This window comes from Canis lupus, chromosome 10 (genome assembly GCF_048164855.1).
Source record: "Canis lupus baileyi chromosome 10, mCanLup2.hap1, whole genome shotgun sequence".
Lineage (NCBI taxonomy): Eukaryota > Metazoa > Chordata > Mammalia > Carnivora > Canidae > Canis > Canis lupus.
In genome coordinates, this window is record NC_132847.1 from 66,562,617 (window position 1) to 67,546,678 (window position 984,062).

Genomic DNA, 984,062 nt, shown 5'->3' on the forward strand with positions numbered 1-984,062 from the left:
TTGAGCCTCTTAATTACTCACAGTTGAGTTTAATCCTATAAACTACCAGGAGCAAATAGGAGGTGACGATGGAGAGATGGTGAGTATGGGCAATGTTTTCAAGAGCCTTGACTATGAAGGGAAAGAATAAAGATAGGATGGTAGCTGAAGAGGGACATAGGTTGAGGGAGGATTTTGTGACCTCCAAATTCACACTAGATTCTCTGTGAATGGAGACCTGGAGATGACCCAGGTTTTCTTTCCACAAAACAGCCCTGTGAATCTTTACTAAGATTGACTTTGTGGTTCACTTTCCTTCCAGAGGGAAAGGAGGAGCAATGCATTCCCCAGAACAGGTTGCAGCCATCTCCTTCCAGCCCCTTGATCGTGCAGAGCTCTTTCCCATCTAGATTCACCAAGCAAGCTGGGGCTGCATATCAGGGCCCATCTCTCTCAGGCCAGTCTCTTCAGGGGTCCTTCCCTGAACACCTTACCATAGCAGGTCCACTTCCCCTTTATCCTCCATTGGAGTATTTTTTTAAACTGCCTTATTAAGATATAATACACATACCATAAAATTCACCCAGAATGTACAATTTAGTGCTTTTTTTAGTATCTCGTGAATTTGTGTAATCATCATCACAACTTGATTTTTAATGATTTTTAAAAGATTTTATTTATTTATTCATGACACACACACACACAAACACAGAGAGAGTCAGAGACCCAGGCAGAGGGAGAAGCAGGCTCCATACAGGGAGCCTGATGTGGGACTCGATCCGGGGTCTCCAGGATCACGCCATGGGCTGAAGGCGGCGCTAAACCGCTGAGCCACCCGGGCTGCCCACAACTTGATTTTAAAACCTTCATCTTGGTATTTTATTACTTAATTTTTAGGGCAATATTTTCAGCCTGGGGTGATGTCTATTCTTCTCTTTCTCTGTGCTTTGTCTTTCTGCTTTATCCCGCAAGCTGCACTAGGGCAGGGACTGTGAAGACCATGGTTAAGGCTGCATCCTCAGCACCCTGCGGACCCCCCTCACAGAGGGACCCGGCCTCAAGGCGCAGTGGAAGCCTGCAGCCTGTCCCGTCTATCCTTCATTGCAGCAGGTGCAGGGCACCTGGATGGGAGCCAGGTTTCCACTTGGGAAACCGTTAGGAATAGGGATTCCTCAGAGGCGGTATAAGGAGAGAAATACATGCTCTAGGGCGGCTTGTAACTCTGGGGTGGGGCTATGGTAATTTGGGAAACCATATCCAGTGTATCTATTGTTTTCAAAGAACGAACGAGGGAGAGGATCACTGGATAATACCTTCCTGGTGGGCAGGTCACGCAGGAGATGGAGAGATAAGAAGGGCCTGGGGTCGCCCAGGATAGGAAGCTATATGTTGGCAAATTGAACAGCAATAAAAAAATAATAAATGTATTTAAAAAAAAAGACAGAAAAAAAAAAAAAAAGGAAGCGCCGCCTGAACGCGCCGCTGCGCTGCTAGAGTTTTCCTTGGGAAACTCGGGCGGTTGCCCGCTGGGCTGGCACCGCGGCGTGCCCGACCCACGCAGCCCGGCCCGCGGGGGGCAGGTTCTTTTGCAACTTCCCAGCGCCCAGAGGAGAGCTGCAGGCTTGCGGATGACTCACGCGCTTCCCGAGCCCTCGGGGCCGTGCCCCCCCCCTTCCCGCCCCCCGCGCCCGTCCCCGGGGAGCCGCCGCGGGCGCACCTGCCGCCCCGGGCGCCCGGGGCACTGCGCGCAGGTGCCCGCGCGCTCCCTCCCGAAGCCTGCCAGCGGGGCGGCGGGTCCAGCGCCCAGCGAGCCGCGTTATCCAATTGCCTCCCGTCTTACTCGCAGGCGGGGAGCCGCGAGAGCCCGAGCGTTCACTTTGAACCCTCGAGGGGAGGCGGGGGTGCGGGCGCGGAGGGGAGAGGCTTGCGGCTCGGGCTCCACCTCGCGCGCGGCTCCGGCTCCGGCTCCGGCCCCGGCTCCGGCCCCGGCCCCGGCCCCGGCAGAGCGAGCAGCGCCCGAGCCCCGAGCCCCGAGCCCCGCAGCAGCGCCGCGATGGAGTGAGTATCCCCGCGCCGCGCCGCCCGCCGGGTTGCCATGACGACCGCGGAGGCAGGCCGCGCCCGCCGGGGTCCCGGTCCGGGATGGGTGTCGGGTGTCTCGTGGCAGCCCCGCGGCTCTCTAGCAGCCGCCGCCGCGGGGGGCAGGAGCCCGGGGCGCCGCTCGCTCGGCCCGCAGGGCCTCGGGAGGGGCCGCCGAGGGGGGAGGCACGTCCCGGGCGCCCCCACCCCTGCCCCGGCTGCCGCTTCCCCGGGAGTCGGCTGCGAGGGCCATTCCTTGCGATCCTAACCCTGCCAGCAGGACTGCAGCTAAAAAAAGGGGGGGGGGGGGGTCACTGCGGATGGGAAGCAAATGTGGTTGGGTGTGAAGCGTGTAATGGCAGGATGATGAGTTGGTGGGTAATAGGACCAGAGCTGCAATGCCCTGGCTACTAGAAACCATCGGACGACCCCCCCGCCCCCCCCCCCCATGATTGATTTGTTCCTGGGGTAATTGACAAACGAGAAAGAAAGGTGGGAGCAGCAGCCCGCGCGGGGTGGGTTACAACGTTTGGCCCCGTGGGCACGGCACGGGAGGGTTGGGCAGCAGAGGGCAGGGAGCAAGAGGGGCGTTAACCAGAAGGACACAATAAAGGGCCTGGGCTGTGGGTTCGAACTGGGGTTTCTTCCTCGTCAGTCTGTGCGTGCCTGCATTGCTTTCTGGTCACTCTCCCAGGCTGCTGCCGCAGCAGGGCCACCCTGACAGGCGACAGGCTCCGGGGAAGGGTCGGTTCTGAAGCCAGCTCTCAGATGCTGCTCCCTTGGTCAGCTTCTCCGCCTCCTGCTCTCTTCCCACGGATACTCCCTGACACTGGGGCTGTAGGAAATCATATTTCAGCCTGGAGATAACGTCCAGTGTTCAGGTATCAGGACCTTCATGCCAAACCCAACAAACCCTAGATGCAGCTTTTATCCCTCTGCGTATCTGATCGTGCAGATGCAATTTAATTCTCACCAACAAGGCTGCTAAAGCAGGGGTAGGAGATGGTGTGGGGTTTTAGGAGCGAGGAGTTGCACATTTCAGCCCCTGCCTTGGCTGGGACCAGTGCTACTGATTTCCTATGCCAGTAATTTAATGTCTCTGAGCCTCAGTTTCCCCGTGTATACAATGGAGACAAGGATGTTCCTGACTTACTTTTTAAGCATCCTTAAGAGGATCAGATAATGTTTCTGTCTCTTCTAAGGGGCTTTGTAAAGTGTAAGGTGTATACAAATGTAAGGAGTTAATGATTAAGTCTCTGGAAAATCAGTTTGCTGGGCTTGAGTCCCTGTGCACTTTGCTGAATGACGTCAGTCTCTCTGGGCCTCATTTCTGGAAGCAGGAATAATAGTGATTTCAGGCAATTTTTGTGAAGATTAAACAGATTGATACATATAATGGTCTTAGAGCCTGGCACAAAGGAAGCTCAATAAATATCATCTCTTATCTATAAATATTATCTGTTGTCTACTATTATTATTACTGTGGTCTCCAGCCTACTCCATTGACATTTTGTGAGGTCTCAGGTTGGCACCAAGCTGTTTTTTTCCCCTCCAGACAATTTATAAAGAAGCTTAATGCCCCAAGGGCAGCTGAGAGTAACACAATTCTCAAGATACCATTGTAGATTTGGAGAAGCAACCAAAAGATAGAACAGACCTGGGTACACAGAGCAGAAGCTGGACAACTTGGCCTTTAGCATGTTCTATTCTTATTTATTTAGTTTTTTATTTGATAGAGAGAGCAAGCCTGAGTGGTAGGGATGGGCAGAGGGAGAAGCAGACTCCCTGCTGAGCAGGGAGCCCCATGTGGGGCTCGATCCCAGGACCCTGAAATCATGACCTGAGCTGGAGGCAGACACTTCACCGACCGAGCCACCCAGGGGCCCCTGGCATGTTCTATTCTTATTGCCGTTGCTGTTTGTTTAGACATGGAGACTGTCCTTAATAAGAGAATGAATGTAGATCTAGTCATCGCACTGGGGGAGGTTAAGGGGTACCCTGGCCGTTTGCCAGGGCAGCAACTTCCATCTTTACCCTTCCATGTTAGTACATGAATGTATTGTGTATCTTCCAGACTCCCAACTTGAGTGCTCAGTAACTGTGGAACAACATAAAGAATTTGTCACTTCCCTTCCTTGGACCCTCCCTCATTTCCTCTCCCTCCTCCAGCTAAGTTTTTGTTCCCGGGGTGCTCACCTCCCGCACCCTTCCTCTCCTGCAGGATCCACATAGGTGCCACAACCAGCCCCCTTCTCTCCTGATCAACCTGGCCCTGGCTTTCCTGCTCCCCTGTGACATTCCAAAGTCCTTCTCCCCTTCCAGTTAACCTCCTGCATTTCCAACTGTCTATCTGTTCTCAGTCCCACTTTCTTTGCTTCATTAACATAATCAACTTTTAAACTCTTTTTCTCTCCTTTCAGAATACCACCTTTTCCTGTCTTGGGTCTAACAAAATTTCTCAGCACCTATTCTTCTCCTCATCCTAAGCTCTCTCAAAATCTCATCTTAAATAGAACAGGCTGCTTTAAATATCAGTGAGATAGGGGCTCAATTCTTCTTTCTTATGGGGTTCAGCTTATGTTTATGAAAAAGAATTAAACGGGGAATAAAATTTCACTTCCTTCTTTTATTTTTTCATTTAGCTAACAAATCCTTGTTGAGATTAGCATTGGTCAACAAAGCAGTCACGATTCTTCATCATCTGAAGTTCGTAGTCGAATGAAAAGGTAGATGTTAAAGCAGTAAACACAAATGAATATATAAATAAAGGTGCAATAAATGCCATGGAGGGAAATGCACAGAGAAAATAACAGGAAGGGGATATAAGTTAGATTAGAGTGTCAGCAAAGCCTCCCTGGGGAACTGATATCTGATGTGAGATCTAGAGGATGAGAAGGAGTTGGCTAGGTGAGGAGTAGAGGGAAGAAGCCGTCTGGGCTGAGACAACAGCACGTGCTAAGGCCCTGGCCCAGGAGAAGTCCTTGGAAGGTTGGAAAAACTGAAAGAAGGGTGGTATGGCTGGAGCTTTGGCAGTGAGAGGAAGGTGGTTTAGAGACGTGGCTAAGTGCTATGGGGAGCCACCAAAGAGCTTTATGAATGGGCGTGATGATAATTATTTGTCTTTTGAAACTTTGAGGCTTAAAAGTTCAAGAAGCTAATATAAACTTTTCCTCTGAAGGTATGTAAAATAGACGGCATAGAAAATGTGCCATAGCATATCAGATAGAGGGCTAGTATCCAAAATCTGTAAAGAACTTATCGAAGTCAACACACCCAAAATAATCCAGTTACAAAAGGGGCAGAAGACAGGAACAGACGTTTCTCCAAAGAGGACATACAGACGGCAAACAGACACATGAAAAAATGCTCAGCATCACTCATCATCAGGGAAATACAAATCAAAACAATAATGAGATACCGCCTTACACCTGTCAGAATGGCTAAAATTAGTAACTCAGGAAATAACAGATGTTGGTAAAGACAGAGGAAGGGAAACCCTCCTGCACTGTTGATGGGAATGCAAACTGGTGCAGCCACTCTGGAAAACAGTGTGCAGGCTCCTCAAAAAGTTAAAAATAGAACTATTTTATTCTATGACTGAGCAATTGTACTAGTAGGTATTTAGCCAAAGGATACAAAGATGCTGATTTGAAGGAGGGCATGCACCCCAATGTTTATAGCAGCATTATCAACAATAGCCAAATTATGGAAGGAGCCCAGATGGCCCTCGACTGATGAATGGATAAAGAAGATTGTGTATATATCACATTATATTATTATATTATTCCATCATATAGATGCAATGGAATATTACTCAGCCACCAAAATGAATGAAGTCTTGCCATTTGCAACAACATGAATGGAACTAGAAGGTTATGCTGAGTGAAATAAGTCAGTCAGAAAAAGACAAATACCATATGATTTCACTCATATGTAGAATTTAAGAAGTAAAACAGATGAACAAGGGGAAGGGAAGGAAACAAGATAAAAACAGAAGGAGGCAAATCATAAGATACTCTTAACAATAAAGAACAAACTGAGGGTTGATGGAGGGAGGGGGATGGAGGATGGGTTATAGGTGGGGACTGGCATTAAGGGTGCTTTTGTGATGAGCACTGGGTGTTATATGTAAGTGATGAATCACTAGGTTCTACTCCTGAAACCAATACTACACTAATGTTAACTAACTTGAATTCAAATAAAAACTTGGAAGAAAAAAAAAAAAAAGAAAATACGTGTCATAGCCAGGCATCAGAATCCTGCAAATATCTGCTACAGGAGAAGCGGATTATCAATTTAAAAAGCCAGACAGTGTGTGATAATCTAGTACCTGATAGTTTTGAATAAGCCAAGGTTGTTAATTTTAAATCAAATATGGTGAAAATAAAAATATAAACATTTATTCATGAGTATTATTGCTTTTAATAAAACAAGGGCATCTCCGTTGAAATAGGAAAAAAAAAAATACATATAGCCAGCAGAGTTCTAACTGATTGTACCTGGCTGCCCTCCTTGTTGGGTTGAGTGTGATCAATGTTATATGTGGGAACAAACTTTAGTATGTGTGGTTATTAATTTGATACGACACCTATTGGTTTTGCTGGATACTTCTCTAGAACACCGTCTTCAAAACTGTGGGAGCTGAAAGGCACAGAGGACGTAACGTGGGAGCTCTTTAAATTGTTGCCCTCTCTGCCTGCACTGGGCCTCTGACAACATAGATGGCAGCCTCAGAACTGATGTGATGGGACTCAGAAATGACATTTCCCATCGCTTGTCAGGTGCCTGCTTTTTATTTATTTTTATTTATTTTTTATTTTTTTTTTTAGATGCCTGCTTTCACATAGACTTAGCCACAGGCCAAGCCACAGGAGATCACAGAGCATCTCAGCTAAAGATTGTTCTTTCACATAAACAAATCTAGTCTCATGAAGAGATAAGTGTGTGAGGGATATTGAGTCATAGCTGATTTCTGATTTTTAATATATGCCTCATTCATACATTCACCCATTTATTCAGCAAACATTTACTGAATATTTCCTATGTGCCAAGCACTGTGATAGGTACTGGGGATAAATGGTGACCGGATACTGTCTTCAAGGAATTTCCTGTTTAGTCTAAATGTGACTATGGGTGCTATATGACCTTGAACCCTTTTTGTTGGCTAAGTCTGTCCTCCTATTACACAAAGTGTGCCATTTCACGTGCTCAGCACATCGTAGACATTGAATAAACGTGTTAAAAAATGTGTGAAGGCTTTTAAAAGTTAATTTTATGATGGAAGCAGTGTATGCTTTTTACAACAGTTCAAATGTTTTGGGGTTTAGTTTAGGAAGTGAACCTCCCCCTTTCCCTATGCTTTCCCCCAAGGCTTAGTCCTTAGAGCATTACCACGAACAGTTTGGAGGTATCCTTCCAGATATTTTCCATGCAAACAAAAGAGAGTTGGAAACACATATAAGTTTAAATACTTCTTTTATATAAATGAAATCATACCACATACATTATTCTGTAGCTTGCTTTTTCCTCTTAATGTATGGTGCATAATTTTATATATCAATATGTATACATCTATCACATATGCTTTTTTAAAAAGATTTTATTTATTTATTCATGAGAGACACAGAAAGAGAGAGAGAGGCAGAGGGAGAAGCAGGCTCCATGCAGGGAGCCTGATGTGGGACTCGATCCCGGGACTCCAGGATCACGCCCTGGGCCGAATGCAGGCTCTAAACCACTGAGCCACCCAGGTGTCCCTCACATGTGCTTTTATTAGCTGATTAGCATTTACTTTTGGAATATAGTTCATCAGTCCTCTTTGATAAAGATTTAGGTTTGTTACCACTTTTTTTTTTGCTATTATATGCAATGTTGCAATGAACATCTTTGTACATCCTGCAGCTGAATCTGTATACTACTTTCCAGAAATGGAATTGCTGAGTGAGTGAATATGCATATTATGAATTTCTCTATATACTGTCAAAGTGCGTCCAAAAATGTTCTATCACTTTACATTGCAATCCGTAATTTTGAGTCCCTGTTTCTTCAACTCCTTGACGACCCTCACCACCTCTGAGTATATATACTCAAGCATATATTTATATCTGAGTAATACATTTATATTTGACTCATCTAACTTAATGTAACTACTCAGTGGTCACAGTCTGTGCTTTTCCTCACTGGACTGAGGGCCTCCAGGCTACTTTTCATTTTTTCAGAGAGCACTATGGAGCTATAAAATATAAATAGGAAGCTTGAGTCCAAAAGAGAATGAAAATTATTTACAAAGGGAAAACTTAAAATGCCTAATTTACTTTAAAAAGTGATCAAGTAATATTTGTAGAGTTTGTCAAATTTCAATTTCATTGGTTGGTTTCTTACTCCTATAATTGAGGAAATGAGAGTATATCACTCAGCCCTCCATTTACTATTTGTTGCAGTTACATTGTTCATTTTACATTTTCAAAGTTTTTAACATTGGCAATTTTGATTTGTAACCATAATTCTCACAGTTCACTCAATCAACTGAGCACCCCTTATGCACTGGGCACCATTCTAAGTGCTGAGAATACCGCAGTGAACAAAACTGAAAAAGATCCTCCCATCACAGAGCTTTCATTTCATAGAGGAGACCCAATGTGTATATACATTAATGTCAGGAAGTGTTATGTGTTAAGACTAAAAATAAAACATATTAGGAGACTGGAGGGTGATGATGGAGGGTTATTTTTGATGGAGGAGTCAGGAGACAGGTTTCTGAGTGGGAGCGTTTGAACAGAGTCTTGAACAAGTGAGTAGGTGAGCCTCAGAAGGAAGAGCAGTTGCAAAGGTCCTGAGGCAGCACCATGCTTTGTGGGCTTAGTGTTAGTCTTGGATCTGGATGGAGCCAAGATCACCAGCCCCTTCCTCACTGGCATCCTCTTTCCTGAGCATTAAGTGTTTAGTTGGAAAGTACTGTTTTCAAACAGGGCCCAAGGGCATTATATTCTGAATGCCTTTCTGTTGCTTCTATGAACAAATAAATCGACTGTAAAATTATACATTCCTGTACCCCCCCCATAATTCTATAAGACATTGTTCCGCTGTGTTGTGGCATGAACTGTTGCTCTGAAAAAGAGTGAGGCTAGCCTGATTATTTACTCTTTGTAACTGGCTTGCAATGCAAGCCCTCCCACTCTTGCAATTTTTTTTTTTTACCTTGGTGCTGAAAAAATTATTTTTAAACATGAGAGTTTAATAACTTTTTGTGATATTCCTCACTGCAAGTCACTGGTCAGTTTTTTTTTTTTTTGTCACTGGTCAGTTTTGATATATCTCACTGCAAGTCGCTGGTCAGTTTTTTCTGGAAAATGATACATTCCCTTGATCTAAAGATTTATATTTTCCTTTTTTTTTGGTAAAGACATTTTCTTTATGGCTTTCAATTAAACAATATACTTGTTCTCTTATTTATGACTTATTATTCTCTTATTATGTTTTATGTATTATACATAATAGATGTATGTGTCATATCCATATCTATGTCAAATTGATAACTCCATAACTAACCATAGTTATCCATAACTATCTCAAATTGATTGTTTTTTTCCCTGATTTTTCCTGTGAGTTTTTGTTACATTTTAAAGTCAATCCTCTAGGCAACTGACTGGTTCTTAGCAATATTTGTTTAGTTCTTACTCATTCTAATGTAGATTTCATTTCTATAATGGTTTTATTGTCATCTTCAATTTGTTTTCTGACTCCTCCAGCTCATTTTGCACATTTTAGAAAGGTTTCATATTTTCTTTAATTTCTTTGCATGGAGAATTTATCTGAAAATTTCATTTACTTGTATTATTTCTTTTGAAATATACTTACTTGCCTTTTGCATGTAAATCTTTCCTCTCTTTTTAAAAAATAATAATTAAGCATATAGAATCTATGCATGTTGAAAGTTTTGCACTTATTACTCCTCATTTAGAACTCCAAACAGGTGTTCTATCCAAGCATTCTGTTTGCCCAAGAATAAGGGGGAGACAGTGTTTGGGGAAGATCGTGACTTTATTATTTTTTTTAATTTTTTAAAAAAGACTTTATTTATTTCTTCATGAGAGACACAGAGAGAGAGAGAGGGAGAGACACAGGCAGAGGGAGAAGCAGGCTCCATGCAGGGAGCCCGATGTGGGACTCGATCCCAGGTCTCCAGGATCACGCCCTGGGCTGATGGCAGCGCTAAACCACTGAGCCACCTGGGCTGCCCAAGATTGTGACTTTAGATGCGATCTTTGTCTCATAAATATTTCTTTTTTTTTAAAAATTTTTATTTATTTATGATAGTCACAGAGAGAGAGAGAGAGGCAGAGACACAGGCAGAGGGAGAAGCAGGCTCCATGCACCGGGAGCCCGACGTGGGATTCGATCCCGGGTCTTCGGGATCGCGCCCTGGGCCAAAGGCAGGCGCCAAACCGCTGCACCACCCAGGGATCCCTCATAAATATTTCTTACAACTCTATAATATCTTCTCTAAAAATGCCTTGTAGTATGTGAGCAGGTCACTGAGATAGATCACATATTCCAGCTCTGTGTGTGTGTGTGTGTGTGTGTGTGTGTGCATGTGTCTCAGAGCAGAGGGGCAGACAGATATTTGGTGCTCATTTGTCGCTATGTGGTCAGCTCTGTTTAGCATCTACAAACAGAGGGGAGGGGGCAAGTCATCTACAAAGGTGATTGTTACTTTCCTTCTTTTCTACTCTAACCTCCAGACTATGGCTAGACTGTGGTAGATTATGACTACCCTCTATGTGTTCAGACGAGTCCTCTACATTAAGTTTTAAAATTTTAGACTTTCACTGATAAGAGATAGAGATAGAGATAGAGATAAATAGATAGATAGAGAAAGAGAGAGAGAGAGAGAGAGATATTTCACAGAGTAGTAGCTCCATTGGAGTCATTTCTGCGCCATGCTGGTATGGAACCAGGTGCTCCACACAGATGTTTCCCATGTCTTTCATGACTTGTTCATGCCACTCCTCACCATCCCAGCGTTGGGCCTCTGTGAGCTCTCTCTTTACTTATAGAGAATTTTTTGAAAGCCAACTGGAATCTCTAGAGGTAGAGATCACCTTTTAGGATTGTCCACTGTTTTAACACAATTTTTACTCCTTAGGGATGGTGATTCTTAGAATCTGTAATTTAGAAATCTTAACTCTCCTAGTTTCATAGAAGATAAATTTTGTCCAACTTTTCTTTCATCTCAGCAGGTTTCAGGGAGATAGAAAATTTGCCTTTACCCTGTCTCTGAGTGAAAGAATCAGCCAATCTTGCATCCCCATGAAAATATTAGGAACTAGCAAATGTCATCATTATTGGAAAATTTGTTGTTATCATAGATCCTTTCTTCAATCAGTTCTCAGCAGTGTTAGGACAGAATAAGTTTGTGAATAATATTGTAAATACTTTGCAGTAGAAGAATTTTTTTTTAAAAAGATTTTATTTCTTCATTTGAGACAGATACAGGGAGAGAGAAAGCACATGAGCAAGGGGAGAGGCAGAGAGAAAAGGAGAAGCAGACTCTTTGCTGAGCTGGGAGCACTATGGGGCTCAGTCCTAGGACCAGGAGATCCTGACCTGAGCTGAAGGCAGATGCTTAACCATCTGAGCCACCCAGGTGCCCCTGCAGTAGAAGAATTTTGAAGGAGGTGTGCATAGCAGGTATTTTCTGTCCACCCTTCAAATCCATTCTCTACTTCTGCGTACTGCCCCATGAGGCTGACTTCTGTGGACTGCATCAGTTAGGCTCTTTTGTCCTTTGGTTTCCTATTGGGTTGGATCAATGCAAGACACCAGCAGGAGACCTAAGGGTGGAAAGAAGAGTGAGGTCAGCGTATATGCTTTATGGTCTCCCTTCCAGTAGGGTAGGGCATTGGCTCTGGCTACTTTCCTCATGTGAAGGCTACACCTCCTGCCTGCAGCCCTTTCCTGCTTCTGTTCTCTACTAATTCTGGTAACCATTCTCTCCCCTTCTTCCTTCAGGGCTTGGTGAGACTGTGGCTGATCTCCCTACTTGGTTTGCCCCTGGCATGTTTCACCATTCCTGTTGGTTTCCCTGAACTCTGCCCGTGGTTTTGTAAAGCAGACCCATTATTAAGCTCATTTCAATTATCCAGGTTAAGCATGCCTTCTATTTCTAGCTGGGATTCCAGCTCACAGAGTGTGCAAAGGATAGAAGTGTTTGAAGGTTTAAAAAAAATACTTCATATTACTGGGTTGAAACTTGGCAACTTTCTGTTTTGTTTACACATTTTGGTCATTGGAGGTCAAGGCTCCAAAATATGAAGAAGCTATTTGATAATCGTTATGAGTTGACTCTTGAACTTCAGAAAGAGAAGTTCTTTTTTTTTTTAAGAATAAATTTTTTATTGGTGTTCAATTTGCCAACATACAGAATAACACCCAGTGCTCATCCCGTCAAGTGCCCCCCTCAGTGCCCATCACCCAGTCACCCCCACCCCCCACCCTCCTACCCTTCCACTACCCCTAGTTCGTTTCCCAGAGTTAGGAGTCTTCATGTTCTGTCTCCCTTTCTGATATTTCCTACCCATTTCTTCTCCCTTCCCTTCTATTCCCTTTCACCATTGTTTATATTCCCCAAATGAATGAGACCATATACCTTGGTGTCCATTGAAAGATGAATGGATAAAGAAGATGTGGTTTATGTAACAATGGAATATTCCTCAGCCATTAGAAATGACAAATACCCACCATTTGCTTCAACGTGGATGGAACGGGAGGGTATTGTGCTGAATGAAATAAGTCAATCAGAGAAGGACAGAAGGAGAAGTTCTAATGCCGCAAGTTACTGAGGTGATTGTTTGCTTGCTGTTGAATGTCATTTTTCTTATAACAAAAATTCCCCCAACTTGACTCCTCAGAGGGAACACCAATCTCAGTTATGAGGTGACTTAATTAGAATTGTATTTAAGAGGGGTGCTGGGGTGGCTTAGTTGGTTAAGCACCTGCTTTTGGTTCAGGTCATGATCCCAGGGTCCTGGGATTGAGCCCCTCGTTGGGCTCCCAGCTCAGTGGGGAGCCTGCTGCTTCCTCTCCCTCTGCTGCTCCCTCTATCTGTTCTCTCTCTGTCAGATAAATAAATAACTAAATAAAATCTTAAAAAAAGAATTTTATTTAAGGAAATGAAATTTTATTTGTTCTCATAATAGAAAAATTGTTTTCATGAATAGAACTTCATAGTATCTGACCTACTATTTAAAGAAGTGTTAACTTATCAGTTGTATCTAAATGAATACTTCCAAATTACCGTCAAATCAATAAAATCTGTCCCATCTTATTTAATCTTCTTCACAGCACAAAAGCATAAAATATAGTCTAATCAAAAGGTGTGCTTTACAAGTTCTGAATAGATGGGATCTAAATTAAATATATTTTACTCCATGTATTTTCATATAGCATTTCATGCTTAGAAAGTGAGTTTAGGGGTGCATAGGAAGCTCAGTTGGTTAGGTGTCTGACTCTTGATTTTGGGTCAGGTCATGATCTCAGAGTCATGGGATCAAGTCCCATGTTGGGCTCCATGCTTAGCATGCGTCTGCTTGAGATTATTCCTCTCCCTCTCCCACTCCCCATGCACACACACACTCTGTCTCAAATAAATAAAATCTTTTTTTAAAAAAGAAAGATATTTAGATATACATTATCTTATCCTTCTTTAAGTATTTCTATTTCTCTGTCAATTATCTTCATTTATTCATTCATTTCACTCATAATTATTAAGTACCTATTATGTGCTAGGTACCTGTGATACAAAAATGAATATGCCAGCCCCTGCCTTCATGGAGACCACGATCTAATGAGGAACAGACATAAGTGGCCAAGTTATTATAATAAAGTATGCTAAGTGTTGTGCTGGGGAAAGTTTTGGTGGGATACTGTCTGAAGCTATGACATAGCAAGGGGACAGGAGCCTAAATGAATTGAAAGAGCTCAGATGTTCTCTGAGGTCAAAATCCAAGCCTAATTCTTAGCCCTTGAAATTAATTTAGCATAAAACATTTTGTTTTTAATGTCTGGACTAGTCATCTTACAACTTCTTAAGTCACTTTCCAAAATACTAGTCAAGCCAACTCCACTGTTAAAACTAGTTTAAATAGTCAACAGTCTTCAAATGTTTGTTTGTGCTATCGAACCTATGGCTCATGCTACCTCCATGACCAAGCATGTTACAATCAGTACCATGGTGAATGCCTGCCCCCTTGAGGAATGAGAGACTCAGTTGTCCAGATGACAATGCAAAGTGAGATCACTGATAGAGACAAAACAAAGGACAAAATGCAAACAGAACAAACACAAACACTTAAAGACTTACAGGTCTCTGCTACACATTTTTAAGGCACAGTACTTGATTTGTGTTTGCCATCTTTGTTGAAATCATATTAAAGGCCTCTAACTTTTGAAAGTCATCAAGATCTCCTACATTGTACAGATTAACCAGGGAAGCACTAAGGACGTTGACCTAGAAATGACTGGAAGTTCTCCCTCCTTCTAATGCTTTCCTTATCTTCTTGTCTCCAAAGAGGGAGGTGCCCAGCATTTAAAGTTACTGACGCCATAATAAAGTCTCATTTCCTGAGACACTCACACTGTAATGTGCGTATGAATCACCTGGAAATAGTGTGAAAAGGCAAATCCCAAATCTGTAAGGATGGGGTAGGGTTAGTGATTCTACATTCCCAGCAAGCTTCTAGAAGAAGAGGCTGTTCTTGCTGCTGGTCTGTAGACCACACTTTGAGTAGCAACGTTCACAGAGCAAAGACACAGTGTAGGGCTGTACATAATGCAAGAAGTAAGGGCCTCATTCTTTTACACTTCCTCCCTCAAAACAGAACTGGAGTTCAGTAATCTCTGTGTGAAACTGGCCAATCTAACAGAGCAAAACCAGGCTCTTCATTTTAGTTGGCATAACATGACGACAGTTCCATGGGAATAGGTAAAGTCTTTATTTTTTGGAAAATCAGAATGGATAAGGGGTTGTGAAAAAAGTGTTATGAGGTAAAAAAAAAAAAAGAGTAATGTTTATCTTTTAAAATATGAATTTGAAAATTTTTGTGGTCATAAATAATTTAAAATCCAAAAATATTTTTCTTTGGCCAATTCCTTAATATTAAAAAAAATAACTAGTGAATCTAATTATCTGTAGCCTCAAGAGTCTGCTAATCAGTAATATCTTGGTATAAATGTCAAGTTATGATTCTATAAATATATTCCTGTGATTATGAACATGATATATTAGGACTAAGTAGCTTGTGGTATTACATTTTTTGAGCAAGACTGACAAACTTAGGGTTCTTGAAAGCCAGGGAAGAGCAACCTATTTCATGAAGGATAATTCAAACATGTTATTAAGTTGTATTTTCATTAATGGAAGACGGGAAATATCTCCCTAACTCTTTCCTTGTTATGGGAGCTAAATACTATAAGGACAATACATATTGGAGAGCTAAACTGTACAGAACAAAGTTCTGTCAAGGATTCTTGGTTGCTTAATAAAATGATGGCTCTCCAAGCCTAATTACATTTTCAGGAATTAAAGCACAGTTCTTAAGGGCTCTCAATACATCCTCCTTTAGCCTGTGTCAGCCACACAATTTGCCTGCCTGTTAGTTTTACCCCAGGTCTTGAAATTAGGAGCGTTTTTTTTTTTTTATATCAGGGTGGTGGGCGTATGATGTTAGTACAAGAAAAGTAAGAGCATCATGCCCTGGAGAAACAAAGATTAGGTTGTGTGCATGTGTGTGTGTGTGTGTGTGTGTGTGTATGGAACTCTACTTTTCAAGACCACCTTTTTTTTTTTAAAAGATAGATAGATAGATAGACAGATAGATTATTTATTTATTTATTTATTTATTTATTTATTTATTTATTTATGAGAGAGAGAGAAAGAGAGAGAGAATGAGCGAGAATGAGCAGAGGGAGGGCTAGGAGACAGGAAGACCTGAACTGAGATCATGACCTGAATTGAAATCAAGAGTGAGATGCTTAACAGACTGAGGCACCCGGGTGCCCCAAGACCTCGTTCTAAAATGTCTTTCTTCCAATATATCTGTGTCTTATTTTGATACTTTCACTCTTCTCCCATTCATCCTTACCTTGGGAATTTTAAAAGGATTTCTAAGACCAGAATCCCGAGGTTGATGGAAAAGCTTTGGCCCTTGTCACCCACTGTCCAGATTTGCCTGCTTGGGGTCTAAGCTGGCATCTTGCACCCCCATTGCCGCAGAAGCCAGGGCTGGCTGCTGGTGCGGATTCTGAGCTCTGGCATGGGTGGGTAGGGGGTGTTGGTGATGGAGGAATGAGGAGTTGGGGACAAAAGGGTGACAGAGGGCAGCAGGAAGGGGCACAGACAGCTGTGAACGCAAAAACCTATAGGGCAAAAGCTGGTGAAATCTGCCTGAGACCCTTAGTGGCTGTTGGTTTCTTCAGTGGGGAGAGCTGCTGAGTTCATCTGAGGAGCAGATCACTGGAACTATGGTCATTCCTCTCTGTGGCTGATAGTGGTAGCTCCTGCTTTTCTTCCTTGTTCCCAGCTGGCTCTGTGTATCTCAGCCTTACCAGTTTCTGGATGGGGTAAAAACCCAAGGGGGTCCTGAATATAGCGTCCTGAAAGGCTAGGAAAGCTGGCTGTTCACCCGGTTCTCTCCTTCTCAGGGAAGGGCCCTCCTTCTAGCTGGAGAGTTCCCGCTTGGCACTGAGCAGTGTCAGCCAGCAGGACAGGATGCTGTAGGTAAAATGAAGCTGTTCTTCCTTCCCTGTTTGTGGGGTTATCTTTGTTCCACTGTGTTACTTAAGTTTCTTAAGTAGGCTTCTGATCTCTCTCTGAGCTATTTTTGTTCTAATTGCTGATCTCTGTTGGGGGACAGAGGCTGGGGTATCCTATACCACCACCTTTGCGACATCACCCTGGAACCTAACAGGAACTGTGTTCCACTTGCAACAGGCCTGTCTGTGTCTCATCATGTCTTAAGCCAATATCCTTATATTTTTGCTTTCCAGGGGTACTAAGATGCAGATTCCATGTGAGCATCAACAGCTGGGGACCTATTTTGAGACTCTCAAAGCTTTGGTTGTCACTGTTTTAACCCATAGAAAAAGAGAGATCTGTAGGGTGGAAACACATAAACCTGAGATCAGAGGTAATACTATTACCTAAAATCTGCCTGTTACTGGAGTGGAAGCTTAGGCTTGCAGTTGATGGAGAAAACTGACCCACACTTAGACGATTAGCTTATAAATAGGTCTACATTTAGGGAGGGTAAAAGATTTGGCCTTTCCACCAGCAGGTTAGCTTCAGGCTTTTAATAGATGCTCTTGATCAAAAATGGGATGTTCCAAAAAAAAAAAAAAAAAAAAGGGATGTTCCTTTCTTCCTCTCCTGTGCTGACAGTTGTTTTTGTTTTTTAAATAAACAGCCATTTCATTTGTCAAATATTTTTTTTCTAGATCTAATGAGATAATCACATGGATTCCCTCTGCTAATATTTTGTGGAGGTTTTTGCATCTACATTCATGAAACATTGCCTCTAATTTTCTTTTCTTGTGATGCCATTATCAGGTTTTGGTGTCAGTGTCATGCTGACATCATAAAACTTTAGGAAGGATGTATTCCTTGCCTGTTTTTCTGGATGAGTACACATAGAAATAGTATTATTCCTTAAATATTTGATAGAATTCACTAGTGAAACTGGGCTGAATTTTTCTTGATTAGAGGGTTTGTAATTACAAATCCATTTGTTTAATAGATAAAGGAACACAGATTTAATTTTTTTTTAAGATTTAAATTTTTGTGTGCGTTGTTTTCAGGAAGTCGCATTTCCAAGGAATTTGTTCATATCACCTAAGTTGTTGTATCTATTGATAAAATCTTCTGCTGTTATCTTTGTAATGTGCCCAGGAATCAATTGTGATGTCCTTGATATCATTCCTGATATTTATTATTAGTGTTTTCCCTCTTTTTCTCTTGGTCAGTTTTGTTTTTATTTTTTAAAAAGTTTTATTTATTTCTGTGAGAGAGAGGGAGATAGAGAGAATCCTAAGCAGACTCCCCATTCAAGGGGGAGCCTGATGCAGGGCTTGAAGTCAGGACCCTGAGATCATGACCTGAGCTGAAACCAAGAGTTGGACGTTCAACCAATTGAGCGACCCAGGTGTCCCTTGATTAATTTTAATATAGATTTGTCAATTTTGTTAATCTTTTCAAAGGACAAACTTTTGGTTTAATGGGTTCTTTATCATTTACTTTACATTTCATTGATTTCCATTTCTTGGAAATCAATTCTTTTCCTTTTTATTTCTTGTATTCTAAGTACCTTGGGTTTATTTCATTATTTTCCTAGCATCTTCATATGAAAACTTAGGTCATTAAAAAGATCTCCTGTACTAATATTAATATTTCAAGTTATAAATTTCCATCTAAGCACTTTAGCAGCATATTTTGATTTGTTGTATTTTCCTTTGTCTTAAATATTTTTTTATTATTATTAAGTAATCTCTATACCCCATGGGAGGCTCAAACTTACAATCTCTGGATCAAGAGTCATGCTCTGGGGATCCCTGGGTGGCTCAGCAGTTTAGTGCCTGCCTTTGGCCCAGGGCGCGATCCTGGGGTCCCAGGATTGAGTCCCGCATTGGGCTCCCGACATGGAGCCTGCTTCTCCCTCCTCCTGTGTCTCTGCCTCTCTCTTTCTATGTCTATCATGAATAAGTAAATAAATAAATCTTAAAAAAAAAAAAAAAAAGAGTCATGCTCCACCAACTGAGCCAGCCAGGGGCCCCTGTTGTATTTTCATTATCATTTAGTTTGATTTTTTTTTCTAATTTCTCTGTAATTCCTTTTTTGACTCATGAAATACCATCTATTATCATATTCCTTCAGCCTGAAGAAATTCTTTCCACTTGTTTCTATATAACTAACATGCTTATGATGGTGACAAATTCTTCTGTTTTTTTAATAATAAATTTATTTTTTATTGGTGTTCAATTTGCCAACATACAGAATAACACCCAGTGCTCATCCCATCAAGTGCCCCCCTCAGTGCCCGTCACCCATTCACCCCCACCCAATTCTCCTGGTTTTTGTAATTTACCTTCATTTTGAAGAATATTTTTGCTGAATATAGAATTTTAGGTTGATGGGTTTTTTTTTCTTTTAGTACTTTAAAGATGTCTTTCTGTTGTTTTTCACTTTCAATATTTTTGAGTAACATAATTTTTATTTTTGTTCCTCTATGTGTAATATGTCTTTTATCCTTTGGTTGTTCTTAGGATTTTCTCATTTTCTTTGGTTTTCAGCAGTTTGACTATAGTGTGCCTGATGTAATTTTCTTGTAATATTTCCTACTTGGGGTTCTCAGCATGTATTTTTTCAAATACTTTTCTCACTCCCTTCTCTATCCTTCTCTTTTGGAACTCCAATTAGTCACATAGTGGAGTGCTTAATGCTATCCCACAGGTCATTGAGACTCTGCTCATGTTTTTGCACTTTCTAAATTTAAATATTTTTTATTTTAAGATAGTTTTAGATTTATATAAAAGTTGCAAAGATAGTTCCGAGTTCACATTTATGCCCCTTATGTTATTATGTTGTTTATATCTTACATAACTAGTGTACATTTGTCACAACTAAGAAACCAACATTGATATATTATTATCTAAACTTGTTAGAGATTTTTTAAAAAAGATTTTATTTATTTATTCATGAGAGACAAAGAGAGAGAGAGAGAGAGGGAGAGTCAGGGACACAGGCAGAGGGAAAAGCGGGCTCCCTATGGGGAGCCTGATGTGGAACTAGATCCTAGGACCCTGGGATCATGCCCTGAGCCAAAGGCAGATGCTCAACCACTGACCCCCCTAGGTGCCCCTAAACTTGATAGAGATTTGATAAAGATTTCAATAGTTGTTCCCTAATGTTCTTTTTCTTCCCCAAGATCCCATCTAGAACACCACAGTATAGTCATCATACCTCCTTAGCTTCCATCTCCAGATATGTGGCAGTTTCTTGGACTTTCCTTTTTTTTTTTTACCTTGACAATTTTGAGGAGTGCTGGTCAAAGTCAGTTTGGGTTTACCTGATGTTTTCTGTTTTCTCATAGAGTGGGGTTATGGTTTTTTGGAGGGAGACCACAGAGATGAAGTATTAGTCTCATCACACCATTTCAAGAGTACATACATTCAACATGATTTATCACTGTTGATTTTAACCTTGATCACATGACCAAGGTCATGTTTGCCAAGTTTCTTTTTTGGGGACTTTTCCCCCTTTTATGGGGAGGAGGAGTTAGGCCCCACCTCCTTGAGAGGGGGGTATCTAGATAATTTATTTGGAATTATTCTGTAGGAAGATATATTTTTCTCCACCATTTATTTATTTAGTAATTCATATATGTATATATATGTGTATACATATGTATATATATAAGCATGGATTCATAGACATTTATATTATACTTTAGATCATTATTTTCCAGTACTACATTATTTATTTTGTTCAGATGTTTCTATTTTTGTCACTAGGATCTTGGGTTGACCATGATGTGCCTAGAGTAGTTTTCCTTATGTTTCTCCTGCAGAGTTTTGGGCTCTCTGCATATAAACTTTTTTTACTCCATTATTTATCTTCTCTTGGTAGGATCCCAATTATTCATATATTAGAGTGTTTGATATTGTCTCATAGGTCGAGGCAGGCTGATTTTTTAAAACTATTTTCTTTGTATCATGCTTCTTTTTTTAAAAAATTTTATTTTTTATTGGTGTTCAATTTACCAACATACAGAATAACCCCCAGTGCCTGTCACCCATTCACTCCCACCCCCCGCCCTCCTCCCCTTCTACCACCCTTAGTTTGTTTCCCAGAGTTAGCAGTCTTTACGTTCTTTCTCCCTTTCTGATATTTCCCACACATTTCTTCTCCCTTCCCTTATATTCCCTTTCACTATTATTTATATTCCCCACATGAATGAGAACATATAATGTTTGTCCTTCTCTGACTGACTTACTTCACTCAGCATAATACCCTCCAGTTCCATCCACGTTGAAGCAAATGGTGGGTATTTGTCATTTCTAATAGCTGAGTAAGCTTCTGTTTTAATAATTTTTCTTGGGCAGCCCAGGTGGCTCAGCAGTTTAGCGCCACCTTCAGCCCAGGGCCTGATCCTGGAGACCCAGGATTGAGTCCCACGTCAGGCTCCCTGCATGGAACCTGCTTCTCCCTCTGCCTGTGTCTTTGCCTCTCTCTCTGTCTGTGTCTCTCATGGATGGATAAATAAATAAATTAAAAAAAAATAAATAAAAACAATTTTTCTTAACCCATCTTTACATTCAGTAATTTTTTTCTTCTGCATTGTACAGTTTGCTGTTGATCTCATCCAGTAAATATTTTATTTCAGATATTTTAGTGTTCAGTTCCAGGATTTCTTTTTTTTAAGATTTTATTTATTTATTCATGAGGGACACAGAGAGAAAGAAAGGCAGAGACACAGGCAGAGGGAGAAGCAGGCTCCATGCAGGCAGCCTGATGTGGGACTCGATCCGGGTCTCCAGAATCACACCCTGGGCTGAAGGCAGTGCTAAACTGCTGAGCCACCTGGGCTGCCCAGGATTTCTTTTTGATTCTTTGTTTTCTCTGTGAATTTTTTAAATCTTTTTTTCTTTATTTGTTATATCTACATTTTCCTGCAGGTTTTTTTTTTTTACATACTTAACATAGTTATTTTAAAAGTATGCGTTAATTCCAATATTTGGGTCTTCTGTGGGTCTGTTTCAGTTAACTATTTCTCTCTTTGTGACTGGGTCACATTGTCCTTTAATATGTCCAGGAATTTGTTACTATATAATGTACCTTAGAGGTAATATAGAGATTCTGGATTCAGTTATACTCTTAAATAGTGTTATACTACCATGTAATTAAATTACTGTTGTGCTCCCTTAACTTTGTGGAGGTTTGATTTTATGTTTTATTAGGGAGTTCTAGTCTACTGTTGTCTTTAGATTTAGGATGCCCTTGCTTCTAATGTTTGACCCTTCTGGGGTTTTATTTTATTTTTTTTTATTTTTATTTTTTAAATTTTTATTTATTTATGATAGTCACAGAGAGAGAGAGAGAGAGAGGCAGAGACACAGGCAGAGGGAGAAGCAGGCTCCATGCCGGGAGCCCGACGTGGGATTCGATCCCGGGTCTGCAGGATCACGCCCTGGGCCAAAGGCAGGCACCAAACCGCTGCGCCACCCAGGGATCCCCCTTCTGGGGTTTTAATGGGAAGTTTAAGATGTTTAACAAATTTCTTTATATAGACAATTGGTGAGAACATATTTCAATAGATTGTGGGGGTATCTTATGGGAAAATCTTGCCATATAGACTACCTCTTTCTCCCTCTTGGCTCTGAGCCTGGCCTTTTCTTTGTCTTAATCATATATTAAAAATACTTATGAAAATATGAATAAACAAAAAATTATCTGAATTCCTACATCTTAAAAATCAACTATTTTTTTACCCAAAATAGAAGAATTAATATATTTAAATTTAGTGGATGAAGGTAAGCCCAATATGCTTTTGAGTACTTTATATTTTATTTGTAATATTTCTAAGCATTTCAGGCTTGTCATCTAATAAAGGACACCAAGAGAAAACAAAAAAGACATCAAGATACTTGATTTTTCTTTTGAAAAAGAAAATATATTGATATGCTCAAGGCTCATCCAGTAATCTAATCTTGTCAAAAGCTCTAAGTAAGCAAAGAGTTCCCATACTTTGGTTGGCCATAGTTGGCTTCTATGTTTGTCATCATTTTTTAAATCTCTTCTCCTTTTTACTACATATTAACAGAATATTTCATCATTTTGTTAGCTGAATTCTGTCTATAATTTCAGTCACGGATTTGTTCACTTTTAACAATTCAAACATCCTGGGGATAGTTCAACTTTCACATTCCAGTCATCACTGTTCTCATTATAAAATATAAGAACAAAAGTTTTCATACCTCTTTGATGGGAATATTTTGCCATTAAACTACTTAGTCAGTGTTTCCTCCTTTTCACTCTTATCTGGACACAAGTTGGTGTTTTACGTGCCTCTTCTCCAGTTGTGCTTTTCCACTCTTACCTATGTCTTATCTCCCTAAGGTGAATCTCTTTACTTTTACCATGCCTACAATTTTTTTGGAACGATGATGAAGGACTCCCCCTCAAGTGGTATCTGCCTATTAACTCATGAGGCAGCCTCCCATACAAAGTTTCTGACTAAAATATCCAGAAAAGACTAAAAAGACAAAATTGGTCAACCCTCAAAATTAAGGCAAATGATCTATTGTCAACCTGTGGAAGGAATTTCCACTAATTATACAGTCAATGGAATTGGGAAGAGGACAGAAGTCAGTGTCCTAGCCATGCTTTGCCTCAGGTAAGGGAGTAGACTCATATACCCAAAAGAAGGTTGAGAAAGCCCACACGCCACCATTTTGGATGATCAACTGTTCTAGTCTGAAAGTCAGGTAGCTTTACCTCTATTCATTTCAAGACAAATTCTGTGACCACTGTGCCAAGAAAACAGAGAAGGAAACAGACATTATTGTTGGTCTACTGTAATTTTGGAGTATAGATAATGATAGAACTCATTATATCAGGACAAGGAGATGATAATTGGATGGGTGTCAGTATCTTCATTAAGCTAGGAAATAGAGGAGGGAAGAACAGATTTAGATGAAAGATGAGGAGTTTAGTTGTATTCATGCTGAGTTTGAGGCTCCTGTGATGTTTTATTGTAATCATTAAGATTTGAGGTACTCTTAGATTTTTTTAAATTTATGATCATTAAGACTCTTCAAATAGATTCAAGGGAATAACGGGTAGGAACTTGTCCCAGTGACTAGAGTTTAAACCAGAAGTAATGTGGATTTGGAAAACATATAGTAGTTGAAGTCAGGATATAGATAAGAGAAAAGGGCCCTAGATAAATCCCCAAGGGGGACCAGCATTCTAAGTATTGGCAAAGGTAAAGGAATGAGCAAAGTTAGGGAGACACAGAAGGAGAGATAGAAAGATGTCAGGAGAGGGTGGTGTCTCAGAATCTTAAGGAGTCAAGTGCTTCAAGAAAGAGATAATAGTGAAAAGGAAAATAAGGGAAGGGAGAAGAAATGTGTGGGAAATATCAGAAAGGGAGACAGAACGTAAAGACTGCTAACTCTGGGAAACGAACTAGGGGTGGTAGAAGGGGAGGAGGGCGGGGGGTGGGAGTGAATGGGTGACGGGCACTGGGTGTTATTCTGTATGTTAGTAAATTGAACACCAATAAAAAAAAATAAATAAATAAAGTATAAAAAAAAATAAAGGCAAAAAAAAAAAAAAAAAAGAAAGAGAGAATGGTTCACAGTGTCAAATGCTTCTGTTTAGGTAAGTAACTAAATAAGTATGTAAGCCAAATGTATGTATTGGGTAAGATTAAGTAAGATGAATGCTGAGAAGTGATGCTGACATTGGGTACCAGTTATCCATTGGTTATAACTGACGAAGATGTTCCATAGGAGTGATGGAGTGGAAGTGAGATTCCCATGTGTCCAGTGAATGACAGGGCAAGTGAGGGCCACAGAAGTCTTATAGAAGGGCATCTGGCTGGCTCAGTCAGAAGAACGTGCAACTTTTGATCTCTGGGTCATGAGTTCAAGCCCCATGTTGGGTGTTGGGTGTGGAGATTGCTTAAATAAATAAAACTTAAAGTCTTGTAGAAATTTGACTTTGAAAGTAATGATATTAGGCAGTAGCTAGAAGGCTATGTAAATTTAAGGGAAGACTCTTTTGTTCATGGGGAACGACTTCAATGCATTTATATTCTTAAGGAAAGGAAGCAGCTGAGATAGATGTGGGAGATGAAGGAACAGATAAATTTATTGGAAACCACCTACTGTGTGCTCCACAAGACCTCAATTAGATCCCTTAGTTCTTAACTAAAATTACGTTGTTGTAGAGGTCTTTGCTACCTGAAGTGCCCTAACTACAGCATGCGATTACTAACAATAACATTAACAGAAAAACCTAACAGAGATAGTTTCATTCTAAAAAGGCTTTGAAGGGCGCCAGGGTGGCTCAGTTGGTTGAGCATCTGACTCTTGATTTCTACTCAAGTCATGATCTCAAGGTGGTAGGATTGAATTCTTCTGGGGCCTCGTGCCCAGAGGGGAATCTACTTCTGTCTTTCCACTCCTCTGTCCTTCCCCCACTCCTGGATGCTCTTTCTCTCCAATCAATCAATCAATCTATCTATCTATCTTTAAAAAAATAAAAAGGCTTTGAGATGGCCTATTTTAATAAATATTACTCATTTATTGTTTGTTATTTTAGTACTCCAATTGGGTAAAAATAAATGGGTGATAAAATCGAGACAGAAGGGAAATTAGGTTTGGAAATACAGAATAAAACTGAGCAAGATTAGTACACAGCAAATGTACATCACATTGCTCTGTTCAGTTGCTGAAGGTTGGCTGCAAATTTGTCTCTAAGCTTGCCAATGTTTAGAACAAAGAGGGAAAAAATTGGCTATAAGATTCAAAGCAGCTAAATGAAAGAAACTACCTATCTATCTATTTATTTTTAAAGATTTTATTTATCTATTCATGGGAGAAACTAAGAAAGGCAGAGACGTAGGCAGAGGGAGAAGCAGGCTCCCTGTAGGGAGCCTGACACAGGACTCAATCCCGGGACCCCGGGATCATGCCATGAGCCAAAGAGGCAGATGCTCAACCGCTGAGCCACCCAGGTGGCCCAAAACAACCTATTTACTAAAGAGAAAAAGGTTTTCCTAGTACTGAGGCTTGAGAGAGATTGCTCTCACGGATGCTCTCTAATCCCATGATAAATACACAAGATTTCATAGGAATTTCTTTGCAATACTCCTCACTGGAAATGGAGGACAAAACAACTATGTGCATCACTTTTACAGAATGCAGCATTATTAAGGGGCATGTAATAAACACTAAATATTTAAGATTCTGACTGCTTTCATAGGTCCTGTTATGTACACTGCAATAGTTCCTCAACTCACATCTGTCCAGGGTTGCACTCTTAATTTTCATTCCCTAAAAACCTCTCAAAGGAACAGGATCCACATTTCATTTCAGAGTGGATGAAAAATTATCTGTTTCAGTTCCCTTTTCCATTGTTTACGGTGCTTTACAGTCAGTCTAAGAGAAGCAAAGCACTTGGTACTAGAAGCTGATAATGTTGGGTTTCATTTATAATCATTAAGATTTTCAAATAAACGCCATTTCTCAGGGCACATACTTATCTAGGAGAGATAATCTATGGGTCTTACCAGTGTCCAGCAGTGACAAGGTATAGACAGAGGAAATTAAAGTTCTAGGAAGAGGAAATCATTGCTGGCCCACATGTGATAGTGGCTTTCTTTTCTGGCTAGAGGTAAGCCAAAATTTAATTATACTGCTGATGGTTTGGCTTGATAAGTGTAACAAATGCTAAGTCATAGGTGGCTGGGAATCAATACTTTTTTTTTTTCACTGAGTAATAACATGTGTGCTTTGAAATAGTTTATCTAAGCGTAAGAGTTAACATGTACAGCTTTTTGAGGTGACAACTCAGAGAAATGCAATATGGCAAAGACAGATTTGAGTTTAGGGCTTTAGAGCTGCCCCGGTAGATCTGATTACAGAAGCCCCTCTTCACCCTGGAGCATCATTTTAGAAATCTCTGTGCTGTCTAAGTGCTGTGTCTCTGAAACAAGGCCTCTATAGGCCTGAAACGACATTAGCTCTCTCTTGTGCTCCTTCCCGTGAGCGTTCCAGATTACATATTGCTAAGTTATGGCTGTGAAGGGTTCACTATCAAGAGCTCTAGCTTAAATGGAAATGCTTTCATTTTGTAGCAGTACCAGCTTAGAGGGAACTTTTCTCAAAAACAGCTGTTCTAGAAAAGAGAAGAGCAAAGATATTACATTTAAGGACTAATGGTATGGGAATGGGAACAGCGTATAGAACAAGAAGCCACATGAAGAGGTTGGGTCTGGTTCCTTAACCAGCCAGATGACCTGTTCTTTTCCATTTCATGGGTATAGACCTTGTCCTTCACCAAGCAGAAGTGAATTACCACTTACTTCTTGGGAAAGAAGCCCATGTCCCTTGTCACTGAGTTTTGCCTTTGGAAACTCTGACTTATTATATGATCTCTGGAAGGCAGTTGAAGTTCTGGGCTTCATGTGCCACTTGAGTATGATCTAAACTAATTATATTTGGCTTTTTCATACCCCAGTGGGAGATGCAGAGAAACCCCAAAGCACAGAATTCTAAAGCTCAAAGGTTATCTGGCTTAGCCTCGTCTCCAGGAGTGTGAGTTCAGAGGTTAGCATTCTCCATCACAATTGGACCTACATTAAAAAAAAAAAATGCACCCCTCTAAAGGGCAAAGAAGCTCCTTTGGTTGATTGTTACAGTGTTTCCTTAGTCTTAGGCAACCAGATACTCTTCTTATAAGAAATATTGCTCCTGGAGGTGGCAGTACTATATTATGGATATCATCTAATTTTGCTTGACAGGATGCTTCATTTACTATCCGTGTGACTTGATAAAGTCACCTTGGTCATTCTGAACAGTTCATTTGTAAAATGGAATAATAATTTTCTCTCTCTAGATTCGTGCAAGAAAAGTTTTTCCCCCCCAGCTCTTACATGCTATTGTCATTTTATATTTCATTATGTTTGCACTGGGGACTAACTAATTTTCATTGATGACTCACATTTGCCTCATGGTCCACCAGGATTCCCAGTTGCTTCTGGCTATACCTAGACCTGTGAGTCTTTCCTCCTGTCTGGGATGTGTATGATTTGGTTTTCATCCAAATGGCAGATTATGTTTAAACTCCCTTCTCTGTTAATGAATCCCAGGCGCATGTGCACGCACACACACACACATACACACACACATACAGAGGCTCAGATTCAGTGTGGATGGGTCCACTTTCTCTCATGGGTGATCAGAGCAGGACAGTCACATGAGAGTGCACAGACCTATGCTTTCCCTCCTGCTGCCAACATATGGCTGGAAACACTGTCCCACAGCAAGTTGAGTGGCCATGTGCCACTAAGCCTCAAAGCTCAGCCCTGGCTTTGGACATTATCTCAGAGAAAGAACTCGTGAAGAATAATCACTATCAGAACATAAATCAAGAGTCCTTGGGGATCCCTGGGTGGCGCAGTGGTTTGGCGCCTGCCTTTGGCCCAGGGCGTGATCCTGGAGACCCGGGATTGAATCCCACATCGGGCTCCTGGTGCATGGAGCCTGCTTCTCCCTCTGCCTATGTCTCTGCCTCTCTCTCTCTCACTGTGTGCCTATCATAAATAAATAAAATAAATTAAAAAAAAAAAGAGTCCTTCAACTTTCTTGTGTGCTAGGATCTCTTTGGCAGTATGGTGAAGCCTATGGATTCCTTAAAAGAATCCTATAAAATATGTTGAAATATAGTCATTAAAATATTTTGAAAAATAAATGTGTGGCATAGTAAGGCATGTACTTTTTACTTATGCATTAAATACCAAACCTAAGAGCAAATCAAGTAAGTAATTTCAAAGTTATAATGAGTAAAACAGTTATACCCACATACCTGCAACAACAAGAATATAATCTGGAAACACCTGTGATTTCTGTTGGTGACAAAGTCACAGGAACTGCTAATCCTACTGTGGTTGGTTAGTTACATTTGTAATGGAAAGAAATACTAAATTTCAGTTAGAGGTTAGTGAAAATACGTATGTAATTTTTTTCCTATACCGGTTTATGGATCCCCTGAATTACATCCCAGGTGAAGGACCTCAGTTTAGACAATAACGAAAACAGAAGAAAAGAGAAGTATACGAAAATGGAAAGCTTTCCTTTTCAATGCAGTTATGTGAATGTTAACTACGTCTCAAACCACTGACAATAAATGTTTTTGTTTGGTGGTTAGCAAGGCTTTTTGTGTACTATCATCTCCCAATAAATATCTGTTGAAGAAACTAACAAAACATTGCCTTGCATTTATCCATCTACTTGTCTTTTTTTCTCTCATGGAATATGAACACTTCGAGTTTGTTGAATTAAAAAAACTGATATGATATAATGTAATATGACATAATATAACATAATGTACATCAGATTCAGAACATCTTCAAAATACCATCTGCTTAGCTTTGTAATATCCTATCAGATAGGAAAGAGAGAGCTCTTACTAAGTCTCTGCCAGAATTTACTCAATAGCACCTATATTTATTGAGTCTTTATTCTCTGTCAGGGATATAATGTCATTTAATCCTTACAGTAAGCTTACCTGTTTATATCCCCCGTGGTCAACCATGCAATTCAAGTATCGCTGAGAGTTAATGTATAGTAAGCCGTGGCGGGCATTGCACTAAGAACAGCAGCATGATGGGGATGTAGGGATGGTTCTTGCCTACAAATAGCTTATAATCCAGGACGGTGGAAAGAATGTATATGCCTCACCATGAAACAAGATAAAAGCAGACTGAGGGACTGCCATGGCCAGAGGCACTGGGACAGGATGGAATGTTTTCTTCTGGGAATGGTGGGTAGACTTTTCAGAGGAAAAGGGAATAGCAGGAAAGGTGAGTTGAGGTTTAGGTTGCAGAGCTAGGTGTGTCGACCGACTCTGGAGTTCAAGAATACCACTGCTGCCCTCAAACTACACGCCAATTCTCTGTCTTATTCAGGCCACTGTACACTGTGTTATAATGATTCTGTAGGAGCCTCTCAGAATGCATATTGCATCTTGAGTTTTTTTCAGATTAGGGTTAATCAACACTCCTCTCTATATCCCCAGTGAAAGCATTGCTCAAAGAATTCAGGTAACTCTGGCTTTTTGACAGGAAAAGAGCATCTAAATGCCATCTGTCACCAACCTTAACAATGCTAGTCTGAAGCACGGCTCTGTTCTCAGACTCTGGTTAAACATCATTGTAGTGGTTCATAGTTTTTCCAAACCAAAAATTTAAGAGGATTAATAACACATAGTGATTTGATCTGATTTGATTTTCTTGGGCTAGTCAAGGCAATTAGAGCGCCATCATCCATGACATGCCTCTGTTTATCCTAATGAGAAGCACCCTGATTTATAACGAAAGCTGGCAGTTTAATGTAGCTCAAAACATAATTTGTAAACTCTAGTGACCAGAGTGTTAGCTAACAGAATGGTACAAATGGAACCATTTCTCAGAAAATGTGCTGTTTTGATGTTTCTGGATCACGTTGCCTTGCTCACTTAGGAAAAATATTGCTTTGTGTACAGTTCAGTAGATAATCAAACAGTTGCATCTTCTACTGAAAATATGTTTCTCATATAATCATCTGTTTAAGTACATCTTTGGCCTTTGAATGTGCAGAATCATGGAACAATTGAACAGAAGAGGCTTAAAATGCTCTAGTCCAATTACCTTATTTTGTAAATAAAGACTCCCAAGCCCAGAGAGAGAGAGAGAGAGAGAGAGAGAGAGAAAAGACTTGCCTAAGATCATTTGACTCCATAGTAGCAGACCTCAGGTAGGACCCAGCCAATGCATTTGTCCCTGCCTTGAGGCTGCTCCTCTGTGTCGGTAGTTTTTAGGGTACTTGATCCTTTATTTGTTTGGTGTACTTTATGCTGCATGAGAACATTTTTTTTTGTCTCTGTCAGTTTTCTGGAGCCTCCTAAGTACCATTGCATATTATACACTGAATAGATAAGTGTTGTCATTGGTGAAGCATCCTCCTCTCTTCTCTGACTTCTTGAATTTATTTCTGAACTTTTTTTCCTGTAGTAGTTTGAATAGTGATATTCCAAAAAGATCCACCCATGTTCTAAGACCAGAACCTACAAATGGGACCTTATTTGGAACAAACATTCTTTGCAGATGTAATCAAGTTAAAGATATTAAGATGGAATCATCCTGGATTTAGGGTGGGCCCCAAGACCAATGCCAGGTGTCCTTATAAGAGAAGGGACAGAGGGAGATCTGAGACACAGAGACAGGGTGGAAGGCCATGTGAAGACGGAGGCAGGGATTGGAGGGAGTACTGCAGATAGAAGTTAAGGAACAAGGAGCGTGCCAAGGATCACCGGCAGCCACCAGAATCCAGAAGAGAGGCATGGAATGGATCCTCCCTCAGGATCTTCAAAAAGAACCAAAGTAGTTGCCAGTAAATTTTTATGGAATGAATGAAAGGCAAATAAATGTTTACTTCTAAAGAAGTGCATAATAGTCCAGTTCATCAGACTGCCAAGAAATTAGGCACTGCAGGGGAGATAAAAGGTAGAAACTCTCAAGGGAGAGTGAAATTTCATTTTAGCATTTGTGACACCACACATAGCCTTCTGTAATGACTGGTTATGTGAGTTTGAGACTCTTGATGCTATCATCATCTCTGAAGGACTCCATAGTTCTTCTGTACCTCCCAGCATCAGTGAGTTAAGGGATTCATGTCTCTTCTTCAGGGTGTGTTAAGTGCTGAGAATCATATTCCCATTAGAGGGGAAAAGATGCACCAAATGAGTTCAGTGGACAACTCTGGGCCCCTTAATCCTTCTTATCCTCAATTTTTCATCTGTAAAATGGACAAAAATAACACCTCCCTCAAAACCTTGTTGAGGTCACAGTGTGATATAGGTGGTGACATATCTCTTTAACTGGACACAATAAATAGTGTGAGTTATGAACAAATTGAGAAATGAGATGAAAGAATCAATAGATGGAAAACAAAAATATCATCTTAGTGACTACTAGTAAAGGCTAAGGTGGAGTCCATAGCTAGCGTGGACTTGAGGCTGCTAAATCCTTGCATAGGGCAGACTTACCCTTCCAGTCTCAGGCTACACTGGACCCTGCCATGGGGACAAATCCTGTCTCTGGAGGAGCTGAGCAAATCCATATGCTTGTTCCCTATAGACTGGCCTGTTTCTGAGAGAAAGAGGCAGTGTTTTGCACGTCAAATCCCAGCCACCATATTCACTACTCAACTGAGTGACTCCCAAGGGGAGAGTGAGTGAGAGGTGAAATGAAGCCAAGAGTGTCATGGAAATAGACCTTCTTCCATGTGGGCATGAGCAACAGGAATGGGGAGTAGCTTTCTGTTTTCTTAACCTACTAAGCCTGTGCTCAGCCATGGAGTGGCCTTCCCCCTAGGGAGTGGCATCCATGGGGCCTCAGGGCACTTCCGTTTTCATCCTTGTGAGACTATTCTCCATACCTACCATCCTCTGCTCACTGGCATGTCATCCTGCCTTGGCTTATGCCCATGATGATATCTTTAATTTAGTTCATAATCTAGAAATATGTAGTATTTGGCAAAAGATCTTAAAAGAAAACAACTGTAGATAAACTATATCTTGATAATTATGAAGTTAGGAGAATAATTTTTTTCTGGATGTTGGCTAAAAGAAGGAGGTCTGAAATTTTCTCTCTCTTGCATATTCTTCCAGAGGCCCATCTGATCTCTGCTCTAAATTTATGTCTCTCAAAGAATCCAGTTGACTTTAAAACTCTTCATAATTTTGGCTGGTCTTCTCTTTTCCTTTAGTCGTTATAGCTTAATGCTGCACAATTAGGAGGAATACATCATGTTCGCAATTTGTAGTAGATATGCAACTAAACTGTTCTCATATATAGGTTTAGGGTTTTGCCCTCAAACTGAATTCAAAGATAAAATTAACACAGACTATGTAGAGACCTTGGATACAATGTTCTAAATAATTAAATGCATATCTGCTCTGTAAATAGAACTTAGAAGTGTGTAAATTACAAAGATTCTCTTCCGTCCAGGGCAAGCAACACACATAGGAACTGGTTTCAAAGGTACGATCATGTCCTACACAATTATGAGAATAAAACAAGATCTAAGTTTCACATGTTATAAACTCTGCAATACGAGATCTTCCTGTCTGTGATCGTTCTCCTGACTTCAGCATGGGCACACTGGCCACTTCTCCAAATGAATAATGAATGTGTATGTTTCCGAACAAACGCTGTAAAAATGGCCTTTAAGTGCCTTCAGGAGGGCCCTGGAAAATCTTGAAAGTGGAAGAGGAGGGAAGTTGAAGGGGGGAGTGGAAGAATTTGCTGTTGGCGTAAAATCAGAGGAGTTTAAAATATGACCACAATATAAAATATACAAAGGTTCTCCAAAGCACTCATATTTTTTAGATGTATGGATGCTGCATTACTTTGAATTTACACACACACACACACACACACACACACACACACAGAGGCACTAGTCTTCATATGTTCCGCAGCTACCTGTAATCTGCCAGACTGCAAGGTGAGATTGGGGGGGGGGGGGGGAATATGAGGAGTAGAAACTCCTCCCCATCTTTCCTTGATTTCCTTTCCTCTTTGAATAATTTAGATTTACCTACCATAGAGTCTCATGGATCCTGGGAGATGGAAGGAATCTAACTTAGAAAGGATGTAGTCTGATCTCCCACTACATTTTGGAATTTTCTCCCTATCATCCCAAATTCTGGTCTTCCTCCTTCTACTTGAAGAGACCTAGGGTTGCAGAGCTCTGAAAGTATGAGGGACTCATGTTCTTCGCACACAGTGCTGGCCATTAGAAAACTCTTGGATCTGAGTTGACCTTCCTTTCCCTGTAATGTCCATCCTTTGATTTCATTCAGTCTCTTGGAACCAAAAGGAATAAATGTAGTTCTCTGCTTTCCTCTTATGACACTCCAGATGTTGGAAGAAACCTCTCAGATCACAATATACTTATTTTCCCCCTAACTTATATCCAAGTCTTGCCCATCTCAAGAAATGACATTTTAAGGAGGAATTAATGTCTCAGCAAGATTGAGTCTTCCAATCCCTAAAGATGGCATATCTCTCCATTTATGTTGCTCGTCTTTAATTTCTCTCAGCAATACTTTATCATTTTCTCACATTTTGCATATGTTTGTTAAATTTATCTTTAAGTAGTTCATAAATTTTTAAGATTGAGATTACAATTCACATAAAATCTACCCCTTTAAACTGTATAATTTGATGACTTAATATATTCACTAAGTTGTGCAAAAACTACCATTTCGTAGTTTTTAAATGGTATTTTAAAATTTTTTTCCATTTAAAATTTTTTTTATTTTTATAAATTTATTTTTTATTGGTGTTCAATTTGCCAACATATAGAATAACACCCAGTGCTCATCCCGTCAAGAGCCCACCTCAGTGCCCGCCACCCAGTCACCCCCACCCCCACCCACCTCCCCTTCCACCACCCCTAGTTCGTTTCCCAGAGTTAGGAGTCTTTGATTTTAAATTTCAATTTCCAATTATTTATATGTAGTGTATATAATTATTACTATATAGATATACAATTGATTTTTGTGTTTTGACTTTGTATCTTGAGACCTTGCTAAACTCATTTTTAGTTCTAATAGTTTTTAATTCTATAAGATTTTCTTTTTTTAAGATTTTATTTATTTATTCATTCATCAGAGACACAGAGACACAGGTAGAGGGAGAAGCAGGCTCCATGCAGGGAGCCTTATGTGGGACTCAATCCCGTGACTCCAGGATCACAACCTGAGCCAAAGGCAGACACTCAACCTCTGAGCCACCCAGGCATCCCTCTATAAGATTTTCTACATAAGCAATCATGGCATCTTTGAAAGGACAGTTTCGATTCTTCTTATGTCTACTCTTTATTTCTTTACTTTGCATTATTACTAAACTTCTCATAAACTGGTGAATAGCAGTGTTGAGAACAGACATCCTTGCCTTGTTCCTAGTTTTGGAAGGAAGCATTCTTCTTTTGCCATTAGGTTTAATACAGCTATAGGTTTTTATTTTTATTTATTTATTTATTTATTTATTTTTTATTTTTATTTTTTTTAAATATTTTATTTATTGATTCATAGACACAGAGAGAAAGAGGCAGAGACACAGGCAGAGAGAGGGAGAAGCAGGCTCCATGCAGGGAGCCCGATGTGGGACTCGATCCCAGGTCCCCAGGATCACACCCCAGGCTGCAGGCGGCGCCAAATTGCTGTGCCACCGGGGCTGCCCACAGCTATAGGTTTTTAATAGACGCTCTTTATTAAATTACAGAGTTTCCTTCAATATTGTATTTACTGAGAATTATTTTAATGAATGGGTGTTGAATTTTGTGAAATGGTTTTTCTTCCTCTATTACGATTATCACATGGTTTTCTGTGTAGAATATATTCTTATTAATTACATTGCTTAGCTAATTTTAAAATGTTAAACTTTGTCCTTCTGGGATGAACTCCTTTCAGTCATGATGTATTATCCTTTTTCTATATTAGTAAATTTAATTTGCTAAACATTTTTAAAGGCATTTCACATCCAGTGCACAATGGGTATTGGTCTGTGTTTCCTTTTAAAACAATGTCATAGGATCATTTATTTTTAATAGTACAGTTGGCCTCATAAAATGAGCTTGAAAGTATTCCTTCTTTTTCTATTTTCTGGGAGATTTGTATAGAATCGGTATTAAATTCCCTTAAATATTTAGTAGAATTTATCCAGAGAAGCCATCTGAGTTTATTATTTTCTTTGTGGGAATGTTTTCAATTATGGATTCAAATTATTTAATAGCTATAGGGCTATGCAGATTAGTTATTTTTTCCTTGAGTGAGTTTTAATGTTTTATGCCTTTCAAATGATTTGTTCAGTTCATCTGAGTTGTCAAATTGATTGCCATGAGCTTTTACAAGTATTCCCTAATTTTCTAATGTTTATAAGACCTCTGAAAAATTTCCCCTTTTATTAATAATATTGGTGATTTGTTTCTATTCTTTTTTCTGATCTACCAAGTGTTTTTTAAAAAAGTCTTATTTATTTATTTTTAGAAAGAGAGAGAGAATGAGTGAGAGAGTGAGGGGAGGGACAGATGGAGAGGGAGACAGAGAATCCTCAACCAGGCTCCCCCTGAGGATGGGGCCTGACATGAGGCTCAATCCCAGGGCCCTGAGATCATGACCTGAGCCGAAATCAAGAACTGGCTCTTCAAATGACTGAGCCACCCAGGTGCTCCTTGATCTAGCAAGTGTTTTATCAATTTTACTGATTTTTTCAAAGACCTATTATTGATTTACTTTTTCTAGTTTTTATTTCACTGGTTTCTGATCTTTGTTAATTCCTTTCTTCTACTTACTTTAGGTTCCATTAATTTTTTCTAGTCCTCAAGGAGAAGCTTAGAACATTGATTTTTAAACTTACTATTTCTAATATTATGTTCCATAAATTCTGTTTAACCACTGCTTTCACTCCCCTTTGCTAATTTTGATATGTTATGCTTTCATTTTCATTCAGTTTTGAATATTTTCTCATTTTCTTTGTGATTACTTTTTGGACTTACAGGATATTTAGAAATGTATTGCTCAGTTTTCAAGTATTTAGGGACTTCTTAAGACATTCTTTTAATGTTGATTTTGAATTTAATTTCCATTAGAATCAAATTTCAGTCCTTAAATTTACTGAGACGTGTTTTATGGACCAGAATGTAATGTTTTTTTGTTTTTGTTTTTGTTTTTTTCAGAATGTAATGTTTTGGTGAATGTTTCATGTGCGTTTGAAAACAACATGTATCTGAATCCATTCAGGTGGTTATAACAGAACACCACAGACTACATGCCTTATAAACAAGAGAAATTTATTTTTCACAGTTCAGGGGGCTGATGTCCAAGAATCAGGGTCCTGGTATGGTTGGGTTCTGCTGAGAACTCTCTTCCAGGTTGCAGACTTCTGACTTCTTTCAGTGTCTTTATATGGTAAAAGGAGTAAGGGAGCTCTCAGACCTCTTGTAAGAGGTCACTAATCTCATTCATAAGGGCTCTGCCCTCTTGACCTAATCACCTCCCAAAGGACCCACCTCTTAATACCATCTCTTTGGTAGTTAGGATTTAAACATATGCATTGGGGAGGGGATACATTTAATTTATAGCAGTCACTATTGGGTAGTATGTCTTATAGATGTCAGGTCAAGGTGATTGATAGTATGTTCAAGTGTTCTATATTTTTATTGATTCCTCTTTGTTATCCTATCAATGAGAGGACCATTGAAATCACCAATATAACTTGAATTTGTCTCTCTCTCCTCTTATTTCTCTAAGTTTTGGGTTAACGTATTTTGAAGCTCTATTATTTGGTGTAAACACATTTGATATTGTTATGTCTTATGCCGAATTTGCTCCCTTTATCCTTGCGAAATGCCCCTTTTTCTCTCTAATTATAGTCCTTGTTGTGAGTTCTGCTTTGTCTGATATTAATTAATATAGCCATTCCCATTTTCTTTATGTTAATTTCCAATAACATCATTTCTATTTATTTTTCTTTTAACCTGTCTCTAAACTAGTTTTTTCCTTGAGAAAAACAGCACAAAATTGGTTCTAACTTCTTCTTTTTTAAGATAATGAGATTGTCTCTGCCTTTATTTTTAAGATTTTATTTATTTATTCACGAGAGACACAAAGAGAGAGGCAGAGACACAGGCAGAGGGAGAAGTAGGCTCCCGAGAGGAGCCTGAACAGGACTCAATCCCAGGATCCTGGGATCACACCCTGAGCCGAAGGCAGATGCTCAACCACTGAGTCACTCAGGCGTCCCCAGTATCTGCTTTTTAAATGGGGTATTTAGATTTTTAGTGTTTAAGGTAGTTATCTATATGGTTTGGTGTCAATCTACTGTCTTGATACTTTTTTTTTTGATACTTGTTTTTTACTTGATCCATATGTTTTACTTAATTTTTCCTGTTTTCTTGCCTTCTTTTGGATTAACTAATATTTTTATGATTCTATTTTATTTTCTGTATTGGCTCTACATTTTGCTTTAATTTTTGTTTGTGTGTATAGTTACTCTAGTATTTGTAACATTTATTTTTAACTTATCACATTCTACTTTCAAATATTGTAACATTCTACAAGGTATATAACACCTTTGGGCACTGTACTACCATTTCTCCTTCCCAATCTTTGTACTGTTTTCGTTCATTTTACTTCTGTTTGTAGTGTAAATGCCATAATACATTGTTATTATTTTTTCTAAATAGGTAATGGTTTTTAAAGAGATTATTAAAATGAGAAAAAATATATTTATCCACATTTCCCATTTTTCTTTTTAAAAAAAAATTTATTGGAGTTCAATTTGCCAACACCCAGTGCTCATCCCGCCAAGTGCCCCCCTCAGTGCCCATCACCCAATCACCCCAACCCCCTACCCACCTCTCTTTTTCCTACCCCTTGTTCATTTCCCAGAGTTAGGTGTCTCTCATGTTCTGTCACCCTCACTGATATTTTCACTCATTTTCTCTCCTTTCCCTTTATTCCCTTTCACTAATTTTTATATTCCCCAAATGAATGAGACCATATAATGTTTGTCCTTTTCCAGCATTTCCCATTTCTGTCATTCTTCATTGCTCTGTGTAGATCAAAATATGTTTTTAAAAAATTTTTTTTACTTAATTTGCCAACATATAGTATAACACCCAGTGCTCATCTCATCATGTGCTCTCTTTAATGCCCATTACCCATTACCCCACTCCCCACCAACTTCCCCTTCTGCAACTCTTTGTTTGTTTCTCAGAGTTAGGAGTCTCTCATGGTTTGTCTTCCTCTTTAATTTTTCCCCACTCAGTCTCCCTTATGGTCCCTTTCACTATTTCTTATATTCCACATCTGAGTGAAACTATATTATAATTGTCTTTCTCTGATTGACTTATTACACCAGTGAGAATGGCTAAAATTAACAAGCAGGAAACAACAAATGTTGGCGGGGATGTGGAGAAAGGAGAACCCTCTTGCACTGTTGGTGGGAATGAAAGCTGGTGTAGCCACTCTGGAAAACAGTGTAGAGGTTCCTAAGAAGTTAAAAATAGAGCTACCCTATGACCCAGCAATTGCACTACTGGGTATTTACTGCAAAGATAAAGATGTAGTGAAATGATGGGACACCTGTACCACAACGTTCATAGCAGCAATGTCCACAATAGCCAAATTGTGGAAGGAACCACGATGTCCTTTGATGGATGAATGGATAAAGAAGATTTGGTATATATATATATATATGCACACACACACACACACACACACACACACAATGGAATATTAGTCATCAGAAAGGATGAATACCTACCATTTACATTGACATGGATGCAATTGGAGGATATTACGCTGAATAAAATAAGTCAATCCGAATATCATTCTAATGTATATTCTTTCTGCCCTAAGAACTTCTGTTAGCATTTCTTGTAGTGTAGGTCTGCTGGCAAGAATTCTCTTAGCTTTTGTTTGTCTGAAAAGCATTTTGCTTTCATATTTGGAAGATATATTCAACATTAATGAATTCTAGGTTGATTTTTTTCTTTTAGTACTTTAAAGATTGAATTTAATTGTCCTCTTCCTTCATAGTTTCTGATGAAATGTCAGTCATACTTTGAATATTTCTATGTAATATATCTTCTTTCTATGGCTACTTTGAAGATTTTCTCTTTATTATTCATTTTTAACAACTTAATTATGATGTGCTGTAGTCTGGTTTTCTTTATGTTTATTCTGCTTGGGTTTCATTGAACTTTGTGAATCTGTAGGATTGTAGTTTTAATCAAATTTGATAAATATCTGGTCTTTATTCTTCAAATAAATTTTCTTCCCATATTCTTGCTCTTCTGTTTTTGGGATTCCAATTACATATGTGGTATCTCATATATCACTGAGGCGCTGTTCATCTTTTTCCCGGACTTTTTCTTTCTAAGCTTTATTTTGGATAGTTTTTATTATTACATATTCAAGTTTACTATTTTTTAAAAGTTTTATTTATTTTAGACTGAGAGAGGGGGGCGGTGAGAATCCTCAAGCAGACTCCCCACTGAGCATGGAGCCTGACATGGGGCTTGATACTGAGACCCTAATATCTGAGCTGAAAATCATGAGGTGGATGCTCAACTGACTGAACTACCCAGGCACTCCAAGTTCACTATTTTTTTTTTTTAGAGTGTCTATCTACTCTTCAACTTATAACAGTTAATTTTTTCATTTTAACTATTATTTTTTTTTAATCTCTAGAAATTCCATTAGGGTCTTTTGTATATTATCCATTCTCTCTCTAGCATAGTCAAGCTATCCTCTACCCTCTTGAGAGCATAGAGCATATTTAAAATAGCTGTTTTAAGTTCTTTGTCTCCTAATTGCATGATCTATGACTTTCCTAGATTGGGTTTTATTGGTTGATAGTTTTCCTAGTTACAGGCTATATGTTCCTATATCTTTGTATGCCTAGTAATTTTTGACTGGGTACCAAATGTTGCACAGTTTTTATTGTGGGTTCCTGGATTTGGTATTCATTTAAATAATGTTGACAATTAAGTTATGTGAAATCAGTTGGTATTTCATGCCAAGCCTCATTTGGAGCCTTGATTTTAAGATTTGTAAGGATATGTCTAGAACAACATTTTGTATGGGCTAATTCGGCCCACTACTAATGCAATACTTTCTAAGTATTCTACCCAAAGGCCCATGTATATAAGGTCTTTCTACTATGTCTGATGGGAACGGACTGTTCAACAACCTTGTGTGATTTCCAGGAATCATTCTTCATGTTCCTTTCTGCTGATTCTTTTCTTCACTTTAGATAATTTTCTCTTTAGAAGGCCATATCAGTATTCAGCCAAAGAGTGAAGGTAACCCCTCTTCAGATCTCTGGTGCTCACTCTTTATGCAGTTCTCTTATTTTGGTATTCTTTTCAGCAAATTATACCTATTTTCTTCTTCTGGATCTCTGAACTCAGTGAGACCTCCAAGCTCTGTTTGAGTTCTGTCTCCAGTCAGTAGGAGTTAATCTTATTTGTTATCCTTCTCTAAGAGAATACAGTCCTGTTATCCAATATGTGAAAACCATTGTTTCATATATATTTCTGATTTCCTAGTTGTTTAAAGTAGAAGAGCAAATCTGGTCTCTATCATTCCATCTTAAACGGAAGTAAAAGTCACTTTTCAATATTTAAACTTTAATGTTTTATCATCACATGAAACTTTCTTCCCGTTTCTTATCCTAATTCAGTTTGGCTGCTGCTGTCTTCCTCATCGTATAAGGAAATGCTATTTGAGGGGTGAAATCCTGCATTTTATCAATCACAAATTCACAAGCTCCATTTTAATAAGATATACTTGTTTCAAAAGTTTTAATTCATAATCTGAGAAACATAACTATAACATCTCAATGATGATTAGACTTTTTTTGCTGAACATTCTCTTCTCTTTTCTTGGCACCATTTAAATTTTATCCAAGAGCAAGTAGATTGGACTTCTTACTGCTCCTTGTATCACTCCAGCTTTGTTTCCTTCACTAACTCCAGCTGTAGTGGCCTTTCTGTTACTCAGACATACCAATGTTTTTCATGAGTTAGGACCTTTGCATATGCTGTTTCCTCTGCCAGTCTCATGATATTTGTTTGACACCTTCATATTATTTAAGCTTCAGGACAAATATCACTTCTTCCAAGAGCCTTCCAAGATTACCTTGTAATCTAAAGTATCTTACTGGGCAGCTTGGTGGTGGCTCAGTTGGTTAAACATCTGACTCTTGACTCTTGATTTCGGCTCAGGTCATGATTTCACGGTTGTGAGTTTGAGAACCCTTCACCATCAGGCTCCATGCTGGGTGTGGAGCCTGCCTGAAATTCTCTCCTTCTCTTAAAATAAATCTTATTTACCCCTTATCATTCCATTCTGCTTTTTGTCACAATTTCCTTTATTTCTTCCATGACATTTACCTTTATAGGATGTTTTGTCATAGATTTTGTTATTTTGCTTACTTTCTAGTCCCTCACTCTTCCTATCTACTTCATACCTGGAATGTATGTTCCATGAGAGCAGGAGTTAGGCTCCCTTGTTCACTCCAGTATTCCCACCTCCTGATGCTTATCAGACATTCAGTTATTGGATGAATGAATGATTAAACAAATATATGAATTCCTGTAACTTTCTTTAAAACACCAAGAGAATGTATATACCAGAAGTTTTACACAGGCTAGACCATGGTGCTCAGATGAATACTTTAAAACATTTTATTTTTAGAGGGGACACCTGGGTGGCTTAGTGGTTGAGCATCTGCCTTTGGCTTAGGGCATGAGCCTGGGGTTGACTCCCACATCGGGCTCCCTGTGAGGAGCCTGCTTCTCCCTCTGCCTATGTCTCTGCCTCTCTCTCTGTGTCTTTCATGAATAAATAAGTAAAGTCTTTAAAAACATTTTACTTTTGGTTAGAATAAAGAATGTAAAAACTTCTGTCATGTACATAGTTTCCTGGAAAAAATTAGCCTCAAATAAAAATAATTTTTATGTGTCATCCACAATTTTTCCTTAAATTACTTTTAAATGATTTTCTTATGTGTCATACACAATTACTTTTTAAATTCAGAATTCAGGAAAATTCCCATCTATTTTATTTTTAGAATTAAAAAGGAGAAACACAGACACCAACCAGATAGAAAATATAATGGAAAAAGATCCCATATGCAACAGCAAGATCAAAAATAAAATATTAATAAACATAACAAAAATGTTTAAGATATATAGGAAGAAATCTTAAAAACATGATTAAGAGATATAAAAGTTGAAGTGAATAAATGCCTTCTCTTGGAAAAAAATACTCAATACTATTAGACACCCACTTTCTCTAAAAGTGTGGTGTTCAGGTAAGAGGGAATACCATCTAAAAATTCTTTTATTTTTTTACATATACAATGGACTATTACTCAGCCATTAAAAAGAATGAAATCATGCCATTTGTAATGACATAGATGAAGCTAGAGAGTATTATGCTGGGCAAAATAAGAGAAAGACAAATACCATATGACTTCACTCATATGTAGAATTTAAGAAACAAGCAAACATCGGGGGGAAACAACAACAACAACAACAACAACAACAAAAAAACATAGAAAAAAACCCATAGAGGCAAACCAGAAAAATAGGCTCTTAACTATAGAGAACAAACTTATGGTTACCAGAGGGGAGGTGGGTGGAGGGATGGGTTAAATAGGTAGGTGATGGGGATTAAGGGGGGTACTTGATGTGAGGAGTACTGGGTATTGTATGGAAGTGTTGAATCACTAAATCTACACCTGAAATGAGTATTACATTGTATTTTATCTAACTGGAATTTAAATAAAAGCTACTAAAAAAGGAAAAAAATATTTTAAGAAGTTGGATTCCTACTTTACTTCTTATACCACTGCAGGTTTCAGGTAGATCAAATGTTTGAATGTAAACAAACCAACCAACCCATAAACATAAGTAAAAAATAGCACCAGAGAATTTTTTTACAATCTTGGGGTCTTTGGAAGCATGATGCAAAATTGAAATGTTATTAAAAAGGATGATACACTTGATTATTAAATTATTCTAAATTTTCTAATCAAAATACCACAAGCAAAGTCAAAAGTCACTTTGGAAAAACTACATATATATTATTTTTTCACAAGGGTTACTGTAATTAATTATTTTTAGAAGATTTTTTTTATTTATTCATGAGACACACAGAGAGGCAGAGACATAGGCAGAAGGAGAAGCAGGCTTCCTACAGGGAGCCTGATGAGGGACTTGATCCCCGGACCTGGGATCACGCCCTGAGCAGAAGGCAGACGCTCAACTGCTGAGCCACCCAGGCATCCCTGCAATTATTTTAAATAGCACTAATGACTCAGTAAGAAAAAGACCAACAGCCAAATAGAAAAATGGGCCTAAAGAGTTCATTAAAAAATGGGTTGCCTGGCTGGCTTGGTCGGTAGAGCATGCAACTCTTGATCTTGGGGTTGTAGATTGGAGCCCCATATTGGGTGTAGAGATTACTTAAAAACAAAATCTTTTTAAAAAGTTTACTAAAAAAGAAATAACTCTGTAACATATTAAAAGATGTTAAAAAATTCTCATAGTAAGAGAGACGTGAATTAAAATTGGCAACAAGATGCCATTTTCTACTTATCAGATTGACAAAGACTAAAAAATTAGTAACATTTTTAAACTGGAGAACAACGTGGCAAAATCTACCAGAATTTTAAGTGCTTATAGCTTTTGACCCAGTTATTCCACTTCTAGCCATTCAGTACAGAGGCATGAGTACATATACAGAGGCATGAACCTACAAGGATACCAGCATTGCTTGTACTTGCAAAATTGGAAAGGACCTAATGTCCATTGAAGTGCTCTACCTGGATCCCTTTTCCTGGGCTAGAACATCCATCTCTAGCCACGTAGATGTTGGCTAGAGTGGTTTACAGGTGCACCCTTCTCCAGAGACTTATTCTCAACTGAAACGGATCCTTCTTGCTTGGAATTGGCTGGAAGGTTACCCATGGATGTAGCCAAAGCCAATGTCTGGGCAAAAGCTCAATGCCCTTTCCCGAGCTCCCCATGGGATCAGGCTGATGTTAGACATGACTAAAGCCACATCTATATTTAGCTTCCTCCCTAGCTCTATCTTTTCTCCCTGGCTTTTGTATAGGTTTCTTTTGAAATCACTTCTCAAGAAATCACTTGTGCAAGAATCTCCATTTTGGGCTCTGCTTCTGGAGAATCTGATCTAAGAGATCCACTAAGAGGAGATTGGTCAAATAAATATAGTATTCCATATAATGGAGTAGTACCTAGACATTAAAAAAGGAGAGGCAACAGCTCTCTACATACTGATATGGAATGATCCCCAGAATAGAGTGCAAAAAGCAAATTGCAAATAAATATGTATAATATACAACCATTTATGTTAGGATAGGCAAATTACAAATACGTTTGAGTGTGCATACAATATCCTTGTAAGTATAGCCAAGAAATGATTAATAGTGTTTGCTTTGATGCCAAGGGGAGCCTAACTGGGGTATGTGAGATAGGAGGGAAGAAGAGTACACTTGGTATTGTATGCTGTTCTATCTTTTTAACATCCCACTATGTAAATAAATTACTTGGTAAGTTATGTCAACAATGTTTAAAGCAAAAACCATTAGTACTATTAAAAAATTCAGGTTAGGGAGGATATTAGTTATCAGAAGTTTTTTCTCTTGCCCTCAGGAATAGATCACATTTAAAAAAATTAGCATGGCAGTACTCTAAATGGAAACATATGTTTTTGAAGTCCTTAGTGCTTAAAAATCATCTAATTATCTATATCTTAAGGATTCTTTCTGTAATTTTCTTAATTTACACAGTAAACACTTTCCTTGTAGGTAGTGCCATGGCAACTTCCAACTGGCCCTTTCCAAATTATCACAAATTGGCAAGTGTCTTCATTTAAATGAGTGTGCTTTTTCTGAACTTGAACTTAATTGCCATTCATTTTGCTGCATTAATTATGATAGATTTCCTGCCTCCTTTATGCCTGTGGCCACACAGACATCAGACCGTTATTAGTTATACTTGGCCTTTGGTTGCAAATTATACACACATATCTGCTGTGAATTGCCCATTATGTTAAAGATCAAACATGCTGGATTTGGGGCTTAAACATAGGAAGTAATGTCAATGCACAGTCCTAAAATCTGAAGCTGCACATTATCTCTGCCTCATAAAACAGAGGTCATGACTATATTAAAAACCTTTCTGCAACTGAAATGTGATAAAACATATCTCATATCTCTCTCCCTGTACATCCCAAGACCACAATGTACTAAAACCTGGCCTTCGCTCTTCAACTGCATGAGTGCTGCTTTTGGAGGCAAGCAAACTATTTTCCAGAGTGTTTCCCCCTACGATCTCCCCCTCCCCACCTCTCACCCCTGCCACATCTGTATACCCCCTCAGAGATGGCACAGGAGACACAGGGCAGGAAAGCTGGTGCAAATGCATCTTGTTGGGGTGGCCATCTGTTCTTCCATTCACTTACTAAACATTTAATGAACCCTTATTATGCGCTATGCTCTGTGCTAGAGGTCTGGGCATGCAGTGGTAAATATGGTACAGCCTCATGGTGTTTGTAGATTTACTCTGAGGCAAGACAGTAAGCAAATAAGAGTAAGACAAAAAGCAAATACCCTCTTAATGTGCATGGAAGAAAGGGAGAAATGTGTGTGTGTGTAAATTTTAACACTATATGCATTTATAGTATCTATATACATATGTATTTATTATATGACTATCATAAAATTTTATAGTTCTGTGCAGTAGTAGAAACAGTATAAGCAAAAATGAAAGGTTGAAGATAACAGCTTGATTGTGGCATATAGGGCAGAAAATAGGGTGGGTTGCTCCTAACAATAACAGAAAGACAAACAGCCCAATAGAAAAATGGGCAAAAGACATGAACAGACAATTCACAAAAAATGATCCCAGTAAATCAATAGGATGTAACTTTTGCCCATTAAACTATCAAAATGTTTTGGTTGTAGGGCCTCATGAGGTAAGAACGCGGTTGGAAAGACTCTCCTACACAGCCGTTAGTGGTGCAAATTGGTGTCTCTTTTTAGGTACCTCTCTGCTGGACAATTAGACTGTGTAAATCAAGAGCCTGAAACCAGTTTATGCCTCTTGACTCTGTAACACCACTTTTCAGAATATTATCTTGAGGGAATAATCAGGGATGTAAATAAAGATTTTTGTACAAGGATGTTTATTGTAGCATTATTTGTAATCATGAAAAATTACAAATAATCTATTCCAAAATTAGATGTTTAAATTTATCAAGGAAATTATAGAGGGGAATATTATTCTACCAGTAAAATTTATATATTTCAGAGAATAAAGATATGAGAGCTTCAGATCTATTATTAAGTAATGAAAGCAGGAAAGCACAGTAAGAACTCTAATAGGTTAATGTGCGCATAGAAAGGAATGTCATTTATAGGTAATGGAATAAGGAGTGATTTTTATTTCTATTTTAATTTTTCTTTGTATTTACCAATTTCAACTGTGAGCAAGGATTACTTTGATAAAATATCTAAAGATTATATCGAATAAGAAGGAAGAGATATTAATACTACCCAACTCATTTAGCACCTAACCCAGATATTTATGGCCAAGTGTATTTTTTTTCCTTTGGTGCAACTTTATTGAGATATATAATTCATAAATGACTGTTTGTTCAATCCCTTTAAAGATTCCTGATGTCCTTTTGCATACAACTGTCTCAGAAACTCTCAGAATTCCTTCAAGATATAACTTCATGTTCACAACTATACTTCCAGTGTCTTATTGGAAAGTATGAGCTGTATCTGATAATTTACTCTAGAAGTTCTCATCCTCCTTAAATATGTATTTAAACACTTTTCCTGGATGTCTCTATCACACCTGGAGTTCTTTAGAGACAAAAAGGAAGGAAAATCTGGAAAGCAGATGTATTATTTCCCTATTCTCTTTTTGCTCCACAGTCCCATATTATATTTCAAAATTGTGCAATTTAACACCAGATAAAGTGAACCTTTCATTGGAAAATCAATAGCTGGCACAAATGTAGTAGGTCAATAATATGACTGGAATTGTAAAAAGCACAAAGTATGGTATATTACGTAAGGTAGACATGGAAATTCAGACTGAAATGCAACTTTTTATATCTGGGAAAGAGGGAATGCTTATAAGAAGATTTTGCATTAAGAATTAAATTTTATGAGATACTATAAGATTGGGATATAAAAATTGTAATTGGAGACAACAGAAAAACCTACAACATTTTATGGCTATCAGATAAATTCTTGGGCAGGCATACTAATAGCACTTTAAAAATAATTTCTTAAAAAATTTTTTCACTCGGCTGAATTTAGAAATTCACGTGTACATATATTAATAACTTTTAGTTTTCTTTTGCAGTGTTACAGGTATTCAGACCAGTACGCCTAGTAAAAATTATTCAGCATTATATAACTTATCATAAAAATATTTTTCAGGCTTCATCTGTTAGGAGCAGTTTTGGTTAGGGGTTTGTTTGTGTTGTGACTAAAGAGAGGGATTTTTCTTATTAGCCAAGTTTTCAATATATAAAATGATAGAATATTCTCATTTATTTTAAAAATTGTATTGCATACTCAATATATTTTGGCAGTATGTTTTTTCTGATAATTTTGTCCTGGAAATGTCTTCAAAATGGTATTTTTTAGTGGCAAAATTTTGGGAAAAGTTCACAGATACATACTTATTTCAAAATAGATCTTTGATCTTTGTTCTATATCAGAAAACTAGAAATTGAATGAGTCCTCTTTGGAATTTTGTGATTAAGAATCCTTGAGAATAATTTACTTATTTGTTCAAATAAGAACTAAAACATTACCTAAAAAAAAAAAAAAAAAAAAAAAAGGGAGGATAGTGTTCATCTGAAAGTCTAGGCAGCATGTTTGTGTTTCATGGAACAAAAATGTTAGATATATGAGCTTAATATTAAAAATTGATTAAAAAAACAAAAAACAAAAATGATTGAGACAAAAAAAAAGAGAAAAAAAATGATTGAGAGTAATAGACAATAGAGATCTTTCCTAGCAGTGAAGAGTTAAAAATATTCTTTACCTGGCTCATAGCTTGAAAATATTTTAGTTAATTAATCTATGGAGAACATTAATTTTACTACACAACCTTTGCATTCTAGAACACTTATATTCTTTTATTTCCTAAAATTTTATTAGTCTGCTCTTAGTTTTTATGCCTATGTCTGGGGGAAAGTCAATCTCAGTGTGTTTTGGGGCCACTCTTCAGTCCTCTTGAATGAGGGTCATACAAAAATTCAGGGGTCTTATGTAGTCTTACGTAGGGTCTTCCTCACTGGGGAAGGACCTCCTTACTTGTTTTTGGTCCTCATTGGTCACTTCTGAAAAGCTCCTTGGGCAGTCCTTATGTGTTGGATGTCTCCTTGGGGAGCCTTTCATTCTTGAGATAGTGGTGAGTGGCCATTTCTGAGAGAATAGATAGATGGTTTCCTGGCTCTGGGAGCCTGAGGTGGAGCATAGGCAGAAAAAGCAAGTGCTCAGGGACTGAAAGAAGAATAGATGTTCTTTCAAGGGAAGAGTCTTAGGGAGAGAATCACCATTTGGACAAGATGGCTGGTGCTCAGATGTGGAAGTTCTAGACCACGACTGTGAAGCCCTCAGATCCATGCTTCTTCCAAACTTCCCCACTTTTTAGCCCATAAAGCAATAGCTAAGCCAGCCCCTGGCTCAAAAGAACCCCCCTATGCACGATGTGTAAATGATTGAAATCAGATGAGTCATGATTGTGAATTACTTCATATAAATATGTAAATTATTGACGTGTTCCGATTAAATGGAGAAATGTAGCAAAGTGTGGTCCTTGGTACCTCAGTGCAGGAAGAAAAAATTTCAAAGAGAGGACACTGCAGAATGGGGATTCTGGTAGAATTTGCCCTCATAGAATTTAAAGGGATAGATATCCAATGGGTAGCCCCTGGCTCTGTTTCGGGGCTGCCCTTTCCATTGCTCAGACCTCTGACCCCGGGGTCTCCTTTCATACTTGTAACAATCTCCAAACCCATCTCTGCCACTGTCCACACTCCCCATTCAGGCCATTCTGCCCCAGAGATGCTGAGACAACATATAATCACGAAGACCTAGCTTCCCATGAGCTGCCATTCACATCGGCTTGGCTCTTACCAGTGCTTGACGAGTCTTCTCTTCCTTTCTCCTTGGCCCATCTCCAGGAGGGCTCCCCTTAGCTCCCCAGTTGTACCTGCTGAGAGTCCGAATAGAACAGTGAGTGTGTGAATATGTGGGTATGGGCATCAATAGCTCTGTACTCACCAGCGGTAGGACCTTCATCAAATTTCACTGCACCTGGAAAACAAAGATGATAGTAAATAGAACTTAACTTCTGAGCACTTGTGAGCCTAGAAAGATAGTATGTGGAAAGCACTAAGAGCCTGAGAACAGGGCTCTGTGAATGTCATCTGTGATGATGGGTAATCTCTCCTCAACTGAATGAACCACCTTTTTCTTCCTTTACTTGGAAAAGGAAGCACCCTCTGCATATTCTCCTTCAGTTATTCAATATTACTTTCTGCATATCATTCTGTCTTCATCACCTTTCCCCAAAATGTACTTGTGAACCCACATTCTTAGATGCCGTTATCAAGGGCCCCGGTTCCTTGATCCCACAATTGTCCCCCACCTTCTCTGTGATGTCCTTTGGACTCCAGGCAAACCTGGCTACTCTCAAGCATGCTTCCTGAAATGCTGCCTTCCCTTGGGTGACCTTGTACCATCCCCTACCCCGTTGCTGGCCTTCTCTTCTTCCCGGGTCATATTTCATGGTTCGGTTCTCAAGATTTTCATCTTTACTTTTGCACCCATTCACTCTGAGAGCTTCCACAAGATATCATGTGGACAAATCATTGCTAAATGTCGCATATTCTGAGAAGAGACAACAGCAGTTGGGGTCAGGTACCTCCCCATGATGTACTGAGGGATGCAGAACTGCCCAGTTAACTAAAGTCATACTTGTCCTTTTCTGAAAATACCATGGTGGTCAAGAGCACTGAAAGGTTTTTGGAGCCAGACTACCTAGATTTGAATCCTGGCTCCACCACTGACAAACTTTATAAGCCTTTAGCTGAATTATTTAACCTCTTTCTGCATCTGGTTTCTTATCTGTAAAATAAGGATAATAATAGTACCTACTGCTACTCCATTGGATTGAATCCACTATTAAGAACAATGACAGTATCCTTATAATTCCCTGATCTTTCTGCTTCACTCCCAGTCCCAGTGGGGGAGGAGTGGAGGAATGAAGGGGCACACCATGTTTCTCTCTGCACCTAAGACCTCTCCAGAGAGGAGTTGAACTGTGCAGGAAACAAGGAAAGGGAGGAGATGAGATTTAAATACACTTGAGAACAAAATGTTTAACTAGATTGAACTTTTAATGACTTTTCAGAAAATGTCTGGAAAGCCATGGAATTATAAAGCCAGGATGTAATTAATAATCAAGAAAAAGTATATTGCAAATTTCAAGGAAAACTAAGCTGATTCCATATTTTTACTCCTCCAACTTGATTCCTCAGTGATGTTGATGATGATGGCTAACAGCATCAGGATAATTTTCTTGGATATCTATGGCAAAATATCAAGCTTAAAAATCCATTTAATACTTCATACCCACTAGGATGGCTGTAATAAAAAATACAGACAATAACTAGTATTCTTCACAAGGATGTGAAGAATCTAGAATTCTTATGTTGGTTGGAATGTAAAATGGTGCAACCACTTGGGAAAACAGCCTGGCAGTTCCTCAAACTGTTACACGTGGAGTTACCATTTGACTCAGCAGTTTTCCTCCTAAGTATCTACCCATGGGAAATGAAAATATATGTACACACAAAAAGTTGTACACTAATGCTTATAGCAGAATTATTCATGATAGCTAAAAAGTAGAAACAACCCAAATGTCCTTCAACTAATTATCAGATAAATAAAATGTGATATCCATAAAATGGAATATTATGCAGCCATAAGAAGAATGATGTGCTGATACATGTTTCCATGTGGATGAACCTCAAAAACATTGAAAGTGAAAGAAGCAAGTCACAAAAGCTTACATATTGTGTGGTTCAACTTATATAAAATGTCCAGTACACAGAAAACTGGAGAGACAGAAATCAGTGGTTTCCTAGAGCTAATAGAGGGAGTGACTGTTAATGAGTATGACATTTCCTTTTGGAGTGATGAATTCTAAATTTAGATTATTGTGATGGTTGCTCAACTCTATATATGATAAAAAAATTATATACTTCAACTTTGTGGCATATAAATTGTATCTTAATAAATCTGTAAAAAATCAGTTTATTTTCTCCAGCTGTTGAAAATAGAGCCACAATTTCTCTTGCCTTGGGCTTCGTACTTTAGAATAAACAACCTTTACCTTCTCTCTCCACCTGGCCTCACTTACCAGTCAGTTATACTAACAGATGTTTGTCATTTTTCTGGTGTCCTAGCATTTAAGTTTATATCCAAGTTCATGAGTTTTGGCAGGTGCATCAGCCACCTCTCATTATAGGAATGGAAAACAACAGATAGTTTCTTGCCAAAGGTCGGAGATACCCAACCTAGGCTTGGCCAAGCTGCCTCAGACTTGGGAGTTAGGCATTAGGGATAGATTCAAAGACACAGGGACAGTAGGCAGTGCATCCTGATGGGGGTGAGAGCAGTGGCAACAGCCAGCTGTGTTTCCAGGGATCATGTCTGTGTCTAATGCCGGGCAGTGGAAGCAGTCCAAACGATGGTCACTGTGCTCAGCAACAGAGGTGATCTCACTGGATGGATTCTTGGCTTGATTTTGGCTATGTTTGGGAGATGCTTTGTCTTCTGGTCCTTCCTGTTTTCCAAGTCTGGTTCCCCCAACGTTTTAGCAATTCTGTGAGCAGATTAATATCCTTCCCATCAATTTTTTTCTTCTATGATCAGTTTCTCTGCTTACAACCTAGGAACCCTGCTTGATGTAATCAGTGAAACAGGATGATTTTCTTTTTATTTTCTTTTATTTTAAAAAAGATTTTATTTATTTGATAGAGCACACAATCAATGGAAGCTGCAGACAGGGAGGGAAAAGCAGGCTCCGCATCAAGCAGGACCCTGGGATCATGACCTGAGCTGAGGTGGGCACTTAACCAACTAAGCCACCTAGGTACCCCCGGCAGGATGATTTTCATCCCCTAGGTTCTCTGAGATTCATCCTTTTGACTATAGGCACTGATTTATTCAGTGATTACTTTGTGCCATCCATTACCTCACTTATTCCTCATAATAACTTAGTGACATAGATACTATTCGTCTTTCTTGCACAAATGAGGAAACAAGGTCATTGGGATGAATACTTGTGGATTTAAACTGAGGCCAGACCTAGTGACCTTCCCTTTAGATCTTTGTGACCACTTCTCCATTTTCACTGTGGCCACATCTCACCCACCATCCACTGAATGAAGGCTCTACTACTCTTCCTCCATCTGTTCTCTTCTTTCTTTAAATTGTTGTGGGCATCATTGCTAAATTTCTTCATAAAAGTATTGATTCCTCTGTACAAGAGTCTATATCTACTCCTGATTGTCTTGATGCTAGGACCCCAGAAAGGTATTTATTACTCACATCTGACACCTCCTTCCTCTCTGGCTATATCTCTCAGTAATTCTAAATAAGCCCATCATATGCCACAAGGGCAGGCCCCATTTTTTCTTAGTCTGGCTCAATTTACTGCAGACAGTAGGCCCTCAATAAATCTCCTTAATCTGGAGACAGATTAAAGACAAAATATTGAACTCACTCCTCCATCATAAGCCCCAAATTCCATGGCAGTGATGATTTGGGGAACAATAAAATAGGCATCAACCATTATATGACAAAATCTATTGGAATGTGATATTCTTGGCAGGAAATCATGTCAGAGTGGAAAATAATCGCTAAATATAAATACTGTAAAGACATGTGTACCATCAAGACTTTATTATTAGAGTCCCGGAGATTTTTATTTAGAAGCTCAAGAACTTGCAAGGCTATACAATTCCTGGAATGGAATTTAGGTTTGCTCTCTGAAATCAATCCAGTCAAGCCTTTTCACACACGAGCATTCTTAGAAAGTCTTTGAACGTCTATTCTTACTCATTTACACTGGTGGCAAGAAGTCCAAAAATAAAATCATCATGGGGCTCTCTGCATGCTTCCTGCTTTAGTTGCACTGGAAATCTTCCAAGGAAAGCTCATGCACTTTGTGAGTCTCCTTTGCCTCTCCCACAATCAGCATTGGGTAGTTGAAGCCTAGACTCAGAGGAAGGTCTGGGATGGTATTTGGGTTCTGTACCCAATTCGTGTGTGTGTGTGTGTGTGTGTGTGTGTGTGTGTGTGGTGGGGGGTTCCCTCACACCAATAAGAAATTACTGGATACCAACAAAGGGCTCGGTCCTACAAGACCCTCCCACTCCCAGATACTAGTCACAAGCCCGGCTTATGATCTGGGCTTCCCTTCAACTGGCTATAGGTTGGAAGTTCCAAGACCTCTTGTTTGTATTTCAGATTCCAGCTGTGAGTGCAGATCATTACCTGTACTTCTGATTGACTGACTATAAATCAAAAGTTCCTAAGACCCCCCTCTCCTTCCCTGTGTTTGAATAACTTGCTAGAGTGGCTCTCAGAACTCAGAGAAACATGTTACTTATGACATTACTGGTTTATTATATGAGGATTCACCTTAGGAATAGCTAGAAGAACAGAAACTTCCATGCCCTCTATAGATGCACCACTCTCCCCTAAATTCCATGTGTTCACCAGATTGGAAGCTCTCTGAACCCCATCATTTTGGTTTTTTATGGAGGCTTTGTTACCTGGACACAGTTGATTAAATCATTGTCTCTTGGCAACTGAACTCAAACTCTAGCCTCCCTCCCCAGGTTGGGTGGAACTGAAGTTCAACCTTCTAATCATGTGGTTGGTTTTCCTGGCAATCAGCTCCCATCCTTAGATTACTTAAGGGTTTTTCAAAAGTTACTGCATTAGGATAACAAAGACACTTTTATTGTGTATCACAGGAGATCCCAAAGGTTTTAGGAGCTCTGTGCCAGAAATGAGGACAAACCAAATATATATTTCTTATTATATACCACAATATCAGAGATGCTATGAAGCAAATGAATTAAAGAGGCTGAGCAAGATAATGCAGAGGACTGGCTCTCACCTACCAAGGGTGGACTTGGGAAGCAGGGGTACAGGGGAGGGTTGGTCAAGAGGGACAGGACCATTCATAGTGGACATTGAACCTGCCTCCAGTCTTATACTGCTCCTCTCCCTCCAACAGGGCAACTGGGGCCTCAAACAGATCCTGACCTAAGATGAATTGAAGGGTCTATTGCCCACATTTTGGGGCACTACAGCATGGCCTTTTTTTAAAATTTATTTTTTATTGGTGTTCAATTTACCAACATACATAATAACCCCCAGTGCCCATCACCCATTCACTCCCACCCCCCGCCCTCCTCCCCTACTACCACCCCTAGTTCGTTTCCCAGAGTTAGCAGTCTTTACGTTCTGTCTCCCTTTCTGATATTTCCCACACATTTCTTCTCCCTTCCCTTATATTCCCTTTCACTATTATTTATATTCCCCAAATGAATGAGAACATATAATGTTTGTCCTTCTCTGATTGACTTACTTCACTCAGCATAATACCCTCCAGTTCCATCCACGTTGAAGCAAATGGTGGGTATTTGTCATTTCTAAAGGCTGAGGAATATTCCATTGTATACATAAACCACATCTTCTTTATCCACTCATCTTTCGATGGACACCGAGGCTCCTTCCACAGTTGGGCTATTGTGGACATTGCTGCTAGAAACATCGGGATGCAGGTGTCCCGGTGTTTCACTGCATCTGTATCTTTGGGGTAAATCCCCAACAGTGCAATTGCTGGGTCGTAGGGCAGGTCTATTTTTAACTCTTTGAGGAACCTCCACGCATTTTCCAGAGTGGCTGCACCAGTTCACATTCCCACCAACAGTGTAAGAGGGTTCCCTTTTCTCCGCATCCTCTCCAACATTTGTGGTTTCCTGCCTTGTTAATTTTCCCCATTCTCACTGGTGTGAGGTGGTATCTCATTGTGGTTTTGATTTGTATTTCCCTGATGGCAAGTGATGCAGAGCATTTTCTCATATGCATGTTGGCCATGTCTATGTCTTCCTCTGTGAGATTTCTGTTCATGTCTTTTGCCCATTTCATGATTGGATTGTTTGTTTCTTTGATGTTGAGTTTAATAAGTTCTTTATAGATCTTGGAAACTAGCCCTTTATCTGATACGTCATTTGCAAATATCTTCTCCCATTCTGTAGGTTGTCTTCTAGTTTTGTTGACTGTATCCTTTGCTGTGCAAAAGCTTCTTATCTTGAGGAAGTCCCAATAGTTCATTTTTGCTTTTGTTTCTTTTGCCTTTGTGGATGTATCTTGCAAGAAGTTACTGTGGCCGAGTTCTAAAAGGGTGTTGCCTGTGTTCTCCTCTAGGATTTTGATGGAATCTTGTCTCACATTTAGATCTTTCATCCATTTTGAGTTTATCTTTGTGTATGGTGAAAGGGAGTGGTCTAGTTTCATTCTTCTGCATGTGGATGTCCAATTTTCCCAGCACCATTTATTGAAGAGACTGTCTTTCTTCCAATGGATAGTCTTTCCTCCTTTATCAAATATTAGTTGACCATAAAGTTCAGGGTCCACTTCTGGGTTCTCTATTCTGTTCCATTGATCTATGTGTCTGTTTTTGTGCCAGTACCACACTGTCTTGATGACCACAGCTTTGTAGTACAACCTGAAATCTGGCATTGTGATGCCCCCAGATATGGTTTTCTTTTTTATGGCTATTCGGGGTCTTTTCTGATTCCACACAAATCTTAAATTAATTTGTTCTAACTCTCTGAAGAAAGTCCATGGTATTTTGATAGGGATTGCATTAAACGTGTATATTGCCCTGGGTAACACTGACATTTTCACAATATTAATTCTGCCAATCCATGAGCATGGAATATTTTTCCATCTCTTTGTGTCTTCCTCAATTTCTTTCAGAAGTGTTCTATAGTTTTGAGGGTATAGATCCTTTACATCTTTGGTTAGGTTTATTCCTAGGTATCTTATGCTTTTGGGTGCAATTGTAAATGGGATTGACTCCTTAATTTCTCTTTCTTCAGTCTCATTGTTAGTGTATAGAAATGCCACTGATTTCTGGGCATTGATTTTGTATCCTGCCACGCTACCGAATTGCTGTATGAGCTCTAGCAATCTTGGGGTGGAGACTTTTGGGTTTTCTATGTAGAGTATCATGTCATCGGCAAAGAGGGAGAGTTTGACTTCTTCTTTGCCAATTTGAATGCCTTTAATGTCTTTTTGTTGTCTGATTGCTGAGGCTAGGACTTCCAGTACTATGTTGAATAGCAGTGGTGAGAGTGGACATCCCTGTCTTGTTCCTGATCTTAGGGGAAAGGCTCCCAGTGCTTCCCCATTGAGAATGATATTTGCTGTGGGCTTTTTGTAGATGGCTTTCAAGATGTTGAGGAATGTTCCCTCTATCCCTACACTCTGAAGAGTTTTGATCAGAAATGGATGCTGTATTTTGTTAAATGCTTTCTCTGCATCTAATGAGAGGATCATATGGTTCTTGGTTTTTCTCTTGCTGATATGATGAATCACATTGATTGTTTTACGGGTGTTGAACCAGCCTTGTGTCCCGGGGATAAATCCTACTTGGTCATGGTGAATAATTTTCTTAATGTATTGTTGGATCCTATTGGCCAGTATCTTGTTGAGAATTTTTGCATCCATGTTCATCAGGGATATTGGTCTGTAATTCTCCTTTTTGGTGGGGTCTTTGTCTGGTTTTGGAATTAAGGTGATGCTGGCCTCATAGAACGAATTTGGAAGTACTCCATCTCTTTCTATCTTTCCAAACAGCTTTAGGAGAATAGGTATGGTTTCTTCTTTAAACGTTTGATAGAATTCCCCTGGGAAGCCATCTGGCCCTGGACTCTTGTGTCTTGGGAGGTTTTTGATGACTGCTTCAATTTCCTCCCTGGTTATTGGCCTGTTCAGGTTTTCTATTTCTTCCTGTTCCAGTTTTGGTAGTTTGTGGCTTTCCAGGAAAGTGTCCATTTCTTCTAGATTGCCTAATTTATTGGCGTATAGCTGTTCATAATATGTTTTTAAAATCGTTTGTATTTCCTTGGTGTTGGTAGTGATCTCTCCTTTCTCATTCATGATTTTATTAATTTGAGTCTTCTCTCTCTTCTTTTTAATAAGGCTGGCTAATGGTTTATCTATCTTATTAATTCTTTCAAAGAACCAACTCCTGGTTCTATTGATCTGTTCCACAGTTCTTCTGGTCTCGATTTCATTGAGTTCTGCTCGAATCCATATTAACTCTCTTCTTCTGCTGGGTGTAGGATCTATTTGCTGTTTTTTCTCTAGCTCCTTTATGTGTAAGGTTAGCTTCTGTATTTGAGTTCTTTCCAGTTTTTGAATGGATGCTTGTATTGCGATGTATTTCCCCCTTAGGACTGCTTTTGCTGCATCCCAAAGATTTTGAACGGTTGTATCTTCATTCTCATTAGTTTCCATGAATCTTTTTAATTCTTCCTTAATTTCCTGGTTGACCCTTTCATCTTTTAGCAGGGTGGTCCTTAACCTCCACGTGTTTGAGGTCCTTCCAAACTTCTTGTTGTGATTTAGTTCTAATTTCAAGGCATTATGGTCTGAGAATATGCAGGGGACAATCCCAATCTTTTGGTATCGGTTCAGACCCGATTTGTGACCCAGTATGTGGTCTATTCTGGAGAAAGTTCCATGTGCACTTGAGAAGAATGTGTATTCAGTTAAGTTTGGATGTAAAGTTCTGTAGATATCTGTGAAATCCATCTGGTCCAGTGTATCATTGAAAGCTCTCGTTTCTTTGGAGATGTTGTGCTTAGAAGATCTATCGAGTATAGAAAGAGCTAGATTGAAGTCACCAAGTATAAGTGTATTATTATCTAAGTATTTCTTCACTTTGGTTAATAATTGATTTATATATTTGGCAGCTCCCACATTCGGGGCATATATATTGAGGATTGTTAAGTCCTCTTGTTGGATAGATCCTTTAAGTATGATATAGTGTCCCTCTTCATCTCTCACTACAGTCTTCGGGGTAAATTTTAGTTTATCTGATATAAGGATGGCTACCCCTGCTTTCTTTTGAGGACCATTCGAATGGTAAATGGTTCTCCAACCTTTTATTTTCAGGCTGTAGGTGTCCTTCTGTCTAAAATGAGTCTCTTGGGATCCCTGGGTGGCGCAGCGGTTTGGCGCCTGCCTTTGGCCCAGGGCGCGATCCTGGAGACCCGGGATCGAATCCCACGTCGGGCTCCCAGTGCATGGAGCCTGCTTCTCCCTCTGCCTGCGTCTCTGCCTCTCTCTCTCTCTCTCCTCTCTGTGCATTCTCATAAATAAATAAAATCTTTAAAAAAAATAAAATGAGTCTCTTGTAGACAGCAAATAGATGGGTCCTGCTTTTTTATCCAGTCTGAAACCCTGTGCCTTTTGATGGGGTCATTAAGCCCATTCACATTCAGAGTTACTATTGACAGATATGAGTTTAGTGTCATCATGATATCTATTCAGTCCTTGTTTTTGTGGATTGTTCCACTGAACTTCTTCTTAAAGGGGAATTTTAAGAGTCCCCCTTAAAATTTCTTGCAGAGCTGGTTTGGAGGTCACATATTCTTTTAGTTGCTGCCTGTCTTGGAAGCTCTTTATCTCTCCTGCCATTTTGAATGAGAGCCTTGCTGGATAAAGTATTCTTGGTTGCATGTTCTTCTCATTTAAGACCCTGAATATATCCTGCCAGCCCTTTCTGGCCTGCCAGGTCTCTGTGGAGAGGTCTGCTGTTACCCTAATAATCCTCCCCATAAGTGTCAGGGATTTCTTGTCTCTTGCTGCTTTAAGGATCTTCTCTTTATCTTTGGAATTTGCAAGCTTCACTATTAAATGTCGAGGTGTTGAACGGTTTTTATTGATTTTAGGGGGGGGATCTATTTCCTGGCTGAATGCCTGTTTCCCTTCCCAGATTAGGAAAGTTTTCAGCTAGAATTTGTTCAAATACATATTCTGGCCCTCTGGCCCTTTCGGTGCCCTCGGGAACACCAATTAAACGTAGGTTTTTCTTCCTCAGGCTGTCGTTTATTTCCCTTAATCTATATTCATGGTCTTTTAATTCTTTGTCTCTTTTTTCCTCAGTTTCCCTCTTTGCTATCAACTTGTCTTCTATGTCACTCACTCGTTCTTCCACCTCATTAACCCTCGTCATTAGGACTTCTAGTTTGGATTGCATTTCATTCAATTGATTTTTAATTTCTGCCTGATTAGCTCTAAATTCTGCAGTCATGAAGTCTCTTGAGTCCTTTATGCTTTTTTCTAGAGCCACCAGTAGCTGTATAATAGTGCTTCTGAATTGGCTTTCTGACATTGAATTGTAATCCAGATTTTGTAACTCTGTGGGAGAGAGGACTGTTTCTGATTCTTTCTTTTGAGGTGAGGTTTTCCTTCTAGTCATTTTGCTCAGTGCAGAGTGGCCAAAAGCAAGTTGTATTGGGAAAAGGAGAAAAAGAGAGGAGAGAAAGAAGGAAAGAAAAGAGAAAGAGAAAAAAAAAAGGAAGAAAAAAAGAAAAAAAAAGAAGAAAAAGAGAAAAAGAAAGAAAGGAAAAAAGGGTGGGGGAAGGAAACAAATCAAAAGGCAAAACAAAACAACAACAAAAAAAAAAAAAAAAAAGAAAAAAAGAACCAAGGGGGAATATCTTCTGATTCTGTGTACTTTAAGTCCCTTGGCTTCCCCTGGAAATTGTCCGTCTAGCTGGTCTTCTAGGGGAGGGGCCTGTTGTGCTGATTTTCAGGTGTGAGCACTTGGGGGAGCTGCTCTGCCCCCTGCCTGGTGCAGGGCTCAGTGGGGGTTGTTTACCCCGTGAGGCCCCAGGAGGAACAACCGCAGTGGCGGGGCCAGCTCTGCAGCCCTGGAGTCAACTCCCGCAGTAGCTCCAGAGCTCTCCGTCTGCAGGGCCTGGAGGCTCTGGGGCGGGGCCGCTGATCTGCTCAGCTCGGGGCAGGAGCGTCCTCGCTGTCCTGGGCCCTCCCGGCCTCTGCCTGTCCCGGGGGGAGGCCGGATCCTGGGCTGTGTCCCGGCACCCTGTGCTCCGGGGCCTGCGCTGTTGGATTCGGGCTCCCGCCCCGCAGCCCCCTCTGCGGAGCCACCCCCGAGCCTCTCTGAGCTGCTCCCGCCCCGCAGCCCCCTCCGCGGAGCCACCCCCGAGCCCCCCCCCAGCTGCTCCGGGTCCCGCCGTGCGCGCTGCAGCCCTTAGGGAGCTCGGCTCACTCTCCCGGGGCGCAGGTGCCTGTTAGTGTCCCCGGGAGCCCGAGGGCATCCCCGCCCTCCTGGGTCCTGCTCCAACTCCCCACGAGCCCCTTTCTGCCCGGGAAGGTCGGTGCAGCTCCTGCGTCTCCGGGACGGGGCTCTCCTGTCCTGGGGACACTCGCCCCGGCCTCAGCCCGGCTCCTCGCGGGGCCCCTCCCCCTTGGAGGCCTTTTGTTTCTTTATTTCTTTTTCCCGGTCTTCCTACCTTGATAGAAGTGCGAACTCTTCTCACTGTGGCATTCCAGGTGTTCTCTCTTTAAATCTCAGGCCAAATTCATAGATTTTCAGGATAATTTGAAGGTTTTCTAGGTAATTTGGTGGAGACAGGTGATTTGGAGACCCTACTCTTCCACCATCTTGCCCCTCCTCGGGCACTACAGCATGGCCTTTTTATTGCCGGGTCTGTCCCTAAATTTGGGCTCTGAATGTGAAACTCTATGAGAATATCCGGCCACATCCCACTGTAAGGCCCATCCTAGCATCTGGATGACTGACAGCTGCCCCTTCTCTCCTCCAGCCTCCCATACCCCCTCCCAAAATGGCCATCACTCCATTCTTGCTGCTATGAGCTTTGAGCCTAGTGAGTGACTCTCCTGGATGCTACTTGCTCACCTGGACCACTGCTTGCTGTTAAGGCCATAGGTAGTTTTTCATTAGTGCTATCCTTCACAGTCTCTTTCCAGGTAGAGCCTGTGCTCTCAGGGCCTATCTTCCCACCATGAAACCTGGTAGGCAGACCTAATTCCAGACCTGACCACATGCTGAATTCACCAGGCTCTTTCTCAGAGAGGTAGCATGAGCTGAGTAGGCTGTCAGAGGCCAGCCATGGGTTAAGGTATGATAATCTTGCAGAGAAAGAATGGGTTAAAATCCTAAACAGATGGACAGCAGAAATCAGGGAACACACTGAGGGGACCAAGGTATCCATTAGCCCATAGATGTCTTTGTGCTAAATATAAAAATCACATCCCTTTTGGGTGGAACAATTAGAAAAAGCTGCTTTTCTTCCAGGTGGATACAACCTAAAGTGGATTGATGTGGCTCCCAGAAAGGTACATACAAGTCCTAACCCCTAATACCTGTGAATGTGACTTTATTTGGAATAAGGATCTTGATAATATAAGTAAGCACCCGAAATGAAATCATTCTGGATTACTGAGGTGGGCCCTAATTCTAATGACAAATGTCCTTATAAGAAGAAGAGAAGCACAGGGTGACACAAGGAGAAGGCCATATGATGATGAAGCAGAGATTGAAGCTACACAGCCACAAGCCAAGGAATGCCAAGGATTGCCAGCAACCACTGTAAGCCAGGAGAGAGGCACGAGGGGATTCTCCCCTAGGACTTCCAGAAGGAACCAACACTGCTGATACTCTGATTTCAGACTTCTGGCCTCCAGAACCATGAAAGAATAAATTTCTGTTATGTTAAGTCTCTTGGTTTGCGGCAATTTGTTGCAGGAGGCCTAGGAAACGAATGCATAACTCTGGGAAGAGGACATGGCTTTGTGGGCGGAATGCAGGCAGGCTCTGAGCCCCTTTCAGCCCCTCAGCTGGATTTCTTTGAGCATGGCACAGGCACAGACTGTACAGCCATTCACCAAAGCTCTGATGGAGACTGAAGAGCCAGAGCCCAAATCCACAAGAATTAAAGGGAGTCAGCACACGGCAGTGGTAAAGGAACGAATTCTGGAAGCAGATAGGAGTCTGCTGTCACAAGTTAATATGACTTTGAGTTTCATTTGCTCATCTGCAGATGGGTATGCGGCAAGAGCATTGTTGATTACTTGCTGGGAATTATTATTCCTCTGGTTTCACTGACTGGATGTTAGGACTGGATGACAGGGTGCAGTACTTGGTGTCCCATCCTTCCTCAATAGATATTTATTTCCATTCATCGTCCCCCCTTGGGTAACAGGTGTCAGCGCTGCAGGCGAAGAAGACTCCTTGGATCTGTGCTACATACAGCTTTGCTTCAGCTCAGGAGTGTTGGGGGCCTCTTGACATGGCAGTCAGTGGCATCTGCCCTTGGCTCCTTGGGCCTGCTGGAGAGGACAGAGAAGGGAGAAAACAGGAATTAAGGTGGAAAAGTACTGTTTCCCTGACATGGTCACAGTGGGAAATCTATTCTGCGCCTTTATTTTGTATGTAATGCTATGAACATGCAAAACTGATTTAAGACAAGCTCATCAAACATAAGCATTTAAAATATTTTAAATTTTTTTTTAGAATTTATTTACTTGAGAGAGAGAGAGAGAGAGAGAGAGAGAATCTCCAGCAGTCTCCCTGCTAAGTGCCAAGACCAACATACATGGCTTAGTCTCACAACCCTGAGATCATGACCTGAGCCTAAATCAAGAGTTGGATGCGTAACTGACTGAGCCAGCCCAGGTGCCTCTGAATACAAACACTTGAATCACCATTTTTATCTCAATAAGTGTTCAAGTGGGAAAAGGGTTCTTTATTCCAGTATGACCACGATTGGATGTTGTTGCCTTTATCAGGCAAAAGGGGAAGACTTCATTTTCATTAAAAAAAAAAAAGTTTAGTGGGTTTTAGCCTTGGGTTAGAGGAGAATGGATTGACACTTTTCTATCAAGTGGAATCTGTTTGGCTGTTCTGAAGCGTAGGGACATTCCATATCTTCTGAATCTGAACAGAAGAGTTTGTTGAAATACAATATTAATATGCACTAGTAGGAGGATTTGGATGGTTTGTAAAACCCCTGTGGGTCATGCATGAGTAAGCATTACTGAAAAGTCTAATCAGGGCCCTTAGTGAGGTGGCATTTGGTTATCTAGTGGCTAGGGTCTTGCAGTTCTTTCAGAGCAAGACATAGCAAAATCGTGGCTTTTCTTATCTTTATGTATTTATTTATTAATGAAGACATAGCAAATGAGTGGGATTTATTGAGCTATCCCTGTGGTAAGTGCCTGTCCTTGCACGGGTGAGCAATTCACATAAAACATTTCTAAAGGGCTCAGTTCTGCTTTCTGAACTGACTGATGCATATGCATTGGAACTATTAACTTGTTCATCCAATGAAGCAGGGGTAATATAAGAATTTCGATGTTTGTATGCCCCTTCTCAGCATTTCCAGGGACTCTCAGGCAGAAATTCATTTCTTAAAGGGTAGTTCAATAAAGATGCTAAAGGATTAGCTAAAACATTATCCATATGTTGTCCCAGAGTCTGTGCCAGTATCTACTGACAAAAGAGAAGATTAATCTTAGAGTCTTTTGCTAAACAGCAAGCTGATGCCCTAGTCACAGGTAAGCACACTCCATCACAGGGAGGCTGTTTTATCTCCATCCAAGGTGGTATCGATAGACTTACGGAATAAGTTTTCCTGGTCTCCAGAAGCTTGTCAGCCTTCCAGTGACATGTTTTTTCAAATAATCCAGCTAGTCGGGTCCATCTGGAAACAGTTGTTTTGATGCTTTATGTCTTTCATGTGACCCCTAATAAAGGCTACAGAAAAGAATATGGTTTGCAGAAAGATTGAGGTATCCCAAAGTAGTATTTAATGCCCTGCCGACATTCAAACAAATCAGCACCTTCTTGGAAGTTTATGTGTTAGCACAAGGAACCACAGAGGCTTGGGCTTATGGAATGTTTGCCCCAGAGGGGCTTAGAGCTCCTGAGCCCACCTTCCACTTGGTGATGGTGAGACATACCCTCTGTGGCTTTCCCTCTAGGTGGTCTCCGGCTGTGGTCTCTGTACACTTTGGTAAAGGTGGTAAAGGATGCGCCCCACTTCCTAAGGCAGCCTATTTCTACTGCTAGGCCATAATAGCACAAGGCAAATTCTTCTGTTGAGCTGAAATATGCTTATGTAACATTTGGTCCTAGTTCTGCTTTCTAAAGCAACAAAGACTAAATCCCTTTCTCCATAATGGACTGCACGGTCTGGAAAAATGGATAGAGATATTGGATTTGGCCCTGCTTCATCGCTTAACTAGCTGGGCAGTTTAGAATCCCTCAGAACCTTTGCTTCCTGATCTCTTCGAGGAAGCACAGAATCCCAATCACATGGGCTGTTGTGGAGTTTGGACCAAATAATATATTTTACCCGCTCATCACAATGCCTAGCATATCATGGGCGTTTATTGAATGTTCCCTTTTTCCTTCTACTTCTCAGCTCTTTAAACACTTGAAGGCAGCACATCTGTTTCCCTTTGCTCTTCTCTTTTCGCAGCCACTAAACTGCAGATCAAAGAGATGGAGTTGAAGGTAGGGGCTGGGAAATCTTTAAATCAGTGTTTCCTGAAATGTTGGCATTGACAGGTGGTGAGAAGGATTTTTTTCAGATAGCACATGGATGAACATTTTGCAATTTAAATTTAAATCTAAGTGATATATTTCAGTTTCCTTCTATTATGGCAGGTGATACTGTTTTCCTTTGTATGATAGTGATATAAAGTTTGTCTTTTTTTTTTTAAGTTTGTCTTAAACATAGGTGTATTTAAGAATAAAAGGTGAATCAAGTACCCAAAAAAGCTCCGATTGTCTTTAAAACCAAATGAATTTCCAAACAGATAAACATCTAGTTCAGAATCTCCTTAGCTAGCCAGTTAGAAAAGGCTACATACCGTATGAATCCAGTTCTCTGTTATGCTAGAAAAGGCAAAACTGTAAAGACAATAAGATGGAACACAGGGTTTGTTGGGTACCGAAACTACTCTGTGTGATGCTACAATGACAGGTGCAGGTCATTGTATGTTTGTCAAAACCCATAGGATGGGTAAGACAAAGAATGAATCCTAACTCAAGCCCTGGACTTTAGTTAGTAATAGTGTATCTATCTATATTGGCTCATCAATTGTTAAAAATGTACTACACTAATGTAAGATGCTAATAACAGGAAACTGGGGGATGGTTGAGTGAGGGAATGTATGGAAATTGTACTTTCTGCTCAGTTTTTTCTGAAAGCCTAAAACTGCTCAAAAGAAAGTCTATTAATTAAAAAAAATCTCATTAACTAGGCAAATTACCAGTCTGTTTATTCACTACCAAATCTCTATTTGCCTGGGGATATTTCAAGTCAAAAGCCAAATTAGTCCCACTGCCCCCCCCCCAACCCCCCAAATGTTACTGTTACCACCAATTGCTAATCTGTGAGGTCCTCAGGCTCATCTCACTGGATAGTGTGTTCCTATTACTCCTTAATTTACCACATTAAATTTATTACTAAATTCTGCCTACTAATTCCCCAACTCCACATCCTCTTACTCTGTCTGGAGTCTCAGATCTATTTGGCTTCTTCAGCTATTTCCATGCAGTAGAAGCTCTCATCATTCCAAACCTGGGCTACCCTCAGAGCCTCCTGGGTGGTCTGCTTATTTTTAATTTCTCCCACATTCTAAGATCACCCACTAACATCTATTAAAATACTGTGCTAATGTCAGTTTCATCCTATTTCTCCTCTGCTTGAGAATTTTTAAGTTTCTCTTTCCAAGCATCCGAATGAATGGAATGGTCAAAGATAGAGATATCACGTGTGCCCACCAGGTGAGGACAGGGAGCTGGATGACGATCAGCCACTAACTGATCCGACAAGGATAGTTAAATATCCACTCATCACAGTGCCTAGCATGTCATGGGCGTTTATTGAATGTTCATTGCGTTGTATTATTGAATGTTCATGAATATTTATTGAGCACCTCTAGTAGATGCTGGGGTGCATGCCCAGGTGGAGGCTCCTGTTTTTCCAGCCAGTGCTGGGAGTGTTGGCAGCTGGAAGCTATCAGATGAATCCTTGTCTAGGAATTGCTCTCACCTGAAGACAGCCACATCCCAGGGCAGCCCATACCCAGTGTCTGGTGGATGATGGTGTATAACACCCTCCCTCTTTGCCCTGATGGAGGGCATTTCAAAAGGGCCATCGGAGTACTAGAGCTCCCCATTGATTGGCTGCTGTGCAGTGACTGCAGTGCAGCTAGGCTCCTCTCCACTGCCCTACCACTCTTGCTCTCCCTGCACACCATCCAGTAAGCTTCCTGCACTCAAATCTCCATCTTGGCATCTATGACAGCATCCAAGGTCAACTGGACTCTAAGTCTGTACTGTTCCACTGATGTACACTCTTGAAAAAAATAAAGGATTAAAAGTAACTGACATTTTTGGAGTAACTTCTGGGTTTCAGGTGCTGTATAGGATATTTTATTTATGTGAGTCCTAATCTTTACATCAACCTCATGACATAGGCCTGCTTTCCAGATGAGAATATTAAGAATTAAGGGATTTAGAAGTGTGCAGTTGTGTTCCACTCAAAAAGATCTTTGGACTTAGGGAAATTCCAGTGAGTGGTGGTAAGGAGGCAAGAAGATAACTTAGAACACAAGTGGCTTGGCACTGAATTATCATTTGCTTCCCCTTGCACAGGGCCAAGTTTGGTGACAGGAGATGGAGACTGAGTGGGAATGGGCAGTTTTCCCATAAAACCGGCTCATGGCTACTCTACTCCCACGCCTACAGCCTCACTCACTCTCTTTCTACACATGAGCCTTCCATTTCCAGCCAGCTACTCTGCTTTCCATCCCTTTCACTAAATGTAACCCAGCCCAGCCTCTGACTTTTCTGTTTTCTTCAGAAATGCCCATTCATCAGCCCATCCCCATCATATCCATTTCAGTTTTGTTAAAAATGGATGTCCTTTAGAAAGGCTTTCCTAATGCTATCTCTGGATAAAGAATTCATCTTGCCATGGTACTTAAACCCTCAGCATAGTTACAGCTGTTCTACTCATATTTTAAGTCATACCCTTCCTTAGCATAGAGTTCATAAAGCTTTTGGGATGAGGCTGAAGACTGAGTTGGGGTGGGGGCTCTAATCTCCCTTCTATTCTGAATCAGTTGAGAAAAGGCACAAGAAGCAAAATGTAATCCCGAATTTGTTATGCTAAAATTCAGAGTTTGTGGATCCTGGCTGAGAAGAGGCAGTTCTGGACCATGGGGCCTCATACAGGTATGGTTATCATAGGGAATAGGAGTGAAGCCAGAGCCCAGGCCCTGTTTGAGTTCTAGCAGGTCCAAAAGAGAGCAAGAGGACAAGACCAGCTCAGTCTCAGCAGGCGGACAGAGAAGCTCAAGCAGCGAGGAGGGGATGGGATTTTAAATATTCCTTCAAGCTATATGTTCATGGAGAAACTAGAGGAAGACCTCTCTCTGCTATGGACATATGGAGGAGTGGGGCACAGTGCCCTCCCATCCCCTCTGGAGCAGATGTGGGTTCTGAGGAGAATTTAAGTTCCTAGAGGGCAACATATCTCTTCTTCCACTTTTTCTGTGCCATTGCCCAGAAGATGAGAAGTATCTTGAGCAGGACACCACTGTGTCACTTGTCTGCTAATGCTTCTTAGAGTAATAGACCCCCACAACGCTGATTTTAACCAGCTTTGTTAAGCAGATGTACTCTTCTCTATTTATTACCACGTCTATGGTGCCCATGTGATTTCTATGTGTTTTTCAGATGCCATTGGGCCTGGATTTTTCTGCCAGGTTGACTGGAATGTCTAGAACATTTTATCATCTGCAGCTGGGAAATCACTGAACTGTCTGAGTGTTTTCCTATGTGAGCAATTGTTGTGTCAGCCAAGGCACAAGTAAGATTTTAAATAGGCCCAAACTGTTCCATGATGTAATTTAGGAGTGAGAATTGTGTAAAAAGGGAAAGGAAAGGTTTTTATTGTGATAGCTCTGCTTGTCAGCGTTCTCTCCCCTCTATGTCACTCACATCATTCCCAAGAAAGTCTTAATATGTCTTCTTATGTTTATAATATTATTCAGGATCAAAAGCAGAAACTCATGATTTCTGTTAGCTGTATGGTACCTACTGAACATATAAATTCTATGTCAAGACCCAATGAGAATAGCTTGGTTATCTGCTGTCTGAATCCCATTCATTGGACTGGCATAGGGAATGTTAGGTAACATATAGGATGCCCAGTTACATCTGAATTACAGATGAACAACAGATATCTTTTTAGTATAAGTATGTCCTAAAAATTGTGTGGGACATACTTATACTAAACATTCTGTCATTCATCTGAAATTCAATTATAAAGGAATTCTGTATTTTACTTGCTAAATCTGGCAACAGGGACCTGGGAAGCCTCCTTCCTCCCTCCATGGAGAAAATTAGGTCATGAGTAAAGCCTTTAGGCAGGGCAAGGGGGAAGGAGCCTATTTTTCGTGGTAGCCAAGAAGGTAAAAATAATTCACATTGCCCCATCAAAAGCTGTTCTACCTTTGAAAAACAGAAAAAATTGGGGAAGGTAGACATACATAACCAATGGCCTAGGAATGAGACAGATGGCCCCATATGTGTACATCTGGAAGATCAGTTGGCCAATGTAGACACAGGTTTAGCCATTGGTTGTGTTGGCATCATAACCATTTGCTGGGAAAGGGAAGAAGGATGAGGTTACGGGGAGTCAGCATGGCAGAGCTGGCTTGGCTGAAGGACTGGATGTCTGGTTGTCAAATATCCAGTATTTAGTTACAGGACAAATTTGGCCTTGGTTTGGGCTGGTAATAAGATCCAATGAGATCCAATGTGGCAGTCCAATCATAAGAGAAAGTCCTGGTTCCTGAAGAGAGAGAGGATTGGTGAGACTTGGGGTAATAGGTCTCTTGATCCAGTGGGGAACCAGAAAACATGGCATAAAATGGTGGTGGCTAGGGAAGAGGGTGTTAATGAAGATGGCAGCTTGAGAGTTTGGACTCCTGGGCTTCTTCCCAACACTGTAATGACCTTGCCTGGGTAACCTGTTTGATTCCAGGTCTAGCCCAGGAGTGGAACTGAAGCAGCTCATGTCCTGTCTGTGTGGTCAGGCTGGCCAGGGTCCATGTGCTCAGCCCATGAGGCCCAGAGAAGAGCCAAGATCTGAGTAGCTCAGGAGAGACCAGGGTAACAGCCATCGAGTGGCCTCATCTGTTCCAGGAATGTGTGTGGGATAGAGAACAGTGATGTACCAGACACCATTTGAAGAAACAGCAGAAACAGTAGGGAATGCACAACTATCTGAAACAGGAAAGTACAGGCTCCGAAGGCAGGTGAGTCATCACACAAAGATAGCACTAGAAGCCAGAAAGGTCTTCTTTGTTTGAAAAACAGAAACAATTATAAAAAGATGGGAATACGCTTTAGTAGGTTGTGTATGATCTCTGGCTAGGCTCCCACGCTCATCAGGAGCTGTCCTAAAAAGGTTTTCACTGGGGGAGGCTTGCAGTATGAGCAGCCTGAGCCCTCAGGAGAGAAGCACAAGTTTCCATTAGGTCTGACGTCTCCATTGATTAACTGCATCGAATGCCTTGTGCGAAGACAGAGAAATAAACTCAGGTGGGCTGGGGGCACCAAAGCTAACAAGACAGAGAGTTTGGGGGAAGTGAATGAGAGATTAAAAGAAGGAAAGCAAAGGAGATAAAAGGAAAGTCATGGAAAGAGAGAGACCATACAGACATGTAGGTGCTCTCGACCCTTAGTTTCTCTGATTTGTGCATCTTGACCCAACATTCAAGACTAGTCTCTGCTAGGTATTATTATCTCATTTTAAATTTAAGTTAGTTTTAAGTTTCTAATTATTTTTTATTTGAGTGTAGCTGATACTTGATGTTACATTAGTTTCCCATGTACAACTTAGCCTTTTGAGACGTTTATACGTTTTGCTGTGTTCATCACAAGTTTAGCTACATCTGTCCCATTACTTCACTCTTGCAGTACCATTGACTGTATTCTTTATGCTGTGCCTTTTTTTACCCCTGTGACTTACTCATTCCATAATTGGAGGCCCGTATCTCCTACTCCCCTATACCTATTTTTGCCCAACCCCCCAGCCTTCTCCCCTCTGGCAACCATCAGTTTGTTCTCTGTATTTATAGGTCTGATTCTGCTTTTTGTTTTGATGCAGAAATGTTTGTAATGCCATTACCAGCTTCTATGGGGCATTCCTAACTCATGTTGCTTTCTACTGAGTTGATTTATATTAAACCGTTGAAAAGTTCACTGTCTGGATGTAGATGCTGTTGACCCTGAATATTTCTTAGTGTAACTTTGACATGTACTTACTTCCAAGTGCCTGAGTTTTCAGGAACTGAGAAATGTTCTCCTAAGACCATATGTTCCTTCTCCCCAGAAGCCTGAGCTTTCCTACCCTAGGTGGGATCCCTGGGTGGTCTCTGTACAAAGGGTATTTCCTCTCACTTACTTGATTTTTGTATTAACCAGATCTTTACTTACACCCTTAAATGTAAAATAAACTATTTCAAAATGATTTTTTTTTTTTTGCACTTCTAGGGTTGAAATAAGCAGAAATGCATAGGTCTGGCGAGGAAAAAAAAATACGAATTGGGGTAAAATAAAAACATTCATTTTCCAAATTCAAAACCAAACTCTGGAATTTAATCATCCCATAAAAACAAATCATTTGAAAATTACTTAATTCATCACCAATTCAGTCTGGAAATCAGATATCATGGAACAAAGACAATAAAGCTCTGTTAGTACTGAAAGGCCAAAGCATGTTTTGTTAGAGTGTTAAGTGTTTAGGATAAGATAATCACTGTATATTCGCTCTAAAGAAAAGTTTAGTTTTCAGGAAAGTCTCCAGTGGGTCAATAAGGCGTAATGTTGGGAGCAGGAGCACACAGGACCGGGAAACTTCTAGATTCTCAGTATAATCCAAAATAAGTAACTTCACCTCAGACCTTGATGTCTTTGCCTATAAATGAGAGACAATTAGAGATAGTGCTGTGGTTGGAATGTTTGTCTACCCTAAATTCATAGGTTGAAAACCTATCCCTAAGGGAATGGTATTAGAAGTCACGGCCTTTGGGAGGACATTAGGTTATGCGGGCAGAGGCTTGATGAATGGGATTATAAAGGCAGCCAGAGAAAGCTTCCTTGTCCCTTCAGCCATGTGAAGTTGCAAAGGAAGACAGCTACCTATGAGAAAGTGGGCTCTCACCAGACACTGAATCGCCTTAATCTTGGGCATCTCCACCTCCAGAACTGTGAGCAATAAACTTCTTCTGTTGATAAACTACCCATTCTATAGCATTTTTTTAGAGCAGTCCAAACAGACTAAGAGGCCTTCCTTCTAAATTCTAGACTCCACAACAACATCCATCAAATTCCCTAAATGCTAAGGCTTTTATGTATTATCTGATGATTCACCTGGCATTTAGGATCTTGCTGTGGATGAGGTCCCAACACAAAGTGCTAGCTATGGTGTTGATGAAATGTGTGAGAATTAATGAGATTTTGAGGACTGAAGGCAAGATCAATGCTTTTGAACCCTCTAGATATGGCACCCATAGAAAACGGGTTAACAGCTGAGGATGCTTAAGCCTATGGCACCTGGCCTGTAGTGCGATTAGCTTGGAGTTAGCAAAAGGTATAGGGCTCCTTAGGAGCCATTTACAAAGTAATTTAATGTCATTTCATAAGTGAAAAATATAAGATACATTGATATCCACGTGTGGATATGATTTATGTTATGTAATGACATACACAAATACAGGCAAGGACACATGCACACAGTGGATTTGTTCATTGCATTTACTCAATTCGCAGTAAATGTATTTTTTCTTTCAATCAATGTTTATGGAATACCTACTATGTGGCTGGAATTATTCTAGCCACTGGGGATACAGGATACAATCGTGAGCAAAATAGGTCAAGTCCCTTACCTAGTGGAGTTTTATTGTGGCGTGTGTACACACACAAACACACACCCTACACCACACTAAATACTTTAGAGCCTGCTTCCCAAGATGTAGAGCAAAATGTAGACAGGCTTGTGCTTTTACTGGGTCAAGATCCTTTATCCTCCTAAAGAATTGCCTGTCATCACCCCCCACATATTGCTTTGGCCCTGTTAAATTTGTCTTTTTTTTTTTTTTCACTTAAAAGGTTAACTGAATGGTTGAATTATGGGATTCTAGCCAAAATATGCTTCCCTTAAAGGAGTTCCCAGCTAATCAGTAAGCTGAGCTGGTTTGGCATCTGTCTTACATTACCAAGGAGCTGGGCATCTGCAGGCTGAGCTCATACTGGGGAGGCATCAACAGGACCTTGATCTGCCTTCACACTGTCATTGCCAAATGACAGGAGAGCAGCATAGGGCATGGTTCAACTATGAGGTGGCAGGTTCTGAGGACAAAGCTTGCAGGGATAATTTTTTATTGGAAATTCTTTCATTTCAATCCTTTGTCCAATATTCTAACTGCAGGTTGTCTTCCAACTCTAAAAAGTGAAGGCAAATCTATATTTTTTACCTTATCATTTCTCCCAGAGTATTATTATTATTATTATTATTATTATCATCATCATCATCATCACCATTATTGTATTTGTTGTTAAGTTTTTCTCAGATAATTAGGAGATCAGAGATTTCCTACATTTTGGGACCATTTCCTACATTTTGTTCTGGGCCCCATTAGTTGATAAACCAACTCTACCTCTTGAATTTTCTGTTTCTATTAATGGCACCATCTGATGATGTTTCTAATCTCTTTGGTTTTTTAAAGTAATTTCCCATCCAGGAAGTTTTTCTTCCCAGGTGTTCTTTCTCCATTGTCTGGTTGAGACCTATTTGAAAGCCTATAGTATTGGAGATGGGAAGGAGATGATCTTTATGGGTGAGAAAATACTCAATTAAGCCCAAAATGTTGGTTGTCTCAGCCATTTTCATTAATAGTCTTGGAGTAACCCTAAACTTCATTTTCTTTCATAATCTATTGTATCTAATTAGTTATAAATAAAGTCAGTTTCTTAAAATACTATCTGTATATGCATTCTTTGGCCAGAACTTTCAATGAATCCCTATCATGGTTGGAATCCAAATGCATTCACCTATCCTTTGACCCAGTGATGAACACTTTTAGGAATTTATCTTACAAATACAGTCACACCAATGCAAATTGACCTACTTGCAAAATTACTTATAGCATTATATGTAGTAGTAAAAGATAGGAAATGATTAAATGTCATTTAATCAGGGACAGATTAGATAAATTATGATTCATACATACAGTGGGTTACCATTCAGGTAGAAAAAAAAGGAAATTCTTTGCAAACAGATGATTAATGATCTATAAACTATACTGTAAAATGATAAAGCTAAAATGTAAAAGAAGGATATACATGCACACATATACACACGCACATATTTTCTTCCGTATGCACTGTATCCCTGGAAGCACACCTAAGAAACATCAATTGCCTGTGGAATGGGGAATGGGGGACAGGAGATAGTCAAACTGCCAGGTGCCAATTCTGGTTCCACACAACCCACATCATCTGGGACCTCAGTGAAAAAAGTAGTGTGCCACTTCCATGTGTTGCTTCTCTCAAGTTAGCCTTTCCTCACTTTTTGGATTCACTGAGTCATGGTGACATTTGTAATGACAACATCCTTTCCACCTCTCTCTCCTTCAAGTCATCAGGTTCTGACTTAAAGGACGCAAATGAGGTATAATAGCAAAACTTGTGCTGTAAGGGGGTTGCCCCACCAGTCTAAATACCTGCCCACTGCAGCTCTGGGAGTGAAGTTACTTGTCCTTAGAAATAAATGCCAGCACCAGAGCCCTCCTGACCAGAAGCCAATGCCACCTTTCTTCTTTCCTGGAATGATGTACATGTGGAGGGCTGCCTCTCTTGTGGGGTGGGGTTCCTTAGTCCCCAGAAAGGAATCCTTGTCCTCTCCAATGCTAGCTCTCTGAAGCCTCTAGGTGAGATGTTGCTCAGAAGGTCTGAAAGTGTATTTATGGTTTGGTGTCCTTTCAAAACCTGCCTTGATCCTTAAATGAGTCCTCTTTCCAGCTAATGCTATCCCGTAAATGTATCCTATGAAATGTTCGTTGGCAGGTGTTCAGTCTTCATTTTGCACAAATTTCATAAGATCTGGGTCCAGAGGCCTTTCCTAGTGCAGAAATTTTGTGCTCTTCACATGTGACTTTGCCAGGAAAATGGTAAAACTCTATCTACATACTTTTTCAGTCCACCGAAACAGTACCAGATACAATGTGATATCGGAATCATAATAATATAGTGATAGCTAACAAGTATTTAACTATGTACTCTGTCCCATGCATTGGTCCAAGCACTCAATTTGCATTGTAACCCTTATAATCCTCAGAGTAGCTCTATGTAGTAACTACTATTAGCATTTCTATTTTAGAGATACAACAGCTGAGACCCACACAGGTCAAGTCATTTGCCCAAGATCACACAGGTACTAAGTGGAGAAGCTGGGATTTGAACCTATGTAATCTGTCCCAAGCCCTTAAACACTTTACACTCTATACCAAGTGTTCCTTGCAAGCTATTATGATGCATTGATCTTCATGGAATGGCTTTTTGGCCCTCATCAAAGATTTTCCTCTTTAGGGCCGCTCACTTTCAACCTGACTTAATGTCCTGGATCTCACTCACATAGCTAACAAATGAAAATACAAGGTTTTTGTTTTTTTTAAGATTTATTTTTATTTATTTATTTATTTATTTATTTATTTATTTATTTATTTATTATAGAATGAGAGACAGAGAGAGAGAGAGAGGCAGAGACACAGGAGGAGGGAGAAGCAGGCTCCATGTTGGGAGCCCAACATGGGACTCGATCCCGGAACTCCAGGATCACGCCCTGGGCCAAAGGCAGGCGCCAAACTACTGAGCCACCCAGGGATCCCCGAAAATACAAGGGTTTGGAACCGGGCAGTCTGGATCTCAAGGCCAGGCATCTGATCATTATGCTAGCTAGACTGCCTGTCTGGGGTGAGACTGGTATGGTGGACACTTGATTACAAGTGAGGCCCATACTACAATGTTGAGCTTAAGCGAACTAGGTTGTTCATGGAGCACAACATTGCTGAGAACTTTGATGTCAGAAAGGCTTGCTTTACCTCCTTCCCGCCGAAAGCTCACACTTCAGAGAGATCCATACAGACCCCAGCAGCCTTCATAAGGAGGAGCAGTTTGGTCAGAGCAGGGACTATGATTCTTTCATGTAATTTTGTTGATGCTCCTTGTCCTACGACTTCATCCCTACAAAACATGACCTGGTCAGTGACTTCAGACTGGACCTATCCATAGCACCCCCTTTCTTAAATGTGAATGGAGGGGTCTTATCCTTGATCCTAGGCCCTTTTGTGGGGTGGAAAGAGCTAACAGAAGTTTCAAGCTCTTTCAATGTTCACCTACAGGTCCATCTCCCCCCAGGCAACTGTGCCTACTCACTCAGCCTTGGTGATCTCCATTGAATTCCTGTAAATCTAGTTGTGACTGGCCAAAGCCGACCTGTGTGGCCACTTAACGTGAGACATGGGGGATTGTGCTGTGCCCCCAACCAACTCAATACATTTATGCCTTCAACAAATTTATTGAACATTACCTGATACCATGTCACCAGGTAGTAAAAAGAAGATCAGGACCCCTTCTTACCCTAAGGAAGTTATGGACCAATAGATGACAATTGCACTGCAGTGAAAAAATCAGCCCTGAAGTCAGTGGGCCATGGAAAGTAGACCTCCAAACTCTTCAAGGGGGAATCATGGAAGTTGCCAAGAGTAGACCAAACTTGATATGACTCATGAAGCTATAAAAGGAGCTTTCAGGATGGCAAGTAGAAAAAGAGCAAGGGAAGGAAAGAGGTATCTAACAGGAAGGCATGTAGAATTGCAACTTATTCAGTACAGCTGAAGTACTCAGCACCTGCAAAGAAGGAGAGGAGATGGGATGGATGGACCCACAGGGATGAGCTAATACAAAGCACAAATTCCTTCTGAATGTAGGCTTCTTAGTGGCAGGGATTTTTGTCTGCTTAGTGATGTACCACTGGTGCTCCACAGCACCTAACATGGAGGAGTTGCTCAACACGTGTTTGTTGTGTATGAAAGAAATGAATGTGTGTCAAATCCCAAAATGTGAACTTTGTCCTGGAGGACTGAGGCTGTCCTGGAGGATTTTAGTCTCATGAGTGACATGATTAGACATTCATTTTGGATAAACAAATAAAAGGGCTCAAAACAAAGGCTGGATACAAAACAGACATATAAACACCAACCATTTATACATATCAATGTAATTGCTAGTAATAAAATAATAGCAATAAAAACTTAAAATACCAAGTAAGAATGTGCATGATGTACGGTAAGAAACCTGTAAAGCTTGACAGAGAAGTAAAAAAAAAGAAGATTTGACTAAATAAAGAGAAACACCATGTTCCTGGGCAGGAAGGCTCATATTGTAAAGATGTCATGCTTCCCTTAAAATAATATATAAATTTAATAGAGTTTCAGTTAAAAATCTCAGTGGGATTTTGCGGTACTTGACAAATAGCTTTTCAAATTCGTCTGTATGTATAAATGAATGAGGACAGCCAAGAAAAGTTTGAAACACCAAGAAAATGAGAAGGGAGCTTGCATAACCAGATCAAACAACACTATATAAGTCCATGGTAATTAAAACACTGTGGTGCTGGAGCAAGAACACACGGAAGCATGGATCACATAGAGTATCCAGAAACAGGCTCATGTGTGTATACGGAGTTAGCATATAATGAGAGCTCGCATATCCTGAGTACTTACTATGTGCTTGGCACTTCTAAACATTTTGTATTACTCATTTAATCCTCACAAAAACTCTGTGGAGGATGTCCTATTGTTATCTCCATGTTAGAAATAAAGCACATGGAGATTATTCTACATGCAAGCTAGTGGGTGCTATTCAGGCTTTCAAACTCAAAAGCCTTCATTTTCTTTTTTTAAAGATTTTATTTATTTATTCATGAGAGACACAGAGAAAGAAAGAGAGAGGCAGAGATACAGGAGAGGAAGACGCAGGTTCCATGCAGGGAGCCCGACATGGGACTAGATCCAGGGTCTCCAGGATCACGACCTGGGCCGAAGGCAGACGCTTTAACCTCTGAGCCACCCAGGCATCCCAAAGCCTTCATTTTCAATCGCAATGAAATGGTCTTTCTGCAGGTGAAAACCAGATAAATTAAAAAATATATATATATAAGAGATTGACAAATTTGACTATGTAAACATTCAAACAATAAATGGAAAAAAATAATGTTAAAAGAAAAATGAAAACTAAGAAAATATTTGCAGAACATAAGAGAGCAAAGGATTACTATCCTTATATTTATAATTAATTTATATAATATAATTAATATATAATTATATAGATCAGGATATGTAATAACATGTAATTCTATAATAGTAACTATATATAATCATATTAATGTACAATATATGCATAATTATTATATTAATATACAATATATGCAAATCAATAAAATACAAAAATCTAAATAGAAGAAGTAAGGAATCAATATGAACAGGCCAGTTCATTAAAGAAGAAATACAGATGACAAATAAACATATCAGATGCTCAATTTCAATATCAAAGAAATGAAAATTAAAATGAAGTTTTTTTTCTATCAGAATGGCAAAGAGTAAGAGGGTTTATAAATGCCTAAGGTTCCCTAGAACATGTTGGTGGGAACAGTGCGATGCCAAACAATATTGCCTCAGAGCCTGAGGTAAAAGAAAAATCATTAATACTGATCCTGCCTTGATTTAAAATTCTGTTATTTTGTTCATCATGGACTTCTGTGCATTCATTTTGATTTTTAAATTATTGCACTAAAATATTATTTGTCTTAATTACTGAGTTTTTAAATGCCTCCTTAAATATTGAGCCCAAGGTAAAGTACCTTATTCATCTTGTCCCGGTCCCAGCCCTAAATGGAAAAATAAATTATTACCACCTTTGAGAATAACTTAAAAATGTAAATCAACCTGTTAGATGTGGTTAGCCATTAATTCAGCAATACTTTCTCTAGGAATTTTACCAAAATGTATGACTGGACAAGTGCATAGCAATATATGTACAAGGATGCTTATTGTAGCACAATTCAGAAGAAAAAACTATAAATAATCTAACTGATCATCAGTAGAGGGGTGGTTAAATAAAATATGGTGTATTTGCGCAATGGACTATTATGTAAGCATTAAAAATGATGGCATAGGGGTGCCTGCGTGGCTCAGTTGGTTGAGCGACCGACTCTTGGTTTCAGTTCAGGTCATGGTCTTAGGGTCATGGGATCAAGCCCCATGTTGGGCTCCATGCTCAGCATGGCATCTGCTTGAGATTCTCTGCCCTTCCTTCTCCTTCTGCTCATCCCCCACTTGTACACACACACACACTCTCTCTCTAAAATAAATTAATAAATATTTTAAAAAAATGATAACATAGAGGTGTGCATAAAGGAAAAGATCCATATTGTATTAAAGAGTAAATCTAAAAAGCAAGAACTATATATGTACGATAATCCCAATTATAGAACACACACCCAACGCTGAAAAAGTCTCAAAAAAGTAATGTCTTTATTGGAGTCATATGAGAATGTAGCCAAAGGAAATATTACACTTCCAAAAATCTCACTTATTATAGCAGCTACTCTAAAACTCTTGACTGCCTCTCAAAATTCTTTTTGCTAACTCACCTCCCCATAATTCTCTGACATAGTCTATTTTCCCCATGGTAGTAGATAGTGCCTTATATGCCAGCAATTAATCTACCACGTTCTCTGGGCTCCCAGGTCTTCAGTTCTGTCGCTGTACCTGTCCTCCAGGAGCCCTATGCTTGTAGCGCATTAGCCCTCTTCCCCAGAAGGCAGGTGTAATAGAGGTTTGCTTCCATTTGGGAAACTCCTCAACTTATGAATTTGCTCCCCTCTGTAGAAGCCCAATTCTTGCTATTCCAGTCTTCCTTGCAGGTTGAGTACAGACATGTGACCTGGGTTTACTCACAGTGAACTGTCCTTGTCCCAGACTTGGAATCAGAAGCCAGGAATACCAAGCATCAGGCACTATGCAGTAGCCAATCTGGTGATGGTGGCAGCAGATCCATCCCTGTCCACAAGCAGCCATGGCAGGACCATGGTGGCACCCAGTGCCCAGTGTCTGGAATCAGCTGGACAGGCCACTTTCCTGAGTCCAGCAGTGAGGCTGTGGTGTCTCCTCCAGACACGCTCTGCAGTATGACTGTGCTTTGGTTCTGACCATGGAGTCTCCAAGCCTAGTTTTACGGCCTTCCAGAGACTTTGTGAGTGACCTAACATCCTTTCATAAGGATATCTTTTCTGCTTGAATTAGCATTGTTTGCAACTAAGAATCCTGATTCATACATACTTATTTTTGGTGCTGCTACATATACATTTTGTGGAGGAATCTGATTTCAGCATTTATTATTATACACCTTTAGGTACCCTCCCCCCCCCGCCAAAAAAAAATAATCACACAAGCTTATAGGTCAGGCCAAATAAGGTCTTGGGCAGCTTTATTCATCTAGAGCTGTGTAGTCCAATGTGGTAGCTACCAGGCACATGTGGCTAGTTAGATTTAATTAAAAGTAAATAAAATGAAAAATTCAGCTTCTCAGTAACACTACCACATTTCAAGTGTTCAGTAGCCATGTATGTCTCTTAGGTGTTGGGTTTTTTTTTTCCATAGTTTTTTATTGACACTTTTTCAGTGTTACATCGGGAAAGGTATTGAGGGTGTAGAAAGGAAAGCCATGCATACAAAGGAACGCAGCATCACTTTAGATCTCAGGAAACAGTGGGCATCTGATGGGTCTTTGGGGAAATCGGAAAAGAGGAAATCCAATAAAGAGAAAGACCAACTTAGAGACAAAAGAGAGACTAAGAAATGTAACATCTTCCTGGAACCATAATAGAGAGGCTAAATAAGCTAGGTCTTCATTCTTTTTCAGGGACTATACAGTCTCTGGGAAAAGAGAGGTGGGAAAAATGAATTCTTCAGAGAATTACTAGTTCACATAATTAATGAGTAGAATTAGAGAGCCATTGACAAATGTGAGGAAATAGCTGTGTTTAGGTTTTGGCAGGTGGGCAGGGAGTGGCAATAATAAATATAGGGCTGGGGGATCCCTGGGTGGCGCAGCGGTATGGCGCCTGCCTTTGGCCCAGGGCGCGATCCTGGAGACCTGGGATCGAATCCCACATCGGGCTCCCGATGCCTGGAGCCTGCTTCTCCCTCTGCCTGTGTCTCTGCCTCTCTCTCTCTCTCTCTCTGTGTGTGACTATCATAAATAAATAAAAATTTAAAAAAAAAAATAAATAAATATAGGGCTGCCATTTATTGAATCACAGCTATTATGTGCCAGAGACCACGCTATACCCTTTACAGAGTGATTCCTAAGCATTGCAGCAACCCCATAAGGTAGGTATCATTATTATTGTTATCATCATCATTAGCATTCCAGTCTTGTAGAGGAGGACACTGGACTACAGGTTAAGAAGCTTATCCTGGGGAGATCTCTGGGTGGCTCAGCGGTTTAGTGCCTGCCTTTGGCCCAGGGTGCGATCCTGGAGTCCCAGGCTCAAGTCCCACAGCGGGCTCCCTGCATGGAGCCTGCTTCTCCCTCCTCCTGTGTCTCTGCCTCTCTCTCTCAGTCTCTATGTCTATCATAAATAAATAAATAAATCTTAAAAAAAAAAAAAAAAAGAAACTTGTCCTGGGACGCCTGGGTTGTTCAGTGGTTGAGCAACTGCCTTTGGCCTAGAGCGTGATCCTGGAATCCCAGGATCAAGTCCAACATCGGGCTCCCTGTGTGGAGCCTGCTTCTCCCTCTGCCTGTGTCTCTGCCTCTCTGTGTGTGTGTGTGTCTCATGAATAAATAAATAAAATATTTTTAAAAAAGAAGCTTGTCCTGTCCCGGCAAGTGGCAGAGTTGGGAAAAGGACCGAAGCCTGCCAGGCTCTGGAGCCAAAGTGAGTTACACATCCCTACTTTTCCACGCTGCAAATTTCCAAGAGGGGTCAGGTGAGGGTGACTTGGGAGTTTACAAATTCCCAGTGAAGGTTAAAGAACAATAAGGAGATTCAGATCTGAGCAAGATAACTTCTAAATTTCACAGAATTATTGGATCTTGCTCTTAGAATTTCCAGGGAATGGAGAGAAAGTGGGAAAGAACCAGTGAAATGGTGGGAGGTAATTTTGATTGGGGGATTTCTTTGTGGAAGGGAAGAGGCAGGCCCTGCGGTGGATACTAGACAGCAATCCGGTAGTTGGGGTGGACCTGGGGCCTGACGTCACCGACCATGCCAAGAAGCTGGGCCAGGACACGTTCACAGTTTCTCTGCTGGGAGCTCTGCATGCCCTGCACCTGGCATCTGGTAGCCTGTTCCACTGAAGCCAATAGGTTCCCCTGGGAGCCCATGGCCACCTGTTGCTTGCTCTAGAACTCCTGCTCTCGTTCTCTGTGGTACAGCTCCACCTCCATCCGTGCCTCCTCCTTTGCCTGCTTCAGACACCGGGCCTTCCTCTTTCTGGCATCTGCCACCTTCTCGGCTTGCAGGAGCTGCTGGATACCCTGGGACTGACTGGCCATTTCTGTGGTTATGGCTGATGCTGTTTCCGATGCTATCGAGGTACCAGATGGCTCCCCCACCCCCACCACACACGCACCCTCCCTAGTTCTCCCCTTTCACCAGCTCCTTGCTGCAGTCATCCACTACCCCTGGGTCTTCGTCTCTTAGGTATTGAGCAGTGAGATTTAGAACATTTCCATGACCACAATCTAGAAGGTTCTTGAGATTTCACCTGTCCACCTCACTGAACCATCACAGAGAGTAAAAGACCACATTGGAGTATATTCATTGCAGCACAGACATTTAATGTTCACAGATGAGTAATCTTGCTAACCAGAGAGGATATGTTTTATTTTCAATATTTAAATTATTCTTGTTTGCTTGCTCTGTGTCTTCCAACCTCCCTTTTCCCTCTCTCTTTCTTTGCCAAACCCATGCTGGTCAATGTGTTCAAGTTATTTGGGCATATGTCATGAGTTTCTGTGAAAGTATTTGACCTGTCAACTTCACAGGGTTGTTATGAGTGTAAGAATATAATTCAGTAGGGGCTTTCATGTTTATGACTGGTATGGAATGAGCCCTGAGATGAGATGATCCTATGATTTGAATCATTTGACTTTGAGCAAATCACTCAACTTTTCCTGGGTTCCAGTTTCCTCACTAGTCAACTGAAGAAGTCAAATGAGATCATTTTTTATTTTTATTTTTTAAAAACTCTTCCTTTTTTTAAAGATTTTATTTATTTATTCATCAGAGACACACAGAGAGAGGCAGAGACACAGGCAGAGGGAGAAGCAGGCTTCCTGTGGGGAAGCTGATGGGTGACTTTGATCACAACCTGAACCAAAGGCAGATGCTCAACCATTGAGCCACCCAGGCGTCCTGAGATCATTTAGGGTCTCTTCCATTACCAACATTCAGAGATTCTCTCATCCCATGTGTAATCCGGAGACTTTATTTATTTTCTCTTCAAGGGAGCTGAGAATAGAGTTCTGGGGGCTGGTGGGCAATGGTCACGGAGGGAGAAGTGATATGGGGATGAGCCTTTATTCAAGATCTGATGTGCAGGTGCCCATTTTACAGGTGTTGAAGCTTAGGATGTGAAAGGCAAAATAACAAAGGGAGGGTTCAAAGCACAACCTCTTCCTCAAATTACCCAATTGTTGCATCTTTACTGCCCTGTAGTTAATGTTTAAACATTCAAAATTGAACACCAATAAAAAATAAATTTAAAAAAATGTTTAAACATTCAGAAGCAACTTGCAAATATGTTTGAAATCTGCACTTTCTCTTTGGGTGATCCAGCTTCATGCTTGGCAACTCCTTTCTTGCTCTGGGAACACAGTCTTCCCCCCAAAAAACACCGTGTGTTCTTTTAAAAAATTCAAGCACATATTTTCAAGTTACCCTTTTGGGTCAGCCACCTGGCCTATCCCAGCGAAAGACTACTTGAGTCCCTGACAGGGTTTCCTATTCAGGAATTCAAATGCACAGAGTATCAACCTGTGTCTAGTGAATCTCCTGCTCCCACAACTTTTATTACCAGATTCAAATGGTAGGCCAAAGCTTCCTGAGAAGCAAGGGTATTATTCTACGTGAGAGAGTATTAAGCTCTGACGGATTTGGTAGTTGAGAATGTCTTTTTTAGCACTCTCTCATAGGAAAAACGGATGTTCTCACTGTTAATAGGGAACTGTATTATGATAACAGCAACATTTATTGTCATTAAGCATTTTCCGTGTAGGAAGTATTTTATGGACATCCTCATTTTCCAAATGTGGACACAGGCACAGAGAGGTGTAGTGACTTGCCCTGCCTTAGTGTTCACCGTTAATCCATGGCTTTGAGAGGATTTGAAACTTAGAGCTGTCACAACCATCTTGCTACCACATGTAGATGGAAAATGATCACAGCACACAGAAGGAAGAGGTGGGAGGAACTGACAACAGTCTTGTCCCAGTGGCAGCAATTGGGCCCTAAAGTCAGCTGTGCCCGAGGCAAATCTACCTCTGCACTTGAAGTTGTGAGTGGCCAACATTTGGGGGGTCAGTTTTTCTTTCACCTTCAAGAATCCTACTCGATAGAGACTTGTTTTAATTAATGCCACCAATGCAAAGATACATAAACTTAGTGAAAGGGTACGTTTAAATTCAGGAATATGTAGAAAAATAATTCAATGATTTTTTTTTTCCCTGGCTAAGATGAAGACCTGTGAGAGGTGGCTCATGGGTCAGGCTCATCCCCCCCTTCCTCATCCTGGAACCTAAGCCCTGAACTGTAGTGGAGAAATAATTTAATGTGGCATTTTGCTGAAACGTCCTGTAGATATTTTAGGTATTTGCACAGGGAATTTTTTGACCTTTGAATAATATATGTGCTGAGAAAGGTCTTGGGATATTTTAACATGTTGAACTGAGATAGGCCTAAAGGGGTTTATTTTGGTCTCTGTTGGCTGCTACTTTTTTTCAAATCCTATTGGAATTTTTTAGTTTCTATGAGGACGCATTCAGGATTTTTTTTTTTTTTTTACTGCAACAAATTTCATGCTATTGGATTGTCCTTGTATCAAAGGTGACAGGCAGCCAGTTGATAAACATTCCAGAAGCAGGTTCCATTAATGCTCTAGGTGCATTAATGCTGACCTGAGGTGGCCACTTGGACCTCTAGTAGGCACCTCCAACCTAATGTGTCCCAAATTGGGTGCTGGGCACTTAGAATGGACACATGCCTTTCCAACATTTCAAACATGAGTCTAATTCTTTGAAAACATAAGTACAGGTGATCATAAATGTGTATAGAGCAGTATCATTACAGGCATCTTGAAGTCTCATCTCTTCCACAGCTGGTTTTTGATTAAGGAGATGAATATGATAAAACCTACTGCATCAGCCCTTTAGTGGAGGAGACAGTGATTCTGCTTTCAGGGCCGAATGAGAGACCTCAGCTTAAAGCTGGGGATCAGTTCAGAGTGGCTATTTAGCCAAAAACTTGAGACAGATTTATCCAGAATGCAAGTCCCCTGGCTGGAGCTTGGCATCTCTGGAAGACCTGTTAACCTTTCTGTGCAGTTGGGTGACCAGAAAATACATTTCTGTTAGAAAAAAAAAAAGAAAGAAAATACATTTCTGTCCCCTAAGACCTTTTGTTTCCTAAAAAGACAAACTTGCATGGTGGAAGTTTGTAGGTGAGAATGCTATGACTTTGTCTTAAATTATATTAAGCCTGATTTTCTTCCAAAAATAAAAGCATGTGAGCTCTCCTTGTCTTGCTCACTGCTGAGTTCCTAGAGCCTGTCACAGTGTTTGCATACAGCAGGTATCCAATAATTGTCTCTCGAATGAAGAAATGCACTAAAGTGGTGAGTAAATGCCTTAAGGAGACAGAAGCCACCTGGCCCAGGAGATTTTGGAGCTGAGTAGCAAAGGATAAGTGGGGGGTCTTGGTGAAAGAAGGGAGCATGGATGGGGGAAAGGAATCACAATAAAAGGAAACAGTCTGCTCAAAGGAATGGAGGCGTCGACTTCAAGGACCTAATAATTCATAGCAGGAATCCATGAGTAAAATCTTGCAAAAGGTAATAAATGACAAACTTTCACAAAGTGCAAATAAAACCCCAATTCATAAATGCCCTGCTGTGGACATTGGCCAGAAGTTGGACTTTAGACACAACATACGCATTATATTAGGCCAATTACCTTTGTGAGGTGATGAACCATTTCTGGAAGTTGGCAGGTTCCTCCCTGCTGGTTTTATAAGGCTATTGCATAATGTCGACCTATTCTAGAATGTTGCCTGGGGCTGCCTCACCAGGAGTACTCATGAATCAAAGACTGGTCAGGAAAATACACTAACCTTCTGTGTTTGATAAAGTGGGAAATTCTTCTACAGTTGGTCTTTGGCAAACTGCCAAATTTTTGCCAATAATGTTCTTCTGAGACTATGAACCTGGCTTAAGAACTCCAAGACAACTTTTAGAAATAACTGTATCTTTAAACACATTCATCGTCTTTGCAGAAGTTAGTGTATACATACAGAGTCCTTCTGGAAGAGTGATCACCCTTTCTCTCCCCGTAGGATGCTCCACAAAAGATAAAGGGGGGTTCAGTCATATCCAAAGATCAGGGCGCTGGGCCTGCTAGATTATATACCCTACCCTTGTGAGGCTGGGGAAGTCGGCGATCTTTCTAACCAACCCCATATCCTGAATAGTTCTCATTTACCAATGGGGGGAAAGAGTGTAACATCCTTGATGCAAACCATCTGGTGCCAATTTAGATTGCTATTCCTGAGGTGCTTGCCTACGATTTCCGGTTAGGGACCATCAAATGCTAACCAACCTTTCTGGAATATGAATTTTTATTAGGTACTGCAGATGTTAACTAACCACATGCAGAGTGCACATGAAAGTTAACATATATGCATATACATACAGACACACACTGTCTGGGCTGAACTATTTTAAAGTAATTATAGAGGAATCGGTACCTTAATTCCTGATTTTTTTTTCCCTTAATGGTCCCATCTGTGCCTCTATTGCCAATGAATAATGGAGTCAGTAAGGCTGCATGAACAAATCAGCTTATATTGGACATGTTTCCTCTCTTTTCTGCGTCAGATGATGGTGTTCTCAAACATCTTGGAGTAGCTTAGTTTTCAGCAAAGGTAACCTTTATCTTTTCCTTTCCACTTTCTCCCTCTCCCAGAAATAAAGGGAAAAAATGATTCATGGCCCTAATACCCTAATTTCCCTTTTGTTGTATTCACTAGAAAGAATAGTGGACTGAATTTTTAAATTAAAGTAAAATGATAAATTAGGATATTCTTACCTTTGCATTATTAGACTATCTAATTATCCTTCATCACAATGGGCCTCAGGTGTCAGTTCTGTTAAGTTTAATTTATTACCAATGGTAATTAAATCTTAGAGATTGTATCGTACAAGGTTTAATCATGTCATACTGTTACATGTATTCTGAAGAGAGTTAAAGTTGGAGTTAACACCTGGGCTGCATCACATATGCACATTTACAGGTACAACATGCATCAGGAGAGAAGAGAGAGTAAGACCCCTGTCTTGTTTTGGCCTGAGGTGCCAAGGTGCGAGGTGACCTTGGGTTTGATTCTTGTTCCAGCTATAGGGCTGGATGGGGACTGCAGATGGTGCCACAAAGGACATCTTGGGCAGATGGCCAACCAGGTCTGTGCCTTGGGAAGCCCAACACCTTAGTGCCTTCAGCAGGACTCATTTGGCACAAAGCACAATGAGACGGGAAGATCCCTATGAGACTAGACTTCCTCAAGGCAAGTTCAAGCTACCTGCTTCATTGTGTGTGGGACTGGACGCTATGCAAGGATCAATGACAGTGAAAGACTACACATAAGAGCAATGATCCTTCCATATGCTCTTTGCCCTGTGTTTTCCCCAAAACTCTTGAGTACGTTGCTTTAGAAGGCAGGCAGGGTAGGATGGTGTGATGGAAACAGCACCAGCTTTAGAATCAAGCTAGGAAGCTCAGTGTGTGACCCCTCAGTGTGTGAGCAGCTCAGCCCTACAGTATCCTCACCATGTCCTCACATGTTCATTGTATATAATAACAGCTTTGTGACAAGATCTATATGATGACTAAGGAGACACCCCTTAAGAAAAAATTAGATTTTACTTATAATTGATTGCTGTCATCTAAGAGGAGGAGGTGGATGATAGTCATTAGAAGACTTTTTGTTTGCTTATTAGATTGATGGATTGTGGGATTGCAAGTTTGGAAGAGTTAGGATGGAGCTAAATTGCTTTCACTCATTCCTTCGACACCTGGTCAGTTGGGATGTGAGTGAATAGGGGAGACAAATACCCGGATAGTACCGTTTACCTTTTAGTTAAGGGAGGTAGATAATATGCAAATAGTCAAAAAGAAAAACAATATAATGTTTGCAATGATGAGTGTGCTAGGCAGAAAAAGCCAGGGAAAGGGGTAGAGATAGGATAGCGGGGTGGGGGCAGGGAGGTGTCCATCTAGACAGGCTGCTCAGAAGACACCTCTCTCTGGGTCATTGGAGCAAACCATGCAAAACTCATGATTAAAGAGTGTTTTGGGCAGAGGTCACTGAAGTGCAAAGACCCTGCCGCTGGGATGAGCCAAGTATGTTTGCTCAATTTTCCAGGGAGTTCAACAGACCAGGAGCGAGTAGAATGAGGGATTCGTGGTAGGAGGAGAGGGCTGAGGGGTGGGCAGGGTCCAGTTATGTGGGGACGTTTGGACAAGAGGTTTGGCTTTTATCCTGAGTGGGGTGGGAACTACTTGAAGGGTTTTAAAGAGAATGCTCTGGATGATGCTGCATTAAAAAAGGGTGGGGGAGGGATTTAGAAGGAATTGGAAGCTGAGACACAGGAGTAGAGTGATTTAGGTGCATCTTGGAAGAGGATCGAGGGGAAACATACCCCCATTGCCTTGGCTAGAGAAGGACCTTGAGGAGAAGAGAAATGGCCAAGGTACATTTCATTAGGTTGTTCAGAGGGTGGTGTGTGATGGAAACTCTTACTTCCTCTCTCCTAGAGAAGCTTCTCTCCTAGAGAAGCTTCAGGAAATTCTTCCCTGGTCAACAGTGCTTTAGGGTGAGTGGAGCCTGTATGGTGAGTGTGAGATGCTGTCTGACTTGATGGCAAAGCAGGGTGAGAACAGAGTGTGACACATGTGTAAACACCCTAGCACATGCAAAGCAGAAATTCATTACGTATGCCTTCCTTTCCCCATCCCTCATCCTTCGTCCTTGCTTTGCTTTCATTTAGTGTCTAAGGTCGTCTCCTCATTTGTGGAATGACATTGAACCAGCCTGAGTGCGTCCTTTTCAAGGATAACAGTTTATAGTCCTATGATTCTCTTATGCCCCATAGAAGAAAACTCACTCTATGTAAATTTGTCCTTAATTTTAATCATGGCATCTCACATAATCATTTGGGGATCAATCTGGAAATCATCAGGGGATTCCTCTTTCTTTTAACTGCTCCCCCAGATAGTGATTGTGTAACCACACAGAGGAAAGATTTTTGCTTTTGATGCTGCAGGGGGTGGAAAGTTGCTGCCATCTGCCACGTAGCCAGCACCATAATTTCTTTTGCACCACAAAAGAAGGCTTGGAGGAGACTAGAGGATGGTTCTGGGTAGCCCCGACGTATATCCAGTGGTGAGTGCACCATTGCCTAGGGGAGACACAGCCACATTTGAGTAGTCCCCTTAAAGAACAGCTAAAACAGATTCTAGATGATTTAACCTTGACTTAATGAAAGCCCAAGGGAAAGACCATAATTACAACCTACTTCTCTTTTTCTTGGCAGAGTCTAGAGTCCATTTTGTTTTCCTTTCACTTAAGGTACCCCTCCTACTCAATTATCTGCTTTTTAGATAGCGGCTTTAAATGTTTTAAGAATCTTACAGTTATTTTTCCTCTCGTCTATATCCTGGGGAATCAATCTGGACTGCCACAAGCAATACATCATAACTGGCACCTTGCAGCTGGTCAAAGGAGAATAAATCACTAAATTGAATATTTAACCTAACAGGACTGTGCTAATAGACAGCCATTAGGCACATGTGTCTATTTAAATTTAAATTAATTACAGTTAAATAATGTTAAAATGTAGTTCCTCAGTCATATTAGACACATCTCAAATGCTCAATAGCCACATGTGGCTAGCATAGATATAGAGTATTTCCCTCAGTGTGAGCAATTCTTTTTTTTTTTTTTTAGATTTATTTATTTATTTGGGAGGAGGGCAGAGCAGAGGGAGAGAGAAATTCCAAGAAGACTCTCCACTGAGCTCAGAGCCTGACACGGGGCTTGGTCTCATGACCTTGAGATCAGGACCTGAGCTGAAACCAAGTAGGACATTTTAGCTGATTGTGCCACAGGCACCCCTCATTGCAGGCAATTTTATTGGACATCCTCGTCGAGGAGTTTTAAGGGCTTGAAGTCAAAAGAAGAGTTCTTTAGAATGGATAAAGAGGCAAGAGGTTCTTGTCAAACAGCTTGCATGACATTTTAATTTCATACCCTTTAGCCACTGACATCTTTAGCAATGGATCTGTGTGCTGGAACCAACTGATTACCCCAGGGGAAGAAAAGTGAAGCTAAGTTTCCTACAATTTCCAAAGTGTTGGTGTTCCCAAGAGCTTAGGTTATTTTGCAAAGTGGCCAAGAGTACTTTCAGCGGATGGAAAGAGAACCCATCTACTGTAATCACAAGGACCTACTGCAGTGAACTCAGCCATTCTCATCCCTGGAGAAATAGATGGAAGCCTTCCTGACAAACATATTTACATTGGTCACTTGAAGTAGAGAGCAAAGCAGATTTCCAAGTGTGAGACTCTGGTGGGCCAAGCTGTTTTTCAAAGAATATAGAGGAATAATGGCAATTCTGTTTCTCAAATACTATGTTGATCAAGATGAGGCAAATCAGAACTTTACCTTGTTCTCCAAGCATAGTTGAGAGAGTATGTTCTTGCCAGCTCTCTGTGCTCTTCTCTTGACTCGGGCAAGTGATTCTGGCTATTGCCCTGGACACTAGATCCACAGGCTTTTTCCTGGAGTTCCTTTGTGGCTCATGCTGATCCTGCTTTCTGGCAATTCAAACTTAGGTGCAGCTTGGGCTTACCATCATTTCTGATGTCTTAGTGCTGCAAGGAAGAAACATTGTGCATATGTGCCTACTTGCATACTTAGCACGGTGGCCGAAGATTATTGGAAGCTGTCGGTCCAAGGGCTTCCTGCGTCTGTTGACTTCAATTAAAAGGCAGCTTCATGAGACAAAACCCCACCTCAAATCATGTCCTGCAGGGAGCCATGAGGCCTGAGTCCAAGGATTTCTATTTTTAAAGCTGTAGAATTGGGCACAGAAAGGTTCAGTAAAACGCCTGTAGTCACACAGCAAGTTAAGTAGAATAAACGAATGATTTTTTTAAACTCAAATTTCTGTTGCATGATTTAGAACTTTGTTCCCTTCATTCTGTTCTACCCTTTATAAAGATGGTTTGTGTGCCCAGGGGAAAAGGGAAGATGGTGTAGATACTGATTTTCACTTAATAGCTTTTCCTTGGAATGTTTATTAGTTTCATTCAAAGCGTCAGTGGCAAGTTGGCCTTCATGCACCTTGTCATCGTGCTGACAGTGAGAAGAAGAGAAGCAGGACAAAGACTCATTTTTTCCCTGACCTTCTGGACAACAACTTGGGTTAGCCTTCTGTTTGTGTGCAACAGGCTTCAGAGGACAGGCCATCTCTCTGGCTCTCAGATGTTAAGGAATGGGGCCAAATGTGAAGAAGAAAGCCAAGTAGGCGTTTCTCCCATGGTGGTTATCTTTAGTCTATGGTGAGATCATTTCCCACTGTGAGAAAGTTGCCTGTTCAAGGGCTATGGGCCAAATTCGCACTGGTTTATGGAATCTGGAAAATCACCAGTCATCCCAGCTTCGAGGATCAGACTTCTTCAAGGCATAAGCAGGGTTAAAAATCCCTGTGTTTTTACCTTGCCTTTGTCTATGTGGAAAATAAGTCCCAGGGGCCTGGTCTTTTGAGCGGAAAATGGTTATAAACATATATATTTGTGAACACATGTATAAACACACTCTGCAGAAGCAGTCTCTTTTTTTCTATAGTGACTATGAACATGAGAGCAATTGATACTTTAGGTTTAAATTGAATGAGTTGATAATGCATTAGAAGACATGTTCAAACAGTGGTCTAGACATTATAGGACTTCTTTAACAGTCCCCACAGCCAAACACTAGTCCAAGTGAAGTGAGTTACCTTTTCTTCAATTTTAGTGGAAGGCAGTGACACGCAGCCACATTCACTTCATAAATGAAAGGATTTGACCGCCATTTTCTGAAGGCTGGGTTAAGCATCTTTCCCCTTTGACCACATCTAAAATGTTGGTATGAAAGCGCAACCCTTGTGCAGTTAGCAGAAAAGAATGAAGTAGCCTTAAAGAACTGAAGAGCTGCCCAGTTTGGCCATATCATTTGCATACCAAGCCCAGCCATTCTAATCTTTAACATCACTGTGGGAGAACTAGAAAGCATTTGAAAATTGATTAGGAAGGAAGACAACATAGCCAAAGATTCTTTTTTTAATCTCCGGAGACATGGTTTGGGAAGGTCTTTGCCCGGAAACATTCTTTCTCACCCTAAATCCTAAGAGAAGCAAGAGGAAGGCTAGGGATCACTGTTCTGAACTGAAGACATCAAAGGGGGCCTGGGAACCGTCTGATCAGAGTGGCTTACGGAGATGTGGTGGAAAAGGCAGAAGGCCCAGGGGTCAGTATGACCAACATACAGGACCAACAGCTCGGGTAGCCTGAGGGCCCATCACAACTAGAAAGGAGTGACCTGTATCTTTGTCCTATGACAGCACAGCTAGGACTCACTGACTCCATGACCATGTGGCCAAGGGTGAGGTCTGGCTTGATTATGCAGAGAAGAGTCATTGATTGACTCTGCCAAGCGTGCATCTGAAGAGAGGCAGAGGTAAATGAAATGTTAGAGACAGCAGGAGCAGCAGTCACTGTAAACGGAAATGAAGCATGCCAGGGGTCCTGCCAGGACAAAAAGAAGTAAGCCAGACACATAAGAATGAAAGGTCAAAGGAAAACAGGACCAGGGCTAGAACTGGGGCTTTGCTAATTTTAGCTAGATACACTTACTGACCTCATAGTAAGAGGAATTGATGATCCAACAAGAATAATAACTAGTTAAGAATAATAGCTAGTTAACCCACACTGTAATTAGTACATTTTGACCCTACATTGTTTAGCAAATCTATAAGTAGTTTACCCACAGGGTTCCAAAGCACATGCTTTCAAAGAACCAAATTAAAGAACCCCATTCAGACATTATTACTAATCTGATAATGGATGGTCTTGATCCAGTTTTAAGGTTTTATTCTAGGTTTTCTTGAAGCCTTTGGAACCAAAAATTTCTGGGACCAGGTAGATGGATACCAACTTGCCTAATGAGGCATTAGTGCCTAGGAATGGAAAATCTTGTTTGTGTCTTCGAGATGGCAGGAGACATGGACCGTCATTATATAGTCGGCCTTTAATCCGAAGGACACTACTGCTGCTACTGCTGTCTCTATATAGTTTCTGATGTTAGTATTGCCAAAAAGAATACTTATTCATTAAGCCCCAGCTATATGCAATCGACTGTATTTGCCACACATTTCTTTACATAATAATCTTGTGTTTTGCTCATAGCATATCTGGGAGGTAGAACTTCTGTGTCCATTTTATTTTATTTAAAAAAGATTTTATTTATTTATTTGAGAGAGAGAGAGATAATGAGAGAGACCATGAGCAGGGGCAGGGGAAAGGGAGAGGTGCAGGGCTCGGTCCCAGCACCCTGAGATCATGACCTGAGCCAAAGGTAGATGTTTAATTGACTGAGCTACCCAGGTGCCCATTATTACCCGCCCCCCTTTTTAAAAAAAGATTTTATTTATTTGTTCATGAGACACACACACACAGAGGCAGAGACACAGGCAAAGGGAGAAGCAGGCTCCATGCAGGGAGCCCGACGTGGTACTCGATCCTGGGTCTCCAGGATCACACCCTGGGCTGAAAGCAGTGCTAAACCATTGAGCCACCTGGGCTGCCCCATTTCCATTTTAAGGATAAGGATATGGTGGGGCAAGTTGTTAAGTAGGATCTTCCTCCCATTTTCTCACAATTGCCCCTAGAGCCTGTTGCTGAGAACTTACATTTTGGAGAAACAACAGCTGCCATCGAGGACTTGCTGACGTGTGCGCCATTCTTGAGGAATGACCAGAAATAAAAGACATAGAGCTAGGAAAAGAAGAATAAAACTGTCTTGCTTCACAGAATAATGGTTGTTTATATAGAAAATCAAGAAATCTACAAAAAAGTAACTCAGTGAATTTAACAAGGTCTCAAGATAAAAGGTCAGTGTATAAACATCCTTTTCTATTATACTAGCATTGAACAATTGGAAAAGGACTTTTAAAAAATGTTCCACTTATAAAAATGGAATTCCTGGAAAGTATTAGGATCTGACTGATTTCCTTAAGGGAGTCAGCTATCTAGGCAAGTGAACAGAGAACAGTTGCTAGGAAAATAAAGCGCTCTACACTTTATTACCTCTGAAGAGTTGACATGACTTAAACAAACCTTTACGCAGACCCAGAGTGATTAACTTTCCCCACACCACACAGCGAAGTCTGTGAACGGGGACGTGTGTTCTGGCTTCACTGACTGAAAAATTTATTGTTTTTTTTCCCCCCCACAACACCCCTGTTCTCTCCATGTGTGCTGGGAATGGTGGGAGACTGTATGTGCTCTCCATTCCAAGTGCCCAAAGGTTCAAACATTCTTCTCGAACTCCTAGCATTTCCATTTGGTATTAGGTTGGCTTTCAAAGTGCCATACTATAATAATATTATCTCATATTCACATAAATGTATTTTTCTAAGCTTTCCCATATATTTGACTCTCAAAATAACTTGTAGGTAAAGAAAGGCTGAAACGATCTGTTTTATAGATGATATATAGATAGGCTCAGAGGGCTTTTGTCTCCACCAATGTCATATTGCTTATAGGTTCAGAGCTAGAAATGGAACAAAAATCTGCTTTGAAAATATCTGTTCATAAAGAGCACCAGACTTGGCCGACATGGACAGATTTCATTAATTCAAATAGTCAGATTGTTGACTTAGACTGTGTCTGAGCATTGGGATCTACTTAAGGAAATGCAGGGTGTTACATCTGTTTACTTATGTCAATGATCCAATAAGATGGCGAAAGGGAAGCTAGGCCTCATGTTTTAGAGAATGCCATCCGTTGTACAAAGAAATAGCAAACTCATTTGTAATAAACCTATTTTTTAAAAATGTAGATGTCACAATTGAAGTCTTTACTCATAAAAAGTTGAACTCTTCCTCATCTATGGATATAAGAGATCGCAAATTCAAAAATTTTCAGAGTTGGAAAGTGATCATAGTAATCTTCCGGTTGAACCCCCTCTTTTGTAATTGAAGGAGATGAAGTGCCAAGATTTTAGCTGATTGCTTATGGTCACACCACTAATTAATGATGGAATTGGTCCTTGAATCCAGAACCAGATTCTAGTCTAGTCCTGTGGCAATACACCTCAAGTGTGGGAACAGTTTCCTCTGTTTTTAGTTTGTATTGGACAATTTTAATAATAACTTTCAGGTCTCTGGTCTTGAATGGTTGTGATTTTGGAATGCAAATGATGGCAGCTCAGAAACCCTATGCCTGACCCTCTGGAGGGCCATGAGAGAGGACTGTAGAACATGGTCACTCCCAGGTGCTGGTCCATCCCCAGAACACAAAGGCCAGTCTCACATATCACTTTGCTCTATGACTTCTCATCTTAAAGGGCTTCTCAAGGCTGGCCACACAGGCCCTTGAAAATATTGTGGAGTTCTTTGAAGTAAGTTGTTTATTTTTCCCGAAACACATCTGCTAGTCATCTTGTTTGTGTGTTAAAATGCAAGTGTTTTGGCTGGTGGTTAGAAAGAGAAGTCTAATCAAAAATAAGTATACCAATCTACTATGATATTTTTCATCAGATGTACCATCACCTTCTGTTCATTCATTCAAAGTATTTAATGGGTATTTACTGCATGCCAGAAACTGTTCTGCTTACTTGGGATATAGCAGTGAGCAAAACGAAGTCCTTTGCTATCAAAAAGCTTTAATTCTAGGAGAAAGGGACAGGCAATAAGCAAAGGTATAATTAGTTTTTTTATATGTCAGATGCTGATGAGTTCTATGACAAAGAGGCAAGGGTAAAGGAGGATAGGGAGTGTGGTATAGATGGTGGTAGCAATTGTGATTTTTCTATAGGATGGTTTATTTTTTTTTTAATTTTTATTTATTTATGATAGTCACACAGAGAGAGAGAGAAGCAGAGACATAGGCAGAGGGAGAAGCAGGCTCCATGCACCGGGAGCCCGACGTGGGATTCGATCCCGGGTCTCCAGGATCATGCCCCGGGCCAAAGGCAGGCGCTAAACCGCTGCGCCACCCAGGGATCCCTATAGGATGGTTTAGATGCCTAAGGCTAAGTAGCATTTGTGCAGAGACCTGATGGAGGTAGAGAAATAAGCTGTGTAGCTACCTGGGAGAAGAACTTTCCAGGCAGAAGCAACAGTAAGGCATGGTCTCTGCATTAGGAGACCACTTGGTACGTTCAAGCAACAGCAAAAAGGCCTGCCTAGATGGAGTGGAGTGAATTAGGTGGACAGTGATGGGTGCTGAGATCAGGGATGTAGCCGGGCCACACAGGCCTCATAAAACAATTTAAGGGATCTTTCCCCCCTTTTATTTTTATTTTCTTTTAAAGACTTTATTTATTTATTCATGAGAGAGAGAGAGAGAGAGAGAGGCAGAAACACAGGCAGAGGGAGAAGCAGGCTCCACACAGGGAGCCCAATGCGGGACTTGATCCTGGGACTCCAGGATCACGCTCTGAGCTAAAGGCAGATGCTTAACTGCTGAGCAAAATGGGAAAGCTGCTAGTGTCCCATTTTCTCCCCCTTTTAAAAGAAGTTTTAAAAATTGAGAATATATAATTTACATATAATAAAATGTCCAGGTCTCAAGTACGTGTATTGAAGGGTTTTGGCAATTACATACACTCTGTAATCACCACTCAAAACCAGATAGATACAGAACATTTCTATCACCTCAGAAAGTTCCCTTGTGACATTTTCTTTTCTTTCCTTTTTTAAGATTTTATTTATTTATTCATGAGAGACACAGAGAGAAAGGTAGAGACATAGGCAGAGGGAGAAGCAGTCTCCTCCCTGGGAGCCTGATGTGGGACTCGATCCTGGGACTCCAGCATCACAATATGAGCCAAAAGCAGATGCTCAACCACTGAGCTACTTGGAGGCCCTCCCTTGTGACATTTTGCAGTCAACTCCCCACCCAGCCCAGAGGCAACCAGGGTTCTGACTTTTATCACTATTCTTGAACTTCATCAAAAAGGAATTATACAGCATGCATGCTTTTGAGTCTGGTTTCTTTTACTCAATGTGATGTTTTGGAGACGTCCCCACGTAGCTGCCTGTATCAGTCGTTCATTGCCTACTAGTATTCCACTCTATACGCATGTCTTAGTTTATCTGTTGTCCTGTTGGCAGGCATTTAGGATGTTGCTTGTTTTTGTCTATTTTGAATACAGTTGCCAACCAATATTCTTTTTTCTTTTTTAGTACCTTCTAACCACCTCCACCCATTTCCCCTGTCCTTTACCCCCCACTTCTGGCAACCATCAGTATGTTCTTTATTTTTGAGTTTGGCCGTGAACAAGTCTTTTTGTGGATATATGTTTTTCTGTCTCTTGGGTACATATGTAGGAGTGGAACTGCTGGGTCATAGGGTGTATATGTTTAACTTTATATAAAACTGTCAGTTTTCTCAAGTGATGCTGTCATTTTACACTCCTACTAGCAATGTCTACGAATTCCAGTTTTTCTACATGGTCACCAACATTTGGTTTGTCTAGTATGTTTGTTTTGTTCTAATCATTCTGGTAGTTGGAAATGCTCCTCATTGTGGTTATAATCTGCATTTATCCGCCAACTACCGATAATGAGCACATTATCATTATGAAAGCTTTTTTTTGGCACCTTCTTATCCATTTTTTAATGAAGTTTCTGATCATGAGTTTTGCCTAGTCTTTTAAAATTGGGTTGTCTTTTTATTGTTGTTTGTAGGCATTAAAAACTGTATATTCTGATAAGAGCCCTTTAATCTATCTACCTACTTATCAATCTATTATTATTATTATTATTTTTAAAGATTTTGTTTATTTATTCATGACACACACACACAGGCAGAGACACAGGCAGAGGGGGAAGCAGGTTCCATGCAGGGAGCCCAATATGGGACTCGATCCTGGGACTCCAGGATCAAGCCCTGAGCCGAAGGCAGATGCTCAACCACTGAGCCACCCAGGCATCCCTCAATCTATTATTTATACAAGTCTGAAGCTTGCTTATTTAATTTTTAAAAGATTTATTTATTTGAATGACAGAGAAAAAGAATGCACATGAATAGGGGAGGGGCAGAGGGAGAAGGAAGGCTCCATTGATTGAAGAGCCCAAGGCAGGGCTAAATCTCAAGACCCTGAGATCATGACCTGAGCCAAAATTAAGAGTCAGACGTCTAAACAACTGGGTGGCTCATCCAGGTGCCCTATTGCCTATTTGTTTTCTTAATGGTACCTTTTCATTGGCAGAGATTTTTAATTAGATCATATCTGATTTACTATTTTTTTTCTTTTATGGTTAGCACTTTTTGTGTCTTGTATAAGAGATATCATTTCTCCTCCAAAGTCATGGAAGTATTTTCTTCTAGGAGTGTTATGGTTTTATCTTTTAGGTTTACTTGTAAAATCTGTCTCAAATTAATTTTTGTGTACACAGTAAGGTGGGAGGAAGATGCAGATACCCAGTTCCAGCATAGTTTGTTAAAATGCTTTATTTTCCCATTAAATTGTCTTGGCAGAAGGAGTTTGTTTTTTATTCCAAGTGAGAAGAAAGCTGCTGGAGAGTTTGAAGAGCTCTCTGAAGGCAATTAACATTTTCTACCTTGCATAGTAGTTGTTTATGTGCATATCTTAAAACACATGGGCATATATTTTGAGACAGGCTCTATACCTTGCTTGGATTTTCATCTCCAACTTTAGCACCCAACATATTGATTGGTACATCATAGGTACTGAATGAATCAATCAGTGAATTCCAACAAATGACAAAGTTAGCTTTTTGTTTCTTGTTTAGTACATGGGTACACCCATTTGTGCTCTATATGGTTCCCACACAGACTGTGACCATTTCCATTTAGGTTAGTTAGTCTCCGATTTACAGGGCATTTATAATGTGTACACAGGATTATATATATTTCTTTGATCCATACTGCATAAGCATATGCTGGCCCCTCACATGGTTAACGTAGCTTCTATCTTTGTTCTTGTTTTTACTTGTCACATTTGGGTAGAGAAGATTAAAAGGCATGTGTGGACAGCAGAGGCCTGGCATCTGGATTGTACTCTTGTTGCAGCTTTTCCCACTCACTCCTAAAGTGCCCAGAAAGACTCAGATACAAGAAGGAACACTTACCACAGCCCTGAACAGTATGGTTGTCAAGTTGCCTATTGCCAAGACCTAGGAGTAGTCTCCCTGAGGGAAGAGCAGATGTGGACAGAGTGGAGAAAGGCCTTTTATCCCCTCTTAGATTCTTCCTTTTGAAGGAAAAGGAAACCATTGGTCTATTCCAACCAGAAAACTGAGTACCCCTTCTCTTACTTCTGAGAGGCTGCTTCCTTTTAAGACAGCCACAAGGCTGTTGCCTATTCACCCTTCCTTCTTTATCCACCAACCTCAATAACTCCCCCAAACCAACAGGATGGAAAAAGGAGAGAGACCTTCCCCGTCCCCTGCCCCCTCTCAAAGCATTTGTAATTCTTCATTGCATCCTTATGGAAATGCAATTCCATAAGTTCAACACTCAGGTGGGTCCCAGAAGTAAGATTTATGGCAGAAGAAATCTATATGCCAGAGTTGTAGTTTCTCATGTATATTGAGTCAAAGTCTCAAAGAATCAGACAGTGAGGGTAAGAGATGCCCTCTCAGGGGAGCTGCACTAGGATCTGGAATTTGGGTAGAAGCTGTACATCCACGTGTCCTCCAGCTGATGACCTCACCATAGAAATGAAGGGTGGGTATTGACAACGCCAACTTCATGCCATGTATGACTGTTGACACTAAATCCAAGGGGGAACTCACCTCGTTTAAATAATCATACTGGAAAAAAAAACAATACAGAAGACTACTTGGAGCCAGTAGAAAGAATTGCTGCAGACCCCTGAAACAGGAGAATCAATCTTAAGAATTTAGCAGAAAATGAGATCTCTGAAAATTGTCTATTGTAGGAACCAGAAGAAAATTTCAAAAAAGGTACAGGATTCAAAACATCTTTTGAGATTTAAACCTTTCTTAAGGCAAGGAAGACGTTCTATCTTGCATTATATTATGGTTGTTTATGATGTGCATTTGTCTCTCTCTCTCCCTATACGTATTCACACTTACTTTGAGAGCAGGGGACATAACATGCTTTAGAACAGCACTCAGGACATTATAGATTCTAAGTGAATAGTGAATGAATTACAGGAGGTGACAAAATATGCTCTTTGTTTCTTGTTTAGTGTATGGATGTACTCATCTGTCTATGTTCTATATGGCCATTAAAAAATAGAAATAGAAAATCCCAAGATCATAGGGATAGGGAGGAATGAGATGAAAATGAAAACAAGAGATGCATTAAACATACCCGAAAGCTAAAATCTTATGAGCAGAATGGAAATCCTTATTGGAGGTAGTAAATAACTGAACTGAGCCAGTGGAGGACTGAACATATTACTGAAGAAGATAAATTAGAAATCTCCCATGGAATGCAGAGGAAAAGGGAAAGATGGGCAATGGGCAGGAAAGATATTGTTAGATAGGGAGGGCAGGGAATGGAATTCCAACCCAGAAATAATAGGTTTTTGGTTTTGTTGTTTTAGTTTGGTTTCAGTTATAGAATTTAGTGATTCATCATGTGCATATAACACCCAGTGCTCATCACAAGTTCCTTCCTTAATACCCATAACCCCACCAGCCCATACCCTGCCCACCTCCCCTCTAGCAGCCCTCATTTTGTTCTCTGTAGTTAAGAATCTCTTGGAGCATCTGAGTGGCTCAGTCAGTTAAGCATCTAACTTTTGATTTTGGCTCAGGTCATGGTCCTAGGGTAATGAGATTGAGGCCTGTGTCAGGTTCCACACTGAGCATGGAGCCTGCTTAAGATTCTCTCTCTCCCTCTCCCTGACCTCTCCCACCCCTCAGCTTATGTGTTTCCTATCTCTCTAAAAAAAAAAGTCTCTTATGGTTTGCCTCCCTCTTTTTTTTTCCTCTTCCCTTATGTTCATCTGCTTTGTTTCTTAAATTCCATGTTTGAATGAAATTATATGGGATTTGTTTTTCTCTGACTTATTTTGCTTAGCATGATATGCTCTAGCTCCATCCATGTCATTGCAAATGGTAAGATTTCATTCTTTTTAATGGCTGAATAATATTCCATTATATTTATGAAAAATATACATATGGAATATATATGGAATATATTCCAATACTTTATAATACTTTATAATATTCCATTATATATATGGAAAATATACATATGGAATATATTCCAATACTTTATAATGGAATATATATATATATATATATTCACACATACACACATACGTACTACATCTTTTACATCTTCTTTATCCATCCCTCAGCTGATAGACATTTGGACTCTTTCCATAGTTTGGCTATTGTTGATACTGTTGCTATAAACATGGGCCTGCATGTAACCAGTAATTTTGTATCCTTTGGATCAACACCTAGTAGTGCAATGGCTGGGCCATAGGTTAGCTCTATTTTTAACTTTAAAAAAAAAATAACCTCCATACTATTTTCCAGGGTGACTGCACCAGTTTGCATTCCCACCAACAATATAAGAGAGTTCCCCTTTCTCCACAGCCTTGTCAACATCTTTTGTTTCCTCTGTTAATAATTTTAGCCATTCTGACAGGTGTAAGGTGGTGTCTCACTATGGTTTTGATTTGTTATTTCCCTGATGATGAGCGATGTTGAGTATTTTTTCATGTCGCTGTTAGCTGTCTGTATGTCTTCTTTGGAAATATGTCTGTTCGTGTCTTGTGCCTGTTTCTTAACTAGATTATTTGTTTTCTGGGTGTTGAGTTTGATAAGTTCTATATAGATTTTGGGTACTAACCCTTTATCAGATATGTCATTTGCAAATATCTTCTCCGATTCCATAAGTTGTCTTTTAGTTCTGTTGATTATTACCTTGCTGTACAGAAGCTTTTTATCTTGATGAAGTCCCAAACATTCATTTTTGCTTTTGTTTCCTTTACTTCCAGAGATGTTCTAGTAAGAAGTTGCTACAGCCAAGGTCAGAGAGGTGGCTGCCTGTGTTCTCTTCTAGGATTTTGATGATTTCCTGTCTCACATTTAGATCTTTCATCCATTTTGAATTTGCTTTTATGGTGTAAGAAAGTGGTCCAGTTTCATTCTTTTGCATGTAGCCATCCAGTTTTCCCAGTATCACTTGTTGAAGAGACTATCTTTTTTCACATTGCATATTCTTTCCTGCTTTGTTGAAGATGAATTGACTACATAGTTGTGGGTCCATTTCTGGGTTTTCTATTCTGTTCCATTGATCTAGGTGTCTGTTTTGGTGCCAGCACCATACTATCTTGATGACTACAGCTTTGTAATATAGTTTGAAGTCCAGAATTGTGATACCTCAAGCTTTGCTTTTCTTTTTCAAGATTGCTTTGGCTATTTGGGGTCTTTTGTGGTTGCATACAAATTTTAAGATTATTTGTTCTAGCTCTGTGAAAAATTTTGGTGATATTTTGATAGGGATTGCATTAAATTACACATTTTGTAATGTACTGCTTTGGGTAGTATAGACATTTTAACAATATTTGAAGAGACTCATAACCACCAAAGGAATTGAATCAGTAATCAAAAATCTCCCAACAACCTGAAGTCCAGGACCAGATAGCCTCCTAGGGGAATTCTACCAAAAGAAGAGTTAATATATATTCTTCCCAAAGTGTTCCAAAAAATATAAATGGAAGGAAAACTTCCAAACTCATTCTACAAGGCCAGCATTACCTTGATTCCAAAACCAGACAAAGATCTCACTAAAAAAGGAGAATTTTTTTTTAAAGATGTTTTTTTTTTTAATTTTTTTTATTTATTTATTTGTGATAGTCACAGAGAGAGAGAGAGAGAGAGGCAGAGACACAGGCAGAGGGAGAAGCAGGCTCCATGCACCGGGAGCCCGACGTGGGATTCGATCCCGGGTCTCCAGGATCGCGCCCTGGACCAAAGGCAGGTGCCAAACCGCTGCACCACCCAGGGATCCCCTAAAAAAGGAGAATTATAGGCCACTATCCCTGATGAACATGGATGCAAAAATTTTCAACAAGATACTAGCCAGTTGAATCCAACAGTACATTAAAAGAATTATTCACCACAGTTAAGTGGGATTTATTCCTGGGCTGCAAGGGGTGGTTCAATATTTGGAAATCAGTTGACATGATATACCACATTAAAAAAGAAAGGATAAGAACCATATGATCCCCTTAATAGCTGCAGAAAAAGTATTTGATGAAATACAGTATCCATTCTTGATAAAAACTCTCAACATCATAGAGGATATATATATATATATATGAAAGACCCACAACAAATATCTTCCTGGATGGGGAAAAATTGAGAGCTTTTCCTCTATAGTCAGGAACAATACAGAGATATCCACTCTCACCACTGTTATTTAACAGCACTGGGAGTCCTAGCCTCAGCAATGACACAACAAAAAGAAATAAAAGGCATCCCAATTGGCAAGGAAGAAGTCAAACTTTCACTATTCGTAGATGACATGATACTCTATGTGGAAATCTAAAAGACTCCATCAAAAAGTTACTAGAACTGATATACAAATTCAGCAAAGTTGCAGGATATAAAATCAATGTACAGAAATCTACTGCATTTCTATATACCAATAATGAAGCAGCAGAAAGAAAAATCAAGGAATCGATCCCATGTACAATTGCACCAAAAACCGTAAGATACCTAGGAATAAACCTAACCAAAAAGGTAAAATATCTGTACCCTAAAAACTATAGAACACTTACGAAAGGCATTGAAGAGGAACCAAGAGATGGAAAAACATTCCATCCTCATGGATTAGAAAAATAATAGATATTTTTGAGTTATTAAGAATAACTGGAACAAGAAGATTATATGGGCTTTGAAAAACAAATTTTCTGGGCTGAAATCAAGAATGTGGTTGTCACACTTTAGGCAAAATGAATGACCGTATTTCTGGGTCAAAAGGATAAAGAAAAATATCTTGCCAATTTCTGCTGACATTGTCTAGCTTCATGGCCTGGGGCAATTTTTCTGAGCCTCAGTTTCTTCAATTTTAAAAGAGAAGATTGGCAGAGAGTCACTAGGCCCCTGCCATACTTGGTTACCTTATGATTTCATAAATGTTTTGAGAGTTAGAAGGTCTAAACCAGTGACTGACAACTTCAACATCACGTTTGAGAAAAGCCAAGCAACTGATTTTGGTGTTTGTAGGGTCCCCCCCCACCACCACCACCCAACAAGGCTTACTTCCCTTAACATTTGCTCCAGTGTGTTTACTGGGATTCCAGGAATAAGCAGCCTGGATGCTCTCATTGGAATGTCAGGACCTCACAGTCTCCAGCTAACATTGACTTCTTACTCTAGTCCTCTCTTCCAGGAGAGGCAAAAGCTAAAGCACTTTCTCCCTGAGCTCCCTTTAAGATCCGTGTGCCCTCACGACCAATCATTTTTGTTTGTTTGTTTTTTGTATATTTTTTCATTGGAGTTTAATTTGCCAACATATAGCATAACACCCAGTGTTCATCCCGTCAAGTGCCCTCTTCAGTGTCCGTCACCCAGTCACCCCAACCCCCCACCCACTTCCCCTTCCATTACCCCTTGTTCATTTCCCAGAGTTAGGAGTCTCTCCTGTTCTGTCTCCCTCACTGATATTTCCCACTCATTTTCTCTCCTCTCCCCTTTATTCCCTTTCACTATTTTTTATATTCCCCAAATGAATGAGACCATATAATGTTTGTCCTTCTCCGATTGACTTATTTCACTCAGCATAATAGCCTCCAGTTCCATCCACATTGAAGCAAATAGTAGGTATTGTCATTTCTAATGGCTGAGGAATATTCCATTGTATACATAGACCACAGCTTCTTTATCCATTCATCAGATGCAGTGAAACGCTGGGACACCTGCACCCCAATGTTTATACCACCTATCATTTTTGGATGCCACAGCCCTTCTTCTCAGCTTAGGCACCAAGTGACTTTTCTGATAGCTTAATCAGCATTGAAATCAAATCTCACGGGGGCAAGCAGATTTCCTTCTGGATCATATTCAGATCCTCAACTTATTAGCTGTTAGGAACTGCCTTTCACAAAATAGCAGGATGACAGACCTAAATCATTTAGCCCACCACCATTACCAGCTACAGGCATGAGCTCCGTTAAAAAATGGGGCGCGTTGTTCAAAGTTCTTACTACCTCTGTGGCTTGACTTGGCTGCAGGGAATGCTACCTCGCCTCTTTCCTCCCTGATCTCTGGAGTCAACTCTAATGGACGTGTGTGCGTGTGCGTGTGTGTGTGTGTGTGTTTGCAGACATGCTTACACTCAGCCCCAAGAAGGGATGGACATGAACTACGCCACTCAGAATATACACTCACACTCTCTCCTGTCTTATTAAATCCACCCCCCCAAGTTATTCAAAATGTTACTCAGCTGCCATATTTTTAGCAACAATAAAAATGAGCAGAAATAATCAATTCTCTGAACAATAAACACATGTAGAAAAAGTGGCAGACAGTGAAGGCCGCTGGGAGATGTTTCAAAGGCAACTTTCCTACACACGAGCATGTGGAGGTGCGTTGCCAGGACTGCTTGGCTTCCACATTTGATTTACACAATAGTCTGGGTTGCCCCAGTTGTGACCACGCAGCTTGGCTCTGGGCTTTATACATTCAGACCTCAGAATACAGTTTATTTGTGTTATGACTCCATCCAAAACGTTCCAGGGAAGCCAACTCCCCTCACCCCATTAAAGGTATATTACGTAATTTTACTAGCCTGTGGAGCTTGGCATTCAGAGGTAACAATATGTGCTTTGTTCCTGCACAAGTTTGCCATGAAGTGTGCTGCAGCCTTTGCCAGGGGTGTGTGGCTCTTTCCCAAGAGGGTTCACAGCCCTGAGGAGCACTTCAGACTGCTTAGCGGCCTGCTTGAGCCTTGCCTTTTATGGTGTTTTCCTTCTGCACCAGGGAATGACAACCACTTAGAGTGTCAGCCAGCGAGAAACAGATGACAGCAAAAAATCCACTCTGCTCTTAGCTCCAGGATGTCCTATCTGCCTTGAACTACTGGTCTTTGAGCCCACTTTCTGATAATGAATTTGGGAATGCCAGTGGGTTTGGAGGGCAACGGGAGTCACTTACAACAGCTCACCAGATGATTCTATTTTAGGAAGCGCAGAAGAATGTCTTCCTTCCCACCCCCACCCCGGTAAGTTAGTTAACAAGCAGAGGGCAAAAGAAGCCCCACCACAAAATGGAAAAAATGGGGGAAAAACAAAAAGCTACAAAGTAGGTACTTGATCACGTATGCTAATATTTAATCATTTTAATTCCATCTTTAGGTCAGAGTTACCAGAAATAAGCTTATTATCAGTCATTATTAATTAATAATTATTAAAACCCTATCAAAGGGTCCCTGTATCATAGAGTCTACTGGCTAACCCAGTAGAATAGAAGCATCAACGATATTCCCTGGGGGTTGAAGGGAGGATGGTGTGGATGTGGTGCAGGCACTGTTACAAGTATTTTATTTTTTTAAATAGTAAATTTATTTTTTATTGGTGTTCAATTTGCCAACATACAGAATAACACCCAGTGCTCATCCCGTCAAGTGCCCACCTCAGTGCCCGCCACCCAGTCACCAAGTATGTTAAATCTGGTATCTCCCTTAATCATCACAACAGCCCTATGAGGTAGGACTGTTATTTTCTTCATCTTGCAGATGAGGAAACCAAGGCACAGACAGGTTGAGAAATGTGCCCAAAGTCACAATCTAGTTGGACTGGAACATATTTACAAAGTGGTGGGAAATCTGACCAGAAGCTTATACTAACACCGTATTATGGAGGGCTTTGAATGCCGATGTGGATGCACCATAATTACTACTACTACTACTACTGCTGCAAAAAGCCAATATTTTCATGGTTTTTAAATTGTTTATGGCATCTGGACTAAATACATAAGAGTCTAGGTCTGTACTTTCCAGGTACCTAAAAAGGGCACCACTCAGTTCTTTTTCCCCTGGTCTTACAAGTGGTTCATGTCAAGCCACCACACGACTTTCCAGTTAGTCTCTGGTATTGGATCTTTCCTTAAAAATGCCTTCTTAAATTGATACTTTACTCTAGAAATGTTTTTTAAAAATATATTCTATTCCGTTTCTAAGTGATGACTAACAAATATGCCTGGGTAATGATGGCTGGGACTTTGTGCAGAATTTGATATAAAATCCTACACAGTCATGCAAAATCATAAAAAGAACCAAAGAAACAGTTCTTCTTGCTAGTCACTTGCACGTCACAAAGCAACATTTCTGAGTAGAAGGTGTAATAAAACATAATTTTACTAAACGTTGCCTATCTGGTAGGCATTAACAAATAGTGAGTCAGGAGGTATGATTCTTCCCATTTCTAAAATACTAAGGACTCCATAATTTTAAAGACCACAAAATGGATCCAGCAGAAGTTATTCTTCTGACCAGTTTCACTAAAATACTTACCAGCTCAAACTGTTTTTTATGGTGTTTAGAAGGCCATTTTCTTAATTATACAATTTATTCTAGGGCACTTACTTGATTAATCACTTGGAGTGAAGTAGGGTTGTGTTTTTTTCACTCTAATGGAATGACCAAGCAGATGAAGGAGGAAGAATATGAGCCATGGCATAGATGCCCGGCCCATGTACTCTTTCCACTTGGACCTGGTGAATTGGGCTGCCCTTCTGCCCTTGGGGGCACGTCAACTGCCCAGGTCCTTATTCCCAGTGGGGTGCTAGCGTCTAGAGGTAACCAGGTACTCTAGGAAGAGGAATAAGAAAAGTTGGGGTAAAGCGGCTACAAAATGGCAATCCCAGTTGACTTTTGCTTTTTTCTACCTCAAATAACATGTGATCTTTATTCCATTGAATTAGAAACAGAGTCATGATGTTTCATAGTTAGATGACTGACTTCATGTACTGTCATGTGTCGTGTTCACTACAGTTACACATTTATGCTTGGACTTGGGAGTTACAGTTTGACGTTGGGGTGGGATGTATTTCTCCTTAGGGCTCCCAGGACCACTGGGCCATCTGCTTTAAGCAAGAGGTGATAGGAGCAGCTCTTGTATTTCCATCTCCATCCCCCTGGGCTGTCCATTAGCCTTTGCAGAAGTTAGCCTGACAGGTCAGGATGCCCTTCAGAAGCATCCAGGCCTTTCACGGTATGTACCAGGGCATCTCCACATTTCTCCAACAGATTGTTGAAATTGGTCATGTGCCCTGCCATATTAGAACCACTTACCTAGGGCAGCCCGGGTGGCTCAGTGGTTTAGTGCCACCTTCAGCCCAGGGTGTGACCCTGGAGACCCGGGATTGAGTCCCACATCAGGCTCCCTGTGAAGAGCCTGCTTCTCCCTCTGCTTGTGTCTCTGCCTCTCTTTCTCTCTGCGTCTCTCATGAATAAATAAATAAAATCTTAAAAAAAAAAAAAAAAAAAGAACCACTTACCTAGGCTTGGGAAAACCCCTAGTGCTAAAAATCACTGAACTAGGAATCAAGAGATCTGGTTCTTATCCAGACTGCCAATAGCCTACTCTGAGACAAGTCTTTTTCATTTCTGGGGCTACCTGAGCATAATAAGATTTTATGAGCTTTATGATAATTTTCAGGTAGGGAAATGTGAATTTTCTAATAAGTACAAGTGGGTTTTCACAGGTTGGAAAAAGATCTATGAATGTTTCCTAGGAACTGGGAGTTTTCAGAACTTGCAATTTCACAAAAATATTTTCATTATAAAAGTTAAGATATTTTTATATCTCTTGTAGAAGGATTCAGGACCATTTTGCTGTTGTCTAACAACACCATTTTGCTGTTTACTGTGATCTCCACCTTCTGCATTTGGCTGACATTTTCTGAATGCTAATTCCATGCATGGCACCAGGGCTGAGCACTGCAATTAGGATCTGGTAATTCAGAGACAAAAAATTCCTGCCCCTGCTCTCAAGTTGCTTATAGGCAACCTATTTCCTTTTGGATGTTCAGCACCCTTGGCTAATGTCAAAGATATCTCTGTTGGAGATGATGGGCTTTACATCCTAGCTGTCCTTTGACATCCAGAGCCTAAACAGCTTCCAGACTGGTAGATATCATCGACATGGCTTTATTGCTCCCATGAGTGATGAAAATTGTGCCCTTTAGCCTACATGAGTGCAGTAACAATGATTTCAGTATGGCCAGTATTGCCAGACCTCATGATTTATCAAGAAGAAGCCAGAAATCAAGATTGTAGGTAAACCCCTAGAGAGCTATACCTAGCAATAGACAGGGAGCCAAAGAAGCTGCATGAAATAAGAAATGCCAAGGAAAGTTCTCTCACTTCCCTTCCTTGAGACAAAGACTACTAAGGAGGATGCTCCCTAACACTGGCATGTTTGGTTCCTTTTAAAGAAGGAAAAAAAGCAAATAGACATAAAAATGTAATGTTCACATAATTCTGCAAAAGTAGTACAAGGTAAAGAAAATAGAAGAAGGAAGAGGAGAAAGAGAAGGAGGAGGAGAAGAAAGAAGGAAGGAAAAAAGAAAAAAAGAAAAGAAAGAAATGTCTATATACAAAATATAATATTTTCTATTATTATTTCTATTACCATAGAGGAAAGAAAAATCATGAAATAACAAGTAAGGTACCTAAATTAGAAAGGCCAAAGGTGACCCATCAGTGGAGACAAAACTTATTTCATCCGCAGAGTTGGCTTAGGGTGTGTGTGTGTGTGTGTGTGTGTGTGTGTGTGTGTGTATGTGTGTCTAGGACCTGGGCTAGATAAAGGTTTGTGGTTGGAACTGAGATGTGTGTCTTTTCTAAGGGTGATTAACAATTGGATTCTACTCTGATCCAGCCAATCATTGCCATGTAGAAAATTTTTAAATGTTGGCAACCAATTTAAGGCATTCTTTTTAAAGATCTAGTGTGGCCCAAACAAAATATGCCTGTATCACTAATTTACAACCTCTTTTCTAGAGCATCTTTCATAACTTTATGTATTATATTCATGTCCAGAAGTAGCAAGTGTAGTTGGAGACAAGTTTCTTTCTGTTGAAGAAACTCCAGACAGAAACCAGAGCAGACACGCTCCTGCACCCCCACTGCACCCGTACCCTGGCTTCCTGTGCAAACTGTACAGTCTGCTTCATGTGCTCTGTTCATGTGAGTCTTTCAAAATATACCTTCACCCAGCTGGGCAATTCTGGATTTGCACAGGCAATTCAAGTTCCATTTGCTCTCAAATGTTTTCCATCCAGAAAAGGTCCAAACGGAAGGGGAACTACAGTTGAATTGGGCATATGCAAGGATATCTTCAATTCTGAATCTTTCCTAAATATCCATGGTTTAAAAAAAAAAGTTTAGTAATAAATTATTCAAATGTACATTCATTCTTGAAACATTTTAAGGATGTTTACATTGAAACCAGATGCCTCCCCCCCCCCAGACAGCCCCCATTTCTGTTGATTTTACAGCTCTACTGCTCACTTCAGTTTTCTCAGTAGGGTCTTTGTTTCACTCACGAGTAGAAAGAATGTTTCTTTTGTTTGCTTTTCTTGCCATCCCTGTGGCCAGCCTCTGGAGGGAACTCCCGCCATGCTGTGATTTGGCTTCCATCCCTTTCATTTCACTCCTGAAAGTCACATGCACACGTGGCGGTAAATCTTTTCTGATACCCCACGTGCTTTGGGCTTTTCCTACATCCCCTCTCCTTGGTGTGGTTGGAATTTTGCAGCAGTTGGAGCTGCAAAATAAAGAAGTTGAGTCAGTTTGGGAAACCTATCTCATCGAGCAAGGGCAAAGCTAGGATTTCTAGGGAATTTCTGGTCCTTCAAAAATGTCATCCGAACCCAAAGTTTTTATTTCAAATCTGAGCTGAATCCATAAGCAAGCACAGAGCTTGAAGGCTCATATTTGTTAAAATGCCTGCAGCTATTGGCCTGTGGGAGGATGGGGAGAAGAGCTATTTCTAAGGATGCCCTTGTTCTTTGTTGATGGGTTGGAACCCAAAGGGAGAAACATCTAAGTCTAAGAGAATGTAAATGGCAAAAAGGTAACTAAACCAAACTTTCTCACATACTTTTATTTGGCCTAGCTCATCCATTCACTTATCCATTTGTTTTTTTTTTTTTTTTTTTTTTTTTTTTTTTTTTTTTTTATTGGTGTTCAATTTACTAACATACAGAATAACACCCAGTGCCCGTCACCCATTCACTCCCACCCCCCGCCCTCCTCCCCTTCTACCACCCCTAGTTCATTTCCCAGAGTTAGCAGTCTTTACGTTCTGTCTCCCTTTCTGATATTTCCCACACATTTCTTCTCCCTTCCCTTATTTTCCCTTTCACTATTATTTATATTCCCCAAATGAATGAGAACATATAATGTTTGTCCTTCTCCGACTGACTTACTTCACTCAGCATAATACCCTCCAGTTCCATCCACGTTGAAGCAAATGGTGGGTATTTGTCATTTCTAATAGCTGAGTAATATTCCATTGTATACATAAACCACATCTTCTTTATCCATTCATCTTTCGTTGGACACCGAGGCTCCTTCCACAGTTTGGCTATAGTGGCCATTGCTGCTAGAAACATCGGGGTGCAGGTGTCCCGGCGTTTCGTTGCATTTGTATCTTTGGGGTAAATCCCCAACAGTGCAATTGCTGGGTCGTAGGGCAGGTATATTTTTAACTGTTTGAGGAACCTCCACACAGTTTTCCAGAGTGGCTGCACCAGTTCACATTCCCACCAACAGTGTAAGAGGGTTCCCTTTTCTCCGCATCCTCTCCAACATTTGTTGTTTCCTGCCTTGTTAATTTTCCCCATTCTCACTGGTGTGAGGTGGTATCTCATTGTAGTTTTGATTTGTATTTCCCTGATGGCAAGTGATGCAGAGCATTTTCTCATATGCATGTTGGCCATGTCTATGTCTTCCTCTGTGAGATTTCTGTTCATGTCTTTTGCCCATTTCATGATTGGATTGTTTGTTTCTTTGGTGTTGAGTTTAATAAGTTCTTTATAGATCTTGGAAACTAGCCCTTTATCTGATATGTCATTTGCAAATATCTTCTCCCATTCTGTAGGTTGTCTTTGAGTTTTGTTGACTGTATCCTTTGCTGTGCAAAAGCTTCTTATCTTGATGAAGTCCCAATAGTTCATTTTTGCTTTTGTTTCTTTTGCCTTTGTGGATGTATCTTGCAAGAAGTTACTATGGCCGAGTTCAAAAAGGGTGTTGCCTGTGTTCTTCTCTAGGATTTTGATGGAATCTTGTCTCACATTTAGATCTTTCATCCATTTTGAGTTTATCTTTGTGTATGGTGAAAGAGAGTGGTCTAGTTTCATTCTTCTGCATGTGGATGTCCAATTTTCCCAGCACCATTTATTGAAGAGACTGTCTTTCTTCCAATGGATAGTCTTTCCTCCTTTATCGAATATTAGTTGCCCATAAAGTTCAGGGTCCACTTCTGGATTCTCTATTCTGTTCCACTGATCTATGTGTCTGTTTTTGTGCCAGTACCACACTGTCTTGATGACCACAGCTTTGTAGTACAACCTGAAATCTGGCATTGTGATGCCCCCAGATATGGTTTTCTTTTTTAAAATTCCCCTGGCTATTCGGGGTCTTTTCTGATTCCACACAAATCTTAAAATAATTTGTTCTAACTCTCTGAAGAAAGTCCATGGTATTTTGATAGGGATTGCATTAAACGTGTATATTGCCCTGGGTAACATTGACATTTTCACAATATTAATTCTGCCAATCCATGAGCATGGAATATTTTTCCATCTCTTTGTGTCTTCCTCAATTTCTTTCAGAAGTGTTCTATAGTTTTGAGGGTATAGATCCTTTACATCTTTGGTTAGGTTTATTCCTAGGTATCTTATGCTTTTGGGTGTAATTGTAAATGGGATTGACTCCTTAATTTCTCTTTCTTCAGTCTCATTGTTAGTGTATAGAAATGCCACTGACTTCTGGGCATTGATTTTGTATCCTGCCACGCTACCGAATTGCTGTATGAGTTCTAGCAATCTTGGGGTGGAGACTTTTGGGTTTTCTATGTAGAGTATCATGTCATCGGCGAAGAGAGAGAGTTTGACTTCTTCTTTGCCAATTTGAATGCCTTTAATGTCTTTTTGTTGTCTGATTGCTGAGGCTAGGACTTCCAGTACTATGTTGAATAGCAGTGGTGAGAGTGGACATCCCTGTCTTGTTCCTGATCTTAGGGGAAAGGCTCCCAGTGCTTCCCCATTGAGAATGATATTTGCTGTGGGCTTTTCATAGATGGCTTTTAAGATGTCGAGGAATGTTCCCTCTATCCCTACACTCTGAAGAGTTTTAATCAGGAATGGATGCTGTATTTTGTCAAATGCTTTCTCTGCATCCAATGAGAGGATCATATGGTTCTTGGTTTTTCTCTTGCTGATATGATGAATCACATTGATTGTTTTACGGGTGTTGAACCAGCCTTGTGTCCCAGGGATAAATCCTACTTGGTCATGGTGAATAATTTTCTTAATGTACTGTTGGATCCTATTGGCCAGTATCTTGTTGAGAATTTTTGCATCCATGTTCATCAGGGATATTGGTCTGTAATTCTCCTTTTTGGCGGGGTCTTTGTCTGGCTTTGGAATTAAGGTGATGCTGGCTTCATAGAACGAATTTGGAAGTACTCCATCTCTTTCTATCTTTCCAAACAGCTTTAGGAGAATAGGTATGATTTCTTCTTTAAACGTTTGATAAAATTCTCCTGGGAAGCCATCTGGCCCTGGACTCTTGTGTCTTGGGAGGTTTTTGATGACTGCTTCAATTTCCTCCCTGGTTATTGGCCTGTTCAGGTTTTCTATTTCTTCCTGTTCCAGTTTTGGTAGTTTGTGGCTTTCCAGGAATGCGTCCATTTCTTCTAGATTGCCTAATTTATTGGCATATAGCTGTTCATAATATGTTTTTAAAATCGTTTGTATTTCCTTGGTGTTGGTAGTGATCTCTCCTTTCTCATTCATGATTTTATTAATTTGAGTCTTCTCTCTCTTCTTTTTAATAAGGCTGGCTAATGGTTTATCTATCTTATTAATTCTTTCAAAGAACCAACTCCTGGTTCTGTTGATCTGTTCCACAGTTCTTCTGGTCTCGATTTCGTTGAGTTCTGCTCGAATCTTTATTAACTCCCTTCTTCTCTTGGGTGTAGGATCTATTTGCTGTTTTTTCTCTAGCTCCTTTATGTGTAAGGTTAGCTTTTGTATTTGAGTTCTTTCCAGTTTTTGAATGGATGCTTGTATTGCGATGTATTTCCCCCTTAGGACTGCTTTTGCTGCATCCCAAAGATTTTGAACGGTTGTATCTTCATTCTCATTAGTTTCCATGAATCTTTTTAATTCTTCCTTAATTTCCTGGTTGACCCTTTTATCTTTTAGCAGGATGGTCCTTAACCTCCATGTGTTTGAGGTCCTTCCAAACTTCTTGTTGTGATTTAGTTCTAATTTCAAGGCATTATGGTCCGAGAATATGCAGGGGACAATCCCAATCTTTTGGTATCGGTTCAGACCCGATTTGTGACCCAATATGTGGTCTATTCTGGAGAAAGTTCCATGTGCGCTTGAGAAGAATGTGTATTCAGTTGAGTTTGGATGTAAAGTTCTGTAGATATCTGTGAAATCTATCTGGTCCAGTGTATCATTTAAAGCTCTCGTTTCTTTGGAGATGTTTTGCTTAGAAGACCTATCGAGTATAGAAAGAGCTAGATTGAAGTCACCAAGTATAAGTGTATTATTATCTAAGTATTTCTTCACTTTGGTTAATAATTGATTGATATATTTGGCAGCTCCCACATTCGGAGCATATATATTGAGGATTGTTAAGTCCTCTTGTTGAATAGATCCTTTAAGTATGATATAGTGTCCCTCTTCATCTCTCACTACAGTCTTTGGGGTAAATTTTAGTTTATCTGATATAAGGATGGCTACCCCTGCTTTCTTTTGAGGACCATTCGAATGGTAAATGGTTCTCCAACCTTTTATTTTCAGGCTGTAGGTGTCCTTCTGTCTAAAATGAGTCTCTTGTAGACAGCAAATAGATGGGTCCTGCTTTTTTATCCAGTCTGAAACCCTGCGCCTTTTGATGGGGTCATTAAGCCCGTTCACGTTCAGAGTTACTATTGACAGATATGAGTTTAGTGTCATCATGATATCTATTCAGTCTTTGTTTTTGTGGACTGTTCCACTGAACTTCTTCTTAAAGGGGAATTTTAAGAGGCCCCCTTAAAATTTCTTGCAGAGCTGGTTTGGAGGTCACATATTCTTTTAGTTGCTGCCTGTCTTGGAAGCTCTTTATCTCTCCTTCCATTTTGAATGAGAGCCTTGCTGGATAAAGTATTCTTGGTTGCATGTTCTTCTCATTTAGGACCCTGAATATATCCTGCCAGCCCTTTCTGGCCTGCCAGGTCTCTGTGGAGAGGTCTGCTGTTACCCTAATACTCCTCCCCATAAAAGTCAGGGATTTCTTGTCTCTTGCTGCTTTAAGGATCTTCTCCTTATCTTTGGAATTTGCAAGCTTCACAATTAAATGTCGAGGTGTTGAACGGTTTTTATTGATTTTATGGGGGGATCTCTCTATTTCCTGGATCTGGATGCCTGTTTCCCTTCCCAGATTAGGAAAGTTTTCAGCTAGAATTTGTTCAAATACATATTCTGGCCCTCTGTCCCTTTCGGCGCCCTCGGGAACCCCAATTAAACGTAGGTTTTTCTTCCTCAGGCTGTCGTTTATTTCCCTTAATCTATCTTCATGGTCTTTTAATTGTTTGTCTCTTTTTTCCTCAGTTTCCCTCTTTGCTATCAACTTGTCTTCTAGGTCACTCACTCGTTCCTCCACCTCGTTAACCCTCGTCGTTAGGACTTCTAGTTTGGATTGCATCTCATTCAATTGATTTTTAATTTCTGCCTGATTAGCTCTAAATTCTGCAGTCATGAAGTCTCTTGAGTCCTTTATACTTTTTTCTAGAGCCACCAGTAGCTGTATAATAGTGCTTCTGAATTGGCTTTCTGACATTGAATTGTAATCCAGATTTTGTAACTCTGTGGGAGAGAGGACTGTTTCTGATTCTTTCTTTTGAGGTGAGGTTTTCCTTCTAGTCATTTTGCTCAGTGCAGAGTGGCCAAAAGCAAGTTGTATTGGGAAAAAGAGAAAAAGAGAGGAGAGAAAGAAGGAAAGAAAAGAGAAAGAGAAAAAAAAAGGGAAGAAAAAGAAAAAAAAAACGAAAGAAAAAAAAAAAAGAAGAAAAAGAGAAAGAAAAAGAAAGGAGAAAAAAAAGGGGGTGGGGGAAGGAAACAAATCAAAAAGCAAAACAAAACAAAAACAAAAACAAAAACAAACAAACAAAAAAAGAACCACCGGGGAGTATCTTCTGATTCTGTGTACTTTAAGTCCCTTGGCTTCTCCTGGAGGTTGTCAGTCTAGCTGGTGTTCTGGGGGAGGGGCCTGTTGTGCTGATTTTCAGGTGTTAGCAGTTGGGGGAGCTGCTGTGCCCCTGCCTGGTGCAGGGCTCGGTGGGGGTTGTTTACCCCGTGAGGCCGCAGGAGGAACAGCCCCAGTGGCGGGGCAGCTCTGGAAACCTGGATTCAGCCCCCGCAGGAACTCCGGAGCTCTCCGTCTGCAGGGCCTGGAGGCTCCGGGGCGGGGCCGCTGATCTGCTCAGCTGGGGCAGGGGCGTCCTTGCTGTCCTGGGCCCTCCCGGCCTCTGCCTGTCCCGGGGGAGGCGGGATCCTGGGCTGTGTCCCGGCGCCCTGTGCTCCGGAGCCTGCGCTGTTGGATTCGCGCTCCCGGGCCGCGCAGCCCCCTCCGCGGAGCCGCCGCCCGAGCCCCTCCGAGCTGCTCCTGGAACCGCGCAGCCCCCTCCGCACGGAGCCTCTTCCTCTGCCCGAGCCCCTCCGAGCTGCTCCCGGGGCCGCGCAGCCCCCTCCGCGGAGCCTCCGCCCGAGCCCCTCCAGCTGCTCCGGGTCCCGCCGGGTCCCGCCGGGTCCCGCCGTGCGCGCTGCAGCCCTTAGGGAGCTCGGCGCACTCTCCTGGGTGCGCAGTTGCTGTTACTGTCCCCGGGAGCCCGAGGGCATCCCTGCCCTCCTGGGTCCTGCTCCAACTCCCCGCGAGCCCCTTTCCCCCGGGAAGGTCGGTGCAGCTCCTGCGTCTCCGGGACGGGGCTCTCCTGTCCTGGGGACACTCGCCCCGGCCTCAGCCCGGCTCCTCGCGGGGCCCCTCCCCCTTGGAGGCCTTTGTTTCTTTATTTCTTTTTCCCCGTCTTCCTACCTTGATAGAAGCGCGAACTCTTCTCACTGTTGCATTCCAGCTGGTCTCTCTTTAAATCTCAGGCCGAATTCATAGATTTTCAGGATAATTTGAAGGTTTTCTAGGTAGTTTGGTGGAGACAGGTGATTTGGGGACCCTACTCTCCCGCCATCTTGCTCCTCCCCACTTATCCATTTGTTAAAGAAACATTTATTTACACCTGTCACATACTTCCAGGCTCTATGCTGGGTACCGTGAGACAGCAGCATACATCTTCTGGTGCGGGTGACTGGAGGATCCAGAAAATTGTTCATGTGGCAAAAAATGTGGAGGGAAACACATAGGTTAATGGGAGACCAAAGAAAGGCATTCGGTGTGGACTGGATAAAATAAAGGTAGAGTGAGAGAAAACTTCTGGAAAGAGGTCTTATTCAAAGTCACCATGGGTGGTAATTACCTGGACCAGGTGTCTCAAACTTCCATGTGCGTAATAATTACCTGGGGATCTTGTTATACTAGAGATGTTCATTCTGGATGTCTGGGGTAGAGCCTGAGATTCTGGATTTCTAAGGAGCTCCCTTCCTTGACCACTTGATCCAAAATAGCATCCAGCCCTCACCTCCACTGCTCCCTGTCCCCTTATCTTGCATCCTTTTCTGTAAAGCCCTTATGAATATCTGATAGTAAATATTTATTTATGTATTATATATGGGGAGACTCCATTTAAAAAAAGGAAGGGACTTTTCTGTGGTCGTAAAATGTAGGAGTAGAGTGAATAGTAGGTCCCAGATTTCTCTTTTGGCCCTTGGTTTATCTATTTTGATTTTAATTATTTTAAAATTTTATTTATTTTTGAGTGGGTAGTTTATTCACATGGCTAAAATTCAAGAGGTGTATAGATTAATACCCTAAAAGTCTTCCACCCCTCCACTTCTCTGAAGTTTCCAATAGACAAGTCTTTTATGGTTGCCTGCTTATCATTTCCAGAGATAGTTCAGGTATATCTAAGCAAATATTCATATATATTCTCCAACACCACCCCCCTCCCCTTCTTTAACCTAAATGTTAACAGACGGTCCACTATTCCCATTTTGACTTTTTGTTTCTAATGTATCTTGGTGATGGCTCCTTATCATATATGAAGAGCTTTCTTATTCTCTTTTACACTAGAAGAGTATCCTATTGTTTGATGTACAAAAGCTCAACCCTACTGAGGCAAATTTATTTGCCATTCTCCAGTGAGTAACATGGCATATGTGTCATTTGGCGTATGGGTGATCAGTAGGGTAAAATTCATGGAAGTGGGATTCCCGAGTCAAGTCATTGTACATTTGTAGTTTTAATAGACGTTGCTAAGTGTACTTCATAAAGCTTGACCCAGAAGCAGTGGATTGTTCTACATTGCTGTTAAGAAACTCAGTAACTGTGGCCAGGATGATGAGTTTGAAACGGTACAGTTTTAATTTTTTTTATTTTTCGTTTTTATTTTTTGTGAAAACCATAGTCAACTTCTTTATTTCTCTGAACACTTATATGTTTTGATGTACGTAAATATATGTTCACAAGGATTTGAATTTCAAATAGGAAGATGTCATAGCTAGACACTAGTGGTAATGAGAAGCTGTTGTTTTATATGTATAACTGTGTTCATTGTGCTTTAAAATTATTACTAAGAAATAGGTTGGTGGGATGAGCACTGGGTGTTATGCTAAATGTTGGCAAATTGAACTCCAATAAAAAAAATTTTTTAAAAGGTGCAGTTTAAAAAAATATATTTTATTTATTTATTTGAGAGAGAGAGAAAGCACATGTGGGGGTAAGGGAGAGGGAGAAGCAGACTTCCCACTGGTCAGGGAGCCTGACACAGGGCTTGATCCCAGGACCCTGAGATCATCACCTGAGCTGAGGGCAGATACTTAACTGACTGAGCCACCCAGCTGCCCCTAAACAGTGCAGTTTTAATTTGCCTTTCTCTTCATATGAGTGAGTTTAAGCATCTTTTCATATGTTCCAAGGTGCTATTTGTATTTTCTATTCTATGAACAGTTCATTCATTTCCTTTGTTCTTTTGTTTTGTTTTGTTTTAGATTTTATTTATTTATTAGAGAGAGAAAGAGACTGAGACTTAGCTGACTGGGCCATCCAGACATCTCTTTTTTTTTTTTTTAACTGGATGAATGATCTTATGTCTCACTGATTCATAGAAACATATATTAAGAAAAGTTACCAAAAAAAAAAAAAAAAGAAAAAAGAAAAGTTACCAATTTGCTAATTATATTCAGACCGAACATTGAAATCTTGTACACTGAAATGTATTTCCATACCTTTAAGAACCCCTGTATTTTCTCTCCTGAACTGTCTTTTTATAGTTTCCCTCCCTTTTTCTTTTGGATTATTCTTCTTCTTCTTCTTGATTTGTAGAGCCACTTATGAGTTATAGAACCCGGGTTTTGGATCCCATTCCAATGTCTTACCCTTGGCCATGCTGTCTCCTCTAATAATATTGTACTTTTCTTCATATCATACAATGGAAGAACATTTTATAAATGGACATGTAAAAACCAATTTCCTAAATATTACAAACTCAGAAAACAGCCTCAAAACTATGATTGTTTTTTTAAGGGGAAAATAATGTGAGTCACTTAATCGCTGGCAAATGCTTCACAACGTAAGAACTTTCAGAACAGAAAATGAACCAGACCTATAATAAATCTTGCAAGCAATTTATAAACAGAAGCTACAGTCTAAGATATTGATCATACTTGGTAGAGAAGGGAAAAAAGTGATTAACTGCAGTCTTCAGACTCTGTTTAAATGTAACTTCTTCCATGAAGTATATCTTGGTGTCCCTGGATGGATGTTCCTCTTGCCTCTGAATTCCCAGAGAGCTTTGTACCTCTCTTAGAAGATTATCAGGTCTGTTTTTGTTACAGTTAGTTTCTTTATTTTATTTTATTTTATTTTATTTTTTTACAGTTAGTTTCATACAAGAGTCTTCCCAAGGGCACCACTAATTTCCTGTACTGCTTATAGATTTTTTTTTTCTTAAAGAAAACCTGGAAGTTCCCAAGTCACAATCTTCATGTTTAAGGTTGGGTTTATTGAAGCATAATTTACGTACAATAAAATCCACTCATTTTGAGTGTACAGTTCAGTGAGTGCTGACATACAGGTGTGTAATCACCTCCAAAATCAAGCTACAGAACATTTCCATCACTGCAAAGTATTCCCTTGGGTCCCTTCCCCATCAGTTCCCTCTCTCCACTTGCAGCCCCTATCACTCACTGATCTGATGTTTTCCCTATAGTTTTGTCCTCTCCACAATGTCATATAAGAGGAATCATAAATTCTGCAGCTTTTTGGGTTTGGCTATTTTTACACTAAGCCACAGTACTTTGCAATTAAACACAGAGGGAACAATTTCCCCATTGCTTTGTGGAATTCAAGCTAAGTAGGCTTGCTCGGCAAAATTATGTGAGTGGTTAGACAGTGGTCACAAGGAGGGAGTGAAGAGGAAGTGGGAGAGAGACAGAACAGAAATTGAGACAGAGACAGAAAAAAAGTTTAGTATTTGTTATAATCTTTATTGTTTAGAAACTGTGGCTTTGTGTAGAGCACTTCCAGCATGCCCAGTGTTCTGTGTAATCAGCATGACAAACTTACAAGTTGTTATCATTCCCATTCTGCAGATGAAGACATTGAGGTTCAGATTGTTTATGTGGTTTGTCCCCCAGAAGAATCTTAGTGACTGAAGTGCTGGGATTGAACTGAGCTCTGATTTGAAAGACTTTATTTTGTGGATTTCTCCAGGCTCCTTTTTCTCTGAAGTCTAGTAAAGGAGGGGTAAAAAGAAGACCTATAAGCTCTGGATGGAATAGTTTTCTTTGTCTCACCCAGAAACTCACTCACTGTAAGCCCAGAAACTAGCACTCTGCCTATTACATAGTAGGTGCTCATTAAATACTGTTAAATGAACCAATAAAAGAGGAATCTATCTTTCTAATCCTTCTAATGTAAATACACTGAATTATTTTCCCTAGCAGCTCACTGGGAGTTTTTCAAGTGTCACATTTAAAAAAAATTTTGTTTAAAGTTTGCTTTTCTATTTGAAGCAAAGTGCAAATTATCTCTCAATCTCTGATTTTGTGTCGGGGTACATTATCTCAGCATGTGCATTGATGGAGTGTGAGCAAGTTCCAACTATCTATCCCCTTTTGGGTTGTCTGTCATTTGAGTAAAGGTTTATATTCATTAAAGACCACTCCAGAAGCAATATTCAGTTAATCGTTGTTTGCTATGTTCTATTTCTAGACCATAAGGAATAAAAGTCAACGTTAGGTAAGACAAACTTAATATAAAGACCTAGAAACAATTTAAATAAATGTTTAATGCCTTAGATATATTCAAATACAAAATAGGCTATACATAAAATAGTATCGTAATTAAAGGGAAATCTAATCTTTTTTTTTTTTTTGGGGGGGGGGGAATCTAATCTTAAGGTATTTTAAGTTACTGGCAAACCAATAGGGTACATGGCAAATTTCTTCCCAAATAAGATTATTGCTTTTCTACAAACAATCAGGATGCCTGAAAGCAGATGAATATGTCAGGAATGTTGACAATATCACTTTGTGGAATGTTGGGAAATGATGTCTGAGGACAAAAATGAACAATGTAAAACATAGCATTTTATCCTATAAACCTGTGTACTTCCCAAAGAGGTTTCCAAACATTTCAGAGAAGTTTCGATCCTTCGAATTTCTCATTCTCTCTTTACATGATTATATCTCCAAAATGGTTCCTCTTTTGGTGATGAACTTTGATCAGTGGAAGTATAGTGACACCTGGATTATAGGTCTAAGTATCTATTTTTTTAAATTTAAAACATTTGTCTATTTGGTATCCTGGGCCTTCCAATGAAATTTTATTCCAGAGTATAGTAAAAGGCTATTTTATTATTTTTAAAGAGATTTTATTTATTTATTTGAGAGAGAGAGAGAATGTGACAAAGGGGAGGGGTGGAGGGAGAGAGTCTTCAAGCGGACTCCCTGTTGAGCGCAGAGCCTGATCCGGGGCTTGATCTAGCCTCTGAGCTAGAATCAAGAGTTGGATGCCAAACTGAATCAGCCTTTCCAGTAAAAGTCTATTTTAATGCTAGTCCTGTAGAATGATACTAATACCCACCTTTAAATTTACTGATTGAGGGATCCCTGGGTGGCGCAGTGGTTTGGCGCCTGCCTTTGGCCCAGGGCGCGATCCTGAAGACCCGGGATCGAATCCCACGTCGGGCTCCCTGTGCATGGAGCCTGCTTCTCCCTCTGCCTGTGTCTCTGCCTCTCTCTCTCTCTCTCTCTCTCTCCCTCTGTGTGTGACTATCATAAATAAATAAAAAATTAAAAAAAAATAAATAAATTTACTGATTGAGGGACGCCTTGGTGGCTCAGCAGTTAAGCATCTGCCTTCAGCCCAGGGTGAGGTCCTGGGGTCTGGGATCAAGTCTCGCATGAGCTCCCTGCCGGGAGCCTGCTTCTCTCTCTGCCTATGTCTCTGTCTCTCTCTCTGTGTCTCTCATGAAAAAATAAATAAAATCTTAAAAAAATAAATTTACTGATCGATTATGCCCACTGGCAGATATTCCATCCCGACCCACAGAAGGAATTGTAGGGGCTGGCCATTTCTTGAAATAGCAATGTACACCTCTATATGGCAATAACACAGCAGACTCTGTGCTTCATCATTGCAACCCAAACTAATCTAGCTCACTCACTGTAGACCAGGGGGAAAAAAAAACCCTAAATTATTACAAAGAAGCAAAAAAAAAAAAAAGTACTTTTGAATGCTTTTTGGGTCATTTCTTAAGCTCAGAGAATGAGAAATTTTACAAAGGGAAATAGGAAAACAACACAAAGGAAATGACTTTTTGCCTTGGAAGACATGATTTTCCTGCCAACCCTTCACATGGATGTCATTCCTTCTCATTCTGCAGGGGGATGGGGACAGGGGAAGAAAGGGACAGGGATGCTGAGAGCAGAAACCAGAATAAACATTGGGATTCTAGGGTCAGAAGAAGTGCCAGGAGAGAGCTCAGAGCTGTAAGGACATGCAACCAGACGGGGTGCTTGGGTGGCTCAGTTGGTTGAATGTCTGACTCTTGGTTTCAGCTCAGGTCATGATCTCATGGGTCATGGGATCGAGCCCCATGTCAGGCTCCTTGCTCAGCAGGGAGTCTGCTTGAAGAGTCTCTCCCTCTGCCACTCCCCACTTCAAATATATGATAGATAGATAGATAGAAGAACATGCAGCCAGAGCCAAGAGAAAGAAGAAGGCACAGAGACCACTGTCCAGGAAGTCAAAGAGTAGGGCCACTTGGAGGACATATTTGAGGAGAGCCAAGGAGGACTCCTTGGGAAGCAGGTGCAGGGGTAGAGAGGTGGAGTGGTTAGCACGCCCTGTTTCCAGGCAGTGTGGCATGGAAAATAGAGGCTGATGTCAACTCAGAGGATGGAGGCACCCCAGCACCTGAAATCCAGAAGGCTCAATTCCTCCTGCCCACCTTCCAGAGGCCCGGTGAATTGCCAGGTTCTAGTAATCCTCCTCACCTGCTCAAGTCTGCTCCTTCCTCCCCATCTCTCCCACATTAGGCCAGGGGCCTGAGGCCAAGGCTCTCCTCCCAGAATGCCTGTGTGTGGAGCCCTGCACTGCCCCCTACTGGTTTTGTAACCCTGGGTAAAGTACTTCTGAGGCCTGTTTTCTCATCCCATAGATGGGAATGATAGTACTAGGACCTACCTCCTGGAGTTGTGGGGTGTGCTAAGTGAGCTAGCACCATGAAGCACTCACACCATACCTGGCATGCGGTGAGGAGTCCATGTTAGCTACTGTGTCAGTTTCCCAGGACTAACCTAACAAATTACTCCAAACTGGTAGTAAAACATGACAACATAGTCTCTAGTCTCTCTCTCTTGGTTCTCAAGGTCAGAAGTCTGGGCAGGGTTGCTTCCTTCTGGAAGCTCTGAGGGAGGATCGGTGCCATGCTTCTCTTCAGTGTTCAGTGGCTGCCAAAATCTGGGGTGTTCTTTGGCCTATAGCTGCATAGCTCCCACTTCTGCCTCTGTCTTCTCTCCTCTGGGTCTGTGCTGTGTGTTCCAAATCTCCCCTTACTTTCTCTTATAAAGACATCAGTCATTGGGTTTAGGGCCCACCCCAAATCCAAGATGCTCTCATAGGAAGGTCCTTAACTTAACTACATGTGCAAAGACCCACTTTCCAGAAAGATAACAAAGCTAGGACTTGGACGTATCTTCTCAGGACTGTTCAATTACTACAGTCATTGTAATTCTTATTTTCCTTTCAGAAGCTTACCATCTTTCTTCAGGACTCTGAAAATAGTCTCCCTGCTTACCGTCCTCACACAACAATCCATTCTCGATAAAGAGCCCCAGTGATCTTTCCACAGTAACTTCCCTGCTTATACCCTTCAGTGGTCCCACCACCTGCAGGAGAACATGTGACCTGCTGAGCAAAGCTATGACCTGGTATCTGCCTCAGCCCAGCAGTGCCCTCTCCCACGTGCCTCCACCTTGCACATCCTTCTCCAAAACAGGAAGCACCTCCATGCTTCCTGGCCTTGCCCAGCCTCTTTCCTCTCCTTATGTACCCTTCCCCTCCCTATTGAGGATTTATGCAAACTTTGTAGTTCAGTTCTTGTTTCACCTCCTCTAAGAAACCTTCATGGGAACCACCACCACCTCCTGCCCCAGCATTCTCCCCCACTCCCAGGTATTGGCTTTCTCCTCTTTACCCTCAATGCATCTTTGACTTACCCCTAACACCAAACTTTATTCATTGTTCTTTATTTTTTTAATTTTTTTATTCATTGTTCTTTAAAGGCCTGTTAAGGTTTTTGTTGCTCTTTGAGAGTTGTGCCCTACTCAACTCTACATTGCAATGCCAGTGCAGTAAAGGAAGGCATTGAGTAGAGGGTGGATGGATGGATAGACAGATTGATGGATAGATGGGTAGACGAATGGTTGAATGGATGGATGGATGGATGGATGGACGGACAAATGGCTGCCTGGCTGGCTGGATGAATAATAACTGAGACAAGGAAAACTGAGTCATGGATTATGTGGAAACACAGGGAAAAACCTGAACTAAAACTGAGGCCACCTGCAATTAGATGATCTGATCTGTTATTAGAGGAGGGAATGGCTAGTTATGACTTCTATCTGTGTAGTATAAATTATCAACAACTATGTATATAAACAGTCCTTTTCATGATACCCAAGGTAACTGCTGTGAAAACTCATTTTAGCTCCCCAGAGTACTCTGATTCTTCTCAATTTTCAAGGTCCTAAATTAAAGAAACCACTATGAGACTAGATAAAATGTGGTTCTCGCATATTATACTTTCATATGAAAAAGATTGACTGGTGCATAAGCTTAAAATACAGATCCCTAGGCCCCACCCTCGGAGATTGTGATAAAGTCAGCATGGGACAGGCTCGGTGATTTGTGAAGAGGTTAAAAGTGCAAATTCTGTCTCTGCCAAATCCTCTCTGTATGATCTTAGATAGTTTCTTAAGTCTTCATCTCTGAAGTAGGGAAAATATAGTACCTTTTCCTAGGACTGTAGTGAATGAATACAGTGATAAGAAGAGTCTGAGATATGGAAGTGCTAAGGCTCCTTGCAATCATTATTGTCCTTGTCACTGTCATCATCATCATCATCAAGGAGATTTTAGATCAGTGGTTCTTAATCCTAGCTGCACAATAAAATCACCTCAGAAATTTGAAAACAGATCTAGGCAGAGTTGTTCTGGAGTGGGTGTCAGGGAGGGGTATTATTTTAAAGCATCCCGAGTCTACTGCACTGTCATGGTTGAGACCCAGCAGGCCCTAGACTGACGCTTCTCCAACTTGAACATGTACACAAATCACCAAGGGATCTTACAGAAAGGCAGATTTTTTAAAAAAAGATTTTATTTTATTTATTCATGAAAGGCACAGAGAGAGAGAGAGAGAGAGAGAGGCAGAGACACAGGCAGAGGGAGAAGCAGGCTCCATGTAGGGAGCCTGATGTGGGACTCGATCCCGGGTCTCCAGGATCATGCTCTGGGCTGAAGGCAGTGCTAAACCCCTGGGCCACCGGGGCTGCCCCCCAAAAAGGCAAATTTTGATTCAGTAGGTTTCAGGCTAGCTGAGAATCTGCATTTTAACCATGACGCCGATGTTGGTGTCCACAGACCCCACTTGTGAGGACCAGCCCTGAGCCCAAGAAGACACAGCGCACAGCTGGGTCAAGGGTTCGATGTCAACACAGGGAGTGACTGTGATGGAGGCCACGTGGTTCCTGGTTCCACCCAGGCCTGGCCCATGCCTAGTGCCACACTCTGTCTGGAGGCTCCCCCCGCATGTTCCCCGCCCCCATTTGTCACTAACCCAGCCAAACCCTGGGAGGAGATGCAGGCAGTCTCTCTCACTTCTCCGATAAGATATGTCAAATGAACATTCATTACTGTCCCAGGAGTCCTTTCAGGAGGCATTTAAGGAAATGCCACACACTTAGCACTTAGCTCTTCAGATTTCAGAGCTCGGGGTCATCGTTTTACCCATAAAAGGGCCATTTATGTGTGTGTCTAAACTGCCGAGCCGAGTGAGAATAGTATTATTGCCTCTGTTTTTGGCACAAGTGACTCGAGGGTTTTCCAAACACCATTAAATGCCAAAGTCCCTGGCCCTTGGTTCCAGGTGTGGTGACTCAAGGGTCTACTGTCAAACTGGGCAGGGGAGAAGGAGGAAGGTGAAAATCAGAGCCCACTGACAGGCAGGGGATGTTAATGCTCCAAGACTTGTGTTGGCATCCGGCAGACTCATTGTGGTTTCTTCAAAGCAGCCCCATCCAAGTTTTAAGTTGTCGGGGAGGCCCTCACTGCCTGAGTATATGGCATATGACAGGACTCACAGCATCATGAAATCACCCTGAAGGCGAAGCTCGGAGCATCTTCACTAACCACGCATGAACCTACTGTTACATCATCTTTTTGTTGCATGTTGATTAGGCAAAATTATGAGCCACTTAAATACCTGATTACAAAGACTCTTGCTGTTTACGTGGCAAACCAGTCCTTTAGATTTTCATTTCATATTTTATGATTCCTAAGATCTAGAGTCGATACTAATTATGTCTTTGTAGAAGGCATGCATTATTTATCACCCTCATCACTAGAAGAGTAAAAGTCAACACACACCTTTCTGTGTGCCCCATAAGGTAGATATTATTAGCCTCAAGTTACTCAGTTGAGGCACAGGGAAGGTAAGTGCCTTGCCAGGGGTCCCCCATCTAATAAATATGGAGCTGGTATTTGAGCCGAATATCCTATCCTGCCAACGCTCTTAACCACTGCTCTGGACTCCTTACCAGAATGCTTAGTACCTGCCAGGGGCTGTGCCAAGGGCTCCACATGGACTGTCTCCTTTTGCCCTCAAGACACCTGAATGGGCTAGGCACTGTTACTTTCATGTTGCAGTGGAGGGATCTGATCTTGGAGAAATGATATCATTGGGTTTGAACCCAAGGGGTCATGTCCCCTGTCCTCAGTCCCCTGTCACTAACTGGAGTGAAGGGAAGGTTCCCTGGGTCTGACCCTGTGATGGTTCCATCAGTGCCCACCCATGTTCATTCTGTCCCATAAGGTACCACAGTCACAGGTTCCAGGCTCAGCACATAGACGTCTTTGGAGGCCATTATTCTGTCTACCACTGTTACCTTCCATCTTCTCTCTTGTAAACCTCCAGCTGGTCTCCTGCTCACATCTTCTTGCATCCCTCCTCCCTCCCTGATGGCAGCCAGAGCGATCATTTAAAATATAAACACACCCCTTCACACCCCGTCTGAACCCTCCCAAGGCTATGCTGGCCTCTTTTCCCACAACTGTCACCTCGTTTCTTCTGCCCTTGCCACACTGGTCCCCTTGCTGCCACTCCAAGATGCTGAGCAAAGTCATGTCACAGCACAGAGGCTTTCCATTTGCTGTTCCCTCAGCCTGGGACACTCTTCCCTCAGTATTTGCATGGCTCTGTCACTCGCTCCATTCAGGTTTCTCTGATTGAATGTCACTTCTTCATCCCCATACCACGCTCTCCCCTTAGTGTGGTTAGTTTCCTTCAGAACACTTCTGAAGTTATGTTGTAGATTTTCCTGCCTTTAAAGTCTCTCTCCCCTGCCTGGAATGGAAGTGTGAAAAGGTTGCCTTGTTCTCTGCAGATCCCCAGAACCTGGGACAATGCTTGGTGAGAAGTGCATGCTCAATACAAGGAAGGAAGGAAGGAAGGAAGAGGAAGGAAGGAAGGATGAAGGAAGGAAGGAGAGAAGGAATAAGGAAGGAAGGAAGGAAGGAAGGAAGGAAGGAAGGAAGGAAGGAAGGAAGGAGAGAAGGAATAAGGAAGGAAGGAGAGAAGGAATAAGGAAGGAAGGAAGGAAGGAGAGAAGGAAGGAGAGAAGGAAGGAAGGAAGGAGAGAAGGAAGGAAGGAGGAAGGAAAGGAGGAAGGAAGGAGAGAAGGAAGGAGAGAAGGAACAAGGAAGGAAGGAAGGAAGGAAGGAGAGAAGGAAGGAAGAAGGAAGGAACAAGGAAGGAAGGGAGAAGGAAGGAAGGAGAGAAGGAAAAGGAAGGAATGAAGGAAGGGAAGAAGAAAGGAAGGAAGGAAAGAAGGAAGGAGGAAGGAGAGAAGGAAGGAAAGAAGAGGAAGGAAGGAGAGAAGGAACAAGGAAGAAAGGGAGAAGGAAGAAGGAAGGAAGGAAAGAAAGAAGGCAGGCAGGCAGGCAAGGGAGGGAGGGGTAGAAAAATAAAGAAAGGCGCGGTGGAAGAAATTTGCTTAGTTGACTGCCCTTTTTATGGTTGTTATCTGACATCTTACCCCTTTCAGAGGATGATATTCCAAGGATCTCAAAAGGAAAGAAATCACTTTTACCTCTTTCAATTGCATCTTATTTATAATACAGTTAAATCCTCCCAACACCGCAATAGCCCCACGCAGGTGTAAGCTTCCAACAGCACAAGCTTATTACCTGATATTATTACTATTTGCCACCTAAAGGCTGTGTGACTGGAGGCAGCTCTCTGTGTCTTAGTGTCCTTGTCTGTAAAGTGGGTATAGTAATAGTGCAGCCCTAGTAGGGCTGTTATGAGGATTGCATCGATTTATGTTTGCAAAACACTTAGAAGGGATCCGGGGACAGAATAAGCATCGTGTAAATGTTTATTAAATTTCAAAGAAAACCAGACTTTTACCCTTCAGTTCAAACTATTCTCTCCAGTACTCAATTCTAAACCTTTATTTTACTTAGAAAGACATTTGGAAACTTTCAGCTTTTCACTTAAATCAATTTGTTTCTGCTTTCTTATAACTCAGGAAAATAGTGGTTTATACTCGGGTTAGAGTAAAATGACAAAAGTGTATCTTCGCCCATTTTTTTTTCCCCCCAACAGTGGTCATAGTCTTACCAAATAAAGGTTTCCTCTACAGACCAGGGCTGTCACAGTGTTTTTTTAAATGATGGGGGATCCCTGGGTGGCGCAGCAGTTTGGCGCCTGCCTTTGGCCCAGGGCGCAATCCTGGAGACCCGGGATCGAATCCCACATCGGGCTCCCGGTGCATGGAGCCTGTTTCTCTCTCTGCCTGTGTCTCTGCCTCTCTCTCTCTCTCTCTGTGACTATCATAAATAAATAAAAATTTAAAAAAAATAAAAAAAAATAAAAAAATAAAATAAATGATGGGACTATGAAGTTTAGGCCCTCACTTGTTCAGAGGGCAAACCTCAGGCTGCTCTGAAGTCATCCTAAAAGACAGTATCATTTGCTTGGCTTTCCAGGGTGCTGGGGTTTGAAATCTGACACTCATTTGTTGCTTGCCTCACCACCTTGGAAAGGCTGCTTCCCCCTTATTAAGGAAAAGGCCGCTCCATTTGTTTTGGCTCCATCCAACCTAACAGTGTCTTTAATTCAGCGATGGACTGTTTTCCTTGGAAGTTGGAGAACCCAGTGGTTTTGGTTCAAGCTTGAATTCTTGCTGGAAGTTCCAAACTGGAAGTCAAATGACTTCACTCAGCAGTGGTGGCGGCAGGAAAGTGGAGCCAGCCTTGGAAAGTGGATTTTGAATATTGCAAGTTATCCCTAATGGTGCCTAATGAGGTGGAACCTAATGCTATTTGAGGAGTGATGTGGACAAATCATTTTATTATTCTTTTCAGACGCAGGGTCCTGATACCTATTTTTGTTTTGTTTTTATCGTTTCTACCTAGGATAGAAAGCAGTTTCAAGCTAATTGTGGGAGGCAAGAATAGATTGAAAGGTTACCTACTCTATGCAGGTGCGAGATAGATCTTTTCTGGGGAGAACAAGTGAAGAGCTCTCTAGGCCTAAAGGCTGGGTAGGCATTGGTCAGAGAAAGCTGTGGATTAGGAAAGAGACAGTACAGGTAGCTCAGGTGTGGGGAGGGGGCTCGCTGGCCCCCTTTTCTCTGCCAAGAGCTGTGAGTTGGAACAAAGGAAGGCGGCTACTAAAGGTAGCTTGGGCAGCTGTGGTCCGGGTCAGGGGGATGGGGAAGCTGAGCAGAGTTACCAGACCTTTGTCACTCTTGTGTTAATAACCCGGGTGAGCTTCCTGGATCTTGGAGATAAATCTGCTTTCTCAATTTTTCTGATATTCTAGGTTCCAGAGAAGAGATTTTTTTTTTTTTTTAAAACCAGATGTCCATTGGTACTTCTCAAAGTATCCATGGAAGAATTGAAAAGTTTTCCCAAAGCTCAGAAATTGTTTACAAAATGTTGTACGCACATAACATTTCCCTGAGAAGACAGTTCGTGGCTCCTACCAGATTCCCAAAAGGATTCTCTGATCTGCCCTCCTGTAGAACCTAGAATCATTGTTCAAGGTGGTAACATAAATCACTTTAGAACACTCTGCACTTCCATCTCCTTCAGTCTCTCATGATATGCGCAGAATTTGGCAAAGCCAAAATGTCACAAAAAAGTTTGCCCAGCATCAAAAGACCTTGGCTAGCAAACTCTAGTGTCTAGAGCATTCACAAGCTGCTCCAGTCCGAAGGGCCATATAGGCATACCTGGCATCTTAGACGGCTGTGAGCTGCTATAACAAGTTACCATATATAGGGTGCTTAGACAACAAACGGTTTTTCCTGATGGTTCTGGAGGCTGAAGTCCAAGAACAGGGTGCAGATAGATTGGGTTCCTAGTGAGGAACCTCTCCTTGGTTTACTCTCTTCTCGCTGTGTCCTCAAACGGTGGAAAGAGGAAAGCTAACTCTCTAGTGTCTCCTCTTCTAAGGGCACTAATCCCATCATGAGGCCTCCACTGTCATGGCCTTATTACTTCCCAAAGGCTCCATTTCCTTCACAATGGAGATTAGGGTTTCCACATCTGAATTTTGGGAGGACACACAGTGTCTGCAGTCCACAGTGCCTGGTGCCAGGCCAGACAAGCAACTCAGGAGCCTTCACTCAAACACAGGCACACCTATGGAAAACACATCCAGAGTGATACAGATATCAATGAATAAATAAGATTATGCTCATAATAATAAAAGAGTTTTCACTGACCACCTACAGTATGCCAGGAGCTTAGGATATATTACCTCATTTGATTGTCACAATAATCTCATAAAGTGGATTATAGTATCTTTCCCATTCTATAGATAAAGTAACATAAGCTCAAACATGTCAAATAAATTTCTCAAGGTCATTATGTGGTAAAATTGGGATTTAAGACCGGGTTTGTCCAACCCATGCTTCCTCTCAACTTAAGTCGCTTTGTTACATCCAAGCAACCATCATGGTGGCCTGAGCGATGCTGATTAAGCTACAGTCTCTTTCAGGGTCTGACTTCATGATTTTATTTTTTATTTATTTATTTATTTTTTTCTAAAGTGAACTGAAAGAGTGACAAGTCAAGCAATCAATGTGTACATCACACTATGTTAGGAATTGGGAGGGATAACCAGTTTTCCTTCCCAAAGGGACCGCCAGGCATACCCTGAGGGGCTGGGATTTCTGGAACTCTGTGGAGCTCACAAGAGGACAGTTAGAAAAGTGAGGGGGAGGCTACATTCCAGACATAGCATATGGTATGAGAAAGCACCAAATTTGGAGTGGGACAAACAGATGAAGAAGGTGTCAAGTTCTCTGGGGAGGAGTAGAGGGTAGGAGAGGCTATACACAGGGTAAAGCTTTGACAAGATGCTGGGGTGACTTAGCTGAGTCTCAAATAAAGGAGACCCATCCCAGAATCGGAGGAGTCTCCCCTCCCCCATCCTAACAAAGAGAAGTTTCCACAGATGAACGGGACCGAGTCCCAGATGGAAGCTGATTGCCTGCCCTATAGGGAAATCTTCACTTCTAGCAGAGAACTCTCTAGTCATAGGAAAACCTATCTCAATTGCAATGACTCGTCCACTTGCAACGCATGGCCTAGCAAGGGCTTGACTTAGGTAAGGAATTAGAGGACTAGAGGTAGCGGTTGAGTGGCAAGGAGAGAAATCATAAAGGACAGACAAGAGGCTGCTGAGTCCCAGCAGGGGCAAAACAATCTTATATCAGTTATGGGTGCACAGCTCTTAATGCCACACAGCTCACGAATGCAACATCCTCCCCCTCCTCTAACCCCCACCCCAAGAAAGCTGTCCCAGGAAAGTCAAATAACTAGAATGACACCACAATGGAAGGCAAGCTCAACTTTGCATGAGAAGTGGCCCTGCAGCCTCCCCGCTACTTTTCCTGGGGGGCGGGGGGGGGGTGAGGTACAGACACTGGGGAGGCCTGGAGAGCTGCTGAGTGTCCACTCCCTGAAGGGCTGGGCCAGAACTGGAAGCTCCTGGGAGTCAGAGAGCTGCTTTTCTCTGACATACAAGTTCTGAAGTCTTGTTGGTGCTCACACCCTTCTCAGCAATGAAGGGCGCATCTGCTCTAATGAAAACATGTCCCTTTGTCAAGTCACTAGGGACTCCATCCTTGGAGCCTCCAGAGGGGCGATCTTCCCTCTGCTGGAGCTCCCCCAGTGCTCCTGGCTCCCAGTCAGGCAGACGCCTCTGTGTCGGCTCTTTTACCACCTCCACCCCCCCCAAGTATGCCTTCCCCTCTAGTGGGATAAATTTAGCTCTGAATGAATGCAGAAAGGAGAACACATTCGTGTAAACACAGATCAAGTAGCTTTCAAATATGGGCTTGACACATACACAATTGGCACAGGAGATCCACGTTTTTATGTTTCCTTCATTCTGGCTTCTCTCTGCTTTTTTTTCCATCCTATCCTCAGAGCCCTGCACCCTTTTCTGAGTTTGGTTAAACTAAGTAAATATGTAGATCAGAAGGTGGGGCTGTTTGTCTTCAGACGGGAGAAAGCAGAAATCACCTGAGTGTTTGAGGAACATCTAGAAGTCAATGAGAGCCCTAGGTGTTGGTGGTCATTTTCATTTATGGATCAGATTGTCTTAGGGGCCCAGCAGAAACTCGGAAGCCTCTTTTGTCTTATGTCCTAGCAGAGTCTTTTCTCCCAATGGGCTGAGACTGTGGGCGCTACAGAGTGCTGTGCAGACCTGCAGACATTTCCCCGCTGACCATTCTGTCCTTACGTCCATAACTTTGAAGTCAGCCATCTCAATGTTGACCTTCATGCTTCCAGAGCATTCATAGTTCTCAGAAACCTTTCTCATTCCTGAGCTCCTTTAATCCTCACAAGCACCTTGTGAGGTAGTTAGCTATCTCTGTTCCCAGTTTACAAACAGAAAGCCTCAGCTCAGAGCAGTTAAGTGACTTGTTTGAGGTTTACATGGTAAGTGGCAAAGTTAGGATTAGGACCTAAGTTGACACTTGGTCTTATGCTCTTTCCACTCTACCTCGAGCTGCTCTTGGGGAAGGTAGTGTGTCCAGGAGGCCCCATCTGGTAGAGTTATGTTTAGGGAACATTTGCTAGTGTCTGGTGGCCAAGGGCTGGGCACATGGGATTAAGACCCCAGACATTCCAAAGGGGGTCGGGAGGGCTCAGCATCCAAAGATGGTAGGAGCTGAAGCAGAGCTTTCCCAATTTCATTACCCATTCTCCAACCAGGAGGGCACACAGGACTGAGAGGCCATTGTCCCTTCACTGCCAACCCCACAGGACATCTCTCTCTCCTGTCAGCAGTGCTGACTTGCAGAATGTGTACGGCATTATCGAATCATGGCTAACAATGAAAGTGTCGATGGCCACACTGCAAACAGGGATTCCACGCTGACAGGGCACATCGTGGTCATTGTACTAAGGCAAACTAGACTGGCCCCTAAGCTCCCTGAGAAGCCAATGACCCAATTGTGTCTACTGGCATTACATAACCAGGCTGGCCTCCCCAAAGACTTTGTCACTTTGTAGCTAATTCATACCCATACCTAGAATCACCTCCGCCAAGGAGCATATTTAATACGTAGGTATGTAGCTCTCTAAACATTCCAAAATCAAGCATGCTTTCCATCTTTTCCTAGAACGTCATCCACCTCTTCTTAAGAATCCCTTCTCATTCCTTCTTATATATAATTATTAAATTGACTCACTCCAAAAGATAAGACTGTAGGTGTCGAAGAATCATTAAAAAAGAGAGTCTGGTGATGAAATTTCTAGACAATAAATGACCCAGAGCAGGATCCTCCCTTTTAAAAGATGAGAAAGAAGAAGTAGCTACTAATGTGAGGAATTTTAAGAATAATGATAGTTCATTCTCTCCCTCTGAAAACAAAACAAAACAAAACAAAAACAAAAACACCTACATAAAAGGGTGGATAAAATCAAGTCACTCACTTGGTATGCTTTATGACATTTTTAGTGAAGCAACAATTAGAACCTTCCATTTCTGGAGCAGCTACTGTGGCCACTCGTGAGCATTTTATACTTGATATCCTGATTTCTCACAATATCCCCATAAGATTAGAGTTATTCTCCCCCATTTAAAGATGAGGAACGTGTGGACCAAACGTGGTACAGTTGGTGAGTCTCAGGGCTGGGAGTCACTCTTGTCCATAGAGCTCATGCCTTTTATGTGTGTCACGCCCGCCTACCACCTCCTAATCACACTTCCCGAAATTTTTATCAGTAACAAGATTATTATGAACCGACATGTGCATATCAAGCAAAGCAAATGTAAAGTGATCCCCAATAACCCCGCTCTAATGCCCGTATACTCTCCCCATACACCCCCATTTCCCCTCACGACGCACATCATCAGTCGCTGACGTTGCCAAAGCCAACTAAGAGAAAAGGAAGCCATCAAACTGAAATGCTAATAGTCGTTTCTGGATAGATTTCCAGCTGCTCCTTTTGAATCTACTATGTAGAGAGCCTAGTTAAGAGATGCCTTAAGTGACATCCAGCCTAATCTTAGCTGGTCCTGTTTACTAACTTCTCTTTTTTGCCCCATGGAGACTCTCTAGATGGATCTTTCATTTGAATCCTCTAGGGAAACACAGCGCATACTTGAAATCCCATCAACTTTCCCAAATTGTTCACAACCAAAGGAGCCAAAAGCTTCCAACCACTGTTCCCCTCCTTTTGATTCTGTGCAGAGCCATCACATATGTTTTGAATGACCACTTATTCTAAAAGACCCTAAAAGGCAAAACAGAGCTCCTACGAATACAAACATTTTGGAGGCCCCAGGCATTCCTTTTAAAATTACTTTTGTCAAGAGAAAGCTTCAAGTTACTCTGAAATTTCACACTCCGAGACTGCTGCTTAACAAGACTTTTCACTCAAGGGGTCTTGGCAAGTCATTTCCCTCTCAGTTTACAGAGCTCCTGTTGCCCCCACAGGGGAGTGGGCTATGGTCATCTGTGGTTCCCCAAAGACTCATGCTCTAGAATAGACTCTGAATCTTTTATTAATAAAACGTCTATTTTGCAAATCCAGCATTTGGTATTCTCTCCATGTAATGCTTTGCAATGCAGCATCCATCCGAAAAACCATTAAACAGCGCGGGTAGTGCTTATACAACACAATTTAATGTCCCAGCAAGAACTAGGGGTTTGTTACACACATTATGCACCATTGTAATGGATCTTTCTAGATTTTAAATGTGTGGAGGGCAAAAAGTCACCAATATTAGCACTAGACTATGAATTCTTTGTACTACCAAGCCATAGCCTAAAGTCTAGCGATGGATAGCTACACAATAAAAGTTTATGAAAGAAATGGCATAATTTGTGTTACATATGTCTGTGTTTGTAATGGATTCAATAATTTTCAAATGCTAAAATTTAGAGATTTGAAGGGAGGAGTGCTGGAAGAGAAGAAAATGTTTTACCTCTGCTGTGGCCAAGCATCACCCATTCATTTCACAAGCCTTCCTGTTTCCTTAGTGTTCTTGGTCACAAGCAACAGAAAGATTCTAGTTGATAGGAGCGGAGAAGGCATGAATTGAAGGTGTATTCACAGAAGAGCTGAGAGGCTAGAGAAGGAGGCTTGGACCATGGGCAGGACCAAAGGTGAGCTGCCAGCCTGAAAGAATTTTCAGATGCCGTGTCTTCAAGATCCTTGGCAGGTGCTCATGCCTGACTGAGCCCAGATTGCACACCATATTGTAGCTTCTAGGGAATCTGGGGAAGCAAGTGTCTGGCATTTCCCAGCTTCTACGGTAAGAGGTGGCTCTGTCACTATGGCTTGTAAAATGGGAATTCCCCAGAGATGGAAAGGGGCTCACAAATTAGGCAACCGAAAAATATGAAAGAAACTGCTCCACTTCCACCTGGACAAAACCCCCAGCATTCTGAATCTCTTCTTCCCTTTGACTTTTTGCCATATCTGCCTTGACAGTCCTCAACACTGACTAAACCCACAACCCCTGTGTATCATGGGTCTCAGGTGGTTAAAAACCACTGAGGAAGTACACACAATTGGTCATGAGTCTTTTGTCTACTCCTAGTAAACGCAGTACAATGGTTTTAACCCCGTCCATAACCCCTACCTCACCCCATAGGAATTTGTTTCTGTACATGTTCAGGGAAATGTACTCCAGGCAATTTTGATGCAGACTTCTGGGTGGGAACCATGTCTTAATTTTTGCAATTTTCCACAGCCTCTCTACAAACCATTTCTGTTTTTCTGAAGTCCTTCACCCCCACCCCATTAGTCTCAACCAATGATCCCTAAATGGGAAAACAAACCTACCTGATGTACACTCACTCAACTTTTCTGTCCTTCAACTCAAAATTTCTTCTAATCTCTACCCATTCCATCCTCCTGCCCTGCTTAATTTCTCCTTCTTTCCAAGGCTAAATTGGCTACCAGTCCATGGTCTAATCTGAGACTTAATACTTATCTCCCCTTTGACTGTGTCTTTGGCCTCACTTCCCTGATGCCAAAATTCTCTTCATTCCGGAAACATTTCAAGTCTTATCTGACCTAACGACTCTTCAGTTTGATCCTGCTTCCCATAAACCACCTTCCCATTCCACCAACCATCTTCGTCTTTTGCATCCAAAGGAGTGGTCTATACTCATGAAGGCTTTCCCTCCACCTTTCATTCATTCTCAACTCCCTGTAATCACTTCCAGCCTGACTTTACACACACACACACACACACACACACACACACACACGGGTCTCCCAATGCCACTCTAGCTTCCTGACTGCTCAAGCCAATGACCACTTCTTAGTCTGCATCCTTCTTGATCTCTCAGAAGCATCTGACCCTTTCGAAAACCCCTTTCCTCCTATTGTGGCTTTTGATACAATCATCCCTCCTGATATTTCCTTCTATTTCTCAGCTGACACTTTCTCAGACTCCTTTGCTGGGCTTTCTCCTCTTCTTGCTCTTTTTTTTTTTTTCTCACTCTGGCCATTCTCATGTCTTTAGCTATCATCTCAAAATAGATGACGCTCAAAAATGTGTCCGCAATCCTGATTCCTCTTTCCTGCGATTCAGAGTTTTCCAACTGCTCATTTCCAATGGGTGCCCAGGTTCTTCTCCCACCCCTTCTTATGACTCCTTTGAAAAACTTTTTGTGTGTGTGTGTGGTAAAATATACATGGCATAAAATTTACCATTTACACAACTTTTAAGTGTACAGCTTGGTGACATTAAGTCCATTTACATTGTTGTGCTCCTCTATTCCTTTTTAATGTCTATATAGCTGTGGCAGGGGAAGGCCATTTCCTGTTCATTACTTTTAATTACAGGGGCCTGCCCTACCTCTCTCTCAGTGGCCGAGCCTGGTGCTGAGGGGTGGAAGAGCATGGGCTCTGGAAGAGTCTGCTCTGAGTTTAAATCTCAGCTTTATGACTCTGGCTGAGGCTCTCAACCTCATGGGTCTCACTTTTCCCATCATGTTATTCTCTCCTGTTTTTGGGTACACAGTCACTCCGCTGAAGCAAGAACAGCTTGGTTTATTTGTGAGCAAACACCCTGGTAAGAACTTGACCTGTGGAAACTGGTGCCGGAAGTGAGGAGAAAATGGAGTGTGTGAAGAAAGGGATAGATCTTGGCCAGAAAGTAGGAGTTCTGGATGTACTGGAGTGGGATGTCCAATCTGGCATTGGCTTGGATTTATGACACAAATAGCTCCACCCACACCCCTCTTATGAAAAGGAAGAGAAAACAATCAATCAGGTTTTGGTGACTACTTCGGGCTTTGGGCAGAGTAGTAATTGCTCATCAAGTGACAGGTAAAACCTCTGTGAGAGTTAAAAAGGCAATTTAGTCGAATTGCAAGAATTTGCCCAGGAAAGAGGTGATTTGGGGGAAATCTGGTGTGCATACCTTTTAAAATGCCTTTCGAGTCCTGCGTTTATAGAATTATCAAGGGTCTGAAGGGGTTAGGTTGTTATCGCGGCATTTTATGGAGCCGAGTTTCCTTGCGAGGAGTTCCAGCAAGTCCCCGCTGAAGGGTCAGAGGTCTCTTGTTCGCATTTAGCATCTATTTCCTCTTGGGCTGGGTCTTCCCCGCTCGCTCCCACATGCAGCCCAGCCCGGCGCCGCTCACGGAAGATGCACTTCGGTTGCCCTGAAAGAACAGGTGGAGCGTTTTGGTGCCCAGGCCTGTAGGGAAGACTCGGGGTTGGAGGGGGGGGGGGCACGGGATGGGGATAGGGACAGATGGCCCTTTGCCAAGCACCCTTCTACGTTATAGCTCGTTCCATTTCTCAGGTGGGGAGACTGAGGTCAGAGTGGGTAGGCGCGTGGCCTGCGAGTCCCTGCTGGCCTGCGCGGAGGCTCCAAGGGCGCGCCCCCGGAGCGGGTGCCCCGCGAGGAGCCCTGCGCTGCCCCCCGAGGCCGGCGCGCGAGGCCGCCCTTCCCCGCCGGTGCCCCCCGGTGCCCGCCCGCCGCGCGCTCCCCGCCGGGGTGGGGGTGGGGGTGGGGGTGGGGGCGGGGGCGGCGGCCGCGGGTCCCCCCAGCCCGGGGGCGGAGCGAGGCGCCGAGACGTCAGGGCGGAGGAGCGGCGCGGGGCGGGCGCGCCCTCCCGGCGGCCGCCCGCGGCCCACGTCCCCGCCTGGCGCGGCCGCCGCGGCCCGGAGCTGCAGTCGGCGCGGGGCGCGCGGGGGCCCGAGCTGAGCCCGCGAGCCGGCCGTGCGCGCAGGTCCTCCCGCCTCCCGCAGCGAGCGGCCCCCCGGGCGGCCCCCCCACCCCAGCCCCCCACCCCACCCCGGGGCCCGTCCGTCTCCCTGGCTGACCACAGCGTGTGTTTTGTTTTTCTTTCTTTTCCACCCCCGTCCCCGGGTGCCTTTCTCCAGGATGGCAGAGGCGGAGTTGCACAAGGAAAGGCTGCAAGCCATAGCAGTAAGTCCGCTTCCAATTTTATTTGCTTGCTCTATTGTCTGGGAGGGCAGGGGACCCCGGGGGGTTTCGGGGCCCTCGACGTTCCAGCGCAAGCAGCCGCAGGGCGTGCATGGGTCCCTGCGGGCGCCGAGGTCGCCGAGGCTCAGCTGCGCTGCTTTTCCTTACGCGACAGGCTGTGGGTGGAAGCCCCCGGGGCGCGCTTTGGGCTGCGGACTTGGGCGTGAAGACCGGCTTGGAAAGAAGATGCTTGCTACTGGGCTTTGGGAAAAGACCAGACGCGTGGGGGTGGGGGGCGATTCCGGGGCGATCGTCCCCCCGCGGTCCGGGCTGCCCTGGCTGCACCCTGGCTGCACCCACGGGAGGGAGCAGGGGCTGCCACCCTTCCTGCGGAAGCTGCCCGTCCCCTAAGTGGGGACCCAGCTTTCCCGCGCCGTCCACCCTGCTCCCTGAAGCCCGGGGTCTTCATTTCCCCCTGTTGCATTGGGGGTTTGGCACGAGCCTTCACCCCGGAGGGGCCCCGGGCACTTCTTCCACCCGCCGGGCCCTGGGCGCACCTAATATTCCAACAGAGCATCCCTCTCCCCGGGCTGGACGATCTGAAACCTGTTTGCCGCGTACAGAGGAGCAGCCGGGTTTGGCAAAGTTCACGCGCACTTGGAGAAAAGTGTACCCTTGTGCATCTCGGGTAAAAGAGAGAACTTTCTGGGCCTCTGTAGGTTTGAGCAATCTTGCCACAGTGTTGCCAATGATCTACAGATGTGGTATTTTTACTGGAGCCACCGCAGCTGGATTATATATTTCCTTTGCAGATGAGGGAATGATTACTGCTGCTGTATGAAATAATAACAATTAAAAGAGAAGGTCTGTTAACATATTGGCATAAAAGAATCTCCAGACGTTCTTCTACCTAAGCACTCTTTTTTTTTTTTTTTTTTTTAATGGTCCAGGAGTTCTCTGGAAACACATATAAATTTGTCGGAGGAGTAGTGTGTCATGTTTTGGAAGCAAAGCCTATTAAAGTGTTTTCAGAATCCTTTGGACAGATTCTTCATAGGGAAAGTGCATACAGGCCCTTCTCTTTAAAAGAAGCATTTGGTATGGTTCCCGTGGCACCGAGACCCTCTTTATCAATGTCTTCAAATTTTAAATGTCTTGGGAACTTGACCACTGAAGTGAGAGGGACATTTGTTGGCAGTGTTGAAATGCTATGGTTTTTGGTTTTTTGTTTTTTTGCCTGTTGGGCAATCTTTGAACTTGGTACTTCAGAACTCAGGAAGGCTGTTTTTTTTTTTTTTTTTTTCCCCGATTTTTTTTGTCTTTTCCCTTCCTCTCTGTGAATGTGTATTTTGATGGTTAATGACGTGGTTTATGGTTTCTAAAGCTAGTGGCAAGGAGTGTGGCCAGTGTGTCATGAACTTGGTAAGAATGGAGATATTCAGTTCTTGGTGCCATGTAGCTGGTGGGTGTTTTATATAAACTGAAGAATAGGCTGCTTTAAGCGTCTGTAAGTGGCTATTCCAGAGAACGTTCAGTTGCTGCCATAGACTGTGTGAAGGTTTCCAACAGTTGTCACATTTTCTGCCTTTGCGTGAGCAGCTTTCAGTGGACGCCTGAGGGACAGCTGAGGCTTATGAAAGGACTTGTTCTCTGAATGGGGAGCCAGTAGCAGCTAACAGTAGGGCCACCCCTTTCCAGATGGGCTTCGGTAATCTCAGCAGGGGCCAAGTGGACTTTCCAGAAAGATCAAGCCAGCCTTTTGGAATTCTCTTGTGTGATAAGCCTAAACACAAATACCTGTGCCTATTCAGTTGTGGAATTGAATTTGCCCTGGACCTGGGAAGATGCTGATGATTCTCATGACATATCAGCCTCAATTAATAGATATGCTGTTATTGGTTTGGATACACTAACATTGAAATGACTCGTGTGTGTGTGTGTGTGTGTGTGTGTGTGTGAGAGAGAGAGAGACAGAGAGAGAGAGGGGTGGGGGGAGAGAGAGAAAGATTTAAGAAAATGGGAGAGGGCAGAGGGTCTTGTGACCATATCAGTAAATAGTTCTATGCTATCTATGCTTTGGCCTAGTGCACACTCTCCAAATTTGGCAAACTCTGCCTCTCTCTGCCATCTTCCTAGAGTTGTCAGGGGACCTGCAGGGGCCCCCAAGCCTCCTTCCAGAGCCTAGCACTCCTGAAGTCTGGAAATGTGAAAGAGGAGGAGAACAAGGCCTTACCTCTTCACCAGCTTGGGCTCCTCTCCAAAAGAGCAGATAGAGGAGGATCCTAGTCTGTGGGGTCATGGGCAGTTTTAGTCTGGACCACTGTTCTTTCATCTGTGTAATGAGCTCATGCATTCTACCCCTGGGCTCCTTGTAAGGTTTAGCTATGATACAGGTGAAGTACATGGCATGTGGTCATCATTAGATGGTATTGAGGGACAGTCCCCAAGCCCCCAATTTCTGTCTACAGCACTGCCTTGCCCAGTGAGGCTCAGAGACACACCTCTGAAGCATAAAGAGTCTGAACAGCCTTTAAAATGTTTCCCTTTAATTCTAACTAAAGGCCAGGGCTGTGTCTGGCATTTGTTCCTCTAGCGGCTTCATACATGGGTGCAGAGTTGTCACCTGAGGGTTCATCTATTCATTCAACATGTGCTTAGAGCCTTCTAGGAAGGTACTATCAACATCCCTAAGTTTCAGCCATCAGAGGAAAGATGTTACCTTCTACATACTTAGGTCCTGAAAGGACAGATGTCCTGTGACCCATCTGTCACATGGTCATCTGGGATTTCTTTTTTTTTTTTTTTTTTTACCCTCAAGGGAATGAAATATTCAGAAACCCTGGTACCTTAATTGAATCTTCCATTTGAACCCAGACACTGATCAATGAGAAAAGATGGATCTCATCCTACCTCTTGCCCAAAGAAGAGCAAGTCCATCTTTGACAACTTTCTCTACTCCCAGGCACTCCTTCCTCCTGTAGGGATACTCCCCAATTGGTAATTTGAGGAGATAGCAAAATGCCTCTGTAGCAGAATGAAGGTGGATAATAATTCCAGGGTATAATAATGCAATTGCCATTTATTGAACATTATCTATTCCGCAAGGCACTGTGTGATCTGCTTTTATTATTATTTTTTTAACCTTCAGTTGTTGATAGTCTGAAGGAGAAACACACATAAACAACTACTGTTCAGTGCCAGGAGTACTTATGCAAATGAACACTCAGGTGGCACAGGTTAACCAACCTCATGGAGTTGTGGAACCTTCCCCAGAGGGGAGACATCGGAGCAAGTCCTGAAGACTGGGTAAAATCAAATATAACATAATAACCTTCCCAATTAGTAGAAGGTATTTATTGATTTATTTATCGTTAGTTTGATTATTATTTATTTGGAACAGTTAGTATGAGAAAGGAAAAGCCAAAAGCATGAAGAAGTTCAGTCAACAACTAAAGGCACAAAGTCGGCAAAAGGACCAAAGTGCATTTTAACACACATTATGTCATTGAACAGTAATAAAGTGATGAGGTAGGAACTACTCTGTTATTTATATGTTATAGATGAAGAGCCCAATATTAAAAGAGAGTATCAAAGACAGGGTTTGAATCCACACTTCAGGGCCCTGGAACCCCTCTATTGACTACTGCCCTGAACTGCTACCCCCAAGATGAGCACAGCCTCTGAGCACACTGTGCAGGACGTTCCAACAGCCTCAGGGTGAGCCAACAAGGGAGAAGCATACTGATGCAGTTGCTCTGGGAGGGCCCAGACCAACGAGGAGGCCCACATGCTTTGGAGAGTCTTCCAAGCTGGCTTTCAGCACGTGGAAATATCTGGCGTATGTTCTAAGTGAATGAGTAACAACACTCCCTTGGGAAAGAAGCTACCGTGTGTCAATGGAAATCAAATTTGGGAGAGGATGTTGTTATGTCTGTACATCCGAGAGGAAGGAGTCTTCCTTGGGCATGTGGGAAGATAACTCCATGTTGCAGAGGTCATCTTGGGCAAACACCTCCAGAGTCATGTGGGCAAGGCCTCAGGCCTGTACCGGGGATCAATATGAGCATGCTCACATGTGCTACAAATATGAAAGGTCAACCCCACCTGATTTTTAGATAATTTTGTCATGGATAACAATGGATAACAATCCACTCTGTGGATTAATAAAAATGATCTTTTTTGCATCTGTATATCAGTTTACAATTTATAGACACCTGTGGTTGTTACCTTCATTTTGAGCTCTGTGGGGCAGGTCTTGTTATCTTCACTTTAAAGTTGATGATAGAGACATCCAAGCTCACATAATGAGATGTGAAAGAGTTGTCTTAAGTCCAGTCTCTCCCGATCCCTTGTGTTCGTGGCATTTCTTGCTTGGAGGGGGTACCCTGATAAGGGTGGGAGCTGCCACACGCATCCTTTCAAGCTAGAGTCCTGGGGTCAGGAGGAGAGGGATGGATTCATGGGTATGTGAGCCTGGATGGGCCTCCATGAATGAAATCTGTCCTTTTGGGGATCTCACTTTGGGTTCCTCTTCCTCTTGACACTCTCACACAGATCCCATTCTCTGTCCTGAGAAGGTCTGGATATAGGTGGGTGGCTTAGGCTGCCTCTGCCCTTCACTTGCTGAGAAACACTTCTGGCGTTTCCTTGGATTCATGTCTCAATGCCTCTTCTTGCCTAGAGATGACAAGGCTCGAATGCCAGAGTTAGAGTATGGGACCAGGGGCCGGGGGGCTGGTCAGCCTGCCTTTGATCCAGGCCACTTAGGTGGGTCTGCGTAGCCTGGGCAAAAGTCCTTGCTGCGATTTACATGTGATCCAGTCCAGTCCAGCTTCCCAAGTCAGGTACCCCTCCAGGATTTAGAGACCCAAACCCCAAACCCTACAGTAAAAAAAACAAAAACAAACCCTGATTCTTGTAGGGACCATTCCTATGCATGTCCCTTGTAAACCTGTCTCAGTGGCAGGTAACTGGCAAAGGAATGAAGAATCGAAGATCCTGAGTACTCGTTGCTATCTTCCTCCATCTCAGAGATGTGAGTGATATCCTGCTTCTAGAATTTCCTGTTAAGGCCCAACTGATGGTTTGCTCAGGATATTGGTGCTGAGGAAATGTTCACCGCGGCCAAATCTGCAGGGCCACCCAGGAGATAGGTGCCACCCAGGTCTCATTGCTCAAGGGTCATTGCCAGGTCCGAGAGTGCTGAGGTAGGCCTTACGCAAACACATGCAAGGGTCAAACACCCCTTTGGTCACTTATTTGGACCTCTGAGTATTTCAAGCTTTGGCCTCTTGGGACAAAGAGCAGCTGCTCTGGCAAGGACCCTGAGAAATAATAGCAGTGCTCATTAAGAAGTCATCGTTAAAAAAGCCAAACAGGGGGGCTTTGGGGGTATGATTTGTCATTATTTAAGGGAAACCAGGGCTCAGCACTGGTGCTTCTACATTCCTTTGGGGCTGCTCAACACTTTTGGGACCCCTGCTATTGGTCCTCTGAACTTACCCGCATTTCATCCCTGATCTCTTTGGGAATGTTGTTCAACTCGCTTGACAATAATCATTATGTGGTGTGACATTGACGGAGACAGCAAATGGGCACTGATGCACGGAGACAGTGGTCCCCAGGGCTGGTAGTGCCTCACACGATCTGGCCAGTTTCAAGGAAGTCTTCTGGTGTCCGGAAGCTGTGACTCAAGTCCTGGCTATTCTCTTCTTATCCGTATGACCTCACTGTCCCTCGTTTTCCTCATCAGTAAGATGGGGATAATGATAATACCCGCCTCATGGAATTGTTGTGAAAGTTATTTGAGAAATTTCATGGGACATTCTCAGAGCAAGGACTCAGAAAGCACTCGAAGTTCTCTAGTTATAAGTGAGTCGACGAAGCATAACTCATGGATCTTTAAACAGAAAATGGACACAAAGAATGGAAGATGAATTCTATTAACTCGAATCATTTTTGCCAAACTGGGAAATTTCAGATGAATATAGTAGCTACTGAGCATTTCCTGTGCAGGAAGATACTAACAATAACAGTGAAAAGGATTGTTTATAGTGGAGAGGAGTTACAAATTTAAAGACTCCAGGGCCGGTGTTAACACCGGGGAGTGACGCAGGCTGGGGGGCAGCAGTGGGGATCTGGAGAGCAGACACGACTCCTCAGTTGGGATAGAGTGAATTTATACCATGTGAGAATGTGAGTTCTGTGTTGTCACATCCACTCATTTTCAAGAGAAGTAAGAAATCTGCTTTTTAAAAATGTGAGACTCCCACTTAACAAAGAACTAGTTTCAAAACTTATAAAAAATTTATGGACACAACATTCCTTTGGGTCAACAGGTCAACCTTTTGTGACCTCCAGATGTAGGTAGAGCTTTGAACTTTATGATGTGTTTTTCCTATGCATGGACTCATTTGGGCTTTGTAAGGATACTGTGAAGTGCTCTTTCCAGCACCCCCTAGGTGTTTTAAAACGTTATAAAATCAGGGTGTATTTTCACCAGGGCTTTGTGAGTTTGGTGTCCAAATGTTTGGGTTGTTGGAAAAATAGTGCGCATTTGCTGTATCTTTTGATATTAAGTGAATTCTTTGTAATCACTGACATTATTGTAACCCAGAACATTCACATCTTGGTGGATGATTGCTCTCCCAAATTTAACAGAAAAATTTTAAACAGTACCTTGAGGTGGGAAATTCCTGTTCTAGAAGAATCTTTAGGAACAAGGTATATAATTCTGAGCCTCTCACATAAACCACTCAGGGTGCTTATATGATTTTATTTTATTACCAGCCTCACATAATAAACAATGTAGGGAGATCCAGCTGGACTAAGGACTTCTAGTAATAGCGGCAGCTGCCTTTGGGCCAGGTAAAATACAGAACGGCGATTCTCAAACTTTAATGCATTAGGAACCCCCGAGAGCTCCTTAAAACACAGGTTGCTGGACCTCACTCCCGGTGTTTGATTTTGTAGGTCTGGGGTGGGGCCTGAGAACTTGCATTTCTAACAAGTTCCCAGGAGATGTTGTACCCCGCTGCAGCTGCTATTCTGGGGAACACAAGTGAAGAACCCCTGGAAAAGGGGTAGAAGATTAATGGTAAAGGAAGATGGTGGCTTAGGTCTTGACCAGTACCACATGCCCACTGTGACATGTCCAAGAGTTTGTGAGGTGTGGATATCTTAAGAGGCCAAGCATGCATTCATGAAATATAAGAAATAGTGAAAGGGACTATAAGGGAAAGGAGGGGAACTGAGTGGGGAAAAATTAGAGAGGAAGACAAACCATGAGAGACCCCTAACTCTGGGAAACAAACAAAGGGTTGCAGAAGGGGAGGCAGGTGGGGAGATGGGGTAACTGGGTGACAGGCACTAAGGACGGCACTTGATGGGATGAGCACTGGGTGTTATACTGTATGTTGGCAAATTGAATTTTTTATTTTTTTATTTTTTGGCAAATTGAATTTAAATTTTAAAATTTTTAATAAGAGGCAAAGTAGAATAAAAATTTTTTAAAAAGAGAAGAGAGTGTCAAAGTAGAGTCTTAATCAAACAAAGCTCAGTTTGAATGTGATGTAGTGTGTCCCTCTCACATCAAGTGGCTGGCTGATCGAGAAGAGGTCTTTGGGTAGTTGTTTTAATTGATTTAAATAGAGTGAAATTTCTGTCTGTTGGTCACTTGAAGAAACCTGTTTGAAGGGTACGCATGGGATTGGCTGATTACAACTATAGGCCACAAAATCACGTAGGGGGCACGTCAGTGAAACAAAAAGTCATGCTGTAGGGTAGATATCCAACCATATAGTGGGAGGCCCTTGAGAGGTGCATGGTACCTATTAGGGCCCTGTAGATGGAGAGGTCCCATAGCAGATCAGGTGATCAAGCCTGGTGATAGCCCCTCCAGCCCTCACGCCTGATTCTTGGTGCAGCTGCTTCTCACGTGGGAAGCCCTCAGAGGATGCCAGGATGATCCGCAGTTGAGACTCACTTACTCAGTGATGGCTAATGATTCTCCTAAGCCAGTCTGTGTGCACACCGGTGTAGCATATCAAAGAGGAGTTTATTCTTGCAAAGATGCCATATAAGCTTCCCTCAGGCTCACTTGCAGCATCCATTGTCTGAACCAACCCTTCATGCGCAGAAGGATTCAGCCTCACTCAGACTCTTCTCTGTCCGGAAACACAACACACAGAGACCCCACTGCCCAGGACGAGGCCCAAGAGAGCATGGCCGGATTGGGGGTGATGGCCGCCCAGCACAGGATGCTTTGCAGAGGAATGTTCGCCCATGAGTGCTGTGGCTTTGCGAGAATACCGCACAGCTGAGACCTATTTCTGACAGGAAATGCCAGCAGAAGCAGGGGTTAGTGTGGGGTGCCATTGTTGGAGCTACATGTGCCCTTGGTTAATTCTGATGTCAGTCTTTTTCACTAGTTTCTTGTTGGATTAAAATCTTCAAAAGGAGATTATTATATTCATGAGAGAGAGAGAGAGATAAAGACAACCTATAGCTTATTTACATTATGCTTGCACCTACATAAAAAATGCTTTGGGGTTAGTCCTTGACCCTAGTATCAATGCTTCTGTTGCATCACATGAGCTTAGCCAGAAGATGGGAATAGGGAAGCTGGTACCTTTCCCTGGAATAAGATGGAAGAGGAAAGAGAAGCCATAAGTGTCCCCAAGATAAAAGGCCTAGTTGTAGTTGAAAAGGCTGTGGGCCAGACCTCAGGGCACATCTTCTTGCTCATCATTCCCCCACCCTGCAGGCTACCAGGCTCTTAAAAGTCTGTGCACTACCAAATGTCTTCAGGGCATTTGTAAAAACCTGCCCTTACTTTTTTTGCTGAATTATACTGGTTTACTTACTATTCTAGGTGGGTGGGATTCCCCCCTCCCCTTCTAAATTATAACCAGTCATCTGAGTATTCACTTTATTTTTAAATTCAGAGCTGAAACTTAAAACTTTGAGGGTTATAAAAAAATGTTATTCTTAAGAGAAAAACATATGCTTGAAAAATTAACCCCTTTGCTGGTAAGCAGGGGATCTTCTTTCTCTGAGTTTGAGCAAAAATGGCAACAACTTAGAGGCCAGTGAATACCACACAGGGCTCCAGGATTGGAGCAGCTCTGATAGTATGCATGTCCCGTATGTGACGTGAGAGAGAGGCTGGGATCTGGGAGAGGTGCCTCTTGGTGGAGAGGCATAGAGCCTTCTCTGGGGCTCCTGGGTTGGTCTCAAACACTGAGTTTCTATGGCCTGATTTTTCAGCTTGGGCTGATAATACCTGCCACCTCTAACGGGGTGGAAATGGTTCAAAAGTTTCCTTGTTCCAGTGGGACTGTGTGGCATATAAGATCTGAAAAGCATAAAAGAGTAGAGCAGTTCCTCAAGAAATTAAAAATAGAACTGCCATGTGGTCCAGCAGTGCAGCTCTTGGGTATAGATCCAGAGGAAATAAAGTCACTACTTTGAGGAGGTATCTGTACCTCTATATTCATTGCAGTGTTATTTATGATGGCCAAGATATAGAAACACTTGTGTCCATTGTCGGATGAATGGATGAAGAAAGCGGATGTATAATAATGGCATATTATTCAGCCTTTAAAAAGAAGGAAGGTCTGCCATCTGTGAGATAAGCCAGATGCAAAAAGATGAATACTGTGTGATCTCACTTATATGTGAAATCTAAAAAAAAAAAAAAAAAAAAGAAGTCAAACTTATAGTAATACAGAGTGGAATGGCTTTTACTAGGGGCTAGCTAGGAGGTGGGGGCCAAGGGAGAATATATATATATTTTAAAGATTCTGTTTATTTATTCATCAGAGACATAGAGAGGCAGAGACACAGGCAGAGGGAGAAGCTCCCTGTGGGGAGCCCGATGCGGGACTCAATCCCGGGACCCCAGGATTATGACCTGAGCCAAAGGCGGATGTTCAACCCCTGAGCCACCCAGGTGCCCCTCAAAGGGAGGATATTAATCAAGGGTCCAAGTTTAAGTTAGAAGATGAGTAAGTCAGAAGACCTAATGTATGACGTGATGACTACAGTTAATAATAAAGTGTTATCCACTGGAAATTTGCTAAGAGAGTAGATCTCATGTGTTACCATCACACACACACACACAAATGGCAACTGTGTGAGGTGATGGATATCTTAATTATGTTGATCGTGATAATCATTTCACAGTGTATATCAAAACATCATGTTGCATGCTGTAAATATATACAATTCTTACTTGTCAATCATACTTCACTAACGCTGGAAAAAAAACTATCAGTTAAAAAAAAATCTGAAGGGACGCCTGGGTGGCTCAGTGGTTGAGTGTCTGCCTTTGGCCCAGGATGTGATCCTGAGGTCAGGGATCGAGTCCCGCATCGGGCTCCCTGCGTGGATCCTGCTTCTCCCTCGGCCTGTGTCTCTGCCTCTCTCTCTCTCTGTGTCTCTGTGTCTCTCATGAATAAATAAATAAGATCTTTAAAAATAAATAAATAAAATGAAAATAATCTGAAAAGCTTGCAGCTAACATGAGTGACCCTGAAAGGAAATACTGCTTATCCAGGTGAGCAAAAACACCCTGTGGAAGAGTGAGGAGCCCATCCTCGGAGGGCCCCGTTTTTCCTTACCAGGTGCCGTACAGGCAGCCTCATTCATGAACAGTAAAGTCTGAGCATATGTGTTCAACACGTCATGCTGTTCATCAAGTAAAAGTCACAATGGAAGCTGAAGGATATTGAATCCTTGATGGTAAGTCTGATGGGGATGAGTCAAAAGGCAGGGCAGGGCCCGGAGGCTAGGATATACCCTCTAATGCCACCAACCACTAGAATAAGGCTGGTAGCCTGGTCATCCCCATCCTTATTCACCCTGGAGTGAGAATGATAGATACCTGGTAAGTATTGGAGCTGAGAGGGGAGAAGGAAGAGAAGGTACTCACTCTGCCAGCACAGAGGAGACGAGGTGAAGGGGAAGGTAATTTCAGTTGCTCAGCGATGCTCTCCCCCCACCTTCCACCATCATCTCTGTCGGGACACATCAGCTGCTACTGCCTCTGGATGATTCCAGCTCTCTGTCTGCCCTAAGCCTGGGTCCACAGAGAAAAGCTGGAAGTAGACTGGCTTAGCATTGGAGGAGCAGGTGTGGAGCATCTCCCCTGTAGGGAGACAGGGCACCCCAGAGCTCTAAAAACAAGTGAAATACAGTAACTTTATCCAATTGCTTTTTTTAGGGGGAGAGAGGATCTCCCAGGTCCCGAGGGCTTCCCTTGTGCCAGACACCCTGCGGAATGCCTGGTGTAAAACAACCCAGATGTGTACGGGCGCCAGGTTGGCACGATGGCTCAGCTCTTGGGATTGTGGTGACCCAGGGAGGGCGGGCTCCTCGGGGACAGGTGGCACTCAACCCTAGTTGATTGGTACTTTGTGGGAACACACGCCCGGGATCTTCTGCTTTTTCAAGAGAACCTGGAAATCCAGCTTTTGAAGGAAGTCTGTTGATGTTTAAGTGTTCACAACAATTTAAACACTGTGTGGGCCAAACCAAACATAATGAGATTTTAACACAGTGTGGGCTGGATTCGTTTCCCATTCCAATCGCTCCCCCCACCCCACTCAGGCCCCGCCACCACGAGCCCCCACCCTGGGCCACCAGCCTTCCACTTCTGACTTTCACAGCATATTTTATTTAATTGTCAGGAGTATGAGGAGGTGACGGGGTGGTAGTGTTATGGCTTGGAGCTAAGTGAGATGTAGATATGTTTAGGCATGTTGGGCAGATTGGTGGGTGGGCCTGTCAGGAACCCTTCGAGGGCCTTCTGGGATGGGGACCCTGTAAGAGAACCGTAGTCTCGGGTTAGGGTCAGGACTGCTACTTAAATTAATTCCTTATGCAGCTTACTGGATGAACTCATGAATTCTCTGTAAGACGTAACAGCTGAAACCCCTCTTTAAAAGAAAATTAACAGAGCAAATGTGACCTTTTTGATGTATGCTTCTCTGAACTTGTTTTTTTGGTGGGAGGAGGGAGAGGCAGAGGGAGAGGATAGAGAGAATCTTAAGCAGGCTCCACACCCAGTGCGGAGCCTGATCTCATGACCCTGAGAGATCTTGACCTGAGCAGAAATCAAGATTCAGATGTTTGATGGACTGAGCCGCCCCGGTGCCCCTACTTCTCTGATTTTTAACACATGTGTAGATTTGTGTAGCCACCAACACAATCAGGATACAGCCAGTTCTATCAGCCCCCAGAACTCCCCCAAGAAGCGCTGGCTTTAAACTCCTTCAAACAGCAGCATGTAAGTAATTCTGCTTGACACTCATCTTGCACCCCGACTTTAACCAGAAGAGGAAACTGGGGTTCCCAGTCTTTGGGGGAGGTGACCCTTTCATAACAAGCACCCCCTCCTAGATCTATAACAAATTCTAATTTTTCCCCAATAATTACCTTCTGCTCCAGGCTGGCTCCTTTTTTCCCTTCCCCCCTATCAGGGTTATCACATTTAGCAACTCAAAATTCAGGATACCCAGTTATTGAGCGGGACACACTTTTATACAAAAAGTTACTTGTTTATCTGAAAATCAGATTAAAGTGAACATCCTGTATTATATCTGACAAGCCCATCACCTTCACATACATGTTGCATTCACCACCGATTTCAGAATCCTCTTTTTTTTTCTAGGGCCATGTTTCACTCTTCCATTGTGAGTGTGAAGGTACTCACTAGTTTTAAATAGTAATATGTTTTTTTGTGGGGAGGTAGGGAACGTATTGGAAGGATAAGAGTGTGTCATCAAGACATTAACGTGTTTTCAAGAAATCCACCTGACCTATCTTTTCTGGAGAAGAAGAAATGGCCTAATGTGTGTTGGAAGGAGAACAACTGAATTTCAGAAATTGGTACATTGCCCAGGCCCCCTCCACCCCCCCGCCCTTGGCCCCAACCTTTGAATAATATCAAACTGCAAAGTCTAAACAAGAAGCTCGCTCACACTGAGTTTAAAAATACCACTGGAATGCGAGCCTTCAGCAAGCCATATATCTTATACTGCATTGAGCAAGATGGGGCCTTGTGGTGTGTTGTGAATGAGTCACGCAGTGGCCACAACCAGATGATTCCCAGCCTAGGTATTTTGGTTGAGAGCGCTGTGATGGTTGATTTATTTGTGTTGTTTGTTTGTTTGTTTTTTTCATTTATCAGTTTTACTAGTGTGATTTCAGAATCACAGTGAGACAGGAAGGAAAAATCAATTTTATGTAGCAGCTACAGAATTAAGAACAAATGGAAATTCCAATTTTCTGTCTAGGCCAAGGGTCAGCAAACAATAGCCCACAGGCCAGATCTGGCCTGCAGCCTGTGCTTATAGGGCCTGTGCGCTTTATGTGGTTGTCACATGTATAAAAAAGGGGAAACCGTCTTTTAAGGAATATTTCATGACCTGTGAAAAATATACAAAGTTCAGATTTCGATGTGCAGACATAAAGTTTTATCAGAACACGGCCATTCCCATTCGTTTTTGTGTCGTCTAGGGCTAACCTCATGTTACAACAGCACATGGTCTTGTGCTAACGGAGACCAGGTGGTCTGCGAAGCCTGAAGTATTTATTATCTGACCCCATCTAGAAAGATTTCGGTCTCCTGCTCCAGACAGCGTATCGTCTATGGTTGTGTCTGCCATTAAGGCTCTAGGTATCTTTTACCTTAAAGAAGTCACTGCTGTCTTACTGCTGGCAGTCCAGAACGATAAAGCATCTCAGACACGCTTGTACTGTTTCCTGGGCTGCCACAATGACAGGCTTATATTTGCTCAAGAGCTCACATGCGAGTTTTGCTACCATAGAATTTTCTTGTTATATCCTTGCTCTCTAAGCCAAGTGCATGTTGTTTCCTTTTGAAAGCCAGAAAACCTGATCTCTTAGAGGTAATGGTTTGGCCCATCTAAAAATAAATCACTACATTTAAAACCATTTTTTTTTCAAGTGACGGGGACAGAGCGGGTAGAGCAAAAACATTGGTGATTCTCCAGGTCATTTTTCTTTCTCCTTAGAAATTGCCAGAAGCCTCATTCTGCTCTCTCTGAGGATTTTAAGGGTAAAGTGTCAGAATGAGAGTCAGAGAACACACCTGCCACATTCCCTGAGTCCAAGCAGGAAGCCAGTGAACGGTGGCTTCTGACCAGCTGCTCTGTCATTTGTTAGCACTTTGTGGAGGGTTACCTTCTGGAACCCGGAGGCTCTCCGCCTTCAGTGCACGTGGAGTGACTGTCAGTTAAAGCTGACGATGGGCTATAGTAGCAGAACCCACACTGGCCTCCCTGAAGGAGGAGGCATGTTTCCTTTCTGCTCCCTTCCCTTTCTTGTTCGGAAAGGCCAGCTGCTCCCATGAAAGCTGGTGGGTGCACCCCAGCCCTGCGCTCTCCTGTGGCCCTGGGACAGCTGGCAGGGGCATGCATTCCACATGTGGGATGCTCCTTGATCACCTGGCTTCATTGGCCAGGGGGGCTTACGTTCCTAGTTCCACAGAACTGTAACAATTAGAGAGGCAGTTCTTAACAGGCTAACGTCCCCAGGGCACGACGCAGATAGGAGATTGAAACACATCCCCAGTTGTGGGGTAAAAAAAAAAAAAAAACCCATTTACTTGTCTGGAGCTTCAGCCTGAGGGCCAGACTTCAGGTTCACCACACATGTAGAAGCTCCAGAAGTAGTCTCAGAGAACGAAGGTGGGGGGATGCCGTCTTTGTGCTGTCCCTTGGCCTCATTACAGCTCAGTGGTACTTCTCAAGAAGGAGCTTATACACTCATCTGAAGCCCTGATTTTTGCAACTGTCACCTAGGGCATATCTCCAGAACCTGGTCCGAAGGCCAGCAAGGATTACAGTTGGGGTTCCACGGGGCTGTATAAATTTGCATGCTTTATTTATTTATTTTTTGCATGCTTTATTTTATAAAGTTTTTTTTAATTTGGTTATTTGAGAGAGGGGCAGGGGAGAGAGAGCAAGAGAGAGGGACAGAGAGAGAGAGAGAAGCAGATTCCCTGCTGAGCAGGGAGCCCAATGCAGGGCTCTACCCCAGGACCCTGGGATCATGACCTGAGCCTAAGCCAGACGCTTAACCAGCTGAGCCACCCAGGTGCCCCTATTTGCGTACTTTAAAAGCTGCTGCCTGAGGGTGCTGATTGAAATCCCTCCCTTTGGGAACACTGACAGGTCTTGACATAACATTAACAACCAGGACCTATCAAGAGTAAATCAGGCTGCTGAGACAATCACAATATATTACAAGGATCATACACCATCATCAAATGAGATTTATTCCAGGGATACTAGGATGGTTCAACATTCATAAATCCATCAACTTGATATATCACATTAATAAAAATGAGGGATAAGGATTATATGATCATCTCATTAGATGTTTAAAAAGCATTTGACAAAATTCAACATCAATTTATGATAAAAATTCCCAACAAAGTGAGTGTAGAGGGAATGTACCTCAACCTAATAAAAGGCCATATATGACAAGCCCACAGCTGATGATGTGAATGATGAAACATTGAGTTTTCAATGATGAAAGGCCGAAAACATTTCCCTAAAATCAGGAGCAAGACAGGGATGTCCACCCTTGCCACTTTCATTCAACATATTATTGGAGGTTTTACCCAGAGCAATTAGGCAAGAAAAAGAAATGAAAGGCATCCAAATTGGAAAGGAAGAAGTAAAGCTATCATTATTTGTGGATGACCTGATTTTATATATAGAAAGCCTAGCCTAAAGACCTCACCAAAAAACTGTTAGAACTAATAAAAGATTTCAGTAATGTTAAGGGTACAAAATCAACATACAAAAATCTGTTGGATTTCTATACAGTAACAATGAACTATCAGCAAGAGAAGTTTATAAAACAATACCATTTGCAATTGCATCAAAAAGAATAAAATACCTAGAAATAAAATTTAACCAAAGAAGTGAAAGCTTTATACTGAAAGCTAAAAGACATTGATAAAAGAAATTGAAGAAGACACAAATAAATAGAAAGAAACATCATGCCAGTGCATTGAAAGAATTAATATTGTTAACTATTCATCACTCATCTAGCCCATCTCCCTACAGCAACCCTCAGTTTATTCTCAATCGTTAAAAGAGCCTGTTATGGATTGTTTCCCTCTTTCCCTTTTTTTCTTTTCCCTCTCTCCCCCTATGATCCTCTGTTTTGTTTCTTAAATTCCTCATATGAGTGAGATCAAATGATAATTATCTTTCTCTGATGGACTTATTTCGCTTAGCATAATACCCTCTAGTTGCATCTACATCACTGCAAATGGCAAGATTTCATTCTTTTTTTTTTTATTGGAGTTCAATTTGCCAACATATAGCATATCACCCAGTGAAGTTTCATTCCTTTTGATGGCCGAGTAATATCTTCTTTATCCATCTATCATGGGATAGACATTTGGGCTTTCTCCATAGGGCTATTGTTGAAAATACTACTATAAACATCAGGGTGCATGTAACCCTTCGAAACTGTATTTTGTATACCTAGTAGTGCAATTGCTGGATCATAGGATAGTTCTATTTTCAACTCTTTGAGGAACCTCCATAATGTTTTCCAGAGTGGCTGCACCAGCTTGCATTCCCATCAACAATGTAAGAGGGTTCCCCTTTCTTCACATCCTCACCAACACCTATTGTTTCTTGTGATGTTAATTTTAGCCATTCTGACAGGTGTGAGATGGTATCTCATTGTGGTTTTGATTTGTATTTCCCTGATGATGAGTAAGGTTGAACCCCTTTTCATGTGTCTGAAAATCCATCTGCATTTTTGGAAAAGAGGACAGTCTCCTTAATATACGGTGTTAGAACTGAACGGTCATATGCAAAAAAATGAAAACAGATCACTATCTTACACCATACACAAAAATTAACTCAAAAAATAAGACCTGAAACCATAAAACTCCTAGAAAAAAACATAGGAGGTAAGCTCCTTGATATTGATCTTGGTGATGATTTTTTGGATCTGATTCCAAAAGCAAAGAGAACAAAAGCAAAATCAACAAGTGGGACTCCATCAGACTAAAAAGGCTTCTGCACAGCAAAGAAACTATCAGCAACATGAAAAGACTACCTACTAAATGGGAGAAAATATCTGCCAATCATTTATCCAATAAAGGGTTACTATCCAAAATATATAAAGAATTCATGCAGCTCAACAGCAAAGAAAACCCCACAGATAATCCAAATAAAAAGTGGGAAGAAGATCTCAACAGACAGTTTTCCAGAGAAGACATACAGATGGCCAAAAGGCACATGAAAAGATCACTAACATCAACATCATGAATCATCAGGTAACTGCTAATCAAAACCACAATGATATATCACCTATGCCTGTTAGAATGGCTGTTATCAAAAAGCAAGAAATAACAAATGGTGAGGATGTGGAGAAAAGGGGGCTCTCATGCACTGTTGGTGCAAATATGAATTTGTGCAGCCACTATAAAAGCAATATGGAGGTTCCTCAAAAAATTAAAAATAGAACCCCACCATATGATCCAGCAATCCTACTTCTAGGTTTTTATCTGAAACACTAATTCAAAAAGATATACGCACCTCCATGATCATTTCAGCACTATATGTAATAGCCAAGATCTAGAAACAACCTAAGCGTCCATTGATGGATGAATGGATAAAGTTGTGGTGTCTGCACAATGGAATACTACTCAGCCATAAAAAAATGAGATCTTGCCACTTGTGACAACATAGGTGATCTTGAGGGTATAATATTAAGTCAAATAACACAGAGAAAGACAAATATCGTATAATGTTACTTGTATGTAGAATCTAAAAAATAAATGAACAAACGGAACAAAACACAGAGTGGTGGTTACTGGGGAGAGGTGGTTGGGTAGTGGGTGAAAGGGATGAAGGAGGTCAAGGGATACAAACTTCTAGCTATGAAGTAAGCAAGTCATGGGATGGATTGTGCAGCATGGTAACTGCAGTCAGTGATATTGTGGTGAATATTTGAAAGTTGCCAAGAGAGTAAATCTTAAAAGTTCTCATCATGAGAAATTTTTTAAAAAACTTTTACAATGCTAGATGGTAATTAGACTTATTGTGGTGATCACTTCACAGTGTATACAATTATTGAATCATTACATTGTGCACCTGAAATGAATATAAAATTGTATGTCAGTTACACCTCAATTAAAGAGGAAAGCCACAAGTTTGACTCTTGTCTGCCTGGAAATTTCCAAAGGGACTTTGGTGCCTTAGTAAATATTTTCAGATTGCCCAAGGTTTTGTAAGATAACAGAGCCATAATTGTGAAATCAGGTTTAAAAAAAACCCAATTAGTATAGTTCTTGGGCTGCCCTAGTGAACGTGCGGTAGTGAGCAGCGGTGTGGGCACACATGGTTGCTGACTCTACAGATGGATGCCTTTTGCCCTGGACCCTGAAATAAACTCCTGACCCTGAAATTCTCTTTCTGGGCAACTTATGGAGAAGCTGCTTAGAGAATAGGATGCCAGTCATATAGTGCAGAGTATTTCAACTGTGGCACTATTGACATTTTGGACCAGATAATTCTCTGTAATATGGGACTGTCCCATGTATTATAAGATGTTTAGCGGTATCCTTGATCTCTGATAGATGCCAATGGCACCCCCCCTCCATTCCGTATCATGACAATCAAATATGTCTCCAGACATTTCCAAGTGTTCTCTGGGAGACAAAATAAAGTCTTTGAGAGCCACTGATAACGGTATAACATAAGGGTTACATGACCAAATGCACTTTCCATATTTTTGACATTAGAGATTGATTGCTTTAAGCCTTTGCTTTTATCCTTAAGGATTCTTTTTTTTTTTTTTTTTTTTTAAGCCTTGAAGGCTTCTTTGTTTTCTAGAACTTCCCAAGAAAATACAAGTTTTTCAAGAAGGGTAAAGCCTCAAGCCTGGAATGGCAAGTGGTTTTCGTCTCTTGTGTCCACTCTGACTGATGGGTAGTAGCCATCCGTAGTACTGTCTTGGGAAGATCTCTGAGGCTGAATTGGGGTTTGGGGTAAAGAATAAACACCATGATAGATTAGAGTTGTCTTTCACATGTAAGAGACGAGGGATCTGTGTGTAAGGAGCCTTGTTACTTAACATCTCTGTAGAGATTCATTAGTCAGGTCTTTCTCCTGGAACAGCACCCACATATGGTCACTGTGGCGTTGTGTATTTGTTAGGGCAAGTGCCGGAAAGGTGTCTTCAGAGGTGTCCTGTCTAGATCCTGCAGAGCTGTCTAGTAGAGGTGCTCAAGTTGGTTTGATGAGAATAAGCGACGGGAAGCAAAACAAGAGGCGCACAATGTATGACTTCCCATCTCTCTGCCCCACTTGATTATAAGCTTCTGGAGGACAAGAACTGTGCTCTTTTCATCATTATCTGTTTGCCGCCTTCCATGGTACATTTTGCATTGTGTCAAAACCTGTGTAGTGACTTTAAGCAGGGATCTTAACCTCTTTTATATCTTGTGCCCCTTTGCAGTCTCATGGACTCAGTTCAGAATAAAGCCTAAAGGCACAAAATATAACACATGGTATTAAAAAGAAAACCTCTTGAACTGAAATACAGTTGGAAAAATATTTAGAAAATTGCAGTAGGAAACAGATGTGCTACTTGGTTATTACATTAAATAAAATCCAGTGGCAGTTCTAATACATAGTCCAATCTCAAATTATTGATGAGCATAAGTGAGTGGTATTTTGAGTTATCTCAAACAGCTATAATGTAAGATGAGTATAACTGATTTCTACTCATGACAAAGTCATGGGTACCAATGGCATTCCTGAGGCCGTGCTTACGTTCATAACTAAAGATGATGCTAAATTTCAGCTGGAGGTTAGTGAGAATAACCTTTAACTGGACATCCTGGTTTCTGACTTATCCCTAGATTCCCTGCATTCTTTCCTAACCAGGGCCCTGCTTTAAAGAAGGCTTCCTCCATTCTCTTGCCTGGCATTTCCCCTGCCACTTTCTTGGGCACTCTTCCCTTGCAGATTTCTCCAGGTTCTGTCTTCCACACTCCTTTCCACCTGAACTCTGCTAGCCGGGTTGTTCTTTGGTTCTTAACTTTCTCACTGAGCTTAGCCAGGGAAGGGAAGATTTTAGCCCCAGCTCATGGTTCCCCTGAGCTCAAGAGGAGAGAGACAAGTGGACACGTCATAGATGCCCAATGAATGCTCGTTGAGTTGAAAAGGTTGCTTTGCCAACTTCACCCTTTTTATCTGGTGCTGCTATTGGATCCTCGGGGTGTGTTGGAGATCAGTCCACTCCTGATGGCTCCCCTTTGCGTGGAGAGCATCCAGTATTTCCAGTTAGAGCATAAGCTTTCAGCCTGTTTGCCTGGCTCCTGGAGGTCTGCAGAGTAAGATTGTGAAATTTGAAATTATCCTCTTAGGAAGAGAGAGGGCCACACACCCATTGGGACTTCAGAAGCAGCAGTGAAGAGTGGGAGCAGTAGGACCCTTGACCAGTGAGGAGCCCATCACATGCACTCTGCAGAAGCCATCTGCATCCCTATGGCACACCTTGCTCTGGACCAGCCCGGTTTGGGGGTGGGGGAGGACGTGTACACAAACCAGGCAGCCTGGGGATTGGTGGTTGCTTCATGAGAATTTCATAAGAAAAACAAACAGAAATGGGCCGTCTATAACTTAGTTCCCTATGATATCAAGGTCACAAGGTTCCAAAAGATACTGTGTGAGATTAGCACCTGCGGTTTTCACCCAATGAATACATCTACCCAAATTGGACTCTTGTGGCTTCCCTGGCTCTTTTCCCCCCCTAGATTGTTATTGTTATAAAGGATCTGCAGTAGTTTTCTAGGGCTGTCATAACAGTGCCACAGAAGTGGGCAGAAATGTATTGACTCACAGTTCTGGAGGCTGGAAGTCTGAGATGAAAGCGTCAGCAGGATTGGTTTCTTGTGAGGGCTGCGAGGGAAGGGTGTTCTCTGGGCCTCTCTCCTTGACTTAGGCATCTTCTCTGTGTCTCTTCACATTATCTATGTGTATCTGGCTCAATGTCCAATTTTTCTCTTTTTATAAGAGAAGAGAATCCATCTCCTATTGGATTGGGGCCCAACCTAATGACGTAATTTTAACCTGATTAGCTCTGTAAAGACGCTATCTCCAAATCAGGTAATGTTCTTAGGAAATGAACATTAGGGATTCAATGTATCTTCTTTGGAGGGGGGGGCATATTTCAACCCATAACAGTCCTTGCGTGTCGTCAGATGGTACCTGCATCTCACCCTGATCATCGTTTGCATCTTACTCTGCTTCTGGCTATAGTGCTAGAAATTGTTTGAGAAGGAAGTGGCCCAGGAGCCCATAAGTAGTTGTTCCCATTTGCCGTTAATGCCTCAAATCTCTGCCCTTTTTTCACACTCATGACTTCCTTTTAGCACCCACTGCCCTTAGCATCCTACAACCTTCTCTCTCCAGTCAAAGCCTTGTATCTGGAAAGGTCCAGAAGGGCATTTCACACTAAGGTGAGATGAAGAAAAACTGAAACGTTCTCTCCCTCTGAAAGCCAGTTAAAAACAGGGCAAAGCTGTAAACGACATCACAGGAGCTCAGGATGTCGACTGAGCCTCCATTAATGCTCTGACCCACCATTAGTGCTGTCTCTGTTTTGTCTGGGACCCTGAGTTGTCCCCCTGACTCACCATCAAAAATGAACAAAACATTCCTGGTGGGTTCGTGGCTATTCAGTTAGAGAATTCTTTCATTTCCATTATCTTGTTTCGGCTCCAATGAACCAGGCAAGTATTATTTTCTGGATTTTATTTCAGAGAAAACAGCTCAGCTAAGGAATCGGTCCACATTCGTCCAGGACAACATCATCTGCATCTCTATGCCAGCTCTCTTTCCGCAAACTCCAGCATCTCTGCCCAGTCCCCTTGCATTTCTCCTCTGGGTTTCCACAGTGCAGTCCATGCAGCCTGAGTCCTAGTCTCACTGATTCCCTTGCTCTGCTCCAGGAGCCAATCCTGGCCCTTCCTGCTATCGCAGGAGGGTAAAAAGTAGCCTACCCCTGGTCGGGATGGCCAAGGTGAGAGCATTCTTTGTCCCAGGTTTAGGCCAGAAGAGCAGCATGGGCAAAGGCACAAAGCTTGTGATGGTGCAGAGCAGCATCAGGAAACCACATGGTGTTGGGTATCATGGAGCATCCCAAGAAATGAGGCTAGAATGGCAGGAGGTGCTGGGTTCTGGGGGTGCCAGCAGGGGGCCAAACTTGCCCCACACGTGGTGGGAGCCACTGAAGACCCGTGGTCTATCAGAGAATGGTCTGGTGGCAGAGGGGAGGCAAGATGAGGCAGGGAGCTGCTATGGGTCCCTGAGCACCCCACTCAGGGCCCCATCACTGCCAAAGCTGGTACATTCCTGAAGGGTTCTGAGGTGGCCTCTCCTGCCGTTCCATGCAGAGGTCACCTTTAGCTTTTATCATCGCTTAAATCATTCTCTTTATACTAAAATCCAGAAGCAGAAGCTTAACCAACTTCAGCTGAAAGCCTTAGAACCCATGGAAGCCAATTTGGAGCCTGAATGTTGGAGGTTATTTCTGGACATTGTGACATCCTGTTCAACTTTCAGAGGAGCCTGGGTATAAAGGGGTGACTCAGTCTGTGAGCTTATTTTTAGGGAAAGCTGAGAATTCGGTGTGGAGCCACTCGGAGTCTGCATTGCCTGCCTATGCAGTGTGTGCTATTGGTGAAGAGATTTCTGGGCAGAAATGCTGTATTTATCATCAACTGCATGTTACCCAGCACCTCCTACACACCAGCGCAAGGTTTATTGATTTGAGAGGAGGGTGGGAATCCAATATAAACAAACCTTTAAATCAGGGGAGCATATTTCGGGGCATTTACATTTGAGAGCTGACTTTAGAGCTAGAGAACAAATGTCATAAGAGTTCCTGTTTATTGGGTTTTTCATAGGTACTACGCATTATGCTAAGTGCTTTGCAAAGCGCAAGAGGAACTTTGATTGTCTGTTATTAGAGGTATTGTATTGTCATCACTGTTTAATAGTGAGGAGATGTTGACTTAAAGAAGTCAAAAGCTAGCTTAGGGCCAGGGAACTGAGTCTAGATTTGACCTGAGGCCTGATGCAAAGTTCATGCAAATGACCACTCAAGTTTTGGCCAATAAGTAGCCCACGTGCTGCCACTTGTTGGTGTAGGACTCGCTGATTGATCATAGAATTATTTCCTGCTCAGCTCAGATTTGGCTCGGATTTTCCACACAGTGCTCTAGATAGTTCCTATGACCAACTGACCAGCATTAGTACTTGAGATAAAGCCCGTCTGTCATCTTGTTTTTCTCTTTGTATTTGCTCAAAATAAAATCTTTAAGTCTGGAGACTTTTTTTGTTGTTGATTTCTACAGATCTATTTATAATCTTTTATTTCCTAAATACTTGCAAGCAATAGAGCATTTAACATCATTTCCTCTTCAGTCAGTGGAGACTCTGTATTCTTTAATAGGGGAATCCAACTGCCTTGGAGGGAAGAATGATGTTTTTAGGACCCAAAGCCTTGATATGGACAATCGGCTTATGTATTGGTGTCTGCAGTGATGAGTGGAAGATGGAGAATGAACTATAGGAACTCAGGCCATTTGTAGCAGTAAATCTTTCAAGTAGCCCTGTCTGATTAATTATGGCAGGATGGTAAAGTGGGGTGGGGGGATGTGGCATAAAAGCTAAGAAAGCAAGATAATGGGGCAGATTCTGGGGGAACACGCTCTGCTTCAGTTGCTGTGAAAAACATCAGCTCAGCACGCAAGCCTGTTGTCCTAAAAGTATAGCAACAGTTGGGGCTGGAAGTCCCAATGGGAGAAAAGAGCCCCTGAAAAGCAAACTCAGACAAAAGGAAGGGGAAGGCAATCTTCAGCTTGGTGGCAAAGGAAGAAACTGAGGACCCAGCCATGTAGCCGGAGGAGATACAATCCACCCAAGAGGAAGTCCATGATCAAGATGTAAAACTGGAACATTAAGAAATAATAATAGAAACATATTGCGTAGGCAGTACATGGAGGCTAGCATGATTTATTTAAGATTCCAGACAATTGAGCTAAAAAAAGCAGGGTTCAATAGTTGAAATGGATGGAAGGTAGTACATCATATGGATCACCAATACAGGGTACAGTTAAAAAAAAAAAAGAAGAAGAAGAACCTTTTTGCTATGCTTAAAAAAAAAAAGAAAAAAAGAAAAAGCATCCCCCTCTCCCCCCAACTCAAGAAGCAATGGAAGCCTGTCAGCAATGGGCAGGATCTCAGTCGTAGGCTGGGGTTTAGGGTCAGGCCTCCTGGCACTGGGAATGGGATGGGTAAGAGTATATCAAGGCTCACTCTGAAATCAAAACTGGGATGTAGGTCAGGGCAGAGCTAGAACTGACACAAGTGTTGCCCAGCCTGGGTCCCCCTTGTTGAACAGCAACCCTCCTCTTGCTAATTTCATCTTGTTGAGCGTTTCTTCTGGGTGTGGGTATTATTCGAGCTCAGAGACCCTCTGGATCATCTGGGTCCAAGCCAGAAAAAGGGCTACCTTGCAGATGATTTTACCTTACCTCTTAAAATGCTGGTGATTTGCCAAGCAGGAATCAGAGACCTGATGGCTTCCCAAAGCCCTGTTCCTAAACACGTCTCATCTGGTCTCTCCAGTTTTCTCTTGCGCTCAGAAGCTTGATGGGGGGGGGGGGGCTGCTGAAGGAACCACGGTGTGTCTGTGGGCATGGGAAGGATGCAGAGGCACGAAGACAGCTTAGCATCAGCATGAGGGGGTACCCACCACAGGCCCAGTTCCCCATCCCTCACCCTGCTTCTCCCTCCAGTAGTAGTAGACATGGTGGGAGAGGAGATGGAGAATGGAGACAGTGGCTTGGAATTCTTAGGGTCTGCATTTAATTGGTTATGTGCTCCTTGGGAGTCCAAACAATGGCCTTAAGTTTACTCCTTGGAGCTTGGAAGCCCTGTGGCTGTGTCCCAGACTGGGCCCATAGAGTCCAAAAAAAAATCTAAGGCTGTCATCTAACTGTCTGGCCACCCCTGAAGCCCTACCTTTTCCCAGGCAGCTTCAGAGAAAGACAACTCCTAGCCTGGTTCTGACAGCTGACTTGGATGGCTGAGTTGTGACAGTACTGTTGCCAAAACCACTTGGATTGTTTCCCCAGGGGGGCTTAAGGAAGCAGCCAAGTGTCCTGCTTCACCCCGAGTTAAGCAGAAATCCTCACCTGCCTGGATATTGTTAGGTCTGTGTCACCTCATCATTGGAGCACATACATTTTTCAACCTCCTGCAGTTTATTTCATGAAACGGAGCACGGCATCAAAGAAATAAGATAGTCAGCATGACATCACAGCAGGTCAGAAATAGTATCATCTACATATTTTGATTATATTTTAAAATTCAGTTTACACACAATTAGAGTTCAGTTAATTAACTCCAAGCCATAATATCAGTCTGGGTTTGAATGGATCTGCATTTCAATAGCTTCTTCTTCCAAAATAATATTTATATGCCCAATAGCAGCCTATCATTCTAACACTGAAATCATGCAACTTGGTTGTTTTCTCCTCATTTTTCAACAATCATTATTATTTTTGCAGTAGTAATGAAATCAAGCAGTTATCATTGGACTTTTTTGTAGATGAGGTTAATTTGTCAGTTTCCTGCCAGTCTTCTGATACTTGCACCACACATTTTCCTGGTTAGCTGACAAATCAGAATGCTAATGATGACCGAGCAGAGAGGACTGGCAAAGTTTACTTCTGTGGGTTTTACCCAACTCATGATTGGTTGTTTTTTTTTTTTTTTTCTTTAGGTTTTCCAAGACAGAGGACTTAAAAATTTTTTTAGTAATTTTTTTCATTCAAAAACAAAATGTGAAATGTACAAAAAAGTGAGAAGAATGGAATAATTTAAAAGTGTTCAGCATGGGGCCTGACACACAATAAATCTTTTAATATTTTAAAAGAAAAAAAGTGTGTGTAATTTCAACACCAAACAAATTTGGGGGATTTTCTTTGCATAGATTGTATATGGTTATAATTATGCTCCATATAAACGTTACTTGGAACTTTTCCATTTAATGTTTTCATGAACATTTCCTCATGCTGTTGTAAACTCTTTATAAATACAATTTAAATTGGTTACATGATTGTTTGTTAGGAGTACATTTGGCTGTGAGTACCAGAAAATCCAAGAAACAATAATTTAAGGAGATTTTAGTTTTGTGAATGAAGAAATTGGGACAATTTGAGGCTCCTGGGACAAGAGAACTGCTCAGTGGGGACACAAGGAGCTTTTGATTCACTGCCCTTCTTGGAGAAGGCTGCCATGAGCCAGGTATGGGGTCTTCCTAGAGGAAACACGAAATTATGCCTCCTGCACACTGAGTCACATGATTGCTCTAGCTCAAGAAAAGCCTGGGAAGGTAGGTAAACTGATAATTCTCCAGCTTCCATGGTGGAGGAATGTGGATTTCTTAGAAAAAAAGTGGCCAAAATTACTATGTTAAAGGGCAGTTGATTTTTGTGTTTTCAGAATTTCATCTGGATTGCCTCCCTGGCAAGTGGCAGGATTTAGAAGCCTGTGCTCCATTTACAACCATCTAATTTGATCTAGAAGCACAAATATATAACCAATCATGAAAGTAGCGTCAAAACTCAAACCGGTGGATATTGGTTTCAGGGAGGCAGCTATTAATACAAGGAAAAATCCCTCAACATCTAGAGCTGGTCCAGTTTGGAACTGATTACTTCATGGGATGATGAGCAGCAACCTGTGCCAAGATGTAGAGACTGAACAGATACTTGGTATGTAGACAGGAGAGGTAACTTATGCATCTGGTGAAGTGGGCTAGGGAACCTCTAACATCTGTACATCTCCATGTTTTAAAATTAGGGGATGTTTGCTAAAATACTTTCCCAATCACCTAGGATATTGGCTGTGTGGTAGAGCCTTGCTCCAATGTTGGTTCAGATCAAAATATAGTTGCCTGAAATAGAGTAATTGCCTGAGGTGACAGGATTTGCCTTTCAGGCTTCAGTGCTGTAGGAGAGCTCTGCCCCGGGCTTGGGCCAATCATTACCTGATCCATAAACCAGCCTCATTCAAAGTTTTTTTTCTTTTTTAAAACGATTTTATTCATCTATTCATGAGAGACACAGAAAGAGGCAGAGACATAGGCAGGGAGAGAAGCAGGCTCCCTGCAGGGATCCTGATGTGGGACTCGATCCCAGAATCCTGAAATCATGAATTGAGCTAAAAGCAGATGTTCCACCACTGAGCCACCTAGGTACCCCCTCATTCAAAGTTAGACATCTTTTCCCTCATCGCCTGTTACCATGACTCTATTATTTTCCTCAACGCCATGGCTTTCCTCTTCACTGCCAACAAAAGTTACATGTTTCTTTCTTTTTTTTTTTTTAAGAATTTATTTATTAATTCATGAGAGGCACAGAGTGAGAGGCAGAGACACAGGCAGAGGGAGAAGCAGGCTCCATGCAGAGAGCTCGATGTAGGACTCGATCCCGGGACCCCAGGATCACGCCCTGAGCCCTGAGTCAAAGGCAGACGCTCAACTGCTGAGCCACCCAGGCATCCCAAAAGTTACATGTTTCTCATGTGGACTCTATCTCTGATGTTACTCAATTATGAAAATAAGGAGAAATTAAAAAAAAAACAACACTGTTCTTTGATTTATTTGCAAGAGTGGTTTTACTAAAATAGGAAGTTTTGCTGATTAAACTTGTGTGAACAATTTAAAGCTATGAGATTAGGTGCAATCAATAAACAAGGGAGTCTGAGTTTAGGCAACTCAGTAAACAAATATCTTTTGAACATCTAGGTGGTAGACACATTAGTGGGGGCTGAGGATGTTAGAGTAAATACAACACAGTTTCTGCCCACATGGAGCTTGCATTCTGTGGGGCATGGGGGTGGGAGGGACAATTTACAAATAGAAGAGTGAATATATACTGTGTTGGTTTGCAGTATGGGAGCCAGGGAGTGCTGAGGAGGGGAGACCTTCAGAGGCTGGTCAGGGAAAGCCTTACTAATAAGACCATGTTTGACACAAAGCAAAGGAGTGAGCCTTGTGGGTGTCTGGGGAGGAGTATTCTCCTGTAAACAGGCTATCAAGACCATTGGCCCTGAGTTGAGAACCTGTTTGGTGTGTCAAGAAGCAACTGGAAAGCCAGTGTGATAAAGGTACAGTGGTAACAGATGTGACCAAAGAGATGGTGGCCAGGTCTAGATTATGAAGGTATCTAAGATATCAGGATAAAGACTTGGGCTTTGACTTTAAGTGAGATGAGAATCCATTGAAGGATTTGGAGCACCATCTGACTTTTTTTTTTAAATGGATTACTCTAGCTGCTATGACAAAAGCAACTTAGGAGGAGGGTAAGCGTGGAGGCAGGGAGACCAGTTGGGAGAATATGATAGTAATTCAGAAGACAGATGAAACCTATCTTGGGGTAACAGTGGAGGTGGCAAATGATGGGTATATTTAAATGGTACAGCTTAAGGGGTTTTCTCATTGAGTAGAAGTGGAATGTGAGAGAAAGAAAGAAGTCAAGGATGCTCCAAGAGTTTTTGGCTTATGCAACTAGTAGGATGGAGTTTCACTTTAATGAGTGGAGACAGCTATGGAAAGGCCTGTTTTAGAGAGAAAATAGGAGTTCAGTCTTAGAAATGTTAAATTAGAGATGCCTGTTTTATACCCGAGTGGAAATATTGAGTGGGCAGTTAGATGAATGAGTCTGAAGTTCTAAAGAGAGGTCTGGGCTGATGACATAAAGATGGGAATCATCAACAGCTGCATGGCATTTCAAGCCAGAAGGTTGATATCACCAAGGGGGTAAAAGTAGATAGAGAAGAGGTTTGAGGATGGCACTCTGGGTTGTTGCTGGGGATGTCGAGGAACCAGCAAATGAAACTAAGAAAGAATGGTGGGTGAATTAGGAAGAGAACAAAGAGAAACGGTGACCTGAATTGAAGGAAGTATTTCTAGAAAGAGGAAGCGATCATCTTTGTCAACTGTTGCCAAGAAATTTGAGGCTTGAGGATGGTTGGGTTTTAGTGAGTAAGACAAGAGGCAGTAGCAAGAGAGTTGACTCTTTCAAGGAGTTTGGCTGTAAGGAAAAAGAGAAAGGGAGGTGTAGATGAAGGAGAATGTGGCCTCAAAGGAGCCTTCTTCTAGGGATACTAGAAGGGCTTCTGAGAATGGTCCAGAGACTGGGAAAAGTTGGTGAGGCAGGAGAGAGAAGAGACAGTTGCTGAAGACCGTTCTTGAGTTGGGGAGTGAGGACGCCATCCAGAGCACAAATGAAGGATCGTCCTCATACCAGAGTGATGGCACAGCCTCTGGGACTCTGGGCAGGCTGGAACCTGTGGTAGTAGGGTATGGATGAGCCCTTTTGGCTGCTTCTGTTTTCTCAGTGAAATGGGAAGCAAAGTCATCCACTGGTAATGAGAAAGGGGGGAAGAAATATTGCAAGTTTAAGGAGATAAAAGGTGTAATATAATCTTCTGGGACAGTTCAAGAGCAATTAGTCTAGGGAAATGTTTGATTTCTGGATACCTCCGAGGCTTTTCTGTCATATGAGGTCATGAATTGAAAGAAAAACCAAACCACATTGTCATATGTTTTTCTCCAGCATTTTCAACTGAATATGTCGAAGTACAAATACACAAAGTGTTGGGTTTCATCTGAGTTGGTCTTTTCAGAAAAATGTGATTATAGTTATCGATAGTGCTATCTAAAAACTGGCCAAAGAGGGACGTGAAAGCCTGTGGTGGGTAAAGAAGCAGTGGAAGATTGATAGGATTAAAACAGTATAAAAAGATATATACTATAATATACTATATTATGCTTTAATAAACTGGATTCCTTTTTATAAACTCATATTTCCAATGCATGATGGAGAGTTACTGTATTTAAAAAAATCTGTAGTAAATTTTTATATATGAAACATCCTGTATAATAGTAAAAAAAAATTATCTGTCAGCGTTGCTGCTTATATTGCAATTTCTCAAAGCAAGTTATGGTATACCTGGGAGAAACTGGTTGTAAGGCACCATGGATAAGTCCTGATGCAGTTGGCTGACTGGGAAGGATCTGTGTGGAGGCAACATGTGAACTGAGGGTCATTGGCCCAGCCTCCAGGGCTGGGTTTGAAGATGCAGCTGGTGCCGCACCAGCCAAAGGAGCAACAGTTTTGGTCATAGTAATAACCTGGTGATCAGTGGAGTGTCTGGTCAGAGTAATAGAGACAGCTAGTAAGGAGAGGACAGCCGGCCTCCTAGAGCTAGGATCTGTCCAATCCAGGACAAGAGAACTGGTAAGAATGGAGGACAGTGGGCAATGGGGAATGGGGAATCTGAGAAAAAAGCAGGGTAGTAGGGCCGAGTACCAGACAAAATGGAATCCAAGAGACAGCAGAGGTAGCCCAAGAGAAAGGGGAGAACCTGCTATGGGCCTCTTAGCTTCAGACACTCTCCGCACCATGGCCTGTGTGGGCTCGGGCATTGGAGAGGACTGAGCCCAAGGGTGGGGGCACTGACAGATCCAGCTGTGGAATCTGGGAAAGGCAGGGGCAGAGGAAGCCAGGAGGGGCTGATGAGGACCAGCTGCTCTCTTCCCCCAGAGCAGATGGGAAGCCAAAATACCAGCACACCATTTATATCATCCATGGCAAAGTCCACATTTATTTCCTCCATGGTCCCATTGTCCATATTTAGCATAAATCAGAACAGCATAAAGGGAAACTACAGGCCCTTTTCTAAAGAATAAAGCCTCACTGGCTTTATTCTTGCCCAGGGCAGCTATGTTGGTGGGTCAGTGTTGTGAGGTGGGTGACTCTACAGGGCATAAGCCCTGATTCAAACCCAGCAGCGTCACAGCCTTGGCGCAAGAGCTTCCCATTTTTGAGTCTCCTCATCCTTGATAAGGAAATGACAAGACCTGTTCTCTCAGTAGCACCAGATACCAGACCTGGAAGGGCTCGCAGAGGTGCCTTGGAAGGCACAGCTGGGAGGCTTCCGAGGTATGGGATATAGCAGCCCCGGCCTTGCGAAATGAAGTGAGGTCAGCACAGACTAAGCAGACCAAATCAAATCTTTGATGGTTGAGTGATTTTTTAAAATGATTGCAGGTCTGCACAATTTAACAGGACTACCCATAGTGGCTGAAAACATTTTTCAGAGCAGATCAGATAAAGCCAAGTTAGAAATTGGTCGTCGCTGTAAATCAAGTGGTACGCTATCAATGACCCAGATTTCCCCAGAAGTTTTCCCACAGGAAGCAAAAGAAAAACCACTGTGTGGCTGCCGAGTCTTGATTTGTCAGGAGCAAAGAGATCGACACAACATTAAAAGATGGCTCTTCTCTCAGCTTGCCCTAATGAATTGGGGTCCCCTTAATTCAGAAGCCAGTGAGATGTGTAAATCACTCCTATAGAATAAATGGTCAGATTTCAACCCCAGTTGGCAGCAATCTATAACGGCTCCTGGTTGCATTGTTCTCCTGTTAGCTTAGCTCACAGAATGCTTGGGTCATTGCTGAAGCCACTGCTTTTCAATGCCTCACACTGTGAGGTCAGTATTTTTCCCATTTTCTGCACAACCCCCCTCACCCACCCCAGGCCCAGGAGGGTAGGGATGAGAAATGGTATAAAAAGAGGACTTGTTATGGACTCTGAGCTGAAAGGTCTAGAGAGCTGGTCCTGAAGCAGAGATGTGGATGGGTGCTCTCATTTGCCCTATAGGAAACAGGGCCAATCACAGTGGTCTAGTCCCAGGAATCCTGGAAGAACTGGGAGCCAAACACTTCTCATCTGTACTGTGTCAGGTCTACAAAGCAACGTAACAAGCTACACCCTGCACCTGGGATCCTCCTTGATCCACCTGGTTCCCCACCTGCTACTATATCAACCTTATCACTCCCATGTTCTGAACCCTTGGGCCTACAGCCTACTTTGACCCACCTTTGGCCCTTTGGGTTTGTGTGACTACCCTGATTGGGCTGACCCACTCCCTGGCTCACATACCCTGAGGTGTAGGACGAATTTAGGGGGTCCTTGGTGATACCGCAGAGCTCCCAGTTCCACATTAGGACATAGTGGGTGAGCATAGTCAACACAAAAATAAGCACCCAGCACACACTTGTACCTCCACCTGAAATCTGCATGATTCCGTTGCACTGCTATGCTGTATGCACATGAAGTGTAAATACGTATGTCCTTAAATGTACTCTTGCCATACAAGTGTCAGTGATGGAGTTCTCAAGTGAAGAAAAATCTAGAAACACTAAAGTACAGGCCTGGAAACCCTATGTGAGTGATTGTGGGAGGTTTCTAAGCCTCTGGATGCCAAATTTGAAGAACTTTGTAATAGCCAGATGTAAAGATGCAATATTTGGTCCTAAGAAGAAGTGAGCTTCCTGTCACTGGAAGAATTCATTCATTCTCATCATTTACTCATCTGCAGAGTACATGTTGGTAGCCACTGGGTGCTGGGAATTCAAGGACGGCCCAGTGGAGTAGATGGACCGTGAGTATTCTGAAAGAGAGCAGCATGGTCACAAACTAGGAAGTGTCAGGGCTAGATTTGAACACACGTCTATATGACATTAAGACTTGTCTATCAGCCACTAAACTACATGATTTCCCAAGCATTTCCCTGTAACTAAGGGGAAGGTTTTGAGCTAGGATTGATGAGAAATGATGGGAAGATGGACAAGTTTTTACGAGGTAAAGTGTTTGGATTTTATCCTGTGGGTAATGGGAAGACTCTCAGGGAGTGATCGCATTGCGTGTGCTCTTCTGAAGGAGAATTCCACTGTAGTACCAAAAGTAATTTGACTTGGGAGAGAGGGGGGCTGGGCAGAAAGACCACTGAGAGTGATTTCACTGGTCTGGTAATGAAGTACTGATATCCTGAAGTAGGAGAGTAGCTGTGGAGGGGGTGAAGAAGGCTGGACGTGATAGTTATGAGGTTGAATTGACGGATCTTGGAATGACTAAGGTGGGAGAGGTATGGAGAAAGACAGGTGCTAGACAGGTGTTTAGCCCAGATAAGTGGATGGGCTGTTGGTATTCATCGGGGTCGGGAAGGTATTTGCGGGGAAAGCGATGAGTTTAGTTTGGATGTGCTAAGATTATGTCGCCTTTGGGAAATGCATGTGAGATACCTGGTAGGACATACGGGCCGAGAACTCAGGAAGGAGATCTTGTGTGGGGATTTTAAAGATCTGCAGATAATCGTAACTGTAGCTGAAGGAGTGATTGAGGCTATCCGGGCGGAGAATGTGGTACATGAAGTCAACCTGATGACTCACGTTTAAGGGATGAGGAAGGCCAGTGAGGTAGGCAGGGAATCAGGGCAGGTGGGAGGGGGGCGGGGAGGATGAAAGAGAAAGATTTCAAGAAGGAGGGAGTGATGCACAACACTGAAGGTTGACAGGTAGTAATGTGATCTCTGGAAATAACGTAATGGAAGGAACCCAAGTGGAGGGTCACTGGTGGCCCTGCAAGAATGGAAACGCTGGTTAGACTGGTGGGGTGTGGAGCTGCATGGGGAGGAAGTGAATGAGAGGAATATTGAATGAAGCCTTTCTCTCCCCAAATGGTGTGATTGTGGGGAAATAAAGAAAAGAAGTGAATGTTCGGTGGGTGAGGGCAATCAAGATTATACGGGTAGCTGTTTTAAATGAGAGGAAGCCGAAATTCTGAGGGGCAAGAGCAAGTTGACAATAGGGAAACAGAGGGAACACTGCAGATGAGTGGAAGGAAAATTGATGGCACGCACTCTCTGAGAGATCATGAAGTGATGGAATTCAAGGTACTAGTGATTAGCTTTTTGTGTACAAGCAGAAAAGAAACCCAAAACCAAAAATAAAAATCCCATATGGAGTTCCTACATGAGCTAAGCATAGGCTTGTGCTGGAGAGGAAGTATCTTCTGCGGGCACCAGAGAACTGACAAAGAACAGGTACAAAGATTCTAGACAGTGTGGAGAGCCCACCTGAGGCAGCAGACCTCAGATTGGGGGTAGCGTCCTCTTGCCCGGTGTTAATGATCTTCTCCAGCACACTGTGGCACCCTACTGGGTTTTTAGTCTTGGGAAATCAGGATGAACGCCTAACTTGACTTGGGATTTTTCTGGGTGGGTCTAGATCAAGGTTAGCGGAGAGGAGATCGTCAAGGAACTGTGGGGTGACTCATGCACGCAAACACTGAGGTCACCCAGCATGATGGTGGGATTTGATACGGATACTGGGAGCCAAGAAGTGAAGTCATCATCAGTAGAAATGAGGAGGTGCCTAGAAGAGCAGTTGGTGACAGAGATGATAAGGTGATAGGGTAGACCAAGGGAATGAGGGAGACTTTTTCCAAGAGGTCAGAGGAGTCACAGTCTGGAAGCAACATTAAGAAGTAAAAAAATTGCCAAACCCACTTCCTGATCCTGATACAGTCTGTTTTTTTTTTTTTTAAAGCCCTATTTTAAAAACTCTTCTGTACTGTTCACTGAATCTGACAACCACCAGTTTGCCTGGAGGTGCTATCAATATCTTAGAAAAAAAATGCTGTAGGAAGTAGCCTATTCTTAGCTTTTTTCAACCAGATTTACTCACCTCTACTGAATTTTCCAAATCAGTGAGTCCATTTTTAAGGAATAAATCTTAGGCGCAAGAAATGGTAGGAGTTCAATGATATGCACCATCACACTAATCTTTTCATCAAACTAATCTTACAGATCTCTGGTTAAAATTTAGACAGCAGTGGATACTTAAACCTGAAAACATTCCAGTTGGCACTTTTGTGGCCTCTTGACTGACACTTGGGCACAGTTGCTGGCCTCTTGGTCTGATCTGAGGCCAATTTTGAACTAGGAATACCCCATGCGCACTCATGATGTCCTGTTATCTTTAACACACGCCTGGCATCTGAACCTGCCTGTTAGGCTAAGAATCATCCGACCAGAGAAATGTAAATAGCTGTGAATCACAGAGGTGGCAAATTTCCTGTAAAAAAAAAAAAAAATCCTTCTAGACCTCTATAATTAAAGAGTTCATAGACCTATTACTCAGATTTTTTTTTTTAAATCTGAAAAACTAAAGCAAAAAAACCCAAACCCACTGGGGTTTGTGGATGTGGATGATATAGGCTTGTGTACATTTGCAGTGGCAATTGGTACAGATGTTGAAAATTGGGACCTGGAAGCAAAAAGTTGGTCACCTCCAAGCCCATAGGGGTGCTCAGAACTCCTTAACACGTCATAGTGGTGACCACTGAAAGTTTTGTGACTTGACTTACAGCGAGGAAGGTAGCACAGCTGTAAACCAGCTGTATTTCATTTATGCTTGGACACAGGGCCCTTTTGTCTGTTCCAAATGTTCTTGGCCCCCTCCCTCAATCTCATGGAGTTTGGTTGTTAGTGGAAAAGTAGTTGTTGAAATATAGGTTCACTCTTGCTGAGCCTGCCACTCACCAGGACTTCTGGGGGGGACCTCTGGGTATTGGATTTAAGACAGCGAATCTTGCTTGTGATATGTGCCAAGGTAGGGGAATCATTCAGCGGGCTGACCATGTGTTCATCTGTGACTTCATTCATAGAAAAGCCTGGATTGCTGAGGTTAAGGGCTGGCTTCCCAGTTGCCTGGGATCACAAAAGGATGTAGCGCCGCCTGGTGGAGGTGATTTATTAGCATGTGTTCTGCCTCTCCTTTTTTTAGGAAATTTTTTAATTAGCAAGATGTTAGCAAATATGTTAGTGAAGGCATTTATCAAATGCGGGTAGCCGTAAAACAAAAAGATACAGATAAGCCATCAAAAAATTTTAATTGCACAATGTTTTAATGGCGAAAATAACGACTTTGAACCACAGCACCTTACAACCACAGGGGCTGTGGGGTTCATGATATAGAAACTAAAAGTTGTGGTTATGTGGTTATTTTTTTTTTTAAATATATTTTTTAAAGCTTTATTTATTTATTTATGATAGACAGAGAGAGAGAGAGAGAGAGAGAGAGGCAGAGACACAGGAGGGAGAAGCAGGCTCCATGCCGAGAGCCCGACGTGGGACTCGATCCCGGGACTCCAGCATCGTGCCCTGGGCCAAAGGCAGGCGCCAAACCTATGTGGTTATTTTTGAATGAAAGGAGAGGGGTTGAGATCGGGATGGAACTCATGGAGAGGCTTCTGGAAGAGGGTGACAAGTTCCATTGATTTTTAACCGGGTGGCGGTTATAAGGGTGTTTGTCTCATAAGAACTCATGTAGCTCAGTAATGATTTTATGATCTTTTCTGGGTCTGTATTTAATTTTTTTAAAACAAGTAAAAAATATATGGGAAATTTTGACCAATGCACCACTACCTAAATTTATAGCCCTTTTTAAGAGAAACCTCAAAAATGCTACGGGTTGTATGGTTTTGACACTATTTCATCATACTTTCAAAATAAAGCGTAGGTACTGACAAATACCTGCACCGACAGGTTTGGGGGCATCATTCAAACTTAGTAAGTTGTCTGCCTCAGTAGACGTATTGTGCTTTTTACTAGACTGTGTACTTTTGTCCTGTTGTGTGTTTGAATCTGAGCTTTCTTCTTCTCTGTGGCACAGATGTTCCTTGTCTCAGCTCCTCAAAGAAGTCCAAATTCAGTAATGACCTTAGAACATCTGGTTGCCATGGAAATGGCCATTTGGGTTATAAATTCATTTTTGTAACCGGTCAGAGAGAGAAACTAAGAATTACTTAGGAAGGCATGAGCCGGTTAGAAAAATCCTTCATAGAGCCCCAAATTCAGAAAAATTACATTTTGTTTCATAAGTGAGCTGTGAACAGGTGCATGAGTAATGCTGAAATATTTGACTGCTTCCTCTAATGGGGAAAACTCTTACCGAGCATTTTACAAGGAGGAATTATTTCCGAGTGATAGAAGTGATGGCAAATCAACATTGGGTTGTAATATCAAATCGAACACAGTTTAATTCTGAGTTATTCAGTCGTAACTAAATTTCTTCAAGACATAATGCATTTAAAATTTTACCTTAAAGAAAATCTCAGAAAAAAAAGCTTTCATGGGATCCAGATGAGGAATGAGAAAAAGGCAATGAAGTTGAAAGGCTCAAATTGATTCCAGAAGCACTTTGCCAAGTTTCTGTAATTTCTCATTAGCTATTTGGAGGTGGGGGGTAGTGATAGCTTGGGAAAAGCAAGGATTCTTATCTAGGTTCTCAGGGTAGGAAGGGAGATTTTGATTGGTCAGCCTGGTCTCTATTCACGTCTTCTATCTTATCCTGGACAGATCTGTCCCCCATAAGGGAAGAGGACACAATGATAGCACATGTTCCAGGGGCAGCTCCTTCTAGACCCATCATAGAACGCCACCCACCTCCTAGTGGTTTGGATACACACACCCATCAGCAAACACTGAGTTATATGCATGTGTGTGTTCTGCATATTAAGCTGTGTGTTCCTTTTCTCATTCTTCATAGCACTGCTCATACAGAGGTTAGCCGCTGAGTTGGAATATACCGCCCTTATTCATTTGGCATTGTGAGACCACTCAATATCAAAAAAAATCAGCTTTTAAAAAAATTATAATCAAAACGAGAGCACCCCAATAAACATGAACTAGAAAGGTTTTTTTTTAGCATTGTTTGTAATAAAAAATTGGGCACAAGTCAACCAAAGACAAGGGAAATGGTTAAATATGATATGTTCACAGTATGGAACATTATTATGCAGCAGTCTAAACTGTAAAGTCCATCTGTATGTACTGATGTGAAGAAAAGTGTGTAGACATGCACATGCCTTATGTAAATCAAGAAAGGGCCAGGAATTTTAGAGAAGGTAGAGGAAAGGGGCTTTGGTCTTTCCTCTATTGTTAGGATTTTAAAAATATCAAAATGGTGTTCATATGTTACTAGTGTTAATAAAAAAAATTGTCAGCCAGATTTAAACATCTTTGGAATTGACTTTTTATAAGTTATCCTACACCATCTGGGGGTAAATATACCAAGGCAGTTGAAATTGCGACGGTAACTTGGATTCTCATTGGCCCTTTTAATCTAGACTTTTTCAAAGGAGGACTTAGGGGGAAGATCCCCTCATGTGTGTCTGCCTGGGGTACTCTAGAGGTGGATGGATGTTGTAGCCTCAGTCCAGCCTGTTGGTTGATGGCTTACAGCTCGGTCCCATCCCCTCCTACCCACTGTTAGCTCAAGCCCCCTGGATAAGGAAGTGGAATCATTAAGGACCAACCCACCTCAGTGTTTCCTGGAACCGTAAAAGCAGATGCTGACCTACTCTAACATTTCTTACTCAAGATACCACCAGCCCCAGATGAGCCCAACTCATCAAAGACATTGGGCCGATGTGAGCTGCTCCTTTGTCATTTGAATTCTGGCTTATGAGCAGATCTTTTGCCTGAGATTTAGGAAACCTCAAAAGTCTCTTTCAGTTGTCATCTTGGAAGGATCCATGGAGTGACTAGAGAAGGTGGATCCAATCTTTTTCTTTGAACAGCTGTTTGGACAGTGTATACCAGTGCCTTTGTAGACCTGGTTTTCACTGCTGAAGTATTCTCTCCAGGGGCCCATGGAAGCCACCTGCACATTTCAGTTAGAACAGCACGCTGGAGCTCATTTACTTGTTTGCTGCCTGACGATTGTCCTGGCTGGGCTCTCATGTACCCCCAGGAACTCCTAGCTGTAACACAGCATCCTGATTTTAGCCAGAGAAGTCAGTTCTATGTCCATCACCTCAACTTCAAATCATTTCTTAAAGTGTTCTCCTGTCACCGCACCAGGCACGGATTACCACTCCCAACTCCTGTCCCCACCAGTGAAGGTGGTCACCTTGTGAGCTGCCAGGTGGGACCAGGCACAGCCCAAAGCAAGGCCACCAGACATCTCAGTTGGTAGAGTAGGTGCTGAATAGTATCCCTCGAATGGTTGAATGGACAGACATTCATATAACCTGGGTAAGTCAATGGCCTCCCTTCCCCACCAAAGACCCTTTGTAACTGAGCTCCTGGGATCCACCTCCTTTAGAAACCCCTCAGAGGTTATTGTGTATCCTTCCGTTCACGTAGTCGTGACTGATTAAACAAAGACTGATTAAGGACGTACTCTGTGCCAGATACTACGCTTAGTGGTGGGGATATAGCGGTGAGAAATGCCATCATGGACTTCACAATCTAATGAAAAATATATTCTGGGATGACTGTAGGGTGTTGCATAACCCCAATGAATTGGTCACGATGTTCTCCTGTGTTCACTGATTAGCAAAGGACTGTGGGCACCTGCCCAAGGCCTCCAGCCCTGCTTTATCTTCATCTCCTCCCTGGATATGGCTCCTCCTAAGAGGGAGCCCATTCTCTTAAGTACCTTTGTAAACCGATCTTCTTGTGTCAAAAAATAAAAATGACTCGGATTCCATTGCTTATAATAGGCATTTGGACCAAAGGCATTTTGTTGTTTTTAAATGAAAAAATAGTTTTTCATAAGTTACTGTTTTTTCTCCTACACTGGATGCCCTTCTCTTATTCGTCCCCTGCCCATTGCAGCTAATCAGATTTGAAGGGTAAAATAACACCAGACTCATCATCAAATGTTTCATGAGAAATACATTACTTAGAAGCCTGGGGTTCTAAGAAATAGAGACCAGATTGAGCTTGCTCAAGGGTAAAGGGGTGGGGGTTGTTATTATAGAGATGCAGGGGTATCTCACAGAATCAGAAACAGATATATGCCTGGGCCTAAGGAGAATATTAAATCTGGAAGGCAGAACGTCACTGGAATCCTTTCTCTGTATTTTCTCATCTCATCTTCTTCATCTATCCATCTCCTGCCCTTCTCTCTTTCCCCTCCTCTTCTTCCTCTCTCTCGCTCTCTCAGTATCTCTCTCTACCTAGCTTCCTCGCCTTTGTGATGCATACAGTCAATCAAATATGATGGCCTCACAGTTTCTAAGTTCATATGTTATAGGCCCAGCCACACCACAGAGACTCCCTTCAAATCAGGTGTGGTCAGGGGTCAGAGTCCCAGTGTTTCAATATGGCTCCTGGAAGTCACTCTTCTGGATGTGGGTTAGCTTCTAGAGAAGGGGGACACATATGCCCAAAGGCATCTAGTATGCCTGGGTCTGCACACATAGACACACTTATAGCCCGTGTGCCAAAATCCCTTTCATGATTGCTATACATTTAACTGGAGATGGTCGGATGGGCTCTGCCCTGAACCTATGTGAGAGGATGTAGTTCTGACTGAAGCTGTAGGATTCACAGGGTTCTTGTGCGGTTCTAGGAACAGCCCTAGGTTCTAGTCACGGATCCACCATGAAATAACTCAAGAATCTTGGACAAGTCCTTTTCTTGGCTGAACCTTCAGAGAATTAGAACCAGCCTTTACTGAGTACCTACCTAATGGTGTGCTGAGCACTTAATGCTTGTCATCTCCTTTAAACCTCACTCCAGTCTTCCAAGGTCAGTAGTGTCACCAGCATTTTACAGATTTTAAAAAACCTTGAAATTCAGAGATTTTGGAGGGATTTGAATTGGATCACTTATTTAAAACCCAACGGGCCCGGATGTGTATTCTCCTAGGCATCTACAATGGTTTGTTTCATGAATCATTTTGTCACGGCAACTTACTCTCCAAATTAATGAGATACATTGCATTCATTCCAGTTTTCCTAATGTGATAGGCCATAATGCTTTCTATCCCTATTCCTTGAATTTTTATGCCAGGTATGGGGTGGCCACGTGTATCTCTTCAGGATTCATCCAGGCACGAAATTCCTTGCATCAGCACACTATTGTACAGCCTGCTTCTGTTTTACTCATCAACTCTCAGTCAATGATTTATTGACAGCTCAAACAAGTGGCTCATTCATGTGAGTTCGTGATTTGTGAGTGATAGCACACTTCCCTGCCTAGTGTCTACCTCATTTCAAGTGGGTTCTGTAATATAAAAGTGATAGATATACAAATAACTCTACCTATTGTACAACTGTACCATCAGCCGGAGATTTTTATTTGACGTTTACCATTATTTCCCGAAATAGGAATTTGTTTCATAAAGAAGATGAGTTCACACAGAGAAATTACACCTTGGGTTTTCTTTTTCCTTTCTTTCTTTTTTCTTAAAAAATGTTTTATTTATTTATTCATGAGAAAAACACAGAGAGAGGCAGAGACACAGGCAGAGGAAGAAGCAGGATCCCTGTGGGGAGCCTGATGAGGGACTCAGTCCCAGGACCCTGGGATCATGACCTGAGCCAAAAGCAGATGCTCAGCCACTGAGCCACCCAGGTGCCCCAACCTTGGGTTTTCTTAAGAAATGGTGAGTGTTGTGACATTGGGTTCATGGGTTCACATTTTCTGATCCTGTGGAAAGAATAATACCAGTACATGAATCTAATAATGGAAGGGGGTAAAGTGAGTCTTCGGGAACCGACCTAAAACAAGTTCAATTTATTGTTATCAGAAAATGAATCTCAAAAGAGTCCTCCTGGAAGGTGGTGATGTGGCAATGTGGTGTACAGGTTTTTCTCTGAATGGACTCTTTTATTCCAATTTGTCAGAAGAGATGGAAGAAATATGATTTGTTTTATAATGCTTTAGTTATTGACTTCATAGGAGTTCGCTTTCTGCTGCAGCTCTTGTTCACAGCCACTAACAAGTGTCCAGAGGAGATATTGCTTAATTATATAAATAATTTTTTTAAGAAAGTGAAAACTCCCTATGGTTAAACTTATACAGGTAGGCTCTGTTCTCTCCCTGGATGCCCACCTCACTTCTCCATTGGATTGGGGAGCACATACCGTGTTGCACCACCCTCTCCTATGAAGCTCTATGCCATCCTTTCTCCTCTCCTTTGTATTGCATAATACAAGGTGTGTCTTATTATATCCATAGCGCTTAGTGCATCTGTTGTCTTCTCATCTGCTTTCCTCTATTAGTGAGCACCTTGAGAACTAGGAGTGTGACCTGTTTATCTTGGTTTCCCCAGCACCTTGCCAAAGAGCACAGCATGTTATAGGCTCCTGTGGCAAATGCAATTCGAAGCATCATGGGACTGCCCTGCTCACTGTGGATGGAGGACTCAGAGGTTTCTGAGTTCTCTGCCTGCCACAAAATTCTGGGCTGAAAAAAATATGAAGTGTTCCTTTCTACACACAAAAAAAGTCTTCCATTTCACAATCTCAGGACTGAGACAACCATCTTTGCTGGACAATCAGGTCCACTTATAAAAATCAATCCATCAGTCAATTAGTATTTTTTATGAAAAGAGTCAATACAAAATAAACCTTGATTTATAATTTGATCATGCAAACATTTGACGAGCTCAGTTAGACAAACAAAAAACTGAAAAAGACAAAATCGAAAGGAGAAAGAATGACCTATTTGAATTGTGTGAATGATTCTTCATGAGCATATATTCCGGTGGGTATGGAGTGGGAGACTGATGAATTTACTGAAATCCCTACTGGCTTCTGTTTATGATTTAGTGTTTAAATATTTGGATATATTTTTCATGCCTTCATGGCCCCTAGACATAAGCCAGATATCTTTATTTGGTGGTCAAACAGGCAGCCCGGGTGGCTCAGTGGTTTAGCGCCGCCTTCAGCCCAGGGTGTGATCCTGGAGACCTGGGATCGAGTCCTTTGTCGGGCTCCCTGCATGGAACCTGCTTCTCCCTCTGCCTGTGTCTCTGCCTCTCTCTCTCTCTCTCTCTCTGATGAATAAATAAATAACATCTTTAAAAAAAAAAAAAGATTTTATCTGGTGGTCAAGCCATGCCCTGGTTCACAGGAGAAAGAAAGAGGTGACTGTTGGACTCCAAGCAAGGCACTGTGCTGGAGGCATTATAAACATTTTAAGGGATTTAATGGGCAATTTGGGTGATAGATGATTTTCACCTTATACACTGACTGGAAACTGAATGTGACTTTCTTGGAGAGGCAAAATTTGTTGTGCAGATAGACTTCAGGATTGGCGGGCTTAGTGAACCCATCACGTAGATCAGTGGAGCTGAAGGGAAGGTTGGGGAGGGTCTGGTTAGCCCACCAACCCAAGGGCTTGTGCTGATGCTTGATCAACAAAACACATCGGAGCCTTGGATTCTGACCTTGGTCTGGCTGCCAGCTGGGGTTGAATAAAGCCTTTTCATGCCTGCCTTCCCTACCTCAGTTAATGGGGTGGGGTGGGAGTGGGTGGGTGGGGGAAGGATCAGAGGTGAGAACTGCTAAGGAAAAAGAGGAACAGCAGAAGCCAGGCAATGGCTCCATTCACTGAGGAGAAGAGAGTGTATATATTTAATTTTAACTGAAAAGGCCCAGCCAGTAGTTTTAAAGCTGGGTTGGAATAACAGAATGGCCTTGTGGGAGAGGAAGAGAGAAGAGGATGCTTGGTTTTAGTGTCTTCTCTGCATTGTGTGTTGTATTTAATACTTGTGACAGTCTTAAGTGGAAAGGACAGTTCTCTTCGTTTTACCCACGATACATCTGAAGCTCATGGGCTGTGGAAGGCCACACAGTCAGCATGATGGAGTCTAAATCAGAACCCAGGCCTGTCTATTCAGAGTCTACAGTCTTCTCACTGTAGACTCTTAAAATTGGCAAAAGTTGAAGGCCAGAGGGAGACTCCTGCATGCTACCCCAGATGCAGTCAGAACATCAGGTTAGGGGTTGTGTGTCAGGAGAATGGGAAGATTGTGAGTCTTTGGGTCCCCAGAGCCTTGGAAGAAAAAACCTGCCATTGGGATTAGGAAGCGTTCAGTCGGAGGTGAGGTGTTTAGTAGGAGTTTCCAATGAACCCTCTTCTTTCTCGTGGAGAGCTGTTTTTAGTTGTTTATAATTGATGCCACCTAGCATTTCTTGATAATAGTTGGAAAATATTGAGGTTTGCAGTGCTTAAAATAGTCAGTCCATTTTCTCTGATGAGCCAACTCTCTAAGTCAGTATAGAATTCTATCTTTTTGATTGCTGAACCAGTCTTCTTTTGCCTTGGTAGAGAAAATGACCTAAAAACTCCTTGTTTTGGGTGACTTGAACTGTCAATTAAATTTTAAAAGCCAATTATTTCTAAGCAGTAGAGCCTTACGAATTCCAGAGTTGCAGACTGGAAGCCAACCAACCATCCAAAGTGTAAAGATTTCCTTTTTGGGGGAATACTCAGATTCTTTCCATTTTATTCCAACTCCAGTGCCCCACCTCCATTCACAGACATAGACACAAGGGAAAGTTCATTCATTGGCAAGGTTGAGCAGGTAAGGATTCAGCACATGAAGAAGCAAGATCCTGAGCTTTCATGGGGGGAAGTGCAGAGCATGCTTGTGGAGGGTGGTTTTGGCTGCATGAAAGGTTCTGGAAGAGCTCCAGGCTCGAGGTTTGGCAAGTCTCACTGGCTGAGTTCGAATCCCACCCAGTTCAGTTACTTGCTAATATGTAAATGTGGCCAATTACTTAATGTTTCTAAGACTTGGCTTTACTCTCTGTGAAATAGGATTATGGTAGCCATACTCACTTCATAAGGATGCTGTGTTGCAAGGAGCAAATGAATGGTCCATGTGAATAGGGTAGCACAGTGCAGGGCTCACATTTGATGCTCAATTGATGTCAGTTATTAGCTCTTTGGAGCTTTCTTACTTCAGTCTCAGAGGTACATTAATCCTTCTTTCCTGCCAAATGGTAATCTGCCATTTTCAAAAGAAATGCTCAATTTTAAGTTAAGAAAAATGTACCTAGAAATCCAATTTCTGATTTCATTTCTATGCCTTAACAGAAAAGCCCAAATACCTTAAAAGAGTTCCACGAGGGGCACCTGGGTGGCTCAGTGGCTGAGCGTCTGCCTTCCGCTTGGGTTGTGATCCCAGGATCCTGGAATTGAGTCCCGCGTCAGGCTCCCCGCAGAGAGCCCACTTTCCCTCTGCCTATGTCTCTGTGTCTCTCATGAATAAATAAATAAAATCTTTTAAAAAAAGAGCTCTGAGAAATACGGATTTCTGATCTAGAAAATTCTTTATCAGTAGCAGTGAAGAGCTTTTGCAAGCCCCAGAGTTCCCTTATGCCAACAAAACCATTCCCCAGTCACAGATAGTCTGACATAGTTTCATTGTAGTTCTCAAATGGGCAGAGCTTGTTTAAAATGCGTGTATCTGAGCCCCACCCCTAGAGAAGCTGATGGGAGCCTGGGCTAACTCTGATGAGGCAGTTAGTGAGACAGCACTTTGAGATATCCTGCCCTAGGCCTTTGGGTTCCTCGCATTCCCACAGCACCCATCTCCCCGGGGCAGGTGCCCTTTGGTCTTTCTCATGGTGGAGGAAGGTGAACCACTCTACTAAAGACAAACTGTCTCACCTTTTAAAATTGACTTCTCATCCATGTACTGAGCACCTACTGGGTGCTAGTCACCATGATGGGCCTGGAGTTGACAAAGATGAATTTAGCATGCCATGTGCTGACGTGGAGCTCACAGGCCAGCTGAGGACCCCCAGAAAAGGCCTTCCATGTATAACGAAGGTGCTCACAAAGGATCGTGAAATCAGAGCTGGACCAGACCACCCTGGCCCCCTAGGGCCAGCACATAGGTCCCAGGTTCTGGTCTATGGGCTCACCTAGTATGAAGACTCCCTTGAGCATCAAGGGATGTTTCAAGCATGACTCATTCAGGAAATTCTTGGTATACATGGCAGGACAATTATTCATTGTGTGGGACTGCGCAACACACCAGAGGATATTTAGCATCTCTATCCTCCCAACACTAAATGACAGCTGTGCCCCACCCTGTCATCATGACAGTCTGGGAAGGAAGTGCTACCATGCATTTCTAAACATCCCCTGGTGGGATGATACTGCCCCAGGTTGAGGACCTCCCTCCAGTTTAGCTCCTTCTCCCTCTGTCTCTAGCTTTGTCCCTCCTTAAGTGACCACCTCCCTCCAGGGCCATACTTTCTTGGGGCTGAGCTTGAAGTTGATATGTTTTAAAATGCAAATAAGTTAACATAATGTCAACCAAGGGGAAAGAAGAGTCATTTTATAGCAGAGAGAAGCCAGTTGGGATTAAGAAGTTCCTTAATCACCTGTGATTTTTTTTCTATAAAGAAAAATCATCTTACTTCTTTCCAATGATGTGCAGATGAGAGTCTTAGAGTTGTCTCAATCAGTAAATATAATTTATAATCATATAAATAATAATCAGCATTTCTCAGGATGTCCAGTTGTACAGAGTCTGAGGCCGACCGTTAGTTGATGTGAGGAGCGGGGCCAGGGGATGGGCCTTGGAGAAAGGAGGGGCCAGCCTGAAGCCCTGACTTGTGGGGTGTCTCCTTTCTGCCTGAGATCACCACATTTGGAAATCAAGCCAAGGTGACAGCTTTTGTCCACTGCGTGTCACCATGTGCCAGGCACTGTGTTGAGCATGGAGAAGGACCTCTTAAATCCTCATAACAGCCAAAGCTTTTGCATCTTACAATTGGGGAAACTGAGGCTTAGCAGCCAAAGTTGGACAGCTGGGAAGGATCGAACTGAGATTCATTTTAGGCTGTTCAGATCCAGATCCAGGACTCTGAACCACGGTACCATCCATCCACCTTCTCACCCATCTTTTGCTAAATTCGCCTTTTATTATTACTTACAGATTTAGTCTCCTTCCCCCCAATCTCAAATTCTTCAAAGAGGAGCAGCACTTTTCATATAAGCTCTTTGTTCTTATACGGGGGAGGGAGGGTTTGTTCACTTAGTTGCTGTTGCTGTTTCATTTAACCTTTTTTTTATTTGTGAGATCTGAGACCATACAAATCCTAGAAGAGACTGCAGGCATTAATTTCCCTGACATGGGAGGGGTCTCCACTTAGATGGCTCAGCTGTCACAATGCCATGGTGCTGGCTTCTCTGACTGCTCAGATTTGGGCCATGGAAGCTGGCATTTAATTTTAACAGCCTGATAGATGAGAAGAGGCAGCGAGACATGCTGGCAGGGGAGGAAGGACAGGGAAGGGTGACATAAAAGGAAGGCTGGAGCTGGCATGGAGAGACCTGAATTTAAACCCCACTTTAAAATTTACCCACTGGATGACATCATGCATGCTCAAATTCTCTGGGTCCATTTCCTGTTCACATGTGAAGCAGGGATAGCATTATCTACTTACCTATTGGGCTGTTGTGATAATTCAGAGCAAGGAGACAGTGAGATCCAAAGAGGACAAATGCCCCCCCGCCCCGCCCAGGGGTGAACAAGATAATCCTTAGGAGTGGTGTGAGAAAATTTGAGCATTTCTTTCTTTTTCTTTTTTTTAAGATTTTATTTATTCATGAGACACACAACACAGAGAGAGACACAGGCAGAGGGAGAAGCAGGCTCCCTGCGGGGAGCCCAATGTAGGACTCGATCCCAGGACCCTGGGATCATGACCTGAGCCAAAGGCAGATGCTCAACCACTGAGCCATCCAGGCCTCCCAAATTTGAGCATTTCTATTTATTTTTTTTTTAGTAAGAAATTAAGCTGCACTGATATTCAATATAAGGATTGATGCTGATACCCACAGCATGCTGTGTGTTCTCGGCATGTCCTGAAAGGAAAGAGGGGAGTTCCAGAACCAGAAGGGGGTGGGCAGCTCTGTCCTCATTCAGCACATTGTGTTGTCTTGCAGTTCATCTCCGCAGGTGACGTGGGCTCACAGAGTTCATGATCCATTTTAAACTGCACCAAATTGGAGATGTGACTTACAAAAAGTTTTTGCACAGACAGTATGAATTAAAAGCTGATACTAATAATATCCATATAGACAGAGCTAACACTTCTCCTTCCGGATGGAATTTTTTTTGTCAGCTTCAGCTAGATGTTGAAAACAAAGACAGGCTAATCATATCTGATAAGAAGTTGGCCCCAAGAAATTAAAAGTTATCAAGACTCTTTGAAATAAAGGTTTATATCTACTCTCATTAACAGTTCTCTTACTTGTTCATTGATTTAACATGTTGCTTATTTCATCTACAAATTATCCATTTTAAAAGCCCACTTTGTGCAGTCTATAATGTGTGCATTAGTTCAGTGGTACACATATATATTATGTTATATAATAATATAATATAATATATTATATTATTTGTATACATGCAGATGGTATGAACTGAAAATATTTTATGGATAAATGCGTGTGAACAAAATTGAAGGCCAGGGGCATCTGGGTGGCTCAGTTGGGTAAGCATCTGCTTTTGGCTCAGGTCATGATCCCGGGGTCTTAGGATAGAGCCCCACATCGGGCTCTTTGCTCAATGGGGGTCTGCTTCTCCCTTTCCCTAGGCCTGCCGTTCCACCTGCTTGTGTTTTCTCTCTCTCTCTCTCTGTCAAATAAATAAATAAAATCTTAAAAGAAAATCGAAAGCTGCTGTGTGTAATATATGTGCAGGGCCTGGCATAAATGTTAATTTCCATCCTCTTCCCCCCTGGCATAGAGTCTGTAATACTGAAATGGGCCTTCCTGATTTCTGGAAGACGGTGCATCTAAAGCTAACAGCTGTGCTCCCCGAGGCCTGGCCCCATCCCAGCTGCTCATGCTGAGCCAGGATGAGGCCAGCTGGCTGCCTAACGGTGGTCCTCCTCTGTCACCACTGCACATTTGTCACAACTCTGGCATTTAACCACCAGACACAGCCAAGAGGACAAACTAAGATTCAGTCCTGTAGTTCTTGTCTGCAGCAATCACTCCCAGTTTTCTGGATGGTCAGACACAAAAACTATACTTTTTCATATTTGGGGTCTACTCCTCAAACTAGCTTCGAACCATTCATTTCTTGGTAAATCTGCACTCGGGATGCAATTGCTCTTCCAGGTGATAAGAGCAGATTGTAGTAGCTCACATTTGCTGAGCGGGGAGTATGGCTACCCTTTGGCTTCACACTCTTCCAGAATGATTTAATTGTCACGACAGCCACATGATGAAGCTCTGCTGCTAGCTCCATTTTACGCATACAACTCAGAGAGAGGTTTAGTAATTTTACTAAAGGAAAGTAAGCTAAAGGTGGAAGTGAGGGTCTTAGAGTCTCATTGCTCCAAGAGTCATTTTCTGGTTGCAAAATCCGTTTTGTTAGGAACAGAGGGGATGTACCTCCTATACCCTCAGGTAGAAATGCCCTAAACGCAATGTGGTATCCTGGATTGGATTCTGAAGTGGAGAGAAAGGGCATCGATCTAAAAAAATAAAAATAAATTTTAAAAAAAGGTAAATCCCAAGAGTCCATAGTTAATTAATAGCTCTATGTTCCTGTGGACTTGGTTTTGACAATGGGACCGTGTCGTGCAAGATGTTGGCATTCTGGGAAGCTGGGTAGGTAACGCTTATAGGTGGACTTTCTGTACTTCTCTCCATAACATTTTTATCAACCTAAAATGACCCTAAAACTGAAATTGCAGGGGCAGCCCGGGTGGCTCAGCAGTTTGGCACCACCTTCGGCCCAGAGGGTGATTCTGGGGAACTGGGGTCGAGTCCCACGTCAGATTCCCTGCATGGAGTCTGCTTCTCTCTCTGCCCCCCGCCTCTCTCTCTGTGTCTCTCATGAATAAATAGATAAAAATCTTAAAAAAAAAAAAACTGAAATTGCATGTAAAAATGGAAGCGCCAAGTTCCCATGTGTATGTTTGTGGACACGCATGGCTTGCATGTGTGCATGTGGATGGTTGTGCGTGTGCTAAGCTCTTGCAACCCACTCTGCACGTTCCTGTGCAGCCGCTGCTGTGCCCGTGGGCTACGTGACTCAAGCTGCAGGGCTTTCCCACCCAGCTGGGAACTACAAGGGGCCCAGCCAGAGGGAAGCCTGCAGAATGCACACATGACATGCCCTGTTGCTGTCGTGTCACACCTCACCTTTGCCGTAGAAACCCTGCTTCGTGGGTGCTAGTCTTGTCCCCTGGTGTAAATGTCAGGAAGGGGTGTGTGTATATGCTGGTAGGAGGTCATCATGAAGTCAGTCATGAAGATGGACTCAAGTAGGGCTCAGAATGACCAATTTGTATCTTAAACGCTGGTCCCAGGTAGGGCCATTTGCAGTGACCTTTTTGGGGGCAAGTGCATTGGAGGATTCCTCTGCTTTATCTTTCCCTCCAACTCCCAAAAGGAAACTAAGGGCCCCGGGCAATTCTGATCCAACAGGCAAGCCGAGGAGCGGCTGGCCATGGACTTTTGCTTTGTTTCTGAACATGTGTTGATGCCGAGAGAATGTTCTGATTGTCATTCAGCCAATGGCTGTCTCTTGGGCCGCATCGTAAAGCTGGAATGAAGACGGTGCACAATTTAGGCGGGAGCAGTCGCTTCCCCAGATGGCTAGGGGGCCACCATCAAAAGTGCTTGACTTGCTAGAAATTGCTCGATTAACTAGATTCAGGGCTTTTCAGGGTTTCTGGGTTAGACTGTGTTCATTTCGTACTGCTGCTGAGCGTAATTGCTAGAGGCCCCCGGTGAGCAGAGGAGATGGGTATTCAGGCTTTCCTGGGTGACTCTGAGCACGCAGGCCTGGGAGAGGAGGAAAACCCACTCATCTGCATGCTTTCCATGATGAGGTGGAAATACTGGGTGCTGAGAGCCCGGTAGGCTGAGCCCTCACTGGAAACGGAGGGTGCCGGCTGTATGTGTATTTATCCTCTACTACGAGCCAGACACCATTCTAGGCATTGAGAATATAGTGCAGGACAATCAGAAGGTTCAGCCTGGATTGGGTGGATCAGGGTGGTGACTTTGGAGTTGAGATCTGCAGGATGAGGAAGAGGCAGGAGGAGGAAGTGACAGCCCTGATGGGACAGCAGGTGTGTTCTCTCCTGCAGCTCTGGGACCCTTCCCAGAAACCGACAGGGGTAGAGGAGCAGAGGAGGAGTTTGGGGTGGGAGGGCCAGGTCCGTGGGCTCAGGCAGCAGGAGAAGCTCAAGGCACCCAGATAGCAGACACCTGTCTCTAGAGGTAGTGAAGGAAGGGGCAGACTGGAATCAAGGCTGCCATGCAGATCAATCTAAAAAGCCCCCTGGGGGGTGGGCAGCCACCCTGGCCAGGGTTCAGCATCCTATGAGAAGTCTCTGGCCATTGTGGTTCTTTCTTGCTCGAGTCCCCCTCAGCCCCACACGGGCCATTTCTGGCCAAGCTTTGCAATGCAGAATGCAGGCCTTAGGAGGGAGAAGGCCCAAAGCCCAACTCTCCTTATTACTGAAGCCTTGCCTTTGGGGAAGACACAGTGAGGGATCAGGACAGACCTGGGTGCAGATGCCAGTGCCACCCCTCCTCCCTCCCTGTCTGCCCTGGGCACTCTACCCGTTGGCCTCAGTTCCTTCCTCTCCAGAGTAGGGACGATGTAACCTTCTTGGTATTGTGAGACTTAAAATAACATCTGACAGTTCCAGGTGCAGGGACTCAGTGAGAATCCCCTCCCTCCGTCCTCCCTTGCTCCCTCCTTCCCTCTGGCAGCAAGGAAAAGACTTGTGAGACGTGATGATTTTCCTTTAATTGTGACTTATCTACGTGCATCCCCCCCCCCCACCACCACCCAGCAGCACCACTGCTTTCAACACTCCCACAGCTTGTTGCTCAGACTGCAGTCTCCTAGCGCTGTGTCCATAGCAGAGCTCAGGGGTGGTAGTCAGTTCTTGATGTGGTGTAGCCAGGGTCTGTAGACTCCAGCCTGTGGGCCAAATGGAGTACACCGACGTCCATTCGTTTATGTATCGCCTGTAGCTGTACAAGGGCAGAGCTGAGTAGTTGTGGCACAGACTGTGAAGCCAAAGATATTTACTATGTGGCTTTCTACAGAGCAAGTTTGCCAGCGCTTGTGCTGGAAGATAGAGGTCATAGGATATAGGCCCCAATATGGACTCCTTAAAAAGAGAGGGAGGGTGAGATAGGAGAGAGAGAGAAATCTCACTCAGAAGATTTCAGTCTTTTATTTCCTAACAAATGCAATGCTCAATATTAGGTATAACCTATGGGCACTTCCAGCCCCCTGCTTGAAGGCAGGAATCTTCCAAAGATCAAATGCATGGGCCCGAAGCCCCAGGATCCTGGGCTGGTGTTAGTTAATAACTTTGTGGAGAGGTAGACATCTCAAAATGAGCCTAAGCATAAAGCATCCAGCTGGGGATTTGCAGGTAGATACCTCTTCTCTGTTAAGAAATTACTATGTGGTGTCACTTAATATAATCTTGTTTGTTTCTTGGATAACCTGTGTGTGTGTGTAAGTTGGCATTCCCATGTCAAGAAACACGTAATAACACGGGGGCCATTTACGAAGTTTGTGCTTTCCCGTCTTGTCCGATCATTGTCCTTTTCATTCAATGAGACCTTTATCAAATGTCAGCATGAGCTCTTCAGTCTTCCCCCCCATCAGGAATGTGCCTTAACTAAATGCTAAGTTCATGGGAAGTGCTAGAACAAAGGAGAAGTGCTCATTATGTGTAGGGTACCCAGGGAGGCTGAGCCAGTTCAGAGACACCCGTGGGTCTCATGGGCCCTCAGTCGTATGGATTCCCTCTCCTCTTCTCAGGTTGTCATCAGCCTCCAGAGGAGACCAAATAGGGAATCCCATGAGGCTTTGGAGATGCCTGTGGGATCTACTGCCTGCAACTCAAACCTGGCAGAGAACCTACTCAGCTCACCTTTATTTCTTTCCCTCAGTACTCACCAGATGTTATGGGTGGAAACTGCATAGAAGGAATCCATTCTCAGGGATGATCTTTTTCCTAACTATGGTCTTTCTCAATTTTGAAATGTAGTGTAGCATCGAGGCATTTAAATAAATTTTCAAGGCACAAAACTTGTTTACTTTTGATCAAACCTGCATTTGAGATGTTTTCTGTGTTTCTATTTTGAACCCCATCCCCCCGACCTCGTCTGACTTGGTTTATCACCATGTTGTGGGGTACAAAATTGTAATCTAAATGAATTCTAGGAGCCTCACAGGAGGGCTCGAGAGCCCAGACAGTGAGGATGATAAATACTAAAAAGAAGGAGTGTTGACTCTTGAGAGACAGGTGCTCAGTATAAGCTCTACAGCCCTTGTGTCAAAAACCTACTGACCTGTGGCCGAAACCCAGATTTTGAAGAGCGAAGAAAGTAAGGACTTAATTGCAAAAATAGGCAAGTGACTGACCCAGTGCTGAATCCTCAGCAAAATTTAACCAAATAGCTTATTTTGGACTGATGAAAAGGAAGCTCAAACGAGCCAAAGCAGAAGGAACTGCTTCTGAGTCATGGGATTGCCATATGCCCTGCAGTGACTTTCCACCTTTGCTAACATTAAAACTACCTGGGAGCATTCACAGCTTCCAGTGCCTGAACCAATAAGACCAAAGTCTTGGGAGGTGGGGCCTGGGCTTGGTACTTTGTAATGTTCTTCAGATAATCTTAATGGTCATCTCGGGTTGCACACTGTGGGGAGAATTAAGGTCAAGGCGTGGAGGCATCCAGCTAGTTTATGCATGTTCAGAACTGGATGAGACTGGAAGCCAGACGTTGGAAAGAATGAGGTCAGGGCACCACTTACATGGTATTAATAGCCAGACATCTTGAGTCTTGCCCCAAATTGTAGCCAAACTCTGGAGGGTTTTCTGGAGAGAGGTCATGGGGGATAAAGCCAAAGAAAAGCAAAGTCCCATATTTTTTTTTCCATTTATTTATTTATTTTATTTAAATTCAATTTGTCAACATATAGTATAACACCAGGTGCTCATCACATCATATGCCCTCTTTAATGCCCATCACCCAGTTACCCCATCCCCTCGCCCCTCCCCTTCAGCAGCCCTCAGTTTGTTTCCAATGATTAAAAGTCTCTCATTATTTGTCTTCCTCTCTGATTTTTCCCCATTCAGTTTCCCCCTCCTTCCCTTGTGGTCACTTTCACTATTTCTTATATTCCACATAGGAGTGAGACCATGTAATTCTCTTTCTCTGATTGACTTATTTCACTCAGCATAATACCCTCCAGTTCCATCCACATTGATGTAAATGGCAGATATTCATCCTTTCTGATGACTGAGTAATATTCCATTGTGTTTTTATATATATATATATAATATATAATATATAATATATAATATATATACACACTGTATCTTCTTTTATCCGTGTAAAGTCCCATTTGATTCTGAGGCAGACTTGGCACAGATTCCCCACCCACCTCCCTGGCCTCCATGCCACAGCCAATCTCTGGTTAAAGCCAGTGTGGCCAGAGTGGGAAGTGAGCAGGAAAAAGAGACAAGATGAGGTGCAGGAGAGAGGTAGTCAATGCATCATGGGTGCGTTTGCTTTGATTTTATCCCAAATGAAAAAGGAAGTCATTGGATGGTTTATAAGATGCATCGTATTTAACTAATCACTAGCTGTTTAATTTATTATTTTTTTTGTGTTGCATCTATCTCTAGGTTGAATATGCTTTCCAAAAATCTTTGAGCCTATCAAAGATAATTTTCTCTGCATAAATTCTGTATGATAAATGCAATCAATACCTTTGTAATGACCTTCCAGAAAGACCATTCTTATTTGTAATTCTGACCGAGATTAAAGAGAGGGTCTCTTTCTTCACACCCTCTCCAACACAGAACACATGATATTTTAAAATACCCTGTGGGTGTGTAGGAAGGAAGAGAGTACATTTCATAGGTGGCAAATGGCATCCCAGTGCTTAATTTGCATTTCTTTGGTTACTGATAATGTTGAGCATTTCCCCTATATTTTGTTCTTTTTCTGTATTTCAGTGTTCATAGCTTTATTTACAGATCATATAGTTTTGTAAGAACCCTTTATTTACTAACAGTCTTAGCCGTTTGACATATATATTGAAAATATTTTGTCCCAGATGGGCACTTGCCTTTGAGTTGTATGTTTCGTTGGTACTATAAAAACCACATTTTTAAGTTTTATGTAATGAGGTTATATAATGAAGGTTCATACTTTGTGGTTTCTCTCTATGCTTTATGTTTTTAAAGTCTTTTCCCTAAAATCAGATAATGACTGTATTTTCTTATGTTTTCATTTTTTATATTGCTGAAGTCCATCTAGGAATTATTTTAGTAGATGGAAAATTTTGTACTTTTAAACCATGGAGGATGGCAACCACAGCAGAAGAAGTAAACCTTCTTTCATTATAAATAAGTGGGCACAATCCAGCTGTATGATAATTCTGACATTAACAGTGCAAGGAAGAGGGGTATAAACCTGAGTCCTTCTAGAAAACCAATGGAGCCGTGATAGACTTCTGTTCATCAAGTAGAAAAACATCACTTTATTTAAACCTGAAAAGTGCCCTTTTAGGCCCCCAAACACAGAATAATAGTCTGTGATAAATATAGATGACACAAGGATGTTTTAAGAACAGCTTGCAGTTTATTCACAAAGTGGTAGATACTTTCTCTCATTTAAACTCCCCCTGGGTCACTACAGATATAGCTAACAAAGGGGGAAACTGTCAAAAACCCTTGTTAGGTGCTTAAGTCTTATTTTCAACTCAGATTTATGCCATTTAAAACACAGAGAAAATGGTTTGGAGAGGGCAGTTTGGCCTTATTAAAATGTTAAATCCTCATATGTTTTGACTTGGCAGCCTTCCTGCTAGAGATTTACCCTGTGGACACAGCCACAAAAATACATCTAAGATGTATGTAGAAAAAGATTCATTACAGTCCTGTTTATTATAGCAAATAAAATACTGGGAACCCACCTAAATAATCTATCAGCAGCTGACCAGTGATATAAAGAAAATATAAGCAGAAGTTACAAAGAATGAGGTGGGACCCCCCTGTGCCGAGGTAGAAAAACCTCTAAGATACATCACTAAGAAAAAAGGAAGGTTTCAGGAAGTATATTTTGTAATTCCTTTTATATAAAGAATAAGAGATCTCTATGGATAATAGGCTGGCATACTTGTGGGGTTATTTCCCCTGGTAGGATACATATAAAACGTGAAGGATACCCTCAATTAATGGGGGTGGGGTGTAGGGAGACTCAGCTATTCATTTACTTCTTTGTGTATTGTTTGAATTTTCTCACTATGCACACTTATTTGATATTTACCATGTTTTTATTTTTTTAAGATTTTCTTTATTTATTAGAGAGAGAGAGAGCGCGCGAGGGAAAGCGACAGAGATAGCAAGAGAGAACACGAGCAGAGAAGAGAGGGAGAAGCATGCTCCCAGGGAGCCCAGTGCGGGGCTTGATCCCACGACCTCAAGATCATGACCTGAGCTGGAGGCAGACCCTTACCCTACTGAGCCACCTGGGCACCCCATATTATGTTTTTATTTATTTATTTATTTATTTATTTATTTATTTATTTACTTACTTACTTATCTATTTATTTTTTCATATTATGTTTTTAAATGCTGTATTTATCTGGGCTATTTATATTTCCTCCTTCTGTAGCTTTTCTCGGGGATATAGGTAGATGTAGATATAGGAACAGATACAGGTAGATGGTCACCAGATAGTGACATCTAACGAAACAAACAACATAATTGGCGAGAGTCAGAAAAGGTGTGTACGTCTCTGTGGGGAGTGATGCTTGTCTCTCCAAGTAGGCTTCCTTTGTTGTCAGAATGCCCCACATTGCATCCACGTTCTATTTTTGTGCATGCTATTTTATCTCGTATTTCCAACAACCACAACTCTGTTTGGTGGCATCCCAGCCCCGCTACTCATCCATGGGCTGCTGCTCCGAGACCTGCAAGCAGCCAGGGGGGTAACTGCTTCCTGGGAGGTCTGTGCAGGGTCCGCTCCTGCTCCTGGCTGAGGGACATTTCCTGCAGGCCTTGCGCTTCTTCCCACGATAGGACTGTCAATTTAGTGCATGCCTCTGCCCCTTACTCTTCCTGTCATCTAATTTTAGAGAGATATATTCTAGTACCTAGAAGCCCCAGATTTAGAGAGTGTCTCCGCTCATGAGCCTGACATGGTAAATTGAGAGCTTTCCCAGCTGCAGCCCCATTTTGCAACCATCCTTCTCAGATGAAAAGTTCAAATGGGGGAGACTTATTTTGCATTTGCCCTCCTGATGAAATCGTTCAATCCCCTGGAAGTGTCTGCGGCAGGAATTGAGAGAAATGAATAATATACTGGCTCACGGGGGGATTGCTGCAGGTTCCAATCCAGCCTCGACCGATTTCTGTTTGGAATTGGGAAGTGCTCACAGATTTTGTAAAAGGTCTCCTGTCTGGGGGGTTTGGGGTGGCGGTAGAAAGACTTGACATCAGAATGTTTTGCATCCTCAACATCTCCTATGTTCTGGAAGGTTTTGGCACATGGGCGTGAAGGTGTGTTCTGTGTGTGTTGTGTGGAGCTCTCTCAGAGCTAAGCAAATGTTAGTAGCCAAAACACATCTCTGTTCACAATAATGTGCTCAGGAGTCAGATGATCTGGGCTTCAGCCCCTGCTTGGCTACTTCCCAGCCCATGTTTACCCACTCATGCTCAGTTTTGACTATTGTTGTCCATAAAAAGGGGATAGTAAAGGAACCTACTTGAAAATGTCCTAGGGGCGCTTGGGTGGCTCAGTTGGTGAAGTGTCTGCCTTCAGCTCAGGTCATGATCCCAGGGTCTTGGAATCAAGCCCAGTGTCGTGCTCCCTGCTCAGAGAGGAGCCTGCTTCTCCCTCTCCCTCTGCCTCTCTGCCTGCTTGTACACACACTCTGCCTCTCAAATAAATAAATAAATAAAATCTTAAAAAAAGAAAGAAAGTGTTCTGAGGATTAAATGAAAAACTGGAGGGATCCTGGCACATAGCAAGTTAAGTCAACAAACTTAATTACCATTATTATTATTGTTTTTGTTGTTGGTATTTTTCCCACCACCACCGTCGTTATTCTTAGGTTCAGCCAGTACAGATCTGAATTTCGGTTCCATGAGTAGTTTGCAGTTGGCTAGAGAGAACCCTAAGTCAAAAACTTCATACCAGGTGCAAAGGAAGCACTTTTCCCTATGGAGTTCCCGTACTGTGTCGGGAAATGTGCTTCTATTTTTTGTTGTATTTCATGTAGCCCCATAAGACATTTATATTTCCATTTTTCATCCTGGGTTCAAATTCTGACACGAGCCATCTGAGCTCATCTCTGTATCTCCCTGCACCTCAGTTTTCTCCTCTGTAAAATGCAGATGATGATCATACCTCATGCACTGGGTGGTTGTGAAGGTTAAAAGTGTTAATATTTACCAATCAGAACAGTGCCGGGCACACAGTAAGCACCATGCAATGTTTGCTGGTATGACTTTAGAGCTGGGGAAAGGCACGCGACCGTCTAGAATGTAAAGCCATTGTTCTCCTTAGTGTCACGGATTCTTCGAGATGGAGGAAGCTCACAGTGAAGTTGGTCTAACCTGCTTATTTCACATGTGGGGAATCCAAAGCCCAGAAACAACAGACTCATCTAAGTCACCCGGGGGCCAGCAGTGGAACCTCTACCCAAAGCTGGGTCTCCCGACTCCTAGTTCAGTGCCCATGTGGCTTCATGGTGGGGAAGAAAGCAATACTTTGAGACTGATGATATGGAGATTACATTCTGTGGATGAATTTAGTTATGTTATTTCTGGCATTTGGGACTTTCTCAGAGCTCTCTACCATTCCATCTGTATAGAAAGTGCTCGATTTTTTTCTTCACAGTGGACTTATCTATATGATACCGTAAAACAGATCTTAACTTTTCATCAGAGCTGTGTCAGACCACTCTCCTTTTTGGTTCCCAGAAAAGGACACTAAAGGGAAGCATGCCTCGCAAGGAATTTGATGTTATGACCATTAAAGCAAAACTATAGCTACGTGGTTCAATAATTATTTAAAGGGTAACACTGAGGGCAGATCTTAAAAATAGACTTAAGACCTAATCCATATGGACTATAAAGTATCTACCAAAGACCTTAGACTAAAACTTTGCTGTGTCGTGCATTGGGTTTGTCACTAAGAGGCTAGCTATCGGAACTGTTCAATTTTGCATTTAAGCTCTGTATAATGTTTGTTAAGATTTTAGGTGTGAAAGTATCCTTTCGAAAACCCATAGTGAAAAATAAAACCCCATAGTGAAGTTTGAACTAATCAGTGGCTTCTTTCTTGTTTAAAATTCTTTTTCTTAACCATCATTTCTGTTACAAGCAAAACAAAGTTGGCAGTTCCTTCTGTTACCAGTAGATGGCAAGTTCAAGGCCTAGTAATCAGTTGGATAAAAGATAGTTACCTAAATGGAAATGCTGGTCCAAACTAAGCCATGGGGGATGAATAGAACTGTAGAATCAAAAAAATTGTTGGGTGAATGGGTGCATGGCTGGGCAGAGCAGTGTGATTATGGAAAATGTAGTTTACTTGTCCTTTTGACCGAGCCTCTTGAACTGATGCCAGATTCTGCTCCTTAGATTTGTGGGATCAGAAAATCACATAACAACTTCGCCTTCCATACACTCATCAACCTAAATCCAAATGCCATGTTATTCATTTTACAGCGGATGGACATTGCAAGGGGCTTAACAAGTATTGCCTCTCCATTTAGCTAACTTGGGGAAGCTGAATGTAAGCAGAATCGTGATTGGTGACCTTCAAGTCAGAGCCAGGAGAGAGAGTTTTGATACCTGGTGGCATTGAGATCGGATAACGGATCTCTCGTACGGATGTGTCTGCTGAGCAAACCCAACATTCAAGTTAGCTGGACAGGCAGTTGGGCAGAGATGAGTGGGTACCTCCTCGATTGTTTTATACATGATCCCTCAGGTATCTCAGTTATCAGACCGACCACCCTGCTTCTCTTTCCTCAGGTATATAAGTAACACTGGTTCCACAGCAGCGTTAAACAGGTAATTATAATTCAACCACAACTGAGATGACATTCTGATTCCTTAATAGAAAAAGCTCACAGGGCCTCCATTTGCAAGTTGATTTTCATAATTTAATTCTCACAATTACCTTACTACTTAGCGTAACCCATATGAAAGCTGGCACCCTGGCGATTCCATTTCAGCTAGAAGGCACCAAGAAGCACAGTCTGAAGAAAAGTCCAGTATTCTTACTGGGATCTTTGGGAATACAAAGAGGATTCATTTTATAAGCCACAATAAAATACTGCAAGATGCTCTCCTCCTGATTTTCTAGTCTTAATATCTCAGCTCCTTTTCTTTTTAAATGGGTGAACTTCAAGCTGTCCCTAAGCCATCTCAGTTTTTTTTTCTTCATTCCTTCTCTCCTCTCTGATTTCCCCCCTATCAGCTATCTACCCTGTTTCCTTTCCAAGTGCAAACTATTTAAAACAGTCCAGGTCAGCAGTTCAGCCTTCTGCCCCTTTCTCTGAGTCTGCACTGCAAAGCCTATGAAGCAGCTGGCCCAAAGTCACTGAAAGGCCTCTGTGAGCTCAGGGGAGGAACACCCAATTCCCTTTGGCTCACAGTGAGAGGCATCAAAGCAAACTTCTCTTTACCTAGCAATAGCTGGAGGAAAGGCTGCAACATTTACATTTTAACATATTTTCTTTTTTTTTAACCTTCTCATCTAAATTCCGGCATCTCTTGAAGGCAGTAGTGCTCTGAGTAAGTAGGTCTTCTGGTTCCTTCCCACAGATGCATGCTGGGGCTCTAAGTATCTGCTCAAGTCAACGTGGGCCTCAGGGGAGGACAGGAAACTCCCTGTCTCTGCTCCTTACTGCCCTCCCTGCTCAGCCTCTTTCCCTCTCTCACTGTTTCTCAGACTCATCTGGGATACCTCCCCAGCCACCACCACTGTGCCTTGGTAGCAGCCCGTGCTGATGAGGGAAGAGAGGGCCTGCCTCTAGCTGCACCAGGGTGCACATAGACTTCCTAATGACTTCCTATTATACTTACCAACCACCTTTGAGTAGAATGTGCTCCATTCCATGGGTGCTCCTTACTCTGCAGAGCCTGCAGTTTCATAATGTTGCAATACTTCCAGAAAATACTTGCCAGGAAAATATACAATTTACATAAAGACAATGAAAGGGACTTGCTAGGCCTCCCAGATAGTAGAGGGATCTGGAAAACTTCCTAATGGATTGAGATCACTTCATTCCAGATGTCTCTTGAGTCACATTCCCCTTGAATGGTTTGCTACTGTCAGCTCATTATACTTTTCCTGGAATTTCCCTTACCCCAGCTTTTCTCCTCAGAATGAGCTTTCCATGATTCCTTCTCAGAGCTAGCCTTTCCAAGTCTTTTTTTATATGCATGGCAATAATGGTCTATTCCATATGGGCTAATGTCTCCAACAGAAAGATACTTCTGGTTCTGTTGACTGATTGCTAATGTGTTTTCAATGATATATTTTACTGCCATTGAAATTATAATGCCTTTGAGGGAGGGATTTCTACAAACAGAAAATGACCAAAAGGGAGCAAGTATCTCAGTCAGGTAGATGTATCTATTACATGTCTTCATAATGCAGTGCTCTAGGCTTTGGAGATGCATCAGCCAAGATTTCTTTTAAGATTTATTTATTTATTTATTTGAGAGAGGAAGAAAGAGAGAGAGAGACGGGGGGAGAGAGAGAGTGGGGGCGGGGAGGAACAGAGGGAGAATCTCAGGCAGACTTCCCGCTGGATGTGGAGCCCAGTGCAGGGCTCAGTCTCTATCTCAAGACCCTTGAGATCATGACCTGAACTAAAATCATGAGTCGGACACTCAACCAGCTGAGCCATCCAGGTACCCCTGCATCAGCCAAGATTTTTGTCCTCAAAAAGCACATAGTTTGGTAAAAGGAGATGATATGTAAATAGTTAAATGTATAAGTGCTAAAGTGATCAAGGTACTAAAGCAGAAAGACCCACAGCCTGTAGAGGGAGCAGAGAAAGAGGGAGTGATTAATTCTATTTGGAGGGAACAGAAAAGACTTCTGTACTTGTCATTATTCTTTGAGTTGCAAGTGACAAAATACTAAATATTCTAAACAAAGATTTCATAAGAAAGCTGTATATATCTCACTGCTCTACTAGAAATTATTTTGAATTTTCAGGTAATTAAAACATAAAATACATGGAAAAATTTTAAAAGAAGCACCACTCAAACCAGCTTAAGCAAAAGGGAGTATATATAACTTAAAAAGGCCAGGGATGGAGGATCCCTGGGTGGCTCAGCGGTTGAGCATCTGCCTCTGGCTCAGGGTGTGATCCTGGAGTCCTGGGATCGAGTCCCACATCAGGCTCCCTGCTTGGAGCCTGCTTCTCCCTCTGCCTGTGTTTCTGCCTCTCTCTCTCTCTCTTTTCTCATGAATAAATAAATAAGAATCTTAAAAAAAAAAAAAAAAGAAGAAGAAGGCAGCCAGGGATGGTTCTGGCTTTGGTGTAACTAGGCCTGGGACTCATTGGTGTCATTAGGATCCTTCTTTCTCTGTCTTTCAGCTCTGCTTCTCTCTGAATGTTTGACCTTTCTCCAACATGGATGCATGTCTTCCACGTGGCTTGGGAAAATTGCCACTCAGATGTACATCATTCCAGCTTAACCTTAGTGGGGAGGAGTTTTCTCTCCCAGTATTCATGTATATATCCCTAGAAATATTTCTTATTGGTCCTACTTGGGTCATTTAGCCAACCATTGGCCAAATTGCTATTGCAATGACATAAAGTAGTATGATTAGCTCAGCTTGTGTCACACACACAAGTCCTTGTAGCAGGGATGAGCCTGGCTACATAGATTAGCCTTTGACTGCCAAATCCACCAGCTCCATTTATAGTGAAGGTAGGTCAATTTTCTGAGGGAAAGAAGACTGAGCAGATGGTTACTCTAGTTTCATTGATACTTAAGCCGTATTGTCAAAGAGGAATTCTTAATTTAAGAAAAGATTTTATCTATCTATCTATCTATCTATCTATCTATCTATCTATCTATCTATCTATCTATTGAGCTCGAGCAGGGGGAAGGGCAGGGGGAGAGAGAGAAAGAGAATCTCAAGCAGACTCCTCATTGAGTTTGGGCCCAATGCAGGGCTTGATCCCATGACCCTGAGATCATGACCTGAGCTGAAATCAGGATTCAGACACTTAACCAACTGTACTACCCAGGTGCCCCAGTACTTTTTTTGTCAGATGAAGCAGTGAGGGAGAACTTTCTATTTGCCATTGCAGGCAATGGGATTTGAAGCAAGGGATGGAGATACACTTCCATTCTAGAGTATCACTCTGGCAGCCATGCAGAGGGGGACTTGCTCAAGAGCCAAGACGCAGAGACAGGGAGACTAGTGAGGGCACCCCTGCAGTAATCCAGATGGAAATTGAGTGTAACAGTTAAGTGCTGTAGAGTGCTGAAGATACTCTTGTAGAATATTCTACATGTGCAGGTGGGGAGATAAAGGAGGGAGTATTAAGGTAGTAATAAAGGTTGTATTAGGGAAGCAGAAGATGTAGACAATGACAAGCAGAATCAACAGGAATTGGCCTTTCAAGAATGTGAAGTGTCTAGAATAACTGCAATTTCTGACTTGAGTAGTGTCATTTGCTGAGATGAAGAACACAGAAAGAACAGATGTGAGGCTAGGGGAGGAGGGATGGCTGAGATGATGCAGGCAAGTGCTAAGTTTGAAGGAATGGGTATGAACTGTTGGTGGCTGAATATGGGAATCTGGAATTCAGAAGAGAGATCTAGGCTGAAAATACAGATGGGGAAGCTATCAACATAGAGTTATATGGTCGATGAGATGAAAGGGAATCATGTAGTCTAAACGTCTGGAGTGGGAAGAGAGTTAGTGGTTTTGCCTTGATCAAAGGAAGGGGAAGTCTGGAAAGCAGCACGCTAGCAGGTGAGGAGCACAGCTCACACCTCAGCAGCCCAAGCAGGCGATACCAGGAACCAGGAACCAGAACTTGCCAGATGTTGACTCATAATTGATTTTATACAGAGGCTGACTGCACATCTTACCTCTTTTGTCAGGTTAGTGGTGACTTCAGGACCTAACTCCCATCACTGTGGAAGGGGACTCAACTAATCAAAGAATCTTGTAACAGCCATGGATGTACAAGGGGGTCCTTGTGACGGGGCCAAGCCTGAGTCTTCAGTAGACAAAACACAGATGTGAACATGCTGATGCTGGTGCCTGGTTGTCTATATTAACACTATTTGGTTTTGAGTTTTAACCTAATAAGGAGTTTCCTCAGGGAAAATATGAATACAGCACATGTGGGAAAGTACTGGTTTCCCATTACTGCCCATTCCCGCACCAGTATGCTTTGGTCTGTGTGGCTAAAAGCCAAGACACTGCCTTGCCTACCCCCCTAAATCCTATTAGTCCTGAGTCTCATCAGTTCTGGTTCTTATATTTGTCCTTTTCTTTCCATTCTGATTGGAGCAGCTCTAAGCTAGGGTGGGCTTGTTAGTTTATCTGTCTCCATCACACTGCAGCATCCTCTTAAGACACTTCATGATCTTTTCATCCAGAAGTCAGCAAACTAAGACTACAGGCTAAATCTGGCCTACCACCTCTGTTTATAAATGAAGGTTCATTAGAACACAGCCACAGTTGGGGTGTCTGGGTGTCTCAGTTGCCTGGGCATCTGCCTTCAGCTTGGATTGTGGTCCTAGGGTCCTGGGATCAAGCCCCACACTGAGCTGATTGCTCAGTGAAGAGGCTACTTCTCCCATCCCCCACTTGTGTGCTCTCTCTCTCTCTATCTCTGTCTCTCAAATAAATAATGAAATCTAAAAAAAAAGAACACAGACTAACTGATTCATTTATATTTTATCTAAAGCCATTTTTGCATGGCAATGACAGCTTTCAGTAGTTGCAACAGAGATCGTATGTTCTATAAAACCTAAAATATTTACTGTCTGGATCTTCATAGAAAAAACATCCTGACTCCTATTAATCTATCCTGTATACCAGTGCCAGATTAATATTCCTAAAATGCCATTTTACCACATCACTCTCTTGCTTAGAACCCTGCAATATTCCATTGCCTATAGAATAAAATCCAAACTTCTTGGCCTGGCATTCAGGGTCCTCGATAGTCTCATCCTAGCCAATCTTTTGAATCATTGATTTCTATTCCAAAGAGCAAGCCCTACACTTCAGTTGAATTTCCCTCCTCATTGTCCCTGGAATGTGCAGTAAGTTTCTACCCTTGTTCACACAATTCCTTTTCCTGGAATGTGCTGCTCATTAATTTATATCTGTCTAATTCCAACCCATTCTTTTTTTTAAGATTTTATTTATTTATTCATGAGAGTCACAGAAAGAGAGAGAGAGAGGCAGAGATACAGGCAGAGGGAGAAGCAGGCTCCCTGCGGGGAGCCCGATGCAGGACTCTATCCTGGGACCCCTGGAATCGTACCCTGAGCCAAAGGTAGATGCTCAACCACTAAGCCACTTAGGTGCCCCAGTTCCTACCCATTCTTAATGAACCAACTTAAAACCTGCATCTTTCATGATCATGTCTGTTCACAGTGACCACCAATGAATCTACTCCTTGGGCATTTAAGGTTCACTGCCTGTACCATCGGTAATATTTTTTCTATTTGAGGCATAGTTCATTCGTATCATGGCGGGCAAATCTGAAGTGAGGCTTTTCTATATGAACAAAGACCCAGAGGTGGGAAAACCCAGGTTTGCAAAATGACCAGGCATGTAATTAGAACACTGGCTTAGTGCATTGAGGTTTCTTTAACAAAATACCATAGACTGAGTGCATTATATACACCAGGAGTTTGCTTCCCACAATTCTGAAAGTTGGGAAGCCCAAGATCAAGGCACTGGCAAATTCAGTGTCTGGTGGGGGCCTGCTTCCTCGTTCGGAGACAACTGTCTTTTCACTGCGTCCTTACATGACAGAAGGAGCAAAAGAATACTCTGAGATTTCTCATATAAGGGCACTAATCCCATTCAGCCAGGGCTCCATGTAATCACCTCCCAAAGGTCCCCACCTCCTAATTACCATCCCTTTGGGGATTGGGTTTCAATGTATGAATTTTGGGGGAGGACACCAGTGTTCCATCTATAGCAAACACGTAGCACTCAGTTAACATGTATGAAAGCACCATGTCATCTGCATCTTGTGTCTGTGACACACTAGATGGGTTCTGGATTTAAATGTGGACACCTATATGTCTTGATAGCCAGTGGGAGTGAACGTTAAAGTCCAGTAAGCCTACTCTTGAGGAGCCCCAGGATATAGAGATAGTGGCTGGTTCCCGAGGTCCTTGCTTTATCATGTGGCACCTCTGAGGGACTGGATAAGTGGGCTCTTATCATTAGGCCTCATTTTCCATCCACTGTCATATATTATATGTTCTTAGATGTACTCTGGGAGCATCCATAATGCACCACTGATTGGAGTTGTTTGGTAACTGGTAGGTCCTCGGGCCTCCCTTTGGCAGGGAGGTTATGTCCTTGACTCGGATATTGTGTCTCCTAATGTCTGGAGATTATAAACTAACATTTCTTAACAGTCTGGGCATCACACAGAAGAACTTGGTTATAACCCAAATCATTGCTACGTTGGCTTGAATAGCAGTGGTGCCGGCACATCCCCAGACACGGCAACTCCGTAAAATAAAGGCTTCTGTTAATACAGAGCACCCCAGCCAGCCTTCCACATTATTGTCCTCTCCAGGATTTGGCTGTCGTTTTGTAGCATGCCACTATGTCTGTCTAGCAAGTTTCTCCCTGCATATGTGAATAAAGGAAAATAATCCAGGGCAGTAAATGTCCCAGCAGACCTCCCCACTGTGCACTTTGGAAATTAAACATGGAACAAGCAAGCTATCATTAAAGGCAGGCCTTTCTGTTCTTAAATCAATCCCATTTATAGGATGTCTATTGTCTGCATCTGAGAAGTATGGAGAAGGAAAGCATTAAGTGTGCACTCCAGGGGAAAGGTTATGATCCCAATAGGGGGGATTTACGTCCCTTTAGAGCCAGTGTCTAGGCATTACCTAGAAGTAAGCATGTGGCAATAAGTATAATAACAAATAACATTTATTGAGCGTGTACTACGTGCCAGGCCATTGTTCCGAGTCCTTTACATGATCATCTCATTTAATCCATGCCCCAAGCATCTGGTCTAGGTACAAATTATGATCTCTTTGTGTGAGAGTCTAGACCCAGGGAGGTATAAGAACTTGCCAGGGGTCACACAGGTAGCAAACGGCAGAGCTGGGAGTCGGATGCGGGCGGACCAACTTCAGATTTCAGGTTTAACATAACCTCAGTGAGCCCCGCCCACATGCACTGCTCCCCCCTCCAGCCCCCCCAGACTCGTTTCAGCAAAGACCACCCATCGCATTTGCATTGTTTGTGATGTCCAACGGGATGATTTGTCCTACGAGATTGGGAATTGTGTTAGATCCTTTGCATCTGTGATTTTGATGAAAGAAAGCTAACCCTCCTCGAATCCCCATGGTTTCATTCTGTCGTATTTGCAGTTTATAACAACCTCATCTTTTCGATTGAGACATTTTGATTCTTTGTCTCCAAATTAGCACTGCATAGAACATGACTCTGTGAGTGTGTGCATGTGTGAGTGTGTGTGTGTGTGTGTGTGGAAACCGCCTTTTCTTCTGGATGAAATTGCTGCAGCCCGGCTGACGGAGGAGACTCTCCCACTCGCCGAGCCCACAGCAGGCAGGTGGGGAGAAAGCCGCTGGAGGCGGAGGGGCAGGTGACACTGCGTGTGTGCCCAGCATCTCTGGAAGTGTGTCTCCAGATGTGTGCTGCTGCTGCTGCTTCCGGCCTTAAGATTCTGGGAGCCAACACCCACCTACTCTTACAGCCTCTCTCTCTTTATTTTCAAGGAAAAAAGAAAGAGGCAGACTGAAATAGAAGGCAAGCGGCAAGAGCTCGACGAGCAGATACTCCTGCTGCAGCATTGCAAGGTAAGTGGCTGATCCCAGGAACCTGTTCCAGCATTAGACATGCAGGTCACACTCCGGAGAGCGGGGCCGAGCCCGCCCTGGCGTGAAGGCACTGCCGCCGACTGCACGAGCCCTTTCTCGTTCCATCAGGAAAGCCACCTCTTGGCTTCTCTTGTGCATTTTTCAAATTCAGGGCATTGTTACAGCATTCCAGTTTCTGCGAGCATGATGCGATTATAGTGTGCATGGGGACGGGTTTGGGGGCTGGTGTGTGCATGTGAAATGTGGTGGTTATATATAGAAATCGGATGAGAATTTCCACATGGTGGGTGAGGCAGTGTTCCGGGGCTGCCTCTCCAGCGCAGGAGGTGCCGTGTGTGTGTGTGTGTGTGTTTGTTCCGAGGTTCCAAGGGACACATTGGACATCGTGTTCTTTTAGAGATTAAAAACCTTAATATTTTCTTTCTGAGATGGAGAAGAGGGAGGTGAAAGCGCCGTGCTCTGATCCAAAGAGCAACAACCCTGTGTGTTTCCGATGATTCATTCGTTTTATTCCTACTTGCACGATTTTGGAAGTGTTCTGTCTCCGAACGAGCAGTTGGTCAAAAGATGGCATTGAAATGATCTGATTTAGTTGAGTCTCCATTGCACACACACACACACACACACACACACACACAGAGAAAGAGAGAGAGAGAGAGAGAGAGAGAGAGAGATGTTTATTTATTTATTTTTCTTTGAAACATAAGCACTTAAGCATCATAATTGATTACAGCCCACGAGAAAGCTCTGTCACTGTCACCAGGACTCCACAGGCTACAGAATGTTGCTTTCTGCAGGCTTGCAGAATATTGTGAACACATTCCAGTGGCCATCTGGGAGTTGCTGCATGCCTTCTACTGCTCTGGGCTTTTTTAGGAAAACCTTCTCCTGCTCACCTCAAGTTGCTGTGACATTCATGTACAGATTTGCATTGCTCAGAGGGCTGGTTGGGAAGGTGGGGCTGACTTTCAGGGTGATGCTAGGTGTGGATAATATAGATTCTTTTAAACAAGATGAGTCTTTATGATTGTATTTCCCTTTCTTCTCTGGAAGATGGGATTGTGCTAACTGAATCGTTAGGAGCAGAATTATCAGCAAGTTGGTTTCAAACAGCAGCATGACCTAAATCTGCTTAGCATATTTATCAGTTTACTATCAACTTTAACCAGAGAAATGTGTTTGAAAGGAAGAAAAGCAGCATGGTAATGAGAATATTGCCCATTTATCTTTGCTCTTGTAAATCCATTAAGAGCTTACAGTATATCCCATATGCTATTATTCCCTCCTTACAACATTTCCGAGGAAGCATTGAGACCTAAAGTTACTATTTTCTTCCTACAGAGAGAGGGACTTAAAAACACTTAATAGAACCAAGTGAATTTTTCAAGGTCAATCTGGACAAAGCTGGGACTCTGGCTCCGAGTACAGTCAACTCCTTACAAGAGACCAAAATGTACTAAAACCTCAGTGAATTCTCAGTTAAAGGTGGCTTTTTTTTTTTTTTTATGAAGAGGACTGAAAAAATGAGAGGCTTTTTGACTAGAGAGCCCCACTCCTCTTTAAAATTAACGTAGTTCTTTGCTTTTGCATTCCTTGCAAAACATATATGTCAGAAGATTAAATTTCTTTTGTCCCATTTCTTACCCTGGGCCAAATAAGATACCCAGGACTCTCATTCGTTGCTGATTTCCAGCACAATATCCATCCATGTATCCATCCATTAATGGATCTATCCATCCATGTATCCATCCATCCATCCAATTAACAGAAATAGCAATAAAAAGGACTTAGTATTATTGCATATGGAAACAGTGAGACTCCTTCAGAGACTTGGAAACAAGGGAATCAGATAGTTCTTTATGGTTATCCTGGTAAAATTCGCTATCTCAGGGAACATCCAGCACTTTCACCTAAGTAATCTTCCTATAACCTGCAGAGAAAGGACTGGAAGTGATGGTAATTTAAGAAGTGGAGACCAGTGGATTGTAATTTTCTCTCTTTGGGGAAAGCCCAGGTAGACAGAACGAGGGTGGATCGCTAGCCTTGAACAATGAAAACAAAACCAAAAAAACCTCAGAGGCCCCAAAGGTGGTTTATCTGGTACTTTTCCAGAGAAAGACTCCACCTCTGGCAGATACCAAGTTTCTATGCTCTGGTGAGGTGGGGTCTGAGGTCAGGTGAGGAGTGTCATCAGGTCCCACCTCTGCTCAGGTGAAACTTCTTTCATGAATCTTTGCCTCTCTTTGTTCTGAGTCCATTATTCCTAAAAAAACAACTGAGTTATTTTGGTGGTGCCTGACTGAGAGGCATGATCATTCAAGCACCAGAAAAGAATATGTTCTACTTTCAATCAGTTAGCTGTTGACTGAACTTGAATAGCGTGAGTCATCTTCCCTGTGATCATTCAGTTTTGAGCTTGGCAGCCTCACCCCTGGATGGTAGTAAATTCATTGAGGTTATAGTACCTCTGTGAACCTCTTGGTAGGGACTCAGCCAGTTTTCTCCTGGCAGCATGGCAGCCTTGTCATCCCCTTGTCCATCCTTGATAATCATCATTTTTTTGAGGGCCTAATATGTGCCAGGTACTTTAAATACATCCCCTCAATAACGGCCACAAGGTAAATATTATTTTCCCTGTCTCTCCGTGAGGAAACAAACTCATGAGGTCAAGTGATTTGCCCAAGAACATAGAGACTCTAAGTGAGGGAGCCTTGGTTGAACCCTAGGGCTTGTCTGCCTTTAAAACCAAGTCTTCTCCAGCTCACTGTTTTCTTCAAGTGAAAATTTCCATTTTGAGTAATTTGTTTAGAGAGATGCCAATTACCATCATCATTGTCTGTTTACTCGAGTTGTGCTTTCATGGACTCCTGAAAATTTAGACCATGTGGAAGCATAATTGATTATTGGTAGTCCCTTGAAGTAGAAAATATTAAGAAATATGTCAACAGTTAATATTTATTTCACTAATTTATAAAACCGGAGATGCTGCTCAAAAAAATAATATATGCTTAGTGCAAAGTTAAATGGAAAGGCACAAGAATTAGATTTTGTAGTTATGAAGATATAATTCTCACTGTCATAAGTGTCTATGGACACTTATTCTCATGCAGTGAGATATGAATTATTTAGATAAATTTATGGTCTCTTGTCAAAGCAAATGAATAGAATGCAAGACAACAGTTTTGTTGCTTCTTCTTCTTCTCCTTCTCCTTCTCCTTCTTCTTCTTCTTTTTAAAGGATATTATTTATTTACTGGAGAGAGAGAGAGCCCAAGCGGGAGGGAGAAGCAGACTCCCACCTGGCAGGGAGCCCAATGCAAGGCTTGATCCCAGGACCCTGGAATCATGACTTGAGCCAAAGGCAGACACTCAACCACTGAGCCACCCAGGTGCCCCAATACTTATTTAATATTCTTGGTAATTGTGATGTGGAGGGCTATGCAGTGAGCTATACCACATAATAAAAATATTGTTACTTTATAGATGGATAATAAACAAATTCTGCAATGCAATGAAAGGCCCAAGTATGAGATCTTGAAAGAGCTGCTACACTCCAGTGACTAGGAAACCTCCAAGTACTTTGAAGTCCTCGCCCAATTAATCTCAGATTTCCTTTTACAGGATTCTTAGCTATATTTAGTACCTAATATTTATGATGTAAGAATTTCCAAGAAGTGCTCACATATGAGACCAGTAAACAATTTTAATGGTGAATTATTTTTGCTGATTGTAAAAGGAAGGAATGCACAATCATTGCAAAAGCAAATTTTAAAGTACACGAAAATATAAAAGAAAAAAATATCAACTGTGTACTTGTCACCCAGATGAAGCTCACACGGAGGTATATCCTTCTATGCTTTTTCTCTAGTGTATTTTTATGGATTAAGCTGTGTGACTCTTGTTCACAGACCTTATCAACTGGTGAGTAAAATGAAATGGTATTAACATTCAGGTCCAAAATATATTCATCTTTACCTCTTTTTTTGATTTTAGTTATATGGGCTATTTTAAATTCTCATAAAAGGGCCACCTGGGTGGCTCAGTTGGTCTAGCATCTGCCTTCGGCTCAGGTCATGATCCCAGTGTCCTGGGATCAAGCCCCATGTCACGGTCCCTGCTCAACAGGGAACCTGCTTCTGCCTCTCACTCCCTCTGCCCCCGCTCATGCATGCTCTTTCTCTCTCTCAAAGAAATAAATAAAATCTAAAATAAATAAATTCTCATACAAAGCGTTGCAATATTTGTGACACTACATCTAACTTTCTTTTGCTTTATGGCTTCTGACTTTGTTATGGTTCTTGCAAAGAACATCTCACACACTTACCTATGAGGTTTCCCGTCCTTCAGTAATCTTAACGCATCTATAATTTATTTTTCTATATAAAATAAGATAGGAATGACTTTGCTTTTTACTGATGGTGAGCCAGTTGCCTCAATGTGATTTATTGATGAAATCATCTTTTTCCTCACTGACTTAAATGTCTTCTTTATCATATACATAGTTTTCCCTTATACTTGAGTTCACCATTTGCGGATTCTTCTTATGCCATGAATCTGCCACTCCTGTGCCAATACCATCCTCATTTAGTCCCTCTAGCTATTTAATATATAATATGTATTAATAATCTGTCATAAGGCAAGAGCCATCATTTTTCCTCTACTGAAAGATTGTCTTGGCTTTTTATTCCATGGAAACAATTATTTATTTTTATTGTTTTTATTATGTGACTTGTGATAATGTGAGTTTACAAAATAAATCAAGTATTATAGTATACAAGACAGACTATATTTAATATTCCCTTTGCGCTCTTGGTTGAATTACCAGAGATTTGTCTATTTTATTGGTCAGTCCAAGGCCCTAGCAAGAATAGGCATGCAGTATGTATTGCCGCATAAATCCCTTTGGAACTGTCACATTTATAAAGGTTTGTATGACCGAGTCAGCACTGTCAGAATCAAATTGCTAATATCATATCTTCAATACATAGGCTGCCTTTGAATGATTTATTCATGAGCAGGGAACCCTGACTAGAGTTTTTTTCTAATCCAAGCTATAAAAACTGTCATTATATTTTAAAAACCACAGCCTTTTCTTTCAAGAAGATTGAATGGGAAAAAAAAATCAAAGACTGAATTGTGACCCTGTGAGATATTTATTGTCAACCCACCAAGGTCATTTGCTATATAGCCTGAAGGTACCAGAGGTCTTGCTGCAAACATGTTACAGTGTCTCTCACTATTGTGAACCTTTAGCACTGATTTTAGACTTCCCTTGGTTATTAGTATGTGTGAAAGGCCAATTTCAAATTATAAAATATTGAATAGACAGGCAGGGTACACAGTGTGAAGGAACTTTTACATCTCCCCCTTTTCCCCATCATGTCCCCACTGGCCCTGTAAACAGAGCTTGAGTAGAAGTTACAACTTGGTTTCTTCTATCAGAAGTTTGGGGTTGGCTTCTTTGTGGACTGAAATCATGTAACAAAACTCAACACCAAACCAAGATCTTACCAGGAGTGGGTGGGGAGGAAGGGAAGTATCCCAGGGAAGGAGAAGAACAGGGATAACACAGATGATCAAGAACACAACACAGCTACTGCCACACGTTGTAAGCCATTTTCTAGTAAAAGGCTGAATTTCCCCGATTCCCGACATCATCCACCAACACAGCCAGTGTGGCTTGAGCCAGATTACAGGAGGAAAATGCAAACTCACAGGTACATATTTTCATACTCTTAGAACGAGGAAGCTTTATGTAATTATTACATCAAAGCCAGAAATATAAAGTAAAAAGGTTGGTGGATATGACTTTATAAAAATTACAAACAAAAAAATTTGGAGACTGACTAGTCCCAACTTATCTCCCACTGCCCATTCCTCACCACCGACCACCACACAGACAGTCCTCATTGCTTACCTGGATCACCTTGAGAAGTTGTCTAACATCAGGTACCTTACCTGTAGATTTAAAAAGTTTGCATAATCATGTTGCCCCTTTAAATATTTACAATTTTATTTGTCAGTTGTACCTCAGTGAAGCTGGGAGAAACATTTTGCTTGGATGATCTCTAATAATAGTCTAAGATGAATAATCTAAGATTAATAGCCTGAGATTTTATATTTGCTAAAATACAGTGCTTGTGCATGGTTTTTCAATAATTTATTCATTCAACAGGTTCTTATTATCACCAACTATAAGCTTGCATGTCAGCCATTGTGGACGTGTAAAGGTAGAGCACCTGGCTGTGGGAACCCAGGGATGAGTGGGAGAGGAGCCCACTGTCAGAGAAGCTGGAGAGGAGTTATCCGAGTTGGGGGGTAGGTCAGCGGTGCCTGACTGTTTTACAAATCCTATCTGAGAAAAAGAGGGTTCTTGGGGATCTTAGCCAGAGTGCACCATTTGGCTTTAAATCTCAGAGCCACGCCTTACTAAATGGGTGCCCCTGGGTTAATTACTTAACATTAGCACTTATCATGTGGGATTTTGGTGAATGTTTAGTGAATTTATATATAAGGCACTTAAAAGAGCAAGAGCTGTAAGAATTATCATCAGCATCACACCATCATCATTCAATACCGTGGCTTCAAATATCATTTATGTACCAATGACCCCCAAATTGGTGTCTTCAGCCCTGATGGCCCCTGAACTCCAGGCTCTTGTATTCAGCTGTTTTCCTGACATGTCCACTTAGATGGGTGTCACTTCCACACACACATGCCCACGCTTCTATTCAGGGCGTGAATAGAAGTTTTGGTTTTCTGCTCTTCTAGTGCTTGTTCTTCCTCTATTCCTTCCAATTTCCAGGTGTTGAGACCACCATCCACCCTTTTGCTCAAATCAAATATCTATGTCATCTTTAATCCCACCCTTTCCCTCATCTCCCAGATCTAAGCTATCAGCAAGTCACATTGACTCTACCTCTAAAATGCACCTCACACCTTCCATTTCTTCTGCTGCTCCTCTGTTTTAAGCTAACATTTTCTCTCCCCTGATTGTGTAAGAGGATCCAACCACTCATACTTTGTAATTCTGTCCCTGCCAATCTGTTCTCTTCCTATGGTGCTTAGTACAAATGCCACACTCCTTAGCAAGTCTGCAGGACCCTGCCTAATCTGGCCCCTGCCGTCCTCTCCATCTCCAACTTATGCTAGCCTCTTCCCCACCCCCACTCACTGTAGTCCAGCCACTTGTCATTCTGTCTGGTTCACAAACACGCTAAACCCTGCCCCACATCTGGGCTATTACACTTGCCAGCCTCTCCCACCTGAAATTCCCTGCCTCGGATCTCAGATCTCAGCTTTTCCCACCTCAAATGTCTTCTGCGGGTCCCTGTTTGAAATACTGTCCTGCCTACCTCCTGCCATGGGTGTATCGCAGTCTGAAATGATCTTGCATCCTTGTTTATTGGGACAAAAGCTCAGTGATACTGGGGACTTGCCTGTCTTCCAGAGCAGTGTCCTCAGGGCCTGGCAGTGTGTCTGGAGCATAGGGAATGGATGGGGACACCACTGCTCCTGAGATGGGGATGCAGGAGGAGAGACAGGTTTGTGTGAGGATGATGAGCTTCTTGTCGGATCAGTGTTTGGCTAGCCAGTGGGAAAGCTTACGCATCTCCAGGCATTTGGATAGTCACAGGTTCTCATGCGGGGCTAGTCACATTGTGGTCCGTGGATCAGCAGCATCATTGACAGTGTCAATGTGGGAGCTTATTACCATTCAGATTCCTAGGCCCTATCAACATCTCTAGGGGTTCGGGTGGGAATCTGTGCTTTAGGAAGCTTTCCTGGTAAACCTTATGCCTACGGTCATGTGAAGGGCCTTGTTCTCCTTTTGTTTTCCAAAGCTGGACCGACCTTAGAGCAAGAGCCAGATGAACCTGAGGGTCTCCATCCTACTCTTCAGGAGCCCCTGCCATGGCTCTCTTTACCCACTGCCAGCTCTCTGCTCCTCCCTTGTCTTGACTCTTCAGAGTTGCATCCAATGGACAAATGTGAAGTTTGATATTTTGATAGTTAATACCTGTAAGCTATGATGCTTTTTTTTTTTTTTTTGCTATATGTTGTTTGCACATAAAAAATGAAAGGTTGGGCAGCCCGGCTGGCTCAGCAGTTTAGTGCCACCTTCAGCCCAGGACCCAATCCTGGAGACCAGGGATCGAGTCCCAGGTCGGGCTCTCTGCATGGAGCCTGCTTCTCCCTCTGCCTGTGTCCGTCTGTTTGTCTGTCTGTCTCTCTCTCTTTCTGTGTCTCTCATGGATAAATAAATAAAATCTTTAAAAAAAAAAAGGTTTTATTTTTAGTTTTCACTTCTGCTGTGCCTTGCCTGTCACTTGTTTCTGGAACACTCAGGCAGCCAATAAGGGCCAGAACAGTATAGGGAAACAGGTGCTTTTGATGGGCATGTGTGATCAGAATGAGCAAGTGCATTATATTACAAGGCCCTGACACAGCTGACCCTCAGAGACAACAGGAGGGGATCTGGGGTAGGGATTTGGTGGTAAATGTATTTGAATTGGCGTGTTGCCCTAGCAGAATTACTTTCAGCCAAGTGAAAAAAAAATCAACTTTCCTTTTCTGTTTTTGTGATGTACAAACGCTTTAGCGAATGTCTTGTTTTGTTAGTCTCTCTTCTTGGCTCCAGCTGTTGGGGATGTTTTGGCGACATCACTGCCTTATCCAGAGAAGAGACAGATCCAAGGGCACATGTACTTTCGGTGTTCATGGTCACCAGGCTGCTTTTGTCAGAAGTGCTGATGGATGGCTAGGGCTAAATCAGCCAGAAATGAGGGGCTAGACCCTTTCCTTGGTGGTAGGAAGCACAGTGGGAAGAAGAACTGAGACCACATTTCCAGGAGCAGCCACGGTGTCATGTTTCAAGAAGCCCCAGCTGCAGAGCATCCCTGCTGGGGCAGAGAAAGCTCGGTCTGTGCCATGGTGCCATGGCTGCCTTTCCAGAAGGGTCCACACACCAAGACCGAGGTAGCCAGTAGATCTGTCTCCCAAAATCCTAATAGGGTTTTTACCCTCTCTGGGTTGAACTAGGGGAGTATCAAACATTTCAGCTCAGGGAGCACTGTGGAAGTGTGACACACACCCTCTCCCGAGTAATTAGAGTGACAGAAAGTCAGGATTTTCCAGTTCACCCATTTATTCATCCATTCCCTGATACTGGGCTAGGTGCAGCAATGAAATCCAAAGGCGAATGAAGAACAGTCCCAGCCTTTGAGGAGCTGGGGGTGTTGAGGAGGAGAGACACAGAAAGAAAGAATTGGAGAACAGTGTGAAATACTCCAGAGCGTACTGGAGTATGTTCTCTGCTAGATGACACAGGGCAGAGAGCCTGTGGATCCTGCCACCGGGAGAGGGGAAGGCTTCCAGGTGACATTTTACCTGCACTTTCTCAGATGAAGGGAGGAAAGGCCAGGGGAACAGTTCCATTTCTCTGGAACTAAGTGTGGGTTCGGCACTTTTAGCCTATGAACTCATTCAGTTCTCAGGACAAGCCTGGACGGGGCTCTGTCGTCATGTCCATTTTACAGATGAGAAAAGTGAGGCATGGTGAGGTCCATGAGACTGTCTGAGGTCACACAGCTAGTAAGTGGAAGACTGATTCCAGAACTCAGGCTGTTAACCACAGCTTGACCCAGCCTCTCACTCTCTGTGAGCGTGATGTCTGCGGAATTTTGAGCGGAGAACAGTGGTTTCAGATTTTTTTCCTGGTAGCCCACTTAGGAAGAGAAACCAATTTAACTTTGCAGTGGAGAGAAGCATCTCTGGGACAGAGCTTTGGAGAATGTCGTAGTTTGCTAGGGCTGCTGTAACAAATACAGTGGCTTACACAACAGATATTGTGTTCTCATCATTCTGGAGGCTAGATGTCCGACATCAAGGTGGCAGTAGGGTTATCTTCTTCTGGTCCTCTCTCCTTGGATTGGAGATGGCTGTCTTCCTCTGGTGTCGTTACATGGTTTTCTTTCTGTGCATGTCTGTGTCCTGAGCTCCACTTCTTCTAAGGACACCAGTTATGCTGGGTTAGAGCCCATCCCAATAACTTCATTTAACCTTAAAAGACCCTATTTCCAAACACAGGCACATTTATGGGGTTAGGACTTCAGCATATGAATTGATGGGGGATGAGGGCCATAATTTAGCCCATAAGGAAGAGCAACCAATGTAAACAAATTGTACCATGAGCTTTTACACATGATTTTATATTATTAAACAATGCTCTAGAGATTTTTATTTTTTTTAAAGATTTTATTTATTCATGAGAGACACACACACACACAGAGAGAGAGAGAGAGAGAGAGAGAGAGAGAGAGAGGCAGGGACACAGGCAGAGGGAGAAGCAGGCTCCATGCAGGAAGCCCCATGTAGGACTCGATCCTGGATCTCCAGGATCAGGCCCTGGGTCCAAGGCAGGCACTAAACCGCTGAGCCATCCAGGGATCCCCTGCTCTAGAGATTTTTAAAATACTTTTTTTTTTACACTATCCATAGTGGTAGTTGTAAATACACTCACAGGCACCATGTTACCAATGATGTATAGCTGTTTAAGTCTATTGGGGTGAGGGTAGTTCCTGCCTACAATCACGTTAGCATAGAGTCAGGAATAACTTACAAATGAACAGACTCACATCTTTGATTAATGGAAAGCCACAGGTCAAGTGCTATAAATACGCTTCTCTATGCACTGGTAAGAGTAACCAGAGTAACCAAACAGACATCCACCAGTGAGTTATAATTAAAAACCAAGAATAACACCAGTGAGAACCATGGCTACCTGGACACCACCCTGATGTGTTGCTAACAAAAAGCCTGTTCAGAAGTGTAGGAATTCCAGCCATTGGGACTTGCTGCTGTACATCCAGCAGGGGCTTCATAGTCCTGTGTGGCCGCTGGATTTCTCTGTTGGGATGGTGAATCAGAACCGTTAATGAATTCTAACTTACTATAACTAAATGTAATTTTAGTAACTCATTTTATAGCTTCATAATAAGTAGCTCTTATTTCCTAATCTCAAGAAAAATGGTAGCCTCTCGAATTGTCTGTTGCTTATAAGAGCTACAGAAAGGAAACTGAAGTGAGTGTGAATTCTGTGTCCACAATGTCAGACAGATTCCACTCTCTCATTTCTGTAAATTGTGTTTAATTGCATAACCTGGCTCTTAGCCATTATAAAGGCTCCCTTTCCTTTGCCTTGCTCAGCCTGTCTGATGAGGTCAAACCAGATTCTGATCTAAGTGAGGCCGGCAGCCAGCAAACCCAGTGCTTACTCCATGCTTACTCTATGTTGACTGGCTTTATAGCCCTATGGGACCAGGCTGAAACTGGCCACATGCCCTGCTTCTGGCCGACTCGGTGATGCATCCTTATGTACTCCATTCCCATGACCCCCAACCTGCCCAGGGTATGCTCAGCTGTGATGCTCAGGGTCAGGCCTCTGCAAATATCCAATAGCCACCGTCTGCCATCTAGGGACTACGTAATGGAAATCCAAATTAAAAAAAAAAAAAAAAAATCCCCTCCCACGCCTTCCTTGCCTGGCTCTTTGTTTTAGAGAGTTTCAGCAGGCCTTCTTTCATGCTGTTTTGATTTCCCTTGTCAAAGCAGTAATCACTCCCTCCAAGCTATTGACCTGAAACTCAAAACCTCTTTATTTTGGGGTGCCTGGGTGACTCAGTCAGTTAAGCGTCCAACTCTTGATCTCAGCTCAGGTCTTGATCTTAGGGTCGAGAGTTCAAGCCCCATGTTGGGCTCCATGCCTAGTGTGGAGCCCACTAAAAAGGAAAAAAAAAACCCCACCTTTTTATTTCACTCCACAATATATTAGTACAGTGGCGCAAATGGGGTGCATGATTTTATTTTATTTTATTTTATTTTATTTTATTTTATTTTATTTTATTTTATTTTATTTTATTATTTTATTATTTTTTAAGATTTTATTTATTTATTTATTCATGAGAGACACAGAGAAAGAGAGAGAGAGAGAGAGGCAGAGACACAGGCAGAGGGAGAAGCAGGCTCCATGTAGGGAGCCCGACGTAGGACTCGATCCTGGGTCTCCAGGATTAGGCCCTGGGCTGAAGGCAGGCGCTAAACCACTGAGCCACCTGGGCTGCCTGATACATGATTTTACTACCATTTGGAGACCACTGCTGAGGATGGTTGGGAATTATTAAAAAGCTTCTAAGAAGCATAACATAATTTTTATAAAGCATTTTAAGATAGACTCGATAGTGCGTGATCTTAAGGAATTATATAATGGAATTGTACTTGCACAGCAAAATGCCCTCTATGTTTTATTTTATTTTAATTTAATTTAATTTAATTTAATTTTATTTTATTTTATTTTATTTTATTTTATTTATTTATTTATTTTTTGCCCTCTATGTTTTAGAGATTCATACTGAAATAGTTATGGGTGAAATGTCATGATGTTTGTTATTTCTTAAAAATACTTTTTAAAGATTTTATTTATTTATTTATTAGAGACACACACACAGAGGGAGGCAGAAACACAGGCAGAGGGAGAAGCAGGCTCCATGCAGGGAGCCCGATGTGGAACTCGATCCCGGGTCTCCAGGATCACACCCCGGGCTGAAGGCAGGCGCTAAACCGCTGAGCCACCCGGGCTGCCCATGTTTGTTATTTCTTTTAAAATGCGCTGGTGAAAAAATATGGGAAAATGTGGCAGACTGTATCATTGTGAAGCTAGATGGCCTACACTGGCATTCATTATATTGCTTCTTCTGTTGTCCTGTATGTATTCAACAGCTTTTTATAGTAGAAAATGCAGAAATAAACCCCTCTGGTGGCTCTCTAGGAGCTGGGCCCGAGGGAAGTCAGGAGCCAAGTTAGTGAGGAGGCGAAGGTAACAATCCAGGTGGACACTGATGAGGGGCGGAGCTCATGCTGTGGACTGAAGGGTATCATCTAGTATGTTCTCTTCCCTCATTCCCACAGTCCAAAGTGCTCCGGGAAAAATGGCTGCTGCAGGGTATCCCGGCTGGAACTGCCGAAGAGGAGGAAGCCAGGAGGCGGCAGTCTGAGGAGGATGAGTTCAGAGTCAAACAACTGGAAGATAACATTCAGAGGTAGGTGGTTCCCAGCGCCCCCCACCCTGACCCCCATCCCCTGCTGGGGTCTTACAGTGCAAGTGACCACTGCTGTCCTCTAGGGGACCCTTCTCGGTGCTGACCCCTTTGCCCAGAGCTTGGGATTTGTCTTCCTAAACAGAGTATGTTGATATCCTTTATAGACTTTTCCAGAGAACCCCGAGTTATTACTCTGAGTACGAATTATTGTACTGGACTGACCTTCGGTAGAGTGATGTTCTCCTGGAGCAGGGAGCTGTTGGAAGCAGCTTGCCCCTTCGCTGAACGCCCACCTTTTGAGTTCTTCCACCAGCGTTTGTCTTTCTCCTCCTACCAGTCAGGCTGTTGGCTGTCCTTGCTGCTACAGTGGGTCTGTTGCCTCCATTTGATCAAATCTGAAGTGGGGAAACTGTAGCCGGGGGTCTTAGAATCATAGAAGGGCTGAATGAGGAGGGCACCACCGTGAGTTATGTGCCTGCGCTCTAGAAACTTGCTTTGTAGTGTCTGTTTGGCCGGCTCAGAGGGTGAGTTGGGTTCCTTTATGGTTTTCCCCCAGGTTCTGAACGTTTCCATCTGGGAGACAAGTGACCTGCCCGTGGCCAGGTCATTTAGGAGCAAAAATATAGGTTTGCACTTGCAAACTGTCATCGTCCCAGGTCCCAAGTCCCAGGACACCTAGCCAGAGATCTGGGATGAGGGTGGAAGGTGGTGATCAGAGATGCCTTAGAACCAAATCTCCTGCTCCGCCCCATTCCACCAAACCCTGTCTCAAATGTCAGCCTCATGAGCCTCATCTCTTTCTCCTGAGGTGCGAGCTCTTTTAGAATATAAAGGGTAAGAGCTACCTCACTACCAGCCTTCAGACCCAGGCGTGAATGAGGACTGTGTGAGTCCCTGGGGACTCCAGTAGTGTCACCAGAGAGAAAAACGAATTGGCCGTGAGCCCTGAAGGCCTGAGTCCCTATTTGCTTAGACCCTAATGTCCCTTAAAGAGTTCTCAAGAGCAGCTTAGCTAAGTTTTGCTTGTGGGGGAAACTAGCTAAGAAAAAGTTTGTATGTGATGTGCATCTGTGCATCTGTGCATAGACATACACATATACATGTATGTGAATATACACATACATGTGTATATGCACACACACACTTTTTTTTTAGCACGCAGTGGGTAAAAGCTAAACTATTACCAGCCCCTTTGGATAGATAGATCTCTATATATCATTAGAAGAAGAAAATCTTAGTCCTGGAAATAATAGCATCAAGCTCGTGAGGACAAGAACTTCTAGAAAGTGGGAAAGGTCTTCCCATCAGAAGCCCAGAAGGTAGAAAGGGAAGGGGTCAGGATGAAGTCATGAGTCCTGAGCCTCTAGATTCCTCTCCTCCCAAGTGGCTCAGCTGACCGCGTCTTAGACAAGATGAGGGGGCCAAGGATTATTGAAAATGTTGACCGTAAGTGGAGGAGGAAAAGGCCACTGGGAGAAGTGGTTTCATAGGAAGTCTCCAAGGGGGCAAGTCCCTGGTGCTTTTGGCTGTAGTGACGGTTGATATCATACAGCAGCATCACTTTGTCTTTACTCTTGTTAAAAGGTCCATCATTTTCTGGTCTCTTTCTTACTAGTTTTACATGATCATGACAGACAGATCTGGTGCAAAGCAGAAAGCTCCACAACTATTTGTTGGATGAAAAATTGGGGAGGGGTATACCACATATCAGGGGAGCTCTGCCGGGCAGAGGAAGCCTGGAAGATTATTCTCCAGGCTAACCTGGCAAAAATCCTAGGAGCCAAGTGGCTTGAGCACAGTGTTCACTACTTTGGATGGGAAGGGAGGCAGTGTATAGATGGGCAGGAAATGTTGTTTCAAGTCATTTTTTCAAACCCTGAATATTTTTTCTCACTGAGCCTCACACGTTCATTCATTTCATCCCATGGGTGTTATAGGTGGAAGACAGCAAGGATTTAGAAAATAGGATCAAATTAGTTCTCTGACCTCTTCTATTCTCCTTCTTCTTTTTTAAAATGACATTAGAAAACATTATCTTTCCACCAAATGGGCAGTTTTGCTTTGGCTTGTGTACACGTTTACCATTACTCTGGCCTCACGGTGGTAACCCTTACCTGTGGGATGAACCATCACATGGAGAGGCAATCTTAAATCATGGACAGTTTTGACTACATTGACCATGGGAATGAGGTAGAAGAGTTAGGGCTACTTTATTGTTCATGTGGGCGTCACCATATTCAGAAAAATAAGGAAAATCTCTTTTTATCTTTTGAGTCAACAGAATAAAGAGGTCACTGATGTATGCAGGCCAACCTCTTGGATCCCACTAAAGAGACAGATAGCCAAGCCAGGAGGAAAGAAATCCTAGCAGCTTAAAAGGGTACGGATGCGGGTGATTGGGTCTAGATTCGGAGGGCGTTTCCTTCTGCCACAATCATGGTCCTGCTGGACATTGGCCATTTGCTGGGGGATGAACTATGTTCCCTGGAGCTGCTTTTCTGTAGGAGCAGGGCTGCTGGTGGGCATCATTTCCTCCCCAGGGCCCCCAGAGGGAGAGGTTTCTTCCTATCCCAGAATTCAGTTTCTACTTCTCCTCATTTTACTCACAGCTCCTCTGCTGGACCGGTTAGCATCTTTAGGTTCCAGTGCCAAGGGAAGAAGGGAGCTGCCCTTCCTCTTCCCTTAAAGGACTCTGAGCCACCTAAGCCGCTTTCCTTAGGCATGGTTTGGTTCTCTCTCACAGTCCTACAGCTTGAACACGCCCTACAGGCTCCTTGGAAGCACGGGCCTCCTGCAGTCTTACAAGCTATGTGGACGGGCCTTCCCGGCTCTGCTCACTTTAGCTGAGCTCAGCCAAGTGACTCCAAGGCATAGATAGGTTGGACGAGTCTGAGCTTCCTTCCCCCTGCACTAATGAGCTAACCATGACTGTTTCCTTTTATGGCCATGGCAGGGGAGCAAGAAGACTGAGCAGAGACAGAACTGCCCAGAAGGCATTGGCCATAGCAAGCCAGCCCCCCCCCTCCAAACCAAGGCGGGGAGACAGACAGTCAAGCTTTATTTGAGGGAACCTTGGAATTGTGTGGCAAAGGGCACAGATTCAGGGAAGGGTAAGAATGGGTCTAATAATTCACACTTCCAGAAGTGTGAAATTCCATTGAAAACTGCAAGCAGTCTACGGCCATACCACCCTGAACGCGCCCGATCTCGTCTGATCTCGGAAGCTAAGCAGGGTCGGGCCTGGTTAGTACTTGGATGGGAAAACTGCAAGCAATAGAGAAAGTCTAGAAAAACGAATTCACGAGGAGGAAGATGACCTAACACAACTTGGGGTTTCAGGAGGACAGAGAGAAGAGAATGAGAGGAAACTGGAGTGACTTTGAGATCAAAATCAGAATCTGATCTTCCTGTGGTTAGGAATCCCGGAAATTGGCTACAGATCAAATGCAGAAGAACCACAAAATAAAGGAATTCTAAAAGGTGACTTGCTTTGTTTGAAGCAGAATATCAATCTTTAGATCTTTAGATTTGGGTCCACTAATCTAAGTCACTCCTGTGCAGTAAATTAGATTCCCCTAAAGAGAGATGCATGGGGCGCACGGGTGGCTCAGTTGCTGAAGCATCCGTCTCTTGATTTCAGCCCGGGTCATGATCACAGGGTCCTGAGATCGAGCCCTGTGTCGGGCTCTGCACATAGTGTGGATCCTGCTTAAGATCCTCTCTCCCTCTCCTTCTGTCCCACCCCTCCCTCCTCTCTCTCTCTCTCTCTCTCTAAAAAAAATCTAAAAAATAAAAAAGAAGAGAGAGCAATGCAAACTGTTTTCAAACCATAAAGTATATGAGTACAGTTGTGCCCTGAAGGTATTACAGCCCTTGCTGGTGAACCAAGAGTAGCTTGAAAAACCTGCAGGAACAGTAGAGAATAGAAATCAAAAAGCAGGGAGGATGCATACAAGGAAAGATTAAGGGAAATCTGTGTCATTTCTTTTCTTTTCTTTTTTTTTTTCTGTGTCATTTCATTTGGAAAAAGAAAAGGTATTAGCAGCCTAACTCGGAACTTCAGTGTCTGTAGGATTTAGGCCATGTCTTAATTCTTTGTGTCTGGGCCATTCTGAATATAATAAAGACTTCACATAAAGCATGAGACTTTGCACTTAAACATGTTTCTTTCCCTAGATATCTTCGGGAAGAAAGAACATAAGCATCTTTCCATTTCTGAGTCTAAAATTCTTTAATAGTGCCAGTAGTCCTACAGTAAGTTCCAGGTTTACAGACATGTTGTTGTTGTTGTTGTTTTTTAACCAAAGTGTTATTTGTAAATTGGTTGGTTGTTTGGAACTAAGAATGTTGTCTCTCTTCCAAGACTGTTATATGTGGTGCTTGGATTTTGAGGGCAGCCCATAAAGAGGGAGGGAAGAGGACAGAGGGAGGGAGGAAGGGAGAGAGGAATGAATGAACTAGACTATTAAGTGCTGGGCATTAGAATCACTGGGGAAGCTTAAAATATATATATATATATATATATATATATATATATATATATATATATATATTTATTCCCAGGACTTATTCCAGGAAATTTGGATTCAGTGACCCAGGTGAGAAGCCCTGGAATTTATGGTTTTTTTAAAGAGTGCTCCAGATAATCTGTGCAAATCACAGTCAGGTTCAAAAAAGATTGCTGTAAATGGGAAAAAGAATAGCCCACAAATAGAAAGTAATTAAGAGCACTATAGCACTGCAGTGATTCTATCTGGAAGAAAAGAGGGAAAGGACTGGTCACTGCAGTGGAAAAACAGATGGTCGTTCTTTTGTACAACTTTTCCCTGGGCAGTGTCAGGAGAGCCCAGCCTATTGATTATATTCTTGGCTCTCTAGAAACCAAAAGTAAAAGGGGCTAAATATGGTCAGAATTGTTGAAAGCAAAATCTGTACAAAGATTTCCTTCTTTTAAAAAAAAAATTTCAAATGTCGCAGCTTCTTTCTGTTTATTTCCTATTGGAGTGCTGTACTGAGAAAGCTCAAAGGATTTTTTTTCTGGCTTGGGCCCATTGTCAACCGCTGTCAATGTTGTCACTGTGTGCAGTGGGTCGCAGGGACCACGTGTGGGCCTCGCATTTATACTCTTGGAGACTTCTGGCAATAAGGCCCACCCTAGCCTTGTGTATTTCACATCTGCTCCAGTCAACAAGTCTTGCTGCTTGCCCTCTGATTTTCCCACTTAATGATTCTCTAATTTCATCAGATTTTATTCACATGTTGGAAACAGCACTCTAGTGCTCGCTTCGGCAGCACATATGCTAGAAGTGGAATGATACAGAGAAGATTAGCATGGCCCCTGCACAAGGATGACACACAAATTCATCATGCTCTGAAATATAGAGTTCTTAGCTTTCTTTGCTTAGTGAGAAATTTGCTCCCCCGCCCCCCCCTTGGGATTACCCCAGTGAAGTTGAGAAACTTCAGGGAGTAGTAGATTATCTAGCTCTGCTGTTATCTTGCTGTGTGACTCTGAGCAAGGCTCTCACTCTCTCTGGTCTCAGTTTCCTCATCTTTTCAGAGTCTTGATCTTCCAGCTCTGGTATTCTGAGAGTCTCTCTATTTATTTATTTATTTATTTATTTATTTATTTATTTATTTATTTATTTATTTATTTATTTATTTATTAATTATAGTCACGGGGGGGGGGGGCAGAGACACAGGCAGAGGGAGAAGCAGGCTCCAGGCACCAGGAGCCCGACGTGGGATTCGATCCCAGGTCTCCAGGATCACGCCCTGGGCCAAAGGCAGGCGCTAAACCGCTGCACCACCCAGGGATCCCCTGAGAGTCTCTAATTTAGGAGGTTGACTAGAGATGCCTTTTCTGAGCAAATATACCTGTGCAGAGAAATGCTCCTGCTGTAGAAGGAAGTGCTTTTAGAGACAGGCCAGAACTAGGGAAAGAGGTGAAGTTCTCAGGAGACCAAAGCCCCATGTGTGAATCACTGACTCATCCCGGCAATGACTAAATTCATCTGATCAGCTGTCAGTGCTAAAATATGTCCCATAAAATATTGATTGAAAAAATATCAAAGTCCCAGCTGCCAACCTAGGGAGGGGCTTTACAACTTTTTAAAAAGAAACTTCAAGATGCAAGTGGACCAGCTCATTTCTGCTTCTGAATTAAGATTCTTGGAGCGCTTCTGTTGGCCTCTGATGGATACTAGAATTCACTTAGTTTTCCACATTCTTAAGAGGCTCAAAGCAGAAGACTGGAGGCATTAGGCAGAAGCATGTGTGTGTTATATGGTGGGATTTTGGCAACCGACGAGATGACAGCCATCCACAAATAACTGTTCTAGAAAAGGCAACCACAGAAATGTTCATTGGAATCACAAAGGACACTTGCTTGGGATTCATTGCTATTTTTGACTTCATGAAGCACTGTTCTTCCACAGCCGGGTACAGAGCACTCACATGGGTAGTCCACATCTGTGCACTCCCACCCTCCACAGCCACATCTGGCAATCCAGCCCTGTCCTCCTTCCCATTCTTTGTTTCACCATAACGAAACTACGTTATACTATAAACAATGTAGTGGGATCCCTGGGTGGCTTAGCGGTTTAGCGCCTGCCTTTGGCCCAGGGCGTGATCCTGGGGTCCTGGGATCAAGTCCCACATCAGGCTCCCTGCATAGAGCCTGCTTCTCCCTCTGTCTGTATCTCTGCCTCTCTCTCTCTCTCTCTCTCTCTCTCTCATGAATAAATAAATAAAATTAAAAAAAAAACAACATGTAGTGATATAGTGGCATCGCCATTCATCTAATACTCATTGGTCTCTTACTCTCTTCTGGGAGTCCCTAGCTTTTTGGCCTCCACTTAATTCATTGATTTTCTTGTTTTTATCCTCATAATACTCCCATGAAGTAGTGGTGATGACCATGATGCCCATAACACAGGTGGGAGAACTGAGGCTTAGAAGATAAAGTAACTTGTTGCCCCAAACGACCCCATTAGTAAGTCGAAAAGTGAGGGGCACCTGGCTGGCTCAGTCGGTAGATAGAGCATGTGACTCTTGATCTCAGGGTCATGAGTTCAAGCCCCACATTGGGTATACAGCTTACTTTAAAAACAACAACAAGAGTGAAAAACGAGTATTTAAGCTGGGATCTGTCTAACTCCAAAGCACGTTCTCAAAAATCTGAACAAAAGTTAAGTTCAAAGTTTTTGAGACAGGTGAGATTCAGTAAAATCACAGTAAATGAGTTCACCTCCTGATATAGGCAGATGCTCCTTCCTCCTCAGACCCCAGAGTCTCCTCAGGAAGCAGGTAGCCAACATGCTGGGACCCCAGAGCGGTTGGGCTGGGATCCATGGAGAGTGGTCATGTGGTTCCAGAGGCCGCCCCTTCAGGTTCTCTCCAGAAGTACAGGCTCCATTTTAGCGGTTCCTTTGTCTCTTTCTTTCTTTTTTTTTTTTTTAATTTTCTTTTTATTTTTTTTATTGGAGTTCAATTTGCCAACATATAGCATAACACCCAGTGCTCATCCCGCCGAGTGCCCCCCTCAGTGCCCAGTCACCCCAATCCCCCGCCCACCTCCCCTTCCACTACCCCTTGTTCATTTCCCAGAGTTAGGTGTCTCTCATTTTTTGTCACCTTCACTGATATTTTCCCTCATTGTCTCTTTCTGAAGCCCTTTGCTCCTGCGTGCACTCTCTCGGCTCTATAGAGCCTGAGTCTCTGCTCCAAACAGTGTGTAATTATGTAGAAGGCTCCCAGCAGGAGCCTAAAGTCAGGTCAGGAACCTGGACCTTAGAGTCTGACTTGTATTTGCAAGTTGTTTGATCTTAGACATGATATAACTGTCTGCCCTTGACACCTGTCCCCTGGCAATAGCAATGCCCATCTGGAAGAGTTGTCGTCGTGTGTACAGATCATGTGCTTTTGTGAACTGCCAAGTACAGTAGGTTGTCAGTAAGTAAGAGTAGTGCTTCTGTGGTTCTTCCCTCCTCTATCCTTCTGGAACAGGGTTTCTCAATAGCAATGCTATTGACATTTGGGCTGTCCCATGTAGGAACAGAATCCCTGGCCTCTACCGAGAGATGCTAGCAGCACCCTTCCACCCCCAACACGACAATTAAAAATCTCTCCAAGCATTGCTAAATGTCCTCCAGCTGACAACCACTATGCTAAAGCCTGGGATTACAGGTGTTGATACTGAGATAAAATCACTCCATCAAGTAGCTTCAGAACACTGAGGCCTGGGATCCCTGGGTGGCTCAGCAGTTTAGTGCCTGTCTTCGGCCCGGGGCATGATCCTGGAGTCCTGGGATCAAGTCCCACATCAGGCTCCCTGTTGTGGAGCCTGCTTCTCCCTCTGCCTGTATCTCTACCTCTCTCTGTGTCTCTCATGAATAAATAAATCAATCTTAATTAAAGAAGAACACAGAACCCTAAAAAGACTTATGTGGCAAAAAGACAAGAGAGACATGCCAGCATAGATATGGGGAAAAGGGAACGTATGAGCACTATTGGTGGGATTGTAAATCGGTAGAAAGTGGTACGGAGGTTCCTTAGAAAATTAAAAACAGAACCAAATGGTCCGTAATTCCACCTCTGGGAATATATCCAAAGGAAATGAAAACATTAACTCAAAAGGTATCTGCACCGGAGTGCTGGGTGGCTTATTCGGTTAAGTGTCCAACTCCTGATTTTGGCTCAAGTCATGATCTTGGGGCTGTGAGATTGAGCCCCAAGTTGGGCTCCATGCTGGGCGTGCAGGCTACTTAAGATTCTCTTCCTCTCCCTCTGCTCCTATCCCCCCCACTTTATGCACATATGCACGTGCACACACGCACTCTCTCTCTCCCCCCTTCTTAAAAAAAGATATCTGCATCCCTGTGTTATAAATAGCAGCACTACTTATACTAGCCAAGACATGGAAATAACCTAAGCGTCCATCAGTGGATGAATGGATAAAGAAGATGTGATATACATACATGGAATATTCTTCAGCCATAAAAAATGTAGAAATCTTACCACTGGGGACAACATAGACCTTGTGAAGACATTATGCTAAGTGAAATAAGTCAGAGAAAGACAAATACTGTATGCTCTCACTTATATGTGGAATCTTAAAGAAACAACCAACCAACCAAACAAACAGATAAAACAAAAGCCCAGATAAACAGATGAAACAAAAAACTCATCGGAAAAGAGATTGGGCTTGTGGTTACCAGAGGTGGAGGGTGAGGAGGAAGGGGACAGTGGAAGGTGGCCAAAAGGCAAAATTTGTGATTGTAACTAAATAACTATTAAATAACTAAATGACTACACATAGTGCACAACACGATGCCTGTAGCATCCTGCCGTGGGATATATAGGGAAGTTGTTAGCAGAGTAGATCCTGAGAGTTCTCATCAAGAGGAGAAGTATTTTTCCTTTTTTCTTCTGTCTTTTCTTTTTATTGTATGAGAAGGCGGATGTTAGCTGAACCTATTATAGTGATCATTTCACAATATATGTAAATCAAACCATCCTGCTGTACACTTGAAGCCCATACGGTGACATATGTCAATAATTTCTCAATAAAACTGGGGGAAAAGATTTATGAAGATGACATTAATGATTTTCAGTGCAGAATGACATAAGTGTTTCAAGTGCTTGTCGTGTAAGGCTTCTCTCAAGCACTGAACCGTGGAAGTCAGTTCTGAGTTAAAAAGACATGATTGCTTTTTTTAAAAATATTTCTTTTTGCATCCAATGCTGCACTGATTTTGCAAAGGCGGTGATTTTTATGACAGCTCATAAAACCATAGAATCTTAGAGTGTACCTAACTGAGGTGTAATCTGGATCCACTGCTGTCTGACACTTGAATTTGCAATGAACCCAGTGAGTGGGAATCAATACATAGTGTCTCCCTGGGGCTGAAAGTGACAGGGAACTCACTTCCTCACAAAGTAACACCCACGTCCACATGGGGACAACTTCCCCTATTACAAAGGATCCTCCTTTGGGGTGAAAGTTATGTTCCCTGCAATTTCCATGGGTTCTCTGGTCCTTGCTCTCTGGGACCATATAGAAAAGTCCCTCTTCACAGACTGAAATATGAATGCTTATGATCTGTGGTCAGCTCTGGAAGCTGGGACAGGTCAGGGAGGACACACTCTCCTGGTGCATTCAGCACGTCCCCATCGCCCGCGTGTGTCTTAGTGGCAGTGGTGGGAGCGCCTACTTCCAAGAGCCTACTGTGAGATCCCAAGCCATCTTGCCTTATTTGGGTTTTGTGGGCTCCATTGTAATTGCCTCATTATTGGTCAGGTAAGCCGTGTTTAAAGTATCCATAATTACAAAAATAATGGGAGATTTTTTCCTCATACACTGAGATCACATAGGAGCCACATTTGGGAAATGCTTGCATTTTCCAGCCCCTAGAACAGTTGCTGTAGTTGAAGAAATTGTGCAAAGTCAACTTTCTTGGCAACCGGCCCCAGGCTTTTTGGCCTACGAATGCCCTGCCTCAGGTCTCCCCTCTACCAAAAGTATCCCCTCTGAAAATAGCATTTTTCTGCCCTCTTGCTGGTAAGATGGTCACTTGTAACTGCTCTATATTCTTGGTGGAACAAAGACATCAAGTGTCCTGTTGATATTTTTCTCCACGGTTTTCACTATTGTGCATTGTGAAGGCAGTGGATGGTCCTTTGGATCCTTTTCAGCGAGGACAGTCTATGATCTTACAACACAGAGTCCTGCAGTGGAGTCTGGTGGCTGTGGTCTGGTGGCCATGGGGAGGCAGGCAGGCTCTGACCTGGGCAGGAAGCAGGCATATGTGGGCAGGCTGGTTTGACACTGCATCGCCAGGGGCCTGGAGCAAGCCAATCTCCTAAGCATGCCTCTTTCATGTTTCCCCCTCTTTTCACTGCTGAGGCCCCAGAGAAGAGTTTGGAGGGACCTGCAGCCACTGGAGACTTGTCACAGCAAGTCCTGCCCCCACCAGCCATGCTAGTTTCTCCTTCCCTCACCTCCAAGCTGGAGCTCCCACTGCAGCAGATGGGAGATAAGTGCACAGACCCACTCCCGTTCTAGGATTCCAGTTCCCTAGCAAGCTCATGCCAGGACATTAGAGGAAACATCCCCCTTCTTTCTCCCACCCTGAAAGCGACTTCTGCCATCAAGGATTCTTTGACTTTCTTACCCAGGATGTACACAGCAGCTGTCGGAGGGTCAGGCCAGGGGAGAGGGAAGGGGTACAGTAATAGGTGAGATAGGTTGGGGCACAGCTATTATGAGGGATTTGCCTACATCCTCATTCCTGTCCCCTTTTTGAGAAACTATTTTTAGTCCATCTGGGGCACATGTGCAGTTATATTTGCAAAATGAATAATTCAGGTTTATTGCGCTCATGGATTCTTTTTTTTTTTTTTTTTACTGAAATATAGTTGACACACATGTTACTTTGGTTTCAGGGGTGCAACATAGTGATTCAACTTCTCTATACCTTACGATCTGCTCACCTCATGTGTAGCTACCATCTGTCACCACGCAGTCCTATGACAGTACCATGGACTATGTTCCCTGTGCTGTGCCTTTTATTTTCATGACTTAGTCTTTCCAATACTGGATCCAAGCCTGTGTCTCCTATACTCCTTCACCCATTTGTCCCATCTCCCCACCCAACCCCTCTCTGGCAAGTGTCAGTTTGGTTTCTGTATTTATGGGTCCGCTTCTGCTCTTTGTTTATTTGTCCTCTTGGATTCGAAGTAAGGAATTTGAGCAGAGAACAGTAGGGATGACTTGTCTCTGCTCCACAATGTGTGGGGCCCCAGCTGGGATGGCGCAACTGGCTGGGGGACTTGAAGAGCTGCATGCTGAAATCACCTGGACACTTCTTCACTTGCATGTCCAGGGCCTGAGCTAGAGTGACTCAACGTCTGGGACTAATGTCCAAGGCCCCTCCACAGGCTTGGCCTCCTCAGTACACAGCAGCTGGATTCTGACAAGGGGGCACCCCAGGGGAGAGTGTCTGGAGCACAAGCATCGCAAGGGACCCAGCTGGAAGCTGCAAGACTTCTGTCTTGGCCCCTCGGAAGTCTCATAGCATCGCCTCGTTGTATCTTATTAGTTTCACCTGAGCCACCAAAGTCAGCTCAGACTCAAGGAGAGGGAAATTACCCTATTTTCTTTTATTTTTTTAAAGAGAGCATCATTCAACTAACATCTTTCATGAAGCTAGAAGACTTTATTTTTTAATATTTTTATTTAAATTCAATTTAGTAAACATATAGTGTATTATTAGTTTCAGGGGTAGAATTTAGTGATTTATCATTTGCATATCACACCCAGTGCTCATTACATCAAGTGCCCATCACCCAATTATCCCTGCCCCCCACCTCCCCTCCAGCAACCCTCAGTTTGTTTCTAGAGTTCAGCATCTCTTATGATTGGCCCCTCTCTCTATTTTCATCTTATTTTATTTTTCCTTGCTTCCCCTGTGTTCATCTGTTTTATTTCTTAAATTCCACATAAGAGTGAAATCATATGGCATTTGTCTCTCCTGGCTGACATATTTCACTTAGCATAATACCCACTAGTTCCATCCACGTTGTTGCAAATAGCAACATTTCATTAGACTCTACTTCTTGATGGCAGTGGGCCACCACTTGGAAAGACCACTGGGTAGATTCCAGCCTGCTTTGCTTCAACTCCCTCCTTGGGCAGAAACAAGCTATACAAACATGTGCAGTGGCCCTGCCTCTTTTTGGCCTCCATATACCTCCTTCTTGTTGGTCATCATGATATTTCCAGTCTCCTCTATTCTTACATGATCGTGGGTAAGTCTGGACGAGATGGACATGAAACTTTTTATAGGTAGCTGGGGAACACAGAATTATACATGGGAACCATCAATCAATCGTATAATGGTGGGAAAGGTCTAGTCATGGAAGTTCTAGAGGAGTATATAAGGGGAGGGGTAGCTCACACTCAGAATAGGAAGTGCAGGTAAGACTTCCCGGAGAAGGTTTGAGAAGAGATGCTTTTCAGCTGTTAGATAAGTGTTTTTCCATTCCATTCCATTCCATTCCATTCCATTCCATTCCATTCCATTCCATTCCATTCCATTCCGTTGGTTCTTAGCTAGGATGTAAATTCTATGAGAACAAGGACTTAATTGGTTACCCTTGTATTAGTTTTCTGAGGCTGCTATAACAAGTTGCCGCAAACTCAGTGGCTTAAGACAACAGAAACTTATTTGCTCATAGTTCTAAAGGCCAGAAGTCCAAAAATCAAGGTGTTTGCAGGACTATTCTCTGTCCAAAAGTCCTAGGGGAGGATCCTTTCTTGCTTCTTCCAGCTTCTGGAGGCTCTTGGTGAGCCTTGGCTTGTGGCTGCCTCCCTCCGGTCCCTGCCTCTGCTTCATACAATCTTTGCTTCTCCCTATGTTTTCTCCTCTTCCGTCTCTTATAAGGACATTTGTCATTGGAATTAGGGTCCATCCAGATTATATCAGATGAGGTCATCTCAAAAATCTTTCAATTAATTGCATACACAGTGACCCTTTTGTTTTCAAATAAGGTCACATTCATAGGTCCCAGGGGTTAGGGTGGATAGACATATCCTCTGGGGGCCGCCATTCAACACACTACATCCTCTGCATGTATCCCAAATGCCTAGAATACTGCACAATGCCTAGTGGGTTGCTCAATAAGTATTTTTCAAGTCAAATGATCTGCATCAGCCTTAGATCATCCATAAGATTGTCATGAGATTCAAAACCAACATTTGCATGTAGAGACAGTATCAGCATTACACTTGCTGGGTTCAAGTCCAGGGACTCCACTTGCCACCTGTGAAATCTTAGGCAAGTTCCTCTAGCTTCTCTCTATTTCAGTTTCCTCTTCTACAAAAACAAGATAATAATAATGAGGTGAACTTTCTTTTTTTTTTTTAAAGACTTTTCATTAAAAAAAAAAATAAAGACTTTTCATTTATTTATTCATGAGACACACACACATACATACACAGCAAGAGAGAGAGAGAGGCAGAGACACAGGCAGAGGGAGAAGCAGGTTCCATGCAGGGAGCCTGACGTGGGACTCGATCCTGGGTCCCCAGGATCAGGCCCTGGGCTGAAGGCGGTGCCAAACTGCTGAGCTGCCCGAGATGAACTTTCTTGAGTAGTGGTGGTGGTTAAATTAATATATGCAGAGTGCTTAGAAGGATCTAGGACTTGGTACCCAATAGATTCTAGATTTTATTATAAAAATGAAGGGTGGAGCGCCTGGATGGCTCAATGGTTGAGTGTCTGCCTTTGGCTCAGGTGGTGATCCCAGAGTCCAGGGATGAGTCCTGCTTTGAGCTCCCTGAAGGAAGCCTGCTTCTTCCCTGTATCTCTGCCTTTTTTTGAATAAAAAAAGTAAAATCTTAAAAAAAATAGTGATGTGACAATGTATCATATGTAAATGATCCCAATTGTTTGATTTTACCAGACCCCCCCTCTTCACTTTCAGAAATAGCTGAGAGGGATGCCACACCCCTAAACTTAGCACGCTGTTTCAGAGGTCAGCTGCCACCGGCCATATGAGTCCAGTGGTGACTTGGAAGCACCAGCCCTCACCACTGATGGGTCCAGGGCAGTGGAGGGAAGGGGGGCTGGGAGCACAGCCCTGAAAGTGAAGTAGCTGCTGCCTTACAAGCGTGAGAAGCAGCTTCTGTCCCCAGGGCAGCTGTCCGCCCCTTGCCTCTTGGGTTCCCTCCTACTCTATGATCAGTTCCTGTCTGTTACCTTGAGGCCCTCAGCAGGAATTCTGGGCTGGCTCAGGTGCAGTGGAGGATGATGAAGAACAATTCCAAGGGCAGGAGAAGTAGGACAATATGATAGATGGATTTGAGAAGAATCCAGAACAGCTGGGGGGCAGACCTCATTGAAAGGGTGAGGGACAGGAGTTGTTATCTCAGCAGGTTATTTAAAAGAAAAAAGAAAAGATACCTTGTGCTTTCTATTTGTTTATTTTTTAAAAAAATCAGGGCACCTGGGTGGTGTAGTTGGTTAAATGTCTGACTCTTGGTTTCTGCTCAGGCCAGGATCTCATCATGGTTTTGAGATCAAGCCCCACATCGGGCTCTGCACTCAGTGAAGAATCTACTTGAGATCCTCTCCCTCTGCCTCTCCCAGTCATGCTCTCTCTCTCTCTCTCTCTCTCAACTAAATAGGTAAATCTCTAAAAAGAAAAAAATCATTTAGGTTTTCCGAATGATGCCCTGCTCAGATCTTTAGAAGACTTGCCTTGTTAGAGGAAGAGGGCTAAACCCAGTGGTGTTCAAAGTATGGGCCATGGGCTGCTACTTGTCAAACACCTGTTTATTACCAGTCTACGACAAGATAAGGACAGAAATTGCCAGTAAAATGTTTGAAAACTTTAATAGCAATTTGACATTGCCGTGGCCACCAGAGGGGTGATCAGTGGACCCGTCTAACCACACAGACCAGTTTGGGTGTTGTCACACTCCCATGGTGAGTGGCATGTGTCCTGAGCCAGGTGCTAGTTGTGGTGTGTGAGGGGTTGGGGTGAAACCCCCGTCCCTGACCACAGAGGATCTGAGAAGTTCTGCTAGGACCCTCATGGCAGAGAGATGATGTGCCTCCAAACCACATTTTTTGCCTAAATGTTTAAATATCGCCATTGCCATCTTTGTGTGTCATTTACCTTAAGGTTTAGTAAAGAACTTGGAAAGTCCTTGGACTAGCCCCTCCCCTGCACTTCTCACCTTAAAGGTGAAGAACCCGAGGCCAGGGCCAACCACAGGACTCTCAGAATGACCCAGCCAGCCAGTGAACTGGGACTAAACCCAGGTCCCCAGTGCTTTTTCAGAGCTGCTGTTCTTTTTCCTGCGGCTAACGCAAAAGCAAAATTCAGCCCCTAACAAGGAATCACAAATTCCAAATTAATACCCCAGAATGATAGGGTTTTCTTGGGTGCAACTGGATTATGAGCACGACTCAGGCCTTCCATCCAGGGTAATCTGCTGGTGCTGTGGTCTGCTCTGTTAAAGCAGAGGGCGGGAATCTAAGACATTGACATTTTAATATTAGCCCCACAGATGTCTTGGTTTGTGATCTTGAGAAAATCAGTTAATGTTCCAGCAGAATCTGTAAATAAGAGCATCAATAGGGCAGCCCCCGTGGCGCAGCGGTTTAGCGCCGCCTGCGGCCTGGGGTGTGATCCTGGAGACCGGGGATCGAGTCCCACGTTGGGCTCCCTGCATGGAGCCTGCTTCTCCCTCTGCCTGTGTCTCTGCCTCTCTCTCTCTCTCTCTCTGTCTCTATGAATAAATAAATAAAATCTTAAAAAAAGAGAGCACCAATAAAATTAGCTCTCCTTGGGGACATCCTAAGAATTTTTGTCAGGCTATAAAAGGAGGCCCAGAGAGATGATTTGGTCTGGGAAAGCAGGAGTAATACTTGGCTCTTCGCCCTGTAAGACTCCCCATGACTTAAAGAAACCACGTGAAGCTGTGGGGGAGACCCTTGGCAATTGGCTTGTTCAGCCCTCTGCCTTCGGGTAGGACCTCACTTACACCATTTCCGAGTGATGCACTTCTCTCCTATTTTTCAAGAAGGAAAGGGAGATTCTACAGTGAAGTGGATTTTCCTTTGGCAAAGGGGGTCATGGCCTCAAGAGCATTACTGCAGCCAGGCAGGGAGGAAGTACAGCTTCCTCAAGGCCCAGCGCCTGCTGGTGGGGAGCCGGAAGGGACATCCTCCTATCTCAAGAGTGCTGGCACTTAGGTTCTAAGTGTGTCCTATGTCTAGGGGAGTCAGATGCAGGCCTGATAAAAGACATTATTAAGATCTCCTCAGGCTTTTCTTCGGATGGTGTAATTTCCTGGGCTTTCAAACGCCCTAACTGGGACTTTCCCCAGCCAACTTTTGCTTCACTTAGTAATTAGCTCCAAGTTCTTTTTGCCACTCCTTAGATGTGAACCCCATGCTAATAACAGGCAGTGCGGATTTTGCACAAGGTTTAAATAAATATTCACCACTCAACCTTTTTAGCACAGAGCACTGGGGCCACCCAGGCTTCCCCCACAGGAGACAGGGTGGTGTGGGTGGGGACAGTAGCAAACATTCTCACTGGTTTGCTTCCCCACCTCTGATGGCCTCGGACTAGTTACCTAATTTTTTTTTAAAGATTTTATTTATTTATTCATGAGAGACATAGAGAGAAAGAGACAGAGGCAGAGACACAGGCAGTGAGAGAAGCAGGCTCCATGCAGGGAGCCCGATGTGGGACTCACTCCTGGGTCTCCAGGATCACACCCTGGGCCAAAGGCAGGTGCTAAACCACTGAGCCACCCAGGGATTCCAATATTTTGTATCTCAACTTCCTCATCTCTAAAATGGAAATATTCATAGCATATAATCTGAGAATTGTGAGGATCAAGTGAGTTAACACAGGTAAATTGCTCAAAATAGCATCTCGCAGTGATGATAGCGGCATTATTGATCATGACCCAGACAAAGCCTGTGTTTGCTTCAAGCAACTAGAATGATTCTCAGACCAAGTATTTTCACGATCCACTTGTTGGGGGGGGGGGTAACTTGATTTTCAATTATGTGCCAAATCATACTCATTCTGTTCAATGTAAAAAAGAAGTAGAGGTACACAGTTGCGGTTTCTTCTTTTGGAAGGGGAGTGGGAATGATTCCACACTGCCATCTTAGAGGTGACTTCCGTGGCTTAAACTGTTCATCTCTCACCAAAACTTCACTGTGTGTGTTACCAGCTCATTCAGTAAGACAGAGGGTATAGAGGGGCCCACTTACAGTTTAGATGAAATGTCCTTTAATCATGGGAGTATGGGAGTTTGCATTCAAATAAATTATAGGTAATTACATTAATGAACAAAAAAATTGTGATTCAATAGGATAAAATATAATTTACTGACATGTCCTATGAAATCTATTTGTGATCGTCTCTTATCTCTAAGAGTTGATATGGATACACCTTTTAAAAAAAAGAGAATTTAAACAAAGAGGTCAACAAGCAGTGGTACCCTTCTTCCTTTGCAATAGTTATATCCTTCACACCTGCCCCAGGTCATAGCAAAATATCAAGGTCAAGCTCCCAATATTCCAAGGAAAACTAGAACTTCACCTATACACACAAAGGTGCATACATCCTCCTGTTCTCCAAGTGTTCTTTCCATACTGTTTTAGAGATGAGGACGCGCATCTCAGAAGTTCTCTCTTTCTGTGCTATTTGAAGATGTACTCTGGAGAGTGCTAAATCATGGTTCTGCTTTTATTATCTGTTGGAAATATCTTTTGCCTGGACTCGTTTATGTTCATATTCATAGAAACCAATAAGTATTTCCTTTATTAGGAGGTACTCAATATTACTTGTTGAATTATTGTACCTTTTAAAAATCCATCAAGAGATTAAATTTTAGGAGTCTCGGTAAACACAAGACAATCTGTGTGAAAGAGCCTAGGGATGTGTAGCTGACTTTGGAAGAGCCATTTCTTGGTGGTATCATCTGTTCCCATGGCTTTTGAAATGCATTCTTTCATCCCACCTTTTTTCCCCTGAGCTATCCATACAGCCACCCACCTCATGCCTGTATTCACTTGGATCTCCCCCAAACACCTAAAACTCAACATGTCAAAAATTGAACTGTTTACTTTCTCAAATTTGTTCCTCTCTTTGGTTCTTTGTTTCATTGAAAAGCACCACTGTGCGCCCAGTTACCCAAGGCTAAAACCCATCCTTGGTTCTTCTCCCCCTCTTGACCCCAAATCTATTCAGTAATTTTATATCACAAATATTTCTGGAACCCTTCCCCTCTTTTCTGTGCCCACTGCCATGACACTAGTCCAGGTCACCATTATCTGTCAAATGAATTGCTACAATACCCCTCACCCAGTCTCTCTTCCTCTGGCATTATGTTCTTCTAACCCAGACTACACCAAGCCACCAGAAATGTCTTGCAGAATTTATATCTGATGGCTTCATTCTCCAAGTAAAAGACTTCACTCATTCCCCTTGGACTGTAAGATAAAGTCCAAACTCCTTAATATGGCTTAGAGAACCATTTATGATATGGCCTCTGTCTCCTTCTCCAGCCTCATCTCTCCTCTTCCTCGCATCGCTGGCCACCCCAGTGATCTCTGCAGTTCCTTGGAGGTGCCGAGCCCTCTCTGGGTCAAGTTCTTTGTATGTGCTGTCCCATTTGCCAGGAACTCTTCAGCTCCTCCTAGCTGACTCCTACTGATCCCGCAGGCCTCAGTTAAGACTTTACTTTCCCTGAATCCTGGTTCATTGCCCCCGTGGGCATTTTTAACCAAGAACTTACTGTATCACACACATGAAGTTGTTTTATCGCTCTATCCTCCTCCAGCTTCGGCTTCCTGGAGGTGAAGAGAGTGTAGTGTTTACTTTCGTATTCACAGATCCTAGCGCACTGCCTGGGACAAAGGGCTTCATTTTATATTTACTGGAAGGAGGAAGAAAAGAATGAAAGTAGCAAAGTGACATACCCACAGTTGCTCTGAGTATAAGTGTATTATTTCTTTCTGCATAGGCATTTCCAACTGCAGCTTGGGCCTTTGTCTCTCTTACTTTGATTGACATGTAATCATGACGTAAACTAAAGGAAGGAGACTATTTTCTTGCCAAGGCTTTCATTTACCTAGAAGTATGGACAAGTACTCCTGTGAGCAAACATCCATGCTCACAACTGATTGCTCTAAGTGGTTGGCATAATATTCATTTGGAACAAGATTATTAAAAATATGTTCATTGAGCGTCATACCTAGCAGTGGTATGGTGTTGGAATTGTAGACAGAAGGGCAGAGTCCTCTCCCCTGCCTTTATGAGTTTAACAATCTAGGTGCCTGATGGGTGGCATATGCATATGAAAGGTGCTAGGATTCATCATAACTGTTCTGAAGATAATAGATGTTCAAAGAAGGGAATGATCATTGAGGGCTTTAGGATTTGGGCTTTCATTTCAGTAGGATTTCTAAGACTGATGCATTCATTCAATAAACTTATCAAATGTTTATGATGGAGCCGAGCTAACAGATTGACAAATGAAGATGACACAAGTGCTACCCTTAAGAGATTTATAATCCACTCGGTTATAATAGAGCACAACTCTTCTAAATCCCTTAACTTTGGATATCCAGAGATCCCCTGAAGCTTTGGATTTAGGTTTCTGTTGGTCTCGAGGCCCATCATTTATTATAAGAAATTCCAAAAAATATTTATCACCCAAAGAGAGTTAAGTTTGACTCTAGACAGTAGATTATGGTCCTAACCTGGAACCTTTAATACCTGAATGTTGTAAGGCAGTCATGGTTCCACTTCTCAAAAGCAAAAGATACTAGGTCAAATTTAATATGTCCCAATTAAGTAGAAGGAAATTCCAGGCTTGTAGGAAACAAGCTATGAAGGCTGGGTTAGGATGTACACTGAATCGCTGCCATTGAGGTAGAGCAAAGGCTTATGGATATCATTAGATATAAGCAGACTGGAAAATGGGGGCCCTTCCTTGACCTCAGTTGGGCCTTGGCCCCTTGAACCCTCACATCGGGTCCCAGCTCTAGAGCTGGGCTTGAGCTACTGGATGATACAATCATTAGAGACCATGGCCACAGGCCTACTGGCATGGAGCTTTACTGGCAAGGTCAGCTGGTTGTCATGGACGCTCCGTTTTGGCCAAGCTCATTTGGCTCTTCACAGCTCGGCCACCTGTTGTAAACAGCTGAAGGGGGCCTGGCTCCATTTGGAGGTTGTCACTATCTCTGGTATGTCGTCCCTCCCTGGGAAGAGAAGGGTGTGTGGAAACAGGGAGGGCAGTAAACAGTTGCTTCTCTCACAGAGTCACTCTCTTTATCAAGAGCAACGGTCCAGACATGGCCAGTCATGGGTGGTCCTTCTGCACAGGACCTGCCATCTCTTTGAAGACAGGATAGTCACAGACCTAACTATAGAAGCAGCTCTGCAGAAAAGACTAGAATAGCAGGTTGGAACCAGATCACAGAGGGCTTTGAATGCTGAGGGATTTAGAATTTATTCTAGAAACTGTGGAGCATGATTGAAGTTTCAGAGCAGGGGAGTTATAATAAACCCAGAGATGGAGAGCGGACACCCAGGACTCCAAGATGACGTCATCTGTACCAGTGAAGGAAAAGAAGCTCATGGAGGTGAAACTAGGAGAGCTGCCAGGCTGCATACTGATGCGGGATTTCACCCCTAAGGGCATTGCTGGAACATCTCAAAGAGTTTACTACCGGTATTACAACAAGTATATCAATGTGAAGAAAGGGGGCTTTGCTGGGATTTCTATGGTGCTGGCTGCTTACGTGCTTTTCAACTACTGTCGTCCTTACAAGGAGCTCAAACATGAACGGCTACGCAAGTACCACTGAAGAGGGCCCAGTGTGGAAGCACATTTGGCATTCCTGATCATGACTTTTGCCTGGCATCCTTGAATCCTTCCATTGCCTAATTCACAATTAATATCCAATAAGAGTTGACTGATAAAAAAAAACAAACAAACAAACAAAACAAACAAACAAACAAACAAAAACCCAGTGGTGAAACTGGGATGCTGGCTCAGTGCTGCAACTAGAGAAAGAGAGGGATAGATAAGGGTAGACTGGGAACCAACTGGGCAAGTGGCCAGTTTAGGTTGAAATGAGCAGGATAGAAGAAGACAGTCCACCGACAGAGGATGGACCAGGACACAGAGCACAAATAAAACAGGTCACTCAACATTCCCATGATCCTCACTCATAGGACCAGAGAAGGCATTGCGGAGGCTGGCCAGGGTTCTAGAGACTTCCCAGGGAGAGGCACTGCTGCACCATGAGGAAAAACTTCTATCTTCTAGACCAGCTCAGCTGTGCTTTTTTTTTTTTTCTTTTTTAGTCTCAACAATATCTTAGGCCTGAATAAAGTTCTACTGGGGGTTCTAGTGAGGGGTTCCTCTTCCTTCCCAGGTTCCAAAGGCTGAGGAGGGGTTTATAATGGAAGCAGTGAAAAGGCTATGTTCTTCAGCTTCCACTGACGTTGGTCTGAATCTCAGCTTTGCACCTCATTAGTTGCCTGGGACCTTGGGCACACTCTAACCCATCTGTAAAGCAGGAATCAATAGCAGGTATCTCATTTGGTGGCTGCGAGGCTTAACTTAGTTAATACAGTAAATATATGTAATATATGTTGGCCACGTAATGGGTTCCCAGCTCCTGTTGGCGTCCTTTTGTCTTTCTCTTCTTACAGCACAGAGTTTGTCTCTGTGGATCCTGTTTCCCTCTTAGCCAGAGGCAGACCCATGATGGGAGGGGTGTCATCAGAACAGTAGCATCTTCCCTTATGAAGTCGGTTCAGCCACACCTCATATTACTTGGCACTGGCTCCTGGAAAAACCATGTAGTAAATTATCATTTTATGTATTTATTTATTTTAAAGATCTTCTTTATTTATTCATGAGAGACACACAGGCAGAGGCGGAGACACAGGCAGAGGGAGAAGCAGGCTCCTTGTGGGGAGCCAGATGCGGGACTTGATCCCAAGATCCCCAGGATCATGACCTGAGCCAAAGGCAGATGCTCAACAACTGAGCCACCCAGTCATCCCTAAATTATCATTCTAAGGCAGTGAAGTAGTTGGATACCCCCAGGTATAGTCCTGCTTGTAGTCCTTTGTTAAGTGAGATAAGTCATCATTTAATTTTTTTATGTACGTTGATTCCACCAAGGTTAATTCATGTATAGGTGGGGTGCACCTATAAACTCGTTCAGCTGCTCAGCCACTATTCAGACAGCACTCAGAGTAAAGGCCCCATGACCTCATCACAGAGTCTGTTTGTCTCTCCTCAGATACTCACTGTGCCCTGGGCCCTAGCTGGACTTGAAAATTCAGGATGCATATAACCAGTTATCTCTGGGTGGAACTCCCTGTCCAAAAGGGAACACAGCTATCCCCTTACCCTTACCCTGGCCCAAATGAGAGAAGAACTGGGGAAGTAGGCCCCCACTCAATTCCACAGGGAGCCAGGGTCTCCTTTTCCAGGTCCTTCTGTTGGGCTTTGGGGTTCCTGAATTGACAAAGGCTCAGTCTCTGTACTTGGAACTTCACAGACTTCATGAACCCTTTCTTGTGCTTGATCTCATGGGATAAGTATCATTCCTGGCCCTGGTCACTGGGTTACCAGATGTACAGGTAAAAAGGTGCTCCTTAAAGGGAAGTACTGTAATTCCCTAAGGGAAGGGCCAGGACAAACAGATCTGGGAAAATGTGCTAGGACAGCCTCAGGGAGGGAGCCTGCCAGGCAGGGCTTCACTGCTGCTTTGCAGAAGCGAGAAGAGTCAAGGGCCTTGGGGTCTGTGTTTGCACAAGGACTGGCCTTCCGTGGAAGGGAGGACACTGTTGGGAGGGGGTGATAGACTGAGACTTCTATTCCTAAGTAACCACACAGTACCAAATCTACAGAATGGCAGCAATTTGCTCCTAGGAGCTTTATCTAAAGTCCCAAACATACAACCTTAGTTTGTGGAGTGTGACTATTACCTGCCACTAGATGGCCCCCCATGTACGCATCAGCCTTTATCACGTAGGGACCTTGGAGTAGATTTTCTGGTGTTTTTCTTCTTTTTTTTTTCTAAACGTGTACACACACATACACACACACAATCTTTACTTTCATCATCTTTGAAGCTGATAACCGATTCATTAGTTTTCCTTTTAACATTCAAATGATAGAACTTACATTCTCTGGAAAGTTGGTTTAACATAAAAATCTATGGGTGTTTTTTTTAAATGCTCTGGGCCATAAACTGTGTGACTAAGATGTTGGATTTGAATCTATTCTATTAAATAGTATGTTTTGGTTCGTCTAAAGTAATACATACAGTGTATAACAAAATAGTCTTTAAGTTCAATTTAAAAAAAAAAAAAGCATTGGAAGAGAAAGCAAAAACAAACATTAAACCATGCGTACTTACTCCCTGGCAGAAAGTGTTCTGAGATCTTTTAAATATTAGCTTATATTATTTCATAGCTTGGAAATAGCTCTTCTGTTCACATCATTATAACCATCCGATAGACAAGGGAACAGACACTATGAAAAGTGAGGAGCTTACTCCGTGTTTCAACCAGTAATTGCCAGGCCCATCAACCTCCTGTCCTGGCTCATTTGCGCTATGTCCTTCTGCCTCCCACTGGTCTAAAACAATCAGGAGGGACTTAGCAGAAATCCAGTTGTGGCATGAAAGACGTTTGGATTCTGATTTCTCTTTTTTCCCTTCCTCTCAATTTTCTTATTGAAAACATAGAAAACAATCTCTAATTGCTGTGAAAGGACTTTGTGTATTACACAAACCTCTGCTGCTGTTATGGGTGTATTTGGGGTTTGGTGGGGATGTAGAACTCTCGTATGCGCCCAGGAGGTGGGTGGTCCTTCACTCATTCCACAAAAAGTATTTATTTTGAGGTCTCCCACACCCAGGTGCCCGTGCTATTTCAACAACAAACTTGGTCCTCCTTGAACTGTTAGACTTGAGCATTACAATGTGGTTTCCCTGTGCTTTAGCCTCCCTTAGCCTCGGGATTCAGGAATAAGAGACAATGGTAGGAGAACTGCAGAGGTGGGACCCCAGCGGAATAGGAACATGGCCAGCGCCACTTCTGCATGAGCCAAACCACCAGCAAGAGGCAGATGGGTTTCTTAAATCATTATTTTGGAACACAATGTTTTGTTTCCGTATCCAAGAATTTCCACTTCAAATGGCCAGTCAGATCATCTCTCTGACAGAAGGCTTCAGCTACAAGCCTCTGGATAAATTGTAAAGGGCCTTCTTCTTCTTTGGGCCTGAGGCAAGCCACTTTCGTGTTGCATCTAAGAGTTTCTCCAATTTGGCTTAAGTAATGCTGTCCGAGACCCAGGCTTTGATCCCTATACATGAATCATTTAATATCTGGAGGGGGTCATTGGCAGGCTCTTGGTGTAAGGAAAATTCTGTTTTCCTCCTGGATTGGAAAACCCAGCAATAGACATCACTCTTATTCAACTTCATTTTTTTAAGATTTTTAAAATTTATTTATTCATGAGAGACACAGAGAGAGAGAGGGGCAGAGACACAGGCAGAGGGAGAAGCAGGCTCCACTCAGGGACCCCGATGGGGGACTCAATCCCCAGACCAGGACTACGCCCTGAGCCAAAGGCAGATGCTCAACCGCTGAGCCACCCAGGCGTCCCTCATTCGACTTCTTAATACACTAACTGTTGTAAAACAGAAGGAGGGCTGATGAGTCTACAGGGATGAAGTTCATCTGAGAGAATATTTGTTATCTTATTTTTAGTTCCTCAAGTTTTTCTCACAAAACCCCATAATAAATGTGGGGTGCCTGACTTTGTTTACTTCTGTAGGGCCTCCTTGGGACATTGGCCCACACAGCAGCCTTAAACCAGGTTTCTTAGAGCTCGTGGGCTCGTGATGCACCGAGACCCTTCCATCCCTACCTGCACAGCTTCTAGGGCAGCAGGGGGCATGCATGAACCAGAGATGGGAGATGTAGCTGTTTCTGCCTCAGAACCTTCTGTGCCCTTCGTAAGAGGGCCCCAGAAGCCTTCTTGATGGCATTTTGGACAGAATGTCTGTATTGTAAGAAAGGAAAATGATGGGGGGGGGGGGCGGGGGGGAGAGCACCAGAGGGACTCCTGTCAATGTGCCAAGGGAAACCAGTAGCGCAGAACCACTTTGTACCTGCAAGCCACGCAGGATGCTCAAGGAGGAGTGTTCAGTGTTGACTCAGCCTCTCTGCCATAAGGAAGAGGGGAAGTCTCAGCATCATTTGCCCAGACCCCTGAGGATCTGATAATGTTACTCTGAGCCCTTTCCTGCTGCAGCCATGTGGGGGCAGTGATGCAGCTAACCAGGCTGGTTTCCCTTGTAGGAACTCATGGCTTTGAGACCATTTCAATCCTTGGAACTTCTTAAATTGGGGACTCTGGGTTCAAATTCATTTCCTGGACAACACAGAACCACAGACCATCAAAGGGAACAGAAATGGCTGGCTTTGGCTGTATTTCCTCCATCTCTCCAAGAAGAGGAGCCCTCTGATACCTCTAATAGTTTTGCAGTCTCAGTGAAGTGGCTGAGAGAGAGGTGGGCCGGAAGGTAAAGGCCCGAGTCTCACTAACTCATGCAGACTCTAGCCACTGGATTACCACAGTCTACTTTGGGGCGTAGCTTCACAATTTAGTGTGCTCTTTGGTTTCAGCCCAGCCTGTGGGGTCATGACAGTGCCAAAAGATTGATTTAGAAAGACCTTGATGTCATTGGAATAAACATCAATAAACGGAGCCCCTTTTTGCTCCCCACGGTAGATCTCCCCATCTCTTACCTGGACAACTCCTAATTGGCCTTCATGCTTTCATTCTGCACCTCTTCTACACACCGACATCCATTCTCATACAGCTGCCACAGTGAACTTTCCAGAACATAGCTGATGAAGGCACTCCCATAAAACGGACAAATAGACAAGAAGCTTAAGTGGCTTCCTATTGCCTTCAGGATCAAATCTCAACCCCAGAGGTAGCATTCAAGTGCCATCTCACCCTGGACTGACCCTCTCGGTCACCCTTTTCCCATCATGAGCACACTTGGAGTCGTCCTGTCTGACAGAGGTCTTCACTCACTTGCTTGAACTCTCCTGGCACATCGAGCTCCTTTGTCCATGCTATTGCCTTAGCCTGGAATGCCTTCTAAACACCTCTCTGCCTTGAGACTTTTTCTCATCCCTCAAGGTCCCACTGAAATGTTCCAAACCCCTGAAATCCTGCCCTCCCCAGTCCCTCAGCAGTCAGGCTCTCTTCTTTGCATTTCCACACTCTTGTGCCTTCAGTTTGAGCTCTGCTGAGCACTGCTTTGTAATTGTTCATACATGTGCCTCCCCATCAGATGATGAGTTTTTTAAATGTAGAGACTAGGCAACTGTCACTGCATCTAACACAACACGTGCTTGATAAGCAATGAATGAACGATCCAGAATATTTCATACCTCCCTTCGAAGGCCAAAGAGACCCAAACGCTGTGCTTTCTGCTCTAGCCAGCAACCACCCCTGTTTTGATTTCAGACCCTTTTCTCCTGGCCAGGTGCCTGATCTCAGAGTCTCATACAACTCAACCCATAGCCATGACTGTGGCCCTTGGCTCCTGAGAGGAAGGGGCAGGGTTCAGTGGCTGTGTGTCTGAGAACATGCTGGAGAACAATGGCAGGAAGTGTGCAAGTGGGAAACAATCATTGGGCTCAGCCCATATGGAGGAGCTTCCTGATTGGCTTGATTTGTTCTGAGCAGGAACTCTTAGAATAACTTTGGAATTATCCCAGTGGGATGACAAATTTCTCCACCGAGGAGGAGCTGTCACCTGGTAATATCAAGCATGGAAAACATGGTTACAAAAAAAAAAAAAAAAAAAGTAAGAGGAAGGTCCCTGTAGGAAGACCATTTGGATTTGCCAAGTGTCTGAGCCCCTGCCACAGTGCCCTGGGCTAACCTCCTTTTGAGACGCCACTTTAGGCACAATTCAACTGTCACCTATATCTTCCAGATGATGGCATTCTCTCCTCTAAGGCTCAAAGGCCAGAGGTGCTTTCTGTTCTTTGCTGGTCTGTCAGGAAGCTCATGGAAACTCAGACTGCAGGTGGCTGTAGGCAGGAATGCTCCCTTTTAGAATCACATTCCTGTGGTAGACATTGATTGAGCATTGGCTGTGTACAAAGCACTCTTGTAGGCACTTGTGGGGGCCATAGACATACACAGTCATACGTAGTCATACAGAAAGGGCATGGTGATACCTTTTCTACTCTCATGGAGCAGTAGTTTCCAAATCATGTTCTGTTCTGTGGAAAGGCCCAGTTGAGGCAAGGAGGGGGTAGGAGAAGCAGGAGGGGCTCCCAGCTCCCAGTCCAGTCAGGCCTCAACCAAGGCAGATCTCTTTGATCAAGATACTAGAAAAGAAAATTCTACACCCGAAAAGGGAAATATGAAAACCTTTGGACTAGGAACAGTTTCATTTGCTCTTGGAAGGAGGCAGCCCAGGGCAGCCTAATATCCAAGGCTCCAGTAACAGGCAGACCTAAGTTGGGGTCACAGCTCTGCCTCTTACTAATGATGGGCCACAAGTTTCTGAACCTCCCGTACATCATCAGTCAAGTGTGGATTTATAGTAATAGCTACTACACAGATTGCAGAGAATTGAATGAAGCTTATAAACAACTTAGCACATTGCCTAGCTCATGCTAAATACCCAATAAATAGCTATTTTTACCACTACTACTGTTGGGACATTAAATAATTGTTTCTGAGGAATGACTCATTAAGATGCTGACTCAAGGATCTTGAAAGCTCCATCAGTCTCCTCAGAGTAATCTCCAATACAGACAATAGGCAAAAATGTGTTGATTATCCCCAGTCTGGGCATTTATAAAAGCTGTGGCTGATGCCATGTGGATACATACATGTACACACACACACACACACACACACACACTCAGGGGCTAATGGCGAACTCTAACTCAGCAAGAAAACTATCACAGAGCGCTGGATTTAGACACAAACAATGAGTAAACAGGGATCTGGATGGGAGGAATGTGCCACATAAACAATTTTCACAATCAGATATGAAAGCCCAGATGCTTCCTGCACGAAGGGCAAACCCAAAGAGAATCACAGGGTGAAACAAAGTCGATGCTCAGACTCTCCATCATTCAGGCCCAATTCCTGCAAAGCTGTGTGTCTTCTACCTATAGTTTTACATAGGTGAGCCCCAGAGTAAATAAGAAGAGTACATTACACGTGCACATGAGGGCACACATGCACACACACGCATGTGCACACACACACACACACAAACGCACCCCTGGGGTGAAGTGAAATTATGTATTTGACATATTTGGGGAAGTGAGTGAAAAGCCTAGAAAACACGATAGTGCATTTTCTTATCTAGAGAAAGCAAATAAGACAAGGTGCTTCTCAATCAGTTCTTTTTACTAAGTCTAGCCATTAATTTGAATTTGTTCTTTTGAGAATCATTTTTGGCAGAAGGCATTGCACCAAAGGGTCTGCCTTGAGGCTGCTGCCAGTTGAGAAACAGTTTACACATCCACTGAAATGTGTATTTCCTCAACCAGCATTTCTTGAGAACTTTCCCTGAGCCATGTTCCTTGCTAGATATAAATGAGCTAGATGCTAGAAGCCATGCTCACAGAAAGCTAAAGAAGAGGTGATCGGGGATCCCTGGGTGGCTCAGCGGTTTGGCGCCTGCCTTTGGCCCAGGGAGTGATCCTGGAGTCCCGGAATCGAGTCCCACGTCGGGCTCCCGACATGGAGCCTGCTTCTCCCTCTGCCTGTGTCTCTGCCTCTCTCTCTCTCTCTCTATGTCTATCATAAATAAAAATAAAAATAAATCTTTAAAGAAAAAGAAGAGGTGATCATTATCCTCAAGGGGTTTGCAAAAGGAAGTTGGGAAAGGAACCTCAAATCTATAAATAAGTGATTAAAATACAATAGGAGAAAATTGGTGATAGAAATATGTCCACAGGATAAGGCAGCAAAGAGGAAGGACACCTTCATGGGAAAGGTATCAGGGAAGGCTTCCAGAAAGAGATGATACCCAAGCAGATGCTTAATGAGCAGTAATTACCCAGGGGAAGGAAAAGAGGGAGAACAAGTGCCATTCGGGCAGATGGTGGTAGGAGCAAAGGCACTGAGGCAAGGAAGAGCACCCTGTGTGCAGGGATCTTCTAGAAAGTCATGTTCCTGGAGATACATGGGAGGCCGGGAATATGTAGGCTAAGGAACTTATAGCAGGGAGCCTGCGAGGGGCTGCCAGCAGGGGAATGCAAGTGTGGTGTGTCCACACACATTCTGGATTTGAGGGTGATAGGGCAGGGTAGATGCAAAGAGATTGATGGGAAGGTTGCTGTAAGCATTTAGGGGAAAGGAGGGTGCTCTCACAGGGCTGAGGAGGAGGAGATGAGAGATTTGTGGAACAAAGTGGCAGGATTTAGTGGCTCATATACATGCGTGGTGTTAGCAGAGAGGGGCAAGTCAGAGGCCAGGATAACATCCAGGTTTCTATCTTAAGTAGAATGGACTGGTGGTGGTACCAGGAATGGAGGTAAAGAATGCCAGAGGGAGCAGCAGCTTTTTGGAGAGAGAGGAGTTGGTCCTGCATATGTTGGGTTGGGGTAGCTGTGGACTATCCACATGGAGACACAGGACATGCAACCGTATACAGAGGCTGGGGTCTAGGAGAGAGGCTCGAGGGTGTTGCGGAGGTAGATGTCAGCACGTCGTGGGAATTAAATCGTGAGACTTGACGTGATTAGCCAAGGATAAAATGTGTAGCGAGGACAGTGAGCCCAATGAACATTTAATAAAGGAGAGTAGAAGAGGAACCCATATGGGGAATCTGGTGCCATGGCCTCTGAAGGGGAAGAGGAGTGGTCCACCGTGTTTTAAAAAATGGAGAAGTCAATAGATTCACCCTGAAGAGTATCCATTAGACTCAGCATTTAGGATGTCAGGGACCTGAACGAGACCAGATGCAACAGAGTGACATGGGCAGAAGGGGAAGTAAGTTGGAGGGTGGCTGGGATATGAGGATGTTGAAGCAGCCAGAGGGGAGCGCTGCTGGGGGAGTCTGGGAGAGAGATTCGGTAGTAACTCAAACAGGATGCAGGGTCGTAAGAAGTTCACCTATTTTTAATGTGAGAGAATTTATTTCTGCTTAGGGACTAGAGGAAAAGGAGGCATCTGGGGAGAGGTGGAAGCTCTCGGGGGAGGGGATAATTGATGGAGTGCCATCCCAGAGGAATGTGCGGGGTCAGGTGCACAAGTAGAGCCACTGGCTTTGAGCAGGAGAGTCTCTGAGTCAGAGTCGGGAGGTGAGAAGGCTGGATGAGACTTTTTGTCTTCCTACAAAAAGGGACATTTCTTGGGCAGGAAAGGGTTTACGCCACTGAGAAGTGTGTTGCTTTGAAAAGAGATTCATCTCGCTGTCATGTAATCAAAACTCTTTATGTCTGATGAAACAGGCTCAAACAAGAATCACACCCAAGAAATCAACGCTCAGCACAAGGTTGGAAATGATTTCCTGTAGCAGAAATCAACTTGCACAAATTCTTTTTTGTTGTTGTTTTTTTTTTTTTTTGCTTGCACAGATTCTGATGGTGTGAGCCACATGATTCCAGATGGAATCAACACACAAGAGAAGGAGAGATAGGCTGGCCTCTGTGGGTGAAGGAAAACTTAGGGAGGGAGAAATTTGCATTTATACATATATTTTTAAAGATTTTATGTATCTATTCATGAGAGACACAGGCTGAGGGAGAAGCAGGCTCACTTCGGGGAACCCGATGTGGGACTCGATCCCAGGACTCCGGGATCACGCCCTGAACCAAGGGCACCACTGAACCACTCAGGCGTCCCAAAGTTGCATTCATATTTATTTGCAATTAGATTTGGTTTAGTTGCACCAATATCAGTAATGAAAAGTGTTCATAGGTCCCAGCTGTATACTTAGATTAAGATATAATTAGTCAGGGGATCCCTGGGTGGCTCAGTGGTTTAGCGCCTGCCTTTGGCCCAGGGCGTGATCCTGGAGTTCCGGGGTTGAGTCCCGCATCGGGATCCCTGCAGGGAGCCTGCTTCTCCCTCTGCCTGTGTCTCTGCCTCTCTCTCTCTGTGTCTCTCATGAATAAATAAATAATTTCTTTTATAAAAGATATAATAGGTCAATCTAATATTAATTTGTTTTCTCAATGAGTATACAAATTAGTATATTTGGAGAAGGGAAGTAGCAAAACCAGGTGGGGTAGGGTAACCTTTTAACATTCATATCAGGTGGTGTATACCGAGTACCTAACAGGGCTAGAAATGCTACGGAGAGGAGTGAACACATCTGGTTGAAGTGACTTAAGGAAAACATTACTAAAAAGATAGGATTTGGGTTGGGTTTTGACTGTTAGTGTGTGTTAGATGGGGTTGAGAGTAGGGAGTCATCCTTGGCTTTTTCACAGGGCAGCGTACTCTCTGTTCTTGGAACACAGGGGAGGGCAGAAGGCCGGGGAGGGGTTCGAGCAAAGCAGAGAGGGTGTGAACTTCCAGCCTAAGAAGCTTGGGTCCGGGAAGGAGGTGATGAAGAGCCACCAGGAGCTTTTTTTTCAAGGATAAGGGAAAGGATATGGGACCATTCTCCTCTCTGCCATAAAACTGTCTTAGTGATGACATGGAAAAAAAAAAAATGAAATGGGCTTGAGTTTCCACTGACACCTTGCAGTCAAGGAAGGTCCTGTTCTGTTCTAAGGAGAGGTGGAAATCCTTTGTTTATTTAAGGGCTGTTAACCTTTTTTCACAGTAACATACCAAACGATCTGGGGTGATTCCAGATATGCTCATCTAAGTAAGAGGAAGCTGTTTCCTTACAAATTGAGTCACAAATGAAAAATATTTGGGGAGTGCCATAGAAACAAATGCAGTGTCTTCCTGAAATATGGAAAAGGAATTTTGTAGCTTCTAGTTGTGTGAAAACAAACAGTGTTCTTCCCAATGCTCTACCTAGGATATAGAAGCAGGGAGGGATTGAGGGATTGAGAGGGACAGGGTAGAGAGAGAAGGGGAGGGTGAGGGAAGAGAGAGAGAGAGAGAGAGAGAGAGAGAGGCTAAATTTTATAAGGATGGAGGAGGGGTCAGATGATCAGGCCTCAGGCGGAACTAAGGACCCTGGAAGCAGGAACTAACGGGCCACTCCAGAATTGCTGTGGGTGTGACTCACCCTTGATGAGTCTCCATTCTGGGGTCATTCCTCTCAAGATGCAGTCTGGGCAAGAGTTCAGGCAACCTTACTTATATTTCTATTCTGTGGCTAGGGAAGTGGGGCCCTCTCATCAGTGAGTGGTTTCACCAAATCCACAAGGAACTCCAGAGGAATTGTGGAGGAGTTGGATATTGTTCCCAAAGGGAAAGTGGTGGGGATCCAGGGCAGGCACAATTCACAGCTGCTGGCCCCCTTAGCCTCTCACTACACTCACTTCTGAACTCACCACACTCACTTCTGAACTGGATGTGGATGTGTCTTTTGCTCCCACCGTGTAACTGCAACTGCATTGTCATTAACTAGCGCCATATTGTTGTTGTTGTTTTTTTAAAGATTTTATCTATTTATTCATGAGAGACACAGAGAGAGAGGCAGAGACATAGGCAGAGGGAGAAGCAGGCTCCCTACGGGGAGCCCAATGTGGGACTCATCCCAGGTCCCCAGGTTCACACCCTGAGCCAAAGGCAGACACTCAACTGCTGAGCCACCCAGGTGCCACATCAGCACCATACTGTTAAGTCTTATGTGTCCAGGCGACTAGCTCAGCTGGAAGGGTGTCTCAAGTGTACACACACAGCACTGACTTGCCTCTTTCTCCTGTTAATTCAGCTGCCAAAGGCTCTGGGACTCAGACTGACACAAACATCACAGTCCTAGCACACCAAAGAGATGCTAAGACATGGGTGATTAGCATTGAGCAAAAAACGCAGGAACTTCCTGCTGAGACTTTGGATGGGGCAGAGATTTGAGGTAGGGGGTTGGTCAAGCACAGCTTCAGCCAAGTCCCATTTACAAGAGTTGGTTGGCAATCATGAATTCCAAACTTTGTGATTACTGCTGAGTCATTAATGAGGCTCTGGGCTGTGATTGCCTCTGGCCCCACATCCTCAGCACACTTAGAAGAGCATTTCATTCAAATTCAACCATATGTGCTAAGTGTCGTGTAATAAGTAGGATTACCTGTGGATGCAGGTGAAGAGACCCACAAAAACAGTGACTTAAACAAGATGTTTACTTCTCCCTCCAGTAAAAATCCACAGGTAGGTGTCCAGAGCTGTCTGGAGGCCAGTGAATTCCTCAGAGACCCAGGGCTTCTTTCAGTTGATCCCTTTCCTATCCTCAGAATTCAAGATGGTAGTTAGAGCTCCACCTGCGCACATGTGTACTTCAGGCCAAATGATGAAGAACGAGGTAAAGAAGGTTCTAGAATCTGTTCTACAGGGCTTTCGCTTACACCTCTTTGGCCAGACTGTGCTGTACACGGCTACAAACGAGGCTGAAGAATGTGGTCATTATACTGTGTGGCCACGTGCCTAGCTGGACGTTAGGGATCACATTGCTGTGCGAGAAAGGAGGATGGAAACCGGTAAACAACTCACAGTCTCGATTACATGTTTCCTTGTGCTGGGTATACAAAGATGTGGGCAGCTCTCCTCCCCTCTGAACACAAACATTCTTCTTGAGGTTCTTGTTTTGGCGGGTTGGCCAGACAGGAGCCCCACTTGACTGCTCAGCCAGTTCCAGAGAAGAGACCAGGTCTAAATTCAGCAGCTCGGCCATCTGCCAGCATCTCCTGTGATTCTGAGAGAACTTACTGAGACTCAGACGCATGGCACCCGAGCACCCATGTTTGGCCTTTCACGGTGTGTGTGTGCGACCCTAGCTCCGGTTTCTCAGTGGAGAGGAAAATTGTAGAGGTTCACTCCTCCACACTGGCTCAAGCTTGTTCAGAAATACACTTGTGATCATTACTGCTCTTCTTGCCTCAGTTGACTCAGTGCTCGGTTCCTCCGTGGGGAAGCCCAGAAGTCCCCCTTCTTCTTCCTACCTTACTGGTCTACTCTCCCCACAACCACCCTCCTCACTCCTGGGCCCCAATTCAAATCATCACTGCCCCCCCCCCGTCACTGGGTGGCAAGTTCCATTTGCCTTGGTCCTTCCATTTCTCAGAATGGAGCCCCTACGAGTCATGGTGTTTGCTGAACTTGACGTCTACACTTCCAAATGAGAGAGCTCAGACAGAGAAAGCTACAGGGAAATAGATGTCGCCTAAATCTAACCAATCTGATCCAAAGGTCAGCACTGCTGGAAGAGGGAATGGGCTGCCTTTAGAGGTGGTGAGCTCTCCATGCATGGAGGATTTCAGACCGAGGTAGGATGACTGTTGAGGAGAGTACAACTCAGGGGCTTCATGTTTCTGAGAAGCAATTAGATTAGCTTCCACTCCTAGCCCTGACCTTCTGTGGGCATGAAAAATACATTAGGTTGCATTATGCATTCTTCAGGAAATGAGGGCATAAAAGGGAAGTGGTCATAGGGAGGTAGTCAGTCGAAAGCAGTGGCAAAGAAGGCCAGTTCTCCAGCCAGACCACCGGGGTCCAGATCCTGGCCCCATGTTATCTTTTTTGACCCTGGGCAAGTCAGTGACCTTTCTGTACCTCATTTCCTTCATCTGCAGAGTGGAATTAAGGAATTCCTATTTCTTAGGCTATCGGGAAGCCTAAGTATCGTAATGCTTGCAAAACACTTGGAAAGAGTGTCTGGCACACGGTAAGCAGTCAAAACCCCTAATCCTTACCATTGTTGTTGAATATAAGCAAAATATACATAACAAAAACAATATTGGAATTACTGGTATTCTAATTATTACCACCCCAGTGATGGAGAAAGAAAAACAAAGCACGCCTCGGTTTACAGGCAAAGCCCTCTCGAAGCAGTCCGACTCCTGGAGACCCAGTTCGTATTAGTCTGTAGTCTGTTAGATTCAACCGAGAGGCGCCTGCACAAAGGAGACATTTATTGGCTCCTTAAGTAAGAGGGTTCAAGGCGAAGCAGAGGGTCATGGGAAACAGCAGCTAGAGAACCAATGGCCCAGGCTCCCTCTCAGGCAGCCTCTGCAGTTTGTTTGAGCCTTGCTTTCTCCCACTGCAGAGGACGGAAGGTAGGTTCTCTGCAGAGCCCCTCAGGCCAGGTGTTTATCTCTGGGCCAGACAAGGCACAGCAAAACACAAGCAGGGAGTGAGCCACAGGGATGAGGGATAGCAATGCTGGGGACCTCTCTGGGGCCATCGTGCTGAGCCGTGTCCACTGGAGAGTAGAGCTTGCCATACCCGAAAAGGCCACACAAGGCCACATGCCCCTGGGTGAGAGCAAGGACATGCGATATTCCGGGCCATGGCCTGTGCTGCCTTGGCCTGGCTCGTTTTCTCCTCTTTTCTACCTGGTGAATGCATCATTCAAGGCCCAGCTCACATATCACCTTCTCAGTTAGGTTTTTCTCACCACCTGTGAGAGGTCAGCTGTGACCTCAGCGGGGGCTTAAAGTCATACAAATCTGGAGCTGACAGTCCAGATGCTTTGTGAGTTGTATTGTAAAGTATGTGTTTACCAGGCTGGTTTGGTCACTTGGCCAAGAGCTCTCAGGAGTGGACACTGTGCTGACTTTGCACTCTGGCCCCAATGGGTCAGCGCAGTGCCTGATAGAATGAAGGCGTGTGCGGAAAGGTGGATGGATGAATGCATAAATGGATTTTGAAATGATAGTGATCGATAGGCTTTGCAGAGCCATGGGTCGTTCATATTTTCCTGCGAGGGAGGTCCATTGGGGTTAGGTAGATTTTTCTAGACCATCTGGCCATGATGGCAACTATATTGCCAGGAAATTAAGCCAGCACAGCTGCAGGGTGTCACCTCTGCTTACCGCCTATTACAGTTTGCTTTTTGCTCGGAAGAAACCGAGCAAGCCGGTCAGGGGCTGTTGTGTGCACCTGTCCCAGCCTAAAAGAGCCTCGATTAACCTTGCGTATAAATTACACTTCCTGCCCATTCTTTATTTTTAGCTCTGCAATGTCTGCTTGGCGCCTCCAGGGAAGACTGCATTAGATTTCAGTCATGAAACTACAAAACAGTGACATCTCCAGCCTGGCCGAGATGACTCTTATTAACCCCATAAAAGTCCCCATTTCTAGGGACGCTCCCCAGCCCCAGGACTTAGGTTTTCCACAGAACCATAGTGGCCTGGGGGCCGTTCAGCACCCTCAAGACCTGGCCGCAGCCCATGTGTGCATTTGTAGAGAAATCTGCTCCGATCTGACCTACCTCGACTTACATAAACTGTCACTTTCCTGCATTCATCCCCTTTGAGTGAAACTCATTTGTTGTTATTGCAAAAAGTTTAGTTTTGTTGCCCTCTCTCTCTCTCTCTCTTTCTCCCATGTCTCAGTTACACAGTATCATGACCCAAATCTTTAGTGCTTGAACTATATAGCTGAGAGCCCTGAAACCCATAGGGCCAGGGGCAGGCTGTGGAGATAGTTGGCCAGCCAATGGGCATCAGTCCACAGAGAGTTCTTAACCACTGGGGCTGCCTCACTGGGAGACGTGAACTACTTAGAGTCAGCCTCCACCCCCCCCCCCCTTTATCAGTCAGCCGTTCTTAACTTGGTTTTGTTTATCATAGAATCTCCTGCAGTGCCTAGCTCTGAGTCCAGCCTCACAAGCCCCATAAATGTTGGTTGAGTTGAATGTAAATCGACGTTGGAGTGTGCCTATTTAACCCTTTAGGGACACAGGAGAAGCTGGCTCCTTTCCCATGCCAAGCCTGTGAAATGCTGCTTTCTCAGCACTAGGTTGGGGTGGGGGGGATTATTTTAAAAGCCATTTATTGGTTTTATTCTGGTTAGACAAAGAATACATGAATTTTTTTAGATTTTATTTATTTATTCACGAGAAACACCGAGAGAGGCAGACATAGGCAGAGACAGAAGCAGGCTCCCTGTGGGGAGCCTGATGTGGGACTCGATCTCAGGATCCTGGAATCACGCCCTGAGCCGAAGGTAGATGCTCAACCACCGTGCCACCCAGGTGCCTGTGAATTTCTTTTTTTTCTTTTTTAATTTTTATTTTTATTTTTTTATTTTTTATTTTTATTTTTATTTTTTTTTGAATTTCTTAAAAATCGGGAAAATACTGAAAATTATGAAGAACAAAATTAAAATTACCCAACATCCATTACACAGAGACAACTACCACTGATGTTTTCCTATCTTCTCAATCTTAGTCCTCATGAGGGAGGGCCCTGTATCCCTCCAGATTTTTCTGAGGATTAGGGAAGGGGGGCAGGGGTAGACTGTACTTTTTCTAATCCTATAGCTTCAGGCATTATTGGGATACACACATACACACATATTACAAATTTATATGTATTGAGATATGTTTTATTAGGGTATATGTGTATATTCCCATGTATTTATCATGTAATACATATGTATATAATATATATCCATATGATATATAAATATTTGAGCTGAATGAATTGGCTATTGCCATAATAGAACTATGTGATTACTCTCAAACTCAGTGGTTTGAAACGATTGTCACTTATTATTGCTCACACTTCCACGACTCTGCTGGGTATTTGCTGATCTAGGCTGGGCTCCGCTAAGCAACTCTAATTTCATGTATAGGTCCCACTGGGCAAGGCTTATGACTTTGGGTTGGGCTCTAGTCTACTCCCCATGTGTTTTTTTCTGGGGCCAAGGCTGAAGGGATAGCCATTGAACAGAGAAGCTCTTCTCTTGGTGCTGCCAAGGCACGCAAGAACAGACCCAACTGGGCAAGCACATTCCAAGCCTCTCCTGTGTTGTGTCTGCTAACATCTTGTTGGCTAAAGCAGGTGACATGGCTGAGCCCATAGTCCAGGGGCAGGGGAGTACCCACCATGAGACCACAGCAAATCATGTGGCCAAGACCAACATCAATGGGTCGCATGAAGGTGAAGAGGGGAAGGAGGGAATATGTTTGAGAGTAACAGACCCACATCCTCCATGTTTGCTGAGCAACTCTGTCCTCTGAGATTCAATCTTCTCAGAACCCACCTGGCAAGTACTCTCACCCAATCTTCCCAGGAAGCCTCCTCCTGTGCTCCTCTAACCACTGAACTAGTTCAGTTTCTGGATCATTGGACTGCCCCATGTGTATTGTTCCCATTCCACATTCATATCCCTTTCCTTGATTTCCCCCAGAATAATTTACACAGAGGTAGGTAGGTTCCATTTACTGCACATATGGAACAGCAAAGGTGTTTTATATCTTTCTGTTTACATATCTATGTCACTTGGCTCCCTTTCCTGTAGCTTCTGCTTGCATCTCAGCCTGCACACAGCCTCTCACATCCAGGCCTGCTGCAGAACTCAGCCTGGCCTCAGAAATCCTGAAGGTCTCATTCGCCTGAGCCACATCTTTTTGCAACTTGGTTTAGTTTCTTTGATTCTTTCACCATACGTATATTGAGCACTTGTGCCTTCCCACCCCATGATGAATTTATCATCTAGTAGGGGAAATGAATGATTTATATGTGCTATGATATGGGGTTTAGGGTTGCAGACTTCAGCACTATTGATATTTGGGGCCAGATCATTCCTTGTGGTGGGGGCTGTCCTGGGCATTGTGGATGTTCAGCAGCATCGCTGACCACTACCCAATAGATGCCAGTAGTACCACCTCCACTCTCCTTGAGTTATGAGACCACCAGATTATCTGCAGACATTGCCAAATATCTCCTGGGGGACAAATCTCAACTGCAGTTGAGAACCACTGCTCTAACCTATAGTAGACTTGATGAGACCACTGATAAACCAAAATAATGTGCTAATAAATGTTCAGAGGAGGGCAGTGTTATTTCCTGCCTGGTGGTGATCTGGGAAAGCCTCATGGGGTGGCTGGTGTCTGAGCTGAGACTTCAAGAATGGTTAGGGTTTTGAGATGGGTTTCTCAGAGGAGGGGAAAACATGGAGCACAAATGAGCAAATGAGGAGTAGCTTTTGTTGTCAAGAGTGGAGGCCATGTAGGTACTGGGAGGCTAGCTACCATAGGGCCATCTAAGTCATTATAAGGACTTCCACTTTTACTGTGAGTGATAGAGTAAATATATTTGTGTTCATTTGGAGGGAAGATGATTGTCCATAATTTGTCTTCACAACCCAAATTGCTGCAAAGTCTCATCCATCCAGAGGCCATTTTTCTTATGTCCAGGAAGGAAACCTCTGAGGCGCACAGTGCGTCTCTAAATAAACCCATGCCTGTAGCTTGGTGTCCCTTACCCCTCTGAGGATCTCAACTGGACTCTTTATCTTGGGTCTTAGTTGAATAGACTTGGTTAGCCAGCTCCCACCAGCAGGTTAGAGGATGGAAAGGGGGCACAATGGGCACAGACTCTGCAGCAAAGCTTCCAGTTTGACAGAGGGGAAAGAAACCAAAAGCAAAATTGAATGAGCAAACAAATACATTCAGGCTAAATAGTTCTTTTTAAAAATTTTTCATTTATTTATTTGATACACAGAGAGAGCACCAGCAGAGGGAGCGACAGGCAGAGGGAGAGGGAGAAGCAGGCCCTCCTTTGAGCAGAGAGCCTGACGTTGGGCTTGATCCCAAAACTCTGAGATCATGACCTCAGCCGAAGGCAGATGCTTAACTGACTGAGCCACCCAGTGCCCCTAGGCCAAATAATTCTTTAGGCAGGGGAATATCCACCCCTTCATAACCCTAAGGACATTGCTGCATGACAGTGCCACCTTAGAATGCCAGCATATGCAATGTTTAGCAAGGCAGGAAATATTCGAGATACTATAGAACCCATATGATAAGAGTTACACACCATGGTCAGGAGTCCTAGACTTCTGGCTTGAGTCCTTGGTTCAAGGCTTTGTAGCAATCAACTAGCCCCTTAACTTAGCCAAGCCTTTCTGGTCTCATCCAGAAAATGGGGATTCCCTACCAAAAGGTCATTGGGAATGTTAAATAAAATACACGATGTGAATTCTTAGCTCCGTTGTTGGCACAGATTTAGTGCTCAATAAAAATTAATAGTTCATACTATCATTTCATTGAAAGAATAAGCTACTGAGACTTCTCTCAGGTTATAAGTGTTCTGGAATATTCCCAGGGTCTCCTGGCAGTACCAAAATTTCCCTTTCAGGGAAGACATAGGATGACTGTGAAAACTGAGAAAGTTTTAATTCTATCAGTCCCCCCACCCCTTTCCTCCCTTCTTTTGGGCGGTAGAGGATGGGCCACTGAGGGAGATGACATCAGGCTCTCAAGGGTATTGGCCACTAGCCTGTGGCAACATATTTTCTCTGAGTAAGGCTAGTTCTTCACCCCTTAGAAGAACTGCTATTCTGAAATAGCAAAGAGAATAGGAAGCTATTTTCCTTTGGAAAATCGAGTTCAAGGGGAGACACCAAAGCATGTTGCAAAGTGGCAGCACTGAACTGGTGGCAGTAGCTCTGGGTTATTTTCCTTTGATCACTGTCTGCTTAGTGGCAAAGCTGAAAACTCAGGATGCTCTGTGATGTGAAACCCTGGCCTGGCACCTCCCCATCATGTAAGACGGAGACTGCCAGGAAGTCACCCCACAGGAAGGAGCTGCTCTCCGGCCCAGGGACGGCAGGACAATAAAGGACCCTGTTCTCTGTTTGTGTGTTTTCCAGGCTGGAGCAGGAAATACAAGCGCTAGAAAGTGAAGAGTCTCAGATATCTGCCAAAGAGCAAATCATCCTAGAGAAACTAAAGGAGACAGAAAAATCCTTTAAGGACCTTCAGAAGGTAAAGAAAACAAATGCGATTTCTCCAAACTATATCCACGGGGGAGTAGGCACTAGCGAATTGATGCCAATGGAGACAAGGCCAGTTAGTATTGATGAGAAGTCTGAGCACCCCACTCTGTGAAATGGGGTACCGATGTGTTAGAAGCAGGGTCGTCTCTGACACCGAGAGTGGCCTGTAGGCAGGTGGGGGACCACCTGGTCTGCGGGGAAGCACAGAGGAGAGCCTTTAAATCAATGCCACCTCCCTTTTGTCCAAACCCTTTATATGCCTGATTCCTGAAAAGTCATCTCCCCTTGGACTTCAGAATTCTAAAGCCAATTCATATTAAGCAGATTAGATCTGCTCCTTGTGGCTTTAAGTCTTTCCTTTATAAAAAGGCCAGAGGCAAAACCCTATCAAATGGATATGAATTTCAAATACACAGAGTGTAAACATGATAAAAACAGATGGTGCCGCTTAGCACAGAGGACAGAACCCATCAAGCCAGTAGTCTCTGAATATCTCAGGAACTTCCGTCCATTTTATATTATGTTTATTAAAGATTTTGTTTATTCATGAGAGACACACAGAGGGAGGCAGAGACACAGGCAGAGGGAGAAGCAGGCTTCCCAGAGGGAGCTTGACGTGGGACTCGATCCCAGGACCCCAAGATCATGACCTGAGCTGAAGGCAGATGCCCAACCACTGAGCCACCCAGGTGCCCCCCTTCCTTCCATTGTATAATGGCCCAGGTATGCAGGCCAAAGAAACAATCTAGTAAAATTAATTTTAAGATGGAATTTTCTGATATCACTTCTCCCAACACAAGCAAGGGTATTTGCCGGATAATCGACATAAATCCCTCCTGGGAGAAATTCAGTAGAGGTGGGAATGATAAAACTTTCCCTTAAATTGCAGGATCCCAGACAAATTTCCCAGAAGAAAAGAGAGCAGTGGGTTTCCCCACCACAGTCAAATTCTGGCCCTGGGGGAGAGAGATGGGTTAGATGGAGGAGGGCTTGTCTCCTCACGTGTGTAGTGACGCTCTGCCCTGCTTTTGTTTCCACAGAGCTTCTCCAATGCGGATGGAGGTAAGTGTAAGTGCTCTCTGCCCCCATTCTGTAGAGGAATCTTAATCCGGGTCAGCTTAGCGGGTCTCACGAACACAGACTCACCAGGAGATGTGATGTGTTGGTGTGTAAGGTCATCAGGGGGAAGGAACCAGAGTCTGTGCGAGGTGCACGTCCCAAGGCTTGTCTGCCTCTCTTCTAGGATGGTTTCTCGACTTACTGCTTCTAGTCTTATACGGTTGGCCTGGCTCCTCCCCTTCCCATCTAGTCCTCAAGGTTCATTGCTTGGACCTTTCTTGAAAGCTGCTCAGCAAAGAGTGCTAACGATCGATCAGGACCAGGTCCCTGGCAAGAATGAGCCCATGTGCGGCTAGGACTCCAGGTCAGAACACACATCAAAAGGCTACATCTGGTGTGGAGGAAATGTCCCTAAAGCCCGTGTTAGAACTCTGAACCAGAAAACTGCCATTTCCCCAGCCCTCCCGGGGAACGAAGCTGGGCAGACGTGCCCTCCCTGTATGGCGGAGTTGGTCTTGAGTACATGAAGGGTGGGAGCAGGGCCCTGGCTTCCTGACCCCATCCTGGCAGGAGCGGGTCTTGCTTCTGCTCTCTTCCCTTCCTTGGCCCTGCCCTCCACTCTCCTTACCTGTGGGTGTGGGGAGGAACTTGGGGTTATGTGCTTCTCATCGCTCACCTGGCTCCCCTAACTTAAGCTACAAATTCATGAAAACCACTCCAGTCCCACTTTCACCACGGCCCTCAATGAGACGTGCTCTCAAAGGCCAGGACTTTGACAAGTAGGATCAGACGCTCACCTGGTTCCTATAAGGTCACCCTCTAAACTATGACGATGACCAGGAGCCAGAATAAAAGTGGGCATCAGCCTTCTCCCAATGTCATTTGCAAATATAAGGGAAAAGATTTCAAAATGCAGAGATGGGTAATGTATTTTCACGGCTTAGCAAAGATATTTGCACTAAGGATAATTCTGACTTATCCCCCAAAAAAACCACACAAAAAAGTACTGTATTATTTTATTTGATGAGGGGGGATGGTTTCCAGTAAATAATAGGCAAGGAATCTGGATTTTTGATCCCTGAGTGATCTTTGGGGAGGTAGTAAAGTAAACTTCACGTTCCCAGCACATGTGAGCAGGGACAGATCAGGGCCAAGCCAGCAGGGACTCCACGGGGAGGACCTTTGACATTCTAGAGCCTTCTCTCTAGGGTCTGGTCAAATTAGGGCTCTTGTTCTGTGCTTTGGGGTTAGAGCATGGACTGAGGAGGTGGCTCTGCCGCTTTGGGGGAGTAAGGGGTGGCAGCATGGGAAGCATAGTGGGCTTCCCTAGTGCTAGGAAAGCCCGAGGTGGTGTACGTAATCAGCAATAACGCAATGTCAGGCTGGAATAGGGCAATGGGACACTGACCCACAGACACCTACGTCCTGGAAGGGTGCACATTCACTTTTCATGCTTTTACTTCTTTTTTCCCTCCCATTTCTCAAACCAGGATCTTTCCTAGAGTTTTCTCTACAATTAGGGAAGGGCGTGGAGACCCACAGAGCCTATGATTTGTTAACAAGCAACACTGAAGCCACATAATAACCCCTTGCCACTGTGTTTTTCGTTTTCAATCTGAACGTCTTTCATTTCTTCCTCCATCACTTCCCTTGATTTGCATCCCTTCACCTAGACAGTTCACAGAATTGGGAAGAAACGATTATGACAAAAAAGAGCCTACAGGGAAAATTGCCCTGATGACTCTGTCCTCCGTCGCTTTTTGACAGAGGTGACCTCAAGCTCACGGATGCAAACATCTTAGGGATTCTAAGAAATGGCCAGGGAATGATTTCTGTGGTCTTACCTGACACCTTGGATTATGATTCCTGCCATCTCTGGTTATAACTAATTCTGGGCATCATTCTGGGCAAAGATCCTTCCAAGAATGCTGTCATTGTTTAGTTCACGCTGTGGTCTGAGAATAAAAACTGAAGCAGGCCCAGCTGCGGGACTCTGGAATGTCCGGTTAGTTAGTTTCTTTCTTTCTTTCTTTCCTTTCTTTCTTTTCTTTCTTTCTTTTCTTTCTTCTTTCTTTTCTTTCTTTCTTCATGAGAGACACAGAGAGAGGCAGAAACACAGGCAGAGGGAGAAGCAAGCTCCATGCAGGAAGCCCAATGTGGGACTCGATCCTGGGACTCTAGGATCACGCCCATAGCCAAAGGCAGATGCTCAACCACTGAGCCACCCAAGATGTCCCTGATTAGCTTCACATTCTTTGGTTTCAAAGGCTCCTTGATTTTAAAGTTGCCGAGACCCTCCCAGAAACAACCACCTGTTGTTCCTAACAATTAACCCCAAATTATTATCGGATAATAATGCCTTAAGAAGAATACCCTACTTCTGAAATGCTGATTACGGAATCTAAGGCCAGCTAGGATTATCTGACTGTACAAGATGCTGCAGATAACCAACAAAAACATCCCTAGGTAATGAGGTGCAAGGGGGATGGCTGCCGGTGACCCCACTTCGGGTCCCTGTGCATGTCACCCAATGCGTGTCTGAGTTAATAAAGGTACAGCACTGCTAAGTCACCAATGGCCTTGGATAGCAGGGTAGTCTTGGCCATCACGAGCCATGTATTCCAATCTTGAGTAGAATTCCCTGGCCATATGCATTCCGACCCCATCACTTCCTCCTTCCTCCTCACCCCACATACATGCTTGTTAATATGACAGTCTTCAGCAGTTGGGTGGGTTGTTTTTACTGCCGTAAATAGGCATACGGTCTAGCGTAACGATAACTTTCATGTAGTCTATATCTTGTGCTAACTCTTCTGTACCCGCCGAGATGCTGGGTGAAACCATCGGCCAGAACTGACAAAGGAAAATGTTGTCCTGGGCATGATTCCGCCCTTGCTGTTCAATCTTGATCTTCTTAGCTTTCCATCCCGTCCCGGTCCGTGGTGGCCGGAAGCCATCCCCACATCAACACCTTCACACCCATTGCTGGGAAATCTCAACGTGTTCTCAGTTGTTCTCATAAGTCATGTTTCCAGGAGAGTGTTCATTGGTTTTCTCTGGCCCTGGCCTTCATGTTCGTCAGAGCTGCGGTAAACATTTCAGCAGGGCTGGACTAACAAGGAGCGCTCACCTTACAATTCTACCCTGGTAAAGACCATTCTCGACCTTCTCTGACCATAGGCCACCCTAACTTTGGCAGGAAGAGGGCAGTTTACTGACTGAGGCCACGTGAAGAGATTTTTCCCACAGAGGCCTCGGAGACCCCGTTAATGATTCCCGGTGTTAGTCTATTGGCCACCTCCCGGCTGCCTACCTTTGGGTTTACTACTTTGCGCCCTACTGCGGGGGCTGGCTGCCCGGTTCTCCTTCTCAAGCCCCACTCCTCGCTGCTCCCCCATCTCAGCAGGAGAGTGTGGCCCCAGCTGTCCAAGAGCTGTGGTCCTCATGTGAACCTCATAGCCAGTGAACACCTGGGGAAAGGTGACTCCACCTCCACTCACACTGGGCCCGGAGCTGCCTTCTGGGGGAGGTTGAGAGGGAAGCCCTGTAATCCTGGGCCCTCTCTGATGCGGATGCCCCTGCCTGCAAGTGCCTTTTGTTTCCAGCTGCTAAAACTCCCAAAAACTCTATATTTAGCATAGAATGTATAGACACACCTGTGACCAGTCTGGTAGTCCTCAACTGGTCCTAAATGGCTTGAACCTTCATCTCACTTGAATGCAGAAAATCAGATTTATCAACATCTCATTCCACAGACTTCTAGAAATCCTCAGGGAAAACTCAAAAGCTCTGCAAATCTGCTCTGGTCATCTCTTGTCCCCTACACTGTCCCCCTGGCCCCACACTGCCGCTCAGATCTTCCCCTGGGCCACTGTCAGCTGGCCACCCCTACACCCTCAGGAGCAGCTTACCTCCAGCCTCTGCTCTCCTCTCATCCTGCATTGTGTGGGTTTGGGGCCTGGACTCTTCTCACAGCTCCATACGATGAGAGTAACCTTAATTCAGGAGTAATAGAGAATAATCTACATTAGTCACACTTGGAACCCTTGACTCAAGCCAGGCCCACCTTCAGGGTGTCCCTGCAGGCACCTCATGGCTGTCTCCCAGGCCCCTCCCCCATCATCTCAAAGGCCCAGTTTCCTTCCTTGCAGGGGAAGACTCTCAACCATGTCTGCCTGACCCAGGGCCCACCCTCCAGCACACATAAGGCCCCAAAGAGAGATGGTCACTTGAACCTCGCTGTTGCCAAAGGCCTGCCTACCTCCTCCTGATTTCCTGTTCCTTCTCCTCAAATGGTTGATATGGAAAAATCCATTCCCTTAGTGAAACTCCACCCTTCCCCCACCACAGAGTGTGTTCCTAAAAACATAATGGCCCAATATCAGCACATTCTGGATTGTTGACATTTACATGTGAGTCAGCAAATGGTCTAGTTGGTGCAGGCTGAACTAATCCTAATCCTCACCCTAATCTAGTGTCTGGGTCCTCTCCAGCCCAAAATTTAAAAAAGAGAAAAGACACCTGACAGGACTAAGGCAGTATCAGTGGAGATACAGGGGATGGGACAGATGTAAGGGATGTGGAGGAGGTGGAGGCTAGGGGCTGGCTGGGCATTGAGGGAGGGTGTTCAGGGTGCCATCCGGGATCCTGGGTGAATTGTGATGCCAGTGAGCTGCAATATGGAGTAGAAAAGAGGCAGCAGATGAGCAAAGATGAGAGTTTCTTTTGGAACATGTTGAGTGTGAGGTGACTGGGAAAGTTTCAGTGGAAATGTGCAGTAAGCAGCTAGATGTAAGCCATTGGCATTCCAGGATCCTGGGGCATGGTTGTGACACAAGGAAGGAATCACATCACATAGTTTTCTAGAATGTTCTTGCCTTAGCTTTCCCACTTCTCTCTGGGGGATACACAGATTCCTCTCCTTGTCTCACCCCAGTGGTTTCCTCCTCTCCTCTGACAGTTTGACATGCCTGCTGAGGTCAATGTGTGGCAGGATCTCATCTCCCTGACGGCTTGTCAGGCTTTTCTCCCAAGGGGAGCTGGTCTTCCTGTTTTGCTCAGCTGCATCTCCTACAACTGGGCTAATGGTGAATTCAAGGGCTGTTGCTTTTTGGAATCTCAGGATTTTCTGGCTGACCCACCAACCTGAAATATTAAAATTGAGGGATAAATTCTAGAGTTTTGGGAAGTTGCTTTTTTTTTTTTTTCCTTAATGGCTATAAAATAGGTCTTCTGAATGAATCAGGTACCTGAAGCTACATTTCCAATTCAGGGAATGATCCCCAAGTCTATTTTTCAGTACTGTTGAAGGCATATGTCTAATCTGATGTCTCATGTATGGTCAATCCCACCAACTTGATAATGGCTCTCATTAGCCCATCCTCTTGCCCCCTGAATTCATTGTACTCTTAGGATCTAGAGCTTTCTGATGAATCTTTCAATACATAGAGCAGTCCTGGGGCTTGAGCTCTCTGGCCAGGATCCCTCCTACCTCAGCTACTCTGCTGAATACCAGTCACTGGGCAAATGCTGGTCTTTGTTCGCCTTGATCCTCTTGTTCAGTGGCCGCCTCCGCGGTCCATTATGTAGGGCAGACAAGCTGCTGTTTCGGCAGTGAACCCATTGGGCCTCCCGACACTGTGCCTAATTGTATTCCCTGTTCTCTGCTACCAGATGCAGTAAATTACATTTCCTCCCAGCTCCCCGACCTGCCAATCCTCTGTTCACGAACAGCAGAACCATCACCTGGGCAGGACGGGACTAGCAGAGCCGCTGGTAAGTCCTGGGGAGCTATTTGGTTTTGATGCCAGGACTGGCCATGGGGCCTGCATTTATCTGAGCTTTAATAATAAGGGATCCCCAGATATCCTTCCATAGGGGACCTTGTCTGCAGCCCAGCCTCAGACATAGAGTTTGCAGTGGCCACATAGTGCAGGCACGAAGCCCTGATGAGTAATTAAGGACTGATAGGAAGGAATATTGAGAAAATCATAAAGCATTTTCCCCTGACTTTGATGGGGGCCTGCCTCTCTTGTTTATGGTCTTTATATCTCTCCTTATTCTCAAAGTTAAACTGTACTCTGCCTCCAGGGGTTTTTATTTTCCACATTGGACATGTACAAGATCAAATGATCTGAGTGGAAATTATTTTCAAAGTGTACAAGTATGTTGCCAAATCCTTTGGGAATTGAGCTGCTTATATATTATAAATGTGTATTTCCAAGTCTTCTCATTATTTCTGGAATTATTTCTGAGCTACTGTGGTATAGTTGGAGGGAAAGTAGCAGTTTAAAGAACATATGTTTCTTGCTAATGTTTTTCACAATGGTGGATTTAAAAAAACAATACATTTATGAGTATAAAGTATAGAGGGAGGTATGCTTTGCTCTGTTCAGTATGAATGTGCCTCAGAAATCAGAACTGGATGGACATGAAAAATCAATCTCTAAACTAATCTTTTTACTCTATACAGAAATGCACTGAGGGCCAGGGGGTCAAATAAAAAAAAAAAAAAAGAATCACCAAGGTTGCACAGTTAGTGACAATGTAGGGGAACTCAAATAGGCACATCAGAGTATGTTTTACATAATCTAGGTAAGTTTATGTCTAAGATAAATCACACTGTGACACTTTTCATAGAACAAAATAATCTATGGATCCTTAAGGCAGAAGAAATCATTTATATAGGCCAAACTCAATATTTTGTGAAGCAAATAGTTCCTTCTTCTTTTAATGTAAAACATACCATAAAATGGCGAGAAGTGCAGATCTAAGTGTCATGTGCACTGATTAAATATCTACTGGGTGTCTCCGTAAACATCTTAGCATATTACTTTTATATACTGGCTCACAGAGTTCTAGAATTTGGTAGGACCTTAAATGGTGTCTGGTCAAACTCTGGCCAAGTTCATGTGTCCCTGGACTGAGAAATCAGTTCTTGCAGCCTGCAGCTGTGTTGCTGAGGAAACTCTGGCAGTGGCTTAAGCCGAGAGTTCTCACATGCTCCAAAGAGCACTTCTGAGAGCAGCTAGGGTAATAACTGTTCAACAGTCACACCTTCTGCTTGTCATTAGAGACTTGGGTGCTGCTAGTTCCCAGTAAGTATGGGCAAAGAGCTTCCTAGCCCCTTTCCACCACATGATCCTGGACCTCACAGGACTTGTGATGTGATCCACTAATGGATCGGCTCAGGGAGAAGGGAGGGACAGGGTGACAACTAATTTTTAAGGGCCATAAAAAAGGATCTGAACAGCATTGATAGTCAAAGAGCGTAATGTGCAAGAGGAAAATATTAATGCGATTGTAGTGCTGGGTGTGTGGGTATACATGCACTGTCACCACCTAGCATCCTTCACAGTTGAAAGTGCTGCAGAAACATAATGATCCAATGGCAAATGCATTTTCAAAACAAGTATCGTGTGATCAGAGTCTTCAAAAATGAGTTTATGTGTACTTCTGTTTATTACGGAAGAACTAATTTGCATAGATGTATCTAACCGTGGAAATAAGTACACACAGGATTGTAGATGGAATCGCACTAGCTATGGTTAACTCCTTTGTCTAGACTATTTTTGAGATGGTGTCCACTTTCATTATCAGTTATGGCCAACAGTGGCTACACAGAGCTTGGATAGCATACCAGATAATGGCATGCACCACTAGAATTCTTTCTCCTGGACTTGATCCATCTTGCTTTATGAACATCTTTTTGGAAATTTGCACAATCCCTGGGCCATTTTGCTTTTTAATTTTTTAATCTATATGTTTTTAAGATTTTATTTATTTGAGAGAAAGAGAACGTGAGGGGGAGCAAAGGGAGAGGGACAAGCAGACTCCATGCTGAGTGTGGAGCCTGACATGGGACTCTATTCCAAGGTCCTGAGATCATGACCTGAGCCAAAATCAAGAGTTGGATATTCAACTGACTGAGCCCCCCAGGTGCTCTTTGGGGCCCTTTTAATATATGTCACTTGTCATTACTCAGTATTATGACAAATATTCTGGTTATTTGGAGTTTGGGAGGTTTAGGATTCTATATGAATGGGGATTTATTTAGCATCATTGCTTTTAGAATTAAGAGCCACCTATTTCAATTGAACATGAGGCCAGGCTTTAGCAGACCTGCAAAGTGGTCCTCAGGCCACAGTCACATACCTCTATGATTGGTGGTTAGTGCCCCTCCAGGAGGCTCACTCTGTCTAACTGGTACTGACTGTTGAGAAGGTCTTCATTTGATGGAGTTACCATCATTTGTCTGCCTCCATCTTCCACCCATCAGTCCTTATCCTGCCCTTGGGTGCCACTTGGAACAAACCTAAGTTGATTTCCCCTTAACTATTTAAAAATGACTATCATTTCTGGTCTTTCCCAGATCCCCACTCTACTTCCCCTTAATACCCAGAGCCCCAGTCTCTTCAGCTGTCTCAAAATAATGAGATTGCTTTGAGATACTGTCCTGCCATCCTTGCCTCTCCCAACTGAAGGGGCATTCATTTTGTCTCTTGTCTTCCTGAAGTACGATGCTCAGAGCTGCTCCACTCACTCTGGGGTGGGCTGATCTCTCCCCAGAGCAGAGCGAGAATCTACAGACTGTGTGACTCACTTTGCTGGTACCATGGTCTTTCAGCTTCAGGTTCTAAAGTAAAGCCTCAGAGTCATTTGGCATATGTCACTGCTCAGCCTCATTCCCTTGATTCAGGGTAGTCATTTTTCTGGAATCATTTCCATTGAAACATATAGTCTTTTCTCCCTAATTGTGCACAAACTGCTACACCTGCTCAGAGAACCTACAAAATTCTTTATTTCTTAATCTCAAAAGGCCAAAGTAAGACTGAGCTATGCACCTTTCTCCCCTTTGTAGATTTGATGTGACTGTTCAATTTCTTCTTGATAGATTGTCCCTTTAAAGTGTCAGGGGCCCCACATGGTCTCTGAGGAACATCCGTGAAAGGTGGGGAAGGAAATGATGTACGAGGATTTGGTACTCAGGGCTCAGGTATTCGCTCCCATTTCAGACACAACAGCTCCTCTGTCCTCAGGTTTATATTGTATTTCTGCATCAGATTTCCATCTGAATAAAGGGTTTCATAGTTTTGAAAGTAGAAAACTCTCTTCTCTATTATTGGGGTTTTTATAGCTATTGATTATAGCACCCCAGCCTCACTTTTCGTCTCATTTTAGTATCATCTCAGATCTGAAAAGCAAGCTTCCATTATTTTTCATCATTTCGTTGATGAAAACATTGCACAGTTGGGGCCAAAGTCAGAGGCCTGTGACACAACGTTGGGGTCTCCTGGCCCTTGAGAACCCAATAGGCACCTATGGGACATGATCATTAAATGAGTAACAAGTTCTAGCAATTGTGTTGACACCCAAGGCACATGTTTCTGTCTTGTCTATAGGAATATAAGGGACTTTGTGATGATCCAGCTGTGCTGTATCTCTGGCATTGCCTAAATTGTCTAAAGAACTTGAACAAAAAGAAAATGGAGTTCATCTGCACACCTCTTGCCTGATGAATCCTTCCTGTTTCTTGGTGGTCTCTGCTCTTTGAAAATGAACTTTAAAACGTAGCCAGCCAAGATGTCAAGCTACTTACACAGAGTCAAGCATTCTGTGCTTCTCAGGCCCATGTCTCTGGGCTCTGCAATGTGCCAGACCACAGTAGCTTCATATCCTGCCCTCACTCTGGTTTGTAGGCAAGTATCTTTCCCAGAGGCCTCCGCTTTAATCCATCCCTGGCTGTTTTTGGAACCTAGAGCCTAGGATTATCCATCCTCATTAGACTGCCTCTATTTCTTTAAAGTTCTCTTTATCAACCAGAGGGCTGTGGGGGAGCAAGAACCTAGTAAACCAAACACAGAGGCCCAACACCCAACCAACCACCAGTTGCATCATTCATTTGTATCCCTTTGCAGAAACTCACCACTTTGGTTCTTTTTCTTCATTAACTAATGAACATCTATTCCCCTGGCTAAGTTCTTGGAAAGAACAGCAAAAATACTTTACACATTCCACCTTTATTGTCCTCAGTATGTCATGTTGGGAAATCAGTAATTAAATATATCATTTTGTAAAAACAGACTTCTAGATTTTGGTTATCCTGTCATTGGGACTTCCAGCAGACTATCTCCTGTCTTTTTTCTCTGCCTCCAGGACCTTCCTCAATGGAGGAAATTTCAGAGAGCTTTTCTTCACATACTTTCCTGGATGTCCGTGGATCTCTTTCAAAATCTCTTCCAGGGGCTCCCCAGAAAACCCCCTCCCCTCAGCAGCACCACTTTTTAATTTTTTTCAATAAGCTGAGCATGGGCTGCTCACCACTGCACAGACTGTAGTATACCCTATGTGGCTAGGGAAAGCTTGAGGGAAGAGAAGGCAAGACTAGGGAGTAATTTTGTGGTTAGACATGAGAGCATGATGTAAGTGAGAGGCTTTTGGTAAACACTACTTGGCAGCAGTAAAAAAGCAGGAGAATTTTTTAAATTGTGTGCATGCATCAAAAATAAAAGATTGAATTTAAAATGTAAGTCTCATTTTCCTACTGGTTCATATCCACCCTGGTTCACATTTGAAATATCATTAGCTGAGAACTGGAGCAAAATAAAAATGCTTATTCGTAAACAACACACTTAAGATAAATGTTCACGCCTCCTGTGTGGTTTTCTGAATGTCTGATAACATTCTCATACGTGTATCCATGAAGTCTAAATATTGCCTTTGTGTTAAGCAAGAGCTTCTCAAAGTGTTCACCTAAGAACTCCTTCCTACCGGGGACAATGGATGCAGATAAAGCATGTGAGGCCAGACCCTGACGAAATCTGCTAAAAATCTGTTTCCTTTGAAGCCTTGTTTTATCAGGGAAAAAAAATATGGATGGATGTTGTATTTTATGGCATAACATATTCAGGTTTATTTTATTGGCAAAATGTCTTAAGATGTTCTACTCCCATATTCTAGAAATATTGAAAGAACAGTGTACAACATGTAAATATGACTATTAATATGTAACCCTAATGAAACCATGCCACATGTGGTTCAATCCCGGAGCCATGTCACATTTAACAAAATATGGTTGAAAATCACGTGCAAAAACAAAAGCAAGAAAATAAAACCTTAGAGGATTTGCCTAGTTTTCCTGAAGGATGTTAAAAGGACGCTAATTCATATCCCTACCCGGAAGCACTTCTCACGTTTCCTTTGCTTTACTCCCCATATCCTTTCCACTGCCACAAAAATGTCCCCTCTCCATCCACATCCCACGTAACTTTTATGCTATCTCCTACCGAACTCCTTGTTTCTCAGCTCTTTCTTATGTGCATCTACTCAGCTCTTCCAGCACAGAGCTTCTCCTCATCCTCCTTTCTGTTTAGTGTCTGATTCCAGGAACAGGCAAAGACAAAATGAGGGTTGGGGATTAGGATGGTGAAGAGAGGAAAATTGGACCAACAGTGACAGGTTCTCATTGGTGGGCAGAAGAGGAAAGACATCTCTAAAGATTCCCATGTTAATAATTTTTATCCAATCACCTATGGATATAAAAATCAGGGGTGTTTCGTTCCATATTCTGTATTGATTACAGATCAATGTGTCATGTTGTTCACATATTACTGGATGTGGGGGGGATAATTAGGTATTGTACCTATAACTGGCAATCATTAGTATCATCCTTATTTGTCAGTATGTCCCATGAGTGTTTTAATAGTGATAGGACATAATATTTTAACCCAAACTGTGCTTTTTAAAAAAAAAAATGTAAGTGTAATATTTATAAAACAGGCTTTGGAATCCATGCAAAATTTTAAATGCCTATTCTGTTTCTCTGGTGACACATTTTTGTGGGAAATCAGGAAATAACCAAGACAAATATTTCTCCTGACGTCACCATCCTTGTGTGAGTCCATGTACGTCCATGACAAATATCAGTTGGCCTCTCACTGTGTCACTGAAGGAAACTCAAGATCTTTGTGCTCAATAAGTGAAACTTTCAAACTGGACTTGAGGAAAATCAAGCACTGGATCTGGCTTCATAATCTTTTTAGTTAAGTGTTAACTGTGAACAGACTGTATCTTGTTACCCAAGCAGATGGAATAGTATCATTGCTGTTTTTTTCTAACCAGTTCAAACATTAATTACTGTGTGTACCTTTTCATTGGTGTCATGTTCTACAAAGTATTTGTGACTAGATTAAGGCAACCAAAGTAGACTTTTCAATTAGTAGTATTTGTTTCACAGGTATTTGTATACCTTCTATGCAAAGGCTCTAAGGTAGGTGCTGGTGGGGAGGGGAAATCATAGAAAGATGCCAGGTAAAAAAACTAGCCTTTAGGGATCCTAAAAGTCCATGGAGCTAGTAAAACATTCCTGCAAATAATTATACTACGAAGTGGAAAGGGTTAAGTGCTTTCGGAAAGGTTTAGAAGTGTTCAGAGAATCTTAAGGGAAGAGAGAAGATTTAGAGATGGAAGGGTCAAAGAAGCCTTCTGGAAGCCGTGGGCAAGCTGACTGGGCATTGATGGATGGGTCATCTCTGGATGTATAAGAACTCTCAAAAGAAGGCCAGTTCAAGAGAAGGGAACCTTAAAAGCAGGAAATGTTTAGGTGTGGGATGGTGTTATCCGATTGTGCTAAGGAAAAAGGGAGCAATTGAACATTCAATTGAAAAGATAATCTGGATCTTCTTACCACAGTTGGGGAAAGTGTAGTTATTCAGAAAGAGGTAGAGATTCAAAGGCGATGCTAAACGGAGATGTCCCATGGGAAAGGCAGGCGAGGTGGGGAGACAGCAGGCCGGGGAGGATGCTGAGTTCTGGGAATAGTGAGGAGTTTGCTGTGGCTGGAGTGTACGTGGAATGAGCAGGACTGAGAGACAAGTCTAGAAAGGAAGTTGCAGACAGATTCCCCAGGGGATTACGCAGCAAGCTAAGGAGTTTGGCGTTTATCCAATATAGACACAAGGAACCCACGGAGGGTTTGTGAAAAAGGTCCTTCTTGTAGGCAAGATGGAGCACAGGCTAGCAGGGTCAGCGGACTTTTCCTATAAATGGCCTGATTGTAAATATTTTAGACATCATGGACCACATATGGTCTCTGTCACATATTCTGTGTTTTTTTTTTGTTTTGTTTTCCTTTTCTCTCTCTTAAATTTTTCTTTCTTTCTCTCTCCTTCCTTCCCTCCCTCCCTCACTCCCTCCCTCGCTCCTTTTTTCCTTCCTTCCTTCCTTCCTTCCTTCCTTCCTTCCTTCCTTCCTTCCTTCCTTCCCTCCTTCCCTCCTTCCCTCCTTCCTTTCATTTCCTTTTAATAACATTTTTAAAACAAGCTTTGGGCGACCTTTGCCCCCTGCCCTGGGAAGTGGCAGGTAGAACTGGGACAAAGCCATCCTGCAGAGAGCAGAAGGGAGCCTACCTGAGGCAGTAGTGATAGAAGAAGTGCTGAGGAGGTGCTTGGGGGAGAGGCCTGAAGTAGAATTAGTTGCTCACAACAATTGTGTGGCCGTGGAAGAAATTAAGAAGAAAATGACACATCTCGTGTGATTCTGAGGCTTCTCACTTGAGAAACTATGTGGTACTGGTATAATTTAAAACCAAGACTACAGAGGTGTTTTTAGAGGAGGTTGAGTTCAGTGTTGAAGTCACGGAGGCTGATGTCACCCATGGGTCATCCCAGGAGAGCATCCCTGGAGACAGTTGGCTTTATGGGACCAAGGCTCAGTTTCCTAGCATCCGGAATGTGTGCCTCCGAAGGAGCCTCGAGGTAACAGGTTTGAAAGGATGGAGCATCACACGAGACTCTAGAACAGGGAAGAGCAGGTCCTTAGAAACCCCAGAATCAGTGGCAGGATTTGGGATACGTTGGAGAGGCCTAGTCTGGATGGGAAGGGCTGGTAGGAAGCCCTCACAATAATCTAGGGAAGCAGAAATAGTGTCTCAGATTGAGTGGTGGCCGTGGAAGGGAAAGAAGGCGACAGATGAGAAAGACGGTGTGGGGCAGAATGGGGAGGACTTGGCACTGTGCATGGCAGAGGCAAGAGGCCTTCTGTGATCATTGTCCTCAAATCCCAGTGTCATGGGATGATACTACCTCCGTCTTGTCCTGTTTCTAGTTCCTGTTCCAGAAACCTAGCTAAGTGATGGGCGTACCCTCAGAACATATCACCTGACTGCTTTTGTAACTTCAGTTCCTGCAAACACCCCGGTCTACAATACAGTGGAGGATAGCCACATCCCACCTGCAAAAGCCTTTGCATTTTCTCCATTAACAGTAAAAGGAAATGCAAGAAAGAAAGAAAAAAAAGTAGAATGCTTGGTAAAAGAGTTAAAAAAAAAAAGATTTAAGATTATGGAGTTTTAGGATACTTCTTAACCAGGGCCTTTAAAATTATCTATAAGCCTAGGGTAAGCTGTCAATCAAAATAAACTCACGTGGTGCCAGCCTCCCCGTAATTCATTACGCTGGATCTCAACAGTCGCTTGTGGTCTTATTTTAGCAGATCTTCCTTAAATGTGTAAGTGCCGTTGAGATATGGTAACTCTGTACATCTGGCTTCCCAGTGCATTGAGCTGCTGTGTTAAAATACATACGTAACCACCTCTGTCCACAACGTGCACTCACTCTAACACTCAAGATGCTTGGCAGTTAGACTAGAAAGGGCACAAACCCTTTTTTTTGTGTCTGTTTGGCAATTAACCATTCACTGGCTTTTTTTGTTGTAACATGCACTTCCTTTCTCTTGTTTTCATTCAAGCTGTGTACGCCATGGAAATTAATGTGGAGAAAGACAAACAAACAGGAGAGACCAAGATTCTCTCTACATCCACCATTGGCCCAGAGGGGGTCCATCAGAGAGGAGTCAAAGTCTATGATGACGGTACCAAAGTAGTATATGAGGTGCACTCAGGAGGCACTGTGGTAGAAAATGGAGTGCACAGGTTAAGCTCAAAGGATGTAGAAGAGCTTATTCAGAAGGCGGGACAATCAAGCTTCAGAGGAGGGCACGTGTCGGAAAGAACTGGGATCGCAGACGGGAGCCTCAGCCACCCTAAGGAACACATGCTCTGCAAAGAAGCCAAGTTAGAAATGGTACATAAGTCTAGGAAAGATCATTCTTCCGGGACCCCAGGGCAGCAGGCCCAAGCCCCCAGCACTGAAGGGCCCGAGGCAAACTTGGATCAGCCGGTCACCATGATTTTCATGGGCTACCAAAATATCGAGGACGAAGAGGAGACCAAGAAGGTGCTAGGCTACGATGAAACCATCAAGGCTGAATTGGTCCTCATTGACGAAGACGATGAGAAGTCATTGAGGGAGAAGACAGTGACGGACGTGTCCACTATCGATGGGAACGCAGCCGAGCTTGTGTCCGGGAGGCTGATCTCAGACACCACAGAGCCCTCATCCCCAGAAGGGAAGGAAGAGAGCCTGGCCACAGAGCCAGCCCCAGGTACCCAAAAGAAAAAGCGCTGTCAATGCTGTGTTGTCATGTGACCACTTCTTTCTTCCCTTTCCTTCTGGGCAGCCTCTGTGCTCTCCAGCACTTACGTAGACCTCACTGTACCACTAACTGCAATACTGTGAACTGGAAGCAAACGCCTGCCTTGCCTTGCAGTTGGATTGCTTTGGTCTCTCTTATTTTTTTTCCCCTTTCGTTTTTCTCCAGTTTCCTCACCTGAGAGACAAACGTGCATGTGTGTGCTTCATTCTTTCCAAGAACTTGCTTTTCCTCTCAACCTTTCCTTGTGTCTTCAAGAGTGAATCAATTTCTTACTGCTCGATTGGAATGGACTCTTCACATCAGCCAGTTATATAGTAGCCTTAATTCACTTGACTGGAATTGAACCCAGTGGCACCGGGGGTTTCATTCTGTAGCGTGTTCCTATAACGTAGTCACACGTCACCACGTCGCTGACTTCCCACTTGCCTCCCCTGCTGTGGATCTTTGCTTTTATATCTTGTGTGGCAAAATGCTGTTGGCTCTAGCTGGTTGCTAGTGTGGCCAAAAGTGGACCTTACTTAGTGTGTTCAATCTAGGGTGATGCTTTTTGCTGCCTTACATAAGCTTCCAGATTACAGTATTGTGCATCTATGGCTTTCCTTCTGTTAAAACTGAAATGAAGTTGATGTAAAAGAAAAGAACCCAGTGCTTGTCACGACTGAAATGTAGGGACTGACTCCGTAACCTGCCCATCAGCAGCAGTCTCTTTCTGTGGCTTCACTGATGGACCCTTTATATACGAAGCACCATTTTTAATTTTCTAAGGACATGAAACAAACATTGTTTTGAGCATTAGTAGTGATCTCTAAACTTAGGCATATCCATGAGCCTTGCTTCTATTCTCTCAAAAAAAAATGTAAATTTTTATATTGTTTTCTTTTTCACGGATATTTTCTGATCATGTTAATCTATTTTCAACGAAGGGATCCTTTTGAGGAGTATCTCTGCAGTGACCATATTTCTAAAACAGTCTTTCTGACCTACAGTGGTTGCTGCCATGCTTCCGCTTCATGGTAGCTGGACGGTGCTGGAACTAAACTTACCTGTTCGTCTCACCTGCCCGCTTGATTACAGAGCCTTACTTCTGGACTCTTTTCTTTCTGTCCCCATGAGAAAGAGAACGTTTCCTGTAACGTCACCATGTAGGTTTATCCACCCTTCAAAATAAGCTTGAAAAAATGTAAACAATGTTTAAGAAAGACCTGTCTTCTCCACGTTAAGTACTTAAACTCATTCCGCAAGTACTGATTGAGTGGCACATTAGCTGAGCTTCTTAAGACCCGTGTCTTAAACTTCTGGAGATTTCAGAACATCAAAGAATAGATTTATTTTTTTTTAAATCTAGAACACAATGAACGATTCTTTAGATAAATTCTTAGCATTCTCCCAAAGCAAACGGTCACATGTGTAGTAAAACCAAAGGGAACCAATTTAGTAAAATAATAATACAGTAATAAAATAAAGATGTAACGTTTTAACTGGCTTTAATAACAGAGATAGCTTAACTTGAAGCTATTTGCCCAGATGTTCAGAGCATGGTTGCGAATCAGTCACAAAATTGTATGTAGCATACAATAAGTCACGCTACATCAAGTCTAACTTCTGTGGAAAGCAGACAAGGAAAAAAAAAAAAATGAGGTAGTCTTGAGAGAATTTCTTTACAGAACCAAGTAAATTTGTCCTAAGTAGCTTTCTCAGTGCTAAATCGAACTGTTATTATTGTAAATGTCTTGGCTTGAAATTATATTTATTCCCAATGGAAAGGGGGAACTATGACACTTTTATTGTTAATTTTTCTCAAATAATTATATTTCAATGAGCACAAAGTAAGTCATTTTATCACCAATATGTAAACAAAAGAAAAGTTAAGAAGGGACAAATAAAGGAGCTAAGTTCTGCCTCCTAAGATGATTCCATCAATGGCTTGCTTTTGACTAGTAGAGGGGATTCCCTCCAAATAATCTCAGGTTCACCAGAGCAGCTGCAATTGAATAAAGCTGCTGTCTTATAACATCTGGTTTTGCTGCCTAGAAATCTCCCCACTCAGCTTTATGCCCCTCGGTCAATGGTCACTTATGCTTCATGTAAATGTTAGAGAGAATGACATGCCAGATAAACCTATTTACGTAGAAGATGAAAACAGTCTCAGTGTTTGGACAATCTTATTTTAATAATTTATTTAATAGAGAAACAATCTAAAAGTTTACCATAACTTATCCTTTTTTACTCACTTAGGGATTAAAATTATTCAATAGGAGTTTTTAAAAAGCACAGTTAGTGAATGGAATCGTAGAATTTAGAACCCTTGAGCTTGCTGTTTGATAAATAGAATCAGCCTTCTGATTCTGAGAACAGATCATTCCCAGAAATGACCTACCCGTCCTTCCGTAGTGAGCTAGTTCCTCCTGAAGAAAATTATATGCCCTTCTCACCACAACCTTATGCATCGGATCTGAAAGACCAATGATAATCTGCACTTTCATCCATCCATGATTATTATAGCGATTAACAAATTATATGAATTAGAGGTCTCTTTATAATTTTACTATTTAACCTTATCACTTAATAGCTTAAAGTAAAGCCAGTTTCCTTTATTAAAATGATATGTGCCCATACTATATGGTTTCTTTGAATATAGCATATATTTGCTTATTTTTGCATCATTTTCCTATCGAAAATAGAGGATTTAGGCTCAGCCAGTACTTCTATAGGCTGAGACCTATAATCTCACCTACAGAAACAAATATCTACATAATGAAAACATCCCCAGTGTCGTGATTGAGAATGTTCTGCTTTCCCTGCTATTATTTTCTCTGTGAAAACTTTATTGTGTATGGTATCACACCCTAAAATACAGGGTATTGACTTACATAATCTGACTAATCAGAGAATCAGTAACGAAGCTGCCAAACCACGGTCTTTTTGAGCTAATGATTAGTTGGATTGTCTTCTAAAACTATATAATCAATTCCCCTTTAAATGGAAAGAGGAGAAAGAGGGATAGTTCATTTGTTATAAATAGATTTTCAGTGGCATTGAAGTAAAGATCTTTTAATGGTTAACATAGTAAAGTTTAAGCTTACGTATCCTAAAAAAATCTCGATGACTTGTATATCCTTGCCTTTGTTTTCTTTGATGTGCAATAGGACAAACGAAGGGGAATATTTTTTTACCTTGTACCTCTTTTACCCGTAAATCTATTAATTCCTTCTATAAGCAAAACTAGTTGCCTCTACAAGTGATTTGACAGTGTTCAGTGATGTCACTTAGTACTGGGAGTAGAGAGGATGAGGGGCGAGGGAATTCCCTTCTGGCCAAACCCAACGCATGGTTTCCATAAGCCTCCTGAGCAACCTTAAAATATTCAAAGACTTTCAGGAAACTCAAACAAGTTCGAGAGTTCATTTGATTTGACTCCTTTTTGAACTGTTGATGTTCATGATGTACATGTATCAGCTTTAAATTCCCACCAACTCCATTTTGCTTCCTGGTCATAAATGTGTTTTTCCTACGTGCTAGTAGAGTGTTTTATTTTGGTTAGGGCCAAGTTTTTATAAAAGGGGGAAAGTATCATCGAGGTACAGTATCATCTCTGGAGCAAAACATTCAGGCCACGTGCAAAAACGGCTCATTTCTCTTTGCTTCCTGCAAAATATCATTTCGAGGGACCACAGAACACCCTTGAAATGACCATTTATTGAATGCCGATGAATCAATGGATAGCATGAAAAAGGAAGAGGGGAACATGGTGACGGAGGCAAAAATCGAACCACTAAACCGATTTTCTTCCTTTTTTATAAAAGCATTAGCCCTATCAACTTAAAACACATGAACATAGACAAAATATTCACAGAGGACATTCTGTCGTTGTCCGTGCTGAAAATCTAGCAGCTTGGCCATCTCTCTTTGTCCTTGGACCCACTGTGGAGTTTAACTCACCAAAGGGCCCCATTCCCTGTGGGAATAGTCTCATCTCCCATAGGGTGACGTTGTTTACAGTAAAAACGATTCCAAGGCAAGCAGTTTCAAGTTGTGTTCTTGCAACACGCACCTTCAGTTCTTGAAACCACAAGAAGTTTTGAAACTTCGCAAATATGCAATCTCTTAGAAGCTCCTCAACTTACTATGAATCAAGGTATATAGGCCTCCACTGATTAGGATAGAACCAGCAAATATCCTTTGTCCTGTTGACAGTACAACCCAACAGGTTAACAGAGTTAGGGTGTATGTCACAAAACAGCTCCAAGACACCAGCAAGATGAGATCTTTGAGTCTTGCTGCCAGTTGACTCTCCTAGGATAGCCTTCTTCTAATCTTACCAGGAAAACTTTCCTTTTTCTAGGGAAAAAGAAAAGTCAGGCTTTTGTGAGGAGCCCAGTGCAGTTACGTGTCTGTTTTCATAGCTTCAGCAAACTCCATGATCAAATTTCCATTTTAACAAAAACCAAAATACTTATTATTTGAATGTAGAAAAAAATAAACAATATTACATCCTGACAGTTCCAAAGGGCAGTTTCACTGGGGATCCTTAGACCAGCCTCGCCCGCCCTCCCTTAATTTTTATATGACTTAACCAGGCCTCTGCTTCCCGTCTCCACTCCAGTCTAACATGAGGTCAGAACTGTATAGCACGAAACCTTGCTTTCAACTTGAAGATATAAGATGTAATTTTGGGGACCGCAGACTTTCTGCATCAAAGATCTGGACAGCCTTAACTTTTGTAAAAAACAAAAAACAAAAAAACACCAACACCAACACCAACAGTTTTTCAGTGCTCTCTTTTACTAGGCAGGAAACCAAAATGTTTCCTGAAAATTAATGACTTTTTTATATTTTGTGACTATTTTCTAAGTTTCTATAGGTTGAGGCCTAAATGGTCATCTTGTCCCCATAATGCCTCTTCCTTGTCAACTGGGGGCTCTTTTTTGCAAGTCACTGCATTTTTATCAAAAGACAAGTAGATTTCATGAACCATAAAATTCTCCCTAGACTTCAGGCAGTCCTTCTGGAGCGAAAGAACAGAAACACAGAAAGAAAAGAATTACAGGGTGGCTTCTTTTTATTTCCCTATGGTTAATGTACTGTATGGTCTGTATGTTTACAGAATGTATCTGCCTTGTGATGTGAACAAAATGAATGACAAAAACAGAGTTCTGATGTGCCATTTGAAAGTTTGCCTTAGCATTGCTGTTTATGTTCTTCTTTTCTGTCCTTTAAAAATAACAACAACAACGAAAACGCAGGTTGTATTCCAAAGCTGTATTAACACAACATTCTCTTCCCTGCCCCGACCCAGCCCTTTTCAGAGCTGTGAATTTCATCACAGGAGCCTTGAGGCAGAACCTTGCAGGTCAGGCCCAAGGGGAATAAAGTGGACACAGCTTGGACATTGTCTATGGCCCATCTATCAGCCAAGCGTGTTCCTGTGTTCTCCTCTGAGTCTGAATATCACACTCTGACATTCCTGGGCAGGCCACAGGCAGCATATGGCCTTCTCACAGTGGGCAGGGGCGGGGTGGGGTGGGGGACTTGTGGACTCCCTCTCTGGGTCTGGGAGCGTATTTTTAAGCACAAGTGGCATAGCTTGAAAAAGCAAGAGAGATGGACTCAAATGATATGATTGAGCCATAACTGAGGGGTGTGCCATTCATGATAGTCGAAGATGAGTACCATATGGGTGGGAGTAAGGAGTAGCTGTTAGAAATGGAATATTTTACATTTATGTATTTTTTTAAGGAATGATATTTTTGTAATGAAATCTATACGAATTATGAAGCTTGAGTTTGAAAATCCCCTCGATTGAGTTATTTCTCCATTCCATTAAGGTGTGAACTTTCTGGTGAGTTCTGTAGCACAAGCCCAGACCTTGAGGGGCAATGATCAGAGGTCCCGTGACCTGCCCTTGTGCCACCACTGCATGAAATCCAGTGTTTCCAAACAGACCTAGGTTGTCAGATCAAGCTTTCTATGCCTGTCATTGGGTAAACCATGTCGTATGGCTTGATAGCTCTCTGGGGTACACCTTCAATGATAAATAATGATGTTTTGGAAGGGGGTAGCCATTCTAAATGTAAGCCAACCCCAGCGATGATCAAAATCCAACTGTTTCACATATTTAGGACTAATCACTGCATTGGAGGCTAAGGGACCGCTCACCGTGGTATATTTGGATGATATGGGTAAAATGGTGAGTCAGAAGTCTCTGGCCATCTACGGTTTATACGTAAGTGTATAAACCAACACTATAAATTTAGGAGGTATATTTGGCCTTGCAAATACCAATGGGGCTGCACCATATTTTCAGGGTTAAGTCGAAACAGAGAAGAATAGTCTTTATTCTTCCATTAATGAGATTCTGAATTTTTTAGAGTTCTTGGATTTTTTTTCCCCCAATTTTCTGCCAAGCTCCCAAGTTCCCATGGGAATCAAACTCAGTTTCATAAAGACCTTCACCCACACCTGTTCCTCTATCAGATGGACAGAGCAGCTTAAGCCTCAGAGTCTGCTCACCACCCCTGTTAGACTCTCTTCCCAGGCAGCATCCTTGCCCCAGGTGGGCCCTTTTTCTATGACCCTAAAAGACCAAGATCCAATTCCAATAAGGCAAGGCCATAAGCATTCTCTCCAACTGAAGAAAAATAACCCCTCTGGTTCCCATGCAGATCATTTCAATTCCATGATCACTAGAATCCCTCCAACAGGCCCAACTCAAGCCCAGCTATAAACATCAGTGTCATGGAGACAGCTCTCAAAACAAAAGAGCTATGCAACTGCCTGAAGGTGCTAAGGGAGAGCTCATACGCTCTCATCTCTTACCACCGCGGGAGCCTCACAGTGTTGAGATGAGATGGACAAGGAAACATCCAGGTCCTTGGTTTTGCAACCAGCCTTTACATACAGAGAGGCCACCAGGCAATGCCTGATCTGAACTGTTCTGTGTGCAGCTCCAACTCCAATTCCGTGATCTCCTATTCTGGCAAGCAGAAAGAGTTCTAGCCTTTGTGGGGTTCTGGAACATTTCTTTCCTCCTCTCAAGCTCCTGACTCAGTAGAGTAAAATCATATAGGGGTTCCAGAAAATGTTGTGTCTGATGCAGCTTTTCAGTGAATGTAGGTTGTCGATGGAATTTTCAGCTTTAGCAGCTCACTCGGGGTGAGTGACATCTCTGTAAATATTTCCATTTCTGTGGTTGGTTGGGGGGTGGGGGGTGGGGGAGCCTGTCGTGCTGACTCTGAATTAGACTTGCTGGGCTAGCTGCTGTACTTTGTAACCTGAAGTGTACTTTGACTGTTCTGTTTCCTTCAGATGAAAAAAAAACAAAAAAAAAACAAAAACCGACTTCAGAAATAACACTGCCAGCGACAGCCAATGCTGTACTTGTAGCTTCTCTCTGTTCCTCTGTACAGTATTAATAGACAATAAACTGCCTTTTCACTGCATCTACCTCTGTGTGTCTGTGCCCCAATTCTTTCCCCTTCCCACCTGCCACGAGTGGATTTCAGGCCAGACCGCCTTGGGAGTGCCTTCAACCGCTCACTAAAACTAAACACTAATCCAGTGCCTTTCAAACTCGAGCGTGCTTCAGAATCACGTGGGGGGACCCCCAGAGAAGGTGGAGGAAGCTCAGTCACACCTCTGGAACTCACATTCGGGTTCCTGGGTGGGGCCTGCTAACCTGCATTTTTAATACTGTCTCCAGGTGATTCTGATACATGTGGTTCCTGGCCCCTCTGTGGGTTGGGTGCCCCACAGGGGGAGTTCCTGTGGCCTGCCTGTTCCAGCTGGTTTACACACTAACCAATCCACTTTCCCAACACTTCTGCTCTCTCACCTACTCTTGCACATCTGTCTCCACACCTGTCATCCTTTTTCTCGTTCTTTGCGAGCCCCTAGCAGTGGCATTGACTGTGATCCCGTGGGTCAACCTTGGGCTTCCCCTTAGGCAGTAAGCATTCACCCACTGCGGTCTTAGAAACAGGAGCATCTGAAGACACACAGGGACTTTGTGACTCTTTACCACTGTATCCTCTTTATCTAGAGTGGGCTCAACAAACTTCTTCTGTAAGTGGCCAGATAGTAAGTATTTTGGCTCTGTGGGCCGGATGATTTCTGTCACAATTGTTCTTCTCTGCCTGAAGGCAGCCAGGCACTACACATAAATGAATGAGTGTGGCTATGTTCCAATAAACCTAATTTATAAAAACAAGACAGTAGACTGGATTTGGCCCTCAGGCTTGTAGTTTGCTAATCCTTGGCCTCAAATGGCACATGGTTGGTACTCAATAAAAAAATGTAAAAGTTATCATATGAAAGAATGAACAAGGGGCAGATGTGCTACCATCTGTAGAACTGTCATAGAAATTTGTTTTCTTTGAGGATAGGGAGTAAAAGAAGTCAGTTGGGGAGTTCTCATCTGTTTGGATTTTGTTTTTTATATCTTTATGTATGGAAGTGACCTTGAAAGTTTGAAGCATGAATGGTGCCTTGTAGACAGCTCAAACTGCCAACTGAAATTAATAAGAAGTTTCAACCAATGCGTAGTTGAGGAAGTACAAGGACTTCTTGTCCTTGTCAGCAGTGCTGGGGATACCAGCACAGGGCCGTCCCTAAGCATCTAAGCATTTGATCCAAATGTCTGTGGAATATTTTGTCTGAGCCGTCCTACACAGTGAAGCAGGGCCTTCTTTATATTATTCTCTTTGTTAATTGAAATACTCTTTAGTGTGTGGACATGTGGGCTGGAACCACAATGGCACATTACACATCCCACATTACCTGGGGCATACAAACAGTGACACAACAGCAGCATGTGAAAAGTTGTGTGTTTATATACACTGCCAGTGTTGTTATGGAGTTAAAGGAAATTATGTTTATGCAAAGCACTCTGTAAGCAGGAAGTAGATACCAAATGTTAGCTTACATGCGATGAGAAAGGGCCTATCCTCTACCAAATGGTTCACCTTTCCCGAATGTAAAGAGTATAGGCTATTCAGGTGTGTTTCAGAACCAGCATAAAAATGGAAGCTGCTTTTCCCCCCTTTAGGTTTGTGACTGCTTTTGCATGACATTGAACCATATGACATGGACATTTTGGAGATCAATAGTGTTGAATGTTGACAGTTCCATGTAGCTCAAACTAATAATTCTATTCTGGGGATCATTTTCCATCATAGAGGGCAAAATATGACCAGAACTCCAAATATAGCAGGAGGAATTTAGATAATAAAGTAAGAACTTTGAAAGGGAACATAGTTCAGTATCACCAACACAGAACAAGGCATTTCCCTTGGGTGTGTAGGATTTCCTATGATCTTACATCGGCCCTATGAGGTACACATTGCTATTGTTCTCCTTTATACATGAGGAAACTGAGTTACTAAGATAGTAAGCACCTCACCCAATGTAGCAGAGCTACAAATTGGGGTGGAGGCAGGAGGGACAGGTTTCCAGCCCAGCTCTAACTTCCTTCCACAAGGAAGGCTCTATGTCATGAAACTGGTATAAGGATTCAGCTAAGCCTGGACATAGAAAGATTTGGATAATAGAACTATCTATGCAAACAAAACAAAACAAAACACCACAGAATGGCACCAGTTCTTATTTTGCACCTTTTCGTACTCAGGCAAACGCTCTATAATATCACCGCCCTCTGGAGGCTGGGAGGTATCTCTGCAGACTTCCATCCCACAAGAAAAGCAGAGGGTAATATCATCCGCTGTTCTCTTCTCTGCTCATTACTGCTTGATAGTTTTTCCTTCCCCAGTTTAGGAAAAGGATTAACAAAATTGCCCAAAAAACTGTAAACTCGGGGAGTGGCGTTAGTCTGAATAAACTAACATGGTTTTGTTGTTGTTGATGATGATAGGATTGCTATTATGATTATTAAGTCACCCATCTCGCAAACTGCTAAGAGGAACAGAGCTGGGATTATGTACCTGCCTTTGAATCCAGGCTGTGTCGCCCTTCTGAAGCACCACAACTCCCCCAGCAGCCCAGCCCCTCTCCCGCTTTTCTCAAATGGTGTCAAATCCTCTCCTTCATGGACAATGCACAGAAGCAAAGATTTGCTATTTAGGAGTTCAGGTTACCAGATGTCAAAGAGATCATCAAATACAGAGGTCACAAGATGGCTATTCCATAGGCTGAATCTAGCTTATGACTATAAATATAACTATAAATTTTGCCTGCATACTGCTTTCAAATAGTTTTTAATTCATTGCCAAAAATGATAAGAGAATTCCCATTTTAAAAGTATGAATTTCCAGCTTCTCTAGACTTTAGAGCCTCTGTCTTTTTTTAAATATCTCAAAGCTATTATTTATTCTGTGCAAGTTTCCACTATACACTAAACATTCTTCAACTCTTAGTTATACAACAAACAAGTATACACTGGTCTTTTGGCTCAGGCTCACAGGTCTTCCCTGCAGAAGGGTGTCCAGCCATTTAAACTCAGGCCATCTTTCTCTGATGCCTCCTCCTGGGAGCACTGGAAGACACCAGGCTCCAAGCTGTTTGGGTGTGCAAAGAACTCCATGCATAGAACCCCATGCCTTGGTGCTGAACAGCTTTACGCTCTGAGAAAGCACAGAGTTGTGTCCGACTACTTAGAGCAAAATCAAGCCCATAAGAAAGAATCACACAACTGAGGCAAGATGTCCCAGGATACCCAGGCTCCAGCTCCCAGGGTAGGACTGAAGACCAATGCTAAGAGGAGCCAAGGGTGGCATTGGCATCCCTGAGCAAGTTGGTCCAGAGGGCTTACATCCAGGAGACTCTGAGAAGGTTGGGAGTAAGGGTTGGCAGGAAGGTCAGGGAGAAAAAGCATGTTAAGAGGGAATATATTAAAGGTGAGAAAAGCACCAAGGATAAGAGACTTGTCAATCAAAACAATCCTTTGATTGTTTTCCTAGCTAACAGTTGCCTGGAGCTGATGGTGGCTGTCCCCTTTAGAAGAGCCATGTTCTCATTCACTGTCACCACCACCACTTCCTATTATCTTACTCTTGGCCAGCGTGTCCTTTATGTCACCTCCCTGGCCCCTGTTGACATCTCTAATCTACCATAATCCACCCATTTTATGGCTGGGTCAAATGAGTCCCAGATGGGAGATGAGACTTACCTATGACAAGGCAGTAACTGAGCCAGAGCTAGAGATGAAGTCTCCTGAACTCTTTCGGAAGTAGAAGGCTTTGTCCTAGATTTGGATTTGGATCTGATAGAAGCATCTAAAATTTTGAACAGGCTATGGGCAGAAAACCAATTTCAGTACCTGGTGCTTTCACTTTTTGACAGGGAAACACACCTGCTTGTATAATAATAGATTATCATAAGGCTGGTGAGCTCATTTACAACTCAAGAGAAAAAAAAATCCTTTCCTACAACAATTTATAGTATATCGATTATCCTACTCTGTCTTCCTTAGGTTAAATGAAAATATAATATTTTAAGAATTTTGTGGTATCATATTCTTTTTGGTAAAAAGTTTCATTCCTGGAAAAATAAGCAAAAGTGTTGTATTCAACAGTTGAATAGTTCTGGGGGCTTCATATATCTTCTTAGGGAAAATATGAGGCATATCCTGTGTACACTTAAATTTAAATGCAGTTTTCTCTCCTCTCCTAATGTGTGGTCTTCTGTCGTGTTCCTGAGATTATATGGTCATGGAATAGAAATGCTCTCTAATGTTTACTCCCTTATTAAGAAAGGCAATCAGCAAGAAGTTTGACAATTCAGACAATAGGTGAAAGGGAATCTTTCAAAAAAAAAAAAAAAGAAAAAAGAAAAGGGAATCTTTTCTTCCCATGGCTTGCCACCAAAACCCAAAGTGATCTAGTGTTTTTCTTTCTTTCTTTCTTTCTTTCTTTCTTTCTTTCTTTCTTTCTTTCTTTCTTTCTTTCTTTCTTTCTTTCTTTCTTTCTTTCTTTCTTCCTTCCTTCCTTCCTTCCTTCCTTCCTTCCTTCCTTCCTTCCTTCCTTCCTTTCTTTCTTTCTTTCTCTCTCTCTCTCTCTTTCTTTCTTTCTTTCTTTCTTTCTTTCTTCTTTCTCTTTCTTCTTTCTTTCTTTCAATTTTAACTAGAGTAGAGGCTGATCAAATTTAAGAGTATAATTGTATTTCCTCACTTGCTAACTCACTGAGAATTAAAAATATGAACAGTGGACCTACTCTTCTCAGGTCAGGGTTGTTGGGTCAGCCTGGAGGGCAACTTAAAAGCAAGATGAAGTCTGAGGTCAGTGTGGCTTGTCCCATCAATACTATCAATATATGCAGTCTCAAATCCCATGGCTTAAAGAGTGGCTTCAAACCAGAGTACACAGACAGGTGCGGTTGCTTCTTCTTTCCCTGAATTCCAACCAAATCCAGCTACACTCAGAGACTCATTGTAAGATTCTATCACATACTTTAACTCTGTTTTTCTTAAACTTTGACATTGGGGCATCACCTTAGTTATTTTTATCCTGTATGTATATCACCTGTGGAGCATTATTTCATTTTCTAACCACTTCTTTGGTTTAAATTTACGTAAAATGTAGCTTTGTAGCCCTACCTTCAGTAGGTAGCACATGCCATAAAAGGGTAACTATCAAGGGGCCCCTGGCTGGCTCAATCAGAAGAATATGTGACTCTTGATATCGGGGTTGTGTGTTCGAGCCCCATGCTGGGTGTAGAGATTACTAAAAAAATAAACCTTTAAAATGTAACTGTCAAAACAAAGACAAAACAACATTATTAATTCCCACTTGCATACTGTTGCCTAATCGTACATTTACCTGAGACCAGGCCTCTCTTTGTCAAAGGAGGGAATCACCAGGTTGGGTTGGAAAACTGTCAAAAATAAACCTACATCTCTTTCAGATAACCAGATGGAATGAAAGCATCAAAATGGTTATGACTCACTCATTGTGTGGCTCAATGTTATTTAGTACCATGTTCATTTACCCCTAAAATTTTGGAAACACTTCTTTTAAAAAAATTTTTTTTATTGGAGTTCAATTTGCCAACATATAGCATAACCCCCAGTGCTCATCCTGCCAAGTGCCCCCCTCAGTGCCCATCACCCAGTCACCCCAACCCCCTGCCCACCTCCTCTTCCACTACCCCTTGTTCGTTTCCCAGAGTTAGGTGTCTCTCATGTTTTGTCACCCTCACTGATATTTTCACTCATTTTCTCTCCTTTCCCTTTATTCCCTTGTCCTTTCCCTTTATTCCCTTTTGGAAACACTTCTTCCCACACTATAGTCCCTTAAGAAAAACCCCAGTTCATCACTTCGAAGATTAGGATGAGAAAAACAAAGTGACTTGCTGAAGCCACAGGAAGGAAGAGCAGAGACACAGAACTGGTATTCAAACTCAGGTCAGGGGGACTTCAGATTCTTTCTGTCACACCAGCTGCCTGTCACGCTGCGCCTTGCATCAAGAATGAATTGAATACATCCACAGCAAACTTAAAGTCTCCATAAGGCTCTCTATCATTTAAACAAACAAAAGTAACATCTGTTCCAGCTAGAGCTGTCTCTGGGCATAAGCAGTTTTTCACTGATGGAGGCCAGATCTATTTGGGCTCCTTCTGCCTCACTTGAGCACAGTTATAGGATCAGATATGCGTTTCCAGATAGAGGGGGAGCTGGTGGGCTGGCTCCTGTGTGCAGGAGTCCTGCCTTCTTAGCATGCTTTCTGAGCTCTAGCGAGTTGATGCCTACTCAAGAGACTTCTTGGTTAATTCTCAAAAAGCCAGGGATTTAGTCAATGCAAGCTATCTAACTCTTAGCACTAGACATGAAGCAGACCTTAATGGAAGAAGAACCATCTCAACTTCAAGGACACCTCAACTTCTCCTTATCTCTTCTCTTCCCTTTTCTTCTCTCTTCACTCTTTGTTCCTTCCTTCTCTAGTCTTTTCTATTGAGTGAACCTGTTGTCCATGGGAAATGCACTCCCACCTGTAGGGTGAGTTGGACTTCTCAAAGAGCCCCTGAGTTCTCCCACAAAGTGCCATGCTGTAGGTCTCTGCTTCTCATTTTCTGCTTGCTGCACATTAGAATCTGGGACATTTCCTTAAAAATAGGATGATACTAGGGCCTCACCCCAGAGATCCCGATTTAATTGGTGTGGGTGAGGCCTGGGGCATCTATTAAATGGCTCCAAGTGATTCTAATGGGGGCATCTGGGTTGGAAACAATAGCACAGAGAAGCCCAGCATGGGCAGGAGTGGTCTAGAAGAGAGGTCCAGGCAGCAATCCTTGTGTCAACTCACAAAGCCAAGAAGAAAGGGAGGCTTTGGAGGCAGGACCATAGTCAAATTCTGGGTCTGTCATTGGCCAGCTGGGTAATCTTGGACAATTCATTTCAATTCACCAAACCTCAGTCAGCCTCCTCTTCTGTAAAATGAGAATAATTCTTACTTTGTAGGGCTTCTATTAGGGATATTCTGAAAGCCTTTATTTCTCTTTCTCTTTCTTTCTTTCCTCTTACAAAAGGAAAGTGTTTGAGGCAGTTTATAGGAAAAGACACAGCAGGAATAGAATATGGAGGGAAATCAGGTCAAGAGAAAAATAAGATAAAACTAGAGGACTCAATCTAGCATAGCTTTCTGAATGTGTATTTCTCTCTCTCTCTCTCTCTCTCTCTCTCTCTCTCTGTCTCCTTCATTTGAGCAATTCAGTTTGTAAAATTGGAGACATGATACTTCTTTATCAACCAAACCACTGAATTCTAGTTTCTTGGGTCTGTTTTATTTTATTTTATTTTTTAATTTTTATTTATTTATGATAGTCACAGAGAGAGAGAAAGAGAGAGAGAGGCAGAGATACAGGCAGAGGGAGAAGCAGGCTCCATGCACCGGGAGCCCGACGTGGGATTCGATCCCGGGTCTCCAGGATCGTGCCCTGGGCCAAAGGCAGGCGCCAAACCACTGCGCCACCCAGGGATCCCTTGGGTCTGTTTTAAAAACAAGGAAAACATGAAATTATAGAATCAGCATTTTTTTGAGTATGAAGGGACTCATGGCCTGACTTTGTCTTAGTTCTGTCATTGATTATATGACTTAGAAGAGTCCCTTTTCCTCTCTTGACCCTAACTTTCTCATCTATAAAATGAGTAATTTTACTAGATGACTGTTGAAGTAGTTCTCGGTGATATTCTAGATAGATGTTAGCATCAAGAGTCTTCCTCTATAATTAAGGAAGGAAGGAAGGAAGGAAGGAAGGAAGGAAGGAAGGAAGGAAGGAAGGAAAAAGAAAAGAAAAGAAAAATACATCAAGCTAAGGGATGTTTTTCCTAAAAGGTCCAGAACTTTCTGGCTTTTCAAAACCAAAATATCAGTAATCTGCTGTGGCTCTGGCCTGACTCTGAGGAGCCCCTGGGCAAATCCCTCTTCACTGCCTTCCTTCAGGGTCTTTCTAAGCCCAGTGGAAATCTGGTGGCCATTTTCTTATGTATAAAATTTAGTGGGGGAACACCTGATTTACCAAGACTTATGATCCTCCATGGTTGAAAACAAGTTTGGATTCCTTTTTAAAAATAAAAACCAACTGGCCTTATTAAGAGCTAAAGCCTAATATCTTCATGCCCCACTCTTTCCTGACTCTGAGAGTCTTGGAGAGTGGGTAAATACCCACCCAGAGGCTCATGGGAGGTGAGTGCGGCAGACACACACCACTACTCATCTATTCTAGATGGTGTCTCCAAAAGAATCTTAAATATTTGAGCCACAGAAGGACAGTGCTTGTCTCCCCTAGGCAATGGATGCTCTGGGTGAAATACCAGCTCCTTCCCTTGTGCCCCATAGCTTAATGTTCAGTGCAACTGGATCTGAAATCAGTAAATCAGTTCTGCTCCTTCATAGCTCTGTATCTTTGGCCACTTAGGCTGTATGCTCTGCAGCATGCAACAGACTGTTAACTAAGCAGAAGTGTGTTTGTGTTGATACAAAGAGCTTTAGAAGCAGTAGATAAAAGGCTAGTCACAGAAGTTCCCAGTTGAATGGGTTTAGTTGGCTGAAGTTCAGTTGAGGATAGTTTGGTTTCAGGTCTTTTCATCTCTCAGGAGAAAATTCCCCTGGCTGAATGTTGGGAGGAGAAATGGGAATTCTCAGGTCATTTCCTGAGGCCATGACACGGTTCCAAATCCTTCACTGGAAGTGTAGAAGCTTCCATCAAGCATCGCCAAGGCACTGCCCAACTTCATAAGAACAGAGAACTGTGCTTTATTCGTTCCTTCCAGAGTTAAGATCAGACTCTTCTCTCTGAAAGTCAGAATTTGCTAAAATGTAACACCTTCTCCTCTATCTCCCCTCTCCTCCACAGGTGAGTTCCCACTGGTTCCTAACATAAAGTCTCCTTGTCAGTTCAGGAGCCCAGCCCCTCCCCTCACTGGCCCCATTCACCCCCAGCATTGCTCCTACTGTCTAGTACACATCTAGTGTAGCCCCTTTCCTCTCCACACTTTGTGAAGTCATGATCATCAGGCTTTCCTTCGTCTTACACTCCCCCTGTGCCTGCCTCGGCTCCTCCTCTGTCCTCCTGCTCCCCTTATTCATGGCAGAGGCTTTATGTGGGTCCTCTGCATTCCTATGATGAAAGACTCATTTTCTAGTTCCAGAAATGAACCAGAAACATCATGTTTTCTCTCTAAATTAGTTGACTTTACCCAGACTCTGAGTGAAAAACCATAATCAAAATCTGATGCCACCTCTTGGCTCCTAAGACTCATAGGGAGAGATGGGACAAGGGTCCTTGCCTACCCTCCCTGTGCTCCAAAAAAAAAAAAGGGAATTATGATTTTAGTTTCTCCCTCCTTGTCACAAAAGAAGGTATTGGTGTTGTGCTGACAGTCACGGTCTTCTCTCGTCAAGCCAGAGGAGAGACTAAACTTCTATCAGTAGGTTCCTGGCGAGTTTAACGGCAGAGTGTAGTCAAAATCATTTTTTGGTGCCTCATAAACAAGGGTATGGGTAGGTAGGTGAGTAGGCAAGCAGACAGCAGACTGAGGGTGACCAGCTATTTAAGGATGAGACTGCCGAAGTATACCAGTTCATGCTAGTGGGGGGAATGGGACACCCAGTAAGGTGATTGTTCAGGTTGCATGCTGCAGAATCCTCGAGGGCTCCATTCACATAGAGCACGATGTGAATGGTTCCCTTAGGATTGTGCAGTGTGCAGCATGCACACTGTACGTGCTCAGGCATGTATGCGCTCAGGCGGTATGTCAGTTCTATGGAACACGTAGCTAAAAGTCAATCAGAAGCTTCTATCTTAAATGTAACACTACACCTTTATTAAACTTGCTGCAGTATGTCAAGTTGCAAGAGCTAGTTTTAACTCTAAGAACTATTGGCCTTAACTCCTCAGAACCAGTAACCATGACATACTCCCAGGACCAGGCCTATTCTTCTTTGATTTTCTCTAGTTAAGTCTAGCATAGTACTAAGCACGTGGGGTAGGATGAGTGTTGTATGGTGTTGTAGCTGGGATTGTGGGCCAGAATGGTTGCTCTTCTCTCTAAGGCAGAGCAGCATTGCTTAGGCAAAAGGTGCTACCCAGTGACTGCTTAGAAAGGTTTCTCTGACCCAGGTGACCTGATGTCCATGTTTGCCCATGTTTTCCCAGCCTCATTCTCAACAGTGTTCTGGTTTGGATGATAGGGCACATGGTCGCACTCCCTTTAGCGTGCAGATGGGTGACTCTGTTTCGTCAGTCATCCCCACACCTGAGACCAGCCTTTCCTCTGATTGATCCTTTGGCAGTTCCTCATGATGCAGAGCAGTGCTCAAGGCATAGCGAGGGCTCTTTACTCCAATGACTATTATGAAGGATAGGACAAAGTGTGGTGGGACAGTCAACTATCACATTAAATCATCTCCTTTTTTTCTTTGCCATTTATGGTTGGTTTCATAGTCCTATGCACATGCAATGAAGAGGAAGAGATTAAAAAAAAAAGAAAGCAGAACACTATCAAACTCAGTACTTACTAGCCAGCTACAGACTCAGCAGAGGACATGGCTCTTAGCCCATGTCATTTACCTGCTGTCCCTGGTTGTTGGAGGAGATTCACTGTTGTGGGTGCTCAGTAGCTATAATTACCATCAATGCATGGGAAGGAGAGTGGAGGGGGACCAAGTCCTTTGCAAATGCACATTCATCCAACAACAGCCAAGAAATACCCACAAGATGAGGGGCACTTGAGTGGCTCAGTTGGTTGAGTGGCCGACTCTTAACTTTGGCTCAGGTCTTGATCTCAGGGTCCTGGGATCTAGCTCCATGTCAGGCTCTGTGCTCAGCAGGGCATCCACTTGAGGATTCTCTCTCTCCCTCTTCCTCTGCGCACCCCCCCGCCCAACACCATGCACATTTCTCTCTCTCTCTCAAATAAGTAAAATAAGTTAAATAAATAAATAAATAAATAAATAAATAAATAAATAAATAAATGGAAATACCTACAAGACTGTACAGATGCTGACCAAGGCTTGAAGCCATGTGCACAATGGCTCAGAGTTCTGATTCTTGAGTCTAATGGCCACTTCTTTGTGCCTTAGTTTCTTCAGATATGAAGTAGTGGTGAGGGTTAAATCTCTTGTACTGTGTTTGGACACTTCCCAGCATATGTGGACAGAATTAAAGTATTAGCTATTAATAGGAATAGCAACGGTCGCTTTGAGAGCCACAGAGCAAGCTCTGAGAACAGTATGAAGCAGGGGTCGGTAAGTGTCCTTCTTGAGGCAGATCTGGGTGTCTTCCTGTTTTTGTAAATAAAGTTTTATTGGGACACAGCTATGCCCACTTGTTTACATATAGTCTAGGGGTGCTCTGTTGAGTAGTCAGGAAAGAAACCATGTGGCACATGAAGCCTCAAATATTTATTGTCTAAGTACTTTACCAAAAAAAAATTTGCTTACATCAGTCAGATATTCAAATTCACTTTCATAGTCTACTAGCATTTACTGAGTAATGGTTAAATGCCCTGAACTGGACTAGATTTTTTTTTATTTATGAGAGAGAGAGACAGACAGACACAGGCAGAGGCAGAAGGAGAAGCAGGCTCCATGCAGGGAGCCCGACGCGGGACTCGATCCCAGGTCTCCAGGATCACGACCTGGACTGAAGGTGGCACCAAACCGCTAAGCCACCGGGGCTGCCCCTGGACTAGATTTTTAAAGATACATTATCTAATTTAATTTTCACAGGAAGTAGCTCTTCAAGATCAATGGAAATATCAGCCCATTTTACCCAATGAGGTTGTGACTTGTATCAAATTGTAGGTCAGGATTAATGCTCTGCCCTCCTGGAACGCCCAGGTGGCTCAGCAGCTGATTGTCTGCCTTTGGCTCAGGGCGATCCCAGCATCCCAGGATCGAGTCCCGCTTCAAGGTCCCTGCATGGAGCCTGCTTCTCCCTCTGCCTGTGTCTCTGCCTCTCTCTCTCTCTCTCTCTCTCTCTCTGTCTCTCATGAATAAATAAATAAAATCTTAAAAAAAAATTTTTTTTTTAAATACTCAGCTCTCCTGACCCTAGATCCAGAATCTCAGGAGTCACTAGGGTGGGCGTCCTGAAGGAGTGGGTTTGCACTTGCTCTTGAAGAATGAGTGTGGCTGTCAGTAAGCAAGGATGGGACCTGGGGGAGGGATTCCAGACAGAAGGAACTCATTGATCAAAGGGCCTGAAGTGGGAGGCTCCGGCTATGTTTGGTCATCTGATTTTATAGAACAAGAAGAGACTGAGGGGACTGAGGTCATGGAGTACAAGAAGTGGCTTGAGGCCAGGATGTGAAGGGACAGGGTGTTCCGTAAGGAAGAAGTTACAGATTGAAAGTTCAAGGACAGGCTGGTGGATGTACTGTGATTGGCCTTTACTGTATTGACTCACACAGGGTATTTGGCTTGGTTTTAATTTGGATTTATGAAACATTCCACAATTTTATCTTCTCTTGAAAAAGCAAAGTATTTAGTCACACTTGGGTCCACATTCCTAGGAAGCAGGAATTAGCTGGAGTTGCATTCAGCTGTCTCCTTTAGATGGGACACTTGCTATCCTGTGGGCCTAATCAGTACCATCCTTAGACCCAAGCAAGAGGAGCCGCTCCTCTGGGCCTGGACTTTAGGAGGGCCTTGCTCTGGCCACACTGTTTCCCATATGATGAGGAGTCCTTGGCTTCAAGGGGACTTGACTTCTCAGAGCCTGTACCCCTCTCCTGCTCCAGCTGTGCTTCAGATGCCAGGACTCAGAATGTTCTGCCTGAATGGCCCAAGCTCACTCCCAAGAGTTATATGGGTCTCTTCCCTAGGGCTGCCCTTTCAAGGGTGGGACACATGGAGGGGTGAGCCAAGGGGGAACAGATTGTGATGGAGGACACGCAGATGGAGCTCTGACCTCAGGTTGGGGTGTCCGCCCTGGGCGGCAAGAGCCTTGGAGATGCAGGGCAGAGCTGGGAGCCAGAAGGGAAGGAATGTGGGTAACAGGCCAGAGGACCTTGCTCTGTACCATCAGGTCTCAACCTGGGGCTCCTAGGAATGCAGGAACACAGTTTGAACTTGGCCTTCTGAGTCAGCATGAAGCATATTTGCTAACTTAGGACGAGATAACATAGTTTATTTAATAATTTAGAGCTTGCCTGTGTCTCTGCCTCTCTCTTTCTCTCTCTCTCTCTCTCTCTCTCTCTCTCTGTCTATCATAAACAAATGGATTTAAAAATCTTAAAAAAAATAATTTAGAGCTTGGGGACCCCTGGGTGGCTCAGTGGCCGAGTGTCGGCCTTTGGCTGAGGGTGTGATCCCGGGGTCCTGGGATCGAGTCCCGTGCCAGGTTCCCTGTGGGGAGCCTGCTTTTCCCTCTGCCTCTCTCTATGTGTTTCTCATGAATAAATAAATAAAATCTTAAATAATAATAATAACTTAGAGCTTGATTTCCAACTGACAAATATTGACACATATTTATGTGGCTTCTATTTGTGTACTTGCTCTAAGCCTCAAGCCCCATCTCAAATCCTGCTCCTTTACTATTGGTAGTTTAAAGTATGAATGGGCTGCAGTTCCCCTCGGCTCCTATTATTTTACACCAGGGCTGTGTCTGTCTTTGACATAACCCGTCTGCTCTTTACAGGCATAGGAGTGTGGATCCTGTTGTGAGCAATTAGTGCAAAAGAAAGTTGACGACTTTTGATCAGGGCACAGTGTGCCAGAAGGACTGCTGTAGACAGAGAACGAGGCAGGAGGGCCAGTTTGAGGGGGTCATAGGTCTAAATGAGTGGGAACAAGAAAGGAAGGGACAGAACAAGAGGAGATTTTTTTTCTTGCCTAGCGATCATTAAGTTACGGTGGCCAACTTATCCGGTTTGTCTAGGACTTTCTTGATTTCAGTTCTGAAAGCTTGCATCCCAGGAAACCCCTTGGTCCTATTGACACTGGGAAGGTTGGCCCCTCATCCACCACCTAAACATCAGGTCCCATCATATCGAGATCTTACTATACCTGAGCCAGGTTGGAACCAGGGGCCCTGGACCTGAGTACAACTTTGCTTCTAGAAGCAAACTACCCAGCTATTTCTATTCCTCAACCATCAATCAAAAATTTCTCCAGACTAAGGCAAATAACTCAGACCACAGAGGTTTCCCCCAGGTGCTGCTGATTTGGTTCTCACGGCAAGTGTGTGTTCAGGGCCTAATTGACCCATCAGGAGGCTTAGATGCTTCGTGCTGAAAGAGAAGGTGTTTCCAGTTCACCTTTGCTGGACACAGGATGTCATCTTCCCACCTGCGTCTGGCCACTGTCACTACTCTCCAGATTAACAGAGATCACACATAGCACCTAGAGTATAGAAATCTTACTAAATTAGATTCTCATCTGTTATCGAATTGGCAATTTATGAGTAAAATCAGAATCCTCAGGAAAGTAATATTTAGGTCCTAGACATGTGGCCTTGGACAAGTGACTTAACTTCCCTGAACCTTACTTTTCTTCATCTATGAAGTAGAACTAACAATGCCTGCTACAGGTTTGCTCTGAGAGTACATTTTTAAATGCTTCATGCAAAAAAGAATTGAAAGCAGGGATTTGAATTGTACACTGGTGTTCATAGTAGCATTATTCCCAGTAGCCAGCTGTGTCCATCGGCAGGTGAATAAACAAAATGTGGTCTGCCCATATAATGAAATATTATTCAGCCTTAAAAAGGAGTGAATAAAGTGCTACCACATGGATGGGCCTTGAAAAATTATGCTGTTATACAAGCTAGATAGAGGACAAATATTGTATGATTCTACTCTACGAAGCACTGAGACTAGTCAAATTCGTAGAGACAGAAATTAGAATAGACGTTTCCAGGGGCTGGTGTTTAATGGGCACAGAGTTTCAGTTTGGGATGATAAAAAGGTTCTGGAACTGGATATGGCAATGGTTGTACAATATTGTGGATGTACTGTATGCCGCAGAACCATATACTTAAAAATGGTGAAAATAGTAAATTTTATGTCATGTATTCAGTAGCCCAATAAAAAGTAAATGCCTCATGCAGGTACACAGCCATTGACGATAGCCCCCAAAGAAGAAGAAAGAGAGCTAGAAGGAGAATCAAGGTGCTACTAGGTGTTCAGGGATGGGAGTCTGGTACTTTAGACCACCAGAGGCCAAAGAGTGGGATCTGAGTTGGGGTTTCGTAGGACCTGGAGACCAGGCAAGGAAGGAGGCAAATCCAGGCAGCAGGAAATTTGTAAGCAAAGCAGAAGTGTGCAGTGATGGAGGCCAGATGGTGATGTGGGCTCTGCTGTGTCTCCTGTCACAGACTGGAGGAGGGACCAGGTTGCCAGGGCCCTGGAGTCCAGGTCGACCTGGTGGGACGTCAGGCAGAGCAAAGGCACTGCAGGCGTTTGGGCAGGGAGGATGGTGGGCGCTTTGTTTGCAGGCAGGTTCATCTGGGCGCTGCATGAAACGGATGGGGTGGTGCCACGGGACAGGGGGTACTGGAGGAGCCTTAGGTACACTCAGATGGTGGCCGTGAGGAGGACAGAAAGAAGGGGGAACTGGAGGCCTGTTCCAAGGGAGACTTGATAAGCAAGATGCTGGGTAAGGGAAAGAGGTGCCTGAGTGTTAAGCAGCCCGAAAAAGAATAATATAGTCCCAGAGCCAGGCCCCTGCCTTGAGATACCAGCTCTGCTGACCTTGAGTAAAGAGCCTAGTGTTTCTGTCCTCGGTGTCCTCATCGACAACACAGAGGTGAGGGCTGTCACAGGGGCCGCCTCTAGGCTGTCCAGTTAAATGAGTCAATATGTGTAAAATAGCTAAAGCCGTGTGGGGGATGGAATATATACTTGCTGTGATTGTCTATTCAGTCTGAGTGGTAAGGGTTTGTTGGCGTCTGTTACATTACTTTTTGCATTTGGGTTTTTTTAGACATTGCATTAAAATAATGTACTTTAAAATATATATATTTTGACAATGCTTCTTAAACCCTCACATGCGTGTGAAACAGGTGCAGGCTTGTTAAAGCGCAGTTTGGGTTCAGCGGGGGTGAGTGGGCCCAAGGCTCCACGCTGTAACACGCTCCCGGGGGGTCCGATGCTGCTGGCCCGCTGGCCCCTCGGTGGGAAGCCAGGCTGCAGAGGCCCAGGGGCCCCGGGCTTTCCGGAGGAGCGGGCTGTTCTGGGGAGCCATCCCTGCATTACAAATCTCCCAAACCTCGTAGCTTAAACCAAAAATATTTATTATCGTCACTATGCTGTCATCTGTCACAGTTCAGCTGTGCAGCTCTTGTCGGGATGGCTCGCGGAGTGGTTGGTCCTCAGCCGGCACCTGGGGCCGGGGTCACCTTGGAGGCTTCGTCCCTCTCGTGTCCGGCAGGTGAGGCTGCTGTCCGCTGCGGCCTCCGCTGGGGCTGTCCGCCGGGATGTCTACCCGTGGTCTCTCCAGGAAGCAGGGGACACAGCCCAGCAGCTGGGTTCCAAGAACAAGTGTCCCCAGAGAGAGAGGGAGCCACCAGCGTCACACAACATCCCTTCTGCCACATTCTATTTGTTAGAAGCGAGTCAGGATGTAAGGCCCAGCGTTATGATCATACTTAACGATACCCTATTAAATACTTGGAGGTCACCAAGAAGACTAGATCTTTTTTTTTTTTTTAAAGAGTTTATTTATTTACTCATGAGAGACACAGAGAGAGAGAGGCAGAGAGAGGCAGAGGGAGAAGCAGGCTCCATGCAGGGAGCCCGACGTGGGACTCGATCCCGGGTCTCCAGGGTCACACCCTGGGCTGAAGACAGGCACCAATCCGCTGAGCCACCCGGGTGTCCCAAGAAGACTAGATCTTGAATGTTCCCACCACAAAAAAGAATGGAAGAGGGGAAGAAGCGACCCAAAAGATAATTTTGAATGAAAAGAAGCAATGTCGCTGAGGGCCTCAGATTTCAAACAGCAGGACTGCAGTCCCAACTCTGTCCTTTCCAGGCAGGAACCCCCAGGCCTGTCGTTCCACTTGGAGCCTCCGTGTCCACATCTAGTCCAACTGTTTTCTTCTCTGGAGATCTGAAAGATTAATAAGGCCATGTACACGAATAAGCCGGCAAAGTGCTGGCTACTCAGGAATTGTTGTTTGTTGGTGAATAAGAGCCACAGGGAAGGGGTTGGCGCACCTCACGTCAGATAGAGGAGCATGTAGTCACCACCGTACCTCACATCATGCAGGAGACCGGGATCTATTTTGAGTGATTAGGCCCAAATAACTATATATCCAAACATTAAAATATGATATAGGGGCAGCCCAGGTGGCCCAGCGGTTTAGTGCCGCCGTCAGCCCAGGGCGTGACCCCGGGGTCCTGGGATCAAGGCCCACATCAGGGTCCCCTGCATGGAGCCTGCTTCTCCCTCTGCCTGTGTCTCTGCCTCTCTCTGTCTCTCATGAATAAATAAATAAAATCTTTTAAAAAATGATATAGGCAAATACTGGGGAAAAAAAAGAAGGGGCTCGCTAAAGCCAGGCACTGCACGAGGGGAGAGCTGTTAGGCCCCATGTCTTGAAGGGAGAAGTGTCACAAAATTTGCAGACAGGCCTTAAAGCCACCGGGGGCTTGCTCCGGGAAGCTCTAACAGGAACAGAAAACTGAGAATGAGTGTGCCAGGGATGGCTAACTTGGTTGTGTTCAGATTCACAGTGGGGCAAGTAGGGGTGCTGTCTCGAGCAGGTGGGGGTGTGTGTGTGTGACCGGCTGGGGTCTCTCTCCACCACCGGCCTGACATCGTGAGAGCAAAGGACCGCGCTCCCAGCACCACAGTCCCACACGGTGCGGGGTACACAAACAGGACCCCGCCAATAGTTGTTGGGTCCATGAGCGGATGGAGAGGGAGGGGGTGCTAGGCCCGAGGCTCAGAAATGCTGGGAGCCGCCCCCGGAACTAGCCCCTCTGGCACAGCCCTGGCCGTACGGACGCCTTGGGCGCGCAGAGGCCGCGCTGGGCCTAGAGGCCTGGTCTGTGGGGCAGCTCCAGGCCCCGCAGCACCCAGGGGGTGGGAAGCCCCCCTCCTGACTCCCAGCGGATGGAAACTGCACCCAGAATCTCAGGAGAGAAGGAAACTCAACAGTGGCTCTTTTGATGACAGCGCTAGCTCCTTCCTAGGCAGCTCTCCCCGTTTCCTGTTTATAGGCCCAACTAAGCAAAAGTGACCAGATCTCTGAGCGGAAGCCTTTCCCCGGGGACTTGGAGGCAGCTCAGCAACAGGAAACCGTCGGGGCTCCTCTGGCCAGCCTGGGGGTGCCATCCTGCCCCCTGGGGGGGGACAGTGGGCTTTGGGAAGAGCAGCTCCTTCTCTGAGCCGAGTGGCTCCCAGGGCCCCGCGTCCTGGGTGTGAGTGTGTATGAGTGTGAGTGTGTTGGGGTGGGGCGGGTAGACTGGGGGGGTAGGTGAGCAGAGCAGAGTGACGTTCAGGGCTGCCTGGGCGGCTGTGCGTCACTTCACTTTGGGCGGCCCAGCAGGAAAGGCTGGCCCGGGCAGGCCCTGGGTCTGCACGCGAATAATCTCCGGCTCTCCTCCAGCGGTATGTCGGCATCCCTGGAGTTTTGGGGGGTGGCCCTAGACCCGGTTCCTGTCCTGGCTACACAACTGTGGAGCTTGACACAGACCAAGGGACACCTGGGGAGTGAGGGGCTAAAATGGTGAGAGGGCAACAGGTGAACGGCTCCTGCAGGGTTGTGAACAGCAAGGCCGTGGGATGCGTGGTCCTTCCCTGCCCCTCCCCCTCGCACACGTGTGCACACGCACATGCATGCATCACACATGTGCACTTACACACATGCACACACCTATATGCATACATGCATGGCACATGTGTACACGGGCCCCACGTGTAAACACACCACACATACACGCACATGCATGTCACACACACGTGTATGTGCATGCCACACGTTTATACATGCACACATCAGACGGGTGAACACCTACATGCACAAACACATACACGCACATATGTGTGCATGCAATACACACACACACACCCCTCGCAGAAAGGCTCTGTGAAGATGGAACATTTCAGCTGACACCTGAAAAATTAGAGAAGTAGCAACGCCGAGAGTATCCGGGCAAAGAGAGCAGTTGCAAAGGCTCTGCAGCTCCACAGCCGGGTTCTGGGCCCAGGTGGATGGGACGGCTGTGGCTCCCTCCACACCCTGGACGCTCCGACACTCCGAAACTCGTTCACAAAGTTAGTGGGTATAAATAATTGGCCCACGCCCCACATGCAAGAAGCTAATTCTTTGTTCTCTCTCCCTTTTTTTTTTTTAGAGAGATTTTATTTATTTATTTATTTAAAATTTTTTTTTTTAATTTATTTATGATAGTCACACAGAGAGAGAGAGAGAGAGAGGCAGAGACACAGGCAGAGGGAGAAGCAGGCTCCATGCACCGGGAGCCCAACGTGGAATTCGATCCCGGGTCTCGAGGATCGCGCCCTGGGCCAAAGGGAGGCGCCAAACCGCTGCACCACCCAGGGATCCCTAGAGACATTTGACTTATTCATTTGACAGAGAGAGTGAGAGGGAGAGAGAGAGAGAGAGAGCACAAGCTGGGGGGGGGGGCGGTGCAGAGGGAGAGGGAGAAGCAGACTCCCCGCTGGGCAGGGAGCCCGACTCAGGCCTCGATCCCAGGACCTTGAGATCATGACCCGAGCCAAAGGCAGATGCTTAATGGACTGAGCCACCCAGGTGCCCCTCTTTGTTTTCTCTAAATCAAATTATATTGGACCGAGGCCCAGGGTTGCTGGCCTGGCAGGCAATTCAATGACAGTCTTCTTGGGGTTCCCTCTGATGCAGGCTTGTGCAGAGGTGCCATGCCCCCCAGCACGACAAGGCCCAGCATCACTGCCCCCCCCCCCCCCCCCCGCCAGTTTGTCCTCGGATGCCTTGTTCTGGCCCTCACAGACCCTTCATTAGCCTGTGTGGCTTCTGAGCCCTGCTTGGGGACAAGGACCTGGGCAGAGGCTGGGAGCCAGCTTCCCTACACACACCACATCGTTGCCCCCCCCCCCCCATGGGTCTCCTGCACACCCAGCCCAGCGGCTGAGCACTCCCCTCTTCAGCTCCGGGAGGAAAGTGCCCACCCGTCCCCCAGGAGGCCCGGCTTAATTTCCTTAATGAATTTTGGCTTTTGCAAAAGACCCAAAGGCCCACTCACCAAAAGCAGCTCCTGCTGTAACTCTCCTCCCTCCAAGCAGGAGAGCACAAACCCCACCCACCTGCTAGAAATGGAAAGGAGGCTGACACAGAGGAAGCACCCCCACAGGTGTTTCCTGGACCTTGCCATTAGGGTCTCTCTGTTCTCAGGGATGCAACCCGCCCAGCCCCTGAACTCGAACTCCCTGAGAACAATGCTTTTCTAACGGTCTTGGTGAAGAATCCGATTTTATTTTCTTCTTTTTCAATTTCCAATTCATCCCAGAATGTTAACTCTTGTGAAGCGCAATGAAGGAAATTCTAGAAAAATGAAAAAAAAAAAAAAAAAAAACCCAACGCCACAGAATACAAGCACCAATTTTTATCCCTAGATTGAACACATTGCTCTAAAAGTTTCTAAATATTTTCTCTCCATTTGTAGACTCACCTCATCACCGATGGGTATCTGACCGTGGAGGGGCACGCACTTTGAGGAGCATGGCTGGCGAGTATTGGGAAGGAAGATAGTGTCTCCTCACCTCTAAAAATGAGGAGCTTAGGTCATGATCACAGGGCCCTGGGGTCGAGCCCCACATTGGGGTTCCCTGCTCAGTGGGGAGTCTGCTTGAGATTCTCCCTCTCCCTCCACCCACCCCCACTTGTGTTCTCTCTCTCTCTCTTGAATAAATAAATAAAATCTTTTTTTAAAAAATGAGGAGCTTAGTGAAGTATAGACTCTTTAAGAGGTTAAAGTAGAAGGCAGAAGGAGGGACAGCCTTCCCCGTGAGCGGAGAGACTAGAATTCAGCCTCCTACACAACTACTCACAACGAGGAGACGCAGGTCAGGGCAAGGGGCCCGGAGCCCACCTGGGGAGCACACCCCCAGCAATGCCTACTGGCCCTGCCACTTACCGCCTCGCCTCAGGATGAGTCAACAGCTCCGAGCCTCAGTTTACCCATCCGTACAACTAAGAGAATAGCATTCTTTCATAGGGTTGTTATAAGGACTAGATGAGATCATAAGTGGATAATCGTGGCGCTTGCTGCTATGAAAACGTTTCCTTAGAACGAAAACTTCGGGAGAGCAGGGATTTGTATTCCCTGATGTTTCCCGAATGCCTGGAATCACGCCTGGCCCGCAGTAGGTGCTCAGTAAATATGTGTTCAGTGACTGAATGAACCTTGTCACCATGCTGAGCTTCCGACAGCCGTGTTTATCCTATGCTGGATTCTTCAGGAGAAGGAGGGGTCTGGTTGCCCTCTGTGCTGATGCTCTACTCAGCGTCCAGGTTGCGTTTTTCAAAGCCGCACGCATTCAAGAAAGACTGGAACTGCCTCTCAGGCTGAGCCCTTCCTGGGCAGGGTGTTAAAGACTGGACTTAAGCTATATTTTCACAGAGCGTAAAACCAGATCTCTTAGGCTGGGATTTAGACTCTTCACAAATCGGGTTCCAACCACTGTTTCTAGGCATACAGTGTGCCCCACCCCACGGGACATTGCTCCGGTGAGGACCATTCCCTGTGCTCTGGGCATGCTCTTTCTCCAAGAGGCCTTCTCAGCTCCTACCAGGTGAAAGAGGACTCATTCTACCAAGCCGGGTGTAAATGTGACCTCCTCCCTGGAGCTGGCCCCGATGTTTGGCCAAGTTCATCTCTCTCCTCCAGCTCTACCCGTCCTCCCTTCTCCTCTCCCTCTTTAGAAGGCTTAGTCATCTGGTTAATTATTTGCACATCCGTCTCTCTTCACTAAGGTGCGACTCCTTAAGGACCAGGGGCCATGTCTTGAAGAGCACCGGTGCTTAATGCAGGGCCTGGCATATGAATAAATGTTCACAGGGTCCACGTTGGTGGTGGGGTTCCCCCTGCAAGTGTAAAGTCAACAGGCTTCACTTTGGCCAAATATAGGTGCCAATCAGAAGAGGAATTGAAAGCCCCACGCCCACTGGCCCAATATCACTTTTCTCTAACTACTCCTTAGTCTGGGGTAGGTATTTTCTGGACAGCATGATGGACAGCCTGGTGGCTCCAAACTGAAGGACGGTGTAGCTTAGGGTGTATTTCTCAGGCTGAAGTCAGAGGCAGAAGGGACCACGGGAACACAGGAGATGGCCCACACAAGGCGTAGGGCTCTGAGGTCGGGGGTGGCTGGCTTCCAACCCGAGGTCTGCTGTGACTGGCTCGATGACCCTGGGCACGCTTTTTTACCTCTGAAATCTTCAGTTTCCTCATCTGTATAATGTGGATAATGTTAGAACTTCCCCGCCTAGAGGAGGAAGCCAAAGTGGGGACGTCTGCCCCACTGGCAGTCTATGGGGAGTGCCGCAGGATGCTAACCTTTGCAGACTCTGGCACCGTACTGTGGGGACAGAAGGCTCACAAACTTCCATCACCCCAGGCACCAGGTGCCCTTACTGTATCACCAAATCTCACAGCACAATTATGAGGCTTAAACACAGTAACGTGTGTAGGGGGCTTAGCACCCTGCTCTGAGCGTGGCCATTCCGAGACTCAGGGAGAAGGAGCAGCCCCTCTGTGGGACACTCCATTTTCATGGCATTCTCCTGTCAGAAGGAAAAGACCAGACCATTCATGGCTCTTGGAGTTCATGTTTGGATGTGGCATGTGTAGCTTGTGTTCCATCGGCCAAAGCAAATCATATGGCCAAGCCTCGTGTCGACGGGGGTAGGGAAGTAAGCCTCCAGGAGGACAGCAACGCAAGTCTCTTGGCATTGGGTGGGGATGTATAATCCTCTTATAGGGAAGGCAAAAAATAATTGGGAAGAATAATACAGCCTGCCACATGTTTTTATGAGTGCCAGCTAATCTTTGTCTCGTGGTAACCCTATGAGGTAGATATTATTACCCCCGTTTTATGGAGTGGAGAATTAAGGCTTGATACGGCTCACTAGCCTGCCCAGAATGTAGCCAGTAATTAATAGGGCTGCCACTCGAAGCTGGTTCTGGTGGCATGTGGCCAGCCTTGACTCAGGCAGCAGCTTCCTGAGGACTCGTCTTCATAGAGGTGTTGTCATTCAGTAAGCATGCACGAAGTACCTACTACGTGCCTCCTTGATGACAGCTCTGAAGCTGAGAAGGACAAGGCACACGGCTCCTGTCTGCCTGGCAGGGTATGCGGTTCAGAACTCGAAAGGGTGCTGCAGGGGCTCAGTGCAGACGGGTGCATGCCCTGCTGGTTCGCTAGTGAGCCCTGCAGAGGCAGGGCCTATGATCTGGTCTGATCCAAAGCCCTCGTCAGCCCCTCCTGGGGCTTCGTCCCAGGAGTGGACCCCCTCAGAGCCTGCATGCCACAGAGGACAAAGGTCCAGAGACTTCAGGGTCAGCCTGAAAGAGAAAGAGAAACCTACTTGTGATCTGACTTTGAATCAGCACGGTGACACATGTGGCTACCTTGCAAGAGCACACCACTCTCACTTCCCTGAACGGTTTCCATTTTAGAGGCATGGTAATTAAAAAGAAGAAGGAAAGAAATCCCCTTCCACGGTTTGCAACATGTACTGTAATAGGAAGAAAACCCCTTTTCTTATCACAGCTGCCTGTGTGTTAGGGCACAGGGCCCAGCATTTGGCTTGTCTCTGCAAGCACAACCGATTACGTAGTGAGCAGTTGCCCCTCAAACAAAGATGGCATGCGTGCTGCAAAACAGGCCACCTCTTAATGAGGCAAAACCCCATAAAAAAGCCAGCACAGCCGCTGACTGTCCCTCTCGGGATGAGGAAGGCCTCTGAAATGTGAGCACGTATGTTCCGCAGCAGACCCTTCTGGCGGCGTATCACATCTCCAAGGAAATGTTTTTGAAAGAGGGGGACTCTATTTTCAGTTTGGTTATGGACACACACATCCTCGAAAATTTCAGAAAATGTCACAAAGCTGAATATATCTATACATACATATATATGTGTATATGTATAAATACACCTATTTGACTTTATCTGAAAACTGCAGGTAAACATCGGTGTGCTTTGAGTTTATACTCCCTTTAAAAATTCAGTCTTAGGGCAACCCGGGTTGCTCAGTGGTTTGGCGCCGCCTTCGGCCCAGGGTGTGATCCTGGAGACCTGGGATCGAGTCCCACGTCGGGCTCCCTGCATGGAGCCTGCTTCTCCCTCTGCCTGTGTCTCTGCCTCTCCCTCTCTCTGTCTCTCATGAATAAATAAATAAAATCTTAAAAAAAAATTAGTCTTGGAGCTGATTAGAAAGGAGCCAAGTTCTGAGTTCTTTGGGCAGGAACCTCCTTGCTGAGTCTGAGACCCCTGGGAGAGCAAGGAAGGGCACCCCATCGCTGGGGAACCATGGGGCCTGTGTTTGCAGGTTTAGCCAGAGGGGAAAGAGCAGATTAAACCATCATGTCCCATGTCCCATGCCTCAGTAACCAAGACAAATAATACTTTAATGCAATATTTAAAAAAATCAAATTAGCAAACTATGGCCATGGGCCATCTGCCTGTGTTTACAAATAAAGTTTTACTGAAACTCCTTTTTAACTGGAATGATTCCAAGTTTTATTGGACCTGAGTTCACTGTGCCCCTTATGCTTTATGTCCGAGGCAAGCCCTCAACTCACCTCCCCGAAGACCTAGCCCTGACCCACATTGGTTCACTCGTTCCCTCATCCGCCCCATACCTGCAGAGTGGTAAGCTCCAGGAGACAGAGCTAACAGTTATTGAGCACTTACTGCATGCCAGCCACTGTTGTAAGCCTTTGGACATATTGCCTCATTTAATCCCCCCCCACCCAACAATCCCATAGGTAAATACAATTATTCATCTCGTTTTACAAATCAGGCATGAAAAGTGAAGAAACTTTCCCAAGATCAAACAGCTAGGAAGAGGCAGGGCCAGGGTTTATAGCCAGGCAGGCTGACGGCTTTGAATGGAGGATGCTTAGAGGAGGAAGGGAGACTCGGCTCTGGGAAGCCATCACGGAGGAGATAAGGTGTTGGACGGGTAAGTAGAAGTTTGCTAGACAGAAAAAAACAAGTAGATGCTACAGGAAGTGAGTGTTTTAGAGGAGCAAGTCTGGGGAGAGGTCCTTTCTGGCCACTCTGGGCCCAGGCCCTACCATGGAATCAGAGCAGCAGCAAAATCCTACAACTAACCCCATTTACTCAGTGCTTACCCTGTAGGCTGGGTATTCAACTAAATACTTTTTGTGCCTTATGTCATTAAGTCCTCAGAGAAACAATGAGTGGCTACTACTCCTAATTCTGTTTTACAGAGGAAGAGTCTGAGGCAGAGAGAGTAAGTGGCTGAGCCAGAATGCAAACCCAGTGGACACTATTCATATTGTGGTCCCGGCCAAACCCAAGAACCTAGCACCAGAGCTGCAAACTGAGCCAGACACTGTGCCAGGGGTTCTCAAATGTCATCATGCATCAGAATCCCCTGGAGAGTTCATTAAAACAGATTGCTGTGTCCCACCCCTAGAGATCCTGATTCAGGAGGTCTGGGGGCAGAGCTGAGAATTTGCATCTCTAACAAATTCCTGGGTGATGCTGAGGCTGTTGGCCCAAGAACCAGACATGGAGAACCTATATTGACTCTGTGTGATCCCACAACAGCGTGGCAGTGGCCTCCTCAGCTGCACCGGGAAACACAAACACAGGAGGTACTGGAAAGAAAACGCTTCCTTCTAGATCCATAGGTCAGAATCCACCCTCTGCTGAGTTTTCAATCTTTGCTTTTATTCCAGTGGCTTTCTTTTCTCTGATACTTGCACTGAGCCTCTTGATTGCCCAGGCTCTTCATCTTGCTTTCTGCTCACGGGGACTTTTGTGACTTCCCCCACATACTGGTGCTCCTGCAGAATTAGGCAGCCCCACGTGCCACCACCTGTGTTCCGAGCCTGGTGTGCTTCTTGGATTGACGTGGACTCCAGGCATCAAGAGTGGGAGGGAGGACGAGCATGATGATCACGTGTCTCCTGGTGGTTCTCCGGGCTGCACAGGGACTTGATGATACCAATTAGTAATTCATTCCATGTATTAGTCAGAAGCCCTGGTGTTACACGTGACAAAACCCGATTTGAACTGGAATGGGAAAATCGGGCACTCCCAGAGCCTGGTCACAGGAAGGGCGGGGTGGCAGCTGGGCTGCAGGCGTGACTGCCCAGGGCTCCAAGTGCCACTGGCCTCGACTCTTCACCCACCGCCTCTACCTCTTCCTGAGAGTCAACATCAGCCTTTTCAGGCAGACTCTGTCCACACAGCTGGAGAGACGCCTGCCATCCACTGTCAAGCCCTCCATTTCCAGCCCCACCTCGAAAAAGCAACAAGGAGACAGGGCTCCTGGATTCTGGGAAGAGCTCTGAGTGGCCCAGCCTGGATCATTGTCCATCCCTGGACCAGAGAGCCCTTGGCCATTCTGAATGTCTACCTATGTCCAATCTGGGATGAGGTGGGGACAGGTTTTTAAAGGATGTGCAATCTCCCTCCAACCATAATGTTAGGGTTGGATGAAGGGTCATTTTCTAGAAAACACTAGAGGAGACGCTGGGCAGGAAGATAAACCCCACAGGTGAGTGGGTGAGTGAGTGGAAGGATGCGTGTCTTCTCGGTATCAGGCACCAAGTTGGCAGCCGCAGTAGATGGAGAGAGGTAAGCGTGGAAAGCCCCGGCCTTCCCGGAGCTCACAGTCTAGAAAGCAGGCTAAGACACGCCACGGATGTCAGCGAAGCCAGGTAGGAATTTCTGCGGGTCACAGCAGGGGCAGGGGAGGAGGATCCCAAAGGCTTTGGGCAAACCATGGCTCACTCACGCGCCCACCAGCCAACTCGTGAGCGCTCACTCGGTGTTAAAACACATGCCTGCCCTCCACACACTTGGCCAAGTGGAACGCCTGCAGGTGTCATGCAACCCTGTCCCCAGGCAGCCGGCCACTCGCAAAGCTGTTGGTAAAGCTCTGCAAGGAGAAGCGTATCCATCGTGGCTAGCTGCTGTCCCCACCCTGCTCCCCCGGCCACATCAGGTCCTTCTCCCTGTGCCAACTTGGGCTCTCCTAGCCCGTGCAGAGTAACCTCACGGAGGATCACTGGTCTGCCCTGTGCCTCCTGCTGGCTGACCCTGGATCCCTGGGCAGAGACGCTTCTCTTTTTTCCATCCCTTTATTTCATGTCCTTTCATTTCCATGATATTCTCTCTGGGACTCCTTGCTCCTGCAAGCTGTGGCTTCCAGAGCTTTTTAAAGAAATGGAGCAATCATGGCAACTCCTCCCTGAGCCATTTGGCCTTATCACTGTGGACACATTTGTCTGCATTTCTCTGTCGGAGTGGCGAGCCGGATGGTGGCACTGAGGACTTGGGCAGATGTCATCGGGCTCCTTGATTCCCGTTTTGTCTTTTCCACACGGCCCTCTGGTCCCAGTCTTCTCTTTTAAGTCCGGCCAGGAGGACAGAAGAGGCATTTGAGGGCTGCGTGGCTTTAGGAACTCTCAGCAGCTGTATGGCCCCCCTGGCACCCATCTGTCCCATTCCACTACGGGCAATGGGAATGAATGCCCGGACCCTCCCCCCACACACACACCTCACCAACCTTGGCAGAGTGCAGTAAACCAGGCTTAAAGCTGTCCGTCAGCATCTCTGTCCTCTCCGTATTGGCATCACCTTTCTCTGTTCCTGTCCTTCCAAGAGCTTCTTTAGGCCCCTGTCTTTATAGCTTTGTTCCTCATGTGCTTGGCCACAGCAGGTGTCTACAAAATGAACTGGCCTCACGAATGGAACTAACGAGGGAACCAGCTCAACTCTTAATGTAAAGCAAAGGGGTGAAGTAGCAACAATTATCCATCCTGCTGGTTTCCCGTCATAGTGTTGGGTGTGGGGAGTGGTGATTAAGAACACCCCTGAGGTCCCCTTTAAATTCAAGAATATATTGGAAAACAAGATACAATGAGGGTTTTTTTTTTTTTTTTTTTGGTGTTTGGTTGTTTTGTTTTGTTATTGAAAGGTGATTAGAAAATGCGGTTTAGATTTGTGTGAATATATCCCTCACCTGAATTAAACCCTCCGACCCAGTCTCAGACGGGTCTGGACAACCACACGCCTCCCTCAAGAGCAGGCCAGTTTTTGAAGGCAGAAGAGAGAAACGGGTGTCCTTGGGATGCTCCTAAAAGAGTAGAAAGGCCCCACCACACACACTCAGTTCCCTGTCACACCTTCTCTTGACTCTGGTGTCCCTGGAGTGGAGGCCTGCTCGGTGCTTGCTCTCTGCCCTGTGCCTGCATAGGCCTGGCCTGTCCACCGTTACTCTTCTCAGTTCTGAGGTCCCCGAGCTCTGCAAACAACGGATGCTTCCCTCGTATTGAGGAAAGAACCAGGCTTTGGGCCACGAGTCCTTCTCTTCCTGGTGTCCTTGAACAAAGCCATCCAGTCATGGTGACCCTCCCCTTCCTCCGTTCTAGAATGGGGTGTCATCAACTTTGCCTGCCCCCAGGCTCAGCTGACCTCAATTACTTACTAAATTGCTCGAATCCTTATGGGAGGAGAATTTTTCAAGGTGATTTGGGGATCAAGTGGGAAGATTTATACACTTTGAAAAGGGTTCTGTGTGTTTCTTTTGGACACTGAGGCTCAGGAGAGGTAAGCAGCTTGCCTAGGGCCTCTGCCCCGGGTCCCATCTCCCTAGACCAGCTCCTGCCATCCAGAGCTGCTTTCTTGCCGCTTCTCTGCTCTCTCTCTCTCGAGCCTTCGGGCTCATCCCAGCAGCTTCGAGGCAGGTTCAGCTGCGGCTAATAACACCCATCTGCATCCTGCCCGGCATCCTGTACGCACCAGTTAACGTTCAGTAAGTACTTGTCTGCTGCCTGGGTCCTTTTACTAGAATTAAAAGCAGGCACTTTTGCTGCTTTAAATTCTAAGTGGCTTTGAAAAACAAGCAAAGATTTAAGTCCATGAAAGTCTGGAAGGGGAGCCAGGAAACCCGAGGATGGGTAGTGGTCTGGCTGTGAGATGCTGTACAAGTCTGAGCCATCCCCTGGGCCCCCACCGGCCCCAGCTATCCTAAGGATGCTCAAAGCGGGGAAAATGTCTCTGAACAAGTTAGTGAGTCATTACTGCCTACACATAATTGAGCAAACTTCTCCCTAATGTCTAACTGAGACAAGGTGGGTGACCAGAGAGGGAAACTTTTGGTTTGGTTTGGTTTGTTCTTAACAAGAAGAAGCCAGCTAGCCTTTGGGTCTCCAAGCCGCATGAAAACCAGACCCCATTAGTCCTGGGGGAGGGGGTGGCAAGGTATGGAAGCCGGACTCCAGAAGTGGCCTCCTCTACTTACGTTTTCCCTTGAGCCCTCTACACACTTGGGAATGGGTGAGAAAATGGTCCTTTGGACCAGCTCAACAGGCTTTTGTGGGCTAGCCTGAAAATTGAAATGTATTTTTTTTTAAGATTTATTTATTTATTTATTTATTTATTTATTTATTTATTTATTTATTCATTCATTTATTTATTTATTTATGATAGACAGAGGCAGAGACACAGGCAGAGGGAGAAGCAGGCTTCATGCAGGGAGCCCGATGTGGGACTCGATCCCGGGTCCCCAGGATCAGGCCCTGGGCTGAAGGCGGTGCTAAACCACTGAGCCACCCAGGGTTCCCCAGAAGGTATTCTTTTTTTTTTTTTTTTCCCCAAAAGGTATTCTTTTGACAAAATGTGCTCGTGGTTTCCAATACCTGGTTAACGTGTTGGTTTTTGTTACTCTATTTCCCTCTATCCTTCCCTTCCACGCCCCCCCTTCCATTTTTTCTTTTTCCACGCGGTCTCTCCCCTCTGTCTCTCCACATTCCTTCCCTCTCTCTTCTCCCTCCCTCTCCACTCCATCCACCTGTTCTCAGGTTCTTACCCCGGTAGCCCACAAGCCATTTAAGGTGACTGGCAGAAACAGAAATTAGGAAAACGTAAATGAAACATAAAAGATTCAAACGAGGGCACCTGGGTGGCTCAGTCGGTTGAGTGCCTTCAGCTTAGGTCATAGTCTCGGGGTCCTGGGATCGAGCCCCACTTTGGGGGGCTTCTCTCTCTCCCTCTGCCTCTGCCCCCTGCTCATGCTCTCTATCTCTCTTGCTTGCTCTCACTCTCTATCTCAAACAAATGGATAAAATCCTTTAAAAAAAATGTAGAACATGCCTTAGGATATGCTTCCCAGGCTGTACGGTTAGGTTTTTAAGCTCGGTGGCAGATATCCACAGCCGTGCTGCTATGCATCAGTGCTAAGCTATTGGCTCAATTGACTGGTACGAAAGTCTATTCAGACTAAGAGCATGTTGGAATAGGCATGGACACAAGTGGCTGCTAGAAAACTGAGGCCAGTGTGAGTAGGGAATGGACATTCTGATTCTGGGAACAGATTCCTGAGCCTGAGTTCTGTGGCCCTCAAAGTGACTCATATATAAAACATTTAAAGTAGCTACCAAACCAGGAGCATCTGGTTTAAAAGGTTTTCATGAGTTATCACCACAGACTGTGACATGGGAAGGGCATTGCTGAGTTTATCTTTGTTTAATGGATTGTTTTTTCACTATGCGATACATTCACACGATTCCAAGTGGAAATCTGGGGCGCCTGGGTGGCTCAGTCGGTTAAGCATCTGCCTTCGGCTCAGGTCATGATCCCGGGGTCCTTGGGATCGAAGTCCACATTGGGCTCCCTGCTCAGAGGAGACCTGCTTCTCCCTCTCCCTCTGCTTGTGCACACTTTCCCTCTCTGCCAAAGAAATAAATAAAATCTTTAAAAATACACAAAATAACCAAAGTGCAAATCTTATAAAAAGGTACACATCGAGATGTCTTATTTGGAAGGCATGCCCACTTATTGTCCCCTCTGCCACTCCCCCAAAAGTAAACCACCTTGAGTTGATTTCTTGCCAATGCCTTCCTGTATACAAATGTAACCAAATACAAAAATATATTCTCATTCTCCTCCCCTTTTAATACAAAAGATATAATGCGACCTACAGTGTTTTGAAGCTTCTTTTTTTCCATTTAATGACATATTCTGGAGAGTTTTCCGCATTAGTATGTACGAACATATTCATTTACATACACTCAGAGCTGCGTAATATTCCATTGTGTGCATGTACTTTATTCCAAATTGCAAACTCTGCCCATTTTACCGATATTCTGGTGGGGCTCAGGTGTCCACAGTGTAGGGAGAATCAGAAGGCTGTGGTGTGGGAGTCAGAGCCCCTGAGCCTGGGAGACCTCCTTGCTGATGGGAGACACAGCACTCGGTGTGAGACCAGGCTTTCTGGACATGAGTGTCCACCTCACTCTGGTTTAAACCATATTCTGGTTTAAAACTCTGTAAGTCGGAGTATCTGGTGCCATCAAGAAGATCATTTATATAGAAAACAAGTAATGAGATACGAATTTATTGCATAAATCACCACAGGTAGTTTCTTTTCAACATCAGGAGGTGCAATATCACTTAAGAAATAATCCTTAAGGGCAGCCTGGGTAGCTCAGCGCTGTAGCACCGCCTTCAGCCCAGGGCCTGATCCTGGGGTCCCGGGATCGAGTCCTGCGTCGGGCTCCCTGCACGGAGCCTGCTTCTCCCTCTGCCTTTGTCTCTGCCCCCCTCTCTCTCTCTGTATGTCTCATGAATAAATAAATAAATAATCTTAAAAATCTATTTAAAAAAGTCTTTAAAAAAAAATCCTGATGAGGTCATAAAAATTCACTAAAGGTGCCTATGACCTCATCTCTCCTTTCCATCTTGACCATTTTTTGGAGCTAACTTCTCCATTGATTTTGAGATCCTTAATCCTCTCTATTTTTAAGGGTACTATTGGGGTGTCTAATATAAATTAGGATAGTGAAATATATCTCTAGTCTCTTCAAGGGATCTTTAAGTAACAAATATATTCCCCCAAATCTCCTTTTATGTGTAATTGTTACAAATTATTAATTATAAAAATCAAATGGCTGTATCCATGGAGAACTGACCTTTTAAAGACAATGCAAGGTGACTTCTTTTAGAATTAAAAATTCCACTTCAGATAGTTAGTGTATTAACTTTCTAGAAAGCAGAGCACATCTGTAGACTATTCCTGCCCTAAATATTTGCTATCTATAACAAGGTAAAATCCCTATGTGGAATATGCTTACTTGTCTTCTAAAACTCTGAGTTGCTTTTTTTTTTTTTCTTATTCCACTGTGCACCTTGCAGTAACCTGACATCTCTTTCATCTCATTAAACTGGCTTCAACTGGTAATACTTCATTAAATTCAAAAGAAACTTGACCCCCATCAAAATCCAGATCTGAAAACATTTAACTTTAAGCTGTAGCTCAGAAAAATGCTAATATTTAATAAAGCCTTGATAGAAGGTGTTGACTCAATATTTGGGAAATTGAATGACAGCTCGCTGTGAGAAAGCTTAGAGGGGAAAGTGCATTTGACTAAATGTAATTAAATGTGATTTCTTGAATTATTTTGCTGCAGTTCATAGCGAACCTTCCAATATTACAATAATTTTCTTGACCTTGATTTCGATCTATCCTAACTTAACTGTCAATACTATATCAGAATTTACTTTCATCAGTGATGCTTGAAAGAGGAATTCCAAAAATAAAATGCTGTAATTGCCTACTATAAAAATATTCCAATAGCCTTTCCATCAGATGAATTAGACAGGGTTCCTTTATGTCTGGATTTTCCTGGTTCCACATTTTCTCTGATGTTCAGACAGATGCAGACTAATTTTTCAGTGTGACAACCCCTCTGACTTAGATTTTCTATTTCCCTTGTGTTTGTGCCAATTAAGCCAAGCCTCAGGCTGTACTTACGACATATTTTCGGAAATTCATTGTGTAAGAGATGTTGACAGTCTACTGCTTTGTTTTCCCTTGGTCTTCCTCATTTCTCTAGAATCCTACCCTTTCTCTTCTTTGAAGTCTGTGTTTGACATTCTTTGAAAAGATGTTTCATACATGTGGCTTATTGTAATGAGTAATTACATCCAAGGAGAAAGCTCCAAATCACTGACACGGAATGACTAGTTCTAGAAGCATTTCCTAAAGGACATGCCATTCCTTTTCAACAGATTTTTATCCGCCATTTATTTTGTGCAAAAGTTCATATTTGGGGTCTGATGCTGTTTTCTTTCTCATAAACTTTAAAATAAATATTTCAACTTGAGTAATAAGATATAGAAAACAGAATCTAATGTACATTCAACCATAAGCTATCACTGTGAAGTTAAATTTTCTTATGATGTTCAGTAGAAGCCGGGTGAATATTTATATTGTTAGGATTGTGTACCTACCCTTCTATATTCTGCTTTTCTTTTTCATAAGGTGATTTTCATGTACACGTGTCTCTGAGTTTTTCAGCTTGGGATAAAAATTTTGATCTTTTGGCCATTACTTTGATTTATCTTCTGTTTGTGTCAAAGACTACAAACAGTCTTATAGTTTCCTGGAGGTCTTTTGCTACAAGGAAGAGAAAATTATCTCTCATTTGGCTTAAACAATAAAGAAGCGATATAATTGCCCATAATAACTCCTGTGGGGGGGCTGCCCTGGAGATGTTTAATTTCACTACATGGTGACATCCTCAAGGGGCCCCACTTGCTTCTATGCTTCTGCCCTGCCATCCCAAGGGAGGCATCTGTGTCACTGAGCAGCTGTTCTCGTGGTCACATAATAGCTGCCATATTCCAGGCATCACAGCCCCCAGGGATATGGCAATCGTCAGTGGAAGAAGAGAGGGGTGTTTCTTCATGTCTCTTTTCAAGAGCAAGGAAATATTTCCCAAAGGGGCCTATCTGGCTTCTCTTTCATTGTTCATTCGATATGTCATTGGCCAGTGCCTTTCCTATACCCATCACTGGCAGAGAACGTAGGATTCCTAGGATTCATTTAGTGAAACACAGGGCCACGTGAAGGAGAGCAGCTCACCTGGACTGGATGGTTTCTGTTCTACAGAAGAAGGATAGTTTCCGCTATACTTCCCTTCCATGTATTCTAGATTGTTATCCCAAGAGATTAAATCACTTTATGAGGGGATCCCTGGGTGGCTCAGTGGTTTAGGGCCACCTTTGGCCCAGGGTGTGATCCTGGAGTCCCAGGATCGAGTCCCACATCTGGCTACCTGCATGGAGCCTGCTTCTCCCTCTGCCTGTGTCTCTGTGTCTCTCATGAATAAATAAATAAAATCTTTAAAAATAAAATAAATAAAATAAATCACTTTATGATACCAACCTGAGGGGCGCCTGAGTGGCTCAGTGGTTGAGCATCTGCCTTTGACTCAGATTATGATCCTGGGGTCCTGGGATCAAGTCCCACATCAGGCTCCCCACAGGGAGCCTGCTTCTCTCCCTGTTTGTGTCTCTGCCTCTCTCCCTCTGTGTCTCATGAATTTAAAAAAAAATGTAAAAAACAAATCTTTAAAAAAAATACCAACCTGCAACATCTAAGTGTGCTTGTTCCCTGACAAAGCTGTCTCTGTCATGTTTACTTATCATTTACAAATTTGTAAGTTAGTTATATATAATGAAAGTATTATTTATATGTGTGTTTCTGTAATGATAACCAAGGTAGATGCAGTCCATTTAGGGTGAGTTGGTTTGCAGTTTCTTTAGAGTTTCACATCCACTAAATTTGAAAGCCCCTATCTAACCAACTTTATACAGTAGTTGCTCAAAGGCACTTACTACCACTCACTATCCCTATACAATTTTTTTTTTTTAATTTATCCATGAGAGAGAGAGAGAGGCAGAGACACAGGCAGAGGGAGAAGCAGCCTCCATGCAGGGAGCCTGATGCGGGACTCAATTCCAGGACTCCAGGATCATACACTGGGCCAAAGGCAGTGCTAAACTGCTGAGCCACCCAGGCTGCCCCCTATACAATTTTTAAAAAGATTTTATTGATTCGAGACAGAGAGAGCACAAGCAGGAGGAGAGGCAGAGGCAGAGGGAGAGGGAGAAACAGACTTTCCACTAAGCAGGGAGCCCAGATGGGGCTCGATTCCAGGACTCCAGGATCATGACCTGAGCTGAAGGCAGACGCTTAGCTGATTGAGCCACCCAGGTGCCCCACCCCGATACAATTTTTGAGTCAGATTCCATACCTACTAAGTAAGCCTATATTGCAAATATCTTCCTTATAAGATGTCCATGTTCATGAATAGGAAAGCATGTAAGCAAAAGGGTAAAGGAGTGTGTCGGGAGGTATTCACTGCCAAAGCGTTCCAGGTACTTGGAGATTGAAGGGCAGATTGCAGCTGGAGCAAGGAGGGTACCTCTTTGGCCCTCTCCTATCGGTCGCTCCCTCGTGCCCTGTATCCAGGCATCAGCTCTGCCATCCTATTGTCCTGCCCCACAGTCGCTGGAAAGGCAAGCAGCTGGGTCCTTCCAGCTGTAGCTTATCATAAATCTCTGACCTTCGAGGATGTTCCAGCCACTTTCTCACTTTCCTCTCAGGATGCCTCACTACTATTCAGAAGGCCCTCTCCCTTGTGGTCAAGCTGGCAGGTGAGTCCTGGCCCCCCAGTTCCATTTGCCTCAAATACTCACATTCTTCTGGAGGAAGAACCCCAGCTAAAATGACAACAGCAACAAGCTCGCCCTTTCATCTTTACCACTCCAAGTAGGTTGCTTTAAATACCTTATTCTGGTAGGAGACCCTTAGCAAGGGCGCCTACGCCTGTTGGGTTTACACGAGTGAGGGGATCCAGAGCTTTGGCGTGGCCCACTTTTAGCTGGCTGTATGGACGTCCACCCAGAGAGACGCTGCAAGCTGCTTCTATTGTCGTTCAAACCTGGTCCATCCTTCTTGTCCCATCGAAGTTGTAAGTTGCTGGAGGTGGCTCCCTCCTTCACCCCTGGCCACGTGGGAACATGGATCATAACTCAGTCTGTCTCCAGAGATCCCCCTCTAATCTAAATGCTGAACTGCTACATCGGTTAGGAATTGTCTCTTTAAACATCTGTGGAAGGGGGAAAACACATTTTTTCCCCCTCTCAATTCTTCTTTTTCCAGGATGGAAAGAATTTAAGGGAAAGACAAACTCCTTGGGTTCATCACCGCTTAACCCATTGTTTCCTCATGGTTTGGCTCATAGACGTCTCTGTGAAGAACAGAAGTCCTGCCCTTCGGCATGTGGGCACAAGTGGGTGGCTCAGTGCACGCACATGTTTCCATGTGGTGTTGTCAAAGCACTTTCCAGAAATGACCTCAACCTGACCCCCATCTAACGAGCCCCAGGGTAGAATCCAGAACCAGCCCTTCAGAGTCTTAATCCAAGCTGCAAGAGCTACCTTTCAAGTGGCCCCACAATTTAACTCTCCGTCAAAGCAAAAGTGAAGAGCCCTGGTTAAAGAGGACAAAGGCAGCTCCCCTTTACCCCAGTAGGCTTCAGACCAAAGCTAAGACAAGTCATCTGAATGTGGGGGTGTATGTCGGAGTCAGTGACATTGCCAGAAATTGGCACATTTGTCAGAACACCTTGCCTTTTTGTTCGTTGTGAGATCAGCGTGTGCCCAGAATCCTGTAAGCGTGTGGTAATATTTTTATTCTTGGAGAAAAAAAATAAGAAGGCGATGTTGAAAGGCTTGCTCTTTGTTTTCCAGATTTCCCCTCGGCACTGAGTAATTTGTTTCCCACTAATGTAGGACTTTATCTTTGGTTAACGGGAACTTCTCTGCATTAAGGCCTAGGGATATGGGTCCCCTGAGAGTGGGTCCCCTTTCCCACTAGTCCTGCCTCGTACGGGGTGTGGGGGGCCTGGAAGCCCAGCTTGGGGTGGGACCAGCTTCAAGAGAAACATTCCTGCATCTCCAGTTGGGAAAGGAGCCAGGATATTTTTTAAATGTTGCCTTTGGACAACCCTCTCTTTGTGTCTCATGGTTTTGCTTCTTCCTTCAACAGCTTCTCGCCTTGTCTTGACCACCACCGTATTTCTTTAAGGCGATGATGAAAAAGTGGCACTTGGGAGGATCGTCAGTGGTAGCAAGTGTTGCCCTGAATGGCGGGTTGCTGTTCATCCCCAAGCTCACATCCTTGTTACTGAGGATGTTTTGAACCATGTGGCTGTGGTGGCCATGTCTACCATAACCAGGTTTGGGGAGGCATCAGGATGCCAATGGTGTAGGGGCATAAAGAAATACCTCACTGGGATGTAATTGCAGCCTGGAATACTTAAAAGCTGTTTCCTAGAGGCAGAAATAAGCCTGTGTTGGACTCCAGAAGGCTGAGCTCAGACCAGTAGCTGTGCAGGGTTAAGTTTTACCTCAGGGACGTGGAACTTGCTAAAAACGGAATGGGCTATGTATCAGTTTCCCAGGGCTCCCATAACAAAGTACCACAAACTGGGTGGCTTAAAACAACCATTTTTTTCCTTGGGTTGCAAAGTGTTCTCTCTCAGTTTTAGAAGCCAGAAATCCCAGATCAAGGTGTTGTCAGGGCTACGGTCTCTCTGAAGTCTCCAGGGACAGATCCTTCCCGGCCTCTCCCAGCTTCTGGCAACATAACTCTCATCTCTGCCTCCATCTTCGTGTGGCCTCCTCTTCTTTGAAGGACACCAGCCCTACTGGATTAGAACCTATACTCATAACCTCATCCTAACTTGGTTACATCTGTAAAGATCCTATTTCGCACATAAGATCATATTCTGAGGTGCCAGGGGTTAGGACTTCAACGTTTCTTTTTGGGGAACACAGTGCAACCCACCCTGACAAGCTACCTCTATGGGAGTGATTTCCTGATCCCCTGAAGGGTTGCAAATAGAATCAGAGTGAGCTGTTTTTCAAGATGCTTAAAGAGATGCAAGCATTAAGTAGAGAATAGGACCAGATGTCTTCCAGGATCTCTTCCAACGATGGCATTTGCTAATTTTATGAGTCCTGTTGTAAAGGACTCTGCAAAATAATGGGACCACCACACCTGGTCCAGTCTTGGTGAAATGTCATGTGCCCAGCAACACTGTCCAGCTTCTAAAAATCACTAAAAGGAATTCCCGTCTTTACTTTTAATTCTTGACAAACCTCAACAGAGCTTCCTTTTTCCATCCTCTGCAGTGGCTCCTTTTGGAGTCCCTCCTGTTTTAGTCAGTACTCTTTGGAATGATAGAATTCTGATTCAAAGTAGCGTTCAAAAAAAAGGATCCTATTTTCTCACCAAATTGTGAAGTCCGGGAATTTTTATTTTGCCTTGAATTCCATTTCCCAGCTGTGCCTTCCTCTCTGCTTGCTTTGTTTTCAGGAAAGCGTTTCCCATATGGTGGCCACCAGTACCCGCAGGCTTAAATATTAGCATTTTAGCAAACTCATTGGGAAAGTTCTCTTTTTCCAGCATTCTAAGGCAAGTCCCAGAGTTGGCTCTCATTGGATCCAGTTTGTCACCTTGCATTTGTTGTACACTCATCCTTGGGATTCTGCTTCCCTTTTGAGGAGGGAAGGTAAAGAATGGAGATAGCCCTATCTCAATCACACAGACTAGAAATGGAGAACAGCATCCCCAAAGGGAAATTGAGGTGCTATTAACATAATAAATGGAAACCAGGGTTGGAAAGAACAAGGCAATGACTGTCCATTATGATTCTTTGATTCCTTGCTTCAAACCATTGGTGTCTTTTGACAGATATATATAGATAGGTAGGTGGATAGATGAATGGAAAAATAGGTAGACAGATGGATTTTTATTTCTTTCTATCCCTCCACCCACCCATTCATCTATTTATCTCTCCTGTATCTACTTATCTATCTAAAATCTAGGCAGCTGATCACATGCTTTTGGTTTTCTCTTGCATTTTTCTCTTGCCTTTCCAGCATGGCTCTTTCTACTTATTTCCCAAAGTTTGAATTGTAAATGTCTCCCTCCTGGGCTGGGAAATGCTGAGCTCTCTTTTAAGGGCAAGGAGGGAAGAAAAATGGAGCCAGCCAAAACTAGATTCCTTTGGAAACTGAGGGGAGACAGGAAGGGAGGAACTCACATTAATAATTTTGCCCCCAACATCTATCAAATCACCAGAGTGATCTTTTATCATTTTGAGTTGTGGGTGCTTTAAAAATTTGCATCTGTGTCCAGGAAAGAAGTAGATAAATTTGCACATGATGGTAAAAGAAGATTCTGGGATATAAATCCTCTGATGCGAAGTTATGGATGCATCCCAAAAGTCTAGTCAAACAGTGTCTGTGTTTTAGCTTCCAGACTTCTGTAGTGGGTCAAGCCAAACTCCCAAATGGATTTCTAAACTTGAGAAACATCAGGCTTTTTTTTTTTTTTTTCCAATCACACAAGCACTCTTGAATTGAAAACAACACTGGGTCATCAAACAATATAAACATTAATTGATATCACTTATCCTTCTGCCTTCAACACATTGAGCCCTGTAACAGTTCTGACTCAAACTCCTTCAACAAACCAACCCCCACCCCCCAACACACACACATACACACACACAAGCAGTCTGCTAAGAGCATTTAAAATCCCAGTCAAGGGCCTTGGCCCTGTCTCTGGAATCCATCCGGATCATCTCTTGTTTCTTCGTCCTACATCACTGGTCTTGCCCTTTCTCATTCTCTGGCTCTGAGGCAAGATTCTGATCCTAGACCCTACCATGAACCAGCTTCTTGGGATTGCCCACTGTCTCATACCCATCAGCTGCAAGTCAGAGGCTCTCTTATTTTATGCCCTGGCCCAGGTGGATTCATTTGCTAGAGCTGCTTAAACAATAATAATTTATTTTCTCATACTTCTAGAGGCCAGGAGTCCAAGATCAAGGTGTCAGCAGGTTTGCTTTCTTCTGAGACTACTCTCCTTGGCTTGCAGATGACCAGTTTTTCCATGTGTCCTAACATGGTCTTTCCTCTGTGTGCAGCGTCCCTGTGTGTCCAAATATCCTCTTGTTAGGACACCTCAGATTGGATTAGGGCTCACTGTAAAGACCTCATTTTAACTTAATCATATCCTTAAAGACCTTGTCTCCAAGTATAATTACATTCTGAGGGTATAAGGGTTAGGCTTTCTATATAATGAATGGGGTGGGGAGAGGCACATAATAAGCTCATACATAATACCAGGCAAGCTGACATCCCACTACAGACCCCCAAATCTGCTAAAAATTGGGAGTCAAACATTTGCATATGGCTAAAGTAATTTCTATTAAGACTAATTAAGAACTATGATCATTTGGGGCCAATGAAAGGACCAAACTATCACCACTATTTCTGGAAAAAATTAAGTTAGCTGAGCAGTCCAATAGAGGTACTAATTATAATTCCAGCCCCCCAAAGACTCAAGAAGCTTCTATTTAGATCTAGATATATGTTATCTCTCCTGGCAGCACTTTTCTTAGCTGCAGTTTCTGTTGCTACATATTCCTAGAAGTCATTGATTTAAAAGTGAAGCCACTATGGTATCAAAGAATAAAAATAATCGTAATGACAAATTTTATCTAGTACTTGCTATGTTCTTGGCACTGAGCTGTGGAGTTACATTATTATTATCTCATTTAATCCACACCAAGACCCTAAGTGATTCCTATTACTGTCCTCATTTTATAGGTAAGGAAAACTATGACTTTGAGTGAAGTAACTTGCCATGGTCCTGTGGTTCTCCTGCCAGTTCCCACAATAAGCTCCTAACCAGCTGTGGCCAAGTCAGTTTTTTTAAATTGATGGTTTAAAATCAGTCTTCTTTGGGGAAGCTGGGTGGCTCAGTTGGTTGAGGGTCATACCCTTGATTTCAGCTCAGGTTATGATCTCAGGGTTGTGAGATCAAGCCCCCTGTCCAGCTCCACGCTGAGTGAGGAACCTGCTTTAAATTCTCTCTCCTTCTCCTTCTGCCTCGTACCCATTCTATTTCCCTTTCTCTCTCTGTCTCTCTCTTTCAAGAATAAGTAAATAAATTCAATCTGCTTAAAAAAAAATCTTCAAAAAGGAATTGGTGAGGCTCCTCCTGAAGGACACTGAGGGAACGAAACCATATTAGGATTATAAACTCAGATGCCATCAGAGACCAGACTTACATTAGTGAGTGACATCAACCCACAAGTAAACTGAGAATGTGGTGGAGCAGTTAAATCTCTTCTAAAACAGTGATAATAGTGACTCAGCTCTTGGCAGTTGCTGCTTTGTAGAGCTATAGATACTGGGCCTGGTTTCACCAGTCTTCTAACTTTTTTCAAGAAAAACTAGATGTTTAATGTTCATGTGCATTCTCATAAGTTTAAATATTGATAACTACGTAGGGGCCCTGGCTGGCTTAGTCAGTAGAGCATGCGACTCTTGATCTCAGGTTGTAAGTTGGAGCCCCACGTTGAATATAGAGATTACTTAAAGATAAAATCGTCAAAAAGAATGAATGAATGAATAAATAAAGATAACTAAATCATTTTAAACAATAACACTGTTGATGTACCTGACTAGCTCAGTCATAAGAGTGTGCGACTCAATCTTGGGGTTGTGGGTGTGAGCCCCACATTGGGGGTAGAGGTTGCTTAAATAAGAAAAACTTTAAAAATTAAAACAACAGTGCTTTGCAGATGAAGTAAAGCATGCCTGAAAGCCTGAAGGGTCATCATTCTTAACTTCTGGGCTGATGAACACCCTGAGAACCTTTATGAAATTTTCAGGGAACTCTTTTACAAATATTCTCTCCTATGCACTTCTACTTGATTCAAGTGGGTTTTTTGAATGGCTGGGTGAACTCCCACAGGTCACCTGACACCATCACAGCCCCCCAAGGGGAGGAGAGGAAGCTCTGCTGGCAGGACGCCCAGAACTCAGAGCGGAAATGTAACATCCTGGATGCCTGGTCAGGGAAGGCCCCATTCAGAGGAAAGGAGCAGTACTGGCAATCAGATTGCCCAAAGAGAAAACCTCCTCCTCCCAGATGGTTAGGTATTTCTATCTGGGTCTCCTCAGCCCAAGCATAGTGCCTGGCAAACAGCAGAAATTCAAGGAATGAGGTTGGGGTGGGGAGTGAAATGGCCATTACATTTCTGAAAAATAACAATGATGATGATATGGAAGACAGATCTGAGTTGGGGGACTCAGCCTGAATTGGTGCACATGCAGTGGGGCTGGAAGGGAGGCATGTGGTGGGAAAGGCATAGCAGAGACCAGCTTCTTTGTGTCTCCAAGGGCCATGCTCCCCTATGCCCTCTGTCCAATGGTACTCTTTTCACAGCCAAGATAGGGAAAGTCAAGCACTCTAGCTGGTTGGTTGACCCTCCAAAGAGCCCAAAGACCTTGAATATGCCTCAAACATCACCTGTTATTTTCATTATTAATCTACATCTCCTCTGCATAGCAACTAAATCCAAGATGGCAGTTTGGGCTTTTATTTAATTTTATGCCATTATTATTTAGGGACTAAATATCCAATAATCTTTCCAGCCTAGTAAAATCAGGATAGCAAAACTAATAATTAGGATGTCATAGAGAATATAACAGAATCTTTCATTGGATTTGGGGAGAAGCCCCTCTGAATGGTAATATCCACAAATTAATTTGAGAGTAAACCAGGTTTTAAGCTGGTAGTTCTCTAACCTTTGAGGAGGGAACCTGTTTGTGAACAGTCTCTTGACTTCATTGCAAGTAGCATGGTTACCTAAAAAGGCTTTGATTTCTGAGGACCGGTTCAGGCCAGCCAAAACAAACCATTTTCGAAATTGGTTTGGGCCTCAGAGTCTCATAAAATTCATTTTAAGCAGTGTACCATGATCTTTTTTTTGCTCTCCTTTTCATGCATTTGGAATTTGCTATTCCCTTCACATACAGAGAGATGCTTAAAATGCACCTTTGAAAATAGAGCAGGAGATGAAACACCCAGTTCTCAATCCCCTCTCGGAGGCTGTGACAGACGAAGGCTGTTTTCTCCTTAAGGGGAGGTCCAAGACTCCTCAGTGTACAGTAATGGCTTAAAAACTGCAGCTTCTGGGCAGCCCCGGTAGCGCAGTGGTTTAGTGCCACATGCAGCCCAGGGTGTGATCCTGGAGACCCGGGATCGAGTCCCACGTCAGGCTCCCTGCATGGAGCCTGCTTCTCCCTCTCCCTGTGTCTCTGCCTCTCTCTATCTCTCTCTCTGTGTGTCTCAAATAAATAAATAAAATTAAAAAAAAAAAAAAGGAGAGGTCTTGCATCTTTAAAAAAAAAAACAAAAAAAAACTGCAGCTTCATGTCCAGATATGCACGTGTGTGCATGCACATGCGGGTTTGTGCATGAGTTATGCATGAGTGCATATGTGGGTCCACGAGTGTGCATGCATGTGCATACACAGAGCATATGCATGTGGCAGGCAGGTACCCGTGTGTGCATACCTTCTCAGTCTCAGGAGGGGTGTTCCTTCTTGCCCTTCTCACCCAGGGCACCTTGGTTAGCACAGGTGATTAGCAACAGCATACTGGAGCATGAGCACTGAACTTGGAGAGCTTCAGATCCCAGGTCTGCTTCTTACTTTGTGTTCTTGGGCAAATTATTTACCTTTCAGCTATCTGGAAAATGAGGATAATAATAGTGCCTTCTCCATTTGGTGCTTTTGATTGCTGGTGAGATAATATATGTTAAATATAGCACAAATGAAGAACACATAATAACCGCTCAAAAGCTGATAGCTGCCATTATTATTTTTGTTGTTATTCCTTCTTACACCGTGCTTGAAGGGAGAGAGTCAGGTGGAATCAGTAAATGACTTTCCAGCTTCGGGTACTCTTAAGTTTTCACCTCTTCACCGATGCATGATTGCCTTTTCAATCACCCAAAGTTTTTCCCGGCGTTTTTTTGTGGGCTGCCAAAACCCAAGGTGATACTCAGAGGCACTAGGTGCTTTCATTGTCTTAATCCTCTTCCATTATTCAAACATTCTGATGGTCAGGTCACTGTTCTGCAGAACTGGAATGCATGGGATCCCACAAGACCAAGATTGAGCGCTCCCTGCTCATCCTAGCTGCCCCCAGAGAGGCTTCTGCAAACCCTAAGTAATTGTTTGCTGAACTGCATGGGATTGGGTTTGGTGCTGGCTGCATATTTTTCTCAGGGTCCCACCATAAAACCTTTGTTTGATGTGTGCATTGTGAGCTCAGAAGCCAGCTCGAACCGGAACCTCAGGGAAGACAATTTCCCCCTCTTGAATCTTGATTTTTTTTCAATATGTCCTCCAGTTTCCTGCTCTCCTATCTCAGAAAATGAAAGAAATACTCATCTTTTGGGTGGTAATAAGGTGTACTGGTTAAGAAAATAGCCTCTGAGATCAGAGCACTTAGATTAAGTATTGGTTCCCTTACTTAATAGTTCAGTTTTCAGTCCTTTGAGCCTCAGTTTCTCATCTGTAAAGTGGGGTTAGTATTGTACCTGCCTCATGTACCTGTATTGTATGAGGATTGAATGTGATGTTACACATAAAGATAAAGCATTTGACCCATAGTACATCTCCAGGGCAGTTTAGTTGTCATGCCTGGTTTTATTGTGTCCATGTTGGAGGGACAACAAAGGGGTCAAGAAGCCATGGAGGGGGGCACACTGGTCAAGAAAGACACTGAGGTTTTTCTTTGTGCATCTTTGAGCAACCTGAACATCTGCCCCTGGGAAGAACCCAGAGAGGTGTCCCTTACCCAGGAATGTACAGGTGGGGAAAGGGGTTCACTGACCTCTGGATGAGTTTGAGGAAAATAACTGCTCATCTAAGAGGTGGACCTTTTCTTTCCCAATGGTGTCTTGTCAAAGAGAGGAACCAAGAAAGGGGAAATTGCCCTTGCCGCCATGGCTTCTGGAGGCCCCGGGGCCTGGCACTTCCATCTGTCCCATGAAAGAGAATGCTAGGTCTCAGGCTCAAGGATGAGCTTCCACCTGAAGGGGCTGGGCCGGGCTGGGCTGGGGCCACATCCTGCCTCGCTCCTCCAGCCCCTGGCAGGACTCTCCCTCCAGAGGAAGCAGGCCCCATCAGCTTATCCTTGGGTGGGGTTTCCCAAAGCCAAGTGTTTAAAGGCAAATCATTGTTCTGCAGTTCCGCTAAGCTTTAATAACCACCCTTCTGAGAACTCCTTCGAGAACCAAGTGAGATTTTTAAAACCCAAGAATAGCCAAAGGCAATTACCAGAAGAGAAATATCTGAGTGAGTCTCTGTCCTGACACACTTGGTGCAGAGACTTGGGTGAAGAAGAGAGAGGTGGGACCCAGGCCCCTAACCCCATTCTTTTCATTATGATCAAACTAAATGCTCTCATAGTGGGTGGATCTTTTGTTTGCAAAATGGGGTTGACCGAATTTGGGCCCCAGGAAGAATCCTAGTCTAGGAAATCAGGCAATCTCGTCTCTTCCGGTCCCAGCTCAGCAACTTCCTGGGAGATGCTCCCATTCCTTTCTGTCTCAGGTCTCAGTTCTCTCTTGGAAACACAGAAGGCTGGACTCTAGACTTCCCTGCAGGTCTGGGGCTGTGTGTGGGTCAGTGGGTTGATGAGGGCTGAGGCATAGGGGTAACGAGGAGAACAGCCAGGACGGATAGGAAGGTTGGCCACGTCTGAGCAGGGTCCATCCACTAAAGTCCCCACAAACAAAAGGGACCCTCTCCTGGCATTTGAGGACTCTGCTGTGTCCCCTGTTCTCTCCTTAAGCCAAGTGACATAGGTCCATTGACTGGACTCCCTTTTCTCCAATCTGTTTGTGGCTCAGCTGTTCTTAAGACATTCCGGCTATCTAATCAGCATGACCTGAGGTGGTGGTAAGGAAGATGCCAAAGAAGAGGTCACGTAGAGGCTAAGGACATTGTAGAGGAGCTTTCTATCCTGATGAGAAAGCAGCTCAGTCAGCTCCAGGCCCCTTCTGACTCCAGTTCAATTTGGGGAACATTTAATGAGCCTCTGCTACATGCTGGCCCTCACTGCACTGACTGAGGGTGAGGTGGGGCTGGTGAATGGATGGCCCCAACTTCAGTGCTCAGGTCCTTAGGGGGCCTGGCTGGCTCAGTCAGTGGAACATGCAACTCTTGGTCTTGGGCTTATAAATTAAAGCCCCACATGGGGTGTGGAGATTACTCAAAGTCCTCAGAGTCCCACCACCCATATGTTTTATGTCTGATAACTATACCTCCACGTGCTCCCTATCTCTAGATTTGCTGGCAAGTGACTAGGGCCACAAGGCCTTGCCTGGTTTGAGGGAAGGATAGGACCAATGACAGCCTGTTTGTTTCTTTAGCATCTAGAGCAACAGTGCTGCTATTTCTAATGCCCTCCATATCCTTTCCCTCAGCATTCCCCATCTTCTCTTTTCTCACCCCATGCCCTACCCTAAAGCTCTGATCTCTCTGGCTGCCCAAAACTCACACTTCTCATTTAACAGACACCTGGGGAGGCTAACTGGGTATCAGGCCCAGTCCCTGCCCCCAAGTACTTACAAGCTAGTTGATAAGCACCCACTCAGGTATCATCGATGAGCCAATGCTGTCAGCCAGACACACTTAAGGGCTTTCCCTGCTCAGGCACCAATGAGTGCCCTAAAGAGCAGAGCTATGAATTCATAGTGGAGGGAGAAGGCCGCGATGTCACTCTGGACACCTCACCAAGGAGCTGCCACTATACAGCAAGGCTGAGTACTGGCATCACCTGTGTTTTTAACTTATATGAATTCAAGTATATATTTCTAGCTAAAATAATGAGAGAAAAATAGGCATTTAAAAAGTATCAGAGATTATGACTGACATTCCAGTCTGTGTGCCTGTCAGACCCTACTGGTTGCTTGTCTGATAGCCATCAATCAACCTGTCCTCCTTCTTTCTTGCTGGCCACAATCCTGTTTGGTTCCTTTGTTCATCCTCCGAGTGGTTGTGTGTTAAGAGAATGCTGACCCAGGGAAGGCCTGACTCGGGAGTAAATCCTGATTAATTAGCTCCAAGCCAATTTTGAGAATTCCATTTGCATATTCCACAGCTGGTTTAGAGATAGACTAATGCTACGTTTTTGACCAGTGAGATTTTGGGCTATGTTGGGAGGGTGCTTTTGTGGAAGTGTATTTACTCCTCCCTTTTCCTGCCTCTGGATGTTTTCATGACACATAGAACTGCTATGTCCATCTTGGGACCATGGAAGAAGGTCAAGAGAATGGCAGAGGTCAAACTGAGACAAAGAGGCCCTGAGGCCATGGATCCGTTGAATCAGCCAACAACGTCTGGTGCCACACTACCTTGCGACTTCTTGTTCCATGAGCCACTCCTCTGTTGTTTAATCATCTATGAAGTAGGCTTTCTGTTACCTGCAGCCAAAAGCACTCTAAATGGTACACTCTAGTGTGGGGATGATAAGGCAAGTGTTCCTCTGCTGTCACCCAGCTGGTCTTTTCTTCTACCTCTCCATCTGAGTATCTCCAAACCCTGAGAAATTCTGCAGTTTCCAGATCTCTATTTTTTGTACAACGTGATCCTTAGCACAAGCCAACAGCATCATCTGGTACTTAACAAAGGAAACGGACTGTTCCGAAGCTGGAACAAAAAGTGGCTCTGTTGGGTTTTCTGAAGGATGGTGCTATTTTGGACTATATGGGAGATTTAAGGAATTTTCAAGAGTGGTTTTGACTCTTCAGGATGAGGTCTTTTGTCTTTAGAACGTAAATCCTCCATGAGATACAACTAACCTATGCAATAAGCTCTGGGCATAATGGAAACAGGGTGGTTCAAAAAAGTAAAAGGTATGGATCATTATAGCCTGGTTGCAGAGACAAAATTTAAATGAGAGGATTGATTTAGGCAATAGAGCACAGATTTACCTAAAAACTCTCTATGATGAGAACTGGAAGTTGATGAGGAAGGCAAGTCTGGAAGAGCTACGTCCTCTCCTCAGGCTGGGCTAGGTTATGCTACTGTAATACACAACTCCCAATCCCCATGTCTCAAAACAATAAAGGTTTAGTTCTCACTCATCCTACATGGCCATTGTGGCTTGGCTCTGTCTCTGCTTTGTGTTATTCTCACTCTGGGACTCAGGCTAACAGAATCACACTATCTAGAACATTACCACGCACCATGGTAGAGGAGAAGGTGCTCTGGAGGGCCCTGCATCAGCAATTACATGCTCCTGCCTAGAAGTGATAGATGCCACTGCTGCCCACACTCATCAGCTAGAACTAGTCACATGGCCACCAATTCTAAGGAGGCCAGGAAGTGAAATTCTGTTATGTGTGCACAAGAGGAAGGAACTAGAAATATTTGGTGAGCATCACTAATGATCCACTTTGCCCAACAATCTAAAATCCGTGTGGACAGATGACCTAGAGCAAAAGTCCACTCTCTTGTACATAAGGGTCTGTATCGACTTGTCTTTCTTTCTTACTCTGCTTTTACCTAGCAATGCACAGTGGTCCTGGGGGGTCTAGGTATAGCCAGCACCCTCCTGTACAGTGCCACCCTCTCCCTCTAGGTCTCTGATCTTTTCTTTTTTACTTTTATTATTTTTTAGTACTAACCAGAATCAGAAATAAGGAAATCATCCAGTATTCTCTGCAGTTCCATTGATTGCTTCCCCAACAAGCCTTCTTAGCAGCTTGTCCTCTTCTCTGTTCAGTCTGGTCCTGTTTCCCTTTGTTCAAACACAAAAGATGTGTTGTCTGCAGCTTACTATGCTCAGGCTCTCATGGCTGCCGTGCTACCATCTCAAATCCTCCATCTTGCAGATCCTCATGTGTGCCCTTGGCTTCTCCAGCCAGGCCTGGAGCTCAGCCTCCTTTCTTCTGCTTGTGCTACTCTGTCAACTGCATATGTGCTATTCCCAGCAGGAATCAAAGAGGGAGGCCATGCCAGTTAATGGAGTGCATCCTGTGCATGGAGACCAGAGATGTGGGTGCTAGGGAACTGGAAACTTGGGCTAATGGATTTCTTCATCTGACTGTGGGCTAAGTGAGGAGATGTATAAAAAGCAACAATTGGTTGGCTGATTTTACTTATTCCTGAAAGATTGTTATACAAGTGTCCCTAATGGGGAATTTATAAGCATATCTCAGCTATAAGTAGACAGGTCTCAATTTTTCCCACTACTCGGAAATGTAAGCCTGTTCTCTTTTTGGAGAAAGATGTTATTTTAATCTAGAGATTATAGAAATAATATAAAATATGCTTTCTCTTCTCAAAGAAATTATAAATAAGAACTTGAGAACAGGGAAAGAGGACAAAAGAGAAAAAAGTTATTTGGAAGTAGAGTGTGTAGAAGTATAATATGTAAAATAGTATATATAAGTATAAATATATATAATTATCAATTATCAAAATTCTTTGGTCCAATTCTTTATATAGGTTCGTCCCCTGAAATCAGAGGTGATTGTGCTTACATAACTGACTAATAATAGAAATGCATCAGTCTAGAATGTGTTGTCTTTTGCAATTATATATCTGACCTGTGAAATGTTTGTGCTATTGTTTTAAATACTGACCTTAGTTGAGTGGAAATTCATCTCAGGAACTTGGACATAACAGCAGATGTTGACAGTCATTGATAAAACCCTAGAGCGGAAGGATCTCAAACAAGCATTCCAAGCTATCCCCCTGCCTATTTGTGGTGCAATGCACTTACACGTTGGTCTTATGGAAATCACCATTGTGGAAACAGTAGTGGCATTTTTACATGCATGAGCATCCTCCTACTAAGAAACATCAATCATCTTGCTTCTCCAAGTCCTCAGGATGGGAGGGTCTGCTGCCCTTTGGTGTTCAAATAAAATTTACCTAAGGTTCTGTTGTATATATTCATGTCTAATACCCTATCCCAGATTCTTATCAACATGTCCTCCTTAGATTCTACTTTTTACAGGGAGCTCCTATGTGCACATGGCCATTCTCTTCTCTCCATCCGGAGATCCTCATTCTGTTTCTACAAAATAACACCAACACAAGACACTTACATAGAACAGATCTTCACTCTGTCTCCATTTGAGACTGAGGGGAGCATCATGTCGTGAGACGGCACTATAAAAAATTATAAATTGATGTTTAAACATCTTGGTTCTTCTCAAAAGTCCTTTTTATTGCCCTTGGAAATTCTTACTGCCAATTCTCATCCCAGCATCTTTCAGGTTCTCTCCTTCTTCTAAATGGACCTCTTTCTTTTTTTCCTACTTCCATGATATGGAGCCCATCATACCCAAAACTCAGTTCTCTTTCTGGAAGGAATTTTGCCTCTGGCATTTAAAATATCATTTTCCTGCCCTCACAACTTCTTGTTAGGATTAATAACATTTTAAAATTGAAATGTTGGGTCTGTTTCCTCTTACTCTTTCCATCAAATGATAGGTCATCTAAGTTAAACTGTTGTCTTCAGGTACCTGGCTGGCTCAGTTGGTAGAGTGTGCAATGCTTGATCTCGGTGTAGTGAGCTCAAGCCCCACATTGAGTGTACAGCCTACTTAAATAATATATATATGTGAAGAGAGAGAGGGAGAGATGCGAATCAGTATTTGCAACTGAAATTTCTATGCAGGAAAGGGAATTACATTTGAATAAAGATAAAAGTGGTTTATCCAAAATGACTTTCATGTATAATTTTGCTTATGGAGTATATCTATTAGTTACTATTACAATAATGCTGCTTGACATTTCATCCCCAAACTCAATAGCTTTTATTGTAATGCATGTGCAGCTGGGCTAGGGTTTGATTGATCAAGACTTGACTTAGCTCTAAGATGCTGATGGGGGTGTCCAGGTTTGTTCCCCATGACTCCTAGTCCCTTGCAGGCCAACTGGAGCATGTCTTCCTTATGCTATAGTGCATTTCAAACCTTTGATTGTGTTATATCCACTAAGATCCCACTGGCCAGAGCAAACATCAGTGAGCAGGGAAGAAAACTTCTCCAACAGTGGGAAAAGAGGGGAATGAATATTTGCTGAACGATAATTCAAACTATGCCATTAAGTAAATTTCATATAATTGTCCATCATGCCCAACATCTGTATCTCTCTGCCAGCCAGATCTGACAGGTGCCAACAGTGGCTTAAACCAAGAGGGGCTCTTAGTCTGTTGGATGCAAGGTGTGTCAGGGAAATAATCCATTCATGTTAGGAGCAAAGATGGCTTTCCCAGAAAAATGCATTTAAGAAAAAGCTGACAACCTCCTTACAGCAATTTCCCTAGAGGAAACTGTAGGGCAGCTCATGAAACTGACCCAATTTCTACAACCTAGTGAGAGACAACTATTTGCACCTTGCAATAAATTGAGTGCATGGGTCTTAAGCAATCCATTGTGCATATGTCATTTAAAATGAGGCTCTCCAGGATCCAGGTTATAAAATAATGTAATTGATGCTAAAATATTAAAATTTAATTAATCTGATATTAGTTTCTTAAAAATGTCATGCAAAAATTGTTTCTGCTTCACCATCTGGTTTGTCCAATTGGTCTCTACGGAAATGCTGAAGTATAACAATCTTTCTTATACATATCTCTGGTTTTTTGATTTAGGACAAAAGCTGGTAAAGTATCTTATTTTATTTTTTATTTTTTATTTTTTTGGTAAAGTATCTTTTAAAAAATTATTGTATCATTTTTATTGCATGAATACAAATTGGCACAAAAATCATTATGATACCACGCACAAAAATATATAGAATACTCTAATGAATATTTTGTGTATCTACAACTTAAGAAATAATTTTCCACTACCACACAATTTGTTTAATGATAACAGTATTGAGCAAGTGATGATGATAGCAAAATCACTACATAATATATTGAAAACTGGCATCACTGTTTTACAAAGCAATATGGGAACACATGCCATTAGCCTTAAAAGTATGCATACTTTTTGCCTAGGAGTCCTATTGAAGGATATTATTTGTGAGAAGAAAAGCATTTAGACAAAGAGGTACTCATTTTAGCATTATCTATACAGATGAGAAATTAGAAGTGACCTAAATATCCAACATTTTAGAAATAGTTAAGTAATGGTATACCAACTCAATGGATAATTATAGAATCAGTTAAATTGAAAATCTGAATATTGCTTAGCAAAATGTTTTTTTTTATTGTGGTAAAATATACATAAGATAAAACTCACATTGTAACCATTTTGAAGTGTATAGTTCTGTACATTAAATACAATCACAGTGTGATGCAACCATCCTCACTGTCCATCTGCTATAGTACATCTTAGGGGCCAAATCTAGCCCAGTGGCTGTTTTTGTAAAGTTTTATTGGAACTTCGCCATGCCCGTTTGTTTACGTGTGGTCTGTTGGCTGTTTCAGTGGCAGCTTGAGAAGTTGCAATGGAAATGGCATGACCACAAAGCCTAAAATATTTACTGTGTGGCACAGAAAATGTTTGCCAATCCTGACTTAACATAATGCTAGATAATTGAAGTTTTTGAATTTGGGCTATTCACACAGGATTCCAGGATGAATATTGTCCTTGAGTTACCCTTAGACAAAATTATTTGTTAAGGCAATCAGCAGTGTAAGCAAATACCACAAAGCTAATTTTAACCTATTTAAGAAAACAATCTTTTTAATACTTTAGGCTATGAGCATTCATATCCCAGCAGGAAGTTATTATACCCATTATAAAATTTGTTTCTACTGGTTAAAGTAGTCCCTTAAAAACTTTACTAAGTATTGTGTTTTTAGCTTTTAAGAAGATGACTTTATCTGCAATAAATGCGTTTTTAAAAATATACTTGTCATTACTTCAAACATTTCTCTAATATAGACCATTCCACCTGTATTCACACACATAACTGCATCTGAACCGGTACAGTTTGACTGTATTGTATTCATGGGTATTTCTTTTTTTTTTTTTTTAATTTTTATTTATTTATGATAGTCACAGAGAGAGAGAGAGAGAGGCAGAGACACAGGCAGAGGGAGAAGCAGGCTCCATGCACCGGGAGCCCGATGTGGGACTCAATCCCGGGTCTCCAGGATCGCACCCTGGGCCAAAGGCAGGCGCCAAACCGCTGCGCCACCCAGGGATCCCTATTCATGGGTATTTCTGAACACCAACCCCGGATCTCCTTTTCGAGGTGAAGAGAGCAAAACCCTGTATCTTGCCATGTGTCTACTCTTGGAGATCACCTGACAGTTTAAGAAAAAAGGAATACAAATCTTTATCAAGACTTGAGGAGAAAACAAATATAGATTTTAAAAGTGAATATAACCCCTCAATCATTTCCAGTATGTGTGTGGAATCTAGGGCAGTGAATAATCTGGAGTCAGCTCTATAGATGTGTGCATTTCTATGTCCCAGGATTCACTGTGAGCCCCCCAAAAAAGAGCTCAGTATGAGGGCTGGATTCTGGAAGAGTTCATTCCAACCTCTTCTCCACTCTGGACTGAGCATGGAACTGTCTGCAGGACCATCCATTAGACAGTGGACTCCAAAGTTGGAGATTAAGTCAAAACATGGGAGGTATTGACTGGCCATACTTTTGAAAGGATGCTTTCCCAGAAACTGCCCCGCAGGTGTACTGGAGCGACATTGGTTTCCTTTATAACACACATGGAGTTGGAACCTGCAAAATGTTGGTTAGGTGGCTATCCATGTCAGCTGAATGCACTTGGCTCAAATTTCACTTTTTTGTTTGTTTTTGTTTTCTCAGGAGTCGGGTGGGAGACTATGCTGCTAAAGGGAGATGAGGCAGTCTCAGATGCCACAGAAACATCCAATGCAGACATGACTATCAAGGTAAGAGATCCTTTCTTTAGTTTGGTTCTCAAAGTACGTCTCTAGAGGAAAACAAGCCTATGGCAGACTTCTAGGGACAAAATGAGCACCGTCCCTCAACCTGCTGGGTTTCTCTCTCTCTATTCATTGGAGCCTCCGTGAGTCAGCTAGATGTAAGATTTTCTGAAATTTGGCATCTGGATTAGGAAACCACCTAAAAGCTAGAATCTAAGGTGCGAATTCCAATGGGCTTGTTGCAGGGTCTCCAGAGAATATCTGCATGTAGGTTGTCTGCAAGTGGTAACCCCATGGGCACAGTAGAGCAAATCTGAGAATAATAGGCTGAGAAACCAGGCCCCACTGTGCATTGTGAAGAAAGGTCAGAGAGGCATAGAGTAGCTTTGATCTTGACTCAAGATTTCCAGTGGGAAGGCAGCATGTGGCCCACTCCAGCTGGAACACCAGTGGCCAAAAGCTTACAAAATGAGTCATCTGGAAACCAACCTAATTATCACTGTTCAAATTAATTGCATGAGTTTATAATCATTGCCTAGATTAAGGAATCCATAGCAAAATTTATCAGATTCAACCGCTTCCCCTCTATTAATAGATTAGACACAAAGGAATGGTTCTTCCTTCTTGAAATTCTGTTTATGTTTCAATTAACAGAAGCTGGGAGCTGGAGGGCTTTCTAACATTTTTTGCTTGAATGATTAGAGTTTAAATCTAGGCAACTTGCAAACTTTTCATTGAAAAACCAAAAGTAGTATCCCACCATTTTTCTAAGTAAGCTCTAGGCCCAACATGGGGCTTGAACTTATGATCCCAAGATCAAAAGTCACATGCTCCACTGATAAGCAGCCAGGTACCCCAAGTGGTATCCCTTTTTATATTGAGATTTACCTAGAGATATTCCATTCCTGGATTTATTAGTAGAGGTTGTACAAAAGAATATACAGGATGAATTTATTCTAGCTTTCCTTTGTAATGTGGAGGCTGGACTTATGTTATCTATGTTTAAAATGTTAGAGCAAACAAAAATGCCACAGTCAAATTAAATGAGAGATGGGATAGTAGCCTGAGTGGTCAAAAAAGTCAACTAATCTAAACAATAACGATTCAGCACTGAACGTTCATTTGCTTATAATTATAATGTTTAGCTGAAATTGCAAGACAATAATGTAGATTCAATGGTGCATTAGTGTCTCACTGGCTATTATTGCAAAGACAGAAATTTGTGTCTATGACCGCATTGGACAGAGAGAGAGAGACAGGTGGATGAACTTGATGGACGCAGATTTGCCCTTTTGGAGTCTGTCGTCCTTTGAAGTATGTGTTCCTAAAATGTGTTGCTAGTGAGCTGCAGATGTAGTGTAGACATTTAAATGATCAGAAAGACTAGAGTTTGTTTTGTAAAAGCGAATGGCGTATTCCGGTAGAAGCAAGTCTTGGCCAACTCCCATTTTTGTAAGGTTGCTGCTTAATCAGTCTGCTGATCCTTGGAACCAGGATCCTGAGTAAGTTGTATTTGGGTCTTGCCAGTTTAGATGCCGGTCTTGATCTCTCTTTCTCTTCTCTTTAATAAACAACTGGGAATGTGTAACAGAGGATTTTTAGTTCTCTGTTGAACTGAACCTGCTCTGAAGACTGGACACCATACACTTTAAAAAGTTAAACAAAACAGAAGTATATTTAAATATACCAGTAAATTCCTACAAATAAGGTTAAGTTCCTCTATTAATACCAATTGCTTCTCACTAAAGAATTTGTGAAACCTCTGGTGGATATAACATAGGGAACTACTTCTGTTTAGATCTTCGCCTTTGGTTTTCCCAATTATACAGCAATCACTAATTTTTTTTTTTTCTGTCTGACTTATTTCACTTAGCATCATACCCTCTAGGTCCATCCATGTTGTCACAAATGGCAAGATCTCAACCTTTTTTATGACTGAGTAATATTCCATTATATATATTTCTTTATCCATTCATCTAGTGGTGAACACTTACCACTGTTCACTAGAAGAAAAGGGCACTCATATTTCAGTATAGCGTCTATGTTACACCTTATTCTGTTTTGCTACATGTCTAGACATTGGTTTTTTAAAAAAGGGATGGATCGGTATTTTCTAAAACTTGTGTGACTCTGAGAATCACCTGCAGCAGTATATAAAAAACAACAGTAAAAATACAGAGTTTTTTGGGGAAAACATTGTCTCAGCATACAGCTAAAGCTGTATGGCTCCATGAACCCTGTCACTGCTCCTGGATCTCCGGTTTCCAACTAGCATGAGAAAGGACTTCCTTCTTCAAAACCCTTTGATTCCATTCCTTTTGAACACTGACCAAGGCCCAGGCATCTCCTCCTGGCTTTCCATATTTCCTTACTCTAACTGCAATTTTGTTTCTGGCCTTGTCTTCCACTCTGTCTTTCTGTACGCATCCTTGCCTTCTCTACCCAGCCTATTTGTAGCCAGAGCGATCCTTTCAAAAGGCCAACAGGATGACATCCCTCCGCTTCAGCCCTGCTGGCCTTCCCATTGCCTTGAGCACCTAAACCAAACTCCAGCAGGTGCTCTGCTGTTTAAAACCCTGTGACTTTTATTCACTGCCTCCTTGGTCTTTCTCCCCCTCTCTCCCTCTTTCTCTCCCAACCTAGTTAACTTCTCTTTGTATTCTTGGGCTCAAATATTATCTCCTCACATAGCACCACTTTCTGATCAATCTTAATTGTTAACATGCTTTCGCTGAACCTAGTACTCCTCTGAGCCAGTCACATGAATACCCACAGATGTCAACGTGTAACGTGTAGGCTCCTCTCCTGGAATGTGATTCCTAGAGGGCATAGCATCTGCAGCACCTGGTGGAGTGTCCAACACGTCGTGTGCAACTGTCAGTATTTGTTGAATGAACAAATCTATGAATGAACAAATGAAGATAAATTTCTAGATTGATCATGTTAGGGTGAGGGGCAGAGGGAGAGGGAGAAAGAATCTCAAGCAGACTCCCCACTGAGCACAGAGCCAGTATAGGGCTCAATCTCCCGACCCTGAGATCATGACATGAACCAAAACCCAGAGTCAGATCCTTAACAGACTAAGCCACCCAGGTGCCCCTAATTTAATATTCTTAAATTTACCAACCATCCCCATCATCCAACTTCATAACATTTTATCACTTCCATAAGATCCCACATGCCCTGTAAGAGATAATCTCCATTCCCACCACAATCCTAAGAAAACACTTGCATATTTTATGTCTCTATAGATTTACCTGTTCTGGACATTTCATAAATGGAATCATATAACATTGTGGTTTTTTTATGTCTGGCTTTTTTTCACGTAGATGGTGTTTTTGAGATTCATCCATGCTGTATCCTCAACCAGTATCTCATTTCCTTTAGCACTGAGTAGTATTTCATTTAATGGGTTTACCAGTGTTTTGCTTTGTTTCTTAGTGCTTTCACAAGCTGATGGACTTTGTGCTTGTTTCCACTTGTTGCCTATTATGAACAATGCTGCTGTGAATGTTCACGTGCAGGTCTTTGCATGGACACATGTTTTCATGTGTTGTGCCTAAGGCCCTGGGGGTGGAATGGCTGGGTCATATGGTAAATGTATGTTTGACTTTGTGAGGAGCTATCAGGTTGTTTTCCAAAGTGGCTGCACCATTTTCAATGTCCACAGTAGTCAAACTGTGGAAGGAGCCTCGGTGTCCATCGAAAGATGAATGGATAAAGAAGATGTGGTCTATGTATACAATGGAATATTCTTCAGCCATTAGAGACGACAAATACCCACCATTTGCTTTGACGTGGATGGAACTGGAGGGTATTATGCTGAGTGAAATAAGTCAATCGGAGAAGGACAAACATTATATGGTCTCATTCATTTGGGGAATATAAAAAATAGTGAAAGGGAATAAAGGGAAAGGAGTGAAAATATCAGTGAGGGTGACAAAACATGAGAGACACCTAACTCTGGGAAATGAACAAGGGGTAGTGGAAGGGGAGGTGGGCGGGGGGTTGGGGTGACTGGTGATTGGCACTGAGCAGGGCACTTGGTGGGATGAGCACTGGGTGTTATGCCATATGTTGGCAAATTGAACTCCAATTAAAAAAATTAAAAAAACAAAACAAAACAAAACAAAAAACCCAAAGTAGCTGCACCATTTTATACTCCCACCAGCCACAGAGAAGGGGTCTACTTTTTCCACATCCCAGTTACTTGCTTTTGTCCGTGTTTTGATTGTAACCATCCTAGTGAGTGTCACCTGGTATTTCACCAAGGTTTTGGTTTGCGGTTTGCATTTCCCCACAGGTAATGACGTGGAGTATCTCTTCATGTATTTATTGGCCATTTGTAAGCAGATAAGGTTGTTTTTTTTTTTTAAAGATTTTATTTATTTATTCATGAGAGACACAGAGAGAGAGGCAGAGACACAGGCAGAGGGAAAAGCAGGCTCCTTGTGGGGATCCGGAAGTGGGACTCGATCCCAGGACCCCGGGATTAGCACCAGAGCCAAAGGCAGATAGATGTTCAACTACTAAGCAACCCAGGCATCCCTGCAGATAAGTTTTTAATGGCTTGATTGACTTTAGTTGCTGAAGGGTTGGCTCAGTTTATAAATTCTCCACCACATACAACCCTTTCTCATTCAAGTGCTCAGTCAATGTTTCCTGAGTGGGGGATCCTCTTCCAGACTGGAGTGGGGGTGAGAGGTGGGGGGAGGGCCTCAACTCAGTCTTCCTCTTTAGTGTATCACTGCCACCAGCCCCACCACTGCCCTGGGTAGGGGTGTAGGGGTGTGGGCTCATCAGACTCTTTTCTTTCTACTTCTTTTCCTTTCTTTTCTGTCTGCCTATTTTCCCCTCACGTTTTAGTTAAAAAAATAATAATGATCTTTATTAGTGTATCATTTTTTTTATTGTGGTAGAACATGGATAACAAAATTTACCCCTTTAACCATTTTTAAGTGTACAGTTCTATAGCAGTTTGCCATTTATACTGTTCTGCAAACATCACTGTCCTTCATCTCTAGAACTTTTTCATTATGTCAAACTAAAACTCTGTATCCATTAAATAATAATTCCCCATCCCCTCCTCCCTCCAGCTCCCAGCAACCACCTCAGTGTTACCTTTTATATATAATAATATCTAGTTGTCTTCTCAAGGGAATTTAAGTACATCCTGTTAATCTTAAATAGCCAGTAAAATGGCTAATCCCCAATCTAGAATTTTAATGTCCTGTGGAATAGGAAAGCTAGAAAGGCAATCACTTTACAGATGTTTAGAGTAGTATTACAAATAAAGGCTCTGGGAAGGTGCTTAGTGCTAGATTTTAAAGGAATTTGCCGGTCAAAGGGCTTCCTTTCTTCTGTGGAGTAAGCTACCCAGTGCCAACATCCTGGAAGTGTCTTGGCTTTATTTAGCTGGGTGCATTGCTGGGAGCCAGAAATTGCACCTGTTGGCTATGCATTGTTCTCTTGAATTTTGTTTATTTGATGATTATTCAAAACTACATCAATCATGTTAAAACTATCAATCTATGATAAATATCTTCTGAGTAGAAATCATGTGATTTAGCTGTCATTTTAATCAAATATGTACACTAACTAAATCCGAAATGCTTTCTGTACCTTGCCCTCTTGTTTTATATAACGATACGAAAAACTAAGTATTTGCAAAACAATACAAAACAAAACAAAACAAAAAAACGAAGAAAGTCCTGGCACACCAGAATTTTTTTTTTTTCAGAAAGAAACCTTGTACTTACTTACATTTATTAAAAGATAATGTAAACTGAGATATATTTAAACATTTATTTAAACATTGAGATATATTTAAACATTTAAACATTAAACATAAACATTTAAACATTTTGAGCAAAAATTGATTTGAATTAGGCAGCGCTAAATCAGAAGTGGTTAGCAAGGCTCCAAAGACAGAAACTCAGGGACAGATGTTTATAGAGAAAAAGCAGAAGAAAAGAAAGGAAATTATTGATTGCCTATGGTTTAAAGCCTCATTGGTTCTTGTGATTGGTTGTCCTTGGCGTTTTGATTTTATTACCTTGAAGCCATTTATAGGGTTAGATTTTGGTTTGCTTACACAGGTGGCCATGGCAATGGTGCCACCTCAGTCTAATGACCTCTTTGTTTAATTAACTTAACAACATATACAATACTTCTCGCTTGTGCTCAGGCAAGAAACAAGATGGGAACCACTGAGGCAGGTTGGAGATTCTGGCTGTAAAACCATGTAAAAGGGGGCATGTGTCCTAATCAAGGACGTGGGAAAGCAACGTTAAAATAAAAGGATGTTGCTTCTCTATATGTAAAACTTATGCTGGGAGAGAGATTGTTCTGGAAGGGCAGATGTTCTCCCTTACAAAAGGGGGAAAGCATTTAGAATCTTCCGGTGATGAATAGAGGCCACAGGTTACAGCTTTCTTTGGACATGGCTTTTAAAAAGCCATTCTGCTGAGGGCCTTTTGTGGCCAGCTGTGTGGAGCCAATTGCCCTTTGTATTTGATGATGACGACGCCGAGGATTGTTTTGTGTGGGGGCTCTGGACAAAAAGACACATTTGGGGCCAGAAGTCATTTCTACATTGTGTACATACGTAAAGATAGCTCTAAATTTGCTTCCTTGCCAAAGGAAATATTTTTATTGTAGATTTTTTCTAATCCTTGAAACCATTTAGAGTAGTAGATCTCTGAGAGGGTGGGAGGCATACCAAGACCCAATGGCTACCTTTTGACAATACTCCCTGTTTGAGAATCATTGTCTTGAATTTTTTTTTTTTTGAAATATGCATTTTGCGTTGTTACCAGGTAATGGATGTGAAAGGCCATGCTGTAAACTATAAGAAGCAGGATCAAATTGGTTATTATTATTCCTATGTGTGACTCCTTATTTGACAAATACAATGGGAGTAAAATAAAGGAAATCCTAGCCATTGACAGCTCTTCATTATCTAAGAAAAGATAAGGAATATTCCTGACAAAGGAAAGATCCAGGTGCTTCTTTGCCATTTTATTTCTTCATCATGTTCCCTTGCCAACAATAATAGCTAATATTGATTATTTGCTATGAGCCCAGTTCTGTGTTAGGCCCTTCCAGGTACCATCTCATATAATCCTCAAACTGACCCTGAGAGGGAGAGACTCTTTTTCATCCCATTTTACAGATGTGGCCACTCTGGCACAGTAAAGATACTTACCAAAGATCTCAAAGTGAGCATTTGAACCCGGTAGATAGACACTGCTTAACCTCTCAATTTGCATTTTATGAATGCAAATTAGTTTTACTCTCAGCTAAGGCAAGGGTGCTCTCAGGATGGAGCAGGAGTAGCTTTGCCAGATAAAATACGGGACTTTGAATTAAATTTGAATTTTAGAGAAGTGATGAATAGATTTTTGGTATCAGTGTGTCCCAAATATTGCATGGGACATCCTAAGAAATTGTTTATTGGTTACCTAAAATTTACACTTAACTGGGTGTCCTATATTTTAATTTGCTAAGTCTGGAATAACTAGTCAGGAGGGCTGTTACAAAGGAGGTGAAGATAATTGCTTAATACATTTTGATTATTGTGGTTTGGGATTTTTTTTTTTCTATGACTTCATTCGAGGATTACAATTTGTTATATGAAGCTTTAAATCAGACAAATATATCCAGTTTCAGTTAATAAAATATACTGCTAACCTATCAACAGACCTCTCCTGACTTCTTTTTTTCTAGAAATAAGGGCTTCCAAACCTGACCAAGGTCAAGATCTATACCTCATTGGTTTCTCTATGAAATGAAACTATAGGAAACTGTCCCCAGTTTGTTTCTCTGGAGTGAAAACAAAAAACAAAAACCCGCTAACTTTTCCTCAATCTGGGCATGTTATGATTTTTCTGAAGCCCATTCTAGAATTTTAATTTTAGCTGAGCTATCAGTTGGCCTGATTTCATTTTCTGCAGATAGCTTCATCATCCCAGTTTTTAAAATGTTGACAAAATTTTCTTGCACTTTTACCAACTCTATTACTTGGTAAAATTCCCCTCCCTCTGTGTGGTCACCTCCTAAAATAGATGACAGTGGCCTGGATATTCCAAGTCAAAGTTCTGATACATTCACAAATATTTCCTGGATACACCAGTGCATTTCCTCTTATGTTCATTTCTAGCATTCCAGCATCTAATGATGATAAAGCTCTAGAAATAGTCTCTATCCATGTAGGTCAGAGCCCATTTGCAGATAAGCCTGTCTTCTTATGAGGGGCTCATTGGCAAGTACCGAAGTTCTATGACTTCCATAGAACTAAGGTAAGCAAACCAAATGCAGAAGTCATTAGTCTTTGGTGCTCTTGGAAAGTCACCAATCTGGTTCCTGCCTAAGCAGGAGTTTGCCTATCTAGTTCATTTATTAATGAATTATCATGAATGTCTGGGAGCATTTAGAATGGCCCCAAGTTATTCCTAAAAAAAAACAAATTATTCGGGGGATCCCTGGGTGGCCCAGCAGTTTAGTGCCTGCTTTTGGCCCAGGGTGCCATCCTGGAGTCCCAGGATCGAGTCCCACGTCGGGCTCCCGGCATGGAGCCTGCTTCTCCCTCTGCCTGTGTCTCTGCCTCTCTCTCTCCTCTCTGTGTATTCTCATGAATAAATAAATAAAATCTTTTTAAAAAAATAAAATAAAAATAAAAAATAAAAAACAAATTACTCACATGGCCATTTACAATAGGCCTTGTCCTTCTGAAACATAGCACATCACAGAGGTCTCATAAATCTTAAGTGTAAATCCCAGGAATATCTGTTGGATTTATAGGCAGAAACATCTTGCTTCATTATACAAGTATTTAAGATTGTTTAAGTGAGCACCTAATGTTCCTCTAGATAAATGATCAAATGCCTTCCTTTCCATCTCTCTTCTACCCACCCCCCAAGGGCCTTCCTCCTTGCTTTTTTTTTCTGTTGAAGTGAAAGCTTGCAGTTAACCTGGTCAAAATCATGACATATGTGTCAGTTGTACGTAAAGAGAGAAAACATGCTCAGACAAGGTGATTGATTGGCTGGGAGAACAGAGGGCAAAACACTAACAAGGCTTCCATACCAAGAGCAAGGCTGTTTTGGTGTAACTGGAGCCTATTGTTATTGCAACCATTGTTTCTTCAGAAATGAGCCAATGGAGACAGGACATTTATTTTAGCTTGGCACTCTTATATCTATTTCTGAAAAGGAAAAGGTCCCTGCTGCTGCAATTCCCACTCCCTCTCCCAAAGGGTACTGGGCTAGCAGGTAGGATATTGGACGGATCATCATGATCTCCAAATGCTCATAGACTGGTAAGCTTTCATCTCGGATGTGCTGAATTTCTAGTCTCGTTCAGTTTAGAGAAATGAATAATGAGGGTAATATTCATAATGTGGATAGTGATATCCTTAGAAGATATTTATTCTAATGTATTGAGAACTTCCCATGTGTTGGCCATTGCCCAGGATCCTTAGAGGATTATATGATTATGATTTGATTCTTCCCACAACCCTGTGAGATAGGTACTATGAGTAATTTACAGAGGAAGAAAAGGTACAGAGAGACTAAGGAACTTGCCCAAAGACACAGCCAAGGAGTCTCAGAGCCCAGATCTAACCAGGCAGCCCTTGCTCTTAATGACTATGTCACACTGCTCTGCCTTGTAGAACAAAATGACAAGGTTCGTATGCAAATGTATAAAGTAGGTCTCTCAGCCCCTGATCAATAAGGGAGCTTTTATGTAGTTCTGTTTGCATTTGTTCTTCAGTACAAAGCTGGAGTTTATCTGGTGGGATAAGATTAGATTTCATCCCTGTGATTTGGTTGTTTTTCAGATTTGCCCTTGGGTCCTCATCCTATCAATATTCTGATTACATTTTCCTTATCATTCTACTGTGGTGATTCATGAATATGATAAAACAGAGCTGCCTCTTCAGTAAATAAGGGAAGCTGGGCCCACAGTGAATAAACAGACCTTTCATTGAATCTGGAGAAATTCAGCATATAGATGTCCTGCAGTATTTATTAGGAGACTACTATACCCACCAGGCCTGAGCTTAGGTCGGTTTCTTCATTTAGTGTTTCCTAAAATATCAACGCTCCTATGTTATATGGTATTTGTTAACTTGTAGGTAAAAAAATCAATTTATTGAATGTTGTGTTGCACGCTTTTGTACGAGGTGTACCATATTTAACCAGATTCAAATTTTAAGAGTGACTTTTCAAATTGATGTCACTAAATCCTCTGGAAATTCTGAAAATAAGAGCTTATGTAAAGTTGAGAAATAGATAAATATTCACCTACTAAGAGCTACTGTTTTCATTATTCTTAATGTGTTTTAAATGTTTGTTCTTACAAAGAAAATACGAACAAAACCCAAATAATGAAAAAATTTCCAAGTTTATATTAAGTTTATTGCATGAGTGACATAGGGAAATCCCTCTTCAGAGAAATGGCATTGCAAAAGAGGCAGAAAACTTCCTTCTTTTTCAAATAAAAAAATGCATCCTGTTTCTAAGCATTTTTCATCGTATTTGACAGTTTATTAAATTAATCTTTTTTCTCCATGTGGACTTCATCAAACTTTTCTTATCCTGTGATGATCTTTTTTTTTTTTTTTTTTAAAGATTTTATTTATTTATTCATGAGAGACACACACAGAGAGAGAGAGGCAGAGATACAGGCAGAGGGAGAAGCAGGCCCCATGCAGGGAGCCCGACTTGGTACTCGATCTCGGGACTCCAGGATCACACCCTGGGCTAAAGGTGGTGCTAAACCTCTGAGCCACCAGGGCTGCTCCATCCTGTGATGATCTTGACCCATCTTCCTGTTTGTTTCTTATCTCCTCTCACTCTTCCTCCCTCCCTCCCTCCCTCCCTCCTTTCTCCTTCCATCCTTTCTTCTCTTCCTTCCTTCTTTCTTCCCTTTCTAGATTTTCCTTCCCTTCTTTCCTAGCTTTCATAAGGGCACTATGTTATCTTACCAGCATTATTTCATTTAACACTTACAGCTAACTGTGAGGCAGGTACCCTCCTGGTCCTGATGGTACAATAGATGAAGAAATCGATGCTCTGAGGAAGTAAGGGATTTTCCCAAGATCACAGAATCTTTAAGAGTGGAATCAGGATGCAGCCCAAGGTCTGTTCTATTCCGAGCCCACGGTTTAGTGCTTTCCATATAATGAGGACACATTTCTTTTATAATTGGGAAAATTATTTATTTATTCATTCATTTATCTATCTAGTCATCTATTTATTTATTTGGGGGAGGGAAGGCAAAGGGACAGGGACAGGGAGAACCTCAAGCAGACTCCACCCCTAGTGCGGAGACCATTGTGGGGCCCGATCTCATAACCCTGAGATCATGACCTGAGTTGAAATCAAGAATTGGCCACTGAGCCGCCCAGGCATGCCCAAATTTTTTAATTAAAATTTAACAACCAGGAGGCGCATCTGGGTTGCTCAGCGGTTGAGCGTCTGCCTTTGGCTCAGGTCATGATCCTGGGATCCTGGGATTGAGTCCCACATCGGCCTCCCTGCATGGAGCCTGCTTCTCCCTCTGCCTGTGTCTCTGTCTCTCTCTCTCTCTGTGTCTCTCATGAATAAATAAATAAAATCTTTTTAAAAAAATGTAACAACAGGAAAATAGTCATGATTCTCTAGGAGAAGGAATTAGGCAAGAGCTGATCTGATCTGGGATCCCTGGGTGGCTCAGCCATTAAGCATGTGCCTTCGGCCCAGGGCGTGATCCTGGAGTCCCGGGATCGAGTTCCACGTCGGGCTCCCTGCATGGAGCCTGCTTCTCCCTCTGCCTGTGTCTCTGCCTCTTTCTCTCATTGTGTCTCTCATGAATAAATAAATAAATAAGTCTTAAAAAAAAAAAAAAAAGAGCTGATCTGATCTAAGACCACTGTGGCTTATTCGACCAAACATGGTGAGATTACTGAGTACAGACTGGCACAGATAAATAGTAAGTAGCTAACACCTACTGAGAACTAAGAGGTAGGTTCTCTGGACTTTGTTAGCATTAACTCATCCTATACTCACCACAGGATCATGATAAAGATACTCTGTAATTGTCCCTATTTTAAAGATTGGGAAACTGAGGCACAGGGGAGCTAAGTGGCAGGGAGGACTTTGGCTGGAATATGTGGATTTGATGGATGCTTGAGGGAACATGAGGAGCTGCAGGTAGGATTCTAGGGTGCACTCAATGGAATGTGTCTATCTGAGGGGAGGTCAGGATAATGGGAATGGAGGGAAGAAGCTTGTGGTGGGGGAACAGCAGCCTTGGGGGCAGAGTGAGGAAGAGGCCTTCGAAGGGGAAGGCCTGGACGGGCCGGGGCAGGTGAGAAGAAGGGCTTTCTAGGTGGAGGGAAGCGTGTGAGGCAGGAGGGGTTCCAGGGCTGGTGGATGCAGGGCAGGTGAGTGGCCCCAAGGCCCACCAGACCAAAGCAGTAGGTAGAGCAGAGGCTGAAGAAGAGGGGAGCAGGGGGCGGAGTGGGGGGGACACTGACTCTGGCCACTTCAGCGCCGCAGGATCCCTGTTCTGGCCCCAGGTAGTGCCCCCTCCTGTAGGAACTGGGCCCTCTGCGTACAGCGCCCCGAAGGCACCCCCTTCTGAGAGTGTCAGCGTGGAGACTTCATTGCCTGCCCCGCCGTGTTCGTGTCCGTGGCAGTGTCGTCAGCCTGTCCAGCACCACGGAATATAGAGGCCTGAGCCGAGCCTAAAGCTCCACTGGCTGCACTGCCGTCCTGGTGCCCGGGGTGCCAACAGGTGGTACCGCAGCCTCTGCACCTGTGCGGCCTTCCTGCTGGGGCACTGGGGATGGGGGGGGACGTCCACCTGACCCTGAAACCAGGGCTTTCCCTCACCATCCCGTGTACTGCTTTTTTTTTTTTTTTTTTTAAGATTTTGTTTATTTTTTCATGCTCTCATGACTAGATGTAGAGAGGCAGAGACACAGGCAGAGGGAGAAGCAGGCTCCCCGCAAAGAAAGCCCGATGCGGGACTTGATCTCAGGACCCCGGGATCATGGCCTGAGCCAAAGGCAGCCGCTTGACCGCAGAGCCACCCAGGTGCCCCATCCTGGGCACTTCTTATTATTTATTGACTGCTCTAGAAATGATAAAAAGACCAAAGGAAGCAAGCTTACAGCAAAGAACTTCACACTGCTGGGCTGACAGTGAGTGAGCCGGTGTACCTTTGAGTCCTGACTTTGACTTGCTGGGTGGTTCTTTTTTTTTTTCCTTTTTGCTATTCTTAAAAAAAAAAAAATGTCAATTCAACTAATTAACATATACTGTATTATTAGTTTCAGAGGTAGAGGTCAGTGCTGCTGGGTGGTTCTGTGCAGGTTCCGTCCCCCACCTAGGATTCCTTTGCTCCGCTAACAACTGACGCCCCGAGTTCTGACCTTGGAGTGGGCCCTGAGCTTAGGGCTGTACGGGGATGATCTCCTTATGGAGCTCAGGGCAACCACGTAAGGTCGACGTTCTGATCTGCCTTTTACACGTGAGATTCAGAGAGAGACAGTGAACAGGGGACAGATCAGGATTCCCTGCCAGGCCTCTGGCTCCCGAAGACTCTGTCTTTCATGGACACTTGGCTATCCTGTAAGATGAGGGCCGTGGCTTGCGTGACATGTCGTGCTCCCCCCCAGCTCTTATTCTCCTGTCTGGCATTTTGCTATGCCCTCCCCCACCCCAAGCAAATACAGAAAATGCTTAAAATAAAAAACAGGAGCAGCAGCAGTCGTCTATCTGAACACCCCGCCCTGGTCTCAGTACCGCCTATCTTATCTAGCAGGTCTATAAATTACTTAGCAGTGTAGCCCAGGGCTCCTGGGTGCCTGAGCCCATCCCCGGAGTCACCAAGGGTTTGGGGTACCTGGCAGCTTTACCCGGGTCTGTTCTCTGTCAGAGAAGCAGGCTTCTTAAGGTATTTGAGTTTGCAGGGCCTGTTCCGAACATTAACCAGGCAGGGTCTAAAAAGAAAAAGAGGGGTTCTGGGTGCTCAGGGGTTGAGCATCTGCCTTTGGCTCAGGATGTGATCCCGGGGTCCAGGGATCGAGTCCCACATCGGGCTCCCTGCATGGAGCCTGCTTCTCTCTCTGCCTGTGTCTCTGTCCCTCCCTCTCTGCGTCTCTCATGAATAAATAAATAAAATCTTAAAAAAAAAAAAAAGAAAAGAAAAGAAAGAAAAAGGAAGAGAGAAAGGGGGAGGGCAAGAAAGGAGGAGAAGAGAAGAGGGAGCTGTGGGGAAGGCGTTGACCCCAGGAGGTGCAGAGTCCGCATGGATGCTGTGGCTGTGCGGGCTTTTAGCATAAGCGTCTTGGCTTCTAAAGTGATATTACACTGGCCAAGGTCCCATCCCAACAGAAGCATTAAATAGAAGCAGTGATTAGCATTTTCCATATTTAAATGATCTTAACTCTTAAGAATCTTAGTGGCTACTTAGGTAAGTAACTTAAATTTAACTATCTATACTTAACAATATATTGAGTATATAGAAACTTAAATAATATAAACTTAAAATGCCTTCCTAATATAGTTCATCGTCTTTGGTGAACTTACCTTAACACTAGGGTAAATAATTTAATGTGTTCAGTGTTGTAGAAGGAAAAAAAGCCTACTTTCTCACTGGATCATTCTCGATATTAAAACATTTGATGACTAAGTCAGAAACGACTGCGAAAACTGCCTCTGCGATAATCAGAATTATTTAAGATGTCAAGATTTGGTCTTTCTCCGCTCCTAGTATTACTGAAAACCCTTATGGTCCTTTCCATAAATGAATAAACAACCTGTACTTCAAAGTTTGGTGGGGAAGTTGGGAATTCCTGGGAAAATGTTATAGTTTCATTTTTTAAAAACAAAATATAGGGGTACAGTCAGTTGAGTGTCTAACTCTTGGTTTTGCTCATGATCAGGATCATGGGATCAAGCCCTGAGTCCAGCTCTTGGATTCAGAAAATCTTGAGATTTTCTCTCCCTCTCCCTCTGTCCCTCCCACTCACACACACACACTCTCTCTTTCTAAAATAGATAAATCTTAAAAAAAAAAAAAAGACACATAAAAAATCATTCTCTATCTTACCTAAAATTGAAGAGGAATTAAACACCCCTGGAAAGAAAGGTTGTTTTGCATTTAAAACACAGATCATTAATGAGAAGCAGATCCACTGAGTTTACTCAGTGAAGACTGTGGTGGGCATTGGGGGCACCGCTTCCCAGAGTCTGGGAACACACTGTGTACAGCCCACGTATATTGGGCGTATTTTATGTTTTCAGTGCCAGGCTTTAAAGAGTACCTTGGTTCATGCTTTGTCTCCATGAGGGCACGAACTCTGGAATGTTCAATAGATTTTTTTTTTTTTTTGAAGTACCCAACGTGGGGCTGGAACTCATGACCCTGAGACCAAGAGATGCTTTACCTACTAAATCAGCCAGGCACCCCAAGGTGATTTTTTTTTAAATGTTCCAGTTGTTAAATGAGATAAAATCCTCAGCCAAGAAACAAAGACACAAAGTGCACAAACAAAGCGCATTTCCTATGGCTTTGTTGTTGTTAAATACCTAAGTAATACACGAATACATTCTTGTCATTAGCACATGAGCTTTGAGGCTCTGGAACTGAGGAGGTGGGACCGAGATTTGTCCCAACATTTGTCCCACGTAGCCATTGATGCCTTCTTGCTTCCCTTACCAGGAGACTCTGTCCCCTGTGCTCTCTTCCTTCCTCACCTTGTCTCCCTCCCACCAACAAATAGAGTTTTTCCTCCACTTTCCCCAACACGGGGCTTCCCATGTAGCTGCTTTTCATTGAATATTTTAGTTTGGAATACTGTGTGACTTTCTCTGTATGCTACTGCGTAAAACTACGTTACAATGGGCAATCTGGGCGATGTGATCTCACTTTGTCCATGTAGAGAATTTACAGTCCAGCTACAGTGTGGGACGAAATAAAGACAAAGTCAGATGGGCAAAAGTTGCTTGGGTTTTGGAATGTTTCATTTGGACTGATTTTAAAGGTCTTTTGGAAAAAGAGTCTCAAACGGCAGGGGCGAATGTAATCAGGTCACCGTTTCCTTGTGTTAGAAGGTTTGGCAAAGGAGAGGTCAAGTGTGAGGATGCAGGAAAAGGAAATAAATGTGGCACAGGCAGGGAAGGAACTTACTGGATACAGGAAGCCAGAGACCCTGGAGAGGAAAGGAAGGAAAGGCAGGCATCTCTAACGAGGCCAAGAATGGGAGTAAACATGCTCCAAGAGCCAAGTGTTCTCATATGACACTGTCCCTATCTCTGTGTCCACGTGTTCTCTCCTTCTCCTGCCTAAGGACTGTGTCCACTCCCAGTGCCTCCCAGACCAGGCTGGCTAACAGAATCATGTGGGAAGCTTAACCACATACAGATTCCTGGGCCTTGGGTCTTCTAGGGAAGCAGACCCCAATTTTTTTTCTCCTGCAGCTACTCGGGATGTGAGCTAGCTTGGAAAACACTGATCTGAAGATTTGGCTTTGAGAAAGGTGTTTTTTTTTTTTTTTTTTTAAGATTTATTTATTTATTCATGAGAGAGAGTGAAAGAGAGAGAGAGAGAAGCAGGCTCCATGCAGGGAGCCTGATGTGGGACTCGATCCCGGGTCTCCAGGGTCACACCCTGGGCCGAAGGCAGGCGCTAAACCGCTGAGCCACCCAGGCTGCCCAAGAAGGGTGTTTTTAATCGGATGAAACACAACTATGAGTCCAGACAAAGAGTCCATTGACGGACCCATGTCAGCCTTATGTGTCGTACATTCAAAAAGTTGATGGTTAAAACGTTCTGTGGATGGGTCATCCCTTCTATGAAAAAAGCCACATTATCTAGAGATGCCCTTTTTTGCCTTTAAATGAGAATCAGGCATCAGTGGAGAAATGTCTTAAGTGGGAAATCTATAGACATACAAAACGTCCAGATGAATAAGGTAAAACCATTATTTGGTTTAGAAAGTGAGCAAATGACCTGTGTGAGTCCTAGGACTTAGTTGGTTGGCCATCCCAAGTCTTGCAGCCAGCAGGGATAAATCTTGCCTTTTATACTTAAACTAAAATTATTCGAACCCCTACAAAGTGGAAGATGTCCAATGCCCGCCCCACTATTTTTATGGACTTTTAACTCAAGTGGCAGGGGGTGGAGAGTTAGTTCTTCTGGTCACTTCTTGTTCTGATTTCTTATATTGTCTGACTTCTTCATCTCACATCCATCTTGCTTGATATCCCAGACTCATACAAGCCCCTTGTCTTTGGTTCTCCAAGCAAATGCTGTTTTAAGAGGTCCCCAGGTTACCAGGGGTACTTACATCACAACACAGCACAGCACAGTTTTGAAACTTTGAAAGTGTACATGAAATATTCTCTTTCTTTTGGCCTATTGACAATCAGGATTTTCTCATTCACTGACACTCCCCACCACCCCAGTCTTTCATCTGGCTCCATGGATTTTATAAGCTTCTGAATTCCAAAAGTGAATTGCACTTGAGCTGTGCAAACATTTTTTATCTCAAGAGATAGCCCCCAATTCTGAATTTACCAATTTATTAATGTATAGTCCCATCAACAGAGTGCAACAATCACTTAATTTTCATCATTCCCTCGCCAGAAATAAATAAAATTTCTATTTTATGTATTCACCAATTTCATAGGCAAAATATATTGTTCCAATATTTTCACTTGCATTTCTTTAGGAAGAGTTTGAGCGTATTTTCATAAGTTCCATGGCCAGGTATGCTTATTCATCTATAAACTAGATAAACTGCTAGATGATCTAGGTTATCTTTTTTTCTATTAGGTATTTAGTGATTTTCTTCAATTTTCTTGTTGATTTGTAAGAACTCCTTACATATTATAGATAGTAACTCATTGTTATGTATGTTGCAAATATTTCCCCCAGTTTTTGTTTCTTCTCTTTGATTTTCAGTTTTACATCTGGCCCTATGGAGAAACTCTTGGGATTGAGATTGTTCCTAACTCTCCAATGATTTTACCTGTTGCTCCATGAGAAAGCCCCACAGATGTAGGGCGATTGGTTTGTTGGGGGCCAGTCTTTCTGGTGTTGGTTTTATTTCCTTTGCCCTCCTTTTCCCCTCCCCTTCTCCTCCTCCTCCTTCTTTTTCCTAGCAATCCTTTATTTTCGGTGGGACACCTTTAACGTATGAGGATTACACCCAACTGATGCTTTTTGATGTTTCTCCTTGCTAGAAGGAGAAAGTGGAAATTTCTCTTTTGTGATTGGCCAGTCTTGGCCCTCCTTTGGGTTTGCAAGTCACCTCTCTGAGCCACTCGCAAGTCTTTTTTTCAACTTCTACTCTTCTCTAGGTTGGAGGCATGTAGCTACTGATAGACCATTATTTGCTGGATTTCGTTCATTTGGCTCAGTTTGGGAAGAGAGAAAGAAGAGGTCTTGTCAAATTGTGTCTAGGCTGACTTTCTTTCCCAGAAACTAACCTGTACTTTTGTGTTTCTTTAGTAAGTAAGTTGTATTTCCTGGATTCCCTGGAGGCCACTGTTGCTCAGGGGTGGAGTTTAAAGTGGGCCGGCCACATGGCAGATGCAAAAGGAGCAGAAATATAACTGGAGGAGGTCATAGCAAAAGAAACCCTGAGCTCTTCTCCTGTTAAGCAACATTTCCATAGGTTTGTGTCCTGGATGGTGTAGAGCTGTTGGAAGCATTTAATATTTATACATCCCAGCTAGATTCCCGCTCCCCCCCCCCATAGAATTAGTAGCCCTTTCTTTGCTTTGAATGTGCTTTTAAAGTGCATCTAGGAGACTAAATGTGCTTCTTTCATAAAATATTCTCTACTCTAATAATCATTATCAGGTTGAGACACATATGATGTGATGTACCCACAAGAATGTGCTGGGTGATGGGGCACCCTTATTTCCACTCAAGTCATGATCTTGGGGTTGTGTGTTGGGCTCTGTGCTCAATGTAGAGTCTGCTTAAGATTTTCTCTCTCCCTCTCCCTCTGCCACTCCTCTTGCACACACCCAGAGGTGCTCTCCAAAAAAAAAAAAAAAAAAAAAAAAGAGAGAGAGAGAGAAGAAAGAAAGAAAGAAAAGAAAAAGACTGTGCTGGATGGTAAAGCCAGATTTTCCCATCTCTAGGATTTCTCATACTTTCAGGTTCTTAACACCCTGTTGGCAGCTGTTAAAAGTTTTCCTAGCCCTGCCCCCATTGATTCTGATTTAATAGGTACAGATGAGGCCCAGGAATATGCATTTTTGGTAACTATAGTGGTTCTGATGTCTGTGGTCCTTAGTATGGGCTTTGAGTCCAGGGTCAGATTCTCAACCTCAGCACTACTGACATTTGGGACAGAATAATCTTTTGTTGCTGGGGTGCTGTTAAGCGATATCTCTGGCCTCACCCATTAGATGTCAGCAGCACCCCCGCCTCATTGTAACAATCAAAAATGTCTCCAGATATTGCCAACATGTCCTCTGGGGGCAAGGGGTTGTCAAATCACCCTTGACTGAGAACCAACCGTTGACTGAGGGGGAATAAATGAGGAGAAAATGCTAGTTAAGAACAGTTTTTGCTTTCACATGCAGATGTTCCTACCCTTGTGCTGATTTCATCAAACAAATGAAGCAAATATTTCTGAGCACCTAATATGTACCAAGCATTTTATATTTAAATATATAAATATATTTTTAGATATATTATGTATTTTAAAGTGTTTAATATAATCATGAATACTTCTTTAATATCTTATAAGATGGAAGAAAAGGATATGTTCTTGTAAGTTAATATCTATTGAACATGCAATTTTGCTAAATTAATATTCCCAATAGTTTTGTGTAGGATATACCAGAGCTTTAAAATTAATATTAGTCAATATTAAAAGTGCTGTTAAATTAAAATTAATATTAAGATCGAGGGGCCTAGTTGGTACAGGTGGTTAGGCGTCTGACTCTTGGCTTTGGCTCAGGTTGTGATCTCAGGGTTCTGAGATAGAACCTGTTGTTGGGCTCCGTGCTCAGCAGGGGATCTGCTTAAGACTCCTTCTTCCTCTCTCTCTGCCCCCCCCCACCCGCCCCCCTGTTTTCTCTTTCTCTCTCTCTCTTTTTTTAAAAAAATTGGTATTAACATCAATGTTGCTTTAGGAAGGATGTAATTCAGCCAGTGTGAATAATGAAACAGATTTGATTTATAAACTTTACATTTATTCTAATTTATAAAAACATAAAGAAGAAAGACTCACAATGCCCCTGCCATAATACTGTTTATAAAAGCTCACCTCTGCTGTAATTTTAGAATCTTTCTTTGGAGAGTCTGTGGTCCATAGAAATAAACAACTGTACCCAAACATGCTCATTTGGATGTGAGTTTTTCAGGTGTCACTAAAATGTTAAAAATAGATCATGATGTAGGGCAACCAGATATTTAACTCCTTAAGTCAGTGACTCAAGGAGCTACAAGGATGGAAGGAAAGAGGGAGGGAAAGAAGGAAGGGAGGGGGAGGGAGCAAGGAAGGAAGGAGGAAAGGAGAGAGGAAGGAAGGAAGGAAGGAAGGAAGGAAGGAAGGAAGGAAGGAAGGAAGGAAGGAAGGAAGGAAAAGGGAGGAAGAAAGAAAGGAAAGGAAAGAACAGGAATTGATTGAGGACGAAGCTCGGTAATCTCCAAGGGGGGGGGGGGTCGGTAAATTCTATTGAAATTCAAGAGTGGAGACCTACCAGAAGGCTGGTAAAACAATTCCTAAGTGGCCAGAAAAAGAATCCTATTGACATTCAGGAACCCCGAAGAGAACAATTGACCTCCCCATTGTGGACTCTATCCCCTTCCTCCGGTAAAGGTGTGAATAAAGCTCAGGACAGGAAAGAAGCCTTTTCTGCGGACCCTGCTGTTGTCAACGTGTCCTTAGCCCGACAGACTTTCTGGGCAGTTCCCGATGATATCATTTCTTTGTATCGGAGATCCAGGACCTTTGTGGATTAGGAGAGAAGAACCAAACGGCAGCTGTCCCTCCTGCTGAGCTTGGCACGCAGAACTGACTCTCAGGAGAGGCCCCCAGGACCTTGGCCAGGGGAGCAGAAGGAAGCTGGCCCACCCTGGAATGCAAACCCAAAAGAGGGCAAGGGGCTCCGACTTGCAAAGCAGGAGAGAGAAGAAGGCAAACGAACACCCCATCATTCCTAGCGGAAAGTTGAATTCAAGAAGCCAGGCTTCACATTCTTTTCCCTTTGCAGAGATCCTGCAGAGTCAGAGAAGTGCTGGCTTTTTAAAAATGCTGATTTCTTTTTAAACACAATGTGGGGTGTTTTGTGCGTGTGTCCTCAGAGGATTTCCAGACAGTCCCTGTTCAAAGGGTCATTAACATTATTTAAATATTCATAGTGGGGGTGGGGATTATAGACTGAAATTTCAGACCGCGCGGGAGGGAGGGAGAGAGAGAGGGATGGATGGATGGGGGGGGGCGGCCTAGGGGAGCCCCACCTCGAGTACCAGCTTGGACGCCAGGCCCCCGGCTGCCACCGGGGAGGGCAGTACGACGGAAACCCCGCGGTCCACACCTCGGCCTCTGGGTCATATGGGGAGAGCCCCCCAAACGCAGGGGGACCCCGCGCCTGTCACCGAGACGCACTTCCTAAGGGCTGCGGGCGGTCGCGCTTACCCGGGGACAGTCGTGCTGCCGATCGCTCCCCCCGCGCTTGCACCCCCGCGCTCCCACCCACCCAGACGCAGGATGTGCACCCCAGGCACGTCCGCGGGGGCACACGCCGGCACGCCCACCCGTAGGCGGACACAGGGCCGGGTCCCCAGGCACGGAGCCCCTGCTCCTGCACTGGCCCCTCCCTCCCTCCCTCCATCCGTCCATCCGTCCATCCTTCCTCTCTCCATCCCTCCATCCATCCGTCCATCTCTCCATCCCACCAGCCGCCCATCCTTCCGTCTCTCCATCCCTCCATCCATCCGTCCCTTCATCCCTCCATCCGTCCATCTCTCCATCCCTCCATCCGTCCGTCTCTCCATCCCACCAGCCGCCCATCCTTCCGTCTCTCCATCCCTCCATCCGTCCGTCTCTCCATCCCTCCCCTCTACCCATTCATTCTCTGCGTGGTTTCCCGGTCCGGGCTCCGAGTCCACCCACGGGGAGGTGGGGGCGGGGCGGGAGGGGCGGGAAGGGGCGGCGCTCCGGGCCCTCGGCTCCCCTCCGCCTCCCCTCCGCCTCCCCGCCGCGGCTCCTCCGGCCAGAAGCGCTCGCCCCGCGCCGGGGCTGCCGCTCGCCGCCTTCCCGGAGCCTCTGGGCCGCCCGAGCCGGGGCAGGGCAGCAGCCGCGCCAGAGCCCGGAGCCCGGAGCCCAGCTCGAGGGCCGCCTCCCCCGGGATCCCGCGCGCAGAGGTGGGTGGCCCAGGCCGGGGGTGGGGGGGCGGAGACCCCCGACACCGAGTCCCCGGGGCGCCCCCTGATGTTGGGGACCCCGGGGGGGCTGCAGATCTGGGGAGCCCTCGGAAGGATCGCGGGCTGTCCCCCGAGGAAGGGGTCCTTGGCCTTGCCCCGCGGAGCGTGTGCGGGAGGGGGCCCGGCTGGAAAGGGCTGGGGCCATGTGGCTTTGAATTCCCGGGTTTGGGGGAGGGGGCCCGGGCCTCCGGCTGCTTTACTCGATAGTTGCTAATATGTGCTTAAAAAAAAAATTGACTGAAGACCTCTTTTCCCCTGCTCCCTAACACCCACACTCACACTCACACACACTCACACTCACACGCTCACGGAGCGGGGCTGGACGGGGAAAGCGGGGACCGTCTAACGGCCGGGGCTGCCCCTGCAGACCCGGGAGCAGCCGAGGATGGAGCCGCCGGTTCCAGCTCCGGAGGGAGACGCAGGTCCTCAGATGGCAGCGCCGGGACCCCGGGGCCGGGGCGGGGGAGGTGGGGGGGGGGGGCTCCCGACCCGCCCGAGCCTGGCGAGCGGGGTCCGCGAGCTGCGCTCCGGGGCCCCCGGGGACCGAGGGGTGCGCGCCGAGCCCACGAGCTGGGCCTGGGGCTGAGCCCCCAGCTGCTGGGACCCGGGGCTGCTTCATCCCAGAAAAAGCCGGAGGGTTCCGGAGGGTGCCGGAGGGTGCCGGAGGGTGCGTCTCTTGAGGCCCTTTGTGGGGACACTTGGGGGAGCGGAAGGGTCGCGGTGGTGAGCGCCGGGCGGGCTGTGCTGGGAACTGGGGGGGGGGGGGGGGGGCGTGCGCCCTCGGGGGCGAGAGCCGGGACGCCCTGGCGGCCCCCAGAGACTCTGGGCAGACGTGGTGGTGGAGGACCCGGGACTGACTCGACGGCGGGGCGGGGCGAGCTGGGAGCGCGGGGAGCCCTGCAGGTTGGGGCCGCTGCGCCCCTGGGGAGCGGGTCACTGAGGTCCCTGCCCTCGGGCCGCGCGCTCGCCGCCGGGGATCCCTCCCTAAGCCTCAACCAGGGGGCATCGTGGAGGGAGTGGAGTCTGGAGAGACGGTGGGGGGTCCCTCCAGACCCGGGAAAGCCAGCTTCCCGCGCGGGGTGGCACTGCTGTGGCTCCGCTAGGCTGTGTGGTCAGACTTGGACAGATCTGCACCCTTCTCTGCAGCAGTTTTAAGTGCGGCGCCAATAATTTGGGCGAGCTGGTTTCTCCCCCTCTGGAATGCGTGAACCCCTGGAAGGAGCGCGCACACGCACCCACACCTCTACACCTGGATACGGTGCGTCTTGGAATCCACGAACAGGTTCCCACGGGGAAGCAGCCTTCCCCCTTCCCTCGTCCCCGGGCATCCGGAGGCCACCGCCCACCATGGTAATCCCAGGAGATTTGTTTCCTTGGTTTTGTTCTAATTAAAGAGAGTTCACTTAAGCATCACACTTTTCTTCCTGGAAATGGTCCTGATTTAATTAAACGTTCTCTCTTTCTCCCAGCCTGGGAGCATCCCCAACGTTGATCAATAATATTTCAGAGTAAGGTGTCTAGAAATGATGTATTGCTCTTAAAGAGCTTGCTCTGTTTGGCTGGAGTAAAGCCCTTAAGAATTAAACCTCGCCCTAACACACCTCCTGAACAGCCCGCTGTCCACCGCCCAGTTTTGACACTGGCTCTTTGCTGGGAGGGCACCTTCTCCGTTGAGCGGGTGCCCCATGGGTTATGCAGGCCCTGCAGTTATTTGGGGCTGCACTAATAAAATTAGTCAGGAGCCAAGAAAAATGAAAGTAATTCTACTTTGGGCCTCGGAGCCCCTTCCCTCGCTGACTGCATTGCATTAGGTGTTGAGCTGTTCCTGTGGCAGCGAAGTTGACTTGAGTTTCTTTCTGGGATGCTGAGGAGCCGGTGTGAGAGGGGTGGCCGGGCTTTGAGATGGGACAAATATTTTGAAATGCCCATTATCTCATAGCCCTGGCATGACAGTTGGCACGGCTCCGTCTGCAGAGTTGAGGGTAGTGTTGTCAGAGATTATTTCACTTCCCTAAGTGGCTCATTCTGACTCAGGAGCCTCAGGATCTCAGGGTAATAAGATGAAGCAGGTTGTCTTAACTTATCATCAAGTGAGGGGAAAATGATGCCCTGGTTGTTTTATCCTAAAACTTTCAATATTTTAGTATGGAGCTAACTATTAAATCTTCTTTTTAAAAATGCTAACACCTTAGACTTTCTAGTTAATTATTAGAATTGTCTGGATACCACCCTTGTCTATTTGGTTGACTCCTAAAGCAGCCAAGTCTTGGATTTCTTTTTCTTTTTTTTTTCTTTTTAAACATATTTTATTTATTTTCTCATGAGAGACACAGAAAGAGAGAAGTACAGACACAGGCAGAGGGAGAAGCAGGCTCCATGCAGGGAGCCCGATGTGGGACTTGATCCTAGAACCCCAGGATCACGCCCTGAGCTGAAGGCAGACACTCAACCGCTGAGCCACCCAGAGGTTCCTCATGTCTCGGATTTCTATCACAGATGTTATTACAAGTGTCTACTAATAAAGATAATGAGAAATATTTCAAATAGAAATGAAACTGAATTTGGGTGGACGTCGTATTGAGGAATTTAAACAATTGAAATGGCAGGATGTTGAAATTTACTTCTAAAGACCAAAATGGTGATGTGTAGTTCCATTCTTTAATTTTTTACTTTCCTCAATGCTGGTTGAATTGATGATCAATCTTGAATTAGCCCCTGGAATGACTGTTCTTTGATCTTGAGAAACAGGAGCCATCATTTGTGTAGATTGTTGATCAGGGATCCTGTACCAACTATTGGAAATTTGAATCAGTTAATGTACTGATCAGGTTTAACAATTTTAGTAAGTTTTGTTAGAAAATGGCATCATTTTCTTTATAGTGCATAAACTCTATACCCATGGATAGATTTTTTGTGGAGCTAAAAAAGCTCAAGGCTGGGGGTTCCTCACTGGCACCAGCCTTCCCCATCAGCACGTTGAGGGGCTTGGGCCTGAGGGAGGCAGTGCCTCCATGATCCATGATGATGAGATCCAGGCTTTTTGTAAGAGAATCCCCTTCTAAGAACATATAGGGCTACTGTTCAAGTTTTGGACACATGCCCTTCAAGTGTGTTTTCCAGGAATGTATTATTATAGGGAAGTTGAAATCATCTCTATTTCATAGGAGAGCCACGGTTTTGCTCAAAGAGAAAATTACAGAGTTTGCATATGTGATTTTCAGTAGCACTTGATGAACTAGAATCTTAAGAATTGAAGTACTCAAAAAAAAAAAAAAAAGGATTGAAGTACTCTAAGGAATATCAGTTTAAACCTAAGTTTTAAAAATTTGTTTCAACTGTGGCTCATAGAAGTGTGTTTCTAAGATGCAGGGAATGGCTGTCTTGCCCTAACTACTCTTTGCCTTGGTCCTTCCATGGACATTTTAGGACTTTGTAGCCTCCGTGTGATGTCCACATAGAGACAAATTATGGTTTATAGGGGTGCAGAAGAGTAATTGTGGAATCCACAGGACAGCCCCTGGAGGCTGGTTTTTGAAAAGCAAATCCCCATACAAATATAGTTTCTGTTCTTGTCCCACTCTGGAAAGTTGAGTGCCCGAAGAATGAATGAATCATGACGCTTCCTTTGCCTCCAGTACAGCAAGATGTGATACCTCCAGGTTTCAGCCTGGGATTCTTTTTACCTGTTGAAGTGAATTCTGAGATTAGAGAAATGCAAAAGTTGGACAGACAGACAGTATGGGAGAAGGGTCTGAAGGCATCCTTGGGCCCATTTACCTCTTTCCCATTTAGTATTTGTCTCTGAAGTCCAGGCGCACTGTGCTACCAGGCCTTGGAGGGTCAGGGACATGTAACTGGGATTTGTTCCCATCTTGGTGCGAGTCTCAGAGACTTTGACCCCTTTCTTTCCTGGGTGTGTGCTGGGTTTCTTTCTGGTTGGTTTTGATGCTTAACCAGAGCAGCGTGAGTGAGCAGAGCCAAATATGCAGACAGTTCAATACCCTAGTTATCCAGAACCGTGGCAGGGCCAAAATGCATTAGTGCCTCGGTCAAGTTCTCTAGAAGACTGTGGGCATGTCACTTAAGTGGAATCTTAGTTCCTTCACTTATAAAAATGGGGCTACCGAGACCTGCCTATTTGCAAACTCGTGTTGAATGAGATATATGCAGAAGTACCTCGTGCTCGTTGTATTTCTCCCCAAATTGGTTTTCTTAAGTTAACAAAGTCTCTTTCCATCTTTTTTTCTTTTAAAGATTTATTTATTTAAATAATCTTTAAACACCAACATGGGGCTCGAACTCACAACCCCAAGATCAAGAGTCTCATGCTCTACCAACTGAGCCAGTCAGGCGCCCTAAAACCTCCTTTCATCTTCATGGTAGATGCAAATAAGCGATTTTTCAAGTGTAATTGATAACATTCCAGTAATTGTGTAGCAGGTCACTTGTTCAGCCCTCCCACTGACCAGATGGAAAAGCTTTGAGTGCAGAGATTTCTCCAAGCCTAACCTCACCTCCATCCCCCAACCCTCTTTGGACTTGGAGGAGTCTGGAGGACATCATTCTTCTCTCTTTACCCCCAAAGCACCTGCACTGCTGAAGCTTCTTCCTTTTTTTTTTTTACTTGCTTCTTCTTTATGCTTTGAGTAAGTCAGAAATTGCTCCTCATTGGGCAAATGGGCCCAAATTTTCAGGACCCTAATCCTGGGCTTTATGCTCACTCAGTGACCCATAGTGTGATGGATATCAATGGGACTTCCCTTCCGGGAACTCCTACAAGATTCTTTGCTGGCCCTAATGAGTTTTCTCAGTCACTAAGATGAGAACAGGCATTAATATATTAAGTAAAGAGTTGGCATTTCAGGTTAAAATTAACTAGGTTTTCAGAAGAGCCCGAGAAGCCTGGTGAATTGAGTCCTTTATATCTTACCATTTACCTTCACAGATTTGCAGTAGATTTTGCAGGTCGGATGGATTATTAGGTCGCATCGTGGTGGGGTGGCCACACTGGAAGCATTATTTTGAGTAAATTTGTCAGCCTTACAGATCATTCTTGTATACAAACACATACAAAAGAAATTCCCCACCTCTGCTCCCTAGTTCGCCAGCAAATCCCTCTGTGCCAGCCAGCCCTGGGGTCTTGACTGGCGAGAGCCCGTACGTTTGAGGAAGTGAGTCGGTTAGAAAAAGTAACTGGGGATTTACAAGCAACATGATTTTAAAAACAGAATATTGTAGCCCCTGACCCTGTTGGCAATGTCTCTGAATTTTTCTTTTCAGAAAACTACCTGCGGGAGGGAAGTCCCCTCTCCCACATAAAATGTCCCACAGAGGGGCGACTGTCCAACTCCTGGTCCCCGACCTTTTGGTGTTTCTAGTCCTGCACTGAAGACCCAGTTCCCTAGGGATCTGTCTTGTTCACTGGGGCAGCATAGCTAGTCCTACAGTCCAGCCAGGCCAGTGTCCTCGGGGGGACTCCTGGGCTCTGGCACAGACAGGATCACCCATTTGAGAGGAGCCTGCATACTGCCTTTTGGGGTGCATGGAGGGGTGGGCGGTGGGGGGTGTTTTCTGGATACTGCCTTGTACATCAGCTCTCCTGGGGATGTCAAATAAAGCTTGAGAACAATGGATACAGGCACCTCCCCACACCCCCCAAGTGCAGCACCAGCTCTGACTTAGGAGAGACGGGCCCGGACCAGGTCCCCATCCTGGCTTGCCTGCCTCACGTCTTGACAGTTTTCACTGCTCTAACCCAGAGGTGATCCTGGAACTGCTTCAAAAGGTCTGTGGATTCTGCTTAGACTTTCTGCCCTGTGGAGCCCCTGCACCCCTTATCTGCTCTTTAGGATTGAAGAGAAATCGAGTCAGCACATAAAGATAAATAAATGCTGGTCCAGAAGCCTTAACCTCTCTTTGAACTATACCCAAGGATGTGTTTTATTGTTCTGCACGTGCTTTCGTGAGGGGGCCTTGAGAAGGGAGGTTACAGTGCAGAGCAAGATGAATGGTGATGCTGGACCAGTTTTTCCCAGGTTGTCAGAGGACTGCGCTGGAGGATGCTGCACGGAGCTGAGGGCGCCCTGGGCTTGTAAGGGGGAGAGGAATTGCCCAGGACTTCCAGGTCTTCGGTCTTTTGTTAGAAGAGTGTGTGTGGAGCTGCCACCCATACTACACTGAGCCCTGAAGAGAGGGGTCCCTAGGTGGCCACCCTATCTGTAGCCCATGATCTTCTCAGGATGTCCCCAGGGAACCCATGGGCCCAGGACCCAGCCAGCGGCCTGTAGCAGAGAGCAGCCATGCAGACCCCAGCAAAGCCCAACCCTGGGCAGGGGAGAGGGAGGGATGCTAGCTACCCCCCACCCCCACCCCCCGCCGTTAGTTCCCTCAAATGCAGAGCTCTGTGAGGCCTACCTGAGCCCCACACCTGGGTGAAGTATGTGTAGAAGGTTCTAGGAAGGCCAAACCACATTTTCCTGTAGGCGGTTAACTGACGGCTCTCAGCCCCTCTTCCTGACCAGGATTGGCTCACATTATCATGATGTCATTTGCTCAGGGGAATGAGGCAGAAACACTTTGTGTGGAGCAGTGCCTCGTGTAAGTTTTGTGGTACAGCCTATACACAGAGAAAGAGACCCATTGTCTAGCCCTCGTTATGTAAGGCGTTGGGGGGAGTGGTTTTCCCAGAGGAATAAATATTAATTTTCTAGAAAATTCGAGCACTTCTTAACCCTGAATCTAAAAGCTCTCTCTCTATGTGTATTAAAATCAAGGTCCGGGTGCCATGTGCCAAGTGATTCCAAGGCTATATTTAGCCTGGCAAATTATTATTTTGCATCAGAACATTTTATCCTTGCAAAGGATAACAGGAACTCTCCTCTGACACTATTCCAGGTGAATAGAATCCGTTCATTTGGGCAGGAAAATGATCAAACTGTATTAGAAAGTTAGAGCATACCCAAGGCACTTTGTGATCATCCCTGTTTGGGATCATTTTTCCTTTAGGAAAGAAGTTCAAGGCAGTGTTTAATACCGCACAGAGATGGGCCCCGAGTGTGGGAGGCATTGCTTTTGCATGAAATCACAATGTGTACATTGTTTTTAAAATATTCTTTTCATCATATGCTTCATTATCAAAACAATTCACAGCCTCCCAGGGATGACAGATGTTATAGTATAACCAGCATAGAAGCTATAAAATAGAAGAAGGAAAAGGGAAGAAACCACTCCCTCTCCAACCACTACTGAGAATGGAATTTAGTTTTCTCTTCTAGGGAATTCCCTGCAATCCCCAGGGACGCCTTGATCTTGACGTTTCTAGGCACGGTGCTGGGAGGAGCTTAGAGGGAAGGGGAAGGGAATTAACATTTTTTGAGTGCCAGATGCTAACCTGGTTGCTTTTATCTCCACTGTCTTACTTAATCCTCAGAGTCACCACCATTTTTCCAATGAGGATACTGATGGGTTCGGAGGCTGTGGCATCAGCCAAGGGTCCCACAGCTGTACATGGTCCTACCCAGCAGCTCCTGTTTTTCCTACCTAGCTCCCTCCTGTTCCCAAATCAGTGTATGGGGTCCTTGCTGTTCAAAGTGTGGTCTGGGGACCTGTGGCATTGGCATCATTCAGGAGCTCGTTGAAATTAGACAATCCTGAGCCCCCATCCCATCCCTACTGAATCAGAATCTGCATTTTACCCAAATCCCCAGGAATGTATATGCACAGGACAGTGTGAGACGCTCCCTTACCCGACTTGGAGGAGGAAGGTTTGGCAGTTGACGCTATGCAACTAGCCAAGCTTCAAGACTGGAATCAGCAGGCTCGCCCTGAGAGAGGAGTCGGTGAGAGCAGCAGGTGCTACTAGAATCTAGTGGGAGGCAGCTAAACGGCCCACAAAGCCCAGGACAGCTCCTCACCGTGAAGAATTATCCTGGCCAAGATGTCCAGAGGGCTGATGTTGAGATACCCCGGGTCTAGCTGTCCATATCTAGGATTCACACCCTGTCCGTGTTTCTGTGGCTTCAGACGGACGCACCTCTCTAGCGAGCAGACCTTAAAGGAGATGACACAAATTGCAGTGTGGTATGCAGATGTGACTCTTTAAAAAAAAAAAAAAATTATTTATTTATTCATGAGAGACACAGGCAGAGGGAGAAGCAGGCTCCATGCAGGGAGCCTGATGTGGGACTCGATCCCGGGTCTCCAGGATCACACCTGAACCCAAGGCAGACGCTCAACCCCTGAACCACCCAGGCATCTTGCAAATGTGATTCTTTTCACTGGGACTCAAAAAAGTGACAAAGAGTTTAAATTGCAGCACGAAAGATTTCCCGTTAGAGTTCTGCAAGCATCTGGCTAAGGTACCCAGGAGACAGTGAAAAGGCCTCTGAGCTGGTACTGGTCCCAATTGTACCCCCCCCACCATGGGGTTACCCCCTCTCCTGACCAACCCTGCCTGGCTACCATAACTTTGGTTTCTTAGTTGTACTCCCCAAACCTGCCCAGGCCTCCGTCCTATTTTTCAGCGACCAAGCAAGCTGTGTAGGTCGGCTGTGCCACCTGGAGGCAGGGGGAGGAAAGGGGAAAAGTGGAAGGACTCCTTCCTTCAGGCTTTCCTCTCCGCACCCTGGGATCTGAGCCTCTCCAGCCTTTTCTTGCGTGGCTCCTAATGCTCCACCCCACCGCAGGCCCTTCCACTCCTGAACACCCATCTCCTGTCCCTTGGCCCAAAACATCTGGGACTCTCTCCCCTCCAGCACCTCCGTTGTCTCCCTCCTTCCTTTTCTCTCTCTTTTCCTTTGGTAAACAGCAGATCAACCCCAATCAGTGATCTTCCCAATCACGACTGGGAAGTGAAACCAGCACCCCCAGTGTGTATTAAGGGGGGAAAAAGGGGTTTGAAGGGAAATTATATGCAACAGAGCCCCTGTCATCCGCCTTCTGTTATGAGAGTCTCCTCAGAATTGCTGCAAACATCTCTTCCTACTCTCTTGGTTTACTCCAATTCAGCTGACTTTTTCTGGAGCTCTACAATTTGAAAATGGAGTTTTCTCGAGGTTCTGTTGTGTTTTCTAGCTTTTTCTCATGGCTGGTATTTATGACATTCATTTTCCAATACTTTTTATTTATGACCATTATCCACAAAGTAGATTGTTCTAGGTCGGCTGTAGAACCAAACTGGACTTATGACCGAGGTTTTCCAAGAAGTTTCTTTGTAACTTCTGGGTACCCTCTTTTTCATAACCTTTATTATTCCTTGCAAAACGAAAGGCGGAGCCACGAAAGTGGAGGAGGCGATGGGGAGTGGCTGGCGGGCTATGCTGAGCATCCAGCTCCAGTGTTGGGATCCAGGGGCCAGGGCAAGAGAAGCCAGAGCGCTGGGCTTCTGGCCAGAGTGGAATGTATCTTCCCAGGGGAAGCCTGTGTTTTTCCAGCAAACTAGCTGCTCTGCTCCAGAGGGCTTTAAACTGGAAGGTGGGGAGTTCCAGGGGGAGAGTGGGAGTCAGAGAACATGAGAGCCGTCGCTATGGAGGACTATCAGTTTTGTCACAAAAAGGGGAGATTTGTCATCTGGTCTTTGGTTCCTAGTCGTTGTTTTGAGAAAATAATTGGGAAATCCATACCAGAAACAATCTTGCCCCTAAGATCATATACCTGAGAGGAAGAAAACCTTAGAGGCCCTTGTCCCCCGAGGCACCACTTTTCCCTGCAACCCACACCCTCGAGGTGTCACCTCTCAGGAACTCCTTGGGGGTCCTCTTGGGCTTGATAACATGTGCCACCTCTTGCAAGTTCCACCGAACTCTTTCTGCCACAAACAAGGCCTTTCAAAAATCAACCTGGAAAAATGGGAGCAAAAATCATTACACAATTGACCACTGCAAATACTCGGACAAATACAAAATAACAATTCCTGGGGCCTTATGAAGAATGGATCCAAACCAAGGACAGAGTTTATATGAACAGAGGAAGACATAATACAGTATGTGTACAATTGAATGAGACCCTGAACTTTTCGCATGGGTTTATTTTCAACCACAAATTAAGATCGAGCTTCTTTCAAAAGAGTGTAACTTTGAAAAAGTTCAAATTTATATATTTCTCTTGTGAGTTCAGGCTTTCACAAGAGCAGATACTCTGAGAGCAAGGTAGATTTAAGGTGCTTCTGATAATGATGATTTATTGAAAGTTGGGCCCTCTTTCAGTTGCCATGTATGCATTGTTATCTTTGACCCTCGTAACGTTCTGTTGGGGAAGAGACTATTATTATTTTTTTGTTGTTACAGATGCAGAGACTGAGACACGGTGGTTTAGGATCAGTGCATATAGCTAGTGGCAAAGCTGGATTTGAATCCCTGTAGTCTGGCTTTTGTAGACAGTCTCTTAATCATTACCTTCTTCTTAGTGCTTACTACAAGCCAAGCTAGCTCTCGTGTACTGTGGTTGAAGTTATGAATCTCAGTCCATAAACAGAGGCTTGCAAAAAAATACATACAGCATTTTAAAATTTAAATAAATTAATTTTGTCTCCAAGCCCTCAACCTGTCCCGCTAACAGAAAATTTAACCCTAGTCATTTGGGAGATAGAGCCACCCTGTGATCATATCCAAGATTTAAGGCTTTAGAAGGTGCTAAGTTGTGGCAAGGGGGCCACCCTCACACCTGTCTACAGTGGTTTTAGCTGTGACTTCCCCCCATGTGTCTACATTGCTTTTGACTATGTCCATGTGGTCAAAGTCTGAAGCTCTCTGCTAGGCCATGCAGGCATGGAGGGCGCACAGGGATCCTTGGCAAGCCTGTGAACTTGGAGCCTGGAGTCTCCTCCATGAAGTCTTGAGTTCCCCTAGGAGCTTCCAGGGAACAGAGCAAGACACCCGGGGTAGAGGGCGAAAGGACCCTTTCTAAAAGGCCTCGCATAGTCTTGTTGATGGCTTGGATTTTCACAAGAGCCAGGAAGAACTTTGACTCCTTGACACCAGATTCCCAGAGCAAGCATTTAAATGAAAAGCCTGGTTGCCTGCCTGAGGAGGAGAGAAAGTAAAAGGAGAAGACATTTATTAAGATCTCAAAAATGTTTGTGGAGTAGAATGGTGGTTGCCAGGGGCTGGGGAAAGGGGAGAAAAAGGAGTCAGTGTTGAATAGGTAGGGTTTCAGTCTTGCAAGATGAGAAGGGTTCTGTGGTCGGATGGTGGAGATGGTTGCACAACAATGTGAACATGCTTAGTGCCGCTGAACTCTACACCTGGAAATGGTTAAGATGGTACATTTTGTGTTATCTCTATTTTACCGCAATAAAAAAGCATAGTCATCAATGCAGACATTTTATTTCCTTTGTATAACCTTGGGCTCATTAAAAAAAATAGTAAAATGAACTCAAGAGAACAAACCGATGGTCACCAGAGGGGAAGTAGAGGGATGGGTGCAACAGTGATGGGGATCAGGGAGGCCACTTGTTGAGATGAGCCCTGGTGACAACTGGAAGTGCTGACTCACCTTGTATACCTGAAACTAATATAACACTCTGTTGACTATGCTAGAATTAGACAAAAGCCTAATTTAAAAATAGTAAAATCGATACATCTACATGACAGAAATAAAAAAAATAATTTGTCACCCTCAAATTAAAAGTTCATGAGAAACTATTTTTGAATGCCAAAGGAGAAAGTCCAGTTGAATCCTCCAGGGGTGGGTGTGTTTGCTTTCCTGGGGGAAGTGCCAGGTCTCCTCCGACCTCTGAGACAGGCCTGCATCTTGAACACTTGAGGCTCTAAACGTTTACCCAAGAGTGAATTGGCCCAGAGAGTGTTGGAGGGCCCAAGGGGTCCCCTCCCTCAGAGAGCACCTAATGGGACAAGCCTGGGTGGGTAAATGGTGGCCTCATGGGAGGCCATAGGACTGTGATTTGAAGAGGACATGAGTCGAGCTGTGTTTTCCTGCCCAGGCAGCTCCTTAACTGCCACACCTCTGTCATCAAAGGAATCCCGAGCTGTCGCATTTCTCAGTATTGTTCCTCCTCAGATGAACTCTAGCTCATCACATTTCCACGGTGGAAATTACCTCTCCCCTTTTGGTTCTTACCACAGTGGCTCCATGACAGGGGAGATGACGGATGCCCAGACTTGCCTTCTGGCATTCCGAGCACCAGGTATCTGGGCCCTAGACAGGCCCAGCCTCTGAGACAGGGAGAGGTGCCTCGAGGTCTCAAAGACCCTCCTCCTCAGAGTTCGCTGTCTTGTTGTGCTTCCATGGTTGTCAGAAAGGGCATGTTCTGAGAATGCCCCATGTGTCAGAAAGCTGTGGAAACACAGGGGTGGCAGCCCCAAATGGCTCGTCTCAGGGCCACACCAGCGGGATGACTTCCTGGTGGAGGGTGACACCCGAGACAGCAGCGTGACTTCAGCCGGCCAGCCCCCCACAAGCACGCCATTTCTGTGATGGGCCCTTCCTCCTCTTTGCCTTCATTTGTTTTTAATTTCAATTATGGTAAATTGTGTATAGTGCAGAATGTATCATCTTAACTGTTTTTAAATGTACAGTTTAGTGGCACGAAGTGCATTCGCCTTTCTTTCCTCTTTGATATTCATGAGTAATACTCCTCTGCCTGTATATACCACATTTTGTCGATCCATTCACCCCTTGATGGACACTGGGGCTGCTTCTGCCTTTTGTCTCGCCATTGTTTTTGAGAGGCGTGATCCATCTGTGAGGTCCTCAGGAGATCAAAAAAATTCCCCCAGTCCCTACTTTCAGGGGGTTTACTATCCCTAGCAAGGGCCAAAGCACAAACCCAGGCAAGAGTAAATCACGGTGCAGAAGCTGTAGACTAGGAGACATCTGTTCAAGACGTGTCACAGGAGCTTGGGTGTGGATTTGTAGAAACGGATGAGTTGGAGAGAGTGTACTCTACAGCGAGGATCCCAGAGTTGGTGGCCCAGGCTCCAATCTGGCTTTGTCACCGGCTGTCCATGTTGCCTTGGAGCAAGATTCAACTGTGGAACCTTTAGAAGCTTCAGTGTCCTCAGATGTAAAATGGGGGTCATAGTACTTTCCCCATAGAGTTCTTGGGGAGGTTTAATGAGAAGATGTAGATAAAGAGCTTAGCACGGGGCCTGGCACACAGCATTGTCATTTTAGCACCTCAGTAACGGATTTTGGAGACTCCCATTATCAAGTAGAGAAAAAGCTCTTCATTTGTTCTTATCAGATAGTTGATAATAAAAGTAAATATGGCCTGGCTTTCTTATCAGTAGGGAAGGTATAGAATGAGGAAGGAGAATGACTGTTAATAGATAACCTTCGTCTAACTGACAAGGGAGTTGGCTCAGATTAGAGAGAGTAGGATGCCAGGTTCCGATCTCTTGGTGACAGTAGGTTGTGATGATGTTGACTGTGTGGATAGCGCTATCATGGTTGTTCTCACAACTAAAGATTTCATTTTTCAATGACGTTAATCTCAAGTATTGAAACACTCTCATATTCCTACTAATAATTAGGGAAACGTTTTAAGGTTAAAGTGAACTTGAATCGTTTTGCTCAGTGAAGTGTTTTGTCTATTAAAGGGTGCCCATGGGGTGCCTGGGTGGCTCAGCGGTTGAGTGTCTGCCTTTGGCTCAGGTCCTGGTCCCAGGGTCCTGGGATCGAGTCCCACATCAGGCTCCCCGCAGGGATTCTGCTTCTCCCTCTGCCTCTCTCTGTGTGTCTCTCATGAAGAAATAAATAAAAATAATTAAAAAATTAAAAAAAAGGGTGCCCTTTAAGTGTTCCAGCATGTAGATCTAACACACATCATCTGGATGGTGCATTACTTACTCTATTCCTGTTTGTCTGCTTGGTATTTCCTACCCAGGAGTTCGTTGACTTCAAGGCAATTGAATCCATTATTAGCTGGGAGAAAAAAAACATCTCAGTCTCCCTCGCCCCAACAATGGATTTTTTAAATGCATTGTACACAGTCCTCTGAGGGGGGAAAAAAAGGACATTTGAGGGGGTGGGTGTGAACATAGGGATTTCCTCCTCCACCCTAACTGTTGCTAAACTGTAAGTTAATATTGTGAGAGAGAAAAAAAGATCAAGGTCTCAACTTTCGTTGGCATATTGTTTTGTATTTTTGTTTATTAGTTATAATGAAGACATTGTCTCCCCCTCCTCCCTGCCCCCCAGTACTGGTTAAAGCTGGGGGGTTTGCACTTGAATATGCAGACCTGGGAGTTTGCTTAGATTAACTCAAGGTCCCTGGGCCGCTTAGATTCCTCCTGGAGGTTCTTTTTATACCATCAGGTTATCCTGGTGTTGTCTTGCCGATAGCACTTCTGATCAAGAATTTCTTGTATGCTCCATCTGGTGCGGTGGGGCAACGGTATGCTGTGCTGCCTTTAAATGTATTTTGATATTTGTCATCAGAAATGAAAACAAACCTTGGAGATTTATTTTCTCTATTTAAATCTGGATGTTTTTCTTTTGCCAAAATCTCTTGGGGGTGATAAGGCAGCAGTGGTTGAAATACTTCTATGGCTTTCAGCAAGTGAGAATTTCCCAGATTGGGTTTAGATTTGTATTTGTTTACGTTCCAATGTTTTTCTTTCTTTCTTTTTTTTTTTTTTTTTGGTAAGGCCATAATTTTGAGTATCAGCAGAACTTGGGGCAGATAGAATTTCATGGAATGTATAATCCTTTTGGGTTGTATATTTTACTCCAATAAACTTTCACGAGGGGTTGGGTAAATAGGATAAAGTCTTCAGCACATTTGACTTGGCTTATTTTGCTCTTTTGTTCTTTTCCCTTTTTTCCTGATTAGACTTCTGTTCTACTCACCTGTTAAGGGGTCAGCTGCACTGTATGAAAATAAGGGATGTGGGGGGTGGTGCATTTACTAAGGGGGGTTGTATCGGGCTTGGCAACATATCAGGCTAATAATGAAGTGATACGGAAACCCCCACTCTAGCTGCTCCAGGGTAGGTCCAAGGTGTTCTCCAGTGATGGCAGGATTAGAGGTCTCTAGAACAAGAGCAGCTTCTGTCTTGGTCCTCTCACTTTGGGGTAGAGGGGATGCCTGAAATAATTATCCCCTGTTGGCAGAGCATAGGACCATCCATCCAGGAGGGATCCTAGACGGTGGAAGGTGAGACCATAGTGTAGGAAGAGAGTTGATGCTTTTCAACGTCAGCCTGACTTGATTTGAAAAATATTTTATTTTCTAAAGCCATAGAGTAACTCACAGACTCATCGAAATCAAAATTTACAATCTCTAAGAGGACTAGGTTGTAGGGAAAGAGTCCTGCAGAGGTGGGCAACTCAGAATGATATGATGGAGCTATCCCTTGGCTTTGTAAACTGCAAAATGGATTTGGTAATACCTATGATTAGCTGTTGCTGTTAAGGATTATATGCAGTAACACATCCAAAGGGTGGCACATTTTCTCTTTTTTTTCTTTGAAGTTTTTCTATTCACACTTTCAATAATGTAGCTTTAAGTAAATATAAATTCCCTTTCCCCCAGCATTTCAGATCAAATGAGTTGACGTAAAGTGTTTTGAAATCTACTGATATTAATTCTTGTTTGTGACTGCCTCTTAGTTGACTTTAAAACATTTGTTTGCCCCAGCAACAGAGGAGAAATAGCCTTTGATCATAAGTCAGGTGCATTTTCAGAATGTGGCTTATTAATGTGGTTAATTTAAACCCTTCCATATTCTTTTTTTTTTTTTCTAAGATTTTCTTTATTTGAGAAGGAGAGAGGATGAATGGGGAGGGGCAGAGGGGGATGGAGAAAGAATCTGAAGCAGACACCGTACTGAGCGTGGAGCCCAACTTGGGGCTCGATCCCACCACTGTGAGATTGTGACCTGAGCTGAAACCAAGAGTCAGACGCTTAACTGAGCCACTCAGGTGCCCCTAAACCCTTCTGTATTCTTGATGGTACAGAACCTTGTATTTTTAATTGTGTTCCTGGCTTGTAAGTTACCAGATGATCTACTGGGTCCCTGTCAGCTCCAAAATTAAATGATGTATGCGTTTATGTATTGCCTTAACTCTAAAGCCATGAGATGATGGGAGGGGGTGGGTGGGTGGTGCACTGAGGAAATGACAACTTCCAAACAACCATGAACCTCACAGAACCTGTGTCTCTAGGGACAAGTGAGGCAGAGGTAGAGCTGCAGTCAGGTGACTCCCAGCAGTCCACTCACACTCACTGGTTTCCGCCTGGCCGCACTTATCAGGAGTGATGTGAACATGAGTCAGAGATGGTTTTATAAGAATTTTTATTTTGGTTGAATCATCATTTGTTGGCTATTTCCAATTTTTAAATATCATTTGATTAGCTCAAAGATGCCCAATCTTTATTGTCCTGACTCATTGAGGGAGGTAGCTCGCTAATTAACAGCGAGACCCTGGGGAGGAAGAGGGTTGGCAGGCATTCCCACCTGATGGCTATCCTGGCAAATTCCAGAGAGGGAAGTGTGTGATCATGACTCCCGGCAAAGCGATATAAAACCTGGCACACAAACCCATTATGGGGACACTTTCACCTACTTTAATCCATTCATCTTCCTCTGCGAAGAAGGTGAGCTGACGTCACTCCCTCATTTTTGCACACAAAGAAACTGAGTCTCAGAGAAGCTAAAGCGAGTGGGTCAAGATCACACATTTGGGTCTGCGAAAATTCCAGATGGAGACAGCCTACCAAAGTTAGAGGAGAAAGGAGGGTCTCGAAGATTCTCTCCTTCTACTTTAAATTTTTCTGTGTTGGTTGGATAGTTTTCAAAGAACAAGGATAATTTTTAAGTAATCATTTTTTTAAAAACTAAAAATTCTATTTATTATATTTGTAAATATCATTCAAGTTTAAGAAAATGAAAGAGGACCTGATTAACCTTTTGCCCAATCCTCAGAAGACTAGTTAACTACAATGAAGTAATCTGATCAACATGATAAGCTGGTAAGTGGTATAACATGTTTCAAAACTTAATATAGACTAAATGTGGTGACTTAAGGCCTATATTCCACTAAATACATGTTTAGCTACCTGAACTACCACAGACGACTCCAGGCTGTGCTATTGAGAGGAAGATTCCAGACCCTTGGCTCTGGGGTCTACGATATCCGGGGTGGCAATATGGCACCTCTTGGTACCTCGGGGCACATGGCTCTTCCTATTTACGTCGGTTTCTTTATCTGTAAATGGGAATCATAATACCCATCTGGCAAGGTTAGAATTAGACATTAGAGATAATGATTCGATGAAGGTCGAATCTATGAGAAACAGCCATTTTTATAGATTAAAATCAAATATTGGGAATTTCATATGGCTTAACCTAAAATATAGAGTCTGATAGGCACTAAGTAAATAAACTATTCTAGCTATAATAGGGGATAAAAATATAATTCTTAGGGACATTGTAGTTTGATCCCAAATGACTATTTGCTTTTCTCAAGGAAATGAGGAACATACATATGGCTTTACAGTTTCTTAATTATGGTCGCAGCTCTCTGACTTTGAAAACTTTCTACTTCCTTGAGCTTCACCTCCCCTTATGGCCCTTCAGGATGGGTTCCAAAAAGGTTCCGCCCTTCATGGCTTGGTTCACCTTTTTTGTTCTGTTACTGCTCACTTGGACACAGATGGGTGTCCTTTCCTTGAAGGATTTTCTTTCGTTGAAGATTCATTATTTTTAGGTTAGAAACTTTTCTGTGCAATAACTGTCCTACCTCACCGATGCCTAGAAAATGGGCATATTTTCTGGATTTGTAGTGCTGTTGTAGTTTCATGTTGGGTAAGTGTTGGCTAAAAAGAGATCTCTACAATTTACTTAAACTGAAGTAGTAGTACTGAGTGATAGAGTCTGGGGTGACTTTGGAGATACCTGTGTTCTCTGGACGTCACAGTGTTATTAACTAAATGTTGACCGTGGGCTTTAGATGATTCATTTAAAAAGACGTAAGGTCTATTAGACCGTCTGGAAAATTTGTGAGTATCTCCCCATTATATATTTATAGATAATAGAGACAGTGAACAAACAGGAGGGAAACAGCTAAGGGTGAGTTATCATTAGTTCATATTTGAAATTCATTTTATTGGATTTTCCTCGTTTTCCTTATCAAAAAATACCCCTGAAGCGATATGACACTACACTCAGAGAAATCCGCTGCTTAAGCCTGTTGGCAAAATGTAGAAACTTAACCACATTTCCTTAAAAGCAAACTATTGACGTGAGCGGATGGGGCTGCGGTGGGGGTGGGGTAGAGAAAGAAGTGGGAGACAAAATGAGGAGAACCCAAATCTTAATCATTTTCCATAGAATTCAACTCATTTTTCTACTCCCCAAAGTGACAGGCTAATCTTTTCTGTTTGGTCTTTTGAATGATTAAGGAAAAGGAAGCTGACATTTATATAAAACTTAACTCACTCAACGGCATCTTACGCCTGGCAGTAACATACGTCTCTCTGCATACGTTTCCAAGATTTTTCTTGTTTCATTAAAACTGCAGATGTATGTCATCTGTTTTGCTTGTCTGCATAGTTTTAGTCATCTTAGGAGACTTGCAACCTAGATTAAAAGTATGCAATTCAAGAAATGGGAAAAGAGGAAGAATAAATGTCACTATCTCCTTGCGGCGCAGCAGAGACTGTCAGTAGCATATAATGTGGAAGGGTCAGTGACCGTGCCTTTAGACACCCACTTAAGAAACCAGACCTAAGTAAGGTTAAAACTTTTTTTTTTTTAAGTTTTATAATTTAGTTAGATTTCCCAAGTGACCTTGGGAAAGAAGTGGAGAAGCGGAGGCCATTGCAGTTGTCCAAGGCCCTAACTGGCAAGGGCTCTGGGGACAAGGAAGAGGCATGTTTATTCTTTCCTGACCTTTCATGTGGCCTCTCCTTGGCTCCCTTCCCATCCTTCCTCCTTTTGTCTTTTTCTCCTCTGTGAGAGCAGGATTCCACAGCAGCTTTTCAAGATCCAAGACTTACCTTATGTTCTGGGAATTTACCAAGTGAATTCTTGCTTCTTGAAAAATGATAACTCATCAGCCAGGAGAGAAACAGGTACCTAAGAGAAACAAGGTGGGATGTCCAGCTGTGGACCAGGCTGTTGGTGATGCTGAGGGAGGGCTCATGGCAACACACCACTCCCTGCCCTGTGTGAAGGTTGGAGGAGTGCCGAGCGCAGGCCAGGAGGGCAAAAGTAACCTCTCCAAATACCCTGCAGCCATGCTGCCCACCATGGCTCCAGATGGTGGACTCACTCTGGACCAGCTCCCTGGCACGCCTGGCAGATGGCCAAGCAGAACAGGATGGTCCCTGATCTATCAGCGATCTCAGAAAACTGCCACTGCTAAGCTTGTATCTTTCTAGAATCGTGCAGATCATAGATTTGCCTGCAGTGTCATTGGTGGAAAGGAAAAACCGAAGTGAGACTTAGAGAAATGACTTGACTTGCGTCCTCCAGTATCTGAGAAGGGCTTTGAAGAAAGGGATGAGGATGAGGATGGAGAAGGTATTGGTTTGAGAGAGCTTTGGATTTAACACACAGTCATCCTTGGGGGCAGGAGTAAAGTCTTATTTGGGGGAACAGGGTTTATATAGTGTAAACCCTCTAGAGGTCTGTGAACACCAGAGGCATAATCTAGCCATGGGATTCTTGGCCTCCCAACGATCCAGTCTAGTGTCCCCAGATGACCCACCTCGGGGAGCAGCGAGCTCTTAGACTACTCTACTTAATGGACCCTTCTCCCTGTACCCACCTCTCCCCTCTCAGGCCACCCAATCCATTTCCCCTATCTCCTGAGTTCTGCCCGAGGTCCACCTTGATGTGACACCCCAAATGACCCTTCCTCTCTGGCTCACCTAGCTGACTTTCCCCTTTCTTCCTTGCCTAACTTTGCATATCAACCCCATTTTCAGTCTCCAAAGAGAACATTTTATTGAAAATAGAAATCTGAGGCAATGAGAAAGAGTAGAAATGCATCACTGTTTATTTTTAGAACCTGCACTCAAGGCCTAGGAATTCACACAACAAACCCAAACTTCACTGTCGCCGTAGGAAAGGTTTCTACATTGTGCTTGCCAGAGACAGGAAAAGAGAGGGTTGATTCTGGTTGCTCTTGTAAGAACTCCATCATAAGTTTTTAAGCCCAGAGTGAGCCTCTACTTGCAGAGCCCTGAAGCCTCTATCTGCAAGTCCATCTTAATGACAGATTCTGTGTTCTGAGCCAGAGTGCGTCATCCCAGGTCCTGTGCTTTTCAGATAAACACAAAGCTTCTGAGGGGAAAAAGCCTTGACGAAGAAGCCTACAGGTTGTTCTCCCATGGGAGTGCCTGGAAAGGCTCTGAATTGGGACACTTGAAGTGAGCCTCCTGACCTAGGGGGAGAATTGCCACGGCTGACACAGCTTTTATAGGATGTTCTACAAGGACCCACAGACTTGAGCCATGGGTTAGCCTGGCTTATTGTTTCATCTCAGTTAAAAGACTTTTGTTAAAAGAATAAGCAAGAAAGTTCAGATGAGTCAAAAACGCATTTTCAATGCCAGCTCCAAGGATTTAACTTGAGGGCGAGTCATGTGCATTTTGCACTGTTTTCCCAGGGATTACCAGTTGCCCACCCAAATGTCATCACTCCTGTACCTTGAACAGGTAAAAGTGGATTTGCTTTTGAAACTGCAGTGTTCATTTAACTGCAGTGTTCAGTTTATCATTTAACTGCAGTCCCATATTATGGGAACCCCCCCACCCAAGAGTCTTTTCTCTGTGCAGGTTATGAAAAAAATCTTTTTAGGGGTACTATATTTCTTTTTTTTTTTTCAGATTTTTTTAAAAGAATTTATTCATAAGACACACACACACACACACACACACACACAGAGGCAGAGACACAGACAGAGGGAGAAGCAGGCTCCATGCTGGGAGCCCAACGTGGGACTCGATCCCGGGTCTCCAGGATCAGGCCCTGGGCTGAAGGCGGCACTAAACCGCTGAGCCACCCGGGCTGCCCCTAGTATATTTCTTAAATATAACGATAGCAAATATATTAGGAAGATGTGTTAGTTTTTTTGATTGCTGCTTCAATTCAGAATAAAGTTTTTAACTATTTTGTTGTCCCATCAGGATACTTCCATATCTTAATGTATATGTATACTTCCATAGCTTAATGTATCTCTCTATACAGTATGTCTTTATTGCAAGGGAGAAAATAATAACTTGGCAGGGGAGAAACCTGGTAGACACCACCCTAATCGAATATTCAAACTTAACATCATCGGAAATTGGACAAATTGACATTAAGTGCCATTTGATAAGGTGAACAAGAGAAAAACCCAGCCTTGCTTCTGTGATATCCCTCCAAAAACACACAATTTCCATCTAACCATAAAGAAATATCAGATAACCCCCAAACTGAAGAATGAACGGTCAACAAAATAATCTTTAAAAGCATCAAGGTCATGAAAGACTAAGAAAGTACCCCAAATTGATGGGTTGCTTGGGTGGCTCAGTTGGTTAAGTCACCTACTCTTGATTTCGTCTCAGGTGGAGATCTAAGGGTTGTGACATGGAGCATGGAGGCTTGTATCAGGTTCCACGCTCTGCATAGTGTCTGCTTGTCCTTCGCTTTCCTGTCATGCACTTGCATGCCCTATCTCTAAAATAAAGAAATAAAATCTTAAAAGAAAGTGCCCCAAACTGAAAAAGATTAAAGAGACATGAGAACTAAATGCTACGTGGGACCCTAGCTTGAGCCATTTTCTTGATAAGAACATTATTGGGACAACTGTTGACATTTGAATGGGGTCTCTAGTTTTAGATAGTAGAATTTTATCAGTGTTAGTTCTGTGATTTTTTAAAAGATTGTATTTATTTATTAGAGACAGAGAGAGGCAGAGACACAGGCAGAGAGAGAAGCAGGCTCCATGCAGGGAGCCCCACATGGGACTCGATCCCAGGATCCCAGGATCACGCCCTGGGCTGAAGGTGGTGCCAAACCGCTGAGCCACTAGGGCCGCCCAGTTCTGTGATTTTGAGGTTCTACCATGGTTACGTAGAAAAATATCCTTATTTTTAGGACATGTAGACTGAAGTATTAGGAATAATGGCGTATTATATCTGCAACTGCCTCCGATGATTTAGAAAAAAAAACATTATATACACACTATGTAGTATTCTAATTTTTAGGAGTGGAAATAAGTAAAAGACATTATTGTAAGAGATGAATTTGAAGCATTAGAACATTTTTTAAGCTCTTTAATACAGGGACAATTATTTAGGTTGTCAGTTTGACAATCCTGAGAAAGTTCTAGCTGAAGCCTGGAGTGCCAACTTTTTCGCACGCCAATCCTGTAATCTGCTCCTGCTCTTGTGAGGTTTGACGGAAAATAATTTCAAATATGTTGTAAAATTTACCAGTATGATATTACTGCTATAAACAGAATTTAATCTGTTTAGAGCTTAGAAGTCTTATCTTCAAATTCCTCTGATACGAAGTATTAAGCTAGTGCAACAGAAGTTTTTGAAGACTAAATCAGATGTTTTTGTGATTCATAAAAATGTGTAGCTTTCTTATAATATTTCATTTTTCCCCTTATTGTATGAAATAGTGTGTACTTATTATAAAAACTATACACAAGAAGCTTTGAAATAATCTAAAGAAAATAAAATTCAAATAGAATCCCATCACTCAGTGGGAGTGCCTGGGTGGCTCAACAGGTTGAGCATTGGACTCTTGATTTCGCCTCAGGTCATTATCTCTGCATCCTGAGATGGATCCCTAAGCTGGGCTCTGGGCCCAGTGGGGAGTCTGCTTGAGATTCTCTCTCTCTCCCTCTGCACTCTCCCTCTCTTTGTCTCTCTCAAATGAATGAATTAGTCTTTAAAAAAAAGAGATATATAATCTTGAAAAAAAAATCTCACCACTCAGAGATGACATGCCACTGATAACATTCAGGAATTTTTCTTTCTAATATACCTTTTTAAATTGCCCCATTTTAGAGACATCATGCTGAATATTCCATCCTAATGTTTTTACTCATTTTATTTTATTTATTTTTAAAGAAAGAAAACATGAATGGGGGGAGCAGAGGAGGGAGACAGAGAAGCAGACTTCTGGTTGCGCAGGGAGCTTGACCTGGGGCTCCATCCCTGGACCTTGGGATCACGACCTGAGCTGAAGGCAGACGTTTAACTGATTGAGCCCCCCAGGCACCCCTGTGTTTACTCATTTTAGCAAAGCATTTTCACAGGTCGCAAAATTTTAGTATTTTTAAACTTTTCACCTTAACATACTCTTAAATTTACAAAAGTATTACAAGAATAGAAAAAAGAATTTGTGTGTTCCCTTCACCAATTGTTAGTATTTCCATAGTGGCTTTCCCTCCCTCTTTGTATTCATATATATAAACGTGTGTGAATTTATAAAATATATGGATATTATACACATAATTTTTAATACAATTTTTTTTCTGACCCATTTAAAAACAAGTTGCAGTCATCATGCCCTTTCAGATTATTTTGTATAGTCCCGATGAAGTTTTTAGATTCAGGAGATTTGACATATGGTACTCATGTTTATTATAAATTACATTTTCAAATTTTGCCAATGTTCTTCAAAATGCCCTTTATAGCAATTTTTTTTTAACCCTTGTACTAGGCACCAATTCAGGATTATTTAGATGTCATGTCTCTTTATTCTCCTTTAATATAGAAAAGATCCTTAGACCTTTCTTTGACGTTGGCATTTGTGAGGAGTACCGGCAATGTCCTTCCATGTAGATTAGTTTGTTTCCTACTCATGGTTATTAATAGCTGCAAAAGATCCCACTGACATTTACTTAGATAATGGTTTATGTTGGATGAGTTGGTGGCTTCCAGATGTTTGCTTTTATAAACAGTAATATTGCAGTGAATATCCTTACACTTATATTTTTGTATGCATTCTTGATTATTTCCATCTAATAGAATCTTGGAAATGAAAATAATGGGTGAATTGGCATGGGCATGAAGACTCCTGAGACATGCTTCCAAATTGCTTGGAGAAGGGTGTAAAACTGGCGACAGTAAAATCTCACAAGTTGCCAAATTAAGCTCCACTTTTGAAATTCAAGAATATAAAATAGCTGTGGAATATAATCTTTTTTAAAAAAGATTTTATTTATTTATTCATGAGAGACACAGGGAGAGAGAGGCAGAGACATAGGCAGAGGGAGAAGCAAGCTCCCTGTGGGGAGCCCGAAGTGGGACTTGATCCCAGGGCCCCAGGATCACACCCTGATCCAAAGGCAGGTGCTCAACTGCTGAGGCTGAGCCACCCAGGCATTCCAGAGATATTTCTTGATATAGACCAGGCATCAGCGAATGCTTCTTAAAAAGAGCAAATAGTTAATATTTTAGGCTCTCCAGGCATATGATGTCTATTGCAATTACTTGCCTCTGCTGTTAAAACGTGAAAATAGCTTTAGACGCTATGTTAAACACAGACATGGCTGTGTTCCATGTATGAGAACCAGTGGCCACCAGATCTGGCTCATGTATGGGCTGTCTTTATCAACCAGCGATTTAGACCATCAGTGCATCTCTGGGAGGGAACATATGCATTTATTATATTGGTCACACAGGGACATTCTTTTGAGTTTTTAGACATAGTGAACAATAGTCTAGTAGCTTAGGCCTGGCACATAGTAGGTCCTTAGTCACTGCTTGCTGAATATGTGAGAGCTTCTATCATTCTGTGTTTTCCTCCAAGTTATATTTTCCTATATTCTACAAAAACCGATCTTGGTTTGTTTAGCACTGATGAATTTTTTATTTTGTTTTTTTGTTTCACGTCGTTCTGAAATGACAGTTAAAGGAGATTGGGAATGGGGCTTCTATCCCCAAATGCAGATTAAAAAAATATTTTCAGATATTTTTAGTGTTTATCATACATCAGGTTGTTATTTTATTTTTATTCTCTCACACTGAGGGTAATTTTCAACAAAAACTCTCTTTGGGGATTTAGACAGCTTTTGTTTTAATTAGAAAGTCCTCTCCCTTGCACTCTTATACTACTGTTGACTCAAATAATTAAAAAAATAATAGCTGAGGACACATTTGTTTTTTTATAAGTAAACTGCCCCTTGTAATCTAGAAAAGAGCCTGCCTGTGGATACGCATGGGGTGTTTGCTCCAAGAATATTTCTCATGGTGTGGGGAATGGCAGCGATGGCCTCCTGACCCTCGGGCCAAAATACGTGATGTATTATGTACATGACTAGCTCTGCTTTGTCCATGAGGCTGTCCAATAATAGCAAACCCATATGACAACCAATTTTAGGAAACTTGTGTAGTTGATTTGAAATCTTGCCCTGGGTAGTTCAACCGTGGCTGAATAAAGATATTTTCTTTTAAAATCACTACTTTGTTGCCCTCAGTGGTTGTTCTCTATTAGCCTGCCAAGGAATGTTATTCCCCATTTGTAGAACTTGATGAAGTGCCCCTGAATCTCCTGGCTATGGTCAACATTTCATCTGAAAGGAAACAAGTATACCTTTCTGGTGTATAGTGAGGAGTGAGGACATGTAGCTCATTTTCATGTTCAAGCTGAGCTGTTAGGCGATTCTTTAGTCTCCCTGGGCTTTTCTAGAAGGAATGGTATGGAAAAGACATGGGGAAAAAAATCACTGTAATTCAGCCAATGAACAGAGCAGCACTGTCATCAGAGCACAGCAACTGTTGTGTATCTCTCTCTGTATTTGTTGCTTAGTAAGAGGGGGTGTTGACCTTCACGTGTAGGGTTCCCTATCTCAAAAAGTATCTTTATTTTCTCTCTGCCACACCTTTTACAAACATGCATTTGACAGATACTACGTGCCAGGCACTGTGCTGGGTAGCCCTTGGGGATATAAACGTGTAACCCGTCACCACTGTTAGCACGCCTGTGATTGGAAGGCTCCGTCCTAGAAGAGAAACCAGTGGTCGTCATGGACATTGATAGATAAAGGTCTCCAGTGTCTTCTGTTTTTTTAAGAGAAAGAAAACAGGGGAGAAAGAAACCCCATACATTCCACCAATTTTCAGCTCTGTGTTTTATGCTATTAGAAGATTCAAAAGAAATTGCCCATAGGGTTGGTAATTTTAGATAATCAAAACCATAGAGGAGTGATGCCAGATAGGCTGACAGGTGGGAAGCACAGTGTAGAAAGTCTGCATGGCACACACAGTGGTTATTACATGCCGGGAGCCCGTCCCTAGAGTGTTATCAGACCCAGTGATTTTTTTTTTTTATCCCTCTGTCTATAAAAGCAGTGCCCACTGGTAATTTAGAATGAACTGCATAAGCCAAATATTTAAAGTATTTTGAGCTTCTTAGCAAACCAATGAACAGGAGTTCAAGAATCTGTGTCTTGGGTGATAATACTTTATCTTTCCAGAGACTGCATGAAAAATGTCTATGCAAATTGAACGCACTAACTAGAAAGAGGGACTACTTGAACCTGGTAACGTGCAGTTATTGCTCTGGGACTCTTACAGGAGGAATATACACAGTTTAATAAATGTGAGGTGATTCTTCTGATACTCTATTTGCTTGGTTTTCTAAAGCCTTCTAGAAAAAGTGTATTTTGGAGAATCGATCAAGGTAGTTCAAGTTGAAGGTTTTCCTCTTGATGCAAAGCCATGAACCTGAAGATCGTTTTCTCGGGGAGATAAAAAAAAAAAAAATCATGACTCGCACCAGAGCATTTCGTTGAGAATTACTGTTGCTTGCATTTTGGAATTCACACTGTTAAAAAGAGAAATTCTGGAAAGCAGGGGTGGGACGAGAATCGTGGTTTGCATGTTGCCTATAATCATGTATTTCTTTTTTTGAGAGCCTGTTTTTCTTGGCGGATTTTGGTCTTAAAATAGAGCACAGCATATTTATTCTTGGGTTTGGCAAGGACCAGCATTTTGTTTACTGTTTGGGCTAATGTTTTGTGGACACAAACCTTTTCATAGACAATCCCAGGACTGAAATGGCTTGTAAAAAGAGGTCAGCTCATCCAGGCCCCAGCACCCTTTCCCGAAGTGGTCTTTGTGCCAACAACAAGGGCCTCCTTGTCGCCTAGATGTGCCCAAGTGACAGAAAGTTCTCCCTTCTGAACTGGAATCTTTCATACTGACTTCCCTGCTTGAGCTTTGTTGTTGGGAGTTTCACAGAATCTGCAGTTTCTCTTTCCTGTGATAGCCTTTCAAATAAGAGAGATCCCAAGGACTGTCTTCACGCTCACTCCCTAACCCCTCAACCCACCCTGTCTTCTTCAGTAGGTTGTAGTTCCTCCTTGTATTTCTTTTGATAATTAAAAGCCCCCCCTTCACCACTAACCTACACCTTCTTAATCTGTGGAGTAAAGAAAGGAAACTGTGTTTAGTTCAGAATATCACTTCTCTGGTGCTTAATTTTATAATAATATTAATGTTAATATAGCTGAGGGTAGCATCTTACCATGGGAAGGTCAGGCTCTTAAGGGTGAAACCTGGTATAATAAGAATCACCCTTGAAATCACATACAAAGTATGTGATGGAAAAAAAGTATAGTAAATGGAAACAACATGCAGTTTTGTGTCTACAGCCCTTCACAAAACTTCCTATCTCCCCGAAAGTTTAGAACTACTGATCTGGCCAGTAGAATAAAAGAAAAAAATCTTATCTGTGAAAGACTTTCACATAAAGGTAGGGGTTTGTAGACACACACCTGCTTTTGCTCCCTACCAAATACAACCTCATTAAAGTGATATAAAGGAGGTTTGTTTTTGTATCACTGTGGTCAAATGTAAGTTATATAAGATTTACCATTTTGACCATTTTAAAATATATAGTTTAATAATGTTGAGTACCTTCCCCTTGTTGTATGACCATCATCACCACCTTCTCCAGAGCTTTTTCATCTTCCCAAACTGAAATTCTGTACCCAGTATGTACCAACTCCTCCTTCCTCCCTCCTCTGGCCCCTGACAATGCCCCTTCTACTTTCTGTCTCTATGGATTTGATTATCCCAGGTACCGTGTATAGGTGGAATCTTACAGTATTTGTCCTTTTGTCCCTGGCTTATTTCACTTAAAGGAGCTTTTTAATTTTACTTATTTATTTATTTTAAAGATTTTATTTATTTGTTCATGAGAAACACAGAGAGAGAGAGAGGTAGAGACACAAGCAGAGGGAGAAGCAGGCTTCCTGTGGGGAACCCAATGCAGGACTCGATCCCAGGACTCTGGGATCATGACCTGAGCCAAAGGCAGAGGCTCAATCGCTGAGCCACCCAGGTGCCCCCTAAAGGAGCTTTTTAAAAGGCACAAATCTACAAGTACCAGGATAACAGGAGAGGAAAGAATAAGAACAATTTTTGTCTCTGTGCTGAAGGGGAACCCATGGCTAAAATATGGAAGACTGGCCTGTTTTCAGAATATCAAAATATTCCTGCATCTTTTATTGTCTTTTAAATGAGTTGTTTGGCTCTCAGCCTTCCCCAGTGACAGCTTAAGGTCCTGTTTTTTCAGGTCTGCAAAGTGTTACCTTTTTTTTTTTCTACTTATGCATCTGCTTTCCATCTTCCAAAGTTGTATTAAAATTTTTATTTGTGGCAAAGAGAAGATCCTATAAGCTTTCAAGGAGAAAAATAGATCACATGCAAAGATCAGGAATCAGAATGGTTTTTGACTTGTCCACAGTTAACCCTGACAGCCAGAATGCCATGGGGCCATGCCTTGGTTATTCTGGAGGAAAATGATGTTAAAGCTAGAACTTTATATCCAGCCAAATTCTTAGTCAAATATAAGGGTGGACTAATGACATTTTCAGACACACAGGTTTTCAGGAAGCAAATGGAGGAGGTGGCCCACTAAAATAAGAATAAACCAGGAAAGAAATGGAGGGAAGTGAGGTGAGGGGATCATTGTGTTGTGTAAAATCCATATTTAAATTATATGCCTATAAAACTTTAATAGAGTAATTAAAATTAAAGAGAATCCGGGAAAAGGAGAGAGAAAGGTACCGAAGGATATGCTCCCGCAAAATGAGGGAGTAAATAACAAAGGCAGAAGGCATGAAGAAAGCCAAGGATCCCAATTCAGGAGTGCCAACTGGAGTGTAGTGATCACTTAGGCAAGACAGGAACAGGACAAAGGAATGCAATGGAGCTGATCGACTTTCTGGTGAACTCAGCTCTTCAGAAAATCCATTGGGAGGTTCTGCAGACCTTCTGAATTTGTGGGAAGAGTTAATGATTTGTACATAAAACACCAAGAATTAGAGAAAATGAGGTAATTACTAACTCCAGAGAAAAGGCATTAGGCAAGAAAATTACGTCAGCAGTATAAAAAATTTATGTGATCCTAGTAATGTAAACAGTGAAGAGCAATTAACCAAAATTTGTGAAGTAAATAATAAGCGCTGGGAGAACAAGCAGAGGGGAAATCAATGGGTAATGTCTAAAACTGGCAGAGTAACCCTACATAAGCATCTTAACTAGAAAATTTTGGTGAATATCATAAGAAATATCTAAAAAGATTTGCAAGTGGTTTAAACCTAAGGAACAGAAAGGAGTGGGACAACTATTTGACAGTTTAACCCTTAAACGACCACTTGATTTTTAAAAACTATTTGCGTGCTATGTACCTTGTACACTAATGAAGTTATAAAATAATTGACATAGGAGAGCAACCTACATGCTGCTGAGGGGACAATATAAAGGATCTTTAATGTTGTTAAGAGAGGTGTTTGTTGTGATTATTGAAGGAGACGATGTTTGCGAGAGTACCTAGCACAAAGTAGGTGCTGGATTTAAATCTAAAGCAAGCACGTTTGACCAGACTAAGAGACAGTTCCTTGAAAAGCTATAGAGAATGACTTGGCTGTCTTTCCTGCCCTTCCGAGATGGCATTTCTTGCTGTGGCTGGTCATTGCTGCTGTACTGTGGGCATTGGGCTCATGACTCCACAGGTGTGTGTGCTTGCATGTGTGCATATGTGTGTGCGGATGCGTGTGTGCACGTGCATTAGGTTGTAAAGTCAGTCCAAATGACGTGACTGTGTCAGCCTGTCTTTGGCAGCCATATCACTTGTGGCCCAGTTGACATCATCAAACAGTATGTTCCATCCATGTCCTATGTTGTGTATTTGTCTCAAGTGTTAGGCCCTTTCCAATTTCTTCACCATCAATATGTCTCTATGGCTGCAGGCGATGCTAAACCCCTGTGCCATTGGGGCTGCCCCTTCCTATTATTCTTGCTAGACATTCCCCAGCTCCTTGTCAGTCCCGACACCCAGCCCCCACCACCATGACAGTCTCAACTCTTCTATTCCCCTTGAAGATCCAGCTTACTTGGCCCTTCCTCCAGGAAGCCTTCCCTGAACTGAGCCAAGTGTCTCCTTTTGTACTCTCATAGCATGGGTACGGCCACCCTCACAGGGTCCCAGAGCTAATGCATCATCGCAATACAGCTGATCTACCTGTCCCTTCTGGGAAGAAGTGAATACCCAAGAGGTCAGGAGTCTGTCTTGGTCAGTGCCCGGTCTCTGACACAGTTCTCTCTCACTAGGGCTGACACTAATCTTGTGGGTCGTCAGGGTTGCAGCCACTTGGTCAGAGATGACTCTTCCCCTCTGTGAGAGGAATTTCATGTCAATTCCTGGAGGATCCCAAGGCCATGGCCTCCATATCTTCAACCTTGTGATCCTGGTTTGGAGGCTCCTTCACCCCCTTACCACTTTAATGCAGAACTAGGTGCTAGGGACGATCTGTGGGACATGGTTCCATGGGTCAACATTCTGATGAAAGCAAGTTCACAATTCACTTGCCAAGCAGGGATTTCCCTCTTTTTCCATTCCATCAAGGAAGCACCTCGGCCAGGTGAACGGATTCATTCATTGACTCAACAAATATTGACAGAGTGTTTGTTCTGTGCCAGGCACTGTTCTGGGTACTTGGGAGGCAGCAGTGAATAAGATGAGATGAGTTTTCTATCCTTGAAGACCTTCCAGTTCTAGAGCAGAGAAGCAAACCAGCCAAAGCAAACACAAGCAGAATCATTACAGGTACTGAGAAGGGGAGGCTACGTAGACGTGCTGACCAGGGGTCGGCTTCTCCGTGAAGGTAGCATTTGTGCTGAGTGATGAAAAGAAGCTGCTCAAATAAAGGGTAATGGCTACACCGTCTAATGTGGTGGCCACTGGCCACCTGTAGCTATTTAAATTAATTAAACAAAATTTAAAAATTAGTGCCTCGGTCACAGTAGTTACATTTCAAGTACTCAATAGCCAACCGATGGCTGGTGGCTACCAAGAGAGAGCATTTTCATCATCGGAGGAGTGTTCTGTGGGAAAGAGCTGAACTAGAGAAAGAACATTTGGTAGAGAGGGACCAGCAAGTGCAAAGGCCCTGGGGCAGGATGGCACTGGTGTTGGAGGGGCCAGAAGGCAGTCATGGTAGAGCTTGGTGAGCAGAGGGGAGGGAAGGCACTGGTGAGGCTGATGTAAGCAGTAGGGGAGAAGGGGAGACTGGATTACTTACAGAGGGGCACATGGATGTTTTTTTCAAAGAACTGCTTCTTTCCCTTTCACTTCTTGAAACCAGGCATGAAGTCAAGAATGGTTGGGTCTGATAGAACTTTTAAAAGGACCATGAAAATGATGTCTGGAGATAATATTAAGTATGTGAAACAAAAAACAGCCCATGGAGAAAAAGACCTCTAATGAGGAATACAGCATGGATATAGCAGGTCCTGCCTCGGAGAGAAATTCTGGTTGACTCCAGTGGCCAAGGGCAGAGGTCACTTGCTGCCCCTCAGCCTTAGAAGCAGGGAGCCAGCCAAGAGCACAATTTCCCCGCTCTTAAAAAACAGGACAATGTCTTTTAAATTCCTTCATAACGTGGGTGGTTCCTCGTAAAAGTAGGATTTTGACTTTTGTGTCTTAAGAGGCTAGAATCGTATTCCTGTTTTATAAACTGGAGCATCTGTGCCTTGACTTCATTTCGGATCCCCTTTCCCGAGACGCTTGTCCCCTTTTGCGCCCGCCTCTTTGCTAAACAGGTTTTCTTCCTCTCTTTGTAAGGGCACCTTTGTTTAAACCCATCGAGTTACTTGCCTTTACTGTAAACACAGTGTCCAGTGACTCTCCTTATTGTGGAGAGCCAGCAGGTTCACAGGAGGGGAAAAAAAAAGTCTTCAAGGTCACTTTCTGGTGTTGGCATTATAAAATAAGTCATCGTGACTTAAAAAAAAAAAAATAAATACAAGAACTCCACAGGGCCTCCTCGGGGTTGATTAGCCCATTACCATCGGGTTCCACCGACCAGCTAGCATTTGTTGAATCATAATTGATCTGTTCACATGTAATCTGATCATTAGTAGCCGTGTAAAAATAAATACACTCGCCTCCTGTTTCATTTGCCCTTGAAGGCTCTAGGCGGCTCCAGGGTGCACCTTTGCGTCGGAGAAGTGGGGCCGGTTCACGTTGCAGCCTGTGCGCTTCCCGGGGTAGCGGCCGCCAGGGACGTGCGTGCAGGTTGCCAGCCCGGTCCCCACTTCACCTGAAATGCTGTGACCTGGCGTCGGCGTTTTCGGCCCGAGGAAAGGGAAACCCGGCTGCAGCTTTAGGAACAGCTGGCTGTCGAGATCAGGTTGTGAGTGAGGGCCAGCTAGGTCATGATTGCCTCCTGGATGCTCTTCTCGCTCTTCACGGTAGGTCTCCCCGGGTCAGCGAGTGTTACTGTGGGGTCTGCTGCGTGCTGCCCAGGGAGCTGGCACCTTTGGGGCCTCCAACTCAGGAAGGCACATTTCCCATTAATCTTCGGGGAAGCTACCCTGTTGAACTCAAGGTGCTGGAGTCACCCAGAAAGAAAAAAAGCACAACATCCCTGATGTTTCAGGCGCTGGAAGTTCTAAGTAGCGGACGCTGTGCTTCTGTGGCCAGGTTTTCTTTAGGAAAGCTAAAGAAGGCTAAGGCCGTAACGGTGCTATTCTTCAGGCTCCAATTTTGTTGTAAATTATTTCTCTTTCCCTAGTAATTATTGTAATATCTCAGAGCCTTCAATGTATAGAGCATTTTTCTTCTCAGGGAGGCATAGCTTAAGTAGAAATGCTCTCTGGGATTTTTACCTGATGATTTAATGCTACAATCATTTCTAAACCAGTTGGTAATGATGTTGGATGCATTGCTAGGAAACCAGGCATACAGCTCGCAAGCTGCGGAATACACGAAAGGTATACATGCTATGCTTTGACATCTGGTCAAGTTGTTTGCCACTGACCTTGAAGATGTTGGCAAGGTTGGTAGGCCTGGGGGGAAAGCTAAAGAATCTTTCTTAGCGTGTGAGACTATTATGTGAACTCCCTTTCAGACCCACTCTGGCCCAGTTTTCTGGACCCCAGGGGTTTGGGGGCAGTTTTTGTATTTCTGTGTTTCCCTAGGCCAAGTTGAAGAGTATAGGGATGTGTATGCCGTCCTGCCTATATCCATACAGAGATAGCGAAGTAGAGAAAGGAAGCATGGAGCTGCACACTTGAACTTCTTCAAGGTCATGATGATCAGCCCAAGGTCAATAAGGCTCTTAAAAAACATCGTTACTCGAGAGAGATGACTTCATTTTCAGAACTCTTTCAAATTTGCGTGTGCTGATGTATCAACTCACGTGTGGGATCTTTGCTGCTTTCCTGATCCCAGACAGCTTTGGGTGATTGAGACATGTATTTTTAAGATTTAAGAGATTCATGAAGATCTATTCACGTTTTATAGGCACACAGGAGCACCCTTTTTGCTGTGCCGTACCCCATAGGGCTTTGGACCAATGCATGCAGTTGCAGATTCCAGTCAAGATACAGAGCAATTCATTTATTCCACAAACCTATTTTGTTTTGAATTTCTGTTGGCATGTTCGGGTATCTAGTTTACTCTTCCTTTTGAAGGTGAAGCCAAACCATTTTGTAACAAATAACAGCGTCTGACACCTTCCACCCATAAGGTTGAGTGAGATGTTAGAAGCAAGCAATCTGATTTGCCGATTCTTTTCTCAAAGAGTCATAAATGGCAAAGTTGCACCATCTGATTAGTTGTTTCTTCATATTATACTAGTGGGTTAGAATGGCATAATATATATTAAAATATATTGCATATATTAAAAATAACTGAAGAAATTTGTAATAAGTACTGTAATTAGTACAAGTAATATACTAAAAATAAAAAACATTAATTTGGGGGAGAGTTCAGGTGTATATATATATATTTTTAAAGATTTATTTATTTATTTATGATAGAGAGAGAAAGAGAGAGAGGCAGAGACACAGGTTGAGGGAGAAGCAGGCTCCATGCCTGGAGCCCGATGCGGGACTCGATCCCGGGACTCCAGGATCGTGCCCTGGGCCAAAGGCAGGTGCCAAACCGCTGAGCCACCCAGGGATCTCCCATCAGGTGTATATTTTTATATAAATTGAGTTCTGGGGTTTTAAGAAAATTGAAATCCTGCTAGACACAAGGACTGCAGAGGTCAAGCTAGCTTATGAAGGGGAATTTAGTGGCTCAAATCACTGAAAGGTACAGGAGGAGAAGGCTTCAGGCACAGCAGAATCCAGGGGTTCAGACAACAATACCAATGTCCCTTTTCCGCCCACTCAGCTGTGTTTTCCTCTGTGGGCTCCATTCCTGGTTGGCTCTTTTCCTTTGGTATCAATATGACTAATTAACAACAGCTCTAAGCTTTTATCCCATTTTCTCAATTCCTTACATTTCCAACTAAAGCCTTGGAAGGGAATCTCATTGGCTCTGCTTGGTCTTCTTGCCCCCTGTGGCCCTGGAGGAAGGGGAGGGGATGAAGTGTAGTGTTCTGATTGGCCAGGCATGGGTCACATGCTCAACCCTGGAACTGCCACAGGCATCAGCGTCCCTAACCCATAAGGCACAAGGGTATAGTGGCAGAAGGGATAGGTCTATCAGGGAAGTTGAGGGACAGGTACATCAGATAGACCAAGACAGCGCATGTTCTCTATAGAGAAATTCAGGCAATGTAGGCAGTTGAATTTTTTGAAAATTGTCTTTATAAACATCTACTGTAGGCTGACCTTCCAAACTAGTAAAAATGTTCAGGATTGATTGATTGATTGACTTTTTTATTTTTTTTTTGAGTGGGGACTTGCAAGATACTAACCTTTTACTGGATGTGAGACGTATCATTTTGGAAAAGAATACTGGAAATTGAGTGGCTAGGGGACTGTGCTAAGTTAGGGTGACAGGACATAAGGAAAATGTATTCTGTGCCTATCTATGAGGAAAAAGCCAGGGAGGAAAACTCTAATATGGTTTGGATCCTGGGGCATCAGATAGGCCTGGTGGGGGGAGTGCATTGCAAACTGATTAACTTCATACCATTCCACTGCATAAGGAGTCAGTTTGGCAGACATTGTGAAGTCACCTGTCTGAGCTGGTTCCTGGGGACAAGAAGGTGGCTAAGACAGGATCTCAACCTCTGAAAAGCTTACTGTCTGGTTTTGTTTTTGTTTTTGTAATTGTGACAAGATAGACACAGCATAAAATGTTACCATTTTAACGTGCAAAGTATTATGCTTTCCCCTATCATAATATACGTGGGGATCTGGATTGGTGAAATTTGATGAAAAAGAAAAGAAAAATCAGAAAGTAACAATCCTGAGATCAGAAATAATGACTCTTGATTAGTCCAACTGCTGGAAATTTTTCTTCTTTTGCCAAGCATCAGTGAAAGGCAGTGAGTGGCTCCCTCTTCCCTGGGTCAAAGGGCTGCCAGGAATTCTCAGAAAATCCTCTTCTCACGGAGAACTTTGAAAACCATGTAAGTGTCTGAATGGATCCTCCTGCATACAGCAGGGGGGATACCTATTTGGTTATTAAACGCTGCAGACCAAGAGGACACTGCTTTGCACAATCCTGCTAGCTGTGAGTTCCACGGGGGAGAGTGCAGGAGAGGAGACCTGCTTTTAACTTGAGCAGCTTGTGTTTGGGTTGGTGGCATGCCTTAGAAACAGAAAGGAGCCAGTCCTCCCTTCAGCCACTCCAGGCTTCCCCTGTGAGTTTCTTTTTTACCCTGGGATTTCATGTGGACCCTGAGCTATGAAAACAGATCACATATGGCCTGCTGTCAAGCATGAAAATAGCCTTTTTGTTCTTGGGGAACTGCACAAAGCAAGTGGGAGAGGGAGAAGAAACCTTTTTTTTAGCATGAAAATACTATAATTCTTCGAGGACCCCCCTCCCTGCTTTGCTTTTTTGCTCTGGGTTGAATCACAACTTTCACCATAGTAATAAATAAGTGGTGGCTGTTAAGTCTTGAGCTCCCGGGAAGGCCACTTGTCCTCTGTTGGGGCTGGGGCTGGAGGTGGGATTGAACCTGCACATCTCTAAATGTTCCCCTCACCTTCCACACCTCCCAACCCCCCCCCCCCACTGCCATCAACTTAACTGTACAACACTACTCAGTCAAACCCCCAAATCAGTGAGCCTGTGACAGCTGAAGGCACATGTTCGAATCTGATTTCCAGTAAGAGTGGAGCAGGCTGGGAGGTTTCATGCTTCTCCTGTGTATGGAGGGTGATGTGTTTCTTCTTGGCTTATTGGGATCAATTCATTCTTAACTGCTTTCAAAACAAAACTGCAGCATTAGTGCCAGTTTCAGGTCCAAGGGCCTCTGGCGCTTGTTGGAGATGGCTGATGGGATCTCATTATTGACTGCCCCACAGGCACCTGGCTCTTCCTTTTGGCTAGCCTAAGTGGAGACTTTCGGGTGGTTCATGTATAATGCATAGCAGGCAATGTTCTTTCCTGGCTGACTAGCCAGTCATTCATTCCACTCTGTGTCAGGTGCTGGGGACCCAAAAATGAGTCAGATGCATCCCTGCATCAAGGGATGTACAGCTAGCAGTCTTCCTACTACTTCCTGGGAAAGAGACATTTTGGTCCAAGACAGCAAATTTGTCATCAACATGAAAAGGAGGTCTGCCGATACTTTAGTGTTTATTCATAGCATTAATGACGTAATAAATAAGGAACTTCACTATGTCAGACTCAATAGAATCACAGAATTTTCAAGCTGATTGAGAATGCTGGCTCTGTATCTGGATGGCCGGGATCCAAACCTCAATGGATTTTTCTGTAAAATGGGGATAATAATCATACTCATTTCATACATTTATAAGGGGGATTATGTGAGTTAATTCACAAAAAAAGTATTCAGAATACAGCCTGGCTTTTAAAGCCAGGTTACCTTTAAAATACCAATTCATTCATTCTTCAAAAAAATGAGTAGTGCCTATGGTTGCAATAAGTTTATGAATATTCTAAAAACCACTGAATTATACACTTTAAAATAGTGCATTTTCTGGTACGTGAATTATATGTCAATGTAGCTGTTTTAAAACGAAAATGAATGGGGTGCCTGGATGGCTCAGTTGGTTAAGTGTCTGGTTCTTGATTTCGGGTCAGGTCATGATCTCAGGGTCCTGGGATGGAGCTTTGAGTCTGGCTCCATGCTCAGCAGAGAGTCTGCTTTGAGATTCTCTCTCTCCCTCTGCCTCTGCCCAGCCCCCTACTGTGAGCACATGCTCTCTCTTTCTCAAATAAAAAGAAAGAAAGAAAGAAAGAAAGAAAGAAAGAAAGAAAGAAAGAAAGAAAGAAAGAAAATTAATTGACTATCTATTGTGTGCTGGACACTGTCTTTTTAAAACTGACAGGTAAGTGACTTGCTCAAGGTGAGCGAGTGTCTAGAGCTCAAGTCCTCTGGGACACAAGCCAGGCTCTTTGCAAAATGTCAGAATAAAATGAAGTCTACGATTCAGATTGGAAGCTGAGGTCAGCTTCCTAACCAGACCTTAAGGAAGAATAGTGGTATGACCTAAGCACCTTACCTTTCTACCTTTACCAGCTGTTTCCAGCAGTTCTCCCTACCTGCCACATACCTCCGAGTTTTCCAGACCTCAGACAAATATATTGTAAAAACTTATATATGAATACACTATGGAAAATATGACAACATCTCCCCATCCCAGTTCAAGATACAGAATGGATATTTGTATAGTTAGGTTTTTCAGTTGAGTTATTGCTTTCAGTTCCCCAACTTTGACACTTAGGTATTTAGAGCTTTCTTTCTTTCTTTTTTTTTTTTTTTCTTTTTTAAAGATTTTATTTATTCATGAGGGACACACAGAGAGTGGCAAGAGATATAGGCAGAGGGAGAAGTAGGCTCCCTGCAGGGACCCTGGGATCACGACCTGAGCCAAAGGCTGATGCTGAACCACTGAGCTCCCCCCAGGTGCCCCCAAGAATTAGAGCTTTCTAAAAGGAAGGAAAAAAAAAGAAAAAAGAAGAAAGGAAAGGAAGGAAGGAAGAAAGAGAAGAAAGGATTACCTTCCTATTGCAAGACAGGGATAGTATTTAAAAATCACCCCTACTTAACCACCACGACCCAAAACTAATAATACAAATTTTGTCCTTATGGTGAAGAAGGATCTTACTGATTGTTGAGATGTCCTAGCTAAGTCTAAAGAAGCTAGAATGCATCAGAAGAGAGAAGTGTTTTAAAAATAAAATGGCATAGTTTCTCCCTGCTGGATCCATCTATATGGTCATGGACATCATTAGGTCCGGAGCCTATAGCCTTGGGATCCCCTCAGCCTCCTGCTTTTTCTCTGCCATATGCTTTGTTCTGGGGTTTCTTCCTTCTCCAGACATCTGGTATTCAGGATATGGGAAAATGACTTCCCCTGAACTAGTGAAATTATGGTCACTAGTGAAAAAAATGGCTCATGTTTCCAGGCATCTATGAATGAGATGTTTCTCTGAGTGTCCTGAGCAACTCTCTCATGAAAGGAAACACGAGGAAGTACAAGCTCTCAGCTCATCCATTTCCCCAAGATGAACGTGAAGCGCTTCTTGCTTCAGTGGCCCAGACATCCCTGCCTTTTCCTAGCAGATGGGCAGCATTACCTCACTGCCATTTAATGAATAGGTTTGCCCCCGGCGGGATGGAAGTGTGGCGGAGGCTATTATGAAATCTCATTTGCTTTTGCATGAATCCGTTCAGGAGTCCCGAGAAAACAAAATCTGAAACCTGAAAAATGGTACAATAGGAACTGTAACTTACAGCTCCCCGTGTAAATCCGATTTGCCCTGAAACTGCTCCGACTTGGCAGGTAATAATCATAGTAATTTTGCACTTCTGTGATGGAGAGGGTTTTTAATTGAATTCCATTTCTTGAGAGTAGGAACAAAACCAGTTGTAAATACCTTTTGTGGCTCCCCTCCCTTCTCTCTCTCTCTCTCTCTCTCTCTCTCTCTCTCTCTCGGACTGTAGCATGTGGGGCATCTAATTTAGCTCTGAAAGCAGATACCTAGAGGGTACTGGGGAGGGAAAAGGGGGGATGGTAAGGAGAGAATCATTCAGTTCACACGCACACAACACACTTGAGCATTTTATCAAGAAAGGTGCTAGGCACCGGGTAATAGGTTCCCTTCCTCAAACAACCTTAGGCTGTTTATAAATCTGACTTTATCAAGGGTTAGATGTTTGACCTCGACCGAAGCTGAGGTTTGAAAGGGCATTCTGGGTGGCACTGGGCCCACAGACGTGGCGAGCACAGGGCTGCTCTTCTAGAACGGAGAGGCGGTGGTGGAGAAGGCGATGCAGCGGCCCCCTGCCCATCTGGGAGGAAGCCCATCACTGTCCAGTGTGTGTCCATGGACTTGGTATTCCCTCAGTCACATGAGGAAGCCGAGGCAGCTTATCATAAGACCCAGTGGAGTCATTTAATAAAAAACAGGTTCAGCTTTTGGTTGGGGTGATGAGGTGATACCCTCCAAAGCCCTCCATAGGCTGGGCGTGGGGGGTCCTGAGAAAGGCCATTAGAAATGTCTGGCTTAATTGTTCACTCCTCCACTGTGTCCCAGATGGGACAAGGGAAGCTCCTGTGCTAAGAGAGGCATCTGGCTCTGTTAGGCAGACACTCCAAGTTGCCCCCTGGCCCCTTGCAGGCCACAGGGGCACTCTTGCAAAAAGGCAGAGCTGTTTTTAGAGTCTGTGTCAAGGAACATTTTCTAGAATTCCTCCTGAATGACTAGAAGGATCCCTGCGATGCCCTCAGACTGGGCCCTTGACAAGAACATGCAGGGTTGGCCTAGGCCCTCCTCAGCCTGGGGAGAAGTGGATTCGCCCACGACCTTGAAGACACTGGTCTGAGGACTTGCCGGGAGGCCGGCAGCCTCTGCCCAGCCATCGGAGGGAGGTGGGCGCCTGGAGACCGTCCCCCGAAGCCAAGCCATGACGCCTCCTGGCATCCACATGATGTCCCACCAAACTTTTCCCAGAAATCGAGACTAGAAGAAATGTGAATAGGGATCCTGAAGAACACTTTCCCCCCCAGTGGAAGCTTCTGGGTGCTAACAAACCTCCCCCGGGTAGCGGAGGCCCATGCTGTGGCTCTGCAGCTTCCTAGTGGATGTTGGGCCCCCCTTGAGCTTCTCTGTCCAGTTAGGGAGCAAACCTCGCTAGAAAGGAAATCTTAAAAAAACAAGGCACGTGGGATGCAGGTTTGGCCCTGGGAGCTTTGCCAGGGCACTTAGGGTCCCGCATCTTCTGTTTCCCTATTGCTCTGAGGGCCAAGGCTGTGTGTCCAGAGGTAGGTCCCTTACTCCTCTCACTGCATCGGGAACATTTGCCTGGGTGCTAACCCGCTCCATGGGTGTGCTGGAGCCAGCCGGGGTAGGAAGTCGGGACAGTGCCACTCAGGCCTGCAGCAGGGCGAGGCCCACGGAGGCCGCTCAGGCCTAGACACGGCCCGTGGGTGCGGAGAGCACCGCTGCCTTCCTCTGCCTGCAGCCCCCGGGCAGCTGCTTGCTATTCACGGTCCCCTGTCCTTCTGGAAGTGCTGTGCATGTCCTGGCCTCTTGCTGGGCAGCCTGGCAGATCGCTGGCCCCCAGGGACGCGGGGGTGGGGGGCTTTTCCAGATTCTTCCTACTACCGCTACCCTCCTGCCGCCGTGACCGCCCCTGCGCGCCGGGCTCCCTGGGGCGTCTTTCATCCACGGTCTCCTTTGGCACAGCGCTACTCGGAGGGCCCTCTGCCCATCCCATTTTCACATGAGGACACTGAGGCTCAGAGAGATCCAGCAGCTTGTCCCACACTGGTAGGTAGAACCAGGATCCTTTTTTTTTTTTTTTTTTTTTTTAAAGATTTTATTTATTTATTCATGAGAGACACAGAAAGAGAGAGAGAGAGAGGCAGAGACACAGGCAGAGGGAGAAGCAGGCTCCATGCAGGGAGCCCGATGCAGGACTCAATCCAGGGACTCCGAGATCATGCCCTGGGCCAGAGGCAGGCACTAAACTGCTGAGCCACCCAGGGATCCCCAGAACCAGGATCCTAAACCAGTTTGGGCTGGGTGCTGAATTCGACACCCTTCCTACCCCTGCAGTGCATTTTGCTTCACATCAGCCCCCAAAGGGTCCTAAGTGCCAACCAAGTGCCCTCCAAAAGCAAGAATATCCTCAGCAGAGGAGTGCCTAAAGGAATCAGGCTTACCTCTGTATTCTTTTTTTTTTTTTTAAGATTTTATTTATTTATTCATGAGAGACACACAGAGAGAGAAGAGAGAGAGAGAGAGATAGGCAGAGACACAGGCAGAGGGAGAAGCAGGCTCCATGCAGGGAGCCCGACGCGGGACTTGATCCCGGGTCTCCAGGATCACGCCCTGGGCTGAAGGCAGCGCTAAACCGCTGAGCCACCCAGGTGTCCCTTACCTCTGTGTTCTAGACAGAATTGGTTGAACTGTTAGACACAACATGTTTGGAAATAATACAGGGGTTTATTATTCTGTATTAGAGTATAGGCTTTATCAAGCGAGAGAATAAATTTTCCATCCACTGTTATTGGCATCACATATTTGTGTGTGTGTGTGTGTGTGTGTGTGTGTGTGTGTGTGTGTTTGTGTGTTATCCCCAGGGCTGGAAGATTAGGAAGATTAACATAAGGAAAAAAAAGATCAGATGTGCAAAGGTAAATAAATTATTTCAGGGCTGGCTTCAGATTCACTGTTTATGGAATTGGAATCCTGAGGTGCTTGGACCACAGCTCTAGGAGGCCCTGGGGGGCAGCAGGGGCACTGCCGGGATTTCATGCCCTGATCAGACTGCTGGCTTTGTTGAGGGGTAGCTGGAGCGGCAGGCCAGGGTCAGGACAGAAAGCCAAGACTTGGCTAAGAAAATGATATGTCCTTCCCTGCCCCTGCCCTCCGCACTTTAATCCTTTCAATGACCCATTGGTCTCAAATGCTCTCAAAATTAAGATCTGAATCATATATAAATTTTTTTTTATTGGAGTGCGATTTGCTAACATATAGCATAACCCCCAGTGCTCATCCCGTCAAGTGCCCCCCTCAGTGCTCGTCTCCCAGTCACCCCGTCCCCCCGCCCTCCTCTCCTTCCACTACCCCTTGTTCGTTTCCCAGAGTTAGGAGTTAAGACCTGAATCTTACGTGGTCTGCTCCCATCCACCTCTCCAGACTTCCTCCCCATCCCAGTGTAGAGGAGAGGAAAAAAACGCTTTTTCCTTTATCCGTCTTAGGTTTCTTGTCTAGGGTCTATCAAAATAGACTGACCAAGGAGAGTAATAGAGGAAAACAAACAGGAGTTTATTAATGCATGCGTCCTCTGTGCATCTGCATACACATGGGAATACTCCGTGATGAATAACTCAAAAGGGTGGTTAGAACTTGAACTTGTGTCACATCTTAGCAAAGTGATTAATTTTGTAGAGAAGTAAGACAAAGGAAAAGGACTGGGAGTTTCTAGGGTACTAAACAATGGGAAGGCAAACGTGGGGAAACGAATGATAGAGAAGCAAGGTGTGCCAGGTACGTTCTTCTGGTGCCAAGTTTGGGCTGATGAGAGTCTAGAGTCATCTCCAGTGATTAGCCTCTATCCTGCCGTGTAGAGAGAAGAAGGGGGGACACCTTTACACATTCATGCCCTGGTTTTAGGCAAATAGAGGGAGAGCAGAGAGCTTTTCTTTTTTAAGGTTTTATTTTTAAGTTATCACTACACCCGCCAGGGGGCCTTGGACTCACAAGCCGGAGATCTGGAGTTGCAAGCTCCTGGGGACTGAGCCAGCCTGGCACCCCACCGAGAGCTTTGCTTATATCTGCTGCATCTCCATTGCATTTACCTCAAAATAATTCTTTTTTTTTTTTTTTTTTTTTTAAGATTTTACTTATTCATTCATGAGAGACACAGAGAGAGAGGCAGAGACACAGGCAGAGGGAGAAGCAGGCTCTATGCAGGGAGCCCCATGCCAGACTCGATCCCTGGACTCCGGGATGACACCCCAGGCCAAAGGGAGGTGTTCAACCACTGAGCCACCCAGGCGTCCCACCTCAAAATAATTCTATGTAAGGTGGCATATTTTGCTTTAGCAGCCACCAAAGCCACCTGCCATTTTTGTCCTTGCTTCTCTAGCTCCTAATTGGAGGCCTTTCACAACAGCCTGGAACAGTCTTCTGTTCTCCCCACACCTTCGCCCCCCTTCATGGCTTAGCAAACACCTTATCTTTCAGATTACAACTTATTTGTTACTTCCTCCCAGAAGCCTCCCCTGACCTCCCCCGACCAACCGGCTCACATTCCCCTGTTAGAGGCTGTCCGAGTACTTTCTTTCCATGCACTTCTCACAAATGCAACTCTACGTGTATTTGAGATCGGAAAGGCTCTTGTTTTCCCGAGACAGTGAATTTCCAGAGGGCAGCTCCGTGCCTGGTTCTCCCCATTGTACCTGATGCACAGCAGATACTCACTCGAAAGGGTGAATGAATGCACGAGTGAATGAATGCACGAGAGAGTGAACGAATGCACGAATGCAGGAAGGAAGCCAAGCCCCGTGCGTGGTATTCAGCTCTGCTCCCAGAGACAGCAGAGCCCGAGCTAAGTTGCAGCAAGGAAAATACTAAGCAGGTCAACAGCCCACATTTCTTAGCCACGGTGTTAAGTTGAAAAGGAGAACTTGTTGCTTCTCACTTTGAGCTTCCAGACTTTTAGACCATTCTTTAATGATTTAGCCTATGGAGGGCTCTTTTGAAGGAAGAATGAGGGGATTCCGTGGGTTCAGCTTTTGATAAAGCCTTGATCTTTCACCTCATGTGATTCTGCTCAGAAATCAGAAATCTGAGTATGGCTGCTGTTGAGCATCCTCTTTGCAGTTTTTTCTCTGGTTGGTTTTTTTTTTTTTTACTCTTCCTTGAATTTTTATCTGAAGGGGAAATGTCCCTTAGGAATCAGTGTGGCCTATATAGTGGCCCTGTCGGGTTTATTTGTATTTTTGAGGTTTGATCCACTATCAGTAGAGACCCTAGAACCAAGATGTCTGGAATTAGACAGACCTGGACCCTTGTTCCCAGAGCTCCTTCGCGTAGAGACAAATTATTTGCCTTATTGGCAAAAGACACATTTTGAACATTTTTATCACTGTCTTTCTTGCTCAGCTTCCTTTTGGCCTCATGAATATGCATCCCTCTGCTCCCCTCTCCTCTCTGGCCATGTTTGATCCCTTGAACATCTAAAGGAACGCCAGTCACAACACCCTGTAGGAACTACTCAAGAGTCTCCATCCCAGAACAGTGGGGCCCTGTTGAGTTTCCCCCAGGAAGCTCCCATATTACTGTTTGTTTGTCATTTGGACACTCAGTTCTATTCTTCCTCTCTGTGATCTAAATGCAGCCTGGGACATTTGCAGGAGATCTGGTTTTTTTTTTTTTTTTTAAAGGATAAGGTGTCATATCTTAGTTCATAGTCAATCTCACACTGGATTCTGTCCAGACTTTTGTTTGGGTTTCAGATGTTTAGCCCCAAACAAATTGAGATGAAGGTTGAAACCATTCCAGATTTGGTAATGCTTCAGATTCCTCCCAAGCACAAATCGTCCCATACTTGAAGCGACCCTAAGTACGGTTCTTGAATCTTGAATCTCTGCATTCCTTGTAAACACTCCGGGTAAAAACAGTTAACGATTAATCTGCTATGTTCCAGTGACTGAGAAAATAAGCATCAACACTTCTGAGGCCTCATCTTATCAAGTTCCAAGGGATGGTTTTTTATAGGTAATGTAAGGCCTTGGTTTATCAGCTCCAATGGCCTGGAAACTCCTTAGCCCTAAATATTTGGGATGAGCAGAATGGACCCAGCTTAGGAATTCCAAGAAGGCAGAATCAAGATAGGGAGCTGCCAAAGCTCACAGATGTGGAATGAAACCCATTTCTAAACCTGATTCTTCAGCTTACTTGTAATGTGCTTAAGACCTGGACTTGAGATTTTTATAGCTGGTTAGAATATTTCAAACCTGGAATTATGCTTCTTTGTGTATTTATTTGTGAAACATAATGACGGTAATTCCAAGCTATCTCGCAAGGCTGTGTTGAAATCTTCAGAGTTGATTCCATCTTCCCATGCGTTGCAGAAATGCAAAATGGTAGCTGGTGTGTTATTTGTGTCTTAAGACTATCTTGGCCTTTTCTCTCTAGAACTCAGTCACCAAATCAAGATACTAGTTAACAGATTGATAAACTTACTCAGGTTGGTAATATTATCTCATAGATGATAAACTGTGTCATTCTACACAGCACCCCTATTTTATTGGAGGAGAAATAAAGATGGCAGAGGATCAAGGCTGGAACAACCCCTTTTCGACTGTCAATTGAGGCAGGACTCTGTATACTGTTTTATGGTTAGTCTTCTGAAGAGTTTTATCTTCAAAAGCTTCAATATGCATGTTTTTGCAATTGATTGTAGTAATGCCCTTGAGCTAATTATGCCAGAAGAGGGGACACAGAGGGAATTTGCAGTGTAAATGATTGCACTGTAGTTCCTATGCAATAGCAATAGTCTCTGGCAGTGCTTCCATAATAGCATCTAAATGTTTGTATTATTGCTACTTGAAATTTGGTGGCTTTGTAGATCATACTTTGGAACAATTAATTTCAGTGCATTTGATGAAAGCCAATTTTTTTCCTTTACAGTTTTGGAGAGGTTTTATCATTGACATTAGGTAGCATTTTTTCCCTTTCTTTCTTTTTTCTTAAACTCTGTCCCCAACTTGGGGCTTGAACTCACCACTCCAAGATCAAGATTTGCAAGCTCTACCAACTGAGCCAGCTGGGCGCCCTAGGTAATAGTTGTTTAAGGAACTCTGGTTACTTATCCACAGGAACACACATACTGAGTATATGTCATTAAAGGAATAACTAGCAGCTAATTTTTAATAATGTCCATCTAGTGACTATGAATTAATATGTTTTCAAATCCCCGATAATTGACCCTATTCATCATCTCCTGCTGTTTATCGGTGCTGATAATCGAGCTAATGAGGTGCCTAAGGACTGCTGGGTTTCATTGCCCCTTACCGGAGTTGGTCACACTTTTTTTTTCCACGTGGGTGGGCATAAAATTGATCAGCAGGCAAATCCACAAGGAGCTAACTTTATTACAAGTATTCTTTAGACTTGCAAGCCCACCTCACCCATTTAGTTAATTTTGTGCAATAGTCTATGTGGTTTTTGTTCCAAAGCTTTTTGTGTAAGTTGGTAAGCAGCCTCTACTTGAAGGAGCAAAACAGTCCAGGTTGTTAGGTGTGTATTATACCCTCTCTCGTGTAATGCTCTTATGTTCCTCTTCAGATTCTATTAGAGCCAAATGCCCAACTTTTGTTTTTCACAATATAATTATGCCAATTATTACTTGTCACCAATAGCCTTAGCAACTTGGGAAAATATCAAGTCGCTACATCTATATAACTTTGCAGAGGAGAACACATCTTTGACAAACAGGGTTTGGTTTTCTTGAGGAGGAAAACCTGGGGTTCATCCGGTTAGTTTTTTCTGAGGTAGAGACCTCAGTGGAACCACATGGGATCTTAGGGTCACAACTCCGACCCCCCAGTGATGAGATTTTTGATTGAAGTCTGAGTTGCCCACCAAGGAGACCAGAAGTCTAGAGAGCTGGTTTCACAGTTGCCTGGCAGGAAGATTTGAACTCTGGGGGCACCTGGGTGGTTCAGTTCAGTTAGGCATCTGACTCTTGGTTTCCGCTCAGGTTGTGATCTCAGGGTCATGAGATTGACCTTTGGGCTCCTTGCTTAACAGAGTCTGATTGAGATTCTCTCCCTTTCCTTCTGGCCCTTCCACTCGTGTGGTCTCACTCTCTCTCTCAAATTAATAAATAAATCTTAAAAAAAAAAAAATTTTAACCTAGAGTATCTTCTGGGGTGTGAAGTGGGGAACTGGTCTAAAAGAGGAGGCCTGTGCTTCTAACCACCTCAGGACTCCTTTTAGCATTACTGCTGGAGGCACATGTAAGGCAGTAACCTTCTTTAAGTGGAGAGGGAAGAAGGCCTTGGTGGGCGTGTGCTGGAGCAGTGTCACTGAGAAGACAGGTCATGGGCCCCCAGTGCTTTCCTTTCCCTGGGCACGCAGCTCCATGATTCCAGCTGCACCGAGGAGGACCTCCGTGCTTTTCCCAGGTGCGCAGCAAAATAGGAGGCTAGGAGGGTGAGAAAACAGCAGCCAGGAGTGGACCAGAGAGGGTTGGTAGACTCAGGCTTGTGTTGCTTTGTGTGTGTGTGTGTGTGTGTGTGTGTGTGTGTGTGCACAGCGTGCTTGCGCATAGACATCCATCAACAGTCCAGAAATTGGATTGCCATTCAGGTCTCCAACAAATGGCTTGTTCATGAAGCTGAAAGCTGCTAGCTCCTTTAGGAAATATTCAATTCCAGCAGTTAGCCTCAAGGGTTAAAGAGCCTCCCTCCCTCCAGTCTGCTTTGCTCCTTCCAAAAACAATGCTTTGATGTGGAAGGCTCTCCTAATGGAAGATAACTCATCAATTAACCCAACTGGAAGGTTAAGCTGAAAACACACTTTTCAAGGAAGGGATTATCTCTGAGTTAACCACTGACTGACGTTATCTGTCTGGGATATATTCCTATGGAAAGGCTTAATCTCTACCTAGGCAGAGGGTCAGGAAGGATGCAGAAGTATTCTAGTTATTTGGTTTGTTTTGAAAATCTCTCTAGCAATTGGATCTTCGGTATCTTGAGCCTGGGGTGAAGATGACCTTAGTTTCCAAATAACTTACCATTTTAATTCCTTCAAGAATTGGCCCTAATACCATTAAATTGCTAGGGTTTTTTTTTTCTTTCTTTCTTTCTTTTTTTTTTTTTTACAAAAGTAAGCAGACCCATCTATTTTTATAATATTAACCATAGGGATCCCTGGGTGGTGCAGCGGTTTGGCGCCTGCCTTTGGCCCAGGGTGCGATCCTGGAGTCCCGGGATTGAATCCCATGTCAGGCTCCCGGTGCATGGAGCCTGCTTCTCCCTCTGCCTGTGTCTCTGTCTCTCTCTCTCTCTCACTGTGTGCCTACCATAAAAAAAAATAATAATAATAATAATATTAACCATATTGTGAATTTAAGCACAATGCAGATTAAGCAGTTTGGTGAATGTGTGCTTGAAATTTGCGAATCAAAATAAGTTTTGTTTATTTTGACTTTCAAATACCTTAGAATATTGACAAACTCTAGTGCTGATTTACACAGCTTTTCAGGAAAATATAAATTTCATAAATTGAGCTATTTCACTGTTACTTTTTTTTTTAGTATGCTTTTTGTTTTCTAGTATGTTTAGGAAACCGAGAGGGGACTATTAAAATGTATATTGCCAAACATGTAGAAAGCAAAATTGGGTAGCCTAATACATCAATAATTTATTTTCTTCTAGTCTTTTTCTCCTTAGTTTTGCTACAAAATGTAATCCATCTACCTAGATTCTATTTCGTACTTTATTAGCCTCATAGAATGTTTCAGAAATTATGCCCCATGTTCCTTAATGGGTAGAGTTTCTTTTTGGGTTGATGAACAATTTTAGAATTTGTGGCAATGGTTGTACTACATTGTGAATGTAATTAATGCCACGACGTAGTACTCTTAAAATGGTTTAAAAAGACAATTTTTATGATATATATATATTTTTTCCCACTGTTATAAAGCAAAGTTCAACTGAGTAAATTTGAGGATCTCATTGGCTTTATTCAACAACTCCTGAAATTGGCGGCATCTCATCTAACAAGTAGAGGGGAACTCCAAGGAGGTATATAAAATGGAAGGCTTTTATAAGAAGGAAGATGGGGCAAGAAAGTTTTTAGCAAAAGAGAAGACAGGATTATTCCAGGCAAACTCACTTTCCCTTAGGGAGAAGTGCTGGGGGTCCTATTAGGCCGATGACCTCATCTTCCTTTGGGGAAGGGGGATAGAGATCTCATTGGTGCTTATCAGAAAATTCCAGATTGACAGGTTAAGATTTCTGAGAGAGATTGAAACTGCAATTAGGTTTGGTGTTAAGCCCTGATTTGGTGACTTGGCCTGGCCCAAGTGATGCCATTTGGGCCCTCTGGTTATCCTTTTTAACACCACATTGAAGAAAAAAAAAAAGCATATGAAAACTATACTCCCAAATTGTTTTTGTGGCATTTTGTTTTGTTTTGTTTTTTGAGAAAAAGATTTCAGAGATGTAATGCTAAGAGAAAATTTTAGTGTGGAGTTTATTTCTACGAGATAATAAAACCAAGACTTTTTAGTACTCTTTAGGCTTTGCAATAAGCCTATAATTTAAGAGGAGAATTTTCAGCACTGGAGTAGCACATCATTAAAACTTCAGAAACCATGGAGATGTCATGTTTCAGGCTGAGGTAATGAAAACCCCTCTGGGAATGCCACAGCCTCCCAGTGATGTCCTCTGCCCCCTGGAAGAGTGCAGCCATGATGGATGACTGCCCTTGAATGATAATGACTGATGAATAACTCTTCCAATGGAAACGTCCAGTTCAGCAACATGAGTGAGGCCAAACCCTGCCCTCAGGGAGCTCCAACAGTAACTGGGTAAGTCCTCTAGAAGGACATCAAGGTGTGACAGAGCAATTCATTCTGCTGGAGTGTTTCTGCAGCAGGAGACTTCACAGGGAAGCAGGTTCGACCAAGGCCTTGCAGAAAAGCTGAGTGACACAGAGGGGGGCACCAGTAAGGAAAATCAGATTTGGAAAGGGTGGCAGGCCCTTAAATCCAGATTCAGGAGTGTCTTTAAAAAAAAAAAAAAAAAAAAAGTCTAGGGGCAGCAGGGTGGCTCAGTCGGTTAGGTGTCTGCCTTCAGCTCAGGTTACCATCTGAGAGTCCTGAAATCAGGCCTCACTTTAGGCGCTCTGCTCGGCGGGGAGTCCACCTTTCCCTCTGCTTCTCCCTCTGTGAGCTCTCTGGTTCCGCTCTGTCAAATAAATGCAATCTTAAAAAAAAAAAAGTCCAAGTGACATTTATTGAGGGCCTTGCTGGGGACCATCTCTTGCTTCTTTCAGTTCCTTGTATAGCACCCTGGTCAGGGTTTAGGGAGTTACAGGCCCTCAAGAAATGTCTATGCTATGCTTTGGTCACAGGAAAGAAGCTGTAGAGCAAACCACATGGCGCTGCTGATCTCAAGCATCCATTGTGGTGGCCAGGGTTCAGATCACAGACTGGCATGTGTCTTTCTAGACCACACACCTGACTTCCTTTGCCCCAAGATATCTGGTCCCAGACATGGTGGATGTGGTGCATTTATGTTCCAGAATTCTTGAGTCTTGCAAAGTTGGCTCCAGGCTTGCAAAAACAAGGGCAAGCTGGATTTGAACATCTAATCGGGATCAAGGTCTTAAATATCTCGTCTTCTCTCAGGTTATTGTTTTGTGTTCATAGCCCCACTTTGAAATTAACTGGCCCAATATCCCATTACACATGAATTAGTGAAAGCAAAAAGTGATTTTAATTTTTTTTTTTTTTAGAATCATGGGTTAATATTTTTTTTTAATTTATTTTTTATTGGTGTTCAATTAATAACATACAGAATAACCCCCAGTGCCTGTCAATTTTAAAGAATGTGTTCAACCACGGTACTGAAAAGAAGATGCGCTAACTTACGCATTTTGGCACAGGATGGTTAGGGAGGCCGACCTAGTGGGAACCTGACAGACCCCTTGTTACCACCGCAGTCTTGGCAGGTAGAGTCTTGCCCCCTCTCTCTTCCGTTTGCCTACTGGCCAAACACCTTGCCGAGGCGTGATACTGGAGTTTTTACCATCTGTGCCAATTCTGGGTTCCAGCAGGTCATCACTGATGCAGGGAGTGTGGCTTGGAGTTATTTCTTCACTTTGCATAGGACGTGCCCAGAAAAACTAAGGGGAGGGACGCCTGGGTGGCTCAGTGCTTGAGCATCTGCCTTTGGCTCAGGGCATGATCCCGGGGTCCTGGGATCGAGTCCCACTTTGGGCTCCCTGCAAGGAGCCTGCTTCTCCCTCTGCCTGTGTCTCTGCCTCTCTCTCTCTGTGTCTCTCATGAATAAATAAATAAAAGAAAAACTAAGAGGGAAAAAAATGGGAGATTCAGCATTTTAGAATATAACAAAGCAACATCTTGGCTCAAGCCAACCTTCTGGTTCCAGCATCTCACAGCTTGAGATGTTTGTTGATTGTGTTCCTGAGCCATTGAAGTCCCCACCTGCTTGCCTGGCCCCTGTTATTTCCTGTTCTTGGGTCCCCACCTTCTGCCCTCTTGTTTGGGGAGGGGTCCATGTCCGGAATGGACTGGCTTCTCTGGGCTCCCTGCTATTGTGGTCCACACTGTGTACAAGACAAACAGACATTCTTGGGAGTGGCCAGGCATTATCTAGAGAATTCCAATCATTCAGCTAAAGAGAAAGTCACTCACCTTGAGCATTTAGAGGAGAACTCCAGGTGTCTCAAGTAGGCGTAGATGGGAGACACAGCCTTTTAAGACTACCATCCGATTTTGGCTCAGGTTGTGATCTCAGGGTTGTGCGATCGAGCCCCACATCGGGCTCCACACTCTGGGGAGTCTGCTTGAGATTCTCTCTTCCCCTCTCCTTGCTTGAGCTCTCTCTCTAATAAATAAATAAATCTTAAAAAAAAAAAAAAAGGCTACCATCCATGAGACAGCTAAGAGCTCAAAGTGAATTTTCCGTTCAGTGAATTATGGCACATCATGTGTCTTGGAAAAGCTAAAAGGATGCCAACATTTGCTTCTTTCTTGTGGAGTCTGAAGAGCTGGACAAGCCAGGGCTCAGATCTCAACTCTGTCACCTACTTGCTTTGTGTCCTTGGGTGAAATTCTTCAGCTCTGAGCTCATTGTCTTCATCTGCAGAATAGAAATTATTCCTACTTCAAGGTATTGCTGTGTGGATTTATTGAGATAACGTACGTAAAGGGCATAGTAAATTGCCCAAACGTCGTAATGTGCAATTAATAATTGTGACCATTGTCGTCCCTACCATTTATATTGTATATATTCCTGTAAAGGAAACTGGCATACAACTGAGCCAGAGAGCACATGGAAGAAGAGTTGTAGGATCCATTTAGGATACGTGCTAAGGCAGACAAAGAACAGCAGAGCTAACCTTCCTGTAGTCTAGATCCTCTCAACCTCTAATTCTATACATGAGGCAGGGTCATAGTTCATTGCCCTTAGGCAGGCAGCCTCGGGCCAGTCCTAGCTTCACTATTTACTGCTCGGTGTCTTGATGCAAGTCACTTAAACTCTGGAGCTCAGTTTCCTAAGCTCTATAAGGGTCTTGGTCCTCATAGGCTGGTTTTGAGGAATAAATGTGACCGTGCATTGCAATCCTTTAATGGCAAAGGCTAGCATGTCCTAAATGCTTATTATAAGGCTATGACCTCTTGCTCATCAACCTCACCCAATACCTTCCACATCTGTGGGGTCCTATGTTCCTCTTCCAACTTCACGAGGTGCATACTCATTGCCAGCTCCGAGACTCTGAAGCTCAGTCTTTGCAAACTGGCTCGTGTAGACGGGAGTACCCACACTTTCTTCTGTTCCAGTTAGGCAGCTGGTGAGCCTGTACCTGTGGCTGCCTGAGTACGCCCCTTATTCCACAGCTATCCCTACGCTCTTCCTATTTGGTCCACAACTTTTAAAGAGTGGAAATGCCATAGGGCCATTCACCTCTGACAAAGCTTGAAAAATTCTATTACTGGCTTGTGGCCAACATAGAAAGCCAGAGCGAACTGCCTTGTGTGGACAGCTTACCTTGTCCCTGTCATGAGGCCAGCTGCTCTCCCTTAGGTAACCTTTACAACAGCCTTAGAAGGTGGGTGTGTTGGTTTCTTATTGCTGCTGTCACAAATTACCACAAAATTAGCGGATTAAAGCAATAGAAATGTACCTTCTCACAGTTCAGGGGGGGCCAGAAGTCTGAAATCAAGGATGGTTCTTTTTGGAAGTATGAGGGAGAATCCGTTTCATGCCTTTCCCCTAGCTCCTGGTGGTTGCCAGCAATCCTTGGCACTCCTTGGCTTGTGGATGAATCACTCCAATTTCCACCCCTCTCTTCATATGGTTTTCCTTCTTTGTATATCTCTGTGTGTTTTTTCCTCTTATAAGGATACCAGCCTTTGGATTGAGGGCCCACCCGAATCCCCTATGACGGCATCTTAACTGACTACATCTGCAAAGACCCTATTTCCAAATAAGGTCACATTCCAAGGTTCCAAGTAGACTTGAATTTTGGAAGGGATGCTCTTCAACACTACAGTAGCTATACCCATTTAACAGATGAGGAGCCTGAGCTTCAAGAGAGGAGCCAATCCTTTGTGTAAGCATCATGCAGTCCACTTGTGGCACCAGACGATTCCAACCCTGACCTTGTTCTCTCTAAGACTGATGTTCTTCCCACTGGATCACCTTACTGCACATAAATAAATGGAGAATAAAATAAGGCTCTCAAAATCAGGGCAGCAAAATGGTTAGCAGCAGTCAGCTACTAGATCAAAGAGGGCCTCTGGGGGGTGAACAGGATGAAGCAGAGTCTGTGCAAGTGAATGGTATCCCCTTTCTTGTTGCTGGTTCTCAGACTTTATCCAGTTTCCATAAACAGCATAACTTGTTGGCTCTCAACCATAGTGCTCTGCTCCTGGGATTCCATGGCTGGGCAGAGATTGCTCATAAATGAGACATGAGGAAGTTGTTGGGTTCTGTTGGCATTAAGCACAAGGAAAGAGCCAAATGCTCTTCTACAACTCTCTTGCACCCCATCTTACTGCTGGCTTATGCTTATCTGGCATCCCCTAGGAGGATGAAGAAATTCTATGCTTTCCTTCTCCTGCAGAGGTTCCTTCCTGGCATTCAGAGCCACAAAAGCAGTGGACGGAAGCATGTGACTGATGCTCAGATGCCCAAACTTTTCCCAGAGTATGGTCCCGCAGAGCAGGACTGGGGGGAGCACAGTGCTGGGGGCACGAGGGGAACGATCCATGTGCTCACCCTGGTCCTGGCTAAAGCATAGGACAGAACCAGGGTCAGGTCCTCAATGTCAGGGGCAAGCTTACCCTTGTTTAAATCACAAATGCAACTCTGGCACCAGGCTCGGAATCCTGCAGAGTCAAGGGCATCAGTTTGCTCCATGAGGTGGGAGTCAGAAAATTTGGGTGAGCCTGGCTTCAGCCTTCCTTGCCCCTGGCTGCCCTGTACACCTTGCTCTTCTTCAGCAGACCAATGCCCCCAGCACCTGTCCTGATCCACAATTGCCACTTAGTCCTGTCAGAACAGGACACTCAGATTGACCATCCGGACTTTTCCTGGACTTCTCTCTTGCTGCCAGAGGGTGCCGGAGTCGGCTGGATCAGAGGTCTGTTTGCTACATGGTCCACCTTCACATATGGTGTTGTGCTTTTGAAGAAACTTAAGAAAACCGAGTGGCAGTCCATAGTGACTTGAATAAACATGATGATGAAACCTGTTCTGTGAGTGGGGGTCCAAACCTTCTAGAGCCTTGTAGCAGTTCATAGGTAACTGATTCAATAGACTAAAACTTTTCCCTGTTGGTAGGTGGTAGATGCTTTTGTTGAGTTTTCTTGGGGCTTATCAGGTATTTCATTTTATTTTATTTTATTTTATTTTTATTTTTATTTTTTTAGGTATTTCATTATAAAAGTGCCTCTTGATTCTTGTGTTTTCCTTCCTTCTCCAGAATTGTGAGCGTGGTTGTGTGGAGGTGAAGTCATTCCATGCACTACCTCCTCCCTTTGAGCAAGGAAGAGCTTGGTGGGTGACTCTACTATGGGACACGGCTCTAGGCTAAGTCCCCTTACCGCCTGAGGGCTGGGACCTGGAGGACAGATGGGAAATGATCCTGAGGCTAAATTGGGACTTAGGTCCAGGGCCCAGGGTTCAGGATAGCCCTGGTGGAATTACTTCCCATCTCTATAACTGCTCAGCATTCACTTTCTACATTAATAAGAGATGGGATGCTTTTGCTTACCACATACCAGATTTGGCAAGCCCCAAATATATTTTTTGCCAAATATATTTTTTTAAAGATTTTATTTATTCATGAGAGACACATAGAAAGAGAGAGAAAGGCAGAGACATAGGCAGAGGGAGAAGCAGGCTCCATGCAGGGACCCTGATGTGGGACTCGATCCCGGGATTCCAGGACCACGTTGTGGGCTGAAGGCAGGCTCTAAACCACTGAGCCATCCAGGGATCCCTCCAGATATTATTTTTTAAAACTTGACTCAAAGCTTTAAAATACTTCATTAGAGCAAAAAATTGATTTAAATTCGCTCTGTGTGTACGTGTGTGTGTGTGTGTGTGTGTGTGTGTGTGTGTGTTTACGAGTTTGTCTGTCTCACAGGGGAAGTTACTAAACTTACTCACCTTTACATTTGAATTGAATGAAGCAAAAAACCAAAAATCAATTGTTTAGGATAATATATAAAGTCAGCCTCCAATTTTTGTTCTCAACTTGACTGATCAGACCTTCAGAAATTTTTCAATGGGGTTTTCCTATGACATATCTTGTCTGTGACATCATCGTTCATGGAATTCTATGACATTTGGCTTCCCAAGAGGAATTTGCTTACTCACATGGTGTTACACAACTTTTCTGGGAATAGGAAGCTCATGGAAGGAAAATGTCCATATAGAACAGCAAGTCAATTATTTATCTTTGATGAAAAAGGAAGATTATCACAATGTACAGAGAAAGACGGTTCCTAAAAGTATAATGGATCACAGCAAGAAAGCACAGCTTCCCTGGGGGCAGGCTACAGTTTGATGCACATTTGTTCATCGTGGCTGAGTAAAGGCTTCAGTATTCATTGTATAGATAGAAAATGGAGTTTAAGAGGGACTGCAATACCTAACAAGCAGCTAAGCCTTGGTCTTTTGTTATTGTTGTTGTTAGAGAGGACACATGCCCAAGCTGTGAGGGGTGGGGAGGGGCAGAGGGAAAGGAAGAAAATTTCAAGCAGATTCCACACTGAGTGTGCAACCCGTTATGAGGCTCGATCCCAGAACCCTGAGATCACAACCCCTGCTGAAGTCAGAAGAGTCGGATGCTTAACCAACTGAGCCACCCAGGCACCTCAAGCCTTGGTCTATTTTAAGTCTATTTAAAGTTCAAGTGTGTAACTTTGTTTATACATGATTACTCTCAGTAATCATTACTTTTCTACTTGGAAAGGTAATATTGCTCAACAAATGTAAAACCTTTATAAAATAAAAATTATAGGTTCCACTTTAGCTTTTCATTTTCCCTGCAATGATGGGTTTCTTCCCTTTTCCAGAGTTTACCCTGGTTAATATGCTGATGTGATTCTTCCAAACAATATGTATACAAATGATATCCTTGGCTTTTAGACGGGGATTTAATCTCCTCCGGGTGCCTAATCTCCCACCATGGGCCCCATGCTTCCTTTTAATTTGTGCCTCTTTGTCTCACTATTTATATTTTCACATACTTAATTCTCTTTTTCACAAGTTAACATATGTACATGGTTAGAAATTCACAGGGTGTAGAAAAGGACACAACGAAAAGAGGTTTACCACTCTTGATGTCCAGTCCCTCCTATTCCAGAGAAAACCATTGTTACTGGGTTTTTATGTATCTTTCCAGGAATAATCATATAAAAATATATAAACATATAAAAAATATAATACATACATACACATACCAAATAAAAATTATACATATAAAACATATATTCACATTTGTTTTTGGTTAACAACAAAGCTAGAATGCTACATACACTGTCCTGTACCACTTGGCACTTAATATGTCTTGGAGATTGTCCTGTATCAATTCTCATAGAGCTGGGAGCTGTACTATATTCTCTTAAAGGTTGCATAATAATCATTTTATGAATATTCCAGTCCCCTAGTAACTTCAGGTATTCGTAGTCTTTTATTATTGCAAGCAATGTGGCTTTAGAGATCCTGGGATAGAGGCCGTTTTACACGTGTGCCTGTATAGCCGAGTGTAAATTCGGAAGTAGAATTATTTGGGTCAAAGATATTGTACAATTTGAAGTTGGGTCCATGTGCTAAATTGCCATCCACCATGGAGCTGGATGAGTGTGCCTGTTTCCTCCCTAATGAAGATTGACATTACTGGTAGGAAACATCTCACGAATCGATTTTGCTTTTCTTTAATATGAGTGGAGTTTTGTCTTGTTTGTCTAAGAATTATTTTTATATTTTTTTCTGTGTATCAACTTTTGCCCATTTTTGTGTTTGGGTTTTCTTACTGATTTTTGCAAGTTCTTTACAAATTGTGGATATTAACCCTTTGTGGATATTAACCCTTTGTGGCACAAGTTGCAACTGTTTTCTCAGTTTATTTCTGTTGTAGCCACCATTTGTTGAGTCCTTTTACTACTGCAGGACACGCCCCGTCCTGGGCACTTGTGTGTCCTATCAATTCCCTAAGGAAGGAGGAGTATTGTAGTCATTTTACAGCGAGGAAGGAGCCTGATCTGTTGGACACCAAAGCCTGTGCCTACCCAGAACTCTGTACTCTTTCTGTGCATGTGTATATTAACCCAGCATCATGTCAGGTTGCCATACGATTATGATGAATATCCTTTCAAAAGGTTGCGTAGCATTCACTGGTTAGGCAAATTGCAATTTTCAGATGCTGATTATCACCATACGTTTTCACTCTCTGAAGCTTTTTATTGTTGCCAGAGTGCAATGCATTTCTCCTAAAGCTTTGCCCTCCACGACACACCATGATGTCACCGATATTCCCGTGGAAGATAAGAGTTCAGTGTCTGAGAGAGTGAGCAGAGGGACCTTTTGAGTCTAAGATCCTTGGTGGAGAGAGAGACTCTCCAGAGATTCTGGGCAGAAATGCGGTGCATGTCAGGCGTTGAGGCACTGCATGGGGCTGCTAGGCTTTTTCAGCCCCTTTCCCTTACAGGGTCACCACTAGCTTCCTCGGGTTCTGGGATGAAGTATAGCATATATCATTAGGATTCTGGATTCTCCTCCCTCCTAAAGCCTGCCTCTGAGCAGTATCAGAGGCCATCAGAGGCTACACTGGGAGAGTGCAGGGTGCAGTGGGAAGGGGAAGGGCTTGGAGGTTGGTGCACTATTTCTCTTTCTGTAGAATAATGTTTCTTATAGGAATAAATAAGATCATGGTGCATGACATAGCTGGGCAGTCCATTCATCCGTGTGTGTTGGTGCCAGTTTCCTGCTCTGTAGCTTTTAGTGCCCTGAGCACCAGGGCAGTACTGATGACTGAACTTCTTAAGGCCTTTCTTTTGAAAAAGATTTTGTGTATGTGTGTGTGAAAGAGAGAGCACAAGCAGGGGGAGGAGCAGAGGGAGAGGAAAGACTCTCCAACAGATTCCATACCGAGTGTGGGGCCTGCCGCAGGGCTCGATCCCATAACCCTGAGATCATGACCTGAGCCAGAACCCCAGAGCTGGAGGCTTAACTGACTGAGCCACCCGGACGCCCCTCCGACAGCCTTTCTAAGCAAAGTCGCTGTTCTGTTTTCTTCTCATCAATTTTCCCCCAATAAATTAAGGACTTGGTATGTCTTCGTTTCCCACACTTAGCCCCAGTTAGAGGTTCCTCTGGGTAAATTTTGAATTGTCAGCATTCCCATCAAATTCACATATAAGTGCAAATTGCTTGAAAGACTGGCTCCATGCTGGGGCTTGGAGCCGTTGGGAGCTGAGCCTCGGAGGAGGACCTATGTGAATGGCAGTGGGGGAAAAGGCAGCCGGGCCATTGACAACGGACATCTGGAGGTGCCGAGACGCAGGCTTCCTTCGGTGCATGCCTTGCATTGGACCTTGGAGCTGCTTGAAAAGCCGCAAGCCTCCAGCTCCCTTCCGTCCTGGGAAGCGTGTAGAGGGAGCGTTGCCAGCGCTGACCTCTCCCTTCCTCCCAGCTTTGCAAGGCCATGCAGCAGGCTTGGGTCTCAACCATTTCTAAAGCCAGCCTCTCTCCACGTTGCCTACTTCCATCTCATTCCTCCTGACCTCAACAAATCTACTTTGGGGCATTCTAGCACGCTGAGGCATATGCACGGGATGGCTACATTTAGCAGCATAAATTCCTTCGCCTAAGGAGGTGAAGTTCTGACAAGGGGAGTGTCTAAGACAGCAGAGTTCTGTCCTGTCCGGGAATCCTCATAACCTCTCCTGGCACGAGTATCAAGCAGTTTCAAAGGCTGAGGCTGCTGCTCCCGCTCCCATTTGCTGGCTTGCTTCCCCTTGGCTCTGCCCTCATCATTAGCAGGTTCAGGACTACCCACTTTGGCCCAAGGTTCACTCTGGCATCACAGAACCACAGGGATTAGGAGCAGAAGGGAAGTGAGTTTTGAGGGTTCACCTGGTTTAGGTGTCGCATTTCTCAGACCAGAAAAGTGAGACCCAGAAAAGAAATAATGGGCTTCCCAAAGTCACATAGCAGCAGGTGTATGGTTTCAGGGACCCCCGTTTCTGATTTGCATTTGCTGCCCCTTTTTGATCCTGTGCCTACTTCTTGGGTTCCCTCCTGAACTGCCCGCTGTGGCTTCCAGGGCAGAGCCTTACCCCGTGGGTGGGATCCGTGGATTCTAGCCAGAGCTCTGTTCTTGACCAGCTGTGTGACCCTAAGGAGGGGTCCATAGGCTGGGGCCTGTCCCTCTGTGGAATGGGTGAGAAGCTCCACCTTGCTGTTGGTGGAGGAAGAGAGGAGATATAGAAGTAAGGGTGTGTGACACAGACTGGGCCCGAGCAGGTGTGCAATAGATACTTACTGACTGATGGGCTTCAGGGCGTCGATTGCCTCCAGTCCCAGCCAACCAGGACCAAGTTTCAAAATGGTATCGTTTCCCCCGGTGCCAGACACCCTCAGAGACTGAACAGAAGATCAGGTTTCGGCCTGGTAGAATTAAAACTGGCAGTCCAATTTATTTTTGTAAATTTAGGAAAACCACCCCAAACCCTGGGCCTGTGCTGGAGGGGAGGGGTGAGCAGCAGTGAGGCGTGTGCCCCGAATTCAGCTCCGTTCATTCCTCACAGGAGAGCCACTGCCGTCAAATAAATGCAGAACTGCTCGGTTTATGCTTTTGTCACCTACCTTGCTAGTTTAACTTCGCCCTCTGCCTCCGAGGTTAGCAGGTTTCCTAAACTCTATCCTATTTTTGCAGCCAGGGGGAGGACTGTGTGTGCGCGCACATGCATAAGTGTACATATGCACATATGTGTGTGCACAAATGTGAGCACCTAAGTGCACATACACAGGTGCGTGTGTGTGTGTGTATGTGTGTGTATTTCCTAGAGTTGTCATAACAAAGTACCAGAAACTGGGCAGCTTGAACCACAGAAATGTACTGTCTCACGCTCCTAGAGACTGAACGTGCAAAAACCAGCTACCAGCCCTGGTTCCTTCTGAGGCCTCGAGGGAAGGATCATTCCAAGCCCTTCTACTTGGCTTATAGATCCTGCCTTCCCTCCTGTATCTTCACATTGTCTGTCTTCTAGGTGTTTCTCTGCATCTAAGTCTCTTTTTATACGGGCACCAGTCATCTTGGATTAGGGCCCACCCTAATGAGCACATAACTTGATTACCTCTGTGAGACCCTATTTCCAGATAAGGTCACATTTTGAGGTACTGTGTGTTCAGACTTACACATAGGAAGTTAGGTTTCAATTCGTAACAGTGAGCGTGTGTGTGTGTGTGTGTGTGCTTGTGCACATATGTGCATGTGTGTAGTGAACCGGAGCATCTCAGACTCCACTCAGAAGCATGTCTACGACTTATGGGGCACCTGGCTGGCTCAGTTGGTAGAGCATGAGACTCTTGATTTCAGAGTTGCACGTTAGAACCCTATGTTGGGTGTTGAGATTACTTAAAAATAAAATCTTGAAAAAGAAAGAAAGAAACAAGCCTACTACTTAGATAATAGTATTTTTTTTTAGTTTATTTATTTATTTTTTAGTTTATTTATGTTTTTGCTAACCTCTACACCCAACATGGAGCTCAAACTCGCAACCTCAAGATCAAAATCGCATGTTCCACCGATGGAGCCAGCCAGATGCCCCTAGATACTAGTACTTTCAGAGTACATATTGTTTTCTCTTTTGTGAAGAGGGAAGATTTAAAACAATTTTTCTTATTTTCTACAAACCCCTTACAAAAGCAGAGGGGCCGACATGATTATGTAGAAAGTCCTAGGTACCACTTTTGCCTCTTGGCTTGAAAACATCTCTTCGTGGAAGACCTTCTCCTGGTTTGTCACTCTCGAGCAGAGTAGTGCCACCTTGGGTGTGTGATTTCCCCACCTCTTGTCACTTTAGACTGTTAAGTAGCATCTTGAAATGCCTCTGGCTATACTACAGAACATTCCAATTATTCCAAAGGGTACATAAATTCAGTTTCCATGGCACTCCCTATTGACTTGGTATCACCAAGTTAGCCCTTGAGAAACTCCTAGATATATTTCTAAATAAATTTCGGCATATTAAAAATGTCATTCAGATGTTGGAAATAGTTGTCAAGGAAATACCTTTAGATTCCTTTTCAAAAAAACAGGCCTGCCTGGGCTCCATCTACTCTGATGACTCTTTCCTTGTATGCTTGGGAGGGTCCCAGGAGGTCTGCTTTTCTGGCCAACCCGCAGACCACGGGCAGTCCTGCCGCCAACGTTGGGCTGCTCACCTGCTTCGCCAGGAGGAACTGCTTCCCAAACTGACCCTGAACTCCTGGCTGTGCAGGACCATGCTTGGCACTTGCCCTCCTCTCCCTGTGCACTGCAAATATCCATTCTCTCTCTCTTCTCCACAATGACTTCATGACCTTGCAGGGACCTGAATTCTGACTTTCTAGTCAGCCAGACCTTGAGTTCATCCAGTTTTTTTCTAGGTCAACCCAAAGTTGGGGGCCAGGGGGGTGGAACCTGGGGGCAGTGTTGGGGGCTACTCTGAATACCTACCTGGGCAGGGGAACCCACGTCAACACTAGTCGGCCTTGGTGTGTAGTGCTGGGGGGCTGAGTCTGTGGCACAGAGTGGGGGATGTCTGTGACACTCGTGTCTGCCCAAGGCACCTAGGGATCTATTTTTTGGTTGTTGCTGTTGCTTGGTGGCGGAAGACCCTGGTGAGCTCGGAGAAAGTGGAGCCACTCATTGTGCCCCCACCCCCCCCATGCCCAGACATTCCCTGAAGTTACAGCACTCATCCCAGACTTCATGTTCCTCTGTCCCACTTCAGCACGAGACAGCATATAAGCAACCCTTTAAAATATATCTCCCAAAGACCGTTGCAGGATATAAAAAAAAGTGATGGCGAGGTAATATGAAGTTAAAAAATGTTGGCTACAAAACTTGCATGTACTGCGTGGTCTCCACCGTATTAAATACATATTTCCAAAAAGGAGACTACGTGGAATGCAATGAAAGAGTAACCGATTTCCTCTGTGTGGAAGGAAGACGAATAATGTTTATTTTCCAAATGGTCCACAGTGAGCATTTATGACTTTCATAGACACACACTCACGTCTGTCTATTATAGATGCACGTCTGTATCTCGCCCATTTTACTGGCTCTTCAGGATCTTTCTGATTTTTTTTTTTTTTTTTTTTTTTTTTTTGCTACCTCGGCTTCACCAGGACATTCATTCCCTGCTTGCCCGGGGCTCCTCTGGGCCTTTCCACGAAGAAGGCAGTGGAAACTGGTCTGTCCGCGCACTGAGGGGGACAGACAGGGGGACAGACGCCTGCCCTCCAGGCCGGGCCTCCAGGGAGGGGCCGGGCCTCCCGAAGGAGGTTAAAGTCCTTCTTTGTGTGCATGGCCTTTTAGGGAGCGAGGGAGGGGCGGCTGTGACATCACAGTGTTCCGTCGGGAGGCTGGAAGGAATTTGTCCAACTTGAGCCAGTGCTCAGGAATCTGCCTGGAAAGAGACGCGATGCTGGGGACCTTGGAGACCCACACCCTGTGGGCAGGGTAAGCCGCGGCTGCTGACCTCTCTGAATGTTCTTTTCCTTCTAAGCTGAAAGGAGTGGGCCTCCCATCTGAGGCCAGTCTGGGTGGAGTGGAGGGGTGTGTGTGGGGGGCTGGCAGTGAGGACTACAGGGGGTCCCCCCTCCCAGGCCTCCAGTCCTTTCCTGCTGGAGGGAGAGGGGGCAGCCGAGCTCACTAGCCACTTGCTTCTCTTTGAAACCGGGTCCCAGCACCCGCTTCCCACTTAGAGGCCAGAGAGGGAGCAGCACTGCCGGGGGCGCCTGTAGATTCCCAGGGCCGGGGGCGGGGGGCAGGTGATGCTCACGGACGGTGGCGAGCGCATGTGTCCTTGTGTCCTTGCCAGGACAGACGGCCGACAGCCAGCGCCCCTGCTGACGGGTTTGCTAGTTATTGAGTGACCTGCGGGGCTGCACGGTGGGCCCCCCAGGCACAGCAGCGGCTTGGGGCCTGTCCCCACCGGGAGCCAGCGGGGGGTGTGGCGGCGGCCAGAGGAGCCCCCAGCTCGGATCACGGGCCACAGCATCCTCTGCGGACAAGGGGTTCATCTCCGAAGCATCTGGCACCGTTGCCTCATTCCCTCCTGGCTCACGGGCTCCTCACGGTGGATTTGTGCCGGGTCCTCCCGGGGAGGGGGGGGTGTCTCCGCTGGACCTTCTCTGCCATGAGCGGTTGGCCAGGCAAGAACCCAAGATCCCAAACTATTTTAAAAGCAAGAGGGACACAGCTGAGTTGCAAAGAACTGAAGCTAGCCTTGCTTTTACTTTCGGCAGAATTAGTTACCCTAGAAAGTTCTGGTGGCCGGAGCCAGCGTTCGCTCTGTGGCCTTGATCTCGGTTTATTCTGGAGGGGGGCACTGCCTGGCGGTGCAAAGGGGGGCCTCTGGGGAGAGGAGCATCTGAGGTCTCCTTGACAGAGCACGCTGTTTGTTGAGGAGGAGGTGACGCTTGACCTCCTTGGGGCAGAAAGGAAGCATCTCAGGGGCAATCTTGAGGCCTCCCTGCCACTCGGAGCCCTCCCGGGGGGTGTGGATCTCCGAGCAGCCGAGAGAGCCTTTCACCAGTTGCTATAGAAAAGGCAACAGCTTCCTTCCTCCCTCGACTCCCCCCGCCCCCCCCCCCATCGTCTGCTGCTTTCATGGAGAGCCCGAGCTATAAACGTGTTAATCATACGACACCTTGACATCTTCCAGATGTGCAGCCCGACATCCGAGTCGGGGACTTTGCAGCTGGGTGAAGGGGATGCTATTAATAGGGCAGGCTGTGGTCTTGGGGAGACTCCTTTATGCTATAAATTGACCACTTGCCTTCCACAGAAGTGTGAGCCAAGACATAGTTTGTTCCCAGCAAAGGAAGTTTCCAGAAGTATTTTCATCCCACCTTCAAGCCTGTCTCTGTACCATAAGCCAGAGAGAAGAGCAGGATGGCGATGCCATAGACGTCCTCAGAAAGAAAGGCTGGGCCTGCGGGAACAGGGACGTCTTTGTAGAGCTGTCCCAGTCATATTTGGCTGTAAGGCTGGATGGCAGGAGGTCCGAGAGCCATTGTTGGTGTTAGCTCCCTTTATCAGGGGTCGTAGCCTTAACCCTGAGCACCCCCCCACCCCCATCCTGCTCTAAATTTAGCTTGCAACTGCCTAGGAGTGCTTAGGGGCTTTGAGTCTGGCATGGTTCCATCAACCAGGAGGGGGTCCTTCTTGGGGACTGATGAGGCTTCTGGCTTCCCACAGTCCACACAGGCCCCTGGTCCTCCAGGCCGGAAGAAGCCCTGCGAGGGGGCGGAAGAGGAAAGGCTGCCTCGGCCTGGAATGTGGCCCTGGTGATAGCCTCTCCCCTCCGCTTCCGGGCCCAGAGGCCTGCGCCCAACCAAGGCAGGAAGCCAGGCACTCTCAGTCATCCCCATTCTCTGTTCCCCCACGCGGTGGGTGGAAGGGGCCCGCTCCCAGTCCCCGTCCTTTCTCTGGCCTGCCCCCGGCCTGCCTTCGTCAGCAGGGAGGGCCGGAGGGCTGCAGGCCAGCTGCTGAGGAACTTGGGTGCTCTCAGCTTTCTCCATAAACTTTCTAGCCAGCCCAGTTTGTGCTGTTGAACAGGGCTGTGGTTTTCTTCCCACTTAGCACTTCCTCTGCCTTGTGCTTTTTGCTCTCTTGATGTGACCTGGAACTCCCTGCCTCCAAGGCTGTACACTCCTTGCTGCAGAGCTCAGTGCTCCCCGCCCCCCTCCCCCCCCATGGCCTTGGCCCAAGGCTTGCCACTCTGCAGGTTCTCTGGCATGCTTATCCTCAGGCATGCTTATCCTTGCAGGAATGCACTTTGACCTCCCTCAACCCCTGGGCTCCCCTCCCACACTCCTGGAGTTCCCTCAACCTGGGGAGTCCCTCTGTCCCAGATCTCCAGCTGGTAGCTCTACCCTGGTCCCTTCAAGTCTAATCAAGATCAGGAGACCCATGTGGGCATCTTGCAGGTGTCTTGGCAGGTTCCATTAGCTGGGAGGCATCCCCTCTTTCCATTTACCTTTGTGCCAGAAACTACAGCCAGGAAGTTGAGTCCCATAAGAAACCTTCTAGATGGTTCCACGACATGGACCACAGAACCAGTTCTCTGCCGTGATAACAGTTGTGTCCTGGGTACTCAAAACTTGACTTAGGAAAGAGAGAGAGGATAAGAAGGGAGACCGGAGATGCTCTCTGGTTGCACAGCTATGCGGAAGTCTTATTTTATAGCCACGCCTCTGTACCTAGGCCAAGAATGAGTTTGTATTTTTGGTGGAACTTAAAAATAACTGGATTAAAGGATCAGGTCACCTATTATCTGGGGAAGCGTGTTTCTAATTTAAATATCATGGCCTTAGTAGGAAGTAATCTGGGTTATTCAGAGTAGAAAGCTGGTTGTGCAGCCAGCGCCTGATGTGTGAGTGATCTGGGTCACTGTGTGCATGTAGGGTAGGAGCCCGGAGGTAGCAGCCTGAGGGTGGTGGCAAGGTGGGCGGGGAAGCTTTGAACACAACCAGCATTTCAAATGAGTAGAAGCTTCGGCTTCTTGCCCTTGTAGCAAAGGATACCTTCCTGGTGTCCCTCGGGGCCCAGCCAGGTCGGCCAAGGAAAATGTACCTCCTGCAAGTTCTTTGTGCTCACGATGCTCCCAGCTGCAGGTCCAGGTGCCCTGGGAAGAGAGAACACGCTGCCGTCCGTCACCCCAGCTGGGCAGGTGTCAGGACCCCGATCTGTTTTCTGTGCACATTAACAACAGTCTTCCAGAATCTCACATGTGCTGTGGACTCTGTGGTGTTGGGAAGGAGTCGCAGCCTGTAGGTGTGGGGTCCGTTGCAAAGCCTGCGGTGTGGGATCTTAATATTTTTGCCCCTGGGTTATTGCTCGAGGAAGCATAGAGGACTCTCTTCAGAGGCCAGCTCGAAAGGTAAAATTCCCAGATGGAGCAGGAAGTCAGCACCCTCGTTTCTAACTGGAGGGCCCTGCAGGTAGAGCAGAAGGTAGGAAACTGAACTCAGTCTCCAGGAAGTCTGTCTCTGTTCAGTTCTGAATAAAGGGGGGAGAGGGGTCTCTGGCCTCGGAAGCCAAATTGTGAGTCTCCCATCACTTCTAGAGACGCAGGGGTGCAAAATGTCCACCCGAGAGCCAAGTAAATACTCTTTAAAGCTATCCGCCCTTCTTAACGTACCCCTAGACGTTTTGGAAGCCTGCTGTCACTGAGGACACTTTTTGAGGTATTGGGAGAGAATTTGAAGAACCAGCTTTCAAATCCTGGCTGTGCCACTTCCTAGCCAGGTGATCTTGGGAAAAATCTTTCAGTTTCTCTAAATTTGATATTCTAAAGTTTTTAAGACAAAAGTAGACAACTCTGCCTTTCTGCTTGCCAGGGGGCCCTGCTACAGGTTATCAGCTGAGAACGTGTATGTGCATGCCCCGTGAACAGTGTGTCCATAGTAAAAGGGGGTGTGACACTCAATCGTGTGCCCACAGGACAGGCTCCTTAAGCTGCCTCGTTCACTCGCACATCTGCATGGCTCGTAGAGTACAGGCTACGGTCCACGTTCCGTTCAGACTGCTGAGTTCACCTCTGCTCCAGATGTGGCGGGAGCCCCCCATCTGGGTGGCTCTTGACTGTCCATTCCATCGCATCTTCAGATTTTGACTTTTAAAGGCAGGAGGCAATGACTTTATGCAATTACTCTGTTTCTTGCAGCAGCAAATGCATCTTCTAATTGTTCTCGGCTTCAGCTAAACTTAATGTTTGAGGATCTGGAGTAGGAAAAGATTAGGGAGGTTAGAGGTGCCTTAGGTCTGACTTTTAGCTTTGCCTGGGCCTTTCGCCTCTAAATGCGTCCTGTTTTCTTTTCAAAAATCAAAGTGTCACCATCACCCCATCACCCCCCCGCCCCTGCCCCCAAGAAAGCCAGTTCGCAGAGAGAATTTAACATGTCAGGGGAAAATTGCTTAATGATAAGGAACATTTGCATTAAACACTTTGCAGTTTACATAGCGCCTTTTTCTTTCTTTCTTTCTTTCTTTTTTTTTTTTAAGACTTATTTTATTTGAGAGAGAGAGAGAGCACATGCACATGGCAGGATGGGGAGGGGCAGAGGGTGAAAGAAAGAGAGACTCTCAGGCAGCCTCCCTGCTGAGTGAGGAGCCCGGCCTAGGCTGGATCTCCTAACCCTGAGACCATGACCTGAGCCAAAATCAAGAGTCAGATGCTTAAGCGACTAAGCCAGCCAGGCGCCCCTGCATAGTACTTTTAAACACATTAATCTAATTCCCAAAACAGATTTGAGAGATCTTGTCATGAGTCCAGCTTACAAAGGAGTTATATTCTTCCAAGAAGAGTCCCGTGATGGTCTTGCACAGGGTCTGCAGAACTTTCACTGGAAACACAGGCCCCCAGGTTGTGAATTAACCCAGACTAACTTGCTTTGCATGACTTTTAAGTACATTTTGGTAAGTAGTGGCAGCTTGAGACACAGCCCGGCTACTAGGTTATAATTAAAGCAGGTGTTGGACTGCTGGCACTCATACAGATATTTATTAAATGAACATTTGTAGAAGTAGGCATAAAACCTACTGCCTGCAACCTCAAAGAAATCTCAGCTCTGGAAGATTCTAGATGCTCCAACCCCACCTTGCATGAAGATAGATGAGGCGGTTTTACAAGGACAGGATTCCCTTACTGTAGAGTAGTTGTTAAACAACCAAAGTCCTCTGAACCCAAGACTGGGGAAAGGGCGGTTTGGATTTGGTTTTCGGTCTCCAAGACCAGCCCTAAGGGTATATAAGCCATGGTGCTCTCTCTGTCCGTAAATCCTATTCAGGAGTAAATCCTATTCAGGAAAGCTCGGAGAACATCTCTAATCTGCACATTTGAACACCACCAATTTCACCGATTTCTAACATTTATTATGCTAATTGACAAGCCACTAATTTCACTGATGAAAACCCATTTCTCACCTTCATTATGCCAATTAGCAAAGCCTCAGGGGGCCATGGGAGTAAAAGAGAGCTAAACTACCCAGGAAGGAACCACCTAGGGGGCCTGGAATTTCTGATTAGATCCTGGTTGACCAGTCTTGGGATATATATCCCCAGTCCGGATGGCCGTCTGCCCCTGGATATAATTTAAGCTGTATTACATTGTCTCTGTCCACACATCTTAAAGTAAATAGTAGATATCCTGACCAGCTATTAGCTATTCTGGGAAGCCGTAGTCTGGCAGGTGATATGTGTCATGCTGTTAGGGCTCCACCTGGAGGGTCAGCAGGGGGAAATCTAGGGATCTCCCATGGGTCTCTTAGCACCCTTTCAAAATCCAGTTTGGTGGTTTTTCTTTCTTTCTTTTGCTTTCTTTTCTTTTCTTTTCTTTTCTCTTCTTTTCTTTTCTTTTCTTTCTTTCTTTCTTTCTTTCTTTTTTTTTAAGTAAGCTCTATGCCCAATGTGGGGCTTGAACTCACAACCCCACGCCCCCAAATCAAGAGTCATATATGTTCTACATACTGAACCAGTCAGGCGCCTCTGATGGTTCATTTATATCTTTTTTTTTTTTTTTTTTTTTCATTTGGGGCACAGTTTATTTCAGAAAGGACTTTCCGGTTCATTTAATGAATGTGTAGTTTATCTGAATCTGGAATCGGGTTCATCTTATCAAGCATGGAGAAAATTCTAGTCTTTCTAATCTTCAAAGGGAACAATAAGCATTTGTTGGTTTAAGCAACACATCATTTAATGACACCAAGCCCAGATTCCTGCCAAATCTGTGCTTTGGAATTTCCAGTCCACTTCCATTTACCTGGTGTACTTACTGGGGGCTTTGATTGCATCAGGCCATCTTGCAGGAAGGTAAATTCATCCTATTGAGAAGAGAATTCAGGAATTTGCTCTTTTGTTATAATTGTTGCCTAACTTTACAAGAACCCAGGACCTCTGATGCGTGATTGTGAATCAGTAATGCAGCATAATCTCTCGAATCACTTCTATCCTGATTAGGATGTAGAGCTGCTGCTCCCTGAAGTAGGTAGAACTGAGTGTCAAGAAAAATACTCCGCATTTGTGGAAAGAAGTGGGAGGAGCCCCCTTGTAACTAACAGGAAGGAGAGAGAACCAGCTTCCTGTTTACACCCTCCAGTGTCTTTCAATTTTTTTTTTAAAACAAATGCATTGGAACAGAATCTTCTCAAATTACACAGGAACTCCAGACTCTTGACTTTTACCAGTAATTAGCATTTTTAAGATCTCAGTTTGACACGTCATAGAAGACAATCAAGGAACGAGACTCATCATTGTCTGACTCAAAGCTCATGGTAGTTTTTTTGGACACAGCAAAAACATATTGTCAGATGCTATTCTCAGACTTTTAAAATTTTGAATTGGAAAACTTGCTACTTCAGAAAATATGCCTTGGTATAATTAAGTTCTATAAGAGAAAAAAGGCTGGCAGGGCATCTGTTTGTCCATCGTCCAACACTTGAGAAGTACCAAGGAGAAAGAGAGGAGGTGCTCTTGAGCCATGCTGTGGGGGTGGGCTCCGGACCTTCTGTCTCTGTGATTAGCAGCTGATCACTAGAGGCAAGTTTTTCCCTCCTCCCAACTAAATACGATCCAAAATAGACTTAAGGCTTCCTAGGAAGCTTTTGTTAAGAAAAAAGTGTTGTCTCATGGAGCTTATGGTTGCTGCTAATCTCATTATCACCCTACAAAATAAGCCTCCTGCATGTTTAATGAATGGATTGACTAATAAAGTATAGAATGAATTCTTTGCCTTTTTAGCTTCTTTTACTGTTACTTTGCCCTCTGTCCTCTTATATCAACTAAAGTATTTCATGTTTCATAGGGCAGTGATTTTCAACCATATTTTCAGTTTCAAGCTTCCTACCATTTTCCTACCTTTTTTTTACCCCAAACCAAAAAGGATATAAGAAAAGTTCTACTTGGGCAGCCCGGGTGGCTCAGCAGTTTAGCACCACCTTCAGCCCAGAGCATGATCCTGGAGACCCGGGATCGAGTCCCATGTCAGGCTCCCTGCACAGAGCCTGCTTCTCCCTCTGCCTGTGTCTCTGCCTCTCTCTCTCTGTTTCTCTCATGAATAAATAAATAAAATCAAAAAAGAAAAAAAAGAAAGAAAGAAAAGCTCTACTTATTCCCATAAAGAATGTTAGCAGTCAATCATTGGCCAAATGAAGCCAGGGTGGGAGGGTCACAGATAATCGGACTCTCACGGTGGCAGTGCCTTGTATCTTTTTTTGTTGGTCTGTTTATTCCAGTAATGGCTTTCCATGGAGAGGGCTAATTTTGACCTAGGTTCATTTGAAACTGAATGGCAGCCAGGACATTTCAGGCATTCAAATTTTCTGTAATTTTTAATGACACAGAAGTCCCTGGCAATTGCCTTACAAAAAAAAAAAAAAGTCTAGTTGATATTTTTAAAAGGCAGTAGAAGCGTCTTTGACATGTCTTTTGAGTTCATTCTAATGATAGAAGAACCACTAGTTAATGATGGTAAAAAAGAAAAGAAAATAAAGATTTTAGCATTATAAATATCTGGTATTACAGTACCAGACTTGGACAAAGACCAGAGCTAGACTGGAAGGTCATCCAAGACCCAAAGGTGTTGACAAATGAATAGTTGTTGTTGTTGTCTATGACTAAAGAAGGAACATCTATTACTTGAATGATTTAGGTCTAAAGGGGAATGTAAAAAATAAAGAGTGAAGGAAACCCCCAGTTCATGGATAACCATGAGAGTTTTTCAGCATTCTGACAGCAGCGCAAGAGCACATAGGGTGAATTCCCATGTTGTCCTGAGTCTCATCAACAAATCCATACTATGCACCCTCCTTGGAGGGATTTTGAAATGACTCCCCTCAGAATCATCCTAAGGTGGTGTTTTATAATTACGTTCTGCGATATTAAAATCGTTTACAATGGACACAAACGAAAATGATACCATCTTACAGTTTTGCGTGAACTCTGTCAATAATACCAGGCACACACCATAGACTGGAGAGAGGAAGACAAACTTGACCAAGGTGTCAGTGAACTCCTTGAGGGGACACCCATTAATTAAGCTCACAATTCACCACTGAATTTTCTGAGATAAACCAGAGTCCTTGCATATGAAAAGAAAAATCATCCTAGGATTTGAAAATTAATTTTACAAATCCCAAATAACAAAATTACATGGGATTGGTAGTTGGTGAAAAAGGTGGGATTTATTTTGAAACGAAGAAGATGTCGTCTTTCTTTCTTTCTTTCTTTCTTTCTTTCTTTCTTTCTTTCTTTCTTTCTTTTTTTCTTTCAAGATTTTGTTTACTTATTCATGAGACACACACACACACAGAAGCAGAGACATAGGCAGAGGGAGAAGTAGGAAGGGACCCCGGGATCATGACCTGAGCTGAAGGCAGATGCTCAACCACTGAGCCACCAGGTGCCTTTTCTTATTTAACACCAGGATTGGAGCTTATCACATACAGTGCATTTAGGGAACTGGAGTGGAGCTGCTGGCCACTAACTTTTCGAAGCAACACTCACTCCTTAAGTAAGGAGTATTGTTTTGATGTAGTCCCAGAGAACAGAACTGTGCGGTCGGGGGCTTTGGTTATGGTGTTTATAATGCACATGCTCAATTAAGAGCCAGGACAATGTGGGCACTGTAGCCATTAAGGGGCCTTGGGAGGAATCTACCGTTTTCCAGTATTTTATTTTGGAAAAATTTTCCAAGAAGTTTCTTGCCTCCAAAAGAATTGCATCACCTCTGGCAGAGAATCACGTTTTCAAGAAGAATTGCTCATGCGAAAGGACCATCTTATTATAGCTGGGGACACACAAATGGTCCTATTACGTTTCTGGAGTGGTAGTTTGCTGTTAAAATATCTTCCAAAACTCTGGTACAATCGCTAATAGAATCTCTTCTCCTTTTGAAGATCTCTGAACAGTGTCTTCAAACGATCTGAATCTTAGGTTACTTTGAAATTTAAAAACGGGATAAGCATGTGTTGTAAGTTCCCTCCGGGACCACCCCGCAAACAAAAAACGGGGAATCTGTAACTTAGGGAGGTTTGCGTAGGAGTCACCACAACAAAAGGAGCGTGTGAGAAATTACTAGAAGGGAACTCTCTGTTCCAAGGAACTCGTCATCGGTTCACTTTTCCTTCCAGCGAGTTACCAAGTAATTCCCCCCGGGTTGGCTTCCGCATGAGGTTTCGCGTCTGACTCTGATTTTGGTGGTGTCTGTCTCTCTTCCAGAAGCCCCCCCAGCTCTCCGAGGATGATATCCGGCTAGAGGGCCAGAGAGCCGACGGCAGTGCCGACCCCCTGGAGCCTGCGCCCAGCGCCCTTCCCCCAGACCACCAAGCCATGGAAATTGAGGTGTCGCTGGCAGAATGTAAAAGCAAAAGCGTCCCGGGAATCAGCTGCGCCCCGCATTCCATGGACCGCTCCTCCCCTTTCTACTCGCCCCCCCACAACGGGCTCCCGGCCGACCGCCCCGAGGTTCTGGATAACGATGTGGCCCGAGAGATCCGCTACCTAGACGAGGTGCTGGAGGCCAGTGGCTGCGACGCCCCGGCGGCGGACGGGGCTTACAACGGCACGTGGTCCCCGGAGCCCCTGGAGTCCCCGGAGCCCCCGGAACCCCCGGAGCCCGGCCTCAGCCCCCCTGCCCGTGCAGCCGGCCTGCCCCAACCCGCGGGGAGCGCAGCGGCTGGACGGGTCCCTCCGCCCACTGAGGCCACCACCGGCTCCCCCGGGGGCGCCCAGGCGGAGGCCACAGAGGCCAACGGCCGCGCCCCGGCCCTGGACCAGCCCCGGGACGCGCTGGCGGGGCGCGGGGGCAGCGGCGTGCGGGCGCCCGGGGGCGCGGGCCGCGAGGGGGAGCCCACGCTCACCACGCTGAAGAAGGAGGCCAAGTTTGAGCTGCGCGCCTTCCACGAGGACAAGAAGCCCTCCAGGCTCTTTGAGGACGACGAGGGCGAGCGAGAGCAGTACTGCGTCCGCAAAGTGAGGCCGTCGGAGGAGATGCTGGAGCTGGAGAAGGAGAGGAGGGAGCTCATCCGGAGTCAGGCCGTGAAAAAGAACCCTGGCATTGCGGCCAAGTGGTGGAACCCTCCCCAGGAGAAGACCATCGAGGAGCAGCTGGACGAGGAGCATCTGGAGTCGCATAAGAAGTACAAGGAGCGCAAGGAGAGGAGGGCGCAGCAGGAGCAGCTGCTGATGCAGCAGCAGCAGCAGCAGCAGCAGCAGCAGCCGCCGCTGCCCCAGCCCCAGCCCCAGCCCTGTGCAGCACCTGCCGCCCCCCGGGACCCCGCCGGCACCACAGAACATGCAAAGGAGGACATTGTCACTGAACAGATAGACTTCTCTGCTGCCCGCAAACAGTTCCAGCTCATGGAGAGTTCCAGGCAGACGGTGGCCAAGGGCCAGAGCACACCCAGGCTCTTCTCCGTCAAGCCCTTCTACAAGCCCCTGGGGTCGGTCAGCTCAGACAAGCCGCTGACCATCTCGAGACCAGCTTCCATCGGGGCGCCTCGGGAAGACCCCGGGGCATCCGCAGCCAAGGGGCAGAAAGCCAGCTGTGGCCCGGAGAGCCAGTCTTCGGGGGGAAGCCAGGGCAGCGCAGCTCCTCCGGGGAAGGAAGGGCCCTACAGTGAGCCTTCCAAACGCGGGCCCTTATCCAAACTGTGGGCAGAGGACGGGGAGTTTACCAGTGCCCGGGCCGTCCTCACTGTGGTCAAGGATGACGATCCTGGGATCTTGGATCAGTTTTCCAGGTCAGTGAATGTCTCCCTGACCCAAGAGGAGCTGGACTCTGGTTTGGATGAATTGTCCGTGAGGTCCCAGGACACCACTGTCCTGGAGACCCTGTCCAATGACTTCAGCATGGACAACATCAGTGACAGCGGGGCATCCAACGAAACCACCAACGCCCTCCAGGAGAACTCACTGGCCGATTTTTCTCTGCCCCAGACTCCGCAGACGGACAACCCTTCGGAGGGCCGAGGGGAAGGCGTCTCCAAGTCATTTAGTGATCACGGTTTCTATTCCCCTTCTTCCACGCTGGGAGATTCGCCGTCGGTGGATGACCCCTTGGAATATCAGGCTGGTCTCCTGGTGCAGAATGCCATTCAGCAGGCCATAGCCGAGCGAGCGGACAGGGCCGCGTCCGAAGCCAGCCAGCGTGGGCCCGAAGCACAGGGACCCCGAGAAAGTCTGGAGGAAGTGGGGGGCGCTGGGGCCCCCGGCTCGGAGAAGCCGCAGAGCATGTTTGAGCCACCCCAGGTGTCCTCCCCTGTTCAGGAGAAAAGGGAGGTGTTGCCAAAGATTCTGGCCACTGAAGACCGGGCGCTCAGGGACACGGGGCCCTCCCAGCCGCCGCCCGCGCTGCAGCCCCGCGGCCCCGTGAGCATGGAAGAGGCCAGACCTGAAGGGAGCTACTTCAGCAAGTACTCGGAGGCCGCCGAGCTCAGGAGCACGGCCTCGCTCCTGGCCACCCAAGAGGCCGATGTGATGGTGGGGCCCTTCAAGCTGAGGTCGAGGAAGCAGCGGACTTTGTCCATGATCGAAGAAGAGATCCGAGCAGCCCAGGAAAGGGAAGAGGAGCTGAAGAGGCAGAGACAAGTCTTGCAGAGCACCCAGAGCCCCAGGGCCAAGAGCGCCCCGTCGCTGCCCTCCCGAGCGTCCAGCTGCAAAACCGCTCCAGGTGAGTGAGGCGCGCACCAGGGACAGCCGCTGCGGCGATCGGCGGGCTGCAGCTTGCGTGTCTCTTTGCGGAGCCTCCTCTGCGTGTGGCTAGAGTCCGCGTCAAAGGGCACCGACACCAGGGGTCAGTGTCCAGAGACGGGCAGCGGAAGTCAAAGTGTCCCCTACAGGGACCCTGGGCCTGGCGGGTGTGCCAGTTCCCTGACGGTGCAATCGCTTCTTTCTCGTGGCTCTGCTCCGGGTCTGGTTTAGTAGAGGATTGTTCTCTTTTATACGAAAAGGCTGCCTCTGGCCGAGGGGGGGCCCGTGTGTGGCACAGACCCTCACAGGGGGAGCCTACGTGTGGACTGCTGGGCGTCCGTAGCTTGACCCTTAGTATCTGTGGTTAAAGCAGACCCAGCTGATTGGGGCATGTGCTCTGCTAACCCCTGCTAAATGCCAGATCCTTTCTAGCAATGACAGTCCTGACCCGGCGTTCCAGACTGACCCGTAGAAGATGTTTTTATCCTTCTGTAGGATTGGATTTGTCTTCCTTTTAGTCATCACAATGCAGTTGCCTTGGAATCAGGGGTGGTCTCATTCATTGTTGTCCTATGTTTCTCTCATTTGGAGAGAAATTCAGTTATTCTGTTAAAGGCACGTCTTGAGTCCCTTCCCATTGTCTGTGCAGTCCCTTTCTTGAAAGCTTTGTATAAATGATTGGTGCTAATTATGGTGGTAATTAATGTTGCTACCATTATGGATAACAGTGCAACCTACTGTAGTTTTTATTTCCTATTTGGATATGACGGCAATTGGAGAGCCACGTGTGTAGGAGAGAAGTACTGCTCAAAGTGTGGTCTGGGCTAGTCCCTGGACTCTGTGACGGGTCCACAATGAGAATAAGTACAGACATCGAGAACAAGCACTTGACGATTCTTGTTGCAATTTGATATCGTCCTCAAATCCAAGTGTGGAATTTTGTGTCTTTTTTTTTTTTTTTTTTTTTTTAAGTATTGGTTCATAATGGACTGAGGGATAACTTCTTTCACTGGAGACCATCCAAAAAAGCATTACCTAACATATAATTGCTGGCATTTGACTTAGTTTATCCAGATCTTAATCCCATCTTGACACTTGGCTTCCATCATATCTACAGTGACTCAAGGTAACTCTTTCAATTATTAATTTTTAGATTTTGAAATAATCTTAACCTAAAGAAAAGTTCCCTGGTACAAATATCTTTTATTCTGAACCATTTGAGAGTAAGTTGCCAACATGAGGCCCCATCATGCTCAGTTTTGTAGAGTGTCCCTCAGCTTGGGTTTGCCTATGCTTTCACATGAGTACATTTAGTTATGCATCTTTGATGGGAATACCACAAAAATAATGCCATATTCTTCTCACTATATCCAATCAGGTGTCCCTTACAGGGACAGATACTGACTTTTTTCGCGATATTAATTTTGATCACTTGTTCCAGGGAGGGTCTGACAGGCTTCTACAGTAAAATTACTGTGTCCTTTGTAATTAATAAATATTCTGTGGGGAGTTACTTTGGCACTATGTAATATTTATTCCATTCCTCATCATACTTCAGATCTATTCACGTATCTATTTATGTCACTGTGGTCTTTTGGATTGCTATTATATTCAGTGGGTTAGAATCCATTTCCATTATTTTATTCTTAGTTTGTTTAGACATAGCTTATGGGAGCCTTTTCAAGCTAACTTTGGTGTCTTTTTGACATGTCCTCATTATTCGCTCAGCATGTCTTTTAGGACACCACAAGGTGTTCCAGTCTCATCTTATGCTTTCCTAACCCCGAAATCAACCATTTCTTCAAATAGCACTAATTCCTGTTAGAGGAGAATAGGATTTAGAAACCAAACTCCAGGTGCTTGGTGTGCTCATTGTTATTGGATTGTCACTGCTCCAAGACACTTTCAAGAAGCCGAATTAGAGAATATACACACATCCTGTCCGTCTGTCTGTTGATCCACCTACCTACATGCCTATCTGTCTTGAAAACCATGAGCTCACCTTGATACTTCCAATTCTTGATACTTTCAAATCTAATACCAGCAGGTTCATATTCTCTTGATATTTTCAGTTCTTGGTACTTTCAAATCTAATACCAGAGGGGTCATATTCTCTCCATATTTGTAACCTCCTTCTTGACAACAAGATACCTGTTTCTCACTATCCTCAGTGTGTTTATTATTTGATCAATTCCTTCCTCACCTTACATAACCAATCTCCTATTTTCCTTCTCCAACTTGGGCCCCAGTACCATGTGCTAGATCACCGCTCTTCCCCACCCACCCTGCTGTGGCTCCGCCACACCACTCTGAGCCACTGTGATTCCTCTCACCCCCACTGCAGCGCTATCTTGTTGAGCCCCTCCCCAATGGCTTTTGGACTAAATTGTTCATGAAGGAAAGAAAGAGAAGAGAAAGAGGAAAAGCATGGTGACTTTCTTGTTATAGTTTTTAATTCCTGTAGGTCACAGGGCAGTGGCCAGCTGAGTGAGGCAAAGAAAAATTTCAAGGGCATTTGTATGTGTATGTGCTTAATAGAGACTGGTTGGCTTTTTCCAAAGATCCTTAGTTGTCAGATTCACTTGAAATTCTTGTGGGCTAGCTTGACACAGAGATGCCAGTGGGCATTCTATATAGTATCCTAGAAATAATTTTCATACCACTCAAATTCAGCCCAATCTGAGAAGCCTACTTCACATGCAAATGACTCTAAAGGGCCTGCATAAGAACTCAAAGTCTCGCGGAGGAAACTTCTTCAGGCATCTCAGCAACTTCTGTTCACTTGGAAGATAGAACACCATGGCCCTCCTATCAGTTAGAGCTAGCTCTATGTACCTAACTCTCCTTTTACATTATTTTATTATAGAACCTTCCATAAAGTGCATGTGCTCAGTAGGTATTTTCAGTTTTCTTTACCTCTTAGTTGAATCTCCCACCATATCACCCCCCCCCCTTTATTTCTAGCCTGTCCATACAAATCGAACATTTCAACACTTTCCCCTATTCCCAGACCTGTTGTGGTCTCCCAGGGCTTTCCCACCCGGCTTAAAATAAGACAGGGTTCTTAGTTTGCCCTCAGCATCCCAGCAGCCCAGGCCTGATTTTCCTAGCACTTCCCTCCATGCTAATGCTAATATCCCTTCTGCATGGTAATTCATCCATGCAAGTCTGTGTACTGCAATGATCTCATTGTTGCACTGAACACAATTGTGGTAAGGACACATGTGCACCTCATTCCTTCATCTTTATCTCTAGAACTTTTGAAGTCAGTGGCAGGGCTTCCCAGAATTACAACATGGATTGAAAAAAAAAAAAAAAAACTGAACACAAGATGTAATTCTCTCTCTATCCATGCCTGGAAATGTTTGGAGTATTGCTTGGCTAGCCAGCCTCCAAGTTCATGATTAGGGAGGAGGCGGACACATTGTTCTGAACAGCTAGCCTGGACGATTCATAGCCAGGGTTGGAACTGCTTGCTCCAAATTTGGTTTTGTGAATGGAGATGATGCTAAATTCTTCCTGTAATACTCCACACGTCCCACCAGAGAGGTGATTCAGCTGATTGGTTCCATGACTCAGCTTGAGGATTGATTATTAGGTGATGAAAAATATGATTTTTAACTTCTCCTCTGGCGGAAGTCATGCTGGGAACATGCTAGGATCCTGAACCCTAAGGGAAGTAGAATTCACTGAGGGCCAAGATGTCCTAGGGAAAAACAAATCTGCGAATTCTCCCCAACCATTCCCCAGGTGTTGAAAAGATAACTTGTTTTTCCATTTAGTTTCCTTGCCTTTCAAAGATGGAGAAGATATTTTTAAGAGGACATCGTTATTCTCAAAAGCAAGTTATTAGGAAAATTCTTTTGGAAATTGTATCCTGTTGGCCCTTAGGTGATTTTAAAGGAAGAAGTTTCACTTAAATGGGGTCTGTGTGACTTTTGCTCATACAGAGGTGAGCAAGGCAGATGCAGTCCCTGCACTCAGGGAACTGACAGTTCAATGAGAGAAACAGTATCAAAGATGACAATTTCATGACAGAGAAGCATGAAAACCTATAGGAGCACAGATCAAGAAAGATCACCTTATTGGGAGTCTAAGGGAAGTCTTCCTTTCTTAGGAAACCACCATCCATGCTTTGAACTGAAGGAGAGGTTGGGTTCCTAGGGTGGAGGGGCACTTGTTCCAGTGAGAAGGAAGGGCACCTAAGGAGGCCCAAAAGGAAGAGAGAACTTGGTTTACTTAAATAAAGTCAGGGTAGGCTAAAGGAAGAAATTTGAAACAAAATGAAAGTAAGTTGGTTTGGAGCCAGACCATGAAGAGCTGCCTTCATCCTTGAATTGATGGAGTAAAAGTCTTCCTGCTTTAATGAGTCCATCCCACCAGCTTTTCTTGAGCTCTTCCTGTGTACAAGAACTTCTAAAGGCCTGGTGCCATCTTGACAAAGGCCGTGTGTCCTGTGAGAGGCCATATTTCCAAGACTGAACATGTGTGTGCCTTCTGTTGATAATACTCAAAAGTAGAGAAGAAAAGAAGCATTCCAGCAGGGGCACTAGCCTAATCTGAACGTGCTACCTGCAGCACTGCTGGAAACACCCTTGAGGTTCACATTTGGGAGGAAAACCCAAACATTTTATCGAAGTTACGTTTTGGATCTTTTCAAACATCCTTTCACATTCGGGCTGTCAACAGACGGTACTCATTTTAGTGCCTGTTATCTATTATTAGATATCCTGGTTTCACTTCCAAGTTCTGGGCATGACAGAGAAACCCAGTTAGTTAGGTGATGCTTACTTTTGTTTTTAAAAATAGTTTCCGTTTTCATGCCAGATGTTGCACTGATCTACCAAGTCGGAGAATTTGCCCAGTGGGAGATTTGGGGGAAGTGGTAAAGGAGAAGGTGTGGATATTGAGTTCCCTAACTTGGAGTTCATGTCTTTTAATAGGTGGAAAGATGTGAGAGTTATATATCTTATAAAGATAAAATTTCCAGGGAGTTTCAACTCCTACCCTCAGTTTGAATTAAGATTACCCACGAGGGGAACCCTCTTGCACTATTGATGGGTGCAAGCTGGTGTAGCCACTCTGGAAAACAGTGTGGAGGTGCCTCAGAAAGTTAAAAATAGAGCTACCCTATGACCCAGCAATTGCATTTACTGAGTATTTATCCCAAAGATCCAGATATAGTGAAATGATGGGACACCTGCACCCCAGTGTTCATAGTGGCAATGTCCACAATTGCCAAACTGTGGAAGGAGCCATGATGTCCTTCAACAGATGAATGGATAAAGAAGATGTGGTCTATATATATAGAATGGAATATTACTCAGCCATCAGAAAGGATGAACATCTACCATTTACATCGATGTGGATGGAACTGGAGGGTATTATGCTGAGTGAAAGAAGTCACTCATATGTGGAATATAAGAAATAGTGAAAGGGACCATAAGGGAAGTGGGGAAACTGGGGAAAAATTAGAGAGGAAGACCAACCATGAGAGACTCCCAACTCTGTGAAACAAGCAAAGGGTTGCAGAAGGGGAGGTGGGTGGGGGCATGGCGTAACTGGGTGACGGGCATTAAGGAAGATATATGATGAGATGAGCACTGGGTCTTCTACTATATGTTGGCAAATTAATTTAAATAAAATTTTTAAAAAAGATTACCCGGGAGATGACCATTACGTTATTATAAAGATTAGTGACTGGGTCTTGTCTTTTTTTTTTTACTCTTATCTTGAAAAATCATAAATAAAAGTCCTGGACAGAAAAAAAAAGTATTGATTAGCAGCACAGTATTCATGAAGGAGAGCTTGGTGGCTTATCCCATGTGAAATTAGAGCTGGAGAAGGCCAAATCTCACTGGAGATGCCTTCATTGATCCACAGTAGAAGACCTTATGTTAGCAACTGGTGGAAGGATTCTGTGACAGGCCCAGGTGAGAAAGGGTTCTTCTTCTGGGGGTATACAGCACTTCCCTCTTCTACCGGCAGCACAGGCTATACAAGCTACAGGAGCCCAGCTGGCCACGTGAAAGTACTAAAGCTTAGTGTGGAGCAGCTTGCAGAGAGTTGTGTCTACTACCATATTTCCTGAACATTCTCTGGTGATACCAGCCTAATCACAGTAGCTACAGGTCACCAAGACCTTAAACCTTGTACTCTACTAGTTATTTCACACACATTTTCTCATTTTTCATTTGTTCATTTAATCCTCCCAATAGTGTTCTAAGATGTAAATACAAAGTATCCAAGTCCACAAGGCCAGATACATTCAGAGTTTTTCTGATTTCAGAAAAGCCATAAAATATATAAACTATTATTTAGAAAAGCAATGCAAGGCATATACTTTCATTTCCTTCCATCCCCCGGTAGGGTCTGGAACAACCCCCTACCATCAAATTAGATCTCTGCTATAAAACTTAGGAAGAGTTACTTACATTAAGTAGGATAAATAAAGACTAAGAAGGGCCTCATGCGGGGTCTTGTCAGGTGTTGTTGCCAAATAAGTTATGACTTGGTTTTCTGAGCTTGGGTTGGATTTTGAAACTGGACTTGAGAGATCGTTGACCTATAATGATACTCCCTTTTCAATGAAGTAATATCAGAGTCCAAAAAGAGATGAAGTAACCTGCCTGAGATCACTCAGCCAGGAAGTGGCAAAGCCAGGTTCAAACCCAGGCTCATTTGTTTCCAAAGTCCTTATTCTTCCTCTACCTTTTCTCGTCCTCTGCTAAACCCGTGCCTCTGCCCTGCAGGTTGACAAAGTGTGTAGTAACAGCTCCCCTCTCCAACTGACAGTGACTGAGCTTCTCCCAGTCTCAGGCCTGACCCCTGCATTGCCTTGGGTCCTTCCTGCCCTCTGCTGTTTGGAACCACTATGGCTCTGAAGTCCTCTGCTCACTGTGGTCTGGGCGGATGAATTTGCTCTCAGAGGCCACGAGACAGTGCTGCCCTAGTGCCCCAGATTGGTTCCAGAACTTAGCTCCAGTGCTCCAAATTGCAGTAGGCAAAATTGGTGGTGCTGCCCAAAGATCTGAACAGAGGGCGGAGGGGAGGAGCATAGTCGGTGTCCGCTGTCTAGCCTGATGGCTCCCATCAGTTCTCTCTGAAGGTTCATTCCCCAGAAGAAAACACACTCCTTCACTCCAGAAATGGGCCCATTCCCTGAAATCTTTGGAAGAACTGGGTACTCGAACAAGGAATCAATTTCTTAATTTGAGGACAGCAGAAATAAGTGTCTATTCCATTAACCGAACATGTTTGGTAGAGTGAAGCCAAAGCCAACATTTCCTGGTGGTCACTGAGCACCGTGGCTGCTTCCTGCTGTTCTTTTGCTCAGTGTTGATCCTTCTGCCTTGGATCAGAAGTTCCCCTGTGTCTTGCTTCATCTGAACCCAGAAAATATGTTCATTTTTTAAAAAAAGATTTTTATATTTATTTATTTAGAGAGAGCACACAAGTGGGGAGAAGGAGAGAGAGAGAAGCTCAAGCTGACTCTACGCTGAGCACAGAGCCCAGCATGGGGCTTGATCTCACAACCCTGAGCTGAAATCAAGAGTCAGACCCTTAACCGACTGAGCCACCCAGGCACCCCAAATATGTTCATTTTTTTAAAAATGCATCCCATTTGAGAAGGAATGGTCAAGAAAAGGCTAGATTGAAGGTGGTGTTTGGCAAGGGGTGAATGTATGTGATGAAAGCAGGACTTTTCAAATTAACAGAATTCGAAGTTCTTTTGGACATTCTCCTCCAAGGTTTGAAAAGAACAGCTGCCATGGTTACACCTGTCAGCCTCGCCCCCGAGAAGACAGGGACTCCACTCCAGTCTATCTTCCATGCAAAGTCTAGGGGTATGGCTTTTGGGTAATGTAGAACTTTGGAAAAGGCACTGCATTTCCACCAGTTTAATTCCCATCTGTACGCAGGGTCTGCTGTCATTGCTCTTTGTGCTGGTCTTCTGATGTATCCAGAATGTCTGGGTTGTCTCCCAGTGGTGCTCTACCTTTTCTGGGGACACCACGTGGTGTCCTTGCTGCTTACCCTTGACTGCCATATGTGGCTACTCCAAGCTCTAAGTTAGGAGAGCGGCTTCCGAAAAATCAGACTCCAGCACTTAAAAAAAAAAGGATGTAATCTTGAGCTGACAAAGAGAAGATGAATCAAGGGACCTAATTCTTATAAGATCCCTGCTCTACCTCTGGGAAGAAATATGAGCTAATCAAAGCCAGGCGTGGGAGCAGGATGTCCCCTGTGACTGCTGGAATCCAGGCAGGATATGACTATGTCTCTTACTAGCCATAGTGACTTGCTGTTCCTTCTCCCCAGGAGATTGGCATTTCGGATCCATTTGATTTTTATGAATAAGCTACTCCTTAAGGGGTGGAGAAATAGGGGCAGTGGTGGGGAGTGTGCCAGACAAGCCATTCAAGCACCAAAGGATACTTACTGTATTTTATATAATGATGCTTTATTTCTCATGACTTTCAATGTAAACCTCAAAGGTTTCCCAAAACTTGTATGTATCTGACCTCACAGGTATTCCCAGTCTGTCTTTACTTCTCAGGTATAAATTCATACCTTCTATAAAAAAAAAAAAAAAGTCCAGAGAAATTAGGTGCCTCAATGTGACAGTCACTTCTCTGGGTTTCCATCTACACTGCAAATCCTGACTCCCCTGCTTGCTAACTGTGTGACTGAACTTATTTCACCTCTGCACACCCCAGTTTCCTTGCGAGTAAAATGGGGATAAGATAGTACCAACCTCATTAATAAGTTAGAACAGTGCCCAGTATGCACAAGGCTCCCCAGAAAGAATCACTGTTTCTTTGTTATTATAGTTACTGTTATGTTTTAAGAAAAGGCCTAGAAAACCTTACAGAATTACTCATGAGGTTGCTCTTCTACAGCTACCGTGACCCTGAAATAAATGCCAGAACATGCATTATAAAATCTCTTTCTGTACCTAGTTGGTGTGTTTTCATATTTACTGCATTAAAATTAAAGTCTCACTTAGAAAATCTGACTTGGGGAATTAGTTTCCAACAGTCAGCTGTGATTTCAAAAAACAAAGTGTATCAGGTGACAATGACATTGCAAGTCCATAAAAATGTTTCCTTTTTCCTTTCTGTTTGGTGGTGGTGGTGGGGGGGTGCATAATCGTTGCACAGTCTGACCCACCATGTTGGTGGAAATGCATTTAATGAAAAGATCTTGGTGGGGGAATCGCTACTTGCCATGATTTTCATTCTGTCTGTTTTAACTAAGTTTTTTTTTTTTTTGCTTGTTTTGGTCTTCAACTCTGCTTCCCCTAGAGAAGCAGAACTCTTTCCTTCTAGAGGTTTCACCTTCTAGTCCTGTTCATAGGGAATGATCCAGTATCATCCAACACCCTGACCTTTAAGGAATAATATTTGGAGATTTTTCAGACTTGTTTCGCCGATGGGGCTATTTCTCATGTCTGAGCCAGGCTGACGATCTGAAGATTCATGTCATTGCATTTTCCCACCCCTACAGCCTTCAGAAAAAGAGATGAAAGGACCAGGGACCAGCTCTTGGTGTGTGGGTCACAGCTGGAACCCCACAAGCACCTGTGCCCTAGATATGACAGGCAGGATAGTCTCTTTTACTTGGAGGAAATGAAGTTGAAAATACAAGTCTGAGCTCATTTCTTTCTGGGGACTTGTGAGTCATCCTAGATGTTTGCAATCATATCCCCATGCTGAGTGAAGAAAGGAGGTCATTGAAGGAGGCCTGGCCCAGGCATGGCATCTGGTGGGCGTCTTTGTTCGGTTCGGTTTGGTTTTTAAGTAAGAGTGGGTGATGGCTTTTTTTTTTCCTTTGGAGAAATGTAGAAACAAAGGATCTTTGATTTAAGAACTCAGACATCATATATTTGGAATATAATAATCCCCCGAATCAGAGTTTTTGGCCAAAATAATTTTCTAAACTTTTGAAATCCGTGTTCTTGGCCTATTAGAAGTTAGCCTTGTTCCTACAGAAGGAGGGTTTGGGCAGTCAGGGATGGTAACAGCTGTGTTCTGAGGACGTGCGGCCCTCGCTGGGTTCCTTATTCTTTTCTCTGCCACCCCCTCCCCTGGGCAGCATAGCCTGTCTTAGATGCCCGAGGGAAATCCTTCTTGCCTGGAAAATCCACAAGTGTACCCAAGGCATAGCTTTCTCTCTCTGGACCAGAAACTGATTTAACTATTTCATAATAGGAGTTCTTTATAATAATGGTTTCCTTATAATTCAAAAACAGGAAACACACATTCACATGTTCTAGTTTTCCACTCCTGATGGGAGGCGGATTTACTAATCTGGAGTGAGATGTAGCTGCCGCCTCTGCTCCTTAGTCCCCCTCGCAGACCTACAGATGGGAGCAGTGCTGACCAGAGGCCCCAGGGAGGTGTCAGCTCATCAGCAAGATGGAAGGGCTTGAGGATTGCCTCGTCCGCGAAGGTTAAAGTGTAGACAGCTTTATCTACTTTTCTTGGCGTGGTTAATCATATTTAACAGGATTTTTTTTCTGGTCGGTTTTATATTTTTTAATTAATTCATGCTTTTCATAGGAAGAAAAATGGGAAACAAAGAATAAAGATAAAACTCAAAGTGATTCATAATCCACACTGCGACCTGCCTACTACTCTCCGTGTGCGTAAGTCACATGGAGGATAATATTGGATTTATATTTGTCTTAATTTCCTATCACTGCTGTGACAAATCACCATGAGTGGAGGGGCTTTAAACAACACAAATTTATTATCTTACAGTTCTAGAGGTCAAAAGTTTGTAGTGTGTCAGGTATGGATTGAATGTGCCCCCCCTCCCGCCCCCAATTCATATGTTGAGCCCTAACCCCCAGTGGAGATGAGCACTTTGTAAGAGGTGATTGTGTTAGATGAGGTCATGAGGGTGGGACCCTTGTGATGAAATTAGTGCCTTTTTCAGAAAAGTGAGAGGCAGCCATGTGCAAAATACAAAGACAGTTCTTACCAGAACCCAACCCTACTGGCACCCTGATTTTAGACTTCCAGCCTCCAGAACTGTGAAAAAGTACACTTCTGTTGGGTTAGCCACCTGGGCCATGGTATTTTGTTATGGCTCCTCAAGCAGACTAAGATAGTGTCCGTCTGGGCTAAAATCAATGTGTTAATAGGGCTGTGTCCTTTTCAGGGACTCTTGGGCTCCTTCCTTTGTCCAATTCTAGAGGCTGCCTGCATTCCTTGGCTCATGGCCCTTCTACCATCTTCACAGCCACAGCGTAGTGCTTTCAAGTCTCTCTTTCTCTCTCTGACCCTCCTGCTTCCCTCTTTTAAGAACCCATGTGGTTACATCAAGCCCAACTGGACCATGGAAGATAGTTTTCCCTGCTCAGTCCCTAACTTCATCACATCTGCAAAGTCCTTTTGCCATGAGGGGAACATCTTCGTGGGTTTTAGAGATTAACATGTAGACATCCTTGTGGAGGCTGTTGCTCTGCCCACCATAGGACTGTTCATCTCATACGGGGTAAGGTTTTACCAGATGTCATGCATACTTTTTTGCTTTCTTTCACACAGCTAGTAAGTGGAAAACCAGGATTTGAACCCTGGCAGTCTGGATCCAAAGCCTGTACTCTTAAACCCCTGCAATATATCTGCTTTTTCTTTTTAAATCTTATTTATTTATTCATGAGACACACACACAGAGAGAGGGCATAGACATAGGCAGAGGGAGAAGCAGGCTCACTGTGGGGAGTCTGATGGGGGACTCGATCCCAGGACTCAGGGATCATGACCTGGGCCAAAAGCAGACGCTTCAGCCGCTGAACCACCCAGGGATCCCAATACATCTGCTTTTACAACCTATTTGTTTGTTTTTTCTTAAAGTATTTTTAGTATTTTCCCATGACCTTAACCATTCCTCCAAATTTGAAAGACTAGACATGATTTGTGATAACTAAATAATACCTCATTATCTGAATAATATCTAATAATATCTAATTTAACCATTCCCCAATGATCAAGTATCTTGGTTGTTTCTACATGTATAGTTATAAAAAAGTATGATGGTAAAAATCCTTGTATATAAGCTTTGTGCCTATACTTAATTATTAGTTGAACTTACAGGAGCTCATTAAGGTAACTAGTATGTGCTAGAGAACAATATTTCACAAACTGTTTTCCTTGAGATATTAATAGGAATTTTATGAAATGAGGTTCTCTGGTTAAATAAATTTGAGAAATATCACACCATCCTTGAATTAGTGATTCATGATCACAGTAGCGCTAAAACCTTGGAGAAGTCCTCTGGTAAAGAAATCCATCTCAGGTTATTTCTTTTCTTTTCTTTTTTTTTTTTTTAATTTTATTTATTTATTCACAAGAGACAGAGAGAGAGAGAGAGAGGCAGAGACACAGGCAGAGGGAGAAGCAGGCTCCATGCAGGGAGCCCGACGTGGGACTCGATCCCGGGTCTCCAGGATCACGCCCTGGGCTGCAGGTGGCGCTAAACCGCTGAGCCACCAGGGCTGCCCCATCTCAGGTTATTTCTAAAGTTTTCTTTAACCTAGTGTTTACTAATGACTGTTGGTTAGCAGCTAGATCTACCTTAGAAAGCTAAGCAAATAGGACACAATTTTAGAAAGGGCTCTGGAATCCTCCCACCCAAGTGAAGTTGTTCACCTTCAAACACGTTGAAGAGCGTATTAAGTCTAAAATTACCCTGGGTGGCGCAGCGGTTTGGCGCCTGCCTTTGGCCCAGAGCACGATCCTGGAGACCCGGGATCGAATCCCACATCAGGCTCCCCGGTGCATGGAGCCTGCTTCTCTCTCTGCCTCCCTCTCTCTCTCTCTCTGTAACTATCATAAATAAATAAAAATTTTAAAAAAATAAAATAAAATAAAATAAAATTACTCTCGATGAATATTTACCCAAAGAATAGGAACACTTATTCAAAAAGATACATGCACCCCTATGTTTATTGCAACATAATTTACAATCGTCAAACTGTGGAAGCAGCCCAAACGTCATTGATAGATGAATGAATAAAGAAGACATGGTATGTGTGTACGTGTGCGCGCGCACACACACACACGAATATTATTCAACCATCAAAAATGAAATCTTACCATTTGCAACAACACGGATGGATCTGGAGGGTTTAATCCTAAATGAAATAGGTCAGTCACAGGAAGACAAATTTAAGAAACTAAACAAACGAACAAAGAAAAAAAAGAAACCGAAAAACCAGACTCTGAACTGTAGACCATAAACTTCTGGTCACCAGAAGGAAGGCGGGTAGGAGGCTGGGTAAAATAGGTGATGGGGATTAAGAGCACACTTAACCATGATGAGCACTGAGTAACGTATAGAATTGTTGAATCACTGTATTGTACACCTGAAGTGAGTATCACACTGCGTGTTAACTATACTGGAATTTAGGGACGCCTGGGTGGCTCAGTGGTTGAGTGTCTGCCTCTGGCCCAAGGCGGGATCCTGGGATCCCGGGATCGAGGCCCACATCGGGTTCCCCACAGGGAGCCTGCTTCTCCTTCTGCCTGTGTCTCTGCTTCTCTCTGTGTCTCTCGTGAATAAATAAATAAAATCTTTTTTTTTTTTTTTTTTAAAAAGCTGTACTGGAATTTAAGACAAATTTTAAAAAACAGTAACAAATAAACAATGTTACTCTAGATGGAATAGTTTGAACAAAATCACGTTTATGAAGGAAACTTGAAAATGTTTCCTACCCTCCACTGAGCATTTCCACCTAGTTTTATTATTCTGATGGTTCCTTACGTCAAATGTCATAGAACTCACAGTGCACCTGCTCTCTGCTCTGTAAATGTCAGGTGCCACCCTTTGGCCAAGACCAACACAGGTGTACCCCGAGGTCTGCGTGACACTTTCTGTTCATGTAGTTTCACAGGGACAGTGGCGGGCGTCCGTCAAGAGAGCTAGTTTGTAGAGTATGCAGTCCCCACCAGCGAGTGAGACAGCAGGATATTTGTCATTGAAAACCGAGGCCCCTTTCAGCTACCATCAGCTATTCAGCCATTCACTAAGTGAATAAACATGTGAGAGCAAGTTTTGATGGAGCAAGTGGGGATGGAAACTGGACGTGCTGGGAAGTGCTGTGTGAGCACCAAAAATAACTATCACTGTTCTGGAATCATAATGGTGTGTGTCCTCTGGGCCAAGGAGTTTCAAGGGGCCTTACAGGGCCATGGACAAGGTGAGACAGACTTCACAGGCCTGTGGCACAGACCATCTCGCATCACATTCATGTAATGATCCCCGAGACCAAACGTGGTGGTGTGTGCAGTGTCCACTGCTGCGGAAAGAACATTAGAAGTTTCTTCTCCGTTCTCATCGAGAGGACTGTTGGCTGCAATCTTGGGCCTTCAGAGGAAGACGTTGGGTATGGAGCAGATGCCCCTCCCGCTGTTTGGCAACCTGTGTCAGTCCTGAGATGGCACACGGAATTCCAGTGCAGAGTTGGAACCGTCCTGAGGGCAGGATGGTTGGAGATCTCAGGGCCCAGCAGAGAAGCCCAGCCAAGCGACCAGCGACCTCCTCTCATACCAACCACACTGATGGCCAGGAGTCCAGGGATGGGTCCCAGCGCCTCCTTTCCCAGGGGACCTGTGGCAGCTTCCCTTGAAGCTGTGACGTGGGGTTGGTCAATGTGACACCTGTTCTCTCTGACTTCTCAGCCTCTTTGGAGGTGGCAGTTCCAGAGCCACTGAGCCGGGTCTTCTTACCTGTTACTCATGTGACCTCTAGTGGCTGTAGCTGGTAAAACTTGCTCCGGGGATGGGTGGTTTTGCTGGAATATTAATAAGCTGGGAAATGTATTTTAATGTTCAATATTTGACTACTTCTCTATATTAACCCTTCACTCTCTTTATGATTCTCTTTCAGCCTACATCCCATCATCTAATTTAGCCATAATCAACACAATTTGGGTTCCAGACCAGACCCAACTCTGAATGTTAACTCTAGCTAACGTAACTTAGGCTGGCTTTAGCCGCGGAGTCTCTGTGCTCTAAACCATTCTCCGATGTCATGTCATTGACCCCGTCTACATCCCAGGGTTGTTGTAAGGATCACATGACATGAAGCCTACAACTAAAATGCCACATAAGTGTACTTGTTATTACTACAAAGCTGTTGAGTTTGTGATTCTGTAGACCAAGATTGCTTTATTTCATGGCTTTGGTGAAAACATTTAAACTCTTTCCTCAGATTTTTTTACTGGGAATTTTGTCCCAATCCACAAGTATCTAATAAGTGGCTGCTAGTGTATGTCACAATGTACTCACTGGTTTATTCAACAAACAGGAGCTCCTACCTTGTGCCAAATACCCCACTGGGATCCAGCAATGACCAGGACAGACAAGGACCTACTCTAATGGAGTTTACATTCAGATGAGTTAAGGAGTTCATAATGCTTGAAATCATCCCTATCCTGGGTTGACATGATAGCTTAACTGAGAAGAGAAGCTCAAACAAGCAGGTATGATACAAGCCAATATGTGAAAAGGCTTTCACAGAAGTATAAACAAAGTGCCATGAGCCAGGGGTCCTGCTATGGTATGTGTGAAAGGAAGAAGTTGGAGCATGGGCTCTGCTTTCTAGAAGGTTAATATGACTGCAGGGAAATTATTTGGATACCCATGAAGTCGGTTGGAAAATGCGGAACCTGGCAATGTGGTGTCTATTTCTAGTTCTGGAAGAGTTGTAAAAATCTTATGCAGAGTACGTCCTTGAAATTGCCCATTCTCCCTCAGTAGACATACTGTTCTTTGAGATTGGAAATCAGTAGTAGCGCTTCTTGGCCTTTTGGCTAAGATCAAGTGTGAAAATCAATAGTAACTAGATTCCTTGGATGCTCACTCTTAAATATTAACTTTATAAATATCAACTTAGTCCTTATACCAACTGTGTGAGGAAGGGACCTCTAGCATCATTCCCATTTTACAGATGGGGACACTGAGATGAGAGACACAGTAAGTAACTTGCCCAAGGTTCTGTGGCTGCTAAGTAGCAGATTCAAACCCAAGCGGCTCACCCCACAGCTGCGTGCTGACCACTCTGCCGTGTACTTTTTCAAGGTTTCATTTTAAAAGACAATGTGAATTTTTAGAGATACATCCTTAAGCGCTCAGGGGTGATAACTACCTAAGGTCTAGGACTGTTTTAAAATACTTCAGTATGAAAAGAAGAAGGAAGGAAGGGTAGATTGAGAAGGCAGGGTAAAATCCTGCTAACTATGTAATATAGTGGATGGGTCTATAAATCATTATAGCATTCCCTGTTTCCATAATAAAAAATAGAATCCATTGCTAGTGAATTTGAGGACTTGGAAATATTAATTGCCTTGCTGTCCTATCAAAAGATTTTTTATTAGTGATCTGTGTAATTTAAGTCAAGGCCATGTATTTCACTGAGTAATGATACAATCGTGGCTCTGCAGATAGAGTGCCCTGTGTATTAAAAACCACTTCATGTCTAATATGCCAAATATGATGGCCCCGTGCCTTTTTTTTTTTAACCAATAAGGATTGATCTTCTTGCCAAAAATATTTGTCTGAATAGCAAAATAGTTGAGTTAGAAGGGACTTCAAAGACAACTTCTTCCCAACCTCTCTTTTTATAGCTGGGAGAGTTGAGACTTGGAACTCTTAAGTGATCAGCCCAAAATAAAAGTGGGAACAATTACGTGGTTGTCTACAATCAACACGGAGCTAGTTAATGGAAGTGCAAGGATTGAAGCCTGGGTTTCCTGAACTCTAGGGGGTCGGGAGGGTGTCCAACTCCCATCAAAAGGAGCTGTGCAAAGGACTGTAGCTGCCCACCCAGAGATACGTCCCTGGGCTTCATTCGTGACTGTGGCTACAGCAGGCTGTTGCCAAGTTAGAAGTCTAGGGAGTCAGAGGAAGAAACATGAGCCACCTCCACTGGAGAATGAAAGGGGTCAAATGGGTCTGTCTCCTCCACTGGTGCTTTCCAAACTTTTCGACTCAAATGGCCCTCTTTATTTTGTGTATCTCCTCTACATACCTTGTCCATCACCCTCGCCATGCCTCCCACGAGGGGCATAGTTGGAAAAATCATGGCTGTTGCACCTGAAGGTACTTCTTAGAAGTGCACCTGGGGCTCTGTGGCAATGAGACCAACCCCGTGATGGGCCAGAAATCAGGGCCAGGCATTTCCCAAGAGGGAAGGATGCAGACCGTCTTAACGAAAGTGTCTGGAGTCACCGTAGCATCACAGTTGACCCAATCCCCTTATCCTGAGAATTCTTGTAGGGCACTTCGGAAGCTAAAGTCACCCCTTCCCAAAGTCTGGCACACACCTTTCTACAACACGGACCTTGCCTTTGTCGGTATTCCTACCTTATGGTCTGAGGGTCTCAAACCATATGCTCTCAGGACCCCGGCAGGTAAGGTCAAGAAGGAAGCTGGCCAATGGAAGACTGGGGTGACCTGGGAAGAACAAGCCTGGTTCTCATTCAAATGTTTTATAGTCCTGGGCTATCCATGCAGAAAGGCTGGGCAGGTCGGCTGCCCGTGGGTGGCTTCTCATGTAAGAAAAGAACCTGGTAAGGAAAGCAGGGGACCTGGTACCATCACCAGCACCCTGGGGCCTCCACATGGCAGTCCCCTTGCAGGGCCTGTTTTCCTCAGCTGTAAAAAGTGGGTTTCGAAAGGCTCGATGGCACCGCCACCTCTGACAGTCAAATCCTCCAATCCGTGATAGAGGACATGTCCCCAGAACACCCGGAGCCAGTGTCTTTCTGACATATGTTTCCAAAGTGCCTGCGGGCCTCCTTGGTCCTACTGACCCTGTAGCACTGGTGTCCTTGAGGTCTTTGTCAGACGGCTTTGTGACTTCAGCTTCAACCTTTAGTCTCTGCCGTGAGGGGACCTGCACTTAACTACTGCTCTCTGTCAGAGGTTGCTTTTTGCCCGTGTTCTTTCTAGAAGCGGTCATGAGCAGACAAGCTTAGAAAGGGTGTTCTCTTCGTATTGTTTCAGGGACAATAGAGAAAGTCAAACCTCCTCCATCCCCCTCAGCTGAAGGCCCCAGCTCGCAGCCTGACTTAGCCCCCGAAGAGGCTGCCGGATTCCAGCGGCCCAAGAATCTGATGCAGACCCTCATGGAAGACTATGAGACACACAAATCTAAAAGGCGTGAGAGGATGGATGATAGTAGTGTAAGTTTTTCCTCCTTTCCTCCTCCCCTCCTCCGAGCGCGAACATCCGCCTGGTGCACGGTTATTCCAGTTCAGGCTTGGGTGTCTGTGTGTGTGTGTGTGTGTGTGTGCAGTCGTCTGGCCAGCATCCTGGTTCCAAAACCAATTCTCGCATGTATCGTTTAACATGCCTGGAGTGGGGTTTGGGTGCTTTGGCCCTGTTTCTCAAAAAATGTTGTGCGAAGAGTGGGTCCTTCTGCTGCCGAGTGTGGCTGGAGCCACTGGCAAGGCTGGTGCTGGGGATGTCGGGTGTGTAGAAAAAAACAAACGAAACATGTTAGGGCAACACAAGAGGAAGGACACAAGCACCCTGAAATCGTCCCCGGGCACCAGGGGGCCAACTGCTACCATCGCTGGCCTGCCCCGTCGAGGTTTTATTTCTCTAGAGAGCTCTGATGATGCCATCCCCCTCATGTCCACCCTGAGCAGTCCCCATAAAGGTTACACAGTGTGCACAAAGCTGAGTGTGTTTTGGACTCTTACCAAGTGTGTGTGTACAGCTTGGCAGGAAAGAGCCATTTAAAATGACAGTTGGAAACCACAGGGCTGCCCTGATGCCCTCAGTTGTCAAGACTTTTGCACATGACACTCACATGAGCCATGAAGGAAGTCATCTGCTCTGTGGTTTCTTTCTCCAGTAAGAGACACAAGGGCCATTGTTTCGCACAATCTCCACAGCCAGGAGCCTGGGGACCAGCCTCGGGCCTGTGCCAACCTCCTGGGAGTCTGGTCGCTTCAGTCTCGTACCATTTATTGAAGTGATCATCCCCCATCCCCACACAGTTTTCCTTGAGTCAATTGAAGACACTGCCCAGTTTACCCAGACCGTGCTGGTTTATGCCTGTGGTTCTGGTGTGATTTCCAATAGCCTCCTCTTTCACCTCTGAAAGTGCCCCAGTTTGGATGATAAATTATTGGGTCACTTTAAACTTGAATGCTACGGGCTCGCAGTAGGACTCCCATGCCTACTTGCTGCCTTGCATATCCTAGTGGGCAAAGTCCGAGGGTTTCTGGACGTAAATCCAGATACCGAACGATGCTTTTAAAATACTTAATGATACAGAAAGCAGACATATCTGTAGCAGCCTGATGACTTGCTTGTGTCCCTCTCCCTTGGGGTTACACCTAAGCTGTCTGGAACACTGACTCGGCTATTCTGTTAGGCTGGAGCATTTGGGGGCCATTCCTTGTACTGCATAGTAGATGGGGCCTGGCCCTTGGCAGCTGGCGCAGACCCTTCTGCTGTTGGGGCTCCTTCCCCAAGCCCATAGGACTTCTGCCCACGAAGTCACCTGAGCCAGCCCTTCTTTGCAGCCCCACTTAAAATATGGAGTTTTACCTTTAGGTATTCTCTGGAGCCTGTGCTTTTGAAACCTAGTGCTGTAAGTGGCTTGTTTTCTCCCGGTGAGTCTGCAGCGTCTGTCAGCAGCTGTGGTGAAAGTTAACGGAGCAGACCCCTTGCATCCAGCATGGAAGGGGAGGAGTGAATGGAACCACTCTGCATGTGACCCATGCAAGCGTTTCCTAAGCACGTGCCGCGTATCTCTTGTGTGAGCCTTTTGTGTTGAGGTGCAGATACTAGAAGGAAATACTACCCACCCAAACGAAGAGCCCACTGCTACTCATTCCACCCACAGGGGCTGGAAGCCACCTTCCTGCAAACTCAGGATGCAACCAGATTGGGTTTCCCCTCTGCATTAAGGAAGCTTCTTGGAACCAACATTTCAATATACGATGACCCCTCACTCAGTGAGAGGCAGCTTCCTGTCTCTATTTTTCTCAAGTAAATAAACATGTCAAATAAGGAAGAAACCTATTAACTAACCGGGCTGTTAATATCGAAAGCCAGGTGTTTTGCATCATCCTTGGTACTACAAGAGAACCACGTTTATTGTTGGAGGAAGTCCTTAGGAACAGAACAAAATCTGTCCAATCCACTATATCCTCTTTTAAGAGACCCAGAACTTCCAACACCTACTCAGATTGCTTCTAAAGCAAATATGTGACCATCCGCCAAACCTGATTTTTGAGGCACCTGTGACTTCACCTCTCAGACCTTCTAATTCAGGGGATCCTTTCTATCGTATCTACATCAGTCACTGGGGAGCGTGTTGACGTTTACCCATAGGAACGAACAAACCTTCATTTGTTTCCCTTGCTGATCCCTGGCCCCCTCTTTCCTTGTCTCTTCTACCAGAAGGATCATCATAGGGAACAAATGGATTGCTTGATGTTTGACTGTGTACCTGGATTCCCTGTCCCAGAAGCTGGTAGTTCAGCTTTCCTGGTTCAGTCCATACACACTGTTCTGTGGGCGAGATGTGGCTTCTTAGACTCTGCACCCTCCAGGAGCCTCACATGGATCACCTGAGTCCAGTGTCACATTACACACCCACCTGCCAGTATTCCTTCCAGTAAGTCACCTGGCAGCAGCAGGTCCCGCACAGGATCCAGACCCAACCTTGTGTTTAATCTTAGGAAGCAGCAAGCTCTTTCTAACTGGAACGAAAAGAATCCTAACTTGCTGGCCAAGGAGAAGGAAAATCTAGAAACAGAATGGGGCCTCTGGGCTGCATGTGTAGTGGTATGTTAGACGCACGGTCTTACTGAGCAGGAAGGACTTACTGAGCAGGAAGGACGGAGAAAGGGAAGACAGAGGAGCCAAGAGAAGCTGTGCGCATAGTTTCCATGAGTTTTTGCCAACCCCGAGAAAAATGTCCTTGCCATCCAGGCAGATTCAATAGCCCCACCCTGGAGCAGCAGTGGTATCCGGAATCCCATCCCCAACTCGTTTGCAGCTTATACTTTCCCACTTTATATATATAAAAAAATCATATGCAAGACTGGAAGGAGGCCTCTGGCTCAAGGAACCCCTGCTAGGCGATGGTGTGGGAGAAGCCGCAGTATTCGGTGGCCTCTTTCAGGGCTCTTAGCTGTCCCTTCTTCTGCTGGAAATAAGGTGACAGCTCAGAGAATGACAGAAGATGGGAAATTAAATCATGACTCTCTCTTTTGGGGTATCTCCCCACAAGTCACGGCATCAGGGACCTTAAGTCATCTGTGATTGTTCCGCTCCTTTCAAAGTTGGTGGAAAAGTTAGTAACAAGGACCTGGAAACGCCCCCCCCCACCCCACCCCCCCGTGGCCATCCTTGTTACCAGCTCAGACCTTGAGCAGGTGCCCGCCCACTGGTTTCCCTGTTCCGTGTGATGTGATCACCAAGGAGAATCTCGGTGCTCAAGGTTTTAGCCAGACCCCACTGACTAATGGACCCCTCAGCAAATTTGAGGGCAGGGAGGCCGCTGTCCCCACCCTTAGCCTCTTCCCTGGCTGCTTACCAGCCTTCACGGGGACCTTTTAAAAATTAGAAAAAGGCACCTGCCAGGATGCACCCCTGTCCCTGCCACACTGTGATAGAATTGAGGGCACCGAGCTCCAGCCCCAACAACCCCCCTCAGCCTGGTGCTTCCGTGCGTGCATCGCACAGCCAGATGCGACAGTCCTGTCCTTATTGTGGGTTTCTCTTTTCTGGAAATGGTTTTCTTATGTGGAAACGTCCCCTTATCTAGCCCTGATACCATCTCTGGTTAGTCATGGAACACACGATGGGCTGATGAATCATAGTTTCCTAAAAGGCTCCTTGATGCCTTGCAAAGGAAGGATATTTAGGCCAAAGTGGTTTTCTGGCCAGCTGTTCCCTGAGCCTCAGAGGAGGAAGGTAGGTTCTTGAGTCAGTGATGCTCCTGAGCAGGTTGGTGGATTGCTTTTTCTTTCTCAATTGAAGAGCTGCTGACCTGCGTCCAAATTACGGCCTCCCATAGGCATTCAGCCCCAACCCCGCCTGTGGCATAGGATCTACTCGTGGTGGATTTTCTACTCTCTATCTCACCCCAAAAACAGTTACTGAGAAGTCTTTCGGTCACCCCTGCCGGTCTTGGAATGAGAGAAGGCCTCCCCTGTTCTCAGGCAAAGCTGGGGACTAGCAGTTCGTTGCTTTTCTAAGAATTCCTCGCACATCTTTCCCCTCAAACCAAGACACCGACCCACTTATTCTCAGTGAGCGGATGAGCCCATCCAGAGCCCCACACCCCCGGCTCCATGGGAAGCTGAGCCACAATCAAGGATTCTTCGTGCTGCCCAGATTTCTCCTAGCTGCTCCCACCCTGTGGGGGGACACAGAGGATTCATCGGAGCCCCGTCCTCAGCCTGGTCATTACAGAACTCTAATTTGTAGCACTACACATTAGAAGCCATTAATGACCCCAGACATAGGACCCCATGTAACCAGTCCGTGATGCCAATGGCAGAGACCAAGAAATGCCTCCAGTGTCCTAAGCTGTGTAAATGAGGTCAATACCATAATCCCACAGGGGGGCATTCTTCTATGTCATTTCCCATAGTGGGTCCATTTTGTTCTGGGCTTGACTTGCAGGGACTTACAGTTTCCTACAGGAACCAAAGAGTCCCTCTAGTTCCTGCATGATCACTCCCCTGCCAGGAACCTAGCCAGGCCCCCCAAATAGTGATGAGGACCACCGGGGCTCAGCTTCATGGAATCCACCCACCCACCCCCAACCTGGGCTCCAAATCACGCCCTGCCTGTGCTCAGGGTCCTCCTCCTGTGGGACAGTGGGCCACAAGGCAGCTGTGGGGCTCAGAGGAGCTACGGGCAGAGAAGAGGCAGGTGGGCTGCAGACTCCAGCGCGTCCGAAGTGGCCGTCCCGGACCTCGCTGGTGGGCAGCCGGTGGCAGTGGGGGGGACGGAGGAGAATCTTGTTAATTCAAGGCACAGGAAACGAAAGCGACGACTCTTGGATTAACAACGTGTGGCTTCTCTGATATTTTTATCAGTGGGTGCCAGGGTATCTCCTTGCTCCGATGGGTGGAGATCTCTGGATAAACTCCTATCAGATGAAGCGAGTCCTCCCCTCCCGTCTGCCCCCAGCGGGGGGACTGGTGTCCAGCTGGGGTGTTGGGGGGTGTCGTGCGAGTGTGTCTCTGCCGTGTACTAACCCTGCTCTTTTCCCTCTCCGCCAGTACACCTCTAAGTTACTGTCTTGCAAGGTGACTTCCGAGGTACTCTTCCACTTGTTTGTCTTGGTGTCCCTGCATGCGTGACCCAGGTGCATGCCCCTGTGGTTTGCCGTGTGCAGATGTGTTCCAGGAGGCGGGCAAGAAGGCAGCTGGTCTCCTGTTTGTTTCTTCCAGCCTTTTCGGAACTGGGGACTGCCTGGAAATGTTGGGGTACATGCAACGGTGCTCCCCGCTGCTGTGCTTTGCTGTGCTGTGTGGTGGGGGCTGGAGAAGACCTTGCCCTGCCCGTGGATCTGGAAGGTGTTTGCACCCAAGGGCACGGACGTTAGTTTCTGCAGGCGCTGCTAGCCGGTGTAGTCTGGTCTGCTCAGGAAAGTGCAGCTCAGCAGGACCGAGCTGCCGGGTCTGACCAGCCCTTTGTTGTCCGTAACACCAATCCAGAGAGTTCCACTGCGTAGACTCATGATCAGTTGTTCCCAAAGTAAACCATCCCACTGCCCACTCCCCTTCCCGCTCCCATCTTTAAGCCTGGTGGTTTGGGTTGGGTTTTTTTTTTTCTTTTTTCTTTTGGAAGCTCCTAATTTATGCATTGAATTTCCAAAAAGTCTCCTCCTTTCTTCTACAATTTCCTTTTACACATATTTTGCAATTACTTGTGCTACGAAAAATCAGAGTATTTTTCATTCTCCCCTAATTTTTACATTCTTCTTCCCCTCCTCCTTCTCTCTCTCTCTCTTTCTTTCTTTCTTTCTTTCTTTCTTTCTTTCTTTCTTTCTTTCTTTCTTTCTTTCTTTCTTTTTCTCTTTCTTTCTTTCTTTTTCTTTTTTTGCTGTGGGAAAACACAATGTTTTTATTTTTTTTTCTTTAGCTTTTTACTATTTTTTAAAAGAATTATTTCAAATATACAGAACTCTAGGGAGACTCATTCGTCCATTCGCTCAGTTAGCAATTTATTGAGGACCGAGTGCACACTGGGCACTCTTCTAGTTTCCAAAATAGATCAGTCAACCAAGCAAAGACCCTGATGCCGTGGAGTTGGCATTCAAATGTTCCAATAATATGAGATAAAATAAAACAATAAAGCCCACCTACCCAGCTTTGACCACTCTTATCATTTCACAATATCTGCTTAATATTTTAAAAATTATTAATATTACTAATGGATATTAATAATGAATATTAATGATATTACTTTTGCAAATACCATTCAAGCCCTCTTGTTGCTTCTCCCCAGCCCCCATTTCTCTCTCTCCTGAGAGGTAACTTTTCTTGAGTTCAATGTTGATCATCTCTATGCATGTTTTTATATTTATATTTCATATGTTCATGTACACGGATAACATGTTGGTTTTGCATGCTTTATGTCTTTCTAGAAATGATATCATATTGCAACATCCTCTGCTCCTTACTTTATTCTGTCCACATTGTTTTTAGATATGTCCACATCATTACCGAGGGCTCCAGTCTATTCATTATAGCTTCTGTGGAGTATCCCACTGAATTAATGTATCACTGTTTGCTCAACCTCCTATTGATGGAAATGTTGGTTGTTTCTCTCTCTCTCTCTCTCTCCTTGTTTTTTGCAGTTACAAACAACATTTCAGTGAATGTTGTTATACGTATCCCCTTGCGTAACCTATGGAAGAATGTCTCTCTATCGAGGAGTGGAAGTACTGGTTCCAGGGCTTTTACATCCTCACATTCATTACATTTTGCAAAATGTTCTTCAAGATGGTTGTGCTAATTTATAGCACAATATATTTTTTAAATCTCCCAATTTTGCAAAATAATGAGTACCAGGGATGGGAGCTGATGATTATCAGTAATTTTCTTTCGTAAGATATAAAATGAGCAATGAAATATAAAAGTTATCGTTCAATGTACCCTCCTCAGTGACTGACTGTGGGTCTCATCTAAGCAATGGCAGTGGAAGAATTAGGCCCTCAGCTCCATCCCCTTTGAGTTAATTAAGAACAATGAAAATCTGGCCAAATATGTCCAAGGAAAATAAAACTGGGCCCAATCTATCTCCAATTGAAGAGGACTTAGGAAGAACAAAATATTAATGTAAATGGAGTGACTGACATGACTTAACCAACCTCTGCCTTTTGTTGCCCATCCCCCAAATACAACTGTCTGTTGGGTTTCTATGCAAGATTAGTGATTTCCTTGAATTCCCCCAAGCACTAGATAGAGAAAATTAATATTAAGAGGGTTGTTCAAAGAGGATTGATTTTTTTTTTCTCCCTCCCAGCAGACCTAAATCTGAATTTGTGAAAGTGATAAAACCTTAAATCAAATTTTTCTATTAGTTTTAAGTTTTTTGTAGGTTTTCCCGTCTCCATTCCTTTAGAGAGTATTCTTGCTCTTTCTGTTGCTTCTTCCAACAGACTCCTTATGGGCTCTAGCTGCAGTGTACCATGGTGGCCTAGGGCAGCAGCTCCACACCCAGAATTCTGGATGCCAACCTCAGCTCTTCCTCCAGCTGAGTAACACTGGTCCACTTAACCTCCCCATGCTTCAGTTTGTTCCTATGGGAAATGCGAGTAATAATAGAACTTATCCCGTAGACCAGTCATGAGGATCAAATCAGTAAGTCGTTCAACAGAATGTGTGATGTGTTTGCTGTTACTAGAGCCCCAGAGGCAAGTCCTTTTTGTGCCCAGAAAAGAAAGGAATGGACTTTAAGAAGTAAAGTTAATACGCAGGAACTAAAGTGTCAGAGCTCTAGATTTGCTCGAGATTTAGAAACACACACACACACACACACACACACACACACACACACTCTCTCTCTCTCTCTCTCTCTTTGCAGTTGCTTATTTAGAAACCTTCTCCAAGAGCTTGGCCTCTGAATCTTCAAAAAGCCATTAGGTGGAATGACTTCACCCTGAGCCAATCCATGACCAGAAGCCTTGTATACTTGGAGACAACAGTGTAGATAGAGCTCCTTATAAAAGTGCCTTATGTCTGAATACCACTTCATAGTTTACAAAGCACCCTCCAATAATGATGGCAAAAATTATTTGAAAACTTGCAGAGCATTGAGAGCTCTGCCATACATACATTGCCTCATTTGTTCCTCGGGCCAGCTCTGTCCTGTAGCTTTTATTACTCCCATTTCACATAGAAGAGAACTGAGGCCCAGGGTAAGTGACTTTTCTAAGGTCACACAGTCACTAAGATGATTTACATCTAGACTTACCTGGACTTCAGACGAGTCAGCACTGTCTCCAGAGAAAGCCTGCGTCCCAGGGCAGGTGCTGTCTCCATCTTACAGATAAAGAAAGTTGCAAGATGTCATGAACAACGTGTTCCAGATGGAATGGAAAAGAAAGTCAGGGCTTCCGGTTCCAGTCCTGTACCGTTTCTCAGTAACGTGTTACCATGCACTGACCTTCTAGATGGATCCTCTACTTAATTATACCAGACTTGGAAGCATTTTTTTGCTCCTACTGGTTTCTTATTCTTAGATATTGAATAAGTGACCATGGTATGCTTACATGCAAGATGCTTTATGACATGGCTTGTGTGCTTAACGATGAACATTCATTTAGGAGACGTGGTTGAGTGCATCCTACCTGTTAGGTCTGGCTGTCCCTGCTGGGGGCACTGGGGAAAGCACACTGGAAGTCTGGGAAGTCCATCCACATTTGTCAGAGGTCCAAAGAGGCAGGTTGAGATGGACCCCTAGACCATGAATCTACCCGGAACTTGCTTGTGCCTTGGCCCCAGCACTGCCTGCAACCTGCATCTCCTTGCTTCTCTAGAGTTGCCTGCATCTCTGCTCCATGCCAAAATGATTGTTCTTAGAATAAGCAAAGCCTTCATTGTAGTTTGGATGTCAATCTGTGTCGACTCTGCTAGATTTTTCTTTAAAATCAGCAACTGCGCTTCTTAAGCTAATGCCACCATAATTTAATTGGTTGGCATGCATGGGCTTGCTTGTGATGCAGTGTCATGAAATCGAGCCATTTCTCATATGTTGGCAACCTGAATGCCATCCATCTGGATCTCATCTCGATCGAACCAAAGCGGGAACAGACTGGCTAAAGTTTCCCCCCTGGCGTCTACAGACTATTCTAGTGAACTGGAGGGAGGGAGGCCTTACCCCAATGGTGGTGAGCCTACCTGTCCTTGATATTGTTACCTTGCATTTCATTTGTTAGGCAACCTGGGCCCTGATGTTGCATCATTATGCTCAGATTGCTTTTTATTGGCCTGGGAAGCTATTTTTCTTTCCACTTAGTTTCTCTTGGAAGTTTAGTTCTACCAAAGTAGACTTTTATGATAAATATGATCATAGCTTGTGTAAGTCCACAAAGCTTGATGGATAGAATCTACACTGGTCCAGTTGTTTGGGATTATTTTCTGGTTTGCTAGTTTACAAAGAGACTAAGGTTAATCTATAGCTGTGCTGTTCAATATAGTAGTCACAAGGTCCGTGAGGATATTCAAATTAAAATTAATTTAAGTTAAATATTTAGCTTCTCACCCACACTGGCCTTATTATTCCAAGTGCTCCATAGCCATATAGCTCACTGGCTACCATATTGATGACACAGATATGGAACATTTCCATCAGGCAGCACTGACCAGACAACATGTAGAGACATACTGGGTTATCAGAAGACTTAAGGCAGAGTCAAGTCTAGTTCAAAAAGATGTGCAGACTTGTTACGATGAGCGCTGGGTATTTTATGTAAGTGATGAATCACTAAATTCTGCTCCCAAAACCAATATTACACTATATATTAACTAACTAGAATTTAAATGAAAATTTGGAGGAAGAATAGGAAAAAAAAAAAAAAACCAGCAGAACACTTTAGGGAAATTAAATCTTTCTCTATTGAAAACTATGGGTCAAATAGCAAATGAAATTTGTCTATGGAATGAATGCATATCCAGACCCTCCCTCCCTGCTTTATTTGCCATGTCTCTTCTACCTCCTGGCCATACCAGACACTATTACTTTCTGTTTCTTAGATGCTGTTGAGAGGGAAAGGACGAAAGACACGGAGAAGTTGGTTTGTGTACGTAGAGAACATCCATGAACTCTGATTAATTTTCTTCCCTCTCTCTTCAGGTCCTTGAGGCCACACGGGTTAATCGAAGAAAGAGCGCATTGGCCTTGCGCTGGGAGGCAGGGATCTATGCCAACCAGGAGGAAGAGGACCATGAATAATAAACTTCCTTCCACCGGAAGCTTCTTTGGTGCTTGGGTTACCAAGAAACAAAGAAATCCACACATCGAAGCATTTTAATGGAATATTTATTAAAGTGCGAACAAACTCCACAATCCTTACGTAGACCAGAAGCTGCAATGACCAACGATGAAAAGAAGCCCACCCATCAAACTCTGTAAACACCCAGGAGTCAAAAGAGAAAGGATTTTTTTTTTGAGACTCGAAGAATCACCTGGATTTTGGACCAATCCACAGTTGATCCAAAAGGACAAAGCAGTAACAAGCAAGTGAACATGGTTGCTACAGGCAGAACTATGACCAGCCTCGCTGGGTGATGAGGACAAACATTGGTAACAGGGCCATTTAGAGCAGTAGAGCCCACGCTGGTGCAGTCTACAGGGCGTTGGATACTCCCTGCATCGGTTTCCCACCTTCACTCACAGCATCAGAGGTGTTGGGATAACTCTGTTTACTCCAGCAGCCATAAAATGAAATGCAAGTTGCTCTATATTTGCCTGGAAGAGGCACTTATGATTCCACTTTTCTTGCATTGAATTGTTTTTAATTGGGAGCAATTAATGATGGGCAATACATAAAAATCCACATTTTTAAGACAATGTTTCTTCATGTTGCAAACACAATCTATTCTACACGAGGGGGTTGAGAAAGAGGGAGAAAGCCAAACCAAATGGGTTATTTTAGCTTTAGGATCTCGTCTGCTTCTAGTATTGACTAATTTGCTGTTTATGAGAACACATTTTCACAGTTACGTTTCTTCATATGAAAACTATATTTAGCGGGCAACAACTATTTTTATGATGGGATGGGGGGAGTATATCCATGTATAAAATCTGTACACATTCAATGGCTTGGCTCAAGATGGTTAGGGGTATTTTTAGAATGGCAATAATTAAAAAAAGGGCAAACGCTGCCTTAGAGAGGCAGAGGACAGAAAATAAAAAGGTGTTTATAACTATATTTTATATTATAAAGTGGACCTTGGTAGAAGGAGTGATAGATTATTTTGGATCAATCAGAAAGGGCACGTTAAAGAAAAGGTCATGAAGGTAGACAGAGAAACAGAGAGGGAGAAAGTAGGAAAATAAGGAAGTAAGAGATATTATTTTTGCTGAGCAACCAGCGTTTTTCAGGATGATAGAAAAATATAGAATAGAAATATAAGTGCAGGCTTGGAATCAGCTACAAATCCTAAAGATGGTGTGTGTGTGTGTGTGTTTGTGTGTGTGTGTGTGTGCGTGTGTGCGCATGCGCACGTGCCTTTGGGTGTTTGGGTAAAATGTGTGTACAAGGATTAAAATTCCAGAATGAACATGGGACAAGGGTGTACAGTTATTTCCTCCAAAGCTGTCTGCCAGCGTCAGGAGTGAGTGAGAATTTCTTTTTTATGAAAAGGGATATAGAGGCACCGACCTGATGCAGTATTTGTAATATTAAATTGACCTAACCTGGTATTTGCATGAGTCACAATTGCAAAGTTTTGAGCGGTTTTGTAATTTGACATTTAGAAAAGTACCATATTTATTCTCATGCTTTGTATTCATAGCTTAGTATACTGTAGAGGATGCCAGCTTTACTCTTTCTGTCATTTAAAGCAATATGATAAGGGTATTCAATAATTGGGTGCCCTGAATTTCTGGATGAGAAAAGTTTTTTAATTCTGGCCATGAGAAAAAAAAAAAAAACTGACCAGCGTTTTTTTTTTTTTCCTATTTGTTTTTAAACTATGATTTTTTAAAAAAGAAAAGCAATAATTAAGCCAGACCTCACTAAAATTCCTTTTTGTTTTTATGTTGTTATGTCATAAGCTCTGATATGTTATCCTGACAAGTAGCAATGCCACAACAGTTTGTATGTAGATTTTAGGCACATTATCTTCGCTTCTTTTAATAGACTAGTGTTGACTTTAGGGGGAAAGTTTATTCACAGACAAGCAGTGGGCATAGAGTAAAAATGCTACTGTCTAATGACTTACAAGGATCCTTTAAAACTGCCAAGGGAACCTGCAATTTGAAGCCAAACTCTAGAGACGGGTAGTTGGCACCATCTTCATATGGTTTATTCTCCCGAATCCCGAACATTCTGAAGGAAGACTCAACAATATAGGCTAGCCACTGGGGACGCAAACCAAATAAGATCCCTGCTGCAAGGAATTCATTTGCAAGTGAGGGAGGCTGGCATGGAGACAGACACTCCCAGGAAAATGAGGTCTGTGTTAGATGGGAAGTCCTAATGGGTGAAATGAGAGGACCCAGGAAGGCTGCTTTGCCTGAGGATTTCCAGCCTTCCCACGCCAGGCAGGCACGGGACTTGAAAACCAAAGGGGCCGGAGCTCCTGTGTGGCTCAGGGGCACAGTGGCAGGTAGCAAGGATGGCCAGAGAGCAGAGTGGTTTTATGAGTGGCACGAAAAATGAAACCCGCTTCATGTTTTCTGGACCGACTCTGCACCTGCTAGTGAGCTAGACGTGATAGAGACCAACACCATCCTTCACCAGAGGAAACAGGCCCACCTGCCCCCGGGACCAACCTACAGCTTTTTTTATTCTGTGTTGAAGGAAGCCATGTGTTCACCCACCTTAAACCTACATTTGAAAGGAGAATCTGCAGCTGATGGGAAAGCTTAGGAGGCCACACAGTTCATGGAATCGCTTTAGAGGCAGACCCATTGGCCGTTGACCACAGTTGATTGAACCAGAAGCATGAATGGCGTTGCGTAGAGTCCTAGAGCCGAGTCCCTTGGCCTGCGCTCCATGTGCAGATAAGGCAACAGATGCAGAGTGTCCGTGACCCTCTCACAGTCACAAAGCTGCTTAACTACGGCCCCTACATCTCCAGCGTTTGCTCGTTCCCTCTGCTGCCTTCTGACGACTGCTATTTCCTTGCTCCACTCACTTATGATCCTATTAAGGTGTAAATCACAGTTCCCTTGGAAGAGCCAGATTTTCTCTGAGCTCTTGAGTTTTTTAACTCCTTCAGAAAACATTGGCCATTGTACATAGCACCGTGCTAGGCTCTGGGATCCCAAATGAGCCCCTTTAACCTTCTGAAGACGCAACCGGCCCCTTGGAGGAGAGTCATTCCTGCCTAATCTCATCAAGAGGAAGAGGCTTGTCCAAGCAAAAAAAAAAAAAAAATATGGGCCTCTGATGCTCGTCCCTGCCCCCAAATAGCACGCAAGCTTGTTAATCTCAACTATAACAAATGTTTAGATTCTGTAGATGTTAAAAGCTTCCCTGAAAGTGTTCCTTCCCACAGTGTTTATAGATGTTCACTTTCCTCGGGAGCTGATTAACTACTGACATGCCTTGGCTTTCTCATCCAGAAATTATGGAAACAGGGTCTGTCAGTGGTAGGAGGCTGGGCTGTGTTCTACTTGGATGACACAATGCAATTTCCTTGCCTCTTTACACCTCTGCATGCTGCCCACCCTAGACAATGACATATAAGCAGTATATAGGTCAGTGTCCACATATATACACAACACACACACGTAATAAAGCGTAACAAGAAACTCTAAAATGGTGTTGACTCTTGTCTCTGAAGACAAACATTTTTTCCAATTAAAGAATGGATGTAATTAAACTATGTATTGAAAAAAAAATAGCCTAAGTGTTTAGAGATGGTGAATATATCCAGTTTTAGTGACAGAACCAATTTCCTGAATTTTAAGCATTCAGTGAGTGAGCTGCCAATTTTGATTTTGTGTTGCCCTTTACCCAAATGACATTTTTTTTTTTTCCGAGGAGGAGGGTGGGGAGGGAAGTAGCAATACTGTGTTTGAAAATTATACTCTGTATCTGGCTCTCCTGTGTATGTTAACCACTTAAATGTTATTATCCTGCTTTGGTTTTATAGTGATCGTGAAGCATTCGATGCAAGTATACAGTTATTTTCTCATTAAAACCCAGTGTGCGCTGTGTTTTTATAAATGATGGCTACTTGCTTGACTGGGGGTGGGGGGAGGCCGGAAGATGGATCTGCCACATGGTGACACACGCAGGCGTCCTTGGCTTTGGCTTCTGTGGGCAGCATCTGCTTCTTGCAGATTTGGAACCAAAAACAAAACAGCAAAACAACAAGAAGAAGAAAACCCCAAAGCAATACTAGCTGGTGGGGCATCCCTGTAACAGGTTGTACCCTTGCCCCTTTTGGTGATGCTGCATCCAACTGGCCTGGCCAGAGCCTAGAAACCTCTCTGACAGGACCCCAGAAGTGATACGGGTGCCTCTGGTGAGGTAGGCAGACCCCAAAGTCAAAGGGGTGGCTGGGCCAACAGCAGGACAAATGGTGAAACTCAAGCTTCGCATGGGGCTCTTGGGCTCTGGTTTTTATTATTACAGGCCCGGCGCCTGTGTTTGGCTCTCCTCTGAAGAATGGAGAATTTTGGACTTTAAAGAGCATATGAAGATCGCAGGTTAATCAGGGAGCTTCCTCCCCAAATTATCTCCTGCCCTCCCATCGACTCCCTCACTGCTGCCTCAGTGGCCAGCTCTCTGCCCTATCTGACCCCTCACCATGACCTGCGCCCCAGACCCCCTGTCTCCTGCTCCTCCCCCGCCCCACCCCACCTTTTCCTTGGGTGTCTCTTCCTCCATCTCCCCCAACGTATGGGGCTTCTAATCTTCTGGGGCAGTGGAGCTGTGGTCAGTTCTGGATTCTGGTCCTCTTGGCATCCATCACTACAACATGAGGGTGCCGAGCAAAGCCGGGAGCATCCAGGTACACAAGGCTGGGCACTCAGAACGGGGTGCAGATCTGGGGTAGTCGGGGTGGGAGGGGTCTTCAGGGATGCCCACTGAGGACACTCTTCCCCCAAAACCAAGGTGAGGCAATGAAATCACTATCGGGTAGGTGACAGGTGTGCAGGCTTTTGCCCGGTGACCTAGACCTACCGTCACTACCCCAGGTTCCCCGCCCCTGTAGTCCTTGGCATCCAAGAGCCCATCCTTGTGGGACACACGAGACCATGAAGTCACTGGAGAGCATCGCTCACTCGAATTCTGGGATTCCAATGCCACAGAAGAGTGCGGCAACTGTGTCCCTCCCCACGCAGAACCCACACAAAATTCAGAACTGGGCTGCTAGGAACACAGAAGACGAATGGGACATCCAAGGGGAGACTTTTAAAGGTTTGACAGAAGGGTGAAGAACAGGGCCTCAGAAAATCCCTGGATATGGCCCATTAGCAGTCTCAAGATGCTGCCCAAGCATTCGGATGTTTTCTTTCAGAGAAAGAAGAAAGTTTGCATAATATATATATTTTTTAATCCTGCCATGATCTAGTGTTCTCAGTGGCAGTTAACCTCGATGGGGGAATTATCTGGATGCTTTGTTCTCAGTTCACAGGTGGTGGGCTCCACACAACTGGAATGGATGTGCAGATACCCCCCAGGAAAGCAAAATCTCAAATCTCTCTTTCCCTTGCTTGCTTTTTTTCCACCCCCTCGTTTAGACCACATTCCGACCCTGCAGTGTCCTCAGCTGGTAACGTCGACGCGCCTCTGGGGAGGCGTCTCTGTCACCTGGAGGGCTCGTTACATACAGATTCGGGCCTCGGACTGCTGACTCGGTGGGTCTGGTGTATGTAGCCCCCCAGAATTTTCAAACTAGTTCCCTGGAGCTGCTGCTGCTGCTGCTGCTGCTGCTGCAGCAACCTCAGTCTGAGGATCACCGATGTGGAGTGAGTAATGAATAGGGTCTGGGCCTGGCACTTAGTTTGAAAACTGGGGAATTGAGGCATGATGTATATGCTGCAGAGTCACATGTGCTGCTGGGTTGTCTTGAATATTTGTTGGGGGCTTCTGTGCGTTTGCCCAGCACACCCCCTCAACACTTTGTGGGCTTGGGCGAAGCAGAGCTTTGATTCCATTCCGACTCTCGAGAGTCCCCCACCCTACAATTAAGAAGAAAATGTAAAGAGAGTGTAGTGTGCCATCTGTGTATGTTCAGACTCTGATTTCAGGGTCACGAGCAAGGGATTCATTTGACCTTTGGAAGAAGTTTGGTCGTGTGGGGTGATAGCAACATCAAGATTCCGTAACTTTAGTGCTTTTTTTTTTTTTTTTAAGATTTTATTTGTTTGAGAGAGTGGGAGAGAGCAGAGGCGGGGGGCAGGGGGTGCAGAGGGAGAGGGAGGAGCAGACTCCCCTCTGAGCAGGGAGCCCGATGCAGGCCTCCATCCCAGGGCCCCGGGATCGTGACCTGAGCCGAAGGCAGATGCTTAACCCACTGAGCCACTCAGGTGCCCCTTCCTAGTTTTCTGTTGTTATTTTTGTTTTTATTTTTTATTAACATGGTTGCATATTTGGAGACGAGCTACAAAGTAAGACCTGATCCTTATTGGGTCTAGAGCAGCTCTTCTCGATTCTGGCTCCAGCTGAATCACCTGGAGAGCTTTCAAGTTTGGATTCAATTGGGCTGGGCGGGCCCCCCAGGCATGAGGACCAATAAAGGCCTCCCAGGAGACTAATAGGCAGCAAGTCTGGGGCCTCACTGTCCAGTGCTGTGGCTCCTAACTTGGCTGCCCCGCACCTAGCATCAAGGGGTGTTTGTTTCTAAGATACTGGCACTTGGGCCGCCCCCCCCCCCCCAATGCTCTGATGTGTAGTCGGTCTTAACTGGGCTCAGACACGGCTCCGAACGTGGCCACGTTTTAGCAGCTCTCCAGGTGTTTCTAACCTGCAGCCAAGGTTGAGAATCACTGGTCTGGTGGAGAACTGTGTTGGCCTCATGATCTGACTCTGTCCAGAAAGTGCTTGGGGGCAAACTCCAAAGGAAAGGAGTAAAACGCCTTGAGGGCCTGAACTGGTCCATTTTGCGGGTCCCAGGAGACAGAGGGCAGTGTGGGGCGGGGGGAGGCTCGGGGGGCCTCGGTTACTCCTCTGATTCTCTCGGCTCGCCTCCTCCAACCCTCTGGCTGACAGCAGGCCCAGCTCTGAAAACTTTTGGGTAAACTGAGGAATGCAAAAGCTACAAGGGAGGCATGTTCTAGCCTCTACTCGCTGCGCGCTGAGAAAGAGCCCCAAACGGACAAAACCCCAACACGTCACAGGGTTATCTGTGGGAGATGAAGCCATGGTCATTCCGTTTGCCTTTGTGTTTGCTGATTTCTGTGGTATGAATCGTCCTACGACGGCTGATGGCAGGATGCAGACCGTTTTTAGCAGCTGGTTCACAAAATCCCTGAATATTTAATAACTGGCGGAGAACAAAACTACTGTGATCAGAAAACACAAGGGGTAACCTAGGGGTAGCCTAGCCACAGCCCCACTAACAGAGCCGTCCATCCCCTGAGGGGCTCTTCGGAGCCAGTGGCCGCAGGTGACAATCAGGGACTCGGGACTTGGCCATCGCTCCTGATGATCGTGCTCAGTCCCAGGTGCCCAAACCACCCGGCTTGGTCTTGTACCCACTGCTGTCGCCAGGGTCTGGGGCAGGGGAAAGGAGAGGAGGGGATGCTGGGGTCGCTGGGAGGACCACAGAGGTGACACCGGAGAGCCCGTGGGGCAGACGATGGCCCGCGACGTACAGTATCTCCATCATTAGTGTCAGTGTCTCTCTGATAAAACTTGGGCACCATGTGGGGGACCTCAGACTTGGGGCCCGCCACTCTTTCCGTGGAATTCTTGGTCATGGGCTTACTCTAGGTTGGATTTCTGACTTCTGGAGCTGCTGTGGGGGATGACTAGAAGTGCCTGGTGCAGGTGCATTCAGTCAGCAAGCACTTGGTGAGGGCCTGTGTGTCAAAGCCTGTGCGCATAAGGACAAAGGAAGATCAGGGTTGTTGGGAAGGTTTCCACTGGAACTGGGGGGGCTCTTAGCATCTCAAATGTGAGTCCAAAGCGGCTCCAAAGTCAGGCCATGTGTCCACACCCGGGATGGTTTCTACTGGAATTGGGAGGCTCTTAGCGTCGGGAATGTGGGTCCAAAGCAGCTCCAAAGTGAGGCCTGTGTCCATACAGGCCTTCCTGTGCAGCTCCTGCACTATCTCATGCTTTTAAGTTTTCTTCTAAGTGTAGGACCCTTATAACTGTGGTCATCTTCTGGGCAAGAGAGAGCGAGAGATCCAAGGGAAAAGGTGTTTAGCAGAAGCCAACACTATTCCAGAAGTCCTCAGTGGAGGGTCAACAGGTGCTGAGAACCTGGCCAGGAGACGCGGAGGGAGGCGCTTCCTTAGAGGACCAGGAGGGCTGCTCCGGGGCTTCGCTGATCCAGGGAAAGGGGGAGCCTCGCTTCTGGGATCACCTGTGCCTGCAGGTACGAGGTGCGGCCACCGGGTGGCAGTGGCCTCCAAAGTGAAAGCGGCATCCCCAGCCCAGAGCCTTGGCGGGGACTCGGGACCTTTCCCGCCCCCACCCCGAGGCTGGGATCCTCCGAGATCGAGCCCACGGCCACACCCCCAAACGCCACGGTGGGAGCCACCACGTGTGCGACCCCACAGGGCGGTCAAACGTGGCCCGTTACTTCCACGTCCATTTCGGTGCAAAACTGACCTGTGCCACCAGATGGCAGCAGGCACCTGCGTGCGGGGGCGCGGCCCTTTCCCTGCGTTGCTTCCCGAGGGGCCTGCATCCTCTCCGAGGGGCCTGCATCCTCTCCGACCTACAAAGGAGGAAACCCACTCCGGGAGTTTGAATGACCTGGTGCAGGTGACGTGAGCGGGGCCGGGGGGGGGGGGGTGTGCAAGGAGGATCCGGACCCGGGCGGCCAGGCCTGGGCTCCCACCTGCCCGACGTCCCCTGGCGTCCCCCAGTTGCCGCAGCAGGTGCACCTCCCGGCCTGGTGCAGGCCCAGCCCGGCTTTCCCGCAGACACAGAGCCTGCCCGCAGCACAGGCCAGCGCCAGCAGGAAGCTGGGTGCGTCCACCAAGGTGGGGCCATGGGTGCGGCCCTGGCCGGCTGCTGGAGGCCACCACTGTCACTAAGAGCCAACATGTGCTAAAATTCTGGGTTTTTCTAGCCAGGCATGCGGCCTGCCCTCTGACTCGTCACAAGGGCCTATATCGAGTCGTGCCAACTGTTCTGCTGGGCCGCAGAGCTTCTCCAGCTTCTCTGCAGCTTCTCCAGCTTCTCTGCAGCTTCTCTGCAGCTTCTAGGCTGGGGCAGGTTTTCCTCGGCCCCTACTGTTCACGTGCACACGCACATTTTACAGGATCACTGCGATTCTAGGTGTCTGCTTCTGCACGGGGTGGGGTAAAGCTAGGCTGGCAACAAAGAGATGCAGTAATTAATTCAGGGTCTGAAAGAAGAGGGGTGACTTGTCTCTCATGTCACAGTCCGAGGGGAGCTATTCAAGGTCCGAGGGAAGATTTAGTTACGTTGGCGTCTTCTTCATCCTGTTCCCCCACCGCCCCCAGGACCTGTTGTCAGGGGACCGTCCGGCTTTAGGAAGAGGTAAAACGCAGTAAAGGCCTTTACTGAAAGCTTAGGGGTGTCGCACTGTCCTCGGCGGCTGGGGCTTGCCTGCATCAAGACAGACAGTCGACTGGCTTCTAGAGATCAGGAAACTATTGCTAGAACTTCTGCTGCCATTCCAGAAGCTGGCAAGGGAAAACCCACATGCAGCCTGAAGGAACAGGCCGTTGCAAATGTGGTTAGGGCTGCATATCCTCTCTCAGTACATAGTCCACATCTAGTTTATCCTTTTCTGGACTTTTCTTTTTTGAAAAAAAGATTTTTATTTATTTATTCATGAGAGATAGAGAGAGAGGCAGAGACACAGGCAGAGGGGGAAGCAGGCTCCCTGCAGGACTCGATCCCGGGACCCCGGGGTCACGCCCTGGGCCGAAGGCAGAGGCTCAACTTCTGAGCCACCCGGACGTCCCCCTTTTCTGGACTTACAACAGCACAACCTGTAGGAGGAAGAGACAAGGACAGATGAGAGGAACGTAGAACCAGGAAGCCCTCTGGACTAGTCGGGATCTCCCTTGTCTTTTAACACAAAAGATCACGTTTGCCTCCTTGTGCCAGAGATGCCTCTCGAACGCCCACATCCCACAGATCCCACGTACCATGGAGGCAGGGTTGGCAGGCTTCGTGGGGCCTCACGACAAGGGTCAGCCTGGACGGGGGAGCCACTAGGATAGTCACTCACCATGAAAGCCAGCTGCCGGTGCTCGGCTGTCCCTAAGTCATGCTACCTGCGTCTCCCTTCGGGGCCGGCGGCCTAATAGGGCCTTCTGCAGGGTCTCTAGGTCAGGCCGCTGCTTGCACTTGAGCTGCCTTCTCTGAATTGCAGGCCCTACAGATGGGTGATGTTCTTTAACCACGGGGTCATGAGTTGTTTGGGTGGGGGGAGAGTTGTCCCAGTAACAGCACATAGTCGTGGTAATTGGGTTTACGACATGTATCTGGTTTGGGGGGAACTGTAGGGCTTTGACCATTTAGGGGGGGGAAGAGGCTCTGTTGCCTTCCTATGGGGCCTGAGGGGTGATTTTTCTTCCCTGTCCCCTCCAGAGCCAGTACGCAAGTCTCCGGTGTCTCTGTGCAAGGTATTGGGTCACTGAAGGGGTCTTTTTGTGCTGAAAGAGAGCTGTAGGAGGAAACCTAGCAAATGCGACACCTGTGTACCAATCACACATGAAGGCAGGGGACAGCCTGTATCGTGACCCATGAGACTCCACCGCAATCACCTGGAGGACCTGCTAAGACACACTGTTGGGCCTCATCCCCAGAGTTTCTGGGTCAGTGGGTCTGGGTGGGGCCAGATTATCCTCATTTCTGACGTGCCCAGTGAAGCTAATGCTGCTGGCCTGCAGACCATGGAGCTAGGTGATCGGCTGGGGTACCACTACCACTGGTGCCCCCGATCGCTCCAAAGTTAATCACTCTGAAGTTTTTTTAAGTGTCCTAACAACACTCTGAAAATAACTCTTTGCCCACACTCCTCTTCCCTGGAGAAATACCACAGAGGGTGTTCTGGGGAGCTTTTTGCCCAAACCGTTCCAGAACTTTGCCCAGAAGTGTTCTAAGTATAATCGCTGAGTTGATCCTTGTCTGTGTATGGCTTCTAGTTCATGTCAAGAAGAATCCTGAAATTATAAAACCCTGTAGCAAGAAGTGACCAATAGGTTTCTGGTTTCATATATGGAAGGGACACCCGGGTGGGCCCTAGAGGAAGTCCATAGTGTTCTCTCCCCATATAACTCTACCCTAGAACAGAATACAGTTGGGCCTGCATATTTGTAGGAGGATCAATGATCCTTCTGGTCAACTTTCTTTTTTAGAGAGCCCCAGATGTAGGGTTAGGATCTTCCCACGCACAAAGCTGGCTTGATACAATAAGCATGGGCAATAGAACAGCCCCCCATCCCTGCTCCCTGTCCTTAGGAAGTCAAGTAGAAGAAGTGTGGGACCCAAAGGAGAAGGCACATGAAGATTCTTACAAGTGCTGTGCTTGGCCCCACAGAGAAGCCTCTGTCTCTTGAGTAACTTTGAGCCTCTGGTTTGCAATCCATGGGGTCCTAAGGTAGTGGGTCTGACTGCTGACCACATATTAGAATCATCAGGGGGAGCTTTCAAAAAGTGCCCCTGCTCAAAACCAGCTGGTCTAGACAATCATCTGTTAACAAAAAAAAAAAAAAAAAAAAAAAAAAAAAGAGAGGAGGTGAGGATTTAACAAAGAAAAATTAAAGCAAATGCCACCAAAGGCCAAAAATGGAAAAAGGACCATGGGAAAATATGGTTGGTTACTGGAAAGAGGCTGAAGGGAACTTTCCAGAATGCTGGAAATGTTTATCTTGATCTATGGTGCGTGTGTGTGTGTGTGTGTGTGTATCTCTATGTGAAAATAAGTATATATTTATATGTATAAATATGTATGTCTTTAAGACACACTGGAGATTAGTGCCCTTCCCACATTATACATGTTTTATGCCTTCGTTAAAAAGAAAAATATGGAATATCAATGCTCTGGCCCTAGTCCAGAGACTGTAATTTAGTTGGATATTCTCCAAGTCCCCTCTTGATTCTCTTGTGCAGTCAGGGTTGGGAAGCACGGTCTCCGAGAACTGAGCCAGTCCAGGTGAGCGCCTAATGCTGGAGGGGCCGAAGGGGACCCACGGCTCACTCATGGGCCAGCTCACCAGGGTTTGCCACCGTGAGCACTTGTATGGAGTCTCGTTGCACACACACCCTTTGGGGACTGGTGATGGTCCTTGGCTGGTCCGGGGTCTTCCCGTGGATCTTGCCAGCATGTGGTAGAGCTCAGCAGAGAGGAGCTTGGGATTTGGGGGACAACCTCTCCTAGTCCTCAGGTTGTGAGGGTGGCCACCTGTGTGCTGTGGGCAGAACCTTAAAAAGAGTGAGCAAGGGTCTGGTTTGTGGGGAGAATCTGGCAAGTGGAAGGATGGGCAGGAGCAGGAATCCACGGCTAGTGCAGGAGCGGGGACGGGCTGTCTCAGGACCCTCCAACCAAGAGAGCACTGCGCTTCCTGTGAAGGGGGGCAGCTCTTACCCTGGGACAATATTTGCTGACCTAGATCTCCTGTTGATCCTAGGGGCTAGCTCAGGCTTAAAAAGCACTTGGAGTTTGGGTTGGCAGACGATGCACTGTTTGCCACCAGCACCTTTCCCCTTCCTTCTTCCATTTCTTGGCCAAGGCTGGGGGGTTGGCACGCTGCCCAGCCTTGGTTATGATCCCGGATTTGGGGAATTCAGGGGGTGGATTAAAACAGCCAGGTGGTCAATTATCAATGAACAGACAAAGGGGAGATAAAAGGCTTAATAATACATAGTGCATGGATTGTCTTTCTGGACAGAAGTGAAGGGGAAATCCTAACGTAACTGCCACAAACCCAGAGCCAAGAAATAAAATGAGAGATTCAGTCCCTTGAACACTGTTTCCAGGAAGCATATTTGTTCATTAGCTGTGGGGGAAACGTAATCACAGCAATAAAAAATAAAAAAGAACACTTCAGGAACTGATGTGCAGATGGAAAATGTTGATGGTGGGTCAGTTGGGTCTTCCTAAATAATAAGGAAGAGATCTGAAGGAATGTTCGAGCAAAGTGTGGTAACCAATGTCTCAAAGGCTGGGGCAGGGTTAAGTTTTAAGAAGCAGTATTTAGAAAAAGCCACAGGGTTCTCTCTGGCCTCCCGGGAGAAGCACCAATTTCCCCACTGACAGTTATCAAGTCAAAAATATTTCTTTTTTTAAAAAAAATATTTTTATTTTTATTTTTTTAAAGATTTTTATTTATTTATGAGAAACACACACACACAGAGAGAGAGAGAGAGAGAGAGAGAGAGGCAGAGACACAGGCAGAAGGAGAAGCAGGCTCCATGCAAGGAGCCTGACGTGGGACTTGATCCTGGTACTCCAGGATCACACCCTGGACCAAAGGCAAGTGCTCAACCGCTGAGCCACCCAGGCTTCCCCCTCTTTTTTTTTTTTTTTTAAGTCAAAAATATTTCAAGAGGATTCCCCAGCTATGATGATACAGAATAAATTGAGGGAAGGAATTAGAAGGAAGTAATGCAACACAGTAGTGTTAAGAGATAAACTGAGGCACAGCAAACACTGAAAGAGTTTATTTGAGCAAAAATCTATTGACATCCAGTTAGCCCCAAACTACAAGTGATTAGGGGAACCCCATCAAGAGCTCAGGGAGAGACTTTGATACGGCAGACAGGGAAGCGAAGTGAGGAAGCTATTGATTGGCTACAGCCCAAGGCCTAGTTGGTTATGTGTGACCGGTTGTCCTTAGGTTGCAATTTTGTGACCTAGAGGCACTCCAGGCTTGGATTTGGTTTGCTTAAACAGGCCACCTCCTGTTGCAGAGGTGGTGGTGGGACACGGGTGCGGGAATGGCACAGGCCCCAGGTGCACCAGCAGAGAGTAGACAAGACCCGGCCACCCGGGAAAGCGAGGTGGACCTGATGCATAGGGGGTGGGAGGGAGTCCCCTCACCTGCAGGAGCCTGTGGGGCCACCAGCCGTCCACCCAAGCCCACAGACCTTGAGCCGGGCCACTGTAGACAGCCAAGGGAAGAGAGCCCCAAAAGGCACCACAGCCAATCCCATAAGGAGCCATCTGTGCTCACTCTGTGCCTTCCACCCTGATGCCAAAAGACTGTACCCATGGAACGAGAGAGGGTTGTGTGAACAAGGACACCATGTCCCCCCACCCCCACCCCAACCAACCCTGGTCTTAAAAGTGTTTGCTGCCAGGCCTGCTGGGGCAGGGAGGGAGGTCGGTGGGTCTAACTGGAGTGTGAGGTAAGACCTGGGATGAAGTTAGGGAACCAGCTTGAAGTGACTGCCCCCTGGCGGGCATGTGGTGGAATTGCCATGAAGACCTAGGGGGCTGCTGACCCCTCCTGTTCCAACTAGGACGCGTGTGGCTCAGAGAGCTCAGCCACTCAGCCAAGGTCACGTCTCCCAGTGGCAGTGCTGAGAGGACTGACGCCCATACCAGCAGCCACGTCGGGGTGGGGTGGGGGGTCCTCGCTGTGGTCGGAAGGCTGGGAGACCTGCTGTGGGACTCACGATGACGTGAGCTGGCTGGTCTCTGGTTTCCAGAAGCTTCTTCCTCTGCTAGCACAGTGGAGAGCGCTCGAGAAGAGGGTAGCCCTAGTCCTGCCCAGCACGGGAGAGAGAGGATCAGAGGTGCAGGGGGTCCCACACTAAGCTGCGCCCGAGGGTGCGCCAGCCTAGGGCTTGATGGAAGTGTGAGTGTGATTGGGAGGCGGAGGGAAGGGTGCTGGCCTAATGCTCTTGGCAGGAGCACCCTGGTGGGAAGAGGGAAGATTCCAAACCAGCCCTGCCCGTGCCCTGTGTCCCTTCAGGCTTTGGTAGGAACACCTGATCCTCAGCCCCACCCTCAGCATGAGAGCAGCTCAGTCCCAGGGAAGGCCAGGCCTCTGGGGCACAGACGCCACCCTGTCCGGTCGGCCTTGATGGCAGGCGGTTGGCTCTGACCTGAACTTGACGACACTGACCTGGCCTGTTCTTGGCTAAAATGTTTTCCTCCTCGGGCATAGCCTCTTGGACTCTGGCTTTTTATTTACTTATCTTTATGTATTTAGTTTTTAGAGAGGAGAGGGGCAGTGGGAGAGGGAGAGGGAGAGTCTTAAGCAGACTCCCTACAGAGCATGAAGCCAGATGCAGGACTCGATCTCACAACCCTGCGGTCATGACCTGAGCTGAAATCAAGAGTATTTTGTTTTTAGACTTTATTTATTTATTCATGAGAGACACAGAGAGAGAGAGAGAGAGAGAGGCAGAGACACAGGCAGAGGGAGAAGCAGGCTCCTCGCTGTGAGCCCAGTGTGGGGGCTCGATCCCCAGACCCGGGGTCATGCCTTGAGCCGAAGGCAGAGGCTCAACTGCTGAGCCACCCAGGTGGCCCAGGGCTCTGGCCTTGTAAACCCATGCTCAAGAAAAAACAACTTCAGATTGTGGAATATGGATCTAGAAAAGGGATGAGTGCGAGGGGTGCGGTCAGGGAAGTGACCTGTCCCATGTCTTGCCTCTTAAAGTCTGTGACACCCCACCGCCCTGGCTCTCCTTTACTCCCCGGTCAGGGTCCTTCACCGTCCCTCCTCCTCCTTTCCTGCTTCTCCTAAAGAAGGATTGGAAAGATCCTTAGAGTTCTTTCAACTAAGTAAACTGCATTTTCAGGACTCATTCCAGACCCCGTCCTCTCTCCGCACCCTACACGGGTGAGCTCGCCTTGCCTCGTCCTTTCCAGTACCTCTGCACACTCGCGCCACTTAAATTCGTGTCCAGCCCAGAACTTTGGTCCCATTCATCCACCGGCCCATTTGGTATCTTCCTTTGCGTATCTCACGAACGTCTCAAACTCAGGATCCCTCAAACTGAATCTTCCTTCCTTAAATCCTAATGACTCTAGCTCCAAAATTCGTATCCGGTGTATCCACTCCCCCCCACCCGCCCCCATCTCTGCGGCTCCTCCTCTAGCTTGAACTAACAGCATCTTTCCCACTGTACTTGGCCATTTTCTCCCTGGTGTTGCCTCTTACTGTGACCCTCAACCCTTTCTCCATAGAACAACCAGAGTAATCTGGTTAGAAGGCAAATTAAATCATTTTAGTCTCACATGTCGATCTCTTAATGGCTGTTTATTGTATTCAGGATGGAATCTCCTACTGTCCTCTAACCTGGCCCCTATCCACCCGTGCTAGCCTTAGTGCTGCTCACCTGGGCTTTCCTATTCCTGCTCTCCTTCCAGGCACATGGGATGATTGCATACCCTTGATGGGAAGAGAGGACCACAGAACTTCCTTGGGACAATGAAACGTAAGTACAAGAGGTTTGAAAGCCAGTCCAGGACTAGTAGTGCACTTTCTTCTCCTGCTACAGCGTTTAGGGAAACCAGCATTGGTCTTCCAGGTGGCATGAGGCCGAACTGCTGGCAGCGCTTGCAGGAGAGCTGCCTTGGGAAGTTTGCCCAAATGCACATGGACCTTTCAGGAGTGAAGAAAAGCACCTGTTGTGAGATCTGAGGGTTTGTTTCTGCAGCAAAACATAGTCTGTCCCGATTGATACGTTGTAGAAAAAGGGGTTACGTATGGCGATCCTCTTTAAAATGGAGCAAAGGACAAGGGCTTTTCAGAAAATGTCCTTTTTCATTAGACTAGAAAAAAATTAACAGTGGCTCTTGTGCTCTTGTGTATTTTTTCCCCCCAGTGGCTCTTATTTTTTGCAAAAGGAATTGCAACAAATCCCCAAATTGGAGTGAGTTTCTGGGTGATCCAAGAAGCAGGCACATTCGTATTTTTGCCAGGTAACGACACACCTCGTTAACAACCCTGGGTGTAGATGGGCAAGACTGGATCACCACTGGGGAAAAAGAGGGAAACACAAGTGAAACTTTACAGAGATATTATCTGAGGTGAGGGAAAGGCACCTTCGGTGTGTTTAAATATTGTTAATAAAGTCACACATTAACCAGGAAAGCCCTGCTTTCTTCCCATTATCCAAGTAACACCTGCTTCACTTTGTCCTAAGTTTAAAATACCCCAGGGAAAGATCTGGGTGCTTCAAATTTGGCTGAAAAGGAAAGCGTTTGTGGGGAAGACATATTTTCCAAGCTTTTTCTTTTTCTTTTTCTTTTCTTTCTTTCTTTTTTCTTTTTTTTTTTGGTTTCCTACTTAGGCTTCTCTTACTATTTATCTTCAATGATCAGCAGTGTTTATAAGAACTTAATTAGGAGAGAGCAAGTAGGAGAGAGAAAGGCAGGGAGAGTAAGAAAAGAGACAAATGGGATGGATGGAAGGAAGCAAGGGAGGGAGGGAGGAACAGAGGGAAAGAGAGAAGGAAATACACCTGTGGTGACATTGGAACGTGCAGTCTCGGTGAGAGGGAAGAGATGGCCACCCTTCCCGAACGCCCTTAAACACACAAAATAGTAGGGTGTTTTTTTTAAACCCTGAGTGACCACAGTTTGGGAGGCTCAGCTGAAATAATATGGTCACTACCAATGAATGTAGCGCCTTCTCAGTGAGCTGGCCTCCAGGCACAGTAACCAGAAAAAGGCAATTCTCAGAGCTCACCTCCAGATCATCAGAAGATACTGGCAACAAGAATGCCCAACACTCATTGATTCCGGGGCCCTGCTAAGGCATTCCATTGGCTAGGGTGCCTGTGTCATGTTTCAAAGTTTCCATTTCTAGGGATGGAGAAGATGTCCTACTGGGCCTTCCCAAGGAGTGGGCATCTAGGGCTCCGTAGCGATGTCTTCGTAGACAAGCAGAATAAGGCCATGTTGATCACACAGCGCTCTTTCATCCTGGACCATGGGCCATCTGGCCTAGGCAGGCTCTTCTTTTTTAAAGGGCGAGACCCTATGTCCACCATGAAGTTCAAAATCCCTGCAACTTAGTCCAGTCTTGGCTCATAGCTAGAGGTCCGAGTTGTGGCTCCGTCTCCCGGTTCTTTGATGAGGCCACCGGTGCTTTCAACGCTGAGACATTGGCTGAGCAGAGAGCTTCAGGCTGGGCCGTACAAGCCCAGCTTCCTGGCAGTTTGAGAGATCCTAGGAGTTTTCCTCTGGGGAAATGGATAGTGAGCTGCTTTTCCAGACCTGCCTGGGTTCTTTAGGGAAGGAGGGCACTGAATGCCTACATTTAGGCCAGATCCCACTGCCTTTGTTTGGGCACGGCCCACCTGACATTCTCGCCGGGCTGTTCGGGGGATGGCAGTCCCTTGCTGAGTCATCTGATTGTCTTCAAACAAGCCTGGGTCTCCGTCCTGAGGGAGCCTTTGCTCAGACCCCATGAGCTTGGCCTTGTGTTTTACCTGAAGGCCGGTTTCCTGGTGGAAGGTCTGTACCCAGCGGTACATCTCTAGGTGCGTGTTCCACGGAGACTCGAGAGCCTGAAGACAGCCTCTGTCAGCCTCCTCCCGCATCCCCTCTGCCTCAGGATCCATCTCCTCCAGGGACAGTGAACGTCTTCTCTCCTTGTTAATCCAAACAGGACTGACCATGGACTCAGCAGGAGCGGGCGTGTACCCTCCTGACAAAGCAAGTCACAAGCAGGGTCACCACTGGAACGGACGTGGGCACCTCTCATTGGGCGGGGGGGTGTCTCAGAGCTTTTGAGCTGAAGGAATGCTATCCCAAAACGTCAAGGAAGCCTGGTACCATCACATTGCATGTGTGTGTACACGTACGTGGGTCACACATGATCCCACTTGCGTGCTCACACGTGTATACCCCCTCCCTTGCCCACACATTCACATCCATACAATCTCTCTCTCTAACATACACACACCCACACACAGACTCACGCACAATTATTCATTCATTCAACAGGTATTTATTGAGCATTTATTATGTGCCAGGCATTATTTATTCTAGGTTCGGGGGAAATGGCAGTAAACATTGAGGCAACAGCCACATCCTCGTGGATATGCTCTAGCGGGCAGGAACCACAGTAAGCAAGCGAATATATCATAATAAAATAGCAGGTGGTAACCAATGCTATAAAGAAGCTCCCCCCCCCCCCAAAAAATAAAGAAAAACCCAAGCAGAACAGAGTTTAATAGCAGACTCCGGGTCTCCACTGCAGTGAAGGAGTGAACCCAAGGTAGAGCCAGGGAACGAGCGTTCAGGCTGAGACAATGGTGCAGATGCACACGCGCTCGCCAGTGGAAAAGATTACTCTTAACTTATGGGGTTTTGCGTTCTGGGATTCCAAGAATGGGTTTACTACCCAAGGTGGAGGAGGGAGGAGCTGTATTTGGAAGCAGCTCCTTGGAGGGCTGGGGGCTCCTCCCATCCCACGGACACTGTTCTGGGAACACGCATCACCTCCTGCTTCTCTGAACTGGCTGCAGAGGTGAGGTGATGCCTGTCTTCTTTCTCAAGGACCTATTTTTACCACCTCGTGGCACCTGACACTTTATTGTCAACCCCTGGTGGCAGAGAGGGTTGTGGGAATGACCCAAAGGTGTTCCAAAGAGAGAAGGTCTGTGACCAGCCTGGAGTTGCCTCGGACTTGTCAGTGGAGTGCTCTTGAGCATCCCGGCCATTTGTCACTGCACAAGGCACTTGTCACTGCAGGAGGCCCTGGACAGGACAAAGTGCAGGCAGGGGTGGAGAGGTCCAGGTAGAGGGAACCCCCCTGATCACCAGGTCTGGGAGGCTAAGGGAGTGGGGGCAGGTGCAGCCATGTCTCTGCAAAGAGGGGAACGACTGGAAATTTGTTCCCGCTGTAGGACTGCCCCACGGTTCTCAGCATGGCAAACGTGGAAACCTTTACAAGGAGCCAAAACGTTCTGTGTCCGTTTGAGAACAGAGGAGGAGGGGATGTGACGGGACAATCTAGGAACTAGTATCTTCTCCACTATGCCAAGGGGGACAAGCAGGCCTTGGATGCAGAGAGGAGCCTCCCTAGCTGTCATTCCCAGCCTGGGGTCCACAGAGGACGAGGGGAAAGACTAAGTGGGAGGCACACTCAGACCCTGCCCCCAACACAGATCCTGCTGAGTGGCCGACCTGGCCTGGGGGCCCCAAGTCTTCCCTGACCAAAGCAGTGCCTGACCAGCCCTCTGGCACTAACCTGCCCTCGCTGCTCCCAGGACGCTAGTGAGGGGAGGAGGGCGCCCAGTGGGTGGGAGAAGGGGCCAGAGGGGAGGGATGGGCCGGGGGGGGGGGGGGGAAGGAATTCTGTGGGACATGTCAAGCCTGACTGTCTTTGGGATGTGCACATTACATGGGTTTGTGAGTCCCAACGCTGGGTCTGGCAAGCCTGGTACTTCCATTTGGTAGTGGTTTAATAAGTGTGTGCTGAGTGACGGAATGACTAAACACCTCTGAGGATGAACCAGGGCTTCAAGAACATTTCAGTGTACCCCCTGCAGAGATGGGGGCCACCGGGCGGTGCCGGTTCAGTTCATACAGAGCCCCCTGGTTGGCAGCAGCACATGTGACGGGAGCCGGGCACCTTCAGCCGGGTGGTGCCACTTTTGTCTCAAAAGGCCACACATTTCCTGTCCCGGATGGATGTCCCTCTGGCCCCTCATCCCATCCCAGCTGGCCTAGTGCAGGGCAGGCCACCCAATGAGTCCTGAAGTGTAGAAGAGCCACAGAGACCCTCGGGCCCAGCCTTGGCCTTCCCCCCTCCCTTGACCTATTCATTCCTCCGGTAGAGGGAAGGGCTGGGACAGAACGGGAACCGCAGTGCTACCTTCCTCCAGGAATGAAGCCGGAGTTCCCAGAGGGAAGAGGCCTCCTCCCTCCGAGGCTTCTGCGGCTCAAGCCTCCTGGGAAGTTGTCTGAGACTGTGACCAGCACGCCCTGAGCCAAGGTGCCTCCTGAGTCCCTGAGCCCCGGGCTCCCGAGGCCCTTGCCCAGGGTCTCGGGAACGCCACGTCGGCTCTCTCCAGAGGTCCGTTTCTCCAGCTTTGCAGGAGGTGAGACCCAACCAGGAAGAGCTCCCATGGCTCCACCTGCCCAGCAGGGGCCCAAGGCACCATGCACCAGGAAGAACAGGCCAGCCAGGTGAGAACGGGGGAGCAGAGGTCAGGTGCAGCCGGCAGCTGGCCAGGTTGGCAGGAGCTGCCCGGACGCAGGCCTCCTTGCTCCGGCTCTGACCCCCCTCAAAGGCCTCCCCGGCTGCAGCTCCCCCGCCCCCCACTCCTGCCCCCAGCACCTGCCCGGCCCTACGCCCTACCTTCCTACCTTTCGGGAGCACCACCAGCTGGGCCTGGGCCCTCTGCTGCCTCCGCAAGTACTGGGCTCGCAGGCCCTGGACGCCGAGCGGGGGCTCTCTCCCCGGGGCCTGCGTGCCCGAGCCCTCGGCCATGGAGCAGGGCCCCCGCTGCCAGCAGTGCGGCAGGGCCGGGCAGAGGCAGGGCAGCCCCTGCATGGGATCCGGGAGCAGAGCAAACAGGGATGGGCGGGGCGCGAGGGGGGAGCCAGGGGGAGGGGGGAGCGAGGAGGGGGTGGGGAGCGAGGAGGGCGGGGAGCGGGGAGCGAGGAGGGGGGAGCGATGGGGGAGAGAGGAGGGGGAGTGAGGAGGGGGGAGCGAGGAGGGGGGAGCAAGAAGGGGGAGTGGGGAGCGAGGAGGGGGGAGCGATGGGGGAGCGAGGAGGGGGCAGTGAGGAGGGGGAGCGAGGAGGAGGGGGGAGCGAGGGGGGGAGCAAGAAGGGGGAGGGGGGAGCGAGGAGGGCGGGGAAGCAAGGAAGGCGGGAAGGGGGGAGGGAGGAGGGGGGGCGATGGGGAGCGAGGAGGGGGGAGCAAGAAGGGAGGGGGTGGGAAGCGAGGAGGAGGGGGAGCGAGGAGGGAGGAGTGAGGAGGATGGGGAGGGGGAGCGAGGAGGGGGAGCAAGGAGGGGGGTGGGGAGCGAGGAGGGGCAGGGAGGGGAGAGCGAGGACGGCGGGGAGAGGGAGCGAGGGGGGGCAGGGAGGGGGGAGTGAGGAGGATGGGGAGGAGGAGGGGGAGCGAGGGGGAGGGGAGCGGGGGGGCGGGGGGAAGTAAGGGGGCGGGGGGCAGTAAAGGGGGGGCGAGACGGGAGAGGTAAGGGAAACGAGGGCGGGAAGCTAGGGCAAGGGGCGGAAGAGGTGGGGGAGCACCGGGTGGGGGTCCGGAGTGGGCGGGGAAGGCAGGACAGGGGACGGGACAGGAGGAAGAGTGGGGTGGGGAAGACGGCGTGGGGGCCCCAAGGGGTCCCCAGGCGGGGAGGAGACGAGCAGGCGGAGGCCGGGGCAGGGGGTGACCAGCGAGGGGCCGAGGGCCGGGGCCGAGGGCCGGGGGGGGGGGGGGGGGGGGTAGGCCCGCCGGCCGCGCCCCGCCCCGCCCCGCCCTTCAGGGGGTCCCGGGAGCCCGGGGTCCGCGCTGCTGGATCCCAGCGTCCCTCCGGCGGCGCCTGGGCCTTCCTGGCGGAGCCGAGCCCGCGCGAAGCCAGGTGCTGCTCGCTCACCTGTCTCACCTGTCGCGGGCTGGACCTGGACTCTCAGCCCCAAACCTGTCCGTTCGGTCTGCGGTTGGCGAAGGAGCAGCCTCTGCAGGCTCAGAGCTGGCGCCGCGGGGTGCGCAGCCGCGGCGGGGACCCAGTGGGAAGGACCCCCAAGCTGCACCCCCCACCCCTCACACACGCATCCCGGGAGGACAGCCCCCCCCCCCCAGGCTTCTGGCATTTGCTCGGCCCCCTTGGTCTCCGCTTTCCCCCACCCGCCCCCCCAGCCCCGCATCCCCTAGGATTCCTGGGCCCTCCCTCCCCTGCCCTCGTGCCACGGGGCCAACTAAGCCCCTCAGTGTCGCGTCCTTCCACGAGGCTTACAGAGAACCCCCTCCCGACAGGGGCCTACAGGGGCCGCGGCTGGATTCCAGGAGCCCTTCTGGAGGTGACCTGGGGGGCTCTGGTCACTGGGCGTGGGCGGGGCCATGGAGGGAGATCCCCAGTGGGCAGCCCGCGCCTCCAGCTGGGGAGCTTACGCGGCAGAACCCTATTGCCCTACAGTCCTGGAGGTCAGAAGTCCATGGCCAAGGCATCAGAGAGGTTAGGGTTGTTGCTGTTGCTGTTTTCTGGGGACCAGGAGGGAATCTGTTTCAGGCCTTGGCCCTGGCGTCTGTTGGTTTGCTGGCCATGTGTGGGGCTCCTTCCCTGGCCTCTGTGAGCCCCACTTCATCTCTGCCCCATGTGCATATAGTGATCTCCATGTGTGCCTGTCTCTGTGTCCACATTTCCTCCCTGTGTAAGGTCACACCAGTCATGTTGGATCAGTGCCCACTCTAATGACCTCATCTTAATCCAACCAGTGACATCCGCAATGACCCTATTTCCAAATGCGGTCGCGTTCTGAGGTACATCGACATGTAAATCTGGGAGGACACAATTTAATGCTTGTTGGGAGATGAAAGGTAATTCCAGTCACAGAGGTAGGCCTAGGAGAGGAACGGACTGGGGTGTGGGAAAGGCCAAGGGGTTTGTTTCCCGTGTTGTGTTAGAGGTGCCTGTGGTCTTTGGGTCCTCAGGAGGGAATCTGCAGCTTGCTAGAGACATGCAAAGGTCGTCCCCGGTGGAAATGATACACTTCGTTATTGGAAAAGGTGAATAGTGCTGCCATGAATCTTCACGTACAGGTTTTTCTTTGAATACTTGTCTACAGTTCTTCTGGTTACGCTTCCCAGGAGCAGAATTGCTGAGTCATACGGTTGTCACATGCTGTTTTCATTGCAAAACTCCCTTGGCTGCAAGTATATTGCATTTTGAGGATGGTAAAAAGGTTTGCATCTTATGCTTTGGCTTTTCTGTTGATACGCCAAGACCTCTGCCCTAGAGCAGAGGCCTTTGCAAGTTGGTGTGTTTGGTTTCTTGGAAAGGGAATCCCCATGTGTAATTTCTCATCATGCAATTGATGAAGTTTTGGAACACAGGTGAGGTTTGCTGGGGTGAGGTCCGGAGCCGACGCCCAAGAAAGAATTCTTGAGGCATCTTTGGTGCAAAATGGTGGTTTTATTAAAGGCTGGGGACAGGACCCGTGGGCAGGGAGAGCTGCTGTCCCAGGCCTGTGACGGGAGGCTGATGATGTACCTGGGAGTCAGGAGGGGTTTGGGGATAGCTGCTCTCTAAGGGATTCTGGAAGCAAGGTTTCCAGAACCTTCCAGAAGGTTTCCCCCTTGTAGGGGGCTGGCTATTGTTGGGAAAAGGTCACTTCCTACTGTCTAATAAAGCCTGAGTCACAAGACCCTCAGATGTGTATCCGTGGGCCACGTGCTTGGGGGATGATCGCCCACATGTGTCTTCGGGGGTTTAGAGATAAAGGGAAATTTCTAAAGGAATTTTTACATGTTAAAGTAAACTCACGGGGTCCTGAGGATCGGGCTAAGATTGCCTTTTGTCCCGAGCAAAGTATGACCCTCGAGACAGCTGAGTCCCTTCAGGAAGGTCCCTCTGTCGCCTGTTTCAAGGGCTTGTCAGTGGCTTGCCCTGGGCTTGTGCTTGGGCTTGTGCTTCGTCCTCAGCTAGTCCTCTGTTCCCTCATCACAATGATAAAGTAGCTCCCTGTCTAAAACCAGGATTTTGAGTGGCCAGGGCACCATCTGATCTCTTTTCCCAACACTATCGTGTCAAATGATTGAAAAGTCCAGGATAAAAAATGCACAAAACTTTTCCCAAATTTGTTTTGCGTGTGGCCTATCAGAATCAGTACCTGTACGATTAGGACTTTATGTAATGATTGTAAAATATTCTTAAGTGACCTGTAGAGGCAGTATGATGATCGGCTGCCTGGAGTCTACAGCCAGAATACCTGGGTTTTCATCCAGGCTGTGCCACTTTTTTTTTAATCCCTCCATGTCTCAGTTTTGCCATCTGCAAAATGGGCCAATAATAGTTACAGTTTACCTATCTGTAAAATGGGGATAATGAGAGCATCTTTATAAGGGTATAAAGTCCTCAAACAGTGCCTGGCATGAAGTCAGCACCATAAGAGCTTGTTGAAGGCAAATTTACAGATTGGTCCAGAAAATTACAATGTCTTTAATCAAGATAATAAGTTAATAGCACACGTTCTTGTAAAGAAGGATTTTACTGATTTTAGTTTTGACAATACCTATCACTCTCTATCAAGGAATATTTCCCACAAAGCATATGGAAGCTATTGAAGGAACACTATGGGACAACTACTTAATAATTAAATGCCTAAAAAGAGATATTACAAAATTTAAAAAAACAGTTTTAAATTGGTTTTGAGGCTAAGATTCAATTCATTCAACATGTATTCACCCAACAGGTACTTATTCAGTCACCACAGTCCTCCAGACTCACTAATCAATCAACATAGAAGAGTAAATTAAACAGACATTAGCCTCATAGAACTTCCAATGCAGTTGTGGGGAAAGAACTGTATAATTAAAATTTATGATAAGAACTAGGCAAAGAGAATACAGTAATTTAAATTAAATAATGTGTGCGTGTGTGTGTGTATGTGTGTGTATCATTTGGGGGAGTTCCCAACTTTCAGAATAAATGTCACCTATGATTATTTCGTATTCCAATAATTTATCCAGTTTATTCGCCTGTAAAAAAAAAAAAAAAAAAAAATCATCTTAAAGTTTCCTGCCCTCTAGTGGGGGCTTTAAGTCATAGCCACACAAACAACTGTGAAGGGTTGAGGGGTTTGGGGGTTTCTTCTGTTAGTGGATGAGCTCTGGCTGGGTGGGATGCCCAGCAAGGAATCAGGCCCTCCGGGACACTTGCCTGCTGCAGGGCCCCACAGGCCTATAGCTTCCTTCAGAGGATTCCTCTAGGCATGCTCAGTGCTGTGTGACCTCACCATCCTCCAGGGACCCCATCTCTGACTAGTCAGTGGCCTGTGAAAATGGCCTGGGGTAGAAGTGCTCCTGAATAGGCGATACCCGCTCGGGAGGACGACAGGCCCAGCTAATCAGTTTTCAAACAGAGCAAGATAGACCCAATGAATCCACAGTCAGAGGAAGCAGGTGGTAGGTATCTGAAGCCACGCTGAGGGCAGAGCATCAGGACCAAGGCTGCCAGTTGCGGACCAGGCAAGGTTGCCCCCCATTCCCAAAATATTTCAGTAGCAGCTCCAGGCAAGTCCAGGTGGTTTTGTGACTGTCACCTTGTTCTTACCCTCCCTGAGTATCTTTTCCACAACCCCGAGTGGATGGAGGCAGTTCCAATGTCAAAGGGCCTTACCAAAGATGCAGAGGATGTGCCACCCCATTTCATCCCTGCCAGGCTTCTGAGACTTTATCCCCATTATTGGGAGCTCAGAGAGGCTGTGTTGCCTGCCCAGGGTGCCCCAGCAAATCACTGGAGCCACAGAGTTGGCACGCCCTTCATTCCGCCATCAGAGCTTGGGTTTCTCCCCATGACCCATATCCTGTGGTATTGAAGCCTGACTCTAACGGAGGCATGAGATTAGCTACTCCTCCACTTTTTATTATTAGCAAAACCTTCTTTTAAAAATACCTAGGTTAAACAATTTTAATCAGGTTATCAGATATGACCTGTATGAGCTTTAAAAGTAAGTCAAATTCCGGGGTGGGGGTTGGGAGCTCCTGGTAGAGCATGTGACTCTTGATCTCAGGGCCATGAGTTCAGGCCCCGTGTTGGGCATAGAAACCACTTAAAATTTAAAAATTGAAATAATAATAAGTTCACATCCAGGATCCCTTGTTCCATAATATGTACATTTCCCGTCAACTCATTCTGAATCTGATCATTAGTGGAAAACCCCTTCCCAGCAGTTTGGGCTCATATTCTTGGGGATGGTTTCCTGGTTTATAGGGTGATGGCTGCAGTCCTACCGTGTTTAAACTAATTTGAGGGTTCTCCACCCTGACTCTACATTAAGGATCACTATCACTTGAGGGGCACCTGGGTGGCTCAGTGGTTGAGCGTCGGGCCTTTGACTCAGGTCATGATCCAGAGGCCCCGGGATTGACTCCCACATCGGGCTCCCTGTGGGGAGCCTGCTTCTCCCTCTGCTTGTCTCTGTCTCTCATGAATAAATAAATAAATAAAATCTTTTTAAAAAAATCACTTAACTGTTTAGAGTTTCCTACGCCAGGGCTTCACCCCACACCAACTGGATCCAAATCACAGAAGGAGGGACCCAGGCATTGGTACTGTAGTGCTTGCCAAAATGCAACCAAAGCTAAGCTGAACTATTAAATAGTTACTTATCTAGCTACCTAGCTTTGGAGAAACTTGTTTCTGTTCACATATGTGGCAGTTATGTTTGCAGACATACATTTATATGGGAGTGCGGGGCGGGGGATATGGAAATTCAGGTCTCAATTTCCCTGCTCTGAGCCCTCCGTCGGATCTCAACGCGGGTGTATCCTCTGCACTTCTGCCTGTGATCTTTAGACCTGCTGCAAAGATTTGGGGAAGAAGAGTGAACCTACTTTCATAGACTTTCCGCCTGGACTCAGCCACAGCCGTCTGACCTGTCAGTGTTGCCCTGTTTTGTTACCCAGGCTGCAGGTCTCTGCTCTGCTGTTCACAAATGAACACTGTGGGCTTCTCTACAGCATGTGCCTTTGTGCACAGATCCAGATGTGGGCACTGAACATCAAGGAAATTTATGGAAAGTCCTACTCTTCTCTGCCTCTGTTTTCACCAAAGATTTCAACTATATCTGTGGCTTTTGGAAAATGACTTATGGATCCCAGTAGGTTTTGCTGATGACCGTGGGGCTTCAGGAATCAGACGAACTCGACAGGTGAAAGTTGCTCAGTTTGGCATAACTTCCCTGTCAAGTTTTGACATTTCATTGGACTCTTTGTGATATTGCATTTATTTATCTCATGGGTCTTGAGGTCAAGACCCACGTTGGGCTCCATGCTCAGGATGGTGTATGCTTCAGATTCTCTTCCTCTGCCCCTCCCCTCCTCATTCTCTCTCTCTCTCTTTCAAATCAATCAATTAATCTCTCTTTTTTTTTTTTTTTAAAGCAGCAATGACAATGTGATTGCAAATATAAGCAATGTGGGTCTTTAGGCAGTTTGAGAACATGGAGAACAAATAACCACGTATCTAACAGTCCTGACTTCTTCATGCCTATAGTCTATAGATGCAAAGAGGCATGGAGTCAGAGATGGAGAAAGATTTTGTTCCATCCAGAAACTAGAATTTGTACTTTGCTTAAAGGCTAATTGACACTCCTAGATTCTTCCTGGATAATAATCCTTTGTCTCATTTTCTTATGTCAGCACCAGGTTTCAGAATCATTTATACTAACTACTTTCCCTTGTTTTCTGTTTATTGGCCATAATTACATTCCCAAAAAGTTGAATTCATTTAGGAACCTAAGTGGAGAGTGAATCTAAATTAAAGAAATTTCAAGCCATACATAAACATATCAATACAGAAAATTCCCTTGAAATAAAACAGCTTAATGTTTGTGACAAAGGTAGCAACACAGAGCAGGTTGGGGGGTGGGAAGGCAGCAAACAGTGTTCGATAAACAGTGTTTAGTCCAGTGGATATCCCTGTGGGAAAAGATTAACCTTGACCTGTGCCTCACATCATACACAAAACCCAATCCTAGTTGAAGTGCAGGTCCAAATTTAAAAAGACAGTAAGTCTTTTAGAAGAAATAATAGAGTAAGTTTTCGGGAAGGCAAAGATTATTTAAACAGGACAGAAAAGCCACTAATAGTGGAGCATATTATTGGTAAAATAGACTGCATTAAAATGAAGAAATCCTTGGTTTCTAATTGAAGATATTATTAGGAGTAAAAATGCAAGACACAGAGTGGATATAGAAATACCAGTCAGTAGATTCATCTAGAATATATAAAGAACTCCAAACCACTAGGAAAAAATAGACATCTAAGTACAGACATAGTCAAGAAATTAGTTACTTCAAAAAAGAGGCCAATAATCACATAGAAAGCTGCTTAATCTCCACATCACCGAAGTCAATAACTGTGCTTTTTATAATAGATTTTAAATGAATGAAATATTCACATCAACTTTCCTGTTTTTTCTGGTAATTCAGCAATGCCTCTAGTAACTGTTAGCTGAATTGACATTTGTCCCTGCTATCATCAAATTGAACCGAATATAAATCTGAATATATTGATATATATAATTCTGATATAAATATATCTGATATATTCTGATATGAATATATCAATATAAAACTGAAATATTGAACTGAATATAACTCTCTTGTCTGAACATATAATGATCATTTCTTCTATCCACAAATTCCATTTTAAAGTTTTCTTCCTGGATAATAACCCTTTGTCTCATTGTCTTATGTCAGCACCGAGTTTCAGAATCATTTACACTACTTTCCCTTGTTTTCTGTAGATATTGTGCAGTCAGCTAAGCAAAGATTATTTAACCAGGACACAAAATACTTGACTTGGTACTGGTGTGTTGTTTCTTTTTTAAAAAAAGAACTTCAAGCTAGTGCTCTATGTCAGCATTGACCTGTCTGTTCAATATCATTAGTTGTTCACTTCCCCCCAGTCCTGGCAGTTCTATACCCCCCCTCTCCCTAATTCTGGACGTTCCATACATGCTTCTTTTTATGTGCAAGTGATGTTTCATATCGCTTTTATGGAGAATCCAGTTTACAGTCATAAATACAACATTGGCCAAAGGTAATTCCAAAGCGTAGTTGTAAAATATGGAGCGGGAGTAATAGAATACTCTTCCTTGAATGGGGAATGTAAAGTGTCCACAGCTTCTTTTCTGTGTTTTAAAATGTCAGTTTTATTATTCAGATATGATGAGGCCAACCAATCAGGAGATGGGCGCCGTTGGAGAGATGGCCTGTTGCTCACAGTTCTCATGAGGAAGGGTGCCCCAGGACCCCAAGGGAAGCAGCAACATCAGAAGAGTGCAGAAAGGATGAGGAGAAATATGGGCAAGTGCCTTTATTGTGGGTTGCATAGGAAGGAAGAGGAGCAGCGGGGCAAAAAAGGTGAGTGTTGGCGAGTCTGGGGCCCGGGAGCTGGCCCTCGCTGCCGAGCAGTGCCTTCACCTCCTGGGGATGTCAGGCCTCGGGTTTGCATTTTCAGAATCTGGGCTGTGGGTTCAGCTCATGCCCTTCCTTCCAACTTTTAGAAACACACCTGTGTTTGGTTTTCAGCCAGGAGGAGCAAACACTATGCTGGTGGAAGACAGTTGGAGAAGTCACCGGGAAACCTTCGGCTTCCATCCTTGGGACACATGGTGGGAATTCACACTACAGATTCTTAAAATTTTTTAAATTTTGATTCCAGTGCAGTTAACATACAGTGTTATGTTAGTTTCAGGTGTACAATATAGTGAGTCAGCACTTCCAGACATCACCCAGTGCTCCTCACAAGTGCCCTCCTTGGTCCCCATACTTATTTCACCTGTCTCCCCACCCACCTCCCCTCTGGTGATCATCAGTTTGTTCTCTATAGTTAAGATTCTCTCTTGGTTTGTGTCTCTCTCTCTTTTTTCCCTTTGTTCATTTGTTTCTTAAATTCCACATGAGTGAAATCATATAGTATTTGTCTTTCTCTGACTTATTTTACATAGCATTATACTCCCTAGCTCCATCCCTCTTGTTGCAAATGGCAAGATTTCATTCTTTTTTATGGCTGTGTAGTACTCCATTGTGTGTGTGTGTGTGTGTGTGTGTGTGTGTGTGTATGTGAATGTATACCAAATCTTTCTCCATTTATCTATTGATGGACACACTATTTTTGACATGATCTTTTTTTCTTTTCTTCTTTTGGCTCTAGAGTGGTGAGGACAGGTGGATCATGGCTTTCTGGATGTAAGAGCCTGATGAAGAGGTGGTGAGGAATACAGGCTCGGGATTTCTTGGAAGGCATATGACAGTCACACTGGCAGGTGAGTCCTTTACTAGCACGAGGAATTGGCTGGCCCTGGGTCAGGCAGTCCTGTCGGGACCAGTAAGGCCCCAGATGTTGAAACATCAGAATAAAAAGACATGCTTAATACCCTGTGTTAGAAAGACTTGGTGTTAAATGAAAGACTATATTTTCTACCTTGTTTATCCAGTAGAAAATCATTACCATTAATTTGAAGCTACATCGTGTTTTGCTAGAATTAATCTCATGCTATCAAAAGTGTGAGTCATTTTCCAGCATCATTATCCAACATATTTAGTAACACACCTGAGATTTTGTCCTTTTTGATCAGTCTGCTGGGTTTATGTATATAATTTTATTTCATAAAGTGCAACTCAGAGTTACATTTGTTACTTCTGAATTATGTATTTGACATGAAAGGTTCTTTTTAAAGATTTTATTCATTTATTTATGAGAGACACACACACACAGAGAGAGAGAGAGAGAGAGAGAAAGGCAGAGACACAGGCAGAGGGAGAAGCAGGCTCCATGCAGGGAGCCCGATGGAGACTCGATCCCAGGACCCCGGGATCACAACCTGAGCCAAAGATAGGTGCTCAACCTCTGAGCCACTCAGGCATCCTGAAAACTTCTTTTCCATCTCAATGTTCTAATTAGTAGCTAAAGAATCATTTACCAAATAATATGAAGTTGCAAGAATTTAATCAGTCTTGAAATCAAGGTGTGGATTTGATTAGAATAATTTTATTTTCATAAATAATTAAATCTTTGCTAATAATAACTTATAGTGCCTTATTTCTGAATTTTATATGGGTTATGCTCAATAGCATCCTCTAATTTTTATTGCTGTTGGCTTTTAAAGTTTCAGCAGCCTTATTTGAAAATGTTCTATTTTCCCTTTTAGTTTTTTCCTTCCTGTCACTATTTCTCCTATGATCTTGACTTGAACTCATTTCAGTGATCTAAAGGATTAAAAAACAATGAGTGGTTGTTTTCAAATATTCAAATTTTGAATATGTTTTAATCTCAAAATGTCAACTAAAAGTTAGAAATTCACAAAATTAGAAAAGTCTCATGTCTTCAAAAATTATTTTTCTCTAAATATTCAAAACTGCCAGGGCACCGGAGCGGTAATTCTGTTAAGCGTTGGATCATGGTTTCAGCTGAGGTGATGATCTCAGGGTCATGAAATTGAGCCTCACATTGGGCTTCACACTCAGCCTCACTCTCTCCCCCTCTCCTTCTGCCCCTACCCATGCACGAGCACACACACACACACAAACACATTCTCTCTCAAATAAATAAATCTTTAAAAATAAATAAATATTCAAAATTGCCTTAAAAACTAAGGGACAAAAATATAAATTATTCAAAAAGGCCAATATTTTTACTTAATTTGTGAAAGCAAATTGTATTAAATACTTTCATAAAATAGCCCCACTCTAGTATCCAGTACCTATGTCTACTTGCCAATACAAAGAAATGTAATTAGTATCACATTTTCACCTGTTACACCCAGGCCTGTATGTTTATATACAAATTCAAGAGTAAGACGAATTCTGTAATATTGCAAAATGTTCCTGGGTTGCCCAAGGCAACTCTTGCAATCTCCATGCTACTTGGGGAGAACCTCAGGGACCGAGACTTAAAGCAGCAAGAGACGCAAGAAGAGGGGTATCCAGCATGACTGGTGAATGATACTTTGCATTACAAGAATCAGCCGCCTCAGGGCTGAGAGGGTTGACCATGAAGAACTGGGGTTCTTTGCTCTTCCTCGTTATTTTGTCTGCTGTTTCTCTCTCCACTCCACAGTTACACGTGTTTCCAGCTTCCAGGACAACCCAAACTTGGCTGAACCAGTTTCAGATTGCTAGGACACCAACTCAAACCTGAGGCTTCCGCAGAAAATGGTGCATTATTCTCCGAAGGTGGCCACGATTCAGATCCCTGCACCCTGCCATTTACTCCCTGCATCAGAGACTCCCCGCTGATACGACTGCTCCAGGACACTCCAGTGTAGTGATTCTCATGTCCACCTGCACATTTCAATCACCTGGAGAACTTTAAAAAAAATCTCCTGATGCCTGTGCCTCGCTCATAGCAATTAAATCAGACTCTCTGGGACAGGGGCCCCAACTATCAGGATAGTTTAAAGCAAACCCAGTAGATACAACTGTGCAGTCAGAGTTGAGAATGACTATTCTAATCATGCGCTGCCTCCCTTGGTCTTTCTCACTCTGCCTTAAAGTATTCCAAGGCTCCTTCTTTCCTAGAGCAGAGCTTCCCCAACAGCATCGCAGAGAAGGCTAACAGGCTACAGGCGTGGTGCCAAAACACTGACCTGCCAACAATCAGGCTGCTCCTGGGTACACAGGCTCCAGCTATAAGTAGCCTCTCCTACAGCTCCTTAGATGGGAGCTTGAGTTACATCTGCTTTGTCTCTAGGACCTTGTGGTCTCTGCTGCCTGCTGTAGGTGACATTCCCCATTGAAACATGGAAAGAGAACATGGCCCAGGTGCCCAGGAAGCTCAAGCCTAAGGAATGGCGAGATGGGGAAGGGGTGTCATGTGAGCTGGGGTGGGTGGAAGGGCCACCACCTGCAAGCAGCAGCACCCCCCCATCTCTGTCTTCACAAATATTTGATACTTTCACCCGCTTTGCTTGTGATACGCCCTCTACATTGTTACAGAGGGGGTCTTCCGATAGTCATGTATTCTGAAAATTAGTTGCACCATCACTTTGAAAGATTTGATCCAAAAACAAACTGGATTTGAAATCTATTGGTATTATCATTCTAAGTGTTCATACCGCACTGGGCTGTGGGAACAGAAAAGGAGCTGTTGTTTCTCTTAAACAGCATTTCAGATGGTGGCTGTTACAGTGTTTAAGGTTTTTTTATGCGATCAAAGGTTGTTGTTGTTTTTTAATTGAGGGTTACTAGCTATAATATGAGAAGACTTTTAAAAGTTTAACCAGGAATTGTGTAGAGCCTAACCTGTCAAAACAAACACATTCCTAAATGTTTAAAAGCAGTTATCTACCTGACTTCAAGGTTTCAACAATATCAAAATGATGAACTTCCGTTTACTCCACAAAAGTAGCAACTTCCTGGTCTATTCATTGGATGGTATTGAAACATTTCATGAAAAAAACTTGTCAAAAGAGCCTGCTCATTTGAAGTAAAACTAGGGGCCACTAAGCCTGATCCGGCCAGCTTCCTCTTCCACAGCCAAAGATCATTCTAGATCATTTTCAGAGCCAAGCAAAGACTAGCAATGGCTTCCAGGCACAGTGATCTCAGTAGTGTTGCATTTGATACCAGAGGTCAGGGATGATTGAAGTCATGGGGCAAAGGGAGGGGGGGCAGGGGACATTGTCGCTTCCTGGAATGAGATTTTTTTTTAAATGTTAAATGGCAATACTATTTTTTTTTTTAAATCCACAAAGTGGGTGAAAAGATGAGTCACAAGTCGAAAAAATATTTGCAACATAAAATCAATAAAAGGCTAGCATCTGGAATGGACAAAGAATGCTGAAAAATCAGTAAGGGTGAGAGACCAATAGAAACAGAGAGGGAAAGACTCGAACAGGTGCTTCACAGGAGAAAAATCTGAGTAGCCAGTCATCGTGGTGAAGATGCTCGACATCACTAGTCAGGAGTGCAAAAGCAAGTCAGAACACGACGAGATCCCCAGTAAACTGGACTTAATTTAAATGTAAAGGTCTGAGGATACTAAATGGGGGGGTTATGTGGAGTCACAGAAACTTCTGTGCCTAGTGAAACTAGCCTTTAATAAGCTTAAGCAAATTCACTTGTGACTCAACGGACTGGTGGCACTGGCATCCCTTGAGAGCTCATTGGAGCTGCAGAATCACAGACCCACCAAATCAGAATCAGCAGCTTAACAAGATCTGCAGGTGAGTTCACGTGCACACTAATGTGCAAGCAGCGTTGCTCTGTGGCTCCATGATCTCACTTCAAGCCTACGCCTTAGAGAAGCTTGTCCGTGACCACCTTGTTTGTAAACAAAAATCGAGACTAGTCCAAGTCCATTAACAGTGGAATGGACAAAGAAATTAGTGTTGCCATATAATAAGTGATTCCATTTATCTTTGCACGTGTGTTTTGTATATTCTCTGTATTTCACAATAAAACCTTTTTAATGTTATTCGCGGAAACCAGCTTGATATTTTACTTTAAGACGTTAGAAAGGATATTCTTGGGGAAGTTGTTTCAAATTCTGTTTTGTCCTTCCTCATTGTTTGTTTTGGGGTTTTGTACAAAATGACTTAAAGTAAGTTAGCACTCCACTAAGGCACATCCAGATGTCCCCAAATCCTTTCTACTTCAAGGGCTCAAATATTTTCTTTGTGTGCCATGACCTAACCTAAAACCTTGTGAAGCAGGCACCTGGAGGCCTTTCGGAGGCCTTCAAGGTCTCAGCCTTCCCTTGCAGTTTTATCTTTGCTCTGCTCCAAATGCTAGCCATTGGATCCCTCGCCTCTCTCCAAAGACCCAGCCGTGCCACTAAGGTAATGCTACTTCTAGAATGCCCTTCTAGGATGCTCTTCTTCCTTTCCTCTAGGCTTTGATAAAACACCACCACCTTAAGAATTTCTGATTTCCTAGACAGAACATTTATTCTTTCACAACCCTTAATCAGATCAGTAAGTCCTATGTTTAGTTGTTTTGACCTGGTTTTCCTCTGCTAGACTATGAACAACTCTAGAGCTGTGTCCTATATTACAAATTATAGGGGCACCTATAGGGTGGCACAGTTGGTTAAGAAGCCAACTCTTGGTTTGGACTCAGGTCATGATTTCAGGGTCTTGTAGGACTCTGCCCTTAGCAGGGAGTCTGCTTCCCTCTGCCTCTCCCCCCAGTCATGCTCTCTCTCTCTCTCTCTCTCAAATGTTTAAAATATTTTTGAGTAAAAATGTACTATATGCATCTAACAATATTTGCCTTTTCATGATCCCCTATATTTTGTGGAGTTGTGAATCCTATATTCATCCTTATTGTTACATGAATTTGGCGACAAGTGGAAAGTGCTCACCATTTTTTTTCTAGATTCATTAGTCATCAACTCTGGGGCAATAGAATCTTCTATGACATTCAAATATATGGTTACTGAAATTCTTATAAGATGGTCCTTAGTTTAATATTAAAGATGTTGGAGGTGACTTTCCTATATGTAAAACTAACCTAATAGGTAGCTAACAACATATTCCTTAGCCTGTGAAGTGTCTACACCCTTGGTCCGCAACAAAGCAACCAAGCTTAGCAGCTGTGGTCTTGTGAAGGTTGGCAAGAAAGGGCTTTAGAGCTGTACAAATGGGAAGAAGGAATACCATGATGTTTATGTTGGGCTCCCCAAATTCTTCTGAAGTGTGCATTTGGAGGGAACGGGTGGGGTGACTACCTCCTGTGACAATTTGGACCTTTGTCTATCTCATTCTAAGACCATTGGAATGAATTTCTGTCATGCCTCAAACCCTGGCCCAAAGCCCAAGCTTCAACTACTCCCCCATTATCCCCTGGCCATATTATCCTCCCCGAACCCTTGGCTGCACATGTGATCATCTGGTGTCCCGGCAACACCTAAGCCTAGTGAAAATCTCTGGAGGTGGAACCCTAGCATTACTTTTTTTTTTTTTTTAAGAACTCTTTTATTATTTCTGCTATTCATTCTTTAACTGATATCTAGTTGACACATGATGTTAGGTTAGTTTCAGGCATAGTGATTTGACAAGTCCCTACGTTAGGCTTCGCTCACCACTGGTAGCTGCCTTCTGTCACCTACGATACTATTATAATACCATTGACTATACTCTCTGTGCTGTCCCATTCATCCCCATAACTTATTTTTTTCCATAACTGGAAGTCTGGATCTTCCTTTCAACCCTTTTGTGCATTCCTCTCCACTCCCCCACCCCCCCCGCCATTCTCTAGGAATCATCGGTTTGTTTTCCATGGATCTATTTCTGCTTCTTTTTTTTTCCATTTGTTTTTTAGAGTCCACATATAAATGAAATCCTATAGTTTGTCTTCTGGCTTACTTCACTTAGCATAATGCCTTCTAGGCCTATCCAGGTTGTCACAAATGTCCGGATCTCCTTCCTTTCTTTATGACTAACAATCGATTGTATACACCACATCTTTCATCTATTGATAGTCGGGTTGCTTCCATATCTTGGCTATTGTAAATAATGCTGCACTAAACCTAGGGGTGTGTATATCTTTTTAGATCAGTGTTTGGGCTTATGTTTTTTGTTAAATACCCCATAGTGCAATTACTGGGTCATCATCCATTTTTGATTTTTTTGAAGAACCTCCACACTGTTTCCCATAGTGACTGCCCCAATTTACATTCCAGCAATAGTACATGAGGGTTCCTTTTTCTCTACATCCTCTCCAACACTTATTTTTTATGTTTATGATTTTAGCCATTCTCACAGAGATGATGTGACATCTCCTTGTGGTTTTGATTTGTATTTCCCTGATGAGTGATGTTGAAGATCTTTCTATGTGTTGGGCATCTGTAGGTCTTTAGGAAAATGCCTATTCAGAGTCTCTGCTTATTTAATCAGATTATTTGGGGGTGTCTTTTGGTGTTGAGTAAATTCTTCCTATGTTTCAGATATTTTTCCCTTTTCAGGCACATCATTTGCAAATATCTATTTTCTCATTCGGTATGTTGCCTTTTCATTTCATTGATGATTACCTTTGCTGGGTAAAAGCTTTTTAATTTGGTGTAGTTCTGATAGTTTATTTTCATTTTTGTTGCCCTTGCCTGAGGAGACCTCTCTAGAAAAATGTTATGGCTGATGTCTGAGAAATTACTGTCTATAATCCCTTCTAGGAGCTTTATGGTTTTGGGTCTCACATTTAGGTCTTTAATCCATTTTGTATGTATTTTTCTATATGGTGTAAGGAAGTGGTCCAGCTTCATTCTTTTGCATGTGGCTGTCCAGTTTTCCCAGCAGCATTTATTGAAGAGACCATCTTTTCCTCGTTGTATATTCTCACTCCCTTTGTTGTCGGTTGCTGGACTATATAAACATAGGTTTGTTTCTGGCCTTTCTTTTCTATTCCATTGATCGAGGTGTCTATTTTTATGCCAGTTCCATTTGGTTTTATTATAGCTTTGTAGTATAGCATGAAATCTGGGACTGTGATACTTCCAGCTCTGCTTAAGATTGCTATTCCAGGTTTTTTTGTGGTTCCATACAAATCTTAGTGTTCTTTGTTCTGGTTCTATTAAAAATGCTGTCAGTATTTTGATAGGGATTGCATTGAATCTGTAGATTGTGCTGGGTAGTGTGAACATTTGTTCCGTTCATGAACATGGTCTACTTTTCCATTTGCTTGTCTAGTCTTCAGTTTCGTCATTGTCTTACAGTGTTCAGGGTACAAGTCTTTTCACCACCTTGGTTAAGTTTATTACTAGCTATTTTAATTTTTTAAGTGCAATTATAATGGAATTGTTTTCTTAATTTCTCTTTCTGCTACTTTGCTACTAGCGTGTGGAAACTGATTTCTGCATATTGTATCCTTGTGACTTTTCTGAGTGCATTTATTTTTTTTTCTCTTTTTTTGGTAGAGTCTTCAGGATTTTCTATGTATAATGTCCTCTGCAAATCATGACAGTTTTACTACTTCCTTATTGATTTGGATGTCCTTTATTTGTCTGATTGCTGGGGCTAGGACCTCCAATACTATAGTGACTAAAAGTGATGAGACGGAATGAAATGGAATGTTCTTTCTCAGTTTTTCACCATTGGGTGTGCTGTTAGCTGTGGGTTTATCATATAAGGCCTTTATTATATTTAAGTAGGTTCCCTCCAACCCAACTTTATCAAATTTTTATCATAAACAAATGTTAAATTTCGTCAAAGGCTTTTTCGACATCTCCTGAGGTGACTGGCAGATTTTTAATTCTCCTTTCTGCTGTTTAGCTTGCGTGCTTTTCCATCACCCTGCCTTCCAGATTAGTGAATGCAGACGAATGAATCAGCAATCTGTTATTTCCCTCTGATGTATTTTTCAGGAATTATATTCTTCAGCAGTGATTGGTATTTTTTTAAATATATTTTTAAAATATTTGTTGAAATTCTCAGAGTTCCTCCACTCTTCAGTTCAGCAAATATCTTTATGACCGTCACTTTAAACTCTTTAAGCATATTGCTTATCTCGGTTTCATTTAGTTCTTTTTCTGAGGTTTTGTCTTGTTCTTTTGTTCAGAGCTTATTACTCTGTCTCCTCATCTTGCTTGAGTGTGTGTGTGTGTGTGTGTGTGAGAGAGAGAGAGAGAGAGAGATTGAGAGAGAGAGAGAGAGAGAGAGAATTAGGCAGAACAACTATGTCTCCTAAACTTGAAGGAGAGTGGTCTTGAGCATGGCCATCCTCCATGTAGACTGTATGTGTCTGACTTTGGCTGGTTGGTGGATGTGGCTGGAGTGGGCTGCGGGTCCTGGGGCTGATCAGATGATTTTTATCCTTCATATTGTTAATGTGGTATATCACACTGATTTGCAGATATTGAGCCATTTTTGAATCCCTGGAATAAATCCCACTTGATAATGGTGAATGATTTTTTTAAATGTATTGTTGAATGTGGCTTGCTAATATTGTTGGGGATTTTTGCATCCATGTTCATCAGGGATACTGGCTTGTAGTTTTCTTTTTTTGTATGGTCTTTGGTTTTGTAATCAGGGTAATGCTGGCATTTTAGAATGTCCTTGGATGTTTTCCTAGTGTGTGTGTGTGTGTGTGTGTGTGTGTCTTTTAATAGTCAGATAAAAGTATTGCTGCTTCTGTAAATGTTCACTAGGATTCACCAGTGAACCCATTTGGTCCTGGACTTTCATTAGTTGAGAGGTTTTGATTACCAATTCAGTTTTGTTACTAGTAATCAGTCTATTTAGATTTTCTATTTCTTCCAGATTCACTTTGGAAAGATTGTGGGATTTTTTTAAAATATGTATATTTTTTTTATTGGAGTTCAATCTCCCAACATATACTATAACACCCAGTGCTCATTCGGGCAAGTGCCCCCCTCAGTGCCCATCACCCAGTCACCCCATCCGCCCTCCCACCTCCCCTTCCACTACCCCTTGTTCATTTCCCAGGATTAAGAGTCTCACATGTTTTGTCAGTCTTTGATTTTTTTCCCACTCATTTTCTCTCCTTTCCCCTATAATCCCTTTCACTATTTTTTATATTCCCCGTATAAGCTAAACCATATGATTGTCCTCCTATTGACTTACTTCACTCAGCATAATACCCTCCAGTTCCATCCACGTCGAAGCAAAAGGTATTTGTCCTTTCTGATGGCTGAGTAATATTCCATTGTGTGTGTGTGTGTGTGTGTGTGTGTGTGTGTATCACATCTTCTTTATCCATTCATCTTTCGATGGACACCAGGTTAAAAATAGAACTGCCCTACAACCCAACAATTGCACTTGCACTACCGGGGATTTACCCCAAAGATACAGATGCAGCGAAAAGCCGAGACACCAGCACACCAATGTCTATGGCAGCAGTGTCCACAATAGCCAAACTGGAAGGAGCCTTGGAAAGATTGTGTTTTTTGGAATTTTTCCATTTCTTCTGGGTTATCTAATCTGTTGGCATATATTTCATAATACTCTCTTACAAATCTTTTCTATGGTGTCAGATCTCCTTCATTTCTGATTTTGAGTTCTTGATGAATCTGGCTAAAGTTTTTGTCAATTTATCCTTTCGAACAAGCTCTTGGTTTTGTTGACCTATTTTCTTTTTCTTTTTTGTTTCCTTTTATTTTTGTTCTGTTCTTTATTTCCTTGTACTGATTTCAGGCTTTGATCTTTTTCTGAGATAGGTCTGTATCACTATAAACTTCCCTCTTAAAACTTTCACCATGACTCCAAAGACTTTGGACTAATTTTTATTTGCCTCAAGATATGTTTTTGTTGTTAATTTCCTCTTTGATTTCTTCATTGACCCATTGATTAATATTGTTTTTTTCCATTCTTTTTCCTTGTAATTCTAATTTCACACCGTTGTAAAAAGCTTGATATTTCAATCTTGTTAAACTTTTTGAGACTTGTTTTGTGGCCTAATACGTGATCTGTCCTGGGGAGTGTCCTATGTGCCCTTGAAAAATGTGTATATGCTGTTGTTATGTGATAAAATGTCCTGTATGTATCTGCTATGTCCATCTGGTCAAATGTGTCACTAAACACTCTGTTTCTTTATTGATTTCTGCCCTGCCCTTGCCTGGATGATGTATCTACTGATGTAAGTGGGATGTTAAAGTCCTCTACTATTGCGTTACTGTCAGTTTCGCCCTTCAGCTGTTAATACTTGCTTTATGTATTTCAGTGTTGGAATGTTGAGTGAGTTGATACTCACAAATGCTATCCTCTTGTTGGATTGACACCTTTGTCATTATGCTATGCTCTTCTTTGTCTCTTGTTACAGTCCCCGATTTAAGGTCTATTTTGGGGGTGCCTGGGTGGCTCATCTGCCTTCTGCTCAGGTTCAGGGTCCTGGGATTGGGCCCCACATCGGGCTCCCTACTTAGCTGAGAGCCTGTTCTCCCTCTCCCTCTGCTGCTCCCCCTGCTTGTGCTCTCACTCTCTCTGTCAAGTAAATAAAACCTTAATAGTCTATTTTGTCCAATGTAAGTATTGCTACTCCAGCTTTTTTTCTTCCATTTGCATGGAGTTATCTTTTTCCATCCCTTCCTTTCAATCTGTATGTGTCTTTAGTTCTGAAATGAGTTTTTTTTTTTTGTAGCCAGCATACAAATGGGTCCTTTTTTTTTCTTTAATCCTATCATCGTCTTTTGATTAGAGCATTTAGACCATTTACAATTAATTGACAGGTATATATTTCCATTTCATTAGTTATTTTATGGTCGTTTTTGTAGTTCTTCTATTCCTCCTTGTTCTTTTCCTTGTGATTGACTTTTATTTTTATGTATCTGTCATAGGGTTTTGGGTTTGCAGTTATCTTGAAGTTCATATGTAACATTCTAAGTAATTGACAATCTATATTTAGTTGATGGTCACTTAAATTAAAATCTAAAAGAACCTCCTTTTTACTTTCCCCACCATGTCTTATGCATGTGTTGTCATATTTTACATCTTTTGAGTCCCCTTAACTTTTTAAGATATAATTAATTTTACCACTTTTTAAAATTTTTCAACATGTTAACATAGTGTTACATTAGCTTCAATGTACAGTATCATAAATTAACAATTCTATAAATTACTTTGTGCTCATCATGATAAGTATACTCTTAATCCCCTTCACTTATTTCACCCATCAACCCCCTCTCTCTCCCCTCCCAGCACCCCTCTAGTAACCCTCTTTATTCCCTATAGTTAAGAGTCTATTTTTTGGTTTGTCTTTTTCTTTCTTTGTTTCTTAAATTTCACATGAGTGAAATCAAATGGTATTTGTCTCTCTGACTTATTTCACTTAGATCAATCCATTTTGTTGCAAGTGGTAAGATTTCATTCTGTATGGTTGAGTAATATTCTAGTGTGTGCCCATGTGTGTATTGGCTATTATAAATAATGCTTCTATAAACATAGAGGTGCATATATCTTTTCAAATTAGTATATTTATATTCTTTGGGTAAGTACCCAGTAGTACGATTTTTTTAATTTAAATTTTTTTTTTAATGAGCATCTATCTTTTCATGTGTCTGTTGGCCAACTGTGTCATCTTCAGAAAAATTTCTGTTCATGTATGCTGCCCATTTCTTAACTGGATTATTTATTTTTTTTGGTATTCAGTTGTATCCCTTCTTTATGTATTTCAGATACTAAGTCTATATCAGATATATCATTGGCAAATATCTTCTCCCATTCACTAAGTTGTCTTTTTGTGCAGAAGCTTTTTAATTTTGAGGTAGTCCCAATAGTTCACTTTTGCTTCTGGTTTTCTTGCCTCAGAAGATCTATCTAGAAAAAATGTTAGGGTTGATGTCCGAAATCACCACCTATGCTCCCTTCTAGGAGTTTTATGGCTTCAGGTCTCACATTTAGGTCTCTTCCATTTTAAGTTTATTTTTGTGTGCAGTATAAGAAAGTGATCCAATCCCATTCTTTTGCATGTAGCTGTCTAGTTTTCCTAAACAACTTGTTAAAGAAATGGCCTTTTCCCCCCACTGCATACTCTTGCTTCCTCTCTCAAAGATTGACCATATAAGTATGGGTTTACTACTGAGTTTTCTATTCTGTTCCATTGATTTATGTGTCTATTTGGTGCCATTTTCATACTGTTTTAATTATTATAGCTTTGTAGTATATCATGAATCCAGGATTGTGATACCTCCATTTGTTCTTTAAGATTACTTTGGCTATTTGGGGTCTTTTTGTGTTTCCATACAAATTTTAGGATTATTCCAGTTCTATGAAAAATGCTATTGGTATTTTGATAGGGATTACATTAAATCTGTAGATTATTTTGGGTAGTATGGACATTTTAAACAATATTTTGTCTATTCATGAGCATGGGATATCTTTCCATTTGTATCATCTTCAGTTTCTTCAGTGTTTTATAATTTTCAGAGTATAGGTCTTTTACCTACTTTGTTGGGCTGATTCCTAGGTATTTTATTCTTTGTGGTACAATTATAAATGGTCTTCTTCTACTTCATTACTAATGTACATAAATGCAATGTATTTCTGTATATTGATTTTTATTTTTTTTTTTGGTACCATATGAATGTATCAGTTCTAGTAGTTTTTTTGGAGTCCTTAGGGTTTTTTTTTTTTTTTCTTAGGGTTTTCTACAGATTGTATCGTCATCTGCAATTAGTGACAGTTTTACTTCTTCCTTACAAATCTGGCTGCCTTTTTATTTCTTGTCTGATTGCTGTGGTTAGGACTTCCAGCACTATGTTGAATAAAAGTGGTAAAAGGGGACATCCTTATTTTGTTCCTGACTTTAGGGGAAAGCAGTTTTTCACCATTGAGTATGATGTTCACTGTGGGTTTCTCACATATGGCTTTTATTATGTTGAAATATGTTCCCTCTAAGCCTACTCTGTTATTTTTTATCATGATATTGAAATTGTCAGATGCTTTTTCTGCATTTATTGAAATTGATCATGATTTTTATCCTTGTTGATATGATAATCTTAATTTGCTAATATTGAACTACACTTCTAGGAATAAATCCCACCTGAATATATTGTTTCTTTTTTAAATGTATTGTGGATTCTTTTTGCTAATATTTTGTTGAGGATATTTGCATCTATTTTCATTAGAGGTATTGGCCTATGGTTCTCTTTTTCTGTAGTGTCTATATCTGGTTTCAGTATCAGAGTAGTACTGGCCTCCTAGAATGAATTTGGAAGTTTTGCTTCCTCTTCTATTTTTTTTTTTTTGGAATAGTTTGAGAAGAATAGGTATTAATTCTTTAAATATTTGGTAGAATTCACCTGTGAAGCAACCTGTTCCTAGACTTTTAATTTTGGGGAATTTTTTGTTTACTAATTCATTGCTGGTAACTGATCTCTTCAGGTATTCTATTTCTTCCTGATACAGTTTTGGGAGGTCCTATGTTTCTAGTAATTTATTCATTTCTCCTAGGTTGTCTGATTTGGCATATAATTTTCCATAACATCCTCTTATAATCCTTTGCATTTCTGTGATGTTGGTGGTTCTTCTCTTGCTGATTTTGAGTCCTTTCTTTCTTTTTTTTTTTTTTTTTGAGTCTGGCTAAAGGTTTATAATTTTATTGAACTTTTCAAAGAACCAGCTTCTGGTTTCATTGATCTATTCCCCCCCCCCTCCCACATACATCCTTTTTTTTCATTATGTCTAATATAACCTCCTTTATTTCTGCTCTAATCTTTATCATTTCCTTCCTTCTGCTAGTTTTGGATTTTGCTTGTTATTTTTCTAGCTCCTTTCAGTATAAGGTTAGGTTGTTTGAGATTTTTCATCTTGATGTAGGCCTGTATTGCTATAAACTTCTTTCTTAGAACTGCTTTTGCTGCATCCCAAAGGTTTTGGACTATTGTGTTCTCATTTTCATTTGTCTCCATGTATTTATTTCCATTTGATTTCTTGGTTGGCCCACTCATTGTTTAGTAGCATGTTTGACCTCCGTGTATTTGTGTGTTCTCCAGACTTTTTTTTCTTATTCATTTCTAGTTACATAACATTGTGGTTGGAAGTTAATTGTTTTAAATTCATTTTGTTTTGTGGCCTAATATGTGTTCTGTTCTGGAGAATAGTCCATATGCACTCGAAAAGAATGTATATTCTGCTGTTTTGGGATGGAATGTTCTGAATATCTGTTAGATCCATCTGGTCCAATGTATCATTCAGAGGCACTGTGTCTTGTTGACCTTGGATGACCTACCCAGTGACGTAAGTGGGGTATTAAAGTCCCTATTATTACTGTATGACCATTGATTACTTCCTTTGCTATTAGGCTGCTTTATACATTTGAGTGCTCCCATGTTAGATGCATAAATATTTACATCTTTATAAATATTTATTTCTTGTTAGATAATTCCCTTATGATTATATAGGATCCTTCGTTTTAAAGTCTCTTTTGTCCAACATGAGTATTGCTGCCCTGGCTTTCTTTTCACTTCCATTTGCATAATAAATTTTCCATCCCTTCGCTTTGCTGCCTGCGAGAGACCTACAGATACATGCAAAGAGAGGAGTCTTTTTTTTTTTTTAAGACCTTATTTATTCATGAGAGATGCAGAGACCTAGGCAGAGGGAGAGGCAGGCTCCGCACAAGGATCTTGAGGTGATCTTGGGATCACAGCCTGAGCCAAAGGCAGATGCTCGACCACTGAGCCACCCAGAGATGATGTGCCCTGAGAGGAGTCATTTGATTGGAGGATTTACTCTATTTACATTCAAAGTTATGATTGATAGGTATGTACTTATTACTATTTGGTTTCTTGTTTCATAGTTGTCTTTGTAGTTCTTCTATTTTCTTTCTCTTTCATGGTTTGTTGTCTGTCTCTAGTGATAAACTTGGGTTCCTTTCTGTTTATTTTTTGGATATTTACTGGGTTTTGATCTGTAATTACTGTTAGGTTTGTATATAACATCTTACGCATATAGCAGTCTACATTAAGTTGACAGTCACTAAAGTTTGAAACCATTCTACACTCCTTTCCTCATTCCCACATTTTTAGGTATATGATATCATACTTTATGACCTTTTTGTGTTTTTTTTTTGTGAATCCTTTGAGTGATGTTTTTTATAGGTATACTAATTTTTAATGCTTCTGTTCTTACTTTTCTTCCTCCTACTTTATGGTCTTTCTTTGCCCCTCAAAGATTCCCCTTTAATATTTTTTGTAGGGCTGGTTTAGTGGTCATGAATTCCTTAGAGTTTCCCAGATGAACAAGTTAATCTCTTCTCTTCTGAATGATAGTCTTGCTGGATAAAGTATTCTCAGCTACAGGTTTTTTCTTTAAACACTTTGAATGTGTTGTGCCACTCTCTTTGGGCCTATAAAGTTTCTGCTGAAAAATCAGTTGATATCCTTATAGGATTTCTCCTGTACATAACTAGTTGCTTAAAGCTCTGAAACCTTCTAAGGCCTTCCAATGTACTGCCAGGATTAGAAGCAATGCCCCTAATCTGACCACATCCTGCCCTACCTTTTTTTCCCTCCCTCCCAATCCTTTTCAAAGGACCTGCTGGAATCTAGATCAGGAGCCCTCTCTTTATCCTTAATGTGTTCTTGGAATATTACTCCTTCCCTAACTGAAATTTTGTAAGGGTTCTTCCTCCCTAAGCTTTCACATTCCACATATTCAGAGTCAGGAGGTGATTGGATCTTGTGCTTGCCCTCCAGTGCCCCTTATAAACCACTTTCTGAAAAATTTTCCACTCCTTTGATACTCATTCATGTCATTATACCAACTTCTTACCCTCTCTATGGCTGCCCTCTGCTGTCGGCCAACCCCCTTATTCAGTGAAGATGGTTCACCTCATACTCTTCTTCTCCCTATTCTCATTTTCTTTCTCAGCAACCCATATAATTCCCTGGTCTCCAATCCTTGACCTGCTGAGTTTCAACAATTTTCCTCTTCCACCTCTCCACCCACTTAGTCCTCATCTTCCCTGGCATCTGCATTACCCTCTAAAATCCAGCCCTGACCACCATGTCTCATCTGTCTACTTGCTCAATCACTCCCACTGCCACCATTTTTTTTTTTTTAACCTTGTCAGGATCTCTGATCCCTAGACTCTATCACTTTTTCCAACTCCACCAGCCTCCTCCTGGTTTTGCCTTTCCCTTTTATCCAGCTGTGAATATTTTCTTTTATAAAAAGACTGCAGCAGTGTAGCCAATCCTCTGAAAATATGGTCTACTCATTTGCTTAGTCCCTCTATTGGACTTCCCTCCTAAAACTCTGTCCTGTTTGCTTTCTGACTCTCCACCTTTGATTGCTTGACCTAAAGCAGCTGAATGGCTAGAGAAGCACAGAACAGGTTTTTGAAATCCTGACAAACTTCCATCAGCACTCAACTCTGCCTGGAAACTATGGTATACTTCTCCATTTTGAAGATGGCTTCATACTTTCTCCTTTAACGTTGCCTGCTTGTTCCTCCTACTTTCATCTTAGAAAATAGAAACCAAAAAAAAAAAAAAAAAAGAAAAAAAGAAAAAGAAAAAGAAAAACAGAAATCATCAGATGACCATTCCATCTTGCCCCGAACCCAAAATTCTACTTACATTTGCATGCATCTTTATTCATGGATTTACTTCTGGGCTCTCTATTCCATTCCATTGATCTATATATCTATTTTTTATGCCAATGCCACACTGTTTCATTTACTATAGCATCGTAATGTTTGAAATCAGGAAGGGTGATGCCTCCAGATTTGGTTTTCTTTCTCATGATTGTTTTAGCTATTTTGTGGGTCAATAAAAATTTTAGGATTGTTCTATTTCTGTAAAGGACTTTGGAATTTTGATGAGGATTGCATTGAGTCTGTAGATTGCTTTGGGTTATTTCAGACATTTGAAGAATATTCTTTCAATCCATGGGCAGAGTATCTTTCCACTTATTTGTGTCCTCTTCAATTTTTTCATGAGTCTTACAGTTTCAGCGTATGTGTCTTTCACTTCCTTTGTTAAATTATTCCTAGGTATTTTGTTCTCTTTATAGAATTGTAAATGGGACTTTTTTTGCATATGGTTTTTCTTTTAATTTCACTTTCTATATTTTGCTAGTTCGTTAGTGTATAGAAACAAAGATTTCTATATTAGTGTTTGTATCCTGTAACTTTACTAAATTCATTTATACTAATAGTTATTTTTTGGTAAAGTCCTTAAGGTTTTCTATATATAATATGTCATCTGCAAATAGTGACAATTTTACTTACTTTCCAATTTGGATGCTTTTTTCTTTTTTAAGATTTTTATTTATTTATTCATGAGAGACACACACAGGCAGAGGGAAAAGCAGACTCCATGCAGGAAGCCCGATGTGGGTCTTGATCCTGGGTCTCCAGGACCAGGCCCTGGGTGGGCTGAAGGCGGTGCTACACCGCTGAGCCACCCAGACTGCCCAAATTTGGATGCTTTTTATTAAGTTTTCTTGCCTAATTGCTTTGACTAGGGCATTCAGTACTGTGTTGAATAAAAATTGTGAGAGGGGGCAATCCTTGTCCAGTTCCTGATCTTAGACTAAAAGCTTTCATACATAATAGCATTGCATGCTAGCCACAGACTCTTCATATACAGCCTTTATTATGTTGAGATATGTTCTCTTTATACCTACTCTGAGAGTGTTTATCATATGGATGTTAAATTTTATCATGCTTTCTGGCATCTATTGATACAATGATGTATTCTTCATTTTGTTAATGTAGCATACCATGTTTGTTGACTTTTCTGGATTCTGAACCATCCTTGCATCCCTGGAATAAATCCCACTAGGTCATGGTATATGATCCTTCTATTGTATTGTTGAATTCAGCTTGCTAATATTGGCCTATAGTTTTCTCCTTTCTGCAATGTCCTGTCTTGGTTTTGGCATCAAGGTAATTATGGCCTCAAGAGTTTCGAAGTGTTCCTTCATCATCATCATCTTTTTTTTAAAAAAAAATTGTTTTATTTTTATTTTTTTAGAAAAGTTTTAGAAGGATTAGTGTTCTTCAAATGTTTGGTAGTATTCACTAGTGAAGCCATCTGGTCATGAAGTGTTGTTGTTTTGTTGTTGGGAGATGTTTTACTCCTTCTGAGCAATCAGTCTGTTGAGATTTTCTATTTCTTCCTGATTGAATCTTGGAAGGTTCTATGTTTTTTGGAACTTAACCATGTCTTTTACATTATCCAACTTGTTGACCCATTATAATTATTAACAACAGCCTTTTAAGATCTTTTGTATTTCTGTGGTATCAGTGTAACATCTTTCATTTCTTTGAGTTTCCTTTTTTTTTTTTTTTTGTCCCTTGAGTTTATCTAAAGGTTTGTCTCTTTTGTCTTTCAAAGGACTAATTCTTGGTTTCAGTGATCTGCTCTGTTGTCTTTTTTTTTTTTTTTAAGATTTTTTTTTTTAATTTTTATTTATTTATGATAGTCTCACAGAGAGAGAGAGAGAGAGGCAGAGACACAGGCAGAGGGAGAAGCAGGCCCCATGCACTGGGAGCCCGACGTGGGACTCGATCCCGGGTCTCCAGGATCGCGCCCTGGGCCAAAGGCAGGCGCTAAACCGCTGCGCCACCCAGGGATCCCCTTTTTTTAAGATTTTATTTATTCATGAGAGAGAGGGAGGCAGAGGGAGAGGCAGGCTCCCGGCAGAGGAGGAAGCCTGATGTGGGACTCGATCCCAGGATGCTGGGATTACAACCTGAGCTGAAGGCGGATGTTCAACTGACTGAACCCCACAGATGCCCCTGCTCTGTTGTCTTTGTAGTCTCTATTTCATTATTTATGCTCTGATATTTGTTATTCCTTCCAACTTGTAGGCTTCATTTTTTCCTCCTTTTCTCCCCACTTCATCAAAGCATTTGTTTGTTGGAAGTGTAGATGACACACGTTTACGTTAACTTCAAGTGTACAACTTTATGGTTCAACTGTATATATTATTGTTGAGCTCACCACAAGTGTAGCTACCATGTGTCCCCATACAATTCTGTTACAATACCATTGACTATATTCCTTATACTATACCTCTTATTCTCAGGATTTATTCATTTTGTAACTGGAAGCCTGTATCTCCCACTCCCTTTGCCCATATTGTGCATCCTTCCAACTCCCTCACCTCTGGCAACCATCAGTTCTCTGTGTTTATGGATCTGTTTCTGTTTTTTGGTGTTTTGTTTTTTTAGATTCCATGTATAAGCGAAATCTTTTTTTTTTTTTTTTTGAAATCTTATAGTATTTGTCTTTCTCTGACCTATTTCACTTAGCATAATACCCTCTAGGTCCATCCATGTTGCAAATGGAAAGATGTCATTTCATCTCTTTCTCTCTCCCTCTCTCTCTTTCCTTTTTATTTTTTTAATGGCTTAGTAGTCTATGTATATATACCACATCTTTATCCATTCATCTATTGTTGGACACTTGGGTTGTTTCCATATCTTGGCTTTTGTAAATCTTCAATAAACCTAGAAGTGCATCTATCGTCTCAAATTGTTTTTTTGTTTGTTTGTTTGTTTTCAGGTAAATATGCAGTAGTGGAATCACTGAATTGTAGGTTAGTTCTTTTGTTGTTGTTGAGGAATTTCCATATGGTTTTCCACAGTGACTATGCCAATTTACATTCCCATCAACAGTGCACAAGGGTTCCTTTTTCTTCATCTCCTACTAACATTTGCTATTTCTTATCTTTTTATTCTAGCCATTGTGACAGGTATGACATGACCTCTCATTGTGGTTTTGGTTTTGTTTTGTTTTGTTTTCTTTTTTTTTTTTCATTGTGGTTTTGGTTTGCATTTCCCTGATGAGTGATGTTGAGCATCTTTTCATATGTCTCTTGACTATCTGTATGTTGTCTTTGGAGAATTGTCTATTTAGATTCTCTACCCATTTTTTTAAAAAAGACTTTTAGAGAAAGAGAATGGGGTGGGGGCAGAGAGGGAGAGAATCTCAAGCAGGCTCCTAGCTAAGCACAGAGCCCAACATGGGGCTTGATCTCAGAACCGAGATCATGACCTGAGCCAAAATCCAGAGTCAGATGCTTAACCTACTGAGCCACCCAGGTGCCCCCACTCTATTCATTTTTTTAAATTAGATTTTTTTGATGTGTTATTTCTTTATATTCTAGATAATAACCTCTTGTTGATCATTTGAAACTATTTTATATTCAGTAGGTTGCCTTTCCATTTTGTTGGTTTTCTTTGCTGTGTAATCCCAATAGTTTGGTATAATCCTAATCATTTATTTTCAGTTTTGTTTCCTTTGATGGAGGCTGCTTAGCTAAAAATGCTGCTATGGCCACTGTCAAATTACTGTCCGTGTTCTAGTTTTATGCTTTCCGGTCCCATGTTTAGGCCTTTAACCCATTCTTGAGTTTATTTTTTGTGTATGGTGTAAAAAGTGGGTCAGTTTTATTCTTTTGCATGTAGCTGTCCAGTTTGCCCAGTGCCATTTATTGAAAAGACTGTCTCTTCCTTATTGTATAGTCTTGGCCTCTTTGTTGTAGATTGACCATATAAGGGCAGGTTTATTTCTGGGCTCTGTGTTCCATTTGATCTATGAGTCTATTTTTGTGCCAGTTCCATACTGTTTTTATTATAGCTTTTTAGTATATGTTGAGATCTGTAATTGTGCTACTAACCATCTTCTTAAGAATGTTTTGACTAATCAAGATCTTTTATGGTTCCATCCAAATTTTAGTATAATTTGTTCTGATTCTGTAAAATAAATAGATAAAGCTGGTATTTTGACAGGGATTGCATTGGATCTAGATTGCTTCTGGGTAGTATGGGCATTTTAACCACATCAATGCTTCCAATCTATGCATGGAATATCTTTCCTTTTTTTTATATATATAATCTTCAATTTCATGATTTAGCTTTCAGAGTACATGGTTTTAGTTTTCGCTTACCTCAAGTTTATGCCTAAATATTGGGCTTCGTTCATTCTTTTTCTAGTTCCTTGAGGTATAAAGTTAAATGGTGATTTTTGTTTCTTGAAGTAAACATTTAGCAGTATGAACTTTCCTCTTAGAATTGCTTTTGCTGTGTCCTAATGAGTTTTGGTTTATAGTCCATTTTCATTTGTCTCAATGTATTTCTCTTCTGACTTCATTGACCCATTGACCCATTGTTTAATCTCCACATACAGAGTTTTCTCATAAATTATTTCTATCTTCATATCCCTGTAGTTGGAAGAGAATGCTTGATATGAGTTCAGTCTTCTTAAAGACTTGTTTTGTGACCTAATATGATCTATTCTGGAGGATGTTCCATGTGCACTTGAGAAAAATGTGTTCTGTTGCTTTTGGATGGAATGTGCTATATAACCTATCTATATGGTCTAATGTGTTGTTTGAGGCCAATGTTTTCTTTTAATTTTATTTCAGTATGGATGGTTTATCCACTGATATAAGTCCCCCCTATTATATTGCTCTCTTTTCTCTTTAGGTCTGTTAAAACTTGTTTTACATATTTAGGTGCTCATACACCCATCTTTATTTCACTGGTTATGGTGGAAAGAAATGACTTTCCTCTTATTCAAGACTGGTCTCTTCTACTGTACTCCAAATCCCATTCTCTGTTGACTACACAAGGAATTCCTTTTATCAGGTATCCTTTTTTCCTACGAAATCAATCTCTACCTCTACAGCATTTCCATTTGCATGCTAGCAAACCTGTTATCTTAAACACAAAGGATTTATTAACCCCACATCTCAGCTTTACTTTAGGACAAAACTTCTCACGAGTCTTACAAATTGTTTCCCTTTCTTTACATTCTATTCACTTATTATTATTATTAATTATTATTATTATTATTTGGAAGATTTAGAGAGAAAGAGCGAGCACAGGGGAGAAGGAGCAGAGGGAGAGGGAGTCCTAAGAAGACTTCACACTGAGCACAGGGCCAGACACGGGGCTCGATCTCATGACCCTGAGATCATGGTATGAGCCAAAACCAAAAGTCAGAAGCCTATAACCCATTTTTGTTATGATACGTTAAAACATTTACAGATAAAACTAAGAAAATCTCTACCTACCCTCCTTCTCCAGAAGTCCCTGCTATAATTAGAAATATTTCCTCAGAGATCTAGTCCTGTTAACTTACATACAGATTTACCTATAAAGATAGCTTATGTTCTGTACAGATGAATCCTACTATTTTCTACTAAAAGAAAAGCAAGTTGTAGAACATATATATACATATATACATATAGAATATGTATACGTATATAGAAAATAGTAGGATTCATCTGTACAGAATCCTACTATATAGAATATATACATATATATATTTTTTACTCAGTGACTTTGATATTTTCCTATTCAGAATCAATAGCTCCTTATTTTATATTACTTTGAAAGGCTTCATCATAATGAATTTAACAATTCCACTACTGATAGAGATCCAGTTTCAAGCTGCTATAAACAATCCTATAACAATCATCCCTGGACATACTTTACATTGAGCAGTGCGATTTCTGAGTCATCTCTTAATCTCTTCATTTCTCCCCAATCTAGCTTCTACCCTATTTTCCCATAGGATTTATTAATTTTGTCACCATCACCACCTCTATTATGTTGTCCTCTATTTCTTAGCGTGTCAGCATTTTTTAGCATTTGATAATTGATATACCTTTCATTTTGAAATGTTCTCCTCTTTGCTTTTAGGACAAAACCTATGGCCAGGTGAGGAGAAAAATGATGGTCTCTTGTTGGCTCCTACTCTACTTAGTCTCTAAAATGTTGGAAGTTTTCCAGGCTGTCTTGAGCCCTTTTCGCCCCAGATTATCTTCCTGGGTGATCTAGATTCCTGGTTTCAGGAGCCATCTAGACACACAGGTCATTGAGGCATGTCTTCCAAATTCCTATCCCAGTCCGGACCTGTCCTTTGAGTTTTAGAATAGTATTCAGCAGCCTGTAACACCTCTTCATTTGGCTGCAGGCTGGTGAAGCATCTCTCTTAACATGTCTAGAGAGAACTTGATCTACTTCTGCCAACTTTTCTCATTCATTGCATGGTACTCCAGACAGTTAATCAAGCCAAAAATTTGGGGATTTACCCTAAAATCCTACGCACACAAGTCCTTGGATACTCTCATAAATGTTATTGAGCCCACACATCTTGTCCCATCCTTAACACCTGCCCACCATCCTCCAATCCCCACTATCACTACTTCTGGGCTGCATAAATGAAACCACTAACTGGGTTTCCAGTTAAGTCTCCTTCTCCAACCCACTTTTCTATACAGCTGCCAAAATGGATTCTTACCAGAACACATTATCTCTGGCTTACCCTACAGTGGCTTCCCTTTGCACCTATAAGGGAGGCCTTAGGTTATGGGGCCCTGCCACTGTATTCAGCTGTTTCATGCTTTTGATGGTCCTGATACACCAAGGTTTTTCTGGACTCAGAGCCTTTGTGTGTGCCTTTCTCTCTGCTGTACTGGGTTCCCTGTCTCTCTGCATGTTGGAGTCCTTTTCACTCCTCAACCTCTCAACCCAAAGCAAGTCTCCCTATTCTCAGTTACTGTGCCCATTTGTTTCGGCCTCCTAGGATACACTAGGCTCCCATTCACTAGTTTGCCTTCCTTTCTAGAAAATAAGCTCTATGGAAAGGGTGTCTTATTCACAGCTATAGTCCTATCTAGCACAGAATACTGATTTTGAAAGATCATCTAAGTTTAGCATCCATTTCTTTCCTAGATGAGGAAAGAAATCTAGGTAAGGGCTCATTGTTTTCCTAGGTCAGATTTCTAACTGGTAGGTAGTATAGCAGTTGAGAGTATGTATATGGGTTCCAGACTCCCTTGGTTCAAGTCTCCGATCTTCTACGGACTAGTGTGACACTGGAGAAATTAACTTCTCTCGATCTGTTTCTTTGGGAAAAAAGGGATTACAGTACCCACCTAGGATTGTTGTTGAAAGTAACATAAGGATGGTGCAGGGCATATGAGTAATTCTAGGACTCATTACACAAATTTAAAAACGGTTTCTTACACCTCTAATCCTTTGCTCTAAAACATGAAAACCACTTTTTTTTTTGTTACATTCTGATTTATTTCCCATTAAAAATTTTAAAAAAACAAATACAGTTGATACACAATGTTACATTAATTTCAAATGTACAACATAGTGATTTGACAAACCTATATATTCTGTGCTCACAAGTGTAGTTACCATTTATTGTCATATAACCCTTGAATACCACTGATCATGTTCCCTCTGCTGTACCTTTTATCTTTGTGACTTATTCATTCTATAGACACTTGTATCTCCCTCCCCTTCACCCACTTTGCTCATTTATTATCCCCCACCCCCAAACCAGCCCTGGCAACCAACAGTTCTCTGTACTTACAGGTTTGACTGGTTTGTTTTGTTTTTAGATTCCACATATAAGGAGAATCCTATGGTACTACTGTCTTATTCCATTTTGCAAAATATTCTTTAGGCTCACTCATGTTGTTGCAAATGGCAAGATCTCATTTTTTCTTATGACTAATATTCCCTAGGTGTATACACATATCTCTATCCAGTTATCTATCACTGAACACTTGGCTATTGTAAATAATGCTGTGATAAATACATGGGAGCATAGATCTGTTTTTGAGAAAACTCCAGTTTTCCACAGTGGCTGCACCATTTAGGTTTCCACCAGCAGTGCACAAGGGTTCCTTTTTCTCCACATCCTTGTTAACACTTTACGTTTTGATTATAGCCATTCTGACAGGTGTGAGGTGGGAGCTCATTATGGTTTTGATTTGCATTTCCAGATGATAAGTGATAGAATTTTCAAGTGTCTGCTGGCCAATTTGTGTCGTCTTTGGAAAAAATGTCTAGATCCTGCTGCCTTTTTAAATCAGATTGTCGGGTGTTGAGTTGAAGTTCTTTATATTTTGGACTATCAACCTCTTACTGGGCATTTCATTTGCAATGATCTTCTCCCATTCAGCAGTTTGCCTTCTATTCATTTCCTTCTCTGGCAAAAGCTTTTTAGTTTGGCGTAGTGTCCCAACAGTTTATTTTTGCTTTTCTTGTCCCTTGCCTGAGGAGACACATCTAGAAAAATGTTGCTAGGGCTGATGTCAGAGTACTAGGAATTTTAAACTTTCAGGTCTCTCACATTTAGGGCTTTAATCGATTTATTCTTATATATGGCATAAGAAGTGACCTAGTTTCAGGTCTTACATGCAGCTGTCCAATTTTCCCAGATCATTTACCAGAGACTATCTCTTCTCCATTGCATACACTTGCATCTTTTGTCACAGACTGGGTACATGTGTGGGTTTATTTCTAGGTTCTCTATCCTATAATCTTGACCTATGAAACCCTTAATGTTCTTTAGTGAAATAGCCTGTAACTTCCACACACTTTACCACTTAGGTTAGTATATGTCTATCTGGCCTCTAAAACCAGTTTAAGATAGTTTGGAACAATCAAAACTCCCATGGCAATGTCTACAGAGCTTCCTTGTGAACCAACCATGAAGAACTGCTACCTCAAGGTTACTAAAAAGTTATCAGCATATGAAATCAGGACATTAAATGTTCTCAATTGGCTTTTCATTTATTCTGAAAGCAATTCCAAGACACTAGTTTTAAAAAGGGTAGAATTAATATTTTATTGTCACTTATAATCAGATGGTGGTTGGGTATATAGTCTTCATACTTGATCTTTCCTTTTTGTAAATAAAAAAAATTACAAGTTTTCAACAGCCATGGGCTGGTTATGTTTTCAGAAAATGTAATTAGATTAATTCATTTATGGTGGCTTCAAGTTTTTCCTTATTAGCTCCGGAAAATTCACCCACCTGTTAAGAAAATATTGAATTGTGGTTAGATACAGCATTTTCTCCTTATTTTGTGACTGAGATATCCCAGAATGGGGTAAAATAGGGGGAGGGTAGAGGGAGAGCAAGTATAATCTTACTTGAAAGAACTGGTAGTTACCCAGAGATCCAAATTTTGTTAAAAACAAGGGTTTTGTTTTCTCCCCTCTCCCCATGCCCCCTTAGTTTGAGGGAGAAATTGTAGCCCAGTCTTAAAAATGAATGTACTTTACAAATATGAAGAACCAATCACGGGATTAGTGACTAGTTCTAACAAAGATCAATTTGCAGATGTCCCAGCATGTACTGAATGAAGAATGACCTATTTAATGAAGTAGAAAATGGGGATAGACTTCTCCATGTGAAGGGGTAAGTCCCCTCAGTGTCTTAATTTATACCATGTTTTCCTACTGCCCAGCTGGATATAAGGTCAGATGTACCTACCTTTTGTCCCTTCTTAAAAAACTGGAAGGTCGGCATGCATTTGACTTCACACTCTGAAGCAACATCCTGTGAGGTGAGGGGGAGGAGAAAAACAAGACGGAATGTTGAGTTTTGACAGAAGTCACCTCAAACCAGACCTCATTAGTCAGCACTAGGACGGTTTTTTGCACTCCCCTCTTAGAGGGCCACTGACCAGCAGGACACATCGGATACACTGACCCAGCGAGTTGTTTAATCAACTATATACTGGCTATTGAAGCAATTAACAAATCTGCCTGTAACTATATTCAGGATTCTAATCGTCAATATTCCTTAGAATCTCTTCTTTGCTCCTCGTTTTTCCAGTCTCATCATGGCAGTGGCGTCCACAGGTGATGGTCACAAAGATTAAAGCCCAGTGCTGGGCAGCCCAGGTGGCTCAGCGCTGCCTTCAGCCCAGGGTGTGATCCTGGAGACCAGGATCGAGTCCCGAGTCAGGCTCTTCTGTGTCATGTCTCTCATGAATAAATATATAAAATCTTTATTTTTTTTAAAGCCCAGTGTTAGCCAGAGGACCAACAAGCCATTCAAGAACAAAAGCCAAGGCAAAGCCGGACCCCGTTTCTTTCTGCTTTTAATCTCACATTTGCTTGTAGGTTCTTATATCTGGCTGCATCTCAGAAACATTCTCTAATTCTGTTATGGGAACACTAAATGAAAACTTCTACCCCCCCCAATATCCTATTCACATAAATTTGGGGGGAAATGCTTTGGAAAATGGTGTGGTTTGGACAAGAGTCTCAAATGAAGAGAGCCAGTAGGAATTGAAAATGTCCACGTGGTCCTCAAGAGGCTCGGCAAAGAAATGTAGAACCACAAAGCAGCTAAGGTGCAAAAGCAGTGAAGGACAGCAATGAAGGAGGCTGGATTCTGAGAACCAGATCACAAACCACACAGCTTCCAGAATAAAGGAAGGTGTTGTGGTGACTTCTAGTGGAGTATTCGGGAAGGCACATGCCCAGAAAAAAAAATGGAGCTGCCTGAGCCACTAGTAATGGCAGCATGCCAGCTTAAGTCCTCCTCCTCTTCCTCTGAGACTATAAAGCTATAAAACCATACATCTTTCCAAACTTGCTGTCAGTAGCACAGCAGGAAGGGGAGGGGGGGCATTACTGCTGGGAATTCCTTCCACATGACCTTGACTTTTCCTCTAAATGCTGGCTGACAAAGAAGCACAAGGACAGTAATGACTAGAATAAGAATGACTACTAGGTTCTGAGTGCTTAGGGAATTAGCAAGAACACGTGACAAACCACCACAATGAAGATCCTACAATCTCAGGAACTCCCTGTAGCAAGAGCATCCAGGATTGAAAATGGGGTAAAGAGTTGACAGGGAGACTACGAACTGTATGTGTCCAGGTTCTGGACTAACTGTGGGTGAAGATTCAGGAAATCGGAAGATGACGAGTTAGAAAGCGAGGGGCACTGGCTCAAGTAAGACTGAAAACTGGTGGTCTCTGGGGCTCAATCTGGTCCAGACATGGTGCTTGGCTCATGCAAGAGCTAAGAGCAAATCTCTGCATTGGTTGCCCAATAGCAGATACCTCTTGAACTTGAATATCTGGGAACGCCAGGCTCACCCCTCACAACACCGGGGAGAGAAGCTGTTTGCCTCAGCCCCTTCCCTCTCTTTTGCACACGGAACCCACTGGATGGACATCACCTTGCATGTAGACAGTTGGCAGAAGGCTCAAAGGAGAAGGGGGTTCATTTTGTTTTATATTCACGTAGAAGGGCAATGGCCTAAAAAGAGCCGCCTTCCTCTTCCCCACTCCTAATCAGAAACCCCCAGGGGGCGCAACTGAGCTGCATCACACACAAAGGAGGGTAAAACCGGACGTGGACAGTCACAACCTGCCCATGAGAAAGCGTTCTCAGCAGAAAATACAGGGTCCCCTCTCAGTCCATGAACGTGGTCGTCTCATGGACATTCTCCGATTCTGGATGCCTTACCCTTCACCTACTCAGAGATCAGCATTCCTACGTTGGTACAACTGCTTAATTTACAATAAAATCTTAAATCTGGAAAAAACGCGAATGCTCAGAAGTAGTGCCAATGCTTTGAGAGATGTATGAACAAGATTTTAAAAATAATTTTTAAAATTGCAGTCAGATATTAATGCTTTAACTAAAAAGCTTACCAGGTTAAGAGTTTTTTCTTTCATTGGGTATAAAAGTGGTTTTTAAGGTGACCTAGGATTCCATACTATAATCCTCCAAAGTGAGGCTTTATTTGCAATTTATGTACATCCTTATAAGTTCTCAGACATGCTGTAAGGCAAAAACCGTAAAGTGAAATTGTTGAGCTTATTAAGGAAGATCACTTTTATTCACGTAAGTATAATCCACATTCAATGTAGAAAAATTGGAAGAGGGAAACCATTCCTATTCTCAACTAGCTACTACAGACCTTTTACTGTTGTACCTAAATGCTTTTCTTTATAAAAACCCATGCTATGTGCATGGTATGCGTATTAGGGACATTTTACCTACATACTGGGTATAATGTGCATACAATGGACTTTCCCCATGGAAAAGTACACCACTCTTTTTAGTGGTCCAATAGCAATCCCCATATGGACATAGTATCATTGGAACTAATCCACTGGTCAATATGTAAAAGGCTTTGATTTTTGCTTCATGCAAAAACTTGCATCTTCCCATACAAATATCTGCATCGGTCAATACCCCTTGAAGCAGAATTACTGAGACACAGAACATGCTCCTTTTAAAGGCTCTAGATACACATTCCAGTTGGGAGGTAGTTGTAATACACATCAACTGACCAGTATTTATCAGGACTTGCATCAAACAAACGGATATTTCCAGGCCCATTTCCTCAGTGGCAAGAGGAAGAGACTACAAGAACCAGGGTGGTTAATGCACTTCACAGTGTCCCTCATTTCTCTAAGTATGTTCAATATTTTCTAAGATTTTTGTTTAAAGGTCTTCTAAGTTTTACTTGGGAATAAAGAATAGGGTAGAGATGCAACATCTTAACCCCAAAAGGTTAATGATTATGCTTAAAGAGAATTTTTTTTTTTTTTTTGACTTTCTATTCCATGGGTATACTTGCCTATTCTGGTTACAAGACCACACTGTATCTTTATTATGGGGTTCTACCTTTCTCATCCCCCAACAATTTCTTTCCAAGTTCGTGTTTGTTCTTCTACTTTCTAGGACCTTCCTGACATTCTGAAATCGTACAAGCCAAGACCCCAAAATGTCAGATTAAGATTGCATCCAACTTGGGAGTACTGACACTTTAGTATTACTGAGTCACTTTCCAGGAATACAGTGCACCTGTCTACTAAGATCTTTTATAGACTTCAGTAAAGTTTTGGTTCCTACCTAGCATTTGATCTTAATGTTTTGCTTTCTACTACTTGTTCTATGGACTAATCTCCATATTCCTAGAGGGACTCTAAAGGTATCTGTACTTAATGGTAACTAAATTTTAAGGTTTTTCACTTTCCTCACTTCAAAACAAAAGTAGCCCACCCCTAATCATGCTTCCAACCGGTTTTATACACAATCTGGAATTTTAAACAGATTAACACTCTCAAAAAAGTGAATTTTAGGGACGCCTGGGTGGCTCAGTGGTTGAGCACCTGCCCCTGGCTCAGGGAGTGATCCGCAGTCTCAGGATCAAGTCCCACAGCTGCCTGGAGCCTGCTTCTCCCTCTGCCTGTGTCTCTGCCTCTCTCTGTGTGTTTTTCATGAATAAATAAATAAAATCTTTAAGAAAAAATGAATTTTACTAAGTTCTGGCAAATACAGTCATGTAACACCAAAATCAAGATACAGGACTGTTCCCTCACTCCCCTGAAATTCCCTCAGCTGTTCCTTCAACACTCCAATCTGTTCTCCATCCCTATAGTTTAGCTCAATTTGATTTTTTTAAATTAAGTATAATGAGACTACTTTTTACCTTACTAAATTTAATTTCATTGGTTTCTAGCTTACCACTCCATACAACCAAGGTAACTTTAAACACCTGGTTTTGTCACTTCTATTAACCCCTCTAATCAAAACACACACAGTTCTAAATGCTTCTACAACTACCAGGTCTAAATTTTACAAAATAAGTATCCTACCCTGTACAGAGTTGAGACTATAATCAAGTCTACCATTTTCAAAGGGGCTTCCTTCTTTTTAAAAATATTTAGAAAAGATTTTGAGAGCGAACTCAAGCAGCAGGGAGGGCGGGAAGGGGCCAGGGAGAAGGAGAGGCTCCCTGACCTGTGGGGTGCCTGCTGGGGGAACTCCATCCCAGGACTCCAAGAGCATGACCTGAGCTGAAGGCAGACACTTTACCGACTGAGCCACCTACCACCTAGGCACCCCTCCTACTTTTCTATAAATACACTAAGAATATTTTGTACCACATTATATGTTCATGTCTAACTGTCTCTGTTTGAATCTATTACACCTAAAAGGTAACTTTTTCTTGCCCAAGTGCTTAGGGCCTATTAAAATTACATGTGGCTTATGCCAATGACACTATAAAGTCTGAAATTCATCAGTAAGAATTATCTGCACAGAAACTTAAAACTAGTCATTAAAAGTTTCACCCATTAATGATATAATACTGAGAAACATGACTGACATAACTTTTATCCTATTTTAGAGTAAAAATGAGGGGATGGTCTTACCCAGAGCTGCAAATTCCTTGAGGAAAAAACCACCACCTGACTGTTTAATGAACTGCTTTTTGATAGACTTAGCCAGGAGGGTAATTCAGAATGGCCAGGTGAGTAGGAGCCGACAGGCACTGTGTGACACGGGGTTCTGGAAGTAGTTCAATTTTTAACTCCATGACAGGTCCGTGAGGCCATTTAGACAGTGTCGTAATAGGATCGTTACAGGCAGTCAAAGTAAAACCGTGTATGTTGCTCAATCCGGGGGCAAAGTGAAAGGTCTCCCAGTTGTGAGAGGGTCACTCCAAGGTCTAGAAACCTTGAGGGTGTGCATGCTAATCCGACCGGAAGGAGCGCTGCCACCCGCAAGTCCTTGGCTTAATCTGCACATCTCCTTCCCCCAAGGTTTCCGACTCAGGCAATGAGAGCACCTGTCCTTGGTCTGGCCAAGGGCAAGGGTCAACCCTTGCAGACTCTGCGTCCACTGACCTACCCCTCCTGTTGTGCTGCAGTCCCATGATCGGTTCCGGCGTGGTACTAATGATAACTTACCAGAGCCGCCTGAGGATTAAAAGACCTAATGCACGCAGGGAGCCTAGCACACCATCTAGCACCTGTTATTACTTCCCAATAAAAACTTAAAGAGATTCACTTGCTATCTGATTGGGTCACAGGACCAGTCAGAATTTTTCTAGTCCCTTCCAGGTGCCACTTTCACCTGGCTAAAGTGACCATATAGAATTAGGTTTAGATTTAGAGTAAGGGTTTATTCACAATCACCCGCTGCTATCTATTCTGATTTTCTTAAAACTCTGGGACACCTCAGAACAATCACTTTACCTTATAGAATAAATTCATTCTAGACCTACTACAGGCCAGTCAGGTAAATGAGACAGGGACTCTGGTCCCAAGAAACTAACAGTAAAGGACAGACAAGATTGTAATACTAGCTAAGGTTCACTGAGCATGGCCCGGGCACTACTCTAAGCACTTGCTGGGTATCCTATCACGTAATCCTGACACCTCTTTTATGATGGATGAACACTGCCATTTTAGAGGCTCAAACTGAGGCAAGGAGGATAAGGGATGGAACTGGAAACTAAAGCAGGCAGTCTAGGTATGGGATCCTCCCCATTCTATTACCATAAATACAAGAGTAAAAGAGGGGCAGAGGAAGACCTGGAGCCGAGGAAAGGAAACTAACCTAGTCTGGGTGGAGGAAGGTTCCTGGAGAAGATGTGAAGCTTACAGCTAGGAGTTTGGGAGGTATGAAAGAAAAAGAATGTTCCAGGTAGAGACGACCCCCGACCTGTAAAGGCATGAGTGTCGAATCAGAAAATGTGCTAGGAAAAAACAATTTGGTGATGGTAGGCCCTCACAGGTTTAGAAAGTACTGCCATGTACCTATTCCTGTAAACCTTTCAGTACATTTATTTATTTATTTTTTAAACAAGTAAGATTGGTTTCTTTTTTTTTTTTTATTTTTATTTATGATAGAGAGAGAGAGAGAGAGAGGCAGAGACACAGGCAGAGGGAGAAGCAGGCTCCATGCGCAGGGAGCCCGACGTGGGATTTGATCCAGGGTCTCCAGGATCGCGCCCTGGGCCAAAGGCAGGTGCCAAACCGCTGCGCCACCCAGGGATCCCTCAGTACCTTTACTAAACATTCTCTGTTTGCTCAATAAATAAGCCACCCTAGGAAGTTGATGGGTCAGGTATTAAGATCTGGTGCTAAAGAACCAAAGCTCAAGGAAGAAGAAAGGTTAGCTAGAGCACAAGTCCCCAAGCCAGGCCCGGAACCCAGGTGAGCACCCTTTTTGCCACATCATACCCTAAGACCCTCCTGCCCCACGGGGATTAAGGGAAAAATGTTCACGTATCTGTAAAGACCTCCTAGGTGTTGTTCTTGAACATGGAACAAGCTATCCTAGTACAGTGGGCTGTATGAGAAGCAAATCTTATGCCAGGAGCTGGATCTGTACCCACCCTATGCCAGAGCCTCCTCTGAGGTACGCTGGTTGAGAGCAAGGGCTGAGAGGTCAGAGAACTTCTTTGAAATTTCGACTGCCACTACTAACAGTAACTCCCTAGACCAGTTCTTTGTTTTTCTCCTCTGTAAAAACAGGGATGGCTAGCACCAAGGATTAAATGCATCAGTACTTATAAAACTGGCCTAAACAAGCATTTGTAAAATTCAATCACCCCTCATATCCACCCCCTCCCCTTTCTCTCCTCTCCATCAAGCACCTTGGTGTTTGTTCTTGAAAACACTGGATTTTCTAATTGACTAAAAGCAAGCAAGTGACTACTTTCTCATGTCACTAGTTCACAGAGAACCTTCAAAGTGGTCTCCTAGTTTTTAAGTCTATGGATTTAGTTATCATAATCAAATGAATATATAAGCTTGTAGAAAGGTGACAGGTAAGGTACAGAAGCCTCAACCATTTGTTTTTAGGCTTCTTCTAGGATGTGATGTACACCGCTCCTGATAGCTAGGATTAAGCTCATAATTGGTATGTTACCCTTTTTTGGCTAGGGCTATAGTAAGAAAACAAACACTTGCATTTCAGAGAATAAAGTCCAATGTGAAAAGCTCAGTAGTATTCCAAATTTCCAGTCACATACCTGACAGTCATCCACGTCTACTTCAAGGAACACCACGTTAGAATACTTCTCAGAGAGGGACTAGAAAATTTAAAATGAAAAAAATCCAGATTTAGAACTGGGTAGGTTCCTAAACAGAAACTTAAATTAGTAGTTTCTACTCTTATTAAGATTCAAAAATTCAGACTAGGGACCAGGTAAGCACAGGAACCTATAGTCTCTGTGAGTCAAATTCCTCCTAGCATAAAAGAAAGTGGGGCCTAGAATTTCAAATAGGATCCGGGTTTCAACCTGAAGAAAAAGAAAAACCATTTAAGACAACCAAACTAAGTTCTGACAGTTGTCTTCCATGGGCTACACATGTGTCAAAATTAAGTTGTTACACTACTACTTTAAAAGATTTTAAGTAATCTCTATGCCCGATATGGGGTTCAAATTCATAACCTCAAAATGAAGAGTCCCATGTTCTAAGGACTAAGCCCGCCAGGTGCCCTTTAAGTTGTTACACTATTACCTTTAGACTAATAACACTCTGTCCTTTCCTAGCTTTGCCACTACCAACCCGAGGAACCTAGAATCTCTTCTAAAGAAACTGGTTTCATACTCACATGAAAGAAAGGCTTGATCATTTTGCAAGGTCCACACCACGTGGCTGAGAAGTCAACTACTACAAGTTTATCCCCAGCACTGTTCAAGGCTTCCTGAAAAGCATACTAAGAGGAAAAAGAAAAGCACAGGTTAAATTTCCCAAAGTCCTGATCAAACTTGATAGAATGTGACACAAAGAATGATTCAAACGTACTGCTTTATAAAAATTTAATAAACTAAAATGAACCAAATAAACTGCTTTAAAAAAATCCTAGAGTGTGTAGCGTTACTTAATAAGATGAAACAAGTATGATGTATAGAGTGTGTGTCAACAGTCATGTCTTCATCAACCTATATTCAGACTGAGCACATGAAAATAAAGACCTATTAGGTTTCCACATCAAATCTGGGTGTATGATAAACATGTGCTAAATGCTCCTCCACTGACGAAGACCTCACTTCAACTGAGTAAATCACCAAGGCACAGAATTTTGCAATGAAAACCAGGGTTGAAAGCTCTTTTTTTGGATTGTCTATGATGGAATATGTCATAGGCTTTAAAAATATCAAGGAAAATAAACTTCCACTCAGAGGAGTCACTGTTGACATTAAGCCTATTTCCTCGTACTCTCCTTAATGGAGTTTCAAGAGATGAGATCATACTGTTTATGTCTGCCCTTTATCTCAAATTAGTGACCAAAGGATAGCTTTAGTTCCTTGTGCAGGGACCTTTCCTCAGAGGTTATTTTGCATTAGAAATGTCAAATAAAATTCCACCAGTGAGATGGCATCAAGAAATCCCTCACCACCAATTCCCCTGAATAATTTACCAATGGTTTTGATACTGTAACCGTAGGAACCTAACCTTCTAGTTAAAAGGGACTCCCTTTGAACCCCAATTTAGTCAGTGCTTACCAAAAACTGGGGCAACACAGCAATCACAACATAAATATCTATATCTGAAGTCTGGGTTTTCCATCAAGGGGAAAATGCTAGTCACATTGGTTTAATTAAAAACTAACATTCTCCTCCCTTGAAAGCTAAGAATCCTATCAGATCTGATCCAGTAAAAGAAACACCATTTAAAAAAAAAAAACGAAAAAACAAAAAAACAAACAAAAAAAAACCTTAAGTGAATTCCTCTGTGGTACAGTTACTTTTCTAGATTTCTAATTTCGACCTCATGTTTTTTGGAGAAACAATTCACAAGTGGTATTTCCAGGTCATGACCTCTAACTTTTTCAGTTATTCACACATAATCTCCCATCCCACCTTTGGGGTGTGGGGAGATAACATAGGGGTGGGGGGGGGTGGGGAAGCGGGTAGGAGAGGAAAAGAACAGGTTAGAGTTATGGAAATCATTTTCCCAAACTATCACCAGTTTTTCCAAACGAATTTAACTTAGAGCTTTTATGTGATTTTTTTTTTAAAAGGTCAAACCAGCCATTCTTTTTTTTTTTTTTTAATTTTTATTTATTTATGATAGTCACACACACAGAGAGAGAGAGAGAGAGAGGCAGAGACACAGGCAGAGGGAGAAGCAGGCTCCATGCACCGGGAGCCCGACGTGGGATTCGATCCCAGGTCTCCAGGATCACGCCCTGGGCCAAAGGCAGGCGCCAAACCGCTGCGCCACCCAGGGATCCCAAACCAGCCATTCTTCACTGCAAGAACCAGGTCAGACACACACACACACATCAAGGAATGCTACTGTCACACAAATGCACTGTTTTGTGAACATAGCAGGCCCTCCGTAAATACTTGGTGAAATTACTTTCAAAACAAAATAGTATACAAACACTGTCAAGGGTTTCCCAAACAATTCTGAATCAAATTCAAGCAAGGCTACCTAAAATTCTGAAAAGAAGAGAGGCACGCAGCAACTTTTGGCTTAACTGAAGAGTTACAGAGCCAGGTAGGTGTAGACGTCACAACCAATTCTCTTCTCCTGATACTTAAGTTTGTCTAAAAGAGACATCGGTTTGAATGAGTAGGTCAAGATTATCTCACCAAGACGCAAACCACAACGTCTAACTCCCAGAGACTAACAATGAACATTAATAAAGGTCCTCATTATGGATCTAAATATTCCAAAAACAAAATATTTGGGGCAGATGAGAGCAGAGTCTAGAGTCTTTTTTCCTAAACAGCCCCATTCCAAAGATAATTAACAGGCATGGGAGTGCCCATGTATAGAGGGTAGGAGTTCAACAAACGGGCAGCTACTACTCTTAAAAATAACACACAACGGTGTGATTTCTTCCAAGCCACATGGACAGTCCGTTATCCCACTTGTATCTCAAATAGATACCAGTGGTTCTGAACTATCGCACCTTAGAACGAGCTGTCCTGGATGGCCAACGGCACCAACTCTAGTCCAGCAGGATGAAAATCTAAAGTGTATTCAACGTTTGCAAGTAACACTGAAACGAGCTTAACTTTTGATTAACGTCCCTGGAACATTAATTCTGAAGATCAGCTGAATGATCGGGGTCTCTGCGCTCCAGGCTGTAGTGGTTTTTGTGTGTGTGTGTGTGACCAATTTCTGGTCACCCCTGTATGTCTTCTCCTTGATGAGGAGAGGAGGACGCCAAAAGTATGACAACTAAGATACAGAAAAACTGATAGAGGTGTTCCAGGAATCAACCGATTTTGTTTGTAGGTATGCATTCTGAGACAACGACTGTAAACCACTCAAAGTCTTCTCCCTCCTTTATGGGTTCTCACCTGTTGGGTTTACTGATGAAGAGGTCAGACTCTGGGGAACACCCCCCCACACACACACCCAGACTGATTTGTCACTCAGTGGGTACTGAATAAAAGTAGGGGGGAACAAAATTCTATATTAGTGACCTCTCCAACAAATGACAGGATTGCTAATTTTAATATAAAAGCTCACACAATAATAATAAAACGTCAATAGGAAAAAAACTCAGGACAAGTAGATAACAAATCGTAATTAATCCATCAACAAATGGGGCGGGGTGAGTTCAGAGTCACTAATAATCAAAGGAGATACAATTTTTCCTACTAATGATTTGGCCAAAGTTAGAGGGGGAAAGGTCAGTGTCGATGGGGGTGGAGGGGAAGAGCACTCGCCTATGCTTCTTGGGGACTTATAAGCCTTAAATAAAAGGTTCACACCCCTTGACCCCATCACTGCACTGGACCCTAACCTGAGGAAACAAGCCTGAACTCTGCAAGGGGGCATGAACAAAAACATTCACCGAGGCACTGAAAACCGCCCAAATGTCCAGCAACATGTTCAGGTATTGCATGGATTCCAAACCTGCCAACTACACAAAAAAGGGTTCAGGCTAAACTGGGGGGGGGGGGGGGGGGGGAGGCTCAGGAACAAAACAGGATACGTAAAATAACCAACCACTTTGGACTTGCTTGTAGGAAACAGAAGCTCTCGTGCGCGCTCAGTTTTCTACAACGATCATACAGGGTTTCTGATTATAAGGGTCAACCAAACGGTGGGCACCCCTACAGAGCAGCTCGCATTTCCGAAGCCACCCAGCATCTCCGGTCCAGACGCTCAAGGCGGGCGAGGGCCGGGATGGGAGCGGCCGCCAGGTAACCGCTCCCCGCTCTCGAGGGTCTCCCCGGGGCTCCAGCACCGCCGGGGGCGCGCACCTGCCGCCCGGGCCCCGAGCACGCGGCGCCCCCGACGGGCCGGGCCCGGCCCCGGCCCCAGCCCCAGCCCCGGCCCCGGCCCCGCGCACTGAGTCATCCCACCGCCAGCGCCGCCGGAAACACGCCCAGCGCCGCCGAGGAGGAGTCCCAGGGCGCGCCCGCCGCGCTTCCCCGCCGCCACCTGGGCCCGCGCACTGCAGGAGGCCGCGGGGACACGCCGCCCGCCCGCCGCCTCCAACGCGCCCTCCAGCGCCCGGCCCCGCCCCACCCCGGCGGCCAACCCGGCCTCCCGGGCAAGGGGTGCAGGAGCGGGGGAGGGGGGGGGCTCGGCGCCCTGGCCACGGGCAGCCCCGGCATCCAGCGCCCGGCCCGGCTCTCCGGAGCACGGGGGTGCAGGGGGTGCAGGGGGGACGGGGGTGGGGGGCGCCCTTGGCGCCCTGGCCACAGTCAGCCCGGCATCCAGCGCCCGGCCCGGCCGTCTCCATCCCCGCGGCCAACTGGGCCTCCCGAGCACCGGGGTGCAGCAGGAGCGGGGGGGACGCTCGGCGCCCTGGCCGCGGGCAGCCCCAGCATCCGGGCCGCGGGAGCGCGGGGTGCAGGAGCAGCGGGGGGGGCCTCGGCGCCCTGGCCACGGCAGCCCCGGCATCCAGCGCCCATCCCGGCGGCCGACCCGGCCTCCCGAGCACAGGGTGCAGGAGCGGGATGGGGGGGCCCCGGCGCCCCGGCCACGGGCAGCCCCGGCATCCAGCGCCCATCCCGGCGGCCGACCCGGCCTCCCGAGCACGGGGTGCAGGAGCGGGGGGGCCCTCGGCGCCCTGGCCACGGCAGCCCCCGCATCCAGCGCCCATCCCGGCCTCCCTCCCCGCGGGGCACGCTCGGCCGCCCCAGGCGCGCCCAGGCCCCGGCGTCCCGCACTCCCGGGCCCAGGCGCCGCGTCCCCTCCCCGGGCAGGGACGCCGACGCCCTCGCCCTCGCCCTCGCCCTCGCCCCTGGCCGGCGACGGAGGCGGCGTACCTTGCTCTCGATCTGCTTCACCATCTTGGCGGCTGGCGTCTGACGAGCGGCGCGAGACGGAGGGAGCGGGTGCAGGGCGCCGGCCGGGGCCTGCCGGGGACGCAGCCCGCCTTCCCTTTATAGCGACTGGGGGCGGGGCGGGCGGGCGCGCGCGGCGTGCGTGTGGCGGGGGCGCGCCCGCTCGGAGCCCCGGCCAGGCCCCGCCTTCCGGAACCGCGGAGACGCCGGCCGGGGGCGGGGCCTCCAGGGGGCGGGGCCTCCAGGGGGCGGGGTCGCCGCGGGCGCGGGGCGGGGCTACCGGGAGCGGCCCGGGCTCGGAGCCCGGGGCCCCGCCCGCCCGCGCAGCAGCTGGGAGCGGGGTGCGCGGGGGCGCCTGCGGGGCGCTCTGTGCGGGGGGCGGGTCCCCCAGAGCCCCGGGGCCACCCGGGAGGGGATCGGCCGTAACCGAAGGCCCCCACGTGCGAGACGGGGCGGATGCGCTTAGCTAGGGCCGGATTCCTCGAAAAGGTCCGCCACACTCCTCCCCCTCCCCGCCCCCCGCCGGCCCCGCAAACCCCACAAAGTGCTGAGTAACGATGACCAGGAAATGCCTCTTCGCTGGAGCTTATCGCGACGGCTCTCTTCTCTGCCCTCTTTCCTTTTCTTTTACTTTCACCATTGGAGCCGCCGCTGCTCCGGCGTGACACTGCACTCTAGCGCGTGGGAGGGCAGGAAACGGGCTGGGCTCCTGACCTGCAGGCACCTGCGTGGGGGGGGGGGGTACGTGCGGCTCCACTGGTGCAGGTGCGGCCGCGGGCCGTCCCGACGTCCCGATGCCTCAGTGTTCCTGTCTGTAAAATGGGGATCTTGCTGGTCTCTAATTCATGCCAGGGGTGTTTTGAGGATGAAATGAAGTGCTTGTGAAGCCATTAGGACACTGCTTTGGTACCATAGCAAGTACCCAATAGTTATAATCAAAGCTGGTGTGAGTACTAATTAGGCTTGCTTGGTGTCCTTGTTTGGGGCGGGGTGGGGGGTAATGCTGCTCTTGTCGACCTTATATTTATAATGGCGCCAGTACACACATTTGTGTGAGTTTTTTTCTACTACTGGTAGAACCCGGAACAGAGGTGTTGATCCAGGGATGCGTGTTGCAGGTTGGGTCTGGTAGGTTGGTAGGCATTGTGAAGGCCTCAGGAGGGCCCGTCAGCGGCAGGAGGTGAAGGTGGCAAAGGCTTTGAGCTGGAGAGGAATGGAGGCTTGGAGGGTGGAGGTGTTGGGGTGGGGGTCTGAGCAGGAATTTTTCAGCGGGGGAGCAGCTCTGGATGGAGCTACCTCTAGGTGTGTTTGTTGGGATGGTGAAACTGCCCCCTGCCTTCCTTCTCCCTGCTCTTGCAGACAGAAGGAAGAAAACCAGGGGTTTGAACCCATCGTGCCTGCAGGGTTGAGGAGCACAGGGCCCATGAGTAAGACCACGGACCAGGGTCCCGTTCTGAGGAGTGGCCTGAATGCAGCAAGTTTCCCACAGAGTATAGGGACTATTGGGGCAGAAGAAAGGTTTTATGGGGTACCAGGACAGAATATATAACCTGCTTTTCTGCTGCTGTGTCTTCCCAACCTACACACTAGTTTCAGGGCTTATCTATTAGTGGGTACATTTACATGGAGGATGACTCAAAATCATGTGCTGTAGAAAGGGGAGGGAGGTACAGGCCTTCAGTGGCCATCCAAACCACGCTCAGCTGACATCTCCTCTTCAAGGACCTTCCAGGTATAGAGTGACCCAGAGGAGATACTGCCTGCCTCCCACCTTCACAGGATAGATACAGAGTGCCTATGGGGGATGCTACAATTCCAGAGAATGGGGAGCCTGGAGGCTGGCATGTAGGTTAAGAGCCCAGACTCTGCAATTTAGAATCCTTGTTCTCATTCCCACTCTGCCACTTAGTAGCTGGGTAACTCTAGAAAAGTCTAAATAGCCTTTCTGTGCCTCAGTTTTCTCCTCTATAAAATGGAGCTAATAATACTTCATGCTGTTATAAGGGCTGAGTGAGCTTAAATATATGTAAACAGCTTAGAACTATGCCTGATACACAGTAGATCCTATATGAGCCATGATTACAGACTGTTAAATGGAATGGTGAAATCCCTCTGGAATGACGCCAGAGGTGGAAGAGGAGACTATAAAACAGGTGTCAGAGTCCTAAGTGAATTAAGTAATCAGGAAATCAGTAATGAACAGTGTGCTCTATAACATGACTCTCAAAAGAGGATTTTTGCCCCAAAGGGTGGAAGAAAAGTGAGCTAGACCTGGCCCTAAACAGCAAGTACCCCTGCTTATGGGGACATGGGAAACTTGTGTTCCATTGTGACAAGCAGGTGACATTTTATGAGGAAGGTGGAGTGCAGGGGAATTTTTTGGGACAGCCCAGTGAGGGGGAATTTGGGCAGAGAAGTAGTGGGAGAAGAGGAGAGACAGAGTGATGTCAAGGGGTCCATTTTAGGGGTTGGTTCTGCATGTTAGAACTTCCAGCGGTAAGAAGAAATTTCTACTCCAACTGACACCAAAAAGAGAATGAGTAACTCATATTACCAAGAACTCCAGAGGCCTAATGAAGTCACAGGGCCACCATCTCTACTGTTTCATTTTCATTAGGCTCTCCATCTTCTGTGAAACTAGCCTAGTCAACTCCAGCCTTAGGTTCCCTGAAGGGAAAAGCCTTCCTCTCCTTTGTTTTAGTCAACGTTCTGGGAGCTGATCTTTATTGACTTGAGTTGGGGGTGGGGAGGAAGAGCATCAGCCTGACTTGAACCTTTTGGACCAGGAATGAGGAAGATCCAGAGTTAAGGTTAACAGAGGGAAATGGATATGTCCATGTCGCCAAAAACCAGAAACAAGAAGCATGGGTGATGAACTTGTGTCAGGTTTCTGGGTCAGCTCAGTCTGAGGCTCCCTGGGGGCCTGGAAAACTAGGTTTGCTGTCTTTGTACAGGTCCAAGTTTGAAGAAAATGCAGCTCTAGGGTTTCTAAAGTAAGCTTTTGTAGGATCATCACTGTGGTCCTTGACCATCTCATTCAGCATAGCTGGGGGTACCTGTTGACACTGTACATTCCTGGGCCACACCCAGACACATATGTGGAATAGCAATCTTTTGAGGTAGAGCCCTGGAATCTGCATCTTAAATAAGTATCCTAAATGATTAGATACACTAAGATTTGATAGACTGCCCTGGCATCTTCAGAGGAAGCCAGCATTAGTTAATCTTGAAGACTGTGATTGGTGTAGTCACTATGGAAAACAGTATGGAGGTTCCTCAAAACTTTGAAAATAGATATACCATATGGTCTAATAATTCCACTGCTAGGTATTTACCCAAAGAAAATGAAAACACGAATTTGAAAAGATATATGCACTTCTCTGTATATTACCCCATTATTTCTAATACCCTAGCAGCCCCTGCCCATGGATAGATGAATTTTAAAAAATATATACATACACACATGTACATGCACACAATGTAATATTATAATAAAGGATGAGACCTTACCATTTGTAACAACACAGGTGGACCTAGAGGGTATTATGCTAAGTGAAATAAGTCAGAGACTGTCTGACAATCCATATGATTCCACTTATATGTGGAATCTAAAACACAACAAATGAATAAGCAAACAAAAAGCAGAGAATCAGCCCTATATATACTGAGAAAAAACTGATGGTTGCCAGAAGGGAGGAGGGCAGATGGATGGACAAAATGGGTGAGGAGGAGTGGCAGGTCCAAGCTTCCAGTTATGAAATGAATGAGTCACAAGAAATAAAAGGTACAGCATAGGGAAGATAGTCAATAATATTGTAATAATGTTGCATGGTAACAGATGGCAGGTGCACCTGTGCAGAGCATGAGGTATGGAGTTGTGGAATCACTGTGTTGTATACCTGACACTGATGTAACATTGTGTAACATTGTGTGTGTAATATCCTGAAATTAAATAAATCAATGAATTAATAAATAATATCAGTCCCCAGTGTGGGGGGAGGCGCTTGAAGACTGTCTAGCAAGAATGTTGAAATAGGAACATGGTAAGTGATATAGAAATGGGAGCTCAAAATACTATAGTAGAGGAGATAATTGAAGGAAAAGGAACAACTTATACATGTGTGGAACAGTCATTAAGTGTCAAGCCTGGAGAGCATATCTTCCATCATTCTTCTTAACACCCCCTAAGAAATAGATACTATTTTTCCCATTCATTGTACAGAGAAGAAAATTGAGGTTTGAAGAAGTCATCTGGTCACCAAATGCACACTGATTCTATTCAACTTTGTGTTGCAGGTTTCTAGCCAGAGCAATTAGATAAGAAAAACAAAAGGCATCTGAATTAGAAAGGAAGAAGTAAAACTCCCTGTGCAGAGGACATGATCTTGTATATAGAAACTTCTAAAGATCCTATAAACTATTAGAACAAGCAAATTTAGCAATGATGTAGGATGTGACTCAATATACAAAATTCAAAAAAGAATGAATTACTTGTATGTAAATTTAATAAAAGAGGTATAAGACTTGTACAATGAAAGCTGCAAAACCTCATTAAAAGGAATTAAAGTGTTAAATAAATGGAAAGACAATCTATCTCTATGGACTGGAAAACAATATTATTAAGGTGTTAATACTTCCCCAATTGACATATACATTCAATAAAATCCCTGTCAAAATCCCAGATGCCTTTTTTCTGCTGAGGTGCACAAGCTGTTCCTAAAGTTTATATGGGAATACAGGGATACAGAATAGCCAAAGCAATCTTGAAAAGAAGAACAAAGTGACAGGATTCACACTTTCTAATTTCAAAACCTACTACAAAGCTACAATATTCAAAACAGTGTGGCACTTGCATAAGGATAGACATATATAGATTAATAGGATAGAATTGAGAGTCCAGAAATAAACATGGGTTTATTTATTTATGTTCAGTTGATTTTCTTTCTTTTTAAGATTTATTTATTTATTTTATTTATTCATGAGACACACAGAGAGAGGCAGAGACATAGGCAGAGGGAAAAGCAGGCTCCCTGCAGGAGCTGGATGTGGGACTTGATCCCAGGACTGCAGATTCATGCCCTGAGCCAAAGGCAGATGCTCTACTGCTGAGCCACTCAGGCATCCCTGTTCAATTGATTTTCAACAAAAGTATAAGACCATTTAAAGGAGAAAGGATAGTATGTTCAATAAATAGTGCTGGGACAATTGAATATCCACATGCAAAAAGAATGAGGTTGAACCCATACCTTACACCATTCACAACTATTCACTCAAAATGGATCAGAGATCTAAATATAAGAGCTAAAACTATAAAATTATTAGAAGGACACATAAGTATAAATTTGTGTCCTTGGATTAGGCCATGATTTCTTAAATATGACACCAAAAGAACAAGCAACCAAAAAAAAAAATGAATTGGACTTCTTCAAAATTAAAAAAAATGTGCCTCAAAAGACACTCAAGAAAGTGAAAAGACAACCTACAGAGTGAACAAAAATATTTGTAAATCAAATGTTTGAGAAGGGACCTGATTTTAGAATACATAAAGAACTGTTAACAACGCAACAGTGAGAAAACAACTCATTAAAAGAATTGGCAAAGCATTTGAACAGACATATCTCCAAAGGAGATATACAAATGGGCAATAGACACAAGAAAATATGTTCAACATTATTAATATTAGGGAAATACAAGTCAAAGGTCCTAGGAGACATTACACACACTAAGGCTGATGCATAAATTACAGACAAGAACAAATGTTGGTGAGGTTATGGGGAGATCGGAATGCTCACACACTGCTAATGGGAATGAGAATGGCACAGCTGCTATGAAAAAGTTTGGCGATTCCTTATAAGTTAAACATAGAGTTGCTATATGATCTAGCAATTCCACTTCCAGGTGTACGCTCAACAGAGTTGATAACATACGCGCACACAGAAGCTCACACATGAATGTTCATCGTGGCATTATTCTTGATAGCTAAAATGTAGAAACAACCTAAGTGTCCACCAGCTGGTGAATGGATAACAAAATGTAGTGTGTCCACACAATGCACTATTACTTGGCCATAAAATGGAGTACATTTATGATACATGTCACAATATAGATGAACTTTGAGCGACGCCCGGGTGGCTCAGCGGTTGAGCATCTGCCTTTGGCTCAGGGCATGATCCTGGAGTCCCGGGATCGAGTCCCACGTCGGGCTCCCTGCATGGAGCCTGCTTCTCCCTCTGCCTGTGTCTCTACCTCTCTCTCTGTGTGTCTCTCATGAATAAATAAACATTTTAAAAAACAAGCAAACCCCAAACAATACAGATGAACCTTGAAAAAATGCTCAGAGAATGAAGCCAGTCAGGAAAGGGTACATATTGAATGATTCCATTTGTCTCAAAATTCCAGAATAGGCAAATCCAGTTAGTAAGTGCGTGATTTCCAGAAGCAGGGGGAAGTGGGGAATGGGAACTACCAATGGGTATGGAGGGTTTTGTGTTTTTTTTTTTTTTTTTTTTTTTTTTTAGGTCTTAAATATATTCTGGAATTAGATAATGATCATACAATTTCGTGAATATACCAAAAGCTACTGAAGTATAAAACAAAATCAGGATATCTCTTCTGCCTTCACAAAATAATCTAATATAAATAAATATGTCCTACAAATTCTAAAAAAAAAAAAAAGAAAGAAAGAAAGAAAAAAGGAAAACTAAAGCCCCTTCCACAGAAGCCAAAGAATCTAGTTCTTGTAATTGTACTTTGGAAAGCTTCTCTCTCCAAAAATGTGAGTTAACGCAAGTAGAATATCTTTGTCCAGTGCCATTAACCACTGGTCTAGAGCCAAGGGTGATCCTGATTCTCATGGGAGGACAACTTGCTGATTGGTGATTACAAATCAACCAGGAAGTACATATTTGTTTATGGTCTGTTCCTTATCTAGAAAGTTTCAAGATAACAGATCATTCAGTGGCACTCTATTAACAATCTGACTATGCACAATTATTCTTACAAACAGGTAAACATTAAGGAAGGAAACTGATCCCATGGAAGAGTTTTACATGGTTGGATCCTTAAGACATAAAAGAAGTGTTCAATTGAAATACATGGTTGTACAGGATGTCCAATCCTAGAACTATTTCAACATCACTTGACTACAAAGAAGTAATTAAATGTTCAATAAGCACATTCAAGATTATTCTGATGTGGCAACTTTGAGGGTATAGTCAAAGTGTCATAAGTCAAGATGTATATACATTATCAGTCGGACTGTTATATTGGCCTTTACTTTTTGTTTATCATTATAACTGGCACATGTTTATGAAACATGTTCTTTCATACTCTCCTTCCAGGGAAACAGGGTTAAGTCTTTGAATTAGAGACCTCATCAGAAATAAAGGGGAATTGAAGAGACAATAAAACTTAAAAAAAAAAAAGTATCACTGTAAGTACATGTATACCAGTTGTGATTTGATCTTTATTTTGCTCATAAAGGGTATCTTTACTCCAATAAAGCACTTGGAGCTTCTTTATTTCTCCTTCCATCGCTACTGCCCTGGTTCAGACCACACTTTATCCCTTCCCTGGTCCACAGCCACGCCTGCGTAACCTACCTCCCATCCACATTCTTACTCCATTCTTCACACAACACTATGTAAGTCTGAGCACGTCATTCTACTTGAATCCCTTCAATGATCTTATCGCTCCCTGAATAAAACATGAGTGCTGACCACAAGATCATGCTTCCCTCAGTTCCTCTTTCCAAGATGTTCCCACTTTGAGATCAACTCCAAACTCCTGAAAGAAGACACAGAAGTCAGGGACATCTGGGTGGTTAAATGGTTGAGAATCTGCCTTTAGCTCAGGTCATAATCCCGGGGTCTTGGAATCGAGTCCCACATGAGGCTCCCCATGCGGAGCCTGCCTCTCCCTCTGCCTGTGTCTCTGCCTCTCTGTCTCATCTCTAATGAATATATAAATAAAATCTTAAAAAAAAAAGACACAGGATTCAGACTCACAAGGATCAAAATATCAGCTCTCTTCCTTAAAATGCTGGATACCTAAAAATGCTGGATAATACCAGACGGGCAGGTATTATCAGACCTTCTTGGGAAAATTTCCTTGTAGAAATACAAGGACTGAGGTATAAGAGTTTCACCTCCACTTACTTGAGGGCACTTTCTATTTTATTTCTTGATAATTGTAGAAACCAGTAAGTACTAATACTAAACTGGCATGTTTATGGCATCATTACCATGCTAACACAATTCTTAAAACAACTGTAGCGACATGGGGCTTTCTGTCTCTTAATTTATCACTTTTCTAATTTACAGGAAATTTACTATTAGTCATTCACACTTAGTCATTTTCTCAGGAACACATTTAGAAAATGATTAGAAATCTGAAAACTGAAACCTATAGTCTAGCACTTCCCAATTTGGTCCCAACAAACCAAACGAGTAGGTCAAATCCATTGAATCCTGAGGAGATGGCAGGGTTTTACGAAATAACATATTGAATATTATCAAAATTATTCATAGGCTTCAGACAGACATAGTCACCCTTAACTCTTAACCATTCTCTCCTAAAGACAAGCCATGAGTTCTTAATGGAAAATGTGGTTTGACCACCAAACATGTCAACGTGAAGCAAAACATGAACTGCAAGATGGTTGAACGTAAAGGTAACCTATCTTGTAAACTCTCTGGTTTCAGAACACATTGTGCCCGTCAGGAAAAAACAAAAAATAAGTGAAGTGTGGTGCTAGAGTTGCTTCTTCTGGTGAAGCTCCCCCGATTCCTTGGAAACAGATTATTGCTAAGTTATTATAGAATAACATTGTAGTAAGTGCTTTGCCACATCAGTTCTTTCTATATTGCTATCCCCACAAAGGCCATGGGCGTCTGTAGGGAGGATAGGAATAGTCTTTTGATGGGGAGGAGACAGAGACACCCAAGTGAGAGGATCTGCCTGAAATTACACGCTTTACAGAATGAGATCCTGGGTAAGACTCTGCCTAACAGTGATCCAGAAGTCCCAGGCCTTGGTCCCAAGCTTGGCTGTGAGTGTTGTTCATTCTGGACAGTATCACATTTGCAAGCGTGGGGGGGACTGGCCCCCTTGTATCGATTAGAATTCTGTCTATGTCGAGTGACAGGAACCAAACTGACCTAGAAAGAGGAATTCTAGGGGTAGGTTTGGCATTGAAACTTGATGAAAAAGGTCAAGTGATGTCACCAGGACCTAGTTTCTCTTTTATCTTTTGGTTCTACAACCTCTGCTTCTCCCTATTTTTCAGACAAGCCTCCTTTTTTAAGATTTTATTTATACATTCATGAGACACACACACACACACACACACACACACACACACACACACACACACACAGAGGCAGAGACATAGGCAGAGGGAGAAGCAGGCTCCATGCCCGGAGCCCAATGTGGGACTCGATCCTGGGTCTCCAGGATCACACCCTGGGCTGAAGGCGGCGCTAAACCGCTGAGCCACCCAGGGATCCCCCAGACAAGCCTTTTTACCGTGAGAGCAGTTTGGTTGCTGCTGTTCCAAACCTAAATTCCTATCACTTCAAATCCAGTGTAAAAGGGTAATTTTTTTTTTTTTTTTTTTTTTTTTGCCTCGGGAGCCCCAGTCCAGGCTTTATTGTGTCCTGTTGGTTGTGGTTGAGAGGACCAGTCACTATGATCACATATTGGACAAGGCCAACATCACATACTCCACCACTTTGGCTAGACTGGGACAATGAGAAATAGGATCCTACAGAAGGAATCTTCAGCGACCTCTCAGCTTCTTTAAGATGGCAGGATTTGCTTTTACTGTCCTTTCTAGATGTCATATCATAAGGAGGCTATTTTTATCTAAGCAGAAAATAAGGATGGACACAGGGTAAAAAAAAAAAAAATCCACCACCCCTTTTTTTGTAGCCTATGCAGGTCTAAAATGATCAATTATCAATTGTCTGTTTGCTTCAGATTTGCCTCTAGAGCCTCGTTCAGCAGCTCCAGCTGTGAGGGAATAAGCTGGAAAAGGCCAGAGAGGCTGTGTCCAGCATCTAAGCACCAAATTCAACAACCTTTACTATCACTTAACAAGCCAGTAGCCCAAGAGACCCAGGCATATGTACAAGACACAAATTTCATGATTGGCAACCAAGATGCTTCTTTCAAATCTAGAGAAGAAAGGGAAATGTTTCCAGTCTATAATCATGAGGATAATTAAATCGCTTCATTAGGACCCAATAACAATTAGTAAATTAGCATTGGCCCCTGATCCCCAAGAGGAAACATATTATTCTGGGAAAGTAAGAAGATTAATAGGAATACAATAGAATTTAGGGCCAAAAAGTATTAATAATGCTTTTCATTATACAGGTTTTTCACTGTATTCATATTATTAAACTTAATAATAGAGTAATTATTTATATGAGAAGAGTTTAGTTTTATCAGTCATGATAAGCTAAAGGAAAGGAAGAGTCCTAATAAGGGAAAGATTTTGTCTATGCCAGAATTTTGTAATCCTTAATTTTTAATTCATCTAACATTCCAGGATTGTTTCCATTTCACCCTTAGGTCAGTTGAAATAGGAGGCATTTTGTGAAATTCCTTAAGGCACTGATAAAGCAGAAGCTTATATATATATATATATATATATATATATATATATATATATATATATATATATAAAACCAAACACAAAAAACCCCTAGATCCCTAGAACCCAGACTCTAGAAGGCAGTACCATGCTGCTTCTGCTTTAAGAACGTTCTTTGTCCTCTTTGTCTCTCATCCTCATGCTAAAGGACAGGTTCAAATTTTCATAATGCATGTTGAGGTTTGTGTGATACAGGTTCACAGCTGCAAACAGCTAAAGCTTACGTTGTATGACATTCTCACAGAATTTCTGGTAATATGCAGAACTAGGCTTGGAAACTGAGTGGGAGCAAGGGAAGCAGATAGCAGATAGCAAACCCAGTCTGGTTGAGGACCCTCCTGCCATTGCCACTAAATACTCCAATGCCATTGGATTACAGTTGGATAAGACAGGATGCCTAGTTAAGTTTGAATTTTAAGTAAACAATGCATGAGTTTTTAAAAGTACAAGTATATCCCTTGCAATGTTTGAGATATATTTATACTGAATAAATTATACTAAAAATTGTTTTTTATCTGAAATTAAAATTAATTGTACTTTCATTTGCTGAACCTGGTAACCCTATACTGGAGGTTTCATTGCTGTTGCCACTGCTGTCTCTGAAACCCAGATATCAAAACCACTCAAACAGATTTTGCAGGCAGTTTCTGCCTCTTTGTATCATGGTTCCAAAAAGAGCCTCACTGAAACAGTTATGTGTGATCCGTGGAGCCTCTGTTACATGCCCCTGCTCCAACTGCGAGGGAGGTCAGGAAGCTGATGGTGTCTCCATTATTAGTGGGAGGTGGCCTCTGTCTTCCACTAAATCTTAAATTCCTCAGACACAGGAGTGAGGCAGTAGTGAGGCTCAGATACTGGGGAAGAAAAAAGATCAATGCCTATCCTATTTTCCTTTAACATAAACTCCTCCTCTTTCTCATTGTCTAATGGCCTCTATATTGGGGGCCAGGAATGATAATATCACTCTCTTCACCAGCGACTGGTCCAAGAACCCAGATCTAAGCCAGTTAGCACATGGCATCCTGTTGGCCACAAGGACTGTTGCAGAATTAACTAGGTGACCCATTCTCGGCCAAGAAGATGAGAGGAAAACACTAAAAGATTCTAGGGAAAGTTACCTTATTCCTGAGACTGACATTAAAAAAAATGATCTCAGCTTCCTCCAGTTATTATGTTGGATACTCACAAGGCCTGAAAATTCTGCACCATCTTGCTTCCAGCCAGAGATAAAGACCCAAGAGAGAAAATAAAGGCAGAAAGCATCACGGTACTCACAGAGAAGGAGAGCTGGAACCACTAGATTAAGTCCCCTGATGCCTGTCCTACATCTGGACATTCAGTTCTGTGCACCAATACATTTTCGGTTTGGCTTAAGCAATATCATGTTGGGTGTTCTGGTGCTTATAGCCAAAAACAACCCAACTGAAAAGAAGGATTCATGAATATGTGAGCCAGTTCTGTAAGCCTGTCATTTGTTGAATTCTGAAAGTTTAGCATAATGTGTTTTGATTGAACTAGAAATTATTGCTATTATGAAATTGTGAGGCAAAGATTAGTATTTAAATTAATGCAACACAAACAACTAGAGAGCAGCTTCATTAAGCCAGGGAGAGGAGCGGTTTATGATTAGTGCCAGATTCTTGCTCTTTTTGCGTGAATGCCCCGAGGATGAGCCAGCCTCTCAGGGAGTACCCTCTGAGGAGAGAAACATTTAAATTCCTGGAAGGGCCTGCCGTACAAACGTAAGCAAGATTTCAGAAAACATTTCCCATCCTCTTTCTTTCTTCATGAGGTGGACAGCTGCTTCTTTGGCCTGCCTAGCAACCCTCCCCGATTCTTTAGGTGACAACACCCGGCTTTGCCTTGGGATACTCTCTCTCCTCCATTACTTCCAGTCCCCTTGGGACCAGCCATCCAGGTGCTGCACCAGCTCCTACCACTAGGCCCAAGCGTGGGCATGTGACTTCAGACCAAACTCTCTCAGAGAACATAGTTCTCTCGGGAGTGATGCAAGAGGGAGACTCACTGGAATCATTCCTAAAGGGACCCTTCCCGGATAGAAGACATTCTTCTCAAAATACCCCTGCCCTTGACATAGCTGGAAATGCCTGATTCCTGTCCTGAGGCTCGATTCTGGAGGCCTCCCCAGTGGCTTTGTATAAAGTAGCCAGAGTGAATTTCTCTTGCATGCTGCCTAAAGCCTTAGCTGACATGCTCCATCAAAACAATCCTTTTCTTTTTTTTTTCATCAAAACAATCCTTGAACACACCAAGCCTCTACTTAGGAGCTATATTCCTGATTTTTACGAGGGATGTATATAAATCTTTTTAGAATAAGTTCCATTGTGTGCCTGAATTATCGCAGAATCCATTATTGACCAAAATTTTATTAGGAACTAAAGTTAATGTCAAGGATTTATTTGAAAGACACTTCTATAGCATTAATTATGTCCAAGGCATTGCTCATTTGCTTAATCGTCATTAAAATCTAATGATATACTATCATTTATCCCCATTTTACAGATTTTTGCAAGGAGAGCAAGAAAGCTTAAGTAACATGCTCAAGGTCACACAGCCAGCAAATGGCCGAGCTGCAACCTGGCCCATGACAGCCTGACTCCAGGCCCTGCTCTTACGTACCGTAAGAACTGGCATCATGAGTGGGCTGAGACAAACTCTACAACTGACTTCTAGCGCATGAGATTAGTCCAGTGTAAAAGCATCTCGACGACAGAATGTCTTCTATCCAGAAGCCAGAAAGATAAACAGAGTTGGCTTGAGGCCCCTGGGTTCCAACTTTTAATTTTCAGGCGAAATGAAAACTGCTTCGGATTTCCAGGGGAAAAAATCCTCATCTAATTAGTTAGCAAGCACGAACTAAGTCCAAACACCTGCTGCTGTTTTTCTTTTACTGCTGCCAGGTGTTCCACGAGCAGCCTTGGATCAGTAAGTAATTACAATGGAAGCTGAATAGAATTAATTACATAACTTTAACTTATTAGGTTTATTTCCATTAAAATTATCCCATAAAACATATTTTTAAAGTGTGCCATAGAAAAGGAGAGACCGGAGGACTAAAGCCTCTTTCACATTCGACTCAGCCTTGAGTTGGATCCTCCACAACGTGAATTTTCTCATATCACCATTGTTAACTCTAGGAAACATCTGCAGAGTTATTCGGCCATTCATTCGACTGAACGTCCTAAGTACCTGCTATGTGCCAAGCACTGTCCTGGGCACTTGGGATTATGGCAGGGAACGAGCCGACGAAAATCCTGGCCCTTCTGGATGTTTTGGTTCCTGTAGGGAGTTGTAACTCCACAGCCACAAAACTGAAAAAGCCTGAATTTCTCCCGGTTCTGGTTTCCTATGATGAATGAGAGAATGGGTTTGCCTGAGGGCTGTGCTGAGTCTGTGCAGGGTCAGTTGGCCTGGTACTTCCCACAAGGCTCAAGGGAAGGACACTGGCTACAGACTGCCTGCAGAGGCCATACTATCATGATTCGTCATGGCCTGCCCCGGATTTCACCCCAATACACCATGCACCCCATATAGACTAGCACACTTGCTTCTCAAACAACCTAGATCTAAAAGCAGTAGCACTGCATCCCCTCAGACTGCTGCCTCAGCCTTAGTCCTTTCCTGGCCCTTCCCCTCTCCCCACACCTTAGGCATGAACCTCTTGCCCGAAGACTCTACAGACTAGCGTGAAAATGAAAAACCAAGAACTGATGGCTTTGTCCCCAAATACCCAGCAGTCAATTATCTCAGGGGAGTTAATTTCAGAAGGAAAATGGGTCACGCTTGGAAAAAACCAACTCACATGGATCCTACCGGTACAGCAAGAAGTTGGGACACTGTGAAGTGCAAACCAGGAAAGGACGGTCAGTTGGTGGCATGGGGTGGTTCCATGGGCGCAAAGGACTAACTCTTGATGATGAGTGTATCTGGTGAAGCGGTTCCAGCTGCCAATCAAGAGGCGGTGCCTAGAACTCCCCACAGGTGCCATAGGTAACCACGGAAGCCCAGAAGCAGCTGCTCTTCAGGAGCTTGAGGAAGAAACTGGCTATAAAGGTGACCTTGCTGAATGGGTGGATCCAGGTTTGTCACACTGTACCTACCACACATGGTGACAGGAACTAGTAGTGGAGATGATGCTGAAAGTCTAAGTCCTAAGCCAAAACCAGGGGATAGAGAATTTCTGGAAGTGATTTCTTCATCAAGGAATGACCTGCTGAAGAGATCTGATACTCCGGTGGCTGAAGAACATCCAACAAGGGTTGCCAGCATCTGTCCTTGTGCTCTGGCACCAAACCATGCAAACGTGAAGGTGTTTGAGGTGACTTTCCTGCAATTTGAAGGCCAAACGACAGTGGCCATATGTTTTTGTACATGAGACTCCCAGGCCTCCTTCACTAAGACTGTATTCAGCTTAGTTTCATGTAGGTTTGAAATGAGCTTTTTCGTAAAACAAAAGCAATACAAACAATCAACAGTTTGCCAATGTACCTATTTTCACATCTTAACCTCTCTGGAATCGAGGGGTGTCCTAGAAGCCATGGCCTCTCCTAGGTGAAGTCCACAGGGTGTGGTAGTGATGGGGACATTGCCTATGATATCACACTAGGGAATGGCTGTTCATGTTTTTAGCATTTCAGTTGATTTATGAGCATTGTTACTGCATGTGTTATTTGTTATAAATTTATAACAGCTTCCTGGTTCTTGCTTGAAACTTTCAGTTGACACCTGCTGCTAAGATCATCTTGCAGAATAGGTGCCAGTGATGGGGAAGAAAAGTCTCCCAGATAGGGTAGGAAGCAACTGAGGCACACATAGAGGAGCGCTTCTTTGGGAAATGCTTCTTGGCTCATCCTACTGATGGAGCAGAGGATGGTTTTGTTTGGAAAAAGCCTCAGTAATAAGAAAAGATTGGGTTCTAGCTAAACTGTAGGTTTTTCTTTAATGGTACATGAGGTGTCTTACAATCAAGGGCATCTTGGAGCTGATAAAATACAGAACTATTACTCCCATTTTATAGATGAGAAAGCTGAGACACAATCATGTGAATCAAGTTGCTCCAAACTCCACAGCTAGTAAGTGCAGAGCCAGGATTTTATCCGGAACTGAGCAGTTTATTTAGGGTCTAAACACTCAGTTAACCGTTGAGCTATTCTTTGGTAATTCATGCAGCTGATCAAGGAAAGCTATTGTGGCCTGATCTACTCAATTAGCCAACCAACTGATTCACTGAGTACCCCATCTATTGGGGACAGGTCCAGCAGTGAGCAAGGTCTTGGCGCTACCCTCATAGAGTACATAACTTGATAAGGTAATAGGTCATAATCACTAACAGGAATAAACGGAAAGTCTCAACATGCAGTAACAAAAAGGAGGACCGTACAGTGCTATTCAAATGGAAAATGAGGGGTCCCTTTTCTTTTTAAAGATTTTATTTATTTATTTGAGAGAAAGAGAGAGAGAGAGAGCACACAAGCAGGGGGAAGGGGCAGAGGGGCAAGCAGACCCCCAGTTGAGCATGGAGCCTGACTCTGGGCTGATCCCATGGCCCTGAGATCATGACCAGAGCCAAAATCAGGAGTTGGACACTCAATGAACTGAGACACCCAGGTGCCCTGAGGGACCCCTTTTCAATTCGGGAAGTCAGAGAAGGCTTCCCGGAAGAAGACTCTTTTGAGTAAAGGTAAATAGGCAAAGAGGTTGGAGGAAAGAGCATCCCAGAAACAGAAACAGCAAGCATGTAAAAAAAAGTCCTCATGGTGAGAAAGAGGTTAGCAACTTCTCAAATTGGAAAGAAGCCAGAGTGGTGTGTGTGTGTGTGTGTGTGTGTGTGTGTGTACACAGGTGGGGGCCAGAGCGTTGAGATGCAGGTAGAGAAGTAGGTTGCAGTAAGATCACACAGAGCCCTGTAGCCATGATAGGGATGAGTCTTCATCCTGAAAGCAGTGATGCTCTCCCAGACTCTCACTGCCTCATCATTGTTCCCTAGCTCTAATTTCCGTAAATCTGAAACTGTCACAGAGTTCTGATTCATTCTCTGTGGGTTAGAATAATTTTTCTGAAAGCCTTTGATAAGCAACTATCATGTATAAGGTACAATTATTTCCCCTGACTATTCAAAACAGTTCTCGTTGCTTGCTCTGGCTCAGCATATGATGAAACTTACCCATAAATAAGAGAGATTTAAAGCTGAATTTAGATTATGGTACTATGGCTGTCTCGGTCTGTTTGGGCTGCTTTGACAAAATTCCCCAGATGGGGTGGCTTGTAAACAACAGAAATTTCTTGCTCACGGTTCTAGAGGCTGAAAGTCCAAGATTAGGGTTCAGGCAGAGCTTGGTGAGGGCCTTCTTCTGGATTGTAGACTTCTATTCTCACATGGTGGAAGGAGCAAGGAGCTCTGTGGTCCCTCTTATGACCGTTCTACCCTCAGGACCCAGTCACGTCGCAAACGCCCCACTTTGGTAATGGGATTTCAACATAGGAACTTGGAAGGGGACACCAACGCTCAGACCACAGCTTCAGTTCACCAGACTTGTAAATTAGTATGTATAGAAAGCTAGTTGAAGCAAAGTGGATTGGGATGCCTGAGTGGCTCAGTAGTTGAGCACCTGCCTTGGGCCCAGGGTATGATCCCAGATACCCAGGTTCAAGTCCCACATGGGGCTCCCAGCACGGAGCCTGCTTCTCCCTTTGCCTGTGTCTCTCCCTCTCTGTGTGTGTGTGTGTCTCTCATGAATAAATAAATAAAATCTTTAAAAAAATAAAAAAAGAAACAAAGTGGATTTGCCTTTATGTAAACATGTGGCATAGAGAGATGTATGCCATGTATTGAGACCATATATTATTACACATTCCGTATTTAATTCATTCAGAGATGCAATTTTTTTCTTTGAAATTATGACGGTTCTTACGACCAAACACACATGTGTCATCTATTGTCAGCGTCTTTTCTTTCTTGGTGACATATAAAATAATAGTCTTACAGTTGGGAGTGTCTCAGATACAATAAAGCAGAATGTCCAAAGTCAAGTTCATAGAAGCAGAGCCTAAGACAGGTATTGGGGTTTACACAACTCACTGAAGAGTGCTCTTCCAAGAAAGCCTATAAGGGAGGAAGTGAAGCAGGAGAGGGAAGGAACAGAGCTAAGCAAAGGTCTTCAGTCAACATTAGCCTCTGGCTGGGGCACCTGGGTGCCTCAGTGGTGGAGCTCAGGTCGTTAAAACCCACCCTCTCCCCCGTCCAGGTCCTGATTGAGTCCCACAGTAGTTTCCCCGCAGGAAGCCTGCTTCTCCCTCGGCTTATATCTCTGCCTCTCTGTGTCTCTCAAGAATAAAATCTTAAAAACAAAAAAAGCCTCTGGTTGATCCATAGGAAGTAGGTTCTGAAGCATAAGCCCAACACAGTTTTTTTTTTTCTATCCAAGTTTTATTTATTTATTTATTTATAAATTTATTTTTTATTGGTGTTCAATTTGCCAACACATAGAATAACACCCAGTGCTCATCCCATCAAGTGCCCCCCTCAGTACCTGTCACCCAGTCATCCCCACCCCCCGCCCACCTCCCCTTCCACCAACATAGTTTTATTCTCTTGAGGCGAGGGGCCTTTTGTACCACCCAATTAGCTAGTCATTGACTATGGTCTGCTTTTAGAGGGGTCATAATCCCTTGGGCAAGGGGATCCCACCAGCCAAGGGTAATCCTCAGAAGAAGGGAGGCAGCTGGAAGCCATTGTCAGCCAATAGTCACAACTAAGGGTTCTTGTTGAGGGTCACAACAACTTACAGCATCCCCTAAAGGAATCCTGCTCAGCTTCAAGTTATAGTGCCCACAGAGTAAAAACCAGCGGCTCTCAAGAAGAATCATCACTATCCTGTCCTGGTGTGATTTGCAATGTCCTCAATAATATCCTTAGCGTAGACTCATCACCAAGTATCCCTAGGGCTGTTTCTCCCAGGTCTCCTGAGGACAGGGCACTGAGATACTGTCAGAAGTCACAACTGCCACAGGCACAGAGCCATTCTGATCCCCTTTTGGCGAGTCTGGCTCCCAAAGGAATTCCCAGACTCTTAACATCCAGGGAGGGGCAGGAGGTGGGTGAGTGGTGGTTAGCCCAGAGATGAAAGCATAAAGCAAGTGGGAGTGTGTGTTCTGTCCCCTGCCCCACGTTTCTGGAATCTTGTCCCCCTTTCTAGCAACTTCTCACTACCCACATCACCATCACTCTCCCTCTCCCTCATCTCTAACTTTGAACTGTTCTCAGGATGTTTCTTTCTTTCCTTCCCCCCCCCCCCACCCCCCAACTGCCCACCCAAGGAACTTACTTTAGAAAAAAAAAAAAAGTATTACTTAGGAATTTTATGTGTTACCACTCGGGTATATTTGCATTTTAAAGACCAGTGGAGAGGATACTGTTTACCATAAGGAAAAGAATAACTATTGGTGTAATTCAAGGCATCTGGAGTCCTATAAATTCAACATGAACAAGCTCCCCTTACAAACAACCTGGGGTGACTGAGTAAAGGACACAGCAGAGAAGAGTTGGGAAGATCTGGCTCTGCTCTCTCATTTTGGTACATAGACCAATCCATGCCACTAGCCTTGACTAATTCTTTCTCTCTCTTCCTATATCTTGGCTTTTTTTGCACAAAAGAGTGGCCAGATGGATGACATTCCCAGGCCCAATCAAGGGCATAGACAAGGATGGGATAATTCTACTATATTAATTTTCCCCATTGCAGTGATAACAACGTAGCAGCAATGACACAACCAACAATTACTGAATGTTTTCTAGGTGTCAGGCTCCTTTTGATCCCCAAGCCTTGTAAAAGAAGGGCCAGTGAACTTTCTGGTTAATAAGAGCTAAACCTTCATTTTTGGATCCTTTTCACCTGAATCAGTTTGAGTACACATTTGAGCTGACCTAGAAAAAAAATACTTTGACCCACGTGGTCTTTCCTAGACTGAGACTTAGCATGGGGGAGACTCTGGCTCCATTAAAACAGATGCAGTTAAGACAGAGGGTGGAGTCCTAAGGATACAGAGCAACGAGGGAGCTTAGAGACCACAGCATTCCAACTTTCTCATTGTACAGAGGAAAAAATTACGTCCCAGGTAAATTGTCTAAAGCCGCAGAGCTCCTAGGAGCCTTGGTGGTGGTGTTGGGGGCGGACGGGGGAGGTGACAAGGTTATAGATGGAGGTGCCAATAAGGGATTTTGCTAGATTTAAGTCAAGATATTTTAAAACAGAAATGTAAGTTTAATAATGGCTGAAGTTATATTAAGCTCGGAACAAATGAAGATGAAGACTAGAATGGCTTCTATTTGTTGACTATTCATTTGCTGAGAGTAGATTAGCAATCACTCTGAACTCTTTTCCTGAGCAGGTGGTGAGAAAGGCGAGCACCACCTCATGGAGATGGGTCCCCCAAGGTGGGTGCCTGTGATTAGGGCACATAGCCAATAGAACATCTTGGAGGAAAATGTGGGAAGAACAGTTTTTATGCCAAAACTGTTCTATTTTAAGAAGGAAGTGGCTAGTATTTCTTATCTGCCCGGATTTAGTCTATCAGTGATTGATGAAAGATAGCATGCAGTCCACCAGTCACCTTCAAAGGTTAATTTTTGGTCTTGTCCAACCAACTCTGGTTAAATGCCGTCAGCTTTATGAAAGGCATTGAAACTGAACATTTCCAACACTTCAGTCTCTTTGGAAGTGTAGAAGATGACTACTCTTTATCACACATTTTACTAGAGCCCCTTGGATTAAAAAAAAGATGTCAAAAATTAAAAATAAAGCATACATTCACATGTTCAAAGAGATTAGAATCTGGCTGCGACAGTAGAAGTGAAAGCATAATCATCCTTACCACCCTCGTTAGCGCCCTTGAACCCTTGCTATGGATAGGTCCATACAAAACACTTTGTGTATATTAGTTCACTTAATACTCACATTGACCTTTACGAGGTGCTGTTATAACCTGATTTACTGATGAGAAAACTGAGCCCCAAAGAAGCTTCCAGCTTGGCAATGGCTGAGTATTAACAGCGAAATCAAGTCTGTCTGACTGTAGAGCCTGTGATCCTTCCATCACTGCACGCTGCCCTCCCAGGAAAGCTTTACAGCAAAGCATGGTGATTAATTGCCAACTGGATTAATAGAGACAGAACTGGCCCCAATATAGAGTAGATTTGTTCTTGGCTGCTGCTACTATTTATTCTGCCTCATTGGGGATTCAGTACAGTAACTTCTCACCCTCATAATGTGATTTGTGTGGGAGCTGATTATAGACTTGTAAAGTATACAGAAGCCATGCCATGTGTGACTTGTTATTATATGTGTTAAAGACAAGATAGAGAATAATGCAGACACCTTTGCTCCTTCTGACAGGTCTAGTTTATAGATTATGAATTAAATGTGAGCACATTGTCTTTCCTCCTTCCAAACCTGCAGTTCTAGGTAGACACAGAAATGTATTCCTGATCTTGGCTGAAATCTTAGGATTTCCTGTGTGTGTCTGGGCAGCAGTCATCCGTCCAATAGTTCCCAAGCCTCTACTAAGTAGAGGCCCGGTGAGGCCTCAGGACTGCCCTCCCAAGGATGGAAAACCACAGCCTTTGTCCTTAGGAAGCTAAGTCTCATTGGAGACAGACACAGAGTTGCCAGATTTAGCAAATAAAAAAAAATACAAGATGACCTTGTATGGAATATATTGCATGGAACATAATTATATTAAAAATTGTCCTGTTTATCTAGATAATATAATTAAAGGGGTGCTATGTATTTTAGATGGTAACCCTAGGCAGACATAAAAATCTACCACACCTGACAAAAAGATGGCAGTTCTAACGGTTGGGCACACACAGCTCTGTAGACATATGAGAGAAGGACAGTCAAGGGAGGCTTTGCGTGACTATGTGGGCAAACACAAAGGAATGATGCCTTTGCAGGGTGATCTTGAATAAGATTTGGCAGGTAAAGATGACAGGAAGGAAATTCCAGATGTGGGAAGATCTTGCACAGAGTTTGACATAATGGCCGAGATGCGTGGGCAATGGGAGAAGAGCAGAGATGACCATGAGGACAAGATCATGAAGGGCTTTGGCAGAAAGGTGAATGATTCGGACCTCCTTCTGCAATCAGTAGGAAACCACCCAACTGAATACTCTTCCTTATTTTTTCATACAATCAGACTTTGACTAAACAGTGTTTTACAAAACGTGGGCCATGGACCAACCAATGTTACTGGAAGAGGTAATTTTAGGTAATAATTTCTGATGATTGGGGATAGTATGGGGAATGCAGCATTACATAACCTTGACTCACATGGGGTAAATGTTAATCCGCCTTTTTTCTTTTTCAGTGTAAAGCTCTTTATTTCATTTTTATGTGTACACTTACGAAATTAATAGGCTTTATTTTTTAGAACAGTTTGGGGTTTGAGAGACACTGAGCAGAAAGTACAGAGTTCCCACATATCCCCTCTTGGTTCCTTATTTATTGTTTTTCGATCACTTCTTATTACTCAAGATGAAAGTTTTGATTTGGTGTTATTCTATTATTCTATCTTTCCTTTCCTTTCCTTTTCTTTTTTTTTTTAATTTTTATTTATTTATGATAGTCATCAGAGAGAGAGAGAGAGAGAGAGAGAGGCAGAGACATAGGCAGAGGGAGAAGCAGGCTCCATGCACCGGGAACCCGACGTGGGATTCGATCCCGGGTCTCCAGGATCGCGCCCTGGGCCAAAGGCAGGCGGCAAACCACTGCGCCACTCAGGGATCCCTCTTTTTTTTTTTTTTTTTTTAAAGTCACGTCTACCCTTAATGTGGGGCTCAAACTCATGACACCGAGAGTCGCTTGCTCTACAGACTGAGCCAGCCAGGTGCCCCAGTACTGTTCTACCTTTAACTCCTTTCTCATAGGTTTTCTTTGTGTTGAGAGGGGAGAGGGGAGAGAAGTGGGAAAGGGAGAAAAGGGGTGGGGTGGGGGAAAGAGAGCCTTCAGGCTTTAAATCCTTGACAAACCACAAAAATCAGTTCTCAATATATTTGTTTATGAAAGCTTTCTTCTACTTCCGAGAACAATATTCATCTTCCATTTCAGTTCTAATGATAAAAAGCTTTGTTGCAAAATAAGTTGATTCCTAACAAGAAGTAAAGTAGACAATAAAAGTGGCATGTGAATAACTAAAGCTTGGAAAATTCAGGGCTGAGGCTGAGGTTGCCTTCTTACCTGGTGGCAAGTTCCCACTGAGCCTTTTCAGCGTTTACAGAGTTTTCTGGGGGAAAAGCTCCATCTTTTTGGCAGAATGGATAAAGATTGCCCAGGAGAGCAGTGGCTTTACAGGAATCCAGGATATTGCTCAAACTCTTTCCCTAGCAGCTCTGATTCCCATCTGGTCACACGTTCCTTTTCTTAAGAGTCCTGATGAGGAATAGTCAAATGAATGCTTCCTTTTAAGAGCATACCCACATGAGAATCCCATATATTTGCCCATAGAAACTCGATGAAAAATAAAAGGCTCAAGATTTTTAAAATAGTGAGCACCCATGACACATCTCTAATGTACTGGTTGGTGATTTGCAGGAACATTCAGGGAGAAAGGACTATTAATTTATGGAAATTTCTCTGAAACTCATTTTCTGGACCAGGGTTCAGGGACCTGCATGATATCATAAAAGGACTGACCAAGGCAGTGGATTTTGCTTTGAGAAAATCTTTTATTAATCCACCTTCCTTTTAATTTTCTCTAGCACACCTGGGTTCACATCTGGGCTCGAGCAGTTACTAGCAGTGTGACCCTAGGCAAAGAACTTTATCTCCCTCAACTTCCTGTTTGTAAATTGAGAGCAGTAGTACTGTGGGAACTAAAAGAAATAGTGTGTGGACTTCTGAGCCTCACCATTTATCAAGAGTTGCAACCTGATTTCATGTTGCCATGTCCTCCTTGGTTCTAATGCCTCCCTGGTGATTGCAACCGGTCCTCTGATGAACTTGACCTTGGTGCCCAATGTGAGTGTAGACCAGAACAATCTGGATTCCTCTATGATCCTCCATCCAGCTTCTGATTCAGGGTGTGGGTTATGGGTGCATGTGAGAATGTGCATTTGGAACAAATTCCCAGGGGGCACTCCTGGTCCCAGAACCTCATTTTGCAAACCCCAGTACCAGGTCATCCCCAGCAAAGATGAAACCCTTAGGCAATGGCTTTCAGTTGTGACTGAAGAGAATCCACTTTGAGAAACATATTTTACATGGTGACCCCAAGTAAAACCATACATATAATTGAACAAGTCTCATGAAATGATAGTTACCATTGTTCCAGTAAATACTCTGATACAGCTTGCTTTGTTCGAAGAGAATGCTGATGCATAAATTGCATTTGATGGACCATGACTGGAGCATGCCGCAGCTAGAAAATACTGTTCGTGCTCGGTAAGCAAGGACTGCATTGGTAAAAATGCACAACTCAGAATTAGAAGACAAGGCAAAAATTAAGTGACTTCGCATTCTCATTTTCCCAACGAAATAGAAAGGACATTATAAAAGCAGGCACTCTATCCATTCCTGGGCAAGAGAAATCACACTGGAACGTTGGCTGCTGAAAGTGGAATGAAGACTGGTTTCCAGGGAATTCTCTTGAACTCTGATGTGTGTCCTGTTGTACTGTGAAAATGGGTGGCAGGCCCGAAGTAACAATGAAGGACACATCTTTCTGCTCCAACACGTAGAGAGATGCTACACAATGTAAAATGCCCGAGGCTGCTGGGATGATGCCATTCACATCTGGGCACGGAACTCATTCTCCACCCCGCCCTCGTCTCTACAGACATTTTCCAGGCTGCCCTTTCCAGAGGCCAGTGACTAGTGTGAGTTCGCTTTGGTGTCTGGGTGGTCCTTGACTTTCATTCATCGAACTTGCACATGTGGCAGAGAACTGGACCTTTCTGTTGTCACCAGCTACATAATGATTGCCCAGCCTCTTCCCTGCAGCAGCCTGTGCCCTGGGGATGGGTGAAGGCCTTGGTCAAGGTGATGGGCATATTCACTCACTCATACTAGTGTCAGTACTGGTCTGGTTCCAGGGGCCCTAGCCTGGCCAATAGCTTCCTGGCCATATCCTTTGTCCTTCCAGCAGCCTGGCCTTCCAGTAGCTCCAGGCTCTGGTCCTCACAACCGGCCAGGCCCAGCCTCACTCAGAGATGACCTGGGTTTGGTAGAATGGCATGTCTGGGAATGGGGGAGGAGTGACAGGTTCAGGTCCCCTGGGCTCTTACTCTGGTACAGAGGTCCAGTACCTCTTCTTCTGTCCTGCCTGATGCACTCAGCACATCGGGGCTCAAAGACTTAAAGATTAGGGGCCCTAGAGCCTTCCATTCCTGCCCCTGTGGTTAGGACAGGCTTGTGGAAAAGACTTGATGTGGGCTCCAGGCAGACAAGCAGTTGGACGCCATGGGCATAGTCCACACGGCCTCTTCACCCTATGAAAGTTCCATCTGCCCCCCCACCTGCCCCCACCCCGGTGGTGGGGGTTTGGGCTAGAAAGAAGCAAAGCATCACTACTAATACTTAAGATCTTTATGAAAAAATGGGACAGAAATCTTTTTGGAACCAAAATGCTCTTGTATTGTCACATCCTGGTCTGTTTGACTTTGAGACCTGCAGTTTTCATAATACTTTTCCAGTCACTGTTTCCCTGGGGAGCCACATTCCAGAACAAAGACTGGGCAATAAAGAAGAATGAGCTACAGCAATGGAAAGATGATTCAGATGAAAACAGAGATGCAGAGGACAGAGATACACAGAAGAGCCCTGGGATCCCCATCTCTCTCCTCTTCCTGTTTCTGATCGCATGTGAAGGCTGGCTATATTTCTGTCTGGAATCTATGAACCACGTGTTATTCTGGGTGCCTATAACAGTGCTTGGCACAGAGTAGGTGCTCAAGAAATATTTACTGAATGATTACAAGGTGCCCCTTTTCTCTTAAGCTAGCATCTGTTGGCTTCTGCTACTCTATGTATGTTGCAAAGAATTCTAAGATTCTGTCAAAATCTTATTAATTTAATAGCTAGGGAACACTGGCTCCACTCTAGGCTTCAGATCCCAGATCCCCAGTGTTCATCTGATGGTAGCCCCATGTGGGAATAGTTAGTGTGAGAAGCTGTCTTCTCTGGGCCCTAAATGCCTGAGCTGTCTCAATTAACAATAACAAAAACATAGGTAGTAAAAGGACTTTCCAGCTTTTGTGCGTGTCTGGATTTTTTTTTAACTTATAAAAGAATTTTACTTTTATTATTTTTTTAAGATTTTATTTATTTATTCATGAGAGACACAGAGAAAGAGGGCCAGAGACACAGGCAGAGGGAGAAGCAGGCTGCCTGCGGGGAGCCCAATGCAGGACTTGATCCCAGGACCTGAGCCAAAGGCAATCGCCCAACCACTGAGCCACTCAGGCCTCCCTATAAAAGAGTTTTAGAAAGGTATTGGGGAAGAGAAGAGTGACACTGTTCTAATACAAACTGATGCATCAGAGAAGAATTTTGTACCACAAATGATGGCTCAATTAGAATTGGCCTCTGTATTTGGAGTACACCAGGGCAATAGGGCATTTGTTTGTTTCTTGATCGCTGCGAAGAATTCCATCTTTGGCAATCTCTGGAAAACCTTCTTAATGGAGTGGTATTACTTAGCTATGCAGGGCCTCTGCTGTGGAGGTCACATTGCCTAAGAAATGTGCACGAGTTAGTGGAAAGGCCAAGTTAGAGAACGGGAGAGATACGTTCTCTGATACCGCAAGAGCTTTAAGCCATTTTGCAGTGAGGTTGCAAGGTGGGATTCAACTGTAAAGTGTTAGGAGAAAGACCAATCGAGCATTACAATATTCGCTGCAAATAAAAACACAAACACATTAGCTGCGGCCTTTTAAAATGTTGTAAATGTATTTTATCTTGGAGATCGGCTTACATTAGTTCTTGAATCTTCGCTTCCAATTTTTGAGCATCAGCTCCACAAAATTCAAAAATCTGTTCACAAATACACAAAGGTGAAATATTTATTGGTTCAAATATTTGCAAAGATGTTAGAGTTTGGAGGAGTTTTGTTCCTGTTAAATTATCCTCTACTCATTTCCATTGTCTGAAAAATACCTAAGATATAAATACATATTTAGCACACTAAATTCATGATGTTTCAATTTTTTTGGCCAGATTTATATAATTCTCCATAGTAGTCTTATAAACTGAGGTCTACATGTGTTAGAAATGAGAAAACTCAATCATTGAAGCTTTCAGAGCCCTTACACATTGGTCTTATGGACTTATTAATTCATACACATGATTTCCTGAAATCGAATGAGATGTGATTTCCTATGCCCTGACCCTTGCACAGGTAATAGTATTATAACCAATTGATTCTAAAAAGCACATTTTCATTTCAAATTGTCACATCTCTGACTCAGGATGTACTTCACTGTGGATGGTATACTTCATTTGGAACACTTTTCAGTAGTAACATAATGGTGCATCTGTCAATGGGCATCTTACGTTTGATGAAATATGGAAGTTTAAGACTCTAACCATGCATTATCACTTCGGTATCAATTGTATGAAGGCAAAATATGAGTAAACTGAGGATGGGATTAGCTAAAGATCTGAGTTTCCAAGGAGGAAGGTTTCAATGGCCAGAAATGGTGACAGGAGTTGGAAAGTTCTAGAACAACTTCAGTGCTCAGTGTATAGCAGAGAAGAAACTATCCAAGATTCTAATGATTCTGCGTCCCCAGGCAGCAGCATTCTATCTGGGTGCTGCCTGTGGGCATCATGGTTCATTCTATTTCTTGAAAGTATACCCCAGACTTGTGACTTCATCTTGATCCCCTTTCACTTACCGGCTCGCCCACGAATCCACTTCCATAACAGCAAATAGCTCTTTTGAGTCTTGAGAATAGGGTTACCTAAGTGTGGGTGCAGAATTTCATGATTTGTCTGGGTTGCCTGGTTTGTACTCATTTCCTCTTACAAATAGTTCTTGTGGCATTGGCTGCCGGGGAGGAAGGTGTCAGAATGGATCTACAAAGTGTTTCTAAGGTGTCAGAATGGATCTACAAAGTGTTTCTAAGTGTTTCTTTTCTAAGAGTTGGGTGGCAGCCGTATGGTGGCTATAGGCACGAAGGGCGTTTCATAATCCTCTGAGACTGGGTGGGTACACAGGTGAGGACCCCTGGCATGAACATAGGCAGGGCTTGGCCACCTGAATGACCAGGTTTGGCCAACAGTTTTCCAAAGTGATCTTTATCAATTTATATTCCACCAGCAGAGGATGAATGTTCTGGGTGCTCCATATGCTTGACAACTCTTGGTTCGTTTTCATGTTAGCCATTGTGGTGGCTTTAGGGGACATTGAATTTGTTACCGAATTCTATGGATTTTACCTCATCAACTTTCCCTTGGACTTTAGCAACAGCTTACAACTTGTCTGTCTCCAGTCTTGAGTCCCTAAGCTCCCTTCCTCCCCTTGAAGCTCCAAAACACAAATCTAGGTTTTATAAAGTTCTTCAGTGCTTCTCCACCACTATAAAATCCCAGGTCCTTTCAGGGATTCCTTGATTTTGTCCTGACAATAGGACCACAACTCACTGTCATTCTCTACCTGAAACTTTGACTGCTAGCAACACTGTATAGTTGGATTCATTCATTTATTTAATTTAGCAAATACTTAATAAACGTCCACTATGAGCCAGACATTGTGAACATGCCAGACCAAAATCCCCTCTGGAGTTCATATTCTAGTGGTAATTTTATACTATTGTATTGTCAAAAAATTCCTGATACATACCCAGAGTATTTTGTCACTCTCACTTCTTCCCTTCTTTCTCACCTGCTAGTCCTAACCATCTTTCATGATCTAACTCATGGAGTCTCTGTGACCTCTTAGAACCTGCGCATTCCACTACTCAAGAGTTGATTTTGTTACGTCATCTTCTGCAGTTGACCAAGGGTGGGAACTCTGCCTCATTTATTTCCTCCATATTTTTAGTATCTAGCTAGGAACCTTAAACAGAGTTGGTGTCCTATTAATGGCTTTGGGCCTGAAGTGAGCTGAGCTAAGCTGATTTCTGGTCCCTGAAGTATAGGTTCAACACTCTGGGTAGTGTTATGTTTCAGAGACCAGGTGTGGTATGTGTCTCCCTGTCTAGCATGGGGCTTTGACTACAAGAGTTTCATAAATGTAGTTACTGAATGAGGAGCAGCTGATTGATAAGAGCTTATTACATAAGTAACTTTCTTTTGAAGAGATATATATGCAAGGAAACTAGCATATAATTTCTGCCCAAAATGTTTTCTTATTTTTTTTCTTTAAAGATTCTATTTATTTATTCATGAGAGACAGAGAGAGAGGCAGAGACACAGGCAGAGGGAGAAGCAGGCTCCATGCAGGGAGCCGGACGTGGGACTTGATCCTGGGTCTTGAGGATCAAGCCCTGGACTGAAGGCGGCGCTAAACCACTGAGCCACCTGGGCTGCCCTGTTTTCTTATTTTAATCTGAATATTTGGCTGTGTCTTTCAAAGGGATGCTCCACTATGAGGGATTAGGAAGCAATGTTTACTTCTCTCTTCTCAATTCTCAGTGCCTTCAGTTTACAAGCACTGTTGCCACCCCAGCAATGACTGCTAGTGAAAATGATGACCTCTGGTTTGCGGAGCCCAAGGGGATGTGAGGGGTCTATCCACGCATTATAGAACCATTTATATCCAAAAATCACTTTAAAAAACTTTCATTATGAACATTTTTTAAGATACTATTTTTAAGTAATCTCCATGCCCAACATGAGGCTCTAACAACCCCAAGATCAAGAGTCCACTCCATCAACTGAGTCAGCCAGGTGCCCCTCATTACAAACATTTTCAAACATACACAAAAAGACAATAAGAAAGTGACTCCCTGCCACCCATTTACCCATCACTCAGGTCCAACCAGAGGCAGGTTTCTTTCTTTTTTGTTTTTTTTTTTTTATGCCAAAGACATTCAATCACCTGCAAAAAATATATTACTGAGAAAATGCAAAAGGCCCAGAGACAGGGGTCCCTTCCTAACAAATGGACTTCTGAGAGTATGAATTAAAGTCTAGTTATAATTATAATAAATATTATTATTTATAGATAGATTAATTATAATAAAATACCTCAGCCAGTTGAGAGGCAATTTGGTTAAATACTGAAGTTAGGTTTGGACCAGCTGAATGAAAGCTCACCAATTTTCCAGCTATCTTTACTGAGTTAAAAACAACAACAGGGGTGCCTGGGTGGCTCAGTTGGTGAAGCGTCTGCCTTCAGCTCAGGTTATGATCTCAGGGTCCTGGGATTGAGCCCCACATTGGGCTCCCCGTTCAGTGGGGAGTCTGCTTCTCCCTCTCTCTCTGCTTGCTGCTTCACCCGTGTATGCTCTCTCTGTGTCAAATAAATAAATAAAATCTTAAAAAAAAACCCAAAATCCTCAAAGCAACTATAGCAATAACAACATAAACAAAAGAGCCCACACAACCAACACAAGACACTTTTTTGGGAGAAGGCTGTAGAAGCATTTGGACATACAATATAAATTTTTTTTTTTTTTACAATATAAATTTATAAGCTGCAACAGTTTGATGTTCCTTCTTTACAAAGGGTTTTTTAAGGCATTAGCTCTTATTAATGACACGGGGACGAATATGTCTAATAAGAGAACTTTTAAAAGTGCGCCCACCTGTGGAACCCTCCCTCTGTGTCTAACACCTGTGGTGTTAATTACTTTTTGATTTCATCTTGGCTTCTTTCTCTGATTCAACCAGACCCATTCCTTCCCCAGCCATCTGCATCACAATGTGGGTGTTTGCACACTTCCCCCTGGACTTTCACAACGTGTTGCAGGGTTGCAGGGCATTCTTGCAAATGCAAGCAGCTCAACCCTGGTTTTGGAGTTTAGCAAAATCAACCCAAGAAGGCAGGGCCTCTTAGAAATAAACTGTTTCAAACAGCTTGAATTTATATGCATTTGGATTCAAGAAAAAAGGCATATGAGAACAATCTATTATCTAATTTTTTTTCTCATCTACACTGGCCTCATTTTGTTTCCAATAGTGAGATTTCAGGAAAGTACTTCATTTGCTTTCATTTTCTCGTAGCTGGTTTAGAAACTCTGGCTACCTACCTGTTTCTTGAGTACTAGTGGAGTAAATAATGACTAAAGTGCTTTCCTCTATGTTAGGGGTTGACAAACTTTTTGTAAAGGGCCCAATACCTATTTTAGGCTTTGCAGGCCATATGGCGCGTGTTGAAACTACTCAGATCTACTACAGTAGTGTGATAGTAACCAAAGACAATATTTACACAAATGGACATGACTGTGTTCCAGTCAAACTTTATGTACAAAAACTGGTGGAGGGTCAGATTTGACCCTGGGGCCACAGTTTGCCATCAGTTGAAGGTGTTGAACAGATACATGAAGCTGCTTATCACTCAGGACAATGTGGTTTTCTGTTGAAGGGGAAAAGGAACAGGAGTCTAATGTGGTGGCAATTTATCCTAAGTCACACTGAGAATAAGGAAAAGTGATTTTGGACTCTGGCCAGAGGAGATGTCATTCTGCCCGTTACTAGAAGTGTGGGATGAAAACTTGTTCACAGGGATAATAATGGTTTTGGAGCCATTCCCTTCAATGACCTATACTCCTGTTCTCATGTTCCTGGAAAATCTGCTCAACTGTCCAATACTGGGAAATCCCTTCACTGACTTCTCAGGTTGAGGTGAGCATCTTAGTTGAGCCTAGACAAAGGAATGAGTTCATGATTATCCTCTCCCTTTTGAGGGTGTTCTCCCAAAGGGACAGGTCTGCTTTCCTGCCACGGTCTTTCTTTTTCTGGAAAGTACATCTGAAAGTAAGCCTCAGGCAGGTCTAGAAGGCTGTCTATTATCACCCTGTGTCCTCACTTTTGGAGCATGCCATTGTGAAAAGCAACAATTGTCTCCTTCACCTAGGTGGGTAAGTTTCTCCTCTGCAGCCCAGATTCTCCCTAGGTGGGTCATCTCAAAATCTAGGCTTTAAGAGAACATTAGGAAGTCTATTGACATGAGTCTAAGCCATGCTCCATAATCAGCACAATATAGTGCTACTACTACTTACAATAAAGGTGATGTTTTGATTTTCAGATGATTCTCTGAGAGGAGTTAACACTGCAGGTCTGGTTCCTTATTTCTTTCTTGTCTCCAATGGAACCATGCTTGAGCCTTCATCAATCTCCCTAGAAAATGTGTTCCCTCCCTCACCAAAGTGTTCTTTGTATTAAAGATTGATGATTTTGTTATATATACCTGGAGTGATGGATCAAGTTATACTGGCTTGCTTTGCTTAAACATCAGTATTGATAATGTGCACCTGGTTTTATTGTTGGGGGTCCTAGTCTCCATTGTTATAGCTGCTTGTATAGCAATGGTTGCCTAGCAAGATATGTCTATATGACCAGTCCCCACATAAAGGCCTCATGCCCTGAGCCTCAAAAAAACAAAAAACATCCCTAGGTGGAAACATTCCATAGGGGTGCCTGGGTGGCTCAGTGGTTGAGTATCTGCCCTTGGCTCAGGTTATGATCCCTGGGTCCTGGGATTGAGTCCTGTATCAGGCTTACCATGGGGAGCCTGCTTCTCCCTCTGCCTGTGTCTCTGCCATTCTCTCTTTATGTCTCTCATGAATAAATATATAAATAAATTTTTAAAAAAGAAACATTCTACAGATGTCCTTGAAGTTTACTACCAGAGAGCGAAAGACAGCACTCCTATGTGTCCCCACCAAGGAAGAACATCAGAAGCCTATTCTGGACCTTTCTGGACTCTACCAATGCTTATCTTTTTCCTGATGCTTTTGCTCTGTATTTTCCATTGTAGTAAATCTTAGCTATAAGTATAATCTGCTATTGAGTCTTGTAAGTCTTTCTGGCTGATCACTGAATGAAGTACTCCGATATTTTAATGATTTAAAACTTAGAGGACAGGGCTAAGAGGAGGATGTAAAATTTAAGGGGTTCCCAGAACTCAGTAATCAAGATACATAATATTTTAATAAATATTTAAAAAGTTAAACATTAATGCAAAAAATCCATCATGAACAAAATATCAAAAATTCAAATAAAGACAGGATTCCACCCTATACTTGGGCAATCTCCTGCCTCACTGGCTTCACCCTAATCCCTGCCCTGGAGAAAAGAGAAATATAAGTAATTACTTCCTTTGAATTGCTAATACCTAGAGCAATATCACTGCTAAATGGTGATAAATATTTGCTGTCCATCTCTCTGTCACTTTCCCTCCATCTCACTTAGTTCCTGCTCCTTTCAGTCAATTAATCTCTGCTAATGTATCTGCTGTTTATAGGGCTGACATGCATTTTTGGACTTGAACACCATGGGAGAGTGCTTTTATTTTCCCTCAGGTGGAACCCTCCCTCTGTGTCTAACACCATCCATAACAGGTTGACTATCCTCAGTAGGTAATTCCCAAATGCTAAGATGGCTTAGCTTAAGTGGATATTGTAGTTATTCAAAGACTTTTAGAGATCTCTCTTAACAACTGTTTCTGAATTTCTGTTTATTCACAAACTTTCAGGGAGATAGGCACACAGATAGATTCTAGGGCTCTAGCAATAGTCTTATTTTAAAATATGTACCAAGTCCTGTGATAAAGCACTTTATATACATTATCACAAATTTTCATGACAACAGTTCAAAGATACACGATATAGTCCCTATTTCATAGAGAAGGAAACTGAACTCAAGGTGGTGAAGGCACAGTCCCAAGGTCACCCACTAATAATCAATCTACAGCTATCTGACTCCAGAGACAGCAAGAATTAGCTGCAGACACTCTTTTGGTCAATGAGTCAAGCACTGTTTCTTATGAACTTGAACACTGAGCATTTGGGAGGGTGATTCTCCAGGGACCACCATCCTCCTCACTTCCTGTTGTCTCATTTATTGTCCCTGCCTGGCCCTTAAAGACACCAATCCTGTCCTCTCTTGAGCACACCAAGGTGTTGGGGATTCTTTCAATCTCTGTACCTACTTGAAGAAGGGAGCTTGTTGGAGATTTCTATGACCTCAGCAGAAGCCTTACTGTTCACAGGCAAAAGGGCAGGAACTTCCTCCCACTTGATGTGAGCACAGGAGCACTCAGTTTTTCTGAATTATTCACTTGTAAATAACTCTACTTATTAGCATCTATGCACCAATATCCCATTGCTCTTATGAGTAGATTTAAGTGCTTTGAGAAGCCATTTACTCTCATATCAAAGAATGAAAGATGGAACCATTTTCTGATGTTGGCCTGTGTATAAGCAGTTGGCCGAGATCCTAAGAAATTGTTACTCTTCCCTTCTGCTATTCCATTGACCTATGCCAACTTTGGTCTGGAATCAATGTTATTAGCCCAGGGGATCTACTGATGGGCTTCAGAGCCTCAATGAATAACTAGTATTATATGCATATTGCAGTTTATGTGTATATATGTATTTTTCTATTTACAGTAGAATACAGTATAATATTCTGGTTAAAAAAAATAATCAGCCAAAGTTTTGGATGGTCCATCTGAAAGGCATTGCAGAATTTTTTTTTTTTTTTTTAACCACACTGAATCTTACAGGAACAGGATGTGATGTCCCAGGTGAAAACATGAAGGAAGGAATACAGCAGGAAGGAGTAATTCCACCTTATTTATTACCTAGAATTTGCTTTCATTGTCCTTTGCCCTAACACTGTGAAATAATTACAACTGTCGTTTATAGTGCATCCCTGCTGGGTGGCCATCCAAATCTGCATGAAAACTTCCAGCACCACGTAATGCCCATTATCCACCATGACCCCGAGTCATTGTTAAATAGCTTTACCTGTTGCAACTTTTAAGTTTTATTTGTTTATATTCTATATATTTTGAAAATATTTGAAATGAGCTAGAATCAAGGGCAAGATAAAATAACAAAACCATTCAAGTATGATTCAATATGCAGATGGCAATTACGGAATGCCAGGAAACTGCAGATAAAGGAGGCTATTGTATTTGAGTAAAGGAAGTAATCTTGAGATTATTGGCACCAACAGACAAAGAGAAACCCTAAACCTTCTGATCTAGTGAAGGGAGTAGATCATATTTTTAAGGGGTGGCAAATATTCTCCTAACTCTGTTCTATGAGGAATTATCACAAAGCTTTTTTTTTTTTTTTTTTTTTTTTATCACAAAGCTTTTTACACAATGTACATTTTGAAAGGTATAATGGATCATGGTTCCTTGCCAGATATTTTACCAGAAATGTGAGTACATTTCTTATAACATCCCTTAATAGAAACTGGATTCTAGGTGGGTTTTTAAAAAATACTAGGTAAATAGTATCTACTTTCTTAAGCCAATTTTCAGTTGTGCTGTCCCAGATAAAAGAAAGATGGAAGAGGTCTCAAAGTGAATTTAATTTTTTTCTACCCTAAGGAGAACAATGAATGACATTGGTAGCCTTCCCAGTCAACTCCTATGAGAGAGGAGGGAAATTCACATAGACTGGTTGGTTCTGTTGCACAGCTATGCCCGATTTTCTCTGGTTCCAGTGATTTTCCTGTGTAGACCATTGCAAAGTAGAACCTGGGGGGCATTTCAGAGGTCTCAAGTTTTGACCACAGCTCTGGATGCAATGGTAGAGGGGAGTACCGTCCAGAGACCCTATATAGATGCTCAGATACCAAATGCTAGGGATTGAGTGGAAGAGGTAAAGAGATCTGTAATACCATCTAAAGAGATCCTAAAGAGGATCTCCTGCCTGCATTTTTTTGCTGTCGTCTTTTGTACAGAAGATTGATTCTTTGTCAAAAGGAAGCCAGCATTGCAAATCTTTTCTGTACGTTTTCAAATGGTATCTAAATTGATCCAAGTATGAATCTTTCTGGAGATCACACCGAAGTCTAGAAGTAGAATTATTTGTATATTATGCTATAAATGATCTCAAGTTGTTGTGTGTGTGTATTTTTAAAAATAACTCCATAACCAGGATGGTATGTTGGTAATATTCAATGTGACACTCAGTTCTCAAGAACATTTCTTGGGACATGGATATCCATGTTTATAAAAGGCTGGCTGGCTGATGCTGGAATTAGAGTATAGGGAGGTAGATGAGCTTAACCCACGGTCATCAATTCAGTTAGTTTAATTTTCCGTTAGCTAACTGGCATAAAATTCAAATTTTAGATCCTTCATGCTGCCTAGAATATAGGCATTTTGTTCTATCAATTCAAAAGGGATCCATACCCTGTAGAAAATAGTTAAGAAATAATTGAATATAAGAGGTCACCTCACCCAGCTGAGAGTTTTTCACCTCCATACAGAACTGAGACCAAGCGGGGCCAAGCCTTTCCTCAAATTATAGCTATGGATTTGATCAAGAGCAGCCTAGACACATAGTCAGTTGAGAAACCAAAGCTTTGTTTCATAAAATGAAGAACAAACTACTGAATGGTGATAGACCTTAAGCAATATCATCTACAGAAGAGCTGAACACAGAAATCTGTTCTGAGCTGAAGAGAAATTCTCCAGTCAGAATGAGAGACAGCAATGCTGGCAGTGGGATGTCAGGCAAAGACAGCAGCTCAGCTTTTATTTACTCTTTCATTTGTTCACTCACTCATGAATCAAACACAAATGAGTATTTTCTACCAAGGGGGGATTCTTCTAGACATTGATGTGAACTCCTCTGGGTGCTTGAAACAGTATGACAAAAATACATGAAGGTCTGAGTCAAAAAGAAGTGGGGTTGGAAAAGAAGATTGGGTTGAATTATAGAGAAATTTGAATGCCAGACTTGAACACGAGGGTTTAGTCTTGATTCTGCAGACAGTGGAGGAGAAGGGGGGATCCGATTTCAAATAGAGGAATGACATATGTGGAGCTGTGCCAAGATCTATTGGGAAAAGAGAAAAGATCTGTGGTGTGAACTCAGGGGTGAGGAGGTCTATCACACTTGTTTGTGTTATAGGTAGTTACAGCTGGAACTAGAGGTAGGGATGAAATTACTAAAGGGAAAAAAATAGAATGGGAAAAAGATAGAACCTTGGGAAATACTTACATGTTAGGACAGCAGGAGATAAGCCAGAGGAGAGCTTGGGAGCAGGGGCAGGGATAGATGCCAAAGAAGGAGGAAGTTTGCAGAATATAGAAGCTAGTTAGTTAATGGTGCTTTTGTGTAACCAAGGAATACAAGGATTGAGAAATGGCTATTTGAATTAGAAGATCCTTGGCGACTTTTTAAAGAGCAGATGAAGGAGTATGTGGAAAATGAGAACTGAAGGCAGTAAATATATTCTACTTTTTTGAGAGTTAGATCATGAAATGAAGGAGAGTAGTTTGAGAGAAGATTAATTTTGTCATTAGAGATTCTTTGGTTGTAAGTAATCGAAAAAGCAACCCCAGGTTTACACAACTAAAGAATCTGCAGGTGTAGTACAGCTTCAGGCATGGATAGATTCAGGGTTCAATCAATGCCATTAGTATTTCCTAGTTTGACTCTGCTTTTTTGCTGTGTGTTGGCTTCTTTTTCAGGTCCCCTGTGGTGGCAAGCTAGCTGTAGTACCTTCAGCTTCATATCTTCCCAAGTTCAAATCCAGTGAAATCAAAAGAGAAGGCCTGTACCTAGCTGCTTATGTCAAGTCTTAGAATTAGCTCTGATTGGGCTTGGATTGGCTAGACTGGAGTCAAGGGCCCATTCCTGATAAGAATGGAGTTCACTCACGGGTCCTGGCCTGGAGATGAAGCCCTAAGGAAGCACATGGACCAGGAATGGGAAATGGCATGGTTCCTTGGAGGAAAATCAAAGAACTCTTGATAGAGAGAGAAGAATGGCAGTCAATAGCAAAAAGGAGCATCCAAACACTAGGTCCAAAAGAAGATAGCTGATCAATGGAGGCCTGGAGCACACAGGAGGGAATGCTATCAAGTTGCAATGTATGAAATCCATTTCCAAAGAAGGAAGCATTCTCATTTCTGAGATGGAAGAGAAGATAACAAAAAATGACACATAAACAATTTGCTAGGTGGGGGGGCGGGGAGTGTTCAATAGTTTCCATTTTCAAGTAAACACTCAAGAGATGGAATAGGTAGTGTTGATTCTTTTTGAAGAATTATTTCTATCTATTGCACCGATTATGTTGCAACAAATACACAATAGATAGAAGCTGAAAATGAAATAGCTAGTCTATCAACTGCTTTCATTTTTTATATTGTAGACATAATCTTCACAAAGTTTAAGCATGAATATTTTTGCTTTCCATATGTTCTTCCCAACTCTTTAATTGTATACTGTTTCATAGAGTAGATGTATCACAAATCACTTTGCAATTCTGCTAGAAAAGACATTCAGCTTGTTTTGTATTTTATTAGGAGTAATGCTACAATTACTATTCCCTTAGCTGCTTATTTTTCTTTTAGGTATTTCTGTAGCAAAAGTTCCCAAGAGTGGATAATTGAGTGAAAGGAAATAGCTTGTTCCTCTTATTTGTATTGTAAAGCCACTTTCATAAGGTGTGTACAGTTGTCAGTGCTCCCAGCCATATGTGGAATTACTGGTTTCATTACACAGGAAGTATTTTAGACATTTTATTTCATTAATTTCTGCATGATAACAACTACCACAATGTGCCAGCACTTAACACAAGTTAGGATGGATCTGCAAACGTGAGTCACATTAATTCTTTTCTTATTTCACATTAATTCTCCCAACACCCCATGAAGGGAAAAACTTGTGACGATCTTTGTTTTTACAGATAAGGAAACTATGATCAAAGAGAATTCTTAAGTGAAATGCTAGAAAGTAGCAGAACAGGTATTTGAACCACAGAAACCTGAATTCAGAGCCTGCATGCTCAACCACTAGGCTAATCCTGCCTTGAGACTCTTTGATTAACATTTCCCCAGGCATTGCTAACAATCTCTATGCATTTGTGTGAGAATTTCATCATGTCCTTTTCTGTAAGATTCTTTTTTTGATGGTTCTGCCCCCAACAAAAGGGAGAAAATAGGGATGAGATGAGATATTTCTTATGGATTTGGATATCTCATATGGTCTGAATGAGGAGATTTATTATAATTCATGCATTTTTGTGTGCTCCTTGCCAATAATGGAAAGTGCGGAAACTAAGAGTTACATTGCTATATATTAAAAATAAATGCAGTTGTTTCATCCATCCTGGATACCTCAGGCCTTTTTTTAGATTCTGATGATTCTATAATTCAACTCTGCCAGTTACCATGGAAACATACCTTCTGGGTCTGCTTGAACATCTGAAATGTGGGTACTGCTTTGACGTGATAAATTTGGGCCAACTCCTGGGAAAGGAAAGAAATGGCATGAAGTCATAATGTTGGTATCCTCTCTCTACACCGAGCCCAGAACCTGGTGACTTCTCAGGAGGCATGTCTGAAAGCCCAGGGACAGCTAACACTACAGATTCTCCTGCCAAGGAATGTCAAAGCCTCCAGGAATGTTACAATAGAAAATGGTTGCTCTCCACATTCCTGAGCTTTCTCAACCCAGAGCCCTAGGAGAGGGCTGAGAGATGGAGGCCAAAATAGAACAGATGCTGGACTAAATGAGCTCTATTTAAATGAACTTGTGAAAAGATTACAGAGGGACCCCAGTGGGACTCAATATGGAAATAGCACATTGCAAAAATAAGGAAGTATAAAGACATCTCTATAAGGCACACTTGAGACATGGGGTAATACACTAGTCTTGCTTTTTTTTTTTTTTTAAAGATTTTATTTATTCATTCATAAGAGACAGAGAGAGAGAGAGAGAGAGAGAGAGGCAGAGACATAAGCAGGCTCCATGCAGGGAGCCTGACGTGGGACTCAATCCTGGGTCTCTAGGATCACACCCTGGGCTGAAGGCGGCACTAAACCACCGAGCCACCCAGGCTGTCCTGGTTTTGCATTTTAAGTAAGGCTTACATGTCTTTTTCTTTTAAACCCTACTCCTTCCTCCACTGTCCATATCTTTCTGAAAGACGAACCAAAAGACAAGAAAATATGTCAGAATTCCAACTGTTTTAATCCACTACAATCTGCTTTCAAAAGCCAGTTTTTGTTTATCTTGTTCAAGAGTCAAAAGAAAGTTAGCCACCCACATGATCAACAGAACTGGACTTTTCTCTGTAATATACCTATCATTTCATGGGGTGAATCTCTCCCCTGCCACCTATAATGTGCACAAACATTAAATTATAATTTTCACGACCACAGCAATTGTAACTAAAATAAATAAATTATTGTTAAAGAAAAGTGTGCATTTTGTTCCACCTTAAAAGGAAAAGAGCTCTAGTCAAAAAGGCAGACAATAACATGTGTTGGTGAGGATGTGGAGAAATCAGAACCCTCACACATTGCTGGTAGAAATACAAAATGGTGTAGCCACATTAGCAAACATTTTGCCAATTCCTCCAAAAGTTAAACATAGAGTCACAATATAACTCAACAGTTCCACTGCTAGATAAGTACTCAAGGGAAATGAAAAAAAATATATACATGTTTATGCCAGTATTACCCATAAAACTCAAAAGGTGCAAACAACCCAAGTGTCCATCAACAGTTGAATGGCTAAATAAAAGGTGGTGAAGCCATACAATGGAATATTATTCAGCCATAAAAAGGAATAAAATGATGCATGCTATTGCATGGGGGAACCTTGAAAACTTAGGCTAAGTGAAAGAAGCTAGTCACAAATGACCACCTATACAATGATTCCATTTATATGAAATGTTCAGAATAAGCAAATCTATAGACAGAACATGACTTGTGGTTGCCCAGAGTTGGGATAGAAGGAACTGGGAGTGACTGTTAGAACTCCAAAAGTGGGGTGTTTTGTTTTGAAATAAAATTCATTACAGTGATGGTTGCACAACTCTGAATATAAAAAAAAAAGGACAAAGAGATAATGATTCTAGTATATTCTGAATGCACAGCTTTTCTGTGTTCTGAATTCTGAATGGTTCAGCTTAAAAGGCAATTAAACACTGTCTCACTTTGATGAAGCTTGATGGAAATGGAGACATGGAACTTCTATTATGTGCTAGACACTATGTCATGCATCTTATGTACTTTAGCTCATTTTATATTTTGTTAAATATTACTTGCCCTATTTTATAGATGAAGAAACTAAGGTTTATAGAGGTGATAAGAAGTTACAAAACTATTAAAGAAAAAGATGGGTGAATAACAGGATTTTTTTTTTGTATTCTAAAAGTCAGATTCAATCCAATATGTGCATAGATCACCTGTTACTGTTTTTTCCTAGTTATAAATGGGCAAGTGTTAGGAAGAATAGTTTTTCAGATATTTTGTGTATATTAATAAGGCACATTTTGACTGAGGACATGAGGTTGATTATTTTTGCAGGGGGTGTGGAAAGAAGGTTTCTAGGGAGGGTCATGAGGGAAGGATTTCTTGGAATTCCTTGTGGTGTTTAAAAAAACTCACAAAAAGCATAAGGTATAGCAAGAGGAAAGCAAGGTAAATTAAAATGTCTGTATTGCATTCGGTTAGGTTTTAGAAATGGATTAAAAACTTACTACAAGGGTGAAAAAACACTTTTCATCTTGAGCCCAACATCACCCAACTGGTATTGTCTGCATAGAGCAATTCTGCTGAGCCCAGGGCAAGTGGGCAAAATGTTAGGATTGAGTGGTGAAGTCTGCCATAGTACGGGAGGGGATGGGGGCAGCAAGAGAGTCACATTCTTGCTGGGGATTTTTTGTTTTTAAAATTAATACAAAATATACAAGGACATGATGGAAAGTTTCCTGCAATTTATCAGGAAAAAAATAATGAAATTCCACTAGACTTGAAATTGATTATATAATCACCGAGGCAGTGCTGTCAATGACATGCATTTGGGGTTTTATATATCCTCATGGAAGGATTTATGATTCTTACCTGAGAAGCATCCACATCCACATTAGCAAACATTACATTTTGGTATTTCAGAGACATTGCCTTCAAAATAAAGGAATAAAAATTTCCTATTAGCCTAGCATTAATACTAGGATTACTAATACTAGGTTAGGATTACACACGTGTCTTTTGGCAAAAGCAAACAATGAACAAAAAGATTGTTCAAGAGAGCTAAGCATCACTCTGGCATTTCACTACTGCCTAGGACCTGAAGCACCAAAGTCAAATGTGGGATGATACCAAGGTCAAGCAAGGATCAGTGGAGTCTAAACCAGAGTCTAAAGAACCAGAGTTTCAAAGCTGGGAAAGGACAGAAAGCAAAGAAATAATGTCATATATGTGGTGGGTCCAGATTTACTCTGCAGGGTGAAGGGACAGATGGTAGCTTTGTCCTGGAGTGGCCAGAGGTCAGGGGCTGCTGCCTTCAGTGGTCTTCAAAACACAGATCTCTGAACCAAATACCCAAAATCTGCTTTTACCTTCATATTTTGCCAAGCTTTTTGAGAGACTCCTTAAGAGGACTAAAGTGATACAAAACATGTGTGCAAACCCTCGGCCTTGATGCTTTTTTTGCTTCTATTGACATCTTCCGCGTTCTACTACGTATTGAAACTGTACTTTCCAGGATCCTCTGCCAGCTGTCTTCCATGTAGGTTCTGCTAATGGCAAGCATTTGTAGGAAAACAGACAGTGGGAGGAGGAAAGAAGCAACTCTCTTCTGCTTCTGTTTGGTTCTGAAAGCATCTTTGGCAGCAGTGGTGACAAAGATGTTGGTAACGGGTCTGGGAGTAGTGGATGCAGCGGCAGCAGCCTGTGGATGTCAGCTCTTGGGGTTTTTTTCAGACAGTTGTGCTCATACTTTAAGGACACTAACTAGCTTCTTGATTTGTTTGCTTTAACATCATATCTCAAGCATTTCCGGTGACCTATTTCAAATGGGATCTCTTTCTGAGGGGATGAGGTGTCCAGAGACAAGTGGAGACAGGAACAGATGGAGCTGGCTCTGGGAGCTGTTCCCATGGAGAAGCAGGGAGAAGCATGGGATGGGGTGATGAGGTGGCTATGTGCAGAGTTCTGTTGTAGAGATGCTTTCCAGTCGTTCGTGGATCGTGACCAAAGTGGAAGTTCTTTCTTCAGTGGCTCATCAAGGTTGTAAAAATGGGGGAAAACTCTCTAGAAAACTCTAGAGTTTTCTCTTAGAGTTTCTCTTGGGGGAAAACCCATAAGCCTTTTCAGAATATTTTTCACACAGAAAAGAAGCTGATTTTGGTCAGTGGCATCCCATCCCATCAGTGGTCTGGCAGGAAAATGGTATCACCCATGAACTCCAGGGCAATTGATTTGTACTTTTTGAGTTTGAAGACATACGGATGTTCCCCAGTAAAAGCTGCAGGAATGAGTTTGACTGATGTGGACATCTAATTGTATTTATGAAGTTTTGAGAGGCTGGCAAGTCTGTTGGAAAATGGACAGGAAATGGCAGTTGCCATTTTCGCATCAAGTAGTACATATACATGGAAGACATATGGGTTCTTTGCTAGGCCGGGGTTCCCCTATGGACATTGTGTTTCCTCATTATCCCATTCCATCCCCCTAGGACCCCCTCCCCTCCCCTAAGAACTCTTCCTTCTGCTCTGTTCTTCCTCATAAGTAGTTGGCTACCATTTAGTTACCTATTCTATTGGTCTTAACGCTAAAATAGCTCCTGAATTTGATCCTTCCTTTTTTTCTCCGAAACCACTGTCCTAGTTTTGGAAAACCTATCATTGAGATTGTTGTCACCTTGGGTTTCCTGCCTTCAGTCTTTCTAACCCATTTTTATACAGCATGGCTAAAAATATTCTCTAAAACCTCCCTTTGACCATGACAAAACCCTTAAAAAATTTTTCCGTTTGGACTATCTGCAGCAACTCACTAAATTATAACATGAAGTCCTTCTTGATTTGGCCTCAACTTTCCTTTTGAAGCTCATTTGTCACCACTCCCACATGTGCCCTGTAAGTCAGCCTCACAGACTATTTGCCTTCCCCTGATCATACCATGCAATTTCTTAACAAATTTATGACTTCTCCTTTCCCAGAAATGTTCTTTTTCAGGGTTCTATGCCTGGTGATCTTCTTAGCTCACGGTCAGCAAACTGCACCATGTCGAACAAATCCAGGTCCCCACATGGTCTTGTAAATTAAATTTGATCAGAACACGGTTTGCCTGTTGATTTGCTCATTGCCACTGGATGCTTCTGCACTACAACAGTGAAGCCAAGTAGTTATCACAAAAGACCACTGGGCCACAAACCTGAAAACATTGACTGTCTTGTCCTTGACAGAAGTTTAGTTGGCTAACTTCCATTCCACTTTCCTGCAGAGCCTTGAAAGGAAAAGAGGTAGAGATTCCTTGGGCTCCCTTGTAGCTAGAGTTCTGGATGCAACTTGGTTTTACCCACAAGATACATGCAGGAGAGACATGGAAGGCAGAAATGAGACAGTAGCTACTTTCTTCTTGCCTTTGGATGTTCCTGCTGGAAATCAAGACTCTGAGTAATGGAAGTGGTTGTGCTGAAGGCAGCAGCAGAAGCCAGACTCAGGCTCTGGTGCCCAGACATTAGCTTCCCAGATGTCCAGAGGCACTTGTGGCAGCAGGAGCCTCCTGATTGCGGTTCTCATTCCGAGCTGCTGCTGCTCTGTTATCAGTTTGTTTGTTTTTTCCTCTGGGGGGGGGGGGCAGGTAAAAAGAGGATCCCAAAGGTGGGTCTGTGGTGTCTTGAGACAGTCATGCATACAACCTATTCATTTAGTCTTCCAGTAATTTTATAAGCGATCAATTCCTTGTATTAAAATTCTTTTCGGTTTAATTTGCTTTCTGTTGCCTGCTTTGATATCTGACTAATAAAGTGACCTAGAGTAAATACTTTTCTCCACCCCCTTATGTACAGGCAGTTTCAAAAAATTACATATATGGTACTTGGATACATTATCATGCAAAAGCTCAAACAGCACGAGAAAAATAAAGGAATCCAAATTTAATACCCTTTCACTAAAAAAAATAAGCTTCTTTGATATGCATCCTCTGTTCCCTCTTTCTCTACATATATGTGTGTTTATATGTATATACATACGTGTATGTGTCTGTTTTATATAAATGGGACCATACTATGTACATTTTTCTATGTTATACTCTTTTTACTTAATACTACATTGTCTTGGAGACAATGCCACCATTCCATATGGGTCTACTTGATTCTTTTTAACATCTGGATAGTATTTCAGTAAGGATGTACCAAAATTTATTTTAAAACTGTATTTGCATTAATCTGGATTCCAACAGGAAACAGATGGCACATTCAAATTAGGATCATTTGGGGAGGTTTGTCTCCAAAGGGCTAACTGTACCTACCAAGGTGAGAATAGGTGTAGGAAGACCTGCAGGAGCCTCTACAGAACAATGGCAGGGCAAAGGTATGAAGGGAGAAGTTAGTAAGCCTTAGATTTCATTGCACTGTCTGAAAATGTTGCATGGTGGCTGTTGGAATTTGATCAGCTTTGACTGTGGCGTGTGAATATATTTATACTCCGGAAGCTGAACATCGAATACTTTTCTTTCTTCGAGTTTTGAGTATCAGAATAAAGGGGCCTATGAGATAATAAAATGTTTCTTCTGGATATTCCAAGAGTTTTAGGCGTAGAATGGATGTTGAGATGTCATGTAGCCAATTTCTGTACTTGGATATGGGTTTGTTTTTAATTCAATATCAAAGCTTGTGACTGTGGTTAGAATGAATTCAGGTAGATTCAAGAGTTCAAGTCAAAATGCTAGAAACCTTGCTGAAAAGAACTCAGAGTATTTTTGGTTGTGTAGAGAAATCAAAACTTCTTTAAATTTGAAGAAATAGATTTCACAAAATTTACCGTAAGTGTGAAACTTCTGCATGATAAGGAGAAATGAAACTGCCCTGAGGTTCTTTCTGTGACACATGATACCAAAAATAAGTAAAATAGTGAAAACTTTTAAATGGGGCAACAAGGAAATTAATTAGATGAAACATTGTAGAGATATTAAAATTATAATCTGGAGACTCAACAAAAACACAAACAATTGTGTACGTGGAAAAAAGACCCAAATATAATTATACGATTACAACTAAGCAGCATATTTTACTAAAATATTTTATAAAGTAGAAAAGACATGAAAGAACATGTAAGACTTAAGTTCTGATAATAGGGTTGAAGGATGGGAGAAGTTTATTCTTTTATGTTATAGTTAAAAACAAGTATCAAATTTTTCTATAAACCAATATTTGGAAGTTCTGAACTCTGAAACTTTGGTAAGATGTTATTATTATGAATAATCCATTCATTTGTACAATTGTATTGTTTTGCACACCTTGATGCTCCTTGCAGAATTATCCGTAGACAAGTAGTATTAGTCTTCTTGTGTGGGTACTAATGATCTAATTAGATCTTGATAAATTATCATCTGGAAATCAGGATGCTTCAAAAAACTATGATTCCATATGACTCACAAGTGCAAACTTTTACAACTGAGAAAATTATTAGGGGATTTAAAATTCCTTCTAAAGCTGGGGTATATATACAGGTGATACTTACATGAACAAGAGGATATATCCTTTGGCAAGGACCACACCATTTTGCTGAAAATTCAACCACCACAAGTTTGCATCCGGCAGCTTTCAAAAATGTTTTTAATTCATCCTGAAACCAGAGCGTAAATGAAGAAACATACATCATCACTGAATCTCATAAAGCCTTACAGAGAATAAATGACAGTTCGGTTCTTTGTAAACCTAGACGAGGTACCTCACCCTATCATATCATTCTCCAGAAGACACACCTTTCCTAGAAGTCCCTGAGGTCACATATGTTTATTATTGTAAGTATACATAAGTGACCTATAAATCTGCATGATTGACTAGTAGTGTACTGACTAAATGGTGGTTTGTAATGGTAGGTTACCTCTGGGGAGAAGTGAGATTGACCAATGAAAGATAAGGGGTGGAGGGTCGTGGTAGATAGTTGTTCAAGGTGGACATCTATATTTGGCTTCTTTTAACAAGGCCCTAAACATATATTAATAGTGAAATTTAAAAGGAGAAATGTAATCTAACACCTTGAATCATTTCTTGTTTTGTTTTGGGGGGTAATCATTACCAAAGCTGTAGTCAAACCATACATTTAAGCATTTGACATGCTTCTGGCTGAATATCTTCAGTGATTTTTCCATCAGCTACCCAGATCATCTAAATAAAGGTTTCCCTTTCTAGAACCTCAGATCATTTTAAATTGCCTTGCTTTATGGACAATGACTGTCCATACTAGGTGTATCATGCATGGCTTCCCTATCCAACAAGTTCCTAGAGAACTCGATCCTGATTCGGTCCTGAACCACCATGGCTTCTGATCTAGGCACATAGTTAGCGCTCATGGATTGTTTAGTTGATGAATGACTTGCTAATATATACTTTTATGTTCAAGATTTATTTTTCCTTTTCTCACTGGAATTGCAACAATAGCAGCTAATTCACTCTGCACCTGGTGTCCTCTCCTTTAATCTTTACAACCATCCTCTGGAAGGGGTGTTAGTTTTATCTCCATTTTACAGGTGGAAAAACAAAAGGTCATTAACTTTCTCCTGATCAACCAGCTGGTGCCTGGCGTAGTTGGGATTGCTAACCTAGGCAGCCTAATCCAGAGTCTCTTTCCTTCACCACTGCACAAAATCATCTCCTGAGTTCTTCCTAGTAATGGAGTTCACGCTCCCTCTCACTGGCCCTGATTCTATCCTGTGCTCATCCCTGGACCAATCATTAAGATGGGGGATGGGATCATAATTAATCAAGTCAAACAGGGCCTATCACTGGAATGAGGGATGGGGCTAATTCCATACAAATGGCATACTGCTCTGTAATAGGGGAATCCTGACCATTACATTACCATTTGATTTAGTTCAAGCAGGTGAAATGGATGACTGAAGGAAGATAAGTTCTCTTCCTTTACTCATATTCCTCTAGGATGGGGGTTACTTAATTCCTCAAAGAGCCATACCAAGCCTCTGTTTCTCACTTGCTTCTGAACTTATACAGTAGATGCCCCTCACAAGCCCTCGACACCTTCACTTCTCAGCAGATTCTAGGGTGTAAACTGGCCTAGCTGGATCTATGAATTTGACTTGGCTAAGTCCCCTGAAGGGAATACCCCCATAGGATACATACTGTTTTGACAAGTATCTATTGAGACTGATGCTAGGCCAAGTAATGGACACACTGCTAGGAGACAGCTGTGCACAAAAAACCAGACAAACATTTCCCCGCCTTTATGGAGCTTACGTTTAGAAGCAGAAGCCAATGGTAAGATCGGTAAGTAAAATATGCAGTGTGTTAGTGATCATTGCAAATAAAGAAAAAAAGGAGAAAGATAAAGCAGGAAGGAAGGAAATGAACTGGATTAGACTTGTAGTCTGGGTGGCCATGGTCCATCTTGACTAGAAGGTGACATTTTGGATACAGACATGAAGGAGACAACAGGTCCTCAGGAGACGTCTCTGAGGAGGAGATGGTGAGGGCTTCTCAGGGGGCTAGAGAGACCATGGGTTATTCTGTGAGATTCCCAGAAAGTCAAAAAAAGAAGTACCATGTGCATTAGCAAATGTGTGCTATCTGAAAACATTTTCTTATGACAAATCTACACGGCAATGCCATCTTTCAATCTTGCCAGCCTCATTTTTTGTGACCTTATATATAGCTGCAATTGGGGAAAATGCCAGAAGGCTAAGTCTGAGGGTGCTGATGGATGGCAGGCCCAGGCCCTATGCCTCCCATCTTCCCTCCATATAGAAATAGGGCTTTGTTAGGCAGAGTCCAGGATCTGTGCCTCAGGTAACAGGGCCCAGCATCAGATCTGGGTTCTAGTGCCCATTTCACTCTTACATGGTATAGGATCTTAACCACTCCTTTAGAGGGAAATCTCTTCTTTATAAATAAAGAATTCTCCCTGACCTATCTATACATTTAGATTTTTTGTGGCAGTAACACTGGACAATGGATAGAAAGTGGCTTTATAAAATGCCATCTAAGGAATTGTTGATACTGTTGGCTGTCATTTTTCCTACCCTATTCCATAAGCATGTCTGAGGCTTCTGTTTTCTAGAATAAGAGAAATATGTAGACTTTTCCTTTCATAGAATGTTCCAGGTGCAATTAAGGTGGAATCAGTGGCATCAGGCACAGGACAGGATGTGTTAGGAGCTGGCCTGGATCCAGCTACAGTCAGAGCAAGAAATGAGAATCTGGGAAGAACAAAACCCTTTGATCAATTTGTCCCTTGGCTATTCTCTAGATAGTGCCACAAAACAGAGAGCAAGACCTAAAAAATCTTCCCTTGCTACACAGCAGTGAAGGAATACTGATAGAGGAAGTCGTTCTTAAAGTTTATCCAATCTGTTCACAAGGTGTCTCCTTTGAAATATCAATGAAACCAAATAAATACTTGCCATGTCTTTAATACTCTGAACCATGATTTACTGGGAATTGTTGACGAAACCTGCCTGTTGGTCCAGTCGACTCACTGTAGCGGTCTCTTATTAATTAAAGGATCCTAGCTGGGATAGAAGGGTCACTTCTCTATGACATCATTAAACGTGACATCTGAGAACCTAGAACTTTGGCAGACTTGAAGTCAATTTCACTTTCATGTCATGACTAGGTAGTCACCGTGTGGCCAGCCAAGAACCATCCATCTCCAGGTCTTGTGTGCAGACTCCACAATATGTTTGTCTACTTTTGATCTTCATCATCTATTTCCATGGCCCTTCTTCCTTCTCCACCCCCTGCAACCACCAAATGAGAAATAAGCAAGCCGATATTAAATGGGTGAAGATTATTTTCATTTAGGATTTTGAAGGGATTATTTTACACTTCAGAAAAATATTAAAGCCTTAATCCTATAATTGCAAGTTTCCTATGAGTTAGGTTTTTTGAGTCATAGATTCCCTAAACTTTGTTATTTTGCTCTAATTTTTTAGGAGGTCAGGAAAATTCACTTTTATGGACTGGATCATGGGTTGGCAAACTTTTTCTGTAAAGGACCAGATAATTTGGGCTTTATGGACCACAGGCACATGGACTTTATTGCCTATTCTTTGTTTTCATAATCCTTTAAGAATGCAAAAACCATCCTTAGCTGGCAGGCCATACAAAAAGAGCATTTTGACAAGTCTTACACATGGAGATTTGCCTCTTTTCAGAATTTAATGTTAGAAAAAAACCTACACATGGTGATTTGTCTCTTTTCAGAATTTAACGTTATAAAAGGGGATCCCTGGGTGGCTCAGTGGTTTATCTCCTGCCTTTGGCCCGGGGCATGATCCTGGGGTCCTGGGATCCTGCATGGAGCCTGCTTCTCCCTCTGCCTGTGTGTGTGTGTGTGTGTGTGTGTGTGTCTGTATGTCTCTCATGAATAAATAAATAACATTAAAAAAAAAGAAAAAAAAACAAACATGGACATGCCCAATGTTCCCCAAATCTTCTTTAGAACAATAACAAGAAAAATAACAAGAAAACGAGTTGCAGAATTCTAGATTAACACAAAAACAGCAAAATCCTCCTTTCTGGCTTTTCCATACATCCAGTTAGGTCTCTCAGGAATGAGTTACCTGCCTTTACTTTTTGTATCTATTAGATGAAGTATGAAGCATGCATATTCCCTTTATAGCCACAGGCCAACTTGGCTTTTGTAGCAGATACCAGTCACCTCCCAGTACCTTCTTCCTCCACTTTTCACCAAAGACATAACCGATTTTCCTGTGGGCAAATTTATCCCTCCTCCATTTTATAGCAGCTCTGCAGTTTGTGTGGGATTAATTTAACCCTAAATCCAGGGTTAGACCCCCATTATCTTGATTCAAGCAATAATCTTATCTTTAGGTCAAGGTTTAATGAAGAGAGAACAATAAAGCAAGAGAACGCCATTTCTAGCACTTGTGACAGAGTCAGTAAAACTTTCTCTTTCTCATCTGGATGGAACAAGATGCTGGCTGGCAACTCTTACAAAACACATGGGAAGCCAGTCTTTGTTTAAGGCTCATATTCCACAAAGATGTGAGGAGACACTGAAGAAACGTGGGGTTTTGGTGATACTTTGATCCACTGGATTAAGCGTGGTAGAAGCTTAAGCTAAATCTGAAATTTTCATTTCCACAGTAAATTCCTTTATAATTCAAACTGGATTAAGGTGGGATTTCTGATGGTTACCTGGAAAGAATTCAGACACAATATTTTAGAAATTCCTCCACTTGAGTCAAACTGCAAGCACTATGACTAACATCATCATGGGTGCTTAAAAATTTCTCACACAAGGTATGTAGTAATAGAGCAAAATCTAGCTTTAGGATCAGGGAATTTAATTTCTGGTTTCCAATATGTCCAGGCTCAGAATATTCATTAATGCTCTGAAATACCCAGGGGGAATGTGGAAGGAATATAGGAACATGAGCTTTGGACTCTGACAAATGTCATTTTTCCACTTTTTGATATATGATAGGTGCTAAACTTGGGTAAAATAACTTGGTTTCAAATCTGAGTGCCCTTCTGAGATCTTGAGCAAAGTTTTGCTTAATTCCTCATCTGTTGAAATGGGGATCATGTCCGCCTCCTGGGGATATGGTGAGAAGAACAGATATAAAAAATAAGTCTGATCAAGTGTGTACAATTCCTAGCCCAAGCCAGCAGAGACATGCATTCCATTTCGGATTCCCAAGCTTATACTTCAGAAAGGGATCTCTTAGCTCTTGGACAATAGAAAGCAAACAGAAATTCAACGGGTTACCCTTCTGAACCGGTGGAACTCTAAAAAGAGAAACAAGGGCAGCCTGAGTGGCTCAGGGGTTTAGCGCCACCTTCAGCCCAGGGTGCGATCCTGGAGACCTGGGATCGAATCCCATGTTGGGTTCCCGGTGCATGGAGCCTGCTTCTCCCTCTGCCTGTGTCTCTGCCTCTCTCTCTCTTTGTGTCTCTCATGAATAAATAAATAAAATCTTAAAAAAAAATAAAAAGAGAAACAAAACCTAGCTGTCCACAAGCCTTTGATGGCATGCTACGTTGGCCGTATGGTAGTGTTGGCCAACATTTATGAACTAAATGTTTTAGGAATACACAAAGTCTCTTATTCACCTTGATAAAAGTCATAAGGTCTGGCAGCACTGGGCCTGTAGTCTTGTACTGCATGATACCTGTCAGGTGGAGAGTAGTGACTGCCCCTCTGGAGGGGGGCATACTCTTTCCGGTTAACCACTATTCCACCATTGTCTACCCCTTTAAGAACTCAAGATGGAGTTGCAAGGAGTGGCCTCGTTGTTGTGAGTGTGTAGCTATTTGACTTTCACTGCAATAGGTATTTGAGGTATTTCTAATGTCTTTGTCCATTGTCTGTTTCATTCCTTTTTCTTTGCCTCTAGGGTGTTCTGCTTATTTATAAGACTTGCCTGGCTTCTCTTGGCATTTGACTTTGAGACACCTGATTCTGATGTTTCTACCATCAAAGCTAGGAAATTTTTTGTGCCCATGTATTGATGATCTTATTGTTTCCTTCTGCTTTTCTTTTTCATCCAAGAAGGAAAAATGGATGTTGACACATACTGAACATCCCCCCAGCCCCCAGTTAAGAACCACTACTTTGAAGCATGGCCTCTAGGCATCACTTTACTTAGGTTACCTTTCAAGTACCCAGTTCATTAAGGTGACTGTGTCTGCTCTACAGGTGAGATGATCAAGGTATAGTACTGCAAGTTTAGATAACTTATCCTAATTGGAATTAATTTAGAATTTAAGTCTGGGTCACCTGTCACATAGAGAAGAACACAGGGCCAGCTACAATATCCAGGTCCCTGAGCCATTTAACAATGGATGAACTGAACTTGGAGAGGGAATTTCTTTTTTTCTCTGCATCAACATGACATCTATTATTTCCATTTCCCTTTTCCTCATAGAATTAGCTCTTCTTGAACTTTGCTGCATTTGCAAAGACAGTAACACAGAATTAACTCTCAGGCTGCTGTACCAATAAACTCCTGCTGGGGCTTGCTGGAAGTTGGAGGCCAGTAGTTCTCTCTTTCAGTACTTGTAGATTTTTCCACAGAATTTGCTAAGCTGCTTGCTCAGCCCCAGGGAAGATAGAGCACAAGCTGACAACTCACAGAAATCTGTTTATTCTTGACCAGAATTAAGCACTATTCAAACAAAGAAAAAGGCCAGGTTCATAAGAATGGACATCCATTTTTATGGTTTGCAGAGAAAACGCTTATACAGTAAAGAGGGCAACTTTCAAGTCCTAGAAAAAAGCTCCTGATCAAGTCTTTTCTAGAAAAGAGCAATCCAGCCTTCCCCTGTGCACTTGACTGCCTTCTTTGTTTCCCTGACATGCACTCACATGTCATTTTCCTAGACTCATTTCTGACCTCATTGTTGGAAGCAGGAGGCTTCGCTGTCATCTGGGTGGAGTTTCTGTTTGAGAAGTCAGGGGGGTGTGTGTGTTTCTGTGTGTCTGTGTGTTTTAGTTTACCCAGGGTGGAATCCTGAGAGTGGGCTGGGACTTTTAGGCCTTTAAAAGATTGACAAGAGAAAACAGAGAGTGAGCAGAAGTTGAGAAAAGAGGAAAAAAGTTGAGAGGAAACAAGAGAAAGGATGGGCAAAAGAAGACAAAGTGAAAAAAAATTTAAAGAATAAAAAATAAGTAGATAAATCATATCTACACCTTACTTGTAACCCACCTCAGAATTTAAGGAGACGCACCAGAATGGTAAGTACCATGGGGCACCTGGGGGGCTCAGTTGGTCAATAGTCTGATTCTTGATTTTAGCTCAGGTCATGATCTCAGTGTCATGAGATCAAGCTCCACATAGGGCTCTGCACTGAGTGTGGAGCCTGCTTGAGATTCTCTCTCTCCCTCTCTCTCTGTGCACCCCCCACCTCCCACCAAAGAATGTTAAGTGGCACAGACATAGGGAGATAACTACTAAGAAACTCAGATCATTATTAGTCTTATTCTAAGGGAAAAAAAAGCCAGTTTTGTGCTCTTACCAAAAGCCCTGGTGACAGCTTCCCCTTTGTGGAAGTTTAGGCTTTGGCTGAGAGGGAGTAGCTCAAGGATATACATTCACCAGGGAAAGATCGGAGGGGCTTCTCCAAAGTACTTCGCAGGAGAGGCAGACAACTGGTACTGGACCCACTACTGGAGTCTGGTACTGGGTAGACCAACAGTATCAGCATCACCTGGGAGTTTGTTGGGGGTGTCGGCACAAAAAGAAGCTACAGGAATAACAACAAAAAGAATAATAAATGCAAGAAGGAATGTGGAAAGGAAACGGTATACAGGAAGGATAAAGGATTTACAACTAGGACTTTATGTGCAGGAGATGCGTGAATTCTCTTTAGTGCTGTAAGACCTTGCTAGTCAAGGTCACTTGTCAACACTGGGATCGCCTGGGAGCTTAATAACCACGCAGAACTTCATCCACTAAGAATTTGTGTTATAAGGTTCCCCAGGGGATTCTCATGCACGTTGATTTTTGAGAAGCAGTGCTCCAGAGGTTTGCTTCTCTCAGGGAGCTGTCGGTGGACAGAGGACCAGGAGCACTGGCATTAGCATTGCCTGAGAATCCTGAGAAATGCAAATTCTCAGACCCCACCCTGAACCTACTGACTCACAATCTCTGAGGGTAGGGCCTAGATGGGTAAGTTTTCACAAGTAGTCCAGGTGATTCTGCTGCATGCACAAGTTTGAGAATCACTGGGCTAGTTTTTTTTTTTTTTTTTTTTTTTTAACATTGGGATTGATTTATGTTGGTCTAGTGTAGCACGTCTTCAACCCCATAATGATGCAGGAGTACCATTCAAAATATTTAACACCCTGAATGACTTGGAGGGATCGCTCAGAATGGACCACAGCTATGCATTTGCTCAGTGGGGTGGGTGGGGGGTGGGAATGAGGGCTGCTCTGTTAGGTGTTAACACCTCCAGTTGCTGGAGTTGGGGGAACTCCAGAATGTCCTGGGGGAGGAATGAGTCAGCCTCAATGAGGTGGGATGTGAGAGTGGGGGTAGGGGCAGAGGCTACTTATCAACCATTACATATTCCAATAATTTAACAACTGGTTAAACTGGCCATTCCTGCCTGTATGGACTGCGAATCGCTCTTGTGATATTGATGGGAAATATAACTCTTCCCAGAGGTCAGGTGGGCAACTGCAACCTTCAGAGGTAAGTTCTTTACCAGACAAAAACATTTTAAATCAGAACAAGCAACCATATTTGCTTAGAGTTGCAGCACTAAAATGGGAATTTATAACCTTCAGTGATTCCCTTGACTACTAGGAAGCAAAACTGTGCTAGGTCCCCAAGCCAATGGCTAGTCTCAGGAACAGAACAGGAAGGAGCTCTATTATTTGAAAAGCACTTGGCACTGGCTCACGCTAATGGCGCAGGACTCACAGCAGTGGATGGGATGGATAGTACACATCTTTATACCCCTCAACTCTGGAAATCTTCATTTGCTCTCTGTGTCACCCCCATTTCCACAGGAGGCTGACAATCTCTCTAATAGACTTGATGTTTCTTGTACAAATCTAGAGTTAACTATGCACTTCTGATTGCTTTTATTACAAAACATTTGAAAATACTGAAGACTAGAAAGCGGAAAACTGGGATACACTGTCTCTAAGATGGTATCATCACCACTGTGTTTTGATGCCACACACACACGTTTCTATGTAATATGTGTGTTTGGGGGCTCCCACACCAACAAGGAATTCTGGGGACAGCAACAGAGTGTCCTACAATTCAACTCAATTCCGACACTCTCTACTCAGACAGAGTCAGATCCCACAGGCTGAGGGTTCAGTCCCAACAGACCCCGCCCCTTCAGACCCTAGTCACAAGCTCAGGTGTAAGGTTTACCTGTGCTTCTGACTATGAACGAGAGTTTCCCATGACCCCTCTTCTGGTTCGATTAATTTGCTAGAGCAGCTCACAGACCAGAGAACCATTTTACTTACTAGATTACCAGTTTTACTTACTAGGGTCTTAACCCAAGGGATGCCATTTTGAGTATATGGTTTTCTTTTTAACAACATAAAGGATAAAAGATGTACTCCTATTTCTCTTAGAGTGATTTCTTAGGAATAGAACTATTTTTAGTGATCTTAATGTGTAATGTAAAACTCCTGTCTGGAGAGCTTATACCAATTTGCAATTTACATAAAAGATGTACCCACCTTTCAATCAATAAAATATTAGACACACTGCTTCCCTATTGTGTCCATCTACACTTTAATCTTTCACTATTTGTTGTTATGGGAAGAGATGAGAATCTACATACATTTCTCTGGAGTCAATTTACTGAATGTCAATAAATCTTTCTCCATTGCCTTGTGATGTTTCCTATATAACCTACTGAAGTCATATCTAACAGAGCATGTTAAGCATTTTCCCCCCAGTGGTTTGTGTGTTTACTCTTGCCTCAGACTCACATTTATTTATGACACATTTAATGAAAATATAAAAGCTAATAAGATTACTTGTTCATTGAAAACTTTTCTTAGCTCTGAGAAAAAGTTCTGAAAAAAATATAAGTGCTGGTAAAGATAAAAAATAGCTTTGCATGGGAAAGACAATAGAGTGTTAGTATGCGACACATGGAGATACGATCTGTATGAAAGCTAAACACTTGAACATTGACTCCCCCTAGGCAGGGCAGGTTTGAGGTGATGTATAAGAAAACTGAGGTTGGGGGATAAGTAAACTGGGGTAAGACTATGGAGGTCCTTCAAGGAGAGAACTTTGAGGTTCATAAGCAACCAAGGAGTTTTAAGGGTTCTTGAGCTGGGGACAACGATGAGGAAAAGCCATCAGTATGATAATGCTCTACAGAGCATTATCAGACACTGGATTCAGAAAAGCACACTGGGAATTACAGAAATTCATCTGTGACAGAAGGAGGCATTTTACAAGAGTGGCAGAGCAGCAGAAGGCGATGTTTTCTTCATGTGTAAGACAGACATAAGGCGCCCACTCAACAAATACTCAAGTTTGCATATGCTTAAGGTGTATAGAGGACAGCAAAGAGTCAGAGAATGCCACTGTTATGAGTCATACCTAAAAGAAATAGTAATACTACCAATCAAAATGGGAACATTTTTTTCCTATTGTGTAGACTGCTGCATAGCCTTTTCCTATTCAACTCACCATCACTAATCCCAAGAAACTCTGTCCTTGTCATTTTTCTCTATGATAACTTCTAAGGAGATTCCAAACATTCCTGTGGTTTTTTGTTTTTTTGTTTTTTGTTTGTCCACCAATCCATGGATGAGGAGTCCAATTGTGATCACTGTTCATGTGCTCTGACTTATTGGTGGTCTTAGCTTCCCTCCACTCTCCCCAGATCTCATACAGGATGAGCTCTAATATGGGCCCTTTTGCACCAGAGGTCTCTATTAATGTGGGAAACAAAGGCAGAGGAAAAAGTATTAAATTTCCTTACTACCTACACCCCACCGACAAATCCTTGAAACAGGCAGAGTGACATTCCTCTAGGGACTCAGCCGCCTCCATGTTAATACTTTGCTAAGGACAAAGGCAATCTTAGCCCAACTCCTAGGATCCTGTAAGTCTACTTTAACATGTAAAAATTCCTTTGGAAACTTCCTTTATCTTTACTCCCCAGATACATGTTGGTGATCATCCCCCAAGCATAAGACCCACTGATATCCCTCTGAAGGGTTTCTTGACTCAGGTTTTATTAAACAGTAATAAATGCCCTTTTCCCAAGAATAGCTGCCCCCCTCAAGGTCCTGGAAACCTTACTTCCAAATTCCTAAGAGGCTCACACTATCCCTAACCCCCTCCCAACTTGAGAATATATAATGGGCCACTCCTCATGACCCCAGTGTAGCTCGCTCTGACCACAGGTCCTGACCCCGTGCTCTAATAAAACCATCTTTTTGCACCAAAGACATCTCAAGAATATTTTTCTGGTCATTGGCTTTGAACCCTAATGTCTTTTCCTACATCATCTATCATCAATTTATGTAGAAGGAGGACAAGGATCAAACTTCTCTTATGCTACATCTAGATCTTGGAAGAAGAGTCCTCAAGAATGGGTCCAGCCCATCTCAGTGGGGTAAAAGATGACTAACATTGACTTTACTTCACCGTTTTGGTTTCAGATTTTTGACTAACTTCAGTTTCCTACTTAACCATCATGAAATCAGCAGGAACCCAGGGACCTCAACCCTGTTCGTAGTCAACTATCTGGCTTTCTCACTCCTTTCTCTGCATTATCATGTCTGTTACTCTGAGCTTCTTGCTTTGTCTAGGTTAGCTTGCTTATCTTGCTCTTTGGATTTGGACTCTAAAAAGCCTTCAAATCACTTCTGTAGAAAAGTCTGCTTTTGCCTTCGGTCTCTACTCTGCTACTACCCTCACCTAAACCAAGTCCCAGTTCTAATCACCTCCTCTCCCAAAGCCCACATGGCTTTCCACCTAACCTCTAGTTGGACATTGCCTGCCCCAGAATCTACAGTTAGTTGCTATGTAATTTAAAATGACATTAGTTCATACCATCCCTCAAAGAGTACCATGACCTCTGATTGCTCCAAATCTAAATAATTTGAGAACTGCTGATCTATAAAATGGGGCTAAGATGATCTGGTCTGCCTATCTGAGTTTTTTTGAGGATCAAATGAGATTATATATGGAAATTGACTTTGAAGGCTTTGAAGTGCTCCACAAATCCATGGAGTTACTATTGCCATCCTTTAGACACTGAGCCAACAGTCACTGGGCACCTATCCTGAGGCATACGGTGAATGACCTAGTGAAGACATTTAGACATTAAATAGAGCCTAGGTCTTAAATTTATTGAAATGGAGCTTCTCCTTGGCCTGGTTGAGCAACATCCTCTTTTGGATTTTGATAATGCAAAAAGGTAGAGGATTCAGAATACATAGCTCTTTAATTAGACCATCTTGTCTTTCTCTTTTCTTCCCTTCCTCCCTTCCTTTCTTCCTCCCTTCCCCATCTTTTGAAAACAATCTCAAAGCATGCTTTTATACATGCCATATGGCAAGTATATGTTTGGGAATACAGAAGAGGTAGATTTCAGTGCATTAGTCAATTTTTCTAGAAGCTGTTGGATGACCAGGTAAGTAGCTCGATCAACTGTAACTCCCTAGACTTTTCCCACTCTCATTCTTTTCAATGATGCTCACTGGGACATACAACAGGATCTAATTTGAGAACTCTACTACAATATGCTGTATGTGCTGCATGACATAGAAAAGGCAACAGTCTGCAATTCCCACCTTGCCTAAGTGAACAATTCTGGGACAAATTGTAAGAGCCTTCGCTTGGCACTGGAGCTGGTAGTGAATCAGCCAGCATTGGTGCTTGAAAACAGTTCAGTGCTTGATCAAAACATTGTGCTCTCCTCTCCTCCTATCGCTTCCCTAGTTGCCTTTCTTACTTTCTCCCCTCCGACCTCCTCTCCCAAGAGATAAAGATAAAACATGAGCAAAACCAATACAGACATATTTAGGAGATTATATTACCACCTTCATAAATGTAAAACCATATGAATTGAAGGTTTCAAAATCAAAAACAAGGCTTTAGTTAATTGGCTAATGGGAGAGGGCACAGAAGCAGATTAGGAGTAACTAGAAATAGAGAGGAAGAATTTGGGGAACCAAGTCTCAGAGAAGGGTCTTCTGGCCCACCCTGGGGAGAACTCTGTCTTAAAAAAGACTGGAGTTCACAGTGTTCACAGGATGCTGGGAATGTGAGCACTGCTACTTGAAATCACTATGCCAGACTGTTGCTACAATGGGTGTGGGGGGCAAAAGAGACTTTTCCTCTTTTAGTAGAGTATCACAGGTCAGTGTGATGGACACAGGTGAACTTCAGGGGCCTGACTACCTACTGGTGGGAAGGGAAATGGTAGCAAGTTCCAGAAAGAACTTCACAATGTACATTCCAGAGATGTCTCATTTTAAGGAATCAGAGACAAAGAAAAAAAGAATGGCAGATGTTATTGGCAGATGTTATATATTTGGGAAAGCTGTAAGATTGTCTCAGGCCCTCCAGAAATGGTGGAGAACACAGTGAGGAGAGGTGAGCCTGAGATCTTACAAGAGCAACAGATGCTTAGTAGGAAACACATCTAGAATATACAGGGGCACAGTCAAGTCCAGATTTCTTGTGCCTCCAAAAACAGAGAAGGTGGACCCAGCACACCTTCAGAGGAGGTATCAGTGCTTAACACCACACATTAAATTCCTTCTTTTAGAGTAAGACCAGATTTATCACTTTTTTTTTTTCTGAGCTAGTGCTACTACAAGGGAGTTAGCTCTTTCAGGTAGTCAGGGGCAATCCAAAGAGAAAGAAAATACAAAGGAAATTATGCCCTAGTCCACATGTCCTCCCTTTTCCTTGGGAACTAAAAGCCTCCCCTTCTGCTGTATGCAGCAGTTTTAAAAGATGGAGGAGAAAACAGCTAAGCTGAAGACTGAAGATTCACAATATATTCAAAGGATCTTGGGACTTGCCAACTTTTGGGAAGAGGTATTGTCTGGTAAAGGGGGGCAGGGAGATGTGACTTCTGGAGGGGAAAAATGTTAAAGGAGAATGGGGAGCGGATAGAAGGGAGGGTTTAGATTGGACTTCTCTCCACTGTGTTGGAGAACATCAAAGAGGGGACATCAAGAAGGTCTGGGCATGGAGGCCTCACATTTCTACAGAGTAAAGGACTATATAGCTAGATTAATAGGCACCCTCACCTCTCACCACTAAGTCTGTTAAGTTTTGATATTATCACCTTTATTTGAGACAAAATTATTAAATCTGTTTTGGATTCTGTGTGTATGCTTTTGCTCAAGAGGGAGCAGAGCCAAGTTGTTCAATAGCATGGGGAAGAGAAATACATCCCCAAGTCAGTGTCATACAATTTTACTAAAATAGATAGGGAATAAATCCAGCCAGGAAAGATCCCCAAATGGAAAAGGCATTTAAAGGGTCAAAGATGAAGAACCTATCACCCAGTTGGGTGAGGATGCCAAGGACATAGCTTAGGGCATGCTCTGACCCTTTCCATACATCCTCCACTCTTCCATATGGACAATTGATTCTTTCCAGTTCTTAAAGTCATTTGCAGGTGTGCCTTCAAGCCCCATTTCCCAACCACATTGCTGCACCTATAAAGCCATCACTCTCTGGGTTATTTAACAGTGATGTTCAGTACATTCTCATACCTTTTTATTATAATCCAGAAAGGTTTCAAAGAGGATGGCAGCTGCCCAGGGTTGCAATTCATCTGCTCTTTTTGAGATTGCAGTTGGAGACGATCTAAACTGAGGGAAGAGGTACACACTCCCTGGAAGAAGGGGTAGTGGTCGTGGTCAAGGTTCTGTCCTTCATGGTATTCCTAATGATGTCACCCTGGGTAAGTCCCTCACCCCTGAGCTTCATTTTTAAAATCTGAAAATCAAGAAAGTCCCTGGCTCCTTTCCAAAGCTCTATCCCCTTCTGGTTATAACAGTATTTTAGAAAGTTATGCCATTAAGGGGACTGACCAGCTGTGACTGCTACTGCAGAAGCTGATTTGGAAAAAGGTATATTTCCTGGGAGACAGGAACATGAAGGTCAGCAAACCAGGAGAAAAGGGAAATGTGATCATATCAGCAGTGGGAACACAAAGTCAGGGTGTAGGGGTGTAGTCCAGATACCGCTGCCAAAAAGACAGGCCCTCCAGTGTGTGTTTATGTGACTCACCGGGGAACTTGATGACAAGGCTGATGATGGGTGGAGAAGGTATTTGATGTGTGTGAAAGGGAATGATTCTGTTATGAGGCATCTTAGGGGGAAAGAAGCTCGATTTTGCCAACTCTCCTTTTTTCCCACTCTCTCTACTCACTTACTAGGAAAACCAACAGAATTGAGGGAGAGGGTCAGGATCTGGAGAGGCATTCCATAATGACTCATACAAACAAAAACAATGATACTAAGGAAAGCGTCTTTTTCAAATCAAAGTTTAGGTTTTCGAAGAACTCATATGATTTTCCTTTATCTTGATGTGTATTTTTTATTAGTAATAGCAGAATTTAAAGAACACAGAGACTCAAAAGGCTTTCCCCAGACCTAGAGAGCACCTCCAGGGCCCTGGGCCAGCAATTTACCCTAGGCCATAAGTTTCCATGTGTCAAATATTATATTAATACTAGGTCAGGCACTGAAGATGTCATTTGATTGCTTCTTATTAAATCTAAGATACCGTGATGGTAAGATACACCATCAAACTGCCAATTACAGTATGCCATGCTGTTGTAAGACGAATTTCCATCTTAGAGATGTTAAAAATATATTTTGGATGAATGACACATGTTAAATATCCCAACTCTTCTGATTATTGTGGCTTATGTTAAAATCTACGTTTAATTGCTACATGCTACACTGTTACATCTGGGGATGTGGTCAGGCAACTCCGGTCAAGATTTTATTAGTCCTTAAGGCCTTATTCTAATACATAGATCAGAATGCTGAACACCAAGCCAGTGGAACTATTAGAGGAGGGCCTCTTGTGCTGTGCTGGTAGCAGTGACACTGGGTAGTAGGGTATGGGAAAATTGATTGTCTTGGCAACTTGATAGCAAGCCACAAGAATGGGCCAAGAATTAGAGTGCTCTTCAATTCCAATTCTGGTGCTTGGCTGTGCAGTTATCTCAATGTCATTCTTTTTTTCGTGGAAGAGGTTTAGGGCCATCAAAATCCATAATCCACAGAATTCACCTGTCTAGAGTATCGGCAACATTGCATGGTGACTAATGTTGTCTGTATTTCCTCTGAAGAGCTCAGTATTCAGTATTGTAATGTTTCCTCCAGTCTAGTCTGGTCGCTTGGACAGAATGTGGAGTCAGGAAATAACAGAGCTTGGGTTACAGTCCCATGGATGGTTAGTGTAGTAATGGGACTCACAAGGAAATGTACTCAACTGAGAAAAATTGACTGATTCAGTGAATTGTGCGAACACTTACTTATTTGTGAGACTTTGTCATCCTCACAACAACAGCCATCAGAGTAGGTCCTATTATTGTTTACATTATGCAGATGAGGAAAGAGAGGCTCTTGGACAGGACCTTGTCCAGATGATGTGGCTCATAAGGGGAAGGGCCAGGATGTGAATGTGGGTGGTTCAATTCCAGAGCCTGTGCTTCTCTTCACTGTATCCATAAATAAGAAATAACTCTTGCCATTCTGGAGACTCAGACACATAAACTAGTCAGGATATAAAGAGAAAATTGCCTTAATAGATATGTGTACAGAGTGCCCAGAGGATGAAGCAATTAAGTTCAGAGATCTGACATGATATGAAAAGTGACCATGAGAGTGAGCCAGCTACATTTTCATTTTAGAAAGCGACTCTCTAAATGTTCTAGAACTTCACACTGTGGTTTCCTAGACACCAATGCATTTGCCTGTTTGTGGATTGAGCAGCAATACCTTCTCTCCAAGTCTCAGGAATATCAAACACAAGGCTCTCATCAGCTACTAGCCAATAAATGTGATGTAAACACATTGGTTGTGAAGAAGAATTTCAACCACACCCAAAGGTAGAGAGGACAGTGTAATGAACCCTGAGGATAACTCACTCAGCTTCAGCTCTTAGCAGCATTCTACTGTTCTTGCTTTAGCTGTTCCTGCCTGACCCCCACTTTTTTTTTCTGGGGCATTTAAAAGCATATCCAAGCATCCATATATTTTCACTAATAAACACTTCAGTATGACTGTCTAATATACCAAGCCTTAAAAACATAATGAAAATACCACCAGCCCAACCACTGAAATCAATGATAATCCCAAATACTCATCTGATACTCGGTTTGTGTCTAATTTTTCCTGATTAATTAATGCCCTTTTAACCGAAGAACTTCCACTTCTTCTGTGTACAATAGAGGTAGACAGTTTTCCCTCACAGTTCTATCCTGGCATATTCCTGAGGAAGGATTTCAATTGCTAGGAAATAAAAATGAACAGTTTTCATAGATCACACATCCACATAACTTTATGTAATAAGGTTAAAGCTGCTACGTAGATTGAAAAATAAATGCCTCGTAATGATGGAAACAAAATAGCATGTGCCAAGGTGAGTACTGCTGAGGCAGTGGCTACAAAAATCCTACTGAAGTATTAGCACATTCTTGAGATGCCAAGGTTCCATTTCTGTATTTTTGGATTTACCCAAGTTTCCAGGGTAGCAAGCTAGGCAGTGTCTTAAGACCAACATCATGGATGATTTTAGTAGGAATAAAAAGGATTGTGGGGTGTGTGTGTGTGTGTGTGTGTGTGTGTGTGTGTGTAAGACAGCTTCTGGATATATCTGACCTGTTGTTTCTCCTTTTGAATCTTATACACACTGTATATTCATTCTGTAGGTGGATAGAACATTGGTTTATCTGTTCTACTCATTGGCATCGTTGACTAGAGGGAATATTGGAGTAAGAAAGGGCAGAAGTCACTCTCCCTATATCCTATGAAGTTGACTTTGGGGTGGAAGCAATGGGGTTTAGGGCACAGTCCATGACATTCGAGAACCCAAGAACAGCGTGGGGGATGGTGATTACCCTGGTGGGGGTTAGGTCAGAACTGGGAGTAAGAACAGTGACACAGGTGAAAGGAATGACTTGTGCCAAGGCCTGGAGATGACAACATGGGCATTCAGAGAACTGAAAAGCCATTCATCATGAAGTCTTCTCAATGTGGCAATTATGACTTATGGAACATTTTGGGCTGCCCTTTAAACATAGCCTACAGTTGTTTGGTGGGACTCTCACAAAAACCAAGGCTGCTTTGTGATTAGGAACATTTTCTCTTGCAAACGCCAGAAACATAGGCTGTCATAATAAACTGGGACTCGATCCCAGGACCCTGGGATCACGACCTGAGCCAAAGGCAGATTGCTCAACCACTGAGCCACCCAGGTACCCCAGCATTGCTTCTTGGTACCTCAGTTTTCCTAAGGTCAACAGGGAGCTTTGTAGAATTAGCCAAGAAGGGTTGGGAAGGGGCTAAGGAGATGGAGGATGTGAACATTTATTCAGCCACTGGTTAACACAAGGCATCCATATAACTTCCAATTCTAACAACTTTTTGAGACAGCTTGGGAGAAAATATATTTTAAATGCCAAAGCAGCAGGCCGACAACTATTAGGTGTGCAAAAATGAGTTTGGAAATCTTTCCCCTTTGATTACATACTTCAGAGAGTCTCCACAACAGCTCTCAGAGAGTCTCAAGCAACAAACGCACATGGTTTTTGCTTCTTTTTTGTGGTTTTCACCTTAATCCATTCATTCAGGTTTTTCTAGTTTGTCAGTTCACACTCTTTATTGCCTTGGCTGATCGGATACACTTGAACTTACAGAAGCAGAAGCCAGCTTGAAGTACTCCACCGGGAAAGCAAAAGATCCAGTGGACATAATGAAAGGAGGGATCTCAGTGATTCAGAAGGGCGAGGATCAGGCGTGTAATTAGACAGGTTGGGACTCATGAGGGTGGAGGGAACGCACCAGAAAAATGTGTTCTGTGAGGGGTGGGTGTGATCAGCATCTCTCCCCCAGGACAGCAGTCTGTACTGTAACTCTTAGAGACACCCAAGCTGCCCAGCTCTGTGTGGGTCTCTAAAGTAGTGAGGCTTCGTTTCACAAAACTCAACAGGCCAGCAAGGTTCCACTGGAAGAGCATGTATTTTTAAGTGGCTTTGCTCACTGACGACTGCAGCTAGGAACATGTAGATGGGTGGCACTTAGAACACGTTTGCAACCTTGCATTACTTTTAAAACAGTCCATTTCATTCAGGTGCCATCCAAGTCTGCATTTGGGGCCCGGGTTACCTGGAATAGCTGATTTGTAAGATCATTAAGGAGAAAAAAAAATGGAAGTCTGAAGTTGTTGTCACTGCCTTAAGATCAGAGGTAGGAGGGAATCATGAGTAATTAGGTGTAATCCCTTAAAAAAATAAAAGAGTACTGCTGTCACTATGTTGGTTGCTAAGGAAGCATAAGAAAGTAATTCTGATGTAATCTGGCCTGTAAATTTGCAATCTTGTGTCAGTCTCTTACATTCAGTCTGGAGCATGAAGCACAAGGATATACTGTAAAAATACACTTAACAGTCCCAAAAATTAATTTGTTAAATCCTTCAATTTGATCATCAGTGAATATTTTTCCCAGGTGCAGAAATGTAGCTCAAAATTTATATATATTTCCTCTGGGTAGCAGTTTCCATCTTTATATTAACCTAATGATCACCTTAATCTGAATTCTTCTCTAAATGTTCCTGAGAAAGTGTTTGTTTTTTGTTTTTTTAAGATTTTATTTATTTATTTGAGAGAGAGTGTGAGAGAGAGAGCAGGAACAGGGAGAGGGGAGGGGATGGGGCAGTGGGAGAGGAAGAAGCAGACTTCCTGCTGAGCAAACCGGACATGAGGCTCCATCCCAGGGCCTGAGGTCAAGACGTGAGCTGAAGGCAGACTCTTAACCAACTGAGCCACCTAGGTGCCCCTGAAGAAGTGTTTAAACAAAACTTTATGAAGACAAGATCTTTCAAATTATGCCAATGCCTACGCCAGATTAATTAGGGTAGATAGAAAGATGACCTATGCATTAGTGTGGGGCTTTTACTTCAATTAATTTTTATGAATTTAAGATTACTTTTGATGAATATGAAAGTATACTTATGAATATAAAAGTAACATATTTTCATTGAAAACATATTTCATTGAAAATATATTTCAAAATATTGCTGTTGGTCCTTGAACCGTACTAATACCTTGCCTGAACTTCTATATGTGACTCTGTTCTTTAAATATTAACATATGCGATAAATATAAATTCTCTGCATGTTTCAGCAAAAAATTAATAAATAAAGGAGAAATTTGTATAAGAGATAAAAATTTCCCAATGTTCCATGTCTTTGGGAAAATCATTAAGAAAGTTTGGCAAATCTCTTCCTATGCATACTGCATATGCATATTCTAGGCAATAGAGAACACGCTATAAGCACTTATTTGTTGTTTTTTTTAAGAGTTTTTATATTTAAGTAATCTCCACACCCAATGTGAGGCTTGAACTCACAACCCTGAGATCAAGAAACACATTCCACCAACTGAGCCAGCCAGGCGACCCCATAAGCACATTTCATATACTATCTTCCACTGAATGTTATGCCATAATGATTTTTCATGTTATTAAAATTCTTTGTAAATATAATACTTAATGGCTTCATTATATTCAATCCTATATATATATATATATACCATGAATTCCATGACCAATTCCAGGGTTTTTAGTCATGTAAGCTGTTGCTAATTTTTAATACTAAAAATGCTGTTGAGGTCTTTGTAGATAAATATTTGCCTCTAGGTCAGATATTTAAAAAAAGATTTATTTACTTACAATGAGAGAGAGAGAGAGAGAGAGAGAGAGAGCGCCTAAGAACACATGAGCAAAGGGAAGGGGCAGAAGGAGAGCAAGAGAATCTTCAAGCAGACTTCCTACTGAGCGTGGAGCCTGACATGAGGCTCAATCCCAGGACCCTAAGATCATGACCTGAGCCAAAATCAAGGGTTGGGTGCTTAGCCAACTGAGTCACCCAGGAGCCCCTAAGTCAGATTTTTTTTATGGGATTGCTTCTCAGACTAGGAATTACTGAGGTAAGAAATACACATGCATATTTTTAAAGCTTGTAATACATGTTGCCAATTGTTTTGGAGAAAGGTTGTACATTTCCTAGAGAAGTTCAAGAAAATGATTCTATTTAATAGCCAACTCCGTATTATCTTTAAAACAAATACTACCACCACCACCACTAAAAATCTTTGCCAATTTGGTAGGCAAAAATCTGTATTATTTTAATTTGCATTTCTTTTATAATTCATGAGACTGCTCCTTTTTCTATCTGTATTTCTTCTTTAGTGAATTGTTTGTGCATATCTCGGCCCCAAACAAAATGTTTTCTAATGGTTATCTATTAAATCATAATATTTTAGAATATTGTTATTTTGTCATGTATGTTTTTGCTTGGTTTTAAAATTCAGTTAATGGTAATTTTTGACTTGTGAGAGAAGTTTTCACATTTTGTAGTCAAATTTATTTGTTTCTTTTGCAGATTGCTTAAAATTTTATTTTCAAATTATTTCTGAAGTGGACAAATCTGTGGTTTTTCGTATATTCACAAAGTTGTGCAATGATCACCACTGTTTAATTGCAGAATAGTCCATAACCCTCCAAACAATTCTGTACCCATCAGCATTTACTCCTCATTCTCTCCTTGTTCATCTTCTGTCCCTGTAGATTTGCCTATGCTGGGCATTTCACAGAAATGGGATCAAACAATAAATGACCCTTTGCATCTGGCTTCTTTCACAGAGCATAATGGTTTCAGGGTCCACAAGGTTAATGTCAGTCTTTGTTTTTTGTCTCCTCCTGACCATGTTTGGTTTTGCTACATCCTTTGTCATTTTTGAGAAGCCACAGGAACTTAAGATTTATTTGGACACAGCATACCCTAACCCACTGACTTCAGTTAATTTGTAGTCAGCTTCTACTAAGCATCCTGGATATTAGTTTGAAAAGAAAAGCCTCTCATAGAGCAGTACCTTTCCAGTATGAGTTTTATAGATTTTATTGAAAATGGATATTAAAAAATAAATAAATAAAAAATTAAAAAAAGAAAATGGATATTAAACTTTGCTGAAAGTTTTTTTAAGCAAAAAAATTGAATTTATGCGTACAGACTATCACACTGATGCCTTTGTGATTCTTGTTCCATCGTGCACTATTTAAATTAGTGCAGCTTTGAATTGTTTTGGTTTTTAGTAAAGTGGGCCTTTTCATTATTTTTCTTTGAAATATTTTAATTTTCTACTTTTCCTCCAATGAACATTAGAGTAAGTAATTTGGTCACGCTTCAAAAAAAATCCAATATGGCAAGTATGACTGGAATTAAATTATGCCTATAATTTTATTTGGGAAAAATCAACTTCTTTAAGACATGTTATTCTCTCATTGAGGAAATGGCAGGCTTCTTGTGGTTTGAGCATTTACAAATGTTTATACATATGATTTTATAATATTCTTCCTTAAGGTCACATGTATTTCTTATTTATATAATACATACAGACATACACATACATACATACATATGTATGTATATATTGATATTGTGAATAGGATTTTTTTTTTACTATATATCCTATTTATAAATGACATTTAGGAAAGCTCTTTTTGTATACTTATCTGTAACCACTCAGTTTATTTGACTCATTGTTTTTAAATGAATTTTCATGCCTTTGGGTTTTCATTTTATAAGGTATACCACCATACCTTTTGCCAGAATAAAAAACTGTGCCTCTTAATTTTCTCATTTGTATACCTTTTATTTATTTGATAAATTTATGTATTACTACTTTGGTTAAAACATCAGTGGAGATAGCTTTTTTGCTTCACTTCTGATGTGAATGGGAAACATTTAATACTTCACTCCAGGACTAGTTATAGTTGGTTTGAAACAGATATGCTTTAGTATGCTGGACGAACACCCTTACTTCCTTTTTAGAAATTTAAGAATTCACTAGGAATGTATGCAGTCCTGAAAATTTAAAAAGTAACATTCTTCAGTTAATTTTGGTATTGTTACACTGTGACTCACATTTCCAGATATGAGATGTCATTTGCAAACCTCATTTGCATGATGCTTCACTGTACTGTCTGCATAACACTAATAATTTGACTTACTATGAAGTAAAGATCTTTTCATCTATTCAAAGCAACCCAATACAAATTCCACTTAGTAGGTACATTTTCAGAGCTGAGTTTTGTTTTCAGATGTAGTAGCTTTCGCCAGCTTAGATTTTCTGGTACCATCTTTCTTTTTATTACTTGGCTTTCATTTTGTGATTTTATGATGATAAATGACAAAGGTCAACATAGTTTGGAGGCTGATGGGACATCCATAAGCTAAAATTGGTCAAGAGAGTGAATGTCAGGAGACGGAAGGAGAAGTCAACGGCTGAGGTGAAGGGCAGTGAAGACAATCACTAGGACAATCAAGATCTTTTTCATTGTTCCTGCATTTCTTCATAGTGTTACAATGCACCCTATGTCCTATTTGGGAGCTTTTCTCCCAGGATCAAGGTGAGTTGATTGTGATTTTTCCTATTTTAAACACAATGTAGTGTTTGGCTTTATTTTCCAGAAGTCTGGGGAAAGTATCCTGGCAGAGGTACAGTGATGGAGTTAGTAGGGACTGAGGGGCAGCCTCAATTCTTTTCCACAAACACACAGTTTGGGGCAAATTCTCCCCTTTGCCTTTTTCCATCCCTTTCTCTGTCCTGCTATTCCTACCTTCCAAAGCAGTGAGGTGTGGGATTATGACACAGTAGCGGGCTCTGTATTAATCTTCCGGTTCTTGCATTTCTTATTCCACCCTTGAGAAGGAAGGGGAAGCACTTTGTTTTGTAAGCCATGATCATACTTTTTTCCTCCATCCACTAAGGTGTTTGCCCATAGCTTTCCAAACGCTGGGAAAGGAATTAGCCAGGATGCCCTCAGCACCAGGGCAGCATTCTGTGTGGAGGATAAGGTCCAATAGTTACCCACTGACTAAATAAAAGGAAACCTTTATTGTTTCCCATTATGTAGAGAAGATGGAATTGGAATGAGAGGGGTCTCCTTTATTGTGATTTGTGATTTCTTGGTACCCTGTATGCTGCATGTAATCCTGCATTGTGTCGGCAGCATGGATGAAAGATCTTTATCCTATTCATTATTTCCTGGACATCTTACAAAATGGCACTATCCAGCCAAATTTGATTTAATAGCAAAATATATTTTAATTGAAAAATCATTTTAAGTAACCGAATAAAAATGTGTAGCGGGAACTTCCCCAGTAGACAGCAGAGTATGTACATTTTGTGAGTGGAGCAGCATCGATTTAATATACTTTTATTTAGAAAATACAAGCATATTTAAAAATGGAAACATGTAAGAAAGTATGTCACAAGGAATAACAAAATAGAACACAAAATACAAAGGCAAACCCCAAATAACAAGTTTACCAAACAAAACAAGACCCAGCACCGTGTTGGAATTTCTTTGCATAAGTTCAAGGATGCCCAGGACTCCCAGGAAGAGATGATCCTGCCTTTAGGAGAGCGGGTTGGCTGTGCAGTTGTTAAAACCCAGTCCTCCTTTTCCTGGAACAAAAAACAAAGAGATTCAACAGAAGAACTGAACCGAAGAGGTAATAGTTTAGGGGCTGATTCAAACAGGATTGAAAGTCTCAGATGCCTGGGCATCATCCATGACATTGTTTTGTACGGATGCGGGTCAGAAGAACACGGAGAACACGTATCATCTTACGGAAAGACCCGAGAATCAGCAGAACCTGAGTTTTGATCCTGGCTCAGTTTCCTGTCTGATAATCCTCTTATATGTAAAACGATGAGTTTGGACTTCAAATCTGAAGGTCTCTTATGGCATTAACAGTTAATAATTTATGGCATTTATTTAGGTTCAGTTTTCTGAAGATACACATGGAGATCAGAGGAAAGGCGCTTTCTTTCTGAAAGATGGAACTACCTGGGAACAATACTGGGTCGGTCTTACTCATCAGCAGAGCAGGTAATAGGTTGAGGGAGTTAATGGATGTCACAGGGCGTTTCACCACCAGCAGCTACTGCTGCCTGGAAACTGCCCCATCTGTGAACAAGCTTTATGGAGCATTGTTTTTTTGTGCCTGTACTCAGTAGGAAGGATGCAATCTTGTGGGAGAAAAGGAAATAAAAACATGCTTGGAAACATTTACTGTTTTGATTTCTCAGAAAAGCTTTCTCCTCTTCCCATTTCAGGGAATCACATTCCACCTTTCTTTGTTCATGGAATCTTCAGCCTCCTTTCCCCTTTCCCCAAAAAGTAAAGATTTTGACAAAATGACTCTTCACATTAGTACAGAGTAACTCAACCTAGGACCACAGTTCACTAATCCATGGTGGGCCCTTGAATAGATCTGGAGTAGTCAGTTCTTCTCCTGGAGTTTTAAACTGGGTCAGCACTCTATTTCTGTGGATGCTATGGTATGATCTGTAAAATGTGGAAGTTGTAAGCAGGTCGGTCCTTCCACTTGAACCGAGTAGCAGAGAAAACCACACTGCAGAGGATGGAGCAGGCACTGGAGAGAGGAGGGGAGATGGGCAGTGGAGGGTCTTGGGTGGCTTTCAAGTCTTCAGTCTGGTCCTACTAATGCTTAGGCATCTCACGTCTTTGGGTTCAATGCACGGTCCTTCTATTGGGACAACATATTCCTTTCTTTAATTGAGCAAGTTAAAGTTACAGTGAGAGAGTCCTAACTAAGATGTTTCTCCTAGGATAATCACTCACAGTACAAGGAGGCAGGGGCTTACCCAGTCTTCTGGGTTGAAGATGACCTTTCCTTAAATGTGGGATACGCTCCCGGAGCTTATTTTGCTGAACATACACATATGGATTCCTTTATTGAACTTTTGCATAAGAAAATCTAGATTTTTCTTCTTTATTAGTAGACAATATTTTCACAAAAGTTAATAGTTATCCTTCCCCTAGTTGAGAAAGAGCTCTTATGGGGAGTATTTTGATGTTAGGGAACCACACAAACAAACTCTGGAGGTCCTTTTCTTAACTACAAGATGGAGTTGAGTAGAGAGTCTAAAATTATAAGAATGTTATAAATACTTCCTGTTCCTTTTTGAGTCACTGCCATTCTTATTCCTTCTATCTTTTCTTTTTCTCTCTCCTTTTTTCCCCAGAACTTCATTCCAGCTTGATTTTCATTTTCTTCAATTCTTTCAACTCTGCTCTCAGGTAAAACTATCATTTTTATCTTGGAAGCTTCTACATATATAATCCAAATTTGCTCTTTGGGGTTTTTTTTCTCTCTGCAAAGGTGGCATATACTTGAGATGATACGGAGAAATTCATTGGCATGTGACTGACTTTTTTAAAAATCAAGTTTGGACTTTAATAAATTTTTGTCTTTGCAAGTTGACTCTGATATTCTCATCACAATGAAATAAAAGGAAATGGAAAAATTAGAGTTGTTTTCAGTTAACTAAATTTCCCACTTTTTAAAGGGAATATGAAAATATCCATTTGTTTTTAATGACTATTATAAGATGAAAGTAAGCATACATAATACAAATCTAAGTGATGTAATACAATAATATATAATGAAAGTCTCAAAATAGAGCTGGTAATATTCTGACATTTCAACATTTCTGAGGACGATGTTATAATATTGAAAATATTTTATCCATTGTATGATGTAGTATGTCTGACATTTCCCGAAGTTTAAAAAAGCTTAAATGTTGAGAGAGAAGAACAAAGCTAGAAGCATAATGTTCTCTGATTTCAAAGTATATTACAAAGCTATGGTATTCCAAATAGCATAGTGTTGGCATAAAAAATAGACACATAGATTGATGAAACAGAATAGAGCCCAGAAATAAACCCATGCATATATGGTCAATTGATTTATGACAAAGGAGCCAGGAAGATACAGTGAGGAAAGAATAATCTTTTCAACAGATGGTATTGGGGAAAAACTGGACAGCCACATGGAAAAGGATGAATCTGGACCCCTTTCTTAAACCATACATAAAAATTAACCAAAAATGGGTTAAACACTTGAATATATGAGCTGAAACCATAAGACTCCTAGAAGAGAACATGGTTGGCAAGCTCCTGACATTGGTCTTGGTAATGAATTTTTTTTTTTTTTTGATTTGACAGCAAAAGCAAAGACAGCAAAAGCAAAAATCAACAAGTGGGTTTACATCAAACTAAAATCTTTTGTACAGCAAAGGAAATCATCAACAAAATGAAAAGGCAACCTACTGCATGGTATCATATATCTGATAAGAGATTACCATCCAAAATATAGAAAGAGCTTACATAACCCAATAGCAAAAAAAAAAAAAAAAAACAAACAAACAAAAAAAAACACCCTTAAACCAAAATCAAAAAACAACCCAAACAATTTGATTCAAAATAGGCTGAGGATTTGAATAGACATTTTTCCAAAGAAGACATACAGAAGGCCAAAAGGTACATGAAAATATGCTCAAGGTTATGCTCAAGATTAAAAGGCAAGGTTTCCCTAGATGAAAAACTCAAATACGCTCAACATCATCAGTCGCCAGGGAAATACAAATCAAAACCACAACGAGGTATCACCTCACAACACTTAGAATGGTTATTATCAAGAAGACAAGACATAACAAGTTTTGGCAAGAATGTGGAGAAAAGAGAACACTTGTGTTCTGTTGGTGGGAATGTAAATCACCAACAGTGTACAACTATGCAGAACAGTATGGAGGTTCCTCAAAAAAAATAAAAAATAATTAAAAATAGAACTGCCATACAATCCAGCAATTCTACTTCTGGGTAATTTTCTGAAGAGAATGAAAATATTAGCTTGAAAAGATATATGTACCACTATGTTCATTGCAGCATTATTTATAACAGCCAAGATATGAAAACAACCTAAATGTCCACTGATGGATGAACAGATAAAGAAAATGTGATACACACACACACACACACAAATACTATTCATTCATTAAAAAAATGTCATTTTGCCATTTACAGCAACATGGATGACCTCTGAGGGCATTATACCAAGTGAAGTAAGTTGGACAGAGAAAGACAAATACCATATCTCACTTATATGTGGAATCTAAAAAAAACCCCAAACAACCAAAAAAACCCTCTTACAGATAGAGAACAGATAGATGGCTGCTAGAGACAGGCAGGGGGTGGGGAGAGGGTGAGTGAAATGAGTGAAAGGAGTCAAAAGATACAAACTTTCAGTTATAAAATTAATAAGTCAAAAAAGTAAAATAAATAAGTCATGGGGATGTCATGTACAGCATGGCGACTATAGTTAATAACACTATATTGCATATTTGGAGGTTGCTAAGATAGTAAATCTTAAAAGTTCTTAACAGAAAATAATAACAGAAAACAATAACAGAAAAAAATGTTATTATGTGGGGTGATGGATGCTAACTAGATTTATTGTGGTAATCATTTTGCAATATATATATATAAATATCAAATCATTATGTTGTATACCTAAAACTAATGTAGTGTATATCAATGATACTTCGTAAAAAAAAGTTTAAATTATTTTTAACTATTTTCCCTTAGACTTATTTTTGTGATAATCTTTTCTTAGCCATGATATTTATCTGGTTAGAAATGAGAAACCAATTGACAGACATATTTTTACATAAGTTTCTTTAGTCAATTAAATACTGCATATACATATACTAGAAATATGAAACAAGATTTTTGACTTGAAAAACAAACATTCCTTGTCAATTTCAATACTATTTTTTTATTGTAATCAGGAATGCAAATGAACATCAATATGATGTATTGAGTTTATTATTTATTTTACATCCTTACATATGAATGATGTAATATTCTGTTCAAGAGGGCAGTTAATTTATTTAATTAACCCCTTTTTGTGGAAAATTATGAAATGTTTATGGAATGTTTCATGAATTTGCATGTTATCATTTTAAAGGGGCCATGTTAACCCCCTCTATATTGTTCCAACTGGAAGAGTTGGAACTGTTCCATCTGGGAACAGCTGTTCCATCTGGGCAGTTTACGTGCTGCCCAGATGAGTACAAGATTATTTATTTTCGAGATATCACTTTGTCAATTCTTAACGAATATTTCTTTGTGTTGGCTCTAGTTCAAATTTAGAGCATCTGAAAATGGACATTTTTGGATGCAAACAGCTTATACTTAAACTAGAGATACCTTCAAGCTTTTGGGACAAACTTAACTTGATTTTTAACTTCTTTACATTATAGATAAACATTCATTTTTAATTGCCTTACCTGGAGCAGTCATGTCCTGTCCAAGCTGAGACACAATGACATCGGTTTGGTCTTACACATTTTCCACCATTTAAGCAGGGAGACTGGCAAACAGCTGGGATGAAAAATCCATGCATTTACTTAATTAATACTTAGCAAGTTGGAAGATGTCCATGAAGGCACACAGAATAAGATATGACTCTGCTTTCTGTTCTAGCCACTGCTATTCCCCATTGACCATTTGTATTACACATTTCTACCACTTTTTTGACCTCACATCATTATGTGACACCATCTCCCTCTTTCCCTCCAAGCTAATCCATTCTCATATTTAAGTCCCAGGCTAAGTCCTACCTATGTATTGAAACCTTTGCTGATAACATTAAATCCATTGATTTTTTTTTCATTTAATCTGTATGCAACCAATTTGACATATACAGTTTGAACTGCAAATTTTTCATATGTTCAATTAGATTATATAGCACTGGAGAGAGCTAGCAGTGAATTCTATGACTGAGTCATTACACCAGACATCAGATGCCCAGATTATCTAAAATAATGAAAAGCAAAGAAAGAAAGAAAAATAGTAGATGATTCAAAGCCCCTTTGTATTTGCTAGAAAACATATTTCATGGCTTTTACCATCTTTAACTGGAATTATAGAACCTGGAATAGAGTTAAAAATCAGCCACAGATAAAACCCTGAGGGAACACCCAAAGATTTACAATCTGGACATCTTTCTCACAAATCCACTGTGTCATAACCACACTCTTCAACTGCATGAATTTACTTGTTAAAAAACTTGTAGATGCTAAAAACTGATGAGGACCTAACACCCATGAGTTTAACATCTCAAAGAGAAGAAGAACTTCCTCGTGGAAGAGAATAAAATTCCTGTTGAAAGAAGGCTGGAAACAGGAAATGTTTCAGCCTCATGATAGCTTGAAAAAGTAGGTTTCCCTAGATGAAAAACTCATCTTTGGTGAAATATAAATAAATATCATTTCCTTAATCACTCATCCATAAAGCATGGGGAAAATGTCAGCAAGTTCCAGAAACTTGATAAGCAAGCACTGGGTGGGAAGAGAGAAGACAAATGTAAAACCCATCTTCACTCTTGGAGTAACTTTCTTGGGGGTTCAAGAGTAGCAGTGGGTCAAAAGAATGTATGTATTTGCCACAAAATAAAGAGGAAACTATGAAACAAAGCAAGATTAAAAAGCAAAAATAAAACCCAATCATTGAAAACTCACTCTCCATAGATTCTGCTTTTTAAAGATTTATTTATTTTTGAGAAAGAGCACAGATGTGCGTGCCTGCATGAGTTGAGGGAGGGGCAAAAGGAAAGGGAGAGAGACAGTCTCAAGCAGATTCCCCCCTGAGCATGGAGCTCAGTGTGAGGCTTGATCTCACAACCCTGAGATCATGACCTGAATTGAAATCAAAAGTCAGGTGCTCAAGTGACGGAGGCACCCAGATGCCCCACTCCTTTTTAATAGTGTGATGATTTAGTGGTTCCTGACTGTACTAACAAATTCATTTCACCTCTTTGCCTAATACCTTACTACCTTCCTCTTTCCCTATAACATTGATGCCCCCAATGTTCCCTTTGGGCTACGTGCCTTCTGCACCATCTTACACTTTTCTCCATGAATGTTTTCCAGGGATGACTTATGTATCGCTATCTTCAATCTAGATGTATCTTCTGGGAACCTAAACCCAAACTAAACTATCAGACCTCTACCTTATATGTTTCACAGGCTCCTCAAACTCAGCACGTAGCTACTTAACTCCTCATCTATACCTTCACATCTGCTCCTCATGAGTTCTCTGTTTCAGTAAAAGGCACCACTCCCTAAGGTGCCCAAAAGGTGTAATCAATCTTGATGCATCTCAGACTTTTATTCCCACGATAAATCTATAACCAAATAGTGAGTCACCTCCCTAACTTCTCTCAAATCCACTCTTCCTGGTTATCATTTTTTCAGACTTCATTACATCTTGCCAATGCTGCTTTATTAACTTCCTAAGTGGTCTCCCTATCGTATGTCTTGCTTTCTGCCATTTTCCATACTGCTGCCAAAATTACTTTTCTAAAAGAAAATCTCATCACGTGATTTTTTTGTTTAAAACCTTTCAGTGGTTTCTGTTACTCATAAGACATAATTCAGGATCTTGACCTTGGCACACAATGCATTTCCTTCTTTGGCTCTGCCCAACTTTATAGCTTCATTTCCAATCACACCCCTACATTTCCTCCATGGCTTCAGTTCTACTATGTTGAACACACCTGTGTTATGCTTCCATGCCTTTGACTAGAATGATCGTCTCCTGGTGACTACTCTTGTTCTTCTTCTGATTCTATGCTTATGAAGACTTCTGAATGTCTGTGCTGGGTTAGTATGCCCATATTCACTGTTGCCATAACCCTTTTTAGAGAATTTAATTAACCTCTAGTTATCTCTTTATAGGCCATTCCACATCCTTTCTGCTTCTCTAGATTAAATTCCAGAGGTCAGGAACTCCTGTTTCATATGCTGTTTTATGCTTAGTGTGTAGGGTGTGTGAGTAGGATACGTGCTTAGGTAGCTGCTATAAGAAAGGAACATTATGTGGCTCAGTGTCATTAGGGACCTTATGCTAATTAGGGAGTCAAGGAGCTAAAAGAAATACAAATAAATGAGATCAATGGGGCTTTAGACTGCGTGGTTGTACCTAATTGTGTCATATCTATAGAAATGGAATGCTAGAAAATAGATTATTGTGGTATAAAGCAGGTTTGGAAACCAGAAGAAACTTAGGCAGGGCACCCAAGTTTGGAGAGGGAGGGGAAAGAGGGAGACCTCAAACTTGCGCTGAGAGATGGGGATAAACAGGGAAGCCCTCACTGCAGGGGACAGAGTGTGATTGGCTGGACAAGAACTGAGTTTTATCAGTTTATCAGAGGTGTGTCAGCCTCTGCAGAGCCTTGGAAGTCAGAAGAATTTGTGCTGAAAACTTTGGGCTGGATGTGGAGACCACAGGGAACCATTTTAGGTTCTGAAATAGGGCAAAGAGGTACACCAAAAGGAGTACATAATGATGTTTAGCTTGGAAATAATAGATACAGGAAGATTAACCGGTAGACTCTGATGGTGATCCCAAGAAGAGATATTCTACTAGCTGGTGATAGCGGGGACACAGCAGGATGGAGGAGGTACTGTGTAGAGAGAAACAGAAAGGTGCTGACGCTGGTAATCTCAGCAGAAGGAGTGGGAGAATCAAGGATGCCTCCACCTGGAAGAGCAGGGCCACCACCTATAGTGTCAGATGACTGGGAAAGGGCTAGACTCCTTTGCATGTGACTTCAATTAGGGGAATGCAGATAAAACAGCAAAGCTGATTTGTTACAAACACTAGATAGAGTACTTTTAGGTTTCAAGTAAAAGCTTCTCATTTAGCCTCCAGTAGATCTTTACTTTTCTACATTCATGGATGGCTGTTTCAGCTTTAGGTAGGGGGACTACACAACTGGTTTTGCCTGTGACAGTACATTTTACTCCCATTTCCTTAGTTCACCCCTTTTGCTTGCAAAAATATCCTAGTTTGAAGGCTAAATTATATCGTCACCCAGCCTTAGAGCTCATGACAAGCTCTGGGACCAACATGCCTGTTCTACTTGGTGTTTCACCCCACCAGAGGGGTGGTATAAATATTGTTTACAGGAGGGGTGGTGGTATGTTGGAATTAATCTCAAATAAATACAGCAAGTTCTATTCTTTTAACAGTTGTCTTAAAATTTCAGACTTTAAAAAAGGTTGAAACCTATCATTTTAAACTGAATCATTTCTTTAACATGAGAAACTTATCATACACAGGCACTATGCTAGGTACTGGGTATCTAACGATCACAAAGAGGTATCCCTGCTCTCAAGTGGCATATAATCTAATGGGAATAAGGACAGATGGATAATCAATTATTAAACTGTAGAAGAGCAGATGTCTTATTTGAGATAGGTAAGGGTGTTTAGGGGGACGTGTTTATCTCCCATCAATCAACAGTAGTTTGTTACTGTTGTCCGTGAAGGAATTATCTCTTTGATGAGATTTTCACTTTAACTTAGATGGTATTTATGCAGAGCCTTGTTCTTTCTAAATAGTTATGACAAGTTAGTAATTCGATTTCATAGAGATTAAAATAAATATTCTTCTGAACCTCTGTATGTTTTCTCAATGTTCTGCAAAGAGCAGATGATACGAAGAAGGCTGACAACTGAGTTGACTTAGATGCGTATCTTTGGTTCATGGCCCAGACAGGTGTCTCTGGAAGCAGCTATAGAGTCCAGCATTGAGACTCTCATTCAAGAGACCATCTTGAGGAATTCTTGAGAGGTTTTGGCATCTTTTTGTTTCACTGCTACCTGTGAATCTGAGTCACACTCACCAGTGTCCTCTAGGGCCTCTTGGAGCCAAAGCAACAAGAAAACAAGCCCGGAGAGAAGGCCTACCTGTATGACAGCGGGACCCCGTCCAGCCAGGTGGACAGTCACACTGGTAAGGGGCTACACAGCGACCACCATTCAAACAGGGGAGAATGCATATTGCTAGAAAAGATATATATTGAAAAAGATTTAATCAAAATACACTCAGATATGTTCAAGTGTTCAAAAAACATTTTCCAGGAAGATAAAACCCTCAATGACCCACTAGAGAGTCTCCCTGGCTATGTTCTGTTTATTCATCAGTATCATTGGAAAAACACCAGCAGGAAAGTAAGGATGGACCTTTAGCCTAACAGAATGACTCTAGTGCCAAATGCACTCTTTTAGAGAGGATATACCATAATCGACGTCTGCTAAGTGCTTTGCTCTCTCTTCACAGAATAATCTTCTCCATTTATTATCATTTCAAATTTCCTTTTCAAATTACATGAAATGCTCAAGAGGGTTGGCTGTCTCAAGGCTTCTTATTGTCTTGAATTAAATGTAAGAATAGGGTCAGATGGGTATCCTGGAGGCTGGTTTTGGCAATACATTAGTATCTCCATTAGTAGTGATGGGACACCTCACCCTTCATTTCCTTGGAGCAGTGGCACTTACAGCCTCCAAGGCAATCACTCTTCCTAGAAATCATTGAGCTCTTTAAAGAGGAATAGTCCGTTTAAAAGGAGTGAGATTGTCTATTGACTTGCCACACAATGTACGGTTCTCAAGCCAATAGCATTGGCATTACCTAGGTGTAGGCTAGAAATGCCAACATCTCAGGTCCTAACTCAGAACTTCTGAATCAGCATCTGCATTTAAAATCTCCCAGATGGGTTGTATGGACATTAAAGTTTGGGAAGCCTTGGTCTAATGCAGGAGGGTGGGCACATGCTCAGTGAGCTAAGCTAGGCCTGCTATCAGGGTCCTCCAGGGTAAATGTTTCCCTGGTCTTTGGACTCTTAGCATGACAGCAAGTCAAGTTTGGGAGTCCTAAATGGGAAGGAATGATTAGAGAGAAGAGGAAGGAAAAACATAATTTCTCTTCTTTCTTAATCCCTGTGAAACTACTTGTTTTCATGAGTTGTTAGCAGCCTCAATTTATTTCCATTGCATATTTTCCTTTCCAGATTAGTTGCAAAAGCTACACTCAAAACAGTTTTAGAATGTCTTGTAATGTGTCTGGCCTTCAAAAAAACTGATACAGACCAATGGGCATCACACAAATGACTCTTAATGTGATTTACACACACCACTCCCAAAGAAACATGAAATCATTTTATCCCCATATATATTTTTAAAGATACTGAAACAAAGTATAGTTTAGACATTAAAAACACCCTTTTAAAATCACTTATTTTCATTCTCCTGAAAGTTCAAATTCAAATGTATTTTTATAAGGATCAAAATTCCATAATAATTTACTAAGCATTGTGTAGATACCAGAGTGCCAACTTTCCCTGTTTTCTTAGTTGAGAAGAACTACCCCTAATGAAAAAGAGTCAACAGTGGGCTGTAAATACTAGAGTGTGACCCAATGCCGTGAATTTCTCCCAACCGCAGCAATGAGCAGTGTGGTACATAAGTGGGTCTGAGATAGGGAAGATATTGGCTGGGAAATCCTCTATTATAAGTTCCTTCTCAAGAGAATTCTTGGAAATTTGTGACAAAAGGCATTTGGCAATGGCTCTGGATGGATCTTTATAACTGTATTTGAAAGGTCATTTATATTCTAGATCTTTTGCAACTAATTGACATACTCAGATCAACTTTAGGCGCTCTTGTCGGGTCTGCTACAGGATTTAAGCAAATCAATTCCTTCTAATAGTAAAGCCAGTTCCTAGTAACTTCCTCGAGTTGGCAGCTTCCAGGCAAATTATCAGGATTCAAAGTAAAATTTAAGGATATAACATGTAAGGTTTGAGGATAGACTCACGCTCTTCACAGAGGCGCCCCATCCAGCCATCTGGACAGGAACAAGCATTGGGGCGTTGGCAGATACCTCCATTCTGACATGGGAATCGACAGACAGCTGGAAAAGAAGGAGGATGGATCATAAATCCAGGGAATTATGGAAGAGTATTTGTCAGAAAATAAGATTTCTTATTCACATTTCATAATATTTCCTTGAGTCAAGCAAAGAAACAAAAGCAAATGTCAAGATTCAGAAAGGGATAAACATGAGAGCTCTCAGAAAGGGGCATAAACAAGCTTGGGTAGTTCTGAGAATATGGTTTTCCAAATTTTAGTAATTTGGGGATTCAGGGCAGAAGGGAACAACGTGGTTTAGACAAAATGTAAGCTCTTTTGGTCTGGACCAGGGGAAGTGTCTCTTTCAGCAGAGCTGAGAATGCCCTTCCAAAGATGGCCTTTGATGGTCAATAGCTCTTGGGAGCTGCCACCGTCATTCATTGTCTTAAAATAAGCAAGTGAAGAAACAAACAAGTGAGCAAGCAAACACTGAAGTCTCATTTGGCTTCTGTTTTTAAGTGAAGCTTGGGCTAGTCTATGAGGCTGTTACGTCCTCCCTTGCCCTCTCATGAGGAGGTTGTTCTCTTATATCCCATGTGTTAGTGATTTCATTTCTCATTGTTGCTTTCAGACAATTAATCTCCCTTCTCCTGCAAACTCTCTTGCCTCTTTGAGGCCCATGCCATTTGTTCATTGGTTTTTCTCAATTGTCCCATCCCCCAAGGGTCATTAAAGGCTCTGGCCTTTTTACCCCAAATCCAAATCTGACCATTGTCATGTGGACAACCCACTCAACAATCTGAGTTTTCTTTTAGTTCCTTGTTATATTTGTCTTGTTCACTAGCATAGCTCTTGACTTTCAGTAAATATTTGTAGAATGGAACAATCATGATTTGTAAGAAAGAATTCTATTTTATTAGAACAATGTAAGTTTTAGGACATACTAGAATGGTTCATTATCTATCTCTTTCAATTTTGCAGAATTTGAAGCACAGATCCTTCTTCCCCCAAGAAGATTTTATTGAATGCACACACAAAATTCATTCTTGGGTTTGCAAATTCAATACACCAAGTGAAGGGACAGTAGTGCTTATATAAACATGGAGTGCTTTTCACCAACCCCCAGCATGGCCAGGGAGACCAAGAGGTAGGCTTCATTTCCCTGGGACTGGACAGTACCTCTTGTCTCTTACATTGCCCATGGGATGGACTACCCCATCTCCAGTGGGGTTAAAGGTCTGTTCAGAATGAGGATGGAACTGGAATCTGCTGAGACACCTGAGTATCCCAGAGGTACCCTCAAGGCTCAGACATGCTGCAGCTCCCCCTAGCAGTTGGAGAGTAGAACACTATGAAGAGCCATGATTGACTCAGGAAGGAGCCATATGCCAGGTCAGAGTTCCCTATGAAAGCTTTCAAAACTCAAACCCATAATAAAGTTAAGGAAAATGACATAAATGTCAAAAGAAAATTTAAAGCCACGGAAAAATAAAAGAGCATGCATACAGTTATTGGCTTTGTCAGACTTTCATATGAATTTCCCTACAGCTTCACTGAGACATAACCATGCAAATATTTCCTTACCTCTGCAAATAGGAGGTGATGTCCAGGTTCCATTCTCTAGGCAAATACTCCTTAGGGAGCCCTCCAACATGTATCCACTGTAACATGAGTAGGTGATCATGTCCCCATACTGATAATGTATGCCTCGAGCAATTGCATTTCCTACATGAGTTGGTGGACCACAGGATATTTCTACAGGAAAACAAAACCACAATGAAGTCTGTGCTACTAACTCAGCCAGTGGATAGAAGAGAACACAATCTCAAGCCAAAGACTGAATTTATTTTAAGAGCAAGGATAAAACACATAAAGGTACCTTTTTATAATAACTAAAAGATACTAGGGATTAAAAGCATAATCTGCTCCTGTTTAGAAAAATGAGATGTGCACGATCAAAGGTTTGTCTTCTAATTCAAACACTGAAGCTGCGCTGCCATTTTTTACTCAGCCAAGAAGTCTCTAGGAGCCCAATGAGCTCTTGTGGATTGCCAAAGAGATGGCTTCCGAGAGAATGTCAATGCAGGAAGCTTATCAAATTAGAAGGGGAGAAGCCTGGGGATTATTTGTAGTCTATTGTTTTAGAGTGAAGATCATGAATTACAGTACTGCATATTCCATCAAGGCTGTTTTATTAGTTCCTAGGACAGCACCTGGCATGTAGTGGGCTCTTGATACATGTTTGAAAAATGAGTAAATGAATGAATATTGTCTCTAGCCTGTCCATACGCAGTTTACACACCTTGGTGAGACTTATGACATTCAAGGTTTCACATCAGTCTCCTTCTTTTCAAGACCGTGAGGCAGTGACTCTTCGCTTTTGCAATGTGTGAGATTGAATGATAATCCTCTTTTAAAAGCTACATGTATTGTATATTTAAATAAAAAATCTTATAACTAATTTTGCCTTGAGAAGTCCTGAAATAACTAGAGTTATTCTGGGGTGGCTCACAAGACAAGGACTGGATTGGAGCTGGGACTCCAATCAATATCCAATTTGTATAAATGTATGATGATGACTCTCCATGAATTGGCTTATAAAAGGTCACTTTGTGGTCATAATAATATTTTAAAAAAAGATTTAATTTATTTATGAGAGACACAAAGAGAGGCAGAGACATAGGGAGAAGCAGGGTGCCTATGGGAGCCTGATGCGGAACTTGATCCCAGGATCCAGGGATCACAACCTGAGCCAAAGGCATATGCTCAACCACTAAGCCACCCAGGTGCCCTTGTGGTCATAATACTACTAAGAACTTATTTAAAGCGATGACTGATGTGTATGATTTTTCTAAATTTTCTTTTCCTTCTAAGGTGATTATAAACACCAATTCAGTGAGTCAGATGTCAAATATGTATTACTGCCTACTGTCCATCAGAAACTGGAAAGAAACCAATGAAGATAATGCTGTCCCTTTGCTCAGACAAGTGGAAGAATGATGAACAACTTCAAAAGAGCTGTCATATAGGCCTGGATACTACACTATAGGAAAATCAAGGTGAATGCAACTAATTATGCTTAAGATTATCAAGGTACAAATCACAGTGAAAGTGACATTTGAATTGGGCTATAGAGCTTGAGTGGATCAGAAGGAAAGAGCTTCCAGCTTGGGGGAGCAGCATGTAGAAAGACTGTGATAAGAGGATGCCTGGTTTCCTGAAGTGATCAAAACACAGATTTCAGATCACCTATATGGGAATCACCTTGGGTTCTCGCTAAAAAGTGCGAGAAAATTTTGGGAGTTTCTAGTTTATGAGTCTGCATCTTATCTACCTTCCCTAGGTGATTCCCATATGTGCTAAATTTTAATCACTGATTTGTAAGGATAAATATCAGGATGAGGTGAAAAGAATGAGGTAATTTGTTGCTCTTGTCCCTCAGGGAAGAGATTTTCTTCTAAACCGGAGGCTTTGTGTTTAATAAAAAATGCAAAAGAGGGACTGAGGAAAGCAAACAATGGTAGAAATTATCTCCTTCTCTCCAAGGCAACCCCTGAACCTCTCAAGAATATTGAGGAATGGGGCACTTGGGTGGCTTGGTTGGTTAAGCCTTCCACTCAGGTCATGATCTCAGGCTCCCTGCTCAGTGAGGAGTCCACTTCTCTCTCTCTCTCTCTCTCTCTCCTTTTGCTCCTTTCCCCCACTCGTCTTCTCTCTCTCTCTCTCAAATAAATAAATAAATAAATAAATAAATAAATAAATAAATACAATCTTTAAAAAAAGAAAAAAGGAAAAAAGAATATTGAGGAATAATCAAACATGTACTCGAGTGCATGTCTCTTCTTGCTCTCCCTTCCAGTGCTCTGAGTGGTACGTCTTAGGGAGCCGAGACCAATGTGGGGATATGTGTGCAGAATCAGGCCACTTGGCCTGCGTTAGTTAGGGCTGCTGGTCAAAGCTTACACATACATAGTTCGTTCCACTTCACTTGGAGTAGATTTTATAAGGCTAAAAGTATAGTACACATTTCCTGGAGTAAGATCTAAATTCTAAACTGTAGTAGGCTGCTAGTTGAAAATTCAGGCACGTGGGCTATTGATGTATGTCTTCCTATCAAAAGACATTGCTAAGATAAATACACTGATTCATTTATTCTTCAAAACAAACCTATAACATAGGTATTGGTGCTATTAATACATGAGAGCCCTGAGGTTCAGAGAAGTTAGGGCATGGCCATAAGTTTACTTAAAAAGTTTTGAGGATAGGATTCAAACCCAGGTCCTCTCTGACTCCACAATCCCTGTGCCCTTCACATGCACATTTCTTTACTAATTGGAGCGCAAATGTTCTGAAGATGAAGGCCATCGCAGGCATGGTATAGGCTATATAGCCCAGTGCCCTGCAGCTGGTTAGACTCAATGAATATTTGTTAATTTTTTCCTACAGAGGGAGTTGTTTGGACTACAAAGGAGCCAGAGGGTAGGATGTTGGGCAGAGCAGATGTTTTAAGTGATGGAAGTGTGTGTCAAGAGACGTCAAGAGTAATCACAAGGCAGCAAGAGATGCTGCCATATTGTGTATTATGTACCAACATGGTTCTAGCCCAGACTGGAACCCAAATTGTGGTTCCAGGACCAATATCACCAGCAGCAACACTTGGGAACTTGTTTGAAATGCAAATTCTTAGGCCTCACCCCAGACTACTGAATTAGACTTTCTGGTGGTGGTTGGGGGGGGGGGGTGCAGAAATCTGTTTTAAACAAGCCCTCCAGGTAGTTCAAGTTTGAGAACCACTGTGGAATAATTTTTGTATTGCAAAGCATCCACAGCCTATTAAAGGATAGTTTGGGATTCTCAGAAAATGAGAAAAACATGTACTTTATTTTATTTAAAAAATTTTACAATAATCTCCACGCTCAACGTGGGGCTCAAAATCATGACCTCAAGTTCAAGAGCTGCGTGTTCTACTGACTTAGCCAGCCCGGCACCCTGGAAAAAATATATTTTAGATTTAATATTTTGCTCATTCTTAGAAGAACATATTTTGAAAATCTGTTCAGTGAATTCTGGCCAGATAGGTTTTAGCCAACTTCTGGAAAGTTTTTTCTTTTTATATTTGGAATTCAAAGATCTTTTAAAAAAATTATCAACATAGAAGCTGATAACCATGACAGAGATCTAAATATCTACATTTAAATTACTTGAATGAAAATATCTCACAAGGAAGAATAAATATTCTGCACTAATGAAATGAACTGGATTCCATCATTTACTTACTTTCACATTTGGCATTTGTCACCGTCCATGTCTCATCGGGGTTACAGGTAATGATGCCCCAACCCTGGAGCAGGAAGCCTTCTCTACACTTGATGGACACGTTCTGATCAACATAAAACTCCTTTTCAGAAAGGACAGCATTCTCAGGAATCACAAAAGGAACAGGGCATGGATTTGCTGTTAAACAGGAAAAAAAAATGCTTACTGATATTCTTCTTCTCTTCTTCATTTATTTCTCTAAAGATAGAGAACGATGAGCCCTGTAGGAACTGGGTTCTCAGTGATGATAATATGAGGCTTAAAAATACAGAACTTCAAACATTAAAAAAAGTAAATGTGTTTTATAGCCACATGAAATTATCTTTAAGGATAAGATCGGATAAGATCTGAAAACCCCAAGTTATTCAACCACTAACACATTGTCCTAAAATTCTAAGATGGTAAATTAAATAGTTGTTTGAAATATGGCCCAACACTGGGAAAAGAAAAGGTGTGCCAGGAATCAGGGAGTGCATCAAACATCCCCTTAGTTTTTGAAGAATATTAAGAAAGCATAGTAAGTGCTTCTCATTGTCACTTTACTTTCTTTTACTGAACATCCTTCAGAAGGATGCCCCAGAACATCCTCAGACTTTTCTATGTGACTGAATAAAACTTCAGACTCACACTGCTTAAAAAAGGGTATTATAACTTAAATTGTGGAGTTTGTGAGGCTTGTTCATAAAAATGGATTCATTTTATACATCTGAAGCAAAAACAAAATTGATTATAGTGCAAGGATTTCTTAGTGCAAGTGTGTGACACACATATCAACATATTTCAGAAGTTTTGGTTTTTCTGATTTCCAAAGAAGTATTTATGAGTGAAGCAGATGTCAGCTGAATCCTAAAGACACAGTTACTACATTATAATACTTTAAACAACACCAGGGCGCTCTCAATTTAGATCTTGCATGTGAATATTGTTTTCATTCTAGTGCTTACAACTAATTATCTTCATTCACTATATTTATATATACTTTATTATATTAAAATTCCATGTAAATATATTCTCTCTTTACCCTTTTACATCTTCAATCAAATTCATTATACATTTGCGTCTAATTTTTTTCATTAAGTTGCATTTTTTTTTTTATTAGTGCCTTGGACTATCTGTAATCATCCAAGGAATCTGGTGAAAGCTAATTTGCAGACTGGATATTCCAGATAACGTGAACAGATTTTAAAAACACCCCATAGTATTTGGTTTGAATATACACAGATAGCTTTCTTGGGGCTAATTTCACTCAGAGGAGTTTCCTCTAGGTTTTAGACATCTGGGAAACGAGTCAGGAAACTGAATCTGATTAAAACCTCTCTTAGAGTCAACACACACGTTTGCAGAGAGGATGTGGGTGGCTCCAAACTCCGTGTCCGGTGCAATGTATCTCAGGTGCTCCTTCAAGGCTGTACCCTCTGTTGCAGGAATACACTACCCTGAGTCCAGCAGTCGTGTTTTCAACTTCGGCTTTCCCATTCAGAAACCCAAGCGGAGCTTCACACCTGGTCTCTAGAAAGAAAAATGAAAGCCTTGTATGAAATGCTTCTTCCAATCCTCTTTCCTCCTTCTGCTACAATTGCTGGAGGTACTTAATGCATCATATCAAATATTAAAGCCTGCTCATTTGTGAGACACAGGGATATGCTTTGAATCAAAGGAGGAAAAAATCCCCAGCATGGGGACACCTGGGTGGCTCAGTGGTTGAGCGTTTGCCTTTGGCTCAGGGCTTGATCCCGAGGTCCCAGGATCAAGTCCCACATCGGACTCCCTGCAGCATATGTTGCTGCCTCTCTCTGTGTTTCTTATGAATAAATAAATAAAATATTTTTAAAAAAGAATTTAAGATTTCTGTATATGTAAAATCAAATCATTAATCTACCCCAGAAGATATGGTAAAAACAACAATGAACAAAGATTTGCAGACCTCAAGTCTTACTGCCAGCCTTGCCACTAACTTAATTTATGATATTGGACAGGTCACTGTACTTCTCCTCGTCCCTCTATTTACTTACTTAGCAAGAGAGATAAATCTAGCTGATCTTGACTTAGTCCAATCTAGACTGGCTGACTCATCTAAGAGGCTGCTTAACTAGATAATTTAAGAGGCCAATTCTAGTTTGAAACTTTGATAACTCTCCCAGGATTATTAAGAGAAAAAGGTTTAAAGCCCGACATTTTAATAGGCTTGTACACTTCAACTAAATATAGCTGATCCTTGAACAACATGGGGGCTAAGGGTGCCAACACCCCATGCTGACAAAAATCCACAAATAACTTAACTTTCCCAAAACTTAACCAAAGCTTACTGTTGACTGGAAGCCTTCCTGATAACATAAACAGTTGATTAACAAATCTTTTGGATGTTACATGTATTATATACTGTAGTCTCACAATAAAGTAAGCTTTAGAAAAGAAAGTGTTATTAAGAAAATCACAGGGAAGAGAAAATAAGTTTCTAGTACCATACTGTATTTATTGAAAAAACCCCACATGTAAGCAGACACGCACAGTTCAAACCTGTGTTGTTTATGGGATCAACTATACATTGTCTCTGGCAGAGGAATCATATGGGCTATGTGTTGGGAATAAACTCATATGGATTAACTCGTATTTTGCTAAATAAACTTGGATGCTCTCATAAAGTGAGTGAATGTAAAATTCCACAAAAATGTGACTTTCATTTATTTGACAGATGTGACAGCATCACTTTAAAAAAATGTCAGCATTGGATGGTACCATCACCAAAAAGCAACAGTGCTAAGCCTTCTAATTTATAATTATTTGGGGGAAAAAAAACCACAAAAAGAATGCAAATAGTTAACTAATTACTAAACAAAATCTTTGCCATTCCAGAGTCAGTAATCTTGTGTTCTATTTCAATTTAATCATTCATTTCTACCACAATTTTTGATGTAGATGTGTGGAATCTACATCAATTTTTGACTCTTTTATTAGTTTGGTGCTCTTGAGCAAAAGCCCAGAAAAGATTCTCATACGGTTTATGGAGATGATTAAAATTTTTTTCTGAATTAAAAAACTGGTTTATAAAGGAAATGTGGCCACATTATTATGTGTTCTCAGTATTGTTTTTGGGACTGCTAAATGTCATTTGACTTACTTTTGCACGTTGCTACCTCTCCACTCCACCTTCTGTTCTTCTGACAAACACGTTCCTTGTTCCCCTGTGAATCCATGAAAAAAAGGGTATTTTCAAGATTATACCTCAATAATGGGAAGATAATAAGGGAATACAAAGTAATCTTAGCTATGAACCTGAATCTCCCGGCACTGGAATGCTAAATAAATTCATTAAATAAATAAAGTTTAAGGGCTAGGCTTAGATTTTTAGAAATGCTTTCATCAAATTACTTCAAAATTCATACCTGGGCTGACCAGTGTAATTAAAGTACAGACTTGGTTTCACTTTCTATTTAAGTGACAACTGATTATAACCAATACCAAAGATAGATGAGGAATGTGTCTGAAATGTCAAAGAGGTATATTTGCTTAGTAAATTTTAAAAAATATCTTGGATTGAATTTATTTTTTTTATTTTTATTTTTTTTAAAGATTTTATTTATTTATTCATGAGAGACACAGAGAGAGAGGCACAGAGACACAGGCAGACTCCATGCAGAGAACCAACATGGGACTTGATCCTGGGTCTCCAGGATCACACCCCGGGCTGAAGGTGGCGCTAAACCGCTAAGCCACCAGGGCTGCCCGAATTTATTTTTCAATACTTGAAATGTGCAGCAAAGAATGTGTTTTGGTTTTTTTACACCTTTGAACATGAAACAAGTCAAGGTATCTTATTGGTATGAGGACTGAATTTTTTAATAATGTAACTTATCCACGGAAGATAAACTTATTAAGGGTCCAAGCATTTAAAATTTTAAATATTTGAAGTAAAAGTCTTCCTAAAATTTACTTCCCTGCCCCCTGAAATAAAGTAAAATGAACAGAACTTACTTGAAAAATTATTTACAACTATTATTCTAAATATATTTTTGTATAATTCTTCAGTATCTCATAGCTCTTGGTGGTTATATAGGCTGTTGACCACCCCCTATAATTATTATAGGCATATATGAGCTAAGATTACTCATATATGAGCTAAGATTACTATTCTTTGACTTCTGGGTATAATTTTTATGAGTCTTTGTTTCTTCCTTCTTTGCTGTTTACCTTTTACTATAATCATCAATGTTCCTACATAGTCAGGGAGCTGGTTTTAATGGCTTGTCATATACTTCCTCAAAATTAATAAAAAATAATCTACAAACTAAAATAATACATTTTGTGCATATTTAAGTATATAAACAGTAAAAGTATAGCAAAAGTTAACAGTGTTTATCTCTGGATGAAGAATCCTGATAAACTCTATTTTTCTTTTGCATTTTCCAACCTTTCTATAATCAATGCATATTGCTATTTTCAATAAGAAAAAAAATAATGACTTTATATTGAGAGACACATTTACTTAATTGATTTAATTATTTTCTTAGGAAGTCAGGATAGTAACCCTCCATTAAAATCAATGGAATCTTAAAAAAATAAAAAATAAAGTCAATAGAATCTTTATAGGCAAAGATTTATCAGTAGTTAAACTGACAGCTCAAAGAAAATATCTTTGAATAGAAGAATAATGATGAGAGGTATAAGATAAAACCAAAAGAGGCAATAGCTCTTTTTCAGACATCTTGCTAATGTAGAACACAGTTTTAAGACAATATGATGTCTCCAAAGGGCTCTGAGCAATGAAGAAACAGGTTAACAAAATTTGCGTGTATATATTCATTTAAAATCAAGCTCCTTAATACATTACTTAGGATCTAATCTTTTTAAACTATATTATAAAATTTAATGTATTTCATAGTAGATAAGGAATTTAAAGCATGGAGAAGAACTCAAACATGAAAAATATAACAGTAGAAAGAATAGTAACAAACTCCCATGCAGCCATCACCCACTTTACAATGTTAATTCAAGGTCAACCTTGTTTCATCTAAACTGTTCCTTTTTCCTAAGAACCCACATTATTTTGAAGCAAATTCCAGACATCAAATCATTTAACAGTTATTTCAGTATGAATCTCCAAAAGATGAGGGCTCTTAAAACTATAACCACAATAACCAATAACACTATCACAGCTTAAAAGGTAACAATTCTTTAATATTAATAAAAATCTTGTAAGTAGTCAAATTTCGAATTGTTGCATACATTTTATAATTTATTGCTTTATAGTTCACTTGAATCAGGACCAAAACATAGTTTATGTACCTTTTTAAATAAGTACCTTCTCTGTATTTCTTTCCCTCTTACCCTGTCAACTTATTTGTTTCAAAAACTAGAAAATTGGGTCATTTGTTCTGTAGCCGTTTCTACAAATAGAATTTTACTGATGGTCTCATTATGGTGTCACTTAGCATGTTCTTCTGTCTTTGGTACTGGTTGTTGGATTTAGAGGTTTGATAGGATTCAAATTCAATATTTCTTCTTTTTGGCAAGACTTTTCATATGGTATGTTTTTCAATCCAGAGGCACATAGTGTTTGGCTGTATCTATTTTTTCTAACACTAGTAGCCATGATGATGAGGACCTAAATCTGCTAGTTCATCAGAGTTGCAACCTCTGAGATTTAAATTCTATCATTTATTGACTGAAATAAATTACTTCTATAAAGGAAACTTTTCTTCATCTACTACTGGTTTTGTCATCCAGTTAGTGCTGAAAAGACAATTTTTCCCCTTTCATGATCTTTTATCAAAATAATGAATTTGTTCATGAGCCTCCTCTCATAGTTACCAGCTAATTTTCTTGTGTCCCTGTGAATCTGCTGTTAGGGATGCCTGGGTCGCTCAGGGCATGATCCCAGAGTCCCAGGATCAAGTCCCACATCAGGCTCCCTGCGAGGAGCCTGCCTCTCCCTCTACCTATGTCTCTGTCTCTCTCTGTGTGTCTCTCATGAAGAAATAAATAAAAATGTTTCTTATTTTTTTTAAAAGAGAATCTACTGTTATTCATGGCATATTTGATATGTTTAGTCCATTAAAATTATTGCCTTATTGAAGCCCAAATGGTCTAATGTTGGCCTATGGGAACCTTATCCAGTTGGTTCCCAAGTCTTTTTAACATGTAATCTTCAATAAGTTACCTAATATCTCACATGACAAGCTTTTCTAGGCTAATATTTTATATTTCATGTCCCAGACCTGGCTCTGGTTATTGCTGCAAGTAATTGGACTTATATTAAACAATTATTAAATAATACAAAAATTACTTTGTAATTTTGTAATTACTTTGTATTCCCTTATAAACAATATTTTTTAAGGTTTCTAAGATGATTCTAATAGGTAGCTTAGAATGAGAATTATTGCTATAACATTTCTCTCAGTTTTGTAGTTAATAGGATATTCCCAAATTTTAAGGTAAATTATCTACTTCCTTAAATTTAATGACCCATCTAGTTACTAAATATTAAATTTAAATTCAAAAGTTTAAATTTTGTAACACTTCACTTCTTAACAAATTGCAGAATTAGTACTCTCACATGAAGAAATAAATTTCAAAATCAGAAAAATTCTCCAACTGCAATCAACCATTACATTATCATACTTCTTTTTTTCTTTTCTTTTTAACCTTCTAAGGAAATGAAATAAGATCCATACAAGTCTAGTTCTAGTTTTCATGGACCTATCTTATGACAATCCTCTGAATGTGTGGTCAGAAAACAATGAAATGAGTGGTCAGAAAACAAATTACTGATAACGAATACTTCTGCAAAACCCACACTTAAATATAATAACAATAAAAGCAGGAAGAAGTTGCCTGAAAAAACAGGTGATGGCATTATAAAATATGAATAAGCCTCTCAAATTTCAAGTTTGATGATATGATCAGTGCTTCAGCAAGATTGACTCCAGATAGGATGGGAGCATGGCAGTGAAGTCGGAGGACGCTAGACTTACCTCATCCCACAAATACAACTAGGTAACTATCAAATCAAAATAAATACCCCCCCAAATTAACTTGAACATTGGCAGAACAATCTCCACCACTAAAGGTAGAGAAGAGGCCACATTGAAGAAGGTAAGAAATGCAGAGATGCAGTTTGGGAGAGAAAAAGATCAAGGCCACTGCAGTGGGGAAGGGGAGCTGCAGAACAGAGAAGGATGAGCGACAGTCTAGCACACAGGGGAGCACATGGGGAAGATAAATCTCTATAGCAATTGGCTTGGAAAGCAACAGGGCTTGAGTTTCATGAGTTCTGGCAACCAGTGAGGCTTAAAGCCTAGAGTTTTAAAGATCAGTGTGCTTGGCTCTTGAAGAGCTTGGAGGGCACTGGGGTTGTTCTTAGAGAGAAGGCAGGCAAACATCCCCAGACATACAGTGTGGACACAGTGATCTGAAGAACGCCTGACACACACAGTGGGGAGGTTAGTTGCTCATTTCAGAGTGTGTCTCAGAGAGGTAGCATTCATGGAAAGACTACTCTGGGAACAAAGGAACTGGCAGGCACAATTTCCTTCTCCCACCCCTTCTGCTTCCTCAGCAGAAGCGCAGGGGTACCTGCAAGCACCAGCACAGTTCTGACACTTACACCAAGCCCTACCATCCCACATTCCAGAAGAACTGCCCTTCCCAGTCACACTTGGCTGAGTCCCAGTGCAGTGGGCTCCCTACCCTAGAAGATCAGCCTAAACCCCTACCAATACTGCATCTCTTGACCTGGGAGTTTTCCAAGGCCTCAGTTCTGGTGGTAGTGATGACAGATCTCATTTCACAAACATACCAGAGCAACCTAGTTAAAATTTGCCACATTTAGGCCAGGGACAAACACTGTCCACAATAGGCAAAGAGAACCTCTATAGACCACTGGCCTGAAGGATAAAGCAGCCAGGATACAAAAGCAGAGCACACACAGCACATATTGGAGATACTCTCAGAAGTGCCAGGCCGTGGGGAATAAGGGACATTACACTGCAAGGCACTATAGGAACACTTCCTCATAAAGCCACGACCCTCAAGAAGGAGACATAGATGACTTTTTTTTAACATAGAAAGGAAACCCCATATGGCTATCGATGGATTTTTCAGCAGAAACTTTCCAAGCCAGAAGGGAATTGTAATATATATTCAAACTGCTGAATGAGAAAAATCTACAGCAGAGAATACTCTAGTCAGCGAGACTATCATTCAGAATAGAAGGAGAGATAAAGAATTTCTTAGACAAACAAAACTAAAGGAGTTCATGACCATTAAACCAGCCCTGCAAGAAATACTAAAGGGGACTCTTGAGTGGAAAGACCAAAAATGACATTATGTAGGTAGGAAACATAAAGCAATAAAAATGAATTTTTTTATAAAAAATATTTATTTTGTGAGTTCCTTAACTCACAGGCTGTAAAATATGAAACCATATACCTAAAATGTGGGGATGGGAGAAGAAAAGGAAATGAGTTCAAACTTAAATATCCATCAACTTAATATAGACTGCTATATGCAGAATGTTATATGCAAATTTAATGGTAACTACAAGTCAAAAGCAACAGAAATAAGCTAAGAACAAAGAGAAAGAAATCCAAATGTATTGTTAAAAAAAAATCAGCAAAACATGAAAGAGAATTATGTAAAGGATCAGAGAAAAACTTCAGAAATAACCATAAAATAAGTAATAAAATAGCAATAAATACTTATCTATCAATAATTACCTTGAATGTAAATGGACTAAATGCTCCAATCAGAAGACATAGGATGACAGAATAGATTAAAAAATAAGACCCATTTATATGCTGCTTATAAGAGATTCATTTAAGACCTAAAGATACCTGCAGATTGAAAGTAAGGGGATAGAGAAACATCTATCATGTACCTGGATGTCAAAAGAAAGCCAGAGTAGAGATACTAATATCAGAAAAAAACAGACTTAAACAAAGACTGTAACAAGAGACAAAAGAAGGAAACCATATAATAATAAAGGGGACAATATAGCAGGAAGATATAACAATTGTAAATATTTATGTGTCCGACATGGGAGCACTCAAATATGTAAAATAATAACAAACATAAAGGAGCTAATCAATAATAATATAATAATAGTAGGGGGTTTTAACATTCCACTTGCGTCAACAGACAGATCATCTAAACAAAATCAACAAGGAAACAATGGCTTTGAATGACACACTGGGATAGATGGATTTAACAGATATAGTCAGAACATTCCATCCTAAAACAACAAAATACACATTCTCTTCAAGTGTACATGGAACATTCTCCAGAACAGACCACATATTAGGTTACAAAACAAGTCTCAACAGATTAAAAAAGATTGAAGTCATACGATGCATCTTTTCTGACCACAATGCTATAAAAATGGAAGTCAACCACAAGAAAAAAATCTGGAAAAACCACAAATACATGGAGGTTAAATAACATTCTACTAAACAAATGAATGGGTCATCCAGGAAATAAAAGAAGAAAAAAGAAAATAAAGGGAAACAAATGAAAATGAAAAAGCATCAGTTCAAAAGCTTTGGAAGCACCAAAAGTGGTAGTAAGAGGGAAGCTTATAGCAGTACATCCTACCTCAAGAAGCAAGAAAAATCTCAAATGAACAATCTAATCTTAAACCTAAAAGACCTAGAAAAAGAACAACACACAAAACCTAACACCAGGAGAAGGAAGGAAACAATAAAGATTAGAGCAGAACTAACTGATATAGAAACTAAAAAAACAATAGAATGGATCAATGGAACCATGAGCTTGTTCTTTGAAAAAAAAAAATCAGTAAAATTGGTAAATCCCTAGCCAGACTTATCAAAAAGACAAGAGAAAGACTCAAATAAATAAAATCATGAGAGAGAAGAAATAATAACCAATACCATAGAAATACAAACAATTATAAGATAATTTTATGAAAATCTGTTGGATGTAGAGATTACTTGAAAATAAAAATCTTAAAAAAAAGCTTCTGTACAGTGAAAAAAAACACAATCAATAAAACTAAAAGGCAAGCTACAAAATGGGAGAAGATATAGCAAATGAAATATTTGAAAAAGGGTTAGCATCCAAAATATATGAAGACCTTATATAACTCAACACCCAGAAAACCAAATAATTCAATTAAAAATGGGCAGAAGACATGAACAGACATTTCTCCATTAAAGACATACATAGAAGGTCAACAGGCATATGAAAAGATGCTCAACATCACTCATCATCAGGGTAATATAAATTAAAACTACAATGAGATATTATCTCACACCTGTCAGAAGAGCTAAAATAAAAACACAAGAAACAACAAGTATTGGCGAGTATGTAGAAAATAAGAACCCACTTGCACTGTTGGAAAGGTAAACTGGTGCAGCCACTGTGGAAGACATTATGGAGGTTCCTCAAAAAGTTGAAAGTAGAACCACCCTAGGATCCAGCAATCACACTACTGGGTATTTACCCAAAGAATACAAAGACATTAATTCAAAAGGGGGGTATATACACCCCTACATTTATTGCAGCATTATTTACGATAGCCAAGACTTAGAAGTAGCCCAAATGTCCATTCATTGATGAATGGATAAAGAAGATGTGGTGTATATTATAATGGAATATATATTATAATGGAATATTATTCAGCCATAAAAAGAATGAAATCTTGCCATTTACAGTGACATGGATAGATCTAGAGGGTATAATGCTAAGTGAAATAAATCAGAGGAAGACAAATACCATATGGTTTCAATCATATGTAGATTTTAAGAAACAAAACAAAGGAACATAGGGGAAAAGAGAGAGAAAGAGACAAATGAAGAAAGAGTCTCTTAACTACAGAGAACAAACCAATGGCTACCTAAGGCGAATTGGGGGGTGGGGAGATGGGTGAAATAGGAGACAAGGAATAAGGAGTACTTATCATAAAGAGCACTGGGTGATTAAAAAAAAAAAAAAGAAAAGGAACTTAAAAAAAATTAACTGCAGCCTTCCCACCAAAGTAAATAGGGAGACATAGGTGTTGCTGATGGGGTTTATAATATTAATTATAAACAAGGAGTGGAAAAAAAAATAAACAAGGAGTGGTCTTGAGACCTAACTTGGTATTTGGCTAGAACTGCTCTGAGGATTTTCAGGCCACACTTGCCATAGGCCAAAACACAAGTTTAAATGGCCAACTAAAGTAACAGAATCAGTCTTGTGGCTGGTATACTAGCTTCCTCTTCCTTTTCATGGCTCTGCTGTGTGTTTTTGTTTTTGAGACTTAGTTTGTTTTTTAAAATTATAAGGCACTTTAAATGTTTCTTGGAAAGTGTTAAAATATACAGTAACAAAGTACAAAAAATATTTTAGGACCAAAATCAGAGAAACAAACTGGTGCGAATACTAAAAATTCTCCAATGTATATATGTTGGAAAAACAAATGAATTCTAGCTAAACAATTTGTTCACATACCTGTAATTCATAGCCAGTTTCACACTGATAAATAACTGTGCTTTCAAAACTGTATTTACTGCCAAACACAAACCCATGTTCTGGACTTTCAGGTTTCCCACAAGAAACTGGACTGCAAGATTCATCAGAAAATGGTGGTTCCCAGGTTCCATCAAGCTAAATGACAAATGACAGATTAGAAGTTACATTAAGGGGTTAATACATATGAACTCAGAAATTTGCAAATATTGGCATAGCAGAATAATCCCCAAAATGATGGTCAAAAGAAGCTAGAACTTGGTTCTACTTCTGATACATGTTATCTGTGGCCTGAAAAAACACACATTAATTATTAGATGGCCTCATTAATTATCGCTGAACAATTTTAGACATTTCTCAAGCACATAAAATAAGCATTTTCTTCCTAGTAGAATCCATTAAAAAAATCAAGAATACCAAGGAGTTGTTTTCGTTATGATGAAGGACTGGACGGTTGACACAAATATTCCATGACTGATACGAATCTGTCCTTACATTTCACTCTACTTCCCCAACACCACAGTCAGAGTTAACATCTTTCAGCCTTCTGTTTGGGGAAAGTGAGGCATAACCAGATGTTTCCCTTGACTGTTATTTTCTTGCTAGTATTTTTTTGTTTTCTTTGAGGAAATAGTACATGAGCTGGATAACAATCTAAAACAGGACATTTATTCTACATATGATGCATAATTAATTTTATATATCTGTCTGCCTCATAATTAACCATTCCCCTAATGTTGGAAATATAAGTTGAACTTAACTTTTCAATATAGAAATAATACTTTGATAAATATATATTTCTGCATAAATTATTCTGGGCATTACTATCCACTTTTAAAAACTATGTAGTATTGGTTTCTTTTGATATACCCAGGATCTGTTTCGGTAAATTTTAATTTTTCCCTATAATGGCTACTTCATTATATCAGAATAATTTATTAATGATTCCCCTCATAGACTTGTGATGATTCCTTTATCAGGATGTACTTTTGATTTATTTCTTCCATTCTACTATTTTTCCTGTCTGCCGAATCTATACCAAAACCACACTGATAGGACCTTTGTAATTCTGTAATATGTCTTAATTTCGGGAAAGGCTGGATCTCATTCAGTATTTACCCTTCAAAATTCCTATTAATCTTCTCATCCATCTATTTGTTCTATGAAGTACAGAATCATTTTGTTGTAGCAAAATAAAATATTTCTAGGCACTGAACAGAGTTTTAGAGAATTTCTGCATTTAAACACTTAGAAAGGACCTATTCTACTTTTCAGACTAAAATTCAACCTAAAACTCAGTTGTGTGAGGGTGAGGGGTTATATCTTATTTGGAGAAAGTAATAAGGGTTGTTAAAAATAAATTACTGAGTCCCCCCCCAAAAAAAAACCCCAAACCAATAGCAACACACTAACCAAAAAGAAAAAACAACATAGTTACCAATATGTCAGGGTCCTACAGGGGACATATTTAAATAAAGAAAACAAGTTGGGGTAATAGGTCATCACAGAGCCTGTCAATATTTCAGATGGAATTCAAAAGAATGTTTAAGGTAAAAGTCATTTCTATACCATGCAACCTGTCCTGCCTTTCAACTCCTCCCTCCCCCAACTCCAGCACAGAAGACTGTATCAGTAATTCATTTTATTTTTCTTTTTCTGGTCCATCTCATGGAAGCAAGGAGAAGGTGATGTGTTAGGGATGGATATCTGCTCTCTATGGTGATTCAGACACTTTTCCCTGCTTGACTTTCTAGTTTCTTGTTCCAACCATACAAGACACATATTATTATACACAGTTTTATATATTATTATAATTTTATGTATAATTATACATTATTATATACAGTTTTTTTATATACAATTTTTCAAATAAGGAAACAAGGCTCAAACATTTTAAGTGACTTCCTTAGAGTCACACAAGTAGTAAGTAACAGAGACAGAATTTGAATCCAAGTTACTGTTTCTACAACTTTTGGTTTTTTAACTAAAACTGGAAACATTTGGTATCAATCAGGGCTCATTTCCCACACAAGGATACTCTTTACTAAACAACAACAACAACAACAACAACAACAACAACAACAACAAAAGGACACTCTTTACTGCATTTATGTGTAGACAATCTAACTTCTGGTTAAGTTTTCATGAATATTTTGTTATAGATATTTTAACATTTTATCTCACGTTGGCACTTTTCACCTACTCTTGGAATTTTCTTAAAAATAGGAATATTGAAAAGAAAGATATGTTTTGTAATATTTCTACCAGAAAACTTCTCAAATTCTTGACATGATTGGAAACTTGAGGCATTTTCCCCCTTTTTTGGATAGCAAGGTACTGCTGTGGATAAATATATGTATATATATTTAATATATATAAATGAGTCAAAGGTACATGTCCTAGGACAGAGAGTCTTACCTGGCACGTTGATATGTTAACTCCCTCATAGATATACCCTTCTGCACACGACACAGAAACTTGCTTATTCACACTGAAATCATCCCCCTGAACAAGTATGTGTGCTATATTTGCTGGCAGAGGACATTTTTTAGGGCTGCAAGAGATCCTCTCAGGAAACCAACGACCATCTTTCTGACAGGTGAATGTATCTATATCTGTATCCATCACATAACCTTCCAGACATCTGTAATGGAAAATCAAAATGAGTGACCTAGAGAGTACGATGTACTTGGTGACTTATCCTGGATTTAAGATGCTGTCTACAAAGTTTAGTAGGCATTGTATGCGATATATTAAAACTGATTCAAATGTCAAGGGAATGGCATCACCACGCAAAAACACCAACATAACAATGACAAGCAGATCAGTCTTAGCTGTCCACATTAAGGTTTAGCCAAGCCTAATGTCGATTTAAACATCCTTAGTGAAAGGGAATAAAGGGAAAGGAGAGAAAATGAGTGAAAATATCAGTGAGGGTGACAAAACATGAGAGACACCTAACTCTGGGAAATGAACAAGGGGCAGTGGAAGGGGAAGTGGGCGGGGGGTTGGGGTGACTGGGTGATGGGCACTGAGGGGGGCACTTGGCGGGATGAGCACTGAGTGTTATGTTATATGTTGGCAAACTGAACGCCAATAAAAAATTTTTTTAAAAAGAATACTATAAAAAAAAATGTTCTTGGCAGGAGCAGCCTGGTGACTCAGCAGTTTAGCACCACCTTCAGCCCAGGGCATGATCCTGGAGACCTGGGATCAAGTCCTACGTCGGGCTTCCTGCATGGAGCCTGCTTCTCCCTCTGCCTGTGTCTCTGCCTCTCTCTCTCTTTCTCTGTGTCTCTCATGAATAAATAAATAAAGTCTTTAAAAAATGTTCTTGAAATTATTACCCTTGTAGATTAGATCAACATTGAATTCACTTTTATTCTGAAAATAGCTAACAGTTCAAAAAATTCTAGATGTAGTACAAAACAGACTCAGATACTAATGAGAATATAACAATTAATATTTATTGAGGATCTACTTTGTGCCAAACACTGTTCTAAGTCCTTTATATAGGGTATCTTTTAATCCTGAGTAGTAGATATTATTATGTAACAATAGTATTTGGTGTTCAAACTCAAATCAACCTGGCTGTAGAATGTTCTATGATTTTTAAAGCTCGCATTTATTTATTTGGCATATGTTTACATGGAACTTATTAAATTCCAGCCACTGTTCTAGTGCTCCACAAATATTAATTCACTTATTTCTCATGTCAACCCTATGAGTAGGTATGTTTATCTTGATTCCCATTTGGTTATCTTGATTCCCATTTGAAACTGACATCAAAGACACTAAATAACTTCCCCAGGAAGCAACAGAACTGAGATTCCTGCCTAGGGATTCTGGTTCTAGAATCCATGCTTCCACTACTATACGACACTGCCTTTTAAATTAAACCATTTAGCTAATTAGCATTTTTAAAGTGTATATATATTTTTTAAATTTCACAATTCACTAAGCTAGATAGGAGTCACATGTTTCACAAACTTGTAATCTGTTTACTACAAGCAAAGATCTAAAACATAATCAAACATGACAAGGCATAGCAAACAGGGGGCTCTTGAGAAACAGGTGATGTGATTTTTCTAGATACCTCACACATCAACATCCAAATAGAAAACTGAAAATGTATTTCAAAAGCAAGGGATAATTTTTGTTTTTCTTCTCAGTGCATGAGCAACCGGTCTTCAGCTTTCTGATCATTGATGATACTCCCTTGGGTCTCCTCCTTACTGCAATTAGGAGAAGATGAAGGTAGGCCTAAAATGTCCACAACAAGCATGTTTAAGAAGAGCTAGTGAATTATTAAAATCTAAGAAGCCAATATGTGAAGGATAATCCATAATTCTTTCCAAGATGTGACTAAAATCTACATTGATTTAGAGGGTTGAGATATCTTACGGGCATTTATTCCAATAAAAATTTAATTTATAAGTTTATTCCATATCTCTAATTTCTTTTTAATAATGCATTGTAGAGAGGGAACTTTACAGCAAAAATCACTATTTGTGCATTAGTTTAGTTTGTTCAAATAGCATAGGTTGGAAATTCCCTTAAGATATCTTCCTATTTATATTGATCAATGAAAGTATGTGCCTTTTTGACCTGAATTCTTTAGTGTTTGCCTTATTTCCCCAATATCTGCTTGTATGAATATAACCATAAAGTGATATCATTAAGAAATTTACCAGCATGACTTTTGAAAGGAAAAAGAGCCTGATGACTTAAAAGATAAAAAAGCCAGCTAGAGGATCTCACTGTTTCATGAAGGTCAACAGAATATGATAATCATAATTATTTTAGGAACTACAATCTGAAAATGTAGAAATTTATTTTTTGTAGCCAATGGATTTCCACACAATTATGAATAGAATAAGGCCAAGTGTTAAAAGCTTCAGTTTTTGGAGAGCAGTCTAGAGATGGTATTTTCCCAATTAGCTAAGTTTTTGACCTAGCACTTTTTATTTTACAATTCTCCTGCCTGCATCTTTTGGAGACTCTAGAGCCATGGTCTTACCTGAGTTTCACTTTACTTTCGTAAACGTGTGCCTCTCCAGTTGCCACTGCATTGGCGACAGATGGTGGGGATCCACAGGATAAGGGCTCACAGGCTGGATAAGGCTGGCTCCACGTCCCTTTCTCTGTACAAACCAGATCTGAACTCCCTTGTATGACATACCCAGATCTGCAGTTGTAGGTTATCACATTTTCCTCCAAAGAGCCACTCTCACTGATGAATGCATTTGGTATCACTGGGGGAGAACCACAAGAAGTGTGTTCGCAGCGTGGGAAGCCAGAGCTCCACTGATCATTGGCTTCACAGGTGATTTCAGAAACTCCAAGGAGCTTGAAGCCTTTGAAGCACTGAATCTGGGCTACCTTTCCACAGCCAAAATCTGTCCCATTGACAGCTCCATTTTGAATTACTGGTGTGGAACACCTGCAAGGCAGGCAGGAAGGTGGGCTGCCACTCCAGGAGCCATCAGAAAGACACCTTCGTGAAGGACTTCCATAGAGCTTATAACCAGGAAAGCACTGATACTGTATATGCCCTCCATGATAAAAGGAGAAGCCATTAGGAAAGCCATGGGGAGGATCTTCAGGAGGGCCACAGTTGACTGGTTTACAGGAAGGAAACTCTGCATCCCAGTTGCCATCTGACTGACAGGTGAGTTTTGGGGCACCATGCAGCATGTAGCCATCCTGACAGTGGAACACCACTTCCTTTCCAAATCCATAGTCCAGGCCGTCCATCACTCCATTTGCCACTTGTGGTGGGGTGACACATCTGACAGGCACACAGATGGGAGTGGTTCCACTCCAATGTCCATCAGCAAGACAAACACGACTCCTGTCTCCCTCAAGGAAGAACCCTACATTGCAAGTATACTCAATCTCCTTTTGGAATGTATATTGGTTTCCTTTCACCTGGCCATTGGCTGAGATTGGAGGTGAACCACAGTCCACAGGACTGCAAGTTGGCTCACTCTCATCCCATTTATTATTTTGTTGGCATGTTCTCCTCTCAGGGCCATTCAACACGTACCCAGGATTACACTGATAGTACAACACACTCAGGTATGTGTAGTTACTTCCTTTGACAGAACCATTCATAATTGGATTTGGTTTTGGGCATGAAATGGCCTCACACCTTGGGGAAGTACCACTCCATTCTCTATTCTGTAGACAAAATCTCATGTCCGAGCCCAGTAGAATGTGTCCAGGTTTGCAAATATACTGTACAGCATTGCCCATAGTAGTCTCTGTAAAATGCAAAAAGCCATTTTCAGGAGCAACTGGTAAGTCACATTCAATTGAAATGCAGGATGGTGCACTGCCATTCCAAGTTCCATCTTCCTGGCAGATCAGCATAGGGCTCCCTAAAAGTTCATATCCTGGATTACAGGTGTATGAAACTATGGTACCATATGGAAAGTTTGCTGAATGTGTAGCAGGAGATCCTTTTGTGTTTTCCCAGGTTGCCACTGCTGCCATATGATGAGGAGGGCGAGGAGTCAGATATGGAATCTCCATCATATCTTCTTCTTGGTCAACATGTCCCTGACCATCTTTGACCTTAGTACATTCTCCAAAATCAATATGAGGAGGAAGACCACAGTCTACAGGTACACATTTTGGTATGGCACTTGACCATCCCGACTCTCCACAGGTCTGCATGGCATGACCAGCTACCTGCCACCCAGGAAAGCAGCTGTAGATGATCATGGCCCCATAGCCGTAATCTGCACCTTCTACAAAACCATTTTCAATGGGTTGTGGGGGATTACAGTGGATGGCACTGCATGATGGGACATCCATATCCCAGTCACCTGTCTCCAAACAAGTCAAGGCTTTGGGACCCTCAAGCCTGAAGCCTCGGCGACAGGAGTATGTAATGGTTTGCCCATAGTGCAGGTGTGTGTAAGAGAATTTGCCATTTGAAATCTCCCTGGGCTTTGGGCACTCAACGGGTTTACAGGTGGGTTTTCCTCCAAGCCATTGACCATTTTCTCCACAAAGGATGGTAGTATTTCCGACCAACTCAAAGCCTGGCTTGCAGGTATAGAGAGCTGTGCTGAGATAGGCAAGACCTTGTACATCGATGATACCATTGAGAATTTCCTCAGGGTGGGGACATTCCACTGGGACACATTCTGGCAATGGAGAACTCCAGGTACCATCAGCTTGACAGGAGGTGGTGGGATCCCCTCTTAGGAAAAATCCATCCACACAAGAATACTTGACAGTACTTCCAAAATGAAGTGCAGAAGAAGGAGCAGGGACACCAAAGGAAATGAGGGGAGGTGGGAGACAAAGAACCATCTTACAAACAGGAAAAGAATCATTCCATTGCTGTGATGGCAAGCATTTCAGGACAGAGGGCCCCTGAAGGGCATGTCCCTCTTTACAAGACAATGTCACCACTCCTACTTCAGTAGCTAACTCCTTTAGGACAAGCTGGTTTTCCAAGAGAGGTGGCTCTGGGCACTTGGCAGGCACACACTTCTGGTTTAGTTTCTTATTCCATTTGCCAGATTTCTGGCATGTCCAAGAATTATCACCAATGAGCTCAAAACCCTCATTACAGAAAAACTGAACCTTGGATCCTACTTCAAAATTTTCTCCTTTCATGTAGCCATTCTGGATTGGGGGAGGTTTTCCACAGTTAAGAGGGACGCATGACAGTGGGGATTCACTGTGCCAGTGGCGATTGGCTTGGCAGACAAATACAGGACTTCCAACAGATTTGTAGCCTGGATTACATTGATATCTCACTTCACTCTCAAAGATCCTGCCAGTTGTATGCTGTATAATAGGGAGAAAACAATTAAGTATAATTTGTAAAACAATATAATTAACTAAATACATTGAATGATAAAAAGTAGATTAAAACGCCTATGTTAAGACAAATCAGTTAAGACATAAGCAAATAAGGATTTATGTTTTTGTTTTTTTTAATAGGTCTACTCTACTTTTAGTGAGTGAAAAGGATGGGTCAAATTAGGTAATTCCCACTACAGAAATGTTTATTCTTGGGCTGAGCCTACAATAAGTAAAAGATAATCGTTTTAAATTGATGATTTGGTGGATCACTACCAAAAATTATAAGTTAGTAAGTTCAAAAAAATCTTGCTCACCAAAGCAATGCTCTAGTTCGTTGCTTTAACCACCGAAAAGGAAACATGCACATACAACATACATTTATTTGTTAATATTGTTTTAAAAAAGCAAATAAAATATTTTTCATGGATATATTCCAAAGAGTGCTATCAAAGTTTTGTGTTCATTCTTAACACAAATTTTAAAATTGTGGCTATAAAGATGGGAAATTAAAAAGCAATATTTTATCTTCTAACCAAAAAGTTGATACTCAGGATCTCAACATTTAAATAAATAAGTGACTAATATGATTAACAGGTCATTTTTAGGCAGTACCAAAGATGAATTAGTTATGAAAACCTTAAGAAAACTTATCATGGTAAAGGCTAGCTAGCTTGCATGCTATAGTGAACTTCTTGTTCTAGTGGACATAATTCTTTGTTTTGTTCACTTATTTATTTCTTGGGTACCCTACATACATGTAAGTGCCATGCCATCACAGACCTAATCTGCATTGTTAAATACTAGTTCTCCACTGCTTACCTGGCACCCAGTAGGAGCTACAGAGATATTTGTTAAATGAACAAATGAAAGCCTACTTATCTATATATACGCTCTTCCAGTGGAACCCTACTACAGCAGAGCAAAGATGTGAAACAGCAAGTGTTTACTGCTGTTTGAGAATATAAAGGAGAAAAGGTATTATGTATATGTGGGTTTTTACATAGTATTTAATTAGAATAGTGTCTCTTTCAAATAGCCCTTAATTTGAAGAAACATATTAGGCACATGTTAATGCGAAAGGAGTAAATGAAAGTTTCACCCTTTGTCCTGGTGAAACTACCTTTAGGTCTGCTGAAAGAAAACCATAAAAACTGCATTATAGTTAATAGATGATTCACCCCATCTTTTGTCTAAAAATTAGAAATGATACCAGTTATCTCTAGGTTCCATTGGGCCTTAATTTCTATAAAATATACATCCATCTTGGGATGACTTCTATATAAAGGAAAATAATACTGTATTAAAATTGGCTCATTCTAACTTCATAGTTAGGGCTAAGGTAGTGCTACAAAGCACTTCAACCGTCTATATGCTAGGAGAAGGTAGAAAGCTATAGATTAAAAAGACTTCTCTCTAATATTCACCAGCTAGAGGTTTAGCCACTTCTGTTTTTCAACAATTAATCTGTTCAGTGTTCTGCCTCTGAATCCCAGGTTAGCCATAGTGGTCTGGCTGTCAGTGATGAGAGCCATGGACCTCTTGCTCATTAGTCTCTTACCTCCAGAAAGCCATTCTCAACCTTAGGCGGTTCGTTGCAAGACACAGGGTGGCATGTAGGTGTGGGGCTACTCCACTGTCCTGTAGCTTCGCAGGTGCTCTTCTTCTCCCCTTTGATGTAGAACCCCTTGTTGCAGCTATAAGCCACCATGGCCCCAAAACTGTAGTTTGTTCCACTCGCATAGCCATTCATGATGCTTGGTGGCTCTCCACACCGCACGGGGATGCACTGGATGGACATCGGGGAAGGGTTCCACTGCCCACCTTTCAAACACTCAATCTTTGCCGAGGTATTCAGTACAAAACCTTCCATGCATTTAAAGCTTACAACTGACCCTGCTGCAAATTTTGCTTTGCTCACAGATTCCAAGATGCTATAGGAAACAGATGGAGGTTTTTCACAGAAATGAGCTATACAATGGGGCATGGCCTGACCTTCTGGGGGAACCCACTTGCCCTGGGCATTGCAAAGGAGCTGGGAATTGTCTGCCAAGCTGTAACCATCTGAACAATAGTAGAATGCAATGTCTCCAAATAACCGATGGGCAGTCTCTGGAGAGGCATGTTCCACGTTGGGGGGCTCATCGCAGGAGACAGCCAGACACTGCTGGTTACTTCCATTCCACTTGCCATTGGCCAGGCATTCAATGGTGTCGGGACCAGCAAGGGTGTAGCTATGAGATTGGGAGGAAAGGAATAATAATTAAGTAAAATATGTTTGTATCTTCGTATATTCTTTTTATTTTTTTAATATTTCCAACAAGGACTTTATTTTTTTATTCTTTAAAAATAAAATAAAATAACATTTATTAAGATGGAGGCATAGCAGGAGAACTCTACAGGCTCGTCTCATCCTTCAAATACAATTAGATAATTATCAAATCATTCTGAATACCCAATAAATTGACTTGAGGATGGATAGAACAAACTGTACAACTAGAGGGGGAGAAGAGGCCATATCAAGGAAGTGCAGAGACATGGTTTGGGGGAGAAACAGATCCTGAGTGCTGTGGAGGGGAGACAGCATTGGTCTCAGACAATGGTGAGAGAAATGGGAGTGCTCAGGGGAACTCACACAGAGAACACTTCACCACAGCCATTGGCTGGGAAAATGAGAGGGGTTGATTTTTTGTGAGTTTTTGTAAATAGAAGGGCTTGAACACTGGAGTTTTAAAGGCTGGCAGGCTTGGCTGGTATAGAGACCTGAGGCTGCTGCCCTACTCCTGGAGAGAAGGTAGGCAAGCAGCCCAGGAGTACGTAGCACCATCTGAGGAACGCCTAGGTCACATGGGGAGACTGCTCTTCTTGGAGAACATCTGTGAGAGGTGGCATTTGCAGAGTTGCCTCTCCAGGGACAAAGGAGCCAGCAGGCTCTATTTTGCAACCCTGCCCCTCAGCATAAACACAGAGCCACCTGTGGGTAACAGCACTGTGCCGACACTGGCTGCCTGACCTTCTTATACCAGGTCCCAAGCCCCTGTGCTCTGCCAGTATTGCCCTTCTTGGACAAGTGTGCCTCAGTGCCCACACAGCAGGGAGGAGAGAAAACCTGTCGACCCTATCTACACCATATCTCCCAGCTAGAGTTCTGCGAGGCTTCAGTTCTAGTGGAAGTAGTATCAGGGTCTCATTTAACAAACAGACCAGAATACAGCTAGTTAAAACTTGCCACACTCTAGTTAAACTGCCCACTGCACACAAGGAGAACCTCTGCAGACAAGAACAGAGTAGCCAAACACAGCAGCAGAGTGCACACAACACACAGCAGTGACAATCTCTGAAGCACCAGGCCCTGGGCACTATCTAACCATTTCTTCAAAAAGCCATTACTCTCAAAATCAGGACACATAATACGCTTTTTTAACACAGAGAAAAAGACAGAGACTTAAACAATAATGTCAAGATAAAGAAGTTCATCCTTAATGAAGCAACAAGATAAGGTCATGGTCAAAGATCTAATTGAAACAGATGTCAGTAATATGCCTGATGGAGAATTTAAAACAACAATCATAAGGATACTTACTGGGTGAGAGAGAAGAATGGAAGGCTTCAGGGAGGCCTTTACCACAGAGATAAAAGAGTTAAAAAACAATCAGAAATGAAAAATGCAATATTGGAGATTGGAAACAGGATGTAATGAACACAAGGCTGGAAGAAACAGAGGTACATATAAGTGATATAGAAGATAAAATTATAGAAAATAAGGAAGCAGAACAAAGGAGAGAAAGAACAACTATGGGTGATGAGAATAGACTAGGGGAACTCAGTAACTCCATCAAACATAATAACATTCGTATCACAGGAGTCCCAGAAGAACAAGAGAGAAAAGGGCACAGAAAATTTATTTGAGGAAATAATAGCTGAAAACTTGCCTAATCTGGGGAAGGAAACAGCTATCCAGATCCAGGAGGCAAGAGAGCTCCCATCAAAATCAACAAAGACAGGACAACATCAAGGCATATTGTAATTAAATTTGAAAATGCAGTGATAAAGAAAAAATCCAGAGGCAGTTAGACAAAAGAAGTCCCTAACTGGGATGCCTGGGTAACTCAGCAGTTGAGCGTCTGGCTTCAGCTCAGGGAGTGATCCTGGAGTCCTGGGATCAAGTCCCACATCAGGCTCTTTGCACAGAGCCTGCTTCTCCCTCTTCCTGTGTCTCTGCCTCTCTCTCTCTCTCTTGAATAAATAAAAATTAAAAAAAAGAAGTCCCTAACTTACAAGGGAAGACCCATAAGGCTAACTGTAGATCTCTCAACAGAAACTTGGCAAGATAAGAGAGAGTGGCGTGATATATTAAATGTGCTGAATGAGAAAAATCTACAGCCAGAATACTCTATCCAATGATAGCAAGACTATCATTCAAAATAGGAGGAAAAAAAAATAGAAGGAGAGATAAAGAGTTTCCCAAACAAACAAAAACTAAAGGAGTTTGTGACCACTAAACCACTCCTGCAAGAAATATTAAGGAGACTCTTTGAGTGGAAAGGAGAGACCCAAAGTGACAAAGAAAGGAACACAGAAAATCTTCAGAAACAATGACCAAACAAATAATAAAATGGCATTAAATACAAATCTATCAATAATTACTCTGAATATAAATTGATTAAATGCTCTGTGTCAAAAGACACAGAGTGTCAGAATGGATAAAAAAACAAGACCCATCTATATGCTACCTACAAGAGATTCATTTTATACCTAAAGATACCTGCAGATTGAAAGTGAGGGGATGGAAAAACATTTATCATTTATGATGCAAATGGACATCAAAAGAAAACCAGAATAGCAACACTTATATCAGATAAACTAGATTTTAAACCAAAGACTGTAACAAGAGATGAAGGGCCCTATATCATAATAAGGGGGACTATCCAACAAAAAGATCTAACAATTGTAAACATTTATGACACCAGTATGGGAGCTCCTAAATATATAAAATGGTTAATAAGAAACATAAAGGAGCTAATTTACAATAATACAGAAATAGTAGGGGACTTTAACACTCCACTTATATCAATGGACAGATCATCTAAACAGAAAATCAACAAGGAAACAATGGCTTTGAATGACACACTGGAACATACCAATTTAGCAGATATATTTAGAACATTCCATCCTAAAACAACAAAATACACATTCTTTTCAAGTGAACATGGAATATTCTCCAGAACAGATCACATATTAGGTCACAAAATAAGCCTCAACAAATTAAAAAAGATTGGTCATACCATGCATCTCTTCTGACCACAACACTATAAAAATGGAAGTCAACCACAAGAAAAAAATCTGGAAAAACTACAAATACATGGAGGTTAAATAACATGCCACTAAACAAATGAATGGGTCAACCAGGAAATAAAAAAAAGAAATAAGAAAATAAAGGGAAACAAAGGATAATGAAAAACATCAATTCAAAAGCTTTGGAAGCACCAAAAGTGGTACTAAGAGGGAAGCTTATAGCATAAGAGGCCTAACTCAAGAAGCAAGAAAAATCTCAAATAAACGACCTAACTTTACATCTAAAGGAGCTAGAAGAAGAACAAACAAAACCTAAAACTAGCAGAAGGAAGGGAATAATAAAGATTAGAGCAAAACTAAATGATACATAAGAAAACTAAAAAATCCCAATAGAACAGATCAGTGGAACCATGATCTGGTTCTTTGAAAAAAAAAAAATCAACAAAATTGGGCAACCCGGGTGGCTCAGCAGTTTAGCACCTGCCTTCGGCCCAGGGCATGATCCTGGAGACCCCGGATTGAGTCCCACATCGGGTTCCCTGTGTGGAGCCTGCTTCTCCCTCTGCCTGTGTCTCTCTGCCTCTCTCTCTCTCTCTGTTTCTCATGAATAAATAAATAAAAATCTTTAAAAAAAAGAATACTATATAAAAAAATCAATAAAATTGATCAACCCCTAGCCAGACTTATCAAAAAGAAAAGGACTGAAATCAATAAACTCACAAATGAGAAGGGAGAAGTAACAACCAACACCACAGAAATACAATTTAAGAGAATGTTATGAAAAACCACACACCAACAAATTAGACAACCTGGAAAAAATGCATAAATTCCTAGGAACATATAAACTACCAAAACTGAAACAGGAAGAAATAAAAAACTTGTACAGACAGATAATCAGCCAAGAAGTTAAATCAGTAATCCAAAACTCCCAACAAACAAAAGCCCAGGACCAGATGGCTTTAGAAGTGAATTCTACCAAACATTTAGAGAAGAGTTAATATCTGTTCTTCTATATTCCAAAAAATAGAAAGAGAAGGAAAACTTCTAAATTCACTCTATGAATCCAGTATTACCCTGATACCAAAACCAGATAAAGACCTCATCAAAAAAGAGAACTATGGGCCAATATTCCTGATGAACATGGATGCAAAAAATCTCAATAAAATACCAGCAAATTGAATCCAATAGTACATTAGAAGAATCATTCATCATAATCAAGTGGGATTTATTCCTGGGCTGCAAGGGTGGTTCAATATTCACAAATCAATCAATGTGACACAGTAAATTAATAAAAGAAAGGATAAAACTTTTCAATAGATACAGAAAAAGCATTTGACAAAGTACAACATCCATGATAAAAACCCTTAAGTAAGGGTTTGAGGGAGCATACCTCATCATAATAAAGGCCATACATAAAAGACTCCATGGCTAATATCACCCTCAGTGGGGAAAAACTGAGAGCTTTTCCTCTATAGTCAGGACAGATAGGGATGTCTTCTCTCATCACTATTATTTAACACAGTACTAGAAGTCCTAGTCACAACAATCAGACAACACAAAGAAATGAAAGGCACCCAAATTGGCAAGGAAGAAGTCAAACTGTCACTATTTGCAGATAACATGATACTTTATATAGAAAATCCAAAAGACTCTACCAAAAAAATGCTGGAACTGATACATGAATTCAGTAAAGTTGCAGGATACAAAATCAATGTACAGAAATGTGTTGCATTTCCATACACCATTAAAGAAGCAGCAGAAAGAGAAACCAAGAAATCAATCCCATTTGCAAATGCACCAAAAAACCATAAGCTACCTAGAAATAAACCTAGAAGAGGTAAAAGATACGTATTCTGGAAACTATAAAACACTTATGAAAGAAATTGAAGAGGATAAAAAGAAATGGAAAAACATTCCATGCTTATGGATAAGAACAAATATTGCTAAAATGTCTATATTAGCCAAAGCAATCTATAGATTTAATGTAATCTCTATCAAAATACCACCAGCATTCTTCACAGAGCTAGAACAAAAAAATCTTAAAATATGTATGGAATCACAAAAGACCCCAAGTAGCCAAAGCAAACTTGAAAAAGAAAAGCAAAGCTGGAGACATCACAATTCCAGATTTCAAGTTATATTACAAAGATGTAATCATGAAAGCAGTATGGTACTGGCACAAAAATAGACACATAGATCAATGAATAAAACAGAAAATCCAGAAATAAAATCACAATTATATGGTCAATTAATCTTTCATGAAGCAGGAAAGAATACACAATGGAAAAAAGGACAAATGGTGTTGTGAAAATTAGACAGCAACATGCAGAAGAATGAACTGGACCACATTCTTACACCATACACAAAAATAAATTCAAAATGGATTAAAGACCTAAATGTGAGACCTGAAACCACAGAATTCCTAGGAAAAAACATAAGCAATAGTCTCTTTGACATCAGCCATAGCAATATTTTTCTTCCCTTGGGCAAGAGAAACAGAAGCAAAAATAAATTATTGGGACTACATGAAAATAAAAAAGCTCTGTGTAGTGAAGGAAACATCAACTAAAAGGCAACCTACGGAATGGGAGAAGATGTTTGCAAATGACAAATCCAATAAAGGGTTAGTATCCCAAATATATAAAGAACTGATATAAATCAACACCCCAAAAAACAAATAATCCAGTTAAACCACGGGCAGAAGACACAAATAGACATTTCCCCAAAGAAGACATATAGATGGCCATACACATGGAAAGATCCTCAACATCACTCATCATCAGGGAAATACAAATCAAAACTACAATGAGATACCATCTCACACCTGTCAGAATGGCTAAAACTAACAATACAGGAAACAACAGGTGTTGGTGAGGATGCAAAGAAGGGGGAACCCTCTTATACTGTTGGTGGAAATGCAGATTGGTGCAGCCATTCTGAAATATAGTATGGAGGTTCCTCAAAAAGTTAAAAATAGAGCTACCCTCCCATCCAGCAATTGCACTGCCCTGTATTTACCCAAAGGATTTATAAAAATACTAATTCGAAGGGATACATGCACCCTGATGTTGATAGCAGCATTATCAACAATAGCCAAATTATTGCAAGAGCCCAAATGTCCCCTGACTGAAGAATGGATAAAGAAGACATGGTATATACATAGACAGTGGAATATTAGCCATAACAAAGAACAAGATCTTGCCATTTGCAACTACATGGATGGAGCTAGAATATTCTGTTAAGTGAAATAAGTCAGTGAGAGAAAGACAAATATCATAGGATTTCACTCATATGTGGAATTTAAAAAACAAATCAAATGAACATAAGGGAGAAAAAAGAGGGAGAAAAAACCAAGAAACAGACCCTTAACTATAAAAAACAAACTGATGGTCACCAGAGGGGAGACGGGCGGGGACATGAGTGAAACAGATGATGGGGAGTAAGGAGGGCACTTGCGATAAGCCCTGGGTGTTGTATGTATGTATTAAATCACTAAATTCTACATCTGATACTTTCATTGACACTACTTACAGTATGTTAACTAACTGGAATTTAAATAAAAACTTGGAAAGAAAAGGAAATATTTACTGTTTGAATCCTGAGCTTACTAGTAAGGATCAAATGACCTTCATTTAAGATACAGAAATGCATCCTGATATTAATATTATGCTTGTTTAGAAAGGGAAGTGGATTTAAAGTTTTTGCTATTTAAGGATCTCTAAAAATTACTCACATTTCTTTAAAAATAAATATGACTCAGTATACATTTAGAACGTCATCTGTCAATAGATGGTTTTAGTTGATTTCATCACTAGTATTTGAAACAAAAGCACTAAAAAAAACATAGGTTTCCCACACATAACTCATGCATTTACTTAAATTCAATGAAATGCAAAGCAATGATTGTAATTCTAGTCTTCTGTGTTTCCTAAACCCTTACCCAACTGAGTGTTAGCATTTCGAGCTGTGTTCTGTGTATGGCTCTGCTATTCAACAAGGATGAATCAATTTAGCTTAATAACTCTCAGTCTTTCTTTCTGCCTTTGACAGGTATTTTCCCACAGAGGGTGATAGATTGATGACTTGCAAAAATCTTGAATTATTCTCAAGTGCTCTTGCAATGCAGGAGAACAAAATATTACGATATGTAGTATTAGAATAACTACATGTGATTCATTCTTGATTTGTTCTCGCTTTCTTACTGAAGAGAAAAATGACAGAATTTTAAAGGAAAGTCTAACACCTGAGCCATCTGTCATTTTGATACTAATGAAGGATAAGGGTATTAAAATAATTTGGCACCTAATTTAATTCTGTTAAGACATATTAATTTCTTCATTTTACAGATGAGTGAATGGTGGTTCCACAGGCTAATAGACCTGTCCGGAGCCACACAGTTACATACAACTGAATTAAAAAATCTGAATTTGATTTACCAGATTCCAACAATTATACCTTTTCCTTGACATTGTTCTGTTTCCTTCCTTTTATCTTTTTAAAATGAGATGGATCATAATTTGTGGGTATCCTGTGGAAACTGCACTGCAGAATCATCTAGTACAAATTATTTGACCCACCTTTCAGCAAAGATCCTTATGTCATTAGTTAGCAAACATTTCCCCTAAGGTTCCTTTTAGTTTTATAGGGGATCTGCTATGATAGAGAGGTTGGAGTTCATCCCCCTCACTGGCCAGATTCATGAGATCCACAAGAAGCAGACAGATCAAGAAAATAGAAGAGCATCAGCAGAAACGTGTGCATGCATTCTACCTATGGCCATATATCCTGTTTTGGACAGAAGAGGTCTCGAAATACTCATAGACATCCCTGACAACTATGTGCAGTCTCTAATTAGGGTCTGCTGCAGGTTCATTGTTAAGGATAAGCTCTGCTCTTTCTATTAGAATTCAAACTTAAGAAGTTTTTAAATGGTTTCTGTCTAGGAGGATACAGGAAGACATACGAGATGCTAAAGGCATCATAATCTTATTATTAAAAAATCCATTATCCCAGATTCTACTGTTCCTGTATAGAATGTGTTCTGAGTAGAAGTTCCATTTATAGAGACTCTTGACATTTAGTCTTTCATTAAATAATTCTTAAGGATCATGCTATGGGCTGGAGTCACTTCCTTAGTGCATAATGCAAGGCTAACGCATTTGCTTGTTTCCACATCTATGTCCATCCTGCCCTCCTTACCCCACCTACTGGCTGCTGCACTGTGGGCCCCTTTACACCTATAGCAGTTGCTTAAAGAGGAAATGATTAATTCTATCTGAAGAATGGAGAGGGAAAGAAAGCCTTCCCTGTGGAAATGGCTTTTGAGGAGTCATGAGATAAGAAGAGTAGAAAAGTCATGAGATAAGAAGAATAGAAAAGAGAGGAAAAGTATTTTTCAAGACAGAAAAATAACATGAACAAAGAGCTTGGAGTATGATATGGCTGGGGCATAAGGGGAATTTACAAATAATTAGGAACAGCATCTGAACACCTGAACAAGGAAGTGGCAGTCACTAGGATTTGTGTGTTTTGACAGTTGTAGTGGTTGATGGATAGAGATGTGGCAGGCACAGGTAAACTGGAAATAGTTTTTGACAGCTTCTTTTACAAGGACTCTCATAAGATTTTAGCAGGCAAAATGTCACTAGAACAGAAAGATATTTAAGTGGTTTATTAACTGGATGATCTAAAGAATACTGGTTAATAGAAATAGCCTGGTTGAGAGTTTCATTTCTTATGATTGCCATAAAACTCTCCTTAGACCCCACATCCATCAGTTTATAAGCAACACATAACTATAGGGTGGGGAATAGGGTGTTTACGATCCAGTTCAATGTTCTAATCTTACAAGGTAATATTTAACAAAGATAAGACGGAATGTACTGCATATTCACAGTAAAGAAAAACCACACAAATGAAAAACCCAGTTTATCACATGAAAGACTTTGGGTTTAATTGAGAGTAAGTTGAATGAGTCAATGGCGGCATCTTGAAAGGGTGACTGCATTTCTAAACTCATTTATTTGGAAAGAGAAGATGAAAAATGAAGTAAATTAATGTCTCTGTATGTGTGTATATGTCAGCCCCTAGATGTGGCATTTTTATCTCTGCTATATTCTAACTTGCATGTGTCAATGTGCATATTCAGCTTTGGGTACTATAATTGAAAGTGGCTCAGCTGGTTGGATGTCTGCCTTCAGCTCAGGTCATGATCCCAGGGTCCTGGGATTGAGCCCTGCATTGGGCTCCCTAATCAGCAGGGGATCCCACTTCTCCCTCTCCCACTCCCCTTGCTTGTGCTCTATCTCAAATGAATAAATAACATCTTTCTTAAAAAATGGACTACAGATCTACTGGAATAGGCTCAGAATGATTCTGAGAGGAACAGACTCAGAGTCATGTTCATTTATGCGAAAGAAGTACAGATAGGAGGCTGAACTGGCTGAAATGTCTGTCTCCCTGCACCAAAGTGAGAGATCATTTCTCAGTCGGGAGCTGTGGGAAGGGCTGGGATCCTTCACAGAAGCCTCCCACTTGGCTCTACTGATTCATTTGTAGAATCTCAGGATCAAGCTGTGAACTTGAATGGCTGGGATTTCACAGGTACAGAGAAATGTACACTGAGTGATTTCAAGAGGTAGAACCAGAACCTTAGACTAGATGAAGTACTCAGTTAAGATGGCAACTAAGGGTTATTAAAAATAACCATCTTCCAAAATGCATCAGTTAGTCTTTGAAGGTGGTAAAGAAGTACATATTTTCCAAATGACAAAAAGTGAGGAATTGTTAGCTATTGCCTAAATTGAACTATGACTGGCCTCTGAACCAAGTGCTGTATTATTTCCTTATGTTAGACATCTCAGGGTGTGTTACAATATCTGCAGAACATATTTCACCTGCTTATTTGTTTAAAAGAATCATTTGAGGTACCTAGGTGACTCAGTTGGTTAAGTGTCTGACTCTTGACTTTGGTTCAGGTCATGATCTCAGGGCCGTGAGAGTGAGCCCTGAACTGGGCTCCACACTGGGTGTAGAGTCTGCCTGAGATTTGCTCCTTCTCACTTTGCCCCTCCCTGCTCACACAATTTTCCTCGCTCTGTCTCAAAAAAAAAAAAAAAAAAAAAGAATCATTTAAAAAAATGATAAAGTTTTGTAGAGATGATGACATTCATCCTATAAACATTGGCTACCAAAGCAGAAAAACTGGAACTGGTACAAATCTAAAATGCTGGAATATTTAATTTTATTCTGTGGCATTTTGTATTCTCATTCAAGAGACACTGGGAATGCTATTGCAGACTATTATTTAAAATCAGGCCATATAGGGGCACCTGGGTGGCTCAGTGGTTAAGCATCTGTCTTCGGCTCAGGTCATGATCCCAGGGTCCTGAGATGGGGTTCTGCATCAGGCTCCCCACAGAGAGCCTGCTTTTCCCTCTGCCTATGTCTCTGCCTCTTTCTCTATGTGTTTCTCATGAAGAAATAATAAATAAATAAAATAAAATAAAATAAAACAAAATAAAATCTCCCTTCAAAAAAAATCAGGCCATACACATTATAAAACAAATTGTCCTATGCCATAACTCCAAAGAAAAATGGCCCATTGATATTACAGTGATACTACAGAAGGACATATTTCAGGATGAACTTGCAGCAATTCATTAGCATATTTCTGGAATAATAATGAAAAATTCTTTGAAAATGGGCAGAGTAATCTTCAGATACAATTTTCAGTGATTTGATTGACACACTGAGTGGAAGCCAACTAATGAGCATGTGGGAAGCTTTATGAGAGAGCTCCCCAGTGGATCATCAGCTCCTCTCTTTTTAAAAGAACCTTCTAAGAGCCTTAAAAGAGCAGCATACTAGATATTTAAAGAGTTGCAACTTAAAGCAATGGAAAGTAGATATCAGTGTCAGCAGTTAATTCTGTTTTCAGCTAAAAATGATCAAAAAATTTATCTTAGTACATTCAGTAATTGCATTTAAAAATCTACATTTAAGAAGAATCAAAGGGAACCTTCTATGAGGGTTTTAGGATTTTGATGACCCTTCCTTCCCTCTGAGCTTCTCACCAAGAGAGTAAACACATAAGGATGAAAAGGGAAATGGGAAACAAGTTATCACTTTATTAATTTGGGCAAACAGCTGAAAACTTCCAGCCCTGTGTTTTGGTAACAGGTAAAGGTGGAAGGCCAATTTTAGGGGCAGGAGGTATACTTTTTGCTTTTCTCCTTCCCTGGCAATTATCTTACTACTCGTGTCTCCTAAAGTATTTGCTCTTCCAACCTGAAGTTGAGAGCGATTCTTTTCCCCTTATTTCAAGGGAAGGTCAGGGCAAAGCACAACACCAATATGAGAAGAAACAACATTGGGACCAAAGTAAGAATGTGTGTGTGCACATGAGAAGCAGGCTGGGGTGGCTCACAGAGTGTGCAGGGCAGTGGGAGTTGAAATGGCTGGAGAGGCAAAGAGGCCCTAATCCTCGTTTCAGGCCAACAGCATCTCAGGAAGCCAAAGGAGAAGGCAGGTCCATTGCACAAATAGGCCCATTGCACAAAAGCCATGACTTGAATACAGTGATCCCATCCCAGAATAGAACAGACACAGAGCATGTTGGCCTACACCAATCAATTCCTTAGGGGAAAGAAACAGAAAAGGAGTGAAGAGAGAAAACTAGTTCTGGCTATACCATAATCTGAAAACCTTCCCTATATCACACTTGATGAAACATAACAAGTTATTTTAGATGCACACATTTCTTTAGAAATAAAGAGGAAATTAACAACAGAGAAGTGAGCCTGTGATCCAATGCTGTGACTGCCATCGGATTAGACGGAGAAGGGAAGAGGAGATGATAGGAAATAAAACTCTGGAGTTGAAACAGATTAATAGCTGAGTCTCTGGCATGAATCTGTGTTCTAGAAAAATACTATCAGTTTCAGACAAAGATTTATGCTGATTCTTACTGGAAAAAAATACATAATGGATATACTTCAGGAAGCAGAACTGTTAAACTCCAAAGGGTGGGATGAGATGCAAAAAGCAACGGTGATGAAGAGAGATTAATAAACCTGCGAATAAATCTAAATAAATGCTGGCTATATTAAAAAATGACTAATTTGAGAAGTTGTAAAAGAAGAGGAAAGCAAAATATAGATGGTCATAGGATGTTTATGAAGAGAGAGAGGATAGAAATTTGTGCTTTCCAAGATATTTGAGTCGTTCAGGAGAGGCAAAAATATTCAGTATGACCTCGGGGTAGGATGATTTCTTAAATTTGAAACACACACAAAATAAAATATAAAGAAAACAACTGATAAATATCAAGTACTATCTCATAAAGCTTAAAATATTCATATTTCATGACTCAACACCTTCTACTCTGGGTATGTGGGCCAGAGATGGTCTTAACTTACATGTACCAGGAGGCATGTGTGAGAGACATTTATTTCAGAACTTTTACATCAGCAAATAAGGTAGAAACAAATTAACCTTCTACCAGTAAGGAAATGGGTAACTTACAGATAGCTCATTCTTCCAAAGGATACCATAGAGCAGTTAAAAGGAACTCTGTTGATTTACATGCATCCATAGAGAAAAATGTAAAAAAAACCCACAAAACATGGTAAACTTCAAAAGGATAGTACAAAGCCGCCACATATACAGCAATTAAAACACAAAAATCAATAGAAAGTTTATGGAGACATAGATATGGAAGGACAAAAATGCACATTTGTTACTTTGAGGAGGATGGGAAGGTGGTGAGAATGGCTTCTTGTTTTATTTGTAATACTATATTCCTTTGATAAAAAGAGAGCTAGCAGAACTATGGCAGATATTAAACATGTGCTTTTCCCTCAAGAATGGATGCCCAGGGGGGTGCCTGGGTGGCATAGTCAGCGATGGGTTCGACTCTTAGATTTGGCTCAGGCTGTGATCTCAGGGTCGTGGGATTGAGCCCTGCCTTGGGCTCCAAGCTCAGCACGGAGTCCGTCTGAGATTCTCTCTCACTCTCCCTCTGCCCCTTCCACTTGTGCTCTGTCTCTAAAATAAATAAATAAATCTCAAAAACAGAAAAAAAAAAAGGATACTCAGGTAACTTTAAGTAGAGATTAATTAACTACCTTTTCTGTGTTCCTATATATTTCAAATGCTTCATTAGCTATTTGGCCAGAAAAAAAGAGGAGTACAAGGGCTTTCTTTCTAGTCCGGCCATCCTCGTAGCACCCCAAAGTGGAGTAGGGATATTGCCAAAGGGCGTCACTGTTCTTCCTCTCACTAAAAAGTGTTACTTCCAGAAAAAAACAGAGAAATTTTCTCTTAATAGCTATTGATTTTTTTTTCTTTTAGAACAAAATGTAGGTGGCACTGATTTGCAACTATAGATACTCTCTACTAATTTGAGTAGTTTGATTAACTATTTAAGAACTCTTAATTCGGTTAACTATTTAAGATAGTTTCCCCTTAAATTATTAAAGTGTCATCACTGTATATAGCAATAATGATGACAGAGAAAATAAAGCTATATATGTACCTAGAACTCCATGGATCTATAAAGCACTTTCATAAGACTGTTCTCATTCCTTTTAACAGGTATGTGATTTAGGAGGGTAGATTTGGTTTCCATTTTTTCGATGAGAGAAAAGCTCCCACAGAGTGCCTGCCTGCCGAGACCAGAAGGAATATGCAGGATAATGTGGTCTAATACCTCAGGTTGGAATACTATTTATTTTGCCAAGCTTCCATTATTATAGTAGGGAGCACATAGGATAATGCACGTGAAAGTCCTCTGAGAATGGAAAACCCTCTACAAATGTATGGACTTGTAATTTTAATTAGTGCCTTTAGTGCTTCTTTTAATAAAAAACCCTCTTGTACAACATAGAGACCTAACATTAGGCAGAACTGTAACTCTTTTGATATATTTTAGGTGAATGATTTGTAAAGAAAAGAAGAAAAATATTAATTTGTATCTATCGCATGATCTCTAATATTAAAAATATATCTAAAGACAGAATTCTGAGAGGAAACATAGTCTAACCTCACTGTTTATCTTTGGATAATGTTTTAAAAGATATTTTCCATTTTCTTGTTTTATATGGTGATAATGCATTGCCTGTTTAATCAGAAAAAAAATCCCACAGGTTGTCAAGATCTAGCTGTTATCTGGAACATGTATAGTTGATAAGACTTCACCAACACTGAGATGACTAATCTCAAATACTCTTGTGCAGTTCGGAAGTTTTATTTTATTTTTTATTTTTTTTCGTTTGGAAGTTTTATATGGTGATAATGCATTCCCTGTTCAAGCAGAAAAAAATCACACAAGTTGTCAAGATCTAGCTGTTATTTGGAACATGTATAGTTGATAAGACTTCACCAACACTGAGATGACTAATCTCAAATACTCCTGTGCAGTTCGTTGGGAAGCAGTTTTTAAAGGAGTCAAACTGTGGGGGACAGATAGAGATGGAGCCATCAAAAGCTAACTCCTGCAGTGACATTTTATTTACTTATTTAATCCTAGTACATTTAACACACAGTGTTGTTCTATCAGTTTCAGGTGTATGTACAAGAATTCAACAATTCTCCACATCACTCAGTGCTCCTCAAGATAAGCATACTTTTAATCCCCTTCTCCTATTTCACTCATCCTCCTCCAATTTAATATTAAAGATTTCTTTTTCACTTCAGAAGGTGTTAAGATTTGGGATTTCCATCAACTATTTAACCAAGTGTTTGATTCTCAGAAGCTTTTTGCAAAAAGACAAAAACAAAACCCCCCAAAAAAATGAACTGTCGCCACCTGCTGGCAGTCTTGTATGACCGGGACTGTCTTCTATCCAAGTGAAAGGAACTTCAACTCTTATGATAGAGTAGAAACTACCCTCTCATTTGGGCTTCAGTCATAATAATGGCAAGGTTGGTTGAATTAATGAAGGCCTTTTTTTTTTTTAACCTGGGTAGGCCAGGCTTTATACTAGGCATTTTATTTCTCACAGTATCCGTTAGTATGAACCTTTAATGAAATTGTTTTTATATAGTACACTCGAAGCACAGAGAGGCTATACAATTTTCCCAAAGCCACACAGTAAAGGACAGAGCTGAGCTGTAAATCCTGAAGGTGGCAACTCTCTGCTAGTGCTGCTTCCAACTATGTCAAAAACACCTGTGGTCAAATCTGGAGCACGAAAGCACTATTCATGGTGAAAATATTTGTTGAAGAAGCACGGGGGTTGGGGGGGCGGTGCAGCGGGAATCAATGAAATGCACATCAGGGGTCCTGGGATTCACTTACTCTCACTTGCTTATCACCTTCTTGAGACAAAGCAGACCACCACCCCAGGCCCCCCCTCCCCTTTCTCTGCACCTCGTAGGACTTTTGTAAGGATCGAATGAGACGGTGAGTTAGAAAGCTCCTTGTGATCTGCTTCCTTGCTTTTCACATTTTACCTCTGAATGAAATGAGATCATTCAAAATATAAAAACCTGAATTTTATTATCTTTGTTCTCCTGTGGACACGTCATCTTTAGGTTATGACTCAGAGTCTTGCCTTCAGTTTTGCAGAAATACACAAATGCCTAATCAAGTGTCCTTTTTTGCATCTTTAAGTATAAAGATGGTTTCCACTGCATTGCCCACTGTCCCTTATTCGAGGCCTACTGTGATAAATTACTCTAATTCCAGGAAAACACTGTCACCACAGAAGACTATATGCTCCGTCTCCGCTGTCAGGAAATAAGAGCATAAAGCTCTCTCTGGCTTTGGAGGCCAGGAAACCTGATCTAGTATTCGACGGAGCCCATCCCCATGGTTAGGGGCACGTCCATTCCCTGGGGCTCCCAAGGCTTCTTTCTCCTGCAGGGTCACTCACCCTTCTTTGCAGGTGTAAGTGACAGTGTTCCCAAAAGTGAAGTTCCTTCCGGTGATGACAGCGTCTTTGATGGCCGGCGGCTCTCCACAGACAACAAGATGGCAGGTAGGTGGCGCTCTGTCCCAGCTGCCTGAGGCCGAGCATTCGATGACAGAAGGGCCCTGTAAGCTGGGAAAGAACGGCTATTATCCACTGCCATGGAGCTGATTCTATCCGAGCAAGGGAACCTGAGCAGGCTCCAGAGCGTTTCCGTCAATGAATGGGCTAAACCCACATCACAAGGGCTGCAAAATAAAATGTGCTCCCTGGGGGTGCAGTAGGGCTCCAGACCTCACAGACAGAGCCCCTGGGTGAGAAGGGGTTAATAGGCTGGTTGGGATCCGGTGAGAGCAGAGAGACATCCAGGAAGTCACAGTGGCTGAGGTCAAAGGGCACACTGTCCTTGTCCTGAGCCTGGGCACCTGCGCTCTGTTGCTCATGACTCTGACCTCTGTTCTTCCTTTCACTTCACAAACCTCGCATCCCAGTGGCGTGGCTTCTCCACCTTTGTCTGCCTACCTGATTCTGACTGTTATGTTTGACTTCCTCTTCACTGCATCTGTTTCACTTCAGATCCCATTGGCCAAGTTTCTGACTACAGCCTGTCCCTACTGTCCCTTCTATTTGAACACACACACACACATACACCCATGCATACACTGTTGATCTAATCAACCTCATGCGGTATTAAGAAACTGGGCCCTTGCCCTGATATGCTTTTTGCAACATCCCATGCAATGTTCAGTATAAGCATGGTAACTTATGTACCAAAAAAAAAAAATCCAGATATTGTAGTAGGCCTCACAAACATGTTTTTGCTTTCGTGTTTAATGACTAAATGTTTATAGTGACTCAATTAGTGCTCCCAGAGTCAAAGTTAGCTGAAATGTTTCCCTATATAAGCTGGTCTTCCTGAAACATACTAATTTGAGAATATCTTTTACATTTAGAAACTTGTGTCTAAAGTCAGCTAGTTACATATAAATGAAACCTATTGAGTAAGTAATGAGTAATAGGGTATTTTAGAAGCTTGGCTGGTGTCTATGGACATTACCTGTATCCACTCTCACATGAATATGATGCAGTAGAAAGGTAGGTAAGCCCACTCAAAATATATTTCCCATTATTTATGCTTTCAGGGCTAGAACACTTGACCAGTTCACATACAGGAAGAGAATGACTCCAAGAACCACTAGCAAGACAGGAAGATTCTTTAGCACCATTCAGAGTATATCCTTTATTACACCTAAAGAGGATAAAGGGAGGTTACTGAATATAATTTGCTTTATTTTGCATAATTTTATTAGTGCCAAGACCTTTAAAAATGTTGAGAATTCACACTTTACAATTTATTGGAAGAGTTGTTTCTTTTTTCTACTGAAATCATGCTTTGAAATTATTGTTTTTCAAGGTTGAATACATCTTCCCCATAGGGACCTTGGTGAGTGGTAGGTAGAAAAATTAAGAATTTGGCTTGCCTCCAGTTTATGTCATGGATTAGTAGCTGCAAACAGAAAATTCTGAGTCTGAGAATGTTCTGGTTTGGTGTAAGTACTTGAGATAATGGGTCTAGAGCCAAAGCTCCAGCTTATAACCAAGAATATTCCTTAGTTTCCAGGACCTTCCTCCATTGCATCCATTCTCAAAGCTCCTCAAGGATGCTGGTGACAATAATAAGGAACTTGTCAGAGGATTTAAGGATTCTACATAGGACTATCACCATTAGGCTATGGAACTTGATTCCTTCATCCTACACATAATTTAAGTAATTCCATATTAATTAAAAGCCATCCTCTGAGAATCTTCTTCTTTCTTTCAGTTTTATATCACAGCCTGCATGTCATCAATGACTTTTACAATGTAGTTTTAACCTTCACACTTACCTATATGTTACTTTACTGCCATAGGTAAATGATGATACATCAATGTCACCATTTTCTGGAATAGCTGGGACACCACAGAAAACAGCTACAAGGTAGAGAAACAAAAGAAGTATGTATTGCTTTTTTCACAGTGTGCACAAGAAGCTTTTTTTTTTTTTTTAACCATAGTTGACTTTTTATTTAAAAAAATTACAGGGTGCAATTTCCAGCATATTTTATAAAAGTACTGCCTGTATCAAACCTTTATGTCACTATTAATTCCAATGAAGAGCTGCCTTTTTTTTTTAAGGTGCTAATTCCAATTGATGAATACATGGCCTTAAAATAGAAAGTTTCCATTATTTATCCAAATGTCAAAATTAAGATTACCGAGAAGTTTATTGCCTTATGGCAATAATTTATTTTACATAAATAATATTCTTTATTAAAAACTATGAGGTCATCCTGTTTAAAACTTTCAGGGTAATTCACAGAAAATGGATGTATTTATTCAAATTATACACTGAAGCGCTGGGCTATTGGCTATAGACATTTATAAGTAAAGCAGCTCTGTAAAGAAAGAAGACACACAAATGGATCTGCCTTGATATAATATACATAATTGAAATTAATGAAACCTGGAAGACCAATATTGTTATACTATGTTCTGTTAGGATCTTAAAGAAGAAATCACACATTTAGTAATCCAAGGGCAGCTCTGGGTTACCTTGATTGCCTTTAAAAATGAGCCTAAGAGTTGGGTTTTAAATACAAAGAATATTGATACAACCTAACACGTGACATGTCTATATCTTAAATGTTTAGTATTGCCAGACACCCATGAACATGGGGAACTTGTGAAACATACCTTCACAATATGGTAACAGATCACTCCATTCTCCAGACTCTAAACATGTGATTTTGGTGGCTCCTACCAGCTGGTATCCTTCCTTGCATGAGAATGTGACTTTGGCGCCCAGTGTATAAATCTCACCAGAAGAGTAGCCATTTTCTGGATTTCCCGGAGCCTTACATTTTATAGGTTCTTGAAAGAGAGGACAAAGTTTTTGTGGGACAATAAGTGGGTGTTCACACAACCATGCAAGGTCTCATAGCAAAATAATTTCACTACAGTTAAAGTACCAGTTGAATCTTGTGGGAAAAAAATAAAAAAAGCTTTTGAAGGGAGATACAGGAGGGTTTGGGATACACTGGACATTAGAGCAGAACATACATTTAACAGGCATTCAAACTACAATATTTTGAAACACAATGACTAACAAAAATATACAAAATTTATGTGGCCGAAAGGGAGGTGTTTATTGGGTGGTGCCAGGGCATTTATTAAAAGAACTTTAGCTTCTCCTATCTCCCCTCACCTTCACGCCTACTTTTTAAAAGCAACTGGCTTTCTGTCAAATTGATGTAAAGCTGTATCCTAAGGAGATGGAAAAAAATTCTCAGCCTGCCTTTCTAATCAGACTATGAATCAGAAATCCCTACTATGTGCAAATTTAGGGGTTGGTCACCACTTCTACGAAGGGAAGTAAGTTAAAGGGATATTTAGGACTAGAGTTGGATATGAGTAATTATAAAACTTGAATTATCAAAAAGGGAAGATATATTGATTCAATCTTTCTGAAAGTAATTCTGGCCATATGAGTCAAGGACTTTATTTGTATTTATTTATTTATTTTTAAAATTATTTATTTATTTTTTTGAGGGGGGAGGAGCAGGGGGAGAGAATCTTTTTTTTTTTTTTAATTCAATTACCCAACATATAGTACATCATTAGTCTCAGGGGAGAGAGAATCTTAGGCAGGCTCCACACCCAGCACGGAGCCTGATGCAGGGGTCAATCTCACGACCCTGAGATCATGACCAGAGCCAAAATCAAGAGTCAGATGCTTAATATACTGAGCCACCCAGGCACCCCATCAGTCAAGGCCTTCAAGTATTTTTTTTTAAAGATTTATTTATTTATTTTAGAGAGAGAGAGAAAGCGCACACATTGAGGGAGGTGCAGAAGGAGGGAGAGAGAGAGAGACAATCTCCAGCAGGCTCCGTGCTGAGCATGGATTCTGATGCGGGGCTCGATCCCACAACCCTAAGATCATGACTTGAGCTGAAATCAAGAGTCGGCTGGTTAACCAACTGCGCCACCCAGGCGCCTCCTCTGCCAAGAACTTTAAATGAATCCTCTCAAAAAGTGAATGCCATTATAAGACTTGATTTTGAGAATTCGTCTTTACTTTCTATTTTATGGGAGTTGCTTTCTCACAATAAATGCAGAATGACATCAGTGAGTTGAGAGATGGCCTGTTTGATCAAAGTTATCACAAAATATAGAGACGTGATATGGCAAGATGTCCATTTCTTTTCAACAATAGAATTCTGTGTGGCTGAGGCAGAAGAAACACACTGATGGTGAAGTATCTTTTTTTTGCTCTGACTGAGGCCATAGAGGCCAGTGATTGTATTTCTAAATCCCCTCTATGATTCTTGTACTATATGGACACTGCTTCAACTTTCTGGTGATATGGTTGGTTCTCAGTTTTATTTTTTAGAGATTGGGAAGTTGGGAAGGGCACAATGCTAATTTAAAGCTCCTTTAGTTATTACTTATGTGTCTTTTTAAAGATGGTTTATCTTCTCTACCTGCCCTCTGCACTTGAAAATGATGTCTTTTTAAATAACATACATTTGAAATAAATATATACTTAAATAAAAAATTAATAAACTTCCCAATGATACATGTACTAGTTACCTGCACAGTTTTTACCATCTCCTGTGTAGGGTGGGATACATGAGCAAATGTAGGATCCATTTGTATTCAGGCAGGAAGCATACTCACTACAATCTGACCCAACTGCGCATTCATCAACGTCTAAAATGAAGATAGCTTACAGGTAGTGAAGTTGATTGATTTTTCTTATGTATCAAATACTTGTTTTTACTCTTAAGTCATTACATATTGCTTAACGTATAACACCAGAGATATTTTCATATAGCAAAAATAAACTATACTCTAGTAAATATAGTAGTCATGATCACATTGCAGATACACAATAAAAGCTGTTATTCTCCCACTTTATAGGTGGGTAAGTAGAAGAACAGAGATAGATTAAAAATAGTCTTGGTATCGAGCCTGGTAACAATTCTAAATATTCTTGGCACATCTAGAGACAGCTGCTTTGTCACAGTGGCTTGCCCAGAGCTTACTGGGATGAGATGAAGTTAACAAAAGAATGTCACAAGAGAGCCTCAGGAATTTGGGATGATTGTCTCCCAGGGAGCTAGAATAAACCCAGACAGTACTGCCAAGATTTATCTCACCAAGGCATGATGGTGAAATGCCATTCCAGCTCCCGTTGTCTGTACAGAACATCCTTGAGTCACCCAACAAGTAGTAGCCATTGTTGCACTGGTAGGTCACTGTGCTGCCAGCATGGAAGTCCTCAGCTGAGTAAAAGCCATTCTCCAAAGGGGGTGGCACCCCGCAGCTAATGCCTGTAACGTGCAGGAAGAGCACACCTACATTAGGAGCGAAATGCTCCAAGGACGTGTGGTTCATGTTAAGCTAGTAGTTGAGTTAAATGGGACTTTTTCATTGGACACGAACACAGATTGAGAGCCCTGGAGGGGTGGAAGCAGGCCGTGGCTGTACCTGTGCCCTCGGCAGCTAGCAGGCTGCCTGGCTCAGAGTGGGCACACGATTCATGAATTAAAAACCAAAATATTTATGAAGGTCCTGCTAGACACTATCATAGATGCTGAAGTTACAGTAATGAACCCCAGAGGTACACGCCTGCCTTGCGGAGCCTACTGTCCAGTGGGAGCAGAGAAACAAGCCACAGGTGAACACATATGTCAGTGAGCATAAACACTACGAAGAAATGTTGCTATTGCCCAACCTAAACAAGCAGTCTCCTTCCACCCAGGCCCTCACTTGGGATTTCCCTCCTTTGCTTTATTTTTCTCCATAGCCTTTACATCTGGCCCTTGTTCTTATTTATAAGTCATATTTACTCATTATTTTCTGTCCCTCCTGTTCCTGTGGAAACTCCACCAAAGAGACTTTCTTCCAACCGCTGCATCACTAGAACATAGGTCGCTGTCTAGCGATGTAGCAGGTGGTCTAAAATCGTTGGATAAATAAATGAATGGATGCACTCAACTCAAGAGCTCTTCTCCTGTGTCCCACCCGGCCTGTAACCCATCTCTCTTTGGGCTCCGGGCCCCAGTTCAGTCTTCCCTTCCCATGGCAGTTCCCTGTTGCATGTGGGGTGCAGCCACAGGGCTGGTCTCCTCATCACCCATGTCCCGCATAGAGAGGGAACTGCTCAATGAGTATTTGCCGTGTTTACTACTGCGGTGTATCTAGCTTTTATCTAGCATTCCTGAAAAATGTTCCTGTGGTGCAACAACTGTCAGGAGCTACTGAAATGCCTTCCGCAAAGGCAGCTCACGTTCACAGTGGGGGAGTGGTTGTGTCCACTGTCCTTGATTCAGACAGTACTGCACAGGGTTCCCAACCATCTGGAAGCCTGGGTCACAGAACAGACTGATTTTGGAGCCTGGCTTTAAGTCTACCGACGTGGTTCGCAGGTGAGGTATCAATCCTTCTAAGGGTGGGCAATCTGCAGGCAAAGAACACAGGCACAGAGCTTGTCAGTGTGGCAGCATCACCAGGTCAAGTCTCAAATCACATGTGGCACCAGCATGTGAGCGCCACTCTACTGCTATACTACTAAGACAAGGCGGCATGTGACCAGATCACTGGCGAGCAAAATTGCGAGAAAAAACTATTTGAGTTAACCACTTTTCCTCCTCATTCCTCAGAAGTCAGCTGAATATTTTCTAAAAAAAAAAAAAAAAAAAAAGTGGTATTTCTGGAATATTGATGAAAGATACTTAGAAGTTATCAAAACCCATGAATTCTAGGACGTCTTTAGAAATTTCTTCAAATACATTGGATTTTATGATCATTCAGTTTGATTATTTAGTGCGTGGACTCTACCATCCATAGCTTTTCTCTCTATGCTACCTGCCTCTAGATGGCCACTGGGAATTACAGGGTTGCAGGTACCCCATCTCACACAGATTAGGGCTTTCGTGGCATTTGAAAAATTAACCATATCCCTCTTCTCATCCTATTTTCCTAATCTGATTTCCTCATTGTCCAAGTTTCTTCCACAATTTTGTACTCTCTAATGCAGCGTTCATTTGAGTATTAAAAAATAAATCCTTTGGGTAAAGGTAAAGAAAATGTGAATTAGTGGTTAAGCAGCAGGCTGACAGGCACACACTCCTTGACCCACAGGGAATTCTGAACTGTCTCTTTTTTCACTAGAAAATCTTGGGAGTAGTCAAGAGATGCCAGTTTACAGAAGAAAATTCTAACCAGAACAGAATATGCTCTTGTAATTTATCTTCACTTTTCCCATAATTCCAGACAGGAAATCAGGCCAGGCTAACACATTTCCTTTTTTGAGTTCCTCTGGGCATGAGGTAGCCAGTGATTTCACCTGAAAGTGTAAACACATGTCTTTAGATACACCTTACTTGTTTCCATATGACAGAGTTATTATATCTTAACGTAGTCCTATTGAAAACATTCACAGATCTGGGGGTGGGGGTGAAGGGAAGGTGGCTTTTGAACAGTATGGTTTCAGGAGTAACAGATAAGTCTCTTCCCTCCCCCTCTCTCCTCCACTTCCATCATCCCCTCTCCCAAATAGGTCAGTTGCCAGATATTCTGAAATTCTCCACATAGGATTTCTAAAGTTCTGCAGTTTAATGAGGTATTGTAGATGTTCCCTACTCCTCATTCTCCTGTCTTCTGCCTCTGATGTAGAGGTGGGTAAACTGAGGCCTAGACAAGTTCTGTCCCTATAATAATAAGGGCAGACATTGAGGAAGCCCTTGCTGGGTGGCAAACGAGACCACTGCTATACGTGCCATGTTGTGTGTGATCCTGTTGAAACTTCACTACTCACTATGCTATCTGTTCATCTTTCACAGATAAGGAAACTGAAGCATAGAGGGATGGAGTAAATATGTTCAAAGTCATCACTACAAGGCTGTTGTAGAACTGGGATTTGAACTCAGGCTGTTGCACTCCAGCCTAGCTTTAACTGCTGGCCTCTCTGTCACTCTCTAAGCATGATCTTGCACCAGCCCTCAATTTCTGCATCTCTAGTCCAAGGGATTTGAACCAGTATCTCTCTCATTCTCTCCAGCTTGGAGATTAGTTATTTACAATTATCCTAAAATAATCATATCCAACAAAATTTAAAAACAGCACCAAGAAACAGAAGAGGGGATTCATTGAAAGCAACCTTAGGTAACCTCTGCCCAGCTTAGTCTATGACCATAGCATCAAATGATATCGGTGGTCAAGTCTGAAAACCCAGAGGTTACAGTAAGATACGGCAACGTTAGTCTGTTCACATTTTTACTAGGTTTGTACCTTTGTATCTCATTACTGTCATACACTGAAAATGGAATTGACCTGCTGTGGAGACAGGACATAGTCCCAGAGGTTCAGCTGGCTTATGGAGCCCACAAAAGACTCAGCTGGGTTGAATCCTTCTCCTTTCTGGTCTTGCTCTTGCCCAAGAACTAATGCACCACCACCTAAAGAGAGGAGACAAAGGAGGAGGAAAACTGACTTCGTTGTCTGTTATTCCTAAAATGCTAACTGAACGGAAGCATTGACAATATAAACGTACCAGGGAAAATTGTTGAAAAAACCAAATTACCTTACCAAAAAAAAAAAAAAAATTGCATGTTTCACCTATAAGGACAAATTCAATATTGTATGTAGAGCCACTTAAAAATAATCAGAAAGGTTTATTTAGAATATTACATCAGACTTACAAACACTTCATGATAAAAACCACACATAAACATATGTGCAGGTAATATTTTATGTCAACAAAACAGGTAAGTTCTAATTTGCCTCCTTTCTTCCAGGAAGTTACCCTCCATGACAACTACCACCAGTAGCTGCTCTGCCTTTTCTTCTTCTTAACCCTACAATGATTACATTTCTATCGCCAATTCCAAGGTAACTCTCAATTTGCCAGCGGCCACCTAATTGTCAAATTCAATGGAAACTATTTTATATCCACCTCTGGTGATTTCTTTTTATCATTGGTTCCTACTGGCCATTTCATTCTATTAAACTGTCCTTCCTGGATGTACTGGATGGTCTGTGTTTGCCCCTCCAGAGACACCTGCTACCCTTCTCAACTCTGCTTTGTACCCTCAAAGGTTGACACCGCCTGGTTGCCCAGTTCCTCTGGCTTCTGTTCATACCTGACCAATGGAAGGACCAACCCAAGACAAGAAAGTGGGATGAAAGAGAAGTTTAATTTCCTGGATACCTTCTCCCCCAGGCAACAGATTGGCGGTGGCTGCTTTCCTCTATAGAACACCATGGCTTCTGCTGGGTGAATAGTCTCCAGAACTGCAAGTTTGCCTAAACTCTGGCCACATCTTTGAAAATCGTCCCTTCCTTAAACTCTCTTCAGTTATCCAACTTGGGTATGCCACCTGTTTCCTGCCAGGGGCCTGGCTGATTCCACTTATTTTTCATAAAGGCATCGTTTCCTGGTTCTCCTTGGACCTTTGTGCTAATTCTGTCCCTCTTCTCTGCTTGCCTCTTAAGATGCTGATGCACCCAGGCTTCCACCTCTGGCCTCCTCTTTTCTTCCCTCAATAATCTCCCCATCTGATATCATTCACCTGCCAATTGATACACGTAGAACACCCTTTTGGGATTTCCCAAACTATGTTCTTTTCTTATTAATCATTAAAAATTAATATGCGCATGGAAGAAAATTTGAAAAAATAAAGCAGAAGGAATTCCTCTTATCCAGAAAAAAAAAGTCTAAACAGTTTTGTGTATTTCCTTCCACATTTTATTTTTATTGTTTTTTTTTAGTGTATGTGTATGTGTGTGTGAGAGAGAGATTTTAAAACACACAACTCAGGATCATACTATGAATGATGTTTGAATCTGGCTTTTTGTCTTAGGTATTTCTCATTTCATGAGTTTTAATAGCTATTTTATATATGAATGCACAACAATCCAATTAATTAATTAACTAACTAAACAACCATTTCTTATTGGATACTGGAGTTGTTTCCAAGTTTGGTACTGAAGTATCACTGAGATCAATATATTGATACATGAGTATTTATTCAGATCATTGATTATTTCCTTTAATCTGATTCCTGGTAGTTGAATTGTTGGTTATGTGCCAAGGGTTTCCCTAAGGTTCTTGATGAGAGTTCCTAAACTGCTTCCCAGAAAGGTTGTACCAGTTTTCATACCAGCACTCTATAAAAGTGTCTGCCACGCTGAATCCTTGCCAATCACATCCTATCACTAAGAATGACTTTGTCAATTTGATATAAAGCGATATCAACCTATGTTTCTAGTTGCATGTATTCCTTTGATTAGAATTCAAACCCAATATTTGTAAAATCAAATGTAAATTCTTCCTTCACCTCTAACCCCTGCTCTGATAATTATCCTTTTTCCTAGAATTCTTCTATCAGCTTTTAGACTCTTTAATAGCCCTAGTCACCCAAACTAAAGCTAGCTATCCACTAAGCTCTGTCAGTTGGGAGCTCTGCAATACTTACAGACTCCAATTCACTCTGACTGCTGTGGTCAGACAACCATCTCCTTGGCTGGCTACTATTACAATCTCTGTGTTTTAGTTTCCTATCTTCAGGAAGATAGGAAACCTATCTTCACTCTTTTATCAGGGTGTAATTTTTTTTAAATATAGAAATGTTCTTTTTCTTATCATAAAGGAAATACATGTTCATTATAAGATACAGGAACAGAATAAAGAAGAAAATAAAAGCCACCTGCAACCCCACTATCCAGGGAAGAGAGAGCTGAAAACAAGAATACTTAGACACAAAAAGGAACCACCTCTCCACCTGATAATGCCACTTCTTTTTGAAACATTTTGAATGTTTCCTTATTTACTACAGGGAATCTCCAACTTTTCCTCTTCATGTGATATCTGTCATAGAAGGATCTAGATAGATGCCATGTATGATACTAAGAACACCGTATCACCTAATGCTTTTGTATTCCTTCAAAAGAAAACTCCTTGGATACATTTTTAAAAAAGTATTCTTAGAAGAAAGTTGGAGTTCTATTTGAAAAGGGCATAAAGATAGTTTTAGCAGTGCTGCAGCTTATACACTGGATATACTTGTGTACTATGTATAAGATCACAAAACAAAACATACCAGCAATTCATCTCCTCCTTGGAAGACAGTTTAGTAACCTTCCATTGATAGCTCAGCCTGCGTCTTCCTAGTCTTACTAAAAGTCCCTAAATGCATTTCTTACACAGAGAGTCATACAGCTCACCTAGGAAAAGCTTGTAATAATTCAGTCTGGATAATCAGGGAGTAGAAAATGGGAGAGATAACTGTTGACCTTTGCGTAGAACCAAGGACAACAAAGCTAGCAAAGTTGATGTTTATCTAAGCACCTAACAGTCTGGTATCTAACAGAATTATATTCCTTTAGCTAAGACCTACCAGGTATGGCTGAACCAACAGAGAGGCCCAGGCCACCATCAGATAATTTCCCATCAATATAGACTTTCCAGGCTCCATCAGTACTCGTCCAAGTGATTGCAATGTGATGCCAATGGCCATCATTCACGGAGGGACAATCTGTAATCTTTTCCTTGCCATTCACATAAAGAACCCAGCTGTGAAAAGATTCCAGACAATACAGTCATCAGTCATATGTCATAATCTCATCTATGGGGCCACATTACTATTTTTCTTCTTTTTCTTTTTTTGTATGTAAAGCACTTCACGTGAAACCATTACATCTTTTTCTCCATTTGGTCATATTTCATATGGCAGGGTTGATTTATAAATTATACTTCATTGTAGCTCACTGAAAATTACTTTATGTTTCTTGGGCAGCCCGGGTGGCTCAGCAGTTTAGCACTGCTTTCAGCCTAGGGCGTGATCCTGGAGACCCGGGACCGAGTCCCACATTGGGCTCCCTGCATGGAGCCTACTTCTCCCTCTGCCTGTGTCTCTGCCACTTTCTCTCTCTGTGTCTCTCATGAATAAATAAAATCTTTAAAAAAAAAGAAAATTACTTTATGTTTCCTAAACACGAAGGGGTAGGAAAAAGTCTTAAGATAATGAGAAAAGTTGATCCAAGTTGAGATAATTTACCAACTGTCTATTCCGGAGAAAGTGAATCAAGAATGGAAGGAATGAGAGCTGTACAAACATCAGACTGGTTTTCTTCCTTCGGAATGGATGTTTTCCTAAGACTAGGAACAAACTTTAGATGTCTCACAGAAAGTAAGCTCTGTCTGGATTGCCAAAACAGTCACATAGCAGACAAACTATGTCAATCCAAAGGCAAGCATAAATAGAACAAAGATGACCAACAGCAAAAGATTCTAACAATCATGTCACATTGGGGAATGTCAAAGATACTAAGCAGTTTAAAATGAAATATCTTCAATAGCAATTGGAGAAAAAGAAAAAAATAGGGAAAATTGATAAGGAAAAAAAAAGAATTCATTGCATACCTCTCTCCATATCTTCTCAGTTCCTATTCAAAGATATTTATGGAAAAAATGGTATTTTTATCACACCAATCATTTCCCTCTTTGTGTTTTCCCATCATCCTCCCCTATTCAAGTGGGTAACAGGTTCTCTCTTTGTATACATTATGCCTCAGGGGAGCTTTGTGCAAATTTCTTGGATTTTATTTTTAAAAGTTCAGGTCAGTTCAGAAGAATAGGGTTTGGGGATGGGGAGGGTTCCACCGGAATAGTGAGTCCCATGGACTGAAGAAAGGAAAGAGAGCTCAGTGGGGCCTGCATCCTGCTCAGCAGCAACAGGACAGAAACTTGAGTGGATCTGAGATGAAAAGGCCACCACAGAATCTGTCTATTTTGAAGATTGGGATTCCATGTGGCAAAGAGCTGTGATTCTGAAGGGCCCACAGAGGCTGAAGCAGTTCACACAGCCCCGTGATAAGCAGTATGGACAGAGGACAGTGATGGAAGTCCTGGCCCAGTCTGTGGCTCTTTAGCAAGACCCTGTGGGTCTTGCACAGTCTATGAGAATCTATGATAGGAAAAGCATTCAGTAGAGAAAGAAGGAGGGAAACAATTGAGGTTGTCCTTTCTGACAGCCCAGAGAGAGACGGGCCCTGCTGTTGAATTAATAACTGACCCAAAGAGAAATAAATATCATCTGTACACCTGAGACTGTAGATGGAGTCATATTTAATATATGTGTCTTCCATGGGTCAGTAGTATCACTGAAATCCTTAAATCCCCACAGGCTCTGACATATAAAAGAAAGAGCATCAGTCTTAAGAGTCAGAGTCTGAGACTTAGCTCTACCACTCCCAGAGTGTGAGATTTGGGGCAAATCATTCAGTCTCTCTGAAACTTTGTTTTGCTACCTATAAAGCTAGGTCCTCAGGACATTGTGAAGATCAAATGAAGTAACACTTAGCAAAGAGCAAAACATAATTCATGCATAAGGTGCTATTGCTGAAACTTCGCTTTCTTACAGAACTTGTCCAGATGCTTTGTTTGGTCACTGGTCACTCATCACTCTGTTGTCCTGCTGGAGCACCTGACCCCCTTGCTCCTCTATCCCCCACCCCCATGTCAGTTCTAACTTGGTGCCAGGATAAGATCCAGAGTATGTCTTTCCTGACATTTCTGCTTACCCATTGTAATCAGTCAGGAGGAAGGTATTATCACTGCCATTCTCAAGTGCATAGGAGATTGGTGTTCCATAATTATTGATGTCAGAGGATTTCATCCAGAACGTGCAAGTTATAGCCCAGAGAGATGGAAGCACACCGTCTAGCATGACGTAACCATAGGTACCCGAAACTTCAAAATCCAGGTTAAAACCTGAAGACTGGTCTGTAACAAATAAGAAAAGTGTGTAGACTATGGCACTTATGAGGTATTTCTTCAGTTGTCCAAGGTAAGCAGTAGATATGCAGTACTATTGTCAAAGAAGCCCATTTCAGTCAATATGATGATCTGAGATGCAGTTTCAACATTAAATATCTATATATTATCTACAAAATATATCACACATCCTTCTAAATAAAATAATCAGTGATATCTAAGATAGGGAAAGAATTCAGTAGGGCAAAGAAGCAGAGAAATAGGAAAAAGCTGGGAGGAGAGGTGGAATCAGGAAGTTAATAAAGATAGAAGACTCTAGGGCACATCCATATGCTGATGGGATGACTTCACAGAGTGGGGTAATTGAGGCTGCAGGAGAAAAGGGGGTTAACGGCAAGAGCCACATTCCACTTCTACTCAGGGTCCTCATTCTTCCCTATTTCATGAGCAATTCAGCTCTGCCCCAGTCGTGCATACCCCATCAAGAAAATGAAAGTCCTACAGCTAAAAGTCACCAGCACCCTGAGAAAGCAGCTTAGCACTGGTTCTCAAACATGTCTTTGAACTCTGAGCTCCTAAATCAAGTGTCCTTTCTAAACATGTAGAAGATGAAGAGTTTTACTCAATTCAATTTTCTCCTCTGAGCTTCATTTCCCTCACCTTTGCCATTAGGGTTAATAGGACATAGTTTGCTGGATGGCTGTCAAGATTAAATAAGTATAAAATGCTTAGCATCATTTTTAGTATGTAGACAGGGCTTGAAACAGGCAAAAACTAACATTGTTATAATTATTTTTAGTATTGTTATTAATAACATTGAGCTCCTATATACCTGTTTCACACCTGCTGCCTGAAAATCCTGGCTGGCATTTACAACTGTATGAGTTTAATTCATCCACACAGGTGGCCTGATTTCTACATGGGTTAGACTGACATTCATTGATGTTTACTTCACAATGTGGCCCTGTGAAGCCTGCTGCACATTGGCACCTGCAAAGAAACAAAATATTAATAACACATAGAAGTGCATTTGAGGAAGTCTTGCATTTATGATGACAATGTCTCAAAGGACTTTGAAAACTGAAAGCTCACAGATGCAGAGAACAGACTGGTACTCGGGGTCAGAGTGGGGTGGGAGAAAAGGGTGAACTGGGGTTCTGTTTTGTTTTTAGTTTAGATGAATTGAGTAAACTACTCTGAAATGATGAAACATTTTCCACATCAAAACAGTGCTTTAAATATCAGTTACCTTTTTTTTAAAGTTTATTTAATTAACCTATTTAAGATAATATATATCTGAAGTGTTGTAGCAGCAAAAATAGTGGTTCTGGTCCAGATGAATTATTATTTACACACTGGGAGTTTCTTTCCCTGTAGAAGTGCTAGGAAAAAATATAAAAAGTTCACATGCTGTTCCAAAGGCTTTATATATATTAAACCAGTCTTTATAATGAGGTAACATTATCCTCATTCCCATTTTACAGATGAGTAAACTATGGCTCAGGTTAATCTGCCCAAGTCTCCTGGTCACTAAGCGGTGGAATAGGATTTTAAATCCAATCAAAGTGCCTTGTTCTTAAACAGTATGCCATACAGTCTCTGCGGTATGCAACCTAAACCTATCAGAATGGAAAATATATCAAATGTTGAGATCAAATGTTGACAAAGGTGTCATGAACTGGGAAATCTCACATAGTGAAGAGAATTACAATTTGGCAATGTCATAGGAGATTGAGGGTTTGCATTCCCAGAGCCTGTATATCCATCTCTACTTATGTGCTCTCAGAAGTTACTCCCCAGGCACAAAAGGACACAGGTAATGAACATTCATAACAGTATTATTCTAAGTGTTTATGAAGAGGAGAGTGGGAAAATAAACTATGGTATGATCACGGACTACTGATCAGCAGTTAAAATAAATGAACTAGAGCCAAATGTATCAACCTTGACAACACATGATGTTGAGTGAAAACAAAACCCAAATTGCAAAAGGATATATATAGTATAATACCAATTATGTAACATGTAAAAGTATGCTATGCACTGTTTATGTAGTAATATATGAAGTCTGAATGAGAAAGATGTACACCAACTTCAGAAAAGTGGTTACTACTGAGGAAGAAGAGGAAAGTGTATGTGTGTTTGTGTGTGCGTGCGCATGTGTGGTGTATTGGATGAACTCTAAAAGTATCTTTAGAAGGTGTTTCTTTAAAACAAAAGATGTGAATCAAATATGGCAAAATGCCAAGATTTGGTAATTACTGTGATAAGTGCGTGACCTTTACTGTTCTTGGTAATTTTCTGTATGTCTGAAATATTTTTTTAATTAAAAAGGACCTGTCCAATACATGCTAATTAACATTGTCATTAGCATGTTTACATTGGAATTGGGGTAGAATCACTGAGTTCTCTGCATCTGATGATAAATCTATTTTGGCTAGAATTTCACTCATCTTTATCTGCCCATGTTGGACGTCATTCTAGCAATCCAATATCCTGGTCTACGAAGTAAGTTCACTTTGGTGACAACTCACAGTCCCTTTGAGTTAGGAGAGTTTACTTTCCCTTTTCCTCTTTAGGATTTAGGCAAATTTGGTATTCATCAATTGTTTTGGACTCTGGGGGGGAGGGTGGAATTTAGAACTTTTATTTCTCTGGAAATTTCTCATTGCCTATGGTTAGGCACTACAGGCCAGAAGAAGCAAAAAGCCTCTGAAAAGATGAAACAGTTATACTGCTGAGACTTCATTTCCATATCAAGAGTAAAAGTCTCATTGGCAGAATGGATTGCCTATTTCTTCTGGATCATGCCCTGGCTATCTGTTGGGGGAACAGTATTGAAGGAGGCTGAACCACACGAGGACTGGGAAATGGTGCAACTGGGGTGCTTTTTTTTCCCTTTTAAGTTTCATAAGCTTCCAGAGCCAGTGGCATGTTGAGGATAATAAAGTTTCCTAAGATTCTGCAAGCAAGAACAGTCTGTCTTTTGTACTGCAGAAGCCACAGACCCTGCAAGGGGAACGGATGTAACGGAGTTAACTTGACAGTGATGAAGGAGAGTACTGATTTTTAAACTGTATTCTACTGGCACCCCAAGAGCTGCCTCAGGAAGACAAAGCATGTCTCCTCTACAAATCCTGCTGTTTTCAACCACAAAAGGTTAGTTTTTATTATTTCACTTGTTTACATTCGTATTAGATTTCTTATGAACCAAGGGTTACTAAACCAAAAAAAAAAAAAAAAAAAAGCGTTTGAAAACCACAGATAGAGAATGTCAATTGGGACTGTAACAGAGTGATGGCACAATTCCTTTTGACTTCAGCTAGTGCAAAAACTCCAGCTCAAATTTAAAAATGAGTTTTGTCTAGTGCTTTGGTGTTACTGTGTTTTCTTTCATCTTTTATGACTTCCCAATGACAGAACAGTGGTTTCGCAATCTGGTCATGCATCAGAACCATTAGGGAACTTAAAACACATAGGTGGTCTATTTTAAAATTACAGACTGTACCCCAGACTTAGAGAATCAGAACCCCAGGTGGTGGGGAGCATCTACGGCAGCCTATCCTTGGACTAGAATTAGGGAGTGGCTGACTTGGGACTTAGAGTAATACTCCATAAAGGCTGCAGGATACTGAGTGGTTGAGAAAATAAAACTAGTGCGAAGAACCAGACCTAGGGCTTTACCTGAAGCTATTGGCACCATCTTTACAGGTAGCTCCATTTTTGCATGGTTGACTGAGACACTCATCCAGGTTTTTTTCACACCGGGTACCCAAAAATCCAGGAGGGCATTTGCACAAGAATCCTCCAACCTGATCTTCACAGACTGCATTATTTAAGCATGGGCTTGACTGGCATTCATTGACTTCTGTTTCACAGTGCAGGCCTGGGGATGGAGGACGGTGAGAAAGAGCCCAAATGTTAACCCCCCTTGGGAAACTAGGATCCAGCCATTGACCTCTTGGAGGATGTTGCTCCTCAAGGATTGGAATGGAAGCTGCAGAACTACTGGCCTCTCACACTGGTTTGAGATCCACTCTTGAGTGAGATTTGGCTTTTGTTAAGTCATTTTAGGACTGTGTTTTTGATAATCTGCTCTTTTGATCTTGGGTCTCTCTGAAACTAACATTTGCAATGGACATCTAACTGAGATGATGCTAAAAAATGAAACTAACAAATTTAGTTCAAAATTTTCCTCTGTTTCTTTGACCTTGTCTTTTTTCCTACACTGGTCATTTTTTGGGAACTTTCTCTTTATATATATTTCTTCTTATATATATTTATATCATATTGTTTAGCATCTATTTGCAATATTATCCTAAATGATTTATTTCCAGTGCCTTCTTGAATGTTAATCTTAGCACATAAACTCTTGTCTCCTCTATGTCTCCTTCTCTTTCTGTGTCTCCCTTCTCTCTCTCTCCTCTCTCCCTCTCTCTCTCTCTCTCTCACACACACTCTTTTTTCTAACCTGTTTGAGAGTAATTGCACCCCTGATGCCCTTTGACCCCAAAATCCTTTAGTGTGCATTTCCTCAAAAATAAGGACTTTCTCTGGATAATCACAGCACAGTTACAAAATCAGAAAATGAACAGTAACATAATATGATGCTTAAAAATGTAGTAATTCGACTGCTAACTCTGGGAAACGAACTAGGGGTGGTGGAAGGGGAGGAGGGCGGGGGGTGGGAGTGAATGGGTGACGGGCACTGGGGGTTATTCTGTATGTTGGTAAATTGAACACCAATAAAAAAAATGTAGTAATTTTTGGTGCCTTGCAGAACATTAAGACAATGTAGGAAGAATGGAAACATCTTACCCGTGTATCCTTTCACACAGGTGCAGTGATAGCCAGCCAAGCCATCAGTGCAGGTTCCCTTATTTAAACAAGGACTAGAGTTACACTCATTTATATTTTCTTCACATAGTTGGCCTGCAAAAAAATCACAGAATATGTTAGCTGGAGAAAACCTGAAAGGAATTTAAGGCTAATAGTTTTCAAGCAACCTGTTCAGGTGTAAGAACAGGATAATCATAAATCATGGTTAATATGCTTGTGAAAAACTTTGCTCTTTGCCAAATACATTGAAATAAGACGTTTTCTTCCATTCTATTTATTGCAAAAATTTTCTAGCAAGAAATCTGACATTTTCAACATACAATGAAAAATGATAACCATGGATATCTAGCTTTTCTTTTAGTTAGTATAAGTGTTATCTATCTTAAAAATTTTATAGTATTTGCTAGTCGTTTACCTCTTTGCTGAATTTATTCCTTGAGTTCTTAAACATGACTTGTTTATCAACTAGTTGCAGGTTTGTAGCCTTATAAAACATATTCCCAATAACCCCATGCCCAGCCCCTGGCAACTATCATTCTACTCTCCATTTGTATGACTTTGGCTTTCTTAGATTCCACATATAAGTGAGATCATACAGTATGTCTTTCTCTGTCTGACTTATCTCACTTAGTATATGACCCCAATTTTTATCCATGTTGTTGCAAATGGCAGGATTTCCTTCTTTTTATGGCTGAGTAATATTCTATTATGTATAGCTCAATCGTATTCTCTTTATCTTGAGAATACACTTAAGCTTGCTTCCATATCTTGGCTCCGGTGAACAGTGCTACAATGAACAAAACTTCCAGATAATGATTTCATTTCCTGGGGATAGATACCCAGTCGTGGAATTGCTGGATCATGCAGTAGTTCTATTTTTAATTTTTTGAGGAGCTTCCATACTGTTTTCCATAGTGGTTGTAACAACTGACATTCCCACCAACAGTATACAACAAGTGTTCCCATTTCTCCATGTCCTCACCAAGATTGTTATCTCTTGTCTCTTGATAACAGCCATTTGAACAGGTATGACATGATATCTCATTGTGGTTTTGATTTCCAGCAATGAAATGTTAAGGATTCCAAGGTTTGTATTGTAAAAACAAGAAACTTTCCTCTTACCTGTGTAACCAGATGGGCATTCACAAATGAATTCCCCAACTAGGTCTTTACAAATTCCATTGTTGAAGCATGGCAGTGAGCTGCATTCATCAATGTCTATTTCACACTTTAAGCCTAAAATGCAAACCAAATACTGAAGGACAATCAAAGAGTGGGATCAATAAAAACAGAACCATGATCATTTAAAGGTAATTATCTCAATAATCTGAATTTATAGGGAGTGGTGGGGGTGAAGGAAAGGGAAATATTCCTTAAGTGCTACTGTCTAGTTAAGCATTTAACAAAAGTATTGCCTCTTTCTAGAGATTCAAGATATCTTGGGGTACCTAGGTGGTGCAGTAAGTTAGGCATCTGACTCTTGGTTTCACCTTGACTCTTGGTTTGGGTTTAGATAGTGATCTCATGGTCATGAGATTGAGCCCTGTGTCAGGTTCCGTGTTCAGTGTGGAGTCTTCTTGGGTTTCTCTCTCCCTCTCCCCCTGACCCTCCTCTCTGCTCTCTCTCTCAAATAAATAAATAATTTTAAAAAAAGATATCCTTATAAGGAGGGGCTCCTGGGTGGCTCAGTAGGTTGGGTGTCTGACTCATGGTTTCAGCTCAGGTCATGCTCTCAAGGTCCTGGAATCTGGGGGCTTCAAACTCAGCCCAGAGCCTGCTTTTCCCTCTCCCTCCCTCTCAGCCCTTCCCCCCTTACTTTCTCTCTCTCTCAAATAAATTAATAAATTAAGTATTTTTTAAAGGATATCCTTATAAGAATACATAAAAGATAGCAGAAAATCCCAAGTTAGAAGTTGGTGGTAGGTAGTGCTGGGGGAAGACTTGGGAGCATAAAATTAATTTAACTCCAAAGTGCAAAGTATAGAGTCATATATACTTGCTACCAAGGCTGAGGAGTAGGGGTAGGGCTAAGTCCTGCCAGATATCAGCTCATATGCCAGGTGTCCTAGAGTGCAGACATATTTTCTGAGAGGGTGCACACAAGCTATCTGTGGGTTAGCTCTGCCAGAAACCCATGTTCTTCCTCTACACCAGGGGGTCTCCAAGTGTGGCCCCTGGACCAACAGCATCAGCAATTACCTGGGAATGTAATAGAAATGCAAATTATGAAAACTTCTTTAGAGCTACTGAATGAGAAATTCTGGGGTCAGGTCTAGCACTCCGTGTTTTAAGAAGCCCTCCCAACGATTCTGATGCACATCAAAATTTGAGAACCACTGTCCAAATTATGCCCTTTCTCAATCACCACTTGCTTATAAAATTCTGGGACAAGATCCATTATGTCTTACGGAATGTTAGGACAAAATCTTTTATAAAAATCGAGACACACATACACATATAAATGGAATGAAATAAGTGGAATGCCAATATTCTTGATAGCCCTGGGCTACATTCTGTTTTCCAATTTTCCTTTTGCTCATTTTGTGGTAAATTCTTTTATTTTAATTTTGTGGTGAATTCTTTTATTTTAATAACATCTTTCTCATTGAAATGACATTTCACGTTGGCTGTACAAAAGTCAGAAAAAATGCAAAAACTGCATTTCTAGGAGAAAATCGTGAATTAGTTGAAATAAATTGCAGTTTTCAGATATAGTTCATTTCCCCCTCAAAAAGTATATTTCTGAACTGAACTGGAATGTGAATTACACTACAAGAAGATATAATTGTTATATAATTGCTACATAATCAAGTTCAAAGCCATATTTTTTTTTCCAAGAACTGCTTCCAGAAAGATAGAAACAAAGCAACAAATCATAGCCATTCATAAGAACTTCCATTAATGTGAAGCCAATGAGAGAAACTGGAGTTTGTTTAAAAATATTTGTGCTGGACAATCTGTTCTATGTTGGGTATCATATTATACATTTGTTTTAGTATGGAACCTTGGTCATGGCTCTGAAACTGTATTCCTCTTTAAATGGTGAGTTATGATGTGGCTTTTCATAGAAAAGATGATTCTTTGTTCTTCCTTCAAAATGTGCAAGGAGAACTGCCATTTGTAAGATATGTATACTTTTTTTCACCTTGGTTTATCTTGTTCGACCAAATTTTTTTGCACTGATATAGCCGAATGTATTTATCTTAAAGGGTTAATTTTTAGGGTTCCATAGTTTGATATGCAAGTTACAATGATTTCATCTGAAAAACATACTAAAATTTGCATTTCTCTATGTTACCTGTATATCCAGATGGACAGAGACAAACATAACCACGCCCAAGCTGTTGGCAGGTTCCACTATTGTGGCAGGGATTTAAGAAACATTCATGGAAAACCTACCAATGGCAAAAAAAGAAATCTATCAGAGACAAAACACTCCAATCATTTCGAAGTAATTCTGACTAGGAGTTTGAAGGTTTGCAGGATTAGACAGGTGGTCCCTGTTTCCAGGTGAGTTCACTCAAGCTAGCTGGCCCACTGCTTGCATCATGTAGGTGCCTGCCATATATGAACACATATGACATTTAATCTTAAGTGATGATTTTAAGTGTTTCTAAAGGCTGGATGCATGTTAGAAACCATTTGGGATGCTTTAAAAGTATAAAGGATAGGGCCCCAACCCAGACGAGCTAAATCAGAATCTCTGGGAGTGTGATCTGTGCATTATTATATTTTAAAGTTGGCCAGTGGATTCTAATATGTCTCCAGGGTTGATAGTCACTACTCTAGCAATTCTTACAAATGTCTGTGTCTGCTAGGCTCAGTTTCAAATATGACTTTCAAAGCCCTTACAAGTTGTGTGTTTGGACGAGACTGTAGGAAGTTGAAATAAAAAATACAACCTTATTATCCTTCTTAAAAATACTTAAAGCCAAAGAATTTATCATGACATTGAGCAAAGTCTATTCAGAGTAATGGCTGAATCTACCAAAATAATTGGTAATCTTCACTAGTCTTTTTTTTTTTAAAGAAAACAGTTTAGTTATGTTCATGAATTATGTTTTTTAATTTTTAAAAACCCATACATTATATTAAGATCATTATAAATGATCTTTTATCTTTTTCTGACAAAAATTTAAATGAACATTATTGAGTAACTCTTCCTGCCAATCAGAAAAGGCCTTTGGCTAAACCAGAGGCCTCTTACTCAGATGATAGGTTATGCTTGACGTAAGTGTTAATTACTAATGAATTTAAAGGCTCCCCACATTTACACATTCTCTGTGCCAGACATTGCTGGGAAAAATTCCCAATTTTTGATAGTTAGAACTTTTCTAATGCTGCATTTTTGGAAAGTTCTTATTGGAAGTCACAAGTAAATACTATTGTTCATTGATAATGATCCTGAGACTTGATTACTTAAGGTCCCAACTTTGGTAGTATTCCTCTGTGTAATGTGTAATGACAAAGTGTTTTCCAAACATTCCACTGGAGATGATTCTGTAAGTATAAAAGGGACTTGCCTGACTGCTGGTTTCATACTTCTTTTTGATATGTCCAGGAGAAGCACGGGGCACTACACTTTCCTCTGCTGCTGAGAATGTTGAACTGAAACCTAATAAGATTAATAAGAAAACATTAGAAAACCCTCTTAGTGTGTGGTAGATATTGCCCATACAGAGACTCTGCCTAAATACTATGATCAATATTCCAGTCTCAGAGCAGGTAAAGTCACATGTATTCTGTTTTACTAGTAGTAAAAATAGAGAGTGTATAGATGGATGGGGTCTATTATTAAATTCTAGACTCTTAGAAAGAAATTGGGAAGCTGTCAAGTTCAGAGTTCCCAAAGTAAGAATCTTTGAGTTATAAAGGCCTCAAAAAACCAGACACCCAAATCCCCTGAAAACAGGAATATTGAGAATCAAGACTATCACAAACACAAATCTCCAACACTCAGGATTAGGTAAGAAATAAAGTATATCTTCTTACTGGAGCAATCTGTGATAGATCTTGTACCACTGGTGGCTGTAGTTCCATAAAAGGGACAAGATAAGCAGAAGGACTTCCCTGGATCGGGTTGGTAGTAGTCTTTAGGACATGGATGACAAGGCATCAATCCAGAACGAGAGAATTCTCCTACTGGACAAGGTACTGCAAAGGTAAAAACAAATTGTTTGTGAGTCTGGAACAATGTACTCTACTTTTGAAAGAAGTACATTGATTCTCGGTTGTAAGAAAGCTATTGAATTGCTAATATAATCTCTTGTGCATATTTTATACCTATACTATTTTATCACCCAGAGAAATATTTTGTTGTTTCTTTCTTCTTACACAAAACACCTTTAACTCAATAAAAATCTGAATTGACCATGTAATATTGTATTCTGATTTTTTCACTTTACTTTATATCCAAAGCATTTCCCAGATCATTAAATAACATGGTGTCTAATAAAAAAAATATTGCATGCCATTGACAGACCATAATTGAGCTAACATTTCCTCTACTATTAGATGTTTAGGTTGTTTCTATTTGTAGGCTATTATAAATAATGGTGACATGAAATTTTCTGCATAAACCTTGTATATAACTCTGATTGTTTCCTAGGGATAATAGTTGAATTTGAACAGCAGAACTTGAGTAGTTGAATCTATAGATCTAAAGATAATGGAAAATTTAAAGCTATTAATATATAATGTAAAATCTGCAAGAAAAAATAGTTCTAACTTCCAGCCCCATTAGTAATGTATGGAATTCCTCTTGCTTCATACTCCTCATCACTGATAATGATCATTTAAACATTTTTTTCCAATTTGAAAGTGAAAATGGAATTGCACTGTTATTTCAATTTGCATTTCAATGATAAATTAAGGGTCTTTTTCATGTTTATCAGAAATTTTTATTTCTTCTGTGTAGCCGTCCCTTCTGCAGAAGAGGGCTTTTCTTTTTTTTTTTTTTTGAACTTTCAAACTTTTAATGTCACTTTGTGTTAAACGTGCTTTTTATAAACAACAATCAGTTGAATACTATCATTTAACCAAATCTGAAATTCTCTTGCTAATAGTTGGTGGAATATTAACTAAATAAGAAACAGCTTTGAACATAATATGAACCTGCATTTTCTTCAGTAAATTTTGGCTGCATCTACCAGAGGGACACTGGGGCAAACCAGTCATGACTAAATCTTTAGGTTGGGATTTTAGTTTGTGATCCAAAGATGAAGTAAGTCAGGCGGAGCATGTTCTTTATTTGCATGAACTGGGGTCATCCGCAAGAGGCCTTAAACCATTACAAACTGAGAAAACCACTAAAACTATTAAGACTTGTCTTTTACATTTAAATATAGAAGATAGAACACAAGGAAGTAGCTATTTGGGAATCTCTGCACATTTATCACGCAGACTTTGGATTTTTGTTAATAAAAATTAGTACAGCAGAAATAATTAGCAATATGGTTGAAAAATTTAGAAATGCACTCAACTCCAGGGAGCAGGATACTCCAAGTAATGTCATGTCTTTTTTTTTTTAATATGACAATAAACATTAAATAAACAATAAAGCATTTGTGGTAATCTCAAGATGTTTAGATCAAAGTTTTTAAGAAAAACAGCCAGCCACATCTTTTGCAAAATTGCTCTTTTACATACCCACTGACAAAAAGTCAGGAATCGAATCAAGAGATGGCTGAAGATATCAATAGATATTAATGCTTATTTAGAAAAACTTATTTCTTCCATCTACATTTGTTATCTTAAAACTTTATAAGTATCTTGGTGAAACAAGATACTTGTTATATCTGTGATAAACAAGATACTTGTTATAACAAAAATATTTGTTATATTAAAACTTTTTAAGCATTAAAAATATTTTATTTATTTGAAAGAGAGAGTGAGCACAAGCAGAGGGAGAGGGGGAAGCAGACTCCCTGCTGAGCAAGGAGCCCGACAACGTGTGGCTTGATCCCAGGACCCTGAGATCATGACCTGAGAGGAAGGCAGACACTTAATGGATCGAGCCACTCAGACACCCCCAAAACTGTAAACTATAAGTATCTTTGCTTCACCAAGAATAAATTAATCTATTCTTTGTTGCTAGACCTCAGAGTTCCAGACAGGGCTTTGCACAAACATATTACAAAGCTGCTGAGTTTAAAATGGGTTTTCTGAATCTCAAATTTCAAAAAAATGATTACCTATTTGGAAAAGGTAATTAGCTCCAGATAGCTAATTAAAGGAGTTAATTAGAAGCACAGATCTTCTACTGGCAAAGTTATGAAACTTCTGTTTGAGAGAATATCTATGAGTGTGTATGATAGGGCAAAAATGTAAATTCTGTCAGTGAAACCAAGATCTATGATGAATTGAACTATTTTGCACCATTTTTTTCAGCACAACCTTATCCTCAAAAAGAAAAAGACAATGCCCCAGAAACTGACAGAATGTCAAAAATTATACTAATATGTAATAATGAAATCTTGATTAAAAATCAGAAAGCTCATTAGAGAACATACTGTTGTGATGTCTATATTTTGTCTTTTGATATAGAAAATATAAATTTTCATGTAAAAATTAGTTTATCTTACATGTCAAAGGCAGATGGTTGTCATCAGAAATATACTTTCTAGGGGTGGACAATCAGTACTTAATGTATTATTTATGTATACAGATAGTAAATATATGTATGCAGTAAATATATAAATGTACATATAGTGTATATAAGTGTAAATATAACACACATGCATAATAATGGCATTATCTGTAGTATATAATACAGCATTAAGTACACACACATGCACATATACAGAGGGAGTTCCTGATGGTCTAATTCCTAAGAAGAGAGGAGAAAGTTTCATTTTGAATCTTGGCCAAACTGTGATTTCTGAGTCAAGAAAAATGGGACAAAATCCTTTTGACCTCTCATATTGGACAGAGAGAGAGAAAGAGAAAATCTAAGTATGCCAAAAGTGATATTAAAATAGAATTAAAAAGAGTGCCTTGAAATGACTGGGAAAATGTAATCTCACACGTCTGCTCCTCGATGGTGTTAAGGGTAACACATATAGCCCTGGAGTCAAGTGAATTTTGCCTTTTAAATGGGTTTCCTAAGACAAATTCAAAGGTCAGAAACTCTCATCCTAAGCCTCCTTTTAACTTTGTCCTATAGGGTAAGGGTAAGAAATATCATCCTGGCTCTGCAATAATCTTTCTTTTTCTATAGGACCATATGGAAACAACACCATCACCAAAAAAAAAAAAAAAAAAAAAAAAATCATTTGCAAGACTTATTCCTCAGATAAAAGTCATTTTTTAAAAATGAAAGATTTCAAGAGTCCCTGGGTGACACAGTCGATTAAGCGTCTGACTCTGGATTTTGGCTCAGGTCGTGGTCTCAGGGTCATGGTCTCAGGGTTGTGGGATCAAGCCCCACATCAGGCTCCATGCTCAGCAGGGAGTCTGCTTAGGGATTCTCTCTCTCCCTCTGCCCTTCCCTCATCTCTCTAAAAAAAATAAATAAATCAATTAAATTTTAAAAAAAGAAAAATTTCAGACTCTTGAGTTTGTAACCATGAACCTATGGATATTTAATATCCTAAGTAGTGATAAAAACGAAATACATGGAAAATATATTACTTTAATATAGGAATATGCTTAAATATAATAGCTGTGTTGATTATATTTTAAGTTCAACATGCTAAAGAATGCAAAAAGTGATACTTTAGTAAAAAGTGAAATAAACCATAAACATACACATAAAAATAAATCACTACAGAAAGAAAAAAAAATAAAGAAGGAAGGAAGAAGTTTAAAACTAAGAAAAATATATATGGGGGACTGTTTTAGAAACACACGTGTAAGTTTAAAGTAAAATGGTATTTATTTAACACCACAGGACAGAGTGCTGAGTGCTGCTGTTCCCAACTCACTCATGACAAGCAAATGTGGTTAAACTTGTGCTGGGAATATATTAGGAGAAATACAGCAGTTACCAGAAATCTAGAGACTTTCTGGGAATTATAATTACTTAATTGGAATAATTGGTATTAAACAAACCTCAAGGCTTCATTGGAAAGCTAAAGGGAAAAAACATCAAATATGAATTGGTTTTACTGTAAAAATCCTAGTTACTTTTGTGGTTGGAGGGAGAGAAAGAGAAAGAAAGAATTTTTCACTGCAGACTTTCTTCCAAAATTCATTTGTATATTGACAAAATAAAAGAGTGTCTAGTAGATCTATTTCAACCATAATGTGGGGCCTTATTTGCCTTTTAATAATAATTAAAAAAAAACCCTCAAAGCTGGTATTACACAACAGACATGGTTTATGAGTTGCAACCAGGTCCTGGTTAAATTCTTTTCTCTTTAGTGAAACATCAGGTTGATGACTACTGCTTGCCCGATTCCTCAGGTCTAAGAGACTTTATCTACTGTGATCCTAATATGTTGAGATAATTTAAACAGGTGGAGTATGTAAAAATCTGTAAGCATAGTGTGCTTCCTCATTTTCTCTCTGCTACACTAACTTTGAGGACTACATCTCCCAAAATGCAATGTACTCCCCTCTCCCCACAACAAAAATGTCCTATACAGTTGTTTTCTGGGAATTTGTTTCTAACTATATGCAGAGGTATAAATGCCTGGGGTACAGTGAGGCCGTGTATATGTATGTGTGTGTGTGTGTGTGTGTGTGTGTGTGTGTGTGTGTGTGTCTTAGGAGAAATGGAGAGCTAACAGATTGGTTTCTTAAAAACATCACTATTCAATAAGGGAACAGTTTTTAAGTTTTCAGATGGGCATAGGTAGACCTTAGATTTTTTAATAAGGGTGTAGTGAAAGAGGAAGATATGTAATTTTTAAAAAAGTCATGTTTCAGCCAGCATGTTTGTTCTTTTCTCAGTGATGTAGCAGAGGTAGGCCAACAACTTTTTATTTTTAGTCAAGTTCCATTGACTTTGCAGAGTACGTGGAGTTTGGAGTTCCTGGCAGCAGAATGACCTTGACTCTTAGTCCCAGTTTCATGGCCATTTTAAGTTTTCATATTTTTGTTTTGTTGACACCTTCCAGCACCTTTACCATGCTGGAAAACTGTACTTGGTAGGGATGTTAGAAATATTTGAAAATTGGAACTCTAATCTTTCCATTTCCATTGTGATTTGTACCAAATGGTCCCTGGACCAAGTAGGAGCAGCATCTCTTCTGAACTACTTAGAAATACAAATTCTCAGGTCCCACATCAGAACTGCTGACTTAGAAATTCTAGGGGGTGGGGCCTGGCAATCTGTGTTTTTAAACCCTTCATGCTGACCTTTGAGATCCAAAACTAGTCATACTCAACTTTTCCTGTTACTTTAGAATCACTGGGGTGGGGAACCTTAAAAAGAAAACCAGACCAGTTAAGTCAGAATATCTGGGAGTGGAGATCGGCCTTCAGTATTTTAAAAATGCTGACGTCAATGTGCAGATGATTCCAAAGTACAGTCAGAGTGGAGTGGATAATCACTCACAAAAACCTCCAAACTGTAGGAGATGAAATATCGTAATTCATAAAGTGTCTTTTTAGAGTTTCAAGGGACATGAGACAGGACCTCACTTTAGAAAGGAGGAGACTCAGTTCCTAGATGAGAAGTATTCCTAGCATATAATGAAGCCACATGTTTATTAATGTTGAATACTAGGACCAAGTCTTGTACTTTTTGTGTGTTCCTAAAGGCACTAGCATAGTGTTTATATTGAGGGTGTTTATACTTAAGTATTTACTGGCTGAATACATGGAAACTTTCCATGAAGAGACAGTTATTTACATTCTTTGCATAGAGTAGACATATGGTTTTGCTGAAAATATTCCACTCCGCCATGCATAGAACCTATTAGGTTTGAAGAAGTATCAGTGTCTAAGGCTTTGATAACCTCCACAAGCAGAAATGTCCACGGCTCCTCTTTTCACAGATGAAGTGTTTTCTGGACACAAGAGGCAGCTCTGGGAACCAAATGCTGGCTGATAACTGCCCAGAGGACACGATTCACACGTTTCAAGCCCATTTGATGAGTAGGTGCCTGGTTTGCACTTAGCTGAAAAGAAAAATGTAATATGGTTAAGAATGATGCCATTAAGCTATACAAAACTTGCACTGGATAAGATAGGGTTTTCCGTAATTCAATTATTCAGGACACAGTGAGTGACACAAAGAATTCCAAGTATATAGATTGTATTTTAGATCGCCCTATGCTTTCCTGTACTAATAACATTTAGGCTGATTTTCATTTACTTTCTTTATTACCAGTTGCTTTCTTTACTCCAGTTACTTTTTTTATCACACAGAAAATGCTAATAAATGGGGATTTTTTTTTTTAAGATTTTATTTGAGAGAGAGAGATAGCAAGAGGGAGCATGAGCAGGGGTAAGGGGAGAGGAAAAAGCAGGCTCCTGGGAGCCCAATGCAGGGCTCGATCCCAGGACCCAGGGATCATGAATTGAGCCGAAGGCAGATGTTTCACTGACTGAGCCACCCAAGTGCCCACCAATAAATGGTTTTTAATGAGGTTAGAAATCTCATCTCAGAAAGTACAGTCAAAAGAACAAGTTATACACAGGAAAACTTGTTCTTGTATAAGTTCTCAGCTCGTATACTATTCTCTGGAGCGAGAGAAACCAAACCTCAAACTGGGCTAGAGCCTCATAAGTTTTGTTGCTCTAACAATTGGCCCTCTCCTGTCCTCCTTCTACCTACAGACCTCATCTGAGGGCTGGTGGAGTAGAAAGTAAAAGTAGTCTTAGCATGAGGCCCAGGGATTTTAAGCAACTTTCTAGGATTCATAGCGGTGGTTTTGTGGGAGAGCAGGACTAGGGCCAGAATCCTCAATCCCCAGTACACTACCCTTTCCTTCCACCCCTGTTCTCCCCTGCAAATGATTCTCATTTGCAGCATTGCTAACATTTTCAGTGCACTTTTAATCACTTAGCACAGTTCCCAAGTTTATATTTGTCATTAAGCAGTCATACCTGCATTTGTAACAACAGCAAGGGGCACAGTTCTGAAATTCCTTCTTTTAGGTGCATCTCTTTTTTTTTTTTTAAGTTTGTTTGTTTTTTGTTTGTTTATTAAAGTCATCTCTACACCCTTTTTGGGGTTTGAACTCATGACGCCGAGATGAAGAGTCACATGCTCTACTGACTGAGCCAGCCAGGCACCCCTCAGGTGCATCTTATTGTGACCTTAATCACGAAAGAAAATGTTTCCATCAGAAATGTTTATTCGGAGAAGGACAATCATCATATGGTTTCACTCACATAGGGAATATAAGAAATAGTGAAAAGAATTATAAGGGAAAGGAAGGGAACTGAGTGGGAAAAATCAGAGACGGAGAGAAAACATGAGAGACTCCTAACTCTGGGAAATGAACAAGGAGTAGTGGAAGGGGAGGCGGGCGGGGAGATGGGGTAGTTGGGTGACGGGCACTGAGGAGGGTACTTGATGGGATGAGCACTGGGTGTTATATGTTGGCAAATCTAATTTCAATTAAAAAATAAGAAAAAATAAAAATAAAAAATAAGAAAAAATAAAAATAAAAAAATAAAAATGACAATAAAATGTTTTTGAAAACATTGGGTATTTTAGTAGCAAGAATACATGCATATGTACCTATGGTTATTAATTTCCAAGTAAATGGAGAGTTGATCTCATTGTATCAAATATTATTCTAAGAAAAAGCAAGTTTCTAATTGCTAAGTGTTATGAAAGTCCTTTCCACCAATTAATTTGAAATCCAGTAAAAAAAAAAAAATCTGAGTTAACTGATAAATGTGGATTAGAACTAAGGCACATGGGTGGCACTGTGAGTTAAGCGTCTGACTCGTGATTTCTGCTCAGGACGTGATCTCTGGGTCATGGGATCGAGCATCAGGCTCTGCGCTCAGCATGGAGTCTGCTTGAGATTCTTTCTCTCCCTCTGCCCCTCCTGCTTATGCGTGCTCTCTCTCTCTCTCCCTCTCTAAAATAAATACATAAATCTTTTTTTTAAATATGGATTAGAATTATGGACAGTGGAGTCTCACTTAGAGCAGCAGAATATTCCAAAGGGAAAAAAAACAGACTTCTTTAAAGTGAGAGAAACATTAAGATACTAATTTAAAGTTAAAAGAAAAAATAATAAGTGAACGAAATTGCTTGTAGTAATGCTCTTATTTCATCCTCTTTGCCATTTAGACTTCGTAACTGAAGATAAAATTCAGGCTTCTGGTCAACCTGTGCATTGAGCCATTACCTTTGCATTCTGAGCTGCTTCTTGAATGAAGATACTCGGTGTAAGTCCCAGCTGGACAGAGTTTGCACTCGAGTTGTCCTTCTTCATCTTGATAGTATCCGATCAAGCAGCTTTCACAGGCGGAATGCTCCAGAGAATAATAGGTTCCCAAAGGGCAATTGACTGAAAAGAAAACAAACAGGAGACATAGTAAGCTGTAGAACTGGAACACATTTGGGTTCCTTTATCCTAAGGCATGAAAATAATAAAGCATGCTTCCAAGTACTATTGTTTATGCATTAAATCTTACTGTCAGGGGTTTACTCACAAGATAAACCTTCCAGAAATGTATTCCTAGAAAACCAACAGTAGATTTTTTTTTTTTAAGAAAATGCAAATTCTTATCGACCAAGCTTAGGGCTTGTGTGATAGGAGCTTTAAAGTGTGGGTTAAACCAGATCATCCTGGGAAACACACAGCTAACAAAGGGAAGGCTGCTGTAAGGAAAGAATAAAACAGTGAACATTTAGGTTAATTTGAAGCTTCAAGATATGAAAAACACTTTCTTAGCTGTTCCTCTGAATGGTTCCCCTTATGAAAGTGACAGCTTGTCTATTACGGCATCATTTCTAGAAACAAAACCAGGCAAAAGTTGTGGGACTAAGCCGGGTGAGTTAAGTAGACTCTTGTCTCTGTTTATAGGAATTCCTGTCCAGTGAAGGCAAGTCTGAGACATCCTCAGACTCCAGGATCCCGAGGAAACAGGCCAATTTTAGGACCTCCCTTCCTTGGAGGTTTTGGTCTACTACTTGGCAGGCTCGAAGTGACTCAGGATTTCTGAGACCAGAGTGGAATGCTAACCCCACGAAAAGGCTGCTAGCAAAGTTAGTATTTGTAAAGAGAGGATACTTGAAATTAGCACCCAGATGGTTCTGATGATAATGTGTATAAGAATTACCTGGGAACTTACTAAAAATTCAGATTCCAAGGCTCTGTCCCCAAAGTGCCACATATATTAGTTCTGAGATGGGGCCTGAGTCAAGATGTATTTTGATAAGCACTTCAGGTGATGCTGACACAGGTGCTTTGAAGACCATACCGAGAAATGCAGAACACTGACCAAGGTGATTTCTAATTTTTACTCACAAGGTAGGGAGGAAACACGAACTGGTTCAGAACGACCATTTCAATGTGCTTTCATTGGGCTGAATTTATCACCCAACTGAGCTCTGGGAAAAACAGTAAGAACTGTTGAGGAAGGATTTCCTGAACAGGAGGCAAGATCCCATGCCTACAGAGAGGTTAACGCCAGGCTCATGTCATCTGGTTCAGCTGAGTGTTCAGAGTTTGGGGAGAGGAATCTTCCCTATCTATAAGCAATGACATATTTAGGAAACAGGCTGGAAGTGATCCAGATTGTGGTAGTCTGGGTTAAAAGGTAAGGGGCTGTGTGTAAGGAGGATAAGGAGTGGCTGCTTAATGGTTATTGGGGTGGGGCTCCTTTGGAGGTGATGAAAATGTCTTGGTAGCGGTGATGGCTGAACAACACTGTATCATGAATGTGCTAAATACCACTGATCGGTACACTTTAAAAGGGTTGATTTTATGCTGGTGAATTTGGCAGTGGCTACTCAGGTGGAAATCTTAGCTATACCACTTACTGCCTTAATGGGTAACTTCCTAGCCTCTCTGACTTCAGTTTTGCCATCTGTAAAATGGGCTTAATTGTAATAGCACTTCATGGAGTTGCTAAAACAATTAAACACGAGAGATGCTCAGCCAGCCTATGGAAGTGGTCAGAACGTAGTCATTATTTTTATTGGAGATGCTGCTAAAAGTTATGAGCTCTAGAGATCTATAAGGAAAACTAAGATCTGAGTCCCTTACCTGAGATAGTTTTCTTGTCCTGAATAATTGGTGGTTACTTAGAGGCCTGAGACAAAATAATAAGAACAAAAACCACACAACAATTGCAAAATGTTTCATTTCAATACCCCTGGGTAGTTGCAAAGAGGCTCTACTCATCTCGCTTGACCCACTACGAGCCAGATATTTTTTATTGCAGGGAAAAGTCTTACCACACATACGCCCTCTCAGCACCGAGCCTGGTCTGCAGAAAAGGAAAGCCTTTTCTGTCTCTAACGAATTGCTGTCGGCTACAAGCATCTCAGATGCAAGCTGAAAGGAATACATGGGCTCCTGACTGAGGGTCCTTTTCAGTTGATTTGTAATGGTTTCCAAAGTCTTAATGAGTCGCTGTTGATTTTCCAGCTCAAGGGTATCATTCCTTTCATCGGGTAATGGCACACTAGCTGAGATAAAAACAAGACGAAATAAAACATAACACACACACATGGTGTTTCAGGAAACTGTAGTTTTTTTTTCTTTGTTTGTTTTTTAACCAAAGAAAGATGGCATATTAAAAATCTTCTGGGCAAAACAAACTCAAACTCAACCACTACTTACTGAGCAACTAGTATATGGATAATCTTAAGAACAATGCAATTTGTTTTAATCCTTCCCTCATATGCTGGATCTACATCACCTTTTTTGTGAAGTTCTTCCTTACAGCATGTTAAATTTCTGTAAATTCTTGCTTTTTAAAAACATGCCTTAGTTCGTCATGCCAAGAGGAGTACAAAGCAGGATGCTTGTTGCTGCGAGAATCATAAAATACATCTGTGATATTAAATTGCAAAAAAATGACGAAACTTAGGTGATTGGGCTCTCCCTAATTTTCAGTTCCAGGATTATTTCCTAAGGATGATAACAAATGGAAACTTTGCAAAATAGGTTTCCCACCAAGAATGTCACATAATATTGTTTTTCCAAACAGTCTCTCCTTACCTGTGATGTTAAAAATTAACTTAATTTTGTGGTCAGATAATGGGGCATTTCTTTTAATTCGTGAAGATCTGGCTTTGCCGGCACCTGTGGGTGTTTCTTGCACGGAGTCCAAGAAATCATCATAAGAGTAATCCAGCCTATTAGCTGCGCCCCAACCACCAGGTCCTGGACAGTTGGGGCAGAAAAACAAGATTCTACAGTTGCCTCTTTATCAGCACTTAGGTTCTAATGGTAAGCCACAAGTCAAATTGTTCCTATTTCTTAAATCGTCCATAATGTGCTGCATACAGGGATTCATCCAGAATCTCATTTTTCACCTATAATCTTATATTGTAATTTTTAGGCACTTCATTTTAGATTTAGATTACCAATGAATTGCACAAGAAGAAGAAAGAAAAGTTCCTATGGAGCCACCTAGGCATTTAAGCCATTCTTATCTTTGAGTTAATAGCTAAAATTACCTTAGCTTTAGAGGTAAATAGGATGTGGGTGCAGAATTTTAATCAATCTCTATTTTCCTTCAGGGTTGGCTCCATTCTTTTCTAAAAAATTATAGTATCAGATTTATAAACTTAATGCAAATGAACAGGTTTCCTTTTGTGAAGATTATTCAAGATACTGCATCATTTTTTAACGGTGGGGACATTCTGTTAAGCAATGGTGGTGCATTCAGTTAAGCAACAGACTCTTGGTTTGGCTCAGGTCTTGATCTCAGAGTTGTGATCTCAGGGTCATAAGATCAAGCCCCACTTGGTCGTGGAGTCTGCTTGAGATTCTCTCTCCTTCTCCCTCTGCCCCTCCTGTTCATGCTCTCTCTCAACAGATAAATAAATCTTTAAAGGTGGAGGCAGTTTCTTAAAGGTAACATGTAAGCTAAGTGTGCATGTAGCCACAGTGGACTATATCACACAGATATGTGAGATTCTTCAGATGCCCCAAGTGTCATCGTGGTCACCATCTGCATAGATTCAGATTGTGGCTTCTGGATGTAGGAGATAAGGGTGTACAATGCTAGTACAGTTACTTTCACCTCTCTGAACTTCAGTTTCTTCATTTATAAATTGAGATCATTATTCTTACTTCACAGGTTTGGGGGATAACTGAGACAATGTATACTAACCATCTAATTCAGTATTTGACTCCTTCTAAAACCTCAGTAAGTGATACTAATATTGGTCTGGGTATATTGTTGTTGCTTGGTTATATGCTTTAAATATCAAATTATATTTATACAGGCCTGTCTACCTAAATAAACTGTTTAAAAATTTTTAAATAAAATTTAAAATAGAGTTTTAAATAAAATAAGCTGTTTAAATTTTTTTTGTGTCTAGTTTATGTCTTTGGCCTAGGATAAAATTACCTAGGATAAATATTTTTGATTTTCATTTAAACATCTTTTCTACAAATATTATGTAGCCATTATAGAAAAATGGATGAGCAAAGTCAAAAAAATTTTTTGATTACCTATAATTCTACCATATAGAAATAATGACTAGAACATATTAGGCAAGATTTTATTTTATGAATATATAAACACACACATGTTTATGCATACATAGATGCATGAATCACTAGAGTAGAAATAAACATACCATATCTTCAAAAAATGATTACACTCTGTGTATTTTATTTAGTAAAATTTTTCTAATTTTCTCAATAATATATTATGGCATTTCTGTATCAAATGGCTTCATAATATTCTCTTTTATGGCTATACCACAAACTAACCAGGTTCCTATTTTCAGACTTTTAGGTTATTTCAAAAATCTAGAACATCCTTCTGCATAGAGGATTTCATAAAATATAAGGCACCATCAATGAGAAGATACATTCCAATCTTAGAGATGTCCAAATGAAAAATGTACATCTTAGAATTTATGAAATGTAGTACCTATTTGCACACTGGCATGATTTTTATACTGAGAAATATTCTTAGAAGTAGATTTCTGGGTTTGAATATTTTTAATCTTTTTGATATATATTGTCAATTGCCCTCCAGTTTCTCCCCTGTATACAATATATGCATATGATTTTTTTTCCCTTATATCCTTACCAGTTTTGGGTATTATGATTCTTACTTGAATTTGTTAATCTGACAGATCAAAAACAGCATCTTGTTTTAGTTTTTTTTTTTAAGATTTTATTTATTTATTCATGAGAGACAGAGACAGAGAGAGAGAGGCAGAGACACAGGCAGAGGGAGAAGCAGGCTCCATGCAGGAAGCCTGATGTGGGACTCGATCCTGGGTCTCCAGGATCACACCCTGGGCTGAAGGCAGCGCTAAACCATTGAGCCACCTGAGCTGCCCTCATTTTAGTTTTAATTTGAATTGCATGACTATTATGATGTCAAACCATTTTAATATATTTATTGGCCCTTTGGTTTTCATACATTATGATTTGCCAAGGTGTTTTTAGAAATATTATGCTAATCTTGTGACTTTCTACTGTAAAGATATTCAAGGAGAAAGGCTTATCTCTTAGGATCAATTGTACCATATTGTCCACATATGATTCTAGGAAACTGCCACTTTATCCTTATTAGATGACAAATATCACTCATTTCAAAGCCATATGATGACACCTGGCTCCCTCTAGGTGTATCCTTATACCCTTAATAATCTGCCTCAATAATCTGGGAGGTGAAACCTGTGTCATGTGTGACAGAAGAGTCATGCCACTGCCAACTCTATTGCCAATGCCACTTCATGTTCTTCTAAAACTTTAATGTCCAAAATCTTCACTGAGAAGTTTTACATAATAGTTAAAAATGGGAAAAATAGCAAAGCTTACCAGTAGGAAATTGTTTACATAAAACTGATTAAATATGTGGCCATTAAAACTGAAGCATAATATTTAGTGACAGAAAAATGTCCTCAATATAATATTAGGTAAAAATTCAAGTTTAGAAAATAGTATGGCCATATATACATATGTGTGTATAGTTATATGTATGTATGTTAATGAGCATATAGTAATACATATACTAGTATATTAACCAAATTTTTTATGGAACTGTGGATTATCTTGATTTCATTCTTTAGGTTTTAGCATTTTTTCAAATTTTTGCATAAATATACTCAAAAATGATATTTTTAAAATTTAAAAAGTGTAAAGAAAATGTCAACATCAATCTAAATGTTAAGTCACTAAAAATATTACACATATGATTAGTGTCAGAAACAAAAAAGGATGTCTGCTGTAATGTCAATTAATATTGTCTCAGATAGCCTTCCAAGGACTTTATGTGTACTTGTACTTATTCATTTAATCCTGAGAATGGCCCTATGAGTACAGTACTTTTATATAACATCCATTTTATAGGTGAGGAACCTGAGGTACAGAGTATGAACTTGCTAAAGACCTCACAGCTAATAGGTGGTAAAGCCAGAATTTGAACATAAAAAGTTGGTCTTAGAGTCCATGTGTTAAACCATGATACTTTTTGTTATTGCTTTTTTTCTTTTTTTTTTTTTTGAGAAGAAAAGGGAAGAGGGGGAGGGACAAAGGGTAAGAGAGAGAGAATCTTAAGCAGGCTCCATACTCAGCATAGAGCACAACACAGGGCTCAATCTCACAACTGTGAGATTATGACCTAAACTAAAATCAAGGGTCGGACGCTTAAGTGACTGAGCCACCCAGGCACCCCATCATTATTATTTTTAAAAACATTATTCTGGAAGTGTTTGACAGTTTTATAATAATGCAACAAAAATGAGAAATATAATTACTGGAAAGTTTGATGATTTTACTAATGAAAGAACCAAGAGTGACTACTGAAATCTTCCAGAAATATTAAGGCAATTAGCTAAATGGCCAGCTACACCAGCATACAAATCACGTCATACTTAGGAATAACTTGAATAATAATGCTCAAAGATAATATGGAGAAAACATGAGAATAGATTTAGAAGGTATATCAGACTTGAATAGGTTGAGTCTTAACACATTCTGGGGAAGAAATCTGAATATTTTACACTTGTGACTATTTTAAATCAATGACTTAGTTGCAATTTAAATTGAATGCCATATAAAAATTGCTTTAGTACTAATCTAAGATATCATATACATATTGAAATTTCACCATCATAATGTGACTTATTTTTCTTAGTTTTTATCATCTCAAGAGTTTTGGTTTAAAAAAAGTTAATTTGTCTAGTTTGCCCCACTCTTCTGAAATTATGTTATACTGTGGATCACTCTTGCAAACTACTGACACTGTATAACTTTATTACCAATTGCAAAGCCGTTTTCATAGTCATAATTGTATTCGAGGCAATATTTTTTGGTCAGGTCCTCCAATCTGCAGTCAATGTCATCAGCATCACTACAAAATGATGGGACCTGCAAATGAAAAATGAAGAGCGTGAAACATCAATCACATATCTGTGTGGTCTGGATAAGCCCTTTATTCAGCTAGACTTCATATTTCTCTCCACAGGAGGGAGGAGAGAACCAAAGGTCTGCTTGCTCCTGGACAGACTCCTGTCCTTTCTCCATGTCCTCCCCTAGAGGCTCTGGTGCTCATGGACCATCAGGATTAGTTTCATGGCTTTTCTCTGTGTAGGTCACAGATCACCAGAAGCCCAGGACTCCTGGCATATCTCTTATCTCCGAATTTTCACCCCATATGGGTCCTTAGGTCCCTTTATCTGGCTCTATCTCCCACTCATCTCTAAGTCCTTAGAATCTTCCTCTGCCCTCTGAAACTCAACAGTCATCAGTGAATCCCCTGTTATTTTTTTCACCTCTATTTATGGTCCCTTCACCTTAGTTCTCAATGACACCTCACTTTTCAGTTTTCTCAAACATGGGCATGGAGGCGGAAGAAGTGTCTTCCTCACTCTTGCCTGCTGTTTCCAGATTACACTCCCTCACCCCTCCTTAGAGCCTCACAATCCTTAAACTCGTGGTATAGTAGACAGCCTCTCCTTGTGGCAGCTGCCTACAGCCTTTCTCCATTCTGCATCACCCCCTCATTCCAAGAACATCCAGTAACTGTTGCTGTTATAACTGGTGATTTCTATATCCAAGATCCAGCTAATCCTTCCTTCCATCACCAAGCCTTCTCATTTCCTTTTCCCCTTCTCCTCTAGTATTTCAGCCTTACTTTGTCCCTTGCTCTCATGATCATACCCTCAGACCTCCTCATTACCAGTAACGGCATCCTCTTGTACTCTTGGAAGTCCTTGACGTCATCAGATTTATAATCCATTGACCCTATCATCTCTTCACTGTCTCTCAGCCTGATGTCTTCACCTTCTTATTTATCTATCTTAGATTCTATGGCTCATCACCAGAAATCACTCCCTGATGGGCCCCATCCTCCGATGATTGTCTGCAGAACGCATAACCCTAGTTAAACTAAGTGCTTTGTTTTCTCCACAATCCTGCTTCCTGCCAATCCTACCACCTTTCTTTAGCACATTCATCTGTGCTGTCCTAGAAAATTATTTTATACCATCAACTCTCTTTCTAAACCTCAACAATTCCTCCCCATCCTTACTCTCCCAGCTGATCACTCTGCATCTTTTTCCACTGAGCAAATAGAAGTCAGGAAAGATCCTCTGACACACTTCCACCACCATGTATACCCACTCCAGCATCTGTGTCTCTGTGTACACTGCCTCCTTGACTCCCCTCTTTCTCTCATACTGTACATCAAATCTACTCTTAGAACCTATCCAAAAAACTAAGCTGCCTACTCTGTTAGGGATACAAATATGTATATAACACATTTTCTTCGAGATGCTCAACACAGTTAAATACATCATTTTGCTTTCCTGTAAACAGTAAAAGAATCCTAAACAAAAATGCATGAAAGAGAAAATCCTCACAATGTTCAATTATCTCATCATAAAACAAATACAGTCTACAATGGCATTTTTGTCATACTTAAAATAACAAAGCAGATATTTTCAAACCACATGGACCCCACGCTTCTCTAGCTTTCTGACTCAGAATGTTATAAAAAATTCAAAATGTTTTAATAAAGATTCACTTATAATTCATTCCAGAAGTCCAAAACCTATGGGTAATTCTAAATATTAGGAGCAAGTTTGGATTACAGGGGGCAGGAAATCATCAGGACACAGAATTCCAGTTATAGGTAACTATGAGAGGCTATGAAAAGCTCAGTATTGTTAAAATATGACAAACAATACTCCTGACATACCATTTTCCCCAGGGTAGTCTCAAATGCTTCGGAAAACTTCTTCAACAGATCTGTATCATCACAACGAGTTGCTTTGTACAGCATCTCAAAGGATTTGAACCCATGGTTTGCAAAACGTTTTACTGGAAAATGTTAGAGAAAACAGCTTCAGTTGGTTAAGATTTTTCAACACAAAGATTTAATTGTCTTTGGAGTAACTGTAACTTAGTACTTTGATTCTAAAATGATCTGTGGGATTCCTTTAAAAACAAGAGACAGTTGAAAAAAGTTTCTAGGCATTAATTGATCACAATAAACCATGATGAGCCAAGCAGCACTGTACCCAGTTACCCAGTGATGAGGTTTGCTTTATTATTCCTTAGCTTGCAATCACATTAAGAAAATGCGCATTTAAGGGAAAAAGCGACTTGAAAATTTTTAAATTATATTTCTGGAAAGTTTTGAAAAGTCTTGCCTGGGTCAAAGATATCTTTTATGTTTACATAAATTTGTATCATATATGTTTTTATTATATTTTTAGCCAATATACATTGAAAAATTTCTTTTTTTTTTTTTTTTTTTTTTTAGATTTTATTTATTTATTCATGGGAGACACATAGAGAGAGAGAGAGAGAGAGACAGAGACAGAGACAGAGACACAGGCAGAGGGAGAAGCAGGCTCTATGCAGGGAGCCTGACGTGGGACTCGATCCCGGGTCTCCAGGATCATGCCCTGGGCTGACAGCAATGCTAAACCGCTGAGCCACCCGGGCTGCCCGAAAAATTTCTAAATATGATGTACAATCATAGTCCTTGAAAGTGTAATTTTCATAGAGAATTTCTCCTTGGATCAAAAACTTGCATGGTTAGACTTAGCAAGATGTCCCATAATATTCTGAGACAATGAGTCCTAAGAGCATCAACATTAAAATCCTACTGTCTAAATCTGTGATAAAGGTGAGTGATACTGTAGAACTTTTAATTACTCCCCACATTTGGCGGGGGGGTGGAAATAGCTCAATTGGGCTTTACTTTTTCCAAGAAGTTGGTATTTAAACTCAATCTATGGTACTGAATCAAAGATTCATTCCAAAGAATATTTACTTACACTAGACAGAGATATTGGCTATTTTTATAAAAATACATATATTTAAGATTATAGAATAGTTCTAAATCTAAATCAGACCTAAAGAGATTGTGACTCATCTTTCATTCCATCACATATTGTGGATCTTACTTTAAATACAGCTCTTTTGCGGACTATGAGACTGTAAGTTCAAGTTTACAGATCAAGAACATGCTGGCAAGTCTCTATTTCTGGTAAATAACAAAGAGAGGACCAAGATGGGTTTGCCTTAAACTGAATCTTGTCCTGTTGCAATCCAATCCATAACCAGACTTTGACGGGCTAACATTTTAAATCAGAGGCTGAACATTTCTCTTACTCATAGACATTTCAAATTCATGGCACCAGTTTTTAAAACAATAAGCTCAATGCCGAATGTGGACCTCAAACTCATGACCCAAAGTTCAAGTGTTGTGTGCTCTCCTAACTGAGCCAGTCAGGTTCCTCTCATGGCATCATTTTTCACTAATTAAACCCAATTCCTATAAAAAGGCAATTTTCCTCTTACATGCTCAGAAACGTACACTCACCCAAACACACACTCACATATATGAAAGGAGCCCAGAAAGAAAGAAAACATACTAGCACAGTCTGGCCATTCAGTGGAATATGGTGGGTTCCAGATACCATCTTCATAAGCACAGTAATACTTCTCAGTAGACCCTTCTGTGAAATCGTAACCCTCCAGGCAACTTAACGTGCAGTTAACTCCGGCGCTATCTTGAGTACATATAAAATCCCCATTTACGGGTGTAAATGGAACTTCACAGGGAGAACCTGCATTAAAAAAAATTGTACTATTTACATATGGTGGTATAAACAATATTAATTAAATTCTATGAATCTAAGCTGAATTTTGAAGAGGACTCCTCCTGTCTACCAGTATTCCAGGAAAAACTTCCTCACAAATCCTTAGTATGGGAACATGACAACATATCCTTCTTTGTTCCTAGGTGGGCGCAGCTGAAAAGCTGTACCAATGTGTGGTCAGAGGCTGTGCATATTTTACAAATGCTAATTTATCTCTGACTTGGGGTTGTTACTGGTGGCATTTCTATAAGAAGAGTATAAACTAGATAGCATTAGGTAGCAAGTACAATTTCAGAACCTGTCTCCTCAGTTACCCAAAAGAGAATTAAGACAATAACATTGTGTACCTTTGGTGAAGATGTTAATGAAATGTTAATTAAAGACTACCCTTGAAGAAAATAGTTCTATGTATCACAGAGTGAAGCAATGACAACTGGAAATGTAAATAAGATCTGTCAGTATTCAAACTTAATGAATCTATTGCACACAGTCCATTTATTTTCACAAAATACAGAAATTACATATAAAAATGTCAACTAGATTTCTGGAACTTTATGAAGAAAATACCTTTTATGACAATGTGGATGTCACAGCTCCTGTTATTGCCCGAGGGGTCAGTGGCTGTATATCGCACTATAGTCTCTCCATGAGGGAAAAGTTCTCCTGGTGAGTGGCTCCTGGTGATGAGTAACACGGCCCCTGGAAAGGAAAGAGGGGACGTAGTTTTGGGGTGACTAGTCTGCAGTCACTTTACCAGTTTGTTTATTTGATTTGAATTTTCATCTTCTATTTATACAAACCAGCTGGGCATTCAATTTGTGTTGATTTGGTCACCAGTAAAAAAAAAAAATAAAAGATGTAATATTTATACTACAAAATAGAAGTATAAGACTCAAAAACCTCGAGGCACCTGGGTGGCTCAGTGGTTGAGGGTCTGCCTTCGGCTCCGGTCATGATCCTGGGGTCTTGAGATTGAGTCCCACATCAGGCTCCCCATAGGGAGCCTGCTTCTCCCTCTGCCTATGTCTCTGCCTCTCTCCCTGTGTCTCTCATGAATAAATAAAATCTTTAAAAAAAAAAGACTAAAAAACCTCATTAGATTAAGACATTCTTGAGGTGTCTACATGGCTGTCAGTTAAGCGTCTGCCTTTGGTTTAGGTCATGATCCTGGGGTCTTCAATCCTGTAGGGATAGAGCCCTCCATCGAGCTCCCTGCTCAGCGGGGAATCTGCTTCTCCTTCTCCCTCTGCCCCTCCCCACACCGACTTGTGCTGTCTCTCTCTCTCAAATAAATAAATAAATAAAATATTTTTAAAAAAAGATTAAAGCAAAAAAAAAAAAAGATTAAGACATTCTTGCTAAATAAATGATTTTCCTTGAATAGGCCAGTCTATTGGAATATTGGAAAATTTTTAAAAAACTCAATTTAGTTAACATATACTATATTATTAGTTTCAGAGGTAGAATTCAGTGATTTATCACTTGCATATAATATCCAGTGTTCATTACATCAAGTGCCCTTCTTAATGCCCATTACCCAATTATCCCTTCTGCCCTAATCACCAATATTGGAAATTTAATTAAGAAATTTATTTAACTCGCATTTTCCTATTGTTGCTTACTGGGTTTTAGTGAGACTTTTAACATGAACTTCAACTGTATCTACTCATTTTTTTCTGCTTCCCTATGAACTTTTCTAATTTGAGGGGCACATGCTTAAGGAATGAATATGAATACATAGAACTGTACTAATGATATTAATAAAATGAATAGTTTATGCCTTCAGGACAATGTACGCTTAGAGACTCAATGAATTTATTAGAAATCTTCAAGTACGACAACTAGTATAGGTTTAATAAATGTGCATTGGATACTGAATGAAGGGAACTCTACGGGTAGGTAGGATTAATGATATTAAATTATATATAATTATCCTAGCATTAAAACATATATTACCTTATATGATTATTCATTCCATTTAGATAAGACGTAATTTGCTTTTCATTTCTTTTATCCATTTAAAAAGCATTTAAAAATGAAATAAAATTCAGTGTTAACCATGCTGACCATAAAATCCTTGTGTCCGCACCTGAGTTGTCTGAGAACTGAGGCTCATCCCATGTTGCAGAATGCTCCTTCTCTGAGACCTGCATCGGAGGTGGGGATCTGCACCAGTCTATGCTAGGTGGTTCTACATCTGAAAAACAAGAAAGCAGAGAAAGAAGTCACAACTGACACTCAAAAATAATGAGGGGGTGTGCACAAGAGAACTGAAGTCTGCTTGTGCTAGCAGAAAACCTTGACCTTGTTAGGCTGGCCCTGGAGCCTTTTGGACAATGAGATCTGTTTTATTCCTGGTCTCAAGGCAAAAGAAAGAGCGGATTCTTATTAGGTTGCTCTCTGCCTGTTGAAGAAGAAATACTAGGTTCCTAAAATCACCCTGAGCACAGCTGTGTAAAAGGCAATTCTGGGGGTGCCCGGGTGGCTTAGTTGGTTGAGCATCCAACTCTTGGTTTTGGCTCAGGTCATGATCTCAGAGTCATAAGATTAAGCCCCTGCCAGGTTCCGTGTTCAGCGCAGAGTCTGCTTGACATTCTCTCTCTCCCTCCCAATTGCACTCTCTCGCTCTCTCTCTCTCCACCAAAATATATAAATAAATAAATCTTTAAAATGAAAGATTTTAAAAAGGCAATTCTGGATGTGATGGCCATCCTACCCATAGTAGTTGTACTGATCAACCAGGAAGTGAAATGAACCTTCCCAGAGAAGCAGAAGGAGTGAAATGACCAAATCTCAGACTATGTAAATTTAAGGGGCTTATCTGAGGTCATTAAGCTAGAAGACTGCAATCACAGGATTAAGACCAGGGTATTTCTAACCATGATACATGAAAACACGTACTTGGAAATTAAATGAGCTGTATCTGTGAGAATATATAAATTTCTGTTTTTATGCTACGTCTTTTTTCTTCATGTTTGTCACTTCATTAGTGCAGTCGCCTTTGGTTTACTACTTTCCTAGGCCATAAACTCAGTGGACCAGTGCCGAAGCCTCTCTTGCTTACAGTGAGCTTTCCACGGCAGAGCACAGCACCAGGTCCATAACACATGCTTAGAAAAAGGTTGTTGAATAAAGAAAAAAATTAAGAAATGTTCATTGGAGGTCTATGTACTTGAAAAATGCTGAATCAAGTCAATTCATAGTTAAACTGACCAATCTGGCAGGGTTTACTATTTTTCCAAAAGAAATTGCAAAAAGGTGTTTTCAAGATTTTCTAAACTTACCTGATTCTAGACAAACATTTTAAAGTTGAACTGCACGTACACAAGAGCACTAAGACTCAGTCAATTACTGTCAAAAGAATGGGAGGTACTAGCAGAGGCACTGTCTCCGAAAGAGAGGAAAAAGCCTATTTCAAAGCAAGGGAGGCAGCATTCCCTGGAATGCTAAGCAAAAGCATTCCTGCTTCCTCCCCTTTATCATCAGTAAGACATCCACACCCTGTCATCAGAGGAAATAAGAAAATGTAGGCTTTAGAATATTTTCTCTGTCTCTCTCTTTCCCTCCTCCCTCTCTCCTTGTCTCCCTCTCACCTTCTCCCACTTTCTCTTCTTTCTCATATCATCTCTCTTTCATAAGCTGAAAATTCTCCTAGTGTCTAGCTAGACACTTGAGTACACATTTTACATTTCACTGCATTGACACTTCATTGTGAAAAATTAAAACTTGGCAAACGCTTGAACCACACTTCCATGTTTAAAATCACAGTACCATAAACAAATCCAGCATATTTTCCATATGACTGGCAAAGTTCATGTTTAAAACAACACTGAAAAAGCAGTGAAAAAACCCTAAGTACTATGAAATGAATTAGACTGGTTTTTTATTTGCATTTCTTTTTACCTACTTTTACCAATACCTGTAATTTCTAGGGTAAGGAGCCAGTCTGATATACATTAGTTACTTCGAGAAGTTATGTAAAATTCTTAACACAAAATGAATTTAATGTGTTGGATTTTTAAACAGACATATTAAAATATGAGATGAATGTAGCAAAATGTCAATATGTTTACATAGATCTGAATGTGCGTCCGGCACCAGTTCAAGTGGTTCATGAATTTTAACTAACTAAAACCCTCACAACAACCCAATGATGTAAGATGTTTATTAATTCTATTTTTGGATAAAGAATCTGAGGCACAGGGTGGCTACTTGTCACACTGCCTTTAAGGGGTAGAGCTAGATGTGGACTCAGATTGGGCTCAGAGTCTGTGCTCTTGACCACACTACAGACTGCTTGCTACATATCCTATTTCTCCATGTATTATATCTTAGTGGTGGGTATCTGGTATTTGCTGAATATCTACTGAATTGATTGAACATACGAAGACAAATTGGAAGATAGAACAGCAAATCAGTGGGCTCCCTTCCCCCTGAAAAGACTGATGTACAGCAGTGGTTGTAAGGATGAAGAGACTGGGGCAGATTTCAGGGACAATAAGTAGATGAAACCAGCAGACCTGGATAACTAATTGGATGCTAGTGATGGAAGGAGAGGAGTCAAGGATGAGTTCCAGGTTTTTGCATGGTGGACAGGGGGTTGGCTGTGCCATTTTCTGAGCTGAGAAATAGATAAGGCATGAGTGAGAAATACACAAGGATGATCTTCCATCATTGGGTTATTGTAATACATTGGTTATTCCCAGTGTAAGACAGCTCCACGGAAAGCTCAGTAGGCAGTTCTATATATTGGTTTGAATTTCAGAAAAGAGATCTAAGCTTGAGACAGAAATCTGAAAGTTGTCAGTTAACTAAAACACTGGGAACACTATAGAAAGAAAGACAAAGAGGACTAGGCTGGAGCCCTGGGGATGATCCACAAGATGATCTGAGGAAGAGAAGCTATGTAGGAAAGAGATAAACAAGGAGAAATGAGAACAATGTGTTGAAGAACCAAGAAAGACCGGTATCAGATAAGGAGAGTGTGGTTAACAATGTAAAATCTAGGGGCACCTGGGTGGCTCAATCAGTTAAGTGTCTGCCTTCAGCTCAGGTCAGGATCCCGAGTCCTGGGATGGAGCTCCTGCATCGGGCTCCCTGCTCAGTGGGGAGTCTACCCCCCCTCCCCTCTGCTTGTTTCCTCTCTCTCTCTCAAATGAATTAATGAAAAATCTTTTAGAAAATTAAAAAAAAACACTATGGAAAGATTATGTAAAATAAGAACTAAGAAGTGTGCAGTAGGAGTAACTCTAGAGACCACTATGACCCTGTTGAAAGTAGTTTCTGTGAGTGAAGGGAACAAGAGCCAGACACGCTGAGTGACTGAGATAAACGGCCTGTGAGACAAAACAGATGGCAACTCCTGGGAACTTCAAAAGGCTCCTATTGGAAGAAATCAAAGAGAGATGGTGACACTTAAAGAGTATGTAGGTTTCAAAGAGGGAGTGGCTTGAGCAGGCTTCAAGACCAGCGGGGACAATCAACAGGAGGAAGGTGTTGAAGATAAAGGAGTAGCAAAGCCCTTGGAGTGCTGGATTATTTTCACAAACCTACTCAAGTAATTTTATGACTTACCAATAACCTTGACATGGAAAGTGCAGCTGGCTTGGTTGTTGGATAGGTCAATGGCTGTATATGTGATAGCAACATCTCCAATCGGGAAAAGGTAAGGTGGGGTGAAAGCTGGATGAACATGGATTGATACCTTTTAGGCACAAATAGATATTTTGAAAGTTAAAGTTAATAGCAATAGTACATTCATTCTTTTTTACTTAAATATCATCAGGAAAAGTGAGATTAAAAATGGCACAGTATTTCATAGCAAACAGAAAAAAAAAATCAGGCACAGCCTTTTGATGTGTCTCTTTCCAAACTATTAGTCGATTTACATAGTTTATACAGTAGGCATACATATGAAATGTTGTCCCTTGTTTTTTAAACATAATGTCTTAAAACATTCTTTAAGCTATTATATAGTCTTTAGAACTTAAGGAGACTCTTAAATGTCTCCATAGTTTTCCATAGAATAAATATATGCTGATTAAAAAAAAAATCAGTCAAAGGACATTTAAATTGATCCCAGATTTTCCTATAGTGAACAGTACTGGGATAAACAGTTTTGTACAGGTAATTCTAAAATATTTTTATTATGTTTCTATAATAAATTTCTAGGCCAGAGTTACTAACCGCAAAATCATTAACATTTTATTGATGATACAAAATTTCTTTCCCAAAACATGGTAACAACTTGCATTCCTATTTGTCAGTATTTGGTTTTTTTATAATAAATTTATTTTTTATTGGTGTTCAATTTTCCAACATACAGAATAACACCCAGTGCTCATCCCGTCAAGTGCCATCCTCAGTGCCTGTCACCCATTCACCCCAACCCCCACCCTCCTCCCCTTCCACCACCCCTAGTTCGTTTCCCAGAGTTAGGAGTCTTCATGTTCTGTCTCCCTTTCTGATATTTCCTACCCATTTCTTCTCCCTTCCCTTCTATCCCCTTTCACTATTATTTATATTCCCCAAATGAATGAGACCATATAATGTTTGTCCTTCTCCAATTGACTTATTTCTTGCAGCATAATACCCTCCAGTTCCATCCACGTTGAAGCAAATGGTGGGTATTTGTCATTTCTAATGGCTGAGTAATATTTGATAAGTGTCAGTGTTAAATTTCCCACTAAGTTCTCTGCCCTGTATTAAATTCCATTACTTTTTGGTAACTAAAAAATATGACACAAGGTCACTGTTTTAATTAACAATTTCTTCATGCCTTATACTAAGATTAAATTCTCATATGTTTACAAGATATAGATATATTCTTTCCTTTTTGAATTACATGTTTGCCTTATTAGTCTGTTTGAAAATTATGATAGAAAAACATTTATAACAATGTGTAGGTAATAAATATTCTAATGTCTAACAAGTTGAAAAAATTTTTCTCAAGTTTACTTTGTCTTTTAGAATTTTTTTAAAATATAAATTTAAAAATACTTTTGTAGTCAAATACATTCATTTTTTTCAATTGTACTCTTAAAAATATTTCAACATACAGGTGCTATATTTAGTGTGAATGCTCATTAGATCCTGAAATACATCCCTGTACTCAGTGTTTGTTGATGATCATGACAAAGGAAGCAACAATGAATGTTTTCATGAGCCTTTTTTTGGAAAGTAGAAACCACACATGATAAACTGATTATTCAACACATATACCACCTACCGTACATTTAGCCCTAAATGTTATATTTGCGCTTTTAAAATGATCTAAAAGCTACCTTGTCTTTAGTTACCTAAGGAAAAATACCATATGATCTTATTTAATGTGGAATCTAAGAAACAAAAAACAAACTCCTAGATTCAGAGAACAGGTGGTGGTTGTCAGAGGTGGGACGGGAGTGGGGAGGGATGAAATGGGGTAAAGTTGGTCAAAAGGTACAAACTTTCATTCATAAAAGAAATCAATTCTGGGAATGTAATGTACAACACGGTGACCACAGTTAATTTTTTTAAGTCACCCTGATTCTATATATATTCAACAGAATGATCAGAACAGCTTTTGTGTGTGCGCTGGGGCTCCCCACCCTGATATATCCTAGCTGGCACAATTTATACATGTTTACAGGCAGTTGTGAAAACAATATACCACAAAAGCATCTTTGTGTAGGTGAATACTAACGGTGTGGATTCAAGTGGAGTTAAATCCCAAATGAATTCCTTTTCTAACATCTGATGGGTAATTATCTTAAGCTGACACATATAATATTGAAATACTGTGTTCTGAATAAAACACTGTGTTAGAGAAAGCTGAATTCAAAACACAGTGATCTCTCCTTCACATTGGCCAAAATGCAATCCTTTGAGGTTCATATGTTAAAAGTTATGCTCATGAGCAGGAATTAAGATTGTTTCCACATTTTTTCCTTAAAAGATCATCCCAGCCTCGTAAGGAGCAAAGAATTCTTAGTCACGTTATCTTAGTGGGTACGTAATACATCAAATCTATGCAATAAAAAGTTTCCGTTTCAGAGATTTTTATCTGAGATTTCTAGTCAAAAACGCAAGGCTGATCATTCTTCTATCCAATGAGATATTAATATGCATGAGTACAGTTTATATAGGAGTGCTATCATTAGTGTATTAGTAAATCTTCAGGATCACACATATTTAGAGTCTATTTGAAAAGAACACAAATATTCACATAAACCTTACCTTTTCCCCAGAGTTGTCTTTAGCTGTTGGGATTTGCCAGGTGATATTAGCAGAGTCTTGCTGTTCCTGAGTCTTAGCCTCTATGTCCTTAGGACAGCTGATTTGAGGAGCCTCCACATCTGACGCAGAAAATGCACAAATCAGTGAGAAGATTGATAATGTCATTCTAAGTCATTTAAGAAAAAGGTAAAAATATATGAATACTCTATGACTCGTTTTTTACATCCCAACTCCAGATTCATTTGGAATATGCAACTGCCTTGCAGCGTGGCTTGTGAGGCCTTTCCTGAAATGGTACCCACTGACCTCTTAGCTACCGGAAGTCATTCTCCACACTGGATACTCACGTTCCCATGAAAATGCCATGGTCTTTCTTGCACCTGGGCCTTTGCCCATGGTCTTTTGTGTGCCTGAGTCAAGGCCCTCTTCCCACTTGGGAACGCAAGGCTGATCATTCTTCTATCCAATGAGGTATTAATATGCATGAGTACAGTTTATATAGGGAGTACTATCATTAACGTTATCATTAAATCTTCAGTATCACACATATTTAGAATCTATTTGAAAAGAATGCAAATATTTGCATAAGCCTTACTTTTAATAAGGTAATAGCTTTAATAATAGCTCCTTGTTCTTTCTCAGCTTAGACACAACACCTCAGGAAGTGTTCCCTTGGCTGGTTCTCACAGCCCTCCATCCTTCCTGACCATAAAACTCAACATGCCATTTTGAAATTGAATTTTCTCCCCCTAACAAGAATTAACATTTGTTGAAGGCCAGGATATCTCTTGTCCCATTGGGTTAAATAGTGCCTGGCAAACACCCGAAGCTTGGTTAAATATTTTTGAGTGAAATAAAGAAACAGAGAAAACAAATGTTGACTGTGGTGGGAAGGAACCACATGAGAAAACAAGGCTGTTGAGTAGAATTAATTAGCAGTGCTAAAATGCATTGTCAAAAAAACACATTTAGGCCAATGATATTTTTTGCAGCGTGGAACTTTGCAATACAGATACTGAGTTAGAGGTGGTAACTTTAAACGTATGCACATCAGTCACTGTAGAGCTAAGTTCTTTTTTTTTTAAGATTTTATTTATTTATTCATGAGAGACACAGAGAGGCAGAGACATAGGCAGAGGGAGAAGCAGGCTCCCTGCAGGGAGCCTGATGCAGAACTCGATCCCAGGACCCTGGGATCACGACCTGAGCCAAAGGCAGATGCTCAACCATTGAGCCACCCAGGGGCCCCTAGAGCTAAGTTCTTAATTTATAATGTAAGAGTTGCCTTCTTTTAACTTCTGTTAAATTAGGTCTTCTATAACTTGCAGCTGAATATATCAGAGTTGATAATTATACTTTCTTGTTTCTTGAAAACTTTATACAATTTATATTTTCTCTTTCTTAGAGGGGCTGATACTCGGACATTTTTTCCCTACAAATATGCATTTGCATACTGACTCTGAAAATCTAAAAAAGTAGTTGATTTTTCATTCACACTTGAATAATAGCTTAACTTGGAGTTGCAATTTAAAGTTTCTATCTATTTCCTTTCTGTATTCTTTGGACATTGCTGTATTTTCTTCAGGCATTTATAGTTGTAAATGAGAAGTAAAGTATAATGTAGGTCCGGTTCTTGTTTCTTTTGTGCGATTTCTCCTCTCTCTCTGGAAACTTATTTAAGATTTCCTTGTTAAACTCTGGACCTCAGAAATTTTGCCAGTAGTGAAAATATGCCTGTCTAATAGTCAGGGGCTCTGAGTGATCTCACATTTCAAGTTTGGCTCAGAGAAGCTTCCTTCGACCGGTAAGAAAATTCTTCTCCATCTACTTCCCCCTCTCCTTCTGGAACTCTTTATTAAATGGACACTGGGGCTTTTTCCTATAATAATAATAATAATAAAATACTTTAATACAATATATACAATAATATATAATAATATAATATATTGTATTATATATAATAATATAATAATTTCTCCAATCTTAGGGAACTCTCAATTTGGTTCTTCAAATCACTAATACCATTTTCAACAACTTCTGTTCTACTTTATCCTTCTCCTAGAGATAGGTATGATGTTTTTACTTCTAAGAACAATTTCTTATTCTCAATACCCCCTTTTTCATAGCAGTCTGTTCTGGTTGTAAGATGGCAACATCCTCCTATGAAAGTCATGGGACACTGGCTTCAAAGGGCTGATAACTTGCTTATTTGGGCTCCTGGGGGGCTCAGCTGGTTAAGTGTCCAACTCTTGGTTTCAGCTTGGGTCATGACATTAGGGTTGTGGGATCGAGCCTTGCGTCAGCCTCTATGCTGAGCATAAAGCCTGCTTGGGATTCTCTATGTCTCTCTCCCTCTGCCTCTCCCAACCTCCTAAAAAACACAAATCAAGGTGCTGATAATTTGCTTCTTTTTAAATTGATTCAGCCCCATGGGCTTTATATGGACCAGAAATTCCTCAGACATTTTTATCTCCTGATTGAAACCTTACCTGATTTCCAGCTTTAACATTATCCTTATATTCTCTTTCTTCTGTTATTGCCTGGCATTTTATTGTTGGATTTTGTAAATCCATCATCTTGACACAGAAACCCTAAGTATATAAGAACAATACCTACCACTTTATTATGGATTTGCAGCAAAAGCTGCAAAGAGAGACTGCCCCACACTGTCCCAACATGTCATTATATAGAAATTTCGTGTTCAAGCTGACCGATGTAGGGGACCTACCTTTACAAACAGCCGTCTGAACTTTGGCACTCCACTTTCCAGAGGTGGTACATCTCACTTCTTCTCTGACGCCTGATAAGATGAATCCTTGGCGGCAACTTAGTTGACAAATCGTCCCAGGTCTGGCGGGCTGCTTGCCACAGCTGGGCGGGGAGATGATGACACCTCTGGGCTTCTGGAAGGTGGAGCAGTAGCGCTCTATTGTAGGGAAATGAAAAAAATGTTATTTGAATTCCCACAAATTCCAAGAAAAACATAATTGTGCTACCTTGGAATTGACATAAGTCACTAAATGATATCTGTTTACGAGGCTGAATATATGACATATTATAAATAATGTATAAACTGTATCTCTTTGGTTATCTCATGTTATTTTGTCAGTGTATCACTACCTTGGAAAACTTCTGATATTTTAATGAATGCCAACTGTGACTTTTAGTACTTGCTTGGCGCACATTCTTTCAGTTTGCAGAACATTTATGGCTATAAAATAGAAAATAGAAAATTAAGGCACTTGGGTGGCTCAGTCAGCTAAGCGTTTGACTTCGGTTCAAGTCATGATCCCGGGGTCCTGGAATCGAGCCCAGAGACAGGTTCCCTGCTGAGCTCTCCCTCTCCCTCTGTCTGCCTCTGCCCCTACTTCCCTGCTCATGCTCTCTCTTGCATTCTCTCTCTCTCTCTCAAAGAAATAAATAAAATCTGAAAAAAAAAAACCCAGTAAATTAGAGTTCCTCTTTCATGGATTAAGCAATGTATTCAGCAACCAATCTCCATTTTATGAGTTTTTTTTGCTTCCATCTTTAAGTGAGCACATTATGAGAAAAGATTTATTCCCTCCCTCAAATCATAGGGTCATAGTTGGGGCCCTGACCCTTCATGTTATCTTTGGAATAGATGAAGGAGGGAGAATGCAATGGAATGGAAAATCACGACAATGACTTAATGAAGGGTGTGTGTTCGTGTGTGTGTGTCCCCACCCATGTGTGCACATTTATTTGTTTTGTTATGACTCTATTGGCAGCACTGCCAGCATCTTTAGTCTGTATTTCCCGTCTAATAATTGTTAACATTTACTCGGCACGTACTATGTGCCCAGCACTATTCTAAGTGCTTTACATGTTTTGACTCATTCAGTCCTTTGCACTAAGGGGAATTGTTCTCATTTCACTTACAGATGAGAGTATTGAGATACAATTATGGGGAAGTTACCCACAATCAACGTGGGTAACAAGGTCACCTTGCGGTACGTGGCCAACTGTGTTCTCCAAACACTTCACTACCATGCCTCCTCCCTGAAATTTCTTTCAAACCCCTGTGCCATCAAAAGCAATTTTTCCTGAGAAATTGGTTTGTTTCTTCATTTTTGCACAGTATGTGCCAAATGACTGCCCAGACTTTCTGTTCTGCTGTGATGAAGAGGAAAATTAGAGGAAAATTTGTGGTTCAAATGCAATGACCATGCGAGGCTCAATATCCTTTACTTAAGGGATGGTTCTTTTTAAATTCAGAAAATTATCATTTTGACTGTGATAATCATTGAAGATTTTGTTCCCTGTTAATATTCTCTTTTTTATTGTTTGCTTATTTGGGTATTTCGGGTAAGCATTTCTTCAATTTTTATATAATCTAATCTACTGATTTTATTTCCATTGCTTTTATGCTTAAGTTCTGAAATTGGTTAACAGTCACATGTTTTATCTATACTCTCTTCTCATTTATAATGGGTTTATTTTTTTAATTTATATTTTAAAATTTATGAAGAATTGATGTCAGGGTCTGGTGTAAATTAAAGACATACAAGAATTACATTTTGTTTCATTTGTTTTTCCCAAGGAGCTAGCCAATTGTTCTATTTTATAAATTGAATAAATCTTTTCTTCTCAACTGACCTGTGATGCTTCCTTAGTAACATGAAACTCCTAAGTTTCAGGCTTTATTCAGTCCTCTTGAACTTATGGCAGTATTTGCAAACTCTTCACTTTTGTAGTTTTAGTATATATTTTAAAACCCAGGAGACCCTTCTCTTTACTATTCTTTATTACTCTTCCCTTTATTCATGATTTTTCCTATATCTTCTTCCAGATAAACTCAAGAATCACTTCCAAATTCCAAAAGGGGGGCACAAAGAAAGTCTCTTTGTGGGTATTAATACCCTCTTCAGGGTATTAAATGAGATTGCATTTTACCCATATACATATCTAGAGAGAACTTAGGTTTTGATAAAATTTCATAAAAATTCTAAAGTGTTCCTTTTTGTCTCTAACATTTTGTAATCTGTGTCACAAGTTCCACACGCTGTTGTTTGAGGTTATTCTTCCTTATTTTTTATTTTCCAGGGATCTTCTGATTGTGATTTTCACTGTGTACTCTGTTTATCATTGTATATGAAAAGCTTTTTATTTGGTATTCTTATGACTTCAGTGAACTCTCAACTCTCTTAGTAGATTCATCTCATTTTGGGGTAGACATGTAATCTAGAAATGATGATGGTTTTAAGTCCCCAAAGCTCCAATCCTATGATTTATTACAAGTGCTCCAGCTCTGAGAACAATGCTAAACAATATGGATGATTCTGGGCATCCTTTTCTCTCCTTGGATTTCATAAGACTGCCTATACTGTTTCCATAAGTGGCTGCAGGTTTAAGAAGGACATTCTTTTTATTATGTCAATTATCAATATGAGTTTCTTAGAATTTTATTGAAAATGTGTTTTAAATGATGATGAATGACATTTTTATCCTCTGCTAAGTAACCATATGAATTTCTCCTATTTGTTATAATGAAATAATTTATTATATTGATAGAATATATCTAATTTTATTTAAGCCCTTCTGCATACTTAGGATAAACTGCTTGTTTTGACAGGCCATTCTTTTGAATATGAATTGGTAGTATACTTGATGTCAGAGTTTACTATCTGCTTTTAGCTATCAAGTTGGCAACTTGTAATAGTTTGATAATATATTTAGTTTCCCATTATTTGGGCCAAGTTATATGGTATAGAGTTACTGCTTCTGAGAAGTTTAGAAGAGTTTCACTGATCCCTCCATCATTTTTGGGGAAATCAATACTCTAATAACATTTTCTGTTTTTTTTTTAAAGATTTTATTTATTTATTCATGAGAGACAGAGAGAGAGAGAGAGAGAGAGAGAGAGGCAGAGACACAGGCAGAGGGAGAAGCAGGCTCCATGCAGGGAGCCTGATGTGGGACTCAATCCCAGGTCTCCAGGATCAGGCCCTGGACTGAAGGCAGGTGCTAAACTGCTGAGCCACCCGGGTTGCCCACATTTTCTGTTTTTTATAAGTAATTATACACTTGCATTTCTACTTTTTTCTTGATTCATTTAAAAAATTTCATTTTCATAGAAAATCATAAATAATGTCATGAATTTTTAACTTATGTGCACAAATTTATGTACAGTTTTTTATTATTCTTTGAAAAACTTCAGGCCTCTATATACTTTGTTATAGCTTCTTAGAATAATTTTAGTTTTGTATTTTTCTTACTTATATTTAAATAATCTATTACTACAGGAGCACCTGCATGGCCTAGTCAGTTATGCATCCAACTCCTGGGTTTTGGCTCAGATGATGATCTTGGGATCCTGAGATCCAGCTCCACATCAGCTCCACACTTAGCATGGACAGAGTCTGCTTGAGATTCTCTCTCCCTCTTCTTCTGCCCCTCCCCCTGCTCATGCTCTCTCTCTAAATAAATAAATAAAATCTTCAATAAAATAAAATAAATATCTATGACCTTATTCAAAGATTCCCTCTTAGCCATTCTATGGCATCCCATCTCCCTTTATAACTCATTTTCCTTAATTATTAATGTGTATTTCTTTCAAATTCTATTGTAATCATTATTTTCCTAATTTTTGGATTAATGTTTAATTATTTTCATTCTTTCTGTTTAATAGTGTAAGGATTTATAACTATAAAATTACATCAGTGTATAATTTAGCCCATATCTCATAACTGGTTTTAGGATATTTTCTTTTTTCTTTTTTTTAAAGATTTTATTTATTTATTCATGAGAGACACAAAGAGGGAGGCAGAGACACAGGAAGAGGGAGAAGCAGGCTCTACACAGGGACTCCAGGATTGCGCCCTGAGCTGAAGGCAGGTGATAAACCGCTGAGCCACCCAGGTGTCCCATTTTAGGAGTTTTTCAACTTCAATTTTTATCTTTGAAAAATTGTATTTTTTAATTTCTCATTTGTCCACTTAACTTATTTCCCTTATCTCTCTTTGTATCGGAATCTATACACTTCTGTGGTTTTGTCTGGTTCCATAATTTAGAAAATGTTAAGAACAATCACTAATAATGATTTTTAATAACACTGATACTGTTACATATATTTCAAATAACCAAGCTTTTGTATGCTGGTTGCCTTTTAATAATGTAAAGATGTAATAATGTAAAGAATTCATTTAAAGTACAGAAATTTAAATATTTATGTATTCAAATCTATTCTTCTTTTCTTTTTAGTCTTAGGAAATTCTTCTCCATTAAAAATTCAGATTGTTTTTTATATTATTAGAAAGTTCTCCTCCATAAAATCTGTATCTTTTCTTATATTTCACTCCTTAATTTGCCTGATTTAATAAATTAAAATAATTTAGTGATTTTTGGGGGTAGGTATATAGTGGAGTCAAAACTAATTTTTACATAAACATTTTTCCCCATTAATATCTGGAATTTATTGAGTGTTATAGTCTTCTATAAATGAATGTTTATTTCTACATCATATTTGGTCATATGTAGCTCCACTGTTCTGTGCATCCTTGTACAATTAATGTTCTATTTTAATTACTGTGGGTTCTTATGATGGCAAAAATAAGTTCTCCCTCATTTTATGTCATGTTCAAAATTTTTCTATTTTGTGCTGGTCTATTTTTCAATACACATTCTATTCATTTCTATCAACTTTTTAAAAGCAGAATTTTCACAGTAATTATGGTTGCTGTCAGAATTTGGAGGCTCCAGTAAATTGTTCCCCAATTAACTGTAAATAGGGACTCAATTTTCTTTTGATAGTTACACAAATCCATCAAGATTTGCATATGCTTTAAATCGTTACAGAGACCTGCACAATGATTTTAAAGAGAATTGACAACAGGAAAACCTTATTAGAGATATTACTATTTTTAATGAAAGATTGGGTCTCTTATAAGAAGAGGCAGTGAGTCATGGAAACAGGCAAAGAAGTGATTCTCAGGAGTAAACATTAGTATTTACATAGAAAATCTAGCCTAAAGAGACATTATCCCAACTAAAGAGGTTTATTGAGATTTATTGCCCCATTTTAAAGGCATCTTTTTTATGGTGATAGATCCATCACCTTCACTTCATTTAATTCTGTGGAATATCTGAAGAAGCTAACTCCTTTTATTTTGGTTTTATGCAACCTAAGTGTGTTCTCGATTTGGGTGTCCTTGTAGCCTCTACCTACAGGGAAACAGGATGCTTCTCAGACCTAAGTCTTACAGTCCCATTAACAGTAGGTATCTCATTGCTAATGAATTGAATTTTTGTTTCATAGTCAATTTCATTTTCCTATCCAGGAGAGATTAATCTCCTCTCAGTATGAGAATATCAGTTTTTCTGAGTTCACACAGTGAGAGTCAATTCTTGGACTCTTAAGTGAATCCCCCCACACCCTGTAAAGTCAACGACTTTCCTGGTGATACCTTCCTTTTCTATCAACCATGGATTCAATACCAGATTATAATAGAACAAACCTGTAAATCAATTTGGGAGGAATGGACATATTTATAATATCTAGTTTTTTTGGAAGTTGTTTATTTTTATATGGGAAACAAAGGCAAAAGAAAAAACTTAAATTTCCTGACTACCTACAGCTCACTGACAAGTCCTTGAAATAGGCAGAATGACATTCCCTAGGAGCTCAGCTGCCCTGATGTTGACTCTTTGCTAAGGGCAAAAGACAATCTTAGCCTGACTCCCCAGGATTCTGTAAGTCTCCTCTAATATATAAAAATTCCTTTGGAAACTTCTTTTATCTCTATGCTCCCCATGATATATATTAGCAAATCATCCTCCAAGCATATGGCCCACTGATACTTTTCTAAAGGGTCTCATAACTGAGTTTTTACTAAACAGCAATACATCACCTTTTCCTAACAATAGTTGGCCCCCTCAGGATCCTTGTTTCCAAACTACCTTGGAGGCTTGTGCTATCCCTACCCTCTCCCAACTTGGAAGTATATAGTCAGTCACCTGTCACAACCCCAGTGCAGCTCTTTCTGCCCATGGGTCCTGTCCCCATGCTTTAATAAAATCACCTGGTTGCACCCAAGACATCTTGAGAATTCTTTCTTGGCTATGGACTCCCAGCCCCAACACTTCTACATCAATTTAATTATACACCTGCCATGCTCCTAAATATACTATATCTGACATCCAATAAGGATTCACTAAATGGCAGTTATTCTCTCTTTCATCATCATCATCATTATTATTACCATTGTTATTTGTATCTACAATGTAAAAGAAGCAACAAACTGGAAAAGTTCCTAAAGTTATTCATTCTGGACCCAATTTCGGTAGTGAGATGTCGTGAGCTTCATGAAGGACAAGGCAAAAAAAAAAAATATTCCGATGAAGGAGAATATTATGGTCTATCCTAAGTTTCACTGGTTCTTAATCTTATCCTTTCATCAACAAGGTAAAAGTCACTGGTGTTTAACAAAGCAAGGGATCACACAGCATTTTCTTTTTTTAAAAAAATCTATCCAAATTGTTAGATTTGTTAAAAAAAAAAAAAGTTAAAAAAAAATCATCACCATTTGCAGCTGTAAATGTCAGTGACTTAGAAAATGGGATCCTGGCGTAGAAGTGTTTTTACCAGTGGAGAGAAATTAAACAATGTATTAGTTTATGTGCCTGTGTCTCTGTGCACCCATATATAGGGATGTGGAGTTATTACATCCATTATGAATCAATTTTTGGTTCTAGGTCTTCACAGAAAAGAGTCGAAATCAGAGAGCAAGAGAAATAAATCACCAAAGGCACCACGCCTTCCATGACTTACCCACACACCGGGGTTCTAGACCATCCCACTGGGCATTTGCTTGACAAGTAAGCTTAGCGCTTCCTTCTAGTCTGTACCCATCATCACAGGTAACCAAACACATCGTCCTATAGGACATTTCCCCTGTAGAACAGCTGATGCGGCCATGTTTGGGCTGGCGGAGATGAGGGCATGTTCTTACTATATAAAGTGAAAACAATTAGGTCACATTTTACTAAATAAAGACAAAAATTAGAAGTTTAATAATGCCTACACATTGCAAGCAAGAACATACCTTTTCTTAAAATGGCAAGGAGTAAGTAATGCACCACCATGTTCTGAGCTAGTGTGAGACAATTAAAAACATGTGTTTTGTCAGGCGTGCTGCCCACGCAAAAGCACTGTGCTCAGCCAGCCACCTGCCCACAGGAGGGAAACTTGAGTTATCTGAGGAGTCTGGTCCTAGATGGATGATGACACCTGTAGATTGGAGGTGGCTGACAGTGGGAGGTATCTGCAACCCTCAGCTGGGCTTTTGCTGTGATTTTCCAGAATATGATCGAACAAAAGGAAGGAGTCTTTTCCAGCACTGGGAATCAGGTTCATGATTAACTCCATTCTCAGATCTCATGGGCATATGGGCATATTCTGGGTCTTTTAATGTTCCCAGCCTCTGAAAAGCTGTCCAGCCTCTGCAATCTTAAATTTCAGTACCTTCCTCCCTGACCGTAACTCTGGTCCTTTTAGCTTTTTAACCCAAGACACTTACTGCAAATCCTCATTCATGATGCCAATGTTGATGTATGGGTTAACATTGTTTTGTTTGTGTGTTTTGCTGCTATGGCAAAGATGGCCAGTTGCCAACCCAATAACATTCTCCCAGTTTTATTCAACATAGACTACAAAGAGCTAGAAGGTAATAACTGCTTACCTCCATCACAACAAATGACAGCCAATGATATATAGGCTGTGTGGGATGTCTGGAAAAGCTTTTAAATGGAGACTTTTTTTTTTAAAGACTTAGTATGAAATTTTATTTTTTTATTTAAATTCAATTAATTAACATATAGTGTATTATTTGTTTCAAGGTAGAGTTCAGTGATTCATCAGTCTTATATAAAAGCAGTGCTCATTACATCACATGCCCTCCTTAATGTCAGTTAATGAAGACTCTTTCAATTGAGAGTACTTTCTGCCATCTCCTCCTCTTTTGTCCTGAAATATGGACGTGAGGGCTAGTACCCCAGCATATTACAGTATAAATATAGGATACTATTACAGGATAACTATCATGCACTAAGATGGTAGAGCAAAAAAATTAATGAGCTACTGCACCAATTTAGGATTACCAGTTTCTCTTCTTCTTTTAGATGAGATAAAAATAAACTCTTAATTGGTTTTGTTATTTGGGTCTTTGATACCAGTAGCTGTACATAATTCCTAATTTCCTGTGCCCAGCACCCATTCACTTTTCCTTTGCTGATTTCCTAGGGAAAGATCTCTCCCCCCTATCAGTTCATGGGATTTGTGTGTGCTCCAGCCCTGCTCAGAGGTAGAGCGCGTGTGGCCTAGGATCACATTTCCCTGGTCTGGTAAGTGAGCAGATACGACTGGTGACATAATTCCTCTTTCTATTAGCTTCAAAAATCACAATAAGAGAGCAGTTAGAGGGTATTTACTAGGCCCTTGATGCTGGAAATGCCCCTGTGCCTCAGTCAGGCTCAACACCATCAGCAGAAGTGCCATGGGGCGTCCAGAGAAGCATGTATTTTCCCAGTACTGCTAATTCTAGCTCGCTAGCTTCAATACAAAATCAGAGAAGCTCTAAGAGGGCATCTTACTGCTCCTGCCTCTGCAGGCCCCCAAACAGCATCTGTGCTCTAAGGTCTCCTGGCAAGATTTTTCTCACTGCCCAGCTCACCAGAATCCCATACTGCCTCTTAGGGTCTATCTCAATGAATCCCATGACACCCTATATTCCTGTTTCTGATGATCTCTTAGGAAGCCCAAGGCTCCAAAGCTATCCCTCAACTACCAGGATCACCCCCATGTAGTTCAAATCTTTTTTTTTAAAGATTTATTTATTTATTCAGAGGGGGAAGGTGGGCAGAGACATAGGCAGAGGGAGAAGCAAGGCCCCATGCAGGGAGCCTGACGTGGGACTTGATCCCCGGTCTCCAGAATCACACCCCGGGGCTGCAGGCGGCGCTAAACCACTGCGCCACCGGGGCTGCCCATGTAGTTCAAATCTAATTTACAAACTCTTGCACCTGTCCTCTGGAATACATGATCAGTCTTCAGTAAATCTTCTCATATCCTAAACTTCACTTATTGTCTTTTCTTTCACTTTCTTACCCTCATCAAAATCTTATTGCCTCTTATAGACAAGGCCTACAGGTGAAAGAGGTGTCTTTGTTCTTTGTGCCTTCCCAGAGTTTTCTCTCTCCCTTCCTCTTTTCTTTCTAAAACCCTTAAGCTCCCCCAAAGTGTCATATCCAATATTCAACATCTTTTCTCTCCCCCTAATCATCTGCTGACCTCTGGGCCACTTCTTATTCTTCGAAGATTTTATTCTTTCTGTTTCTGTCTCTGTCTCTGTCTCTCTCACACACACACATACACACACACTGGTGATTCATATATTTTATCTAGATGATCATTATAGTATCCAGGAATCCTATTCTTCACTTCTTCTCCAATAACCATATCCTTCACCCTATCTCAGCCCCGCTTCCACTGCCTTATCCTCTAGATCGGGCCGTCACCACTTAAGCATCCCACTCTGTGACAACAATCTCCTATCTTCTTGGATCACTCCTTCAAGGGCTTCAACTCCATGTATTTCCAGATCCCCTACTGGGATCTCAAATCTATTGTATGTTCCTGTAGATAAAAATCATCTCTGAAGAGTTGCTCTTTCTACACTTCTTTTCCTCCAGTTCTAGCTTAAACCTACTCTGTTCAGGATTTCTAATCAGGGGAAGGAGGACAAGAGTGAAGGAAAACGGAAGTGGGAGAATAAGAAAAGAGGAGAAGAAAGGTAAGAGAAGGGGAGGGAAAGTTAGGTAGAAGAGAAGAAGAGGAGGGGAGAAGAAGGAAAAATGAAGTAGGGAGGGATTGTGCAGAGAAGGGAGGAGGAAGCTGAAGAATGGGGAGAGAGAGATAAATTAAGAAGAGGGGGAAAGGAGAATAAAGAGCAGGGGGTCGGGGAGGATGCAGAACCCCATGGAAATTTACCCTTTCAGTCAGATGGCATGTACATCCCTATCATGAACAGAAATATGGACAGAAAAAGCGCGTTCCTGTTGGATATGCCAAACGGTGGTCACATACACTCATTTGCTCACAGATATAATCCTAAAAACACCAGACATAACACAAAAAAACAAAAATGATCTTTACAGAAGAGCAAAGTTTCATTATCAACAATAGCATTTCAACAACACTAAAGACCAGAGGATAACATAGCAATCTAGATATTTTTGAACAAAATCATTTGGGACTCAATTTTGGAGGGAATCTGGATAAGATGTATTTTTCTTTCTTCTACATTTCTCTATTTGCCAATTTTTCATATCAAGCATATATTTGTAATGAAAGCTTAACCTTGTAATAGTTGGGGCAGGATGTCTAGAGCATGTTCAACTGAAGTCACTGTTTGGCAGGACCTATTCTAAAGGAATTATTCAAATGATATTAGTCAGCAGAGCATAAATATTGGGTGCAATAAATACATATTTAGGGGATGCCTGGGTGGCTCAGTCGGTTAAGCATCTGTCTTCGGCTCTGACATGATCCCAGGGTCCTGGAATCTAGCCCCACATCAGGCTCCCTGCTCAGCGACACCCTGCTTCTCCTTCTCCCTCTGACTACCACTCCCCCTGCTTGTGCAATCTCTGTCAAATAAATAAATTTTAAAATCTTTTTAAAATAACAAAAATAAAAAATCAATATATATTTAGGATTGAGTATTCTTAGAGAAAATTCAAGAATCAGATTAAGGGTTAAACCATAAGCCGTAGCCTTTCAATCCCTGATATGACTTGGATAGAAGTCAACTACTAATGACAGATGAGTAGACATATTTTCCCTTCCACATCTTGATGTTTATTGAATGTGTCCATTGCATAAGTAGAATCATTGTTGAGTGCATCAGATGCATAGAAATATTTTGCCTTCCACATTTTGACTATTGTTGAGTGTGTCCATCATACGCAGCACAGTGCCAAGTGCCAGGTGAACAGATAAATTCCTATGATCAATACATACATAAAATCTGGAAAGCCATATTAACAACTACTTTTAGGTTTAGTAAACTGCTGAAATCATTTCAGCTTTCCAACTCAAGATGAAATGGATTTGCAACATCTCTCAAGAGTACTGATAGTAAATTAGAGTTGGTGTTTCATACACATACAAATTATATTGCTTCTCAAATGTTGGTTTCAATAAACTTTCATTGCTCCTCTGGGGAAACAAAGCATATGCAAGAATTCCTATTTAGTCCTTAAACATCCTATATTCCTTTTCAACCAAGAATGTTTTTAATAGAAACAGACTTATTTATTAGTTTCAATTAAAAATGTTTTATTTCAACAAGCTGAAAAATTCTGCAATAAGTGTTTCTTGATGTACATTCATGTTAAAGCAATCCTTACATTTTATTTGGCCTTTTTAGAAAATAGCAATTTAGTCTCTCAAGAAAACAGTCTACTTAGAAGTAGACAATGTGAGAACTGCTCTGGTTCTGATTTAAAGACTAATTAGATTTTTCCCCAGGTAAACAGCTCCTGTCAATCTTCCAATTGCAATAAAATCTATATTGAAAATAAGACAAATCTAATATTAAATGCAGGATTCTCATTGTTTAAACCATTTTCTGAGGATAAATATTATCACAAAATTTAATTTACCATGATGTGGTTTAGCAAGTTCTCATTAGGAAACCACAAAAAATCCTTACTAGTTTAGAAATAAGTGTATAGTTCCAATAAAATTGAAAAAGAATATAAATGCTTAATGATGAATACAGAGTAGGAATAAGACAAGCTTATTGAGTATTATTTAACACTATAAAACATTAACAATGCAACATGAAATTTGTAAAAGGCTTTATATTATACACTGATCTTTCATTTCTGTCTTACTTTCAGAAAGATTTTCAAGAAAAAGATAACTGTTCCTATGACTAGATTTAAATTTGGTCTATAAAATACTACTTTTTCTATGTTACCACCCTGAAACAGAATTGAATCCCCACGCAGCTACCATATTTCATTGAATCCCAGATGCCTCAGTTATGACGCACAACATTACTGTATGTGCCACTAATAAAGAAATAATAATATCTAGGAAAAGATTTAATGCCACTGATTTTAAAGTGTGTCTTAGTTTTTAGAGATGTTAAAATGTAGGGGAATGTGCTTTTGAATTAATGAAATATGGTATATATTTCAAAGAACAGTATCTCAAGTAACTAAATTCACTAATGATGAGCCAGAGGAAGGGATTAAGTATCTTCATTCAGGACAGCTTTGTACACCGGTAAGTTAAACAATAGCTTTGGGGATGAAACTGAAACTACCTTAGAAGAGCCATGATCCTATAGCCTCTCTCCTTCGATTAAAATTATTTTACTTATATATCAACTGAAATTAAATAAATAAGAAAGAACAAGAATGCTTTTTAAAAATGCATAATGGGAAGTGACACAGGCAGACCGCCAATTTATCTATTTATCAGTGCACTTATCAAGATGTATATTTGTCAAATTCAAGTTCTTGATCATTCACCAGAGGTATAACCAAGGACTGAGAGGAAAAGATACATTCTGTGCTCATGAAGAACTCACAGTCTTGCAGAGGTGATAGATAAGTTGATTAGTAAAAGTTAAGTGTATTGGTTTGTATTATAACACATTGGTTAAGCTGAGAAATAGGCTGTGAGAATCCCCTTACTGTAGGCCAGGTTAGGGTTGGTCAAAAGAAGAACCTGCCCTGGGTTTTACAAAGTGCAAGGGAAGCAGTGGTCACTGTATCCAGACTCAGTGATGGACAAATGCAGACAAGTCCCATGGGTTCCAGCTTGTCTTTGCTCGCCTCTGTTCCAAGTCCCAACTGCTAACTGTGTAGACCTAAGAAGGCCCCAAGCTCACTGCCAGGTTCTTGGCTGTAGAGCCATGGGGTGTGGTTACACCCAAGCAGAGCTTCTCTTAGACCTCCTAACACATTTCCCCTTTAGAGTTCCACCCCCGCAGCTGGGCAGACCTGGTCTCAGATTGAGTTGGTAGTAACACCCGATGCTCCAGCTTCTCTTCTAGATCTTCAGTTTGCCAGCTCTTCCAAAATTGGGTAAGGTCTGATTCCTAAAATAAACCCCTTATCCCACAACACTCATGGTACCTGTGCTTCCCTGACTGACCCTGACACACAGAGCACAGAGGCTCTAATGAGGGCAGAACAGATTTGTGGACGTGCATACAGAAGTTAGAGGCCATCCATCCAAGCTGAGAAGCCTGATAACAGCAGAGGGTTTATATCTAGGGACCGAGAGCAAAGGCAGGGCCCTCAGACACTCAAAGTTGTGGGAACAGCTTGTCAAAGGATGGCTTCCTGAGAGGACACTGCCACTTCTTACCGCGTTAGTGTAGGATCTGAGGCCCAGGGTACGTATAGACTATGGAAGGTAAAGAGGCAGGGGTCATATCTTATCCTAAAGGGGCTGTCTACCTGCTTCTCTCACTCTTCTTTGGAAGGCCAGTACGTGGAAAGTTAAAATGCAATGTCTTCCACCCTCTGCCATGAAGTATTTGGAAGAAGGGGTAGAGATCTTACACAGAGCTTACCAAGTGTTGGCTTTACAGGAGGCTTCCTACGATTAATTCTCTCAGTAATGGCATGTTGGCTTTTTACCATTCGAGATTGCAAGATGGAAAATGTCTTTCCTTGGCCTTCCCACATAAACAGTAGCTTGTCTGGGTTTGGAAATCTAGGGTCTGATTTTTTTCCCCTCAGAATTCTGGCAACATACTCTCATCCTCTCATATCTACAATGGCTAATCAGAGGCTCAAGTCTGATCCTTTTGCCTCTGTAGGTAATGTTACTTATTTCTAACTGTGAAACAGGGACAATTTTCTGTTTTCCTAGGGCATTCAGAGATTTCACTGAGATTATTTCCAGACATGGATCTGTTTTCAATCTTTTTTTTTTTTTTCAAAATAGCCCTCATTAAGTGATGTTAAGCTGAATATCAAAGATTTTACTTGTGTGTATTTTCAAGATTGCAGCTCGGGGATATGTTCTCCTTCATGCCATTCTCTCTCTAGGTTCCTAACATGAGAAGAAGAGTCTATTTCCTGGAACTATTCGCATGTCACTTTATTTAGTATTTTTTTAATCTTTGAAATTGTGCTCTACTTTCAGAAGAGTTTCTTGAGCTGGTTTTCTAACTTATTAATTTGGCTTTTAACTATGGCCATTCATTGTGTTCTATAACCTTTTCCCCACTCCCTCACCCCTTGCCCCCGAGAAGTCCTTTTGTTTTCAGATTTTTCCCATTTCTTGGAATCCTGGCCTTAGTTACCACTGTAACTACCTTGGAATCTCAGTGATTCCATTTGATCCCCTTTTCTTTCAGGTCCCCCTTGTATAATTTTGCTGATTTCTTCTTGTTTTGTAGATACAGAGAAGAGAATGGCTTGGGACTTGAGTCAAGCAGGTTCGTATTTATGGATAGGGTCCATGCTGGTAGCTGATAACTGCAGTGGTGGTCTCCTGGGGTTCACAGATGACCTCAGAACCTGAGTGGATCACCTTCCCTGATGAAAGGGGAGAAAGCTCCCTACTGGACTCTAGGGAGCTGTGTGCTGTGGGGTCCTGGAGCAATCAAATCCCAAAGCGTACTGCTAAAAGATGCCTGGGGGACATGGTAGGGGTGAGGCTGCCAGATGTAGCAAAACAAACACAAATGAGGAGAGTCAGGTAAAACTGAGTTTTAGAAAATCAACTCCTCATTTTTAGCATAGTAAGTCCCTAATCTTGTATGAGCCTTACTTATCCTAAAAACTGTTGTTTGTCTAAAATTCGCATCTCACTGGCTGTCCTGTGTTTCATCTGGCAACTGTAGGCAGAGGGTAAATTCTCAAGTCCTTTGGCTTCTTAGATAACCCTCTCTTCCAACTCTACTTGTGAAACCTTAAGAAATTGTCCAGGGACACCTGACAATTCATGATCTCAGGGTCATGAGAGTGAGCCCCCCATCCAGCTCTGCACTCAGCAGGGAGTCTGCCTGAGATTATTTCCCTCTGCTTCTCCCCACTATTCACACATGCTCTCTCTCTCTCTCTCTCAAATAATAAACCTTTTTTTTTTTTTAAACTGTACTTATTTAAAAAAAACCTTAGGAAGTTGTGTGTGCAGGAGATCCTAGGTATGGCAAGAGTGGAGGTGAACTAAAGTACCATTCTTATTTGTTTTTTTCTCTTTATTTGATGTGGGAGCCTTAGGTTCTATTCAAGGTACCATCTCTGTATCAACTGGCCTGACTAGGCTCTTTGGGATCTCACTTTAGCAAATTCCCACTTTCTGTAGCATGCTGTCTTTCTGAGCAAAGGCTGGAGACATACAAGTTGGCTCACTGCTCACGTTGCAGGACCCTGGTGTAGTTCCCAGTCCTCCAGTGACATTAGTCATCAAAGCCCTCATTCCAACCATTCCAAGACTCTCCTTGGCAACCTATCTTGGCTGCTTGAAATCTGAGGTTTGGGGTAACCTGTCCATTTCCTTCCCAGGAAGCCCCTTTCTTTGCTCTTTGCTTGTTCATAAAAGAAACATAGAGGGCATAGTTTATGATGATGTGGTCAATTGAACTTGGTAGTCCTGACTTCAACTGTCCTATAATTTTTTCTCTTTCTGTGGTCTGTGGTCTATGAAATTACAAGAAACAAAGAACTCAACTGGTCCATTAAAGTTTAAGTCGAGGAAATCAAGCAAGGCAATCAATAAACAATGTGAACTGGCAGTTTGCATACCTCTGCAGGAGCTCTCTGAACCGGACCACAAACCATTGGGTAGACACAAGAGGATGCTGCTTCCCACGAGGTCAAATCCAGGGTGACATCGGACCCCACAGGCTGCATTGAAGTGGTTGTTACAAGTGTTCTGGATAAAGTAACCGTTTTCAGGAGGCTTCAGGGCAGGGCAGTGGACCACTAACATTTACAGAAAGAAAATAAAAAAGCAAAATTAGCCTTTGAAGCAGCCTCCTTTTCTTTGTTTGTGTAAGAGGACATTTTATACACACAGCTCAATTACCCACATCATTCCTATTTACTGCATTTCAATTTCTAAGTGCATATTTGGAAGAAAAAGCCTTATATCTCACTCCTATTAGGTATGCATTTACTTACAATTATATTTTTTAAACTAAATATTATCTTTTAAGTTTAAAAATGTTTTGTTATCTAGGTGTATATGAGACTTTCCAGTTCTTGATCTTCATATGTCACTAGCTATTTTCCTTCTTAATTAAGGTGACATGAAACAAAGAATAAGTCAAACAAAGTATGTCTGCTTCAAATCCCACAGCCTCTGGTACATTGACAGGCTAATTAAATAGTTTTAACTTTTTATATGAGTAACATCAAGATACTTTATTCATAAAAATATTCTATTTAAATGGATTTAAATATCACTAGAGCCAAAACCCAGCTCATTTGTTATCAAATTTGTTATTAGATTTGTAGCTTTTAGATTCATCTTAGATCTTTTTCAAGTACTAAATTTTTCTGGTTTCATGGTTCTAACCTCCTGGGGGTCTCAGATCCACTTTCTCTGGAGCAAGATATAGGTCTATGCAATGATAAGAAATGTTACTGAATAAAAACAAAGAACTTCTCCCAAATAAGATTAGAGAAAGGAATACTAAAGATCACTTAAAATGAATTGGATGGAAACACTGGCATCATTTCTCTCAAAGAGATCAGCTTTTATATTTCTTATTTGCCAAATGTGAGAGACTGACCTTCACAGGTCTGGCCGGATGCCCGATATCCCTCCTTGCAGACACAGTCTTCCGGGGATGTACTTCCAGGTGGAGAGGTGTGATTTTCATCAGGACATGGAAGGCAAGTACTGAGTCCTCCTGGAGAACCTTCTGGTTTGTACGTCCCAGACGGGCAAGCTGTGGAAGTCCATTTTACATTAATTTATGGCACATGAATTGATAGTTAACAGCATTTTTGAGACTAAGTAGGCAGAAAAAAATGCAATGAATATCTTTTCATAGAAATAATAGTATAATTCAAACAAAGCCAGAGACAAAGATTCTTTCTGTAAGAATGATGTAGTTTTGAGAGTTTTTTTCCATTCCAATTTTTATTTAAATTCTAGTTAGTTAACATATAGTATAATATTAGTTTCAGGAGTAGAATTTAGTAATTTTCACTAATATATAACACCCAGTGCTCATCACAAGTGCCCTCCTTACAGCGCATCACCCATCTAGCCCATCCCCACCCATTCCCTCCATCAACACTCAATTTGTTCTTTGTTAAGAGTTTCTTATGGTTTGCTTCCCTCTCTCTGCCCCCACTTCCCCTGCGTTCATCTGTTTTGTTTCTTAAATCCCACATATAAGTGAAATCATATGGTATTTGTCTTTCTCTGACTGACTTATTTCACTTAGCATAATACACTCTAGTTCCATCCATGTTGTTGCAAATGGCAAATATCCTTTTTGATGGCTGAGTAATATTGCACTGTGGGGTGTGTGTGTGTGTGTGTGTGTGTGTGTGTGTGTGTGTGTGAGTGTGTGATATCTTCTTTACTCATTCAAGGAGTGATGTAGCCTCCAAAGTCCCACAATGAGTTACAATTACAACACAACACAGCATGAGATGTCTGGGCTTATTTGTGGGGGAAAAAATAGCAACGCACCTTGGGAACTAAAAGGAATCAGTGATATGTGACATGTGAAAAAAAACTGAATAAAAATTGCTGAGTCCATATTCTCGTGACCTGCCCTGTGCAGCCCCACCACCCCCACAGCACTCCTGCACCCTCTCCCAGCAGAGGAGAACTACATAAGCAAAAAGCACTGAGCCCACTGTTTCTATTCAAATCATGTGATTAAAGACAGGAGAAAGTGAAGAGTTTGAGGGAAATAATCCAACTGCTGGGAAATAGGCCCTTTGAAGAAAAAAGAACTAAGACTCTGCTTTCCTCAGCTCAGAGAAAGGCACACAAAAATAGTGAAGTCAGCATCTAATTGACCTTGCTTCATACCCTCCCTCTGCACTGACAAAGTAGCTTTGAAGCTGTAACTTCCTCTCTGGAGTTATACATCAATAAAATAACTCAAAATTGAGAATTCAAATAAAAAAGGAAATTGCAGAACAGAGGGACTGGCAATGCTCAGCTAATTCAATGTGGCACTGTCAAGTATGCATTTGAGTATTTAAAAACAGTAGCACCCAGTAAGGTGTGCTTATAGGATGATATTTATATAAATTGTCTCATTTAGTCTACACAGTATTAGTAAGTAGTATTAATGATATTGTTATTAATAAATGCATTAATTTTCTTAGTATTATGTCCATGTTAAAAGATGAAAAATTAAGGCTTAGATTTTTAGACTTGATGGAGGTTACTAAGTAGGTGATAGAGCTAGAGCCTTTTTTATACTTAACATTGATTTACTGCGTTTTTATAGCAAAAAATTCAAAATTACATTTACATTTTTTAATTAGCAAGTCAAATGTTTTTAAGTGGTAGCACGCTCCTTTCCTCTTCCTTGTTGTCAATTTGTTTAAGGTTTGTTTCTGGGGACATAAGGTCTGACTTACTTATTTATTACTCTTATCATTTTGGTCTGGCTTATTTTGTTTTTTTATAAGGAATTTTTTAAAAGATTATTTATTTATTTATTCATTAGAGAGACACAGAGAGAAAGGCAGAGACATAGGCAGAAGGAGAAGCAGGCTCCCTGCAGGGACCCTGATGAGGAACTGGATCCTGGAACTCTAGGATCATGACCTGAGCCCAAGGCAGACGCTCAACCACTGAATTTATCCAGGTGCCCCTATAAAGGATTTTGTTAAGGTTTACAACAAAATTGAGAGGAAGGATAGAGCTACAATATTAAAGCAAATATTTATATGGCATTTACTATGTCCCAGGAAATGTTTTATATATTTTTTAAATATTATCTTTTTAATCCCCTTAAAAGCCTATGAAGTAGTTAGTATTATTAATCTCATTTTATAGAGGAGAAAAATAAGGCAGTAAGTAAGAGGTTATAACTTGCCGAAGTTACATTGAGTAAATGGCAGAGCTGGGATTTGAATCTAGATAATTTTTATCGAGTCCATGTTCTTTACCACTACATGTGCTGTGCCTCAAAAATCATCCAGGCAGGTCTCTTGGATGTTAAAATCCTTGTATTAACCACTATAATAGGCTAAAATAAGAAAAGACAAGATTCATAATATAATGTAATTATCAGAAAAAAATAATCATGCTTCTGCAATTCTTGATTATAAAAATAGTTATAATGGTATGTGACCTATGAAAAATACTTCAGCAGAAAGACAACATTGCATCCAAGGAGAGAACCTATTTGCTCACAGGTTTACTGGCAATAGGATCCCCCCAACTCTGTAGGACAAGCTAAAAGTAGACATCGAAAGCCTCAAATGGAGCTTTCCTTTTGATAAAGCAAGTGCTTTATCAAAAGCACTTTTCCTTAGAAAGGAAATTTCTAAGAATTTGACCCACATAAAGGTAAGTAAACACGTATGTATAATTGTTGTTTACAATTGCACATTCTGTACTGGCTATCAACACAAATGTCAAGAGATGAGGAGTTTATTAAATTCTTACGACACATCCATCCAGTGGAATATTAGCCACAAAAATAACAATTCTTGACATAGAAAATCATCCAAATTATGTGGTCAAGGGTAAAAAAAAAAAAAGCTGGTTTCAAACACTATGTACATTATGTGATCCTTTTTTGGCTTATAAGTACATATATAAGACTTGAAGGAAATGATCTTTAAGGCTATATTATTAAGAAATAATATCTATATTCCTGGTAGAATTATGAGACTTTCAGGTTCACTTCTGTTGATCTACATTTTCTAGTTTTGCTACACTGAATAGGTATTACTTGGGCAAAAACAACGAAAAGTAAATTAAAATTTTATGTAAAAGAAAGTCATTGTTCCCAATGCTATATTTCATTTCATGGTTACTAGTTCTCTGACCTCAGAGATCACTTTGATTCCTTCTTCTCCCTCTATCTCCTCCAATATCCAAATGAAAACCATGATGTTTGGCTTTTACTCCTTAAAAATCCTCATTTCCCCCTCCCTCCATCAGCATTGCCCTCTCTTAGATCTGGACTTTCCATCTCTCATTCAGGCTTTTACAAGCCCTTTACTGATCCTTCAGCCTTCAGACCTGTTCTTTATTCCACCATGAATGTTGCTGCCTGAACATCTTCCTAAAATATAAATCTGATCAAATAACTTTCTACTTAAAAACCGCACCACCAGGATGAAGCGCTCTCTCTTCACTCTGACATCTAAGGACATCTTTGATCTGTCTGTAACCTTCCTGTACCTCTGATACAAGGGACCTGTGAATTCTGTATCTTGGTTAGAATCTGCTTCAGAATCAAGGAGAGCCTATTCTTGCACCACACCTCCCCTACCTCAATTTACTGGACTGGGGAGTTTGAACAATTGCTTCATTTCTCTGAGACTTGGTTTCTTTGTGTGTAATATCAGTAGTACTTCCCTTATAAATTTTGTTGTTAGGATTGACCTAAATAATATAAGTAAAGCAACAATGTCTGGCGTGTAGTTAGCATTCAGTAAATTTTTAGAATAAGGTCCCCAACTCTGAACTTTCTCAATAAAAGAGACAATTATACTTCCTTTCTCGAGTTGTTGCACCTGGCAGATGCTCTGATAAATATCACCTCTTTTTCTTAACTTCTACTTAGCTTCTGCCTTTGTGTATGCTTTCCTTTTTCTGAGTGAACCTCCAGCAGCCTTCAAGACTAACTCATTCTAGATAGCTCCTCCAACTTTTTCAGATTTTGTTGCCTTAATTTCTGAGGCCCCAGAGTACATTTCCCTTACCTCTGTTCTGGCACATGTCACACTGTATGTAACAGATGCACTTGTCTCTTTCTCTCAGTAGGCAACATGTTCTTGTATGTTCAGAGAGGCTTCCAGTGATCTGACCTAGTCATTAGCCATCCCATTTCCTGATCAACAGTCACTCAATCAAAGAAGGGCAAGGGTAAACAAGCTCTTTTGGAAGGCAGAGGTGGGCCTAATGTGGAGGAAGGACTATAGTCAGAGAGAATAATAATCGAGTGAAGTGAAAGAATGCTAGACTTGGGGTCAAGACAACTGAATTGCAACCTTGGCTCTTCTACTGGCAAGCTATATCGTCCCTGGCAAGTGATTTTCTTTTCTTTTCTTATAAAATACAGACGTTACAACTAATGATGACTATGGCTTTTTCAATTTCTAACATTTGATGATTCTATAAATAGAATAATACTAGAAAGTAAGTTAAAGAAGTCTTCCATATGAGCAGTAAGATTCTGTTTACGGATTTTATAATTTATTTGAAAATATTATTACATAAAAAAGGAAGCAATCTTAACAATATTACCTTCCAAAATGTTTTGAGTAATCAAGAGTTGACAACACTGGAGAACAGTGTTTTGGATAAAAATATCCAAAAGTACATTTGGAAACGTATTGTGAAATTCATAATGATAATGGAAAACAGACTTTAGGAGAACTATTTAAAGGCATTGCACAATTCTAGTGGGAGAGGTGTAATCAACTTCTTTGATACCCAAGGGGGGGTGGGAAATTCCTCATCTAAAACCAAGCAAAAGTTGAAAAGACGAAATAAAACTGTGGTTTGAGCAAGTTTCACAAGTGATGGTAAAGGGCTGGGGGTATGTTCTTTTCTTTTTAATATGAAATGTTTCCTTCCTGGAAATGTACCCAATATTGTTTCTTAATTGCTCTTTTAGTTGTTGGTAAAATAAGCACGTTCTCTTTTCAGAAACATCTTGGCGGTTATCAGCTACTATTACTGGAAGTGTGATTCTTGAAGTTATGTTGTGCTAATGTTAGTTTTTCTTCGGCTGACAGTGCAATTCTTTGACTGAAATAAATTAAAACGTCAACCACTTTGGAATTTGTGAAATACAAAGAAGCCTCCATTCTTTCTAATCCATCTTACTCACTAATTTGTTAGATGACTATTTTAGTTAATATAAATAGCATATATTATACAATAACAAATATTTTATAAAATTCCTTCATACACATAATCCAAGATTAATTTTTTAAAATTTGTTAAGTATTAAGACCTCTTTTCCTTGAACAATTCCTTGAAAGGCTAGTAAGTTCCTTTGAAGACTATAGTGGTAAGGTAGCTGCATTACACAACTACAAAGGTGCCTATTCAGATAGATTGTAATGCCATTCAAGAGACATGCAACTCAAAAGCCCTAGTTTCTGTTCTCTCTAGGAAGGACACCAAGCAAGTGTCTGGGCCCCCAGAGAAAGGCTCTTTATTATTACAACATCATGCTCCTTCTAAACTTTATGGATTTGATCTGAATAAGGATCTGTTCCTACAAATAGTTGTGCGAAGATTTTGAGGATTCACTGCCCTAGAAGAGAAGCAGTTTTCCCCACATTGAGCCAATATTTTCCCAATTACAAGACAAGGACGTAGGCATGATACGAGGAAACTTGCCTTTACGAGACAGCCAAGATCCTTTCCATTTTCATTAATAAATTAGATAAGGAGACTTTTAACTGCCTTGGATGCTGCACAACTGAATCTGTGGTAAATGAATTGGCATCCTGTCAATCTTCCTGCGATTGCTTAGCTTATTTGGCTGAAGTACAGCATATTTGGACAAAATTGTGAATTTGAGCAACTGTGTGGTGCCAAAGCAGCAAATGGCACACTGGTTGTAGGATGCCATGTTGCAAATATAAGCATCTGTTCAGAGATTACTGATGGATCAGGACAAGTCTGTCAAAAAACCAAAAAATAAAACCCTCAAAAGACCATGTCTGAAAAGAGGATGCATCAGCAAAGTAATTATTATACGTTAAGAATTAATATATGTAACACACACACACACACACACACACACAGAGAGAAATACAACCTGGCTAAGTCCAGAATACTTAGGCAAAGTGTTTTTGTTAACGAAAGATGAATGGATAAAGAAAACTCTGTGTTCTTAATTGTCTTAAGGTGTTTACTGTCTGGATGAGGAAAAATGTGAGATCATCCAAAGTTTTATAACAGAAACTTTGTAGGCAAGTACTTTTAGGAGAGGCCATGGAGATTTAAAAATTATCTTTAACCTTGTTTATTCTTTCTAAAATAGCCAATAACTCAGAATCATATAACGAAGAAAATAAAATTTACCGTAAGCTAATCCACATTGGTAAGCTGATTTCAATTTTTTATCATTATCAACAACTTGCTTTGTTTCCTTGTTTCTTTCATCCACTGAAATTCTTTTTCTCAAGCAAAATAATATTAACTTTTCAAACTCCTCAGCCTACTGCCAAATTACTTTATATTTCCATTATTAGAACTAAAAGTAAGTATCGCACTGTATTCTCACTGGCACTAGGTATTAATAGTTTTTAAAATTACCAATTAATCAGGCCAATTTGGAGCCTGTGGAGGCCTGCTGGGAACAGAACTCCTAAAATGACAAAAATGTCTGGAAGGCTGTGGTCCAAGGCCATGTTTGCTGGCTACATGTGGGGTTTCTGGAACCAGGGGAGCACACAGCTCTCCGTAAAATTGAAGGTGTTTATGCTTGAGGTGAAACTGGATTCTATTTAGGCAAGAGATGTGCTTCTTCATATAAAACAAAGAACAACACAGTGACTTCGGGTGCCAAACCAAAAACAAACAAACAAACAAAAAACAAAAAAGCCCAACAGAATAATCTGGGGAAACTTAACTCATGCTACCAGAAACAGTGGCATGGTCCATGCCAAATACCAAAGCAACCTTCCTGTTAAGGCCATTGGCCACAGAATCCATGTAATGCTATATACTCCTCAAGGATTTAAACCTACTGAAAAGTAAATAAATAAAGGCATAGATATGTTCTCTTTAAAACAAAACAAAACAAACAAAACAACCAGCTATTTAAATGTGAAATCCTAGGAGTTTCAGCGTAACAGGATTTCAACTTGAACATAGGATAGATCTATCCCTGAGATTCAGACATGTATAGGAATATATGTATAGGATACAGGTATAGGAATGTCTATTGCTTGAGGAACTTAAGAACCTTCTGGAAGAAAGCTCCAACCATGGTAAGGGTACTATTCAAAATATTACAACTCAGAACGACACAATCATTGATCAATGACAATAGACATCAGCTGTAGCATCAAGCAGACTTCTATAGGCCCCCTTGTCTGCCAGATGTTACCCCTACAGGTGCTAGACTGTGACACAGGTGCCAGGGAGCCTGGGAAAGGGCTCAGATCAGTCAAGGAATATTCAAGAGACTTAGAGTGGTAGCTATTCACCAACCAGAACATAAGTATTTCAATATCTTAACAATGTTTACAATGGGACTAATGCACAGCTATTGAAATGTTAACTCGTCCGAAGGAAAGAGAAATGGCACACTTTGGATCTAAGAACAACCTTGGCAGTAAGAAAGCAAGAGAAATTCTGGGTATGGTTTAGTGTTTGCTGCCAAAGTCATTTCCCTGTGGTCTTACAAGGAGTGGTGAATTACGAGTAAGGTCTTAGGCCATACTTGCCTTCCCTCAGCATCTCTACTTCGCTTCAATGAGACTTGAAGATCTTGGGGAGTTTGCAGATGTGGCTACCTTTTGTTTTCCATTGTTGTTAACGTTAAATTAGGATCTTATGACTCGATTGATTCTGTAAACTCCATGCATATAACTCTTCTAGGTTTCTCCACAGGCAGTGATTTTTGTCCACAGATGCCAAATTAATATCCCTATAACACAGCTTTCTTGCTCAGAAATCATCCATTCTTTGCAGTTGCCAATTAACCAAAGGCCATCTCTGTAGCCTGGAATTTAAGTCCTAGTACAATCTAGTTCCTATTCCCTACGTTTCTTGCCCTGAACCCCACTATGTTCATAGATGTAGGCCATTCACCCGTCCATACAAGCTACTACTAATCCCCATCACAGGTCTGTACATTCTGTCCTCCACAGTGGTATCTCCTATTTCTAACTGTCCAAATCCTATCACTCAAACCCGGTGCAAATCCCATAACCCACATAACCGAAAGCAAATATTTTTAGAACAGCTATAACATTTTGTATATGATATATGTCATATCATTTTAATTTTCATTTAATCTCAGCTGCTTAGAACTGGATTAACCATAATGCTTTGTTTATACCCCACATTCTGACTTCTGTATTATTATAGCTCCATTTCATAATAAGCCACTTTAAGGCAAGTACTATGCAAAATCCTATCTTCCAAAAATACCTAAAAGATATTTGATAAAGAAGTCAATGCATAGATTCAAATTATTTCCTTCTGTAGTTTCCATAAAACCCAATTCAGAATGATCTGTTCCACCCAGCATTCATTCTGATATCTGTGTGGTCTAGTCTACTGTACCTCGAAGTAGTCCACTCATCCAGCAATATTTTTCCTTCCATATTCCCATATTAAGATGTTTGGATTATTTTCTGAATAATCCATGTGTAAATAAAATTATAAGTGTTTTACTTTGGCAATTGCACTGCTTTCAACACATTAAACTTCACCATGTCACCACCTTTCTCCCATTTCATCCATTAAAGTCGGGTGTGGTGCAAAGGATCAAGTGAGAATCCTTAGATGAGAATTCTGGTAATTATTCCTGGCTCTGACACTTCTCTAAGTTATATGTCTGCCCTTCTCTAAGTTATATAACCAATTAAAGAACTGGTTTTTCCATTACAACATAGTTGTAACACTAAAATTTCATGACCCTCTGTAGGGATGAGAAGGATATTACAGGTAATGGAATACTAGGGATAGAGAGTAAGACAGGACTCCATCTGTACCCTTATAGCCATTGTAGTCTTATACAGATGATTAAAAGGGCAAAGTACCATGTTATATGACAGCACATAAGAGAGAGATTACCTAGATTTGAAGCAGGGAGGGTGGTCAGGTAAGCTTTGTCAATCAAAGTGATTTCAGAATGAGACCAGAACCATGCACACAAGTGAGAAGCAGAGGTGTAGGGTGATGGCATTCAAAACAGAGGGATCAACACGTGCAGGCCCAGAGGCAAGAGAGAGCATGCTTGAGAAAACAAGCATTCACTCTGGCTGGAGTACAGACGGGTGAGGCTAGAAAACGAAGTGGGTGCCAAAACCATGAAGATAGGATAGGTCGCATTCAAAAGCTAGGAGTTTATCCTTAAAACAGCAAGAATAAGGACAATGTTCAAGTTAAGGTATGCGACAAGATCATTCTGGGTGACTTCTGGAGAATTATTTTGAGGGACAATAATATTTCATTCTCAAACACATGATATGATTCAGTCACTCTCATTTTTCCCCTATGCATAAGGATCATTTCAGAACTTTGAGCTATGCTGAATGCTTTTTTTTTTTTGCTTAATTGCAAACAAAAATCAAGATTTTTTTTCTCAATAACTTTTTTTAAAATTGTTATCCTTTATTTATTGGCCATTAGTTTTTTTTTTTTTCTACTTTACTTTTGGTTTTAATAGAAATAAATCATTACTGGGCATAAAATGTGGGAAAAACAGACATTACCATACTTCCACAAAAGGTATTCCTAATTAAGATAACACATAAAAAGCAATACCACTGTTGGATTGATCCAACCAATGTGGAAAAATCTGTAACCAGAGAAGATACGATACACACAAAAAGGAAAAGAATTTGTTTCTGAGAAGATGGAGTAGATGTACTTTTTCTTAGTCTTCCTGCTAAATCCAACTAAAAACCCTGAATGTTATATATAAAATAAACATAAAATGACACTATTAAAAAGGCAGACAAGCTAGGCACTTTGATAATCAAAGCCCAACATGGTAGTGAATTCTTTGGGGTTCCTTTTTTCCTCACATAGCCCTGACTGAGGGTGACAAAAACTGAGTGACAAGACACCAACAGGAATGGACCGAAACAAAACAAAACAAAACAAAACACCCCAAAACAACAAAATACTGCTCTCTCCAGGCAAAGGGTGAAGAAATGGCATTAGGACACTTTTAGACAAGAACCAGTCAACTCCTCTACTCCAACCAAACACCACTGAAAAACTGTGACCCAGTGCAGCCATACCAGGAAGAGACCAAGTGGGAAGTCTATATTTGTACTCTTGCAAAGCTCTAGCAAGGCACCCCAATACCTCTGCCAGAGTGGTATCAGAGAAGGCCAAGTAGAGAGAGGAGTCTTTCACACCAATGGAGATGACAGGGTAAGGGTTAGGTCTCACTTCCACATTCTCCCAGACGTAGAGGTGTCAGGTCCATGGAGAGTCAGAACTTTTATCACCACCAAGCAGCAAAGAGGTCCCCTCTTAATAGTGTCTGAGAAGGCAATAAGGAGACCTTCCTAGAACCAGAAATTCCATCCATATCTGGCAGTAATGAGGATCCCTCTCACACACATACATATTAGTGTCAGTGGGGGGGGCAAAATGAGGAACACAGATATCTATGTTCACTTGGGAGGAATAAGGCAATGCTCCCCACCCTTCTTTCTCTGTTGAGGGAATGATTATATAACATTCTTGAAATGACAGAATTCTAGAAATGGAGAACAGATTAGCATTTGCAAGAGGTCAAAGTGAGGGCAACTAGCAGCAGAAGGAAGTATTTGGGGCTCTAAAAGAGTACATTATGAATCCTTGTGGTGATGAGCCTGTTCCGTAGCCTGAAGGCGTCCCTGTCAATATCCACATTGTGATGTTACTCTACAGTTTTGCAAGATGTTATTATTGGGAGAAGCTAGGAAAATGATATCGGGGATCAGTCTGTATTATTTCTTAAAACTGCATGCTGAGTGAAGTAAGTCAGTCGGAGAAGGACAAACATTATATGTTCTCATTCATTTGGGGAATATAAATAATAGTGAAAGGGAAAATAAGGGAAGGGAGAAGAAATGTGTGGGAAATATCAGAAAGGGAGACAGAACGTAAAGACTGCTAACTCTGGGAAACGAACTAGGGGTGGTAGAAGGGGAGGAGGGCGGGGGGTGGGAGTGAATGGGTGACGGGCACTGGGTGTTATTCTGTATGTTAGTAAATTGAACACCAATAAAAAAAAAAAAAAAAAAAACTGCATGTGACACCATCATTATCTCAAAAGGAAAAAAAAATGTGATAAAAATGAAAAAACAAAAGGCAGAGAGGCAAAATTTCAAAGTACATCCAAAAATATCCAAGATTGAGAAGCTGCATTTTAGAGTTTGGGCTGCCAGGTCCAGTTTGTGGCTGGTTGGTGGTCAGGGATATTTCTTCATGCCTAACTATTGCTTTACGGATACCTTGGTCCATGAAACAGAATACGATGAAGAGTGTACATGAGTATTAGAATGACTGGAAATTGGGGTACCTGGGTGGTTTAGTTAGTTAAGCATCTGCCTTCAGCTCAGACCATGAGCCCAGGGTCCTGGGATCAAGCCCCATGTCAGGCTCCTTGCTCAGAGGACAGCCTGCTTCTCCCATTGCCTCTACCTGCTTGTCCCTCTCCCTCTGCCTGCTGCTCCCCCTCCTGTGTGCTCTGTCAAATAAATACATAAAAATCTTTTTTAAAATGACTGGAATTAGTATTCCTTCTGCATAAATTCATAAATTGACCTTCTTATTCATATATCAGTTTCAATAAAATTGTATAGTTCCTCATGAGGAGCACATAACTCTCAAGTTATTCCTAGAAAATGTGTATTTTTTTTTTTTACTATTGTGAATGGGATGTAATAAGATTTTTTAAACTTAATGTTCTTGCATAAAAGTTTATTGATTTTAAAGTATTTATCTTATTAACTTATAAATCTATTAATTCTAGTGACTTCCAATTTATTTCTTTGTATTTCCTAGGTTAAGAATAATACTTCATGCAATGGTAAAACAACTCTTTTTGGTTTAAAATATTAAGTATTGATGGTGAAATAGTAAACTTGCTTTATTAATATTTATGGTCGTGTTTGCAGTATTTCACATATGAAATGCATTTGATTAATTTTTTCTTATAACTTATTTCATGATCCGTGACATATTTTCATACACCTGCTTCCATATTTTTTTCCTGCTTCTATATTTTGACAAAATTTATAAATCTCGAGTTTTAATGGAAATTTTCCCAACTACTAACATTATACTACATATAGTAATGATGATTTGCTTTATATATTTGTTAAATGAGTGCTTAAATGGTAAAAATTCAAAACATCCTGGAATGCTATCTTGCATTGCTACATGAATTAAAATACTTCTCCAAGCCATCAATCATCAATACATGCAAATAGCTACACACACACATACACACACACACACACACACACACACACGCATACACAAGCGCACACAGGCTATAGTTTTAGGACTAGATTTGGAAAATAATGTCAATATCTAGATAACATGAAAGAGATAAATGTGTTATTAGCTACTTCCTATGTTGAACTCAGCCTTCCAGATGGCTTGCTTTGATTCTAAGCCAGTGCTTCTCAGGGTCAGTAGACTTGTTCACCTTCACTTCTCCAAAAAAGGAATGGAAAATTCTCAGGAAGTTGGGAACCAAGCAGAGTTTCCATATGCTGTGTTCTAGTATCTGAACACACAGTTTGCTTTATTTATTTACTCATTCATTCTTCACTCAAAATGTATTAATGCTGACTCCAAGTCCCTGTGCCACTTAGCAGCGGCTATTAAAAAAGAAAGAGACGTTGAACATAATCCTGCACTAAAGGGATTCATAGAATATTAAAGAAGAAAGACCTACCCCAAATGATCATACAACAGGGCGTTTTAACAGAAAGAAAGTTTTTTAAGAAAACCAAAAAACTCTAAGTTTATTGCTCAGGCAATGACTCTGTGGAAGAAGGGATGAAAGGGAAAGTTTCATGAAAAAAGTGAAATTTGTCATGAATCTTAAAGTACTGGTAAGAAATTACTGGACAGACAAGATGTGGGATATTCTAGGCAAAGAAGACAAAGATGCACAAGCACAGAACCATAAAAGGCCTGGAAGTGTCTGAGAAGCCACAAGCAGTTTGGGGCAGATGGAGCATTCAATGTTTGCAATGATCATAATTAAGAGATAATTTACCACTAATAGAATCACATGGCTTTGCTATTTCCTCTAAAACTTTACAAAGAGATACAGTAATGCTTTTTTAATCTTATGCTAAAACATTAACTCTGTCAATACAGGACACAGTTTTGCAACCTCAGTACTATTGACATTTGGAACCTGTTGATGTATTGTAGGATATTTGGCAGCATCCTGGCCACTAGCCACTAGATGACAGTAGCTCCTTCCAGCTGTGACAACCCATATTGTCTCCAGACATTGCCAAATATCCCTTGGGGGGCAAAATCGCTCCCTACTGAGGACCACACGGGTAGAGTAGAAAATTTAAATTAATCAAGCAGTTGCTATATGCCAAGCATCCTAGCAAGCTTTCTGTACATATTATCTCATTTAATTTTTATAACCATCCAGCTACTTACTATAGACTAGAAAAGTGAGGTCCAACAGAGGTCAAAAAACCTGCCCAGAAAAACAGTCAGTGACAGTCATGAACCAGGATTCATGAGTAGGATTCATGCCACTAATGAATCAATAACTATATATATATATATATGTATATGATATATAGATGCTACGATATACATATTTTACCAGTACCTCCATTTAGGATGCTACATGGCACATCATGATTTTGCTGAGTCTGATTTTCTGTAGCTTGTGCTATCATTTTCAAATTGCTAACACTGGCTATCATCCAAACTTGGCTAGTCATCTAACATTTTAGTAAGCACCAACCCCACGCAGACCCCGCAGAACCAAACATTTGGGATGTTAAGCTACAACTTAGAAGCAACAGTTTACTTTCAACATAACCTAGGAAGATTAGTAAAATATTTCTAGATCATTTCTTTGATGGATAATGACTGTGCAATGAGTGCTATGGATGGACTGTAGGCAGTGTAATGGCTAAGAGGCAGCGCAAATTCTGGGATCTGAGAGATCTGAATTTGCATGCTAGCTTCTTTCCAGTTGAATGACATTAGAGAAATTTCTTAAATTCTTTAACACTGTTTCTTCGTCTGCAAATGAGGAACCTAATTAGGCAAAAATTTTGCAAGAGGTTTGTGGTTCTGGCATGAATCATTTTAGAGAAATTACTTTCAGAATCTCAACCCTGATAGGTACCCTCACCTAAGTTGATGTATCAGAGAAAGCGCCTAGCACACCTTTGCGCAACTGCCCTTTATTCATTTTTCAAACGAAATGTGTATTTTTCATCTCTTCTAAGTCTTACTAGGGCGCATCATCCCAAGGCAACAAACCTCCAGCACAATTCAAATCTTGATACCTGGAGACCTTCTTTCATTAAGGTACCACAAGCAAGTCCTCGAAGAAATGTTCCTTGTTTTACACATATTTCAGTTAAATATCATTCAGTATTTCCTGACATTGGAAATGGGAATATTTAGGCTCATTTCTTGGAGATTCTGAATTCAGAAACATGTTAAGCTGGGGAAGTAAGAGTAAAGGCATTGTTCACTTACCACCTTTCTTTTTCAACTTCCTGAATAGTGTCAAAGAATATGTCACTTTTTCAGAAGAGTCTGATGAGGGCAAAGCTAGGGAGACAATGTCCACGGGAGATACTGAAGGTGGCAGTAACTTACTCCATCCAGCTGAGACATTCAGAGCAGGGTCTCTGCCTTATTTAACAATTGTGGAAATCTAAGGTAATATGCTGGCCACCAAAATGTGCATTAGCTTATTTAGCCTTTTTCTCTCAGAACATAAGTCTGATTGAGAGGATAGGTTTAACTGCGTGAAATATTTTCATAAAAGGTTACATATAGATATTTGTCCATAAATTTTTTTTAAAGATTTTATTTATTTATTCATGATAGTCACACAGAGAGAGACAGAGAGGCAGAGACACAGGCAGAGGGAGAAGCAGGCTCCATGCAGGGAGCCCGACGTGGGATTCGATCCCGGGTCTCCAGGATCGCGCCCCAGGCCAAAGGCAGGCGCCAAACCGCTGTGCCACCCAGGGATCCCTGTCCATAAATTAAATCAGCTAAATATTGGCTCCAAGATTATGGTAAGAATATATTAATGCCCATTCTGGGGCACCTGCGTGGCTTAGTCAGTTAACATCTACCTTTGGCTCAGCTCATGGTTCCAGCGTCCTGGGATCGAGCCCCATGTCAGGTTCCCTGCTCAGCAGGGAGTCTGCTTCTCCCATTGCCCCTCCCCTTGCTTGTGCTTGCTCTCTCTCAAATAAATAAAAATAAGTAAATAAAATTAACGCACATTTTAAGTAAAATAGTTTTATCAGAAATGACTGGATTGCTAAAGGTTTTTAAAAATTTGTATTGTTTTGATTTTCCCAGACGTGATCAGATTTAAAAAAGCACTTCCATGTGAGATAGTAACAGGTAGTCCTTTCACGGGTCCTAGTAAAGTCTCTTTGGAGCACTTCCAGAAACTAGTGAAATAAATGAATGATTATAACAATTTTAATGATTGGGTAACAACTCCTTTTGCAAGTCAAAAGTATTCCAATTCTTCAGTTTCGATAAAATTGGAAGAGGACCTAAGGGAACAGTCAGCTAATAGATCATCTGCAATTTTTTTTTGATGATAGATAACTCATGTTATTTTTGGCACATAACTCAGGAGGAACTCAAAGAACTGAATGATGTCAATATAACACAACTCCTTCAAGCTCAATCCACATATTTGTATGAAGAAGTGTTTTCAGCACAAACCTACAAAAATGAAAAACAGAAACGAAATTGATACTGTATGCTGCTATCTTATTCTAATGATACAAGTCCACAGACACATGAAGTAATCAATGATCCATCTCATGAAGACATGAATCTCTCGTAGCATCTTATTTCTACAGGTAATAAGTATCAAAATAGCTTTGACAAATTACATACAAATAACAATAATAACGATCTAACAGTACTTTTGGTCACATAAAATTTAAAAGTGAATTTCAATGTATATCCACAATTTTTGTGGCAGAGTAGAATTCTGTGATCAATAAAAGGCTAAAATATAAAAATACATTGCATTTGAATTATGTGGCTCAAGTAGCATGGAAGAGATCTAAGAAAACAAGAAACTATGCAAAGTTTCTGCATTGAAAAAAGCTGCTTCACAAACAGCTACCACTAGAAGGAATCAAATTTGTTATATACTTCAATTTCAATGGGTACATTTAAAAGTGATATAATAGTTTTACTTTAAAAGCCAATAGAGTGTTATGGCAATACCATCTTTTAAAATCCCGCTGAAAAACTTCCTGTGGCTACTTAAAAATCAATAAGGAGAACATGGGTTTTCCATTTTTTTAGGGGTTACATGAGCAAATATTTAAAGATTGCTAATTGGCAGATGTTAAACGTTTTCCTTTGTGTCCTCTTCATTGTTAATGGAGTTACCTCTAAGGGGGCTAAGGAATAGAAGGAAAAAAGTAAGATTTTTATAATGTTAAGAATTGGTTATAATCCTTATTTTGATAATTTTAGAATTCTGGATACATTTTTATGAGTATTTTAAAAAACACAACATACTAGGACGTCTGGGTGGCTCAGCGGTTGAGCATCTGCCTTTGGCTCAGGGCGTGATCCTGGAGGCACGGGATCAAGTACCACATCAGGCTTCCTGCATGAAGCCTGCTTCTCCCTCTGCCTGTATCTCTGCCTCTCTCTCTGTATCTCTCATGAATAAATAAATAAAATCTTAAAAAAAAAAAACACACACACATCATACTGACTTTGGGAGGTCCCTGTTCAAGATGGCAATTTAGGAGGATCTTGGGCTCACCTCGTCCCAAGGACACCTTGACTCTACAGCTACCGATGGAAAAACTTCTGAAAAAAATCTAAAAACTGAGCAACGCCTACATATCAGACAAATAAGAGCAGGCCCACATCGAGGAGCATAGGAGAGGTTAGGACACAGTCTCGCTTTAAACCACATCCCTGCCTGGGGTGACCCACCACTGTGAGGAAACTTGAAGCCCAGGGTTTCTCCCTGAGGGTTGAAGGGTTTGAAGCCCACATCAGGCACCTGGACTTTTAAGCCTTGTAGCTGGGGGCACCTGGGTGGCTCAGTGGTTGAGCATCTGCCTTTGGCCCAGGTCGTGATCCCCAGATCAAGTCCCGTGTTGGGTTCCCCACAGGGAGCCTGCTTCTCCCTCTGCCTGTGTCTCTGCCTCTCTCTGTGTCTTTCATGAATAAATAAAATCTTTAAAAAAAAAAAAACAAAATGAGACCTGTACCTGATTTATGAGGCCCAGAAACATCTAGTTTAGAAAACCAACCAGGCTCAAGGCTTGGGTCCCTGTTACCTGACAGAGCTGAAGCTCTACTAGGCTGTAAGCAACAGAGAAGCAGCTCTCACAGGGCTCCTGCCACTCACCTGCCCCACCCAGCCACAAGCAGACAATCCAGAGGCACCCAGACTTCCTGTGATGAGGCTCATTTGCTAACCTTCAAGGGTCAGCCTGGGGGGCAGGCATGTCAAGCAGCGCACAGCTAGATGCCTGCTGGCCGGCAGGCGCCATCTTCACGCTTGCTCTAGCCAGTGGGCACCATTTTGTTTATTTGTTTTAAATGCTAGGCTTTTTTCCTCCCCCTTTTTCCCAGCAGGCACCATCTGTACTCAGTCTCTCTGCCACACTCTACAGTGACAGTATCTCCCATCTGGTGCTCTGGCTTTGCAGCTGCCATCCAAAGGCTGCTTCTTGATCCCCTGGCTCTGGGGGCCTGGGGCTTGTGCTCTTGGGTGCCAGAGATGGTATCAATGGGAGAGAGAGTTTTGGGTAGGCTACCACCCCCAAGGTATTGTACAGACTGCAGACTGAAACACATCCCCTGTCCTTCTTTCAAAGAGGCCTGCTACTTGTCCTGGAGCTTGGCTTGCGGGCACAGGTCTCAGGTTTGGCGCACAGAAGCCTACCACTCTGAGGGAACCAAGGCAGGTGGACACAATCTTGGCGCTCTCCCTCCGTCTCTGACAGCTCACCAATATCTCCCCGAAAGGAGCTTATACACTCCACTGGAGCCTCAATTTTTTATGACTGCCACCCAAGGGACACCTCTAGACCCCCTCTCTGTGGCTAGAGGGCTTATGCAAGCATTCCCACAAGACTATATATATTTGCATACTTTAAAAGCTGCTGCCTGATGGTCTGGCTTCTAATCAACCTGTAATCAGATGTCAACTGAGCTCCTCCCCTTTGGGACACTGTCCTGTCTTGGCTCACCCTCAACAACTAGGAGCCACTAACAATAAAAATGGCTGCTTGGACAATCACAAAATTTTGAGAGAACCAGAATTAAGGTTCATCTCTACATGAGGTCATTTCTTCAAGACTGGGAGAGGTGGCTGTTTTATCTAATACACAGAAACTAACACAGAGAATCAAGCAAAATGGAGAAATAGAGGAATAGATTTCAAACAAAAGAACAATATAAGACCTCAGGGGGAAAAAGAAACCTTAATACCTTAAAGAAATGGAGATAACCAATTTACCTGATAAAGTTCAAAGTAATGGGTCATAAAGATGCTCACTAAGCCCACAAGAAGAATGGATGAGCATGGTGAGAACTTCAATGGAAAGAGAGAAAATATAAAAAAGTACCAAAGAGAGGGGTGCCTGGGTGGCTCAGTTGGTTAAAAGAGTGACTCGATTTTGGCTCAGATCATGAGATAGAGCCCCAAGTTGGGCCCAGCATGGAGCCTAATTAGGATTCTCTCTCTCCTATCCCTCCCCCAGCCACACAGGCATGATTGTGTTCTCTATCTCTCTAAAAGAAGAGGAGGAGGAGGAGGAGGAGGAGGAGGAGGAGGAGGAGGAGGAGGAGGAGGAGGAGGAGGAGGAGGAGGAGAAGGAGAAGGAGAAGGAGAAGGAGAAGGAGAAGAAGAAGAAGAAGAAGAAGAAGAAGAAGAAGAAGAAGAAAAAAGAAGGAGAGAAAAGTACCAAACAGAAGTCACAGAGATGAAGAATACAATAACCAAGCTGAAAATAAAATTAATGACTTTGGAGTTTGGTGATGTGTCACACCTGTGATTATATGCATCCAATTCTCTACATTTCCCTGTTACAAAATCATGATAGACTGGAAAATGCACCATCAGGACCAAATACCTACCTTATTCAGTAGAAAACTGAACAAACTAGCCTATTCCAGTTACCCATGCTCCTTTTTAAGGTAATGGTAACCAGTGTTAAAACGATAGCAATATTCCCTCACAAAAAGCAAATATGTTGTACAAATTCCTTATACCTTACAAATCCATTATTAGGCACCACTGGGGATGTTTTTGGGGAAAAAAAGTCAGCTAAGCTCTGCTCAGAGAACAAGATTTCCAAATGTTTTGGTTTCCATTCAAGAATTTCTAGAGCTCTCTGTCCTCTCTCTTTCCAAAGAAATGACATAATATTTATACAGGAAAATGTCTGTGTGCAGCAGGAGGATGGGGATTTATGTTCATAATTTACATGTATAAGATACTTCCACACAAATAATTTAGTGTTTCTATTTCTACACTGTACCCTCCTTTTATGAAAAATAATATAGCTGGGGCTTTTGCTCATTGTCTAGCCCTCAGCCTTGGCCCTCATCCAGCTATAATTTTCAATCTGCAAATCATTCCAATTTCACTGAAATGGAGTCGATATCTGCAAAGGAGCAGTGTCCTCAAGATGCCTGTTGTCTTCATACTCTGCATCTCTCAAATCCCTCCAGGGGAAAGCTTAGAACATCTGCCATTGCTTGGATTTATAAGAGTTCACTGACTATTCACAACTGATTTGATGATCTAGCCATTAAAAATGACTCATCCAGGATATCAAACATACACTGAATTTGATTTATTGTTGTCAAAGATTAACCAAATGTAAATATTTAATATTAAAAAAATACATTCTTAAATTTTTCTTACCATATGCCTTCTAGCCTAGAGATCCTTTGGTGCTTCAGGCAGACATGGAATTTATGCAATTGTCTGAGATTTCAATATTCAGTTCTCACCCATTTAAGATTCTGATATTAAACTTGACCTCTGACCTACATCCTCTTTCCTGAGCACTTATTAAATGCCTCTGAAAGTAGGCAGTGGGCATACACAATTAATGTGTCAGTGGCTGTTAACGATGAAGGACATCATTATGAAGAAGGACAAAGAAAATAGCTGGGTGTGGTGGGGAAGGGAACCAGAAGAAGCATGAAAAAAGTTCTGAGGAATGAAATAACATGATATTTGGTGGAAACTATAACTAGCTTCAGCTTTTATCTCAAAGGGTAAAGACAGGCCAAATCAGGCAAAGCCTTTATGCCATGCTAAGATGCTTGAAGTTCATTCTATGAATGAGTAATAACTAAAAAACACTAAGCAGATCTGCATTTTCTATAACTCATTTTCTTCTTTTCCTTCCTAGTATTCAGTTAAAACATTATGAAGCTGCTATTTTGTGGGTAACAAATGATCAAATACCGATGACCTCGTAAGGGTCAAACTATGAGATTAAGTAACAAAACTTGAAATTGTATTTTTAATTGTGTGTTCATTTGTTAAATATCTGTCTCTATAGCTGGACTGTAGCCTCTGGAGCCAGACAACTTAGGTTTACTTCCCAGCTCTATTAGTTATATGACTCAGGACAAATTACTCAACCTCTCAGACTTGAAGTTTTCTTGTCTCTAAAATGAAACAATACTCTAAGAGTTATTATAAACATTAAGTTAGTTAACATATATGAATGCTTGGGGAAGGGCCTGGAATATCATAAGTGCCCTTTAAATATTAATTATTATCAGTTATTATTGCTGTCATCCTCATCACTGTCTAAATGCCACAGATGCAGGATGAAGAAAAGAATCCTAGAGCTAGAAATGGAAGCAACACCTTTTCATTAGACTCTACAGTTCTGTAGTACAGTTCCCTTGGCTGAAGTTCAATTACTAATCCTAAAGGAATACCGTCTCAAACCTTTAAATGTGGATGTGCAGTGTTAAAATTCCACACCTGAGGGACACCTGGGTGGTTTAGTCAGTTGGGCATCTCCCTTCAGTTCAGGTCATGATCTCAGGGTCCTGGGATCAAGCCTAGGGTCAAGCTCCCTGCTCAGCATGGAGTCTGCTTCTCTCTTTCACTCTGTGCCTCCTCCCCATTGGTGCTCACTCTCTTTCTCTCTCTCTCAAATAAATAAATGAAATCCTCAAAAAATTCCATACGTGAATTCTGAATTATACAAAATATTTACAGTAAATGAAGTTGACTTATGTAGTTCTTTAAAAAAAAAGAAACAAAATATCATAGGCCTTTTATAAAGCACTGATTTACAACAACAAAAAAAGGATTGATTTGCAAGTGTTCCTGGCCTTTCTCCATTTGTGGTTCCCCAGAGAGTGATGCAGACTCTAGAGGAGAGAAGGATAAGGAGTTTGAATTAGGGCTTGGAAGGCACATGTGTGCTTGAGTATGAATATAGGGAGGGTGTAGGGGAGGAATTTGAAGAGATAAGTACAGAAGAGTTATGGTTTCTAAGGGAAAGGATGATGAGAAAAGCAAGGCTTTAAGAATTGCTGTGGTCTACATAACCCTGTTTTGGAGTTAGAGTCAAGAAAAGGACTTGCACTATTTTGAAATTTATTTAGTTGCTGAACTAGATTTCTTTTATTGCAATGCCTCTCTGAGATTTGTCTATCTGGGGGATGAATCTGTGTTTCAAATTACAACTGTGTTTCAAATTCTCTTTCCCTAGCAAACTTTTTAGTATTAGTTGAACTTCTATCAGATATGGTTTCTATAGTCAGCGCCATAAACAAATGAATGAGACATACACGAACAAAGCATCATTCTACCTCGGATTATCTATTTATTTTATGGTCCTCCCTTCTGTAAAACCTATTAGCACATGCTCTCTAAGACCACCAGCTAAAAGCCTGTGATTGTTTTAAAATGAACTCAAAGAACTTTTGAGCCAAAGGAAATAAAAAACCAGTTCAAGCCTATTAGGAAATGTCTCATAAAATTGAACTCTTCGGTCAATTTCTTGCTAATATCTTCTAATGAATGTCTTCAAGCTCATGTTCAAGTTAAGATGTTCAGGATATAGGATGGATCCACAATGATTAAAATTGTTTTGTGCATCAAGGTCTTGTCCATGAAGCAGCTGCTTACTGTGACTGTGGTGCCCAGGCCATTTCAAGCAACAACACTGCCTTGCGTGGGGTTTAAGAGAGTCATTGTTTGAGAACCCAGGCAGTCCAGGTTGCTAATCACCAGAACAAAGAGGGAAAATGAGAAGAGCACAGTCATACCACAGTCATGGGCTTTCTTTGAAGTCTCTCAGCACCAGTGGAGACAATTGAAAGTGAAGGAGGGACCACACGAAGTTGGGAAACCTTGAGTCAGCTTCAGATCTGCCACTTACATCCCCTATGATCATGGGATGGAGTTTCCTCATCTCCCAACTGAGCAGTGAGCCAAGCCCTTACAATTAGCTCTAGCATTCTTTTCTATGAAATGAATTAACAACTATAATTTACCTCAGCCTATTTTTCCCTAATCAAACAAGCTCTGCTTTCTTCAACATCCTATGGCATATTATCCTGTTGCCCTCTCTCAGTATTCTTGATTTTCTTTTTTTTTTAATAATAAATTTATTTTTTATTGGTGTTCAATTTGCCAACATACAGAATAATGAATATATTATTATTATTATTAATGAAGATATTATTACCCAGTGCTCATCCCGTCAAGTGATTTTCATTGGATACTCATCAGGTAAAAACCGCATTCCAGGGGTGGCTGGGTGGCTCAGTTAAGTGTCTGACTCTTAATTTCAGCCCAGGCCATGATCTCAGGGTCGAGGGATCGAGCCCTGCATCAAGCTCTGCGCTGAGCATGGAATCTGCTTGGGATTCTTCTTCTCCCTGTCTCTCTGCCCCATCCCGGACTTGTGCAAATTCTCTCAAAATAAAACAAAACAAACAACTGCATTCCACCTTTGGTAGGTGCAAGGCTTCTTGATGGTATTCACCTGCATGCATAGGTCTTCCTTATCTTCCCATAGCAAAGTTTTACAAAATACACGGTGTCATTTATCTTCAAGTATCTCATACATGAGGTAACTACTTTAATATTCATTACCTTTCTCATAATAATATTTATATTATCTCACAATGATTAATAATAAAAGTACCACTGATTAAGAATTGATGTACCCGATACTACCAAAGCAATCTAAGTATATTCTCTCGACCTAAATATGTATATGTACATATATATATATATACATACACAGACAGACATATACCATTATTAAGCCCATACAGAAGAAACTGAGAATCAGAAAACATTGTCTAAAATCACATAGCTTCTAATTTGCAGGGGTTGAATTTGAGCCAGATCCTCCCATGTTTTTAAATACTCTGAGCGCAGTTCAGTGTCGATGGTCTCTAAAAAGCAATGTATATAAGAAGTTATTTTCAAAAATGCAAAATAAGGAGTGTAAGATCTTGGAAATAAGAGAACTTAGAGAAAAGTGTCCCGGGTCCCTTTTGGGGTCCTGCTGATGTCTGGCTATGCCATCTTGCACAAAATATTCATCTTTCCGAAGACCTCAATTTCCTCTTGTAGAATAAGGGAGACAATCTCTAAGGTTCCTTCTGGCTCTACGGAGGAATGATTTGTTTCTGAAAGGCATTGTTTCTACAATGAGGAAAAATACTCAGAATTTCAACTATTCAAAGCAAAGGTAACATCCTCTCTTGAGGCAAGAAAACAGCTATCGTCAAGGCATCTTCAGACCTTAGTTACAGGGACGATCTTAGTAGATCTTTCCCTGCAATTCCTTCCTTCCAGCACGGATCTTTTTACTTAATAGCACATATCACAGGCTGTGATTACAGACTGATTTGTGTGGTAGACTGTAAGTTCCCAGCAGGTGAGAGGACCATGTCAGTCTGCTCACCATTGAATCCCTGCCTGGTACCCAGCACAGGGCTTGGCATGAAAAACCAGCTCAGTAACATTTGTCGACTAGATCGATTTTAAGAGGGGCTCCTGGTTTCCAGGTTTTCCGTACTGGATGATTTAGAGCTAATATTTCTTTTCGCCTTTCCTAAAGAGGTCTGGTGATGAGTCTTTCCTGCCACAGGGAAGATGTAATTAATTAATTTTCTCTTAGTTCCCAGCGTGTAAGAGAAGCTAGTGACAGGTGCTGCCTCCCACAAATCTACAAATCACAGCAAACACATTGGGGTTCCAATATTCCTTTTCCTAACCCCTTCCCAACAAATACTAAAGATGACAATAGGCACATTTGTATCGATGCAGTCATTTAAATCTCACTTGAAAGAAAGTAGTAAGCTGAGGCTTCCTAATTTAGAAGGGATGGGTAAATTAATCCTTTTGTGCTTGGTGTTCTTGGCAAGAACCAGCTGCAGAAGTACTCCTGTCCCCTCTATGGGCTCTACAGACAGGCCCACACAACCTCACTCATATTTCAGCCTGGAATGTGCAAGGAAGAGCAGCCACAGCCACTTGGGGAACCAGGGGTGGTGGGTTTGTGAACTGCCTCCTGTCTCATCCTGTCACGTACCCCTTGGGATGTGAGATTATAGGGCCATGGGGCTGTGGGGGCTGTAGCCCAGCATGGCTGAGGCTGTTGGGCAGCCACACAGCAGTGGCTTCTTGGCAAGGGACAGTTCAGTCTCTGACCACACGGAAAGCAGACATGCTGACTACAGCACAGAGCAAAGAAAATGAGAGCTTCTGCCTGTGTCTGGTGGGCTAGGATGAGAGGAGAGGAAAGGAGGGGGCGTTGGGGCGCGTGCCAAGCTGGGCTGTTGATGAAAGTGTGGGAAGATTCCAGGGGAGGCATGTTGCCAACTCGGAGGCAGTTGGGCTGATTTCTTTCCCCTTTCTTCTGCTTCAATGAGAATTCCTGCTGGGTGGGGTAGGAGCAGAGCCAAGAAAGGAGTGATTTGCTGGGTGAGCATGGACGCGCGGACCTCGGAAGTATGTGTCTGCCCACTGGGACCAGGGCCAGGGGAGGAAGGAGAAGTTAAATGAGGGGAACTGAGGGGCAATGGGAATAAAGGAGAATAAAAGAAGGACACAAAAGCAAATGTCCTATGAGAAAGAGAAAACAGGAAAGCGAGACAGCAGATCATGTAGACAGGGGAGAGACACAGTTCTGTGCCATAGAGCAAGCCTACCTCCCTCCTAAATGTCAGAATGAAATAATGCTCAAATGAAACAGGCAGCGAAAGACCACAGGGTACAGTAGAAAGTAAACCTACTGCTCCTAAGTTTTCCTGGTGGCTGTTCATTGCCATGAGAATACATGCTTCCCAAAGAGCAAATGCTGCCTTTTAGGCAAAACAGAAGAAGCAAAATGTTAACATGGAAAGCCACATACTACTTCTAAAGATTAGTAGAATATCATTTACAAGTATTTCCTTACAGAAAAAAAAAAAAAGGACACCAGGGTCCTTAAATTGCTCTTCTTGGCCTTTCTGATAAAATATTACAAACATCAAGATCCTCTTGCAAGAAAATCTAGAGCAGGTTAAAATGACAAATGTCGATGAAGTGAGTTCTGCTGTGAAGTGATGCCACTTTTAGAGCTTTCTGAGGTCCCTTTGTGGAGATCTGTGAAGAGCTGTAAGATCATCAAGTGAATGTGGCATTTTTTGTGACAATCCCACAAGTTACATGCAGCCCCAGCACCAGAATCCCACCAGCTTCAATGTCCTACAGAGACAAAGGTATATTTTGGCTTAAGTGTCTATAGGACAGATTCGGTTATTGGTTGATGATAAATAGAAGACCCAGGGCATCTGGGTGGCTCAGTCAGTTAAGCGTCTGCCTTCAGCTCAGGTCATGATCCCAGGGTCTTGGGATCGAGCCCTACGCTGGGCTCTCTGCTCAGTGAGGAGTCCACTTCTCCCTCTCCCTCTCCCTCTGCCACTCCTCCTGCTTGTGCACTCTCTCTCTCTCTCTCTTTCTCTCAAACAAATAAATAAAATCTTACAAAAAACAAATAGAAGACCCCAAATCTTCCTCTTCCCAGGTTTCAAGAGGCCTTGCAAACTTCCTTTCTCCCTCTTAGACTTCAGCCACCACCATGTGAACAAGCCCAGGCTAGCTTGATAGAATCTGAGAGGCCACATAAAGGCCAACCTAATGGTGCTAGCCCATCATTATTGACCAGACTCCAGTCAGCTGATCCCCAAAGAGGTTAAAACCCCCCTCAACCTAGCTAAGATCAGCGAGGCAGCCCCCCCAACTCATAGCCAATGACAAATATGAGTCAGCACAGCTGAGACAAAAGGAGATGCTCAGCTGACCCACAGATTCATGAGCAATAATCAATAAATGTTTTAAGCCATGGAGCTTGGGGATCTCTCTTATACAAGAGATAACTGATCCAATTACTCACAAACCGGAGACTCACCTGTGCATTCGTACTGCAGACCTTTCCCATAATAGCCCTTCTCACAGACGCACTCAAACTGACCCGTGTGTGTCCCACATTTGCAGCTTGCCATGCGGTCACAGCATTCCTTGCCAGCTTCACACAGATAGGAGCAATGGGACATATCCTCTTGAATAAAACTCCCAGAGGGCAGATCTATCAGTGACATATGACAGAGGGTAATAAAAAACAGATTAGCAGCTCGATGTCACATTCTCTAGTTACTAAAATTTAGGTACAAGTTGCAGAAAACATCTTTTCATATCCGTCCAATTCCCAACTGCACCCCACTCCCGCCCAAATATGAATGTGTGTTATTTGCACCACACAGGCTGGGGATTTGTTTCGGCCAGTTAAGCTATTTCAGTCTGGGACCTCATCATAAGCTTTCGAGGCCATGCAGGGTCAGGCAGAAATTAAGCGCTTCAGCAAGGAATCTCCAGATGCGGCAGGAAGTAACATAGTCGGTGCCACAGGTCACTCCCCTGGTTTCCACGCCAGCAGTGTTCCACTGCTTCAGTATGAGGTCGGGCAGCAGTAACTAGATTTCCAAAACTCTTTTTCCAAAAGATAAATAAAATTACAATCTTGACTGCCGCACGAGAGTTTTGATTATGGGCTGCTGGCTTTAGATACCATCATTTCTATACTTATTGGATAAAGACTTAGCAACCCCACACAGGTGTAATCATAGAATCAGAATATGGCTTATTTCTCAGTTGTGAGTAACTTATCACGTTTTACGTGAATGGAGATCATGCTGATTACTTGAGCCATGTTCTGAAGTGAGGCATGCTGAGAATTCAATAACTCAGGCAGAGTTGTCGAGAAAGTGACTTCACAGGGTCACTGGCTGATCCAGAATGAATGGCCTAGAATCAGGCAAATAATAGGTTCCATTCACTCTGTTGAAGAAGTTCAAAAGTCTTAGCCCAAATCCCTGGGCTGGTGCTCGGACCAGATATAGTGATGGGCCCCTCCTAGGAACTCAGATGCGGGAGTTCCAACAAGACACATGCACTGCAATTGAATATCTGGCAAGAAGATTGGTGATGGCTTCATTTAGGGAACATCTGTGTCTATTCATTAAGACTCTGAACAATACACAGGGGCAAAGTAAAAAGAAGATGCCAGCCCCAAGGGAAAGAGACCGGTACAATCAGGTACCCTATTAAAGCTCCATCTAACAGACTGTGGTGTGGGTAAAATGTCTGCAACATGAACACTTAGTTCTAAGGCACTGGGCCATGAGACGATTTGGCAATAGAGCAGCTTAGGAGGCAGAAAGATCTAGCTACCAAGACTGGTACACTGGCATTCAGGTATGGGAGAGGTTAAGTATATGTTTACACGAGGGGGAAAACTATTATTCTGTAACCCATGTTGATTGAGGATGGCCAGAAGCAGGCTGACCTGCTTCTTCTGAACATGGATGGTCTCGAGACCAAAAGTGGATCCATCCAAGTTGAAAGTAGCTTCACAGAACTTAAGGGCAGGGAAAATGAGACTCATTTCCTTTGATTTGATCATGTCTTTGCAGTAGGAACAGGATCTTTCCTTACCAAACCTGGAAACTCAATCGGAGAATTATGCATTCTAGATACTTGCTTATTGTAAAAGTGATGCCTTCCAAAACTCTGTTGCAATATTGTAACCAAAAGAACATTCTGTCCCACCGAGCTTCTGGGTCAACTTGGCCTTAGAGTTCTAGAAGAGCCCACTCCTAAGAGCAGAGGAATGGTATGACTGGAAATTAGTCCTCTACAACACAGCAGGTAACACCCATGATTTCAGAATCCATTTAGTCACAGCCACCCAGCCTTCCCACTCAACCTATCACTTTTCCCTGAGAAAAGGAGAAACAAAGGAAGCCCCAGAGTTACTGAACTGCTGCCATGTAATAACACTATACTTGGTAATACTTAAATATTTTATTTAATCCTCTTGACAAAACCATATGGTACACATTCTAATACTTCCATTTTAAAAGTAGAGGGGGACTCCTTGGTGGCTCAGTGGTTGGGAATCTGCCTTTGGCTCAGGTCATGGTCCTGGGGTCCTGGGATTGAGTCTCTGCATCAGGCTCCCCGCAATGAGCCTGCTTCTCCCTCTGCCTATGTCTCTGCCTCTCCCTGCGTGTCTCTTGTGATAAATACACTCTTTAAAAATAATAAAATAAAAAACAAAAGTAGAAGAAGTAAGGCTTGTAGATATTAGATAAATTGCTGAAGGTAATAATAATAGTGGACAGTTAATGAGGGCTTCGGTTAATATGCGCTCGGTAATTTTTCTAATCATTTTATATGTATTAACCTATTTAATCCTTGTGACAATCCTATAGAACAGGTACTCTTCTCATTCCCTATTCTATTTACAAGAAATCTAAGGGGTAAAAAGTTAAATAACTTGCCAAAAGCCACTCAGCCAGTAGGTGACTAAGATTTTTTGCTGTGTCCATAGTTACTCTGAGATCCTACTCTTTTTTTTTTCTTTTTTTTTTTTTTTTGAGATCCTACTCTTCAATGCTTCTCTTGGAACTATGATAGGGCTGACCTGCTTCTTCTGAACATCACTAATTGCTTGAAACTTCATGTGGCCATGATTTGCCCATCAAACTGAGTCTTTCACATGGATACCTGCAGGGATCAACTTGCTGTTTGGCTTTGGTCTGGGGCTGGATCTCCTGTCGTTTCCTCCCAATCCATACTTCCCCTCGTGGCTTACAAAGACACATGCCCATACCATGCCTGGAAGTTTGTCTAACCTAAATCATACAACTAAATATCCTTACAAATGGAGTATGAAGAACCCTACTAAATGGGTTTACTGACTTCATTCCTTTTTGTGGTAATGCTCTTCAACTTGTACGTAATCTTACGTGTCTTAGAACTGTCAGGTCAAGAAGTATGCGTTAAGTGTTTATTGTCCTTACATCTTCATGTCTATTTCTGGAAACATTCTGGTGAGATTCACGATACATGTCTCTGAATGTTTACTCCCCCTCTCCAGATAACTGTAAATAGATCTAAGTCACGGCTTCCCGCTCTGTGTGTGGCCTTAAAACACACCTAAATTCATTCCATTGATTCTAACAGTTCCAGGTGGGAGCAGACGGGTAGTCTAGTAAAAATCCATCCCAGCTGTTGAAAAACAAAATAAAGCAAAGCAAATACTCTTGTTGCATGTCAGACTGTCACCTCTATTTAGGAAGCTCAACACAGCTCCTGCTACACTGAGGATACATGGGCATCCTGCTCAGTGAAGACTTTCATAGGGTTTGGTATTAGCCTCTAAGGGGTTTTCAGCCCTAAGAAAGAAGGAACTCCCATTTAAATGCATCACGTCAGGCCACTGGGTCTCCCTTACCTTCATGCAATGCACGGCGAGCTAAAGCCTCAAATTCTTCAAAACTGTGGAGAAGGTAGCAGTGCTCTTCCTTTGGGGTGGAAGCCATGTCATTTAGTTCTCGAATGTTCCCTTGCCATATGCCAAACGTGAAGATCTCTACTCCAAAGTCTCGCAGGGATGCTGCGACTGGCCTGGGGTCTCCCCCATTGGAATATCCATCAGTAATGAGGAATATAACTTTTGTTGAGTTTTCTCTAGAGTGACGAAGAATTTGCTGTAATGAAATAAAGTTAGCATGAGTTGGTATTGTGTTGGCCTATGTGCTTCCCTTCTTACATAAAACAGCATTTGTGAAGATCGTTAGCATGTCACAAGAGGGAGAACAAACACGGATCATTGAGAGTAAAACAGAAATAGGCACAGGCTAGCACCTGCAATAGTCTTCTCACAGACCCACAAAAAAACCTAAAAGCGCTTACAATGGGTCATTATCATCAGTGGCAGCATGCTCATCACTGCCATGAACCTTGGTAATGAAGAGCAGCACATGTTTATGGAATGAGCTCTTACTCATATTATCACTTATTGTTAAAACTACTTTTTACAAATTTTCAGGCTCTCAACACACAAGCCAAATCTGAGTCCTACGTGTCTATTTCCAAGTATATCCAGCTAGCTGCCCATCCACCTAGTTAGCTGAACCATTCCATGATCATATATCAAAAGCCTACTTAGAAGAAAATGTAACAGAAAATGTCTTTTCCAGAGTTAATAATGGCCAACCTACTTTCCATATTTGTTTTTCCACTGCTCCTCCACAACTGTAGAATTCATTCAACCCTTCATCTTTCCTGGACCACCCAGCATTAGCACAAAATCAGCTGGTTTTGGTGCTGTCCTATCTTTATGAGAAAATACTGATTTATTCAATCTGACACTTGGGCTTTATTTTATTTTAGGACAAGTGAGTTGTCCTTTATAATGTTATATGTTATCCCTCCTCTATAGATAGAAGGGAAAAAGTGAAACCTTTTTTTTTTTTTCTTTAAAGGCATCTATTTATTGCCATTGATGCTCCGTACATCAAACTGTGAAAGCACAAGGAATCCAGCGGTGAATCTGACATTGTAATTAAATTGGCTGTTTTGCTTTTCATCAGAACTGGATAGGAAAGATAAAGAAGTGCCAGGGTATGTTTTCTGGCAAGTTCTTAGAAAGAATTCAATGTCTATTAGGCAATAATTCATGTACATTCAGTAGGTAGGAAGAACGACAATCATATCCTATGTTTTGCTAAAATTAAAAGGAGATGATAGGATTTAAAAAAAATAACAGCCTCAATTCACTTTAAGGGGCAGACTCAGCTACAAGCTCCAGATTCTCTCAGATTGTAAGATCCATGTCTCCATTAATATATGATTCATAGCTATTTATTCTAATTTAACGACTCCTACCAAATGTTACTGCTGTTTGTGAGCTAAAGATAAAGCCATTAAACATGAATTTAAAGACAATTCAATCAAACTAAAAATGACTTTGGAAAACATCTGGAAAACCAGCAATTTGCAAAGAAGTATTCAAACACTTCACCTCCTTCTCTCAAAAGCCTACTACAGCTAAGGACCAAAGAGAATCCGAAACTAGCTTGAAGAAGCTCCTTCTGGCCAAATAAAGGGCAATCTGAGTATCAATAAAAATAATAATTGAAGTGAATTTAAACGCATCATACATATTTACATTTTATCACAAACATTTACATTTAAATGTGTATAAACATTTATAGTTTCAGTTAGATCACACTGCAGGTGAAAAGCCCTATTGGGATGCCTGGTTGGCTCAGAGGTTTAGCATCTGCCTTTGGCTAAGTTCCTGATCCTGGGGTCCCGGGATCAAGTCCCTCATCAGGCTCCCTGCATGGAGCCTGCTTCTCCCTCTGCCTGTGTCTTTACCTCTCTCTCTGTGTCTCTACCTCTCTCTCTGTGTCTCTCATGAATAAATAAATGAAATCTTTAAAAAAAAGAAAAGAAAAACCCTATCAATAAAAACAATAATTGGAATGGCCTGAGATATACACACACCCACACACTTTTTTCATTCAGGACAACCTCTGAGGGGAAATCCAATGATCTGTAATGGGTGGCCTGAAGTGAGACATTATTCTATTTGTCTTTAAAGTTATACAACAGGCTTCGAAGGGTAACTCCTAGTTCCAGTAGTCCAAGATGTGGCAACTTGTGTTTATACTGGCTTTGCTTTTTACCACGTGATAAACTCTCCCTTTCTGAGTTGTTCTACTCTGAAATCATAACTTAACCTCCACAGACACTCCCCTAAGCTTCTGCTCATTTCGATTACTCTCTCTTCTACAAGACCATGGGAGCAAACTGTGAGCAAGACACTAAGAGAGTGAGAATTTGGATGGAAGTAGAGAGAGGGGAAAAAAAGCAAACGGTCTTGTTCAGTGTGGTACTCTGGACATTGTCCAGCACAGAGTACGTGTTCATAAGTATCTATTCAATGAATGAATTGAGGAGGGGGTGAATGGATAAACTCTAGGATACTCTGAAGACTGTTACTTGAGTGAGTTGGTCTTGAGGGAGCCGTAGGAATGTGCGGAATATTTGCGTGCACACACATAATTTATTTTGTATAGATTTGTACAAAAAAGATGAGGTTTTCTTGGTGTGCCTTTATTGTCCTTCTGAGCAAATACTATTTTATAACATTAATTTTGGCTCGCATCAATAATATTCCTTAACATTCAGGTTCGGATTTAGGGATTTAGCGGAGGTTTCTTGCCCTCCTGCTCATTGCATGCAAAACACATTAAGCTGTGATTCTATTTTTCTTCTCTTCTTGCAGGGAACTGGTAAGTATTTACAGGAACCATTATATCTGTTGGCACGACAATATATTAAGCTTAAAATAGTCAGAAGAATAGCAGGACTACTAGTCCAAGCAAAGAATTACACAAGATCTCGGTTTGGAATGCACTCTAAAAGACAGAGGAGGAGTGGATGATTTACTGAAAATATTTTACCCCTTTCCCCCAATCTTTCTGCTCTATCATACTTGAATAAAAACATAATTCAATAAAAACATTTTCATCCCACAGATCTAAGAAGTAAATAGATCTGTGGTAATGTTTGTGGAATGTGGTAGAAGCCTGGCACTTGATTCTCCTTTTAGTATTCCTGAAATAGTTTACATCATCTGCTCTCCTCTTGTAAGGCATTTTAGAAATAGAATTTTCTGGTCCAGACTATTGAATGAGCCAAACCCTCTGCTGCCCAAGTACAATGCAACATGGACTTCGTACGGCAAAAGGTTATCACCATCTGTATTGTATCAAGCCTCTGATTAGCTTGTATAAATATCTGGCAGGGAAGTAAGCTCCCCTTGTCCAGCAAAAGTCATTAGAATGATAAAAATGCAGGGTTGTGTAACATTGTTCTAACACCCGAGATCCATCACCATTACACAAGACTGCAACCCCACCCCTACCCCCCAAGGCAGGCCACAAGGGAACTGTTTTGAAAAATGGCCTTGAAAGAAGAAGAGAGGTCACCACAAATCTGACGTGGGGACCATATTTACCCTTGGGTTCCATTAATTAAAATACATGTAGATAAAATACCAACAACCCTCTGGCTCTCCACCATGGCCCCACTTGCCTGAAGAGAAGCTCAGAAGTCATCTTTGAAACTGTTTAAGTTGATACCTATTGTGACTCTATCAGAGCCACTCTCTTCCAGGGAGCCAGAAAGTAGTAAATACTGTCAGTGTTTCAACTTGTTTTCCACATATATTTTTTTCCTTGTTAGGAAACGTTAAGTACAAATAAGACATCATGAGCTGCTTCTAATACTTTCGACATCCTTCAAATTCTAAGATTTCACCAAGCTGCATCTGTTAGCTCATATTTTTCATTTGAATACTCAAATATTCTTCAATTCAAGCAATGTTTACGGTCCCGTACTTTTGCATAACATTTCTGGGGAAGTTCTTCATCTGTTGGCTCATCATTTTCTGGACTTCCAATATTCTATCCGTTTTTTCACGTTTATCTCCTCTTCCTTCCTTTGGAGCTTGGTAGAAATGTCTGAAGCTTTTGTTCCCTACCACTGTCTGTGCTTTATGCACGCTTGTGTCTCTTCCTTTGCCCTTCTAATTAAGAATCAATTGCAAAAAAAAAAAAAAAAATGAATTGCATTTTATTTCTCTTGCGACAATATTTCTTTATCTTGCATAGTCTTTCTTTCTTCCAGTTTCCCAGCCCAGTATGTCCTCATGTCAGTCTGTAGTCTATCCCCTTGTTGTTTTCTTTAAAGATTTTATTAATTTATTCATGAGAGACACAGAGAGAGGGGCAGAGACACAGGTAGAGAGAGAAGCAGGCTCCACACAGGGAGCCCAATGCAGGACTCGATCCCGGGACCCCAAGATCACGCCCTGAGCCAAAGGCAGTCACTCAACTACTGAGCCACCCGGGTGCCCCTAGTTTATCCCCTTGTATCTCATCTTCATTTCATTGTGCTTTCGAGGATCTTGTTCTATTTTTCATAGGGAATTCTTGTACTTTATCTGTATCTTACATTCTATATTTTACTATATATAAATACTATATATATTTACATATAAATACATATTTTACTATATATATAAATAAATATATATATAAATACAGATAAAGTATCTGATCAAATAAAGTATTATTTGAAAACCAGGGGATGCCTGGGTGGCTTAGCAGTTGAGCATCTGCCTTCGGCTCAGCATCTTGGGATCCCAGGATCGAGTCCCGCATCATGCTCCCTGCATGGAGCCTGCTTCTCCCTCTGCCTGTGTCTCTGCCCCTCTCTCTGTGTCTCTCATGAATAAATAAATAATTTTTTTTTAAAGCAGAAGCTTTTCAAAGAAGCTGGAGGGAGAGGTTCTATCAGACAGCACAAGTAAAATAGATAGAACCTCATCCCAGGAGGAAAAATTACTATAAGCCAAGAGCAGGCCCATTGAAATAGTCTGTGAACCCAAAAACTGCAACAACAACTTGAAGATTTAGAAGAATACATAACTTAATACCAAGAGAGGAAGAAAGTAGTACAGTGCAGTGGGGATTGCATCACTAGGATTTAGGAAGTCACAGCCTCTATGAGAACAAGAATGGAAAGCCATGGAAAGAGAACAGGCTAAGAGGGAAACAGAGAAGTGTAGCACGGAGGATTTTATGAGAAAATTATGAAGGAAACACAAAACACAAGGAAAGACTTAAAAATCTACATTGTGGTAGTGAGATAAAATGTCAAAAATTCTAACTGATAAATTTAGTGCAAACTTTAATGTACAAGGCTGCTGACTAGTCTTACTTATAACTATAGAAATACAATTCCAAATAAATACTTCCAAACCAAATTCAAATAATACTCGAAGAATCTTTCTCCCTTATTCAATAAGGCTTATTACTCAAAGACAAAAATTGGTTAAAATTAGTAAATCCTTTGCTGTACTACAACATTGTAACTGTCCCAATTAAAAGAAAGTGATAACCCAAGATGCTAAAAGCACATTCAATAAAACTGATTTCTGCTATTTTAATAAAAAATTATGAATAAGACACCCCATTAATACAATTGTCTATTTCAAAGCAACACTATAAATCATGCTTAACTGTGAAACACCAGCTAATATCCTAATGAGATAAGAAGTGAATCTGTGATTCTATGTATTTTCACTATTATTTAAAATCCTTTTGAAATTCCCAGCCAAGGCAAAAAGACAGAAAACCAGAATAAATATTACACTTCTTAAAGATTTTTGCTGCTTCTTAAAAAATCAAAATTAGAAACAAGGAACAAACTGAAAATTCCATTCATCAAGCTTATCAAATAAAGTACTGAGGTCTTTATAAAAATCTTTTACACATCTCTAAGGAAAAATAAAGAAAAATAACAGAAATATAGGTGAGTGTTTTAACCAAAGAAAGCAAAGACAAAAAAATTCTATTTGTCAGAAAATGTACAGAACATTTAACTTCACTAACCAAAATAATGTATAACAGTAATACTACTTTTTCACTTCCCAAATAGCCAAAGACCTTCTTAATTAAAATTTGGTAATATTTATGGGGAAACAGATCTTCCTATTAGGGATGCAATGTGGACTGGTAATATTTGGAGTAATTGTGACAAGAGCCTTAAAAATTTCACACAATTTGAACTAAAATTCTACATCTAAAAATATCTTAAGGAAATAACTATGGATACATAGAAAAAAATAATTAAAAGGATACATAACCCAGAATAAAATGTAATATAAGAAAATGGAAACAGTATAAAATTCCAATAATATATATTGGTTAAAGAAATTACAGAGCAATCATGAAATATCATTACTATGATATTGCTGCATAATAATAAATTTTAAAAGTAACCAAATGTGACGATTTCATTACATTAGTGCACATGTATGTGTTCACATACTGCATGTGTGGGCATGTATGTATTAGTACGGCTGACAGTATATACATCAAAATGTTGACTATCTCCTGATAATGTATTTAGGGAGTTTTATTGACTTCTATATTGTAATTTTATATCATTTCTAAATTTTCCACTTTCTCCTCTCTATTCTTCCCCTAGGAAAGTCATGTGAACTCAGAACTTTGAGTCTCACCTATAGATAATGACCATTAAATCTATGTCAAATCAAACACTTTAACTCTCAAAATGAAGTTCCCTTGACCCAGCGAATACCTTTGCCTGTGTTCCATAGAACTTTCAAACTCAACATATCCTCTCCATGAACAAATTAGGGTTCCTTTCTCCTGTTTTCAAGATACATCAAATGTGGCACCAGTGTCTATCCCATTGTACAAGTCTACATCCAGGAGCTATTATGATGACTCCTCTCTGATCTATCACCTTTAGTAATCCATCCAGACTCATACCTTTATACTTCTGAATTATCTACCTACCTTGAAATCCTATATATCTAGCCTTGGTTCAGGTACTACTGTCTGGGTTATTGAAAAGCAAGAGTTCTTTCAGGTGTCTCTAGCTGAAGTTGCTCTTCTTTCAAACTCATTTTTGGACCTATCCTCAAAGCTATTATTCTGAAATAGTAATCCAATCATGTTTTAAAGCTTCCATTATTTTCCCTCTATCTATAAAGTTTAAATTTCTTTACATGTCCTTAGACTAATCAGTCCTATACTTCCAACCACATCCCCTGGCACACTCATCTCCTGTGTACTTCCTATGTTCCTCTCACACTATGTTCTCACCACACGGATCTATGTAAAGGTTTTGGAACATCCATTCTTTCCTTGTGTTTGCAATACTTGAAAGTTCTTTAAGATTTTATTTATTTATTCATGATGGACACAGAGAGAGAGAGAGAGAGAGGCAGAGACATAGGCAGAAGGAGAAGTAGGCTCCATGCAGGAAGCCCGATGCGGGACTCAATTCCAGGACCTGAGGATCACACCCTGAGCCAAAGGCAGACACTCAAGTGCTGAGCCACCCAGGCATCCCAATACCTGAAAGTTCTTAACAAATCTTTCTCATCTCCTAATATGTCTATCTTAACTATTTTTTTAAAGATTTTATTTATTTATTTATTCATGGGAGGGTGGGGGGAGAAGGAGAGACACAGACAGAGGAGAAGCAGGCTCCATGCAGGGAGCCCGATGTAGGACTTGATCCCCGGATTCCAGGATTACACCCTAGGTCGAAGGCAGGGGCTATACCGCCGAGCCAACCAGGGATCCCCTCTATCTTAACTCTTATCGACCTTTCAAAATCTAGATCAAGGTTCACCTTGTCTTTGAAACTTTCCCAAATTCTTCTGCTGTGTAGAAAATATTAAGTCCAACTCAACGATTCCACAACATTCCATTACACTAACCCCATCATAATTGTAGTTAACTTATCTGACTATATCCCCAAGCTAAACAAAAGATACTCTATGGCAGGGATTAATTCTTATATTTTCACCTTGTTGATGATAAAAAAATAACTATGAAACAAGTGGATGAAAGAATCAATAAACGTGTGCTTTAGTTTTCACTAGTTATATGTTCAACATGAAGAATAAACTAATACGTTCTAAGCCAAACACTATTCTCACAGTAAATCCTTTTCTGCAGTTTGTGAAATGAAAACTCTTATAAATGTTATATCTAAACTTATTTCACCAAATCTGTATGAAGCCTATATTACATATGAGGCCTGTGCTAGGGTTTTTACTTATACTACTTGATGATACAACAGAACCATTAACTAAAAACCAAACCAAAACTAAAACAATGACAAAAGTAACCTGGGAAGAATATTCTACAGTACCTAAGTTTTCCTATTTACATTATAATACAAAATAGATCATATTTAGGTATTTTTGTATGTCTCATTTAAGTATTTACTCAGACTTCACAGACTGCAATTCTAACATAAAAAAAAAAAAAATCTTGGCTCAAATAACATTAGGCTATTTGTTACAGTCTAGCCAAATTACAGAAGAACCAGAGGGTCAAAAAAGAGCTTAAGCTTCAGATTTATGGTCACAGAGTTTTTCCACCCACATACATGCTTTCATTATTAAAACATGGACACAAATCGTTATCAAATGGACCCAAAGGGACAGTACATCAAATTGGGAAATGGTGTGCACAGGAGTTGATGAGTAGCAGACTAAATTCAGACTGTAAAAACAAGGATAAATAGGCAAAAGACCAAGCAAACTTCCCATAATGCTGAATTCCACTATTCATTCTATAGACACACAAAGAATAAAGAAAATCTGAATAGCGAAGAGCATAGTCATCAGAATCCAAATAAAAATGAAAAAGAGCTAAATGACATGTCACTTTAGGCAAATTGTTAATTTGCTACAAAGATAAAATCAAACCCAACTTTACTATTAATTTCATTATGAATAAATGCATAAAGTGATTTCAGCTGACATGTTAAATGCCTATGCAAGTGACCAAGTAAGAGCCTTTAAAGTCAAAGATAATATGGAACTTATTCATGTTCTTCACATTAAGGAGGGCAAAGGAGAAAAAATAAAATGATCTCAAATGATATTTGGACATCAGTTTATAATTTTACAAATGACTGAGGAAAAAATATAGCAGCAATTACTTAATAACACAGTTATTAAAAACCAGTGGGCAAAATCGTGTTTGAAACATTCTCACTAAATTCAGGAAGAAGACAAGAATGCCCCATCACTTCTATGGGAGAAGTCCAGCTAATCTAATGAGGCAGGAAAGAGATCTAAGTATAATTTAAAAAAATTATTCCTATTTCAAAAAAAATCAAATTGGAAGGAAATATTGAGAGATGTTGAGAGTGATGCATGAGAATATTTTAACTACAAAATTATGTAGTAACAGCTGACCAATAATCCTTGAAAATTGAACTGTGGTAGATCTACATGGCAAAATACATTTAAAAGGTAATTTTAGGTACCATACGGGAAAATTTTCATTAAAATAAAATAAATTAAATCAGATTATAAATTAGAAACTGCAGCTTTACTGCATATTTACATAATTATATATGCATTTACACATATACATAAAAAGAGAGATAAAACTATAATAGTTACTATATTTTCCTATTTTATCTAATATTATTAATGGGGACATGACTCCTATAAAAAAGGAAAGAAACAAAAATTATTTTTTAGAGAAACACATGCAAACGGAAGTTAGCAAAGACTTTGGTTACCCCCAAAATTAAAGGTATCTGCACAGTTTCAAGATAAAAATTCAGAAATGATGTTTTAACCACACTTGGCTGGCAATAAAAATTGGATATTAACTGTATTAGCTTAAAGAAAGTAGGAAATTTATTAGAAACGTATAGAAATATCTCTTCAAATCCAAGAGCAGAGAGAAATACTGAGGCCCAAGAGGGCTAGAACCAGGGGAAACCTGGGTGGCATAGTTGGTTCATTGTCTGACTCTTGGTTTAGCTCGGGTCAGGTCATGATGTCAAAGCCTAGAGTTGAGTCAGAGTCCATGCTCAGCAGGGAACCTGTTTGAGATTCTCTCTCACTCCCCCTCTGCTCCTCCTACTCATGTTCTCTCTCTCTCTAAAATAATAAAGTTTTTGTTGTTTTGTTTTGTTTTGTTTTATAAAGGGGAGGAACTGGAACCGGGAACATTCAAGCTGCAGAAACCAGTGGCTACTCCTCCAACCTTCCATCTGTGTCCTTCTAGGGCCATGTTGTATCTTGTCTCGGTTTTTATCAACACATCTTCATTCTCTCCTTACATTGATAGAATTCCTCTGGTTTTCTGTGCACAGTCTTAACTTTATATTCCCCACCTACTGGTCCCCCCACCCCAAAAAACCTACTTTCTTGGAGCATTTTTATGCCCTACTTCAAATTCTCGAGAGAAAGAATATAAATGATCCATCTCAACCTCTGAATTGCCCCTCTCAATCCAAACAGAAAGGGGCAGCCTCTCTAGGTGGGCAAAGGACTCAGGACGGGTACGATTCTCTGAGAAAATGACTGGTAATGGACTCAGACTATAGAAGAAATGAGCTACAAAGAAAAGAGAGAATTGAATGCTATGCTTGGACTTATCCAGTAGAAAAACTGTTTTGAAACAGTTTATCAGAGTAAACTGTTCTTCCAGAAAAGCAGCAAATGCCAGGGAACAGCGTAGATTTTTGGGAGAATTCAACTGTAAAAAATTTCCTCAGAAAGCAGAAAAATCTTATTTATGAATCAAAGCTGTCAGGAAAGAAATGATGTCTTCTTACAAGGTATATTAATAGCATCTATGAAGAAAAAATTTATCAGGAGCTTAGACAATATAAAGGGCACAGATAACCTAACCACTACATTGCAAGTATTTTGGCTTCAGGAAAAACCTAACTTTTCAAAAGGCCAGATATACTTCAAATCAAATGTACTGACACATGGAAATTCAAATGAGGTCAAGGTTGAGGGGAGATTTTAAGTTCGTGAACCTACTGTGTATTTTATTTGTTATAGTTATCTTAAATTTATCAAAAAACACATTTAATTGGGATATTTATTAGCGTTCCAAATAAATGACACTTTGTTTTGCTTTTCTTTTTTTTGTCTGTTTTGTTTTGTATTTTGGCTTGTATAAATGACCACATCAATTACTATTCTAGAGCAAGACTCTGTATTTCATATATTTAAAAACAACAAGCCTGAAATTAAACCCCAAACGATTTAATGTTGAATAAATTAGAAGACCTATTATACATATCCTTAAATCATCTATCAGTGACTCTAGTAATGTACACATTTGTAATTACTCAAAAATGTTGACTTTTAAAACTACTTTGAGAGTAATATAGTCTGGTGGATTAACCTATTCTTATAATTTAATTACATGCTTGCACTTTCCACAGTGACAGTGTTCCCTAACTACGCACTAGATACATAAATAAATCTAGTTCATTGCCTAAGGTATTTAAAGAAAGATTTTTCCAAGCATTGATGATCATGGAGCTGATTGCTAAAGCGAGGGTTCTTTTTACCTGAAGAAACAACTAGAATAGTCATAAGGAGATTTTCTTTTTGTTTTGTGATATGGGATGGCATACAAAAAAAAGAAAAAAACAGAATGTGATGATGCAGGGGAACACTGTGTATCCCAGATTAAGAGAAACTCAATTTAGTTTTGGAAGACCAAGTTTGGTATGGAGGTTTGGCATATACATGTATAAACTTAAGTTTGGGCCATATAATTTGAGAGAGGGACTAGATGTACCTAGGACAAAAGAAATGAATTCTGTTGAGTCATATCTGTAGTTTAATCAGGAGTGTGAAGTTGAGTACTGACTATGGATTAGAGAAAGCTAAGAATACAGGAACTAGATAAATGAAGAGGACAGAAGCAGGTATGTTGCAAATAGAAGATGATCTTTCACTGCCTCAGTGCCTTGGTCTCTGCAATGGCTGGTAGACATATCTGTTAAGGCATATGAGGTGAGAGATGCAAGCCAGTGAAAATATATTACATAAAAGTGGCTCAGGAAAGTCAATTCCCTGGACTAAATGGGGGTCAAGGGGGTGGGGGATAAGGGTGATGACTTGGGACTAGTAGATGTTTAGAGAGTGTCCAAATGACAATCTCCAAATATTCACTCCTCCTGGTCCTGCATCTGCTCCATGTGGCCATCTGCTTGGTCATCCCCAGACCTAGTCCCCATGATGGCTGCCCTTTCTGCCTCAGGTCTTTGCAATGAATTTCGACGATAAGGATGTATCAGAGGGCCCTGCACCTACCAGATCTCCAGACAAGATAGCACAGGGTAGTACTACCTGGTGGTTAAGAATTTAGATGCTGGCTCAGACTGCCAGGTTGTGGATCCCAGTACCTTGACTTACCAGCAGCATAACTTCGGTCAAATTACTTGTATTCTCCGTGTCTCAGTTTCCTCATCTGTACTTGGGGATAATTCTAACCTATTGGGGGAGATTTTGCTCTTGCAAGGATTTAATGAATTCATCTGGGGGAAAGGGCTTAGAGTGGTACCTGACAAGCAGCAATTACTCATCATCATTATCATGATTAGTAAAAGAAATTGCTAGCGTGTTGCTGGAATATGTCAAATAGATAAGCCAGACAATAAAACCAGCATTTTGTTCAAAGCTGTGAATGAAAACAAATAATCCTGTTTGTGGAGGCTGAGAACATAGGTCAGGGGATTTAGGAAAACTAAGACTTTATAACCAATGATGATACAGCCCCACCAGAGGCAGGAAGGAGGTGATAAATGCCCTGGACAGAAAAACAGGAAAATAACTGCTTGACCTTTGCTGTTATGAGGATGACGTTGGAAGATTGGTTAAAGGACAGTGTGGACCTGATGTGGAGAGGGAATGCAAATTCACAATTCAGATGCCTGGAGAGTCCCTTCTTTTTTTTTTTTTTTTTTTTTTTTTTTTTTTTAAAGATTTTATTTATTTATTTATTCATGATAGTCACACAAAGAGAGAGAGAGGCAGAGACACAGGCAGAGGGAGAAGCAGGCTCCATGCAGGGAGCCTGACGTGGGATTCGATCCCGGGTCTCCAGGATCACGCCCTGGGCCAAAGGCAGGCGCCAAACCGCTGCGCCACCCAGGGATCCCCTGGAGAGTCCCTTCTGAACTCACTGCATGCAGTTCTCCACAGAGATGCTGTGGAGCCTGTCCCCTTGACCAGATTTGGGGGTGTAGGTGGGGGTGCAGGTAGCGATTCATACCTGCCTGAGATTCTACTCAACACTTTATATTGTTCCCTTAGGAAAATGGTCTGAGAGGTGAATTTGCTAAAATTATTATACTTTCAAAAGTCAGGCACCTCCTAAACAGTCCTTTGAGAAGATGTCATATGCATCCTTTCGTTAGAGTTTGAAATCAGATAAGCACAACAGTATCCTTGATATACTAAAATTTAAAATGCTAAATATATGAAGATATGTCTTTTCCAGAACTCCAAGGTTATAATAAACATCACTTTTTTTATCCTGGAGCATATATAAAATCAAATAAGATGTGACCTTTGTCCTCATCAAGCAGAAGGGAGACAAACATCCCATCCCCTCCAGAACAAGTGCTATGATGGATTTACTACACTGTTTCCCTATAATTTCCTTATTTAATCAGATATGTCCCTATAGTGTTCCTCCGCATTTGGGCAACATGTCAGATCGATGAATATGGATTACTCTCCAATCCCTGCAAAGTTGTCTATTGCTAGGACTGCAACAATCTCTGTCTATAAATCCTGATAGTAGGTCTTATGCCTTGAAACTGTAGGAGAAAAAGGAAATTTTGAAAGAATAAAAGTAATAAAAAATAAAGAAAAAGCAGGTGCCTGGGTGGCTCAGTCAGTTAAGCATCTGCCTTCAGCTCAGGTCAGGAGCCTGCATTTCCCTTTCCTCCCGGCTCATGCTCTCTCTATGTCTGTCTGTCTGTCTCTCTCTCAAATAAATAAATAAAACATTTAAAAGAAAGGAAAGAAAGAAAAGGAAAGGAAAGGGAAGGGAAGGGAAGGGAAGGGAAGGGAAGGGAAGGGAAGAGAAGAGAAGAGAAGAGAAGAGAAGAGAAGAGAAGAGAAGAGAAGAGAAGAGAAGAGAAGAGAAGAGAAGAGAAAAGAAAAAAGAAAAGAAAAGGAAAAGAAAAGAAAAGAAAAGAAAAGAAAAGAAAAAAGAAAAGAAAGAAAGAAACCAATGAGCCATTGGTGCTTCCTGGATTTGTGGGCTACCAGATGTGGTCAGAGGGCAAGCTTTGGTGCCTGGAGACCACTCTACCCACTTGCAGAGGAGGTGACAGTGACAGAGAATCGATGCCTTCCACAGAGCAGCTCTGAACAGTGACAGGTGAGAGTAGGTCTGTAAATGCCATAGATCCTCCTCAGTTGTGGTTACTCTACGGCTGGAACTCCATGCTGCCCCCTACCCCACACCCCTGGGGGAGTTTAGCTCTAGTTACCTTTCTTATTGTTGGTTCCTATCTCATGTTCCTAAAGTTTAGTAGGATCACCTCCCAAACAAGCAACTTGCTCTTGAACCCTCATCTTAGGTTCTTCTGCTTCTGGTGCCCCCAAAACTGTGACATTGGCCATGCCTCTGGCTTGCTTCTTCTCCATTAAGTAGGCACAGAGGCAACTGAAAGCTTCTGCCCAAGTAAATTTCCAACCAGTGTGTAAGATGCTAGTCTCGTCTCTTCTTTACTGAGTTGCTGGAAAGGAAAGTATTCCATGAGGGGCAGAGAGATCTGCTTTCAGCCTGAACCCTGCTCTCCCCAGGATCCCAATGCCTGTTCTGCTTCTCCGTCTCTGTTTACCTCTCACTCCTCAATCCTTTAGTGTTAGAGACTAGAGCTGGGTGCTAGGCATGGGGGTGAGGGCCAGTTGATTTTGTAGGAACTCTTCTGCACTGTGAACTCTGAGTGAATATAGCATTCTCAGTTATTGATGGCTCTCTTAAAAATGTGGAATGCTCAGTGTTCTTTTGTTTTGTTGAAGATTTTATTTATTTATTTGAGAGTGAGAAAGAGAGAGAGAAAGAGAGAGCATGAGTGGGGGAGAGGGGCAGAGAGAGTAGACTCTCTGCTGAGTAGGGAGCCAGATATGGGGCTCAGTCCCAAGACCCCAATTCCAGGATCCCGAGATCATGACCCAAGCTGAAGTCAGATGTTTAACTGACTGAGCCACCCAGGTGTTCCTCGATGTTTAAGCCATGGGTCCTGGTGCCAAATCTGAGACAAGAGAGTCCCACATAACTTCTGCTGCAGGTGAGTATTTACAATACAGATTTTGAGGCCACCTGGGTGGCTCAGTGGTTGAGCATCTGCCTTCAGCTCAGGTCGTGATCCCAGGGCCTGGGAGTGAGTTCCACACCAGGCTCCCCACAGGGAGCCTGCTTCTCCCTCTGCCTGTGTCTCTGCGTGTCTCTCATGAATAAATAAAATCTTTAAAATAAAATAAAATGCAGATTTTTACTACTGACTAGATTAAAAAAAGCCTAAATTTTGGTATCTTTATTGCTAGAAAATTCCAACAAAATAACTGCCTGAAATCATTACTTTTGAAGCAACATTTAAAAGCCAAGCATGCATATTTTGAAGGAAATCGTGACTAAAAAGAGAGCAATCTTGGCTAGAAAGATGTGAAAAATGTGAAAAACATAAACAAAAATTGCTTAACTTCTTTCAAAGTGAATTTCAGATTCATCTGGAAAGGTAAAGCCTATAAAATAGGATTAAAATGACAAGGCTTGCAGATATGACTCAACTGGTGTAGGTCAAAATATGTGAGCCAAGCTGAAAGAAATGCCAGGATCAAAATACACCATCAAACAACACATCTGAATGTGCCTGAACATTCTCATCAACAACAGCAGGCAAACAGACTGTCTTTTACTGCACAGGACCAAAAAAAAAAAAAAAAACACACAATAAAAAAAAACGAAGCTTGAGAGTTAGAGAATTAATTGAGGAAAATGGGTCCTTTGAGGCAACCATTTCATTTACATGTGATAACATTACAGGGTTAGAGCCCTTCTTCCCTGAGAATGTTCTTTGATGAGAATTACCAGCCTGAGTGAGAGACACTGACAGGGCAGTGGGTGAGCATCCCTCTCGGTGTGTGACAAGACAGAGGAGGGCCACATTCTCCAGACCTCTCAGCAAGGTGATGGAGTCTGTTTCGCCCACCATCTGTGGCCTCACCACCCTGCTCTGCAGCACATCATGGCCAGCTGTCTAGTGACAGTGTCCCCTCCTCAGTGAATAACTAGCTTGCCAAGCCATGGGAAAAAAAAGAAAAGCCACTATCTTCTGTGTGCAGAGTTGTACATGAATCTGGATTCTCAAGATCCAGTGTGGCACTAGGAGAGTGAGTAACAGGTCTGGAGGGCCAGTGCTTTCAACTCAGTAGATTCACCTAAGAGACTCAATGCTACAGCATTTGGCATCTGATGAAGAAAAGACTAGAATTGTATCATTTCAATTTCTTGATAATAAAAGTGCCATTTTATTTCTTTTTTTTTTTCTAGTTTCTGTGTGGAGTATCAGCCATCACTTACCCCCCAGCCCCGCTACGTCACCATTTCTCACTCTTCTCCTGGGGAAGAAGGTTTTCCCCAGCCGCTCCTTTTCTCCTTCTCTTTAGCCTTTGGCTGCCAGGAAAGAGCTCTCTCAGTTTTACAAAGGCGAGCTCCCATGGGCCTAGAACTGTCTGTTCCTGGAGAGGCAAGTCCATTTAATTTAAGATTCAATATCAGAAAGCTATACACCTAAGCCACAATCTCCATGAGCAGGAGACAAGGGCATGTTTGATTCTCCACCTGTCTTTGTACGTTGTTTTATAATCCAATTGATCTAGAACTCGGGAGAGGTGAAGAAAGGTATAATTTACTGAGCCCTCCCATACCATAGCCAGATTGTTTCTAAATTTTGCCTACTCCAAGTAATGCTGGGATGAATGTCCTTTTACAGGAATCTTTGAGTATGTCTTAAGTTAATCGTTTGTAAGAAATTCCTTGGATTGGTGGTAATTACTTTGTTTAAGATTTTCTTACTTTGAAGTCTGTAAACATATTGACAATTTATCATATTGCTCTTGAAATATGCTCTGAAGTTTTAAATATATAGATGTATCATGAATGTTCTACATTGAGAAGATATTGAAGACACAAGCAAGAAGGATAAAGACTTGGTGGAAGGTCTTCTTTGGCTGAGGGAAGAGACCCTCACTCTAATACGCACAAGGAAGTATGGGTGCACATGAGTTTAGAGGTGGAGCTGATGGAAACTTGAAAAAGTTCATATCTGAGAAAATTTAAGTGTATATATCTTAACCACATACATACATTTTAAATATCACCTTTGAAATTTTTTTAAAAACTAAATCTAAGAAATAGTGAAAGGGATTATAAGGGAAAGGAAGGGAATTGAGTGAGAAAAATTTGAGAGGGAGACAAACCACGAGAGACTCCTAACTCTAGGAAACAAACAAAGGGTTGCAGAAGGGGAGGTGAGCGGGGGGGGGGGGGGGGGGATGGGGTAGCTGGGTGATGGGCACTGAGGAGGGGACTTGATTGGATGAGCACTGCATGTTATACTGTATGTTGGCAAATTGAATTTAAATTTAAAAAATGTAAAAACAAAAAAAAACACAAAAAACCTACATTTTTGCATTAGCAGCCAATATATCCTAACCAGTGTTGTGGGATGGGCAATACACAATGAAGGCTATTCGTAGTGGTTCCCCAGGAATGAAGGAAATAGTGCATCGAACACACGTATCTATCTACCTACCTATCTATAATATATTTTATATATTCTAGTAGCAACTTACAACTGGAAAAATATCCAACTTGGACCTTCCTTATTCAGCGACTGAGTAAATTCACCAAGTTAACTAGCTTTACTTAGTAAATGGTTCAATCATGGAATAGGTCCTGCAAAGAACTTTCTTCAACATGTTTCTCTCTACTAATATTGCAGAAAGTTATTTTTTTCCCTTAATTTTGCATTACATCTATTCACATCTAGAAACAAAGTAGCTAGCACTATTACGACATACATAGTAATGAGACTCTATCCTCAAGTGGGTAGCTTTCACATTTCCTGCACCTCTGAAAGAAATATATGCTCTGATTTGAAAAAAAAAATCTTTATTGCTTAACTATTTCTACAAATAAACAGCAACTGCTTGATGACCTCATGAGGACAGAGGGCAAAGACGATGCGTACTTTAAAAATTGTCTTATGAAGATTGATAAGAAAACACACCTTAATGTGTTGCAGATTTCACCTTCTGACCACTATCATTCATTTCAAGTGAAGCACTGTGACAACACCCAAAGCACATCATCAGCTCTCCCAGAGTTTTCCCCATCCACAACTGGCCTCCAAACCAGAGCAGGTTACCGTATGTAAGCAGAGTCTATGCCAGAAATCCATTCTTCATATGGTCTGGGGAGCTTTAGAGAACAGTCTCAAAAATCAGGGAAAGGCAGACACAATACAGAACAGGAAATTCCTTGTAATGTAGATGTCTCTTGACCTGACAGCTTACTCTAGAAAAGCCAAGGAAGCTACCATGTTTTTCTGAGAAATGTTAACCTGGGTTCATTAAATAAATGATAAAACACTGATTTTATTTTGTAGGATGCATTTTTCCCATCACGTTCGGTATACTATTTGATTTGGAAGTGGATGCCACATTATTTAGAAGCTTCTGGTTTCTGGGAAACTAACACAAGACGGTTTTGTTGCCAAAATGTAAATGGATTGCTCTGGAACTTTGATAGTTTTTACTACAAGAAGTGTAATCTAGCACAAGGATGAAAATGTTTCAGTCAGGCAAGGCCTGACTCTTCTAGCTTGAGCTGAGTCAGGCCAGTGCCATTTGCAGAAGAAATGAAGTGGGATTTCTACAATTTCCCTGGTTAGACTCATGCTCTTCCAGGCACACCGGTATGGCAAAGGCTGCTTAACCTCTTCAAGGATGGGCATGAGCCCAAGCTGTCCCGAAAGAGATCTACACAGAAGTAATTTTTTCTTTTTCTTTTCTGTGGGAAGTGCTTTAATTCTTTAATATTTTATCTAATGTTTTATTTCAATTTGCCAGCATATAGTATAACACTCAGTGCTCATCCCATCAAACGTACATAAAAATATTATGTGGATTGCCACAGAGTCTCCTTAATAATGGTACTATCTTTGCCCTGTGCTCCTCCCCGGGGTCTGGCATAAGGCCCTGATAGTAGGAGCTCCAACAGCTATCTTAAACCACTGAGGTGACCTATAGATGGTGGAGCAGAAAGAAGAGACTCTGGATCCCTGAAAACATCACAGACCTATGATATTAGAATTTTCTTACAATTTTCAAAACAATTTGAGACAGAAATAAATGTTTATTGTGTTCAAGCCAGTGGCACTTTAGATTTTTCAATTACATCCAGCTAAACCTACTTTTAGCTAATTCACTGGTTTATAAGGAAGCTCAGAAGGTAAACTAGAAAGGATTACACCATTTCAGGGTCCACCCATGATTGGTGTGTTAGACCATGGAGTAGCAGTCAAGGACCAGGAAAGGAAATCCCATGAGCCAAGTGCGGACTCTGATGAACTGAGACAAATCCCACCCAGAATTGCTACATATTCCAATTAGTCAAGAGTAAGACAAAAAGATTTTTTTTGAATGCTATCTTCCGATTTTAAAATATCTGTTAGAATTAGAAAATAAATTGTATGGAAGGGGTGAGGGAGGAAAAAAGGAAATATATATATACACACACACACATATATCCAAATGAATGCATCCATTGAATGAAAAGGCCTAAAAGCCACTATTTAGGTCTTCTGGGCTTGAGTGTTTGGCTTTATGTCTTTTTTAAAAAAAGATTTATTTATTCATGAGAGAGAGAGAGAGAGAGGCAGAGACACAGGAGGAGGGAGAAGCAGGCTCCATGCTGGGAGCCTGATGTGGGACTCGATCCCGGGACTCCAGGATTGCGCCCTGGGCCAAAGGCAGGCGCTAGACCACTGAGCCACCCAGGGATCCCCAGGCTTTATGGCTTACGTAACACTTTTGCAATTCTAGAAATGGAATCCACCACTTCTCCCTAGATTTTGATATAACCCAAGACATGGAGGTAACATGGTAAAATGTGGGTGAGGATAGGAAATGGCAGGGAGGGGAGGAAAAAGATGACAAGTCGGAGGACTGGATTGACTGTGACATTTACTTAGTTTTGTGATGAGCATTTAGTTATCCAACTTCTTCTAGAATCTGATGCTGCTCCTGTAAAACTTGACTCTGCACAACGGATTCTGTAAAATCCTAACATGAAAGCACTTGGTGCATTATAAACCACTTTACAAATTAAAGGTATATTTGATCAAGAATGAATATATTTAATAATTCCATGGCCACTATGAAGAGAGAGCCTCTCTGAGCACATTTGTGCCAGGAGGACCTGGTAGGGGGCAGGGGATGGGAGAGCCTTTCCTATCCTTTGACCATGGAAGTGAACTAGAACAGAACAGTCCAACCTCTCTCTGTGTCTAGGCATTCAGGTCTTAGACCAAGAGTTCTCATGCTACATTTCAACCAAACATAACGTACCACTGGCAGCCAATAATGATAACAGAAGCAATAGGTGTACATTTGTTAAATAAACCTGTAATAATATAATACAATGCCCTATGTTCTGGGAAAAACAAAACTAACACATGCAAGTGGTAGATTCAGAAGACATTTGGATTCAATATTTGAGATTTGCTCTCTCTTCTTCAAATATGGAATTCTGGTACCATTTTTGCCTGGGAAATATACATCAGGTCTGGATCTACTTTATGCACCTAGGACTCATTCAATTCACACTTCTAAAGTTTGGATGGGATTACAAAACAAGTTCCAAGCGCAAAAGGAGAACTGCTTAAAAGTTTAAGAAACACCAAAGAGGAAACATTTCCAGAGCTACATTTAGGAATAGAGCTTTTCAGCACTGGGAAAAAAAAAAAAAAACTTAGCTTCTGCATCCATGAGCAACTCTTGACATCTAAATCACGTTCTGAGTTTGGGACAGCTGAATCCACTGCAGACTGTATGACTCCCCTCAACCTTTCCCTCTAGGAAAGGAAAACTCAAACCTTCCCTATTCCTTCAGCATTTGGGCCATCAGGAAGACTGCTGCAAAATGCACAAAGGCTATTATTGGTCTATTGTTTGGAAACAAAATGGCCCTAATTTCCTTTATCAGGCTTTTAGTCTAGTGTCATCTCACACATCTCCAGATTTTATTAGAAAACTTACAAGCAGATTCTTTCTTCCCAAAAGGCTGAGGGAGTAGATCTGTCTCCTGGTAAAAGTGTGAACGTATACCAATGCAGACATATAGCAATGATGCTCTTTCCCTAAAGCTGCTGCCCATCTATTCCCAGTCTTCTGGCCATCTAGAGCTCGAATTTTTTGGTGAGACAGCACATTCCCCGGGAGAGGATCATATTTCTGGAACTCTGGAACAATGGAGGAAGCAGAGATTTTTTTCAAAGGAAGTTTCGTGCTGTTTGTTTAATAGATATTTAACAAAAGTTAAGTAGGAACAAGGGGCTCTGATTTTCTTACACCTTGAAATGCTGAAGAGGTGGGGAGTCTTGCGTTCACATTGGGGCCAATCCAAATACATAGTTTAGGAAAGGCAATTTATAAACACCCAGTGGGGAGAAAAACTAAGAAGAAAGGTAAGGGAAGAGTCATTCCTTGGAAAGGATAATCTGAAGAGCTCTCTGTTTATTTTGTAAAAGGTTTTCCTGTAACTAAGTTCAAGGCGCTAAATCTTCCTTCCATTCTACTGACTGTGTTTCTGGAAGGATCTGTGCGCTAACCACAGATTCACTGCTTTAGTCCTTGCATGCTGTGATAAGTGCTCGGGGATGATGTCTAAAAGGAAAAGATCTACGATGCAGTTGACCATTGAAATAAAATGTGGTAAGTGTGCACACATATATACCTCCCATCAAGCTGTACAATTCTGATGCCAAATTAAAAAAAATGAAGCCCACTGTTATCCTCTTTGTTTAGTCAATCACATATGCTGAAAGCTAACAGCAAATTGCATGCTTGGTAAAGAAAATTCTACATCTTGAGATTTCTACGTAAGAAGAATAAGGGGTCTGGATGTGAGGGGTAGCTATGAACTTGCAAGCACGCATGTAGGTCTACATTAATGTGTTTATGTATTTGTCTGCCTGTGTTTGTGTCCATGTATAGTTGTGTGGACGTTCAGTTTCAAGCGGAAAAGGCTTGAAAAACTAATTTTTCTGGGGAAAGTAATTAACCTCAAAAACGTTCCTGTGATGTTCAGTTTCCCAGCTCACAGTCTGTTCTAATAATACCGTTCTGCACACACGTGGGAATCTGACAAACTGTCTCATTTCCATGATGAAACGTATCAAGTTTCATATCCAAACCCAAACGACACAGCTTACCATTTTCAAACTAATTCCGCATTGAAATAGGCTTGCCTGATCCCCACGCAGACATCCATAGTCAAACCTCCACTCATGTCATTTTTAAACATCACTCCTCTTCTATCCATTTTCTCCCAATACCATATTTTAATTATACCTAAGAATGCTCATCAGAGGTCTGGAAAAGGTACAGTAAAGATATGTTAAGTTTCCAGGTTAGCCAGGGACTGAGTCCAGCTGCACCTTCACATACCCCGATCCAAATGAGAAAAGAAAAATAAAATCAAGCGGAAGTTCAGCAAACACCAACTTTTGAGAAGTCTCGGCCTGCTAGATTACAAATGGATCCAGACGGAAGAACAGCACTGGGAAACCTTGTTGGCAATTTCACTTTCCAAGACAGGATGTAGTACTTGGAAGGAAAAAGCTGAAGACAGAGCAGGTCTTGAGGCGAGCCATGTGTACTCGATTCATTACCCATTTAACTGTTTTGGATCAACGTACTCAGAGGCCCCACGCAAACCTGGCCAATCCAAACAGAGGAGCTGGTATATGACAAGTTTTTCCCTGATGCAGCAGGGCTCTTCTCAGATGGAGTGGGTGGTGACATCAGGAATGAGGCCAGCCCTAAGATCTCCTGAGTCCTTGGTGTGGGACCAACAGAGAAACTGGATCTGCAGAACTGAACCCTGCCTGGTGAAACTACTTCAATTAAAGGGGAACATCTTTAAGGAGTTACTTCATCTCCTAAATGCAAAGGTTTTGCAAACTTCATAGAGAACGAAAAAAGCACAAAGGAAATGAAAAATCAACTGATAAAATGAGAGATATTATCACCATGAACAAATTTAGAAAGTGAGTGAAACACCAAGAGAAACTACTTGCCTCATCCTTAAAAGTGGGAGGGTTAATACCACTAAGATGCAAAGAGCATTTGCAAATCAATAAGAAAAAGAATCACCTTCGAACAAAAAATAGATAATCCCAAACATTTTAATGAATATTCAAAAAAGAAGAGTTATATATGGCCAATAATTATGAAAAAAACGTTCGGCCTCACTAATAAGGAAATGCAATTCAAAATAGGATTCTATTTTTCACATATAAAGTGGGGTGGTGGCGGGGGACAGATTGTTTAAATGATACTAGCCTATGTTGGCTGCATCCTAGGTACTAATCCAGGCCCTACACACAGAAGTGCAATTTGGTACCAATCTTCTGCAGGGCAACCTGGCACATGTACCAAAAGCCATAAGAAATGGGCATGCTCTTTGATTCAATAATAGCTGCCACTTTAGAAATTTGCATTGAGGAAATTATTAAACATATGAGCAAAAATTTAGTCAAACAGTGCTGTTTAAAACAGCCTAAATATATAATAATAGATATTTACATGATAAAAATAAATTTATATTCTATAGTGGAATACTATGTGACTTTGAAAATGGATAAAGCAAGAGTCTATTTCTTATTATGGAAAGAAAACTGAAAATACGGTGGAATAGAAAGTCAAGTGACAAAAGAGAATGTACAATATAATCCTTTTTTGGGCAAACACTTTCCGCAAGCACAAAACATACCTTTCCTCTAAACAACTGCAAAAAGTCAAGAAAGGTGTGTATCACAATACTACAGTGTACTTATAGGAATTTTGTCTGATTATTTTATTTTCTAAAACAACCACTTATTATTGGCAAAAATAAAATGTATTCCAATATTTTCTGTATTGAAATCAAAATCCTGGTTGCTTTCACTTGAAATATGTGAAAATTAATTAAAAATTAATAGTAGGTAATAAATACATAAGAATTGATTTCAAAGGGATATGAAAAAGGGAGAATTTGCATTGCCAGATATTTACATATATTGTCAAGTCATAATAATTAAATCACTTTTGCAAAGCTTAAAAATAATAGGTAAGACAAATTAATAGGCAGCCAGAAGATCAAATACCCATAAGCATTTAGTGTATGATAAAAGTGGCATTCAACTAAATTGGAAAGGATGGATAGCTTTCAAGCGAATGATACTAGGACAACTTGTCAACTATTTACTAAAAAGTAAAATTAGATATTGCCACACCACATGCTAAAATAAGTTCCAGGTGGATTAAACTGTTAAATGGGAAGCCATTTCTCCAATTTGGGAAATGAAAAGTCCATTCTAAGAAGATAAGCAAATTTAGGATCTTAAGGACAATGTTTAGAAGATTTGAATAAAGTTTACATCATCCATCTAACGACACTGCAATAAACAAAAGTAAAAGGCAGTGACCTGGAAAAACATTTGCAACACATACAAAAAGGAGTTACCGGTCTTACTATATAAAGAGCTTTCACAAATCATTAAGAAAAGAAAAAAAAAAAAAAACTAACACGTACTAGCAGTGCAAAATAGGCAAAAATGATGACCAGGTAGTTATTAAAGGGAAAATACAAATGCCCAATAAATGTACTGGAAAATGTTCATCCACAATAAAACTAAAAATGTGAATTTGCTGAAATGATACCTGTAGATAACTATGACACTGGCAGATATTTAGAATAACTGTTCAATAACAGTAAGGCAGCCTTACTGCTGTGATACTCTACTGGTGGGAATGTAAATTTAATAACCCTCCAAGGGAGACTTGGGCAATATGTTTCAAGAAGTTTACAAATGTTCATAGTCTCTAAATCAGGAAGCTCTATAGAATTTCTTCCTAAGGAAGTAGTCAAAAGGGCGCACAAGTATGCGTGGTTTGCCGTAACTTAGTTAATAAAGACCCTAAATGTCCAATAATAGGTGACAGGTGAAATAAATTGCAGTGTACGGATTCAGTGGAATAGTATGCACCTGCTGTAGATCTCGAACACCTATATTAGATATAATAATATACTTGCGTAGATCATTTTTGATACAACAAATGAAAACCGCAGGCTACAAACCAGCGCGCTACCGCTTTGTGAAACCTATGCCCAAACGTGCCACGGTGGTTCTTTTAGGGGGAGGGCTGGGGTTACAGGGTTTTCCCTTCCTTTCTTCCTTTCTCTTTCATTCATTCTACCAACACCGGCTTGCCGGTGCGGTGCGTGTCAGACAGCTCTGCGTGTTCCAAATGTTCTTCGACATTGGAGTCTGCATGACTTGGTAATCAGAAGAGAAAAAAAAAAAAAGTGATATTGTGCAAAAGTCCATCCTCTAAAAACCGACCTCCTCTTCCAGATGCTAACCCAAAATCCTATGGAGGTCCCAGACTCAGAAGAGGAAAGGCGTGCAGGGAGAGGCGCACCGGAGGCGCAAAGCCAGGAGGAAGGACCCGAGGAGCGAGGAGCTGGCCGTGCGGCTGCTCTGACCTGACCTTCCGAGGCGCTGCGTAAAACGCACTCACCTGTCCCAGCCCCCGGCGCGGTGTGCCTCCGGCAGCGGGGCGCGAACCGCACCCCCGGGACCCCTTCGGAAGAGGGGAAGGGGCCTGCCCTCCGCTGGGCCCCCTCCCCGGCCCCCCAACCACGGGAAGGAGGGGACGGCTCTGCGTCCGCGCGCCCCGGGACTGGCCGGGGGCGCCCGGGCGGGAGGCGGGAGGCGCGGGGCGGGGGGCGGGGGGGTCCCCTTACCGCCGCTTGCTGGAAGGCGCCCTTGGTGTAGGTGCCGCCGCCGCGGTAGGCGATGGCCGGGATCTCGCGGCGGAGCAGCGCGCACTTGTGCTGGTGCGCGCGGCGGTGGGAGATGTAGTCGACGCGCGGCACCACGTTGTTCTTGGACGAGAAGGTCACGATGGCCACGCGCGTGGCCGTGGGCACCACGGGGAAGTCGGACAGCAGCTTGCGGACGAACCGGAGCTCGCTGAGGAAGTTGGCCTGGCCCACGCTGGACGACTCGTCCACCAGGAAGACGAGCTCCAGGCGCCCGCTGAGCTCCCGCAGCCGCCGCACGCGCCGCCGGAACGCCTGGCCCAGCCGCTCCACTCGGCGGCCCGCCGCGTCCTCGGCCGGCGCGGGCTGCACCGACAGGCGCCCCGGCGCCCCGGGCGCGGCCTCGGGGAACAGGCGGAAGCTGAAGTTGCGCGACGGGGACAGCTGCTGAAAGGTGGCCCAGCCCGAAACGAGCGCCAGACCCCAGCAACAAAAGGCCAGGCGCGGCCACATCGCGCTGGGGCCGGAGCGGCGGGCCCGGGAGCCCGCGGGGCGCGGGGGGCGCGCGGGGGGCGCGGGGGGCGCGCGGGGCGGCCGGAGCCTGGGCGCTGGGGTCCCGGCCCCGGGGACGCGGGCGGCGGGCGGCGGCTCGGGGGCTCGCGGGCTCGCGGGGCTCCCCGGCGGGGCTCTCCTCCGCCCTCTCTGCCCGAAGCCTATAAAATGTTGGAAGGAAAGGGGGCAGTCAGGAAAGATCTCCCGCGTGGAGATCCCTCCCTCGCCCTCTTCCTCCTCTCCGTCTGTCCCTCGCGCTCCCCTCTGCTCTCTCCTTCCTCTATCTCTGCCTCTATCTCTCTCCTCCCCCTCTCCCTCTCCCTCTCCCTCTCCCTCTCCGCCCGGGATCAAGCCAAAGCCTCGGAGATTCCATGACACCAGAACCCCGCGTCTGTCAGCCTGTCAACATTCCCGCAGCAAGCGCACCAGCGCCGAAGCCCTGATTGATCCCATATGTCTGGCAGGAGCTGCAGAGGAATTCGCTGGAGATGGATCCAGATACCGAGAGTGCCACAGTAATTGGAAACACTTTGTAGAGGAAAACACACACAGGCTGGCCAGCCAGGGGAAAGCATCCTTTGAAAGCCGCTTGCTCACCTTTTTGGGTCTCCTTTTCGGTGCCCCACAACCCTCTCCACATGCATGTTTATTTGCCTTTCCAGGTGGGGATTTCTGATGCGTGCTGTGTGGTGAGTGTGTAGACTCTGGAGGGCCCCCTCAGGCCACACCACGCGGGGATTGCAGCTACCCCTCCCGCAGCATCGCACGGGGATTTGTCCTGCTGCTTCACCCCTGCGTTCAATTCTTTTGTTCGTTTGCTCCTTCATTCATTCAACAAATAGCTTTGAGCACCTATTATGTGCCAGGACACCAGGAGTATAATGAGGAGCAGAAATCCGCATGGATCTTGTCCCCAGGGAACTTACAGGGTAACAAGTGAGATGGTCTATTAGCCGGATACTCCACCGAGGGTATGTAGAATTCTAGCCCTCAATACCAAGCCCTGTAAAGGGGATCTTAGATAGCCAGACTTGACCTTGAGGAGGTCAGGGAAACCTCTAAGGACATCTGTGCTGGAATCTGAAGAATGAATAGAGGTCCTCTTTCCCCAGTCCCCTCTCATGTCTGTTTCAACAGGCAAGACCCAGAGAGGTCTACTTCCTTGACTTTGAGTGGTACCTGGCACACAGCTGCTGTGAAACATAAGTTGCCACCTGGGTGTGGTTTTTCCAAAGCAAGACCCCAAAAGTAAGGGCACACTTTGCATTAGAGGCCGGGCCCTTGGTTAAAACATTAACCATTAAAACACTCTAGCTAGCAGTCAGGGGTCTTGTGTAGAAAGGCCCCCGCAGTTACATAAACCACCTAAACCAAGTTATCTCCCATCCTTGGAATCAGTTTCTGCATCTGTTTCATGATGGAATTCAGTGATCTTAAAATCTCCTCTATCTCTAGTATCAGAAGATCTAATGCCATCTAAATTTAATGGAATTCCTTCACTGAGAGATATCACCGTGTATTGGTTGAAATGTGAGGGTTCTGGAGTCAGTTTGGGATGAAATCTCATTCACTAGTTGTATGACCTTGACATCAGTTAGCATATCTGGAAAATGGAGTAATTATAATAATAACAGTCTGGTAGGGTGATTGTGAGGACTTAATCATAAAAACCTAAAGTTCTTAGGACAGTGCTTAGAATATGGTGAGTCCTCTATAAATGCTGATTCTATTATCACCACCTTTAATCATGAATGTTCTTCAAATTCTTATTTTCCCAACAGTATTTATTGGCCATCGATCATATGCCAGAATGTTCGATACTAGGTTTTAAAGTTGAATAAGACTCAGATCCAGTCCTCCAGAAGTTCAAAGGATATCAGAAGACAATATAATTGGCAAACACTGACAAAGCAGTAAGACGACTGCAGGAATGGAGAATGGGGAACAGGAAGGAGAAAGGTCAAAATCCTCCTGGGGAATGAATGAGCAAGACCTCATTTGAGCTGAGACTTTAAAAAAAAAAAAAAAAGTTTTTCCAAATTGTATCTACTCTGTGTTATTTCAAACACATCATTAAGAGCTAACATTTCAGGACTTGGATGTGCCAGGCACCATGGCAACTACTATGTGAGCTAGCTCATGTGCTGTCCACAAAACTCCAGGGAGGTAGACAATTGCTCTAGGACTGTTTGGTTGCAAGCAATAGGCACCCAGCTTCTCCTCGTTTAAACAAAAGGGGATTTTTTGGCTCATAGAGCTAAACTGGGGAAAGGCTAGGGGTGGAGCTGGTCTCAAAAAGGCTTGGAAAGGAAATCAAGAACTACCTAGGTCTTCCATTTTTCTCTCTTCTCTCTTATGCTTCTCTTTGCATGCTACACTTGGTCTCTGTCTTCACACTTAGGATCTGAGAAGGAAAGACTCTTCTCCTTAAGTTTGAAAAGTTATTAAGATAACAACCACCATGGCCTTAAAGAAGGACTCCACTAGAGCAGCCATGAGTTATATGCCCGTCCCTTAGCCCACTCTGTGATTGAAGGGATGGGCCATCATTAATTGTCCTAGCTGGGCTCATATGCCCACTGTGACAGAGACTCCTAGTCACCTACCCACTATATCGGTCTCATATTCTTCAAGTAATAGAGCTCCTGAGTTTTAGCTGGGCATACAGTGTTGATATATAAATATATATATAAATGTATATGGCCTACATATCCCAGCCACCCAGGCAGCTGAATGTGGCCATATGACTAGGTTCTAGGCAATGATAAACATATATATAGTGGTTTTGTGTGGCAGTTTCCAGAAAATCTCTTTAAGAGGTAACTGCTATCTTTTATCTGTTGTCTCTTCCTTCCACCCCATCTTTCTACCTAGAACATGACTATGGTTGCAGAACTCTGGTAGCCATCTTGGACCATCTTGGACCGTGAGAATAATAGTTGTATTCTGAGATCCCTGGGTGGCTCAGTGGTTTAGCGCATGCCTTCAGCCCAGGGCGTGGTCCTGGAGTCCCGGGATTGAGTCCCACGTCGGGCTCCTTGCGGGGAGCCTGCTTCTCCCTCTGCCTCTCTCTCTCTCTCTCTCTCTCTCTCTGGGTCTCTCATGAATAAATAAATAAAATCTTTTAAAAAAAAATAGTTGCATTCTAGCAATGGGTGAGTAACAAGCTGGAAGGGGCCTAACTTCCTGCAGACTTTATGGAGCAGAACCACCATTTTCATCTCAGATTTCCCGTCTACCCACTTTGACGTTGACTCTTCTGTCACATTCAGCTGAACTTGATCCCGACTAATAAACCCAAACCTGTAGCCGGAGGCTATGTTTCATTGCCTTACAAGAGTGCTGTGGCAGAAAAAAAGAACATAATGAATTGCTCATGGGCTCCTACAGTTGTCCCCGAAGGTGACACCCCTCACTTCTGCTCCATTTCATTGGCCATCTCTAATTCCAAAGGGAATGGGGACATACAATCCTACCATGTTCCCAGTAAGCAAAAAGCTAGAAAGATTTGATGAACAGAACAAATAATTACCAGATTGAGTCGCATGACAATGAGAAGACAGTTGAATTCACAATGCGAAGGAGAGGGGGAAATGGGGTGTGGGAAGCAAAGGAATGCTAAAAGCCTGGAAAGCTTAGCCTACTCTAAAATTTAGGAGGTTCTTACAGGAAAGAGTTATAAATCAGTTTCTGCAAGGGCTTTCTGATCTTTAGTTTGGGACAGTGAGTGTACCTGATGCTGCTTTATTTACATATAACCATTATGTGCATTATGGAACAGTGCCTGATTCTAACAGGGGATTTAACTGAGCAGCCATGGAGATTAGGTTATAGTCTTCTTTTCCACCTTTTTCATCCCAGCTCATCTCGGAATCTATGCCTCTTTGCATTGAAAACCACTGGGTTATATCAAAATACAGTTATTAAATTTTTTTTTAAAACTAAATGTGTCATAGGGGTGCCTGGGTGGCTCAGGTTGTGATCTCTGGGTCATGAATTCAGCCCTGTGTGGGGTTCCATACTGGGTGTGGAACCTGCTTAGGATTCTCTCTCTCCCCTTCTCCCTCTGCCCCTCCCCAACCCCTGCTCACACTCACACGCACTCTCAAAAAAAGAAAACAAAAAACAACAAAAACTAAATGTGTCATATAGGAATATGCATACTTCTTCATGATCACATTAAATGACATCACCTATCAACTGTTCCAGAAAATGCCTTATTTTCAAAGCAGTGAAGGCGGCGGGATTTTCAGGTATTTGGCATGGGTCTAGGCACATTTAAAGCTCCCTGGATAATCCTGACAAATGCCCTCAGGGTGAGCACATAAGCCAATGTGGCATCGTGTAGTTGCAATGAACTGAATGAGCCGGACTACGTTCATCGTCCTCACGGTAAGAGAGCGAGGGGCCACAGAGAACATTGTTAAGACTGCAGCTCCAATTTTGGCACTACTCTTCCGAGCTCCCTAGTGCATTTTACTCTCTAGTCTAAAGCAGTGGTTCTTAGTGAGAGTTGGCTTTGCAGGGAACATTGGGCAAAATTTGGAAATATTTAGGGGGAGAGCAGCGTTACTAGTATCTAGCGTACAGGCCAGAAATGCAACTAAACATCCTAGAAGGTACCAGACAGCCCCCACAACAAAGAATCATTCACACCGACATGTCCATAGCACCAAGGTTCAGAAACCCTGGCTTACACCACAAGAATTAACAGGCACAGAAAACGATAAACTTTCACTAGATCCAAAAACTAAGGTTGAGAAGCAACCAACAGGTACTGAAATGATAACTGGAGTTAAGCTCAGGGGAAAGAAAGAAACAAACAAACTATCCTGGCTTCATTCCACGAAATAAGGACTTCTGTGAAAAAACCTGGGTGGATGCAGTCGGGGGAGGGGGATGCATTGTATTTTTCTCACCACCTGCATGTTGACTCAGAGTACCAGAGTTTGATTGGCCAGAGACTGAATTTCCATCCCTTTCTATTGAGACCTGTGCTAGCAGACACCCACCCTGCAGTCTAGCCATCTTTCCACGTAAAATCAGGTGCTATAAAAAGATAGGACGCATGTGTGTTTGGGGAAACGTGGAGAGGGGGCCAAGGAGGAGAGCAGAGGCATACCGGCAAAGATCCTTCTGAGACATCAAGCATTAAGTCAGGTAAATGGAAGTGGAGCAGGAAATTTTTCAGATTCCATGTGTGTTGGGAATGGTGTCTTGTTTTAAAATCTGTTACAGTGTTAGCTAATCACAGGACAGGCATTAATGACAGGAGGAAGATGCCCCCTTGTGACTGTTGTCTACAAGAGTATCTTTTTGTTGTGAATTTAACAGAGATAGTCTCCTACATCCAGAGGCTGGAAAAATAAACCACCCGGTATGTTTCTTTAAGTGGAATTACCTGAAGATGGAGTTTAGGATAGAAAAGCCCTAGCAGTAGACATTGCGAACAATTAGAAAGCAATATGGGCAAATAAATGTTGTAAATCTGGTTACAACACTAGATACAGCTTTAAAACATTTTCAATGCACTTTATTTTATGTGTTTTAGCTCACTTAATCCTGCCATGAACCCGAGAGGGCTATCATGGTCACTCTGTTTCTGTAGGTGAAGCAATAGATCTATAAAGTGCTCAGAATCCGGAAATATAAACGGTTTATTGCCATCATCTTTCAACGCGTGGAGTGTTCAACATGTTGTGCTTTGGTAGCAATGCAATCTTGCGGTGAGTTGGTGCACTAATGTACTGTTGGTGTCAATCTCTGCATTCCTATCTGTGATGTACTGCCCTCAGATAATTTAGTATCTGATTTCCACAGGATAAACCTGAGCCTTTTACGAACCCCCGAGGAAAGAATCAAAGGAGTTCTGATCTGGTGGTCTACTCCACACAACTCCATCAGCCGATGCAGTTCTGGAAATTATCCAACGAGTCCCTTCTCTCTCTGGCTCACCAGGGTGATGTGCCAGCCTGTTGGAAGCACTCCTGGCACCCCGCCCCAAGTCTGTCATATGCGGGCACTAATTGGTCATTTTACATGATGAAATTCATCTCTCCAGACATCTGGCTTCAAAGAAAATGGTCCCAAGACATGTCCTTTCCATAGGTCACATCACACCGTCACCTTTGCCTTGTGTTTGGGTGGCCCAAGTCCAGTGCAAGTTGTCTTGATTGTCTCCTGACCCAACATGGCATCTACTATTTGTTGGCCTCCCTATTCAAATGAAAAGTAGCTTAGTCTCAAAACAGTCTTGGGAAAAGCAGGTGTTCTTATCTAGGAGATCCGAGCACCAGGACCAGGAAATGTGCCAGAAGCCCATTTCCAAACAACAGTTGGGCTTATCCTTGGCTAAGCTTTTCAGGATTTGCATCTTGAACAGGTGAAAGGCACATGTGTTGAGAATCTTACATGTGGTACTGCCAGACACCCGAAGCTTCTAGAATGCTCTGTTAGGCTGACTTTCTTCAGGCTGGCCATTACATTCACAGTGACCATTTCCTTTACTTCTTCAGGAATAGTCATCCACAAAGGAGAGGGCCCCACACATTGCCTGTATCCTTGATACTATCTTTAGATTCAGAGACAGGACCAGCCCTTGTGTGCACTCAGAGGTAGCAGCTTCATGTGCTCATCCTTCATCATCCTCAATCTATAAAAAATAAAATAGTTTCATCTATGTTTCTAGATCTTACAACTGAGGTCAAGGCTTGAACCAAACTCTGTGATCTCCAACATAATCCTAGAGGTTGCCCTGCTAATAACAAATAGCAATCACGGTAAAAGTTTTAAAAAGGCATCTCTTTTCCTTCTCCCACCAGTGTGGGAAATACAAAAGGATCAGTAAAGGTAACTAATTTCCTATTGACAAAGTTTACCTCCACCACTCTCATTTGGAGGCAGCTCAAACTATGGTTACATTATACATTTTATTTTTAAGATTATCACACAGTAAAATTGACTTCACATGTGTTACTGTTCACGAATTCAGACACCTCTAACGGATTCATATAACTACAATCTCAATCAGTATATGGAACAGATCCATTTGCTCCAGAAAACTCCCTCTGTAGTTATACCCTCTCTTGACCCCAACCCCCAAGCAAACCACTTATCTGTTCTGTATCACTATGGTTTTGTCTTTTTTTGAGGATCATATAAATGAATCACACAGTACATATTTTTTGGAGATTTTTTTTCACATAGCGTAATAACTTTGAGGTTCTTCTGAGTTTATGTACAGGTTTTGTGTCAGCTTAAGATTTCATTTATTTAGGCTAAATATCCAAGGATGGAATTACTAAGTCATACAGTAAAAGTATATTTAATGTTATAAGAAACTGCCAAAATGTTTTCAGAGTGATACATGGGCCATTTCTTGTTCATGATAGAAAGAAATGTGTGAGACTAGTAGTGGCTATGTCTCCCATCCACATTTGGTATTGTGTGTGTTGGTGGGCAGGTCTATATTGCATATATATCACCATTCAAATAGGTTTGTAGTGGTATCTCATCATGGCTTTTTTTTTTAATAATAAATTTATTTTTTATTGGTGTTCAATTTGCCAACATACAGAATAACACCCAGTGCTCATCCCGTCAAGTGCCCGCCTCAGTGCCCGTCACCCATTCACCCCCACTCCCCGCCCCCCTCCCCTTCCACCACCCCTAGTTCGTTTCCCAGAGTTAGGGGTCTTCATATTCTGTCTCCCTTTCTGATATTTCCTACTCATCATGGCTTTAATTTACATTTCCAAATGCTTAATCATATTGAACATCTTACTCTTTCTTCGTTCCCGAAGTTTCAAGTTTCTATCTGTCTGTAGAACTTCTTTTATAAACTTTCATAGAGCAGATCTGCTGGCACAAATCCCTTAGTTATCTTTCATCTGAAAATGTGTTTATTTCACCCTAATTCCTGAAGGCTATTTTGCTGGAGATGTGTAGTATATCTATAGATACAAATCATATAAAGATCTATAAATATATAAATAATAGGCAGATCAATAGATATATCCTCATATATATAATTATAGAATTATGTATAATTGTAAATTGATAGTCCCCCCCCCCTCCTTTTTCTATTATTCCTAGTCTTTCTATTGGGCTCATTTAGTACATTTTAAATTTCAGTTCTTACATATTTCAGTTCTCAAATTTTCATTTGATTCTTCTTCATATCTTCTATTTGCTGGAGTAATCTATTTTTTCCATTTGTTTCAAGAGTACTTGTTTCAAGAGTGTTTATAATTGTTGAGACATCTGTAAGATACCTTCTTCAAAGTCTTTGTGATATAATTTCAATTATATAATCCTAATATCTGCCATATTTTCCCATGCACGTTGTGAATTCTTTTTTTATATGGTGAGTAATTTTAATTGCATCCTGAATATTTTTAAATATGTGATGAGATTCTGGGTCTTGTTTAATTCCCAAAGAAAGTGTAGATGTTTTCGTTTTTGTTGGCAGTTAACCTGAGAAGTTTCAGGTCACAAGATCCAAAGAGCTTTTTGTGGGTGTTAGTTTCAATGTTAGCTCAGATTTCAAAGTTTTTGCAATGCTATTGGACTTCTCCCATGTGTGAGCTCCCTAGTGGTCAATCTGGAACCTGGGTGGTGTTCAGTTCCTAATCAAGATCAAATCCATGCATGAGCAGCCAGTAGGACCCCAAGCCCTTTGTTTCCCATGACCTACCTAGTATATTCCTATTTTTCTGGAGCTCCCCTTTTCAGTCCTCTATCCCAAAAGCTGAAAATTTAGTTACTCTGCTTTCCTGCATGCTTCTGGGACTACGTTTGCATTTGGACCAAATGGCAGGAGCACAGATTTTGGCACATCCTCCTGGATTTACAACTCTGCTAATAAGAGAGAACGGTTCTTGTTCTTCTTCCAAGATTTGGCTCCTGCAAATTCTGGTTGGTTTGCAACCTCTGCAATCCTTGCAGCTGCCAAGAGATCGCCTGAGGTTTGGGAAGTATGAAAGCAGAGAGAGGAAAAACAAGCATGCTCTCTCTATATATATATATCTCTCTCTCTCTCTGCACCAATGTCTGCCTACTTCGGGGTTTCATACTGCTGCATTCAACCCTGAAGAATCCTGGAAGGCAAGAAAATGGTAAACTCATTGCTAGCCTTTTGAATTCCAGTCTTCTTCCCCAAGTCCCCTGCTACTATTAACTTTTCTGAGTCCTCAAATAGTGGCCCCATGCCTCCTGTACAGACTTTATAGTCATATTCAGTGGAAGAGAAAGGGTGGAGTAAACTTATTCCATCTTGAGCAGAATTGGAATTATTACTTTATATTTTGAATAATTATTTTCTTCCATTACTCTTCCAGGATTATTAGTTCATTTAAAGTTTTATATCTTTTCTTAAGAAAGTTAACTTAAGTTAAAGTTAATTAACATTTTCTTAGGAAATTGTCCTTAATTAAAATGTAAATTTAAAAATTTATTAACAGATTTAAGTAGCATACATTTCCAATTATTATATTCTGGTCTACTTATATGGCATCATTTAGTTTCTTTACAATAATAGACATGGCTCATTTTACTTATTTTCTCTTGATTATTTGCACGAACATTTTATCTATTGTTCCTTTCAGAGACCCAACACTTGTACTTTTTGTTTTCTGATACATTAGCTTCTGCTTTTACCCTGAACAGTTTCTTTTGTAGTTCTTTGAGTCTTCTGTTCATTTATTTTGACTTATTCTGTTTTTTAAATAGAGCTCTTAGAGATACTACTTTCCACTGAGTCTAGCTTTAGCTAAATCTTACGTGTGTGCATGATTATTTTCCAAACACCCTATAATTGGACGTTTATCTCCTCTTTGGCCCAGAAATTATTGAAGTGAGTGATTTATTTTATTTTTATGTTATCATTTTAACTCCAAGTGTTTGTATATTTTGTTAACCTATCTTAAAATTAATCCCCAAGTTTATTTCATTGAGGCCAGAGAACAGGTCTGTTCTTACTGAAATCTTCTATGGCCTCGTATAGGTCCTAGGAGTAAAACATAACATTAGGTCTTGAGAAAAATAAGCATTTTTATTTGTAAGATATAGATTCTTCTCTTATAAATAAATTTTATTGTACATATTATCTAAAGGCTCTATATCCCTATTCACTTTAATCTGTCCCATCTGTTCAAGACTGAAAGTATGTTAAACTCTGGTACAGTCATTTTTTGACAATTTAACCTTGTATTTTTAGCTTTGCTTTATATTTTTGTGATATGTTGTTTTATGCATAAATGGTCAGAATGGTTATATATTCTCTGTGAATAAAGATACACTCATTAACAAGGTGATTTCAAACTTAGCAACATAAAATTAGTCTTTGTTCATTTATCATATTTATTTTTTTTAAGATTTTATTTATTTATTCTTGAGAAACACAGAGAGAGGGGCAGAGACACAGGCAGAGGGAGAAGCAGGCTCCATGCAGGGAGCCCGAAGCAGGACTCAATCCCGGGACCCTAGGATCACAACCTGAGCCAAAGGCAGATGCTCAACCACTGAGCCACCCAGGCATCCCTAGTATATTTATTTTGAACTTTACTATGTCTGGATGGCACCTCAGCTTTATTATAATTATTACTATGATTGTTATTATCGATATCACTATTTTCAAGTTGCTTGCTATTACCTTACCTCAGTCTTTTTTATCCCTTCTTTAAGTCTGTCTCTCTTCAATATGCTTTAGGAGGGTATTAGATTTCTGATGAACTTAAGAGATAAATATATATTAAATCTTAAGAGAGAAGAATATGCAGATGAACATTTATAAGATTTTAGGGTAAGAAAGCATGTTTTAAACATGCAAACAAAAGACAAAGCCACGAAGAGAAACATTAATTGATTTGACCACATAGCAATTAACACTTTTATTCATCATAAAATATCATTAAACAAGTTAGAAGGAGAAAAGATTAGCAAATGGCAGAAAAAAATCTTGTTATCCTTACATATAGAGCACCCTTGTAAGTCTACATTAGCAAAGACAAGTGAAAATATGGACAAAGGGCAATGGAAAAGAAATTCACGAAAGAATAAATTCAGATGGACGTCAAGCATATGAAAAACCATCCAACCACATTTTTAATTGTGAAACTAGGCATTATAATAAAAACAAGAAACTTTTTTCTTTGCATTTCATGTTGGCAAAAATCACCGAATATATATCCAGCCCCAGACTGGCTAAGGCTGAGTAGCGGACACAAAGCCGTGTGCTTCTATTCTTCCATTACCTCATCGAAGTTAAACCTCACTAATTTACCTTAGCATTCTTTGCTGCTGGCCCCAAATGTGGTCTTACAGTCCTTCTCATAATGGAGTTCCAAGTCACCACTACTAATTAATTGATGCTGGAATCTATCTGCCATCCCTAAAATCTGATAAAAGTGGGTCTCTAAAAATGCTCAATATATCCTGCTAAATTGGGAGGGGGGAGGCAAGAAACACACTTGTGTAATGTGAAAGAAAAATATACACACAGAATAAAGAACAATGCAAGGAAATATATAAATATGTAATAATGTTTATCTTAAGGTAGAGCAATTGCTATCAATGGTTATTTCATTCGTTGTATTTTAAACTACAGACTATACCTTTGTATCTACATCCAGATAGTGTTGAGGAGGTCATATAGAGGATACGACTGCCGGTTGACCTTGAGCAGGACCCAGGCAATGGGAGGCTGCCCAATACCTCCCCTGTCCTTGGCATGTATCTTTGCCCACCATTCCCCCCAGCATCTTAAAGAAAGCAGCCTTGAGAGAGCAATGTGTTGTTGAGACCATCTGGATGGTATATCTGACTAAACTCAGTTAAAAATCCTCCATATAGGGGATCCCTGGGTGGCACCGCGGTTTGGCACCTGCCTTTGGCCCAGGGCGTGGTCCTGGAGTCCCGGGATCGAGTCCCGTGGCGGGCTCTGGGCATGGAGCCTGCTTCTGTCTCTGCCTCTCTCTCTCTCTCTTTCTATGTCTATCATGAATAAATAAACAAAATCTTTTTAAAAAGTCCTCCATAAGGGTATTATGCTGAGTGAAGTAAGTCAATCGGAGGACAAACAGTGTATGTTCTCATTCATTTGGGGAATATAAATAATAGTGAAAGGGAATATAAGGGAAGGGGAAGAAATGTGTGGGAAATATCAGAAAGGGAGGCAGAACATAAAGACTCCTAACTCTGGGAAACGAACTAGGGGTGGTGGAAGGAGGGGAAGGCGGGGGGTGGGGGTGAATGGGTGATGGGCACTGAGGGGGGCACTTGACGGGATGAGCACTGGGTGTTATTCTGTATGTTGGTAAATTGAACACCAATAAAAAATAAATTTATTAAAAAAAATGTCCTCCATACAGGGCACCTGGGTGGCTCAGTGGTTGAGCATCTGCTTTCAGCTCAGGTCATGCTCCTGGCATCCTGGGATTGAGTCCTGAAGTGGCTCCCTGTAGGGAGCTTGCTTCTCCCTCTGCCTAAGTCTCTGCCTCTCTGTGTGTGTCTCTCATGAATAAATAAATAAAATATTTTAAAAAATCCTGTATATAAACTTTTGAGATTCTGGTAAGTGGGTGTGGAGGTCTACTGATCTTTCCGCTGACAAGTCTTGTATATAAATTCCCTCGCTTTATTAAACCTACCATCTATCCATCTGGAGTGGTCTTCCTCTTTCTTTGAGCTCCCTCCACTCTCCATGTATAGGGGCAAGCTTCAGATGACTCTTGGGAAACTTTCAAGTCTGAGAACCAACAATATAGATATGATGAAACATGTATTAGTGGTATCCTATGGTTAAGTAATTTAATACTGCAAACCTTCCAAAATGTCCATGTCTCATATAAAAATTTTTTTTCAAATTCTGGCTTTGTATGTAGTGGTTTCTGACAATCTACTGTGTATAAGCCACTCTGAAACTTAATGGCTTAAAACAGTTATTATCTTTTATGATTCTGTCAGTTAATTGGGATCGGTTGACTGGGACTCATCTGGTTCTCATGTGATTCCAATTACACAGAGGCTGTGGCTGGATTTACCTAGAGAATCAACCGAACAAGACGTCCAAGCTGGCTTCTTCACTCACATGTCTGAAACTCAGTGCATCTCCATGTAGTTCTCTCTCCAAAAGAATAGCCCAGACCTTTGACATGGAAGCTCACAGCTTCAGCAGGCAGGAAGCAGAACCGCTGGATCTGTTAAGCGTGATGACTAGAGATGGCATGGCATTGCTTCTGCCATAGGCTAATGGTCAAGCAGATAGAAAGCCTATCTAGAGTCAAGAGGGTGGAGAAATAGACTCTACTTCTTGATTGGGAAGTAGTGAGATCACACTGCAGAAGATCATGTGGAATGAAAATTACTATATTGTGGACGTCGTCGGAAAATACACTCTGCCAATGAGTATTAGAAGCAAACTTATCACTTTTAAGGATCTCTTACTTGTTCTTCAACTTGCCAGTCTCATACCTAAGGATTCTAATCCTTCAAAGATCTTAAGGAAGGACTCAATCCTTTGATGGGTCTTAAGCTGATACAAAGTCTAAAAAAAAAAAAAAAAAAAAGGAACTTTTATTTGCAGTAGCTTAACTTATCCCTTGTGGAATGTGATTTGATCTAAGACTTACAATGTTTGCAAACTTGAACAGTTTAAAATGAAATAACATACTCCACTAACTTCTGTTCATCCTGTTAATCTGTGCCTTGTTTTCTTCTAGCCAGATGTTTCTTATACTTCATTTGCCTAACAATATTCAGATTCGGAAACGATTCTAGCATGAAAACGATGCACCAAACATACCCACATTTATTTTCCATATCCCTGGCTCTTTCTTGATCTGTCTTGCATTTTTCAACATCCTTAATTTCTATTAAACCCAGATGGAATCTATGTTTGCCAGGAAAGAAAGAAAACCAAACACGTGCCAATATTTTATACTCTTCCAGGCTATATGGAAAAGGTCTGAAGATACATTATGCTCTTTAAAATCATGCACACCAGGCTTTTAGTTGAAGAAGGTGTGGTAGGCAACTTCTGAAATGGCCCCTAATGATCCCTGTCTCCTAATATCCATGCCCTTTTGTAATTCTTTACCTTTGAATATAGGTTGGACTTAATGACTTCCTTCCAACAAATAAAATATGGTAAAGGCATTGGGATGTTACTGTCAAGATTAGGTTACAAAGGACGCTGTTTTCCATTTTGTTCACTCTCTTTCACTCTCTCCCCGCCTTGCTCTGAGGAAAGCCAGCTGCCACATCATGAGATGCCCTATGGAGAGGTCTACATCGCAAGGAACTCACGTCTCTGGCCAACAGCCAACAGGGACCAGCAGCCTGTCAACAGTTATGTAGTGAGTTTCAAAGTAGAACTTCTGAAGCCTGTCAACAGATGTATGTTCTGAAGCAGACCCTTCCACTGTCAAGCCTTGAGATGACTGCAGCCCTGGGCAGCATCATGACGGCAAACTTGTGAGATGCTATGAGTCAGGAAACCCAGCTTAGCAACACCCAAAATCCTGGACTCCAGAAAATGCCAGATACTAAATGTTTGTTGTGTGAAGCCACCAAATTTTAGGGCAATTTGCCATGGCAGCAGCAATTTGGATACCTAAAATCCAAAGAGAAAGTTCATGTCTTTGGTTATGAGACCAAAGAAAAGAGCCCCTGTGGTCCAAAGAACATGGGGGGAAGTAGCATTTTTTTTTCTCTTTTCTCTTGCTACTTCATCCTGAAGGCAGTCCTGGTGGCACAGTCAATACACAGAGTGGGAGGATAAAACTTCAAAAGAAACTCTGGCCTTCTAGATGGTGGACCAAGGAAAGGCACCACAAAAGACAAAAAGTATAGGGGAAATCCCAGGGAGTAGACAGCCAGAGAAAGATTCCCTAATTCTATGTACAAACTGATACACATTCTCATGCATGAGCTGCAGGTGAGTGAACAGACACAAGGAAACATGGCTTTGAGAACTGAACTACAATATAAACCACTGCTCACAGCACTGACTTAACCTCTATACCGTGCATGTATGGAGCAGACCCAAGCAACACAGAAAAGCTTTTGCAAACTAAATTTACACCAGAATCACCACCCCCCACCCCCCGAAAGAGAGAACTTGTGGTCTAAAGCTAACTGGATTGTCTGCCAAAACAAAATAAAACCAAATGAAAATGATTGGAATCTCCAAAAGATTGTAAAAGGACCCAGAATCTCACAATATAATATCTCACAATATAATATTCTAAATACTCAATATACAATCCAAAATTACCTGGATTGTAAGAAAATGAAAAATCTGATCTCTTTTCAAGGGAGAAGACAATCAACAAATGCAAATCTCAAGATGGCCTAGATGTTTGTTATCAGACAAAAATGTTAAAGCAACTATTATATCCATTCTCCCTAAGGTAAAAGTGAATATTCTTCAAACTGTTTTTTTTTTTTTTTCCCTCTTGGCTTTACTATTGCATGCAGAGATAACACTTCACCTACATAGACGCATTTCTTCCATAGAGCCTTTGTGTTCAAACTGAGGATTTTTTTCCCTTTTTTCTGTTTTCTCTAAAGTTTTACTGTTGCATGCAGAGATAACACTTCGCCTACACAGAGGCATTTCTTCCACAGAAACTTTGTTTTCAAAGTTCAAAGCCACCCCCCCGCCTTTTTTTTTTTTTTTTCTTAAGTTTTACTGTTGCATTCAGAGATAACATTCCACCTACATAGAGGCATTTCTTTCACAGGAAGGTGATATTCTTAAAATGCATAGAAAAGTAGAATTTTTGAGCAGAGAAACTATAAAAGTGAGCCAGATAGAAACTTAAAAACTAAAAAATACATTATCTGGAATTTTTAAAAAATTACTGGATGGATCCATTGGCAGAAGGGGATGACAGAGGAAATATTTAGTGAACTTGAAAATAGATAAAAATTATCTAATCTGAAGGGCAGTCAAAAAATTTTGGGAAAAAATTTTTGGAAAAAAAAAGAACAAAGTCACAGTTACCTATGGGATAATGTCAAAGTTTAATATTCATGTCACTGGAGTCTCAGAAAGAGAAGAATATGACTGATGCAAAAATACATATATTTGAAGAAATTATAGGTAGACACTTCTTAAATTTTGGGAAAGACATAAACTTATAGATTCAAGAAGTTCTGAGAACCCTATATAGAATAAACTAAAAAACTAAACAAAACAAACACCATTCTTAGCCAGATATATCATAATAATATCATAGAATAATCAAACTATCAAAAACCCAAGTCACCTAGAGAAACAATCTGAATGACTATGGATTTCTCATCAAAAACCATGGACGCCAAAGACAGTGAAATAACAACGTTCAACCACTTAAAAAAAAAAAAAGGAATTATCAACCCAAAACTCTATATGCAACAAAAATGTTCTTCAGGAACAATGGTAAACAAAGACATTTTCAGCTGATGGGAAACTGGAAGAACTAGAAACTAGCAGACCTGTTCTAAAAGATACTAAAGTAAGCTCTTAAAGATGAAGAAAAATGATACCAGAGGGAAACATGGAACTACAGAAATAAAAGGTGACTATATCTATCTTTATATAGATATAAAGGTAAATATAATAGATTACTTTTCTCCTTTTGAGTCCTTGAAATATAACTATCAAATGCAAAAAGTATAAAATTGTCTGGTGAGGCTTTCAAGGTGAGTATGTGAATATTATTACAACTATAACATAAAGAAAGAAGTATAAAGGAACTTATGTGGATGTAAAGCTTCTACATTTCTATATGCTCTAATTAAAAACAAAGACTGGCAGATTATATTTTAAAGCAGACTCAGCTATATGTTGACTACAGGAAATCTACTTTATATATAAGCATAGATTGATAAAAGTAAAAGGAAGGTAAAGGATATATTATGAAAACACCAATCAAAAGAATACTACAGTAGCCATATTAACATCAGAAAGAGTAGACTTTAGAACAGGTAAATATTATCAGGATAACAAAGGACATTAAATTAATTATTAAATACTAATAAAAAGGTGAATTCTCCAAGACGTAATAATCCTTAATGTGTGCTCGTAACAGCAGGCATCAAACTACATGAAGCAAAAACTGATAGATCTAAGAGGAAATAGACAAATTAACAAATACAGTTGGAGATACCTACAGTCAATAATCAATAGAAAAGCCAAATGTAAAAATCAGCAAGGATATAGAAGACTTAACACTAATTGCCATTTATAGAACATTTCATCCAACAACAGCAGAATACACATTATTTTCAATCATTCATACAATAGTCACCAAGATAGATCATATTCTAGGCCATTAAAAAGTCTTAGTCAATTTGTAAGAATTGAAATCATACAAAATATATGTTTGCTATCAACGGAACTAAGCTAGAAATCAATAACAGAAAGGCATCTGGAAAATCCCAGGACACTTAAAAATTAAACAACCCATGGGCCAAAGAAGAAAACCTCAAGGGAAATTAGAAAATATTTTTCAACTGAAAGAAAATGAAAATGCAACACATAATTTATGGAATGTGGCTAAAGTGGTACTTACAGAGAAATTTGTAAAATTAAATGCTTAGATTTTAAAAAAATGTCAAGTTGGTTATCTAACCTCACATTAAGAAACTAGTGAAGAAGAATTAAACCAAATCCAAAATAAGCAGAAGGAAGGAAATAATGTATACATTACTACAGGCGTGTACTCTCCAAACATATGAACAGATATAAATGGATTGGAAAACAGAAAAATAGTAGAGAAAAATCAATCAAACCAAAGAATAGATGTCTAACAAAATGCTAGCCAGACAACACATGGAAGAAAAGATATGCAAATTATCAACATCAAAGGGGGGATAACACTACAGATTCCACAGATATTACAAGGACATTAAAGGAATAACACTACAAACAGCTCTATACACATAAATTCAACAACTTAGATGAGATGGACCAATTTCTTGAAACTATCAACTACCAGAAGTCATTCCAACTACCAGAAGTCATGAATTTGGAATTTGGAAAAATGAAGTCCAAATTTTTGCTGACTGAAAGGCATTCATCTCATAAAACTCTCCAGGTTTTATTCTGGACCGTTGCCTGCTCCCAGGTGCTGTTTCTTTAGCCTCAGGCTGATTTCCCATCACCACCCTCCAGCTATCAACAAAGTTTAGTTCCAAATTTAGGCCATTGATTCTTTGGTCTCCCCTTTTCCTTATAAACTCCTAATTTCATCCCTTCACCACTCACCCTGTCCCTATTTTTGTTGAAAGGAGAATTGATATCATCTTCAGAACCTTGGGCAGCCTAGGCTTCTACAGAAAAAATTTTGAAGAGTGTCTGATTAGCTTCTCTATCTAGGAGTCCTCTCCTTACTTATTATCTGCTGCCAGAACTTTCTCAGCAGTGATGTGTGCACTTTGTATTACTGTACATTCGGGAAGGATCAAAGCACTCGCCTATTACTCTGCACATGGACAAGCCCTCAATCGAAGGCCTTTCTCCATCTAGCCACACTACTCCCCATATCAGCCAGTTTTCAGCAGCATGTGGCTGGTCTCATGAGCTTTATTTCCCACTTTGAAGAACCAACAGAGTCTTCAAAGGAACTAAACTCCTTGCTAGAATAATCATGGTAAGGTTAGGACACTGAAAGGACATCTGCTATAACTCTTTCTTCTAATTTATACAACTTGTCTGTAGACTCTGGTTTATGGATTAATAACTTCTAGGGTTCCTCCCCTCTTGTTGGCTTTCCAGTTAGTTTCTGTGTGTTTATAATAAGATGGAAAATACATATTCCAAAAGCACAATTCTCATCTCTGTTTGAAAAATGATTAAGTAGCTTTTTACCAATTTCTTATAATTTTGGGTCATATCCCCAAACTAACACTGGACAAATACATATTTGCAGCTAAGCATTTGCCACTACCTTGACAGGTATGATACAGTGCATTCCTGGCAATATTTTAAGAGAACACAAGAGCAATGGAGTTTGTAATAGATTCACTAATGAAGCCAAAAAGTTATGATGTTTGAACTTCCCAAGAGCCACCCCCTTAATTAATATGAATTTTCTTTAAACCACCAGAACTGGGCCTCATTCCTCTCCCACACTCCCCGGAAATTCTGACTCCATCCAGGATCTTCCCTGTGATTTAAGACCATGAGGACATGGTCTTTATGGTGTCTCCCAAAGTGGAGTTCTCCTCTTAGTTACATGTTGACTATTAATTTGTCATGGAAGTGATCCCCAACTTTACAGAAACACCTGAATGCTGACACCAAAGCCTCTCTGAGCTGAGCCCTTGCCCTTTTATTTTCTCTTGTAACAAGGATCTGTGGCATATGCTTCTCTAAGAAAATACAACTCCAGATCCTTTCTTTTCTGTCTTTCAACACCTAGCAGGCACGGCTTACCCTTCTTTTTTCACATAATTACCTCTTTATGCTCTACCTCTTTTGTTCTTGTTTCCCTTTTTAAATCCCTAGGAGTATTAAGTTCAGAGCTAGATTTTCACTTGGAAATGTTTTCCATATTTGTGGCACCAGTGCCACCAGAGGATTTACAGTAGGTTAAATGAAGAAAAACAGAGTGCAAGGTGAATGAAGAATTAAAAAAAAAAACAACACCTCATCTGCAACAGATAAATCAAAATGCAAGTCAATTATTTTCTGCTAGAACGTATTTCATGAAATAATTCATAGGTATTCTGAGAACTATAGCTGGTTTGATTAGTCAGAAAAATGAATTTGTATAGTCTTTCTCCTTTAAAACAAAGATTTTCAAATTGGAATGCCTAGGGAATTCTTTTAAGCTTAAAAAAAAAAAGATTGATTGATTTCATAGAGAGAGAATGCACGCATGCATACACATGGGGTCAGGGTGGGGAGAAGAGAGAGAGGCTCTCAAGCTGACTCCACTGCTGAGTGCCAAGCCCCATACAGAACTCAATCCCACAACCCATAAGATCATGACCTCAGCTGAAACTAAGAGTCGGATGGTCAACTGACTGAGCTACCCACGCTCCCCAAATGCCCAAGGACTTTTTAAAAACACTAATACCTGAGTTCTCAGCCACAAAGACTCTAAATTAACTTGTATCAGTTGCAACCTGGGCAACAAGAATTTTTAAAATTCCCCAGGTGACTCTACTGCGCAAAGAATGACTTTCTCGTGCAGCAAATTTATCATGATCACAATCACCAGGAGTTTGAGAAAACGATTGATTGTTCGAATTCCTGATTCAGTAGGTTTAGATGGGGCCTGAGGATTTCCGTTGCTAACAAACTCCCAGCTTAAGCTGTTCTGGAGGTCATACTGTGAGAGCCACTGCTTTAGAGCACTTTCATCTGTGTATGAATCACCTTCAGAAGCAGGAGATTCTGTTAAAAGGCAGGTCTACTTCAGCTGGTGTGGGACTGGAGTAGAAATTCTGCATTTCTAATAAGCTTCCAGGAGGTACTAATGCTGTAGGGCATTCATGACATAAATATGCGTTTGTGAAATAGTGAGAAAAAAAATAGCACCAAGCACCATTTTAAAGCAATTCAATATCATTGAATTTTAATATTATATGGATATATGAGAAAAATTTCATGATCTTTGAGAAATTACCAAAAACTGTTTAATGTCATAGAATGAGAAATTCAAAATTACATTTTTTCCAGGTCTTATATGTTTATTCAGAAAGTGATATAACTATGGAAAGATGCATTTTTAGCACTATAAAATCCAATGTTTTAAAATCCTTTTGTCCCTGTAATTCTGTTTATTACATTTTTATAATCCTGAAGAAATTCTCTTATCTGAAGTTTTTCATGCATTCGAGTACTTTGCATGATGATGTCTGATGTGATCAATAATAAAGGATGCAGTGAAGCTGTGGCTATAATCATAACCCTCTTGTAATCTAAAAACAACAGGGGCTTTCTTTTCTGTGCTGGCAGCTATGAACTTACTGGGCAGTGACTGGGAAGAACTACTAATCTTTTCCTTGATCAATTAGTATGTCCAGCTGAGCACCTGGATAGGACTTTACAAGATGGGTAGCATCATAAGCCCTCCATTTACTTTGATCTGTTCCCAAATATCCACTAAAGACTTTTTTGTCCCAAAGACAGAGCACTGAGTTGCAAACTGGAGCATACGCTGACACAGATTTGTACTTTCCAGTATTCTTCAAAGCACAAATCAGAGTTTCATGGTCCCCCATAGCTTCAGTTTTCGGAACTGCCTGATTTTTTGGAAACATCTGAATGTGAGACTTCCAAATTCTGAAGAAGTAAGCAAAGAACCGAACAAAATGGCACTGTAGTGTGAAAACTGAACCTTTTAGACTTAAGATTCGAGACTTTAGAGGAAGCAACAGATATAAAAGTGGTAAGGAAGAGAAATATTAGAAAATGATAATTTGATAAGGCCATCTTTCAAAAGTAGGAATAAGATATTTAGCAGATTTTAGTAAAAATAAAATCAGTCATACGTATATTTCTCTCTTGCGAATTAGGATTATTCTCAGCAGCCTGAGAGTTCACATGTGATGGTAGAGAGGCTCTAGGTGATCAGTATAAGTCAACAAGGCCTGACAGGGTGACAGCTCATCAGGGCTCTCTGTAAAATGAGAAGGTTCTATTCGACACCGCTTCTTAGTCTCCGGGGGCAGAAGGAGGGCACATAATGCTTTGAGAAGCTTATGAAGGCCTCTAGGCCCTCTCTCCAGAAAAATTCATAATTTCTATGTGATTCCATAGATTCCAGATGCCCTAAAGATGATGGATGAGGATACCTAGAACCCCAGTGCACCATACACTTCACACAGTACTTGGCATAGAATAAGTTCTATATGTTGGTGATGATGATAAGAAATAGCTTTGTTTCATGAGGTGAAGAATGAGGAAAAAAAACCCCACTAGTTTCATAAACGGAGTTTCATTCAGGCTAGGGATTAGTGAAAATTCCTCCGAGATTCTGGCAACAGGCTGTCAACCTGTACTGTCAACATTTGTTATTTTGAATTCTCATTCTTTTCTGTTTTTAATCAATAACTTTTGGCAACTTGGGAGAAGATCTATTTAAAAACTACTGACGATTTATTTATTAATTCCTTTGTACCAAGCTCTCTGATAAGCAATTAGTCTGCATTAGCTCATTTAATCCAAACAAATCCTAGTAGATAAGGTTTACTAATGAAGAAGTTGAGGCTTCTAGTAACTCCCAGGGGTCCCACAGACTATTGTGTGGCAGGAGCAACTCTGTTTCACAAAGTGAAAAATGTGTGGAACACAAATCATTTTTGTAATAAACACATCTTCATTGGCTCAGGAATTACTAAAAATTCTAGCAAAGATCTGTTAATACTCATTTTCACTCTTTGTTGTTTTAGATTGTCATTATCTCCTGGCTTTCGTCAATATTTTAATGTGAACTCTGGATGAGGTTAACTAGGAGCTGCTAGCCAGAGGGCATTCTAGCCCTTGGATACAACATTCTGACCAGACTTGTCATTTCCATGGCATAGTTCCAACACTGCCATTTGGCTTCTTTTTCTTTGGCTTTCCTCAAGAACCTGCTACCTGGATTATAAACTGAACCTTCTCTATGCTCTATACTTGCATACCTTGTTTTCTTTTTCATTCATCTTGGTTTCATGCTGGACATGAAATTAGCTAGAAAATTCCACTTCAAAATGTCATTGCAAGGTTGTGAAGAAAAGAACACCAGATTTTATAAGACTATCATGCCCAAGTTTATTGGTAAATATTTGCCATTAATATCAGTAGGTAATGGAAACTGCTCATCTTGTGATCATCTGCTTCTCTTTTTAGGCTTCCAGCCTCTCCTTTCTCCTTCCATCATTGAAAAGCTTTCCTGATGCATATTCCTATTTTGGCCCCATATTTTCATACTCTACACATTCTCCTCGAGTGACCACATCCACTCTTGGACAATCATGACATGCAAAACTCCATTCCCAGCCCAGACCTCTTTCCAGACTTTTGACTTGTTTAATCATTTACAATCTGGAGCAACCATCCAGTTTTTCATGGGCATCTCAAACTCCACATGTCCAAAATAACGTTATTATCTTCAACAATCCTTCTACCTCCTGAAACATCCACTTCCCTCCCATCATACACCCATGAAGAATTAACTTCTGATGTTTCTCACAACCCCATAACGATCACCTGCATTAATTTATCCTTGTGAAACTCAGAATCACCTACATTCATTGATCAATGAATTATTAATCTCTACTTTCTGCATATGTAAGTAAGAAGAATAACATCCACTTATCCCAGAAGGATGGAGAGATGAGAGGAGTTCCATTTGTGTAAAGGCTCTTTCAAATATATCTTTGTGTGATTAAAATGATGGAATATCTTTGAATGGATTTAAGTATAAAATGCAAAATAGTCTATCTCTGTAAGTTTTTTTCCTTTTGGCTTAGAAAATGTTAATATTTTTACTCAAGCCATCTGGGACTTGGAAACATCATGTGCTTTTGATGACTATACGTGCAAACTATTTTTTGCATCTTCAAAAATCACCAAAGGAATGCTATTACTATGTTTGTTTTTCTATTTTTCTGACAACAAATTACAATTTACTTGCAATTCAAACAATTCTTGAAATATATTTAAGCAGTTCCAAGTGAACATCACAGATATCAAATGGTCAAATTAAAATATTAATAGCTATCGATAACTCAAGGGCTTCCTTGACTTACTGTCATTTGTTTGGGTGTAATTTTCTCTCATATTTAAAAAGTCCTTTAGCACCATCTGCTCCTATAATACTTTGCCATGCTTAAAAAATTTTATTCCCAGGCACGGCAGTTTTGAAACTACTCCATCAAAGTTTCTTAAAAAGAAAATAAGTTGGAAAAAGAATTTCCATTCCTCCTAGCTTATTTCTTAACAAACAACAGATGAAGAAGACGTTTGTTACCCAAGAAACACAGAGCTACATGAATATTTTGTTATAATCAGACATTTCCCTTCTGATTTTCCCTCTGACCCCAAGGCTAAGATGCCTGAGGAAACAATATTTTATGCGCTATATGCACAATCTGTGCAATACTTTTCCTTTAAGATATGCAGATCTAATTTTATAATCTAAACTATAAAATGAAAAAAATGAACTATAAAATGGGGTGAATTTTCATGTAGTCTCATCCATTTTATAGATAAACATGTAGACTAGATGGCCAAAATAAATTCCCCAAGGGAAGTTGATAGACTGAAGCAGTAACACCAGTAAAAGAAATCCAACAAAGTAAATAGATTCTTCCTCTATGAAACTGAAGCATATTCTTAGATAAAAAGCAGACCTTTCAGGGCAAATCATGGCTCAGTCGATGAAGCATCCAACTCTTGGCTCAGGTCATAGTCTCTGGGTCAGGGGATGGAGCCCTGTATCAGGCTGCTCAGTGGAGCCTCTTCACACTTGAGATTCTCTCTCTCCCTCTGCCTCCCACCCCACCCCCACTCGCCCACCCATGCTTTTTCTCTCTAAAATAAAGAAACCTTTAAAAATAATCAAACTTTTCCAATTCTTGACAGTGGTATTAGAGAATGAAGCAGCTGACTTTTCCAACGTGTCCAACTGCAATCAGTGATACTGGTTTAGAAACATAAATAAGTGGTGTTGGGATAGCGATATTGAAATTGTTGTAGATGGAATAAGAATAGGCCAATTGTCTTCTTAAGGAAGTCCAAGTATGGATGTTAAATTGTTTACAGACCTCTTCATCCTTTCAGTCAGTATTCAATATATATCAAACACCTGCTATGTCTAGATTCTGTATTGGTTTCCGGAATGAATCAATAGTTTTCTTATAACGTATCATAAAATGTATCCATCACCTTGTAGCTATAAATATAAATGGACCTCCATCCTCTGGCACTTTCTACCTGAATCCATTTTCCACCCACTAGCCAGAATTAACTTTGTAAAGTTAAAACTAAATTGCATGGTGAAGTTCAAACTCCCTAATATGGTTTACAAAGACCTTTATGGTTTGACTCTTGCTTACCTCTCTCGCTTTGCTGTTCTACTTTGTTCTCTGGCCACAATGAATTATTAACCATTCACAGAATAAGTCAGACCTCTGCATGCTGTTTCCCCTGGCCAAATGCTTTTCTGCCTCTCCTTGTCCGACTCTTTTCCCCTGACTTTTATTTCTAGCCTAAGCATCTCTTTGGCTAAAACTTCTTCAAGGACTAAAGCATGGTCAGGTGAGCCTCTTCTGCAGTCAATGCTTTACTCCTGAGCTATAGCCACAGGTGAACTTCTTATGCACTCTAGGCCTTTCACCTTGTAGCCTCTACCACAGCAAGTGATTTATTCGTCTGCTCCTGATAGACTGTATACCCCTCAAGGACAGGCAATATGCCCTGCTCGCTCCGAAGATCTCATGGTGTGAAATACAGCCTTGGCACATCTTAGTGATGATAATTTGCTAAACGAGTAAATAGAAAATCGAACCATGCCTTCTTCCCATTCATCTTCTAAGGTCATTTTACAGTGGCAAGTGTGTAAGGAACAGTATTCTTAGCCTACTTGATTACGTGAATTGAGACATCTGATGGTAAATGCACATACTTAAGTATATTCTCTTTACCCCCTCACACATTTTAGTTCTAATTTATCATGAAAATTTTTCATCCTGAAATCAATAATGCCCAATCTTCCTACTGAGAATATTAAGTGGCTTCTTCTTGCTTTATGTTTTATGCTGGATCAAAATACAAGGCATCTCCAAAATCAACTTAAATCTTTTTTTTTTTTTTTTGAAAGCAGGGTAGAAACTAAAACAAACTACTCTAGAGAAATAAATATGCTCTTGGTAGAGAGAGAGACTAGTCGGTCTGGATAAATTGTTTTGGTCTGCATGGCCTACCATATAAAAAAATACTGAAAAAGTTTTATTTCATTGGTAGTTTTCTTTCAATATTTGTTGATATGGCTATAGCACCCCAGTGTTATAGCATAATTTTAAGTGATAGCTATAGATCTCCAGAGCAAATCTATAAACATACATCTACATATATTTGGGAGGACTTAGATCAAAACACTAACAATAGTTACCTGTGGTTGAATTTTATTTTCATTTTCACTCCTCTATATTTTCCTAAACTTTGTCAAAAAAAAGTCCAAAGAAAACCAATAAACACTTTACACACGGGAATGAAGAGAAAAGATAGTAATATTGCTCAAGAGAGAAATTAGTAAATACGGGAGTTCTGTACGTTTCATGCTATCTTTAATATTCTATAATTTTATGACTTTTCAGCTGCACTATGCGAAAATGTAGATTTCAGTCTATATGAGACACAGCAGGGATTCAGATAGAAATGTCTGTCAAATGTTCTTTCACAATCGAAATAATCAGTGAGATAGTTTACATATAACTTTGATCATAAAAGGTGAATGTCTTGCACGTGGTGGGCACTCATGTGTTAAATGAACAAATCCATCAATTAATTGATCAGTGAATGTTAAATGACCTTGCTGTTAAAATTCCGTCTCTGCTGCCCTCCAGTGGCTCGTGTACTGAACTCCTAAAGAGAAAATCCAGTGCCTTCCATTCCCACACCCTTATTTCAGGGGAGTATGAATGTTCAGATTTAGGGGCTTGGTATTCTTTTCGGGACAGAGTTTTGTATCCAACCTCTGTGATATTACCTTGGTAGGTCAAGGCCAAATGCATTATCGGTCCTCCTTTCACTTGCAGAAAGTCAAACTGAAGCAATAGTAATAGATGGTGCCAATAAACACTAATATTCTTATGTTCAAACTTCCTAGAGATTTTTCATTTGTGTCACTGCACTCAACTTCTAGCAGGAAATTGTGGTGAGGACTGCGTGGGTGGCTCAGTCAGCTAAGTGTGTGACTTCAGCTCAGATTATAATCTCAGGATCCTTGGATGGAGCCCTGCGTCCAGCTCCACGCTCAGCGGGGAGTCTACCCCTCCCCCGGCTCATGCTCTCTCTCTCTCTCTCTCTCAAATAAATAAAATCTTTAAAGAAAGAAATTGTGCTGAGAGTAATGATAATAATTGCAATTATTTTATTAGAAATAGCTCTGGCCCCTTATTAAGGGGTAATGGTGTTGTCCTGTGCCACTAGGCATGAAGGTTCCCATCAATGGTACATCTTAATAAGCAGCCTAGAACTCTAAACTTACATACCATCTAGGGGCAGTACTCAAGAAAAATGTTAATTCAGCAGCAGGTATTATCAGCAAATATCAGCACTGCCACTGGTGAATGTTAGAAATATATTTTAGTATTGCCCTGGTCTGTGAGAGTTATATCTTGAGTTCTGTTGGTCATTACAGTGATGGCAGGAGGGAACCTAGATTCCAGAACCTTTAGTTTCAGGTTTTTTGACATTGGCTATGATCTGTTCTGAGATATCCTGTGCTTCAGGCCTCATCCTGCAGTTTTAGACAATAATTTTGAATTGAGTTATATTCTACATGACTTTTTTTAAAAAAGGGATTTATTTATTTGAGACAGAGCATGAGAGAGTACGAACACAGGGAGGGGCACAGGAAGAGGGAGAGAGAGAATCTCAAAGCAGGCTCCCCACTGAGAGTGGAGCCCAATATGGCACTTGGTCTCATGACCCTGAGATCATGACCTGAACCAAAGTCCAGAGTCTGACACCCAACCTACTGAGCCACCCAGGTGCCCCTATATGACTTCTTAATATGTTTTTCTTCCCCTATTATTGTAGTTCTTCTGGAATATCCTTTTAGTGTTAGCCAAGGAATCTCTCAATTTCTCCCTCACCTGCTACCACCATACCTCCCGGTGAGGTGATTATTTCTATCTTTCTGCTTATCTGCAGTCTATCTTTTTAAATTATATTTAGTCTCTTACTTTATTCATTTTTATTTTGTCTCTTACTTTCTTTTTTTTTTTAATTTTTTATTGGTGTTCAATTTACTAACATACAGAATAACCCCCAGTGCCCGTCATCCATTCACTCCCACCCCCCGCCCTCCTCCCCTTCTACCACCCCTAGTTCATTTCCCAGAGTTAGCAGTCTTTACGTTCTGTCTCCCTTTCTGATATTTCCCACACATTTCTTCTCCCTTCCCTTATATTCCCTTTCACTATTATTTATATTCCCCAAATGAATGAGAACATATAATGTTTGTCCTTCTCCGACTGACTTACTTCACTCAGCATAATACCCTCCAGTTCCATCCACGTTGAAGCAAATGGTGGGTATTTGTAATTTCTAATAGCTGAGTAATATTCCATTACTTTCTATCTCTTACTTAAACAATTTTTTCCTTTTTGGTAGTATGGAAGTAGGAGGTACCATTCTTCATAATAATGAGTATGTGTGTTTTCCTCATTCTCAGATTACTAGAATTCTGTGCATGGTGTTAGTGTTTTCATAAACACTTGGATTTATTTAGCAAATGTATCATTTTTGCACTTTTCACTTCATAGTAATTTTGTGACTTGTTTTCAACTCTACTGGGAATATTATAAAAGAATATTATTTTTAGAACTAATCCTAAGAGAATAATTTTCTCACAAAAGGCTTTTTTATAATACTGAAGCATTTGAAAAAATAAATTAAATGTCCAATAAGCAATGTATGATATAAACTCAGTGGTATCATAAAGTATGATAATATTCAGGAATTAAAATTGGTTTTTAAAAATACTCATTTGCTTGTTACAAATCCGTAAGATATCAAGTTAAAAGTTAAAAATTATAAGACATTTTGGGAGTTAAAAAATAAAAACAAAGTAGTAAATTTAAGCAGAATTTTCCCCCATTTTTAGAAATGAAGGTGCATGTATGTCTTGTGTCTATGTGTTGTGAACATGCACACAAAATGTCTGAAGGAATATACTCTAAGCTACCAACAGTGTTTTTATCTGTGGTGCAGTCGTCTTTATCTGACTCTGGAAGCAAAAACTATCCCAACTCTTATTATTCTTCACAAGGCTTTTTAACCTACTCCAATTGTGCCTTAAACTTCAGCATGTATTTTCATACAATTTCCTAAACATTTTCAAAAATTTTTATTGTAATGCAATAAAATCTAACACATCCCAATACTATCTCTATTCTATCAGTTCCCATCAACTATTAGCAGAATATATTTGAAATTAAAACATTAAGATAATTTCACTGACCAATGGACATTATTGAATAAGGGGAGAAATTCAGAAGTGGAAATTGCACTGCATTTGAGAAGCAAAGACATCAAGCTTGGTTTGTAAGTATAAACTGATAAATTAAGATGACATTTGTCCTTAAGAACTTATGGAGAGATACACACATAAAAAAAGGAAAAGACTTAATTAACTATGGTGTGCTTTTCATTCTTGTTGCAACAAAAGTGAGCCTTGAACACAATGAGAATTTGTTTTAAACCACCAAGTTCGTGATACTTTGTTATGGCGGCCCTAGGAAACAAATATAATTTTCTTAGGAAATTATCCATTTTTATCAAAGTTTTAAACTGTTATTTGTATAGATACTGTAAAGCATTCCCTTGGGATTTTTAATTCCTTTCTGCTCGTTTGTTTCCACTCAATTAAATTTTGTATTTTTTAACTTTCTTTTTCTTTTTGTATTATTTCTTTTTCTTTCTTTTTTTTTGTATTTTTTCTTTCTTTTTCTTTTCTTGTATTTTGCCTATTATTTTGCCACAAAATGGAGACTGTATTTATGAATTAAATGTACTGTTTTCTATTCTGAACCTCAACAATTCTTGATTTTATCTTTACTACTTTCTTATTTCTTCCTTTGGTTTGTACTATTTATGTTTATTCCTTTTTCTTTTTTTTCCCCTTGAATTTTGATCTGGGAATTTGATTCATTTCTTTTCATTCTTTCATTTTTATTCATAAAAATGTTTAAGGCTACAGAATTTCCTCTGATCAATACTTTAAATACATCCAATAGATTCTGATATATAATGTTTTCATTATCATTACTTTTAAAAAATTCTTTAATTTCAGTTTGTATTCCCCCTTCACCTAGTAAGCAAGAGTTGTTGAGTGGAAGTCTTTTAAATTTCCAGTTGGACTTTTCTTGTAACTTTTATTTTTTGGTTTTGTGATAGATAATGCATATTTCTACTTCATGGTACTGACTGATATCTTCTTCATGACATGATATATCACCAATTTTTGTGACTGCCATGTGCCCTTGAGTAGGTACACTCTATTACTAGAGTTTGAAGCTTTCTATATCCTTGAGATCTCATTATCACTTTGGTATTTGTGGTCTCAAGTCTATCGTATTATTTTATAATTACTATATATGTCTGCTGAGTTCTTTTTCCAGACATTGTGTCTTTTCTTCATTCTTTTTGCCTTTTAAAATCTCTTTTGCAGGACACCTGGGTGGCTCAGTGGTTGAGCATCTGCCTTCGGCTCAGGATGTGATCCCGGGTCCGGGGATCGAGTCCCGCATTGCGCTCCCCATGCAGAGCCTGCTTCTAACCTCTGCCTGTGTCTCTGCCTCTCTATCTGTGTCTCTCATGAATGAATAAATAAATAAATAAATAAATAAATAAATAAATAAATAAATAAGATAAAATCTTTAAAAATAAAGAGAAGTAAAATCTCTTTTGCTATTTAGAAAGTTCTAGTGTTATCCTTCTCCTTTTTTTAACGTCCTTAGTCCTCTCTTTCTTCTTTATTAACCTTTTACTCAATATTTTATTTTTTTCTGATATCCATTTACTCTCCCCTACTCCCCATATTAAAAAAAGAATGAAATTATTCTACCTTCCTCTTTTGCTGTGCCTTATCCTCTCATATTTTAGTTGCATTGTTTATATTCATCAAAGAATAACATAATATATACCATACAACGAATTTTTTCTACCACCTGTGTCTTCATTTTTCTTTTGGTCTTACTTAGATCTACAACCAAACATATTAAATGTGTGCCATTAGTCTTTTTGGCTGAGCTTTAACCAGTCATATCTCTGGTTAGAAAAAGCTCTTGCTCTAGTAGATTTCTCAAGAAAGGCTGTTGAGTATAGAAATATCCTATTCTCTAGTATATTAGCATAGATATATGAAAGACAACTTGCCTTTATATAATTTTTCATTCACACCTCCTTTCTTTGAGCTGTTTTAAAATGTTGCCAACTAATCCTTTGCTTTATATGCATTTCTCTAAGAAATATGATGCTGGTCTAATTATCTTGTCCTTGTAACTTATTTGATTTTGATTTTTTAACCTGGTGGCCTTAAGAATCTTTTTCCTCATGTTTAAAGTCTAATAATTTTAGGTCTAATAGGGTATATCACCACATTTATCACTGTGGGTCAATTTTCCTTGGTATCTGATGGCCCCTTTCAATATGTAAACAGAGGTCTTGTTTATTTCCAGAAAGTCTAGTTTATAATTTTAAGTATTAGTTCTGTTGTATTTAATTTTTCCTCCTTCTGAAACTGCACTTATACATAAGTTAGTTCCTCTTTGCATGAATACCATCTCCATCACTCTTCTTTGGCCTTTTAAAAATCTCTTCTTTATTTTTCATTGCCATGGTTGTTTCCATACTATTAATCATTGCACTTTATTAAGTGTTCACTCATATCTTTTCTTTCTTGGGTTCCCCATAATTTAATCTTTATTTTTTATGTGATTCCCTTCCCCTCTCTGGTTCAAGCAACTCCCATTTCATTTCTTCCTATTCTTGGCTCTTGGATTTTTTATGCAACCGGTTTTTTTGTTTTGCTTTGTTTTAATTCCCAGATGCTAGTTTCAGAATATTTAATTCAGCTTGGAATATTGTGTTATAGTTTCCTTCTGCTTTGCTTTTCTTCTGTTTGGGGAAAAATTCATCAGATAAATTCTATTTTCATTTTTGTTTTCTTTTAAAAGTAATTTGTACAGATGAAGACTGTGTCCCTGCTTGGGATAGTTTATGAGATTCTTTTATTTTTTTAAGATTTTATTTTCAAGTCACCTCTATACACAATGTGGGGTTTGAACTTATGGCCCCGAGATCAAGTCATATGCTCCACTGACTGAGCCACCTGGCATCCCTTATGTGATTCTTAAATCAAAAACACTTTCTGCTGTCAGTATAGCAAAGTGTAACAATTCTTTCTAGATGGTGCTTGTTTTTAGTAGGGAGTAAAGAAAAAAATGTGTGCTCTTTATTTTTATTTCGTCTTCCAGGGTCTTAAATTTCCCTCTTTTGCTTCTATTTCTCATTCACTCTGAAATTTCCAAGACATGTCTCTCTCGTCTTTTTAAACCTTATCTCCCCCTCAACTTTACTCTTTTCTAATTGTTTTCTTACATGCTATGCACATTTTTAAGCCCCTTTAATGAGGTCACTAATCTTCTACAGTATTTTCATGCTTAGCATTGATTTTCTTTCTCTGGAAGTGATTTTTAGATCAATCTTAGGTCTGCTGACAGGTCACTTTTTCTCTCATGAAGTTTCTAATGGGCTGCTATTACTCTCAAATAACATTTCTGTCAGGAGTATGAGATAGAGTTCCCTGGTCTTTTGGTTTTATTTTTCTAATTTTACACATAATTTAAACTTTGGACCATCTCTGCTACAAAAGTTCTGCATGGTTTTATTTGTTTTGTTGTTGTTGTTGTTGTTGTTCTGACTTTTTTTTAAAAAAGAGGCTATGTTGAAAGATTTGAATTTACATCACTGCCTTTGTTTTTTGGCTCTCCGGATTCCACCGATTTTAAGTGATGGATTTTAATATATTGTCGTCAAGTTAATTAAAACTAACTTTGAAAATAATATATATTTTTTTAGACAAAAACATACCACAAAGCTGCACAAGATGCTTTTCAGCAAAAGACATGTTTAAGTCTTCAGGTCTCTGCTCAAAGGGAAATTTCTTTTGAGATATCAGAATCACTACCAAGCATCTGTGAGATATCTAAAGAACATAGGACAGTTGCATGGGTATTGCAAGTGGGCAAATACTGTTGAAGTTTTCTCAATGTGAAAGATGGATTGGGTAAGATAATTATAGCAATTTTGATTTTAAGTCTCAATAGTGTTATAGAATGGTTATTAAAAAGGTAGTGTGCAACTGCTAAGATGAAGCACTAGTTGAACAAGAGTTTATTGTGAAGAAGTACTATCAGCTTATCTAGACTACTTTTTTTGGACAGGATGGCTAGATTTAGGGATTAATGTAAATATAATATATCTGAAAATGAATGCATTTGACAAATCTTTTATTAAATCCTTTGGGAGAAATTAGGAAAATGTAGGCTGTATGTTTCTTATTGTTTCCTATAGGCTATTATGCTTATCTTGGTGACAGATACTCTTTCCTTCATATAAAAGAAGTCCATCGACACATTCTTTTTTCACTATCATTGTCCTAAACAATTTTTCCCTTATTTGTTCCTTGTTTATTTTTATCCCAATTTCTCACCCATTTATGACTTTGCCTTGAGCTTTGGAATTCATTACAATTTGCTGGCTAGCAGCTATATTTGGCTAGAATTCATATTCTCTTGGATGACTCCTATGAAAAGGGACAGGTATAAATTGAAGATAATAAAACTCTAATATAAAACAAAGGGATAAAAGAATGATAGAGTGCCTATTCAGATTTTGAAAACTATTTTAAATGCTGCACACATAAGTTAAAATAAGTGAAGTTCATGAGATTTTTTCTTATATATATTCCTCTTTTTTCTTAAATATGTTATAATGTTTAATTTTCATAATTATTGACCCCTAGGTTCTGAAATTTTTTGTTGTTTTGAGGAAACACTCCCAACATGATCAGCAGATGGCACTGCTAACTTAAAGAATCAGTTTCTAGATGCATTAAAAATTGGAGACCCGCCTTCTTAAAACAGACACTATTTTTTCATCGCACATGCAGAATAATAAAATAATAAAGTTAAGCAGATGGAAGAAATTTAAAATCACCCATAATTACAGATAAAATCACTATGAACATTTTAGTGCGTACCTGTGCTTTATATTCACATATTTAACAAAAATGGAATATATCTTATAAAAGCTTAGTAAGTAGGCTTTTTTAAATGAACCATGTATTATAAACAAATTACCATGTCATATTTCAACAACATATTTTTTATGGCTGTAAAACTATATCATAATTTAGTTAACCAATAACATGTCTGAAATTTGGGTTATTTCCAATTTCTTATTCTAATAAACAACACTGTCATGAACATCCTAGTGCCTAATTCCATACTTCTAGGGTCACATACTTGTCCCTATAGGACAAATTCCTAGAAATAGAACTTCTGTTTTAAAATATATCTATATTTTAAAGTAATATTTTAAAATTGATCCCAAGAAAGGAAATGCTAATTTACACACTTTTTTCCCTTTGACTTATATACATTGTATATTAAAGTATCATTTGCTTCAAAATAAGTACAAAGTATAAGTTTTTAAAAACTCTCTGTTTTGATTAAATATTTTCAAACTTTTTGTAGTTTTATGACCTACTTGACTTTTGTGAATTTCATAGAATTCATGTCTTTTACCCCTTTTGAAAAACAGAATAATTCATGGTCTCTCTATTCACTTTGTAAGAACTCTTGACATATTAAGGTTTTCCTTGCCATTAAGTTATCCTAAATATCCCAATGCCATTAACCCAAGAATAATGTGGGAAAGCATTACTTTACTTCAGAAAGAATATATTTCTTATTTTTAAGGTGTACTGAATTATTCTTTGAGTGTTTTCTAGGATTAATTTTAATAATTATCCTCAGGGACTATGAAAAGAGTTAGTCTATACTTGAATGCTATAGAATTCAAAATTTATAATCCTGTTATATTTCTCAACTCCTTTACATAATGTTATTTATTTTTTGACAACTTAGTTTCTCGTGGAAAACAGATGCTGAAATTTTCTACAATTATGTTTCTTTTCACTTACATTTCTTTTTTTTTCTTAACGTATTTTACCATTATATTACTTGATGCATTAAAGCTCATAATTAACATTTTCAGTATGGATTTTGCCTTTGGGTCAAAAAAAGTTCTTTGCCTAATTTCAGTTGTTTCTCTTTCTCTGTCTCTTTTTTTATCTCAAAGTACACTTAGTACTTCTTAATGTACTTCTAATGTATCAATTAGTACAATATTAATATATCAATCAATAGATACTTCTAAGGTGGTCAAAAAGTTTGATCTTTTCAATAGCCTTAAGCATTCTACTGATCAATGCTATCTATGTTTTTTCAATGCCTTCCTTCAAATTGTAGCCCTACCATACATATTGTGGATTATTAGAGTCTAAATTCCATAATATAAATGCTATAAAGAAAGATATGAGTGTCTCTTATGTACTCCCTGCTTAGGGAACTGCCTATTTGGAATAGAATATTTCCATTGAAATTAACAGATTTTTAAAAATAATGGTCATTCACTTAATGGCAGAGTTTTCAGGAATAATTTAAAATCCTTGAGCATGAGATAGGTGTATTTCCTTATCAAAACATCCATAAAAAGTAGGAATTATTATTACAATATTTTAGAGATGAGGAAACAGAGATTAAATTATTCCCCCAAGGTAAGGCAGCCAGGATCCAAACCCACATGACAAAAATATCTGAGTTTGTGGTTTTATTTCCACAACCATGCCAAAAGGGAAAAGCCTGTGATTTTTATTTTTTTTTGTCTTTGTCGAATCACCTGTTTGAATTTTTTATTTTATATAGTTGACATAAGCTCTTTATGCACTGTAGTTAGTAATCCATTACAGTGTCAGTGACAAATATTTACCCTTAGTTTCTCTTAGGTAGAGAATGGTTCTACCTCATTCCTGATGTCTATGTGTGAATTCTGTTTGCATAAGGCTCCTGGATATTTTCTGACCTTGTTATCACTCTTGCCAAAAGAGAAGAAGCATCATGATCCTATCAATGAGTTTCGGAGCAAACTTCTCCCCCAGCGAGACAAGAGGAACAAATTGTGTTCTGCTCCTTCATGTTGTGAGTTTGACAGGGGCAGGCACCATATGTAAAGAACTGGGTTGGTTAAATGTTGTCTGTGAGTGGATGGGTATATCTGCTGAATTCAGGGACTTTATACTAGTAACACAGCCCATAAGTGTCCAGCAACATTCTCCAATATTAGCATAATAATAAGAAAGGTGAGGAGCACCTGGGTGACTCAGGTGGTTTAAGTGTCTGCCTTCAGCTCTGGTCATGATCCCAGAGTCCTGAGATTGAGCCCTGTGTCAGGCTCCCGACTCAGCAGGGAGCCTGTTTCTCCCTCTCCCTCTACCTTGCTCATGATCTCTCTCTCTTTCTCAGTCTCTCTCTCTCTCTCTCTCTCAAATAAATAAATAAATAATCTTTTTTTTTTTAAAAAAAAAAAGGTGATCTCTTTTTCTTCAGCAAGTTCAGAAGCTGGACAGAGTAGAGAGGTACTATTTATTGGACACTTTGAATTTCAATAATTGGTGTTTTCTTCTTAATGATATGTTTTTTACAATATAAAATATTTTAACTTTTGTGAAGTCAAATTTATTGCTTTCTTTTTATTCCTCAGATTGCTTTTATCCTTAGAAAATCTTTTGCCATGCTCATTCAGATTTATCTATATTTTCATCTAGCTATTACATAGTTTGGCTTTTTGTTAAGTTCATGTGAAATTAGCTTGTGCACATGATATGAAGTGAAAATTTCTTTTCTAAATAAAGTACATTGGCACAAATTTTAAAAATTTCCTTTTTATTCATAAAACTGCTATAATTTCATCATATACCAACTATTTGTGTGTGTGTGTGTGTGTGTGTGTATGTTATTTGTTTACCCACATATTAGTAAAATCATGTCTCTGGACTGTCAGTTACATACCCTGTTCATTCTTCTGCCAAAGTTTTATTTTTCAATTACCATAGCCACATATATATTCTTTATTGCAGTATAGTTGACATGCAATACATATGTATTTTTTAATCATGTAAGGAAAGTTCTACTTTGCATGATCTGATTTTGTGAATACAATGTTATAATCTACAACACAACCTAAAATACTGTGTTTCAGCTACCAAGTTTGCAAGAAAATATTTAAATCAATTTCCTACAATAGCTTTTATTATTTTATAAGTATGATATTTAAGCATGATTCCTGTGTACGAGGCGCCTGTGAGTTAGGCCATAGACCGTATTGTGGATTGTGCTACCAGCTGGCCTGTTGCATGACAGAGAATGGTCACCACCAGTCACAAATTACATCTGTTTGTGCCTCTATTTGTTAGACAATCTGGCACCAGTAACAGCTGAGAAGAAAGATTTGCAAACAGCTTGCTTGATTGATGTGTCTAGAGCTATCTCTAAATCCAAATAAAATGTTAAGTGCTATCAAGAAATCATAAATCAGGCATATCTCTCTTTGAGCCATGAGAAGTTCTTGCTAGAGCTTTTATGACACCCATGTGTAAGTGTTACGATTGGCTGATATTCAAAAAGAGAATCTGGAACTGTTGTTTCACACAATTAATTAGATCACATTTTTAACCTGATTGAGCTGAGAAGTGTACCACAGGGCCTACCATTTAAGTCATGATGATCTAAAAAAAAAAAAAAGAAAAAAATAGGGTTTTTAATCAGGTAAGAGGAATATAACATCAACTAAAAATGCAGAAGGTGGTTGATACCAAGGAGTATGTTGGGAAAGCAGGTAACCTGTGGTCTAGGTTACCTCTGTTTGGGGGTAGCCAGACATCAATCAGGACAGGCATGAACAATGCAGGGTAGCTGAGCACGAAGCAGTAAGACACAACCCTGAGGAGATCCCAGCACTGACACCTCATCGGTTATGACAAGAAGTTTTCACATTTTTATATCTATGAAGACTCTAAATGCCCATGAGAGAGTGCAAAAGTACCTCTTTTCAGGCAAAACTTAAAAAAAAAATCCTAATTTGTTATATTAGATGCCACCAATTAATACCACTTCTGCCTAATTTCGGGGGGAAAGTAATATTCTTACTGGAAGAATATTATGAAGCTCACAGAACCAACCGGAAGGCTAGACAATCAAACTTGAAAAACGGGTAAAAATCAAAGAAAGTTATGCAGGAGGCACTAGATCAAAGCAAGGTCCAAGGAGTCACTGGGGTCTGGTGACATCTTGGCACCAGCACTTCTGTCCTGGACTTTGCTGCTGCCATGCACTCTGACAGTGAATAAATTCTAAGTAACCTTTGGTTTTTGTTTGACTCATTCAAGACTCACATGATTGGTTAGGAGCATCTGACTGGCCAATCCTGTGCCTGTGCCCACTTGGTTTGGAGGCAAGGGGGAAGAATCTGAAACCTTGAGTCTCTTTAGCGTAAGAAAGTGCCTTGACTCCTTAGGAAGTCCCAAAGAGTAGGAAGGGAGAAAGTCTTAGTGTTGAGTAGCAGAGAAAAAAAGGAAAAGAAAGAAAAAAAAGAAAAAGTAAAAATAGACAGGCACCCCCCCCACACACACACACATAAATATATCAACAATGAAGTTCTACACCCAAAATTTAAACATTGTGAATATTCGTTACTTATATAACAAAATTGTTGCTCATAAAACTAAAAAATAAAAATAAAAAAACTTCTTTTTTTCTGCAGTAATTTGTTTCTAAAAGGATATTTCTTAAGGTCTGGGTTTTTGTTTTTTTTTTCCTACTTTTAGTGAAAGAAGTATCTTCTGTTTATTCATTCTTTTGAGAAGTAGCTGGTATATTTCCTAAAACGAGGGTCCAAGCACCTTGTTTTGGTGCTTGGAAATCCTCTTGGATTTCCCCAAGTAAGGCTGATCTCTAGCTCCTTGATCCAGTAGCCCAAATGGAGTGCAGAGGGATCTGGCGTAGTGGGCAGTCCTGGCAGATAAATCTCATTTCTGAAGAGTTTCTTACCTATGCCTCTCAAAACTTACATACCAAATACCTCATCCTAAAGGCTGGATCTCACTCCTGGTGCAGCCTAAGCTATGGCAACCCATGCATAAGTTGTGTCGCCTACAGGAAAACTATTCCCCACCTAGGCCCACCCCTATTTTAGCACTCTGAACAGTTAGTGGCCTGGGCCTTGGTAAAACTTTTCCAACATCGCCATTGTTAGCATCCAGTTCTGTGTCTCAGAACTCTCAGTATAGCTAGTCTTGAACCCTGTTGGACTCCCCTACAACACCTACACCATTAAAGTCTGTAAGCACCACTGTCAACGGCCTTCTGGGGCAAGGATTTTTCTATGATCCGATGATCTATTTCGAACTCAAGCACTGGACCATATAAACTAATGTGCGTTTATAATTCTTCATAATTTTTGGAAGGCTCTAATTTCTAGGGCAATGTCTTCTTAATGTTCAGAAGGCTCTAATTACTAAGGCAAATGATTTGCAGGTCAATCCTGACTCATCTTTAAACAGGTCCCATGTGCCCTGTAATTAATAGAAATTCTAGCATTTGGATGGTACCCTTCCGTAATTTCTTATATGAATGCAGTTGTTTCTCCATTTCTTGGCTGATTCCACTAGTTACTGGGAAGGGAAATGCTAGACATCTGTTGTCAAGTAGCCAACTTGTCCCACAGATGGCAATGTGATCTGCAATTGTTATTTTTTACATTTTTTTTTCACCTCCTTCTTTGAATTCTTGTCTCCTTACTCTCTTTCAGCATTGACAGAAAGGTAGGAGGCAGAAATGAGTTAGGCAAGAAGGGAAATAGCACATTTCTGTCATATCCCCACTTCTAGGAAAGCCTGCTTCCTGTGAGCTTTGCTTCTCTCCCTGCCCTCATATCTACTTGGTTGACAACTGCTCAGCTCAAATGCCACCCTCCCTAGGGAGTCCTCTCACACTGCCCTCCCCATTGCTGGACTCCCCATAAATGCCTAGAGTGTTCCGCTAGAGTGCTCTAAACATGACTCTCTAGCACTTATCCAGGTTATCTTAATTGTTGATTTATTTACTCATCCCCCACCACCACCACCCCCCTAGACTGTGAGCTCCCCAATAGAGATGGGCTCATCACTAATTCCCAGGGTCAAATTCAGTTGGTTAAAAGAACGAACAGGTTTGAGACAGGAGAGTCTAGAAGAAAAGTTTCTTTAGAACCTCTAGATTGTTTCTAAATTGGTAACATTCAAGGTCTCTCATGCTTTGTTCGACCAATTTGAGAAGACAAATGTGAAGAATAAAGAAAGAGCTGGATCACTGGAGCTGATAACCATTTTTGTTTATATTCTATTAAAAGCATTAGTGCATGGTTAATTTATTAATCGTAGATAGTTACTAATAGCAAATAATTATGTAACAGAGCTTTTGATAATAGTTTCTATATAATCCCAGTACTTGATAAATACATGCACTATACTGAACTGGTGGGAAAATGAATCACTCACTGTGAAAGTGCCACCCATTAGTGCCACTGCTCCCAAACGATATACAATCTTGTGTTTTATGGCTCTCAGCTGCACACTGCCTGGAAGATGCTTTAGATGTGAGCCAACTTTTTACATCTAACAAATGCCCAGTAAAAAACACTTAGAATTCCAGTTGGACTAAACTTGCCCCTTCTCCAGAGGGCACATAAATGAATAAATACAAGGAAATCCCCTCCCATCGCACACACACATATGCATGCACGCAATCCTCAGAGCAGCTGTGTTATATTATAAGTTGGAGGCCTTTTGTTAGTTCAGATGTTTCAGGTCTGCAAAGGCACTCTGGAGAAGAAATAAATATTATGAGTAAGTCTCGTTTCCATGCTTGTAGTGGGGAAACACTTACTAGTACCATTTACTACAGTCTTATAGTGAAACAATCTCGTAAAAGAATACCAGCATTACTCACTCGGCACATGACTGCTAAGACAAGATGGTGTCTGTTTTATTCCCTAAATATTCAAAACATGATTTCATTCAGACTCTCCCAGATGGACTTTATTTTCAGTAAAACTAATCAGAATCATCACGGATCGTGCGCTTGCTAAATCTATCCTTGTTTTTATTTTTTTCTTAAACCATTCATCTCTCTTTTACTTTTACTGAATAGTGCATATAAATAAAACCTCTCAAATGAGAAAGATTGTATATTAGCATTGAATTGCCAAAGACAAAGGCAGACTGGAGCTGTGTGGGAACTCAACCTAGAATCCAGGTCATTCCACTTGAGGATTTGGTCTTCTGCTGTGAAAGCTTAGAGTCTGAGGTTGACAAATTTGGTAAGAAGACAATGTACTGGAGACTGATATAAATGTGGATTTAGTCATTTACGAGGAGAAAGGACTCTCATAATAACAAGAATACTACAGGTCTGCACAATCATTGCATTCTCTTATTATTATTAAAGAATGTGTGAAGCCAAAGCATAATAAGATTGTTTAGTGAACATAAAGTCAGAACAAAGGGACACAGAGAAATTTATTTTTAATGACACTGAGAGCCTGATATGTCCATTTCCCTATGAAGTCCTGTCAAAGGGATTACAAACACTTTGCCATGCTCCTGCCAAAGCCTGGTACATTCTTTTCCCATTCTTCACTAACTTTTACTAATCCATCTCATCTTAGCTTAATTATCACTTTCTTAGAGACACCTTTTTTGGTCTTCTCATCTAAGAAAGAGTCCCTACTGAACACTCCAGAGCACTCTGATTTCTCTTTATAGCACTTACCTCAGCATGTACCTAAATACTTATCTGTTGCTTTAGGGGCTGTCTGCCTCTAGGCTGTAAGCTCTAGGAGAGCAGGAACCATATTTGTTTGGAGTCCCACTAGCTTCTCAGTGCCGACCAAGTGCCTGGCACATCTGCAAGCATTCAGCACATACTTGATAAATGAACAAATGAGAAAAGCTCATCCAGGAGGTGTGTGGGGCAATGGCTAAGGGCACAGGTGCTACATTGTTTGAAATCCTGCCTCTGCTTCTTTAGTAACTATGCCAGCTTAAGCAAGTTACAAAACAAGATTTGTTATAAAATGAGTGATACTGCCTGCCTCACAGCATTCTAATAAGGATTAAATAAATTAATAGATAGAAAACACCTGGAACAATGGATGGCACAGAGTGAGCATTCAAGCAGAATTAACTCTTAATATTATCTAACAAAGGATAATTCTAAGAGAAACTGAAAGCCTGATTGCTAAAACTGTTTCCTTGGGATGTTACAGGGATGGGTACAATTCGTATAAACCTCTGAAGATATTTATTCATGTTTCCATGGTTTAGTAATTATCTTCCTGATTAAAAATACTTCCACTAAATACGGAATGTATTAAAACATGTTACACCCAAGCCCTTCCAGCCTGGAAGCCACTTTATCCTCTTTTCATAGTGTTTTGTGACTATGTACTGATCCATCGGGCATAAGCATCAGAACTTAACTCTAATGGCAGCTGTATTTTATTTTTTTCTCCAAGTTCTTGGGAGGGTCATCTCTATAACAATTATGGACAACAATATTCAAGTTGGGTTTTATAAAATAGCATTCAGAAAGTAGAAAAGGACATAATAAATATACACAATTCTGTAACAACAGAGGTAATCATTGTTGTATTTGTCTTATCTGGTTTTAAAGACTTTACTGATAAATACTGTGGGGCAAAGCAGCATATTTAACAATTACATGTTATAATGTCAGGCAAAACTGGCATGGTTGTTAGAGTCTTAGTCCCTGGTTCATTTGTTGAACCTGTATTTATTGAGTGCCTAATTATACTAAGGGTGGTCTATAACACTTTGGGTTTGAATTGAAGAATGATACAAATAGGACTCTCGTTATGTGATGAATTGGCATTTTGGTCATCAACACTTAATACATTTTTGATATATTGTTGTCTGGTATTTTCAATGACAAAATGCTGGTAACCACTGTGTGTGAGAATGTAGTGCTAAAAGAACTAGTGTGGGGGGACCACCTTTTTTTATCCCCCCACCCTACATACACATGAAATATGTCCTTTGATCATTAGCCATAGGTGCTACTCAAAGAGCCTGTTTTCATGCACAATTGAGCATTATTTACTTGAAGTTAAAATACATCTATGTCGAAACCTACTTCTTCCTTTCTTTTGATGACATTTTGGGATTAAATCCCAAATCAGGCCTTTCTGATGTACCTTTCTATATTTGAGCCTTGATTTATTCATCTTCTCCCTGTTTGGAATCCCCATGTTCTTATTCTCTCATATAGGAGACCTGCTGTTTTTCAGCCCATAAGATACGATTTTTACTTGTGTCCACATGAATATCCCAAAGACTAAACTAATGCACTAAAATAATAAAAATAAAAATAAAATAAACTAATGCACTGAGTCTCAGAATTGGGCCAAACTCAAAGATGTTATATGATTACTCATTCATTGCTGAATTTCTCCTTGCAAAAAAGAAAAAACAGAAACAATTGATAAACAAATTGAAGAAGACACAAATAAGTGGAAAAAATTTATATTCATGCATCAGAAGAACTGATATTGCTAAAATGTCCATAGTACCCAAAGTGATCTATAGATTCAGTGCAATCTCCATCAAATTCCAAGGGCATTTTTCACATAAACAGAAGAAACAGTTCTAAAATTTGTCTGGAACCACAGAAGACATCAAAAAGCTAAAAACCTTGAAACAGGGGATCCCTGGGTGGCTCAGTGGTTCGGTGCCTGCCTTTGGCCCAGGGCGTGATCCTGGAGTCCCGGGATCGAGTCCTGCATCGGGCTCCCGGCATGGAGCCTGCTTCTCCCTCTGCCTGTGTCTCTGCCTCTCTCTCTCTCTCTGTGTCTATCATAAATAAATAAATCTTTTAAAAAAAAAACCTTGAAACAAACTAAATTAACAGGAGAAAATTTAGCAGTGTATATAATACTTAAAGTTCTTAATGTATAAATATCTTATAAATTAAATAAGAAACAGACAAATATCCTAGGGGGAAAACAAACCAGGAACAAACTCATAAAATTTACAAGAGAAGAAGTATTAATGGTAAATACACATATTTCATGAGGTTACTTTCACAATAAAATAACATGAAATATCTTTTTTACCCATCAAATTACCATGAAGAGTTCAGAAATGAGAATGTTGTGACAGAGGGCACATAGGCAAAAATATCCGGAAGGAAATTTGAAAATACATACCAAGGGCCTCATAAATATTCACATGCTTTGACTCAGCAATTCCATTTCTATAATGATCTGAATGAGATATAATGATCCATAATTAAAGCATCATATGAAATAGAATGATGAGGTGCTGACATTTTATTCCTAATAGAAATTGGAAACTAAAACAGGTGAATGGTTACACAGATAATGTGTCTGTACATTAAAATCAAGGTTGTAATTATCAGTGTTGATAGAAAGAACATGAAACCATATGCTGTGTGCTTCAGATTTTATTTAACATGCATTTTCTATATATTTAACACGAAACAAGTTGGGATATAAATGTACAAACATGGTGATACTGTTGGTTTTCTAAGTCTGAGCTTGACTGTGAAATGACTGGCTGTTGTTTTTATTCTCAGTATTTTATGACTGTGTTCTAGTGAATGGCTAAAATCAGAAAAAGACTTTTCAGAAGAAAATGTCAGAGAACAAAGACTGCCTAAAAATCACATCAGTTTATTGCAGCTCTCAAATACTTCCTAATCAACCACTGTCTTATTAGACTATTGTCAAAGAGACATCTCAGAAACCTTACTTTGCTCATGTGGATAGACTATGTCTCCTTGAGTATGTATTTGAAATAATGCAGAAAGGCCTGTACTCACAACTCAAAATCTCTAGGACTTCCCTGGTCAGCACAGTTCAGTCCAGCCTCGGCCCTGGGCTAACCTAAAGCAACCCTTAACTCTGGTCCACAGGCCACACACACCCAGGCTTTGAGAAAGAGCCAGAGGCACTGTTGGTTTGCCTACCCTAATCCTATGATTACCAGAACATTACAAAAATAAGACTTATCTGTGGGTTTATATTTTTTATTAAATTAAGTCTCCTGAGAGCATCATGGTTATGCATAAACCGCATTTATTAATCCTGGCATAGCTCAAAGAGATTACTGCAAAAATAGACTATGAATAAATTGACAACGTCATCCTTATGCAGTGTGCAGTGTAATTTTCCTAGTGTTATTTTGTGCTGCTGAGCCGCTGAGCTGCTGAGGGCCTAAATGAAGGATTCTCTTTCCCGGAGGTAGTATAGTTTTCAAAACTGGAAAATTCCTTTCCACACAGTGTTGACATGAATACACACTTCCTGAGCCCTTATTCGTCTAGCATGGTCACTTTAAGTGTGCTGCACTATTTATAGAAGATGCGAGAAGACGCATCTAGCATCTAGAATTCAGTCAAGATGGCTGAATTCAGGAATATAAAGAAGCATGTTCATAATCTATGTGTGCAACTAGCAATTATTAGCTAGGGAAGATGAAGGGCAGCTTGACTGCATTCATTTTCTGATCTTTCAAACGCATGGCCAAAAAGAGGGCTAGTTTTGGGAAGCAATTTGCAAAGCTACTTTAAATAGGGTTTTAGCAGCTCAAATACATTACGCTTCAGATTTCTGAAATGAGGATTCCACAAATCAAATTAAGTCAAACTGAAATTTAATAGGTGCATCGATCTCCTAAGGATGAGTCACGGGAAATATGGTCTGCAGTCTTGGGTTTTTGTCCCCACGTTAGCCATTAACTTGGTAAATTTGAAATATTCCTCCTGTCAAGGTCACCAGCAACCACCATGCGGCCAGATCGGATGGCCACTTCCCATTCCTAAACTCTCTCGTCCTCTCGGCAACCTTTGACCAGGTTGACCACTCCCATCTTCTTAACGAACTTCCTCTCTTTCCCCCAAGAATGCACAGGCCTGGATCTCTTCCAGCTTCTCGGGCAGTTGTTTCTCACTCTCTTCTGCCCTATTAACTTGCTCTTCTTCAAAACAGCCTCTTAGAGCCGACATTACTAAGAGCTCAAGGCCCTGGGCCTCACTTTTACTCCATCTGTATGCACCCCTGACAATCTGTGCCTTCTCATGATTACACACCTATGTGCTGAAAACTCCCCAGTTTATACTCAAGCCCAAACTTCTGAGCTGCAGACCTGTATCAGTCCTAATACTTAGCAGACATTTTTATTTGGATGTCACATGAATGTCTCTGACTTCACAGCATCTAAATCAAAAATCATGATTAAGAACATTTTCCTCCCTAAACCAGTTTTTAATTTGGTCTTCAGCATCTTAATACATGACACCATGTCCATCTGGGAATTCTCTCCCCAAACCTCAACATCATTTCTGTTCCTCCTTCTGCTTCACCAAGTCCTGTTGTTCTGAAACCCCTGATAGGAGCGGCAATCTTTTTAGAATCTAATCTCAGAAGTGACATACCATTGCTTCTGCTGTGTTCTGGTCATTAGAAGTGAGTCCTTTAATCCAGTCCACACTCAAAGAAAGAGGATTCCACCATTGGGGGCCATCTTGGGGGCTGCCTCTACCACTCCAGCACTGTCAGGGCAGCCTTGGCGAGGCTTGCTCTGACCCTTCTGCAGTGCTCTGAACCCTGCCAAGAGCTTCTCTCCTTACACCACCACATGGCCTACTGGAAGCAGTTGTCGATGTTTCCTTTGGACTCCAGTGTCTGGCCCGGTGCCTAGCCATGACCTGCTGAACTGAACTGAATTGTGCATCTCCCAGTCAGGGTCAGAATATATAAACAGTACTGGGACTCAACCGAGAAATGAAGCTCCTAAGACGGGATGTTTCCTTTGGAGGTGATCTCACAAGGTCCTAAAAACAAATCTAACATATTTGAGGAATATGTGGTAGGAATCTGGAACACTCCAGTTATAATGAAGAAGTGGAAAGGAGAAAGGAGGATGAATCTGTCATCCTGGCAGGAGCTTACATAATGGTTTTCAGTCTTCTGGGTCTCTTCGTAATATCGTGGGAAACTCTGAATGAGGTTTGTGATAGAAGGAAGCAGAAAAGATGAGGCTACAGAAGGGAAGTTTGCTGGGTACTCAGGTACCAGCTTTATCATAAGAAGAACCAAGGAAGGAAGGACATTTGCTTACCACCACCCTCAGGTTCCCAAATGGCAAAGGCCAAAGAAGGCCCAAATCAAATCTGCTCTTCTCCTGTACACAGAATGTGCCTGGCATTTCTGCTCACCCTTTCCCCCCCTAATTTAGCTGGGTAAGTAACACAGATGACCCTTCTTCTCTACCAAAGCACAGACGTCAAGTGTGCAGCGCTCCACAGCTCTAGCTCTGCTTTCCCTCCAACATTTGGTGGGCCTCCAAACCATCACTTCCCCAAGCTAAAAAAATGCAGTTCTGCATGATATAACACTCCACATGCTACTATGAAGGAGGGGGGGGGTACCTAAGAGACTAAACCAAGGAAATCTCACTAATGCTTCACCCCTGCTGTCAAGAGCAACCACTAGCAAGGCCTTAAATTCTTAGGGAGAAAGGAGGATATGGTTCCATTTATTCCCATTATAACCTGGTTATAATGCATCAGGAATTCTGCTAGGTATAGGAATCACAGGCATAATGGACCCAAAATTCACCCGTCAACAGGCTCACCTTCTTGTGGAGAGACAGAGCCAAGAGCAGCTTAAGAATTCCCCCCATCCAGGGTCCTATGGGTTAAAAGAGAGGGGGGCACAGAGTCTGGGCTCTCAGTGAGCACAGAAGACGTCCAACCTGGACAGGGGTACCAAATGGAACTTCTCAGGGAAGGAAGAACCAAGTGGAATCTTGAAGGACAAGCCATGATTGGCTGAAAATAAACGGGAGCAACATTCCTGCAGAAGGGAAACAATGCGGAGAGGCATGGAGATCAGAAAGAGCATGTCAGTGATTTCAGGGCACTAGAAGTTACTCCTCAGACAAGGAGTGTGAGGAAGGCAAGAGGAGGAAGGAGACAGGAGAGGGTGACCAAGGATTGCCACACCAGGGAGTGTGGAGGTTACCCCAAAAGCAGCAGGAAGTCATAAAACATCCCAAGCTGGGGAATGACGTGGCCACATTTATATATAGAAGGAGCTCTCTCTCACACATTAGTGTAGAGACCTTATTGGCAGGGGGACCCATTCCCTGCTGCTGTCATAAATAGACAGTAAATTAATGAGAGCTACAAAGTGAGGCGTGGGGGCAGTTGAGGAAGGACAATTCAGAAAGAATGTAAACTTGCTAAGCCTCAGATAAATACAGGGTTAAGGAAAAAGAAGGGGGTCAGGGATGATTTGCAGCTTAATGGTTTAAGAAGCTGAGTAGAAGATGGTGGCATTCACTGAAACAAGAGATAAAGGAACTCCCAGATTTTAGGAAGATGATGAGTTTAGCATTGAGCATTCTGATGTTATAGGTACTTAGGACCAATTTCCCCAGGTACTAGGATCTTGGGTTCATTTAAATTAAGACAGACTCTTTGGCCAGTAGAAATTTAGACTCTAGGTCTTGAGAGTTTTGGGAAAAAAAGTTTGAATTTCATCAGCTCTGAAACTGTAATACCTTCCCTAAGCTGTCTCCCAGTACTCCCCACAATAACATCCCTCTTTTATATAGGGCTAGGGTGGTCAGGAAACAAACAACGGAGACCACCATAGCTGAGGATACAGCTAGCTATGTTGGGTTAGCTCTTCTCTCCTACTATCTGACCCCCGGGGGCACTTGAATGTTCAGAGTCACTTGTTACAGGTCAACTTAGAGCCGTGTCAACTTGAAAAAGTTCTGAATTTATATACAAGTTGTATATAGTCAGTAATAGCCTGTGATAGCCAGTCACAACTCTGAAGTACTTGTTTTCATAGAACTCACCAATTAAGAAAAAGCTCATATTCTCCAACTTTCGCATGGCTACCTTCATTTACAGGCGCTTGGAGCCAGGTCCAAGGATCTGGAGGTATGTTGGTTTCCAGATACATTTTAGCTCAATGAGAGCACTGGCCTTTAAAAATGCAGTGATGGGGAGAGAAAGCAAAGTTTGAAGGTTTTCTGTCCTCTCTGATCTCATGGTTAATTGTAGTTGAACATTAGATATTTTTAAGATTAATAAGATCAACATTAAATGTCTTTAAGATTCTATCTCAACTGTTGAGTTTCAGTTGCTTGTGAGATAGCCATACAGGTGACTAGAGATACACGTATTTCCAAAAGAGACTTAATTCAGAGCTACAGGTGCAGGAGTTATACATACTTAGATGCTGTCTAATGCTGTAAAATGTTTGAAACCACTCTTCAAGTATTGTATAGCCAAAAGAGGTGTGCCAAGGACTTAACTTGGGAAAAATCAACATTTTAAATTCTGCATGGGGGAGCAAAGTGGGGGAGGGGTAGTGAAAGAGACAATAACAACAAAATAACAAGAAAACCAGGAGAGAACTCTATCAAGAAAAGCCAAGTGAAAAAGAACTTTAAGTAAAAAGAATAGCTAATACTGCGACACATTGAGGAAAATTCAAGTAAGGTACATCCTGAGTTATCTATCAGCTTAGGAAGTTGGGTTATCTTTTATTTCATTTTGATATTTAAGTTTTGGCAATATGTTTTCCCAGGCAGATTTTAAAACTTTACGTAGTCAAATGGAGTCATCCTTATATGACTTCCAGGTTTTGTATCATATCAAAGGCTTTTTCCATGATACATGTATGTATGTATGTATGTATGTATGTATATATTATGAATTTATTCACTTACTTATATTTTAGAAGTATATACATATTTCCTACAAGTAAGTGTGTGTGTACATGTGTGTGCACGTATCACATAACTTGAGAGAAAAGCCTAACTTGGGGAAAAAGAAGTGTTTTTGGAAGGATACTCAGTAGTTTATGGAATACTTGGGAACACCGGAGAGCCAGGCAGGAACCAAGGCAGTCAGGTGGCAAGTACCAAGGCCAAGATCTCAGCACAGGAACAGCCTGGTCAGGGTGACACAGCTCCGCTGCTGAATGCTGGGCACAGTCACTGGCACTGCCATCGCCGGACACTGGATACTGCTGAGGCACTGCCATGACTGCATGCTGCTCTTGGCACCACCACCACCGAACACTTCATGCCACCATCCCTGGAACGAATTCTAACCACCTCCTTCTTTGTGTCACTCACTCCAAATTCAAAGTCCCAGCAAAGGCGTCCCATTGTCTGAGCTTAGGTCACTTCTTATCCATATCTAGCCATCGGGGCTCACGAGAGTAAGTGTTCACTTCTCTTGGCTTATACAGAGAGAGCTGGGGCCTGCCTCCTCCCCAGACTCACACACACACATCAGAAGAGGTTCAAATACTGAGATTTTTTTTTATAATAAATTTATTTTTTATTGGTGTTCAAGTTACTAACATACAGAATAACACCCAGTGCTCATGCCGTCAAGTGCCCCCCTCAGTGCCCATCACCCATTCACCCCCACCCCTTGCCCTCCTCCCCTTCCACCACCCCTAGTTCATTTCCCAGAGTTAGGAGTCTTTATGTCAAATACTGAGATTAAAGAACAAAACCAAAGATTAAAAAACCTCTTCGCTGTAGAGGATAAGGCCTTCCTTATAAAGATGCTTTATGTGGTCAAAAAATGACACCTACAGTTGCCATAATTTTTTATATGTAAAAACTTCAGTCAAAACACGAATGGAATAATATCATTGTCCACTTGAGTCTTTACGTACGTTCTTTTCTTTTTTAGTTAGCAATAATCATGCCTCGTGGACTGACGGGCTACAATTCTGCTAGTGCGCTACGTACGCTACAAATTATTTTTTTAAGCCTTTATTTTTTAGGATAGTTTCAAGTTCACAACAATATTGAGAAGGAGGTACAGAGGTTTCCCATAGTCTCCCTGTCCCGACATGTGCTCACCTGCCCCATCCATTATCAACATCTCTCACCAGGGTAGTAAGTTTTTTGGCAAAGATGAACTTGTATTGCCCCATCACAACCACCCAAAGGTCCATAGCTTCCCTTAGGAACTATGGGAATACTCTTGGTGTTGTATTCTCCGTGTGTTTGAACAAATGTGTAAAGACACATATCCATCATTATTACACATCAAGAATATTTTTACTGCCCTAAAAATCACCTGTACTCTGCCCATTCAGCTCTTTCCCTCCCCTCCTACTGTCCCCAGAAAGCGTCGATCTTTTTATTGTCTCCATAGTTTTGCCTTTTCTAGAATGCCAGATAGTTGGAATCATAGGGTATGCAGCCTTTTCAGATTGGCTTCTTTCACTCAGTGATATGCATTGAAGATTTCTCCACGTCTTTTCATGGCATGACAGCTCATTTCTTTTTAGTGCTGAATAACAGCCCGTTGTCTGGATGGGCCACAGTTTATTTATCCACTCACCTACTGAAGAACAGCTTGGTTGCTTCTAAGTTATGGCGATTATAAATAAAGCTGCTATAAACGGCTGTGTACAGGTTTTTGTGTGAACATGTTTTCAACTCCTTTGGGTAAATACCAAGAAGCACGATTGCTGGATCATATGGTAGGAGGACGTTTAGCTTTGTAGGAGATGCCAGGCTGTCTTCCAAAACAGCTGAATCCTTGGCATTGCCACCAGCAATGGGGGAGAGTTCCTACTGCTTCGCATCCTCACCAGCGTCATAGATTCTGGCCATCCTAATAGGGGTGTGGTGGGGGAATTTTTAAAAGTAAAAAAAGTCCCCCTGGCAGCAGCATTAAGGTTCTGATCAGCCCATGGCTGCAGATGGAGGCAAGGTGGGCGAAGCCTGCAAGCTTTCTCTAGTACACGGCTGATGAACCCAGCATCCCCGGGAGGCAGGTGGAGGGCTTCTTCCCTCTGTGCTATTTAAGCCACATGTGTGAACTTCGGGGTCCTTGAGCTGTAGCCACATCTGAGTTTTCCATTGGGGTTTTCAGACTAAGGGTGGGCCTGGATGAACCAGGAAGAGATGCCGAGATCATAATGGTGATCACCAGGTTAGAGGTCTCAGAGAATAGTTTTGCCCCGTAGTACGGAAAATCCCTACAGACAGACCCATACTTGAAAAGCCCCCGACACACACACGCACACAGTACCAAAGATGAACTTCAGAGGGGCCCGGGGTGATATGACAGAGAAGCAGCATGGTCAGTCTCTGGGAGCAAGAAGAGAGGTGGGTTAAGGTGGGATATGCTGACTGAAAAGGTAATTGTTGCAGACAAATGGGAGTCCTGGCCTGCTCCCCTTCTGTGTCTGACTTGTGCTCTGGGAAAAGTCAGAACCCTCTAAAGAGACCAGTTGGGGTAGCCTTCCATTCGTCCTCCAGATCTACTTGTCCCCTGCTCTGTGCCTTTGGAAACCGACTTCTATGAACTCTACCAATGGCTGGCCCTCTGGTTTCCTACTGGTGAGAATCTGCCAGAAATCAAAAGCACTCCATGAGCTGGCCAGATCCCTAAACCAAAGGTCTCGGTTCCAAATAGGAAGCTCTCCTTCAACACATTCACCACTGTCTCTAGATTCCTGTAAGTGGCTTTTGCCGCCCTTTGACCCTCAGGCCTAGAGATGGCAAAGAGCACTTGTTAGTGCTTGACCATCTCCACGCTAATTCTGGTGGTTTCCCAACACCGTACACCGTACACAGAACTCCCTCTATTCTATTTGAGTAGGCCATCTATTTCACTTGGAGACCCAGAAAACAGCTCAAGACATAAATTAATAAATTTTAAAGGGTATACATTGACCATTTTAGTAGACAATTTTTCCTTTTGGAAGTTCCTGCTAGCATATAATTAAATATCCTACCGCCTACATTCATTCACAATTTTTCTTCCACCCATCCCCATCTCCTCGCTTGCCCACCCCCAATGGGTTCTCCAGGTCTCCACACTCCAGCAGCCCGACTCCACTCAATTTTTCAAGTTGAATATCTGGTATTCATTTTCACTTTATTCTTTCCATATTTGATCTGCCCTTTTCTCTGTATCCACCTACCTTATTGTCCCTCATGTGTAGTAATAGTAGCCTCAGAGCTGCTCTCCACTCTGAGAACTGAACTTAACTGCACATAAGCAAAATGGGTCCAGGTCATGGGCTGTGTTCCCAAGATGAAGCCCTGAATTGGCTTAAAGCTACTCACATCACTGAATTTCTCCCTTTCCAGTTATTGCTTCTTCCCTTGTCCACACTCCTACCTTCTCTGTGCTGTCGGTGTCATCACCTGTTTATTGACTGTGTCTATTCTCAATACATCCACTTGCTCCCTAGCATCACATTTCCTTCTCTCTTCTGGAATGCTGCTCCCCTGGACTGACATATCACTAATAAATACCCTTTCCTCCCCCCAGCCCCCAAAATAAATCTAACCATTCAACATCTGCCATCTGCGAAGCTGAGAAGTGCTGGAGAAAAAAAAAATCACACCAGGACATATGATATCAGCATAACTTTATAGTGACAACCTCAACTGTGTGCTCTCTTATTTTCCAGAATAACTGTTTTAAATCTTCTTCAACCTCACCTGCCACATCACAGAGATAGTAGAAGTCAATCAGATGAGGGCTCAGTAAACTCTGCCATTCTCACCTACAAAAGTGTCTACTTATCCTTTCATCACCATCTTCTATTACAAGATCCGAAGCTCAGGACTCCAGAGCCTTCCACCTTCTTGGAGACCTTGAACTATCTATTATCTCTCCTTTTTCTGTGTCTTTAATCTCTTTCTCTCTACAGGATCGTTCACAGGATATCTTCAAAATAAATAAAGAATAATTTCCAGGAGCACCTGGCTGGTTGAGTCAGTAGAGCATGTGACTCTTGATCTAAGGGTTGAAAGTTCAGGCCCCATGTTGGGCGCAGAGTCAACCAAAAAAGAAAAAAAAATAGAATAAATTCTGTCTCTGTCCAACCTCTCCCTCCAGCTGCTGCTTAGCTTTCTCCTCCCTTCATGGTCACCCTTCTTGAGAGAATCCTACTCACACCTGGGACTGTCCTTCCCCAAGAGCATAAACCACTTCTATGTTGCTAAGTTCAGTGGAAACCTTTCAGTTCCTTCTTATTGAACCTCTCAGCAGCACTCAACATAGTCCATGCTCTCCTTCTGCAAACGCTCTCTTCCCTTTCCTTCTCTTCTGTGACACTCTACTTTATTAGTATATATCTTTCTACCTACCGAGCTGTTTTATGTTAATCTCCATTTCTCACTCTTTATCTTGCATTTACTTTGAAAGGTTGGAATGTCCCATGGCTCAGCTCTAGGGCTTCCTCTCCTTCCACACGCCTCCCCACCCCGGCAAATCTGCTTCATTTCTGTAGCTTTCCCTGCAATCCACATTCCCACAGCATTGTACCACTCTTGGGATGAAGCTCTTAAGGAGACATGCAAGACCCTGAGTGATGTCTCCTATCTGCCTCTGGAGCTTTTGCCCTCACTTCCTGCACTCCCAACAAACTGACTTTTTTCATTTCCATCACAGCACCGTGACCTTCGTACCCCTGGCCATTTGCACATTCTTCTCCCACAGCTTGTTACAGTCATCCCCATACCTCTCGAGTTTGGCTGTCTGACTTTTAGTCATTCTGCAGGGCCGAGCCTCAGTGGCACTTTCTCAGGGAAGCATTTCTTGCTTGTCCAATTAAGACAGGCTCATTTTCTTTTCAGGTTCAGTTCTGGTTTTTCTTTTAAGATTTTATGTATTCATGAGTGACACACAGAATGAGGCAGAGACAGAGGCAGAGGGACAAGCAGGCTCCCTGCATGGAGCCCGATGTGGGACTCAATCCAGGACCCTGGGATCATGACCTGAGCCAAAGGCAGACACTCAACCACTGAGCCACCCAGATGCCCCATCAGGCTCAGTTTTTATATAATTTTACAGTATAGTGTATCTCTCCAGATTATAATTTATTTATTTCTAATTGTTTACTATTCATTCCCTCACCAGACATTAAGTTCCATTGCCTGTTGCTGAACGTCCCACATATAGTAGGTATTCAATATAATTCATTAATTCACTGAGCAAATATCTTCTTTCAAGAGTCCTTTCCAATTTTATAAGGTGTAGCTCTCCTGATGCATCTCTAATCGCTATCTTGACAGTTAATGGGAGATCCCATTCATTTTTAAAAGTACAACCCCACTCTATCTCTTTGACTCCCCAGGAGTTTTCTGGAAAGGGTAATCCGTGTGGCATTCATGACCCACTGCCTGCTGACCAGTGAGGCAGGGAATTCGGTCATTGCCCTTGGTGGTCATTAGAAGGGGCTCTTTGCAAGCTTCACCAGATGTATGAGAGCCTGGTGCAGACCAGAAGTGCTAAGGTGGTGATGTGCTGACTCCGGCAGGAATGGGGCTAGTTTCATCAGCTGCTGTGCACCTGAATGCTGATGTCTAGATGAGGCTCAGAACGATGCTACTTGCTCTTTGAGCCTCCTTTCCAGGAGTTTGGGCCAGCTTTTGAGATGAAGAAGCAGACAGCAGAGGTGGTGAGGCAAGCTTCATCGGTGATAGACTGTCTTTTGTAAATAGGAAGACTGGCCATCAGCCCCACGTACTCTCCTCATGCCCTGAGGAAGCCTGAAAGAGTGGTATCCAGTCTCACTTTCTGTGGCTGAACAAGCCTACTATTGTAAGGAATAGATCTGCTGGCATTGTAGGATGGAAGGCCATTTTGTATCAGGGTTATAAGAAACTGCTGCAAGGAGTATAATTGGCTGGCAGCCCCTGGCTGCCACACTTTGGAAACGGCTGCAATGGGCTTCACTCAGCCAATAGCTGGTTCATTTTATGCCAGCACTCTCCCTCAAGTCCTAGCTTGAATTTTCCCTCGAGTTTTGTCTCCCCTTAGCACTGCATGTACTGGGGTTGCCTTCAGACACAGGTCGTGGTGGAATTTGATGTAGGAGGTAATTTCCTAGGGTGACTGGTCTAGAGGGTGCAGTTCTATATTTTAGGGGAAAAGGGATGAAGAGTGCTCCCTCAAAAGTCCTCTTTCTGGGTATCTGAAGAACAAAGGCCCATGAGGGAGGCTCACCTTGGACTTCCCTTCATTGATGGCTGGTAGTGATTTAGCTCACAAATCAAAGCCAACCAAATTTCTAGAATCCTGTGCTTTTCTTGGTGTTATTTATGGAAATGACAGGTAGCCACACTGTTCATCCTGCTGATTCCTAAATTTCATATGAAATATGCACTCATCCTACTAACATTCAAGTTTCCCATGAAATACACAGCACTCACAGGATATTCTCAACAGAAACCTAATCGAATCTATATCTCTTTGGGGTGTTTGGGTGGCTCAGTAGGTTGAGCATCTGCCTTTGGCTCAGGTCACGCTTCCAGAGTCCCAATATCGAGCCCCACATCGGTCTCCTTGCTCAGCAGGGAGCCTGCTTCTCCCTCTCCTTCTGCCTGCCACTCTGCCTGCTTGTGCTCTCTCTCAGTCAAATAAATAAATAAAATCCTTTTTAAAAATCTATATCTCTTGGGATCCCTGGGTGGCGCAGTGGTTTAGCGCCTGCCTTTGGCCCAGGGCGCGATCTTGGAGAACCGGGATCGATTCCCACGTCGGGCTCCCGGTGCATGGAGCCTGCTTCTCCCTCTGCCTATGTCTCTGCCTCTCTCTCTCTCTCTGTGTGACTATCATAAATAAATAAAAATAAAAAAAAATAAAAATCTATATCTCTTCTATTACTTTAGGATTATTTTGCTTGCAGTTTGACTCAAACTCATATTTGCCAAGCCCCCCCAAAAAAGATGAATTTATTCATTTAAATAACAAAGAAGTCCAGTAGATAGATGTAGCTTTGCACATTATTTCTTATTAATGGAGCATAAAAGCTTCCAACAGCCCCAGCTTACCTGGTCTTCACAGGTGCTGATCTTAAGAAGGAAGAACTTATTTTACACTAGGACTGGTAAACTACAAGACCTTGGACTGGCCAGTATAAGCTATAAGCCCATTTCTGAATCAATCACTATGGTTAGGTAGTAGAGGCGTTTCACTTGCAATACATATAACCGACAAATGACATAATTTTTTTATATTGAGCATACATTAAAAACTCCTATTAATAAGAAAAAAGACAAATGACCTAGGAGGAATATAGACAAAAGCCACAGAAGAGGAAAACAAGGAACAATAAAAATATGAAAAATTCTCACTACCAATAGTATTTGGTGAAATAAATGTAAATTAAAATGATGAAATACCAGTTTACTCTCTTCAAATGTAGGAAATCAGAGGCAAATGATGATGAGAGTGTGGGGAAATGGGGCCCCTCCTACACTGCTGGGGAGTAAATATACCATCATATATCCATAATTCATGCCTATGTTGTCAATAGATATAATGGAGAGTGTAGTACGTGTTAGCGTGGTAAAGCCTCTAAGACATTGTTCAGTGGGAAAAGGCAATTCGCACAGTGGAATGTTTTGGAAGCTGTGGAGGTACACCTTCAGGAGACCTTGCTGCAAATGTGACGGGCTGACAGCCCACAGCTGTCAACTCCATGGACTCATAAGCCCAATGAATGAGGAGACATTAACACAAGGCAAAAAATCTTAAAACAGTGAAGGAAGAACAATGATAGAGATGTGTATGATACACACACATACACGCACACACACACGTATTATGTACATGTGTGTGCCCAGAGGAGGCAAATCCAATGCCACTTGGGATACGGGAAGAAGATAGGGGACTTTTAGTCTGGGACGGCTCCCAGGAGGAGCTAATGATCAAGCTGAGATAGATGTTAACTGTGCAGAGAGGAGGAAAGCATTGCAAGCAGCAGAACAGCTTGAGCAATTCATGGAGAGAAGAGAGCTGCACCTCGGGAACTTACGACAGGTTTCTAATAGAGGCTTGGACTGTAACAGGTGAGGCGAAGGAGATGGGCAGCATCGGGTGAGGCCTCCTTGGTCGAATTAGAAAAGTCTGAGTAGGTTTATGTGGTGAGGAGCCACGGGAAGCTCTTGAGCAGGAGGGTTCATCTGAGAAGAGGTTAGAGGATAGCAAGCCCTAGGCGAGGACAGACAGGATGCTATCGCCATCGTGCTGAGAAGGTGAATGTCTGGAAAGGAGCCTGGGATCGCCTTAGATGAGTCGGCATCAATGGAGGGGAAGAAATCCAGGAATACGGAGTTGGTACCATGTGTAGGAATGGGGAGCGGGCTGGAAGTAGGCGGTGGGGTGAGACATGGGGAGGAGCCCAATTAGATAGACCCAGGTTCTGGCAGGAGGGCGGAGAGGTGGGGAACTGAATCAGATCAGGAAGCCTACACCTCAGGGAACACGGTGATGGTTGCAAAGGCATCTGGTATTGTCCTTCTGCCACTGTCTTAAAAGGGATTCTAAAGGGATTTTCTTTCCCTTGTTCCTCCAGCACTACACTTGCATTACTGGCCTAAGTGGATACTCACCAGCTGGCCGTGTCCATCACTACAGCCAAGTCGGAGAATTCCTGATTATACTTAGAGCCTGTGGAGCTGCTGACACAAACAGTCATTAGCAGACAACCCTTTTGTATCAAAGTATGCTTTAAAATGTAAACTGTGGGCGCATTTTCCTTGCATTGTCCAGAAGGAACTTTCTCCTGCCTGAGCCTGGATTAATCATGAGAGAGCTGGTCAACATTCCACTGGTACATATCCTTACTTTGGTTGCCTTCAGCGGGACTGAGAAACTTCCAAAAGGTTTGTTTCAGGAATCTTGTCTTCATGTTGCCTTGTCACAGTTCTAAGTGCATGTGTGTGTGTGCGTGTGTGTGCTCTGATCACGACTGCTTTGTGTTCTGGGGGCCTGAGTTCTACTTGGTGAAGTAGGGGTGCAATGTACGGAGAGGGAGAAAACTGTATAAATAAGCATCTGATTGATGGTCTCATTTCTACCGGTATCCCTCCCCCGCTTAAGTTCCGCAATACAAAGTTGAGCTGCACAGTGTGCATGAGGAGCTCTGGCTTGGAGGGAAACGTCAGCAGGTAGACTGCAAGTTATCAAGGTCCGTGCTGTTTATGTGTGTGTCAAACTTCAGGGTGGTCTAAACGGATGATGAAAACCTTTTCACGTTGGGGTTGCCGGGAATATAATCAACCCTACTCCCAGATGTCCACAGTGTTTGCTTCTGAACCAAAATCATTTCTATTTTCAGTTTCAGTTTTGCAAAATTTTTAGTATTTTAGGTCCTAAAAACCAGAATTACAGAGGGACTCGCACGATTTGCCTATATAATCAAAGGCTGAAGACAATGAGCTCTCAATAACGTTGAGGTTGGAGGCATGATTGGGCTTGGCAAGAGACTGTGAAAGTTTTTTTTCAGAGCCTTTGGAATGTACCGGAAATAACACCACCTCAGGGAAAGGAAAGGAACTTAAGAAACTGACAGACACCTGTTGCCGCAGCAAGAATGTCCACAGTGATATGGTTTCTGGCCAGTGTATTATGAAACTGAGGCTGGCGTATTTCAAATCAGGAAGAAAGACAGGAAAATATGTGAATTGTAAAGTGACTGAGGGCTTCTTTGAAATGTTTTTAAAGATCCAAGTAAGATGGAATGATATCAATTAAAGAGTCTTCAGATTAAATGTAGTAGAGTAAAAAAGAGTTCTGTGTTTTATGACACTTGGAATTAATTATTTTCCCTTTACGTTACCTTCCCAAAGAACCGAACACGTTTGTGTTGTGTAGATAAGTGAAGGTAGTGTCTGTATGTAGGTGGGCAATGTAGCTGGAGGTATTGTGGTTCGCAAAGAATTTCGGGAGTCACACGGGCAAGGCTGCTAATAAGATACAGCTTTCCTCACAAACAATCTGATTTCACAGTTTTATGTTGTTTTGTTTTCCTTTTCTATCTTACATTGGGCAGAGTGATATCTTCAGATGTACTTAAACGTTTAATTGCCAATTAATACTTTAGGGTATCTCCAGATAAAGAAGAATCTAGATCTTTTCAAACAGCTAATAATAGACAGAAAGACTTAACATTGGCTTCAGATTATTTTAATACTTCCTGGTCATACAACGGATGTCCGGGAAGATGGCACCTGAATGTTCACACTTATGGATTATGAGAAGTCTTATTTGCGCTATTCTAAACTACTAAGTTACATAAAAACAACATGGTTAAATGCTAAAATTTACTAAAATTCAATTTACTAAATTGCATAAAGAGCAAAACAATTGATTTTGATGGTTAACATCAGGATTCGGTGCATTAGAAAAAAACCCCAAAACCCACCCCTCTATATAAACAACTTCTAATTTATATTCTAGAAAGAAATGATTTATAGTTCCCAAACTTTATAGGTAAGGCCCTTAATTCAAATGCACACTATCTCTCTTTTGAAAAATTCAAAATATGGTGACATAAGGATAATAAAGCCAAACATCTTGGCTTTTAAATAAAATGATCAGATTGTCAATCCAACTTTGTTTGTTTACTGCTATAATTTCTTATAAAATGAAAATTTTAAAAGAATATTTTTGCCCAGTCCACTCTATTTATGGTAAAATATAAGCTAGTATGAACTTAACACCAACCTTAGCCAAGAACACCAGGCCTAGTAGAATAAACATCCATTAAACTACACACACCAGCTCTGAGAATAGACATTTTCATAAAAACACAGTCCCTTAGAGTTCATGGAATATATCAGCACAAAACCCCCCAAAATATGCTATTATTTTAATACTACTAAAAGTAATAAAGATGTTCTACACAAACTATCTCATAGTTATTTTCTCTGTTCTTGACAGAGAATAAAAAGAATTTTTTAGATGAATACCTTTGTCCTAAGTCCTTTATCATGAACGGATCAAGGAATCTCCACAATACTGTGTTATGAAATAGACTGACAGATTTTAAATAGTGCAAGAGTATTTAGTGGATTCTTTTCTAACTGTCCACATATCATTTCCTCAATAAAATTAATTGTAGCTATTAATTGTAGCATTAATAGTTTGTTGTTTTCATTTTAGTTTGAGATTCCTAATGTTCAAAGACAAGGGGAAAAGACACTCGTTCTGACTCATTATGACTAGTGATACTTTCAGCGATGAGCTCAATATCATAACCCATAAGTAGGAGAGATTTACAAACCTTCATATATGAAAGTAACCAACGTTTCATTGAATACGCATCCAAACCACACACTTCCATAGTATTTAGTGCTTTATCAAGGAGTATGAAGTCTGCAGTGGGAGTTAAAATCTGTAGGAGTATAGGAGTTCAGGTAAGCAGCACTAAGTTTGTTTAATACGTACAAAGAACTCCTGTCCAAACTCCACTTTCTAAATTATTCCATTTACCCCCATCCCTAGAAGTTTCTGAGTCTAAGTGATTTCTCTTCAGATATATTTGAGTAACTTCCTCTTCTAAATCGTACGTATACAAAGATAGGATTCACAGATTCAACATATGACTAAGTCAGAGCAGGCACAGCTGTCATTGAAATCCGGGACACCGAGTCCTGGATGAATATTGACGTGCATTGAAAGAGCAACTCATTGCGTGTTTGGGGAAACACAGTTGCTTTAAATATTATTGACCTTAAAGAACAGAAAAAAGGAGCAGAAGTGTCAAGATTTCTGTCACATTTCCAGAGCAGGAGGCAACGTCTCAGTGAAATAGGACTTAAGGTGTGGGGGAAAGGGACAAGAGAGGGGTGAGGACCGGCCCCAAAGGATGTGGCCCTATTCAGGAAAGTCAGCAAAGGAGCAGACCAGAGAATGCAGAAGAACAACATGGGTTGTGCTGAGGACCCAGCTGGGGTTTGGGAGTGAGACTTTGTCGTGGCCTTGATTTACACCACCATTTCACTGCATCTAACAATACCATTAGCACATAGGGGCAGCAAGGACAGCTGGCTGGATTAGTTCAAGGTTGGTGCTTCCCAGGGTCAGTGCAGCTAAAGGACTAGAGGGTATGGGAGCTGAGATTATATGGCAGCATGCCGGGCAGTCAAGGCTGAATAGCGAAGGCAGTGAAGTGAGGACATTTAAAGCCTGGAAGAGAATGTTAAGATCGAGTTCCTTTTCCTAGTCTCTAATGTCTTTCCGTGTGTCTTTAGGGACAGCACATGGTCTCCGTTAGCCTCTGTTTCCTTGTAAAACGAAGAAGTGCACACTCGTGCTCAACGTATAATGCTATGTACCGTGCTAAGGACTGTCAATGATTGGGGAAATACATGTTCACTCTTGGGTAACATGCCCATTTTAGATGGGTCTCTATGAGACCATGTCTTAACCCAAATGAATTCCCTCAGGAGAGGCAATTTCAGAGATTCTAACAGGCTACCAGCCTATGCCCCACACCAGTCTCGAAGGCAAAGACCAAAAGTGTGTTCTGTAACAAAGAATGAATGATACAGCATTAATAAGTGATTGAGATTATCGATGAAGTTTACAAACTCCAAAGGCATCATAATCAAAGAACTTACATTTTATTATATCAACAGGAGAGTGAATGTGTCAGTTTCTAAGCTAAGCCAAATGATGAGCAATACTGAATATCCTCTTTCTTTGGGGAATCTGAAAAAATTTCTAGCACCAGAGTGTTTTTTCATACTGAAAAAACAATACTGTATTTATGATATTAGGAAAAAAAACATGAATACATCCCAAGTCTGAGCTCTAATTTTATTAAAACAGAAAGAGGCAAATACACTTGGCTTCTTGGTTTTTTCAGTCATTTGGTCGTGTTAATCAACAACTATTCAATCAGAAGCTAGCACGTCAATGGCCATGCGGTAGAGCCCATAAAAGGGTAATGTCATGTCCTTCAAGTTAAGCTACTCTTTGGGTACAGGAAGTGTTGCGCTCATTTTCATGTATTTGTTATTCATGTGGTCCTTGGATTGAGGGAAGAAATAGTGCCCTAGTTTAAACAAACTCCAGCTGAGATGAAAGCTGGATAAGAGAATGAAAGTAAACATGAGACAATCTGCTGAGTCAACAGATATCATTAAATACAACAATGTGATTTTGTCACGATTTGAAAGTGGATTTGTTTGGATAATTTTCAAAATTTGAAAGATAGGCAAAGTGAACTTAACCAACTATATCCTGCCTATATAAGTTAATATTAATGTAAACCTTATTCTTCCCCTCTGTCTGTAACTAGTATTATGTTGAAGACATGGAATAGCTTAGAGTTAAAAGAGAAACTTTAAACCAAACTTCACTTTGACATTCAGTTCTAACACTTCATACTTTCATTATGTTTAGACAAGTTATTTAACCATTCTTAGCCTCCATTCCTTATCTGCGAGTGAGAATATAGTATCTGCCTTTATGTTTGTTGTGGTAAATGAGATAATGAATAAAAAGTATAATGCATGGCCCATGGCAGGTTCTTAATTTTGGATGCTAAAATTATTTTTTTTAATATTTTATTTATTTATTCATGAGAAACACAGAGAGAGAGAGGCAGATACACAGGCAGAGGGAAAAGCAGGTTCCCCACAGGGAGCCTGATGTGGGACTCGATCCCAAGACTCCGGGATCATGCCCTGACCCGTAGGTATATGCTCAACCACTAAGCCACCCAGGCGTCCCTAAAATTATTTTTAAAAAGAGTCAAACATGACACAAGACTGCCGTGCCACTGTACATAATGGGAAGGTGTTAATCTAATAAATTTCTTCATAACACCTCATGTATGTCTCCGTAAGCATCAGGACATTGTAACATTACTTCCTTCATCCTAACTGGTCTCTCAACAGTTTGTAAAAATATTAATAGTATGTCTGTTACCTCTGTCACTTTGAAAGTATCAAGTGAGAAGCTGATGAATCAAGTTTATTTTCTTGTAATAGATGGCCATGAAGAATGATTTTGAAAATACAAAATATAGAAAAGCTTAAAATAGAAAAAGTCATCCTGACTTCCAAGACTTTTAACATGTTGGTATATTTTTTTCCATTTTTTCCTAGGTATCATAAAAAACTGTTTATAAAATTCTGCTACCTGCCATTTCTACTCAACATGAATGCATGAGCATATTCTATATTATCTATACTCTTTAACATACCACTTACAGTGACTGTGTAAATAATGTCCTGTTTAGATAAGAGTTGCTGATACATGTTTAATATCTACCTCTCTGATACAAAAAAAAAGGCCCTCATTTGTTGTATTTGTTGTATTTGTTGATTTCTGTACTGTAAATACTCCAACAACACCCAATTTCAAGCTAACGATGAATACTGAATTGAGAAGAGATGGGCAGTAGCATGCCTTTATATACTATTTCTACTGCACAGATACATTGACTGTAAATTACTCCAAGAGTGTAGATAACAGTAAAATATAGTAAAATAATTAGGAAGTAATAAATTTTGAGGATTAATACTTTTTGACATGATTTATTTAATTATTATTATTTTATTTTAATTTGTTAACTTGGGTCTTGTTAACACACAATGTTAGTGTTAGGTTCTGGTGTACAACACAGTGATTCAACTTTTCTATACGTTATGCTACAAGTGGAGCCACCAACTGTCACCTAAATTTATATAATTTAATTTTTACTAGTGGCTCTATTTAACAACTGTCTCACAAAATTCTTGAAAAATTAACACTTGGCTCTATCTAGCAAGCCAATACTAGCCAGCACTAGCAGAGCACAGTCAGAAAGCAGAACCGTATGCTGGACCTTCGTTCCACTGCAGCACAATTAGTACAATTTAGTACAATTAATCTGTTTTGCACAGTGAAAGTCATCTATGTGCCTTTCCACCTTGAGATTATTTCCTTGGGATAGATTCCCAGAAGTAAATATTAATAATAAGTTTGCAAGTCATCCAGAGACCAGCAGAACAACTGAGCTGTTCAGGCTCCCTTTTCTAAATTACCAAGTCAAATAACACACAGTGTTCCATATGGGCAAAGGACAATTTTAAATGCTTCGCCTATATTCGTTTAATGAGTCCTCCTGACAAGCCTCTGTCGTGGTTTTATTATCATCTCCATCTACAGCTGACAATGCCGAGACACTAGCTGGGTGAGTTGGTGGATTGGGAAGTGATGGAACAAAGATTTAAACTCAAGCCCTGTGCTAGCACCTTCCACTGTCCGGCTGCTTAATGGTCCTTCCTTTCAAACAATGGAAGCATTCAGTATTATTAATTCAGCTTGGGGCCCATCATCATCCGCATCCCACAAGCTTAATACAATATCACTGTTTTTATTTCTTAACATCTCTATTCCTATAGAACTCGTAGCTTATTTTATCCATGGGAGCCTTAACACCTATGTAGAAAAGCTGTTATTTCACCTACAAATTCTGCTTTTTTATTTCAGCTATTCTCTTTCAACCTTTTAAAAAGTATATGCCTTTCATAAAGGCCTCAGAAACACAGTTCATTTAAACATCACATCAGTCAATGTGCCCATGTTAGGGATAGAAGAAGGTGTAAGACATGGTCCCTGGCTCCAAGTTCAAGGTTTTTTATAATTGAGTAATGGGAAAAAGACATAAACCAATCATCCTAACAGCGTCTGTGTGACAAGTGCTGTGAGAATGACATTTACAGCATGAGCTAAGGTTAAGGAAAAGGGCATTTGGCTCTGTCTAGCAAGTCTGGAAAATTGAGAGGAGATGCTGCTTTAACTGGATCTTAAGAAAAGAACAACATTAAAGAGGAAGATGTGGGCTAAGTGGGATGCTCCCAAAGGTACCATGTTCCCTTATTCTCAGCCCACAAATGTGTCTCTAAGTTTACTGAAAAAATAAGGTTCATTTAGACAGCGGATGCATGTTTCATGGCCAATGTGCCAGTTTGTTCCAGGTGTTTCATGAGGCTATCACCCTCTACCCTGCATCTAAAATATGGTTCACACTACTTACTTGGCCGTCCTGTGTGCCTTGCATTTTAACAAAAGCAAACATATAAATTTATTATCCAAGTCAGGTACTTGCAGAGTACAGAAAGCACTAGTAATAATTATGTCAGGATAGCAGGCACAACTATTATAGCTGATCATTTTATGTATCTACCCATCCTCATTATCTAGATTGTAGCAGAGATGGGTTTTACACATCTTGTTCCTTCTAGTCAACCTGGTGCTTGCTACATGGAAAACAGTAAATAGATCTCTGATAAATAATAACAATATAGTAATGATGATAATTATTATATTTTTAAAGATTTTATTTATTTATTCATGAGAGACACAGAGAGAGAGAGAGAGAGAGAGAGGCAGAGGGAGGAATAGGCTCCATGCAGGGAGCCTGACGTGGGACTCGATCCCAGGTCTCCAGGATCACACCCTGGGTTGAAGGCGGTGCTAAACCGCTGAGCCACCCGGGCTGCCTGATAATTATTTTAAATAAGATTATGCAACGCGGTAGATTTCTGGACTCACCCAAATACAAGTGTGGGCACTGGCCCACACCATCCAGCCCGTGAGATGCCCAGGACCCCACCTTGTTTGCTTCGGTGTATTCATAGGTTTCCTTAAGCATTAAAGAAGGGTGTATCCTACTACCAATAACTTCTCATCCTTCTTAAATTCTTTATCCTTCAAACTTTTATAATCCAAGTGACCCTCATTTCATGGGGGGGGGGAGGAGGAAAAAAGTCACCGTGTCACAGCTTGTCCTCTTGTTGTCTTTCTTTTTGTAGAATAAACAAATACACACGCATGCGCACATAGAGGTACATACACACACAAACAAAACAATAACAAAACACAAAAACAAAAAACAAAACCAGCTTTGGGATATAACTCCCATACCACGCACTTCACCCATTTAAAGTATACAATTCACAGAGCTGTGCATTTATCATCAAAATCAAGCTTAGGAAATGTTCATTACACCTAAAAGAAATCCTGTGTCCTTTAGCCATTGATCACCCCCGATCCCTCCACCCTCTGTCCCAGTCCTAGGCAGTAACTAATGCATTTTCTGACTACAGATTGGCCCATGTGGGCATTTCACATAAATGGGATCATACAATATATTGTGCTTGTGATTGGCTTCTTTCACTTAGCTTATTATTTCCAAGGTCTATCCATGTTGTGGTATGTATTGGTACTTCATTCCTTTTTATTGTCAAATAATATTCCATTGTGTAGATATATCAATTTTGTTGACCCTTTAATCTTTTTTTGACACTTGGGTTGCTTCGACCATTTAGCTATTATGAATAACACTGCTATGAACGCAGTTGTGTAAGTATCTGAGGCCCTCCTATAATAGTTTGGGGTACATACCCAGCAGTAGAACTGTTGGATCATATGGTAATCCTAGGCTTAATTTTTTTGAGGTACTACCATACTGTTTTCAACGGCGGCTGCACCATTTCACATTCCCACTAGCAATGCACAAGGGTTCTAATTTTTCCACATCCTCGCCAAGATTTGTTGTGAATGTGGAGTGGATCTAATTGTGGTTTTGGTTTGCATTTCCTTAATGGCTAATGATATTGAGCATCTTTTCACATGCTTGTGTCTCCAACACAAATGAAATTCATATAAAATTTTTGAAGAAATGTCTGCTTGGATCCTTGCCCATTTGTTATTTGGGTTTTTTTTTTTTTCTTTTTTATGTATTGAGTCTTTTTCTCATCTACTCACATGCAGATCTGATTCCTTTGTAAATCTGGGTAAGCTTAAACTGTAAAGTCTTTCGTTTGCAGGAGCCCCCTTTTCAAAGCACTCAGTGGGCTCTAGCACTGTGTCCATATGGACGTATATTATTATGAAATTTGGAAAAAATTGTTTTTAAACAATTGTTAAGACCTCTTTCCTTTCTGATTCCCTGAAGTCACACTTCCCTTCACATTGATTTGTGTTGGGTGGCCACAGAGGATTAGTGAACAGTATTCTAGAAGGTTCTCATCTGATTTCTCTTTTTCTTGTAGCTCCTGTCATCACTACTCCTCTAGAAACAGTGGATGCCTTAGTTGAAGAAGTGGCTACGTTCATGTGTGCAGTGGAATCCTATCCCCAGCCTGAAATTTCCTGGACCAGAAATAAAATTCTCATTAAGTAAGTGTTCTGCCTTTTTTCTGGTAAGAATGCCCACTGCTGCCTTGCAATTTAACTGTGTCACAAATGTAATCACAGCTCTTTGGAGTATAAAAGCTCAGCTTCTAGAATATGAAAAATGCCAAATCCCTCATTTTATAAATGTAAGATCTGAATATCAGTGAGGTTAAGAGAATTTCCCAAGGCAAAACAGAGATTTAATTGACTTGGAGACATCAGGGTTATTTCATGGACCCTGGGTTAGGACCCAGAGGAAATTTCAAGTAATTAGGAAACATCATGACATCCTAGGTCTGGGGGCATACGGCACATGTCTCAGGACATGCTGGGGAATTAATAGGGACCAGATTTATCTCCTCTATTTCTACTATCCCAATAAAGTCTGTTGTCTAGAAACCTGACCTCTAGGTCACCATAATTTTGTCTTTTGAGCGTCAGAAGGGCCTCCTGATGTATAATGAGGCAGCCTCTCAAACAGATAAAATTCCCATTTGACATGAAAAGGTCATGCTATCTTTTCCTCATTTACAGTAGTTATCTGATCAAAAATACTCTTTAAAAAATCTGTAATGAAGGCAACCACTGGCTTCCCAGCAGGCAATATAGCTTGCATTAGGGCTGGAGTCCTTAAACTGGGATCCAAAGACAGAGGTCTGTGAACTTGCATGCAGAAAAATTATGCCATTATTTGCACCAAACGTTAATGAAATTTAGTGTTTCCTTCTATTATACATGTTGTAATGTGGGAAATCACCCTGTGCCATGGTCACCTTCAGGTTGTCTACCAGGCAAGTTATTCCAAAACTAGAATAGGAAGGCTCAAAATAAGGTGCTTGAAATAGTTTATCAAATCCATTTAAAATATATAGATAGAAATAAGGGGAGAGAAACGGGATAAGTTAATGTACTTAGGAACCTTGGTTCACCTCATGTTTATATGTCCAGTCTCTCTTGTGCCTCAGACATCCCCGCTGCAGTGTTCTTACAAGGACCCGCGTGGTGGCTGAGCCCACAGACAGAAGGTACCTGAAGCTAATAACATATACTTTCTCTATTGGACAGATGCAAGCACACCTGGCCATGACTCTAGCTTGCCAAATAGCCAGTTGAACAGCCATGGATTTTAAGGGTTTTTCTTGGGTAGAGTGATGGGGTCATCCATAAAGGGACAATTTTTTTTTTTTGAGAGAGAGAGAGAAAGCGAGCAAGCAGGGAGGGGAAGAGGGAGAGAGAGAGAATCTCAAGCAGGTCCCATGCCCAGATGCAGAGCCTGACGTGGGGCTCACTCCCACAACCCCAAGATCATGACCTGAGCTGAAATCAAGAATCAGATGCCCAACTGACTGAGCCACCCAGGCACCCCAAGGGACATTTTATGTCACCAATGGGTGGTTGATTTAGGGACGACAGAGCTGTCAGTCTAGAGGCAGCATGATTATAGACTTGCCTTTCCATCCCTTTCCACTTGAAGCGATACTCTTCTCTGTTCCAACATATTTTTGATTTATTACATCAATCTTTGGCAGGCTGCTATTTTATTTACTGCCTATATTCAACACACCTTATCAGCTCTTCCTGTGTTTCACAAGTCACTCTCCAGTCTCCATTCAACACGAGTCATTGTGCCAATATCTCCTAAGCTATTGGCTTTATAATTTATATGCTTGATATTCATGAGTTTTCTCTTTTATATGTCTTTGTCTTCTATAACAAGATAAATAAAATAATCTCTTTAAATAATACAGAAAAACTTCATTGTAAATATGGACCATGAATAACAGTGGTCATTAAAGAACCTGTGAAGTTATCACAGAAGTTAGATAGCTCTGTATTACATTACAGTTGTTGCATATATCTTGACATATTTATACTCTTCCCTACTTTGAAATTATAATAGTTGTTAGATACTCAACATTCAGTATTCAAAGGTCAATGTTCAAAGACTACTCTCCCCATCACAGCCCTCCAACTAGTCTGGGAAGGAAGTTTGATGCCTGTATTGTAAATTGCTTTGAAAAATATGGCCCTATGTCCTCTCATGGTTTATCTCTCAATATTATAAGGAGATGAAGAAATGAACAGTGAGAGAGTTTTTAATTACACAAAGAAAAATCATAAGTCTACCTCAGAAAACCATAAATATAAGCTCAGCTAACTTGGCTTGTAACACTATGAATAAAATCACTTAATACATTTGAATCTTCCCTTTGTTATAAGGTAAAAATATTACAAATAAATAAGCAAGTGGAGCTATAGGTTTGATTAGTTAGTTGTTAGTCAAAGGATCTGTGAAATAGGAAAAAATGACATTTAGACAACATATTTGAGTGCTCTCTGAGGAATAATGAATAACTGGACACAGGAGAAACCTGACAAGCACTAGCTCAGCCTGGTGATAAAGGTCAATATCAACAGTGAGAAATGACATCGATAGCGTATCCTTTTTATGATGTGATGTGACACTCTGTTTTTGTGATCTTCTTCCCCAAAGCCACAAACCCACTTTTATTGTAATAAAAACATAAGGCAAATTCCAATAGAGGGACCTCCTACAAAATACTTAACAAGGACTCCTCAAAACTGTCAAGGTTATCAAACACAAGGAAAGTCCTAGAAATTATCACAGCCAAAAAGAGCCTAAGAAGATATGACAAATAAACGTAGTGTCCTGGATGAGACTATGGAACAGACAAAGACATCAGATAAAAACTAAACAAATCTGAATAAACAAAGAGTTATATAAACTAGTTAATACTATATCAATATTGGCTCATTAATTTAACAAACGTACTGCACTAATCCAAGATGTTCACAACAGGGGAGACTGGATGAGGGAGGTATAGAGAAAGTACTATCTTTTCAATTTTTCTACAAATCTAAAACTGTTCTAAAAAAAAATTCTGGTTTAAAAATCACTAATATTTGAGTGTTCCTCACAACCCATAAGCAATTTAGCAACAATGATGCAACAGCTTCTAAGTCTTGAAAATTTTCTATTTCACAGGGTGGTTGGACTCTTAGTCCACAAGTCCATCTGCAAAATATTCCAATGTTCATATTTTTCCATGAACACTTAAACCTGGTAAAACAAAACAAAATACAACAGAATTACGTGAGAGTGAGTATCGTGGCTTGCCACAGTTATTTATTGTGATTTAGTAAACTACCCAGTGACTCCATTATTCTTAGTTACATTTGACCAAAATTTTTCCTCTTCAGGATCGGTGTATGATGGTAGTCACCTGTTGAGATTAGAACATCAAGAATCCACTTCCTTTTCCATTTTTCTTTTCACATGAGTTCCTTGTTTCTACTGTAACATATTACCAAAAACTTAGTGGCCTAAAACAATACAGATTCATTATCTTACAGATTGGGGGGGTCAGAAGTCTGAAATAGGTCTCCCTGGGCTAAAATCAAGGTATTGACAGGGCTGTATTCTTTCTGGTGGCACCAAAGAAATTCTTGCCTTTCCCAACTTAGAGAGGGCTACCTGCCTTCCTTGCTCCTTCCTCCACTTTCTATCACTTTGCCCTCTGCCACCACTGTGTCATCTCCTCTCATTTTTCAGCTTCCTTCTACCATCTTTTAATGGCTGTCATGATTACATTGGACCAATCTGGATAAGCTGTGATACTCTATTTTAAGATCCTTGGTATCTGTAAAATCCCTTTTGCCACATAAGATAACATATTCACAGGTTCTGGAGATTAATACGTGGATTTTGGGGGGGGGGACATGTTTCGGCCTAATGCACATTTTGCATAAAGAATCTAAAAAAAAACAAAAACAAAAAAAAGAATCTTTATTTGGTCCTAAAACCCACTTTTATGTTGATGCTTCCCCTCAAATCTGTTTCCCTAATTCCCTTTTCAACTAATGGCATGTAATTTAATGAGATAATGTATATAAAACATCTACTTCTACAGTTTGAAGCTGTTCTGCTTCCTTATATATTACAAAAAAAAAAAACAGAACTATGCTTGACACTGGTTAGGCACTCAACAAATATTTGTTTAATAAATGAATACTCAGATAATTGTTAGTTGCTTCCAAAAATATTTAATTCTCCCTGCTGGTCACACATTTACGTGTGTGTGTTCATTCCCTGGCTGTTACTTTGCAATAATTATGGGGAGAAGACTCATATATCTTGGTAATCATAGACTTTCCTGAGTAAACTTCATGTTTGGTCTAATCGACAGACATCACCTTTTGAAAGCATTTTGGAGGGACTCAGTGATGCTTTGATTATTGGAGCATAGGGAAGATTAGAATGCATTGTTAGCATTATATTGCCAACTAAGGTTACTCTAGAATTCTGAACTCATTCAACTTTCCTTTTGCTTTTGATCAGCTTCCTCCATTGACAAGTCATCTTTTTTGATCAGTTTACCACAGCTGGAAAAAAAAAAAAAAAAAAAAGATCACACTGGGGTTCCTAACCTGCCATTGCTGTCTGTGACCTGCAGGCTCTTTGATACCCGGTACAGCATTCGAGAGAACGGACAGCTCCTCACCATCCTGAGTGTGGAAGACAGTGACGATGGCATCTACTGCTGCACCGCCAACAACGGCGTGGGGGGCGCCGCGGAGAGCTGCGGGGCTCTGCAAGTGAAGATGAGTGAGTGGGAGAGGGCCTCTGCTCGTGATGTTAAAAGGCTGGCTTGGTGCACCCTGGAGCAGGCAGTAAATAGGGCCTCCCGCACACCTGGAGGCTTAGCAGCCGGCTGAGTTCAAGTTCAAAACACAACCTTGCCGCAGTGAATTCTACACCTTGTATTCCTGTCCTCAACCACAGGCAAGCCCCTTAGTTCTCTAGCTTCTCCTGTTTTCTGGCCTGTCCACAGCTCCTTGTCTGCTGCCCCCTTGCCCTCTTGTCACCAGGGAACTTTCCTCTAAAATCTTCTCCCTGTACCTTTAAAACAGTTCCCTTACGACCAGGTGTGCTTTTTATCTCCAACCTCTTTGCAGACACTTCTGCTCTTTTGCCTTATTTGAAACTTGATGTTCTTGGATGACTTTTCAAACTTGAGTGGTTTATCTTCTTTATTGGAGGCTGCTTATTTTCCCCCCACTTTTCCTGTCTACAAGGCTAGCAAGGACTCCTCACCCCCCTTTCGGTCATTATTGCTGTGCAAAGCCTTTCCTCTCATGAGGGCATGTGCCATTCTACCATTCTCTTTCTATTCAAGTCACCTCCCCATTTTTAAGTCCCTCCCCCCTCATGCACACACACATATACAATATCTGCCAAAGACTTTGATTCCAGACTCATTATCTTTCTATCCAACCTAAGTCCAGGCACCATCCTAATGGATTATAACAACCATGAAACAGCCTCTACGCATTTCAACCTTTCAACTCCTGACCTCCACAAGTCCAGTGATATTTGCCTTTTTATCAGCCAACCCCATCAACGACCTTGTCACCCCTAGGAAATGGTCTGTGTTTAAAATCTTAAGCTCCGGGATCCCTGGGTGGTGCAGCAGTTTAGCGCCTGCCTTTGGCCCAGGGCGCGATCCTGGAGACCCGGGATCGAATCCCACATCGGGCTCCCGGTGCGTGGAGCCTGCTTCTCCCTCTGCCTGTGTCTCTGCCTCTCTCTCTCTCTCTGTGACTATCATAAATAAATAAAAATTAAAAAAAAAATAAAATAAAATCTTAAGCTCCAGGATGTCATACTCTGAACATGGGCACTTCTATTTCTAGCTCTGTCCCATGAAGAAAACACTTTCCCACACTCATGATGTGCCTCCAGAGAGAAGGCTCTTAACTCCATCTGTCTCTTTCTCAGCTAAGAACAGAGTCCAGCTCTCTTGCTCCCCTACTCCCACCACACGGCCATCACCAGCATGCTCACGTTCTCCTGCCCTGACTCCCCTGCTCTCCCTTCCACTGACCCCCCAAGTCAAGACTTACTCAGTTCTTGGTCCACTTGGTTTTCTCTCCTACCTGGTGTTCTATCATCAAGCACTCTTACCAGTACCCTGAAATCTCATGACCTCCTGTGCTAGAAGCACTATCTGCTTCCAAACTGTCCACCTGGTAATAATGCAATCTTTATTTTCTTCTGACACCAGGCTGCTGATGGCAAAAATCGCATCAAAATCCATGTGGGTGCCATACCAATCAGCAGGGGCCAGTTCCACCTGGGAATTTTATTGCAAGCTTTGTGGTTATTCCTGATTGTCCTCACTGTTTATCTTTTATCTTTTATCTTTCTACTTTGTTGTCATTGTTTTACTGAAGGGAGTCATTTGCTGCTTCTTTTCAAAGCGTGAGCATGTGATCACATAAAATCTGAGGATGTATCTTCTGAATCATTGCATCGCTGGAAGTCTTTACTTTGCCTTTACTCCTAGATAACAATTTGTCTAGGTACAGATGAGAGTTTAAAAAGGCTCTTCCCTTAGCTTGTATTAAATAACTATTCATCTCACATGGCATTCCATGATTCAGCTGAGAAATCTTTTTCTTATTCCTGTAGGTAAGCCTAGTGTTTTTCTTAAAAATTATAGTACTTTCTCTTCATTTCTGGAATTCATAAATTTCTCAAACTCCCAAGAATATGTTAGGTGGGTTTTCTTTTATTATTCCTACTTAGTTTTAGGTGGGCCTTTTGAATTTAAAACCAACCTTTTTTTTTTTTTAATGAGATATACTCTTTTCTATTTCTCTTCTCTTCATTTTATCTCGTTCTTAAACTTTTAACAAATATTAGATCTCTTTCTTTTTCCATTTTTCATGACCTCAATATTTTCTCCTCATATTTTCTAGCTATCTATCCTGATATTCTTCCTTCTTGGAGATTTTTAAAATTTTTCCTTCCCTATCGCGAACTCACTCTTCAATATGACCATTCTATTTTTCTGCCCTTATACTGAGTACTTTGATCTTAAAAACCCATATTTTTAATTCCTGGGAATTACTTCTCTGCTCCTTTTTTTCCCCAGAGCAAACTCTGTGTGTTATATGATGCAGTATTTGCTCAAGTCCCTGTAAGGATATCACTATTGCATTTTTAAAATATAGTCTTCCTTTCCTTGCTTTATTTCTGTTTTCTCCATGATTAAGTTTTGGATTTCTTTTGTTTTGTCTTTTTTCATGTTCGTGTTTTTTTTTTCTCTCAATCATCTACTAATCTTTTATTTTTGATCACACTTATAAATGAAGTTGTAGATTCATTAGAATAGGAATGTTGAGGGGCTAATGGGGCATTGTGGGGAAGTTGATCTGGAGGTTTTGTGAGAAGGGGGTAGGGACATACCCACAAGAAAGCTTTCTTTTAGCATGTGGGGCAGTGAGGAAATCAAGTAAGGAAACTGGGATGTGCTCCTTTGCTAAATAATAAAGGCTTGATTCTGAAGGCAGAGCACATTTAAGTATTTCACTATTTTGTGGTTCTATCTTTCCTTTGAACATTTCTCATATTCTCTGTGGTACTAAATTTTCTTTATTATGGATTTATCCTAAATATTCTTCTCTTCTTTTCTCCACCTTCTCCTTAGGAAAGCTCACACAGTCATGTGGGTATATACTGGTATGGCCATCCCAGTTGCTAACATTTTAGAATGCTCCCACACCGCTTGGTAGAGACCTTCTTCCTGAGATCCCTAAGACCCTGGCCTCCATCACTACTCCAGTTACCCTAGGATCTCTCCCAGGAGCTCCCTCCTCCAAGTTCCTTTTGGTCCATCAACTAAGGGTTTCATGCTGGCATAGCACGATGCTTCTAGCATCCTGCTATAACATGATAAACAGCTCACATTAGCCAATGCTTGTGGCTCCACCTGAAGAGTGTTCCATTACAGTGGGGAATCCATGACTCAACATCAATGCTTAACTCATTCCCAGCTCACTTTATATTCAAGTTCCCATAAGAATTCTCTTCCCTCTCATCCAAAAGATGACCAAGGCTTCTATTTCACTGAAAAAGATGGGAGTTATTTGCTTTGAACAAAGGTTATCTTGGCAGAGGGATGAGTTCAAGGAACCCAAGGGAAGGAATAGGTAATGCTCTTTGACTAGGTCATAGGAATATCAATTCTTAAGCTAAGCTTTTGCCAGCAGTCATATGACAACCCAATCCACAATTGAGGTGCCTGGCCATCATCTAAATGTAGGTGTTCACTGATGTTGATTAGGAAAGTTATGAGCTTTAAGAAGGCAGGCCAAGTAACTAAGTTGATATTTTCCTATAACATGTTTAAAGCCTGTCATGGGGCAGCCTGGGTGGCTCAGTGGTTTAGCGTCACTTTTGGCCCAGGGCATGATCCTGGAGACCTGGGATCAAGTCCCGCATCCGGCTCCCTGCATGGAGCCTGCTTCTCCCTCTGCCTGTGTCTCTGCCTCTCCCTCTCTTTGTGTCTCTCATGAATAAATAAATAAAATATTTTTTAAAAGCCTGTCTTGTAATTTTGCCATAATCCAAGATCATACCAACTCTAAATGGCAATAAATGCCTAGATTAAACATCAAAAGACCATGCAGTCTTTGCAAATACCATTTCCAACCACCACTAACTCCTAGAAACACAATTAAAACAGGAGGGAAAAGTGCTTATGAAATAAGCTTTTTTTTTTTCATGCTTTTCTCCATCAAAGTAACACACTGATTATATAGCATATGACCTGAGGGAAATAAAATGTATCCATTTCTCAGTAGTCTCTCCTGAAAAGACAGTCCTCTGTTTTATATCTGTAACATGAGATCACTAAGGAAATGAATGTAGTTTTCATTATTATGAATGTTTCTAGTAAAATAATAGGCATCCTGAACTTGTCAATTCTTCTACACATTAGATTTAATAACTTGTTCTGAAAGTTTACTATCAGAGAATAAACAGTAGGTGGCATAAATTATTTCTTCTGATAGAATTAATTTAAGAGAGTTTCACAGAACAGTAAATTTAAAAGTTTGCCTCACAGAGTACAGTTACTCTAAATTGTATGACCAAATTTCTCCAATTACTAATATAATAATGTCGAGTTTGGGGGATCCCTGGGTGGCTCAGTGGTTCAGCACCTGCCTTCAGCCCAGGGCATGATCCTGGAGTCCCAGGATCGAGTCCCACGTCAGGCTCCCAACATGGAGCCTGCTTCTCCCTCTGCCTGTGTCTCTGCCTCTCTCTCTGTGTCTATCATGAATAAATTTTTAAAAAATCTTAAAAAAATAATGTCGAGTTTACTTTCTACAAATATACCTAATTCTTAATCACTAAAATTAAGAGTCAAAGTTAGATGAAACTAAAGGGAGAGGGAAAGCAAAATTCAGAATTATATTAAAAGTAGATAAAAAAACTAATAAAAAATAAAAATAGATTAGAAATGTCCCTTCAAATGTTTTCGTGTTTTTTGGTATGAATTGAATACTGTTGAGTTGTTAAGGTAACAGTTTATTTTAATCAACTTTTTATTAACTATCTTTTAAAGTGAAGAATACTAGGACTTCAAACTCCTAATATGTTTCATGAATTTGTGGTTTTCAAATAAGATATGAATAAAACAGATAACCAAAACTTTGAAAAATGGTTTTTGTTTGATATCCCCTCAAAACCTGTCTTAGCATTTGGCATATCTTATAATGTAACAAACTATTCTTAGAGTGGATATTTAGACTTAATGCAGCCATATTGCCTTTTTAATTTTGAATTTTTGTTTCCCTTTAGAGCCGAAAATAACTCGTCCTCCCATAAACGTAAAAATAATAGAAGGATTAAAGGCAGTTCTCCCGTGTACTACAATGGGCAATCCTAAACCATCAGTGTCGTGGATTAAGGGGGACAGTGCTCTCAGGGTAAGTGATTATTATGAAAACATGTCTATACAACTAGTTTTCAAATACAACAAATCTTTGCAAAGTGAGTTACATGAACAAATTTCTAACATGAAAAATTTTCCCATATATAACATTTTAACCAACCTTAAATATTCCTGTTCCCATACATACAAACCGTAAGGCATTCCAGTTGGGACTGGTTAGAGAGAGAGAGAAAAAAAAAAAGAGAGATGGGAACCAGTAGTTCTTTTTAGGGATGAAAAAGGAAGCAAAACAAAAGCAAAGCTAGAATGTTTCTTTGTTGATCAGTTGGTTAGTGGAATTATTTTATTTTTTTAACATTGAAACTTTGAGACACAGGAGATGAAAAAGATGAAACTAAAATCCAGGTTTTAGACCCGACAAACAGTTTCTGGGAGGAGAGTTGACAAAAGAGGTTTGCTTTTCTTTCTTTTCTTTTTTTTTTTTTTTAACATTTTATTTATTTATTTGAGAGAGAGAAAGAGCAAGTGCAAGCAGAGAGAGGGGTGGAGGGAGAGGGAGAAACAGGCCCCCTGCTGAGCAGGGAGCCTGGCATAGGCCTCCATCCCAGGATCCTGGGATCATGACCTGAGCCAAAGGCAGGTGCTTAACCCACTAAGTCACCCAGGTGCCCAGAGAAAGGAGGTTTGGAAGAAAAGTAATGAGAACCTCTGGAGTGAAGTTACAGCACAGACATCAAGACTGGTGAAACTCTCCCTAGCAGAGTTTATCTCAGTCACAGAGCAGCCAAATTAAAAATCTATTATGTACATGCTTTTAATGCTTTTGTATCTCATACCTACATTTACTGGTAAATGATTACACTACATCATTGTTGTCACCTACTAAGTGTAAACTCAGGGAGGTTTTTCATTTTACTATGCTGAGAATATTCCACAGAGAAAATGTAGGTGTTGATACACGTCAATTAACTGAAATGAAGTATAATATCAATTAGCTTTATTTAAAATAAAACAAAAATGTTAAATTGTTTATGGTAATTATATAATTTCTGACTTTCCTTTTGTTATAAATATTGGTGGATTTCCTAAAATTAAAAATGCAGGAATTTTTGTATAATACTGAATTTAGAGTACTCAAAGGGAAAGCAATTGTGATGTTTTAACTTCCAACACCAAATTTATGTATTATTGGTAGAAATTTCTAATTTTTCAAAAGACATATATCCCCCTAAGGATACCATATAGAATGTTTTAACTCAAACAGACATGGATGTGACTTTTAGGAAATCAAATAAACGTTTGGTGTCCTCATGTGATGAAAGAAAATGAAAATAAACTCTTACAGAATCATTATTAAAATTAACTTAGGTAATCTTATACTGTCTCATTTAATATTGTGTATTATACCATCTAAATGCCAAATAAGTGTTCCAATGATATTTTTGATGATAGCAGCAATGATGATGACCTGATAAAGTAAGGCAAGTGATTTCTTGATAAAGCCATGGACATTTTAAAATTCCTGTCCCTATCCCTGGCAGGAAAATTCCCGCATCGCAGTTCTTGAATCTGGGAGTTTAAGGATTCATAATGTGCAAAAGGAAGATGCAGGACATTATCGATGCGTGGCAAAAAACAGCCTCGGGACGGCATATTCCAAATTGGTGAAGCTGGAAGTTGAGGGTAAGGAGTTGCATTCCTTCCCATTATGGTGCTATTGGAAGGGCCTCACATTCTACTGTGAAGGCTGGATATTAATTTGCAAAGGCAGAGATGTGGGTAGACCAGTTCCCTCAACTGTTCCCAGATACTAAACCATAAGGTCAAAACTCTGAAAAGAAAAACTGAAAAGAGAAAGAGGCGTTTGCTACTATAATAGCTTATATTCCATCTATTGCCCACAATCACTGGCAATTTTGACAAACCCAGACTAAATTCAGACTAAAATACTAAAACAAGAGGATATCAGTTCAGAACTTATGTCTGGTTTGCACAATTCTCTCTTGCTTATAAATTTGAAAACCCTCATTTTACCTTTTTCAGCATATGGACATGACTTTTAAAAAGAGCAAAAGAAAAAAAAAGTAACTTTTCAGATTGTATTCCACCACACAGGGTTGAAAAAAATAAAATACTCAAAATGTATAACTAAAAATGCTCCTACTTCTCTGACTTACATTGCCAAAGTATTTTTTCATTCTTTAAAATGTTCTTTTAAAGCCAACCAATTCGGCAATTAGTTGTAAAGGTCTTCACTGAGAAATCAGAATCCAGATAGGACTAGGTGTTGTACCCATTTGATTGTCAGATCCTTCTTGACCTAAAATTACATCACATTTTGCTTAAAAATAGAAACTACCAGCATGCCTGTGCTCAGTGAGCAAACTGGGTACAAAACTCTTCCCAGCTCTTCCTGTAATATGCTGTAGAATTAATCTCTGGCTCCCAGTTTTCTCATCTGAAAAGTGGGATTTTTTATGAGTATTCAGTGAGGTAAGGTGTTGATATTATCTAGCTGAGTGGCTGGCCCTTTGTAAACACTCAATAAATGTTGACTATAAGAATCATCACCTGTTTTTCTGATTTTCTCTTTTCTGGTTGATAAAATATTTGGGCTTTCTTACACTGGCCCATATTATAGTTCAATTGAGATTTCAGGAGTTCCCCATAGCTTACTTTGATTCCATCCTACTCGCTTAAGCCCATATCTCTTCCTTCTCAGTCATACAGTGTTTTATTAGCTTCTTTTAGATTATTTTTATTTCCTAGCTAGGCCTTCCTCTCACAGTATTAATAATCTCATATCCCACATCTGCTTCTAATTGAGGTAACATCTTTATTACATCATTACATTGTTCATAAATCTCCACTAACTCCTCATGGAAAAGAATGAGGCTGATGGGAATAATGGCTGTCAGATGTAAAATATATATATATTTTCAGCATAGTTGCTATAATTTAGTATCTTCTACATTAGCAATGGCATTTAAAACTCAGTATGCAATAACCAGTTGATGTGACATATTCAGGGAAAAATAAACATAAAAACACAATCACACATTTAGACACTGACTAGCTGCCTGGATTCAGTGTTTCCTTGAGCTATACATGGAATAATACATAATGAATGTTATCCATTTGTATGTAATATCATAAAGATTTTCCTCTTCAAGATTTAAATATAAGACCTATGTATTATAATATAGAATGCAGATTGATTAGGTCCCTATCCACATAGATGCTGAAATTATTTGCTTTAACACTGTCCCAGAGAAAATGAACACAAATCACAATTAGTTGGAGTCCAGTTACAGTTTTGTTTAGGCTTGTCATTTAATTCTGTGTCCCACCTATCACACCTATATCACACCTATCTATATCACACATGAATACAGTCTTCTTTCCTCTTAACACTAAACTGGTCATGCTCATTGCTTTAACAGTTAACGTAGAGAGAGGTTTTATTAAACTTGCTAGTATCAAGAGCTCATAATATTTAAAGTTACTCTAACAATAGGTAGGATGGCCATTATAGCACACATCTATTTCTACTCCATTTTAGTCCCTATTAAAGCAGCCAATATTTGTGAAAATTTGTGACACGCTTAGCATGGTGGCTGGTACATAATAAACATTTAATAAATGGCATCAAGTATAATTATTGCTATTATAGCATAAAAATTGTAGCAAATCTGTGTGGCTTGTCTTGAAGTTCTGAAAGATTGGCTTCCACTTAAAGAAATAGTTAAGGCATTTTCACAAGATATAATGCAGACATGATCTATTTAAAGGAAGGACCAAGTTAACCGACAATTCAGAACAGGTGAAAAACCAACTGAAAAGCAACTGGCACAATTCCGAATGTGTCTGTAAATATCTACTAACTGGGCAATAATGAGGGCTGAAGATAAAGCTGTGCCATAGTCACTGAGGCAGATGAGTATTTGTTATATATTGTGTCTGTCACTCTGAAAATTAGCTTGAGCAAATTAGAATGAGAACTCCATAATGTCATTCAGTGCTGGGCTACACATCCTGCACATGATCGTCATGGAACAGTTGTATAAAATCTTTAAAAACTAAAATAAAATCTTTAAAAGTGGGGAGGCGCCTAACTGTGTCAGTTAGTTAAGTGGCTGACTTCAGCTCAGGTCCTGATCTCGGGGTCCCGAGATCGAGTCCTACGTCTGGCTCCATGTTCAGCAGGGAGTCTGCTTCTTCCCTTCCTTCACCTTCTCCCGCTGCCTCTCCCCACTTCTCATGCCTGTGCTTTCTCCCCCCTCCTCTCAAATAGATAACTAAAATATTAAAAAAAGAAAAAGTAAAGTTGTTTGCCATTTCTAGCTTCTAAAAAAGGAGAGGCATACTAATTGTAGATCTGGTAGCGTGTTTTCGCTAAATCTTAGCTGCCGTAACAAACATGGAACAGTCTTCAACACAAAAGTTAAGCTCCCTCTAGAGACTGCCATCCTCAGGCTGCTGGATCTTTGGAGTGGCAACAGGAAGATATTCCGCTTTTCTGTCTTAACTTAAATGGTTCAAACAGTGACATATAAAATTACTAATGAAACCTTCTAACTCAAGCATAGCCAAACATGGATGTCCTTCCAAAAGGATGAGCAATGGCTAACATTTTTAAATGCTGTTTACATGGATCATTTTATTGAAACCTCACTAACAGTCAGTGAGGAACATCCTATCATGGCACCATAATAAGAAACTAAGGAACAGAGAGGACAACTAACTTAGGTGTCTAAGAGATTGAATAATGCTAAATACTGTGTGTTCTATTAAAGAACAGATGATCACATGTGACATTGCCAAGAGTAGTGACGGGAGGGGAAGCCAAGATTCTATAAATGACAGAGAATGGGAGCTGACAAAAAGAGACAGTGGGTGTCAGCAAATTTTTAGATAAATTTGGTAGAGAAAAGGGAAAAGTCAAGAAAGTGAGCAGTAGCTGGAGGTATATGGTATAGAGGTAAGGTTGCTTTGCAAGATTTCTCTTGTAACAAGATTAAAATGTTAAACAATAGTGAAAATGTTAAAATATGAATGAGAAGAGGCTCAGAGAAAAGGATATTTGAACATAAAAGAGAAGTAGGATGTTCAAGGGAATGTCATGCTTGAGAAAGCCAAAACAGTGTATTCAGGGGACAAGTAGAGTGATATATCCTATACAGAGGGTGACCATTTGTCCCAGTTTGCCCAGGATAGTTCTGGTTTACACCTGTTGTCCTGGAATAATTATTAATAGAGTCCTCCTTGTACCTTCGAAAGTATCCAGGCTTCCATGATAAATTATATGATCACTGTACTTAGGAAGAAGGAACTTCCTTCCTTGTAATAGGAAGGAGAAAGGGGAGGTATATTCTAGTATAAACGAGTTAATGAGCTTGGTAGATGGAATTTGAGAAAGCTCTGTTGGTTTCTATTTCCTTTGGGAAGTAGAAAGTAAGTTTATCTTCTGAAAATACTTCTGTAAAGGGAGGTAGAGGGCTGTGGAAGAGTGGAAAGGTTTTAAAATAGCTGTGGGGAATGGGAGAGATGACTCACAAGGGGAACTAGGATTGCTAGGTAACATTAAAGCTTTCATAGAGAATGGGACTGTGAATATGAATAACATCAATGTGCTTCATCGCAGAAAAAGTAGAAGTTCAGAAAAAGTAGAATGCCAAGTCCAAAGGCAAGATACATGCATTGTAGTTTGCCAGGAAGGAAAACAGGGAAGAGGATTTGAGAATAATTGCAAAAGAATGGTTGAAACAATTAATCAATATTTGTACCAAATATACAAATGTAGGATTAAACACTTATAGCTCCCACAAAATGACAGACAAGATAACATGAACATCTTCCTACTACAAACACCCAGAATTGCTGCGTTAGTCATACAACCCACAGAATAAAATTATATTTCCAGAGGCCATGAATAAATAGGAATTGAAAAAACAGCAGTAAGCTCATGAACTGGTTCTGTATTGTCCTGGAGGTAATGGCACAAGTGTCCATCTCTGTAACTTAGAATACCAGTATTAAGACTCTTAAGCAGATGGGAGACAATGTCTTGAGCCCCTGTTAAGGAAGGTTAGCATTGAGAACTTTCTATAAAGCTGAGAATCATAGAAGTGAAAAGATGGACCAGAAAAATTCCATCTGATGGTACAGAAAGACAATGCAGAGGCTTGTCTCTTCATGAATTCTAGGTGTGAGAAAGAAGAAAACAAGTTTTCCTAGGAATGAATCTATGTTCAATGCTCAGGACTATATCTCATGTAGGTTTGATATTAAATTCACACTGCCAGTACAGTCTGGGGCTCTCAAGCTGGAGAAATTAACATAAAAGTTGACCGCCAACGATTTAACAACAAAAAAACTTTTAAAAATACCTTACCTTACCTTACCTTACAGGATTTTCATGATAAAGTCTCAACCTCAGAGGATTCAACCTCAACACTGAGGATGAATTCACAATGCAAAATTATAACACCCATAGGAAACAAACTGCCATTAGTGAGAGTTAGCTGATATATTTATACAAAGGGATCAAAACCCAGGAAATTCAACTAACACAATATAATAGAGACTTGAAAATAAATATGTTTAAACAAATTAAAGACATAAAAGGAGAAAAAAAGAAAAATACATTAGAAGAAGAAAGGCAGTTCTGATAAATAATCGAATAATTTTGACAAATGAAAGACATGACTATAATTAAAATTCAATGGATGAATAAGGATATGTTAGAGATACTAAAAGTCATCTCAGAATTCAGTGCAGAGAGATGGGAAAGATAAAATTGAATTAAAGAAATAATTAAGTATGTGCATTACAAAAAGAAAGAATAGAGAAAATATGAGAGACTATACTCAGAAGCTTAATGACTGAGAACTTGCCAAAATTAATGAAAGACTTCAATCTTCAAGAACTAGATACACGAGTCTCAATCAGTAAAAACGAAGAGGAAGGACATAAATAGTTTTACACCCAGATTCACCATAATAAACACCACAGAGGTGATCTTAAATCATTGAAGAGAAAAGAGATTACTTATAAAGGACAACAACTAGGGTGATAGCAACAAAGAAAATCAAGACTTTCAACAATTCCTATTATTTGCTATAGTCTAATGGAGGTGTTTTCCTTTGTTCTTTGCATAAAACAAAATAAAATAAATTTGCACCAAAAGAACACTGATAAAAGTATGTGAAAAAAATCCCATGCAGCTATTAAGAATGCGATCAATCTATATCCTTTAACTTTTACAATTACACACCATATATGTGATTTGGGTCTGTTTTCCATCAATGAGCCTCAGTTTCATCATCTCTAAGAAAGAGGTTAAAAAAAACTAGCACCTACCTCTTAGGTTGTTGCAATGATTACATGAATTAATACAGGTACAGAGCAAACACTATATAATTATTTGCTGTATTATTATTCATTTAATAAGTACCTATGAAGTACTGACTTTGTACAAGGTTCTGTTCTATCTTGCTAGAAATATTAATTCATTAGAAATATCAGTGTGTTCACAAGTGAAAAAGAATGAAAGAATTTTTTTTAAGAATTAAAGAATTATTTAAAGAATTAAGTAATTAAAGAATAGTATGTTTTATATACTCAATATTAGAGTGTATAAATTAAATGCTAATAGTCATCATCTCTCCATGTAGAATTACATAGGAGGTTAACACCTATCATACATTTTACATAGCTCTATACTTTATGAATTTTTATAGAGACTTTCATAATTAGAAAGAATACATGTATTTATGTTTTAGAAAAAACATCATTTCTTCCAAACATTATACTACTTTGATAAAGTGACATCAATCTTTCTGTTCATTGGTTTGACATACTATTTTTGCAGTTCTTCTGCTCTAGAACAAACTAAGGGATGAGAAGGTTTTGTCAAAGGCAACTGGTTCCGATGTTGATTAGATATTCACAACATTTAGCCATTGGCTGAAGAACTGAGGTTGAGGGTGAGGTCCTGAAGAACAGAACATGAAACATGCCAGTTCCTTAGGGAAGGAATCAATCCATAAAGACAGAAAGTTCGAGGCCTGCAGGAGGAAGGGAGCCCCTAGGATGGAATGGGAAGTAAAAGAGTTAAGAGGGCAGCATCTGCTAGTGGATTCTCCCTCTATTTGACTCTTCTTTCTTACTTATGGACAGACCTGGAATCTATGATTCCTTAGTGGCTCAGAGGATCCAACACTAAAATTCAATTTGGGTTCTGATTTCTCAGTGAGCATTTTCTACATGGGGTTGGGTGCTATTGACTCAAGGTAAACAAAAGTAAGTTCCCATGGGAAAGTGAAGCCCTACTCCTAGGTGGGGACTATACAGGTATACTAATTTAACATTGGTGGGAAAGTATCTATGGCTTCCCAAATTCCACGGTCACTTGAAATGCAGAAAAGAGTTGTCCATCTCATAACTGTGGAGGCTCTTCCTTGGGAAAGTTCAGCCCCTATCTCATGTACCTCTGTGACAATGGCCTTTAGGATAGGTTTCATGGCAGGATGTGATGAGGGCAAGAGAAATCTCCATATCATATTCCATAGATTCTATAATGTTCATTTTTAAATATTTCACCATTTCTGAGGTGAATCCCAGAGACATTCATTTCTTACAATCACCATTGGCTCACTTTTTTTCTTTGCTGTGTATTTTAGTATCTCTGAAATTGAGATTTGTCTTACTGATCTTAAAGGCAATCACACTTGGTTTGTGGTTTCTACCCTCAAGCTGAGACCATTCCTTAGTTCCTTAGCCGTCTCCAAATACAAGAATGAATATATAATGATAAAACAAAAATAAAGCAATCATATGGGCTCATAAAGATTTCCTAATATTTAACTAGAAATATTCCTTCCTCTTGAGATGATTTTTTTAAATCAGTTCCTCACAGAGATGAAAGCATAATTTTCAGTGGCATGATTCCATGTAGTACCCCCAACCTCACCACCACCAATTATATTTGCTGCTTATTTGTTTTGTTAGGTTGAAAACACAGACTTAGAGACTCTTCAGTGCCCTCTAGAAGGTATTTTAAGTCAAGAGATAATCTTGTCTGTTTCTCCAATCTGCCTCATGTTCTACTTAGTTATGGAGTGTATCCAAAGAATGATCCATACGGTCTCTCTTATGTATCTTTACTGAAATGGTTTTCTCCAACTACTCTAAAGGCCAGGAAGTCAGACACTCAGGGGCACAGGGATGTGGCAAAGGAATGGGATGATGTGGATAGCAGGGCTGGAGTTTTTAAGGAGGGGCTGCATCATAGAGGCTTTAGATAACCTCTGAAGTACAAGATTCTGATTTTTTACTTTCCTGTTTCTGATCAGAGGAATATTCTCCCTTTAAAAAATCATGTTGAGGAATCCCTGGGTGGCTCAGCGGTTTAACGCCTGCCTTCAGCCCAGGGAGTGATCCTGGAGACCCAGGATCGAGTCCCACATCAGGCTCCCTGCATGGAGCCTGCTTCTCCTTCTGCCTGTGTCTCTACCTCTCTCTCTCTCTCTCTCTCTGTGTGTCTCTCATGAATAAATAAATCTTTAAAAAAACATGTTGAAAAACACTACACCACAGAAACTGAAGACTTTTTTTTAACTTTTAATTTTTTATTTTTTATTTATTTATGATAGTCACAGAGAGAGAGAGAGAGAGAGTCAGAGACACAGGCAGAGGGAGAAGCAGGCTCCATGCACCGGGAGCCCGACATGGGATTTGATCCCGGGTCTCCAGGATCGCGCCCTGGGCCAAAGGCAGGCGCTAAACCGCTGCGCCACCCAGGGATCCCCAAGACTTTTAATATGATATATATAATGTAATTCTTTTTTTTATAGCTGGAGTGGAGAGGTCATTGTTGAGTTTTTAAATCATTGGAAAAGATCTACTTAAAAAATTAGAAATATCTCATTTTCTTACATCCTTACATATTTCCCTTACACTCTTTGACTTAACTATTATGAAATGATATATTTGGAACTGAGTGTCAATTTTATTACATTCTGTGAATTTCACATTCAGACAAATTCTGCTTTGTATATAGAAACTGGTTGAGTGTAGAATACTTGAAACTCCATTCAAAATAGATGCACATTGGAATGTACTGGGTGCCCTGTCCAGTGCATTTTCTGTTATTACCTTCTTTACCCTTGGAAGTTTAAACCATGGAGGAGAAGATTAGACAGAAGAAGAGCTGGAACCAGGGGAGGGTTCTCTGTCAGCAATCACTAGTGGGAAGACGTGGCTTAGCACCAGGGCAAAGCTGTAGATGAGAGCCCTTGAAGCAGAACAAGACCAAGAACAGAACCCTTTGAGGTATAAGGTTATTGTAGGCTTCCCAAATATTTAAACAATACCTCATTTGCAGGAGGCCTCAAAAAAGCAGAACCCTGTCTCGGGCCTTTTGAGAGAGGAATTTTGGGGAGTGAGGAGGGAAGGTGAGCCACCTGGTGAATGTAAGTGGCCTCAGTGCATGAGCTTCTATGACTTGTCAAGGCCCTTGAGTGTTGTCAGTCTGTTTTTCTGCAGTCTGAAAGGCTTTTCCATGTATCCTTAGGGCTGACTTGGTTGATCAAAACCTTTTTCTGGAAGATTTTTTATAGATATATGCAGTATATCAGACAACAATTGAATCCCCAAAGATAAAAACAAATCATTATATATACACACATATATATACACACACATTTTATATATATACATTATATATGTATATATACACATAAACATATTTACATACATAAACACACACACACACACAATGTCCCAGAGGCAAATATCAGTAGATCTAACTATAAGAGATCAGCCCTGTTTTCAAAACTGTTAGACTTCTGGCTGCCCTCTTCCCTAGAGATCAGATTTCCTTATTGCATCTAGAAAAGTGGAAGCGATCATATAATGTTTACACAACATTTGATTTGCTTTTTCCTTTGTTTATGCCACAGCTCTTAATATGACAAATGCCACAGAGAGAGGTATTTAAAACCCAACGTGTGCTGTGCTCTCAGTGATTGCAGTTTTAATAAAATTTGCGGTGGTCCTGTTCCCGGCATCAATTCTACTTGCTTGATGCCACTAACAGGTTTGATTTGCTGTTATGAGTACATTGTGTATCTAAAAACCAAACCAAAGAAAAAGGCATAAGCCTTCGGTATCCCTGGGGGCTATGTGGGGGGGGAATTAAACCTGCATGATTAATAAGGTGCATGCTCTAAAAGAAGAGTACTATCCACTGATTTCAACTTTAAGGGCTGTTATGTTGCATTCCCATCTAAAAAGTTCCATAGCGCCTTCAAGAAACAATGGTACAGTGGTCCTTTAGTTGAAGAGTTGTCACTAAAGTTGTCTAAGGAAAGAAAAAGATATATAATGATTATTGCCCCCAAAATATAACTACCTCAAGTTAAAAAACAGGTATGCCCTCTTCAATTGCAGGTTTAAAGAAAAAAAGCTATGCCTCAAAGATTTGTCTTAAATTGTTTAATAATGTGGACATTATATTATTTGAAGTGAAAAGTTACTGTGACCCAAAATATGCATACTCTAATTAGAGTAAGCTTTGATTTTCATTTTTTAGGTATTAAAATGAGATGCACCAGTTCAAGCATACATACACAAAAAAGGAAACATTCTTTCTCTTTAATGCATTGATTCACAGAGACTCCTCTTACACTGTGCAGGATGGAACACCATGCCTTCCTTCGTTGGCCTTGATTTCAAAATATAACAACTTTGAATCATGTAAGGATATAATCGAAAGCTATTAGACTGCTGTGGCAATATGGAATTCAAATGCTATTACTTAAATTATTCCTTTCAGGAATCAAAAATATGACTTTCAAATTGTAATTAGTATGTTCACTGCCATGAATGATAAACTAGGCAAGACATGATTTTTAGAGGGAACTTAACGTACTGGCTAATAACATGGGCTCCTGAGTCTAGAGTAAACTCCTGAGTTCAGATCCTGGCTCTACCACTTGCGTAATGTCAGGTAGGTCACTTAGTCTCTTTGTGCCTCAGTTTCCCCACCTGTACAATGAGATTAATAATGCTCTGCGTCTCATCTCTTATAAAAAGGATAAACTGGGGCAGCCTGGGTAGCTCAGCGGTTTAGCACCGCCTTCAGCCCAGGTTGTGATCCTGGAGTCCCCGGGATTGAATCCCACGTCGGGCTCCCTGCAATGGAGCCTGCTTCTCCCTCTGCCTGTGTCTCTGCCTCTCTCGCACGTGCTCTGTGTTTCTCATGAATAAATAAATAAAATCTTTAGAAAAAAAAAAAGGATAAACTGGGACGCCTGCATGGCTCAGTGGTTGAGCATCTGCCTTGGGCTCAGGGAGTGATCCTGGAGTCCTGGGATCGAGTCCCACATCAGGCTCCCTGCATGGAGCCTGCTTCTCCCTCTGCCTAGGTCTCTGCCTCTCTCTCTCTCTCTCTGTGTGTCTTTCATGAGTAAATAAATAAAATCTTTAAAAAAACTTTTTAAAAAAATTAAAAGGATAAACGAAGATAACATATTTAAAGCTCTTACAGGACTGTACAGTCATTCAGATAACAGTTACCAGTATTAGTTCTAGGACTAATGTAATGTCTGTGCAGCAGAAGCAATGATTTAAAAACACTTGCAGAGAGAGAATCACAGCTCTTTATTCCGTGTGTCATCTTTATCTTTGAGGTAGAAGCAATCGAGTTCAATGACAAAAAAAAAGTATATGTTTCTTTAAAAGAGAGTTGATTTTTATTAACTTTGGTTCCATCAGAAGAGTAATCATAGGTTTTCAATCTGAAATTGCAATTCTATCCCTCATTCTACAGAACAGGAAATTTGAGACTAGAAAAGACGGCGCTTTGTCCAAGTTAGCAAGGAGCTCAGAATTCTCAGTTCCCAGGCCAGGACATCTTCCATTACCCCGTTCTTGAGTTTTCCCTTTCTCTGTGTTTATGTTTCATAGGCCAGCACGCTGCAGAGCTCACATGCTTTAGCATCAGATAGATCTGGGTGCTAATCCTGACCCTGCCACTTGCTAGTTATGTAAGGTCGGATATTTTAACTCAACCTTTGCAAGTTATTTCCTCATTTGTGAAATGGGGGTGGTATTACTTAGAGCGTAGATTTTTTGAAATGGACTAAGCCTGCATATATACCGTGTCTACACGGAGGCTCCTTGATAAAGACTGGTTGTTGTTGCCTGTTGTTTACATTATTTACATTCTACCCAAGAGAATAGCGTTGGCTAAGGCTCTCAGATTTCATAAATAGAATGTCAACATTACCAACTGCTCCTCTTGTTTCCAAAGAACATAAATCTATCCTCAATCAACAATGCTTTATACCTGCATGCTTGGTACTTGTTAGAGATTATAACTTTGGTTTGGCCCCACTGGCACAAGTCAGTGGGGGAGAAAGCTGATCTAAGAAGCTGTATGAAGATGTGCCTTTACTGGCAAACTGGAAGGGGGCTATTTAGAGTCAACCTGTACAAAAAATATGGTATACACAATAGGAAATCAAACGAACCTTAGTGCACATCCTGAACTTACTACATATTTTACTCACTACAGAAATAGCCCTTTGCCTAAAAATCTTGTTGAAAATGTCAATCATTCCATCACTCACTGCATTAAGGTAAATCATAAGTGAGAAATTGCTTTAAAAATCTAGCGCCTATGGGTGGTGGGAAGGTGATCTCTCCTGAAAAAGTGGCCTTTTGTTTCCCTTCTTATAGCAAGAATGGTGTGCTTTATTTTTACTTTGTTTTTTTGCCCTACCTGGCATGTATTTCAGAATCCAAGTCATAGTATCTATTACACTAAACCAACCAGAAGTCTCCTTTTCCCTGATACTAATGGGTTTGTTATTTCATTTAATTTGCTGTCACATCATTGATTATATTCACTTCAAAACTTCTTTGGAAAGAGATGGAAATAACAAAGTTGATGGATTAATATAATTCTTCCTCCAAGGTGGTGATTCTCAAACTTCAATGCACATTAAAAGCCTCTGCAAATCTTATTAAAAGTTATAGCTCTAGGATGCATTCCTCATAGATTCAGATCTGATAGGTCTGTGTTAGGGCCTTTTAACAACTTCCCAAATGACTTTTACCTGAGTAGACTACGAACCCACACATTTAGAAACATTGACTTGAGGATTTCTACTTGGAAGGTCTTTATTCCAGGCAAAGCTTAAACATTTAAGGAAAAAGTTAGCTTATCCATAATTCGTAGGTTAAAAATTAGAAGAAGCTTCAAATTTATTCACTTGTTGAGTGCCTACTGCATTTCATAGAATGAGGTTATTCCCAAGGATACAGAGATAAAAAACATGACTTATTTCTTGAAAAGTTTTCAATTCAGTGAGGAAAGTAAGATGAGCATGCAACAAGTAATTATAAAAATTAAAGTTCAATTATTTGCAATGATAGAAGTTTGTGTAGGATACACACAACAGGACAGGGGATATGGTGGGAGATCAGGGAAAGCTTCAGAGACGTGAGGTCCAACAAGGCTTTGATTGATGAACAGCAGCCCCTGTTACAGATCATATCACAGTGATTGGGTGGGAGGAGCAGATTTATCATGAGAGCTCAGGTTGCTATGGAGTCAGGGAGTAAAAGACGGACTAGAGATTATGAGACAGTATCTATTCGGGTGCCCTAAAAACCAGAATGGGTTGCAATTTGACTCACAGACTAACACTGAGATTATAACATGTGGTATTCTTTCTTAGACATAGTTTTCAAATGTCATCTCGTTCACATGGGGACCTACAGTTTGGAGTCCTGTGGTCCTATCTGGGCATCTGGAACTCCATCTCAAAGACCACAGCCATGTTCTCAGGCCAAGCCACTTGAGACAATCAGGGTACTATGGTGCCACTTATGCCTAAGGTTATGGCTCCTGTTTCTTTTTCCAGCTAAAATTTCTGGTGAGCTAAAATAACAATAATAATAATATTTTAAAAACAAAAAACATTCTTGGGGCACCTGGGTGGGTCAGTGGTTAAGCATCTGTCTTTGGCTCAGGTCGTGATCCCAGGGTCCCACACTGGGCTCCCCGCAGGGAGCCTGCTTCTCCCTCTGCCTATGTTGCTACCTCTCTCTGTGTGTCTCTCATGAATAAATAAATAAAATATTTAAAAATAAATAAATTCTTATTTTTCATAAACCTTACTTTCTTTGATTGCTGTCACAGCTCAAGTATCTTTATTTTCATGAGATTAGGTCCAAAATGTTATTTAAAAGTAAATTAAGATTTTGATAAATGTACTATATTTATATAATATGTTAGCATTAGAGGAACTTGGGTGAAGGGTACTTGGAGACCCTCTATATTATCTTTGCAACTCTTCTGGAACCCTAAAGTTATCTCAAAATTAAAACCTTCAAAAAGGTTAACCAAAAAAGGCTTCTGTCCTGGCAATTAAGCAGCTTCACATCTCTTCCCATTAAAACCAAAATATACACTGTTTTAAAGAAGGAGAAACATGAATCACAACTGAAGTCCAATTTCTTCATTGGCTTATGCTTAAACTTCTAATACATTTTCAGAATCATTTCAACAAAAATATTCTTAATCGTTGTTCTCTCTACATCTAGTACTGAACTAAAACCAAGTTAACTTTGTGTGGCTCTTATCTGATTTACTTGATAAACACTTCTTGCGCGTAGTCATTATTCACCATCCATATTTACAAGCTAGGAAAATGTTATTATCTCAAAGGCCACAGAAACGTTCCCAGCCCAAGCCACTTTAGAGAATCGTGATGACACGGAGCCAGGCCAGCCTTACTTTGAAGATGCGAAGGAAGGCTGTTTGTGAGGGTGCTGTGTATATTTTCTAAAGGAGCTTGCATTCTGATTCCTTCAGAGATGGAGCCACAGTGGATAAACCTCATGCATTGCTCTGCTTCAAAGGAAGCAGAAATGTAAACAGTGGCAGCACACTAGGGTCGGGTTTCTTTGCTTTAGCTACCAAGAAGCCAGCAAAGAAAATCCAGGTATTTACTTAAGTTTATTATTATTATTGTCACATGCTCTTCTTTTTTTTTTAATTTTTATTTATTTATGATAGTCACACACACACACACACACACACACACACACACACACAGAGGCAGAGACATAGGCAGAGGGATAAGCAGGCTCCATGCACCGGGAGCCCGATGTGGGACTTGATCCCGGGTCTCCAGGATCGCGCCCTGGGCCAAAGGCAGGCACTAAACCGCTGCGCCACCCAGGGATCCCGTCACATGCTCTTCTAATGATTGGAAAACAAAAGGAGAATGTATTCAGAAACAGAGTACCACAGAGTCTCAATATGATTACTTTTCAACAATCCTCTAAGCCAATTCTTTTCAAGTAAATAATAAAACAACTAAAATGACTCTTTTTTTGCTGCCTGTGGTGCTTATCTTCTACTAGGCATTTCCAACGCATTAATATTTTTTGAAAATTTTATTTATTTATTCATGAGAGACACACAGAGAGGCAGAGACATAGGCAGAGGGAGAAGCAGGCTCCCTGCAGGGAGCCCGATGTGGGACTCGATCCCAGACCCTGGGATCACGACCTGAGCCAAAGGCAGGCGCTCAACCGCTGAGCCACTGAGGCATCCCTTTTTTTAAAAAAAGATTTTATTTATTCAATGCAATAACTCTTAAAATACAATGCTAGATGAGACAAATGTAGCCTATTTAAGAGCCTATTCAAATAATCTAGCACCCATGTTTTAATAATAAGGTCTGAACAATGGACTTCTCTTTCTACAGAATGCTGCCTCTCTTCTCAGATAAGTGAGGAATGGACTTAAGGACTTAAGTACGCTTTCAACACCTACAAAAGGGGTACTCAGCACGATCAATATCTGGAATGTAGCTTGCTAAGGCAGACTGAAATTTAAAAATAAAATAAACCCACTCTCTTCAAAGGCAGTTGGAGAAACAGCTTTCATCAGTCAGGAAGATACCATGCGCTAGAAATAGCTCTGAAAAAAAAAATAAATGAAAGAAAGAAAGAGCTAGAAGATCTGGCTTCAAAATTAGCCTCCAGTCCTTTCTAGCTGTGTGTTAGTTGCTATATTAACTGCTTTGTGCAAATCATTTAAAAATGAAAAAGTCCTAGAATGGTGTTCTGACAGTACCAGATGATCAGAGATTTCTTTAATGTTTTGCCTACAAAGAAAATTATAAACAATGCCAACCTACAAAGAGCAAGAATGTGCAAGAACAGCTTCCATTGAGACTTTGGCCTAGGTGGCCAGATCTCTGTTATCTTCTTGGCTCTCCTAACTCTTTCAGTCTGAAGAATGGGAGAGATCCCACAGTTATGCCTGTTTTCTCTTCTAGTCTGTTTCTTTCTCTCCACAAAATCTACGTGACCTACATGGTCTTCCTAAATAAGTTCATTTCAGCCAGGGAACTTTGATGGCTTTCCCTCTTCCTACATGATAGATTTCCCCTTCCAAATTTTTTCTCCAATCAACTAATACAGTGAATTGAGTAGGAAAAACTTAATTTATCTTTCTTAGAATCAAAGCATATTCTCACACACACACACAAACACTCACATTCAAAATTGAAGAGCAAGTATAAAAACAAGTGGTAGGTATTCATGATTCTCAATGGAATATGACCTCACTGTATTTTTATATAAATGCACATAAAAATGTATGCAAATTTCTAGTCATAGAAGTAGAATATTAGAGTCTTACTATTCTGTGACTTTGTGAGACTCTCTATGTGTGTGTCAGTTTTAGTTCTGGGGTAAATTAAGATAAGAAGGTAAGGTAAGAAAGTTCAAAAGTGAGCAATCAGCATGGTAAACTGGGGCTATAGCAAGCTTGGAAAAATGAAAATATTTGAAGGCCTTCTTTTTTTTGTCCAGTGGTTAGGAGTAGAAACTAAGCCTTGTGGGTATTAATTCTAAGGAGACTGATTTTGGTTTGATTTAAAATATATTCCTTTTTTTAAACAGTATTTTAAATAGGTTGCTATGATAGTACTGAGTTCCCCATAAATCAAAGTATTCAAGAAAACGATACAGATACCATTTAACTCGGATGTTGATTATATCTCAGAATACTCCAACAGAGATTATCTCTTTTAAATGTCTTATTGAGCAATTCCAGGACAGTAGAAAAGGAAAATGAATTGCTACCCAACTCCTTTTTGAAGTATCTTCTTTTTTCTATAAGAGACTGTGCCAAACTTTAGGGGTTAAAGGAAACATAACAAAAGTAAATATGCTATACTGCTCCCTGCCTCCACCCCCTCAACAGAGATTCCACATCAGTTTGGAAGATGAGACTGATGCATAACACATAGAGCAATTAAATGGGAATAAAGACCATAGAGCCAAATATTTAAAAGTTGATAGGTGGTAAAACAGTAAGTTCTGAAGTCAAGAGGGATCATAGGCTAAGCAAGCAGGATACGTGGAAAAAACTAGAACTATAGACTGACTCAGAATGACCAATAATCTAATACACCGAATGGGTGTACTAAAGTTTAAATAGGTTTTGCAGATTATTCTTGCATCATTTTCTCTAATTTAAAGTAATCTTAATTGTGTGTGTATGTGGTATACATGTGTATAAATCTATAAGCAACTGTAAATACATATGTACAGAGCTGTATATCTGCACTTGTGCCTAGAAAGAAACTTTGAGAGTCTCTATATGAAGATATAATTTCTGGTAGAACTTTGACCCTCCTCCTAGGAAAATGGCAGATCTTGGACAATCTCTCATCTCTCGAGTCAGTTCTGTAGATCTGCAGTGGAGAAAATGGGTGCATTCTTTCAAAACTTCACATTGCTCCCAATTCCAAAGAAATCAAGCAAAATGAACAGCAGTAATAACAATAGTTACAAAGTGAAAGGTAGCAAAGGGAAGTCAGCACGGTCTTCATGGTACACTCTCAAGGGTGGTCCAGTCAAAGACCACTGGAGCAAAAGTAAAAGGAGACTCAGAATGTACCTGCACTTGCTCCAGAACCCAAAAAAGAATATTGTAAGAGAAAAAACAAAAATTATAATTTTTTTTTAAAAAACGAAGAAATAGGATTCTCAAAATGTATGGAGGCCTTTTAACTTGGGTGGAAAAAATTGGGGCAACGACAGCAGCCAGGGAATGAAGACACTTAATATTCCCATAGGAGTCCCATACCCATCTCAGTCACTCATAGATAGTTACTTGGCTGATGGAAAACAAAAATAGTAAGATCTGGAAATAAGTACAACTGCGTTAGGGAGCTAGGAAAACATGCCCAGCCTAAAGGCGTCCAAATGCAATTTTTCATTTGGGCTAATCTGGTCCAAACATGGACCTCCGTGTTATTTTTCCTGATTAATGTCTGTGTTGGAAACCAGGGAACTCGGCAGTTTCAAGTGTCCACATGACCAGTTTTCAGTATGAAAAATACCAGGCACTGTTGGGGGTGTTGTAAAAAATGATTTTCTTTGTGTAGGTACATTTCTAACTCTCCTTTTAACCATAAATGTATTCAAATATAACAACTTTCATGTAGTCTTTGACCTTCAAAAAATAAAACAGGAATGTGCCACGGACTTGGTTGGTGGAGATAGGGAACATTTAGTCAGTACAATTTAAAAGGGAAATTATAAGTTCGCTTACATTTAAGAGGGTTGAGCATTAAGTGCAAAATGAGGATTTCTTACTATGAAGCACCTTAGAAGGGGGAATTGATGTCTGGAGGGGCATTTCTGGCTCTGACCCTGCAGCAAGGCTCTGAATCTCAGATTCCTCGTCTGGAAAATGGGCTGAATAATATCAGTTATGTTTAATCACAGGTATATGATCAGGGTTAAAGGAGATAATGTGTGCAAATATCCATAACCTGGGAAGAACTATGCAAATACATCCTTAGCATTCAAAGTCGTTAACAATAGCATAGTTATTTTATACTTATAAACAAATGCTACAGTCAGCTTGTCTAAATTGACATAAATAAACTTTCAGGAAAGAGAAACAGAGCTCCATGTGGGATCTACATCTGATACAGTTATTATATTAAACATTTTGGAACAATCAATTTGATGGTTGTCTCTTTTCTAGGATTTAAAAAAAATCACAAATTCTCGATTCTGCACACACCGCATAGACATTTTTACATTTTCCTTTGGAGCCTGCTTCACTGGTAGTTTCCTGCAAGATAGTGATTTGCTCCTCTCTGCTCTGGGAGCAGCCTTAGGGAGTGGGTAAGAGGAGAGAATCTCTGTTGGTGGTAGGCTCTGTTCTGCAGAAACCCCCTAATCCTCTGTTTACCACAACATGAGTCTATTGCCATAGAAATGATAGTTGAGATCCCAGAGTCAACCTCACTGACTTCACAGCAGGACCTTGTAAAAGGAGAAGCCATGCTAACAAAGGGAAAACACAATTTATCAGAATAGTAGGCAGCCTGTTGCCTTGAAAGAAAGGGGGATTGTCAACATTCAAATAAAAATGCATGAATGAGCTATGCTGTTGGGTATGCTGTAGTTGATTATCTGTGTCGTACTGCCCGACTAAAAGTAGTCATTTGAAATTTTATGTCATTTAATAGTTTGCTTGAAGAGGTCAGGAATTTCCCTTGATTGCACTTGTTTCTTATTGAAATAAGAAACAAGCAGATTCTAATTAATCTTGTTGTGCAACTGATGTTTCTGTGGTCAAAGATTTTCCCTTTTCATGATGTGTTGTTTTTGTTTGTATGTTTGTTGTGTGTGTTGTGTGTGTTTTGTCTTGTTTCTATTAATAGAAGAAAGTGAACCTGAACAAGATACTAAAGGTATTTTTTTTCTTTCTGCCCTTCTTTTTAAATATATGGTTCTATTCAATTGTTTATTTTTTGCTGACCTTATAGACAATTCTAGGTGCCTATTTTTTTATTTTTATTTATTTCATTTTATTTTATTTTACTTTATTTTAATTTATTTTATTTTATTTTATTTTATTTTATTTTATTATTTTTAGGAAATAACAAATGATGGACCAGGAATATTGTCAGCATTTGACTGAGTGTTATTAGATAGGCTGCTTTGTTTTATAATGTACTTATTGACCACTTACTTTTATTAAGTAAACTCTGAAAATGCAAACAAAATGACATAAATCAGCTTGAGACTATAAATCTCACACTGGTTGTAACAGAAAGTTACCTTTTGACTGAAAGCCTTTTTGGCGGAAGGGGATGTAGTGGGAAGGGAAGGTGTTACAAGTTTTGGAGAAATGTAAAAATGTCAAGATGCCAGCTTAGGTTCTTATTGTTATTATTCCAAGAAGACAAGTATTATGAAACTGCTTGAAACAAAATCAAATCAATCAAATTTAAATTAATTTTAATTGTAGATATATACATCTATTTAGTGGAATATGTTTAGAAGAAAGTAGATGGATTTGTTTGGGGGGAAAAATTCTACTTTGTAGAATAAGAGTTTTTCTTCCAAGTGAGCACCTTCTATCTTGATTAAGATTCAAGCTTTGTGTTGTTCTAACCTAAACTTTTATGTATTTTGGATAAGATTCACAAGTTCTCATATGATACCATTTGGCTCTAGAAATAAACTTTAGGCTGATAGTAATTGAAACAGCACCTCCTTAGGATCTCAAATAAGGTATTTGAAATGCTTTTCTATTTCCAAACATCAGGCTGTATACAATCAAACTTAGATAAAATCATTTCACCTGCTCCTGTGTGATTCTTTTTTTTTTTTTTTTTTTTTTTTTTTTTTTGCTTTCACTTCATTTCCAGCAGTCACTGCTGGTTAGAATCAAGTAACCTTTAAAAAATCTCCTTAAGGCACACTAGAATTAAATGAAGAAAGGGAAAAAATGACAGAAAATAAAATCCATGTGAGCTCATTGTGTCCTTTGAAATAATTGCTCAGGAACAGAATTTATAAGGGATTTAAGTATTCCTCTGGTCCTACCAAGAAAGGAGAGGCAATTCATCTCAAGCCAAACTGCTTGTGCATTTCGAGACTTCATTTGGGTCCCCTGCCCTAGGCTTTCCATTGCACCATCAGGGCAATTTCAGACTGAGTAATAGCTCTATCTCCCTATTACAAATTCAAATTATACCTTAAAATGACAATCAGTAATAAGATTTATTATGTATCTGAAAGTGCTTTGGAAAATGGAAAGAGAAAGGGAAGGAGGGAGGGATGAATGAGAATGAGAACATAATATGGTTATGTTTTTATATAGGATTTTGGAATCACTGGCTGCTTACGCCCAGTTTTGAAAGTATGATTCTCAATCTGCAGTTAGTGCTGTAGATTTACGCACAAGAAATTAAAGCCCCAAACTCATGAATGAATACCACAACAGAAAATCCAGGGATAAACAGATCGCCTATGTCTATTTCCCATGATGCAGATGAACAGTAATTTGCTTGCCCCCACAAGAAAGCAAGTGGGATAGGGCTTACAGCAAATTGGAGAATAATGGATAAGACTATAGAAAGAAGAGTTGCACCGTGTTTTTTCTTAAAATCCATACCAAAACAGTTGTAAACATCCTCTAAATTACTAAGTAATGCTGTACCTCTTCTATTAAGCAACTAGTTTAGGTAACAAAAACACTTTTATACTGTTTTTGGATGCAAATAAAATGCAAGATAGGGATATTCAGTGGATATTTTACTTGATATGAAATATACCACATTACTTTTAAAATGGATGACCTAGAGTGCATTGTCAGTTTGGGGCTACCACCAAAATAATGGGAGTGTATTACTGCATGACATCTAAGTTTATTATTACCAGCGCATTATTATCCATGAAAGTCAGCATTCGTTTTTAATTGCAACTGGCCTTACTGTTTTTCAACGTTTGATAAATACGGTGGAATTTTTTCATCCCTCCTTCACCTCTTCTGCTTGAAGCTAGTAACAAATACAGATGGGTATAAAAATATCAGTTTTATTGCTGATAAAGCTGGATTGAAAAATAAAACTTTCTACTTTTCCATCCAAGAATTAGACTAACATCTGTCTCCTCATCCTTCTCAGCCCCTCCCCGCTCTTTAACCTTTCACCCTAAGTTGTAAGACAGAGAAGCCCTGAGCTGGGATGGTTACTGCACCTTAACCCCATACCCTTCTTGTTTGAGGGTAGCTGGGAGACTGATGGTCCCATGGGAGCTGTGATACTCATAACAGACAAGTCCCTTTCTCCAATATCACCAAGCAGAAGAGTCATTCATTCATTGATTCATTCACTGATTCAACAAATATTTATTGAATGGCTGCTATGTACCATGCAGAGCTCTATCTACTTATCAATTGGCCTGTGTTAGTGAACAAAGCAAGCTCTGCCCTTATGGTGCTTACATTCCAGAGGAGGAGACTGCCAACAAACAAACAAGTCAATAGTTATGACCTGGTGATAAGTGCTATGAAGAAACACAAACAAGGGTAAGGGACTGTGTTGAGAAACATTTTGATAAGGAGACATCTGTGACCTTCTTTGGGGGTGGGGAGGGGGAAACTGGCAGGAAGGGTGGAAGACATCTTTCAATACTGGAAAAAGGGGACAAGTTCTATTTTATCTTTTGGCAAGAATGTGGGTGCGCAAAAAACAGCTTCCCTTTTATTCCTGGCCTTTTTCCCCTCTTAACCCACTAGACTTAACAATGCATGTGGAGAAGCGGGAGCTGGTTAATTGAATAAAGAGCACTGAGGGGACACAAGCTACCCACATGGGGTCAGCAAGGAGCTCCCTCAGCATCCCAGCTCCCACTTTGGGGAAGTGAAACCCATGGGTTCACTGTGATTGAAGGCGTAGTTTCAACACACCCACAGAAAGGAAATGGAATCACAAGATTTATTATTTACAAATCCCAGAAGCCAGGGTCTCAGGAACATCCTGTGAGCCCAGGGAAGGGCAGTCCTCTGACCCAGGTCACAGAGAAGAGAGTGGGACAGCAAGAAGCTATACTTACAAGGTTATTGGGACAGAAGATACTCACTTTTTTAGGGCTTCCCTCTAAGTGATCATTTTAAAAGGTGCCCAGGAAAAGCAAAGTGGGGATTTATGACAGACATCTGAAACTCAAGTCCCTATCTAAATGTCTAGATTCTGGGTGTGGTAAGGTTATCATATTTTAGAATGCTGAGGCAGCAACTCAGGAAAACAAAGTTGTTTTTTTCAAAAGTTGTTTTTCTCAACACACAATGAAATATACCCTGGCTCAGAGGAGGGTATATCTATCTGCTCTTTTGGAGGAGGAGACCAGAAGTTTATCAGCACCATCACACCTTCATGAAGCCACTGAAAATGCCAATCCCGCTCTTTTTTGTACCATCCTGTGCCCCACTGGACCCCCTAGAAGGTTCTGATATGGGACAGAGCATTATATTAAGTAAATTCACTACAAGGCCATGTTGACTCTATCTTATTTACCATCTCACATTATGCTTAGCTATGTTGTGCAATATAGATCATCAAAAGTTTGCAGTGAGCCCAAATGATATTCTAAATAATATAATACCAGCCAAAAGTAAAAAAAAAAAAAAAAAAAAGCTGTAAATTAGAACAAAATAAATCCTCCCTTATTACTGCATTTCCAGGAAGAATTTACAGTCCCTAAGTGAAAACTTTTGTCTCTATAAATTAAAGCAGAAGTATCTAGATTTCATTCTTATCCATCTTTTTATTATGCTCTTTAGCCAGACGGCTCTCATTCAGGTTCAAGGGTACAGAGTTACCTGCAGTAGCTGCTGGTTACACTTTTCTAGTACCTATGGGATTGAGATAATCCCACTCTCAATCTCTCAAGGATCCTGCTTTTTTCAGAATCTGAGAGGTAATTCTATCCATAAAATGATGAATACAGTAGTTTCACACTCAAAAAATGTAAGACACACAAGCATAACCTCAACCCCAAAAAGCTATTTCAACCAAATGATGAACATGGACTCAGATATGTTGTACAATCTATGTCTCTACTATTATAGTCAGAAAACATTAGAAAAGAAGCAAATATCGGAGAGCACCCTTGCTAGGATGCCTTCTTTGGGGGTGGGAAGGGGGAAACTGGCAGGAAGGGTGGAAGACATCTTTCAATACTGGAAAAAGGGGAAAGTTCTATTTTATCTTTTGGCAAGAATGTGGGTGCGCAAAAAACAGCTTCCCTTTTATTCCTGGCCTTTTCCCCCTCTTAACCCACTAGACTTAACAATGCAGTGGATGCCAGCCAGTCTGTTGTCAAGAGTACACAACCTGTGAGTTTGGACTGAGTTGGGAGAAATCTCCCATCAGGTGGTCAGATGGGTCACCGTGTGTCACTGCGGTACATCTGGAAGAAGTGTGCACTGCCTCCAAGCTGGCTGGTCTTGAGAAATTTAGTATTTCCAGGGAGGACAGCCTGTCACTTAATCTTGATTGACACTTGATCCTTCCGAGTCATTCATTATGCAACTTTTTAATTTCCTATTTCACCTTGGAGTCCTGCTTTTCTGGAACTTCAGTAGAGGTACAGACTTCACGCCTTCTTTTAAGGTGACATGTTTATCCCTGACTACCAGGACTGGCTCCATAACCTGTGGGCCAGGTGCAAATGACAATGATTTTAATCCAAAAATCGCTAGTAAGTTCAAGACACAGACAGCAGATAATTAAACCAAGCATGGGGCACTCGTAGCAACGTGCCCCATGAAACCCCACAGGGTCACTCACTTTTCCAGCCAACTCTGCTGATCACTATGGCTACTGCCACTCATTGTGCTATGGAATCTTTCAGGCTCTATAACTCACCTGGTAGGGAAAATTTTCCCCACATTTCGTTTCAATTTAGGATTATCCCTCATAGAATTTTGATCTAAAACTATGGTAGATATTTCTGAGGCTTTTAGGATTGCTGCCTCTGCCAAACGTTCCTCCTCAGAGCCTTACTTGCCTTCAGTTTCAGAGTTTTCTAAAACTTGATACTATTTGAATGGCAGAAGAAGTGTAGGTCTCATCACATGTTCTCTGGAGCTGTGGAGTAGGCTCCACAGCAATATTTTAAAATATTTATTGTAAGATTTCCAATCTTACAGAAAAGTAGGTACAGTAATATAGTGAACTCCCATGTTCCCATTACCCACCAGCAACAACGATCAACAGTCTACTGATTTTGTTTCTTTGATTCTACTGCTATTTTATTGCTGTTGGTTTCTTTTAAAGCAAATCCCAGACATAGATTCAATCAACCAATACGTACCTTAGTGTAGGGATTTTTTAAAAAAATACAATTGCATTATCATTTTTATTATTCCACCCATCCGCAATTAGCACTAATTTCTTAGTACCATTTACTATCAGGACTGCACAGTTTTAATCCAATTATCTCAAAATATCTTTCTTCATCTAATCTATTGAGTAAGAATCCAAATAACATCCACACATTGCATATGAGTTTATGCCTCCTAAGTCTTTTTGACTCTATAATATTTCTCTTTTTCTTTATCCCCTGATACAAGTTATTTATTGAGAAAATTATAATTTGTCCTATTGAATTGTCTATATTCTGAATTTGAATGAGTTGTATCCCTGTAACGTTGCTTAACATGTTCCTTAACCTCTATGTTTTGTCAGATGGGAATTAGACTACACGATTTATTAAAAGCAGTCTCAGTTTTGTTTCAGGGGTCAGATTCAGCTGTATTTTAAACATTTGATGCCTTTTTTAACCACCTGTTCCCTTAAAGATGGAGCCTTCCTTGCTTTTCCTTTCTTCTGGCTTTTGTGCCTAACATTGTATTTCTAACATGCTCTTCTAGATTCCATCTCTTACAGTCCTCAATATCAAAAAGTTGGGAGTTGAATTAATCTGAACCTGCAAATCTAAAATTAGAATCTGCAAAAAGGATTCAGTTGTCAAATCATATCTTCCTCGGATGTTCTCTTCATTAATCAGTAGGGATTCAGTCTCAGAATAGAATATTAATGATCTATTCTCCTGCTCACACTTGGCCTAAAATATTTCTTTCTTTTTTGGCACAATGTGCTCATTTCATTCTCTAAAACATTTGACAAATTTTGTGTGTCCTCCCACTGTGATATAGTTGAAGATATAAATCATTCATTAATTATTTAATTAATTCAATTAAATACTATTACTTTGGTCAGGCACTCTTCTGAACAAAACAAACTAGGTTTTTGGTTGCTGAAAACTCACAATCTACAGAGGGGGAGAGGGGCAGACAATAGACAAATAAAAAATAACTTATGATAGTGGTAAGATATGTAAAGGCAATAAAACAGGATGACGAAAAAGTGAATGGAAGCAGGCTATACCTTATGTTGGGTGGTCAAGGAAGGCCTTTCTGAGGAAATTCCACTTAACCAGAGACTGGATGATACAATGAATGTGCCACATGAAGATCTGGGATGAGTGCTCTAGGCCGAGGGAAAGCATAGACAAGCTCCTAAAGAAGGAAGAAGCTTGGACAGTGGTGAGAAACGTAGAGTTATAGCATTAAGTGGCTTAGAAGCCACAGTATGGCATTTGGTCTTACCTTAATATAGAGGGAACATAGAAGGAGTTTACACAGGAGAACACAATTTGATCTGCATTTTTAAAAGACCACTCCAGTTTGAGCATTCCCTTTAGGAGTCACTCACCACTTCTGTTTTCCTAACAGTTTTTGCCAGAATCCTGAGGGCTCCTGAATCCCACAATGTCACATTTGGCTCCTTTGTGACCCTGCGCTGTACAGCAACAGGCATCCCTGTGCCCACCATCAGCTGGATTGAAAACGGAAATGCTGTGAGTGCCATCTGTACGGGGACTTGTCTGGGGAAGACTCAGTGGAGAGGAATTTCAGGATAGACCACATAAGTGTGAAGTTGCCTTGATCTCTGTTACTGATCCCACCTGCACCTCCATTTTTCAAAGTCTTTCAGGATTTTCATCCTAGAAGTCATTGCCCTAAAAATTATACTCCATGGGTTTGCCTCTTTCCTTGTATCGTAGAGTAGAAAAATCAAAAAAAAAATTTATGCTTTTATATAAAAGTGAAGAGGTAAAATTCCTTCCCACACAGGTAAAATAATTTTCACAAAACTCATCAGCATAAAAATTAGTTCACTGGAACTAGAGGTACTTTGATGAAAAACAATCCAGAATTAGAACCCGTAACTGTCAGTTTAATATCCTTTAATTCATTTTTATACTGATAATAATAACATATATTAAGTGATACTGTGTACCAGGCTCTGTTCTAAGCACTTTACATATAAATGTTCATTTACTCATTCTACAAATATCTACTGAGAATCTCCCAGGTATCAGGCAATATTTTAGACATTATGGATACAGGAACAAATAAAACAAGTAAACTAAGTCAGTCAGAGAAAGACAAATACCCTATTATTTCACTCATATGTGGAATTTAAGAAACAAAACAGATGAACATAGGGAAAGGAAAGGAAAAATAAAATAAGATAAAAATTGAGAGGGAGGCATATCATAAGAGACAGTGAACTCTAGGAAACAAACTGAGGGTTGCTGGAGGGGAGATGGGGGCAGGAAGGGACAAGAGGGTGAAGGGTATTAAGGAGGGCACTAGATGTAACAATCACTGAGCATATATGCAACTGGTGAATCACTAAATTCTACCTCTGAAACTAATAAAATAAAAAAATAAAGTCATATTTTCAAAAAGAAAAACTAAAAAAAAAAAAAAAAAAAAGTGAAGTTCCCTGCCTCAAAGAGCTTACATTATGACAGGGAAAGACAAAATAAAACAAATAGCAGAATATTCTATGCAGACAGTGTCGAATACTATGGAGAAAAATAATGCAGGAAAATGAGACAGAATATGCAACCTTAGGAGAAAGATTCCATTTTCAATAGAGTGGTCAAGGAAGCCTCATTTAGATGAAGACATTTGAGCTAAGATGTGAAGACTGAGGATGAGACTATGTCAATAATCATGGGAAGAAAACTGGGGAGAGTCAGATAAACTTGCAGAAAGTATGTCAAAGGAGGGATCCCTGGGTGGCGCAGCGGTTTGGCGCCTGCCTTTGGCCCAGGGCGCGATCCTGGAGACCCGGGATCGAATCCCACGTCGGGCTCCCAGTGCATGGAGCCTGCTTCTCCCTCTGCCTATGTCTCTGCCTCTCTCTCTCTCTCTCTGTGACTATCATAAATAAATAAAAAATAAACAAATATATTAAAAAAAAGAAAGTATGTCAAAGGAATAGCAAGTAGTCAATGTGACTGGAGGTGAGTGAGCAAAGAGGAAAGAAATAAGGGGTGTAATTTAGGAATCATGGATCATATAAGCTCATGTAGGGCATTGAAAGAACTTTGGCTTTTGAGTGAGATGGGATGCCATTTTAGGTGTCTTTCTGTTACCTGTTTTCCTGCTGACTCTTGTTCATTGTGCTTTGTTTCCTTGTGTGCCTAGTTATCTTTGACTAAGTGCTGTTCACTATTTAGGGGGGAGGAAGCCAGGAATTAATTTGAAGTCTAGATAAAGGTACCTTTCTCCAGAAAGAATTTTTTGTTTATTTCTGCCAAGGACCGGAAGCAACTACTTATCTTGGACCATCTTAAACCTAATTCAAGGTTTGAGGCTTCTTGGTTATCCCAGATAATTATCCCAGCCTGCAATTCTACATGGGCTATTTCACTTGTAGTTATTATTGACACCTCCCTGATACTTGATTCTTTGAGACATTAGTTTCTTGTATCTCTTATTAGACTCCTAACCCTTATGAAACCCAGAGTTTTGATTTCTCTCTCCTCACTCCTCAAAGGAAACACATTTTTCTGGGTTGGAAAAATGTCTTAAGGAGAATGAAAGTTTCTAAGTTTGTTATATTTTTAAAAGTATCTTTCCAGAATTTTAATTTTTTTCAGTGTGAGAGCTGGTTTGATAACCCAGCTTACCAATATCAGAAATAAGAATCTATCATGAATTATCATAATTATATTTTATAGATTTTAATCACTTCATGTTTGGTTTGCATTCAGTCTCTAGTTTCTGATATTCTTTATGAGGTTAAAGATATTTATTTTAATCTTAATCTAACAAATGTTTTTAACATAAATATGTTGTAAACTCAATGAAATGCCTTGTCATTATTTTAACTTTGTGATGAACATGTCATTTTTCACTTTAAATTGGAAAGTTTTTTCATTCTTTAAACACATTGCTCTTTTTTTGTTTGTTTAATTGTGTGGTTTCAAATTTGCTGTAATTTCTTTAGGATTATTGCATATATTTTCAAAAATGGAAATAGCCTAGTTTTTAAGAACTCTCCTGCTCAGGTTTTGTTAACAATATTATGCCAGCCCTACAGAATCAATTGGTAAATTGATGTATTTTCTTTCGACACAGAATTTAAAGGGAAGAACTTGAGATGCAAATCTCTCTTAAACTCAGGGACATTTTCCTCTATTGTATCCTTAACAATTGTTTTTCTCTTCTCTACATTTTATCTCTGCAGAGCATAAGATTAGAAAGAATGTAGTTGTAATAGAAATTCATTAGACTTCTAGTAAATAAATTTATTTTAAACCCACAATCTTTCTAATCTTTATGCTCTGCATATTTTTGTGGAGAGATACATAATCTGTCAACTTTTTCTCAGGCTCTAGTGCTTAACATAAATGTCCCCCACAAACACCCATGAAAGAGGCTCTAGCCCATAGATAGATGCCTCAGCCTAGTGCTATATGCACTCCTAATAGTTCATAACGTTCTTCCACTACTCTACTCACTCTCTCAAAGTCTGCCCCTACTTACAGCCTTGTTATCTGAACTCTGGAATTTTCCATGACTTTATAGGGAGATGTATCCATTCTCCTCTCAGTGAAATTTAGGTTTCAGCGACTTGGTTGATACTAATTTTTCTATGAAGCCAGTCACATCTCTTTGTATCTTCCAGAAATTGCTGAGTATTTCTGGCCCTTTGATTATGATACCCTTCTGCCCTTCTATAGATTTATTTTTCTTAATTTTAGGCTTGATTTATCTTTTGGGATTTGGGGGTAGAAAAAGGAGAGTTAAACATATGGGCTGAGATTATCTTTGTAAACCGGGTGCTGAGCAAGCATGACTTGCAAGCAATATGACCTCATTTAATATCTTCTTTTTTCTTCGAAGTTTCTTCAGCAGGGTAAGTTCTTTTCTCACCATAAAGTCCTGCCCCAAGCAGGTTCTGTGACTTTCCCAGTTGCTTTTAGGTGATTTTACATTACTAACACCATCCCAATTTAGTAATTCTAAGTACCTAACCCTAAGTAATGACCAAAGTTTCCAACTGCAATTCACAAATGGGAACTTTCTCTTTCTCCCTTTCTTTCCTTTCCTTTCCTTTCCTTTCCTTTCCTTTCCTTTCCTTTCCTTTCAGATTTAAAAAAAACAAAACAAAACAAAAAAAAAAAAACTCCCCACTCAACGTGGGGCTCAAACTCACTACCCTGAGATCAATTATTGCACACTCTACAGAGAGAGCCAGCCTCCCTTTCTTAAAACTACAGATTGCATGCCACCTGCCTTCCACAACAGTCCTGCGGTTGGCTTCTTCTCTCACACTCATTCACTCTTCCTCTACTTCCTAACTGCTATTTAAGACTCCTACAGGTTTAGGGTTGGAAGAAGGGAGGAGCAGTAATTGAAATGGAAAAGTTCTAATTTAACTGACACTGTTTTCGGCTGGTTTTCCACCACTGTTCCAGACAAGTATTTAAAATGACTCTTTCCATCATGGACACATTCATGATTCTTCAGAAATCAAGGCCTATTCAAGATGACCTTAGTGACTCCTTTTCCTCAGAGCAGCCATCTTCCTCTTAGCTTCCAATTTGTTAGTTGATGAGAAGTCTTTCTGTTGGGATCCCATCAATGTCTCAAAAATACCTTTGGGGAAGATTGAAAATAATTCCAAACCAGATCTTCTATAAAACCTGTATATCCACAGTGATCCAGATCACTGAGCAGAGCTGCCCCTCTTTGCTCCTTCCGTTGGAGCTGCTAGGCAGCCTGGCTCTGCCCTTCAGACTTTACAGGTGGGTATCAGATACATCTCTGCTGTGTCAACAAATTGCAAGTGTGTCAGAGTCCCCAAGACCACCTTCAAATTTGATGATTCACTAGAAGGATTCAGAGAACTCAGAAAAGCCATTATTCTTATGGTTATTGTTTATTACAGTGAAAGGACACAGACTAAACTCAGTAGTGGGCAATCAGTTGTTCTCTCCATGTGGAGTCCCATGGAGAGCTCCTAATTCTCCCAGCAATGATGTCAACATGTATGGTGTCTTGTAAGGAAGCTCAGCCAGCCATGGTGTCCAGAGTTTTTCCTGAGGGTCAGTTACAAAAGCATGGAGGTTTCACATGACTGACCTTAGTTAGCCTCTGACCTTTCCAAAGGTCAAACTGATACAGTATAGCCTAGAGTCCCTGCTGAACAAATAGAGCTATTCACCATAATTTGCACTGTAACACAAACTATCTGGCATGGCTCATGGTCTCAGATATACAAAGACCCTCTTATGAGGCAGGATTTTCCAAGGGATGAGAGGTTATCTCTTAGAAGCAAGTCAAAGGCCAGTCCTTTCTTTCAAATGTTCAGGGTCTGAGCATCTTGAGTCTACTTTAACGTTAACCCTTTACTACACGGCAGGGGACATATGCCAACCCTTCAGGTGGTCCTACTGAAGATCCTCTTTCATACCTTAAGGAGATGGGGTGCTTTTTGAACCAGTCCCTTGGGTGGAGTGAGGATGGTTCTCACTACAACTCAAACCTTGATGAATCATCTAAGGGATTCTCAATTATTTTCATTTTTCATGTCCTCCAGTATGGTCTCTCTCCAACTTTTTGGGATCTTGGTTTCAAGGTCCACATGTTGTCATATTACAATATATTAACATTTAAAAGCATTTTAAAGTCAAAGGAACGTTGTAAATGAGGAGAAAAAAAGAAACAGAAGGAAAGAAAGGAAGGAAGGGAAAGTGCAGTCTGAGACAAGACATGGGAAGGGAAGGAGGGCAAGGAGAGAAGTGTGTGGGAAACAAAGCACATCCCTGTGTGAAATTCTGGTGGATGTTGTTAACACCAGGAAAAAGATGCCAAATTCTAAGCCCACCTCAACTAATGAAGAGTGTTATTCTGCAATAGCAGCCACTTTAGGGCTTAAATTCATTTATTATTTTTGTTTTCACTATTATTTTTGCTAAAGGGGTCTTTTTCCTGATACATGCACAAAACTGTTTTCGCAAAAATTATGTTTAAAACTAATTTAGCTTGTCTAAATTGCCTACTATCCATCTCTTCAAAATATAGTCAGTAAGGAAAATAATGTCACTCTATGAGCTTGCTACTTGAGGTATGATAAATAAGAACAGGTGAAGGGTTAGCAGACATAAGCAAGAAATGACTCTCTTCAGCAAATATAATTGTAGGGAAGCTCACTCACCTCTCAGACACTGATTTTCTCATGTTTGTAATGACAGAAGTGTCAGGTGGCTGGAGAAAATGATCCCTAATATGACATCAGGGGTACGTTCTCCAATGCTGTTAAGTTACAATCAAGAAACTAGTAGTTCCTATTCTTCTCTAGCTCTCTAATTAAACTTCAAGTGTCATTTAAAATTCAAATCTTATTTGGCAGTTGGTTTTGTGGCTCTCCTGTGGAAGCTGCTGGTGTTGTCTTTGGCCTCTCAAGGTAGTGTAAAGTTATGTCCTAAGAAAGCAGGTGGACTGATGATAGGACTTTACTGATTTGACTTCCTCTGTGAAAACAGGAATAAAGAAAATGGAAAGACACATGCTTTTAAAAAAAATTCAATGTTTTTAGAGGCTCACATGAGTGTAGAACTGGAAGATGCAGGATTAGTCTCTGTTGGAGTTGAGAAGTAATAAAAAAAAGTCAGATAATTTGAATTAGTTTTGGTCTTATTGAGAGCCCAACTTAATCATTCAAGATGTGATTCGCAAAAAGCAGGAAGTAAAATAGACCCATTGCTTCAGATTCTAAAAGAGGAACTAATAGTGACTTTCAGGAAGAAAGCAAAAGTACATCTGTGGTTCTCATGGCCAGATAGAGGGTTGCTCTTACAGCCAACTTTTGTTCATGGTGCTACTACCCACGTCCAAATAGAAACTGAGATGATCTTGCTTGTGCTGACACAAATTACAGGAAATGGAGGCAATCTCAGGCATTTAATAACCAAGCAGCAAACCAGAAAAGTCTATTGAGAACAGGGAAGGGCCCACAGCCCTGGTATTATTTTGGGTGGACTGAACAAACATGAATGCAGAGCTGGGAGCTAATTGGCACAGAATAAAACAGAGTTTGAACTGTAGCTCTTCACTAACTACAAATCAGTGAACTAATTTCACTAACACACTAGTCAGAATAATGGGAATTCTAAAGGATGTGGCGGCTCCTTTCCTCCCTGCCTCTATGAATCCATCAATAACCTGAAACCCTGAGCAGTTAGAAGAGAAAGGCTAGCCATGTGTCCCAAAGCAATCAAGAATTATTTTGTTTTCTTCCTACGGAAATGTCATTCATTTCTCATGAAAATTTGTAGTCTGAGATGAATTTCAGAATAAGTAGTAATATTCCTTTCGTTTCATAATATTGAAAGTAGTAGTTTCATGTGGATAGAACAGAGATTACTTTTCTAAAAGAAAATAAACTTGTATTTTGATGACCAGGTTTATGTCAAGTTACATTGATGATATCTCCATTATTTTGGCATTCAAATAAAAAATGTAGAATTACATGTCTCTCTTGTTTTTCCAATAAATACACTTCCTAAAATATTTTAAAAGTTGAATCACTTTAATTTGCTAAAAGAATTTCATAAAACAATGAAATTATCTGTGTCGGAGATTGTGCTTTTGAATTTTCTTAAAGGGAGGCTTTTATTTTATACACATTTTTTAAGAGGTAGTATTTTGGGTTCAAAGTATATGAACTTTGGAGTTATCTTATTAGCTGTGTAAATGAAAATAATTACATATATCAACTGGGATATATCATATGGAATATTGTAGCAGCCAGATTGAAAGAGGTCACTATGGTGATGTTGATCAGAAACAATATGGAAAATTTTCTCAGTCTGTTATCCCTTTTTTAGGATGTGTAGACAGACATTATTATATCTCCCTAAACATGGACCCTTCTGGGCCATACCCTACAGCTCCATGAGGTATTCTCAGCAAGCTGGAACTACATGTAAGACCAAGCCATCGAAGCCAGAATACCTTTCAGAGGTCTTCCTGCACCAAGGTCAAGTCATGAAGTTACGACATTATCCATAACTTCGAGGAAATTCTCTCAAACCAGCATCATTAATGTATTGATGATATATAAAAATATTCCACAGGTCAATACTAGTTTGCTGCTTTCAAAAAGCTTTGCCACACATTATCTCAAGTGTAAACATATTTGCATATGCATATTTATGATCAAGTTTCCTATTTGCCTCTTCATGAGGTCACTGTCTCAGAAAGAGAACCCCACATACAGAGCAGAGACCTGTTTATCCATCTCCTTCAGGTCAGTATGTCTGAGTGACTTGGAGAAAATCACATGTTTACTGTAAATACCAGCTATCGTCATCTCAATTAAGTACTCAGTTTTGCCTCAGCACACCTTGCTCAAAACTCAGTAATAATTGGAAACTTAGGGACAAAAAAGAGATCAGAATGGAGGGCAAAGGGTTGTTTTTATTTTGAGGCCATCAAAAAATACTTAACGGTTGGTCAGGATGATCCATGAAGAAAGAAAAACAAATTCAAACTATGACTAACAAGGCTTGCTGTGCATGAGTCACAAACTGAATCAGGCAAAGCCTCTGGAAACAGGAGGAAAAGCCTTTAGGAGCCACATCATAACCGAGCAATGAGCCTTGTAACCTGTTGGTCTCCTTGCTGAACTATTTCCATACCTGGCTGAAGTCCAGGAGAAGAGAGGCCAGCCAGTTTAAAACTCATCCTCTTTCCCACCAAGAATGTTCTCAGGGACCTTGAGGAGGAGTTTAAGGAATGACTTTCTTAGGTGTGAACATGAAAATAGTGCTAGTTCAGTCAACTCTGGGGGATGACTCGTTCCCAACTTGTCTCCAAGGCCTGTGCGCTGACCTCCTTTCTGAAGGGGGGATTAACCTCGTGAAGGAGCGGGGGCGGGGGGGAAGTAATTGTTCTGTAGATTTCACTTCTACAAACTGGGAAGGGGTTATATTTATAAATGAAATACCCCAATAGCATAAAGCGTGTTGATTGAGCACAGACGTTTGAGGCCTGTAGCCTTTTTCTCCATTGTTGCTCTGTTGCTAAAATTCAGAGAGCAAAATTGTATTTCAAGTTACTCCATCTTCTCTACCTAACTTGGAGATTCAAATCCATAAGACGTTGCGCTTCCGCTAAATATGATAATGATGCATCCTATCTTAATTCCCAACTGAGTCTGTCTCTTAAAGATATTTTTTTCTCTGCCTTGTCAATTTCTCACAAAGTTCTAGCTATTTATCCGGGGAATCTGCCATAAGACTTGATCTGACTTAAATTGATGCTCACCTGGAATTTTTATCATAAGGATTGAATCCAGTAGTACAGAGAAGGAATACAAAGACAAAGAAGCTAATTGGACCAACTTCCCTGCTTAATAACTACAGAGAGAGCTTGGATCCAAAGCCAGCCAGCCACCTGGCAGCAAAAAAAGGAAGCTGGTTTCCCCCCAGGGTTTCCCCTCCCCCTTGTTAGTCTAACTGTTGAAACAGGCAAAATAGCAAAATAACTGGTTCTAATTTTCTTATTTCCAGCCCTGTTCCCTACCATGGGACAAAGAGAGAGAGCTTTCAAGGCCACTCCTCCGAGATGAGGCCAAGGTGAATCATGGCCTGATTCCTTGGTTGTCTTTCCATTCAAATTTCCCTCAGAGATAGAACATAAAGACTCCTAACTAAACTGGCATCTTCCCCTCATACAAACAGAGACGATTAAAGAATAATTATCATAACAAGGGTACAGATTCTAACTCTGCAACCTCATAGAAAGTGCTGGGCAACTGTCTTTCTCACAGAGCTGAAAAGGTGATGACTAATGAGCACTTACATATATTAACCCGCCAGTTGGGGACCAATACTGCATTGATATCCTGGCGCTTCAAAGACATTTGCTTTTCTGATTTAAATAGTATGGCATGGTGTATGTCATGCCTCGGAAACAGAATTGGTTTTTATAACCTTTTCATAACCATCTATCTATCTGGTGTGCATTTGTGGGGAACTGAATAGGAGTTAACAATTATGTAATGCTCACAAGTCTGTGGGTCGACAGGGTGGTTCTGCTGATCTGGGCCATGATTTCATGATCTTGGCTGATCTAGTTCCTAAGACTGGCACATTGACTGGGGGCTAGTTGATCTAGAATGGCCTCGCTTGTATATCTAGTGGTTGTTCTTGGCTCTCAGCTGGGGCAGTGCAGAAAACTGGGCCATGTGTGCCTCCTCCTCTAGCAGGCTAGCTCTGGGTTGGTCATAGGAGGTCATGGGTTCCAAGAGCAACAAGAAAGTAAGCCACAATGTGCAAGAATTTTACGAGTCTGTTTCTGATTTTCTCCGACAAGTACAAGGCCAAGTTTAGATTCAAAGCACAGAGAGAGATGCTACCTCTTGGGGGAAGAGCTACGTTACAAGGTCACAGGCATAGAGAAAGAAAAGGTTTTGGCTATTTTTGCGATCTACCACATGTCTTTTGATCATAATTTTGATGCTGTCTCTTCCAAGTCAACTGATGCAGTATATCAGGAAGTCCTTGACCTAATTTTATCTGTTTTTTTTTCCCTCTACTCCCATCAGGTTTCTTCTGGGTCCATTCAAGAAAGTGTGAAAGACCGAGTGATTGACTCAAGACTGCAGCTGTTCATTACTAAGCCAGGACTCTTCACATGCATAGCTACTAATAAGCATGGAGAGAAATTCAGCACCGCAAAGGCTGCAGCCACCATCAGCATAGCAGGTAGGATGGATTTTCGTAATCACATTGCTCCAAGAGGAGAGAGTTGGCACTATTCCGTATCTCATTTGGGGCAAAATCTTTTTTCTTTTATTTCTTACTTTAGTCCCCTTTGGGCAATTTCTTTCTCCTTGGAGGGCACTCCAGAGGTTGATCTAGATAATTGATCTTGAGTGATTTATTGCCTCAGAAATGAAATCCTCTGATAACTGTCCACATGATGGGTAACAAGCATCCAGGAGTTCATTTCTCTTCCATCTCATTTCTTTTCTTTCCCTCCCTTTCTTCTTATTACCTTCCTCCTGCCTTTCTTCCTTTTTTTCTGTTTGCCTTTTCTTTTCTTTCCTTCCTCTCTCTTTCTTTCCTCTTCATCTCTCTCTCTCTTTTTTTTTTCTTTTGTGGGGCTAATCACACTTTTCAGGGCTCTCAAAGAGTAACTTGGCAGATCCTTCACACGGTTGTGCCAATTTCTGCATGGCTATTTCTTGAGGGCATTTTTACTTATGAGTATTTGATCTACTTTGTGGTCTTTCCCTTTCCTGTTTCATGAAAGTGATAGCAGGACTTACAGGTGTTTTCAAGGAAAAGAGCTGACATACAGATTTCTAGGATATTTTGTTGAGTTATAAAGGTTTATTTTTAAAATGTAAATGCCCCAAAGGCTCCTGAGAACATTTGTGGAATTCCTAAAGATGGAAATAATCCCTGTATCAGGAAATGCCAGGCATGTTATACTCCTAATGTGTCTACTTCCCAAGGGTCAGCAGAGATGCTTGGCCTCACATGTAAGGCAAGCACTGCTAGAACCTGTGCTCAAAGCCAGCTCTCCAGATCCTGCTATTTCTTATTACCATGGCACTTCTTTGATCTTCCATGATGGGGAAATTCCTGGTAATGTTTGTGATTTTAATATGACATGAATAGAGACCACAGAGAGATATACAGGGAGCGCTGGACAAGGCTGGCCTTCTAAAGCATGCCTAGGAAGGAAGGAGAAAATTCTAAAACCAAGGATTCCTTCTGCCTTCCTCTCCAGAGTAAAATCTGCTTATAGCACCTTGAGCTAGCATATCAATTATTCTAGAATTTCCACTGATGGGAAATCATTTCTCCTAGAGAATGATGAGAATTCTAAAAATGAATTTGACTCAATTTAACAAACAATAATAAAACAATTATTGCTTATATAGTATCTTGTTGTTTGTAAAATATTCTTATTTATTAAGCATTTATTAAACACTAGATTCAGGCCATCATTATGTAGACTAAAGGATGCAAACTTAAGTAACAAATGGGATAATTAACAATGGAGTCCCTGCCTTTTGGGGACTCTCAATCTAGAAAGGAAGTCAGCCAGCCATATATATTACGATGCAGACTAGGTTCTACTGCAGAAGCACAGACAAAGAAAACAGCAAATTGGTTGGCAAAGCTTAGAGCATGATGGAGACTGGGAGCAAGATAGAGAATGGGAAGAAAGGCTTGAAATGTGGGCTCTCGGGATCCCTGGGTGGCGCAGTGGTTTGGCACCTGCCTTTGGCCCAGGGTGCAATCCTGGAGACCCGGGATCAAATCCCACGTCAGGCTCCTGGTGCATGGAGCCTGCTTCTCCCTCTGCCTATGTCTCTGCCTCTCTTTCTCTCTCTGTGACTATCATAAATAAATAAATTAATTAATTAATTAAAAAAAAAAAGAAATGTGGGCTCTGGCCAGGTTATGAATAGCCTGAATAGGTTGATGTATTCTTCAATTACTGGGAAGTCATCTAATTATTTTAGAGGAGATTAGTAATATCAGAGATACCATTGACAAATTAACAGATGTTGGGTGTAAAATATTGGGAGATATGGCACACAGTCAGGAGGCTATTCAAAGAATCTAGAAAAGTAATGAAGGTCTGAAAGACAACTGCAATAATTGGTAGAGAGAGAAGAGGAGAGATACAGAAGACCTATTAGGATAAAAAATGATAGGATTTGAGGGGTGCCTAGGTGGCTCTGTCAGTTAAATAACCAACTCTTGATTTTAGCTCAGGTCACGATCTCAGTGTTGTAAGATTGAGCCCTGTGGGATCTCAGGGTTGTGGGATTCTCTCTTTCTCTCTCCTCCCTCTGCCCCTTCCCCCTCTTCTCTCTCCCCTAAAAACAAACAAACAAACAAACCCAAGAGGATTTGAATGTGCTAGAATGTAGCAGTGTAGTAGAACGAGTTAATAGTGTAGTAGATGTAAGAGCTTAAGAAAGGTGTCTAGGACAAATAGTAATTTATAAAACAAAACAAAATAAAAATATAAGAACATGAGGAGGTCCAGGAGATTAAAAAAATAATTAAAATTATAATGCCTTTGAATAACCTGGAATTAGTCTCAATATCTTATGTTTTATTTGATATTTGATCAAGAACCAACATTAAGTAAATAAATAAATAAATAGCAATTTACAGTACCTATCCTCTATCCATCCATTTATATCATGTGCATGTGTGGAGGGGGGGGAGGGAGGGAGAGAGAGAGAGAAAGAGAGAAATATTTACATATGAATACTCAAATCCAAGAAAATAAACTGATTTAATCTACTTTAACCTATGCCTTTTCAGGGTGAAAGAGAAAAATTAGTGTTGCTAATCTTAAGAGCATTTCATTTGAGGTAATTAATTCAGTCATTCACATATTAATTCTCTGCTGGGGCTCTTCCTAGATGGCGGGGGGAAAAGGGACTTGGAACCAGGCAGTAGTGCCCCTCTGGAACAAACCTCTACCCCATTCTCTAGTGAAGTCTATAGCTGGAGATCTTGGGATCTCATCTCTTGGCTTTGTTAGGATGTAGAAGACCCTCTCCCCTCTGGCTGGCTCAGCACCATTGAAGCTCCACCTGTAACAGCACAGTCCTCTCCATCTTTGTCACATCCTTCATCAAGCCCCTCTCTAGAGTCTACTTTCCAACCTTTGCAACTAGGTCACCCTGTCTCTCCCTATGAAGGCAGGCCTGTTGAGTTCTAATTCAGCTCCTTCTTTATCCCTGTGGGGCCTAAAGTAACTTCTGGATCACTTGCATGTTATACAAAATCCAAGAGAGATTTAGACCTATTGACCCAGTTCCGTTGTCTACCCAACCATGTCATGCTACCATTTTGACACTAATGTGGCCATTTTATATCAGAGTAAGGGATGCCTAATAAGGTTCCTTGCTTCTAGAGTTCCAAATAAGAAGTAGAGAAAAGTCCCCCTGCTTTGGCTTTTTCCTTTATTTATATCTCTCTTCGAGGATTTTGGTCTACAGCAAGGACTCTATAAAATGTATATCTGAATTCTTAATTCCTCTACCTTCCTCCTTTCCATAACACACCAAGCTGGAGACAATCCCTTTAGCACAGCAACTTTCAGGGTCTACCATCTTAAGTACAAAGATGTGTATGAAGGCAGTACTATGGAAATAAGTAAGGAGAACTAATATAATGGGTATATCTTCATCACACCAAGGCAGACTCATTGCACAGACATGATCTTTAAGATGCTAAAATGACTACAAAGCATGATTACCGCCATATTGTATACAGCAACTTCACCCCTTCATCCCTGACCTGGCTGATCCAACTCTATTAACAAATGGAATATACCTGATGAGAGCCTGATCCGACTGCATTAATAAATGGAATATACCAACAGAGAAGGCTAAAATACTAAAACACTAATGGTGTCTTCTGGTGGTAGAAAGAACCTTCAGTTGTGGCAAGCAGCATAGAAGATAAATGGAGAAATGGTCTTGGGCATCAATGCTGAGAGAAGACCAGAGTGAGGACGGAGGTAATCAGCAATGGTAGCCTGGGGGAGAACAGCAGTAGCATTTGTATGGGGAAAAAGATGGTAGAAGCAATGCATGGACTGGTATATAGCGGCAGAGGACTTGAAATCTCTTGCAGCAGCAGAGTTGAATGCAGATGAGGAGCAGTGACCTCAGTAAGTGTAATGGTCATGTTGACTGGAACCAGCAATGACTTGACTTTAGCCAATGGGCCTGGCAGTGCACGTTTAGCAAGTGTTAGGTGCTGTATGTTAACCAATAAGTGTGAATCCTTCTGCACAGGGAAAAAAAATGTTACTAAGATGAGTAAAGAGAGACTCCCTTAAGGAGCTAATTCATAAAAAGCTACAGTATCCTTTTGTTCATCCCCTGATCTGCTTTTCCTGTTGTATCTCATGGACTATGAGGCCTGAAGCTCCTCTACTTTTCCTAAAATTTCCCCAGGCAGATCTAATGAGAGTGTCTCATGAGTGCAGTGGAATAAGACCTCTGAACCCCATAAGACATCTGCCATTTTCTCTTCCTCTCCTTGACCCCATTCTTTTCCATTAAATCTACTAGATGCCTCAAAATGTTCGCAGTGTTATCAATGAGGAAACTGCCTCCCAATCCTGAGGTGCTCCCTTAGGTAATATTCCAGGAAAGTGAAGCCACATTGGTGAAAATAAGATCCATGGAGCCACTTAATTCAGAATCATTTTAAAGAACCATGGTCTTATGCTCCCCAGACCTCCCAGAGCTTGAATGTGGCATCTGCTTTCTCCAGTCCTGCTTTCAGCCCCTTTCTCCTTTGGCCTCTGATGGCCTCAGAGGTCCAGAGTTTTGAGTCAGGCGTGGTGACTCCTCTTGACATTCTGGCAATGCTTCCTTACCCCAAATTCTCCTTTCTCTCATTTCAGCCATTCCCATCCTCCCCTAGTATTCTGTAGTCAACAGCCTCCTTTGTCACATTCTCTGTTTCCCTTTGAAGCTTTTCCTCCATCGGTTTATTTACTCATCCCAGCAGGAAAACTGGAAATGGAAAAATCTGGTCTAGTGTTTAGGATTATCTCTAATGATATTTCTAGTGTTTGAAGGAATATAAAAAATAAAGATCAGTCTTCATTTTCCCACAACTCTTCCATGTGTATGCCCCAATCCTTATGCATTGTTTGAGAAATGTGATATACTTCTTTCTGACTCATTTACATTTGCTGTTAGTCATCAAAAGGAGTCAGGAAAATTTTGGAACCTCTCCCTATGAACCAGGAAGTTGCATTTCCTTCCAGCCACAACCTTGAAAGGCTCAAGTTGCAATTTAAAATCACCAGGATGCTGGGTATTTGGCCAGGTGCCTTCTCTTTGTCATTAGAACCCTCGGCTCTGTGACAGAGACCAACAAGACAGCCCACGATCCCTATACTGAGCACAACTCTGAAAGAGCCAGATGCCACCAAATAGGCACTGATACTAAATCTACCAAACATTTAGAGAATTATACCAATTCTTCTCAAACTCTTCCAAAAACTGAACAGGGGGGAACATTCCCAAACTCATTTTATGAGGCCAGCATTACTCTGATATCAAAGCCAGATAAAGACATGACAAGAAAAGAAAACCACTTTCCCTGAAGAACACTGATGCAAAAATTCTCAACAAAATTTTAGCAAGTCAAATTCAACATCATATAAAAGAGGACTTATCATGATCAAGTGGGATTGATCCCTGGGATGCAAGGATGGTTCAACATACACAGATAAATGTGATACACCACATTAACAGAATGAAAGATAAAAATCACATGATCACCTCAATAGATGCAGAAAAGCATTTGAAAAAATGCAATATCCTTTCACGATAAAAATGCTCAACAAACTGGGTTTAGAAGGAACATTCCTCAACACAATAAAAGCTATATATGACCAACCCACAGCCAACATTATACTAAATGGTGATCTTCCTCTAAGATCAGGAACAAGAAAAGGATGCCTACTCTCACTACTCCTATTTTTTTTTGAAGGTTTCAAATGTACTTTATTTCTTAAATCATGCCATATTTTAGTGGGTGGGTGCACAGTGCTTTCACTTGGCATCAATTATGAGTTGGTTTTGAAACAATTCATTATTACACCAGCTGGGATTACTGATCCCTCCATTCCTTTGGGGTGACTCTGCCAACAGGGGGCCAACAGAGTGCCTACTCTCACTACTCCTATTCAACATAGTACTAGAAGTCCTAGCCAGAGCAATTAGGCAATAAAAAGAAATAAAAGCCATCCAAATTGAAAAGGAAGAAGTAAAATTGTCTGTTTGCAGATGATATGATCTTTATATAGGAAAATCCTAAAGACTCTACCAAAAAAAACATTAGAATGAATCAACAAAACCAGTAAAGTTGCAACATACAAAATCAACATACAGAAATCAGTTGTATTTTTATACACTAACAACAAAACATTGGAAAAAGAAATAAAGAAAACCATTCCACTTACAATAGCATCAAAAATAATAAGATACTTAGGAATAAGTTTCACTGTGAAGGTAAAAGATCTGTATGCTGAAAACAAAAAGATTTTGATGAAAGAAATTGAAGACACAAATAAATGAAAAGATACCATGTTTCATGGATCACAAGAATTAATATTGCTAAAATTCCCGTATCACTCAAAGCAAGCTACGGATTCAATGCAATACCTATTAATATTTCCATGGCATTTTTCATAGAAATAGAGCAAACCATCTTAAAATGTGTATGGGACCACAAAAATTGTGAACAACCAAAGCAATCCTGAGAATGAAGAATAAAGCTAGAGACATCACACTTCCTGATTTCAAACTATATTATAAAACTATAAGTAAGAATCAAAATAGTATGGAATTGGCATGAAAACAGATTCATACACCAATGAAACTGGATCGAGTCCCTCATGAGGCTCCCCGTGGGCAGCCTGCTTCTTCCTCTGCCTGTGTCTCTACCTCTCTGTGTCTCTCATGAATAAATAAATAAAATATTAAAAAAAGAAACCATCAACAAAATGGAAAGGTTTCCTATGAAATGGGGGAAAGATAGTCTTAAATCACATATCTGAGAAGGAGTTAATATCCAAAATATATAAAGAGCTCATACAACTCAACAGCAAAAAAGCAACCTAGTTTTTTCAGAAAAACAAACAGAGAATCTGAGCAGACATTTTTCCAAAGAAGACATAAACAGATGGCCAGCAGGTACATGAAAAGATGCTCAACATCACTAATTATCAGGCAAATCAAAACCACAATGAGATACTACCTTACACATGTTTGAATGACTATCAAAAAAAAAAAAAAAAGACGAGTTAAGTGTGATGCAGAGAAAATAAGATCCTTGTGCACTGTGGTGGGGATGTAAATTGGTTCAGCCACTATGGAAAACAGTATGGAAGTTTCTCAAGAAATTAAAAAAAAAAAAAATTAAAAACAGAGGTACTATATGATCCAGCAATTCCACTTCTGGATATTTAGCCAAAGGAAATGAAAACAGGATATTGAAGAAGTATCTACATCATCATGTTTGTTGCAGCATTATTCACAATTTGTCAAAACAGCAGATAAGTTATAAGATATGGAAACAACCTAACTTTCTGTCGATAAACAAAAGGATAAATATGTGATATATGTATTTATAAAATATCTCAACGTATATCTCATAGTGCCTCATGTATACATACAATGTGATATCATTCAACCATGATGAAGAAGGAAATCTGGCCATTTGTACATGGATGAAACTTGAGGGCATTATAGTATGTGAGAGAAGTCAGAGAAAGACAGAGATGTAGGTTATCACTTCTACGTGGTATCTGAAAAGTCTTACTCATAGAAAGAGTACAGTGGTCGTTACCCCGAGCTGGGTGGTAGGGGAAATGAAGAGATGTTGGTCAAAGGGTAAGAACTTCCAGTTATATGATGAATAAGTTCCGGGAATCTTTGCACATATGATAATTATACTATACTATACTTGAAAGTTGCCATGAGAATAGATCTTAAATGTTCTCACCACAAAAAAGAAATGGTAATTATGTGACATGATGGAGGTGTTAGCTAATGCTAAGGTGGTAATTATTTTGCATTATATAAGTGTATACCTTAAACTTACACAACATTATAATTAGATCTGAGTAAAACTGGCCAAAAAAAAAAAAAAAAACAAAAAACAACAACAACAAAAAAAACAGACAAAGGGATTCAGTAGAGGAAAAGTTTGTATTTCCTATTCTTGGTGGCATTAATAGTCCTTCCTGGAAGGCTGAGGTTCAGAGACCCATCTATCCTTACCCAGTCTTACCAGTACAGGAATGAGCTGTGTTCCCATTCTTCTTCTAACGTAAGCCACTCCTCACTCTACCAACACCCCCAACATCTGCAATACTCCTTCTTCGGACTGATCTCAGGATCTGGGGCTTCCAGTCGCTAAATTCAAAACTCAAATGAATATATGTAGCATAACCAAAAATGGGCGTAGGGAGAAATCTGATGTGATAGCATGGGAGTTCCCCACCCCTCCAATGGACCATGTATTTATATTACACGTATTTAAGTGTTGACATTTCACACTTTATCAAAAAGAGAGAGAGAGAGAGAGAAGTTTGAATTCTATTTTCACAATCGATATAGCTGATTGAATGTACTACCCTGTTTCATGGCCCCTCTCATGTCTGATAGTCACACTCCTTCCAGTGTCTTTCCAGTGTTCTTCCCAATTATGAGACACAGGGGATGAGGTGGGGGGGCTGGATCAGAAGCACACGACCACCTTTGCCACTCAGTGCTTCAGCCAGGAGATGTAGCGTGCTCTTACCAACAAACCAGACACCGTCCCCTGGTGTTTCATGGCGGCTTTATCTAGTTTCAAATTGATTAAAGGTATTTGTTTTTGTTTTAAATGAAAGGGAAAAGAATAAATGAGTAACAGCCAGTAGCCACACTAAATTGCTACCAGCTGTTCTGCAGTTAGGCAGAAGAGGCAAGCATTCTTTTCACAATCAGGCAGCTTTCTCACATTAAAGTTACTGTGTGTTTTAGAAGACAGCCAAGGTTTTACTGACTTTTCCAGATACTTTTAAGGACACTACACGTATTGATGACTGCTGGAAATTTCTGGAATCTTAAAAAATCTTGAGATCAAAGCACTTGCTTATAATGGCAACATTCTTGGACCTTCTCCTGCTCCCCACCCTCCCTCCAAAAGGAAATGCGACTGGAGGAATTTCTGTAAGAAACACATGGAAGCCCTCTGATTCTCTTACTATTCTTGACACATCCAAGCACCCTTAAATTAGTTTCCTTTTTCTTTCCTTCCTCATCCTTGAAATAGAAGCCTATCTAAGCTTATTATCTCCTCCCAAATACTGTGGCTGGGTTCTCTTTGGCATTGGCAAGATCTTCAGGGCCTTGGGTCCTCCTTTCACAGCTTAAATTGAGGGCTCTTTCATATGCATAACCTTGGCCTCCCGGTATTTCAGCAGGGTTCTCTGCTCAGCTGCTATTAGAACCTGCCTTTGCCCCTCCAAATTACCATTTTCTCTAGAAGAATTTCCTGATGTCTCCTTTTCCTTTTTCTAAAGATCTTATTTATTCATTCATGAGACAGAGAGAGAGGCAGAGACATAGGCAGAAGCAGACTTCCTATGGGGAGCCCGATGTGGAACTCCAGCCCAGGACCCCAAGATCATGACCTGAGCCAAAGGCAGATGTTCAACCACCGAGCCACCCAGGTGCCCCCTGATGTCTCCTTTACTATCTGTACGGTGGTAGAACTGTCTTGTGGCTTGGGTCCTGTAGGTGCTTTATAGAGGTTGGTTTCTCATCTTTAGGCTTGTTTTTGTAATACTGAGTCCCTTGGTGGCTAATGGAGGGGAATTTGGAGTGATGACTCTGCCTGGGCTGATGATGCCACGGTGGTGGACCCAGAGTGAAAAGAATATAGCTCCTGGGACTCTCAGTTTTCTCTTAATTTCCTCCAAATCTGCCTGTTAATGCAGTGTCTGGCCTAATTGAAGAGAACTTTCCAGAAACTTAGTGCTATCAAAGCTATCTCTTGCAAATCTTAAGATCAAAATATACTAACTTTTGTTTCTTTTCCCCCTTTTCATGTGATTTCCTGTGGGAACTTCCTTTCCTGTTAATAGAATGGAGGTAAGATATATCACTGTCACATCGAGGTTTTGTTGTGTTTTTTGTTTGACCTGCTATTATTGCTATTTGCTAAGTACTGTAAAACTTTCAGAATCCTTCTAATTTCTAATCCTTTTAATACTCTTATGAGATGATAATGAAAATGAAGATAGGTAACAACTATTACATATTTAGTGTTTATCAGACACCGTGCTAAGAGCTTTACATGCATTATTTAGATTTATCCTCAGGACATCCCTATGAAACAGATACTACTATTATCCTGATTGTACAGAAAAGAAACTAAGAGAATTTCTTTGAGCTGGAGAGTTCCAGTGACTTGCACAAACATTAAGTGATAGACTTAGAAATTACTATTCTTATTTTTTAAAGAATACCTTTTTTTAAAGATTTTTTTTTTTATTTATCCATGAGAGACACAGAGAGAGAGGCAGAGACACAGGCAGAGGGAGAAGCAGGACCCTGGGATCACAACCTGAAAGACAGATGCCCAACCACTGAGCCACCCAGGCATCCCTGGACTTGGAAATTAAACCCAGACCTGACTCCCCAATTCTCCCTCATAGCTTTATCTTGCAGATAAGAAAGTGTGACCTTGTAATATAACATTTTGCAATGTACAGTGTTTTATTTTCAGGAAAATTGACTTTCATAAAAATTCTATGAAGCTTCATAACTGTTTTTTATCTAATTTTACAAATAACAAAACTAAGATTCAGAATGATTAATTAATAATAGTAATAATAATAACAGCTAAGTTCTGTGGTACATTTACGATCACCACTTTTCTCATATTAACATTACAGTGACTTTATGGGGCCAGACCTATTATGATCCCTCTTTTTTAATATGAGGAACCTGATGCAATAGGAGTTGCCCAGACCACATAGCTTGTAAACCATAAACCCTCAATCTGAGCTCAGGTAGACAGACTCAAGAACTTAGGTTTGATAACTACCACACTAACCCAGATAGCATGATAACTCAGCAGGACCAAGAATTCCAACAACTGATTCTAATTCCGTGGAATTATTATATTCTTAATAATGCTTATTAAAATCATGCTAAATAAAAATGCAGGATACAAAAATGCTTTTACAGAATAATTCTAAATAAACTGTATATATAACCATATGTGTATACACTATATTTAGTATATATGACACTGTATATATTATGCTTACATATAGACTGATTTAACTGACATGTGCACAAATATATACAGTGTTTATATATTTGGCTAATATAATTTTCAAATTTTTGAAATTAAAATTTTCTTCTTTACATCATTTTTTACATCTTTATTTTACACAAAAACTAGGTGCTAATTTTAGTCAGAAGAACTACAACAGGTGTTTTTCAAAGGAAACCATATCCATTTTAGAAAAATGACATTTGATCTATGTCTTAGAGTAGGGGTTAGCAAACCCTTTTTCTGTAAAGGGCCAGATAGTAAATAGATTTGGCTTCGTGGCCATACAGTCTCTGTTGCAACTGCTCAGCTCTGCTGTTGCAGGACTAGAGCAACCACAGACACTTCATAAATGCTTGAACGTGGCTCTGTTCCAATAAAATGTTACTTATGGACACTGACATTTAAATTTCATATAATTTTCACTTCTTTTGATTTTTTTCAATCCCTTAAAAATGTAAACACCATTCTTAGCTCATGTGCAGTATAAAAAACAGGCAGAGGGCCTGTGGATTATATTTGCTGCCCACTGCCTTAGAAAACGAACCATCTACAAAGACACTAGGCATGAAAGAATAAAAATAATTCCAGTTTGCTCTAGAGAATGGAAGTGGGGTAGAACCCTGTCATCACACTTGTTGAGAAAGTACAGTTGCTGTAGGCAGTTGCTATATAAGGAAAGTTCCTTTATCCACAGGTGGTATGTTCCAAGACCCACGGTAGATACCTGAAACCCTGGGTGGTACTGAACTCTACATATATTATGGTTTTTTCCTATATATCCATATCTATGATAAACGTTTTTTAAAAGATTTTATTTATTTATTCATTCATGATAGACAGAGAGAGAGAGAGAGAGAGAGAGAGAGAGAGAGGCAGAGGGCAGAGAAGCAGGCTCCATGCCGGGAGCCTGATGCGGGACTCGATTCCGGAACTCTAGGATCACGCCCTGGGCCAAAGGCAGGTGCTGAACCACAGAGACACCCAGGGATCCCTTATGAAAAAGTTTAATTTATAAATTAGGCATAGTAAGAGACTGACGACAGTAATAATGCAATAGAACGATGATAGTGATATACTGTAATAAAGTTATGAATGTGGTCTCTTAAAATATCCTACTGTACTGTACTCACCCCTCTTGTCATGATTTGAGATGATCAAATGCTAATGAGATGACACAAAACGAGGTGAGTGATAAGACAGTGTGAGGCTACCTGTGATCTTCTGATGCTACGTCAGGAGGCGCATCTGCCTCTGGACTGTGGTTGACTGAGAACAACTGACACGAGAGAGAGGGAAACCATGGATAAGGAGGAAATTCTGTGCCAGGAGACAGGAATAGCTCTCAGGTGTGCCACCTCTCAGGAGGTTGGGGAAAGATGTGGGAGTTTCCACTGGAGGAGTGGGATTGCTTTAACCCAAACTAGCCTCAGCTGGTCTTCTAGATAAGTCCTTGTTTCTATGGGACAGCTCATAGAAACTGCAAGATCACATTTAAAAATCCTCTATTGGGGGGCACCTGGGTGGCTCAGTGGTTGAGCGTCTGCCTTTGGCTCAGGTCGTGATCCTGGGGTCCTGGGATTGAGTCCCTGCAGGGAGCCTGCTTCTCCCTCTGCCTGTGTCTCTGCCTGTCTCTGTGTCTCTCATGAATAAATAAAGAAAATATTTAAAAAATAAAAAATAAAAATGCTTTATTGTATGTGGTTCATGTCTGTTAAAGCAGAGAGAAATAAAAGATATAGTGAGAATCCTTCAAATATTCAATTTGACCAAGGAGACTTGTCTGTTACACGTTAGAGGGACTTGAGATCATATATCCATTGTTGCCTCTAAAGAGAAAAACTTTACAGAAAGGGAGGTCAGCCAGGTTTCATTTGTCAGGAGGCAAGAGAGGGACTGGCTCGATGCGCAATATGAACTAGCATTTTTGGAGCTTGTCCGGCAGACCATTCCAAAATAACCAGCATTCTGTGAACAGATCCCTGTGACCTCTGCCCCACTGTTTCGAAGGACCAACAGGACCAGCTGCTTCTGGTGTTGCTCCAATGGCGGTTCCAAGAGCTATGAGCAGAGGAACAGAACTTCAGTTGGACAGGTCTCATTCAAAAGATAGCAAAAGACATCAGTGGAAATTCTTTGCATTCATCTTGTCTCCCCTATTTTTGCTGTGACCCTCGTTTAAATTTTTTAAGGGATAGGGTTAGGAGGATGAGGCACAATGGCCTTACATGCCTCCATGTCTTGCCTCTAAAATTTGACCAGTCCAAAAAAAAAAATTAGAGGTGTATAAATCTGCAAAAGTGGAGAGGAAAGGGAAGTGGTTTAAACTCTGAAAGTGTGACTGGGCAGTCTGTATATATGTATATGTGTGTGCGTGTATATATGCGTGTGTGTATGTAATACATATGTATTTGATCCTGTATCTCCTTTACCTTGTAGAGCTGATCTTAGCATAGCTACATTTCCAAAGCTAAGTCTTTTAAGGCTCCTAAGAACATCACAGAGGCATAGAAAATTAGTAAGAACCATACACTTTATGTTTTATGTCTTTCCTCAGCATGCAGAGGGTTTCCCCAGGCTACTTCTCTGAAGGCTGGCAGAAAGAACCAAAATTATAAGGTCTCATTTCTATTCAAAACCAATTCTGCTTTTTTTTTCTTTTCTTTTTTTACATTATACAGCTAATAAATAAATGAGGACCCAGTACTAGCAGGCCAAAGATTGTTGTTGTTTCAAAGATTTTTCCTGGGCTCCTATTAAGAAAGGCAGTAGACATACACAGAGAGGGACTGATTATTAATTGTCAATAATCCTTATTTTTGAGGCTATTTTTATTAATTTTTCTTCTGTCTACGTTTTCTGGATTTTCTTTTTTGCTTGTATAATTAAAGGAACGATCACGAATGCTGTTTGATTTTAATAATACTTATGAAAAAATAAAGACAGAGTCAGCTGATGGTTGATACATGAGAGCAGAACCTGAGTGAGTAATTCTCAGCTCAGAGGCACTTGGGGAAATAGTTAACTTACATGATGCGGTTTTTGTGTTAAGTGAAAAGAATCCTACCTGCTTTTATCTATCCCCCTTTTATATTAATATGTGAGACCATTTAGTAAACCAGTTTGAAGTACTTCTTGTTATTAGGTATTATTCTTCAGTTTCTTAAAGCACAACATTCTTACCTCTCTTGAACTTTCTTAATACTATCACAGACCAGGTTTCCCTGAGAAGCTGGAAAACTATTTTTCTGGGTGTTTGCTCAACCCTACCTGGCCCAAGTTTTCATGAGAGCTTTGTTTTTTCTTATTCAAGTCCTTCATTTTAAAAAATGAACTACAAACTATAAGTAATACAATAAGATCTGTTTTGGCTAACAGTAAAAGGCTAGTCTGAATTAGAGAAAGATTCTATATTATAAAACATCATTTCAAAGTCTGGTATTTCTTGGAAGTTCATGGATTCACTGGAATGAGCTGTATGTTGTTTAAGAGATTTGCTTTGAACACCAGTCAGTCATGGTTTCTAATTCAGATATCAATTGTTCGAATTTAAATGGAGTCTCTTCACAATTTAAAAATTTCCCACAAATTCCAATTTGTTTAATTTTCTTACCTTATAAGTCCTTTATATAAAGATAATGAAATGTGAAATTCCAACAACTGTACAAATGTACGTAAGAATACAACTTAGTTTTTTTGTCATTGTTAACAATATAGATCTGATGGAAGGCATAAGAATATGTTGAGACCATCACAGTGCCTACACATAATTAGTGCTCAATAAATATTTGTCAGGTGAGCATAGGAGTTATTATAATTCCCAGCATTCCATTAGGGGACAGTGGATATGTGCAGAGAGTACCAGCAGTATTTTCCATTCTCCCTCTCATTCTCTTCAGTTGCTATAGCCGATAAGCTTTTAATCTTATTTTTGTGCTAGCACCATGCAATTTAGGTTTCTTCCTCATATAGTATCCATTAACACATAATCTGAGTTGAGATTAATTACTAACATCACTCAACAGATTAGGACCTCAGCACTCTGAGGGACCAGATGACTTGCCCCAAGCCATGTGATGAGAAAACAGCAAAACTGAAGATCTGTTTTGCTCCTCTGAGAGCCTGATCCCAAGCCTCCTCCTCCCTACGTGGCTTTCTTTTTAGTCTTTAATGAAATGCTGGGAAGATGTGTGAGTGAGAGAATCTGGGTATGGAAGGTATCGCAAAGATGTATGTGTTCTACAAAATTCAGGAACTTAACTATCACAACATATAAATAAACTATATCCACCAGGACTGTTATGCTCAGTCATTTGTTAATCGTCACCGTGCGTATGTTCTTTAGATGTATTTTACTTGCTGACATCAGCCCCATTCGTAAGGAGCAAATGAAGTGGCTTAACCAAGGATAGTTAAATTCTATTTATAATGTGAAATGATAAAAAATACTCCAATCTATCCAGTCCTTGATTGTTCTCAAAGCTTTCCACATCCCTTAACCCATATGATGATCCTTCTAATAACTCTCCAGAGTAGCTGGAGGGTGACAGAATTATAGCTGGAAAGCTGGGAAGATTATAGCACAATCTTCTCCTATTTCTGTGACAACACAGAGGTGGAAATCGAAAAAATAAAAAAAATACAAGCTAGACTGAATGCTAAGGAATAGCATGGGATGGAGAACGCTGTTCATTTCTTGTTTCAGTAAGCTACAGAAAGACAACAAAGGCTACTGCGCCCAGTACAGAGGGGAGGTATGTAATGCTGTCCTGGCCAAAGACGCTCTTGTTTTCTTCAACAACTCCTACGCAGACCCTGAGGAGGCCCAAGAACTGCTGGTTCACACCGCCTGGAATGAACTGAAGGCAGTGAGCCCATTTTGCCGGCCTGCTGCTGAGGCTTTGCTGTGTAATCACATCTTCCAAGGCTGCAACCCTGGGGTAGTGCCCACGCCTACACCTATTTGCAGGTAAAATAAAAGAAGAAACAGATGGGAAAATTCTCTTGAAGGCAAACAGGAAGAGCTTTTCAAAAGAGGTTGTCATGTGCTACGATAAAGGCAAAAGGTGGCTTTTGTCCAAAACAGAAAGTAATTAATTGGACAGAATTCCTACCATGTAAATCACTGATGACATCCTATAATCCGAGGGCTCTGAGCTTCTAGAAAATGTCATAAAAGCTATCATACTCTACTCTACTTGTTATTGTTTGCATTATCATATTCATAAATATTCTAGCTTTCTAGGAAATTTTTTAAAAATCCTTAAAAAAAAAAAAAGGCCTAAACAAACATGGACCTCAATAGTAAGCAAAAATAGAGAAAAGGCCCATTTCAAATGTTTTAGCACTATCTGCCCATGATTATGAGACCCTGGTGAGCATTTCAGAATATTACTTTCTATAATATGCATATTATTTTAAGATACATTCCACCTGATGTTCTAATTTAAATACTAACATTCTTTCTCACGGTGGTAGTGGTGATGGTGGTAGTAAATAGTGATTTCCTTAAAACCCCCATACTCTTTAAACATGGAAATTCATAAATCAACGTTTGATAGAACTATTTTGCCTTTATTTACTTCTTATGTAGGAAAGACAGAAATCAAACTGGCTTTTGAGCCAAATAGAACAAAGTTGAAATACTATTTGTACTGCTTTCTAGATACATGTGATCTTGGCTAACCTTCAGTTTCCTCATCTGCAAAACAGAGAGGATTAAAGGATAAATTGTTCCCGTGGAATATGTTAGAAACCAGACAGATACTGTTTTCTTCTGAAGAAAACACATGAAATCTACCAGCACAGCACATTTCCACCTCTGTTTTGATAAAACCAGAAACTATTTAAATATTGATATAATTGTAGGGCAGTGAGGTCATTAAAACAGAATGCTCTATTCCTCAACACACTGCAAATTTTGAGGGTTTGGAGAAATTGTAAGAGGAATATAGTTTGTTTGTTCCTTCACCCAAGAAGATTATATTTTTATCACACAGGACATCTAAGTATCTCTTGAGAAGCAACCAGAATTAAAATTGATCACAACTTTGTATACTAGCACAAAATAAATTTACTGAGTAACTTTCCAACATGTATATCCCTAGGCCAGTTTACATGCAAGAGCCACAGATGTTGTTTTTAAGATTGAGAATAATTTACCTCTTTTGGTCTTTTTAGGGAAAAAAATCCCTTTCAATGAGATTTCAAATTTATTAGAATAGTATAATCTCCTAAATCTTTAAGTCAATGGTAGCATAAAGAGATTTCTTTCCTAATTCCAATTGTTATTTCAATAGTACTTGTTATCTGAAAATTGTTTCTATTTTTTTAAATCCTTGTGGTTGAACATTTCATTCACAATGAAAATATATAGTCTAAAATTTTAGTCTAAAATATAGTCAGAAAATATAGTCTAAAAATTTTCACGTTAATATCATATTGAGGTCTTCTTTTGTCTGACATATAATTGTAAAATAAATTAGACACTTAAAAAAAGACTCTCTACTTTTAAGCTACAAAATTCAAATTTATTATGTAGATATTACTATAAACAGTAATTAAATTGTCCAATGCTTTCTGCCCCTAAGGAAGTTTCATCTATTTGATTCAATAATTTGGTAGTGATACAGTAAACCTTTTCACAGGAAGTGTTTATTCTAAGGATGCTTCCTTCCAGTTCTGGCATCTTCTGCTTTTTGCACCAACAGCATTCAACTAAAATTGAACTTATTGTTAATAACTAGTAAGTCTGCTCTTCAGAGATTCTCATTTTATGCTTCCTTGCTGTTTTGGTAATGGCTTTTATGATAGCTTTTGTTTGCCTTATCCTTCCAAGGGGTTCAAAGGTGTTCAACCAATTTGCATTTCTAGTTATTTCTAGTTTTTTTGTGAGATTTTTAAAAGCATTTTATTATTCATGGTTTTCTTCTCTGTCGTCGTCGTCTTCTTCTTCTTCTTCTTCTTCTTCTTCTTCTTCTTCTTCTTCTTCTTCTTCTTCTTTTGGTTTCAGGAGTAGAATTCTATGATTCATTATTTACATACAACACTCATCACAAGTGCCCTCCTTAATCCCCATCACGGATCTAGCCCATCCCCCACCCACCTCCCTCCATCACCCCTCAGTTTGTTCTCGATCTTTTTAAGAGATTCTTATGGTTTGTTTCCCTTTTTATTTCCCCCCTCCCATATGTTCACCTGTTTCTTAAATTCCACATACACTCATGGTTTTCTAATCATAAATAGTAATTAAATAATTTGTGCAACTTTCCATGAATGACAAAGAATTTCTTTTATTCAACAAATATTTATTGAGCTTCTACTGGTCTCCAAGCACTATGCTAGGGCATTTGTTCATGAGGCTTACATTCTAGCAGAAGAAGAAAATGAGCAAGAGATATAATAAATAAATAACTTCTATATTACCTTAGGAGGTCTCTTGTATCATCAGAAAAGAAAAAATGAACACTAGGTTAAGGGAGATCAGGAGTGCCAAGGATGGCAGATAAGTTGTGATTTTAAAAACATGGTGTTGAAGGTAGGCCTAATTAAGTATAATTTGACTGAATACACTTGATCTTTAAATTTTATCTGGAATTGTAAATCAGGTTAGTATTATTCAACTGTTTTCTCTGCCAATGTTCAATTTTTAGACCATTATTTTAGCTTTTATATTTGATAACATAATCATATATACAACTACCTGATACAGACCTCTTATGTATCCTTGATGCTCACTTTCATTCATATCATAGAAAATCTTTGTTTTTATTAAATTCATCTCTTGTTCAGCTAGAGTAAGTATTTTTTTTAGAAGATTGTATGTAAAAAACTCTTTACCATAATCTTGTGTGTTTGTGTTTTTCTTTTGTGTGGGGGGGTGGTTTTAACTATTTAAGTCTTGTGTTACATTCAGTTTTCCTCAAAATCTTATGCCCTCTTAATTGTTTTTTGGCTGTGTTGCCATGAAGAACATATAGAGCAATCCCGAATCTTGTTCCTTTATAGGGAATATTTTTCTCTTGCCAAATGGTAGGGGGATTTTTTTTTAATCTTTGAGATTCAAATATTTGTGAAATTCATCTGGGAGTAATTCTATTTTAATTATTTTCTTTCTTATCAATAATATAATGTGCCTTAATGATCAGGTTTACATCCTATCTGTCCTAAGAATGTTTTCTTTTAGTATATCTTCGAGTATTTTCTTTTTCTTTTTTTTTTTTTTTTTTTACATGTTCTAGTTTTCTTATTGGGAAACATTATCTGTACTCTGGATTTCTTGCTGGCTCTTCCTCCTCAGCTGTCTCCGCACACAACAGTTTCACTGTTCCTTCTTTCTCTCTGCATTCAGTTCAGACTTGCCAAATTCTCCTCTGTTATTTGTCCAATGTCTTGCAGTCCATTTCCTTACAAATTTTAATGACAATTTTAAGTCGTTTGGTGTCACTTTCACTTCTTTGTGGTCTTTATTTTCTTCGGTTACTACTATGTTCAAGTTAACTTGGTCTTCAGTTTATTTTCCATTTCATCCTTATTTTTTTTCCTTGTGAAAAACTCTTCTATAGAGATCATCTTTAATACATGTCAATGAAACAAAGCAAAACAAATAAAAATTTTTCTAATGTGTTCTTCTGTTTAGAGCAAAAAAAATAACTCTCCAGGATATTGGCTTCCTCCACGTAATGTGGGCTACAGAATTTTTTTCACCTGCCACGAATTATTTTTGCCCAGTTTAACAGTGCTGTCTGAATGCAGAAAGTTGTGTTTGTGTGACCCACAGGTGGGACCCAGCATAAGGAACAGCAAACTAAGCAATGCTCCTCTGGTTCTTCAAGTTCTCAGAAGCCTGGAAAGCCTCATTGCTCTCCTTTCCATTACAGACACTTCAAGAATTCTAAATCCTATTGTTGTTCCCAGGACCTCATTGTATCCCATCACATTCATATGCACGGCCCTTTCATTCCACACATGTTCAGTTGGTGCACATTGACAGGTGGTTGCCCAGAAAAGTGGCAGTGTAGGCATGAGTATTTTTAAAAGACACCATTGTGACATATATATGTATATGTATACACACATATACATATACACACGCACACATAATTTCCTCCTCTCTGAATCCTGTAGATACTGAAGGGGCAATATTGTTAGTAACTCTAATTTCTTTAATAATCTTTCCTTTTATTTTTAATCCCAAACATCTTAATTTGGAGTTAACCAGGTTTCTCCGATGTAGTCTATCCTATTTTCTATAGGATGAGCTTAAACAAAATATACAAAAAATATACACAAAATTCTAATTAGTCCAACTAGTCTTTCTTCAGCCTCTTCACTCATAATAAAACACATGGATGAACATAACATTTCATATTTAAATAGATTAAATTACTCTGGCTTTTTCAGATGGAAGCACACACAACAATGGGATAGCGGCAGCTTCCCCAAGGCTTAGGTGGGTAAGGACCCAAAAGCCCTCCTGTAACCTGCCAGAAAGGTGGCGCTCTTCTGTTCTGGTGGACAACACATGGAGAGGCACCAACTGTGCCCTTCAGTCCTTTGCCCAGTAGCCTTGAGATTATAGGGAAATCTCTCAGGCTGGAAACTGATTGACGATGATCTATGACTTTTATTACGTGTGTTTCTTAAACTCTATATAATTTGTTTCTGTCACTCTGATTTATTTTAACATGAATTTGAGAGAATGCATACTAGGGATGCCTAATCTGTTACTTTTTGAACTTCAAAATTCTTTTCCCCCAGGAACATGAACTAGGCTTTCAAAACAAAACACGATAGCATTTCATCTCAGGGATAATATGCTATATTTCATAAAGTCGCACGTTATTTACAATGAAAGGATCCTTTCAAAAACACTTTTGCAAGAACAGACAATGTACTCTAATGATGTTTTGAAAATACAGAATCTAGGCTCTGCCACAAATTTGGCCTTAATATGCTATGATTCATCAAGTTTCGTTCTCCATAAAATATTTTAGAGAGTACTGCCTGGCAGTAAAGGAGCTTTTCTGTGCAAAAGAATGGCTGGCAATGGAAGAAAAGGCTCACAGAGGACTCTACCGATCTGGGATGCACCTGCTCTCCGTGCCAGAATGCAACAAGCTCCCCAGCATGCACTGGGACCCCACGGCCTGCACCAGACTGCCATATTTAGGTAACAGAGTTCTCTCAAGACTTCAGAGGTTAAAACAAATATACTATTTTGAAGAAACTAAGTTGTGAACTTAAATCTCCTAATATTTCTAGGCATTTCTAAATTATTTTTTTGAGTTCTGCCCTTTTTAGATACCTAATCACAGAATCCTACCACCTATCCTAATTGCACAAATTAGCATTAGGGTTTAATTTCATTTGTTCAAAAAGAAATTAAGGAGCACTTTTAACTGCTGCTTAAGATCTTATTTCATAAGGGGATCTGATGAGAGCTTGTAACATCTTTTGGAATGTGCAGAGAACTGGCTAAGAAACCTCCTATTATGTCAGATGAGTGGAATAAAAGAATAAAGTCCCCCGCCGACAAAGCAGATTTCCAAGCATGCAAAAATAAGCCACATGGTTGAAAATGCTGATCTCACAAAACAAAGCTGAGTTGCTGCATGTTGTTTAATGAACTTCATTTGTAAGGAACTATGTTGTTAGCCCTAACAGCTGGTTTAACTTCAATGACACAATCCTTTCTCATTCGAATGCAAAGAATGTTTTCTGGTTGTATATTGAAAAACTGAAAGAGAACTTGCATTTCTTAGCACTCTCTCACAGAATATGTGAGGTATCTGGATGCTCATTTAAAACAAATTTTTATCCTTTCCCCCTCAGATTATAAAAAAGAAAACTTAACAAGTAAGTAATTTTGTTTGTGCCCTTCAACCCTTATGTGTATGTAATTGGATTCGTGCATGCGTATTTACACTCCTACTTCATGATGTCCAGAACAGAATGTACGGCCCCTCTCAAAGGTTTTTTGCTATGCTTACTGGCGTAAAACGTGAGGAAGATCATCAGAGATCTCAGCTTACAGCTTCTAATTAGGCCATGAAGAGCACCATATTTACTGAACGAAACAAATATCCATTATCCCAAGGTTATAAGTTGTTTTCATGGCTACAAAATCAGCCAAACTGAAAATGTCCCCTTTTGATTTCACATTTTTGTTTTTATATCATCTAATTATTTACAGATGAAAACAAATTTTATTTCTTCATTGAACCAATTTGTGATCTTCACTTGTGACAACAGATCTTTCTTTTGGAAGATGGGTGCTTTTAAGATAGCTAATTTCCAGTAGAAAGTTTACAGGGTCAAATCAAACGGTTTTATAAGCAGGTGCCTCAAAATCCCTAGAAAAGAATTCAAGAAGGTTGCTTCCAAAGAGACATCCTAGACACAAAGTTGGATGAGATGATGCTTTAACCTACCAGAATGGAGAAATTCAGAATGAAATTAGGAAACCTTTCATTTCAATTAACTTCCTCTGATTTGAGTGTTCTAAGGCTTAAATCATAATCATTTCCTGTGATCTATCTTATGGGCCTAATTGCCTCAGCACCTGGATAAGAGCCAGGTCTTGATTTTACCAGCTTCCTTCAAGGACTAAGACTTACAGTATTAAAAAGAAAGAATGCTACTGGTCCCACTTGAATGGCTCAGTGTTAATAAACAAGAGAGGTATGGAAACCCTAAAAATCTATTATTTCAGAAGCCTGTCAAATTGTTATTTCCAAATTGAAGGAATGAAAAAGAAATGGTTCAATTCTTTGTCATATAAGCAGCTAAAGTTTAGTTTGATTAGACTTCTAACTGGTGACTGTGGTCTTTGTTATCCTTTGATTGTTTACTCATTCATCCATTCAAGCATTCATTGGGGGGGTCTCCTGTGGAGAACGTCAGTCCTACATTAGACAGGAACAGGAACACACACACACACACACTCACCAATTTCTGCCTTGTATACTGATTCTAAAACATGTGAGCAGCATAAATCAGCTACAATAAGCCAGTTTCCTGCCCTCAAAAACCTAGTTTTATGCTATCTTTGGTACCTGTAAGAAAATGAACAGCAAATGTCGTCAACGGATCATTGCACCTGACCATGTCATGGGGAATGTCTAAAAGTGTGCTCCCTGGTTAAATGCAATTATTATTGAAGAAGTTGGCTTGAGTTTTTCAGATAGGCTAATATGTTAAGCAAAGAAGGCATGGAGTGTATAAAGCCCTCAAGTATTTCCTAAAGAGTTTCTTGATTTCTGAGTAAACTCTAAAAGATATTACCAGTTCGCTTTGAAGGGTGATGGAAAAATTTTTTTCTTTTTTTTGCTTGAACGTACACAGAATTTCAGTAGTTTTCACTTTTATAACTTTTTTGGAAGTGAAATATCTTTTTGAGCTTGTAATGCCTTCATGCTATTTGTCTCTTTAGCAGGCATTTCACTATTCCTGAATTCAGTAGGGCTGTATATACTTTATGCTTGTCCTCAGACGTGTTTGTGGGTGACACAGTCTCTGTATCCCAGATCTTCAGATTAGCGTTCTTTCACCTGTATAGTTGAAAGCTCTGTTAGCTGGATACATTCATGAAAGACATTTCTCCTCTTTCAGGAATCTATAGATGTGACTTCACTCTTTTCTAGCTTCTAGTTTTGAAAATGACTGGTCATCTACTATAAGCCGGATTGCTTTCTCCTATAAGCAATTCGTGGCTTCTGTTTAGAAGGAAACTGAGGTTTTTCTCTTTATATCCCTGTCACCTGCATGGTGGAAATCCTATAAAATGGTGTGTTACTGAACACCTATTTCCAACTCTGCATTCAGGACTTTGAAATCAGTCGTGGAAGTCAGGCTGCAGGCAGACGATCTTTCTAAAGCAAAAAGCAGATCGTGCTACTCCAATGACGCTAATCCATCCGATGATTCTCTCCATTTACTGCACGGCAAAGTCCAAATTACCTCCCATGGCATGTAAGGCCTTTTATGACCCAGGCCTGATATCTGCAGCCTTGTCCATACACACTCCCCAAGTCAGCACTGAAACCTGTAGTTGCACTTTCAGGAAAGCACTACAACTGTTTGAGTTGGACCCTGATAAACGCTGGTCCTTCTTTATGAAATACTACCTCCCTTCCCACCCCCAAACTCCCACTCCACCCACACACTTACACCTTCAACTGGTTATTCCCGATTCATCCCTTACATTTAACTTAAAATTATTTACTCTAAAAACCTACCTAGTAAGCCTTGACCTGGGCCCCAGGATGTTCACAAGCATATCAGTCTTCTAACACTTCTTACATTCTATGATAATTATGGGCTTCCTAATTGTTTCCCAGCGAAATACTTTAACACAAAGACTTGTCATGTCTACCACAGTATCCTTGATACCCAACACCAATATGAACTTAACGAATATATTAATGTATGGATGAATGAGTGAATAAAAATTCCCCTGGCAATCAAATGGAAAGGGTAGAGATAAAACTGATGACAGAAGAAAAAGACAAAAAGAAGGAGATCCAGATTGATCATTTGAGTTTAAAGAGATAGCCGATGTCGCTCTAGGGAAGGCCACAGCAAACAGATCAGAAGCAATAAACAAGGAATAACAAAGCTATCCAGAAAGGAAGATATCATAAAATTCATAAAACAAAATTATTATTCAAACAATGCCATTTTTTTTGCGTTTTGAAAATAAATCTTACTAAGTCATCATGGATTATTCCCTAAATATGTCTGATTTTTTTTTAAAAAAAAAGATTTATTTGTTTGGGGGAGGGGGTGGAGACAGAGAGGGAGAGAGAGAGAGAGAGAATCCCAAGCAGACCTCCCACTGAGCATGGAGTCCAACACGGGGCTCAATCTCATGATCTGAGCCACAATCTTGAGTCAGAAACTTAACCAACTGAGTCACCCAGGTGCCGCAGGTCTGATATTTTTGATTAAAATATTACCCTTATATTTACTAATGAGATTATACTACCAATTTCACAAATTACATTATATTCCCTCACGGGTAAATATGGTTTGAACTGCCCTGCAAAATCCAGATATAAAAACAGTCACCTCTTCCTGTCTTTCAATGATTGCTCCTACTTTATTATTAGCAGGAAGTTCAGCTTTCCAATTTAAGCCCCCCACCCCACCCATCTTGGATTGATTAAAAAAAAAAAAAAAAAAAAACCTTCAGATGACTCAGTCCAAAGAAAGTCCGTTCAGCTTTCAAGCCAAACGTAAAGGAACCTGGGAAGTCAAAGTCCACCGTTGCTGTGATACCTGATGAGATGTGCTATTATTGCTGCTGTATGAATGCACTGCTGTGCTTTTCTTCCAGTTTCAGTGCCTGAGCTGATGGTCTTCCTGCCACAGCAGTGACCAAACTTGGTCTCCATGGGCTCTGAAACCACGTGCTACCCACTGGTGCTCAGGCCACAGAAACTGTGTCCACCCCTACATTAAGAAGTCATATATGGGCACCCCCTGAAATGTCTGCTTTTACAAGTGTCCCATTTCAAATAGTTTTAGGCATCTACTGCAATACAAGTTTTCTTTTGACTTTGTGATCTGTTACTATTCATATATTTCCTTTTTTTTAAAATATATTTCCTTATATCAACCACATAATTCTTTTACTATGTTGTAGCCAATTGGTAACATTTCATATAGGATTTTTGAAACCTACGTTCCTTAACTAGGTATGCACTTGTCTTTTGTGCTAATATTGCCAGGTTGTATTATTAATATTATAACTTTCTAAAATAGTTTGGTAGATTTTTCTCATATTGGAACATTTTATAAAATCTGGAAATTTTATCTCTTCTCGAGACCAAAAGAATGTATCCATAATTCTGTAAGAGTGACTTTTAAATTTCCTGGTTGACTACCTTCAGATTTTCTGATTTTTCAAATTTGGTAATACGGCCCTATCATTTTTCTAAAGATTAAAAAAATGTAACTGCATAATTACGTTACTGCATTTTTATTTCGATCTGTCATAACTCTTTTACCATTCCTAATTTCGTATGTTTGTGCCTTTCTTGTCTTTTAAAAATTAAAATTCCACTGATTAGACCACTTTATAAATATAAGATCAACTATTGACCTATTTTTAAAATCTAGCATTTGTGGTATGTGTAATTCTAACTTATTAATTTCTGCTTGTACATGGCTGTTACTTTCTCATCTATTTTTCTGTTCTCTGTAGTTTTGTTTCTTTTTCGAAGTCTTGAGTTAAATGTCTAGCTCATTCACTTTCATCCTTTTTATCTAATGAAAAGAGATAATTCTATGAGTTTACCACTGAGCACGGCTTTGGCCAAAGTTCATATACTCTATCAGAAGGTCGTTTTCTAATCTGTCACTATGGCTACTTTTTACTTTTTGAGTGAAAAGTTATTGAATTTTTTCTTTTTTATTTTGATGTCCTGTTGGATTTTACTTAGTCTACTGTTAATTGCATTTTAGTCAAAGAATTAATCAGTGTAATTTCTGCTTTTGAAATTAGAGATTTCCTTCCGTGCCATGACAAAAGACCATGTCTGCCAATATTCCACAAATATTTGAAACCAGGGTTTATTCCCTCTGTGTAGGGTTCAAAGTACACTGTCTGCTATTAGAACATTCTTGTCAATTATATTATCAAGGTACTCTGTATCCATGCTTTTGTCTTTACTCAGTCAATTAAAAGAATATAAAATATATATTAATAAGTTTGTTTTAATAGGTATACAGTGGACTTTGCACTCTACAGAGTGACATGAACATGGCATCTTTTGGTTTCCAGGGTAATGAAGATTTTACCTTGTTTTCATATTGCAGTGACCTTTTTAATAGGACTTTGGCAGGAGTTCAATTTTTATTTTTACTTTATTTTTGTTTTCTTAAAGATTTTATCTATCTCTTCATGAGAGACAAAGAGAGAGCGAGGCAGAGACACAGGCAGAGGGAGAAGCAGGCTCCCCGTTCCCCGATGTGGAACTCAATCCCAGGACCCCGGGATCACGACCTGAGCCAAAGGCAGACGCTCAACCACTGAGTCACCTAGGCACCTCAGGGGTTCAATTTTTAGATGAACCAACTTCTCATTTGTGTCCTAATATTTCCACTCTTCATCTTTTCTATTATTTTTGTTTTGTTTGTAAATCAAAAGTAAATGTGTAAAAAGCTCAGCTTTAGACAATCCTGACTCCAAATGCAATTTCATGAAATTATTTAATAACTTCATAATGTCTGTAACTGTTGTCAGGTCATAAACAACATGATACAGTGTAAAGATCACTAGCCCAGGATCTGCATTTGTCTTAGAAAGGAATAGTTCCTTTCTCTGGGCCTCATCCTTAAACTTCTGTAAGTTGCTTTTACTTACAACTGGATCTCTGGGTTCTTACACTTGGACTTTATAGATATATAGCCAGGGAGAACCTGACACATGAAACCATATTCTTAAAATTAAATTCAGTTGACTAAATTTGCTTGAGTTCAGCGAAGATTGCTTGAATGCAAAGATTGCTTCTTGAAAGTTTAAGAATGAATGAAAAGAACTCTGGTTTACTTACAGCATTCCCACCCATGACGTCCTCAAAGCCGAGTGTGGACATTCCAGACTTGCCTTCCTCTTCTTCCTCCTCCTTCTCTGTCTCACCTACGTACTCCATGACTGTAATAATCTCCATCATGTCCAGCTCTGCTATATTTGTACTTCTTACTGTAACTACTTTTTATTGCTGCCGAAGACGAAAACAATGGAAAAATAAGAAAAGGTGAGATTCTCATTTAAGCTGACCACATGTAGTAAGTAGCATTTTAAAACCTACAAATTGAATATTGGGGACAGGAGGAGGAATTTTTAGAACACTGCTCATCTCTTTATGACATCAGTTACCATGCTTTAAGATTAAGTGCCCCACCACAATCTTTAAAAATATCAATAACAAAAAAAAAATATCAATAACTTTTTGCCTGGATCACATGTCCTAAAGTTAATTTTTCACAGCAGATAACATCTAAACAGTAATTTGGAAGAATATGGCTATTCCTGTTCCCAGCTGCCCCCACCTCTTGGTCCTACTGCCATGCTAGATTGGATAGGAACAAAATTCCTAAGAAAAGGTGACTTCTGATTCCCAGATCAAATGAAATATCTCTTGCTCTAAAACTGAAGGGTCTTTGGCTGCCTTAGAATAATTTGTTTTGTTTCCTCCTAACATCGTACCCCTGTAAAACCCAAGCCTGAGTACAAAGATCCCACCTGATTGGTCTTCCCTGTCTTACCTACAGAGAATCGGCAGCAGTAACCCTCACTACTCTTCCTTCTGAGCTCTTGCTAGACAGACTTCATCCCAACCCCATGTACCAGAGGATGCCACTCCTTCTGAATCCCAAATTGCTCAGCCTGGAGTATCCGAGGAATAACATCGAATATGTGAGAGATATTGGAGAGGGAGCATTTGGAAGGGTCTTTCAAGCAAGGTAAAGTTACCCATGTGAAAAATCTTTCCACCGAAATACGTATTATCTGAAAAGTTACCAGACCACTGCCTTGATGCCTATGCTGTATGTATGATAATTATTATCAAATAATTCTTCACATCATTAACCCCAGTTTACTGACCACTATACTTTGAATCTTAATAATTTTTCCTCCCTGATGAAAAATAGGGCTGGACAGAAGGAGAGAATCTTCGTTTGTGTAGTGTTCAAACTACATGCGATTAGCAAAGTTTAAGGAGATTCCTTTTTCAGAAAATAATTTTATCATACATTTTAATCATAATTTCTTGCTTTGTTTTTGGCAAATAATTGTAAATTTTACTTCTCTTCCATTTTCTATGCTATATTCTCCACTTTGTTTAAAATTTACTTTGAACTAGTATTTCTACTGAAGGATTCAGAGCCTCACATGTGTAGATATGAAATAGATGTCCACAGAACGGCAAAACAGAAATGGGGGGAAAATAACACAAAAATGCCAGAAAACAAGGAGCTCAAGGAAAGAGTCATATAAGGGCCAATGCTAGCTAGCCTGTTTATTTCCTCTGTGTGAAGTGGAAGGAAATACCCTTTCTGCATGGATGTGGCTCACAGACACACAGTTGGGCCAGAGAACATGGACTTGGTTTTTAATCACCAACCGTCGCATTGTCCTGGTGTTCTTGGGCAGGACACAACCTTACCACCACTCGTAGTGGCCCTGGTACGGAGGTTACATGTAGGATTAATGAAAATCCTACACAAGTATTTCTGGGGAACCAAATAAATATATGCAAGGCATCATTTTAGGCTTCAGAAGGAAATAAAGATGAGTAAGCCATGGTCCCTGCCTTCGAGGAATTTAGATTCTGGCCAGAGATTAAGGGTTTAGGACAGTAATGATCATCTCATTGGGTCTGTGTACTTTAGAATTCCTGAAATGTACGAAGAATGCATTTTTAAAACCATCTGTGTTGAACATAGCCCCACTGATTTTGATTCACTGGAATCAAGGAGTTTTAAGTACAATCTACTATTGGTATCTTTCTTTGATTCCATGGCTTTGGGAAAGGCTGCACTAGTGGAGGGAATGTGTATGGATGTGGGTGGATTCACGTGGGCACGTATGATGTTCTTGATCTTTGATTTCTTTCTAAATAAATGTATCTCTAGGGCTCCGGGCTTACTTCCCTATGAACCTTTCACCATGGTGGCAGTGAAGATGCTCAAAGAAGAAGCCTCAGCAGACATGCAAGCTGACTTCCAGAGGGAGGCAGCCCTCATGGCAGAGTTTGATAACCCCAACATTGTGAAACTCTTAGGTATGGAACTAGAGGTGGCGAAATGTATTGCATCCCCAAAACAGAGTCTTTCCAAGTTCCCCTCCTTCCTCCCGCTCTTGTGCTTTTTCCCTTCACTTCTTCATCAGAAAGACACCTCTGTTCCTTCCCATGTAATATTTTCTGCACCGGGGAGTGGAACACTGCATGGAATAAGCTCAATTCAAAAATTTGGTTTTTTAAAAACTTCTCAGAAAAATATGCTGTCATTTCTTTAATCTTCTCTCTAGCATCTATACATACACTGATTGCCAAATCCCTGGAATTAAAAACCGACCCCCACACTTGATGCGATGAGCACCGGGTGTTATTCTATATGTTGGCAAATTGGACACCAATAAAAAATAAATTTAAAAATAAAAAAAACAAAAACAAAAAACCCAGCCCCCAGATCAATAGGCCAAGATAATTAGCATTCACTATTTCTCTTCCTTTTTGAACGGAGACTTCTAATTTTTGCCTGAAACAACGATAACAGATCTGATCATCTATTTTCCCAGCACCGTGAAATTGTGCCCAAACGATCTAATCTTTCAAGGTATCCCATTTCCCTCTCGAAGATAGCAACAATCTAAGATTTGCAAATAGCAAGAATTTAAGATTCTCGCGCCGGGATGTCCTCCTGGCACTAAATCCGAGGCTCTATTCATAATATTAACTTTTTTTTTTTTTTTTGTCTTTCTGGAACGAACATTGTAAATCCTAAATTTTGCAATGTTTTACCGAGTGCTTCACCTAAGATCCCGGATTGTTTGCCATGCTTTCCGCGTTTCAGACCGCATCTTCCTTATCACCCTTCTCTGCAGAAGTAGCAGAAACCCAGAGCATCGCAGGCTCAAGGCAGCCCCCCCCCCCCCATTCACTAGATCGCTCCCCAAACCTTTCTTGAGCGCTGGCCAGTGCCAGACACCTGGGAGAGGGGAGGGGAGGGGATTTACAAAAGGATAAGACGCGATTTCTGCTTTCAAAGAGCTAACAGGTTGCAAGGACGGTCGTCACAGGCTGGCAGGGGGCAGGCCACCGAGAGGCGGGAAAGGCGGCGGGTGGTGGGGAGCGCAGGAGGGGGAGAGGCGAATGGGAGACGCCCCCCCCACACACTCACCCCGGGACAAACGGGGTGAGGGCCGGGCTGCGATGCTGTCAGCAGAAATCTGGGCGCCCCCCCCCCCGCCCAGGTGAGGGTTCCCGACCTGGCCAGGTGCGGTCGGGGGGCTCCGGCCGGAGGGCCCGCTGCCCCCCCGCCCCCCCAACGAGGCCGCGCTCTCTCGGGTTGCAGGCGTGTGCGCCGTCGGGAAGCCCATGTGCCTGCTCTTCGAGTACATGGCCTACGGCGACCTCAACGAGTTCCTCCGCAGCCGGTCCCCGCACGCGGCGCCGCGCAGCCCCGGGCCCCCGCCCGCCCCGGGCCGCCCCCCGCCGCCGCCGCCGCCGCCGCCGCTGTCGTGCGCGCAGCAGCTGGGCATCGCGCGGCAGGTGGCGGCCGGCATGGCCTACCTGGCCGAGCGCAAGTTCGTGCACCGCGACCTGGCCACGCGCAACTGCCTGGTGGGCGACGGCATGGTGGTCAAGATCGCCGACTTCGGCCTGTCCAGGAACATCTACTCGGCCGACTACTACAAGGCCAACGAAAACGACGCCATCCCCATCCGCTGGATGCCCCCCGAGTCCATCTTCTACAACCGCTACACCACCGAGTCGGACGTGTGGGCCTACGGCGTGGTGCTCTGGGAGATCTTCTCCTACGGCCTGCAGCCCTACTACGGCCTGGCGCACGAGGAGGTCATCCGCTACGTGCGCGCCGGCCGCACCCTGGCCCGGCCCGCCCGCTGCCCGCTCGAGCTCTACAACCTCATGCGCCTGTGCTGGAGCCCGCTGCCCGCCGACCGGCCCGGCTTCCCCGGCATCCACCGCATCCTGCAGCGCATGTGCGACGCGGCCGACGCCGCGGACCGGGCCCGGGGGGCGGAGGCCGAGGCTGAGGCCGAGGCCCAGGGGGGCGAGGGGGGCGCGGGGGGCGCGGGGGCCGGGGGGGCCGAGGGCGCCGAGGGGAGCGCCTGAGGCCGGGGGAGGGGGGCGCAGAAACTCGCAGAGCCCCGCAGCCCTGTCCCCCACCCCCACAGCCCTGCACCCCACACCCCATCACTCCACCCCCACATCCCTAGCCCTCCACCCCCGTATTCCACCCCCACCCCCGTATCCCCCAACACCACCCCTATATCCCCCCACCCCCATCCCACATCCCAGCCCTCCATCCCCACATCCCTATCCCCCACCCCACCTTCGACACCACCCCTACAACCCCACCCCACATCCCACCCCCACCTACACATCCCTAGCCTTCCATCCCCACATCCCACCACCACCCCCATATTCACCACCACCACCTCATCCCCATCACTCCCCTCTACCTCCACATCCCTATCCTCCACCCCCGGATCTCCCAACACCACCCCTATATCCCCCACCCCCATCCCACATCCCAGCCCTCCATCCCCACATCCCTGCCCCCCACCCCTGCATCCCCTGATACCACCCCTACAACCCCCCACCCCCACCCGCACAGCCCTACCCCTCCACCACCCCCATCCCTCCACCCCACATCCCCAACACCCCCATTCCTACCCTTCCACCCCCATCCCGTCCCCCATCCCCCCACTACTTCCCCCCACCCCTGGGGCCCCAGATGGGAAGCCACGTTAGCAGACACGCGAGCTCGCAGCCCCTGGTGTCCCCACGACGGCACAGGCGGCGCAGACCGCCCCGGGGACCCACCCGGGACCCACCCGGGACCCACCCACCCAAAGTCAAGCTCGGAAAGGCAGACGGAGGGTGCGGTTCCGCCAAGCATGCCACGCCCCTGGGTCCCCGGAACTCCGGGCCGCAGACCCCTGGGTCCCCGACCTGCGGCGTCGGATCCAGAGCTTCGTGTTTCAGTTACCTCCTGGCCGTGGTGAGAGCCTGTGACTTTCCGGAGACCTGCAGGGACGGTGCAGCGCTGCGAAGGGAAAACCATTCATTGTCTCCCCACCTGAAGACGGGTGCTGGGGTCTAGTTTTCTTTTTTTTTTTTTAATTGAATTTTAAAAACACACATTTATGCATAATTTTATATTTGTTTGCATTCTACAGAGTTGTGCTTATACCTTACAGATAGGGGGCTTCTAAGGAATAAAATGAGAAATCAGTAAGGCTATGTTCTTACTGTGATTCCAGTTTCCTTCCCTGTCTTGGTGCTGCTTCTCCTGTGGAAGATTTTCCTTCGTGTGCGCTTGTCATAAATTTAATCTGCTTCTTTTATTCCTACAGGTTTTCTGAAAAAAAAAAAATGTTTCTGTCTCACTGATTTTTTTTTCTTTGAAATTTTTATTGGTATCTTTTCCTTTGCTTTAATTTTATCTCTTTCCCTTTCCAGGACTTTTTGTCCTTTTCTGGTTATGTAACTTTTTTTTTTTCTTTTTACCTCATATATACAATGAGGAACCTGGCAGACATAACTTTTAGAGTAACATGTACACTGCTATGTATATATAATCTTTGCAGAGTAATACCATTTTCTTCTATACTTGCTTCTGAAGCTACGCATATCAAATTTGTCATCCATTAATTTATTGCCACAGTCTATTAAATCTCTTAATCCACAGTTTACGAGATGTCACAAGTCGGTCTTGTGGCTCCGAGTTATTTGAAGCTTGATGTTTTTGTGCATTCTGACATTTTCTACTGCTAGAAACCAATTCCATGCACAGTAGAGTTAATATAGTGTTGTTTTTTGACTTTTTGCAGGGCTATTAACCCAATCTTGTTACATTTTGATTCTTAAAAAAGAAAAAACAAAAAATCCTCTCTGGAACTCAGGTCCCTGGTGCACTATTTTTCAAAGGACCTCCACATGATATATCTTTTTCTAAGGTCAACGTGAATAATATGAATTTATTTCTGAAATGGCATGAACCCAAATTCTCCTGAAAAGCAAATAAACAGGGAAGGGAAAATTACAATCTACTGTAGACCAACTTACTTTAATTCAAAGTAATTGGGGGTTAGGACAATGGAGAAATGGTCTAAATTCCTAAAAGCAGATTTTCAACCGTCTGCTCGAAGAATCCACCTAAAATCTCCAAATGGGCCTTCATGCGACAATACCTCATCTTTGCTCGAAAACCTGCCATTTCTTGTTCCTAGCCCCTCCAGGCAACCAAGACAAAAACATAGGGATTACCCTGGACTTTCCCTTCTCCTTGCCCCCTGACATTCAATCCATTTCACTTTCTAAAACCCTCCTGCTCCTATCCTTTTGCTCTTGAGTCAATGGCCCATTAAACTCAGACTCTATCACAACCTTCCTTCCATTTAGGGCCCCAGCAGATTCCATGGCTTCGACAATATGAGGACATGCTTATTCACAGTTCCCATTCATCCAGAGAAAAGTCACAATTTAGGACTGAGACCCAGAGAGGTGCTTTAGATGAAAAGTCTTGATTGTAAGTCCACAATTAAGACAATCATGCAAAGGGCTCGTTGGAGAATAAGGTTGCAGCATGTGCCCAAGACAAAAGGCTGAGAGGCCAACAGAGCAGAAAAGCGAGAGAGGGCCAGGATCCCGCGTGGATCTTTCGTGTCGATATCCATGGCATACTGTATGTGGTTCACACGTGTGTGTCATAGAGGCTCTGCAAACTTCTAAAATGTCTTTAGGTTTCCCCAGCTGTGAAAGTTTTATTATATATATAAAAAAAGACACGTGGCTTGTGCTGCAGGAATCATGCTGCCCCTCACAGCCACGTGTCCATAGCCTTTCTACCATCTGCCAGTTTGAGCGCCTCTGGTTTTCTTCCTACCGCTGAAAAACTGCCCTTTACCTTTCCAGGCTCTTCCTCACAGCTTCCAGAGCCTCATGGATTCTCTGTGTGTTTTTTAGGCTCTGATAATCAAGATCACAAAGCAAATAAATCATAAAGATAGCAGGAAATTGAGTGAGTAAGCCAGTCAATAATATGGAAACCACTCAATCTTATTAAATACTTAGAGTAACTGAAAACTAAAACAAGCAGAAATCCCATTATAATATGGGAGGAAGAAAAATAATACTATCAGCCAGTATTGACTGACTGTTTACCGTATATACTCTGAGGCCTCTAAACAGATTAATTGTAATTGTACAATATCCCTGTGATGTCAGTACTATCGCTATGCCCATTTTTAGGTGAAGACACAGGCAAAGGGAGATTGTGTAATTGACCCAAGCACACAGAGCAATAGAGCCTAGTTCGTGACCAAAAGAGGCTGAGCTCGCAGTCACCATACTGTGATGCTTCCTATGAGTATAGACGGCACAAGGGAATCTAGATGGCTCTGTGGAGGGGGTTTGTAATCTCCATGTGAAGTGCATCAAAGCACACACTATACGCCTTATGCTGTTAACTTCCTCTCTAAGTCTTGAACAGCAAACAACAGAAGAATATTCTGAAGTTGCAGATTTAACCAAAAAGGTAAAAATAAATGGCATGTTTATTTTTTTGTTGTTGTTGGTTCTAAGTACGTTTTCAAGTTATGTAAGGTTATTTCCTCCACAGTCACAGTAAGGTTCTGTATCTCAGGAACAGACCCATTACTTACCAGTACCATTTTCTTTGTTAAATATAGATCCTTCCCACTGTAAAATCACTGTATAAATTCACAAGGAGAGACGAGAGAAACACAGTACCATTGTTACCAGGTGCTGGAACAGGCACCAACAAGCCATTTTGGGTGGTTCAATATCAAATGTGACAAGAGCACCAGAGCGTTCCATGTGGCACCAAAAGAACACATTCCCTTGGTTTGTGATAAAGCAGAAAAAGAACACTTCTTTCCACATCGCAGTATTCTATAAACTGTTCCATGTCCTTAACTATTCTTCTAAAAGTCCAATTTAATTTCTGAATGATACTCCAATTTATGGCTATACCATAATGTAGTGAATTTAGTTTTGAACATTTGAGTTTTTTCTAATTTTCACTATTATGAACAATATTGTAATGGTCATCCTCATTTGCACATGTCCATAATTAACTCTTCATGGAAATTCTGAGAAAGGGAATGTCTAGGCCAAATGGCATGCATGGCATTAAGGCTTCTGTTAATGTATTATCATGTTATCTAGAAATATTGTTCCTATCTGCGTTGTACAAGTGATCTCATAGCCCTAAACATTTGCTGTCACAGAGAATTCTCTAATTTTTAGAAGACTTGTCTATTTGGTGATAGAAAAAGATTATCTCATTTTGATTTTATTTTTTAAATTACTAGTGAGGTTGAATTTTTCTTGCTCCTAGGTCATTTATGGTTTTTATTTTGGAAATCATCTATAGCCCGTTTTTCTGCTGTGTTGTTCATTTTTCTGACTTGCAAGAGTCATTTTATGAAAGGAATATTAAACCTTTGTCATACTTTAAACAAAAGGGAAAATATATGCATACTTGTACCTTAAAATAGCATTTACTTTTTGTATTGCAAAAGCAATACTTGTTTTTTTTCAATACTTGCTATTTTAAACAAAAAATAATAAGCAATATACACTATAATATACAATGTACAATAGAGAAAATGAAAAAAATACCAACCAGTGGTAACTAATTAACATCATGATAAATACTGTTCCAATTTTTTTCAGATAGGTGCATAGGTAGGTAGGTAAAAAGATAAATGATAGCTAGATAGATATGTAGGAATAGAGAATCATTTTTAAATTAAAACAAGATCATACTATTATTTTGAGCTTTGGTTTTTCACTGAATGTATCATAAACATCTTCCATTTCAACAAGTATTCATGTGCAACATCACTTTTGATGGCTGAATAATATTCTATCATATGGACCTATAATATTTAATTATTATTCCATTGTTGGACATCTATTTTTATTTTTCATTATAAATACAATATTTTAATTATTAATCTTATTGCTAAATTTTGTGAATATTTATCTCAAGTGATTAGCTCTAACTTCTAGAGGTATAATTTCTAGATCAAAGGAGATATATGTATATACTTTTAATGCTTTTTAATATATTGACAAATTATCTTCCAGAACTGTTTTATCAATATATACATCTTCCAACTAGATGAGAAAGTGAGCCTGTTTCTTTCAAATTGTCCAGTATTAAGCAATTTAATAGTTGCCAGTATAATAGCTTAAAATCTTTATTTTGTAGCTGATGCTTACATTTCTTTAAATGAAATAAGGTTGAATATTTTTTTATTGTTTTGGGGACAATTGATTTACTCTGTGACTTGCTTCCTATTATTTTTCTATTGGGTATATCTTTCTTATTGCTTTGTAAAAGCACTTTATATATTAAGGAGTTTAATTTTGTCATACATGTTTCAACCACTCGTATCACATCAAAAATATATACCTCTATTTGTCTTTTACTATAAGAATTTATTAACTGGGAAAGAATGTTGAATTTTCCATCTATTGGGATGATTATGGCTTTTTCCTTCATTGGTCTGTTAATAAGTAGAAATGTATGAATTGATTTCCAAATGTTAAAATATCTCTATGTTCTGGGAATAAACTCTCTTTGGATGTGTCACATCAATCTTTTAATTTACTACCAAGCCTGTTTTGTTGACATTTATTTGCATCAGTATTTATAAGCTCATAAAATTAAATGTTTATCATTTTCTTCCTTGTTAGAATTTGGTATCAGCATTACGATAGTTTCAAAAACTTACGAGTTTCTTCCTCTATGATCCTGGTTAATTTTAAGATAATGGTTACTTAGTAATAACAATACACACACCTATTTTCTAAGAACACTCCTAAGAAGGGTACAAATAAAAAATAAAAGATCCCCTCTTCTGATTTATCTGTAGTCCTGGCCTAAGTGCAAACAACTTTACCCATTTCTGGTTTCAGTTCTTTTAGTGATTATCACTGCAGAATAAATATGCTTACCTTCTAACAAATAAGCTTTCTGAATCGATCAGTCGGAAAAGGAATGCAGTATCTCCCTTCATAAAAGATGGCCAGTTCAAAACACCTTTACTCAAACTCAAGTTTCTGAGATATGTTGATTAACTTATTATCAGTTATATTATTTTCATTTTACTTTTAAAAATACACTTAAAGATCCACCACTGATTCTGGACTATGTAAGAAACAGCTCCCACACTTCCACTGCCTTTTCCTTTCCTTCTGCACGCGGTCAGCTGTGCACCTGTTTCTATGCAGTCCAGTGTCTATGATATTTGCATTTGGGTCTGCAACAAATTAAGATTTAGCATTGAAAATAGGTTGATTCTAATCATGAAAACAATAAAAGCAATATCTACAATAATGTGATTATGTGTAAATATGTGTTGCCAAAGAAATAATGATATTCAATTATTTTAATTTTATATTTCAATATCCATTAATTCTTCCATTTCCTCTATCTACTGGATAAAATATTTAAATATCACAAAATTTTATGTGCTCTTTTGTTCTTTATATTTTTTTTTTCCTCCTTTCTTCTAGCCTCTCCTCTCTCTCGTGGTTTTGCTTTCCACAAATGTCTGGTGATCATTGATTGAACACACATAATTACAAGTGGAGAGTTATTCTGATTCATATTGGTAGCAAGAGTGGGCTTCCTCTGCAGATCTCTTGGTCTGTTTATACAGCAGGCCTCTCTTTAATGGGGTGACCCCCTATAGGCTCTGAGGATGTGGCTCGTGGGGAGGCCACAAGCAGGCCGAGTTACAGCTCCCACACTTGCCAATGTAAGTGATGAAAAGCCTCTACTCTGAGGAGAGAATATTTCAGTATATTTCATTTCTGGGGCCAGCTGGTTTCCCTTTACCCCTTTTATCCCCTGTGAGAGTCTAAGCTTCTTCCCATATTCTACTGTGCCTCTCTACCTAGATTCAAAACCCACACCAAGGGCTTCTCCCAGGCAAATCTTCCAATCTACTCAGAGAGCATTTCATGGGGCTCCAGGGCTCCAGCTGGTGGTGAAGCCTCTCAGTCCACCTGTTCTGTATGCAAGCCTCTCGCTCACCACCCTGATTGACAACCCACAGCCCATCCTTGCTCGCTGTATCTGCTGACTCAGAGCCTGGAGTCTTTACTCTAGTGATCTCACTTCCCACCTCCCCTGACAGCTGGCTCAACTGTACTGCACGCTGCGGTTTACTGTTTCCTGTGCTGTGTTATTTATGAATTAAGAATATGAGATACCTTCCCGCCTACCAAATATTTGTCAAAGTGATGGCACTTAGGTTGGTTTCAGCAGGTGCCTGCAGCTGTATTCTTATTCATGTACATTTACTGTCACATCAGTTATATTTGGGGATGAACGAAAAGGGTTCAGGTCTACCATTGTGATCAAGAAGCCTTTCTGGAATGAGGTTAATAGCTCAGAAATCACCTGCTCCTCCTTCATCTTCTTTGTTGGATTTTTCTTTCCTCCCTCTTTGCCCAGCCTCTGAATATTGGAACATGCCACAGCCCGATCCTTGGGCAGCATCTCTCCCTCATCTGTACTCTCCCCTAGTGATCTCATCCAGCCCTCACATGCGAGGCTATAAATACCACAATATGTTGAAATTTTTATCTTTAGTTCCATCCTCTCTCCCCAGCTTCATACTCCTATTTCTAACTACTTGTTATAAATGAGCTTTAAATCCTTAGTGTCCCTCCCTCCCTGCTCTGTCTCTGGGCTTGATCTAGGATCAAAGCTGAAAACTGCTCCACGGTCTATGATACTGCCTTTCGTGTCAGGGAGGAGTCTCAGAGGCCCTCCAGAATGAGTGCACACTCGGTGTCCCAGTGCTGAGGATCTCAAGAGGGCAGACCTGGCCTGTTTTAATGATCTCCAACATCCTCACCTGTTCCCATTACGGCTGGCAGAAATGCACCAGTTTCTTTTTTTCTTTTTTTTAATTTTTATTTATGATAGTCACACACACACGCAGAGAGAGAGAGAGAGAGAGGGGCAGAGACACAGGCAGAGGGATAAGCAGGCTCCATGCACCGGGAGCCCGATGTGGGATTCGATCCCAGGTCTCCAGGATCGCGCCCTGGGCCAAAGGCAGGCGCCAAACCGCTGCGCCACCCAGGGATCCCTGCACCAGTTTCTTGTATGAACCTGTCACCCAAAAAAAAAAAAAAAAAAAAAAAGAACCTGTCACCCTCTCTGATTTGCAGCACCGATGTGCAACTTTCCTTTTTAAGTGGTGTGTGTGTCGGTCTGTGGGGATTCAGGAGAAGACCACTTGACACTGTACTCAATTCACCTTTTTTTTTTTTTTTCCAATTCACCTCTTTAGCCACAGTCCACCTTCCTGTGGGAAGGATCTGCCTATGCTTAGCAACTCCCATCCTTACAGCAAATGTATTTCAGGCCACTATTCTTTTATTTCAGATTTACTCAAGTAGCACTCTTCCCAAGATGCACTGATAAACCTTAACTTTGGTACAGATCACTGTATTCATAAGTAGTTTTTGGTATATTATTTCAGTATATTATGTAATTATAAACAGAAAACATTAGCATCTGGATATTTGCCTTACCTTCTAAAAGATCATGTCATCTCAGTATAAAGCAAAACAAAGGTGAAGGAAAATGATTGCATGACTTCTAAACCTTTACATGCCTTCCTTCGTGAGTCCCTCCTAATTAAAAACTTCTAAGAGATTCACAGAGGCTGCATTTTTTCTTATAAGCTTCGGCATCATACCTGTAATTACACAAGTCACCATCATTACTCTTCTCTCAAACCACAGCCTCTGGAAAGTATATGCCATATTTAGAGTTGTGTCCTTAAGAAGAGGAACCACCTGCACTATCTAAGGTTATGTCAGAGAGATGTTAACCACAAAAAAACCCTGGACTTAGATAGACACTATCATTTTCTGGGTGTGCTCTTAACTATTTAGAGCTGTGATTAAAATTAGAAGTGTTGGCGTGACACCACTTTCTTTTTTAGCAATGTTAGCACCATGGTAGTGAGTATGATGCTCCTTATTTCAGTCGATGCTTTATGGAAGTATGGACCAAACATATGATTTGATGTCAACTCCATTTTTGCCACCTTGCTTTTTAAAATTATTAGGATGTGTTACATTTGAGGATCTTAAGAGAGTCCGTTAAATGTCATGTATTCACTCACTTTATCTTTATTCTTTTAAGACACTCATTGAGTCTCTTAATGATCTGGGAAGGAGACTCTCAAGATAATCCTGTCCTGTATCATTCTGTTCAGGTCACTTTGTTCATGGTAGCCTGAAAAAAAAAGAATCACCCCAATTTCAGTCTATTTCCCAAGTCTTTCGGAAAGGATAGGCAATGAAGAATAAAACCACTGAAGAAGCAAGACCTACAAAGGAGTGACATTGAAAGAGCAAAGAATCATGAGTAAATTCAGTTTCTAAGAAGGCAAAGGAGACAAGAAATGCATAAGAAGTCACAGTTTTTTAAGATAATTTTTAATAATAAGCCTCTAATATTTTAAGGAAAACATACTTATCTCATGGCTGACAAATCTAGTTTCCAATTATGAGATCAGTTTTGCAAAGCTTTATGGAAACAATTTTTAATATTAAAGTACTTATGACAATTTTGGAAGGAAATATGTATTTACTCATCCAGTGTTAGAGAAATTTGGAGAAAATTCAGTTTTCCTGATGAAAGACCTCTTACTGCAGTAAATGTGAATTTATCTGGCACTTGCCCAGAACTTCTCATTACTAGGTAAATCATTGCATCTGCAACACAATCAGCAAGATGATTCCAAGGCACCACAGCTCTAAAGGAAGAATCATGTATCCTCTGCCGTGAATATTTTACACTTAGATGCTGCACTTGAAAAATCCACATGTATAGGGGGACCCAGGTGGCTCAGTCAGTTAAACATCCTTCTCCTGGTTTCAGCCCAGGTCCTGATCTCAGGGTCATGAGATCAAGCCCCACATCAGGCTCCACACTCATTGTGGAGTCTACTTGAGATTCTCTCTCCCTTTCCCCATCTTGTTCATGCTCTCTCAAATCTCTCTAAAATAAATAAATGAATATTTAAAAAAAAATCTACACTTCTATTTTTCCTCCAAGATTGCCTTGTTATTTAGTAACTTGCCAGTGTTCCATTAATAATCAATTTGGAATATATTTTTATATTTTAAATATGAACATTCACAATATTTTAATGGCTGTATAATAAGCCATTGTATACATGTGACATAAGCATTATCTAGACAGTCGATAGAGTGGTGGGAGCCGTGGACCCAGGCACTAATTCAAATCCCAGCAACTGACTAAATCCCTCTGTGCTTCAGTTGTCCTCATTTAGAAAATGAGAATGATAATAACACTTCATTTAGGTTGTTGGAAGGATTAAATGGGTTAATATGTGGACAAAGGTTAGGAAATGCCTAATCCACAGTAACTCCTTCCCAGGGTTTTGCTATAAAATTGTCCAATTTTTACTGTGATATAGAAAGCTGCCATAAACCAGCCTATAGCTAGATCATTGCTCATCTCTTTTCCCTATTTCCTAAGGAAACAATAATAGAACTAAAATATTGGGTCAGACTCAATAAAAATTTTTAGGAATTTTAATGTATATTGCAAAATTACTCTCCAGATATTTTGCAACAGTTTATACAACCAATAGCACTGTGTGAAAGTATCCATTTCTCATACTCTGGCTAGCTGAGACTGCCATCAAATTTTAATATTTAGCCTGTTTGGTAAGGGAGAAAATTTGTGTCCTTGCTTTGATTTTTTTTAAAAATTCCCAGAGATATCATGGATTTTTCACATATTTAAAAAAAAATTTTTTTGTCATTTTGTGAATTGTCAAGTATATTCCCTAATTTCTTTCCCACTGATTGTCCTTCATCTGTTCAGTTCTGGTTTTTTGGAATCCCTCTAAGAATGCATGTCACCAGATGGCCCTTCATATTCAGTATCTTTACTATCACTATATTAATTTTATATAATTTCCCTCTGAGTTGGAATAAATGCCTTAATTGATTTTCTAATGCATTACATCATTTATCTAAAGGATCCAATCCATTTTTTTACTGTTTCCATTGCATTCATTTTTATTTAATTATTTTAATAGGTAATATAGTCACTTGAGTCAAAATCCAAAGGTTATAAAAATCTTTACAGCAGACTTCCACTTCCAGGAAGACAGAGTAGATGTGCTCTTCCCTGTACCTCCCACTAAATACCTCTAAAACTCATGAACATCGTGTACAAAACCAACATAAAGAGATTATAAAGGAGAGAAGAAGGCAGATCAGCTGAGACAGACCCAAGGTCTAGGGGGGCCTAGTTTTGCTTTTTGCTACAAATAACTCAGACTTGGAGCTGAAAAAGTTGGCAGCCCAGAAACACTAATGGACATACACCAAAAAACAAAACAAAACAAAAAACCAAAATCCCTAAATAAAGCCTGTTCTTTTTATTAGCCAAAGGACCAGGAAAAGGGCAGTCTAGCAAGACAGAAAATGTTTAAACAAAAACTGTTCTACTTCAGCCAAACACCGCAGCAAAACTGACCTCACCCCTCCCCAGGCCAGCAAAACCCAAGTGGAGGCCCGAACTTGCACCTTCACCGGTTCATAAGGAGGCAATCCCGCCCAGTCCAAGTGATGTCAGAAAAGTCTGAGTCGCTGGGAGCTAAGGCTTTCATCCCCACTGGGTTCTAAATGTATGTAGAGGAAGTAGGAAGGGAATTATACTATAAACAGGGGAGGCTAGACAGATGGAGGAGGTGGCAAAGCTTCTACACTTCATTTGATCTGGTGGGTGGTTGGCACCAAGAGACTCTAAGTTGCATACATACAATGTCATACCTAGAGCAACGAGAGCGAAGCTATACGAAGAGATATACTTAAGAACATTGTAAGAAAAAATAAAAAGTCATAATTAAAACTTAAAAAAGAATGTTATAGATAAATCAAAATGGGATTTTAGAAATTGTTCAGTTAGGGAAGTCAGGAAAAAGAAAACAGAAACAAACAAAAAAACCAACAAACGGAAAGCAACAAATGGCGCGGAAGACTTGAGCCCTAACATATTAATAACTACACGAAGTGTTATTTTTTTTTTTTTTTATTGCACGAAGTGTTATTATTGTGGAATCTTAAATGTTCTGATGAGCTTCCAGTTCAAGATGAGAGAGGGAGCTTGCTTCCCCACCCGGGCCTCAGATTTTGATACATTTCTGGAAGCCAGAAAGTAGATGGAGTCACGTGGACAGAATATAGAACAGAGCAAACAAGAGAATGACACAGCGGAAGTAGAAAGCAGTTTTCTTGGCTAAACCCTTGAGAAGCTAAACAGAGACTATTCCCTGAGATCTACTAACTGAAATGTTACCAGCTGGCAGGAGGGGGACTCCACACCCTACGGATGGTGATTGTGCGATTGGCAGGACCTGGGCCTTCTCAGTGACTATTTTGACCCCCACACCTAATAACCGATCTCCTTTTCAGCCATTCTTTCTTCCAACCCATCTATGAAAGTCTTATTCATTTAGCCAATGGTCACTGACTAGCTACTAAATGCTGGGCACCGTTGTAGCTATGGAGAAACCGGAGTGAAGAAGACGGACAAGGTCTGGGATGTGCTGGATTTTGAGTTCTGGTGGAGAACAAGCAAAAGCATGAAAACAAAGATTTAAACAAGATAACTTCAAATAGCAATGGGCGCTGTGAGGCCAAGACGTTGCACAAACTAGTGTATTTGCTTCCACTTGCTCACCAGAAAGAAACTCATTAGCAATTCTGCTGCTACCATACCAAGGGCTGTCCATGCTGTGCCCACCCCCAAGGGACAGGGTGCTTGCTGCTGTCACTGAGGGACCTGAGCCCAGGATCCCATCCCTAGAGGATGCACTCCAAGGTCACTGTTTGAAGTCAGGTTTCCTGGTAGCCAAGCCTGAGGTGAGGATGCCTGTGCCAGTGATTTGTTGAGGGAGTGTTCTTCGGGGAAGTCCTTAGGGAGGGAGGGAAGCAGGATTGGGCAAAGTGGTGGTTTCAGCTAAAGTGTAGCTCAGCTTGACCTCACTGGGAGTTCTTGAGCATGAATTATATCACACAGGTTGTCTTACCCGGAGGAAAAAGAGACTGAACTGGTAATGCCTGTGGTCTGGCCAGCCTCTGGCAAGGGGTCAGGGCAGGGGCAGTGGGGAGGGGGTTGTAGCAGGTAACTTTTCAGTCAGCACCATTTAAGACAGTTCCTGTCATTGGAGGACGGTCCCCTAGAGAAGGGTGTTGGGTTGCAGCTGGGGATGGATTTCTGGGCCTGGGAAAGAGGAGGTGAGTGGAGCTTTAAAGCATCTACTATACCACTATCATCTTCAGCTCTGCCATTCTGGGTTAAAGGAGTCCACAGACTTCTGTGGGTTGAAGGCCTTTTTCTAACTGCTTCTTGAACAGTCTTCCATCATGAGCCATCAACCCAGATTCACCTACTCCTAGCTTACAAAAAAAAAAAAAAAATCCTCAAAGTTTCTAACTTGTAGCTAATAACCTTCCTCAGTTTCCATTGCTAATACAGAGTTCCCTCTCACTGGATTTTTTTTCAATGGATTCCATCAAAATATGGAACAGGGGAAGGCATGAAGGGGCTAAACGGTATGCTGAAATCACTGTCTTGAATTCAACATCTGAGTTCCTTGACTCTCTGAAATTTTCAGCTTCAAAACATTCCTCATTATCGGGTGTATTTCTTGTGGCTGCAATCCACATCAGAACCATGGTACATCAGCCTTTTATGTGGACCACCTCCCATAGGACTGCTAGCAGATATGGCATAAATTCTGGTAACAGCATCCATCGTTTTTGGTTGGTCCAGGACCCTGCCTTCTTTTTTTTTTTTTTTTTTTTTTTTTTTGGTCAAAGCAACAGCTGAACTTCAAGGAAAGAACAGATTCTCCAAATTCAATCTGAGCTGCCTACCAAAGAAATGAGATGGAAACCCCATGTTCCATCTTTTCTCTAGATGACACTAACAGCACACATTTATACATTTTTTTTCATTAATTAAATCTTCCTCCCTGCAGGAAAGCTACTACTGATTCCTGGTCAGGGGGGGGCTGTACATTTTCCCAGGCTTTTGGAGCCCTCAAAGTGTCACAAATGCTGAGAAGAGACAAGGAAAGAGGAAGGAGAAGAGGCAGGGAGATAATCTTCTGTCTTCTTTACTATTTACAAATCATAGCATGTCCCTGATTTCTGTCATGGGTGCAGGCTGGGTTCTCAGCACTTATGAAATCAAGTTTTTCCCATAGCTCTGATGAAGAATATTCCTGGAGGTCTATGCCTCCAATGTGCTGGAAATGAGAAAGGGAAATTATCCCATTGGAAATTTGGTAAACCATAATTCTTCCCGTTGTCAAGGATTTCACATCTTTGCTCACACTTGGGAAAGTTCTCAAAGCTGATCTGGATAGGGTGGGGGGAGCCAATCTGACAATGTTTCACAAACACCACAAAAGGACTTGCTCAGCAAGGAAAATTCTAAGCTTGCCATTGTAATGTAATGTAATCTATCAACTGGCACCAGTGAGTCTCACTCATCATGAATAATCCATAGCACAGACCAGTACCAACAATAGACCTGGGCAGGAAGGGGCCCTGACTTAGGCCCCACAATTAAGAGGCCCTCACTCTGGTCCTTCTCCAGCAATAACTCTATTTATGTGATGAGAGGTCTCAAGGAGCCACAGAGACATGCCTACCTAGGGCCTGTCCAGCTCCTCGTAAACCATGTTAGAGTAGCAGGTACCCTAGAATTTCAGCACTGTCACGGACCTTTCCTGAGTCCCTCTACCCCAGAGTGGACTGTTCTGGTATGCATACCTCTCTGCTGGGGGGCCGTTGGTCAAGGGGCACTGCAAAAGCATCTGTGGCAAAGGAAACAAAGCCCTTAAAACTGGGAACAAGATCGAGAGGGAAACTATCTTAAATATTTCTAAGTTTTCCAGCAGCAAAATGAAAATAAGAAGTAATATTTCAATAAACCACCATGTGGGCAGTATTTGAGTTGTTATACATTTCGCATTATTTGCACATTTTAAATTGCAATATAAAAAATTCATCGTATATGTGCCTCTCTTTCCTTGAGATGAATTTCGACTAGCAGCAACAGGAGATATCGCTTGCAGGGCCTGGCTTAGTTAAGCAAATGTAGAATGAGGTCATTCATTTCAAGGCTGAAAGGCAAAGGAGAACCTCTTGCCACTAGATGGAGTTTGCTTTTCCCAGAGACACCTTAATACATATACCCTGAAGTGGGCCAGACTAATTTCCAGAAAGCCAATGGTTTCCTGGAGGAAATTCAACTCCTGATGCTGAGATTCAAAGTTAGAGAACTTGTCAGAATGGATTGTGCTGGTCTGACCAAGTTCTGCTCACAAAGAATAGCAGAGCCCCACAAAAGCACTAACCAGAAGAAAGGGGAAGCGTGTGGGATGTGCCGGAGCTCAACACAGGGGTATGAAACGCGGTAGGGGAGAGGCTGGTTCTTTAACAGCATGAGGGTGAAGTGACAAGCACCTCTGGACCAGTGACCCATGCCAAGGCTTGTCGGTCTAAACCCACAGCACAGGGATGCATGTGGACTAGCAAAGACATCACCGCAACAGGGCACAAGCGGAATCAGATGTCTGACAGCGACAATTACAGCAGTAGGTCTGATGGACTGATTCATCCAGTTCCTGGATTCCTCTGGAATGTTACGGCAGAGCCGGTCTCCTTTGACTGAGGTCCTTCCTTGGACAATTGAGGATATAGAAGGAGAGAACTCAAGAGGAAGACTTTGTGAGTGTTTAAATTGGCAACTGGAAAAATAAGAAACGTGAACACATTTGTATCTCAGTCTGGAGAAATAGGTCATTCAATACACTATCAGAGTCACGGATTTATCCACACCATAGTACAGAGTAGATGGAAGCTTTTTTACTGCTTCTTCATGTATTCCCACCTGCTGCATAGAGAGGAAACCTATGTTTTTATTGACCACAATAAACTTGGTCCCCTAACTTTATTTTTTTATTTATTTAATTTAATTAATTAATTAATTTATTTATTTATTTATGTGAGATTGGGGGGCGGGCAGAGACATGGGCAGAGGGAGAAGCAGGCTCCATTCAAGGAGCCCGACGTGAGACTCGATCCCAGGACTCCAGGACCATGCCCTGGACCGAAGGCAGATGCCAAACCACGGAGCCACCCAGGGATCCCCAGTCCCCTAACATTATTTAAACAGTCCTTTAGGAACTCCATCATCTCATCTGAAATTCTCTGGCTCTCAGATGGATTCACTCATCCTCGGTCCCTTTCCAGGATGGGATCTGGGTAAGCAGCAAAGCATTCTGGCTTCATGGAAGTAAGTAAAGGGAGCCCAAGGTTACATACAGTGTCCCTAGATCCTTACTGGTCCCTACAGAAGAAAGCTTTTCTGTGGGTCTCCTGCACTGATGACCTCTGAGACACACACAACTGGTTACATACTAGTATATACAACTGAGACCATGGTGTAAGCTACATGGCCTCATCCCAGACTTTCTACCTTATACCAGTTGTAAACCAAAAACAAAACAACAACAAAACCCTCAACTGAAATAAAAGAGTTCAATTGGAAATAGTTCAAATATTGGAAAATACTGAGGGTGTGAGATTATCCGCATCCGTGTTACAATGAGAATGTACGTATATAAAGGATTAATTAGTGTCCTGTATGTTCTTTTTTTTCCTCAGTGTGTACTGGTTCATTGGAGTTAATAAATTCCAAACCAAGCCAAAATGTTTCCTATTTAAGTTCTAGGAATTGTAATCATATGCCTTTCATGATTCAGTGGGCAAACAAAATTCCAGCCAGAGATAAATTGCCAGTGTTCTGGGCGAAAGAAAGGCACACTATTATGAACACCATTAGCACCATTTACAAGGACATTGTAAGCAGTCAGGATTTTCTTCTCATTTCCCCAAGCCAAAAAAAAAAAAAAAGGCTCCCACCAACACTTCAAGGCAAAGAGATGAAAGAATTGGTCATCCTCCCTAAGTCTTAAATCTTAAAGCTGGGGGTAAGTAACTAGAGGTTTGTGCTGTTGGATAACCTCTGGCTGCTGACCAGGGTGCAGGGTGGGCAAGCTGCCTGAAGTACTTGTGAGCCCAGAATCTCTTGGGCAGAATCATTGGCGTGAGAACAGTGTATCTTCAGGAAATTTCTTTGCTGGGGCAGGTGGCTTGGTTGGGAGGAAGGAGAGGAGGGGGAGGGAGAGGCCAAAGGGTTTACTTTACTTGAGATTTTTTTTCAGCAGAGAGATTTCAAAATAATCGTTATTCATGTCTAAATGTGTCTTCCCCAGACAGATTAAAGACATTTCCAAGAGCCATAGAGCAGTTTTAAGGGAAAGACTGTTCAGTTTAAATTAGATTAAGCCTGAAACTGCTTTGCATGATCTGGCCCTGGAACAACTAGCACCAAAAGGCAACTGAGAGTGGGCTTTATGAGAATGTGCCTTTTGAAAAGAAATCCTTAAAATTAATATCCATTTTTTTGTCACAAAGGAAAAATTGAGCCACAAAGTGCTATAAATGATAGAAAATGGACAATGGTAATATAAATCAGTTTGCTTATATCCCTTAACTTGAGGATTTCATGTTTGGATATCTTAATTTGGGAAGGGTTTATGGTGAGGTGGTAAAGGTTTAGGTGAGCTTCCAGTTCAAGACAAAAGAGGAAACACGTGTGTCTCTCTCACTATCCAGGGCCTCAGTGGACAAGAGATTTGATAAACTTCTGGAAGATAGAAAGGAGACAGCATCATGTTGACAGATAACATGAGAGACAAGAGAATGACACAGTGAGGATAGAAGCCACTCGCCTTGGCTAACCCCTTGAGAGGCTCTGGCCAGGCAGAGGCAGGTACAAAGAAAGGGACAGAAAAATAGAAGTCTCTTTCTGCCAAGGCAACAGCTGCTCCTCTCAGCCATTTGCTCCTTCCCCAGATGCCTGGCCATGCAGAAGGATGGGTGGCACCAGCATGGAGCCTCCAACAAAAACTAGAGGCTATTCTCTAAAATAGCCACATCTAAATATGGATAGAATCAAGGTTGCCCCTGTGGATACTGATACCGCAGAGTAAAGTGATCCTCATTTAGGTATTTGCCTGCTTTTATTCTCTAAATTAAAGTCTGCCAAGTACACCCAAACTGCCAGCAGCTCTCCCATGCAGGGGAGAGGCCAGTTGGAAGAAAGACGGATTGGAAAAGCTCACAGCTGTACCATCTGTTAATCAACCCAATCCTTCACAAGAGGGAACAGAGATCCAGGCATCAGCAGACATCTGAGACAAATCACAGCACTGGTGAGAGGGACCAAGATGAGCATATTCTAAAAAAATAATGACCCCTAAGGAAAAACCAAAACAAAAAAAAGCCACATTTCACAGAACCAAGAAAATCTAGGGGAAAAAAAATATTCCAATTTGTATCCTCCAAGAAGTTTAAGAAGATCCCAAGAGACTGCATCCAAAACTAGAAGAGCAGGTGGCTGTGCACATGGAGAGCAAAACAGCAAGTTTTTAAAAATGTGACTATCTTGGCTAAAAGAGAAAAGTTAAAGACAATATGGTTGACTGACTACAGTAATGAACCCATTTTTTATTTCACCTCTGACTTTATCCATCTCCTCCGCTGTTTAACAGTGTGGTACCTCCCCTCTTGGTCTCTGGGTTTGTCCACGCAAATTCCTTCACCAGTATTGCTAGCAAATGTGGCAAAATCTGGAAAAACGTGTTCCCTTCCTTCCACTTCCACCATCGCCTGAACCAGGATTCTGGAAGTACCTGGAGGAGAGCACCAGCCGGCAGCGTGCCAGCCCTGAGACACACTGTGGGGCCCAGGAGACATCAAAATTGCCTATTAGGGATCCCTGGGTGGCGCAGCGGTTTGGCGCCTGCCTTTGGCCCAGGGCGCGATCCTGGAGACCCGGGATCGAATCCCACGTCGGGCTCCCGGTGCATGGAGCCTGCTTCTCCCTCTGCCTGTGTCTCTGCCTCTCTCTCTCTCTCTCTCTGTGACTATCATAAAAAAAAAAAAAAATTGCCTATTAGCGTCTCAGCTAATGCTTCCCCTCAGGGAGGCTTCCCTTAACCCCCCCATCTAAGGAGCCCCTCCTTAGCAGTTAGAGCCACCCCCCTTTATCCACGGGAGATGCATTCCAAGGACCCCCGTGGATGTTTGAACTGGGGATTGTACTGATCCCTACAAATAGTGTTTTTCCTAAACATACATGCCTATGATAAAGCTGAATTTATAAAATAGGTGCAGTAAGGGATTGACAACAACAACTAATAATAAAACAGAACAATTATAACAATATGCTTGTAGTAAAAGTTATGTGAATGCGTTCTCTCTCCCTCAAAATATCTTAGTGTCCTGTACTCACCTTTCCTAGGTGATGTGAGATGACATGCGCAGGAGAAGGGACCAAGGGAGGTGAACGATGCAGGTGTCCTGACGTACAGTTAGGCTGCTATTGGCCATCTGATGATTCATCAGAAGCAGGTGTATCTGCTTCCCAGCCCCAGCTGACGTGGTAACTAAAACTGCTGAAAGGGAACCCACAGATAAGGGCGGGACCCCTGTACCTCATTAGGTTTATCCTGCCTTCACAGCACCCATCACTACTAAACCATCACGTCTACATCTTTGCATTCATGGTGATGGTCTGTTCTCTCCACTTGAATGTAAATGCCACCAGACTAGTTGTCCATCATAGTCCATCAAAGTCACTTGTGTTTCTCAGGCATCTACAACAATGCCTTGCACTCAGCAGGACAGCGGTAAGTATTGGTTGAGTAAGTTTTAAAAATGAATGAATGGGTTGGCAGAATGAATGAATGAATGAACTGGAAAGAAGACTGGTTATTAGGAGTGATCATTAAAATATTTACCAACTGATGTGACCCAGGCACTGAGAGATTAGAAAGGTTGCCATCCAAGGAAGGCCTCCCTCTTGCTAGATGAGTAACACTTCAGTTAGTGCATCTGGGGAAGACCCGGAGGATCCTGGAAGTATTTTAATTTTTTAACAACTGGGTTGGCCCCTGGTGCCTACCATTTGAGGACCACTCTGCTGGTTAGGACAACCATGCAATGGGCAATAGTAACAGAGTCCCGTAAACTGGACAAATCCAGCAAGGGACTCATTTTTGAGTGCTCAGTAGTACCACTTTAGTGCCCCCACACCACACATTGCTATGGTTGGACTTCATATCTGTGCATCCACGACTCTGTAAAAAGAGCTTGAATGTCAAACTCTCAGGCATCCTTCTGGCTTCATGGGATTGAAGTCATTTAAGGAAAAAGAATGAGATCACTTACACTTCTTAAAAACTCCGGGACTCTCTGAGCTTCCCACCAGCCCCACTCACATTTCTCTGAAGTCAGTGAGGCACCACTTCTGCTTGCCAACAAAGAGCTGCCCTCTCTTATTTCCCAATGCCCCCCTCCACCGCCCCCCAGGCTTGGCCAAAATAATCTTTCCCAGACAGGGACATTCAGAAGGAATAGAAGTCTCCAGAAATGGGAGGAAGGGGTAGGGGCGGGGGGAATCCCACAGAAAAGGCCCTGGCAGTGCTTAGTTAATGAATTCCACATTTGGCTAGGAACCAGCAGCTGACACACATATGAGACGATCAGGAGAGAATGTGTACTGGAGAGTTCACCAAAACAAAAACAAAAAAAAAATTTTTTTTTTTTAATTTCAGGCTATGGAGAAGAACACCAGTTGAAAGAATAAAGTAGTTAATTTTCCCTACAAAATAATCTGTTCACTACAGATGGCAAGTTAACGACTGACCAAACTAATCGACGTCATAAAATTTCACTTGTTTGGTTGAAAAAAGGAGGCCTGCTAATCAGAGCCAATGTTTAAAGAGAGAAATGAGTTTATTTCTCTACATGGCCTTTTAGTGAACAAATAAGGGTAAGTACTAATAGTCCTCTGGAAAACCTATTGAGAATGCATGAGAACAGTTTTAATGACTTCAAATTGTTCTATCCAGTTGCTTCTAGCATACATAAAAATAGATTATTATCATGGTATTAAGTGTCCGGTCTGGTTTCTCAGAGATATTTTCCCCCATACGTGTTAACATTTAAGACATCAGCCCATGCCATGATATGGTGATTAAAACCACAAATAAGTTAGACATCAATTAATGAATTTTTCCATTTTTAGAAAAACAGAAGCATTATCCCAGAAAGGCATGAAAGAGTTGCAAGTACACAGCTCTTAACCCTGCCTCCTGCTGCCAAGGAGCTGTTAAATATTTGTAAATAGAAAGCAACCATAGAAGAAAGGCTTTCGAATTAATGAGTTTCTCAGGAAACGTCCAACTTGAAAGATATTCTTTTCCCTGCCTAAAGCTGAAAAAGTCTCCAAACCCTCTCCCACTATAGTTTCGGGAATTTTTTAAATGGTTTTCCAGAACCACTAATAATTCAAGAGGTGACTAACAGGATATATCCCAGTGACATGGTGTCCAGAGAAGACCAGCGTGGTAGTGATCACTCCACATTCAGAGTTTCACCTAATAATAAGAACTGGTAACTAACCATAGAGACATATCATAGATAAGCCTATGGAGAGAAAGGGGAACGGAGTAAGGTTAGTTTTAAAAAAGTACTACTCTTCATTCTATAGTTTGGATGACTCATTGTTTTATAAACTCCCAAGCTGAGTCACTTCATTATCATAAGCCAAGAAAGATGAAATGAGAGACTAGGCTGGCTTGCGTCCTTACTATCTTAGGGCAGAGACTGGCAGCCCCAAACCAGAATGATGCCTGAACAGGTCCTATTTCTCTTTCAAGTAGACCCCACACCAAAACTGGCACAAAGTCACTTACACGCTTACCCAAATTATAGAGAGGGCCAGTAATTTTTGAGAGTCAATGTGCAATAAAAAAAATTATTTAAAAAATCCCTTATCTCCATGATGAAGTAGGAATTCAGGCAGTTTATCTAGTGATACAATGTCAGATATAGCTTATTACTAAGGCAGTTGGAACAAAGCTTGAGACCAAGGTCAGACCGAAAAAGACAGAATGGTGAAACATCAATGTTGAGTAAAAGATGAGGACAGAGTCTAAAATTAAGAGGTCAGTACACCAAGTGGCCATTGAGGAAGCTTAAACACCATGGGCAAAGAGGCACATTCAAGATCAAGGACATAGAATTTGGAGAAGTGGATAGGTGTCAGAAGCGCCACACAGTACCTCTGAGAGCCCAACTCCATGGCAAGAACAAACATGAATTACAAGCAAGTACAGGTAAGAAGAGGAAGAGATGCATGGAGCGGGGGGCAACAGGGGAGTCAAGACCTGAGTCCTTAATGCCCCATGTATCCTGGTTCTTAAATAAAATCTTTAAAAAACCCAAAACAGTTTATCTATTTGAGAAAGAGAGCACAAGTGGGAAGGATAGGGAGAAGCAGGCTCCCCGCTGAGCAGGGAGCCCCATGTGGGGCTCTATCCCAGGACCCTGAGATCATGACCTGAGCCAAAGGCAGCTGCTTAAATGACTGAGACCAGGCACCCCAAGTTCTTATGCTGTTTTAAGGCCCAACTGCAACTCTACCTTCAAACTGCCTGTGATGATGCCATAGTCTTAAAAAAAAAAAAAAAAAAAAGATGAAGTTTCTTATAAGTCAATTCAAGTTGCTGCCTGTTACTTACAACAGAGGAATTTAATTAACATAGCACATGTGCATTATAAAGATCTCAAAGTATATTGCCAAGTTGTTCTCCTGTGAGTTCGTAGGGACTCATTTATACAACAACAGGGTCTTGTTTTTCTCCACTCCTATTAACTCTGGATATTTCCATTCTTCCAAATCTTTACAGATTCTCTTTCATGTTCTAATGGCTGGCATAGTCAGAAATAGCTTCTGAACACCATGGCTTTGCCACAAAAATATAGAAGGAATGGATAGCAGGAAAAGACGCAGAGAACAAGTGCTCCCATTGATATAAATTTGTGTTCTCTTCCATTGGGAAGATCATGAGATCATCTGCGGCTAAATACAGGGTAGTAAGATCATGCCAAGCAAGGGAATCTTGGAAAGAATGGCAGAAGCGTGGGTGAATGTGTGCTGCATCACAGTCTGGGAGGAATCAAACACAGAACACACCTCTTGATCTCAAGAAAACTGCCCAACCCATAAGGATTTCTTCTTCTCATGATCCCACCCAGATGATCCTTCAAAAGCATACCTAATCCACCATACTGTACTAATGATAACTGCACAATAAGGCAAGATGTAGTGTAACTATTAGAAAGGAGGAAGCACCATCATTTTATAGATAAAACCAATAGCCTGAGTATGAGTAACTGAAGATTATAAGAATTTATGAAAGAGTTCAGGAAGGTAGTTAAAAATTAAACATGTACAAATCAATATATTCCAGATAAAGCTAGCTAAAATCTACAATGCACATTATATCACTCTCAACCACAAACAATAGAAAATATCTGGGGACTGTCATGAAAATAAATCTGTAAGATCAATATCAAGAGCAGCCACAACAAAAAGCTGGATATAAGGACTGCTTAAGGGGAGAGACATAGGTTTCAAGATGGGACTATTTAATACTCTAAGATGTAAGTTATCTCCTGAATTCAATCAAAATTCAATGAAGATATATTTAGAACTTAGCAAAAACACTCATCTGGAAGAAAAATTCACGAGGTTTATAAAATGTTGGACTCAGGGGCACTTATCCAAAAACATTAAAGATTATCCTCAAGCAGTAATCAAAAAAGGGTGGCATTGGCCATAGAATAGAATAGAAAAAAAAAATCAAATAAAAATAACAATGTGAGGCAGAGACACATGTGACCTGCCCACTGCCCTGGGTGTCCTAGAATCCTGCTATAGCCACAGATCAATAAAGACAGGAGACTAGGAAAAAATTTTAAAAAAAAATTTTTTTAAACAGACAAAAATATATATGAGTATTTGGCTTATGATAAAGGTTACATTTTAAATCAGTGGGAAGAGAATGGATTAATTAATGAACTATACTTGGGAAAAAATAAAGTTAGAACCATTATGCATCTATCACATTCAGTTGCAAAAACCCAGTATCTTCTCCAACTAGTTGAAGCAGAAAGGAATTTATTGCATAGTACTACTAAGTTGCTTACAGAATCACTAAGAGGACTGGAAAAAAATAGGCTATCGGCTGAATTTCCAGGAATGACTCCAAATTGGTGGTCCAAATTGCTGAGTTGTTTCTACAGTTGCTGGATCTACATACTGCTTTCACTAATTTCTGTATCACTGAAATGGAGGTTATATACTCCATCTCTCTCCCCATTCAACTTACTGGCAAAGTAAAGTCTTTTTTTTTTTTTCCCCCCAAAGTCAAGTCTTGCATCATTACACTCAGTTCACAAAATCTAAATCACATCAGTAATGTTCTTTACCCGACTGTGTGGGAGCTGCAGGTTTTAGCTTTCCTGCATGTGCAACGCAAGAAGGTACATTAGATCAGTTCACACAAACCAAAATAACCCTCAGATAAATTATACATAGAGAGCTGAATTAGAGTAAAACAAAAATATCAATATTTGTAAGTATTCAGACTAATTTTAAATTATAGCCACATTTTGCGAATTATCCTTACACATTGGGTTATATGCATTAATAGATATATTACATGTAATATACATATTTAATTTATAATACATAATGAAACACATATGTACACATATTTATCTGGGACAGAGAGAGAGAATGAGCCAGAAGCAAAAAGACTATGTCAAAATGATAGCAATGACTATCTCAGAACAATGGAATTGTGAGTTCATCTTATTTCTTTCTTCTTGCTTATAATTTCTTAAATGGATGAATAATAACATAATATCTCCTTTATTACAAGAGAAGGTTAATTTTAGAAAAAAAAAACCCGAAAACAACTATAATTCAGAATAAAGATTTTCAAAATCCTAAGTAAAATATTTACTAACAAATATTTTAAATAAAAGTTAACCCTTCCTGGGAATTTTCTCCAAGATACTGTTCTTAGTGCTTTAATTGTATTGATATTCAGGTATTCTTTATAACATCCCAAGAGGTAAATAACCATTGTTATTTTCATTTTACACCGGGGAAACCTAAGATGCAGGAAAGGTTAAGTGACAATGCCTGAGGTGGCGCAGCGGGGAGGTGGAGTTGCTGGGAAAGGCAATCCTACTAGAGAACCCAAGCTCTCACTTGCAACACAAAATACTGTTATAATTATTAATATTATCAGCTAATGTAAACTGGGTATCAACGTACCATACAATTCAGCCATTTAAAATGTATTATTCAGGGCACCTGGGTGGCCCAGTTGGTTAAGCATCTGACTCTTGATTTCACCTCAGGTCATGATCTTGGGGTGGTGAGATCAAGCCCAGCATCAGGCGCCTCACTCAGTGGGGAGTCTGGTTAGGATTTTCTCTCTCTCCCTCCCTCTGCTCCTTCCTGCCATTCATTCATTCATTCTCTCTCTCTCTCTCTCTCTCTCTCTCATTCAAAATAAGTAAATAGATCTTTTAAAAAACAAAATGTACTACTCTATGGCTTTTTAGTATATTCACAGAGGTGTGTATCCATCACAATTAATTTTGGAACATTTTCATCACCCCAAAAAGAAATTCCACTCCTCCTAGCTGTCACCACCCACCCCTCCCTAGGCATCCTAGGCATCATACAAATACTTCACTGGCATAATCTATCTATCCTGATAATAGCCCTATAGGGTAGGAGCTCATATCCTCACTGTAAAGATGAGGAAACAGAGGCACAGGGAGGTTAAGAAATGTGTGTAAGTTTATACAACTAGTAAATAGGGGAACCGAGACTTAAGTTCAGGCAGTCTGCCTCCAAAACACTTCTCTTAACTACTGTGTTATCCCACCATCAACATGGTCTATCACAAAAAGGAAAACTTATGGGACACCTGGGTCGCTCAGTTGGTTAAATGTCTACTTTCGGCTCAGGTCATGATCTCAGGGTCCTGGGATCAAACCCTGTATCAGGCTCCCTGCTCAGGAGGGAGTCTGCTTCTCCTTCTATCCTCCCCCCCCCCCACAACCCAGCTCATGCTCTCTCATGCTCTTGCAAGCACGCTCTCAAATAAATAAATAAAACTCTTTTTAAAAAAAATGAAAACGTATGGCCAAGTGAGAATTATTCCAGGAGTTTAAAAATGGTTCAATTTAAATAAATGTAGTAATTTGATACAGGTTTTTAATTATAGTTTTAAAAAAAATCATGTGTCGAAAGCATTCAGGAACATTCAATGTCTATTTCTAGAGGGAAAAAAAGGTAACAAAAAGACAGGTGAAAAGCCCTAAAGGATAGAAGGATGCTGACACACCTACCTCAAATAGCAATAGTACATGACAGGGACACAGATGAAAGCTTACCTGAAAAACAAAGACAAACACATGCCTATTGTTGCTACCCTAACCTGATTTTACTCTGGCACTTTCAACCCATGCAATAAGTCAGTAAAAAAGGAAGGAAAAAAAAAAAAGATTTAAAAAAACAAAAAAAGAAAATGCAAAGTAATTATTTCTCTGTAATAGAGTACATAAATAGGAAAATACTAGAAGATCAGCTTCAAATCATTTTCAGCAATACAACGTTCCAGTAATCTAATAAACTGATTGAGAGACTGTGAAAAATGGAACAACAAGATAAAGGTGTGAGGGAGGAGCCAGGGGAGGGGGTGAGAGCCCAAACCCGTCTCTGAGGCCCCACAGCCCCCATAAACTGGAAATCATTAAGTCTTGCTTCAGCTCCCAAGAATGCATACCCGTTAGGATTCTTTACATTCTTTTCCCTTGCCTATTTTGCCTGGAAAAATACTTGAAACCACAATGTTGGACAGATAGTTTATTTTTGTGTGTCAGTATTTTAACTGGCAGGAAAAAGGAGAGGACTTTTCATGGATCCTTAGGTTGCGGTGATTTGACACTTTATTACTTACAGGATTTATTGCCCACGTGGAAAAAGGAAGAACTTCCTCAAAAGGGAGGGTGGAAAAGCTAAGGACCAACATATTGTATCCCCTCCTTCCTTGACCAGGGCGTCAAAACCTCCAGTCGCATGGAATAAAAAGAAAGAGCCCCAGAGTCTTTTCATGTCCTCGAGGCTGTATGGAAATTACAGAGTGGACAGTCGCAGAGCATGGCCCAGGCTGCTGGGGTCACCGGGGACCAAGGCCGAAGGGGATCCTCAGTTTTGCGGATGCAGGAGCCCAAGTGTGTCTGCTCTACCAGGGCCTAAAGGGATATCTGAGAGCTGTAGCTTAACAAATTTACCAGGTACTTTTTTTCTACAACATTCTTTTATGCATCTTTACCCCCCTCCCACCCTCCAAGACTCTGGTGGTGAAGAAGTCCAGACATTAGTTTCTCTTTAGAATTGGATCAGTAGCTGAGAGGTACCAGAGGTAAACGGATGCGGGACAGAACCCCGGTCTGAACCCTGGATTACGCACGTAAGGACTGTGCCTGACCTTGGTTGAACCACGCAAACCATCATTCACCTGAAGTCAGCCTCCTCGATGTCGCCTTTAACCTGCTGGTCCCAAGTCCAATAGACCTTTTTTTATTAAAACCTCACTTAACCTCTTTATGGCTTTGGTGCCTGCTGATTACCCTTCTTCGTTGGGCTTGCAGAACACCACCCTTCTGGGTTTCCTCCCACCTGGCAGGTGGATGATTCTTCTCCTTATTCTTTAGCTCACTCCTTGCATCTAGGCTCTGACTTCAGTACTTAATTATTTGGTACTTCAGTTTTTTGGGTTTAAATCCCTTTCCCTGGGTGGTCTCATCCAAACCTAGAGTCAAGATCCAGACCTTTCTCCTGAGACCCAGAACTCTACAACGGGCCCTCCCCCCTGGAACAAGCCATAGAGACCAAAGAGTGATAGACTCCAAACCGGGCTACACATCTATCTCACCCCACCCTCACCCCCACCCCAACCAGAAAACGAGCTCCTCGTGTGAACTTGATACTATTAGTCTGTGCATCACCCTTTGAGAAGCAAAGCTTCTTTTCAGTTCCAACAACTAGATCAAGTTTTGTGGATTCTTTTACCCCCCCTTTGTTCTCGCCTCTGCTGCTTTCATTTAAGATCTTATGACATCACCTTCCATGGCCTCTCTACTCTCTCTACTGGTCTCCCTGACACCTTTCTGGACCATACCAGTATTTCCTACATTCTTCTCCTGGAATGACCTTTATCAAAGACAAATCTGAGACTCTGGGCACTCCATGGCCCCAAATTGTGAAAGCTCCTTTGCTTTGTACGCAAGGCCCTTCGTGGCCTGGACTCATGCAATTTAAGGCCTTCATCTTCAGTCACCTTCCCCCATTCCTCAATCAATTACTTCCATTTTCCCCCCAATACATCCTGCTGCTCCATGTATCCTTGCCTTCCCCCTTCCCTTCTTTCTGCTGGCATGTCCTTCCAAACCCCTAAGCTTACTCCCCCTCGAGCATCCAAGGAGCAGTTCATTGGTCACTTTTACAGGAAGTCTTCCTTTATCCTCAGTGTGGCCAGGTGTATTAGTGGCCGCAATTCTGTGCCACTCCCTGCATTTCCGTTTTTGCCATGGCCTTATCCTGAGCAAAGTACACTCACCCACACTTTAACTTTGAGATTGGCCTTGTGCCTTGCTCTGGCCCCTAACACAGAAGCACAGAATGATAAGGTGCCAGTTCCAAGTTCCTTACATAAACTTCTGACATCACCATGAGGAGAACACATGATCCTCCCCCACCACTGCCGCCACCCACCCCCAGAAATAACATAAGACACTCACTGAGTACACCTTCTCCAGGGTTGAAGTTGATCCAGCTTTGACTAGCTCCCCCTTAGAAGACTCACAGGCATGTGGGATAAAGGCTTATTGGCTCAGTGGTTGCCTGGCAGGTGGCACCCTGTCGATAAAGGATGCAGCCAACGTGGGTTATTTGTCCCTTCTCTGCCCTCCCGTTGCATCCCTGCATGTTGCCACCCAGTTTCTCTCCAAGGCAAATGAGAAAGCAAAGCTGGCGTGTGTTCCTGCTGCTAATAATACTAAGCAGATCACAAACTTCAGTCATGGGGGGGGGGGGGACTCTCCATTCTAATAAAGTCGTTTTTAATGGCAAGAACACTATTCCCAGCACTATTCCCCCAAATAAATAAAGCTAGAGCACTTTCCTTTAGGTTACTCTCTAACCAAAACAAGTTTACCCTTGACTTTTACAAGACTGATGCCGACACATTTATGTGAACCTTTTTGTACAGATGGCCATCATGTGAAGAAACAGGTTTTTCTGCCAGGAACAAGCTAACCTAAGTTATTTGAGGAGCCCAGCTCTCTTGAAGTCTGGAGGGGCTTTAAAAACTTTGAGAAAAAAAATACTTTTATGTTTCCAATGCTTTTATCTGAGGTTTTCTTTGTCACCAGCAAAGGTGCTGGGCATTGGGCCCTGTTGGGGTTTCAATATTCCAAAAGCTGAGGTCTTGTGAGGGTGGTGGTAGGTCAGAGATGTGTCTGTGAGAGCAGAAACCTGAAAGGCACGGTCTTGGGCTATGGTCTAAGTTCATCACTGAAACTGGATGACCAGGCAGGTAGAAAAACCCCTTTGTGACTCTGGAGAAAGGCAAGTTGGGTGCCCACGTCCTATATTCACGAAAAGTACCTCTGCACCTGCTCAGAGAGCTATGCGGGCCCCAGGCACAGGGGAGGCCCCTGCTGGCCCCAACATCTATTGTAAAATGTTTCCCGTGGTCGCACAGAAATTCTGTATTTCAAATATTTCTGTATTTCATAATTCTTTTGTGTTGTATCTCTCGACAAGCCTTGTGATCCTTGTGCAGAGATATTAAAAGTGCTGATTGTGTGTATGACTTAGGCGTGTGGGACATGCTTCTGATAGGATGGCAACCGAAAAACAGAAAACAAAATTGTTAAAAAAAAATTTGTTTGCACTCCGTTCTTATAATACATGTTCCTAGAAAAGCCTGGGAAAAAAAAGACCTGCCAAAAATGGTGGTTAAGTGAAATTGAGTGATTTTTTGAAGTGTTTCTATTTTTTAAAATACTCAGTGTAGAAAGGGAGCTCTGAGACGAGGACAATAAATGTCTCGTATAAAATAACATCGACAAATAAAACCTGGAAGTTGAAAAAGAAAGGTTTCTCAGTGAGCACTGAACCAGAACAAAGCAGTACGTGAACCCCCCTGGTGTCTCCCCCAGAGAGATAATCCTATCTTGGGCTCCACTACTCATTCCAGTCTGCACGGCCCCTTCTCCAACTGGGCTGGAGATAAATGACTCACTCTTTGGCTCTCGGTTTCTAGACTCCACACAGACTACCGTCCTTCCAATACATTACAATTGAGAAAATTACTGTTTACTTCAATTATATGCCAGTTATATATTCATGCTTGGGTTTTCTGGATTAAACACGGGACGTACCTTGGTCTTTTGCTGAAGGCCTTGAAACAGTTCAGCAGCAGAGGTGTTCCACTTCTTTATGGAGTGTTTACATACATAAAATAGAAGGTTCATTTTCATTTCACCTTCAGAGGATAAATTCTGAGGCCTCATCTCCAAAGCCAAGGCCGCCTCTGCTTGATGGCCCCACACTCTACAGCCTGTTCCAGTGAGTGAAAGAAGCTGGTCCCAATCCTGTTTATAGTAACCCTTCCCACGCTTGAGGTTAAAACTGCCCGCCCACCAGCTTTTATTCAAAGGAACTCACCTGCTCTGTTTGACTTTACCTCTGAACTTCTGTTGTCCAGGAAAGAAGTGAATTTTTTCTGGATACTTGTGAAAATCTCTCCACTTGACTATCTCCCCACTGGAATTTAGTTGAAGATTTCTAAAAAGGATTTGCGATGTTGGTGCAAATATCCCCAGCACTGCCTGTAACTGTAAAGCAAAAGGCAGGGTCGGGGGTGGGAGGAGGAAGCAAGTGAAGATGGGTTTTCTATCATCAATTTATTGCATGAGGTGTCACAGGGGCACCTGGAGTGGCTCAGTCGGTTAAGCATCTGACTTTGGATCAGGTCATGATCTTGGGGTCCTGGCATCGAACCCTGCATCTGACTTCCTGCTCAGTAGGGAGTCTGCTGCTCCCTCTGACCCTTCCTCCCCACCCCTTCCCTGCTCATACACACACACACTCTCTCTCTCAAATAAATAATAAATAAAATTATTTAAAAAGATTTTATTTTTTTATTTATTCATGAGAGACAGACAGAGAGAGAGAGAGAGAGGCAGAGACATAGGCAGAGGGAGAAGCAGGCTCCATGCAGGGAGCCTGACATGGGACTCGATCCCAGGTCTCCAGGATCACACCCTGGGCTGAAGGCAGTGCTAAACCGCTGGGCCACCTGGGCTGCCCATAAAATCTTTTTAAAAATAAGAAATCACAAAGACATATAATGCTATGTAGTAAATATTAATACAGTTTCTTCCTACCATAGAGCCAGAGAGGCCAGAGTCAAATGTTCATGTGCTAAGGCTTGGAGACCCATTTTAAGAAAGAGCCAAAATTCTGAATTTTGGATTAAGAATAGGCAGTAATAGGGATATGGGAGCAAAGATGAAAGCTGTGACCATTATGAATCTTGGGCAGCAGTGCTTCTGGGTGATGTCACATTCAAAGACACGCAGTCAAAACAGCCAAAAATAATAATTTCTTTTGAAAAAAATCCATCTTAAACATGCAATTCAAAAACCATTAAATGGTACCCAATTTGAAACCCTTGTCTTCCCTCTGACTTACACGAAGAGCAGGTTTGTATCTTTTCCCCCCATCTCCTCCCCCTTCCTGCATCCTTTCACGGTTTCTAGGAGCAGTGGAGGCAGAGAAAAGTGCTCTCAGAGCAATGGAGGGGAATAACCAAGGCGGTAAAAGAGCTTTCTCATGTGGAAGGTGGGATGCTAAAACAATTTCCATAAATTAATCACTGTCGACTACGTCTCCCTGCCTCTCTGGTCAAAATTTGCCCCCCAACACATAGACACACACACACACACACACACACCACATTCCTATGTTACATGGGGATCCCAGAAGCTCTTTTTATTTACAATCTAGATTCCCCCCTCTCTTCTACTGGGGTTATCTGAAGCCCTTGGATGTCTTTCAAGTCAGCAACTGTAGATCCCCTTTACTGAACTTAACTCTGACAGATGGACAAATTTCTTTCCTTTTTAAAGATTTTATTTATTTATTTGAGAAAGATGGGGGGGTACGAGCAGAGGCAAAGGGAGAGGGGGAAGCAGACTCCCCCCTGAGCAAGGAGCCCAACATGGGGCTCCATCCCAGGACCCCGGGATCATGACCTGAGCCAAAGTCAGATGTTTTAACCAACTGAGTCAGCCAGGTACCCCTGGGTAGGAAAATTCCTGAGAAGCAAACACAATCAATTGAGAATTTAATCAAATGTCACCCCTGGAGCTCTGTCTCAGGTGTTTGGCATGGAAGTTGTATCTCTGGTAACAATCCTCCTGGTTGCAGACTACCAGCAGATGGCCCTCTTCCCCTCGACCTGAACAAAGGTGTCTCGACCCCAGCTGGGGTCTGTGACCAGAGGGGGAATGAGTCTTAGTGTGTGGACAGAGCCTCTCCGTGAGGAATGAGAGATGCAAATCAGAGTCAGAACTTGGCTGTCTTGGAGATTCCCACTGGAATCCACCAGGTGCGCTGCCTTTAAGGAGTGGTCGGTCATGTGTGCAGGCACACTTCAGTCCTCGCCTTAAGTTTTGAATGTCATGAAGAAATCCTGTGCCCCCAAAGCTTTAGATGCTGACTCTTTTCCTGCTTAACCCTATGCTTCACCAAAGTGAGATTCATACGAGGTCTTCAGAGTAACTATGAAGTGAATGTTGTGTCATAACTCCTGATTGTAAATTGAAACTGCATGAGTTCCAGAATCTCCATCCATTTACCATACCCAGAGAAAAGCTTGTTCACAGACCCCCCCTGTCAATGGTAACTGGTCAGGTTGAGCCTTACTGGGGACACCAAAAAGTAGCACAAGTATTGCTAGAAGGCTCAGATGAGCTCCAGTACTGATCAAGATGAAATAAATTTAATTTTTTTTAAATTATATTAAATTTTAAAAAGATATCAAAAGTACTTTGCCATAGAGAGGATCACTAGCTTAGTACTGAGCTCTTCTTAGAAAAACAGAGTTGACTAACATAGGAAAAGTATTTTTGAAAAATCACAGTGTGTATTGTCAGGGCAATTTAATTGACTTTAGGGATGCATAACACTTCCTTAGGGTGCTATGGAAAAACCTACAGTCAGAAAACAAAAAGGAGTTCCTGTGGGGGGAAAAAAGGTGATTTATGTAATTTTTTTAGAAGATTTTATTTATTCATGAGAGACACACAGAGAGAGGCAGAGACATAGGCAGAGGGAGAAGCAGGCTCCGTGCAGGGAGCCCGATGCAGGACTCGATCCCAGGACCCTGGGATCACATCCTGAGCAGAAGGCAGATGCTCAACCACTGAGCCACCAGATGCCCCTGATTTATGTAATTTAAAAATAAATAATAGAAGCCAAAAATAGTAGGATGAACATTGGACTGCTGAAAACAAGTTAGAACAGCACCCCAAGAATTCACTTGCATATTCAATAAATATTACCTAAGTCCCTCTTCTGTTGTCCATTCTCGCTCACATGAAGACATTGGGGACAAAACAAGAGGCAAACCAATCCCTGCTCACAATGGGCTTTCATTTTAGTGAGAATTATTCAAGAATTTGGAGCAAAAGAGACATTGATATAAATGATAAGATAATGGCCAGTAATATGTATAATCGATGAAGCTGATCCTACATCTTCATAATTAAGTCTTCCAGAAAGAGACCAGAGAGCAAATGAAAAAAAAAAAAAAAGGTAATAGAAAATCTTTTCTCTGAACTGACTGAAGTTTACATTGCAAGAACTCACTGAGTCCTGATGAGAAAAGTTAAAGAAGCATTGAATTATATTGATAGCAAATTTTAAGTATTTAAGTTTAAAAGCACTATTAGAGGTAACAAGGACCACTTTGCATTATGGTAGGAGATTTAATTCACTAGGAAAACAATTTTAAACATAAGTACTCCAAATAAAATAGCCTCAAAATATGTGAAGTAAAAATTCATAGATCCTCCAAGGAAAAAACGACAAATGGCACCATCAAAGTAGATCTCAGGATGTCTGTCTCAGTTGTTAACAGGAAAAACAGAAAAACAGCAAAATAACAACAGGTGCCAAAATGCAATCAGTATGCTTGATCTAATGGAAACATCCAATTTTGCTTCCAGCCATTACTAAATATTAGGTCTTCTCAAGCATGCAAGAGACGTTTAGGGGAAAAATACCGAGTTAGAGACTTCTGATTTCTGAATTCCAAGATTAAATGCTACACTCTGAGAATGTGCCAGACTGGCACCATTTATCACTCCTGCAACATTCAACACTAAAGACAATTGAGCAATGTTAAAAATTTCTTAAGAAAAAGATTATTACCCAAGAACTATATACTGGGCCAAAAAATGTTCATGTGAGAGGAAAACTGAAACATGTTTCCCCACATATAAGCAGTCACAAAATATGCTTTTTAGACAAAAAAAAAATCATGCATGGAGGCCAAAAGAAAAATGATTCTGGGGGGCCTGGATGGCTCAGTCGGTAAAGCATCTGGGATGGAGCCCCTCTCATGGAGCTCCCTGTTTCTCCCTCTGCTCTTCCCCCCTGCTCAGATCTCTCTCACTCTCTCTGTCAAATAAATAAAATCCTTTAAAAAAAAAAAAAGAAAGAAAAATGATTCAGCATAAAGAGTAAAGAAAGAGGAAGATATGGCACAAAAAAATCCTAACTGGCAAAATAATCAGCAGAGCAATCTAAGGACTTACTGGCATATGTTAGTAAAGATCCTCCAAAGAGAAATTGCATTATGGAAAAAGGATCTGAAAATAAATATGCCAATTTTTAAGATATATGAAGAATTTTTTGGAGGAAAGGGTAGGAAGGAAGTAAAACTGATAAATTTCTGAACTTGAAAAAGGGAAATACACAGAGGTGTTCTTTTTTATTGATAGAAGCTAAGCTATTTTTGGAAAATACTTCTTTAACTTAATTTATTATTTTCAGGTGACAGCAGCGTGCTTCGTCTTGTGATGCTAATAAGGTAGCAGCCTCTCAGACGTACAGCCAGGTTGGATTTCTCACAGGTTTCTCACCTGGTTTCAAATCCTATCCCACCGGGTTCATTTCACTTAATTCCAATTCCTCTCTCCAGGGGCAAACACTCCCATTTTTCTAAATTCTTTTTCATAAGTTTCAGGTCTGCAGCAGGCAGTTCAAGAGCCCAGGATGCAGACTCGGCAGGAACCAGGTGCTGCGCAGGATGCAGACACCAATGTGCCCCTGAAAATATGTTTAAATGTGTATCTTGGAAGAAATTGAAAAAATAATTTCAAGATGGAAAATTAGGACAAAGAAATTAAAGATACACAAAGGCATAATAAGGGAAAAAAGAGAATAAGCTTAGTAACTCTACCATACATATTGTGGAATAAATGGTAAAGCAAAATCAAGCTTTTGGCTGTTGATAAACTACATAACTGAAACAAAATAATAGGGAACCAGAAGATGAAAACACAAAGACTTTCTTCTTCGAAAAAACAAAGGTACATCTCCACTTCCTATCATACTCAAATTGCAGTGAGATTGAATACTTAAACACTGAAAAAAAAAAGAAACACAAAGAATAAATAGAACAAAAGTCAAATACATTTATAAAATGGAAGGGGACAAAGCATTTCTAATTTTGTCGTAAAATTCAGGAAACATAAATGAAAATAATATAGAATTAGGGGAAAATGAAGAACTTTTATGTGGCCAAACACATTGTATTCAAAGCTAGGGAAAACATTCACCATATATAAGAAAAACAAGGGGCCATTATAACAAATAAAAACATTCCAAATTAAAGTGACCAAGAACTCATTAAAAAAATAGAAAAAGAGTATGCAAAGAAAAATAATACACTTATGAAAAAACTCTCAATCTCACCAAAAAAAAAATCAAAATTAAAATAAAGAAGAAGAATAAAGACATACCAGTTTGGCTAAGAATCAAAAGATTGCTCAGTACCAATATTGATGAAAGCATAAGGAAATGGACTAATAACTAAAAATCTTCAAGGTCACCCAAGAAGTAGCATCAAAAATTGAACACGAAGAGTTGCTGTATAGGCAATTTCACTTCTAGAAATTTATCTTAGGGAAGTAATTAGACAAGTGCACAAAGATACATGATTTTTATCTCAGCATTTTTTTTGAGGGAAAAATTATAAACACTTTAATGTTCACCCAGCTTTATTTTAATTACAGTACATGCATGCCTTGGAATATCATGCAGCAATTTAAAAGTTGAGATATATGTGTATACAAATGTCCAGAATAAGGGGAGAAAAAAACAAATTAAGACAGGATTTCTATGCCAGGATCCAGTTTCTGCATGGTATAGTTAAAATTTATAGTTACATCCTGGAGGGATAAAAATGTGACTTTATTTTGTTATAACTGAATTCAATCTTTTGAGGTCTAGTTTCAATTATTTCAAAACATAGTTTATTGAAGTTTAATTCAGTCTCCTCTGGGAAATTCCTCCTTGTTCCATTTTTTTCCTTTATTTTATCTCAGAAACTTCTCCCTTGAGACATCTGGCTAGAGAAGGAAGCTCCAGGATACGCTGGACAGAAGAGGTGTGGTCTGAGAGTCACAAGGATTGCAGGCTGGTCCCACCTGGTGTCAGAGGACTGGACCTCGGGGTCTGCCGAGGGGTAGCGGGTCCTGTCTTGCTCTTGTGTGTTTGCAGCAGGCATTGCTGCTGTCTATAATTCCTGGCACGTCCTTATGCCACAAGCTCATGCACGTTCTTTCTCCTTTCAAGAGAAAGAACCTGTTTCCACCACCAGGGCTTTCAGCATTTGTTCAAAACAACGTTTTTGGTTTTTTTTTTTTTTTAGGGGATGAGAGTGCTAGGTGGTCGTTATTTATTTTTTTTTAGAAGAAATCTTGATTCTCATAGAGAAAGAAAATGAAAACACGGCAAAGATTTAGTTTCACTCATTAATTAATAAGGGAAGCAGTAATGTTGCAACCCAGTTCAAAGAATTCAAAGACCAGGATCTGGAATTCTTCCCATCAGTGTTGAGCTGGAGTAGGACAACTGCCACCAGGAGGCTCCAAACTACAGTTGGGAGGGGATGGTGTTGGGCCCACACAGGCAACCCCAGAAATCTCAGAAGGTCACTGCTTCCAGTTTGCCTTAATCATCTCATTGACCTTTAAATAATGTGCCACCGGGTTTAACGTGATTAAATCTACCAGACTTCACTGATTGTATTATTGAGAGGGTTTACTATATTTGGTTGAATAATTTCTTGTTTCTCTAAAATCTAAACTTATTCATCAAAACTAGTGCAAACAGGTGACGACTTTCTTTTCTGTAGTGCCTTTCTGTGCATCATTTTATTGTAAATCAGTTTCGTTTTCTACATTTTCCATTATATTATGGCTACAGAATTACATAGGTTTTTTTTTTATTATGAATTAGGTGGATTGCATTATCTAAGAATCTCGTTCCATGATAATAATTTTTAAACAGAAAACTGTCAATAAAGGTAGGTATTGGCTCTGCAGAGTCTTGAGTGCCACTGCATTGCATCATTCTGCTTCCTTCTTGAGACTTGTGCTATGGGCATTAAGGAGAGAAAATATCTCCAGTGGAGACGGTGACATTTGGGCTTCAGTTGGGTTTGTCTTCCCCATAATGGTGAGCCGTAGGAGTCTTCCTATAAATGGCCTGCTTGGGGCTGATGCCTCATTAAAATAGATGATACTTGAAGTTTATAGCCCATTTCTGTTCCAATATATGTGTATAAATTAATGCAGTGAACACCGAGGGTACTTCTTAATGAGTATTATTTCCCACAGCACTTCCAAAACTAAAAATATGTTTAGTTAGCTGCATAATTCTATACTCTGAATATATCATTCCTTTCATTATTATTCTGTTTGAAAAGGTAATTTCAATTTTACATGACGGATTTTTTAAAATTTATTTTAGAGATAGAAGGAGCATGCATGAGCAGATGTTGGAGGAGAAGGAGAAAGAGAGAGAAAGAATCTTCAAGCAGACTCCCTGCTGAGCCCAAGTTCAATGCAGGGCTGGATCCCAGGACCCTGGATCATGACCTGAGCTGAAATCAAGAACTGGCCTCTTAACTGACTGAGCCACCCAGGCGCCCCTACATGATGAATTAATCTTTAAATTAAAATTAAAATTAAAAGTTAAATTAAATTGAATACATGCTTCCAAATCTGAATTTAGCATTCAGGGTAAATTCACATCTTTAAAATGTTTTGTGGGGTGCCTGGGTGGCTCAGTCGATTGAGCCCCCAACTCTTGATTTTGGCTCAAGTCATGATCTCATGAGAATGAGCCCCACGTGAGGCTCCACTATCAGTGGGGAGTCTGCTTGAGATTCTCTCCCTCTACACATTCTCTCTCTCTCTCTCTCTCTCAAATCTTAAAAAAAATTTTAAAGACTTAAAAAATAAAAATGTTTTGTATGTGAGTGGAGCATTTAACTCACATGTCACAAAATAAGGCCAGGCTATTAAGTAAAATTAACAAAAATAGAATCAAGAATTAAATTCAAATATAAGAAGGTAGTAGGATGAATAACACAACCCAATAGCTATTGCTTGGAAAATACTAATGACAACCTCTACCAAAGACATAAAGGAAATAGTAATGCAGCAATAGTAAGAAGGGAATATAATTAATAGAAAAGTGGTATCTTTTACATTTTTTTAAAAATTTTTTAATTTATTTATGATAGTTACAGAGAGAGAGAGAGGCAGAGACATAGACAGAGGGAGAAGCAGGCTCCATGCACCGGGAGCCCGATGTGGGATTCGATCCCGGGTCTCCAGGATCGTGCCCTGGGCCAAAGGCAGGTGCTAAACCACTGCGCCACCCAGGGATCCCTTTTTTACATTTTTAACAGATTTGTACTTTTTAAAAAAATGAAAGTTGCTAGTTCTACTAGACCAGATTGAGCAATCATTATTTTTTTAATATTATTGAGGATTTTAGAGGGATATCACCAATAAATGTCTAAAGTATATCAAGTATTGCCCCCAAAAGTGATATCTTTTAATAAGACAAACATTAACATACATTCAGTCCTGTGCTTCAGGAATAAACAGACCTCCTTGTAGAAATCCCAGACATAGCCACTACCAAACACATCTGCAAATGAACTCCTATTCTTCATCTTACCCTCACCCCAAATCTGTTCCTTCTCTAAGTTTTCCTATCTCAGTAAATGGCACCACTACCATGCAGTGGTTAAGTCGGAGACAAGAGAACATTATTATTCATTTCCCCTTGCAACACAGTCCATCACATTACTAAATCCTGACTGCTTCCGTCTCTTACATCTAAAATATTCCCACTTTTGTCCATCTTTACTGCCAACAGCCTAGTCTAAGCGAATATCACTTTTCACATTAGTGCATCCTGCTGACCTCCTTCCATCCACATGTACCCCCCCTCTCAACTATTACACAGTCAGTAAGCTTTTGAATCAACACAGCCCATCACTTCTCTCCCTGCCTTGAAACCCTTGGGTGGCTCCCTGCCCTTTACTCAAAAGAAAAACTCAGCACAAATTACAGGATTCCACTCGACATAGTTCCTAATAATCATCTTACTCTGCTCCCCTTTTTCATGCTCCATGTACGTAATCTTTCAGGTTGAGGGCATGCCTTAAAACTTTTATGCATGATGTTCCATCAACCTTTCCTGCCCTCTTTTTCGTAGATGATGTCTACAGTCCTCGGCTGTGAACTTTATTTTTTATTTTATTTTATTTTATTTTATTTTATTTTATTTTATTTTATTTTATTTATTTATTTATTTATTTATTTATTTATTTATTTATTTATTTATTTATTTATTTATTGGCTGTGAAGTTTAAAGGGATTTTCTCAGGGAAACCTTGCTTGGGCTTCATCCCCACTCTCAGACAAGGTAAAGCCCCCTTCCCATCATATCCATCTCACTTGTAATCATCATTCTCCCAATGGCTTCTCTCCCTTCTGGATTATAAACTCTGTGAGGACGTGCTACAACCTCCCTGTTGACCACACTTTCTCAAATATGTGCCATAATGTTTAACCCAGCACATGCTTAATAGGTGCTTCCCTGGGAAGCAAAAAAAATTTTAAAGGAATTCAGAACATGTAAGATGAAGTATGATCCTATTTTTGAAATGTTCAACGTTAAGTAGAGATACTATGACATGATCCAATGAATACGTAACTAGAAATACATTCAGCTGTGAATAACAGAACCCTGAAAAACAAATCAGGGCTTTCATTTTTTTTCTTACATCCTGAAAACTCTTAAGGTAGGGAGTCCAGAGCCTGTGCAGCAGTCACAGATAAAAATTTAAGAGCTGTCAGCTTACAGATGTTTTTAAGATCATGGAACTGGATGACAGTATCTAGTAAAAGATAGGAAAGGAAGAGAAGAGGCACAGGACTGAGTTTTGGGGGATCCCAGCCGAAGAAATTATTCAATAATAGATTCCAGTAACACCAAAGAAGTGACAATGCGACATTTCCAAAGCTGGCGTCATAAATGTGATGCCCCGCTGGTGAAGACTTAACAGCGAAAGAAAAACAGTATTGGAAATTGAAGGCAAAGGGATCCTTTTAAAACAGGAGCAGAACGTTTAGAAACACTGACACCTACATCACAGGAAGTAGAACATGGACCAGTGAACTGCGTGGTTTAAGAAAGACGTTTCCAGGTAAAGTGTTGGAGATTTTGCTTGTCTTCCTTTTGTCATTTATAGTAAATGACAACAAGGGACAGATGAGCTAAAGAAAGGACTGTTAAATATAAAGGAGCCAGAATTGTTTGAAAGTGTCAATTTCTAAAAATGGCAAATGATGCCAGGCTTCCGGCATAGAAGAAATTGAGGGCACAGTCAGGAGAACATGATCGAACAATGAAGCTCAGCTTGTGACTATAAAATATTTTCCTCAGATATCAGAAAGATCTAAGTTGGTGTCTCCAAGGACCGTCTGAACAGCAGGGCTTCTAAAAAAAAAAAAAAAAAAAAAAAACAAAACAAACAAACAAAAAAAACACTGAAAAAAGTGGTATCTCTGCTATAAACTCCCATCGATGTGCAGAGTTTTTATGTGGAAAGTTTTCAGTTCCTTTGGGTGAATATCAAGGAGAGTGACTGCTGGGTCCTATGCTGAGATTAAGTTTAGTTTTGTAAGAAACCACCAATTTGTCTTCCCAAGTGGCTGCACCATTTTGTGTTCCTGCCAGCAATGCGTGAGAGTTGTGATGACTCCATAGCCTTACCAGAATGTGATATTGTCAGTATTGTGGATTTTTGCCATTCTAATGGGTGTGTGGTGGTCTCTCATTTCTCTTTTACTGTGGAATTCCCTAATGGCAGAAAATCGTATCTTTTCATATGCTTGTGTGCTACCTACAGAACTTCTTTTGTGAGGTGCCAGTTCAGGTCTTTACCCCACTTTTAAATTGGACTAATTTATTGTTGAATTTTAGGAGTTCTTTGCATATTTTGGATGACAGTGCTTTATCAGATATATCTTTTGCAAATATTTTCTCCCAGTCTGTGGCTTATTTTTTCATGCTCTTGTGTCTTTTATAGAGCAGATGTTTTTAATATTAATGAGGGCTAGTTTACCCATTATTTCTTTCATGGGTCATGCGTTTGGTGTTGTGTCTAAAAAAAAATCATTGCTGCACCCAAGGTCATCTAGAGTTACTTCTCTTCTAACGTCTAGGAGTTTAAGTTTTGTGTTTGACATTTAAATCTTTGATCCATTTTGAGTTCATTCTTAGGAGGGGTATAAAGTCTGCCTGTGTCTAGATTCAGGTTTTTGCCTGTGTATATACTGTAGGACTCTAAATGGGTATGATTTTTTTTTTTTGGAATGTATTTTGGTATCCTCTACCAAAGTTAAAAAATTTAAATGTATCTTCCTTATGACCTAGAAAAGATTAGAATCATAATATTCATCAAAATTTAATACTATTTGTCAACGTAAGTTAGGTTATGTGGCAGTAACAAATGAACCGCAAAAGCCCACCGTAGACACAGCAAGTGTTTATTTCTTGATCATGCTGTACGTTGGGTATGAATTGGCAGGGGTTTTTCTCTGCCTCATCAGTCAAGGTCTCAGGCTGATGGGGACCTCAGTCTTTTCATGTTCATGTCTCCATGTTTGGCTTTCGGCGAAAAGATCTGGAGAGTAGCACAAGGGCTTTTTAGTTTCTTGGCCTAGAAATGACATTTGTCGCATCCACTCATATAGTCCGCTGGCCATTAGTCACAAGGACTTGCCTAGCAGGTAGGTAGTTTTCCAAGAGCCTTGGAAGGAGGGGGAAATAAAATATAGATAAGCTCTAAAAATGTCTACTTCAATTACACGTTAAGGTAGATACATATTTACCAACCTTGGAGATTATATATATATATATATATATATATATATATATATATATATATATATAATCTGTTACCAAGTAAAAACCCCAAATATGTTATAGATAGCTAACCTTATTTCGTTTACAAGAAACCTCTCCACTTATTCCTGGATAATATTTTCAGATATCAAGTTCTGCCCTTTTATTTCTCCCTATTTCCTTCCTTTTCTTTCTTTCTCTTAAACATATCAAAGACTCTGTGCTTCCTGGCTTGAGGAGGAATGTGGCTGGACGACAGCAGAAGACATCGGACTCTAAATCTGGATCTTCAGGCCAGAGGGGTACCCTGGGCTTCGTGTATCACATGGCCACTTTGCTACTGCATCGTTCTCCTTGGGCAGCTCATGGCTACCTCAAATTTTACTCATTATCGCTTTCCTGTAAACTTGCTCCTCATCTGTGTTCCTTACCTCACCACATCACATCCCCATCCATCTGGGGGCCAAGGTCATCGCTTAGGACCTTATCCGCACAATCTCTGGGGTCCAAGCCCTCACAAATCCAGCCACCTCCTCCTCTGCACCTCCATTACCACCTTCATCTTTCATCCCAGCAAGTGAGACAGCCATTGATCTTGTCTTTTGCCTCTGGGCTTCCTTGTCTTCAATTTATTCTGAAATGTAAACCGGACTGTGCCACTCCTTAAATCCTTTAACCCATTCCCCATAATTATCAGGACACAATGACTCTCTAAATCGCTCAAGACATCATGGCTGCCTCCTGCCTTTCAAGCCTCAATCTCACAGTCTATACTTGCTCTTCTTTCCAAAATGCTATGCAATCTCCTACCAAGCATTTGTGCATCTTGCTGGGAATTCCTATCTACCTATGCTAGGTGGGTGCCCTTTTTCTAATGGGTGGTTTGGGTGTGCACAATTTCCCAGAGTGGATTCAGGTTCAGGAGCTTCACAGAGTCACACCTTTGTGCAACTCAGGCCCAAGGTGAGGATTTTGAGGGGACAGTTCCTATACTAAGATGGAGCCTTTCTAGACTATTCTTTAAAAAGCAGTCTCTCTCCCTGCCGTCTTTATTCCTTTTATTTTCCTTTCATTTTTGTCATGCCAGAGTTTCCTTCACAACTCAATACAATTTGTAATTTTATTTTTAACTTGTGTCTCTCCATTTTCTGCTGCATTCCTAAATTCTAAGCTCCTTTTAAAGATCTTGCCTATCTCATTCACAGCAGTACCATACGTGCCTGGTATAGGGAGGGCTCTCAAAGAGGCCTTGTGAACAAGAAAAGAATGAGATCATATCAACTATCACGTCTAATTATGGTTTTATAGTTCTCAATAAAGAACCATTAAGTAAATGGCACCATCTTTGTAGTTTTGTTCCAGTAATTTGCATCATAAAAAGGCATAAAGTACAAGATGATCTCATTCTCAAAGAATTTATAATCAAGTTTGGGATACAGTCATACCTGAATGCCTATACAAGTCTAAGCACCGCACAAAACGAATCATGCACCTGTTTATGACCTGTTACCTTCTATTGCTTTTACTGTGCCAAGTTCTTTAAAAGATAAAAATAATGCAATACATCTTACCCCTCAAGGAACTCAAAATTTGTTTGGGGACCCAGGATAAGGACGTACGAGGAATTATGGATTGCCACATAGAATAGATGCAATTATGTTGAAATAATTCTATAGACAACAAATATTAGGTCCCTGATTTTTCCTCTGAGATCCAGTTTCTTCATGTGGAAGAGGGGTTTTACAAAGACCAAATTACAAATTATGTGTCTTCTGTAAGCTGCAGATCACATTACAAATCCAACGTATACTAATATTAAAAATCTTCCCAAAGCATGTCAAGGTAAGCTAAACAAGACACACTCAGAAAGCACAAACTAATATTGATAAAACATTAATTTGAAAGCCCGGACCTTGGTACTTCATTGTTCCTACTTAATTTTAACTGCAGCATTCTTAAATGGCAGGGAAAACCTTTATCAGGTTGTGGAAGGGGACACCTGGGTGGCTCAGGGGTTGAGCGTCTGCCTTTGGCCCAGGGCGTGATCCAGGAGACCTGGGATCAAGTCCCGCGTCCGGCTCCCTGCATGGAACCTGCTTCTCCCTCTTCCTGTGTCTCTGCCTCTCTCTGTGTGTGTGTGTGTGTGTGTGTGTGTGTGTCTCTCATGAATAAATAAAATCTTTTTTAAAAAGAAAAAAAGATTCCTTTCCCGAAAGTTTCAAGAAATAAGATGCAAACCAGTTATAAACAATATTATATCAAAGCAAAATGAACTCTGGCTTCCCTGATGTCAATGCGAAGATACTGAAAGTTGTATAAAATGAAATATAAGATCCCTTTGTAAGGGTCTCTTTTTCTTAGGTAATGCAACAGAGATCTGTGGTCTCGCTTCCACCTGTGAGGAGAGATTTTTACTTTCTACTTGATCCATTTCTGTATTCCTTGAAATAGTTATGTCTGTGCAATTTTTATAATCACAAAACTCGGTCTCTGAACAAGTACACACACAAGCTGTAGGGAAGTATCAGGCCCTCCAAGTTGCAACCATTGTTTTAAAAAAGTACTAGAAGTTTCAGTGTGAAAATGTTAAAATGTATTTGATGAATTGGAGAACAGATTAGCGGTTGCTAGGGGTCAGGATGGGGGTCACGGAAAGGACTGTGGCTATAAAAGTGTAACAGGAGGGATCTTTGTGGTAAGGGAACCACTCTATACATCGTATCAATGTCAATATCCTGGTTGTGATTTACATTGGTTTGGCAAGATAGTACTATTGGTGGAAACTGGGTAAAGGATAAAAGGAATCTCTCCAGATTATTTCTTACCACTGCATGTGAATCTACAGTTACCTCAAAAAGAAAGCTTAATTTTAAAATGTTAGCAACATTATAACTACTTGAATAAAATTGGAATTATGAGCCCATATTGATATAAGTAAATAGGAGAGGACGAAACTTTTTCTTACAGTAGAAAGCTAACCTGAAATTCAGAGGAAAAAAAGAATTAGAAATTCATCATTTAGGGGGGCACCTGGGTGGCTCATAGTTGAGCCCTGCCTTCGGCTCAGGGGGTGACCCCAGGGTCCTGGGATCGAGTCCTGCATCGGGACTTCTCCCTCTGCCTCTCTCTCTGTGTCTCTCATGCGTAAGTAAAATCTTTAAAAAAAAAAAATCAGGGATCCCTGGGTGGCGCAGCGGTTTAGCGCCTGCCTTTGGCCCAGGGCGCGATCCTGGAGACCCGGGATCGAATCCCACGTCGGGCTCCCGGTGCATGGAGCCTGCTTCTCCCTCTGCCTGTGTCTCTGCCTCTCTCTCTGTGTGACTATCATAAATAAATTAAAAAAAAAAAAAAAAATTAAAAAAAAAAAAAAATCATTTGGCAAACATCGCAGTAATGATTCATTCATCTAAGGAATACTGATGGATGCTAAGACTAGACATTAAAATTCCATGAGGAATAGAATATTTCTTACAAAATGCTATTATTACAAAGAATTTTAAAAGCAAAACAATTAAAAAGTAAAAAAGTAAAAAGAATGGTTTTCTTCACAGTGGAGAAATCTGGCAGGCAACACCTGAATCAAGTAACCAAAGTTGATATCACCCGTAATGGAACAAATCAATGTCATGGGCTACTTGATAGGATGCAGTGAGAAGAACCACAGCAACACATCTGTGTTATTTTTATCAAAGTAACATGAACCTAATCATAAAGAAATATTAAACCCAAATTCAGGGACATTCTACAAAATGACCAGTGATCTTGGGTCATGAAGGTCAAGGGAAGACTTGGGGATTTTTCAAGATTGAAGAAGCCTCAAGAGTTGTGGTAATTAAATACAACCAGTGATCCTAGACTCGATTCTTCTGCTGCAAGGAACATTGGTGGAAAAATTGGTGAAACTTAAACAGGGCTGTGAATTAAATGGTAGTTTATCAGTGTGAATTTCCTGATTTTGATGGCTGTATTCGAACTGTGAAAGAAAACGTCTGCAGGACTGACACAGCTTTTGAGGATGATGGGGCATCATGTCAGCAACTTCCAAATGGTTCAAGAAAATGTTCTGTAAATTTGGCAAACTTTGAGATTGTTTCAAAATAAAAATTATGTTTAGTATAAAAAATGCAATTGATAATCGTTTCTGCAGTCAAGAGCTCAAGAGATCATAGCATGCCCCACTTCTCCCTCCCCCTTCCAGTAAACAATACACTGTCAAATGAGGAGGGCAGCATGGGTGAAAATGAAATATCTAAATCAGGGGTTGGCACAGTTTTTCTGTAAAGGGTCAGAGAGTAACTATTTTAGACTTCAAGGGATGATCTCTGTTGCAACTATTCAGTTCTGCTATTGCAGTACAAAAAATA

General features: G+C 41.6%; 7 protein-coding genes, 4 long non-coding RNA genes, 1 other non-coding gene and 3 pseudogenes across 30 annotated transcripts; 7 read left to right on the forward strand and 8 right to left on the reverse strand.

The window, feature by feature from the left end:
• Nucleotides 1–2,000: 2,000 nt before the first annotated feature.
• Nucleotides 2,001–471,130, forward strand: PALM2AKAP2 (PALM2 and AKAP2 fusion). Of its 12 annotated transcripts, none has more exons than XM_072842284.1 (13): nt 2,001–2,037; nt 140,445–140,490; nt 208,271–208,351; nt 221,338–221,468; nt 262,828–262,942; nt 263,994–264,015; nt 269,686–269,787; nt 278,758–279,453; nt 340,642–340,727; nt 436,256–438,707; nt 456,745–456,923; nt 462,000–462,038; nt 467,083–471,130. In XM_072842284.1, the coding sequence occupies exons 1-13, from the start codon at nt 2,033–2,035 to the stop codon at nt 467,179–467,181; spliced, it is 4,053 nt and encodes a 1,350-aa protein (XP_072698385.1). In that variant the 5' UTR covers nt 2,001–2,032; the 3' UTR covers nt 467,182–471,130. The 12 variants fall into 12 exon arrangements, with proteins under 12 accessions (XP_072698385.1, XP_072698387.1, XP_072698389.1 ...); XM_072842285.1 differs by lacking the exon at nt 2,001–2,037 and adding an exon at nt 139,714–139,729; XM_072842286.1 differs by lacking the exon at nt 462,000–462,038.
• On the reverse strand, nt 82,036–82,377 carry LOC140640997 (V-type proton ATPase subunit G 1 pseudogene; annotated as a pseudogene).
• Nucleotides 226,745–226,851, forward strand: LOC140642089 (U6 spliceosomal RNA). The gene has a single exon (XR_012038656.1). It is a non-coding gene; the product is annotated as a U6 spliceosomal RNA (small nuclear RNA).
• On the forward strand, nt 242,600–242,994 carry LOC140641847 (ATP synthase subunit f, mitochondrial pseudogene; annotated as a pseudogene).
• On the reverse strand, nt 317,623–323,197 carry LOC140641848 (uncharacterized). Its single transcript, XR_012038466.1, has 3 exons — nt 322,743–323,197; nt 320,399–320,564; nt 317,623–317,836 (listed from the first exon to the last, which is right to left on the reverse strand). It is a non-coding gene; the product is annotated as an uncharacterized lncRNA (long non-coding RNA).
• On the reverse strand, nt 427,643–433,071 carry LOC140641849 (uncharacterized). Its single transcript, XR_012038467.1, has 3 exons — nt 432,814–433,071; nt 429,018–430,762; nt 427,643–427,970 (listed from the first exon to the last, which is right to left on the reverse strand). It is a non-coding gene; the product is annotated as an uncharacterized lncRNA (long non-coding RNA).
• A 5,760-nt stretch (nt 471,131–476,890) lies between the features above and the next one.
• C10H9orf152 (chromosome 10 C9orf152 homolog) lies at nt 476,891–488,570 on the reverse strand. Of its 3 annotated transcripts, none has more exons than XR_012038469.1 (3): nt 488,349–488,570; nt 484,717–485,679; nt 476,891–477,051 (listed from the first exon to the last, which is right to left on the reverse strand). XR_012038469.1 is itself a non-coding variant. In XM_072842298.1 (2 exons), exons 1-2 carry the CDS (start codon nt 488,533–488,535, stop codon nt 485,153–485,155), a joined length of 714 nt encoding a protein of 237 aa, XP_072698399.1. In that variant the 5' UTR covers nt 488,536–488,570; the 3' UTR covers nt 483,733–485,152. The 3 variants fall into 3 exon arrangements, 1 of the variants encoding a protein (XP_072698399.1); XR_012038468.1 differs by lacking the exon at nt 476,891–477,051 and adding an exon at nt 480,716–483,627; XM_072842298.1 differs by lacking the exon at nt 476,891–477,051 and having other exon boundaries at nt 483,733–485,679.
• Nucleotides 488,571–488,744: 174 nt separating this feature from the next.
• LOC140641061 (uncharacterized) lies at nt 488,745–502,136 on the forward strand. The gene is made up of 7 exons (XM_072840347.1): nt 488,745–488,766; nt 489,333–489,697; nt 489,969–490,012; nt 496,881–497,080; nt 497,249–497,331; nt 497,874–497,985; nt 499,779–502,136. The coding sequence occupies exons 1-6, from the start codon at nt 488,745–488,747 to the stop codon at nt 497,910–497,912; spliced, it is 753 nt and encodes a 250-aa protein (XP_072696448.1). The 3' UTR covers nt 497,913–497,985; nt 499,779–502,136.
• A 21,562-nt stretch (nt 502,137–523,698) lies between these two features.
• On the reverse strand, nt 523,699–537,062 carry TXN (thioredoxin). Its single transcript, XM_072842299.1, has 5 exons — nt 536,901–537,062; nt 532,268–532,372; nt 531,681–531,740; nt 524,376–524,441; nt 523,699–523,913 (listed from the first exon to the last, which is right to left on the reverse strand). Exons 1-5 carry the CDS (start codon nt 536,922–536,924, stop codon nt 523,851–523,853), a joined length of 318 nt encoding a protein of 105 aa, XP_072698400.1. The 5' UTR covers nt 536,925–537,062; the 3' UTR covers nt 523,699–523,850.
• Nucleotides 537,063–563,511: 26,449 nt separating this feature from the next.
• Nucleotides 563,512–586,260, reverse strand: TXNDC8 (thioredoxin domain containing 8). Of its 3 annotated transcripts, XM_072842313.1 has the most exons (6): nt 586,105–586,260; nt 583,206–583,310; nt 578,584–578,643; nt 575,914–575,979; nt 564,485–564,550; nt 563,512–563,621 (listed from the first exon to the last, which is right to left on the reverse strand). In XM_072842313.1, exons 1-6 carry the CDS (start codon nt 586,126–586,128, stop codon nt 563,559–563,561), a joined length of 384 nt encoding a protein of 127 aa, XP_072698414.1. In that variant the 5' UTR covers nt 586,129–586,260; the 3' UTR covers nt 563,512–563,558. The 3 variants fall into 3 exon arrangements, with proteins under 3 accessions (XP_072698414.1, XP_072698415.1, XP_072698416.1); XM_072842314.1 differs by lacking the exon at nt 578,584–578,643; XM_072842315.1 differs by lacking the exon at nt 564,485–564,550.
• A 21,253-nt stretch (nt 586,261–607,513) lies between these two features.
• SVEP1 (sushi, von Willebrand factor type A, EGF and pentraxin domain containing 1) lies at nt 607,514–789,400 on the reverse strand. 3 transcript variants are annotated; one of them, XM_072842316.1, is made up of 49 exons: nt 788,855–789,400; nt 762,811–763,066; nt 759,424–759,600; nt 732,657–732,815; nt 731,665–731,844; nt 722,657–722,836; nt 715,598–715,795; nt 712,870–712,988; nt 710,227–710,356; nt 706,742–706,849; nt 705,220–705,351; nt 704,425–704,619; nt 702,738–702,859; nt 700,798–700,906; nt 696,563–696,727; nt 695,794–696,027; nt 693,737–693,898; nt 692,475–692,687; nt 691,382–691,543; nt 685,470–685,631; nt 685,001–685,092; nt 683,776–683,872; nt 681,600–681,713; nt 680,457–680,570; nt 679,323–679,524; nt 676,471–676,628; nt 675,446–675,647; nt 673,261–673,436; nt 670,196–670,320; nt 669,086–669,209; nt 668,151–668,321; nt 667,018–667,191; nt 666,449–666,568; nt 664,550–664,726; nt 663,703–663,787; nt 662,874–663,065; nt 661,781–661,948; nt 645,169–645,841; nt 640,804–643,592; nt 638,202–638,427; nt 635,766–635,921; nt 627,439–627,502; nt 625,656–625,829; nt 624,282–624,458; nt 620,589–620,759; nt 618,970–619,065; nt 617,061–617,156; nt 612,594–612,687; nt 607,514–607,901 (listed from the first exon to the last, which is right to left on the reverse strand). In XM_072842316.1, the coding sequence occupies exons 1-49, from the start codon at nt 789,383–789,385 to the stop codon at nt 607,880–607,882; spliced, it is 10,923 nt and encodes a 3,640-aa protein (XP_072698417.1). In that variant the 5' UTR covers nt 789,386–789,400; the 3' UTR covers nt 607,514–607,879. The 3 variants fall into 3 exon arrangements, with proteins under 3 accessions (XP_072698417.1, XP_072698419.1, XP_072698418.1); XM_072842318.1 differs by lacking the exon at nt 692,475–692,687; XM_072842317.1 differs by lacking the exon at nt 666,449–666,568.
• LOC140642044 (U6 spliceosomal RNA) lies at nt 612,227–612,325 on the reverse strand (annotated as a pseudogene).
• A 91-nt stretch (nt 789,401–789,491) lies between the features above and the next one.
• On the forward strand, nt 789,492–791,469 carry LOC140641862 (uncharacterized). 2 transcript variants are annotated; one of them, XR_012038475.1, is made up of 4 exons: nt 789,492–789,939; nt 790,087–790,113; nt 790,267–790,395; nt 791,206–791,469. It is a non-coding gene; the product is annotated as an uncharacterized lncRNA (long non-coding RNA). The 2 variants fall into 2 exon arrangements; XR_012038474.1 differs by lacking the exon at nt 790,087–790,113 and having other exon boundaries at nt 789,492–789,995.
• A 2,043-nt stretch (nt 791,470–793,512) lies between these two features.
• Nucleotides 793,513–802,875, forward strand: LOC140640998 (uncharacterized). Its single transcript, XR_012037569.1, has 3 exons — nt 793,513–795,150; nt 795,245–798,540; nt 802,446–802,875. It is a non-coding gene; the product is annotated as an uncharacterized lncRNA (long non-coding RNA).
• Nucleotides 802,876–847,691: 44,816 nt separating this feature from the next.
• On the forward strand, nt 847,692–937,097 carry MUSK (muscle associated receptor tyrosine kinase). The gene is made up of 15 exons (XM_072840348.1): nt 847,692–848,028; nt 857,200–857,326; nt 861,799–861,950; nt 866,997–867,124; nt 868,632–868,773; nt 887,871–887,900; nt 894,740–894,864; nt 904,926–905,085; nt 915,029–915,035; nt 920,933–921,196; nt 926,223–926,398; nt 932,789–932,990; nt 933,508–933,699; nt 934,873–935,021; nt 936,316–937,097. The coding sequence occupies exons 1-15, from the start codon at nt 847,950–847,952 to the stop codon at nt 937,095–937,097; spliced, it is 2,715 nt and encodes a 904-aa protein (XP_072696449.1). The 5' UTR covers nt 847,692–847,949.
• The last annotated feature ends 46,965 nt before the right edge of the window (nt 937,098–984,062 follow it).

Coding starts and splice junctions, on each gene's coding strand:
- PALM2AKAP2 (XM_072842284.1), top strand. Junction 262,943..263,993: donor CCTTTAAGGACCTTCAGAAG/GTAAAGAAAACA, acceptor TTGTTTCCACAG/AGCTTCTCCAATGCGGATGG. Junction 456,924..461,999: donor AGAGGATGGATGATAGTAGT/GTAAGTTTTTCC, acceptor CCTCTCCGCCAG/TACACCTCTAAGTTACTGTC.
- C10H9orf152 (XM_072842298.1), bottom strand. CDS start 488,535: ATGCAGGGGCTGCCCTGCCTCTGCCCGGCCCTGCCGCACTGCTGGCAG. Junction 485,680..488,348: donor GCTGGTGGTGCTCCCGAAAG/GTAGGAAGGTAG, acceptor TTGCTTTGTCAG/GAGGGTACACGCCCGCTCCT.
- LOC140641061 (XM_072840347.1), top strand. CDS start 488,745: ATGGGGGAGCGAGGAGGGGGCA. Junction 488,767..489,332: donor GGGGGAGCGAGGAGGGGGCA/GTGAGGAGGGGG, acceptor GGGGGCCCCAAG/GGGTCCCCAGGCGGGGAGGA. Junction 490,013..496,880: donor TTCCAGGAGCCCTTCTGGAG/GTGACCTGGGGG, acceptor TTTATTATTCAG/ATATGATGAGGCCAACCAAT.
- TXN (XM_072842299.1), bottom strand. CDS start 536,924: ATGGTGAAGCAGATCGAGAGCAAG. Junction 532,373..536,900: donor TGAAGCAGATCGAGAGCAAG/GTACGCCGCCTC, acceptor TTTTCCTCTTAG/TATGCTTTTCAGGAAGCCTT. Junction 524,442..531,680: donor TAGACGTGGATGACTGTCAG/GTATGTGACTGG, acceptor CTCACCTCACAG/GATGTTGCTTCAGAGTGTGA.
- TXNDC8 (XM_072842313.1), bottom strand. CDS start 586,128: ATGGTTCAGAGTATTAAAGACATG. Junction 575,980..578,583: donor TGGATGTGGATGCTTCTCAG/GTAAGAATCATA, acceptor TTCCTTTCCCAG/GAGTTGGCCCAAATTTATCA. Junction 564,551..575,913: donor TGTTCAAGCAGACCCAGAAG/GTATGTTTCCAT, acceptor ACCCACACTTAG/GTAACCCTATTCTCAAGACT.
- SVEP1 (XM_072842316.1), bottom strand. CDS start 789,385: ATGTGGCCGCGCCTGGCCTTTTGTTGCTGGGGTCTGGCGCTCGTTTCG. Junction 732,816..759,423: donor TCTGCAGTACGAATGCACAG/GTGAGTCTCCGG, acceptor GGACTTCCACAG/CTTGCCCGTCTGGGACGTAC. Junction 685,093..685,469: donor ATCTATCACAGATTGCTCCA/GTAAGAAGATAT, acceptor TAATCTTATTAG/GTTTCAGTTCAACATTCTCA.
- MUSK (XM_072840348.1), top strand. CDS start 847,950: ATGAGAGAGCTGGTCAACATTCCACTGGTACATATCCTTACTTTGGTT. Junction 861,951..866,996: donor GGCTCTGCAAGTGAAGATGA/GTGAGTGGGAGA, acceptor GTTTCCCTTTAG/AGCCGAAAATAACTCGTCCT. Junction 926,399..932,788: donor CACCAGACTGCCATATTTAG/GTAACAGAGTTC, acceptor GTTTACTTACAG/CATTCCCACCCATGACGTCC.